Source organism: Nematostella vectensis, chromosome 7 (genome assembly GCF_932526225.1).
Source record: "Nematostella vectensis chromosome 7, jaNemVect1.1, whole genome shotgun sequence".
NCBI lineage: Eukaryota > Metazoa > Cnidaria > Anthozoa > Actiniaria > Edwardsiidae > Nematostella > Nematostella vectensis.
The window spans coordinates 5,669,962-6,789,141 of NC_064040.1; the positions used below are offsets into that span (position 1 = coordinate 5,669,962).

At 40.6% G+C, this 1,119,180-nt stretch overlaps 108 protein-coding genes, 11 long non-coding RNA genes and 1 other non-coding gene across 194 annotated transcripts in view; 64 read left to right on the forward strand and 56 right to left on the reverse strand.

Moving 5' to 3' along the window:
- Positions 1–3,539: 3,539 nt before the first annotated feature.
- On the reverse strand, positions 3,540–7,457 carry LOC116614455. Its single transcript, XM_048730531.1, has 2 exons — positions 7,000–7,457; positions 3,540–4,274 (listed from the first exon to the last, which is right to left on the reverse strand). The coding sequence occupies exons 1-2, from the start codon at positions 7,453–7,455 to the stop codon at positions 3,801–3,803; spliced, it is 930 nt and encodes a 309-aa protein (XP_048586488.1). The 5' UTR covers positions 7,456–7,457; the 3' UTR covers positions 3,540–3,800.
- A 4,436-nt stretch (positions 7,458–11,893) lies between these two features.
- On the reverse strand, positions 11,894–16,640 carry LOC5507017 (inositol polyphosphate 1-phosphatase). The gene is made up of 3 exons (XM_001627615.3): positions 16,287–16,640; positions 15,421–15,688; positions 11,894–13,054 (listed from the first exon to the last, which is right to left on the reverse strand). Exons 1-3 carry the CDS (start codon positions 16,491–16,493, stop codon positions 12,363–12,365), a joined length of 1,167 nt encoding a protein of 388 aa, XP_001627665.2. The 5' UTR covers positions 16,494–16,640; the 3' UTR covers positions 11,894–12,362.
- Positions 16,641–16,712: 72 nt separating this feature from the next.
- LOC116614453 (calcium-activated potassium channel subunit beta-4) lies at positions 16,713–19,700 on the forward strand. The gene is made up of 2 exons (XM_032375471.2): positions 16,713–17,220; positions 17,783–19,700. Exons 1-2 carry the CDS (start codon positions 16,849–16,851, stop codon positions 18,071–18,073), a joined length of 663 nt encoding a protein of 220 aa, XP_032231362.2. The 5' UTR covers positions 16,713–16,848; the 3' UTR covers positions 18,074–19,700.
- On the forward strand, positions 19,631–31,578 carry LOC116614454. 2 transcript variants are annotated; one of them, XM_048730294.1, is made up of 13 exons: positions 19,631–19,770; positions 20,197–20,649; positions 21,306–21,615; positions 23,741–23,921; positions 24,343–24,432; positions 24,845–25,063; positions 25,683–25,793; positions 26,238–26,502; positions 26,949–27,222; positions 27,814–28,033; positions 28,385–28,662; positions 28,979–29,162; positions 30,234–31,578. In XM_048730294.1, the coding sequence occupies exons 2-13, from the start codon at positions 20,202–20,204 to the stop codon at positions 30,609–30,611; spliced, it is 2,958 nt and encodes a 985-aa protein (XP_048586251.1). In that variant the 5' UTR covers positions 19,631–19,770; positions 20,197–20,201; the 3' UTR covers positions 30,612–31,578. The 2 variants fall into 2 exon arrangements, with proteins under 2 accessions (XP_048586251.1, XP_048586252.1); XM_048730295.1 differs by lacking the exons at positions 19,631–19,770; positions 20,197–20,649 and having other exon boundaries at positions 21,483–21,615; positions 23,710–23,921.
- Positions 31,579–34,291: 2,713 nt separating this feature from the next.
- LOC5520701 (TOG array regulator of axonemal microtubules protein 1) lies at positions 34,292–61,229 on the forward strand. The gene is made up of 21 exons (XM_048730070.1): positions 34,292–36,413; positions 40,177–40,825; positions 41,577–41,630; positions 41,708–41,883; positions 43,641–43,810; positions 44,375–45,407; positions 47,493–47,694; positions 51,967–52,039; positions 52,185–52,379; positions 52,686–52,791; positions 53,174–53,260; positions 53,344–53,492; positions 53,992–54,150; positions 54,714–54,840; positions 55,199–55,341; positions 55,708–55,753; positions 56,034–56,165; positions 58,104–58,148; positions 58,242–58,413; positions 59,762–59,848; positions 60,251–61,229. Exons 1-21 carry the CDS (start codon positions 34,518–34,520, stop codon positions 60,502–60,504), a joined length of 5,955 nt encoding a protein of 1,984 aa, XP_048586027.1. The 5' UTR covers positions 34,292–34,517; the 3' UTR covers positions 60,505–61,229.
- Positions 41,634–42,540, reverse strand: LOC116604041. The gene is made up of 2 exons (XR_004290881.2): positions 42,369–42,540; positions 41,634–42,231 (listed from the first exon to the last, which is right to left on the reverse strand). It is a non-coding gene; the product is annotated as an uncharacterized LOC116604041 (long non-coding RNA).
- A 12,357-nt stretch (positions 61,230–73,586) lies between the features above and the next one.
- LOC5520692 (WD repeat-containing protein 26) lies at positions 73,587–80,678 on the reverse strand. Its single transcript, XM_032365918.2, has 15 exons — positions 80,294–80,678; positions 80,074–80,173; positions 79,899–79,955; positions 79,521–79,657; positions 78,802–78,899; positions 78,517–78,673; positions 78,319–78,370; positions 77,985–78,068; positions 77,407–77,544; positions 76,885–77,004; positions 76,622–76,767; positions 76,043–76,121; positions 75,303–75,432; positions 74,594–74,758; positions 73,587–74,144 (listed from the first exon to the last, which is right to left on the reverse strand). Exons 1-15 carry the CDS (start codon positions 80,464–80,466, stop codon positions 74,122–74,124), a joined length of 1,659 nt encoding a protein of 552 aa, XP_032221809.1. The 5' UTR covers positions 80,467–80,678; the 3' UTR covers positions 73,587–74,121.
- A 289-nt stretch (positions 80,679–80,967) lies between these two features.
- LOC5520689 (dihydrolipoyllysine-residue succinyltransferase component of 2-oxoglutarate dehydrogenase complex, mitochondrial) lies at positions 80,968–92,827 on the forward strand. Its single transcript, XM_001640461.3, has 15 exons — positions 80,968–81,120; positions 81,192–81,246; positions 81,382–81,421; positions 81,525–81,604; positions 82,173–82,247; positions 82,902–82,957; positions 84,795–84,903; positions 85,185–85,310; positions 87,722–87,843; positions 88,554–88,651; positions 88,881–89,011; positions 90,090–90,157; positions 90,253–90,336; positions 90,801–90,968; positions 92,213–92,827. Exons 1-15 carry the CDS (start codon positions 81,046–81,048, stop codon positions 92,345–92,347), a joined length of 1,422 nt encoding a protein of 473 aa, XP_001640511.3. The 5' UTR covers positions 80,968–81,045; the 3' UTR covers positions 92,348–92,827.
- Positions 92,828–96,468: 3,641 nt separating this feature from the next.
- LOC116615415 lies at positions 96,469–106,094 on the forward strand. Of its 4 annotated transcripts, none has more exons than XM_048729720.1 (12): positions 96,511–96,763; positions 96,850–96,940; positions 97,045–97,135; positions 97,333–97,418; positions 97,495–97,594; positions 97,936–98,015; positions 98,448–98,545; positions 98,626–98,762; positions 98,848–98,960; positions 99,337–99,488; positions 99,612–99,785; positions 105,299–106,094. In XM_048729720.1, exons 1-10 carry the CDS (start codon positions 96,526–96,528, stop codon positions 99,401–99,403), a joined length of 1,101 nt encoding a protein of 366 aa, XP_048585677.1. In that variant the 5' UTR covers positions 96,511–96,525; the 3' UTR covers positions 99,404–99,488; positions 99,612–99,785; positions 105,299–106,094. The 4 variants fall into 4 exon arrangements, with proteins under 4 accessions (XP_048585679.1, XP_048585677.1, XP_048585678.1 ...); XM_048729721.1 differs by lacking the exon at positions 105,299–106,094 and adding an exon at positions 102,999–103,918; XM_048729719.1 differs by lacking the exon at positions 105,299–106,094 and having other exon boundaries at positions 99,612–100,589.
- LOC116615425 lies at positions 100,405–103,190 on the reverse strand. The gene is made up of 2 exons (XM_048729718.1): positions 103,006–103,190; positions 100,405–102,550 (listed from the first exon to the last, which is right to left on the reverse strand). The coding sequence occupies exons 1-2, from the start codon at positions 103,188–103,190 to the stop codon at positions 100,762–100,764; spliced, it is 1,974 nt and encodes a 657-aa protein (XP_048585675.1). The 3' UTR covers positions 100,405–100,761.
- Positions 106,095–107,579: 1,485 nt separating the features above from the next.
- LOC5520700 lies at positions 107,580–119,734 on the forward strand. 3 transcript variants are annotated; one of them, XM_032365951.2, is made up of 6 exons: positions 107,580–107,858; positions 108,191–108,436; positions 108,895–109,253; positions 109,926–110,192; positions 110,602–110,932; positions 119,163–119,734. In XM_032365951.2, the coding sequence occupies exons 2-5, from the start codon at positions 108,197–108,199 to the stop codon at positions 110,915–110,917; spliced, it is 1,182 nt and encodes a 393-aa protein (XP_032221842.1). In that variant the 5' UTR covers positions 107,580–107,858; positions 108,191–108,196; the 3' UTR covers positions 110,918–110,932; positions 119,163–119,734. The 3 variants fall into 3 exon arrangements, with proteins under 3 accessions (XP_032221842.1, XP_032221841.1, XP_032221840.2); XM_032365950.2 differs by having other exon boundaries at positions 107,580–107,799; XM_032365949.2 differs by lacking the exon at positions 119,163–119,734 and adding an exon at positions 115,164–115,296 and having other exon boundaries at positions 107,580–107,799.
- On the reverse strand, positions 112,283–117,059 carry LOC116604047. The gene has a single exon (XM_032365846.2). It carries the CDS (start codon positions 116,524–116,526, stop codon positions 115,603–115,605), a length of 924 nt encoding a protein of 307 aa, XP_032221737.2. The 5' UTR covers positions 116,527–117,059; the 3' UTR covers positions 112,283–115,602.
- Positions 117,207–120,911, reverse strand: LOC5520697 (C-type lectin mannose-binding isoform). The gene is made up of 3 exons (XM_032365954.2): positions 120,100–120,911; positions 119,151–119,196; positions 117,207–118,652 (listed from the first exon to the last, which is right to left on the reverse strand). Exons 1-3 carry the CDS (start codon positions 120,394–120,396, stop codon positions 118,294–118,296), a joined length of 702 nt encoding a protein of 233 aa, XP_032221845.2. The 5' UTR covers positions 120,397–120,911; the 3' UTR covers positions 117,207–118,293.
- A 1,062-nt stretch (positions 120,912–121,973) lies between these two features.
- LOC116604080 lies at positions 121,974–123,544 on the reverse strand. Its single transcript, XM_032365956.2, has 2 exons — positions 123,316–123,544; positions 121,974–123,053 (listed from the first exon to the last, which is right to left on the reverse strand). Exons 1-2 carry the CDS (start codon positions 123,356–123,358, stop codon positions 122,476–122,478), a joined length of 621 nt encoding a protein of 206 aa, XP_032221847.2. The 5' UTR covers positions 123,359–123,544; the 3' UTR covers positions 121,974–122,475.
- Positions 123,545–125,010: 1,466 nt separating this feature from the next.
- LOC5520699 (monocarboxylate transporter 10) lies at positions 125,011–129,150 on the forward strand. The gene is made up of 5 exons (XM_001640463.3): positions 125,011–125,824; positions 126,085–126,372; positions 127,305–127,582; positions 127,742–128,111; positions 128,706–129,150. Exons 1-5 carry the CDS (start codon positions 125,575–125,577, stop codon positions 128,885–128,887), a joined length of 1,368 nt encoding a protein of 455 aa, XP_001640513.3. The 5' UTR covers positions 125,011–125,574; the 3' UTR covers positions 128,888–129,150.
- A 1,278-nt stretch (positions 129,151–130,428) lies between these two features.
- LOC116604044 (phosphatidylinositol N-acetylglucosaminyltransferase subunit H) lies at positions 130,429–135,304 on the forward strand. Its single transcript, XM_048730120.1, has 5 exons — positions 130,429–130,755; positions 132,650–132,737; positions 133,353–133,480; positions 134,110–134,193; positions 135,113–135,304. The coding sequence occupies exons 1-5, from the start codon at positions 130,552–130,554 to the stop codon at positions 135,215–135,217; spliced, it is 609 nt and encodes a 202-aa protein (XP_048586077.1). The 5' UTR covers positions 130,429–130,551; the 3' UTR covers positions 135,218–135,304.
- An 818-nt stretch (positions 135,305–136,122) lies between these two features.
- On the reverse strand, positions 136,123–137,862 carry LOC5520693 (potassium voltage-gated channel subfamily A member 1). The gene has a single exon (XM_001640573.3). It carries the CDS (start codon positions 137,674–137,676, stop codon positions 136,435–136,437), a length of 1,242 nt encoding a protein of 413 aa, XP_001640623.3. The 5' UTR covers positions 137,677–137,862; the 3' UTR covers positions 136,123–136,434.
- Positions 137,863–140,465: 2,603 nt separating this feature from the next.
- Positions 140,466–145,243, reverse strand: LOC5520684 (transmembrane protein 26). Its single transcript, XM_032365834.2, has 5 exons — positions 144,929–145,243; positions 143,471–143,612; positions 142,032–142,197; positions 141,723–141,874; positions 140,466–141,319 (listed from the first exon to the last, which is right to left on the reverse strand). The coding sequence occupies exons 1-5, from the start codon at positions 145,126–145,128 to the stop codon at positions 140,711–140,713; spliced, it is 1,269 nt and encodes a 422-aa protein (XP_032221725.2). The 5' UTR covers positions 145,129–145,243; the 3' UTR covers positions 140,466–140,710.
- Positions 145,244–145,682: 439 nt separating this feature from the next.
- LOC5520686 (GTP-binding protein 2) lies at positions 145,683–152,846 on the forward strand. Of its 2 annotated transcripts, XM_001640464.3 has the most exons (11): positions 145,688–145,957; positions 146,034–146,060; positions 146,737–147,018; positions 147,609–147,806; positions 148,301–148,475; positions 148,973–149,189; positions 149,474–149,609; positions 149,723–149,781; positions 150,254–150,425; positions 151,204–151,365; positions 151,845–152,846. In XM_001640464.3, the coding sequence occupies exons 1-11, from the start codon at positions 145,862–145,864 to the stop codon at positions 152,004–152,006; spliced, it is 1,686 nt and encodes a 561-aa protein (XP_001640514.2). In that variant the 5' UTR covers positions 145,688–145,861; the 3' UTR covers positions 152,007–152,846. The 2 variants fall into 2 exon arrangements, with proteins under 2 accessions (XP_032221724.1, XP_001640514.2); XM_032365833.2 differs by lacking the exons at positions 151,204–151,365; positions 151,845–152,846 and adding an exon at positions 150,934–151,159 and having other exon boundaries at positions 145,683–145,957.
- A 6,985-nt stretch (positions 152,847–159,831) lies between these two features.
- On the reverse strand, positions 159,832–174,438 carry LOC116604036 (vacuolar protein sorting-associated protein 54). The gene is made up of 24 exons (XM_048730444.1): positions 173,815–174,438; positions 172,854–173,140; positions 172,394–172,511; positions 172,082–172,122; positions 171,530–171,685; positions 170,838–171,080; positions 170,204–170,346; positions 169,680–169,812; positions 169,311–169,418; positions 169,189–169,235; positions 168,565–168,667; positions 168,205–168,335; positions 167,749–167,875; positions 166,881–167,062; positions 166,383–166,462; positions 166,192–166,230; positions 166,024–166,099; positions 165,477–165,582; positions 164,657–164,744; positions 164,363–164,484; positions 164,145–164,225; positions 163,524–163,631; positions 163,113–163,207; positions 159,832–161,645 (listed from the first exon to the last, which is right to left on the reverse strand). The coding sequence occupies exons 1-24, from the start codon at positions 174,062–174,064 to the stop codon at positions 161,483–161,485; spliced, it is 3,027 nt and encodes a 1,008-aa protein (XP_048586401.1). The 5' UTR covers positions 174,065–174,438; the 3' UTR covers positions 159,832–161,482.
- A 173-nt stretch (positions 174,439–174,611) lies between these two features.
- LOC116604034 (DNA repair protein RAD51 homolog B) lies at positions 174,612–178,649 on the forward strand. The gene is made up of 8 exons (XM_032365807.2): positions 174,612–174,890; positions 175,290–175,545; positions 175,979–176,070; positions 176,591–176,685; positions 176,762–176,875; positions 176,954–177,083; positions 177,253–177,374; positions 177,873–178,649. The coding sequence occupies exons 1-8, from the start codon at positions 174,804–174,806 to the stop codon at positions 177,994–177,996; spliced, it is 1,020 nt and encodes a 339-aa protein (XP_032221698.1). The 5' UTR covers positions 174,612–174,803; the 3' UTR covers positions 177,997–178,649.
- LOC5520685 (solute carrier family 46 member 3) lies at positions 178,405–182,826 on the reverse strand. 2 transcript variants are annotated; one of them, XM_001640575.3, is made up of 7 exons: positions 182,732–182,826; positions 181,740–181,966; positions 181,097–181,317; positions 180,210–180,860; positions 179,968–180,051; positions 178,994–179,165; positions 178,405–178,860 (listed from the first exon to the last, which is right to left on the reverse strand). In XM_001640575.3, exons 2-7 carry the CDS (start codon positions 181,952–181,954, stop codon positions 178,674–178,676), a joined length of 1,530 nt encoding a protein of 509 aa, XP_001640625.2. In that variant the 5' UTR covers positions 181,955–181,966; positions 182,732–182,826; the 3' UTR covers positions 178,405–178,673. The 2 variants fall into 2 exon arrangements, with proteins under 2 accessions (XP_001640625.2, XP_032221697.2); XM_032365806.2 differs by having other exon boundaries at positions 181,740–182,030; positions 182,732–182,818.
- Positions 182,827–182,883: 57 nt separating this feature from the next.
- On the forward strand, positions 182,884–213,698 carry LOC5520704 (zinc finger FYVE domain-containing protein 26-like). 3 transcript variants are annotated; one of them, XM_048730441.1, is made up of 41 exons: positions 182,884–183,237; positions 183,637–183,721; positions 185,177–185,260; positions 185,747–186,442; positions 187,029–187,196; positions 187,802–187,890; positions 188,101–189,203; positions 189,382–189,627; positions 190,043–190,141; positions 190,471–191,076; positions 191,654–192,151; positions 192,289–192,369; positions 194,618–194,765; positions 195,182–195,282; positions 195,854–195,973; positions 196,450–196,837; positions 197,609–197,694; positions 197,766–197,869; positions 198,145–198,237; positions 198,579–199,775; positions 200,114–200,323; positions 200,594–200,722; positions 201,612–201,784; positions 202,824–203,035; positions 203,296–203,594; positions 204,221–204,360; positions 204,832–204,881; positions 204,955–205,130; positions 205,761–205,921; positions 206,293–206,373; positions 206,686–206,781; positions 207,210–207,375; positions 207,479–207,580; positions 207,653–207,703; positions 208,629–208,775; positions 209,062–209,259; positions 209,812–210,216; positions 210,737–210,796; positions 211,080–211,262; positions 212,138–212,188; positions 212,765–213,698. In XM_048730441.1, exons 1-41 carry the CDS (start codon positions 183,017–183,019, stop codon positions 212,966–212,968), a joined length of 9,507 nt encoding a protein of 3,168 aa, XP_048586398.1. In that variant the 5' UTR covers positions 182,884–183,016; the 3' UTR covers positions 212,969–213,698. The 3 variants fall into 3 exon arrangements, with proteins under 3 accessions (XP_048586398.1, XP_048586399.1, XP_048586400.1); XM_048730443.1 differs by having other exon boundaries at positions 183,124–183,245; XM_048730442.1 differs by lacking the exon at positions 192,289–192,369.
- Positions 213,699–215,873: 2,175 nt separating this feature from the next.
- On the reverse strand, positions 215,874–216,729 carry LOC5520687 (pterin-4-alpha-carbinolamine dehydratase). Its single transcript, XM_001640576.3, has one exon. The coding sequence runs from the start codon at positions 216,518–216,520 to the stop codon at positions 216,194–216,196; it is 327 nt and encodes a 108-aa protein (XP_001640626.1). The 5' UTR covers positions 216,521–216,729; the 3' UTR covers positions 215,874–216,193.
- A 139-nt stretch (positions 216,730–216,868) lies between these two features.
- On the forward strand, positions 216,869–228,450 carry LOC5520705 (DNA replication licensing factor mcm5-A). Its single transcript, XM_032365805.2, has 16 exons — positions 216,869–217,102; positions 217,356–217,482; positions 217,770–217,898; positions 218,239–218,411; positions 219,152–219,307; positions 219,467–219,805; positions 219,872–220,127; positions 220,405–220,470; positions 220,544–220,636; positions 221,143–221,226; positions 221,711–221,823; positions 221,892–222,020; positions 222,292–222,434; positions 227,387–227,475; positions 227,578–227,616; positions 227,943–228,450. Exons 1-16 carry the CDS (start codon positions 216,948–216,950, stop codon positions 228,042–228,044), a joined length of 2,193 nt encoding a protein of 730 aa, XP_032221696.2. The 5' UTR covers positions 216,869–216,947; the 3' UTR covers positions 228,045–228,450.
- Positions 228,451–228,815: 365 nt separating this feature from the next.
- LOC116604035 (serine/threonine-protein phosphatase PP1-beta catalytic subunit) lies at positions 228,816–234,350 on the reverse strand. The gene is made up of 8 exons (XM_032365808.2): positions 234,219–234,350; positions 234,020–234,148; positions 232,431–232,661; positions 231,959–232,063; positions 231,021–231,092; positions 230,545–230,696; positions 229,870–230,004; positions 228,816–229,801 (listed from the first exon to the last, which is right to left on the reverse strand). The coding sequence occupies exons 1-8, from the start codon at positions 234,268–234,270 to the stop codon at positions 229,688–229,690; spliced, it is 990 nt and encodes a 329-aa protein (XP_032221699.1). The 5' UTR covers positions 234,271–234,350; the 3' UTR covers positions 228,816–229,687.
- A 13-nt stretch (positions 234,351–234,363) lies between these two features.
- LOC5520690 lies at positions 234,364–237,435 on the forward strand. Its single transcript, XM_001640467.3, has 4 exons — positions 234,364–234,526; positions 236,343–236,398; positions 236,650–236,860; positions 236,947–237,435. The coding sequence occupies exons 1-4, from the start codon at positions 234,420–234,422 to the stop codon at positions 237,167–237,169; spliced, it is 597 nt and encodes a 198-aa protein (XP_001640517.2). The 5' UTR covers positions 234,364–234,419; the 3' UTR covers positions 237,170–237,435.
- LOC5520703 (TWiK family of potassium channels protein 7) lies at positions 237,149–240,587 on the reverse strand. Of its 2 annotated transcripts, XR_007312279.1 has the most exons (5): positions 240,009–240,587; positions 238,951–239,068; positions 238,395–238,636; positions 237,703–237,962; positions 237,149–237,660 (listed from the first exon to the last, which is right to left on the reverse strand). XR_007312279.1 is itself a non-coding variant. In XM_001640577.3 (4 exons), the coding sequence occupies exons 1-4, from the start codon at positions 240,433–240,435 to the stop codon at positions 237,799–237,801; spliced, it is 951 nt and encodes a 316-aa protein (XP_001640627.2). In that variant the 5' UTR covers positions 240,436–240,587; the 3' UTR covers positions 237,149–237,798. The 2 variants fall into 2 exon arrangements, 1 of the variants encoding a protein (XP_001640627.2); XM_001640577.3 differs by having other exon boundaries at positions 237,149–237,962.
- Positions 238,630–239,111, forward strand: LOC116604037. The gene is made up of 2 exons (XR_004290880.2): positions 238,630–238,721; positions 238,898–239,111. It is a non-coding gene; the product is annotated as an uncharacterized LOC116604037 (long non-coding RNA).
- A 7,086-nt stretch (positions 240,588–247,673) lies between the features above and the next one.
- On the forward strand, positions 247,674–254,388 carry LOC5520694 (branched-chain-amino-acid aminotransferase-like protein 2). Its single transcript, XM_001640468.3, has 2 exons — positions 247,674–247,814; positions 252,137–254,388. Exon 2 carries the CDS (start codon positions 252,197–252,199, stop codon positions 252,962–252,964), a length of 768 nt encoding a protein of 255 aa, XP_001640518.1. The 5' UTR covers positions 247,674–247,814; positions 252,137–252,196; the 3' UTR covers positions 252,965–254,388.
- Positions 253,127–259,489, reverse strand: LOC5520695 (cytochrome c oxidase assembly protein COX20, mitochondrial). The gene is made up of 4 exons (XM_032365882.2): positions 259,366–259,489; positions 259,168–259,279; positions 254,981–255,044; positions 253,127–253,465 (listed from the first exon to the last, which is right to left on the reverse strand). Exons 1-4 carry the CDS (start codon positions 259,384–259,386, stop codon positions 253,354–253,356), a joined length of 309 nt encoding a protein of 102 aa, XP_032221773.2. The 5' UTR covers positions 259,387–259,489; the 3' UTR covers positions 253,127–253,353.
- A 146-nt stretch (positions 259,490–259,635) lies between these two features.
- Positions 259,636–271,383, forward strand: LOC5520688. Its single transcript, XM_001640469.3, has 22 exons — positions 259,636–259,901; positions 259,973–260,032; positions 260,207–260,345; positions 260,780–260,976; positions 261,625–261,782; positions 261,987–262,183; positions 262,315–262,512; positions 262,852–263,172; positions 263,245–263,372; positions 263,524–263,567; positions 263,643–264,344; positions 264,568–264,652; positions 264,805–265,188; positions 265,423–265,863; positions 265,944–266,182; positions 266,291–266,424; positions 266,982–267,068; positions 267,173–267,265; positions 267,884–268,038; positions 268,576–268,723; positions 269,216–269,328; positions 269,977–271,383. Exons 1-22 carry the CDS (start codon positions 259,747–259,749, stop codon positions 270,152–270,154), a joined length of 4,356 nt encoding a protein of 1,451 aa, XP_001640519.3. The 5' UTR covers positions 259,636–259,746; the 3' UTR covers positions 270,155–271,383.
- Positions 267,854–269,977, reverse strand: LOC116604063. The gene is made up of 2 exons (XR_004290895.2): positions 269,643–269,977; positions 267,854–268,078 (listed from the first exon to the last, which is right to left on the reverse strand). It is a non-coding gene; the product is annotated as an uncharacterized LOC116604063 (long non-coding RNA).
- Positions 271,384–271,485: 102 nt separating the features above from the next.
- LOC5520706 (protein PXR1) lies at positions 271,486–275,243 on the forward strand. Its single transcript, XM_032365729.2, has 2 exons — positions 271,486–272,425; positions 273,706–275,243. The coding sequence occupies exons 1-2, from the start codon at positions 271,969–271,971 to the stop codon at positions 274,626–274,628; spliced, it is 1,380 nt and encodes a 459-aa protein (XP_032221620.2). The 5' UTR covers positions 271,486–271,968; the 3' UTR covers positions 274,629–275,243.
- A 275-nt stretch (positions 275,244–275,518) lies between these two features.
- Positions 275,519–279,921, reverse strand: LOC5520707 (uromodulin). Its single transcript, XM_032365730.2, has 5 exons — positions 279,520–279,921; positions 278,235–278,523; positions 277,573–277,713; positions 277,246–277,362; positions 275,519–276,105 (listed from the first exon to the last, which is right to left on the reverse strand). Exons 1-5 carry the CDS (start codon positions 279,520–279,522, stop codon positions 275,738–275,740), a joined length of 918 nt encoding a protein of 305 aa, XP_032221621.2. The 5' UTR covers positions 279,523–279,921; the 3' UTR covers positions 275,519–275,737.
- Positions 279,922–283,428: 3,507 nt separating this feature from the next.
- LOC116604086 lies at positions 283,429–286,365 on the forward strand. Its single transcript, XM_032365971.2, has 5 exons — positions 283,429–283,570; positions 284,391–284,483; positions 284,830–284,985; positions 285,066–285,179; positions 286,054–286,365. Exons 1-5 carry the CDS (start codon positions 283,486–283,488, stop codon positions 286,191–286,193), a joined length of 588 nt encoding a protein of 195 aa, XP_032221862.1. The 5' UTR covers positions 283,429–283,485; the 3' UTR covers positions 286,194–286,365.
- Positions 286,366–288,670: 2,305 nt separating this feature from the next.
- On the reverse strand, positions 288,671–299,487 carry LOC5520803 (3-hydroxyanthranilate 3,4-dioxygenase). Of its 2 annotated transcripts, none has more exons than XM_001640580.3 (12): positions 299,241–299,487; positions 297,827–297,908; positions 297,219–297,302; positions 296,777–296,839; positions 296,329–296,372; positions 296,118–296,204; positions 295,768–295,805; positions 295,379–295,449; positions 294,771–294,839; positions 290,918–290,983; positions 290,398–290,480; positions 288,671–289,050 (listed from the first exon to the last, which is right to left on the reverse strand). In XM_001640580.3, exons 1-12 carry the CDS (start codon positions 299,384–299,386, stop codon positions 288,981–288,983), a joined length of 903 nt encoding a protein of 300 aa, XP_001640630.2. In that variant the 5' UTR covers positions 299,387–299,487; the 3' UTR covers positions 288,671–288,980. The 2 variants fall into 2 exon arrangements, with proteins under 2 accessions (XP_001640630.2, XP_032221859.1); XM_032365968.1 differs by lacking the exon at positions 299,241–299,487 and adding an exon at positions 297,510–297,589.
- A 113-nt stretch (positions 299,488–299,600) lies between these two features.
- On the reverse strand, positions 299,601–330,402 carry LOC5520708. 2 transcript variants are annotated; one of them, XM_032365966.2, is made up of 12 exons: positions 330,132–330,402; positions 329,498–329,566; positions 329,204–329,369; positions 328,576–328,683; positions 326,972–327,703; positions 325,604–326,568; positions 325,217–325,381; positions 324,077–324,227; positions 304,114–304,289; positions 303,300–303,609; positions 302,859–303,165; positions 299,601–301,689 (listed from the first exon to the last, which is right to left on the reverse strand). In XM_032365966.2, the coding sequence occupies exons 1-12, from the start codon at positions 330,197–330,199 to the stop codon at positions 301,586–301,588; spliced, it is 3,321 nt and encodes a 1,106-aa protein (XP_032221857.2). In that variant the 5' UTR covers positions 330,200–330,402; the 3' UTR covers positions 299,601–301,585. The 2 variants fall into 2 exon arrangements, with proteins under 2 accessions (XP_032221857.2, XP_048586478.1); XM_048730521.1 differs by having other exon boundaries at positions 329,204–329,382; positions 330,132–330,258.
- Positions 310,940–312,841, forward strand: LOC116604085. The gene is made up of 2 exons (XM_032365970.2): positions 310,940–311,102; positions 311,538–312,841. The coding sequence occupies exons 1-2, from the start codon at positions 311,003–311,005 to the stop codon at positions 312,266–312,268; spliced, it is 831 nt and encodes a 276-aa protein (XP_032221861.2). The 5' UTR covers positions 310,940–311,002; the 3' UTR covers positions 312,269–312,841.
- On the forward strand, positions 318,122–324,029 carry LOC5520805. The gene is made up of 2 exons (XM_032365969.2): positions 318,122–318,374; positions 322,549–324,029. Exons 1-2 carry the CDS (start codon positions 318,269–318,271, stop codon positions 323,313–323,315), a joined length of 873 nt encoding a protein of 290 aa, XP_032221860.1. The 5' UTR covers positions 318,122–318,268; the 3' UTR covers positions 323,316–324,029.
- Positions 330,403–330,575: 173 nt separating the features above from the next.
- On the forward strand, positions 330,576–340,380 carry LOC5520709 (NAD-dependent protein deacetylase sirtuin-2). Of its 2 annotated transcripts, none has more exons than XM_048730523.1 (13): positions 330,576–330,977; positions 334,299–334,319; positions 334,666–334,806; positions 336,165–336,311; positions 336,977–337,035; positions 337,123–337,191; positions 337,680–337,803; positions 338,585–338,644; positions 338,711–338,766; positions 338,951–339,027; positions 339,154–339,258; positions 339,463–339,529; positions 339,862–340,380. In XM_048730523.1, exons 1-13 carry the CDS (start codon positions 330,965–330,967, stop codon positions 339,901–339,903), a joined length of 981 nt encoding a protein of 326 aa, XP_048586480.1. In that variant the 5' UTR covers positions 330,576–330,964; the 3' UTR covers positions 339,904–340,380. The 2 variants fall into 2 exon arrangements, with proteins under 2 accessions (XP_048586480.1, XP_048586479.1); XM_048730522.1 differs by having other exon boundaries at positions 330,577–330,977; positions 334,299–334,385.
- On the reverse strand, positions 339,831–346,093 carry LOC5520806 (D-glutamate cyclase, mitochondrial). Its single transcript, XM_001640583.3, has 5 exons — positions 343,856–346,093; positions 342,779–343,257; positions 341,827–342,528; positions 341,224–341,516; positions 339,831–340,869 (listed from the first exon to the last, which is right to left on the reverse strand). The coding sequence occupies exons 1-5, from the start codon at positions 344,302–344,304 to the stop codon at positions 340,729–340,731; spliced, it is 2,064 nt and encodes a 687-aa protein (XP_001640633.3). The 5' UTR covers positions 344,305–346,093; the 3' UTR covers positions 339,831–340,728.
- A 1,732-nt stretch (positions 346,094–347,825) lies between these two features.
- LOC5520710 (eukaryotic initiation factor 4A-III) lies at positions 347,826–351,475 on the forward strand. Its single transcript, XM_001640473.3, has 11 exons — positions 347,826–348,018; positions 348,118–348,190; positions 348,342–348,408; positions 348,689–348,884; positions 349,136–349,269; positions 349,429–349,517; positions 349,696–349,834; positions 349,986–350,101; positions 350,400–350,507; positions 350,627–350,754; positions 351,144–351,475. The coding sequence occupies exons 1-11, from the start codon at positions 347,862–347,864 to the stop codon at positions 351,158–351,160; spliced, it is 1,224 nt and encodes a 407-aa protein (XP_001640523.3). The 5' UTR covers positions 347,826–347,861; the 3' UTR covers positions 351,161–351,475.
- Positions 351,476–351,707: 232 nt separating this feature from the next.
- On the reverse strand, positions 351,708–356,790 carry LOC5520807 (radial spoke head protein 4 homolog A). 2 transcript variants are annotated; one of them, XM_032365786.2, is made up of 14 exons: positions 356,576–356,790; positions 356,440–356,501; positions 356,243–356,310; positions 355,356–355,415; positions 354,845–355,058; positions 354,629–354,726; positions 354,297–354,339; positions 353,951–354,067; positions 353,779–353,876; positions 353,549–353,690; positions 353,341–353,450; positions 352,866–353,010; positions 352,522–352,639; positions 351,708–352,184 (listed from the first exon to the last, which is right to left on the reverse strand). In XM_032365786.2, the coding sequence occupies exons 1-14, from the start codon at positions 356,674–356,676 to the stop codon at positions 351,959–351,961; spliced, it is 1,602 nt and encodes a 533-aa protein (XP_032221677.2). In that variant the 5' UTR covers positions 356,677–356,790; the 3' UTR covers positions 351,708–351,958. The 2 variants fall into 2 exon arrangements, with proteins under 2 accessions (XP_032221677.2, XP_032221676.2); XM_032365785.2 differs by having other exon boundaries at positions 353,951–354,070.
- A 284-nt stretch (positions 356,791–357,074) lies between these two features.
- Positions 357,075–365,185, forward strand: LOC5520711. 2 transcript variants are annotated; one of them, XM_032365784.2, is made up of 8 exons: positions 357,075–357,333; positions 359,311–360,354; positions 360,947–361,040; positions 361,186–361,232; positions 361,578–361,635; positions 362,079–362,269; positions 363,477–363,538; positions 363,830–365,185. In XM_032365784.2, exons 1-8 carry the CDS (start codon positions 357,219–357,221, stop codon positions 363,983–363,985), a joined length of 1,767 nt encoding a protein of 588 aa, XP_032221675.1. In that variant the 5' UTR covers positions 357,075–357,218; the 3' UTR covers positions 363,986–365,185. The 2 variants fall into 2 exon arrangements, with proteins under 2 accessions (XP_032221675.1, XP_032221674.1); XM_032365783.2 differs by having other exon boundaries at positions 357,077–357,333; positions 363,901–365,185.
- LOC5520808 lies at positions 365,071–372,060 on the reverse strand. Of its 2 annotated transcripts, none has more exons than XM_048730030.1 (7): positions 371,772–372,060; positions 370,823–371,296; positions 369,984–370,279; positions 369,336–369,765; positions 368,577–368,875; positions 367,663–368,296; positions 365,071–366,628 (listed from the first exon to the last, which is right to left on the reverse strand). In XM_048730030.1, exons 1-7 carry the CDS (start codon positions 371,809–371,811, stop codon positions 366,315–366,317), a joined length of 2,487 nt encoding a protein of 828 aa, XP_048585987.1. In that variant the 5' UTR covers positions 371,812–372,060; the 3' UTR covers positions 365,071–366,314. The 2 variants fall into 2 exon arrangements, with proteins under 2 accessions (XP_048585987.1, XP_001640635.2); XM_001640585.3 differs by having other exon boundaries at positions 369,195–369,765.
- A 2,629-nt stretch (positions 372,061–374,689) lies between these two features.
- On the forward strand, positions 374,690–377,070 carry LOC5520809 (testis-expressed protein 30). Its single transcript, XM_001640475.2, has 4 exons — positions 374,690–374,796; positions 374,881–375,120; positions 375,436–375,487; positions 376,340–377,070. Exons 1-4 carry the CDS (start codon positions 374,773–374,775, stop codon positions 376,711–376,713), a joined length of 690 nt encoding a protein of 229 aa, XP_001640525.1. The 5' UTR covers positions 374,690–374,772; the 3' UTR covers positions 376,714–377,070.
- A 13,399-nt stretch (positions 377,071–390,469) lies between these two features.
- Positions 390,470–394,994, forward strand: LOC5520712. The gene is made up of 5 exons (XM_032365815.2): positions 390,470–390,614; positions 391,036–391,116; positions 392,579–392,764; positions 393,536–393,643; positions 393,853–394,994. Exons 2-5 carry the CDS (start codon positions 391,036–391,038, stop codon positions 393,970–393,972), a joined length of 495 nt encoding a protein of 164 aa, XP_032221706.1. The 5' UTR covers positions 390,470–390,614; the 3' UTR covers positions 393,973–394,994.
- A 988-nt stretch (positions 394,995–395,982) lies between these two features.
- LOC5520810 (zinc transporter ZIP9) lies at positions 395,983–402,217 on the forward strand. Its single transcript, XM_048730495.1, has 8 exons — positions 395,983–396,227; positions 397,925–398,033; positions 398,604–398,831; positions 399,233–399,304; positions 399,786–399,871; positions 400,052–400,093; positions 401,132–401,224; positions 401,529–402,217. The coding sequence occupies exons 1-8, from the start codon at positions 396,132–396,134 to the stop codon at positions 401,751–401,753; spliced, it is 951 nt and encodes a 316-aa protein (XP_048586452.1). The 5' UTR covers positions 395,983–396,131; the 3' UTR covers positions 401,754–402,217.
- A 3,711-nt stretch (positions 402,218–405,928) lies between these two features.
- LOC125568358 lies at positions 405,929–407,097 on the forward strand. 2 transcript variants are annotated; one of them, XR_007312281.1, is made up of 3 exons: positions 405,932–406,583; positions 406,737–406,866; positions 406,978–407,097. It is a non-coding gene; the product is annotated as an uncharacterized LOC125568358 (long non-coding RNA). The 2 variants fall into 2 exon arrangements; XR_007312280.1 differs by having other exon boundaries at positions 405,929–406,866.
- A 676-nt stretch (positions 407,098–407,773) lies between these two features.
- LOC5520713 lies at positions 407,774–408,620 on the reverse strand. The gene has a single exon (XM_001640586.3). It carries the CDS (start codon positions 408,502–408,504, stop codon positions 407,794–407,796), a length of 711 nt encoding a protein of 236 aa, XP_001640636.2. The 5' UTR covers positions 408,505–408,620; the 3' UTR covers positions 407,774–407,793.
- A 3,418-nt stretch (positions 408,621–412,038) lies between these two features.
- Positions 412,039–413,259, reverse strand: LOC5520812. Its single transcript, XM_032365904.2, has one exon. It carries the CDS (start codon positions 413,100–413,102, stop codon positions 412,392–412,394), a length of 711 nt encoding a protein of 236 aa, XP_032221795.2. The 5' UTR covers positions 413,103–413,259; the 3' UTR covers positions 412,039–412,391.
- An 8,086-nt stretch (positions 413,260–421,345) lies between these two features.
- LOC116604023 lies at positions 421,346–428,880 on the forward strand. Its single transcript, XR_007312200.1, has 2 exons — positions 421,346–421,759; positions 428,740–428,880. It is a non-coding gene; the product is annotated as an uncharacterized LOC116604023 (long non-coding RNA).
- Positions 428,803–437,558, reverse strand: LOC5520715 (coiled-coil domain-containing protein 170). Its single transcript, XM_001640589.3, has 14 exons — positions 437,191–437,558; positions 435,895–436,104; positions 435,366–435,422; positions 434,853–435,110; positions 434,496–434,585; positions 434,258–434,355; positions 433,754–433,969; positions 433,481–433,544; positions 432,847–432,972; positions 432,249–432,449; positions 432,013–432,135; positions 431,292–431,585; positions 430,458–430,694; positions 428,803–430,177 (listed from the first exon to the last, which is right to left on the reverse strand). The coding sequence occupies exons 1-14, from the start codon at positions 437,443–437,445 to the stop codon at positions 429,941–429,943; spliced, it is 2,466 nt and encodes an 821-aa protein (XP_001640639.3). The 5' UTR covers positions 437,446–437,558; the 3' UTR covers positions 428,803–429,940.
- A 308-nt stretch (positions 437,559–437,866) lies between these two features.
- LOC116604022 lies at positions 437,867–438,895 on the forward strand. Its single transcript, XR_004290872.2, has 2 exons — positions 437,867–438,117; positions 438,193–438,895. It is a non-coding gene; the product is annotated as an uncharacterized LOC116604022 (long non-coding RNA).
- A 1,504-nt stretch (positions 438,896–440,399) lies between these two features.
- LOC5520814 (ATP-binding cassette sub-family C member 4) lies at positions 440,400–463,365 on the reverse strand. Its single transcript, XM_001640590.3, has 30 exons — positions 463,204–463,365; positions 461,381–461,658; positions 461,143–461,253; positions 460,351–460,471; positions 459,855–460,070; positions 459,430–459,519; positions 458,371–458,534; positions 457,060–457,185; positions 452,489–452,738; positions 452,167–452,280; positions 452,036–452,083; positions 451,895–451,936; positions 451,488–451,679; positions 451,153–451,247; positions 450,694–450,780; positions 450,391–450,487; positions 449,903–450,223; positions 449,294–449,425; positions 448,805–448,842; positions 448,309–448,571; positions 448,142–448,221; positions 447,458–447,608; positions 446,177–446,407; positions 444,628–444,728; positions 444,356–444,547; positions 443,884–444,039; positions 443,499–443,588; positions 442,395–442,567; positions 441,993–442,098; positions 440,400–441,230 (listed from the first exon to the last, which is right to left on the reverse strand). The coding sequence occupies exons 2-30, from the start codon at positions 461,653–461,655 to the stop codon at positions 440,742–440,744; spliced, it is 4,551 nt and encodes a 1,516-aa protein (XP_001640640.3). The 5' UTR covers positions 461,656–461,658; positions 463,204–463,365; the 3' UTR covers positions 440,400–440,741.
- LOC125568253 lies at positions 453,906–456,579 on the forward strand. The gene has a single exon (XM_048730032.1). The coding sequence runs from the start codon at positions 453,906–453,908 to the stop codon at positions 455,427–455,429; it is 1,524 nt and encodes a 507-aa protein (XP_048585989.1). The 3' UTR covers positions 455,430–456,579.
- Positions 463,366–466,025: 2,660 nt separating the features above from the next.
- LOC5520718 (cyclin-K-like) lies at positions 466,026–473,066 on the reverse strand. The gene is made up of 9 exons (XM_048729702.1): positions 472,816–473,066; positions 471,747–471,828; positions 470,686–470,817; positions 470,262–470,367; positions 469,557–469,614; positions 468,309–468,475; positions 467,643–467,767; positions 467,283–467,313; positions 466,026–467,184 (listed from the first exon to the last, which is right to left on the reverse strand). The coding sequence occupies exons 1-9, from the start codon at positions 472,950–472,952 to the stop codon at positions 466,394–466,396; spliced, it is 1,629 nt and encodes a 542-aa protein (XP_048585659.1). The 5' UTR covers positions 472,953–473,066; the 3' UTR covers positions 466,026–466,393.
- A 164-nt stretch (positions 473,067–473,230) lies between these two features.
- LOC5520815 (elongation factor 1-gamma-A) lies at positions 473,231–479,696 on the forward strand. The gene is made up of 9 exons (XM_001640481.3): positions 473,231–473,369; positions 473,505–473,651; positions 474,237–474,300; positions 474,716–474,858; positions 475,101–475,244; positions 476,853–476,982; positions 478,021–478,195; positions 478,598–478,901; positions 479,469–479,696. The coding sequence occupies exons 1-9, from the start codon at positions 473,358–473,360 to the stop codon at positions 479,625–479,627; spliced, it is 1,278 nt and encodes a 425-aa protein (XP_001640531.2). The 5' UTR covers positions 473,231–473,357; the 3' UTR covers positions 479,628–479,696.
- Positions 479,697–479,885: 189 nt separating this feature from the next.
- LOC5520816 (BTB/POZ domain-containing protein KCTD3) lies at positions 479,886–495,890 on the reverse strand. Of its 2 annotated transcripts, XM_048729701.1 has the most exons (19): positions 495,654–495,890; positions 495,031–495,084; positions 494,293–494,338; positions 494,005–494,078; positions 493,687–493,745; positions 493,504–493,584; positions 492,913–493,059; positions 492,364–492,448; positions 491,767–491,897; positions 487,073–487,135; positions 486,494–486,609; positions 486,134–486,221; positions 485,729–485,845; positions 483,594–483,920; positions 483,077–483,173; positions 482,612–482,744; positions 481,661–481,706; positions 481,149–481,451; positions 479,886–480,352 (listed from the first exon to the last, which is right to left on the reverse strand). In XM_048729701.1, coding segments are annotated over exons 1-19 (2,019 nt in total). In that variant the 5' UTR covers positions 495,704–495,890; the 3' UTR covers positions 479,886–480,350. The 2 variants fall into 2 exon arrangements, with proteins under 2 accessions (XP_048585658.1, XP_048585657.1); XM_048729700.1 differs by having other exon boundaries at positions 479,886–481,451; positions 495,654–495,889.
- A 4,173-nt stretch (positions 495,891–500,063) lies between these two features.
- LOC5520817 (UTP--glucose-1-phosphate uridylyltransferase) lies at positions 500,064–510,457 on the reverse strand. Of its 2 annotated transcripts, none has more exons than XM_001640593.3 (14): positions 510,291–510,457; positions 509,281–509,391; positions 508,232–508,339; positions 505,589–505,771; positions 504,881–505,080; positions 504,220–504,353; positions 503,677–503,765; positions 503,128–503,196; positions 503,016–503,047; positions 502,566–502,662; positions 502,347–502,425; positions 501,766–501,929; positions 501,137–501,241; positions 500,064–500,981 (listed from the first exon to the last, which is right to left on the reverse strand). In XM_001640593.3, exons 1-14 carry the CDS (start codon positions 510,312–510,314, stop codon positions 500,874–500,876), a joined length of 1,503 nt encoding a protein of 500 aa, XP_001640643.1. In that variant the 5' UTR covers positions 510,315–510,457; the 3' UTR covers positions 500,064–500,873. The 2 variants fall into 2 exon arrangements, with proteins under 2 accessions (XP_001640643.1, XP_032221634.1); XM_032365743.2 differs by lacking the exon at positions 510,291–510,457 and adding an exon at positions 509,537–509,665.
- Positions 510,458–512,630: 2,173 nt separating this feature from the next.
- On the reverse strand, positions 512,631–546,896 carry LOC5520818 (kinesin-like protein KIF16B). Of its 2 annotated transcripts, XM_048729747.1 has the most exons (35): positions 546,335–546,896; positions 546,151–546,220; positions 544,341–544,460; positions 542,520–542,636; positions 542,129–542,161; positions 541,510–541,571; positions 540,034–540,152; positions 539,078–539,147; positions 535,156–535,228; positions 534,679–534,746; positions 534,427–534,527; positions 532,887–533,027; positions 532,531–532,628; positions 531,711–531,791; positions 531,499–531,618; positions 529,805–529,927; positions 529,352–529,403; positions 528,832–528,966; positions 528,348–528,448; positions 528,149–528,249; positions 527,321–527,356; positions 526,724–526,992; positions 521,816–522,984; positions 521,093–521,301; positions 519,924–520,130; positions 519,807–519,841; positions 519,666–519,730; positions 519,104–519,195; positions 518,612–518,683; positions 518,078–518,174; positions 514,711–514,753; positions 514,126–514,205; positions 513,525–513,602; positions 513,368–513,445; positions 512,631–512,986 (listed from the first exon to the last, which is right to left on the reverse strand). In XM_048729747.1, exons 1-35 carry the CDS (start codon positions 546,379–546,381, stop codon positions 512,885–512,887), a joined length of 4,464 nt encoding a protein of 1,487 aa, XP_048585704.1. In that variant the 5' UTR covers positions 546,382–546,896; the 3' UTR covers positions 512,631–512,884. The 2 variants fall into 2 exon arrangements, with proteins under 2 accessions (XP_048585704.1, XP_048585705.1); XM_048729748.1 differs by lacking the exons at positions 540,034–540,152; positions 541,510–541,571; positions 542,129–542,161; ... (2 more) ...; positions 546,151–546,220; positions 546,335–546,896 and adding an exon at positions 539,501–539,546.
- Positions 546,897–549,721: 2,825 nt separating this feature from the next.
- LOC5520819 (protein AAR2 homolog) lies at positions 549,722–557,381 on the forward strand. Its single transcript, XM_032365823.2, has 6 exons — positions 549,722–550,151; positions 551,152–551,505; positions 552,179–552,238; positions 552,856–552,954; positions 553,901–553,989; positions 554,455–557,381. Exons 1-6 carry the CDS (start codon positions 549,833–549,835, stop codon positions 554,602–554,604), a joined length of 1,071 nt encoding a protein of 356 aa, XP_032221714.2. The 5' UTR covers positions 549,722–549,832; the 3' UTR covers positions 554,605–557,381.
- Positions 556,366–560,192, reverse strand: LOC5520820 (F-box/LRR-repeat protein 2). The gene has a single exon (XM_001640595.3). It carries the CDS (start codon positions 559,912–559,914, stop codon positions 558,499–558,501), a length of 1,416 nt encoding a protein of 471 aa, XP_001640645.1. The 5' UTR covers positions 559,915–560,192; the 3' UTR covers positions 556,366–558,498.
- Positions 560,193–562,335: 2,143 nt separating this feature from the next.
- LOC5520822 (XK-related protein 8) lies at positions 562,336–568,160 on the reverse strand. Its single transcript, XM_032365852.2, has 4 exons — positions 567,946–568,160; positions 565,682–566,039; positions 565,082–565,174; positions 562,336–564,726 (listed from the first exon to the last, which is right to left on the reverse strand). Exons 1-4 carry the CDS (start codon positions 568,019–568,021, stop codon positions 563,925–563,927), a joined length of 1,329 nt encoding a protein of 442 aa, XP_032221743.2. The 5' UTR covers positions 568,022–568,160; the 3' UTR covers positions 562,336–563,924.
- Positions 568,161–568,345: 185 nt separating this feature from the next.
- LOC5520823 (tetratricopeptide repeat protein 8) lies at positions 568,346–585,262 on the forward strand. The gene is made up of 15 exons (XM_032365905.2): positions 568,346–568,640; positions 570,959–571,079; positions 572,625–572,685; positions 573,436–573,552; positions 573,959–574,001; positions 574,569–574,658; positions 575,275–575,319; positions 576,026–576,111; positions 576,573–576,711; positions 577,763–577,822; positions 578,890–579,029; positions 582,865–583,036; positions 583,622–583,744; positions 584,082–584,165; positions 584,572–585,262. The coding sequence occupies exons 1-15, from the start codon at positions 568,515–568,517 to the stop codon at positions 584,686–584,688; spliced, it is 1,524 nt and encodes a 507-aa protein (XP_032221796.2). The 5' UTR covers positions 568,346–568,514; the 3' UTR covers positions 584,689–585,262.
- A 147-nt stretch (positions 585,263–585,409) lies between these two features.
- On the forward strand, positions 585,410–604,067 carry LOC5520824 (integrin alpha-X). 2 transcript variants are annotated; one of them, XM_048730348.1, is made up of 7 exons: positions 585,410–586,267; positions 593,853–594,020; positions 594,170–594,240; positions 595,042–595,299; positions 595,515–595,586; positions 595,711–595,789; positions 603,144–604,067. In XM_048730348.1, the coding sequence occupies exons 1-7, from the start codon at positions 586,249–586,251 to the stop codon at positions 603,188–603,190; spliced, it is 714 nt and encodes a 237-aa protein (XP_048586305.1). In that variant the 5' UTR covers positions 585,410–586,248; the 3' UTR covers positions 603,191–604,067. The 2 variants fall into 2 exon arrangements, 1 of the variants encoding a protein (XP_048586305.1); XR_007312246.1 differs by lacking the exons at positions 585,410–586,267; positions 595,515–595,586; positions 595,711–595,789; positions 603,144–604,067 and adding exons at positions 586,285–586,613; positions 594,535–594,600 and having other exon boundaries at positions 595,042–595,146.
- LOC116604087 lies at positions 586,410–586,548 on the forward strand. Its single transcript, XR_004290903.2, has one exon. It is a non-coding gene; the product is annotated as a U4 spliceosomal RNA (small nuclear RNA).
- On the forward strand, positions 595,814–598,782 carry LOC125568331 (uncharacterized serine-rich protein C215.13-like). The gene is made up of 2 exons (XM_048730347.1): positions 595,814–596,646; positions 596,680–598,782. The coding sequence occupies exons 1-2, from the start codon at positions 595,926–595,928 to the stop codon at positions 596,799–596,801; spliced, it is 843 nt and encodes a 280-aa protein (XP_048586304.1). The 5' UTR covers positions 595,814–595,925; the 3' UTR covers positions 596,802–598,782.
- On the reverse strand, positions 599,453–602,613 carry LOC116604074. Of its 2 annotated transcripts, XM_032365942.2 has the most exons (3): positions 602,205–602,612; positions 600,905–601,062; positions 599,453–600,782 (listed from the first exon to the last, which is right to left on the reverse strand). In XM_032365942.2, exons 2-3 carry the CDS (start codon positions 601,059–601,061, stop codon positions 599,551–599,553), a joined length of 1,389 nt encoding a protein of 462 aa, XP_032221833.2. In that variant the 5' UTR covers position 601,062; positions 602,205–602,612; the 3' UTR covers positions 599,453–599,550. The 2 variants fall into 2 exon arrangements, with proteins under 2 accessions (XP_032221833.2, XP_032221834.2); XM_032365943.2 differs by having other exon boundaries at positions 600,905–602,613.
- Positions 604,068–604,643: 576 nt separating the features above from the next.
- On the forward strand, positions 604,644–628,838 carry LOC5520828 (chromatin-remodeling ATPase INO80). 2 transcript variants are annotated; one of them, XM_048730345.1, is made up of 42 exons: positions 604,644–604,801; positions 605,191–605,345; positions 605,912–606,036; positions 606,927–606,994; positions 607,139–607,270; positions 607,928–608,042; positions 608,208–608,281; positions 608,567–608,698; positions 609,054–609,107; positions 609,254–609,352; positions 609,626–609,730; positions 610,183–610,264; positions 610,674–610,802; positions 610,948–611,015; positions 611,141–611,210; positions 611,526–611,623; positions 612,144–612,176; positions 612,484–612,564; positions 613,041–613,136; positions 613,310–613,369; positions 613,464–613,529; positions 613,833–613,918; positions 614,270–614,354; positions 614,767–614,884; positions 615,065–615,150; positions 615,359–615,523; positions 615,731–615,830; positions 616,208–616,241; positions 616,375–616,451; positions 616,912–617,002; positions 617,083–617,166; positions 617,646–618,134; positions 618,560–618,656; positions 620,099–620,321; positions 621,181–621,308; positions 623,056–623,150; positions 624,269–624,341; positions 624,850–624,894; positions 625,621–625,837; positions 626,045–626,127; positions 626,303–626,522; positions 627,240–628,838. In XM_048730345.1, exons 2-42 carry the CDS (start codon positions 605,218–605,220, stop codon positions 627,734–627,736), a joined length of 4,908 nt encoding a protein of 1,635 aa, XP_048586302.1. In that variant the 5' UTR covers positions 604,644–604,801; positions 605,191–605,217; the 3' UTR covers positions 627,737–628,838. The 2 variants fall into 2 exon arrangements, with proteins under 2 accessions (XP_048586302.1, XP_048586303.1); XM_048730346.1 differs by having other exon boundaries at positions 618,563–618,656.
- LOC5520829 (WD repeat-containing protein 74) lies at positions 628,839–634,607 on the reverse strand. Of its 2 annotated transcripts, XM_001640599.3 has the most exons (11): positions 634,518–634,607; positions 634,258–634,370; positions 633,478–633,599; positions 632,695–632,761; positions 632,302–632,445; positions 631,625–631,833; positions 630,992–631,047; positions 630,478–630,620; positions 629,750–629,809; positions 629,324–629,489; positions 628,839–629,200 (listed from the first exon to the last, which is right to left on the reverse strand). In XM_001640599.3, the coding sequence occupies exons 1-11, from the start codon at positions 634,573–634,575 to the stop codon at positions 629,151–629,153; spliced, it is 1,188 nt and encodes a 395-aa protein (XP_001640649.2). In that variant the 5' UTR covers positions 634,576–634,607; the 3' UTR covers positions 628,839–629,150. The 2 variants fall into 2 exon arrangements, with proteins under 2 accessions (XP_001640649.2, XP_032221683.2); XM_032365792.2 differs by having other exon boundaries at positions 628,839–629,489.
- A 207-nt stretch (positions 634,608–634,814) lies between these two features.
- LOC5520830 (multiple inositol polyphosphate phosphatase 1) lies at positions 634,815–636,571 on the forward strand. Its single transcript, XM_001640488.3, has one exon. It carries the CDS (start codon positions 634,884–634,886, stop codon positions 636,228–636,230), a length of 1,347 nt encoding a protein of 448 aa, XP_001640538.2. The 5' UTR covers positions 634,815–634,883; the 3' UTR covers positions 636,231–636,571.
- Positions 636,572–637,560: 989 nt separating this feature from the next.
- LOC5520831 (proteasome subunit alpha type-6) lies at positions 637,561–641,209 on the reverse strand. The gene is made up of 7 exons (XM_001640600.3): positions 641,058–641,209; positions 640,897–640,991; positions 640,028–640,109; positions 639,409–639,564; positions 638,619–638,797; positions 638,011–638,105; positions 637,561–637,908 (listed from the first exon to the last, which is right to left on the reverse strand). Exons 1-7 carry the CDS (start codon positions 641,131–641,133, stop codon positions 637,851–637,853), a joined length of 741 nt encoding a protein of 246 aa, XP_001640650.2. The 5' UTR covers positions 641,134–641,209; the 3' UTR covers positions 637,561–637,850.
- A 2,677-nt stretch (positions 641,210–643,886) lies between these two features.
- LOC5520832 (adhesion G protein-coupled receptor E1) lies at positions 643,887–667,416 on the forward strand. 2 transcript variants are annotated; one of them, XM_048730267.1, is made up of 25 exons: positions 643,887–644,061; positions 644,619–644,664; positions 650,164–650,418; positions 650,978–651,199; positions 651,950–652,344; positions 652,868–653,079; positions 653,554–654,686; positions 655,270–655,319; positions 655,804–655,983; positions 656,531–656,599; positions 656,749–656,860; positions 657,329–657,445; positions 658,100–658,178; positions 658,544–658,652; positions 662,065–662,120; positions 662,368–662,491; positions 662,732–662,841; positions 663,211–663,334; positions 664,025–664,175; positions 664,549–664,615; positions 664,793–664,853; positions 665,071–665,171; positions 665,737–665,863; positions 666,551–666,592; positions 666,994–667,416. In XM_048730267.1, the coding sequence occupies exons 1-25, from the start codon at positions 644,020–644,022 to the stop codon at positions 667,285–667,287; spliced, it is 4,278 nt and encodes a 1,425-aa protein (XP_048586224.1). In that variant the 5' UTR covers positions 643,887–644,019; the 3' UTR covers positions 667,288–667,416. The 2 variants fall into 2 exon arrangements, with proteins under 2 accessions (XP_048586224.1, XP_048586225.1); XM_048730268.1 differs by lacking the exons at positions 643,887–644,061; positions 644,619–644,664 and adding an exon at positions 647,770–648,280.
- Positions 667,417–669,039: 1,623 nt separating this feature from the next.
- LOC5520720 (protein FAM177A1) lies at positions 669,040–673,079 on the reverse strand. Its single transcript, XM_001640601.3, has 4 exons — positions 672,709–673,079; positions 672,167–672,233; positions 671,248–671,345; positions 669,040–670,561 (listed from the first exon to the last, which is right to left on the reverse strand). The coding sequence occupies exons 1-4, from the start codon at positions 673,018–673,020 to the stop codon at positions 670,388–670,390; spliced, it is 651 nt and encodes a 216-aa protein (XP_001640651.1). The 5' UTR covers positions 673,021–673,079; the 3' UTR covers positions 669,040–670,387.
- Positions 673,080–675,365: 2,286 nt separating this feature from the next.
- On the reverse strand, positions 675,366–688,821 carry LOC5520834 (C-type mannose receptor 2). 3 transcript variants are annotated; one of them, XM_048730567.1, is made up of 8 exons: positions 688,596–688,821; positions 679,765–680,172; positions 679,559–679,600; positions 678,875–679,285; positions 678,375–678,469; positions 677,560–677,727; positions 675,838–676,132; positions 675,366–675,604 (listed from the first exon to the last, which is right to left on the reverse strand). In XM_048730567.1, the coding sequence occupies exons 1-8, from the start codon at positions 688,690–688,692 to the stop codon at positions 675,516–675,518; spliced, it is 1,605 nt and encodes a 534-aa protein (XP_048586524.1). In that variant the 5' UTR covers positions 688,693–688,821; the 3' UTR covers positions 675,366–675,515. The 3 variants fall into 3 exon arrangements, with proteins under 3 accessions (XP_048586524.1, XP_048586525.1, XP_048586526.1); XM_048730568.1 differs by lacking the exon at positions 688,596–688,821 and adding an exon at positions 681,784–681,958; XM_048730569.1 differs by lacking the exon at positions 688,596–688,821 and adding an exon at positions 681,789–681,908.
- LOC125568386 lies at positions 676,089–677,818 on the forward strand. Its single transcript, XR_007312320.1, has 2 exons — positions 676,089–676,155; positions 677,446–677,818. It is a non-coding gene; the product is annotated as an uncharacterized LOC125568386 (long non-coding RNA).
- A 1,169-nt stretch (positions 688,822–689,990) lies between the features above and the next one.
- Positions 689,991–694,143, reverse strand: LOC5520721. 4 transcript variants are annotated; one of them, XM_048730342.1, is made up of 6 exons: positions 693,816–694,143; positions 693,111–693,518; positions 692,209–692,319; positions 692,017–692,136; positions 690,680–691,218; positions 689,991–690,295 (listed from the first exon to the last, which is right to left on the reverse strand). In XM_048730342.1, the coding sequence occupies exons 1-6, from the start codon at positions 693,844–693,846 to the stop codon at positions 690,104–690,106; spliced, it is 1,401 nt and encodes a 466-aa protein (XP_048586299.1). In that variant the 5' UTR covers positions 693,847–694,143; the 3' UTR covers positions 689,991–690,103. The 4 variants fall into 4 exon arrangements, with proteins under 4 accessions (XP_048586299.1, XP_048586298.1, XP_032221806.2 ...); XM_048730341.1 differs by having other exon boundaries at positions 693,111–693,626; XM_032365915.2 differs by having other exon boundaries at positions 690,680–690,930; positions 691,129–691,218; positions 693,111–694,143.
- Positions 694,144–694,280: 137 nt separating this feature from the next.
- On the forward strand, positions 694,281–699,943 carry LOC116604066. 2 transcript variants are annotated; one of them, XM_032365914.2, is made up of 7 exons: positions 694,281–694,486; positions 695,285–695,636; positions 695,879–696,155; positions 696,747–696,863; positions 697,354–697,485; positions 698,187–698,692; positions 699,128–699,943. In XM_032365914.2, exons 2-7 carry the CDS (start codon positions 695,304–695,306, stop codon positions 699,332–699,334), a joined length of 1,572 nt encoding a protein of 523 aa, XP_032221805.2. In that variant the 5' UTR covers positions 694,281–694,486; positions 695,285–695,303; the 3' UTR covers positions 699,335–699,943. The 2 variants fall into 2 exon arrangements, with proteins under 2 accessions (XP_032221805.2, XP_032221804.2); XM_032365913.2 differs by having other exon boundaries at positions 694,283–694,486; positions 695,236–695,636.
- A 147-nt stretch (positions 699,944–700,090) lies between these two features.
- Positions 700,091–710,281, forward strand: LOC5520835 (5-hydroxytryptamine receptor-like). 3 transcript variants are annotated; one of them, XM_048730343.1, is made up of 2 exons: positions 700,091–702,038; positions 708,370–710,281. In XM_048730343.1, exon 2 carries the CDS (start codon positions 708,839–708,841, stop codon positions 709,862–709,864), a length of 1,026 nt encoding a protein of 341 aa, XP_048586300.1. In that variant the 5' UTR covers positions 700,091–702,038; positions 708,370–708,838; the 3' UTR covers positions 709,865–710,281. The 3 variants fall into 3 exon arrangements, with proteins under 3 accessions (XP_048586300.1, XP_032221808.2, XP_048586301.1); XM_032365917.2 differs by lacking the exon at positions 700,091–702,038 and adding an exon at positions 704,473–705,952; XM_048730344.1 differs by lacking the exon at positions 700,091–702,038 and adding an exon at positions 705,986–706,631.
- Positions 710,282–713,253: 2,972 nt separating this feature from the next.
- On the forward strand, positions 713,254–716,321 carry LOC5520836 (octopamine receptor). Its single transcript, XM_032365933.2, has one exon. The coding sequence runs from the start codon at positions 714,501–714,503 to the stop codon at positions 715,692–715,694; it is 1,194 nt and encodes a 397-aa protein (XP_032221824.2). The 5' UTR covers positions 713,254–714,500; the 3' UTR covers positions 715,695–716,321.
- Positions 716,322–722,330: 6,009 nt separating this feature from the next.
- Positions 722,331–738,788, forward strand: LOC116604027. Its single transcript, XM_032365773.2, has 9 exons — positions 722,331–722,610; positions 722,699–722,750; positions 722,959–723,031; positions 723,298–723,456; positions 737,567–737,670; positions 737,854–737,887; positions 737,980–738,105; positions 738,386–738,416; positions 738,565–738,788. Exons 1-9 carry the CDS (start codon positions 722,504–722,506, stop codon positions 738,608–738,610), a joined length of 732 nt encoding a protein of 243 aa, XP_032221664.2. The 5' UTR covers positions 722,331–722,503; the 3' UTR covers positions 738,611–738,788.
- Positions 723,868–736,895, reverse strand: LOC5520724. 2 transcript variants are annotated; one of them, XR_007312203.1, is made up of 4 exons: positions 736,750–736,895; positions 733,682–734,875; positions 726,231–726,318; positions 723,868–726,021 (listed from the first exon to the last, which is right to left on the reverse strand). XR_007312203.1 is itself a non-coding variant. In XM_048730041.1 (3 exons), the coding sequence occupies exons 1-2, from the start codon at positions 736,825–736,827 to the stop codon at positions 734,069–734,071; spliced, it is 885 nt and encodes a 294-aa protein (XP_048585998.1). In that variant the 5' UTR covers positions 736,828–736,894; the 3' UTR covers positions 726,188–726,318; positions 733,682–734,068. The 2 variants fall into 2 exon arrangements, 1 of the variants encoding a protein (XP_048585998.1); XM_048730041.1 differs by lacking the exon at positions 723,868–726,021 and having other exon boundaries at positions 726,188–726,318; positions 736,750–736,894.
- On the forward strand, positions 725,353–727,456 carry LOC125568256. The gene is made up of 3 exons (XM_048730040.1): positions 725,353–726,112; positions 726,245–726,746; positions 726,919–727,456. Exons 1-3 carry the CDS (start codon positions 725,379–725,381, stop codon positions 727,324–727,326), a joined length of 1,644 nt encoding a protein of 547 aa, XP_048585997.1. The 5' UTR covers positions 725,353–725,378; the 3' UTR covers positions 727,327–727,456.
- On the reverse strand, positions 729,052–730,533 carry LOC116604017. Its single transcript, XM_048730042.1, has 3 exons — positions 730,262–730,533; positions 729,936–730,184; positions 729,052–729,583 (listed from the first exon to the last, which is right to left on the reverse strand). Exons 1-3 carry the CDS (start codon positions 730,516–730,518, stop codon positions 729,397–729,399), a joined length of 693 nt encoding a protein of 230 aa, XP_048585999.1. The 5' UTR covers positions 730,519–730,533; the 3' UTR covers positions 729,052–729,396.
- A 5,426-nt stretch (positions 738,789–744,214) lies between the features above and the next one.
- Positions 744,215–746,462, forward strand: LOC5520837 (coiled-coil domain-containing protein 97). Its single transcript, XM_032365772.2, has 2 exons — positions 744,215–744,979; positions 745,882–746,462. The coding sequence occupies exons 1-2, from the start codon at positions 744,349–744,351 to the stop codon at positions 746,211–746,213; spliced, it is 963 nt and encodes a 320-aa protein (XP_032221663.2). The 5' UTR covers positions 744,215–744,348; the 3' UTR covers positions 746,214–746,462.
- Positions 746,463–746,883: 421 nt separating this feature from the next.
- LOC5520725 (TAF6-like RNA polymerase II p300/CBP-associated factor-associated factor 65 kDa subunit 6L) lies at positions 746,884–755,940 on the reverse strand. Of its 2 annotated transcripts, none has more exons than XM_032365770.2 (12): positions 755,714–755,940; positions 755,279–755,365; positions 753,275–753,431; positions 752,098–752,151; positions 751,594–751,646; positions 751,461–751,526; positions 751,250–751,327; positions 750,835–750,930; positions 750,406–750,530; positions 749,758–749,890; positions 749,086–749,214; positions 746,884–747,851 (listed from the first exon to the last, which is right to left on the reverse strand). In XM_032365770.2, the coding sequence occupies exons 1-12, from the start codon at positions 755,867–755,869 to the stop codon at positions 747,033–747,035; spliced, it is 1,953 nt and encodes a 650-aa protein (XP_032221661.2). In that variant the 5' UTR covers positions 755,870–755,940; the 3' UTR covers positions 746,884–747,032. The 2 variants fall into 2 exon arrangements, with proteins under 2 accessions (XP_032221661.2, XP_032221662.2); XM_032365771.2 differs by having other exon boundaries at positions 755,279–755,382; positions 755,714–755,849.
- A 780-nt stretch (positions 755,941–756,720) lies between these two features.
- Positions 756,721–772,471, forward strand: LOC5520838 (pyruvate carboxylase, mitochondrial). Its single transcript, XM_032365761.2, has 17 exons — positions 756,721–756,890; positions 762,311–762,718; positions 763,091–763,487; positions 763,572–763,875; positions 764,798–764,960; positions 765,091–765,273; positions 765,628–765,852; positions 766,139–766,382; positions 766,578–766,813; positions 767,082–767,243; positions 767,591–767,840; positions 768,481–768,725; positions 768,929–769,108; positions 769,924–770,020; positions 770,389–770,555; positions 771,006–771,134; positions 771,623–772,471. The coding sequence occupies exons 2-17, from the start codon at positions 762,362–762,364 to the stop codon at positions 771,878–771,880; spliced, it is 3,597 nt and encodes a 1,198-aa protein (XP_032221652.2). The 5' UTR covers positions 756,721–756,890; positions 762,311–762,361; the 3' UTR covers positions 771,881–772,471.
- A 464-nt stretch (positions 772,472–772,935) lies between these two features.
- LOC5520726 (pyruvate carboxylase, mitochondrial) lies at positions 772,936–785,514 on the forward strand. Of its 2 annotated transcripts, none has more exons than XM_048729709.1 (17): positions 772,936–773,109; positions 774,099–774,567; positions 774,993–775,389; positions 775,763–776,066; positions 777,033–777,195; positions 777,545–777,727; positions 777,952–778,176; positions 778,439–778,685; positions 779,463–779,698; positions 779,946–780,107; positions 780,362–780,611; positions 780,800–781,044; positions 781,289–781,468; positions 781,927–782,023; positions 782,158–782,324; positions 782,531–782,659; positions 784,877–785,514. In XM_048729709.1, the coding sequence occupies exons 2-17, from the start codon at positions 774,208–774,210 to the stop codon at positions 785,132–785,134; spliced, it is 3,603 nt and encodes a 1,200-aa protein (XP_048585666.1). In that variant the 5' UTR covers positions 772,936–773,109; positions 774,099–774,207; the 3' UTR covers positions 785,135–785,514. The 2 variants fall into 2 exon arrangements, with proteins under 2 accessions (XP_048585666.1, XP_048585665.1); XM_048729708.1 differs by having other exon boundaries at positions 774,197–774,567.
- A 676-nt stretch (positions 785,515–786,190) lies between these two features.
- On the forward strand, positions 786,191–789,856 carry LOC5520727 (tRNA 2'-phosphotransferase 1). Of its 2 annotated transcripts, XM_048730252.1 has the most exons (7): positions 786,191–786,363; positions 786,462–786,546; positions 786,832–787,001; positions 787,125–787,229; positions 787,539–787,668; positions 789,387–789,497; positions 789,749–789,856. In XM_048730252.1, exons 1-7 carry the CDS (start codon positions 786,334–786,336, stop codon positions 789,769–789,771), a joined length of 654 nt encoding a protein of 217 aa, XP_048586209.1. In that variant the 5' UTR covers positions 786,191–786,333; the 3' UTR covers positions 789,772–789,856. The 2 variants fall into 2 exon arrangements, with proteins under 2 accessions (XP_048586209.1, XP_048586208.1); XM_048730251.1 differs by having other exon boundaries at positions 789,387–789,856.
- A 690-nt stretch (positions 789,857–790,546) lies between these two features.
- LOC5520839 (inactive pancreatic lipase-related protein 1) lies at positions 790,547–800,310 on the forward strand. Of its 2 annotated transcripts, none has more exons than XM_048730250.1 (11): positions 790,547–791,348; positions 792,186–792,299; positions 792,735–792,799; positions 792,871–793,095; positions 793,868–794,013; positions 795,167–795,317; positions 797,355–797,543; positions 797,944–798,183; positions 798,842–798,962; positions 799,504–799,662; positions 800,166–800,310. In XM_048730250.1, exons 3-11 carry the CDS (start codon positions 792,748–792,750, stop codon positions 800,242–800,244), a joined length of 1,362 nt encoding a protein of 453 aa, XP_048586207.1. In that variant the 5' UTR covers positions 790,547–791,348; positions 792,186–792,299; positions 792,735–792,747; the 3' UTR covers positions 800,245–800,310. The 2 variants fall into 2 exon arrangements, with proteins under 2 accessions (XP_048586207.1, XP_048586206.1); XM_048730249.1 differs by lacking the exon at positions 790,547–791,348 and adding an exon at positions 791,700–792,011.
- Positions 800,311–800,766: 456 nt separating this feature from the next.
- Positions 800,767–802,512, reverse strand: LOC5520840 (melanocyte-stimulating hormone receptor). Its single transcript, XM_032365844.2, has one exon. It carries the CDS (start codon positions 802,036–802,038, stop codon positions 801,019–801,021), a length of 1,020 nt encoding a protein of 339 aa, XP_032221735.2. The 5' UTR covers positions 802,039–802,512; the 3' UTR covers positions 800,767–801,018.
- Positions 802,513–803,931: 1,419 nt separating this feature from the next.
- LOC5520841 (E3 ubiquitin-protein ligase rnf8) lies at positions 803,932–812,865 on the reverse strand. Its single transcript, XM_032365869.2, has 5 exons — positions 812,616–812,865; positions 809,364–810,498; positions 806,450–806,535; positions 804,744–804,915; positions 803,932–804,274 (listed from the first exon to the last, which is right to left on the reverse strand). The coding sequence occupies exons 1-5, from the start codon at positions 812,838–812,840 to the stop codon at positions 804,231–804,233; spliced, it is 1,662 nt and encodes a 553-aa protein (XP_032221760.2). The 5' UTR covers positions 812,841–812,865; the 3' UTR covers positions 803,932–804,230.
- Positions 812,866–813,654: 789 nt separating this feature from the next.
- LOC5520728 (echinoderm microtubule-associated protein-like 6) lies at positions 813,655–838,776 on the forward strand. Its single transcript, XM_048730799.1, has 38 exons — positions 813,655–813,953; positions 815,269–815,428; positions 816,061–816,159; positions 816,444–816,552; positions 816,993–817,138; positions 817,865–818,000; positions 818,098–818,213; positions 818,839–818,924; positions 820,776–820,913; positions 821,229–821,485; positions 822,389–822,601; positions 822,679–822,929; positions 823,413–823,564; positions 824,035–824,221; positions 824,380–824,485; positions 824,576–824,669; positions 825,355–825,493; positions 826,095–826,259; positions 826,520–826,717; positions 826,813–826,857; positions 826,936–827,227; positions 827,676–827,807; positions 828,287–828,552; positions 828,756–829,084; positions 829,414–829,510; positions 830,246–830,446; positions 830,829–831,027; positions 832,003–832,229; positions 833,662–833,819; positions 834,162–834,279; positions 834,672–834,740; positions 835,054–835,173; positions 835,664–835,836; positions 836,502–836,664; positions 836,972–837,075; positions 837,448–837,601; positions 837,879–837,979; positions 838,477–838,776. The coding sequence occupies exons 1-38, from the start codon at positions 813,757–813,759 to the stop codon at positions 838,499–838,501; spliced, it is 5,922 nt and encodes a 1,973-aa protein (XP_048586756.1). The 5' UTR covers positions 813,655–813,756; the 3' UTR covers positions 838,502–838,776.
- A 215-nt stretch (positions 838,777–838,991) lies between these two features.
- Positions 838,992–878,762, reverse strand: LOC5520731. 9 transcript variants are annotated; one of them, XM_032365867.2, is made up of 22 exons: positions 878,519–878,762; positions 866,338–866,381; positions 864,220–864,377; positions 860,673–860,995; positions 859,715–859,856; positions 858,993–859,102; positions 857,846–857,904; positions 855,804–855,946; positions 854,776–855,544; positions 852,287–852,866; positions 850,679–850,735; positions 848,539–848,718; positions 847,928–848,053; positions 847,109–847,327; positions 846,359–846,601; positions 845,151–845,939; positions 844,632–844,868; positions 843,730–843,984; positions 842,674–843,558; positions 842,154–842,324; positions 841,602–841,773; positions 838,992–841,329 (listed from the first exon to the last, which is right to left on the reverse strand). In XM_032365867.2, exons 3-22 carry the CDS (start codon positions 864,368–864,370, stop codon positions 839,525–839,527), a joined length of 7,416 nt encoding a protein of 2,471 aa, XP_032221758.2. In that variant the 5' UTR covers positions 864,371–864,377; positions 866,338–866,381; positions 878,519–878,762; the 3' UTR covers positions 838,992–839,524. The 9 variants fall into 9 exon arrangements, with proteins under 9 accessions (XP_032221758.2, XP_032221754.2, XP_032221753.2 ...); XM_032365863.2 differs by lacking the exon at positions 878,519–878,762 and adding an exon at positions 873,265–874,357 and having other exon boundaries at positions 866,338–866,376; XM_032365862.2 differs by lacking the exon at positions 878,519–878,762 and adding an exon at positions 873,265–874,357 and having other exon boundaries at positions 864,220–864,379; positions 866,308–866,376.
- Positions 853,360–943,196, forward strand: LOC5520842. 6 transcript variants are annotated; one of them, XM_048730793.1, is made up of 22 exons: positions 853,360–853,516; positions 861,648–861,702; positions 892,098–892,216; positions 922,383–922,714; positions 926,024–926,165; positions 926,663–926,772; positions 927,112–927,170; positions 927,626–927,783; positions 928,318–929,068; positions 929,556–929,816; positions 930,020–930,220; positions 930,454–930,616; positions 930,860–931,042; positions 932,406–932,465; positions 933,683–933,808; positions 934,250–934,486; positions 934,762–935,010; positions 935,375–936,139; positions 936,639–936,875; positions 937,628–938,905; positions 940,093–940,264; positions 940,649–943,196. In XM_048730793.1, the coding sequence occupies exons 3-22, from the start codon at positions 892,123–892,125 to the stop codon at positions 942,574–942,576; spliced, it is 7,506 nt and encodes a 2,501-aa protein (XP_048586750.1). In that variant the 5' UTR covers positions 853,360–853,516; positions 861,648–861,702; positions 892,098–892,122; the 3' UTR covers positions 942,577–943,196. The 6 variants fall into 6 exon arrangements, with proteins under 6 accessions (XP_048586750.1, XP_048586748.1, XP_048586749.1 ...); XM_048730791.1 differs by lacking the exons at positions 853,360–853,516; positions 861,648–861,702; positions 892,098–892,216 and adding exons at positions 900,774–900,881; positions 915,376–915,755; XM_048730792.1 differs by lacking the exons at positions 853,360–853,516; positions 861,648–861,702; positions 892,098–892,216 and adding exons at positions 903,999–904,228; positions 915,376–915,755.
- LOC116604054 lies at positions 898,960–901,591 on the reverse strand. Its single transcript, XR_007312373.1, has 2 exons — positions 901,220–901,591; positions 898,960–900,856 (listed from the first exon to the last, which is right to left on the reverse strand). It is a non-coding gene; the product is annotated as an uncharacterized LOC116604054 (long non-coding RNA).
- Positions 943,197–947,780: 4,584 nt separating the features above from the next.
- LOC5520843 lies at positions 947,781–962,956 on the forward strand. 2 transcript variants are annotated; one of them, XM_048730245.1, is made up of 18 exons: positions 947,781–948,067; positions 949,447–949,787; positions 950,730–950,871; positions 951,136–951,245; positions 951,409–951,473; positions 952,259–952,413; positions 952,617–953,319; positions 953,613–954,219; positions 954,555–954,719; positions 955,212–955,337; positions 955,412–955,567; positions 956,096–956,246; positions 956,391–956,488; positions 956,849–957,676; positions 958,116–958,352; positions 958,567–959,835; positions 960,106–960,265; positions 960,786–962,956. In XM_048730245.1, the coding sequence occupies exons 1-18, from the start codon at positions 948,004–948,006 to the stop codon at positions 962,369–962,371; spliced, it is 6,963 nt and encodes a 2,320-aa protein (XP_048586202.1). In that variant the 5' UTR covers positions 947,781–948,003; the 3' UTR covers positions 962,372–962,956. The 2 variants fall into 2 exon arrangements, with proteins under 2 accessions (XP_048586202.1, XP_001640553.3); XM_001640503.3 differs by having other exon boundaries at positions 960,106–960,303; positions 960,786–961,003.
- Positions 962,957–965,149: 2,193 nt separating this feature from the next.
- On the reverse strand, positions 965,150–966,035 carry LOC125568303. The gene is made up of 2 exons (XR_007312227.1): positions 965,953–966,035; positions 965,150–965,756 (listed from the first exon to the last, which is right to left on the reverse strand). It is a non-coding gene; the product is annotated as an uncharacterized LOC125568303 (long non-coding RNA).
- Positions 966,036–969,110: 3,075 nt separating this feature from the next.
- LOC125568292 (uncharacterized protein K02A2.6-like) lies at positions 969,111–970,361 on the forward strand. Its single transcript, XM_048730210.1, has one exon. The coding sequence runs from the start codon at positions 969,111–969,113 to the stop codon at positions 970,359–970,361; it is 1,251 nt and encodes a 416-aa protein (XP_048586167.1).
- A 1,673-nt stretch (positions 970,362–972,034) lies between these two features.
- LOC5520736 lies at positions 972,035–983,372 on the reverse strand. The gene is made up of 16 exons (XM_048730211.1): positions 983,254–983,372; positions 982,398–982,507; positions 982,220–982,284; positions 981,464–981,618; positions 980,674–981,376; positions 979,914–980,520; positions 979,553–979,717; positions 978,992–979,117; positions 978,581–978,736; positions 978,137–978,287; positions 977,415–977,512; positions 976,289–977,113; positions 975,957–976,193; positions 975,157–975,924; positions 974,788–974,959; positions 972,035–974,525 (listed from the first exon to the last, which is right to left on the reverse strand). The coding sequence occupies exons 1-16, from the start codon at positions 983,276–983,278 to the stop codon at positions 972,685–972,687; spliced, it is 6,204 nt and encodes a 2,067-aa protein (XP_048586168.1). The 5' UTR covers positions 983,279–983,372; the 3' UTR covers positions 972,035–972,684.
- A 490-nt stretch (positions 983,373–983,862) lies between these two features.
- On the reverse strand, positions 983,863–985,159 carry LOC125568293 (lactadherin-like). Its single transcript, XM_048730212.1, has 2 exons — positions 984,975–985,159; positions 983,863–984,248 (listed from the first exon to the last, which is right to left on the reverse strand). The coding sequence occupies exons 1-2, from the start codon at positions 985,033–985,035 to the stop codon at positions 983,863–983,865; spliced, it is 447 nt and encodes a 148-aa protein (XP_048586169.1). The 5' UTR covers positions 985,036–985,159.
- A 5,527-nt stretch (positions 985,160–990,686) lies between these two features.
- LOC125568294 lies at positions 990,687–991,283 on the forward strand. Its single transcript, XM_048730213.1, has one exon. The coding sequence runs from the start codon at positions 990,687–990,689 to the stop codon at positions 991,281–991,283; it is 597 nt and encodes a 198-aa protein (XP_048586170.1).
- A 7,333-nt stretch (positions 991,284–998,616) lies between these two features.
- Positions 998,617–1,018,139, forward strand: LOC5520845. Its single transcript, XM_048730244.1, has 17 exons — positions 998,617–999,014; positions 1,000,723–1,001,048; positions 1,001,576–1,001,717; positions 1,002,127–1,002,233; positions 1,002,630–1,002,691; positions 1,002,931–1,003,100; positions 1,004,195–1,004,924; positions 1,005,340–1,005,889; positions 1,006,522–1,006,656; positions 1,007,182–1,007,304; positions 1,008,928–1,009,092; positions 1,009,525–1,009,758; positions 1,010,156–1,011,070; positions 1,011,651–1,011,887; positions 1,012,560–1,013,828; positions 1,014,632–1,014,803; positions 1,015,403–1,018,139. The coding sequence occupies exons 1-17, from the start codon at positions 998,951–998,953 to the stop codon at positions 1,017,487–1,017,489; spliced, it is 7,488 nt and encodes a 2,495-aa protein (XP_048586201.1). The 5' UTR covers positions 998,617–998,950; the 3' UTR covers positions 1,017,490–1,018,139.
- On the reverse strand, positions 1,012,470–1,020,023 carry LOC125568302. Its single transcript, XR_007312226.1, has 2 exons — positions 1,019,176–1,020,023; positions 1,012,470–1,012,893 (listed from the first exon to the last, which is right to left on the reverse strand). It is a non-coding gene; the product is annotated as an uncharacterized LOC125568302 (long non-coding RNA).
- Positions 1,020,024–1,020,228: 205 nt separating this feature from the next.
- Positions 1,020,229–1,023,540, reverse strand: LOC5520738 (N-alpha-acetyltransferase 30). The gene is made up of 4 exons (XM_001640613.3): positions 1,023,074–1,023,540; positions 1,022,374–1,022,497; positions 1,021,228–1,021,283; positions 1,020,229–1,021,016 (listed from the first exon to the last, which is right to left on the reverse strand). The coding sequence occupies exons 1-4, from the start codon at positions 1,023,533–1,023,535 to the stop codon at positions 1,020,879–1,020,881; spliced, it is 780 nt and encodes a 259-aa protein (XP_001640663.2). The 5' UTR covers positions 1,023,536–1,023,540; the 3' UTR covers positions 1,020,229–1,020,878.
- A 98-nt stretch (positions 1,023,541–1,023,638) lies between these two features.
- LOC5520846 (conserved oligomeric Golgi complex subunit 2) lies at positions 1,023,639–1,037,967 on the forward strand. Of its 3 annotated transcripts, XM_048730265.1 has the most exons (19): positions 1,023,639–1,023,770; positions 1,024,057–1,024,357; positions 1,025,666–1,025,731; positions 1,026,024–1,026,104; positions 1,026,427–1,026,530; positions 1,027,670–1,027,775; positions 1,028,066–1,028,245; positions 1,028,977–1,029,252; positions 1,031,897–1,032,036; positions 1,032,482–1,032,546; positions 1,033,827–1,033,945; positions 1,034,295–1,034,348; positions 1,034,804–1,034,881; positions 1,035,169–1,035,244; positions 1,035,545–1,035,690; positions 1,036,152–1,036,288; positions 1,036,734–1,036,923; positions 1,037,102–1,037,222; positions 1,037,513–1,037,967. In XM_048730265.1, the coding sequence occupies exons 1-18, from the start codon at positions 1,023,697–1,023,699 to the stop codon at positions 1,037,186–1,037,188; spliced, it is 2,280 nt and encodes a 759-aa protein (XP_048586222.1). In that variant the 5' UTR covers positions 1,023,639–1,023,696; the 3' UTR covers positions 1,037,189–1,037,222; positions 1,037,513–1,037,967. The 3 variants fall into 3 exon arrangements, with proteins under 3 accessions (XP_048586222.1, XP_048586221.1, XP_048586223.1); XM_048730264.1 differs by having other exon boundaries at positions 1,037,102–1,037,967; XM_048730266.1 differs by lacking the exon at positions 1,025,666–1,025,731 and having other exon boundaries at positions 1,037,102–1,037,967.
- A 967-nt stretch (positions 1,037,968–1,038,934) lies between these two features.
- Positions 1,038,935–1,041,485, reverse strand: LOC5520847. Its single transcript, XM_001640614.3, has 3 exons — positions 1,041,238–1,041,485; positions 1,039,630–1,039,708; positions 1,038,935–1,039,443 (listed from the first exon to the last, which is right to left on the reverse strand). Exons 1-3 carry the CDS (start codon positions 1,041,365–1,041,367, stop codon positions 1,039,248–1,039,250), a joined length of 405 nt encoding a protein of 134 aa, XP_001640664.1. The 5' UTR covers positions 1,041,368–1,041,485; the 3' UTR covers positions 1,038,935–1,039,247.
- Positions 1,041,486–1,043,153: 1,668 nt separating this feature from the next.
- LOC5520740 (Nematocyst expressed protein 3) lies at positions 1,043,154–1,046,865 on the forward strand. The gene is made up of 6 exons (XM_001640510.3): positions 1,043,154–1,043,285; positions 1,044,178–1,044,245; positions 1,044,309–1,044,377; positions 1,044,944–1,045,105; positions 1,045,466–1,045,585; positions 1,045,875–1,046,865. The coding sequence occupies exons 2-6, from the start codon at positions 1,044,185–1,044,187 to the stop codon at positions 1,046,531–1,046,533; spliced, it is 1,071 nt and encodes a 356-aa protein (XP_001640560.3). The 5' UTR covers positions 1,043,154–1,043,285; positions 1,044,178–1,044,184; the 3' UTR covers positions 1,046,534–1,046,865.
- Positions 1,046,866–1,047,617: 752 nt separating this feature from the next.
- On the forward strand, positions 1,047,618–1,052,309 carry LOC5497944 (nematocyst expressed protein 3-like). 5 transcript variants are annotated; one of them, XM_048730181.1, is made up of 8 exons: positions 1,047,618–1,047,774; positions 1,048,953–1,049,020; positions 1,049,684–1,049,755; positions 1,049,993–1,050,163; positions 1,050,495–1,050,626; positions 1,050,996–1,051,198; positions 1,051,555–1,052,031; positions 1,052,098–1,052,309. In XM_048730181.1, exons 2-8 carry the CDS (start codon positions 1,048,960–1,048,962, stop codon positions 1,052,218–1,052,220), a joined length of 1,239 nt encoding a protein of 412 aa, XP_048586138.1. In that variant the 5' UTR covers positions 1,047,618–1,047,774; positions 1,048,953–1,048,959; the 3' UTR covers positions 1,052,221–1,052,309. The 5 variants fall into 5 exon arrangements, with proteins under 5 accessions (XP_048586138.1, XP_048586140.1, XP_048586137.1 ...); XM_048730183.1 differs by having other exon boundaries at positions 1,051,555–1,051,989; XM_048730180.1 differs by having other exon boundaries at positions 1,051,555–1,051,965; positions 1,052,032–1,052,309.
- Positions 1,052,310–1,059,241, reverse strand: LOC5520741 (peroxisome assembly factor 2). The gene is made up of 9 exons (XM_001640615.3): positions 1,057,750–1,059,241; positions 1,057,279–1,057,424; positions 1,056,701–1,056,882; positions 1,055,582–1,056,280; positions 1,055,225–1,055,309; positions 1,054,515–1,054,685; positions 1,053,990–1,054,184; positions 1,053,451–1,053,584; positions 1,052,310–1,052,733 (listed from the first exon to the last, which is right to left on the reverse strand). Exons 1-9 carry the CDS (start codon positions 1,059,211–1,059,213, stop codon positions 1,052,594–1,052,596), a joined length of 3,216 nt encoding a protein of 1,071 aa, XP_001640665.2. The 5' UTR covers positions 1,059,214–1,059,241; the 3' UTR covers positions 1,052,310–1,052,593.
- A 1,092-nt stretch (positions 1,059,242–1,060,333) lies between these two features.
- LOC5520742 (serine protease 23) lies at positions 1,060,334–1,064,015 on the reverse strand. Its single transcript, XM_001640616.3, has 3 exons — positions 1,063,318–1,064,015; positions 1,062,813–1,062,962; positions 1,060,334–1,062,071 (listed from the first exon to the last, which is right to left on the reverse strand). The coding sequence occupies exons 1-3, from the start codon at positions 1,064,013–1,064,015 to the stop codon at positions 1,061,618–1,061,620; spliced, it is 1,302 nt and encodes a 433-aa protein (XP_001640666.3). The 3' UTR covers positions 1,060,334–1,061,617.
- A 107-nt stretch (positions 1,064,016–1,064,122) lies between these two features.
- LOC116604064 lies at positions 1,064,123–1,077,353 on the forward strand. Of its 7 annotated transcripts, XR_007312153.1 has the most exons (5): positions 1,064,123–1,064,607; positions 1,066,918–1,066,947; positions 1,067,526–1,067,669; positions 1,071,524–1,071,661; positions 1,077,092–1,077,353. It is a non-coding gene; the product is annotated as an uncharacterized LOC116604064 (long non-coding RNA). The 7 variants fall into 7 exon arrangements; XR_007312154.1 differs by lacking the exon at positions 1,066,918–1,066,947 and having other exon boundaries at positions 1,067,526–1,069,735; XR_007312156.1 differs by lacking the exon at positions 1,066,918–1,066,947 and having other exon boundaries at positions 1,067,526–1,069,730.
- Positions 1,071,970–1,081,968, reverse strand: LOC5520743 (E3 ubiquitin-protein ligase synoviolin A). Its single transcript, XM_048729836.1, has 12 exons — positions 1,081,682–1,081,968; positions 1,081,450–1,081,542; positions 1,080,463–1,080,768; positions 1,080,141–1,080,267; positions 1,079,628–1,079,727; positions 1,077,707–1,077,772; positions 1,077,370–1,077,614; positions 1,076,166–1,076,303; positions 1,075,621–1,075,667; positions 1,075,189–1,075,249; positions 1,073,887–1,074,088; positions 1,071,970–1,073,141 (listed from the first exon to the last, which is right to left on the reverse strand). Exons 1-12 carry the CDS (start codon positions 1,081,811–1,081,813, stop codon positions 1,072,766–1,072,768), a joined length of 1,893 nt encoding a protein of 630 aa, XP_048585793.1. The 5' UTR covers positions 1,081,814–1,081,968; the 3' UTR covers positions 1,071,970–1,072,765.
- Positions 1,081,969–1,082,893: 925 nt separating this feature from the next.
- LOC5520848 (monocarboxylate transporter 3) lies at positions 1,082,894–1,091,379 on the reverse strand. 4 transcript variants are annotated; one of them, XM_048729838.1, is made up of 6 exons: positions 1,091,357–1,091,379; positions 1,090,722–1,090,801; positions 1,087,713–1,087,896; positions 1,086,118–1,087,059; positions 1,084,326–1,084,619; positions 1,082,894–1,083,060 (listed from the first exon to the last, which is right to left on the reverse strand). In XM_048729838.1, the coding sequence occupies exons 3-5, from the start codon at positions 1,087,885–1,087,887 to the stop codon at positions 1,084,399–1,084,401; spliced, it is 1,338 nt and encodes a 445-aa protein (XP_048585795.1). In that variant the 5' UTR covers positions 1,087,888–1,087,896; positions 1,090,722–1,090,801; positions 1,091,357–1,091,379; the 3' UTR covers positions 1,082,894–1,083,060; positions 1,084,326–1,084,398. The 4 variants fall into 4 exon arrangements, with proteins under 4 accessions (XP_048585795.1, XP_048585794.1, XP_048585796.1 ...); XM_048729837.1 differs by lacking the exon at positions 1,091,357–1,091,379 and having other exon boundaries at positions 1,082,894–1,083,354; positions 1,084,392–1,084,619; positions 1,090,722–1,090,869; XM_048729839.1 differs by lacking the exon at positions 1,091,357–1,091,379 and having other exon boundaries at positions 1,090,692–1,090,852.
- An 8,598-nt stretch (positions 1,091,380–1,099,977) lies between these two features.
- Positions 1,099,978–1,104,009, forward strand: LOC5520849. The gene is made up of 4 exons (XM_001640511.3): positions 1,099,978–1,100,329; positions 1,101,128–1,101,343; positions 1,101,661–1,101,867; positions 1,103,576–1,104,009. Exons 1-4 carry the CDS (start codon positions 1,100,087–1,100,089, stop codon positions 1,103,780–1,103,782), a joined length of 873 nt encoding a protein of 290 aa, XP_001640561.2. The 5' UTR covers positions 1,099,978–1,100,086; the 3' UTR covers positions 1,103,783–1,104,009.
- Positions 1,104,010–1,105,821: 1,812 nt separating this feature from the next.
- Positions 1,105,822–1,110,589, forward strand: LOC5520850 (neuroglobin). Of its 4 annotated transcripts, none has more exons than XM_048729842.1 (4): positions 1,105,822–1,106,394; positions 1,108,184–1,108,864; positions 1,109,186–1,109,411; positions 1,109,673–1,110,589. In XM_048729842.1, exons 2-4 carry the CDS (start codon positions 1,108,662–1,108,664, stop codon positions 1,109,829–1,109,831), a joined length of 588 nt encoding a protein of 195 aa, XP_048585799.1. In that variant the 5' UTR covers positions 1,105,822–1,106,394; positions 1,108,184–1,108,661; the 3' UTR covers positions 1,109,832–1,110,589. The 4 variants fall into 4 exon arrangements, with proteins under 4 accessions (XP_048585799.1, XP_001640562.2, XP_048585800.1 ...); XM_001640512.3 differs by having other exon boundaries at positions 1,108,637–1,108,864; XM_048729843.1 differs by having other exon boundaries at positions 1,108,644–1,108,864.
- A 737-nt stretch (positions 1,110,590–1,111,326) lies between these two features.
- Positions 1,111,327–1,116,264, forward strand: LOC5520744 (brain-enriched guanylate kinase-associated protein). 4 transcript variants are annotated; one of them, XM_048729944.1, is made up of 8 exons: positions 1,111,327–1,111,498; positions 1,111,800–1,111,997; positions 1,113,496–1,113,527; positions 1,113,686–1,113,844; positions 1,114,362–1,114,428; positions 1,114,896–1,115,003; positions 1,115,107–1,115,199; positions 1,115,367–1,116,264. In XM_048729944.1, exons 2-8 carry the CDS (start codon positions 1,111,941–1,111,943, stop codon positions 1,115,619–1,115,621), a joined length of 771 nt encoding a protein of 256 aa, XP_048585901.1. In that variant the 5' UTR covers positions 1,111,327–1,111,498; positions 1,111,800–1,111,940; the 3' UTR covers positions 1,115,622–1,116,264. The 4 variants fall into 4 exon arrangements, with proteins under 4 accessions (XP_048585901.1, XP_032221785.2, XP_032221784.2 ...); XM_032365893.2 differs by having other exon boundaries at positions 1,111,328–1,111,498; positions 1,111,947–1,111,997; XM_032365894.2 differs by lacking the exon at positions 1,111,800–1,111,997.
- A 102-nt stretch (positions 1,116,265–1,116,366) lies between these two features.
- LOC5520745 overlaps positions 1,116,367–1,119,180 on the forward strand; it is a 10,941-nt gene continuing 8,127 nt past the window's right edge. Inside the window, exons 1-4 of the mRNA XM_032365886.2 lie at positions 1,116,367–1,116,508; positions 1,118,101–1,118,227; positions 1,118,682–1,118,711; positions 1,119,102–1,119,180. The exon at positions 1,119,102–1,119,180 is cut by the window's right edge and continues 61 nt beyond it. The gene's annotated coding sequence lies outside the window, so the exon portion shown is untranslated. The remainder of the gene's footprint in view (positions 1,116,509–1,118,100; positions 1,118,228–1,118,681; positions 1,118,712–1,119,101) is intronic.

Consider the following 1,119,180-nt stretch of genomic DNA (forward strand, 5'->3'; position numbering starts at 1 on the left):
AAAATGTGGAGGTGGAGGGGGGGGGGGGGGGGGGGCTGCGAATTTTTGGGCGTCCCTTCTAGGGGGTTCACAATTTTTTGGGCTTCGATTTGAGGGGGGGGGATCAAAATTTTTTTGAGCCCAGGGTTGTGCAAAATTGCCCCCCCCCCCCCCCTAGTAATCAATGACCGCTTCCTAAATGGGGTTTTTTTTAGGATATTTTTAGGGGGAGGAGAGGGAGCGTTTATTCCAAAATAACAGGTCAAAGGATGGAGCTTATTGGGGAGAGGACGCTTATTCGAATCATTAAGGTAAATAATGAGTTTGAAATTTCCTGATTCTAGAAAACTCCAGAAGCAAAAAAAAAAAAAAAAAACAATTCGTTCTATGATGTCCCTCTTTTTTGTGATTCGTTTTATTTAAAATCTTAGAACGAGCCTGGTGCTAGATTTTCCCGTCCATGACATTTCATTCGGCTTCCATAACCCTCAATCTGAATCCCTCCCCCAAACCACTAGCACCAAAACCACAACCACTCCACTTTTACGTGATGTCAGAAGAAATGTTAAACGCTTAGAGCATGGTCAGTGTGGAGTGTGGTGGCCACTAGACATTTGGCAAATGTCCAATCGAATCGTCAGACGAACACTTTTTTAGTTTGGTCCGAACTTCAAGCTTCCTTTTTCGGTTTTCATAGTAATTTCCAAGTTGTTTCAATGTATACCAAAAATTCTCAGACGAGATTTTCTTTTGTGACCAAATTACGTCGGGTATCGATATCGGTGCGACATCCCGCTCCTTTTCGACACAAATGCACAGCTATCCCGAAAATCATGAACAGCGAGGCTACCGCAAACGGCAAAAGGATGACAAGGCTGACGAAGTTCGCTTTCATATCGATGACCTGAAGGTTATCAGACTTGCTGTAATAGCACGGGAATCTAGTGCCCGGGCTCCCTCGCAATTTGTAGTATGACGTCACCCTTTTGACGCCCGAGGGATCAGAGAAGAGCTCACCACAAGACGGCTTTAAAGAGCACTGCAACAAAACAAACGCGTTGATCTTAAAATAGAATTACGTGTCATTTGGCTGGTTCTATGGGCTCTGTGTGAGATCACCTCTAGGAGAACGGTGCTATTTGTTTTGGGTATGAGTGCATTAAACAATTACCAAGGCGTTTCCACTAACGATAGGCAAACCACATAAACCATATAGACGTTCTCGTGTGTGTGAAGGGCCGTAAAAGGGGGGGGGAGGAGGTAGGAGACTGAGGGTTCGTGGCCCCTTCTTCCTTCCCCACCCTAATTATTTTCAAAAATTATTTACACCCTCTATAACAATTTTACTTTTCATATCCATGGGTCATTAGCAAAAAAATATAACAATACGCCTTTGTGCGCTTGTACTAGCAATGCAAGTGCGTAGCCATAGAGTTTGGCTGACGTGGACATCATAGGCGAAAGGTTTAAGATTGGGTATTTCTTTCAAACAAGAAAATCGCTCCCTTCCGCTCATCGCGCGCCTAACAGGGAAATATAAAAAATAACTTCATCAAGTGTCATAGTGTTGTCATTTTTCTTCAGTTGTATTTACATGTATGTTTTGTGAAATAACAAAAGCAGTGACATCAGGTGATTAAAGATACAAAGACACCAACTATCTACCACTCGTCTACCGCGAATCACGAACAACCTAAGTAGGATAGTTAGCGGCAAGTCACATCGTCTATAACACTTAGGAATATTTCAATGTGCAAATAGAGGTTTCGATGGCCAATCAAAGCGCGAGCTTTCTTTCCCATTCCTAAATACCCTGATAACGTTTTCCTATTATTTTAGTAGATACCAGATTTAAGAAATAAGAAATCTTGATCGTTTTTTCCCAAAGCCAACTTTACTTGTCATGTTGTCATGTCTTTTTTATATATATTTGTAATCATTTGATTTATGTTTTTATGCCGTCTTAAAACATACCTTTGAATTCAGACTGTACACTGAATAATATAACGATGCACTTCTGACGGTTCTCGTCTTGCTCTTCGATGTCTCCTTGATTTGGTAGTTGACGAATATTCGTACACATGGGTAATAATAAGATGGCTTGGCGCTATCCCTTTCACGCGATCGACTACCTGATCGACATCTTATCTTAGCGGGCTCCTTGGTAAACGAACTATACGCCGTAGTACAAATTGTACTTTTATAAACATCTCTCTGCTCTGCTGGCACTATTACCCCAAAGTAAAGCGCAACTACGAGAAACAACACACAGAAGGTGCAGGCAAAAATGATGCTAGCCACCTTAATTTGGAGGCGCTCGCATGGCTGATTCATCGTGTGGTAAAAATCCAAGCCAGAATTTTATGCTTTAACACCGTAGACAGACATAGAATAGAGAACTTATAGAGGGACGGGCTTATACGTAGTAGAGGCGTCTAGTGACGTCACTTCCTATTCGCGACGTGAAAGCCCAGTACCCGTTTATAAAGGGGTCCAGTAGATATAAAGAGTTTTGAATGAAATGACGATTGCCCATCGAGACTCTGAGAGGAAATGGGCATCACTTATTTCCAGACTGATGATGAACTCGCGGCTGGTGTGAAATGAGTTAATGGAGAAAAAAGTCCTACTTGAGTCGTGTTTTCAATGAACTTCAGGGGCGTTTGGATCGTGTGATACCGAGTCGGGGCTACGTCACACATAGACGAGTTACGTCATGAGAGACGAGTTACGTCATATATAGACGGGTCACTTCATAACAGAGGCGTGTCACGTCATACAAAGACGTTTTACGACATACAAAGACGGTACACGTCAACCAAATACGGGTCACATCATAACAGAGACGGATCACGTCATAACAGATGCGGGTCACGTCATGCAAAAACAGGTCATGTCATAGAGAGACGTGTCACGTCATACAAAGACAGTTCACGTCTAACACAGACGGGTCACGTCGGGTCACGTGATAACAGATACGGGTCACGTCATGCAAAGACAGGTCATGTCATAGAGAGACGTGTCACGTCATACAAAGACAGTTCACGTCTAACAGAGACGGGTCACGTCATGCAAAGACGGGTCACGTCATAACAGAGACGGGTCACGTCAAAACTGAGACGGGTAATGTCATAACAGAGACATGTTACGACATACAAAGACAGGTCACGTCATAACAGAGACGGGTCACGTCATACCAGAAACGGATCACTTCCTAACAGAGAAGGGTTACGTCTTACAGGGACGTGTTACGTCATACAGGGACGTGTTGCGTCATACAGGGACGTGTTGCGCCATACAGGGACGTGTTGCGTCATACAGGGACGTGTTGCGTCATACAGGGACGTGTTGCGCCATACAGGGACGTGTTGCGTCATACAGGAACGTGTTGCGTCATACAGGGACGTGTTGCGTCATACAGGGACGTGTTGCGTCGTACAGGGACGTGTTACGAGAGACGGGTCACGTCACAAAAAAATGGATTACGTCATACGGAGACAGGTTAGGTCTTATAGAGACGGGCAACGTCATACTGTACAGAGACAAGTAACACACATGCGTTTGTATCTGAACAAGGCACAACTTTAAGATATGTAACATCATTGGCATACATCTTTTGGTATCTAACGGATACTTTTTACCCGGAATCTTCGAATGTCAGCAAATATCTACTTACTTCGGTATTTTCAGCAAAGGATCGTATAAGAATTGGGTGACAAAAATATTAAATATATACATCCTTTTTCGTATCTTCTGTAGACCCTAATATTTCGTGCATTGCTTCCAACTATCATCTTGTTAACCGCCGAGTTCTAGTTCAGTCACTCCTTGATAACAGTTGATTCCTGGTTCTCCTCTTTGATGACACTTGAATTCTGGTGCTCGCTTCTAGCCATTGACTCCTCAACAAACTGTAGCTTTTTTAAGCGATGACTGTGGCGACTATTAGCGGGTCTGTCCATGGGGTCTATATCAAAGGGCGGGGCGACAGCCACACGGTTATGCCGGGCGATGGTTGACGTCAGGTAGGCGAGGAACTTCCATCTGTACAGAAAAAACGCGTTGAGTAGAATTGTGGGTACAAAGAACAGGATAAGACTGACGATGAACACGGCCATCACGTGAATGTCACGTGTGTTGCGCTCAGAGACCACGAGGGTGGGATTGTTGAGGTCGTCCGTATAGCACGTGTAGTTACTTCCAACGCGACCTTTAGCAAGCTTGAAGAGGAGCGCTGGAACTTTGGTCATCGTGGCATTGCCTGTGCATGCCTTACCGAATGGGTAGTACGAACACTGGAAAAGAAAAGAGAAGTAATGATGAATGCGAAAAAAAACTTGTGTGGAGAGCCAGTCTACTTTTCAGACGATCTCCAGGTGCCTCGTGGGCGTTTAAAGAAAGCGCCGGCATGATGGGCAATGGGGTCACTGAAAGAAAGTTCCTTACGGGAAAGGAAAGAATGATTCATGCCAGTCTCATAGTGAGTCTGTTGTACGTTCTTGTAGAAGGTGCAGTTTCCGCAGTATTTCATTAGACCCTTTCAAAATCCCAGCTATTCACATTAAATTGATGGGAGAAGGCGGAATTGCCATTGAGAAGGATGTCACAGTTTAATTAAATATGAACTTATTTTCATTCATGACTCTTGTGGGCTCGTTTTTCAGCTATTCTCTATGAGCCCGCAATCCGGCCCCAAATAAAGCCTAGAAACGACCGGAAATAGAGCATTTGACTCGTGAAGTAAACATAATCGCAACCGTCGTTCGAAATCATGCGTTGATGCTCAAAGGTTTGACGTGAATGCTTTTCGGAGTTTTTCATAACTAACCCTAATCAGTTAGGATCATAACTAAAATTGGATGCATTTTGTTAATAAAAAAATTATCCAATCACAGCAGAGTACCCACCCCCTCCCCCTTGGTATTTGTATGCCAAGCTATCACTTGAAACAAAATGGCGGCGCGAAGGGAAGTACGATTATACAGCCTAACCGTTTCTTTTAAGCCGTTTGACACCCCGAAAATAATATGCCACATTTAATATCTAAAAACACGCCCTTTTAGTTCACTAAACGCTGAGCACAGACCCGGGAAGCACCGTCGACTCGATGCTAATGCGCTGTAATAAGCTAAGTACAGCAACTAAAACACTAGTGCAAAAGTTTTACTTGATACACAATTAAATAGAGAACTTCTAACTTTGCTCCTCTGTTTTTCTGTCAAAATCACGGGGTATTTAAGTTATTTTAAACTGTTCTTCAAGGCAGTTACTTCATACCAGGGGTCTACTATAAAGCCGGAGATTATACATAGATTTTACTTAATTTTCTCAATAGTTTCACGTGTGATCAAAATACAACGGCGTACAGTGAATGTATCAAACAATAAAAGTACTTATAAAAAAATAATAAGCGAGAGAGAGAGGTGGCTTAAACTTGAACAACCTATTCTGGGTGCAAAATCACCCCCATTCCCACCCCTGGATCTGTCTCTGTATGGGTGTGTTCATTAGAAATACGGCATAAACAGCCTCGTACCCAGACGCCGCGCGATGCATGACGGTCAGGATGCGGTTTCGGGGTCGGAATTCGCTTGAGGTCTCCAGAACTCAGGAAATATCTTGCAAGTTTTTCAAATATCTTGCAAGCTGCGTTTTTATGACAGTTTTTTTACTTTTTTGTGCACAAGTCCAAGGGCCTACCTACACACTTTTTAACCAATATTTTGACCAAAAGGGAAAAAAGCATTTCAAAAATACTTTAATTATTATTTAAGGTGTTCCTTTTCTCCCCATAATGACAAGAAAAACGTTATTCCATTTAGTCCGCGCACCACCCGATTTCACGATTTGATGATATTAGCTGATAATATTAGCACTTTGGGGCTTGTTGAAGATTTTAAATCTTAAAAGATTCGAAAATGGCTCGAAGCAAAAAGCCTTCATGACGAACGAGGCCGCCATCACGGCCATGCCGTCGTCCTTTCTATCAAAATCAGATCGCCCTTAAGGAAATATGGTGATATAATCGTCTTGTTTTCGCGCTCGGAGAGATATCTAAATGAATGTGAAATACCTACGTGGCAAGCACTACACATGTAAAAAAGGCGCAACGGTTTTTTGGCACTAAAAGTCAAAGATGTTATCAGTTTTATAGTGGGTTTTAAAGTTTGGTTTCGTATTGTGAGTATCTATAAAAAAACTAGATTATGTAAAACCCATGAGCGTCAAATAAAGTTTTTATTTCGCATTTTTTTTTAGAAAAACAGATAAACGTATGCAGTATGGTATGCACTTAGAACGTCTAATTTTCAGTTCAGGCTGGGCCGTTCTTATTTTTGGAACATTTTAAGGCCGAACATACGATGTTCTTACATTGTAGTGTATGTGAGAATACAATGCCCAATGAATTACACTAATGATCAATAGCAATAATAAGATTCTGTTACTATGAGCACAATTTGATCCTGCATTTTAGAACGCATCAGGACTAAAAAAGAACTTTTTTCTGCTATCTGAGCCTCAGTATGTTCTTAGCATGTTCTTAAAATTTGGTGAAATCTCAGGCTGGACGTTCTTCTCAGGCTGGAAGGTTCTTATGAAAAATGTAGTAGATTAGTAGCAAAGCCATCAAATCGTGCTGTCTAGGTCGCGTTGCGGTTACAAATTACTCCAGCAAAAATTGACAACAGAATAATTTAGCAGTCGGATTCTCATTGAGCATAAAGAACGCACGAACTCTTACAAATATTTGACAATTACTCCCAGACTCCAAAACGCATTAGAACTAAACAATCATGACACCGTAATCCACTTAGCGTTTATTGAAGACGGTAGAATTGACTAAGTGATTTTTTTCAAACGAATGGCTAAAGATTTTAGTCATTTCTTTGAAAAGGCAAAGCCTAATTTTTACTGAAAAACCGCGATTATATTTTAAACCTTTTGATTCTTCAGTCAGTTTTACCGTATTTGTTTGTTATGCAAAGGTTTAAAGGAGTAGAGTTCAGTAGTAATGCCTACCTTGTCGGTAAAGGTTTTCCCTCGCATGTCACGATAGAGCTGAAAATTTTTCGTTTCGCTGCCAGTGGAGCTTATATTTACCATTATCTCTACACAAGGGTAAACATCGGAGCATGTTAAACCGTCATCGCTGCAAGGGCACGATACTTCTCCCGTTACTTTACTGCTTAATACGAAACACTTAGTCTCCACGAAGCCATTGTCCACAGTCGAGGGAATCACATCAAATACGGCCCATACGCCGAAAATCCCTGCCCCAATAGACGTAACAAGCAGTGCACCCACTACTAAGGGGATTATAGGGTGGCGAGAATGGATTTCCATGCCGTTAACACCACAGCGACTTAGCTTTAAGCATTTTTTCGAGAGCGGAGGATGTACTGAGACAAGCGCTCGCTTTGTCGTGTGTACTGAAGTCTGCCCTATGACACAAAAGCTCGAACAACATGGGAACATGATACCCGGGCTCTTATTGGGTCACAGATGATGTTTTTAGATATTCCTTTTTAAAACATGTGCATCGCAAATATTTTGTTAAAAACTGAATAACTGATTAATAGAAAAAAATATATGTGCTTATAGCTTTCTCTTTTCGCAAAAACTCGCGAATGTTTTGATAAATGTCAATCAAAACCCACGAGAGCCTATTGCCTTTGCGAAATGTGTCGTCACGTACCGCGCTTTGTCTAGTACTGTTGCCATGGTGACCATGCATTCCATAGTCTTATGTGAAAAGACAAGTGCTTCACCTTGTCGAACATGTCGGGAGAGGAATTCGTTGCTTTTTTATTGCTCTCCTTTTACATCGCTGATGGGTAATGATTACATAAAACAGGCCTAGCATGTGCAATCGTTCAACCCAGTTGAGTTGACCCTAGAAGGCAAAAGAAATGTAGTAGAGGCACCTTGTAATGTGGTTGTACTTTATTGTAGCCTATTCAGCGCGAATCTTTATTGCAAAAGACGATAAAGAAATAAAGACGCATTCCATTATAATTTTTTTTCAATTAAGGTTGCACCCGACAAGCAACGTATTGTAACCCTCGGTGGTTCATGAGTAACGTATAAATGGCTGAATCCGGGTCTCTGAGAGGCGTGCAAATGTTTACTTACACAAGAATGCTAAAGCTTTCTAATCCCGTATTTGCTTTTATCTTCGCTTATGTTTCTATTTATTAGATACCCTTGAAGCATTGCGGGCAACGACAGATGGATTCTTCGAGTGTAAATAGGTGTACATGCCGAGCACCATGGGAGGGGTGGGGATGGGGTCTTGTTCCTCCTACTCCCTCAAAGCCTTATCCCGTCTGCTGTTGTTGTATTTGCTGTTGTCGTTGTTATTGCTTTTTTTTTTAGCTTTACCGCCTGAGTTGAATTACAGGCTCATACACCGGTTTGAGCTACTAAGGGAAAGTTAATTTATTATCCCAAGGGGGGAGGCATGAGGATACTAGGGGGGGGAGGGGGGGGGGCTCGAGACATGTTCGAGGTCTGAAGGGGGGCGTCGAAAGTGTATGGATTTTAGAAAGGGGGGTCACTAATTTCTTTGGGAGTTGTCTCTTCTATATAATTTGACCAACTGTAAAATCAGACCTCTTGGTTCAAGTCAAGGTTTGGGAACAGTTATTTGGCATGCACAATCCTGGAGTCCAGGATACATATTAAAGCCAAGTTTTATCTATGCAATGCAAACCTGTATACACCCTATATACCTGAGCACTGGTCTTAAAGAGCAGTCTGTCAAGTTTAAGACTGGCCTTAGTCAAATAATAACTGTACTAACTAGAGATACTGGCACGCTTGACTGGTTTCTGACTAATAAACCTAAATTCTTCCATCCTCCGTGCCAGCTATCCAAAATTGGCAACAGTGATCATTTTGCCGTTTTAGTTAAGCCAGCCATGGAGATAATGAGTCCTAGAGCAGTTAAGAAGACAATCTGGAGGAGAGACATGCGCGAAAGTGCTATGTGTGCTTTCGGGAGGTGGATCACTGGCTTCGACTGGGGATGTGTGACCAACTTAACTTGTACCGAGGATAAGCTCAATGAGCTTTACAAAATCTTAACCTCTGCCATTGACTCTTACTTACCCTTACAGAGACTAAAGGTGTGTTGTACAAGCAAACCCTGGGTTACGCCTAAGATCACAGCACTTATTTCAAAGAGACAGAAAGCCTTGTCACATCATGGAAAGGACTCCAGAGAGTATAAGGAAATGAGAAACAGGGTACAAAGGGAGTGTGTGTCAGCTAAGGAGAAGTTTTATAAGAACAAGGTTGTAGCATTAAAGGACTCAAACGTATCTAAATGGTGGGGAAGTGTCAAAAGTCTGGGAGGGCTCACTGACACGTATGAGTGGTGGCATCAGTTAATTGATAGTGACACTCCTACCCTTGAGGCCCTTTGTGGGAAGTTCAATGAGTTCCTCTACTCATTGACTGCTAACTTTGCACCACTAGAGGTACCTGTGGAACCAATACCATTCCCTGTGCCTGATGACCTTCTCATAACTCCTAGACTTGTTTATCAAGCTTTGAATAACATCCAAATCAAGAAATCCCCTGGTCCAGATCCTGTGCCAAATAGAATATGGAAGGAATTCGCGTTTGAACTGTCACCGGTTGTCTGCGACCTGTATAACTCTTCGCTGAGAGAGGGATGCGTACCAGATCAGCTGAAGGAATCAATCATCCGCCCTATCCCTAAGTGTTCTCCACCCAAGAAACCACAGGATGACTTAAGGCCCATAACGTTAACATCTCAGCTCGCCAAGGTCCTTGAAGGATTCACCCTACAGTCTCTATTTAAGCAAGTAATTGATAAGTTGGACTCTAGGCAGTTTTCTTTGAAAGGAAAATCCACCACTCAAGCATTAATTTATTGTTTGCATACAATACTTGAGTCTTTAGACAGAGGCGAGAATTATATTCGTATATTTTTTGCCGATTTTTCGAAAGGTTATGACTTAGTAGACCACAATGTATTGGTGCAAGAGCTTGACCTTCTGGCCGTAGATGCCCATCTTAAGCAATGGGTGAGTGCATTTCTTACTGCTAGACCTCAAAGAGTCATGATCAATGGGGTTTTGTCTGAGTATGTACGTCCCCATGGGGGTATCCCTCAGGGCACTAAAATCGCGCCTCTCTTATTTGCCGTCTTAGTAAACAGATTAGTAGATAACTGGCCGTATAGGGTAAAATATGTTGATGATACCACTATTTATGAGGTTGTACCAAGATGCTCGCCTAGTTACCTTCCTTTTATCGCTAATGAAATCTGTGGGTTTGCAACACAACGCGGCATGCGATTAAATCCTAGCAAGTGTAGGGAGCTAGTAATTAATTTCCTAAAATATCAACCATCTCCCACATGTGCACTCAATTTAATGGGCTCAACTATCAAAAGGGTTACCTGCTACAAGTTTCTTGGAGTTTTCATTAGTCATGACCTGTCTTGGAAGAATCATGTAGAACACGTGTTCAGTAAGGCAAATAAGCGCCTGTACGCGTTAAGACTTCTCAAAAAGGCTGGCTTATCAGTACATGATTTGTGTACTATTTATTGCGCGCTCATAAGGTCTGTACTCGAGTATGCGTCGCCGGTGTGGGCTGCTCTACCGGAATACCTATCTGAGCACCTGGAGTCTATACAGAAAAGAGCTTTAAAAATCATTCTAAGGCACGAATATACGAGCTATAGTAGTGCCCTTGCCTCAACGTCTCTCCAATTTTTGTCTGAGAGAAGGGATGAAGCATGTCGGAAATTTATGGCAAGAGCTAAAACTGTTGAACCCTTAAAATCTGTGGTTAATAACATGACAACTGTCCAACATGGATATAATTTGAGATCAGGAAATGAGAAAATAATAGGACCGCAAGCTAAAACTTGTAGGTTTAGAGATTTTGTGACTGTGCGCTATTGTTAGTTTCTGTGTGACGACCTCTCACTTGTAATTCAGCCATGATAGCTGCAATGGTGTAGAAATAAACATATATTATTATTATTATTATTACCTTTTTTCATGTTTTCCGATATATGTTATTTATAGTGCTTATGTTCCATATTTAAAATTATTAAAAAAACCTTCTAGTGCTATCAGTGCTCATTTTTCGTCATCAACATCCTCTCGCTAATATCTGATTTGATGTCTTCCTCTCTCTCTTTCTTTCCTTTCTCGTACTTCGCTTTTCTCGCAAGGAGAAGAATGAAAAGCGTTTTGCTTCTTCTGCATCATATATAACATCAACCTTTATAAGGTCGACAACCTGGATTTAGTCGCGTCTTAGAAATTGAGTGCCTTCACTATATCTGAATTAATGTTTTCAGCGAATTCTTTCCCTTTCACTTTCTGGCCAGCTTGCAGCTAATCTCTTGCTTATGTTTCTTTGACCTTGTCGTTTGCGTTCCTTCCTTTGCTTCTTCTGTCTTCGGTTTTCTGGAGGGGAGGGGGGGGGCACCGAAAATATGGGGAAGCATGGGGCGTGGAAAGTTTTGTTCCTTCTGAAGGGGGGGACTATTTTTATCTTTTACTTTTATAAAAATCATCACGTTCCCCCCCCCCCCCCCCCGGGATAATAATTGAACTTTCCATAAGCGCATAATGAAGACATTGCTTGGAACACCTATCGGTCGTAATTTGGTGACATAGGAGCTGTGGGCCGCGTGCGAAGACCCAAAGAGGGAGCGCAAGCTCGAGCAGAATAATATCAAGCAGCAATGTTTTTTTGCGCTTGCTGTTCCTAGAACGGGAACTCGAGTCCTTGAGAACAGAAGGCAATAGGTATGGACAGCATTGTGAATATTTAAGACAAAATAAATAGCATTTAGTCACTTTCGTGCGGAAATAAGAGCGCGAAGCTTTCCAATAATGGTGCGTAGTCACTGTAAAAAATGTATGTAAAAATCAATTTATTCCCGTACTCATGAATTTGTGTCAAATATCGTAAAACAATTTTATCCCGGTTTTCGAAGGCTTCCCCTTGGCGGTAATATATAGGTAACCTCAGGTGTTTAAATTAATACAAACACGAAGGCGCGGTGTTCTTTCTTGACTGGGCTCGTAACGGTAATGGCCGCCATATTGGAATTTCTCTCCATTTGAAAAATGGGGGCGGGGCTCGGGCCTTTTTAACCGCGCCTTCGTTTTTTTTTTTTTGAGATCACAAATCAATATGCCACTACCAACATACGAAAACGCGAAAAAACAGAGACGCGACACGGATAAGCAAAATGATAGAAACAAACAGGAAGAAAGCTTTGCTAGCAGGGTGCCACGTAGTGTAACCATTCATTAAAATGTCTAAAATAGTGTAAGAAATATAAATATAGCTTTCTAATAAGTGGATACAATAAAATTGCCAATTTAGGTGAGGGCTTTGATGACTGTTAAAAGATCTTCACATCTCATGTAAGCAACAAGTCCTCCAGAGTTACTCCATTTCTTACCAGGCTTGTAGTTTTCCTGGTCCGGCTTACTATAACAAATCTGTAATTCCCTTAGCTTATCTTCAATATTTGAGGCACCCTCTTTGACTAAACCACTCTTTAGGGCCTGCCCTAAATTCACCACCCCTCCCCCCATAGCCCTGATTATAGCATGCGCAGCACAGGTATCCCACTTGAATGAAGTCGCCCTGCTAAGGACATAGGCATCAACTGTACTGTCAATCACTTTGAGTAGTTTGTAGCCAACAGTTGACATTGTAAGACACGATATTCCGTCTTCCTTTAGCTTCCTTATAACATCTTCTGTTTCACTTGCACTATTGGTTACTGTGAGTGTTCTTCTATCATCCATGTTATTATTTTCCCTGTTAATGTTTTTAATTGATGTTCTGTTGCACCCAGGGAGTGAATACCCCCAAGTTTTACCACCAGTCCATGTCTGTGTTGTCTCATTGTACTTGATAAATGGTTGGTTGATTACTCCAGCTATCGGTTGCCCAGTGATTTCATCATAAACACCAATAAGAACACAAACACAGGGGAGTCCTTGAGCCAAAAGGCCATTTGTGAAGACTCCATGGGATCCACTCATATACTGGGCAGTTCCATCTGTGTAAGAAATAAATAATTGGCTTTAATGGAATTGACCTTTTCATGCGATCTCTTGAAAAGACGGGCTATCACAATGGCATTACCAGCTGAACAATGATTAGGTGATGTGCCAACCATGTGACTGACCGGTAGCCTGCTAGCCGGCACTCATTGTGGGTTATTCAATATTGGGAACCCTGTGTGCGCACGAAGGCTGAGGTGCGCTGGACACAGGGTTCCCAATATTTGAAAATAAAACATTTCCGAATAACCCACAATGAGAACCAGCTAGCAGGCTAGACTGACCAGCCGCTACATGAGTCAAGTGGCAGTTGGAAAGCACTCCAATTGGAAAGGGTCAGCGTATTTTTAAATAACCCCAAACCCAAAAACCCAAATTGTGTTGCTTTAACTCATACCTGTTAATTGAAATCTCAAGGTTTGAGAATTTTTTTGGGGGAGGGGTGGGGTATATTCATTTTGGGGGGAGGGGTGGGAATAACAGCAGGCATTTGCAGTATAGAAAGCTCTCGCTAACAAATCCACTTATAGATCTATCGAGGGTGTTAGAGAAATTGCACTACACAAGAGAATTATTGTTTTAAAAAATTTAATAGGAAATAGGCAAAATGACGATTTTCTTTAGAATAAGTTTTCGCTAAAAAGCGGGAGATTTGGTGCCCAACACAGGAGAGCGAGAGAAGGGTCAAAATTCTTGAGACTAATGCAGGAAAGTTGACAGGCATGTCAAATGCAAGCAACGCTAGAGTGGTTTTTATCAAACCTGTGAAATACTATTTAGTTTATTTAGTAATAGTACACTGTAATGTCTTTGTTCTTTTTTGTTCTGGCTTGAATGTTAAACTTTAACAATTACATTTTGTTGCACAGGATTTTAAAAACCACTCTAACAGGGGCCAGAGATATAAAACATATGGTTTAAGGTGAATTTGTGGATATCAGCTCCCATACATTTCTTCTAAATTTAAAGTCAGGGGGTGCACATCAAACCCCTTGATTCTGTCACTACTTATCCCTCCCATTTCAAAATCCAAGATATATAACCACAGGCCTGTATGTAATTTAGCGCATATCCCCAACTTACAGACTATGTTTCTTTATTGAAGAAAATGTTCATTTTATTCATTATATATCTACCTATAGCTTGATCCCTAGAGCACGTCTGAAATCCTAGGGGTTGTTTAAGGGGGGCACTAGGCTAGGGGGGGGGCACAAAAAAAATTTGTATTAAACACATTGACCCCTCAACCGGCCTGTACCGGCTTTGGGAAGTACCCTTAACCCAAAAAATTCATAAATGCAAAATAAACACAACAAGATGAAGATACTCAGGCATCAGTCTAAGGGATATTTAAATGGTCTTGCAGATATGCATCCAACCAAGGTGTTGGCATCTACTCTTAAGCCAAATAATAGCACAGGTTCTTTGACAAATCTCAAATCGAACAAGGAAAGAAAAGCAGAATCACCCCTCTCAATAAAACGCTTAAAATACCACACAAGGGAGAGAGATCAGCAAACACAGCTCAAGACACAAATAGATACCTTTATTCTGATCCTCCAGGTACATTTCCTTGGCCTCAAAACACAATGTCCATTCCTTGAAGGATTGTACAACCACGAAAATGTCTTTAGGTATTGCAAAGCATTCTGGGAGATCCTGGGGAAAATTCACGAGGGGAGGGCCAGTCAACACTCCTCTCCCCAAAGTCAGATGGTTTTTTATAAGTCTTTTCACCCCGAACCCAAACAAATCAATTCCAGGTCATACAGACCCAGAATGGCAGTGTAAACAATTTTGGAATCAATTTGGTTTCAGAAAAGACACCATTTAGGAGAGCTGTGGTGATTCATTAGAAAATTATTTTCTCATCCGGGCAAAGCCAAACAAGAAAAAATCATCATGAATCCACCTTTGCTTGCAAATATCCATAAGCAAGGCACTCAATTATGCCCCAAAAGACTTCATGATGTCCTGAGACACTCTCCTAATATGCTCATAGCTGTATTTTTGATGAAAAATACAAGCAACCATCAACTTGTGCTGGCTTCAGCACAACGACGAGGGATTAAAAGTGGGGACCGCAAAGCACTGTTGGAAAGCTTGGATACCGCTGACTAGGTGCAGCTGTGTTTGACTTTGACGGGCAGTATAAAACTCAGAATAGGGGGGGAGGTATCTGTTTTCAGTCTGTTTTTTGTAAATTCAGCTCCAAAAAAGCCAGGAGTCAATGGGTTAATGAACAGTCCCGTAATGTCACAGGATCGTCCCCTCCCCCCTATATTTCAATGCTCTCTTTATGAGCCTAAGCAACACCCACTAATAGCTCCTTTTCTGATTGTGTGTGTGGTCATTTTCTTACCAATTGGATCAATCCAAATTCCAATGTTTCCCAGATCAAGAGTTCCATCAGTTGATTGCACTGACAACATATCATCATCATGACTTGTATCATTGTGAATGATGTCGGCGAGTGTATGGGTGGCAGCTTCATGTCCAGGCAGCACTTGGCCTAAATGTTCAGCTGTCGCCCTGGGTGTGTCTTGTATTGCTATGGTAATAGTGTGTCCATCCTTGAGGGTGAATTTATTAGATTCTTCACCATGAATGTGCCCTTTAAGATGTGGAAACTGATGAGAAATCAAAAGTTAAAATAAACATAAATGCTGTATAAAGAGTATTATAGAAGCCAATACCAAAGTTGCTATGCCACAAAATATCTATAGATCCATTCTGATGTATCCATACCCTGGACATTTTTTAAAGAAAAGCATTGATGATATCATCACAATCAAACTGAGTCCAGATTTTCTTTGTTTATTCTTTTTCCGAGTTGGCCCTTGACCACCCCCTCCGCTTCCGAAGTTTTCTCGACCGTGCATACGTTGAACTGTTCGTGTGCACTAAAAATTAGGCTTTAAAAAAACTTAGGCTTAACCTTTCTTTTCCCTCTTATGCGTCAAAGGATTAAGAAAATTGTTTTGAATTAGGGCAAGTAAGAAGGCTTATGCAAATAGATAGATCTTTTCAAAGAGGCTGATAAAACGTCTTTATCGAGAATTTCATGGAAGGTTAAATACCCGATTCCGGTAATAAATTAACTCGGGTAGTCGAAAAATACGGACCTCGACATGTATATGTGCATCATGCATATAATTTTCCATCTAACCGTGATATAAATGTACAATGATATTCAATATTTGAAAAATATATATATTAATTATTTACCTCTTGAATAACATCGCGTTTAACAACTTCTTGTACGATAACATCGGCCAAGGTTTTGAAATCCGCTACAAACCGTTCGTTCTTCTCTTTGCCCGTTTTTTCTTCAACCAGTAAAGAAAAAAGTTCCTTCTGCGTGATCCAAGCCCGAGCTATACTCGCAGACTTCTCACTTGTGCGAAGAAGAACTCGTATGAGATTATCCATCATAGCTTAAAGGTCAAATTCTGGAACTACTCCGTCGCTTCGAAGACCTCCTTCTGTTTACATTTGTGCGCAAAGCATTTTGGGTATCCCATGAGATAATTTTGACTACAGAATAACACACATTTTCCCTTCCAAAACTCAAAAATTGTTCCATGCACTAAGGAAATTTCTTTTTATAGCCCTCCTTACAAGTTAGAAATTATCGTTAAAAATCCGTGCTGGAAAAAAATAGAAAGAGAATTATTCAAAACACTGCGCGTATGAATGCGCAATGAGTCTTACTTGAGATATTGAAGTAAAAACATTACGCAGCAACTTCTGCAATTGAAACTTAAAGTCAAAATTCAACTAAGCAAACATGCGCGCTCGGGTAATAGCCGTTCCTTCTCCCGCTATTCGCCGATCGATCTGTTCCCGGCAGTTTTGGACCGCGTCGCGGTGCTACAGGATTTCCGTGGGATTGGGAGTCATATCCTTCCTCGTCTTGATCATTCTCGGAGTGTTGGTGATTTCTCCAGCCATTGATGGTCTCAGCCTCAGGCCAGCGACGTGCACGGTCATTCGCTCTGAAATTCAGGGCAAAATGTCGTGCCGTTGTGGGAAATATTGCTCAAGTTTTCACCCGTGTCTCAAGATTTACGTCGACTATGTCCCTGAGGATTTCCCTGACAGAAACATCACGAATCGAATGTTTCACGACACAGTCTACGAGAATAGTGATGAGGAGGAGGTAAAAATAATCTCCACTCATTAAAAGTCACTTCCCTGTCTTATTTTTGTTTGGTTGTATTCTCGGTGAGAATAGGTAGTTCAAAAGGAGTTTTCGAGGATGTTTTCTGATGCGTTTTCTTGTATTTGTTCTTTAATATTTACACAGATATATTATAATTCTTTTTTTTGCGCCTATTAAAACTGTAAAAAAAACATTTTTTTTTAAAAAGCCAGTTTGCCCTGACTGAGTATTGCCGTTACTATTGCTTTTAGTCAATGTGATGGTCGCATAGATACAATGACATAATTCCAAAATTCCATCCTATTGCAAATTTCAGAAATAATTAGATCAGCTCTTAGATAAGGTGCCTTTTCACGACATTTTTTTATCTGGAAACAGTTACCTATGATGGTGTTGTTCGTCTTTCCTTTTGATGGGCGAGCCTCCAAATTCCCATTATTCATTTTAAAGTCTTAGTACAAGGCATTTATTTCCTTCCGAATCTCGCCGGGTACAAACAACAACCAACAACATCTGCTCTATAATATAATGCGTTGCTTTCATTTCGACATTCTTTCAGTGTTCAGTCGCGCCTTGCACGAAAGACGAGCAAGCTAACTACCGAGCAGTGGAGAAATTCCAAGAATCCAGAGGAATTGTTGGTCAGAAGTACACTTGTTTTTATAATCCGAAAAAGACGAACGAAGTAGTTGGACGCACTGAGAACTTCAATGCCATTATTATCCACTGCACCCTGTGGCCAATGATGTTCATTCTGATCAGCATTTTTTGGATGGCGCTAGTTTATTATCGGCGCCATACTTTCTGCGCACCTAAGGATGGCCAAAATGTCCATCTTGTTTGGGAATGAATGCAGCGTGAGGACATAAGAGGGATAACCTGAGAGTAAGAAGGTTGTCACTACACGAGGTCTTTGTTTTGCATGCCGTAAAACAATTCTGCGTGTTTCCCAGTGTTATCTGATCTGTGTGTCTATGTACAATATATTTATGCAAGGCAATGTGACACACTGCACTGTTAGACGTTGTAAGATAAACCAAGTTTCCAGTTTTTTTATATTTTAATTTGTCTGCGAAGTATAGAAGACGAACTCAGCTGTCTTTGTTTTCTGAACAGCAGAATGTCAGACACTTTAGGCTTATACCTATGATTTTTTAGTCAGTCAGAGCGATAGACGGGGGCTGGGCTTGTAGTACGAAGTCAAGGATTGGTTATAAGTCTTAATTTCAAAACGAGAAAGTGACTCTTTTTATCGCATTTTTTTTCTAATAAAGAGGCTGTAAACCCCCAATCTTTTCCGGTCCTGGATCATCCGCCTAGATGATATCAGGATATCAAAACTGTAATACTTTAAATGAACAGATAAAAGTGTATGCCTGACTCGTTCCCAGTCGTGATCGTGTGTGCGGAGAAAGAAAAAAAAAAGACAGCGCGCAAAGGCTCACGGACAGTAAGAAGCAAGACAATGCAAACGCAATGCATGTTGGACCGTCACAAGAGCTCGGCCCCTCGGCTCTCCGGCCCGCCTTCCCGTGGTACTTTGCGCGCCGCGTTTTATTTTTTTTTTAACAGAGCCGAGACAGGGGGACGAGACAGATCACATGCTACTTGGAATAGGTACGGGGTTGCGTTTTTTTACTCTTGCTTTTACTCCCAGGAACAAGGATGAGCAAGCATTTTTGTCTTTATTGGTGCATCTGGATTTAAACTTTGAGCCTGTGCTCGGCACTTCACATTATTCCTTTAGTTCAGTTCTATTTTTCCATTATTCTCGAATTAAAATTCAATATCGTAGTAAACGTTATATCTGTATTCAATAAACACAAATTAAGATATCCGAAAAGGGATGGATGATTAAAGGGATGTGAGCTTGAGCAAGGAATATGTACCGAAAAAAATGCGAATGGGGTTGAGCAAGGAATGACTGGACAACGGAAGACGGGGGTGAGCAAAGGGGAGCAGCAGGACCGAAAATCTGAGAACGTGATGTAAAAAAAAACAAATACTTTGTGAATTTCCTTTTTATCAAACTGTAAAAGCCTGAGTGTGGAAGGTCTTCCCTAGATTTTGGGTGTAAAATTGTGCCAAATTTTGCGCTTCTAAAAGACAATCAGAATTGAATTTCAGATCTGGTAAAATTTAACGTGATCTTCACTGTAAACAATGAATAGCAACTATAGGGTGACGAAGCTGCCTAGTATTGGCAAATACTACGACAAAAATCCATATGCGTCAGATTTTATAACAATGTACGTCAGCGGTGAGGCAAGATGCCGGGCTAGTTCCCACCCCTTCCCTGCCATCCCTTCTGGGTTGAAGTTTTGCAAAGGAAGTAAAAAGAAGAAAGTAGCCTTCTCGCTACTAGCCTCTCCAGTGGGTTAATTCGGAAATTCCTGTTTTGGGGGTGTCGGGATTCCTGTTTCACAACAGGGATTCTGAGCAACGAAAACACACAAGAGAGCACGCTCGCAAGCTAAGAAAAAAGCATCATTATTCATACGAAGAACGAAGATTTCATATCTGATTGTTCAACCACAGACATTCGTGGTAGGTGCTTAACAATTCATTTTGATTTTTTTCAAAATGTCACATATTAATCGAACAGTATCGAGGATAATAAGGATACAAAGCAATTTGTTTGGTACTTTATTTAGCAGATGAAAAATCGCCTGTTACCTTGTAAGCATCGCCTAATTAGCCCACTCAACTTGCACACGATTTTGCCATTTCCGCAAAAGTTGGGTCAAATTGTTATTACTTTGTTATTGAACTTTGCACCTTAATTTCTATAGAACGACGCAATAAATACAATGGAAATGCAAATAGGTTTGGATGTGGCCTTGAATTCTATAGTTTAGCCTTCTTTGAATGCTCAAAATTGTTGCCTAGCTTTGGCAAACATTGGTTGAAGGGCAGGCTTAGTTTTCCAGGATCAGGTTATGACTTTCTTTCTTTCTTTCTTATTTTTTTCAGTTTGAATGATGTCTCTTGTGATTGGAGTTGATGTTGGTGGCACGAACACTGATGCTGTCATCATCACTAATAAAAACAAGGTGTCATCCTATGCTAAGACCTTAACTACCAAAGATGTGACATCAGGTGTTGTGAATGCTGTGCAGCAAGCTATTGGAGGGCTTACAAAGACAGAATACAGTGCTACAGATATTTCTGGCATCAATATAGGGACTACACACTTTTTGAATGCAATTTTACAAAGAAAGAACCTTGCACGTGTTGCATTGATAAGATTATGTGGGCCGGCCTCACTTGCTGTACCTCCATTCTGTGATTTTCCTGAAGACCTGGCAAATGTCATCAACGCAGGATATTATTTCCTTGGTGGGGGTTACCAGTATGATGGAACAGAAATTTCTCCTGTCTGTGAAGATGAAGTCATAAAAACAATGAGGAAAATCATTGAAGGAGGTAATCTAAACAGAGGGTAATAGATAAAGGTTTTTTTCCAAACAGGGGCTCCCCTTTGGAAGTTTTTACTATGTTAATTATTTTACTATATGAAGCTCTTGATGTAATGAACTTCGATTAGATTAGTTAGTTATTAAGTTAGTGTTAACGCCTTTCGCTTAGTTACAATATTAGCAACGACATTTGAATTTTGTTGATTCGAATTTTGTCGATTCGTGTCCTTTCTGGCCAGTTCCTACCTGGTATATTCAGTGCAAGCATTGTTATAGTACACTATAACCAGCATATTATACACTGGAAAAAAATATTATACCCCTACATCCCTCCTCCTAGGCATCTGCCTTGCATGCAGCAGATTGTAATGCAAGTAGGAGGATATTAGATTTGCATTTAAAGGAACAAAAAGGACCGTGGTTGTGTGAATAAACATCCTCCTATAAAAAAAAAGACCCCTATGAAGATCCCAGTTTGTAGGGGATGGGGCAGACAGCGAAATACTTAAATAGATAAAGTCAGACCTGAAGGAATGTAACCTCTCTAGAATAGATCCGCTAGACAAAGACTCATGGAGAGCTGATATGCAAAGGATATGATAATAGGGCATTCATTTATCGGTGAAAATATATATTATTTTGTTCTATTATTTTTCTCAACAGGTGTCAAGAATGTGGTTATTGCTGGGATCTTTTCATGTGTGCGAAATGACCAGGAAATAAAAGTCAAGGAGATTATACAAAGAACCTTTCCTGGGATTAGTATCACATTGTCCCATGAAGTAGGGCAGCTAGGGCAGTTGGAGCGTGAAAATGCTTCTATTCTCAATGAAAGCTTGAAACCCTTGAGTAGAAAGACTATCTTTGCCTTTCATGAGGCTTTCAGCAGAATCAAAAAGATTGGGCCAAAGTGCCCATTCTATCTCACTCAGAATGATGGCACAATTCTGAAAAGTGCATCTAATAGAGAAGGGTAAGTTGTGCCTAGTCCGCAGAATCCAATGCTGCATGCTTTGCCTGATATTGCCAAGTTTCTCATTGTGTTGAATTCCTAATAGCTAAATGATCACTTAGTGACATAAACAGCACAGTCTATTCAGTTTTGATCTTGGTTCTGTCCACTCTTGGGAGATTGAGATTTAAACCAGTTTAATTAAACCACCTTTAAACTGGTTTAAGTGCTGATGTGAATGGGGTACAAGACATATAGGCTGCTGACAGGGGAAGGGGCATGGGAAAGGGGGATGCTGCTGACACAAGAAGGGGCATGGGGAAAGGGGGTGCTGCTGAAACAAGAAGGGGCATGGGGAAAGGGGGTGCTGCTGACACAAGAATGGGCATGGGGAAGGGGGATGCTGCTGACACAAGAATGGGCAAGGGGAAGGGGGATGCTGCTGACACAGGAAGGGGCATGGGGAAGGGGGATGCTGCTGACACAAGAAGGGGCATGGGGAAGGGGGATGCTGCTGACACAAGAAGGGGCATGGGGAAGGGGGATGCTGCTGACACAAGAATGGGCATGGGGAAAGGGGATGCTGCTGACACAGGAAGGGGCATGGGGAAGGGGGATGGGGAAGGGGGATGCTGCTGACACAAGAATGGGCATGGGGAAGGGGAATGCTGCTGACACAAGAAGGGGCATGGGGAAAGGGGGATGCTGCTGACCCAAGAAGGGGCATGGGGAAGGGGGATGCTGCTGGCACAAGAAGGGGCATGGGGAAGGGGAATGCTGCTGACACAAGAATGGGCATGGGGAAGGGGGATGCTGCTGACACAAGAAGGGGCATGGGGAAAGGGGGTGCTGCTGACACAAGAAGGGGCATGGGGAAAGGGGGTGCTGCTGACACAAGAAGGGGCATGGGGAAAGGGGGTGCTGCTGACACAAGAAGGGGCATGGGGAAGGGGAATGCTGCTGACACAAGAAGGGGCATGGGGAAGAGGGTGCTGCTGACACAGGAAGGGGCATGGGGAAGGGGGATGCTGCTGACACAGGAAGGGGCATGGGGAAGGGGGATGCTGCTGACACAAGAAGGGGCATGGGGAAAGGGGGTGCTGCTGACCCAAGAAGGGGCATGGGGAAGAGGGTGCTGCTGACACAAGAAGGGGCATGGGAAAGGGGGATGCTGCTGACACAAGAAGGGGCATGGGGAAGAGGGTGCTGCTGACACAAGAAGGGGCATGGGGAAGGGGGATGCTGCTGACACAAGAAGGGGCATGGGGAAAGGGGGTGCTGCTGACACAAGAAGGGGCATGGGGAAGAGGGTGCTGCTGACACAAGAAGGGGCATGGGGAAGGGGAATGCTGCTGACACAAGAAGGGGCATGGGGAAGAGGGTGCTGCTGACACAAGAAGGGGCATGGGGAAGGGGGATGCTGCTGACACAAGAAGGGGCATGGGGAAGGGGGATGCTGCTGACACAAGAAGGGGCATGGGGAAGAGGGTGCTGCTGACACAAGAAGGGGCATGGGGAAGGGGGATGCTGCTGACACAAGAAGGGGCATGGGGAAGGGGGATGCTGCTGACACAAGAAGGGGCATGGGGAAGGGGGATGCTGCTGACACAAGAATGGGCATGGGGAAGGGGCATGGGGAAGAGGGTGCTGCTGACACAAGAAGGGGCATGGGGAAGGGGGATGCTGCTGACACAGGAAGGGGCATGGGGAAGGGGGATGCTGCTGACACAAGAAGGGGCATGGGGAAGGGGGATGCTGCTGACAAAAGAAGGGGCATGGGGAAGGGGGATGCTGCTGACAAAAGAAGGGGCATGGGGAAGGGGGTGCCGGCTTCCCACACTTTTCAGATCAGAGATTTTAAAATAGGTATTTTATGCCAGAAATTGAGGAAAAAGGTTGGAGTAATTGGAGTAAATATTTTTCATAAAGTTTTGACTGATAAAATTTTATTTGTTTTAGCATTTTAGAAGTGCATAAATGTCACCCAGGGGAGCCTCAGTATATGAACAAAATTTTGTTTGAAGTTGAGAGACTTTTGGGCTTTTTTTTGTTGCCCAGGCACATAGGCTGGTAAAGACACACAGACCACCACACCAGATATTTTGTTTGTTTTAGGCAAGTAAAAATCGGAAATCTTTCTGTATAGCGAAAGAACTGCCCTGGATTTCCCCGTCCTGACACTCTCATCAGGCCCAACCAACAGTATGAGAGGTGCAGCCCACTTGTCAAATTTGACAGATGCCATCGTCATTGATATTGGAGGAACGACAACTGATATTGGAGTGCTAATGAAAGGTTTTCCCCGCTTAGCATCTACTCGAGTGAAGGTACAAAATATTTTCACTAGACTGGGGGAAACCTCAGTGATACCTTTGGCAAATTTAATGGCAACTTGGACCACAACGGCAGGAAAACAATGGAATTTAATTCCAGAGCCATAGCAGGCCACAAAAGTTTGGGGTGGAGCACAATACAGAGACATTAATAAAATATTGGGGGGGGGGGGCAAAGCCCTCATTTCCTCATAAAAAATATATATATACAATATAAAAATATTGGGTAGGGAGGGGGGCACATACTCCCTAATGTTCTGCTTTTTCCTCTTTGCTTAAGGTCGAAATTTGTTTAGAGGCTTCTAAAGTGCAGTAACAAAGGGGTGGTGGAATGAATGGACCGAAAGTGCCATCCGTCTTATATAATAAATGAATTGTGGGAGGCATAGATTATTATTGTGCATTTGTATTTCAGGTTGGGGGAGTGAACACCAACTTCCGCATGCCGGATGTGATTAGCATAGCACTTGGTGGGGGGTCACTTGTGAAATATCACGATACTGGGGTGAGCTACCATTGTGATCAAAAGAGGAAACATGCCTTTTATACTTTTTTGTTAGAAAAAATAATAGAAAATAATAGAAAAAACATGCAAATTGTCGACTGAGTCATAAGACAACCATCCACTAGGCAACCGCCCTAAGTCATTAGACAACATGGGCCCCCATATAAGGAAATCGACGAAAGAAATATGAATTCGTCCCCCCCCCCCCCTTTTTTAAATTGCTTCAGCTCACCCTTTCCTGCACAAATGGTTGCCTGATAACCTAGGATGCTTTACATAATGTCAATCAAGTGCATTTATTTACATATTGTCATGTAGTTTTCAAAGTCGAGTAAAGAGAAAGCATGCCCAACATATGCATAGTATACAGCCTGGTCACACATTTATGATAATATGGGTTATTTTCCTTTAGAGAGTGACTGTTGGTCCCACAGGTGTTGGCTGTAACATCAACCAAGATGCACTTGTGTTTGGTGGGACTGTACTGACTGCAACTGACGTGGCTGTGGCAGCCGGGTATACTAGTAACATTGGGGAGGTATCTAGGGTGGAACACCTAAAGCCGTCGGATCGAGATAAAGCAGTGCAGGAGATTAAAAGGATGGTAGAGAGTGTGATTGATCAGGTCAAGGTGAGGGCTGTAAGATAATTTAAGGTGCTGTATCATCCTATCCTTTACCTGGAGGAGCCTTGGTGGCAAATGGTTGCTCTGTGGTGCTCGTGCCTCTCATAACTTGTTTAGGGGTTCAATCCCTGGTTCCAACGCGCCTTTGCTCTGAGGCTTTTTCTCTGGACTCCCCCGTTTCACTCCTTCCACACAAAAAAAAACCACCACACTTGAGTTGTATGGTGGCTGCCTGAGATGCCTGTTATACCTTCAACCCAACAATATTGTGTCTGCACTCTCCTTATTTAGCATTCCAGGTGCAAGGAGCTTGACTACCTAGGTTATAACCCCCGAAAAAGTGGAATTCTTCCTTTTATCTCCTCCCATTCCCCCGACGCCCTTCATGTTAATTTATGAGACCATATTGGTGTACAATTGGTAACACAACATATTTTGGAAGTGGGAGTGTCACAAATGTAGCATCTATCACATGTAGAGGTGGAACGAAAATATATCAAATATTTTGTTAAGGTATTGACAAAATGGGATAACACCATCTTCCAAAGTATGTGCATTTATAATGAGACCTCCGTCTCCCTGTCCCACACCATCATTAACTAAACTTGTTGGTGTGTTTGACTAGGTCCAAGCGGAAGATCAGCCGGTTATTCTTGTTGGCGGTGGGAGCATTCTTCTGGACAGAGATCAGCCACTGAAGGGAGCCTCTAAAATTGAATTTCCAGATTACTTTGAGGTAGACATTATAAACAATGAAGTTGTTTACAACGTAGAAGCTATTAGACATGTTCTTTACTGCACTATCTTAAAATTGTTTAACATCTCAAGAATCTCAATTAGGGTAAAACGAGTAGAAATAAAAATACAGCGAGCTTTTATAGGAAAGCATTGCAAGAAAGCCACATGAAAGTTAAGCCAGTTATTAGAAAATGCCACAAGAGAGGGGGTCAATTTGCACACATGGGATATTTGATTTAGACTCTGATTTATGCAATTCTGTTCAGCTGGAAATTAAATCAAAATAGGATTTGAGATGGTTTAAAATGTTTGTTAATCGCCTTCCTAACCTCCCTTCCTAATAGAACAACTCTATTTTCAGAGAGGCATACAGCTTCCACCCTGGATTGACTGAGTATCTAATTATATCACCCTGTTTCCACCTTGTTTCATACTCCTTTAGGTGGCCAATGCTGTTGGAGCTGCCCTTTGCAAAGTTTCTGGCATGGTAGATGGTGTCTTCGAGGTGGACGCTGAAGAGAGAGACTCAGCTCTGGCCAATGTCAAGCAGAGAGCCAGGAGAGAGGCCATCCTCAATGGCGCTGACCCAGATACAATTGAGGTGCTTGAGATAACAGCTACTCAGTTATCGTACCTCAAGGGCAATCAGACCAGGATTTGCATCAAGGTGGTCGGAGATCTGGCTGATGGACATGCTCTAACGAGAGGTATATACGCTGCGACGGGGCGGGGGAGATTGCTTTACACACAGGCGCTTCGGGGTTGAGTAAATTGGGTGTGGCCACAGAAACCTTGGGTGCAGCTGAAGAAATATTCCAACCCTAAGGCAGACCTGTGCAAGAAGTATGTCTTTTCGTTTCCCTTATTCACAGCCATCGTGTTTCATCTATTTAAAGACAGCGTAATTTGACGGAGGGGGTTTTGTAAGATAAGATGTATCACGAGGTAGGGAAGGGGGGGGGGCTGGATTACAGATGATATGCGAAAGTGTTTCACGAAAGTATTCTCTATTTAGTGTAGAATTACTAGGTCGTAGCTTTCAATTGACAGTCAAAACTTGGACTGGACAACTGGCAATGATAACAACAAAAACATAAGAAACAACTACAACAGCAACCTACTTACACATCTGTCATTTGCTTCTTTGCTTTAGAAGCATTTGATATCTCGAAGCTTGATGTCTCTCCTTTGGATGGTCCCTCTTTGGCACCTACTACAGAAGGGCGAGCTACCTGTGTCGGAGAGTGCCTGGACCCCGTAATTGACGCGAACGGTGATTGGCTGATGCAGCCTTATGACGTTGAGTGCGTTGCTATTGGTGCTGGTATCCTTGGCTGTGGTGGGGGTGGTTCGCCTTATATTGGCAAACTCAAGGCCATCAACATACTCAAAGCTGGCAAAACGATGAGAGTCATTCACCCCGATAGGTTTGTCAATCCATGAGAGGTCTAAAAAAGTTTCAGCCCCCAATTTGTCGTCCTTGCAAAATACCAAGAGTAAAAAAAGGCATCCATTTTCATTTGCTGTTTTGGCGAAACTGCTGGAAAACTTTTGTGGTTTTTAGTCCTGTATAAAATATTGTTTTTAGAGTGTTATTTCGTCACATAATTCGCCATCCAATGTGGGGTGAAAACAATAACAAGGACTGATAACATATAAATGTGGTCTAGATAAAGGACAACTAGAAGACAAAGGCTCACTCTTGTTTGATTAACGTTTGGTTTTATTCGCGTGGCTTTTTGTGATCAAGTGATGCCCTACGTTGCCTGCGTAGCAAGCGTTTCTGTGGATTTTCAGGAAAAATAGAGAGCGAGCGAAAAGTAAGCGCGATTCCCTCTTCCCCCCATTCTTCTCTCTCCTCAATAAATGACAAGACCCTTCTTAAGTGCTATCACATGCATGCTTATTTGAGGGATATGAAATCTTCTGTCCTTTCTTCTTTGCTTTCTCTATGCTATGTTTTTACGTGCTATGTCACGTCTCTCATCACAATCTTTACTGATACTTTCTGGACATAGGCTTGGCACGACTCCTGATCTTCAAGGCGATGGAGCTGTCATCGCGTTCATGGGAGCACCTGTGATTTTATACGAGAAGCTGGCTGCCAACACGGAGACTGAGAATGCTGCTGGTGCTTTGAAAGCTTTTATTGCGAATAAAGATCAAGCAAAAGTGGTCGAGGACAAAGGTGTAACAATTGTTTTTAATGCAAAGGAGCTGTTGAACAAAACTGAAAAGGTAGCTGTCTGTTTTGGTTATTAGGGTATACTTGTATATAACTTGAAATCGTGTTTCAAACACCTCCCGTAAGATATGTGTCGTCTTAGCGACATCGAATGTAAAGTACTTGTATATCAATGCGCTTCACATGACGGTGTTTTTTACTCTATAAATGGATATGGACTGCTCCACGACGCAGTTTACAGTTTCACTGAGGATGGTACCATGGACCAGCGTCCCCAGCGGTTTTCTCGCCTTCCCAATCAGGTTATGCAGTATCCATATTCGTGAAGCCGATTCACATTCCAAGATGTCAAAGAGCAGTTTTTACACCTTTACTTTTATTCAAACTCATGTGCTCTTTTTTAGTCCTCGCAATTCTTTAGCGTGGCACTTTGCGCAGAAGTAGGCGGTGCGAATTCCATCGAGCCCCTTGCGTTCGGGGCATTGAATGGGATCCCTGTGGTGGACGCGGATGCCATGGGTCGAGCATTTCCAAAACTTCAAATGACTGTACCATTTGTCAAAGGGTGCAAGGCCTATCCCGCCGCGGTGGCCGATGAAAAAGGCAATGTGAGCGTTATTTCTCAAGCACGAAATCCACAAGATGTCGAAAACGTTTTCAGGGAGAAATGCGTAGAGTATGGGTAAGTTAAAGGACGGTCAATCAGAGACACTGACGAGGGCCACTAGGTATTGTATATTTTATATGTAGTTGTAGTAATATTATACATATATTAGGCCAATATAATACTACAGCAAGCTTCTTGTCAAGTCCCACGAGGCAGGATTCGTTTTCTCAATAGCAAAATTGCACGCACATAGCAACCAAGTTGCATAGAAATGACATACGTATTTTGGCCCTGCCTATGCATGTTTGATGCTCAATTGTGTGAGAACTTCTTCTTTTTATCATACCGTTAGCCCTAAACACATCAACACTATCTTTTGTTTTTCTCTTAGTTGTGCTTCCGGTGTATCCTTCACATTTACTTGCGATGAAATAAAGCAGCACTTCGTGCGTTACACCATCAGTCGTGCGAGGAGTTTAGGTGATGCTGTACTGCGAGCCAGGCGTGACAAGACGTGTCCTTTGGATTGCATTGTGAGCCGGGAAGGAGGGGTTGTGATCTTACGTGCAGGAAAGGTGGGTCGTCTGTTTCACTTTCGCCTCTAATCCCCTAGCCTTTTCAATGTTTGCACTTACTCATCTCATACTAGACTTATATATTTCCTTTTGCTCTCCATTTCCCATTTATCTTTGCTGTCACCTTTACATTTGCCTTCACCTTTGAATACACATTTACCATTGCTTGCACCTCCACCTTCACCTTCACCATTACCTTCACTTTCACCTTTACCTTCTCCCCCATCTTTACCTTCTCCTTTACCTCCACCTTCACCTTCACCATTACCTTCACTTTCACCTTTACCTTCACCCTCATCTTTACCTTATCCTTTACCTCCACCTTCACCATTACCTTCACTTTCACCTTTACCTTCACCCTCATCTTTACCTTATCCTTTACCTCCACCTTCACCTTCACCATTACCTTCACTTTCACCTTTACCTTCACCCTCATCTTTACCTTATCCTTTACCTCCACCTTCACCTTCACCATTACCTTCAATTTCACCTTTACCTTCACCCTCATCTTTACCTTCTCCTTTACCTCCACCTTCACCTTCACCATTACCTTCACTTTCACCTTTACCTTCATCCTCATCTTTACCTTATCCTTTACCTCCACCTTCACCTTCACCATTACCTTCACTTTTACCTTTACCTTCACCCTCATCTTTACCTTATCCTCCACCTTCACCTTCACCATTACCTTCACTTTCACCTTTACCTTCACCCTCATCTTTACCTTATCCTTCACCTCCACCTTCACCTTCACCATTACCTTCACTTTCACCTTTACCTTCATCCTCATCTTTACCTTATCCTTTACCTCCACCTTCACCTTCACCATTACCTTCACTTTCACCTTTACCTTCACCCTCATCTTTACCTTATCCTTTACCTCCACCTTCACCTTCACCTTCACCTCTTCCTTTAACTTTACCTTCAATTTCAACTTCACCTTCACCTTTACTTGTGACTTGACCTTTATTTTCATCTTTACCTTCAACTCCGTCTCCATTTCCTGCAATATTATTATGTTGCGGAATACTTTCAAAATGATACTTGATATCAATAATTTTTCTTATTCAGATTATCCGCGTTGATCGTGAGATAAGTGAAGGATTCAGCAAGGGGTCTATGCTCCTCAAGGGTGACGCACAGGAATCACTGCAAATCAACTTCCAAAACGAAAACTATATCGTTTTCTCCAAGGAAAACGGGGCCAACGTCGTGAGGGCTTGTGTACCTGATTTGATCAGCGTGGTGAATTGCGACAGCGGCGAGCCTATCGCAACGGAAGAGATTCGCTATGGATTGCGGGTAGCCGTACTAGCGATGCCTTGTCCCCCTCAATGGACCACACCCGAGGCCTTGTCCGTTGTAGGACCAGCTGCTTTTGGCTATGAAGAGATAGAATTCAAATCGGTTGGACGGTATATGGAGTTTCCTCCTATTCCAAAATTATAGTACTTGGTGCCACATTGGTCGGCAAATCTCCAAGGACAGTGTTGTTTTTATTAGAAGAGCTGGAATATTGTTAGAACAAGTCGCACTTATTTGGTTGCACGGTAGAGCTAACGTTCTTTTGATAACTCAAAGCATTTTTAATGTTAGTTAGGTTGAAACCATTTCAAAAAGACTATAGTTGTGCAGACCACCGAAATATCAAGTCACATCACCTTTTAGCAAGTCATATCGGTTATCAAGTTTTATTCTTGTCAAGCGCAGGCCTGTGAACGCGCTAAAACATATTACAGTATATCTAATCATCATATAGTATATTTACTAAATATCATGGTCACATGACAATAAACATAATCTTATTTTCCTTTACCGCCGTGTGCACTACTACGCGGACACCCTAGACTAAGCATCGCATTCAAACTTATATCCGTAAATCAAGTTGCGTTTAATCTCGGCCGGCTTATTTTCATACTGAACAAACGGGCTTTAATGTTCGGAATGCCGTTATTTTTACAAAATTTATGCTTAAAGATTACCCGCTGTTTCCACGAAAACTTAAACGCCGTTCTTTTTGTGCGCCATTCCAGTAGAAGGTGTTAGGTACATAAAAAGAACGGCATCTAAATCAAATTAGACCGGTCCATTCTATTTGGCACGCCGGGCTGGTTATAGACGCCGTTCTTTTCATGTGCCGTTCCAAATGCATATTGTAGTTTAATGACATCCAAATGCTGCCCATCCGTGAAAAGAACGGCCAATGAACGACTTATAAAACGAATGTTGTACTTTTCATGTGCCTAGTTTATTTAAATGAGATGGGTACTTCGTTATTTCTTAAAAAAATACGGCGTTGCGCGCGATCCTAAAAACAGAAGAGAACATGTGTAGTTCGTATTTTACCAACATAAAATTTGAAAGCATTGGTTGCGCCATTTCGCTCTGCGATTAGAAAACAGAAGTAACCAAAAGTCAAAAAAAAAGAAAGAAAATAACCGAAAAGATGCTTAATATGTTCTTCCATTTCTCAGTATATGCATTTTAGTATAGAACTATAGTATCGTATTATAGCTACAATCTTGAACAAAAATGTTAGGACACTAGTATCTTTTCACCTAATTTTTATAGTTACCTATTGAAAAAAGAAATTTTGCCCCCCTTTCCCCGGCACAATGTTGTTCACCACCATACCAAAGTGTGCCGAGATGATTTCTCAACATTGTAATAGGGGAGAGGGGAGTTTTTTTGCTATTTTTGTAGAGTAACCCTTTTGACGCCTGGAACCGCTCAAAAAGGGGTAGTTTCTCAACGAGTTTTGTCTGCGATTGTAGACTTGAGTGTATGTAAATGTTTACTACTTCCTTGCTGTAAGTGCAATTAAAGCCGCATTGTCACCAGTTTACTTCCGGTCGATTACCTAGAAATCTCCGATGATTTTTAACGGAAAACGCGAAAAATATTTCAAAATATTGACAGCATTGTGTCTATTGGAAGTTTCTTTGAGGATGTGATCGATAATTTAGAGCGGATGGCCTGTTAAATATCTCGGATTCTAATAGATTCTTTTGTCTTTTAACGGTTGAGGTTTCCGTCGGACCTCCGGAAGTAAACTGGTGACAATGCGGCTTTAAGTGGGTTGGTTGAAAAAGGGGGGGGGTCAATGTTTCGCTACTAATTAACATCCCAACGCTGTTCTACAGCCTTAGCTTCTCTGTGCATAATACGTAGAAGAGAAAGCGCACTTAAAGGGCGGATCCAGGGGGTGAAACAGGCGAATTTATTCACCCGCTGTCTGAGCAGCCTTCTTGATTCTATAACATACAACAAAAATTAACCCACCATTTATTTCTTCTAGCATTTTTAAATGCTAGAAGAAATAAGACATTTTTTAAATGGTGGGATAATTTTTGTTGTTTGATTCTTTCGAATTGCATGTTATACAATTAGCAAGTCGAGCTTAAATAAAAGATTTTAATTTGCTTAAATGCAGTTTTAACTAAATGCACGCCTAAAGAACGGCGTCAAAATTGCCAGGCGAGCTTTTGTCTTTTTGACCGTGTCAAACGTGCATTTGGAACGGCACATAAAAAGAACGGCGTTTGAACTAGGCCTAAGGCTAACTTTAAACGTCGTAATATCCATGAGCCGTATTCAATGCAAATGTATGCAAATAAAATAGAAACAATCCACTTGATTAATTTGCAGTGAATACGGCTCATGGATAATACGATATTTGAACTTAGCCAAGACATCTTGAGTATGAAGAAAAAAGTTATAATGCTTGCAAACAATCGCTAAGTTTTGGTGCCATTTTTATGCCATTACGCGTGGATTGACAAGCCGAGGGTTTGGAACCATTTTTTTTTCTATGAATATAGTATTGATCTTAATTGTTTATATTGTATTAAAATAATGTTTCATATTGATTTACTATGGATACTCATGTGTGCAATAAAGGTCAGTTATCTATGTTATCTCCATATGATCGTCTCTGTCGCTCTTAATATTTTTCATTTCACTGGGGGACGTTAAGTGGAAACCAGGCCTAAAAGTAAACATGGAATGAAGAAGTGGTCCATGGAAACAGTCGTCCTTCGTTTTCTGATAATAGGGCGTAATTTGATTAAGGTGCATTAAACTCTGGACACCTAAGCCCAAAATTTATAAATAGCCCAATATATAATTTCTGAATGGAGGATGTCGGCTCCCACAAAAACCATAGTAAACTTATATATACTCTTTTTTTATAAGAATATTTTTTTTATAAGTACGCTCAGATAGCAGATTTTTTTTTTAGTCCTGATGCGTTCTAAAATGCAGAATCAAATGATCATTAGTGTAAATCTCTTCCTTATAATTTATTGGGTATTTATATTCTTATATACGCTAAAATTTATGAACATCGTTAAGAACGTTTTCAGCCTTAAAATTTCCAAAAAATAAAAACGGCCCAACCTCAACTGAATGTTTATAAGAACCTTGATGTTCTTTTAAAAAAAAAGTGTACTATATTGGTGAGTCCTCGAGAAAAACTTTTATTTGTGGCAGCCTCGAAAAAATCAAAAATCTCGGTGCTGATGTGAACGAACATCTAACAACGGTTTTTTTTAAATACTATCGCTTTTTTCAACATTTTCGTGTTATATTTTCATTTGCATTGCAATTGGAAAATAGGAGAATTCTACCAATTATCGTAACAATGTGAATTTTGACCATTTCCTTCCTTAGTGACACTATACAAGCCAAAGTCGGAGCTTGTTGCCGCCAACTGTCTTACTTTTATTGGTTTAGTGAAAATGCTTATGGGATCGTTTTTATTTCGGTTTTCGTTATCTCTCATGTTTACTGTAAATGTTTCTATTAGAGTGCAAAGAATAAATATATTTGTCCACCCCATGCTGTCAATAACAGCCCGCAAATTTCTACAAGTGTGCCTTGTTGATCAATGCAGGGGAAGGGTTATTGATGATTTTTAGCAAATGCCTTATGTAAGCAAAAATGTAAGAAATCTGTATCTAAAAACATTTAGTTGATAATATATAGAAACTGGAGTTTCATTTTTACATGATTTTTATTTCCAATTACTGTTTGAACATAATAATTCTTGTTGCAAATTAAAGCATATTACCCCTCCCCGGCTCAGTTTTTGTTGTCGCTCCTCCGTAAGTTCTGTCTTCATCCGGGACCTTAGCCGTGTCGGCGGTGCAAAGTTTATGGAATTTTGACACAAACTCCATAGTACCGTGCTAAACTTTGCATTTTCCTCATGAATTACTGGTTACCATCTTACCTGCAAGCCACGTTCAACTGTGTACCGCATTTAGTAGACATTGAATCGTGGTTTGGCTCATGATGTTTTTTCGGTTTGTTGATAATTTGACCACAGTAAGAGCTAAGTTCCAAAATGTTTAGATGGCTAGCGGTGGTAGTGTTGCCAAGCTCAAACCGTTACCGTCTATGATTGCTCAGCCTGATGAAGTCTATTTACAAAATATGGATGAGAATGAAGTCCTCGCTGGGCTAGCTGATAAGGCTAATGGCACTCGACGAGCAGCTATAATCGAGGAGTTACGAGCCAGCGTTAGACGAAATGGAGGACGTTTGTTGTTTGAAGATCGCCATGGTCTGTTTCATGTTTTTCAGGGAGCCCTCTGCGATAGCGACCCTAACGTTCGTCTGCGATGCATCGAATTTATCTCTGATATTATCCCTGAGTTTGGCTCTGACTTGGACAATTGTATGTCTTTGGTTCTACCTCAACTTGTGTCGAACCTTGGAAATCACAATGTGACAGTAAAGAAATCATCCATACAAACATTACATGTGTACATGAAAAGCTCGAGTAACGTCGGTGCTGTATTCAATGCTATTATCGAACATGGACTAGAAAGCGAAGATAAAAGAACGAGGGCTGAGAGCGTTGTCGCTCTGCCTATTTTAATCACTCCAAATCTCGCTCATGAGGATTTATTTGTTTTAACGAAAGCGCTGGTCGCTCGCCTTGAAAGTTCCTCCCGACCCGAACCGATGGTTCTTTCGTTAGACAGAATTCGTAATGTTGTGGGTCAAGACAGATTTGACGATTATATTCACCGTTTACCAAGTCAACAACAAAAGTTTTGCTTTGATGCTGTGCAGCAATATGGGACTGCTATTGATAGAAGTATAGAAATGCCTGAGTTGAGAAAAGCAAAAAGTGCTGGCCACATAAACTCAAATGGTGTTATTGAATATGAAGGGGACAAGAATGGTGAACACAAAAACTTGGACAGGGGTCACACTATAGCTGTATCTAAGGGGTATGCTACTAGAGAAAGCCTCCATCTCAGCGATGAAGGGGTAGAATTTGGATTTGTACCGAGAAATGTGGTGACAAAATTACGGGATCAGAGTAATTGGAGAATTAGAGCACAGGGAATTGAGGAGTTAAAAATGGTTATGAGCCACTTGACTGATACCAGTACTCTTCTGCCACATCTAGCATCACTGTTTGGTCTCTTATTGGACTTTCTGGATGATCTCAATTTCAAAATCACAGTAACTAGTCTTCAAATTATAGGGTTATTGGTCGCCAAACTTGGTGTTGCTGTCGGACCTTTCCTAAAACCACTTGTTTGTGCACTTGCTAATAAACTGGGTGACAACAAAATTGTCATACGTCAGGAGAACATGAAGGTTTTGATGCAGCTCATGCAAATACTGTCAGCCAAATCTGTCTTGAATGTATTGACGTCTAGTCTACAGCACCCGAAATCTAAAGTGCGGGAAGAGACACTTAATGTTGTAATAGGAGCCCTATTGACGTTTCCAAGATCTGATTTTGACTTGCCAGAGCTCACAAATGCCGTGGCTCCTGCCCTTGCTGATAATAAGAGGAAAGTAAGACAGGCAGCTTTGGAGGCTTTTGCTGTGATTGCACAAGCAATGGGTCCTGGGCACTTACAGCCAGTTGTATCAGCTGTTGACTCAGTAGAGTTGACCCGGAGTGGGGATGGTGTTATGGCTGCCGTCCAGGCACGTCTGGCAAGGCGTCAACTTCCAAGACTAAACAGTGATGGCTTAGTAGAGTATGCTATTCCAGTGCCATCATCTGGGACAGTAAGAGGGCAGAGTAATGTTGTCAGGGGTGCAGATATTGAGTGGGTGTTGGCTGGTACAGGGGGTAGTGGGTCTGCTGATAACCCAGGCTCTGCGAGATCAACCCCAGGTCTCAATGATTCCATGAATAACTCGGGACCCAGTCCACGTAGATACTTCAGTGCTGGAAAGAACAGGCTACCATGGGAAGAATATAAAGATTTGAATCAGGTAAGCTGTCTATTATCCCACTCACTATTTAGTTATCTTAGCTCTACATTTATGTACTGCACTTATGGACATATCTTTCTAAAATCGTTGTTTCATTAGAACAGGATGATATTTCATTTTGCAAAGTAGCCCAATTCAGGGTAGTCACTAAGGGCTGCCAATAAATTTTGCCAGCTGGAAAAAAACCCACTGAATTGGGTTTGCGGACACTCTATTGAAAGATAGAAGCTCTGAATTTAGCTCAACTTCTCAGTTATCGTCAGACAATACTTAGGGACAACCTTGTCAATGTTTTTAGAGTGACATCTATAAGATAACTGTATTATCATCATATGATATTATTTTTGGCAAAGGGTTTTTGCCCTCCAACCCGTGCAGCAACCTCCAGAGTAAAATGAGGTAAAACTATAAACAAAGTCTTCTGAATTCTTGAGTAATTAGAAGATTTTAAGTAAAACATTTATTGTGACATGCAAATAACTTTGATGTTATTCGAACTTTTAGAGAGATTAGAGAGACATTTAAGAAAAGTATAAACTCTTCAATGATATTGATGTCAAGGGTCAAGTTGAAAATAAGATAGCAAGAAAAATCTTGAATATTGATTTTCTATGTGGGAATTGCAGAATGATAAAATCCATCGAATCAGTTATTTTATGATAGTGGAAATATATTTTAGTTTTTAAGAAGCAATTTATTTTAAAGATTTGTGCAACTTGATGTTTCAAATAAATAACAGTCTTTGAAAATATAAAATTTGAAATTTGTGCTTATTCTGGAAAGTTCATAGAAAAATAATAAAATGACTTGTGATATTACTGTTAATTTTTTTTGTTTTAAAATTGTCTTATGTTGGTTATGTCATGACCTCCACACGTTTGCAGGAAATATGGAAAATTAAAGGCACTGGTCTAATATAATAGGTATGTTGTCAAGGTTCTTGCGGACCCTCAGGCCAAAATACTGCTAGAGATTTCCACATGTCATGAATCCAATTATTTAACATAGACTCTAAAAATGGGAACTTTAAGATAGGACAATAGCTAGATCGGTGTGGCAAAAAAATACATTATATCAAGAAACAGACAGAAATTAACTTTTACTAACTTATTTCTACAATATTGAACAGAGTAAGGCCAGTTTATACTCAAAGTGTCAATGTCCTCGCTAGGCCATAAATCTAGAATTTTCAGGTCATGGTTTGGTGGAGTACAGTTGAAATCTATGAGACATAATGTATTTTCACATACTGCTTTCCAATTTTCTAATAAATTTCATTGTTTTCTGCCGTCTCCTTACTTCTAGCCGCCCTAGTATATTTTAAGTCTCTATTATTTAAAAAAAAATTAAAGGGACTGTGTTATCCGTTCGCCAAGATATTGGCTGAATATTGCTGTTTGCTTTTGTATGGCAAACTGTAGTTACTATGTTCATTAAAAAGGATGGAGCAGTTAGAATTTTGATGTATGACCTTTTAGATGAAAGTATTCCCTAGTAAATGATCATCAGTTACAACTGCCTTTAGGCAGCTGTTGGGTATGTAAGTTCATTATATCAATCTCTAAGTGTCTATTTTGTACTAAGTTTTATCTCATGATGATCTAATTTTAAATGCTCTTGATATAACATACCTCTTAGATCAAATTAGGCCCCTAATGATAAAGTATGGTTAGAGGTTTTATTACTGTATCTTAATGAAAACACAGAAGACAGGTCATAACAAATGGTCGAAATAATGTTTTTAGAGTGGCATATTTAAAGGCTCCTTTCCCAAATTAAGAGTTCAATCTTATTTTGTTTGAAGTTTTCTCTTCTTTTTGGTGATATCTTTGAAGATCAAAACATAATTTCTAGCTCAGTTCTCAGTGTGTTATTTAATTACATTTTATGTCTATTAGATCCTTTTTGTTGTCATATGCTGATAGATTAACCATGACATATTCAATATCAATGTTGTTTCCATCTCAAGATGTGGGGGAGTGTAACTAAGTTCCCACTTGCCCTGAAAAGCAGTTATGCTATTTTTAAATAAAGTTTATAATTTTGATGGCGAATAACACAGAAGTAAATAACTTTGGCCTTTGTTTTTTTTAAATAAAGTAAATATCACTGCTTAATTTTGTTATGGTTTATTTTAATGAATGTTAAGAAAAAAACATTTAATGCCAGTTTCTTTAGCAGGCATTTAAGAAGTTTAGTTGATAATGTTTTATAAAGCGTAGTTTGAGGTGTTATGTTGAGTGAAAATGTGTTGATTGTTTTTCTTGTGGCATATTTTGCTGTCAAATATTGGTATATTTTAAGCTTAACAATATAAATTTTACAGCACCAAATTTATAGCTTTCAAAAAGACCATTTTCATATTTTACTGTTTTGTTCTGCATGAAATACTGTAACCTATTTTTTAGTTCTAATCTTAGATTGCTAACTACAAGAAATTAGAATTTAGAACTTTAGAACTTAGAAGTTAGATTTAGAACCTGTCTGTTTATTTATTTTAATTACATTTTATAAAATGCACTTATTTTCATCTTTTTTAGGTTTATCTCTTGATTTTCCTCCTTTTTTTTTATTTGCTGTCATCATTTTATTTTATCAGTTTTTTTTAACATTTTAGATTTTATTTAGTACAAACTCTAAGCTTTAAGTATATTCTTCATTGTTTAAACTTGGCCAAATTCCTCAATTGATGTTTTCAAAGTATGAATTGACCAACATTCATTATGAGAATTGTAAATATTGAATGAAACATTTTTCTCTTGACCTTGTTGTTTGCTTTGAATGAAAGCACAAATTTTGCCACCTATTTGTATGCTTCTTTGTTATGTTTTCTTTGCAAGGTTTAACACATTCACCATTTGGCTTATATTCTTTTGTTTAGAAGTCCCTTGTGGCTTGTGTCTGTCTTGCAGTGACGTATTTCCCTCATTTACATGTAGGAATGACGTACATCTTGCCCATAAGTTGTCAGTTTTGTAATTTTCTTTATTGAGCTGTTATTCGATTTACACCTGATATTGTTACTAAGTTAAAAATGAGGTAAATATATAAATACATCACAATTAGCACTACTTCTAAAATCAAACTCTCTATCTGAACCAGGGAGTGTAAGGAGATAGAATCGCAACTAAATTTATTCGCACTCTGATTGGATTCAGAAGTTTGAAATGTTTGTTTTGCGCATTTCGCTACAAGCATCGGTACGCATTTTGCTCTAGCAAGCCCTGAGTTTTTATGTAGAAGTTTTAGGTATATTGCCATTGACCTATTTTGTTCTTTGTTCGAAAATATGGAAATTCAACTAGCAATGATAAAAGTCAAAATCAATTTAAAAAACCCAAATTAACGAAGCAAAACGAACACAGAATGTGTGAAATGGTCTAATTTATGCAGTTGCCATTCCATCTCCTCACACTTCCCTGCTTAAACTAGCCTTTATTTTGTTTTTGGTATACTGCAGATTTGAGGATGACATTTCAATAAAATGTCATCCTCAAATGTCAATGTCAATGTGTAGGCTAACTTAACAAACATTTATAAAAGGAAAAAGTTTGTGACATACTCCTCAAGCACTTGAGTTTTTCAAGAACCAAAGATGGAAGATAACTCAACAATATATTCAACAATGTACTTTTTATAGTATATACACTGTACTTGGGACTCATGAAAGGACTTTGAAGGAAGTGTTATTGGTTGGGGCTAGGACTTTTACTGGGACTTCATGTGAGTTTTACTAAATTATTTACTGATTTGTTTTTGATAGCTTGATACAAAAGAACAAGTCCCTCCACCAGTCAGAAACTCATGGGTGCCTGGAGAGATTAGTGAGCGCCCCACCAAACGCAAACCCCCACAGGGTATGGCAAGCCTTGGCAACACCCCAAACAGCGCCCCTAGCAGCACCTCCAAGCTATCAGGGTCTGGTTATGCTGACAAGTACCTGTCCCGTACTCTCCTTGCCAATCAAAGCCCTGAAACACACAGTAAAGCAGATACTTCCTATGCTGAGTTATACAAATCTAAGATTAAGAAAGAGAAGACCAAATCAACTTATGCCTCACCAAGCTCAGCAGGGTCTAGTGGCCTCTCTACACACCCTGGAGCTAGTACAGGGGCAGGAGGGAGCTATGCCTTGCTCTACAAACGCGGGACAATACAGTCGAAGGCTAAAGCTAGCAGCAGTGCTGAGCCAGCTATCGGAGATGGTTCCCCCAAGGAGTCCGTAGTGAGGGGTACACAGTCGGCCACACCTACAGGGATGCCTAGTCATGGAGGGTTTGTGCTGCCTGATGAAGAGATGCTCAATATGCAGAGGAAGAGCTTTGGAAATGCCATGTCCAATTCTTGGCCCGACTGGACGGATGTGCATTCAACTGGTAGACCTTGGGGCAGGCTCTCTCCCGTCTTACATGGTAAGCACCAAGGGGCAACCCAGGGAGCCCCCCCCCCCCCCCCCCATCAAGTACATAGAATCAATGTTTCACATAAAGGACATATGTGAGGGGTACATGGATTGATTGAGGCTTGCCCCTCCACCTCAGACAAAATTTTCCAGCTACGGCCATGACTGTGTTAAGGGATCTTGTAAAGTGAAAGAAATCTGAACGTCATAGGTGTCCCACGCACTTACCCAAGGCTCTTTTAGAACATGTTGAAAAATGACAGCCTTTGATTGATATGATGGCAACAATAACGTACAGGACTTTTTGTCTTTCTTTCCTCCATGGGTGGATTTACCCGATTATTTAATTGCAATTTACCAGATAGTGCTGCAGTCATTCACAACATTGCACTTAAAATGTTTTTGATTTTCTTTTCGTTTCCCACCCGCTTCTGTAGTGTTTGCTGATTTTTGGAATATATTTAATTTATAGGTTCTCTAGGATGGCTGAGGTTGAAATAGATATGTTAAATTGCCACCCCTGTGAAATTATTTTAAAAAATGTCTATTTTAACATTTAGACACATAAACTGTTATTTGTTTGTTATGACCGAATATTTAGTTTTGAAACCCCCAAACCATTAGACTGTACACATCAAGGCAATTGACTGGCTAGGTGGTATGATTGACTAGGCCTTATTCCAAGATAGGAGATTATGTGAGACTATGAATTTGGCTGTGAAGATTCACTTCTTATTAATACAAAACACTATATTTTCCAGGGCCTGTTGCTGACCTTGAATCCTTTGAGTATGATGGAGACGGCAAAAGACTTGGTATGAACTATCACTTGATTGTTTTACTGTAGGTATATCATTTCCGATTACATTATTCAACTTTGATTTCTTCACAGCTTCAGATCTTCACACCCCTGTCCCAGTCAAGCCTCAGCTAGCCCGGTCCGCTACCAAAACACGCCTCAAGAACCAAGATATTGTTGATAACATACTAGGGATAGATCAACTAGACGCATCTCTCAGTAGGACCACACCCCTCGCCCCCGTCACAACTAGCAGTGGCGCCCCAGTGGTGAGTGCTTGCGTTATCTGGATCCAGAATTGTACATTTGATAATTTTCCTGGAGGCATAGCACCCTACTGTTTTTAAGACAGTTTCTTCCTAATTAAAGGAGAAACTTTTTTTCCCGGAAAAATGTCTTTCAAATATCCGAGGAAAGCTGCTCTATAAAAAAAGAAAAATAATCAGTTGTGTTAATCTATAGCTCAAAGAAAATTCCCTTATATAAGTATAACATTGATGTTCGATAACTCTATTTTCTCCCAATTACTAAACATATATTTTGTTATTGAACGGCAAAAATTATGATGAATGGTGTTACTTTTTCGCCAAGGTTGACATCAGGCAGAGCTTTATCTACTGGAAAAACACATGTATTGTTAGTACCCAGTTGAGAACCAATTCTGGACACGATTTTTTTTTGTAGTTCTTGAAAATGAGCGTGTGCTATATTGATGAATGTTTTGAATAGAGGTGAAAAGATTTAGGACACATACATTTCAGAGGCTAGAGATTAAGATTGAGATAAAGCACGCTAACTGGCGAAATTCTTGCTTCAGTGTTAAAAGCTATCCAGCGTGTGATTGGAAAGGGACGGAGTTTATGAGGCGAACTGCTCGGTTCTGCAAAATAATTATTTTATCTACAGTAGTTGAGTTTTAGCAGCTTTGCCCCATGCGATGAGACAGTATGTGATTAATTACGTCCCTTAATGAATAAATTGCACCTGCTTTTATTGGCTCACTCAGGTCGTGTTTTATCCTTTACAAAAAAGTTTCAGACCAGATATTTTTTTTTCCATCAAATTAACCTTTATTCGTTTTATGAACATTGAAATCAAGTTATCCATTATTTCTTTATCATCAGATCTAATGATCTTATCTGGAAACAGTTTTGAAAGTAAGATTGATTATAACATAATATATAATTTCGGTACTTGAGCCTAAAGAGCAAAATCTATAAAATACTTGTAATAAACACAAAGTCAGTTCGATGCCCCGTGAAACTCCTTTGCTAACAAGTTTTGTTGACACCTATTGATCGTGTAAATCTTTTTCTGTTCAGTTAATTATCTCGTCAGAGAGATGTAAAGATTTAGAGACGAGATTTAGAGAGTCTTTCGACTCGCGTGACTAGGCAGAGTAATCTATCTCTTTGTGGTGCTTACCCCCCGTGAGTAGCCTTAGAGCTCTCATTAATCACACAGGCACGTCTTTCACGGTCTGACAGCGCTCAGATTTGGTCTTTTCGCATGTTAATCTTCTACAAAACACCCTCGCTATGCCAGTCTTTTGTTTTCTTGGGATGTACCACGATACCCTGCCTTTCTTGTGGCCTTGTTTTGAAAAGTTTCTGGTTTTATGAAATGACAAAATTGTAATTGAAAAGAGGGGGAACAAAAGAGAAACCACAATACCCACATAGTTGTCCCCTTTATTTCCCCCCTCATCGTGTATGTGTCCACATTTCTTGTATTCGTTTTTAGACCGCTGAACTTTAATCTATATATGTTGTTATATTTTTTTCTCCTTTGCTCCTCTGTCAGTTTCTTTTTTACCGTTTTTTTTATTTTGTAAACGGATTGCCCTATTTCTTCAACCTTTTAACTTCTTGTGCCGTCTTACTGGCTATGTCCTTTTAACAAAAACATAGTTTTGGCTTACGCAGGCTTCTTCTGTCAGCCAATTTCCCACTTATTTGCCAGCCTGACCTATGTTCTCTAACTAGTTTTACCTGTGTTCTCAAACTAGTTTTACCTGTTTTACCAGCCAGTCGCACATCCTTCTACTGACCCCCTGAAGACAGTACATAAGCAGGCTACTGCAAAGCGCGCCCTCAAAATGTACCCAGGCGCGGTGGATAGTGACGAGGGCGTTGTTCGCACACCCTCCCCCTCAGAATTCTTGAATGGAACAGGCTCCACCGAAGAGGCGTTCAAGTGAGTTACGCAGATCGTTTGTCCGCTTAAACGAAGTTATCTGTACCTTATTTAGGCACAGTAAGGTATAATGGCATGGTAAGGTGTCCATAATAAAGAGGCTCGATGTCCGTGTTGTAGGAAGATCCACTGTATCCCAAACTCGCCAAGTAGATGGTGTTCCCTCAGCCAACCAGCGTTATACTGATTTCTGTATCTGATCAAGATTACGAACACATCCGAAAATGTAGATGGGGACTTTATTTTGTTTTTCCGGAACATACGTTATATGTTGCAAACATGAAAATTTCCAAATTTTCATCGCCAGTGTGATTCACTTTATGTCATAATCTATTTACGCCAACACGAAAAATTAAAATGCACTTTTTCTATACCGGTCTTTCTCATGTTCGTTGTTTATCGTCCAAATTTCGTCAAAACGAAAAAAATAAATTAAAAAAAAAAACTGTACAATAACGGAGGCAGAAAAATAACCTAGCCTAGCCTGGACGAGAAACTGAACAATAACGGAGAAAAATAACCTAGCCTGGTTTATACTCATTCCCTATTTTGTGATATTAATAGTGAGGTCGAGAGCTCCCCCTTCAACAACAAACCCCGCATCGCTCGCACTCCAGTGCACTCCAGACGTCTATCCTCAGACCATGCCCAGATCAAGCCCCCAACCTCTCCTCTCCCACCCGCACTAGACTCAGACGCCCTCGGTATTACAGGCCACAGAATTATGTCCAAAGATATCAGCGGGAAAAACTCCGTGCTAGGGCCGACCCAAGGGTCTGGGCGGGCTAGTGATGGTGGTACTTCGGGGCTGGGAAGCAGTGTGACGAGCGCTGAGGACCTCGGTGAGGTATCCGTGGTTGGGCAGGCCATGCTAAAGGGTGGAGCGGGCCAGGCAGACTTGCTAGAGGGGAAGATAAGCGTGGAGAAGAAGCAGAACGGAAAGCTGGAGTATGAACCCGAGGAATCTGACGAAGAGAATGAAGAAGAGGATTCAGACGAGGATGATGATGATAATGATGAAGATGATGATGATGATTCAGATACCCAAAAGGAAGGTAGCGACGAAGATGACGACGAGGGAGAGGAAGAGGAAGAGGCGGCTGTTCCAGTTGTAAAGGAAGAGATTTTAGAACTTGAGGACCAGGATAGTGATAGCGATGACGACGACGACGATGATGACGATGATGATGACTGTAAAAAGAGCACACTTGAGCGTGACATGACCCCAAGGACGATGAGGAAGAGTTTGTCCAAGTCCACACGCGAGAGGATGGAGCGCAAGCGACGGGAAGAGGAGGAGAGAGCCAAGGAACAGATGCGAATCGAGGAGATCGAGCAAGAGAAGAGCAAGCAGCTGCAGCTACAGCAGAAGGAGGAGGAGGACAGGTTGAGGAAGAAGATCATGAAGGAGCAGCGGGAGCTCGAGAAGATGTTGCAGAAGAAGGAGAAGGAGCGCCAGGTGGAGCGGCAGAAGCAGAAGCAGCTCCAGGAGCAGCTCCAGGAGCAGGAGAAGGCGCTGAGGGAGCGGCTGCAGAGGCAGCAGGAAGAGTTGGAAGAGATCGAGAAGGTCAAGCAACTCGAGAAGGAACGAGAAAAGGTGAGGTGCTAATTCGCGAACTAGACGTTTACAAAGAAAGTGAGGTGCTAATTCGCGAATTAGACGTTTACAAAAAAAGTGAGGTGCTAATTCGCAAACTAGACGTTTACAATAAAAAGTGAGGTGGTAATGAGCGAACTAGACGTTTACAATAAAAAGTGAGGTGCTAATTTACGAACTAGACGTTTACAATAAAAAGTGAGGTGCTAATTCGCGAACTAGACGTTTACAATAAAAAGTGAGGTGCTAATTCGCAAACTAGACGTTTACAATAAAAAGTGAGGTGCTAGTTCGCGAACTAGACGTTTACAATAAAAAGTGAGGTGCTAATTCGCGAACTAGACGTTTACACAAAAGGTGAGGTGCTAATTCGCAAACTAGACGTTTACAAAAAGTGAGGTGCTAATTCGCGAACTTGACGTTTACAAAAAAGGTGAGGTGCTAATTCGCGAACTAGACGTTTACAATAAAAAAGTGAGGTGCTAATTCGCCAACTAGACGTTTACAAAAAAGTGAGGTGCTAATTCGCGAACTAGACGTTTACAAAAAAGGTGAGGTGCTAATTCGCGAACTAGACGTTTACAATAAAAAGTGAGGTGCTAATTCGCAAACTAGACGTTTACAAAATAAAGTGAGGTGCTATTTCGAGAACTAGACGTTTACAAAAAAGGTGAGGTGCTAATTCGCGAACTAAACGTTTACAAAAAAAAGTGAGGTGCTAATTCGCAAACTAGACGTTTACAATAAAAAGTGAGGTGCTAATTCGCGAACTAGACGTTTACAACAAAAAGTGAGGTGCTAATTCGCGAACTAGACGTTTACACAAAAAATTGAGGTGCTAATTCGCAAACTAGACGTTTACAAAATAAAGTGAGGTGCTTATTCGCGAACTAGACGTTTACACAAAAACGTGAGATGCTAATTCGCGAACTAGACGGTTACAATAAAAAGTGAGGTGCTAATTCGCAAACTAGACGTTTACAAAAAAAATTAGGTGCTAATTCGCGAACTAGACGTTTACACAAAAAAGTGAGGTGCTAATTCGCAAACTAGACGTTTACAAAAAAGTGAGGTGCTAATTCGCGAACTAGACGGTTACAATAAAAAAGTGAGGTGCTAATTCGCAAACTAGACGTTTACAAAAAAGGTGAGGTGCTAATTCGCGAACTAGACGTTTACAATAAAAAGTGAGGTGCTAATTCGCAAACTAGACGTTTACAAAAGAAAATTAGGTGCTTATTCGCCAACTAGACGTTTACAAAAAAGTGAGGTGCTAATTCGCGAACTAGACGTTTACAAAAAAGGTGAGGTGCTAATTCGCGAACTAGACGGTTACAATAAAAAAGTGAGGTGCTAATTCGCAAACTAGACGTTTACAAAAGAAAATTAGGTGCTTATTCGCCAACTAGACGTTTACAAAAAAGTGAGGTGCTAATTCGCGAACTAGACATTTACAAAAAAGTGAGGTGCTAATTCGCGAACTTGACGTTTACAAAAAAGTGAGCTGCTAATTCGCGAACTAGACGTTTACAAAAAAAGTGAGGTGCTAATTCGCGAACTAAACGTTTACAACAGAGAGAGGTGCTAATTCGCGAACTAGACGTTTACAATAAAAAGTGAGGTGCTAATTCGCGAACTAGACGTTTACAAAAGAAAGTGAGGTGCTAATTCGCAAAGTAGAACCTAACGAGAAAAGATAAAGTGTTAATTCACGAAGTAGACTTTCACGAGTACGCTGGAAATGAATAAAATCTGAGGTAGTGCGCGAGAAAAAAACTTGAAACGCGGCACAGTAAAAATGCGCTAGACCTCCAAGAAACGTGTTGCGCGAAATTCACGAGAAACGTGCTGCGTGCGTCTTAAAAGACGTTATTGCACCTTATTTGGTAAGGCTAATAAAAGTCAGTTTGCCTCTAATTGTGTTTTTTTTTTCGCGAAAAAAACAGCCTCGAGCTATCGTAGTCGCCAGCTTGGATTTGAAACGAGTTTTTGCTCAGAATCCAAGATGACGGCTACGATCGCTCGAGGCCTGTATGTCGCAATGAAATTAACAAACCCTTCTAACCATCCATGCTGTTCTTGTAGGAGCGTGCAAGGGAAAAGATGCGCCAGAAGCAACTCCGGCTGCAGCGAGAAAGGGAGGAGGCGGAGCATCAAGAAGCAGAGAGAAAGAAGGAAGAAGAAGCCAAGCAAAAGCTCAAGCAGAAGGAGGATGCGCGCAAGAAGCTGGAGGAGGTGGAGAGGAGGAAAAGCCAGCAGCAAGCGGCCAAAGAAGCAGCAGAAAAAGGTGACAAAAATAGTGTGAACGTGTGTGCGGAAAGTTGAAACGTGTGAAAGGATAGTGGAAAATCGTGTTCGGATAGTTGAAACGTGTGAACGGATAGTGGAAACGTGTGTTTGGATAGTTAGAACGTGTGAACAGATAGTGGAAATGTGTGATTAGATAGTGAAAACGTGTGAACAGATAGTGAAAACGTGTGTACGGATAGTGAAAACGTGTGTACGGATAGTGAAAACGTGTGAACGGATAGTGGAAACGTGTGTACGGATAGTGGAAACGTGTGTACGGATAGTGGAAACGTGTGAACTGAAGTTAAAATGTGTGTATAGATAGTGAAAACGTGTAAAGAAATAGTGAAAACGTGTGAACGGATAGTGGAAACGTGTGAACTGAAGTTAAAATGTGTGTATAGGTGCTCGCACACTAGGGGACATTTTTCAGCTACATGACCCTGGAACATGTAGCCGTTTTAAAATCACATTCCGTACATAAAACGCGTCAGAGAGCGGAAACCAATACATGTCCCGGAGACATGCCGCACTCAAATCATTTTCCATCCATACAAGTCGAGATAAAGCCAGCGCTTAAATATGGGCTTGCAGCGGGGACAAAACGTATTTACGCACACACATTCGCAAAGGGACGTCTTAATTGTCCCAGGGGCAAGAGGCCGCAAGGTGTAGCATTGTTTGAGTTCCTTGTGCAACACGGGTTTACACCAAGTTTTCCCACTGCAACATGTCCCGTCAAAGTTCATTTGGTTGAACTTTACGGGGCATGATGCAGCAGTGAATGTCGTGAAAGGCGCGACGTTTCTTTTATGAACAGCTCGGAAGCGTGCTCCCGCAGCATGAAACACAGACCACACAGATTTATCCAATAAAATACAGAGAAAAAGCGAAAATAATAATACTCTCGTGTTAAGAAGCTAGAGCTGTTTAAGGAGGCGGTAGTGACGATCCAAGCGCCCCTCCCACCCGCCATTGGGTCCCCTGTACACGAGAAGAACGAGGCGTTTGTGTTTGGGAGATACGTTGGGGTCACATTGTCGAAACTGTCTCCATCGATATTTCGCCGAGCCAAGGTGCATTTGATTTCGAGGAAAGGATGAAATGGAGGCTAAGGCTAGCAACGCCAGTTTTGCTCGAAACTGAACTCCGCGTGGCTTCAGTAGAGTCGACTATCCTTCAAGCCTCGCTCCTGGCTTCAACTATAGTGACACGAGCTATGCTAGCGCTTCAAACAGCACCTCGTCTGGTTTCAACCTATATCACCATGGACATATGCAGCCTGCAGAACAGAAAAGACCATCCTTTGGTGTTGATAGCTCGCATAGGAATCAACCACTCCTGCAGGACTTAGTGACTTCTCCATGAATGTATGATAAACTGTGAAGGATGTTCGATTTCGATTTTTCTTTTTTTTTTCTTCTAATCTTTAGTTTTTTTATAGAATTCACTTGCAGTCTCTCGTTGGTTTCAAACAGTTTATTGTCATTCCAAGGGGCATAGTTTTCTGATTTGAGTGTATAATTATAGATATGATGGGTGGTGGTGATTGTGGTTCGAAAATCTAGAAATTGTTACAGTGTTAGAAATAAATTGGAAAAACAGAATATATTAAACTCGTCTACCACATGTATTTATCATTCGAGGAGATTTAGTTACTGTTTACAAATTTTGACACAAAAGCCCTGTATTATATACAAAGTTGGCACCAATATCTTGATATACGGACAATCCAGATAGATATAGGACAAAGTGAGAATCAAGAAATCACTCTGCTGACTGCCAATCGGATAGGTCGGTTGGTCAGCACTCTCAATGCACACCACACCCATTCACACCACTCCACACCACACCCACCGCACATTTCCTTTGCCGTGGTACATCGCCTTCGTCATTGAACCACCTTGTAAACTCGCGTCGCATTTCTTTGGCACCAATGTTGTGATTGTGCTTAAGTAAGGGATGGCTGAAGGGGTACGAGGGATTCTAGAGGAGAGTCGTCTCTCCAAGCGCCTGGGATGATTTCTCCGGTCAGCGGATCTTCCTTGTCAACTAGACCTGGAGGGCAGTAGACATTCCTGCTAAGTCTCTCGCTGTTCAGCCAATTATGTAGAGTTAAGGTGGCCAGCGTTATTTTCTGCACTTTGAAAGGGCTTAGCCGGAAAGGGGCTCTGAAACAGTGCCATCTTTTTCCAAAGATTCCAAAGGATGTTCTCTGAAATCCGTCGTCCTTGATATTCTATGGTTCGCAATTCTTTCCTTGACGATGAGACTTTTTCTTGGATAGGGTTTGAGCATGAAGTTTGCTAAAGGAAACGCCTCATCCCCTGTGATGACATAATTAACGTCACTGCTTCTCCCGGGCAGTGGGCAAGGAGGAGGTATATCAAGTGGGTTGTCTGGGCTTTCTAGAGCCTTTTTAAGAGAGCACCATGCTCACACGTGCCCGTCTGAGTTGCGCCCATTGGTGCTAATATCTGCGTATAGGCACTCGTAATTTGGCCCTGACATTATCAAAGCAATGATACTTTCGTTCCCTTTGTAATCGTGGTAATGGGAACCAGCACTTGGGGGCTTCTGAATCAAAATCCGTTTCCCGTCTATAGCGCCTATATTATTAGGAATATTCCACTTACAGTAGAATGACGCCGCAATTTCCCGCCAGATTTCAACGGTGTTTGGTGTTTTTAAGTGTTGTTTTCCCAAAACGTGGTAGATGACGTCGCATACTTCAAGAACAATCTTAGACACGGTACTTTTTCCAATCCGAAACTGCAAGGAAAGGGACTGAAAAGTCTTTCCTGTTGCCAGGTATCTGATGGTGAGGGCAAGTCTCTCGTTTGGCGCGATAGATGTCCTTATATGCGTTTCTTGCTTGGTTAAAAATGGCTCAACAGCCTCGACTATGCTAGGAACTTGGAACTCTTTCATACTCTCTGAACAGAGTATGAAAAGCCCCAAGTTCTTCTCGTTGTTTTATCCACTCACGAGTCCACACTCTTCGTTCAATGGTAACAGGAGGGTTGTCATCATCTAAAAGCTGCATCAGAATCAGCAACATGCGGCGCCTTCGCATGGTAACTTCGCGTACAGCCATCGTGACTATAGTAGACCCATCCAATTTTCCTTCCCTATTTTTTGCATTGCGAAACAATACAATTATCGGTCTCTTTTTCCAATTGTGTTTATTGCAAATACGAAAACAAGAAAGTATTATTATTTTCTCATTTTTCGCTCGTTGTGATTGGATAAATCGACAGATTCAAGACATGTTGCAGTGGGAAAACTTGGTGTAAACCCATGTTGCACAAGGAACTCAAACAATGCTACACCTTGCGGCCTCTTGCCCCTGGGACAATTACGACGTCCCTTTGCGAATGTGTGTGCGTAAATACGTTTTGTCCCCGCTGCAAGCCCATATTTAAGCGCTGGCTTTATCTCGACTTGTATGGATGGAAAATGATTTCAGTGCGGCTTCATGTCTCCGGGACATGTATTGGTTACCGTTGCGAATGTCTGTATACAATTCGCTGTTGTACATGCAGCGTGCCTCCGATACAGGCGCCTGCCACAGCCCCCCTTATGTGAACGGTGCAGGAATTGACTGCCGCTACACGTCCCTGGGAAGTGTTCCCGCTGCTGTACTTAGCTGTCTGTGTTGGCTGTGCTTTTGTCCCTACGGCATGTCCCAGGCACATGAGCCTATAAAAGGCTCCTTAGTGTGTGAGTAAAATGGATAGGTGTCCCAGGAACATGCTTATGGGGCAGTTTATTCTGTGTGTACATATTGTGATTTTGTCCCCGCTTTATGTCCCCGCTATAGATTCCCGCTCTCTGACGCGTTTTATGTACGGAATGTGATTTTAAAACGGCTACATGTTCCGGGGTCATGTAGCTGAAAAATGTCCCCTAGTGTGCGAGCACCTTATAGATCGTGGAAACGTGTGAACGGATAGTGGAAACGTGTGAACGGATAGTGGAAACGTGTGAACGGATAGTGGAAACGTGTGTACGGATAGTGGAAACGTGTGTACGGATAGTGGAAACGTGTGACTGAAGTTGAAATGTGTGTATAGATAGTGAAAACGTGTGAACGGAGAGCGGAAACATAACAGAACTCCCTGCGCATTACTCTTTCCTGTAAGTTTTTTTAAATTTTTTTTTGAATGTGTTCATATGCTTAATAACGTTTGAAAACTTTCTTATGTTGCCACTTGTTTAGTATGACAACTATTGTGAAATTGAAATGATGTGCTATGATGTGGTCTAGATTTAAGCGTGACCGGATCCAGTACTCCCATAAAGCCTGGCCGAGCTCATCACAAGAAGCACAACACCTCTTCGTAAGTACTTCATGGTTTATTTATTCCTCTCCCCCAACCTCCCATGTAGATAAATCCCCTCTACCTGGAATGTAGAGATACATCGTCCACTGGAATATGTACCATAGCAACTTTTCAGTCTACCTGAACTTGTGTTTTGCTTTAGGGAACAATCGGAACGGGACGCGGGTTACGCGGAGACGCAAGACACGTCGGACGCTCGTCGCCACAACATCGCCTCCGCGTCGGCTGGCTCATCGGCGGCGATCTGGGAAGTGCCGGTCGACGACCTTATGCCTTTTAACAATCCCGAGTCAGCGCTCAAGGATGCGCACAAGTGCCTCTCCAACACCGAGGATTGGTACGTTAGAATATCCGTCGGCGTCTGTTTGCACTTTTTTTTTGACAAATGTTTTGTCGCCATGCCGCGTTTAACATGGTGCAAAAAGGTAAAGCTAACTGCACAACCCCCTCCCCCTTCTAAGCACAAAGTTGTTCAATGTCACTCTCTTTCTCCGTGTTGAAGGACTGTTAGATACAAAGGGAAGAGAGGGTCCAAGATGTCTTGTGATTGGAGCGAAACTAGTCGTATTAACGTGGTGTCCACAACATTAGAGTGACCATGAGGCGCCTAACGAAGCCCTATTTTCCCATTTTCTGTTGAAAGGGAAGTGAAGTGTGAAGGTTTACAGTGCGTCCGTCGACTGGCCAAGCACCACCCGGATACGCTGGTACCACAGCTGCATACCTTGCTCCTAGCGGTCGGACCAGAGGTACGTAACACCCCCTCATCACCTTCCCTAAGAGAATTAACATTCAACCTCCCCCCCCCCCCCCTTCCTATCACAGCGAGACGCGGTTACAAGACGTGGTTATAATGCTTAAAGCCAGTCGATCCGATTTGCGTGACGCGTTGTTTTGTATGCTATGAAAACCCCATGCATGTGAATTAAATCCGTTTGAATCATGCTGAAATTCTATCCATCCTACAATAAAATGGACTCGATTATATTTCTACGATATCAAACAAGGCTGGGTTAGTTATATTCTCCAAAATGATGGGAGTTCTAAACATTCAAAACAAAAAAACAAAACAACAGTGTCACGCAGGTCGGATTCACGGACTTTAAATGCTTTAATGTTTTGTCTTGACAGGCGAAGAACCTCCGTTCGCAAGTTAGTCGTGCTGCTATATGCTGTCTAACGGACATGTTTGTCTGCCTGGGCCGAAATATGGACACAGTGAGTGAGAAAGAACGTTGGGCTACACGTGGAGGGCTCGTTTCCTGTACAAATTGATCGATCTTATGTCTACCCTTCCCCAGGATCTGGAGTACACGTCCAAGATCCTACTGACGAAGAGTGGTGAGACGAGCGGATTCATCAGAGACGAGGTGGAGAAGTGTCTACTAGCCATGATCTCTAACGTGACGGCCACGCGCGCCCTACTCGCTGTCACCTCTACGGGATGCGGGTAGGTGCTTTCGATAGGTATTAGACAGTCACGCAACCTACGTGTAACGTGACGGCCACGCGCGCCCTACTCGCTGTCACCTCTACGGGATGCGGGTAAGTGCTTTCGATAGGTATTCGACCGCAACCTACGTGTAACGTGACTGCCACGCGCGCGCTCCCCGCAGTCAACTCTACGGGATGCGGGTAAGCGCTTTCGATAGGTATTCGACAGACACACAACCAACGTGTAACGTGGCATCCAAGCGCGCGCTACTTGCGGTCACCTCTACGGGATGCGGGTAAGCGCTTTCGATAGGTATTCGACAGACACACAACCAACGTGTAACGTGACATCCACGCGCGCTCCTCGCGGTACTCTCTGCGAGGTGTGGAGGTGTTATTAACATGGCGCACTGGGTCTAGCGTTAACGTGACGCACACGGCCCCAAGGAAGTCCTTGTTGTGTAATGTGCTAGCCATGTGACGATGACGATTATGGTTGTTTCCTGTGCCCACAGACACCGTAACGTGGCTATTCGGAAGACCGCAGCTCAGTTCCTCAGCATACTAGCGGAGCGCATCGGTGCCAATCGCCTGATGAGCGGTGCCAAGGACGTCACCGATCATATTTTACCCGCGGCTGCGCAATTCGCTACGGATGGCGGCTCCGAGACAAGGTAAAGAACGCGAGGGCTCATACGGCGCCTTCATTGATAGAAGGGCAGTGCTCGTTAAAAAGCCTTCATTGATAGAAGGGCAGTGCTCGTTAAAAAGCCTTCATTGATAGAAGGGCAGTGCTCGTTAAAAAGCCTTCATTGATAGAAGGGCAGTGCTCGTTAAAAAGCCTTGGTTGACCAAGCCATAATGTACTGTATAATGTATAACCTTTTATACACCATTTTGTCATTGTCTAAACCTCTAGCAAAATACGACTCGACGATTTTCTTAATCTACCCGACGAGCTTTTGGTTTACCCTGGACCCAGAAAACTTTTAATTGACCCGCTTATTTCTTACCCGTTGGTTAGATAGCGGTCTATAGTTAAATGGCTAGCCCGGTTAAACATCATAGACACACACACAAAATAAAATATAAAAAGGAAAAATCCCACAGATTTTTGCATGATGTTTAAAGCCTGTTTGCATACCCACTAAAACATCGTTTTCGCCAACATTGTGATATTACCACTTGCTAAGAATTCTGTCCTGATCATCGCCTTTTTTTTTTTCCCTTGTCACAGGTATTATGGTCGTAAGATCCTCTACGGCATCTACGATCATCCGGAGTTCGACAAACTGCTGACCAAACACGTGCCTGCAAACCTACACCGGCAGATACATGACATCGTCGAGACCCTTAGAACCAAGGTGGGTTGGGCCCGACTCATGCATCGCGCTCCTGCCGTGCCCAACCTTTTTAGGGTGATTTAGATACAAGACGCCGGCAAAAAAAAGCGCGCGTGCAGTCGAACGTGCGCGAAGCGGCGCCCTCTTGCAGGTGTCGTGGATCTAAATCACCCTATTATTTGGGCTAAACACAGGAACAGTTGGGCGTCTGATTCAACTGATGGGCACGCCAGAATTGAGTTCGGCACGGAACTGGCACGCTTTTTTTGTTGCGAATCAAATACCACACTTAATTTGATTCGTGTAACACACTCCGCTGAACACAAGTCAACGTCGACGGCGTACAATCTATTAAACGCAATTCGTGTTTTCCAACTAGGGTTTGCCAAGTGACGTGTCGTCCGCGCGTCATCGCAAGAACCCTGGAAGCGGTTCACACTCGCGAAGCAACAGCGGCACCGGACCCAAGGGCGGCATTCGCGCCAGCACGAACGGCAGCTTGTTGTCGCCAGCGTCGTCAAGGTATGAGAAAATTCGATGTGTTGTTTGTCGACCGGTATGGTTTGTTTTTACTAGGCCGCAAGCGCGAAAAAAAACACAAGTAGTTTTACGATTCTCACATATGCACAAGCGCAAGAGAACGAAACTGCCTGATGTGTTCCTGCGGTTGTTCCACTGTTTCTCGTTTTTGTTTCACTTTGCCCCTTCTACAAGAGAACGCAGCTGCTTGATTTTCGCTTGTATTTCACTGTTTCTCACTTACGTATCACTTTGCCCTTTCTGCTTGCTGCCTTTAGGGACCTTAAGATTTACGAAGTGCCGACGAATTTCTATTCCTTAGCGTGTTTAACACCTAATAAATTTGTTTCATTTTGTTCATGGTCGCAGGGAGTCATCTCGTGGACGGTCGGCACATCAAGACACGCCTGTACAGGTACAAAAATCCTTCTCGCCCGAAATGTTCATATTTTCATGTTGCAACTGCAATACCATGCGTTCCTTTTTCTCCAAATGCGAAATTGCGTCAAAATTTTCTAACTTGTACAAAAAGTACAAAAAGGGACCTAAATTTTTATAGGGCGGGGAGGAGAGAAAATTTTTTTTATTTGGGGAGGGGCTGAAAAAATGGTCAATAAGACCGCCTCCCAGTTCAATTAATAGTTTTGAGGCCTTCCCAACCCCTACAACTGAGACAATCAAATGCATCCTAACAGGGTGATGAACTCCTACCGGAAATCGTCAAGCTACTTTCTTCCAATGACTGGAAGGAGAGGGTACAAGGGCTGGACGTATTTATAGAACTGGCCGAGCGGAATCCACACGGACTGGGCGCTAAGTTCACTAAGGTAACAACAATAACTGGCGCGTACCTAGGATTTGCTGAGGGGTGGTTAGGGACGAGTCGATTATGCTAGTAAAACTGGGATAATATGCTTGCTCGCTTTTAATCAAAATTATGCTCAAATTATGCTCTCTATTTCCAACATAAAATGCGGAAAAAAAAAATTTAAAAAAATGATCTTTCAACCTCTTCTTTAATAATTAGATCAACCCAGTGAAATACAAAGCTTTACGCATAAACAGAGTTTCCACACCGAAGGATAACACTTGCTTGTAAGTAATCAGAGTACATTATCTTGCTGATCACGGCTGCACTTTCTTGGTGGCCGAGGACCAATTTGGTTGATCGGAATGCATCCAACGACTCAACTTTTGTTTCATCTCGATCAGCAACAACGCATTGCGCAATTTCCCGAGAGCAAGAGTGTGACTGGAAACAAGTTTTTCCTAGACTTCCTGTTCCGGCTCTTTCGCGCCCCTTCTCTCCCCTCCCCCCCCCAAAAAAAAAAAAAAAAAAAAAAAAAAAAAAAAAAAAAGATAAATGAATAATAATAATTGTTATAAGAATAATAACAACAACAACAGCAATGAAATAAAAAAGTTCACTTTTACATTTAAATGATACATAAGGGATATGTGAGGTTAGTTGTAACTTTTTCGATCAGCAAAATGCAAATTATTCTGAGAATTGCTTTTTTGCGAAAAGTCTAAAAATTATGCTAGTTTTGAGCAATTGTGCCAGAAATTATGGTAGCTAATCGACTCGTCCCAAGAGGGGGGGGGCAGTCATAAGTATCATATGGAAAAAGCATACTATTTGTAGATTCCTTATAAGAAATGACCCACTTTTTGGCCGCCAAAGGAGGGGGTGCGGGCGAACCCCCCCCCCCCCCCCTGTATACACGCCTGAGTGAGTACCACTCCTATGGGCCAAGGGTTTACAGGTAATAGGCGAAATGATCTATGATAGTATCCAACCCCTTCTCTCGCTCAGCCTGGACTTGATGAAGTATTGGTTGTAGGGCCTTTTCGTCTGCGTCACTTCCCTTGACCACCATTTGCTCATCCTCATCATTTTCCTTGTATTTCGGTGCATACTATTCTACTATTGGTTGTAGGCCTTTTCGTCCGCGTCACTTCCCTTGACCACCATTTGCTCATCCTCACCATTTTCCTTGTATTTCGGTGCATACCTTACTACTATTGGTTGTAGGCCTTTTCGTCTGCGTTACTTCCCTTGACCACCATTTGCTCATCCTCACCATTTTCCTTGTATTTCGGTGCATACTATACTACTATTGGTTGTAGGCCTTTTCGTCTGCGTCACTTCCCTTGACCACCATTTGCTCATGCGCACCATTTTCCTTGTATTTCGGTGCATACTATACTACTATTGGTTGTAGGCCTTTTCGTCTGCGTTACTTCCCTTGACCACCATTTGCTCATCCTCACCATTTTCCTTGTATTTCGGTGCATACTATACTACTATTGGTTGTAGGCCTTTTCGTCTGCGTTACTTCCCTTGACCACCATTTGCTCATCCTCACCATTTTCCTTGTATTTCGGTGCATACTATACTACTATTGGTTGTAGGCCTTTTCGTCTGCGTCACTTCCCTTGACCACCATTTGCTCATCCTCACCATTTTCCTTGTAATTCGGTGCATACTATACTACTATTGGTTGTAGGACTTTTTGTCCGCGTCACTTCCCTTGACCACCATTTGCTCATGCGCACCATTTTCCTTGTATTTCGGTGCATACTATACTACTATTGGTTGTAGGCCTTTTCGTCTGCGTCACTTCCCTTGACCACCATTTGCACATCCTCACCATTTTCCTTGTAATTCGGTGCATACTATACTACTATTGGTTGTAGGGCTTTTTGTCCGCGTCACTTCCCTTGACCACCATTTGCTCATGCGCACCATTTTCATGTTGCAGGCCTTTGATGTTTTTATACCTCGTCTGACTGACTCAAATAGCAAGGTAATTTATTTTATTGTTACATTGTTGTAAAAGATAGAGTACCTATAAATTTTCTTCTTAGACGATAAAACATGACTCTTGTCATCTTCTCAGGTGAATCTGTACGCACTTCAGTGCCTGCCCCGGATCATTCCCTCCTTAGCCGCGCAGTCGGGCGCACTTATACCACCACTCGTGTCCGCTCTCACATCAAACCTTGCATCCAAACACTCTGGAATCTTTAGCGCGGCCGATGAGGGCCTCACTGCGCTCACCAAGCACCTGGGTAAGTGTTGTATACTGCGACCGAATACCTTGATTATTGTTACATTTTCCCACCAAACGCCCTGATTGTTGTAACATTGGCTACCCGAACACCTCGGTAAGTGAATCATTTTCCCACCAAACGCCTTGATTATTGTAACATTGACTCACCGAACACCTCGGTAAGTAAATCATTTTCCTACCAAACGCCTTGATTATTGTAACATTGACTCACCGAACACCTCGGTAAGTAAATCATTCTCCTACCAAACGCCTTGATTATTGTAACATTGACTCACCGAACCCTCGGTAAGTAAATCATTCTCCTACCAAACGCCTTGATTATTGTAACATTGACTCACCGAACACCTCGGTAAGTAAATCATTCTCCTACCAAACGCCTTGATTATTGTAACATTGACTCACCGAACACCTCGGTAAGTAAATCATTCTCCTACCAAACGCCTTGATTATTGTAACATTGACTCACCGAACCCTCGGTAAGTAAATCATTCTCCTACCAAACGCCTTGATTATTGTAACATTGACTCACCGAACACCTCGGTAAGTAAATCATTCTCCTACCAAACGCCTTGATTATTGTAACATTGACTCACCGAACCCTCGGTAAGTAAATCATTCTCCTACCAAACACCTTGATTATTGTAACATTGACTAACCGAAACCTCGGTAAGTAAATCATTCTCCTACCAAACGCCTTGATTATTGTAACATTGACTCACCGAACACCTCGGTAAGTAAATCATTCTCCTACCAAACGCCTTGATTATTGTAACATTGACTCACCGGACACTTCGGTAAGTAAATCATTCTCCTACCAAACGCCTTGATTATTGTAACATTGACTCACCGAACACCTCGGTAAGTAAATCATTTTCCTACCAAACGCCTTGATTATTGTAACATTCACTCACCGAACACCTCGGTAAGTAAATCATTCTCCTACCAAACGCCTTGATTATTGTAACATTGACTCACCGAACACCTCGGTAAGTAAATCATTCTCCTACCAAACGCCTTGATTTTTGTAACATTGACTCACCGAACACTGCGGTAAGTAAATCATTCTCCTACCAAACGCCTTGATTATTGTAACATTGACTCAGCGAACACCTCGGTGAGTGAATCATTTTCTCACCAAGCGCCTTGTGAGTGAATCACTTTCTCACCAAGCACCTCGGTAAGTGAAAAAGTATAGGTTAGTATTAATATGTATAGGGAAAAACACGAAAGAAGAATGAACCCCCCCCCCCCCCCTGGTCCTGTCTTATTGGAACTCCTGGATCCCGCCCCTGGCTTGCGCTCAGTGCGATTCTTTTCTCGCTAATTTGTTGTTGTTCTTATTACAGACAATGTAACGCTAGTGCAGCCATTCTGTACGACTTCGCAGTACGGCAACAGTCGAGTTAAGCCCGTTATGATCGACAAGCTATGCCGTGAGTTGACCTTATGATAACCTACTGGCTAGATGTGCCTACGATGTCTGTGAAAAATACTGTCAGAAAGACATAGTCACGTAGCCTAAGTATTGCCTACCGTAACTGCTTGAATAAGCAGGCTTGTCGAGGCGCTTATTCCGCTTAGGCGCTTATCTCAAAATCCGTTTTCTTTTTAGATGAGAACTGCTTCATTTACAACGTGCAAGAAGTAAAACTTTCCCAGAACCCCAACAGAACATGCTTTCAATAATAAAACAAGGGATACACTTATTTGTAGAAGCGCTAATTCATATTTTTCCTCTTAGACAAGGCGCTTATTCGGGGGAGGCGTTTATTTGCGGTTTATACTTTGATTATGGATTTTCCCATCAATAATATTCTTTTCCTGCGATTTTTCAGTGATCGTGACGAGCGTACACGCAAGAAAACCTCAGGTCGTTCAGCGCTATGTTCTGCCTCTACTATGGAGTCTACTGGGCGCGTCCAGCACCGGCAGCGCTGGGGCTGGCACTAGTGAGGTCAAGTCATCTACAGTGCGGCTCGCTGAGACACTGTATTCGTGTATGGGACAAGGACTGCACGACCACGCCTCAACACAAGTGCCGAGAATACAGGACCGCCTCAGGGAAATAATCAGCAATGGGTCCTCATAATAGGGCGGCCGATAGTGGGTACAGGCGGTAGGGTTAGCCCTCATAAGACGCTTGGGAACTTTTCTTTGCTCTATCTATAGGTTGGTTCTCACCAGGACGCAAGCGCAAAGCTCGACAATTCTCCGATTCTCACTGGAACGCAAGCACATGGGAACGCAACTGCTTGATTTTTTTTCTACCGATTCTTACTTGTGTTGTGCTTGCTTTTGCTTCCTAGTGAGAACCAGCCTTTAGATACTTTCTGCTCGCTGCTTTAACTGGCCCTCCATTTTAGCGGGCAGTGAAGATAAAGCTCTGAGCAGAAAGGTGCAGCAGCTTGTTTATTTTATTTCCAGCGATTTTGATATCGCACATTTAACTCATTCAAAACAGGCACAGGGCTCGTGGATATTTTTGCTTATATTTTTTGGCAATCAGAGGCTATTGTGTAGAGGTTTGACAAGTTTAGTGCTGGCAACATCTGGTAGTCTAGACTCGGCATTATCACCATAGTTATATCAACGCAAGTTTTAGCAACAAGTATTTATTATGCGTCGTTAATTATAGGTTGTGGTACACGTTGTACTACTAGCCTACTTGTAAACTGCACATATTTTGTTTACAACAATTTCCGGATTTTTAGGATTTGTAAATATAAAGTTAATCAAGACGAACAAAGGAAACGATTTCCATTCAATTATAGACCGTGTTGACATATCGTGCAAATATAAAGTGTGGTGCCTTTATATCTGAATGTGTGTGTTATTGACCCAATACATGAACGAAACTAAAAAAGGGAAACATACAGTGAAAGGGGGGGTGTGGGGGGGTGGGTTCTGATATGCCCCTAGTGGTTAGGGTGCGACGGGGGAGAGGCTTTTTGGAAAAGGAATTTCGTGCATGGCTTTTTAGTCTCCCGCGCAGCCGTTGGAGCGTTGCGTGACCGACACAAAGAACGGCTGCGCGGGAGACCAATGCCTTTTAGGTCTAAAAACATCTCCGCGTCGTTAGGTTTAAATGGAAGCCCTAAAAAACAGCCTGCTCTACAAAAAGCTCTTTTCTCAAAGATAAATGGTCGACCCTTTATTTTAGGCCTACAACATGGAACTAAGGACATTTCTACAGTAGCGAACGTAGTTAGAGGAGTTTACAGTGCAAACGTCCCTGTCCTCAATTGGCCATAAAGGTTGGAGTTTTCACATGCTTTGGTGGAAAAACGACTGAATTTTATTTGACGGAACGCAAAGGCTTGTTCAAGACGCGCAAAGGCTAAATTTATTTGTCTTTACATTCACTGAGTGGGGGGGGGGGGGGGACTGGGGCCTTTCATAGAAACGAGTGGGAGGCGCGAATCGCCCCTCCGGGCCTCCCAGCCCCGTCTTAGGCTTGGGATGAGTGAATCTCCCCCCGACCCCCTCCAGCCCCATTCCAGGCTGGGGGCTTTCAGTGGCACCGAAACGCGTTTCGCGTAGATTAATAATTGCTGATTATTAATCTACGTCGGGGCCACTTCGCGTAGATGGGTAATTAGCAGAAGTAAATCTACGCAAAACACACTCCGCGTAGATGGGTAATTAGCGATGGTTAGCGATCATTAATCTATGTCGGGGACGCCAGCGCCTTGTGCTAGGACCTGAGGGCCGTGGAAACGAGGAACGTGGATTGGGCCGCCAACCTACGGGGCGCGGAATAACCGTTTTTCGGCCGTAAATTCAAATCCGCTGGCGTGGCGTTTAAACCTCTATTTCATCTTTTCGCGGGTCTCCAGGGAGGGCCCTTTCCTGCTTTTTTTCTCACGCGGTGCGAGGCCGTGTCGAGCTCTAATAGCGGCCTTGAGCGCGTAGTATCTCTCTTGTTCCCGAAGTATTAGCCGAAACTCCTTGTCTGAGATTTGCCCGTCTTGCAGAGCCTTAGAGACCAGCTCGCTGATCGAGTTTTTCTTACTCTCCGCTAAAACCATCGTGTCTTCGTGTTTAGCCACCTTACTCGTAAGACCCCTAGAGACTACCCCCGCGCCCACGACACCAACCAGCCCAGCGACCCCTGCCAGCGGACCGCCGACCAGAACCCCTATCCCACTCAAAGAGACCCCCACCCCAGCGCTGGAAAGCGCCCCTACAGCGATGCCGGATGCCACAGACACAGCATGGGTAACGGCAAAGGCGCGCTTATACTTTTTCCGCACCTGTCGATGATGCGTTATCTCGTTGTCTAGAACCGCCTGAGTGTCACATGTTTTCTGTAGTCGGAAGCTTTGCACGTCGCCGCCGATGCTTGCCGGAGCGGCAGGCGTCATGTGCGTTTGCGGGCAAATCGGGGGGCAGACGCTGGGAAGCGAGGGGTGTATGGCACCGCTGCTAACGTCGCTGTTTGCCATGCTTGTTATGTCGGACCTAGGTTAGCTCTAATACGAGGCGAACAGGCTTGCCCTTAAAGTCCACCCGTCTGCCGCGGTCATCCCTGATCCATATTTGGATACTCGAGACAAACTCAGAGGAAGATGCTGCGGCACAAACGGGGATGTCGGGTCCATAGACGACTTTCTCGTGCGGCCTCCCGCGGGTTCGCCTAAGGAGAGGCATTGCGTGCGGTCTACGATATCGCAGCAGATGTAGAGGGCCTCTATTTTCGGTAAAGCCACCTTAAGTGGGACCCAAGGGCAGTGCGAGGCCCCGCTCACCCAACTGATCGTCTTTAGCCTCTAGGCCAAATAGTGCGCAAAGCTCGGCATTCAGGAACGCAACGCCATTGGACATGAGCGCGATCTTCCCGGTGAGGGGATCCAGCCTCGCGGTCAGAATCTCGCTTTCAGCGCGGTTGATCGTTTCCACGATGGACTCGGCCGTGTGGTGCCCGGCTGGCAGAGTGGCGACGGGCGGGAGGGCGGCCATAGTCGTTATCTGATGCTCCCGCTCGAGGTTATACCAGCTGTTAAACAGCGAGCACTGCCGGAGCGCCACAAAGCGTGGGCGCCTTTTCGGCCGCTAGAAGAAAAGCGTCTGTTCGCCTTTGGTGAGCACAGTATGTAGAACCACCATTGTGTTGAACATAGCTCGCCTTCGTGTTTAATAGGGCTGAACATGGATTGGGAAGGCTGGCGGATGCTGAACGAGGAGGCGATTCCCCGAAAGGAGGTGGAAGAGACGAAGAAGGCGGCAACTGCGGCGGGAGCCTCTATAGCCGAACATATCAAGCAACCTATAGCCGAACAAGTCAAACGCGCAAAACCCGGTTTCCCTAGGCCCCTGACCCTCGCGCAAAAGCAGCTCTACGCCGTGCCCGCGACCCCCGTGGAGAGCACGGCCTCAGACATCACCCCACTACTCACGCAGCTAGAGATACACGTGGCTGAGGACAGATCATTCACGACTAGGGTCCGAGACACATTCAAAGAGACAGTAGTCACGCACAAGTCCGCCAAGGAGTCTCGCCGGTGGCTATCGGAGCCTTCCAATGGGTACTGGCCACAGCAACTCAACTTTGCGGTCTGGGGTCTGGTGCGCAACCGCCGGATGCGGGGTGTCCCTAACCGACCCCGCTTTCGCCACGCTCCCCTCTGTCATCAGGGGATTTCTAAGGTTTCACGTCTACTTTACAACGCGGAGGATACTCTACGAACTCGGCGCCCCCCTGCCTGGCGACAGCCCGTTCACGGAAAAAGGTAAACCTTACAAGAAGGCCGCTTTCGGGCGTCTATGTATAGAGTTCGGTTTGCCGCGTAAGCCGGACTTCCGATGGAAAGGCGGGCGGAACCACGGGCTGGGCGATGTGTTTGTGTTCTACCCGGGGTAGGGGTATCGCAACGTGCACGTGATCCGTGGCTACGACACGGCGGCGGACGAGTACCCGAGCCACCTCAATCTGTTTAGCGACGAAGGTGGGACGTACAATAGTGGGAAGCAGGTGGGTCTCATACGCAACGACGACCACGGGGGCGTGCAATATAGCTGGTTTGCGCCTCCCAAAGGTGAGGGGCTGACAAAAGCAGGGCTAGGAAGACTCGATCGCTCAGTCGAGGCGTTCGTCTACACAGTGCTTGGCGCGCAGGTAAACGTCCGTTCCTCTATCGCGGGGGCCGGTGGGCCGGCCATGGAGGCGCAGGCGGAGTTCACGAAGCTGCTTGAAGACGCAATCATAGAAAACGACATCGCTCAAAGCGTGCAAAGGTACCAGTTAGCCGTGCAGGAGGCTAAGGTGAGACTGAGTCTTGCGGTCGCACCAGGAGTGTGGCTGATGCCGAGCGATCTGGTGATAAACACGCAAAGCGTCGTGGGCCACAACAATAAGCTGCAGAAAGCCACAGACTCCATGGCGCTCGGCGCAAACGCGATCAACACCGAGACAAAGCCAGTCGGTGTCATAACATGGCCGGTGGGCATCCTAGGGTGCAACACGCGACTGATCCGGGGATCGACCGCGAGTTGCAAAGCAGAGCTTCCGCCCCTGCGAAAGTGCACGCAGAGGGCGCGGCGCCTGCCCCCTCTCCACGTATGCATGCTGCGCGTAGCATGACTGCCGCCGGAGCGGCAAGCGCACCCGGACCGGGCGAAAAAGGTGACCACACCGCCCTCAAGGCGGGGTTGTCGGCACTTGCGGTGGCCGCGGCGTATTACTTGTTCTGATGATTGCTTTGCATTCGACGAACCAAGAACGCGGCTACGGCTAGAATGAGCAGCAACGCATTTTCGCCAAGGAATTTCACCGCTTCTCCTGCAGCCTTAAACACGAAGTTCGCGATGCTGCCTACTAGCCCAGGGAGAAGCTCGCCTAGCTCTTTCCCGATAGCCTTAAGCCCGTTACCGACCCCTCTGGCCACGGAGGAGAGCGACTTGCCGAGCGACGTCACAATGGCCGCGATCGTCGTCGCTACGGCCAACCCGATAGCGGTGACGGTAAAGCCGTACTTTTTGAAGATGGCTTTGATGCGCTCTCTGAGCGGCTTTCGGTTCTCGAGCTCTCGGTTTTCGCGTGCTTGTTTGTCGATCTCGGATAGCCTTTCCTCGTTGTGCTCACGGGCCTCTTGGCGGCGACTCTCTGACGTGTTAGGGTCGTCGATGGTCTCCCTGTCTGTGGCTACCACCCCTTGCAGCTCTTGGACTCGTTCTGTGTTCTCCTGGATGACCGCGTCTATCTCTGCCACAGACCCCATCGCCAGCTTGAAGCCTTTCAGCTTTGCAGCGTCCTGCCGAACGCCCCCGTTCTCATTAAACAGCTGTCTTGGTTTAGTCCAACCTCCTTTGTCGAGGTTGCGAAGCTGTATTAGCGTCTTTCCCCTCCGGTCTGACTGGAACCGTATCAGATTCTCGCTAAGGTCTGGGTATTCCTCCCTGAGGGACTGGAGACCGAGTCTTGTCGCTGCACCCTCTGTGATGAACGAGGTTTCAGCGGTCGTTTGCGTTGTGCTTCGCGCAGCCATGCCGCGCATACGCGACGACGTGCCCGTCATTGGGATCGACTCCCCATCGTCGGGGTCAAACGGGATAAGGGGCGTCGTCTCGTTGTCCCCCGCTCCGCGATCGGCGGACGCACCCGGCAAGGTATCGTCAACGTCAACGTCAACATCACCCATGATGCGTGCGCATAACTCGTGCTACGCTATATAAGACGTGTCTAACAGTCCGCACCATAGCCACGCGGCTTCGTACTTTATGTATGTGTACATATATGATATAAAATATACGTAATAGGGATGTCAGTCAGCGATAAACTTGACCCCCAACGAACACCCAGAACTCCTCTGGGGTTGAAAGCCGAGAGAACTGTTCACCGGGTCACGCTCAACCCGTCGACGGCATCCCCAGGCGAGACGCTATATGTGGCGGTCCCAAAGCTATCGGAAGGAGTCACGCTCGTGCCTGGCTCCTTGAGGGTCGGTTTCGATCTCTCCATCACAGGCCAAGCAAATAATACCGTCGTGAACAACGTCGGCCGAGGAGAACGCTCTAAACGCCGCCCACGGGGCGAAGTACACCATCCCGCTAGACCATTCTCTGCTGACGGACCACGGCGTACTGTACCCAAGGGCGCTCTCCGAGGCGTTGCTCTTCGAGATCACGCTCGCAACGGTTGACCAGGTAGTAGTCGGAAGCGATGCTACCAAATTATCCTATGGCATCAAAAATCTAGAGCTGGAATACGAAAGCCTGAGGGACGACAACCTCGCCCGGTCTGCAGCCGCCGCCTACCAAAACGGCACAACGTTCTTCTACAAGCAAGTGAACCTCTACAAGACGCAAAGGGGCGGACAGCATAATCAACGAGAGTGTCAACCTGCCGCGAAGGTCTATGAGTGGTCTGTTGCTCCTCTTTGTGGAGCCATACACGGCAGGGGCTCGCGACTCTTTGAAGTTCGTGTACCTCGACATCAAGAGCGTTCGCGTTACAATCGACGGCATGCTAAACAAGGTCTTCAGCCAGGGGCTGCGCCCCACGGATTTCTGGAGGGAGGCGAAAAGGCGGTCCGTCCGCCCCTCCTCGGGGGGGCAAAGCGGAGCGCCTGCCGCCCCGGCAATCAGCCCCGAGTCGTTCTATGGCGATAACAAGTTTGCTCTGTAGATCGACGTTCGAACGACGGACGACAGTGCTATCCATGGGGGTGGTCTCCGATTGGTCAATACCCGCAACGGTGTGCACCTCGAGATAAAACGCACGGCAAGCGGCACGGGTACCGTAAACTGTCACGTGTTTGTGGTGGCCGACGCCCTAATGAACCTTATGAACGGACAGCTAGAGTCCATACAATACTGAGCACAGGCACGAAGTGCGCGAAGCGCTGCGGCAGCGCTGTATGGACCCGAAAAACATCCCATTCAACGCTCTCATCGTGGGCCCTACGTCATGCGGGAAGACCCGATTCATAGTGGACCGGCTGCGCGGCCCTTTCCGGGGCAAGTTTGACTACATCGTACTCATGTGCCCTACCTTTGTCTACGACAAAACATACGACGGCTTCGGCGAGGGCGACAATCGTCTGTTTGTCATCACACCTGAGGCGGGTCAGATCGACATACTGCTGAGGTTTGTATCCGCTCTCTTCGAAGGCACTAATACGCTAATCATACTCGACGACTGTGCGGCCTCGAAAGACGTAAAGAGGCGCTCTGACCACCTCTTTAACTAGGCGTTCAGCGCGCGCCACGTGGGTATTAGCGTGTGGGTGATCACGCAGCAGCTCACCAGCATCACTAAGCCGTTCCGTGAGAACATCGCGGCCTTGGTGGTCTTCTATACACCGAGCAAGGCGGACATGAAAGCTGTCCTGCATGACTACGGCGCGGAGCTCTCAGAAGAGAAGATGAAAGAGTACATGAATGCCCTCAAGACGAAAAAGTTCTCGAAGTTAGAGTTTTGCTTGCGTCACCCTTATACTATCGCCCTAGTTGAACGGTAAGCGCAGTAAACCACCGCCCACGTATGCCCTAGGGCATAACGCATTGATCACACGTGTTGCACCTTAGCCACGGCAGGGGTGCACGATGAGCGACGAATACTTTGAGAGTCTTCTTGAGTGGGGCGCCGCCGGCCTCCCGGCCGTCGAGTTGTTGGACTGCTCGACGCAGCCTGCCGGAACGGCAACCGGAGGTGAGCAAACTGAGGTAGCAGACGCGAGGGAGAAGCTCGCGATTCTCGTAGCCTCGGGAGAGTCGAGAGAAATGGTAGGCAAGGCCCTGACTCACGACGACGTCAAACGCATGAGCGCCGAGGAGGTGAGGAAGTACGAGAAGCGATACGAGACCGCTCTAGCCAGCCGGACTACAGACGCCCTGGCAGACAGCTTTCTGAAGCTTACGACTAAGCTAGTAGGCATGGCGCTGCCGATAGACAGTGTTGTCGATCTTCACAATGACCTAGTGTCCGACTACATCATCAACAACGAGCTCCGCACATTGTGCAGAAGCCTGCCTCTACGCTGCGGTCGTTTGATGGCTTTAGCCGTCGGGGCGTTACACGTAGCACGCCATGTAGACACCGCCGGGACGGCAGGCGCTGACACGCGGTGTCAACACGAGGTAGCAGTCGCGGACCCACCAGTGGTTTGCCCGCAAACGCACACTGGCGAGTCTGCCATCCCAGAGTAGACGTTCATTTGAAAGCTTGCCACTTCTTCAGCAACCAAGTAGTTGACACCGCGTGTCAACACAAATGGAGGAACCTCAAGGAAGTACTAGTGCTCAGCCTGCCGGAACGGCAAACGGGTCAGCGGAAGCTGTGGAACAAACTGCTCATGAACCTGCACGTGCGCCTTCGGAGTTAGTGGAGAGAATCACGAGCCCCGAACCACCCGCGACCCGACCTAAACACCCTGGACGAGTCGAAGCCGGAAGGCGCTTGGCAAAGTGAAAGCGAATTAACAGAGCCAAGAAAAAAGCTGTGCAACACGTTGAGTCGCCGGTCGCTAGCGAGTCGCAGGGACTCGAGAACTTGCGCGCGCGCGCCGAAGGCGTACACACACCAGTCCCGGAAAGCAGCTCTGCTTGGTCGGCTAGCTCGGTTATCGGGGTCGCTGGTCTTCTATTGTCATTGATCGGTCTCTACACACGTAGGCGGGAGCTAGCTGCCGCGTTCACTCGTACACCAGCTGTTAAACAGCGAGCTACCGAAGGTACAGACGACGTGACTCCGCCCGCAAATGCACAGCAACCACCGCTTGCCGTTCCGGCGAGCCGACCCGGACAATGCAAATCTCGGCTGTTAGCCATGGAGTAAGCAGACATTTAGACAGGAGGGCCCCACCCATATCCGCACGTCCGTGCATCGCAATGTCGACGACGCAGCAGAGCAAGATTACAAAGACCATCACCGACGCCGCAGTCATTACTGGCCTCGTAGCCGGTATCGGCTGGGTTGGGCGCAAGGTCTTGCGCGAGGACTTCACCAAAGACCCCTCCGCGAACGCCATGAACTACGCAAAAATGACTGCCGCCGTTGCAGGTGCTGTCGCTTTGAAGGGTTACCTTGAGGACCAGAAGATCCTGCCCATGTAGTAGTGTACTGTGGCACACTACTACATGTGTAGGCCATGTATTAGACTCGTGTTCATGTATGGTTCACGTACACACAGCACGTGAAGTGTGCGCACGTGAAACGTACACACACTACTCGATGGCCTCCATCGCGATTTTGGTTGGCGGCGCCGTCCTAAACGCGACTACATTCGTTGGTGGCAACTACCTCGCAAAGTTCCTGTCGAACTATGAGAGCCCTGCCTTAGCTGAGAAGGAGAGGCACGACAAGGCCCTAGAGAAAAACCAACAAGACTATGGACGCTACCAACAGCGGCGACAAAAAATCCTCGATTGGCAAGCTCAAAGTCGCGAGAGAGGGTCCCTCCCAAAGCAAAACTTCACCGACACTGACTACGCGCTCAAACTCTACAACCAGACCCGGCCAAAACAATCCCTGGAGTCGATGCGGGCTCCTGAGCTGTCCGACTACTACATCCCCAGCAAAACGCAGAAAAACGCCGAGTTGGCGTACATTGGCGCCGGCGCTCTCGCCATCGGCTACACAGCTAGCCGCTTGCTGTGATGTAGCTGCCGTTCCGGCGCTGCATCTAGGCGGCCTTTTTCCATGCTGCGCGTATGCGCATGCGTATAAGATGATTGCAGACCGGCCTCAGAAAGACCACCTCGGCCGCCCGCCTACTGAGGACTAAGAGCGCGGCCGTCGTCTCCCGCGAACTCGCTGACATCTATGCAGAGGGACCTCTCACATGGCCTAAAGTCCTCATGGTTGATGACGGCACGGAGTTCAAGGGTGCTACCACAAAGCTCCTAACAGACCACGGGGTGGTAGTCCGACGGGCTGAGCCAGGGCACCACAGGAGCCAAGCCTTCGCCGAGTCTTTCCATCGCTGGCTGGCACAGCGCCTATTTCGTGCGTAGTACTCGAAGGAGCTTGCATCCGGCGAGACAAACCGTGAGTGGGTTACTGCTTTGCCAATCGTCATCTTGGACATAAACGCAACGAAGACTCGCATGACTGGCTTTGCGCCTAAAGACGCCATAAAGTTGAGGCGCGTGCCTCTCAAAGCCGAAAAGCTCCCCTTAGAGGTAGGAACGGAGGTGTGGCAATCGGGGGTAGTTTTTGTACACTCGGAGGACGTCTTCGCGAGGAATCCGCCTCAACATGCGTCGCAACGCTATGTTTGTGTACGCCAAGACGAAGGCCCTGATATGGTACCATTGTGAGCGTCGGACACCGTCTTTGTATTGGATCAGATGGGCCCCGTCAGCATGCTCGAAGTTAAGTAAGTGGTCGGTGCCCGCAAGGACGTTTGTCAGATACGCGGCTTTTTCACAGTCGCGGACTACGATCGAGGACTCGTCGCCATGGCGAGCGCACTTGCCTACGAGTCTTCGCCGCCGGGGCTGGAGTGGGGGAACTTGATGGAGTCCTTTTTTTCCGACGCTATACAACACCTTCCTTGCCGTGGCCATGACGAGGTCACCCGAGTCTAACAGGTCCTTTAGCTCTGGCGTGCTGATCCAGCCCTCGTTTTGCTCCAAGTGCTGCCCTACCCTCCCGGAAGTGTAGGGGTGGCAGGCCTCAGAGAACTCCCACTCGGTCGGCTGAATGGCCCCGGTTAGTTGAAGAACCTCGCTCAATGGCCGTCCCACAACATCCGCGATACGATACACGTTCGTAGGGAAGCCGTATTTCCGTACCAAATCAATGGCGTCCGAGGCGCCGCCGAAGACACTGTCCTCGCATCCTAGGTACGCCGCACGCATGTCGATGTGCGCATGAGGCTGCGCCCCTAAGTTTTCCTTGTTATTCCACACTTTGGACTCAACCTGCGCCGCTCGCCAGACGTCCCTGTATTTAAGAGGCGTTGGCCTGATGTTCTCCCTCTGGGTCCACTTCTTGAAGCGATACCCCATTGCACCGCCCATCGAGTGCGTAGCTTCTGTGTACTCTTGGTAGGCTGGGTGATCATCAGGGAGCCATTGAGGATCATATCCTGTCTCGTCTGTAAACGCCCTGTCGATATCTGCTCCGTCCTGTCCCGATCGGTACAGTTTGCCTTCTTGCGTGACTATAACGCGCCCGCACAGCCAAATCCTCGTACTTCTGGGGATCGCCCTGTTTATAAAGCGAATAAGCACCTCTCGCACTTTCGCCTCGCGCGTTTTTGTGGCGGCACTGGTTAGAGCCTTCTCCTGACATAACGAACGAAGCTTCCCCTCAGCCTCGAGGTCTAGGCCGTGGACGCTCGTGATCGTAGGTGGTTCGGTCGGAAGCTCCGCCCAGGCGTGGTTATTGTGGCGAGGGATAGTGACCCTCGCCTTAGTCTTGTACTTCCCCGAGTCCCACAGGACGTTACCCAGGGCGTCCATGGCAACTAGCTTTACCTCGAGCTTCTTTTCCATCTCAAAGAGGTCTTCTTTGGTGCATCCCGTAGTGGCCAGCTTCTTGTCACATCGCTCGAGGATCTTGCCTCGTGTCTTGGTTAGACCAAGGGAGCGCGAGGTGCCGCGATTCCTCATGAAGTCGGCAACATAGCTCACAACACAGTTAGCGAAGGCGTCACTCCCCTCTCGCTCAAACATTGGCCCAGGCTCCCCATTTTGCTCAGGTAAAGGGCGAAGCTCGTATGACGAGGTACTCTCGTCCTTTCTCACAAATACCCGCATCGATGCCTTCCAGGGCGCCGACTGCGATTTGGTCCGCTCTTTTGACTAACGACCTACCAATCTTGTGCCCCGAGCGCCCTTCCTCCTCCGTGATTGGCGCCAATGGCTCTGCGGGGGCCTTACCAACGACCGTGAAGAGTCTGTAACGCCGGTCGGGGTCTACCATCTCGAGCACCAGTGGCAGCACTGCGTTTGCCCTCAGAGACTCTCGCTCGTGCGAGACCCACCACACCGAGCCGTCGTCATTAATATCAGGCCCCCGCATAACCGGCTTTAGACCAATGACACCTGCTCCACCAAGATCTCGTATCTCCTGGTAAACACCGGCGCTTATGTCTTGGCCCCGAAGAGTGGCATCCACGCTTGGGAACCGAAGATGGGCGCCGCCGACGAAGAGAGAATAGTACTCCTCGGGGTCTAAGCCCTCTGGGCCCTTTTGCCGCCGTTCCAGCAGCAATGGGTCGAACTCGCGCCAGACTTCCTCTGGCCGCGAGCTCGCCGGCATGAGCGGCTTAAGCAGCTTGCGCTTGGCATCCTCGGGGATGCCCTCGTCCAGGATGTTCTGGACCAGCCCTGCCAGTACGGCGGGCGCCTCTTTGTCAGCAGGCATGCTATTGAGAATCTCCTCTATGTAAGCGTCCATGTTTGAGTATACCTGCGTCACCCAGTCTCCAACTGCCCGTATCACAACCGGCGGGGCGAGTATTTGGGTATGCCTTGTGCCACCCAGTCTCTAATCGCCCGTATCGCGGGCTGCGATGTCAGACAGGACGAGTGTTTGGGTATGCCTTGTGCCACCCAGTCTCTAATTGCCCGTACCGCGGGCTGCGATGTCAGACAGGACGAGTGCGAACCATTCCCGAACGCACCTCTCGACGCCGCGCATCCTCTGCCCTTTACGATTCACTCCGCAGGGGCGGCACAACCGCGTCTCCGACTGCGTCCCTACGCCGCAGATCCTGCACGGCACGGGGAGGGGGCTGCCCTTACGGAGCCTTTGGAGGTGCACCTTGCAGTAGGTGTCCAATCTTTAGCCACCCGCAGTAATCTTTTCCGCACTTCATCCTTCGATCGCTCGGTATACCACAGGACAGACGGAGGTCTAATTGCAAGGTTCCCACTCGTTTCTATGAAAGGCCCAGTCCTGCTGCGGATTAATGATTGCTAACCATCGCTAATTACCCATCTACGCGGAGTGTGTTTTGCGTAGATCTACTTCTGCTAATTACCCATCTACGCGAAGTGGTCCCGACGTAGATTAATAATCAGCAATTATTAATCTACGCGAAACGCGTTTCGGTGCCACTGAAAGCCCCCAGCCTTTCTGGGGGGGGGCTGGGGGGGGGGGGGGGGATTCGCGCCTCCCAAGCCTAAAACGGGGATGGAAGGCCCGGAGGGGCGATTCGCGCCTCCCACTCGTTTCTATGAAAGGCCCCAGTCCCCCCCTGAGTAAATGGTAACTAGTAATGCAGTATGTTTGAACTTTATTCCAGAAATCCAACATTCCATTCCTGTACTTAACTACACTCCCAAACTAAATCGCCACCAATCATTGAGTACGAAATGAGCAAAAAGCGACTATGGAACAATGAACCAGATGTGATTATAGCAGCACGTGACTGACCACGTGACTTACACGTGGCTAGAGTACCTGAGCATCACCGTGTTCTATACAAACACTTAATAATTCGGTGAACTTCCAGGGCGGAAATTCCGGAATGTGTTAAGCCAATTCTCTGGTCGAGGACGGATATGGATATTTTCTGTAAGTGTTCATGGCTCAAGTCTATTTTGTGGCACATGATCTCAGCCTGGGATGCAGCAATCTCCTTTATTTGTTTCACCTCGGGATCAACTCGTCTATGTTGCGATTACGCATATTCGCGTGAAGCTTTTTTTTGTTAAAATGACGCGAGCATATTATCATACAAAAATGTGATCTTATAATAATAATAATTAATAATAATAATAATTGAACTATTATTTACACTAAAAGAATGTCCTATACAGCCGTGCTCTGTTGTTCTGTGAAGAGAAAAATAGAACATTTAGCATTAAATAGCTGGACAATAACTGGTCTGAATAAAGTCAGTCATAAGGCTATTCTGTGATGACGCTTTTATTGCCAGTATCAATTATATTGTCTGTGCATAGCAGACAATGCAGACCTTTTGAATGATTTTGGGTCCCTTTGAGAGTACAGAAAGATAGCGCTTATGAGTTACAGTGTCAAGCATCAGAGAAATACCTTATATACAACTGATAGCAACAGCGCCAAATGTGAATAAAAACCAAATCAGAAAAAGTGAAATACTTCTGAAACTCTGCGAACAGTTCAAAGTTTAGCTTCAGCAGGAGCTTAGCTCATGATAGGGGCCGCATTGTAAGGGGCTGTTAGGAGTAAGTCTTGATTTCCCATTATTTTCTGCACCCATCCCCCCTTCAGGTGTAAAACAATAGGGTGTGGTCATCACCTTCTGTGGATGGCCCCCATATCCTGACAGTGCCGTCATCACTAGCAGACGCCATCATACTTGGTACCAGGGGATTCCACGTGACACAGTTGACTGTCCGAGTGTGCCCACATAACACGGCGATAGGCCGCTCATTTTTCACATGCCATATATACACTTGGTGGTCTGAAAATCGATAAAAATAGTGACACATGTTAAATGCACTGTACAATTCCATTAAAACTTAAAACAAATATAAGCGTGTGTCCAGAGAGGGGCCTGGGCCCCACCCTGCTCATGTGATGAGTTTGACTTTGGTTGACTCCTTGGTACATAAGAAGTTGGTTAATGTTATGTGTGTACTGTTTTTGGATACATAAGAAGTTGGTTCATTTTATGTGTGTATTTGGATAGAAAAGGTTTCTAGAAGGATCTAGTGAACAATTACCAGAGCTAAGGGTACCGATTTGAACTTAATTGATCTGTGACAAGTTAGAGCATGCTGCTGTTATTTCAGTTGAGACTGGTGGTACATGTAACACCCTATGCTGTTTAGGTTGATACCCCCCAATCGGTAGTTTAGATATTATTGTAGTAGAGCAGTTTTGTCAAACTCTTTGCAACAACTCATAACCTTGTTGTTGCCTTATCTCATACTAAATTCTATTCTCCCAAATATTGCTGTCTTCACAGGCCCCATATTTTTCAGGGTCCTATTTGGTAATCTTACCTTCACTCCCACTAGCTAAGAAATCCTGGTTGACACCGCCAAAGCAAGAGTGTATTGTATAGAAACCTTGTGTGACACCTTGATATTTACGCTCCAAAACTCTGTCTTTGATGTTCCATAAATGTAGTCCCTAAAAAAAGTATTGTAATAAAGTATGTAGTCCCTAAAAAAAGTCCATATAGGTTTTGTTGCAGCAATACATTTACACAGCTCTTAAGAGATAATTGGCCCTGTGTGCCTTATTTGAATGTTTGAATGCACACTTTTTGGATGCCCAGAACATCAAAGGGGAACAAAGCATGATTTTGGGAATTGGATGATGCCTTATCATGGACAACTCAATTCATTACCTAATGGGCTGCCTTCCTTAATTTGAGGCTATTTCCAGTCTGAGCAAAGTTGTGGGATAGCAGAAAAGGGTGGAGGGGCCTGCACATATCCCACCTACCAACAGGACTTTGCATACTTTCAAATTCAACAAAAAAGCTTAAAACAATCAAGCTTCCACCACCGATTACCTGAGAGCAGGCTAAAAAAAACCATGGATTGGATGGAGTGGCTTACAATATGGTGATTTAAGTATTGGCGGACCAAGAGGGGACCTAGAAGGCATCTACTTTCTCCTGATTTGGAGATTTTTCACAGAAAGATAAAAAGATCAATGGATAAAATAAATCTGAATCAAGAGTTCCTTGATCCGACCTTTGTTAGAATATCAAGTGCAACAATTTGTAATGTACCTGAGATGCGACATTTAGCAGACATCTTCTGCCATCATCAGAGACACTAAAAGACATTATTGGGTGGTCCTCTTGTAATCTGAAAACATCAAAACCAACAGTCAATCCTAGTTCTCAATGTCACGTGGTACACAAACCCCAAGTGCCAAGATCAATGTGATACAGTCAAACCTCTACACAACACTCACTTACTCAACTCACTCAACTTACTCACAAATTTTCTATCTGATATCTACTGTAGATTTCCCCCCTATTTAACAGCCACCTCAATCAAGCAGATGTGGTCGTCATATTGGCCAGGGGCAAATCCAGCATTTCCAATAAGGAAAGCCCAAGGAAAGTATTTTAAGAAAGGGTGGCCAGGATTCACTGTTCTTTTTTGGATTTCCAGTCTGTAAGAAAAGCCCGTTTGTAATGTAGTTCCAATTTGCCAGATTTTCTTACAATGACTCATAATATTCTATGTGTGGCTCATGCATGACCCTAAAATATCATACAGGAACCTGATTTGTGGCTTACTTCTGAGGATGGCTGCTTAGGGGATGTTTGAGTGCAGTATCATTTTTTGTTCTTACTTACACATTACTATCATGAAGGTCTTCAAAATTATAAGATCGTAATCGCATGTGTGTGTCCGCTGCAAGCACTGTTTTGCCATCATCTAAACAGTACAAAGCGTTTACCCGGACTCCTTCCCAGGAATCCAGCACATTTCCATCTAAATCCTGGAAAAAAATCAAACCAAGTCTCTTAGTATTTATTGGCTGCAATTGAACAAACAGAATATATATATATATATATATGTCAGGTCAGGTTGTAAAGACATACAACAGTTTACTTACACATTGGTAGAATTGTCCCCTTGTACCACCGGTGTAGAAGCGTTTTCCATCTGGATTCCAAGCACAGCAAGTCAGGCTGTCGTCTGGGGACTGACTCATGCGACACTTAAGGTCTCCAGTCTGTGATCAAACAAATATGAACAGATAAAATAGACCTCCACAAATTAAACCTCAGCTAGTTGTCATCCACAGTATGGACAAATCTGGCCCTTATTCTAACAACATGGTCAAGTTGAAGGCATAGAAGGTGCACCAGGCAGCTGCCATGCAACTCACTTGATTGAAAATGTTGTGTATTTTTTTCAAGGGGGGTGGGGGGGGGGGGGCTGGGGAAACTGGAGAGACCCTTAGGTACAATGCCAAAAAGCAGTCAACTCGTCAACTCAACTCACGTTAGACCAAGTAATTGAACCCAATAGTGAGAGGCCTGGGCACCAACTGCCAACTGCACAACAAGTGCTTCCAACATATACAGTATATACTTGTTTAATAGAATACACATTGATCCATCCAAGTGCCTACCTCAACATTCCATATCCAAAGCTCAGAGCAATCCTCTGGGCCACACGCTATAACATACACATCGTCTGGACTCCAAGCCAGAAACGCAACACCGTATGAATGACCTTCTAAGGTTCGTAGGAGCTTTGGTTCCATTCCCTGAGACAAAAGGATCACAGGCACCCTGTTAAGTGTGAATTCTCTTTATTTCCAAACACTACTGTGTCAGGATCACTGAGCATTTCATTTCAGATGCAAGGTTAAGTTCTATCCCCATCATAGAAAAAGAGTAGTCCTATAGTTTTTGGCTTGATTTTAATATTTTTGCATATATGTATCAAAGTTTTAACAAGAAAATTAAGAGAAACCTAAGAGGAATGTTTCTTTCCCAATTGCTAGCTTATCTGACATCATATGCGGACACATGTTGTTCATATTTAGCTGGCAATTAGGCTTTAAAAAGACACATAAAATGCATGCTCTTAATTTGTTATTTATGTTGAATAAGTTAAGGTAAGATAATAAAAAATAAATAAAAGTTGTTAAACTGGATGCTTTTCTGATTACAGCACTTCATACCATAAAGCCTGTATACTCACCACGACTTCCCAAATTATGATATTTCCATCTTTGGCCCCAGTAGCCAACCTTCTACCATCATGTGAAAATTTAGCAAACCAAACCTAGAAAAAGAAAATGACTTTTTATAATGTCTAGACACAATTTGCCCCCATTCTGAATGGCATTGTCTAGCAGCCAATGGCTTAATGACCACCTGTCTAACAATAACAGCAATTATTTAAGGAGTTTGAACCTTAAATTTGATGTTGTTTTATCACAAAACTCACAGTGTTCTGTTTGTATCATGTCTCTACCCATTTCATCAATTCCTTAGAGGTCTCTGTAAGCTGAAGTTTGAAGATGTTTTCTTACCTCGTCACAGTGCTCTGTTAATGTGTACTTGATTTCACAAGGAAATTGTTTTCTGTGTTAAGCATAACAGGAGGTTTTATCAGTTCAAGGAGGACATGATTACACAGGACCCTATTGATTGCAGACTGTGTAAAAATGGCAAATAGGGCACTGCCCTGATATATTCAAATCACAGTAGCAGACTGGCTTCATACTGACCTCGTACACTGATGGTCACTCAGTAATGAGAAGGAATGCATTCCTGCATCTATATTTGTATTATGGAATGGACACTTTTCTTTTTGTAGCTCAACAGCCTGTGACAGTAGTGCCTTTAATCTTTGTGGAGGAAGCATTACAGATGCAGGTAGAAATGCTAAGGGGTAAGAAACACACACACAATTATATCAATGTTAGCATAACTTGCTGAGTCATCACATACTGGCAATTCATTATGACACATTATATTTGTTTTAAGATACTAGTTATTTTAGAGGGACTTACATTGTAATTTGTCCATGAGAATTTGTCTAGATTTAAATCCTTTGCCTTCCCAACAAGCCCGTTTATGTAGTTCCTCATGATTCGTGCACATGATTAATCTGTTCACAAAAACAATACATCACATATGCTTTGCTTGAAGGGATTTAATTATCTCACAACCAGTATAAGCAGTGTTTTCAGGATATCAATAGGACACCCTATCTTGGCTACATGATGAATTCTAAATTTTAAAAGAGATAATTTTAGGATAGATAAGATAATAAGATAAAAATGAAGAATCAAGCTCACGTTCTTATAACAATGCTGTTTCATATTGTTATATTTTACAGTTTCATATTGTTATATTTTACAGTGATAGTGATAGTCTGATGACAATATGATGATGATCGTGTTCAGTATTGATTGCTATGATGTTGCTACACAATGACAAAAAGCGAGGCCAAGGCTAGTATTTGTACAATAGAATATAAATATCCACAGTAACAAAACAATGTTGCTTTATGTATTTGTTAGGCATCACAATTATATCTTTTCTTCCTACTTGTGAAATTAACCCATAAAAAATCAAACACGGTAATTTTCCACTATCAGATAAAAGCCATTAGAAACAGCATTGGTGATTTAGAGTTTATGATGAAGTATTTGCATATTGCTTCATGGACATATGATTAGAGTGTCAAAAAGACAAACTCTGGTGGAATTGTTCTTTGTATACATACCCGCTAAGTTGATGGAGTCTTTCTCGGTTATATTTTAGAGGGGTAAGTTCAGTTCTTAGGCAATGCAGAGCATCGAATGGGCGATTATCTTCTAGAAACTCGAGGAATTTCTGTTCTAATAAACAAAATCTCATTTTCTGAAAAAGACAATAGGAGTATGGGTTAAGATTTATCGAGGCTGGTATCTCATCAAATTCTTTTCCTTCTGTTTGGGGGTGGAGAAATCTTGGATGATTATTGTCATTTATAAGGAATTCATCACAGAGATATTGTAGCATAACGCTATGAATGTATTCAACAATAGTCACGAAAACAAATTCAGTAAATATTCTAAAAGTGCTGGTACTAGGCTGTAGGATCGAAGCTGATCGTACTCACCGATATATCTTCGTGGTTTTCGACAAGTAATTTAAGCTCTTTTAGGATACAATCAGCCTTTAGAAGAAATAGAAAAGAGTGTTATAAGCAAACATTTTACAATAAAAAGATGGAAAAAAAGCACTCACGAACACAACACAACATATAGTCTAGAAGGCACCACAACACAACAAACCTTTTCCCAATCGCCAGCCATTACACTTTGCCGAAATTTAGCAGCCGATGGATGTTCTAACCTACAGCCAGATTCCCTCATAAGAACATCTACTGATTGACTGTAGGGAAACAAAGAAACAAGTCGAAGATGAGCCCAGCTAGAAGCTTGCGCCAAACACAAACACACGTCAACAAAAGAAGTTCTAGTTGGACGACGAACAACTTGATTGAGAACTCACTCCAATCCCAGGCCTTGAAGATGCTGGCCGACCAGACGAACCACGTCTTCGTCGACTCTAGTTAGTAGTTTACGCTTGAGGGGGGCTTTGCTATCGCCGTTTGATATGTGCTCTCCATTAGAAGTGCTTGCTTCTCCATCCTCCCTTGCTGAAGTCCGTTTCGATCTGTGCATATCGGACTCGAGACCGAAGGAAAGGCGCGCCCTTTTTTGTGGTGGTGGAGACAGTCCACCTTTCTGTTCGTCTTCAGAGGAGGCCAGGGTAGCGAACGACTCGTTGGAGAGCCAGGTTTGCCGTACTACAAGACCACACGACACAAAACAACACAGTAAAGCAGACTTACAAAAGCACTTCTCTCACCTCAGAGCTTTTTTCTATATTATGAACTGACGTCACTTGGACGAGAGCTGCTTGCGAGGACTGGAACCCGGCTATGATTGGAACATTATTTACTTCCGGTGGTGTTTAGTTTACTTCCGGTTAATTTCTTGTAAGTTTTTAAAAAAGTAGAATTAAGGCAAAATGTATATAATGCTCGTAAATCAGACATTCTATTGAGGGGAGCGTCAGCTTCAGAAAAGGGGGAAAAAGGTAAAAAGGATGGATAAAAAAAATAAAAAAATAAAAATGATTAACTTATACATATATATGGGTAGCCTGTGGAATGTGTCGAAAGCTCGTCCTAGTTTTCCATTCTGACTTTTTTGCGCGGTCACAGAACCCAGTAGCTTCAAATGCAATAGTGAACAGAGATGTCGTCCTACCGAAATATGGGCCAGGTTTTAGGCCGTGTCTATTTGTCTAGAGGAGCCAGGAATTCCTCAATTGTAAGTTCACACCCAATTCTTTTTCTTTTCTTATTTTGGTGTTAATTGAGTGGGTATATTACTGTTTTCAGAGGCACGCAACCCGGTGTTTCTGCAACGCTCGCGCCAATGCAGTTACAACAAATGGTCAGTTTTCAACGACAAGCAGCTTTATTGATACTCCCACAATATAATCAACCTAACGATATCACATGATATCTCTTTAGAAACAGCAATATCGTATATTTTATGTATCATTTGAAATATTGATATTCTTGTCAGGAACATGGCGGTTCGCCACAACATCTTTTGCCAGGCCAAGGTAAATAGTTATAAATTTCGCTTGTGATTTTCGTTATCTAATTCTGTTTCTCTACCAAAATAGTGTGAGCTATTTATCTTATTGGTACTTTTCTTTCTCGTAGCTTGAATGGATTACTGATCACAAGTAGCCATAAACTACACACAGTTAACAGGGGTTTCCACTCAACACGTACCCTATGCAGTGAGTTGTTTCGTTAATATATTTAGTTCATTAAAATTATAGTATTGTGACCATTTGCAAAATTCCCCTTGTAAATATCCACAATGACCCTTACATAAAGCCTGTGAAAACATAAGGAGTCTGATGATATAGGTAGAATTATTTTTTTGGGGGGAGCAGGGGCGTAGCCAGGGGTGTCCTAGGGCCCCCCCTTTTAGCAGCCAAAAATACAGGAAATGTATGAGACATATAAAATACAGGAGAAAATGCCTTGAAAGTCTTTTTTGGGCCCCCCGTGTTAAAAATCCTGGCTACGGTGCTTGGAAGGGGTTACCATCAGTTATGGAGATTATACACTTTACATGCATTGCCTTGTAAATGAAATTACCGTAAATGCTTGTTTTAAGGCCAAGCTTCCAATAAGTGCCCCACTTTGAATTAGTGCTCTGATTTAGTGATGATGGATAATTAGTGCTCTGATTCAGTGATGACGGATGATTAGTTCTCTGATTTAGTGGTGATGGATAATGAGTGCTATGATTTAGTGGTGATGGATAATTAATTTGCATGTTTTTTGTGCTCTCCACAGACGGTGACTACGTTGTGGTCAACACACCTCCGTTTGCTGAGTCTGTTACTGAGGGTGATATACGATGGGACAAGGGTAAGCAGAGATATTAACATCCCTACTTAACTACAGGAGCACATTACTTACTCTGCATCATTTGATATGATCTGCATCATTTAATATGATCTGCATCATTTGATATGATCTGCATCATTTAATATGATCTGCATCATTTGATATGATCTGCATCATTTAATATGATCTGCATCATTTAATATTATCAGCATCATTTAATATGATCTGCATCATTTGATATGATCTGCATCATTTAATATGATATTTAAAATGTAGTGGACCCTAGTAAACTTAAGGTGACAGAAAAACAATTTGAGTTAGCAGGGAGACTTAAGTTTTTCAAGCAGAAATGATTCAGAATAGTATCTAAAGAGCTCAAAGTAAGATTATAATTTTATTTATTCATTTTTACATTCGCATGTCTTGAATTTCGTGAATAGAAGAGATTGCATTTGCAGGGGCTTTAGTTTGATTGACTTTCGTTTTTACAGCCTATTAGTCACTTACATCCACTTTTTCTCACTAACCATTGTTACTTGTGAGCCAGGGTGATGGAGCCTTTGATCCAAATTTTACCAGGAAGGAAAATGGTTCCATTTTGTTGTCCAGATATGTCTTTATTCTTAATGTCCCTTTTACTAATAAAGCTGAGTGCCTCTTTGTTTTGCCATCTAGCTGTTGGTGATGCTGTGGCAGAGGATGAGGTTGTGGGAGAGATTGAGACAGATAAGGTAAACAATCACCAGGACACCTCCTTAGTTCATGCCAAACAACAATCACCAGGACACCTCCTTAGTTCATGCCAAACAACAATCACCATGACACCTCCTTAGGTCATGCCAAACAATAATTACCAGGACACCTCTTAGGACATCCAAAACAACAATCACCATGACACCTCCTTAGTTCATGCCAAACAACAATCACCAGGACACCTCTTAGGACATCCAAAACAACAATCACCAGGACACCTCCTTGGGTCATGTCAAACAATCACCAGGACACCTCCTTAGGTCATGCCAAACAATCACCAGGACACTTTCTTAGGTCACGTCAAACAATCACCAGGACACCTCCTTGGGTTATGCCAAACAACAATTACCAGGACACCTCCTTAGTATATGCCAAACAACAATCACCAGGACACCTCTTAGGACATCCAAAACAACAATCACCATGACACCTCCTCAGGTCATGGCAAACAATAATTACCAGGACACCTCCTTAGGTCATGCCAAACAATCACCAGGACACTTCCTTAGGTCACGTCAAACAATCACCAGGACACCTCCTTAGGTCATGGCAAACAATCACCAGGACACCTCCTTAGGTCGTGGCAAACAATCACCAGGACACCTCCTTAGGTCGTGGCAAACAATCACCAGGACACCTCCTTAGGTCATGCCAAACAACAATCACCAGGACACCTCCTTGGGTCATGTCAAACAATCACCAGGACACTTCCTTAGGACATGCCAAACAATCACCAGGACACTTCCTTAGGTCACGTCAAACAATCACCAGGACACCTCCTTAGGTCATGGCATACAACAATTACCAGGACACCTCCTTAGGTCATGGCAAACAACAATCACCATGACAACTCCTTAGGACATGCCAAACAACAATCACCAGGACACCTTAGGTCATGTCAAACAATTACCAGGACACCTCCTTAGGTCATGTCAAACAACAATCACCAGGATACCTCCTTAGGTCATGTCAAACAATTACCAGGACACCTCCTTAGGTCATGTCAAACAATTACCAGGACATTTCCTTAGGTCATGCCAAACAACAATCACCAGGACACCTCCTTGGGTCATGCCAAACAACAATTACCAGGACACCTTCTTAGGACATGCCAAACAACAATTACCAGGACACCTCCTTGGGTCATGGCAAACAACAATTACCAGGACACCTCCTTGGGTTATGCCAAACAACAATTACCATGACACCTCCTTAGGACATGCCAAACAACAATCACCAGGACACCTTCTTAGGGCTTGCCAAACAACAATTACCAGGACACCTCCTTGGGTTATGCCATACAACAATTACCAGGACACCCCCTTTAGGTCATGCCAAACAACGATCACCAGGACACCTTCTTAGGGCTTGCCAAACAACAATTACCAGGACACCTCCTTGGGTTATGCCAAACAACAATCACCAGGACACTTCCTTAGGTCATGTCAAACAATCACCATGACACCTCCTTAGGACATGCCAAACAACAATCACCAGGACACTTCCTTAGGTCATGTTAAAGGTCTACTCTTCACTCCCAAAAGCTTCAAGTAAATCTTCTGTAGCATATGTAAAAAAAAAGTTTTTTTATGGAAGAGCTTTTTCTGGTCAATTTTCCCTGGCAGTAGAATATAGCTGCTTCTTGCAAATGATGTGGTTTCAGTTTCAAGCCCTGTTATATTGGTCTGATAACAGTCATACTGGTATACTCCAACATCATCCTAAAAAAGGGCTTTCCATAAATGGAATCAAGTGGTCTGCATAATACATGTATCCTTATCCTTCCTTATTCCTGCTTCGATCATCTCCTATCAGACCAGTATCCCAGTGACTGCGCCAGCCAATGGTGTAATAGAAGAGCTGTTTGTTGCTGATGGCGATAAAGTAGAGAAGGGGCAGCAGTTATTCAAACTCAAACTTACAGGTTTGTTGCTTTTTTTATGTTTTGCGCAATCTAGAAACATTTGAAAGCTAATTACCTGGGTCGTTTTTAAGATACAAAGTGTTTGAAATGTTCCAAAAATGGAATCTTAACTTAATTATCAGCAGCTATTTAAACTCAAACTTACAGGTTTGTTCCTTTTTTTCTGTTTTGAAAGTACCTTTGTTGTTTCTAGGATACAAAGTCTACATGAAATGTTCCAAAAATGGAAACTTAACCCCAGCAAGCTCACACGATAAATGCTAGCCATATTGCTATTTTAGGAGCTCTACCCAAGAAAGAGGCAGCAGCATCAAGTACCCCGCCCCCTCCTGCTAAGGAAGCCCCTCTCCCACCACCGCCAGCCCAACAAGAGGCGGTTCCAGATATACCAACATCACCTCCACCAGGTATGAGAGACATTGTAGCTCTAGTCAACCTTACCCACTTACTTAGTGTCTTTTTGAGAAAGATGTTAAGACAGTTTAAGTTGCTCCAAGTGTTACTAACAAAATACCAAAAAAACAATGTTAATGCATTTGTTATAAGTGGCTGGTACAAAAATTTAAATAGCCAGCTTTTTTTCAGCAAAGTGTTCCCCTCACTCATCAATGATATCGGAGTGAAACAAAAAAGGATCCCAAAGGTTCATAATCCCTCATACAGTAATACTCACTCATCAATGAAAGTGGAGTGAAGCAAAAAAGGATTCCAAAGGTTCATAATCCCTCATACAGTAATACTCACTCATCAATGAAAGTGGAGTGAAACAAAAAAGGATTTTAAAGGTTCATAATCCCTTATACAGTAATACTCACTCATCAATGAAAGTGGAGTGAAACAAAAAAGGATCCCAAAGGTTCATAATCCCTCATACAGTAATACTCACTCATCAATGAAAGTGGAGTGAAACAAAAAAGGATCCCAAAGGTTCATAATCCCTCATACAGTAATACTCACTCATCAATGAAAGTGGAGTGAAACAAAAAAGGATCCCAAAGGTTCATAATCCCTCATACAGTAATACTCACTCATCAATGAAAGTGGAGTGAAACAAAAAAGGATCCCAAAGGTTCATAATCCCTCATACAGTAATACTCACTCATCAATGAAAGTGGAGTGAAACAAAAAAGGATCCCAAAGGTTCATAATCCCTCATACAGTAATACTCACTCATCAATGAAAGTAGAGTGAAGCAAAAAAGGATTCCAAAGGTTCATAATCCCTCATACAGTAATACTCACTCATCAATGAAAGTGGAGTGAAGCAAAAAAGGATTCCAAAGGTACTTAATCCCTCATACAGTAATACTCACTCATCAATGAAAGTGGAGTGAAACAAAAAAGGATTCCAAAGGTACTTAATCCCTCATACAGTAATACTCACTCATCAATGAAAGTGGAGTAAAACAAAAAAGGATTTCAAAGGTTCATAATCCCTCATACAGTAATACTCACTCATCAATGAAAGTGGAGTGAAACAAAAAAGGATCCCAAAGGTTCATAATCCCTCATACAGTAATACTCACTCATCAATGAAAGTGGAGTGAAACAAAAAAGGATCCCAAAGGTTCATAATCCCTCATACAGTAATACTCACTCATAAATGAAAGTGGAGTGAAGCAAAAAAGGATTCCAAAGGTTCATAATCCCTCATACAGTAATACTCACTCATCAATGAAAGTGGAGTGAAGCAAAAAAGGATTCCAAAGGTGCTTAATCCCTCATACAGTAATACTCACTCATCAATGAAAGTGGAGTGAAACAAAAAAGGATTCCAAAGGTACTTAATCCCTCATACAGTAATACTCACTCATCAATGAAAGTGGAGTGAAACAAAAAAGGATTCCAAAGGTTCATAATCCCTCATACAGTAATACTCACTCATCAATGAAAGTGGAGTGAAACAAAAAAGGATCCCAAAGGTTCATAATCCCTCATACAGTAATACTCACTCATCAATGAAAGTGGAGTGAAACAAAAAAGGATACCAAAGGTTCATAATCCCTCATACAGTAATACTCACTCATAAATGAAAGTGGAGTGAAGCAAAAAAGGATTCCAAAGGTTCATAATCCCTCATGCAGTAATACTCACTCATCAATGAAAGTGGAGTGAAGCAAAAAAGGATTCCAAAGGTGCTTAATCCCTCATACAGTAATACTCACTCATCAATGAAAGTGGAGTGAAGCAAAAAAGGATTCCAAAGGTACTTAATCCCTCATACAGTAATACTCACTCATCAATGAAAGTGGAGTGAAACAAAAAAGGATTCCAAAGGTACTTAATCCCTCATACAGTAATACTCACTCATCAATGAAAGTGGAGTGAAACAAAAAAGGATTCCAAAGGTTCATAATCCCTCATACAGTAATACTCACTCATCAATGAAAGTGGAGTGAAACAAAAAAGGATCCCAAAGGTTCATAATCCCTCATACAGTAATACTCACTCATCAATGAAAGTGGAGTGAAACAAAAAAGGATACCAAAGGTTCATAATCCCTCATACAGTAATACTCACTCATAAATGAAAGTGGAGTGAAGCAAAAAAGGATTCCAAAGGTTCATAATCCCTCATGCAGTAATACTCACTCATCAATGAAAGTGGAGTGAAGCAAAAAAGGATTCCAAAGGTGCTTAATCCCTCATACAGTAATACTCACTCATCAATGAAAGTGGAGTGAAGCAAAAAAGGATTCCAAAGGTACTTAATCCCTCATACAGTAATACTCACTCATCAATGAAAGTGGAGTGAAGCAAAAAAGGATTCCCAAGGTACTTAATCCCTCATACAGTAATACTCTGTAACGCATTGTCTAGTTCCACCACTCCCAACTGAACCACTGCAGCAAACCACCACCTCTGCACCATCACTCATCTCACCGGCGGCAGCAGGAAGCCCATCTGATGCGCCTCTTCAGGGGGCTCGTTCTGAGCACAGAGTGAGTATTACAACATTACATACTACTTATTAACCGAGGCCGCAGGTCGAGGTCTGTGCAAAAAGACCGAGGGCTGAGATTTTTCAGTACTGACTGAGCAAGCGAGGTTAATAAGTTATTTATTATATGGCTTTTTTAAATAATTTTGCTGAAATTTTATTTGCGATAAAAAAGGTGTAGCAAATCGTCTCTTTATACTGGGATTAAAGGCAAAACACTCGAGAAATTTACCAGTATAATGTATCTATATTCAAGAAAAGTATTTTAGTGAAAATATTTTACTTCTGTGGAGAATTCAAGTGAAAGAAAACATCTTTACGATCAATTCAAGTGGAAAGCGACAATCAATTGGGGCTAAACTATTTCACAAAATTGTTGGTAAAACTTCAGAGGATGTCTTAATTAGAAGTTCTGCATCTGTGGATGATTAAAAGCATTGTGTGGAAATAAGAACTGGATTTCACTGAATGGTCATTGCGAACAAAATCTTCATGAACATCAGCGAAACTGTCAGAAGCAACTGTAAAGGGTAAACAAAGTTGGAAATTATATTGAGGAAAAAATACGTAAGTAAGCTTATGAATAAAACTCCCTTTCTGAATATAAATATCGAAACTCATCGTTGTAGAAAAGTGGCAACAAATTGCTATCACAGTGTAGAAAAAATAACCTTGTTGTCACTGCCTTCCACCTTTTCTGTTTCTACACAGGTGAAAATGAACCGTATGAGGCTCAGGATTGCTTCAAGGCTGAAGGATTCTCAAAACACTTACGCCATGCTTACAACCTTTAATGACATTGATATGAGGTAAGTAAGGGATTCTTAAAACACTTACGCCATGCTTACAACCTTTAATGACTTGATATGAGGTAAGAAAGGGATTTTAAAAACACTCTAGGTCTATCATATACCCATTTTGCCCTGATTTCCTCTCAAGCAATAATATTATGCAGATGCATCAGAAATAATTTTTTTAACTTGGCTATCCCCTTCCCATCAAATCCCTTACATGTTTTGCCCTGTCTTTCCACCCAAGCAATATCATGGAGATGCGTCAGACATACAAAGACGCCTTCTTTAAGAAGCATGGTCTCAAACTTGGCTTCATGTCAGCATTCGTGAAGGCAGCAGCTTATGCTCTGGAGAGCTTACCTGTTGTAAACGCAGGTATGTAATCTCAATGTGTAATCCTATGTGTATTGTTTTGTACCACCAAGGAACTCTTAAAAAAATATTTAATTGACAGGGCAAATTCTAATAAAGTGTCATCTAGTAATGCTATTTGTAACTAGAACCCTTTTAGGCAGACCCATAGCTAGTTGAAATAACAAGTCAACTGAGACCTGTGTAACATGCACAAGCGGTGGTGAAACAGGCGGAACACCCTTTTTTGACAGAGCAATGGAACAGCACAGATATACAGATTTTCTTTGAGATTTTAGAGGTATTTCTGTTATTCCTATTGGAATTACATTAAAATAATATTTGTGGCACTGGAAGGTCCAAGAACAGTCATTTGCATAATGAGGAACTCAGGGCCTGGAGAGAAGGCTTGGTAGAGAAGGGTGACTAAAGCTGTTCTGCAATGTGTACATGGTGCCATGGTGATCTCCATTGCCATCTCTCCTCTCCACAGCATGTGAAACCCAAATCAAAATAATCATTACTAAAGGCCAATCCGCGCTAGTACTTTTAGCTGTTTGTACAGGGGTAGTTGTTGACAGGACCTTTCAGGTTATGACCAAAGACAAGTGCGGACGCGAGTAGACAGTGGACAAAAGTTTGTCCTCGGCGGGCCCAATATCAAAGGATGCGACGGCCTTGCAGGCTGAGCTGGCCGTTTCGAAACAAAAACACAACTTTGTTTATCCTTGTCGATCAGACCTTTGCGAAATGAAATATTATCGCAGGCAAACTATAGAATCGCACTAGTTGCAGCTTGTTCTACAATGGACAGCAATAGATCCCAGACAGATATTATAGACGAGAGAGTTTTAACCGTGTTTGTAAACACTAGATGCTTCTAAATACCATGATTCGGTTCTCAGAAGTCAAACTTGATTGACATGTGTGCATTTTGTGTTCGGCTTGAATGTTCAGTGCGGATTCACATATAATTGGCTAAGTCCTGTCCCGGAGAAACAAAAACACACGTACCGACAGTGGACAAAACCAGAAACAAAAACAAGCCTCCGTGTAGTGCGGATTGGCCCTAACTGCTGTTGTTTGTAATTGTTTTTATCAGTGATTGAGGATAACCAGATAGTGTACAGGGATTATGTCGACATCAGTGTTGCTGTATCCACACCAAAGGTTGGCTGTGTTCTTGTTCAAGATCACTTATTCATAATGTTCTAGTCCTAGTGGTGTATATATATTTGAATTATTTTTGTTTCATTATTGTCTAGGGCCTAGTTGTTCCTGTTCTGCGCAATGTTGAGTCCATGAACTTTGCCGATATAGAGAAAGCAATCAACGCTTTAGGAGAAAAGGTAATAGGCTAATAACTGTAAGCAGAATTTGTGATGTTTAGAATATATATCATTATTTTATTTTTGATAATCTTTTGGCTTGCAGCTTTAGGTATGCTTTTGAAAACTGTGGGTAGTGAGTTAAGCTGTGGTGTGATATGGTACAATTTTTTGTTGTTCAAGGTGGTTGGTGGTGGTGGTGTGGTACAGTTCTTTGTGGTTTAAGGTTTGGTGTAAAATGGTGAAGTTTGGTGTGGCGTGGCCGGGGGTGGAGTGATTTGATGTTAGGCATGATCTAGACTGCTTTGTAAAGCTTTGTAAGCTTGGTAATGTTAGTATCTGCAATTTTGCATCATGTGGCAAGCCTGACATGCGTGTGTGTGTGTGTGTTGTAAAGTGAATAATTGTAGTACACAGTGGTATGCTACTACTTTTCACACAGATAATATGCCATGATGTTAATTAACACACCTCTCCCCCACCAGGCTCGTAACAATGACCTAGCTATTGAGGACATGGATGGCGGCACCTTCACCATCTCTAATGGCGGAGTATTTGGCTCCCTCATGGGCACACCCATCATCAACCCGCCGCAGTCTGCCATCCTAGGCATGCATGCCATTAATGAGAGACCAGTAGCTATCAACGGCAAGGTAAAGTGCACTACTAACAACCACAAAAGAAATCCTGATTTTTGGTCTGTGGATTTCTATTACTAGTTCACTTTGATACATGCAACATCCCCTGCCCTCTCGAAATGTTGAAATGTCAGTGGTTCAATGCCATATGAGGCCTCATTACATTGTGCAGGTGCGTACAAAGGGGGCGCACACCCCCTTGGCGGCTTAAAAGGGGGTCATTTCTTATTAAGGAAACTTCAAATACTATACCATATGATACCTATGACTGTGCACCCCCCCGTCCAATTCTGGGAACACACCTGATTTGTACCCCCTTAGATAGAGATCCTTTCACCCCCTAGTGCCCATGTTGTCCAGGTCTCTTACAGTGTGTATTACCCTTAGATGGAGATCCTCATAACCCTAGTGCCCATGTTATCAAGGTCTCTAACAGTGTGTACCTCCTAAGATGGAGACCCTTATACCCCTAGTGCCCATGTTATCAAGTCCTCTTACAGTGTGTATTCCCTTAGATGGATATCCTCATTCCCCTTGTGTCCATGTTATCCAGGTCTTTTACAGTGTAAACCCCCTTAGATAGAGATCCTCATCCCCCTAGTGCCCATGTTATCCAGGCCTCTTACAGTGTGTATTTCCTTAGATGGAGATCCTCACAGGTCCTCCAGGTTTCTTACAGTGTGTACCCCTTAGATAGAGATCCTCATACTCCTGGTGTCCATGTTATCCAGGTCTCTTACAGTGTGTACCCCTTAGATAGAGATCCTCATACCCCTAGTGCCCATGTTATCCAGGTCTCTTACAGTGTGTACCCCCTTAGATAGAGATCCTCATACCCCTAGTGCCCATGTTATCCTGGTCTCTTACAGTGTGTACCCCTTAGATAGAGATCCTCATACTCCTGTTGTCCATGTTATCCAGGTCTCTTACAGTGTACCCCCTTAGATAGAGATCCTCATACCCCTAGTGTCCATGTTATCCAGGTCTCTTACAGTGTACCCCCTTAGATAGAGATCCTCATACCCCTAGTGCCCATGTTATCCTGGTCTCTTACAGTGTGTACCCCTTAGATAGAGATCCTCATACTCCTGTTGTCCATGTTATCCAGGTCTCTTACAGTGTACCCCCTTAGATAGAGATCCTCATACCCCTAGTGTCCATGTTATCCAGGTCTCTTACAGTGTACCCCCTTAGATAGAGATCCTCATACCCCTAGTGTCCATGTTATCCAGGACTCTTACAGTGTGTACCTCCTGTAGGTGGAGATCCGACCCATGATGTATGTCGCCCTCACATACGACCATCGCCTGATTGACGGCAGAGAAGCGGTCACCTTCCTACGTAAGGTCAAGTCTGTGGTCGAAGACCCACGAGTTCTCATGCTGGACTTATAACCACTTGTTGGGCGTCGCCCACCCCTGACCCTCTTCTATGGTTACCCAAACTTCCCTTTTATCGTGTGGCAGTGATTAGTGCAACCAGGTTATTTTATTTTTTTTTTCAATTGATCTTTACTATGTGGTTTAATGCACAGGGTCGTATGCAGTATGAGTCAAACCGAGAAATTTGCCTTGTGATTTAGAAAAGTTGTACTGTCTCATTGGAATTGATTTTAACACGATGTCATTTTAACACGATGTCATAATGCATTCTTTCTACGGCCCTGGTGCGACATAGTGTGAATGTGGGCTTCCTCAGTGTTCACTCACATGGTTGTCCCCACTCTCGTCACACTTGATCGCCTATTTCAAAAGAACCCTTAAATAATTTATCTCGTGTTGCTGCTTCTAGCAGCTGGACTCTATCTTGGAGAAGCTTCAAAGGTGCTTGAGAATAGCTTAAGTTGTGGTATTAAATGAGTATTTTAAGTTTTATTAGTGATGATTATGATAATTTCCCCTCTTCCTGTTTTACCCTCTCTTTCTGAAATATTTTTGGAATTATCTGCAATAAAATATTTCAGAACAATTTGGCAAGTCACTTAATTGAAAAGAAAATTGCAATGGGCCAAGCGTACTTCCTTGTGGAATACCGCTAAGGACCGTCTGCTCAGAAGATTGATAGCTATTTAAGTGCCCCTAGCATCAAATTCTTGTAGCTTGTTTTAAATATTTACTTATCCTAAGATGAAGAATAGGTAAAGAGTTTTGATATCAGCACATTTTCCCTTAGAAATAAGAGGGAAATGCCGTAATTAAAAAACACACAGTTAAACTTCTATGTCGGAAATATTTTATTCATAATTATACAGATGATCATATTGAATAAGAAAAATAATGATATTGCTTTGGTAACAGGGTAAAACAAGGCCCGAAAATAATGTGCCCTTTAGGATTTCTGAATCAACGAGGAACGCCTGGCGCTTTCGAAAAGTTGGGTCACTTTTCGCTTGAGAGTTCGATATTATTTACATTGGCAAAACATCTGATAAATTTGAAAACATCTCCTAGGCTCAACCAAATCCCGAAAGGATTCAAAAGCTTTTTCTCATGTACACCTCTTATGACTGGCCCATAGTATGTCATAGGGGCTTGCGTAATCTCTTTATCTATGCAAATACACAGCGCAATGAGTAGACTTTTTATCAAGCTCTTATAAATTCTTCCATTCAACTCTAGATCTCGAAGTGTTTCCACGCTGTCTCGAGAACACGTGCGGGATTAGCCAAAATGTCTGTTTTTCCCTCCATCATCCATTCCTCTTTATCACATACTTTCCATGACTCATTTAGTGCTTGTTGGGCTTTTTGCCGCTGGGTGTAAATACATTGGCTTGCTTCATGGCTCTTTATAAAGGGGCTTAGTTGAGATTATGAAAATAGAACAACAATAGGCCGTAAACAACCGGTTTGACCTGTTCTCATGACGTAAATTTCTAAATTGTAAGCTCTCTAATAAGTGGTTGATTAAATCGACTCAAAGAAGCACTTTACAAAGCACTTTGGGTGATGTGCCCAAGAAAAGATGATTGACGCACTTCTCCGCTAATTGGATCATTATGTTTGGGTTCCAAAGTGGATTTGAAGATATTTCTAATCTCTCTGACGACGAAGGTAAAGTGTGCAGGGTTCATGAATGGAAACGTCAGATTGACAATCAAGTATTTACCCACGACGGAATGTCGAGCGCAAAGAGAGTCCCGGCTCGCGTGAAAGAGGGTCCAGTATTTATTGCATGCGCATGCGCGAAACTACACCGCATATATGCGGTGGCCTGGTTGCTTAGATCAAGATGGCTGCGAAAGGGACGAGCGAGGGTTTATTTCAGAAATAATAAGCTGATTTTGGTCGTGGGTAAATACTTGATTGTCAATCTTTTCTGAGAACAGTACATATGATAATTAGAGTCTGGAAAATATATCAATCAAAGAGCTTTTCCGTTTTCGTTATTTTCACGCGCGCGCTTTAGGCAATAGCGTCATTTCAAACGAGCGCGCGCTTTTTTTGAATTTGATTTTCAATCATTTTATCGCGTTTTTATAGAAAACAAATCCCAAGCAGTTAGCTGATATTCCTTCACATGCACAAAACATTTTAGTCAATTAAAATATTTCTTATAGCCTCATTAAAATTCTTGTTACCACCCGACTTTACGCAATGCGCATAATGTAAGGTAATAAATATTTACGTAAATAAAATTAACCAATTACACCGATACACTCTTTTTTATATAAGAACGTCTGATTTTCAGTTGAGGCTGGGCCGTTCTTAGTTTTGGGCCATTTTAAGGCTTAATATGTTCTTAACAATGTTCTTAAATTTTAGTGTATAAAATAAGAAAATAATACCCAATGAATTATTAGGAAGAGAATTACACTAATGATCAATAGCAATAATAAGGTTGTTACTATGAGCACAATTTGATTCTGCATTTTAGAACGCATCAGGACTAAAATAGAAAAAAATATCTGCTATCCGAGCCTCGGCATTCTTAGCATGTTCTTAAAATTTGGTGAAATCTCAGGTTAGACATTTTTATTAGAAAAATGTTCTTATCGAAAAAGAGTGTATCAAAGCTAGTTTGCAGCAAACAAGAAGAAGAAACTTGATCATGAAAGAATACATCTCCGGAAATATTGCCCTGGTTAGAACAAATGAAAAAAGATCGTGTAAAACCGAAATAATAGTTTTCGAGCCGAGCCTCAGAAGTCTCGTGATAAAAAGCTTGACCACATTCTACTTGCACAACTCACGTGAAAGCAAAAAGAGGACAGAGAGGCATCGTATAGAATAAGCAGTTTTGAATAAATACGCTATCTAGGACAGATAGGTAAAAAAAACCTAAATGTATCCTATCCAGCGGTACCCCGTCTTTTTTTGTGTGTGTGTACACCTGAGTTAAAACAGTGAGCCTGTGCTCGGTTGTTCTTTATTTTATCCCCTAAGAATTCGGGTGTCTACAAAACGAAGACCTAAAACCTAAAACTTGTGACCCCAAAAGCTACGACCCCCAAAATTTTGCCGTTATTAGCCTACCTTGTCTCCCAAAATGGCTACACAGCGTGGAAGTTTCATGTGGAATCAGTGATCCTTATGAGATAATAAGCTTATTCAATTTGTTTTTTTTTTTTTTTTTAATTGGGAAATAGTGATCTACTTGTGTTTCCAGGTGGTCGTTTCTTGAAACGCCAATAAACTCAGAAACCCGGAATGTCACCCGGTAAACTTTTTCGGGTGTTTCTTCCAAAATCTTAATTGCCCGCTAACTTTATACGGGAAATCGCTTCATGTTCTAGTTGTGTCGAGTTGTAGAAAGTTTTCATCACAGAGGAAACCATTCCACTGCCCGGAAAAAGTGGGCCAATCAAGGCTTACATCATTTTATCGGATTTCCTTCCAACCAATCAGGTTTCATCTCTGTCAAATGATTTGACATTTAGCTGTCACAGTGCGCCTAAAAATATTAACAGCTTTGCGAAATTATTAGAAGTTTTTCTAAGGAGACTTTATTTACTTGTTCTTTGTCTTTCTTTCGAAAAATGTCGATGCCACAGCAATTTTTGGGGTGCAAGTTGCCTACAGACATCGACAAAACTAGGATTTCAATAACTATTTAGCCAATCTATTCATAACATTTGGAAATTATAATTCACTTGTTGGGAACCCGTATCGGCACGCTACGCAAAAGCTTTGTTTTGATAAACACTCTTACTCGCCAGGGAGTTCGAAACTTTTCTGCGGGCATTTTTCTAAATTACCAGTAATTGCCGGGTTTGTTAGGTTACCGGGAGAGTTTTTGGGATAATTTTTCGGGCAAAGGAGCGTGTATAAAAAATGAGTGCAACTACAATTTTTAATGGGACAAAAAAACGACGATTAAAAATAGTTCATTGGCACGCACATGAGAATATTTCCTCCATGAAAGCACAACAAAATTTACTGAATTACCTTTCGTAACTTTCGCGCTGTGTAGCCATTTGGGAAACAAGGTAGACTAAATAATAACTGAAATTTTTGGGGGATCGTAGCTTTTGGGGTCACAGGTTTTAGGTATTAGGTTTTAGGTCTTTACGGAAGCCCATAGGGGCCATGTCAGATGCAAGATGCACGATATTATCACATGTAAGATGCAAGATGTCAGATGCAAGATGTCAGATGCAAGATGTCAGATGCAAGATGTCAGATGCAAGATGTCAGATGCACGATGTCAGATGCACGATGTCAGATGCAAGATGTCAGATGCAAGATGTCAGATGCAAGATGTCAGATATGATATGTGTACGAACACGTGGATCATTTGGAGCCTTCCCTAGAAGAGTCATTGCCATGTCGTATTATCTGCCAGCATTTGCTAATGAACAGGGACTTTCCCGTATCTTTTTGTCTTGTAATTGTTTTTCTTTAATATTTTGCATTGTATAGGTGCTGAAAATTGCTTTCCTTGACAGCAGTTGGTAGGAAATGATCTTGTTAAGAAGTACTTTCATTTAGGTTTTGAATACAAGGAAATGTTAGCTCTATTGTATGTCCATCATGGCGAGACCCTGAGGTGAGTTCATGCTTCTTAATGTTATAGTGAATATTGTGATTTATAAGAACGCCTTTTGCTACAGTTGCTAATGCGATTGGCAAACTTTTTTTAACAATGCTAAGCCTCCGACATTTGAAACGACTTCTACGTAAGATGAACCTTAAGAGGAGGGAAGGGGTACCTGACCTCGCAACAGTCATAGGCATGATAGAGGTAAGGAGATGCAAAAACTAAAAAAATATAGCCTCTAAGCTTGGCCTTGATGTTTTTTTTTAATCTAAAATTAGCTATTTTGCACCCTTTGAGATGTGTCTGCGTATCCAAATGCTAAAACCTACCTGAGATCATGTACAAAGAACAATGCAATATGGAATCCTTCGTTTAATAACATTATATATTTATCTATACAGAATGAGCTATTCGGAAGTGGAAACTGCATTGGTTACAGACAAATGCACCAGAGACTGCGAAATGATTACCATCTACAAATTAATAGGTATGTACAGCAATTGCGCACCGTAAAAATAAGCACTAAAATTAGTAACAAAATTTGAAAGATGTTATCCATGCACTTTCAGAGAAACTGTACGGATTGCGTTGAGAACGCTTGACCCAGAAGGTACAGAACGCAGGAAATCTCACAGACTGTTAAGACGGACCTACCGCTCGCAAGTAAGTACGAAATAGAAACGCGATCATAACAACGGGTCGATCTCCGATCATTCGAGATCATACACTATAATTAAACCTTGTAAAACAGGGATCCTGAAACTGCTAAGCTCCACAACATTTCAGGATATTGACTTTTCGTGTTTCAGAAGAACAACATAAAACAGAGTGACTAGTCATCGGAAAGGGTCCTATGCGGCAATGCATCGAGTTGCCGGCGAAATCTGTCAAAACTGCCCATAGACAGAGCCCCAAACGGCAATGACTTTTCAAAATTTTCTTATAAACCAGCACTATGATATGAACACGTTAATAGACTACAAAATATTTTTTCAATATTTTAGGGTCCAAACTACTGTTGGCATATAGATGGGTACGATAAGCTGAAGCCGTTTGGATTTTGCATCCATGGTTGCATTGACGGGTAAGTTGAAACAAGTCGCCCCATGACAGGTTCTCCAATAGGGTTCTGGATACCGAATCCTAGGATTGCGGATTCCATGTGGGTTTTTTCCCGTGGATTCAGGATTCCATTTTTGTTGTCCAGGATTCTTGTATTCCGGATTTCATAGCTTAAGTCTTGTATTCCGGATCCTAGTGTGTGGATTCTGGATTACAGTAGCATTGATTCCGGATACCAAGTCTCATTTTTTCATGGATTCCGGATTCCGGTTTACCTGTCATGGGGCGAAACAAGGCTAGGAGAAACAGCGAAAGTGTCCGGTGTGTCCAGTGTGGATCGGTCGGGACCTACCAGTTTTGAGTTTACAGACAAAAACCAGGGGTGATTGAGGAAAATTTGTTCGTACTGTATGACAGCAGCCTCTAGTAATCGTAAAAATTATTTTCATATTAGGTACTCCAGACGAATTATGTGGCTGAGGGTGGCATCATCTAACAACGACCCCGCTATAGTGGCCGACTACTTCGCTGGTTGCATTAGAATGATTAAAGGAAAGTTAGAAATTATTTATCAGGCCCCTTTATATTCCTAAATTAGAACTTATCTTATTAAAATCACTTCACTTTGTTAGGAGTGCCGAGGCGCATTAGAGCTGATAATGGAACAGAAAATGTTAACATTGAGGTGATGCAAGTATTCCTTCATTTTGGTCTGAATGACGAAGCAGCAGTTAGCAATTTTCAGTACGGAACATCGGTTGCAAATCAGGTACGTATTTTAAAAAGCATAGTTAATTCGTAATTTTCTTGACAAGCATATATATATATATATATATATATACATTTTATTACAGCGGATCGAAGCTTGGTGGTCTCAGTTAAGAAAAAGTAATTCAGATTTCTGGATAACCTATTTCAAGGACTTGAGGGATAGGGGCCTTTTTGATGATAACGACTTGGTGCAGTGGTAAGTACTGTATGTTGGAACAAACCAGAACCCTATATAAGTGAACTCAATAATGCTCTACCAGTATTTATGTTCTCCTACTATGTACAATCCCTCTCCCATACATATCGAGCACTTTACAAACCTCGACCTTTGTATTGCAAGCATTTTCATTTTTTATCTTGCTTCTCGAGTGTAACTACTAAATCTGACTCTGTTGCTTCCAACAAGTTGTATAGACCTAACGGGACTGAAAAAAAAACGAGTTTAACTCCGCTTTTAATTTTATTCATCCATTTCGTTATCATTTTATGTTTCTTCATCTATGTCGAATTCATTTATTTAATTCCTCTATTTCTATGTGTAGAGGATCGTTAACTATGGGTTTTTTTATCAGCTCTAGCCTCAAGTTCTGTTACCAGGGTTTAATTCAAGATGAGTTAGACAAAGTTGTAAAGCATTGAAACACTCACAGAATAAGACCTTATCACAATCAGGAAACCCCACCCGGAAGGCCGGATGTATTGTACAATCTTCCATCACTCCAAGGTGAAGTAACAAACCGTATACGGTCTACACGATAACTTACCTTTTCCTAATTTCACTTTGTGGTTCGCCAATCAACTTCGATAGTTATTTTTACTGACAGTTTGAACCGTTCTTTTTCTCTAGGTACACAAGATTACAAAAGTTGCATTGACTTGGATGATGCCACTTTTATAGCAGAAAAGTTGTGCATTAGCCAAACGCATTTGGGTGCACAGAGGAATTCTCTGATATGTTCAAGATGCTCATGGAAGAGCACAATTTACAAATGCCGAATGATGTCGTGGAAGCTGAAGATTTGTATGTTAATCTTATACATTTAACGGAAGCTTCGTTATAAACTTGTCGTTAGATATATCAGTCAGACAAACAGGAACAGGTCATGAAGATGGATGATATTTAATCCTACCTTTTAGCGTAAAATGTAAGATGGTACTAAAAACACCCTTGCATTTCTCGATACTATTAAGGAAAAGTGGGTTTTCATAAGTGCTGTGGCACACATTTTTTTTTTGGTGGGGGGAGGGGGCGCAGCTATTACACAACATGTCGTTTTATCATTGCAAAACTGTATGAGTTATTTTCACCCGCTCGATAATTTGTCATTGTCATCTTAATCGAGGTTATACACCTCGGGTATTCCTTGTTTTTGAGCGCAGATGCCTATTTTCCTCGATATGTGAAAAAAAAGGGGTTTTACAAAAAACTACGTTGACGTGCTTCTCCGCTACAGCCCTGGAATCCGTTGTTCAGCGTCAAGGGGGCTGCACCACCATAATTAAAGACGTGCATGTCATGAGGATTTCGAAAACCTTAGAAGAAAAGCGAAAATTGTTTTTCAAGGAAAAATCAGAGATGTGTGTGTGTGGGTCTGGGGGAGGGGGGGGGGGCAAGAATGTTAAATAACCGGGTACCAATATGATGTATGAAATTTTTATTAAAAAAAGTAACGATGTAAAGCTCGCACATAAGCTTCTCTTTTGTCAGTAACACCCACTGTTTTGTTTTAAGTCATACAATACACGTAGCTATTTGACATGTGCGTAGCTATTTCAATGAACGGCAGAGGCATTCATAACTGTAACAAATATATATAACAAATCCTCTTGTTGTCTGTCATGCAATAGACGTAGGTAATAGACGAAGCTATTTCAAAGTCATGTGAACGTGGTCGTTCACATTTGGCCTGCTGGCAGACTTTCCAACAACAACAAAAAACTCTACTTCAAAAGCATCATCCAGAACTGTAACAAATATATATGAATTCCGTTCAACTTTAATAGTCTTTCATTTCCCATGCGTCTCTGTAAGTCAGGTATATGTCCATGTTGGCCTGAAATGCTGCATAGCCACAGAAATTGGTTGGCAGGATCAGGATTCGGAAACATGTCTGCGCCTTCGGTCTGATTGCTGCACTTGGCATTGACTCGAAGCGAACTTGAATAGTTTTATCGGGCGCAAGGCTATCTGATGCCGTGCAAAAAACCAGAAACCTCCGTAGCATCTTATCGCCACACTCATCAATGAACAACTTCAGCCATCTTAGTACAGACTCTTCCTTCTTGGTTAGAGGATTACCTCTAAGGGCTGCCTTGACTCTACGTGAGGTTGGCTGAGACAGCTTGTACACTGCATCAATTTCCTGCGGTGGCACATCCTTCCAAAACTCTCCCATTCCACTTCGAAACTGCTGCAAAGCCATTGCAGGCTTAGCAACCAACTCATGTACGGCAACATCCTTGACAATAGAACATATGTTCTCTTGGGACGGCCATCTCATGTTGCCATAATCTTCAAGAATATCGCACACAATTTTATCAGGGAATGATGCAGCTGATTTGCTGGAAAGAGCAGCGGAAAGTGTTTCGCGTTGCTTGGCAGGGAGAGTGTTCAGGAACGACTCTTCAAGGCATTCATCCTTAACGCAATCAAACAGGGCGTAATGGATAGACGCCCTGGAAATTGTAACAGGAAAGCTTCCCGTTAGCATAAATCCATGATGATAAATTCTTCCAAGTATTTCATACGTTTCGCGTGCAATGCTTGGGCCAAGTGGAAGGGGTATTTCTCTACTTCCTTCGCCATTTCGCATCAGGAATTTCTCCCAAAAACTCGTGAGCATTTCTCTGAGCACTCCATCGCCTGTGGCAGTCAGTCCACATTCAATTTCTAAGTAGTTTTGCAGTAGCGACGTGTCTTTGCATAGTTTCAGAATCTCTTCAACAATGTGATCTTTATCTATTTCCACAATATTTGTTTTGAGGTACTTGGTCAATTCTTCTTGTCTTTTTTTGTTTAAGACGTTGTAATGGGTAAGGGCAATGGCTTCTTCTTCCGTCATTGGTTCGTCGTCTTCCAACAGCATTTGTGGTGGTGTATCAGATAGCCCGATATGAAGAGCATCTGGTATTGTGTCATCCATATCGATATCGATGTAGAGCTTTTGCCCGTCATTGATGGTCACAGAATCCTCTTCGACCGAAAGAGGCACGGGCTGTCCTCTTGAAACCACATTAAGGATTTCATTGCATGCTTGTGATATTTCATCGGAAGGATAAATAACAGTGTTTGGATACTTGCATAGCTGAAAGTACAAAGGCGTTGCACTAACCGACCCTGCCCAATCATAGACGGCTTGTACACTTGATCTTACGTGAAACCTTCTCTTTAAGACTCCCATGCGAGGATGTCGTATACGTACCTCTACCGACTGATCCCCAGGGGCGGGTTCATCAAGCACTCGCCGTCTTCTTTTTTGGCGTATTTCTTCTTGCTTGGTTACTTCCTGCTCTTCTTCTAGACGCAGACGATCTTTTTCCTTGTCTATTCTGCTTGATTCCTCTAACTGTTCTAGCTGTTCCTTGAAAATGGCTTTTCTCTCCTCAGATGTGCCGATCAATTCACTTTGGTTGTCTTCTCTACTTGTCCCTAGTATGTCCGCGAGAGCTGCCTTGTCAAATTCAAAAGAAGGTCCTGCTTCAGAGTCTGCATAGCCACTATCAAATACTGATTTAAGAAGATCACTGTCACTGTCACTGTCTTCTAGGTTGTTTGCTTTGCCGCAGCTATAAGATCAGAGAAAATGTTTTTCATAAGAATATTTCTAACCCGCGACAAACGATGTCTTTGGAACCAACATGTCATATAAACACAAAACATAATTGACTCTACTTGAAAGTGTACTTAAACATAGGGTGTTACCCAATCAAATGCTTCGACGTCCCGTAAACGTTTCAATGGCCAATGATAAATAATCACTTACAACGTCGACACTAACGCATTCATTTAAATTGGCTAGGAAAGTCTGTTAATCGGGGGTGGTTTGAATGATAGAACAATTGTGACATTTGTCAAACGACACTGTAATAAACATTTTTCGTTTGATTGACAACTAATAAGCATTCCGGCACCCATCGAACCACGCGACCCCAAAAGATTATCATTATTATCTAAAAAGAATGAAAAATGGCATTTGTGGTTGTAACACCGCTTTAATTTATTCTCAAACTGTAGGCCACACCTGATACGTCGACGACTGCACAAGAACAGCCTTGGCCTTGAAAGACCCGTGTCTCTCTTGTAGTCTTCGTACTTGAAATCATCATCAATTTCCTTCTCAATTCCTGTGAGCTTAAAAGTCATAAGCTCTTGACGACCTTCCGGACTCTCACCCTCAGGAAAGAAAAACTCTTTCGCTTTCGACATACATTCTTCTTTGGAAGCATTCCTTGGTAATTTGCACTCTCTGGATCCCCCACCATTATTTGTCTTTTTCTGGATATACTCCTTTCTAGACTCATTCCAGTGCTTCCATCCAAAGTAGTACGTCAGAGTGGGAGCATTCTTACTCGTTGAGGCATTATTAGTACTTTTCTGCTACCTTTTTTTGCTTGCATCTAAGAGGGACCGCACACGTTCCAATTTTTCTTCACGAACAGAGTTTTTGAAATGGTTAATGATTAATAATCTGTCCCCAAGACAGTCAATACCTAAAGTCTTAAGATCCTCGTGGCTTAGCAATGTAACAGTTTTGTCATCAACCTGAAACAAAAATAAGGTTATTAAAGAGAGTTAAAGTTAAGGAAAACTATTAGACATATGCCATTTTTAAACATTATGTTTCACCCCTCCCCCAAGGGCTAAAATAAACTTAAATGCCTATAGAAACAATTGCTGTATTTTCCACAAAGGGGCTGATCTACACAGATAACAGCTGTATTAGATAAATAATAATATATATTTGGGTAAAAGCTCTCACCGGGGGCCAAAACAGTGCTCAACTTGACAGGACTAACATAGGTGGAGAGTTCCTTAAGTTAGTTGATATGTGCCCCTACTGTCAGCAACTTAGCTTTAGCTGTATGCCAAATGTAAAACAAATAATTTACATGCACAATAAAACCATTTTGAAAAGAAGTGCCAATGAACAGGGAGAGAATGATAGAAGATGTAATTGGAGGAAAAGGGAAGAATGTCCTTTGGTGAATGCCTTGTAAAAGAGGTAGTTCACCAAGCAAAAGTAGAGACAGGGACAATGAGTTCAAAACGAGATGTCTTCATGTGTAGGCATAGACGTAAGTTCCTTCTTAAATTTAGCAATTCTAAAGTGGGCAACTCGGCAGGCTTGTAGAGGTTCAAAAAGTAATGAAGTGCGCACATTGACTGTGACGGTTTTGCGTCTCACGAAATCGATCCATATGTAGTAGTAGTAAACTTTGATGTAAATGTAAGATATTTTAACTAAGGAGTGGATCCATGCGGTGGATCTACGAAAATGCACGGAGTTTTATACATTCCAGGGTTCAAAATAATTTTTTTAAATCTGCTAGATTTTGCCGGCTTTCCAGATTTTGGTGGCGAAAAAAAGCCTTCATCCCCAAATTATGAAAGGAAAATACAGAAAAAAAGAGCCGGCAAAGACATGAAAACAGACGACTTCACCGGCAGCCGGCTGCTTGTTAACAAAAAAGATACCCAATAATAATACCCATGGATATTTGTCAAATAATTCATGAATTAATAATTAATTGTTGGGAGCAAATTTTAAAAATAAGTATGGCTGGCTGCGTTTCCTGGCCAACTTAGAATTGATTTTTCTGTGCAAAGTAACAACTTTGGCTAAGTCAAGATGGCTAGAAATGGTTAATGAAAGTTCACAAAGATAGAAATAATATAACTGCAGGGTGTAGTGCACCATATTATTGAAACTCAATATACTTATATAGTTGGGACAGAATTTCTGAAATAGGCTATATATATGAATATATTATATTTTGTATCAAAATTTTACACATTATTATACAAAATGTAAACATACCTTTTCCAACAGAAATTTTTGGATTATAGAATCGTCAGCTTGAATTTCTTCGCGAAGAAATGTTACAACCTGAAATTATATACAAACACTGTATTATAATATAATGTGAGCTGAGACCATACTTGAAAATTCTCCTCGAGGGGGGGGGAATTACGCAGCCCCTGTTTGGGTATAGGGGTACCACCTAGGATCTGTTACCCAGACTTTGTCTTGAACAAAAATTTCTGCAAAAATAAGTCCTGTTTAGGACAACAACCACAACTTTCATACTCGTGATATAAACCACTGTTGAAGTCCAAGATCCGACTTGCATTACAATGCTGTTTTGTTTGTGTTTTGAATGCTCAAAACTCTCATAATTTTAAAATACAACTTTCCCTTGTTATTTTATCCTTTAAAAATAGAATTGAGTTGTTTTAGTTGTAGAATGGATTGGAATTCATTGTGATTCAAGCAGATTTATAAGTTAACTCATCTCATTTGCATACGATTTCAGCCCAAGAAACCAAAGGTGATGGTGACAGTGAAGTCGGATCCATTGGCTTTAAGTACAAAGGGCTTAAAATGTATACAATGTTAAGGACAGACAACTTTAAATGTATACACAGTTTAGGACAGAAAAGGTAAAAAAACCTATCCAACAGCCAGCAGCCCAATTATTTTAACCTCCGGCAGAATTAGAGAAAGTTGTTGAAATTGCAATGTGAAAAATCACCTGTAAAAGTAAACAACAAAACAACCCCCCCCCCCAAAAAAAAAAAGGCCCTGAAAATTTAGTTAATGCAATTAGTTCACACAATGCTTAAAGCCCCATTGGCAACCAAAGTGATTGTTTTTAAAAGCGCCATTGTCGCCATTGTCTTGCGAACGATTTGATTGGAGGACTAAAATTAAAATATGCACAATCATTCACTACCGACACCCGAGGTGCGTGTTTCTTCTTGTTTTCGCTGGTAAAGAAAGCTTTTCACCCACTGTTTCCACAGTATTAAGGAAGACAAGAACATAACGTAACGAAGAAACAACCAAGCAATGCGTGTTTCATGATAAGGATCATTGACAAATAAAGATTGATGTCATAGAGAAAGATATTGGTTTCCACACGATCACTCAAACTTGAAACTATTCTTTATTTTGTCACTGATAAGTACTATAACTTGTATTTAAAACTCTAGGTTAATAGCTAAGAAGCGAGAAGTCGAGAAGAATATATGCCAAACACACAGAAAAAATATAATTCATTGCTATGATTTGCAAATTTAACTCACGGCAAATAAAACTACATACATATTGTTTGTTTCTCTTGCATTTTTCAGGGTAACATTGAGGCTCAAATTTGAATCGAACCTGCTATTTTCATTCCCTCTATATGTGAATGAGTGGCTCAGAGTCTGAAAAACTGACTTTGAGGAAAACTAAACACAAATTCCTTTGTAGTCGTTGTGATTGTTATCATGCAATGGGTACAAGATTTCCTATAGGCAAGATACTGGCATCGACATCATACCTGTCAAACTCCGAAAATCTCAAGGCTTGAGAATTTTTTGGGGGAGGGGTGGGGTGTATTCATTTTTTGGGGGGAGGGGTGGGTTTAACCTTGCAGGCGTTTGCCGTATAGAAAGCTCTCGCCAACAAATCCACTTATAGATCTCACAAGGGTGTTAGATAAATTGCGCTTCGCAAGGGAATTGTTGTTTCAAATATTTTAATAGAAAATAGGCAAAATGGCGATTTTCTATGGAATAATTTTTCGGAAGCGATAAAAATCGCTAAAAAGCGGGAGATTTGGTGCTCAACGCGGGAGAGCGGGAGAAGGGGTCCAAAATCTTGAGACTCCCGCCTAATGCGGAAGAGTTGACAGGTATGCGACATGAATGCAAAAAAGCGAAGGACTAAAGCAAAGATTGTTCTTATCTTGTGTCAAATATACTCATAAAATGCAAAAGGGATTCTGTATTGTTCTTGGACGTCAGTGAATGATTAATACAAGTTTCACGAACCTTGTTACATACTTAAATTTTCTGTGACCTAAGGCCTTTGGCTCGAAGTGGTAAAACCGCTTTCATATGACATCGCATAAATGCGTATGAAAGAGCTTCATTCAGAAACATAACAGGTCTTTGCAGGCAAAAAATCAACTATTATAGAACACACAATCTCATATTTGTGTTATTTTAATCAACGAGCTCGAAATCCGTTTCTATGTTGGTGAATATTGGCTTACATTACCTTATTTTCGTTCGCGCCGCTTGCCATCTTGCTGAACTCTGTAATTTCTAGAAAGTAGACCGCTGACCAACACGACACGTGCTTTTATCTGATGTCATCTTGCACCTGACATCTTGCATCGGACATCTAATATCTTGCATCTGACATCTTGCATCTAACATCTTGCATCTAACATCTTGCTTCTGACATCTTGCTTGCATCTGACGTCTTGCATCTGACATGGCCCCTATGGGCTTCCGTACTTTACCTTTTATTATCAATGTCAAATATTGTAGTAAACGTTCAATAAATACAAATTTAGATATCGGAAAAGGGATGAGCAAAGGGGAGCAAGGGTGAGCAAGGAATATAGCCTTGACTGAAAAACGGAGAACGGGGGTGAACAAGGAATAAAACCTTGACTGAACAACGGAGCAAAGGGGGGCAAGGAATATGAACTTAACCGAACAACGGAGAACGGGGGTGAACAAGGAGTATAACCTTGACTGAACAACGGAGCAAAGGGGGGCTAGGAATATGAACTTCACCGAACAACGGAGAACGGGGTTGAACAAAGGGAGGCAAGGGTGAGCTTTGTTATTCTAAGTTCCCTGAAAATTCTACCCATAATTCCTCGGTAGAAGTGGTTCGCCATATTGTTGTTGTCAAGCCAGCTCGTGGGGTGTGCAACGAACTCCGGCAGGTCCTAAATAATGAATGTCTCCGCATCTTGCCTCCTTGTGAGCATTATCTAATTATTCTGATCACAAGGGAGAAGACGAAGACAAGGTATGCTCGCATGATGTGAGAAAAAAACAGAAAATTTATTGTGCCTACGAGCATGAGAGGTCGGTGTTGTGTTGTGTTTCGGTTCTGTTTTAGTTTTTGTTTACATCTTTGTGTATACATATTCAAATCCTCTTTTAAGAAAATAGTTTACCAGTACTCATATCCTCATGGGAGGAATGTTTTGTTAATCCTTTTAAATATTTATACATTTCATACCAAACACTTTTTTTTTCTACTTACCACAACCCGTCCACAACCCCCCCCCCCCCCCTATAGTATTAGGTTGTTTGTTGTTGTTGTTGTTTGAACAAGCTTTATTACTTTTAAACTCCTAAAAAATAATGCTTGAACGTCTAAGAGAAAAAAAATATATAATTGCAAAATGTTTCAGGGAACAATGACAGCTTCAGGTGTCAAAGAAGTAGTGCACATCATGAATGACTTTGCCTCAAATACTGGTCTGTCAAGTGCATCAGTAGCTTGTCGTCGGTACCTGTGGACAGATGCCTTTGCCGTTTGTAATTACCTAGGGCTCTGGAAAGTGACGAAAGATGAAAAATACAGGCAGCTTGCTCTCAGTCTAGTAGACCAAGTTCACAATGTCCTTGGAAGACATAGGTCTGATGACAAAAGAAAAGTAGGTTTCTTATAAATCCCCTAATTCCCCAAGAGGAATATTTTGAATGTAGATCTGTCACAGAAGATGGGTTATTAGAATTTAGAAATTACATTATCAACAGGGCATTTTGATTCCATTGTAACAGTTCTTCATGAGCACTCTTAGCCTCAATGGCTGCAATCGTGACAACAGTCTCTAGCTAGTACTCTCTTATCTTTTATAAAGTCATTGAAGAGTGGTTCATGTATAGAATCTAAGCTTATTGTTAGCAATGTAATTTCTGGCACCTTGGTTGATCACATTGTCAACTTTTCTGCCCTCCATCTCCTTTGCAAATGGTCACGGGTTGAATATAAGATTTTTTTTCTTATGATTGGTGTTAGGTTAAACTAATTGTTTAACAGAAACCACAGGTCCGTGGGTTTTATCATATTCCACTGGAACCCTACATCTGTTAATTACTTATATCACATCAGGGATGGATCAGCGGCCTTAGTGAGGAACAAGGCAAGCTGCATCCTACATCTGGTGGGTTAAGAATCGGCAAGAAAATGATGGAGCGCCAAGTCAATGAGCCTTATGATGATGATCTGGAGTGGGATCGAGACGGGCAATATTATCACTATCTCACTAAGTGGATGCATGCCATGAATACTGTTACCTTGGCAACCAGTGATAACAAGTATAATAAATGGGCTGCAGAGCTAGCACAGGGTACCCATGAGAAGTTTACTTATGATTCTGGAGGAGGGAGAAAGAGGATGTATTGGAAGATGAGCATTGACCTTAGTTACCCTCTGGTTCAGAGTATGGGCCATCATGACCCACTTGATGGGTAGGTAGTTGGGTGTCGTGTAAGGGCCAGAAAGGTGTGAGAAATTGGGAGATTGTGTAAAGAAAATATCTAAAACAAAGAGCTAATTCTCCGTCATCAAAATCCATGCTTATATCTGATTTGCTGTCTTCCTCGCTCTCTTTCTTTTCTCTTTTCTCTTTTCTCTTTTCTCTTTTCTCATGCTGCGCTTTCCTTGCAAGAAGAGAATGAAAAGCATTTTTGCTTCTTTTACATTATCTATAGCACCAACCATTATCAGGTTGCAACCTGGAGTTAGTCACATCTTTGAGAAATCGAGTGCCTTCACTTTTTCTAAATTAATGTTTTGAGCCAATTCCTACCCCTCCAGTTTTTGTCCAGCTTGCAGATAATCTCTTGCTCACGTTTCTTTGACATTGTCATTGCTGTTCTTTCCTTTGCTCCTTCTTTCTTTGGTTTTAGGGAGGGAGGGCACCAAAAATATGGGGGAAGCGTAAGGGGGGGTGCATGCAAAATTTTGTTCCTCCTGAATGGGGGGTTAACTAATTTTATCCCTTATTTTTATCAGAATCATCATACCCCCCCTACTCGGAATAATAAATGAACTTTCCCAGGACAGAAAGAAAAACCTGAGTTTCCAGGATGATGTTTACTAAGTTCCCATAATTTACCATGTGCTAAACCTTATCACAGCTACATCACATACCTGCAAATCCAGAGAACACTCAGGAAACAAGGCACAGAAGGACCAGACCTTTCACAGCAAATATCAGACATGTCCAGTATATGCAAGGGCAAAGACTGGGTGACAACCGACCCCCTAGGCCTTGGGGGTCTGCTGTGTGACTGCTATCGTGTGATGGTCATGTTGGATGATAATGACATTGAAGGTGGTGAAGAGTTGTTAGAAAAGCTGCTTGGCGCTTGCAACACAGGGATGAAGTCTTACACAGAGGGCAGGTACTGACTTATATATTCCTAACCTGGGGCTAGGTTTTGGGCGGAGGCGGACACAGAATGTACTCAAAGTGCAAAGCTTTGCCATAATATATATGCTAGCATTGTCATTAATCTATATTTTAACTGCCAAAAATATCTTACATTTTGAGGCATTTCATGGAGCATGTTGCAAAAGAAAATGCCCCCCTCTTCATAACCAGTCTTTCAAATATATTGTTTTGTTGTTCTCAAGAAACTCTATCTAAGGGAAGCTATGGACATGTCACTTCCAGGGGAATCTGTGTATTCCAATTATATGTTCTTAGAAGGGCATGATGAACAATATCCATATCAGGGCTGTAGCAGTCCTCGGAGGATCGGGGAACACGATACAGAAACTTTTTTTTTGATGTCTTGTGTTTTTTATCAGGTACGGCAACCAGCTGCAGAGACCAGCACAATATCGCCTCGCCTTCCGTGAGCTCGGGCTGGCAATAGGTTTACAAGCCATTGACCAGATGCAAAATCTCCTTAACGAAAACACAGGGCTTATAACCTGCAACCCTCGCACCAAGACGCTCCTGGACAGCCTGAGGCAATACGAGCCTCTTGTAGAGACCATCAACAGTTTCTGGAGTAACCAAAACAACCAGCGTGCTAGTTCCTGGACTGGTCACCTGGATATCAATATGGTCATGTGGGCAACTAGTTTGATGCCCGATGGCTTCTTCGGCCAGACGTCTTAGGTCAAGGTCAAACGGGTGAGCCATTGGGGGGGGGGGGGGCTCTATGAGACCTCAAGTCCGTATGCTTCCCCTTATCACGTTACTTGTTTCTCATGATTAAAGCGACAAAATAGTTAAATGAATAGATAAATAGATATTTTTTATATGATCGTAAAAAATTTTGGATTTGCCATTTTTCTTCATTTATTTTGAGGTAATTTCAGTACATAAGCTAGGGGAAGTTTGGGACTCTGTCTTGACCCTAGTATGACGGATTCCCAGTCCTTAGATAACTTCATAGAATTGCAAGGACAGACCCCAAACTAACAAGCACTGAGTAGCACCAGCCTCTCTACCAGACATTATTAAGGCCTGGCTAAACTAGGCGACATGTCGAGCGCGACCTGTGGCGTGCGACATGTCTCCTAAATGTTTCCTAGTTTAGCCAGCTATACGAGAAACATTTCTTTGTCGCTGCAACGAGATTTGTTGCGCCCTGCAATGTCTCTCTGAGTGGCTAAACTAGGAGACAGTGTCTAAACTAGGAGACATGCAGTCGCGCTCGGCATGTCGCCTAGTTTAGCCAGGCCTTCAGGTTCTGCCTGACAAACTCGTGATTTTTCTTTGGAATGGAAACGGATGCACATTGTGCATGTAAAAGAAAAGTATGTAATGCATAATGGGAAAAGAGTAGAACCTGATCGCAAAGAGAAACTTAGAAATTGGTTCTTATGATATTTTAAATTAACAGATTCTATAAATAGAATTTAGTATTTATGAACTTGTTTTGTGGTATGGCTTACTTTACATGTTTTTCAACTCACTCAAATGAAATTTCAAAAATTGAAAACAATATAAGGAACTATTACAGGATTATACACGGTCGAGGTCTTAGATGTATGCACGGGTGTACTGGCTGCATAAAATAGAGTAACCCGAGATGATAGACCTATCTTTTAGGGCATAAAAGAGTAAATTTCTTTTAGGGCATAAAAGAGTAAATTTAGTTTCCCTTAGGGGCAGTGAAAGATTCTTTTGATTTTTCTAATGGTGGTCTGCTAACACACGCAAACATGTATTAAACCACAAGTCAAATTAAGAGCTAGTGCGGTATGTCGTGGGGTTAAAAATTGCTTCAACCACGTCTGGGGTACGAATTGCTGTTGACCACACCTAAATTGCTATTCCTGAGGTTCAGAATTGGTTTTGCCGACGATTACCCTCCCCTCCCCCGGGTGCATAAGGGGCTATGCCGCAGACATTATCTTGCGTGAGCTGTGCACCTCAAATCAACATCGATCACCTTTCTGTCAAGTTTTATCGGGCGTGTTTCATATTGTATGGTATCCCGTAGATAATCGCCGACGAAAAACTGTTTAATCTGCACTCTTTTCCCTAGCTTATTTATTTGAAATTCCAAAGTTCACATTAAAAAAAACATGGTCTGAATGTCTTCAAAGTCACATTCTTGCTCTCTTATCTCAAGCCTATAATACTCCTACTAACCTATAATATTCGTAGGGTAAATAATGAATTCATCGCTGTACATTTATTAAATTTACAACCATTATTTCATTTACAGTTGGTACACTAGCGGTTCATTGTGAGTTCATTGCCAAATTATGAACATAAGAGAAATTTCAGTAATAAACAAAATTGAGTATTTTACCCTCTCAGAACTCGAAGTCCGGCATCCTTATGGGCTTTCTGAACAAAATGAGAGAGCTCTTTTATGTTATGACTTCGGTAGTTTTATTGCGTCTCACAAGTGGACCTTTCGCTTTCTTGAGGGGTGCGAGCGCACCTCCCCCCTCTAGGTACAGGCTTTGCCCCTGCAGTCTTGCCTAAGGGATCACTTATCTTGACTTTTACCAGTGAGTTTAAACTGCCCAACTTAGTGTTCTATTTATTTAGTTTACCGCGAAGATGGTTATAGACAAAAATATACATTAGAACATTATTTAATAAGAACCTATACCCCTTGGATTGTTATCGATTTTTTTTACCAGAAAAGCTTATAGATTATTTATATAGTTTTTAGCTACTTGCCAGACAATCCGTGAGCCGAAATCTTATTCTATTCACTGAAATATCAACAAGCCCGCTGCTAAAACCCATAAAATCAATTCCCATTATACTGTCAACATAAATTATTTTCATTTTGCGTTTTTTTAATAAACAAATTAACAAACGCACCAAAATTATAAACATAACCGTTCCCTAGATACAAAACCTCAATTTCGATTCCTTTTCGCCATGTACACGCTAAAAATCCCTTTCATGAAATTTGATATAATCTTTAATCCGCAAGTTTGGGCAATTATATTCTCCATTTATCTACACTAGACTAAGTGATATCCCGTATGTGGACTAACGGTTAATTAAATGCTTTTTTTTTTTTCTGCTGTGCTATATCCCCTCGCTTTGGACCCGAAGCCCGAGGGAAAGGAAAGAAACTTGTCAGAGACGCAATAATCACTATGAACAGTATGCCTCCCGGGCTCCCCGCCGACCCGTTTTCATTCAGTTTAGCGCTATTGTACAAGTATTGCACATATTCGTTGATAAAAACGCAATAAATACAGACTCCGGTCGTCATTTAGGTACTTCTTGCAGGGTAGGCAGTCTATAGTCTCGCGACATGCTTATATTATTATCCGCTTCTCCGATAATCCTCTTGTTTATCCTTTTGTGTATTTTCTTCTTCCAAGATGCTTGTATGTTAGCCTCGTTGCATTCTCCACTCAGGTCATGAGTTGCCGCATGCTGCGGCCCATGAAAGTGTTTGTTTTTGTTGCGTTTATGACGTCTCTTTCCCTTGCGCTCCGCGCTTGCCGTTCTGTGCACAAGCTGTACTTGCCCCGCTGGGATTGTCGGCAAGCTGGGTGTCCAACTAGTGGATTTAGGAGAGCTTTGTAGAATCTGCTTCATGGATATTGGCAAAGAGTTTTTTATGTCGGGTAAAATACTCGATTCTTTGGCTAATTCTGCGAAACTCTTCTCGCTTAGTCCGGTGCGACCACCGTCTAGATCCTGTGACTTCTCTCTCATGTTGCTAGCATTTTTGTCAAAATTACGCCTCGGTTTTTCCCTCTCATCACCGCTGAAAGCTTGTTTAGCCATAAGCCTTCGAATCCAAGATCATCTCAAAAGTCCCGACTCTTTCTTTAGCAACTAGACGATCCTTCGCGGCGTAGTCGGTTTCTACGTTTCTCTGTGTACAGTTGAAGCAGCACTAACACCTTCATCTGTCATATGCGTCTTTTGTTGTTATAAAGCACCAGCTTATCTGCTAAACCAAACACCACACAACACACGTCATCAACCAATATCTGGACTTGGTGAACTCTTGTAGACAGTTTCCAGTTTCTAACAGACTAGATGATAATTTATCGAGCGGAATCAAATCTAAATCCACGCGTCTTTAGTTGGCGTGATAACAAAAAGGTCAACGAAATATGAGTCGCCGGCGGCGGTATTCGCATAGCGCAGATATCACGCAGTAAACTCTTTAGTAGTATAAATAGTCCATTCTGTCAAACCATGACGAAGAGCATGACCTTTTCTTCGTTGTTTCTTGAGACCCATATTCATTGCGATTTTTTAAAGTAAAATTGTTGCGCGCGCACAAATCAAAGAGTTTTTTCTTGTTTTTTTTTTTCGAATGCTGAGTTTTATTGACAATGTAAATGCCAGCTATGTTGACAGTTTAAAAGGTACTTAGATTTTTAATTTCCCTTTTAGGACATATTTGCTGAGAATCAAAATCAAGTATTTTGCAATTTGTGTAGTACATATGATATTTATTATAAATATTTGTAGATATGTGTATATTTTAAAGGCACCAAAAAGGCATTTAAATAGAAGAGAAAAATTTTCTGAATTTTTGGGTCTGTTCTTATTTGCAAACTGTATTCAACTGTCTCCCTTCATTTGTGTCAATAAATCAAAAAGCAAACGGTAAAAAACTGAGTGCTCGATTGAGCAGGTTTTGTTGTCTGTTTATAATTGTCTAAAGGTTCCCGTGCCTCTTAACTATCAAAATCCAAGCTTTCCATTTAGTAATTTCCGTCTAAAGTAGATCAGTATCTGCCACGCGCAATTAACAACCTCGTAATTCAACATTTCCCGGGCCCATAGATCCTAGCTTGCCGGCTTGCGGCTTGAATTTGATTGGCGGAGAAGTTGAAACACAAGCAGTTAGTTTAATCTGATGCTTTTTCAGTCATGAAGTGTGTAAAGTGGGATTTTTTCTTTTGCTCTACAGTCACTCTTCCTGCAGCTCATGGTAACCCTGTGGTCAACATTTCACTGAACTGACTGACCTCTCACCAAAAACAGAGATATTCTCATCATCTGTTTCCGCGCCAGCCATCGTCATAAACGGGGTTATCAATCTTTCCCGTTTTTCTAAAAATTTGGTCTTTGCCATCCCATCATACACCTTGCCCTTCCCATCACCCAATGCTGAATTCCCAGAATGCATTAGTTCGGTTTCAACAGTGCGCACTGATCGCCGGGAATTTGATGAGTTCCCAGTTACCTTGGTCGCCTTCATTACCCCTTTCCCGGTCTCCTTGAGTCGAGAAGGGGACTGAGCTTTTGCATTCCCAGAAGTCCTTAGTCGCGTTTTAGACTAATTCCCAGGATGCACCGGTCTCGGCGGTAGCTCTGTTCTTGGGATATCTGAGTGAGTTTTCTCTCCACTATTTTTTGTTGAGACTTGTTTGGCACATTTTAGCTGCTAGTGTCTTGGTCCGGTCACAGTAATCGGCGCGCTCGTCCATATTGACCTCCAATTGTCCTTCTTTAGAAGCTTGTGGTTTTTGAATGGGTAGAAAACCCATGGAGTTTGCTTCGATTCCTTCATCACAACTACCCCTCCTGTATCGAGGGCTGACGTACGAATCCCTTACTATGTTTTCTCTCTTATTTTTGAGTAGTTTTTTGAACGCCATGTAGCCTGTGGTGACCGATGCCATCGTGTCCGATACGATTGGCCCTTTTGGTGTCTGTACGCAGCGGCTTGCCGATGAAATACTACGACTCTTTTCTCCCTCTTTTGTCTTCACCTCCGTCTCGTTAGAAAACTTCTGTTTCATAATTGTCGTACTATTTTGCGGCTGCAGTATTGTTGAGGAATCCCTAGTTTCATAAGCTTGAGGACTTTGAAAAAGAGTCGTGCCTGACTTTGAGCCAATCAAAGAGATTGTCGTATCCTCGAAGCTGTCTGTCTGATTTTTCATGACTTTTGGACCATCATGCATTGACAGGTTTGAAGAAAGTTTCCGTAGAGGCAAAGAAACTGGCGAGGAGCTTTCCCTGCCTTTATCTTGAGCACCGATTGCCTCTTTGTTCTCGTGAGGTAGCCGTTGTTTATTAAAAGTCAGAAGCTTGTTGTTCGTTCGTTGAGCTTCGCTTGTATTTCCTGGGATGTAACTCGGTACAAACACTCGCCTTATTTCCCTTAGTTCGTTACAAACCCGGATTCGCTCAAAGTTATTTAGCTGTACAATCCTTCGTTTGTCTTTGTCTATTCGGTAATTAATCTCATCCAGACGAACCTGTGTTGATTTCTGCACTCTCATGGCGTCCTTGCACATGAACTGTTTGCGTTTGACGACGTGCATACTCGCCCAACACGAGAAATCTTCACCTCTCTAAGATATTATTCTGCTAAAAAATCTACTAATGATGACGTCCCCAATCACGTTTTGTGTTTAGGCTGTTTATAGAGACCCTTTTCGCTACATAGTTTTCAAGCCCGTTTCCAACCCGTATCTCAGAAAAAGTTTCCAAAAAAAGAGCTTTTTCTTTTCCAGGGATTGCCTGCCGAAAAGTATGTTGGTTTGATAACTTTTTGATAAACACATTAGCGGCTACCTTGTTTGTACATCTAATAAGCGTGAAGTGGCTATTCAAACGAACAAATGATGGCATATAACTCTCTAATTCTTGTGTACAATTGGCCTAAAAGCTTTTTTGTCACACGTACATTAGCATCTTCTGAGCATGCGCAGAAGACCTTATAACTACTTTTCAACAAAGCATTTGTCTTTTGTTGAAATCAGTTATCCATTACACATTTATGAACGCGTTTAAAAAAAGCACGATAAAATAAAAACCAGACACTCCATCTCAGAAACCTGAAAGGATATTTCTTTCGTGAATGAAAAAGACCGAAAAACTCCTGAATTTCCGTGAATACAAATTTGTGTAATCTTATAATTTTGTGTAAAAGCAGTCATACGCATAAATACTTTTTAACTTTTCAGATAATAGCGATCTTGAAGGCACTCGCCTCGGGCTCACATGACTTTCAATGTTTTATTTTGTTTGTTGGTGTGTAACCTTTATTAGAATTTATGAGTAGGGTGCTGTCATCTTAAGTCCAATGTTGTTATTAGAAAGGATAATGTCTAAGGAATACCGCCAGAATCTTGAACTCCCTGTTAAGAATAGCAGTTTGTTTGAGTGGCAAATTCGAGCCAAAATAAATATAGGAATAGCTGCACTTGGCACACCAGAAAACGACGGCATGCGGCATGCGGCATATTCGAGTAAATGTGGCATATTCGATAGTGTGACGGTGTAAATTGTTGCTTACTGTCCTTGTGTGGCGCTTATTGGCGGATTAGATACGTGCATCCGGTAGTATGTACACATTTCTTTACGCCTGCATTGAGGGAAGCCAAGCCCTGATTTAAAGTGAGGCGGACATTGACCAATCATTGCTAGAGACGTGATAAACAATGATTGAAGGCCTTGACTACTTACGCTCCATGATTGCCTCGCCTCATATGAGGGCCTGGTTTCACTTGCGGATTGCGCAGGGTACTGTGGTAAGGACCTGGTAACATGGATGTTGTTATCCTGTGAGTTTCCTTTAAGGCCTCTCTCGGATAATTGTTTTCAAATATCTGTTAAAATTGAAACCCGTTAAGTTGCCCTTCAAAGCGTGCGATCGATCCGATTTGTTGCGAATATAATCACCAATGCTTCTAGTTTGCAAATTTATAAATAAATATGAGATACTATTACTCGGCGACGCGCGATTCATGAGCAAATGAAATCGCAATTTAGGGGGTTTGGTACAAAATCTATAAAACTGCAGTTGCAAACCAACTCCATTTTGCGTATATGTGGTCAGTCAAACTTGATCCCTTTATGACAAGCGGACCGCCGAATCGATTCCTTGGAAATATCGAAGAGTAAGTAAGAAATTGGCACACATTTTTTCGATATTTCCAGAATCGATTCGGTGGTCCGATCGCAGGCTACTAAACGGGTTTCAATTTGATCGAATTTTTTAAAACAATTACCCGCGAGAGGCCTCAAGGTGTCTCAACATTCGGCGGTACTGCTCATACTATTACAAGGTCTCTTACAAACAAAATTCAAGCACAAACACAAACACAAACAAAAGTCGAGCTGCACTGTCGATCCAACCAATCGTTGTCCCTGGCTCTTACTCGAACGCAATTTCCATTCCAATTTGGCTCAGATGTTGCCCAGTTTAAGAAGTCCACAGGGGTCCCATCGATCCAGGCTAAGCCTTTGGCATCAGTATAATTACGGAGGCCTATCCATGCGGTACCAATTTCATTCTCCATCATGCTGGATATAAGCCTGTTCTCGTTTAAGCTATGTATTGACGCTAGCTGCATCATATGGGATTCGCATGTCATCTTCGCATTCTCCCAAGTTGCCTTGTCAGCCGAAATAGCGAAACAGGAGCCATTGAAAGGGTTTACGTCTGAAAGACAGAAACCGATTAATGGTGCCAATATGTTTATCAGCTGCATACAGGCGCGAACCCATGATTGGCCGAGGAGGGGGGGGGGGGTGCGCAGTCATAGGTATCATTTGAAAAAAGCATAGTATTTGAAGATTCCTTAATAAGAAATGACCCACTTTTTGGCCGTCAAGGGGGGTGCGCGCGCACCCTGCGCATCCCCTGTGTACGCGCCTGTTTTATACTTCTCCATAAGTCTTTGTAATTATGATGCGCATCTAGAGGGGGCAGGAAAGGGATGTTAGGTATGACGTTTAGTATGTCAAGGAAACTTGGTAGGGGGAGGGTAGGGGAAGTATGACAGGAAATCCACACGAAGTGGGAGGGGGGGGGGGGTAGTATATCAGAGAAACTCACACTGAGGGAGGGGAGGGAATCCTGGATCTAGTTGCTGTAAACTTATAGAAAATTATTTTTAAAGTATAATTCTGAAACAACAAACGCGTGTTGTTATTTCACCTTTCATTGCAGATGTCCTTGCGCTGCAACAACAAGACTGCGACGCCTACGACATACATTAAGACAATATAAGGAATATCATACGGCTTGTCTGTTGTTTTTCTAGACATGTCATTGTAAGGGATTGGTTAGCTCACAGAATCCTTAGCATTTCTTCTAAAGGGGTCGTGCCTGGTGGGTCTTTTTCGATCAATGATAAGGCGCGTTCGAGTATTTCCTACTAAAGGTGTGTATCCTTTTTGCTAGAGATGTGGCAAAAGTTCTGAAGATGTCTAAGTTTTTCAACAGAAAATATTTTCTCTATAGCCTGCGTAGCGGCCAGGCCCCAGCCCCCCCTTCCTACCTCTTGAGCCGCTACGCAGGCTACCCGCTAAAAATCTAAAATCTTTGCCTCAATAATGGACTTCAAATAAAACGATAGACACCTAGGACGCCATAGACAGATTAAAGCAAAGCGCAGCAAAAGTGTTTACCGACTGTAGAGAGCAATGAAATTCTGCTGCCACTACGCATTTCTTCTTGATAAAATTTATGATTGTAAGGAAATCATAACCTTGATAATAAAGCTTGCCCAACAACCAAAACAACGACCCAAACGTCTTGTGTAAGTAATAGAAAAAATAAAATAGAAAGAATAAAAATTATAAAAGATATCGAATATAATTGCCGGAAGGTAAAGCCTGCTGACCAAACAAAAGCTACAAAACGCAATTTCTCCTGTTCCAAAAAGAACAAAAATGCACCAAAACAGTTTTTGTCCCATAAGAAAATATATAGTAAACATAATTTTAAAAAGGCGTCATTTAAGAGAAGAAGTCAAACCGAAAAGGCTATGAAAAGATTGTACTCGTGATGACTTAAAAATCATAAACTCCTAAAGAGAGAGAAATTTTTTTTTTGTCGCTTTCCTCTTTCCAGCTTATTTACTCCGTTTTCAGGGGTTACTTACTGGGATATCTTTGAGTTGCTGCGCAACGAATCCATCGCGGAAATATAGACTGTTTCCTGGGGAGTTTATTCCGCAGTTAAAGAGGAGACAGATTCCGTTTTGTTCAGCGCTGTATTCGTACTCGTAAGCGACGCAATTCGAGTTCGCCTCGCACTCGCTAATACAAGAAAACCATCCATTCGCGAATGTTGTAATCATAGGCGGCCCTCCAAAGCCCCTATCCTTGTAGGTGTAACCCGAAAACAACATCGACGTATGTGCTAAAAGGAGAACGATAAAAAGTATCAACTTTTTCATAATGTCAGATATAACAGTATCGGCTGCTTTAGGTCGAATTCATCCGTGAATAGTGTTCTCCTGGCACGGTCTGAGTGCTTTTAACAGCGTTCAATTACTCGACGCGATGTTCTAATCTGTTCTAAGAAACAGCTCGCCCTTATTTAAACACACTCACAAAACACGAGAGAAAAAAACAAATAGTAGAAGACAGTTGGAAAGAAATCAAGTGATTAGTCAAGTTTGAGGGCATTGAAAATAGAAATTGTTAGCTTAGGACTAATAAATAAATCTACCTTCTTATGAAAATAGCTTCATTATTTCTCTTGAAAACTTTGCTAATGCCGGCGTTAGGCATAGCATCTGTCCCAATAGCGTTTTTTGACCATAATTTAAAATACTTCATTTGCACATGAAATACAAAAAGCAAATAGCAGTAGTGTGTTTCTTTGCCCGCATTTCAATCAATGGCTGTCTTTTTTCTAAATGGTCTAAAAGAGCCTCGGGCGAGCACTCGGGAGACCTGTGATATTCTAAAACGTTAGGGAGTTGGCTTCATTTCCAAGATGGCTGCCAGCAAGTTTGCGTGGAAATTCTCGACTTACAAAGCTCTAGAGCGATAAAAAAGCGAAAAAACGATTGAAGCGGGCTCCCAAATATGGTATGTAGTGCCTATAAGGAAACGACCGAGCGAGCTAGAAAAGCGACAGTTTTTAAAACAAGATTGACTGATATGGTTTAAACGCGGGGATGCACGGGATTTTCAACTGTTCAATACATTTGTTGTCGGTTGCTTATGACCGCTTGAAACCCGTTGGCTTAAAAATACGTATAGAAACATCCGCTCAGAAAAGTGTGTGAGTGTGTGTGTGTGTGTGTGGGGGGGGGGGGGGGGGGTCTGGGTCTGGGGCTCGCCCTCCCCTCTCGCCGCCCCTGTATTTGTTCGAATAATCAGTACCCAGAAGCACCTTTCGGTCAGAACAACTACCATTTCGCATTTTCCATTCGCCGTTTGCATTGACAAAGTTTTTTTTGAGGGGGGGGGGGGGGGGGGGGGGGGAAGGGGGTTACCGGGAGAAAAAGTACACGGGGACTCACACAAGTCTACCCCCTCTGCCCGCCTGCCTTTACTTCTGTTTATTGGCATCAAGTAACCATGAACGCGGAATCCCTCAACTGCTCAAACGTTAAAAATACCGCTTATTCTGAATAAATACACATCACAAAGCAATAGGACTTTACTGTGACCTTTATTCTAGGAAATAAGACAATTATAGGACAATTAAAGGAGGCGATCAATCGTGAAAATATTCAAGCTTGTTACTGGGATGAGACAATGGGGGGTTTGTACGCATGTGGTATATGGCTAATAAAAGCAATAAATTACACCACAGGGAGCCCAAATCGTCATTTTGACAAATACCTGGCGCGAACCCCTTCTAATATCATTTGGAAGCATAAACGCTCTTTGTGTGCCAAATTTCATGCTTGTATCACTCTTGTCACGATCAAATCGTTTAGCCACCTGACTACTGGGTTATTTGAATAAATTGAAAACGGTTGTGTGGCATATAGCCGCTGCGTATGGCATATAGCCACTACATATTTTAAAATACTCGACCGTGAAGACCGAATCAATATTGTAAACACGTGAGCGAGAACGCAAAAGAACAGACGTGCGACACGGATAATTGAGCTGATAGAAACAAACAGGAAGAAAGCTCTGCTACACAGATGTTGTAGAAGCAGTCCCCCCCCCAATTACCACTCCCTCGCTTTCCTCACCGCTCCCCCCCTTGCTGTTTCTGCATTCTACCTAACCGGCAAAACTAACATTCTAATCTTCGCGAAAAAAAAAAGGATTAGAAGAAAATTGGAATATCCATACCCAGCAGATCTCTTGTACAGCAATCTAATTTGCATTGCGGTTATTCTCTTCTTTCGCAGTGCATGCTATATACCACATGAATTTTGTGTGATTGTCTGTTCTTGCACTTTTAAAGAAGTCTCCATTGAAATGGACAGGACTTTAGTGCAGCTTGCTTACTAGCATCAAGTGGAAGTCCCGAATAGTTATTGTCGAATTCTTGCACAGCACTATCAAGTGGTAGTACAAGTAAAGTCATTTATAATGTACTCCGTTGATATTTTTTGCTGGTAAGAAAGTACAGATCCTTTCGGCACATTACCAAACTTGCATGGAACAAATGGAACATCGCCTAGTTGATTTTCAGGTGGAACAATGATTGCAAATAGGGGCTGTTGGTCAAGACCATTGAAAGTTCCCTTTGTCAAAAACCCATACATAGTTGCGGGTGAGTAGAGTGTACTTTTTATGAACTTGCCATAAGCTGCACCCATTTGAGGTTTCTTAACCAATACATCTAGTATCTGCAAAGGTTCAATCTTCTTACCACGTGGGACACTCCATCTTTGCTTCATCATTGTGCATGGGAGTTCATCTGGGATTGATTTGTGCACAAGCTGGGATATGTAATATAACAAACCTATGACATGGTGGCAAAATCCACCAATACCAGCAACACAGGAGCATCGTCCAGCAATTGAATTATCCCCAGTCAGTTTAATTGTAACTTCCAAGTTATGAGGTGGCTCACTTTTTCTTTTTGAGCGGTAGCACTTGCTTGTAATAATTGAACTATCCCCAATATAAGTAACTGGAAATGAGAGAAAAAAACAACTATAAATTTAGAGCAATGTCCTTGTGAAACCACAATTACAGTTGCATATACATACAAATTATGGACATAAGAAGAGTCTAAGTATAGGAAGGTGTATAGGAAAATTATGTATAGGAATGTATCCAATCTAATTGAAAATTGAAGGCAAAGAAATGTCTCTCTTTATGCATATTATAAGGGCTTCTATTATAATTCAATTCCAATTTCTTGTATTAAAATAAGAAGAATATTAATTTACCTTTAAGATCATGTAGAGAGTCCGGTTCGGCCATAAACTTCATCGCCTTGGATGTGTTGCTACAGCCGGACCTCTCTTTTGAGTATGTTATCACATCTTCAAATGAAAGACTTGGGAGACGAGAAATGTCTTGTGTCTCTTGGTCATCTGTTATTTGTGTAAAAATGAATAAAATATTATCGAAAGAGCAGTATTTCAACTTAGATTACCTTCGGAAAGAGTAAGAGAGATAAAGTGAGAGACGCTTCGAGTGCTTTATGTAACGTGAGTATACTATCTCTTTATGCACAAAACTTGTTCTCTTATCGGGTTTTGAAGATCTTGAAACTTTGTATAAATCTTTTAAGATTATATGAAGAATACATTGCAGTTATTTCTGATGTTTACACGCAATAAAACTAGCTTTATAGGTGTTTTTTGACCCTGTCCCCACGTATCCGTTTTCGTTTGAAAACGCAACCTTTTTGTTTCGTTTCCAAAAAACAACCGCGTCCACACGAAGCGTTTTCATTTTGATACGACCCGTCCCCACGAAAACGCAAAAACGATACGAAAACGATAACAGGCTCTACAGCGCATGCGTACTCGCGCGCCAAGTGGACTGGACCTGAGTTATCACGCCATCGTTATCGAAAGGTTCCGTTTTCGTCCGTCCCCACCACGGCTCCGAAAGGGTGCCGTTTTCAAATTGTTCCACTCTGGAGATCGTTTTCAAATTGTTCCGTTTTCGGTAATCGTTTTCGCGTTTCCGTGTGGACGATACCCGTATCCGTATCAAAAAGGTTGCGTTTTCAAACGAAAACGGATACGTGGGGACGGGGTCTTTATCTACACATACCTTGACCACAGGTAGCCCAGGCAATGGTTGCTTTTTTCGTAGCTAGGAATTCGGCTGTTCTGAGAAGGGGACGAGTAAAGCGTTTTTTTTGTGTGTGAAATGTTGTCAATAAAATTGCCTTAGAACTTAAAACATGCCTTGTGGTTGTCAAATTCACGTGTAATACACGATTTGGGGGGGTTTCTTAACGGAATTTATGACTTCTCTCCCCCTACTAAGGAAAGAAACAAGGTTGGAGGCGCCATTTTCGGTAGCACTCAAATACCGTCGAAATTTGAGAGGAAAAAACAACAAACAAAATATTTTTATCTCACAGACCTATTCCAGGGTACACTTACATTCGATATGTGGCAAAACATCCGAGCTAAACTATTTTCCCTGGCCGCTAGCCGTATTTTAAACAAGAAAGTAGCCCCAAGCATCCTTGAACGACGCCGTTGTACGATTAGTTACGCTTGACCGCGCTGGGAAGGAGCACAGGTAGCCAAGGCAATGGTTGCTTGTTCGTAGCTCGGAACTCGGCTGATCTGAGAAGGGACGAGTAAAGCGTTTTTTGTAGAATTTTGTCAATAAAATTAAGGCATGTTCTAAGTTTTAAGGCAATTTTATTGACAACATTCTACAAAAATAACGCTTTACTCGTCCCCTCTCAGATCAGCCGAGTCCCGAGCTACGAACAAACAACCATTACTGCCTGGGCTACCTGTGCTCCTTCCCAGCGCGGTCAAGCGTAACTAATCGTACAATTAGTTAATCGTAACTAATCTTGACTGGCCGCCATTTTGTCCGTGGCGGTAAGCGTCTTAAAGTCTTAAAGTTTATAACCTTTTATAGCTTTCGCTAACGCAAAGGCGTCGGCCGTAAAAAAAGGTCCAAAACGGCTGTTAAAACCCGCACTTTAGCCTAAATGAACTCCAAAACTATAGTTTACAAAGGTTATAACCAAGAACGGCAGATAACAGAGGGAATTAATCTTTTATAAAGCTCTAAGAACTGTTTGAAACCACACGTGCGTGTCTCCTCTTGACCTTTTGATTACTGGAATGCTTGCAGTCCAGCATGGCGTTGCTATGGGGTTTCTAAGCACGTGACCTCTAGCTGAAAAAGGTCTATTTAGCGAACCTGTTCGATTTGTTGCTGCTTGGCCCCACGGTCAGTTGAAAGCTTAAAAAATCATCACGATTTAACCTCTGACCGACTTGAGACTTGAACTACCAAGACGCTATAGGAACTGTAAATGTTGCATGCTGTTTTGACTGGGAATCAAAGAGAAGAAATTAGAGGCGCTGAAACGTGTTAGTCAAACAAAAGTGAAAGTTCTTTACGACAGACTTTTCTCTCCCTCTTGTGGAAATCTAACTGTTCTAATCATTTAAGTACAAGTTGTCCTTCAAATGCACCCTTAAATCGAGTCGAGAATTATGGCGGAAGAACAGCATGTACAACTAGATAATTCTCTTCTATCAGAAGAGGATAGGTCACTAGACATAAGCGACGGAGTTGCCGTTAACCTTATTCGCACCCCACATAGAGTGGATTTCTCATGTCGAGCGTGGATAGTTTGTTGCTCTTCTGCTGTTTGTGTGGCATTAGCCACTGGGGTCACCTTCAGTTACGGGGTTCTATTGCCGGTTTTTATGGACTACTTTAAAGAGAACAGCGAAAAGACAGGTAGGTGTCAGGCTATTGACTGAAAATAAATCATAATATTAAGCTGTATTCGATGATTTTATATCACGATAATAAGTACTAACTTATTTTTATACTTATAGAATAACTTAATTAAGCTATTGTTTTTTTTTATAGTTTAAGTAATACATTTGTATATTTTCAAAGGAAAGGGGGGTCTAGAGTCTGGGTGAAAGGAAATCTCTTCGTAGGAGATGTAAGAAAGTGGAATACTATTCTGAATATTTGTCTTCCATTTTCAGCATGGGTCGGCTCCTTAGCTATATGCTCCACCTTCCTGTTTGGCTCTGTAGCCGGAATGATTGTGCAGAAGTTTGGTTGCCGATTGACCTGTGTTATTGGTGGCCTGTCCTGCGCTATTGGGCTAGGTGTGAGCTCACTTGTAGACAAAATGGACTATTTGTTTGGCTCTTATAGCCTACTGTTTGGCTTTGGCTGTAGCTGTCTCTTCAACTCTTCCTTTGTTGTGGTAACAAGATACTTTGACAGATATTTGTCGCTGGCTACTGGGTTAGTCACTGCTGGGCAAAGTAAGTACAAGTGTATCATACCTGTAAACTTAGCCTACGTGTAGCCGCTGTAAACTCTCCCGTCAGATTTTGGAACTCTTCTTCCGCTCTTCCCTATGGAGCAGCAAATCTCCCGCACATCATTTTGAAAAAATTTTCTATAGAAAATCAACATTTTGCCTATTTTCTATAAAACAATAATCCCTTTGCTTTGAGATATTCTGGGGTTGTACAGTACTATTGTACTTAGTCTTGTAATACTGACATGTACAGCTTGAACAGATCACATGACTTTTTGGTGGCAAATGTGTGCATGCTTTTAGCAGCAAAATAACTATCAAATAGCACTAACATGTAAACCAGAAAGTTTCTTTGCCAGGAAGAGCTTATATTAATTTAAAGGTTTAAATTGTTCGTTGTTCTCTTCTGTGATTGGGCCAGTCAGTTCTGTGTTGAATTGGCCGCCACTCAAAAAGTCACATGATTAGTTAGTGAGTATCCTATTCAGGCAAAAACCAGAAGTGTTTATAAAACTATAATATTGAATGACAGATTGACTGATTGACTATAATGTAGATGCATACTAAAAAAGTGTCTTGTATACATAGTAGCTTGAAAGGGTTTCCATTGCTATTTTCCTGTCCTTTTGGAGTTGCCTATAAGAGGCTGACCTTTTAAACAAGGATTGACAGTAGATTGGATTACCATAGGGGCTGGAATTAAACCCATGTAAACCCCTTTGAATATTCCCAATAGTGCAAATTAAAATTGTGCATTCAGAGCAAATTGTGCTTCCCATGTAAGTTATACCCAATATTGATACAAACTGCTAACACAGTTCACTATCATGAGTGTTGTAATTCTAGCATGACTGAAGCAAGGATCAGGCCTAATGACCCCTTTTACATTGTCTAAGGTGTTTTATAAGACCAATGCTTCTATTTTTGTTTTAGGTGCTGGTATTTTTATGTTTGGTCCGGCACTCCAAGCCCTTATAGATGCCTATGGCTGGCGTGTCACCCTTCGTGTTATTGCAGGTATAATGTCTCTGACTTGCATATTAGCTTTGTCATACAGCGACAACCAGTCAGCAAGCCCTAGAGAGGATAGCAACACCAGTCACTACATTCCAAGCTTAGATGTTCCACTACACAAGAATGTTGTGTTCGTGTGGATTACCGCAGGAAGTGCTGTTTGCATGTTTGGAGAGTACATACCACAAATACATATTGTAAGTGAAGTACATACCACAAATACACATTGTAAGTGAAGTACATACCACAAATACACAGTTTAATTAATTGAACAGACGGACGGACAGACAGACTGACTAATAGTCATGTGTTTATTCCCATATTTACAGTATATTAAATAATATTTCTATTCCCAGATAAGCTACTGCCTGTCTCTGAATATACCAGCTAACACTGCCTCCAAGGTTTACTTGCTGTTCGGTCTAGGGTCTTCACTTTCCCGTGTTGGTACTGGGCTCATCTGCAGCATCAAACAGGTCAACCCCAGGTGGCTATTCCAAGCAACTGAATACCTCCTTGGTGTTAGCGTTATCCTTAGTTCACTGGCAGAGAAGTTTCCTCACATTGCTGCATTCTTTTTTTTCTATGGATTCTTTGAGGGGATCTATATCACTACACTGAACATTCACTTGTTAAACTGCACAGTATCCAAACAGAAGCCACTTGCATTTGGGGTGTCAATCACTATTAATGCGCTATTCACAGCTTCAGGCCCTCCGATTGCAGGTAAGCACTCAGAAGCTAATTACTTATTCACTATTATGTTCTTATTTTAAATACCTTACAGTGAATGGAAAGACCCGATGAAGGTGTGATGCTAATTTTGCAAAACAGCCCCCTAAAACAAAGCTTTTTCATAATTAAACGATTTCAGTATATACAACATTATCATACTTTAAATGTTGTATGCATTCATGTGGCAATACAGAGGCAATTTAGAGGCCAGAATAATTGTAACAAGAGAGCCTCTTCAACAAAAGTTACACTACACTTCCAATCATTATATCAAAGAAATGGCAGAAACTTAGACATGGAGTGCTATGATGAAGTGCCATGGATCATGTGACATAGCAACAAATGATGTTTCCAGAGCAGGGCCGTAGCAGGGGGTGGGGCACTGGGGCCCACATATTTTCAAAAATTATATGGAAATGACCAGTATTGGCATGGCTGTGCCCCCCATTGTTTTCTTAATGTTTCTGTATTGTGCCCCCCCCCCCCCCAATCTTTCAAGGCCAGATACAGTTTTGCAGTCTTTATTTCCTTGTTATGAGGTGATAATTCTTCATGTTTTACCTATTGAGGTTTATATTCTTACAGGTCTGATCATCGATAAATTGGGTAGCTTCGCACCTGCGTTTTATATGTCTGGGGCTGCCATTATCTTGGGAGCCACCATCCCATTCATGATACCTCTGCTCCAAAAGAGACGACCACACCCAGCTGTCACATTGAACGCCCGTACAGCAGACAAGGACTCTACAGTTGACACCCATTTATAAGAATGGGGGGATGCCTTTTGATAAATCAGGATGTTTAGGTTCTTAATTGGTTCTCATGTTTTTCATGTACACCCAACAATAAGAGCCACTAGTCAGAATGTTTGCTGACTTCATAGTTAATAGAAGGAAACTCCCCCATTAACTATGCTGACTTTAACAATGCTGAAATGCTGAGCACAACATAAAACCATGTTGTATTTAACTACAGAATGCGAAGCACAAAACATTAAAAATATATTTTCTTTCCTGTTATCAACCATAAATCATGTCTCGTATGTTATATTTACAGGTTTCACATCAGTAGTATCCAGAGCTTTTGCTGTCAACATTTTAGTGATCTCTCAAATAAGAACCATGTTTTTTCAGCCAGGATGATTAGATACTTATAAAAAGAGTGCTTAAAAAGTTCAGCCCCTAGGTCCTTATACGCAGGTTGCTACTGTATACGCGGAATCTGAAAAAGTGAAACTTTCCCGGGGGGAAAGGGGGATCCTATGATAAAAATCTCCACCCCCAAAAGAACAAAGATGGATTTTTTATGCCTTTGCAGTGTCTCCACGGGACGTTTATTTTCAGATTTGGCTACATACCAGAGTGATCTAGCTTATGCTGTATAGTTTTGTCTATAAATAGCATAGTCTATTGAGAACCGAAAGTGGACCTTCGGCCGTTGTGGGGGTGCACCCCCTTCACCCCCCCCCCCCCCCCCCCCCAAGCTACCGGCCTGAACCGTATGAACGTTTTCAGTAAAAAAATAAGAACTGCCCATCAGCCTTAACGAACTCAAGCATATCGCCATTTTTTTTTTTTGCATCTACATTGTTCTTATTTGTGCCGAGTCATGCTGATTCAGATATACTGCACTTACACGGGAGGGGCACTTCTCAGATAATGTGTTTCTGGTTTTTACATGAACGCGCGTTATTTACACTTAATAGTGTTATATGTATAAATCGATTGCTTGATAAATCCTCTCTAGCGCATGGGATATAACGGAGAACAAAAAGAAGAAGAAACGATAGAGCCATGAAAAGTTCTAATAATAGTCACAGAAAAGAAAAAGGTAGAGTCATTTGCGCGAAGATCGGACCTCCTCAGATCAAATAAAACGTATAAAAACGGGAGAAAAAAATAGACCATACTTCCAGACATACGCTGAAACACCTTATGGCAGCTTAAAGCTTTACGGCTAGGCTGAGGATTTCTGCCCCAGCACCGCTATCTAGCGAACTGTACAATACAAAGGAACCTGAGGTACTCGCGCATTAATGGGGACGCAATAACCAGGATCTCCCAGGCCTGTTTAGTCGGTTACGCCACGCACAAGCTCGCTGAGAAGTACACTGAAAAATATCGGGGTCTTTTTCACGCTTGCGTCTATTGGGAATTAGCGTGTTGCTTAGTAGTGTTAGCCTGCGTGCAGCCGGAAATAGTTCCATTATTGGAACTATTTTAGGCTGCACGTAGTGTTGGTGTCACGCACGGGACCTCTTTGGTGTACTACGATAAATGGGACGCCTGTGTAATTTGAGCCCGCGATACCAAGGTGGGTACTGTCAAAGTCAAACACCAGAAGAAATAGCACGTACACACTATCGTACACACGGATTTCCTGGTGATTTTACTGAAACCTTCAGCGTGATATTAAAGCATGACTTTATTGCATGCATAGGGGTGAGAGGGAAACCAAAGCAATGGATATTTCTATCATAGAGGGGTTAAACATCGATGGAAGGGAACTCTCTCTTTTGTGCAAAACTGTTCCTGGTCTCTCCGAAGAAATCACTTGCAAATCTACAAGTTCTTCGTCCAGTCTATATCAGGTTCTTTTGGTCATAGGGAGTACCAGCACATGCCTTGTTTACCTGGTAAGTAATACAACCAAATCTCCTACAATAGGCTATTTAGTTGTCAATAATACAACTTAATTCAACTTAGAAATCTTGTGAAATCGTATAAGGCCAAACCTGTGAATACAGAGAATGTTCATTCAACAACGTTAGGCTTGTGATGCGGTCTAAACTCTTTTAACACCTGCCAAATGCACTAAAATTTCAGTCATGGGGGATTGGGGGTATCTTAGGGAGAAGAAAGGGGAGGTCAGTTATTTGGCATGCACAATCCAGGAGTCCAGGATACTTATTAAGCCCATTTTATCTATGCATTTCTATGCCATTCCTTCCCTGCTAGCAGAGGCCTCTTTTCTCTGTATTTCGCTGGGCTGGAGTTCGCGAGGAAAAGATACCTCTGCCATGGGTCGAAACTGTTTCTGTTGCGCATGCGTGAGCGTTAATAAGCGACCGACGTGCCAAAACCCGTACCATCGCGCGAAAGCTGTCAATATGCTAATATGCTTTGCATGGGTTTAGTCGGAAATCATGAATCAAACTCCGGTTAGTTCTCCTCTTCGAAAAAAGAAAACAACTGTTCAATTTCAATCACCTAAAACGTCACTAAAAGATTGAGTTTGTGGGATTAATTTCAAGACATCTGGGCAGGCGAGTTTCTTCAATGTAAATATCGCACAGTTGGATTCGAAGAAAATGTTACAAAACTTTTTGGTAAACTTAGATCAGCTATTCCCAGAAGAATATGCAAAACCTGTAAACGGAAGATTGACTCGTTAGTCAAAAGAGAGAAAATTCTGAATGAAGATAAGGCATTGAATGGCTTCTTTTATAATCCGTCGCGTGATATTTCCACGGAGGACGCTGTTTCGAATGCGGGCTTATTATCCCGCAACGATCGTGGACGGCGGTTTGATCAAACGAACTTGCGACCCATGGCAGAGGTATCTTTTCATAGCGAGCTCCAGCCCAGCGAAATACAGAGAAAAGAGGCCTCTGCTAGCAGGGAATGCCATTCCTTCCTTTGCTGCTGCTTCTTTTTTCGGTTTTCTGGAGGGGGGGGGACATGGAAAATTTAGTTCCTTCTGAAGGGGGTCAGCTTATTTTATCCCTTACTTTTATCAAAATCTTCAGGCCCCCCTCGGGATAATAAATGAACTTCTCCTTAGAAATTATACAGTATTTACATTGTCCACATAAGTTGTCAAACTAATTGAATCTCTAATGTTTTTGTTCAAAACCTTTATCATGTTTACCAAGCCTTTTCAATCAAACTAATTTGAACAAAATGCAGATCAAACTTAAACAGACTTCAGTCAAATACAATCTAGCATAGTAAGTTTGATTTCCAAACTTAATAAATCGTAAAACCAATCAAATGCTTTGGTTTGTTTGATTATTTTTTCAAGTTGAAAACATCACTGAAGCCAGCATTCAGAGTACTCAAACAGTATCGTGGAGCTTATGATAATATGTGCAGTTTCAACATAACTGGCATGGGAACTTCCAATTGATTTTATTTTGTTGGATTAGCAAATGTTTGATTGGATTTTGGATTTTTTGTGAGTTCAATTGGCTGAATTGTCAAACCAACATGCATCTATTGATTGATTAAAGTTCATTAACCAAAGATTTGATGATTGATCAAGTTTGAACAGAAGACAGAAGAATGCATCCATTAAAGATATGTTCAAAAGGTTTTATGTTACATACCCAGTGCCATCACTCATCCAATTAAATTGAAGAATTTTTTTTATGAGACAGCTGGCTTCGTGAAATTGTAAATGTTTTTCCTCTTGGACAACAGTAATTGAGATCAACTATTAACTGTCTATTATATCACAACTGATCAACTGTCTATGATATCACAAATATTTAACAGACTGATCTAAATACAGCCTTATATTATCCACAGGGTAACACCCAGCCTGGGGTGCTTCTCCTTATTGCTGTCATTTGTCTCATTCTATTTGTGAAATACAGCTATGTGGACGTCAAAACAGGTATTAAAGGGGATGTTATATTTTATCCACACATGTTTTGCTGTGTTTGCCAAAAGACTATGTATAAATTTAAAAAAGATGTAGGGGGCCCATAGAGTTCTTCATAATATATTTCCTTTTAATAATGCCCCATTTTTGGGGGGTGGGGGGGAGGGTCAAATGCTGGCTGTACTCCTACTTTATTATAATTTTCCCCTAGCCCAGCTCTACATTAACTCAGTATTTATATGTTCCTGGCTCCATTGTGGTAGGGATCTACAAGCTACAAACCAATCAGGGGGTTCCACAGTAAGGACTACGCCATATTTTGCTCTGAAGTACCAGTGAGCTAAGCCCCTCTTGCAGTCCTTGTACACGCACTCCATCACTGCAGTGTTTTATGTATTTGGCCATTTGCATTTGCAAGTCCTCTGTTGCAAGTCCTATTATAGTAAAAATGGTATGGTTACTTATTAGATGGGTCAGGCTTTCACAGGGTCAGGCAGAAATGTCTTGAAGCCCCAGAATCCTTGTTAGATCAAGACAGCACAAAAAAGCACAAAAAATGCAAAATGCACATCACTTGACATTAAATCAATTATTTTAAGGACATTTTAGTTTTTTTTTCAATTCTAGAGTCAGTGGTTGTGATCAAGGATCTTGGTGTTCAACTTTGCACTACGTTCAAATCCAACCGACAAGTCAAGGAGTTTGTGGACAGGAGAAACATCATGGATGTCATTGTTAATGAGGCTATCACAATGGTAAAGTGGAGGATGCAATAGCAAAAGCTTGGATATGTGTAAACATACAAAAAGGAGATCACCTTTATCATATGCACATGTGCACTACTACTACTACTACTACTACTATCCATTTAACGTCAGAGTCCACCTATTGGCAGGTGTGACGGCACATGGGGTTGACATTTGGGTTTTGCATATTCCTTATGGCATCCCTCCATGCTTTACGGTCAGATGCCATGCTTGCCTTCTTGCCCGCCATTTTAAGATCGTTAAGCATGGCATCCGACCACTGTGAACAAATAATAAAGAAGACATGATATCTTACAATGGCTGTTTGTCCCTTGCTGCCTTGTTCCAAGATGTCCCAAGAGAAGACTTTCTGGCATAATGAACCATAGAAGTTATAGCGCTGGCACAAAGGGCCACGGGAAGGGTCAACGACCCCAGATCCCTTGCACGCTTAGTAAAATTCACTTTCTGTCATGCTTAGAAACGCCTCGTTACAAGGCAGGGCTCCTTGTATTCCAAGTTGGATATATTGTTTGCTGTTACTTGCTAAGTACTTAAAGGAATCGTACCCTTTATTTGATGTAAAATGATGTTATTTTAAACTTTTTTCCATCATGCCATATGCATTTTATTTTCAGAATAAAGTCATTTATTACCTAGCTCTTCTTGTATCATCCGGTGAACAGGAAGAAAGCCAGCCCAAGTTGATTCCTCTACTTTTAGTGAGTACATGCTTTTATGCCATTGTTAGCTTCATAATTAAATATTTTGCAAATATGTGTTATATCTTTATCAACATCACTTTTTCATCATCTTTATTTAGATCACCATCATAATTTGCAACATTACTATCACTACCTTTATTACCATCGTCATCATTGGAAATATCACCACCACCAACCTCAATACTACTACCATCATCATCATCACTACCAGAATGCCATCTTTTTTATTACCATTTTCATTGGCAACACCACCCTCACAATCGCCGCCATCATCATCATCATTATCATCACAATCGGCATCATCATCATCACCACCACCATACATCATCTTTATTACCGTCAGCATTGGCAACACCACCATCACAATCACCACCATCATCGTCATCATCATCATCATCATCATCATCATCATCATCACCACCACCATACATCATCTTTATTACCATCGTCATTGGCAACACCACCATCACTAAAATCTCTACCACTAATACCCCACCATCATCAACATTACATCATCATCATTATCATCATCATCATCATCATCATCACCAATATCATAAGCACTATATCACTACCATCACCGTGTCAATCATCATCAGCAACATCACCATTATCATCGTCATCATATCACCATTAAAGCCGCATTGTCACCAGTTTATTTCCGGTCGATTACGTAACACCATCCGATGATTTTTAACCGAAAACGCGAAAAATATTTCAAAATATTGAAAGCAGTGTGTTTATTGGAAGTTTCTTTGGGGATGTGGTTGATAATTTAGAGCGGATGGCCTGTTTAATATCTCGGATTTTAATAGATTCTTTTGTCTTTTAACGGTTGAGGTTTCCGTCGGACCTCCGGAAGTAAACTGCTGACAATGCGGCTTTAATTGTGTCAATGCCACAATTTTACTTTCAGGCCCACAGACCCCGTCTCGACCTGTTACAGCATGCCTACAAGAAGATAAGGACCATTTTAATAGAGGGCAATTCGTCAAAAAAAGATGGTAAAACAAAGTTTTGATTAATGATCATCTAAAACAATGCTAGAATTTGTACATAGTCTATTGTAATGTGGGTGGAAATCTCACAATAAAGCATATATATATATTTTTTTTTTTCCACATATTTCATTAAAATGCAAGTTAATTTCAACAAACTATATATCCCCCTTTTTGAATTAGCATTGTGCATGACTGGGAAAATACTCCCCCCTACTTCTCCCAGAAAGTTTCTCGGGCCTACGGTACCTCCTAACCCCTAAAAAACCAATTTCTGTATGGAAAACGTTTTTATAGATGTTTTGTAACTACAATAATGCATGCCTTAGACTCGCAGAGTATACAGGGGTTTCTTTATTATTACCCTGCTCAGTCGGGTTTGACTTTGTGACCCAAAGTGAGAAGGGAAGCTTGGAGCCTCGGGCACCCTGGGGTCTCGATTGAGAGACCAAAATCCTACCAAGTGCTATCCCTTAGGGTTTTTTACGCTAGTAACTGGATATGAATGTAGTCAGAAAAGAGATTTTATGGACCGCAATTCAGGAAAACTAAACATTATTGTTTTTAGTGCTTACAAGTAGAAATTGCTTCGACCACACCTAATGTGCTATCTCTTAGGGTTAAAATTGATTTGACGACAATCACCCCGCTTGTTTTTCTATGAAAGTCCCCCCCCAGCCCTGGGTAATAAGGCGACGCCATTCCTTTGAGCGTCGCCTGACGCGATCCAAAAACAGGTGTAATGCTAAAGAAAGGTGTTAAAAGAGGACTTAAATCTCCCTAATTACTTTATAATCTCTTTCTGGAAAAATACTGTAGATTCTTTGACAAATTTAACATTAATCGCGCGCAAATTATCTTTTAGGCACTCTCTTAAACTATTGTAGCGCGCTCCTTTATCCTTTTAACGCTCCCACTTCACTCAACATTAAGACAAAACAAACGTTTTATTACCCATTTGTTGATACTAAAATACTTTGATAGCTTTGTTTACAAACTCGAACGTTATCGAAATAGGCAAATACAAGGGCCGCGATAGATTTAGCATAGCATGTCTCATCTATTCTCCACAACCATATCTTGTTTTTGTGGTTGCTGTTTAGCTGCAGACCTTAGCATTATAAAATATTCATCTATGGAATGCAATCAAAGCAGTATTTTGTCTGTGAGCAAAAAGAGTTATTGAAATCTACTCACTTGACCTTATCGAAGACAAATTACTGCGGACAAAAGGACTAATTTACTGCGGTTCAATCTCGTTTTTTCGGATTTTTTCTGCGTCGTAAAACTGCTTAAATCGAGTTGCAATCACGGGGCTAGGAAGTGCGATGGCTAAAACGCCGACAAGCGCACACATTGTACCCAGTAGCTTGCCAATAGGTGTAACCGGTACGGCGTCGCCGTAACCGACATTGGTTAAAGTAACAATAACGAACCACGCAGTGTCGGGAATGCTAGAGAAAACACCATCCGGCTGAGCATCAAACTCAGCGTAATAAGTACAACCCGAAAACATCACCATGCTGATCAATATAAAAAATAGAATCATCATTAGTTCCCTCCACGTAGCAATAATAGTTCTGCCCAGTATTTTGAGTTCTTCCATGTGGCGCGCTAACTTGAATATCCGAAAAACTCTTAGAAGTCGAAAAGCGTTCATCAACTCAACGTAATCGGCGGCGGATTGAATCGCGTTTTCCACGAAATAGGGTAGAATTGCCGCAAGGTCTATGTAGTTTGAAAAATCCATAGCAAATTTTAACTTGTTTGGGCAGGAAATTACCCGCATTATTAGTTCCATCGTGAACCAGGCCACGCACGCGAGCTCGAGACAACTGTATAGTGTGAATGTGGCTTCGCTTATAAGCTCCTCTGGGTTCCCCGGAGGGATCGTCTCTGCGCAAATTACAAAGATTGAGATCAATATAAACATTATTGACCAACACGCCACTAGCTTTGCGGAGTCCGAGCTGTTTGGGTACTCTAACCATAACCATACCGTCCGCATGGTTGGGTTACTCGGTAGATCCTTTTGGTCCGCGTCTTCAAGAATGATCCCTTGATCGCGCATGTAACTTTTTACTATGTCTTCCCCCATTTCGAAAAACTCCATCTCGTTGCAGAATTCCTTGAGCGGGACGGTGTCTGGCCGCACTAGGAGACCATCTGATTGATAAAAAAATAATATTGCGTCAAACGCATTGCGGTTTCTGTTGAAGAAATACTCATCGCGTTTCGAGTCGAAATACTTCCCCCTCTTGACTGGGCAACCTAGTAGAGTGTGAGGGAAGCGTGCTAAAGTACTCTCGAATGTCTCGTACATCATGCCGCTTACATTGATCTTCACGCGGGAGCAGTTTGAGTAAAGAACACTCGGTGGTGGTCCTTGGTAGAGAGAAATCGGCGGTGAATTATACCGCTTAACGCCGCGATTTTTGAGTTGCGATCCTTGGTACACAGTCGCTCGTAAGGCAGACTTCATAATGACAATATCAGTGATGACAGTGAGTGAGCTCAGTTATCCCGCCATAAGATTCCCTTTATATCGGCACCAGCTTCTCAAGTGCCCTTAACGCTGACGTCGAGAGCTTTACTCGTGGGCTTATAGTCCCGCGATAACGCTGCAGGCCGAGTTCGAGTGGAATTTTCTGATCTTTATCCTGCGCGGCAGAATTGATTCTGAAATGATGCATGCTGATTATTCGCAATTAGCCATGTAAACTATGATTAATATTTAATCTGTTACTCATAGGATATGACACAGCTGTACCGTGAAATAGTGCCAAACAAATTGGTTTGCGCAAACATTCAAACTCTATACAGCTTAATACCAGTAAGTTTTTTTTATTAGTGGGAAAAGTACCATGTTAACACTCTAGTTCACGCCCTGGGAGTTGTTTAATTGCTGCAGGATTGCGCTTTCGGCCACTGTGCTTTGCGCTTAGTTTATTAATGTACCTTGTCTGCTCGATATCCGATTGTTTGGGTATTTAAAAACACGCACGTTTTTGTGCCAACTAAGAGTATTATTCAGGCTTTTAGTGTAACACAACGGCCTTCTCACGTCCTTGGCGCATACAAGCCGGTGATAATAAAGTCAATCTTGTGTCTGTTTGCGGAGGGAAACTGTGAAACTTTTCCATTAGCACCAAATATTGTCACCTGAGATACTCTTAACGCAAACTATGTAACTGCAGTAAATACAACTCTCAAAAAAGACTGAGCGGGCAGTTCCATATTGTGATGGATGCTAAGGGCCCCCTGTGATGCGAACACAAAGACTGATTCCCAATGAAGACGCTAGGTCATGCAAACCACAGAATCCCCGTGACGCGAGGTTAATTCTAAGTTGTTTTGACATCTTTCCTATTACAAACTCCCCGTGTGTGTTCTTCGTTGAACGGAGAGAGGATTCGTGTACAGCCTGCAGTCTCACGGAAGGCCCACTCTACTCACTTTTGTGATTCCATTATTTTATTGTTACAAGCGTACTTAATCTCCCTCCGATAAAATTGTAATTCGCTTGTCTGCTAGAATCTGGGAAGTTTTGTTTTTTATGAATAATGAAACACTGCGAGAGGAAATATTGTGAGTGCGATTTCTTAAAGGTTTCGCGAATCCGTGAAAAAATATCAAGGAAACAGGACATTGTTTTGGAATTCACGATTCTCGTCGTTTTTTAACGACGCCACAAAGTCAAACTCTAACGCCGTGACAAATTCGAGATCATTTTATTTTTCATATATTAAAACATAGATATGATTGACGACTATACTCCAACGAAAAAAAATAAATAGTTGTACCACCACTTCTGTTCATCAGTCGTTAAGTCCTTCCCTTCTAACCTTGTTTCGGTATTGTTATGCCGAAAAAAGTGATAACGGCCGATTAATTTGTCGGTGTGGGGGGTTTTATTAGCTAGTAGGTGATTGTTGCCTTTTAGGAAATTGTAAACAAGATCTACGCGTTTTCTTTCACTTTGAAAATAGCATCTCTTTTCTTTGGGGGTATACTTTTCAATCCCTGCTTTTGAGGAGATATGTGGACTTTTCCTTAAATAGTATAGTTGAGGCTAAAATTCCAAATATATGGGCGATTTAATATAGAAGGTGGCTCGTCCCCAGGCTTCTTTTCGCTGTGCGGCTTCTAGTTAGTGATGTCACATTTGATTTGCTACCGCTACACCAATCCGCCATTTTAATAACAATGACTGCACTGCACCATGGGAGCTATAAAAAATAGCTGACAAAGGAGAAGCCTGGGACGAGGCTAGATATGTGGGACGAGAGTGAGAGGGAGGGGACATTTGCCATTCCGATGGGAGAAAAGGGTGGGGGTATGTGCGATGACCATGGGATGGAAAGGGGGGGTGGGTGGTATGTGCAATGACGATGGGAGAGAGGGGGGGGAGACAGTATGATGACCATGGGAGAGAGGGAGGGGAGACAGTATGATGACCATGGGAGAGAGGGAGGGGAGACAGTATGATGACTATGGGAGAGAGGGAAGGGAGACAGTATGATGACAATGGGAGAGTGGGAGGGGAGACAGTATGATGACCATGGGAGAGAGGGAGGGGAGACAGTATGATGACCATGGGAGAGAGGGAGGGGAGACAGTATGATGACAATGGGGGAGAGGGAGGGGAGACAGTATGATGACCATGGGAGAGAGGGAGAGGAGACAGTATGATGACAATGGGAGAGAGGCCCGGGGGGTGGGACTCTCCAGAAAAGTAGACAGGGGGGCTCAACCTATCTTCAAGGGTATAAAATTCTTACCTTCTTAACTGCTATCTCTTAGGGCTTGTTTTAGGATTTTTCCGATTATGCTATCTTTTAGGGGTTTTGACGCCCGGGGAGGAGGATTTTTCTGATTCTGCAATCTTTTAGGGTGTCTCATGCTAAATGTTGGCCCAATCACTCGAAACGTATTTTACAATAAACCACAAGTCAACTGACCGGTTAATACTTTCGGCATAATTGTCGGTTACATAACAATACAGGATCCATTAAAACGAGTAGTTTTTTAATGCTATCTGTCAGGGTTAAAAATTCCTTTGACCACACCCAATGCGCTATCTCTCAGGGGTAAGAATTGTTGTTGACCACGCCCTTAGTGCTATCCCTTAGGGTTAAAATTGATTTTGCTGTCCAGCACCCCCGTCTGTTTCTCTCGAAGTCCCCCTCTGGGAGGAGAGGGGAGACAGTATGATGACAAATGACGATGGGAGGGTCGGGGAATATCATTACGATGATGCACGGAGAATGATTTTTTTTTAAAAAAAGGAAAATAACTTTAATCTTTGTACACTATAAAAAATACAATGAGATTTTCAAAATACCCTAGCTATTAATGATAACTAAAATAATAACTTACTCTGTCCAAAACACTATTTGGTCAAACCGCTCTGACCGCTCTATAGAAAATAAATACGATATGCTATTCTAGATTCACGTGGTAATTTACAAGGGCGATTTCCATACAAAATGGTGTAATCTCCATCAATGATATGCTTACACTACAGACGTCGCAAGTTTAGTATTGCTGTTTACCGACTTAGTGTCTGACACAGTGGCGACAGAGTCCCTGTCCCCACCCTCCCCCCCTTCGTCTTCGTCGTCATCCTCTTTGCTATCGTACAACAACACTAGAAGTCTGTAAAAGAGTACGGCCAGCGCCATCGCGTTTTTTCCCGTGAAGAACAGATGCATCTCGGAATCTACTCGGAATTGTACAAGCATTACAAGTCTGAGTACAAGGAAAGGCCCGTCTTGCATTAACATGATGGTGAGAATTGAATACAAGTCTCCATGGAGCCGCAATTTCTCTTTCTCTTTAATCACCTCCTCGATGATTTCTTCCTCCCGGCGAACTTCGCGTTGTACCGCCACCACGTTCTGCACTGTATCTTGAATGGAGTAGCGCTTGCGTTTCCGCCTGGTGTAGCTTATGAGCTCTATGGGTTTCTCTTTGTCGGTGTTCTCGCCTGGGATTTCCCGCGATGTGTTGAATATTCTGTTGATACGTTGTACTTTCTCTTTTCGTTTTCTCATGATCATCTTGCGAATGTACTTGGGCATTGTCTTATCGATACCGGGCGTTTTCCATTCGTCAGGTTTTGCCTTAAAAATACAATCGAGAACTCGAGAACAGATCAGGCGTACACAGGGACGGGGGGGGGGGGGGGGGTACGCGTCTGCAGATCGCGGGGGTGACCTTTGGGAGCGCCCGCAAAGTACGCCGAATCTTTGAGCATTATTACTAACTGGAGATCGACAACGACGTACAAACTAAAGAAGGTTGGTTTTCTAATTAGCGGGAATTCTACAGCACGGTATTTTGTGCCTGGGTAAACTGCGCCATTGAAGTGTAATTTTTAAGGCATATGATCGCACATGAGCGCATGCTTGATCCGAATTTTTACCATCTTTATAAAGCAAAGCAAAATATACCGAAATTTACCCGAGTGACCATAATTTGAAAAAAGGCTCGGAAACTCTCCTGGCTCTTTGTTTTTGAGGTTACCTGTTTTGTTACTTCGTCAGGCTCAGATTTCGCTGTAGCCGTGAAGACGAGTGTGAACTGCATGAAACACCAGGTGTATGTGACGAGTACTGACTCTGCCACGCCCTTCTTGCACCATAGCAATGGCTCGTCATCAAACAACTCAAACAGCTCTAGGAAAGAGACATCACATACTATATGTATCTTTAACCAGCTGTGCACCACACGGCATAAGAAACACTTCCTATGACCAGTTTGAAAACCAGCATACTACTAGGTAAAGGGTTTTAGCTGCAAGCTGTGCCTGCGGCACCTCAGTTGATAACTCACCCATGATATCAGCTGCATTAGCAACGTAGACCAATAGAAGTGTTGATAACTGGTCACGGGTGAGCTCACCACGTGGGAGAAGCCACCGTGCCACAATAATGACAAGTATAAGACCCAACTTGGACCACTTTTGTGTAAGCGTATCTCGATCAGTCTTGAAGACAATCTGGCCAGGACAAAAATGAGCAATGATTAAAAGAGGTGAATTCAGAATTGTTATTAGGTATGTTACCAGTACAAGTGCACAGGAACAAGACATATTCAGGCAAACATTGAACCCATCACCCTTTCTTTTGAAAACAAAAAATAGGAAGCTCACATAAATAGTCAGGGGTAGTCCAGACCTGGGACTCTCTTTGCGCTCGACATTCTGGCTCGCATGAAAGAGGGTCCAGTATTTATTGCATGCGCATGCGCGAAAATACACTGCATATATGCGGTGTGGCCTGGTTGCTTAGTTCAAGAAGGCTGCGAAAGGGACGAGCGAGGGTTTATTTCAGAAATAATACGCTGATTTTGGTCGTGGGTAAATACTTAATTGTCAATCTTTTCTGAGAACAGGATAGATGATAATTAGAGTCTAAAAAATATATCAATCAAAGAGCTTTTCTGTTTTCGTTATTTTCACGCGCGCGCTTTAGGCAATAGCGTCATTTCAAACGAGCGCGCGCTTTTTTGGAATTTGATTTTCAATCACATTTTATCGCGTTTTTATAGAAAACAAATCCCAAGCAGTTCGCTGATATTCCTTCGCATGTACAAAACATTCTTTTCAACTTAGCGATGATCGATTTTCGGAGCTCTGCACTCGACAAGATCTAGCGGGAATGACCCTCCTTAGGCACGTCCGTTATTGCGCGCGCTCGTATTTCAACTTTTGCCGTGAAGATCGCTGATTGGCACATGTTCGCGCATGCGCATGCAATAAATACTGGACCCTCTTTCACGCGAGCCAAAATGTCGAGCGCAAAGAGAGTCCCAGGTCTGGACTAAGTCAGGGGCTGTGGAAAACTTAAGAAAAGCAGTTTTCATTGTTTCATAAAGATTTTTAAAAATGAGGGTGATTGGAACCCCTCCTTCTTGGTCCCTTTCTCCTTAGGAGACAGGCAGTGCAAGGTTAGTTGCTCTATGGATTGACATGTAAGAACTTAGACCTGTAGCCAGCATTTTGATTAGGGGGGTACATTACACATAAAGCGGACCATAGCATCCTAGCTAGTAGTGGCACTTAATTTCCTTAATAAGAGCGGACCTTCCAGTCCAGTGGGCAGGTTCTTTCGAACCCCCCTGGCTCAGGCCTGGGACAGTCCCTGCTTTTGCAAGGTGGTAGATCCCTCCCTTTTTACAAATACTAGATGTACCATATACTAGATGATACTATAGATGAAATACTAGATTGGTAATTTTTAATTTTGACTCCACGTGGGTGCAATACCTACCCCTCCACCAAGTGCGTATACAGTGCTGGCAGAGTTTGATTCACAATTAGGGTCTGTCTGCTTGGCATGCAGTATGCTCATCTCAGCCACCCATATGGACGGTAGCACTGTAGCCATGTATAGGAGACTGCTGGGCCAGAAACTACAAAAAAAAAACAGATCTCCCTAATAATGGGTCTGAGGGTGGGGGGGAATAAAATAGGAAACAACACCACCCTTTAGATACCACCCCCTGGAATAACCCAGACCTGCCCCTAGAGTACAGGGGCATACACAGGGGGGTGGGCAGGGTGTGTGCTCAACCCCCTCCCCTCCCCCCTAGCGACCAAAAGGGGGTCATTTCTTATTAAAGAATCTTCAAATACATGCTTTTTCCATATGATACCTATGACCCCTCCCAAGCCAATCCTGGGTATGCCAAGCCTACCTGGGTATGCACCTGGAGTACACACCAGGTGTATATCCAGGATTGATTGAGGGGGGTGCAAAACCTCAGGTATCATATGGAAAAGGATAGTATTTGACTACCCTTCAATAAGAAATGGCGGTCAAAGCTAGAAGGAGGGGGGGGGCATGGTGGCATGTGCATTCTGTGTACCCTTGGCTAAAAATTCCCTGTTAATGGCAGTAAGGGGTGTTCCTGTACGAGTTAAAGTCAATAACCAGATTAAAAAATGATGATAAAACAAGTAAAAAAACAATTCAATGGAAAAAAAACATTTTTTTTTGATCCACCAGCAATATTCAAATATTCCTATTCTCAATCCACTTTGATGGTCAATCAAGGATAATAATTTGTATAATCACAATACACAATTCCTCGGCGGATACCCAGACGAGCAGCAGTCATCCGGCATAAACATTCTATTCAAAATGCCCTTCTTATAATGAACCAGCCCTAAATAATATCACCTGTTATTTGCTCTTGGTTACGTACTGAAGTACATTGCGCTTAGGTGCCAAGGTAGGGCGGCATCAATCACGATTAAAAACAGACTATAATAAACCTTCCACGTGAAGAAAGACAAAAGGACAAAGCCAATACAATAAGTTAGGCATAAAACTCATCCAAGAGTGGGCTTTTTCGCGAGTCTTTTAATGGGCAGCTGTGGCGTGTTGTTATACAACGTATTCGAAGAGTCAATAGCTTGTTGCATGCTTGAAATGCTCTTGCATCTAGACCCGAATATTATTCGTTAACAATTAAAACTGTGAATCCTAGATCCTCTGTAAAATCAAACATACATCCGCTTATCGTAACAAACAGTAAAACATCAATAAGAATCCCGGATTCTTTTAGTTAAAGCAATAATAATTAATCTATTGGTTCCATAGTGTGCGAGAAACCCACAAGGGACAAGAATAATTTAACACATAAACAATAATAAAGTAATAGCTATATCATAACTCAATAAAACGTAACAATACAAAGCAAAAGACCTCATGTAATTCACTTACTATTTGTATTCCTTCCCTTTGCGCATAAGGATGGTATAGATCGTTTCAAAAAATAGCAACACAAGGCCAGTGGATAGCCACCAATATGTAGAGTCTTTGTTCTTGCTGAGCCATACTAAATACACGCTTACGAAACCATGCACGAAGAATATCACCCGAGTAAAAAGTGCTGAGGCAAATTTAAAGAACGCTATTGCCATCCTGTATGAGTTAGGCCTTGAGTTAGTAGTGGAAATGGACGCGTTCCGATGTTGTTACGTTGTGGACAGTTCGTGTGAGGTGCTAAAGAATTTCCGCATGGCTTGATTGACGTATCATTTGCATACTTCCAGTTGTGTTTGTTTACAACGCGGGTTTCTATGGAAATTCAATTGTTTAGAGCTTCACGCATACTTGCGAACTGCAAGATTACGTACATATCATTTTAATTACTCTCTTTGTTTGAATAAGACATAATAGGGAAAGGTGGTACTCCATCTGCAAGTCCCTAATGTTATCCATAAAAGAGCCACCCGGATTTAACCAGATTCCGGATCGGGATTCTTTGCTTGGCAGCGCACTAGTCCAGATTGGGGCCTCGATCAAAAAAAAAATGTTGTGGAGTGCAACCAATATTTTTAAGTCTATATAACTGTGAACTCCGATGTTATCATTTTGTTTTCTCTTTTTTTGTACCAAAAAGAAAAAAGAAATGTTATATGATTGATCCATGAAGTTTCAGTAAATTGATTATGGCGTGACGTCATGATTGCATCACATCCGGGACCTGGCTGATGTAAGAACACAGACGGATGGTGAACCAAGATGGCGGCACACTAAGAAAATGTCAACAATACCATCTTACACACCAAAACCACTCATCTGTCCGTCAAACAAGGAACTACATCCCTCCGCAATGCTTCAAACAAGAACATCCTGAGATGATAAAACAAGATGGAGACGTTTGTTGGTTTGTTTGATAGTTCGCCGAGAAATGGCGTTGCCAGTTCGCCGCTTTCTGTACCCTTGCCCGAGTGTCTTCCACCCGAAGTAAGATAGATGCTATTTATTCGATGACTAGCTACATTTTTATACCTTTGCTATAATGTATTTTTATTTCCCTTAGGTCGAGGAAGGAAATATTGAATACAAGGTATATAATATAAGCTCAATATTTGTATACCCATAATTTTATTGTTGTTGTTGTTGAAAGGTTTTGGCGGGCTTCAGCATTTTCTCTCACACAAGTTCTGTTCTGTTGCTTAAATTTCGATAGCCTACGAATTACAATTTAAATCACCGCCATGCCTCCTTTGATGCATTTATCCGCCGTTTATTTTGGTTATTGGTGAAGTTTCTGACTACAAACCCAAACATTCCACGTCACACTACAAAAATATATTCTTCTTCGTATCGGAAAGCCAAGCAAGCCAACACAGATCTGTTTTTTAATGGTGCATTAGAATCTTTTGCTAAATGCTTTTTTGTTTTTCCTTCGACGTTCGAGTATGAATCTACAAACATCAAGCTTGCTTCTGGCAAAGTATTTAACAACAAAATTTGTAAACAAAAAATGGCCAAGTGTGCGTTATTGTGCACGCATATACGATCTGCTATGTAATTATGACCATACTAAGTCCTTTCAATATTAACTTTTATCACTCTCCACATTGCAGATATTTTTCATTTTGTGACCTTCCTGTGAAAATTCTCAAATTTTGTGCTGTTTTCCAATCATAACATCATAAATCAGCATAAAGCGTTTGCCATGGTATTTCTTTGCCTGACCTTTAGCTGTATGTTTAACAGTATCTATTCTAATTCCATAGTTAAAACTGGTGAATCCCTCTCCATCTCGACTGGTCCACCTTGTAACCCAGATGAAATGGCGTCTGCAAGAGGGTCAGGGCGAAGCAATCTATGGTATTGGGGTGGAAGATAACGGAGGGCTTGTAGGCTTGCCTGAAAAGGAGCTCAAGTCATCGCTTGCCACTTTAAACACAATGGCTTCCAAGCTAGGGGCCACTACATCCATCCTACGGCAGAGAAATGTGGAGGAGATGCGCAAGGTGGTGGAAGTGCTGGTCAGGCAGGTCCCTGATGATCAGCAGGTATGCAGTGACAGAGAAATGGACACACAGAAAGACCTACAATCTGCAACAAAACTAATGGGACACTTTCCCTTCCCCCTCCTCAATGTTGGAGGGCGAATAATCACCTAGCGGCTGCTTGAGTTTTGAGCTGAAAAATCGCCTCTAACCAATATTAATCGGGGGGAGAAGGGGGAAAGTGTTGCTATGAGAAGTGTCCCACTTAGTTTTATTGCAGATTGTAGGTGGCCAGACACATGCTTGCAAACTGACCTAGATAGATAGCTGCTAAGGCAGGTTAAAGGACAGTCACAGGCAGGCTGTCAGACAGACAAATAGGAAAAGCCGAACAGATAGACATAGACAGACACAAGAACAGAAAAAAAATATTCTGTAGACCAAGGTAGAGAGACAGAAATACACAAGCTGACCGTCTAACAGAGTAGATATTATACAGTAGTAGACAGACACATAACTTTTATCAGTTGTCCAGGAACCAAAATTAATCAAACCCTGAAGCTAACAATACAATCTTAGTTTAAAAATAAGGAAAGAAAGAAAAAAGAATATTCAAAAACTTTACATAGTGTGTGTTTTTTTTTAAATCACAGTTCACTGACATCAGGATGGCAGTTCTTGGTAATGTTGAGTCTGGTAAGAGCACATTACTGGGAGTTCTCACCTATGATGAACTTGATAACGGACAAGGCCGTGCCCGCCTGAACCTTTTCCGTCACTTGCATGAGATCCAGTCAGGCAGGACATCAAGTATCAGCCACGAAATCCTAGGCTTTAGCTGTACTGGAGAGGTAAGAAATTATAGTCATTTCCATCTTATGTCGTGCCAATGAGATTATTATTCAGCACAATTCCAAAAATCTTAGAAAACTTTGGAAGGGGGAAGGGGGTCAAGGGCAAACTCGAAAGAAAAAAAAATTCTGGTTAATGTTTTTTTTGTAAATATTGTGCCAAGATATAAAAAATAAAGCTGTGAATTTCATATATATATGGATAATGGTACAGTAGTATGCATTTGCACATCCAGTAAGCTGTTGTTAGTTAATGAGCAATTAGAAAAAAAAAAGAAAACAAACTTACTAGGTTTTCAAAAGGTTTTGTCTTTTGTGATTAAAACTTGTAAAACCAAGAACTGACAAAAACAAGAATTCAGGCCATGTTTGTGAATCTAGTAGTATGTGATTGGTAAAAACAAGCATTCCTTACGTATTTTCACTGTTCAAGGTTTTAATGGCTATGCTGTAAAATTGAGCCCTGTTGTATTGTGTCGGTTTATCTTCCGAAGGTTGTTAACTACAGCGATGGGCGTTCAGCTGAGGATGTTTGTGAACAGTCAAGTAAGCTGATCACATTCATTGACCTGGCCGGCCACCACAAGTACATGAAGACTACCATATTTGGACTGACTGGACACTCACCCGACTATGCTATGCTGGTGATTGCTGGAAATGCAGGCATTGGTGAGTATTCTAGGGATAATGTAGAAATATACCACCATTTTCATCCATCAACGAATTTTGATGATTTTTTTGGCACCTGCTCACATAATAATGTTAATTTGATTTAAAACACAATTTTTTTTGTTTTAAATTGTTAAAAGAAGTTGTCGTGTTTTCACCATCTAGTTGGCTGAACATTTTAAATAGCAGCTAATCGGTGCTTGATGCCAGGACAACTTCAAGATAAAATTATATACATATGTTGGATGTTGTTTGCATGAATTTTAAACTTGTTTTTTTACTACATATTTGCTTGCAAATGGATATAAGAAAATTGCAGCCAGAGAGCCACAAATATTTGAAATTGATTTATAATAATTGATAATTCCAGTGATTGACCCTTTGTAGTTGTGTTTCCATGATTGACAGTTGGATTGATTGACATGTGCAAGCCTCTTTGCAGTCATGTTTCCATGATTGACAGTTAGGATGATTGACACTTGTGACCCTCTCCGTAGTTGGGACCACCAAGGAGCACCTAGGCCTGGCCATGGCCCTGAAGGTGCCGACCCTTATCATCATTACCAAGACAGACATCTGCACACCGGCAATGCTACAGCGGACCACACGCCTTGTGGAGCGTATTCTGCAGTCTCCTGCTTGCAACAAGGTGCCTATCAGAGTGCTGGCTGAAGAGGATGCCGAAGATGCTGCAGAGAATTTTGCCTCTGGACAGTAAGTGTCAAAGTAGCCATGATTTTTCACAGTTCCAGACTTGTGTATTTGCAAGCCTTATAAGCAGCTAATGTTGAATTAAACCACATTTTTAAACCATTACATTATATTAGATTAAACATCCAATGTTATTTAGTCAGTTATGAGATAGTTAATCAATACTAGAGCTGCTGTTATGCAATTATTTCAAAAGACAAAACATTGCCTCTGGAAAATTTATTGTAGAAAACCATTTTGCATACTGTTTGGATGTCATTTTTTTCTAAGTTCACATCTCTTTTTAGGGTGACTCCAATATTCACACTCTCATGTGTGACAGGAGAAAATCTAAGCCTGCTGAAAAAGTTCCTCAAAGTTCTTCCTCCTGTAATGTCCAGTGCTGACCAGGAAAAATTAGCCCAGGAAATCACACAGTACAAGGTAAGACAAGCCAGGATAATTCAATGTTCTCTGAACTCTTACAATCTGTTGAGTGTACTGTTTAGGTGTGTACCTATTATAGGTTGATGATTTTTCCCCCTTGTTTGCTGCAGATTGATGAGACCTTCAATGTCCCAGGAACTGGACCTGTGGTACTTGGTACACTAACTAGGTGAGTTACACTTAGTTGTAAGCCTTAGATCAGAAAGGCTTCAAGTGTGCCAAGAGCTCTGCTACTTCTTTGTTATTGTTTTTTATTCTTTACTAAAAGAAACATTTTTCAAGAAATCATGTTGTAACTTTTTAAAACAAAGTAAAATATTATACTTAAAAACAAAGTATCGCATTATCTCTTTTCTCATACTTGGAATGTTTCTAGTGTGACAAAATAGCAGCTAACAAATTTTTTAAAGCTATGTTTATTGGATCACTGGATACACAATAGACTATAGTTTATGTTCAGTTGTTCGTTTTAAGCTAGTTCATTGGTATCATATCAGCTATTGTTGTACCACTAGTATTTTTGAAGACCTCTTCCATAGCTTTGCCCTATCCTAAGAAATGCTATACACAGAATACGCAGTTTATTGTCCCTCCCTTCCCCCATCCCCTACCTATTATTGACACCTGACTCCCCTCAACAGTGGTATTCTCCATGAAGGAGACACTCTTGTAGTGGGGCCATTGTGCTCAGGACACTTCCAGACAGTACGGATCTTATCTCTCAAGAGAAACCGTGCGCCATGCCGGGTGGTGAGGGCAGGACAGTCTGCATCAGCTGCTCTCAGCGGCATAGAGAGGCATGAACTACGAAGGGTAGGTGCCCAGCGTTATTCAGTGTCACGTTGTCTTAGCCTCCTTCAGCTGTCATTGTTTGTCTGGGGGTTGGGGATTGGGTGGACTCCAATGGTAACATCTTTCAGGCACCTTACACCTTAACTTGAATTGTTAATGTTGTGGGTATACTGTATCTTGTTTCCATACTTCTGGCTAGTCATTTGTATGTGGAATTTGTTGCACCTTTTTGCAAGTACTGGCCATTTACATTTTTACATAGAGGCAGTTATTTTCAAGTCTTACCTTCGTGTTATATTGTCTCAAGTATATTATATACTCTTTGACAGGGGTTTCATTAGGGGTTTAATTAGGCATTAATTATGTTTTTCCTTGTCCTCATTGTCTTGTCAAGGTCATCCCCTGTACTCATGTCAATTGAACTCTGGTTCCCCCTGAGGGCATGGTGATGACAGATCCATCCCTTGAGCCTCCCTGTACTAACCACATTCCTGTACTCATGTCAATTGAACTCTGGTCCCCCCTCTAGGGCATGGTGATGACGGATCCATCCCTTGAGCCTCCCTGTACTAACCACATCCCTGTACTCATGTCAATTGAACTATGGTCCCCCCTCTAGGGCATGGTGATGACGGATCCATCCCTTGAGCCTCCCTGTACTAACCACATTCCTGTACTCACGTCAATTGAACTATGGTCCCCCCTCTAGGGCATGGTGATGACGGATCCATCCCTTGAGCCTCCCTGTACTAACCACATCCCTGTACTCGTGTCAATTGAACTATGGTCCCCCCTCTAGGGCATGGTGATGACAGATCCATCCCTTGAGCCTCGCGCATGCATGTGCTTCTGGGCTGACGTCTACCTCCTCTTCCATCCAGCGGCTATCAGCAAAAGGTTCCAGGCGACGGTCTACATCGACAATGTCATCCAAAATGCCATCATAGATGACATGAGTAAGGTGAGCTGGTCTCAATTCACAATAAATAGATGGCGGCATATCAGAGCCATTTTTCGAATTATAAAGATACTAAAATTTGCCATGGAATGGGAGGTAGCAATCTTATTTCTTCTCTCTTTGAATCGAGGGACCAAAGAGCTTTCTTAAGCAATGCTCCTTTTAGGAAATAGGCTACCAAACGGCCAGTGAACGCTGGTATGGTTTTGCCAATACTAGTGCTTTGATTGGTCCAATTAAAAAAATACATAAGCTCATTTAGAAGGAAATATTGCTTAATATGTTTGAATATTTGATTTAAAAACCTGGCTCTGTACACTGGCGTCTTCTTGGATCTGCACACCCCTGAATGTAAACTCCGTGGAGCAGTCCGTATTCGCAGTCGCGCATTTGATTAAGTCTTGCGGTGTTAATTTGCGACATAGGCTTTCTGTCTATGTGCGTGGAGTGTTAGACTGACGTTTTATTCAATTTCTGTCCAGGACTACTTGAAGACAGGGCAGCGCGCCAAAGTGCGGTTCCGGTTCGTAAAGCAGCCTGAGTTTATCCGGGAAGGATCACGACTGTTTTTCAGGGAGGGACACACTAAAGGCATCGGACAGGTCATATCCGTAGTGTACTACAAGCCGGACGCTATCAGTTGACCTCGCCTTTAGACACATCCAAGGGTTAGGTCCACATTTTAGAATCACACTCAGGGCTGCTAATGTAGGGTACATGTTCTCCATCTGACCACGCCTGTAGCCTTCGCCAAGCGACTAGGGCATCCAGAGCCACCCCTAATATAGGGGTCACAATAAGTAAACAGGGGGTCGGCGATCGCACATGACATTAGCACAAGGATGAAGGCGACTTTGTGAACCCCCAGAAAATATGTTATGTCGCTCTAATAAATAACACCGTTATAAGGGCGAAAAAAAAAACAAATAATCTCACCAAGTATTTGATTCACTTGTACCAATAGTAAGGTGTTTACTCGTAAGTTTCGGCTACACCTTGAGAGGTTTCCCTTAAGGAGACGTAATTTTACATCTGCCTGAGCTGTGGTACATAGTTTTGGCTTGTATTGTGGGGTAAAACACTTTTAAAGTTTAAACGTGGGAACGTGGAAAGTGCACTAGCTTTTATAAACAAGGATGCATCTCCTCTTAACCATTTGCAATGGGCTATCCCTAGAGGTGTGTCAGCTTGGCGGTGTTATCCAATAGATTGCCTCTAATGTTCTATGTAAGTTTCGGCAGAAAAACGATTTCGATATTGTGATCGAGCTTGAGAATAAAACTTTCCTACTGGAAATAAAATGAAACTAAGCAAAAGCACAAGGGAACACGCTTTGGTATTAAATTTATACAACTTTTTATTTTTATTGCTCTGGATGGGAGGAAATTGTGTTATTAGTGTAATAATAGGAACTTCTTAGGTAATATTTAAATTTTTATATATTTTTGAACGCTTATTGAATTAAATTACTTGAGATAAATGCTGAAATTGTGTTGATATTTCTTCCCTGACCTCCCGGATATCTGTATACTGCAACTACTAACAAGCTACGGAGGCTGACTTGTAGGTGTAATCAGTGACTTTGAAGGGACATTTAAAGAAGATTTCGTGTGTGTGCGTGCGCGTGCCTGCTAGACCAAAGCCCCCATAGTCGAAAGCCTGTCAAGTGGAAACCGGATAGTCTAAAACCTGCCTGACTGAAGCCGCATTGTCGAAATCCTGTCAGAAGCCCCACAGTTGAAACCCTGTCAAAAGCCCCATAGTTGAAACCTTGTCAGAAGCCCCATAGTTAAAACCCTGTCAGAAGCCCCACAGTTGAAACCCTGTCAAAAGCCCCATAGTTGAAACCTTGTCAGAAGCCCCATAGTTGAAACCCTGTCAGAAGCCCCAAAGTTGAAACCCTGTCAGAAGCCCTATAGTTGAAACCCTGTCAGAAGCCCTTTAGATGAAACCCTGTCAGAATCCCTTTAGTTGAAACCCTGTCAGGAGCCCCACGGTTGAAACCCTGTCAGAAGCCCCACAGTTGAAACCCTGTCAGAAGCCCAATAGTTGAAACCCTGTCAAAAGCCCCACAGTTGAAACCCTGTCAGAAGCCCCACAGTTGAAACCCTGTCAGAATCCCTTTAGTTGAAACCCTGTCAGAAGCCCCATAGTTGAAACCCTGTCAGAAGCCCTATAGTTGAAATCCTGTCAGAAGCCCTATAGTTGAAACCCTGTCAGAATCCCTATAGTTGAAACCCTGTCAGGCCGAAGCCCCATAGTCGAAACCCTGTCAGAAGCCCTATAGTTGAAACCCTGTCAGAATCCCTATAGTTGAAACCCTGTCAGAAGCCCCATAGTTGAAACCCTGTCAGAAGCTCCATAGTCGGAACCCTGTCAGCCCTATAGTTAAAACCCTGTCAGAAGCCCAATAGTTGAAACCCTGTCAAAAGCCCCACAGTTGAAACTCTGTCAAAAGCCCCACAGTTGAAATCCTGTCAGGAGCCCTATAGTTGAAACCGTCAGAAGCCCCACAGTTGAAACCCTGTCAGAATCCCTTTAGTTGAAACCCTGTCAGAATCCCTATAGTCGAAACCCTGTCAGGCCGAAGCCCCATAGTCGAAACCCTGTCAGAAGCCCTATAGTTGAAACCCTGTCAGAATCCCTATAGTTGAAACCCTGTCAGAAGCCCCATAGTTGAAACCCTGTCAGAAGCTCCATAGTCGGAACCCTGTCAGCCCTATAGTTAAAACCCTGTCAAAAGCCCCATAGTTGAAACCCTGTCAGAAGCCCCATGGTCGAAACCCTGTCAGAAGCCCCATGGTCGAAACCCTGTCAAAAGCCCCATAGTTGAAACCCTGTCAGAAGCCCCATGGTCGAAACCCTGTCAGAAGCCCCATGGTCGAAACCCTGTCAAAAGCCCCATAGTTGAAACCCTGTCAGAAGCCCCATGGTCGAAACCCTGTCAGAAGCCCCATAGTTGAAACCCTGTCAGAAGCCCCATAGTTGAAACCCTGTCAGGAGCCCCATAGTTGAAACCATGTCAGGCCAAAGCCCCATAGTTGAAACCCTGTCAGAAGCCCCATAGTTGAAACCCTGTCAGAAGCCCTTTAGTTGAAACCCTGTCAGAATCCCTTTAGTTGAAACCTTGTCAGGAGCCCCACGGTTGAAACCCTGTCAGAAGCCCCACAGTTGAAACCCTGTCAGGAACCCTACAGTTGAAACCCTGTCAGAAGCCCAATAGTTGAAACCCTGTCAGAAGCCCTTTAGTTGAAACCCTGTCAGAATCCCTTTAGTTGAAACCCTGTCAGGAGCCCCCGGTTGAAACCCTGTCAGAAGCCCCACAGTTGAAACCCTGTCAGGAGCCCTACAGTTGAAACCCTGTCAGAAGCCCAATAGTTGAAACCCTGTCAAAAGCCCCACAGTTGAAACTCTGTCAAAAGCCCCACAGTTGAAATCCTGTCAGGAGCCCTATAGTTGAAACCGTCAGAAGCCCCACAGTTGAAACCCTGTCAGAATCCCTTTAGTTGAAACCCTGTCAGAATCCCTATAGTCGAAACCCTGTCAGGCCGAAGCCCCATAGTCGAAACCCTGTCAGAAGCCCTATAGTTGAAACCCTGTCAGAATCCCTATAGTTGAAACCCTGTCAGAAGCCCCATAGTTGAAACCCTGTCAGAAGCTCCATAGTCGGAACCCTGTCAGCCCTATAGTTAAAACCCTGTCAGGAGCCCCATAGTTGAAACCCTGTCAGGAGCCCCACAGTTGAAACCCTGTCAGAAGCCCTTTAAATGAAACCCTGTCAGAAGCCCCATGGTCGAAACCCTGTCAGAAGCCCCATAGTTGAAACCCTGTCAGAAGCCCTTTAAATGAAACCCTGTCAGAAGCCCCACAGTCGAAACCCTGTCAGAAGCCCCATAGTTGAAACCCTGTCAGGAGCCCCATAGTTGAAACCCTGTCAGGAGCCCCACAGTTGAAACCCTGTCAGAAGCCCTTTAAATGAAACCCTGTCAGAAGCCCCATAGTCGAAACCCTGTCAGAAGCCCCATAGTTGAAACCCTGTCAGAAGCCCCATAGTTGAAACCCTTTCAGAAGCCCCATAGTTGAAACCCTGTCAGGAGCCCCATAGTTGAAACACTGTCAGAAGCCCTATAGTTGAAACCCTGTCAGAAGCCCCATAGTTGAAACCCTGTCAGAAGCCCCATAGTTGAAACCCTGTCAGAAGCCCCATAGTTGAAACCCTGTCAGAAGCCCCACAGTTGAAACCCTGTCAGAAGCCCCATAGTCGAAACCCTGTCAGAAGCCCCATAGTTGAAACCCTGTCAGGAGCCCCATAGTTGAAACCCTGTCAGAAGCCCTTTAAATGAAACCCTGTCAGAAGCCCCATAGTCGAAACCCTGTCAGAAGCCCCATAGTTGAAACCCTGTCAGGAGCCCCATAGTTGAAACCCTGTCAGGAGCCCCACAGTTGAAACCCTGTCAGAAGCCCTTTAAATGAAACCCTGTCAGAAGCCCCACAGTTGAAACCCTGTCAGAAGCCCCATAGTCGAAACCCTGTCAGAAGCACCATAGTTGAAACCCTGTCAGGAGCCCCATAGTTGAAACCCTGTCAGAAGCCCTTTAAATGAAACCCTGTCAGAAGCCCCATAGTCGAAACCCTGTCAGAAGCCCCATAGTTGAAACCCTGTCAGGAGCCCCATAGTTGAAACCCTGTCAGGAGCCCCACAGTTGAAACCCTGTCAGAAGCCCTTTAAATGAAACCCTGTCAGAAGCCCCACAGTTGAAACCCTGTCAGAAGCCCCATAGTCGAAACCCTGTCAGAAGCCCCATCGTTGAAACCCTGTCAGGAGCCCCATAGTTGAAACCCTGTCAGAAGCCCTTTAAATGAAACCCTGTCAGAAGCCCCATAGTCGAAACCCTGTCAGAAGCCCCATAGTTGAAACCCTGTCAGGAGCCCCATAGTTGAAACCCTGTCAGGAGCCCCACAGTTGAAACCCTGTCAGAAGCCCTTTAAATAAAACCCTGTCAGAAGCCCCATAGTCGAAACCCTGTCAGAAGCCCCATAGTTGAAACCCTGTCAGGAGCCCCATAGTTGAAACCCTGTCAGGAGCCCCACAGTTGAAACCCTGTCAGAAGCCCTTTAAATGAAACCCTGTCAGAAGCCCCATAGTTGAAACACTGTCAGAAGCCCTATAGTTGAAACCCTGTCAGGAGCCCCATAGTTGAAACCCTGTCAGGAGCCCCACAGTTGAAACCCTGTCAGAAGCCCTTTAAATGAAACCCTGTCAGGAGCCCCATAGTTGAAACACTGTCAGAAGCCCTATAGTTGAAACCCTGTCAGAAGCCCCATAGTTGAAACCCTGTCAGAAGCCCCATAGTTGAAACCCTGTCAGAAGCCCCATAGTTGAAACCCTGTCAGAAGCCCCATAGTTGAAACCCTGTCAGAAGCCCCATAGTTGAAACCCTGTCAGAAGCCCCACAGTTGAAACCCTGTCAGAAGCCCCATAGTTGAAACCCTGTCAGAAGCCCCATAGTTGAAACCCTGTCAGAAGCCCCATAGTTGAAACCCTGTCAGAAGCCCCATAGTTGAAACCCTGTCAGAAGCCCCACAGTTGAAACCCTGTCAGAAGCCCCATAGTCGAAACCCTGTCAGAAGCCCCATAGTTGAAACCCTGTCAGGAGCCCCATAGTTGAAACACTGTCAGAAGCCCTATAGTTGAAACCCTGTCAGAAGCCCCATAGTTGAAACCCTGTCAGAAGCCCCACAGTTGAAACCCTGTCAGGAGCCCCACAGTTGAAACCCTGTCAGAAGCCCTTTAAATGAAACCCTGTCAGAAGCCCCATAGTCGAAACCCTGTCAGAAGCCCCATAGTTGAAACCCTGTCAGAAGCCCCATAGTTGAAACACTGTCAGAAGCCCCATAGTTGAAACCCTGTCAGAAGCCCCATAGTTGAAACCCTGTCAGAAGCCCCATAGTTGAAACCCTGTCAGAAGCCCCATAGTTGAAACCCTGTCAGAAGCCCCATAGTTGAAACCCTGTAAGAAGCCCCATAGTTGAAACCCTGTCAGAAGCCCCACAGTTGAAACCCTGTCAGAAGCCCCATAGTCGAAACCCTGTCAGAAGCCCCACAGTTGAAACCCTGTCAGAAGCCCCACAGTTGAAACCCTGTCAGAAGCCCCATAGTCGAAACCCTGTCAGAAGCCCCACAGTTGAAACCCTGTCAGAAGCCCCATAGTCGAAACCCTGTCAGAAGCCCCATAGTTGAAACCCTGTCAGGAGCCCCATAGTTGAAACCCTGTCAGGAGCCCCACAGTTGAAACCCTGTCAGAAGCCCTTTAAATGAAACCCTGTCAGAAGCCCCATAGTTGAAACACTGTCAGAAGCCCTATAGTTGAAACCCTGTCAGGAGCCCCATAGTTGAAACCCTGTCAGGAGCCCCACAGTTGAAACCCTGTCAGAAGCCCTTTAAATGAAACCCTGTCAGGAGCCCCATAGTTGAAACACTGTCAGAAGCCCTATAGTTGAAACCCTGTCAGAAGCCCCATAGTTGAAACCCTGTCAGAAGCCCCATAGTTGAAACCCTGTCAGAAGCCCCATAGTTGAAACCCTGTCAGAAGCCCCATAGTTGAAACCCTGTCAGAAGCCCCATAGTTGAAACCCTGTCAGAAGCCCCACAGTTGAAACCCTGTCAGAAGCCCCATAGTTGAAACCCTGTCAGAAGCCCCATAGTTGAAACCCTGTCAGAAGCCCCATAGTTGAAACCCTGTCAGAAGCCCCATAGTTGAAACCCTGTCAGAAGCCCCACAGTTGAAACCCTGTCAGAAGCCCCATAGTCGAAACCCTGTCAGAAGCCCCATAGTTGAAACCCTGTCAGGAGCCCCATAGTTGAAACACTGTCAGAAGCCCTATAGTTGAAACCCTGTCAGAAGCCCCATAGTTGAAACCCTGTCAGAAGCCCCACAGTTGAAACCCTGTCAGGAGCCCCACAGTTGAAACCCTGTCAGAAGCCCTTTAAATGAAACCCTGTCAGAAGCCCCATAGTCGAAACCCTGTCAGAAGCCCCATAGTTGAAACCCTGTCAGAAGCCCCATAGTTGAAACACTGTCAGAAGCCCCATAGTTGAAACCCTGTCAGAAGCCCCATAGTTGAAACCCTGTCAGAAGCCCCATAGTTGAAACCCTGTCAGAAGCCCCATAGTTGAAACCCTGTCAGAAGCCCCATAGTTGAAACCCTGTAAGAAGCCCCATAGTTGAAACCCTGTCAGAAGCCCCACAGTTGAAACCCTGTCAGAAGCCCCATAGTCGAAACCCTGTCAGAAGCCCCACAGTTGAAACCCTGTCAGAAGCCCCATAGTCGAAACCCTGTCAGAAGCCCCATAGTCGAAACCCTGTCAGAAGCCCCACAGTTGAAACCCTGTCAGAAGCCCCATAGTTGAAACCCTGTCAGAAGCCCCATAGTTGAAACACTGTCAGGAGCCCCATAGTTGAAACCCTGTCAGAAGCCCCATAGTTGAAACCCTGTCAGAAGCCCCATAGTTGAAACCCTGTCAGAAGCCCCAAAGTTGAAACCCTGTCCGAAGCCCCACAGTTGAAACCCTGTCAGAAGCCCCACAGTTGAAACACTGTCAGAAGCCCCATAGTTGAAACCCTGTCAGAAGCCCCACAGTTGAAACCCTGTCAGAAGCCCCATAGTTGAAACCATGTCAGAAGCCCTATAGTTGAAACCCTGTCAGAAGCCCCATAGTTGAAACACTGTCAGAAGCCCCACAGTTGAAACCCTGTCAGAAGCCCCACAGTTGAAACCCTGTCAGAAGCCCCATAGTTGAAACCCTGTCAGAAGCCCCATAGTTGAAACACTGTCAGGAGCCCCATAGTTGAAACCATGTCAGAAGCCCTATAGTTGAAACCCTGTCAGAAGCCCCATAGTTGAAACCCTGTCAGAAGCCCCATAGTTGAAACCCTGTCAGAAGCCCCATAGTTGAAACCCTGTCAGAAGCCCCACAGTTGAAACCCTGTCAGAAGCCCCATAGTTGAAACCCTGTCAAAAGCCCCATAGTTGAAACCCTGTCAGAAGCCCCATAGTTGAAGCCCTGTCAGAAGCCTTATAGTTGAAACCCTTACAGGCCAAAGGCACATAGTCGAAACCATGTCAGACCAAAGGCCCATAGTTGAAACCGTCCCAGGCCAAAGCCCCATAGTCGAAACCCTGTCAGAAGCCCCATAGTCGAAACCCTGTCCAGTGGAAACCTGATAGTTGAAACCCTGCCTGCTCCAGGCCATAAAGTTGAGACCCTGTTGAGAACCTATGGTCGAAACCTTGTCCGGTCGAATCCTGTTAGTTGATTCTGTTCTGTGTTTGGACACATAAAAGATAGATGTGACCTACATTAAATATTTATAAGCCATGCGAAAAAAAAAACACAACTACATTCTTCCTTTTGTCTTTGGGACATTTTGACAACATGAATTTACCACCTAAAAATACTGTCACCAATTCATGAATTATTTTATTTATTAAATATTTTTTTTACAATTATAATACTGCTATTTCTTACACATGATCCCTTAGTGCTGAATGACGTATGCGCATGCGCTGGTAAAAAACAACCCACAAGTGTTGAGTGAGGCTAAGTTTAAACGTCGTATTATCCATGGTACCTTATCCATGAGACGTATTCAATGTAAATGCATGCACATGAATCGAGTCGATTGTTTCATCTTCATTTGCGTGCATTTGCATTGAATACGGCTCATGGATGATACGTTTGAACTTAGAATAAAGGTACGAAAGACTGACTTCTGTGGCTGTTCTAAGTATACAGCTTTAAAACCATACTATACTGTAAAAAAGATGACAGATTTGTTTGATAATGAGTAAGTCATAAAGAATCTCATAGCTTTGCGCTAGTTTTCTTAGCATTCGCCAAAATGTGACAGTTTGTCGGTAAAAAGCCGCCATTTCAAAACAAAAAGGTTAGTTACACCGCGCCGTACTAAAACTAGTCTTGCGTTTTTCAGCACTGCCGATCCCTTATAAGTAAGTCGATCCCGACTGCCCTGGGACTACCCTTCCCTCATAAAACTCGACGCGGTGTCTCCTGCGAAAAAGAAATTTCTGACGGCGAATGTGGTCTACCGTGTTCTGGAACCATTTTTAGTCTCAACAGAAACCCCTCCCTCGTCAGACATCCAATCGTCCGTCCCTTAAAGCGGCGTAGCCACCAGTTTACCTCCGGTTGATAACATAAAAATCTCCGATCATTTTTAATCGAAACGCGAAAAAGCAGACGTTTCTCTGAGGATGTGACTGATAATTTAGAACGGATGGCCTGTTTAAACGCGCGGATTCTAATAGTTTTGTCTCTTATCGGTTGAGGTTTCCGTCAGCCATCCGGAAGTAAACTGGTGACAATGCAGCTTTAAGAAGCCTACTTAGTGTCTACTGCGCTAGTGTATTTCTAGGTTACACATGCTTTACTTGTCCGACAGAAACTGGTAGTCGCCTTTTTTGCACGACACATAGCATGCAAGCTTTACTACGATTTTGGAAATTCTGTGAACTCTTGCCAATGATCTCCAAGTCTTATATAGCATGCTTTCGTCAGACGAGTTCTTCTAAGACGGAATTTCATCCATCGAAGTCTCAGCCCATCAAAAAGTGAAGGTTTTTGTTGTAGGGGAGCCGAACATAAATCTAAAGAATACTTAAAAGTGTGGAAATAAAATCGGCCTGGGCCATATCCAAGAACGCCTCATTGTATGGGTAACTCATAGAGTGAATGATATATATTTATTTGTGTCATTTATAGATAAGTCTTCAGTAAGGATTATGTACAATTTACGAATCAATGGGCTAACGCTCGGACGTCAGCGCAACTACTCTGTTTTAACAGAGGCGTACAACATACTTTTTTCAACCTTGTGTTAATTAATAGCTTGTACATCTAAGAAAAGAAGAAAATTCTAAGGAATTCTAACTGACTAGACATTGATACCATGCTGGCTAGCGTTTCCAACAAACTAGAGATTTCAGGGCTTCTCGGCCGTTGTAGAGCACAGGTAGCACAAAGTGAGTTGTGTCCATAACCAGGCACGCCCTTAGATCAATTAAGATCATCAGGCCAAAGGGCCCAGGTTCACAGGGGTTATCTATATGTAGATGATTTACGAGCCACGCCAGGGGATCCCCTGTTATTCCGGATCTCGTTGACAAGTCTCCAGACGTCTTGAAGACCCTTGTCTACATCCACAAGCCCGTCTAGAGTGCGTAAGCTTTCCGCGAAGAACGCGAGGTCTGACGTCACCAGTCTATCACGTGATAGACAAAACAGTGTGAGACTTAAACACGAGGTTCCGCTATAAAAGGGAAAGCTCCTCCCACCCCCGGGCTCAAATTTGCAATTATAATCAGAACACTGCCACGCTAGTATCCTGTTAAATTGCTAATCTCTAAGCCTAGTCGGCTGGAAAAAAACTATTTTTGCACAGGTAACAGGACAGTTGTGTTAAGAGATTGATAACTTAGTGATTTGCTTTCCAATTTTAAATGTTGCGCTATCCATAATCTAACGCATCTGCATAAATTATTTTCGCGCTGTGATGTAAATGCTCGTATTTATGTATAGCATTATTTTACAATTGATAGAAACTCTTTTAGATGGACAACTCTAGGAATGATATTTATTTTGGTTTAGAATATGAAATTTGAATTTAGCGCTCAGAGCAATTGTCCTGACATGTTGACTCATTGACGGCTGATTGATAACTGGTTGTTCTTGAGCCCGGGGGTGGGAGAAGCTATCCCTTTTATAGCGGGACCTCGTGTTTAAGTCACGGGCCTAGCGTAATACAAAAATAAAATACAAAAAGAACTACAAGCAATGTGGGTGAAGTGACGGGACTCACACGTGATAGAAATAATACGGTATGTGATTGATGTACAAGTACAAGTTTGTGACTGAAATGATTAGAAGCACGTCTCGTGATTGAAGTCAGGAATCCACAAAGTAATACAAGCAATATACATTTGAAAGTTTCCATTTGACTTACAAAGGAGAAAAATTAAAGTCACGCTGCACGTACATCCCTACGCTTACATTCCTTGAAGCTCAAAAGACAAGAAGAAGAAACGTACATCCCTACGCTTACATTCCTTGAAGCTCCAAAGACAAGAAGAAGAAACGTACATCCCTACGCTTACATCCCTTGAAGCTCAAAAGACAAAAAGAAGAAGCGTACATCCCTACGCTTACATTCCTTTAAGCTCAAAAGACAGAAAGAAGAAGCGTACATCCCTACGCTTACATTCCTCGAAGCTCAAAAGACAAAAAGAAGAAACGTACATCCCTACGCTTACATTCCTTGAAGCTCCAAAGACAAGAAGAAGAAACGTACATCCCTACGCTTACATCCCTTGAAGCTCAAAAGACAAAAAGAAGAAGCGTACATCCCTACGCTTACATTCCTTTAAGCTCAAAAGACAGAAAGAAGAAACGTACATCCCTACGCTTACATTCCTCGAAGCTCAAAAGACAAAAAGAAGAAACGTACATCCCTACGCTTACATTCCTTGAAGTTCAAAAGACAAAAAGAAGAAACGTACATCCCTACGCTTACATTCCTTGAAGCTCAAAAGACAAAAAGAAGAAGCGTACATCCCTACGCTTACATTCCTTGAAGCTCAAAAGACAGAAAGAAGAAACGTACATCCCTACGCTTACATTCCTTGAAGCTCAAAAGACAAAAAGAAGAAAGTAGGACTCACACCGCACGTACCCGTGTTGAGGTCCGCCATTGTTGGACACGCCCAGCTTCTCGATCTTTTCTGCTAGGCAAGTCTTGAATATCCTCTTGACCTCGCGAAACATGACCTAAAACCGCATTCACCCGCATCAGCTTGTCAGTGACATATTGCAGATATGGTAAATGTGAAAAAAATCCAGGATATGATTAACGACTCAAAGCCCTTTATTTCCCTTAGAAAAAAAGTTCCCCGCCCTCTTGGAACGATCAGTCTTTCAGATGTCTCGCTTATAAATGACTGTCATACTAAAGTGACCTTTATAAAAAAAAATCTGAAGGATTTCTCCTTCTAGAAAATTTGCGGTAACCGTTGAGACGCAGTAGTTACCTCACATAAAGACAAGTGTTGGAAAGGGTTGTTCAACCCTATCCGAGCCTGGTTACCTCAATCTGTTTGGAGGGAAGGATGGCCGAGAGTGATTCGTGGAGCTTGATTATCTGTCTGACGATGCCTCGCATCGCTTGGGAAGGCATAGGAGCGCGCACTTCCCACTAAAATGACCCAAACAAAGAACGCGTCAGATGAGAGACAAGAAACTGTACAGGTAATAATCAGTGTCGGCCATTGGGAACTCAGCTACTCAGCAAATGAACCACCTTAGCTAGGATCCATAAATTTGAATCTCTGCTCGAAAAAAATATAAATACAGTAATTGAAATTATCAGAAATTTGCCTCTAACCCACGCCAAAATGGTTGCCTGGTTGCCTGTCAGCGATGTTATTGAAAGAGAAAGAAATTTGCTTCTATCTAATAATAGGATAATTATAGTAAAATCGAAACTTAGGACAGGGAAATAGGGGTCATTTGATAGAGGTATTAAATACATTGTCTAGGTGACAAATATAGTCTCGCTTAATATTGGTACCATTGTGCTTTTCGTTCACATACTCTCACGAGACAAACTGTAAAACATGTGTTCTACGTCGTTTCCAGTTTCTTCCTGGTACTCATCATATAAGCATTTTAATTGGGGATGCGAAGGTGTGCCTTAATCTCCTCTCACCCGCGCCAAGTGGCTGTTGAACACATCTTCCATCAGATTCACGATCTTGCCGATAAGCTCCTGCCGATGGTTGCTGTAATCCTAACGAGCAGAAAAAAAAGTGTCAACTTAAAAAAAGGTTCATAAAATGGTTACGATAGGAAAAAACTTGTTTACATGCATAAAAATCCCCCTTCTTTTACAATCTCTAAGACAAGTTGTTGGATTATAGCACTTACCCGTAAAATCTGGTCAAACTGTGATAGCAAGATGTATTGTTTTGGAGGTAGCCGCTCTTCAAAATGAGATTTGAACACAGGAATGTAAATTGTCATCATCTCAAGACAGCGGGATGCCAGAGCTGAGGACAAAAGATGACTTTGAAATACTGACAAAAAGAAACAATAAAGATACCCACACCTCAACTACAAATATCGCTACAAAAGACACACTTCCTTTAAGATACACTTTGATTACCAATATCAACACAATGTGTTGTGAAAGGTGACACACAAAACAATTTCTTAACGAACCTAAATGTTTCACTGTAATGGTCTTGAGTCCAACCAGCTGAAGTGCACCCGCTCCAAGAACTAGTTGACACGTGCGAGAGTTGAAGAGCTGAGGAAAACAAAGTAGTTACACAATGGCAACCAACGTCTTCTTCATTATTGTAAATATAACTTTTTATTTGCAAGAAAACTTCAAAATAACAATCTACTAATCAATCAATCAAGTTTATTTCATCAACAATGCTTATAAGGCGTAGGCCGCTGTCGCAGGCTTAGTAGCGTGTCTACTATAATATGTTAATGTTCTTGATTTGTTTTATCTTAGAAATACTTATGAATAAAGTCTGATACTTTATTAATGATGTTTGATTTAAAGTTTCTCATTTACGTGCTTGAATTAGCGAATGGAAATGGATCCTTTGTGCGACTCGCCATTGAGCGGGAGCATAAAATGGCGGCGTAATTGGCCTTCTTTACAATCTCACATAAGTATGTAGGAGACACGTACTCGGGTGTATGCACCTTGGAGAAGAACTGGGCACTCCATAATACAATAAAATACAATAAACTTTTTAACGAGGGTTTATATAATAACTGTTTATACGACAACGATGGTAATACAACACTAACTCTGACTGATCGTCTAGAGTACACAGTCACGTGTCATTATTTCCTCCAATCACTTTTATTGCTGTATACATGTTATTTGGTCCCCACTATACTACTTGCGTATCTGGATGATGTCGTCACCGATGATGTCAAGCAATTCGACTGCGCATATCTACAGACACTCATTTGTTAAGTTTTCTAGCTTATGCTAAACACCTCAGAGACACTGTACCTTGAGAACTTCAAACAATTTGTTCATAATGTCTGTGACGAGCATCGGCGTGTCATCTACACACTGGCAATACTCCACGACCATCTTCAGCAGCAACAGAACCGTGCTGTAGACAGAAACAACAACAAGCTTTAGCAACAGAGCGTGCAGAGAAAAAACACAACAGGGGAACAAAGGTAGATTATGGGGACTTTATAGTAGCACGTAGCGGCAAGTCAGTACTGTGAACAAAACAACAATACGCTTTAACCAAACGCACAGAAAGTGGGTGAATTACAAAAGGGACCAGAAGCAAAAAGACACTACTCTAAAAAGAAACCAACAACATGCTTTAGTCAAACACACAGACAGATGGAGCAACAAGACAATTCTGTGAACAAAACGACAATACGCTTTGGTCGAGCACATAGACGGATGGTATCGGCAACAACAAGACAATAATGTGATCAAAAAAACACGCACTAGTAATCATGCGTACAAAGAGAGTTAAGGAAATCTTTAAGCAGACAGGATAATAAATGTAGGAGAAAGGCAGTAGAGACTTTACCCAACAACAGTAAATTTCTCTCCATTTACGACGAGGAAGCTCGCTGGACCTCTGTCAGGCTGTGCGTTGGACGAAGCTAAGTGACAAGAAGTATGTCAAATAAGTATTTGGTATCACATTTGATGAAGGCATCCTATACATGACATCATTGCGTTTCACTCAACTTACAAATTGCAAACGTGGGCTCTTTTCCACGAGGCCGCACTCCTGTAAAAATGTAAAAAGTGTCAAGCTACGAAATAATTAGGATTGGTAGACAAAAGGACGTAAATTTGATTGACGGAATAAGCCCCCACCACCATGCCCCCGCATAGGTTGAAATACATGTAATTCGGTCCCCATTATACTACTCAGCTCACCATCCACTAGGGAGTCCACCAGAGCTTGGAACTCGGCGGGCACATCTGCTTGTTTCCAGCGTTCGTTATCCAAGATTAACCTACCAAAACAATCCTCCAGTTGAGAGTGATCTTTATCGTTATGCTCGTCACAGTTACAGGGCGTCTCTAAGTGTTCCGTGTTCCTGACAATACCGCGAATTTATGTGTTTCTAGAGCATTCAAAAGCTCATGTTTAACAGCTAAGCCACCCGTTAGCCCTTTTATTTTTTGTTTGTTTTGCGGATTCCCGAAGCGAAATTTGGAGGTCGGAGATCACGAAAACAAACATAAAATGAAAACCTCGTGTACAACAAAAAGCTCTACCTCGTTGATCATTGCATTTTATTGTCAGATTTTCTGACTGTGTTACAGAGGCCACGAATATATCCATTTGCACAGAATATCGCATAAGTAATGGCTTGAATATAATTTTCTGCCTGGAAGGTAAAAATCAAGGAAAATACATAATATCCTTACCCTAGTTTATTCTTCCGTTCCTCGTGGAACCTCTCGATAAATTTCTTGGCCTGAGATAAGAGAGTGGCGCGAAGGCTGTGACTCTGTCTACCACACATTCCCTCACAGTCACCGACAAAGTCTTCCACCATGCGTGTCAGGTTCACGAACTCCGTGGACGTCAAACTGTCCAGGTAGCCGGCCTGAATGGCAATTAAACTTGGCGGTTAAATACAATAGAGGACCAAGGGCTTTTAAAACTTAAATCATAAGGACAGGTGCTCCACGCCTCACATAAAAAATATGATAAAGTACTTGTGACTCTGAGAACTATTTACGTGCAAAAAAAATATTTCTTTTTAGTCGTAGCTCTACTAACAGACGCATGTCTCCTGCTAAACAGTTCTTCTCTTTTGTATAAACTCTGGAAGACAAGAGGTTTTGGAGACATCACTATCATGGAACAAGAAAACTGTGCTTACTTGTTAACGAAACTATCAAAACATACTTAGCAGCATTGATAGGGGCAGGGGAGATTGATAGTTCTGGACAACTCTATAACAGTAACACAGGGAGAAAAAACCTGGTCCTATATTTGCAGAATATTAAACACACTCAAAGCCACATTGTCACCAGTTTACTGACAGAGGGTCGATGGAAACCTCATACGACAAGTGACAAAAAAGAGTCTGTTAGAATCTGCACTATTAAACAGGCCATCCGCTCTAAATTATCAGTCACATCCTCGAAGAAACTTCCAATAGACACACTGCTTTTACAATTTTGATTTTGTTTTCGCGTTTTCCGTTAAAAATCATCGGAGATTGTCACGTAATCGACCTGAAGTAAACTGGTGACAATGTGGCTTCAAAGGGTAGGTATCTCGTACCTTAGCTCTGATGTTGATTAATTTAGCACATCTGACTTGTGCCATCTCACAAGAGGCGCAAAGTAACTCTCGACTTTCATTTGACAGTTTGTCAAACTCTGATCTTGTGATTAGCACATCAAAGTCACTATATAGGGAAGTAGAACAACGACTCATGAGGGAAGAGAGCTTTTTAAAACAATTAGAATTCTAAGTATTCTAATTTTAACACAAGAATATCGCGAATTTTAAAACAATAGAGTTCTAAGTAAATTTCAAAAACTGAAATATAATTTTAACAAAGTACGATTACCCTCGAAAAAAAAAAAATTAAAAAGCTTGATGACCACTCAAAACTTTTATCCTGATTATCACTCAAACGTGTTAGCACATTTTTTAGAATGCATATTATTTTCTAGTTAAAATTCAATCAATCCAATGATATCAAAGTTAGAAGTATACTTGCTTGCTGCTTACCATGCCGCCTGGATGTTTTCAGCATCCTGCCTTATCTCCTCTGTCATCAGTTCATATGTTTCTATGGGTGAGTTGGGCCCGCAGTGCCCAGCCGCTATTGCTAACACTCCGGCTATACTCCTGTGCAGTACCTGAAGAACGGCACAAAACAGAGGTTTTACATCGATGGTATAAGCTTAAAGGCACAGAACACCGGTGTTACAGTGATTATACAGTATATTAAGTGGTTGTTCAAGGGTTGTTGAGGCATTACAGTGCGTGCCACAAGGCACAGAGAAGATAGGTAACAAGTGTACATTAAGAGGATTTTAATGAAATTAGGATGATAAGTAATGACATGTAATGGCATACAAACCATACCTTCATTCTTCGCAGAACTTGAAGAGCTGCATCAAACACGTTCTGTAACATATCCATCCACTGCTCAAAATCCAGGCCACGCATGGCTTCTGCTAGTCTAGGGCTGCAAATAACAAGGAATGTTTGAAAGTGTACATCTAAAAACAATTACTAGCATTAGAAAGTAGCGTACAGACTTCCTCTGTCAAGTAAGAGGACCAGCATTTAAACCCGGGTGAGCATGGACTTTTTCGGCGGTATATAAAAATCTGGCTTTCTGCATCAGAGAATGTTAATCCCTGTATCGTTGGACAAGGACATTAAACCAGAGGTCCTTTCCTTCACTGCACTTTATCAACAGCATGTAAAAATAGACTGGGGATGCTGGTAAGTAGTGCCATCTTCAGTGAGTTTTACTATTGCAAACTACTGACAAGAAAAGTCAGTCACATTTGAAGCACATTTGGTCATGTCTTGCAATAGTAATTAGAGCTATACAATTACTAAACATTTTATTGATAACAGGGTAAAACCAATTCCACCTAAGGTATCTAATATTTTTTTACAGGCCGTTTATCTGATCTTACATTAAAATATTTTACTGTATCTAGAACATAGTTCAACACTGGAAGTGAAGAGGTTTACCTTTCTTCATCTGGTTCAGAATTCCTCATCACAAAACCCTGCACAGTCTGTGAACAAACAAGAAAAAAATAAGACTCCTTCATAAGATTTAACGTACACATCAACTAAATAAACAGTCTTACCTGCTTGATGGTGCTTTTTATGGTAGAAAAGGCCTCCTCTCTGTAGAGATGGATGAACTGAAACTTGTGCTTATGCAGCAAACCAAAGAGAACAGATACCAGACGATCCTGTAAATAAAAAGCACTTGTTAGACAGAAAAGAAAAATTATTGAATGGGATTTTCATGTAACAAGCTCTCAGACAACACACACTTATACTGTTAAATAATATGAGCAATTAAAAACAGGGTACATGGTTCAATCAAAAATAGTGAGCAACAATAACAACTTTTAGAGCAGCTACTCATTTCTGTTTAAAGTGCTGTTCTAAGTGAGATCATATCCTAATCAAACCGACAGGACAAAAATGTTACACCTGACATGACAGACCTCATCAATCAGGCATCCGTGATCCACCTCATCTGTGCATCTGTTCAAGTTTGCAGTCACAAAGTCAGCAAAGTCTGCCTCCATCATCTTTTCTATGACCCGCTCCATCTCAGCAAGCTGGGATCCTAAGTGCCTGAATCACAGGACATTAGACCATAAGTTGTAATTTCAAAATTCAAATAATATCAATAACAGTCATGCCTTAATTTAAAGTAAAGAATAAAACAAACAAATCCAACAAATAGAAAAACAACAGAACAAGAGTAACTTTGGATCCTGACCTTGCGATCATCATTTACATTTTCTTGGGTTAAGGGTTTTGGGGAAGGGAGGGGAGTACTTATTTGAAGAGGCTGTTTGCTGCACATTTTGTGCCTAGTAACAGGTGCTATTTTGAAGCCAGGCTCTTATTGACAACTTGTGCTAAAATGAGCACGCAGGATTTCTGTACTCAAACCCAAATTTGGCATTTGGTTGCAAGGATAGAAGAAGGTTGGTTTAGAGAAATAACAAGGGGGAAATACCTGAAGCTCTGAACACCAGCAAGCTCCTGTTGCAACACTTCCTGTGTCGTACTGATCAGGTCTAAAGCGCCAACAAAGTCAGACGTGGAGAGAAGCAGCTGTATGGTGGGCTGAGTCTGGTGAACTGTGGCCATCAACTTTAACTGAAATCAATGATTTGCAAAACTAACTATATGAAAAATAATTATATCTACTGTAGAGGTAAATAGGTAGTCAATTGGCTAAAATAATTAGCTTTAAACTCATTAGTTAGCTGTGAAGTTTTGCTGAAAGATCTACTGTACAATGTTTATCACATTAAATGTTGTCTCCAAGCACCATGGCAAGGAGGAACAATTAATCTTTAGATAATAGCATGTTGTAATAACATTTCAATTGGTTGGGCACACTTTGGCCACCTGCATCACAGTTCATGTTTAACAGAGTAGCTACTGTAGTCTTGTAGCTCAGGTTCCAAAACAATCACTTGACCATGTTTTCTAAGTAAATAATCAGCTATAGTATATTAGGACATCAATAAAGTTTATCATTTAACTATTATCATTACTATTATCATCACCATTATTATTATAAACTTGCAGTTGTAAGCAGAACATGGTATCAAATCATATCGGACCAAATTTATGTACTGCACCTTGTCATAAACACTAAGGTACTTCGACCTGAGCGACTGTTTTCTTAGCAGATTCAGATCCCCATGGCACAGGACTTCTGAAACCTTGTGGATCTTCATGCGGAGGTGCTTGATTTCCTTGATAGTCTGACCTACATGATCTTGGAGCTGGTCCTGAGAAGCCATAGCACTGAAGAAGTCCTCCGACCTGAGGGATATCTGGTATGCCAGGTTCATCTCGATAATGTCCAGATAGTGAGACAGCTGGAAAGTAATAGAATTGTGCTTAAGTTAAGGGGTGGCAGTCAGTTATATCCTGGGTAGGTCACTAGCCTCAACATTTTATGAAAATTTACAACTATTTAATATTGTACTTCAGGGAGATTATAAGATTTTATAGTTAAAACATAACAATCTTTTTTTTTCCCAAAATAGTTTTAGGTTCTTGTTTTTGTTAGGTTGTAGGTATTGTGGTGACTAAACTCAGTATGCTAAAGTCTTCTGTGACATTTGTCTGCATGCCCATAGTTTTGGTTTGGGTTTGGGGGAGAGGGGGAGGAGAGAGGTTGTGGGACGGTGCATTTTGTAAGGCTCCAAGTACAAATAATATACTGTATCAAAGGTTATTCTCCTCCAGATTGTAACATCCATGTTCCAATTTACTTAATGAGATAATGTGTGATAATGGGATGCACTACTGTATAAAAAGCTACCTTCTCTTGCAACAGCTTTGCAGAATTCCTTGGAGCATTCATTAGACCTGCCCTATCCTGCGCAGCCTGTGATGAGTCAGCTGTTACAAGTGACCATGGCAACACAGAGCTAAAGGTCTCTGGATCCTCAAGGGTGAAATGGGGATTCATGAAAACCTACAAAAACAATAAAATGAATACTCCATTTCTAAAACCTTATCATATGACATACTTTTAAATAAATATAAATATTTAAAAAACATAGGCAGTCTACTCCCCAATCCAAACCCCTTCCCCCAAATACACGCGCCCCTCCTTCCACTGGGTAGAAAAAGACACTTCTGACCTCTTAAAATGTCTTTATAATCAATTTAGAAACTCGTTAAAAAATGTCCACAAAATTCAACAGATGCCCTTAACAAATCTCAATCAATGAAATGAAATGTTCTGCATCATGGTTATAGCTTAGGTAATACATTCAGAAATTAGGTTATTCAATTACCAACATAGATAATTATACTTCTTTTCATAACAAAAAATATAACTAGTTCACTATTATTATCTGCATTGTACCTTGGGGATGACATTGAGGTCTGAGGATGATTTATCATGAGCTGAAAAGAAACAACAAAAATATTGACTCCTAATGCATCTAAACAAATGCATGTTCCATAATATAGTCATTTCCCCTTGCCTTTGTGCTGTTGATTCCTATACAATACTTCAAAATAAAGATGGCCAGTTACATTGTTATTCAAAGTGGTACCTGAACTTGGTGGTTGAATGACAAATGCCTGGCTGGCTTGTGCGGTTTGGTATTTGAATAACATACATATAATATTGTATGTCGACATGCTGTGGTGGTTTTGTGTTTAAATGACTTACATATACAAGTATGTCGACGTGCGGCAGCAGCAGCAGCTGCTGTGAAACCAGTGTCACCAGGTACGGCTGTATTGCTTGCCACTAGAGACTTCTTTAGCTTGGCATGTAATCTGATTCTCTGAAGAGAGAAATCAAACATCAATTACATTTTACATTTTTATTTTGAAAATGGCTTGAGATTTGAAAACAATCAGGAGATACTGTCCAGTTTTGGTCTGGAAATGCTTATAGCGATAAAATAACTATCTATGTTAGCATTTAACAGTATCTTCAAAGGATCTATTTCTAAAATCATTGCATTTTGTTAGATTAAGCTGCCCCACAAGAGTAAGGATGGTTCTAGACAAATTGGTATTTGTGCTGCAAAAAACTGAATTTTTTTTAGCTCTTTTACTTTTATTAGAGGTATGTGCTTGAGATGATTGATAACACAAATTTGTGTTATCTACTAACTGCCTACCATCTCTATTTTCTTGAGGTATTCATCATAATAACCCATTGGTACAGCATGCAGAAGTGTGAGCGGTGGGACAGAATGAGGTACAAACTCCTCCCCCCACGTCCTTGTAAAGAAGTCTGCCTGTTTCTTATGGTATTTTGGATCATTGAGAACAGCTTGTAAATTCTGGGTTGATGAAAACACTGTGAAGTTATCCGCTTCGGTGAAAGTGATAGCAGGAAATCTAGGTCTTGCATAGAGAAAATCATCTTTGGGAGAGGAGTAGGTGACAGCTTTATCTAAGGAATCTAAAAGAAAATAACAACAGAATTACTTGCACACATTCAGTAGTTGAGGGTCAGCGAACTTATGCACAATATAGGTTAAACATATAAGAATAATATGACCTTACTCTAATGCATAATCTGACGGGATGGCCTTTGCTGTAATATTTTTGAAAGGTGCCTCATTTAGTATGTGAAAGTCATATCTAACATCATTTCCTTCACTTTTTTAATGTCTGTCTGTTATCCGAAAAATATATTGCAAGACTTGAAAAACAAACAAATTTTACTTGAAAAATGATCAAGTATGATCATACTCATATGATCATACTCGAGCAACCGTTGTCAAGTACAGGACCAAACAAATGACAGAGCAATCAAAGACATGATATCCCATTACACTCAACGTCAATTACCATTTTACAGGAAATATTTGGGAAATCAAAAAAGCAGAAAATAAGCCCACTAATTTAGTCAATTCCTTGCTACATTTTAAAAAGAATTAAGAGATTCCTGTGTCTCTAAGTGTGTGAACGTAGTAAGTCTAGCACATATTTGTGTGATCGTACGATCGTACGATTCTAGTAGAGTAGAAGGACATGTAGATTAGGCCACAGGAGGTCACGAATCCAAATAGACAGTGATATCTTTATAAGGTTTAGAACAACAGATCGCACCATAAACAATTCAATAGATACCTTTTTCCAATCTAAGATGACTTTTGATGACATGAGCTTCGTAATCTCGGTCGCTGACTCCCTCAACGGGTAAAGAGGGGCAAACCCCGTTTCGTCCATAACGACAAACAAAAGATCCTCCTTCCTTCGTGCAGTGAGTCTGGCGCAGATGAGCGCTGAAATCGTTTGGAGTCCGAAAGATTTTCTTTTCACTGCATAGATCGCACGTCTGCCAGGGCTTTGTCTCGTTTAAGTCCGCAGTCCGTAGCATATTCTTGTTCAAATAGTCGACTAGCTGAGCAATAACAAACTTCTAACAAGCTTTTTTCCCGTTAATAAATAATGTCTCGGTCGTAAATCGCCGCTTTCATTCTGCAGTTTCATCGAAAATAATGGGAAGTAGTATTCCTGGCTTGTTAGCTTTCGGAGAGTGTTTCCAGAGCTTTAAAGGCTCTGGAAGATTCAACTCATGACTGAATTTTACCCGAAAAACAGTTGTTGTTCCTCCTTTTACGAAAGTTCAGCCATCGTGTAATCATGAGCTTCGTAGCCTCCCCATATCATAAAAAGTAGTCTATATTTCATCGTGATGCTGATTTTCAGTCGATATTTATCCGTGAAAGGCTTTCTTGACATGTTTCCTCCGCCACGGAACAAAGCATAATAATAAAAAAAGGTATAATCAGATTTACTGACTATCGAAAGTTAGAAAGTAACGAAAGATAAAATATCTGGGTCATTGTTCGGGGGATAAGAATATTCCCGAGACCTGCACCTCGACGCGTGATTGGTCGACTATCCGTCGGAAATGTTTCGCCTCGATGAATTCCTGTCTTCCCGCGCAGTTTGAAAACTTGGAAGCACCAAAACCCCGTTAGATCCAAAATATCCGTCTTTTTTTCCTCAATCTCCAGCTGTAAGCGCTCTGTTTCGCCCGGAATTTCTCTTTAAGTCAGGAGCTTGGATTCTCGCTGGTGTGATAGTTGATTTTATCGCTTGCAAGCGTGAAAATGGCGATGCAAGAGCGTCCGCGACAACAAGCCACCGAGGAAGAAGGCGAGGACGTTATCGGTCCTCTTTCCATCCGAAAACTTGAGGTATTATGCTCTTAGCTCTTATCCAAGGAGAATAAATGAAGAAATATTTGGAATGTGGCTCCTATTGCCAAATAATTGCTAAGAAAGTACCCTGTGAATACAGCTAAAAGTATACTTATTATGCAACCTTTCAATTTAAAAAAATTCTTATGAAGTAATGTTGTTTATTGGAGAAAAAAAAGGCAATTCACCTTGTATTTTGTCCCAATCAGACCATATGTATTACTCTAACATTTAACATTAGGTAATAGTTTGGTTAGGTATTTTAAATAGACGAAAGCCCTGATTGCGACCCATCTCTAGTAAGTTACTTTGAATGGTTTCCTTTGAAAATATACAGCGAAAACAAGTGCAAATCAAGAAAGTTGAAATGCTTCACAATTTTCAAACTCTTTGTAGGAGCACGGGATAAGTGCTAATGATGTTAACAAACTTATTGATGCTGGGTTCCACACGATAGAAGCCATCACCTACACCCCCAAGAAACACCTTCTCTCTATCAAGGGAATCAGCGAAGCAAAAGCTGATAAAATCATCAATGAGTCGTCAAAACTAGTGCCAATGGGGTTTACGACAGCAACAGAGTTTCACATGCGGCGAGCTGACATGGTCATGATTACGACTGGTTCCAAGGAACTAGACAAGCTCCTTCAAGGTTAGCAAAGTTATTTGCAGTGTCTATGTGCAATCTTTGGCTTGACCGGGCTATAAATTTGGATTTTATAGACTCAGCTTGGAACTAAATTTCTAGAAGAGGGGGAGGGCGTAGCCTCTGTCATTCCAGGGAAGATGGGGAGATGCCATTTTTTCAAACAGACATAGAAATGTGCACTATTTTCTAGAACAAGGGGATGGGGTAGCCTCTCTTCCATGGAAAAGGGGAAATTCCATTTTATCCCAAAGACATAGACATGTGCACTATTTTCTAGAACAGAACTCTGTCATTCCAGGGAAGGGGAGAGGTAACTGGGGGCCCGCAGCTTTCTCTGAACCCCCCTCCTACCCTCTACTGTAGCTACAGCCAAAAAGCTTGACTTTGTAGGGCTCCAATATTGAGTCTTGTTTCACCAAGGTTTATTAAATCCTAGGCGGTATAGAGACAGGCAGTATCACTGAGTTGTTTGGGGAGTTCCGTACTGGGAAGACGCAGCTTTGCCACACCCTGGCAGTCACTTGTCAAGTGAGTGATTTTTCCTTTGTTATCATTCTTACATAGTGTAGGAAATCTGGTCAAGGTAGTAAACACATGAGTTGTATTAATGCCAGAAGGCCATTTCAGCCGTGTGTAACATGATTTTAGTTCTGAGTTGTTTTTAATTTGATCAAAAATCAGGTTTATTATCTTTGTAGTTATCTATTGGTGGGAATAGGGGACTTGTACTAAGGGACCACATGACTGTTGGGTGGCAAATTATAGAACGCTCAGGCTTTTAGTGGCAAATTAGCAGCAACAAAAAGCAACCTAATAAGTGCTTACGAAAAAAGCCAGAAGAAAGTCAGTTATGATTTTTTTGCTTGATTATTTTGTTTTGAATTTGCCATCCGGAAGGGTCACATGAACTCTTACTAGCACAACTCCCTTATTGCAGACTCTATCGAAACTTGCTGCATGCTTCGTACCCAATGAGCTTCTACCATTCTGTCTGAAACTTGTTTTAAGGCATTCATGCTTACAGTATATACAATAAATCTGTTTTCAGCTTCCTATTGATCACGGTGGTGCAGAAGGCAAGTGCCTTTACATCGACACAGAGGGGACATTCCGACCTGAACGACTGCTAGCTGTTGCAGAGAGGTTTGTGTGAATGTGAGTTTAAACAGATGTTAGAGGGCATCTAGTGATTGTATTAATGTGTTTTGTAAATACCTAGGTATGGATTGAATGGGCAAGAAGTGTTGGACAATGTAGCGTATGCCAGGGCATACAACACAGACCACCAGACAAAGCTGTTACTGGAAGCCTCTGCTATGATGGCTGAGACGAGGTAAAGAATTACATAATAAAAAGCAATAAAGTACAGGATATTCGTTGTGTGGTCTTATTTACTCTTCCTGGCCACCAGGTATTCCCTTCTGGTGGTGGACAGTGCGACAGCCTTGTACCGGACAGATTACTCAGGGCGAGGAGAACTCTCAGCCAGACAGATGCACATGGCCAGGTTCCTTAGAACCCTGCTACAAAGAGCAGATGAGGTGTGTATAAGTTTGAATTGCTTTCTTGTGCTGTTGTAGTGAGTGCAAAGAAAGGAAGGGGTTTTTTTTAGTACAAGTGTGTAAGCAGTTGTGTTTTTTTTGTACTGCAGCTGCTGTAAATATGATTTAAGTAGTTTCTTGCTGATTGGTATACACTTGTACTATTTAGTTTGGTGTTGCCGTGGTGATCACTAATCAGGTGGTGGCACAAGTAGATGGTGCGGCAATGTTCCAAGCTGATCCCAAGAAACCTATTGGGGGCAACATTATGGCCCATGCCTCAACAACAAGGTGAATGATTTAGACAATAAAACTTCACTTAGAAATTACCACAGTTGAACAATTCAGAAAGTAAAGTTTGAATAAAGCCCACCTCCTATTTTTCACATCCACATAAATCTGAATAAAACAAAAAAATCAGTACAATAATCAACATATCAGGCCCTGATAACAATTGGGTTTGCAGGGGAACCACAACAGCTCAGAATGACTTTAAGTTTTTAGGGACTAATTATCAATAGTTTTTACAACGTTTGATGTAATGGACAATGATCTTAATATAACCATTTTCAGTCCCTTTTTGATATATCGATATTCTTTGATCAGCTTTATAAGCTTCACTTACAGTATAGACAGTCCTATCACAATCATTGTACATCAACCTCTTAAGAAAGTAAGTTTGCAAAATAAAACCTGTATTGATATCACATGTAGCTGAGATGCTAAGGTTTATTTCATATTTTTTCAACTGTAAAGAGCCCATGCCTGAATAGTGTTTTCCATTTCCAGGTTGTACTTTCGTAAAGGAAGAGGTGAAACAAGAATATGTAAAGTGTACGACTCCCCGTGTCTGCCGGAGGCAGAGGCCATGTTTGCTATCAATGCTGATGGAATAGGTGATTCAAAGGACTAATGTTGGGAAATATAACATATGGCTGGAGATCACATGATTTTGTACACACTTCATTATTATTATTTAGGCATGTGGGTTTAGAGACTGGTAGTTTTCTGGGGAAACAAGAGAAGCAACAGTTAGAGATATCAGGGGAAGGAATTAAAGCTAAGTTCAAACTTTGTATTATTATCCATAAGCCATATATACCCTACATGTAAATGAACCAAGTCAATTATTTTATTTTCATTTGCATGCATTAACATTGAATAAGGCTTATGGACAATATTAAGTTTTAACTTAGCCTTAGCAATTATTCTACAGAAACGATGTGTCACTTGAGTGTCACTAGCTTCCACAGTGTAGGGATCTGAGGTATTTTGACTTTAGATCATAAATACAACGCTTGATAATGTAACAACAATGATGTAACTCTATAGTGACCGTTTTATTATTTACATTGCTAAATTCTTCATGAGGCCAGAATTTTTATGCAAACTTCTCAAATTCAAATGTTATATAATTATAAAATGTATTTTTTTTATTACAAGATAATGAAGGCATATAAAATTCTGGTCACTATTTAAAAAAAATGCTAAAAAAATCAATTAAATTCATATGTACATATTTTTCGTAAAATTTATGTGGTTTAGAATAAATGTTTTAGATTGTCATTTCATGATTTGCCAGTGCAAGCATTATGCCAGGGGATTTTGGTTTCGAGTTGCCCCATATGCACAGCCTTCTTTCTGTACCGCCGATGGATTCAATAGTTTGTCCTCTTCACCAGCTTCAGTGCATTTGTAATTATTTTCTTCTATCGGTTCTGGAAGCAGAGACTTGTGTTTGCCACTTTTGGGTCTGGAACCTGCACAGCGTATCACCCTAGATAGGAGGAGATGAGAGAGTAAAGAGATTAGATTATTTTGATCATTGATTTGAGATGCATGAAATAATATGAGTAAATAATAACTATAGTGATATTTTTCTTCTTTGTAAAATAACCAGATATACATACCCAAGTAAAATGAACGGAATAACAGCAATCCCTGCATTCACAAAGAATGGGATCCCTGCTGCATATTTCCAGGCGACATTAGCTATGCTCCATGCATACAGAGGGTTGAAGATTAACTGACTTGTAAAGTTGGTGAGGCTTTCTAGTGATGCAAGGATAGCAAACAAGGCACCTGCAAAAGATTATATCAATACTGAGTCATGTCAGGTTTGGATCTGTTTCAGCATTTAATGAACACTGTCTTGCTAATTTCTGTCTGTCTATTGATAGTGTCTATCCAAATTGTGCTACTGTCTGGCTCTAAGTAGTGTCTGTCTGATTTTTTATAGTGTCTGTCTATTATGCTAATATCTATGTCTATTACTAATCTCCTTTTTCTTTTTCTGTCAGTCTGACTCATGGAAATGTCTGTTTGACTCTTGATAGTATCTGATTCTTGACAGTGTCTGTCTGACTCTTTTGTCTGTCTTAATTTTAGTAGTGTCTTTCTTTCTTTTTTTATTGTCAGTATGACTCTTAGTAAGGTCAGTCAGCCTCTTGCCAATGTCTGTCTGACTGTGGCAAAAGTCTGTCCTACTCTTACTAATCCAGTAGTGTCTTTCTTTTTTTTTTTTTTTTTTTGCTTCTGTCTGTCTCAGTCTTGATGCAACTCCCACTTCTGGTTTCCACATCGCCCTGGGTCCCGCCCTGGGTCCCTGAGGATGTTTTGATATTGTCTGTATGTTTATTTCTAGAGTCTGTCTGACTCTTGGGAGTGTCTCTTGCCAGTGTTTGTCTTTCTCTTATTAGTGTCTGTCTGAATATTGCTACTTTCTGTCTTTTGCTAGTGTCTGTCTGACTCTTGCTATTGTCTTTCTAGTTTCTATCTGACTTCTGCGACTGTCTTTTGCTAGTGTCTGACTCTTGCTATTGTCTTTTTCTAGTTTCTATCTGACTCTTGCTCCTGTTTATCTGTCTGCTAGTGTCTGTCTGACCTTGTTCTTCCTTGCCAACCATCTGAGACATCTGCGCCCTAATACAAGGCTGTGGTACACCCGAGAAGAGATTTGCAACACATGCTACAGAAAAAAGTGTCAACAATTAAAAAAGAAAAAGGGAATTGATTTTTGTATCACAACTATTATATACTTCAAAAGAACATCATTGTTAATAATTATTATGTAATGTTGTATTTGTATTTTAAATCTTTTGAGAGTGACCTTGAAAGTATACTTACACATAAACATTAGGAATGTTGTCTGTGAAAAGCCAATCATAGTCAGCCCAGCAATCAGAAACAAGGTCCCTATTTGTGCTGCAGTGTAGTTTGTCAGCTTCATCAATGATCCTAACCAAATACCTAACACTGCTCCAAATGCCTTGACGCAGAGAAGTGTCCCCAAAAAATAACCAACCAACTCTGCAGACCAGCACAGTGGGTACCGCTTCCCGTACAGTACCCCCAAGGTGGTCACAATGTACTGTGCAAACAGGAAAAACACAGACAACAAGCTTAACACACAGAGGATCCAACGACCATCACGCTTTTTCAAATAGACCATGTAAACCGACTTGACTTGCTCTAGAGTCAAGCATTTGCCTGATTGCTCTATCCTTTGTTTTGGCATTGATTCTGGAAGGAAGAACAGCAAGTAGATGAAGTTGATGAGGTGGAGGGACAAGATTCCCCAAAATGTTGCCTTGTACCCTAAGTGATGGATGTAGATTCCACTGGAGAAGTGCCCCAAAGTCCCACTTAGAAATGCAAGGGCTTCTAGCACTGCTAATTTTATGGCACGTCTTTCTGGAGGTGTGGTGTCTGCAATGTAAGCCAGTAATGCCAGGACCATTGTTGGGTAGAATCCCATCACACCATTTATTCCACCACCTAGAATAAAAATATTTGATAGTCATAACCTAAGCAGGAAGCCATTGTTGTAAGAGAATGAATGTAATTCAGGCAGGTCCAGTATTTCTTTAAGGCATAAACATTAACATATAAGGGAAGAGTAAAATGTTGAATTTTGGGTCAATAAATTTCTTTTTAGATTTCAGTCCTAAAAGCGGGGAACTTCCCCAAAACCACCAATGCATACATCAAATGACAAGGCAGTATTATTTCACCTATAATCAAAGGGTAGAGTGGCCCATCTGTATACACAGTAAATAATGCAACAGAGGCATCAACAATTGCACCAAACGCAACTATTAGCATTAGAGGTTTGCGGCCATTTTTGTCCGACCATGTCCCTAGTAGACAAGCTGTCAGAACCGCAGGTAACTGAAGGGCCAGGTTATACGCCAGGATATACTGTGACGCCTTTTCCTGTACTGCATCATTTGCACTGGAAGGAAAACAAAAGATGTGACTCATCTTAGGTTACTAGCTGACAAAATAACACAAAATGGGGTCTACTCTGCTGTAATAACAATTCTCAGAGGACATCTTGTATTCAGCTCTGTTTTGATCATGTGGAAGATGAAGCATTGTAGCACATCTTGTACAAAATACACAGGTTCTTAAACTAAAGTAGAGCCCTAAAATACAGTAAGAGCTGGCCAGCAGGCTGGAGATCTTGGAATAAAATACAATATTGGCATGTTTTTTTCACAGCAAAAAAACTTCTGTTATTAGGATGCAAAATCTTGATGATGATGATGACTGATGTGATGATGATGTCAGAAATAAACTAAGAATAGTAAAGTCAGTATAATTTTAATCCGTGAGGGGTGTGGTTAAAACTCTTATATGTTTTGTACCCTATACCTCTGTCCTGTGCTATTCAAGTCGTTAGGGCTGCATATTGTTGTGTTACTAGTGTTGTTGATTTTGAGCTCCTTGGCTGCCCTTTCATACAAGTATTGTTGCAGTACTGGAAGCTCCAGTATCATACCAGCAATGTAGAAAAAGATAGTGATCTCAACAGTGACGGCTCGATGAGGGTTCTTCAGCCAAGAGATAGGGCGGGGTGAAGGGGTCATTGTGGGTTACACCTTCAAAAAACCACTTGTTACTGTATAACTTGCATGATTTGGGTTACTATAAAATGGATTTTACCTACAAAGAAAGGGTATAGAAATGAGATTTGGGAAAGACAACTTCAAGGTATTCCAGACTCCCTTCACGAACATTCAACCTCCTAAGGCCTAATTTACACTCCAAGGCCTAGTTTACACTCCATTCTTTTTATGCGCTGTTCCAAATGTAAATGCATGCAAATGAAGATGAAACAATCAACTTTGTGTATTTGTATAAATTTCCACTATACCCTAGAGGCTCTTTAGACTATGATTATTTTGAAAGATAAAACTAATAAAAGACTTCAAAAAAGATGATTACTATTCAGTGTTACTACTTTTTCTCCAAACATCAGTGAAACATAAATGTCTTTGCCTTCTTTTTTTACCACAATTACCAATCTAAGAGGAATGCCCTTTTCAGACAATCTATCATTACCCGAGAACTTGTTAGGCTAAATAAACAAACACAAAAGTTAACACTGGACTATTAGATTGGCATCTGGAAGAGACGGCGATCTTGAATCTTCACAAAAAAAAGGGTATCGATAACAGTGCATCGATTAGTTAATAACGGGTCTCTTGCAACCTAATGTTCTATTTGCTAAGGAAAAAGGAACGAAACCGGAACTCCGGGACTGGGCAGTCGAAAGGAATAACTGAATGCGGTAAAGACCGGCGCGCACCCAACCACACATAACCTACAAAGTTCATTAAAGAATCGCTGAGATGGTACCGCACCTTTAGGCTTTGGCGAGTACTCAAAATGGTCAAAGATCCGAGCCATCGGTGCACAATCCTCAATCGTATGACCGTCAAAGGTGGGCTACCTGTAGTGTTTCCCAAAGTAGCCTGGGCTCCAGCAAAAGGCATATCACGTGCTTCATATCAAATGATAACAACATGGCGGACGGAAGAAGACTGTTTGACCATAACACCTAAATTTGCCAGCCCTTCCCTCTCAATCCAAACCAGACACGCTCAATTCCTTTAACATGTGACAGTCCACTACAAACGCTCTTCATCATGGGCGAAGCTAACCTCATTAGGGATATAACATTCCCTTTTGACCGTGAGAAGAGCGTCTCGTTAGAGCTACTCTTCAATTCTTTTTGTAATCATATCACACTTGGACAGTGGGAATTAGCCCGGGTATGCTTGAGGTCTTTGAGTGAACAACGCCAGCAGCTTGGGAAGCCATTGAAGGAGATTCTAAGAGCTCTCATAGACCAGCCTTTGGCCTGTTGGTGAGAAGGTTAAAATTTTTCATTATCCAGACTGAACTTTAGCTTACTTCAAATAGTTATCTCATGACATTTTTTTGTTTGAATTGTAAGTGAAAGTTTTACACCTGAGTGATTTGCCAACCAACTTTCCATTCCGGCTGGTTTTAGTTTTCATCTGCGTACCCAGGACTACCCAGTCATAAATATCATATAGAATAAAAATATTTGTTGATCCTTCAACAAAAAAAAGATCCACTTTTTGCCAGCCTAGGCTGCCAGGCAACCACCCAGGGTACCCCCCTTGGTACACCCTGTCTTTTATTGAATAAAATAAAAAAGAAACTCCACATTTTGACTTCTCAAGGGGGGGGGGGGGGGGTCTCTATTTTGCTGTTCATTTAAGATCTCTCCTATTTGCAGCAAAGGATCTTTGTCCCTTGAGTCCCCCTACCATCTGACATGGGTCTTCCTGATGGAATATCTGGACTTGTATGGCTCAGAGGAGGTGAGCCTTTCCGCTGTCCTTGTAGAGTATTGACAAAAACTAACCCAAAATGACTTAATTATAGTTAGAATATTGACAAAAACTCACCATAAATGACTTAATTATAGTTAGAATATTGACAAAAACTCACCTAAAAGAATATTGACAAAACCTAACCTAAAATGACTTTAAGTTAGAATACTAGTGGGTACCTGTGAAGCATTCACATATATACACCTATTTCACTACACCTATTTTTCACTAAGAATTGAAAATGGAACAAAGTTTGGCCAATAATAATGTTTTCTTAAAAATGCCTTCATTCATTACAAGGGCCCAGCTACAAACTTGATTTAGCCTCACTGGATTTTATTGACAGATACAAGACTTGGTTTACATAACCAGTGGTGTTTAGCATTCATCATTTTCCATTTTCTTGCAGTCAACCTTAATTGGACATTAGAGCCACCATATGTCATAAAAAGGTCATAATAATCATATCATTAAATTATACCTCTGTGTTTTCATTATATCAAGTTTCATTATAAATTATCTTTATTTTATTCTATAAGATTTTTATATGCTACGCTATAAAAAAACTACGCCCAAAATATTTCCTCTACTTTTCTCTGCCATATTGGGGGCCCTGTTTTAGAGTGCTTGGTGGGAAGTTCATGCAAGTTCGCACATCCTACATTCAAGTCAAATACAATCACAGTTTTTTCAACACGTTTGAATGGGCATTGAAAGCATGAATCCTTGAGGTTTTTTTATCGTTTGTTACTTAAGTTCAGTAAAGTCATATTAACAAAGAAAACATGGACCAATCACAGGATATCAGAACTGAATCTAACAACAAATGGAAGTTGAAAGTGGTTTAGAACCAGTTTTTTATACACAAACAAAAGTCTTCAAAAAGTAATATCCTATCAACATTGTGCTTTATTATTTTTTTTGCCTGAACATTAACTGTGATTTGTTTGAAAACCATGAAGTTCTGGATGTCAATGTTGCTTTTGGCTGTGAGTTAGTAATACCTTTTGGGTCTCTGTGGAGAGTTCCAAAATGGCATGTTTGCGAGTGCTCTCGCTAAGAAAAATGTTGAATTGTAACTTCTCTTTGCCTTATCATTTCAAAGTGGAAACCATTCCCGGTACCCCCTATTAGCAAGGGGTTGTCATTTGTGTGTTTTTTTAGTTTTCTAGTTTTTCTTTTCTCCGTGAGAGATGCCACACACTTTTCCCTTAGCATATCAGATATAAGATTGACAAAAACTAACATAAAATGGCTTAAATTCTAGTTAGAATATTGACCAAAAACTAACGTAAAAATCATTTAACTTATAGTTTGTTAAAAATTGCAAGCATGAGTAACCTGCCCTTGCAATAACAACGAATGCTCGTGGCTGTCATTCTTAGATAAATAGAGCAATCAAGATAATGTTCATGGCAGTCACCATTTTTCTTATTGTTTCAGCTCCCCAAGCCATTTTCACAAATGATTGAATTCAGACTTCTCCTTCATCTGACCTGTGTTGATGCACCCAAGCACCTTTTACAGGTATTTGATTAGATTTAGATCTTATGTTTTAACTGGCTCGTGTTTTGCTCTGTGCTTTTTGCTATTTGACAGCCTATCAATTAACAGCTAAATTTTAATATCCTCAATTTGATTATCCTCTCATAAGTACTGTAAGCTGACAGTTTTCCTAGTAGAAAACTTTTTCATTTCTCAAAGCTTGCTTATTACAGAGCTGAAAGAGCATTAGGTGAAGAAACCACCTCACCTGAGCAGTTATTATTGATTCATAAATACTGCACTAGGGTGATGTTGTTCAAATCCTTACACCTTATGCAGTGAGCTCTGTGTGCCAATTGATACATTGTTTCCCCTGACATTACCTTTTAGGGCACTCAGCTGGGAACCTTAAAGAACTAACCTTTGTAGAAATTAGTCATTCAGAAAACACTTGTGTTTCTGTGTTGTTGCTGTGTTACTCACTATCAAAACAATGATAATGATCTGGTGGTCTTTCATATCTTGCAGGAGTTTGATAGTTATTACTGCAAAATGATATTTGATGAGCACGGCACGGGTGTTTCTACCCTACCTTCCTCTACACTCAACTTTCTCAAACAGCTACTCAACAATAACCCAGAGTTTGCTCATGCCCTGATCACTGCCCTAACTGGAAAAGGCAAATCATTCCTGGAAAATAACCAATTACTACAAACAGTTTACACTGACAGCATAGAGCAATACTTTGCTGAATTGGACCATGGAGAAACTTGGCCGCAAATGCATGACAAATCAGGAACAATAGAACGATTTGAGAAACCTAAACAGTGCATTTATAGAATTCTCTCACTGATGAATCCAACTCATGAAATGACTGGATTTATTTCCAAGTTGAATTCTTTATTTGAAAATCTTCTTCAAAGGACAAAGATTAGTGATCCAAGATGTCTTGATAAAGGGAAACTCTATTCCAGCCTCATAAGAACAGAGAAAACCTTTCTGATTTATTTGTTTTGCGCTGTTGAGAACAGACTCAAGTTTATGTGTGAGACAGATGAGTATTTTCCATGCAAAGACCTGGGGTGTCATGGTACATCCAACACTGCATATAGCACTATGGTCCAAGTTTGCTACTTACAGTCTCATATGAATAACAGGCAGAAAGCCTGGGAGCTGCTCTACTTTCATTCTCTGAAGCAAAATCATGTTCTGGACAATATTGTGGTAAGTCATTGTGATTGGTCAAGAAAGACAATTTATCTCCAAACTCAGGGCAGTAGCTAGAATCAGGTGAGGAACTTGCCTTTTTCATCACTCAGAAAAAAAAAATTATGAAGTTACCTTTTATAGGAAATTAACGTTCCACTAAATGAACGTTAATTTAGAAAACGCTAATTAATACTGAATATTATGAAAAATCGAATACAAAATTCAACGAATTTTAAAACCATACTATGTTTATTAATAAAGAGTTCCACATGTATAGTTGTCTTCTTTAATCACGTGGGTAATTTTTCAATTCAGTCGTTGTTCTCTCTAGCCCTAAAAGCTTGCATGCTTGTTGATAATATTTTTTCGTAAATGGAATATTTCCGAGCAGCAAATTACCAAAAAAATCTTACTAATGCACTGTTTCCAGTTTAAGTGGATGCAATCATACAACTCATTATTTAAGAAAGTATACCATTTTGCATTAGCTCCATTTATTTTTATTAAAGGTACTAAGCAAGGCATCTCGTTTATTTTGGACCAGAATGTAAAATTTTATTATATCAAGCTTGGCTTGGACTCATTCTTCAATGCTTTGCAGGAGACAGCGCTGTTGTTTGTCAAGGAAGGGATGTTTGACAAGGTCACTCAGCTATTGAGCCCTTTGGAGCTACAGATGCTTAAGCCCCTTGTTCTTCTCATGGGCTGGCGGTACTGTTACAGCTGTGAAAATGCCCAAAATCTGCTGGATGCACTTTGGGATAATGAGGTAGCACAATCCCTTTGTCGTTCCTTGTTTTTGCAAGGGAGTGGACATAATTTTCCTCCATACATCCCAAAGGCGGATTCAGGGATGGGTAGAGCATGCTCTGGTCTCTCTTCTTTTTTTTAGAGATTTTTACCTTCAAGTAGTAAAGTCAGGTCAACTCTTTAAACTTTTGCCTAATAAATCAAACTTTTGTCAGGGGAAGGGGACTTCCTACACTCTACTGGGAGCTTTGCTCAAATGAAAGAACATTGTGTACTCCTGCAAGCTAGGACAAGCAACCTTAGAGGGTATCCAGATGTTAGGCAACCAAGTCGCTTCATAAACTATGTCCTTATAACACATCGTAAATTGCCTGATGACTTGGTACTAATGGTAACCCAGTAGCTGGTAACCCCTTAGAGATACCACAGACCAAAGTCTTGGCAGGAGAGCTGACAGCTCTATATAGTGGTCAAAACTGATGTAGTATGACACATGTAAGAATGGTTAATGTAGACTGTTGCATCACTTATTTCCTGATGTCCATTTACTGTGATTGCATTGAATTAAGAGCAAGTAACTCTATGTACTTTCAGTCACTAATATACCTATTTAATACTCTGCAGGCCCCAGTCTCCCACCCTGTATTCCACCAAGCCTGTCAGAAGCTGGCTTATCAGGTTCAGCTAGTGCAGTGGTGTCTGGAGAAAGCACAGTAAGTCCAATTGGTCCGGTGGTGTCTGGAAGAAGCATGTTAAGTTCAGTTTTATAGTCCCACTGGTCTTTTTCGAGCTATGTGTCCATATCCTCTGATATGTGTTTTTATGTGCGTTCTGTTTTGTTTTTGCGATTGGATTTATTGCACTCTTTCCCACCAATTTCCAGATCTCTTTTATCCAATAGAAATGTTTCCTTATATTTTCAGACCTCTGTTGGCAAGTGCCGAGTCTGGCTCCACCCGCCACCAGCAGGCAAGTCAGATGTTCCAGGGCCTTGAGTCGCACTCTGTGCTCCATGTGCTGGACAGATCCATCAGCCTTGCTCACCTTCCTGAGAAAGAGGTCTTCAGTCTGCTCAAGAAGCGTCCAGTCTTCAACCCATCTAGCACATCTGCCGACACGAGCCCAACAGCTAAATCAAATGCGAGAGTTGATACACGGGGTGCTGTGATTGGCAAAGTGAATATCGAAAGCATAAAGGAGTGCAACGTGCCTTCAGGAGATGGCAGTGAAAGCTTGGCACTACATCCTGAGGTGGAGAGGGACGTTGTGATCTATCACAGCTTTTGTGCTCTTAGAAACTTCATGGAGTCTATTACTCAAGCATCATCGTCCTTGTCTAGGAACTCGGATCAAAGTTATGCAATAAATGACTGGGATGCCTTCCTAGAGAAGCTTCGTGAAGGAAGAAGGCATCTCTCGGAGGTCTACCCTCTTACATACAGGGTGGAGATTCTCGAGGACATCTTTAGTTTGCTATTTGTCACGTACGAGGAGCTGTATGATGAGAGAAGCCACCATGACAGTGACGACCTGGACACTGCTGACGAGGAGACAAAGAGCTTGAACACAAGTCTCACGGGGAGCATGAAGAGTCTAGTCAGTATTACAAGCACAGAGCAGCAAGGAGAGCTCTCAGGGAAGTTTAGCCCATTGAAGGATAAGAGTACCCTGTCTCCAGCCCAAAGTCAAACTTCAGAATCTTCCTCACGATCCAAGTCCAGTGAAGGTTTCAGGTCAGCTAAGCGCCCTCTTTTCCAGGCAGAGAAACCTGAACCCCTCGTGACTACGGAAAGTATCAGAAAAACTCTCCTATTGGCGCCTGATTCTCATAAACCCAAGGATGAGCCTAGGAACATTTTCAGGAAGGTGCTCGCACGAACTTGTTGTGAGGACCCCCATGAGTATGAGGACCCTGCTGAGTCAAGGGTGGGGTTCGTTGTTAGTGACGAGAAGGTACTAGAGTACCTCAAGACGGTCAAGGAGGCACTGATGGAGTTGAATGTGGCGAAGCTGCAGTGTAGACAAGGTTTGTTTTACACTTCTTGATGAGACCTGTAATATTCATCGCTTTCCCTTCAATAACCTGGCCTTTTATCCATAGTATTTTTGGAGGTTGGATAGTTAGAGTTTAAAAAACAAAATGTTTGTGAGCAATTGCCAAACATTACACTATGGGCGCTTCACTAAGGCTGAACTTTTTTCAGACATTGATGGCATGAAGAATAGTCCTGACTGGATTCGAAGCTCAGTGTTCGCCAATTCCCTGGACCAGAGGGTGTCCAGGTTAGGCAAGTACATCGGAGAGGCAGAGTGGAGACATCAGCTAGTGTCCTGGACAGACCCAACTCGACCAGGAAATCGCGAGAGACCAAAGAAAAGGCCCACAAAGTACCAGCGAATACCGGAGAACCGTGTCTGGACAGAAGTACGAGATGGAGAGGAAACAAAGGGTAAGATTTGGAATGCGTCAACCTAGGGACGTTATGTTATGTGCTGTTGCTAACAGTCATTATGATTACTCAGATTAGCTGCTTAAAAGCTTAAAACGGTGATGCCAAGGAGATAAGCGAGAAAAACAACGGAACAGGTTTTAGAATTCAATCCAGGAGCACGTGGAAATGCGTTATGTCAGTTGTTTTTTTTTCAATTATGATTTCGCTTAGATCCCAATTTTCACTATCAATCGGAGGTTGCACAACCATCTATCTGTGGTATCTTTTAAAATTTTGAACTAGCTTTTCTTTACCAAAATGTAATTAAGATGGAGAGAACGTTTTATGTAAGATGTCTTTGTGCTTTTTGTTCTGTTGGAAGTTTGTACCGTGGTTTTGGTAGCAATGATGGCGAAATTCAACTTTTTGGTAGATAAACAAGCGTCAAGTCCAGAGGGCGGTGCGAGGGGGCCTGAGTCAGATGTTCCGTCTGAGGAATCCAGCGCTTATCTCAGTCAAGACCTAACAACAGGTATGACGATGCTCCCTCTTCCTCCTACTGCTTTCCTCTCCCTCTCCCTCCCTCTCACTTCCCCTTCTTTCCTCTTCCTTCCACTTCCATCCTACCCCTTCTTCTCCCTCCCCCACCCTTTATCTCCATTCCTCTTATTTTCTCTCCCTTCCTCTTCCTTTCTCTTCCTTCATCTTCCATCCTTTCCCTTCTTCTCCCTCCCCCGCCCTTCATCTTATTTTCTCTCCCTTCCTCTTCCTTTCTCTCCTTTCCACTTCCTTTCTCTGCCTTCTAAACTATATATTGGCAAATCAATGTGCCGCATATGTATACGTTTTGTATTTTGACAGTTACAGAAGATAATTTTGATGGCTCGCAAGTGCGCAAGAAGCGTCGCAAGACTGCAAGTGCTCCGAGGGCATCACTATCAGAAGGACTTGTAGTCATGGATAGCAGCATCATAGCCCGGATGCTCTCCCCGCCAGACACTCTCATCTACATGTGTATGCGCAAAGGGAGCTATGACCGCGCCCATCAGGTCATCAAGATGTTCCAGTTGCAGGACAAACCAAGTGCGCAGGCCGCTCTATTCGCAAACAAGTACAGCGTAGCCTTCAAGCAACTCTCAAGCCTCCAGCCTCGCTCTAGGAAAAAGGACACGCGACCTTCCACTTCAAAAACATTAGGTGCTGTTGCTATGGCCGCAGCGTCAGGTGTGACGTCATCGCTGGTTTCGAACGTCATTGATGAGCTACTGACGTTGCCAAATTTGGAGGGCGTCATGTTACCTGGTGTGGTCGGCCAAGAAGAAAGCAGTGAAGGGCACCATTTGTCCAGGTTTGTTGGTCCTGATCTGGTTCCAGTGATGGTGTGCTTGGACCTGGCGTGCACTGCGAATGTGCCCTGGGAAGTGTGCAAGACTTTGCTGGACACTGCTGCTAGTAGATTGAAAGATGGTAAGCTTAATTGACATGATTGGCATTAGTGGAATTCTATGGGTATCTCTATGGGAATTCTATGGGTATCTCTATGGGAATTCTATGGGTATCTCTATGGGAATTCTATGGGTATCTCTATGGGAATTTAATGGGTATCTCTATGGGAATTCTATGGGTATCTCTATGGGAATTCTATGGGTATTTCTATGGGAATTCTATGGGTATCTCTATGGGAATTTAATGGGTATCTCTATGGGAATTCTATGGGTATCTCTATGGGAATTCTATGGGTATCTCTATGGGAATTCTATGGGTATCCTCCTCCCCACCCTCTCTCTCCGCGGTCTACCGGGAAAAATTATTTGAACCCCTCTCCTTTTATAATACTAAGACTTCCAAGCAAACATAAACCAATGTTGTAAAAAGAGTAATAGCTCAGAGTTTTTCTGTTAAAAACTTGGCCACATGATGGAAGCCCGGAAAGTTCAGGTCAGTAAGATTAGGATTGATTATGTTTTTTGTAGTCAAAATAAGCGCTGATTTAAAGAGTATCTCAACATACACTTGCATTCTTGTTTATTCCAACGTTACACAGCTGGTTCACCGACAAAGTCAGAGACATCGGTTGTTGGCATCGTAGCATTTTTGTCAGAACTTCGCAGCGGCTTTGCATCAGAGACCGACACTCAAACTAAGAAACCGTCAACTAGACCAAACTTGGTAGATATCCTTCTGACAGGCAATAGGCCTGTTTGCCACAAGTCCAGGGAATACTTCAGGAAGTGTGACCAGGAACAGGAGAACTCATTGCATCAGATGGAGCACGCACTGGAAGAAGGAGACCAGATGATAACTAGCGCTGGTGACACCACAAGAAGGGGTTCTCCTCGCAGATCTCGTCTTCCTGGTGGCCAGGTTGAGCGTGCCCCGTCTGTGCGAGTCTCCCTCGCTGAGCTCCAGCGGGCGTTTGATTGCATAGAGGCAGTGGGTCAGCTTGTTCATGGCACGGAAAGGTTGGATTATATACGCAGTCTGACGCATTATGTCGATACTCTGGCGACACATCTCCTTCATTGGCAGACCCACCCTTCAGGTATGAAGATCGTTCGTTGTACCATTACTTGAGAAGATCGTTCATTAACCTTCAGGTCAGAAGATCGCTCATTCACCTCCAGGTGAGATGATCGTTTATTTACCTTAAGGTGAGAAGATCGTTTTTTTTACCTTCAGGTGAGAAGATCGTTTATTTACCTTCAGGAGAAAGGAACGTTTATTTACCTTCAGGCGAGAAGATCGTTTATACACCTTCAGGTGAGAATATCGTTTATTCACCTTAAGGTGAGAAGATCTGTTTTCACCTTTAGGTGAGAAAACGTTTATTCACCTTCAGGTGAGAAGATTGTTTATTCACCTTCAGGTTAAATAATCGTTTATTCACCTTCAGGTTAAATAATCGTTTATTCACCTTCCAGTGAGAAGATCGTATTCACCTTCAGGTGAGAATATCGTTTATTCACCTTCAGGTTAAATAATCGTTTATTCACCTTCAGGTGAGAAGATCGTTTATTTACCTTGAGGTGAGAAGATCGTTTATTCACCTTCAGGTGAGAAGATCGTTTATTAACCTTCAGGTGAGAAGATTGTTTATTCACCTTCAGGTAAAAAGATCGTTTATTTACCTTCAGGTGAAATAATCCTTTATTAACCTTCAGGTGAGAAGATCGTTTATTCACCTTCAGGTGAAACAATCGTTTATCCACCTTCAGGTGAGAAGATCGTTTATTCACCTTCAGGTAAAATAATCGTTTATTCAGCTTCAGGTAAGAAGATCGTTTATTCACCTTCAGGTTAAATAATCGTTTATTCAGCTTAAGGTGAGAAGATCGTTTATTAACCTTCAGGTGAGAAGATCGTTTATTCACCTTCAGGTGAGAAGATCGTTTATTCACCTTCAGGTCAGAAGATCGTTTATTCACCTTCAGGTGAGAAGATCGTTTATTCACCTTCAGGTGAGAGGATCGTTTATTTACCTTCAAGTGAAATAATCGTTTATTCAACTTCAGGTGAGAAGATCGTTTATTAACCTTCAGGTGAAAAGGTCTTTTATTCACCTTCAGGTGAGAAAATTGTTTATTCACCTTCAGGTGAGAAGATCGTTTATTCATCTTCAGGTGAGAAGATCGTTTGTTCACCTTAGGTGAGAAGATCGTTTATTTTCCTTCAGGTGAAATAATCGTTTATTCACCTTCAAGTGAGAAGATCGTTTATTCACCTTCAGGTGAAAAGATCTTTTATTCACCTTCAGGTGAAAAGATCTTTTATTCACCTTCAGGTGAGAAGATAGTTTATTCACCCTCAGGTGAAATAATCGTTTATTCACCTTCAGGTGAGAAGATCGTTTATTCACCTTCAGGTGAAATAATCGTTTATCCACCTTCAGGTGAGAAGATCGTTTATTCACCTTCAGGTAAAATAATCGTTTATTCAGCTTCAGGTGAGAAGATCGTTTATTCACCTTCAGGTTAAATAATCGTTTATTCAGCTTAAGGCGAGAAGATCGTTTATTAACCTTCAGGTGAGAAGATCGTTTATTCACCTTCAGGTGAAATAATCGTTTATTCACCTTCAGGCGAGAAGATCGTTTATTCACCTTCAGGTGAAATAATCGTTTATATACCTTTAGGTGAGAAGATCGTTTATTCACCTTCAGGTGAGAAGATCGTTTATTCACCTTCAGGTCAGAAGATCGTTTATTCACCTTCAGGTGAGAAGATCGTTTATTCACCTTCAGGTGAGAGGATCGTTTATTTACCTTCAAGTGAAATAATCGTTTATTCACCTTCAGGTGAGAAGATCGTTTATTAACCTTCAGGTGAAAAGATCTTTTATTCACCTTCAGGTGAGAAAATTGTTTATTCACCTTCAGGTGAGAAGATCGTTTATTCATCTTCAGGTGAGAAGATCGTTTGTTCACCTTAGGTGAGAAGATCGTTTATTTACCTTCAGGTGAAATAATCGTTTATTCACCTTCAAGTGAGAAGATCGTTTATTCACCTTCAGGTGAAAAGATCTTTTATTCACCTTCAGGTGAAAAGATCTTTTATTCACCTTCAGGTGAGAAGATAGTTTATTCATCCTCAGGTGAAATAATCGTTTATTCACCTTCAGGTGAGAAGATCGTTTATTCACCTTCAGGTGAAATAATCGTTTATTCACCTTCAGGTAAGAAGATCGTTTATTCACCTTCAGGTGAGAAGATTGTTTATTCACCTTCAGGTAAAAAGATCGTTTATTTACCTTCAGGTGAGCAGAACGTTTATTCACCTTCAGGTGAGCAGAATGTTTATTCACCTTCCCCTTATGGTGAAGTCAGGGTGGCTTATTTATGGTGTGGTGTGAAGCGTTGTTAGATGTGCTAATTCAATTTGAATTTTTCCTAAAAAAACAAGCTCTACAACCTTGTAAGTCCGTATGCGATAGTGTCAAAGCATATCCTAGCTCATCAGATCTTTAATTGCTAGTAGAGATAGTACGTGTGAATTTGATTATTTCTCCACAGATGAGGTTCCTTCTTGTATACCTGAATCCCCGGTCGAGAAGTCTCGAAGCGCTCAACACAAAGCGTCTAACCCATTCGTTGTCCTCGGTGAAGGGATTGCCGAAACTCTTGGAAAGCCCATGTTTGAGAAGAACGTTTCACCTGAAAGGTAAGATGAACAGCTAAAACTATCCGTGCTAGTGAAGGGGATGTCTGGCGGAGCATTGCATCATGTTTCCTTGGGGTCGAATACCAGTAGTATTTCCTTGCAAGTAAACAATAGTCTTCTAATTCATGCAAAATACCCAAGTATAGTAGTGATGTCAGAAGGGGCTTATTTTCATTGAAAGGTCTGATTTTGTGGCACTCTGGCGTTACGGGCGCAACCTGTTTTTATTTATTTTGGCTTGTTTGCCACTCAAAAGTAATATGATCGCCTATCGCCTATTGCCTTTCACTTTCTAGAACCACTTCCTTTCCACCGTGGTTGTTATAAAACGCTAATACCAAGTACCAAACCTAATAAGATTTGAAATGATTTTCCTTTGATATCATGAGCACTTATTCTAGGGTTGATATTTTCAGGCTTGAGACCGTTTCCAAACAACTGCATGTGAACCTGGTGAAAGTCATCGTCCACAACTGCTGCCCTCCTATCCCTGTAGCAAACACTACGCCTAACAATGGTACGCATTCAGTGACTTACGAGCAAAGGGAGAAAAACTGCGAGAGAAATGGGAAGGATGACGATTCTTTTCTTAATTTACATTGACAAACTATCCCCTTGTCCTCGAAGTCATTTTTCTTTTTTCGTTCCTTAGTACCTAAGTAGCTCACTACAAAGGCTATGAAGTCTGTGTAATTTTTACTTACGTTTGGGACTATTCCAGTATTAGTGGACCTAGGGGCAGGGTTTCAACCCCCACTTTTTGGCTACAAAGGGAATGTTTTATGTGCAAAAACAATAACAAACAGAATATTCTTCTTGCCCCATCTTTTAGGGGAGCTTAGGGAGGGCATACATCAATATAGTACTTCCTTCTAGAAGATGCAAACACCCTAATTCTTGGGCATTTTATCGATGAAACTACCATCTTAGATAATTATTTGGTCATACACCCCTCCCCTATTGTCATTGGATTGTCATCGAGTCACTCCCCCCTTACAGCAATGGTATTCAGGAGTATGATACATGTTACTTGGTATCTAATCAGAATAACTCTACTCATGTTTCCTTGACTTGCCTTGATTTTGCAGTCGTCCGTTGGCCTTCCTCTACGCCTGTCATATTAAACACCGGGATGTGGGTGAATAAGGCAAGGGAGCCAAATGTTGTCGCCAAGGAGCTTCTCACAAAGATGCTGGACTTCCTTAAAGGTTATATGTAACCCTATTACCCTCTACAGGATAACTGATATCTCACACTCGCTCTGAGTGGTGCAATTACAAAACTCTATGAAGGCCATGCGATTACTCAGCACGAAATCATTAAGGAGAATTCGTAATTCGAACAATCTTTTAAATTTTATCATTAAGGTTGGGTGTGGGGGGGGGGGTAAGGATGTCCCAGTTAAATAAAGGGAAAAAAACACCACATAAGTAGAAGAACCACTATGTAATGAAGTAAATTCTGTTTAGAATTAAAACCCAATTTTTTCCATTTTCAAATTATCTTCTCCGCGTGCTGACATGCATTGAAATTGAATTCTTTGCGTACCTTCATAGCATTTTGAAATCCGAGGTGTTTTTGTTTGAGAGAATTTGGAACTCGAGACCGCTTGTCGAGTGCTTCACGCCTGCTCGAGAATTCCCCGAAAAAACAGCTCTATCGAACTTGTTGCTTTGTTTATCAGGCGTTGCTACCAATTGTTGCGGTACAATCGACGCACGCTCTGCTGCCGTAGCGGTAAAAAGCCCAGAGTTCCGTGCGGCCGTGCTTGGCGTGGAGGAGCTTCACCATGTTGACCTTGACCTCTTACACACGAATCCTGCCAAGGTCAGCTTCTTCGCCAACGTACTTAACCTACTGCTTGCGCATGCCTCGTTACTGCAGTTCCTCGTGGAGAAAGATGAGGAACTGGTCGAACCCAGGCTTACTCGGCATAACTCACTTCGGTGTCTGGATGCGGCCAGTGTGTCTAGTGTTCCGGGAGATCTCGGGAGCTTCTCTGTGTCATCTATGGAGAGGATCGCATTTTTAAAAAGGAATTGCTACAGCATTGGACAGCTTGGTGTCACAAGGTAAGGACGCACTGACTTCGTATTGCGATAGAGGTAATATTCTTTAGCGCCTTATTCTTGGTTTTAACGAAGTGTAAGTTAACAATGAAAGCGCAGTGCTTTCAAACGAGGTCTTTGGTTGGCTAGTCTGCTTAGTAAGGTCTTTGGGTGGCTAGTCTGCTTAGTAAAGTCTTTGGGTGGCCAGTCTGCTTAGTAAGGTCTTTGGGTGGCTAGTCTGCTAAGCAAGCTTGTGCGCCAAGCGTGTGCGACACTAAGCGGCTGCTAAGCAGTGCTATTGGGTGGCCGAACAGTGAAATATTTTTAAAAGATCTCTTTCAAACCCAATCCGACGTCTGACTAGTTCTACCATATGCTGTCAATTGATAGATGGTGCAGTGGAGGAAACGATAATCGTATTGACGAAAGATACTTCTAGTTTATTATTGGGTCATAAGCCTAGCCCCTCCAGCCTTGATAATGACTCAAACCATCCCGTTGAGCAAGAATACGAGCAAATATGTTAAAACATCAGGCCAAAGGCCTGCAACCTCTAACCCTTTCCACTACCATTACGGTCGACCTGGATAGCAGTAAGATCGGTTCGTGTGTAGCTCTTTACCCTTTTAGTATTATCAGGGAGTGGTTCTGATACATAGGTCTGCAACAACCAACCCTATCGATTACTCTTGGATACCGCAAACATTGATACGTCAGTGAAGACCTCTTCTTTGCTAAGATCAGGAGGGGGTTGTGTCATTAGTTAGCTCATTGCCAATGTTTTCTGTCTCTTAGTGCGTTTGACATCATGTACTACATTCTCCATGCTGGTCTTATCCCACCATCAACGTTCGGCCTCGCACTCCAGCTCTGCTTTCCAGGTAGACTCAATATTAGTTGCAACTCGTGTCTTATCAAGACTCTATTTTTACTATCCCTACTTGCTATTCAGAGAGACCCGCGGATGATCCCAAGCGCAAGTACAGACCAACCACACCTGAGAAGCGAATAGTGTTTGCCATTTGTGATGGGTGTGTCTCGTCACCTGATCTCCAGGTACGCATTGACCTATGGGCGTTTACCTGTAGCATGCCTGTGGCACCAGCCTTGGTGATAGTGCTCATGCTAACAAAATCTACTAACCGTTATCTGCGTGGAGCGGGTAGTCAAAAAGATTTTAACGTTGCAATAATTGGGCAAACAACCTATCCAATCATTTACCCATTTGTCCATTCATTCGTTAACCCATCAGTAACTCTCTGTGACGAGAGGAGATATAGACCAGGTCCTCTATCTTTACCCATTCACTCAGTAACTTGTGCTGTGAACAGGTGCTTGATGTGGAAGGACTTGACGTGCAGCTTACCTCCGCTGTGGTCTCCTACCTCAACACCCGTGTCTCTATCAACACGGACAAGGGACAGGTGAGACGAACCTTGCTTTAAAGAAAACAAGACTGAACCACGGTCTCGGTAAACAGTACTCTAACGGGTACTTATAATGTTGAGGCTAGGAAAGTTTAGTTTAGTTGGGAAGATAAAAATAAATGGTGAGTGGATAGTAATAAACTTGAGTTACTGTAAAAGCGAAACTTTTGTGCTGCATGAGGGTCACGCAAATGAAAACACCACAGAATATTATGCCTCGGCTAATACGCATTTTCTTCTGGAGCTTGCGAAAAATAGAAGAGATGATCATGAGTAGGAAAATGCCCTGCACAAAAAATAAGACTTATCGGTTCTTTCTTTCTTTCTTCCATCTTTAGGTAGTTCTCCCGGAGTTACTGAGCTGGTACAAAAAGGACTTCGAGAAGAGCCCACTTACTGATAGCGACAATCTCATTGGCGACTCCCCACCCGACCCAGAAGTCTTGCTGCTCCTGCAACTTGAGCCCTTCCTGCACCCAGACCTAGCGCAGCAGCTACAGGTGGTCCTTCCTAACGTCAAGGACGTCACATTCACCCCCTTCTGCTGGAAGTTCGCCTACAAATTCGGGTACACAGGCATAACAGAGTCCGACTCAAGTATGAGCCTGGCCCGTGTCCGACGGACAAGCTCTGTTCCGGACAGTTTGCAGCTGAGCTTGGAGTTACTGAGTGTCGGGTCTGTGGAGTCTGTGGATCACAGGGAGAAGTACCCACTTAATAAGACCACTGCTGATTACCTGGAAATGACCTCGCCCCTGGTAGCAGCCATTGTTGGGCTGGTGTGCTCAGACGACAGAGTGTTGGCTCGTAGAGCTCTCAACCGCAATGAGAAAGACAAGGATAAAATCTCTGTGACTGATTTCCCATTCAAAGGTGTCCTAGAACGCATCGACAAGTATCCTGTTCTCCAGCGCTATCTGGTAGCACGGTTATACCCCATAGCAGAATTCCTGGTGATGTCTGCCTCGGATCACGACAAGATCCAGTTCTCTGGGAGTTACGAGCTTGTGAGATGGGACCCAAAGAGCGGGAAGCAAGACTCAAGCCTGGAAATCCCCCTGTTCTCCCTTGCACTTGCGCCGGACGGGTCACGAGAACTCCAGCAGGCATTCCTGAAAGTCAGTGATCACTACCTTAGACAGGGAAACTTTCACCTTCTGCTTGAGTGTCTTGACTCCACAAGCTTCAGCAGCAACGGTAGCAGCAGCCATCCCGTCGACTTTCTACTCACCTCAGCTGTCCTCAGTAAAGGCGGAACCTCGACTCATTACGCAAGCGATTTAGAGGAAGTACTCTGTGGGCTGAATCTGGAGGCTATTGGGTACTCGCAGACTTGGAGAAAGAGGCCATGGATCTTGCTGGCACGCCTCGATGATAATGAACACTTGACCCAGCTGGTGTTGAGTAAATTGAGGGAATGGCGTGCCAAGGACTGCATGGATCTGCTTGAACTGTGTTTAAGCAGGCCGCCCAAGAGCTGTGCTTTGATAACGGAGTTAGAGAGAAGGAGAAAGGAGCTGCGTGTTTACATGCAGGTTCGGATAATACAGTGTTAAAGCCTTTCCATAATACTCCCCAGCTGTTTGCCAGGATTGCACCATGAGGAAATCTAATTCGTATAGTTTGTGTGACCTATATTCCCGACCAATGTTAAAAGTATAATCAAACTATCCCTTCTCCTCATAAAGACAACAATCAATCCTGTATTCTGACTGACCTATGAGGACAACATTTGCCTATAGTGCCTTGACTGGCATTGAAATTTTGTCGATGTTTATCCTTCGAAAGGCTTGTTAGATATGACTATGCACCCCTTATAGCATCAGCACTTTTATAATAACAATTATAACTACAACTCTTATTCGGTCGTCAGATCACTCGCTGTGCCAAGTCTCCTCAGCTGAGGGCAAGCTTAGCGGACAGCAGACCCCCTGCCACATCCCTCCTGACCCAGTGGCAGGGCGTGGCCGCAACGTCTCACGAGACACCCCACGTGGTGATGGAGTTCTTGTTGTCCCTGCAGCAGTACGAGCTGGCGGCAGAGTGGGCCGAGGTAGAGAACCTTCCTTCTGAGATCCACCAGGTTGGTTCACATGTTTACCGGTACTCACCAACAGCCAGTAGGCACGTCAATTCTGTAAAAGCTCTGATAATCCCAAGGGCTCATCCGTTTTTTTTTTCTCAAAAAGGGGGTGCTTATTGTAGAGGGTAGTGGACTATTTCAAAATATTTGCTCTCTTTTTTAAAATACTAGGGTTTTGTTGGTCCCTACAAGATATGAGACACCAAACGGGTGCTCAGCCATTTTTCGTCTCCCCATTTGTTTATGATTGTTAACATCTTTTTTTGGCAGACGATCAAAGAAAGCCAGCTGAAACACTTGCTTGAGAGCAGCCCTGAGGACAGTATGTCGGCGTACCGAATACTTGAGAGCATCCAAGAGCAACAGATGGCACTAGCGATATGCGAGTCTCTACTACAGGCAAGTATAGGGTTAGGGACTGGGTTAGGGGTATCCAAGGGCAACAGATGGCACTAGCGATATGCGAGTCTCTACTACAGGCAAGTAAAGGGTTATGGACTGGGTTAGGGGTATCCAAGAGCAACAGATGGCACTAGCGATATGCGAGTCTTTACTACAGGCAAGTAAAGGGTTATGGACTGGGTTAGGGGTATCCAAGAGCAACAGATGGCACTAGCGATATACGAGTCTCTACTACAGGCAAGTATAGGGTTATGGACTGGGTTAGGGGTATCCAAGAGCAACAGATGGCACTAGCGATATGCGAGTCTCTACTACAGGCAAGTAAAGGGTTATGGACTGGGTTAGGGGTATCCAAGAGCAACAGATGGCACTAGCGATATGCGAGTCTCTACTACAGGCAAGTATAGGGTTATGGACTGGGTTAGGGGTATCCAAGGGCAACAGATGGCACTAGCGATATGCGAGTCTCTACTACAGGCAAGTATAGGGTTATGGACTGGGCTAGTGGTATCCAAGGGCAACAGATGGCACTAGCGATATGCGAGTCTCTACTACAGGCAAGTATAGGTTTATGGACTGGGCTAGTGGTATCCAAAAGCAACAAATGGCATTGCTACTACTTCGATGTCCTTTCATACGAACAAACTGGTTGATTGTTTGTACGATACATCATAAGGTCAGAGATGTTATCTGTAGATTTGACTCTAGTCTAGAGCTTAGTGTGCTAGTGGAGAGTCTGAGGCCGGCATAAGAACGATGCAGGACCAAAAATGGCTCTTCGATGATTAATCAATCCATTTCACCTGGTATGCCACTGTTGCTCAACACACAGCAAATTCTGGATCCTTCTAGCTCCCTGACTTTCAAACTTCCCTCTTTCCCGCAGCAAAACCTGCACGTAAGCCAGACGCTGTTCATCATCCAGTTCATGCTGACCAATCTCTACCCCCACCTCTCCCCCGTCAGGCGAAAGGGTCTCCTCCTTACCAAGATGGGCGCCAAGGCGCTGCTGTGTCTCCCCGAGGAAGCGCGCCCGAACTACGAGCATCTCGTGTCCAGGTCAGCTCCGTGCATTCAGTGAAACGCAGGGTAACCACGCCTTCAAAGACCACTTAGTCCTTCTACAGCTTGTCTGTAGTCTTTCCATTCATGCCCTCAAACATACTCTGCATTGTTCTGTTAACCACCTGGGGCCGGTTTCTGAAAAGCCGATTAGCGCTAACCCAGAGTTAAATTTGCCCTAACCCATGATTACATTTTTGCCCCCGGATTAGTTATGTTCCCGAAAAGCTGGTAAGCGCTAACTCTGCGTTAGTTTAGAGTTAAAATGTAACCCTGGTGGCGAGGCGGGTTAACTCGCTAACCTACGGTTTAGTAGGCGTAACACGGGTCTCTCAAACTTTGTAGTAGAACTAAAGTTTCATAAAATAAAGTTGCCGACAAAAAACGCCGACGTTACACAAAAACAATGTAGGGACCAAATTTCCTAAGATTTCGCTTTCTTATGCGACCTTCGTTGCGATGCTGACTCGAAAAACGTGCTGGGACAGACAGAAAGTTACATGAACTCGAATCCTGCAAAAGACCGTTTTCACGATGTTGCGCGCGCATCCAAAATGCCACAGATTGGCGGGCCACAGCTGATCCAAAATGAGGACGAAGGAGAATGTGACTCCAAAACTCCGCGAAAGAAGCACTCTACTGGCAGCATTTTCTTTAGCTTTGTCTGTTAACTCCACTTCATACACACGGCACACGGTCTAATGACATTTTTGGCAATAAAATGGACGTAATTACAAGCGATGTAGAAGTGTTTCGCTTCTTTGCGAAAATAAAACCACCTAACGTAAATTTGAGTTGCTCTCTCTATTGATCTACTGGGTATCCTGTGTGAATTTTAATCCTCAAACCAGTTTTTCACTCGCTTAATCTAGGGTAAGTAAATCGGGGGATTACTTGGCTTTCGGGAACGGTGAGTTATCCGTCGGTTAGCGAATTTAAACCCGCTTTTAACCGCTGATCTATGATTAAGTTAATCGACCTTTCAGAACCGGCCCCTGGCAAATCAGCTCATATTTTTTATTCTCCCTATCACTAGTCCCTCTCTGCTCCTCGAGCAGCTGCTGATGAACTTGAAAGTGGACTGGGCCGAGCGTGTGTTTGCGCGTCTACAAATGGACCTGACCGCTCTTGAGGAGTGTGAGGGCTCGCCTGATCACGAGTGCTCGTCCAAAGTGTTTGACCAGCTGCTTGGGCGGTATGCCTACAAGGCACTGGAGTTTAAGGTCATCCAACCGGAAACGACTTCAGGTAAGTCCACGATTGCTACGAGTCAGGATTATCATAGAACTAAGGTCATGGACTTATTCAGAGAGGAAGCAATCAAGGAAGGTAGGAAGTAGGGGATTTGAAGTCTGATCACTGCTTCTTGACAATATTGCCACGAGAGAACACAAGGGAGCTCTGTGATCTTAAACATTTCCCCTATTTACGCACTTTAAACATTTTTTCAAAGTGTATAACCATGATGAATTGACATATTCACCAGAACACATGATTTATTTTCATAGATGTTCCGAGTGGTCTTCTTCAGGGCCTGACCCAGATTCCCTCTTCTTCACCTACCAATCTCGGACGGGCGACGCCAACTCCACTAACCTCCACGCCCAACCAGAGCCCCGACCTGAAAAGGAAGACATCTGCGCGCATGGGCACACTGGGCCGGTCGGTGTCCACCGTGTCAGCGGAGACCTTCAGGAGGGGTGGTCAGCAGACTTACCTACCTCCCGCCATTCCCCCAAGGAAAGAAGAGTGGATGCCAGATGCGCAAGCCACCGCCTGCGTCATATGCACTGAGCCCTTTGGCATGGTGAGTAGTTGTAAATTTTTAGGTTGTTATTGTATAGCGCTGGATACAAAGGGCTCACAAGCGCTTGATTTTCACTTGTCAGTGTAATAGATACAGGCTGCTCCATGCATTTAGCAATGGTGAAGTGTGAGTTGGTCATAAAGCAGTTTCACTGGTAATGGTACCACGGGCCAGCTTATTCAGTAGTTGTGTCCCTCAATACACATTCTCATGAACCAGGGTGTCAGGGTCTGCGTAACGGGGCGAGAGGACGAGGCGGAATAAGGTCGGGGAGGGGGCCGGGAGAGACGTCTTCTTTTTCCACTCACTTTTTGCCTGCAAGGTATGCCCCACCCCCACCGCCATCTTATTTCGCCTTGTCTTCTTGCCCCGTTACGCTGGCCCTGGGGATGCTGAAACAAGGTTTATTAAAGGTTTGAGACGGGACCTTCGTTTTAGCGTTCTTATCCAAGATAACAAGGGATTGAGAGATTGTTGGTCAGGATTTCACATATCGATTAAAAAACACATCAAGATGACCTACCTCGGATTCGAACCCGGATCTCTGACTATTGTGGCTATCCCAAGCTGTTGTTGTTGTTCTTGATGCTGCCTTGCGTGTATGATTGTTTCCCTTGTTCTGGCAGTTTAATCGTCGTCATCACTGTCGGCGCTGCGGTCGGGTCGTGTGTAGTGTTTGTTCTCCCCACTCTTGCGTCGTCCATGGTTATGGAAAGGCTCTTGTTCGCGTGTGCTCAACCTGCTACGAACGGATCTACGTCCCAAGGTATGAACCATCAAGGCCAGACTTGCTCTAATTACAAGCTAATAAACAAACAACCAAGGCAAACTCGAAAAATAACTAAGGCATGTGTGGCTGAGGCTCCTTTTACACATATTCGTACGGTTAAGCGTTCCGTTTACATAGAGACACCCTAGCTGGATGAAAAAGAGGAACAGCTAGCTGTACGGAACCCATATGTACACAGTGTGATACATTCGTACGTAATTGTGTAAAACACAATTTCCGGTACGTTTTTTTAGCGGTCGAAAGAAGGGCCTTAGATTATAGTATAAAGTGTGCAGACATGAAAATGATTCATACATGTCTACAGTTCAACTCAGATATGCTCCAATCACCAGCGGCATTACAAAGTAACCCACTAGTGATAAACAGCTGCCCTTTCCTCATAACAGATTTTAACATGCACTTTTCTCCTCCCAACAAAATGTCAATATTACACCTTTCCCCCAACAGACTGCATGAACCAGACGGATCCCCTGCCTCCAGACCCATGCCACAGCCCGGTAAGTAGTGCAGGCCTAGTTATCGGTATTCTCTCAACGCAATTGATAACTAAACCCCTACACTTCCCCCTAGGGGCTGCACGATCTCTCGAGAGAAGCATTGCTCAGGAAAGCTTGACAGGCAGCTTTACCGGAAGTTCCTACGCTCACGAACAGGAAGCGGAAGATGAAACACCGGAAATACAATGGAAGCTTCAGCTTGACCCAGCGGCGAATGCAGCTGTGAGAGAGCAGTTCTACTACGAACAGGTATGAAGGGGTGAACCCCCTCCCTTTCCCTTCGTGAAAGAGCAGTTCTACTACGAACAGGTATAAAGGGGTCAACCCCCTTCCCGTTCCCTTTGTGAAAGAGCAGTTCTACTGGAACAGGTATGAAAGGTGTCAACCCCCTCTCCTTTCCCTTCGTGAAAGAGCAGTTCTACTACGAACAGGTATGAAGGGGTTAAGCCCCTTCCCTTTCCCTTCGTGAAAGAGCAGTTCTACTACGAACAGGTATGAAAGGGGTCAACCCCCTTCCCTTTCCCTTCGTGAAAGAGCAGTTCTACTGGGGTTAACCTAACCCCCTTCCCGTTCCCTTCGTGAAAGAGCTGTTCTACTACGAACAGGTATGAAGGGGTGAACCCTCTTCTACAGAAAGTTCTACTACAGACAGGTATGAAGATGGTTTACCCCCTTCCCCTCCCCCCCCTAATAGAGAAAGCAAGTCTATGCCCCCTCCCTTAATAAAAGAGTAGCTACGAAGGGACAAATGTAAACCCTTGAATGAGGTTCTGAAGCGGGGAAAACACTCACTGTACGTGGTGTGACAGTTCCTTCTGGTTGCAGCTTGTGTGGCAGGCCTGTATTCGCGTAATATGATTGGTGAATTGTCTTCCTCAGGCCCCGAGCTCATCTCTCTGTATGGCTATCCTGGACCTGTACAGTGATAATTCGGCTTGCGGCAGACTCATCCTAGAGCTGTGCAACACTCTCTCGCAGATCCTGGTTCCGCTGTTGCCAGGAGTGAGGAATGAGGAACTAGACCATAACCTTATTATTAGGTGCGTAGCCTGAAACTTTTTCACTTGGTGTCTAAAACCTACTAGAAACGCTGGCTGTCGCGACCAACAGAAAGTGTTATCAGCCATTATTTTTTTTTGGTTATTGCATAACAGTTGTGCACTATTAACACAGCTGATACAGGTTGATACCTAGTGTATGTTAAACACACTGTAAGGGGAACCCGACACTGAAAAGAACCCATAAAAACGTGATGCTACAATTCTAGACAAACGTTTTGTCACCAATGTTGCTTTTTCTCTTTTCTACCATTTACCAAAATCATAAAGTGTTTTAATATCCACGTAAGGCTTGATTTAAGTCTTAGATTAATTATCCTAATAATTAAGCTTTTTGTTTGTGTAATTCACAGCATGATCCGGTACCTGTTGTTCAATGCCAAGCTAAAGATGATTAAGGCTGGGGAGACGCAAGGGCTGGAGCTTTGTGACACGTGAGTATATATTGATGAAAATAGGGAACATTAAACATCTGCATCGTCGTTATCAGCTACAACAACAACAGCAGCTGGAGCAACCACACCAGTAGAGGGGTAGAGTAGTGGTGTAGAGCAAACAATATTGAAACAATCGTTGTCAAGAAAGCAATATAAGGGATGATGATACACAATTCATTAGTTGATGTGGATATGGTTGTAAGTCTTACCTTATTTGACAAACCCCAGCTAGCCTTTTAAATAACGACTTCATTGTTTTTTGTCTGTTACCTGTTACTTGTTTGATGTTGTCCATATTTGGTCGTACAGGTATCTAGGTCACGTGGACTTGATGAAGTTCCTAGTTGAGTCCAACTGTGGTGACATTCCATCCTTGCAAGATCTACTTCACCCAGAGTCTGCCAGGTAATGACACCTTTGTCTGCCAGGTAATGACACCCTACCGCACCTTAGTCTGTCAGGTAATGACACCCTACCATACCTAGTCTGCCAGGTAATGACACCCTACCACACCTAGTCTGCCAGGTAATGACACCCTACCGCATCTTAGTCTTCCAGGTAATGACACCCTACCACACCTTAGTCTGTAAGGTAATGACACCCTACCGCACCTAGTCTGCCAGGTAAAGACACCCTAGAGCGATAGTTGAGTCTGCCATTTTATAACATCCCACAACACCTCGGCTCTGCTTGGTAATGACACCTTTGGCCTGCCAAGCTATTGCATCAAAGTTTCAGAGGTCCACAAGAACCACAATTTTGGAGGTGTGTCTTCTCCGACAAATGGTAATGCAACCTGCAACACTAAGGGTCTAATTTTCATCTCTCTTCAGGCGACTACGGGATCGTTTCATCGAAGATGAGCGGCTTTCCCTGGCCATGGAGGTGTCCACCAAGTGCGGGCTCGACCCGTCTGGAGTCTGGGCAGCTGCAGGTTTCGCCAGTCTTAGCTGCGGTGACTTTGCAGCTGCCCGGGAGAAGTTTGCCAGGTGTATCAAGGTAAGAGATACCAAAAGAAATACCGATCCATGAAAAACAACTCCTTCACCCCCTTCAACAAATATTTTTATGCTAGTACCATGCTGTCCTAAATCTCTTGCAGCCTGTAGAAGGATCAAAGCAACAGCAACAGCCTCAGAGTTCTCAGTATCTGGAGAAAGTCCTGGACATCATCCAAACATCGCCACTCATCAGTTTCACTCAGGTAACAGTCACCCCGTGGCTTATCCCACCACAGCCTACCTAGTAATTTATAATAATGTTGTATACTTTTCAGGCCACCAATGATTTATTATCGCCTTTACATGATCTTGCTGAACACTGCAAGGTGAGGTCATATCTATTTGCCTTTCCCAATCCAATCCACCTAGCTGTTACACATCACTATTACAGCCACCTCGCTATTACAGACACCTCACTATTTCCAACACCTACGCATTATGGAGACCTCATTAGTATGAACACCTTACTATAACAGACACATCACGATTACAGACACTTCACTATTACTAACACCTACGCATTATGGAGACCTCATTATTATGAACACCTTACTATAACAGACACATCACGATTACAGACACATCACTATTACTAACACCTACGCATTATGGACACCTTTCTTTTAGGGCCACCTCACTATTATGGACACCTCATTATTATGTACACCTCACTATTATGTACACCTCACTTTTATGGACACCTCATTATTATGTACACCTCACTATTATGGACACCTCGTTATTATGTACACCTCACTATTATGTACACCTCACTATTATGTCCACCTCACTATTATGTACACCTTACTATTATGTACACCTTACTATTATGTACACCTCACTATTATGTACACCTTACTATTATGTCCACCTCACTATTATGTACACCTCACTATTATGTACACCTTACTATTATGCCCACCTTACTATTATGGACACCTCACTATTATGTCCACCTCACTATTATGTCCACCTCACTATTATGGACACCTCACTATTATGTCCACCTTACTATTATGTCCACCTTACTATTATGGACACCTCACTATTATGTCCACCTCACTATTATGTCCACCTTACTATTATGGACACCTCACTATTATGGACACTTTACTATCATGGGCACCCCTGTCTTGGGCAACAAATGTTTCTCTGGGCTGTTTGCTCTGACTGGAGTTGATAGTACACGGTAGCAATTGGTTGTTTATGTGGATTTGCTACTATTTTCTACTTGCTGTTCTCCTTTGTCAGACTGTGAGCCCTGGCAGTTTCCTGGATTCCCGCCGGTTTGATGAGTGTCTGTATTACCTGTCCGCGTATGGCTCGTCCAGCGCTGTGGTCAGCTTCTATGTGCGGCATGGACATGTCAAGCTCGCATGCCGATACATACTTGATAAGGTACATAGATAACATGATAGAACAACACATCAGGCTTGCATGCAGATACATTGTTTCTTGAGTGCTTGTGGAAAGCCTTTTTTAAACCGTAATTCAAATTTAGTAACTGTACAAGCACCTTGAGAAGTCATAAGGATGTCTAAAATACTTTTTTACAGGCTCAGCATGCATGTTATATGGGGTCCTAAGATATTTATTGAACATCATTTCTTGTTTTGATGTCAGGACATTAGTTTGGCACGTATTAGGTTTGACTAATCTCATTTATCTTATGCTTATATTTCAGAAATGCAGCGCCGAAGTGTTTGTTGAGAGCCTGCTGATGCGACTGGTCAGCAGAGGTAGCCTATCAGTGTTGAAGAGCCAGCTTGAGTTGACTGACCCCACCCTGCACTCCTGGGTACCATACATGACGGCCGCCTGCCGCTACCTTCACAAGAAAGGGTACCTGAACCTGCTCTATGACCTGCAGCTCTTCATGAGGGTAAGCCATGCAATGTTCATGTCTCGCAAACTACATTTAGCCATGTATACTTTGGTCACACAATATTCTAATTATGTGCATATATTGCCATACAATGTTTGTGTCGCGCAACCCTGATTTCGTCAACAACCCTGATTTTTTTACACAACCCTGATTTAGTCATGCAATCCTTATTCATTCACGCAATCCCGATTTAGTCACAATCCTGATTTACACAAGCAACCCTGATTTAGACAAACAAACCTGACTTAGTCACACAACCCTGATTCATTCACACAGCCCATCCTCGTTCCCAGGATCCCATCCTCCCCTACCCCCATGGGGATACGAGGGGAAGACCTGGAAACGAGGATGCACACAACCCTGATTTAGTCACACAACCCTGATTTACTCACACAACCCTGATTTAATCGTACAACCCTGATTTAGTCACACAACCCTGATTTACTCACACAGCCCTGATTTAGTCACACAACCCTGATTTAATCGTACAACCCTGATTTATTCACGAAATCCCGATTAATTTTATTTTGTGTCTAACTCTTTTCCCAGGACTACTTTCGTGCCGCACAGACATGCATTCGGTTCTACGAGTCTGGCGCCACATCTTACGTGGAACTTCACTCCAGACTTGAGCATCTGAACAAGGCATGCCGGCACATCGAGGCCATCATTGCCGAGAAACGTTCACCACGAGGCTCTGCACTCACCGGGAGCTCCAGACTGCGGAGTCCCTCAGGGAGCAAACGCAGTAAAGAGGACTCCCCAAACGTGCCACTCACACTCTCGGACCTTAATAACCACTTGAACACCATAAATCTGCAAGTGGAGGTGACAAAGTTCATGCACAAGTGTGCAGCGGATGCCGGAAGTACATCTCAGTTGTCACCCGGCGATGATGGGAGGCTACCCACGCTGTTCGGTAATGGGCAGATGCGTGGTGAGGTCGCCACTCAGGTAAGCTAACAGTGCAAACATCAGCTTGTAGTATTATGCCTTGTACAAATACCACCTAACATGTACAAAATCCACCTAATGTAAATTTACATTGTCAGAGCGCTATGCGTTAGCCAATAACAAGAGACCATGGTCTCTTGCCAATAAGCATGCAAAAATGACAGATTCTTTGACACGAACTTCATAACTAGGTGTATTCTGTCACGTTACACACTTAAATACATCTTTCTTCATGAGACTTTTGTGTCTGAGACATTTTTTTAGTTATGCATTGTACGCCTTTCTTCATAGGTCATGTAACAAATATAAGCTATATGTGCAAACCTATGATGGTCGATGCTTAAAACGTCAGCAAAACCGAAACTCTGAGTTCACAGAGTTACTTCAACCCAACAACTTACTACTTACAACTTTTTAATGTAAAACATAACAGTTCATCTTTATGTTAAGGATTCTCAATTGGTTGTTGTTGTTGTTTTATTCCCTAATGTGCAAATACACCCTTTTTTGTGTTTTACAGGTTCTTCTGGCTGGCACGTCTATTCAAGATGGCTTCACTCTCACCTGCCGTATAATACAGGTACAACACTCTTCTCCCCGCTGGTGGTCACATCACTACAGTACTGTGTCTTGCTATAGAAATCGCGCTGAATATCTCCCTTGTGCCTAAATAGACCTGTATTTTTTCACCCGTTATTTCAGCGAGCTGTGTCATCCCTGATATGAAATGGTCGGTACTATGTGACTAAAAAAACTTGGCAGATAATTGTTTTGATTTGCTTGGGAAAGACTGCTATACATTGGTTCCATGCTTTCTACTATCAACAATGTTTCTTGACCACGTGGTGTCCGTTGTGTTGTAGGATTATAACCTTCCTGCGGCACGTGTGTACATCAACACAGGTCGAGCTCTGGCGCGTCAGTACAGATATCAACACATCCAGCAGCTGTTGAGGTGTGTGAGCGACACAGGTCTTGTGACGGATAAGTGCCATGACGAGATCATCCTGGCATGCGTGCGCATCATCTCCTCAGATGACAGCCAGGTTAGTAACTATGGCAATGTTTATGACAGTCATGATGATAATATACCCGATTACACTTTATTTTCGCGAATTTCGCGGTTTTGAAAATTTCGCGAAAATAAAGTGATGCGAAAATAACGCGTCGCACAAAATTGGGATGCGCGAAAGTTAAGTGAGTACACAAAAGGCTTTTGGCGAAATATTAACCGTGTAATAAGCTTTATATAAACACCTTGTCTATTTAGTCCTCTAATGTCAAGGCCGTAGCAGGGGGTGGGGCACTAGGGGCAAGTGCCCCCCCCCCAATATTTCTAAAAATTATAAGGGAATGACCAGTAGGGGCGTGGCTGTGTCCCCCAATATTTCTAAAAAATTATAAGGGAATGACCAGTAGGGGCGTGGCTGTGCCCCCAAAAATTTTCTTAATGTTTCTGTATTGTGTCCCCCCCCCCCCCCCCCCCCCAATCTTACGTGGCCTGCTACGGATCTGAATGTACGTATAGTACAGTAAGGAGTTGAGATGGACAATTCTAAACTGTATTTATAGATTTTTGTGGAACTAAATGTAGCCCACGCATATTTTTGTTACAGTTTTGTAACTAACGCACATTTTAATTTTATTTGTTTTGCCTGATTTTATTGTCCCCAAGTCGCAAAATCGCGAAAATAAAGTTGTGAAAAGGGTGCGTAATATCACCCTCTCAAAATCGCGAAATTTTGACGTCGCGAAAGTGTAATAAGCTACTGATGAAGATTATGGTAATGATATTAAAGAGGATGAATATGATGATGGACAGTTATAGTGCTGACGACAGTTATTATGATGATCGTGACAATAATGGCAATGATTGTTTTTTATCATAATGACTGTAATGTAAGTTGTCTTCCCTATGCAGACTAAACATGTGGATTCACTAATCAGACTTCTAAGAAATGACTCAAACAAGGTATTTCTACTGATGGTACTGGGTTTTGTATTTTGACCTTATTACCTGAGGTAACCTTAGAAATGATGATGTTGGGTAAGCTACCAATTAGAAAAGAAGTTTCACTGTGTTTCACTGTGTTTCACTGTGTTTCACTGTGTTTCCCTGTGCTTCACTGTGTTTCACTGTGTTTCACTGTGGTGTGATGTTTTGCTGTGACGTGATCTTTTGTTGTTTGATGTTATGTGTTTTGCTATAATATGATGTGTTGTGATGTGAATTTAATATATTTTGCTGTGTGGTTGCATGGCACGTGGTGTTGCGCTGGTTTCTTTGTGTGCTGCAGTTCCATTATATGATGATGCTCCGTGCGGTTGTTTGGATTGGTATGTAAGATGTAACGTTGCATGGTTTATTATGGTATGGGGGGTGCTAACTGCTAGAGAGTGATACAGTGAAGTGTTGCTTAAGGTGTTGGATCGTGGCACTGCATTGTCTGTTGTGGTATGGGGTGTTCCAGAGTGTTTTGTTACATGCTTGGCCGTGGTATTGTAGGGTATTACATGGCTAGATACTGACAATCTCGGTTCTATCCAGGTGAATGCTTATCTTTTGTGTGGGAAGCTAAGGTCTGCCTACCTGATTGCCGTAAAAGAGAAAAGAGTGGAAGCCATTGAGCAGATTGCGGAGGAAGCCATGAAGGTTGGACAGAAGAAGACTCTGGAACTTTGCAAGAAGTGGCTAGCCCAGTATCAAACAATGCAAGAGTCTCAACATAGGAAACCAGAGCCAAAGAGATGACATAAAAGCAGCTCGCTTTTCTCCCTAATTAAAGAAAATGCTTATGTTGTTATAGTGTCGCAAGGAAAACAGTATGTATGGGGAAGCTAGGAGTAATGCCTTCAGAATTGTTCTCTAGCCCCACCAGCATCATACATCAGTGGTGGTTGTTGACAAAATAGTTCCAAATACTGTACTTCGAAAATTTGGTACTTTAAACATGAACAATACATTAGAGAAAAAACAATGAGGGAATGCAAGGATAAAGTAACAACAAGCACATATAAACAATATTCCATACCCCTTTCCCTGAATAATAATGAGTTCCCTGTAAATAATCAAGCACAAAGCTATGGGGAGGGGCTGCAGGGGGCATGCCAAACCAGTTCGACCACCAAGAAGTGATTCATTTCTTATTAAGCATCATCAAATCTTACCATTCTCCTATGTCTGACTACACACCCCTTATCAGCAAATCCATGCTACACGCCTGATGTTCACCCCTCTCAAAATATTCCCTGAACAATCAGCAACCAATCTGTTGACAAATTTAATGCCTTTATGCTGTTTCAGATGGACATCTGAATTATGTAGCATGACTTTAATATCCTCCCCTTTCCCATATTCGCTTTATATAAACCTTTTGAGGTTTATATAAAGACAACTTTTTAGATGTCGTTTTCAATAGGTTTTGTCCCTTATTGATGCTTCAACTGTTATGAAGTGCTATAGAAATATTTTTATATAATTGTAAAAAAAATCAAATAAATAAAAAAAATATTCAATAAATATAGTAAATAAAAAAAATAGTATAAGCCTAAGGATGATTTGTTGTTACAGTGGAACCTGGATTTTACTATGTGCCTCGGGAGGTTGAAAATGTATCGTAAAATCGAGGTATCCATAGAAAGAGGTCCTCGATTTTACGATATAAATATCAATATTTATATAAATATATTGAAAATATCGTTGTAGCGAGGTCGGGTTAATTATCAACTTTTACAAAATAATAATATTGTAACTGTACTCTGTGTAAGACTGTACAGTTATTCTCTGTAAACTGTAATCTCAAGTCAAAAAAATCGATTAACTGTACAGTACATGGTTGGTGTCTTGAGTTTTTTCTCTCTTTGTCGATAGACAGAATCAGTAATATCATTGCATCGAGGTCAAAATAACGTTTGAGAGAATAGATATGTATCGTAAAATAGAGAATATCGTTAGATCTAAGTAATATCTCATACATTTCATTTTTTTTTCCTCCGGGAGAAAGGAACACCATCGTCAAATCAAGGTTCCACTGTAGATAGAAAGCAACAACTACATGGTGTGCAAGAAATCTGGTACATTCTTGAAATCAATATGGCAACAATTGGGAGTGTAGAATATTTATTATTTTCTGACCAACCATGAGTAAGAATAACACATTGACACCTCAACCGGCCTTGAGAAGTACGCACACCCCCCCCCCCCCCCCAAAAAAAATCATTAATGCAAAATAAACACAATAAGATGGTCTTGAAGATATGCATCCAACCAAGGTAATAGCAACTACTCTTTAGTCAAATAATAGCTCAGGTTCTTTGACAAATTTCAAATCGTATACAAGGAAGAATCACCCCTCAAAATATCACAAAACGGAGAAGCAAACACAGCTCAAGACACAAATGGATACCTGTATTCTGATACTCCAGGTTAATTTCCATGGCCTCAAAAACACAACGTCCACTCCTTGAAAGCTTGTGAAACCACTTGGATGCCATTACGGATTGCAAAGCACTCTGGGAGATCCGGGGAAAAAAATTCATGAGGGGAGAACCAGTCAACACTCCTCTCCCCAAAGTCAGACAAATCAATTCCAGGTCATACAGACCAAGAATAGCAGTGTAAACAATTATGGAATCAATTTGGTTTCAGAAAAGACAGCATTTAGGAGAGCTGTGGTGGTTCATTGGAAAATTATTTTCTCTTCCAGGGAAAGCCAAACAAGAAAAAAAATCACCTTAAACCTACCTTTGCTTGCAAATATCCATAAGCACAGCACTCAATTATGCCCCAATAGACTTCATTATGTTTTAGCAAAAAGGGAATAAAAATGGGACAGCAAAGAACTGTTGGAAAGCTAGGATACCACTGACTAGGAAAAGCGGTGTTTGACATTGTTGGGCTGTATCAAACTCAAAATAGGAGGGGTATCAGTTTTAAGTCTGTTTTTCGTAGATTCACCTCTAAAATAGCCAGGAGTCAATGGGTTAAAACACTGAGACTTGTTCATAGACTATTCGACCTTTGATATCTTGTGTGATTTAGGTTTAACTGGCCATGCTGTAATCCCCACCAATTTCATTACAGTTTGAATGGACTTAATCTGTATTCTAGTCAAAATGTTGTCTGGTCTGGCCATTTTGTAATTGTTTACCTTTCATCAGTTAGTTAGTTAGTACTTTCCTACTAGTTGATCAACCAATCAGAATGCAGCATTGATGATAGACCACTAGCTTGATTTGGCTAATTCTCACTAGAACCATGAAGCACTGGGGGTTAAGCCGGGGAAACACGAGCAGCAAAACCATACAACTTTTGTGGCAGCATTTGCAAAAAACGTTTGAAGGCGATGTTGCACGTTTTACTACCGGCAAACCAACTTTTATCGCAGCAAAGGATAGAACCAACTTCTACTTTCTACAGCAAACTTTTTCAACTTGCAACAAAAATTTGCTGCAACAAAAGTTGGCACTGGTAGTAAAATGAGCAACGTCACTTACAAACCTTTTCTTGCGGCAATGCTGCCACAAAAGTTGTACGATTTTGCTGCTCGTGTTTCCCCGGCTTTACGACAAAGAGATTCTAAGTGCAACCTTATTTGAAATAGGTGTATATAAGTATAACCAAACCCCTCTAGTTTTTGGAAGCATTAGAGAAAATATAGATTTGAATGTTTATTTTAACTACAAATAAACGACTAGTGATCCTGATTAGATAAAATAGTAACACTTGATAGAACCATTCCCCAATAAACATCAATAAGTAAAGACAGCAGAATACATCACACTGACTTGCACCCAATAAAAATAATTCCCGAGATATCTAACTAATGTTTTACATTACTAATGAACAACTAATTTCAGTTTGCAACCGAAGATTTTGCCAATCGATAAATAATGTCTTCTCTATTACAAAGTTTATAAAACACACGTTCTAGTCCTCGCAAGTTTTCAACTTTGAAGAATGACTTTATGGAGGTGTTCACTCGGAATCTTTCACGGATTTCGCCGCTTGCTCGATAAACGTCGCAAGGTTAACATCTCTGTCGGATAGTCCGGTGCATTCATGTGTACTGAGGGTTATTTGGACCTTGTTGTACACGTTAAACCATTCCGGGTGATGATCCATCTTCTCAGCTTTCAGTGCAACACGTGCCATAAAACCGAAAGCTTGGTTAAAATCTTTGAACATGAATTCCTTGTAAATGGCGTCTCTTTCTTCCACTTCGCTCCATCCGGCTTTCTTCAGCGCTGGTAGCTTTGCATTGCGTTCCTCGTCGTCTAATTTCAGTCGTTTTGCGTCAGACATTGTGAAGAAAGTGTGTGATTTAAACTTTTTGCTCTTGTTCTGTTCGCGGCGTCTTTAGGGAAGAAGCGTGACCGTTTCTTTGTACAGAATATGTACAGTTACGTACCCCTCCCTAGAGCGTGAAGAGCTCTATTATTGTTTGCATTTTCGTTTTCAGCAATCTCTTTTCTGTGTGTGTGTGTGTGGTTGTTTTAAGTGAATGATTTACAGCTATTACATTCTACAAAGAAAACAACAAAAAGAAAATAGAAATTTTCAACCAAATCCTTTGCCACCCCTCCCTGATACAAAATAAATATGTTATCATGTGACTGTTACTGGTGTATTTAGCCAATCACGTTTCAAGGGTCTGTGATTTTCGCGCCAAATTCATTATCGCGGGAAGAAGTAAAGGTCTGAGAAGCCACTGTTCGTTTGAATTACCAAAATGTCGGGTTTTGACCAAGGAGAGATCTTTGTAAGCGATCCATTTGGATCAGAGGACCAGTCAGATGAGCGAGATCTCAACCGAGTGTCTGCAAAGAAGAGATTCAAGGAGTTTCTTCGTGAATTTCACGAGGGAACGTTTGCATTCCCTTACCGGTGAGTAAACATGGCTGCCACCACATATTTATTCTGAAAATAAACCAAGTCTCCTTTGCTCTTGCCTACCTTCAATGGCAAGATCACAAGGCCCAAAGATCTCTGCATTTTTTTACCTCTTATACAGAACATGATCAGCATTTTTTAGTTTTTGGCATGAAATCTTACATTACTTAATTTAATTCGTACCATGTGCACGAACTTCATAAACTTTTTTTCCTTTATTCGCTTTTAATTTGCCCTTTGCCTATAGTGACCAGCTGAAGCAGCATTATAACCTTGGTCAGTACTATCTTGAGGTAGACCTCGAAGATCTCAGCAGTTTTGACGAGAACTTGGCTGACAAGCTTCGCAAGAATCCTAGCGAGTACCTACCGCTGGTATAAAACATCCTGTCATTTTTATGTACTAAGTGATACCCGTGTAATTTCCCGCTTTAATCTAAGTCCATTTGGGGTTTTCAAGAAAACCTGTGGATTTTCAGGGTACAGTGTCAAGGGTTGTTATTTTACAGTGCATGCATAGTAGAATCATATTATTATAATTTTGGCTATGCTTATATGATTGATAAAATGGGGGCAAACTAATTACCCTACATCATCTGTGGAAACTTTGACATCTTTCTGGTGTTGCCCAATGTATAAACAGCATTTGCCTTTTCATCTAGTTTGAGACTGCAGCTAAGGAGGTGGCAGATGAGGTCACGCGACCACGCCCCATCGAAGAGGAAGAGGTGCAGGACGTCCAGATCACCTTGAGGTCTGGCGCCAACCCTTTCCAGATCCGTGAGCTTAGAGTAAGTTTAATTAAGTTTACGCCAATCTCAGACTAAGGATTTTGTTTCATGACGTATTGAAGTAATAAATAAAATGTTTTGTGTCAAACTCAGATAAGACCAGGCTTTCTTGATAAACAACCCACAAGTATCAATGCAGTGTCAAAAAAATCACTAATCTTAGACCTGCTACTGATATGGCACAAACTACAAAATCCTTAATCTTTATATTTCAGGTGTCAATTTCATGTAAGTTACTTAGGGGTTTGTGATATATGGATGGATTAAATGCAAAAAAGTGTGTTGTCCTTCCAATTCAAATACTTATCTATGAAAAAAAAGTTCCTGGTATTTTTTCTAGTCAGAACACATGGCTGCTTTGGTCAAAATCCCTGGAATCATCATCAGTGCTTCATCTATTCGATCAAAGGCAACTAACATCACAATCCAATGCAGATCATGCCAAAACACTATCTCTAACATCCCCCTGAAGCCTGGTCTGGAGGGGTATGCAATGCCACGCAAGTGCCCAACGTAAGTGTGTGAAGTCTCTTGACATGTAATTGTTTCATAAGAGAGAATTCATTAGAATTTTGAGCAGCTTATGGCCAAAAGTTGTGTACCAAGATAATTTCAATAATTTTACATAGTTTTAAGGAATAGCTCTGGACATAAACATAAATATTTTTTAAAGTTTGAAAAGTTATACAGGAATGTCTTTTGAGTTGAAATAGACATGTAAAGTGATTCAGAAAAACAATGTCTTCAATAAGGGAGTGCTCATTATTTATGGCGGAGGAGGGTTGTGGATTTTTAAAGAGGAGGATGAGGAGGGGGGGGGGGGGTTCAAACAAGATTTTGGGTTTCTCCTGTGGAGGTCAACAAAGTTTTGATGTTTACAAAGGGAAGTTGTACAGAAAACTCAAGTGGAGTGGCGCTGAATACAGACCCCCCCTGCCATAAATAATGAACACTCCAATGAAAACTTTCAATGGAAACACCACACATGATCACTGACATGTTCACATTTCTAAAGACACCAAAGCAACTATTGCTGTAGAATTCACTTTTACTAGGTTTGTTAACCCATTCAAGGACATTTTTCAATATTCTATGGGATTTATCTTAATTTAATAGAATTTATATATGGCTTATACATCCATTTAAAATTCTAATATGTTTTAATTTGGACTAAGGAATAAAAGCTTCTAGTAAGCTTATATGTCCTGCAAGTCAAAGCTATTACATCCAATGACATAATTTTATTGTCATAGAGATCAGACCGGTCGTCCGCCCTGCCCCTTGGACCCCTTCTTCATCATGCCAGACAAGTGCAAGTGTGTAGACTTCCAAGTGCTCAAACTACAAGAATCACCAGATGCTGTACCTAATGGGGAGATGCCACGCCACATGCAACTCTACTGTGACAGGTTAGGAATGAATTCTGATTCCCATCATCATTGCCGTCGTTGCAGCTGTCATTGTCGTCATCGTCATCATCATCATTCTTTGGCCTCAGCTGAGATAGATTGCACTATTCTCACCACCCCACTTTAAAATTTAACCATTTTCTTATATTTATTTCTCAGATATTTGACAGAAAGAGTTGTGCCTGGTAACAGAGTCACCGTCATTGGAATCTATTCAATCAAGAAAGTTGCCCAGAAGGCAAACAAGGAGCGTGATGCTATTGGCGTTGGGATCAGAAAGCCATACCTACGTGTGGTGGGAATCTACGTTGACACAGAAGGCCCTGGGCGCAGCACTGGTGCCCCCATGAACCCTGCCGATGAGGAAGAGTTTCGCCGTCTTGCCACCAGGCCTGATGTAGCAGATGTCATTGCAAGAAGTATTGCTCCGTCAATTTATGGAAGTGTGGATATTAAGAAATGCATCGCTTGCTTGCTGTTTGGAGGATCCAGAAAAAGGTTAGTTTTACTCAAAAATTTTATGTATTTGTGCTCAACCACTAATAACCTACTTTGCTTTTCAAGACTGCCTGATGGCCTTACACGCCGTGGTGACATCAATGTCTTGTTGCTTGGTGACCCTGGTACGGCAAAGAGTCAGCTTCTGAAGTTTGTTGAGAAGGTGTCGCCTATCGGTGTCTACACTTCAGGAAAGGGTAGCAGTGCTGCTGGTCTGACAGCGTCAGTTATGAGAGATCCTGTCTCGAGGAATTTTGTGATGGAGGGTGGAGCCATGGTGCTGGCTGATGGCGGAGTTGTCTGCATTGATGAGTTTGATAAGGTATTTGCAAGGCATCTACATGGCATTTTCTTGCACAAATATTTTTTCATGTTTCAAAATTTATCTTTGATTAATTAAGGGTAGATATGGGGCCCAGAGATTTTCTTTTAAATTGACAAGAAAAGTACATAAGTTAAGTTCATAAAGTTAAGTGATTTGATATTTTTTTCCCTTGATGCTGCAAGAGTGCTGCAAATTAGTCAACAGCATTTACAGTTCTATTTAGTTCTGTTAGTTGTACTATCTTACTTTGTCATGTTTGTGGTGCTTGTCATAGATGAGGGAAGATGACAGAGTTGCTATACATGAAGCGATGGAGCAGCAGACCATCTCTATTGCAAAGGTACTTTCTAAACCTGCTATAGCATCACCCTGTTGTAATATTTTCTAATTAAGCCCTTTTGTCTCTGTTGTAGGCTGGAATTACTACTACTCTAAACTCAAGATGTGCAGTATTAGCTGCAGCAAATTCAGTGTTTGGGAGATGGGATGACACCAAGGGTGATCAGGTCTGTCCGAGCGTAACCCAACTTACCTATTGTTACAGGGCCATAGCAGGCCACGTAAGATCTGGGGGGGGGGGGGGGGGGGCACAATACAGAAACATTAAGAAAATATTGGAGATGGGGGGCAAAGCTGATCATTTATTTTTTATTTTCTCATAATTTTTGAAAATATTGTACCCCATTGCCCCAGCCTCTGCTACAGTCCTGCATTACCCCAACTGCTGTGCCAAGACTTGTCATTACTCACTGCCATAGTATGGCTTGGGTTAGAACCATTGCATAGGCACCCTTTATAATATCAGCCTCATGGTCTGTGGGCATGTGTTGAAACCTCTTTTTCAGCTGAGCCCAAGATGGCGCTGCTTGGGAATAAACTGCAGTTTAGTGAAACCTGACTCATTGTCCTATCTTTTTACTGACGCACCCATTCACCTATCAGTTTCTTAGTACCTAGTATTGTACCACCACAAGTGCCATGCCAAGTCTCATGTACTTTGTTTTTGTTGTAGAATATTGATTTCATGCCAACTATCCTCTCCCGATTTGACACTATATTTATCGTGAAGGATGAGCACAACCAAGCCAAGGATATTGTAAGTATCTTGATGGCTGCATTTACAACCTTGATTTGAGTCAGTCTCACCCCTGTAATAGGGCTATCTAAAATCTCATTTACATTTACACAGTGTAAGAGCTAGTGCTCATTCCCAAATCTACCATCTTGTTTATCAATTCAGCGCTCACTTGCTGCCACACCTCTCCCCTCATTCACCTTCTCTTCCACCTTTCTCCTTCACTGCCTGGGTGTATTCTGCAATGGTGCTAAACCTGGTCTCCCCTATCCACCATCCCCTATTCTGGTTTCCCACTGACATGTTCTAGTGGCTTGGTAAGTTACTCACTGGTTACCACTTCTTATGCCTTATTACGCTTATATACACCCAATATACATGTCAAGTATATTATTGGTCTCTGCTGATATCCCCCTCATAGTCCTATAGCCTGGCGTGTGATTGCCACCTATTTCCCTCCTTTTTTGACATGATACTGACTTGGTACATGGTGATATGTTTTCAGCACCTTGCCAAACACGTAATGCAAGTCCATCTGAACGCTGCCCAGACAACTCAGGCAAATGAGGGAGAGCTGAGCCTTAGTTTCTTGAAGAAATACATTAGCTATTGTAAAAGGTATCACAAAACAACATATTCATTATCATTTGGGAAAATGATTCTTTACTTATACTTTGCTCTTGCAGTAAATGTGGGCCTAGGTTATCGGAGTCTGCTGCAGAAAAGTTGAAGAACCGTTATGTGTTGATGAGAAGTGGGGCTAAAGAGCATGAGAGAGACACAGAGAAAAAGATCAGCATTCCCATAACAGTACGGTAAGCACTAATAATAAACAAATTATTGAGCCTATTAATTATAATTATATTAAAAATAAAATTGGTGATAAGATTTATTTATTTATTCCAAAACAAGGATAAAAAGTAATGGTATTTGCATAGTTCATTGCAATAAAGAAAAAAGAAAAGTTATTTAGAAAAAAAACTACTATTCAACATGCCATGAGTATCAAAAGAGCGCATGACATTAACAAGAAAACTTTAAAAACAATGACCCCATTTTTTAATGGACTAAAATATTTTGTTTTAGGCAACTGGAAGCTATCATCCGTATCTCAGAATCTCTAGCAAAGATGAGTCTCTCGCCATTTGCAACAGAAACGCATGTTGATGAAGCACTTAGACTGTTCCAGGTGTCAACACTTGACGCAGCCATGTCAGGAAGTCTAGCAGGTAGGGTCAATTACCATAACTATTAGCAATAACACCAAGGGTGTCAATACTAGATGCAGCCATGTCAGGAAGTCTAATAGGTAGGGTCACTTACCATCACTATTAGCAATAACACCAAGGGTGTCAATACTAGATGCAGCCATGTCAGGGAGTCTAGCAGGTAGGGTCAATTACCGTAACTATTAGCAATAACACCAAGGGTGTCAATACTAGATGCAGCCATGTCAGGAAGTCTAATAGGTAGGGTCACTTACCATCACTATTAGCAATAACACCAAGGGTGTCAATACTAGATGCAGCCATGTCAGGGAGTCTAGCAGGTAGGGTCAATTACCGTAACTATTAGCAATAACACCAAGGGTGTCAATACTAGATGCAGCCATGTCAGGAAGTCTAGCAGGTAGGGTCAATTACCGTAACTATTAGCAATAACACCAAGGGTGTCAATACTAGATGCAGCCATGTCAGGGAGTCTAGCAGGTGGGTCAATTACCATAACTATTAGCAATAACACCAAGGGTGTCAATACTAGACGCAGCCATGTCAGGGAGTCTAGCAGGTAGGGTCAATTACCGTAACTATTAGCAATAACACCAAGGGTGTCAATACTAGACGCAGCCATGTCAGGGAGTCTAGCAGGTAGGGTCACTTACCGTAACTATTAGCAATAACACCAAGGGTGTCAACACTTGACGCAGCCATGTCAGGGAGTCTAGCAGGTAGGGTCACTTACCGTAACTATTAGCAATAACGCCAAGGGTGTCAATACTAGATGCAGCCATGTCAGGGAGTCTAGTAGGTAGGGTCACTTACCATCACTATTAGCAATAACATCATCAAGGGTGTGAAGGCTAGATGCCACTGTAGTAACCATAGAAAGGCTTTACTCAACATAAAACAGTGCTTACAATAAAGCGAGCGAAAACAAAATGGCCGCTAGTCTAACTAACAAACTGCCTGTGGCCAAGCGCAGGCTCAGGCCACAGGGAGCCCAACAACAACAAATGTCATATCATTTTCCGCTCCTATAAAATGTAACAATGATGGGGAAATATTCAAAGTTCACCATACAGGGTGTTAACAGTCAAAGCATCATACAGGGCGCTAACAGTCAAAGAGTCTTGCAGGATGCTAACAGTCAAAGAGTGATGGCCGCCGGATCTCCCTGGTTGAGGGACGCAGTAGATTAACAGGGCCTGACTCAACTTCTGCCACCAAATCAGGATCAGGAAGGATGGGGGCTGGTGTCTTCAAACCAGAATCAGTGGGTGGAGTCGTAGGAGTAGGAGCTGCTTGCCCTTGGAATGTACCCTCTTGACTCATCTGTGGGGCAGTGTTCTGGGGTGGGCATGGAGCGAGGTCCCTGAGAGAGACAGTTGATTCCCTTCCATCTGCATACTGGATGTGTGCATGTGTAGGGTTCGCATCTTTCAGCTCAACCTGGTCGACAAGGGGATCATTGTTGTTAGCACGCACAAATCGGCGAAGCAGTACTGGACCAGGTAACTGCAGCTAGGTAGGTAGCGATGTGCCGTGCGTGGAGCGGCGTTGGAAGTTGAAGAACCTCTCATGTGGTGTTGTGTTGGTTGAGGTGCAAAGAAAAGAACGGATGGAGTGGAGAGCATCTGGAAGCATTTGCTCCCATTTAGTACCTGGTAGATTCGACGATTTGAGAGCAAGCTGTACTGCCTTCCAGATAATACCATTGTACCTCTCGACTTGACCATTTCCGATGGGGTGGTAGGGTGTGGTTCTGCTCGATGCAATCCCTCGTGCTGATAGATACTCTTTTAACTCTTGTGAGATGAGTGAGGCACCCCGGTCCAAGTGGATATAGCTTGGTGTGCCGCAAAGAGTAAATATCTGTTCTAAGCACTTGATAACAGTGGAGGAGTGCATGTTCGGGCACGGGAACGCAAAAGGAAAGCCTGAGTACTCATCCACCACTGTGAGGATATATGGGTTATGAGTTGAAGTAGGAAGGGGCCCCTTGAAGTCAATACTGAGCCTCTCCATGGGCTGTGTGGCTTTGATGAGGACGCTGGCCTCTAGTCGGTAGAACTGTGGCTTGAGCTCTGCACAGGTCCTACAGGCTGCACATGTTTTCTTCACCTCATCTGTAGAGTAGGGTAGGTTCTTGGACTTCACAAAGTGCAACATCTTGGTTACGCCTGGGTGGCACAGTGCTGCATGGATCTCAGCGAGGCTGCTTGTTGGCATCGAGGCAGTGAAAGCTCTTGTGAGTGAATCGGGAGCGACGTTATCCTTACCCGGCCTGTATTTCACTGTATAGCTGAATGACGCTAACTCTAGCCTCCAGTCTTGGATCTTACTGTTCTTTACTTTCGTGCGTTTCCTGTTGTCAAACATGAATGCCACGGAATGCTGGTCAGTCTCAAGGGTGAAGTGACGACCTGCTAGAAAATGACGCCACTTGTGGACTGCCTCAATGATTGCCATGGCTTCCTTCTCGACTGGAGGGTAGTGTAATTCGCTTCCTTGCAGTGTCCTAGACATGAAGGCGACTGGTCATCCGCCCTGTTTTAAGGTGGCTGAGATAGCAACCTCCAAGGCATCGCATTCCACTTCAAATGGTACACTCTCGTCGATAGAGTGAAGAGTGGCATTCTCCAATTCCTTCTTTAGTGCATTGAAGGCACTTAGAGCTGCTGCATTCAGTGGGAACGTTCTGGCTTGTGATAGTGGCTGTATCTTGTCAGAAAAGTTTGGTATCCACTTGGCGTAGTAGGCTAGCATTCCTACAACCCTTTTGAGTGACTGTGAGCTCTGGGGAGGCGGGAACTCTTGCAGAGGGCGGAGTCTTTCTTGGTCTGGTGTGATTACTCCCCTGCCGACACAGTAGCCAAGTATATTGATAGATGATTTTGACTCTATGGTCTTGCTTTCGTTCAAGGTAAGTTCCGGCGCTGCACCGCCTCTCAGAACTTTCGGACATTCTCATCATGCTCCTTCTGATTACGCCCTGCTACTGTTATGTTATCTAGGTATGGGAATGTGTCCTTGAGACCTTTTTCGCCTATGAACTTGTCCATAGCCCTTTGGAAAACTGCAACACCATTAGTAACTCCGAATGGAATGCGACATAACTGGTAAAGCCTGCCATTGGCTTCAAAACCAGTGTACTTGCGGTTTCTTTGATGGGAACCTGGTGGTACGCGCTCTTTAGATCGAACGTAGAGAACATTTCATAATTGGCGAGGGTGTTGACCATGTCATCAATACGTGGTAGTGGGTAGGCATCCAGTTCCGTATACAAGTTGATAGTCTGTGAGTAGTCGATGCAGAGGCGCTTCTTGTGAGGCTGTAGTGGGTCTTTCACGACGACAACCTGGGCCCTCCAGCGGGATGCGCTAGGCTCAATAATGCCCTCCGACAGCAAGCTGTTGACTTCTTGCTCTATCTTTCTTCCCAAATTGCCGTGACTTGCTCGCTACGGGTTTGCAATCTGGGAGTAGGTTGGCGAATAGTGATGGTTCCTCCATCTCAGCTGCTGAGAAGGCACAGGTAGGCGCCTCATGGGTGATCTTCAGGTCGGGCTGTGTGCCGCCAAATTGGATTATTACGCTGTTGTGACTACGCTGGAAGTCTAGTCCAAGTATGACATCGCTGCATAGATTCTTCAAAACACCAAGGCGAACAGAGGGATACGTGTGTTCCTTGACGGTGAGGTCTACTAGACAATGGCCAGTGACTTGGGTTGAGATAGAGCTAAGAGCCATTGAGACACTCTGTACTGTTGACTTGTTCACCTGTAGTCCGAGGCGTTGGACTACCCCTTCATTGATATAGCTCCCTGAGCTGCCAGTGTCCACAAGTGCTGTCAGTGAGTGGCCTGCAATACTGGCTTCCACAGAAGCCTGAGCTAGACTCTCAAGGCACGCGGCAGAAATCGAGCAGATGGAGGCGGCTGTTCCTTTTGCAGCCCCTTTTGACTTGCAAACTTTAGCATAGTGGCCTTCCTTTCCACAGTTATTGCAAGAGCAGTTCTTGGCAGGGCAGTCTTAGTGGTTATGCAGCGGACCGGCACAAAAGTAGCACCTCTTGGACGGCCTATACGCAGCAGCGGTGACAGGAACTTCATGGTCAGGGTTCTGAGCTTCTATCTGTTCTGGGACCGCAGAGACAGACCCTGTTTGGAGTGGTACGCTGTATGAATCCGAGTTCTTCTGTGCCAAATCAAGAGCATTCGCCTGATCAAAAGCAGTCTTTAGATCAAGCTCTCGGTTTTCCAACAGCCTCTGCCGGATGAACGGGGAGTTTAGGCCGTTTATGAAAGAGTCACGTATAAGCTCCTCTCGGTACTGTTCAGCTGATACGGCTTTGACATTGCAATCCTTGCTTAGTCTTCTCAGCTCTTGGAGGAATTCGGTAAGTGTCTCTCCTGTCTTCTGCCGTCGTGTAGCAAGAAGGTGACGGGCGAATATTTCGTTAGGTGTCTTTATAAACAGCTGTTTGAGTACTTGGATGGCTGAGTGGTAAGTTGAGCAGTCTTAGATGTACTCGTATACATTATGCGAAACATAATTGATAAGGGTTCTGTAGCGATCCGGGGCCCTCGGCCCACATTCAGCGATAAAGTTTTCAAACGTCTTCAGCCAGTGTTTCCATTCTTTTGCCGCTGTGGGCGAGTTTGGATCCAGGTCCAGGCGGTGAGGCTTCAAAACAGAGTCCATGTCTTATTGTTAATATGTTGAGTAAATTGTAGTGACCATAGTAAGGCTTTACTCAACATAAAACAGTGCTTACAATAAAGCGAGCGAAAACAAAATGGCCGCTAGTCTAACTAACAAAATGCTGACCAAGCGCAGGCTCAGGCCACAGGAAGCCCAACAACAACAAATGTCATATAAGCCACCATGTCAGGGAGTCTAAGCAGGTGGGGTTTTTATCATCACTTTGTCAGCCCTGACTAAATCATCTTTATCTTCTAGGTGCGTCAGACTTCACCCCTGAACACGACATGCAGGAGATCCGACAGATTGAGAAGCAGCTCAAGCGCAGATTTGCAATCGGTACTCAGGTAAGCTAGCACAGAACTATTGGACTCAGATTAGCTTGCATATAACTACTACCATACTCTGTACCATTTTCTAATATTTGTTTTCGTTTTAAATTGGACTAGGTGTCAGAACAGAGGATTATAGCAGACTTTCTGAAACAGGTAAACACTAAATCACACTTGTTCATCATGTGTCTTGTAGTTTGAGATCAGGCATTCCACCAACCATAGTTGATTTTGTTCTTCAAACTGACCCTTCAAACAGAAAATTATCCACCCTGTCATACTGTTCACCTCTGGGTTTCTGAGGATGAATATAGCCACAATGTGAAATGTTGATGTCAGTGTTTAAAGACCCAAGAGTATTTCCCAACACTATCAAACACCTTCAGGCAAACTGCCATGCCAATAGCATAATACTATTAATTTTATGTAACATGTTCCACTGTTGGTTGCCATTATTTTACTAAATGGTACCTTTTTGACAGAACTACTCTGAGCGTGCTGTGCAGACAGTGCTTTATATGATGATCAGGAGAGGCGAGGTTGAGCACAGACTTCAGCGCAAAGTCCTGTACCGTGTCAGATAGTACTCCTTTTGGGGATGAAGCCATATCGCTATCGACCTTTTAGAACACAGATAATTCACTTAAACAGATAGCATTTGTGGAAAGTAAAGACTTATATGTTGCAAGTGTAAAATGCCAGGGCATTTGACACCAACCTGCAAAAGTATGTTTTCCATTGTCCATTTAAGGTCATGGTATTAAAGTGATTTTCATTATAAACCTGTAAACTACACTTGAGCGTATTACACGTTATTGAGATCTAATTCCATTGTTCTCTTTTATTGACTATTACACTTTGACTGCCACACTTTGTTTCGAGGGTTAATGAAAACCACTCTTAAGGCACAATTTAAATTGTGCATTGCAAGGCTTTGTAATTTCTGTTTAATATTTGAACTGAACTTATTAAAAATAAGTTTAAAAAGGATTTGCTTTGTACATTTTTTCCATCCAAGTTCAATTAAATTATTTGCAGTCCTTGGTCCAATTGAACTTAACCACCAACAATGCAAAAAGCTTTAATATCTTGGTTGTGTGTGCATTTGACTATTGCCTTATTTTGTGCTGCAAATAAGGAACCAACTTTTAATTCATCCTTATATGAAATGAATATTGAATAAAGCAAATTCAATTCTACAACACATAGCTAGTTAAACATATTTGGCATCTAATTTTTTTTTCAAAAAGGCTGTATCTATAACCTTGCCTCAACAAAATGGAAAAAAGTACATGTACATTGGTGGTTTGTTTCAGTATGTAAAAACTGTGTTGTCAGGAAGGTATAAACCAACATTCTAGACGATTCATTTTAATAAGAATGAATTATATAATTCTACTCAGAAACAACAAACATCAAAGTTACTAACATACTAAAGTTTCCTAGAAAAATAAATACAGTAAGGTTGTACATCTACACATTTGCTAACATTATCAAGGTCCAGGATTTCATCTTGACAGATTACATAAACATGCATTATGTATTTTACATACATAGTTCTATTATACATCCTTCTGGGCTTCAGATAGCCAAGTGACTGATTGTTTTTTTTTGTGTGTGTGTTTTACGCATCACTATAGAAACGATTTCAGTAGAGTCTTCAGACCCCTGTCAAGTGAGAACATGTAGTACTACTGCAATAAGCTTGTATGAAAGCTGTCATCAGGGTGTCTATTTCATCCTACACATGCGACCGTCACTACACATATAGATATATATGGATCACACTCTTTCTAGTAGGGCACACATGTAGGGTATAATGGACTGACCCCTTTGCCTGAACAGCCAACCCCTGGCATCTCAACAACGTGACCCCTGGGGTTTCTGAAGTCATACGTCTGCTCACAAACCCTGTAAAGTTTTAATATAACCTCAGATCTAGGAGAAGAGGCCTAACTTGCAGGGCACTTGTATGACCAGGTCCATTCATTAGTTTAACAGGAGTTGATTAATGATCAGTTGTAGGAGAACTTGATCTGTTTGACAGAATAATCTAGAACTTTTTCTATGGTTGGACAGGATAGCCTTTGAACAAACAGAAAACTAGTTATATATCATACTTTTTACCCATTAAACTCAAGGTGTTATGAACAAAGCTATATTCCTGCCAAACTGATTTTGAGGTGTTTGTCTCTGCTTGTGTCCTAGGTTATGTCATATGTTCCGATCATTTGTTCCGTCCTCCCTTCTTGTTCTGTGGACCCCTTGGGGGGGTGACTGGTCGTCCGGAGTTTAGGCCACCATACTGATACTTGGCTTTCTTTTCTGAAGGTTTTAAAATCTGTAACAGATAAAAAGAATAAGAAATAAGGCTTTGACTTGAGGAGCAAACCTCTAAGATGTTCTTACCTGGAAGGAGCACATGAGGGTGTCATCCACGCTCATCATACCACCAGCATTGTCAAATTCTCCGCAGTAGTTGGGTGCTGAGAACAGTGTCACTAGCTGTCGCTTGGCAAAGAATTCATAACCATCTTCAACTACCTGTGAAAGTTAGAATGTGACACTTCAACCATTTCACAATTCCCCATGAATTAATAAAAATTCACAAAAATTGCAGAAAAACCATTAGTATATAACAGAAAGGCATTATCTATATAATATATATATATAGTACCATCATTTCACATCATATATTTTACAATCATGAGAGCAAAAAGTCATACATTTCAATTGTTCTAAGTGTGATGGCACTTGTAAGGAAAACGTGGTTGGCTTGGCTGTTGCCAAGCCCAAGACATACCAGATGTGCTCGACATATCAAGTCCAAGACATACCAGATGTGCTCGACATATCAAGTCCAAGACATACCAGATGTGCTCGACATATCAAGCCCAAGACATACCTGATGTGCTCAACATATTAAGTCCAAGACATACCTGATGTACTCAACATATCAAGTCCAAGACATACCTGATGTGCTCGACATATTAAGTCCAAGACATACCTGATGTGCTCAACATATCAAGTCCAAGACATACCTGATGTGCTCGACATATTAAGTCCAAGACATACCAGACATACCTGATGTGCTCGACATATTAAGTCCAAGTCATGTCTGTTTAAAAACTTGCTGACCACATCTGCTCCAAACGTAAATGACACTCCACGATCATTCTCCCCCCAACCGTTTGTATCTTTATCAGGATCAGACCATAACAAGTCGCACAGTAAACCTGCATAAATAATTTTAGTTTGGTAGGGCAATGACCTTGGGAACCTCACACATCTTATTAACCAATCCCCCTTTCAGGTGAGGGTGGCAATAGGGTTTTCTTGTGCATGCAAAAAGAAAACATTACAGCAAATTACAGGAAAATGTGCATGTTACAAGGATAACATGGGCATATTCTATCTTGAATGCCTGCAAACAAAATGCAATAGCAATTGCACTAGGAGTTAGCAAAATGAATGGTCTGGCCAAACACCCCCCCCCCCCCTCCCCCTCAAATCCCTTGTTATGGGCCTGTATTACAAGGGGTTGTTGTCTTGGTACATACCTGTGTCAGGGACATCTGTTGGCCTCATGATTCTTCTAATCTGTTCCATTGACTGCAGATCAGGAGACAAGCCTAGAATGTGAATAACAATACCCAAAGCATTTGGTAAACCTAAAAGCAACTGCTTCATCTAAGCTAATATGTCAAATTATTAACAAATAGCCTAATTTTTGTAATCACGTAAGTTTGGAGTGTCTTTGTTAAATGATTTCAAGCTTACATGACAATATTCAAGGTTACATTGGTTAAGCAGGGAAGTTCTACAAAATCTAATGGACACCCTTTATTCCCCCTGCAAATGGGATTTTTAGTTCAGTCATATTTTAGTAAAATATTTTTATATTTTATTCAAATATTGTTTCAAGTTGCATAAGAACAAAAATGTATAAAAAATTCTACCCTGACAAACTGATTTTCTATGATTGAAGAAATTTCTGAGAATGTGATTTATTTACAGAAACAGTCTCCTTAGCCACCCTGACCTCTTTCCAGAAATGTAGTAGACTATGTAGTAGACTAACAGAAGCATAGTATGAATCTCAGCTCAAGTCTGTTCAACTGGGGTGTATCAGGTTATAATGCCACTACCCCAGAGGACTCAATGTTTACCTCTTCTTATTATCTTTCCCAAACAGACAACCAATTGGTGTCAATTGTTAATCTTATACCACATTCACACTGGCACTTAAACCAGTTTAAAGGTGTTTTAATTAAACTGGTTCAAATCTCAATCTCCCAAGAGTGGACAGAACCAAGAATAAAACTGAATAGACTGTGTTGTACATGTTACTAAGTGATCATTTAGCTAGTAAGAATTCAACACAATGAGAAACTTGGCAAGTTATCAGGCAAAGAAAAACCTTGTTTAACTAAACATGGTTTTGGTGTGAATACAGCATTAATCTGAAACCAAGCAATGGCTTTCACTTTGAACGTACCTCCATGACAACAGAAAATCTTTTCGTCCACGATAGCTGCAATGGGTAGGCAATTAAAGCAGTCTGTGAAGGTTTTCCATAGCTTGATATTATACCGTCTCTTGCCTAAAACGCAATAAATAGTATGATAAAACATTGTTTTTCTACAGTAACATCTGCTGTACTTTCTGAACATTTTTCATTTACAGTACCAACAGCTTCCTCAGTGCCTTAGCTTACACACTGAAAAACAACAGATATCATTTCTGCTGTTAGTGTTTTAGGTTTAATTGAGATAACTTTAATTTGATAAGCATAGCGCAACAGCAGATTACAGATAAACAACCACCAATATTGCACTGTCCGAAGTTACACATGTTCAATGTTCTTGTTGCAAAATCGGTCATTTTTTACTTTATTGTTTAGAGATAGGGTACACAGTCACAAAATTCATATTGTTTGAGGCAATTTCAAGCTCATTTAGCATACATACACTCATCGTAGAAGCCATAGATTCTGTTAATGCTAGCACACTCATGGTTTCCTCTTAAAAGGAAAAAGTTTTCTGGGTACTTGATCTTGTAGGCCAGTAAAAGGCATATCGTCTCAAGGGACTGCTTTCCTCTATCAACATAGTCTCCAAGGAACAGATAGTTGGCTTCAGGAGGGAAGCCACCATACTCAAACAATCTTAGTAGATCAGTATACTGCCCATGGACATCACCTACAACCAGAACAAAGAAAGTTGTAAAAAAATTGCTTCTTGGATTGTTGCTTATTTTGACTTCGGCATGTCTAGGCTGTATCTCCATTAGGGGAGAATAGAAATTGTATGTTGTATACAATATCTGGATATACAATTGTATAAGCATCTGCCTAGCTGCAGGCAAAATAATCCTTTTCTTACATTGCTTATCTAAGAGTGTACCAAATGCATAGCTACTATTTTAATCAATTTTAACAGGGTGTTCAGTTGTTAGTGGCTTAATGTATGTTTTATAATATTACATAAGTCATTTAGAACTGAAATTACTTTAAGAATATCACAATTAATCAGACAATATCAATGAGAAACCTCTAGTACTGTAATATAATTTATTTTGTTGGTGTATAAGGTCGATGTGGTTGTAAGATTAAGTTAATACATTTCTGAATTTGTGTGTTGTTTATTATGAAATACATATAATATTTCTCATATAGGGTAACATAAAAGTCACTGTGAAAAATATATGTAAAAATTGAATTAAAGGAAAATAAAAATTGTCAGTAATATTTATTTGCTTCGATTTCTATATGATCTACTTATACGGTAAAAAAACAAGGTTGTGTGAGATAACATGAATAAATCACTTTTAATGAACACATGAAAATGCGCAATTGGTGTGTTTTGTATACACAACAGATCACACTACGGAAATCAAAATGTTTTTGCTGAAGAGAATTTTGATAGGATTTCATGAAAATGGAGGCTTTCGGGGTCAAATAAATCCCCGGAAAACAGACCATCAGATCTCCATCGCGCACAAAAAAATCACCTGAAAACCGGTTTATAGACACCACACCAGACTGAGCAGGCTTCTAATAGCATTTTAACCGGTGGCGCAGTAACAGACAATTATATATCATAATTCTGACGAATTCCTCATACTATTTTTTTTTTATATTAAACAAATAAATTATATTTCGGATGTTGAATGTCACATTGCTTATATGTTTAAGGCGTTTTCAGGACGAAGCCGAGTGTTAGCCCCATTTTTGTTGAAGAGACCTTTCCAATCTAAACAAATGTTGTATCTCATAGAGCCTTATATCCAATAACTTTAAGGTTCTCAAGGATACTAGCAACGGAAGGTTTATTGTAGTTTATAAGGCATAAACACTCGAATTTTTGGATAAATACGAGGTCGATGAAAGACGACAAACGAAATAAGCTGCAAATTCCTGACGGCCAAATGATCCACTATCACTAAAAACGCCGAACAAAAAAGCTCTTAACTGTGGACTCCTGAACAATAATAATCCTCCCAGGACCCCATAATATTTTGTCCTGGTAGGCAAATATCCGCTGAATCGAGTACTTACCGCATATTTTTAAGGGGGCCTCCAGCTCTAGTAGGATAGGCTGGTTCAAAAATATTTCTCGAGACTTCAAACAAAGTCCTCGCACTTCAGATTCTGCGAGCTGTACACTTTTGCCTGGCCTGCCCCGAGCTGAAAAAAACAGTCGAATGGTTAGTTTGAACCTTGCAGAGAGGGGTGGTGATGTTGAATTTCAGCTAACCTTCCAGCAAGCGAGATATAATGCTGTCTATGTTCAACTCCCCTTCAGCCATTATCTCGTTGCTCCCAAGTCCTTCATCTATGTTTAACGACACATTGAGCGAGCGCCTTCACGCCTTATTTGGACATCCTTACCATATTTGGAGGGAAGTTTGCCAGGGTTTTTCGCTGTGCGCATGCGCTGTAGGGCGCATAATCAAAGATGGCGGTCGAAGCTTGTTGGAGTTGTATGAGAAGAAATTTCCTTCTTGCCCATTCTCTACGAAAATTCACAACTCCAAGGACGCTATCACCCATCTTTTTGTCTAGGTTAGTAAAAATCAAATTTCTAAAAAGATATATGCTGTTGATCCTTGAGCTAACACGGCAAAGATGACGTAATGTGTTTGTGTGTTGGCTGTCTTGACGTTCCATCACTTCGAGTGTAAAAGGTCTATTACATAGTTTGTATGAGCGGACTGAGCTTGTTTTAAATCTTATTGAAATAAATACTACGACTTCAAAATTATACAGTAGTTTGACGGTAAAATAGTACACCATCAAACTACTGTTTTATTTTGAAGTCAGAGTATTATTTCAACAGATTTGTAAATCATCTAATAAACGCCTGGGGCGTTTAATAAATTTCGACGGTCCAAGGGGGGGGGGGTGGGTGGGGGGCGGGGCGTTCAATACTAATGCGAATGTGATAGAATTTTGATATCAAAACATCGAGTTTTCTCCAGCTTTTTAACAATGAAATTTGCATTAAAACAACCCTTGCTTAAATCAGCACTTCAAGTTGCTAAGAAGATGCCCCAGGTGAAAAATCATACTTGCCCATTTTTTATTTTACGTTATTTGCTGTTTGTTATGTTTTCCCGCCAATTGATCTTCCTGCCTGAAAGTGTGAAGTTCCCGGATGATCACGCACGCGCCTCCCAACCGAATCGCCGAGTAACGATAAATGTCCCAACACCCTTAAATTAAAGCCTGCGTAGCAAGCATTTCTTGACATTGAGTAAGTGTTACCCAGTAGAAGCAAAGCTCAGATAAAGCAAGAAGACGATTGAATTTGATTTATACTAACTGAATTCTTGGAGGGAGAGAAGCGGGTTAGGGTAGGGAGGCATTTAATAGAGGGGGGCGTTTATAAGAGAGGGCGTTAAATACAAACTTTTAACCATAAGGGGGGCATTCATCAGATAGGAGGCGTTCTTTAGATAGGGGGCGTTTATTAGATCATTTACTGTACTTACAGAAAGTTCAGTTCGCTCATACAAACTCTTAAGCTGAAGTATTATTATTATTATAAGTGTTAGTATTATTTCTTCTTATCACGGGGAAATTGTGGTTACGTTTGCATTCTGTTTGTCAGATGAATAAAATGTTAAAATGAAAAATATAGACCAGTATTTAAATGTTTAGCAGGGAAATTTTTCAAACAAAATAATTACAGAATGTAAATAATACCAAAATGTAAGAATTTCAAAAATAAAAATTCATAGGTTGCACTCTTGTCGTACTGAACCTAATTGTCTATTCATATTTAAACAAATACAGTGGGATTATCATCAATTCGGACGTCGCCCTAAGTGAGTCACGCTTAATCGGCAGCGAGTAGTAAAAGTTGGCTTGATTTGGAGTCTTTGTACCTCGTAGAGTAGCTTGCGCAGCCCTGGTACCCTGGGTAGAGTTTCTATTACGCAAAATCAAAATGAATGTAGTATTTAATTTTGCACATTTCGACAGAATCAGTGTTGTGCCTTTTCATGACCAGGGGCGTAGCCATGGGGTAGCAGCCAAAAATACAGCAAATGTATGAGACATTATCAAAAATACAGAGAAAAAATGCCTTGAAAGGGTGTTTTGGGCTCCCTCCTTTTAGAAATCCTGGCTACGCTGCTGATGACTGCGGTCACCTAGCTCAGCACCTTGCTGAGCTAATTCAACACTTAACTAGGTTTATTATAGTTGACAGGTAAGAAAATGTTGTGTCTTGTGTAGTAACAACCTCCATGTTACAACATCACTACTTTGAACCCACTTCATAAAACAGCTTTACTTTAGATTAGATAGAATGTGCTGGTTTAATTGTACAAATGGTCAATTTTCCAAAGTGATTCCTTATGTGATTCCTATGTAGGAGCTCAAACAATGCTGTTGAGAATGTAATGGCCGAAGAGACCAAGCCTGGCTCAGGTAGGATGGTTTATGCTATTACCTCCAGTCTAATGCCAGTGGTGCAAAAATCACTGGCCAGGAGGGTTGTCCAAAACACTGACAAATTTATGCATGGCATTGTCTGAAACAATCGAGGCCACTGGAGCCTATGTAATAGAAAACGAGGTAAAACAAGTCAAAGTGTTGGACCAGTACATTGTCTTGTGGTCAGTCCTTTTTATAAAAACCCTGAACAGTTAAGCTTATGTGTTCAATCTTTCTATTTGAAGTTTCTCCAGAGGTGGCTCAGATACTAGAAGATTCTAGACCCAAATTTATCAACAATAACTGGCATAAGCCAAAGATAAGTGCAAGGCGACTGGCAGAGCTGCGCAAAGCTTACATAGCTCAAGGATTTTACTGGCCAAAGAAACCTATGATTGACAGAGGGTTGGACAAAACACCTAAAGGACACAAATATGAACAAGAAAAAGAAGAAAGGTTTTTGTTTTCTTAATTCTGACTTCTGTCTGTTAATTTTTGTAGCCATTTTTGCTGCTCTAATATTTGCTCTAACTTACTTTTAGACTTGCAAAGATTGAGGAGAACATGAACAACATGCCTCGCATAATTGAGGAATACCGCAAGAAAATGATAGAGCTGAGATCTAAAAGGAAAGATGAGCGTAAAGCTTCTAATCTTAAAGCTGTAGAAGCTAAAAGGATGGGAATTCACCCAAAAGACCCAAGAGGCCTAGCTGCTATAGGGCAAGGCAACAAGAACAAGAAAAAGTTTCAAAAGAAAGTTTAATAATTAAAGTTAAAATAATTAAAATTGAAATTCTACTTTATTTTGTTACTGCAATTTTAAGTACACTGATAACTCTTACCAACGATTCCAGAAATGATTAATCCACTTTTGTCAATCTAGTTTAAAATTTTGATGGAACACATTTTGTAGTCTCGGTTTGGTGAATTTATTGGATTTATTTATTGTGTGATGGCTTGTTGAAAGCCATTAAAATGCAGGTCGGTGAAAATAGTTAAATTTGTTTGACTGGCAGATGCCAAAAAGTACTTTGTTGTTTGGGATTTTAATTTTTAGTTAGTAGTCCTTGGCGACACATGGTGTAGATCGCACATGGTGGCCTTGGTTCTTTAAGATGATACATAAGCCTTTGTCACACACTTTGTCACATAAGCCTTTGTCACACACTTTGTCACATAAGCCTTTGTCACATAAGCCATTGTCAAATAAGCCTTTGTCACATAAGCCTTTGTCACATAAGCTTTTGTCACACACTTTGTCACATAAGCCTTTGTCACACACTTTGTCACATAAACCTTTGTCACATAAACCTTTGTCACATAAGCCTTGTGAAACTTATTTAGCCATTATAGCAATTGGCTGATTCTGCGTATTTGTTGTTTGCCGCTTGTTTACTCTTCCTTTACACCAATCACCCTCTTCACTTTCTCAAGTTGTCTTGTGATCACTTCCTCCAGTGAACCAAATAGCATTACCACCAGTACTAGCCCCACTAGTATAAAGGCTCCAAATGGCAAGGTGTGGTGGATGTGTTGAGGTACATAGTCACCCAGACCTGACACAAGGCAACAACATCAATACTAGACAAACCATGGGGAGGGGTGGGGCAACAGCATCAATACAATAAGAAGTACTTTAGGGGTTTGAGTCACCTAGACCTGTCGATGTGTCTAAGGGAGGGGGAGGGGGTACAAGTCACCCTGACAATAAGTTGTACAATGTGATAGGGGGTATGGTGAGTCACCCAGGGGTGGATCCTGACAGGCAAGTAGATGACCCTGATCAGTGAGGATGCGCATAGATATTATCCAAATACTGGTCAGTGTAGATGCGAGCACTGTTCTACGTTTTTATGTTAGCTAATTAATGAAAGCACTCGCGTGTCTCGTCTTTCTCAAGCACACTAATAAGTCCATCTCATCTTGTTATCTACTACCCTTAACCTTTTCCAGGCATGGCAGGCTAGCCATCGCAATGTGTTACTTACCTACAGTGCTCAGCGTGATAAAGCAATAATAGAAGGACTCGAACAGACTCCAGCCCTCACAAATACAGAACAAAACGGCTCCAATACACAGGTATCCCGCCACAACGACCGCCACGTGCTTTAGTTTGATTTCTAGCTCTGGGACTGGTTCATCTGGTGCGATGACGTCATCTTTTTTGTGCATTGCCGCTGACTCATGGCGTTTGCGCCTGTGGTACTCTTTATGCAGTGCGCGTATTATCCTGTTTAAAAGAAAGTTTAAACACGGATCTGCGGTATAAAAGGCGCATCTAGACTTCGTCGAGTTCAACGAATCGTAACAAAACAGTAAGCAAAAAGATCGAGATAATGTCTTAAAATATCAATATTGAAAAAACAGCTTCTATATTTTGTCCAGGGTTTTTTTTAGGTATTATTTCGATCTTTTGGAGAGAATGTTAAAGATGTAAGTCATGATGTCTGTCGTTGACAAAACTAGCCCGTAATAACATTGTGTCACGCAGAAATGAAAAAAAGGCCCACGTGCTCAAATATCATACAAAAACGTTGCACTCACTCCGTGACGAACGATGCGAGACTTCCAGCTACGACAGAAAACAAAGGAATCCCAACAGCTCCGTACAGCATGCAGAACACGCGGCCCTTGATGGTCAACGGTGCTATGTTACCATACCCTACATATACAAGATAGGAAATGTAAATAAAATTGTTCAGAGTGATCCGTCTAATTAACGTCATAAGATTGGCGGCCAAAAAGAGGGTAATTTATTATTAAGGAATCTTCAAATACGTATGCTTTTTTCCATAGTATACCCATGACTGCGCACCCCCTACGTGCCTGACAGTTCATGAATGGGAGTAATTGTCTAAGTACTGTCACTGAAGAAGGTACCTCGGGCCAGCGTCTTTGTAATCTTTGTTTATCGAGGGTAGCATATTTAACCGAATATACAGTTTTTCTAACATATGGCCCTCGGTTAATAGTAAGCACTGTCACTGGGGGTGGTCACTGCCAGAGGGTTTATTGCGTCCCCAGTGGTTCTTTTACGTCCCTTCGGTTCAGGTTAATGTAGTGCAGCTTGAAGAGACAGGACCTCCGGTTTAGTGTCCTTATCCGAGAAGACTGGAAACACGGGAGAATAACTTCAACTCACTTGTGACACAACCAAGGCAGGAACCCAGAAAAATCCCCAGTTCGAGCCAGGATTCGAACCTTGGCCACAGCGGTGAGAGGCCGACGCGCTAACGCACTTCGCCACCCGTGCGTCCCAACTCTAAAGCTGACTAGTTAGAGCTGCAGCGAGAAACGGGACCTCCGGCTTAACGTCCCTATATCCAAGCTCTCAAGGAAGCGCTAATGGTCATATGGGACCTGGGCACGAGCTCGATGTGCATGCTTTGTCTAACTGTCTACGTTCTCCACGGAACCGGCAACACCATGTCCCCCCCACCCCCCACCCCCCTCGGCATTGGTCTGTTCGATTGCAAAAATGACCGCACAAATAGGTGAAATACAGAAATTTCCACTGAAAACTTTTTCTTTTAATTAACCTATAAACACTTTCGTCACTGTAAAAAAAGATCTGCGCAATTTTAGGCTTCTCTATACCATACCAACAGTTGTGAACACGGTACAAGCAAACAGCCAAGAATCTGCTAAGCTCCAGTTGACAACAGGGTCCGGCTCGCTCTGTTCGCTTTTCCTAATTCCCGCCTCGTATTCGTCTAGCTTCTCGTTTGCTTGCTTCGCCCACTCTTCGTACGTGAGAGCATCGTTGTGGTTGTTATCTTGCCATATTAATTGCAGGAAATCCTCTCTATTAAGAAAGGTTTGCTTCGCAGTGACTTGACTTTCCTTTGCTGCTTCTATGGAAGACGCTTCAAAAGACTTGAAAACAAACCCGCCAAAAACGCCGTATATAATAAGGATGGCCACTAGAAGAGCGTTGTAAATCAATTTAGGTTTAAGTGCGCAGAATATCACACACTTTTCACGCATAGCTTCTTTATTTTCGCTTGTCTCCTTGCCTTTGTCTTCCATGTCTGTGCAAAGTTACACCACTTGAATAGGATTCACCCGTTTTATAGTTTCACGGAAGAATATTGAAATTATATTGCGCTTGCTTGTTCCAATGCCTTACAGAATGGCGAAAGCACCAGTTGATTGTGAATAATTTATCATTTGGGTTTTCCGAAACCTGCACATCAGACGCTATTATGTTTGTGTTTGAATGTTTTTATGTCACACTGTAAGATATAAGGAATATGATTACTATAAGAAATTAATTTTTGTTGGCTTTCGTTTGGCTTCAATTATGCAGTAAAAAGTCTGTGATAATTACACACAAATATAATTGGTAGGCTGAGGAGAATGCTTGCTTACTCGCCGAACTTTCCCGCGATAGAAAAACCCGAAATTTGAGACTCGAAAAGAGTGCCCCCAAGATACGCGCTAAGAATGTTTGCCCTGTCCATGATGCCTTGCGAGTCGTTTTGACGATTGTGTATTTTAGAAAGCAAGTTACGCAGGTGTAGGGTAGACTTGCTGAGGGGGGAGGGGTGCGCAGTCATAAATATCACAAGTATCATAAATATCATGTAACTAACTTTTTGACGGTCTAGGGGGGGTAGCCTGTGTAGCAAGCGTTTCTGTGGAGTCTTTTTTTTGCGCTCGCCCCATTTTTCGCGTGGCCATATTCCTCGCTCGCTCTCTAAACTATTTCTTCGGAAACTCTAGCTTGCTACGCAGGCTGGGGGGGGGGGGGGGGGGGGGGTTACACTCTCTCCTTATGCAATCCCATTGCCACACCGCGTCTGTTACGATTCTGGTACGGTAAAATCAAAGTAACTTTCAATTTATTGTTGTCGATTTCTTGCGGTTTTAGAAATTGAGGGTTCCTCCAAAAAATGGTCAAAGTCGTTGGCTGCTAGGCGCGATCCATTCCCGTGCCCCTATTGCGCCGAATCTTTCGAATTTCTACGACACAATACCTCTAGGCCCGACTTCGATTCAGACATCGCACGAAATGAGTCGCGCTCGGTTGCGAACAGTGGAGTTTCTGTTGCGCAAGTTAAAACAAGTATAGCATTGGATTTCGCGCATGAAAAGCTTGACGTTTGAATGGCGATGTCGTGCTTTTGTCGTAAAAGATTCTAAGGCGGAGCTGTTGTCGTACAGAACGAGGGGCGCCGCCGTGCTCAGCGCCGTGCCGGTCTCAGGGGCGTAGCCAAGGGGGTGGCCAAGGGGGCCCGGGCCCCCCTTCTAGCAGCCAAAAATACAGTAAATGTATGAGACAGTTTCTGAAATACAGGAGAAATTGCCTAAAAAGGGCCTTTTGGGCCCCCTCCTGTTAAAAATCCTGGCTACGCCGCTGGATCTCAATCCTGGCGACGGTATAAAAGATTCTGAGGCGGAGCTGTTCGTGTGCCCGCGGTATGTGAATCAGGCCTTGGAGTCAGAACTGAATACTGATGACGAGAACTATGATGGAACCGGGATTTAGAGTGAAAAAAAGCTAGGTAGTCCATCAGAAATATCATCAGAATGTTGGCTATATTTGAGATCAAAGAAATGGTGCTTTAATTAATCAAAAAATCACAAGGTCCACTACATAAAAAAAGATCATGCTAATCATCACAAAAAGATTACTTTTATTTACAACAGCCCTAAGTGTTGGTTAATATCAATGCTTATTAGTTGCTCTCTAGAGGATCAGACTGGCAGGAGGTTGTGCCCTTGGCCGTCGGTCTGCAGGCCGTAGTCTTGGATGTATCTCTGACAGAAACTCAGCGTGCGCTTCACATGTGAGTCCTTGTAGCCCATCTGAGATAAGTGAACAAACGTTATAGGTAACAGGCCGTACCCAGGATTTTCTTTGGGAGGGGAGGGGGGGCGAAATCCGAAAAAAAAATTCACTTAAATTTTCCGGCGAGGGGAGGGGAGGGTGTGAGTTTTCTGATAAAAATCTGACCACCCCCGAAAGAACAAAGAGGAATTTTTTATGTTATTGCAGTATCTCCACGGGACGTCTATTATCGGATTTGGCTTAAAAAAAGTGTGCTTTATAGTCTGTTTTATAGTGTCTTTGTCGAAACATAACACGTCTATTGCGAACCGGAACCGCCGTTGTGAGGGGGGATGGGGGGTTCCGAACCCCTCGCACCCCCCCCCCCCCCCCCCTGGGTACGGGCCTGAGTAAACATGCGTGGTGAGGGCACAAAGAGCGTCCCCATCCCTCCCCCCCCCCCCCACCCCCGCCCTAGGCCTTTCCAGATTGTGCTCGGCACGATTTTAGCACAATTTGGGTTTGGGAGCACTATTTTGATCAGAGAGCAATTTTTGGGTAAACAAGTTAACTTCTAGCTTTTTTAACCCAAATGACTAGGTTTTGTTGTCTTATATAGACATTTCTAGTTTCCTTAACTACAATTAATATTATTTCAACTAGGCTAAGACTGTAAGACTGGTGATTTCGACATTTTAATAGGGGTAGGCTGTGCTTTGGTAACCACACATATTGGGTAGCCTGTGGAGTTCATTACAATAATAGAATGCCTTATCCAGAAGATCTGTTTGCCATGTTTTCCTGTTTTACATCTATTGTAATTATTTCTCGTTAGGAGATTGTTATAATGAAGGTCTGTTATCAGGTTTGATATTATTGACATTGGTGATGTTTGTAAATGAACATTGTTTTTTAGAAGTATCCAAATAACAATGGTAAACAAACACAAAAGAGAACAAAGTCATTTATAATACAGTTAGTTGTTATAAACTTAAGTGTGATTTACCCGTTCATGGACAACAATATAAAATACTCTAATGCATGTATTTAATAAAAGCAATATTCTTTCTTTTATTCAAATTTTAATAAAACACAACTTATCTTTAAAAAATCTAAAAAATATACGGTAATTTTCTTTTTGCCATTTGAGCACTATTTTGATTTTGGAGCACTTTTTAAGCTCTTTTTGGGTGTTTTTGGGAGCACTTTTCTGGCTTTTTGGGAGCACTATCTGGAAACGCCTACCCCCCCCCCCCCCAATTTCACATCCCTTTATACCGCACCCGATTCCACGGTCTTTTCATCTTGAAGAATCGCCAGATTGTAGAATGTTCGCATATGAAAAGTACAACCCCCACTACTCCTTCCTTCAGATTCTAGCTTCGTGTCGACGCGACGCGACGTAATTCCCGTTATAAACAACCACTGCCAAAAATTGCGTCCCGTTTCCAATAAAGAAGTTAGATGCCAGATGTATGAATTATTTTCTTAGTTCTAGAATCACCAGAATTTACACATTTAACAAACTATATATACTTGCGCATCCCCTGGATACGCGCCGGAACCCATTCATTTCGAAGACAATCCTTATAGTATATCTAACATCTGTATATTATTCAGATAATATAAACTATATTGGAATCCCGTTATATGACCAAGATAGAGCAAAAAATTCTCTTCAATTACTACGCGATTTGGGCCTATTTACACTAGCGATGAACGCTGAAAAGGGAACGGAGATCCGTCAGGATATAAACCAGTGTGGCAGGTTTTCCCCCTTCACCCTTACTGCTGTCTCACACACACGCGTAGGCAATTTTCGCTTTCTTTTCCATCTCCGTTTTCTTTAATAGTGAGAAGCCGATACTAGAGGTTGCTACAACGCGGAATATACTTCCCTTGCAGATAATATAGGATAATTCCGCATCTTTATACCAGACTACTCTCTAAATCAACTACGAACCTACCTGTTCCCTCTTTCTTCCCTTTATTTCCTCTCCAATTCCATATAAGGCAGTACTCGGACTTGGGGCTAGCAGTACTAGAACCGCTACCACGACCAGCAGCTTACAAGCTTCGTTACCAGCCAGCATTCTGGGTATGAGTAAGTCAGGTGAACTTGTGTAGTGGCTTCTAGGACTTCAGTAGCAAACCCGACGAGACGTGGCCTCTTATATACGCTTAACTTTTGCCGTGAGAACTTGAAATATGTTCTAATTGGGGTGCTTTTAATCGTTAGGTTGAAGTAGAAGTGGTTTCGGAAAAATGAGTTAGCACGTGGGCGCTCTTTCATAGTTAATGTTAAGTTATAGGGCTATTTGCAAGTGTTGATCAACTCCAGAATACCCTGCCACAATTATTCTTACAAAAAATCTTCACACATTAATTCCTAAAGAACGAGGCATGATCCGTGCATTGTCGGGGTATTCTACAAGTGTTGATACTCCTACTAACTGTTTTTGTAGTGTAATGACCTATTATTTTAGAGACACCAGGAAGTTATAAACTATTTAGAAGACATAATTGTCGTCGTTTTGAACAAAATGAATTAGAAAATAAGGCGGCAATTACAAATGAAGAGCAAGCAATGTGAACCTACTTCTTGTTCTCGTCTGTTTTTACTTCACTCCCCTTGAATCAACACAGAAAAATCTGCAAGGGATATGATTTTTTATTTTTTTATACAAAGGTAATTCAGCTGGAGGATATTAAATAGATAATAAACAGAAATAAGTATCTTAACTTCAGTAATAGGGTCAGTCTTCTCTTGCTCTTGAAGGCGGGTTTTGATTCTCACCCGCGCCTTCCGGCAACGACGAAATGGCACATGAAGGGTACTCTAGTAATGGCACCTGATGACCGCTCGTTAGATTAAGTTATCAAGAGATGATGAAAAACAAACAAGATGCCACCCACTCACGTCTTTTAAAAAAAAGGTTTTGTACACGTTAATTGTAAGGCTGGTTTCCATATTGTCGCACTCGATCGTAAAACGACCGCAACCGGTCGCAAAGGATTCCATATGATCGCAAAACGACCGCAACCGGTCGCAAAGGATTCCATATGATCGCACACGATCGCAGGGTGAGTTTCCAATATATTCGTACACGGTCGCCTGCGATCGATTGCGATTATATGGAAACCATTCTCTACTGACTGGTGCGGTGCGTTTTGCATGCAGCGTTTTGACGATTGACGGTTGACGACATGACGATTATATCACTGATTTCGCTTAACATCTCTGTGCATGGCGTAAACGTATAAGACAGGGCTTGATACCTGGTTATTGCCTCCCTATTCCAATGCGCGGGTATCTGCCTGATACTTGGGTGTTGTGCAGTTCGCTAGAGAAATCACCAGCCGTAAAAGCTTTAGCTGCAATACGATTATTCAGCGTACGTTTGGATGCATTGGCTTTCTTGTTTTCTTTTCCTCCAAGATGTCCAGGTTTGATCATCTATGCCGTGGTTATAAGACATTCCATAAAATTGTCTTAGACGCAGATCTATTTGTAGGGATGCCGACTTGTTAACTCAAGCTGTTGGTTCACGTTCAAGGGAGACAAAACCATTTAAAGTTGCAGGAAATAACTTTTCTCAAACTTAACGTTTCCCAATACATAAATTGTAAACTTCTCTCTTCAATTAGAGTTGTTTTTAGCCACCTTTTGATGAAAACTTAAAAAAAGGGCCTCTTTATATAAAAAAGGATGTAAGAAAAAAACTTGCAAAGTATGTGCGATCAACCTTTTTTTTACAACGCTCCTGATTGGTTATTTATTACACCGCGAACTCCCACAGGAGGGCCGAGGCTCCATGGGGGTTGCTAGGAGACTTGAAATATCATGACTCCTAGAAAGGGGTAGTCGATCTAACTTCAAGTTATCAAGTTATTTCACCTCATAGAGTTCGGTTTGTTGAGGTCCAACCATAGAAGCTATGACTAGGCCGTCTCTGTACGTCTCTTATTCTTGAGACTAAACGCATATTGCCTAAGCAATGCTTTGTTCACGCTCAATATAGGCCCTTTGTATAGATTTTCTTTTCTTTTTGGTGATGGGTTTCTTCTAGAGGCGCCACATGACAAAGGACTCCTAGCAGTCGCCAGAGACGCGCAATACATCACGGGCATGATGAAATTATCTACGTTCCCAAGGAACCTTCCACTTCCCTTATCAAGTATAGGGTTCGATTTTCCTCTATTTTTTATTGCAAAACCAACAATTCTTAACAAATAGGAAAGTCTGAAGAACTCACCTATTCCGACAATCGGTCACAATGCCAACGGTTCAATATACTAACTTATTCCGCAAGTCTTTAATTTAAATTGGGAGTAAGTCGGCGTCTCTCGGCGCTTAAAAGTACAAGCAAATCTCGTTCCAGAAGTCTTATCAAGCCCCCACCTGGCTTGAAGGTCCGCTCAGAGCAAACAAAAATATATAACGTTGGCTGGGTATACCGTGCACATCAATATGTCTTTATGACTATAAAAATATTTTTAAAATATGTTATCTTTTTATTTATATTTCTATCTTTTTTATTATCGCTGTATTTTTAAAAAAATACCCTATTAATAACATTTAAAATACAAGATTGAATTTATTCGTATAGAAGTATTGATTGCCTAATGTGATAAGGCGAGGGGAGGGGTATACCGGAAATTTGGTCCGCTGAAATGGAAAAACCTTCCCTGCTAGCAGAGGCCTCTTTTTCGCCAGCCCAGCGAAATACAGAGAAAAGAGGCCTCTGCTAGCAGTGAAGGAAAAACGGACCACCCCGCTCAAAATCCTGGCTACGGGCCTGCCTATTCCCTATCACTGTGATCGTTATATTTAGAAATCGCTTTCAACCAAACATGTCTCTGGGTATACTGTATAAAACAACTGTAAAAATAAAACGATAAATCTAACTTGGAAAAGTTTAACCCAATCTCAAGAATATGAAATTAAGAAAATGAGGTCAAGGTAATCCGCATACAAACTCAACAACAAAAACAGGTCATTAGCACCTCAAAGCCAATCGTGGGGTGTCTTTACGGCAAAACATAGGAAAGATTTCAGTTCCTCGGTATTGTTCGATTTCCACTGCTGTTTTCCGGACCCCCCTAAATTTATTGCAGAGAACAAACAAGGATTTCTTTCGAACGGAAGTTGTTTTCGCAAGATTCACTTACTCAAGCCAATCAAAGGCAACACCGGTTATTATGTATTATCAGTATTTTCAAGGTCCAGCAAGAACACATCCAAATTCTGTCCGTGACGGAATACGTCGCTAGCCCATGAAAAAATAGGTACCCTTTCCTATCTCAGTTTACAAGATGTAGAACTCTCCTCTTTCAGCTTTTCTATTATAATGTCTTCTCCCCATAAAGACGAGTCAATAGATCCTGTAGTGTCTGTCGGTTAAATCCTCGAAACTCGCATAAAATAGCAAAGGAATGACTTTACCGGCTAGTCACGTATGGAGGCTTAGATCACGCTATAGCCCCCTATAAACACAGCAGCCTCGATTTCAAACTTCACTCACATCACATCACGGATATCGACGATGACAATAGTCTTAGGCTTGGGCACCGAAGGCTAAAAAGGTGTCACCGAGCTTAGTTTAGAAACATTCGCCTCAATAACGTCTCAAAGGTAGGGCCCGGTACCCTTAGTTTTTGTTGTTAAAGTGAGCTCTGTGTTTAACGCGTACACATAAGTGACAGCTCAACGTAAGAAGCAGGCGTGCGCAAGAAGCTATAGAACTCTACAAAAGATCTCAAGCGACAAAAACACTATTCACATTCATACTTTGCGATCAATTTTAAACTAGTTTCGATACAATTCACTCATTCATGTATTCCAAAAAAAACTATAGTAAACCCTAGCATAGCGAAAGGATAGTATAGTTTTCAGCAGTTCAGCGCACACGTTCCCGTCCAAGATAGACCATGAAACTGGGTTTTACGTAGTCGTTTGAAGAAAAATTGGCTAAGATGCATCAGACAGAATCCATTTCAAAGTATATTTCAAGCTTGGCTCTTTGATTTCGCCTGGCTCTTTGAATTCTTGGCGTTGCTTAAACAAAGAAGATGCCTCTGCTAGCAGGGGATCCCTAAATCGTCACGATATTATAATTGTCGGCCCTCGCAATATATATATATATATATATATATATATATATATATATATATATATATATATATATATATATATATATATATATATATATATATATATATTACGAGTGCAGTGGACCACGTGTATTTTTTAACTGTTCTTAGGTACATTTTGCATTTTCACAACGCAAGTGAAAAAGTGTCTTCACAACGCATGAAATTTCTGGTGACACCGACTTAATAGGTGCATAATTTAAAATGTTTTCACGAATGAATGACAAGCCATAGATAAATCGATTTAGCACCCTGATAGTAACTTGTACCAAGGTAAAAATCAACACAATGTTGAAAAAGTATATGTAACCGTCGGAACTTGACATTTACCGTGCGGTAACGAAAAATGTAGAAACAAATGCAATACTGAAAGCAAAACTATCAGGTTCTGACACCAGCCAAAAAGTAGGCAAAAATAAATGGAATGAAACGAAAACGATCGAGCGAAAGGCAACGTGGGAACGAATACATGATGCAAGGCATGGACTTATAAGGATTTATTAACAAATTAAATAATAAAGTTTAAGTGATAACCAACATAGTCAAATCCGGAGAAAAGGTGACCTAAACCAAAGGCTAGTTAAAAAAAAAAGTACTTACAACCGGTAAATCAAACTGAACACAACTGGCATGACAGGCCCGTACGGACAGCGCTCTAAGCTTGTAGCTTATCTCTGCTGACTGTCTTCCCTGAGCAACTGCATATCTCGCTCCCGCATCACGCCGCGCAAGCAATGCGTCTCCTTTGCTTAACGGTACTAAACTAAAAACTAACAGATACTGTAAAAACAGCCGCTTTTAAACTCGCTTGGGGACGCGCATTTTTCTAGGGACGCTAACATTTACTATCGTTCAAATTACTCAGCGTCCATTTTCCTGTCAAATTTAGAAACTAATCTTCCTGGGAAATGGTAAAAGGACGCTAAACTTAAGTCAATTATCACTATCAAGCTAATGATACTAATCTAAAGGAATTTGAAACATGTTGAAAGTAAATTCCTAAACGTGTACGGATCGAATTAGAATCACGTTTGGGAAACAACCCGTAAAATACGTAAAACTATTATAATCGCAATCCAAAAATCGCTTACTTAAAATCTTTGCAAAATCTAAAATAACCCAAAATACAACCCGGTCACACTCGCCCCTCCTTTTGTTCATCACGTCCTCGTGTGAACTAAAACCAAAATATCACTACATAAACCTTCCTCAAAATAGCCTGACAAGTCCGGTTATACTAATCATTACTCTCATAACATACGCTATGTCGAAACAGCAAGAATACTTCAAAATAACTTGAAAAACACCAGTGTCATAGAGGGCTGGCGTTCGCCTAGTGGTCCTCGTGAGAGCTCAACCACTAGAGCACAACTGTAGAGCACTGCGTATCACCGTCCATGTATCCATCTTGCTCGTATTAGCTTCCTTTGTAAAAGTCAAGTCCATCTGCGGAACCATCTCTCATTTTATCATCTTTTCTTTTCATCGCTATTCGCCAATCGTGTTGGAGGTACATAAAACACTGTGGAAACTAGCCGGGCGCCTTGAGCTAGTCCCCTAAATACCAAATTCCCCGCTTGCCACACTTTCGCCGGGAGGTCATTCATCGGGTCAACCACATACACGCAAAAGTCTACTGCTTCCTTGAAGATACTGGTGGTCCCTTTTGGGAAATCGCCATCCCAGCTCCCCAAATACAGCAACCTTTAAATCATCCGATCCCTCTGCCTCCTTATCAACGGTCACTTGCATCGACATCGCGGCGCATCGCACGGCGTTTGCCTGTTTCTCGGCACGTCACGATCATGCAAGGGTGTGGATCAAGTCCTCCACTCTCACACGGCGACCATCTTTTACATCCTCGTCTCTGGTCCGCTTTAATATTGCCTTAGTCCATGTGAAGTTGGTTGTTGTCCTTTTCTACTCGACGAGCTGTCGGTTTTTGAACTCTTTCTGATGCAATGGAGAAATAGCTTTGGCCACTCGATTCATTCTTACTTGTCCTCTCTCATCCTCGTGCTTGACTAGCTTGCTGTCGCTTGAGTGCGTGCTTCTCGGAGATCGGACTCCATCGAAAGGATCTAACGTGGCCCTGTGAGGGATGCCGCAGCTTCACCACGCTAGCCTTACCGTATTACGGATCCATTCCTCGCTCCTATTCCTCTCTAAGACCCCACACTCAAACAGTCTCTTGCATAAACGTCGGGACGAATGCCGCGGGTAACCAGTCCATCTCTCGTCACTCCCCGACCATGCAAGGGCAAGCAGACTTGAGTAACACCCCTGAAGCTTCCGTCTTTTTCTCTCGTCGTGACCTTTTGCGTACTTTCCACCGCTCTCATTACGTTACACCATCGCGCTCGCGTCACTTGGAAATGTCAACACCTTGTCGCGCGACAGACCAACTTCATCTTTTGTAGAACCGCCCGTCCCTCTGGCGCTCCTCGCAAGGCCACCAGAGTACGTCTCGCGTCCGGGCCAGCCATGACCAGTGTGTTAAGAACCGTTGTAACAAAACTTACTTACACACAAACTAAAAACTTAATGAAAACCTACGCCATAGAATCGACTTGCATCCCACTTCTGACACCAAAATGTAACCGTCGGAACTTGACATTTACCGTGCGGTTACGAAAAATGTAGAAACAAATGCAATACTAAAAGCAAAACTATCAGGTTCTGACACCAGCCAAAAAGTAGGCAAAAATAAATGGAATGAAACGAAAACGATCGAGCGAAAGGCAACGTGAGAACGAATACATGATGCAAGGCATGGACTTATAAGGATTTATTAACAAATTAAATAATAAAGTTTAAGTGATAACAAACATAGTCAAATCACGAGAAAAGGTAACCTAAACCAAAGGCTAGTTTTAAAAACAAAGTACTTACAACCGGTAAATCAAACTGAACACAACTGGCATGACAGGCCCCTACGGACAGCGCTCTAAGCTTGTAGCTTATCTCTGCTGACAGTCTTCCCTGAGCAACTGCATATCTCGCTCCCGCATCACGCCGCGCAAGCAATGCGTCTCCTTTGCTTAACGGTACTAAACTAAAAACTAACAGATACTGTAAAAACAGCCGCTTTTAAACTCGCTTGGGGACGCGCATTTTTCTAGGGACGCTAACATTTACTATCGTTCAAATTACTTAGCGTCCATTGTCCTGTCAAATTTAGAAACTAATCTTCCTGGGAAATGGTAAAAGGACGCTAAACTTAAGTCAATTATCACTATCAAGCTAATGATACTAATCTAAAGGAATTTGAAACATGTTAAAAGTAAATTCCTAAACGTGTACGGATCGAATTAGAATCACGTTTGAGAAACAACCCGTAAAATACGTAAAACAATTATAATCGCAATCCAAAAATCGCTTACTTAAAATCTTTGCAAAATCTAAAATAACCCAAAATACAACCCGGTCACATATATTTTACGCCTCTGTAAAACAGCGTGTTAATTGGTAGATTGTCTACACCACGCCTACGCAGACCATCTAGTTTTTTTTTCAGCTTGTCAGTAGTCTTTCTGTCATACCATTTTGACAAAGAAACTTATACAGCAGGGCCCCGTTTTTGTCCCTTATCAAGGGAGAAAATTCTTCTGTTTTCATGTCTAATTGGGAGGTTCTGTATTTATTGCTATTTGGGACTCGTCAAGGCCCTCCAGACACGATATTTACACCTTTTGCCACGCGGGCCTAATATTGATAATCACTTTTAAACCTCCCACAGTATTTCCTATGCAACAGTTGTGGATTGTCTTGCAGCATTCAAAAGCGTAGTTTCATTTCTTACAGCACCGTAGCGGAATTCAAGCCAAATCAATATCCCTACTTGCTGGTATTCTGTGATTCGCCATGAAGCAAATTATCCTGTGGTCTCACCCGAGAAGTGTATCGACTGCTTTTGAGCGCTGTATTCGGACGCTGAGGAATGGTCAGGTATTCCATGAACCCTTTGCAGTACCCTTCTACTTTGGACCGGACAAGCAGACGGACGATTATCTACGAGAGCGTCCGGACTATGTCCCGGAAGCGACGTACCAATCAGTCGCTGAAGAAATCAGTGCGAGATTTCCAGGGAAAGAGTTCGTCTTTGTCAAAGAAATGGCCGTGTCCACACAAAACCACTTTGAGGTTTTCCTTCAAGATGAGATGAAAGATTTCCAACACACTTTTCTAGTCCGAAACCCGGAGAAGTCGCTACGATCTCTTTACCGGACAGGGTATTTTGACCCGGGTCTCGCCGGGATCAAGGAATTATACGACATGTACGAGTTCGTCAAAAATCACCTCGACCCCTCTCCCCTTGTAATCGACTCTGATGATCTACTGCATTTCCCGGATGAAGTGATGAGAATGTTTTGCGCGGCTGTGGGTATTGGGTACCAGGAGAACATGATGCGTTGGACACCTGGTCCCGTGGAGGGATGGGACAGGCCGCTTTGTCAAGGCTGGCATGATGACGTCATGGTATCCTCGGGACTAAGACGACGGACAGAGTTTAACTCGAAGTCTGTTGTCGGGGTTCTGCCACAGAAAGTTCTAGATGCCATAAAAGAGAATATGTCTTACTATGAAGCCATTTCTAGACACAGAACATCGCCAGACAGTAAAACATTATGAAACATAAGGCCATATTTTGTTTGAAAAAAAAAAACACTTTGCCCATACATTTTTGAACAAGGTAAAAAAACATATGATAGAGGGAACCATACTGATAAAGAAATAAAAGTGCTTAGAAAAAAGAAAAGAAGGAAAGAATAGAAAAAATAGAAAAATCAATGGTAAATTAGAATTAACACTTTTAATATTTAAATTATTTGTATCCACATAGCGTTACAACTTTCTGGTGTATTTATACACACAAGAACCAAAGTGCCATGGCATCAATTGCATGCTAGTCATTTTACTTTGGGACTGTCATTTTACTTTGGGACTGTCGAAGGTTCAGTTTGTCCCACCGTTAAGCTACCACTAGCCATCTTCATCAGTTTTGTCCTCATATTTCAGGGTTATGCTCTAGTTGGTTCATCTTTGGATTTTTCATGGGAGTACTGGTTGAGCAATTCAACAGTTTTCTTTAGCTCTTCTTTCTCTTTCTGTTTCACATATCGACATGCTTCCCTGTAATGAATAATGACACATTGTTTATCAAACTGTACGGTGTGCGGACTACTCTGAAGAGGAAGAGAAGCTAACTGGAAAACAATTACAGGCATGTAGGGATTGCTGGGTGGGGAAGGGGGGGCAGTCATAGGTATCATATGCTGGCACGTACACAGGGGGATGCGCAGGGTGGGAGCACCCCCCTTGGTTGCCAAAAAGTGGGTCATTTAGGTTATTTCTTATTGGAGGATTGTCACATAATGTCCTTTTTCATATGAAACCTATGAATGTGCACTTCCCCTCCCCTCTAATCCAACCCTGGGTTAGCCTGCTTGCAGGTGTTTACCCGGAACGAGCGCAAAGCGCGAAGGGGAGGGGTGGCCCCGGCCCCTCGTCACGTTTTGTCACTAGCGCCAAGCTAGCGTGGCCAGCAACAAGATGGCGAAAAAAACACCGGGAAAACGCCTGCAAGCAGGCTAATACTGGGTACACAGCTGAACCTCGGCTTTACTTAAAAGAGGAACCGGCGGAACCAGCCGAACTGGTGGAACCAGCTTATTTTGAGTGCAGGGGCAAGGCGGATATAGGGATAGAGATGTTATGTAAGGATTACGATTCATTTTGGAAAAATCTGTTTTTTTTTTAATCGATAACGAAATATCGAATAAGTCAACACAAGAGCAAATGACTACTATGCTAATTGTTTTAACTTGAAAAACTACTGTTCTTTACAATTTATCCTCACTGTAAATGCGGCGTCTAAGCGAGAAAATACAATAACAGTAACAGTTTCAAATACACAACAGCACCAGCTGTTGTTAACACGCTCGTGTTAACGCCACATAGAGTGACGAGTCCAGGACGACCGTGAGTTTAGAGTTTACACACAATAACACCAATAACATAACCATAGTGTAGAAATAAACTGTTTTGAGCCATCATAAGTGGAGAAAAGAGTTAACTCCCCCCCCCCCCCCAGAAATTCCCTCCTGGCTAGGCCTAGATACATAATTCCGGATTTTTTTATAGTCAAACGGGAAAATTCGAGGATTTTAAGAAAATTATTTAGGGTTTTAGGAATTTTAGGTAAAATTCCTACCAAAAAATGCAGATTTTCGGTAGAAATGTGATTCTTTCAACTAAACCGATCGTCAATAATGTTGTTTGGCTATTTAGTTACTGTCATACAAAAAATACCGGTCAGCGGCTTTGGCCATATTTTCAGAATGCCTTGTTGGCTTGTTTTCTTCACTGTGTAAAACATGTGTAAATCATGGAAAGTTATTTCTTTCAATGTGAATAATGCTGAATTTCGCATTTATACATACACAATAAATAAAAAACACAACATAACGATATATTTCTTATAATTAAGGGAGGAAAAGCATATTCATGGAAGAAGAAAAAATTAGAAAATTCGAGATTTTTAGGGAAGAAATCGGGATTTTTAGAGGCAAATTCGGGATTTTTACACATTTTTGGGAGAACCACCAGAAAGATTTATAGCTGATAAGAGCTTTGGTAGGTACTGACCAGCCTGCAACTGCTACCAGTGCAAAAGATCCAACAGCTAAGTCACATGACCTTCTAATGTGTCCTGAAATACCAAGGGAAATTTTGAATAAAGTGAACTACTTGATAACATATGTTTTGTAAAAAAACAGATCAATGGACTATATACTAGTGTTGGTAGTGGTGTGTAGTTATTTTTAAATGCTAAGAACATTTAAATAATTATTTTCTATCCCTGATGAAGGCAGCATTCCTGAAACGTCGTGAAATATGTAATGAATGGTAGAAAATAATAGGAGAGGGACTACAAGTTACTAATAATAATAATAATAATTTATTACTTTATATTGCACTTTTTTCATATAATTATCAAAAGTGCATTACAATATAACTAAATGTTGAACTAATATATACAATAAAATTTACAATTATAATCGAAAATAATATGAAATAATAGATTCATAGGAAAAATATTGAATAAAAAAATAAAATAAAATAATAAAAATAAAAATATCTTTATATTGATGATTATGTGATATCAAGTGTTAAAAGCTAATTTAAAAAGATGAGTCTTAAGTTGCGCTTTAAAATAAAAGATACTGCAATTGATGGTGCGAAGATTTGCAGGGAGAGCGTTCCATAATGTAGGTGCAGCAACACTAAACGATCTGTCACCGAAAGACTTCATCATTTTTCCTGGGGGATGCATTAAAGAAAGGCCCTCGTTTGAGCGCAGTGAATAGCGCGCGTTATTCTTAATTCTAATGAGATCAGTTATGTAACGAGGAGCTAGCCCCTGAAGAGCTTTGAAAGTGATTAGCAAGATTTTAAATTTAACCCGATACCTTACAGGCAACCAATGAAGATTTCTTAGCACAGGCGTAATATGATCGTACTTTTTGCATGACGTGAGCAGCCTAGCTGCAGCATTCTGCACCCTTTGCAATTTACCCATTTCTCGTTCTGGTAGTCCATAAAGGAGTCCATTACAAAAATCTATTCTACTGGTAACAAAGGCATGTAACACCATTTCTAGTTTATCCCTAGGCAAAAATTGGCTTATTCTCTTAATATTGTGCAGCCAGAAAACGCTGAACTACAAGACTTAGAAATATGGGTCGACATAGAAAAATGTGAGTCGAACCAGGCAACAAGATTGCGCACTTCTGAAACGGGCATAATATCTATATTGCCAACACGAACTGAACAATTATCTACTTTCAACAGCTGTTGTTTCGATCCGATAACAAGAAATTCAGTTTTATCGTCATTGATTTTTAACTTGTCCTGGTACATCCAAGTACGTAAGTTATTGATGCATCGTTCCATAGCATCCAAAGAATCCGCTAGGTCCGTCTCACTATTGGGATCAAAAGATAGATAAAGTTGTGTGTCGTCAGCGAAACAATGTGCATCCGGCAGATGGGCTTGTACTATCTCAAAGAGCTTGGAGGTGTAAAGTACAAACAGAAGCGGGCCAAGACAGCTGCCTTGTGGGACACCAAAACGCAGATCAAAGCTGTCCGACGTCACACCCTCAAACAACACACGCTGGCTGCGCCCTGATAAATATGACGTAAACCACTCCAAAGCCTTCCCAGCGATGCCGAAGCTAGCAGTTAGACGTTGGAGCAAAATTGAGTGATCAACTGTATCAAATGCAGCACTTAAATCTAAGAGTACAAGTAATGTAACGCGCTGCGAGTTAATATTCAATAATATATCATTAGCAACTTTGACCAACGCCGTTTCCGTACTGTGATGCTTGCGGTATGCAGACTGTAATAGCGGATAAAGCGCTGACTGAATAAGGTGATTATCCGTCTGATTGAAAACTGCACGCTCAATGAGCTTGGAAACATAAGCTAAATTGCTCACAGGACGCAAGTTCTTGAAGATAGATTCCAATCCCTGTTTCTTTAACAGTGGTACGACAATAGCCTCCTTCCAGCAGTCAGGAAAAATTCCTGATTCTAACGAGTTATTGATTAGCTTGGTGATCACGGAAACGAGTGGCTCACTACAGGATTTCAACAAGTGCGTAGGTATGGGACCGAGGCTACAAGAAGTACATTTCGAATTCTTAATGAGCATGCGTACATCTTCCTCAGTCAACAACTTGAAAGCTTCCATTCGAGGGACTAGAGAGACCGTTTCTACAGTACAGTCATTCACCAGATCACCGCTCTGTACATTCTCCGAGGCACTACAACCCTTGTCAAGCTCATCACGCAGTCGGTTGATTTTTTCCACAAAATACTTTCCTATGTCGTTTGCCAATGCTGATTTATCCGCATAGTCCGAGAAGCATAGTGAGTTCTTTTCCACTAAAAGATCTTTCACAGCACGAAATAATTTGCCTTGATTATCAGAATTCTGACTGACAAAGTCAGTCAAAAAAAGCAGATTTGGCTTCTTTCAGCAAATACGTCACATGATTTTTGTGTCGTTTGAATGAGGCGAGATCATCAGCAGACCTAGTAGTTCTCCATTTTCTTTCTGCGCGCCTGCGCACTCTCTTAGCCTCACGGATTTCCTCAGAATACCAGGGCACTTGGAGTCTGACTGTAACTGTTTTCGTCTTGAGTGGCGCATGGCGATCGAGTAATCCAGCAAGTGTTTTGTTATAACAGTCGACCAATTGCACAGTCTCCGAAGGTGGGTCCTGACACAGTTCCGAGGCAGACAAATCACTCATGAATGCTGTTGTGTCAATAGCCTTCACTTTCCTAAAGGATACCTTTTTCCTAGAGAACTCCGGCATTGAAACATTTATGGCGAAAAATGCTATACAATGGTCTGAGAAATAAGAGCCAGGTCGGACATCGTGTATGAGACTAGAATCTAGAGTCCTTGAGATAAGCAAATCCAAGGTGTTCCCAGAGATATGAGTAGGGAAGTTAATGTGCTGCTGTAGACCCATTGATGACAGTAGATCTAAGAAGCGAGCTGCATCGTTATCAGAATCGATATTAACATGGATATTGAAATCACCAGTCAACACCAGAGGCTCAGTTGTCATGACAACAGACTCCAGGAACTCGGCGAATTCCGAGATAAACATGCTCACAGTGAGCGGATGACTTGACGAGTATGGTGGCCTATAGATGGCAAGTAAACGCAGACGAGTAGAGCCAGACACAATTGTCCACTCCGAATACTCAAAAGAATCATAAATACCCGCTCTTGCTTTTTTAACTACAAGTGAGTCCCGTGCCAATATACCAGTACCACCCCCATTTCTGTCTGAGCGAGGGTGATCGAGTAGCCTGTATCCCGGCGGTGTGGCAGCAATCCTAGCCGCAGAATCTCCAGGTTTTAACCAGGTTTCGGTAATAACCGCAATGTCGACATTAGAATCGCAAATATGGTCAACAAAGTCAGGCGCTTTGTTCCTAATTGACCGGGCATTGAGAACACAACACCTCATAAACTGAGGTCTATTGTTGTGAACAATTGCCGGCTCTGTCAATGGAACTCGTACCAGATTTGAATAATGGCGCGGAAGATTTTTTGGTTTCGCCTTGGTATGATTTAAATTGTTCTTATGTTGAGGGCCAGGATTCATAGACACATCAGAGTAGATTGTAATGTCGATTGGTGGATCATGTCCGGCTACAATTAACACAGTTTGTCCTCGCTTTGACCATCTTGAAAGACTCAGACGTGTTTTCCGAAAACCAAACTTCGACAAAGAGACCTTAACGAGCTGGCCAAGATCGATAACTGCTACTACTCTAAAACACGATGAAGGCAGAAGCTGATTTTTCATATACGGCTCGGCGATGATCTTAGAGAGCTTTGGGTCCGGGTTAAAAAACACAAGATGACAAAATAGCACAGAAAATATCATAAACACCGGAGACCCACTCTTAGCCGCCATCTTCCTTATCAGTATGCGAGAAGTTACAAACTAAATGGTGACATTTTGCGACTAAACTTCTTAAAGGATATAATTTAGCTGCAAATCAACCACCAATAAGTGGCTTCCGTTTTATTCTCACTCATAATAATGATTGATTCTACTGTCCTTATCGCATTCGAATTACGTAATAAGTTATGCGCAGAGTTTAGCACAAAACTCCCTGAAGTAAACATTGTTCTAACGGACTCTACAGCACCGCGAGTTTCTAGCTTAAAATGTTATGAAGAATACCAAATCTTTAGAGCATAAAAAGATCTCAAGCGCTATCATGGTTCCAACTTACGTGATTTCAGAAAGTACAAGGAACCAGCGGTAAGACCGCCTACAATGCCATACATGAAGCTTTCCCTGGCGCATGGCGTCCGCTGAATAAACTTGAGAGCATTCCAGCTGTACTATAAAGGGTAATGATACAATAGTGTTATCTAAAATCCCAATAAAATAAGGAAAGGAATCGTGTTAATTGTAAAATCCATGCTACCTTTTTCTCCTCGTCCGCCATCTTGGAAACAAACCGCTGGGTATCAGAGGGCTCACTTGCCTGTTTTTATTCTGTAAGAAATAAATTCAGAAAGTTTAATTGCCTAATGACACTAAAAACGACAAGGGAATGGAAAGTTTTATATGTACTTGTTCATTTTTTAAACCATTTTTTCCTGTTTTGTCTTTTTCTTATTCCATGATATTATGTTGACACTATGGGTTTCCTGTGGTGTGTATACGAGCAATTGGTCAGCGGATTCTCCCGCCCGCGAGATTTCAAACGTTGCATTCCAAACCGAGACTTGGTGTTTGTGTTTCTTGTCGGGGCTGTGGAATTTATTGCCCTTTTTTCCATAAAATACCCGGGATTACCTCGAAAATGAGCGCAGAAACAAACCTAAGCAATAGTACTGAGTGGGAGCTGAGCAAAGAGAACGTACAACCGTTGAAAAGCGGCCGTAAAGTGGCAAATTTAACGGCTGCTTTAGCACCGAGTTCTTGCGACTATCAGTCGAAAATTTCACGTGAAAAACAGTAGGTGTCGTGAAGTTATATGTTCTTATCTAATGCTCAACTTGTTTTGACACTGATGTGATGTATTACAGGTTATTTGAAACAGAGATCAGGACTTATGAAGGCGACGATCCACTTCAAGTTTGGTATAGGTAAGAGCAAGATCGTTTTCCTGAGACTCAAAACGCTTATGTGGGCTTTATGTGGGGTATAACAACAGTTTAACAACGCAATCAAATTGGTGTAAAGAGTGGATTTTTACAGTTAGTTATGTATGCTATATTTGCCTGTTGATCTTACTTCTTAACCGAACCCTGTTTTCCCAGTTATATCGTGTGGATTTGTGAGAATTTTCCGACGGGGTGTCGTGACCAAAGTACTCTGTTGGAAAGATGTATATCGCTTTTTAAAGACGTGGACAAATACAAGCACGACGAGCGCTATTTAAAGATTTGGATCCAATATGTAAGTTTCTTTAAAGAATACTGTATGTGACCAGGGAATCTGTCTTACTAAATAAAAAAAGCTGAAGTTTTAAGTAAAGATAAGTACTTCAGACCATCTAATTATGATTCATTTTCACGCATGAATGTTTTTATACTGCATTTTCACAATGAATGGTTATACGTAACTTAACAAAAGAAAGGCGCAGTTTTAGCATACTAGACTCCTAGTTCCTGGTTGCAGATAAATACTTATCTCCAGTTTGTAATCATTAGTCACCAGCAGTGTGTCTGGAGTGTGCAGGGAACAAAGAAATTAATATTTATGTCAAACATTGAATATTATTTTTCTGCAACAAGAGAGCAGGTCTTTGCCGCACTGTGTCTTACACCCTAAACCAACATAGTTGATTTATGTTGATTTATTTTTCGACAATGCAAATTTGTTTTCCAAAGGCAGACCTCTGCACAGACCCTATAGATGTGTATGACTATATGCACAGTCAAAGCATGTTCAGTAAGCTGGCCAAACTATATGAGTCATGGGCCTACAATCTAGAGAGACAGGGCAACTACAAGAAAGCAGATGAAGTGTACACCCTAGGCATCAACAGAGAGGCCCAGCCCATGGAAGTGCTGACGAGACAACACAAGTAAGAGCTAAATATATAGATTAAGGCACTGCCGATGAATTTGCTTGAAGACAACATTACTAAGAGCTAATATATAGAATGAGGCACTGCCAATGAATTTGCTTGAGGGACAACATAATATATAGATTTAGGCCTTGCCGATGAATTTGCTTGAGGGACAACATAATATATAGATTTAGGCCTTGCCAATGAATTTGCTTATGAAAGACAACATTTGTAAGAGCTAATATATAGATTTAGGCACTGCTGATGAATTTGCTAAGAGGGACAACATAATATATAGATTTAGGCCTTGCCGATGAATTTGTTTGAGGGACAACATAATATATAGATTAAGGCCTTGCCAATGAATTTGCTTGAAAGACAACATTAGTAAGAGCTAATATATAGATTAACTATGTATTTGCTTGAAAGATAATATTAGTAAGAGCTACTATATTGATTAAGGCATTGCCAATTAATTTGCTGGAAAGAAAACATAAGTAGAAGTTAATATATGGATTTTAATATATCTGATAAAATATTATGCTGTATTTCACTCAAACCTTGATTATCTGAATTGATTCTTTGACACTTCATGTCGTCTGGGATAGTTCACTTCAGCTTGAGAGTGCACATTCATAAAGGCATTGTTTCTAATACCCACAGAGCATTTGAGAGACGGCTTTCAGAGTTCATCAGTACTAATGATTCACCAGATGACATAAACCAGGAAAATGATCCTCAGAGGGTCGCACTAGGTGGACTAAAAAAGCATGGCAAGAAGGGTACTGTGGGAGCTCAGAGGACAGGACATGGAGTTACTAGTGAGTAGAAAAAAACACTTCTTTTAAATCCCTAGATACCTTCAAATCTAGAATCCTAGGTCAAAATGATTGAATTCTGTTATCCCTCCACAATAAAGTTATTGGTGTCCTTTCATGTAATTTGAACAGCATATTTTGTAGCATACTATCCTTAATGTATGGGACACATTACACTTGATATTGAGGGAATTAAATTACTTTCAGCTTCCAAAAAGGGTGGAATTGGAGTAGCAAAGCCAGTAGGAAACTCCAAGGGTTTGGGTTTTGCCATATTCCAAGACGATGCACCAACCCAAGCCAGCAGTATTCCAACAGCGGCGGGAGAGTGGGCAGTACCACCCACTCAGCCAACAAAAATCAAGGAGAATACCCAAGAAGCTGGAAAATGGAGTGAAGCGAAGGTGAGAAAGGGTAACACTTTAAATTAATGACCTTAATACACATGTTTTCCCTTGCCTGGATGTCTGTGTTCCACACATGGATAATGTTAGATGTTATGTGATTAAAGAGTTTGAAATTGTGTTTATTTCAGATCAAGCAAAGATATCAGCCTTCAATTCCCTTTGACAGTACCGCTTCTAAGCAGAACTTCACAGTTCATATTGATGATGAGGCAATTAATAAACTGCCCTGCACACCCCAGCATGGCCAGATGGTCAACGACAAAGTGCTGAGTACCCGCAAACCTGACAAACTGCAGGCTAATGATTTATTCAAAGGCATAACAATGGTATTCAACATACAATGCATTAGGGATGTTTTTCTTATTGCCTCTTGTTGGGTCTTTAAGGCTGATTTAGACAGCACAATTTAATCGTATGCGACTTGCCCGCAACACCTCACAACTCAAGTCGTAGAGTGTAAATCAGCCTACGACTCTACTACGATGCTCGACAACGAAAGTTGTAGCGTGTAATTCAGGGCTAAGACATGTTGTAGGCAGGTCGCATACGACTAAATCGTCCTGTTAGCTCTCTGATACTGTTTTTCTACTAACTGATGGGAATTACAATATAAAAAAATCAAAATTCAACCCATCTCATCCCTTTATCCATTTTGCCAATTTCAGGCAGACAATGGCGAGGACCCAAGGTTTAAACCGATGTACTGCAAGGATAAGATATATGCTGGGGCAACAGAGTTCTCGTTTGAGGAGTTAAGATCAGCAAGGCTGCTCACAAAGCTTGCCAACAAGGCATGGTCAACAGAGTACAGCAACATAGAGCAGCCAGACCCCTACCTTAACAAGTGCGTGATGTACCCCAAAGCTGAGGTTTATCCTATCCATGCAGAGGAATGCCAACTGGAGGAAGTGCTCTCAAGGAGATACATAGCACGAGTCCAAAGACGGCAAGAGGCCGCCAGGACAGCTGCCATGGCCACAGCCCAGGTGCAGTTAACTTGTCATGGATATTTAGTGGTATTTGTGATTGCTTATCAACCCTAATTCATTCTTGGTCAGGTGTCCACGTCTGATGTTGTCATGGAGACAGAGGCGGAGGATGAGCCGATGGATTTTGGGAGTTGTCACAGGTTGCCTTTAGAACGTTCTAGAATGGCAACTGCACTCAGTAAACCAGTTGTTGATGGGTATGTGCTCCAAACTAGAAGTATAACATGAGGAGTATTTTCTTTTTGCATGTTAAGTTAATGTTAGCAGCATAAAACAACTTAATCTGTAGTAATCAATCATTCATCACGCAATGCTTTTTTATTCAAATCTTATGGTTCCTGTTTTTAGGATGGATCGATCTGCTCGCAGAGGTCTTCAGTTTTGTGATACTGGTTAGTGGGTACCTCCAACTTTATTCAATACAGTGTAACATGCCTTACTTTCTCGTGCTTTCTTTTCTTTTTTAGAATCACAAGGCAGCAAAATGAAGAACATGATTTATCATGACCCACCTCGTAGTGAGACTGTCCCTGCTTCAGCCTTCCGAACTGTCCAACACCCCTATGAAGAGACGAACATTAACCCTCCTAATTCAGCCTTCCGACCTATCCAGCAAGCTACCATGCGACAAGCACTGGGTGAAAGATGGGTCCCCCATGAAGATATTTCTCATCCAGGTATCTCAAGACAAGCTCTTGTAGACCAAGAGATGGCTCCACAAAATGCCTTACAAGATCAAAGAGTTAACTTGCAAAATAGACGAGCACTGGGAGAAAGGATGGTGGATGAGGTGCCAGCTCCTTGTGTGCCCTCTAGGCCTGTTGCCCGAGCACTTGGGCCAAGACCTGACTTACTGCAAACTGGTCAAGGTGCTCCAGGTATATCAGGGCATATGAAAACCACACCCAGAGGAAAGCACCTGTCAGACACGCCCGAAGCAAACAAGTCAGGTGACACGTCCTATCTGACCTTCCCCTCCCCTACTGTTAATACTAAGGCTGCCATTGACGAGGTAATGGCAATGTTTAACAACCCACTAATGTTGGAAGCTGATGAAGCCATGCCTTGGTCCAGTGCCGTGCCAGAACCTGCAGGGCGGGGAGACTTTGAAGCAGCATTCAGTAACGAGGGGTCTAGTATTGTGCCAATTGCCGGATCCTTATTCAAGGGTAAGAGTGTCTAGAAATCATTTTGTGGTCACAGGATCACTACACAAATTTTTCCTGTCAAAAGATCTCATATCATGTGTACCTGCTAGATGTCAGTGTGTGCTAGGGGAGAGCCATAAAGACTATTGGGTGTTTAAATCTAACATTTTGTCAGCAAAGGGTGCTTATCCTGGCACACTTGTTATCACAGTCTTGCTATCTAACAAGATTGATCATTTTGTAGGCCCTACTTTTGCTATTTACGATGAGTCAAAACAGGAGGTAGCAGCCGTTCCTAAAGACAAAGATGTTGAAGATCAGGAAAACAGGTAAGGTATATTTTTATAACATTACAACTATGGCCTGGCCTGCAAACAGATGAACAAAAAGACACTTGCCACAAACATAATTGACAAAGTAAGACAATGAAAGGCTTAAAGCTGGTTGACATTGTTAAATGGTCTTGTAATTGCTTACTTAGGCCACCTCGGGATTACACTCAAGAGCCTCAAACCCGCCCACTGGCAGGCATTCTACAGCCGTCAATTGGAATCCCAGTGTGTCCCCTAACTGAGCAAGACGAGGAGGAGGAAGAACCTGTAGAATACCAGGAAACTGAAGGGGCCAGAGATGCCCACGCAACCGACATCACCACCTATACCACCTTCTCAGCTGCAGCACACGTTGCCTCCACTCCATTCCACGGTGGCATTGATCCTCCTTCGTTCTCTGTCAGCTCCATCCAACCGCCAGCTATGGCCGAGCACGAAGATGAACCCTCTGCTGCTGTTAATGGCCAGGAATTTGCATGTACCCCAGGACAGATACTGAGCCCGATTTTTGAGCGCAGTGAGGAAGATTACAGGTTGGTCTCAATGTCAGGTATATCTTGCAACATCAGGCACATCATATTGCAGGGCCGTAGCAGGGGGTGGGGCACTGGGGGCACGTGCCCCCCCAATATTTAAAATATATATATAAGTAAATAACCAGTAGGGGCGTGGTTGTGCCCCTCCCCCATTGTTTTCTTAATGTATTCGGCCCCCCTATATTTGCACCAGTTGCCTTGCCTTGGCTAAAATGTTGTGTTTTTCTGTAGGTCTTCTTCAAGCTCTGCCTCATCCACCGGATCCTCGGCGGCATCAAGTCATCACATGATGTCCAGGAATGAAAGTGTTGCACCACAGGGTCAGGGTCATCTCTCCTCCATAGCTGAGCAACACAACCATGTCTCTGAACGTTCTGTTTCCACGAATGAACCTCTGGTCCCCATGAATGACCCCATGATTTCTAGGAATGAGTCCATCGGGAATGAATCTAAAGTTTCCCATGATAAATTCATGGTCTCAAGAAGTGAACCTGAAGTTTCCAAAAGTAACTCTTTAGTTTCCAGGAACGATCACATGGTTTTCATGAATAACTCGGTGGTCTCCAGAAGTGAGCCTGAGTTTTCCAGGGATACATCGATTGTCTCCAGGGATGAATCTGGGATTTCCAGGAACTGTTCTGTGGTTTCTAACTACAAACCTGAGGTTTCCAGGTTAGTGTGACCAGGGAAAGGTGAACTTATTGCCAAAATATGGTGCGTAGAGTTTAACACACAATCCTCGTTAATTGCAGGCATGATACAGTTGACGAATCAGTGTCCAGTGATGCACCAGCATTAGTTGATGGCAAGCAGACATTGAGCGAGTCTACCTTCCATGACGATGGTACAACCGATGTGAACCCATTCAGTGATCACGTGGTCCGCGAGCTGCTGTCCACCCTCCCCTCCCACGTTTCTTCGTACGAGGGTTACTGTGACCTGGGTGATGAGGAAGTGCCGAGGATCGCGCCCCGTCTTGCTGTAGGACTTGGTATGTCTGATACGTATGTCTGATACCGCACTGAATCACTGATTGGTACTGGTGGTATGGTAAAGGAAAGAAAATGCATGGGATAACCCCCGGCTTTGTGTATTGCAGGTGATAATGACCTTTACCGTGTAGAAGAGGCCATCGGGTCGGGAGCGTTCGCCAAGGTGTACCGCGCAGTGAAGCTTTCCCCTGACTTCACCTACACAGGATTTGAGGCCGAGGAAGAGATCGTCGCGCTCAAGGTTATACCTCACCCTTTACCCTGTATCGTGTTATCTCCTGACTTAGCTAAGACCTTGAGGCCGAGGAAGAGATCGTCTCATTGGTTATACCCCTCCCTTTCCAACATACATAAGAACTGCACATTTTTTATTTTAATTTTTCATGGTGCAATCGGTATCGAGTATCGGGAGTTTATATTCCACGTTGGCCTGTCGTGGACTACAGGGGCTAAAGACTCAAGACATGTCATCAGAGAAATAAATCAACACAAGGTTGAGATGGTATCTTAACGCCTCTGTGGAAACAGAGACTAGATATGCTGACGTATCGAGCACCTCGTCGAGGCAAAAAAGGGGGGGGGGGGTCGAGTAATATCGTATTTTTTTTTTATATAATTGTTGAAGGTAAATTTGTCTTTTTTTTCCAAACAACGGCCATACCATTTCAAGCTTGTATTAATTTATTTTCCCTGATTCCACCACGCCTACAGCACACAGACAACAGCTATTCTACTGCTTGCCTAGGTAGTTTTTGTAGTCGTACCAAGACAGGTGATATTTGATTATTTCTGCCACAGGTCCAACAGTGTTCCTCGGATATGGAGTTCTACATCACTCGACAGCTTCACTCAAGAATCGACCAACTTGGACTTTCCCAGAAAATGGTAAGGCTTGAAGCACAATGTGAAGTGGTGATCTAACCAAAATGTATTCCTCTCGAAAGCTATGCCAAACCTATGGATACTTTAATCTAACGTGTTTTCTGCAGCACGATGCGTTCATGAAGCCCACGGCGCTATACTCGTATGCGGGCGGCACCTCTGTGTTGGTAGACCAGTACTTGGAGCACGGCACCTTGTTGGTAAGTGGCCACAGTTGTTATCTAAGTAAATGGTTAGCACCAAACTTTAATAAACTAAACTCGCTGCGGGACCCGATGCATGGAACCAAAGATTGAAAACACGCGAATTAGGGTAAAAGAAGAAAGGTTCAGAGGTGCGTTCAGAATACAGAGAGGGATTTTGGATGCAAATTTGACTCCTTGCCATTTCTTTATATCGGGGTACCACTGTACCAACTTAACCCCAAGATTCAAATATTGATTCAAAGTCTTGGGACAGCTTAGCCTGCTAGCGGGTCCCCGGAGATTCGGGACCGAACTTTCGGAGACCCGGCTAGCAGGCTAGGGACAGCTCGGTCACGCCCTTACCTATGGGCCTGGGCCGAGCTACTGGGGCGCCATATTGGGACATCGAGCCCGGCAGCTACCCCCATGATCGTGTTCTTTTTCTTTCTTTTATTTTTGAAGAAAGCTTCTAAATAAATAGCTTGCTTGTCGGCTCTCCGGTGGGTTAATTCAGAAATTGCTGTTGGGGTTCATGTGGCGAACAAAAAAGCTGGAGAGCTGGCTAGCAGGCTATAAAATAAAGAAATAAAAATATTACCTTTCTTATACTTGAAACCTCACTCATCTTCTCAGGACGTCGCTAATAAGTACAAGAGTAACGGTCAGCGGATCTCCGAGGAAGTCGCGATGGCTCTAACCGTTGCCTTACTGCGCATGCTTCAAACCATGCACGCCTGTGACGTCATCCACGGAGACCTCAAGCCGGATAACGTGCTGGTGCTGGAGAGGTGGGGATTCACTTCCTTTTGGCATTGTTTTATCCTCTCCCTGTGTTGTAGAGTAGTTTCAGTATCACTTAAACACAGAGTGGTACGGTACATTACCATTACATTACCGTAAATGCCTGTTTTAGTACCCAGCTTCCAATAAGCCTCCCTCTTTGAATGAGCGCTCCCGCCCTTGAAAATGTAATGACCCAAAGTAAGGCGTTTATTCACCGACTTTTTATCCCTTCCTTTTACCACTCTTACCAGACCTATAAGACCCCTTCCTCCGCTACCCCCCTCCCCCCCCCCCCCCCTTAAGCGAAATGCTAGATCCTCCCCTGGAAGGGGCCGGTTTCTGACAGAGCAGTTAGCAGTAATAAACATATAAATGTATCTGACTTTTTAACTAACCACCCCTAGAAATGATTTTGGGAATCGGAGTTTGATCGAAGAAAGCAGCTTCATGCTCGGTGCTTCTATCTCAAGTTTGCAATGCATCTTATTGCAATAGGGCGTTCAAGGGAGTGATGCATTTTTTGATTATTCTATCATTTTCAGTGAGAACTCAGTTGCGCTCCGGCTCATTGACTTTGGTCGCAGCATTGACATGCGTCTGTTTCCGCCCGGTACGTCCTTCACTGCCAACTGCTACACAGAGGCTTTTCAGTGCATTGAGATGAAAACCAGAAGGCCTTGGACAACACAGGTAACCCAATTTGACACAGGTTATCGGGTCTGACACAGGTAACCCATTACGACACAGGGAACCCGCCTGAAACTGGTTAGACAGTCAGACACAGGTAACCCGGTCGGCGATTGTAACCCAGTCTGATACGGGTTACTCATAACTCATTCTGACAGAGCTGATATGCACACAGGTGACCTGGTATGACACAGGTAACCCATTCTGACACAGAGAATCCGTCTGATACTGATAAGACAATCAAACACAGGTAACCCAGTCTGATACAGGTTACTCATAACTCTTTCTGACAGAGCTGATATGCACAGGTGACCTGGTATGACACAGGTTTCCCGGTCTGACTCTGGTAAACTAGTCTGACAAAGGTTATTGTCTGATGCATGCAAGAGGATAAAGATAATCTATTTAGACAGTTTGACCCATGCATGATAACACAGGTAACCCAGCGAGACAGGGCACTCCAAGCAGGGTACTGACACGCCCCTCTGTTCGCAGGTTGACACATACGGTCTGCTTGGGGTGTTGCACTGCCTCTTCCATGGCGAGTACATGAATGTGTTCCGAAAACCAAAAACGAACCGGTGGACTCCGACCAAATCCTTTCAGCGGTAAGTAAATACTTCCCCTGCATCGCAGGGTACAATACTCAGGCTACAATACCCGACGTTACATGAACTAACACTACATCCTATTTGATCACTTTCCTATTTCACACATATACAATACCCGACGTTACATGAACGAACGCTACATCCTATTTGATCACTTTCCTATTTCACACATATACAATACCCGACGTTACATGAACGAACGCTACATCCTATTTGATCACTTTCCTATTTCACACATATACAATAACCTGGCCAACGTTACATGAACGAACGCTATATCCTATTTGATGATAGAAGGACACACTCTCTACCTTTTCTATGACCACTTCCATACATGCAGTCAATTCTGGCACTATGGCACAATGCACTGGTCTCAAAGAAGGCCAAACACGCCGCCATTTTACACTCCCGCACAATGCCAAGTAACTGGAAGAATCCATTTCCATCGGTTAATTCAAGCAGGTTACTAAGATGCTTTCAAACAAATATTGTTGATAAGGTATTAGACTTTAATCGTGGGTGGTTACTTTGTAAGTTCCTTGCAACTAAACCGTTGTATTCTCAATTGTAAACAAACAAAGGAGTGGTTAATCACATTCACTTAATGTGAAATATGGCATCTTGACTCCGTTACCCTGTTTTCAGATCATGGTCAGGATGTTGGAGCAAATTGTTCGACACCCTACTCAATATACCAAGCGTCAATCAGCAACCATCGCTCACCGATCTGCTGAGCGAGTTTGAAAGCCTCCTCCAACAGCGCAAGGACGATAACAGCTTCAGCCGAGCGATGAAACGACACGACATACTAATGAGCAGCTAAAGCGAACTCGTAAAGATGATCAACATCTACAGGCGAGATATGAAACGACACGACGTACTAATGGGCAGCTAAAGCGAACTCGTGAAGAATTTCAACAGCTACAGCCGAGCAATGAAACGGCACGACATACTGATGAGCAGCTAAAGCGAGTTCGACATTTATGCAACAATAGGCACTAAAAGGCAAATCACATTAATCACCAAGCGACGTTGACATTTCAACCAAGATGAATTCCATGAAGTCTGCACGTGGAATACACGTGGAGAACTTTCTTTTATAGTGAGGCTGCCGTACCCAGTACTTCGGTTCCTCAAGTGTTCACGTGACTGACAGGGCCACCTCGAGTCACGCAATGCATTTCACGCTTGACATTGTAACGTTACCTTTTTATATATCATTTTCAACCTTGAGTCGTGTATATTACATAGTAGTTTTCTATTCTGTTTTATTTGTTTGACTAAATACGAAAAACGAAATTTAAATGCGTTTTCAGGCTGTTTTTTTTTTTTTACAGCTATTAATAGCCTTTTGCGAATAGCGGGAATCTATTTGTTTGCCTATATTACCTGTGGCTATTCGACCACGGGGGCCACGCTGGTTATTTGGCACAGAGTTTAGCTTCTCCGTGGGCACACGCGGGCATCAGGGAAATGCAAATGGAATAGAAAATCTGAACGCGGAAAGCCTGTGGCGAGTAAACGGGGATGGAAGGGGGCGGGGGAGTCAAAGGGCGTTGCATACGGAGAAGGCTTCATGTTGGTACCTTAAGATAAGAGGACGCGCAAGATATGGCTGCCTGTAAAAAAATAAATACAATGCTAAAAGGTCAGCTGAGGCAATTAATTAACAATTATCAATTGATTTCTTTTACTCAGGGCCACAAGTTTATCACAGATAGCGGCCTTTGTAAAATAAACACAATGTTGGCTATCAAAGCGCTCTCTAGTCCAGACCTGGGACTCTCTTTGCGCTCGACATTCTGGCTTGCGTAAAAGAGGGTCCAGTATTTATTGCATGCGCATGCGCGAACATGTACCAATCAGCGACTCACGGCAAAAGTTGAAATACGAGCGCGCGCAATAACGGACGTGCAAAAGGAAGGTCGATTCCCGCTAGACTTTGTCGAGCGCAGAGCTCCGAAAATCGATCATCGCTAAGTTGAAAAGAATGTTTTGTACATGTGAAGGAATATCAGCGAACTGCTTGGGATTTGTTTTCTATAAAAACGCGATAAAATGTGATTGAAAATCAAATTCAAAAAAGCGCGCTCGTCTGAAATGACGCTATTGCCTAAAGAGCGCGCGTAAGAAATAACGAAAACGGAAAAGCTCTTTGATTGATATATTTTCCAGACTCTAATTATCATCTGTACTGTTCTCAGAAAAGATTGACAATCAAGTATTTACCCACGACCAAAATCAGCGTATTATTTTTGAAATAAACCCTCGCTCGTCCCTTTCGCAGCCATCTTGAACTAAGCTACCAGGCCACACCGCATATATGCGGTTTATTTTCGCGCATGCACATGCAATAAATACTGGACCCTCTTTCACGCGAGCCAGAATGTCGAACGCAAAGAGAGTCCCAGGTCTGGACTAAGCGCTCTCGTGCACGTGATCATGTGACGTTTGGTCAGGTGATATAAGCCAACATACTAAGTGAATGCTAACCAGCATCGAGAAATGGTCGGACCTGAGCCAAGCAATGCTGCGCGATACCGGCAACGCACGAGTCTCCTTTAGAAAGTCCAAATTCTCACATGCAGAACGTCTATTTGCATATGCTGAGCGCGCAGCCCATTAAGCACAAACAAAATGGATGACAGAGATAAAGACCTGAATTTGCTGCTCTTTTTAGAGGAGCAGAGACGGCAAATAACCCAGCAAATAGAGCTTCTAACAATGAAGATCAGGTATGGACCGGCTGCTGATAATGTGAGCTATGGGTTGCATTACAAAGCCACAAAGTCGCTCATGTTTACTAACCGAATATATGAGGGATCGTCAATGCAAGCAAACTGGATTGAAAACGGGCCACAAATGCTTGCCGGTCGTATTGATGAGGGACCGCCAATGCTTGCCGGTCGTATTGATGAGGGACCGCCATTGTTTGCTAACCGAATAAGTGAAGCTGAAATTAAATCGTTCGAACCCGAAGATGGAACACACCAGAATACTATTCCACAGGACAGCATGGGCTTTATTCCACAGGATAATATGGGTTACCGATTACTGAAGAAAATGGGCTGGCGAGGTTATGGCACTGGTCTAGGTAATGGATGAATTGCATTTTTAGGGATTTGCGTGGGGAAGACGATCACTGCACTGTTCTAAGCAGAGAATAGATTACATTAAACACGTTGGCAGGCCCGTACCCAGGATTTTTCTTGGGGGGAGGGGGTGCGAAATCCGAAAAAGTGGACCTTATTTTGCCGGGGGGGGGGGGGGGGGGGTTCTCTGATGAAAATCTGACCAAACCCGAAAAAACAAAATTGATTTTTTTTATGCCCTTGCGGTATCTCCACGGACGTTTATTGTCAGACTTTGGCTACATACCAGAGGGGTCTAGCTTATTCTTTATAGTTTTGTCTATAAATAGCACGTCTATTGAGAACCGAAAGATGACCTTCGGCCGTTGTGTGTGGGGGGGTCGTTCGCACCCCCTGCACCCCCCTGGGTACAGGCCTGGTTGGGGCTCAGAAAGGTTATTGATTTTGTTTGTCACCATCTCCTGTAGGGTAAACTGACTAAAGAAAACGTTGATTTTGCTGCCATAGGCTATGTAAATCTTTCACTGTGATTGGTGAACACAGTTTATGATGTCACAGTTTATGATGAAGAGAAGGTATCACTCATAGGGGGTGGGGTGAGGATAACACTGGTCTAGATGAAGAGAAGGTGTTACTCATAGGGGGTGGGGTGAGGATAACACTGGTCTAGATGAAGAGGAGGTGTTACTCGTAGGGGGTGGGTGAGAATAACACTGGTCTAGATGAAGAGGAGGTGTTACTCGTAGGGGGTGGGGTGAGGATAACACTGGTCTAGATGAAGAGAAGGTATTACTCGTAGGGGGTGGGGTGAGGATAACACTGGTCTAGATGAAGAGGAGGTGTTAATCGTAGGGGGTGGGGTGAGGATAACATTGGTCGAGGTGAAGAGGAGGTGTTACTCATAGGGGGTGGGGTGAGGACAACACTGGTCTAGATGAAGAGAAGGTATTACTCGTAGGGGGTGGGGTGAGGATAACACTGGTCTCGGTAAATGGAGATGATAGCATTCTTTTATATTCTTTGTGGAGGGGAGAAATGTTTAAGTTACTAAGGGAAGGGATGTTGCAAAATCTCGCAGATCGATCATGAAGTGAATATAAAAGGAAAAGACCATAGTTGGAAAGGAAAATTGATGTGAATGCCATATCAAAATGAGTTAATTTTGTGTGAACATTAAGATGCTATTTAAATATTTGTATATATTCAAAATCATACCTATGCCTTTGTAAATGTTCTAGCTGCAAGGCTTATCTATGAGATTCAATGATTATGTTGTTTTCAGGGAAAAGTTCACAGGGTTTAGCAGAACCTATAACGGCTACTGGGGTAGCCCGGCGAGAACTGGGTCTAGGAGCATCCGGGAACGCAGCACGCAAAGGGAGGAAAAGGAAGAAGACTGGGAACGAGACCTACAAGGAGCAAGGTGGGAAAGCTAAGAAGATGAGTAAGAAAGATAAAAAAAGCAAGCAAGTTCCGGGTGAAAAGAGCAAGCAAGTCCCAGATAAAAAAAGCAAGCAAGTTCCGGGTGAAAAGAGCAAGCAAGTCCCAGATAAAAAAAGCAAGCAAGTTCCGGGTGAAAAGAGCAAGCAAGTCCCGGATAAAAAAAACAAGCAAGTTCCGGGTGAAAAGAGCAAGCAAGTCCCGGATGAGAAAAGTAAGCAGGCTTCCGGTAAAAAAAGCAAGCAAGAATCAAATACAGCCGGACCAAAAAAGAAAAACGAATGCTACAGGAAGATTCTGAATAAGAAACGTCGCCTGCAGCGTAGACTGCGCAAATTGAACGAGAAATACTTAATCTGTAAAACCGAGAATGGCAGTAAAGCCGCCAAGAAAGAAAAGGGAACAAGCGGCGCCGAAAATCAAAAGATCCAAGAAGTGGTTGTTATTTCCTCTAGAAAGGAGAAGATGAGTCGCGGAGACACGTCATCGGGTGCCAATTTACAAGTCAATCATCCAAGACGCAAAAAGTCCAAAAGCACACCCAAATCATCGGTGAATCTCCGGGAAACCATCGGTAACTCATCGGCGAACCGAGGCAACAACGATGGTAAATCAAAGGGAGAAAATGGGAAAAAATCCAAAAAGTCTAGACGCAGAAGAAAAAACGACCAGCGTCACAAGATGATAGACTTTATCAAAGGCGTGACACAGCAAGTGGTGACTTCAAGCCTCAACTACCTTGACTTCCGGTCACCAGTAATTTAATGATGACGTTATTCGTCACGTGACCTCAAGCCTCAACTACCTTGACTTCCGGTCACCAGTAATTTAATGATGACGTTATTCGTCACATGATCTCAAGCCTCAACTACCTTGACTTCCGGTCACCAGTAATTTAATGATGACGTTATTCGTCACGTGATCTCAAGCCTCAACTACCTTGACTTCCGGTCACCAGTTATTTAATGATGACGTTATTCGTCACGTGATCTCAAGCCTCAACTACCTTGACTTACGGTCACCAGTAATTTAATGATGACGTTAAATGTCAACTTATTCTTCACATTACTTCTAGCCTCAATTACCTTGACTTCCGGTCACGTGATCGAGCACCAGTACTTTAATGATGACATCAATGTGAACCTGTTCACGTGACCTTCAGCCTGATCTACCTTGACAGCCAGTATCTTATTGACGACGTCACACATGTCCACGCGAGCTTCAGCTCGAACCCTATGCTAATCACGTTGAGAAGAATCAGGACCTAAATAATGACGTCACACGTATACAGATCACAACACGCACACTTTACTTTGAGAATTTTCTTGCTATGTGGATTTGTTGAAATGACCAAATGTTAATAAAAAAACACTGTTATAAGAATTTGAAGAAAGTATCAATTGCGCGAAAATATTCCCGTTCAACACGATCTGGTCACCTTAAAGACAACGCTTTTATGTGTTTGCTTTTCAGTAATTTGACGACTAGAAAGAGCATAGTGATAGGTACATTTTGTCCATTGTTATTTTTTTCTTATACCTTGGCTTTTACAATCACAATTGTTTCTTTACGGTACGATGTCTCAACAGTAAAAGAGGCTAAGTGACAATGACATTACCATAGTTAAAGTAATACAGTGAGTCTAGTAGACAATCAAGACAGAAACGGCAGAAACCATTTATTTAATCTGAGGTTTTAGGAGTCACCCAGAGCTAAGCCCTGGAAAACCTAAAATGCAATGATACGCACACATCCTCGTATAAAACTATAGAAATCAAGTCGTCTTGTCTATAAAATGCAATAAATATATGTGAGAAGGCAGACAGATGCCTATATCCACCCTGATTTTATAACTTCCTGGTCAAGTTTTACTTCTACTGACTGCAATACCTGAGGTTACAAGTCGGGGGATTTGGAAATTCATAAACAAAAAATCTATCCCCACAGTTTTTTATCCTTATTTGTATTTCATAGTGGCAACAATTGCTATTCCAATGGAAACACACTTTGCGCGAGACGACGCCATCAGCTACGGAAGGATGATAAGCGTTTAGCCAACCAGGAGCCGCGGTATTACATATATTCTTTTGGGGACATGACGTCGCGATTCTAGTTCCAGCAGCACCAGAGAAGCGGTACCACTTCTTGCCCAGTCCGCTGTCGCATAATTGCTGTGGGCTGGCTCGATAAATATTGCGGCTAGCGTCCGTTAGTGTAGCATAAGTGTAGCACTCGTCCATTTCTACAACGGGATCGTATAGAAAATCAAATTATTTTGATTTATTCATTCCGGTGCATGCAGACAATACTACCGGTACACGCCCGTAGTGCATTTCATATGAGTTCATATGAGCAATGTTAGAATGAAACACGAAATAAACTATTGAATGACAACACAGCCTTTAACACGTGTATACCACGATTGATTATATACTTTGTTCGCCTACAAGCCGGCTCTCTCAGAAATTCATGTTTTTGGGGTGTCGGGATTCCTGTGGCGAGCAAAAAATCGCTCTTGATTTTTTTCGCCAAAGGGATCCTGAATAACGAAAACACACAGGAGGGCTAGCTCGCAGGCTGATACTTTGTGGTATAATGATTTAAATCTAGAACTAGGGTGTTATATTGTTATTATTGTTACTTGCAGATGTGATAACTCATTAAAAATGTCCCCACTGACCAGAAGCATCAATTGGCGAATTTAATGGTTGATAAAAGATTCCTAAATCAGTTATATACTAAATATACTGAGGAGAATGCTGAGGACGAGGTTGCATTTGTCAGACTACAACATTGAGAGGGGGAGGGGTGCTAGGCAAGGGGGGGGGGGGGTACAAAGGTGTTATGCTAGAAGTATGACGTAAACAAGCGTTTTCCATTGACAAAAATATAAACATTTAATTCGCCGATTGATACATAAGAACATAAAAGCATGCATTATCTCTTCAAACTTTTATCGGCTCACCCAGTCTTACCAGTCTCACAAGCTCCGCCTGTGTACAGTGGAGCACACACGCACGTGTATGTATTTACGCCATCTACACACGTCCCTCCATTCAAACATGGATTACTGGCGCATTCGTCGATGTTTGGAGAAGAAAACAATATCTTAACTTTCCAAATACGCACATATAAATATTGCAGGCCCGTACCCAGGGGTTTGTGTTCCGTGGAGATAAGGGCAAAAAAAATCCCGTTTTGTTCTTCCGGGGGTGGTCAGTTCTTATCAGAAAGCATTTTTCAAGCCTTTTTCCGCAAAAAAATAATAATATTCAATTGAAAGCAAAATTATATCGCAAGAAAATATATCTTCAGAGAAGGATAAAAATTCGATCGAAAATGTTCCTTGACGTACTCAAAATACTTTTAAATTATATGGTACCTGTTTCACAGTTTGCTCCTGTGAAGCCAATGTTACAGGTGCATTTGTAGTTACCAAGGCCGTGGTAATGACATGTCCCTCCATGTTGGCATGGGCTGCCTGTGCAGGTCTCTATGACTACACAAAGATGAATGAAATTCAAATAATAGCGAAATAGCCGTTTCTGATGCAGTATGGGTGAGATTGAATGTTACCACCGTTTCTATTTACCCTTTTTTTATTTATTTGATACCCATGATGCATTGTGGGTTATGAAAGAAGGATTCTTCGAGTGCAACCATATTTGAAATAGGTGTAAATTTATACACAAATCAGTGGATCACTTACGCCCTGTGGTTAGATTGCAGTACCCCTGCATCACGGACGACGCGTTAACAAGCCAGTATATACCGCTGAGCCATGTACTGGAGGCTTGCTTTATCTCAGAGCACGATAACGCAGGCATTGCCGAAACAGCTCCGAGAGGAACTAGAATAGTTAATGTCAAAAAGGTAGCATACTTGTGTGTTTTGGCAACGAACTAGAGGAAAACAAGTGATGCCTTACATTGTAAATAAAAATAACCCTAGAATGGAATAGTTTATAGGAACCTTTTAAAAGAGTCATTTCAATCTTTCGAATATAAAAGAGGTTCCGTTATGGCTAGAAAAATATGGCGCCTATATAGGGTCCTGGCGCACCCATCCCTCCTTTCCACTCAGTAGCGGATCTAGGGCGAGGTTTAGGGGGGTTAACCCCCCTTTGAGCTGCCAAAAAGCCATTTGTAACAAAAAAATAACCCATCCTCCCTTTGTCACTGAGCCAACCCCCCCCCCCCTTTAGCGAAAAGCTAGATCCGCCCCTGCCAGTGCAGTCCAAATACCACAATAGGCATATGTAAAGAGATGGCGTTTGCTTCACCACTCACACCTACCCAAGACATAATTTTCTAGCTAATGCCATGGAATCTATTTGAGGGACATTTAAGCGAAAATGGAAGAACTACTTACTTTTGAAAGGGTTCTCAAAGTAGACGACGTCACTATCCTGGCGCGCATCTCCCGGTCTGTGAGCGATCGTCCGGTTACTTAGTTGACACGTGTTGCTGCTTATGTAATAATTCAAGCTCTGGCACTTAGGCTCTCTCTTGCAGTGTTGGAAACACTGGTATATATCCATATTTGGCAGGGACGTGAAAATGTAACCAATCAGAGACGTTCCTTGCGAAGACGTTAGGCATAGGGAGCCGCTAACACTTCGCGGGCTCAGAAATGCAATAACAAAGAAGATTGGGGCGAGCTGAAAAGAATTGACAGCAGCAGAAGATTGAAGATTGCATAACTGGGGCAAGCAAGGGTACCCTGGTCCCAAAGCCTAAAGCGTCTCTCTATTCAGTGGCCAGCGAGGTTGAGGTCTCAATCTCGCTGGCCACTAAATAAAGAGACGCACGAGGCTCTGGAACCAGGGTAAAGCAAGGGGGAAATGAAAGAAAAGTTATAGCTTGATCAAAGACATGAGGGATAAACATGACATGACGCTTTTAATAAGACCATTTTACATCTAAGAAGGCGGAAAATTTCTTAAAAGTGCTTAGTGAGTAATAGCAAACAAAACATCAAATGCGTCTTTTTGAATATAAATTGATGCGACTTTTTGTAAAGTGTCATTGAAATTTGAGCTTTTCGTCCCTGAGCCTATACATAGCGCAAGGATGATGAAGGATAAAATATCTTCAAAAGCCAAAATCGGGGTATGCGCATTACGGCCTCACGTTATTTGTTTGTAGAAAATTGAAATTAAGCCGTGAATTTCCCTTTTTGAGATCCTGGTCTGCGCCCAGGCCAGACCTTTTTAGTTTTTTTCCACCTGTTTTCATGAACAGTCTAAATGTTAAGAGTTAGTACGTTTAGTATGAGCTAAAAATATCTTTATTCTGTTAATTGAAGGAAGTCTTAATGGTTTTTAAATTGAAAAATTGGATACGAAACTAGAGTTTCCAAATAGCAAGATATTCCTTTCTTATCTATATTCCGCATTCTGGATTTTTCTATCAAATTTGTTTTTAGGAAATTGCTAGCTCATATGCATCCCGTTATCCAAAAGAACTAGTTTTACCATTTTTCAGTCAATATCGCAAGAAAATGTTAAAACTACAAGAAAAAAATAAATAAAATGACACCATTTTGTCGTTACTGCAGGTGAAGTGTAAACTCACCATCTTAACGTATCAGTATGAAGCCACATAAAAGATGGGAAAAGCTTTAGCTATTCTCTCACAACGACGTGTAAACTCACCATTTAAGTGTATCAGCATGAAGCCACGTAAAAGATGGAAAAAGCTTTAGCTTCTCTCTCCCAACGCTCATTGGGTGCTGCGTCTGAAAAGCTAATCCTTCGATAAACAAAGGGAGTCCCAACTTAATCATATTGATTGTTTTATGGCTCAACTTAGTGTCATGCTAACTAACAGAACAAACAACTTGGCAGGTGTGTTTGGCGAGAGAAGCGTGTCACACAAATATCATACCTGGCAAAATATAAGCTCTCAAGAGATTCGTCAATACAGGACCGCGCAAAGAAAATAGTACTGGAGAAAGTATGCCAAATATTTAGTACAAGCATGAACTTTGGCAAGGTAGTAGATCTTGACATTGTAAGAAATTTGCAATAGGACGCCACGCTTTTTTATCGTATACTTCCAGTGTAATAGGTGTGCATATATTTTACCATGCCCAATTAATGGAACGATACAGACCTTACTAAAAGAAAGCGCTTGCTTTAATATCAATACTTCTTGCCACAGATCTTTTTGGAGTACGATCGAATATCAAACACTTGCACAATACTGTATTTGCAATGATGATGACCGTCATCCCCTGTAAAAACGTCCGATAGCGACTAGCAAAAGGAAGGGGTGACGGGATGTCATTAGACTCGCACACGACAAGGGATGACGGGATGTCATTAGACTCGCACACGACAAGGGATGACGGGATGCCATCGGACTCGCATGCGGCCAAGGTAGACGGGGTTGTAGTCTTCTTGGTAATTTTCAATACTGCGTCTGACTGACGAAGGTCCTGGCCCGCTAGAATACTTTCCGAATCTAAATATGGATATTTAAAACAGCAGTAATCTAATAATAGTAAATAAATGAATAAATATATTAAATATATTATAGTAAAAGGCCTTTTCCATTGTTGGTGACATTAGGATCACTTGCCTATTGGAAATTAGAAAAGCAAATAATTTCTAATGAGTTTTTAATAAATCTTAACCTATAGTTTAAGAACCCTTATCACCATTGTTGAATCTATGAAATTATTTGGCTAAAAGGAACCTAAATAGTCCTCGTCCTCTAACACAAGTTGTCGTAGGTGTCGGACTTAGTAGAGGACGTAAATTCGGCGACAGATCATTAGAGGTATTAAGCGCAACTATTCTACAAACAAGGTATAAATCAACAAAAGGTTGAAAAGGTATGTTAAACGACTTTGTGAAACAGAGTAGTTGCGCTGACGTTTCGAGCGTTAGCCCTTCGCCGGAGCAAAAGATTTTACCTTGTCTACACCATGCCTACGCAGACCATGTAGTTTATTTACAGCTTGTCTGTAGTCTTTCTAGTTATACTATTCTTCAAACACGTGACAAAGTGATAAAAACATCGCGCACATTTTAAGACATTTTTATTCAAAAGTAAAAATATTTCTACAGTCTTCTCAAAGATGAACTATTTAAAACTATTGTAGCCCGCCACCTTAAAGAGCTATGATACTGGATTTTATTTTCCACTATAATATTATTCCACATTATTACTTTGGCACTCTGAGGTAAGCTTTACTCACTGACATTTCCTTAGGGTGTCCGATTGAGCTTTTTTTTTAAATAAAAAAAAAACATCAATAATTAATCAATGGCTGTCGTTTTTCTAAATGGTCTAAAAGCCTGGGGCGAGCGCGCTGGAGACCTGTGATATAAAACGTTAGGGACTAGGCTCCATATCCAAGATGGCTACTAGCAAAATCGTAGTAAACACGAATTCCGGCAAGTTTACTTAAAAATTCTCGACTTACAAAAATCTAGAGCGATAATAAAGATAAAATATGATTGAAGCGGACTCCCAAATATGGTATGTAATGCCTAAAAAGGAAATGACCGAGCTAGCTAGAAAAACGACAGTTTTTAAAACAAGATTGACTGATATGAAAAAAAGGCTATTTCAAAAGAGGTTGCACGGTTGCACCCGAGAATCCATGTGTCGTAACGTCCGTAACCCGCGGAGGTTTATGGGTAGCATATGTATTATTTGCTTATTTACTTGATTCCCATCGAAGCACTGCTGGTAACGATACAAAGATTCTCCGAGTGCAATCTTATTTGATTGATAACCAATTAGCACACTTGCAAGAGCTTGCAATTCCGATTTTAAAAATTCAAATTTCCGCATCGTTACATCAAAAACCAAACAGTGTATCATATCATGCTGAGTAAACTAATTGGCAATCTAACTTGGTTAGCTATTTCTCACTCGAGAGACTCTAAAGAATGCTCATCTGGCTTAACAACCAGACTTGAACGCCCAAAGCCTTTGTGGACTTATTAATTGATTGTTGATCACAAAAACAAAAACAACGCATATTGACATTAGCGGCTATAGCCTTACGAGGCGGGGAATTTGTATGTTTTGAGTTGTATTCCATGGTAAAATTCGAAGTATTTTAACCGTTGCTTTCAGAAATGTCAACCAAATTTGGCCACTTTTTTCCAGTGCTAACCAGACATCTACGCCTGGAGTCTTTTGTGAATCTTATGAATCGATGGCAAAATTATTGATTGTTGATCACAGAATCAAAAACTCCGCGTATTGAGATAGCGGCTATAGTCTTACAAGGCGGGACATTGGTATGTTTTGAATAGTATTTGGTAGTAAAATTCGAAGTATTTCAACCGTTCCTTCCAGAAATGTCAACCGTTAAAATTGAATCAGTTAGTGGTGAAAACAACCAAATTTGGCAAATTTGTTAATTCTTATTTTTTACGCGCAAATGCTTTACAGTGCAAATAATGAAATACTGATTTTCATCAGCTATACAGAAAGCTTTGTTAAAGCCATAAAATTTCTTATTTGATAAACAGATACACACTTCTAGACTCACTACTAGACTATGCATGGCCAGTAAACAAAGGAGCCCCGACTAAAATAGTTTGTGTTGAGTTTGATGGTAAAATTCAAAGTATCTCAACCGTTGCTTCCAAAAATCAAAATAATCTTAAAACACATCTTGGTATTGATACGACATGGGGCAGAGACAAGTACATAGTTATGATAAATTACAAAAATTATTTGGTACACAGACGAGTACATAGTTATGATAAATTCTAAAAAGTATTTGGTATACAGACGAAAACATAGTAAAAAATAAAAGTAAAAACGATATCATATCAATAAAATAAATTTCATTGCATTTTCGTTATGTTTAGTGAACAATGAGTATTTCTTAAAAAATGGATAGCACGTGTTTAGTTTTAGATACTAGGAGATGTTAATAGCCAAGTAGAGCAATACTGTAAAATACAATTCATTTGTCTTTACTTGTGTATTGTTAGATATAGCCTAAAACACCCCCAAATCATCAATGTAAAGTTAAATAATTTTTATACGGAAGTTTAAAAATGTATAAAAAAAGCATAACTCAAAGCTGTTCGGATTTGAAATAAAGGCATTTGGACAAACAACCAATGATATTTGAGCATCGATCTTTGTCTTAAATATATACTTTGGTTCTTAAATAAATATACATAGAAGGTCTTCCAGACATAAAAACACGAAAAAACCGTTGATCGAAAGAAACCCCCTTAGATAATAACTTTAATCGGTCAAACGGAAAAATTCCTTTGCAGTGATGTCGGTTGGCAATAAACCGCCAGAAAAAAGAATGTTTTCTTTTCTAGTTTAACAAAAACACTTGGTTGGTTACACGTTTATGTTATTTTGCACGTTTTGAAAAATAATTTTTGAGCTCAAGTTAAATTTAAATGGGGTTTTCAATGAACAGCTCATTCTGCAAGTTTGGCGGGAAATGCAAATATGGACGCTGGCGTCGCTGCGTTGTTGATGCCATTTGATTGGCTTACCACAGCACTGTTGATGCTCCCTATTGGTTCATCAATGCTATATAAACAACTTACTTTCTTGTTGAAATAGAACAGTGAGCTGAAGCCCATCTTCAAAGCCTCAAACACAACTCAGCAGAAAAAATCATGGCACCACCAAAGACATGTTTGCAGCTGGTGATTTTGGCCACTGTGTGTGCAGTACTTTTTGCTCGGGAAATACCAAAAGATTGTAAGTAAGCTTTTAACTATAACATTTTTTTTTATTTCAAATACATTTTTCAACACTGATTCGGCTTGTTATACGGCTGCAAAAAAAAATGTAAATGAGATCCTACAATAAAAAAGATTTGTTCTATTGCTGGAAAAAATAACTTTTGGATACCGATATAATTTTGTGTGTGGATATTCCATTATTAAAAATTAAACCAAAACACAATGTGAGAGCAGGTCAAGAGCAATTTTCTTTTTTTTTTTTAATATAATATTTTTTGCTTTATTTGAGAAACGGTTGAAGTATACACGACATGCCCTAGTGCCCAGACTCCCCACTGTGCCACGGCGCAACTTTTGTTTTCTTCTATTTTATTCAAGTCTTTCTTTCAAGACGTAGACTCAACGGGAGCTTTTATAACGGAAATATTTAAAAATATTACGCGATCTTATCGCGCCAGAGGTTACCAGAAATTTGATTTGGAATTTTTTAAATACTAGTTCAAAGGAAGCTCTTCACTGCGCCTGCAAATCGGCTTGGATGGCCACACCTCTCTCTTTTTTTTTGTCAATACAAATATCTAAATTGCAATATTTGATTGGTGTTGAAATAATCGAAATTGATACGTGAATTTTTGGAAGCGCAAAAGGGGCGGATCTAGCTTTTCGCTAAAGGGGGGGTTTGGACAAATAAAGGGGGGAGGGGGTATTTTTTTTGTAACATATGGCTTTCTGGCAGCCCAAAGGGATGGGGGGGGGAAATGTTTAAACCCCCTTAACCCTCCCCCTAGATCCGCTACTGAGTGAAATACCAATGGCTCGTTCAACTTTCCTTTCAGTTCTGACTAACTGTACACACAGCGCTTACGGATGCTGCCCTTACGGGAACAAGGAAGCGACAGGAAGAAGATACCCATTCGAAGGCTGCGGGAGTAAGTGTGAGGAAACTCAAGAATCCCTAGTCAGCCTGGTCTTGTTTCATCGTTATTATTTTCATTCAATATTGGAAATCAAGTTATATAAAGAAATCTCGAGATAATAATTTAAAAATCAAGTTTTATACTTCATCTTCATTAAAAGAATTCAATAAAAATATCGCAGCAGCTTTTCCAAAATACAGCCGATGGAAATGGATGCTTTCTCCACGCTATTTTGTTATGATGATTTTGTTAGGATGACATCTCAAAAAGATATGTTCTCTTCGTATCGGACATCAGGGTAGGGGAAACGGGTCAACGTGTTCGTCATAAAATTGTATTGTTCTTTTTCAATTTTCAGAGGAACTTTGCATGGATATAAGGGAACTAGATTACTGTAAAGATATGAGAGATAATGGATTGTGCGATATTGCTAAAGCTGCGACGTCTGAACAAGAGTTCGTTTTGCGCGGGCGATTGCGAAATGAGTGCTATAAGACGTGTGGATTCGGATGCAGTAAGTACTGTAACAACAGACAGACAGACAGACGGACAGACAGACATATACCGCACTGACGCCATTATTTTTGTTAACAGAGAGCAGGGCTCCCAGGTTGTGCGAAAGTCCTCATAAAAGTACTCTTGCTCGTAAGTTTGGTTTGGTTTGCTGTGAGGACGGCTCTATAGTCAAGAAAAAACAAAAATGTCCACGTAAGTATTACGTGTTATATTTACTTGCCCACGTGAGAATCACGTGTTGTTGTTTTTGCCCACGTGAGTATTAGGTGTTGCATTTCCATACCCACGTGAGTATCACGTGTTATATTTACTTGCCCCACGTGAGAATCACGTGTTATGTTTTTTTTGCCCACGTGAGTATTACGTGTTGCATTTCCTTACCCACGTGAGTAACACGTGTTATATTTACTTGCCCACGTGAGAATCACGTGTTGTTTTTTGCCCACGTGAGTATTACGTGTTGCATTTCCTTACCCACGTGAGTATCACGTGTTATATTTACTTGCCCACGTGAGAATCACGTGTTATGTTTATTTTGCCCACGTGGGTATCAAATGTTATATTTACTTGCCCATGTGTGTATTACGTGTTATATTTATTTGCCCACGTGAGAATCACGTGATATGTGTACTTGTTCACGTATCACGAGTTATGCTTAATTTTCTCACGACCCTCCTCTGCAGCATTAAAGATCTCTTGCTAAGCAAACCACTTTTTCCTCCTCCTCGGGAACTCAGCGTAACAAGGCGGATGGTTTCTACCTTCCTCCTTTCTCTTCTTCCCCTACCCTCCGCCGCACTGTTCCTCCTTGTTCTCGCGCCTCGTAACTCCGACCTCGACGCCCTGGGTTCACTAGGGTGCTTTTTCATCGTCAACTACTATGCATCCCTGAAGATAATCAATACACATTCTGTATTTTGGCAAATTTTATGGGCGAAATACCGGAGAGATGTAGTGGAGGTGGTGGGTGGGGGTGCTCAACTTCCTTCTGATTAAAATAGATTGGGCTTTGAAGAAGGCAAAAAACTCAGGGTATAATGACAGTATCTTTTATAATTTTTAACAGCATGCAAGGACGAACATCCCGTCGTCTGCCGACAATTCAAAGATCGCTGCAAGACAGCCACTGGACCACGTCTCAGGACTTTCCTCAAACGATATTGCAGGAAAAGTTGCAATTTGTGCATGCATATTCATGATTTGTAGAATGCAAAAAGGAAAGTTGTCTTGCAAAAACGCATACAATTTCATCATGTATGTTATTTGCACATATTAATAACCATAATCAGTTTTGAAAGTGTGTAAAAAAGGACACAAATTAAATAGCATATAGACATTGTAAACTTCTGGATAAAACAATAAAACAGAATCCTTTAAAGCATGAAGTTGTTTTTGGCATCGAGAAGCTCTACATTTGGCAATGTCCGTACGGGGCTTTTCACAATTTATAATTGTTAACTACCTGAATTTAAGCATTTAGTTGTTATGAACATCTGGGGAGAATTTTCATTGATAAGAAAGACAATATGAAATTGAATTTGAGCATTTAGTTAAGCATTTATTTTAGTTGTTAACATCTGAGGATAATTGTTATTGATAATATGACAATATGAAATAACATATATAAGACTATTTTGGGAAAAATGTTGTCACAAGTGCCTTAGTTGTCGATGTAGCTGAAAGTCAAGGACAGACAACTGCAGCAAATGTAATATCTACTAAGGGCTTTTAAATGAGAGTTTAATTGTTTTGTCTTAGTAAGACGTAAACATACAAGGCATGATTAATTAAACCATTAGAGCATGACACTCCGTAAACTCGTATAAGTATTTATTGTATTCTAAATATCCCAGACATATCTTCCCCAAACTGCCAAATTGTTTGATGTTTTAGGGTCATAAAAAAGCCTCATCTAGATAAGGGAATGTCGAGACATGTCTAAAAATCAAACTCTCGCCGCCTTTCTTTCGGCGAATTGATTAAATCAGAACACCATTTGTATTATCAACGCAACGTCACGTGTACTTTGCTTCCGAAATCATTATTTACTTTGCGAAAACAGCCGATCGTATTACCCTATGGTCAGCTGGAAAGGCGTTTTTCCAGCATGAAATTATTACGTCATGACAGCGCTCTAAGTGGTGTGTGTCAATCGGCACTTTGAGGATCATTACAAATAATCTGTACAAGCAGAGCGAGGATGAGGGCACTGAACTAATGACGTTCTAAAAGGTTCATAACGAGAAGAACTGAAGTACTTAATTCAAACACAAGGCTTTTTCTTCGCATTTTCAATGGTGGGATGTATAGAGGCCTTTAATTGACTCGCGGTTTTTAGAATAAGACGGTGGTCACCCGTACAAACGAGACTTGTGATAAGAAATATCACAAAGTAGGCGTGAAAAGGGATTTACATGAGTTGCTCTCGGCTTTCCCCTAAAGTCGGAGCGGTGAGTAGACGGCGTATATAATCTTACTTTAAAGCAAAGAGAAATCTCAACCAAAAAGAAAACCAAGGCTGGGCGCACTGGGAAGTAAAAAAAGGCGAAGTACCTTTCACACATCACAGGTCTTTCCGCCAGGCGAAGATTGTTAGATTGTGCACGATCGCCTTATCGCATCTGGATTGCAGGTAAAGATGTTTCTATTCAAGTGAAGTCTGCATTTGAGGACTATGTCTGATAGCCAAGGAACTGTGCCTAAAGTCGGGCAGGAACTTTGGGCTGCCGTCTCGGTGATTTTCTGTATCGCAGTCATTCTCGTTTTCTTCTTCATTCTGTGCTGTGCTTACAGAAGACACAGGCGTGTTCGGGATATCACAATGGTGGAATATTGTTCCGTGGCTTCCACAAGAATGAAAGCGAACGTTGTAGCCATGAAAGAATTGATCCCACCGCCGGATAAGCGAAAGAAACACTCGCGAAAAAGCGCAGTGCTTTCTGAGGATATTCCCTGCATTTTGTCGAACAAGACTTGCCAAGAAGCGGATAACACGTTGGGAGAATATCATGCAAAATGTAAGGAAAATAACGCCACCTCTAAGGACGATTTGTCCGAATTAGAATTCCCAAAGGCTGGTAGCGAAGATAACTTTATTTTATGAAAAAGACAACGTGTCATTGTTTACTTTGAGATAAAAACATTCAGCAAGGATAATTTATAGCAAGGTTAAAAAAAGAGAATTAGATAAGCGAGTCAAATATTTCAAATGCATTAGATACTGAAGATTTCGCAAAGTTCAAGCGTGCCGCACTTCCTATATGCACCCAAATTTAATACTAAAGTAATAATGAGAAAAAAAAACTTTCCCATTAATCCAAAATGATATTGAGCATTTCTAATAAGCAAAATTCACATTTTAATTAATCACTTACTTATCACAATAAATACCTAATCGCCTAAACGAGCAATGTCATCTAACAAATGCTGAAGCCCATATTGTTTTCAATTTCTCGATTATGCTATCTGTAGATTTTAATCGATTTGCACGAGCGGATGCAAAAACATTATTCAAAAGCAAACAAATTCGCGAATTAGACAGAGGAAAAACATCAAAAGCCTGATAATCTAAGTTAGATTGTCGTAAAACAGGAAAGTAAAGTCATTATGGTTTTGTTCTAATAATTAAATGAAAAACTAGAATAAACAAAACTCATGTGTTTTAAGGAATACAAAAATGGAAATAAAAATATTCTGCAATTTATTGTGCATTTATTTATTTATTGTGCATTACTACAAAATCGACATCAAATGCCCCGATTTTTGTACGACGACACAAACTAATAAATAACCGGTAAAATGGTTTCTACTGACATCGGTTAATACAAATCCTAACTGCTTGGCAGGGTAAAAATTCGACAAAACAATAACAAAATTAAAGTGAATAACTTCTCTGCTGTGAGTGATTTGCGCCGGCGAATGCCACTCATAATATCGAGTTGCTATAGGGACCGGCATGAGACATTCCGTACGATGTTTTTGTTGTTGTCATGGTTACTTGTTAGCCAATGAGTCAACGGTGATGCTTAAACCAACGGAACCTTCCTCACGCTTGACTCTGAAGCTGAAAAAGACAAAAAAAGAGAGAAAACTTTGGTGATTGACGTGCGAGCTCAGGGTGGTTCCTTCCATTTGTTGTTAAGTGTATAAAGAGAATATTAACCACTCAATACCCACGGCGTGGTAGTGAGAGCTAGTTTTTCTTTGCTTTTAGGGCCGGTTCCTGAAAAGCCAATTAGCGCTAGCCCAGGGTTAAATTTGCCCAAACCCACGATTAAATTTTTGTGCTCGGCTTAGATATGTTACCGAAACGCGGTTAGCGCTAACTCTGGGTTAGTTTAGAGGTAAAATCTAACCCTGCTCGCGAGGTGAGTTAACTCGCTAACATACGGTTTAGATGGCGTAAAACAGGCCTACCTAACTTTGTAGTAGAACTAAAGTTTCATAAAATTAAGTTGCCGATAAAAAAGACGTTACACAAAAACAATGTAGGGACCAAATGTCCTAAGATTTCGCTTTGTTATGCGACCTTCGTTTTGATGATGACTCGAAAATTGTGCTGGGACAGACAGAAAGTTACATGAAATTTAAATTTGAAATGAATCTGTCTCGCTAGTGTCACGCACCAACTCGAATCCTGCAAATCACATTTTTGGCAATGATATGGAGGTAATTACAGGCGATGTAGAGGTGTGTGGGGGATTCTCTGTGAAAATTAAACCACCAAAGTTAAATTTGAGTTGCTCTCTATTGATCTACTGGGTATCCTGTGTGAATTTTACTCATCAAACCAGTTTTTCACTTGCTTAATCCAGGGTTAGGAAAATGGGGGATTAATTGGCTTTCAGTTTTCCTGAATTTTATTGCGATCTTGAGATACTGCCATCTAGCCGACAATAAAGCCGGAAGTATAAACCAATCAGTTGACTTGTGGTTTATTGTAAAATACGTTTCGAGCGATTGGGCCACCATTTAGCGCGAGGCACCCTAAAAGATAGCAGAATCGGAAAAATACTCCTCCTCGGGCGTGAAAACCCCTAAAAGATAGCAGAATCGGAAGAATCCTAGAACACCCCCTAAGAGATAACAGTTGGTAAGAATTTTATACCCTAAAAGATAGGTCGAGTGACCACGTCTATTTTTCTGGAGAGTCCCACCTCCCGGGGGGTTTGCCACCCAAACAGTCACGTGATCTCTTAGCGTAAGTTTCCTATTGCGACATGCTCCAGGAGCGCCCGCAAGATACGTTGGATCTTCGAGCATGCTGACGAGATCGTGGAACAAAAGCGGCGGGAAAACGGGAATTCAGCCTCGCCCTCTTCAGAACGATATCACATGCTTTAATTTTTCTCAGAAGTGCTCAAATTCTAAAATTCACCAACACAGTCATTTTCGTCATTGTTTAACTTACTCCGAGCCTGCAGTAATCATGAGAACATCATTCTTGTTCAATTCCCTGGTAATTTCATCGACGTTTACGGTGGCTTTCCCCTCCTGGAACAAAAAGTATATATTCATCTTTTTATAATTTATACTCACGGGCTGATGTCGAGAATTCAAGCTAAAAGGAAGTATCGCTAAAATGTAACATTGAAATATATTAATGATAAAAAAGTATTCACAATCTGTTGATGTTTACTTATATACTGACTATAAAGCGCAAGGACATTTCTATTAATAAATTAAGCTTTTGTATTAAAAAAAAATTGGCAAGAGGAAGTTAAGACCCGTGCAAACTGCGCCAGCACCTGCCAGCATTGTTGGCGAGTTCTTGCTCGACTGACCACAGGACAAAGGAAATGTCCATTTCCCATTTTGACATTTCCTTTGTCCTATAGTCAGTCAAGCGAAAATTCGCCACCAATGCTGGCTTTGTACAGGCGGAACCTTGGGTAAAGTTAGGTTGGGTTAGCACTAAGTTATTTCCATACCAACTGCCAGAACCACATCTCGCCCTGGGAATGTCCTTCTTGCTCCCCTGATCCGTGGGCATGCACCTGCAGAAAGCGAACACAATATCACCAGACAAGATATGAACAAGGACAACAGGGGAACCATGCACCTGCAGAAAGCGACCACAATATCACCAGACAAGATATGAACAAGGACAACAGGGGACCCATGCACCTGCAGAAAGCGACCACAATATCACAAGACAAGATATGAACAAGGACAACAGGGGACCCATGCACCTGCAGAAAGCGACCACAATATCACAAGACAAGAAGTGAACAAGGACAACAGGGGAACCATGCACCTGCAGAAAGCGACCACAATATCACAAGACAAGATGTGAACAAGGACAACAGGGGACCCATGCACCTGCAGAAAGCGACCACAATATCACAAGACAAGATGTGAACAAGGACAACAGGGGACCCATGCACCTGCAGAAAGCGACCACAATATTACAAGACAAGATATGAACAAGGACAACAGGGGACCCATGCACCTGTAGAAAGCGACAAAAATATCACAAGACAAGATGTGAACAAGGACAACAGGGGAACCATACACATGTAGAAAGTGACCACAATATCACAAGAAAGAAGTGAACAAGGACAACAGGGGACCCATGCACCTGCAGAAAGCGACCACAATATCACAAGACAAGATGTGAACAAGGACAACAGGGGAACCATGCACCTGTAGAAAGCGACCAAAATATCACAAGACAAGATGTGAACAAGGACAACAGGGAACCATGCACCTGCAAAAAGCGACCACAATATTACAAGACAAGATGTGAACAAGGACAACAGGGGACCCATGCACCTGCAGAAAGCGACCACAATATCACAAGACAAGATGTGAACAAGGACAACAGGGGACCGGTGCACCTGCAGAAAGCGACCACTATATCACAAGACAAGATATGAACAAGGACAACAGGGGACCCATGCACCTCCAGAAAGCGACCACAATATCACAAGACAAGATGTGAACAAGGACAACAGGGGACCCGTGCACCTGCAGAAAGCGACCACAATATCACAAGACAAGATATGAACAAGGACAACAGGGGAACCATGCACCTGCAGAAAGCGACCACAATATCACCAGACAAGATGTGAACAAGGACAACAGGGGACCCGTGCACCTGCAGAAAGTGACCACAATATCACCAGACAAGATATGAACAAGGACAACAGGGAACCCATGCACCTGCAGAAAGCGACCACAATATCACCAGACAAGATATGAACAAGGACAACAGGGAACCCATGCACCTGCACAAAGCGACCATAATATCACCAGACAAGATATGAACAAGGACAACAGGGAACCCATGCACCTGCACAAAGCGACCATAATATCACAAGACAAGTTGTGAACAAGGACAACAGGGGACCCGTGCACCTGCAAAAAGCGACCACAATATCACAAGACAAGATATGAACAAGGACAACAGGGGACCCATGCACCTGCAGAAAGCGACCACAATATCACAAGACAAGATGTGAACAAGGACAACAGGGGACCCATGCACCTGCAGAAAGCGACCACAATATCACAAGACAAGATGTGAACAAGGACAACAGGGGAACCATACACATGTAGAAAGCGACCACAATATCACAAGACAAGATATGAACAAGGACAACAGGGGACCCATACACATGTAGAAAGCGACCAAAATATCACAAGACAAGATGTGAACAAGGACAACAGGGGACCCGTGCACCTGCAGAAAGCGACCACAATATCACCAGACAAGATATGAACAAGGACAACAGGGAACCCATGCACCTGCACAAAGCGACCATAATATCACAAGACAAGATATGAACAAGGACATCAGGGAACCCATGCACCTGCACAAAGTGACCACAATATCACAAGACAAGTTGTGAACAAGGACAACAGGGGACCCATACACATTTAGAAAGTGACCACAATATCACAAGACAAGATATGAACAAGGACAACAGGGGACCCGTGCACCTGCAGAAAGTGACCACAATATCACAAGACAAGATGTGAACAAGGACAACAGGGGACCCGTGCACCTGTAGAAAGTGACCACAATATCACAAGACAAGATGTGAACAAGGACAACAGGGGACCCATGCACCTGTAGAAAGCGACCACAATATCACAAGACAAGATATGAACAAGGACAACAGGGGAACCAGACACATGTAGAAAGTGACCACAATATCACAAGACAAGATATGAACAAGGACAACAGGGAACCCATACACATTTAGAAAGTGACCACAATATCACAAGACAAGAAGTGAACAAGGACAACAGGGGACCCGTGCACCTGCAGAAAGTGACCACAATATCACAAGACAAGATGTGAACAAGGACAACAGGGGACCCGTGCACCTGTAGAAAGCGACCACAATATCACCAGACAAGATATGAACAAGGACAACAGGGAACCCATGCACCTGCACAAAGCGACCATAATATCACAAGACAAGATATGAACAAGGACAACAGGGAACCCATGCACCTGCACAAAGTGACCACAATATCACAAGACAAGTTGTGAACAAGGACAACAGGGGACCCATACACATTTAGAAAGTGACCACAATATCACAAGACAAGATATGAACAAGGACAACAGGGGACCCGTGCACCTGCAGAAAGTGACCACAATATCACAAGACAAGATGTGAACAAGGACAACAGGGGACCCGTGCACCTGTAGAAAGTGACCACAATATCACAAGACAAGAAGTGAACAAGGACAACAGGGGACCCATGCACCTGTAGAAAGCGACCACAATATCACAAGACAAGATATGAACAAGGACAACAGGGGAACCATACACATGTAGAAAGTGACCACAATATCACAAGACAAGATATGAACAAGGACAACAGGGAACCCATACACATTTAGAAAGTGACCACAATATCACAAGACAAGAAGTGAACAAGGACAACAGGGAACCCATACACATTTAGAAAGTGACCACAATATCACAAGACAAGATATGAACAAGGACAACAGGGAACCCATACACATTTAGAAAGTGACCACAATATCACAAGACAAGATATGAACAAGGACAACAGGGAACCCATACACATGTAGAAAGTGACCACAATATCACAAGACAAGATATGAACAAGGACAACAGGGGACCCGTGCACCTGCACAAAGCGACCAAAATATCACAAGACAAGATATGAACAAGGACAACAGGGAACCCATACACATGTAGAAAGCGACAACAATATCACAAGACAAGAAGTGAACAAGGACAACAGGGGACCCATGCACCTCCAGAAAGTGACCACAATATCACAAGACAAGATATGAACAAGGACAACAGGGGAACCATACACATGTAGAAAGCGACCACAATATCACAAGACAAGATGTGAACAAGGACAACAGGGGACCCGTGCACCTGCAGAAAGCGACCAAAATATCACAAGATAAGATATGAACAAGGACAACAGGGGAACCATACACATGTAAAAGCAACCACAATATCACAAGAAAAGTTGTATTGCGTATACATTGGCCCACTTCTTACTTATGTTGCACTAACATTTGCCATTTAACACTTGTGTGGCAGTTCTTCACACTAATATAGCACATGTGCTCGGTTCACACTCTTATTGCAATTGTGTCACCCTGGACAACCCAGGGCGTCGAGGTCAGTGCATTGTGGCACGAGACAGGGCAGAAGAAGGTGCTGCAGGGTGTCCTCCTCCTCCCCCTTGCCCTTGTTGTGTTTGCCAATGATGTTGAGCTTAAATATGCTAGTATGCTGTGCTTACTTTCTAATATTTATCGGAACTGACATTAGTTACCTTAAACTCTCCCTTTTCAAAGATGGCCATGCTGCCTGACCTGTAGCTATCCTTATTGTCCTTCAACCACTGGAAAATGAACAGCATGATTATTTTTGAGGAAGTCTGTGTGTAACGATCACCTGACATTTTGGGTATCAATTTTGAGCATGCTTCGGTTTTTTGAAGCAAAACAATAATAACAAATAGCAACTTTATTCAGCGCTTATGAATCAGCCTGAAAATGTCTATGTCAGAGAGGTTACTTTTCCATTGAAATAATTTTTTTTCACTCTATAGTGCTGATGGCATTAACCAAGTTTGTTTATTTTGAGGTAAGTTTTTAAAAAGTGATTTCTTATTAGTGTATGTCACACATTAGTTGAACTACAATACCTCCATTTTAAACAAGCAACAATTTTACCATATTTTAAGAAACATATGACATCATTTCCCATTGACCTCTTTCCGCTTTATGTTGCCATAATAATCTTACATAAAAATACAAAGATAAAAAAAATTACAATAATTCTATATCCACAGCAAGGGGATAAACAAAGAGTAAGAATGAGAAAGTATGGTCTTATTTTTGTTTTCAGAATTTTACACTTGCATAAGATGGCGCCTACCTGCTTGAGTGGAAATGGTTCCATCAGCTCTGTCTCTGTATCCACATTAATAGAACAGCTCGATTCTTTGCCTATGAACAGTAATTTTAAAACAATATGAATCTGTACCTTTACTATAATGCAATGTGTGCTAATGTGGCCACCAAAAAAGTTCTAGTACAGTTAGCAAGTGATTTTTTGGATAAAGTACATTGATAATTTTTGGGGGATAAAAACTTTACAGGTAATGTTTTCTGGGGGTTAGTATGTTTCTATACTCGGTATTTTTGGGGAGTGGAAATATTATGTCAGACCCCACTCATGTTTATACGTAGCTACGTAAATTCTCTCCTTGGGGCAATTGGGTTTGTGTTGAATTTCCAATAACTATTCATACTGTAATTGCTTACTTGGTTTTCCTGTCTTGTGTTCTTCAGACTCAAAGAACCTTAAAAGAAGAACAGAAAAGTTTTGTTAAGCATTGTTACATACCTGTGGCGAGGGTTGTTGCTGAGATGTTGTTTTGTTGTACTTTTTATCAAAAGTATGTAGAGTTCACCAGTTTCTATATACCATTTTTTTAATTACGTTCTATTGCTCACATCAAACATTCTAACAGGAATTGTAAATTATATGCCTGCATACAGTTTCAACAATGTTTAAATACTTTCAAAGGTTTTTTTTTACTGTTCAGATTCAATAAAATTCCAAATTAACAATCAAGATATGTATCTAAATCAACCTGGGTAAAACCACCTACTCTTTGATAACAGGAGCTATCTGTGTAAGATCTGTGCAGTGAAAAAACTTTTCCCATAGGACTGTGACACCATCTTCACAAAAGTATCTATGAGACAAAATAAAGGATCTATTTGGAAATAATTTAAAAAGAAGCATTTGGAACTTAAGCATTATGCTTCCAAAACAAACATACCACTTTTTAGATAATAGTTGTGAGATGTCAGACTGACCTCAATCCATCTATCTCCTCAGGCAATCTTTCCCTTTCTATAACCTGTAAGGGTGCAATATCACATTTTATATACTATGTGCTAGATAAATAACAGAGTAGTTATTGTGCAATTCAAGCTTATTTGGAAAACAGCATTCTAATTAGAAAAAAATGCAAGGCTTTTAGAAGCCACATGGCTACCAAGTGTCAACCAATCCAAGCTGAGTGCTGAGGGTATCCACACATTCTTAATATGTTCGTTCTAACTAACTTCCAGTAACAAACCAGTAACAAACCAGTATTCAGGGGTCTGTTATTATTAAGTGCTGTCAGTAATAGCAGTACAAAGAGGACTGATAGGAACTGATAAGCATTAATGTCAAGGGACAACCACAGGGCATAATAGTGTAAATATGTGCCTTTTAAAAGTCTGAGCATGGAGTATTACTGCTCTTGCATGTACTTACCAGACCAACAGTGTTCTCAAATCTCTGCGGTGAGTGATTGAATCTACTTGGAAGAAGAAACATCTGGAAAAACAAAATAAAGCTATTGCAACATAAACAACAAATTTATTGCTAGCTATAGGCCAATTATTTCACTTTTCCTGAAAGCACTTTTTTTGAAAAAAAAAAAAAATCACTATAAGCACATCAGATATATGTAGCAGATTTGTAGTTTTCCTGAATTTTTATCACAGTCCTTAGTACCTGGTCAGTATCACATATCCCAACAGAAATTAATTTAACATTAATACTTTCATAACATGCTGGACTTTTTGCAAAAAAACAATATTGTTATAAAAACCCATAAAAGGCCAAGGATGTGATTCTGAATAGAGTCAGCTAAGTCTAAACAAATGTGTCAGACTGATCACATCTTTTGTGCTTTTGCATCAAGCAGACTGACCTCGCCCTCTTTGATGATAATGTCCTTCGGCTTGCCTTTTTCCAGCACCTTGAGGCACATGTCCCCTTTAACTTGGAAAAACAACTGAAAGAGAAAAGAAAGCCTGGTAAAGAGTATGTAAGGGTATAGGAAACCCTTGTTGACATGCCTGTCTTAGAATGTGTCATATATATTTTAAATATTTAAATGGCGAAAAATATTCCATTACAAAGCTAAATAAATGTAAAATATGACCCACTGAAATGGACAAAACAGATGGTGCATTACCAAGCTCCAGTACGATGGCATTACCTTGTAAAGCAGGCCCAACCACAGAATTCCCATCAGCACATGACTAACAAACATTTGTGTTGGTGAATTTTGATTAGCTGCTAAATGAATCAAAAGAAAATGGATGTATGGCATTTTGATCACCCAATCTTCTTCAATATTTTTTATCTCAGCAAAAATAATAAATTTAAAAAAAACCAGACAGACAAGGTTTCTAGTTATCAAGTTATTTATAAAGGCAATGCTTTAAATATCATCTCCCTATGATGAATTGCATATTGGTACAGATTGGAAGTATTAAGGTCCGTATCCTCTGACTCCTTACAATTATTATTTACCTCCTCTCCTTCCTCAAGATGATAGTCTTTCCTTGTGTTAGGCCCCCCAACAAACATAATCTTCAGCTGGCCTTCACCATACCTGCACAATTAGCAGAAAACAATACCGTGTCAAGACTTAATCCATTGCAGCTTTTCAAACAACTGACTTATCAGGCCCGTACCCAGGGGGGGTGGGGGGGGTGCAGGTGGTGAACGCACCCCCCTACAACGGCCAAAGGTAAACTTTTGGTTCTCAATAGACGGCCCATTTGTAAACAAAACTATAAAGCATCAGCTAGATCACTCTAGTATGTAGCCAAATCCGACAATAAACGTCCTGTGGAGATTTTTATCAGAGAACCCCCCCCCCCCCCCTCCCCAGAAAAATGAGGTCCACTTTTTCGGATTCCACACCCCCCCAAGAAAAATCCTGGGTACGGGCATGCTCATAAATACTAAGATGATAACAGATGAAGTGGTAATGACATGACAGTAACAATCAGAGCCTTGATCAAACTGATTAAGTGTCCGCTAAGGTGTTTGATCAGATCAATCATGTAAAAGCACATGTAGAGGTATCGCAAATGCTTGTTTTAGCCCCCTCAGTGGCTTTTTTTTCCCTTAAGGTTGGGAGGGGCCCTTATTCAAATCATAGCTTAACTTAAAAAATAGCTCTTATTTTTTTATAAAGTCAATTGATACCCCCACCCGCATGGTCCCGGAGAAGGGTGGGGAATTAGACTTTGACCCTGTACAAAACAGAGAAAAGCCCCCACCCCCTCGGGACAAAACTGCAGTCAAATGCCCCTACCCATCGGGGTGCAAACTAGGCAACTACCCAACAACCAGTCATCTGAAATAAGCCTTCATCTTTCAAAGCCAGTACACTTCAGTGAGTACATTTGTACTAATAACTATGAAGATAACAATTACCCAAAAAACTTGAAAAATCAAATTATCTTAATCTAGCATTAGGTATCACTTATATTCGTTTTCGCACATTTTGCCATACAGCTTGCCACATGCTGATACATGGAATTTCTTGCTACAGAAGAGAAAAGGTGTCAAACCAGAAACTGACATGACTTTTTCAGAGCACATTTGTGATGTTATTCATTTGTCCCCAAGCCCCCAGGGTTGATAATGACTACAAACCCTCTCCCAAAAAGGTATTGCATATATCTTACCCTATTTCCCATCACTTTCTATCTATGAAGTGTGTACGTGTGGTGGTAGTGGGGGAGGGGGGGGGGGGGGAGCCTATGCTAACCTTCTTAGACAACGCTAAAGATCACATGAGAACAACATCGACACAATCACAACAAGTCAGGAGCTCTTTCGAACTACATCAAATACTGAAATTAAAAAAGTAAATGGCAGCTTTGGATGAAAGAACGTTTCAAGTAGTTTAATGAGGGGTATAAATTCTTACATGAGTTTGTTGCAGACTGGCGGGACAAACAAAGAGGAGTTCTCATCTATCCATTCCATCATGTTAATCGATTTGCCCAAGGGCTTACTTGCTTTCTTTGGTTCGCTGCATTCGCTTACAGCTTCTTCGGTGGCTCGTTTTGACATAATAAACCGTAGTAAACCAAAACCCCAGTCAAGTTATTAGAACCAGACAGAGTGACAGACGAAAATTTCAAAGAGGAGAGCGTGACATGTGGCGCGCAAAGCATACTGGGTACAGGAGTATAAAGGAAACCCAGAAATATATGGGACGAGTTTGTTTGATGTGTAGACTATACCCATCGGACTCTTCTGATTAAATAATAAAAAAAAAATGGGATCGTTTCAAAACCTCGTTTATTCTTCATCCATTTCGTCCAAAATTACTTACAATAAACACTTCTTTCAAAATGTAATCACAACGGTGGCAAACAACAATGTCGGTGTTAATTCTTGTGTGAGAAAAATCCAGACTTAAAATGGTAGAGAAGCATACAAACATACTTGATCGGATAAAATGGAAGGTATGATGGCATGTGTACACTCTTTTTTTCATAAGAACCTTTTTATAAGAACTTCCAGGCTGAGATTTAACCAAATTTTAAGAACATGCTAAGAACATGCCGAGTCTCAGATATCAGCAACATATTGGTTTTTCAGTCTTATGTGTTGTAAAATGCAGTGTTAATTTGTGTTCATTAAAAAACAATTATATTGCTATTGATCATTTGTGTAATTCTCCTCCTAATAATTCACTGGGTACTATATTTTATAAGCGCACTCAAGAACATCTTAAGCCTTAAAATATGGCCTAGCCTCAACTGAAAATTAGACGTTTTATATAAAAAAAACAGAGTGTACTCGTCCCTGCTAACAGAGGCCTTTCCCTAGTGTTGTACTCGTATTCGCGGTTTTAGCGACTCGTTGTTTTGGTTCGTAAGGCGCGTACACCCTGCGCACCCCCCCCCTTGGTGGCCAAAAAGTGAGTCATTTATGATTTTTCCATTTGATACGTATGACTGCGCACCCCCTCGGCCAATCCTGGGAACGGGCCTGTTCGTTACAAATACAAAAGAACAAAGCGAAAACCCAGATATGCGAGTCGGCAAATACATAAATTCTAAAAAAAACAAATTGAAGGAAAAGCTTTGCCAACAGGGTCGTACACCCTAGCTATTTTCTGTAAAAAAATGTGCCAAAACTCTTCCTCGGTAGGAATGTTGGACATAGCAGTGGTCATAGTCTCTCGTGGAATTATTTTATGACAAGATCAGACTTGTCAAGGAATGGTTGTTCAAGTCTGACTAAAAATTCATATAGCCGCAAGCTAAGTCCACAGAAGCAGTAGTCACGCAAGCTATGTCCACCTCTTCAAGAACTGTAGTCACGCAAGCTATGTGCACTCTTCAAGAACTGTAGTCACGCAAGCTATGTGCACTCTTCAAGAAAAAGAAGTCACGCAACTGGCAGGTGAGTAACTTTTTACCTTTTTAGGAACAGTGGTCACGCAAGCTATGTCCACCTCTTCAAGAATAGTAGTCACGCAAGCTATGCCCACTTTTCCAGAAACAGAAGTCACGCAAGCTATGTCCACGTTTCCAGGAACAATAGTCACGCAAGCTATGTCTACTTTTTAAGTTACAGAAGTCATGCAAGCTATGTCTGCGTCTTCAGGAACAGTAGTAACGCAAGCTATGTCCACCTCTGTTGGAACAGTAGTAACGCAAGCTATGTCCACCTCTGTTGGAACAGTAGTAACGCAAGCTATGTCCACCTCTGTTGGAACAGTAGTAACGCAAGCTATGTCCACCTCTGTTGGAACAGTAGTAAAGCAAGCTATGTCCACCTCTGTTGGAACAGTAGTAACGCAAGCTATGTCCACCTCTGTTGGAACAGTAGTAACGCAAGCTATGTCCACCTCTGTTGGAACAGTAGTAACGCAAGCTATGTTCACCTCTGTTGGAACAGTAGTAACGCAAGCTATGTTCACCTCTGTTGGAACAGTAGTAACGCAAGCTATGTCCACCTCTGTTGGAACAGTAGTAACGCAAGCTATGTCCACCTCTGTTGGAACAGTAGTAACGCAAGCTATGTTCACCTCTGTTGGAACAGTAGTAACGCAAGCTATGTTCACCTCTTTAGGAACATTAGTCAAGCAAGCTATATCTTCTTTTCAGTTACACTTTTTCAGGAACAAAAGTCACGCAAGCTATGTCCACTTTTTCCAGGAACAGTCATCATCACAGAGATCCACACACGATTTCGCGCCCATAACGGCCATAAACATTTGTCCGGTCTAGTATTGCCCGGTAACCTGGCCTGGCTTTAGCCATAGAAGTCAAAATCATCATCGTCATCGGCGGCTTCTTGTCCGCCCGTGCTCAGCTGGAGGTCTGGTTCCGACTCAGTGTCCGAATGGTTCCAGAAATCTTCAATCAAGAAAAAAACAAAACAATCACATTGTTTTTACATCTAAAATATATATTGTGCACAAATGATGATGATGGTGATAAAGATGATGTACAACAGAACAACACAGGTTTATAAGGAGAAAAATTAATATAGTTAATCGATTATTTATTTTACGATTTACCTTCCTTACGAGATTCGAGTTAATGGGGGTCAAAAAAAAAATACTTTAAGGAAAGTTCGAGTGATCGCCGGTGATAATGATGATTTTGTCTTGCGTTGTTCGAGGTTCTTCTCGTTTGATTTTACTACTTGAGAGGAAATTAGAAATTAGACAGGTATAGTTAGAAGAACTACAACAAGCTGGAGAAAAAAAACTAACCCTGCGACTATGAGCTATCCTGCTTTTACAGAGGCGTACAACAAGCTGGAGAAAAAACTAACCCTGCGACTATGAGCTATCCTGCTTTTACAGAGGCGTACAACAAGCTGGAGAAAAAAAACTAACCCTGCGACTATGAGCTATCCTGCTTTTACAGAGGCGTACAACATGCTGGAGAAAAAAAACTAACCCTGCGACTATGAGCTATTCTGCTTTGACAGAGGCGTACAACAAGCTGGAGAAAAAAAAACTAACCCTGCGACTATGAGCTATTCTGCTTTGACAGAGGCGTACAACAAGCTGGAGAAAAAAAAACTAACCCTGCGACTATGAGCTATCCTGCTTTTACAGAGGCGTACAACAAGCTGGAGAAAAAAAAACTAACCCTGCGACTATGAGCTATCCTGCTTTTACAGAGGCGTACAACAAGCTGGAGAAAAAAAAACTAACCCTGCGACTATGAGCTATCCTGCTTTTACAGAGGCGTACAACACACCAATCAAACCCGAGTTGGTTTATTTCCCTACAGGGCCTTCCGGGTAATCCCCTACAGGGCCTTCCGGGTAATCCCCTACAGGGCCTTCCTGGTATTTCCCTACAGGACCTTCCTGGTATTTCCCTACAGGGCCTTTCTGGTATTTCCCTTCAGGGCCTTCCTGGTATTTCCATACAGGACTTTCCTGGTATTTCCCTACAGGGCCTTCCTAGGGCCCTGTTGTCTCGAAGGATACGATAATTTTTTTTTTTAGTTTTGCCATTAAAAATGAGTAAAACAAATACGAATATACACGACAGTTTATCACCAACCTGGCTTCTTGGGTACTTTTGCTGCGGGTTTCTCTTTGGGCTGGGAAGTTACTGGTTTCTTTGCCTCGGTCACCGCGGACGGAATATAAGCCGGAGTGTCATCAGGCGTTAGCGGCGGTGACACGGAGCTGTCTGAGTCTGTTCGGTCCGTCCGAGGGGTCGGTTCGGTTGCGTCTGACTTCCAAGAGGCCGATAGTCGTCCGTTGTCCTCCCCTCCCCAGCTATCGCCTAGTTCCTCACTGCCGTAAGAAAGCCCCAGGCTTCCCTCTCCTCCGCCGAACAGAGAGAGCTTGGGTCTCTGGCGACTCTGTGGATATCGAGCATTAGTCAAATCACACATGAAGTCTCTCCACCCCTCACGAGGGTTCCCCCCTTTTTGCCACTGAGGCTGGGGGTGAAACTTGGCGCGAGGGGATAGGCAAAGGCACGTCCGTTAATTACCTGTTTCCGGTTCTCCGGCGTCTTGTTCCCGCCATTTACAGGTGACCGCTGTCTCGGTGATAGCGGAGGCGGCGATATGCTCCTCGCAAGCGTACGCTCAACGTCATCATCATCCTCACTCTCACCCTTCTTGGGCCCAGACTCCCCAAGTATAACACTGACGTCGTCGACCGGGTCGGACTGGGCGCTAGACATCAGTTTTTTATAGGCGGCGGTCTCGTTGAGTGGGACATTCTCTTCTTCAAAGTCCTCTTCGTACGAAAACGTGCGCTGCAGGGGGTCGGGCTGCCCATTCCCGGCAGAGTGAACGCTATAGATGAGACATTTGAAATAACGACTGAGTTAAAAAAAATACATCAAGATTCAATACACAAGGGCATTGTATTGAACAGACACAGACAATGCAAAGCATGGCGCAAAAAGGACAAAACAGTACTGAGCAAGCATGAAATGACGCAAGCATGATATGACGCAAACATGATATGACGCAAGCATGATATGACACAAGCATATGACGCAAGCATGATATGACGCAAGCATGATATGACACAAGCATGATATGACGCAAGCATGATATGACGCAAGCATATGACGCAAGCATGATATGACGCAAGCATATGACACAAGCATATGACGCAAGCATGATATGACGCAAGCATGATATGACACAAGCATATGAAGCAAGCATGATATGACGCAAGCATGATATGACGCAAGCATTACGTAATTAAAGCGTGGATATGTCGATACAAACTTTCCATAAAGGCAGGAATACATCGGGTCACATGACTATGGCCTCCTGGTCTTGACTTACCTTTCGTCCGGAAGTGGGGCGTCGGAGATGAAAGAAGAACTTTCTGACGTCACTGATCTATTTGCGTCACGTTGGTCGAGGTCACGTGGAAGGTCCTCGGGCTCGTCTGGGGAGGACTGGGACTCGGGCTCCTCTTTTAGTGAAGATATGATCAAGCGGGAGAGAAGGGCCTGCCACTAGCATAAAAAACAGACAGTAGCTTAGTGTTGAATGGTATAAGAGTACGGATGTTCTTTTTCGTGCCAGATCACAACATCAATATTTTGTCTTATGTTCAGGTTTGTTCTAAGTAACCATAGATCATTATTTGCTGAGGTAGTACCTCTGGATCTCGCAGATAGTTCTGATAGTAATTTCTATATAATACATCGTTTGAAAACCTGGTGTATGATTAAGATCATAAAAAAGAGCTATCCATGAAAAGTAAGCGAGGGCCTCCCGACGGACAGATTGGATGCGCCTTGAGGTAACAAGTTCGGACAACTGCGTCCTGTTGTACTTAAGTTCAGACAACTTCGTCCTGTTGTACTTAGTTTATGTTATGTAACCATTGTCAGCATGTGCAATTGCAAGAGCCATATGGATCATCTTAAGCATATGGATCGTAATGGTATCCTGCAGAGCGCAAAGACGTTGTTCTGGTGTTTCAACAATATACATGCCGAGAGAAATCGAACGCCTGATCAGCACGAGGAAAGACGTTACGTCATGAGGCAGCAAAACGTGTAAAAATGTGCAAGGGTTATGATAAATGAAAACAAGTGTTGATGATTGGTGTCGAACCCAAACATCATCTGAGCAACCAATATCTGCGTTGTTTCAACACGATCATCTACTGGTTAATACAACGAAGTTAAGTGACAGAAATTGAGTTTTGTTTCGAAAGTTCCGCAATAAGTCATGAACAATTGGAACGTGACGCAGTATTTTTCTCAGACATCTGGCAACCTATAAATAGTAAAAACCAGCGTGTAAGAACCTAGTTTTTTTCAAGTTTGGCAAAATGGGTTCTTCTATTTTGACGTACTAACTATGATTTAAGGCAAAATAGTTTTTTTTAAAATATTTTTTTTCCAAGTTGCTTAATCAATAGTGGATTCATAATACTGAAGTGTGACTGATTACATAGCTATTTTGCTATAGAGATATCCTACTGTATATATGTTGTATCTGTAATCTTATCTTTATGGAACAGCAAAATGTTTAGCGAATTTATATGTTAAAGCCCCATAATTTGTTTCATTTTCATTGGAGTAACCCATCATACAAAAACCTTTTGAATTTTAGCTTAGTAGGTTCTTATATTTAAAACAGACCTATCAGAATAAATCCCTTGAGGACCTGATATCTTATGATGACAAACCACTGTTTGCCTTGAAATCGTATGATGATTTGACCATAGTTTGGAAGAGATATAAATAAACTCAGATAATCGCAACGCGTGCTATAGTTCCCCGAGTGGGCCCATCCTGAATTAAAAATAGCTATTACATATCATTACCAATTATACCATTTCCATTGAGGTGGATAGTAGATAGTAGAGGTAGAAATTTTTAAAGCCACCATCCGTAGAAATGGAAATGGTATAATTGTTTTAGTATATAAAACGAGCTTTAGAACAATTATTATCTTCGGAAACACTTGCAAATCGGCTATTCACCCGCCATTTTGCTGAAGTTTGGGGCGCAGGAAAATATCCACCTCCTAGGAGGTGTATATTGTGTTTTATCGCGAGTTTCTCAACCAATCAAATCGCTTTTTCTTGCAAGGTTCCAGAGTTTTATATACTAATAAGAGTTAAATACAATAGGGGAACTGCTTCTAAAACCTAATAGGGTTATTTTGAGTCCTCCAACCATTGCAATATATGATTTGACGCAAAATATAATCGAAAATAGGATTACAATGGTAAATAAACTTGACTTGACATGGCTGTGGCCTCACACAAGGGAATGTTCTGGGAAAAGGAAATAACTCTACAGCATCTATGCATAGTAACCCAAGGCAAAATAATGGCCTTGCTACAAAAGGCAAGATTATGATCATTTTTGCATCGTTAGCTTGCGTCGTTTGTTCGATTCCACCTTCTCCCCAGCGTCTTGAGTGGAATTTCCAATATTGTGTCGAGCTAAAAGTTACCCAGAAGCCTTTGGGTACGAGGTTGTGATCGATAAGGTTCTTTTTTGAAAGGGGCCAACTTGACTGTGTTGGGTAACCCATTATTTCCTTTAAAGTCTGTTCAAACAGCTAAGGCTAAGTTCAAACGTCGTATTATCCATGAGCCGTATTCAATGCAAATGCATGTAAATGAATCTTCATCTGCTTGTATTTGCATTGAATACGGCTTATGGATAATACGACTTTTGCACTTAGCCTAAGTCCAAATAATAGCGTCTTACTAGCAGTCACGTATAATGAGATTTGTTGTACCACGTGATATGTACCACGTGATACCACATGGGATAAGAACGCAAGAAAATCTACAAAACGTATCAGTTACGTGAGAATGGCAAAACCCGCTTTCCTTTGCCAACAAAAACATCCTGAACATCACAGCATGCCTTTGCACTTTGGCGGAATAGCTGTTTCATGGAGCTAAACCGATGTTTAGGGCAAATAATAAATAATCGAAGACTAAGTAATCTACAAGAGTATGGGAGTGTCTAGAAAACATATTCATAGTCATTGAGTCGTTGTATTCGGTAAAAAAGCGCGGTCATGTGAGTTTTAGCCCTGTCGAAACATTAAGTGCCGGACGTCTTAGTTCCAAAAGAAGTAACAAACAAGTAAAATTCAATATTCTTGTAAGGTAAAATAAGACTAATGAACTTTTTAAGGCTCTTAAACGTCGCTCAAGGCTTATATCGGCGGCCTTTGATTAATTGTGATATAAGGTTATCTTGACGCAGATATGGAAAAGTGCTAAACGACACAAGATGGTCCTAATAATATTAGTGCCCGGATGGCAGGATATTTAAGTAAAGTTTTAAGTTAAAGCGTCCTGTCAACAACTTTGTTATGCGTTTTCATTCACTATAGAAATAATCTAAGTGCAATCGAAAATATCAGAATAGCTTTCCCCAAGTCAGCCGATGCGAATGGATGCTTTCTCACACCGTGTGAGATTGTGCGAGAGTGGTGAGTTGGGAAGGTATAGCGACATTTTTGACTAAATTTGATAAAAGAAGATGGCTATTTCGAGATCGCTTCACATATTTGTCTTCCAATATGAAATGAAAACAATAACAAAGGAAGGGCTGAGTATAGCTCTTTAAATATAACACATAAAAAATCAGTTGTTTTTGTCGTTATCTGAAGCTTAAAACAACGGGAGGAAAGACGGTGTAGCCAGCCCGTCAAATCCTTCGATACCCAATTCACTGATTAACAAACATAAAGCGCAAATGTGCACCACTTTGAAATCACAAAAACGAGCCTAAGAACAGACGAATGCTGGTCATTCCGAAAGATAAAATTATTCTTGAATTGTACAGGCCAATAACTGCTCCCGTGTATGGAAGAACTCGTTACATAACAGAAAAACTAGACGTGCCAAATGTCCAGGTGCGTATAAAAGACAACATGTGACGATGAAGACTTGTGATGCCACACATGACATAGTGTACTTATCGGCTCCTTTTTAATTTGTCTACGAACAAAATCATCGTCTGGAGTCGCTACTTGATATGATGGATGCTTTATGTGTAGTTCCAGAAAATATCCTTCTCCCCCCCTTCCCCCATTGAGGGGATTGGAAATTCCGGGGGGTGGGGTAAATCTATGGTAAATTAATTAACAAAGTTCAATAAATTATCTCATTTATTAATTATCACTTAATTATCTATAAAAGAATTTAATTATCCAACAGCTTGTCTGTCCGTCTTTTCTCTAACACTCCCGTCCGGCTTTCGGGCACAACATATTTTAAGTGTAAATAAGCAAATTCTTCCACCTTTGAAGATGCCAGGGCAAAACTCCCAAGAGCAAAATCATTAAATTAACAATTTAACCAAAAAATTTCCGGCCATTTTTCAAGCGCCTGATAAACAAACATATCTGTTCAAAATTGTACGGGAAATAACGAAGTATTGAGCTTCGTTTTAACGCGTCCGAAATATTCAGGTGTCCTTCGGCCCTTTTGCGATAATCGTACAACAAATGTCATCTGCCTCAGAAAAAAAATGAATAGGGGACGTATTTTGGGAGCGTTGGGAAAGATTTGGCAAGTGAAATGTCTAATCGAAAATTTTAGGAAAATATGTATATCAATCTCTTTTTAATAAAATCGAAGTGAAATTAGAAAGGCTTTTCTTCTTTAAAAAGGGATGAATGACGGTAGCTCTATTTATGTGAGATCACGAGTTAGCTAAAATGCCAGTTTCTTACAGTTTTATGGTGCGCAGCCGTTGGAATTCTACTTGTTTAAGGCCTTTAAACTTGAAAATTCCTAGAAATGACGAAGTAAACTATTCTAGGCAATCAATCTAAGATACACCAAAAAAGTGTGTATTCAAAAACATCAAATTCACTAATTACTGAAATACCACCCTGTTGTATCATTGTTGACATCGGAACTCCAAACGCTGGCAAAACGCGCCCGGACATCGAAACCCTTTCTTCTTCCGTGGTCATGCTACAACTTTCGACAAGTTCGATGATAGATTGAAGTAGAAATTCCACCTCCGGAGTGGAGTAGTATACTCATTGCATATTTTGTTTATGTTTCAGCAGCTCGATTTAGGTTTCTTTCGCACTTATCTTTTTGGCGTTTTAGAACTTCTACAATGGCAAGGATTTTTTTTGTTTACAATAGCCTTAGGCGAACCCAACGTCTCGGTGCATCTGGTATTTCCCAGTCCCTCTCGGTCACTTCCGCCGCGTCCAGGCAAACTACTGCCCTTGCTCGATAGAGGGTAGAGGCGTTGCGGAGAGAGGGGGGAGCTGGGAAATGAGAAGAAAGAGAAGCGAAGAAAAGAATAGAGAAGTAAAGAAAAGAAAAGAAACGAAAAGAGAAGTAAAGAGAAGAGAAGTGAAAAAACGAATAGATAAGTAAAGAAAAGAAAAGAATTTTATTGATTTATATGTTTTTTTTCTGTTTGCACATAGTGGTAGTAGGTCCGTTGCAGCGGTTATAGTTCCGTATCACTCAAAAATTATGTCGTCTGGTACGAGTTTTTTTTCATTTGAGAATCAATAAAAAATATTCACTGAATAACATATCACATCCCTTCCTTTTTGCTAAAAATTAATGTATAAAAATGGTTTTAACGCAATGCAGCAGGTTAACAAACCAACAATCGTCAATTGGCTTTCGCTCGCGTGTCGCTAACAAATCCATATTGCAAGAAACAAAACGGTAGAAAATGTAGGGGATAAGGTGAGCCTAGAATTGGGTGATTTATTTTGTTAATTTTCGTGCACGAGAGCTCAACAAAACGCCGTTTTTATCAGCTAATGATTTAACTATGGTTAATCTCGTTTTATTTAATCATCGTAGCATATTAATATATCAATTACAGTTTCAGTAATTATTTTAATATAGAATTATATTTTATCGAGCGCTAAATAATATCAAGGAAGTCTCTAAAATGAAGTTATTTATTGAGCCGAATGACTGAAATCAAAGGCCCACATAGTTGGGAATGAAATGATTAATTAAGAAAGGGATGTATACAAATCAATTCTTTTGTTAAAGGAGGTATTGTTTTCATCTGACTTTAGTGACGCGGGTCAGTTCACTGTGCAGTAAACGCCGCTCATTGTCTAGCAACAGTTTTGAAAATCGCTTCTAAATAACGATACGTTCTGAACAAACCATTGGCTGAAATAAGCTGGATTTATATATCTATATCTCAGGAAAGGTTAATAGTTTTGTATCAATTAGGTAGTTTTGGATTGTTCAAATCTACAATTTTCGAGGCAAAAAGATAAAAACAAATGCTGAGTAATACGGAACTATACGATACTGTACAGTCACTGATCCGCAGGTATTCTGGGACTAATCATGGCGGATCAGTTCAGGAAAACAAAAATGAAGTAACATTACAATAACGAGATACGAACATAAAAGCACAAACACAAATACAGAAAAGCATAGTAACAAAACAAGAATGGGAGAATGGAGAATGGAATGAGATAGTAGAGGAGACTGACAATGTGTTTCATAAAGCCAGACGACAATTATTTTTTGTCAGAATTCAGATGTGTTAATTAAAAAATTCATCGCCTCAAGACATTTTGGCAGTATAAACTTTTTGATGCGAAATGCTCGATTGTTCTCCCCGAAAACGCGAAATGCATAAAGAAGAGTTTATTTTGAAGTCCGCTTTCCACTCTTTGAGACAGAAAGACGTTCACGAGAGCCGTAAGAGGAAGATAAGAATAAGATCATAGCTAAACATTAAAGGAGATTTCGCTTCGTAGTGAGGATAGTATTTACGACAGAGGAATCTAAGTGGGGTATCTGTCTTTCTCTGACTCGCCGTAAGCGAGCAACCTGGAATGAATAAAGCCAGCAGGTTTCAGACGACTTGATAACAAACCCACGGTGAGTCGCCCCAGTACGGTATTTTGCGCGAAACACCCGGCACAAGATGGCACCGCGCGCGCGCCAAGAATGCCAAATGTGCTTGCCAGATGACGGCGAGCGATCAACAAATCTTTTTAACATGTTTGCACAACTCCGAAATCCGATAAACCAATGGCAAGTTCAAGTATTCAGAGTTAAAAAAGGCCACATAAACCCCCTATGGGCAGGTTGGTGGCGCTGAGACAGCATCGAAACATTGCGCACATTTTTTCCAGCGGGTATAAATACCATGGACAAAAGAGGAAAGATCAGACGACGCGAAAATCTTAACATAGCTCTACGCCTTTGCTCTCCCACACAATGCTGCGCTTGCTTCTTGTTGCTGCCGTGCTGTTCTGCTGTTCCGAGGCGCTGATCGACCTGACTGACGACACGCTAGACAAGTGTTATACTAGTCTCGGTAAGTCCGCTTCCTGCTTCGCTTATCGCCTTCTATCACCGCGTTTTTCAATTTCTTTGCGGTTTTGGACGGAACTCCAAAATCAGGCGAATAACGCACTTGCATTGGTTCATTATTTAATTTAAGAAAGACACACTAGGAGAGACGGAATAATACGCAATTAATTACGGATATTTCTCGTTTATTGCTCGTTTTGTAAACGGAGGACAATTTGTAATGTAATTAACGCTTTCATAACGTACTTTTCCTGTTGGAAACTAAACCGTTTGCTAGATGTCTTTCCCGACGTGACTTGGCCGTTTATTAGACGTATTCTCGCCTTTATATGCGCTTTACATACGGAAATTAGCTATTTATTAGTGAATTTTCTAGCGCAAAAACTCGAAAATCATTCTTTTACTTGTAGTTTTGATAACAGATTTCTCTATTCAATAGACCCCGAGTACATTCCACCAGACGACATTGTCGCTAAAAAGATGGCCAAAAATCTGCTCCGTCTCCGCCCTCCAGGCCGTCGCCAGTACGCCGCGCCGCGCCGCCCGACGGACGTGATCCTAGTGGTGGACTCCTCAAACTCCCTACGCAGGCGTGAATTTCACCGCGGCTTGCGCGCGCTCGAATGGCTCATCAACAGAGGCTCGTACAACACGCATTACGCAGGGATAGTCTTCTCTTTCGGTGCCAGCGTTGCGTTTCCTTTCCTTCCTCCAGATATCGCAAAACGTCTTGTGCGGAAAATCCCATTCGAGGCGGGTCGCACCAATACCCAGCTCGCGCTCAGCAAGGCTTTAGTCGACCTTCTCCAGAACAATCGATCAAACGTGCGCCCGAATTCCATAAAGAAAGTAGTCATTCTCTCTGATGGACAATCCAATATTGAACCAGAGAAGACGCTGTATAACGGGTTTAAGTTGAAGATGCTGGGCGCCGAGGTGTTTGTGATTGCTGTGGGCAAGAAGTTGACCGGTTTGCCAGAGTTGATGAGCCTTGCAAGCACTACGAACGGGCATCTGTTCCGCGTCCAGTCCATGACGGGGCTCTTGCACGTGGTAAGACTGATCCCAAGGCCCGAGCAGGTCCGAGACATGGACATGTCCTGGTACAGAAAGCTGCTTGCGGCGAGGGAGAAACAGCTCGCTTCCCACAAGAAGCCGGGGGACACATAGTTGGCAAGCACCGACGTGCCTTACGCAAATATTTGGGCGTCGCAAAAAGACCGAAAAAAGGGGGAAAATTTGGGAAATATGACGACGGAACTCTTCAGCATTTTATTGAAAAATTATAACAATAACACTACCCTGCATATAGCCATTCTGCAAGCACCAAATTTTAAAAGAAAAACGGAAAAGGAGTATCCGAAAAACGAAAGAACTATATCAAATGACAATTCATTAAGAGTATTTTTGCTCGATGGAACTGTGAGAAAGTTTAAGTAGGTTCCCACTGAGCAGTCACACACTGCGTGGTCTAGCGTTGCACCGAGAAACATTGGAGGTGATTCAAAGTCCATAATGCTTCCATACACATAAAAGTAATAGAAAATATTATAGAAACTCCATGAGGAGATGACTGCGAATTTGAACAATTCTGCGACGAGTTAGACGTTCCCCAGACTAATTAGCAAACGAAATGTAAATATACTGTAAATTCAATATCGAGTACAGAGCTCTATATGAACTACATTTATATGGCACAGGGTGCCAAAGATAACAAATAAATTATACATCCCAAACTACAAATTGTGGTGTCTATGGATTCAATGACAAATTGCCTTGTGAGAGGACTTATCACACAAATAAACAAAAACAATAAATCAAGCAATTAAAAAAAACATCAACTAAACCATAAAAACAAATCATTAAGGTGGCAAACGCAGGAGAACGCACGCAACTACTTGATTTTTATTCGCCTATTTGTTTGGCTGATTCTGACTTGTGTTGCGCCTATATGTTTGGCCAATTCTCACTTGTGATGCGCTTATATGTTTGACCGATTCCGACTTGTGTTGCGCTTATGTTTGGCCAATTTTCACTTGTGATGCGCTTATATGTTTGGCCGATTTTCGATTGGGTGCGTTATATGTTTGGCCGATTCTCACTTGAGCTGCGCCTATGTTTGGCCGATTCTCGTTTGGGTGCGCTTATATGTTTGGCCGATTCTCACTTGTGTTGCGCTTATATGTTTGGCCGATTCTCACTTGTGTTGCGCCTACATGTTTGGCCGATTCTTATTTGTGTTGCGCTTGCGTTTATGCATGCGTTCCAGTAAGAACCAGCCCTATATTCGTACAAGAAAATAAATCTTTATGGAGAAGTCCTTCATTTATCGCAGACATCCTGGGTGGCCATTCCACAAATAGATAATTATCCCTCGACTATTCGTTGTCTGTAGCATAGTAACGAGATTATTAGATATATAAAAAAGATGAATGCCACACCGAGGACAAGGAGCACTGGTATAGCAAAATATGTGCCCTTAATTAATAACGCAGAGCCTGTAACAACTTTTATATTAGGGCATTTTAAGGAGATAAATCACATAGAATGGCGGGAACGCACGCCGAATTTGTTGACTCGTTTCATGTGGATACCGCTCACTAGGTTGCCAAATCGCAGGGCGAGTGTATCACACTTACATCTAACCCGAAAGTAGAAAATAAACACCCTCCCAGCAAGGCGAGAGCTCATAGCGAAAGAACACCAGGGATAAAATACCACTAAATATAGAACTTCTCGGCATGCCACGGATTAGGCACTTCTCGAATCTTTGTAGCCTGCGAACAGGCTCTCTTTGTGCTGAATCGGAATTTTAGCCTTTCGAGTGTTCAGGAGCCCTGTGGCGCGCGGTTTTAGTCGAGCCCTGTGGCGCGCGGTTTAAGTTGGAGGTGCTTTTAGCCTTTCGAGTGTTCAGGAGCCCTGTGGCGCGCGGTTTTAGTCAGAGGGGCTTGGGGCCGAGCAAAGCAAGCGGATTTCCCGAGCGCGCTTCGCGCGCCATGACGTGCTTCGCACGCAGTCGAAATCCCTCGCTATCGCGAGAGGAGAGGATTTCTCCTAAAGCGTCCACAACAAACTGCCCACACAAACAAACTTTTCGCTCGGCCCACACACTAGCGCCTGTGTGCAGGCTAGAATCTTTGCTGACGATGAAGTACTTTATTTAGACCGAAGTACTCAATTCATCACCGCTAACAGAAGTCGGGAAGCGCAACGGCAGAACAACAGCTGCGAACAGTTTACTTGGCATTAAACAACATATTTTTTGTGTTAAGCGCAAGAACAATGGTTGAAACTCAAAAGCGCGCATGGCATAATTCAAGATTTAATATAAACTGGCAACAAAAGAATATTTTACCCAACAAGCGTCTATGGAATGTAATATTTCTGATGGTTGTTAGCTCATATTTTATCCGATGCTTTTCTAGCCATTGTATTGATAGATGAAATGCTTATCATATTGTACGAGAAAGGGCGCTGAACCGAAGTACATGGCATATTAGCGATCAATAGCAAAAGTCGAAATTACTATTTTCTTTTTTTAGCGCGAGGTTCCCCAGGCGAGCGCGGCGGACAAATACTTTGAAGTTTTCACTCTATCATCACTCAGTCCTCACTCTATTAAAAATAGCCCGCTGCACGGAGGCCGTTTATGTAACGGACACTTCAGATACGTCAAATTCTTCATAACTGCTTGTAGTAATCAATTACAAATAGTGTAATGGAATTACTAATAGTGTAATGGCATTACTAATAGTGAAATGGAATTACTAATAGTGAAATGGAATTACTAATAGTGAAATGGAATTACTAATAGTGAAATGGAATTACTAATAGTGAAATGGAATTACTAATAGTGAAATGGAATTACTAATAGTGAAATGGAATTACTAATAGTGAAATGGAATTACTAATAGTGTAATGGAATTACTAATAGTGAAATGTGCAAACAGTTACAGTGCTAATCTGCCGCCCACCTCTGCTAACCAAACAAACAAGTGAAAGTGGAAATGTCCACATCTGGTTCCAGAGCCTCGAACGTCTTCCATTTAGTCAAAAGCTCGCCGGCTACTAAAAAGAGGGTAACATAACCCAGTCGTTCAAAACTTCTCATGCACATTTATTCGTGCCCGTATTAAAATTTTCCCATTAGCTTTTAAACATCACTAAGGGAACTATTTGTTAGTCTACGCACTTTAAAGAGATAACAAGCATATCAATTCTAAATTTAAGCCCAGAAGCACTGGGAACCCTGTGGTGCGGTGTGGAAAGGACTGGGATGGCTGTGGTGCGACGGTCAAAATGGATCTGCTAAACCTTTGTCTTCATGTAGCATCAGGCATGGCTGCAGGGTAAACAATTCCGTAGCAAACATACTCCTTCAGAAGCTCGAAATTCATTTATAGCTGATTTCCACTGCGGTTTAAATGCGCGGCATCGTAGAAATTCAAGAGAGAACAGAAACGGGTGTACTAATGTCGTCAGATGTAATATCATTGTAATATCTGACGCATTTTGTAATACCTGACGCACTTTGTAATATCTGAAGCATTTTGTAGTGCCCTACGCACTTTGAAGTATCTGACGCATTTTATAATACCTTGAAACACTAATTCATACCTGACGCATTTTGTAATACCTGACGCACTTTGTAATACCTGACGCACTTTGTAATACCTGACGCACTTTGTAATACCTGACGCACTTTGTAATTCCTTACGCACTTTGTTATACCTGACGCACTTTGTAATACCTGACGCACTTTGTAATACCTGACGCACTTTGTAATACCTGACGCACTTTGTTATACCTGAAACACTATCCGACTTACTTTGCAATACCTATCGCACATTGTAATACCTGACGCACTAAGTCATACCCGACTTACCATGCAATACCGACGCACTTTGTAATACCTGACGCACTTTGTAATACCTGACGCACTTTGCAATACCTCACGAACTTAGGAATATCTCTTGCACTTAATAATATCTGACGCACTTAGTCATATCTGACGCACTTTGTAATACCTGACGCACTCTTTGTAATATCTGACGCACTTAATCGTATCTGACGCATTTTGCAATATCTGACGCACTTTGGAATACCAGACGCACTTAGTCTTATCTGAAGCACTTAGTAATATCTGACTTACTTTGCAATACCTGACGCACATTGTAATATCTGTCACACTTTATATACCTGACGCACTTGATCATATCTGACGTATTTTGCAATATCTGACGCACTTTATAATACCTGACGCACTTAGTCATATCTGACCCACTTTGCAATACCTTACCCACTTTGAAATACTTGACGCCTTTATCATGACTGACTCATTTTATTATACCCGTATATAAGACGCGCGCTCTTTGCTATATATTTGAAGCACTTTGTTATAACTGAAAGACTTTTTTATTGGACGCACTCACTTTGCTGTAGACTTGACGCACTTTGTTATCGACTTTACACATTTAGAAAATTCCTGACGCACTTTTTCTTCCAACGGGCGCACTTAGTAATAAAACTTCCACGTGCTCTGGTGCGAACAAAATCAGACTTGTCGCACACACGCGGAGTTCCCCTTTATAGAAGGCTCTGAAATTGATAGCGGTGTGAACGACGAACGGTCAGTAAGTGGGCCGGCGATCACTTCATTAAAGCTCACTAACGATGGAGGTCATCAGACACGAGAGCAATTCCTGTCAGATCTAGTTATGATATATCTACTAGTAAGAAGCGATATATGCCCACGGGGCAAAAGAGCTGAGTAACGTTCTGATAACATAAAACATAAAATAAAAACCTTCTTGCAGCTGAAATGCTAGACTACGAGAGCCCAGGCACGATGTGGCTAAGTTGTATGTAAAAATAGCTCGGGTCAAACATTCGGAGCGGTGAGTGATACAGTTCTTCTAGTATAGCCTTAGAGAGAGGAGTATCATATACTTGCGTGTCCTCAGGCGAAATAACACGGGAATAACATGCCTACAACCAACGAGCCAAAAGCGCATCTCTGCGAATGCCTGCACCCAGTTCTGGTATTCTATTATATCTCTATTCATATTGCGTGACCAAACGTCACACACATTGCGTGACAGATAAGACAACAACACTTTGCGTGACAGATAAGACAACAACACTTTGCGTGACAGATAAGACAGCCACCAAGGCTCTGTGGTAGTCAAGTCCAAACGAGGGATTATTGGAAGACCACAGTCTAGAGTTGATTACGATCATCAAAGACAATCATGTTATTCGTCTTGCTTTGGTTCGATTAAATTCTCTTTTTCGTTTATCTCGACGGTGCACGCAGCGCCCAATAGCCATATCCCCGGGTCACGCCCCCCATACGTCTGATGTCCTGCCGAATAGGGTGTCTTTCCCGCGTTATCGGCATGATAGCGATATGAAAGGTGCACTCCTAACTTAGATTTATTGTTCTCATTACGCAAACCCTGGAAGAAACATTTTAAAAGTTAACCGTAACGGTTTAATATAAGATAGCGTGACACCTTTAAAAAGCAAGCGTGGCGAATTTTACAAGCTAGATTAGCGCATTTCACCTGGTTATTTTTTTAAAGATGAAGAGAAAGGGGCGCTGAAGGGAAGGTTCTTAGTTGGCCACATTTCCGGCGTTTCTTAAATAACGAGCACCCTGGTCTCCCTTCGTTTGTATAGCGCCTAGCTCAGAAAGATGATCACTCAATCTGAAGCACCCCCAAAACTACACGAGATCAAAATATCGAAGTATTCAAACGAGGCAGTGAATTAAGTATCAGTATGACTACGGTAATCTCGCTATGTCCGCCTTAGGGTGGGGTTTATTTGGTTAACAGAAAAACAATATTAATCTGCTACCTCCAGCAGATTTCATTCTAGGCCGAAAAAAACAGGGTTTGCAGATAGGACAATGGCAGTGGCATCGGTATGGATCACCTCACTGTGCCCGCCTTATGGAGGGTTTCAGTGCTGGTTATGTCAATCATCGAGACCCAATCAAAGAGAAGCTTCATGAAGCCCTCGACTTCTGACCTGCAATCGCAAGCCGGATAAAACCCGCGCCAATTTGCGCGCATATATATCCCAGACAGCTGATACACCCTCAGAAGCGTGCGCTAGCACTAAATATTCACCTCGAAGACAATATTACAAGGGGATATCGCAATTATGGCATGGTCATGGTCGCTTGTTGCGTTAGTATTGGCGATGGTTTCGCCTTCGTTGGAGTATATATGGGAGCGAAAGGACTCATTTGAGAGAAATTATTATGACCGTAAGTATCATATTTTATGGTGGAAACTGTACACCGAACTCTCGTGTAAACCGATCAAAAGCACGATCGATGTAAATCTTCACATGTTACAAAAAAAAAACGACGCTATTTTATCAATAATAGTATTTTGTGGTGCGTTCATGTAAGGTTTAAAGCGGATAATGCGATATCGTAGTTTAGCTGATGAACGCAGAAATGCAAAATTTAATCCTGATTTTTTAAACGATGTTTTCCTTAAATACCACGCATAGTGTAATGGATGACGAAGTGCTTGCAAAAGGCAAACCCGACCACTATATACAAAAAGAAAAAAATTGTTTTAATTAAATAGCGCAGTGTCAGCCCTTGAAAAATCGTGCAAAAAGGACACAATTTCGTCGACATAATTTGTTCTGCTATTTAAAAGTGGAATCGGCCGAACAAAGTGCCTTTGTAACGACAAAATCGGCAACGTTCGCGTGACTATCGCCTAAGTGCGTGACAGACATCATGTATCGCGTGTATTACAAGGTTCTGTTATACCTAGCTCCATGTTATCAGGTATACGGTAATAAAAAGACGCAATAAACTATGCGGTAAGCGCGCGCCGAGTCCAAGAGAACTCGAACTAACTGTTAAACGTTCTCGTCAATTTCTGGTGCTTAACAGAAGCCATAAACATGTATTGGTTTGTCTATAAGGGTTTCTTGTAGTGGAAAATACTGAAAGGACCACACACTTTTATTGCTTGACGCAAACTCGTAGAGTCAAGAGCACATTCAATAATAATCACGTCACTTTTGGTAGTAGAGAAAAGACTAGAGATTGCCGGATACGGATAAGATATTCGCATAACACGGAGATCAGAGGTGTAAAGGCGACATACCAAATGATAAACACTCCGGATGACAGATTAACACATGACAGGCACATGTTACTCACATTTGCGGGAACGTTACCAAGCCGAAACACACAGCTGACTCCTGATAAATGGAACCGTCAAGGGGAAATGGAGCTCAGGGCTCAAGTCATCGCGGGTTTAATATAGAACTACTGAAAAAAGTTACGCTGTGGTACCATTCTCAGTGGCAGTACCTACACACCAACACACATAGAACCACTGAGGACGCTGGCCCTGTGGTACAATTCTCAGTGGCAGTACTTAGACACCAACACACATAGAACCACTGAGGACGCTGGCCCTGTGGTACCATTCTCAGTGGCAGTACTTAGACACCAACACACATAGAACCACTGAGGACGCTGGCCCTGTGGTACCATTTTCAGTGGCAGTAGTTACACACCAACTCACATAGAACCACTGAGGACACTGGCCCTGTGGTACCATTCTCAGTGACAGTACTTACACACTAACATACATAGAACCACTTAGGACGCTGGCCCTGTGGTACCATTCTCAGTGACAGTACTTAGACACCAACACACATAGAGCCACTGAGGACACTGGCCCTGTGGTACCATTCTCAGTGACAGTACTTACACACTAACATACATAGAACCACTGAGGACGCTGGCCCTGTGGTACCATTCACAGTGAAAGTACTTACAGACTAACACACATAGAACCACTGAGGACACTGGCCCTGTGGTACCATTCTCAGTGACAGTACTTACACACTAAAATACATAGAACCACTGAGGACGCTGGCCCTGTGGTACCATTCACAGTGAAAGTACTTACAGACTAACACACATAGAACCACTGAGGACACTGGCCCTGTGGTACCATTCTCAGTGACAGTACTTTCACACTAAAATACATAGAACCACTGAGGACGCTGGCCCTGTGGTACCATTCTCAGTGGCAGTATTTACACAGTAACATACATAGAACCACTGAGGACGCTGGCCCTGTGGTACCATTCTCAGTGACAGTATTTACACAGTAACATACATAGAACCACTGAGGACACTGGCCCTGTGGTACCATTCTCAGTGACAGTACTTACACATTAACATACACAGAACCACTGAGGACGCTGGCCCTGTGGTACCATTCTCAGTGGCAGTACTTACACACTAAAATACATAGAACCACTGAGGACGCTGGCCCTGTGGTACCATTCTCAGTGGCAGTATTTACAGACTAACACACATAGAACCACTGAGAACGCTGGCCCTGTGGTACCATTCTCAGTGACAGTACTTACACACTAACATACATAGAACCACTGAGAACGCTGGCCCTGTGGTACCATTCTCAGTAACAGTATTTACACAGTAACATACATAGAACCGCTGAGGACGCTGGCCCTGTGGTACCATTCTCAGTGGCAGTACTTAGACACCAACACACATAGAACCACTGAGGACGCTGGCCCTGTGGTACCATTCTCAGTGGCAGTACTTAGACACCAACACACATAGAACCACTGAGGACGCTGGCCCTGTGGTACCATTCTCAGTGGCAGTACTTAGACACCAACACACATAGAACCACTGAGGACGCTGGCCCTGTGGTACCATTCTCAGTGGCAGTACTTAGACACCAACACACACAGAACCACTGAGGACGCTGGCCCTGTGGTACCATTCTCAGTGGCAGTACTTAGACACCAACACACATAGAACCACTGAGGACGCTGGCCCCTGTGCTACCATTCTCAGTGGCAGTACTTACACACTAACATACATAGAACCACTGAGGACGCTGGCCCTGTGGTACCATTCCCAGTGACAGTACTTACACAGTAACATACATAGAACCACTGAGGACGCTGGCCCTGTGGTACCATTCTACAGTAGACAGAACTTTCCGGCCAAAGAACAGGAAAAAAATGAGACTCTGGTCCTTAGATACCTTTGGCCCTATGGTACCAGTAATAGTACTTAGAGGCTTCCACATATAACCAATGAGGACGCAGACCCAGTGGAACAATTTTCAGTGACATTTCTTTCTCGAAAATAAAATGAGAGAGAATTTATCGAATATAAAATAATGGAATTTATCAAGTCACACAAAGTGACTGAATGAAAACGGTATCTTTACAGTTTTTATTTCCATCCTTATCTCAGCAGTAGTCAAGGCCAAAGTAAATTCCCCTCGTAGAATGATGAAATAGAATTGCCGTTCATCATTTCTATGACTAACGCCTTATGAATAGGTATATCACAAGAGTGGCGCTTTGCCAAGGACAAATGGAATGGGGATGACCCTGGTAAGCATGCAATCATGGCAAAGCTGCATGACCTCCGGCCAAGAACACTGAATATGGTTTGGTACCCAGTCATGGAAAACAATGGAGATTTCGTGTCGTGGTTATTTACTGACTAAAAATTATCCAGTTGGAAAATATTTTAAAAAAAATGACCTTGCACTTGATCTTAATTTCTTATACACCAGTAGGAAGGATTAAACGATAAGTCAATATCACCAGCGCAATTCGGGGTCTATCATCTGTGTAATAAGCCATATCAGGTTAATAAAGACAATATTCACCTCCTTCAAGTGTTAAATTGTTATCATTCTGTCACAAAATTTGATGACATCGTGGTTTTGGTGATGTTTAGACGTAACTTGTCGCACGCTTTGTCATGCCTGATGAATTAAAACAGGGGTAAGTAGACGAGCAGGATAGATGTATTGCAGTGAGTCTGAAGTAGTGGCATAACGAGTCAGCGACCGATTATCTAGAGGTCAAAAGACACACGCATTTTTACTAATGCTACTTAATAAATTCGAGTTTCAAGAGATGTTCTAGAAAGTTCGCCATTTTTAGATTTCCGTGTAAAGATGAAGGGGAGACAAGAGTTACACCAGAAAGAAACCATTGACAAACATTCCAATCAAATAAGTGTTTTTTCATCTTTAATGACTATCAAGTGATGATGATAAAAAAAAAAAATAGAAATCAAAGGCTCTGTGAGCCAACTCGTGAATGCAAAGTATTTTCCTAGTTATTTTGTGTGTAAAAATTATATACAGGATACAGAATAAACTATCAAACATAAACACATCAAAGATGCTGAGAATACATAAAAATGTTCTTCTTCGTATTTTTTTTCTACGATATGACATACCAAGTACAAAATAATCTGCAGATTATCCGTGTAGTAGGGGGGTTTTAGGCGCCAAAAGTGTCGTCGTAGCGTAAAAAAAAAAGTACCCGGATGATCGTGCGCAAGGGGTTTACGCGCCAAAATAGTCAAATCACGGTTCATTCTTTCTCAACAGGTTATCAAAAAATCCCGCCACGAATAGAGACAGCCCGTAAGTTCATGGAAAATTTTCTCGACCGAGATATTAAAGAACTGGACGATGGCGCAAAAAATATCAGAAGGCGATCCGTCGGGGACAACATCTTTTATGACGTCGTCTTCGTACTCGACTCTTCGGCGTCTGTCGGCGTTAAGGACTACAAGAACGGCATCCTGGCGCTCCAGACCCTCATTACACGAGCTAAGGAAGACACCAGGTACGCAGGAATTACCTTTTCTACCGAAGCTAACATCACCTTCTATTTCACCGACCCCTTGGACGCCATGAAGGGACTGGGCGGTATCACCTACGCACCGGGCATGACAAACACTCAGGCCGCCTTAGACATCTGCCGTACACAGCTCTGGTTGAACAAAAAGAGCGGCTTCCGTAGACTGAGCTTTAAGAGGATCTTGATAGTAACCGACGGCCAGTCTAACATCAACATGGAAAGAACACTGTATAATGCGTTTCAGCTGAAAAACATGGGCATCGAGATCTTCGTGGTAGCTGTGGGGAAGTACCTTCGAGGGATTGCCGAAATTGTTGGCTTGGCGAGCTCTACCGACGCGCATCTGTATCGAGTGCGGAATCTAAGAGGGCTCCTTGAAGTGGTGCACCTCATCCCGCCGTGGCGTCTTATTCACCAGCAGCAACGCACGTGGCTGGCGAACATGTTCGAGAACGTGGAAGACGAGTTTAAGTACTTCAGCCACGCAAAGCAGCGCCATAATACCCACTGAGTCACCCCATATGCGTACACGGGCCTCTATACATACTATTCTAGTGCCGTTTACATTTGTCGAACAAGATTCAGTTGGCGCCATATCGTGTGGTAACCATGGATACAATTAACGCGATGGCACAAAATGTAGTCACATTTGCCCAAATCTTTCAGCCTGATTACGTCATCATTGACAGAGTCAGTCTACGACGTCATAAAACAGATGGCGTCTTCAAATGACAGAATAGCATATGTAGACAATGGAAGCGAGACTCAAAGTGGAAGATATAAAGACGCGAATGTTAAATGCAGTAGGTTAGGCTTAGGTTATGCAGTATCATATGTTATGCAGTATCATATGTATTCACGCTGTTTACTGATATGTGTACGGAGATGGAATTTAGAGCTGGTTCATAGGAATATAGTTGGACTTACTAATTGTATACTTTAGGATAATGCTCGTTTTGTACATACATGTACCATATGAAAAACGGAACGTCCTTCGCAATTATGTAAAAACGGAACACAGTATATATGTCAAACCACTTACAGTCGGTAAAAGTGTTAGTGGTTGTAAGTGTGCGAATAAAAAGCCACACAGATAATAGAACTTGCACAAATAAAGAAAAATTGCTAAGAACCTAGGCTAGTTGTAATATAATCAATAGTCACTAATATATAAAAAGTAAGGAGACTTATCATGTGATTGTCAGTAAAGAATGCGTGATCGAAATGAGTGACAGAATGATGATTGTGTGACTATTTCTGTAAGCACCATACCTCTTGATGATATTTGGATTTGATTGACAGAAGGGGCGGGGCGAAGATCGCTGTAACTTCATCTGTCGACATAACTCCATTCCTTACGATATTGGTCATGTGGGCGAGGAGAGTGATCCACAGTTTACTTAAAGATGGCTCCACGTACGGCCTGCGGGATGAAAACGCCTGTTAGTTAAATTGGCGTGTGTGTCGTGAGGGGGGTGATTATATGGTCACGTAGGTGTGTTTACTTAAAGATGGCTCCACGTACGGCCTGCGGGATGAAAACGCCTGTTAGTTAAATTGGCGTGTGTGTCGTGAGGGGGGTGATTATATGGTCACGTAGGTGTGTTTACTTAAAGATGGCTCCACGTACGGCCTGCGGGATGAAAACGCCTGTTAGTTAAATTGGCGTGTGTGTCGTGAGGGGGGGTGATTATATGGTCACGTAGGTGTGTTTGCTTAAAGATGGCTCCACGTACGGCCTGCGGGATGAAAACGCCTGTTAGTTAAATTGGCGTGTGTGTCGTGAGGGGGGTGATTATATGGTCACGTAGGTGTGTTTACTTAAAGATGGCTCCACGTACGGCCTGCGGGATGAAAACGCCTGTTAGTTAAATTGGCGTGTGTGTCGTGAGGGGGGTGATTATATGGTCACGTAGGTGTGTTTGCTTAAATATGGCTCTTCATACGATCTGAGGGGTAAAGAATTTCTTGTGATTTTTTTAATGGAAAACGCTTTCCATGTGTTCACGTCATGTTTCTAGTATAACTCCTTTGTACCCCACCTCCCCTTTCCTAGGAACCCCTTCCCCCCTTTCCATGTTGTAGTCTGACACCTGCGACCATAGTCCTCAACATGGAATAGGGGGGGGGGGGGGGTATTGCGTTTTCATTCAATGGCTTATTGGGTATATAACTGATTTAAAAATCATTTTATCAGCCATTAAATTCACAGATTGTATATAGCAATATTTTCGATCGAATTTGGTAAGGGAATCATAAAAATGTTTGGATGGTCATTTCGCGATAATTTTACAAAACTTCTTTCAATGCTGAATAAAAAAAATTATAAAATCAAGTGTGATTGGTTGGGGCTCTATAATGACTGAAGAAGTTTGCCTCATCTACGGTAAAAGAGATGCCAGAACTGTATACCTTAGCTTTCTATCAGAGGAAATAGTCTGTCCTGAGGAGAAGGCTTCATCTGAGATGACCCAGCCAGACGATGAGCTGGTCACAATGCGTGGAAGCTCTTCTAGAACTATCATACTGATGGTGCAAGGGTCATATGTCTGAAGACTGTCTCCTCGGCCCACGGATCTGGTGGGGGAAAAGGCATGTTAACACATATTCACCGACCAAAAAAACAAAAAAAAAAAGGGGCAAATGAAGAGACCAGAAAACGTTATTGGTTATAGAGATTTGCATGCTATTTTGTCTTGAAGAAAACTGACAGACGGGGCTATTGACTAAGAGGCAATGAGGGCAAAAGGAATAATGAATTATATAAAAGTGATAAATTAATACAATATAAGTACTTACATAATAATATCCTCTTTCATGGACGTGCTGCATGCGGGTGAGTGGTACAGGCTCTCTGGACTAAACGACACTTCAATGTCATCATCCACGACACTTAGCATCACCAGGAACTCATCAACACTCACTGGATCCATGAGGGACCCTTCCTTGCTTGAACCATCTCCAGTAGCTAGGGTCATCTTCTCTATCTCTGATGACAGTTTTTCTTCCATTAAAGACTGCTTCTGTTGTTTCTTCTCTAGCTGCTGCTGCTGCTTTTGCTGCTGTTGTTGTTGTAATTGTTGCTGTTGTTTCCGCTGCTCCTGCCGAAGGCTTTGCTCTTGCAGCCCAAATTGTTGTTGATGTTGTACCTCTTCTTCATGCAAATCTTCAACTTCAGCTTCAACCACAGCTGTAAAACCATCCCTCGTCATCTCATCCCTATCATCTACCCCTGACGAGGCAGGTTGGCTCCTCAATAAAACAGCACCTGATCCTGCTGTTGAACCCTTTGTAGCTGTTTCTTCATTTGAATGTCTACGGCCATTTATAGCCTCATCTGAAATAGTGATATCACTATCACCATCCTCACTGAGACCTGAGGAAATCGACCCTACATCTATTTCAGAATCAGAGTTCTCATGTAAAGCCTTGTTTTTGATGCCCTTTCTCTCTCCACTCTCTGATGAAGATTGTAGATCATTCATGGTCAACATAGACGGATATTCGTTACTCTTTCCAAGACTTCCCTTTCTTATATTCTCTTGCCCATCTATCTGGTCATGTCGGAGTTTGTCTGTTGCAGATTGAGTTTGGATATTGAGACCACTACCTGGAATTGTTGAAATGTGCTGTTGACCATACCCTTGCAAGACAGGAAGATACTGTCCAGGTATTTGATCAGAGTTGGATAACCGGACATTTGAGGTAGAGGATGACAAACTCTGGTGGTTATTGTTTGACCGAATGTTACTAGGATCCAATGACTGGAAGAAAACAAAACAATAAGAAGACCCTTTTTCTCTATGTTCATGCAGATAGAAAGGCTTGAATTTGTAAACTCTGATACTGTGTGATAGTACAATTCTTAATACATAACCATTAGGGCAATTCTGATTATAAAAAAATATATATCCAAAATTTTCAATAGGTATTATTTTTTAACTGTCTTTGTCTTTTTATTAGGATTCCTGTGAAGCCTTGGGTACATATTTCAGAACACCTCCCTCCCTCCCTCCTCCCCCTTCTGATATCAACCTACAATGTGCAGACTTAATGCAGCACGAAGGTAATGATATTTCATACATTCTCTTAATATATTTCATAGCATACCAAAATATGAATGGAACATGGGAATCCAATTCATTTTCTGTTACTAAAATTTCTTACCATGGGTTGGTGTTTGACGTATTTTCTTTCTGCCTGCAAATCACTATTTGTCAATTCCTGGGATCTGGTATTAACATCATCATTGTCTTTTACTCTGCCGCCTTCAGTACCAGAGAAACTACCACCTTCACCATAGCTGCTGTCCTTATAGTCCAAAGCATTCCCTTGGCCTTGAGTTACCTCACTATCATGAGGCAATCTACTATCCATAGAGGCATTACCCCTACTGTGTTGCCCCATGTTCCCTCCATTCACCATCCCCATTCCACTATCAGTAACACCACCATTGCCTGGACCATATTTGCCAGGAACTAGGGTTTGCTGGTGAGCAGACCCATAGGACATGTCCAGGGATTGGTTGAAGCCATTCCTTGGATCGTGAGGACCACTATGCATTGGATGGTATGGAGTTGAGTACATCATGCCCCCAGAGGGGTAATATGGAGAACGTGGAATCCTTTCTGGAAAGTAATGATTAAAGGATGGATCTCCTGTATAGTAAGGGTCCCACTCTGCGGTAAAGGCGCGGGTGGAGTAACCACTTAACTGGGAGGGGCTGTTCGTTGGGTACCCCATATTAGGATAAGTTGGTCTCGACATCCTGTCCAGGTATGGATTCTGTGCGGGATCTGGTGATTGGAAGCGCACATGTCCATTTGTGGGTCGCCAAGGTTGGCTATGAAGTGGTGCTTGGTTATGTGGGCGGCCAATAAACTCATCCACACTTTCTCCCTGAGAATTAAGGATAAAGGTTTTGTAGGATATAGAATGAATATTTCAGATAGGGTTACATAACATAACTGCTGTATAATTGGCTGTTCCTGGGAATCAAGGCCTATCAAACCTACAAAATTGAAGTTTTGAAAGTTGATGGAATTTTTTTAAAAAAGCATTTTTGGATAAGCAAGTGGGCACAAGGGCCAACACGTATGACTATTTTAGAAGAAATCTAAAGCTTGGAGTGATTCAAATTGCCTACCCTAAAAGCCCTATAACACCCTAATGTATTTTATCTTATTACCCTTAATTTTGTGTCACTTCGTGAATTTCGCGATTTTAAAAGATAGGAAGTGAAAATAAAAGGATGCCAAAATTAAGTGTCCCAAAAATTAGGGTGTGCGAAAATTAAGTGAGTACACAAGAAGCCTTTTGGGGAATATTGGCCATTTGATAAGCTTCATGAAAACAACTTGTCTATTTAGTCATCTAATGTACATATAGTACGGTAAGGGGCTGAGTTGGACATTTTAATTCCACTTGTTTGGCTTTATTTTTATTATCCCAAAATCGCCAAAATAAAGTGACTCTACTCAAATAAGCCTACCATCCCTTTGGAAAAAAAAAAGAAATAAGCTTCTCTTATGGCATTTGGCTTTTGACTCATCTAGGGGGTTTATAAATGCTTCAAGGCACATATGAGGGGCAAAGAAATATAACACTAGCCTTGAATATAATGAGAATAAATGTCAGTGACTTACACCCAAAATGATAGCTCACCATTTTATTGCCAAAATAAAACCAATAATCAAGGCATATATTTTCAGCATGAAAGGAGTAGTAATTTTATATAAAAGTTGAGATTTGGGGTCAAATGGTGTAAATACCTGTCCATTCTGTACTTTTTCCCGTTCCCACTGCATCATCTGTCTGTGATGTTCTAGCTGCTCCCGCCAGCTTGGGTACATCTGATTTACATAAGCTTCGTAGTTGTCCTATTGAACATGTGAAGGTATGCTCCTCAGTAATTATAGTACCCCATGTATCTATTTTGCTTGAGAATGCAACCTTTTGGTTACAGATATGGGTATCATCCACATATTAATGACATGACGAAAAAACCTGGATAATGTGCCAATAGAAATAGAGAAAGACACAATTTCTTACAATGGCCATTGGTTCCTTGTGTTCTGGACTGATTGTCAAAATACAAATACTGTGATGCCGAAATGCACATATCCAGATTTTGGCTTTTTAAGATATTTTTTCCTTGATTATCAAATTCCAAATTTCAATGACACTTTACAAAAAGTTGCCTCAATTTAAAAAAAGTCACATTTGATATTGTGTATTAGAGAAATGTTCTGCCTTATTAGATTTGAAATGGTCTTGAAGCATCATTGAAGCATCAAGTCATGTTTTTTCGTACAAAAAAAAGGTGCAGAGATCTAAATATCCTTTTTTGCTTCTTCACAAATTTAGAAAAGCAAGAAAAAGTTTTTCAATCATCCTTACCTTTATAGATTTTAATCGTTGCAGTTTATCAGTCAGCATGGAGGCGTGTTGCTCTACTCTCTCAAAATCTTGAAGAAGGGAGTAGTTTCTCTCCTTGCTTGCACTCTCCTGATTACATATTTGCTGCCAGTATCTCTGTAACTCCTCCTCTTTGGACTGCTTCATTCTGGAAATAATAACCATTTAATGGTAATTACATTTGTTGTTTAAATTAAGCTCTAATTTCTAGCAGTATATTTATCATGGCAAGCTTCATTAAGTTTCTGTAAAGAGAGGTTACACACATGATCCTACCTGTTAGGTGATTTGGAAGTACCACTTTTGTTGAGCAGTAGGGATGGACTCTGTCTGGACGAGCGATTCCTGAAAATAAGATAAAAAAGACAAATGTAATAGGAAGAAAAAGCTTTGTAGACTGAAGGGTACCTTAGGGAATGTTGAGGAAATAAGAAGGGATTAATAAGGAAATAAGAAGGGAATACAATTTATCGACATTCATTATTATCATTTCTTAAAAAAAAATAAAGAAAGCTCTTTTATAAAACGTTTTGAAAGATGTCCAAGTATATAAACATCATTTTTTAACACAACCAACATACACTGTTTGTTGGCAGGCCCCATTCTAACAGCTAGAAATTATATTTGGACCATTCCATCAAACATTTGCGATAATCTTTGCATTTATTAGAAAATCGAATAGCTTTTAGTATAAGAAATGTTGAGAAAGAATACATTTTTTTAAACAAGGATTGTACATTGAAATCAAATAACATAACTTTTTCAACTACCACCGGCTAACAAGGTCATGAAAACGTAAACAAAACATTGCACGGTGGATTTTAATAAGTGTAAATCACAGCCGGATTTGGCAACGTTAGAGCAGTTTACTAAATGCAATTACTCCATATGGGCTAGTTAATTTGCTTACCTTCCATAAGGGGAGATATTTGGCGATCCCAGTCTTTTCGTCCCGTATTGTGAACTTCTTTCCGCCATTTTCCCTGGTTTGAAATGTCATGCCCTTATATGAAAAAAATACCACCCCTCCCCTCCCCCAACCCCCACAGGACTTTTATGAGGGGGAAGGGAAGATTTGAACATGTAATTTTAATCAGAATCGTTATATGATTGAAAGAAGAACAAATGTACTTTTCTTGCACTTTTCAGAAGTCACTAGACTTTTTAAGTGGTAAATTAAAGCTAAAATAAACGCACTTGCCTCGTCGACCGTATATGGAAAAGTGGATCGCTAATCACAATAAATTTTATTATGCCAATTCCCCAGTAGCCATATTAGCATATGCAAATGACTTTACATAGTAGCGCCCGTCACGCCTGAGAGCGACAAAAAAATATTTCAATGAAAAAAGCCCTTTTTGCCAAGAGACTTTCTAGCTAATTAGTAAGCGTTCAACAAGTTGCTTTTTGTTGTTGCTATTTTGTCACTAAAAGACTACAGCAAAGCTGTAGAAAAACTATTGGTGGTATGCGTAGGCGTGGTAGCCAAGCGATAAACCAACACAAGGCTTAAAAAGTATGTTGTACGCTTCTGTGAGAGTTTACCCTACCAAAATCCCTCCTAAAAAGAGAGAACTCTAAACTGCCCCAATACCCATCACAAAGCAATGATAATTTACCGTGACCTCATTAAAGCCCCCTGTGTAAGAGGATAGTAAGCCGGTTGGTTTACTTTAACGCGACGAGTGCCAATTAACAAGATCTTAGCAGCCACCACGTTGCTACAGCCGCCACGTTGCTACAATGGACGGAAAAGGTAGGGATATTCGCAGTCTAAATGCTCCGTCAGTAATCCATAAGGGATTTGGCCGTTACGAAGCATATATTTTGGTAGAGTTATATTATATAACAAAAATTCCTCGAGCCCAATTTGAATACCTGTCTTGATTTTAAACATGAACAACTATAGCGGTGTACAGTTTGTCTCAACCACATTAATTGGCCGAATCAGCATTTCTTTTATTGGATTCAGTTTGTGAAAGATATTTTGCGAGTTATCCTTCAAACAATTCCGCCAAATACTCCCTAATTTACTAGTGAGGTATCTCAATTACAACACAAGGGTCGTGTGGGGGGCCGATATGTACAGGACCCTGTACATATGTACAGGATCCTGTACATATGTACAGGACCCGAAATGATCCCAGGACCGGAAACGATCCCAGGACCAATTTATTATATTGCCAGGCGTTAAACCCATAAACAGAGTCTAAAACAAATACACAACTTTTAATTGCTACGGAAATACAGCATATATAAACATAGCACAGCTTTGCTCAGATCAACCAAACTTTTGACCTTCCATCACACTCTAAACATTTTGCGGTTCCGACACATGACTCTGACACTCTAAATCTTATTTCCGATAAACATCACCCCTAAAAATTAATATTCATTCGTAAACCAAACATGTATTTATCCACGAAATCCTTGTTCACACGAGCGAGTATTTACCGATTCATTAGGCAGCCGGTTTGGCCGAGAAGATGGAATGACAAAAGCACACTGAGTAATACGCTCGAACAACCCTTCTACTACCGATGCAAAATATTAAAAGGATGTGGCTTTTGTTGAAAGCAATATTATGTGAGTTTTTAATTTCCTCATGTAGTCATGCGTACACCCCGGCATGATGTCATGATAGGATAGGTCTTTCATTCGCCGAATACAAACATGCAAAAAAAATAACTTTAAAATATTTTGATTCCTATGAAAAGCAGCCTGTCCTATCTGTAAAGACTTTCTTTTATGCTTGTTATGTAAAAATGATTTATCCACGCCGGGTTCTTCAAATTACTATCACAAAGAATTGTTAGTTGACCCCAATTTCTGACTCAACCACTGTTTTCCCCCAGCAGTCGTATATTAAAATCTTAATACTATAGTTTTAGTTAAGGTAAATTACCTTTTAATAACACAAACAAAGCTAAATGTTTCATATGCTTTTAAAACTGAAAGCCAATCCTTACACATTCCTTTAGTTGTCCATTACTGTAATTCCTTGGGGTTCATTTCGGGGACTTTTGGGGATCGTTTCAGGTCCCGGGATCAGTTGGGGAACTTTTGGGGATCGTTTCGGGTCCTGGGATCATTTCGGGTCCTGTACAGATACCATCGAGACTAGCGGTATTATAATGCATGAATTATCAGATGGATCGTTCGTTTCACTTCCTCTCCGTAAAATCGGTCACGTGCCGTTTGAAAATCATACTAGGTAAACAGGTAAAAGTCGAGAGTAGAGTCAGAGGCCGAGACTCGAGACAGAGGACAGGCTCGTTATACAATAAGAATTTTGACACCGGATGCACGCAGGCTAGAAGGCGTCCGGTATTGCGCGATTTTCCACAAGCTTACCAACCTCTTATTCAGTCTCCAGTCAATCCCAGTACTACCAGTACTAGCTCGAATATTTTCACGATTGATCACCTTCACCCTGTAAATTGTCGTAAGTATCGCGGAACCCCTCAACTGCTCAAACGTTAGAAATACCGCTTATTCTGAATAAATACACATCACAAAGCAATGAGCGTTTACTGTGAACTTTATTCTAGGATATAAGACAATTATAGGACAATTACAGGGTGATCAATTGTGAAAATATTCGAGCTAGTACTGGGATTGACCAAGAGAGCATAGTTTTCCGCTCTTGATTTTGAATGAAGTCTGGTTTTGGAAATCTTGCAATCCTCGAAGTACTACATCCCCTTAATAAACCGCAAGTGCTTGTATCCTTGATGCTAGAATGAAATTTTCGTTGGTATTTGTGCAAATAGGGTGTTTTTTTCGGTTTCAAGTCACAAAGCAGCGGCAAACAACAAGATGTAAATGCCAAAGCGCGGGAGTAGGGTGAGTAAAAATGCTCACGCGCAGTGGTGGGGTGGTGGTTACTAAAAATAGCCGGATTCGGACGCGACATGGCGCGCGGGTAATACCAAAGTGTCCCTCTCTTATCTTATGCTCTCTTGGATTGACTGGAGACTGATTAAGGGGTTGGTAAGCCTGTGATTTTCGTGACAGGCGTTACAAATTTTACACATGGAAATTAACATGCTCCGAACGAGTTAGCTTCCAGAAACCACGACAAAGCTCAGTAAATATTTTCCAATGCATGTTTATTGATGCAAAATCCAAACGTTAAATGTTTTTTTTTTGGTTTGAAGAATTGCATCGACAATTTTCTTGTTGTTGTAGTCACATGCAATATTCATGCACTTTTAGAGTGCATGCTCAGTTTAGTTTCCAAATTTACTAAATCATCATCAATTCTTTTTTAGAGTTTCCTTGATTTTATCGATTTTTTGTAATTATATCTCAGTTATGAATTTTCACAAGCGCTCATTGGTCAGTACGGATCATGTGCATATTAGCAGAACAAATATCAGTCGATAACGTCCATCCAAAGTGATATCTGTCCTGTGAACATTTTTGTGTATTCAAAACTCACTTTTCGTCTGCTCAATAACTCCTCAAACAAGGATTTCAAAACGCTATAAAGGCACAGGTTGGCTGGACGTTATCCACTGATATTTGTCATGTGAAAATGTGCACGTGACCCACATTGACCAATGAGCGCGCGTGAAAATTCATCACTGGGATATAAAACAAAATATCTAGACAAAAAGTTTAGCATGATTAATTATTTTATGTCATAGGAGAGTGGCAACATACACGCCAAAATAAACACAGAAAATAGCTGCATTCGGCAGCCCATTTTGATATAGAAACTTTTTGATTGATTCGTAAGCGTTGACGCTTACGAACCGCGTCGCGGAGATCGCGGACCCGGGGCGACACGGAGACCGCGGAAGCGACCTTTCGCGCGGGCTTCCTGTGTCCCCGATCTCCGCGACGCGCTGGGTTCCCGAGGGTCAGAAGCACACTCACCAAAAGGGTACGTGATTTCTTTTAGTCAGTAAATGCAAGTTTCGGGAATATTCTGGTCCTAATGATTGTCCTAATTGGCCCATGGTATGCTACAGCCTTATTGTTGTTTGTAGCTTTGACGGGGAGTTGTACTATTTTTTTCCCATCCGCTTATAAAAGCCTGTACTCAGGTTACGTTATGTCTTATTTCTAGCGACCTCGAAAGACCCACAAGGTAAAGGGCCTGACATCAAGCAGTTGGGAAAGTATGGCGAGGCAGTAGAAAACGACCCACAGAGATGTAAGCTATTATTTTTTTAGATATAACCTAGAATCTTCATACCTTCTGCCTTTGGGTGATAGAACTCTTAACTTATTATCAGGAGCCTGAGCGTGACTAGCTTTTGTGTTCCGGTACCAGCTTTGCCACTTTTTTCCCTTCCCACTATGGATCCGCCAAACGCGCGCACACTTAGCTTGTACATCCACGATCTAATGAAATAAAGAGCAAAGGAAGACCAACCGCCATTTCCAAAGAGAGGGGGAGTTGTATGTCTAATTGTTTTCTCCTGCTCCTGCAGTGGCGGTTTTTGAGGAGAATTTTGAACGCTTCGGTTTGCCATACCCGACCGAGCAGGACTTGGAACGAGAGGCCCGTAGAGAACAAAGACTTGATGACGTTTCATTTGAGGGAATAGCTCGATACATCACATCAGGAAAATGTAATATTATAAATGAGTTACAGCTCTTGAAAGATTGCCTGGGTTGCCTGGGTGTATCGAAGCACACAGGGGTACGTGCCCGGGGTGGGGGGAGGGGAGGTTCTTCCTATGTCGACCTGATAGAAATGCTCGTCGTTTTTTTAGGGGCCAAAATCGGGCCTCGGGTATTTTTAAGGGCTAATCCGAGAAAAAAAAAATAGGCTTTTCTCTTAGAAGTGGTATTTTTAGCGCTTCTGGGGTATTTTTTGCGTAGCAATTTTTGGTGAGCAGATATTTTTTAGGGATTATTTTTCAAAATTTCCCGACGAGCATTCCTATCACTTTTACCCTGAAGAACCCCCCCGGGGGGTGGGGGGGGGGGGGGGGGGTACGTGTGCATGGGTCCCCTATGAGTTATCTTGGTTCCGTACGCGTGGGCTCCCTGTGGGGAATTTTGGCTCCGTGCGCGTGGGTTCCCTGTGGGTAATCTTGGTTCCGTGCATGTGGGTCCCCTGTGGGTATCCCTGGTTTCGTGCACGTGGGTTGCCTGTGGGTAACCTTGGTGCCGGGCGCCTGGAGCCCCTTTGGTATCCCTGGTTTCGTTCGCGTGGGTTCCCTGTGGGGAATCTTGGCTCCGTGCACGTGGGTTCCCTGTGGGTAACCTTGGTGCCGGGCGCCTGGAGCCCCTTTGGTATCCCTGGTTTCGTTTGCGTGGGTTGCCTGTGGGTAACCTTTTTGGTGCCGGGCGCCTGGAGCCTCTATGGTATCCCTTGTTTCGTTCGCGTGGGTTCCCTGTGGGGAATCTTGGCTCCGTGCACGTGGGTTCCCTGTGGGTAATCTTGGTGCCGGGCGCCTGGAGCCCCTATGGTATCCCTTGTTTCGTTCGCGTGGGTTCCCTGTGGGGAATCTTGGCTCCGTGCACGTGGGTTCCCTGTGGGTAATCTTGGTTTCGTGCGTGTGGGTATCCTTTGGGTATTCCTGGTTTCGGTTCCATGCGCGTTGGTTCCCTGTGGATAACCCTGGTTTCACGCATTAGGGTTTCTTGTGGGTAATTTGCGGGTTTCTGAATAACCCCTACAAGTTCTTAGGAGTTTTTCAGTCTCGTTGTACCACAACTCTCACTCACGCACGCTTGAGGATCCGAGCTTGGCGATCAGCGCTTTTTTAGGGCCGGTAGAGGCCTAACGGAGCTCCCGCTTCATCTAGGTACACTTTTGTTTATTCGCGTAAGAGCTGGCAATCTTCAGGACCGTAGCAGATTTGGCTCAAATCTCTCAGATATGTTTGTTATCAAACTTTTGTTAGCTTGGCATATTTTTTCTATGTCAGAGCCCGCCTACAGGCCTTCTCTAACTAATGATTAATACGGACCTTTATAGGTAAAAATATCGTCGTACTTACTGGTGCCGGTATATCCACCACAGCAGGCATCCCTGATTTCCGTACTCCAGGATCTGGGTTGTTTAATGTCCTACAGACGTATGGGCTAACAACGGCAAGAAGTATATTTGAAATAGACTATTTCCAAATATAATAACTTTGACAACGTTATGTATAATGTAAATGGAACAGAAACTCAAGCGCATTCACTACCTGTTTTTTCTCCGCACTTTCTTCGCACACGGTTGCATTCGGCCAGCTATTATGCCTGGTACACACTAGTGACATAACGGCATAACGACATAAGCCGGGCACACTCTGTTTAGCCCAACATAAACGACATGGACATAATGACATAAAAGAAAAAAACATGTCGGGCTTATAGCCGCATTGTCACCAGTTTACTTCCGGTCGATTACGTTACAATCTCCGATGATTTTTAACGGAAAACGCGAAAAATATTTCAAAATATTGAAAGCAGTGTGTATATTGCAAGTTTATTCGAGGATGTGATTGATAATTGAGAGCGGATGGCATGTTAAATATCTCAGATTCTAATAGATTCTTTTGTCTTTTAACGGTTGGGGTTTCCGTCGGACCTCCCGAAGTGAACTGGTGATAATGCGGCTTTATGTCAAAATATCGAAACCATTCACACTTGAACATACGAAGATAAGAGTACGCGCGCCCATGTCGTTATATCGTTATGTCACTAGTGTGAAGCAGGCATAACTTGGGATTTGCTTGAGTTTATGCTTGCGGTTGCGCTTTTTCTTTCGTATCGCTACCTGAATTTTTCTGTTTCTCTTTAAGATGAATCCTAAACCGTTTTTCGTAGCCGCAAAAGCTGTCTATCCAGGACAATTCAAGGTATGACCAGACACTTTTTTGTGAAATGTGGAAGATCAAACCTTTGACATATTTGTTTATGCTGATATCAAAGTCTTCCGTTCGTAGCCGACCATTTCGCACTATTTCATCAAGTTGTTGCAAAACAAGGGTTTGCTGCTTCGACATTACACACAGGTAAAACCTCTGACGACGAAAACGACATTGACTACAGGAGGGTGGTGATAAAAATGACGATAGCAGTGATGATAGCGGTAACGAAGCAGTGATCAGGGGCAGATTAGATGATAGTACAGGTGAGGTTGGTCAGTAATATAACGACGGCGTTAGTGGTAAAGGGGGTCATAATAGCCGATGATAACATTCTTAAAAGCTCCTTTTAGTATAGAAGAATGTAAAAAATGCATCACACTCAGTCCCCACCCCTAACCTTTCGGCCGCCGCCAATAATGATACATAGCCGTAGCAGGCCTCGAATTATTAGGGAGGGAGGCACGATACAGAAACATTAAAAATATGGGTGGCACAGCTCACCTCTACTAGTCGTTTTCTTATAATTTTTGAAAATATTGGGGGTTGCGTGCCCCCAGTGCCCCACCCCAAGCTACGGCTCTGTGATGTGACTCTGTCGCCATTGCACTGCTGATGGGATGTTAACTTTATAGAACATCGATACGCTAGAGAGGGTCGCGGGGATCACAGGCGACCACCTGATGGAAGCACATGGCAGCTTTCACACTGGTCACTGCATGGCATGCAACAAGGAGTACAGTCAAGACTGGATAAGAGGTACATATTACACAGCTAGTGGCAACGCACGCTCTCATTGGTTAATTAGCAGATAGTGCGTGCTACGTGTGCTCCCACGGGTTGATTAACGTACATCCCAAAAATAGAAACGTACATTTCAAAAACAACGCAGCACTTTGCGATGATAAACGCTCAAAACTCGCTCAAACCTCGGCTCTGAGATCGCCGGCTTCGCAAGCTTGGCTTCTACGTTGTTCACACAACTAAGCTCGGCTATTCCGCAGCTCGGCTAACTAAGCCCGGCTTTTCCCCGTCTTTCACGCAACTAGCACCTGTTGAGCAGGAAATAGTGTAGCAGATCTGCACATACTTATTTTCATCTCTCATTTTGACACGCCAATTTCATATAAAGGGCATTGATTGCTTATAACAGGCCATCATCAGGCGCGTACTCAGGATTGGCCGGGAAGGGGTGTGCAGTCTTACGTATCCAATGGAAAAATCATGTTATTTGATGATTCCTTAATAAGAAATAACCCATTTTTTTTTGCGGCAAAGGGAGGCCTGTGTACGCGCCTGATTATCGTCCACTCGATCCTTTGGTTTAGCATGCCTGCAGTGATTAGATATACACACATTCTCCTTATGCTCTGAGGACACCACCGCATTGTTAATCGTTGTGTGCTTCACCCCTAACCACCATCACCCTTTTGTCATTTTCGAAGCTGATGGTATTACAAATATTTATGTGATTTGAAGTTTCCCTTATTTTGTAATGTACTAGCTAAAACAAATAATGAACTTTTTATTCTTCTTACAGTCGAGATAATGGCTGACAAAATCCCTAGGTGTACCGAATGCGATGGGGTTGTAAAACCAGGTACGAATATTCTCATCTCTTGACTTTGTTTGGCACTTGATTAGAACTCATTTGTGTTTGGTCTAGATATCGGCTTTTTTGGAGACCCCATGCCAGATAAATTTTATCAGCTAGCTGCGGAGGTAAGCTTGAAGAAAAAAGATTTTCTGGTTCCTAGTAACTTTTCTCCATTTGACTACATAGCTAACGTACTTCGTTAACTTAACTAAAACTAAAATACATATCTTTCGTCCTTATTTCTCGTGGATAGCGTCATCTATCATTATGCACCATCACTTTAATTCCGTCCCTATTGTGAACCAACAGGACTTTCCCAAATGTGACTTATTGATTGTCATGGGGACGTCTCTCATCGTACAGCCGTTTGCATCACTTATTGCCCGGTAAGTTCACATGAAATGAGATCCCCTTAAGTGGTCTTAAGATGGTCGAAAAGAGAGGAAGGTTTCAGGCTAAGCCCTATCCGCGGTCTACGCTTAAACGTACATATTGTTTCTCTCTTTTTTCAGGGTTTCCGTCGACACACCAAGGCTCCTCATCAACAGAGAAAAGTGTGGTTACGAAGTACATGGTCCCAGACCTGGATTCCAGTTTGAATTAAAAGATAACAAAAGGTAAAATACCAAGATTATCCGTCAATTTCCCCAACAGCCTCTCCTTGCCCCCCTAGGAATTCCCACTCCACTCTTAATTTGCTTACAACGAACGAATCCCCCTGCCCCATCTGAGTACGGGCCTGAGCTATTGTCAAAGAAGCCCCCAACTCTTTCCTCTCCTATTGGAGACGTCTAAGCATACGAGTCGTATTGTCTTCATAGGGATGTAGCGTGGCTCGGGACAACAGACGATGGATGTTTAGCCCTCGCTGACCTCCTAGGATGGAAGGTGAGTAAGAAAACTGGACGGTGCCTTAAATCTATCATATAAATATTAGTCCATTGATCTTTTAAATGAGTAGGACTTACTGTACCTCTACCCATCCCCCCACCCCCACCCCCCCAATACTCATTTTCTAAGAAATCCAACCCTGGGTACCAGGGGCTCTCACTTTCACAAATTTCTAAAGGCACACGAGCGAATGCCGAGTGGCATTTTGCGCTTTACCGCTCGCTCTGGACGAGGGTCTGGCACCCCAGGAATCATCACCATATGTCTTGGCACTTCCCTAATCAATCACTAAAATATGTATAATTGTAAACTGTTTTTTTTTCTCGCAGGAGCATTTTAGACAACTAATTGAAAATAGCGATACGAAATAGATCTACTATAAATCTACTAAAGAGGATACGCTCTTTATAGGGAACTTTTTACAAGAACCCCAAGACTGGTACTTTACCAAATTCTAAGAACATGCTTAGAATACTTCTTAGCAAACAGGGCTTAGATAGTAGCAAAATATGTTTGGTTGGTAAAACCACAAACACCGGAAATATGTATGGAATGATTATTCCGACCAATCAATGGCAAGATATTCAAACAGTCAACTAGACACGGGTTTCAACAAGTCTGAAGTTTCGTGTCTGATTCTTCAGAGGAAAATAACCATTTCACTAATATTTTAGGTGTTCATGGCTTTACCGGTTGCGCTGTAAAATGCAGAATTTATGTTTATAATAACCTTGTGGTTCATTCTCTGATACTTCATCGAATGTCAAAATGTTAGCGTCCTCTAGGACAATTTTAGCATTAAAATGAGGATCAGGCGTAACTGAAAGTTAGAGGTCCTCATAAAAAGAGTGTATTTATATATATTTGTATATTAATACCCCAAAAATAACATTGTTATTTTTTTATCAAACTTGTTGCAGTGTCTAGTATTTACACATCAATTTAGAAATTAATTTATAATATTAAATTATATTATAAAGATATGTTTTCCCCTAAACCTTCTAATCTCCTTTCAAAGCTTTGTGACATATAAGAACATGTGTATTAGAAATGGAAATATCTTACCAACAAAATCGTAAGGTTTCCTTTAACCAACCACAGGTTGCTCAGAAATTCAGGAACTTAGTTATGTATTCCTAGCTTTGTAAACAGAGGTGGCCTACTGTAAAGTCTGTTTTTCAGCTTTTGATGCCTTCCTATTTAGTGATAGCCAAAAGTTCTTTCAGCTTGTTGGTGTGCACTGGGTCAAATTGCAGACCATCCACCGACATTTCCGCTTTACCTGTCACACCATCACACACTCCAGCTTTCACCAAGAACTCTAGGATTTGTCTTTCCTACAAAAAAAATACAATAGGAGTTGGTCAATCATTACATGATAGTCAGAGAGGGAAGGTACAGAATGGGGTAGAGACCATGCTAATGGGGAAGGGGGAAAGGGGTTGTGGGGTAACTAACAATGCAACAAAGAGCGTCATGGAAACAGGAGAGGCACTCCATGAAATTTGGGTCAGTGGTACAATAAATTATGTTGGATGCATTAATTAGGAGAGGCTTAATGAAGCCTTAATTATTTGTAGAGGCTTAAACTTAAAATATGACTTTTGACACATCTGTTTCTTGTTCATATACAATTGTACAATGTGTAAACTTGGTCAAAGGATCTCACAAATATTGAGAAAACATTGTACCTTGTCAACATCTGTAAGTGCTGTCTCCATGGCAACAGGCAGGCGGAAACCAAGTCCATGCCTTTGGTACCTAGAGTGGTTAGAGCACTCATTAAGCAGGTAGACAGCCATGGCTAGTGCCCAGCCCCCCCAGTTGGAGACTCCTGCAGAGATGATGTTGTCGGTTTGTACAGTTGCGGCAATGCTGGGGCCGTTCTTGATGTGTTGGGTGACTTGTGTATGCACATTACCCATACCAATCTCATTGCCGCCATCACCAATACCGATGGTTGCTATGTCCCCAGTCTGATAAGCTATGGAGAAAAGATGTAACATATAAGCTGGCTACCCAACAAACACTTCCTTTTTATTAAATGCTTAACGATCTTGAAATGGTGGGCCTGAAGGCAAGCATGGCATCTGACCGTAAAGCATGGATGGACCCCCATGTGAACCCAATGTGCCAATACACCTGCAAATAGGTGGACTCTGATGTTAAATGGATAGTGAGTGAGTGATTATACAACAATCATAGTGGGATTTCATTGGACTTGAAATGTTGGGGAAGTATGAAATTTTGTGCTCCAAAGAATGCCTCTCTCACCACCCCCTACCTGGACCCACCTTGTAGAAACAGTTCATCCACAGGGCTGAGATTGCACAGCGATGACAAATCTTTGCCTTTCATGGATCTATAACTGCCATCTGCAGATCGACATGCTGCCTCAACTGCAACAAGAATGTCAAACCTTGGCCTGCTGTCACTCTCATAGAGAAACTCCTTTGCTGCAATTTCCTTGGATACTATTCCTGTGACATCAAACTTTTCAACAATAACACCATTTCCAAGGATTCCCCTTACACAACAAAACTCCACAACACTTGTCAAAATGTCGAAATGGTACTTGCAAGCGACTAGTGTTACACTTTTTCCCACAGCCTGGAAAGCTCTTGCCATTGTTATGACACTTGGCAAGCCATCAGTCTCGTCAGGGGGATTACGAGAAGAATTTACAGGAAAACCAGAAGCTATAGCTATTCTAGAAGAATGTGATATCCTTAGAGCAGCCTTAACAAGTTCTTGGGGTATGTGAAGATGCTTGATTCCTCTCATTCCAGGGTCATCTTGTATGGCTTCTTCAAGTCTGTTAATTTTCTGGAGGGTACTTGTTCCGATGATTGAGGCAAAGTAGGGTTTCTCCTGTAGTGTGACCACTTTTGGCTGGTCATCACCAAACGAAGGTTTGTGTGACTTGAAGTAGTCTTCAGTCATGACATCACTTATGAACATGCACCCAGGCGTGTGTGAGAAGCAAATTGCTGGCTCTGATAAAATAATAATAATGATTTTAAAACTTCTACAGCAAACTATCCATTGCAAGAAAAAGCAGTTATCTTAGAGTGGTAAAGGAAAACTGTAAAATGCAATGCAAATATATCCTATATGGATTAATTTTAGTACCAAACTTTCTTCATGGTACCAAATTGGTTGGTACCATGTTACTTTCTTTGCACAAAAATTCCATGGAAATGCTTATTGGCTCATTGTAATATAGTGATAGTTATGTTACACCACCTGCAGTTTTGATAGCACAAGAAGAGGTCACTCCACAAGCCCAAAACAGTGGAACTTCATCATCATCAACAGCTACTACATCCCCGTGTTCAGGTTTTAGGGACGTTTCTATTCCAATCATTGCAGGATCGCCAATATGTATTGGAGCACCATGAACAGCTTCGAAAGCTGCTGTTACAATTACTGCTCTTTCCACCAAATGTTTCTTGATCGGTCGCATGGAAACCACCATTTTGGGGCAGGAAAACTTGCCTGCTGGTATGCATGAGATGTTGGTTTGGAACATACTGACATTTTTCTTTTCCTGGATGTTTTTAATGGGGATTCCAGAAGCTATCATGGCATCCTCAAATGAGAAGCTGCACCCTATGTAGAATGTGACCATATCCTCCCATGAATAATCAAGCAGGTTTGTCAAAATGGTAGAAGTTTCCTTCCCATCCTCTCTATTATTCACTATGTACTTTAAGAGGTCAGTTCTAAGATCACACAAGAGTTGAATACATGTATTAGTTTTTAAAATCTTGGATTGGAAAATAGTTAGAAAAGGCCTGTACCCAGTATTTTTTTGGGAGGGGGGGTGCAAAATCTGAAAAGATTGACCTAAATTTCAGGGTGGGGGGGGGGGGGGGGGTAGGGGAGGGTGTGAGTTTTCTGATAAAAATCTGACCACCCCCGAAAGAACAAAGTTCACTTTTTTTTATGCCATTGCATAAAACGGAACGTCTATTATTCGATTTGTATGTTTATAGTTTGCTTTACTTATAGTGTCTTTGTTGACACATAGCACGTCTATTGCGAACTGGAACCGCCGTTGTGTGTATGAGGGGGTGCACCCCGAGTACGGGCCTGTAGACATCAGAAGCAAATATATGGCACAAAAACAGCTGCGTTCCGTGCATATGTTGCTTCTTAAACCCCTTTTTTTCCACTTCTTTCTCACTAATTCAAAAGAATGCGGAAAAAAATAATAATAAAGCATCCTGTGGCGCATAGGGTTATACCGGAACTCACGAAAAAAAAAAAAATTAAACCACACTGTGTCTTTACAATTATACTTTTTACAATTTCACATACCTTATATCTGAATTTGGATCGGCCAAGAAGCCAGCGCTAACCTCGCCGACGTCACTACAATACAACAGTGGACAAGGTGCTGGGTTCTTCCGACAAAACTCCATGAAGTCCTTCGCTAAAGACGAGGGAATTATTGCAACGTTGGCTTGCAAAAAACCCCGACACAAGCCTGAGGCGGTAGATAATTTGTCAGTGATGCTTGGGTCTGTTCTAAAACTCAATCGCGCCTGTTTCGGGGTCCATTTTTCCGGGGGGACCAAGCTCATCTCCGTGTTTTTCGCCATTGTTGTTGACATTTTGAGACGGGAATTTTTGTCTCTCTTTTCAACGTTCGCATCTGGGTTTCCTGTAACTGTTGACATGTTGAGTTGCGAATCAACTTTATAAAATACTGTGATCCCTGCCCGCAAATAAGTTACTCTTAAAATCGGAGAAGTGGCTCTCTTCATCCACACAAGAGCATCGCGTTTCTTCTCCAGTTCCTGTAGAATATCAAGATGTCAAAATATCACAAAATCGCCGCAGGGGGGTAGGGGTTCTAGATAGACCTCGTGAGATAAATAACTTTGGGAAAAGGAAGCCATGTAAAAGAAGAATACAGCCTCAAAAATTAAATACTTTATTCTTGAGTGTATGAGTGCAAACGTTGCTTTCTAGCCTGTTCTTTCGGGACTTCTCACAAATTTCCGGTTCATAGTTTTGGATTCTGGGGTCCCTGTGCCTAAGTAACACAGGAAACCTGAACTCACAAAACAAAGTTTTAAAGGCGATTAGGCCATATCATAAATATCCACAAAAGCACCTCTTCGTGCTTTTTTACTGTCAAGTATTGCTGACATCGTGGAGCTATTGTATAAGCTATCTTGGAGAACAGAGAGGAGGTATAGCCTAGGTGTGGAACCTAGCTGGCGCAGTTGGCACAGAGCTGTGCCTCCCATCACTGAGTTCTGGGTTTATATAGCCGGTTCCAACCTGAGTTGAGTTAGTTGGTCTCGCCTTTGCTCAGAGGGTTTTTCTCCGGATTCTCCGGTTTTCCTCCCTCCAGAAAACCAACAATTTCGACCAAAGCTGTTATCCGTGGTCAGACATAGTCTAGTTGTATGGCGGCTGAGGCGCCTTCCCATGCCTATAACTCTACTACGTCTGAATCTGCGCTCTCATAATCCAGTATTCAGTTACAATCAATCTCAGGTAGCCCAGGCTCACAGCGAGTGTAGAATGTTTATTACAGAGTTTACATGAGCGAATATAAGAATACAGTCTTAAATGTTTTAGGAAATGAGTGGGTGGCAGCGAGTGTAGAATGTTTATTACAGAGTTTACATGAGCGAATATAAGAAAATAGTCTTAAATGTTTTAGGAAATGAGGGGTTGGCAGCGAGTGTAGAATGCTTATAACAGAGTTTACCTGAGCGAATATAAGAAAATAGTCTTAAATGTTTTAGGAAATGAGGGGGTGGCAGCGAGTGTAGAATGTTTATTACAGAGTTTACATGAGCGAATATAAGAAAATAGTCTTAAATGTTTTAGGAAATGACGGGGTGGCTGTGTCCCCTCTAGAAAAGGCTGCCACACTGCTGCAACTAAAACTTATGGTTTTTACAACATTATAAGCACAACAACGGCCACCAGTATCCCTATCACTAAAAAGATCAGAATACAAGCTGCTATTAGAAAACACTTCATGTTGGCTCGGTATTGCTCTACCTCTCCTCGTTTTTGCGTATGGCGCGACCTGGCTTCCGGGTCCGTTTTCTCATAAATCTGCTCACTCCAAGATCGCGCTCTCCTCTCGTTTGATTGCACTTCATTCCGCTCTAGTTCCTTTGCTAGTGGCTTGTGGATGTTTGAGTTCTGCCGCGATGCGCTGTCGTGTCTGGTGTTTCCATTCTCTTCTTGCACTTGGTGATCAGTCGATAGCTTTTTGCTTAACTGTTGATTACCACCCGTCTTACTTAAAGACGTGACTTTTGTGGAAGTCTTTCTTTGAAAACTTGCACGTACTGGTTTTTGGTTTGTCCCTGAATAGTCCGAGAGCACTTTCTCCAGGACATTCATATCAATAAATTCATCTTCCTGATAAGCTGGGTTCATTTTAACTTCCCCTTGATCCATTGCTAATGTAAATATAATCAACTGCTCGTGTACTGTTAACGCTAGACTCAAACGCGTGCTTAGTTATCTTTTTCGGCTCTAGCCTCTGGCTTTTCAACGCATTTGGCTTATGGTTATATCACTTCCCGTTCAAAACAATCTCATTCACTCATGCATTCCATGGCCAATGAACCGACGTGCGACGCAACGGGAGACAGAACACGATTGTCAGGGTCACAGAATATCAACAGAGAACAAGAATAGTAATACGGAGTCTTCGGTATATTTAAAAGCGCAGCTCATGTGGTGAATAGCAAACAGGCGAACCTAAAAAACCCTATTTATTTGCATAAAAAAGTACTGTCATCTTTACAGTCAAGTTATACTTATGTATATATACATGCCAAACCCTCTTATATAGAACATACAGGATAATCATCTTTTTTAATGGTTAGTAACAATTTTTGATGGACTTTTGGTGAAAGGTTCCTCGCTAAAAAGACCACATTTGTAATCTTAATTTGGAAAATATTTTACGCTAGCGCCAATTTTTTTTGTGTTAAGATGATTTTAGGGTTATGGGCGTGATGACGCAGCAATCTGGTCAATGGTGGCGTTATAAAGCGGAAAAATTCCAAAAAGAAACTAAAAAAAAGCTATTACGCAAATGAGATCGAACCCATTCAACCAAAACAGAATCTGGGTTTGAAGAAGTCATCGTGAGAACCAACTAACCCGTAACGACAGGGGGTATCGTTTCTAATCAAGTAAAGGATAAATAACTATAAAAGGAAATAAATGAAAGATGTAGTGTTAGATCCACTACAATGACGTCTTCGGTGAGCTGTTGCAAAGCGGTGACACGTAAATAAATGACACCCCCTACCCTTGCAGCACCCTTGAATGACTGAATGATTGAATTATATGGGGGGAGGGTTAGGGAGGGGGTTATATAAAACGCTGACCACCCAAGAAAGAACATAATCGGAATGAACGCCATTGCAGTATCTCCACGGGAAGTTTATTATCAGGGTGGTGAAGAACGGGTGCCCATAACGAATCACGAAGTTATTTTTCAAACTATCACGAATTTAATTTAGGGCCAATCACGAATCACGAAAATACTCTTCACCACCCTGTATTATCGGATTGGCATTAAAAAATTTGACATACCAGATGTGATCTAGAATACCGTTTTTATCAATTGGCTGATGCTTTATAATTTTGTCTACAAATAGCACGTCCAGGGGCGGCGGAGTGGTCCCATAAGTGTTGAGGGGTGGTTGGTGGTTTCAGGGTGGAGGGGTGGGTGTTTTTTTTTCCAAATCCTTAAGCGCGATTTATGAGAAAGCGGGTTTTTTATGAACGGGATTTTAATAAACTGTTTAACAAATTTGTTGTCGGTTGCATATATATACCGCTCGAAACCCGTTGGTTTAAAATAACCTTCATATATAAAGAAACATCCGCCCAGAAAACTTGTGTGTGTGTGTGTGTGTGGGGGGGGGGGGGGGGGGGGGGGCAGGGGCGCCAGCCCCCCCTACTTTCAAAAGTGTGGGGGTGGGGGCAGGGGCGCCAGCCCCCCCTACTTTCAAAAGTGTGGGGGGGGGGGGGTGGGGGCAGGGGCGCCAGCCCCCCCTACTTTCAAAAGTGTGGGGGGGGGGCTGGCGCCCCTGCCACTCTCCCTTCCTAGGTACGGGCCTACCCCCCTTCCTTTGGGTGCGGGCCTGCTACTATAAATAAAGAGGGATTAACATATACGGTAGAAGGTTAGAAGGGGGATCGAGTTTGCGTTAGGTTTTAAAGAAATCGGGTGCCCTGTGGTATGTATCTGCGGTGTAGCCTGCATACCCGCATAGGAGGTCGGGTAATGCGCGGTTACTTTCTTTCTTCGTCACAAATTTGTTCGAAGATGGCGTCTCGTGTAGAAAGAAGAGTCGTTACAGATGAAACAGAAGGTGAAGACCTCAGTAAAATCGAGTTTGAGACCTCAGAAGATGTAGAAGTTTTGCCAACGTTTGATGCTATGAAGCTTAGAGAGGATTTATTGCGAGGAATATACGCTTATGGTAAGTTATTTCCAAAGCTTTGGCAGTCGCACGTGAGTTCTTGATAGTTCACTTCGGCGCCCATTTCTTAAATTTAAATGCGTGCTTTCGTTTCCAAAGGGTTCGAGAAACCTTCTGCCATTCAACAGAGAGCGATCAAACCGATATTGAAGGGACGAGATGTTATTGCACAGTAAGTGATAGTCTTAAAGTTAACAAAAATTTGTTTTGCGTCAGGTAAAGTTTTTCTTGGTTTTGGTGTCTTTCTTTCTGCCTTTACGGAGTGAGGGGTCGAATGATTCCATTGTTTTTTCTTTAGACACAGTTTCATATTATTTGTTTAGGGCTCAGTCAGGAACTGGAAAAACTGCCACATTTTCCATCTCCGTACTTCAAGCCATTGACACACAGGTATGCAGGAAAAATCAACAAACCTTTTTATGTCCGTGTATGAACTGCCAACAATAACCGCCAACAATGTGTTATTTGTTGTATAATTTTTGCTAAATTTTTGGCAAATTTGTGCTGTAAGTTCAGTGTGTTGCCATTTGTGTTGTGTTTGGTGTAGAGCACTGGCCCATGTTTTGCATCTGTATTTGTGCATATGAGTCCTACGTGTGTGATGCTTAATATGCTCTAAATTTATATCCCCAAAAGAATTGTCTGATTTTTTTCTACTTTTTTTCCTAAGTTAAGGGAGCCACAGGCATTGGTACTGTCGCCAACACGCGAACTTGCCAATCAAATCCAGAAAGTAGTCCTGGCCCTTGGGGACTACATGAGTGTGCAATGCCATGCTTGTATCGGAGGAACCAACATTGGCGAGGACATCCGCAAGCTGGATTATGGACAGCACATTGTTTCTGGGACACCAGGCCGTGTTTTTGGTTAGTTTCATTTTCAGTTTCATACTATGATGTATTCAATATTTCTGAGAGAGACTAAAACTCTTCAATATTCTACAACCTTGTGACATTATTCACTCAGGGTTTATTTTTTATGTACTCTGCTATGGAATTACAGTGACCCTATTTTTATAGACATGCCATTATAATAGAATACAGCCCTGACTAACCATGGCACCCATGAAAATTTCTGTACTAATAGAAGCTGACTGTATGTATACCTTACTTTTAAGACATGATCAGAAGAAGGAACCTGAGAACCCGCTCTATCAAGATGTTGGTTCTGGATGAGGCAGATGAGATGCTAAACAAAGGATTTAAAGAGCAAATTTATGATGTCTATCGATACCTGCCTCCAGCCACACAGGTAAGGTTGTTGTAGAATAGCTATGTGGAGTATTCTCCATGAATCAGTGCCAAAATCAGAGCCTCTGTCCATAATAGGCATACTTGTGCTTTGCATTTCATCTTGCTGTATAAGATATAATATAATGTATATATAATATAACTGCAAGTTTGATTACAGGTTGTCTTGTTGAGTGCCACACTACCTCATGAAATCTTGGAAATGACCTCAAAGTTCATGACAGATCCAATCAGAATCCTTGTCAAACGGTGAGCAGAGACGTGTAATCTTGTATAACAATTTTGAAAAAGTGCTGTGGCGAAAATCAGAAAAAATAGAATAACAGATTTGTGTTATCCATACAGTAGTTTTGACTTAACATTAGAAGGAATAAGAGAGTTGACACTACAAGAAATCATAGAAATAAAAGATTTGTGATGTTTATAGTGATGAATTGACACTGGAAGGAATCAAGCAGTTCTTTGTCGCTGTGGAGCGTGAAGAGTGGAAGTTTGACACCCTGTGTGACCTTTATGACACCCTGACTATCACACAAGCAGTCATCTTCTGTAATACCAAAAGAAAGGTATGTTTAGCTAGGAAGTAGGTCTTGAGCTTCAGGCATTCCAGAATTCACTATTGTGAATTGTCAGACCATCAATAATAAACATTCCACTACTTTTGCTGGATTTACCTGGAGTGCGGTAATGAGTTGGTTAATTTTATTTGGCATACAGGTGGATTGGCTTACAGAGAAGATGAGAGAAGCAAACTTCACCGTGGCATCCATGCATGGCGATATGCCACAGAAGGAAAGAGAAGCCATCATGAAAGACTTCAGAGCTGGGCAAAGGTAAATACTTGGATATTGATAAACGGAATGGTTAGGCTCAAGCAATCATACATTTACCAGCTTGAAATCACAAAAAGTCACAAAGATCAAAACATTAGAGATGAGAGTTGATCCTAAAATTGAATGAAATTGCGTAAACTGATCCGAAAAATCAAGTGTTGTGTACAGGATCATTCTAAGCTAATCATGTTTTTTTCTGTTCTGTTGTTTATGTTTGTTGTTCATTCTTAGGCTAGCTGATTGCATTTGTCTTGGTAGCTACATTCTTGTTCTTATGTTTTGTTGTTTGTCTTGGTAGTCGTGTTTTAATCTCTACTGATGTCTGGGCAAGAGGACTGGATGTCCAACAAGTCTCTTTGGTTATCAACTACGACCTGCCCAACAATCGTGAATTGTACATTCATCGGTTAGTTTTACGATTGTCAAACATTTTACCTGATAAGGTGCCTATTATTTCCTCCTAAAACTGTCACACACATTGATTTGAAATGTCTAAGAACAAGTTCTATAATTTGCTCTTTACAGCATTGGTCGATCAGGTCGATTTGGCCGCAAGGGAGTTGCTATCAACTTTGTAAAGTCAGATGACATCAGAATCTTGCGTGACATTGAGCAGTATTACAGCACCCAGATTGATGAGATGCCTATGAATGGTGAGATCAATTTGTACACCAAAAATCTAACAATATACTACTTTTTGTTTTTTATTTTCTATTGCCAGGCCTGTTTCCTAACAATACTCGATACATTTCTTGTGGCAAATGTAGCCCTCTGGTAAAAAAAGTTTTCATTAACCCTTGAAACAATAAAGTGTGATAGTCAAAATGTAATAGTCTGGAAAACAGAACAATGAAATTAGATTGCCATTAAATGTAATATGCTTTTTTTTCATGGGTTTTCTTGTAGCAACTCTAACTTATTCTTTACCAAAAGTAAAATAAAGATACAAACATGCATGCATTTACAGCAGAATGCAAATTCAATACCAGATATTTTAATTTCACAAATTTAAGTACCAACGTTTTGCTTGTATGTTTTTCAGTTGCTGACCTGATCTAGGAGCTGACAACTCATGTACATTATCCATGTGCAATCCATAGCATGCATGCTACCCTCTTGGAGCTCTTACAGTGAAATCAGTTTTAAAGTGTACAGTTACTTTTTAGTGTTCAAGTTTAGGGATATTTTGTAGATCATGTTTTTTTCAATGCCTTTTTGTTTCTTATCTTTTTTATCTGACCATTCAAGTTACAAACAAACAAAAAGAAAGAGTATTGAGCTTAAGAACTTGTCATAAGACTTTGTAACTTTACCAAAATGTCACTTACCAATTCCATGTAAACATACATATTTGAAATAAACTTGGAAAGTTTATTCTTGAGTTTTTATGATAACTACATATGATAACATTATATCTAGTCTCCATAAGACAGAAGACCCTGGGCTGAGTTTGAACCCTCCCCCAATCCCTCCAACTCACACACAAATAAAAATCTCAATTTTTTTTTAGGTCTACATGACTAGTTTTCCTATATCTATTATGGGTTGGATACTTTTTTACAAGGATTCCTGCATTATTAAAGGGATTAATTACTACAAATTCTGATAAAATGAATGTATTTTATTTACCAGAACAAACAACTGTACAAGATTTGCAAACTTTACTAAAACCAATTCTGAATGTTCTCCATTATATATCCAGCTATTTACACATACATTATCCTCAAAGATTTCTTGAACATTAGCCTCTGTTACTAAGACATGAATAATGAATAATGTAGCTGTTTTGATAAAAACTGTAACTTGTTTTATGATTTCCAGGATTTATGGATGTGGGTGTTATGTAAAACTGTCGCTTTAATCATCCTCGTCCTCATCTTCCTCTTCTTCTTCCATATCCTGAGCATCTAGGGCCTCTTGTTGGGCTGCTTTTAAGGCCTTCTCTTCCTCCACAGAAGGGTCTTCAGCCTCTGTGATGTCTGGACCACTGGGGTATTCCTCTTGGGGTACAGGGGGTGGAGGCGGGCTGTAGTTGTCAGCCGCATACTTCTGTCCCCATCCAACATATATGTTTTCAAATTTCCTGCAACAGTATATTATATGAGTTACCTCCAACAAACAATCACGGAAACAGACATCTTGTTGCAATAAAAACTAGACACTTTTATTATGGTTTATAGAGGCTTCTAAGTGGTTAATCACCTAGTATAATAAGCATGAAGGTTTTATTCTCCATGAGTTTTTGCATGAAGGTTTTATTCTCCCTGAGTTTTTGGAAATTTGTCAATTCACTTGAACACAAAACTTGTGCACATTGCTGCAAAATTGAAAAATTAATAAACCAAATCAGAATAGCAACAGAAAGAGCAGCATTAGCAAGGATGTTGTCATTACTTCCCAGGGAAGTTGGTCATGCTCACCTTTCAAGTGCAAAGGCATGTGCGCCAGGCCAAAGGTTAGAATGCATTACACTGATGGAGTACTGAGGAATGAGAGTGGAGGACTTGTGTGTAGCCCAGGGTGGCATGCCATCAACCTCTAAGTCCATGTAGGATAAGAGTGCATTAGTAAATAGACCCTCTTTTCTATATATGGGTAGAACCAGGAATTTAAAAATAGGGAAAAACAGGGCCATGCAGCCAAAAAAAAAAACTAAAGTTCTTCTGGGAGCTATATTTCTATATGGGTTCTTCAACTATTTAATGTATCTTTGAGCCTAGGTAGAGGTTACTAAGAAATAGAATGCTGACTTTGTACAACTTACCACCATCTTCTGACAGTGGCGTAAGTAGAGGTGGTCCAGTTTCTGGCTCTGGCTCATCTGGTTCTTCCCTTTCCTCTTCTTCATCCTCCTCTTCCATTTCCTCTTCATCCTTTTTCTGTGATGGATTAAACCAGCTACATCGACCCTGTTAAATAATCGGAGATACACTGGTAGTTCAAGACTTTGGTTCAAGCTCAATTTGGCATCTCTTAGTGCTTAGATTGTCATGCAAAAGAGGCTAACTTTCACTGGACACTTTATGTCATCTAATCCTGTGGGAATCCGGCCGACGCCCCGTCAGGTCTTGCAAGCTGACCTTCCCTGCCATTAAATCAAAGGACACAGGGATCCCGCAGCAGGACCTGCCAGCCCCCATGGCCGATCGCCAAGTGTGGCAAACTGTTGTGCAAGACATTTCAGCTGAGGCCATAGGATAATGAAGATTGCCATACAAAGATAAAAATATTACATTCACCTGAGGAAGGATGTACTGCACATGGTGTACCCAGTTTGCACAAGATGGATCTGTCATATCACCAACTGTTAAGCCCTCAAACTCTTGATTTACCACAAATGTGTCCCTAGCTGTAAACACAAGATTATTGTGTCAAAGAAGGAACAGTCACACATTTGCAATGTAATATAATTTTTCTCAGACAAATAAGTCCACATTTTACACTTACCAGCAGCCTCATCCTCTTCTTCTTCCTCCTCCTCAAACATATAGTACCCCAGTGGGCTAATATGGGTAGTTGCAGAAATACGAGCTATCTGGGCCCGCAAGAAATTTGCCTCATTGCCTGGAAATGGAGGGTAACTGACAACCTGGAAATGGTAAAAAAAAAATTAGATCAAGATGATATGATCATGATGATGATCAAAAGACATGGAAAGATGTTTTTGTCATTCTTACTGAAGCATCCAAGTTTCCTGTGAAAAATTTCTTGATCTGTCGGGCGACTCTGATCTGTGCTGGAGTAACTGATGGTAATCGCACCCAGGGTTTACCAGCTAATCAATGACAGAGAATTGGTATGTTAGACCACAAGAAGAAAGAGGATTTCAGTAAAAGGTTGTCATCTCACCTTCTGTGCAGACAAAGTAAGTTTTCTTATTGCATCCTGTTCTGTTCTCTTCTTTAGGAACAAAAGATGGAGGCTTGTAGTCAGCTTTTGGTATATCATCATCTTCTACATCAAAATCTCCTGAACAGCATACAACACGATAAGATTAGAACAATATAAACACTATAATGATACCTATAGTGCATTAAGGAGAGTGCATGAAGCTTAAGGTCTTTACATTATTCCATCATAACAACATTCATAATGTCTTATATTAGTAAATGTATATAATATGTTGTGAGGTTGAGCATTTTACACTGAGCTCATTTCATATGTGAATAAATATAAGAAAATATCATTCACTTGCCTTCTTTAACTAAATCAGCAGCTTTAAAATCAGGATTTTCTTTCTGTAAAAAATAACATATATTTTACTCAAATGATGTTTGCTTTTCCTATAGTCACGTGTTAGTATGTGCTCACTAGACAAGAATATCTACAGTAAATGTTTGTGTTGAGAACTAGAGGATAAGGAGGCCAGTAATCAAAAGATTTCTCCTGTGCTCCCACAAATCTTTTATATTTTTGGCTGTTAAAAACAGGGGACCATTAGGGCATCTGTCTGGCTACATCCCTGAAGGTATGTAAATCATACCCTCTGGCTACATCCCTGAAGGTATGTAAATCATACCCTCTCACCTCATGCTCTTGAGGCTCCTCCATGTCCAATGGGTCCTCTCCTTCATGGAACTCCACCTCTGCAATTATGTAGTTACCTTGAAGACCAAGAATTTTTCCTGCAAGGAGCAAATTAAAACAGGATAACACATTAACAGAATCCATTCACAGATCTTTCATGCCTTTTAGCTTTTTGCAATGGGTGATATGTAGCTCATTCATCTCATGAGAACTCACCCCATAGCCGGCAGCTCCTGATAGGGTGTGAATCAACAAGCTGTTTTAGAGCTAGAAATATCCTGAATGTCTCTTCTCTGTTGAGACCCACTCCAGCTTGTTCAAAGTAGTTTGCAAGCTCCATAATGTCGGGTAGAGGACTTTCAAGTAGGTCTTCATCAAGTTCAGGATCTGGCTCTGGTTCTGGTTCAATAAAGGATTTCTCTGGTCTTCTCTGTTGATAAAATTAACAAACACTGGTTCAGAATTATTGCCTGCCCATAAAAGGAGAACTCTGTTTAATGCCCTTTTGACATATAAGTCAAATAAAAACGTAAAGAAGTCACTGGCTGATCTTTTAAGAATGTACCATTGGGTACAATCATTAGGTATCGAAATAAAAATCAGGGAAAATAATCCCATTACAGAATTGTGTATATAAAGATATTTCTTGAGGAAACACATGTCTTACTTAAACCCCCTCCTCTCTCAGTAAGGACCATCCCCTCTATGATAAGTCCTAATACTGTACCTCAAAAAGAGTCTGCTGTGTTCTGGCCAGAAGGACTTCTGTAGAGTCATCTTTCTGGTCCTACAAGGCAAGGGAAAGTTTATATACAGTATAACCCTCATTACTTGCCTAACCATAAAATATTCTTTTTTTGACGGAAAAAGGATACAGATTGCTATAACCATCATCTGGAGCTGGTAAGTAGAACAATTAATATTTATGTAAAGGCTGTGGACAGCAGTGGCTGAGTTATGGACATATAGTGGATGGGTATTCTTTATGCCCTAGTCAATTGAAACCCCAACCCTCATGGCCCTGGGGAAGGGTGGGGGATTAGACTTTGATGCTGTACAAAACAGAGAAAACCCCCACCCCCTCGGGACAAAACTGCAGTCAAATGCCCCTACCCATCAGGATACAAACTATAGGCAACTACACGACAACAAGTCATCTGAAATAAGCATTAATCTTTCAGAGCCAGTACATTTCGGAGATTACATTTGTACTAATAACTATGAAGATAACAGTTACCAAAAAAAATTGAAAAATAAATAATCTTTGTCTGGCGTTAGTTATCATTCATATTCATTTTTGCACATTTTATCATGCAGCTTGCCACACGCTGATACATGGAATTGCTTGCTACAGAAGAGAAAGAGTCTCAAACCAGAAACTGACATGACTTTTGCAAAGTACATTTGTGATGTTATTCATTTGTCCCCAGTCTTAGAGTCAAAAATTGTATATTCCCCCACTCCCTCGGGACAAATGTTCAAAAGTGCTCTAACCCCCCATGCCAATCCCACACTTCCCCGGGACCATGGGGGTGGGGGTTTTAAATGACTAGTGCATTAGTTTAGCCAGAGAAATCTCATCTAGATGTCACCATAAAATATAACAATATATACCTGAATTGTGTCGAAATTTGGCTTAAATACAGCTCTTTTTTTATCTCTAACGAGTTCATCTAAAATTTCTGAAATACATCAAGAAAGAAAGGTTACATTACCCTTTAGGTTAGTTATACTAAGATAGCAAAGTTTCGGCAACAAACACTGTTAACAAGATATACTGAAGATGAATATATTCTCATCAAAAAACCAACCTGTAGAAGCTTCAGGGCGATCTGTTAACAGCTGAGTTAAAACACTCGCAAGATGATCATATCTGCGTAGGAAAATCGATGGGAGTTGAGCAAAACACAGGAAACGTTAATCGCCATTTTGAAAACCGTCACTTACACATTGATATTCGAAGAAGCGCTTGTTTTCAATAAATATGATTTAGCATTGTGAATTTCTGTCTCCAAATCTTCGTTAAGAGACTCTACTGACGCTTCCATATTTGCTTTTGTTTAGGTCGGGTCCTACTTTGCGCCTAGGAAAGCAAAAATACTCGCATCTTTCTTCTACGTCTGTGGTAAGGTTTGCACTTGCTATGGCAACAGTCGACTCAATCCTGAACCAATCGATAATCCCTCGTGAAAGCTCAATCATCGAGAAAAACCGTTATCACTCGGGAGTGGTATACACAACAAGCATGTTGTCAACAAAACCACAAGAAACACCCGTACATTCTACCTTTAGCTCAAGTAAAACCCCTTTTTACTCGTTTGAAAGAGTTTTTTTGTCTAAGTGACATAATCGTTTGCCTGTACAATGTGGCAAAAAGAGCCCTTCTAGTCCACCCCCCTGAGTATATAAAGTAGCGAACATAGTGGGCGATCGCTTGCGGCACAGGGAGCCAAACAGCGAGCATACTGTTTATAATTCTTAGTTCAACATGACACCCATTCTTAGCGTGTCGTTCATGCTGAAAAAATGTCCCTCATAATCCCTTAAGAAATGTTCTCGAATAGAGTACAGCCAAAATCCTCATAGAGGTATGCCTTTTCGTTTGCTTCGGAAGAAAATCTCGAAAGACAAGGCTAAAAAGACAAAAGAACGTTTGATCCATGGCAAATATACGAAGCGGGAAGATACTGCGCGAATTTTGCAGGGTAAGTTGAGACCGAAACACTTTTACCTACTAGTATAAAACTGATAGAAATTACTTGCCTTTATGTCGATAATTTCTCTGAATTTTAAGAGATGAAGTGCTATCTAGTCATCGTTTTCAACTATTTTTACTCTGGTTTTGTTTGACTCAACTCTATACGGGTCGATTACGCATTTCTGCAAATCACAACATTTGTCACATGGAAATAGCTCAAGAGTGAATGCTAACGGTTAACTTGACAAATTCCTAACAAATTTACGTTTACTAACGTTTTCAGTTTAGGTGAGCATTTCGAAATTCATATGCCATTCATAATAACATTCGGCAGTAAGAACAGAGCTGAATTTTAGGAATTTTTCTAAAAAAAATGGGCTGCGGAATGTTATAGAAACCTGAATGATATTTTGGATTCCTGAAATTCATGTGAAATCAACCCAGACCAAATTCTCAATGCCTCTTAGATGCCAATAGCCCGGCCTGCTCAAACATTTAAAATCAATATTGAAAAACCAATCGATAAAACCAAAATCAATCAATTGATAATCTGACTGCTGATTCGATATTTGGTGAACTCTCACTGGCAATATCCAACAGCTAAATCCCTTCTTGATTCCATCACTCCAAAATTGGCCAGCACTGAAATCGTTTCAATGGAGGCTACATCCCTTCTTGATTCCATCACTCCAAAATTGGCCAGCACTGAAATCGTTTCAATGGAGGCTACATCCCTTCTTGATTCCATTACTCGAAAATTGGCCAGCACTGAAATCGTTTCAATGGAGGCTACATCCCTTCTTGATTCCATTACTCCAAAATTGGCCAGCACTGAAATCGTTTCAATGGAGGCTACATCCCTTCTTGATTCCATTACTCCAAAATTGGCCAGCACTGAAATCGTTTCAATGGAGGCTACATCCCTTCTTGATTCCATCACTCCAAAATTGGCCAGCACTGAAATCGTTTCAATGGAGGCTACATCCCTTCTTGATTCCATTACTCCAAAATTGGCCAGCACTGAAATCGTTTCAATGGAGGCCACTGCAAGGGGCTGACCAATAACAAAACAAATCCAAGGTTTGAATGACAGAACCCAGAAAGTGGTTTAGGAGTTGAGAATTGTTGGCGAGAGTTTGAAGTATATTGAGAATTGCCAAAATGGGTTTAAATTGATTGGATCAGAAGATCATTAAAGCCGCATTGTCATCAGTTTACTTTCGGCCGATTACGTAACAATCTCCAATGATTTAAAATGGAAAACGCAAAAAATATTACAAAATTGTGAAAGCAGTATGTCTACTGGAAGTTTCTTTGAGGATGTGATTGATAATAAAGAGCGAATGGCCCGTTAAATAGCACAGATTCAAATATATTTTACTGTCTTTTAACAGTTGAGGTTTTCTGTCAGACCGCCAGAAGTAAACTATTGACAATAAATCAATATCTACATTATCCCTCCTAATTAGTTTATATCAAGTACAGTGATGATTATCAATCTCTTATTCTTAATTGAAATATTGATAGTTGCTGATTTACCTCGATATTTCTGCTATATTCAATATAATTAGTTAATTATATCAATTGGTTTTCATGGTATTACAAAATTATAGCATAGCATCTGTGGGAATTTTGTAATTAAATTTTACTGCAACCTCAGGATGACTAGTTAAAGTTTCAACTAATTATCCCTCTGTTGCGGGGAAATTTAATATTTAATAATAAAATTCCCCCCTTGGCATGCTATAATTTATAATAACACATGGTGCCAAAATATTTAAATTACCTTCAGCTAGTCAATTTGAGTAAGTACGCAGCTGCTTTGTCTCCTATTATCTTTGTTCTACAAAGGAGTTCTTTTGTCTCTATTCTTCTCGTTCTTTGTGTCGAGGTGCGTATATTGTTCATTTGCCCAATCAAATTGCAGCTTGTAAGAGCTGCGTACTGACCCGTCAATTTTTTCTTATTTCTTTTTCTATTGCAGAACAACTCACAAAGAGTGCCTCAACACCCAATATTGCAGCTGCTGTATTGAAACAGTGTGACATTGAAGAGTCATATCAACCACATTCTCAAGAGCCAGTCTATCTAAATAATGATGACACCGTCAATCAAAATGCAGGGATTCTTATGTTATCAAATAGAACACCTTTGCTTGACCGCTTTCAGCCAGATTCCCAGACAATTACATTCTTTCATAGAGAAAATTCACCACCACACCAAGAAGCATTCCAAAACAATAATGTCCAAGATCCCAATGATTTATTAAATTCCTTTAAAAACTTACAGTTAGATCAACAAAACTGTGCTTCATGTCAAATAGATCATATGCAGGGTGACCCCTCTAGAGGTAGCGAGTCACCAAGGGGTGTTACCATGGGATACCGTCATCCTCCCCCATACAATGAAATTGTTGGAAAGCAAAACAAGAAAGATAAACTTGTTCTTGACCATTACCGGCATCCTCCTCCTTACAGAGAGCAGAGGTTGAGTGGAGAGATGTCCAATCTTTACCCAGGCAATTTCTCCCCAGAATTTTACAACTTTTTGCATAATTATCAAGACTATGGAGGAATGGCACCTGGATTCCCTGACTCTAGGGGATATTTCATGCCTGGAAATATCCCAACAAGTGCAAGCATGAATTTTCAAGACATTAGGGAAACACAGTTCAAAAATACTGGACAAGAGGCCAGAACAGAATTGTTTCTCTACCCAGATGGCAGTAACATGGACAGAAGACAGAGCCTTGGTTATCAACAACAAGTCTCTGAGTACTCTAGAATTGCCAGTGTGCCTGGCGCCTTGTTGAATAATGCAGCCAGGCAGAAGTACCAGCTCAATAGGCCTGTAGATTACAACCCACAGCAGAACCAGATGGTGTCACAGTTTGGCCAGACAGGTCCAAGGGTTGAGGAAGTGAACCACATGAGAGGGTATCAGCAGTTCCAGGCAATGCATGACCAGCAACAGGTAGTCTTCAGCCAGTCTGATGGTATGATGATACAGCAGTCATCACAGCAAACAGGTTAGTGAATTCTCAGCCAACTTAGAAACTCCTTTGGTATTTGTGTAAATTCATACAAAAATCATTGAACCCAAAAATAAAGATGTTTTGAGCAACAGTAACTCAGTGGTATGGGTATCACTTCTCAATTCAGGGTTCAAATCTGTCAGGGGGGCTTGGCGATTAGGTTTATAAACCTAGCTTGTCTTAGCTTGTCAGATAAGGATGTACATGTATTTACATGTATTATGGTTGTAAAAGAACAGCTAGAGAAGCTGGCCTGTGGTATTAATCTTCAAGTGCTTACACACTGACCCACACTCATGAATGTTTACTTATAGTATAAGCAGTATTTATACTGGCAAATTAGGGGGGGGGGGGCTTATGTGAAGCCCATTTGATCATGTCTTGCAATGTTAATTTAACATTTTATTTCATCTTATGTGGCTAGATTAACACATATAATACTACTTCTTTTACTTCCCAAGTCTTGTTGTACAGTTGATCAACATTACTTTTTTTAAACTCGTTAAAAAATGCTACTGTTTTTAAATTGTTTCATGGAATCTGGCTTACAACACCAACAGGCTTTTCATTGCTTTTTTTTTTGCAGTTAATTCAGAGATGCCTATTGTGGATGTGGACTGCCCTCTACCCCCAGGCTGGGAAATTGCTTATGCTCCAGACAACAAGATATACTACATAGAGTGAGCTGATCAAATAATGGTGTTTTGTGGCTTGTGCTATAATAGAATAATAGTTTCTACAACAGATAGCCAAGTACTGACACAGTAGCCAGTCATTCCATACATATACATATCTCATCAAATTAATTATACATTTCTGTTGTAGCCACAATACACAGACAACACACTGGAAACATCCATTGGAAAAACTAGGTGAATTTGAATTGAGATGTCTCTCTTTGTTAAGATCTCTTATTTTTTACCTAGATTTTCCCACAGTCTCAGACTTTCCCATGGTTTCTCATTTATTTCTTAATGTGTTTGAAACCTTTGTCTTATTCACTTAAATAACTTTATGATTGTATGACTGGCATGTTATGTAAGAAGATTGTTATAAAATTTATCCCAGATTTTCCCAGATGTCAAAACCAATGTCATAATATCCGAAAAAAAATTTGCATAGGCTATTAATGAGCCTCATGTTACTCACCCTCAACTAACAATACATCTAACACTATTAGCTTGGCATTGCTTGATAAACCCAACTTATTATTGCAGAATCACCAGATGGCTGGGAGCAAGTGGAATCTCCTCAATATGGTATCTATTATGTCAAGTAAGTAACCAGTTTTCCACCCAACCTAAAGCAGAAATAATAAAAGTGAGAGCGTCTATCCAAACTAAAACAGAAATAATAACATTAAGAGCGTAAGGGTGCTTCGAGTGGAGAAGCAGTGAAAGCACATGCCTCTCACCATACTGCTACTTTAGTTTGAATCTTTACTCTGAGCTCAGTGTCGTTTTTTGGTTCTTTTCTGTCTTTCTGGGGTATTTGTCTAAATTTTTCCCCTGGTATTTATCTGGTTTCCTTCCACTACAAAAGGACAAAAGACTTAAATATCCATCAAATTGTGGGGTAAACACCTTCATGGGCTCTCTTTTTTTCCTCTATCTTCTCCCTCTTCAAAGTGGCTGCTAAAACATTATGTAAAAATATATATATATCTAAAAAGGTGAAAATGTGAAAACTAAATATGTATTTTTGACTATTTGCACTAGCCATGCAACTGGCTCCTCCCAGCGTGAACACCCTGCCAAGTCACAGTACTTCCAGCAGTTGCAGAGTATGCCGTATCGTGAGAATGGCCATCGGGAAGAGTGGAATGGGCTTGCGGTAGGACTGCCAGGCAGGGAAGCTCAAGATTCACTCATGGCTTCTACCACACATGCAAACCCCTATATTGGAACAGGTAACCTTTTTTTAGGTTAAGAAATTGTGTTAAAGCTTGAGTTAAGTAAAAGTAATTTAAAGCGTGATGTAGGTGGTGGTTATGTTAACCTTGAGGCAGGTAAAGGGAGGGTAAAATTTGAGTTAAGTGAAGGTAAGGTAAAGCTTGAGTTAGGTAGAGGTTAGGTAAAGCTTGAGGTAGGCAAAGTTGAGGTAAAGCTTGAGTTAGGTGAAGGTAAGGTAAATCTTGAGTTAGGTAAAGGTAAGATAAAGCTTGAGTTAGGTAAAGGTAAGGTAAAGCTTAAGTTAGGTAAAGGTAACGTAAAGCTTTAGTTAGGTAAAGGTCAGGTAAAGCTTGGGTTAGGTGAAGGTAAGGTAAAGCTTGAGTTAGGTGAAGGTAAGGTGAAGCTTGAGTTAGGTAGAGGTTAGGTAAAGCTTGAGTTAGGTGAAGGTAAGGTAAATCTTGAGTTAGGTAAAGGTAAAATAAAGCTTGAGTTAGGTAAAGGTAAGGTAAAGCTTAAGTTAGGTAAAGGTAACGTAAAGCTTTAGTTAGGTAAAGGTCAGGTAAAGCTTGGGTTAGGTGAAGGTAAGGTAAAGCTTGGGTTAGGTGATGGTAGGGTAAAGCTTAAGTTAGGTAAAGGTAAGGTAAAGATTGAGGTAGGTAAAGGTAAGGTAAAGCTTGGGTTAGGTGATTGTAAGGTAAAGCTTAAGTTAGGTAAAGGTAAGGTAAAGCATGAGGTAGGCAAAGGCTTGAGTTAGGTAAAGGTAGGTAAAGTTTGAGTTAGGTAAAGGTAAGGTATCGCTTGAGTTATGTAAAGGTAACGTAAAGCTTTAGTTAGTTCAATGTAAGTTAAAGCTTGAGGTAGGTAAAGGTCGGGTAAAGCTTGATTTAGGTAGACGTTAGGTAAAGCTTGAGTAAGAGGGGCTGCCCTCCCTAAAATTCATTGTTTTTTTCTTTAGTTAAATGTCCAGTATAATATTTGCAGACATTTTTGTAACTTTTCGAGAGTAACTTGAATAATTCATATTAATGAACAAGATTGAATAATAATGAAACAATAGGTAAAACAATGCACTATTGGCAGAGTATAACTAAGCAGTAACTATTTTTAGATAAAAATAATAGATGGAAAATATCAATAGGTTATATAAAGGTAGTGAACAGTGAAAAGTGTTGGTCTGACTTTCCCATTTTTTTTATATATCATGTTCTCTTTCACATATTTTAGAAACACCAGAGTGGCTCAAGACATATGCAAAGGCTCCATCCAAATTTGATCCACTGCTCAAGGTAAATATCAGTTATCACCATCATCTTCATCATCACCATGTTCATTATTGTCATCACCATGTTCATTATTGTCATCACCATCATCTAGAACAACACTAACAGCATCATCATGAAAATCATCAACAACACATATTGAGATAAATATTAAAGCACCATCATCATTATTATCATACTTATTATCAAAAAGCATCATTATCACCATCATGATCATCATTATCATCCGGATCACACCATCAAAAGCAATTCCCATAACAACTGACAACCACAACCTCATATCATAACCATCCACAGCTTCATCAGCATCTCCATCCTCCTCGGTCTGCTTCAAAAAAAATGCCCATCTCGCTTGGTCTTGTCCACAGTGGGAGCTCTTCAGGTACAACGAGTTGGACTGCTGGCAGACCATCCTCAAGCGGATGTACAAGAAAGAAGTGGAGCAGATTGTGATGCGGTACGAGGAACTGAGGCAGGCGCTTCAGCGAGAGCTCGAAAGGAGACAGAAACAACACAAGCGCTGCAGTGCAACATATGCTGAGAGTGACAAGGAAAGTGATGTTTGATGTTTGAAGAACCTTGATTTAAAGGTGATATGTGATTTACAAGGATCAGTTTATCTGAAGGTGATGTCAGAAGAACACTTGATCTAAAAGTGATTTCTGAAGAACACTTTGAACACTTGAACCTCTGACGTCCGAGGAATGGTTTATCTGAAAGTGAACAGACTTGATCTAAAAGTGATGTCGAAAGAGCACTAACCTTAAAGTGATGTCTGATAAAGTCAGACTTTCCTTTCATTACAAGCCTGAAAGACAGATGTTTCACAAGTTCAGGCTGCACATGAACATGGCTGACGATCTTCGAAGACCTTGAAATTCATTTAACAGAGCTTTCGTTCCCAAATGTTCATTTAATCTTAAGGACGTCGGTCGCGAGCTGTGCTAAGTAGGATAGATATAGATTAATCAGGGTTTGCAGCAAATACTGGGCCAAGATGGGATAGCAGGGGAAGGGGGTTCTAAGGGTTGGGGGTTCTAAGGGTTGATTTTTGAGATAAAAATTAATTGCTAGTCTTTGTCACAGTTCCTGTAACAAGATTTTGCAATATGAAAATACGTGGCAGATTATCGTCTGTGGTTGAGGGGGATGCTGAACGTAACCCCACAACCTTATCCTTATCTATTGCTCGTTAATTCGGTCAGTCCTTGAGTACGCTGCTCCTGTCTGGGCCTCCCTTCCTGAGTACCTTGCAGAGCTTATCGAAACAGTACAACGAAAAGCTATTCGAATAATCTACCCTTGCCTTAGCTATGAATCAGGGCTCAAAGTAGCAAAAATGGACTCACTTACAGTCCGCAGAGCAGAACTGTGCCGTCGATTCATGGCCAAAGCAAGATGCACTGAGCCTATAAAATATATAATACAATCTGGGACTGAGGTCGCCCATGGTTATTCGCTAAGGGGGGGTTGCAGCCGTTTGGATAAATCAATTGGTGTAACTGAAAGGTATAATAACTTTATCACAATTCGTTTCCAGTAGTTATGCCAGTATTTATTTATACATTGTTAAGTGTAGTGTGCATCGGCCGACATACTGTAATTTAGCTTATGCTACAAAAGTATGAATAAACGATTATTATTATATTATTATATTATCTCACTTCGAAATCAGTGATTGGCTCATAAAGCATAAAGCTCGTTCAAATATATCTCATTTTTTTCTGCCTTCTAATAAATCTTGGATGACGTCAAAGCGTTTTCATGAACAAAACGTTGACAAAAGAAAAAGTTGAGTGACTTTTGTTCATGACAGACTGTGACCTCAGCCGTGGATTTTTATTAGAGGACAGACGCATGAATGATCATAGATACGTAGTTATGTACAGAATATATATACACGTAAAAAAATTACAACAAAATTATAGAATTCTAGAATATGATGATAATCAGAGTATTTGCCGAAATATTTGATCATCAGACAATATTAGTCAGCTGCTAGTCCATCAGGGGAGAAGGGTGGTTTCCCTGCTGATCATGAGGGACGTGCTACCTGTGGCCTAAGTTGGGCCTCTATAGGGGACTTGCGCTAAGAAGTCACGTGACTTGTGTCAAACCTTCATTTAAAGCCGCATTGTCACCAGTATACTTCCGGTCGATTACATAACAATATCCGATGATTTTTAACGGAAAATGCGAAAAACATTTCAAAATATTGAAAGCAGTGTGTTTATTAGAAGTTTCTTTGAGGATGTGATTCATAATTTAGAGTCTGTTTTCATTTAAACATTTTATTTTTTCGTCGTTCTTTGGCTAGGAGGCCGCAGTCTTCTGTTTATTTCGGTTTGAATTTGCCCCCCCCCCCTGAACTTTATTTAACAGGATAACGATATCTACCCAGTCCAAGAACACACATAACATACCCTACCCTACAGTCAAGGCACCGTAAAACATTCATACCCAAAAGAATGATTGTGCCCCATTTTGTATCTGGGTTCCGTAAACAACCCTTTCTTTTAAGGTCTAGTTTGTATAAATTAGATTCACGATTACTTGGCAAATAGATCTCCCTTTCTTCAAAGGCGTTATGAATCTTTTCTGATATCAGACATTGCAAGTTCCTAGTTTACTGGCGCTCTTTCCGGTCTTCCTGTGGTGGTTCGGGTTTCCTGTGGTTCATGTTGTGACGTCAGCCTAAATCCTCTCCTTTGGGTTTGCTCTCCTCAGCCCCTGTTTCCTCATAGCCAGCCACAGGGATCCCAATCAGAACGTGCGCTCTGTCTTAGCCTCCTCTGGCCCCTTTCACTGGCATTCTCATATCTGGTTGCAGGGCCGAGATGCACTTTCCAAGTTCTCTTTGCAATATTTCTTCTGTTTTTGCACTCCATATTATTGGTATTCCTTGAAGGGTCAGTTTGTTTGGCACTATTGCGTCCGGCCGTCCGACCACCAAGTATATTTTCCCTGTTGTCATGGTGACGGGGCTGGAGGCAACGCTTGTGTGGAACACGTGACCTGATCTTGTTCCCTTGAAGTTTTGCTCAACACGAAACTTGTACGAGCTTTTCTGCATTGCGTACAAGCTGCCCGTGAACACTGCAATAAAATCCAGAACGTTTTTAGGCTTGTGTTCAAAATTGCCAAATTATGATAGACATACACTGGTTGGTCTCACATACCATTCCTTTCCCCTGAATACTGGAATACGTATTGTTATTGGCTGTCAAAATTGGTGGATGTCGTTTTCGCTGTTGTTATTTGTTGTCGTTGTTGTTGGTTTCGATTGCTGCTGGTTGTAGTTGTCATGATGTTGTTGTTGTCGGTGTTTTTCATTTTGTTGTCGTTGCTTTTGTTGGTGTTATTATTGTTGTATTTTTACTTTGTCGTTACAGCCGACACAACTGAAGAATTCAATTTAATTCTCAAGAATTCAAAATGTATTTCACGTCGTATTCGAACTGCATTGAACAATCAATTGTGTTTATGCAGGCCCGTACCAATGCACCCTCACAACGGCCGAAAGTCCACTTTAAGTTCGCAATAGACGTGCTATTTTGAAGAAAAAACTATTAAGCATAAGCGAATTAGATAAAAAAAAGGCATTCTAGATACCTTATTTTGCTTAATTTTCGGATTTAAAAAAATCCGCGAACTTAAAGACAAGAAGTCCGCAAACTTTAACTTCGCGAAATTTAATGATAGTAGAAAAATTGAGGACAGAAAAAAGGTTCTTATAATCTCCTTAAGGACATGTAACAAAAGTATCGATAATGGCCCAGAAACAAGCACACTTTTTCATTACAGTAAGACTGACTTTTGAAAGGGACGTGCTGGTTTTGTTTAAATATATTGGTCCTGTTTCAGTTGTTGGTTAACATACATTTTTTGTAAAAACTGAAAAATAAAGTCACTTGACAATTAAAGTCCCCTTCAAACACAATTTTTCTCCGCGATCGCGAATTTAAAGACGAAAATTGAGACACGCGAAAATAAAGACGAACAACGTATCCCTGGTATGTCAATTTTGTAGCCAAATCCGATAATAAACGTCTCGTGGAGATACTGCAATGGCATAAAAATCTTTGTTCTTTGGGGGTGGTCAGATTTTTATCAGAAAACTCCTTCCATACCTGTAACGTCTTCTGTGCAAATCTCTTCCGGAATACCAACTACATCGCGTGTACATTCCCTCCTACTGCAGCAAGCCTTGCCAATCTTTCGGGGTCTCATCCCCTCGCAGCACCTGTAGCGATCAACTCTGATTCCTCTCTCTCCACAACAGACAAATCTTCTCCTGGAGAAGACGATTCCACCGCAACACAAAGACTTTGCAGTGTTGAACTTTCTTTTTCCGCAACACAGAAAACCAGGGCGCTTCGCGCGCAAACGACCAGCACAACACATATGGGTTCTTGCGTCAAACCTCGCACAAGTGGCGCGCAACTTTTGCAAGTGTCCTGCAACACAGCTAGCGACAGATTGGTCATACGCCAAGTCCTCGCAACACTTCGTCCCGTATGTAGCGATTGGATAGGCATGTTTGTTGCGGCAACAGGTCTCGAAGCCTGGCGTGTACGCGTTGCGGCCACAGCAGCTGAGGTTGCGCCCAGGATGGATGCGCGCGCGGCAGCATGTATGAGACGCCGGGTCGTACGCCTTTCTTCCACAGCATATTGCGTTACGGTATGGCGTGACAACGAGTCTACCGTGACAGCAGGTGAGATTGCGTGACGGCAGGAAGGTACGATTGCCGCAGCATTTCGTCTGCAAATAAAAAAATGGGTTTATTCTCTTAATAACCCGCCTGTTAAGGTGTACCTTGACAATTTTAAGAATTAAACCAATGAGATGCGACAAAAAAGGAACTTTTCATTGAGTTATGGGCCCACAAGCTCATCATGTAGCAGAAAATGTGCTCATGACATGACAGGAGCCACTCAGTTTTGAATATGTCATACAAATCTGCATTCTTCTTGCATTCTTATTGGCTACAATTTTTAAAATTTGTCTTGTTGGAGGTATGGTACGATATGTCTTAAAATACCTTGTTGGTCTCCCTGTTGAAGATTCGAGACGCACAGCAAATTTGCGTATTGGGATTATATCCCAGTCCCCCGCAGCATCTCCCCAGAGCGAGGCTGGTCCCTTGAGTAGGGTAAAGTAGACCACCACAGCACGTAAAGCCTGCTGGGTAAACTCTACCACTACAGCACGCGTGCCTCGAGCTGTTATACGCTGACCGCCCACAGCATTTGGTATCGCGGGCTCTGTGAGCTAGGCTTCCGTTACAGCAGATGTGTGTTGTCCTGTTGAAAGGCTGTCGGTTACAGCAAGTATCCCCATCTGAATGAAAATATTAGAAATTAAATCTATTAGAAATTGAATCCATTGAATCTCATAAACAATCGCCCTTTGATAATTTCAAGACTTTATGCTTATGAGGAGAAATACATAGGGAAAAATAAGTTGAGAATCTTTTGACCTTAGTTAAGGGGGGTAACTTCCACGTTGTTGCATCAATGGTATTCATTCATTCTGATAACATCGAAATTCATGCAAAAATAACAAAAAATCACTCTTCTACTTTGTATCCCAGCATAGAGTTATCTGTTTTGATTTAATTATCCTATTAACAGTTTCCATAGTGAAGAGACAACGTTACCATGACAACAGGGCTCAGCTACGTCATACAGGCTCCCCCCACAGCAGTGCTTTGCGCGCGAGTCGAACTCCTTCATCTGCGTCCCGCAGTACAACACGCGTGAGTCCGCGCGACTCGCGATATCATTTGTTGGCCACTCACATCGATGCCTAGTGACGTCATACGGGCGTTTCCCACAGCACTGCGGGATTCCTCGCGGGATCGGGACAATAGCGCCATTGCAGCACATGTGAGTGCGGGCATTGAAAGCTTCATTCGAACAACATCTTGACCAATCCCCATGCGTCTTTTTGGACACGTGACCAGGGGCGCAGCAAATTTCTTTGTCTGGGTTATATACCACGTTTCCACATTTGTGTCCATGTAGTAAGGAAATTTTTGAGTAGAAGAAATCATCACAACGGATCATGGAGGGGTCGTATAAGATCGTGCCACAGCAACGGTCGCGGCGACTGTAGCGGCGATGCAAAGTGTCTCCGCAACACATTTGAGAGTAACTGTCATAAGGACTGTTGCCACAACAACGCCAGCGACTCCTAAGTGCTGACAACGTGATGTTCCCGCAACACGACTAGAAACACAAAGGACGACCTACGTTTAAATAAATGAAAGCAACTAAAACCATTTGCCGTTGGGCTCATATCCCTAAAAAAATCCTAAAAAAAATCTGCGTATTTGGAAAAAACGCCAAGAATATATATTTTTTTGCATTTTATACCATGCTTGTAAAAAAGGGCAGGATCTGGTTAACTGATATATCATAGGGTGACCGTTTCTTTGAAAATCTACCTGTGTTGTGACGTCATAAATGTCAGTCCCACAGCATGCGTGGTTGGCTGGTGCGCTCTCTCTAGGAACTAGTCTTCCTCCACAACAAATGTTTTCCGCTGTGTTGTAGGTCTGGCGTGCGCAGCAAGGCAGCCCGGGCTTTTTATGGATTGTTCCGTTACAGCAAGTTTGGCGTGTAGGGTCGTAAGTAGTATTTCCACAGCACTGGGCATTGTAGCTGTATGTGCTTAATATACTGTCGCAGCATTTTTCTAGTTTTGGGTTAAAAGAAATTCGTCCACAGCATTTACTTTTCCCTGGAAAACAGTCGAGAACACAAATGATCACACTTATGGTAAAAACCCGGTCTGTCTGATGTATGTTCTTTGATGACTAGTTTTATTCAACTTGTTCCCAGAAACCACGCTCTTTGTGTCCGTCTGCCAATGGCCAAATATGCACGTGTTATTTGCCGCTGACACAAAGGTATTTAGGCTTTGAGAACGGGTTTAAATGAAATGGGACCTTCTCATCTCGCGGGATATTGGAGGAAGCTTTCAAGCAGAGTATCGGATGCGGACTTGGTTCAGTGTTCGATATATTCAATGTTTGGTGTTATTTTAGTTTGTCAACTTCCACGGAAACCCTGCGGTATTTCCCTCTAACCGTTAGAGGGAAATACCGACGGTTTTCCGAGACAGGCTTATAAGCTGTAATTCTTTGTGAGTGTACATGAGTCCAAATGACGTAAATGAGATAGTGTAGTTGTCAGACCACTAGGTATTGCGAGAGACACGTCATGCTTCAACATACACCTAACGTTTCAAAAAGGCCTTAACCACCTAACGCTAAGTACAAACCTTCAGTAGACGGCTGTGGATTACCATAGCAACACATCTGACGAGTGACGTCAATTACTTTGTCACCACAGCACTTTGCATGCACGTGTGTCATGTTACGCAGCGTCTTGCGACAACATATGAGCTCGTTAGCATCGTACGCAACCTTCCCGCAACATCTCGGGTTCACGTTGCTCTTCGATATACCTTGTAAACTCCCTTTGCAGCATATCGCTGTAGATGGATCATACAATCTTTTATCACAGCAGTAGATTTCCCCGATGCCGCGTCTCCGATTCAGCTTTCCGTTACAACAAATAAACTGTGATGAGTCATAGCAAATTGTCTTTTTTTCACCTTGACAACAAGCGGTAAGGTGAGATGAGGAAGTTAGAACCGTTGGGTTTTCTTTCCCTCTCCCGAGTTTGACGCCTTTGACTTGTTTTTGCGTTTGGTTGCGATCGCCTTGACAGTTGGACAAGGCATGGATGACGACTATTGGGATAAAAATTTGATCAAATGATGTGGATCAAATGATGTGGATCAAATGATTGAGTGCACAAGTTGCTTTCTCTAGCGTCTATCTAACCTCCTCATTCTAACGCGTATCCCTCTCACGGGTACATGAGTATCAGAATCGTTTTTAGAGAACGTTCTACAATGTGTTTTCCCAGCGTGTTCCCTTTTTCTATCGAAGCCTTTGCCATTTTTAAGGCCGCCCCGTCTTTTGAAAAAAAAAATCACTGCAGTCTAAATTGATGAAACTGTAGACTTTACGAGTTGAGTATTGCATGTCCATCAGTAAAAAAATACAAGTGAGGGCATTAATTCAACACTTATAAAATCAATAATGACTCGCTAACCCAATATGGGTTAGCGAGAAATCTCATGCAGACCGGGATTGCATTTTAACGTCTAAGTTTATATAATCCCCGCAAAAAAATAATAACAAATGACGTTTAATACTTACACAAATAGAAAGCCGTGCCTAACCATTCCCCGAACTCCATTTTAGACAAGGATGTAGCTTGTTGCAGCAGCGTTTCAGAGGGATTTTTCCGGGGTGCGGGTGCATACTGCAGTTTATTGCATTTAGCTGTTTCGTTTCGTTGCTTTCGAACCCTTTTGCATGTGCGTTTGTTTTTACGATACCAGGGTCTATAAGGCAGGGGCTTAACTAAAGATCGAAACGCTGGGTTTTTTCCCGAGTAAAGGGAACACCCATTTTACGTTACTGATATGAAACTGACGATACGTGCAAAGACGCAGAATAACGTATGCTTTTGACGCATTGTACGCACAAAACGTATTGCAATGTCTTTAGTTTGTCTTTGCCTTCTTTAGGGATTCAGCATGGCTTATGGCACTAGGGTGGGGATTCCCCCATCGACACTAAACATGCACATTGTCAGTGCAAATGGCGAATGGAAAATGGTAAATGGTAAATTAAAGGTGTTAAATAAAGTCCAGCGATGTCAGAGCCAAGCATTGGTAACCTTTAATGGATAATCGTTTTGACATATCCATATTCTTCAAGACGCATGGTTACTTTCGGTAGTAGAACTGCCATTTGCCAATCGCCATTTGCCATTTGCACTGACAACCTTTATTGAAATAGGTGTATGTGGATTAGCTCACGGAGCAGAAACACCAGCTTGCAATTGTTAATATTATGCACCATCAATGTTTGGTAAAACTGTTGGGTGTGGATTGTAGGCCTGTAAATAAAGACGCTGAGCCTGATATCCCGCCGTTTCCGGGCTTGCGTTAGCCTCCCTCGCAGACGTTTTTAGGCAGGCGTCGCTCGCTCCCAACAACGCCTGTGAGGGAGGCTAGGCTTGCTTTGACTGTTGGAGAAGTCGTATTAAAATTCGTTACACAAATATTGTGCTTTTCACCATATACCTGCAGTACTTACTGGTAGGGAAGGATTTGAGGGTTTTACTAATAAGTTGAATTTACCTAGAAATATTAATCTTGATTACTGAAGGTTAATAATATTTCCAGCACCGCTTTAAACAAATGCACAAGCATGCGAGCATTGACCTAATACCATTCGGAGGCTTTTGTTAACTTTCTTCCGGGTTTGCGAGCAGGGGGGAGGTCAGGGGGCCCAAGATTTTATATCTAAATATATACCATGGATAGAAACTTACCACCACCGCCCATAAATACCTTACCCTGAATTCCAAACCTTAAGTTTTCAACCTGAAAAATACCGAGGAAAAATCAAACCTCTACAACACATCGAATCTTGTCCGGAAACCTTAGTGCTCTAAATACACTTTTTTATAAAAACCTTTTTCATAAGAACGTCCAGGCTGAGATTTCACCAAATTTTAAGAACACGCCGAGGCTCAGATAGCAACAGCATATTGCTTTTTTAGTCTTATGTGTTCTAAAATGCAGACGTTCTTATAAAAAGTGTGTATTCGTGTACCCGCTGATCTTGTTGTGTCGTTTGTTTGTCGGTGCGTCTTATGCTTCAAGGGTTTTTAATCCTGTGCAAAATACAACTTTTAAATCCTAATAATTGATGGCCTTCACCGAATGGCTCTGAGAGTTCTGTTCTACAATAACATCATAAACAAGAGGGCAGAAGCTAAGCGGAGCAATGCGGGACTGGTAACTACTCACGAAAAAACATGCATAGTATTTAGTACCTTTCGTAAGCAGCCTCTTGTAAAGAACGAAAACATACTTTCGAGAGGCACTGCAGTAACAAAAGAATTCTGTTGTTACAATAATATTGGGAAATAACCCGCTTCTCACAATAGCGAACTTCTTGAATAATACTCAAAGCAAGGAAAAGACCATGTCGTCCCTATACTCGATAGTCTTTTGGTTTCCCCTAGGATTCAGCCTATTACAAGCCAAAAGGTTTTCGAAACAATGCCCTCCAATCCCCCCTGCCCTCACTCCCCTGCAGGCCCTCGAAGGTTTTTCGAAATATGGGTGCACTCGCGTGGAAATGCTTGAAGAAATGCTTGGAAAAATCCTGCGAGTAGTAAATGAAAATTGCAAAGAGCTCTATTATCTCTCGGCACTTAATTAGGGGAACATTATTGCAACGCTCCACACAGCCATCGACGCGAAAACAGAGAATATGACTCTTGACATGATAGCAGTGGATTTATGATTTGTTCTGAAAAAAGCAAGAAGTGTTCTTCCGAAACGTGTCATATGAAAAATATAGAAATCATATATTAAGCATCAAAGCCATTTTTAAACAGCGCTTGCATTGCTGGCGAAAAGCTGGCGAGATTTTGGTCCAGCAATTGTGGCGCGGTTTGTACACCATGTTGGCTGCTGCAAGGTAGCTTGCCTTCATTTTGTCTTGTGATCAGCCGAGAGTAACGGTGCTACCAAATGCTGGCTGATGTTGGAGCTACTTGCAAGGGGTATGGAGTGAGTAAGCAATATAGTCTACCAAGCAGGGATTCTAACTGTTATCTCAATAAAAATAATGGGTCCCCCCCAACCCACCCCAGCACTAACCCCAATATTCAGGACAGTGCTCGCGGCTTCTTATGGGTCATCAAGAGACCATCATGGTCTCTTGGGGTCATGCAATAGAGCCTGTGCTACCAGCAATGCTGCCTGATGCAGGCATAAAAACGGGCCTGAGAATATCGTGTTTCATCAGATGTTTGGAATAGATTGCAACTCTCAAGTCATATGACACAATATAAATATTCGATCCCAAATATTGCGCCTTTTTAGAATTTTATCAGAAGGCATTAATTTTTCCTAAACACTTCCATACTAAAACCTATAGCAACCTGAATTATCAACTTGTTTAGTTATATATTTTTAATTGTATTGAACTACATAGCTCACTATAGAACTGTGCTGCTATTGGTCAATAATACTACTACCGCAAAATAATCGCATTATGATTTTGATTGACAGACAAAAGTAACAATTACTTTGCAATTAGCAACCAGGCAGTGCTTCGGGACGACAACAAAATGGCAGCAAAAGCCCGCTTAAAAGTACGTAAACTCACTCTAGATATCGACAAAACTCGATGAGTACTTTTCAAGATTGGTAGCTAAGGTATATTCTTGTTTTCACAGACTCTAGATGTACGAATTCCTGTAGAAGATCGAGTATTAGATGGCGTCATAAATGTACCAAGTCCTAGCTCGTGGGACGGTTGCGCCGTTGTCCTCACTCACGGTGCAGGAGGGGATTTACATTTCCATCACCTTGAACAGATAGCTACCCATCTAGCCCGCACTGGGATTTTATGTTTGAGATTCACTTGCAAAACACCGAATTTCCAGTATCGACTTCGTTGCTTCGAGGCGGCCGTGGTAAGTCGTCTACCTATAGCAACCAAACAATTACTCTATTTATAAAGTCACATTTAATACCCTGTATTTGGCAGTTGTATAGAACATTGCTTTCTGTTATTCTATCAAGATTTGATTAGAGTCGTTGTATTTGGTACAATAGTTTTAGAGGTTGTGAAGCGTTGGGTTAAGTTTGTTTACATTCCTATGTATATAATCACATTATCGCAGAACATGAGCTATTACTATCTATTATATTTCGATAAACAAAAATTCTAGGGGCGGCTATTGATTGATTTTGTTTCAAAGGGAATTGTTTTATCAATTTGTTTACAGAGTTATCTTGGTGCTAGTGAAGAATTTGATGTCCAAAAATGTATAGTTGCAGGTGAGAGACATAAATTACACTACAAGCCTTCAATATCTCGTATGCTTTTACAAATACTCATAATGCTTCTTACTTAGAGTGGTCCAGCAGCCCGATTTTCAGATGTGCAGACTTTCTCGTACTTCTGAAAATCAGACTGAGGGTTCAGGTTTATATTCCCCTAAAGCCGCATTGTTACCAGTTTACTTCCGGAGGTCGGACGGAAACCTCAACCGTTAAGACAGGCCATCCGCTCTAAATTATCGATCACATCCTCAAAGAAACTTCCAATAGACACACTGCTTTCAATATTTTGAAATATTTTTCGCGTTTTCCATTAAAAATCATCGGATATTGTTAGGTAGTCGACTGGAAAAACTGGTGACAATTCGGCTTAAGATGCAGCAGGTGTGTGGAAGGGTGCGCGCAACCCCTCCCCCTAACTTCTAAAAAGTGGGTCATTTCTAATTAAAAGACTGTCATATGCTTTTCCTTTTCCATATGAAATCCATGACTGTTCCCCGTCTCCCAGATCCTGAGCATGCCCCTTGCCAGTTTTTTTTCTTTAGAGCTTACTTCAAGGTTCCTCAATTTCTATAAATTCCAAACAAACTACAACTCGAAGCAGTGTCTGCATACTTTGTATCTACAAGTGTCATGAGATTGACAATTATAGTTCTGTAGGATTGGGGTTGGGATAGCTGCTCCAGCACCTAGTATTGCCATTGTGTAAATGACTAGAATGTAAAAAGAGAACAGCTAGATGAATAAAAAAAATCATTCAATTATAAACAATGCATTAAATTTGGATCAATGACTCATTTAATTATGAACAATAATTGAATTCATTCAATTAGGATTGTCTTATTGCAGGGAGGTCCATGGGTGCCAGAGTTGCTGCTGAGCTTGCGACACAAAGTTGTCTAACAAACAGACTCATCTTTGGAGTAGCATGCTTATCCTATCCTCTTCACCCACCTAAACGGACATCCGAACTACGAGTCTCCTCTCTTCTTCACCTTGGCATTCCTGTACTGTTTGTAAGTGGGACGCATGACCCAATGTGTCGCATGGATCTGATGGAGGGGAAAGTCCTGACAAGACTCGGAACAAACTGGGAGATGCGATGGGTTGAAAATGCTGACCATACTTTGAACATTAACAGCAAGTCAAATGCTGAAGTAGTAGACATAATGTGTGATTGGGTTGTCAAATGGTGCCAGTCAGTTTTTATGGCAGAAAGATAAAAGAAAGAGAATTGTTGCACAGCAGTATCTCTTTATTTAGGATAGATGGAAATTTAAAAAGGAAAGATCAGCTAAATATCCAAAGACTTGGTTACTGAAAACTGTTTGTTGGGATTTTTAAAAATTCCAGAGTAAGATTTGAAACACAGAAAGTGTTGCTTTTACTCCCAAATTTAATTGGGAGCAACTGCAAAATACTCGTCCACAAAGAGTTAACAATGAGACTTCACACCTCGATTTCTATAGAACGAGCCAGTAAATACAAGGAAAATGCAAATATGTGGACGGGTATTCTGCAATTTTGAAAAAGATTGCCGATATGATATTATTTTCTTATATAAAAATGTTTTTAAATCATTGAATCACACTTATCACTCACATAAGAATATTTAGGAGCGTTTTGAACTAAAACCCCTTACAAATAGTTTTGTCTAAAAGATCACGCGGGGGGGACTGGGGACTTTCATAGACACCGAAACGCCCCTCCGAGCCCCCCAGCCCCGTCTCATGCAGATGAGCCCCCGCGTAGATTAATAATTGCTAATTATCAATCTACGTCGTGACCACTTCGCGTAGATAAATAATTGGCAATTACTAATCTACGTCGGGGCCACTTCGCGTAGATAAATAATTAGCAATTGTTAGCAATCATTAATCCGCAGTCTATCGACAGCAGCGGGACTGGGGCCTTTCATAGAAACGGGTGGGAACCTTGCAATTAGACCCCCGTCTGTCCTGTAGTATATATATGTATATAGCATGTGCATAGCATTCGAAGGATGAAGTGCGGAAAAGATTACTGCGGGTGGCTAAAGGTCGGCCATGCAGACACGTGTATATATGTATAGCATTGGGTTGGGCCGCCACCCTACGGAGCGCGGAACGACCGTTTTTCGGCCGTAAATTCAAAGCCGCTTTCGTGGCGTTTAAACCTGAGCTTTACTCGAACACCTCGCTCCCGAACTCCTCGCGAATTTCTCGCAGTCTCTTTTTCATCTTTTCGCGCGTCTCCAGGGAGGGCACTTTCTTGCTTTTTTTCTCACGCGATGCGAGGCCGTGTCGAGCTCTGATAGCGGCCTTGAGCGCGTAGTATCTCTCTTGTTCCCGAAGTATTAGCCGAAACTCTCCGTCTGAGATATGCCCGTTTTGCAGAGCCTTAGAGACCATCTCGCTCATCGAGTTTTTCTTACTCTCCGCTCAAACCATCGTGTCTTCGTGTTTAGAAACTTGCTCGTAAGACCCCTAGATACTATCCCTGCGCCTGCGCCCACGACATCGACCAGCCCAGCGACCCCTGCCAGCGGACCGCCGATGAGAACCCCTATCCCACTCAAAGAGACCCCCACCCCGGCGCTGGAAAGCGCCCCTGCAGCGATGCCGGATGCCACAGACACAGCATGGGAAACGGCAAAGGCGCGCTTATACTTATGATGCGTTATCTCGTTGTCTAGAACCGCCTGAGTGTCACATATTTTCTGGAGTCGGAAGCTTTGCACGTCGCCGCCGATGCTTGCCGGAACGGCAGGCGTCATGTGCGTACCCTTCGGGGGGCAAACACTGGGAAGCGAGGGGTATATGGCACCACTGCTAACGTCGCTGTTTGCCATGCTTGTTATGTCGGACCTAGGTTAGCTCTAATACAAGGCGAACAGGCTTGCCCTTAAAGTCCACACGTCTACCGCGGTCATCCCTGATCCATATTTGGATACTCGAGACAAATTCAGAAGAAGATGCTGCGGCACAAACGGGGATGTCGGGACCATAGACGACTTTCTCGTGCGGCCTCCCGCGGGTTTCTAGGCAAGCGAGAACGTTTGAAGGCTCGCCTAAGGAGAGGCATTGCGTGCGGTCTACGATATCGCAGCAGATGTAGAGGGCCTCTATTTTCGGCAAAGCCACCTTAAGAGGGCAGTGCGAGGCCCCGCTCCCACAACTGACCGTCTTTAGCCTGTAGGCCAAATAGTGCGCAAAGCTCGGCATTCAGGAACGCAACGCCATTGGACATGAGCGCGATCTTCCCGGTGAGGGGATCCAGCTCCGCGGTCAGAATCTCGCTTTCAGCGCGGTTGTTCTTTTCCACGATGGACCCGGCCGTGTGGTGCCCGGCTGGCAGAGTAGCGATGGGCGGGAGGGCGGCTATAGTCGTTATCTGATGCTCCCGCTCGAGATTATACCAGCTGTTAAACAGGGAGCACTGCCGGAGCGCCACGAAGCGTGGGCGCCTTATCGGCCGCTCGAAGAAGAGCGTCTGTTCGCCTATGGTGAGCACAGTATGTAGGACCACCATTGTGTTGAACACAGCCCGCCTTCGTTTTTAATAGGCTGGCGGATGCTGAACGAGGAGGCGATTCCCCGAAGGGAGGTGGAAGAGACGAAGAAGACGGCAACTGCGGCGGGAGCCTCTATAGCCGAACATATCAAACACGTTATAGCCGAACAAGTCAAACGCGCAAAACCCGGTTTCCCTAGGTCTCTGACCCTCGCGCAAAAGCTGCTCTACGCCGTGCCCGCGACCCCCGTGGAGAGCACGGCCTCAGACATCACCCCGCTACTCACGCAGCTAGAGATACACGTGGCTGAGGACAAATCATTCGCGACTAGGGTCCGAGACATATTCAAAGAGACAGTTGTCATGCACAAGTCCTCCAAGGAGTCTCGCCGGTGGCTATCGGAGCCTTTCTATGGATACTGGCCACAGCAACTCTACTTTGCGGTATGGTGCGCAACCGCCGGATGCGGGGTGTCCCTAACCGACCCCGCTTTCGCCACGCTCCCCTCTGTCATCAGGGGATTTCTAAGGTTTCACGTCTACTTTACCACGCGGAGGATACTCTACGAGCTCGGCGCCCCCCTGCCTGGCGACAGCCCGTTCACGCAAAAAGGTAACCCCTACAAGAAGGCCGCTACAGCCAACCCGATAGCGGTGACGGTAAAGCCGTACTTTTTGAAGATGGCTTTGATGCGCTCTCTGAGCGGCTTTCGGTTCCCGAGCTCTCGGTTTTCGCGTTCTAGTTCCGGCAAGGTATCGTCAATGTCAACGTCAACATCACACATGATGCGTGCTCATAACTCGTGCTACGCTATATTAGACATGTCTAACAGTCCGCACCACGCTATTATATATTACATATTATTCATTTTATATATTATACATATTATATATTATATATACTATATATAAAATATACGTAATAGTAATGTCAGTCAGCGATAAACTTGACCCCCAACGAACACCCAGAACTCCTCTGGGGTTGAAAGCCGAGAGAACTGTTCACCGGGTCACTCTCAACCCGTCGACGGCCTCCCCAGGCGAGACGCTGTATGTGGCGGTCCCAAAGCTATCGGAAGGCGTCACGCTAGTGCCTGGCTCCTTGAGGGTCGGTTTCGATCTCTCCATCTCAGGCCAAGCGAATAATACCGTCGCGAACAACGTCGGCCGAAATCTGGTGAGCCGCCTGAAAATCACGTTTGCAGGAGAAACGCTCCAGGACACCAGCCGCTACGATGTCTTCAAGACGTATGAGGAGCTTTACCTGTCCAAGGTCGAGAGAGAGGACCGCCTGGAGCAGGGCATACAGTCAGAAAACATGCGCAAGCTTCGCTCCAAGGCTGGCGATAAAGCGACTAGTAACGCCAAGGAGAACGCTCTAATGCCGCCCACGGGGCGACGGACCTGCTGACGGACCACGGCGTACTGTACCCAAGGGAGCTCTCCGAGGCGCTGCTCTTCGAGATCACGCTCGCAACGGTTGACCAGGTAGTAGTCGGAAGCGATGCTACCAAATTATCGTACGGCATCAAAAACCTAGGGCTGGAATACGAAAGCCTGAGGGACGACAACCTCTCCCGGTCTGCAGCCGCCGCCGACCAAAACGGCACAACGTTCTTCTACGAGCAAGTGAACCTCCACAAGACCTTCGTGATTAGCAAAGGGACGGACAGCATAATCAACGAGAGTGTCAACCTGCCGCGAAGGTCTATGAGTGGTCTGTTGCTCCTCTTTGTGGAGCCATACACGGCAGGGGCTCGCGACTCTGAGAAGTTCGTGTACCCCGACATCAAGACCGTTCACGTTACGTTCGACGGCATGCCAAACAAGGTCTTCAGCCAGGGACTGCGCCCCACGGATTTCTGGAGGGAGGCGAAAAGGCGGTTCTTCCGCCCCTCCCCGGGGGGGCACAGCGAAGCGCCTGCCGCCCCGGCAGTCAGCTCCGAGTCGTTCTATGGCGATAACAAGTTTGCTCTGTGGATCGACCTTCGAACGACGGACGACAGTGCTATCCATGGAGGCGGTCTCCGATTGGTCAATACCCGCGACGGTGTGCATCTCGAGATAAAACGCACGGCAAGCGGCCAGGGTACCGTAAACTGTCACGTGTTTGTGGTGGCCGACGCCCAAATGAACCTTATGAACGGACAGCTAGAGTCCATACAATACTGAGCACAGACACCGAAACGCGTTTCTGCGCGAAGCGCTTGCTTTCCCGGCGCAGCGCGGTATGGACCCAAAAAACATCTTATTTATAATAATAATAATAATAATATATGTTTATTTCTACACCATTGCAGCTATCATGGCTGAATTACAAGTGAGAGGTCGTCACACAGAAACTAACAATAGCGCACAGTCACAAAATCTCTAAACCTACAAGTTTTAGCTTGCGGTCCTATTATTTTCTCATTTCCTGATCTCAAATTATATCCATGTTGGACAGTTGTCATGTTATTAACCACAGATTTTAAGGGTTCAACAGTTTTAGCTCTTGCCATAAATTTCCGACATGCTTCATCCCTTCTCTCAGACAAAAATTGGAGAGACGTTGAGGCAAGGGCACTACTATAGCTCGTATATTCGTGCCTTAGAATGATTTTTAAAGCTCTTTTCTGTATAGACTCCAGGTGCTCAGATAGGTATTCCGGTAGAGCAGCCCACACCGGCGACGCATACTCGAGTACAGACCTTATGAGCGCGCAATAAATAGTACACAAATCATGTACTGATAAGCCAGCCTTTTTGAGAAGTCTTAACGCGTACAGGCGCTTATTTGCCTTACTGAACACGTGTTCTACATGATTATTCCAAGACAGGTCATGACTAATGAAAACTCCAAGAAACTTGTAGCAGGTAACCCTTTTGATAGTTGAGCCCATTAAATTGAGTGCACATGTGGGAGATGGTTGATATTTTAGGAAATTAATTACTAGCTCCCTACACTTGCTAGGATATTTAACGCTTATGAACCTTATGAACGGACAGCTAGAGTCCATACAATACTGAGCACAGACACCGAGGATATTTAACGCTCTCATCGTGGGCCCGACGTCATGCGGGAAGACCCGATTCATAGTGGACCGGCTGCGCGGCCCTTTCCGGGGCAAGTTTGACTACATCGTACTAATGTGCCCTACCTTGTCTACAACAAAACACACGACGGCTTTGGCGAGGGCGACAATCGTCTGTTTGTCGTCACACCTGAGGCGGGTCAGATCGACATACTGCTGAGGTTTGTCTCCGCTGTCTTCGAAGGCACTAATACGCTAATCATACTCGACGACTGTGCGGCCTCGAAAGACGTAAAGAGGCGCTCTGACCAGCTCGTCAACTTGGCGTGCAGCGCGCGCCACGTGGGTATTAGCGTGTGGGTGATCACGCAGCAGCTCACCAGCATCACGAAGCCGTTCCGTGAGAACATCGGCCTTGGTGGACTTCTATACGCCGAGCAAGGCGGACATGAAAGCTATCCTGCATGACTACGGCGCGGAGCTCTCAGAAGAGAAGATGAAAGAGTACATGAAGGCCCTCAAGACGAAAAAGTTCTCGAAGTTAGAGTTTTGCTTGCGTCACCCTTATACCATCGCCCTAGTTGAAGGGTAAGCGCAGTAAACCACCGCCCACGTATACGTATACGTATACGTATATATATATATTTATATAGACGCATCGATCACACCGCCCTCAAGGCACGTGAATACGTATACGTATATATACACACGTGTTGCACCTTAGCCACGGCTGGGGTGCATGATGAGCGACGAATACTTTGAGAGTCTTCTTGAGGGGGACGCCGCCGGCCTCCCGGCCGTCGAGTCGCTGGGCTGCTCGACGCAGCCAGCCGGGACGGCTACCGGAGGTGAGCAAACTGAGATAGCAGACGCGAGGGAGAAACTCGCGATTCTCGTAGCCTCGGGGAAGTCGAGAGGACCACTTGCCGTTCCGGCGACAGCGCTTCGCGCTCCCGGACAGTGCAAATCTCGACTGTTAGCAATGGAGTAAGCAGACATTTAAACACAAGGGCCCCACCCATATCCGCACGTCCGTGCATCTTATACGTATACGTGCACGCGTATATATGTCGAGCAGCAAAGCAAGATTACAAAGACCATCACCGACGCCGCAGTCATAACCAGCCTCGTCGCCGGTATCGGCTGGGTTGGGCGCAAGGTCTTGCGCGAAGACTTTACCAAAGACCCCTCCGCGAACGCCATGAACTACGCAAAAATGACTGCCGCCGTTGCAGGTGCTGTCGCTTTGAAGGGTTACCTTGAGGACCAGAAGATCCTGCCCATGTAGTAGTGTACTGTGGCCCACTACTACATGTGTAGGCCATATATTAGACTCGTGTTAACGTACACATAGCACGTGAAGTGTGCGAAGCACACACACACTACTCAATGGCCTCCATCGCGATTTTGGTTGGTGGCGCCATCCTAAACGCGATTGCATTCGTTGGTGGCAACTACCTCGCAAAGTTCCTGTCGAACGATGAGAGCCCTGCCTTAGCTGAGAAGGACAGGCACGACAAGGCCCTAGAGAAGTACCAACAAGACTATGGACGCTACCAACAGCGGCGACTAAAAATCCTCGATTGGCAAGCGCAAAGTCGCGAGAGAGGGGCCCTCGCAAAGCAAAACTTCACCGACACTGACTACGCCCTCAAACTCTACAACTCGCCATCGGCTACACAGCTAGCCGCTTGCTGTGATGCAGCTGCCGTTCCGGCGCTACATCTAGGCGGCCTTTTTCCATACTGCGCGTATACGTATGCGTATACGTATACGTATGCGTATACGTATGCGTCATCTTATACGTATAAGATGATTGCAGACCAGTTGTGGAGTGCTATGCACGAGGTAGCAGCCGCTGCTAAGCGAGTGACACCGAAGGTGCCGTCGATGGGTGGGTTATGTTGCTTTGGTGACATCGCTAACCGAAGCCTCGAGTTGTGGCGCGCAGACAGGGAGTGCGTTAAGAGGTTCGCCAATGTCGTTCTCCGAGGGCCTACCGACCTCAGAAAGACCGCCTCGACACTACCCGAGCAGACGGCAACCGCCTGTTGGAGACTGATACACCTGTTGCAGTACATTGCCGACACGTAATGGCGGCGAAGCGCATGTCCGACGAAGAACTCGATGCGTTCCTTCGTCCTATATACTACGCCAGAGGTGGCTACCAGAGAGTGACCGCTCTGCATGCCAAACTTTGCGGTTACAAGTATGCCCTGACTGTCGTTGACGTTGCTTCACGATATAAAGCCGCCCACCCACTGAGGACTAAGAGCGCGGCCGTCGTCTCCCGCGAACTCGCTGACATCTATGCAGAGGGACCTCTCACATGGCCTAAAGTGCTCATGGTTGATGACGGCACGGAGTTCAAGGGTGCTACCACAAAGCTCCTAACAGACCACGGGGTGGAGGTCCGACGGGCTGAGCCAGGGCACCACAGGAGCCAAGCTTTTGCCGAGTCTTTCCATCACTGGCTGGCACAGCGCCTCTTTCGTGCGCAGTACTCGAAGGAGCTTGCATCCAGCGACACAAACCGCGAGTGGGTTACTGCTTTGCCAATCGTCATCTCGGACATAAACGCAACGAAGACTCGCATGACTGGCTTTGCGCCTAAAGACGCCATAAAGCTGAGGCGCGTGCCTCTCAAAGCCGAAAAGCCCCCTTTAGAGGTCCCCTTAGAGGTCGGAACGGAGGTGTACATCGCCGTAAACGAGGAAGACCTCCAGGACAAGGGCCGACGGCAAGCAAGGCAAGCAAGGCATACCCAATACTAAAGTGGGTTATGGAGCCCGGACAGCCAGTGTTGTATTACAAGGCGTACTCTAAGCACGGCTTCACGCGTTCGCAGTTGCGTAGCGTCACGCTAGCGTGATCAGCGCTTGTGCCTTCTATTTCAGCTAAGGCACGTGAGTCTGACATTCCACTTGTAGTGACCCTAACTGTCGTCCAGCCGGTCGATACTGAAGCATTGGGGATGGCTCTTGGTGTAACCCTGAAGCAGAAGCTGAGTGCCACAGACCGTGCACTTCTTTTCCGCGTCAGCAATCATGCCGAGTACGTGGTCTACCGTCAGAACGTGGTGCGATCCCGTGTACTTTGTGCGGCCCTTTTGCCTGTCGTCTATAGCGTATCGCTTGATTCGCGCTATAATGAGCTCTTCACTGGGCGTAGCCTGCAGTCCTGTGGAAACCAAGGCACCGGGGGGGTTATCGGGGGGGATCACGCGGACTATCTGGTCGGCGTGCCGCACGCGGGAGATGCTGGTGTATACAGCATTCGTGATCCAGCCCTCTAAGCTGTGGTCTATGATAAACAGACGTCTTGGAGTCTGGATAGTCTTGCCCTGCAGCCGGTGGACGGTTCCCCAGCCCGCGTATTTCCACTCGAGGGGAAGCCCGTTAAGGACCGCGTCGAGAGGAACCTCGACTACCGTGCCTTTGTATGCGTCGACCTTCCCACCCCTTTTGCCTGGCACGGGCACTGGCCGCCCTTGCTTGCGATAACGATGCGCGACGCTAGGATCGGGGTCAAAGCGGATGGTTGCTGGCAGTCGGGGGTAGTTTTTCCTGTGGTGCTCTATCAATCGCTGCTGAACAAGAGCCCCCATCTTGTTGGTCGAGCACACCCACATATTGCTTGGGTGGGCCTTCTCGATCGCCGCGTCGAACGCCACCCCATCTCACTCCTCTCGAAACACCTCAAGCTGTTTGGAATCTGGCCGACACCAAATCCGGCCCTTTATGTCGTGGAGCCTGGAGGAGGGCGCGGCAGAACCGCAGTCGCATGTACTGTACGGCTTTCCGCAGTCTTCACACAGGCAGCGGTAGTCAGACTCGAACCAGCGGATGTTCCCTTGTGCCCACTCGTTGAGCATATCGTGAGGCCCCTCTTTATCTACCCAGGGCGGGACCTGCCCATAGTCGCCACAACACACTACCTGACACGGCCGCGTGGCGAGATACCCTAGGATGGCGCGTAGCACTTTAGTCTGTACCTTACAGCACTCGTCAATGATGATTACTTCTGCGAGACGGTCGAGTTTGTGCCCCAGCTCGGAAGATCTCCACTCCTCTATCGGCTTCTCCGCTGGTATGCAGAGGTAGTGGTGGTAGGTTTGAGCCTTCACCGCGAGGCGCGGGTTATTGCGATGGTCGTGGGCGAGGTCGTTCTCGGGGGTGAGCACCACAACGTCGCGGCCGCGGAACATGCTCACCGCCCACCCGGTCTTCCCCGATCCCCCTTGGCCGGCTAGATACATCTTTGCAGAGGCTGCGGCCACTAGATCGCACGGCAGACTCGGCGCAGTGCTTGGCTCCTTGGCCAAGCTCCCCGACTTCTTCGGACCCCAAGCCGCTTCGGGTCGCCACTCGTACCCAGGCTTCTTTTGGCGCCACTCTCCATACCTCGGATTTCGCTCCACGAGCTTTACACCACTTGGCACCGCCTTTGCGTATATGGCATCTGTGCACACTCGGAGGACGTCTTCGCGAGGGATCCGCCTCAACATGCGTCGCAACGCTATGTTTGTGTACGCCAAGACGAAGGCCCTGATTTGGTACCATTGTGAGCGTCTGACACCGTCTTTGTATTGGATCAGATGAGCCCCGTCGGCATGCTCGAATTTAAGTAAGTGGTCGGTGCCCGCAAGGAGGTTTGTCAGATACGCGGCTTCTTCACTGTCGCGGACTACGATCGAGGACTCGTCGCCATGGCGAGCGCACTTGCCTACGAAACAGACGGCGAGATCTCGAGCCTCAGGGTACTGCGAGTCTTCGCCGCCGGGGCGGCACGCGATGGAGTGGGGGAACTTGATGGAGTCCTTTTTTCCGACGCTATACAACACCTCCCTTGCTGTGGCCATGACGAGGTCACCCGAGTCTAACAGGTCCTTGAGCTCTGGCGTGGTAATCCAGCCCTCGTTTTGTTCCAAGTGCTGCCCTACCCTCCCGGAAGTGTAGGGGTGGCAGGCCCCAGAGAAGTCCCACTCGCTCAGCTGAATGGCCCCGGTTAGATGAAGAACCTCGTTCAATGGCCGTCCCACAACATCCGCGATACGTTACACGTTCGTAGGGAAGCCGTATTTCCGTACCAAACCAATGGCGTCCGAGGCGCCGCCGGAGATACTGTCCTCGCATCCTAGGTACGCCGCACGCATGTCGATGTGCGCATGAGGCTGCGCCCCTAAGTTTTCCCTGCTATTCCACACTTTGGACTCAACCTGCGCCGCTCGCCAGACGTCCCTGTATTTAAGGGGCGTTGGCCTGATGTTCTCTCTTTGGGTCCACTTCTTGAAGCGATACCCTATTGCACCGCCCATCGAGTGCGTAGCTTCGGTGTACTCTTGGTAGGCTGGGTGATCATCAGGGAGCCATTGAGGATCACATCCTGTCTCGTCTGTAAACGCCCTGTCGATAGCCGCTCCGTCCTGTCCCGATCGGTACAGTTTGCCTTCGTGCGTGACTATAACACGCCCGCACAGCCAGACCCTCGTGCTTCTTGGGATCGCCCTGTTTATAAAGCGAATGAGCACCTCTCGCACTTTTGCCTCGCGCGTTTTTGTGGTGGCACTGGTAGCGCGAAGCGCTGACTCTCCTGACATAACGAACGAAGCTCCCCCTCAGCCTCGAAGTCTAGGCCGTGGACGCTCGTGATCGCAGGTGGTTCGGTCGGAAGCTCCGCCCAGGCGTGGTTATTGTGGCAAGGGATAGTGACCCTCGCCTTAGTCTTGTACTTCCCCGAGTCCCACATAACGTTGCCCAGGGCGTCCACGGCTACTAGCTTTACCTCGGGCTTCTTTTCCATCTCAAAGAGGTCTTCTTTGGTGCATCCCGTAGTGGCCAGCATCTTGTCATATCGCTCGAGGAAATTGCCTCGTGTCTTGGTTAGACCAAGGGAGCGCGAGGTGCCGCGATTCCTCAAGAAGTCGGCAACATAACTCACAACACAGTTAGCGAAGGTGTCACCCTCCTCTCGCTCAAACATTGGCCCAGGCTCACCATTTTGCTCAGGTAAAGGGCGAAGCTCGTATCTCACGTAGACGAGGTACTCTCGTCCTTTCTCCCAAATACCCGCATCGATGCCTTCCAGGGCGCCGACTGCGATTTGGTCCCCTCTTTTGACTTATGACCCACCGATCTTGTGCTCCGAGCGCCCTTCCTCCTCTGTGATTGCCGCCAATGGCTCTGCGGGGGCCTTACCAACGACCGTAAAGAGTCTGTAGCGCCGGTCGGGGTCTACCATCTCAAGCACCGGTGGCAACACTGCTTTTGCCCGCAGAGACTCTCGCCCGTGCGAGACCCACCACACCGAGCCATCGTCATTAATGTCAGGCCCCCGCATAACCGGCTTTATAGCAATGACACCTGCTCCACCAAGATCTCGTATCTCCTGGTAAACACCGGCGCTTATGTCTTGGCCCCTAAGAGTGGCATCCACGCTTGGGAACCGAAGATGGGCGCCGCCGACGAAGAGAGAGTAGTACTTCTCGGGGTCTAAGCTCTCTGGGCCCTTTTGCCGCCGTCCCGGCAGCAAAGGGTCGAACTCGCGCCAGACTTCCTCTGTCTTTCGCTGGTACGAGCGGCTAAAACAGCTTGTGTTTGACATCGTCGGGGATGTCCTCGTCCAGGATGTTCTGGACCAGCCCTGCTAGTACGGCAGGCGCATCTTTGTCAGGCATGCTATTGAGAACCTCTATGTAGGTGTCTATGTTTGGGTTTGCCTTGTGCCACCTAGTCTCTAATTGCCCGTATCACAACCGGCGGGAAGAGTGTTTGGGTATGCCTTGTGCCACCCAGTCTCTTATTGCCCGTATCGCGGGCTGCGATGTCAGACAAGACGAGTGCGAACCATTCCCGAGCGCGCCTCTCGGTGCCGCGCATCCTCTGCCCTACACGATTTGCTCCGCAGGGGCGACACAACCGCGTCTCCGACTGCGTCCCTATGCCTCAGATCCTGCACGGCACCGGGAGGGGGCTGCCCTTACGGAGCCTTTGGAGGTGCACCTTGCAGTAGGTGTCCATGCACCTCTGGCCGCACGTGTCTGCAGGCCGACCTTTAGCCACCTGCAGTAATGTTTTCCGCACTTCATCCTTCGAATGCTCGGTATACTACAGGACAGACGGAGGTCTAATTGCAAGGTTCCCACTCGTTTCTATGAAAGGCACCAGTCCCGCCACCCTACGGAGTGTCGATAGACAGCGGATTAATGATTGCTAACCATTGCTTATTATTAATCTACGCGAGGTGGCCCCGACGTAGATTGATAATTGCCAATTATTAATCTACGCGAAGTGGTCCCGACGTAGATTGATAATTGCCAATTATTAATCTACGCGAGGTGGCCCCGACGTAGATTGATAATTGCCAATTATTAATCTACGCGAAGTGGTCCCGACGTAGATTGATAATTAGCAATTATTAATCTACGCGGGGCCTCATCTGCATGAGACGGGGCTGGGGGGCTCGAAGGGGCGCGGCGCGCCTCCCAAGCCTAAAATGGGGTTGGGGGGGGGGGGGGGGGGGGTCGAAGAGGCCCAGGGCACCTCCCAAGCCTATAATCCAAGCCTATAATGGGGCTGGGAGGCCCGGAGGGGCCCAGCGCACCTCCCAAGCCTAAAATGGGGCTGGGGGGGTAGGAGGGGCCCAGCGCACCTCCCAAGCCTAAAATGGGGCTGGGAGGCCCGGAGGGGCGTTTCGGTGTATGAAAGTCCCCAGTCTCCCCCACGCGTGCCTCACAATAACAGTTGAATGGTTTCAACTCCGCTACACAGTCAAATGGCTTCTTTTATTTTGATTTGTTAAAAAACCTTTATGACACGACAAGTTCTCATCTAAAACCAAAAATCGATTGAATATTTCGTGACATTTTTTGTTTCTTGCGTGACCGGTTTCCCTTGTCTTTTTTCGTGAGGGAATATCGTGCGCTAAGTGACGTAGAACACCAAGCTCTAACGACAGCATACACAAAATTTTTTTATGATCAGACAGTTCGGTAAAGTTAAGAGGGTGTTCGATATGTGTGTGTGTGTGTGCTGTTTTTTGTTTGTTTTTGTTTTATTGCCTTGCTGTTTTTGTTACGCTGAAAATATTAAAAATTCAGCTACCAGCTTATGGTACCGTCTTTCGTACTCAAATATAATTGACAAAATAAGAATGGAGGACCACGCTTATCCCGGGGGGCTGTATTGACTGTCTAATGGTGCTATATCATAGCCAAGTAAACACCAATCCATACTACCTTTCTTCCTAAATCTCGCATGAAATAGCTCAAATTGATAAATTGTCCTTAGAAGTGCAAAATTCTTGAAGATTCCATCGTTCCCACGTTTCGCTAGATTCCTTGTTCTTGAGAGAGCGAATTTGTCTCGATTGGTCGCCTCTGGATCACGAAATAGATGACTTTGCGTGTGAATAGTAGGACACTTGTGGGGACCATTATTTGTGGGAACTCATTCAGAACTGATGACCTTATGAATATTCCAAATATTTATGAGGTTTTGATGCGTGAAGCCGCTGAGTAGGTCCACTAACATTCCCACTGCACGAATATAAAGTACTGGAATCATCACCAACAGGCAATTACTGATAGAAAACACGCGATACATCCCATATAACTCAAGGTCAGTATCCTGTGTATAAAATCTTGTGTTTGACACTCTGTTTTCTGCCCAAGAGCGGTCTGATTATGAGCAATGGTTCGAGAATGTTTTCGTTTGTCAGCCATCATCCCTGTTTGATAATGGCAAGGCTGGTTTGCTAGACGCGTTCTGTTTTCTTACAGAATACTATAGTTTTCTTCCATGTTATAGCTATCTGAGAAAGTACAAAGAATGTGTCTTTGCAAGCATAATAAAATCATTCCCAAGTGAGCAAATTTTTTAGAAACAAACGAAAATTGCGTGTTTTCATGCTGACTGATATTTTCATGCCAAGTTTTGCTCCACATGTAAACAACAACTTGTCGGTTACCAACTGGTTTCCTTCTCTACGTGGTTTTGTGTGTCGTTGATATTAAATAGGATTGTTCTATCCCCCATTTAGATGGCAAAGGATGGCGATGGATATGGCTTTTTCCCTGGGTCTTGTATATCAATCGAGGGTATTCTAAAAATATTGGAGTTGGTGAGTAACATCTTGTAGCACCTACTAGTGATGTCATTTCGCTATTTGTGTGACTGGATTTGCCTCGGCTATTATAACTAACAATTTAAGATTTCATATGGAGTATTGGTTGGAGTTTATGTTTATAGATGTATAGCGATTTGGTTAGGGACTAGCAAAATATGCAGTTATGTGGTTTAAGCCGCACCCTAATTTATTCACGGTTGTAAGCTATGGGTCGATATTCAACGGTTTAGTGGTTCTAAAACGTCAAGGCATCGTCAGTAGAAGATTCCAGCAAACGCTGCATTTTTCATTTTCTGTGTCAAAGATTTTAACACATCTCAGCTTGAATTAGAAATAATTATTCACGTAACTTAAAGTAGGGGTTGAGTTAAGGAGTATAGCATTTGGAAAAGATAAAACTGAGAAAGTATTCAAAACATCCAGCTAGAGATATCAAAGTAATATATTGTGTTTCTTTATTGTGTCGCATGTTATAAATTACTTAGAAGCACAACACATAATTGAATTTTACTTAAGTGTTTATGGCTTATGAATTGCAAAGTTCTGATAAATAGTAAATTTAATCACTTTATTTTACAAGTAGCCTGTTAAATAGGATTGTATAGAATAAACATTTTGATTTGTGGAGGAAGAGAATTTTATTAAATCTAGAAATTGATCATTTTAGAATTCCACTTTATACTCAATTAGATGATGATGATGGTCTTTAGCATTAATTCATGAATAAACAGTGTCAATGGGTTAAAAAAATGTAAAACAGGTTTTTAGTATATAATTAGTTTCTCCAATTTGTGACTGAAGTAAAGCAGTATAACCTTAATTATATTCTTCCTTTCCATTTTGTTTCTTATCAATTTTTGCTGCTTCACATAACCAGCTAATTAGCTTTGTGACATACTTTACTGGTACTTCCACAGATAATTGATTGATTGGAAATATGAATCTGGTAAAAGCCTTAAATTTTATTTGTCATAATTAGATGTAAAAAAAACATTTCTATGGTAGACCTCTTTAGAGATTATATTTTATTATGTTGAGTATGTATATTTGTATAGCCCTCATTTTTCAGTCATCTTCACAATTTAGAATACAAGAAGTGGTTTATAAATATGTTTGGAGAACATTGACATATACCTAAATCGTAGAAAAACCACATCATAAATATGAAAATAGATGTTAGGTGACATCAGTGGAAAAGATTTAAAGTGTTTATAGATTCTGCATGAGGGGAGGATTTATACAAGTAGAAATAGGCCATGCTGCACAAAAAGAATCCAGATTGAAGCCGCAAAAGAAACTGAATTTTTTTTATTTTATTGCTCTGTTTGAGTTATGTTATATTTTTGTATATTGATTGCTGCATATTATGCAATCTCTCTTTTGCCATCTATTACCTTTCTGAGTTTCTCACCTCATGTATAAATCTATATTAATAAATGCTTGTTCTTATTTACAGGTTTTTGGTGTAGTGGCATTTGCATTGGTTTTGAGCCATGAGGATGCAAAACTGTTTTCTCATTATGGCTTCTTTATTGTTGTGAGCGGTCTTTGTTGGATTGGAGCTCTGCTATTTCTTATTTTCCATTTGTTTGGCTGCTGCAACGTCTGCTGTCTTGGAAAATGGCAGAAGGAGTACTCATTGGTATGTGTGTTGATATGAAATTTATTTTGATTAAATATGTCCCAATTATTTCTGTTGTCAGGGCTGCAGCCAGAAGGAGTTGAGCACTTGCCTCTTTGCAGTGCTCTCCAATCCTGGACATACTATATTGCCATGAATATTTTATTGCAGTCATATGTCCAAAGGCCTCTTAAGGCTACACTGGGATACATGTTGCACATGACATATGTCTCCTAGTTTAGCCATAATAAAAACATTGTAGCTTGTGTCAAATTTTGTATTTTGACTAAAAAATGTTTCTCTGATAGTTGAAAACATTTAGTGTCAACGTTATAAAATGTGATGCACGCTACATGCTTTAGGTGGTGGGTAAACTAGGTAAGAAGTAACACATTTCACCAGCGACTTGTCTCTGAGTTTATCCAGACCTTCAGTGATTGTGGTTTTGCCTCAGTCTCTCAAAATATCTATGGCTTCTTCTTAAATGTAGTGTAACCTTAAAAGAAGGTCCTCTTGGCAGTGATTGTGTGTTCGTGTAGCCATAAAGCAGACCATTTTCTCTTAGGTAGCTAATCCTACCTCATAGTAGTACTCCCTTCTAATCAAGTGGGGGGTTCTTCCGAATCCCCCCTGCCTATGGGACTGTTTTATACTAAGAGTCGTCATAGTGATTCTGCACAAGTACTTGTAGCATGTCTAGGTGTCATTGGAAGGCACTTAAATTTCACAGCCCACTCAATTTTCTATATTTCTTTTCCATTGATCTTCATTCTTTTATTATTTTTATTTCAGTGGATTTTCCTGTTGAGTTATGCCCTGTCATTTTTCTTCTTTTTCCTGTTTGCATCTGCCCTGCTGGTACAGTGGACCAAAGCAAAAGCAGTATTTGTCATTGCTGCTGTAAGTATGGCATGATTTTAATATGAGTAGGAGCTATGCTACCCTGGTTCCAGAGCCTCGAGCATCTATTCAGTGGCCAGCGCTGAGGATCTGAAACCAGGGTAGAGCTATGCAAGAGAAAGCCTATTTTGGCCTTATTGTTTGACCCTGTAAAGAAAGTATATTCCCTGAAGGTTTTTTAACACAGAGTTTTTGGTTTGTTTTTCAAGATTTTGGGCTTCATCTTGGTTGTCGTGTTTTTCATCGAGTGCATCCTTTACTACCGACGTGTGAGGAAAATCAGGACAACTGAGGTGGCTTGGGAAGGAGCCAAAACCCGCAACATCTAAACACTTCAACTGTGGCACCTAAAATGTAGCTGAACTGTTCCTGAAAGTTAAACACATCATAATACACAAGTACTTGGCTCAAGACCTTGTTGGAAAACGATGTGCTTTACGCCTTTCGTCATAAAACAAAATGAAAAGGAGTGAAAAATGGATTATATTACAGGGACGTCAACTTCGAAATTCGAAATAATTTTACTTAATTGTTGTCATGAAAACAGTAAACCTTTTTTTATGATTTTTTTATGTTTTACCTTTAAATCTAGACCCCTTCAATTCAGTTAAGTTGACGTTCCTGATCAACCGCGCATATTGTATTTGATTATCATTAAGGCCTGGCTAAACTAGGACACATGTAGCGAAAATCATTGTAGCGCGCGCCAAATCTTGTAGCAGCGACAAAGAAATGTTTCTCGGATTGTTGAAAAATATTTTCGTGTTGCGCTCTACAAAATTTGTCGCGCATTTGATGTTTTTGGTAGTTGCTAAACTTGGACACATTTAGTTTAGCCAGGCCTTTAGATAACATTTCTATATACAGCCCTAGATCGCGAGCACAAAGCTTTATAAGAGAAGCAGTAGTATATTTTGGCAGTTAATTTCGTCCCGATCTGCGTTGCGAAATTGCATACGTTTTTAATGAAATTCCAACTTTGTGCAGCATTACAGTCAGTCATGGATGCTGTGAATGCATAAAAGCGAGCAACGACCGTCTAAATAATGGACATAATGTATGAATCAAAGTGTATTGCTATTTTTATATTGATCGATGTTTACTTGTAGTACTGTTAAAAAGATTTTATAGATCAACTTCAGTTCCACAAACGAACTTTGAGTGGTTCATGAATTAAATGTTCTATCGTAACATGCTGTAAAAACCGCGGCCTCGAATGTGTCTATTGTCATACCTGGTAGATACTTTCGTTGTGTTGATACTTTAATAAACGAGTAAAGTAAAGACGATATTATTGAACGATAAAGTTCCAGTTAAAGTATTGTAGTATAAATAAAGCGTTTTGTATTTACACAGTTTGTTGTCTTTATACCCTACAATACCCTTGACCATGTTTACATGGCCTGGACACGATGCGGTCATTTTCCACCAAATATCTGTTAGGAAGGAATGTTTAATATCAAGGGGCTATTAAGCTTTAAATAGGAGATCGACATACATATCCTTTAAAAACTTTCGATACGGTTTTTTGTGCTTTCCAAATCTGCAGTAACACTTTCACAGATCACCTATTTTTTCGAAATAAGGGTAACATTTGTCCAGCTCGCATTCGGTTTTGCCGAATGCGTGCTGGAAATACTGCGCAAAATATCCACGCTATCTTTATATGGTCTTTTCTTCCCTTCTTCTTCTTTGATAGTGTACGGGCGGAATACCATTCTTTTTTGTTCACATTACATGGTCTGTCAAAACTGAGCAGGTATTAAACAAACGAAAAAAAAAATCGAGAGTACGGGTACCGTAAATGATCTAATAAACGCCCGGGAGTTAATTAAATTTCGACGGTTCGAGAGGGGGGGGGGGGGGCGTTCAATGGATATGAGGCGTTTATTACAGAGGTACGTTCTTTACAAACTATAAACAAAATTGCAAGTCTCATCCAATAGAAGCCAAAATCAGGTCAAATCATTGATCTATATTACCGGAATTACTATGCCGTTTTTAAGCTGGAAGGGGGGGGGGGGGGGGGGCGTTAATTAGAGGGGGGCGTTCATTAGATAGGAGGCGTTTTTTTAGATAGTGGGCGTTTATTAGATACGGTACTACCGCTTCCCAGACCTAGAGGGTCAAATCAGTTATCAAGTAAAATTAAAAGTTGTTTTGGCCACCGCAAAGAGAGTGACAGATCTTTTCGTTCTACTCAGCATTTAGGGGAGGTCATTTTCTCTTAAGGTTAATGGTTTCAACTCTTAGCAGATCCATGGAAAGACCAGACACTAAATCTGTAAATTCGGCGCTGGGGTTGTACCCCACTGCGCATGCTCAAGTTATCCCGCTGGCCAAAACAGCTTTTGCGCCGGCTCTAGTGGACGTGTCTTCTTTACTCTACCGCCACTACCGCCATTCCAAATGCGGTTTTATTATGAATGTTTAGATATACTTTCTAGTCAATAACTCTCCTATCCACTGAAGAAGCAGTTGCCCCACCATGGACGATATCACCAGATTGTTTGGTCTGAGCTTATGCATGCTTGTTGGCTGTTATGTAGCGGGCGCTATTCCTTTAGCATTCGCCATGTCTGAGGTACGACAGCATTTAAATCCAAAGCGAGAATATATTCCAGTCAACTAACTTTTAACTTTATTCTGGTTTTATGTTGAGCTTCGTATAGTATTACTAAGGTACTCACACTTATTTTGAAAATGGCTTGCTGCGAAATTGCCGATCTTCTGTGTGATCGATCTTCGTTTTCGATTTTCTTCGCGTAGCGCATGATTTCTTGATTTTATTCTAGTAATCTGGATGAATATATTTTTTTTCTACCCCAAATGGGCTTCTAGCTATTACTGTTGGTTACAAATGATTAATTTGTTGTGAATAAAAACTTGTTCAGGTCAATTTAGAGGACGGCTTTGACTAATCCATTAATCACACGTTGTGTACTGTCAACTACCTTCAACTTCATGTTTTTACTTGTTGCGATCTCATAGCTCAAGTTGGATATCTAAACAGTTCTGATTTATTTCAACATCACATTCAATATGCTGTTTGTGATTTGGGAGCCATCACTCTTAGCACTTAGACAATACAGTATTAACCAGGAAAAAAGGGGGTACTTGGTTAATTTATAGATCCGACATGTCAATCACATGGCACGAATAGCCAATCACGAAAGAGATGATGCAATAACAACCATGTAGTCCAAATGTCCCAAAAAAAGTCTGCAATCAGTGGCAAAAAAGATTGGTTTGAGGTTTTTGTGTATCTGGACAAGCAAATAAGCATTTTCCGGTCAGCATAGAAAGTGCCTTTTTTCTTTGACTTGCCATTTTATCATAGAGTGGGGACTCAAATTGCAGAAAAAACATAAAATTTACTACAATGAAACAAAAAGCAAACAAACCACATATACAAGTGCAGTGTATGTCCTACCATTAAACTTGTGCTTGATTTTAACCTAGTTACTAGAATTACATATAAGAATGGGACTGTTGGTTGCATTTTTGCTTTAAATATTGACATTTGCCAATAAAACTTGTAGAAAACAGCGCATTTGGCATTCTCTTCCACTTTTACCCCAACTTAAATCACTAATGCAAATTGACAAAAATAGCTTTAAAAAAAACACATAGTACCTACAGAAGAGAGCACTGCTTTATCTTATCATTTCCAAGTTTTTGTCTTTTGAGCTGGATTCGTGCCGTTTCCATTCAACAACCAAACTTGTAGTTATCTATCTTCCCTACAAGATTTTCACCAAGCTTGGACAGCAAGACAAGTTTCTATCATGTTAGGTGACCGTGTTTTATTTCCCAAGTCAAAAAACCCCTATAAAAGTCTATATTTTAGATAAATCCGAGCAGGATTCACAGGCCGCATCCGACATGTTGTACAACCTGTGGGACATTTGGGTTGCACTTCACTGGTTTCTATTTGCTGCTTTCTGATTGGATATTTGTATGCACGTTGGATCCATAAATAGCATGAAGGGTCCAGCATATTTGGAGGGTTAGAATTTTTCTTTTTTTTTTCAATATTTTTTTAATTAAAAAAATTAGATTTTTTTCGATGAAGTAAACAATTTGTTTTTAGTTGCAATACAGCCTTCTGTATTTCTACACAGCCAACCAAGATAAAGAACACATCTTTATTCAAGTAACAATGTTAGCTAAAAATTGAGTCGATGGGCATTGAACCTCACTTAAATATGTGTTTATGTAAATGTGTTTTCAAGTAATATATGCACGCCTCAACCTACTATTTTGTGTTTACCTATACAGAAAAGGCTACGCATGGTAAGCGTGCTAGGGGCAGGATTGCTTGTTGGTACTGCACTGGCTGTCATTATTCCAGAAGGAGTTCATGCCCTTTATGCACAGCAAACAAATGGTAAAAGGAAAATAAGTAGGCATCTGTCTGGTTTCCCTTACTTAATAAACACTCACAATTTGGATCTAAAGTTGTATTCCGTGAGTGTGTTCCTATTGAGTTGTATTGGGCTGCCTTAGGGCCTTCTATGCCTTCGACTCTACCACATTGTAACTTCACTCTCTTATTCAGGACTACAGTTGTAATTACAGTTATTAGCTTCCCAAATTAATTCATTTATCTTATTTAAAAGGCTCAAACATATCTAAACATATCACTTTGTGCTATTGAAAGTGAGGTCTTTGATGTTGATCAGTGAAGGCCAAGACTGTGGGATAAAGTTGGATATAGTAGTATAGGCCTTACAAAAGGTCTTACATTTGGGGAAGGTCTTAATCAAGTCTTTAGATTATTACTGACAAAGTGTTTTATATCTCTAAGTTCATGCTGGTATTAGATTTTGACATTTTAGGTCTCATAGAAAGTCTTAAAAAGATCTTCAATTTGTTGGGATGTACAGCTGCTGGAACCTGATTTATATCTAAATCAATCTACTCATTCTGATCAGTCAATGTTTACTTTATTTGCCAGGTGAAGGTGCTCATAGTCACTCACATCGTCACCTCAACACGCTGGACATGAAAAGCCAAGCACCTGTAGAATCTTCACAGGAGATAGGACATGTGCATAAGCTAAAAGAACACATCTCTCAGGTTGAGCCGGACTTGTTTATTGGAATGGCACTATGCTTTGGCTTTGTCTTCATGCTGCTTGTTGATCATATCAGCGGTGGACACTCTCATGGTGGAGGCGGAGGAGGTAAGGAAGTAGTAACATACTCAGAGGGAACTCCTCAGACCCTCTAAAGGATCTAATCACTGGAACTTGTCAAGCCTACTTGGATACATGTCATGAAACACTCCTTAAAAGTTATTGGAGTGGCCTGCATTAGAAAATAGAATGATGGCGTATTGGGAACACATTTCAATTCATCTTGAGAGTATTTGCGGTCACTTCACTGTGAAACCGGCACTTTATTTTTTGGACAGTATAGAATTGAGGGCCATTTTTTTAATAGAATTTTTTGGTCTTTTGTTCCTCCCTGTCATGTTGATATCTGAGTACCTCCCTAGGAGGAAGGGTGAAATGGCAAATAGTCAGATAAGTGATCTTACTCTAGATGTCTGTTTTCATCATTCTGGATTGCTTTCTTATTCTAGATCCAGAGAATAACACAAGGCAAAGACGAAACAAGATGACAGCTACTATTGGCTTAGTTGTTCATGCAGCAGGTCTGATCCACTCGATATACTCTTTATTTTCCTTGGAAAGTGGGGGAAGGGGTGGTATAAAAATTGTCCTGCTCACAATCAATGTAAGGAAACCTGTTAAGGTAACACAATCAATGTAAGGTAACATGTTAAGGTAACACAATCAATGTAAGGTAACATGTTAAGGTAACACAACCAATGTAAGGTAACACGTTAAGGTAACACAATCAATGTAAGGAAACCTGTTAAGGTAACACAATCAATGTAAGGTAACATGTTAAGGTAACACAATCAATGTAAGGTAACATGTTAAGGTAACACAATCAATGTAAGGAAACATGTTGATCAATCTAAGCTTGGTATCCATTTAACTCAACCTGGAATTTTCTAACCTTATTTTTTTTAACAAAGTATGCACCCCATTAATTCTTTAGGAATTTCGTAAATTTCGAACCATTTTATCGGTAGTGATCTGTTAATTAATCGTCTGTCTCTTTTCAAGCTGATGGTATTGCTCTTGGGGCTGCTGTGTCAACATCTAAAACAGATGTAGAAATGATTATATTCCTTGCTATAATGCTTCATAAGGTAAGCAAAAATGTTTTGATACTGTATGGTAGACTGAAGCATTTTCTTCTGGTTGCCAAGTGTGATTCACCACAATTATGAGGCTACAAATTTAGTATCAGCATGCATCATACAGCTAAATATCCAACTGTCCAAATACTTAAAATACAGAAATAAATAATATTCTTCTTTTCTTTTTAGGCTCCTGCAGCCTTTGGCCTATCTACATTTTTATTACACGAGGTATGCATGACTATAGCTGAGGCCTGTTACTGAAATTCTCAATATTCTGCTTACTGTTGTCTGTCATTGTTTATTGTGCTTCTGTAGGGTCTTGATAGAAATAAGATATGACGCCATCTAGTCTTGTTTTCTTGTTAAAAAAATAAAATTGTTTACTTTGCTTCTGTAAGGTCTTGATAGAAATAGGATAAAACACCGTCTAGTCTTGTTTTCTTGGTATAATAACCATTGTTTCCTATGCTTCTGTAGGGTCTTGATAGAAATAGGATAAAACACCATCTTCTCTTGTTTTCTTGGTATAATAAAATTGTTTACTATGCTTCTGTAGGGTCTTGATAGAAATAGGATAAAACACTGTCTAGTCTTGTTTTCTTGGTATAATAACCATTGTTTACTGTGCTTCTCTAGGGTCTTGATAGAAATAGGATACAACGCCATCTATTTTTTTTTTCTTGTTATAATAATATTTTTTACTGTGCTTCTGTAGGGTCTTGATAGAAATAGGATACGACGCCATCTAGTGTTTTTTTTCTTGTTATAATAAAATTGTTTACTGTGCTTCTGAAGGGTCTTGATAGAAATAGGATACAACGCCATCTAGTTTTTTTTCTTGTTATAATAATATTATTTACTGTGCTTCTCTAGGGTCTTGATAGAAATAGGATACGACGCCATCTAGTGTTTTTTTTCTTGTTATAATAAAATTGTTTACTGTGCTTCTGAAGGGTCTTGATAGAAATAGGATACAACGTCATCTAGTTTTTTTTCTTGTTATAATAATATTGTTTACTGTGCTTCTCTAGGGTCTTGATAGAAATAGGATACAACGCCATCTAGTTTTTTTTCTTGTTATAATAATATTGTTTACTGTGCTTCTCTAGGGTCTTGATAGAAATAGGATACGACGTCATCTATTGTTTTTTCTTGTTATAATAAAATTGTTTACTGTGCTTCTCTAGGGTCTTGATAGAAATAGGATACAACGCCATCTAGTTTTTTTTTCTTGTTATAATAATATTGTTTACTGTGCTTCTCTAGGGTCTTGATAGGAATAGGATACGACGTCATCTAGTTGTATTTGCTGCTGCTGCTCCGATTATGGCTCTTGTGACCTTCTTTGGCCTAGGACAGGTATGGTTTGTTTCTCAATTTCCTTTAATTATTATGTTTCACATACCTTTTCACATATTTTTATGCATTTAAAATTTTTAACCTCACTTTTGTTATTTTCTATATAGCTTGTCTTTTTATGGACAGTTCCTAGTTTCATTATATTTTCTAATTTGTACAGTATGCACAATAAATAATCTCAAAGACATAACATCCAATATTTTGTCTTCCAAGGAAATTAACCCACTAATCCTGACACTTCTCACATCAAAACAGGATGGTGCTTTTGAATATCTAGAAAAGGTTTTTCTTTTCTTCATTCCAGAGTGGCAAAGAAGTATTTTCAAGTGTGAACGGAACAGGGTTTGCCATGCTGTTCTCAGCTGGCACATTTCTATATGTCGCCACAGTGCATGTGCTGCCAGAAATAGAGGGACACTCAGAAAACGGAGACACTGGCAGCTCTAATAAATCACAAAGAACTGATTTAATCCTTATGGTGTGTGGGATATGCGCACCTCTATTACTTTCTCAAACACACAGTCACTAGTATATGATATAAATTGTTATTGATTTTATCTCTTAAAGAGAAGATTTACAAGTGTTCATCCGCAAAACGTGGATGAATCTGTTTTGAGAAGTCTGTTGAACTGCCACAGGAGGGGTACTTGACGGTATGACAGGAGTTTTGAATGACAAAAAAAATCTTCGTTTGAAACTGAAACCATCAAAAATTTTATCTGATTCCTTTGTGTAACTACAAAGGTTTTACTCTTAGATTTGTGGTTATATCGTCACTGTAGATTGCAAGAAGTCAAATTGGAAAATTCATTTAAAATTCCCTAAAAATGTTTTTGCAGTTCACAGCTCCCTGTCACAAGAAGAGTACCCCTTCTGTAAAAATTGTTGTTGTTTTTTTGTCTGGAGAAGTGGCAACAATATTTGTAGCCAAAGCAGTTCAGCGTTTCCTCTTTATATTAACAACTGCAAATTGTTCTGACATGCTATAGCTAACGGAGACTATATCATTTGGGGGGAGTAGAGGTGTTGTGTTGGGGGAGGGGCTTTACATGGTTCCCTGTGCCCATGAGGAAGTGTGGGGTCTGGTAAGAGGTCCATGTTCGTGTAGGGGTACACTGGGTACCAGAGACTCCAGAATTCTCTCGTCTAGTGTACCCTGGGTACCAAAGGCTACGAGCTTCGCAGCGACAACGATTTAAGCGAAGCGAAAGAGCCTCTGGTACAACAGATAGCCAGCCTCACTATGGTGCTGGCGGCGCCTTAGATTACTTTACAAAGCCTACATGCCCGTACAAGTTTCGCACCAACTTGTGGATACAGCGAACTCCGCAAAAAAGGTATTTTATCAAAAATAATTTTAGTCGAGTCTGCAGGACAAAAATCACGAAGCGTGTTCTAGGTCAGTTCAATTTGTTTTCTGAAACAAAGGCTTAAAGGGAGAAGTTTTTAGAGCGTTTATCGAGCTGAGTGTTCCCTTGGATACAATAAAATCCTGTCTGTTATTTGTATAAACTGCGTTCGGCAACTAGAGAGGATAGCGAAGGCAAGCTTACTCGTCCACCGGGCATTACCGGGCAAGCTCACTCGTCCACCGGGCATTACCGGGCAAGCTCACTCGTCCACCGGGCATTACCGGGCAAGCTCACTCGTCCACCGGGCATTACCGGGCAAGCTTACTCGTCCACCGGGCATTACCGGGCAAGCTCACTCGTCCACCGGGCATTACCGGGCAAGCTTACTCGTCCACCGGGCATTATTGGCATTAAAGTCAAGGTTCACAGAAACACTAGAGGCAAAAAGGAGATAGCCTTCATTTCCAGGCCCTGGAAACGACTAAAAGATTCGCCGCTTACTCACTGATCATCGGCTTAGCTGGAATGATTTTGTTTGTATACGTTTTCGAGTTTCCCCAAGTAAAGCAACTTTGATTGACCAATCAACGCCGTAGTACAAATCTTGTATGAATACATTAGCACCATAGTGAGGCTGGCTATCTGTTGCACCAGATGTTCTTTCGCTTCCCTCAAAACTTTGTCGCCGCGAAGATTTGAGTCTCTGTCGCCCCATGACAGGTAATCCGGAATCCATGAAAAAATGAGATATGGGATCCGGAATCCATGAAAAAATGAGATATGGAATCCGGAATCCATGAAAAAATGAGATATGGAATCCGGAATCCATGCTGCTGGAATCCGGAATCCATGCTGCTGGAATCCGGAATCCACGAGAAAAAACCCACATGGAATCCGGAATCCACACACTAGGATCCGGAATCCAGAACCCTATTAGAGAACCTGTCATGGGGCGATCTCTGGTACCCAGGGTACGTCTAGTGAGGCTCAAGGTTTGGTGCGACGAGCAAAACGAGGCTGAGCGTTACTGGACGAGAGGAAAAATTAAGAGGCTCTGGTACCTGGTGTAGAATAAGGGGTACCTGGTGTAGAATAAGGGCTACTAAACACAAAAATCACGGTCAGGACTTCATGGGCTAGAGCTTGTCAACGTCATTTGACGCAAAATTTTATCTCCTCTTCACTTGAACATACCTTAGAGGCAATGCCCTGGGATATTCAATGCAATAAAGACTAGAAATTGTAGACATTGACATAAATAACTGAGTAAAAGGAATGCTTCCCAATGTTTATATTGTACATAGACTTGTAATGTCCAAGATAAACTTTTAAGATGTCAGTTCGCAGGCGTTTATTCAATGATTTTAGTGCAAGAAACATGCAGCCTAGAAACACAAGATGGCGGCCACGACTGGGGCGTCGCTTACAGTAGTTCTGTGCGTCAACCGTGAATATCTGCGAGCAGTCTACTCATTCAGGGCACGGGCTCTACTCATTCTGCGAGCAGTCTACTCATTCAGGACAGGGCTCTACTCATTCTGCGAGCAGTCTACTCATTCAGGACAGGGCTCTACTCATTCTGCGAGCAGTCTACTCATTCAGGACAGGGCTCTACTCATTCTGCGAGCAGTCTACTCATTCAGGGCAAGGGCACTAAGTGGGTTCGGTAATTACCCCTCACAGGATAAGCAGAACAATGTAAATTGCTATAATTTTAGAACCATGTAATAAACAATAGATTAAACTTGTATTCTTTCACATTTCACGTCTACTAGGTCAAACGGACAAAGCTTAATGGTTTATTTGTATTTAGCTCTTGATTTTTATTGCTTTGCTGTGCGCGGTGGCTTGTGTCGCTCGTATGCCTACAAGCAAGCCAGGAAATGCGGCCTTGCCCTGCTATCGATCCGGTTGACATCTTGAAAGATGATTGTGTGCATTTTCATATTCACTTGACGTCACCAGTTTCATAACGCTTCACCGTGTTCGCGTTGTGGGGGGGGGGGGGGGGGGGGGGGTGAAAATGAAACAAAACAAGATTTTAACTATTTCAAGACATTTGTAAGACAAGAGTTGGCCGAAGGTTTTCTACAAGCTCCGCACAGGGCGCCGCACAGCAGGCCTTTTTTACTTCTAAAAGAGTCCAGGGGGTCGTTTCTCAACAGTCCCGATAAACTCGGAAACCCGGAAAGTCACGCGGTAAGCCCCCGATAAGCTTTACGGGTGTTTCTCAAAACGCCCGCTATTTTCGGGCACTGAAAAAATCCCGGTAACTTACCAGGGATTACTTTTAATGTGAAAATTGGTACCCAAAACGATGTTTTTCCTTAATATTTTCAGCTAAATTTATAGATTAACTATTCATCTTGAATTAGCCAAGTTGAAATATCCAATTTGGTGCTTTTTTTTTCGAATAAATCTCGCCATTTTCAAGTTGTGTCGAGTTGTAGTGAGTTTTCGTCACTTGAGGAAACCATTCCACTGCCCGATAAGAAGTGAACCAATCACGGCTAACATCATTGTATGGGATTCCCTATCAGCCAATCGGGTTTCTTTTCTGTCAAATGATTAATGTTAATAATAACTTTATTCCAATAAATACCAATACAGGTATATTAGGATAATATACGAAGTAGGTTGGCTTATATGCCTATCCTCTATTCATAATATTTAATTACATAAAAAATTTCAAGACTAGCCTCGTAATGGCCATTTTTTTGTTAAAAGCGGGTATTCGTTACATGGCACCTGGGGAGAAATGGGACATAAAAGGGGGATAATGTTTGTGATACGGGTAGAGCTAGGTGGCAGGGGTGTGGGCGGGAGGGTAATTGTAGGGATAATGCTACGGTGAGTGGAATAGTGGAGTTGGACTATAAGAAGTGTACGGGATAGTGGTGCAGTTGTTCTTACCATGGCGTATAGGGTGAATGGGAAGCTTAAGGAGGTAGTGGGTAGGGAGGTATAGACCGGAAAATAAAAAGGCTGATAAGGGGTAAGGTGTACACTCTGGTGGAGAAAGAAGTGAGTTAAAATATAATGAAAACAACAAAAGTTCATAAACATGCACATAAATGTATAATAAATTAAGGTAAATAAGGAATCGAATATTTTATAGAGCTCTTTGAAAGGTTAAGCAGTCTCACGTGTGTTCTAGTACAGGGTTTATCATCAGGTGGTAAGACCAAGTACAAGTCACAAATGCGAAGGGGGAAATGGAAACTGGGAGCCGAGGGATGTTAGGGGTGGAGGAAGGATGGAGATACCTAGTAAGGAAAAAAGTTCGCATTTGAGATGTGTTTCAAAGTGAGTGGCTAGCCAATTCACCTTACCCTACACGTCAACGTAAGGATGCTATATGGAAGTCGATGGTTTAGTGTGTTCAAATCAAACCTTCCTTTGTTGGCCGTAGACACCGTGGATTTTCTCTACCTTCTTAGCTTGCTAGCTGTTTACTAAATTTAATGTCCTGGCCTTGGCTTCAAAGACTTTTAAGCTATCTTCAGCCTGGTAGGATTTCTTATATAGCTGGATGGTGCTATTGGAAGCCTGTTGTTGTATCCCTGTGTTATATGTTATGGTATCCCTGTGTAATAATTAACATAGACACCAGAGGAGGTACGAGTAGTATCCCAAGTACCTTTGCGCGGTCAGGTTCCTCGTAATGGCGGCTAGTTCTAGCCTGCTTGCAGGCGATTACCCGGTGTTTTTTCGCATTCGCTATGCGCTAAGTCGTGGTCGCCATTTTGTTTTTGGCCGCGCTAGCTTGGCGCGAGTGACAAAACGTGAGCGCTTTGCGCTTGTTCCAGCGCTCGCGCGGCCAGAACAAAACAAGATGACGGCCACGACTCGGCGCATAGCGAAATAGCGAAAACACCGATAAAACATAGCAAAAAAAAAAAAAAAGAACGGGTAAACGCCTGCAAGCAGGCTACGGCTAGTTCCGGCTGGTTTAACCTTGTGTTAGTAAACGCTTGCGTTATGAAGCGACCGTGACGCCACAAAAGGTAAGACCCCAGATTGTCGTGCTAACATTTCGTCAGCAGCTTATCGCTACCGCACCCATAAATTGCATAAACCTGTAATCTGTCTTAACTTATGGTTTTCTCAGGCTACTGGTACATCAGTCTATTCCTACTCCCTTTTTCTGTCATTTGTAGAATATACAACATAAACGTTGTCTACGCGTCGGAGCGCGAACTTTTTATTTGACATCGACATTCACACAAGGCACACGAGACATCTATAAGCGATAATTACCCCGATATTCCCCCGAGAACACCACCAGATGTAAGTGATCCATCATATATACTTCTTTTTTTGTTCATATATTTAGGATATATATCTATTGTTATTTAATAAATTTTAATTAATTTTATAACTAATAAATGTGAGTTCTAGCTCCCAAGCAAAAATGTCAAGAGGGACCAAAAAGGTCAAATGGTCAGACCAAATGAACAAGGACCTCCTAGAATGTAAGCGGAATGCTTTGGATTTGGTTGCGTCGGATAATGCTCCAAGAAAAAGGAATGGAAGAAGAAAAGGATACATTGAGGTAAAGGCCGAGTTATGGGAAGCAAAAGGCTACGCACATCTTGCTATCAAAAACCAGAACTTAAGGGATCAAGCAGCGAGGCTTGAGAAATTCGACGGTCATACTTCTGCAAGAAATATCGATGAAAACAGCTCTAACATTGATACTGACGAACCCCTTAGTTCTGGTAGCTCTCAAACATGTATTTTTGTGTTTTTTTTTTATCACGATTTTTTATAGTATAGCTCAATTTTGTAAATAATCAAATTCTAATCAATCAAGAAAAATCATTTATAAAAGAAATATTTAGTAATTCTAAAATTGTAAATTGAGTTGTTTAAGTAAGTTACAATAAAGTTATTATTATTAAATTAAAAATTTAAAAAAAATATTATTATTATTATTATTATTATTATTATTATTATTATTATTATTATTATTATTATTATTATTATTATTATTATTATTATTATAGTGATGATTTGTTAAGTATCTTTTAAGTAATTCGAATATAAATTTATGCATTTGTACGCTTTTAAGCAAACCTTCTTACGTCATCACTGCGAACCGACATTTACAAATATAGACTCTTGGAAGCGTATTGATCCGTGGCTAAAAGCGCACGAAACCTTCGGGACGGCGTCCTGGACAAAACTAACAAAACGGGCAATATTTTGTGTATTTCAAACTGAAGATGGCAACAAAAGCAACGCGCATGTGCAGCCAAGTAACACTACAAACACCGTCATCATCACCGCTAGCTCTCTCTTCATTCGTCGCACGTGCCAACTGTTCTTAAATATACTTGGTATGGCAGTGGAATTCACGTTTACTCGAGGGTATGGAATAGCGGGCACTTCAGCACCCAGGAAGGCGCATAGCGGCTCCCACCCGTCCTTGGGGTTGAACACAAGCAGTTGCTTCGCCGGGATGTTTGCCATGACGGCATCATTGTGCTTCTTGTAGTCAAGTTCATTCTCGACATACTTTATAAGGTTATGCCGAAAGCGACTGAATTTTCTACCACTTGGTGTTAGAAGCATACCTAGAATTATTAAAGGATTGTTAATCATAGACGAAAGAACTTCTAGAGTCTTCAGAAAACTTCTGCGCCAGGATTCCTCATCATCTCGAACTGACAAAATAACCTTGGCATCAGGAAAAGCTCTGAAGATCTCTTTGTAAAATAAACATGCCGGGACATCTGTTGTGGCATCGACATTTTCGTACATTTCTTCAAAGTTTGGCATCTGTCCTTCGAAAGCAGCAATATATTCATCACAGTGAAACTGAACTTGCTCTGGGCGGTCATGCACATTATAGCCAAGATGCCTCAAAGCACTCGCTAAAGACTTGGTGCCTGTTTTAGGCAGTCCAGCTCCTATGATCTTCATTTTAGAAAATATTTTAAGGGTTCAATCAGTCGCCGTCTCTACGAGTCGTGTAATCTAGTAAATACGCAACCTTGTAGATCGTCGACGGAAGTCAAGCCTGACTTCTCCAAAGGGACGCGATTTATTTCCGTTGGCCAATGGGAGCACCGACCCATTGTCAAATTGGTGATCGAGACTCCCTTGGAAGAAGTTAGGCATAACTTCCGTCGACGATCTAGAAGCGACAATTTGAGCTTGAAACTAGGGAAGTGGAAACTCGGGCGATCGTCTCCCGTAGTTGAAATCGTTGTGCGTTACGTATTTTTCGAGAACCCAGCGATTTCGTCAAGGTGATTGGAAATAAGTAACCAACCTTTACTTCTTTTCAGGGACGTAGCCAACGTTTTGAGCGGGGGGGGGGGGGGTGGCTGAGTGAGTTCGTTTTCCCATTTAGCGGACCATTTTCTCTTAGGCAGCTCGGCCTAGCTCGCAGTGCTACTCAATTTTCCTTTATTAGAGCGGACCTTCCAGTCGAGTGGGGGGGGGGGGGGGGGTCGTCCGAACCTCCCAAACCCCCTGGCTACGGGCCTGCTTTCTATAGTGGGATCGGAGTGATAGAGGGAATTCTAAATTTTACCGAACAGCGCTAAAGCGGCCCCAAATGCGCTCTAAATCGCTTAAACGTGTAAAAATAATAGACAACTACAAGTACTACATCACGTTGGATTGAATTTATAAAATTTTTATGGAAGAATACTAGCACAAAGTAACAACTCAATATGTTCTCTCTATTAACGGTCATTGAGCCGGTCGGTTCAAATTACTCATTGACAGAGCTTGGGCTACCTGTGATTTCACCAATCTATCGGCCATATTAGATTCGGTAAATACTCTAGTGTTGGTCTACCTGTGGAAATGGGCCAGCCTGGTCTTCGTCAGCTAGAGGCCATATTGGAATTACCCAGAAGACCCTGGTATCGAGGTTGGTAAGTACGAATCATCAAGACTGATGCGTGCTTTCGAGGGGTGGACGTCACATGCATCAGTCACGATAGTTTGAAATAGAACAATGCCAGCCTCGTTCCCATACTCAGGCGTCTTGTGAAAGCCCTCTGTTGTTACTCTCTCTGCGATAAGGCCGATAAGCTGTCACATGACGCCTGGCAAAACACTAAGACTTATCTTGCACAAAGACAAAAATTGCGAGTTTAACTTCTCGAATTTGAATGTTATTTATCAGGCGCCAAATTTTTCAAAATTCATTTTCGTAACACAGTATAAATTTAACAATCATTTTATATGAGGCGCCAAACGGTTCAAAATTTATTGTCGCACCATAGTATCAATTTACCAAACTGTCCGTGCAAGTATTAAATAATCCTTGCAAGTAAACAAGGGAGTATGCACAAATCTTTGCTACTAAAGAATCCGCTAGTTTACAAACCCATACACGTCACTCAAAATCCATGCAAGCATAAAAAAAATCCATGGGAGCATAAAAAAATCCATTCATACAAAATCCATTCAAGTTTTCAAAATCCATTCAAGTTTAAAAATCCATGCAATTATAAAAAATCTATTCAAGTTTATAGAATCCATGCAAGTATAAAAAATCAATTTAAGTTTACAGAATTCATTCAAGTTTACAAAATCAATGCAAGCATAAAAAAAATCCATTCAAGTATACAAAATCCATTCAAGCATACAAAATCCATGCATAAAAATACATGCAAGTAAAAACAATCCATGCAAAAGGCAACCTGCGCCCCTTGTACATCTTTCTGAGCTAGTCGCTCTTTTTGCGCATAGCCAAGCTAGTTTTGCTGATATTCGCGATGTTTGTCTTTGTGTTGTTAGTTTTTCAGTTTTCCTACATTTCGACAAGTGGCGTGGACATTGCATCTTCCCTTGGGTTATATTTCAATTAATATTAGTTCCAGTTAAACTGATCAGTCGAGTAAGGGGTGTGTCCGCCTAATTTCTAAAACGGCTCCCCCCCCCATGCTCTAACTGCTCTTAGGGTACGCCTAATTGGCTAAGAAAGATTTTTAATTTTCGGAATTTGTGTTTCAAAACTTCTCTTTTAGTAGAAACAAAGGCTATTCTCTTCGTTCATGTTCTCATCTTTCTTATCACTAGGACCAGTGAGGTAATACTCGCTAAATTCAATCGGTCTCCATTCTTCCCGAATTGGTGCAACTAGCGCATTTGTAATTCATAAGATATTACTATCTAAGTTATCCTGTTCTGACATGCACTCTAGCTTAGTAAGGTGGGTTGCTGCTTTCCTATTAGAAAGGTCGCAGTCTGTCCAAATAGGCACGTTTAAATCTCAACCTAGAAAGCTTAATGGGGGCATCCCACAAGGCACAAAATTAGCGCCTATATTATTTGCTGTAATGGTGAACGAGCTTGTCGACAAATGGAGCTTGAGGGCAAAGTTTGTCGACGACCTTACAGTAATGGAAGTTATTCCCAGGAATTCACCATCAATAATGAGGTATATTGTGTCGGATATTCAAGAATTTGCCAGTAATAACAACATGCAACTTAATCCAACGAAATGCAAGGAGATGCGTGTAAGCTTTCTTCACTACAATAGCTGCGAGCTTCAACCCATTGCCACCGGTGGCACCTATATTGAGGAAGTGACATCATTTAAGCTACTCGGCGTGTACATTTCCAACGATCTGACATGGGCTGCTCACTGCGAGTACGTAGTGAAGAAAGCTAACAGGCGCCTTTACGCAATAAGGCAACTCAAGAAGAGTCGTGTCCCACAAGGGGACCTTGTTAGCATTTACTGCTGTCTCGTGCGCTCTATCCTGGAGTACGCATGCGTAGTCTTTGCCAACCTTCCAAAATATTTATCGCAAGATCTGGAGCGGATCCAGAGGCGCGCTTTGGCTATCATATTCCCATTTATCCCCTATGCGGACGCGCTGGCCAAGGCTGGTATTCCCACCCTTGAGGAGCGCAGGAAAATAGCATGCAGTAAGTTTATCCGTAAGGTCACTCCTGACAATCCACTCCATCTCCTAATACACAAACGCATAATTAACCAGTCCTCGCACTACAACTTAAGACCTAAAGATCATGTCACTCTAGCAACCAAAACCGACAGGTTCGGAAATTTTGTTAGCGTAAAGTTTGCAACCTCAGGCTTGGAGTGAATTATCAATATATCATATGTAAATTATATGTTAACTATATATTTATATGTATGCGTAATTGACCGTCACTGTAATTCAGTCCATGGACTGCGAAAGTGAAAAATAAACTAATTATTATTATTATTATTATTATTTGTTAACAATAATGTGCCGGAAAACGTTATAAGCTTCATGGTCGGTGGAAATCCGATACGGCCAAAGATTTATATTGTCGTGCTCTAACATTTTGTCAGCAGCTTATCGCTACCGCACCCATAAATTGCATAAACCTGTAATTTTTCTTAACTTACGCTTTTCTCAGGCTTTTGTCTTCTTAACTACTGGTACACCAGTCTATTCCTACTCCCTTTTTCTGTCGTTTGTAGAATATACAACATAAACGTTTTCTACGCGTCGGAGCGCGAACTTTTTATTTGACATCGACATTCATACAAGGCACACGAACACGAGACATCTATAAGCGATAATTACCCCGATATTCCCCCGAGAACACCACCAGATGTAAATTATGCCATCATATATACTTCTAGTGATGATTTGTTAAGTATCTTAAGAATTCGAATATACATTTATGCATTTATACGCTTTTTAGCAAACCTTCTTACGTAATCACTGCGAATCGACATTTACAAATAAAGACTTTTGCAAGGGTATTGATCCGTGGCTAAAAGCGCACGAAACCTTCGGGACGGCGTCCTGGACAAAACTAACAAAACGGGCAATACTTTGTTTATTTCAAACTGAAGATGGCAACGAGAGCAACGCGCATGTGCAGCCAAGTAACACTACAAACACCGCCATCATCACCGCTAGCTCTCTCTTCATTCGTCGCACGTGCCAACTGTTCTTAAATATACTTGGTATGGCAGTTGAATTCACGTTTACTCGAGGGTATGGAATAGCGGGCACTTCAGCACCCAGGAAGGCGCATAGCGGCTCCCACCCGTCCTTGGGGTTGAACACAAGCAGTTGCTTCGCCGGGATGTTTGCCATGACGTCACCATTGTGCTTCGTGTAGTCAATTTCATTCTTGAGGTAATTCATAATGAAACGCAGAATGCGACTGTATTTTCTTCCAGTTGGTGTTAAAGTCCTGCATACAATTAATAAGGGATTGTTGGTCATAGATGAAACAACGCCGACAGTCTTCAGTAAACTTCTGCGCCAGGACTCCTCATCATCTCGAACTGACAAAATAACCTTGGCATCAGGAAAAGCTTTGAAGATCTCTTTGTAAAATATACTTGCCGGTAAATCTGTTGTGGCATCGACATTTGCGTACATTTCTTCAAAGTTTGGCATCTGTCCTTCGAAAGCAGCAATATATTCATCACAGTGAAACTGTATTTGCTCTGGATGGTCATGCACATTATAGCCAAGATGCATCAAAGCACTCGCTAAAGACTTGGTGCCTGTTTTAGGCAGTCCAGCTCCTATGATCTTCATTTTAGAAAATATTTTAAGGGTTCAATCAGTCGCCGTCTCTACGAGTCGTGTAATCTAGTAAATACGCAACCTTGTAGATCGTCGACGGAAGTCAAGCCTGACTTCTCCAAAGGGACGCGATTTGTTTCCGTTGGCCAATAAGAGCACCGACCCATTGTCAAATTGGTGATCGAGACTCCCTTGGGAGAAGTCGGGCATCACTTCCATCGACGATCTAGAAGGGACGCGTCTACCTGGATGTTGTTGGAGTCAATTCAAGCGACAATTTGAGCTTGAAAACTCGGGAAGTGGTTAATATTATGAGCTAATGAGTATTATGAGTAATGTGAAATTTATCGGGCGATCGTCTCCCGTAGTTGAAATCGTTGTGCGTTGCGTATTTTTCGAGAACCCAGGGATTTAGTGAAGGTGATTGGAAATAAGAAACCAACCTTTACTTCTTTCCAGGCACGTAGCCAGCATTTTGAGCGGGGTTTGGGGGGGGGGGGGGGGGGTGAGTTCGTTTTCTCATTTAGCGGACCATTTTCTCTTAGGCAGCCCGGCTCTACGAGTCAACACTCTGTCGTCTGAGCACACCAGCCCAACGATTACTGCTACCAGGGGCGAGATCATTTCCAGGTAATCAGCAGTGGTCTTATTAAGTGGGTACTTCTCCCTGTGATCCACAGACTCCACAGACCCGACACTAAGTAACTCCGCGCTCAGCTGCAAACTGTCCGGAACAGAGCTTGTCCGTCGGACACGGGCCAGGCTCATACTTGAGTCGGACTCTGTTATGCCTGTGTACTCGAATTTGTAGGCGAACTTCCAGCAGAAGGGGGTGAATGTGACGTCCTTGACGTTAGGAAGGACCACCTGTAGCTGCTGCGCTAGGTCGGGGTGCAGAAAGCGCTCAAGTTGCAGGAGCAGCAAGACTTCTGGGTCGGGTGGGGAGCCGCCAATGAGATTGTCGCTATCAGTAAGTGGGCTTTTCTCGAAGTCCTTTTTGTACCAGCTCAGTAACTCCGGGAGAACTACCTGAAGATGGAGAAAGAAAGAAAGAAAGAAAGAACCGATGGGTCTTCTTTTTTGTGCAGGAGACAGACATTTTCCTACTCATGATCATCTCTTTGATTTTTCGCAAGCTCCAGAAGAAAAAGCCGAAGCATAATATTCTGTGCTGTTTTCATTTGCGTGATTTTCATGCAGCACAAAAGTTTCGCTTTTACAGTAACTCAAGTTTATTACTATCCACTCACCATTTATTTTCATCTTCCCGACTAAACTAAATTTTCCTAGCCTCAACATTACAAGTACCCGTTTGAGTACTGTTTACCGGGACCGTGGTTCAGTCTTGTTTTCTTTAAAGCAAAGTTCGAAAATTGCGTAATTTGACCTTTTGTAGCAGATAGTCTCATGTTCACAGCTCTGTTTAGCAGCAGAGCACGTTAAAGCAACCAGACTTACCCGACGAAAATGCTGTTCTGAATAAACTGTAATGCCTAAATACTGTTTCAACTCGAATTAAAAGGTATCATGTAAGTACCCCCCCGGATTTGAATAAGGAACTGAGCGAATAAGGAAACAGACGAAAAAGGAACTGCGAATAAGGAACAAACTTCACGCTGGTCACAAAATAGACTCGTGCAACTTTACCGCCCTTTCAAAACATCTCCTAGACCAACAATGGAAGCGGAACGAACACAAGCAAAAAAAAATATTGTCGCTAGGAGTTGAAGTAATTGATAAACCTATTGAACGAGGCCCCATTCCAGGAAATAAAGAAGTATTACATAGTCATAAGATAAGAAAACGGCGGGGTATGGGCATAGGACTTCCATGTGGACACGGCACGACTTCGCTACGGCAATTGAAATGGCAAACAAACTAGCAGCTACTAGCTAAAAAACGTGCCACAATGCACCCAAGATAAGGGAAGCCAAAGGAACGAGCCTAGAAGCAATGTGTTTTTATAATTTCCCCGTCTTGTAGGAAAGGCGGTGCTGAAAGCAGGATGGAGGTCTGACCTCAGCGCGAGCTAAAGAGGAACTGATCCTGGTCATGTCATGAGATATCTTATATACTCGCACTAGTGAGGCCGATGAGAATAGTGTATTTTTACACATTCTCGTTCCCAGAGCTCCTCCGCTGTTGTGTGTCGGCGGGAAGCTCTGGGAACGAGAATGATTTATACAGAGTAAGAAACACAATTCGTGGCGGGCTTCAAACTCGCTCTACTGACATTCTATTGGCAAAATTGAAATAAAGGAAGACTCAAACACAATATTACATGGGCTAATGTTTTATTTTTTACGATAAAATATTTTTTTGCTAACACAAATTCCCCATACATTCCTTTAAAAACCACTGACAGTAGCCTTGGGCTGCCTGTGATTATCCCGCCGTACCCTGGGACCGCGGTGATCCTAGATACCGCACCAACTGGTCATTTTATATATCTTGTTAAAATAATGATGCGGGAAAGGCAAGTGACCCTAGTGACCCACCCCCTGCTCCGGCCCTGCGCTTGGCTATCTGTACCTCATTCTCTTGGTGAGGAAGACAGCAAAAAAAGAAAAACCGCTGAAAAAGAAGCGTTTAAGATACAAGAAAGGCAGTGCAAAAAGAAATCAGGAAGACCCCACTTCCCCAGAAGTCCCCTCAAACAGTACGGGCAACACTAGCAGTCGCCCGGCTTCACTCGACCTCCCTTCCAGCCATATTTTAACCAACGCGATTATTCTCAACAGCAATCCAGCTCTCGTGGCTCCTGCCGATATTGTGGTACCCCCACACATTGGTGGAGGGACTGCGCCCGGGGGGGGGGGGGGGGGGGGTGGTTGGGGTTCTCTCAAAAAAGTAGATGGGGGTGATCGTCCTATCTATTAAGATCAAATTTTGGGCAACAGCTATCTCTTAGGTGTTTAAGGATTTTTCCGATTGTGCTATCTCTTAGCGTTAAACATTCCTTCGACCGCACCCAGTTTGTTATGTCTTAGTTAAGCGATCTGTTACGCAAATCAGTTTTATTTTCCCTCTTCCAATAATAAGTTCCATGCACAGCATCTTTATGAATTTGAGAAACAGGTGGTTTCTTCTCTCGTTCTTGTGGGTAGACTTAAATCGTGCGTCGTTTTTGGGGCAAATATGGAACACCTTGGATTTTATTTATTTGCAATACGCCTGTTTACCTGCCGAATGATAAGCCGGCAATTGATCATTCTTCCTTCCTCGACAAAGCTCTCTTGGATCTTATTGCCACGTTGGTTCAGTTATTTTAATAAACCTTAAAAGGTTTCTTCTCCCTCTTTAGTTGTGAATCCCCCTGCTGTCTCCGTCAACTCGGAGAATAAGCGCCGACTTATATTGGACTCGAGACATGTCAATAAGTTTATTCCTAAGTTTAAGTTAGAGGATAGTAACGTTTTCCTTAATTACTTTACACATGTCCAGTTTCATGTTCAAATTTGTTATGAAGTCAGGCTATCATCATGTCTCTAAAATTGCCCCGGATTTTATCAAGTTTCTCGGTTTTCAGTAGCCCTCGAACAATTCTCCTTTTTTCTCCTTAGTTTTTAAAGAAAACATCAACAAAGAGTGATCAAAATGGATTATCAAACGCTTTTTGCTCCTTTTTTTCGTTTCATGCCCGATTTCTGAAGTCTGTAGGTTGGACACTCTGCTTTCTGTAAGTCTAAAATTTCTACTTTTGTTACTCCTCACAAAGTTGCCTCTGTCACGGGCAAAATTATTTCTTTTGACCCTGGTGTGGGGAATATCGTTTTCCTCAGTCCTTCGTTCAATTTCATGTTGAGCGAAGAATGTCAATTGCTGCTGAGCGAAGAATGTCAATTGCTGCTGAGCGAAGAATGTCAATTGCTGCTGAGCGAAGAATGTCAATTGCTGCTGAGCGAAGAATGTCAATTTCTGTTGAGAGAAGGATTTCAATCGCTGTTGAGAGAAGACTGTCAATCGCAACCTGCGCTCCCTGTGCATCTTTAAAGTTTAGTCGCTCGTTTTGCGCATAGCCAAGCTAGTTTCGCTGATATTCGCGATGTTTGTCTTTATCTTGTTGCTTTTTCAGGTTTTCTACGTTTCGACGAAGTTAGTCGCCTCAAGTTGCGTGACATTACACCTTCCACGATCAATCGGCTGAGGGATGTGCCCGCCTAATTTCTATGACGCCCCCCCTCCCCCTGCCCATGCTCTATGCTCTCCGGGTATACCCAATTGGCTAAGAGGGATTTTTCATCATCGGAATTTGTTTTCCAAAACCTATAAACAAAGGCTGTTCCCTAGAGCCAGGGAGTTAATACTCGCTAAATTCCGAGCTATTGGACCAGGTTCAATCAGTCTCCTTTCTTCCCGAATCGGTGCAGCTAGCGCATTTTGTTAACAATAATGTGCCCGAAAAGCGTTAAGTTTCATGGTCGGTGGAAATCCGATGCAGTCAAAGATTTATATTGTCGTGCTTAACTTTAAACTTGCTTTCCTCAGGCTTTTGTCTTCTTGACTACAGGTACACGCGTCTATTCCTAAACCCTTTTTCTGTCGTTTGTAGAATCATAAACGTTTTCTACGCGTCGGAGCGCAGCGACAGAGCGCTGAACTTTTTATTTGATATCGACATTCACACAAGAAACCCGAGACATCTATAAGCGATAATTACCCCGATATTCCCCCGAGAACGCCAGCAGATCAGTAGCGAATCTACGGGGAAGGGGGGGGGGGGGGGGGGGGGGGGGGGGGGGGTTAGGGGGTCTTTTTATATTGTTTTCATTGTATCTTTTCATTCCAAAATCGTTACGAAGGTAAAATAATGACGTCAACCCCCCCTTGACAAAAAGCTAGATCCGCCACTGCAGATGTAAGTAATGCCCTCATATATACTTCTAGTGATGATTTGTTAAGTATCTTAAGTATCTCGAATAGAAACAAAAAGCCCAAACTGTCGTGATCTTGTACTAGAACAATAAATACACCAAAAACTGGAAATCGACTCTGCAGAGTCGAATTCCAATTTTTGGTGTATTAAGTAATTCGAATATACATTTATGCCTTTGTACGCTTTTTAGCAAACCTTCTTACGTAATCACTGCGGATCGACATTTACAAATAAAGACCCTTGGAAGCGTATTGATCCGTGGCTAAAAGCGCACGAAACCTTCGGGACGGCGTCCTGGATACTAGCAAAACAATATTTTGTGTATTTCAAACTGAAGATGGCAACAAAAGCAACGCGCATGTGCAGCCAAGTAACACTACAAACACCGCCATCATCACCGCTAGCTCTTTCTTCATTCGTCGTACGTGCCAACTGTTCTTAATTATACGTGGCATATCTGAAGAATTCACGTTTTCTCGAGGGTATGGAATAGCGGGCACTTCAGCACCCAGGAAGGCGCATAGCGGCTCCCACCCGTCCTTGGGGTTGAACACAAGCAGTTGCTTCGCCGGGATGTTTGCCAAGACGTCATCATTGTGCTTCGTGTAGTCAAGCTCATTATTGAGGTACATTTTAAGGTTATGCCCAAGGCGACTGTATTTTCTACCACTTGGTGTTAGAATCATGCCTAGAATTATGAAAGGATTTTTAAAAAAAGAAGAAGTAAAGTTGTTAGTCTTCATTAAACTTCTGCGCCAGGATTCCTCATCATCTCGAACTGACAAAATAACCTTGGCATATGGAAAAGCTCTGAAGACCTCTTTGTAAAAAAAACATGCCGGGGCATCTGTTGTGGCATCGACATTTGCGTACATTTCTTCAAAGTTTGGCATCTGTCCTTCGAAAGCAGCAATATATTCATCGCAGTGGAACTGTGCTTGCTCTTGGTGGTCATGCACATTATAGCCAAGATGCCTCAAAGCACTCGCTAAAGACTTGGTGCCTGTTTTAGACAGTCCAGCTCCTATGATCTTCATTTAGAAAAGACTTTGAGAGATCTACCAGTCGCCGTGTCTATGAGTCGTGTAATCTAGTAACGTCTTAATAGGAATAATTACGACTTATCGGCTCATAAGTGCATTCGAGCAGTCTCGTACCCAGACACCGCGCAATGCATGACGGTCAGGATGCGGTTTCGGGGTTGGAATTCGCTTGACGTCTGGCAGAACTCAGGAAATATCTTGCAAGTTTTTCAAATGTCTTGCAAGCAGCGTTTTTATGACCGCTTTTTAATTTTTTTGCGCACAAGTCCAAGGGCCTACCTACACACACTCGTTGTAAACCATTTAGTTTTATTTTCGGTGGTTCGTGTTCAATTAGACGATATTTTCGTTTCGTAAAACGCAAGACGGCGGACGACACTAGTGAGCTCGATACATCATTTCATGAAATGAATTTGGATGGTCTGAGTGTTCTGGCACTCATTTGAACTCCTACTGCTCTGGTTGGGTTGTATTTATCACAAATATACACTTTCAGATATATAATTCGAGCACATAGTGTCTTTATGTTCCCTAGAAGAAGCACAGGTAGCCCAGGCAATGGTTTCGAAGCTTGTTCGTAGCTTGGAATCGGCTGTTATTCTTAGAGGTAAAACGAGTGGATAGAAGTCTCGATTTTTTGTGAAACATTACCAATAAAATTGCCTTACAACTTAGAACATGCCTTGTTGTTGTCATATTTATGTGGAATATACGATTTTGGGGGGTTTTCGTAACGGAATATATGACTTCTCTCCCCCTACTAAGGAAAGAAATTTATTATTTGTGGGAGGGGGGGGGGGTGGGTTGGTGCCAAAAGTGCATATGACCTATACGGACGCTCATAACAAGCAACTGAGCGCCTAACATATAAGGACGTTACGAATACGAGACCGTGGGAGACAAGGGGGACCACAGTGCCCAATTTATTTCTGTGGGAGGGGAGGATGGATGACAAAAGTTCACATGACCAATACGGACGCTCATAATAAGCAACTGAGCGCCTGACATAAAGGGAAGTTACGAATACGAGTCCGTGTGGGAAACCTGACCTGCCGATCCAATTACGTGACGTCATCAATCACGTGGCCTGGTAGAAAAACGCTAATATCTCCAAGGTATTTGGTTATATGAAAAAATGCGGGGTGGTACGCAATGACATGTGAGGTCAAGCTTGTTGTAGACATGTCACTTTTATGTAAATTAGGAAACTTAACATCAGGAAAAAACAAGTTAAAAAAATTATTCATCGCTTTATTTTTTCTAGATAGAGAAAATTCCCAGGAGTGTAATGGTACCAAAAATTTTTTTTTTTCGATAAATCCTGGTTGAGTTATGGGCTTTTTTTTGATTTCACAAAAACTCATTTTTCTCGATAAATATTTATGACAGCGAAAATCCGAAATTACCCCCGTACTCCTGAGACTCTAACGCATGGAATGCAAAAACACCTAAAGCAATCCGATAAATTCCAGAGGAGTTATTAATTTTTGAATATGATGCAATACTAATTTTTGAATATGATGCAATACATCACGTGTTTTTATTTGACCACAGGTAGTCCAGGCAATGGTTGCTTGTCGTAGCTCGGAATTCGGCTGTTCTGAGATCGGTCGAGTAAAGCGGTTTTTTTTTGTAAAAAGGTGGCCAATAAAATTGACTTAGAACTTAGAACATGCCATGTTGTTGTCAAATTCACGTGTAATAAACGATTGGGGGGGGGGGGGGGGGTTTCTCAACGGAATTTATGACTTCTCTCTCCCTACTAAAGAAGTAGTCTTTAGTAGGGAGAGGGAAGTCATAAATTCCGTTGAGAAAACCCCCCCAAATCGTTTATTACACGTGAATTTGACAACAACAAGGCATGTTCTAAGTTCTAAGGCAATTTTATTGACAACATTTCACAAAAAAAAAAAAAAAACGCTTTACTCGACCGATCTCAGAACAGCCGAATTCCGAGCTACGACAAGCAACCTGCCTGGGCTACCTGTGATTTGACCAGACAGATGTGTTAACAAAGGTCAACTTATGTCTAGGTTTCAACACCCCGCATTTTCCATACCCCGCACCCCGCTTTTTCCATCTAACCAGCTCTCTTTGTCCGTGAGCAAGAGAGCAATTAGAATAGAATACTATTATTCCTACCCCTCGAAAAGGCACGCATGAGTCGTGATGCTCTTTATATCATTCCTGCTAAGACGTTACTAGATATTGGGATAAAACACATTTGCAAATTTCGCAGTTAACTTCTTCTATAGAGGATCATAGCATTTTGCAATTATGTTTCTCAGGAAAAAAAATATTGCAAAATATAGAGAACACCCGATGGTTTACCCATATACCGAGGTCGGGTTTTGCAATTATGTTTTTGACATAACTGCGAAATCGATGGTTTACCCATATACAGAGGTCGGGTTTTGCAATTATGTTTTTGACATAACTGCGAAATCGATGGTAAATATGAAAGCGTGCAGATAGGGTATAAAAGAAAGAAATGGATGGCAAATAGGAGATAGATAGTGGTTATATAAGTATAGGACAGTTGGCTCCTTGAGTACGGGGTGTTATATTGTGTCGTGTAGAGAGAGATTGTGTAACGATGCGCGCTCTAAGATAGTGACTGATAAGCGATGAGCTTATGCGATGGCCTATATTGAGCGAAAATAATACGCGGAGGCAGGCAGCAGAAACGGCAGGGATACGAAGAATCGAGTGAAGTAAATGGCATATACCTGGCGGGCTGATAAAAGGAGGTACACAAACACACAGAAACAAAACAATAATATGAGAGATTTCATAAGAGCCCTTAGGAATAAATGTGCCACCACACTAATTCTAGCCACGATTTATCGTCAGGGAGCGAGGTTTACCACCGGGGTCGGGTTTTGCAATTATGTTTTTGACATAACTGCGAAATCGATGGTTCACCCTTATACCAAGGTCGGGTTTTGCAATTCTGTTTTTGACATGACTGCGAAATATAGAACTCACCCAATTACACCGAGGTTGTGTTTTGCAATTATGTTTTTGACAAAACTGCGAAATCGGTGGTTTACCCATATACAGAGGTCGGGTTTTTCAATTATGTTTTTGACATAACTGCGAAATCCATACTTCTTGTGATAACATATTGTTCAATCTTGTGGAGTGTAATGTGAGCTTGTAGACAATTAAATGGAATTACAAGGCCGGTGATAGGAATAAAATATGAAAGCTTGCAGATAGGCTATAAAAGAAAGAAATGGATAGCAAATAGAAGATAGATAGTGGTTATATAAGTATAGGACAGTTGGCTCCTTGAGTACGGGGTGTTATATTGTGTCGTGTAGAGAGAGATTGTGTAACGATGCGCCCTCTAATCTCCCGCAACGCATTTTGCAGAGTCTAAACCACAAGTCAACTGATCGGTTAATACTTCCGGTTTTATTGTCGGTAACAATACAGCATCCATCAGTCAATTAAAACGGGCATTGTTCAAGCGATGCTAAATAGAAATGTCAACCAAATGGCTTGACAGTTTACAGAAGAAACCACATCTATCTGATCGTGCGCAAATTATATCCAACCTCCTAAAATCGGTAAACTCTCAATAAGTTAAGTCAAAAACATAATTGCAAAACTAAACCTTCGCATATAGGTTGGACTCTACATTTTGCAGTTATGTCAAAAACATAATTGCAAAACACAACCTCGGTGTAAGGGTGAGTTCTATATTTAGCAGTTATGTCAAAAACATAATTGCAAAACCGGACCTAGGTATAAGGGTAAACCTTCGATTTCGCAGTTATGTCAAAAACACAATTGCAAAACCCGACCTAGTTATAAGGGTAAACCTTCGATTTCGCAGTTATGTCAAAAACATAATTGCAAAACCCGACCTAGGTATATGGGTAAACCATCGATTTTGCAGTTATGTCAAAAACATAATTGCAAAACCCGACCTCTGCATATAGGTGAACCACCGATTTCGCAGTTATGTCAAAAACATAATTGCAAAAACTAACCTCGGTACATAGGTAAACCATGGATTTCGCAGTTATGTCAAAAACATAATTGAAAAACCCGACCTCTGTATATGGGTAAACCACCGATTTCGCAGTTTTGTCAAAAACATAATTGCAAAACACAACCTCGGTGTAATTGGGTGAGTTCTATATTTCGCAGTCATGTCAAAAACAGAATTGCAAAACCCGACCTTGGTATAAGGGTGAACCATCGATTTCGCAGTTATGTCAAAAACATAATTGCAAAACCCGACCCCGGTGGTAAACCTCGCTCCCTGACGATAAATCGTGGCTAGAATTAGTGTGGTGGCACATTTATTCCTAAGGGCTCTTATGAAATCTCTCATATTATTGTTTTGTTTCTGTGTGTTTGTGTACCTCCTTTTATCAGCCCGCCAGGTATATGCCATTTACTTCACTCGATTCTTCGTATCCCTGCCGTTTCTGCTGCCTGCCTCCGCGTATTATTTTCGCTCAATATAGGCCATCGCATAAGCTCATCGCTTATCAGTCACTATCTTAGAGCGCGCATCGTTACACAATCTCTCTCTACACGACACAATATAACACCCCGTACTCAAGGAGCCAACTGTCCTATACTTATATAACCACTATCTATCTCCTATTTGCCATCCATTTCTTTCTTTTATACCCTATCTGCACGCTTTCATATTTACCATCGATTTCGCAGTTATGTCAAAAACATAATTGCAAAACCCGACCTAAGTATAAGGGTAAACCATCGATTTCGCAGTTATGTCAAAAACAGAATTGCAAAACCCGACCTTGGTATAAGGGTGAACCATCGATTTCGCAGTTATGTCAAAAACATAATTGCAAAACCCGACCTCGGTAAATAGATAAACCTTCAATTTCGCAATTATGTCATAAACATAATTGCAAAATAAACCTCGGTATATAGCACGATTCTATATTTTGCAATAATCTTTTTTATTCCGAGAAACATGATCGCAAAAATGTACCATTCTCTATAGAAGAAGTTAACTGCAAAATTCGCATATATGTGTACACCCCAAGGGTTCAAAGTCTTTATTTGTAAATGTCGATTCGGATTGATTTTACAAAAAAAGGTTTGCTAAAGCGCCAAAACGTACAAATGCATAAAGGAGTATTCATTAAATACACCGAGGGGGGGGGGGGGGGGGGGGGGGGGGAGATTGTTACTCAAGACATCTGAACAGTTTAGATCTTCCCTTTCATTGTTAAAATTTTTTTCGGTGCCCAACCCCCCCCCCCCCCCCCCCCCCTTTACGACCTCAATAAACAAAAAAGTCTTTAAATCTGGAAAATGAATACTGGAAGGTTTAAAATGGTACAGGGTTGGGTCGCAGGGATTTCTTTCCTCAATCGGGTGTTGCAGGGATTTTTTTTTAAACCCCCCCCCTCTCCCACCCCCTGTTGTAGATAGCGCATCGAACACTGTTTGTTTTCTAAAGTGACTGATTCAATATGTAAGTAATTAAGTTTGACTGACACAAGCTGATAATTGCTGCTTAAAAAAAAGGCATCTGTAAATTGAGACCAGTTAGAGTCAATAGAGCACACGAGGAGATCGCAAGTTTAGAGCAGAGCTAAGTTAAAGTCAAGACCGCGCAGGGATCCACCCTTCAGGTACCATGATCAAGTTATATTAGCTTTATAGCGCATGATTTGTATGTTTTGTGTAGTAGTAATTTTAAGTTTAATTCCGTAAATCTCTATCGCTTCACAACTATGATCGGAATGTGTAGGAATATGCCCGAGATCTAGCCTAAACGCTGTAATTATTGATCTATTTCAGAATGTTTTAATATAATAAATATTGGAAGAAATCCTTGAGGCCGGTCTTAAATCGCTTCGTAGCCGGAGTCTACTTCACCCCCCACCCCCTCAAAAGTCACTGTATTATTAAAAAAAGGATAATGTCCAACTTATAAAACATTGTATCGGTAAATCAGTTAACAGTTACATCCGTAGCGCTACCTCACATTTAGGGACGTGACATATAGGGACGCGTGACACATAGGGACGCGTGACATATAGGGACGCGTGACATATAGGGACGTCACGTATACGAGTCCGTGGGAGGCAAGGGGGACCACAGTGACCAATTTAGTCTTTGTGGGAGGGGAGGTTGGGTGACAAAAGTTCACATGACCTATACGGACGCCTATAATGAATCAAGTTTTATTTCATCAAATAATAGCAGGCTTCCCTGATAAAAGTATACAAACTGTGAACCAGTGAACATAGTACCAACATTGTAAACAATATTACTTGAAGCGCAACAAACATAACCCGTCAATCAAAATACATGACGTCATTATTCACTTGACCTGGAAGAAAAACACTTATATCTCCAAGATAGCTATTGGTAGATGCAAGTCCGTAGGCAAGAGAGACCGAGAGGGACGTGAGGTCTAGAGGTAGAGGGAGGGAGGGTTGGGAAGACGAATAAATAAATAAAATAAATAAATAAATAAATAAATAAATAAATAAATAAATAAATAAATAAATAAATAAATAAGTAAATAAGTAAATAAGTAAGTAAGTAAGTAAGTAAGTAAGTAAGTAAGTAAGTAAGTAAATAAATAAATAAATAAATAAGTGAATGAATGAATGAATGAATGAATGAATGAATGAATGAATGAATGAATGAATGAATGAATGAATGAACGGATGGATGAGTGAGTGAGTGAGTGAATGGATGGATGGATGGATGGATGGATGGATGAATGAATGAACAAACAGACGAATAGACAAATAGATAAATTAGATAAATAGATAAGTAGATAATTAGATAAATAGATAAGTAGATAAATAGATAAGTAGATAAATAGATAAATAGATAAATAGAAAAATGGATAAATAGATAAATAGATATATAAATGAATAGATAAATAGAAAAATAGATATATAGATAAATAGATAAACATATATATATATATATATAGATAAATAGATATATAGATATATAGATGAATAGATATATAGATATAAAGATATATAGATGAATAGATAAATAGATATATAGATATAAAGATATATAGATATATAGGTATATAGATAAATAGATAAATAGATAAATAAATAAAAAACCGGGTAAGACTTTCCCCCCCCCCCCACCCTTATACTGTATAGCGGGGGTGCACCGACGCCTAGGTTAGAAAGAACTGGTCACGATCTATTGTAATAGTTTAGAATAGAACAATGCCGTCAATCTACGTCTTTTTAAGCGTTGTTAAAAAAATCCAGTTCCACTCAAATTGAAAAATGTCTGTCTTTTTTTTATTGATTTACAGTGCGGCGCGCGCTAGCTACCGTGGACACCTTGATTTTCATGCTTTGGATATTTCCAAAAACTCGTTAACAGATTCAATGTAGCTTTGCTGGCACATAGGTATGTGGGATCTGGGAAATAGAATGGGATACACTCTTTTTTTATAAGAAAGTCTAATTGTAATTTGAGGCTGGGCCGTTCTTATTTTAGTAGCATTTCAAAGCTGAAATATTCTGAAACAGGCTCTGTCAGCCGCCATTTTGACATCCTGGCAAAGTACCAAGTGTGAAAAAGCATCCATTTCCATCGGCTGATTTGGGGTATCCAATGCGATTTTTTCGACTGAATTTGGTGTATAAAGTATTAAGCTTTGTTTTCAGATGGTTATTTCGATAGTTATTCCTTCGAATATTAAATGAAAACAATAACAAAGGTGTGGCTGACAAGGGCTCTTTAATGATGTTTTTAAATTTCAGTGTATAAAAATATAATAGAATATGAAGTATTAGAAAGTGAATAAATAGGACTAATTTGCCGGTTGGGAGGACGAATTAAGACGAATTAAAACGAATTAAGAGAGAGTTAGCGGTTGTGATGACGGTGTTTGTAGTGTTACTTGGCTGCACATGCGCGTTGGTCTCGTTGCCATATTCAGTTTGAAATACACTTTTTTTTATAAGAACCTTTTTATGTAAACTTCCAGCTGAAGATTTCACCAATTTTTAAGAAGATGCTAAGAACATGCCAAGGCTCAGATAGCAGCTAAATATTATTTTGTTAGTATTGTGTTCATAAGAACAACCTTAAATTTCATTGTTGCTGATCAAATGTGTAATAATTCTTTTTATGATACTTCATATAGGATTATGCTTTTATGCCTGAAATTAAAGAACATCCTTAAGAACATATCAATCTTATCGCGAAAAAAAAAAAATGAAATAAAATAACGCAAAACGCATTTTCACGTACGCCTTTAAAATTATCTAACAATTCCATTGTTTTCTATCGTGGCCCTATCTCGTCCCCAGAGCCCTAGTTATTTCTGCGCAAGCGTCGCCAAACGAAGAGCTCTGGGCCGAACTCCCCATTTCGGAGCGCGCTGATTGGTCAATAAAAAACGTACCGAATAACTTCTGATACTCCCGAAGTTTTCCCGATCCCGAAAAGATGTTGCAAAGCTAGTCGCGAAAAATGTTCTGCGGCAATAATAGAAACAAAAACAAATCTAAATGTCTAACACATATCATGAATGGGGCTAACAGATCCCGATAAATAAAAGTTAATAATTTGAATTTTTCAGTGTCGACACCGCTTTACTAATTCTTTTTATCTTCTGTTTTTCTTTTCTCTCCTGGTAAAATAGAAGAATATAGAATTTGTCTTTCATAACTGCAGGAATCTAGATTCATTTCTACAGGTGCCATGAGACAATACTTTGTTGTCACCATTTTGTTTGTACGGAGCACACGCTTCTTCCTTACACTGGTTATTTACGATTTGTTGGACTTTGACCACGTAAAACGCACGTGAATTATCAGCACCGAAAGGGTAAACACTGCAAAATTTAGCAGCAAACAATTGTTGTTTTTGCATTGTTTTTGAAACCTATAACAAAACGATGTTTTCTTTTTTTGCATATAATTCTCTGCTTTAAATTATTCTCCGCTTTATTGTGGATAGCATTGCAATAGAAAACACTATGCCAATATATAGGATCGTAGGATAACGGACCTCACAAGAGCCAATCAGAGCGCGCGATTTGATGGTACCGGACCCCGAAAAAAATAATTTGTGGTATTGCCGTCTCTAAGGAAAATACTTTGTTTTAGATTTTCCCGCCAAAACTTGAAATTATTCGATCTCCTTTCTAGCGGCCAGGACAATTTTTAAAGATCTGTAGAAAATTCTAATTTCAATCAAATTTAATTCTCTTTTCAGAATTTGTAATATTATCTATGCTTTATTTTGGCAAGATTGATATAAGTGAAAGGGTTTTTAAAAGTTCTTAAAAGAACTTTATAGAAAAGCTTATACTTTCAGAGAGACTGACCGAGGCCGAGTTCGCCATTTTCCGAGCATGCGCTGTGATCACCTTGCTGCAAGATTTTAGCAGCAGCGATGTGGAGTTTCCCAGAACCCTTCGTTTGGCGACGCATGCGCAAGAAAAGCTCAGGGGACGAGATTGAACGTCGCCGTCCACGTTAACTTGTTTAGCCTCCTCCGCAAGAATCTCTTCTCATCGGAAGGAAAAGCGTTTTTTTTGATGCGGGGCTCCTGTGGCGAATAAAGGAAGAAAAATAACGCAGGGGCGAGGGAAGAGAAGAAAAGGTATCAGTCTCCCGCGTCCTAAAATCACAAACATCCCGAATCCCGAATCTGAATAAAGGCCATTACAGCGTGGAGTTACCTGTGGAGGATGCTAACATTATTTGACCTTCTTTCTCCCTAGCCTCTGACGACCAGCCTTCCACAGGAAAACCGGATGGCAAGCCAAGCAACTAGGTCAAAAGGGTGTCCAAAACTTCGTTTTATTATAAGTAACACATTACATGCGATAGAATATCTTCATTAAATAAATCAGTTATATCCTGACGTTTGTTTTTAGTATATTTCATAACCTCTTTTCTATTATACATACAAAAGCTTGGAAATTTCTACGTCCCAATCCAAATCCAAATATTAAGTACAAAGATTAGATAAAAATACAGCAATTTACTACACGATACCAGTAAAAAAAACTCGTATAAAAATCGAGAGGATACTTAGCTAGATAATCTACTTTGGTACTCAGATCTATTGTTGATAGAATGGTGCTAATTAATACACCACAAAAAATCTAGAAATGAACCCATTCATTTACAAAGCGACACACGCTATTGTGGCCACCTTGACAGTTTTTTGAATAATCGAATTAAACCAACAACAGCAGATCAGAGCAGGATAGAATCCTCTTATAATCCTCTATGATGTTCATGTCAATCAGAACTGATTCTCGCATCCTGATTGGTTAGCTTTCTTATGTCTAAGTAATAGTAATAAGTAATAGCGTCGCATAGTAAACCTTGTATTGGTGGCCACGGTGGCGCGCGTCGCATGGTAAACTTTGTATTGGTGGCCACGGTAGCGCGCGTCGCATGGTAAACCTTGTATTTGTGGCCACCGTAGCGCGCGTCACACTATAGGGCGCCTATGATGACATGTTTTCCTGTCGCAAGATTTTAATGTATCAAACTTCTGTATCACCAATCGCGGGCATATTAAACGTCTTTGAACACTCAGCTTAAACTAAAAGGGACACATCAACCCAACACTGTCCAGTACCCATGGTCTCGTCCCTCTTCTCTCCCCGCCCAAGGCGATGGATATTCCGTTGAGGGAAGGATATACCTATGCTAATCAATTTTCCACCAGAGAATCGTAGTTTAGACATAACGAAGACTAGCGAACACGTGTCCTCACATGACATAAGGGATACGCATTGGCTGTCGTTGTGCTGGAATTCTATTCGTTACGGCAAGCAGCAAAAATAGTTCGCCTTGACATTGTTTTCGGGGCTAAAGTGTCATTCGCTGAGCCTCACTTCCATAAATCAGCCGTTTTACGTCCTTCGCTGAGGTGAATGCACCATTCGAAAGGGCAGACCTAAACTCTTACATGGTTTTCATGGGGGAGGGGGTCCGAAGTATAGCGATTGCGTCGTCGTAACCGGACCTAAACCCGTTCTCAAGGTCTTGTAGGCTCCCCTCAAGACTGTGCGTCGTGATGGAGTGGGCGTGGTGAGCTTGTACAAGTCTCTCCAGCCGTGAGATGATGTCGTAGTCTGGGACCGAGAGGTTGTTGACGTCAAGGCCTAGTAACCGCGCCAGGACTTGACGGAAGTTGAGCAGCTGATGAAAGAGAGAGCGAAAGATGGTTATGAGGGTATCAATACCACTAACAATAATAACCACTATTATCATTACCAACAACAACCACTATTATTATCACCAACAACCACCAACATTATCACCAACAACAACCACTATCATAAACACAATCACCATCACTATCACCACCATCATTGTCATCACTTTATGATCGTTATCACCTTCATAAACGCATCCTCATCACATATCACCATCATCTTATTCATTCCCACTGTCATGCCCTCCACCAAACATCCCCTACCTGTTTTTCGCGTATCCTGCTCTCTTCCAGCGCTAGTTTCGTCGTCTCAAGCTCGCTCCTTAGCTGCTGTTGTGTCATGCTGGCCTTGGACCTAGTCTCCCGCGCCTCACTCTCGGCCACGCCCAGTTCGCTCTTAATCCCATCTAACTGTTCTTTAGTCTTCTGTTTGCTCCGCGCTAGCTTGTTCAGAGCCTGCTCTAGACCTTCTATGGTCTTACACTGCTCGATTGTAGTCACCTGGGAGTGTAAAGTAGTTCGGTGAGACACTACTTGTTTTAATAGACCATTCAAGCTATAAACATGCGCGCGCACTCGACTTTGAAACCTACATTACCTCAACTACCGTCATGCAACGCGCGTGCGCTTCGTTTGATGCAAGCTTAGAATGGCGCGCACTGCATTCTGGTAGTTGACGTGGGTTTCTAAAGTAATTCGCGCGCAACCTTAGCTGGAATGACCGATTATACATGCAAATTTATGGGGGAATGCTCTCCTGTTTATATTAAAGAAGAGCAACGGCCATTTGAAATGCGATTGGAGAAGGGGTGGAGAAAGGGTCTGTGTAGGCTAGGGCCAGCCTTTGTTGAACATTGGACCGATTGCGATTGGGTGGTGATGATGGGGGTATGCACCTTTCGAGATTGTCGTGAAACGGACAAATGAATTAATTTACACGTCCATATGGACCATGGAAATTAAACATTCAAGGTCATTCCCCTTTATGAAGACTAGCAACGAAACCGAATCATTCAGAATAACGCACGACGGAGAGGCGAGTCTATCAAGAAAATGGCTTTTGGCAAAATATGGAAACTGAAGGAAACGCAAGCATACCTTCAGTTCGGAAATCTCCATGAGCTTCGCCTTCAAGTTGGTAACCTCTTGCTTATAATCTAACAATTCTCGATGCAGCTTCTCGTTATGTTTGACGAGTTTTCTGTACTTGATGGAGTTCTCGTCCCGCTCGACCTCGACTCGCCCCTTGTCATGGAGTAGCTCCTCCAGGCTCGTGACCTTCTTCTTGAGTAATCCCTGGTGAAGGTCTTTGCTTTCGATTTGCTGTTTCGCCCATTTCAAGCGTCTTTGCAGGTTGTAGATGGTAGTCTTCCTATCATCAAGAGCGTCGGTCTGCATGGAAAAATGTATTTTTCGAGTGAACAAAGAAAAAGAGTTACTTTTAAGGCTATAAAAGGCCGTGTCAACATGATATAAAAGACTTTGCCTGTATGTTAAGCCTCGCATTCTACAATTCAAGTGCAGGGCAGTATAGTTTGAGTGACGATAGTTGTTAGCCAATCATGATTTTTATCGCCAAAATAAAATTAAAACGAAACGAAACATTTTTAAGGCTTTTTTTTACAGATATTTCCCTGCGGATATAATGGGTCACCCGTATTTGTATTTTAGCTATGAAAAAAAAAAACGTACCGTTGTCTCTCATTTTTTTAACACTCATCGATAACCAAAATATTTCGGGTATTAAAATCCACTAACAAATTGTCCTTTGGAATTATGATAATGTAAAAAAAATACTCGTTTTTCTGTGGATCCTAACCTCAAGTTTGACGAGTTGTTCGGCTCTTGCTACCAGCGCTTCTCCATTGACGTCAAAGCCTACGTCATCAGCGATCTCGTCCAACTTCATCGTGCGCGCCATCTTCTCACAAAACGCGACAAACTGCAACAAGAATTACCCAGTCAGTAACAAACAAGGGCCAAAACTACCCATCAGGTTTTTTATGGAGTCTGACTGAATTCTACAGTGTCAGGTAATTTGAGGTTGCGCTGTACCTTCCGCTTGTCTTCCTTAAGTCCATCTCTCTCCACGTCAGATGACAGCAGCTCTCCCTCAAGTCCCGTTACGCGTTCTTGGGCCTCCTTGAGTTGTTCCTCGGCTTGCGTCGCTCGTTTAAGGGTCGTGCGATGCAAGTTTCTCTGGCTGTCTAACTCGTCGGACAGATTACGCAGCTGGACGTGCAACGACTCAGATGTCTACAGTAAAGCATAATGTAAAGAAAAGAATAAGAACTCGCTGCTGGCAGGGAATCGTCGAAAAAAAGAACGCACAAATAAGGGCAATTAAAGTACTTTTGATCGACACTATAGACGTTGTTTTGTTTAATTTTCCCTGCATTACTTGAAGTTAAAAAAAAATTGAGCCAATGTTTTTTATAGGAATATATCATTCAGTTATATTTATAAGAGTTGAATTCCATAAGATTCAAGCAGATTTAACTCGCCACTGAAATAAACATGTTATTGGGATATTATGGTTATGGCCTACGAAAACACGAATAAAAAAAGCGCGCGAAACGTTATAGATAGAGGAAGGTAAACGATACAGATGGAAGAATTTTGACTTTTCAAGAGCAGAAGGGCGTGACTGTACCGTTTTAAAGTCTCTGTATCCCTTGATCATAGCGTCTACCCGGTTCAGTATGGTTTGCTCGTCATGTAGCATCTCCTCGTTCACTTCACTGACCATCTGAGCCACTTGCCGGATAAACCCTTGCAGCTGGAAACGTAATGAAGTCTTTATTTTTATTTTCATTGCGCTCTATTCACGTTAATGTGACGCGCGCTAACATGTCCAATGTTTTAACTGACATATACCATTAAAACTAGAAGTTTCCCGTCATTTATAATGAGAGATGCTTCGCTGATAGGCTGGTGAGGATAATTTCAACCACACAGCACGTTTCTCGCACCCTAATTACCTTCCTTCCTAAAATTGTCAAGGTGACCACGGTAGTGCGCATCGTATCAGATAGCACGTTTATCATATCCCCCATTGGTTTACTTCCAGAAAACTGTCAAGGTGACCACGGTAGCGCGCGTCGTATCAGATAGCACGTTTATCATATCCCCCATTGGTTTACTTCCAGAAAACTGTCAAGGTGGCCACGGGTGCGCGCGTCGTAGTATAGGACACCTACTATTGCTCATTTGCTTCACTTTAACGAGAGGATCAGATCTGCAAAACCTGTCTCTAACACTGAGAACAGTGATCGCATATTGCTTACTTTGTTTTGCGTTGCTTGTCCGGTGTATTCACTTGTACTCAAAGCATGCTCAATGGAATAAATTCTAAAAACAAAAACAAAAACAACCCAATTTAGTACAAAGTCAATAGGGCCGCTGAGAGGAAGAGAAGGGGGAAGAGGGAGCCCCCCCCCCACTGTGGTTTGAGAGTTCAGCCCAAATATTGGTTGGTGTTGGTGGCAAATTGAAAGTAAACCTTCTACACCTTAGGCAAAACCTGGGTACAGGCTTGTAACATTTTTGTGATAACTCACTTTTCCTCTTTCTCTTCCAATGCTTTTTTCAGTGATGCCCATGCATCTTGGCTTGATGACACCTGTCTCTTCTGGGTATCAAGTTCAATCTCCATCTCTCTAACTCGCTGTTGTAAGGTATCGCGCTCTCGTATGACAGCATCCATTTGTTGCTTGTGACCATCTAAGGCTTTCTTCTCTTGTCCAACCTCAGAAACGAGACGCATGATTGTCTCCCTACGGATATAGACAAGCAATTAGAACCTGGGCGGGGTAGCAGCATAATTTTAAAATCACCAAAAGTATCTTGCACCAGAAACCTGCTATTATCCCCTCAAAATATCTTATGAAGCTATATAGACATGCCGTGATACTTTCCATCTATGCCAGGCTTAAAAACCTGGAGACAAAAGCAAATGCCGAGGGGTGGCTAACACTAGCTAGCATGCAGCAATGGTCTCTGGCAACAAAAAGTACCTCCTACGACACAAAACGAAAACATCACTTTGCTGTTGAGGTGATTACCTGCTGGCTTTAGACTCCATATTGCTTTCATGAAGATTTCGCGCTAAAGAAGTGGCTTTGTCTTTGATGGCTCTGTTTTCTCTTGCAACATCCGCAACCTGCACATAACAAAAAAAAACTTATGTTACAAAATTTCTGGTAATTCTATACCAGTAGTAAGAGTAGCAGAGGGAGCGGAGACAAATGTGTAAATGAAATATAGGGAAAGATGGGAACGGTTCTACATCAAGTATCCTACCTTTTTTATAAGGGCATCTGTTGGCAAGGATGATGCTTCTGCATGGTCGATATTTAGTGCTCTAATCAGATGAGAACGTACTTCTGAGTACTAGAAAAGACAAACACCGGTCAGATGACAGAATAAAGGTGTTTTCATATCTAGGGAGAAAGAGGTCCATAGTGTGGGATTCTTTTCCCTTTATTTTCAGGTTGAAGCAGACCTTCCCCCACTCACCTAACAGGTCCACTCAAATAAGCATGTTTTTTTTACCAGGCGAGCTAGAGAAAGATGTATGAGGGACTGCTAATTGAGTAAATAGCCTTTGCTAAAAATCCTTGGCTCCAGGCATGAACACTAACTAAGATGAGGTCAAACCTTTGTTTCCCATTTAGATGCTCTATTTTCTGCTTGTTCCTCTGCAGATATGTGATGTTTCAGAGACACATCAGTATGTTGGAGTTTGTCTTGTAGGCTCTGGAGCTCTTTACGAAGTGACATTATTGTGACATCACTACGTGATGCCATGTTGTCCCTAGACTCTGCATCATCCTCAGCTTCGCGTACACGGTGACGCAAGGACTCTATTAATGCTGACTGTCTTGCTTCATTTTGTTTACCCCCCTCTATGTCACACTGAAATAACAGATAATGTCTTAACAGTATGTTGATCATCATTATCATATTTTCCTTATTATATTTATCTCTTATCACATTACATCATCATTATCATAACTACAGTATCATTACCATCATCACTGACCCATGTCATTGAAAGCATCACTGTCATAACTCATCATTATCACTCTAAAACCCTTATTAAACTATCATTATCAACATCACCATTAAAATATTGCCATCAATTATCATATTTTGTTTCCTTTTGTTTACCTTTAATTCCATTATTCTTTGCTCCTTTTCAGAAATAACTTGCTTAGCTTCTCGTAACTAGAAAAAAACCCATAGCATTCACAATCAGCTCAACAAATCATAATGAATAAACATATCAGAAAAATGAAGACCAGCTGAAATGATTATCAAGTATATAAAAGCCCTTAAGGGAGTACCCAGCTATAGACATGTTGAGGGCTAGTTTGGGAGGGAGGAAGCAGGGGGTCCAACAGAGGCCAGAATTCCATACCCCCCCAAAATAATAAGAATAAACCATACAACCCCAAAACTAAATACCTAAAAAAATACACAACTTTTCAACAATTTCTCAAGTGCTAATTTGACAACTGCACACAGTCAGAGACAGAGTTGGATAGAAATGCAATCCCTAATCTACCATCCTTCTGCTTAACTTTTATGGAAAAGGTGTTTTTAAGGAGGGTTACACTGTATGTGATTGAGTTGTTATGTGATTGGATATGCTATTATTTTGTTACTTCTATAGCCATCACTAAGATCTTTTATTTACCTCATTGTGAAGTCGTGAAGATGTAACTTTTTCTGCTGCAAGGTCAGTCTTTGCCGCATCGCATGCTTGCCGATAGTGTGAGAGCTGGGATGAAAGTTGCTCCTTGTCTTGTTGCAATCTGCCAAGTCGATCTTTGAACAGCTGGGCATCATCAAGGGACGAGCCTAGGTCTAGTGAGGGACTTCTACATACAGGGCTGCTTTGCTCATTCTAAAAACAAATGGTTAGGAAAGTTGGAAGTCATATGAAATAAATTGAGTAATTAACTCTCTTAAAGGTAAAGCAAGATTGCATGACTTTGTATAATATATTATATATATTTGCAAAAATTATACAAAATGACCTCAAAAATATATAAAAAGTGGTTAGCATTATATTTGGTAAGCAGATTTTCAAAGTAACACCTTAGCTGGTGTTGTAAAAGCAATGCAAACATGGCAAGGCTGTTCACACAGACGGTTTTGTTTGCACTTTTCTGTTGCTAACTGAACTAAACTGTATAAGTAAATAAATAATCAACAGTCTTGCAGTCACTTGAAAAGAAGTAAGGATTTGGTGTTCTCGTGGGAAAGATTTTTGTTCTTGTTGGAATCCCGTGAAATGACTTAAATGAAAGGAGTTTTGTGTAATGAGTTATTAAAATTGTGTTAAATAGCCGTGTGTTATTTTGATATGAGACATTAAAATTGGTTCCGTCGTGGTAAATGGGACATGAAGATATAAGGAATTTTAAACCCATTAAAAATACACGAAAATACTTGTTATGGATGATGTAAAATGAGTCATTCTATGTGTCCACATTTATCAAATAACATAGCTGTCAACCTCTCTTTAGGAAAAATCTTGAGAAAATACAGTGAATGTATCAGAAGTACCAAGATAGCTAATGCGGGAGAATACAGAAAATGTATGGGTATTTTCAAGAAAATTAGGCTTGAGAAAGGGTTCGAAATCTTGAAACTCCCGCCTAAACTCCCGGGAGAGTTGACAGCTATGAAATTATAATGTCTAAGGAAATAAAAAGACGCAAGATGTAACAACTACTGTAAGGATCTAAAAGTAGTAGTATTCATAAAAAAAACCCGAAATTTAAACGTAGGAGAAACAAGCTACATTCCAGCAAGGTCGAACACAATATTATTAGATAAATAAAAATATGTTAAATTACATTATTTTACAAAGTAATCGAACTGTCTTCCTCCTAATTTCCCCAGATGTGTAGATAGGAAAATGGCCGTAAGATTAGACCCGGAGTCATGGTACCTCAAACTGCGTTTTTAATAGCATCAAACTAACCTCAAATCTTCTCTGCACAGGAGAATTGTTTCTTGAACTATTCTGGCCCCCCGTTTTCCTATACCCAACAATAGTCGGTGGTGAATTCCGATAAAATTGTCTCTCATTGCCCGAGTCTCTATTAGTGAAGTCTTTCACGTCGAATGTGGCATCCTCTATGTAAGTGAGTTGTGGAACCGGTTTCGACTCAACAAGTCCTTGGCTCTTTATTCTTGGGAAAGTTTCAGACCGATCGGAGTTCCATGGGGATGCCATTGCATCCGATTTCGTAGAGAAAAACACAGATTTGACGTAGTTACTCTCTTACGGACCGTTTAATATCGCCGTGCGCGAGTATACTATTCAAGATGGCGGGCATAATATTTATAGTAGGCGTCCTTATTGCCTTGGCGACAAAAAAATATACAGATCATCGATTGGTGACAGCGAGTCAATAACTTGTCGGAAAGTCTATAAATAGAAACGTATATAAGTTTGTAACTGTATGTAGGCTGTTTATATACCAATAGTATTATTTTCTTCAACATTTTTTAAAAGGTTTCAAAAAGCGCAAATTTGTCGATAGAATTGAAAATACTTTTTTAAAAAACAGTGCAGCGTTATCTCATGAAAATATAAGCTCATGTGGACGCCCAAAATAAAAAAAAAACAATACTTACAATTGACTTGCGATTATTTGATAATTTGTCTTAGAAAACAAAGAATGATTCTAAAATTAAAATTGTGGAGGAAGTATAAAAGTCAGAATCGAACACTTGATTGGCGTGCGCTGATTGGCTAAATGCAAATGACCGTGCTAATTGTTGACAGCTGACATCCCTTTGGTGCTAGGGACGCCGTGCAAATCACGTCGCTTTCACTCTTGAGTTCTAGCACAGGGAAGACATATTCTCGTCTGAAAACTCCACAAAACCAACAAAAAAATAGGTAAACTAACTCTTACCCGCTAGCCGAAAGCTTATTGTACTTATTATTTACCTCCTTCATGTATTTTTGCGGCAGAAAAATGGACCCAAACCCGAAATCAGTCGCCGATTTGATCCAGTTTGTCGAAGGGACTTTACAGAACATGCAAGACAAGTTCCAAACGGCAGAAGACTCCATCGTCAAGAGAATTAACGATACAGGGAAACGTCTTGATGACATAGAAAAAAGCCTGACAGATCTCATGGATCACTCAGGCATCGGAGAGCCGTACGAAGAGGACTTGGAGTCCGAAGACGACAAAGGAAGATGAGTCTATCTCGTGGTATTTAACCGTTGGCAGAGTAAACAGGATGACGGACATGAGCGTATTTGAACTCGTAACTTGAGTTCTGTGAGGAGCGAAGTTGGGAGTCTTACATGCATGCGCCAGGTTCTGAACTCAAGAGTGTATTTTATAGCTTCGTTTTTAAGTTATATTTTGTCATTTTTAGTTTGTTTTAGACAGATTAGTTTGAATTCTATGAGTGTGATTATCTATGTAATATATTGTGCCTTTTTTGTAAAAGTTTTAAAAAGATTATTTCACATTTGTTTTGTGCAGTAGAGTTACCATTAGTCTTATCTTTCAGAATGTTTATGCCTTTGTGCGTCTTATCTTTATTCTTCTATCTATTTTCACATTGCAACAAAGGTGAACGAATCTTATTATGAAGCAGATGTAAATAATAATATATGTATACAAATTTTACTTCTTATTAAAAAAAAAAACTTTGTGATATACTTGTGTCCTTTGTGTGCTTGATAATAACTAGACAGTCTTCATGGACGGGGCTACCAGGGGACCGCTACGTATCACCTGTACTGATGGCAGCTCTGTAGCAAAATCTTCTGGTTGGGCCATTAGTCATTAGGGCTGTCCCTCAGGGGTGACGAGGGGGCCACAACTGAACTGTCCTGAAATGTCGGACAGAATCATTATGGCAGCTGTTACAGGAACTGCGGAGGGGCTAGGGGGGCCACTGCCCCACCACTTTTTGCGACAGAAACAAGTCAAATACTATGATTTATTGCTTTTTCAATAAAATTTTTTCAATTGTCAGCCCACCCACTTTTCAACATGCTTCGCAGTCCCTTAAGCCACGTGCAAACGGCGCCAACACCTGCTAGCATTGCTGGTGAATTTTTGCTTGACTGAATATAGGATAAAGGAAATGTCGAAATGGGAAATGGACTTTCTGACATTTCTTTTGTCTTGTGGTCAGTCGAGCAAGAATTGGCCAGCAATACTGGCGCAGTTTGCACAGGGCTTAAGTTAGGATTTTTTTATAACCCTAGGCATTGCAGTTTCTTTCCAAATCAGTATCATTACCTCACTACACTAATATATTTGATCATATGCCTTTATCAGGTAAGCACATTCTGAAAAGTCACACTCTGAGGAGAAACTCCTCTGCAATTTTGAGAACTCAGAAGCTAGGAAATTATGATTAGGAGGAAGCAAGGGCATAAAACTGTATTCCCCCTACTTAGTTCACTCAAGAGTGAAACGTTAGAGCAAAATACCCCTAGGTTTCCGAGGATGCACGAAGATGGGCCTTCTGTCATCTGCTGCTTTCTTACCCTACTTTTTTCACGACAGACACTATTATGGTCATATTGGACCATTTTCTAACCCTTTATTTTTGAGATGCCCAACCAACGGAGCCTGTGTGCAATGTTGGTGCAAATGGTGATTGAGATGTGCATATGAATAAGCAAGATCTCTGGAAGTAACTTAGGAGATCATAGGGCCACCCATAGAACTTCTAGTCTGGTCTGTAAGGGAAACTATGGTGACTGCAACAAGGTGGAGAAATCGTGAATCAATCACTACAATGGGACAAGGAAGGTGTCAGAAAAAAAAGCCCAGAATCGATAATGAAAGCCTCCTGCCACCAAAAAATGCAAAAGAAAGCTAAGAAATTTCAAATTTGAACAATTCAGGCATTGGGATCAGGCGTGTTACCAGGATTGGCTAAGGGGGGTTGTGCAGTCATAGGTATCATATATGGAAAAATCAAATCACCCACTTTCTGGCTGCCAAGGGGGGTGCTGCAGATGGTGCCAAGAAGACCAACCTATAGGTGGAGCCCCAGCTTTTACCTCACCCTGAAGCACCTTGGCTAATTTTATTCTTGGCTGTCAAGCTTCATACTTGCTCATGCATGATTGTTGTATGTGTGCCTCTTTTGATTCAAAAGCTTATTAGAGCTATAACAAGACTTTCAAATAAAGACACCAACAATTTTTGTACATTTTAATAAAAATGTTATTATGAATATCAACACATTCAACTCAGTATATCAATATAGAATATTAATAGTTACATGCTCCATTTTGGTTTTAAAAATTACCACAAAATATAGAATCATTTCTTTCTAGATATATATAATCAATCAACTATGATCATATTTATTATTCTATATTTCTATTTTATAATCTACTATATTCATAATAAATTTATGTAAATAATGCACTCAAGGGAATCTAAAATCGACATAAAATAAATACTTATTGCATTTCCATACCAACATTAATATGCATCAACACTTGGAAAGTGAAATTATGTTTAAAAACAAAATGTCCTAAATGTGAGATTCAAACTGTAAATCGTTTGTTGTATTCGCATTGGGAGCAACAACTTCTACTGCTGGCATCTTACTATCTTCCTTATTAGGACTCTTACCTTCGGAGTCTACTGCTTTGTCTCCATCTTCACTATCCTTGTCTTCATTATCCTTCTCTCCCTCCTCCTCCTTCCCTGCTCCTGTCTCTGCATCCTGCTCGGCCTTCACTTCTTCCCCTGATTTATTCCCACCATCATCCTTGTTCTTCTCTCCTGCTTTCTTATCATTGCCTATCACTTCTCTTTTTACAATCTCTTCCTCCGCCTCCTCCTCCTCTTCACTCTCGGGTATTGGCTTATGACTGTAGTATGCTTCCCTTGCGACCTCAAACAGCACCCGTGACTCGTCACGCCCAGTCTGGTTGACCAGGGCCGAGAAAACACTGTTCTCCTCTTTGAGTAGGAGGTAAGGGGCGTCAAATTCTTTCACTTTGCCAGCATCCAGTACCTGTCCAGCAAGAATTATGTATCACACACATTTTCAAGTAAATGGACAACAAGTGATGAATACAAACTTGGACGTATATATTTTTGCAGGAGGCAGCTTTCTATGTCTATTCTGAATATACTAGCTATTTTCAGCGCCACCAGTGAGAAGCAAAAACAAAAAATATATACTAGCACGGTCCGAGTCCATAATGGCGTGGTAAACTCACAATAACACGGTACGAGTAATGGCGTGGAATACACACGGTCCAAGTGTATTGCACTTTATACAACGACACTCGTAAATCGCAGGTTCTTGGGTCCATGGTCAAGGGTCCATGTGTTATTTATGGACACACGCACACTTGGCGTCAGCGTGCGTCTTGTTGCGTACTTTTTGTTCATGACCCGCAGTAACGAGATCTGTGCATGTATAAGAAGACTGACGCACCAACGCAAAAATGAGATCTATTTGTTAAGTGGGGTTTGGAATACTCACGATAACACGGTCCAAGTCCATAATTGCGTTGAATACTCACGATAACACGGTCCGAGTTCGTAATGGCGTGGAATACTCACGATAACACGGTCCGAGTCCGTAATGGCGTTGAATACTCACGATAACACGGCCCGAGTCCATAATGGCGTGGAATACTCACAATAACACGGTCCGAGTCCGTAATGGCGTTGAATACTCACAATAACACGGTCCAAGGCCATTATGGCGTTAAATATTCAAACGCACGGTTCGAGTGTATTACACTTTAGGGTTTGGAATACTCACGATAACACGGTCTGAATCCATAATGGTGTGGAGACGATGGGCGATGGTCAGCACCGTACACTTCTTGAACTTGTCACGAATGGTCGTCTGAATTAACGCATCCGTTCTGATCACGAAAAGCCATATTATTAATACACATTATCATGATGTAAAAAAAATCAAGGTAAAGGGTTTAGAATATGTTTGCGGCTGGTGTCTGATGCACAGAGTTTTGGCGCAAGTAGTTAACTCCTAATAACTGCAAATACATGGTTACTCAAAAGTCCGTATTATGATAATTTAAATAAGGGACCAATTTATCATAAAAAAACCCATTTGAAGGTTCGAGCTTACTGGTCGGATCAATTGCATAGTAATTATGCTGCTATCAGACAAAAAGTTATAGACAAATACTATCCCCACCTTGGGTCGACATTGGCTGTGGCTTCGTCAATCACCAGGATTTTACTGTGCCTCAGTATCGCGCGTGCCAAGCAGACGAGTTGCCGCTGACCCACGCTGAAGTTTGAGCCACCCTCGGCAAGTTCCGCGTCTAGTTTGCCCGGGAGATCCTCCACAACATGCTTCAGTTGCACCTGCACAGGAAGCATATAATTATTAATTAAATAATTAATTATTAATTATTAATATTACTTTACTATAGTAAAGTTCCATCTTGGTGAACATGCAGCCTTTAATGGCTCCGGATCCGATGTACAACAAACAGAAGCGAAATAAATCCAATTGAAATAATGTGAAATTCAACACACTCTACAATACAAATGGAATCATACTCTGCCAAGGCATTAAATAATTTATGAATAATAATATTTTCCGTAATTATAAGACATTGTTATATCACGCAACAGTGATATAATATCAACTTGGTCATATGATCACCTTTTTATTCATGGTTACGCAGGCACTGTAATTACTTGAATAAGCGCCTCGCCTAAATGTATTGCACTTTATGGACTCTAATGACAAGTATGACTATCTAATGAACACTGCCAGTATAACAGTACTAACCCGTCACACTTTTTCAAATCAAAGCTTGTTTTGTTGTATTTCTAGAAGGATTTTTACTTCTTGCATTTTCTTATCCAGAGGTTTAAAAATAAAGCAAGCTTTGGGCATGAAAATTGAATAAGGTAAAATTGAAGAATTAACGATTAATTAACGAACGTCATAATAACAGAAGGCGACGTCCATGGCACAAAATAAGTGCTCCCATGCTAAATGCTCAATTTGAAACTACTTTCAGTAACATTGATCAGACTTCATAGTTTCAAATAAGCAGAGTCTAAGACTCTGGTTTTTTTCTTCTTGCATTTTGTAAATAAGCTCTTCTTATCTAGAGATGGTCATATCAACAGTGCAAGCAACAGTGTCGAAAGTAGAGTCTTTAAGAAATTTTAAATAAGTCTAATAATTCATTCTCAAGAACAGAAGTCTATACACCTGGTTACCACAAGCTCAGCGGCAACAACAGTAGCTTATTTTGCGCATGCGTATTAGTAGCCCTACCTCTTCCAGCGCGGTCCACAGAGAATTCTCAGAGTACTCATCAAATGGGTCGATATTTTTTCGCATAGTACCGCTGAATATCACAGGCTCCTGTGGAAATAATGCCGTAGTATCGATGAGATAATGTACAGTAGGAGCTAGCACAGTAGAACTAAGAGCTAAAGCCATGTGCAAATGGAGCCAACACCAGCCAGCATTGCTCAAGCACTTCGCTCATTTGACGACAAGACAAGGGTGAACTACAGCAGCTCCCAACATGGTGTTCTAACTGCGCCCGGTTTGCTGCACCAGCGTCTTACCAGGCTTCATCGCAACATTTGACCATCACAATTTTCACTCACATGAAAACAGTTTGTTTTTAGACGTAAAGGCATGTATAACAAACCTGCGGAATGATGGAGAGCTTGCCCCGGAGATCCCTCAGCCCCAGTTGCCTGATGTCCATTCCGTCAATCTCGATCAGCCCTATGGGTTCAGCAAGACGAAAGAGAGTGGAAAGAAGAGACGACTTACCGGCTCCTGTACGGCCAACAACGCCAATCTGGAATGAAACGGATTACTGGATAAGGACAGAGAATAACCAGGATATTTGAAAGGGGGTTTCCACTTTGTTTCTGTTTCGGCGTTTGAAAAAACATTATAGATGCAGCTCCTGGAGTACTTTAGACTATATACTATAAACGATTATCATACTTGTTGCATAAACGAGTAGGGTTATGCGAAGGAACAAGAAATATATCGGATCAACCGTAGGTACCAGGTTTAATACAAAGCATACTCGTTTGGTAAATTGAAGTTCCGGTTTGGATGCTATGTGCCAAAGAGTAATAAACGAGAATCACATGGGGACTACAAACCTTTTCTCTCGGCTTGATGCACAGTGAAATGTTATGTAGTACACGCGGTAGGGACTTGTGATAAGTGAACGACATATTTTCGAATGTGATCTGACCCTTGTCCGGCCACTTTTTGTCCGGTTTCAGGTCTGTCTCGGGAGCCGCCTCTGGTTCAAGGTCGGTGTACTCTAAGATTCGCTCTACAGATGTCATCTGGAATAGAATAGGATGTTCTGTTTATCCAGGTTCTGGCCTAAAACGTTCATTTTATCAACTGCTTAAATGCCTCTTACCAGGTTCTCCACCTCTGCACTCTGTTTGACGCATTGCTGGAACACACCAGAGATCATGATGGCGTACGAGAGGGTAAGACCCACTACGCCTGCACTGAGAGCTGTGAAAACGAGGTATATTAAAGTACAAACCTGCAACGAGAGACGTGGAGACGAGAGAAGAGAAAGAGTGCTTGTGTACAACGAACAGCTTGAGTTCGACTTGCATACAAGAAGCTCAAACAAGCCACGGAGACACAGGAAAACGAATCGTAATGTGATGACACCAAAGCAAATAATATATGTAATAGTCAGCCAAAGCATAGTCAGGGGGAGCGCAGATGGGGGAGGGGGGAGGGGGGAGGGGGAGAAGGGGCATTCTTTATAGATCAGCCTCCCCCTTACTTCATAGTGATCCAGATTTCACTTTTAAGCACTCCTTAAAATACGCTGCGTGTTCCCCTCGCAGCCGTTCTGGACTTTTCAAGCAAGGCAGCGCTTGAGCCCATCAAGCACCGCCTACCGTACCAAGTCTAGAAGGCTGCACAAGAGACCACGATGGCATATGTCCAAAGCCGAGCTATACAAACAATCTTTAATACAGGCTAATTCAAGGCAGCACGGCAGAATGTGTATTTAAAGCGCGATTGATATTATTACGAAAATAAACCACTTTGTTATGCAACACCTCGTGTGTGTTTGTTTTGTAAGGGGAGTTATCAGTTACGGTGTTGAGGGTTTAGGGCTCGCATTACGAAGTAGATTATGTTTGTCAACAGGGTCATTGTTCGTTTCATCGGTTACAGACCACCAGAAGTGACAAACATAATCCACTTCATAATCCGAGCCACACCCCCTAATAGCGCAACTGATAACTTCTCGGATGTTACTAAAACGGGGAACGGGGAGCGGGGAACGGGGAGCGGGGAACGGGGAGCGGGGAACGGGGAGCGGGGAACGGGGAGCGGGGAACAGGGATCTGGGAACGAGTGATCAGCGGTAGGGCACAGCGATGTAGCAACCTCACGTGCGTCTCTTTGGCTCTTCTCTCGTTAAAATGGATGGTAAGTGAAATCTCTGACTCTGTTTCTAAGTATTATGAATAATTCATGCGAATCTAATACGTTTCTCTTCTTTTAGATGTGATAGAGATCAAGTCAAGTGAAAGGTATGTTGAAAGGGATAATATGATAACAGTTTGCTTGGGTAGTTTAGTGCGAGCTAAAATCGCAATGGTAAACTTGAAAAGAGATTTATGGATACATATTTTGAATCCGTGGATATTTTTGCAATCCTACATTGTTATGACTTCAATTTCTTATACCATAGTGATGAAAAGCACTCTTTACAAATTTGAGGTGCTATTTTCAGTATTTTTATGATTATTGATGTTGAAAGCCGTTTTAGTAACATCCTAACTTCTCCCTTACAAAACAAACACACATGACGTGTTCATTTTCGGTATAACATCAATCGCGTGTTAAATAGGAATACATTCTGCCGTGCTCCCTTCTCTAATTCAGACGTAAACTGGTTTATATACATGAGTGAAGAAACTTATTCCACTTACTGCCTTTGAGTGCGGGCGAGATGAGTGCAACAAAGCTGATGAAAGTGACACAAAGAAGATCGAGTCTGAATCCGAGCCATGCGGAGGACGAGATAAAGGTCACCCAGGCGCGTGTGTGCGAGTCTTGGTACCCATTCATCTGGTCAATGAACGTCTCTTCCACGCCAAACGCGCGGATCGTGTCCAGGCCGAGAAGGGTGGTAGAGAAATGTCCAAATATGGGGCTGCGGTCTGCAATAAGGAAAATACATGGGTGAGCCCATCGTTTTGCTTCCTACAGGACCTTGTTGATAAGCACAACGCTACGGATGTGACGTCATATGATCATCATACTTTTGGGAGTGACGCCATGCGTAAAGTCCTTTTATTTTCATGCTGCGCATTGCTCTGAATGTTACGTCATATAAACTAGGCACAAAACAAAGCAACATCGTCCGTACTACCACATTTTGTCGATCTGCTTGAAGGTCTTTCGGATGTGACGTCATATACCTGGCGTACAGCTGGACGTGGTGACCTTCGTAAAAAGCTACTTACTGATTCTCTCTACGCATTTGACATTCTTACGGATGTGACGTCATATACCTCGCGTACAGCTGGACGTGATGACCTTCGTAAAAAGCTACTTACTGATTCTCTCTACGCATTTGACATTCTTACGGATGTGACGTCATATACCTCGCGAACAGCTGGACGTGATGACCTTCGTAAAAAGCTACTTACTGATTCTCTCTACGCATTTGACATTCTTACGGATGTGACGTCATATACCTCGCGAACAGCTGGACGTGATGACCTTCGTAAAAAGCTACTTACTGATTCTCTCTACGCATTTGACATTCTTACGGATGTGACGTCATATACCTCGCGTACAGCTGGACGTGATGACCTTCGTAAAAAGCTACTTACTGATTCTCTCTACGCATTTGACATTCTTACGGATGTGACGTCATATACCTCGCGTACAGCTGGACGTGATGACCTTCGTAAAAAGCTACTTACTGATTCTCTCTACGCATTTTACATTCTTACGGATGTGACGTCATATACCTCGCGTACAGCTGGACGTGATGACCTTCGTAAAAAGCTACTTACTGATTCTCTTTACGCATTTTACATTCTTACGGATGTGACGTCATATACCTCGCGTACAGCTGGGCGTGATGACCTTCGTAAAAAGCTACTTACTGATTCTCTCTACGCATTTGACATTCGTACGGATGTGACGTCATATACCTCGCGTACAGCTGGGCGTGGTGTCCTTGGTGAAAAGCTACTTACTGATCCCCTCAATGCGTTTGACCTCACGCGCGGTCTTCATGTAGTATGTCCTCAGGTACCAAAACAGGATAACGATGGGAACGACAACAGCGAACGTCACCGGGTTATTAACGGCCACGAGGCACAGGATACCCAACACCATGATGGAGGTCTGTTGAGTGAAAAAGTATTAACAAAAACACACAGAGTACCCAACACCATGATGGACGTCTGTTGAGTGAAAAAGTATCTACATAAACACACAGGATACCCAACACCATTATAGACGTCTGTTGAGTGAAAACGTATTTACATAAACACACAGGACAGCCAACACCATGATGGACGTCTGTTGAGTGAAAACGTATTTACATAAACACACAGGGTACCCAACACCATGATGGACGCCTGTTGAGTGTTAAAGTATTAACATTAACACAAAGGGTTCCCAACACCATGATGGACATCTGTAGGGTAATCAAAATGTATATATGAACGCACAGGGTACCCAACAATGATGTACAGTGAAAGCAAGCCTTGGTGATGATGACGATGATGATGGTGTCAATGTGTTGGTGGTGAAAATGGATGCCGAAGACGATGGTGATGTGGATAATGTTGAAGCCCAATGTTGCTTTTGTTGTTTGAGAAAATGACAACAGTGGTGTCAAGTGAAGCAAACATCTAAAAAATCCTTGCCGTCACCTGTGTAAAGTCGCAGACAATAAAGGGCATCATGTCATCCACAAAACTCATGTCTTTCGAGAAGCGATTCAAAATACGACCTGTAAAATAGATAAACAATGGTTAGACAATAAGTATTTGAGATTGCTATTGGTCCAGGACTAATAATAGCGCCACTTGGTACGAACCTATAGAGTTCGTATCAAAGAAATATGACGGTGCCCTAATAAGGGCATCAAACATCCGAGAATGCAGGACACGTGACCCGACCATGGTGAGCTTGAAGAAGAGCTGGATACGAGTCATGGCAAGTATTATGAGCCCGAGGGCGAGCACTGAGTATACGGCTAGGTACATGTCCTGGTTGAGCTCCTGTGGCGGGGGCCCTGTGGAGTTTGAGCTGTTCCGGGATGCCAGGAGAGCTTGGCTGTACTGTTCCTCATGGTTACACCTTGAAATAAAACAACAAAAACAGGTCTGACAGGATTCACAAAAAAACAGGTATTAAAGGATTTCATGAAAAGAAACAGGTCTTAAAGGATTCACAAAAAGGAAACATGTCTTACAGGATTTAATGAAAAGAACAGGGTTCTTTGTAAAGAAACAAGATTCATTGCTCTTTGGAATCATGCCAAAATAAACGGGTTAAACTCCTCCTTTTGTGAGTGCATGCTAGCTACTTACCAAGCCGACAGCCACCAATCGGCCAACATGTAAACAACCTAAAGAATAAACACAAAGCTGCTTAAATAATTAACCGGGAATGTGTGCTCTTTAGACAAGACTTTCATTGAGTGCTGACAGAGTCCTAGACTCTGCTTATTTGAAGTAGTTCCAAATTGAAAATGTAGCATGGGAGCACTTATTTTCACATGTTCTTTGTGCCATGGACTTCACCTTCTGTTATTATGACGTTCATCGTTAATTCTTTAATTTAACCTTATTCAATTTTCAAGCCCAAAACTTGCTTAATTTTAAAATCTCTGGATAAAAAGAGCTTATTTACAAAATGCAAGAAGTAAAAATCCTTACAGAAATACAACAAAACAAGCTTTGATTAAACAGGTAGTACTGTCATAATATCAGTTTTCATTACACACAGTCATGCTTGTCGTTGGAGTCCATGAAGTGCGATACATTTAGACAAGACGCTTATTCAAGCAATTACAGTACCTGCGTAACCATGAATAAAAAGATGACAGCCATGGATGCCCACAGGCTGTGAAGTGCCTTGAAGTACTCTAAGTATGTCCGCCCTGTAACTGCGCCTTCCTGCTTTGTCTCTTTAGGGACAAGGTTTTCTTCCTGCGAACAAATGCATCAGAAAGTTAAGAATAGAATGTCCAAGGATAAGGCTTTCTCCCTGGGGAGTAACACAAGTACAGCAGAAAGGTAAAGAAAGGGTGTCCTTAGGATAACGTTATTTTTCTACGAACAAATACATCAGAAAGCTAAGGCAAAGATGTCCTTAGGGTAAGGCTTTCTTCCTGGGGGTGACACGAGTACATCAGAAAGGTAAAGAATGGGTGTCCTTAGGATAACGTTATCTTTCTACAAACAAATACATCAGAAAGCTAAGGCAATGATGTTCTAAGGGTAAGGCTTTCTTCCTGGGGAAAACAAGTATATCAGAAAGGTAAGGAAAGGATGTCCTTATATAGAATACACAGAAATTTTACAGGCCACTGAGAAGTCACCTGCTTGTCTGTGGAAAAAGCTTCAGAATAGTGAAAGCAAAAGTGAAATCAGCATGATGCCTAAAATGTATATCGTGTGACTTACATAGACATCTACTTCTGCCGATGCCATTGATGCTGTGCTTTCCAGCATCCGGGACAATCGGTGGTCAAGGTGACAGGATGATGATGTCATATTATCAATAGGCTTGGGGGCAGGGGTGATACTATCTTGTCGGCTGAACTGTCTACTTATGCTCAGCTGACGACTGAACTGGCGCTTGAATTCAGGCGTTGCATCCACTTCTGGTTCAGACTCACTGTCTTCAATAGCCGAGTCTTCCTCTTGTGGTTCTTCGCAAAGAGTCATGAAGTCAATGCCAGCCTGGCAAAGGTCCTGATAGGTGCCGCTAGCAATGCACTTTCCCTGGATGGAAGAAAGAGGGGTTTGGTCAGCTAAGGGAGGTACGTAAACAAGATTAGATGTGAAAAAGTCATTCTTTAAAAAATCAGGCTGAATGTATGTAGTCGCATTGTGTCTGGTGGGTGACCAGAAAATCCCTCCTCTTCCCCTTCCTGGAAAATGGTACCTACCTCTTGTAGAGCCATCAGCTGGTCTGCATCCTTCAGGTACTGTGTCTGGTGGGTGACCAGGACACGTGGTTTATCCTTCAGATAACCACAGATACACCTGGACAGAAGTTATATTGAAAAGTAATCAAACTAAAATATGAATGATTAGGAAATGAACAATGCACATTTCTTTTCAAAGGTATTGACACCTAGCATACCAATATATAGATGCACAGGTTATGAGACAATAGATTTCTTCCAAGTGATTTTAATCTTAATACTTAATAAGAGCAACGGCTAGAATTGTCAAACTGAGTGACTTACTCATTGAACAGATGTCGTCCTACATGAGCGTCAACTGCACTGAGAGGGTCATCCAACAAGTAGATATCAGCATCTGAATACACAGCTCTAGAGACCAGCAAGTAATCAGTTTCATCAAAGAAAAGTAGACAGGTAGAAACCATTATCCAAGTACATGATTGTCATAAGGAGCAAAAAGTAATCAGTTTAAAGTTATGGGATGCTTTGAGCCCAGGTGAGACAGCAGAACACAGGTTCTAGGAAAAATGTCGTTACACCCTTTACATTTGAAGGACAATTCATGAATGGCAAATAGATAATTCTGCAGACTTTTAGGTTCCCTGGAATATTTCATTTTTAGATGGTATATAGTCACAGGTAGATGAGGTAGAATCATGTCCAAATACATTAAAGACCAACAAGTAATCAGTTTAGTAGAGGTTTAGAGAGAAGTAGAAAGAAGTACTTTGTTAGACTGACCTTGCAAGTGTAACTCGTGCCTTTTGTCCACCACTTAGAGCCACACCCCGCTCACCCACAAGCGTCATGTCACCATCAGCGAGAAGGGTAATGTCCTGTGAAAGATGAGGTTGTGAGCATATTATTTAGAACCTAGAAAGACAGGTGTCCACCACTGACAAGGGTTTCAATGGAAGGTGGCAAACAGCAGTGAACTGCCAGCTACATCACCACTAACTAGCCGTCAACTTCAAAGCACTAAAGTCACAATTTAATCTCATAATAAAGCTCTCAACAATCATCTACAGTATGGATCATAACAAGCGATATAAGTAAAATTACATCTCCATCCTCACCCTCTCTAGTGCGCATGCCTTGATGACATCATTGTAGCGTGCCTCGTTGAACTCATTACCAAAGATGATGTTGTTGCGCAGGGAGCCGTTATAGATCCAGGGTTGCTGGGAAGAGTAGGCGATCTTACCCTTGACGGTAATTGTGCCCTCTGTGAATGGCAGCTCCCCAAGTATTGCCATCAACAACGAGGACTGAAAAGGTAAAAAATGAAACCAAAAAAAACAATCTCAAGTAGATGGAACACAGCACTTTTAGCTGATATTATTTGCTCTTATGGTGTTGAAGTTTTTGTACAAAATAGACAGAAAAATGTGCACAATACTATATATATATATATGTGTCATGGCTGCTCAATAATTTGTTTCAGAAAAAATATTTCATCCTATATTATGATGGTATCACTTACCTTTCCAGCGCCAACAGGACCAACAATGGCAAGGAGCTCACCCTTAAAATATGAATTGTCAATTAGAGCAAGTTTTCCTTCAAAATCTGACAGCATTATGGTGTGGTCCTGGTTATTTAGAAGCTGTATTGTTGTAGATACCTGAGTAATGTCGAAGGTGATGTTGTCAAGTGTAGGTTTCGCCACATCCTGAAAATAGTTTTAGGACAGTTATGCATGCAATTTTCGAGGTCAAGATTATAATGTTAAGAGCCCAGCCACAGAAAACCCACCTCTGACCACATGGCTGTGACATTATCTGCAACAATCCCACATTGCTCTGGTTTGGGGCGGAGCTTTGAAGTAACCAAGCCTTGCGAATGGTGTTCATCAAGGGTGAGTATTTTCTGTAAAAAAAGTAAATATTTTATCAAGATCAACAATTTAAAACCTTGACATTTTAAAAAAACAAACATATATAGTTGTATATTTGTAAAATGTCACAGAATGTCTTTGAACTTTAACCCTTGCAGCCATTTTAGTCAAACTTTGAGCGCCTGAAAAGCAAGCATGACTGTGATTTGATTCTCATTTACAACCTTTAATCTTACTCACCTCAATCCTCTCAATAGAGACTCTGCCTTCATTCATGAGTGTGATTCCGATAGGAAAGAAGAGAGTCATGCATATCCTGACTGAGTTGAATAGTGAGACGACTGTGAAGACTTTCTGTGCAGACAGCGGGTTACCCGTCAGCACATAGGTCAGGAAGGTAAAATATGAAATAAGAGCAGCAGAACTGAAGAAGAAGGCCATGAAGACCCCACGGACAGATGCAAGCTTTAAAAACCAGCCCAGTTCTTTCCTAACGAAGGAAAAACATTATTTCAGGAAGTGTCCAAAGGAACTCATAAATAATGAGATGCCTTTCCCTATTTAAATGAAAAACAAGAGAATGAGGTAGAGGGATAACTCTACTATTAATACTGACTGGTTTGTGCAACTGTGATTCAAGAAGTATGACAATGAAGTAAAAATTATACTAAAAGGGTATCCTCAGGCTTACCAGGGGAGGCATTCTCTTTCACCATACTCCACATTACACCCTTATTATGCGTACTTCCTTGCGCATGCGCAGGTTGCAACATTGCGTACAGCAAGACCATGCCTCTTCTTCTTTCGTGCTTGCGCACAAAGGTAAGCCCATGTTGGGCCTGATTTGGTTTTTCTTGAAACCATGTCTTTGAGGTTCAACTTATAGTTGTCTCTGCTTATACCCCATTTGTTTCTGTTTTATACATTTTTTACAGCGAATCTTCAGAATTATGACCAATAAGTCCTCTTCGAGTGTCGATGAAGAAATGAACGAAGACTCTCTGTTGAGGGATGACACCGCTGGTGCTGAACCTCAGCTTTTACTCTCGGCGCAGAATATGGCCGCCTTGAGAGATAATCTGGGAATAAATACCATTCAGAGCGCGGTTGAGAATTTAACCTCGCTGGTATCTGGCCAAGTTTGTAACAACAAACGAGAAGCCAGTCCCAACTCGCGGAGCGGAGCTGGTTCAGCCCGTAAAAATGAAACTGAGGGTTTTGACCCCTCTACTATCGGCCTCGATTCTCCTAGTGGAGATAGCGATAATGGTGACAAAGGCGATTCTGAAGACGAAGAATCTTTCCTACCTCAGTCGATTATCGACGAAAGTGAATTAAAGGGTCCGGAAGTGGCGAAGACTCTTGCTAGTCGCGTGAATGAGTCGTTTACGTCTAAGCCGCTCATAGGCAAATTGAAGCCTTTAATGGACAATTATAAATCTCCTGTCAACTGCGAGATGTTGTGTGTTCCTAGAGTTAACTCTATTCTTTGGAACGAACTGCCAAAGCGAGCGCATCAGATCGACTTAGGGCTACAAGAGGCCCAAAAGGCAATCATGAAGACAGCCCAAGTACTGGTTTCAGTTACTGATGATATGATCAATGCGAAGAAAAACAAAGTCTCTGAAGCCCGGATCTTTTATTGGCCCTCTGTCAGATGCTATCACATTTGTGGGTGATGCGAGTTATCTCTCTTAAGAGGAGAGACCTGCTAAAGCCTGAGCTTAGCAAGGATTTTCAATCCCTATGTTCGGCTTCAACGCCAGTAACTACTCAGTTGTTTGGCGACGACTTATCAAAGTTTGCCGATGAGATTTCAAAGGCGAACAAAGTTGCTACAAAAATATCGGCAAGCTCGTCTGTTTCTCAGCGCCGCCGATCGCGAGGTGGTTACTGTAACAACAACAACAACAACAGGCAGAGGAATTCGTCTTTTTTACCGCACCAATTCTGCGTGGGGAAAGACGCAGGGAAACCAGAACCAAGACTCGTCGAGACCATACAACAGGGGATAACAAGCGTCAAAAGCGGCAATCAACGGCGACAACAAGTAAACAATGTGAGTTCAACTTCACATAGTATTTCCCCTGTTGGTAATGTGGCTAACAGGGTTGATCAGTGGTCTAAAATCACCTCTGACAAGTGGGTTCTTGAAACCATACAAGGATACCACCTGGAGTTTGAGCGAACTCCTTGGCAAAAATTTATTCCTGGCCGATTCAATTTATCGGAATCAGAAATTCTGCTATTTAATGCAGAAGACCGGAAATATTTGCGGTTTTGTTGGCATGACAAAGTTTATGAATTCACGTGCCTCCCTTTCGGGTATAAATTAGCACCTCGGGTATTTACTAAGGTGCTTAAGCCAGTTAATGCTTCGTTACGTTTCCGTCATATTAGAGTAATCTATTATATTGATGACACTTTAGTGATTTGTAAATCAAGTAAGGAGTGTGCACAACATGCGCGTGATGTTTGCCAAACCCTCTCTATTCTTGGCTTTACCGCGAACGAAGCTAAATCTCAATTATTTCCTATGCAACAAATCAATTTTCTTGGATTTGCTGTTTATTCTGTCTCAATGACTTTGTCACTCCCAACCCAAAAGATTGACACTATAATTAATGCCTGTCGTAGCCTCTTGGAAAATCCATCTTCCAGTATTCGGGACGTGGCACACGTTTCAGGGTTAATAGTGTCAGCTTTTCGAGTGGTAAAATATTTAAGGCATTTTTATCGTTCAGTTGAATTATGTAAATCACACCTGATTTCTAATGGTTGTAATTATGATGACAAGACTATACTGTCTGAGACTGCTCGGTCTGATTTATTATGGATTATACATAACATCCAGCGATACAATGGGCTTTCTATTGTTACTTCTAATGTGGATTTTACCAGTGAAAGTGATGCCAGCATGTTGGGTTGGGGAGCCTGTTGTAATGGCCAATCGACATGCGGCCTGTGGTCTGAGGTCGAATCGAGAAACCACATCAATTATCTAGAGACTTTAGGTGCGTTTTTCGCACTGAAGTGTTTCGCACGTGACGTTACTTGCAAACACATTCAACTAAAGCTTGATAATACCACAGCTGTATCTTATGTCAACAAGATGGGTGGCATACGATCTTGCAATCTAGACAATCTGGCAAGGGAAATATGGTTATGGTGCATTGATTGACATATTTGGATATCAGCTGTCCATTTACCTGGACAAAGTAATACAATAGCTTACTACAAATCACGGAATTTCAATATAAATTTGGTGTGGAGTTTGCACCCAACCGTCTTTGACTGGTTGTCTCAGACCACTTTCATGCCGGATATCGATTTATTTGCATCTAGATTAAATACTAAGGTCCCAAGATTTATTTCCTGGTTGCCTGATCAGTGCGCGTTTGCGTGCGATGCTTTCTCATTAGACTGGAGTAATTTCAAACCTTATGCATTTCCTCCTTTCAGTCTCATTCCAAGAGTGCTGACCCACCTACGGGCAAACGTTGTTACTAGTAACGCCAGTGTGGCCCTCCCAGGCATGGTACCAAGTAGTATTGAGAATGTCAACCGAAAGACCAATCTTAATCCCCAAGTGGCCGAACCTTCTGAAGCTGCCCCACACGGATCAGCTCCACCACTTGCAGGACCAACTCCAGCTCACCGCGTGGACTCTATCAGGGCATGTCTCCTTAGCCGAGGATTTTCTTTTGGCGCAACCAAGGTTATCTGCGAGTCATTGACAAAGGGGACAGGCAAACAATGCGATGGTGCCTGGTCTAAATGGGAGAGCTGGTGTCGTGAACGGTCACATGATCCTTTTCAGGCATCTGTGAGTACACTGATCAATTTTTTTACGTCTATGTGCAACAATGGCAAAGCTTACAGTACCATAAACACTTATCGCTCAGCGGTGTCAACTACGCTTGAAGCTGTTACGGGGATCAATATTGGTTCGCATCCTTTAGTAACCAGATCTATGAAAAGGTGTTTTTGTGAACAAGCCTCCTAAGCCTAAATACTCTTCTACATGGGACGTCAGTCAACTCACAATGTACTTAAAGACTATAGAACTATCAGAGTCTTTATGGCTCAAGGCTGTACTTAAATGTGCTAACATAATACTTCTATTTTCAAGGCCCATAGTTACCATAGTTACCGTAGTGCTGTTACATCTAAGGCTTTTTTCAAGGGTGCATCGGTAGCTGATATCATGAAATTGGCTGATTGGTCAAGACAGTGCACATTTAATAAGTATTACAATAAGCCTATTGATGTCGGTCAGTATGCTAGCGTTGTCCTAGCCCTTTACGCCTATTAAATATTGAGGTGTACGTTTTTTCTGTGTATTTATTTAACATCTCTCTTTGAAATCGCATAATATGGGCATAATGTGGAGTATGGTGAAAGAGAATTTTAAATTAGACAAGAGGTAGACTTACCTTGAAGGATAATTGTAATTCTCTGAGCTATACGGAACATTATGACCTTATTAGGTACCCACCCTTTTCATTTGTGCCACTAAGTCTAGCTGTCTGTGGCCCACCCTTCATTCGATGTCAACTATGGTGTATTTTTTGTTACACTCAAGAAGAAGAGGCATGGTCTTGCTGTACGCGGGGTTTTATACCATGTTAATTTGCATAACAATGGTTTCTTTAAAACGTGGCAATCTGCGCATGCGCAAGGAAGTACCTACCTGACACAGTACTTGAAGGATGCAGTCCAGCTAATTGCTCTACAAGAGGCAAGTAATAATTCCAGGAACAGAGAGGGGTAGGGTAGGGATTTCCTGGTCTCCAGTCATTTCTACTTACTGTCTTATTTCTGCAATGCGTTTTGCAAAAGGGATCTCCCAGGTATACATTTTGATGATGCTCATACCACTGATGATCTCATTCATTACTTTGACCCTCTGATCTGTCCAGGCAGCTGCTCCACGCCTGTCAATCAAATCATGTGGTTCATAAGTAAAAGGAAACTTGTTTGTCAAGGATGCATTTACCATTGTAAACAGATGGTTGATGATTCCATCACAAAGATTACCGCTTAACACATTGACCCCTCAACCGGCCTGTGCCGGCTTTGGGAAGTACCCACAACCCAAAAAATTCATAAATGCAAACTAAACACAACAAGATGAAGATACTCAGGCATCAGTCTAAGGGATAAATGGTCTTGAAGATATACATCCAACCAAGGTGTTGGCAACTGATAGCACAGGTTCTTTGACAAATTTCAAATCAAACAAGGAAGGAAAAGCAGAATCACCCCTCTCAATAAAACGCTCAAAATACAACACAAGGGAGAGAGATCAGCAAACACAGCTCAAGACACAAATAGATACCTTTATTCTGATCCTCCAGGTTCATTTCCATGGCCTCAAAACACAATGTCCACTCCTTGAAGGCTTGTAAAACCACGAAGATGCCTTTACGGATTGCAAAGCATTCTGGGGGATCCAGGGGGAAATTCACGAGGGGAGGGCCAGTCAACACTCCTCTCCCCAAAGTCAGATGGTTTTTTCACCCCAAAGCCAAACAAATCAATTCCAGGTCATACAGACCCAGAATAGCAGTGTAAACAATTTTGGAATCAATTTGGTATCAGAAAAGACAGCATTTAGGAGAGCTGTGGTGATTCATTAGAAAATTATTTTCTCATCCAGGCAAAGCCAAACAAGAAAAAATCATCATGAATCCACCTTTGCTTGCAAATATCCATAAGCAAAGCACTCAATTATGCCCCAAAACACTTCATGATGTCCTGAGACACTCTTCTAATATGCTCATAAAATACAAGCAGCCATCAACTTGTGCTGGCTTCAGCACAACGACGAGGGATTAAAAGTGGGGACCGCAAAGCACTGTTGGAAAGCTTGGATACCGCTGACTAGGTGCAGCTGTGTTTGACTTTGACAGGCTGTATAAAACTCAGAATAGGGGGAGGTATCTGTTTTCAGTCTGTTTTTTGTAAATTCAGCTCCAAAAAAGCCAGGAGTCAATGGGTTAATACATTTTCAAAATTTTTTCTACTTTTAACACTGGGAAACTGATCCTTCTAGATCCCTAGTTCCGCCGCTGAACAGCTCAAGTTTGGCTATATCCAAACAAGTATGATACACTTACCTGAGCTTCATAAGAACAGCTCCCATCTTCATCTGCATGGGCACAATGAGCAAAATGACACCCATGCCGGCCATGGAGGCGGCACCAATCTCTCGCCACAGCAACACTAACACTACTAGTGCTTCAATAGGACCCAGTATGATGTAGTGCAAGAAGAATGATGCCTAGAAAATGAGAGAACAATATTTAAAAATCATGTATAGCTATTGACAAATAGATAATAATAGGGGCGAAAATGCTAAAGAGAATGGAAAATAAGTTTAATCAGTAGCAACAACATAAAACACAGTTGGAATTAATGCTATTGATATTGACTTGACTGCTGTTGGCAGTGATCTGCAAGCAGTATCATAGCACATTTTTCAATATTGGATCACCTCTTTTGGTTGAATGAAATAATGTAAGATGGCTTTCGAGGGGGGGGGGGGGGGTGTCTCCTAGTGTATTTCCCCTGCCAGAGCTTCTGGAATTACGTGCTTGTGCGGAAGCGCGTAATTTGGCTTTTTCCGCGTAATTTGGCTAAATTTTGAAAGATAAAACATTTAAGTGCACAGCTGATGTGTTCTTTTAGGGTTCTTACCTCTATTTCTTGTAAAAAAAGATATATATTTTTTCGTAAGAGTGCAATATTTCGAACTGAATTTCGAAAACAAATAAACCGACTAGGCGTTCTTTGCTAAACTGCGAAGGCCTTGGACTAATAATAAAATACCTTTTTTAATTGGCTGGTGGCCAGGAGCCAATGAAAACTTGCCTAAGATATTTTCACGCAAAAAATTAACCTTTTCAAGTTATTTCGTGCTTTCCTTCAGTACAAAATGTAGTTTGGGCGTAACATGTGATGTTCCGTGTGATTTAGCAAGTAATTCAGTAAAGAATTCTGCAAAATTTAGATTTTTAAAGAAAAATGTATTGCAAAATCCGTAATGATTGATTTTCCACGTAATTTAGCGCGTAATTTAGCAAAAAATCCCACATAATTTTGAGTTTTTTTTCCACGTAATTCCAGTAATTCGTAAGCCCTGCTAACAGCCCTGCTATGTTAATGTGTACACTAACCCAGTCAAACTTTTGGGTATCTGTTGACACCAAGTTGACAATTGTCCCTGTTGTTGTCTTGGCAATGGCTGAATGGCTGAGTTTCAGCACCTGAAACATTAATACATTAGCTGTGATGGATAAGAGAAGAGGGCACATGTAAGCTGACAACAACAATTACTCCTCTAGTTTTCCTTCTAAAATTTGTTTCTTATCAATAAAATGTGTTGCAACCTTACTTGGTATGGTAGCTATAAAAATGCGTAAAAGTTTGCAAACTTTTGCATACAAAATTACGCCAATTATTCTCTCAAGTATTTTGGTAAGCCATAAATATTTTTCTATACAGACAATTCTACTAACTCAGACTTTTTTTTCTTTAAGGAGGTATCCACTTACAAGAGAGTTGAATGCAGACCTTATGGTAGACATGAGTTCTAACCAACCTTATTATAAACAAGTGCAGTACAACTAATTCTGACTCGCATGCCAAACAGCTGGCGCAAGTAGGTGAAAGGGGTAATAAGAAAACTGTTCAAGAAACTGCAAACAGCAACACCAAAGGCAAACAAGAATGCATCTCTCTGAGTCATCTCTGATCCAATGGCAAAGAAGTTGACTAAATAACCAAGAAATAGAGGCTGAATGATTCGTAGTGCATCCTGAAAGAAAAAATATTTTACATATTTCAATTAAAATAACTTTACCTTTCTAAATCAGTGCTGTAGAAAAGACATGAATACAAGGGGGGGGGGGGGGGTTAACTAAAATAACAGTTGAAAAACACTGCATAGTGGACTAAAATTATAAGGTTATTAAATTAATTGGGGTCACATGTCCCCTAGTGCCCCCACCCCTTGCTGTTAAAAATTCATACAAATTGCTTTAAAAAAATATCAAAATAGGAAAGCAAAAAAAAAAAAACCACGCTATTTAACTTACAGTGATAATTGCAAAAATTCCAAGAAGTGTGTATCTAAAGCCAAATGTTCTCCAAATAGCTTTAGTAAGACTTGGCTTCTTGGAGGATTTCTCAGCGTTGTACATCTCCTTGTTCCATTCTCTGAAAACCAGGAACAACAATAATGTTAATACTGTAAAAATAGAATCAAAAAGCCCAAACTGTCGCGATCTCGTACCAGAACAATGAATACAATACACCAGAAACTGGAAATCGACTCTGCCAAATTTTCGTCTTTAATAAGACTTCTTCAGGGCAGACGAAAATTTGGCAGAGTCGATTTCCAGTTTTTGGTGTATTGTTAATACTGTAAATGTATATTTCCCCAAAAATCCAGAGTAACAACTGAACTCACTTTAGAACCTTTTAACTAAAACCCTACTCATCTTGGAGGGGGGAGGGGCTCAGAATTTATTTGTCAATAGTGGGGGAGAGGGTAGATGCCATTTTTTACACATATTTTTTTTAAAATTCCAACTTGACTGGATAGCGGCTGGGTAGCTCCAGGCGCATACACAGGGTGGCCAAAAAGTGGGTCATTTCTTATTAAGGAATCTTCAAATTCAATGCTTTTTCCATATGTTTCTATGACTGCACACCCCACTCAGCCAATCCTGGGTACACGCCTGAGCTGTAACACTTATACCGACGTTGACAAAACCTGGATCGGATCGGAACGGAATATGGAGATGACAGAAAGTTTTGCAATGTTTCGATGGAGATTTCCGTTCTGGGTTTTGTCAATGCCACACGTACCACAATACCATATGTACCTTTGTAATAAGTCCCCTAAGTGATCTGAAGATTCTTCTGGTCTGAGCTTAAATAAGTCATCATCTGTTATTGGCCTCTTGGCTCCCAGTGAAAGTAATGGACTGAGCCACCTGTGAAGTTTTGAGTCAAACCATTGGAAACTCTGAGTAGAAGAACATTTTATAAGACTTTCGCTAGGCCAAAACAAACATGGTTCATAACAAGATTCATTGGCCAGTTTTTAGATTCACTTCTTACCATAACGTGACATATTTTGAAAAGCAGTTGGCGTTTGTCATAGGAGATGTTCGTTTAGCTTTCTTTTCTGGGGAAGGAAGCATTTTTTCTTTCTCCCCATCTCCTTCAGAGCCCTCATTTCCCTCATCTTCATCATCGTTATTGTGATGAGCATCATTCATCACAGCCTTAGTATCTTCATGGTGGCTCGTTGAATCATCATCACCTTTTCTTTCATCCCTACTATCATTTTCAGGGATGATAATGCCCACATCTACAGCCTGTACATCATCCATTTTCTAATAAAAAATAATCAAATGTTAAACAGACGGTGAAGGTAAATGTAAAACAATTCCACAAAACAATAATACTTTATCAATTATTGTGATTCCGGCTAATAATACCGAAAATGTCTCTAACAGGCATCCCCTTAAATTTCAGAATTTCTTTCTGTCAACTCGAGATATTTTCTAAGTCCTTAGTTTTCAACATATCAGGCTTAAGTGGTCTGATGGATTAGGTTTATATCAATCATAACCCAAGTACATAGAACAGTTAACCTTATTTTTTCACTGTCATATCAAGGAGACTTATAGATTATAAAAGCCAAAGACCCATTTAGCTAATATCCTATTTCACCATAAGGATTGTTAAGTGCAGAGCATGAAATACATATCAACAAATCAGGTGGCTTTTTATTATATCACATTACTAATATTCATAACACCATTATGTTAGGATCAATTGGTCCATTCAAGGATTCAGGAATAGAGATTAAAATTATTTGATCTTTAGCACATCTATGCATAGACTTGACTTTGGGCCTTTAGACAATTCCTACTGTACTTTAGTTGACCTCTACCCATGGCTGAAACTCTGGAGTGAAAGATATTTCTCAGGTATTTTACTTATAAAAATTCCAAACACAACCTACAATTCTATCCAATTATAAATCTTAATATCCTAATATAATCCTAATATTGTTGTTGGGTATTCCCAGCCCCCTCCACACCCCAAAAATATCAAGCCTTGATATATCGTCTGGGGTTGGCAGGTATGCACAATGATTCTGGGATATCTTGTATCATTTTTTAGTAGAGGGAAATTGATCTTGGAGAAATAGACTAGTTGCTTGAGAGTTGCTTGAGACAAATTGATATACATAGATATTGCTAAAATTTAGAGGAAGACATGAGGGCCAATAACAATTTGTGAAAATTGCCTAAACTGAAAAAAACCCTGAAATCAGATTTGCTACATTAATTAAATAAAATGTTCCGAGGCGTTAGCCGAATAGATCCTAGTTAGCATGGCTAATTTAATCTAAAAATCAATTAAATTCAAAAGCACTTCATAATTAAACTCACAGTGAGCTGAGCATGACTGAAAACATGTCAAGAACAATGAAACGTTCCCCACGCGGCAATTGTTTGTATTGTTGTGGTTGTAGGGTAAAAACACGATAAATTCCTCGTTGCCACTTTAGGAAAACATAAAATAACTAAGCGAAAATTAAAAATATCGCTGTTTATTTGGATGAATTACTGAAGAGTTTATAATTTTCAGAGGCGGCAGAAATCAACACTTTACACAAGTTAATACCGGGTTTGCCTCGCTAAGCTTGCAAAAACAGGAGATCTAGAGGTAGTCGCAGCGTTGCCATCAAAATAATTCACTTTAAAGCTAAACAGGTGTTATGATCGAAGCGTATTTTGTTGTTTCACAACAACTTGACCGTGTTTACCACGCGGCTATAAAGAAGTGATCGTGAAATTGGCATTGTTTACAAAGCGTTCAGCAATAGTTTAGAAATGGGGAATGTTTTTTAATATTCCTTTACTCACCGGTTTGTTATGACAGTGTTACTAGTGCAGGTTTCAAGTCATCAATAGATAAGGGCGCGTGGGTAATAAATTTCGATCAGGCGGGACCGGACCACAAAAGGTCACGAGCAAGGAAGAGCATGAAGGAGCGTTAGTGCGAAGAGGAGTTTGCATAAGTTAGTGACTGTTTCAATACAGGCTTCCCGCGTTATTAGACACCGCAGGGTGACCAGAAGTTTTTCAAGCATTCATCTTTTTTAGTCTTTTGTACGGAGCCCGGGAAGGGACATTTAAAAAACCTATTGCAATTTTATTTCGTGCGGTATTCTTTTCGCGTCGGTTTTTTTTTTCGTGAGTTTATTATTTTTTTGTGAGTTTTATTTTTTTCGTGAGTTTCATTTTTTTTCGTGAGTTTTATTTTTTTTTCGTGAGTTTATTTTTTTTTTCGTTTGGATAAAGGAGGTGACGGTCACCGTCTGATACCCCACACCCCCTCTGATTTTGAACACCTTACTTTTTTTTTACTAAGAGTGCTGTGTAAAATCTGAGAGCATTAGATAAAATGATGGGAATTGTTTGATGTGGTTCTCGTCGAATTTAGTTTCATAACTAAGAGCAATTAAAAATTTTTATTTGAATTTTTAATATTTTTTTTTCTAATTCTAGGTAGTAGGCTGCTGTCAACCCCCACCCCCCACCCCTCCCTAAATTGGGTCTAGCCTGAGGGTACCTCTTTTTACCTTTTCCCTTAGCCTCTCTCCTAATTGCGCTCATAAAGAATTCAGACAGCGAACGTGAGACTTTCTAATTACGATTCATTCTGAAGACGCTTTGGAATCCAAAACAATTCCTTGTAGGCCAACTACGCTTGCTGATTTTCAATATTCATGCAAATGAAAATGTGTTAACACTCTCACAAGAAATCCGACTAAATTTGGAAGTATGCTATGATTTTATTTACCTCACAAACATACAAAATAATGCTGCATATCCTTCAGAAAACAAAACATTAAAGAACGCTACGTACCATAGTACCAATGAAAAAGCGTTTTTTTTTATTCAGTGTTCTTACCTTAAAGTGGCCCGCGGGTAATTATTCCAAAGCTGCATTTCTGAAATAATTACCCACGGACCACCTTAAATTATACTTGTAAGAATTGGGTAGAACCCAGGTATGTACTTAATTTATGGTGAATTATTGTGTCACTGGATGTACATTGGAAAGTAAGGCCATAACTAAAAAAATATAAAACTCACGAAAAAAAAACTCACGAAAAAAATAACACTCTCGAAAAAAAAAATGAAACTAACGAAAAAAAAAATTAACTCACGAAAAAATTAAGTAAAACTCACGAAAAAAATCTAAAACTCACGAAAACACGAAAAAAAAAAGACACGCGAAATTGAAAACGTCCTCGCGACGCGAAAAGTATACCGCACGAAATAAAATTGCAGTAGGTTTTTCAAATGTCCCTTCACGGGCTCCGTACTTTTGACTAACAGTACATCTCAATTTTTGACGTTTACTGATACCCTTCCTTATATGCTCCATAACGCGTCGAGAGAGACTGTCCTTTCTATATGACAGGGTAGTAACGAGGTGTATATATATATATATATATATATATATATATATATATATATATATATATATATATATATATATATATATATATATATATATAGTGTTGGTTTGAGAAAAATACAAACTACATAGGTTTCCCTACAGGTCTGTAGGGAATTTAAATTTAAGCCTTCAACCATTATTATATATATATATATATATATATTTTTTTTTTTTTTTCAAGTGACCCTTTTAAAAAATATGGGTGAAATCGTGGTCCCTGGCCCCATGGCAAATAAGTACTCCGTTCCTGATCGCAATATTTCGAAAATTCTAGAATTTTGATCCTGGTCCCATGCCAACATAATTTTGATCCCCGATCCTAGAAATCAAAAATGATCCCTGACCCCCCAGGAGGACTTTGAGAGAAACAGATGGGGGTGCTCGACAGCAAAATCAATTTTAACCCTAAGAGATAGCACTAAGGGCGTGGACAACAACAATTCTTATCCCTAAGAGATTGCACATTGGGTGTGGTCAAGAATTTTTAACCCTAAGAAAAAGCATAAAAACAATGCCTGTTTTAATTGGCTGACAGATCAGAGTATTGTTATGTTACCAACAATAAAGCCGGTATCAACCGATCAGTTGTGGTTTATTGTAAAATATGTTCCGAGCGATTGGGCCACCATATAGCGTGAGACACCTTTAAAGATAAGAGAATCTGAAAAATCCTCCTCTCCAGTCATGAAAACCCCTAAAAGTTAGCAGAATTGGGAAAATCCCTAAAACACCCCTAAGAGATAGAAGTTGGTAAGAATTTTATACCCTAAAAGATAGGTCGAGAACCATATAGGGTCCCTGACCCTATATACCTCATTACTACCCTAACCGTGCTATGAGGATGGCTTTAACTAATGATGTGGTGAGACTACAGGGTATACACAGGGGGGTGCGTACCCCCTTGGCGTCTAAAAAGTGGGTAATTTCCTATTAAGGAATCTTCAAATACAAAACTTTTTCTATATGATTCCTATAACTTCACTGGATTCGTTATTATAACTAATTCGGTCATACAAAACGATTTGCCATGCATTTTCTGTTAACTTAGAAAATCCAGCCAAGTTGATTCTGCAGTTCTAAAAAGAACTGACGTTAATGCATGTCAACCATCAACATATTAATATGTTGAGCTTAGTGTCCAGAGTTTGAGACTGTCCATAATTACAACAGCCAACCACTGAAAAAATAGAGGATGAATTGCACAAAATTATGCAACTTTTCATATGTATTTCCTTTATTTACAAAGTACAATGTGGTTAAGCACACACGACATTTGGGTTTTGGAGTTTGTCGCAAACTAATAGATTTTACATTTACAACTCCTTCATTGATTTCAACTGCTGTAAACTTAACGGTCTTTCAGTACATTTTAGTTACCATAAAAAAAATATGATCCGGACACATAGCTAGGGGATGTGCCCGGACACCCCTCTTTGGCCGCCACAAAGTTGGCCATTTCTTATAAAAGGATCGTCAAAATCTATCCCTTTTTATATACCTGTGGCTATAGAAACACCCTCAGCAAATCCTGTGTATGTTCAGGTGATCAGTGTCCCTATATCAACAGCCCAGGTACAAAATTGTCTATCTTGGCATCCATCCACCTCGCATATTAGGAGGATACTGTCCTGACCAATTGTAGTCCATTCTTGGTGCTCTGGGCTGCATTGGCGGCAAGGGCGGAGGAGGTGCACCCATAGCTTGGGCCATGCTGTGTGTAGGGGGTCTTACAGGAGACATCCCAAAGCTGGGTGGGTTCTGAAGACTGGACAAGTTTCCAGGGGGGATCTGGTACATGGAGTTTTGGGAAGTTGTGAGAGGCGGAAGGGGTGGAGGGGGGAAGGATGTAGGGGGAGGGGTGCTGTACTGTGTCGCATACTGTGCAGTCTGTAGGTACGACTGGCCAGCATAGTGAATCGCCATCGGTACTGTAGCCTGGGCATATCCATAAGTGGCTGTCTGGGTGGGAAGGGGTGCAGAATACATTGTGGTTGCCTGTTGGGGGAGAGGTGCTTTTTGTTGAGGGAGGGGCGCTTGTTGTTGGGGTAAGGGTACATGCTGTTGGGGTAATGGAGCTTGCTGTTGGGGTAATGGAGCTTGCTGTTGGGGTAATGGGGCTTGCTGTTGGGGTAATGGAGCTTGCTGTTGGGGTAATGGAGCTTGCTGTTGGGGCAAGGGAGCTAGTTGCGGTAGAGGTGCTTGTGGTTCAGCTGGTGGTGGTGGCCTAGAGTCAGACGACTTGCAGCGTTGCTTGTCTGGGGGAGGAGCAGGGCTGATGTTTTCCACTTGAAGTCCTGTCGATTGAGATACTTGTTGCATGGTGGTTGTAGAGATGGCTGATGGAAGGGGAGCTTGCTTGCTCTCAGGCTTCGTTCCTATGAAATCACAAAAACATATAGAGTTAAAGTATACAATGGATAGGAGAGTCTGTTTCTAATATCAAAGCAGGAGACACACTGTTAGCTTCTAATACCTGGCCTGTCACTTGTGCTTCCCATTTCACGCTGAAATAGAATATTTTATAAAAAGTATGAATATGAGTTTACATTTCACTTAACCCCTAATATTTCAGAATAGAACACCAAGCCCCTTATAACAATCAGACCAGAAAACAATAGGAACATACTGTAAGAGGTTCAATTTATTATTGATGATGACAGGGAAAGAGGTTCAATTTATCATCTTTCATGGATTCCCTTTGTCCTTCTGCGCATTTTTAAGCAAAATCTCAGCAAATAGGCAGGCCTGGGCCCACTTAGCCAAACCCTAGATCCACCAATGGGCAATTTAATGTAATACTGGCTCCCAAGTTTTCCCTGGCCCAGACAATTACCCGTTTTTTGACAGGAGGACTCTGGGTGACAGAAGGGCTGGAGTCAGCTGATGCTGCCCTTTGCTCTGCTGCCGATCTTTCCTTTCTCTTGCCATCATACAGCTCAAGCATCATATCCATTATGTCTGGAAAAAATATATTGTTTGAAACTAATGTTCAACATAACCTAGCTAATGGTAGATGGGGAGAAGCAGGGCAACTCCCACACCCCTTGAGGTGCGGTAGATGGGGAGAAGCAGGGCAACTCCCACACCCCTTGAGGTGCGGTAGATGGGGAGAAGCAGGGCAACTCCCACACCCCTTGAGGTGCGGTAGATGGGGAGAAGCAAGGCAACTCCCACACCCCTTGAGGTGCGGTAGATGGGGAGAAGCAGGGCAACTCCCACACCCCTTGAGGGTAGACAGAGGCACATTCACACCCCTTGATGGCCAAACAGCATTCTTTCTTATTGAAGAGTCACCAAATCTGAGAAGTTTTGTATATGATATCAATGCCTGTATACCCCTTAACAAATCCTGTTTTTGAGGTTTATACAATAGAGTAAGGTGATGTGCATTTCCATTACTTTTAATGACACTTTGTGACACTTGCTTCCTGGTCAAGAAAACTCTGGGCATAACAAGCTATTCTATTTGTCATTTTTATATTTGCTAATCTGTACTTACCATTAACCATAGGCTCTGAGACTGTCTTGGCAAAGTGGATCCACCACAGTTTCTCTTTTGAACCTGTTGCAGCCTGAATATCATAATTGTTCAGCTTGGCTGCGAGTGCCAACATGGCAACTGCTATGACTTCAGAGCGATGCTTCAAACATAATGTTGTTGATAAGCTGCAATAAAATGAAAGAAACTGAAGACAGTGACAAGAGAAAGAAATTCTATATTCGACAAACATTTAAATATCTAAAAGTATCTTTGAATGCTGTAAATGCTTCTTACTCAATTTGGAAGTAGAAAAAGGGTTCTACCTTTATACACTTAATTTTCATGTCACTTTAATTTCGTGAAAAAGTTTTAACTTTGGATAAAAATTTCATGACGAACGGTTCGTTGTACTGACTTGAGCTGTAAGAGAGAAACGTGCAGAATTTAATGCTCTATCGATTCCATGTGTTATGTTTCCATATAAGGCAGTCCTTTTGTCTTTTTGCCCAATGACAAAGAGGCATACAGCAAAATACGGAAAATTCCATATCTAGGCGCGAAAGGGTTAAAAGATTTACAAAAGTAAAGTAGGATAAGCGAAAATAAAATGAGTACACAAGAAACCTTGGGGGAATTTTGGCCGTTTGATAAGCTTTATGGATACAACTTGTCTATTTAGTCATCTAATGTACATATAGTACGGTAAGGGGTTGGGTTGGACTTGTATTTATAGATTTTTATGAAAATAAATTTAGCCAACGCATCTTTTTATTACAAATTGTGTCAGTTTTGATGATTACAGCACATTTTAATTCCAGTTGTTTTGCTTGATTTTTTATTTATTTATGATCACAAAATCATGAAGTCACGAAAATAAAGTGATCTAGTTTTTCACAAATAAAGAAAAATCACGAAAATAAACTGTTACGAAATACTGCCATCTAAAAAATCACAAAATTTTGACGTTGCGAAAACTAAGTGTAATAAGGTATTTTAGTACTTCCCCATTTGTCCAAGGTGACCTTAAATACTGGTACGACTAGAAAAACTACAGGCAAACTGTAGTGTAACTATAACTGGTCTGGGTAGCAGGGATATAAATCAACACCTCAGATGAAGGATTAACGCTCAAAAAGTCAGTGAAACTACTGTTCTACAGCTGTAGAGAACATACCATTTCAACTTTGCTAAATACTATTTGGCAGACTTGTAATTAGGGACCCCCATACAATGATTTGGCTTATTGCAGACAATAAATTAAGATACCTATCATTTATAAATGTCCAAGCCATCTGCACCAGTTTATTAAGCTTGGCACGGTCCCCTGAAAAAAGAAACAGTTGTTAGTTTGTAAGTCCTGAACTCAAATTCTTCAGTTAATAAATAATCAGGGGCGGCGGAGTGGTCCCATAAGTGGGGGGGGGGGCGGGGGCGAAAGTTGTGAGGGAGGGGTGGATAGTGGTTTCAGGGGGAGGGGTGGTTGGTGGTTCCGAATCCTATTTATAAGAACGTGGGGATTTTAATTTGTTCAACAAATTTGTTGTCGGTTGCATATATACCGCTTGAAAACCATTGGTTTAAAATAAAACGTTCATATATAAAGAAACATCCTCTCAGAAAAGTGTGTGTGTGTGTGTGTGTGTGTGTGGGGGGGGGGTGCTGCTCCCCGCTTTCAAGAGTGGGGGGGGGGGGGTTATGAACTTTAATGGTATATCTGCTGGCAATGATACATAACCTGATTTAACATTTAACAAAAACATCCTGTCTTATTTAATTAGAATCGATAGCTAGAATTTTCTAGAACCCTGATCTAGCATTTTACGGTAACGAGATGAATAGATGCAATAATTTTAAATGTTGAGATATAAAAGTGTTGGAGTGTAGTAATTCTAGTCCATGCCATTGTGGAGTCCAAAGAATGACAGTCCACAACAAAGACATATTACATTGAAAGTGTAGTACTGTTATCACCTTTGAGGCCCTTCCCTAGTTTGAGCAGGCAGGGGTACGGATGTTCCACTTGGAGGTCAAACTTGATGGTTTGCAGAAGGATTCTCTCATATATCATTACTTCCTCCTAGGTGTCAAGACATTGGTTTACATCAACTTTCATTATTTATTGCAAAAAAATGTCATCAAGTTTGTGTATCAGACTTTTGCAATACAAGCTGTTGGCTCTAAAATGAGATGTTCATTACAGCACTAAAGCAAACCCAATCTGCTTCAATCACTGTAAAATCCAAAGTAAGACTAAAACTCAAAACATCCTACTTAACAGTACATATAATTAAAACATATCAAATTCTAAAGTGTAAAATGATGCCAGGGAAAGAGTTATATTTAATAGATGATGAGAAATTTGAGTATTCAAATTATAAGCAAAATGAAGCTGTACCTTGGGATCAGGACCAAAAGCTTCAAATTGAGGAGGAGTCAAGAGGCTATTTGCTGTCTTGATAATGTCACGGCACTTCTTTGGAGTCTCTTCTACTTTGCCAGCAAGAAACAAACATGCTGCACCAGTCACCTACACCCATCAAAGTGTTATGTTATCATCTAAACTAAACTGGGCCCAACTGACATGATGGAAAAACCCTGAATATGCGCACTTCAGAGAGATGAAGAAAGAAGATAAAATTTCTTACAATGGCCATAATTTCCATGTATTCCGGACTGAGTTTCACTTTTCGAAACACATATAACATGAGGCAGAAATGCACATACCCAGATTTTGGCTTTTTAAGATATTTTATCCTTGATCATCCTTGCGCTTTGCTATGTATTGGCTCACTGACGAAAAGCTCAAATTTCAATGACACTTTACTAAAAGTCGAACTAATTTATAAAAAGTCGCATTTGATATTTTGTTTAATATTACTCACTTAGTAATTAGGGGAATTTTCTGCCTTATTTGATGTGAAATGAGCTTATTGGGAACATCAAGTCATGCCTTTCCGTCATGTCGGCCCAACTGCACTACTGGTTACAACAGCACCAGAATCATATCAGTGTGCTAGTGACTCAAGATGATTCAATAGATAGTATTTTGAGGAACCTCAGTCATTCTAAATCATGTTGACACTGCTTCTTCTCTCATTTGTAAGAAGACCTCTGGATCAATTTTGGAAGCTTGTTGTAGCCCTTCTAGCCAACCCCAGGTGCAATCCTTGAAGGAATACTTTTTCTATAAGATACCTATGACAGTGCACCCCTGTATGGTCAGCACTTCCTCAACATTTACCTTGCACAGGGCAGACAAACTAAATGGGTCCTTTGGCTTTACAGTATCATTTCAAAAAAGAATGGGAAAGCCGGAGAAAGAGCTTCATGCAAAAGACACCTAATCCAGACATCAGGTTTATAGGTAGGGCTCAGACTGGGGAGATGTAGTATAACTATATCTCTAGCTACCTTTCTGCACACACAGTGTCATTTGTAAAGTGCTAGAATTCTTACCCAGCGAGGGAAGTTTTTGAAAGACTGGATCATGTAGAATCTGTGGAAGTAGACGGCTCCTGTAGCCATTGTGTCATAGCGTCTGTAGTACAAGTAGTTATGGTTATATAACAAACATAAACATAGTGGAGCATTGCTATAAAGAATACAAAATAAAGGTAATAAAGGAATTTAAATCAACAGGAAGTTTAAGTGTATGTTTTCATGCATCTCAAAAACAGTAGCTTTGCTGACATTTCTAGACTAAGGGCACATTTTTTTACTCGTGATTCCGGAATGTGAATGATTAGAATAGAAAAAGCGTGTGTTTCTTTTTCCCACGTTCCCATTCCAGAATGGAATGAAGGCAATTCCACCCATTCTGCTTACCTGTAGCAGAATGACTCGAATGCATTCTGAAAATTCTCTACCAATGATTCCCATTTCAGATTGATTGAAAAAAATTCGGTTAGGCCTCTTTTTATTTAAGGCATATAAAAAAATACTGAAATGCACATAAAAAAAATACTGAAATGTCTCTGAATAACGATATGCTATAAATTTTGGGCATAGCTTAAAACTGAAAATGGCCCCTAAGAATGTAACTCTCATAAAATTAAATAAGGACACACCATTAATGAGGACTTATGGGTCCATAATCATCACATACTCTTATCAGGTGTGTCGCTAGGGTTGATGCGGGAAGCACCAAAATCCTGGAAAATGCTTATTATATCGTTATCTACCGTATTACTATATTGGTTATCAATAATGTCCATCAATGACTTGATGTACAAACAACAAGAAAGCTATATAGGCTTGCAACAATTGTGTAGAACCAGAGAAACAGAAGCTTAACTTAAACCTTGTTAGCTAGATTACTCAAGATAAATACCAAAAGTGGACTTTTCAATGAGTGTTGTAATATTTTGACACAAGCTACACATGCTCGATTTCAATTGATTCACTTTACCAAGGGACCAAGCAACACATCGTAAGTGAGTAAGTACAAAGGTTTTCCAAAACTTAAGCCAGCTAATGCATTCAATAGCGATTTAGTTATGGCGTTATTAGTCACAAGAAAGGATACAGTCCCATTTTGTTCCCGCACTCCATAATAAAACGCGTGCCCTCCCTGCGGTACCGACATTCTGTAGCATAATCAATACCATCGAGCCGAGATGGCGTCCGATTCAGCCCGTCGTGGGTGAATAACCAGTTAGGCATCTTTAAGCACAGATATCTAAAGATTTTGATAAACGCAAAATGATGTCAAATGCTTTGTCCTTTTCGAGTTCATTTTGCCGATCCGTCCGCCATTTTGGAAACAACAGTAGCCTCGTTTTCAAGCTCTATCCAAACAGTCCACCACAGGTAACCCATGTTTTGATGGTGCCAAACTAAAAGAAAGTTCGCGGTATTTTTTTTTTTTACATCGTCAATATTTCACATTGACAAACAAAACTTTTCCATTGTAAGAGCAACGGTATTTTTTTTTTTCAAATTTTCCATTTGACCAAGGATTTTTTTTGTGAGATCAAGGGTTTTGTCGTCATATCCGGAAATGCCCAGACTGTCATTATAAATAGTCAGTCCGCGCATACGTTCTTTCTCTTCATTGAATATCCCAGAATGGCTGCCGGGGTGAGTGGAACATTGTTTTTTTTAATCCATTAAAATCTGGTCCAATCTGCTCCTGAATTTATTCCAAAATAAGCTCCTGATATTGCCCAGTATCTCTTGAACGTATTTTAATTTTTTATTTGTTTCTATGTGCAGAAATTATACACCTATCCGGATAGTTTCCGAGCTCAAAAGATCTTGATCGCCGCAGAGTACAGTGGCACCAAGATTGAAGTGCCGGCTTTCACTTTCGGTAAAGACAATCACACTGCCGAATTCCTAAAGAAATTTCCTTTGGGGAAGGTAAGATAGGCTAGCTAGAGAATGAAACAATATGCTTCATTTGAATTTCTAAAAACAAAGTTAAACTTTTTTGTACAATCTTTTACGTTTTGTAGTGTACCTCCGCTGCTCGTTATGGGTCGTTATTTAACCAAACTATGCATTGATATGGTTATTTTTGCGTTTTAGATTAATATAATCTACTACGAGATTAAGCAGCTCTTTTTATTGTGTGTGTAGTATGTATTAGATATAAACCTATTTCAATAAAGTTTGTCAGTGCAAATGGCGATTGGTAAATGGCAGTTCTACGACCGAAAGTCACTATGCGTCTCGAAGAATATGGATAAATCAAAACGATTATCCATTAAAGGTTACCAATGCGTGCCTCTGACGTTGCTGGACATTATTTAACACCTTTAATTTTACGAATAATTAGTACCAATAAACCACTTACTATTTGCCATTCGCCATTTGCACTGACAACCTTTTGTGAAATAGGTATATACATATATAGATATATGTAGAGAGAGGGAGAGATGAAAGAACCCCTTTCATTCTGCTCTTGTGGGACTTCTATAACGTTCCATTTCACTTCTTGCTCAGGTCCCAGCTTTTGAGACGAAAGACGGCAAATGCCTGTACGAGAGCAATGCCATTGCTCACTACGGTGGGTTGATAGTTATAGTTTGCTTAGTCCCCATAAGCAATAACCGGGAGGTCTCAATTCACAGGTTTTAAAAATCGTCAAGCATACTTTTGGAGGTTGATGTGTCCCTATTACTTGCTTGTTTTCTTGTGTTCTATCCCCCACCCCTGCAGAGCTGTAAGCTGGTTTTGGGGTGGGGGTGGATTTTTCTTTATTTAAGGCTCCCATTAAGTGTTTAAATATTCTCCAACCATAGTATATTCTCAAGTTTCACTTGCCTTGAGTCATAAGATTTTTTTTCAAAATACTCGTAAAAACAAATAAAATAGGCTGCATGGGGATGTGCATTCTCACGCTCCTCACTCTCAGAGGCCTGCAATTTTTTCTATCTTAAGAATAAATTATGATTTAAATGTTTATTTGAATGTGATTTTAGTGGCCAATGAACAGCTGCGTGGTTCCACTGCTGAGCTCTCTGCACTTGTTGTGCAGTATGTCAACTTTGCAGATCAAGAGCTCCTACCTGCGGCAGCTACCTGGGTGTTCCCAACCTATGGGATGATGCAATACCATAAACAGGTCAGAAAATGTGATTTTATTTTGTGACAGAATAGTCAGGTTGAAGCCCAAGAAAAGCAAACTTGAGATTTTGAATAATTCCCTAAAAATATTTGTTGATGACCTTATTTTAACATTTTATATGAATGGGTTCCAGGTAAGGTCTTATACTTCCCTTATACTTCCCTTAGGTATTAGTTTTCTGTTTCATGAAAACAAATGATATCTGTTAATCCTAGTATCGCATTATTTTACTATTGCAGTCAACAGATAAGGCTATGGAGGATGTCAAGAAGTATATGACTATGCTGAATGATGTTTTGCTGATGAAAACCTTCTTGGTTGGAGAAAGAGTCACCCTTGCTGATATTGCTGTTTGCTGTGTTCTGCAAATGCTGTACAAGCAGGTGTGTTTAATGTTTGTCTTCTTTCTATATTCTAGATTCCGATTCATCTATGCCTGCTGTACAGAGTGTTATTACACTCAGAGAGGGGGCTTAGATAGTGAATAAAGGAAGATGAAAATAAAGATAACAAAAGTCTTGAATTCCTCATTAAAATATATATATAAGGTTGGCATTTGCACTGATATATATATATATATATATATATATACCTATTTAAAAAAAGGTTGTCAGTGCAAATGGCGAATGGCAAATAGTAAATGGCAGTTCTAAGCCCGAACGGTGCTTCTGGGTACTAATTATTCGTAAAATTAAAGGTGTTTAATAAAGTCTAGCAATGTCAGAGACATACATTGATGATCTTTAATGGATAATTGTTTGATTTATCCATATTCTTCAGCATTTAGTAGAAATTTAATGAGACCCATGGTTCCTTTCGGTCCTAGAACTGCCATTTGCCAATCGCCATTTGCCGTTTCGCACTGACAACGTTTTTTGAAATAGTTGTATATATGGAAAAAATTTCATCCCTACAGACCTGTTTCATGCGTATATACAGTCTATATTAATAATTTACATAAATAAAGGCGCCAAATTTGAATGGTTCAATTGTTGCATAGCAGCGCTTTGTTTCTGTGGCAGCATGAAGACACTAGGTCATTGCGTTTGTTTAAAATTGATGAATGATGGGTTGGCAAATGATGACGAGTTTTTTTTATACAGAGATTGCATCTTTTACTGTAGCTGTTATAGGAGAAATGAGATGATAGGATGCGCCATGAAATAAAGTGTTCAATGTTGTTGTCCTTGAGGTTCCATATGTGTTTGCTGAGTTCAGTATTTCTGTATTTCCGTGGCGGAATGAGGCTGTGTGGTTTCTGCAGTTGCATGTCTTGTTATAAGTGGTGATGGAGGTGGGGATGTCATCGGTTGTCATTGATGAAGTGATAATGCGCTTGTTTTGGGTGTCGATTATCTGTTTGGTGTTGCTCATGCAGCTGTAACTGATCTTGATGGTTTTTTTGTTGAATATTTTTCTGAGTTTGTGGTCTTTTTGGAAGTGCCTGCTTGCTATGTTAGAAATAAGATTTTAGGCTTTTCTATAGTTTTTGGGACTACAAAAAACAAGAGAATTCCATCAAAACTAGCTTGAATTAAGCGCAAAACATGAAAGCTTTTCGGGGGATCACGCTTTCCCTGCAATCGCTGCTGAAATTGCTTAAATTCCCTGTTACTTCAGTTCTCATTCCTGACGAAGCCCCAATCAACCAGAGATAGAATCATAACTACCGCCTTTATTTCCCTCAAAACTTGCACAGAATTGATCCGCGGAATTGCTAGACTTTTTCGTATTTAGCTTTCCGTGATAAAGGCGAGAGCTTTCCCTTAGCTTTGTGTGAGCATTTCACAACGTGGACACAAGCTTTCGGTTTAAGAGCTGCAAGCATTCCGCGACATGGGCACAAGTTTGGCCAAATAATGGAAAACTCTAAGGTTGTTTTTCGGGTGAGAGGTCACATATACTAATGGCTGTATGGGGTGGGTCAATATTAAAACAAAATATGATGAGATATAAACTCCTGCTGACCCCATCTGAGTCATTGATTATAGGTCATGGAGCCCTCATTCCGAGCACCCTATGGAAATGTCAACAGGTGGTTCACCACCTGTGTAAACCAGCCGGAGTTCAAGAAGATCTTGGGAGACGTCAAGATGTGCGACACCATGGCAAAATTTGATTGTAAGCCTCTAGAAACTTTTTGACAACACTCATGAGATACTTGGTAGCTGGTAAATTGGTTTTTCATGAGCTTTGTATTTGAATACAGGAAAGAAAGGAATTGATTTTTTTAAAGTGACATGTTCCATTTATTTATTCCTTTTTGTTTTTTCATGTTATATCTTCTTGCCTCTTTTCTTAGCAATGATATTTTATGTGGCAAAGGCCTTGAAGACCCCTTAAACACAAAACAATGCTATAAAAGGGTAAGGTTCCACCCACAATTGAAAGATGGCCGGTGGTAACGGAACTCGAAGCGGGAAAACATGAGAGGCGAGTTGAAGAGTTACAAAGTCTCTACTGACAATCTTTAGCCGTTTACAGCAAGAATAGCATTGGAAATGAGAAATTAAGTCCTATCACAATTTTGCTGAAGATTTTAAAATAATTTCGGTTTTGAAACATCAGTTTACAACTTCGAATCTGCAACGTGACTTGTGCAACGGTAGTATATTTATCATTGCGGCTTGTACTGTGTGATTCTCTCATCCTTTTATTAAGTGGTTAGCACAACTTTCTTACAAAAGTTTTGTTATACTACAGATTTACTTTCAAAGGAGGAATTCTGCAGGGGTAGCTTCTAGGCTAAAATGTAGATATTTTAGCTGCTAAATGGGAGATTGCGAGACTGAGATCGCGTAACTTTGTGTAATTGTAATTTAACATATACCGGTGTTTATTGTCATTCTGCGGTATCTGAAACCCTTTTGAAGATTCCTACTAGAGTTTATGCTACAAATTGTTGTAATCTTAAATAATTCAAGAAGGATAAAGTCCAAATCTTCCTCTCTATTCACTTTGTTATTCAAAGCGTTACCGGGAGCTGTTGACAGTTAGGGGGATGTAACAAACACCTTGCAAGGGCCCTTTTATAGCGCTGTTTCGTGTTTAAAAGTCTAGTTATCTTTTCCCAAACCCTTTGAGAGCTCTTGTGGTAGTTTCTTTTATCCCCTGTTGCAAATATCTTTAGGCTCTTTGATAGTATCTTCTCTCCTGTAGCAAAGACCTTCAATTCTCTACACCATAAAGACCACCACAAGAAAAAGGCCCACAAGGAGGAGAAACCAAAACAGGAGAAGAAGAAGGCGGAGCCCAAGAAGGTAGAGGAACCCAAGGAGCAGGAGCCTCCCAAGAAACCTGCAAAGGCTGACCCATTTGCAGCACTGCCACCCAGGTTGGTTTACACTGTATTTACTTAGTTGTAGATCACATGCTTTCTACGCAAATGTTCCCTTGCACCCTGTTCAGCTTATTACTCTGGAATAAAAATTTACTAAGCTTGCCCCAAGAATTTCACTAAGCCTACAGTTTATATGCAAGGAAACATGTCAATTCACTATTGAAAGCACAGTTCTCTACATAGAATGAATGTTGACCAAGCATTGTCAGGGAACCGTGGATTGGATGTCTCTAACTATGCAGGTCAATGGCATCCTCTCTAAAACAGTGATGCTGTTCATGATTACACAGGAAGCATCCAACTTAAAGTCTTTTGTCAAATTGGCTAATGTATGGAAGCTGTGCATAACACAAATGAAGACTTATTTTTAACTATTATAATATTATTTGCAAACAGTTCCATGAACTTGGATGCATGGAAGAAGGTGTACTCTAACGAAGACACCGAGTCTAAGGCCATCCCTTACTTCTGGGAGAATTTTGACAAAGAGGGTTACTCTCTGTGGTTCTTGGAATACAAGGAAGAGTACGAGAAGGACCTGGGCATGGTTTTCATGGCCTGCAACTTAGTTGGCGGCATGATACAGCGTCTGGAGAAGCTTGTCAAGAATGGGTTTGGCAGTATCTGCATTTTTGGGGAAAACCACAATTGCTCCATTGCTGGGGTGTGGATGTTCCGCGGACAGCAGCTTGCATTTGAGGTTAGGATTGCTATGTGGACCATGTAACCACTAAAACTATCCCCTCTACATCAATGCATTGAATTCATAATAATTACATATAGGTCAGACTTCAAAGGGAATAAATTGTGAAAAGTTACAATGTGGCTGTAACTTTCCCTTGCTTACTTTTGCTGTGGAATATTTTGGGTTAAAATGTAAGATATTATTATTAAAATGTAATAATTTATTTTTGCTATTTGTACCTCATCTTCATCTTTAAAAGCACATGGTGCTTTTAACTACACTTGCAAGTTTTCTCTAAATTTTTATACTAATACCCCCTCCCCTTTTATCCCATGCAACTCCACCCCCATTTATCCCATACCCCACCTGTTAATCCCATACCACCCCCCCCCCCATATACACCCCTTACCCTCCTAGTACAACCCTTTTAATCAAAGATAACCAAGATTTCTTTTCCTTTCGGTTTTCTTAATAATTTGATTTTTTTGAAGAAATGGGTCAGATTTTTAGGGGTTTCCCTTCCATCATTTACAAGTGCATTAGTTTGTCAGGCAATGATGACCAATTTTATTATTTCCATAGCTGAATGAGGACTGGAATGTAGATGCACCGTCTTACACAAGCAGGAGGTTGAACCCAGATGACCCTGCTGACAAGAAGCTCATCGAAGACTACTTCATCCAGCGTGAGGAGCTTACTTACCGCGGCAAGAAATTCAACCAAGGCAAAGTCTTTAAGTAAATGCCTGTGATTGTAGAAACCAACTATACTGTTATTGCAATAATGGAATAAATTGAAATTGTCCCTTGATGATGTATTGGTGGTAATTTTTTATTTAAAAATTTTCTAAAAGTTTAATTTATTTTTGTTCTTTATTGCATATGGTACATGGATATAATTTGTAACTAATTCTTGCATTTGTTAACAAATTTTAAGAAAAGGGTGCATGTTTGTTTTGTAATGGACAGAAATACATATAATTTGGGATGTATTTTTTTATTGAATTCGGATAATAGTGCATAAGATTTAAATTTTAGGTTGCTTTAAGATTTCTTCCCATAATTTGTCCTCCTTTGTGTGTTGCTAAAATGCTTCCCTGAAAGACTTGCCCTGGTTGTCACAAGGGTGTGACCACACTGCAGGAGAACCATTCACTTGAAATGTTGTTGTGTTTCACAAGTTTACACAAAAAACTGTTTATCTAAAACCCAGATATAACTAGGTTACGAAGCGAAGAAATTGGTGTAGGAATAATACTCAGTCATTTCAAACAACGCAGCTCTTGTATTAAAATATGCCTTTTAAAACTACAAAACATTTCGAACAATGTAGAGGACATCACCGAGATGAAGACAACGCCAGAAAGAAGACAACAGTGAAGATAGGTTACAAGAGATGACTCGACAGAAGTAGAGGTTACTGTAGAGATATTACTGGTTACTGGCTATAGGTGAAGATACGTTTTCCTGTAAGAGAGATAAACAAGGTATTACAACAAGGCCGAGGAAAGAGGATCATTTTCATTGGTTCATTGGGTCCTGGTAAAACTGAGAAACAGTGAAAACATGTGCATATTTACGTAAAAAAATTTCCAGTTACGGTAAAGCATCCAACGAAACAATGTTTCCAAAAAATGGTTTGATAAAGATATGCACAGGAAAGAATATTCATCGTCTCAAATGAAATTTTAATTCTTTAGAATATTTAACAACAAAAACTCTATTATCTGTTTATTCCATCTATCACAAATGAATCTAAAAGTGTAAGCGCATTAGAACGGACCGTTTGATATTTGAAAGGGGGGCTAGCTGATCCCCACCCCCATCCCCACCCCAAATCAATAAAGGCTCAGGCTCTTAAAAAAATCAATAAAGCGAAGACTGACAGATGTTTCGAGGGAAAACAATCAAACATCAAATGGTCCCAAGTTCGATATGCGCACCAATTCTCAAAAGACAAAAGCTCTCTTCTTACTCTAACACATTTTACTTATAATTTTGCAAGAGTTTCGATTTAGAGGTTGTTTGCAGGCATTGGCGCTTATATCGAATCCGGGATATCGGCCGACTTGGCGTTAGCCAAGGTAAGTCACTTTATTTATACCTTTGAACTTCTAAAACAAAATCCATTTTTATAGTGACTTACTAGAATTAAACAAAGACAAAACAAGCCCAAATGCCACATTGACTATTTCACATAACATCCAGCGGGATCACCCCAAATCTGCAGCTCAACTGTCCCTACAATACTACTTGTACTAACATTGCGAAATCATGTATCGCGCACGAATGGAGCCTTCTCGTGACGGCGTGAGTTCTCGCGTGTGCGTGTGATCTCGCCGGCGCAGCGGTTCTCGCGGATGCGCGGGTTCTTCCGTTTCTTCCTCCGTCAGACTCGGGCAGGAGAGCGAGAGCTTCATGCGTGAGCCGAGCAGGTCATTTGTCTGAATGACTGAGGTCGCTGGCGACAAGGATGGAGTTGAGCACCGTGAAGCGCTCAAATCGCACTGTTCTAGCGTCTTGAGAAGCTCGCCCTCTGTTGGTCCCGCTGATAAGGAGGGGGCTTCTACGAAGAATAAGTTATATGCGTTAGATATGAAGAAATAGGCAGGAGAAGGGAATTAGGGTAAGGGTCTCGCCTCTGTCCCGCAGAAACGGGGGCTTCAAGGCAGCATAGAGTTTCACATGCAATGGTATTAGGGGAGGGTTTTTTCTCAGTCCCAAGACACAGGAGCTTCTGAGAAGTGCGAAGAATATCGCACTTCTGATCCTTACCAGCTAGCTTTGCCTGCTGTTCGAGCGCAGTCGTCAGGTCCCACATCTGACAGACAATAAAAAGTAAGAGATTATTTGATAAGATTGAAAACTGAAGCCCTCCCTCCGAGAGCTGCCTTAATGTCCGCCGAACTACGATAATACAAATTCGCAATTGGGGCCAGTTTACTTCCGGAGGGCCGATGGAAACAACAGACAAAAGAATCTTTTAGAATCCGCTCAGGCCATCCGCTCTAAATTATCAGTCACATCCTCGAAGAAAATTCCAATAGACACGCTGCTTTTACGATTTTGAAATATCTTTTGCGTTTTTCGTTAAAGATCATCGACCGGAAGTAAACTGGTTTCTTTTTTCGGGTTTCTTTTGTTTCAACTACTTCAAAATTATCTAACCTATACTGCCGTTCTCATACACATACCTGAATAATGCCGTTCTCATACACATACCTGAATACTGCCGTTCTCATACACATACCTGAATACTGCCGTTCTCATACACATACCTGAATACTGCCTTTCTTATACACATACCTGAATACTGCCGTTCTTATACACATACCTGAATACTGCCGTTCTTATACACATACCTGAATACTGCCGTTCTCATACACATACCTGAATACTGCCGTTCTCATACACATACCTGAATACTGCCGTTCTCCTATACATCCCTGAATACTGCCGTTCTCATATACATCCCTGAATACTGCCGTTCTCATATACATCCCTGAATACTGCCGTTCTCATACACATACCTGAATACTGCCGTTCTCATACACATACCTGAATACTGCCGTTCTCATACACATACCTGAATACTGCCGTTCTCATACACATACCTGAATACTGCCGTTCTTATACACATACCTGAATACTGCCGTTCTTATACACATACCTGAATACTGCCGTTCTTATACACATACCTGAATACTGCCGTTCTCATAAACATACCTGAATACTGCCGTTCTCGTGACCCGTGACAAGGTAGCGTCGAGGGCGTGACCCCATGCGACTGGACCCATCACACTCATGTACAAAGTAACACGAGATGTTGCTACCGTCCACTGAGCGTATGGTGCAGATCCTACGAATCAACAGATAGAAACTTTATTCCTTTAAATAGCAATTCTCCCATCTGTGTGATACGCACTCCTCATCCAAACAATAAGGAGAATGTAATGAGAGCTATGTCGGTTGGTCTTAGACATAGTGAAAGTGCCACCAAGTCGATATAGTTTGAATTATGGGAGTGTGGCCAGCCTGGGGAAGGGGTAGTGGGGTAGACTGTCAACCTATAAGGGGGGGGGGGGGGGTGACAGTCGTGTCTAGCGTAGGGTGTCTCTCGACCAGGCACCTAGAGTAAAGCCAGGCAATATTAATAAGGGACCTAAAAGGGTATCTGTCCGAGCCACTGACCTCTTTCCAGTGGACGAAAGCCGGACATGCACATGGTCGGTGTCCGGGACGATCTTTTCAATAAACACTTGCTGGTCATCACGGTCACCGAATGGACCTGGATAACAAGAACGAATGGTGAAATCATCAAAGCAAAATGACACACATTAAAAGTAATTGACCTGGATAACAAGAACGAATGGTAAAATCATCAAAGCAAAATGACACAATTCAAAGAAATGGACCTGGGTAAAAAAAAAAACAATGGATACCTAATAGTAGGATTTGTGTCACACACAGTCAACGAGTCTCGTTGAAGTTCAAATTATGGCGGGATTTTGTGACAGAGAGTGCGTTACAAAACCGCTATGCTAGAATGGCGTTACACTTTGGATGGGTCTGTTTTACCAGGACTGTTACACATTGGGTACGTTGCATGATCGTTATGCCAGGATTGCGTTACACATTAATAAACGTGGAGCGGTATTTCGTAGCATATCGAAAGCATTGTGTGACCGGATTGTAAACGTAGCGTTACCTAATGCGTTGCCTGCTGTATAGCTTGGATGCGAATCTGTTTCTTCTAGTGATACTACATTGAATGAAGCCAGAGGCGTGGATCCTGGTTGCGTGGAAATCATTCCACGAAACCTCGTGACATTCCACGTCCGCACGTGATTATATTCGCTGCACACAGACACGAGGTGCCTTTCGCTCAGCATAACCCGGATAACGGGACTCCTGTGGACCGTGAAGGTCTGGAACAGCTGAGGTCCTTGACCGACTGTTTCGGGATGTTGGACAATGACCCGCACGGTTCCCGCACTTGTCCCGTACGCGATCTCGATCCAGTTCCCACTCAAGCCTAAGGGAAATGCAAGACGAGCCATCAATAACAAAAATATTTTTTCCGAGGGGGGAAGGGGGTGGCGAGAAAGGTCTGGAAACCAGAAAACGAACGAGAAAAATAAACAACCAGGAGATAGTAAAAGAAAAACAATCGCTAGCAGGGGCTCATTAATAGGGGCAATCATCTGTATTATATAAATGTCACAGCGTTTCCTAGGATCAGGCTATTTTTAGACGCGCGCGCACGAACGGGCCAATCAGCTACTTTGACGTTAGGCTGCACGCGCAAATTGCAGTTAGGAAGAATATATTTTTATCTATCATCCGTTGGTTTTGTTTATATACCAAAAGAATTGCAAGCTAGAATTCAAAGTCATAGGTAGGATTGGATTCATATTAAAAAAGAGAGCAACAAAAAGTCAAAGTTACGAAGAGAGAACATAATTTCTTGTCTGAGACTGCGCGTGCAGTTGAGCTCAGCCAAAACGGCAACACAAAAGTTGAATCTGATTGGTTCATCCGCGCGTCTAAAAATAGCCTGATCCTAGGAAACGCCGTGACACCTATATAGTACCAGAACATGGGGAAGTTGATTGCCCCTACTTATGAGCCCCTGTCGCTAGAGACATGCCTAAATAGGGTGTGGTGGGGTACATACACGTTTTGGGTGTGGTAGGGTACATACACATTTGGGTGTGGTAGGGTACATACACGTTTTGGGTGTGGTAGGGTACATACACGTTTTGGGTGTGGTAGGGTACATACACGTTTTGGGTGTGGTAGGCTACATACACGTTTTGGGTGTGGTAGGGTACATACACGTTTTGGGTGTGGTAGGGTAAATACACGTTTTGGGTGTGGTAGGGTACATACTCGTTTTGGGTGTGGTAGGGTACATACACGTTTTGAGTGTGGTAGGGTAAATACACGTTTTGTGTGTGGTAGGGTACATACACGTTTTGAGTGTGGTAGGGTACATACACGTTTTGGGTGTGGTAGGGTACATACACGTTTTGGGTGTGGTGGGGTACATACACGTTTTGGGTTGGTAGGGTACATACACGTTTGGGTGTGGTAGGGTACATACACGTTTTGGGTGTGGTAGGGTACATACACGTTTTGGGTGTGGTAGGGTACATACACGTTTTGGGTGTGGTAGGGTACATACACGTTTTGGGTGTGGTGGGGTACATACACGTTTTGGGTGTGGTAGGGTACATACACGTTTTGGGTTGGTAGGGTACATACACGTTTTGGGTGTGGTAAGGTAAATACACGTTTTGGGTGGGGTAGGGTACATACACGTTTGGGTGTGGTAGGTACATACACGTTTTGGGTGTTGTAGGGTACATACACGTTTTGGGTGTTGTAGGGTACATACACGTTTTGGGTGGGGTAGGGTACATACACGTTTTGGGTGTGGTAGGGTACATACACGTTTTGGGCGTGGTAGGGTACATACACGTTTTGGGCGTGGTAGGGTACATACACGTTTTGGGTTGGTAGGGTACATACACGTTTGGGTGTGGTAGGGTACATACACGTTTTGGGTGTGGTGGGGTACATACACGTTTTGGGTGTGGTGGGGTACATACACGTTTTGGGTCGGTAGGGTACATACACGTTTGCGTGTGGTAGGTTACATACACGTTTTGGGTGTGGTAGGGTACATACACGTTTTGGGTGTGGTAGGTACATACACGTTTTGGGTGTGGTAGGGTACATACACGTTTGGGTGTGGTAGGGTACATACACGTTTTGGGTGGGGTACATACGCGTTTCGGGTGGGGTACATACGCGTTTCGGGTGGGGTAGGGTACATACAGGTTTTGGGTGTGAGGTACATGCTTAGTGCAGTCACCATGTCACCATTGGGGTCCTTATACAATTCTGTCACAAGTAAATCATTATCCTTCATACGCAGAGGGAACTTCTGCATGTCTGGAAAGATAAGAAAAAATTTATTTACTGCACTATTAAAAAACATCACACACTTTTAATCCAAACAATACTAAAATCATGTTTCAGCTAAAGAAATCTATGGACGGAACCATCAGACCCCATTTCTCCTAGACCTTCCCCTGCATGCTATAGCACTTTGCCAATTTTGCCACACAGCATCAATCAATGAGTAAATAATCAAATAACATATAATATAAGATTAAAACACACACGCACACACAAATACCCATAAACTCCCCATCATAACACCAGAAATGCAATCCTTACCAATATAATAAATAGAACCATTGGAGCATCCAAGAAGAAGGAACGACCCTGCCTTGTCATAGCTAGATATGGGTACAACATCTTGGATCTGAGAACATTACAACATCTACAAGCATTACAATGCCAGGGTGGTAAAAGAACTAAAAAAAAGTACTCAAAGGTTACATTTTTTTAAAATAAAAGCCCATTGTTAAATTAATTTTGAAGTCTGTGTTTAATTATTCAATACAGGTTTTACTAGAAGGCTTCGGTGAATAAAATTTGAGCTGTGAAACTATAATTGCAAAACATGCGCACACATGTGCCAAGCTTTGAGTTTTAGAATATAATAGAAGGGACAATGTTAGAGCATTTCCACACCTGCCAATGCTGTGACATGGAGTTCCAAACACCCACTTTACCAGTGTGACTTGTGCCGACTAACTGGCTGCCGATAAAGAAGAGGGTATCTACAGGCATTGTCAGGTCAAATGTCCCTGAAATGAAAAACAAAACACCATCAGACATTCTCAAACGCTCCATATTGGGCTGTCATAATCAATGGATGGCGGTGCTTGCAACTTCACCAAAAAAAATGGCATTTAATTACTCAGAAACCCAGACTATGCCCCTAGTAACCTAGAGGCTTTTCCATAAAGTGTTTCTCTTGCACTAGTGTTGCACCTGTATTTACAGTTTTGGTTATTTTTATCATTTTGGTTTATGTTGTGTCTTGCCACTGAAGCATATGAGCAAGGTTTAAACCTGGAGAGGCAAATTGGCAAGTAAAGTGTTAAAATTAAAGAGAAAGTAAAGCTCTGTCAGCAGCTTATTTCAGCGTAGTAATAATCTGGCCACTACTTTAAACAGCATAAATGATATCTGCACATTCTAAAGTATGTTGGCCTTTCTATAATCTCGATTGCTCATAATAAAAATATGTCATAATTATTTGTTTACCAATCTCAAACTTGGCACATCCATGCTCAGTGTTGGTGAAACTCCACAAATGAATTTTGCAGCCTGCAATGTGAGTATTTAAAGGAAATAAATGACCAACAAATGTGCACATCACGATCATGATTGCTATAAGCCATTTTAGAGTTTAAGGATGACCAGGGAAGAATGGGTTAAGGGGATCAAAATCCACCGCAAGTCAATCGTTCCCCATACAAACCTCTGTACTTTTCGAGCAATATTGGGTGTATAATAAACTGGCTCCATAAAGTTCTATTTTGCATAGGTATTCACCAAAACAGGACATGAATCCTAAGGTATGATTCATTAAAGCGATGGTTCTCTGATGATTATTATACAAAAATTGCCTTAGCCATGAGCAATGATAATACTGTAGATTAACCCCTCCTCTACGATTGCCATGTTTACAACACTGTATGCCCTTTCTCTATTCAAAACTCTAAGAGATATTCATGTATTTGCTTTACAATACAAACTTTTCACCTCAGTGTGATCAGATGTAGGTCTTATTCTCTGATATCTGAAGAAATACTTTAGTGTTGATAAAACATGGAAAATGCTGCATACAGTACAGCAAAATACTGTCTTGATCAATTAAAGACTTAAAGACTCATACTTCCTCTTCAGATTGCATTCAACTTTGGTCGATATTTTTGTAAAATATGGCATTTTGAAGCTAGTTTGCAAACCCCATATCACGCATAAAATACAAAGGTTTGTATGGGAAATCTTTACTTCCGATAGATCTTGGTCTGATAGGTCAGACTCGACCATTCTTCCCAGGTCATTCCTTAAACTCTGAACTGGCTTATTGTCATCATCATCATCATAGTGAAAATTGTATGCAGCATTTATTATTTTCAGTACCAATCATCAACATCAATACATCATTGTCACCACTACCGCCATCATGATTGTTCTCATCAACACCACTAATGCCATCATGATTGTTCTCATTATCACCATAACCGCCATCATGATTCTTCTCATCATCACCACTACCGCCATCATGATTGTTCTTTTCATCACCACTACTGGCATCATGATTGTTCTCATCATCACCACTACCGCCATCATGATTGTTCTCATCATCACCACTACCGCCATCATGAATGTTCTCATCATCACCATTACCACCATCGTGATTGTTTCATCATCACCACTACCACCATCGAGATTGCTCTCATCATCACCACTACCGCCATCATGATTGTTCTCATCATCACCACTACCGCCATCATGATTGTTCTTTTCATCACCACTACTGGCATCATGATTGTTCTCATCATCACCACTACCGCCATCATGATTGTTCTCATCATCACCACTACCGCCATCATGATTGTTCTCATCATCACCACTACCGCCATCATGATTGTTCTCATCACCACCACTACGGCCATCATGATTGTTCTCATCATCACCACTACCGCCATCATGATTGTTCTTTTCATCACCACTACTGGCATCATGATTGTTCTCATCACCACCACTACCGCCATCATGATTGTTCTCATCATCACCACTACCTCCATCATGATTGTTCTCATCACCACTACCGCCATCATGATTGTTCTCATCATCACCACTACCGCTATCATGATTGTTCTCATCATCACCACTACCGCCATCATGATTGCTCTCATCATCACCATTACCACCATCGTGATTGTTTTCATCACCACCACCACCCCCATCATGATTGTTCTTATCACCACCACCACCACCATCATGAATGTTTTCATCATCACCACTACCGCCATCATGATTGTTTTCATCATCACCACTACTGCCATCATGATTGCTCTCATCATCACCACTACCGCCATCATGATTGTTCTCATCATCACCATTACCGCCATCATGATTGTTTTCATCACCACCACCACCCCCATCATGATTGTTCTTATCACCACCACCACCACCATCATGAATGTTTTCATCATCACCACTACCGCCATCATGATTGTTTTCATCATCACCACTACTGCCATCATGAATGTTCTCATCATCACCACTACCGCCATCATGATTGCTCTCATCATCACCATTACCACCATCGTGATTGTTTTCATCACCACCACCACCCCCATCATGATTGTTCTTATCACCACCACCACCACCATCATGAATGTTCTCATCATCACCACTACTGGCATCATGATTGTTCTCATCATCACCACTACTGCCATCATGATTGTTTTGATCATCACCACTACCGCCATCATGATTGTTCTCATCATCACCACTACCGCCATCATGATTGTTCTCATCATCACCACTACCCCCATCATGATTGTTCTCATCACCACTACCGCCATCATGATTTCTCTCATCATCACCACTACTGCCATCATGATTGTTCTCATTACCACTACCTCCATCATGATTGTTCTCATCATCACCACTACTGGCATCATGATTGTTCTCATCATCACCACTACCGCCATCATGATTGTTCTTTTCATCACCATTACCGCCATCATGATTGTTCTCATCATCACCACTACTGGCATCATGATTGTTCTCATCATCACCACTACTGCCATCATGATTGTTCTCATCACCACTACCGCCATCATGATTGTTCTCATCATCACCACTACCGCCATCATGATTGTTCTCATCATCACCACTACCGCCATCATGATTGTTCTCATCATCACCACTACTGGCATCATGATTGTTCTCATCATCACCACTACCGCCATCATGATTGTTCTTTTCATCACCATTACCGCCATCATGATTGTTCTCATCATCACCACTACTGGCATCATGATTGTTCTCATCATCACCACTACTGCCATCATGATTGTTCTCATCACCACTACCGCCATCATGATTGTTCTCATCATCACCACTACCGCCATCATGATTGTTTTCATCATCACTACCGCCATCATGATTGTTCTCATCATCACCACTACCGCCATCATGATTGTTTTCATCATCACCACTACCGCCATCATGATTGTTCTCATCACCACTACTGGCATCATGATTGTTCTCATCATTACCACTACCTCCATCATGATTGTTCTCATCATCACCACTACCGCCATCATGATTGTTCTCATCTTTGCCACTACCGCCATCATGATTGTTCTCATCATCACCACTACCGCCATCATGATTGTTTTCATCATCACCACTACTGCCATCATGATTGTTCTCATTATCACCACTACTGCCATCATGATTGTTCTCATCATCACCACTACCGCCATCATGATTGTTCTCATCATCACCACTACTGCCATCATGATTGTTCTCATCATCACCACTACCGCCATCATGATTGCTCTCATCATCACCACTACTGGCATCATGATTGTTCTCATCATCACCACTACTGCCATCATGATTGTTCTCATCACCAATACCGCCATCATGAATGTTCTCATCATCACCACTACCGCCATCATGATTGTTCTTTTCATCACCACTACTGGCATCATGATTGTTCTCATCATCACCACTACTGCCATCATGATTGTTTTCATCATCACCACTACCGCCATCATGATTGTTCTCATCATCACCACTACTGGCATCATGATTGCTCTCATCATCACCACTACTGGCATCATGATTGTTCTCATCATCACCACTACTGCCATCATGATTGTTCTCATCACCAATACCGCCATCATGAATGTTCTCATCATCACCACTACCGCCATCATGATTGTTCTTTTCATCACCACTACTGGCATCATGATTGTTCTCATCATCACCACTACCGCCATCATTATTGTTCTCATCATCACCACTACCGCCATCATGATTGTTCTCATCATCACCACTACTGCCATCATGATTGCTCTCATCATCACCACTACCGCCATCATGATTGTTCTCATCATCACCACTACTGCCATCATGATTGTTCTCATCATCACCACTACTGCCATCATGATTGCTCTCATCATCACCACTACCGCCATCATGATTGTTCTCATCATCACCACTACTGCCATCATGATTGTTCTCATCATCACCACTACTGGCATCATGATTGTTCTCATCATCACCACTACTGCCATCATGATTGTTCTTTTCATCACCATTACCGCCATCATGATTGTTCTCATCATCACCACTACTGGCATCATGATTGTTCTCATCATCACCACTACCGCCATCATGATTGTTTTCATCATCACCACTACTGCCATCATGATTGTTCTCATCATCACCACTACTGCCATCATGATTGTTCTCATCATCACCACTACCGCCATCATGATTGTTCTTTTCATCACCACTACTGGCATCATGATTGTTCTCATCATCACCACTACCGCCATCATGATTGTTTTCATCATCACCACTACCGCCATCATGATTGTTCTCATCACCACTACTGCCATCATGATTGTTCTCATCATCACCACTACTGCCATCATGATTGTTTTCATCATCACTACCGCCATCATGATTGTTCTCATCATCACCACTACCGCCATCATGATTGTTTTCATCATCACCACTACCGCCATCATGATTGTTCTCATCATTGCCACTACCACCATCATGATTGTTCTCATCATTGCTATCTGTACCATCTCCACTATCTCATCATTAACATAATTAACAACACCATCAGCAGCATCTTTGTACTCTTAAAAAAACATGATCAACATCAATATCATTGATAAATAAAGCTCTACCTGTAGATACTGCCACCATCCTCTCCCCTAAAGATCCAGCAGTTACTTTAGCATTCAGTGCCACTCTCTCTATGGAGCGCTCCAGGTATGGGGAAGTGAAGACCATTATCCATTCTGCGGTGTCTTTTAACCTAAGTGAACATCAATTACCTAAAATCTGTGTGTCTTCAGAAATGGTTGACAACAAAACAAGGACAACAGAGCACTCGAAAAAGGGGAGCTGAGCACTCAGCAAAGTATTGATTTTCCCTACCCCGACCCCCTATTCCCCCCTCATAGCACTATTTCTTGTCTTTAGGTGCTGTTAACAATTCTGTATTCTAATTTGCCTTAGTGCAATATCTGTCCCCCTGGTGTAGGGGGAGTTTTCCTTTGCCTTCATCTTGAAACGGTTCCTGTTTGCAAAAGATATTCAAACAGGCAAAAAAAAGTTTGATATTCAAAAAGGGTTGTTTACCATTTTATAGATCAGGGAACTGTATGTATCGAGGAAGATTTGTGCTGTTTGTCTAATTTATCAACAGCCCTTTGAGCTTGTGAATAACATTTATTCTAAACATTGAAGGCATTAAACATGTCACAGTCAATAGCACTCACTTGTAGCACACAACACAATGAGCAAACGCGACAGCAATCATCCCATGATGGCCACTGACAATCAGGGCTTTACGAGGATTCACATCTACAGGACAAATCACCATTAACCTTAATCACAACCCAAGGGCAAGTGAAAGACACTTTATATATAGAACTTATCAACAGAAGTCAAAATTGGTGGGTCAGGGTCTGTCCCTGAAAACAGTCTCTTAAAGCTGCATTGTCACCAGTTTACTTCCAATAGATTACGTAACAACCTCCAATGATTTTTAACGGAAAATGCAAAAAAAATATTTCAAATTATTGAAAGCAGTGTGTCAACTGGAAGTTTCCTGTTTAATATCTCAGATTCTAATAGATTCTTTTGTCCTTTAACGGTTGAGGTTTCCGTTGGACCTCTGGAAGTAAACTGGTGACAATGCGGCTTTAAGTTGGGCTATTGCTGTGTATGGCTTCCACTAATAAAGGAATATGGAATCACCCTATAAGGAGGGCTCTATCTCATTACTCAGAGGCACAAGTAATTTCATAGTAAGTGGGAGTCTTTACCAACAGATGTATAGTTGGAGTCATAAGTGGAGGTCCTGATCCTCAAGTCTTGGGTACACGACTCTTTTGTCACCGTGCTTGACATGCTTGAGACAGAGCTGTGGTGCGATAATGATGCGACTGAATCCCTTTGCGGTAGGGTTAACTCTACAAAACAAAAAACCAGTTTATGAGGATAAGGCTCTCAAATATTACCATCAGGGTACCTAAGTTGATCTAATGCTGCATGGTGGGGCCATAGCTGACGTCGGGCCACTAGTGAAAGTGCGAGAGCCCAACAACTTCATTTTAACAAGCAGTGCCTTTTAAGTAATGCTCTGTGTGAGAACTAGGCAAAGTCCCAATGTCCTGTGGCAAAAAGCTTTATTATGGGATCTTTCTTTTATACCAAACATACATGCAGGTTGCCTAGTTCTTACATGGAGCATTACTTAACTGCTATTTTTGGAAAGACGATGGATTGCCCCATTATTCAAGACTGTGCATTGATATTACAAGTTTGCGTAAAGAAACAGCTACCTTCTCAAAAATAAAAAAAGATGAAGAACTAATTAAACTAGGAATAACTGTAGCTACTTCATAAATAATGACCTGGTGGCTGAAGATAGCCATGGAAGAGCACGTCGCCACATTTAGAGGAGGAGACTTCCTCACAAAGAGTGATCCGCTTGACTAAACATAAAAACATAAAAAGTGGATAAACCTAGGGTACAATTTAGATAAAAAGAAAGCAGACACCGATAGATTTCAATAGATCTAGATAAAAGTTTTTACCTAGAGGGGTAATGCCATAGAACTCTGCTTCATGCTTGATAACCCTCAAATCGAGACCCCTTCAAGGAAAATGATAACGCAGGGATGAAAAAAGTGATCATGATGGGTTGCTAAGGGTGGAATGCTACTAGCAAAACACACGGGGACTTTTAATAAAGACAGTTGACAGATCCCTTTGTATTGTCTTTGCCTCCCACTTTGTTTTGGGTTTGATTCCTGGTTCTGATGTGGTATCTGTTTTCTAAATATATTCATTTTTTAAACTATTTATATTTATTTTACTTATATACAAAAGTAAGCATAGGCATGCTCTTTTACCTTGGATCTAGCTCCTTTGTCCTCATAAAATTTAAGATGGGAACAAATGCATCTGGGTCTCTATCTATAAATATCTAAAAATAGAACAAAAAAGAACATATATCGTAAGTATTGATCTTTCAAGATGGACTATTCTTACTCAAAAGACCTTTTCTGCCATTAGACCACTGTGACTGCACTGCAGGTTATTATTGTGCAATATTCACTATCTTACAGGCATAACAGGTTTTAAGGCTACTCAAAACTATTCTTTTAAAAATTCGAAATTAGTGGAATTTGTAGACTCACAGCTCCTGTTTCATCTCTCAATGAAGAAATTCTGCCGCTCATCAAGCTGGAAAACAAAATGAAGTGTAAAATATTGTGAAATATAAAACAACAACAATAAAAGCAATGAATGGCAATGATAAATAAACTCCGAAATGACAAACAGTCAAATAATATCAACTTTATTACCATGTATTCAGGTAAAATTCACAAACTACTGTAAAAGTTAGTGAATCGTCTATGATATGAGGTATTTGTGAATACAAAGAATATAATCCAGTTTCAAATTTTAATATTGCCTGCTGGACATTTGGACTAAGGACGCATAAATACAGTGCAAATCTCAGTTTGAGACAAATTTCACACACATACTAGCGAGAATCCCTTGGATTGTGGATCTTGATTCGTGATGTACTACCCATGTACATGTGTATTGTTATCTCATCATCTTATCGAATTGTTACGTTTATTTATTTATTTATTCATTCATTTATTGTTTCTTTTGTTTTATTTATTATTTATTTATTATCAACCGTAGTATGTGCATGGGTAGTTGGTACGCTGCCCCTCATTGCCGGATTAGCTCGCTAGTGGCAATTATTGTATTTAAAGGTTAAAGGTAAAGGTGATCTGGGTGGTAGGGCTTGCACTGTATACATGAGTCCTTAGAGCTGTGTCAGCGGAAAGGTGGAATTCAAAACAGGACTATCGCAGGTGATGTTGATAACCATTAATCTGGTGATCATTTTGGATTCATACCTTGAGAAGAAAGAATCTGGGATCCATGATAAGGTTTGTTTGGAGGTAGAAAATCTGAAATTGCAAATATCAACATGTTTGCATTTCAAACCATGATTTTTATTCGTACGATCAAGTTAAACTCAAGGTTCATGTTTTCCATTTATAATTTTGCTTAATCAGCTTGATCGACAAAAGCTTGAATCTTTCTTAGATATAGCCAAAATACACCTGCGTTTTGCGAAAATCCGAACAGGAGACATATAACAGAAGAGAACAAGTAAGGTAATATGCTTCCTAAATCCAAACTACAGAATATACACAATGGTGGTAAATAGAGGAAATATTTTCAGAGAATTGACTGAAATGATATATATATAAAGCCAACATTCAATTATCGCCATCATAGAAGAAAAACATGCCTTCATGTTGACCAAACATGTCATAATACAAGACAAAACATTTGTCCCGTCGTATCGCACACCCAAATATTTATCTTAAATATCATTCTTTTCATTGAAATCCATTAACTATGTAATTCAAAAAGAATAAAGTAATTCCTATTGTGAGCAGATAAAGTTCTTCAGTAATCAAATATAGCAAAATTAAACGGTGGAAATGCGAAAAATGTTCTATCTTCTTACCGTTTCCCACCCACATTTAACGTGATAATTTCTCCAACAGAAACACTCATATTCAGTTTCTGTGTGTCGATTTGCTTGCGGTATCCCTCCGATGGACGCTCTATTGCGTTCAAGTGACCATTGCAGCAATTTTTCGCTCACTTCACCTGTTTCCTATGCAGAATAAATCTGACAGATACGGTATCCAAGATGGCGTTCACTCCTTGCCTTTTATAACGCGCATCCAGATTGGCTACTTTTATTAAAAGGTACTTTTGAAACAGCATCCATGATTCGTTAAAAAATATGCAACTTGACAACTTCAAAAACCACAGGTTAACCGCAGGTAAAAATAATTATCTTCTCGGATCGGATTCCCGCACTCGATGCATTTTAGGACTCATTTTTAGTTTTTGTTTTTGAAGGGTGCTCTTCTCGAAACACCCCGAAAATTAATTTTCCGTTTTATCATATTTTTTAGTGTGTGTGTGGGTGGGTGGGGGGTGCAAGAAACTCAGGCTTTAGAGATTCAAATTAACAGTGGCGTAGTCCAAAATCCTATGGCCTTAAAACAACAAAGTGATTCTTTTTGACAAATTTTAGTCACTCCATAGAGAGAGGGAAGGGGCCAAGGTGAATGTGACAACAACCCTACAACAGCCCCATTAGACTAAGGCTGACTAAGGGTAGTAAAGGAATGTAAATGAACCAGCCATTTTGCAAAAATGAAATTACCAAACTTGTGACCCCCTTTTTAATACACCTGAGTTCACTAGTGATGTTTGCAGGCAGCTGTGGGCTGTAACCCAAGCTACATATTGCAAAATTACATGGATAAGCAGAGTCCTAGTAGAGGGTAGGGCACGGCACATATCCCCAACCCAATATCCTAAAAAATTATAAGGGGGGAGTACCATTATATACTTTTAATGGTGGGGCACCATCATAAAATATAAGAAAATGAGGGGAGTACCATTATATACTTTTAATGGTGGGGCACCATCATAAAATATAAGGAAATGGGGGGAGTTCCATTATGTATTTTAAATGGTGGGGCACCATCATAAAATATAAGGAAATAGGGGAAGTACCATTATATATTTTAAATGGTGGGGCACCATCATAAAATATAAGGAAATAGGGGAAGTACCATTATATACTTTTAATGGGTGGGCACCATCATAAAATATAAGGAAATAGGGGAAGTACCATTATATATTTTAAATGGTGGGTCGCCATCATAAAATATAAGGAAATAGGGGAAGTACCATTATATATTTTAAATGGTGGGGCACCATCATAAAATATAAGGAAATGGGGGGAGTACCATTATATATTTTAAATGGTGGGGCACCATCATAAAATATACGGAAATAGGGGAAGTACCATTATACATTTTAAATGGTGGGGCACCATCATAAAATATAAGGAAATAGGGGAAGTACCATTATATACTTTTAATGGGTGGGCACCATCATAAAATATAAGGATATAGGGGAAGTACCATTATATATTTTAAATGGTGGGTCGCCATCATAAAATATAAGGAAATAGGGGAAGTACCATTATATATTTTAAATGGTGGGGCACCATCATAAAATATAAGGAAATGGGGGGAGTACCATTATATATTTTAAATGATGGGGCACCATCATAAAATATATGGAAATAGGGAGAGTGCCATTATATATTTTAAATGGTGGGGCACCATCATAAAATATAAGGAAATAGGGAGAGTGCCATTATATATTTTAAATGGTGGGGTACCATCATAAAATACAAGGAAATAGGGGAAGTACCATTATATATTTTAAATGGTGGGGCACCATCATAAAATATAAGGAAATAGGGAGAGTGCCATTATATATTTTAAATGGTGGGGCACCATCATAAAATATAAGGAAATAGGGGAAGTACCATTATATATTTTAAATGGTGGGGCACCATCATAAAATATAAGGAAATGGGGGAAGTGTCATTATATACTTGGGGCACCATCATAAAATATAAGGAAATAGGGGAAGTACCATTATATATTTTAAATGGTGGGGCACCATCATAAAATATAAGGAAATGGGGGGAGTACCATTATATACTTGAGGCACCATCATAAAATATAAGGAAATGGGGAAGTACCATTATATATTTTAAATGATGGGTCGCCATCATAAAATATAAGGAAATAGGGGAAGTACCATTATATATTTTAAATGGTGGGGCACCATCATAAAATATAAGGAAATAGGGAGAGTGCCATTATATATTTTAAATGGTGGGGTACCATCATAAAATACAAGGAAATAGGGGAAGTACCATTATATATTTTAAATGGTGGGGCACCATCATAAAATATAAGGAAATAGGGAGAGTGCCATTATATATTTTAAATGGTGGGGCACCATCATAAAATATAAGGAAATAGGGGAAGTACCATTATATATTTTAAATGGTGGGGCACCATCATAAAATATAAGGAAATGGGGGAAGTGTCATTATATACTTGGGGCACCATCATAAAATATAAGGAAATAGGGGAAGTACCATTATATATTTTAAATGGTGGGGCACCATCATAAAATATAAGGAAATGGGGGGAGTACCATTATATACTTGAGGCACCATCATAAAATATAAGGAAATGGGGGAGTACCATTATATATTTTAAATGATGGGTCGCCATCATAAAATATAAGGAAATAGGGGAAGTACCATTATATATTTTAAATGGTGGGGCACCATCATAAAATATAAGGAAATAGGGGAAGTACCATTATATATTTTAAATGGTGGGGCACCATCATAAAATATAAGGAAATAGGGGAAGTACCATTATATATTTTAAATGGTGGGGCACCATCATAAAATATAAGGAAATAAGGGAAGTACCATTATATATTTTAAATGGTGGGGCACCATCATAAAATATATGGAAATAGGGAGAGTGCCATTATATATTTTAAATGGTGGGGCACCATCATAAAATATAAGGAAATAGGGAGAGTGCCATTATATATTTTAAATGGTGGGGTACCATCATAAAATACAAGGAAATAGGGGAAGTACCATTATATATTTTAAATGGTGGGGCACCATCATAAAATATAAGGAAATAGGGAGAGTGCCATTATATATTTTAAATGGTGGGGCACCATCATAAAATATAAGGAAATAGGGGAAGTACCATTATATATTTTAAATGGTGGGGCACCATCATAAAATATAAGGAAATGGGGGAAGTGTCATTATATACTTGGGGCACCATCATAAAATATAAGGAAATAGGGGAAGTACCATTATATATTTTAAATGGTGGGGCACCATCATAAAATATAAGGAAATGGGGGGAGTACCATTATATACTTGAGGCACCATCATAAAATATAAGGAAATGGGGGAGTACCATTATATATTTTAAATGATGGGTCGCCATCATAAAATATAAGGAAATAGGGGAAGTACCATTATATATTTTAAATGGTGGGGCACCATCATAAAATATAAGGAAATAGGGGAAGTACCATTATATATTTTAAATGGTGGGGCACCATCATAAAATATAAGGAAATAGGGGAAGTACCATTATATATTTTAAATGGTGGGGCACCATCATAAAATATAAGGAAATAGGGAGAGTGCCATTATATATTTTAAATGGTGGGGTACCATCATAAAATACAAGGAAATAGGGGAAGTACCATTATATATTTTAAATGGTGGGGCACCATCATAAAATATAAGGAAATAGGGAGAGTGCCATTATATATTTTAAATGGTGGGGCACCATCATAAAATATAAGGAAATAGGGGAAGTACCATTATATATTTTAAATGGTGGGGCACCATCATAAAATATAAGGAAATGGGGGAAGTGTCATTATATACTTGGGGCACCATCATAAAATATAAGAAAATAGGGGAAGTACCATTATATATTTTAAATGGTGGGGCACCATCATAAAATATAAGGAAATGGGGGGAGTACCATTATATACTTGAGGCACCATCATAAAATATAAGGAAATGGGGGAGTACCATTATATATTTTGAATGATGGGTCGCCATCATAAAATATAAGGAAATAGGGAGAGTGCCATTATATATTTTAAATGGTGGGGCACCATCATAAAATATAAGGAAATAGGGGAAGTACCATTATATATTTTAAATGGTGGGGCATCATTATAAAATATAAGGAAATAGGGGAAGTACCATTATATATTTTAAATGGTGGGGCACCATCATAAAATATAAGGAAATAGGGGAAGTACCATTATATATTTTAAATGGTGGGGCACCATCATAAAATATAAGGAGATAGGGGAAGTATCATTATATAATTTTAATGTTGGGGCACCATCATAAAATATAAGGAAATGGGGTGGGGCATGAGGAGAGGGTACTTATCCCCCCCCCTAAAAAAAAGAATATATATTTGCTAAAAATTATGTTTATTTCTGTTTTTACATTTACATATCTATTTACTTATTTATTACTCTTATACAAAGTATAACCAGAACTTGGCTGTCACTGTTGCAGCACACACGTAAAAGTAAAATCCAAAAAAACATTTAAGGAAAAAAAATTAAGTCTAAAATCATCACGCACCTAACAATTTTGTTAATTTGCAACCATAAAAGTTGACAAATATGATCACCTGACGTGTCAAAAGTCCAAATAACCCAATAAACACCCAATACACTTCTCCTGATATATAAGTACTATTAATTTTTTGTTTAGATAAAGATTCAAAGTCGCTGATTAAAACCTAATGCTCTTTTTTAAATCAAAGTTAAAACTCATCAAACATTGAGAGAAGTAACTGTTATATCCTTGTTATATCATCTGTCATCTGTCATATCTTGTGTCATATAATTTGTTGGGATGGAGTCATCTTTTGGGGCTAGGTAGAGAGGTCATTTTTTGGGTGGGGTAGAGGGGTAATTTTTTTGGATTGGGTAGAGGAGCCATCTATTAGGTTTGGTAGAATGGTATTTTTTTGGGAGGGGTAGAGGGGTAATTTTTTTGATTGGATAGAGGAGACATATTTTGGGTTTGGGTAGAGTGGTTGTTTTTCGGATGGGGTAGACGGGTCACTTTTTGAGGTGGTGTAGAGGGATCATCTTTTGGGGGGGGGGATACAGGGGTCATCTTCTGAGTCAGGGTGGAGGGGTCATTTTTCAGATGGAGTAGGAGGGTAATCTTTTGGGGTGGGGTAGAAGGGTCATCTTTTAATGTTGGTTGTTAATGCTCCAGGATGCGAAGGTTGCCTGACACAATCTTGTTCTCAAGTATTGCACCGGCAGGGATGTCTATCCTGTCACCATGGTTAGCGATTATGATCACTGTGCCCTAAACAAGACAAAAATATTAAAGAATGACAGTCATGCTCTTTACAAGACAAAAACAGTAAACATTTCTTTTTTTCAAATGCATTATCTGTACATTAAAATGAAAATTGTGACAAAAAATAATTGAAGAATCTCATTTTTTATAGTGGTACATACCTTGAGAATGACCCCCTTGCCAAATGTGACATCGCCAGAGACAGTCAGATGGTCCAGTTCAAGCAGGTCTGGGATGGTCTCAAAGCGATCACGAAAGTCATTCACCTGTAAATGTTAAAGAGTGCATGTTATGTCAAAGTTTAAGACTACCACTAAAAACCTAATCTTTTAGAATCCAGTCAATGTGGCAGAAGCCATTGACACTTAGAAGACAAAAAGAAGGTAGATTTGCAGGGTTCAAAAAACATATATTTTTAAATCTGCTATATTTTGCCGGCTTTGTAGATTTTGGTGGGAAAAAAAGCCTGCATAGTCAAAATATGAGAGGGGAATACAGAAAAAAAGAGCCGCAAATACCAGAAAACAGCTGGCCGCTATTTTGAACCCTAATTTGAGTAATGAATGTAATAATTGGGAGGGAGTGTGGGTGGCACAGATGAAACCACAATGAAAGAGCTCTCCTCTGAAAAATTTGACAAATGAACTTTTTGTTGTTATTATTGTTGTTGGCTACCCTGCCAGTACCCCCTCCCCCCTGTGTAAAAAAATGTTGACTCATTATTCTGATCCTAGTGGACTTGATTGTGGGATAAATATGACACCTTTTAGATTCTAACTGCCAATCTCACCTTTTTAAAGAAAGATCCAAGCTGGACCAGGGGGACGGAAGGGAACTGTCTGAGCGGACTCATGATAAGGACTCCATGGCTCATGTGGTAAAGGTTGGACTTCACCAATAATAGGTCAGAGGTCTTCTTTACCGGCAGGAAACGGCGACGAGGAACATTGATACCTTTGAAAGGACAAACCAGCTATGGTCAACATCACTGACTAGAAAAGAACAGACTAGTAATAGTTAACATGATTGAGAGAAAACCAGTAAAAGTAGGCACCTTTGACAGGAAAGGAGAAACCAGCTAGTATCTTTGAAATAAAAGGCAAAATAGCAATAGCTAGGATCATTGAAAGGAAAGGACGAACCACAAGGGTGGGTGAGACACATACCAACAAAGGTGAATAGCAACATAATTGGGTGAGACACATACCAACAAAGGTGAATAGCAACATAATTGGGTGAGACACATACCAACAAAGGTGAATAGCAACATAATTGGGTGAGACACATACCAACAAAGGTGAATAGCAACATAATTGGGTGAGACACATACCAACAAAGGTGAATAGCAACATAATTGGGTGAGACACATACCAACAGCCCCTTCAAAGTTCTTCATTGCAGCCCCTACAGCAGTCTCTAGCTGTATGATCCTCACACCATCATCTAATGTCTGGTAAAAGAATACAACTTATTCTAGCATGAAAATACCAACAACAAAATGTGGTCATTTAGGTCAAGTTACTATCGCTGAAATGAAGTATTCTCCTTTTTTTGAAAAGTGTATAAATAGTTGCAAAGACATCCACAAACCTTTTTATTGACAATGATTTCCATGTCCATGGCCTGTTTTTCAACAAGGCGTTTCACAGCCTTCAGATTCACCCATAAATTATTGGTGTTGAAAATCCTTCAAAAACAAAATAAAATGAGAGAGAAGTACAGGAGGAGTACAATACTTTGTATAACCCCTGGCTCTACAGATATCAGTCTTTTGCTCATAAAAGGGGGAGGGGTGTACCCCCCTCCCCTTCCCCATACACAGTAAGTGTATGATTGGATATTTTCAAGAAAATACATTTTCAAGAAAAGGTTCAAACTCTTGAGACTTCCACTTAATGCGGGAGAGTTGACAGCTGCAAGTACCCTTCAAAAGACCATTATGTGGTTCAGATTCTACTGTACACCTAGCGAAATCTTGGCTAAGCCTTTGATCTCCAAGTGACATCTAATAAATTCAGCTTTCTAAGCAGACCAGCTTACCTAAATTTGCTCACTGACTTGAATTCATCAACCTAAAAGTCGATGATTATTGCATTTAGCATAATATAATCAATAATATCAACAATTGTGTCAGGAACATTTGATAACTTACATGCTGCTTGGGAACTTGTGCAATCTCAAGTAGTCGGAGTCTGTTGTCATATTCAATGAGTGTGCCTCCCTGACATAGAACAAAGACATACTGCTGAAGTGGAAATTAAGGGTAAGGGTGTGCTGAGGCATATAAATGTTTGACACTAAAAGAGGCGTCCATTTTTGTTTGAAAAAGCGGTGTAAAATCCCAGGAGTGGATCCATGAGTTTCTGAAACATGAGGAACCATAGCAAAGGAGAGATTACAAAAGAAATATGGCATGGGGTAATTTTTTTTAAACATTTGCCCAAGGGAAGGGTGGGGAAGATTTGACCCCCTTGATCTTCAACAAAATCATTGATATTCCTAAGCAAGCATTTACTTTTGATATGATTGAACCCCTGATTTGGGCCAAATTTCTTAATTTTCTATCATTATGGATATATCCTTTCCTCTATTTCTTACCTGGTCCACCCCAAAACTGTTTTTCATAGCAAAGCCAAAATTTCTGTAGACCCCCCTCCCTCTCCAAAAGGAAAAACAATACAAACCACATCATTAAATGTACCTTGACATCAGCTCTTGTCTTATCAGTAACCTCCATGACAAACTCACACGGTGCCTTTCTAGACTCACTTAGAAGGTAGTTTAGTATGTCTAAGGATTACTAGTCAAGGAAAGATATGTTCTCGGTGAACTTGTTAAACTACCTTACTTTATAATGGTGAGTTAACATCGTCCTAGCATCATCTAACAAGGGCCAATAATGTCATTCAAAAAGGAAAGGGGGTGGAGAAGAATAAAGAATGTTGTCATCTTTATAGGGACATCTCTGGGTCAAATAAACTTACATTAAGTTGCAAAAGAATGATATTGAAAAAAGCACAAAAGAGCTGCAATTTTTGGCATTCTAGTTTTCTATTAAGTGTTTGTGAGTGGGGAAGCTTTGTTACATTAAGACTATGTTTCCTTGTGTTAATTCATTTTTGTACATAATCCTCTTCTGATATTGAATAAATGAATGACAACTAAGGTATGTCTGACTAGGGTTTTACAAAAACACATCATACAAGCCTACTTATTTTTTTACCCAAATGTTTTCAAGGGATACGTAAATCAACTGTTGCTCCCAAGTTGTCAATGTTGGCAACAAACATGTACTCCTTTCCTTCGTCAATAAACTTCTGAAGGAGGCCAGAATTGTAGAATGACTCATATATGTCACCATGCCCAGGAGGGTACCAGCTAAGACAACACAATAAAAATTAGGTTAAAAAAGGCACTCCAAATGAATGATGACTAAAATTTAAGAATGATGGGGGAGGGGTGTCAGAGGGATTTTTTTTTCATGATTTTCGTTGTAACATAGAAAACTTCATGTGGATTTTTTAATGTCAAGTAGGAAAAAAATATGAATATATCGTTTTCATGGTGATGAGTGGTAGCATTGTGACAACTTGTGTATTTATTTTTAGGCAGTATATTATTCAAGGTCAATTTCTGTTTAAATATTTTTATGTTCATTATTGATAAAAATTGTGTGCTTTTCCTGGACCCTGTCATCATATATATACATATATGATGGGACACTGACTTATCATAGCTTGAGTCTAAACATTTTGCTAACTCACCCAAGCTCAAACAACAATAACAAATCAGGAAGAAGCTCAATAGCACCTCTTTTAAAAATGTAATAGACCAAGTTTCTTCCCAAGGATTTTACTTGGAATAAGCAAGTCCTACAAAATAAAAACCCTAGTAATAATCAGTACCTGTTTGGGTTCTTATCGTAGGTTGAAGCCAGAGGGAGTAGAGACTCGGTAGCTATTCTAGGGTGGCCACTCTGGTTGAAACAGTGGATTCTAACATTCACAGCTCCATATTTGCGAAGTGTCTTGACTGTTTCTTCGTGGGTGTTAAAGGAGTTCATGAGAACCAGGGGTACATTTGAGCCATACTTGTTGTTCAAATGCTATAATACAAAATAAAATACTACAATGAGGGACATGGCTTACCCCTTTCACCCCTTCAAGTGGTAAGCCCCCTTTGAAAATTCTAGGATCTACTCTTGTTAGCTGTTTACAGAGAAAACAAAATACGGCTAAGTTGTAGAGAAATACACTAAATACGCTATTGGTATAATCAGATTATAAAGCATACAACGAAAGGTCTTCCAACACATGGGCAAGTTTATCAGGGGCAGTTCTAGGGGTGGGTAGTGCAGGCCCCTCCCCCCCTTTTTTCAGATATTTAGCATAAAAATAACAATATAAGGAAATCCAGGGGAGAACAATGAATCTGCCCCGCTTTTTAGAAACCCTTGCTTTGACTCCCCTTCTTGGAACTCCTGTATGGTGGATCCAGGTTAGGCTACATTCCTTGATGATATACCCTTGAACCTGTATTAAGCGGTCAGGCTTGGGGCAAAGCTTTACTTTAGAGGTTGACGGCTTAATAGAGGCTCAACTGTAAATGTTCACCTCAATTTGTTGAATGTTGAGATCAAGAAAGGTCAGTTCCTGAGTGACAGATATCAGACTCTTGGGCCCAACAAGGCCCATGGTGGTACCAAGTCCACCATTCAACTTGATGACCACGAGCTTATCCAGCGCTGCCTTGATATCGGCAGGCTCAGCATGGGATACCTCATCATAATTCACAACCTGGACACAGAAAAACCATTAACAGCTTTAAGCAGGGCTTCTGGAATTACGCGCTTGTGTGGAAGCGCGTAATTTGGCTTTTTCCGCGTAATCCGCGTAATCCACAAATTTCCACGTAATCCCGCGTAATTTGGCTAAATTTTGAAAGACGAAACATTTAAGGTTACGGAACAGTTTTGCGACATGGTCCCGGAAAAAAATGATTACGCGCGCACAATTTATCCAAACTATACAAACGAGGTATGAATATAATCATTACAAAATGAAGAATCTACCTATGTTTGTTATTTATTGCTTTAAAGAAAACATTTTTAATAAATGGCAGTAAAACCTAAAACGATATAGGTGTCTTTGCAAGAATTTAGGTACCATACCCCCTGAGTGAAAACTGACGCCAAATGTCTTATTTCAATCAGCACATGCTTGTTAACAATAGTGTGTCTTCGATTTTTGATATCTAGTTTCATTTAAAAGTAATTATATTTCACAGTTACAGTATGCAAATTTTAGCCATATCTGGCGATCAAATTCCGATAACTTTCGATGGATTTAGAATTTTAATGGCTGTACACACACTTTTGTTAGCGAGGTATTGCTCTATCGACCTGCCAAATTTTATGCAATTCCAAGCAATCTATATGGTACATAAATTCAAAAGTTTAGCATGTTTTGGTCGAGTTTTTGTTTTGCCATTATGCGCTTCTAAAGATTCCTTGATGCTTAATCCCTTTTCCGGATTATAACACTTCACACCTAATCGGGACACGCACGTTAGACAATAGGGTTCGACCACTGCTGTGTTGCGTTTCCGAAGAAAACGCAAGAAGGCTTATCAAGTGTTACATGCGCGCTTTTGCAAAAAACTAGGCAATCGTAGACATTGGCAAAGAAAAACGCCAATTACGTGGGAAGAAGGGAGAAGCTAAGGATCTCAATCCGGAGGAAGCGAAAACTGAAACCTACTAAATTAAATGGCTGCTATTGGGTCAATGTAGATCTTCACAGGACAAAATCAGCCCGTTTGAATAGTGCGTTATCGTCTTATTTGTGTTTTGTGTAGATTCTTGAGGAATTCGAGAGAAATTCTTAGAGTATCTACGTGAATATCTACGTGCGAGAGTGGAAAACCGACAAAAACGAGGAAAACCGACAAAAACTAGGAAAACCTACGCATATGATAAGATATTACCAGAACTGCCACTGGGTTTATACATTGGCTTTTCTACCTTCCCAAGGATTCTTCCTTTTGCGAGGCATGATACTAAAAAAACTAAAAATGATCGAAAATTGCAGAACAGAGTAACCGAAGTGTGAGCATGAGCGCCGATTGCTCGGCAAATTCGAGTCTAATGAAAATAGGAGTAAAAGATTATAACGCAAAATGTGTCATGGTTATAATTCTCCTAAAAACGTTTTTATCTTATATTTTCTAAAATATAATCGCTACCATAAATATTATTCCAGGATTATGGTAGTATTTAATGTAGGGACTCAGTTAATGTAAAAATCGTATTTTCCGTATTTCTATCCACACGATACTGTTCCGTAACCTTAAGTGCACAGCTGATGTGTTCTTTTAGGGTTCTTACCTCTATTTCTTGTAAAAAAGAAATATATTTTTTCGTAAGAGTGCGATAATTCGAACTGAATTTCGAAAAACAAATAAAACTAGGCGTTCTTTGCTAAACCGAGAAAGGCCTAGGACTAATAAAATATCTAGTTTTTAAATTGGCTGGTGGCTAGCAGCCAATGAAAACTTGCCTAAGATTAACCTTTTCAAGTTATTTTGTGCTTTCCTTCGGTACAAAATGTAGTTTGGGCGTAACAGTTGATATTCCGTGTAATTTAGCGTGTAATTCAGTAAAAAATCCCGCAAAATTTTGATTTTTAAAGAAAAATGTATTGCAAAATCCCGCGTAATTTGGCGCGTAATGATTTATTTCCGGCGTAATTTAGCGCGTAATTTTGAGTTTTTTTTCGCGTAATTCCAGAAGCCCTGTTTAAGCTACAAACACAATTTTACAATCTGTACCCCCTTAAAACAAAACATTTAGGTTTGCTTTTCAACTCATGAGTAGAGATGGGCAACATCAATTTTTAATCAAAATTTAAAACCTCACTTTAGATTTGGGATTGCATCATTTTTAATGATCATGAATGACATGGAAGACATGGAATTGTTGAAATTCCACAGCAAGCTCCCAGTGAAAGTAGGCAGTTTTTTTATTGCTTATTTCTTAGCTCAAGGTGGAAATCATCCCTTGTAATTACAAATCCTTTGTTTATCTCTCCAGTGAGTAAATCTGGAGTTGACCCACCTAGCTCACACAATCACCATAGATTAGATTGATGTTACGTTTCAACAGTTAGTGTGGTGTTGTAGAGGCATGAATACTGTAATTGGACAGGGATGGGAATAATTCCCACATTTCAGGAATATTTTTGGAATAATTATCTTACCAATCCTTTGGGAGGTGGATGGATCTTTTCCCAGACGACAGAAGGCCCAGTCTCTTGTAGGTACCTCTTAAACAAGCCCTTGAAGTTGTTCATTTCTTTTGAAGCAAGCTAAGGCAGAAAAAAAAAAAAAAATCCCTATTTTCAGGTGTGACTTACTGTAAGATAAGTGTACGATTAATATAGGCTATTAAATTCAAGTTTATGCTATATTTGATTGATAAAAGGCAGCAAGCTCATGATACATATTTGTGACTCAGGAAAATTTAAATGTATTGCCGATTCATTATCTGTATCTCCCTTGCAAAACAGACATATATTTGCCATTTATGCTACATATAGCTGCATATCTTTCACATATATTTGGATGTACGTCAGACATATACATATGCAACACTTTATATGCCAGTTGTATAGCAAGAAGGATATATGTGACATATATGCCGCTGATGATATTTTTTTTCAAAATGGCACTCAGTGGTAAAAGCACCACAATGTTTGTTTATGGTAATGGTTATTAAGAGAGCAAGAGAACCCCATCAAGTGCATACAAATCTTGACGTCAGTCAATCAAAAAAGGTCTCTCAACAAGACATTTTTAAATCATGATTTTAAAAGTTCCTGTAATCAATAAGTACAAGATCAGTTTTAGAGTGTGGCCAAATGGTCACGAAACATCGGGAACATGTTCCACAAGCTTGTGTCCTGAAAACAAACTTTGTGGCATGCAACAATGTTTCTGTGGCGGCCAAACTGGGAAACATCAAGGAAACATGTGCAAGGATAATATGTTACAGGCAACTTGTGCCTAGTTTGACCAGGGCCTAAGATATTTGTAAGTACACAAAAAAGTAATTAAAAATCCACTAGTTAAGATATATGTAAAAAAAAAAATAGTAATAAATATAACCCACATGATTCCCAAAATCAGGAATGTTCATCAATTAAAAATAATATTTGCATCGCTGGAGCTATTTTAGGAGGGGGATAGGGATTTAGCAAGAATTCAGTAAAACAATAAGAAATCTATTAAGTATAAATTTATTACACACATCTTTCTGTGGCGCCGGTGCGAATTCAATGAGCTTGTTGATCTCTGTTTCCATTCGCTCGAATGCATCTTTCCGTGACAAACTTTTGAACTGCTGGACGTTAACGTGGTCCTGTGAACAGAAAACACACAATTATACGTAGACGTTCAACTAGACACGTAATTCCCAGAGGACCAAAATCTACACATTCACACCGTGTTTTAATGATAAACGTGATGATTCTCTAAAGAAACGTAACGAAAGTCTTTATGCCTACCATTTTGCTGGTTTGGTATTAAATCAGAGGCTTCCAGAGTCAAAGAAGTGTAAGAAATAAAATATTTACACACAACAACCCGACCCCGACATCCACCTCAAGCGTGTAACCGCATACATCGCAGGCTCAACAAAGGTCGGGAAATTGAGACCGTGATCCGTGAATTTGTGGCCGGGATTCGTGAAACGTGACATTTGGCAAGTATATACCCTACAAAGCTAGGGCATGGTGTGTTTACTGTGCTTAAACTACTTTTCCCCTTCCATCAGTATATAACGTATGTATAACGGACATTTTAGATGGTCCTGATCTTAAATTCTTCAGAGAAGCTTTAATAAAAACGAGAACTTCACTATCCAAACCCTATAACCACACTTTTTTTATGGTCCCCCGGATAAACGCTATATAAATGTTCGCCTGTTTTAAGATTACTGATAGAGGATATCCAGTTTTACTGTGTCAGAATTATGTCAAGAGAGTATTATATTCTTTTGTGTATACTTTGTCAATATCGCACAATTTCGAACAATCTTGAGAAGAGTTGTGGCTAACAGCGCGGAACAAACTATCTAAAACTACAACTCGAACGAAAGAGAGAGAGTCAATAAAAATATCTAACGGTAGAAATGAGTTTTAGCCGACAACGAAACAAAGTTTAAATATAAAGTTTTCTGTTTTGCGTCCTCTCAGTAAAACACACGTCCTCCTCCTTCACGGGACACGGCGGGACAAATTATCGTGTCTTATTACCTACCACAACTTTATCTTTTGTCTCCATAGCTGCTTCAAATGCCTGAAAGGATAATTCTTTTTCTCAGTTTCTGCTGTTGGGATGTTATCATGCAACTTCGAACTCAGCGTCAGCCATGTTCAACGAAACTCCATACACCAGTGCGCACAGTGTCCAAATTTGCATGCAAACAAAACGATTTAGGTTATACGGTGGTTATAGAAAGACCTAACGGGATTCTATAGAATAAATTAGCATCAGCCAGTTACCTATCCTGCCTGTGTGGTATAATTTTGAAACCGGATGCACGTTAAATTACTAGTTACCCACTGGTAAAGGGTATCTCTCTCGTAGGGTTAGGGCTAATTCTGCCTATTGAAAAATGTATCTAAACAAAGATTTTTACAAGAACCAGTTAATTTGCCATTGAACGTAAGGGCTATTTTAAGTGGTATACAAAATATATTATTATAAGCGACAAAACATATAAAATCTGAGACAAAAAATAAACAATGAAAAAGGCAAATGTTTCTAAATAATTTTTTTCGGCGCTTGACTGGGAAATAGAGGAGCTCTGAAAAGACTTTTGTTATACGACTGGAGCCAATCTAAAATACTATTTCTGTTATGTTTGAATGAACATCCAATCAACCCAGACTTTAAGAAGGCTAAGAAACGGATCAGAATATCTGTTAAAAACTTAGCCGCTCCCATAAGCCACGAATTAAAATTTGAGGCCCTTCCCCAAATCTGAGTATAAAAAATCGCTCCCATCCAACATAGTAGCCCCCCCCCCCCTCCTACCCATGACTGCTCCCTTAGCTTGCTAACTTGTTTCTCCTCTCGGGGGTTAGACATGTATCTAGTACAAGTGAGTTCAAAACCTGCGGTCTCCTAGTGTTAGCAGGTCGGAATTCACCAGGGTACACAGAGTTCTGACGTTGGGGCAATTGAGTACCCTGGGTACCAGAGCCTCTCTGGACTTCTCTTGTCTGGTGACGCTCAGCCAAAATGCCGTGACCTCGTCTCAGCTTTTTGTGGCTTAGCGTCAGTGGACGAAAGAAGTCTGGAGGCTCTGGTACCCAGGGTAGCAATTGAGCTGCGACTTCTGGGAATACAAATTGTCCCCAGGGTTTTCTCTGTTAATCAATTCAAAATGGCGGAGGGTCTTATTGTGATCGTCATCATTTTTTTTTTAAAGATTGACCGCTATTTTTAATTGATCGACAGGGAAGACCGAGGGACCAGGGAATGTCGAGGTTACGGGGCGTACAAATCTCACGACAATTTTTTTTAACGTTATCTTTAATCAAATACAATTATCAAATTCATGCAACTATTCATATCCCTTGTGATTATGAAATATAATATTCTTTATTAATCTAAATTCTAGATAAATACAACAATTCTTTCGTAACGAAATATAATAAATAGTTTTTCATCTAAGAATCGGAAATTTCGGAATGTCACGTGACGCTGCATGTTCCAATCACGTGACAGTCACAAATTCGATCGAAACATGAACAGCTGATTTGATATCTCTAATGAACAAATTTACAAAATACTTAGCTCTTTTTTTTAAAAAAAGTAATCAATCTATATTTTATTCTAAATCGCTTTTTATGAAGCTATAAATGTTTATACCACTACCAGTCTTTATCAAGATGTTATGGCATAGGCATACGCCGCTGTTTTCATGTACCGTTACAAAAGTAAATGAAAGAAGTCGATTGTTACATCTTCACTTATGTATATGTATTTGGAACGACACATGTAAATAGCGGCGTATAGACTGGCCCTACCTGCCTTGACCCCGACCATTTGGAACAATTCGTAACAAATGCTATTTCTATGATGCAATAGCCTCGAATTTATTATGTCTGGAGCCCCTGGACATTAGAGCGAGGATAAATGAGTGACATTGTGTCTTACTTTCAGGACAAGGGACCCTTTCCACATGTGAAACTGACAAAAAACACTCTTTTCCACGTGCAGGCAGGGACTCAACCTAAACGTTAACAACATGAACACAACATCACGCCGCTGCCATGGAGATGCATCGGTGTTACCTCCACCATCACATGGTGTTATGATCGGACTACAGGGTGTTACCTCTACCATCACAGGGTGTTATGATCGGACTACAGGGTGTTACCTCTACCATCACAGGGTGTTATGATCGGACTACAGGGTGTTACCTCCACCATCACATGGTGTTATGATCGGACTACAGGGTGTTACCTCTACCATCACAGGGTGTTATGATCGGACTACAGGGTGTTACCTCCACCATCACAGGGTGTTATGATCGGACTACAGGGTGTTACCTCTACCATCACAGGGTGTTATGATCGGACTACAGGGTTAAACAAGCAACAACTTTTTTAATAACTCACATGGCAAGCTTACATAGTAACAGTAGTGAGTCGCGTGGTGCGTGACTCCATATATGGGACTACTCACAACACAGGGTATTAAACAATCCACATTAATATATGTTTTTGCAATAATTCAAGACTCTTCTTTTGACTGCCGTAAAGAAAAAGGCATCAAAGCAAAGCATCATGGATAGGGCGAGTCTATGCAAGGGAGGGCGAGTCTATGCAAGGGATGATGGACTAGGGTGCTATGTAGCTCCTGAGATATGCTATACTCAGCGGTTGACGCTTGGAGAGTACGTCAATCAGTCGCCATGGCAATGAGGTGTTCCCCAGGTGAACCTGTCGACGAAATGAAAAACTGTTTAGCAAACGTAGCCAAGGGACGGCGGCACCCTCGCTGTGAACAGGAAAGCTTAATCTTGCCTAATACATTTACTACTACTGCCTACTGTCACGGCATTAACCTTTTCCGTGACGTAAGTTGCGTGACAATGATGTGTCACGCGAGTCACGATATAGTTGGTCGATATTTGTCACGTGATTTGCACAGCGTGCGAGATTTATGACATGAGTTTAGTGATTAACAGATTACAGGCTAAACTAACGATCCTTGGGCCTAAAAGAATAGGCGAGTATCATCATAGTAGCAGGTCTAATGTGTGACTTTGCTTGACGTGAAGCGAATTGCGTGACTTGGATAGATATGTTGCGTGACTCTACCTTTGTGATGTACCAGACCATAGAGCATTCCCGACCGTTGATCTCTATCGGCTCTACAATCCACCCACTCGACATAATCTGGAATGGATGCAATTCGTTAACGACGTTTTTGAAGCGTGTTAGACAAGTCTGACGTCACTATGGTTGCTATGGTTACCTGCGCCCGGATGATACCGGGTACTGGTGGCGACCTTTCGTGGTCAATGGACTGGGACGCAAGAACGAATTTATTGCCCTAGAAAAAAAAGAATAATAATAACATTAAAAAAAAAACTTTTACAGTTGTATAGTTGAATCGCGATCACAAAGAGACCAAAACAGGAATAGTAAGCAGCAACAGATGTTTGGGCTAAGCCACTTTGACAAATATCTTTTGCTGATTACATTCAAATAGTTTATAGAACGGTTAGTTAGTGAGTGGGCAAATTGGTGGCTGGTCAATTCTCCTTTCCCATGTCTTTTCACGACTCTTTGCGACGCGCCGGTGAAACCGAGGTTAGGGGGCAATGTCAACAAGATGTCCCCTGAGTTCGGTATCACGCGCGCCTCAACGAGTTGTGGGAAGACATCGGTAAGTGAATTGATTATTTTAGAACGCCCTATCACAAACGGAGAAATTTGGGATCCTTGGTTGGTGCGATACCACCAATTGTACAGACAGAACATAATCGATGTTAAGTTAACAGCTTATAAGCCTTGAGAAAAGCGAGATCACAGTTGCACTCTGACAGTAGGCCACAAAGTCAACAGCCCCCTACCTCGACTCGTTCCTTGGACACGTAACAGAAGTCTCGCGAGTGAGTCAAGAAGCACTGTGTGGTTTCATGTAGCATGTACACTGTTGACAAAGAAAGAAGAAAGAGATAGTTTGTATAAAGTATCAATAGCATGTACATAAGCAGGAAGAGGAGAGACAGTCTTCTCGTGTAAATACTCGAGCATGAAGTGGCTGAATCGGCCAACATCACCAGCGCCGCTATGCTCGTTTAACCACAAGAAAAAGGAAATATTGGCGATGACAAAGGAAATATTGGCGATGACAAAGAAAATGTTGGCGAAGACAAAGGTAATGTTGGCGAACAACTCTGCGGCACTCAGCCAGCATTGCTGGTGCCGTTTGGCTCGGTTGACCACAAGACTAATACAATGTTGGTGAACTACTTCACAACAACCGAAGTATGATGTACAAACTATTGCTGTGCCAGCAGATTTGGCTGTTTTGGCTAGCAATGCTGGCGCTGTCGCACGGGCTTAACGTGTTAACTATGGGGCTTGTATTCTATGAAGAGAGGGGAAAATGGCCAGGGAGTGTTAAGTCGTATCGTAAGACTGCAATCCCTTACCAACTTTAAGACCTTCCTCCACGTGTTCAACGATGCTGATTTTCTAGACCAAATCATAACCATGTGAGTTAAACCATCTTGGAATATTAGGCATGAGAAAGATGATGTGAAGGAAAAGACAAATATATATTAATATCTTTGGGATATTAAAATCCGTTGACCAGACTTGCGAGAAGTACGTTTTCGTTGGCCATGAAATCCTTTTCAAGTTAGATATTCAGTAGTGAACTGAATTTACTAAATCACTGTGAAATTAAGTCCATCCTACAATAAAAACGGATGGGGGATGAGGGGTGGAAGAAGAGGGGGGGGGGGTGTGATAGGAGGAGGGTGAGAAGTTGAGCAGGGGGAATAGGGGAGGAGAAGAAGAAGAGGAGAAGGAGAAGGAGAGGAGAAGGATGAGGAGAGGAGAAGGATGAGATGAGAAGGAGGAGGAGAGGAGGAGAGGAGGAGGAGGAGGAGAGGAGGAGGAGGAGGAGGAGAGGAGGAGAGGAGGAGAGGAGGAGGAGGAGGAGGAGGAGGAGGAGGAGGAGAGGATGAGAGGAGGAGAGGAGGAGAGGAGGAGAAGAAGGAGAGGAGAAGGAGAAGGAGAGGAGGAGGAGGAGGAGAGGAGGAGGATGAGATGAGAAGGAGGAGGAGAGGAGGAGAGGAGGAGGAGGAGGAGGAGGAGGAGGAGGAGGAGAGGAGGAGGAGGAGAGGAGGAGAGGAGAAGGAGGAGGAGAGGAGGAGGAGGAGGAGGAGGAGGAGGAGGAGGAGGAGGAGGAGGAGGAGGAGGAGGAGAGGAGGAGAGGAGGAGAGGAGGAGAAGAAGGAGAGGAGAAGGAGAAGGAGAAGGAGAGGAGGAGGAGGAGGAGAGGAGGAGGAGGAGGAGAGGAGGAGGAGGAGGAGAGGAGGAGGAGGAGGAGGAGGAGGAGGAGGAGAGGAGAAGAGGAGGAGAGGAGGAGAAGAAGGAGAGGAGAAGGAGAAGGAGAGGAGGAGGAGGAGGAGAGGAGGAGGATGAGATGAGAAGGAGGAGGAGAGGAGGAGAGGAGGAGGAGGAGGAGGAGAGGAGGAGAGGAGGAGGAGGAGAGGAGGAGAGGAGGAGAAGAAGAGGAGGAGGAGGAGAGGAGGAGAAGGAGAGGAGGAGGAGGAGGAGAGGAGGAGGATGAGATGAGAAGGAGGAGAAGTGGAGGAGAGGAGGAGGAGGAGGAGAGGAGGAGGAGGAGAGGAGGAGGAGAGAGGAGGAGGAGGAGGAGAAGAAGGAGAGGAGAAGGAGAAGGAGAAGGAGAAGGAGAGGAGGAGGAGGAGGAGGAGGATGAGATGAGAAGGAGGAGGAGAGGAGGAGGAGGAGGAGGAGAAGAGGAGGAGGAGGAGGAGGAGGAGGAGAGGAGGAGAGGAGGAGGAGGAGAAGAGGAGGAGGAGGAGGAGGAGGAGAGGAGGAGAGGAGGAGGAGGAGAAGAGGAGGAGGAGGAGGAGGAGGAGGAGGAGGAGAGGAGGAGAGGAGGAGGAGGAGAAGAGGAGGAGGAGGAGGAGAGGAGGAGAGGAGGAGAAGGAGGAGGAGGAGGAGGAGGAGGAGGAGGAGGAGGATGATGAGATGAGAAGGAGGAGGAGAAGGAGAAGGAGGAGAGGAGGAGGAGGAGGAGGAGAGGAGGAGGATGAGATGAGAAGGAGGAGGAGAGGAGGAGGAGGAGGAGAAGAGGAGGAGGAGGAGGAGGAGGAGGAGGAGAGGAGGAGAGGAGGAGGAGGAGAAGAGGAGGAGGAGGAGGAGGAGGAGGAGAGGAGGAGAGGAGGAGGAGGAGAAGAGGAGGAGGAGGAGGAGAAGAGGAGGAGGAGGAGGAGGAGGAGGAGGAGGAGGAGAGAGGAGGGAGAGGAGGAGGAGGAGAAGAGGAGGAGGAGGAGAGAGAGGGAGGAGAGGAGGAGGAGGAGAGGAGGAGAGGAGGAGGAGGAGGAGGAGGAGGAGGAGGAGGAGGAGGAGAGGAGGAGAGGAGGAGGCGGAGAAGAGGAGGAGGAGGAGAGGAGGAGAGGAGGAGAGGAGAGAGGAGGAGGAGAGGAGAAGGAAGAGAGGATGAGGCGGAGAGAGGATGGGGAGAGGCAGAGGAGGAGAGGGAGGAGGAGGGAGGAGGAGGAGGAGGAGGAGGAGGAGAGGAGAAGAAGAGGATGGGGAGAGGAGAGGAGGAGGAGAGGAGAAGGAGGAGGAGGAGAAGGAGGAGGAGGAGAGGAGAAGGAGGAGGAGAGGAGGAGAAGGAGGAGGAGGAGAAGAGGAGGAGGAGGAGGAGGAGGAGGAGAGGAGGAGAGGAGGAGGAGGAGAAGAGGAGGAGGAGGAGGGGAGAGGAGGAGGAGGAGGAGGAGGAGGAGGAGGAGGAGAGGAGGAGAGGAGGAGGAGGAGAAGAGGAGGAGGAGGAGGAGAGGAGGAGAGGAGGAGGAGGAGAGGAGGAGAGGAGGAGGAGGAGGAGGAGGAGGAGGAGGAGGAGGAGGAGAGGAGGAGAGGAGGAGGAGGAGAGGAGGAGGAGGAGGAGGAGGAGGAGAGGAGGAGAGGAGAGGAGGAGGAGGAGAGGAGAAGGAGGAGGAGGAGGAGGAGGAGAGGATGGGGAGAGGAGAGGAGGAGGAGAGGAGGAGAAGGAGGAGGAGGAGGAGGAGGAGGAGGAGGAGAGGAGAAGGAGAGGATGGGGAGAGGAGAGGAGGAGGAGAGGAGAAGGAGGAGGAGAGGAGAAGGAGGAGGAGAGGAGAAGGAGGAGGAGAGGAGGAGAAGGAGGAGGAGGAGGAGGAGGAGGAGGAGAGGAGGAGGAGCAGGAGGAGCAGGAGGAGGAGGAGAGAAGAAGGATGGAGAGGAGGGGGAGAGGAGGAGGAGGAGAAGGAGGAGGGGGAGAGATGAAGGGGACGAGGGAGTGGGAGAAGTAGAGGTAGAGCAGGGGGAATAGGAGAGGAGGAGGAGGAGGAGGAGGAGGAGAGGGAGGGGAAGGAGGGAAGAAGGGAAAGAGGTAGGAGGAGATGAGGAGGAGGAGGAGATGAGAAGGAGAAGGGGGAGGAGAGGAGGGGTAGAGGTAGAGCAGTGGGAGTAGCAGAGGAGGAGGAGGAGAAGGAGGAGGGGGAGAGATGAAGGGGACGAGGGAGGGGGAGAGGTAGAGGTAGAGCAGGGGGAATAGGAGAGGAGGAGGAGGAGAGGGGGGAGGAGGGAAGAAGGGGAAGAGGTAGGAGGAGATGAGGAGGAGGAGATGAGAAGGAGAAGGGGGAGGAGAGGAGGGGGAGAGGTACAGCAGTGGGAGTAGCAGAGGAGGAGGAGGAGGAGAGGAGGAGGATTGTGCACAGGGGGGCTAACCTTGAGTATGTTGTCATAGATGTAGAGAGGGGGGGAAGGGCATGGACGGGATGGGAGGGTGGAGGGGGCTTACCTTGAGCATGTTGTCATAGATGTATCGCGACAAAGGATTACGCACGGCTTCCCAGACGGTGCGAGGTGACGTCTCAATTATCCCTCTTCCCATGAAGCTAATCACAAGAAAACGATGTAAGAAGTCACGGCGAATTAAGTGTTCACGGTACGGAGTGTATAAATAATTATTTACCACGGTCGTAGCCTGGGGGCCCAGGGAGCCTGGGTCCCCCCCCCCTTCTAGCAGCTAAAAATACAGTAAATGTAAGAGACATCCAAACTACAGGAGAAAATCCCGACTACGCAGCTTTACAATAATTAATTGCATTTATACAATCATCAACATACATTTTCTTTTCGAATGCGGGAGTTAAAGGATACTTTCAGCCATTCCTTTTCTATTGTTCATATTGAAGGCGTAGTAAAAATGCGGTAGGTAGGACGCGATAAAGACGCGGTACACGGGCTTATGGTAGGCGTAGGATGGTTGCATTGCGAGAGTATGAGGACAGGGAGGGACGAGTTGGGCAGACGCAGCGTGGAAGCAACTTACCAGTATATGAATCCAGTTGGGAGCTCTTCTCTCTTCCGTAAAATTGCTACTTCCTTTTGAACATGCTGAAAGCTGTATAAAAAGGTAAAAATACCGACAATGATATACATAATAAGAGATATGCAAATAGCAAACATATTTCGAGTTCCACTGTGCCCGCTGGAATCTTAGCAAATAACTGCGAGATCCGTACTTAGTTGGCAGCTTTATGGAGGTTCGAAAGAAAAGCACATTGCCCCAAATATTCATGACGTTGTTAGCAGTAATTGAGCATTTTTCACAAAAGGTACAATCAAACGTGTAACTTCCGAATCCCGAATATTACAAAATCTCATTAACCAATTTCCTGACAACTCTCATCAACCGCTTGATTACTACCGTGTAAGAGATGGATAGTGGAGTGGAACTCTCATCGGCTCTTATCTTTGTGGGTTTAAGACGTAACCTTCATAATAAGATCCTCTCCTATGATGACTTTAATCCTGTACTTACGTCCAGCCCCCGTGGTTGGAATCTTTGGGCGTGGGAGGTCCCGTATCTGGGAACATATGAACGATCTCGGGTACCGAGGACGCAAGGAACGCCTAGAACAGAACATCGATAAAACCGGTCAGGGTCGTTCCTGTTCCGTTTTCGACTTCAAACTCAACACAAAAAATTGGCTATTCGGTTATATTTTGGCATATTTTTTTTTGCTTTTTAAAGGGAATGTCCATAAATAAAGGACTGTGTAAAAGGCAGGTACGATCCTGTTGTAGCAACCGCACCTCCTTCCCCTCCCTCACGCATTTAGAGTTACCAGCTCCCCCCACGTGGCTCTGATGACGTGGTTTGACCCTACTTTTTTCCAGTCCTCTCGACATTGACCTTTCCCCCTCCCTCCCTTCCATCTCTCTATCCCTCAAAGGTTAGAAACTCTCCCCATTACCCTTTTTCATGTTTGACGCCCCCCCTATCTCCCTACCACATTGCTTAAGGCTTCTCTTCCCTACCCTCTATTGTACTCGATATCTCCCCTCCCCCTCCCCCTCTCTTTCGTGACTAAAGCTCTTACCTCTCTCATGAGCTCAGCAGCGGCGTGGTTTCCAATAACCCGGTATCGGATATGAAGACGATTAACTGCAAAGACATTTAGCAAGTTTAGGATTCAAACGTTTCTCTCTAACATAGGAAAGGGAACCTCAATAGTCATTACCAAGGGGTTTTTGAACAACTTCATACTCTTCCGTCCTGAGAAATAAAATAAAAAAATAAAAATAAATATCAATCTTTTCGTATTTAGTGCAGAACAAAGCATGATTACAGATCTTACGTTAAGTTTTCTAGGTATTTATTCTTCTCTTCCTGTACGATTTTCTTGAGCTCCTTGATGCGCTGTTCTTTCTCCGCTTTATCCTGCTCTATCTCCCTAAGTTTGGTCAGCATTTCATCGCGCTCCTCCTCGCTCGTTAACAAGTTGGATCGAACCTCGTCTAGTTGTAGCAGTAGGACTTCCTTTTCACGAGTTTCGGCCAAGAGCCTGGAAACATAATATAAGAAATCATTATCATCGTCATCATCACCATTTTAATCAACACAACCATTAACATCCTCACCACACCCATCACTATTACCAGCATCATTATCTCAACGACAGAGGAAAAAAATGGCATGAAATTTTCCAATTCTTAATATATAAGCTCAATATTCAGCATACAAGGGGTTCCTCTGGCCAAAAGCTAAATTCCAAATTTTAAAGAAATTTAGAAGATATGAAATGTTTGCGAGCAAAGTTGGCTTAATTTCTGATCAGAGCCCGATTTTTCCCTGAAAACGAGGAGAATTCATACTTTGAACATTTGAAAATTGCACTTCAAGCCTCATATCTCGAAGACGAACCATAAGAAAAAAATACTTTTGATATGTTGGTTTACATAACATAAGGAACATCTATGCAAAAATTCAAGCTTACCGAAGTTAACAAGACGTTATTTTGGGAAAACTTGCCATTTTTTGTTCTGTCATCAACACGTATACCATCCTTATTAAAATCGTTACCACGACAATAATTGCCATAACCACCAACATCATCATCTTCATTACATTCATTACAATCATCCTTGTCACCATCAATGATGGCAAACAAAACCACTAGGATCATCAACACCACCATCCACCATGGTCACTACTATCATCTTCAAAATCATCACCACCACCACCACCATCCACCATGGTCACTACTATCATCTTCAAAATCACCACCACCACCACCACACCACCACCACCACCACCACAACCACCACCACCACCACCACCACAACCTCCACCACCGCCGCCACCACAACCACCACCGCCGCCACCACCACAACCACCACCGCCGCCGCCACCGCCACCGCCGCCGCCGCCGCCGCCGCTGCCGCCGCCGCCACCACCACCACCATCACCACCACCACCACCATCACCACCACCACAACCATGACTACTTCCTGGTCACCACCATACCTTGTCTCAATCTCCTCCACCTTCTCACACGCTTCCTGCAGCTTGCTCGTCTCTTCTTTGAGGTACTCAACCGCTTCCTCGTTCTGAAGGTCAGTGGTTCCCTTCATGCGGTTTATGCGCCTGAGTCGCGACTTGATCAGTTTCCTTTCGCGCTCTCGTTCCACGTGAAAACGGTCCCGCACGGCTGTCAGCTTTTGAATGGCTAGTTCCTATGGCAACAGATAGTGGACAGAATTGTCTACTGTTATTTCTTACCGTTCATTGTTTTTAAAGAACAAGAGTACAGAAATAAGTATAAAGAATTGACATCAAAATAAAGTTGATGGGAAAGAAGGAAACACGGGGCTTATACAATTACAATAAAATAATCACAATAAAATTGTTAAGTGAAGAAATAAATCAATGAGATCATGAAGGCGACGAAAAATATATCATGTTATTGCGTTTTAAAGTCTTCGCAACTAATATCAAGTATTTGCTGCTTGTTTGATTGTTTTTTTTTTTTGTGCTAGGCCTCTGTCACATACTCTTCGTCACGTACTACGGAACGACACCCCAATCACTCCAAAACCACTCAACCCAAGTAAAAAAAAACTTCTGGAGAAAAACGCATTCCATGTTGGCAGAACTGGCAGAATTCGACTTGAGGTCAGTTGAAAGTGATGGTATTTCTGTACATTGGTTACTAGGTAGAATCTTGACGCTAATCACATGTACTCTCACCTTTTCCTTCTGTGACCCCAGCGCCTCCTCCGATATCTTCCTCTCCTGCTCCAACACACGTTCTTCATCTCGCTCGAGCTTCGCGCGCTTAGCGAGATAATCAAGGAACAACTCATTCTCATCCGAACTAACACGGTCCAACTTTCTCCTCAATATCTCTAGCACGTCTTTGCCACGAGAGCTCAACTCCTGCTCCTTCGCGGACCCGCTCTCCTCAGAATCCGGAGTCAAATGAAGGGCTTCGTTGAGTCGTGTCTCAATCTGTTCATATTCGTCCCAAAGGAAGTTAATATATTTATCTCTTTCTGAATCGTATCCGGCGATAATCGAGTGTTCTTCTTCCCGAAGGGACTCTAAATAGGAGTCTAACTTGAAGAGATGATTTGTTTCTGTTTCCTTTTGCTCTCTCTCGAGCTCAGTTAACTTACTCTCTGTTTTCAGAATTTTTTCCTTGTAAAAATCTACGTTATTTTGTTTTTCCATTAGCGCTAGTTGGCTATCGTTTATGGACTTGGTCTTTTCGTTTCTAAGGATGATTAATCTATCAATCTCGCTATCCAGCTGGCTGAGCTTTCGACTTGGTGGACTAACAGACTCTTCGGAGGCTCTCTCGACTTCGCAGCTATCTAGACTGCTAGAAACTTCTTTCTCATCAAACGACAACTCAACATTCTTTAGCCCTATTCCCGAATCGTCCTTGCTACAGCCAGAACTATTCCTACTCTTACTTTTCTCCTCATAGAAATCTCGCTCCTCGCCGGCTAACTCAATATCTTCCTTCTTCAAATAGGAAAGCTGCTTACGTTCAAGAGAGCGAATCTTTCTCTCAATATGTTCGAGTTCTTCTTTTTCTTTCTTGATGGTTTTCTCCATGACAGGCTTCATGTTGTGGTATTCCTTCTCAGTGAGGGAGTACGAAGAGGTCAGTTGTCCTTGTAACTCAATGAGCTTATCCTGCTGTTCCTCAAGATCCCTAATCTCCTGGTCTTTCTCCCATGAGAGTAGCTCTCGCTGTCGATGAATGTCTACCTCAGCTTTCTCCATTATTTTACGTTTTTGGAGTTCGATGTCGGCCAGTTTCATCTCATACTGTTCGATTTTACGCCATTCATCCTCCATAAATGCACGGAATGTTTCTTTTTCTTCCTCTGTCGTAGAAGACACATCATCTTCAAACAAATAAAATAAACTAGCTCAAATTAACAAAGTGGTTATTGGCAATTATCAGATAGTACCTAAAGATGTGTATTAGTAAGGATAGGAGTAAAATTTTAGAGAAGCACAAATGCCTGGGCCAGCATGCCATGGCGTACCTTAACTGACACCCACATATATAATGCATTTGTAAAAGCTAACCGTATTTTGTTACGGTACTAAGCTTGTTTCTCCGACTATTTGAGAGACCGCTTGCTCGTGGCTGCATTCCTTAAAGAGACTACGTCAGGAGTTTTCCGTGGTTGACGGTTTATACCACCATTTACCATAAGGGGACAGAAGAGGCTAGTAATTATAGTGCTTAGCTCTAACTTATGTTCTTAAATCCTCACCTCTCGTCTCAAACAAGCCCTCTATCTGCCCGTCAATATACTCATGTTCTTATATCCTTACCTCCTATCTCAAACAAGCCCTCTATCTGCCCGTCAATATACTCATGCTCTTATATCCTTACCTCCTATCTCAAACAAGCCCTCTATCTGCCCGTCAATATAGTCATGCTTTTATATCCTTACCTCTTATCTCAAACAAGCCCTCTATCTGCCCGTCAATATACTCATGTTCTTATATCCTTACCTCCTATCTCAAACAAGCCCTCTATCTGCCCGTCAATATACCCATGTTCTTATATCCTTACCTCCTATCTCAAACAAGCCCTCTATCTGACCGTCAATATAGTCATGTTCTTATATCCTTACCTCCTATCTCAAACAAGCCCTCTATCTGCCCGTCAATATACTCATGCTCTTATATCCTTACCTCTTATCTCAAACAAGCCCTCTATCTGCCCGTCAATATACTAATGCTCTTATATCCTTACCTCCTATCTAAAACAAGCCCTCTATCTGCCCGTCAATATACTCATGCTCTTATATCCTTACCTCCTATCTCAAACAAGCCCTCTATCTGACCGTCAATATACTCATGTTTTTATATCCTTAACTCTTATCTCAAACAAGCCCTCTATCTGCCCGTCAATATAGTCATGTTTCTTATATCCTTACCTCTTATCTCAAACAAGCCCTCTATCTGACCGTCAATATACTCATGTCTCTTATATCCTTACCTCTTATCTCAAACAAGCCCTCTATCTGCCCGTCAATATAGTCATGTTTCTTATATCCTTACCTCTTATCTCAAACAAGCCCTCTATCTGCCCATCAATATACTCATGTTCTTATATCCTTACCTCCTATCTCAAACAAGCCCTCTATCTGCCCGTCAATATTCTCATGTTCTTATATCCTTACCTCCTATCTCAAACAAGCCCTCTATCTGCCCGTCAATATTCTCATGTTCTTATATCCTTACCTCCTATCTCAAACAAGCCCTCTATCTGACCGTCAATATACTCATGTTCTTTTATCCTTACCTCCTATCTCAAACAAGCCCTCTATCTGACCGTCAATATACTCATGTTCTTATATCCTTACCTCCTATCTCAAACAAGCCCTCTATCTGACCGTCAATATACTCATGTTCTTATATCCTTACCTCCTATCTCAAACAAGCCCTCTATCTGCCCGTCAATATAGTTATGCTCTTATATCCTTACCTCCTATCTCAAACAAGCCCTCTATCTGCCCGTCAATATAGTCATGCTCTTATATCCTTACCTCTTATCTCAAACAAGCCCTCTATCTGCCCGTCAATATAGTCATGCCCTTATATCCTTACCTCCTATCTCAAACAAGCCCTCTATCTGACCGTCAATATACTCATGTTTCTTATATCCTTACCTCTTATCTCAAACAAGCCCTCTATCTGCCCATCAATATACTCATGTTCTTATATCCTTACCTCTTATCTCAAACAAGCCCTCTATCTGCCCGTCAATATTCTCATGTTCTTATATCCTTACCTCCTATCTCAAACAAGCCCTCTATCTGCCCGTCAATATTCTCATGTTCTTATATCCTTACCTCCTATCTCAAACAAGCCCTCTATCTGCCCGTCAATATTCTCATGTTCTTATATCCTTACCTCCTATCTCAAACAAGCCCTCTATCTGCCCGTCAATATTCTCATGTTCTTATATCCTTACCTCCTATCTCAAACAAGCCCTCTATCTGACCGTCAATATACTCATGTTCTTTTATCCTTACCTCCTATCTCAAACAAGCCCTCTATCTGACCGTCAATATACTCATGTTCTTATATCCTTACCTCCTATCTCAAACAAGCCCTCTATCTGACCGTCAATATACTCATGTTCTTATATCCTTACCTCCTATCTCAAACAAGCCCTCTATCTGCCCGTCAATATAGTTATGCTCTTATATCCTTACCTCCTATCTCAAACTAGCCCTCTATCTGCCCGTCAATATAGTCATGCTCTTATATCCTTACCTCTTATCTCAAACAAGCCCTCTATCTGCCCGTCAATATAGTCATGCCCTTATATCCTTACCTCCTATCTCAAACAAGCCCTCTATCTGACCGTCAATATACTCATGTTTTTATATCCTTACCTCTTATCTCAAACAAGCCCTCTATCTGCCCGTCAATATAGTCATGTTTCTTATATCCTTACCTCTTATCTCAAACAAGCCCTCTATCTGACCGTCAATATACTCATGTTTCTTATATCCTTACCTTTTATCTCAAACAAGCCCTCTATCTGCCCGTCAATATACTCATGTTCTTATATCCTTACCTCCTATCTCAAACAAGCCCTCTATCTGCCCGTCAATATTCTCATGTTCTTATATCCTTACCTCCTATCTCAAACAAGCCCTCTATCTGCCCGTCAATATTCTCATGTTCTTATATCCTTACCTCCTATCTCAAACAAGCCCTCTATCTGACCGTCAATATACTCATGTTCTTATATCCTTACCTCCTATCTCAAACAAGCCCTCTATCTGCCCGTCAATATAGTTATGCTCTTATATCCTTACCTCCTATCTCAAACAAGCCCTCTATCTGACTGTCAATATAGTCATGTTCTTATATCCTTACCTCTTATCTCAAACAAGCCCTCTATCTGCCCGTCAATATAGTCATGTTCTTATATCCTTACCTCCTATCTCAAACAAGCCCTCTATCTGCCCGTCAATATACTCATGTTCTTATATCCTTACCTCTTATCTCAAACAAGCCCTCTATCTGACCGTCAATATACTCATGTTCTTATATCCTTACCTCTTATCTCAAACAAGCCCTCTATCTGACCGTCAATATACTCATGTTCTTATATCCTTACCTTCTATCTCAAACAAGCCCTCTATCTGCCCGTCAATATACTCATGTTCTTATATCCTTACCTCCTATCTCAAACAAGCCCTCTATCTGACCGTCAATATACTCATGTTCTTATATCCTTACCTCTTATCTCAAACAAGCCCTCTATCTGCCCGTCAATATAGTCATGTTCTTATATCCTTACCTCTTATCTCAAACAAGCCCTCTATCTGCCCGTCAATATACTCATGTTCTTATATCCTTACCTCTTATCTCAAACAAGCCCTCTATCTGACCGTCAATATACTCATGTTCTTATATCCTTACCTCTTATCTCAAACAAGCCCTCTATCTGACCGTCAATATACTCATGTTCTTATATCCTTACCTTCTATCTCAAACAAGCCCTCTATCTGCCCGTCAATATACTCATGTTCTTATATCCTTACCTCCTATCTCAAACAAGCCCTCTATCTGACCGTCAATATACTCATGTTCTTATATCCTTACCTCTTATCTCAAACAAGCCCTCTATCTGCCCGTCAATATGCTTATTCTCCTGCTCGTTTCGCTTCACCATGCATTGCTGCACTCCCTGTAAGTCGTTCCTCACGTTTTCCGCATTTTCCTCATGAGTCTGGCGGATCTGCTGCATCTGTTCTTTCATCGCCTCAATTTCCCGCTGCTTGGTGTCTATCTCGTCGCGGTAATTCCGCTCCACTTCCATTCGACGCACTTCAGCTTCCTTGTGCTTGGCGATTAGTTGACTGACGTTATTCCTAAATTGCAAGAAATAGTATTATACTATGAGACTTACGTTCCTGGCTGACATCCCAAAGATATGCATTGTAGCTGTATATGATGTCCCCAAAGAGCTCTAGTCACTTTTGTCATTGTTTTTATTTCATATTGGAAGACAAAACATTAAAAAAATGCTATAAAAAGAATGATTTTTACTTGACTCGCCAGTCACGGATATAGTTCTCCCCATCAGACGATGAAAGCCATTGCATTCTCAAACTTGATTTTTGTTTTGTTTTTGATAGGATGACAAAATAGCGCTTGACGACCCTTCAACCTAAGAGTGAGTCCGCAAGTAGTACTCACTTTAACTCGTCGACTCCTTCGACCTCAAGCTCCACCCTAAAGACAGAGACATGACATAATATAAGACATCTGGAGGAAGTCTCAACGACTACTACCAGGTGAGAGACACATCAAGACACCTAAAGGATCTCTTGACCACTAGTATCAGGCGGTTTTTTTTTTTTTCGTTGATTTGCTTGGCCATACGCGACCAAGAAGGCAAGATATGGGAAAATGGAGCGTAAGGTTAAATATACGCCTGTGAGCAAGGTAAACGAGTTGTTTACATCAGCGATTCAGGTCTAGGCTTTTTACATCAGCGATTCAGGTCTAGGCTGTTTACATCAGCGATTCAGGTCTAGGCTGTTTACATCAGCGATTCAGGTCTAGGCTGTTTACATCAGCGATTCAGGTCTAGGCCGTTTACATCAGCGATTCAGGTTTAGGCCGTTTACATCAGCGATTCAGGTCTAGGCTGTTTACATCAGCGATTCAGGTCTAGGCCGTTAAGCGCCTAAAGGAGGGGGTTCTGAACAAGAGAAAGTTGAGCGGTTTGTGTAAAGACTTGGAGGGAATAAAATATTTTGTAGCATGATTTTATGTGCTATTTTGGTTAGCGTAGATTGTTCATTGAACCCTCTTCCATTTGAACCTTTACTTCCCCTCCCATTATGGATCGACGCTAAGGGGCAAATTGTAATCTGAATCAAGGATGAAGGGAAACCACCTTCCCATTTTTGCCCTACTAATTATCAGTAACACCCCTCCCCCATCAACCCCCCCCCCCTTTTCCACACACACGATCTACTACGCGCTGCAGGCTACTCTTGTTAGAGGGGAGGACCGTACCCTGAGTCCAAGGTGAAGGGAGACGACACGTCTGATCTAGTACTCAGGTCGCCATGGCTACCACGTATCTGGCTCAAGTGTGACAGCGATTCCACGGATTCCTAGGTAAGCAAGCACATATATAAAAATAGTCAATAAAGTCAAAGCTCGTCGTAATCAATTGGGATTTACGAAATAGACCCAGTATGTAATACCGTACCGAGCTGAATATCCCTGATTTCCTCTGCTCCCGCAACTTGGCCGCCTCCGATGGGAAGTTGAACTTGAATACATTGCTCTTACCCAGTACCAGAACGTCCCCTGCAAAACCGACCGCGTTAAAAGGGGGTATAAATTAGATGTCTATTTCATATGTCCGAGTATTTTCCCAATCAAACGAAGTATAATAATAATTGACCTTTTTTCTATCTCTACGCACAAAATTCCTAAATACTTGTATCTATAACTCTTTTCCGACGCAATTCCATGAAAAGGGAAAAAAGCCTTCGTTTAAAAGCAAGGTCACTGTGTATCACCAACACAAGCTACAGTTCTTGTTTCCTCTCTAGGGGGGGGGGGGAGCTTTCGAGGACAATAGAGAAGGAACAATCAAAAGAGAAAGCTCTAAGAGGAATGAGGAAATACAATGTGGGCTGTGTACGGCCCCTTCTTCTTCGAATTCGTTTGAAAGAGAAGACGCTTACCCTGGTTAAGCTTGGTCGGCTGGACGATAGCGACACCGTTAACCCAACAGAGGGAGGCCAGAGGATCAACTGTGACTCTTCCTTTGGTGAAGTCCATGACGCAATGCTGGCTTTGAATCTCCTCGCCACTCAAGACTGTCAGGAACAATTAGAAGCGCGTTAATCCCGTGATATTCTTAGATGGAAAATTTGAATTAATTTGTCCCGCAAGACAACGATCGTACAACTAACATGGCCATAAGGCCACGGAAGAAAGGTCACGCATGTCAAAGTTCATAAAGCATGTTCGCAAGTCAAAAGTCATATAAGTCTTGTTCACGAAAGACGGGTACTTTCCTCGTTTAATTTAAATATGTATGGTCACGCAATACAAAGGTCTCGGAATAAAAACGTCACCAAATCTAAGGTCTTCTAAATTCGCGAAGTCACGCAATTAAATATCACGCAAGACTTGTGTCACGTGTGTAAAGTAAAACTATCGCCTATCGATTGTTTAGTCTCGGTTTGGTGCTGTACTTACTAATATCCTGAGTAATGGAAGCGTCCTCTCGACCAAGCCTTGTCTTGCCGTGCTATTCAAATAACGAAAATAACAATAAAAATGATAAACTAAAACCATCACAAAATCCAAGTCTCAGTCACACATGCTACCTAGCTTCTGCAAATAGAAAACGCATCGTGAGAAAACGCTGCAAATCAATCTACAAAGAGTTCTTTAACTTTCTTTCGCTTTTTCGTTACACAAAATCCACATCTGTGAGCACTATTATCGTAAGAGTTCATGTTTTGAAGCTTTTGCACATTCGAGAAAGGAATATGTCAAATTTGTTTTATATGTATTTAGGTGTATGATTTAAAAAAAGACGTTTACATTATATGCCTTTAGAATCCTGCGTACTTTCTATGTACACCTACTTACAAACGAAATCCCCCCAACCCCCCCTCCCATGGCAATAAATGTATCAGTCTTCACCATGAGCCTGTAGAGCATGATCTCAGTTCTCAGCGGATCTTCCTCGAGCCGCACAAGATGAGGTAACTCTAGATCCACAGTAAGAACACACGATCCCTGGCGACTTAGAGCCAGTTGACTCTCCTAAGAAGACAAATCAAGCACACATACATGACTAGAAGCACAAAACCTTACAAAACCACATGCAACTTAGAGCCAGTTGACTCTCCTAAGAAGACAAATCAACCACACATACATAACCAGGAGTACAAAACCACATGCAACTTCAAGCCAGTCGACTATCCTAAGAAGACAAAACAAGCACACATACATGACTAGGAGCACAAAACATTACAAAACCACATGCGACTTACAGCCAGTCGACTATCCTAAGAAGACAAATCAACCACACATACATGGTTAGGAGCACAAAACCTTACAAAACCACATGCAACTTAGAGCAAGTTGACTCCCCTAAGAAGACAAATCAACCACACTACATAAACAGGAGCACAAAACCACATGCGACTTAGAGCCAGTTGACTATCCTAAGAAGACAAATCAACCACACATACATGACTAGGAGCACAAAACCTTACAAAACCACATGCAACTTAGAAGCCAGTTGACTCTCCTAAGAAGACAAATCAACCACACATACATAACCAGGAGTACAAAACCCTACAAAACCACATGCAACTTAGAGCCAGTTGACTCTCCTAAGAAGACAAATCAAGCACACATACATGACTAGAAGCACAAAACCTTACAAAACCACATGCAACTTAGAGCCAGTTGACTCTCCTAAGAAGACAAATCAACCACACATACATAACCAGGAGTACAAAACCCTACAAAACCACATGCAACTTCAAGCCAGTCGACTATCCTAAGAAGACAAAACAAGCACACATACATGACTAGGAGCACAAAACATTACAAAACCACATGCGACTTAGAGCAAGTTGACTCTCCTAAGAAGACAAATCAACCACACATACATGACTAGGAGCACAAAACATTACAAAACCACATGCGACTTAGAGCAAGTTGACTCTCCTAAGAAGACAAATCAACCACACATACATGACTAGGAGCACAAAACCTTACAAAACCACATGCAACTTAGAAGCCAGTTGACTCTCCTAAGAAGACAAATCAACCACACATACATAACCAGGAGTACAAAACCCTACAAAACCACATGCAACTTAGAGCCAGTTGACTCTCCTAAGAAGACAAATCAACCACACATACATGACTAGGAGCACAAAACCTTACAAAACCACATGCGACTTAGAGCAAGTTGACTCTCCTAAGAAGACAAATCAACCACACTACATAAACCGGAGCACAAAACTTCACAAAATCTCATATTGTAAACGAGGTCGAGATGCCGCCACATATTTATCAGGGTAGGATATACAGGAAAAAGATGTGAGAATGGCTAAAATCCCTGTGACGAACTTATAAAGGTTATAAGGTTAAATATGATGCTACCGGGGAAGCACGTATACATATTAAAAATCGGTACTCGATTGAATAGTATCACAAAGACGGAATTTTATTCAACAACATCAATCTTAAGGAAAAATAAAGAATTTTACGACTTGATGGAAAATACCAAGCACGATAACGCAGAAGCACCGGAAGGAATCACAGATGTTTGCCCGCCCTCCGAAAGCTAGCCGATCCAGCGGTCTCCTTTCACACACCTGCATTATCCTCTTGGCCTCTTTCCAGCGCTCGGTCCAGTCCTTCGTTAGCTGCTCCACCTTGGCCTCTTTTTCGTGCAGCTTTAGCGTCGCTTGGGTAGTGTCCGCGCCGTGTACTTGCTAAAAGGGGAATGGGCGTAAACATCAGCAAAAAGGAGATCTACGAGGAAGTAGCCCCCCCTTTTTGCTATAGTTTCGTGGTTATTACTTACGCTGCCACTGTTTTCCTGGAGCATGTTCTTCAGTCTTTCAATCTCGTATCTCAACTCCCGGATCAGCTTAACATTCGGATCCTACAAAACGCATTGATAAAAAAATAGAATATGAGGGAGTTTAAAAACGGTCTAATCTACGTACTCTCATAGCAAAGTAGTACTGCATATTAATGAATCTAAAAACATACGGATAAAATCTTCCTGCTTTAGTAAATAAAAACGTCATGCTAACGTAAAGATTTTTGGCGTCTTAAATCGGTATTTCCCTGAAGATCACTCTCACAATCTTATTACTTTCTTTAGCTTTTCCGAGTTGTTCGAAGGTTGTACCGTCCCTCAAATATTTATTTTCTTCAAACAAAGTGACTTTTCAATTTTTATTACTCAAAAAGGGAGGGGGGGGGGTGGATATCTTACCCAATCAACCTCCCTGTATCCACCCCTGGCTGCTACAAGTTCCATCCCCCCTGACAGTATCGTTTCCAAGTAAAACACTGTAATGTTACAAGCGATGAGAAGAAAAATATGAGGAGCGTCAAGGCGCTTTTTAGAACGGCGAAAGATGATGATGATAATAATCTTGATAACTATGACTGACGATGAGTCCTTTTTAACCAAGTTTATGAAAATGATAAATCATGGTGATGATAGCTATAATAATAACTGTGACTGACGATTAGTCCTTTTTAAACCACGCTTATGACAATGATAAATGATGGTATGATGGTAACTAATGACGCGCTCCTACAATCGCCTCAGTGGCGCTTATAAATGCTTATGGTGATGATGGCGACTAATGATAAGCCCCTCTAATCACCTCGTTAACCGTCGGCTTGTTGATGATGTTCTTGGCTCGCTGGGCGTACCGAAGGGTACTTAAGGTCTCTCCATAGTTGCATTCTGCTGGTGAGACAGCTATGAAACACAAACACGCTTATCATTAATTAAATCGTATCCGTAAACGTTTCGAGGCTACACGCGATTGGTATTATTACGAAAATAAACGCGTCATGTGTGTTTATTTTGTAAGGGGAGATATCAGACCCTGTTGATAAACACAATCCACTTCATATTGCAAGCCCTACACCCCCAACAATGATAAACAATGACAAAGGAGTGGTTGAACCACTTTCTGTAAGATGACGCTTAAAAGGTACCCGATCAGTGCCGTACCTGCTATCATGATGGTCTTAGAATTCCCGCCCAGACTGTCCTTTAGTAGGAATGTTAGCACGGAGTCGCGGTACGGAACAAACAGCTTCTTCCGGTACGCTAGCTTTTTCGTGTGCTCGTACGAGTTGAGTGAATTCTCAGCTGAAATATAAAACATCCATTTGTGATGCTTTCTTAAAGGGAAAATTGTAAAATCAGATATAGATATATCTTTTATCTGGACTTTGAAAACTATCCTTCATAGCGAGGTATTGTTATTTAGAGGATTAAAATTTTAACTTTAATCATAAAATATGGAGCTATCTTTCATCAGGACTATGAAACCAGTCCTTATTAGCGAGGTTTCGTATTCAGAGGGTTAAAATTTAAACTTAAAAAAGAAAATATGGAGATACCTTTCTTTTGGACTTTGAAAATTGTCCTTAATAGCGAGGTGTTTATAACTTTAGTGCATGTATGAATGCATTTTCTTTCCCAGTCCTCTCAAAGATCTAATATATCTACCCTAGCAGCCATACCTAAGGTGGAGATGACGATGCCTTGTTTTGCCCTCCTCTCAAAGATCTAATATATCTACCCTAGCAGCTATACCTAAGGTGGAGATGACGATGCCTTGTTTTGCCCTCCTCTCAAAGATCTAATATATCTACCCTAGCAGCCATACCTAAGGTGGAGATGACGATGCCTTGTTTTGCCCTCCTCTCAAAGATCTAATATATCTACCCTAGCAGCCATACCTAAGGTGGAGATGACGATGCCTTGTTTTGCCCTCCTCTCAAAGATCTAATATATCTACCCTAGCAGCCATACCTAAGGTGGAGATGACGATGCCTTGTTTTGCCCTCCTCTCAAAGATCTAATATATCTACCCTAGCAGCCATACCTAAGGTGGAGATGACGATGCCTTGTTTTGCCCTCCTCTCAAAGATCTAATATATCTACCCTAGCAGCCATACCTAAGGTGGAGATGACGATGCCTTGTTTTGCCCTCCTCTCAAAGATCTAATATATCTACCCTAGCAGCCATACCTAAGGTGGAGATGACGATGCCTTGTTTTGCCCTCCTCTCAAAGATCTAATATATCTACCCTAGCAGCCATACCTAAGGTGGGGGTGACGATGCCTTGTTTTGCCCTCCTCTCAAAGATCTAATATATCTACCCTAGCAGCCATACCTAAGGTGGAGATGACGATGCCTTGTTTTGCCCTCCTCTCAAAGATCTAATATATCTACCCTAGCAGCCATACCTAAGGTGGAGATGACGATGCCTTTTTTTGGCCTCCTCTCAAAGATCTAATATATCTACCCCAGCAGCCATACCTAAAGTGGAGGTGACGATGCCTTGTTTTGCCCTCCTCTCAAAGATCTAATATATCTACCCTAGCAGCCATACCTAAGGTGGAGATGACGATGCCTTGTTTTGCCCTCCTCTCAAAGATCTAATATATCTACCCTAGCAGCCATACCTAAAGTGGAGGTGACGATGCCCTGTTTTGCCCTCCTCTCAAAGATCTAATATATCTACCCTAGCAGCCATACCTAAGGTGGAGATGACGATGCCAAGGGTGACCAGAGATTTGTTGATGTTACTCCCTTCCTTCAGTCGGGTCCCCGTCGCCCCACTAGCGCTAGCACGCTCACTAAAACACAATCGGATTAGTATGGGGTGATGCTTCAGTATGATGTCAAGGGTGATGATGATTATGATAATTATAGAGTCTATTCTCAGGCCGAGAATGGGCAGTCAAACGTACATAAAAATATTTTATATGAATAAGAAATAAAGTTCACCTTCCTGCCAAATCAACTAAGTGAATCTTGCTAATTGTCTCCGATGGTAGATCCGCAAAAAAACGTGCCTGTAAAAACAGATCGAATCAATGCAAATTCCTTTACCTTGATCAAGCCTGTTGAGTCGAGTTGAGTTTTAGCCCGCTATTTTTCAAACCCAACAGACCACGATCAACACGCAACACTATGTCTGGGATGGCCGCATAGTGATGCAAGCGGTTATAAAGAATGTAAGAGAGGCTTTCGATTGAAATAGTAAGGCGCTCTAGGGACCAAGGAAAATATGTATACCCTTCTTGAATCAATTAGTCATTCTGTTACTGTGTGACTGTACTGAGCGCATGGTGTGACTGAGCTCACAGCGTGACTGGGGTCGAAACGACTGCGCAGGAGACTACATGCATCACGTGACTTAACGCTGTCCGTGATTGGCGAGTTGCATAGCGCATGATGACGTATCGCACACGTGACACAAACCTGTGTGAACTTGAGGGTGAAGATTGCGTGAGACCGACTGCTCATCTCGTTCATCTTGGTCGCTGCAGTTGCCCTAGTAACAAGATTTTAACAACTGTTACTTACTGTTACCATAGAAGAAATAATTAAATCCTTTTTCTTCGAACGCTTGTAAACATACTGTACTTTATCGAGGGGGGGCTCCCTAAACAATTATATAGAACAGCCAGATAATGACTGTGATTACACAAATGCAAAAATATTCTTAGAAAACCACAAAAACATGCCATAGGCACAAAGAATTTGTTTTCGCTTTTCAACAAACTAAGAGTATGTTTTAGGGGCATTCATCCCAATTCACTAAATCCTGCATTCGAAATAACCGTAAGAATGCTCGCTCCTACAAATGAAATAACACTGCGAGCCAGGACGAAGTACCTAAGATAGAATATGGTCTTCTGAACGGGGCAAACAAAGCCACACTCAAAAGTTCTGGCTACATTTCTGCATCCGCGAGATCTCCATCCTTTATACTTGGTATGAAAGAAAATCCTATGTGGGGAAAGTTTCGAAAATGGGATTTTGCCTAGCTCTTGCTTAGGGGCGTGCGTCAAATCCGATTCTTTATTGTACTTTAAGGGTGTACTGACATTAGTGTTGCTCAGAAACGACGTTGCTACGCTGGTGGCGTTGAGCGCGCGCATATACATAACAAGGAATTCGTCATTCAAAAAAAAAAATTGCGTTTCAATTTTCCCAATTTGACTTTAAGTTGATATCAGCCTTTTCTGGTGATATTTCCCATATTTTGTAAAAACGAAGATTCAGCAGAGATTTATTGAAGCAAACCTTTTTGAAGCCAAAGCTGCAAACACCGGTTGCAAACGCTCGAGCAAGCACTGAAAAATCTTATTTCAAAGTAGCGCGCGCTGTATCGGAGTTTTAAAATACTTTTTCAATTTTCATCATGACATGACGGATGTCGTTCCTTTGAAGTTTAAATACCACGAAACACTATTGGAATTTGTTTTTAAACTTTCAATTTCATCATGTGAGATATCAGCGTGTCTGAGCAGGCCGAATGTGCATGCGCGGGCTTTGTTTCACTTCCGGTTCTGCGTTTTCTAAAAAAAGCTTATTTGTCGCCAAATTATTTCAAAACTCAATATTTTTTCTTTATTCTTTTTTATTAAAACCTCCTTCATAAAGCCAAGCATGGATTTAGCGTTAATCTAACAGAAACCAAAATTATATCAAATAATATGGATTTCAGGACCTTTGAAAAATCATAAAAAAAACAATTACTCAATCATTTCTAAAACGCATGCTTGGCTTAATGCACCCATCCCTCAAGATTCATAAAACTTATTCAATATTTGTTTTCGAGCAAAATTACTTTGAATATTTGCTTTTATCTGTATCTATGACGTCACATTATGACGTCACAGGGTAACGTCATCATAATAGTCAGCACACTTTTGTTGGTCAACTTGGCAAATATCAGTCCCTCATGACTTTCTACAAGGCTTTTATGCTATATTAACTTTTCCTTAGCAACAGATGTCAGTACACCCTTAAGAGTGTAAAACGTTTAGTACTCTAAGAACTGCTAAACTATCGCCATTTAAAACGGCATATGGTATTCTAAAATTTGTTTACTACAGTTTAAAATTATTTAAAAAGCTGTCTTTGGTAGCTAAGTTGTTTCCGCCAGATAAAAAAGGAAAACTAAAAAGTATTTAATGCGCTTATTCAAAAACGTATTCAAAATCTCTTTTAAAAAAAGGAATATAATGATATAAAACGATAAATAGCGATACTAAAAATGTTAGATTAAATGACATTCAAACAACATATAGTCTAGAATAAAGGGCAGAGGTTTCGCCAAAGGGTATGAAATAACACTCGCTTGAGTGCGGTTTTTTGACAGACACGTTTCCAGACGTATTTGATTTCATTGGAAACCTAGTAACGAGAAGTACGCGCGCCAATTTCGCGGGTAGAAGACCAACTAAACTAGAATCCATCAGCAAAATGCTGTGTTCCGGCAATCAAACGGCTTATCACCAGAAAATGCGCCCATGTTCTGCCATTGAACCAATAACTTTATCTAAATACAGCGACACGCTACAGAGCAAAGCAAAGAAAACTGCGACAACAGAGATGGCGAGGGTCTACAAACTATGTGCAGCGAAACGAGCGATGGAAAATCAGAACAAGCTTCCAACAAGTCCACTAAGTAAAATAAGGAGTTCAATAAGAAAAGGAAGCGCAAGGCAACGGATTCCCACTCCAGAGATACAAGATCAAGGCTCTATTAATCTACCGAGGGATATTTCTTTCAAGTACTGCGTTGAAGCGACAAGTGACCCCGAAAGACCTTGCCTGCAAACCCGACGCATAGCAACAGCAAAGCCATCTTTAGAAGCGAAATCACAGAAAGAATTACAGAAAGAACGACAAAGTGATGTCCGGGTTATTATTCCACAGACACTGAACGAGCCTTTAAATTTATCTGGACTACAGAAACTGGATATTGGGAATTTAGCGGCGGTTGTATCAGTGAGAAAGTCTACGGCAAAAGCCTTCATAAAACTTAGAGAAAACCAAAGAGGCTTGAATTTGGTAGAAAAAAATTTTGGCCTACATTTGAAAAACAAAGCGCCTGCGCTTTTAGAAGAAAAAGATATCGAGCTGTTGATGACTTTTAGAGAGAAATATAGACAAAAAGAACGTGAATTAGAGAACGCTAAAAAAGAAAACGTGAAACAAAAACTGATAGTCGTACCAGAGACGAACGAGTCAGACCAAAACGAGGCTGAAGAAAAAGATGTGAAAGTAAAATTGAAGCCGAAAGATCGTATAGAAGAGGACGACGAAAAGAGAAAGCTCATGATACAGATATTTCTACCAAATGCGTATTCATAGATGGTTTCAAGAGGTTCTGTTTTTATGTTTGTGCGCATGGAATTTGAAAGTCCCAAAAGACGACTGTGTAAAAAGATGGAATGTTCATTGGTTCTTCTTGAGAGTGTTTACTTGACATCGGACAAAAAAAACACAAACAAACAAAGAGAATTCGCTAATCACAGAAGACACTAAAAAATCTGCGTTGGTACGTCTGGTAAAGGAACCAAGAGCTTTTACTAACCAGTAACTTTAACACTAACATAACTTTTTTATCTGTGATAGAACGGAGCAAGGAAAAAAACCTGTTTACAAAGGCAGGATAGCAAATTAGCTAATAATTAGTCTTTTTTTGTGTGTGAGAAACCTCGAGCAAATAGCGCCAGCATCGTCAAAACATACAGCCTCGCTCTGGACCACCACATAGAGGCAGTGTTTCCCAGAAGATCTGCCAAACAATCCTATAAGCTTGAGTCTGCTGGCCGTACGGGGTTACTGGGTTAATGCGGTTTTAATATGATGCGAACTCGCGCCGACGATTCCGCCTTCGACTCCCGTCATTCAAAATCCTTAAAGCGTTTCCATTGGGCAGCCCTGAAATGGTATCCAATCACGCCATCTCTCTGCAAGGCGTTGACCAATAAAAAAGCACCAAACGTAATTCCGTTGTAGCTTTCATGACGAAAGCCAGAAAGGGGTTTAGCAGTTGGAAACTGTTGACGACAGCTCGCAAAATATTGAAAATCGCAGTATGAGTGTGGCACTTTCAAAACAAATAAACGTATAAAATTTTCATTCATGCTTGTTTTCAAATAAACTAGTCAAGCTTAGTTAATCGCTTGACTTTTGAGGCAAAAGTATAGCAAAAGAACTTAACACAGGGGGGGATAAGATAACTTGTAGCTTTAGAACCGCCTTATGAAAAACAGATATACGAACCATACGATAAAATAACTCGCATAGGAACATACAGCGATTATATCGTAACTTTTTGGGAAAAAAGATTTACTTCCGGTGATGTCACTTCCGGTTTTACCTGAGTCTGTTGCCTTGTTCGATGAGTACTTCAATGGAGTCATAGTCAGACACGTGTTGTTTGGTAAGACCTACAAGAAAGCAGGAAATGTGTTAGCACGAAGAACTGGATAAAAAGTCACCTGATGAAGGTTCAAAAGACGTTGCCTGCGAAGTAAGTTCAATGGGTAGAGGGGATGAGAGAAAGGAGCGCGCGAAAACAAAGTAGAGGAGGCCCTTTCATTTGTTTTACTCCCCAGGACCGCGCGGTCTCTTCTACCTCCCTTTTCCCAGTCCCTGCGCTTGCAACTTAGGCTTCACATGACGCCAATTCTTTACATTGAAACACTACAATGTCAAGGTAGATACTTCTACTTATATTAGTTAGATATTAGGTACATAACTGATCTCTTATATAAGGTCCCTGTTTGGGTACATAACTCACCTTCTACATAAGGTCCCTGTCTTGGGTACATAACTCACCTTCTACATAAGGTCCCTGTTTTGGGTACATAACTCACCTGCTACATAAGCTCCCTGTTTTGGGTACATAACTCACCTTCTACATAAGGTCCTTGTTTTGGGTACATAACTAACCTTCTACATAAGGTCCCTGTTTTGGGTGCATAACTAACCTTCTACATAAGGTCCCTGTTTTGGGTGCATAACTCACCTTCTACATAAGGTCCCTGTTTTGGGTACATAACTCACCTGCTACATAAGCTCCCTGTTTTGGGTACATAATTCACCTTCTACATAAGGTCCTTGTTTTGGGTACATAACTCACCTTCTACATAAGGTAACTGTTTTGGGTGCATAACTCACCTACTACATAAGGTCCCTGTTTTGGGGTACATAACTCACCTTCTATATAAGGTCTCTGTTTTGGGTACATAACTCACCTTCTACATAAGGTCCCTGTTTTTGTTACATAACTCACCTTATGCGTAAGGTCCCTGTTTTGGGTACATAACTGACCTTCTACATAAGGTCCCTGCTTGGGGTGCTCCCGCACCTTGAGTTGTTGTTGGCGCACTCTACGCAAGTTGGGTGGTCTCAACAAATCTCGCACTTGTTCATTATAGATCTCCATGTAGCTAAAATATGAATATGGAAAATATGGAATGATTAAATATACAAAGTATTGTTTGATTAAACAAATTAATTTGAGCCATTACATCTTTGACGAGAAATTGGAAAAAAATTTCATATGGAAAATCACATTACAAGATATCTTATGTGAAATATAACGCTGATTTCGGTCGCCGCATCTGATTATGCGATTTACAAAACTTTCGTGAATTTTTTTATCTCAGAAGAACAACAAAATTTATCTCAAAACAAACTCGTCGAAAACGACCACAAAGAAATACATAATTAGACATTTGAACTTATTTAAGTTTCATTAAAGTTCACAAACTCGTCCAAAACGGCCACAAAGAAATACATAATTAGACATTTGAACTTATTTAAGTTTCATTAAATGCATTTCGCTAGTTCTGGTGTCATTTTAAGTCATTAAATATTTGCAATCATTTTTGGTTTGAATAAAGAAGAAAAAAATGAAAAAAAGTTCGTGGAAATGGAGCAGTATGGACGTGTCGCTCTGCTGTGAAGTAATTTTTGTCTTGGAAGAACCAGGGGCGGTGGAGTGGTCCTAAACTTGGGGGGAGTAAGTGGGGAGGGTGGTAAGCTGGTTGGAGGGATGGTGGTAATCGAGGGTGAGGGGGGATGGGGGTACCTGGGTTTGACATAGATAACCACTAAAAAATGAGCAAACAGTTTAAAAAAAATTATGATATCGTCTTTTATCAAGCAATTAGTTCATACATTATGGCTTGTTACATATTTAGGGACATGTAAAAAAACACATTCGTTCAGAAAAGGGAGGGGGCTGAAGCTGACCGATCATATGCGATAGCGCGCGATAATCTGAAAACCATTCCGATTGGACTCTCAAATTAGCTTCAGTCTTGTGCGATCCAGTCCGATCATATGGAAACAAGCCTGTAATTATGGCTCAATTGCGAGCTGTAGAAAGAAGCAAACCCATCCTCTTCTGACACAATGTAAATTCATGGTATATAGCCTTCATATATTACTTATAGCTGTAAACTTACCCACATTAGGCAGATGTCACAAGATTTTGGACCTCATCACAAGCCTAATTTTTGTGAGAATGTTTATACATTCTCTTGTATTCACCCGCATTGGCTCTTTTGGTTTTTTTCACATATTTACAGTATTTCAACCGATTTTGCAAGATTTCTGTCCAAGTTGGGTTGACAGCTATGAGTATTTCAATCCAAAGGGGGTTTAGGAGAGGGGGTGTTTTTCTATGGTCAAACCAACAATAAGTCAAAGATTTGATTCCATATTATTTAGCCTCGCCATTCCCTATTCCTATTGCAGTCCTTACAGACTGGTACATTACTTTTAGTACAAGGTTTTTACCTGACTTCAGTTCTGAATGATGTGCTATCCGAGGTGTTATCAGCTATGTAGCTAAACAAACCCTAAAGTATAAGACAAATCATTGTAAGTATTCCTTCCACCTTTGCTAGTGGTAAGTGGTAAGTCTAATTGAATATTAATTAATTTCACAATTTTGTGCACAATTTAAATGTTCTGCATAAATAGTGAACATTTCTCAGGGGTGTGTCAAGTGAAAAAAAGGCAGGGTGGGGTCCAGAGTAGTGATTCACAGACCATGGATCAATAAGTCCGAATCGGCATCCTTAGCTCTGGTAATAGGTCAGAATATCCATCTAGAAACTTTTTCTATCCCAAAACACACAATGTAATAAACAGTCTTCTTAACTATCAACTAACGGGTCAACTGGATTTGAGCTTATCTTGTCACATGAGAAGGTTGGGGTCTGGACCCCCTCAACCACTTCTGGACACACCCCTGTTTCTGCATCAACTAGCACATAGTTTTTTTACTCAATCAAAAATCCTAAGCCCTTTTTCTTGTAATTTCTCATTCAACACACACCAGAATGGTTAGACTCTTTGAAAACATGTATAAGAGTCTACAACACAGTATTCCAACTCAAAAAGAGACACATACCTTGCAAATTCTTGGAATAAGTCCCACTTCATCCTGCAAGAAGAGAGATGTCTTATAAAAAAATGAAAAACAGTATTCCATGAGTGAAAGGTTGAGAAAAGAGTTAACTTACTCCCATACCTGTATACAAAAATATTGCAGGGGTTCCTAGATTGACCTACCTTACAGAAGCAGAAAAATCATAATGACAAGTAAAAGAGAACAAAACATGGTTTGTACCCCAACAATTGTAGACTAAGACACCAAATTATTTAAGTGTTTTATGCCTCTGTTACCCCCCATGTATCATCTCCTGTTGTTGTAATGCTAAAATGGTTGGTTGAGGCTACAAAATTATTTAAGAGTTATAGGACTCCTTTACCCAAATTTTCTCTTGTGGTATCTAACTTACATTAGTCCCCATCATTGTATAGGTCTTGCCAGCACTAGTCTGCCCGTATGCAAACATGCATGTGTTATACCCTTCATATGCAGCTTGTAGAACACCCATGCCAAGGTCGTCAAACACCTGAAAAAATCATCAACATCAAACAAGAAATACAACATCCCATACTATGGTCATCTAATAACCTACAGCAACATATAGCAGTAGTAACATGAACAGTAGTAACATGCATCTTGATTTTTACATTAACAAATGCCTGTTTTTTGCCATTCTTTAATAGTCCAGTTTCAAATTTTATGCGCCCTCTGGTCATCATAGCTGTCAACTCTTCAACATTAGGTGGGTGTCACAAGATTTTGGACCTCATCACAAGCCTAATTTTGTGAAAATGTACACACATTCTCTGTATTCACCCTCATTGGCTCTTTTGGGTTTTTTCACATATTTACTGTTTTTCACCCAATTTCACAAGATTTCTGTCCAAGTTGGGTTGACAGCTATTGGTCAAAGGCACAGGCCTGTCTAAAAAATAAATAAATAAATAAATAAATAAATAAATAAATAAATAAATAAATAAATAAATAAATAAATAAATAAGTAAGTAAGTAAGTAAGTAAGTAAGTAAGTAAGTAAGTAAGTAAGTAACTAAGTAAGTAAGTAAGTAAATAAATAAATAAATAAAGTGAGTGAGCGAGCCAGCGAGCGAGCAAGTGAGTTAGTAAATAAATAAATAAATAGCAAGAGAAGTAGGCTGGCCAAGATTTATGCCTGGTGTTTATATATTTTCTGCTTCTGTTTTCTATTCTATTTTTGTTACCTCAACCCCTCCCTTCCCCCTCCCCTTCCCCTTTACCCTCCCCATCCCCTTTCCTTCCCCTTTTCCTTCCCCATTCGTTCCCCTTCCCCCTCCCCTTCCCCTCCCCTCCCCTCCCTTCCCCCTCCCCTTCCCCTTTACCCTCCCCATCCCCTTTTCCTTCCCCATTCGCTCCCCTTCCCCCTCCCCTTCCCCTCCCCTTCACCCTCCCCTTCCCCTTTACCCTCCCCATCCCCTTTCCTTCCCCTTTTCCTTCCCCATTCGCTCCCCTTCCCCCTCCCTTTCCCTTCCCCTCCCCTCCCTTCCCCCTCCCCTTCCCCTTTACCCTCCCCATCCCCTTTTCCTTCCCCATTCGCTCCCCTTCACCCTCCCGTTCCCCTTCCCCTTGCACCTCCCCTTCACTTTCCCATTTTCCTTGCCCTCCCATTCCCCTCCCCCTTCACCCTCCCCTTCCCCATCTTCTCAAACCATCCCTTCCCCCTCCCCTTCACCTTTACCCTCCCCCTCCCCTTTCCTTCCCCTTCCGCTCCCCTTCCCCTTGCCCTCCCCTTCCCCTTCACCCTTCCATTCACCCTCCCCCTCCCCTTACCTTCCCCTTCCCCTTTACCCTCCCCTTCCCCTTGCTCTCCCCTTCACCCTCCCCCTCCCCTCCCCCTTGCCCTCCCCTTCACCCTCCCTTTCCCCTTCTTCTTCAACCACCCCTTCCCCCTCCCCTTCAGCCTCCTCTTCCCCTCCCTCCTCCCCTTCCCCTTGACCTGCCCCTTCACCTTGACGCTCCCCTCCCCCTCTCCCTTTCCCCCCTCCCTCTTCCCCTTGACCCTCCCCTTCCCCTTCCCCTCCACTACCTCTCCACTTCCCCTTCACCTTAATAGTTTTCCTATGTTAGCCCTCTTTTCTACATAATTGTTGGTTTGGCTGCCTGTCACACCCTACAAAAATAACTAATTCTGTATGTCTTATAGATATATTTCTGAGAGGCTAGGATAGTCTCCTTTATAAAGCAAGCAACTTACCGTGTCCTGGTTTGTGTAGTGTGGATCATTGCGATTGACAGACCAGTATGAATAATCGTACAAAAATTCTTTAGACATCTCCTTAGCTTTGTCGCTCTCAATCCCAGCCTCTCCATATAGCTAGATCAGTAGAAAAAGATATCAAAAATCTTTTATGCATACCTACAGTATACATACTGAATAGGAAACTCTACGCAAAAGGATACACACACACTGAAGTTATTTCATCTTTTTGTATGATGGAATCCCCTTTGGTATCATAGCCTGCTTTCAGGCGTTTACCCGGTGTTTTTTAGCTATGAAAAAGTGCTGTGACATTTTCAGCTTAGTTGGTTTCCTGTCCTCCCTCAACCTTCTATCAGCAAAAAACTGTCTTTCCAAATTTAAAATCTCAAGTATCTTGTTCAAATTATGAGTTATTATTTCCAATATTTATAAAAACAAAGAATATGCAACATTTCCAAAATATCACCTTTGAGTGGTGCTTTTATGCATACATTACTGTTAAAATATAACCACAGGCGTTCTCCTTGATGTGTTTGATGGATGTTACAAGAAACGACTTGAATAATATTCTAGAGGTTTCTAAACTAACAATTCCTGACAGAGGATAACATCGCCATGGTTACCAATACTCCCTGAAATAAAACAGCTATGATGGCATACAATATAGAAAAATCTCTAGTTCAATGCGAAGAGCAAGAAAAAAAAAACATTTTTAAACAAACTTGAAAGAGGACAAATGAGGGATCAACATGCAAACAATGAAATATTAATGAGAATTTGAAGTAAACACAAGACCAACTCTCCTTATGAAAAAATATAAACTTTTTTAAGTCTTATTCAAGAAAATTGTTTAGGCAAGCAAAACATATTCTATTTTCAAAAAGAACTGCAAGTGCTTACTTGTAAACTCTTTGTTTAAGTAAAATTGTTTTTTTAGCAGGAAAAAAGTTAAAATTAATCCAAACACAATCTATAAAAATCTCCACTACCCACCACATCCCTGCCCAAACATGACTTTTGATTCTTTTTTACACAAATGAGATAATAGGCACTTAATAAATCCTAATTCCACCAATAATTCATGATTCTTATGTATCATTTTCATCAGTTAAAAAAATAGAAAAGACAATTTTGCTCATTATCAATTTCCACTATACCTTATGAATGTTCGTCACATAAGGATATGTAAATAAAATCAGATAGAATGATAATAACATATGTAGATAAAATGGTCTTGACACATAAATTACTGTACAAAAAGCAAAAAGATAATTAAAACAGTTTGATGGTAAAAATAAACCCCAAACAAAAATAATTGTAACTACTGTGTTTAGGAAGACAGGGATTTTTTTATGTTTCTGTTTACTTATATCTCAGGAAAATTGATATTCGTCTAAACATGAATACACTTGACTTTTATTGGGAATTGTCTTTGTCCAAAACAAAGTGGACATTTGATACCCACTGACAGACCAAGAAAATGATCCTACACAGAATGCTGGTTGTTCTTACGTAATCAAAGCAATTGGACATAATGAGGCGCAGAGCTGAAAAGATAATCTACAAGATACAGTAGGAAGTTTTGATGGTGTGACTTGCAAGATCGTTAGAGGGCCATTTTAGATTTACACTGATTTCTATAATGATAACAATGCATTGTCTGGCGATCGTTTCAAGATCATAAACACTGAATAATCGGGTAATGGATGTATAGAAAGAAAAGAAGCTATTTTAAATGGATAAAAAGTTTAACGAAGCAACTCGTGGTTACATTTGATATTGTGATAGATCTATGGTTGCTTACTTTGGTGTTGAAGATTGTTGTTTTTCTTCCATTCATCTTAAGAATACACTTAGATTTCATATCCATCTCCCTGTACGGATTACTGGTTAGTATCTGGTCATCAATACACCCAAACAGTGCAAATTTTTAATCAAAATCGAACAGTGCACTTCGAAAAGTCGAACACTTTATTTATTAAGCTTACCTTTTGTTTAGCGGGCGAGCGCGAACCGCAACTTGCACGGATGCCATCCTCAAATTAGTCTCTCCCCTAGTCCAAGAAGTCTATTTAGTTTTTTAAACAATCATAACTCTAGAGTTGGTTGACTTTATGTACGATTGCCAGCTTGATGTCGCAGGGGAACCATCACTATCCCAGTTGCTGTCACGGGTTTTGCGTTCACTCTAACAACCGCCAGAAAACTTTAGTCCCAGTGGAATTATACTAATACCACCCATCAGCTAAAGCGGTTTGTTCAGATAGCCGGTACTCGACGATCCAACAACTGACAACCCCTTTCAGCAGATTGCCGTATGTGGTCGGAAATGAGAGCCTCTTCCGCTCCACGAATGAATGAAACTTGATTCGAAAAAGCTATCAAATAGCCGCAACTGTTACGGCCGCAAAAAAAAAAAAAATTGCCTTTGGTATGCTAAGACCTAGTAATTTGCATCAACGCGGTCTGCACCACAAACACATCCGTTCGGCGGATATTTCAACTACTGACGAAAGATCGCGTGAAAAAAATAGTCTTGGGGTACGAAGAAAAATAATCAAAATTCAAGAACGTGTGTTAGCACTTAGCTCGGCCAATGAAAAGTTGTGTACTTAGAGCTCTTTTGTTCGATGGCCAATCATAACGCTTGTTTTAACAGGAGTATGTTATATTTACCCAAGTGCGAAGTGAGAACGTGTGTCGTTCAGCAAATATCGCGAAATCAATCACGTGAAAAAGTATGGACATTGAGCCCTCACAAGTCAGTGGGTATCTTTTAGTAACAGATATGTGCATTTGGCAGAAAAAAAATCTTTGTGTTTGTGGTCATGTGTTATGGTGCAATGCAAGCCACTTCTGGTCGATGTCTCGTGACCGGTGCATGCGTTCGTGACCACGGACGGGTAAACAAAGGGCTCTATAATCGTCTATTCTCCCTGCCGACCCATAACCGGTCTAGGGGGGATTCTGGGAGGAACTCAAAGTTAAACCCATTACCGACTATTTTTTTCCCCTTATTTTTATCCTTTTTCCGCGGATATTACAAAAAAAAAAATATCGAAGGGTGAAATGTCATGGCAACCGACGGATAAGTAGACGATACAGGACCCGAGCTGTAGTAGGCCCCCTTCAGCGTATTGATTTATTGTTTCCTATATCACTCAGTATTTGATCGTGACGCTATCATAGAAATTCTTTATTTTTTCATCCGTTGTGGTTGGGATTGGCAATCAACACTTCTACGAGCGTTACTGTTACTGGTACCAGTCTTTGTGGCTCGAAGGGCTATCTCTAAAACGGGAACGGGGAACGATAAAACGGGGAATACTAAAACGGGGAATCTCTAAAGCGTGAAAGACTAAAAAGGAGAATCTCTAAAACGGGGAATCTGTAAAAAAGGGAAGTGTTGTGACAATACGCGATATAGGCAGGCAAGTTTTTTTCTTCTTGACATATATTATTAGATTTGTCATCCGGATAAGCTGGTCTAGTGTGGTTTCTTTCTTTGACAATAATTTAATAAAACCAGGACATGACCTTTGTTGTTCTGGACAAACAACTTTGTTAAGAAGAAATGTTATTTTTTGGCATTGTTGGGTCATTTTTCAACCATCTCTTGCCAGCTAAAAAAAGAATACTGATAACAGTTCCTGGTTCCTGGAAATATAAGCTCTTATTACATTTAAAGCATTACATGGCATTGCTCCCGCTTACCTCAGCGACCTAATAAAGGCTAGGCAGTCGAATTACAATCTTACATCAACAAAGAGTAATATCTTAGAAAGGTCTAGCATTAGGACAGGCAAAACCACTGGGGACCGTGCCTTCCAGGTTGCGGCCCCAGTGGTATGGAACTCACTACCACAACACGTTAGGGCAGCGACATGTATTTTAACTTTCAAGAAATTTTTAAAGACTCATTTATTTAATTTGGCATATTTTTAGATGATATATCATTTAAGTATAGTTAGTATAGTATAGTTAGTAGTTTTAGCTTAGTTTTAGCACATATAATTTTTAGTTGTTGTAAAGCGCATTAGATCATATAGATATTGAATTTTGCGCTATATAAATAATAAAATTATAATTATTATTATTATTATTATTATTATTATTATTATTATTATTATTATTATTATTATTATTATTATTATTATTATTATTATTATTATTATTATTATTATTATTATTATTATTATTATTATTATTATTATTATATAGGTTTGTGCTTGTGTTTTCATTGCTAGTGTTTCTTTGGTATTTTGTTACGTAATGGCACGCAGAGTTTTGTTTTTTGCACGTGCAATATATGATAACGGATATAGAGAAGTCTGGTGGAAAGGCTAAACTGACGAAAGATTATATGCACTCAAAATAAAATATACTCTCTTACCTACAAAAGCAGAAAAACAAACGCAAAAAAGCAAGTCCAAACGTATTAAAAACAGAGGATTTGCCGAGGGTAGTAGGCATTCTAAAATCATGCATATGTGAATAGTTTAAGATCTTTCGAGTCTTCCGAGAAAAAATAATACTGTTTTTGGTGCCCAATGGAAGGCTTTTAAGACAGAATTTTCTCTCCTTGACAGATATTATCGGATTTGTAATCAGAATAACTCTGTCTGATCTTTTTATAGAATGATAGACACTAATCCTATTACTAGTAAACCATGAACTTCTTTGGTATTTGACCTTTTACCCCGGACAAACCTTGTGAAGGCCGTTAGAATTGATTTTATTGGGTCGCTTCCAAACATTTTTTTTGCCTTTTTATTGATATAGATTCATAGGATAAGCGTCCCCCCAGTTCCTCGAATAATAGACTTGTGTTTGTATTTTCATTGATTGTGTTTCTTTGTAATGTTGTTACGTAACGCCTCGCACGGTTTCGTTTTGCACGTGTAGGTAAGTATAGAGAGAAGGCGAAGCAGAAGAAAGATTATGCACTCAAAATAAAATAACACTCTCACACAAACAGACAAACAAACGTAAAATGCCTAAACGCATGCAAGATCTCCACGCCCAAAATCTCATATTTACGAAGCAAGGATTTGCCGAGGGTGTATTCATCAGGGGCCACGCAGATGGGAGACCAGGGGGCTTTAGCCTACATGATGGGCTTTCTCATACATTCTTTGCAGTTCAACTCCCCCCCCCCCCCCCCTCCCCTTCATTGTGATATCAATTAAACACACACACCCACACCCACGCACAAAATACTCTGCGCGTAGAATCCTTTTATTCGAACCAATATATATCGATACAGTTTCGATACAGTGAAACGTGGCCGCATAAAAGCGTCATACCACACCATTTTCATACAACAACTGCGATTTCGGGAATCCTGTGTCATTCTCTTTGCGCGCTCGCCAAGCTCCCGTTCCAGTCTACCAAAAAACAAACGTCCAAGATGGCGGCCAGCATGAGTCTCGACGATATTTTGACGTTTTCTCCCTATTTTCACTTTATAGTAAGATAACCCCACCATGGATCCCGTCCTCGCCAAAAAGCGCTTTGAAGAGGGCGCTTTTATTCTTTGCCTCGACGTTCCCCAAGGGACAGAGTTTGGCATCGATTGCAATTCGTGGGAAGTTGGACCTCGGTTCAAAGGCGTGAAAATGGTTCCACCGGGGATACATTTTGTGTTTTACAGCGCTGTGAATAGAGAAGGCAATGCTGCTCCTCGCACTGGTTTTTTTTGTGTCACGAAAAAAGGAGATATTGTTGTCAGAAAGTGGGATCCTGCGATAGAAGATTTGGTGAATGAAAAAACAAGTGAGGAGGATTTGAAGAAATACAGGCTGGGTATGTAAGATCTGGAGTCAAACAATGTTATAATGCTCAGGTGCATTTTAAATAATCTAATTCCTTTGGCAATTGATCATTTTAAGTTACAGTTCCTAGCAGGCGAGAACAAAAGGGGGTGCGCGCACCCCCCTTGGCGGCCAAAAAGTCATTTCTTATAAAGGAATCTTCAAATACTAGGCTTTTTCCATAAGATACCTATGACTGCGCATCCCACTCAGCAAATCAATGGTACGAACCTGCCTAAATTGTGGATCGGTCTGTCAAACAAAAAAGGACACTTGCTCAATATCTAGTTTTAAAAAGGCACTTTTATTCAAAGAAACATTTATATATACCTGTCAACTCTCCTGCATTAGGTAGAAGTCTCAAGATTTTGGACCACTTCTCCTGCTCTCTCGTGTCGGGCACCAGGTTTTACCTGCCTTTTAGCGGCTTTATCACATCTGAATAATTATTTTATAGAAAATCAACATTTAGCTTATTTTCTATTAACAATAATTCCCTATCCTATAAGTGAATTTGTGTGCGAGAGCTTTCTGTATTGTTAATGCCTGTAAGGGTTTACTCACCCGTCCCACCCTCCCCCCCAAAAAAATTCCCCAATCCTTGAGATTTTCTTGGGTTGACAGGTAGGAATTTAGTTTGTATTTATATATTTCTCTTGACTTATTAGTATTATAGTGTTATTAGTTTTATTATAGTCTTATAGTATTTATAGGTTTATTATAGTTTGCCATTAATAATATAGCTTTAAATATTATAAAGTTTTACTCATTTCTGTTAGCTTTTAGTACTATAGTATTATTAGTTTTATTGTAGTCTTATAGAATTTATAGTTTTATTATAATTTACCATTTTTAATATAGCTTTTGATATAAGTTTCAGTATTTCGCTTTTAGCATTATAGTATTATTAGTTTTATATTTAGTTTTTGTATAATATTGTTAGTTTCGTTTAACTTATAATAACAAAAACATTACAATTTTTTATTACACAGGGATGAAAGAGCTTGACACCTATCTTGGCCCATACCCTTTTGAAAACCACAAAAAGTGGCTATCACTTACCAGCCACATATCAGCCAACATATTAGCCAGACTTCAGCCAGACTGTGGCCAGATATCCTCCGTCACTCAAATCCAGTCTGAAGACAGCCCAGATGATGGAAGTTCCCAAATGGATATTGATAAACCAACTCTTAATGTGTCCTTACAGCAAAATGAAAAAAGTAGAATAAAGTTTACTAAGATACCCAAGTGTAAATATCCTGCTGGGGCTTGTCCTGTTGAGGTCACCAAGTACAGTATTGACTCAAGCTTTGCTCTGGAGTGCATGCTACAAAAGCTGAAAGGTATTTTTAGGGGTAGCAATGGGTGAATCCAAAACTTGATCAGGCGCCAAGATACACGTTTCAGAACCTGAGCCCGAGAATTTTGTCAAATTTTGGGATCTGAGCCTGAGCTTTGATTGTCTCCTGATAAAACTGGAAATAAAGATAAAGATCAGCAAGACCACTCAAGATAATCACAATACAGACGAATCGTCACATGTTTTGTTTCCTTGTTGTGAGTCTGATTTCCTACATATCAGGCTAGTCCTGACAGAACCGTTGTGTCTTCATTTCCTCAGCATAAACTTTATATAGTAAAAAACAGAAGCAAAATGCGAAACTCTGAGACCATGGTATAAAAAATGAGGCTCCAAGACCCCTAAAATAAAAAACAAGACTTCAAGGCTTACGTAAAACATACCAAGATGCAGAGACTTTAAGAAACTTTTGTGAAACTTTCGAGGTACCCATCACTACCACTATTTTTGGGTATTAGGTTGTCAAACTCCAAAACAAAATTGATCTAAAAACAAAAACGTTTAATTCTCCCTGGGACTCCAAATGCTTTATGCTAAGGGGCTATTATCAGCACAATTTACAATAATCAGGTTTTCCTTTACATTTATATTTTACTCACTTGCTAGATACTCCTCTTGATGTGTCATAGTCCTGATAAAAATATTTTTTTTTACAGATAAAAAAGAAATCCTTGGAGAACTACAATTTGCATTTGTGTGTTTTCTTTTAGGCCAAGGTAGGTTTTGGTGTTTTCTTTAACCCAAACACTCACTGTAAAAGGGACATGCTTAGTATAGGTTAAGTCATCCTTCCACCCAGACTTTATTGACTTGCACAGCTCCATAAATATTGAAAAAAGCAGACCGTGCATTGACTTCGGTAATTTTAAGTTGAAAAAAATGTCAATGAATGTCCAGGGGACTTTGCCCATACATTATTTCTGTGCCCTTTTGACTAAGCCAGTACTAATTATCTGCTGAGGATCTTCAGGGGCGGCGGAAGGGGAGGGGCAGCACCCCCCTACACACACTCACACTCACTTTTCTGAGCAGATGTTTCTTTATTTATGAATGCTTTGTTTAAACCAACAGGTTTCAAGCGGTGCATATGCAACCAATAACAAATTTGTTGAACAGTCTTGAACAATCTCTTGCATAAAAACCTAGTTTATTTCCCTGTTCTTATAAATAGCGCTTAAGAACTTGAAACCACCACCCACCCCTCCCCCCTGAAACAACCAACAATCCCTCCCCCTGAAACCACTACCCACCCCTCCACAACTTTTTCCCTCCCACTTATGGGACCATCCCACCGCCCCTGATCTTAAATGTGACTGTTCTTATTTATTCATAGTTTATGATGGCTTTGAACACTGGAAAAGACTTTTGAACATACTGTGTACATGTGATGATGCCCTGTGCAAGCACCCAGACCTTTTTACAGAGTTGATAGGTAAGAATAGATAGACAGGGTACTTCAACATTTTGTTACTAAAAATCTTACAACTACAGCCTTTTCTTTAATATTATTATGAAGGTCCCTATAAAAAATGAAAAATGCAGAGTTAACCCAGCCAAGATATTTTCATGGAGACCTTAGAGGATGAATATTAAAATTCAAAATAAAATTTAATAAAATTTTTTTAGATCTCAAAAGGCTAATGCAAGTGTCCCTTTAAATTAAGATTTTATTTTCTTGGGTTCCCTTAAAATACACCAAAGCCTACACTTTTAGTAATAGTATTCTTACCACTTCTCACAAATTACTCCAAGTTCTAAGGCATAAAGGCTTAACTTGTTATATTTTTTCACAGGAAGTGAACAATTCTTTATTATTATCTATATGGCACTTCTAATCTTGATTCAGTGGTTAATAAACCTTATAGTTTTGCAGGTAGAGCTATGGTTTGATGATAGATTGATAGAGGATAAAAGTTGTCAATAGTGATTGAGTTATTGAAAGTGTATGTTAGGTACTGACATTAGGTGATGGTTTGGTCAGGAAATGTACCTAAATGGCCATGTGGTTCTTGTTAAAACTAAGTAGAGAATATTAAGCAGATTGGGGAATAGGTTTTTTGCACAATGACAAGGTTCGAGGATTGAACTTTGGAGATCAAACTGTAAAGAAAGTTTTAAAAACTACTTTTAAACTATTCTTTTAGCATCATGCATACTTACCAACTCTCTGATTTCTTCTCCCACATGAAACATCAAATCTTCTGCATTTTAGCGTTCCAAAAAATTAGGAAAAGAACAATACTTTGTCTATTTCCTATAAGTAATGACCGTTTTGGAGTGCCATTTTTTGCTGCCAAAATTTGAGTGACTTTGCAAGAGTTCCATATTTGGGATTCTGTTAAGTTTGTGGCTCATATTATTGTTTTCATCTCCCTCAGGTGTTCTATACTTCCAGCTAAAAGAGGCCCCAAAAGATTTCTTTGTTGACATTGTTACCAGAAATAACTTCCTGACTGTCACATTACAGGTATTATGCACGATTGCAGTTTTAGGTAATAAATATTTCCCATCATGCCCATTATCCTAGCCCCCCCTTCCCCACTGGCCTTGCTGTTATGGAATTGCTTATCAAGAAAAAAGAGAAACAGAAACAACTTCATCTGCTTTATGTGGTATAGTAGGGTATTAATTGTGTGCATGCATGTGTCTTTGAGAACCAATTTTTTTTTCTTTTATGTTTTGGAAAGGGGGCAAAGATCGCCAACAGGCTGATTACATTATCATTGTTTATATCCAAAAAAATTTAATAAGCATCCTGGGGCCGGGTTCCTAGATATCAGGTTAGCACTAACCCAGGGATAAATACGGCTATCCTGATATTTGATTGGATAAAAATGGCATTCATCCCTGGGTTAGCGTCGCTAAAGTAAGTATTTACTTAAAGGTTATGCTTAAAACAAATCTGATTCACAGGACTGTTTTTTTTTTTCAGGAATTTTTCTCAAACCTTGATTCATCTCCTGAAGCTGATTCTACGTTGGCAACAAAAGCAAAGCGCTTCAAGCAGCACCTAACTAAGACATTTCAGTGGGACTTTGACAGTGAACCAGATGATTATGAACCTGTGGTTGTTGACACGTAGTCTGGGTGTCTTTGCTTGTACAAGGGAGACATGAAGATACTGGGGTCTGAGCACTGCTGAGCAATTATAATTTAAAGCCCCATGCAAACAATGTGAGCGAAATACACAGCCAAACTGACCCCGGGGGGGGGGGGGGGGGGGGACCCTCCAGAAAAGAAGACAGGGGTGATCTTGGTGGATCGTCACATCTTTTAGGGTATACAATTTTGACAAACTGCCATATCTTAGGGGTTGTTGAAGGATTTTTCCGATTTTGCCATCTCTTAGGGTAGAAAATTCAATCAATTGCTATTCCTAAGGGGGTGTTAAAGGTTTTTATTTTTTTTTCGATTCTGCCATAAAAATTCTTTCAACCACACCCAATTTGCTATCTCTTAGGGGCAAGAAATTCTGTTGGCCACGCCCAAAGTGCCCTCCCTTAGGGGTAAAGTCGATTTTGCTGACGATCACCCCTGTTTGTTTATATCAAAGTCCCCGGGCATACCTGCCACTGAACATGCTGTGCTTTTTGTGCACTAGTCAATTGAAACCCCCACCCCCATGGTCCCGGGGGAGGGTGGGGGGTTAGACTTTGACCCTGTACAAAACCGAGGAAAAGCCCCCACCGTCTCAGGAAAAATGCCCCTTCCCCTTGGGATGCAAACTATAGGCAACTACCCGACAACAAGTCCTCTGAAATAAGCTTTTTTAATCTTTCAAAGCCAGTACACTTCAGCGAGTACATTTGTACCAATTACTATGAAGATAACAGTTACAAAAAAAGATGGAAAAATAAATCATCTTCATCTGGCATTATTTTTTTAATATTCATTTTTGCACATGTCGCCATGCAGCATGCCACATGCTGATACATGGAATTGCTTGCTACAGAAGAGTCTCAAGCCAGAAACTAACATGATACTTGTGACACTATTCACTTGTCCCAAACCCCCACGGTGGGGATAAGTCTTAGAGTAAAAAACTGTCAATTCCCCCACCCCCTCAGGACAGATTCTTGTTCAAAAGTGCTCTAAAACCCCACCTTAACCCCACACTTCCCCGGGACCATGGGGGTGGGGGTTTCAAATGACTAGTGCATTGCACACATGGCTGCTGGATGCTTCATGGTGTTTTAGGAAATGGTGCTGTTTGACATGAGCACCAGTTGCAAGATTGTGGGTTGTTTGATGTCACTTTGACAGAATTTTCTTAGTCCAGTTGCCATCCAAGCAAGATGACTTTCTCCCTGTTTGTAAGATAATGGAGTTACAAAGAGGGGGTTGAGTATGTAGCATTTTTGCCATTACAATAGGCTGGGTGAAAGAGCTCTTGTGTTTGCAAAAAGATTTCGCCTGTTATTACTGATAGTTACATAACTTATAGTTTGAAGCATACTGCTTCATACTTTTTTTTAAAATTTCATTTCACTGAATACTTCTGAACATTTCTTGTAAAATTGTCATAGCTGCTGTCAACTCACCCGAATTGGGCGGGTGTCACAAGATTTTGGACCTCATCACATACAATCTCTGCATTCACTCTCTTGGGGTTTTCCACATATTTACTTTATTTTACCTGATTTCACAAGTTTTTGTCCAAGTTGGGTAGACAGCTATGAATTGTCAATGAAAAATGACTTGGTATTTTATCTTTTTTCTGTATTGAAATCTGGGTGTAGCTTATACCTAAGTTGCATTTTATGCATGGATAAACACTTGATATAAGTTATTGTTTGTTATTATGGCTTTCACGTTGTTTACATTGTAAATTACACAAACAGCATGATTTCTAGCACCGATTTATTGTTTCAAAAGTAAACATTTTTTTTCTTATTCTGCAAAGGGACGCTTTGAAATCGACATTTTCAACCTTTATGCCTAAAAAATCATGTGACTTTTTTGGGAGCAAATTCAAGACAAAACAAACCCCAGAAATGGCTGCAACTATCAAGCCAGAGAGGCTTGACGGCCCTTTCAGACAAAGACACTTTAACTGATTCACAAGCACTGAAAACTTTGCATTTTGTTTTGTTATTTGGCTGTAACAACCCTGAGCTTGCACAAGTTGGCCACCCAAAATGTCATATGACTTCTTTATGCAAGTTGCCTGTATTCACCTCTCAAAGGTGGCAAATATGTTTGTCCTTGCAAAAATCAATCAGTCTGACTACAAAACAACAATAAAAGTTGTTTTGCACTAAACATACTAAAATCAGGATATTTAGTCTTTACTTATTCTTAAAGGACTTCTTACTCACTTGTATGTCCCAAATAATATGTAAGCAACCATAATTTTATCTTTTTCTTTTCAAAGGCATAGCTAACATTAAACAAGAAGGGCAAATTGCCACTACAAAACATGACTATAATAAGTACTATGTGATCAACCAGGAAACAAACTCTCTGGTGTATCTGATAACTCTGTCAAAATATTCAATAGAAATGGATTGTAATGATTTATTAACAGCAATTCCCTACTGGTACAGTAGAATTGCCATCTCAGTTAAAACATGTTTGGGACCTGCCCTTTTTAGCTATGCCTCTGTCACCTATCTACCTTAATGCTTCTACATACCACTGAGTGAAAACATTCTATATTATGTATCTGGATAAGCACTGTGGGATCTTCAATAATAATAATAGCTGTGCCCTGTTGGTTTTGAAATAGCTGTACAGTTTTACTACAAAAGCTTGTATATTTACAAATAGGCATAAAAGGTGAATTGGTGAAGCAACAAATAGATGCCATCAGTCACTGTTTAAGGAAAAGCACAGTAAATAAAAGTAAGCTCCTTAAAACACTTGTTCATGCACCACTGATCGCATTGACTTTTAAATATCTTGTAAAAAAAACATTTGTCAAGTTCACAACTTTTCAGCTCAATTAAGTGGATTGAGTTTAAAAATATGTATATATATATTTTTTTTAACTGAAATATGTGCAGATCCTTTGGATCAATCCCAGACAATGTTCTAGACAAAGGCATGGTAGAATCTCCATATATAAAGTTTTGATACATTGCACTTCAAATTCCTAAGTAAACTTTGTCACTTGTGATTCACAATAGAGCATAATACATAAAAACATTGCCCTTTACCAAATGACCAGTTATAGGAAACTTGATTTTTGATGTTACAAAACGGGTATAAATGTTGCAAGTTAGATGATGAGGCTGCCTTATGATAAATTGAAGGTCATTATGCATTCCTTAATTACAGAATTCTGAGTGCATACTATTCACGATGTAGGAATGGGTATTACAGGGCAATGCTTTTTATACATAACACATATGGTTAGTGGGTGAATATTAAAAGAAACAAATGAAACACCTTATTTAGCCTTAACAATCTTCACAATCAAAGACTTCACTCCCTAAATCCTTAGTACACAACCAGCATAAATAATGTTGCTAAGGCTAAAAGATGTTACATATGTTTGGTATTGTTGAGCTGATGGTGAAGCTTTCCAGAATTTTCAATAAAACCTGAGCTTCTGATTGAATGATGTTGTAAAGGTCGCAATTGTGACCATTTAAAGAATTCAAAATGTGTAGCTCATAAAGCTATAATTGCTATATGCACATAGATATGCAGATAAACATAACCTGATTGCAGTTAATCTTTTATAGAAGTTAATAAAACTGGATTCATAAGAGAATTATATCCACAAGATATGATATTATTGATGTTTAAAAGCTATGACAAATTATACACAATACAACACAAACCCTTAACTACTTTACAATTAAAATCACCACATAATTTGCATTATTTAAAAAAACCAAGCTAACATAGGGGGTGTGGCAGAGAGGTAAGGGGGCAGAGGGCGTGACTATGTAGGCTCTCCAACTCCTCATCTCTAAATACACCAATACTTCTCTAGCAGTTTTATTTACATTTATAAGGGTATTGAATATTATTTGTGAGTCAAGCTTATTACCTTTGTTAAAGTGTTATGGGGGCTGGGGAGTAGGCTTTCCATCTTGATAAGCAGTCTCTCTACAGTTATCGTCTCCCCATTGTTCCCAATGGCCACATGCTCAATCCTTGGATTACAAAGCTTCACCTCTTTGATGTTTTTACACTTGCCTCGCAATTCTTGTAGCATATTTGCATCCACATCATCGATCAGCTTGAAGTTAATTAGGGACACCGCTTCTAGGGACGGGCAGGACTGAATTAAGTTGGGTACAAGGTGGCTTTCGGATAGGCTTTCCTTGCGAAGTGGTCCAAACTCTAGCACCTTCAAGTTCGGCACGAATTTTAGCATCGCTGCCAAAACCGCCGGGGGTATCCTAGGAGAATGGCTCACCCCCAAGTACCTTAGGTTAGGTGCTTGGCGAAGCAAACCTTCTAAACACTCCGCCGAAAGAAGAAAATTCCATCTCAGGTCTAGTGTTTCCAAGCTGGAATATTTCGCCGTAGGTTTGATTTCTTGATATATCCGCAAATGTAGAATATGCCGGAAACCACATTGATTCATTTTAAAGTATCGGACGTTCGGAAGACGTGTTAGTACGCTAGAGAGCCCAGTAGTTGTGACGAAGTAGCACCCCGTAAGGTCGAGTTCCTGCACCTTTGTTCTGTCCCAATTTACGGACATCAACGCTACGTCATTGAGCTTTGTAAATCGTATCAATAAACTTGTTATATGAGGACAATTTTCCATTACCTTTCGAAGGTGTTTTCCGTGGAAATTTTTACACTCATTTAAACATAAAGACTGTAGTTGCGGGCAGTTTGTTGAGATTTTGAGCAGCGCATCGTCATTCAAGATTTCGCTATCCGTACACTCGAAGACGCGTAATGACCGCATCTTTGTGAAAATATCAGGAATAAGGCATTCAGCAGCGTCTGAACCAAGCCCCAAGTATCTGACGTTTGTAAAATGTCTTGGTAGTCTCCTCATAAAACTGAAATCTCCCCAGGAGTATCTAAGATCCATTAATTCGAGCGTCGTAGGAAAGTCTCGTATGCTTTCACGAATGTGCTCCGTATTTACCTCGGTCCCAAACGACACTAAACTTTTCAATCGACGGCATTTTTTTGCCAGTTCTTTGGCTACTTTAGGGGTTACTGAACAACCCGCAAGATTTAACGCTGTGGCTGATGCTAAGCGAGTTTTTATCAGCATCAACAAAGTCGCTTCATCGATCGTAGTCCAAGCTAGCAACTCGTTCAGATCGACGGTGCGCCAAAGCGACGGATCGTACGCAATCCTTCTCCATTGCTTGCAAACTCTGGCTACCACACCGAGATCTCGACGAGAAAGATAGAGAAATATCTCGAGCAGTACTGCATCAGGTAGTTTAGTTTCCATGTAGATCGACATTGAAGCTCTCGGGCCGTTTGCTTGACGCGGCCAGCTTGACGAAGATGCGATGGCCCCGTGTCCGCTACGGCCTCTCGCTCAAAAGCACGCGTTGCTACTACGCAAGCGGCGGAAGAAGGCTTAGGGTAGTGCTAAATCATTGCTGCACTTGTTAACAAAGTGACTTACGGTTCTGCTAAGGGAAAAAACGGGAATGGGCAAAAGTGCCTATCTTACTTGCTGCCTGCAACCAGCACAAGCGATGTAAAATTCATAATGTGCCTTTATTGTTCACCGGATGTGAGGTCTAGATTTGAGACTTCCGGCATCTGATTGGCTTCTTGGCGTGATGTCACAATAGCTTGGGACAAAAGTAACACATTTCTACGACGTTCGCGTCACGCGTATTAGAAGAACGCGAAATTTAAAAAGGCGTCGTTTGCGAAGGCGTCGCGTCACTGCTAACCAAGTATCAAACCTTGACAGAACACATTAGATTCTCTTGGGAAGCATCACACATCCAGCGACAGCTATTCTCTACAAGGAATAATGACAGAACCCGCGAAAGGTTCGAAAGTGCGATTCGAAAAAAAAAAAAAAAGAGTATGTTTGGGTTCGCGTGGCAAAGCTTGGCTACCCAATGAGGCTGAAACATTACACGGTTTAGTGGTTCGCATTGACCGCTTGATGCGGATAGTTTAGCAAAATGATGTGTTCTTTGCATTTATATTAACGACACCAAGCACTACTTTATAGGGCATTCGCTAAATCAAAAACACTTTAAAAATATAAACTGTCTTACCGAGTTTATGTTTACTATTTTTTGTCCACTTAATCATTTTTAGGCACTAGGAATTATCATAATGCCCTAAAGGCTTTTGTTAAAGCTGTTTTATTTGACGCTGTCCAAATTACAAAATGCCAAGAAAAAGCCATTCAACTCTTTTTCTTGTAAAGTCAATCGTGAAAGGTGGCACTGAATAGATGAAAGCACGCAACTGAGTTCTTACTGTAGTGGCAACACAAAGAAAATAATCAATCTATCATTCTATTGTTGGGAAAGAACAAGATTTCGCAAGCTTAAAACACGTTTAAAAGTCGCTACTATGAACATTTATCCATTGCCTTTAGCGCTATATAGCGGTAGTAGTTACTTAGCAATGCCAGCTGTTTTGTGTGAGTTTGTCAGACACGAGACAAGCCATGCACATTTTCCTCCTAATCGCCATCCACGTTGTGTGAGGAACAAAGAAAATGGGTATAGCGTCTGGTGTGGTCAGGTAATAAGGCAATGCGAAGTGAATCTTTTAAAATAAAGTATGATTTGTGTTAAAAAAGGGGAAATACCTCCCCGAAATCCCATTAAGTCAAGGTCTGGGTCATGACTTTAGGTTCGATAAAAGACAAGTGAAACAAAATGTAAAATTCTGTTTAAAACTTATCTTTAAGTATCCAAATTTCATAACACATTTTTTAAAGTAAGTATTTAGTCTAAAGTAGATGCGCTTGTAGTCTTTATGGAATAACCGGGAAATTGCACTGGAATCTTTATCAGCGTATCCGCAGCATGCTTTTCACATGCGGCCGCGCAGTATAAATACATTCCATCTAAAATTACAAAAACTTATTAACAGGACGCTGTTTGGTTTACTCTCGGAGCTCTAAACAATATGAACTGGATTGACTTGTTTTATTTTTGTGTCGCTCTTATAACGGTGATGATTGTCCATACAATGGATGTCTGAGTTGACAGTTGCCTAGGTTCCCAGCTTGCATGCGCGCATGTGCCTTGACTATTAAAAAAACAAAAACATCTAAGGTCCTCCCACGAAAACTACAAAAGTTTTCAAAATGTATTTTGGAACGCATACATAGAATGCTTAAACATAGCATTTGGCCACCGTAACCTTCGTTTTCAATGGTCGTTGCATGTTTAAATGATTTGCACTTCTATGTTCGAGGGCACGCGAAAAGGCTATGCAAAAGGAAAAGCATCATTGATTTTTCCGGCTTCCTTTCTTCAAAAGTTTCCAATCGGGTGATGATAGCCTAGTTCTCTCAGGTCATAGTTGTCCATACATTCCAAAGGCAAGCTCATTGTTATAGGCAACTAGAGCAACAGCAAAGCCACGCTGTGTCCGTTTAGGTATGAACTACCTGCTCAAGCTATTGTGATTGCGCGTTGCGCCGTCCTTTTGTCTGATAACCAATGCATAAGAACATGAATGCATCTTACAACGAATACCATTGACCCAATAACAATGGTCTAAAGCCATTCAGACACAAAAAAAGAAGGAAAATAAACCCCAAGTGTATAGAAAAGGTTAAAAAAAACAACAACAACACTTTACCACAACGGATCCTGTATTTCTTAGTGGGAGGGACTTTTGAAGCGACGAAAGAGTCTGTATACCCAGCAAACGGGAGGGACATCAAAGAAAGCCAAGTTAGCAAATTTATTTAACAAGTGCTAGTACTTTATTACACTTTTTTTTCGCGTCACGTTAATTGCGCGAATTTCGCGATTTTTCACGAAAATAAAGTGTCGCGAAAATGTCCTATAATATTGTATACATATAGTACAGTAAGAGGTGAGTTGGACAATTCTGGACTGTATTTTAGATTTTTGATATAGCGTGACAGCATGACATTTATTTGCTCAAAGAGGAAAAATGTAAATCAATAATGCTGATGAATTACACTTCTGCCCTAAAGAAGTCTTGTATTAAAAACTAGTCAATTATCAGTCTTTGCCTTTGGGAATCATACTTATACGAACACGACTATTTGGGTATTTTGATTGATTCAATTATTTTAATAAAACCTTTAAAAGAGAAAATGTCGACAACAACGCAGGTTTATGTTTTTTCGAACGATATTTCGGCTTCAGGTTAAAAATGAGTTACAATGGCATGTTACAGCTAGTATATGTACAAAGTCCATTGATGATTTTTTTTTGTTAAAACTAACAAAAGGTAAAAATAGTAATTGAGTAAGGAGTAACTTATGGAATATGGTAAATAGGGTAGTGTGGATTACTAAACAGCTAAACGGTTTCTTCACGCCGGTTGAGGCCACCGGGTTCAAGAGTGCCAGCGCGAGCTATCAGTGTGGCTTCTCTTGCTTTGCGGATGGAGTCGTGGTTATTTCTTATTTTTACAATAGGTATGAGCTCTATGTCAGAAGCGGTGTGGTTAGGTTATAGGTAGTGTTCAGCGGCGTGGGTTAGTATGAATCGAGATTGGGAGTCTACAGTTCTGCGGTGGTCATTAAAGCGTTCTTTTAATTTGCGTTTAGTTTCTTCAATATATTGAAGGCTACAGCGGTTACATTGAATCATATAAATCACGTTTTTAGTATTGCAGGTTAAGTGGGAGGTTATAGGTCGTGTTTCACCTGTTGAGAAAAATGTGTAGCTTGTCAGGCCATCGGTTCTAATATAGGGGCAGGTTAGGCAGTTTTTTCCGCAACGGAAAGCACCGGGAGGTTTGTTGGTGTTAGAGTGGTCGGAAGGTAGCTTGGCTTTAACGAGGATGTCGCGGAGGTTGGGTGAGCAGCGAAAGGCGACAAGAGGGGGCTCAGTGAAAACCTTATGGCATCGCTTAGACGAGAGTAGGTTGTAATTTCTACGGATTATGTCGTTGATGTTAGGTAGTGTAGGGTTATAAGTATTATTTTAACTATATACATATTGTGAGACTGTATTTTTTTTAGTGCAGTGGGTATTGTATTTTAGTGCAGTGTATTTTATGCAGTGGATACCGCTTTTTAGTGCATAGTGGGTACTGTTTTTAAGTGCAGAGAGTACCGGTACTGTATTTTAGTGTAATGTCTTCTGGGTAATTTTCAATATGGCGTCTTCGTCAGCTAGGCGCCATATTGAAAATTACCAAGAAGACCCAAGGCACGAGGGTTGTCTGCATCAACCTTACACGCGCATGGGTTCGCTACACAGCCGCTGTCGTCATTATAGGCTGCATCTCGGTCCCAGTCGATCCACCGTCCACTTCCGGTTCACAATTGTGTTCTGGCTAATCTTCTTCTGTTCTGCTAAGAGGATGACAGCATCCGGGACACGCGTAGTACAACATCATCACAAGCAAGCCAACTGGAAACGTCAGTCCTGCTATGGACGATGCGACTATGATAAATACCATGCTCTGATTGGTCCAAAGACCCCAAAGCAACATAAGGATCACGTTCTCGAAGAAAGCAAAAGCGTAATATGGGTATGCAAATCGGCGCATTTGCCTACCCTCCAAGTGAAAAAAAGCAAAGAGATGTACGTACGCCAAAAAGAGCTTGAATAGGTTAAGCTTGAGCTTGCTATTTGGGAAGTAGTTGCAATCTTGATTGAACAAAATGAGATAGGATATCATAATGTCGAGGGCAAAAACCAGAGCTATCCAAGCCTTGAAAGTGGTGGCAAATAGCGCCAAGACTAAAACACGGGCTATTAGAATGAAGAAGGACCAGGCGAAGAGTCCAAGACTTGCGCACATGGGGAGGGGCGCTCGGCTGATGTCAAAGAAGTGAAGATTGAAGCGGTAAGCTTTCAGTGCCTTTGCGAGCATCACTACAGATTTGAAGGTATTAAAGACGAGTTTGATCTCGGCAAAAGTCCAAGTGAACTCTCTTCGGGTGAGAAGAACGATGTAGGTTTGGAGCAAAAATATGGGCGCGTCCTCGAGGAAGGAAGAGATCACATCTAATAATGACATGTCTAGTTTCTGATTTGCATACAACGCCTGGATGATCCACTTCGTTTGTTCGTCTTTATCGGTATTGTCTAGGTTCCGGATCTTGCGAACTGTCCTAAAGATTCTCCAGTTTCTGTAAGAAGAATAACGGCATCGCGTTTCAATTAAAGTTTGTAGATTGATCGTTATAGCCTGCTAGCTTAATCAATGAACGAATTACTGATTCAATGGAGCCCCTGGTCCGCCCCTGTTATGCCTTTGGGACGAGAGGGACTAAATACGAGAGTAGAACCTTTTTATCATACTTTGAGTATGATGAGTATGGAGTCTTCTATCTGATTCCTATCTAAAATGCCTGGGTACGAGCGTCCCAACCCAATCTTGATGAAAAAACAGAAAGCTTGTGAACACGCATTATTATAAGAATCATTTTTTGAGAAGTCACGAGATCGTGCAAATCTTCTATTATATAAAATGCTGCAACCCACCTGACTACGGGCCCTAGCTGAAGTATGTGTAGAATGTAAGTGCGCCTTGTAGTCTTGATCTCCAGTTCGTCTTCCATCCATTCCTTCGTACCTCTACACGAGCAAAGAACGTCAGTCAAAGCTATGATTCATCGAGCAGTTTGTGGGGGGTCTTTGGTGGGGCAGACATATGACGAGCAGAAAAAGCAGCTCAAGGATTTCTCCGTCCCATGCTTAGGATGCCTTTCATGTGCACAGAATGCCCCTTCGCGTGAACAACATGTTCCTCTCACGTGCACAATGGTCCTCTCACAGGTGGTACTCTCACTCAATTTCAATTAAGGTCAATTTCGTTATGTGATCCCTTTCACGTGAATAGGCCAACCTCGTCACGTGCACTAGCCCCTTATCGCGTGTACAGGTCGACTCCGTCAAGTGCAAGCCCTGTCACGTGCACATGCCAACCCCGTAACGTGCACAGCCCACTTATCACGTGAACAGGCCAACCTCGTAACGAGTACTGACTTCTCTTACACAAACAGGCCATTTCTTTTAAAGTGAACAAAATAAGTTTAGGAAATGCTACACGGTATTTGTTATGTGTACTGTTTTCAAGAATACCTGTCTGGGTTAGTATTGTCTTCCTGAAGTCTGAACGCAGATACCGCCTGCAAGCCCACTGATGAGATTAACAGTATTCCCACCATAATGGCGCACCACACCACATCTCCAGCCTTGTAGAAATCATACGCCACGGACGCATCCATACCAAAATCACTCAAATACAATAGAATAGAAACTAAAGGCATCACCAGTGAGATACGAGAGCACCTCGCACGCTCGTGCCACTGCAATGCTTTCTCATCCACGGGGATTTTCGTAGGTTGCTCGTCAAGGAGAGTGTGAATCTTGCGCAGGACTGGGTTAAAAATCCCTCGACACGAGTCCAAGCAGCAGCCACAACAATCATCCTCTTTATCTGTGGAAAAAAATTAGAGTTTCTAGCTTTATGCAGGCCAAAGTAAGTAAGACTTCACAAAACACTAGTTTGTCGATTTTTTCGGAGGTTTCATTAAGAATCTTTATTTGTCTGTGCATGGGCCTTTGGGAGTACCCGCAAATAATGCTGGGTTGCCGAGCATGATGTATTTTCTCAGCCCAGTCCCAGGCATTCTTTCCCTGCTAGCAGAGTCCTCCTTTCTCTGTATTTCGCTGGGCTGGCGCTCGCAAACGCTAGCAGGGAAAGGCGTCCTTACCTGGGTCTCTGATCAGGATTTCTGTGGTAGGTTAAGGTTGGTTCTCACAAGCGACGTGAACGCATGCATAAGCGCAAAAAGAATGGGAAGTTTTGATAATCTTACGTCTATGCTACGCTTACGTCGCGTGAAAACTGGATCGACGTAAGCATAGGCGGAACATCAGCAAAAATAAAATTGGCTCGTCGTGGAGGTATGGGCACTAGATTACGAACTGAGCATGCGTAAAACCTTGCGCTTACGTCGAGCCGGTTCTCATGCGATATACGACTCTTATGCTTCCGTTACATCACAGGAAACCATAGCACGTTCCAGACCCTAATCTTCCTCACGGTTAATCTTAAAGGGCAGAAAGCGGGTAAGAACGCCTGGAACTAGGCTGGGATTTTCTATACTAGCTTACCGATCGGGTATGAGTGCTCTTATGATTATGGTTTGTCCCCACTGGTTCATTAAAATGATGAGTAGGCCCGGTTTCTAAGCTTTTTCGGTCACTTTTAATGCTGTCGCAGCGAGATCGCATGAACGAGTGGCGACAGCAGTTCTAATCAATGAAAATCGGGCTTACTGCATGAAGCACTGGAAACAATAACAACGTTATCAACACAAAAACTGCCAAGCGATGCGCACAAAGCAGGCTGGTCACCTTGCAAAGTGAGACCAGCATCCTTCGCGCGCCTACTTTTTCCGCTTTTCATTAATTAGAACAGCTGTCTCCGCTTGGTCACTTCCATGCTCGTTGATCCAGCGTAATTTGCGGGCGCTCCCAAGGGTCATTTGGGAGCGCCCGCAAAGTACGCTGGATCTTCGAGCATGGCTCACTTCAGGCGACCTCGCTGCGACAGCAATAATATGGAAACACAGTAACACGATGAGTGGCGTTACGTTCCTTTGTCTTTTTACAGACACTAACGCTTTCGGTGGCACTATAAGGGTACTTATGAATAAAGAGTGTCCGGAATGCGGAGTCTATGGATGATATCCGTCTCTACTTATCATCAATATACTCCGCATTCCTGATTTTTATTCGTGAATTCATTGTTAGACATAACGGAAATTGCCTGGATAAAAAGCCAAGTAAAAATCCCAATCGTTTTTTAATCTTAAGACAAAGTTAGAATGGTGTTTATTTGTAAAAAATGTTATTTCCTTGAAAAAACTACCGCTAATTTAGCTCATCCAAAACCTTGAATGACTACCGTTTATTTAGTCCCTGCGTCACGTATCTGCGAAAATGTATTTTGTTTCAAAACAATCATGGAGGTCTTCTTAGCTAAAAAAAATGGACCCAGCACACACGATTGTGTTTCTATTAATAGTTCGGAATTCGACGACCTCAGCCAAACGTTTGTTGATTTCACTCGAGTTCGCAGCAAAAATGGGTCTGTCGAGGTCCCATCGACCGTTACGAGTAGTAGCGTAGCGTGGCGTGTCAGTTTTTGAGCGTGCTCTTCATCAAGACCTATAAATAAAGAATCCCCTAACCAAAGCTTTGATTTCCTAAAGATTGACGCGATTGTTAACACGATGAGTTGCGTTGCATAAACCAAGTAACGAGCTGACTGAGCTGACCGTTGTTTCTTTGCCAGCTAAATGTTGCGGAAAGATTACCAAAAATTGCTTGCTTACCTGGCTTAGCAGTCTGTTCATTAGATAATTGCTTGGTCTTTCCCATCGCAACCGGACCCACAACCCCCTTTTTCATCACAACTGCATTATTGATACGTAAAACTTTGAGGCTTTCCTATCAATTGTCAGTTGCTCTATGTCTCAGGAAATAATCGAAATACTTTTTTACGACTACCCTAAGGCGCATGCATAATAAGTCCATTTACGTATGTGCGAAAATGTTTTTTTTTTTGTTTCTGAACGATAAAGGTGTTTTCGGCATGGATATTTTTGGCATCGCACAGAGAACTTTTTTATGTTCTGGTATTTTGAAATTATCCTACCGGAACTAGGGATTTTACCGATTTGTAACTATGATTGTCGACCAGTTTTTCGTACCTTTCTGCACAGAGCTTTCAGTGTTGTTGGAAAAGAAAATAAGCGACACACAGAAAGCTATGCGCAGGAAGCCGGTGAGTTTACTAGGCCTTGCATCAAAACGACCAGAAACTCACCCGGCTGACCAGTTTCTCTATTCATCTGTACCGGGATCCCTGTTGTAAAGGTATTGGGTTCTAGTGTTGTCCAAGATGGCGGTGCAGCTGCCAATGCAGATGGACCCGCTTTTTCTCTCACTTTCTCTTTATCGGCGGCGAAAACATGAAGATTGTGTCGAAGTCTGCACTCAGATGCTTAAGAAGAATCCATACGATCAGGTATAATCTTTTCTATTTTTTTAACAGCTACAACAAGCCTAACCAACATTGCGCTCAAATTATAGAATATTTGGCTACCCTAGCAACGGCTTCTCCTTTTCATTCTGACGGTCTCATCCCAATAAACGTTACCTTTATATCAATATGGAAAAGTGAGGAAGTAGACAAATCGAATACTTGTTTCTTTTCTTTGTTGGTTTTTGTTTTATGGCCGTTTTTTTTTTGTTTAATTGACAGTTCGGTATTCGGTTCTTCGACTCTTATCTCCGCTAGTAAACTAATACGTCTAGTGGAAAGCTCTATTGAAATTTCATTTTGAGTTCTTTCTTTTACAAATACTGTATTAAATATCTTTGTTATTGTTGTTGTCAAAGTGTGCCTTTGCTAATCCGTCGTAAGAATTACAAGCGCTTAGTACATCAGAATTCCATGTTTATTGACATTGAATAAATTATTGTATTGTATTGTACAAAACAAGATTACAGTTAAGGTAATTCCCTTGAATTGCACTGCGCACCCCTTCTCCGCATAGTGGCGCGCGCTGCTTGTCCAAATTTTCCGGTATTAAGTGCGCGCGCCACAGTTGTACAAGAAAACAAAGCAAAAGGTGAGTGTTTTTTACTTAAAATCGCTTTGACAGAAAAACCAAGTCGGCTACCCCCATTTTATATTTGCTCAAATAGTTCAATATATACGGAAAAATGATATACTGAAAGAAGAAAAAAAGTTGGGTTGTAGAAGTTTTGTTATTTCTCTTAAAAGCCATAAAAATACTTCAAAATGGCTCTTTTTACCATATGGATAGTGGCGAAAGCAATGTCTTTTAGTGCGATCTCTTAAAATGTGACTTGTTTTAAACATTAGCTACTAAGGGTTATTGTTTAGGAAATCGGATTTTGGCAGCTCGACAAACAGAACTTAATCTTCTAAAGACAATAGGCACTCTTTTTGAAAACTAAGAGTTGAGATTTTTCCTTGCGCGATCAGTAAAAACGCGTCAACTCTACGCCCCTCTGTTGTGAAAACGAGGCTGCGCTTAAATAGAAAGTCTACAAATTTCAAACTTTTAATAATCCTCTTCTATCGTTGTTAAAATCACATTAAAATCGTTGATATGCAGCTCAAAGTCTTAAATACCTGGCAAATAATTCTAAGATTTATCTTTATGCTGGCATTTATGCGATGTCATATGAAAGCTGTTTTACCCCCTCAAGCCAAAGGCCGAAGGTCACTGAAAATTTAAGTATGTAAAAAGGTTTGTGAAACTTGTATTAATCATTTACTGAAGTCCAAGAAAAATACAGAATTCCTTTTGCATTTTATGAGTATATTTAACACAAGATAAGAAAAATCTTCGCTTTTTTGCATTCGTGTCGATGCCAGTATCTTGCCTATGGGGAATCTTACAGGCATTGCGTGATAACTATTACAACGACTACAAAGGAATTTGGGTTAAAGTTTTTTAGACTGAGCCACTAATTCACATATAGAGGGAATGAAAATAGCAGGTTCAATTTAAATGTGAGCATCGACCCAACCCTGAAAATGCAAGAGTAACAAACAGAATGTAGAAGTTTTGCTGTGAGTCGAATTTGCAAATTATAGCAATGAAATATACTTGCTTGCCATGAAAATATGATAATTAACTATTTAACATCTTTTTTCAGGCTGCATGCTGGTAGACATATGACCTAACAAAACAGGTCTATGAATGATGATATTATCATAATTTATATCCCAATGATGAATTTTCACGCACACTCATTGGTCAATAAGGGTCACATGCATATTTTCACAGGACAAATATCAAGTTGATAACGTACAGCCAAAGTGATGTCTGTCCTGTGAACATTTTTTTGCAGTCAAAACTCACTTTTCGTTTGCTCAATAACTCCTCAAACAAGGATTTCAAAACGCTATGATGGCACATAAAAATGTTTGATTTCTTTTAGAGAATTATCATCAATATATTTTTTAGACTTAATTCTGAAACGCAAAAGAAAAAGCAATGACAAAAAACTTCACAACAGCACGTGATCGTTGCGTCATTCCTGTTCACGTCAGCACACACGCAAAAGACATTAAAAGAAAATTAAAAAAGACAAAAAAGACATTAAAAGAAAACAGTCCAGGTGTAAATCCATAGGTTGAAATGCAAGTTTTGAGTGTTTAGCAGATGAAAAATAGGAGTGCTGGGAGTCCTCAAAATTTTTCATACCATTTTTCATCCTTGGACATTATCCGCCGATATCCCAGCCACCAGAAGGGGTTTATTTACTAAATAATATTTCATTGTTTCTTTTACTGTTGTACCTTAGGCTGCATGGTGCCTGAAGACACGTGCCCTGACAGAACAGGTCTATGTGGATGAAGTAGACGTGGATGAAGAAGGCATAGCAGAGATGCTAATGGATGACAATTCAGTCGCACAATTGCCGAGTAAGATAGCCAGCACTCCTTTTTTTTTCATTCTAGGTGGTCATTTAATGTGCCATATGGTTATTTTTAGCTTAAGGGTAGTCGGAAGTTAGGTTGTCAGGGAAATTTTAAACTACTGTAGATTCGTTAGAAAAAGAGTTTTACTACTGAAATTGGTCAAGTGGACTAGTGACGCATCAGGCTACATATTGATGACGTTATTAGGTGACGTCATCACAGCAGAAAAAAACATTTATTTGCCTTTCCTTTAATTTTTTTCAAAAGATTTTTAGTTCAGAGTATTCATTATTTCTTTCTGAAGTGAGCATGGATTTGGAAAAATATTGAAAAATCAATTTTTTAGACCAATTAATGTGCAAGCCATTGGGGTATTTTGGTCATATGTTTTTCATTTTGACCTGTATGCCTTAATCCATGCTCAGTTTTAACAAGAAAAAGGTAAATAATATTTCCGTACTAAAAATTTTCACAATTTCAAAAATTTAAGGTGCCATTTTACCTTTTTTTGTGCGACCGGAAGTCGTTTTTAACGCATGTGCTGTGGCCCAGACTTTTTGGAAACGCGGCTGCTTAGCCACCAAACCTAGTGCACAGAGCTCTCCATGCTGCCTTCAGACCAGCGACTTTGTGCTGCCAAAGCACATCTTTTCCTTTTATTGCTACGCCCAGTTGGCGGCATTTTAGCATATGAGCATGGTGAATTGTATAAAAAGTAATATACCCTTCAAAAAAGGAGATATCTTGTTGCAAGAGGGGGGAAAATGAAACATTTTTCACCGCCGAAAAGTTTTAAACAAACGCGCACGCCCTGAAAAGCCCACCATTTTCAAACCAGAAGCGATTTTTCCCGCCTAAATTGCGAGCGTGCTCATCAGCGTAGCAACCAAGGTCACATAAAAACCTAAATTCCAAACACCCTTAAGGAGGCTTGAACAAGTTGTTTACAACTTCATGGCCATATCGTTCTCTGTTCTTGATAGAGGGGACAAGTATCTATAATTCACTTACCTTCCATTTCATAGAATCATGTATGGCCAGGAGAACATATTTTCTAGGTGATAGTCACACAGGAGTTAGTGAGCAATTTCAATATTGAAAGCTAAGAATAAAATAACTCTGTCAAATTTTATCACAGTTCTCTTACTAATTGCTACTTGTGCATATGAATATCCAAATCAGGCTTGATACCTGCGTAAATTGTATAAATTAAAGACAAAGGCTTTTATATGCACATGCAATATACTGCCTGTCCTTATGCTCAAAAGTAGGCTACTTCAAGCCTCCTTAATAAATACTTTAATAAATTACTCCCCTATACAATAGTATAAAGTAGCTTACGCTAATACTGGGGAGGACACGGCCAGTTTACAGCCGGTGGAGATGCGGAGGCACCTTTAGTTGCCTGATGGCTGGCAAAGCTGCTGTTTTTAAAGGACTCCAGATTACTTAGGTTTACAATATTATCAGGAAGTAAATTCCATGCCCTTGTTGCTCTAGAAAAAAATAATCATCATCACAAACCACTACTGTACTTTGCTTTTACAGGGCCAGGCACCTCTCTGAAAAAGCCAGGAACTGGCCAAGGCGGGCCCACCCCTGGTGTGAGGTACGTCGAACAATTATAAGCCATTCAAATACTTAAAAATACATATATACCTAGACAAAAGAAAATAGAGAAGATACAACCAGTCGTATACCAGTTTTGCAGCCATCCCTGCTATATTAGCTCTAGGATTTATAATAAGATTAAAAATTCTATTTTGTGAAGTGCTCGTACATTTGTATGTTTCGCATTTGACTATGAAATAGAACTCATCATCCATATCTTTTTTACATGTTGGACAAATTTTTTTCTTCAGCCGTTGTATAGGGTCTTGTGTGCCTCCCTTTCTCAATTTGCAAATTATGGTTACTTATTCTTAGTTGAGTTAGGGCAATGGTGCGCTCTTTTGACAGAAATATAGACAAAATCTTCTTATATTGACCATATCTGATAGGGATGCTCGTTGTATTTTTATGGGGTCAAAATCGGACTTGGGTATTTTTTAGGGGTATACGAGAAAAAATGGAAAAAAAAGAGGTATTTTTTCAGGTAGCAATTTTTGTTCAAGCAGGTATTTTTCAAATTTCCTGGCGAGCATCCCTATCACTTTTACCCTGAATCCTTCGTGCTTTGATTTGGACATAAGCATTTCTTTGCCTCACTGATGGGCTAGTGAAGTGTCAATCAGAACAAGCATGTCAATCAGAGCAAGTGTCGTGCATTTTCATTGGTTTCCTTCACAAAGCTGTTAAGCTGGCCATGCTAGCGTGTGTCCTGCTGTAATCCTCCTTTGGTTTGTATGGTTTCTTTCAGACCCATGTCACAGGCTGGTCGCCCCGTTAGTGGTTTTGTGAGACCAGGAACTCAGGGTGGTCGCCCAGGGACTATGGAACAGGCAATACGAACACCAAGAACTGCACAGACTGCACGGTATGCTGCTACATCATAAACTAACCATCTAACCCAAGCATAAAAATTTGTGTCACTTTTTCTTTTATTCAATATAAAAATCTTGTCAAAATTAGTGCTGGTTTTAACATGGAAGCACATACAGTGGAAGAAACATTGATAAACCAAAAAATATGTTGACTTAACAGACCTAACATACATAATAGGCTGTACGTAAAACTCATTGCAGGACATGCTTATCATTACCCTATATTTCTTTGCAATACCAGAATCGTATTTTGATTCACACTAGAATGAAATCATTTTAGATTTCCACTGGAACAACTTTTTATTCTGGAATCAGTTCTCATATTTTTGGTGCCTTTGCATTAAACGTTTCTCCTTCTAAGTATAAGGAAATGTTAGTGACATTGCTTTCTTTCATTAGGCCTGTAACAAGTGCGTCAGGGAGACATGTCAGGCTTGGAACGGTAAATAATGTCTCTTGTGTTTTACCACTTATTACCATTTTTGTTTAATATCAACCATAATCGTCCATATGTGTACACAGCCATTCGATTGCGTTAACAGTGTGTATTGGTAGTCCAATGATTTTGTGGCCAAATGTTGGTGATTCTGTAGTAAAAACTAAGTGATGTTATAGCCAAAAGGGCTTTAACAAAGAATATCATCATTTTTTTGGCTTTGGTAGAAAAATTGTTGATTTTGTATTATGTGATGAGGCCCTAAATTCTATATCTAATTTGTTGATGTTGTAGCTTGAGGTGAGAGTAATGATATGCATTTTTCCAGCAACTTGGTGTCATATACTTGTGTAAACACAAGCTGTATATGGGTAAATTATCAATTCCTTTGGAGAGGGAGGGGGACCCCAATATATTTTGAGAAGAATTCAAATTTTAGTCCAAAAGGGAAGATGGGTCGGGGGAGGGAGACACCATATCCTTCCAGGACCGAACTGGAATCGTCATTGCTGTATAATAATCAAGATTATCAATAACTCATGGCTAATCTATGATCTATTCTTGTCAATTTAGGCATCCATGCTGTCTCAGCCAGATGGTCCATTCATCAACATCTCTAAACTAAATTTGTCTAAATATGCACAGAGACCTAATCTTGCAAAGGTATAGTCTTTAAGGTTGTTTACCATTTAATCAGAAATTCCGGGATGAGATCCCAATTTTTCCGGAATGCGATATTGGTAAGAAAAAGTTTCCTATGTTCCAGAATTTCCAGGGTGACTGATGTACCATTTGCTTCTGTACTCAGAAATTCTACTTTTGGGGTCCTGGGGGAATAGTGGCTGATGGGGGCCCTGGTCAAATATTCTATGGAAAACTGCAAATGGTACACGATTTTCCAGAATTTTTGGTATGCCCGGTGAAAGTGGACTACCTCTCAAGCAATTCCAGTGGGAGGAATCTGTACTATTAACAACCAATAACCAGAAGTACCCAAAATTTCCGGTTAAATGGTAAACAACCTGAGATATGTTTAATCAGAGACCTAACCTTGCAAAGACGTATGATCATTGAGATATGCCCAGATGCAACCTTTTAAAGGTATGATCCTTTAATATACTTATAGAGACCTAACCGAGAGGGTAAGATTATAGTGGCCGGAAGCCAAATAGTCAATTGTTTGACACCAAATGATTGCGATGTTCACAAGAGATCAAATGCAGTCTGAAAAAGAATCCCATTTAATTTTAAAATACATATTTGCCTGTTTATTTTTCAGCCATTGTTTGAGTATATATTTCACCATGAAAATGACGTCCGAAATGTAAGTAAAAATGTAAAGTTAAAGGCCTTTTACACCCAATCACCTCAGTAAAAGGTGTTTTTTTGTGTTTTCACTTTTTTTTATCAAATTAGGTTTTGAGAACTGTCAATCAAACTCGATACCACAGTACAGACCTAGAGGCTTACAGGGGTGGCGGAGCTGTCTCAAAAAGGACAGATCCTCTCCCATCTCTTTACCACAACACAGAGGCTAACAGATCCTCTCCCCTCTAAAGTGATGTGTGTTTTTTTCTTTTTTTTTAAACCTGTGTGCCATTACCATGGTTTGCAGTGGTTTCTGCGTCTGTTGCCTCCCTTTCTAAAACGTCTGAAAAGGAGGGTAGTGTGCCATTTCATGGAACCTATTTCAATAAAAAGATCCTTTGAGCACCAACCAATAAGAGAGACAAAAATTAGAAAGAAAAAAGCAATCAAAACATTAAATCAACAAGAGAGGCAGTTTACTCTGGTAAAGGAGACCACCCTATCCTGTCAAAAAGAGAGTGTGGATAAGTTTTGATGCTTAATTTTAGCCCCTTTTCCTGTTTGATGTATGTGGTTTTAATTGAGTTATGCTTGAATGTGAAATCTGAAGGCAGCATATGTTACTGAGAATAGGTGCAGCCTTTAGTTTTTTTGTTATGAACCCTTGATTTATTTCTTTGATGCCTATTTGCTTATTGATCCTATGATTTCATTGTCATTAGGCCTTAGAGTTAGCAGCGAAAGCCACTGAAGAAGCACAGTTCAAGGACTGGTGGTGGAAAGTACAACTTGCAAAATGCTATTACAGGTGAGCGTAGCTTCAAACATATATCCCCAGGAATGTCAGGCTATCCCACATATTTGACCCAATTTTCCCATCATCTTGAACCCTCGTAACAATGATGGATTTAAAATAGATCTGCATTAATTTCTGTTTCCTTTATTTTTGTTTCCTTGATTTTGTTATTACAATTAGTAATTTGAAGTCTTATTTTCAGTGACTAGCAACAATTGTCGTAATTCAGAATCTGCCAAAATCTGCATGTCCCAAAACCTCTCCCCTTTGCCTGACAGATCCCCTGTAATTCTGCTACTACTATCAATGTGAAAATTGAAATAATAATTATAATTACATGGAGAGTTATTCAGTTCATTTTTTTTTCAAGATATATTGGATGGCCACTTTTTGTTTGTAGTGTCTTAAAAAAATCTAGACAAGCGCAACCTATACTATGTGGTAATAACCATTGGAGTGTAAACCCTTTTTAGGCTTGGCATGTACAGAGATGCAGAGAAGCAACTTAAATCAGCACTGCGAGACACAGATATGATTGATACTTACCTCTATCTCTGCAAAGTCTATATCCGCCTGGATCAGCCTCTCACTGCAATCGAGACCTTTAAAAAGGTTACAATTTAGTCCTGTTGATACCATGACCATCGGGTCTGCCATGCTCCCTCTCCACCTCCCCAAGAGCAAAACTCGTGTTCTTGATCACAAAGAGCAATGATTACTCAATCTCGTACAGTGATTGACCTTTCTACACCTATACGCTATCATCCACTCTCTACAATTCCCCCTAATTTGTTTAAAATTACAAACACTGTGAGGTGCATCAGAGAGGGAGCATGGCAGATTCTATTGTATGCCTCTGAAAGCATACTGGGCTACAAGAGGCTCCCAGCTTTACTTCAAAGAGCCGCAATGACTGGAGCAAAGTGAAGTGAAGCTCGGAGCCTGGGGAAACGAAAACACATATCACACAAATTGTTCATTTAAGAAGAGACTGCTTTGATCAACTATACTTAACGTTTCTAAACATCCAGATAAATCGTCCTCCCAATTTTATTAAGACCTTGAACCTGTTCCTATAACTCTTCAATGATACCTTGCTTTGGTACTGATTTACCCGCATATAAGCCCCACTTGTTTCACTACAAAATGACCTTTAGAGTGCGTCTTTGACGCAGAATGCCACTTTTTATAACAAAGTTGAAACCAATGGTGATTATCAAATGTATGGTGATGCCAAAGGTAAAGGACAGTCACGGCGTTGTTTTTCATGGAAACACTTTGGTTTTAGTTCTATTGAATTGTTCACTAACAGACGGCAAATTTGCTTTTTGCAGCATTTTTTTCCTGGAAATGCTGTAGTGCGCAATGCAAATTTTAAACATTTGAGTATTGACTTTTTTACCATTTTGAGCTCAAAATTATGGGTGTGTCTTATATGCGGGTAAATACGGTACCCCAGTGTGGCACTGCGTGATATGGTAAAATTACGCCCCTCCCCTATTTTAGTCTTAAAATGTTTCTAATGCCATCCATAGCAACTGTAGGTAGTGTGGACATCTTGGCATCTTTCTTTTTTTTAAAGATGTGAAGATCTTTTCTTTGGCTGACCATTCCCCTACATTGCATTTTCATTGGTTGATTTAATCAATCTATTTTCTGATAGGGAGTAGAAAAGTTTCCTGGTGAGACCACATTACTGACTGGTATTGCTAGAATACATGAGGTAAATAGTCACATTACAGGCCCGCCACCCAGGAATTATCTTTGGGGGGGAGGAGTGGGAAATCCAAAAAAAGTAGAGCTAATTTTTTCTGGGGGGGGGTGGGGGATGAGTTCTCTGATAAAAATCTGACCACCTGACCCATCTTCACGGGACGTTTATTGTCGGATTTGGCTACGTACCAAGGGTGTCCTTGCTTATGCTGCCGCAAGTGGACCTTTGGCCATTTTTTTTTGGGGGGGGGGCCTGCATTACAAACAAAACTCATACTAACATATCCAGGATTTGCTGAGAAGGGTCCACAGTCACATTGACAATCCTTCCATAAGGAATGACCAACTTTTGTCAACCAAGAGGGTGTGGTCACACTGCACTCACCTCCCTACTCCTAGTTTCTACATTAGTTTCACATTGGAAGAATAATAGTTAAAGCAAATTGTCTCTTCATACGAAGAAAAAAGACAAATCACTCTAGAAATTTACCTGCATAACCAGCTTAACATATCCACATTCAAGAGAAGTTCTTTAGTGAATATATTTTATCGTCTGTGGAGGATTTAAAGCGAAAGAAGACATTTCTACAAAAAATTCGAGTTGAGAACGACGTATCAATTTGGACTAAATTATTTTACAAAATTGTTGAGAATGTCCTCTTTGGAGGTTCTGTATTTCTGGAGGATTAAAAAAGTTGTGTGGAAATGCAAAATGGAGTTTATTGAATGATCTTGAGCAAACAAAATCTTCACGAACATCAACGAAAGTCGGCCTTCAGCCTCGGTCAGTATTTTCGAGCCCTCATTCACAGTATTTCACGATACGGACCTCCCAGCTGGTAAATAACATATATGTATTTTTAATGATAAACAATAACAAGGGAGTGGTTGATCGACATTCTTTAAGTATGGCAAGGGTGCACTTATAAGGTGTAAAATGTGCCAGAGTACATCCCAAAGTAACTTTCTCTCTGGAAAACTTTGAATTTATTGGATGAGGATGCACATAGTATAATGTGTCGGTACATCACAGAATTCCTTTTTTGCTAATATTTCTGGGTAACCTTGAATTTGTAGGAGTTGATGGACATGACAAATGCAGTCAAGTTGTATAAAGAAGTTCTTTATTTTGACAACACCCACGTGGAGGGCATTGCTTGTATTGCCACAAACCACTTCTACACAGATCAACCAGAGATAGCCATGAGATACTACAGGTCAGTAACAGAGATTGGCATGAGATACTACAGGTCAATACCAGAGAATGCCATGAGATACTACAGGTCAGTACCAGAGAATGCCATGAGATACTACAGATCAATACCAGAGAATGCCATGAGATACTACAGGTCAGTACCGGAGATTGCCATGAGATACTACAGGTCAGCAACAGAGATTGGCACGAGGTACTTTTGGTCAGTACCAGATATTGGCATGAGATACTCTTGGTCAGTACCAGAGAATGGCATGAGATACTACAGGTCATTACCAGAGATTGCCATGAGATACTAAAGGTCAGTACCGGAGATTGGCATGAGATACTACAGGTCAGTGCCAGAGATTGGAATGAGATACTACAGGTCAGTACCAGAGATTGGCATGAGATACTACAGGTCAGTACCAGAGATTGGCATGAGATACTACAGGTCAGTAACAGAGATTGCCATGAGATACTACAGGTCAGTAACAGAGATTGGCATGAGATACTACAGGTCAGTACCAGATATTGGCATGAGATACTAAAGGTCAGTAACAGAGATTGGCATGAGATACTTTTGGTAAGTACCAGAGAATGCCATGAGATACTACAGGTCAGTACCAAAGAATGCCATGAGATACTACAGGTCAGTACCAGAGATTGCCATGAGATACTACAGGTCAGTACCGGAGATTGGCATGAGATACTACAGGTCAGTACCAGATATTGGCATGAGATACTAAAGGTCAGTAACAGAGATTGGCATGAGATACTTTTGGTAAGTACCAGAGAATGCCATGAGATACTACAGGTCAGTACCAAAGAATGCCATGAGACACTACAGGTCAGTACCAGAGAATGCCATGAGATACTACAGGTCAGTACCAAAGAATGCCATGAGACACTACAGGTCAGTACCAGAGAATGCCATGAGATACTACAGATCAATACCAAAGAATGCCATGAGATACTACAGGTCAGTACCAGAGATTGCCATGAGATACTACAGGTCAGTACCAGAGATTGGCATGAGATACTACAGGTCAGTACCAGAGAATGCCATGAGATACTACAGATCAATACCAGAGAATGCCATGAGATACTACAGGTCAGTACCAAAGAATGCCATGAGATACTACAGGTCTGTACCAAAGAATGCCATGAGATACTACAGGTCAGTACCAGAGATTGCCATGAGATACTACAGGTCAGTACCAGAGATTGCCATGAGATACTACAGGTCAGTACCAGAGATTGGCATGAGATACTACAGGTCAGTACCAAAGAATGCCATGAGATAGTACAGGTCAGTACCAGAGATTGGCATGAGATACTACAGGTCAATACCAAAGAATGCCATGAGATACTACAGGTCAGTACCAGAGAATGCCATAAGATACTAGAGGTCAGTAACAGAGATTGGCATGAGATACTACTGTTCAGTACCAGAGATTGACATGAGATACTACAGATCAGCCAGAGATTGCCATGATATACTAAAGGTCAGTAACAGAGATTGGCATGAGATACTTTTGGTAAGTACCAGAGAATGCCATGAGATACTACAGGTCAGTACGAAAGAATGCCATGAGATACTACAGGTCAGTACCAGAGAATGCCATGAGATACTACAGATCAATACCAGAGAATGCCATGAGATACTACAGGTCAGTACCAAAGAATGCCATGAGATACTACAGGTCAGTACCAAAGAATGCCATGAGATACTACAGGTCAGTACCAGAGATTGCCATGAGATACTACAGGTCAGTACCAGAGATTGGCATGAGATACTACAGGTCAGTACCAGAGAATGCCATGAGATACTACAGGTCAGTACCAGAGATTGGCATGAGATACTACAGATCAGTACCAAAGAATGCCATGAGATAGTACAGGTCAGTACCAGAGATTGGCATCAGATACTACAGGTCAATACAAAAGAATGCCATGAAATACTACAGGTCAGTACCAGAGAATGCCATAAGATACTAGAGGTCAGTAACAGAGATTGGCATGAGATACTACTGTTCAGTACCAGAGATTGCCATGAGATACTACAGATCAGCCATGGATTGCCATGATATACTAAAGGTCAGTAACAGAGATTGGCATGAGATACTTTTGGTAAGTACCAGAGAATGCCATGAGATACTACAGGTCAGTACGAAAGAATGCCATGAGATACTACAGGTCAGTAACAGAGATTGGCATGAGATACTACAGGTCAGTACCAGAGAATGCCATGAGATACTACAGGTCAGTACCAAAGAATGCCATGAGATACTACAGGTCAGTAACAGAGATTGGCATGAGATACTACTGTTCAGTACCAGAGAATGCCATGAGATACTACAGATCAGCCAGAGATTAACATGATATACTAAAGGTCAGTACCAGAGATTGGCATGAGATACTACAGGTCAGTACCAGAGATTGGCATGAGATACTACAGGTCAGTAACAGAGATTGGCATGAGATACTACAGGTCAGTACCAGAGATTGGCATGAGATACTACAGGTCAGTACCAGAGATTGGCATGAGATACTACAGGTCAGTACCAGAGATTGGCATGAGATACTACAGGTCAGTACCAGAGATTGGCATGAGATACTACAGGTCAGTACCAGAGATTGGCATGAGATACTACAGGTCAATACCAGAGAATGCCATGAGATACTACAGGTCAGTACCAGAGAATGCCATGAGATACTACAGGTCAGTACCAGAAATTGGCATGAGATACTACAGGTCAGTACCAGAGAATGCCATGAGATACTACAGGTCAGTACCAAAGAATGCCATGAGATACTACAGGTCGGTAACAGAGATTGGCATGAGATACTACTGTTCAGTACCAGAGAATGCCATGAGATACTACAGATCAGCCAGAGATTAACATGATATACTAAAGGTCAGTACCAGAGATTGGCATGAGATACTACAGGTCAGTACCAGAGATTGGCATGAGATACTACAGGTCAGTACCAGAGATTGGCATGAGATACTACAGGTCAGTACCAGAGATTGGCATGAGATACTACAGGTCAGTACCAGAGATTGGCATGAGATACTACAGGTCAGTACCAGAGATTGGCATGAGATACTACAGGTCAGTACCAGAGATTGGCATGAGATACTACAGGTCAGTACCAGAGATTGGCATGAGATACTACAGGTCAATACCAGAGAATGCCATGAGATACTACAGGTCAGTACCAGAGAATGCCATGAGATACTACAGGTCAGTACCAGAAATTGGCATGAGATACTACAGGTCAGTACCAAAGAATGCCATGAGATACTACAAGTCAGTACCAGAAAATGCCATGAAATACTACAGGTCAGTAACAGAGATTGGCATGAGAATGTACAGATCAGTACAAAATCATCAATTTCTCAGGGGGGGAGGGGAGGGTTAATAACTTCTCCTGGTATTTTTGGGAAGTATAAAACTTGTGTGTGTAAAAGTGTAAGTGCAAAGAACTACTTCTCTGTATTTTTTTTTTATCATTTTTACCAAATGATAAAAATAACCCTTTCGTTAAATGGGTGCAGAAAGATAGAGTATAATTAATCATCTTGCTATTCAGATCATGACAATGTGCATTTGTTAAAATGGTACTCTGGAACATAATAAAAAGTCAGGTATTTTTGGGGTATCGAATTCATGGCTGATTACTTTTTACCCTTGGCATTCTTTAGTATGGAATGTTGGGCTCTGTCACCCCCCCCTTCTTCTCCACCCAATTACGACAACAACAACCCTTTTATTGACCCCTAAGCTAACATGCAGGAGAGATCCCTAAAAGGAGGAAAATTTACATGTATACCATTGATGTTTTTTTGACAGGCGTCTATTACAAATGGGTGTGTACAATGCAGAGCTGTTCAACAATCTCGGGCTGTGTTGCTTCTACTCACAACAGTACGACATGACGTTAAGCTGCTTTGAGCGTGCACTCTCTTTAGCCTCTGATGAAAATATGGCTGATGTCTGGTATAACATTGGACATGTGGCACTGGTAAGCCGTTAATCAGTAGAACAGACAATTCCCTACCTATTCATAATGGACGTACACTGCCGTGGCCACAAAGACAGAACATGTATTAGTTTCTATAACGTTCCAGCATATGAGTCTTGAACATAAACAATGTTCTTGTCAGCTCACGACGGTACCCTACAGTGAATAAATAAGGAAGTAGATCTTTTAGAAAAACAGTAATTTATATTAGTAACTCCTATTGTCGTGGGTTCAGGAGAGCGGAATTTTTGTTTCATCCATGATGCAACACAGCTTACAAACTCAACCACAGGGCAACCTTTTTTGATGGGTGTGTTTATTAAGGGACTGTTTGAAAAAAATATATACACCAGAAGACATTCTGTTGTATTCATGTGCTGAAAATGTGGTAAAAAGTACTCCTAGCCAATAAAATAGGAGGTATTCTATGGGGCTTTTTTTTCTGTTCTTCTCCAATATTAATGGTGAGAAATTCTCATGGCATATAAGTCATAGCATTGCTCTCTATATATTTTGTGTATTATGTATTTATTGCCAAACCTCTTCAATCGGTTACCAATAATGAATTCTTTATTGTCTTTACAGGGTATTGGGGATTCAGCTCTTGCTTATCAGTGCTTTCGTCTGGCATTAGCGGCCAACAATGACCACTCCGAGGCATACAACAATCTAGGAGTGCTCGAGATGAGGAAAGGACACAATGACCAGGTCTCAGATGACAGTCATATAATGCTTCTGGCAAGCAACAAAACTTGACTCTGACCCTGCTACAACCTTACTGCACTAACTTTACTGGCATCACTGTCATGTCGAGCCATTCCACCAACACCATTCCCGCACAGAGGCCAAGCTGATATATCCTTGTTACCTTGAATTGAAATCTTATTATCTTTTTGTTGGGTGAAGGTTATGATGAACTCCATCTCCACTCCCTCTACCCCCCTCACCAAACAAATTTACAATTCCAGAATCCATTTACCTGGCCTTGTTACTTTACTACCGAGATACTTTTCATTAAACCCCTTTTCCACCTTTTCTTTTTCAGGCCCGTGCATTTTTACAGGCCGCCGCTGGCCTGGCACCGCACATGTACGAACCTCACTATAACCACAGTCTACTCTCGTTCAAAGTGAGTTAGTGTGCCATGCACGAGAATTAACCATGGGTGTGATGTATAGTTTTCTCCGCAGGCAGGCTAGATGTTGGGAAATCCGAAACCAAATGAATAGAAATCTAGACGGGGGACCCCTGTTAAGAGCAAAGGAAGGGGGGGGGGCATGTAGGTGAAGTAGGAAGGATAGGCGAAGAAAGAATTGCTCTTGCAACTACCTGGTTTACCAGTTTATCTAGAAGTCTATGTTTTCTCCCTTCACTTATTGATCTGTCACTCCCAGATCATCTCCATGTCTCCTTTATTTCCTACATAGGTTAATGTCTGTGATGTGGGTTGATTGACATTGAATGTTTTAGATACATTTATGTTGGTACCGGTACCTGTAAGAAATGTTTGTGTAACCGTGACCTCCTTGTTGTAGATTGGAGATCTTCAAAGTAGTTTTGGTTCCGTGAACAAGTCGTTGGAAGGGTACCAAGAGCACTGTGATAGCAAGGATCTTCTAAAGCAGCTACAAGAAGACTTCTCCGCGCTCTGAATTCCTCCACCCCCCAGACATGTGTTTCTGGCTTCCCTTACTTTGTCCTGGAAAATGTTTGAACCTGGAAAAGCCGAGTCGATTGCGGTGAAGTTTTCGTTCGGTCAAACCTTCCACTCAAACCCATAGAAGCAGTGCTTACCCCTCCCCCTCCAAAGAAATAGTGCTTCAGGCTATGGCGAATGTAAAAGATCTCAAAAGCGTTTTCTAGCTTTAAAAAAATGTAGCTGCCCCCGCCGCGTCCGGGAGGAGTATTTTATGATATTTTATTAACGCTTGCCTTGCCTTGCCCCCCCTCCCCCCGCCTTTTCCATGTAATGCCTGCGCATCCCTCTAGGAGCTTTATTACTCCCCGGTGGATGATTCAAATTACTGTTATTTATTAATTGATGATAAAAATCCCAATTAATTTATGCAAATACCGTCAATACTACAATTATTTCAACTAGCACCAGTTCTTGTCTAGCCTACCTGCCTCGCAGGCGTTTTTAGGCAGGCGTCGCCTACTCTAGGCGTTGCTAATGATAACTTGCACGTTGTAAATACTACCAGTGTAAATAAATATTACATCGTATAATCATTGTAATTATTAAGGAAATTTAGGTTTTTGCAAACTAAACTAATTGATGAGTTTGTGGGTATGTTGTCTCCAATTCATCAAAGGGTACCTGGATACCAGATGCTGCATTCTTTACAAATAGACATCCTCGGGGACCCAGGGCGTCGCGGAGGTCAGAGGAGGCGAGCGCGGCGTAGGGGGAGGGGAGAAAAGACGCTTGCCTAGGGCAAACAGTACCCCGGAGTTTAAGATTAAACCTGTAAAAATATATTTAGTATATCAAGATTGCGTGCCGCTATTAATCCCGCCTTCTCCTGTTCTCACAGAATCCTTTAGGCAAATCCTGCCTATGCGCCTAAAATGTGATCGAAAACGGAAAGCCCCGAAAAACAATAACATAAAAATATACTGATAAGTGCGATACAACAGAGAGAAAAAAAAAATGCCTGGGATCGATCGAACCTCATCCAGATCAGAAGAAATAATAAAAAAAAAGATAAACCATAATTCCAGAAACACGCTTTAACACCGTATGGCAGCTAAAGCTATACGGCTGGCTAGGCAGGAGAGTTTGGCCCCAGCACCGCTTCTAACCTCCGGCACGTGACTTTCAAAAAATGTTTATCAATTCCCTATAACATCTCCCGCGTATCTGTTAAAACCTTGAAAGACACGGGATATGCGTTTTACTGCTTAAGTACAATACACAAGTGCCAGATGCACCCGCGCATTAATAGGGAGGCAATTACCAGGTTCCTAGCCCTGTCCTATATGGTTACGCCACGCACAGCTCGCTGAGATGTAAAGCGAAAAATATTGGAGTCTTCACGCTAGGGAAGGGAATAAGTGTGTTGCTATAGTAGTGTGGTGACGTCACGGGTAGGTATGTGGGTTCTGGGAGCGAGATTGTGGTTTTCTACGAATGCTAGCATATGCGCATGCGCACGCAGCCTCTGTCCTCACATTTAATGTTGTTTTACCAAACAATATTTTCCTAACCGATGAACCAAAGCTGCATTGGTAAGGCCTGCTTTAGACTTTCCATTGTTAGTTTTAATGCGTCAGTTAAAATGTATAATGATTAATTGTAGCTTTTCTATTCATCCCACATGACTTGAGCCGTTGTGTGAAGTCAGTCTGATTTACCCGCCATGTTATCACTAGCTTTGCGCAGTGGCATTACCGTAGCTGATGAGGTCCATCCGAGGCGCGGTTATTGCTGATTGAAAACTTTTCCCAATACCCCGCGAGACGACTTGAAATATAGTCGGCTTTGCAATTTTTGCAGACCTCTTTAGAGGTCACACGACTAAGCAAATCAAATTCTCTCAGAGAAGAGGCAATCACTGGTTTAGAAATTCTTCCGGTAGGTAGGAATCTGACGTTTAGACCCATACGACGGCTAGTTTGGTGTTATCACGTTCTGTTTCTTTGAATGCTTCTTTAAAGGTCTAGCAGACGAAAATGAATGAAAGCATTGATAGTTTCTACACAATACAGCATCAACATGGCGGCAATAAAAGCACGGCTTGCATGGTCATTTCATTTCTAAATTTTAATGGCTTTATTTCATGGATTGAACAAAACTCAACTGTCCATTTTTGCTCATGATTGTCTAATTGATTGACAATTGGCCATAATCTGTGAATAAATCAAGTATAGCACAACAACACGAGGATTTGAGAACATCATCGAGTGGTGACTATTGAACAAATTCAAGATGGTATTGTGAAGAATTTTCTGCATTGTTGTTCAGATGCGGCCGAAATAGGCTTACAAGAAAGTATTATTTGCTGCTATTGGTTTTGCAATATCCAACTGGACGAGAAACAAATCTTTTTCACTCAAATATTTGCGAATTGTTGGCAATAGTCCGATGCCATGAGTACTTACAAAAATACCGAGATGGTGGCTGAATTTATTCACCGCTAGTTCCTGCATCGTTTGCTGTTGCTCTCAAACCACTCAGAATATTTCTCTTCGTTCCCTTTTTGCCATTTAGAAGCGCCTCAAAGTTTGTTCGATTGGAAAGAAATTCAATCAATTCATAATGATGAAAATATAAAAAAAACAAAGTTCAATGTCATTATTTGGATGATTCTTCGGTCCGATGAATGGAGTAGCTTCTTGTTCCTCAATAGCAGTACCAGTTCTGTACCAAAGTTGGTCTTTGGGTCGCAAAATACCGACATTTTTCTGCTAGAAATTAGCCCACGGCCATCGTTGTTTACCGATTGTGAATCTGTCTCTCCCAGGCCGTAAAACTCTTTTAAATCGCTATCAAAATCACCCAAAATATCATGAGTCAAGTCCATGATCTAAAGGCAATGGTCCGTGGTCGTGGATGGATTTCGAACGCGCGAAAAAGTTTTAACTTAGGATAAAAATTTCATGACGAACGGTTCGTTGTACTGACTTGAGCTGTAAGAGAGAAAAGTGCAACCAGCTCGCTTAAACCTGAAAAATAGCTATGTATAATACTTGGATATGCTTCCCTGAAGAGTTAACTCTGAATCTTTGAAGTTAATTTGATGTAGTTTATCTGAAAACATGCTCAAACTGGAACTAACAAATGACGAGCACGCGGTTAAATTGCGCTAAATTAAAAAAAGTTTGTCTTTGCCTGCTTATAAAAATTGTTGCAATACAATACTTGGAAAACCAGTACTTTATTCCGATCAATAATTATGTGGGCAATATTTGTTCTTACTATGTCAGCCCATGAAATTCTAAGGAAAAAGAGAAAATCTATAAAAACTGAAGACCTGTTGTCATTTTGTGTGCGTCAGTCAAAAAAACTTGGGCGTGAAAGGGTTAATATGCAGTGTTGATGTTTTTTTTTACTATGGAATGGATGTGATGGAACTAATTACTAATGAATGTGCAGAACATTGCCCTGTATGAAATATTATTGTAGAGTAGATTTGCCTATATCTGCACACCATCATACTCATAGAAATAGGTGGGGGTGGGGTGGGGGAGGCATCGTTATCTGCAAAAGCAAATGTGAGGTCTATTAACAAGCACTTAGTATGAACATTTTTAAAAAGGATCTATAGAGCTGGCCAGATGGCTTTGTATCTATTTACTATTTTCTAAGAGGATCTACTATAAGCAAATATATTGAAATAAAAACTTTCCCAGCACAAAAGACCTGTTCTTTAAATCCTAGTTTATTATTACAACACATTCTCTTACATTAAACTTTCAAAAAGGTAAAATTGATCTATAATGTAGCTGTAGCCCCAGACTAACTCAGACTATTACAGAATTCACCAAAATCTTTTTATCTGAAAACAAATTAAAAACTATTAACTACTCTTGTTATTTGATCTAAATTTGCAACTAAACTCTTTATTTAACAGACAATAAAATGCTCATGTCTATCTACTTTTATTTCCAGCCACCACCCATTTCTAAAATGGGTAGGTGGGGTGGCTAACACATCTAGTCTTGAGTCATTTTGAAAATATGTGAGCCATGGTTTCTCATTCTTGGTGCTGATGACCTCATTCTCTTTGATGGCACTGTTGCAGGGGCTGGTAGTTAAATGTCGTCTCCTATTTTGTGATCTTGAGTATCTAGTTCACCCAGTGGCTCTATGCTTGGGGATGGTTCTGAAGCTTCCTTTCAGTCAGTAGGCCAGTTGCCAAGATATAGCATCTTCTGGGGAGTGAAGGATCATTTCTATCTGGCATTGGTCTTCCCAGCCCCAATACTACTAGCACGTCTTCATCTTCTGGCATAACAGGTAGATTGTGGTCTATTGCTTGCAAAGGGAAGTCATATTTGTTATTTATCAGAATCCTTCTCTCTCCAACACGGTGTTCACCTGGATCTGGGTAACAATCTAGGTTGGCACGGTTGCATCTCAAAATACCTGTAGAATGATGATTTAAATAATCATCCCCTCTGACGAACTTCCCTTCTTCTATTATGTTTGGCCATATATCTTCAACTCTGTCTCTAGCAATGGCTTGCAACTCAGCAAACATATTTGGCATCGGATTTTCCTCAATTATTGACATTTCACCAGAAACTCCAATGTCTTCTGGAGTTGTCGGATACCAGTTTTGGGCAATGTCTTTTGAAGTGAATTTATATGCTTTTCCAACGTCATAGTTTTGCTCCAAAGGCCAATAATATTTGCCATCTGAACGATCAGGTATTAGCCTGCGTATCTTCTCTTCTCCCATATCTCAGCCAAGGTAGCAGTAACCATCGCCATAGAAATTCTTGGCAATGAGCACAATGTGATGGACTTCTGCCATGATTAACCTGAGAAGAACATTTAGATGCATTTTAATAATTCAAGCAAAAATCAAACTGAGTCTGTGCAGTACTTTCAACTTTAAGTGATTGGGCGCCCTAAAACTTATCAAACAAGCATAAAATGCATGTTTATAATTGAAATATTGTACGTGAGTGAGCACTAGAGTCTATTAAGAAATAAGAAATGAAATAAGAAATAAGTTATGATGATATAGCAAAATCACTTTCACTGACAGCAGCAACTTACAGCAAACAGTTTCATTTTTTTTTGCCTGTATATATCTTATTTACACAAATCATAAACTTAAAATAGGCAAGGAATAAATATTTTGACAACGATACATATAATTACAAATGAACTTGGCGCCCCATACGGCTAAAACCAAGCATGTATTGACAATTCTACAGTGGCCCACAAGGGCACGCCAAATTTTTTTTCTTCACGGCAAAACTTTATTTCTTCACGGCAAAACTTTATTTCTTCACGGCAAAACTTTTTTTTATGTATTTCTCTCACAAGTTGAATATAATCCCTGGGTACTGCATGACCTTAGCTCTGTTTACTGGGCAATACATCACACATGTTTGGCATTAAATGGCTATGGGCACATCCCCATAGCCTGTTTATTCAATCCAAATATCAAAATTACAAATAATTCAATACTATAAATACGCCCAAGTAAAGGTGTGGGCATACAAAACAAACCAAGTGGAAGGCAAGGGGAGGAGGAGCCGCCAAGATGCACGTTTTAGCACGTAGGTGTTGCCTACGAGTTTCCGAATCACATATCAATCACATTGCTAAGCACTGAGTCTATCTGTGAAACAAACTAAACTTTAAAGCTAAACTACAAAATACAGTAAAATAAAGTCCATGATTTGATGATTATCAATACATATACTCATATACTAACTAGTAGTGACCCTGTCACATATGTTTAAAGGAAAGATTAAAAAGGACAAATCACTAGAGCAGAGAAAGGGCTTTCAAAATGGCTCCGCGATAGCTCCGGTACAAGCGAAGCTGACCTGAATGATTCAAATGCACCCCATCTCTCGAAAGAAACTTACTTGAAACCCCCTTATGAAACCAACAAAAGGCATACTCGATCGGCTCTAATAGCCTACGAACGAGTTGATTAAATTGGGTGACTTTAGCATTAAAAACGCTGTACGAACTGCGAGGGATAACCAAGCAAAACCCCACAATTTTAATTCTTGATATCGGAAATTAGGCGCTTAACAAAGGAGTGACCCAATATTAGTGCTACAGGCAGGCTAGAAGACAATCGTATCGTGGGAAAACTCAACCATTAATGATATCGTGTTTTTTGATGTGTGTTGTTTTCTCTTTGAGCTGAGGGTCAACCCATTTGAACGATATAGGACAATGATGTTATAATCTGGAGATGTCGCTAGACAAGTTGTCAAAGACGTGCCCCTCGAAACGTTATTCTCAAGTACTTCTTGGAAGCTTTTCAATCGGCACTAAATTCAAGGATTAAAATTTAAAAATTCAATATCCCGTTAAAAGAGTTTCCTTGCCAAAAGTAAAATCAAATTAATGTTTAACCTTTGGGTTGCTTATCTTAAAAAAAACGTCTTTAGGTTCCTCGTTGCCAAGTTGGCAGTCGAGCCAGTATAGAATTTCTCTCTTCACGTATAGAATCGTTATACGTGCGTTCTTTTCCTGTGTAAAACCCGAAACGTTGGCTTATTTTGCGACTCGATTTTGAGATTTTCTTTATCATTTCCTGTGTATTAGTAGCATAAGATGGTTCGCGAAGTATCATTGCCACTTGACCAATCTGCGCCTTCCATTTTAGCCACATGTATTATCATTTGTTCACGTGGCATCAAATTTCGATTTTTTTCTTTCTTTTCTTCTACACTAATTCTACACTAATGAGCCGTATTCAATGCAAATGCATGAATCGAGTCGATTTTGTCATCTTCATTTGCACGAATTTGCATTGAATACGGCCATGGATAATACGAAGTTTGAACTTAGCCTAAGATGGAAAATACGGCTCATGGGTAATACGACGTTTGAACTTAGCCTTTAGCCGGGTCAATTGAGCTTTAGGGCCACCAGGTATAAATAAAAGGCTGCATCGGGTATTTATATTTTCTGTTACCCGTTGTCAGACATCTATTACTTTTGCCCGATGAAATGTTACACTTTTTCTTGAAGTGTTTATGTTTTAAAGTCCATATAACCTTTCAGAGTTGATAGACTTTGTCAATTTTTTTATGTTTTCATCTTCCAAATGATATGTGGTTCTTATGGTTCTTATCTCAACCTGGGTTCTTATCTCAACCTGGTAGTCAAATGATTATTTAAATTCAGGCAATTTCTGCAAAATTTAGCAGATATTTTTTAGTCATTGAATTGTTTTTGCATTGTGCGCGCGTGCTGCATTCGCAATCAAGAATGGCGACATTCTCACGAGCGCGCGCTGTTTTTGAAACCTACAACAAAACGATATTTTCTTTTTTCGCATACAATTCTCGACTTTAAATTATTCTTCGCTTTATTGTGGGTAGCATTGCAATAGAAAACAATTCGCCACAAACGGATTTAAGGAAAATACGTTGTTTCAGATTTTCCCGCCAAAACTTGGAATTATTTACTCGATTCAATCTCCTTTTGCGCGGCCAGGAAAATCTTCAAAGATCTGTAAAAAATTCTAATTTCAATCAAATTCAATTTCAATTGAGGGGTTGTGATGGTGTGTGATGGGTTGTGATGGGCTGCGATGGAGTGGGATGGTGTGTGAGGGGTTGTGATGGGTTGTGATGGAGTGTGAGGGGTTGTGATGGAGTGTGAGGGGTTGTGATGGTGTGTGATGGGTTGTGATGGTGTGTGATGGGTTGTGATGGGCTGTGATGGAGTGGGATGGTGTGTGAGGGATTGTGATGTGGTGTGATGGGTTGTGATGGAGTGTGAGGGGTTGTGATGGGTTGTGATGTGTGATGGAATGTGATGGGTTGTGATGGTGTGTGATGGAGTGTGATGGGGTGTGATTGGTTGTGGTAGGGTGTGATGGGGTATACTGTTGCATTTTCTGATGGCATTGATGCACTCGTATATCTGAGCAAAGAAATTGTGAGCTGTGATGCACCCCAAAAAAACTATGCTTTTCCCAAAAAAATATATCGTGCATGGTATAGTAATTCAATCGTGATGACCATCATCCTCGCTGTCATCTATTGACTATAGCGAATCGGACTTTCACACCGAACATAGCCATTCGAAATATAAATTTTACCACATCTTTGCGCCCAAAGGCTTTTCTACAAGTCTTTCAAGTTTTCATACGTCTAAAACCCTATCAAAAAGCAGAAAGATACGGTTTTATGCTCTTATTCTCGTCTCTCTATGGCCGCCATGTTTTTTTTACTTAGGTCCAGCGAGTGTTATGACGTCATCTTACAATTTGATCTGTGATTGGTTGTTTCAATGTTTTGATGCCACGGATGCCAAAACAAAAAAGTGTTTCCAGAAAAGGAAATATTCCGAGGTGTTCAACAGGTACTGTTTGCCTTTGTTGCCATTATTGTCGCCACAGGTTTCCAAGATCCAGTAATGAGGTCTTCTGGTCGCTATCTATCATAGATTTAAAAGAAACACAGTTCATTTTATACTTAGAATAGAAAATTGTGGCCGCGTCCGCTAAATGGAGGTGGCCTATTAAAAGAGGTATACAATACAGTGTTTGAGTGTTAAATATTTTGGGATATCGGGAAGTGGTCACCTAATTGAGGGCTGTTCCTTATTACAGTTATCAGTGTATTTTTTCATTCTTGGGAACTCTAGTACAATAAAACACTCAAAACATCAAGCGTGAGAAAGACACGCTATCATTTTAAAATCTTTGAATATATATCTCATTATATCCCTGTTTAGTATGAGCTGATTACTAGTGCTCCGGCGAGAGCGTCTATAGGTGACAGATATGCCTAGGGATCCTAGGGTGTACTTATAGTATCATAGGGCTGGCAGGGTGCTGGATTTAAAAGTGTCTAAGGGAGATAAATTTATACGTCTAGTGAATATTGCTCATATTCCTTGTTGATTCGTAAAAGGAGCACATGGTATCAGACTGGATATTGGTTATGCGTGGATCTCACTGAATTATATGCTATAGGGCTTGTTATAAGCTTGAAGCCTCGCCTGTTTGCTTTAATCTACTAATGGACGTCTAAATCAATAAACAGCTGCTACGTGCGGAATTTAGCTTCTAGATTATGTCTAGGTTAATTTAAACTGGACTGGTGAATTTTTATTTGCACTTTTTTACCTTACATTTGCTTTTTTTTTTCTTCGCAGATATCCGCCAAGAAGGAGCCTGCCCTCCTGTTTTTCAGTACAAATCCCATCAGCATTGTACTGGCGTCAGTTATTTGTGTAACTCGGACGATAAGTGTAGTCCCGGCGAGCAATGCCGTCCGCAAGAAAACGAGTGTCCTCTAAAATGCCGAAAAACTATTAAAAAAAGTAAGAAGATTTCTTACAAAAGTTAAAGCAGTGCCGTAGCAGGCCTCCAGCCTCCAGCCCTTGCTACGGCTGGGTCTCGGTCTGTCCGTCTGTCTGTCTGGCTGGCTGTCTGGCTGTCTGGCTGTCTGTCTAACTGTTTTTTTTTTTAGAGAGTTGCCCTATTGATATCGCCTTTCTTCTCGATGCATCCGGAAGTATGGGATGGCGGACCTGGGGGAAAGTGAGTTGAACCCGTTTCCTTTGAATTATCTCGACGTGGTCCCTAAACTGAATAATGAAGTAAAGAAATGAAAAGAACGGAATCAAAAGTAATGGGAAAATATTTTGATACCCATTTATAAATTGATAACCATTTATAAAGTGAAAATAGGTTATTTTACTTTCTAACAGATCTCTTACTGCGATTTTTAATATTTTGCGAGCTCTCGTCAATGATTTGTAACTGCTAAACCGTTTGTGGCTTTTCGCCGTCATTCAAACTAACGGAATTACAAGGTGTTGGCCTCCTCCACAGACAAATCTGCATTTGTAAAGATAAGAAGAAGAAGAACGGGTAAATTGCGGAGGAGGAAGACTGAGGGTAAGTAAAGAGCGAAAGAGAGGGAATGGGGCGAAGGCAGCGATACCGGTTTCTGACTTCCGGTATCTTTCCACAGGAAAACCAAATCAGTTTTTTTTTTGCCTGCAGAGGGAGCTAATTAGGTGCTTGGTTAGCGCAGTGCGGAGAGGTGGCACGATTGGAAGACATTTCAGTGTTGGCAAATGAAAACGCTTCAAAAATTTTGAATGACGGACGCCAGAAGACGGTTTAAGTGTTTAATCGGCGGCGCGAGCTCGCAGATATTGCAAACCGCAGTAACACCTTTCTTGATGTAAATAAAGAACTTTTTCAAGTCAATAATGAACATGAATGACATATCAGATGATGATCCTCTTCTTACACTCAGCAACACATTTCAATTTATTATCGCAGTTTGATTTGCCTTGATATTATCAACTAATTAATATATTTTTGCTATAGATAAAGAATTATGCCAAGTCTATCGTGGACATGGGTGACATATCGACCCATGTCGGTATCATAACGTTCAGCACCGACCCAGTAATCGATATCCCCTTCGACAAATACAAAGGAGTAGAAATGAACGCCGTCAACATCAAAAGCGATATCGACGAGCAAAGGCGGCAGAAAGGCTACACATTCATCGATAAAGCGCTTACACTTGCCGATAAAAGTCTTTTCACTGAAGAAGCAGGAATGAGAGAGGACAGTCTGAAGGTGGGTTCTGTTGCCGTTTGTTGTTGTTGCCAGGGTGTGAGCAGTATATATCAAGCCGTTGTCATGGTAACGAATTATGACGTAATTCTGGATGATATGTCGTCGACGTGCTGTTGCTATGGTAACACTACATATGTAACGCTCACACTATATAAATAAATGACAATTTTGTCACGCAGCTGAAGTTAACGCTATACATGTCACTATTTTGTCAGACAATTGTAGGCCACAGTGTTGTCACGCAACTGAAGGTCACTCGATGCATTTCAAGATTTTTTCACGCAACTGTAGGTCACGCCGTACATTTCACTATTTTGTCACACAATTGTAGGTCACGCGATACATTGCACTATTTTGTCACACAATTGTTAGTCACGCGATATATTTCACTATTTTGTCACACAATTGTAGGTAGCTGTTTCAATGTCGGACGGAATCCAGACCAAGGATCGAGGACCGTTTACGCCTACCATCTTCGCCGCAAGTCCAGGTATACACCGTGGGTATTGGCGCTGATATCGACGTGTTTGAATTAATGTGGATAGAAAGCGAGGACACGGGTTTGTTTGATGGCCGGCATTTGGAGCTCTTGAGAAAAGATTTGGCCTACTTTATCCAAACAATGTATGCAGTCAAGTAGTAGTCTCACGGTGATGGCATACAGTAACACAAGAAGTAGTCTAACGGTGATGGCATACAGTAACACAAGTAGTAGTCTAACGGTGATGGCATACAGTAACACAAGTAGTAGTCTAACGGTGATGGCATACAGTAACACAAGTAGTAGTCTAACGGTGATGGCATACAGTAACACAAGTAGTAGTCTAACGGTGATGGCATACAGTAACACAAGTAGTAGTCTAACGGTGATGGCATACAGTAACACAACTAGTAGTCTAACGGTGATGGCATACAGTAACACAAGTAGTAGTCTAACGGTGATGGCATACAGTAACACAAGTAGTAGTCTAACGGTGATGGCATACAGTAACACAAGTAGTAGTCTAACGGTGATGGCATACAGTAACACAAGTAGTAGTCTAACGGTGATGGCATACAGTAACACAAGTAGTAGTCTAACGGTGATGGCATACAGTAACACAAGTAGTAGTCTAACGGTGATGGCATACAGTAACACAAGTAGTAGTCTAACGGTGATGGCATACAGTAACACAAGAAGTAGTCTCACGGTGGCATACAGTAACACAAGAAGTAGTCTCACGGTGGCATACAGTAACACAAGAAGTAGTCTCACGGTGGCATACAGTAACACAAGTAGTAGTCTAACGGTGATGGCATACAGTAACACAAGTAGTAGTCTAACGGTGATGGCATACAGTAACACAAGTAGTAGTCTCACGGTGGCATACAGTAACACAAGTAGTAGTCTAACGGTGATGGCATACAGTAATACAAGAAGTAGTCTAACGGTGATGGCATACAGTAACACAAGAAGTAGTCTCACGGTGATGGCATACATAGTAACACAAGTAGTAGTCTAACGGTGATGGCATACAGTAACACAAGTAGTAGTCTAACGGTGATAGCATACAGTAACACAAGTAGTAGACTAATGGTGATGGCATACAGTAACACAAGTAGTAGTCTAACGGTGATGGCATACAGTAACACAAGTAGTAGTCTCACGGTGGCATACAGTAACACAAGTAGTAGTCTCACGGTGATGGCATACAGTAACACAAGTAGTAGTCTAACGGTGATGGCATACAGTAACACAAGAAGTAGTCTCACGTTGGCATACAGTAACACAAGAAGTAGTCTAACGGTGATGGCATACAGTAACACAAGTAGTAGTCTAACGGTGATGGCATACAGTAACACAAGTAGTAGTCTAACGGTGATGGCATACAGTAACACAAGTAGTAGTCTAACGGTGATGGCATACAGTAATACAAGAAGTAGTCTAACGGTGATGGCATACAGTAACACAAGAAGTAGTCTCACGGTGATGGCATACAGTAACACAAGAAGTAGTCTAACGGTGATGGCATACAGTAACACAAGTAGTAGTCTAACGGTGATGGCATACAGTAATACAAGAAGTAGTCTAACGGTGATGGCATACAGTAACACAAGAAGTAGTCTCACGGTGATGGCATACATAGTAACACAAGTAGTAGTCTAACGGTGATGGCATACAGTAACACAAGTAGTAGTCTAACGGTGATAGCATACAGTAACACAAGTAGTAGACTAATGGTGATGGCATACAGTAACACAAGTAGTAGTCTAACGGTGATGGCATACAGTAACACAAGTAGTAGTCTCACGGTGGCATACAGTAACACAAGTAGTAGTCTCACGGTGATGGCATACAGTAACACAAGTAGTAGTCTAACGGTGATGGCATACAGTAACACAAGAAGTAGTCTCACGTTGGCATACAGTAACACAAGAAGTAGTCTAACGGTGATGGCATACAGTAACACAAGTAGTAGTCTAACGGTGATGGCATACAGTAACACAAGTAGTAGTCTAACGGTGATGGCATACAGTAACACAAGTAGTAGTCTAACGGTGATGGCATACAGTAATACAAGAAGTAGTCTAACGGTGATGGCATACAGTAACACAAGAAGTAGTCTCACGGTGATGGCATACAGTAACACAAGTAGTAGTCTAACGGTGATGGCATACAGTAACACAACTAGTAGTCTAACGGTGATGGCATACAGTAACACAAGTAGTAGTCTCACGGTGATGGCATACAGTAACACAAGTAGTAGTCTAACGGTGATGGCATACAGTAATACAAGAAGTAGTCTAACGGTGATGGCATACAGTAACACAAGAAGTAGTCTAACGGTGATGGCATACAGTAACACAAGTAGTAGTCTAACGGTGATGGCATACAGTAACACAAGTAGTAGTCTAACGGTGATGGCATACAGTAACACAAGTAGTAGTCTAACGGTGATGGCATACAGTAACACAAGTAGTAGTCTAACGGTGGCATACAGTAACACAAGTAGTAGTCTAACGGTGATGGCATACAGTAACACAAGTAGTGGTCTAACGGTGATGGCATACAGTAACACAAGTAGTGGTCTAACGGTGATGGCATACAGTAACACAAGTAGTAGTCTAACGGTGATGGCATACAGTAACACAACTAGTAGTCTAACGGTGATGGAATACAGTAACACAAGAAGTAGTCTAACGGTGATGTCATACAGTAACACAAGTAGTAGTCTAACGGTGATGGCATACAGTAACACAAGTAGTAGTCTAACGGTGATGGCATACAGTAACACAAGTAGTAGTCTAACGGTGATGGCATACAGTAACACAAGTAGTAGTCTAACGGTGGCATACAGTAACACAAGTAGTAGTCTAACGGTGATGGCATACAGTAACACAAGTAGTGGTCTAACGGTGATGGCATACAGTAACACAAGTAGTAGTCTAACGGTGATGGCATACAGTAACACAAGTAGTAGTCTAACGGTGATTTTGATAAAAGTAAGTGATAAAATTAGTTGCCCCCCCCCCTTCAGGAGGAACACAATTTTCCATGCCCCCCTTATGCTTCCCCCATATTTTCGGTACCCCCCCCCCCCCCCCACCCACCAGAAAACTGAAGAAAGAGGAGCAAAGAAAGGAAAGAAAACGACAATGCCATCAGCAAGGACGGCGCGACCGATATTAGACGAAATTAGTTCAGTTAATGAAGAAGGGGGGGGGGACGTGGGTAGTGGTCGCCAACAAAATCAATTTTAATCCTAATCATGGGCTCATGACTAGGGACAGTAAGATTCGCCACATTCTGGTATTGTACAGGTGTCACAGCCTGTTAGAGCGTTTTCGTGAATCGTGAAACTTTTGTAACAGGATACTTGCACAATGTTCGAAAGCGATGTTGCGCGTTTTACTACTAGCGAACCAGCTTGTATCAATTTGTTTTGCATCAATGCATAAATCGATTGCTTAACATATTTTTTATAGTCGGTTTGTAATCATTCTTTATTTCGAACCTCTATGTCAAACCCAGGTACATAAAAGAATGCACCAAAAAATTCGTCAACACGGTGAATACCACCCATACTACATCCCCACCCTCACCTGACCACCTCCACTATGATACATCAGTGTTCTCCCCCTAAAAATAAAATCGGTTATAATTCTCACTGTGTTTTACATAATGCAATTTTATTAATTTGTATGGTAGTTCATTATTTCTTTACATTTCGATACGGTTTCACTTTCCAAAGATATCTTGCACATCTCGCCCTACAACACCCAAGGAGTGGCAATTGCGACATTTTCCGCGTCCAATTTACATTTCTCTCCGTACACGAAGCTCCTCTTAGGAAACAGCCTGGTTCCTTGAGCCACGGAGGTAAAAGTACTGCCTTCGGTTCCAATCAGAAAGTCGCACTCTAACAGCATGAGTTGGTCCAAAAGCAGATCCCGTAAAACCTGCTGATGATCGCTTTGACTAAGATCTAAGTGTCTTGGAGTCAATTGAAGCGTGGAAACTTTCCTAGGGTAAATATCAACGGCTTGGTCCTTGACCTTCTTGTTATCCGCAGCTAAAAACCAGGTAAAATTGGCCACCTTTAGTTCTGAGTATTTCTTCTTGAGGGCATCTTCTACACGCTGCGCGCAATCAAACACTTTTAGTGGATCACGTGTGCGAACGCTGTATGGATTGCGACTGCCAAAATGATGATCGCTTGTTATAATGTGAATTCCAATTATTGGTCTATGAAGTCGTATCTCCCTTTTTGCTTTTTTGAAGTCGTCTCTTAAACTTTTTGATTTTTTGAACAAGAAGCTGAAAGCACAGCCTGTCAAGGCGTATGGGTAATCATGTCTCCATATTCCCACGCCGAGGCTCATAGCATATTTCTTTAATATAGGATTACTCCATAACTGATTTGCAAAGTACCATATCGTCTCAACTTGCTCCACCGGGCGGTCAAAATACTCGGTGAAGTTAACATGCTTTATCCAGCTCTGAAATTGAGATTCTTGCCATCTGAAAATCTTACGTCGCCCATACCCTCCAATTCGCTCTAGTCCCCAGTATGTTTTCCTTCCATAAAGACTTTTGACTATTCGCTCGTCGTATCTCCAGTCAATCATGTGAGGCTCGAGAAGTTTTTCGAGTTCTTCTGGTCCTCCCCAGTGGATTAAAAACGTCCTGTTTAGTAGCACGGCTAGAAAGAAAGTCGATACCAGAGCCGACATGCGGTTTCCATACCCGCCACATCCACCGCCATGACCAAGGCAATTGTAGACCAGGAATTTGCGATCCTTGCTGGTAGATGTCAGTGACTCGGCGTGAAGTAGTTGGTATTCGCGCGTCCAGTTTTTCCCACAATCAAAACCATTTTGAGTGATGAATAAGCTATCTTTGTCTTGGATTTGAGAAATAGAGAATGTCAAATGACTTTGGGTATTCGTGGAGGTATTTGTATCTGGCGGAAGAGCGCCATTTGTATGGTCTGTGGATACATCTAGGACCCAGAAAAACCGTGTTATTGAAATATCTACCAAACCACTAAACTGAGACTCAACTATGAAGATTGGTTAAGGAGCTACGAGTATATTAAAGGGATATGAACATAATATGACTCACCGAAATAATAATCAAACAAATGTGGGTGAAAAATATACGCGGCAATCACCAATAGTACAAATAGAACTACTAAATGGAGTTTCCATCGAGTTAGCCACCACAGTCCTCCACATGTGCTGTCCGACACGTGCTCCCTGTTTTGTTCCTCGCGAAGCATTCTGGGATGGCACAATAAAAAATGGGAAGTCTTACACATTGTTGCAAAATTACCGTACTGTAAATGATCTAATAAACGTCCCCTATCTAAAGAACGCCTCATCTCTAATAAACACCACCCTTTATTAAACCCCCCTCCTACCCTTCCTCCCTAAAAACAAACTACATAGGAATTTCGGTAATGTAAATAAAATTTAATTAAACACATGTGACCTAGTGTGTTAGCACGTCAGATATGGGGGCCCTCACCACAGGTGGCCTAGTGTGTTAGCACGCCAGATATGGGGCCCTCACCACAGGTGGCCCAGTGTATTAGAACGTCAGCATATGGGGCTTCTCACCTCTGCTGATACGGGTTCGATTCCCGATCGTGACGTGAAAAGAAGCTGTCTGTTTCTCTCCCCTGAATTTTACTTTTTGAACAGGGGCGTTAAGGTGGAGAGGGACCAGAGGGGGATGTTTCACGAGTTTCAAAAATCGAAAAACACGTTTCAGGATAAACTGATAAACTGACAACAAGGATAAATCTTTACTCGGAAATTACGATTCACGAATTTTAAAGAGCATAGGTCACGAATTACGCTGATCAAATTTTGCAATTCACGAATCACGGTGAAGGTAGCTATCAAGGATCACGGTTTTCAATTTGTCCTTTTCACGATTCACGATAAACAAAAATTTTCCTTTTCGTTCACGGATCACGAAATCCCTTACCGCCCCCTGTTTGAACGTATGTTCTTGTTCCAGGATAGGAATTTTCAATGCATAATAGGACTTTGAATGTGAAGCGCTTAGAACATGGTTGATACTGTACAAGCCTTATATAAATACAATAGTACAATAAAGTTAACCGTAGCGATAATAAAACAGTAAAACGATATCTAAATACTCTAGCGATCGTAGCGAATACGTATGCAGTTATCATGAAAGATTACTGTGTAAACAAATCGCATTTTTTTTACATTTGACTGTGGCAAGCAGAAGTAAAGTATGCTGACATACAATTGCTGCCGACCAAAACCTTTCGCTACTATTCCATGAAAAAAGAATAAAAAGTGCTAAAATATCAATTCGTCAAAAAAGAACCTTCTTAATAATTTCTAAAAATAATTCTAATTGCAGCAACTAGACTTGCTGTACTCACCTCCCTATCGCTGCTGCCTTGAAAAAAAGCCAATCCTGGCTAAAATGACATGGAATTCATTTCAAACATACGCTAACCCCCAACGTGGTGGATTTCGTGATGGCGATTTTATTAGCATATGTATGGATGAGTTAACAACGGCCACTTATCGTCTTCAACAGCTTGATCAATTCATTCAGCCAGAACTCTTAGCTCCTATGTAAAGTGAATGATAACAATTCAACTCTGACTCTTTTAGATTGCGGAAAACGGGAAGAAAACAACGCTCCAAAACGCTTCTTGTACAAAAAATAATAGCTTTGACAAAAAGCGTGCAGTGCTCAGATTGTTATAAGTAAGACTACCTTATTACACTTTTTTCGCACTTAAATTTCGCGACTTTAAGATTCGCGAAAATAAAGTGACGCGAAATTGGGTGTCACGAAAATTGGGATGCGCGAAAGATAAATGAGTACACAAGAAGCCATTGGGGGAAACACCTTGTCTAATTAGTCATCTAATGTAAATATAGTACAGTAAGGGGTTGAGTTAGACTATTTATAGATTTTTATGAAACTGAATTTAGCCCACGCATCTTTGTCTAAAAAATTGTTTCAGTTTGTGATTACTACACATTTAATTCCACTTGTTTTGCTTGATTTTATTATCCCGAAATCGCGAAAATAAAGTGATCTGGTTTACGAAAAAATAAGACAACCGCGAAAATAAAGTGTCGCGAAATACAGCCATCTCAAAATTTTGACGTCGCGATAATTAAGTGTAATAAGGGTATTTTAAGGTAATTTATTAAGCTTCGGGTTACAAATATATAATTTTCTGGTTCTAAAGGGGTAATACGGGAGTCGGATCCTGTATTTTGGCATTTGATCTTTCCCAGTCGCACACCTCCAGACTAAAAAAAAAAAAAAAATGAAAATAGACTACAACACCTCTTTGCAGGTAATATCGGACCGCCAAGAGATCTCAGAGGAGATGATACCCAATAGAATGCTTGGGAACCCTGTCTTATTTCTGTATACAATGTGTCAGGTGATTTTCGTAGAGTAGTGGCGGTGCCCCTCTGCTGCCAATATTGTAGTCCAGGCAACGATTTGACCCATCACTAATGCTGCTATTTTTTTTTTTTTTTTTTTTGGGGGGGGGGGGTTGCTATTTTGAGCATCGTTTTGGGTTAGGGCCTCAATTTTTGATATAAGGGTTTAGGGGAGGGCCTTACTTTTTGAACAGGTATTCTGATCAATTTCCGAGCCTCCTAAAAGTAGGCCTTTCCAGATTGTGCTCGGCACTATTTTAGCGCAATTTGGGTTTAGGAGCACTATTTTGATCAGAGAACACTTTTTGGGTAAACAAGTCAACTTCTAGCTTTTTTAACCCAAATGACTAGGTTTTGTTGTCTTATATAGACATTTCTAGTTTCCTTAACTAAAAATAATATTATCTCAACTAGGCTAAGACTGTAAGACTGGTGATTTCGACATTTTAATAGGTAGGCTGTGATTTGGTAACCACAAATATTGGGTAGCCTTTGGAGTTCATTACAATAATAGAATGCCTTATCTAGAAGATCTGTTTGCCATGTTTTCCTGTTTTACATCATTTGTAATTATTTCTCGTTAAGAGATTGTTATAATAAAGGCCTGTTTTTTAGAAGTATCCAAATAAAAAAGGTAATAAACAAACACAAAAGAGAACAAAGTCATTTATAATACAGTTAGTTGTTATACACTAAAGTGTGATTTACCCGTTCATGGACAACAATCTGACAATATAAGATATACTCTAATGCATGTTTTTAACAAAAGCAATATTCTTTCTTTTATTCAAATTTTAATAAAACACAACTTATTTCTAAAAAATAAAAAATACGGTAATTTTCTTTTCGCCAATGAGCACTTTTTTGATTTTGGAGCACTTTTAAAGCACTTTTTGGGTGTTTTTGGAAGCCCTTTTCTGGCTTTTTGGGAGCACTATCTGGAAACGCCTACCTAAAAGTATGGAATTTCAATTTTTTTCTGGGGAGAACCCCAGACCCTCTACAAAATAGATAAATTAATGTGATGCGCCTTCTGCTTGCACTTTCATCAAATCATTGCTGATTGGCCCGTTCGTGCGCGCGCGTCTAAAAATAGCCTGATCCTAAGATCCTAGAAAACGCTGTGACATTTGTATAATACAGATGATTGCCCCTATTAATGAGCCCCTGCCTTTCCCTAATGTGCTGTGAGAACGTACTAAATACATCACACAATATATTTTTAGGACTCTTAGTATATAATTAGCGATAGGTTTTGTACCTAAATCTATTGAACATTTGTTGATATGAGGACGATGATATAATGAGTGATGAGTGGGCTCAAAGTACTTGCTTGGGAACCCTGTCTATTTCTTGCATCCTATTTGTCACGTGACTGTCTTGGAGCAATGGCGGCTGCCCCCCTGCGAAGGGGAATGATGGTCATGGGCCGCATTGCTCGCATTTTGCCAACTCGACTCTCCAAATCCGCCATAACCGACAGCCAACCGAAACACGAGGGATCATGGCTTTACACGCTAGAAAACCCACCAAATCTATCATGGCTTAGGCCAAGACAGCCTGGGTGAGTCACCATTGTTATCTTCAGTCTTCCTCATGCTAGAATGGTGGCTTTTTTGAACTTTTCACTGTATTTTCTGTCTTTGGTGTCTCCCTTCTCTTTGCCGTGTTGGTGCCGGCGGTTTTTCAAAGCCTTTGTTCAGATATTTGCGTGGCGTTTGTACGTCCATTATAATTGTTTTCGGTCAAATTTCGACGGAACTTGGTCGTTGTACATCGTCTAATCGCCATTTCTCACTTGTAGTAAATTCTAGTAAGGAAACCTTTGAGATTTCGTGAGCAGATTTCGATCGTAATGGATCGACTAGCAGAGAGTTAAATAACGTCCACCACTCCTTGCCCTAGTTCCATTTAGTATTCTCTGTCTAAGTTTGTTTGCTTTTCTGTCTCCAGATCCCAATTCCGGCCGTTTATGTGGCCATGGCATCCCTAATTTCTTCCCCGGCACCCCCTCTGCACGTACAACATTTAGAAAAAGCTTTGAGGTTGGATCCCTTTTTCCGTCACGTCGAGGGAGTGTTTTCCGATCCCTTCTTGGCGAGTTTGAGGTAAGGTTCTGTTGTATTTTGTGATTGTCCATTTAGTAGATCTATGAAGTAAGGGGTTTTAATTTAGGGGTACAATTTGGCTGGGTGGGTGTTAATTGGGGTGCACTTTTATAAGGAGGAGTGCAATCTTTACGACTCCTATACTTAAGTTAAATGTTAAATTTGTTAAATGCACTGTATGAAAATCTAATGCTTGGAAGGAAACATGGAGTTAAGGTATGCTTTGCATATGTTCATACATTTTAACTTTTTTGCCTGAATGTGTATGTTATATATGTTAAAAGAGTAAGTTAAGTAATAATTGCACAGTATAAATGAAATAAATTATTATTATTATTATTATTATTATTATTATTATTATTATTATTATTATTATTATTATTATTATTATTATTATTATTATTATTATTATTATTATTAAGTTAAAAGTTCCACACTTTTTTGTATCCTTCTATTATTTCTTTTTCTAGGACACAACCTATCAAATATATCTGGAAAATAATACTTGTTGTCTTTATATCCTTTTTAGAATTTACTGACTTATATGTATTATAATTGTCTTCTAGTGATACAGATGACAGTGAGGTAGGGGACCTTGGCAAGACCCTGCCTGAGGGAATCAGACCCTCCCTGGTCAATGGGGATGTTAGTGACTCTGGATCATTGATAAATGGGTGTCTCAGGCCTGAAGGTTAGACAAATTACTTGTGGCAAGAAGGGGATGTTAAGGTGGCACACAATTGCTTGCATTTTTATAATAAAATTTAGTCAACTTTGCCCTTGCTGCTGTTTGCTCAGTTTTAGTGTGAGTTTTATCATTTGTTTGCATAATGTAACAGTATATAGCTGTTTGAAAAAAATCTTAAAAAATAATTGTTTATTTATAGTAAACTAATCCAAGCTGAACTTGTAATTAACTTAGTGATCACATATTATATTGATCTACAACAGTTTTTCGGGGGAAATTTTCTTTGTTGTTTAGGCTAGGGTGTAGTCAGGGTACGTGTAGACTCAAATGGTCTGGGTTCCAATCTGGGTCAGTGTTTGATTCTTTTAGAGGTGTTTAGGTATGTCTCCCCTCTCCAAGCACACTACAAGAAGGGCAAGTCTGCATTAATTTAGGTTTATTGGGTTGTTGTTACTATGATTATTGTGTTCAATGAGAAAAAAAACTATAATACTAGTTTAAGGTTACGGTTCACCTTCGCGACTGTGTCGCGCTAGAAATTAAATGCGCGCTAAAAAGATTAAAAGATTTTGACACCAAAGTCGAAAATGGTTTTTCTTGTTCTCGAACGTTGTTTGTTAAAAACACCAGAAACTAAAGTATTTTTGAATGTTTTTAATCGAAATTGTTAGATAATGATATAAAGAACATATTTCTGCAATAAAATTTTTTTGGGCCATTTTCGCCACCCAACATGAACTGTATCCTTAAGCTCTGGCTTTTACCAATGATTTACTGTACGTGTAAAGTGATAAATGTGATAAGGCATAAAACTCAATAGGGCATAAAACTCATAATCTAAGCACAGAACATTTATAACCTATTTATAACAGCAATGCTTTTTTTCTTTTCAGAACTCCATGTAGATAAATCAAGACTTTATAACTTTACTAAAGTAAAAAAGGACCGGAGATGGTTGAAGGTTTGTCATTCTAGTATTATTTTGCAGTGTTATTTTATGTGCCCATATCTTCTTCAATTGCTGAAGAGGTGTAAAACAAAAAAGTTTTTGAATTCTGTAAAAAAAAAGGAAAATGCTAAAATTTATCACTTTTTTGTGCTTTAGGAAATGCTGCTCAGTGATAGCTCTAGTAGCTCTGATGAAGATCAACCAATGACTGATGAAGATTTGCATGAAATGCTTTGGTTGCACAAGCAGCAGAAGTTGGCACGACAACGGTTCCTGCGGGGTGGGGAGGTAAGAAGCTGTTAATTGCACAACCCTCCTTAACAGTAAAAATAACATATATAAGAATATAACCAATAAGAACATGTTACACTAAAAGTCCCCTTTTGAGCAGCATCCAAATAAGAACTTTTCTAGGCTTAAATCTGGAAATAGTCTCTGAAAAAAAATCACTCAAAACGAAACAAAACAAAAAGAAAACATAATAGCTTGGATGGGATTATATTGAACTATAAAATCAAAAATGCATTGCTTATATCATACTCGCTGCCTCTGTTTATTTTTTGAAAAATAAGAACTTTTATTAAAAATAGGAAGAAAGTAGCCTATATTCTCAAAAAGCACCATTTATATAAAAGATTTTGATGTTTACAGTCCTACTGCCCAACCCCCTTAACTCTAATCATAGCAGAACACCCAAACTCTCACCTCAATACTCTACTTATACACATCATAACCTACCCAGGGTTGAATAAAACAAATTGAATGATGAAAAAGGCATTCAAAAACATTCCTTAATGTGTCACAGTCTCCTGGTATCTTGAAGTGTATCACAATGCAACAACACATTTGGCGAAGCCCTGCATACCCTTTGTCATGCCTTTCTTTTATGATGTCTTCGTTCTATGTTTATCTTTTTCTTACCAAGTGCTATGAATAATGTTGCAGTTGTTGCAATATCAGCATTACAGTGCAAGCTTGTTGTACACCCAAGACAAATACCATGACTCCCAGAAGCAGCGTGGAAATGCTAAAAAGCTAAAAAAGAAGAAGATGAAAGATGGTAACCAGTTCTATTGATATTCCATCTGATAATTTATATGTTTTCAATAGAAAATACATAAGAAACTGTTTTTTTTATTCTGGTTCTAGATCATGTCTTTGAATGGTGCTTTTTAAAGATAAACACTTATAATTTTAAAATTTACTGATGCTTAATTTTTTGTAGGTTCTCTAAAAATAGTGAAAGTAAAAAAAGAAAAAATGAGAATAAAAAAGAAAAGAAAGAAATCAGAGGATCAGGTCAGTGAACTACATAATTATTGTCCACAGAACACAAATTAATTTAACAAAAAGACTTATTTATATTTGACTAAAGTTGCTATTATTTGACAATAATATTGTTTGCACATTATACTTTTTATTTGCATGTTCCTCACAAAGATTCCCTTTAATCTAAACTGTTGAAGTATAGAATGTAGATTAAAGGTTTTAGACATATATGAGTGGTTAACAATTAAAATAATAATAGCTTAAAGTTTATGATTTTATATTTACATGTTATAATATTTGTACATGATTTTTTAGTCTGATGGTGATAGACGAGAAAGTGGTACAATAGATGAGAGGTTGATGAAGCGGACACTAATAAGACGCAAGGAAGCAGATGCCAAACGGCGCAAACTGTGGGCCTTGATATGCCGCAAGGAGATACCCAGGGTATGATCAGAATTCAGGGGAACTGGGTCATCCGGGTGGGGCTGTGAGGGGTGACCTATGAGTTATGACAGATATACTACAAGGGCCACCTCTGGCCTACCTCTACAGTGGTTATCATTCAGATATTGTGAACAATTACCATCAAAATCTGGTTTCAGTCATTATGGATGTTACCATGATATATGTACTGCATTACAAGCTAGAGCTACAGTAATATATTAATTTATATTATATAAATGATAGTTAATTAAATATTAATTAATATCATATTCAACTTGTAAAGAAAGGTGACCTACACTTATTCTCTTCTAGTAAGTAAGTCATGCTCAAAGCTGCCCTGCTATTTTATTAACAGACCCAAAGACAGAAATCATCGGCTCGTAACAACACACTGAGTAACGCCAAAAAGGTAGGGAGAAAATAAACTTCAACTAGAGCTGACTAATACAGTGGTTTTTACAAAAACTGTGGCCCTGTGAATTGTATTACTTTAGTTTAAAAAAAGATTTCTTATCATGTTGATAAGCTATGTGTGATTGTTGTTTTCTTGTTTAGCTTGCTCAACTTTGCCAGAAAGAGAGACGTAGGGAGGCTCAGAGGTCACAGAAAATTGCCCAACAAACCGTACCAAGAGCACGGAGACTAGTTCGTGAGGTCAGTTAATGCACTATTTGCATGCTTTTTTACATACGTTTTTCTTTAGATGAACTATGGAATACATCAATATTCAATTGGTTAAGTAACACTAGTTGAAAAGCAAAATAAATTTTATACAAAATTTTACTGTTATGTTTTTGAGCAGTTGTTATCTTATTAATGTTAGTTACTAATTCCTAGTTGCTTACATTTTGTAGGGCCTTATCATTCTCCAAAATCAAACTATTTCTTGTCATGGTAAAGCGTAAAACTCTCTCATACTGATTTCAGATGATGGTGTACTGGAAAAAGTATGAAAAAGTTGAGAAGGAGCACAGAAAGAGAGTCGAAAAAGAGGCAATGGAACAAAGAAAGCTGGATGATGAACTAAGAGAAGTAAGATGCAGACAACTTCATTACTCTCCTTACAGTTTATGGGAAAATATAAAAGTTTGTTGTTTCGCAATAACAACAAACAGAAAGTTTCTCTCCCATTAAGAAAATCTTGTCTTTTCTAAATGAAAAGGTTGCATAACAGAAAACTCATCTTTGCTGAAAGTTTGAGCTCTCAGAAAGGATTGAAACAGTATGCTAATAAACTCATAGTATGTTTTCGTGTGAACCACCACATATTTATTGTAGATGTTCTCCCCCCATGATGATAAAGTATCAAGTAAATTTTCAACACTCAGCATATCTGTGGCTAAACTACAGTAGACTTCCTAAGCAGCACAATCAAAATATTTAAAAATAATAATCTTAGATGAGTAGATTTGGGAGAGGATTGTGGGGGAAAGTTTACTGTAGCTTTTATCTCTTTTCTCACTTGATACTTTTTATCTGTACAGGCTAGAAGACAGCAAAGGAAGCTAAATTTCTTGATTACCCAGACAGAGCTCTATGCTCATTTTATGGGTAAAAAGCTCAAAGGTAAGACTAAATCTTATGTTATTTTAGTCATTTGTTGACCATAAAATACTAATAATGGAGATTTGTATTAATATAATGTAGTATGTCTGAACATTGGTTAGTCAGCAGAAACTGCCTGCTCACGCCAACAAACAGTTAAATAAGGACATTCTTACAATTTTAAAAAAAAGTATACCTACTCAAATAACACCAATATAAAAATAATAATGAAACAATGTATTGTTAAAGCATAGGGGGCTCTACAGTTAAGAGATTATTATGTTTTCTGTCTGGATGTGGGATTTGTTAGAACCATTGTGTCAAGAAACATCACAAATAGATAAATGGGCGAGAGAATGGCTGGGGAGGTTAGAGTGTGGCTGTTTCCAAATTCCTCATTCCTCAAGTCGCAAACTGTGTTGTCACCAAGGTAACAAGATGTCAGCATCTAGCGACGTGCAGCACATCCTGAGTAAGCTTGATGAGCCTTCTGATAAGAGTAAGATCAAGTCAGTGTCTGGGGGAGTTTTAATTGACATGGAAAACTCCGATAACTATGGTGAGTGAACCTCTGCCTTCTTTTATCTCTTTGTCTATCCTCTATTCTGCAGTATGTTGCTGGAAAGTGGTAGCTTATCTCTTCATTTTGTACTTGGCTATCTTGCAAGAAAGTTTGATAGTCATTTTGATTTCTCTTCTTGTAGATGCCAGAGCAATGAAAATGGAAGCCTTAGCCAATGCTGAAAATGCATTCAGACTTCAAGAGGCCAAGGTTTGTAACAGTACACTCTATGCTAAAACATTCTGACAGTTTTAGGCATGCAGTTTGCAAGCAGATGTGAATATGTTTGAGAGCTGTACTGTACTTATCTAAGAATTTGTGATTTTGTTCATTAGAGGCAAGCATTTGATGTTAACTCCCAGGAGTCTGGAGGATCCAAGAAAATCGCTTTGTCCCAGGAGTCCTGTAAGTATTAAGACAAGAATGCATGTGAAGTGGTGCAGATTCTTGGGCCTTCTGGGGTTTTTAATTACCTGTGATTTGTGAATTGCCTTCTTAGTACTGTAAGTAGGATTAGAGTAGTGATAAATAAATGAGCATTTTTACCATTTTATATTCACTAATATGGAACATTGACAAAATGATACTCAGTCGATGATCTCTAATATTTTCTTCCCTTTCTATTCTTTACCCTTTAAATTGAATTGTTAGCTAGTCTTAACTTAATGTAAATAACAATTATAATAGTGCTGGCATTAAAATGTCACTTTCTCTTTCCAGTCGATGTAAACTTTAGTTTGGCAAATCCAAACATCAGCGGAGAAGACCACCCCCAGCCCAACCTCTTCCAAGGAAAGCTAAAAACTTACCAACTGAAGGTACTTTATAGGCTGTACTAATGCAAAAGAAAATAATGATAAAATAAGGAAAAGGCTGGTTTATTGAATTGCTATAGTGTTTGCTATTGCTATATTGTTTTGTCTCTAGAGCTTCACTTACAAAAATCTGTGTGGAAAGGAGTAGCTCAGAAAATAGCTAAAATTAGCCTTGAGCCTTGTTGTTGATGTTGTTGTATGCAGGCGTGCACACAGAGGTTGTGCAAGGTGCACACATACCCCCCTTGGCGGCCAAAAAGTGGGTCATTTCTTATTTTAAGGAATCTTCAAATACTAGGCTTTTTCCATATAATACCTAAGACTGCGCACCCCCACCCCTCAGCCAATCCTGGGTACGCGCCTGTTATGTAATGAATTTGGGTACATGAAATGAGCATGTACAACTCATATGCATATTTGATATCTGTAAAAAAGGTTAAAAAGATGCTTTCATCCTTTGATGGCCATAATGGAATTACTTGCAATGTCAGTATTTTGAATATAAATTGTTCATTTCTCATAGGGCATGAACTGGTTGATTAGTTTGTATGAGCAGGTAAGTTATTACGAATGTCTCTCCTTCAGTAGATGTTAGAATGGCTTCACAGCATATTGACAAAAAAGTATGCAATGTGACCCTCACTGAGTTGTGTGAAAGTTTTTCATGACATCTGGTCTATTTGGTCTATTTGTTTTATGCAATTTAAGAATTTTAGTGAAAACATGCACATTTTAACATCAAATTTAACAAGAGTGTGTTTGCTATATGATGTCAAACATGCATGCTGTACTCATCAGAAACTCTTTTTAGCAAATCATAGTGCATACTTTTCTTTCCTTAATGTTTAACTGTTCATTTCTAGGGTATCAGTGGTATACTTGCCGACGAGATGGGTCTTGGAAAAACTGTGCAGTCCATTGCCTTTCTCTCATATCTAGCAGAGGTGATTTGTCTCTTCCATTCTTCTTTGCCCTTCGTGTTACTCTTGCACCTGGAATTGGTGGTGTATTGAGCGTCAACCAGGGCACAAAGTGACTCCTTCTGTACCTTTATATCCAGGGAGATATTTGTGTCATTCTGGACAAAAGTACTGAAAGAACATCAGGCGTATTCTGTCTAGAACTACTGTTTGTTTACTTTCTTTCTTTCATTCTTTGTTAGTCTACCATTATTCATTGTTTGATAGCTTACCATGACAATTTAGAATATATAAGGTCTCATAATGGGAATATTGTAGACAAATGTCTCCCTTTCTCAACCCTCACTAAGCTTATCCATTTTTATCATTTGATTAATAAACATCAAAGTCTAAAAGAAAAAATCCAGCACTAAAAAGTCACGGATGGTGAATCCTGAGTAATGCTGGCAAAAGTTGTGTAAAAGAAATGGTTAATGGTACATTTGTCTTTGGATTTTTAGACCCACAATATTTGGGGCCCTTTCTTGGTTGTTGCCCCAGCATCAACTCTACACAACTGGCAACAGGAGGTGTCCAGGTTCATCCCTCAGTTCAAGGTACATATGTCTCCTTGTGAAAGTCTGAAGTTTTTTTGTTATGTTTCCAAAAGGCCCTCACCCCTTGCAGTAACAGAAGCCATGTACGTAAAATACTGTCTACCAAATTATTCCACTGTTGCTTGCTACCTGATCATTTACTTTTTTATGGCTGATCCTCATTTTGTTCCTAGGTTCTACCTTATTGGGGCAACCAAGGGGACAGAAAATCTCTAAGGAAATTCTGGAGTCAGGTAAATGCAGGGTTCAATAGACATAGATCATCTCCTGCATTTTTTTTTTGCAATTCTTTATTGTTTTGACTAATTTCTATTTTTTATATTACAGAAACAAACTCACATCAGTGACAGGAATCATGCGCCTTTTCACCTGCTAATTACAAGCTACCAGTTGGTAAGATCTGTGTACTATAAAGTAATTATGGGCTCATTATGTAGCTTTCTGTTCCATTGCATTGAAACAGTTCTAACAGGACCCAATCTAACAACACCCAAACTTTACAATAGCCTCAGGAGCAGATCCAGAATGGATTAGAATGATGGACTTGAATTGTGGATTAGAGTTTCCTAACCAACAAATTTTGATACCTTCTTTGTTGTTTTATACAAAACAAAGGGACTTACGGTAGTGTCCATACTTAAAAGAAGAGGAGGGTATATACAAACTTTTAACTAGATCATCATCACTTATTTCCAGGTTGTCCAAGATGTCCGGTATTTCCAACGCATCAAATGGCAGTACATTGTGTTAGATGAAGCCCAAGCCATCAAAAGCAGTTCAAGGTAACAATCCTGATAAAATTCCTACAGCTCGAACACTTGCCTATAAAAATACCTGATTACTCTCCAGTTTGTGTGGCTGAGCTATTTTTTTTACAATTAATATGATTTTGTGCTATTATTTACAATTAGTTAAATATTTGTTTATTCCTTTGGCTTCATCTTTAAAAATATGCAAACAAGAAACATGTGCGGAAACAACATTTATATACTAAAAGCAGCTTTCACTATTATGGGTATAATGTGGGTGGCATCCAGACTCTAATAATCATTCACATCAGAGTCTGCAGTTTAAAAACTTGATTCTGTGCAGTTTTTGGTGTATGTAATAAAAATGTGTTTGTGTTTCTCTAGTGTACGGTGGAAGATCTTGCTTGGATACCAGTGTAGGAATAGACTTCTACTAACAGGAACCCCAATACAAAACAGCATGGCAGAGGTACTGAATTCTAAATTGTCATTTTCTTTACACTTGCATTGTGCTTTACTTTCATGTAGTAAAGAGAATTTCAGGATAGATCTTGCAATTACAAATTCTCATCTCTATATTTCCACAGTACAAATGTTATTTGTTTTTCTTTTTTTTTTTTTACACTCAAAAATTGTCTTTTGTTTTGCTCCAATATAAACTTTCATTGTACTTCGTAAAAACTCTTGCCCTTTAGCAAAAAAAAACATCTGTACTTTCCTTTTTCTTTTCACCGTAGGATTCTGTTTATCCTTAATTTAAGCTTTTATCTGTAGTTTTTTTTAAATAATTGTAGTCATTCTTGAATTAGAAAGGTAATTGCTGTAATAGTAATTGCTGGTAATTTGGGAATGCTGATATGCTGTGTGTTTGAATGTCTTAGCTGTGGGCTCTGCTGCATTTTATCATGCCAACTCTGTTTGACAATCATGAGGAATTCAATGAGTGGTTCTCCAAAGACATAGAAAGCCACGCAGAGAACAAGTCCCTCATAGATCAAAGTAAGTTGCATATAGTAATGTAAAATGGTTTATTAAACAATGGGCAACTTGTAGAATTGGTGGAGAATGCAAGGGATATTGTTACGAGGACACCACACAGGGACATTTATTGAAATTGGATTTTAAATTTTATATTATAAGTGAAGAGACTCAATTTTATACATTTTGTTTCTTGTGCAGACCAGCTTTCTCGTTTGCACATGATCCTGAAACCATTCATGTTGAGGCGAATCAAGAAAGATGTTGAAAATGAACTCTCTGAAAAGGTTGGTTATAACTAACATCCTCTTCGTCGTGATCTTGATCATTTATATGATTTGTCATCACCATCAACATCACAACCTGGTAATCATGGTTCCAATTGGCATTACCGTCATCATCATAATTTGTGATCATCAGTACCATCATCACCAACATTATCATCTTCATTAGAATGATCAACATGGTTTTGACTGATTATTATGATCTCATCAGATTGAGATCAAGCTGGTGTGTGGGTTGACAACAAGGCAAAAATGGCTTTATCAAGCAGTCAAGCAAAAGATCTCTATTGACGACCTAGTCTACACCTCAGCATCATCATCAGCCACATCTGCCACCACAAGCAGCCTGATGAACCTTGTCATGCAGTTCAGGAAGGTTGGTTGACTGGGCGTTATGAGGCCTGTCTTGTGGCACAGGAATTTCGGTTAAATGGACCTGATATACTTTGTCATGCAGTGCAGGAAGGCTTGTTTAATGAGCGCAATGAGCCCTGTCGTACAATTCAGGAGACAATGCTCACTCTTTAAACCTTAAATTGTAGTCCACTGATTATCACTCATTGTAATATTTGTTGTGTTATAGGTGTGTAATCACCCTGAGCTTTTTGAGAGGAGAGATGTCACATCACCTGTCACAGTGCAGCTTCCACCGTATGTCATCCCCAAGTTAATCTACAGGAAAGGTATGTATGATGAGTCCAAATGGGTCTGCTTGTTCCGAAACATGTTGTTGAATCAAGTGGTAATGACATCAAAGTAGGTTGAGTACCCCAGAACTGGTCTCAGTGTTGGCAGTATACCCTTGTGGCCCAAGCTAAAATACTGGCTCAGTAGCTTAGTGCCTTTGTTACACTATGTTTGAGTCCTGGCTTTGAAGAGTTTGATATGCATCAAGATGCATTGAGCAAGCTCATTTCCTTTCCAGGGGAGATTGAACCTAATAGGGATATCTTCGTTGCAGTATTCTGAGATGGAAAACACCAGTGGTTGTTGCCACTTTCATCTTGACAGTTACAGGGTAGTATTCTAGAAAACATAAAACATTTGAATTATCTTTTAGGGATCACCTCAAGGATGTCCCCCTTTAGAACAAAGTGAGTCTATTTGAGTGTATTTACAGTATGGACATGACACAACAACTTGACATTTTGTTATGCTAATCATGTTTAGGACTAGCTAATCTTCCGTTTTGAAATATTACTTGATCAAGGGTTTCCCTCTGTTTAGAATCCTGAGAAAGACCTTGAACATCTGGAGATCAGACTACATTTCCAGTTCCCTGAACTGCTCTTCTAGACAAAGAGGTAACTTTATTTCTTGTCTTCTTTTAAAACAAACGGCCTAAACTTCAGTATATCTGACTTTAGTCCCTGCAAAAGGGCAGAGTTTCCTTTCTAAAGAAAGCTCCAACGCCCCGCCCTGTTATCACGTGTCTTGTTAATTCCCCCAGAACATTGCTCACTTAAACACTGTATTTTCTACCTTTTTTAAATGGTCAAATCTATCCACCAGCAACAACCACCACTTCCAGGTCCTAAATGTGGTATCCTTTCCTATTAGTACCTTTGAACAAGCTTTTTAGCTATAATGCAACTTAAACATTTGACTGTGGCTTTTTCCATTCAGGATTTATATCTTACCTTTTCATCCTCCTGAAAAAGCAACCTCGGTTTAGTTGGCAGTTAGCATGGTCTTAAGGGTGGTCCTTTCATTTAACTGTGTATACTTTACTTACTGAAGCAACATCTGTTGTATGTTCTTAAGTTCCAGAAAGTGAGTGCTTTTCCTTCTTGCGGTTTGCTGGTATATCTCTTGAGGAGGCTTCTATGATGATGCTAGGAAGCCCATCACACAGGTTGGTCTGTTTGTACTTTCAGTCCTGTTGCCAGAAAAGAATAGCTCTTGATAAAATGTCTCTGATAACCTTTGTTACAGACTGCTGTTGTTACTGATTCTTCTGAGGAAAGTCATGTTGCTCCACCACAAACGATCATGGTCACCGAGCAAGTCATCTTCAAGGTCTGTCCTATTTTATTCAATATTGTCAACTTTACTTTAATCATTGTGCAAGAGTCAAATCATTTTTCTTTATAAGGCCAACATCGTACTGTAATTCAAATTCATGCCAAAGGTTTCAGATGTACACAATTCAAATTCATGCGAAAGGTTTCAGATGTGTTTAAAACAATGGCAATGCAGGGTTAACTGGTTGTAAAACTGCTGCATTTGACTACTGTTTATATTTCCCAAATTCCTGAAGCTTTGTTCTGGCAAACTCTCATAATCAAAATAAGGATCTTATACTGCAAATTGAACATATTAAGGAAGATTTTCTGTGTCAAGTAGATTATAAAACAAGGGTATGATCAACAAAACTCATCATCACATTCACATATCAAAATCAATTCAATTATTGTCAAACTTTGTTGCTATCCAGTGTTCTAGTACCTAATTTGATGGAAAAGAAGGTAAAAAAGTTTACTTGTTTTTTTTTTCAGGCTCTTGGGTAAAGATGATTTGATCCTTTGGCCTAGTTGGCCAACGTCATTTTCAAGTGTTCACTCAAGTACCACCCTGTCAGGACTTGTCTTCACTGGCTACACACGACCATTCCTTTCGCATGTCACAGAACATATTCGTCCTATTGTCACAGAAGAGGAAAGACAGCTGACCAAAAGAAAGCCACCAGTGGCTTCACCTCTCTCACCAACAAATCGAAACATACCACACCATAAACCTGTGACACCAACTTCGCCACTGAAGCATTCCACTTCAGGACCTTTCTCTCCACCAAGACATCACGGGCATGGGGGTCTTGAGGCAATCCAGACATCCAAACACCAGCAGGACCAGCATCATCACCATCACCACCATCATCACCATCGACATCACAAGCACCGATCATCATCTGGTCACTCTACAACAGAAGCATCAGGGAGGCGGGCAAGTGATCATTCACATGAGATGAGAGCAACTCCACTTGATAGGTAATCCATGACTGCTATCTGTAAAAGTACATCATCCGGTGATCATTAGATCAGTGCCACTCCAGGCTACAATCCGAACTTTTTAGCGGAACTTTATATTACTCACCCTCCCTCCCATTCAAAGTTGCTGACTAGGGTTGTCAGTAAAAGGATCCAACATTGATTTGGGGGAGGGAAGTTGGGAGGGGGAGGGGAGGATATCAAAGTCACTATGCTATGTACAGTAATTTAGATTTCCATCTGAAACTGCATTTGAGACGTTAAAATTGTCAACACAGTTTTGTTGTTGATTGTAGTCACCTGTTTGATTAATAAAATTATGTAGTGATTAATAAAATTATGTGAAATCTCCTTTGATGGTCCAAAGTTTCACTTTTTCATTTTAGACACTGTATTTGTGCTTACTTCCTTCTTACATTCCGCAGCAGACATGGTATAGCTGCAGCCGCCATGAAGTACCCACAAACTAGAAATCACCGTCCATTGGACGCATCCAGAATGCTGATGGTGTATATGCCAAAGGTATCATGACTTAGTCTACTTGTTCTGATAACCTCAACTAGTCTATTTGTTCTGATAACCCCAACTAGAGAGAAGCATTGTGCTGACCTTTATCTAAATGGTCTGTGGTAGATTGTAGGGAGTAATAAGAATGCCTGCAATAATAGAAAATAACTGACTATTTAAAAGTTAATGAACTCAGAAGTCAACTCTAGCAGCCAAAAGAATGAAGGACAACTTTTAAAACTTATATTTCATGAATGCCTGCTCAATTAAGAAATTCTGAGAAATCGTCTTTAATTTCTCTAAGTCTAAACACTTAAGAGATTAAGGCCTTTTACAAGTGGTTGAAGTGCATTAACTGAGGAGAGGATATCGAGAACTACTGTAGTTCTGTTTGCCCTTCGTGTTACTCTTGCACCTTGCATGGGTGGTGTATTGAGCGTCAACCTGGGCACAAAGTATCTCCTTCTGTGACTCTTCCATGTCCAGACATGGACATGAAATTTTCTTGAATTTATGCAAAGCATTGAATGGCTACTTACTACAACCTACAATAAGATAATCAGAGTAATTTAATCATTATTTTATTGATGCTAAGCTAAGAGGCATTTTATTTCTCCCCTTCGCATTTGACTAGTACCTGGTCTTACCTCCTGATGATAAACCTTGTGCTAGAATACACGTAAGGTTGCTTTACATTTTGAAGAGCTCTAAGAAATATCCCACCTTTCCATTTTGTAACTCTATATACTTGTTTTTGTCATCCCCATTCTTGCCATTCCACGCCATCATATATGTTCCACATTTTCCTCCCTTCCAGATTATCTATCCACCTAACACCCACCCCCCCCCACCCCCACCACCCACCCACCCCAGGTGCTTTGGTACGAATACCCGCCTTCAACCGAAAACTAAAGTGCAATGAACCTCTTCTTTTCTCGCAAGAATGTGAAATTCTTGCCAAAAAGAAGTATTTTTGCATAAGAGAAGGCCAATCATGCTACCATTTTATGCTCCCGCTCAATGGCGAGTCACACAAAGAATCCACTTACATCAGCTAATTCAAGCAAGTAACCAAGATATTTTCAATCAATTTCTTCAATAAAATATCAGAATTCATTCGTAGATTGTTATTTTAAAGTTTTCTTGCAAATAAATCGCTGTATTTCCAATGATAAACAATAACAAAGGAGTAGGTGATCGAAATTCTTTAAAAAAAGGCTAATTTTCTCAACACTTCCAAGGTAGAACTAGTAGAGGGAATTCACAAAACCTGTGTGCTGTTATCTCTTAGTAAACAGATGATCTTAAGTGGACAGCATTACCTGCAAATGCATTTTTAAATTCTAGTTTTGGCTACCTCTCCCACAAATGCCACATTTTTATTATTGATAGCTAATATTACTACTGTTTAGCATAGAGTCGAAAATGCATTCCCTTAAAACTATGATATGTTTCAGGTGGTTGCAGTGTGCGAGCTGAGCTACTGCAGTGATCGCAGTGCAGCCTATGAGCATCAAGAGCTAGCACGTGGCGGACCAGATGAGTCTAGGAACCTTTTACTGTATGGCGCACCTGAGGCCGTGGACATGAAAGAGTACAGAGCTCACCTTTTCCCGCCACCCCTTGGTGGGCTGGAGGCAACGCAGCCAAGCAAAGGCTGGTCCTTTGTCCAAATGCCAAGTAAGTTTTTGCCAAAAGAGTATTTTAAAGAAATTGGTTACAAAGTCACGTTACTGGATTGTCAGAAGTTTTGTGGAGTATTATCTTCTATAGCCTGCTTGCAGGCAGTACTCGGTGTTAGTATTGCGGAAAACTCTCTCCGTTCGGTGATCGTGCGCCATCTTGTATTTTAAGCTGCGTTGTTCCTGGGATCGAGCGCAGTGCGGCTTAAAATACAAGACGGCGCCTGATCACTACCCTGGGTACCAGAGGCTCGAGCTTTACTCGTTTACTGTCACGCCGGTCTTGGCTATGAGAAGCTCGTTGCATTGCTTCTCGTAGCAAAGACTGGCGTGACAGTAAACGAGTGAAGCTCGAGCCTCTGGTACCCAGGGTACCCGATCACCGAACGTCTATATCTTCTATTGAGATCAACTTTATAAGTATAGCTATAGCTTTTAAGCCAGTTTTAAGTTATATCGCCTTCACATTAATGGTGTGTTTTCTTGCACTTGTCTTGTCTCTTTCAAAATGGCAAAATTCTCATGTCGCAAAAATCAATTCTCAATATATTGTGAACCCTCCCTGACAGTTTCCAACAGCTAAATCGCCTTCTGGCTTGCGTCATTCAAAATCCTGGTGTGTTTTTTTTCGTGTTTTTTTTTTAACCAGCACTGAAATGGTTCATTTTAATAATCAGCCCCTTCACAAGTCACTGACCAATGAAAAAGCACCAAATGTATTCCGTTACTTTGAATGATATGAGCCAGGAAGCTGTTTAGCAGTTGGAAAATATAGACGAGAGTCCGAAGAATAATGAAAATTTCAGTAAAGTTAATCGTGGTGAGCACAAAGTAACTTTGTTATCTCTGATTTTCAGATCGTAATTCTGTGATCTCGGATAGCGGTAAGCTGACTGTGCTGGATGGACTTCTGACCAAGCTGAAGTTACAAGGTCACAGAGTGCTTATCTACTCGCAGATGACCAGGATGATTGACATCTTAGAGGTACGCCCACTCTGCCTGACAACATGCTTTTGACCATGTCCTTGCACTTCCCTAACCATCCCTATCCCCCACTATTCCAGCCACACCTAGGCTGCCTGTCTGTCTACTGTATATGTATCTACTCTATTATAGAGTCGTTTGACAAAAGGTTGTCCTTAACCGGCTCTGTTACTTGACAAGCTCGCATGTAAGCATGGGTAAAAAACACTGAAACGCCTAGCTGCTTATATTAGCCACCGCTACCGCTCCATGTCTGAAGTTATGCAGTGGCTAATATATGCAGCTAGGCGCTTCAGTGGTTTTTGCCCATGCTTACATGCAGGCTTGTTGCATAGTTGCAAAGCCAGGTGACCACAACCTTTTGTCAAACAACTGTATATAATACCCTTGACCACTTACCAGCCTTTCTCCCACCTCCCTTATTCCATCCACACATACGCTGCATCTCTCCCACCTCCCTTATTCCATCCACACCTATGCTGCCTTCCTCCCACCTCCCTTATTCCATCCACACCTACGCTGCCTTTCACCCACCTCCCTTATTCCATCCACACCTACTGTATGCTGCATCTCTTCCACCTTCCTTATTCCATCCACACCTACGCTACATCTCTCCCACCTCCCTTTTTCCATCCACACCTACGCTGCATCTCTCCCACCTCCCTTTTTCCATCCACACCTACGCTGCATCTCTCCCACCTCCCTTTTTCCATCCACACCTACGCTGCCTTTCTCTCTACTTTGATTACAAATACTCTGTGCCGTAACTATCTATATCTTGTCCCCTTGACCACGTCCCTGGATCTCTCCCAGCCAGTCTTTTTTAAACCCCACCCTCTCCACCTGACACTCTACTTCATGTACTCCCACTCTATGCCTCACTATATACTGTCCTCCTCTTACCCTAACCACCCCCTATTTCAATCACACCTAATCTACTGGTATCTAATTTATGAACACCCTTTGTATGTCTTAACTATTTATATATTGTACCCGGTCAAGCATCCACAGCCCGCCTTTTTAAACCACACTGATTTAAATCCACCTGACCCTCTACTTCATGTAAGCCCACTCACTAAGCTGCACCCCCCCCCCTTTTATTCCAAACACTTCTACTCCTACTGACTCTTTACTTTATGTACGACAACTCTATGCCTTTACTATTCATATATGGTACCTGTTGCGTGCTTGGTGGCTATCTTTATTGAATTCTTAACGTCCCTCTATCCCTCACTCCCCTTACGTTTCACCCGAACCCCTGTCCGCTCGTATCTTATGCCTATAAATGTTGCTGTTGAAGTAATACATAACATTGTTCTTGTTGTTGTTGTTGTTGCTGTTGAAGTAATACATAACTTGTTGTTGCTGTTCAACTAATACATGACTTGTTGTTGCTGTTGAAGTAATACATAACTTGTTGTTGCTGTTGAAGTAATACATAACTTGTTGTTGCTGTTCAACTAATACATGACTTGTTGTTGCTGTTGAAGGAATGCATGACTTGTTGTTGCTGTTGAAGTAATACAAAACTTGTTGTTGAAGTAATACATAACTTGTTGTTGCTGTTGAAGTAATACATAACTTGTTGAAGGAATGCATGACTTGTTGTTGCTGTTGAAGTAATACATAACTTGTTGAAGGAATGCATGACTTGTTGTTGCTGTTGAAGTAATACATAACTTGTTGAAGGAATGCATGACTTGTTGTTGCTGTTGAAGTAATACATAACTTGTTGTTGTTGTTGAAGGAATACATGACTTTCCGTAAGCACAAGTACATGAGACTTGATGGCTCTTCCAAGATTTCGGATCGCAGAGACATGGTTGCTGACTTTCAGAACAAGTACGTGAACAACTCTCGATGTTTAAGCCAATTTTAACTAAAGAATGTCGACCACGGACTTTTTTCGTATTGTTTACATTTACAAATAAACGGCCTGTTTGCAAGAAAACGTTTGATTGAAAGTATTATTAAGTAGGAGCATATAACGGCGGGGGCGTGATTGGCCTTCTTTATTCGATTTGCCTGCTTAAATGGTCCTGAAATAAGTGAATAGCTCTCACTGATTAAGAAAAGCAACTTTGATTGGAAATATGTGTGTGTTACCGTCTGAAGTGATCTCGTCGGGCATGGAAAATATCACATTTGGGTGTGTCTGTAAGATTTAGACTCATTCCCAGGCATCTTGTGACAGCCCCATAAGATGTTCTCGTCCCATGACGAGCAGCGAATGAATAGTGACGTCATTAAGCGACAACCGCTCAGTCAATAGAAGATATTGGACGAGGCTATAAAACTTGTAGAAATAACTCGTCCCTGTTTTTAATTGCTTATTACCCTCAATAAAAGGGTGGTAGACAGAGCAAAAATATGGCTTGAAATTTTCCAATTCTCAATATATAAGGTCAAGATTCCGCAGACAAGAAGTTCCTCTGACCAAGAGCTTAATTCCAAATTTTAAAGAAATTTAGAAGATATGAAATTTAGATATTAGCGAGCAAAGTTGGCTTAATTTCTGATCAGAGCCCGACTTCTCCCTAAAAACGAGGAGAATTCATACTTTGAACATTTGAAAATTGCACTTCAAGCCTCATATCTCGAAGACGAATCCATAAGAAAATACACAATATGTTGGTTTAAAAAACATAAGGAACCTCTATGCAAAAATTCAAGCTTACCGAAGTTAACCAGATCTTATTTGGGGAAAACTTTCCATTTTTTTTTTTTTTACTTTATAAGGGTTGTATTATTGAATGGTCTTATGCCTTTTTAGAGTAAGTACGCAGCTGCTTTGTCTCCTATTATCTTTGTTCTACAAAGGGTTTTTTTTGTCTCTATTCTTCTCGTTCTTTGTGTCGAGGTGCGGATATTGTTCATTTGCCCAATCAAATTGCAGCTTGTAAGAGCTGCGTACTGACCCCCTTTTTATGCTTGTTTTTTTACCGTTAATTATTTTGCAGTAAAGACATCTTCGTTTTTCTGCTGAGTACTCGTGCAGGAGGCCTGGGCATCAATCTGACGGCAGCCGACACAGTAAGTGTGGTACTCCAAATATGGATCCCAATTAAAAAAAAATGCAACAAAAATATAGGCCCTTATTCAGAGGTTGGAGGTTTCGACGAGTCCCTCACTCGACTGTGAGGTTTTGCAAACTAGGGAAGGAAATCGGAGAGAGAATATTCTACCAAATAGCAAACAGACTTAATTTTTGTTCTGAGTATTCAAAACTATCATGATTTTGAATAATATAGCTTTCCCTGTATTTTATAATTCTATAGAAATGTAATCAATGTTTTTTATTGTAAGATGAATTCAAGCGGATTTAGTTTACTAAAAATTTCAATCTCATTTGCTTAGGGTTTCATAGCCTACGAAACCATTGTTCTAGTCTGTCATTTGGCATCATATACCAGAAGTAACACCATTACGTTGTTCTCCAAATAAATCCGGAGTCGTGAGTTAAAGTCGTGGTCGCTACACCCCTCCCTTAACATGATAGTCTAGATATTCAATACATTGACAACTATGTCCATGTCCTCAGGTCATTTTCTACGACAGCGACTGGAACCCGACAGTGGACGAACAGGTAAACACTATATGGATGTATTAATCAACGCTCAACTTTGTCCATTCAAGACAAGCAAGCGTCTTGGATGGACATTTTTAGCCCAACTCTTTCGAAAACGTCTGGCTACACTATTGTGAGAAGTCATTGTTATCAGTAGTATCCCTTTGCCCTTCGTGTTACTCTTGCACCTTGAATTGGTGGTGTATTGAGCGTCAACCTGGGCACAAAGTAACTCCTTCTGTACCTTTATATCCAGGGAGATATTTGTGTCTCTCTGGAAAAAGTGCTAAAGGAACAAACAACACAAAATTTGGAGCAAAAAATGCTCTTGTTTTTTAGAGTTTTTTAGGAAGCGCTCGCAAAGACCGCTGGGTCTCACAGCATAAGACCACAACTACCTGTCAAAATTATTATTTCTTATGTGTGATTTTTTTATTACTGTTGTCAGAGCATGAAGATAATAACCGTTTTAGTATACTCTTTACGGGGATTTCCAGTGCTGATGAATATACATTCAGAATATTTTCAAGAAATTTAAATCTTAATGAAACTGAAAAAAAAATCGCTGATCATATCATTATCTGATGATTCTGGAATGGATACTCTTCATTATCTCGAGATTGCGAACCAGTTAGAGCGCGCGTTTTACGAAGTGTGCATAAAGATTGTACTGATATTTGGTATTATTTACAGTACCTTATAAAAATGTCTATTGATGTAATTGACTGGACTTGGTGATTTCAGGCGATGGATCGAGCACATCGCTTGGGTCAGACCAAGCAAGTCACAGTGTACAGACTAGTGACGAAAAACACAATCGAGGAGCGGATTCTGCAGAGAGCAAGGGAGAAAAGTGAGATTCAGAAGATGGTCATATCCGGCGGGAACTTCAAGCCAGACGCACTCAAGCCCAAGGAGGTTGTTTCACTGCTGTTGGACGATGAAGAACTCGAGAACAAATGTGAGTACGAAGGGTTATTTCTTGTAATATAGAATATATCTAGCATCTAGTCGTTTTACACTATACAGGCAATGTTTTGAGTACCAAGCAAAAAGTGAATTTTTAATTTGTTTCCATCTGCCTTCTTTACGACATCTGACACATCACACATCAGAGGTAAAACCAGAATGGATAAGGAAGATATGTTTCATATATTTTTCCCCCTAGTTCTTCAGCGACAAGCAGAGAAAAAGGCAGACGAGCAACGGAAGAGGAGAGAGCGGAAGAGGAAAAAAGGTGGAACAGACGAGGTACGGTTTGATTCAACCATTTATCTAGATGCAGTATTCCCTCTCAGCCCGATCCTTCTACTTTCCCTACGTTTATGACGGAAGAAAACAGTCCTGGCCCCTCATTCCTCTTTACCTGCAACAATTAAAACGCGTTTGACAACTGTTTGAATAACGCAAAATACATTTCCTTAAGGGTACCTCTTCACCAAGTATCGAGATATCTGAAACCTCCACCCCTCCCCCCAAGGCGAAGAAGGGTCGTAAAAGCAAGAGCTCGCTGTTCCCGCCAGCCCCAGAGGGGGTACCAACAGCATCCGTGCCTCCATCCGAGGCGAGCAGCGTTAATGGTGACGCTTCCGCGAGGCTTGAGGGAGCTGATGCAGACGATATCAGTGTCATGAGCCTGGACGAGAGTAAGTGTAGGGTATTAGAAGGTACCTAGGGGCAAAAGAGCAGAGGGGATAAGATATCGAATGCAAGGGTGTAATATCAAATGAGTGAGATAAGATGTCGAATGAAAAAGGGTGTGATATCTAATGGGTGGGATAAGATATCGAATGTAAGGGTGTGATATCAAACGAGTGGGATAAGCTATCGGAAGTGAAAATTAAAGGATCCGAAGCAACTAAACGCACCGCGCCCTTCGAGCTTTGTTTACATACGGGGAATCTCTTTTTTCTTGGTACTTTATGTAATCAAAATATTATGTGTTCTGTATTACTTCACCTTAGCTTCGGGCTACATAAAGCGAAATGTCTGTGAGACTGAAAAAGCTAACATGCTGTTGGACATGAAGAAGAAACTATTTTCATAGCATTAATCATTTTGTTATTTATCAACCACGTTTAACGTCGAACAAATACGATATTTATTTGACAAGCAGAACAGCTAAATGCTCCGTTGGAGCATGGAAATGGATTCGTTGATGAGTGAGTCAGTATTGTACTGGAGCATAAAATGGCCGCGTGATTGACCTTCTTGAAGGGGTGGTATAGGCGCAACAAGGCTTAGAAAATATGCTCGATATGTGTGGAACTCGCATCAACCTTACAAATTAAGTCATGGAAAACTTAGCATCACTAGCATCTCGATTTCTTCATTTGTGTATAATTGATCTCTCAATTTAACAGTTTCCATGGTGTCTGGCGACGGCTCTCTGTACAGCATGGATGCACCCCCGAGCTCCAGTGCCACTCCCTTCAATGAAGATTCACTGCTCGGCGACGCAGAACCGAAGAGCGAGACTGCTAGCCCCTCCACAGCAGAAGGCAAACGTGGCAGAGGGCGTGGCAGAGCGAGAGGGCGTGGTCGAAACAGAGGAAGAGGCACTGCTCCTATTCGCACATCTCGGGGCCGAGGCCGTGGTCGGGGAGGCACTGGGGTCATGGCAGCATCAGCCGCGGCATCGGCGGCGGCGGCAGCAGCCTCTGCCGCAGCTTATGCAGCATATGGTTTCACCTTCCAGGGCACGCCTACCCCTCCGCCACCTGCGGCAAGGTCGAGCCCTGTTGCTTTTGGCTCTGGAGGGTCGACTGTACCTGGCAGTGCTGTCACTCATCCCGTGCCTCGATACGATAACTCAAGCGCGAATAGTAGTCCAGCTAGGCATAGGGATGTGGAGAATTGACGTCCTAGTGTCATTTCTCCGTATTAAAGATTTTTCATAAACCGCCTTGTAAAAAATTACGGCAGGGAAAGAATGGCTATATGTTCAAATTGTCGCCATTATTTCTGCGATTAATTTTTATCGTTGTGTGTGTAACATATTGTGAAAACCGTTTATACGCCAAGAATGTTTGGTGAAACTTTTGCGAGCTTATGAAAACTAAATCCTGCGAGGCATTAGTCTACGATATATGATAATATTTATGAAAATTGCTTAAAATTTCAAGGTCTCATGGCTTAAATTCCATTAATCCGACTTGCATGTGTCGTGACTTCAGGCAATGTTTTTTTAATACCAAAGACTCTCGACAGTTTACAAAATATAACATTCTCCACTTTGTTTTGGTATTTAAGAAGTATATTTGAACCTTTTTCATTGTAAGATTGATTAAGGCAGATTTAGCTTGCTACTGACATTAATATATCATTTGCATAGGATTGCATAGCCAACATTATCACACACGTCGGACTAACGCTCTTTAACTAGGCGGTTGAGGTAAAATTTCTTTTGCACTTCCAATTTTTTGTGGGTGTGTGTGTGCCCATAAATGTCTCTGATAATTTGTCTGGACGCTGAAACTCGAAAATTCTTTCTCGTAATTGCCTCCTCGTTTGGTCTAACCAATAAAGTTTTAGTTTTACTGGAAGATGTTCAATACGAAAAGGGGGTGTATGAGGAGGTGGCTGCTTTGTATGCTAGGTTCTTAGTAATTTTCAAGGAAATAGAGTGGTTTTCATTAACCCGTGAAAAAAAGTGTGATAGTTAAAGTGTAATGGTCAGGAAAACACAAAAGAGAACAATGGAGCGTAGTTCACAGGTTAATGAAAATCACTATTGCACAGCAAGAAGAATTTCGGCTAAATGTTTTTAGACAATTAACCAAATCTATAAGTGGGGATCTCTTTGAGATCTAAAGACTTCATAAGACGCTTTTTATTACATTCTATGTCCATAGTTCTGGTTGTATGAATATTCCTCTTGGAAAGAATTTGTGTAATATATGTGCTGTAAGATCTTTTGAAATTCAGTCTCCAGAAAAAGCAATAAAAGAAAACAAGAGTGATTGGTGTATTTATATTTTTTATATGAGAGCATTCGAACTACAATCTAGTGAAGTCGGTATTAGTATCTTATAGACGTGACGCGTCCATTCATAGTTATTTCTGAATTTCTCCGTCGAGCATCCCCATGCCAAAGGCCCCCTTATTACCCCGATCAAATGCGACGACACCTTCATTCACGTGTTCCTGTGAGAGTGGATATACAGGAAAGAATTGTAAAAAGTGGGTGAATGGTCGGTATTATTATGCATAAAAATCCAATCGGTCGCTTTTATGTTCCCCTAAACCTTTTCAGCTCGACTGCGAGTGATCCGTCACAAGGGTCCGTCAAGACTCTTTTTACTCTTCTTCGCTTTCTTAAGTTCTAAAATCCAAGAAGAAACAATCAACAAAAGTCATTGCAGAGATAATATATCAACAGAAATCGTAAGGAAATAGCAGTATGCTGACATTTTAAATATGGCAAGGGGAAAAAGAGAAATCGTACTTTTAGTGGATTTGTCGGTTGTGGGATTTTTACTCCGCCTCTTGGGTTGGGTAGAAACTTCTTCCATGTTTGCCCACAGTTCATCGTCATCCTCATTTGAGTTATCACCGTCCAACGATCTTGTATTGGGCTCTAGATCACCGTCCACTGCGGGGTCTGCAGCAACCTGAATACAATCATAACAGTGTGTGTTTTGGCTTGTGTTAAACTGTACCAAATGCAGGCCTAATGGAAGGGGTTTGACTCTTAGAAGAGGGGTTTAAGTTTAGTGGCTTATCGCTTTCTACGAACTTGAATTGGCTGCTTAAATCACAGGTCAAGTCTTTCAAATGTAATACATAGTATATACTGTATTTGCCAAACGATCATAGCGTCATTGAAAGTATAATGACATAAGAATACAGTTAATCCTACGTTTGAACTTACATCACTTGGCCTTTCCTTGTTTGCAAAAAGTATGTAGTTGAGTCGTGACTTCAGATAGACCTACATGGAAATACAAGATAAGTAGTATAGTATGCACCGAATTTAACATGGAGGGGGAGGATTATCTTCAATGACGTCATGCTCTTACGATAGTGTTCATTAAATACACCGACGGGGGGGGGGGGGAAGATTTTAACTCAAGACATCTTAAAATTGTTACAAATTTTTTCGGTGCCTCCCTTTCAGAACCCCAAACGTTTTAGAGCCCCCCCCCCCCCCCCCCCATTCGACTTCAATAAAAAATTAATGCTGCGAAGTTGCCCTCCTTGTCCGAGTTGAAGATCGAGTCAAGTTCATCATTATTTCAGAATCTGGCATCTCTTCTTCGCAACTTTCGGTTTCGGCCTTCATAATTTCATTTTTTGCATGCACAATCGTGTAAAAAGTTGCAGGGTTGTTTTTTTTCGGAGCCCCCTCTTTGGTTAACCTTCCCCCCCCCTCAATATCTTCCCTCCCCCAACCCCTCGGTATATTTGATGAACACCCCTTTTGTCCCTAAAAACGCATTAACCCGCACTTACACGCAGTCGCGTGTAAGTGCTATGTCGCTAATTCGTAAGGGCTAATTCGCTGCATACTATACTAAAATATGACAACGATGCTTCAGCATAACTCCTAGGACATCGGGCTGAACAGAACAAAGTGCCATTTAAAATTTCAAAATATACCTTCTGTTGAAGCTGCCTTGTTTTGGTATCATACACTCTCACAAATCTGTCCAGGCCGCAAGCAGCAACAAGACCATGCTTTATGTCACAGGCAACGCAGCGAATTCCGCCGGCAAAGCCTTTAAAATGCCCAACGACCTTTCCTGAAATAATACAAATTAATAATTCTGTCATCTGAAAAGTCACCGAGTAATAAATAACACTATTGCTCAGGGGGGGGGGGGGACTCCGATAAAAACAGACAGGGTGATCATTGGCAAAATCAAGTGTAACCCTAAGGGATAGCACTTTGGGTGTGGTGAACTGCAATTCTTTATTATAATTTTAGTCTTTTTATTTCATATAAGATGTGTGGTTTTATTGTACAGTAAGTGTAAGTTAAGTGTAAGTTTAAAATGGCACCAATAAGAGATTGAAAATGCTCAGGTTAATATAACAGAACAAATATCTAGCTGGCCCTAAAAAATATTAAAATTCAATAGTGCATATTGTTTGTGATGTGTAACTAACCAACCTTTCCTGATATCAATGGCTGCAAGGGTCCCTTCTGTGTTACCAGCAATTATTAAACTGAAAATTAAATCAAAGGTTGTCTACTTACATCACTAGGACACTAAGAATAACTGCTCGCTGAATAAACATTAATAATCAAAGCAAAAGAAAGTTAGGGAACCTATCAAGCTAACATCAACTCAGAAATTAATTAGGGAACATATAAGCTAACATCAGCTAAAAAATCAACTTAGATATCATATTATAAATTCATGGTAATCAAGTAGACCCCTTCCGCATATGGCAGCTTCCATGGTAACTTTTCTGGTTTTGGCTGAATAACAGTCTGAATAACAAATTATTTGACCAGGCATCTCTAGTGTAATGCTACCAGTCACGTTGTAGCTTTAACAGTTATCCTTTTTACTCTGTGACTGGATATTATTATATTTATCATTTTTATCTGCTACCTCTTTTCTTCATGCCTCATGATGTACATAAACTAAGGCTTCCAATTATTAAATGTTAAACACCATTTTGATAAATTCATTAATTCATGAATTCAAGACAAGTGCTAAATAACCAATATTTATATACTACTTGTGCATCTAATGTTTAAATCTGCTTCAACACAAATCATAAACACCATACTTACTTCTCATCACCTGGTATTGCAATGCTTGATATTGGGCATTCCCCAAGGTCCATTGTTAACACAGGTCGTTTCTGAGCCGTTGTGTCATAGACTCTGAGGCTGTGGTAACCAGAGCCAGTGACAACTGTTGGTGATGGCGATGCAGAGTCAAGAAATGCGATGTCTGTCACCCATACCGGTACACGCAGATCCAGCGAGTCATTACGCACCTAATAAATACATTGTATTTATTAATGAAAATTGTACAGTTATACTGCAAATTGTGAAATTATAAGATCAAAACCTCCATATTACAAGGCACCTTGGCACTAAAGAATTTTAAATCAGAACAGATTGGGGCATGCTCGAAGATCCAGCGTACTTTGCGGGCACTCCCAATGGTCACTTTCGCCAGAGTCTTGCCCCCATCACATGCTGAATCTTTGAGCATGTGATGGGGGCAGTTCAAGATTGTGGGGAGATATAGTAAATAAAAAATATTAAAAAAGAGGATAACGATTGCCCTTTCATGAGCTTCACAAGAAAATCTCAAGAGAAGGAGAACTTCTCTTTCTCTTCTCCAGCTGCACAGGCTTGTGTGTAATCTACAGCAGATGCTAGAAGCTTACATATATTTGGTAGGCTCAAGCAAATAATATCTTGCACTTACTGTAACACCACTACCCTGTCTTACTTACATTCTTAGCTTTGAATGTGGCTTGTCCTGGGTTTTCAAGATTCCACAGTTTAAGATCATTCTCTCTCCCACCACTCCCTACTTGGTTGAGGCTGCTGGGGTTTTGTTTAAATGCTGATACATGACTGCCCACTTTGAATTCTGCCTGAAGTACAGTAAAACATAAAAAGAACTATGAATGAATAACAGTATTATAGGTAAAGCATTTTTTTAGGAGTTGGAGTAACATTATATATCTCTTTTTCTAAGGGTCGAGTGACATACAAAAAAGTATATGTAACTATAAATCTTGTCAGAAGAGAAAGAGGAAACTTGGTAAATATGTTGTTTGTGTACTCCTACTAATATGTTTTAATAGGTAAACAATGAGGAAAAACTTTATTGACATCCTTACCTTCTTTTCCCATTCATTCTTATTCCATACTCTTGCAAGCCCACTTTCACCACAGGTAGCCAGGAAGCTGGCAAAAAAGTAAAATAAATGGCAGCATAAAACATTATGTCAATTTTGTGATTGGTGGAGGACAGTGTGATGGTGGATGTGGGACAAGGGGGGAGTGGGGAAGGGATAGATGCAAATTAGTTACGTAATTAAGATAATAATTAGTAAATAACTTTTGCTCTCTTGACATCTGCATTTCATAGGCGATAAAAACATGAGTAATACTGAATTTCTAGGGAGGGTTGGGAAGGTGGTAATTTGGTTGGGGATTATTCCATAATCAAAATTTAATGAAAGAAATTGTTTATCAAACACAGCTGATCATTGAACTACTGAACATTTTATACTCTATTGAGAACTTATACAATATTCTATGTAAGTAGATTTATGTTAGATGATCAAACCCAATAAAACCAATAAAATGTGTCCAATTAGGTTTGATCGAAAAATTCTGTTACATCGACTTTCAAACGATTGCAATGTTCATCCTTGAAGGCAATTTCAGGACGGCAGTTAGTTTAAACACCAAAGTGTGGAAGGGCTTGCAACCACAGGAAGAAATGCCCTCCCAGGTACTCCAGCTGGAAATCATTCATTTTGAGCACCAAGTAAAGCTTATGAGCACCATAATTATGGGTGGCATGTATCCAGGAGGAAAGTTCTGTATGGCATTTTTTTGCACATAAGATTCCCTATACAGCCCAAGAACCCTTCCCCTAGATCTGTAACTTATACCTTCCATCAATGCACATTCCTTTAAGGACATCACCAGGCTCAAGACTACAATGTTCTGATACCACAGTATTTTGGTCAGAATTATATGTTTTTACAACACCACTCCTTAAACCGACCAGCATCTAGAAAAAAAGGAAAAGCCTTAAAAGTGAGTAAGTAAGCAGCTGCTTTGTCTCCTATTATCTGTGTTCTACAAAGGAGTTCTTTTGTCTCTATTCTTCTCGTTCTTTGTGTTCTATATTGTTCATTTGCTTAATCAAATTGCAGCTTGTAAGAGCTGCATACTGACCCTTAAGAGTATGTATATCCTATCACTAACAGCACAGATAGCCCTAAGCATACAGTTTGTGAAGGAGAAATAGCCCTAAGCATACAGTTTGTGAAGGAGAAACCTGGCATAGTTAACAAATATCGATTGATCATCATAAATCAGTTATTAATACGCTATCAGTCAATGAAAATTGCTTGTTTGATATTTGCCAATCAATGACTTATTGAAATTGACACAAGGACCTTCAGCCAATCATATCGACTAGTCTTGATTCATATCAAGTGGCGTGAATCAATAAAAAGTCACAGCATCAAATTGCTATAGACTAATATTTATTAGTATCATTTGCAATCGATTATTGGTTTTATCGATTAATAATTCCTGGAGTAAAATGACAAAATTCAATCCTTACAAATCCTGGCAAGGTTCTACCAAGGTCACAAGTTGCAAGCAAATGCTACCTTAAGCTTTCCTTTGAAGATATTCAAGCAACTGTGATTATTTCTTACCTCACTATCTTGACCGTTGAGCCAGCACATTGCGCATATTTCGTTGTCTTTCCTTCCCTCAGCCCCTTGTAATTCGTCCGCATTCTTGAAAGAACCCTTCTTCAAATCAACAGCTGAAACACCACGTGATAAAAAAGATCAACTACAAAACGTTTACCTACGCAGCCGAAGCGCAAGAACAAAAACGACATATCTCAAAATACGAAAGGAAACTTGAGCAATAGATATAGAGAGCCAGAATAAGTTTTACATGAACTTACATTTGAGAAATCCAGTTTCACTGCCTACCCACAAATCCGCGAACATATCGTCCGCCATTTTGAAATAGCTAAATTCGTGAGCGTGACACTGTTACCAAATACGAAATATACAAAATTGATATTTGCATAAAATAACTAGAAATATCGATAGCCCTACAAGAATCTGTTTTCTTCTTATTATATGTAAATTTTTTTATAGTATCAAAAACTTTTAGTATGTAAAGAAAAAATAATTAAATAAAATATTTCTTACCAGCCCCTGTCCTTACTACTGAGGTTGCTATTGCTCGCGGGCTCATTGTTCATTTCAACATGGCGGCCTACATTAAATTATGAGTGACCACCGGCTTTCACGATCAGTTTAAAATGCTTGCGGTATCTACATTGATTCTTGTGCTGTCTTTTGTACTCTTGTCACAGGGGGAAGGGCACTACCGGAATTTCGCCTCGAAGACGCGTTACTACGAGCCAAATCTTGAGGAAGACATCAAGAAGGAAAGGGAGGGGGGCTGTTCTGCCGTTCACATGAGCTTGGTCGCGCGACATGGGACGCGGAATCCGAGCAAAAGAGATGTGAAAAAGATCCAGCGTACGACTGAAGCAATAGATCAGCTATTTAGTGGGCACCCTGTGAAAATTGGTAATCTCACAATTCCTTCCCCGAGTTTATTTACAGAAAATATGGATAAGGACTTGATTGAAATAGGAAGGGAGGAACTTTATAACATGTCACGACGCGTCAAGCAGAGATATCCTGAATTATTTAATGTAGAAATTTTAAAAGAGAAAATTCGCTTCGTCAGCACCAGAACGGCTAGAAGCATTCAAAGTGCACATGCATTTGCACTTGGTCTTCTTGATAGACCCCTTGTGCCAATCGCTATGGTAACAGACATTGACAAGGATCCTATTACCATAGAGACCCACGATAAAGACAATGATCCAGTGCTAAGGTATTTCGATGTGTGTCCCAAGTACATCCATCAAGTGTCCAAGAACAAGACTTCCCTGTATGAACATCATGAATTTAAAAACAGCTCTGCAATGAGAACCGTTGTGGAGCATGTCAGAGACTTGTTTAATCTTCAAGGGTCTGAGATCATACATGTCAAGCATGTGATCGGCATGTATCTTGCCTGTACTTTTGAGGTGGCTGTCTATAACAGATCTGATTCCTGGTGTTCGGTGTTCCGTCCAAGTGACTTGGATGTGCTAGAGTATTTCTATGATCTAAAGCATTACTGGAAGAGAGGCTATGGATACAAGATCACTTATGAAATTAGCTGTGTGTTATTAAAAAATATTATCAATGCAATCAAAACAGCAGTCTTGTCTGACAACAAAAATGGCCCTATTGGTAATTTTATGTTTGCTCATGCGGAAACCATACAGCCATTAAATGCTCTGCTAGGTCTCTTTAAAGATGAAATGCCTTTGAGAGCAGACAATTACCACAGACACAAGAACCGCAAATATAGAGCAAGCCAAATCTCACCGTTTGGGGCCAATATTGCATTTACTGTGTATAACTGTTCTGGACTGTACCAGCTTCAAGTTCTTTCCAATGAGAAAATTGTCTCTTTGCCCTGCTGTGAGGGCCCTAGATGTCCTTTGCAGAGGTTCTTTGACTGTTTTAGTGAGGTCTACAATATGTGTGACCTTAAAGCCCTGTGTGAATTAGATAAAAAGGCTCAAGTTCGTGAGGATTTATAAGAAGATTCAACACCAAGACACTTGTGAAGGATGTTGTACATAAAAGTGAAAAATCCTGCACCAAGTAATGGTTTATTTAAGTTTTAGTTTGTGGTATGGAAGACTCCTGTTATATTTTTTTCTGGGCTCAGATTCAGAAGCACAAACTGGCATGCAATCATTCTTGCATGTGCGTTGGCTAACTTGCTTAAAACACAGTAGTATGTGTATCACTATAATAGGCAATAGTGTGTCAATGAAAAGGGTTATTTGATATATGTAGGTTATACCTTAGAGAACTTATTAAAAAACAAGAACTTTATAATGCACTACTGTAGAGAGATTACAAGTATAATTCAGTATGGTTTTAGTTGAAGTCTTCTCGCTCCTTTCTCTTCTCTCCAGCCCCCCCCCCCCCCCCCCCCTAATGGCCTTGTTCTGCCTCATTCTCATGCCTGGTTCCTCAAGGCCCTGGGTTCCCAAGAATGGAATGAAACAGTCCTTCAGTATAGGTCTATTTGACAAGCTTAAATTAAAGGGTGCTTATTTCGGGCTTGCAGTACATGGTTTTTAGTTTAAAAAAGTAGGGCAGACTTACTCAAAGGTGTCTGAAAATATGCTCAATTATGAGTTGTCTAGGTATTGTAATACCATGATCACCTCAGATTCTTTTGTTTTCTGAGGGAAGATAACTAGCAAAATTCCCTTGAAAAAATAGATGGGTCTAAATTTCCCTCATGCATTAATGATGAGGCAGATTTCGTTTCTAAATTTCCCTCATGCATTAATAATGAGGGGAATTTAGAAAAAGACAAAGGAATCTTTTGTCTTCTAAATTTCTCTCTACATAAGTGCACGAGAAATTTAAAACCAAGATGCTTGTCTTCTAATTTGCTCCAGCTAAAGACGGCAGCTTCGTAATTAACGCAGGAATAGACCCTGTGCCAAGAGTATTTGATTTTGTAATACCTAAGGGTTAGACTAGATCCATGTGGGATGATTTTGATTGCTTTACACATGCGTGGTAATGACGTCAAAGAACTAAACTGTAGATAGGTAGAGCAACTATGTAAATTGACCATGTTTGATGTGAGAATTGTTTGTGAAAATGTGGTGGTCTCTAGAGATAAAAAGAACAATGTGTATGCAATGTCCTGATCTATTGGACCATGTTCGCTCATCCAGCCTAATATTACTCGTAGTTGCGAGTTCATTTCCTTGGTGATCATGGTATTACAAAGTTATAGCATGGAATCATGGGGAAATTAGTGATTAAATGTCCCAGCAACCGAGGATTAATTAGTTGAAGTCTGGACGCTGTATAACTTATAATAAACCACAACACAGGTCATGCCAAATTGGATTTTTATTCACAGAGTGTACACACATTTAAATACATAAGAGGGTCCCATACTACAGAATATCACCATGCCAAAGTATGTTGTAGAATGTGACCATGAACTGATACATGTAGCATAGACTGGTTGTACAGTGGAATCATTGTTTGCTCAAGGTTGGGAATGCACATGTTAGAAATTGCTGGCCATTCATTGACATGACAATAGTAGACCGTGCACCATCTCCAATGAATGCATCGGGTCCACTGGTTGTGATATTTGAACAGATAATAACTAAAATGATCTAATCACGTTCAGCTATCGCTACTAGATGGGTGTCTATCTCAGCTTCTGTAAGTTTCCTATAAAAAAAAAACAGTTGATGATTTTAGATATATATTTTGTGTTTTTTTCCACATATGATGCAAAAATTTTAAAAAAATATAGGAGTGGCTAACACTCACCTAAACCTTGGGTTATCCATGCTGACCACACCTACTTCAAGCTCTGAAGGCTTAAAATCAGCAGACAGAACTGATGACAAGCAGCTTATGGCAGTCTGCAAAACACAAAGCATCTGATTAGCACCATGGAGCCACGGAGCAGTAGCAGTAGTCTTTCTGTAATTTCAATGCAGATGGTTTCTTTTGTTTATACAATAAACCTTTAAAAAAGGAAACAATACTTGTTATGTATTTAAACGCGACATTCTGAGGGACGCAATATTATAATTCACTTGTCAGTTCATGGTTACCATATTTCCACTCTCCCACAGCAATCCCTTTTGGGTACACAAATCTAGTTCTGAATCCTAAAAGTGTATTTAATCCATTTCCATCCACACAATGTGAGCCATTCAAACCACAATATTTTATTTATCTGAAAGATCTAAGGTCATTTGAAAAACCTGGACACTTATTTTTTATTATTCTGCTCAATATTGGCTGTTTTGAGATTGCAAAAATAAAAATTAAATCACTATTCACCAAGCTGTGCCCCTTTGTTTGTCATCATGAAAGCAACAACAAATACCTACTGTTAATGTACTCTTTAAGGAAAAAAAAACACTCACCTCAACTGTTTCATTGAATGTCCAAGCGTGCTTCTTCTTGACTTTCTTCTCCAAGAAACTGTTGGCCTCTGTCTGTTTGACACCGACGCTGCAGGCTTTGAAGCCACAGAAATAACCGGCTGGGTCAGTCTTGTACAGCTGTGGGCCTTTCTCCTCATCAATACCAATTAGAATCATACCTAACAAAATATAATACTTATTAGAATCACACCAATAAGAATCATACCTAACAAAATATACTTATTAGAATCACACCAATTAGAATAATACCTAACAAAATATTATACTTATTGAAATCACACCATTTGGAATTCGAAGCTACATACATAACACAATATCATATCTGTTAGTATCACATCAATCATACCAAACAAGTTCATATTATTGGAATCATAACTTACAAAATATCATAGCTACAGTACTAAAATCACACCAATTAGAATCATACATAACAAAAGTTTATACCTGCAGTATTGGAATCACATTACTAAGAATTGAGCTTTTAATTATAGGATGGATTGTATTTTACAGTGATTGGAGCGGATTAAGTTAGCTACTGAGAGGAGTACTTCATTTGTATGGGGGTCTTATCTTATCAACATACTTAAGGGTGTTGGGACATTTCTTGTTACTAAATGCCTAAATTCATTCAATTTGACCAATGTTTGGCAGATTTCTAAAATCTTGGAGTTTGTCTAGAAATGGCCTTTTAATACTGGGGTGTCTATAATGTAGGTGTCCTTCGAGTAGGGTTTTATTAGTTATTTATAGTAGCTCTGTCATGTCTTACCACATCCCAGTGGCCTCATTTCGGCATTCTGTGTATAAACCTGGGATATGTCAGCAACCCTCTTACATAACATATCCACAGGGATCTCGTATCCAAACTTGTACTTCCAGTTAGCCGCCTCGTACCTTGCACGCTGAACCTGGGACCTGGAATCAGCTGGAGGGATAGGTAACTGTTAGTAGATGGCCCATAGGCAGTGGGAGGGGGGGTTAATAGCAGTCCCATATGCAGGGAGGAGGGGGAGGTGTTGCTAGCAAGACCATGTACAGGGGGGTGCAACTAGAAGGCCCATATGCAGGGAGGAGGGGAAGGTGTTGCTAGCAAGACCATGTACAGGGGGGTGCAACTAGAAGGCCCATATGCAGGGAGGAGGGGGAGGTGTTGCTAGCAAGACCATGAACAGGGGGGTGCAACTAGAAGGCCCATATGCAGGGAGGAGGGGGAGGTGTTGCTAGCAAAACCATGTACAGGGGGGTGCAACTAGAAGGCCCATATGCAGGGAGGAGGGGGAGGTGTTGCTAGCAAGACCATGTACAGGGGGACAGAGGGATAATTGAATAACTATGAGCTTGTGCAGTGCATTGTTCTGCATTTTGAGACAAAAAAAGTTGATACATGCCAACCATGCCCGTCATCACGCAACCAATCCTCTCGGACAACTCAAACAACTGAGTAACAGTGTTGGAGTCCAGGAGTTTGTCCTAGAACAAAAATAATATGTTATTTCACTTCTACAGATCATAAAACAGAGATCTTCCCTGTTGTTAGCACCTTCACACTTTTTGTAATTTTCATTTGCATTTGAGTTTCATTGAAACCCCAATAACCAAGAATCCAATTTTAATGATTTCTTTTCTCCTTCAAGAATTTACTCAAGTGTCAACTTAAACTCCTGATATATTACATACATATTGGGCAAATATAGGAGGTTTGCTGGGGTTGGGCAAATATATTAATAATTTGCACTAAGAAACACCGCTGCATGATGCCCCCTGAGTCTCACAAACCCTGGCTTAAAAACCCTCATTGAGCCTGTTTTGATTAACTCCACTGTAATTCAGTGTTTTAAACTGCCAAGTAGTTAATAAACGATCATTATTATAATTATTAACCCCCACCTTCCAAAACCATACAATCAAGCAGGACGTCAACCATTGGTTTATTTGATCTTATAGCTCACTAAATTATGTACTTTACTGTACTTGTTATCAAAAATGATTTTTTTGTACTAAACGGAGGCAGTGCTAAGATTTCTCCTATTACACTTAATATTCCTCTTATGCAAAAACCAAAAGTAAAATCAATGCGAAAAAAGTTTTTAAGAACTTTGACACAAACTGACAGAAAAAAAAATGCTGAATCATTTCTAACATTGGTTACAGAATAATTGTTTATCGCGGCAAATGCGAGGTATGCGTTACAAGTAATAGAAAACGAATTAAAATGATAGTCAAACACTGAGCAGAGCATTGCTAAATCAGTTCTTACCGGGACTTTCTTTTGTGTGACAACGACGGCAGAGTCGGCACCTCGGATGCCGACAGAAGTGAGACCGCCTTGGTTGATCGCCTTGAAAGCATACTCTGCAACATAAAAATGGGTCATAAATGCAGCAAAACGATTGAACATAGATACTTTATTTTACTTACCGACTTGATATAGTCGTCCTTCAGGCGAAAATATCGTAATATGACGATCAAACCCGGCGCTTGTGCCACGAGACATGGTGAGATTTTCACTTTTCAGTCGTTTTCGTTGTTCCAGTCCCTCTCAACCAAAGCGAATGCTTCGGCACCCGGTCAGCGGTTCTATCATTCCACAGGGAACCCACCTTACTCGGCCGTCAAAAAAAAAGCCTTTCTATTGAAGAATATCGAACCCCACACAAACCCGTCGGTAGATCCTCTCTAGTGCAAGGGATATAACCGAGAATAGAGATGGAAGGAAACAATGATAAATCCATAAATAATTAATAGAAAAAAAAGGCAGGGCCAATTACCCGAGGATCGAACTTTCTCAGATCAGATGAAACGAAAGAAAAATTAGACCATACTTCCAGACATACGCTGAAACGCCGTATGGCAGCTGAAGCTTTACGGCTAAGCTGAAGATTTCGGCCCCAGCACCGCTATCTAGCGCACTGTACAACACAAAGGAACCTGAGGTACCCGCGCATTAATGGGGAGGCAATAACCAGGATCCCAGGCCTGTCTTAGTCGGTTACGCCACGCACAGCTCGCTGAGATGTACACTGAAAAATATCGGGGTCTTTTCCACGCTTGCGTCTCTTGGGAATCAGCGTGTTGCCATAGTAGTGTGGTAATTTCGTCATCATGCACAGCACGCTGTGACCTCGGCATAATGTAATATATTGCCGCCTTCAGCCTTTTGTTCTCATGTGCCCAGTCGCGCACATGCATATCTTTCGGACACAAAAAAGTAAGCTGAACTCTGTTGAAATGTGTGCGACCAAAAAAAAAAAAAAAGGTTCGAGAGCTCATTTAGATAAAAATGGGAGACCCGGAGAAAATGAATTTCAAAATTAAATAAAACAATGCAGAAATATGAAAATCACTATTGCTCGAACAATTTAATCTGAGTATTTATACATACCTTTGAAATTTAATACCATAAATCGAATAATATGTATAATCATAATTGTATTTATTTTCCAAAACGATAACATATTTTAATTCTGGAAAAAAAAATTATCAACGCAAGTCAGACAAAGAGCCCTCAATGGACTATATATCACATATATACCACAGCCAATGCTGGTCGCCTGTATGGACCTATATGAAGATAGTAGGATGGGCTCCAGTCGCACGGTATTTTGGCCAAGTGTTATAATGCCCGGGGACCTCGCTCGCAATGTTTATTTTGCGATGCTGGGCTTGCCAACGTTTACAAAACCAAAATTTCACGACTCGCACGCAAAAATTGTGTGCTCCAATAACTGTACTAAGCACTTTCGGTTCCGTGCTGAATAAATGTCTGTGATTGCTCTTCATATTTTTCCCATTGGCCTAATGGAACCTGCTAGGCTCCTAACACGTCAGTGAGTCACTTGATTGTTTTCGAAAATTAAAAAGGCATTTAGACACAGAGTGCTCTAAATTGCAATAATCGTTGACGTGCTTTTATGAAAGATTAATCATATTTTGCGTTAATTAGTTTTCGAAGTAACGGCAGACAGTTAATGATAAATTAGGTTAGTTATCCTATTTATTTGTCTAGTCCAGTTTTTCTTTTTTCTTTTCATTCGTCTAGTCTCTAGTATTACCAACGCGCTTATTTACTACAATAAAAGTTTTACTTTTTAAATATCTTTGCCAAATCTGAAATTCTTAGTTAGTAAATTTTTGTGATTATTTTATTTTTTTCATATAACCCCTCCCTGCCTTCCACCTCAATATTTTTAATTTAGGAAAGGGGCGTGGCTGTGTGCTCCCCTCCCCAATATTTTACCCTTCCCCTTTCATTTCACCCTTGATATTTTGCTGCCTGCTACACTACTGTATATATATAATCGATTTTGTTTGAGTTTACAGAATCACCGGTCCACCGTCGATGGATAAGTTTTAGCCTTTAAGGTAGGTGACCAGGAATAACTGGAGAATTGTTGGGTAAGAAGAGTTGAATCTCACTAGCGCTGTCCCAAAGATGCTCCAAATTTCTTAAAAAGATGCTCCAAAAATCCCCATAAGTTGCCAAAAGTTGCTCCAAAAATTGAAAAAAATGCCACAAAGTTGCCCTCATTTCCAAAAGTTGCCAAAAAGATGCCGAAAAAATAGAATGAGAATTACCTAAAATTTGTCCCAAGTTTGATATAACGACTGTACAATCTCAGTTAATATCAATTCGATCAAATATGGTAAATGGGTACCCTGTGGTAAAATGGTGAAAACTTTGATCGAAATTTTAGAGGTCTTCCCCCACGAGAACCTGGAAAGAGAAAAGTTGCCGCAAATCCTAAAAGTTGCCGAGCATCTTTGGGACAGCCCTAAATCTCACCCCTTGTATTTCCCCGTAGCCCCCGTTTCAGATCTGTACTTCCACAGAGGAATACAAGAGTGTTAAATACGCCTAATATGATGAAACAATTTGTTTCCTTGAATTATTTGGAAAACTTTATCATATTTTTTTCTTTTCAAAATGACATTTCTCGATTATTGTCAAACCTCATGTTATTGTTTGATATAACCACTAGAATTGATTAAATGTTATTTACAAAGACCTTTGCTACGCAATCTTTAATAAGTTCTTGAGCAAATGTTTTTTTGAATAGGAAAGTGGTTAATATCTCAATACTTCTATCAACTTAGAATAATGTTAGGCATTTTTATTTTTTTTATTTTTTAATTCATGAATGTCGAAGCAAAAAACTTCTTTGCATATGATCATGTTAATACGTTGATAGTTAAGAGACATAATGTAGCAATTCAGCGACAGGTATTAAACACGTCAGCAGGTATAATGACTCTTCTTGTTTATTCTAAACCTCCTACAAAATATGCGCCTCTCGCTCAACTAATACTGCTGACAAATAACTACTAATCAAGTTGTTCCGGGCTTTCCGGGGGTTGAACGATACACGTTCGACGCTAGAAGATGCGTGTCTTTTTGTGTCTGCAAGGTCTTTTTTTCATAAAGGTAAGTGTGATTTTAGATATAAGTGTGATTTTAGATATTTGATAGGATATCCATTGGATTACATACAAAGGTCTTGCTTGCTGTTTATTCAATTTTTTTTAGAAAAAAAGGTATCCTTTTTGTCTGCTTGGAGAATTTTTTTCTTTTACCTTTGTTTGATGATAAATGACTTCTTAGGCAAAAATACAATACCCAAAAGGGCACCTCCCGATATGGAAGATTGTATGTGTTTTCTTTCTGATATCAAAAGGTAATAGGGGAAAATAAATTAACGCAAGGTTAAAGTTGGTAATGTCTCTGCGAAAACATAGTAGTTTTGTTGACGTCACAAGCTTTTAGCCCATTGCCGGAGCAAAAGAGCAATAATTTTGAAATTCTCTTAAATGTATGATCACGGGGGATATTATATTGCTATTAGTCATAGGCAAAGGGAAAAATATAATTGTGGCAAAAAAAAGAGAACAAAAAAATAAGATAGTAAAGCTATTCCCCCAAGTGCCCCCCCCAGTTCCTTTTTCGTTCCCCATATTCAAAATTATTTACTTTATATTATGCAGTTGATATGGATTCCGGCTGAGTTAGTTGTGGTACAGGCCATTTCAGGTAAGCCCCTTCTTGCAGGCGCTCGCATATCATCTCAATGACGGAAAATTATACACAAGTGCTTTTTTACAAGGTGACTATGCAAAATCACTCGAAAAAGTAGCCCGTGACAAGAAACTGGAGATGCAACTCAAACTATTCCAATCTGGAATTTTACTTTTTTTTGTATTTCGAAAGATCTTAGATTATATTTTGGGTTATACCGTTATATTTTTTTGGTAAGAGATTGGTTCCTAATGTTCGAAGCGAGTCCAATGTTTTCGTGTATAGTAAATTGCTCAGTGTTTCACTTTCATTGTACAATGATAACAAGATTAACTCGTCGTTGCTAAAAGTCTTGCATTCGGTCATCCTTACTAGAGGGCTAGGGAGCACTTGTTTTATATTTATATCCTTACTAGAGGGCTAGGGGGCACTTGTTTTATATTTATATCCTTACTAGAGGGCTAGGGGGCACTTGTTTTATATTTATATCCTTACTAGAGTGCTAGGGGGCACTTGTTTTATATTTATATCCTTACTAGAGGGCTAGGGGGCACTTGTTTTATATTTTTATCCTTACTAGAGGGCTAGGAAGCACTTGTTTTATATTTATATCCTTACTAGAGGGCTAGGGAGCACTTGTTTTATATTTATATCCTTACTAGAGGGCTAGGGGGCACTTGTTTTATATTTATATCCTTACTAGAGGGCTAGGGGGCACTTGCTTTATATCTATATCCTTACTAGAGGGCTAGGAAGCACTTGTTTTATATTTATATCCTTACTAGAGGGCTAGGGGGCACTTGTTTTATATTTATATCCTTACTAGAGGGCTAGGGGGCACTTGTTTTATATTTATATCCTTACTAGAGGGCTAGGAAGCACTTGTTTTATATTTATATCCTTACTAGAGGGCTAGGGAGCACTTGTTTTATATTTATATCCTTACTAGAGGGCTAGGGGGCACTTGTTTTATATTTATATCCTTACTAGAGGGCTAGGAAGCACTTGTTTTATATTTATATCCTTACTAGAGGGCTAGGGGGCACTTGTTTTATATTTATATCCTTACTAGAGGGCTAGGGGGCACTTGTTTATATTTATATCCTTACTAGAGGGCTAGGGGGCACTTGTTTTATATTTATATCCTTACTAGAGGGCTAGGAAGCACTTGTTTTATATTTATATCCTTACTAGAAGGCTAGGGGGCACTTGTTTTATATTTATATCCTTACTAGAGGGCTAGGGGGCACTTGTTTTATATTTATATCCTTACTAGAGGGCTAGGGAGCACTTGTTTTATATTTATATCCTTACTAGAGCGCTAGGGGGCACTTGTTTTATATTTATATCCTTACTAGAGGGCTAGGGGGCACTTGTTTTATATTTATATCCTTACTAGAGGGCTAGGGGGCACTTGTTTTATATTTATATCCTTACTAGAGGGCTAGGGGGCACTTGTTTTATATTTATATCCTTACTAGAGGGCTAGGGGGCACTTGTTTTATATTTATATCCTTACTAGAGGGCTAGGGGGCACTTGTTTTATATTTATATACTTACTAGAGGGCTAGGGGGCACTTGTTTTATATTTGCCTGCGTCTCAAGGGGGGTGGGGGCGGGATGCCCGCTAATCCGAAAATGAAACTAAAAACGTGCATTATCCAGTAGCGGATCTAGGGGGAGGGATGTAAGAAAGCCATATGTAACATAAAAAAAATTACACCCTTTCCCTTTGTCACCGAGCCAAACCCCCCGTTAAGCGAAAAGCTAGATCCGCCCCTGTTATCTGGTGGTCAGCTCGAACGGTTCAAACCCGTACCATGATAATGTAAGAGAGGAAATAGTAGACGATTCACAGGTACCGAGGCACCCGCGCAATGATAGAAAGGCAATAACCAGGTTCCTACCCGTCTTATACGGGTACGCCACGCACGGCCCGCTGAAAATATAGAGGACGTCCGTCTTTTGGCCTCCCGCGGGTTGAGCATCAACTCGGCACGTTAGCACGTGCACACATGTGTATGTATTATCAGTCTGTCTGGCTCGTGGCAAGCTGTAGTTTTTATGCTTACTTATTATGACGTACTTTGAAGATGTGCTATGTGCTTTGAGAAAATTTCTTCATTGGGGGGAGAGGGGGAGGGGTATTAATATTTTCTAGACTCGCGCAATGATTCACAAATGCTTTTTATACCATATACAACCAATAAGAAATCTCGTTCGCGTTCGTTCTCTCAAAAGAGAGCGACTTCAACCTGTTTTTTTTTCACGCATTATCTACCCTTCAAAGTTTTCCCTGCAACAATTACCATGTTTTCCGTTATTAGCATGATGTATAGTATGTATGTCATAAAGAAGCCACCGGTCGTTTCTTTGGGCTTGTATACATAGTCGGTTCCGTCATGTCAAACAAGGAATTTTACATTATAGTTAAATTGACCATTGTTTCCTGTAATCCACTATCCTAATGTTTTTAAAGCTTTCCAGAAGAAAATGATCTGTATATATTTTATTGCTTCGACAGTTATGTTTTGAATTAGAATCTTGCAATTTCGAATTTTGCATTTTTGCGAGCTGCAACAAATTTTATCACCATCGTCTAATCTCATTCGTTTATTTTATTACTTACTCATTGAAACGTTTAAATCGATAATTGCTTCTTATCAGCATCTAATCTTCCTGAATGGTGAAATCATGATATAAAAGGTACTAGTTCGCAATAGGTGCTGAAATCAGAAAAACATCCTTTGCTTTGGTCAAAAGTTACTGTGGAGATATTCGTGCGCCACAGTCTATGGTTTGTCGATTTATGTCATGTTGAGTTTCTTTCCTCAAAGTTTCACACACTATGTGACTGCACGTAATTGCATTACTCAGAGTGAATTGATTCTAAATGGGGTTTCTTACATCTGGCAAGACTGGAATAACACCTTTTGTAATGGCACAGCGTCTCTAATTAACGAGTTAGCACCTTTGGTGGTCTCACCGACCACACTCTTTCTAGAAAATCGGTAATGAGATTTTGTACTCCGCCAATTACTCTATAGTGTAGATCATTTTAAAAACGTTCTTGAGTTAATGGGAACGCTGAACAAGAAAAGCACGGCCTAGCTAAATTCTATCGTACAATATTTTTTTATTTTACTTTTGAATTGTGATAACCATAAAATGTTATATACTCCCTACTAAGATTTGGAAAAACAAACGCCAGTATGTGCCAACGTGATTTGATTAACTTGGGATATTAGAAAAGAAATCCCAAGATTTCGAATGTTTATATGAATCCAAAATAGAGCACATTCATCAAATCCATCGGCCAATGGCATTGCCCAAAATCGACCGTTGTGACATAAATGCAAACACAATAGAGAAGTTTACAGAAAAAGAGTTCCTTTTGAGTGATACGTTTTAATTTCCTATGCTTGTGGAAGTAACTCCTCATTTTTGGTTTATGTCGCAAAAAAATTAGAACTTTGTCGAAGTTTAGCGTGGTTTGTTCTGCTTTGTGTTAAATGTGGTGAAATTATTTGAATCAAATATCAAATGTGTATTTCTGGATTATTACATTTATTTTTATTTCTTGCTGGTATTTTCAAATCCAAATGTCAAGACCACCATACGATTGATAAAGGTAAGAATTTATGTGAATGCTTTTAAGATAAGCTGGTTTAAACGGTACTTTTTTATCTGTTTAAAGCAATGCTGGTATAATTCAGCAAAATTTCAATTGTCCAATGCTTCTTGATAGCCTGAAGAAAAGAAAAACCGTAAAGAAAGACAGCTAAATACATTTTTCTGTTTGTGATTGTCTGTAAACTGTGTTGGTCGGCAAAATGTACAATATACAATGAACAATGTTCAGCAAAATTAATCCTTTTTGCTGAACCTTGAAAACAAGAAAAAGAAAAGAAAAGAAAACAGCTCAATCATTCTCCAGTTCTGTTGTTGTCTGTAGAACTGTACTGTTTTTCAGTTTTGTGGAGTCATCCTATACCTATTACGAAAAAATATTTATTAATGAATTATTTTAGATATTTTTAAAAGCCATCGGTTCTTCTTCCATAATTCGCAATTTTGAAATAACATGCTTTGCGGGTGTTCAAAAAGATGTATAGAAAATATTCCGTTTCGCCAAAATATCGTCGCAAATATTTTGTCTAAAATTGAGTTAACCACATCAATGTTTGTCTTTTTCAGGATCGAAATGTTTTCTACTAAAAAAAATATGTGTTTTTTTTTACCAGCAGTTTTAATCTGTGGGAAAAGGCTGTTTTTTGTTCTTTCCAGTTGTTTGAATTTACATTAAAATGCTGGCTTTGGTCTAAAATTTTAATTGCGCACCATTATTGCGTTTTAAATAGCTAACTAAATGCTTCATATAATGTCCTCATTCAAGAAAGGTATTTTTCATTAAAGCTATTAAGAGAAAAAGAAGGTCTAATTCATATTAGGGCGCTTATCGAAGTCTCTTCGATGCCCAACGCACCTTCAAAAAAACGTTCTTCGATTTCCTTTAACAACGTGACGTAAAATCCTAGTTAGAAAGTCTTTTTTATCCTTCTTGCCTCCGTTTGGTCCCCTCTTTTATTTATTGGCATAGCTCCTACAAAAGGAAACCATTGTAATTATGGCTCCAAATGGCTAGACTTGTTGTGACCGTAGAATAAGTTTCAAAATGGGACTATTTTAAACATAAAAAAACTCTCAGCTAACTCCTACTAACTTTCGTCTGACTATTTACTTGTGGACTATTCTGGATTTTTTTGTTCTAGAATAAGACTCAAACTTCCAAATAAAACATCTCCCTCTAGGTTTCGAGTTAATGCTTTTTAATTGGGTTGTTCAAAATGTACTGGTGGTCGGGGTTATCTTTGCGGGGATGCTCTAATGGACAAGTATTTGAAGAAATTAAAGTTCAATTCTAATGCAAGCCTCCAGACATAGTTAACATATGAAAAAAAAAAATACCATTTAACAATCATTCTAGACTGCGTATCTCAGGTGGTTTTGTTGGGTTTTGTTCGTTCGGCTGCACTGCTCGAGCTATTTTGAAGAGCAGTTTGCACTCTGTAGACATGCCGAGAGCTCACGGACGCTCTAGATGATAGGTCGATGGGGTGGCTCCCCTCCCCCCCCCCCCCCCCCCCCCCCCCTCCCCTGCGCAACCCTCATACGCTCCTGGTCTCCCCTTTAACAAATGAAATAAATAAACAGCTAAGGTAACTCATAGAAGTACATTCCTGTTGAATCGAGACGAAAAAGTTAGATCGAGTAAAAAAAAATTACTGGAAATCAAGACAGCAGGGGATTCGAGTTATCCGAGTGGGGTGTTTGGGTGGTGTGCGTGTAAACATCATAAGAATAACTAGTATCAACTAGAAAAGACAGGCATAGTTATCGAATTGTTTAGATATTATCGTGTATCAACATAACAACGAAGAGTTTGCGTTATTCGAGTCAGTTCAAGTTATCCCTAGAGTTTTATTGTATTTCATACATCCCCTTATCCCACAGAATGCCCAATCTTCGAGTTCGATGGGTCACTGCCCCCGGGCTGGACTCCTTCTGGCGAGGCTTTCTCCCGACAACCGGTTTTTATGAAAGAGATTTCAGGTCTGCCCGCGAATTCCTGGCTCCTAGACTCATCGCGACTTGAGCCGCACTTTCCGTGCGACCGCGACCTGCCCGCGACTCGACACGATATAAAAGGAACCCTCACATCGCCTGAGTTTCTGATTCGACATGTCAACATTAACTTCCTTATTGCAGGTTTGCTACATTATACATGCTTGCTTGTTTGTTTGTTTTGGATGATTGTTTACTAGCTTGCTTTTATTTCTATGTTGTTTTCGGTTTGTATGCTTGTTTGTTTTAAGATAGCTTGCTCCCTTGTATGCTTGCATGTTTGTTTGTTTCTTTTGTCAATTTTTTGTTTGTTTGTTGGTCTTCCTGTTTCTGCTTATCTCAGCTTGACTGACTGTTTGCTTTCTTGCATTGCCTCACATGCCTTTATTGATCATCCATTCGCTTGCAACGGCGTCCATTTGTATTTTTGCTACCCTAACTGCTTTTTAAGTATGTCTGCCTTTTTTGCCATTTTTGCCTTTTTGCATTTGCTGCTGGTTATGGTATGCCTGCTTGATTCTTTTCTTGTTTATTTCATACTTTCTCTATTCTTACCAGTTTCCTTTTTCGCTTTGTTCACCTTCCTGCTTGCTTGCTTGTTTACTGCTTGTTTGTTTGCTGTGAGGTGTTTTTTTTACTACAATCATTACCAAACCCCCCGTTCTCTAAACCATAAACTGCGTGTTTTTCTTTTTCTCCTCAGGTGGCTGCAATTCTAGCAAAGAGCGCGTGGAATTATGGATCGGCAACACCACTGTTGCCACAGCAACAGCTGACTGCACAGTCGGCATGACGGAGAAGCACTGGCACCTACAACAGGGTTACCATAATAAGAACGCGAGCATACGACTGGTGGATGATGACGTCACCAGTCCTTGGGGATATATCAGTCTGGGAAGAGTTACTTTCGAAAAACGCTGCGAAGGTCAGCTCACTTAAAGAAAATGAAGTTTCGTTTTGGACATGGATTGAAAAAATAAGTTTCGTTATAGATATGGATTGAAAAAATAAAGTTTTGTTAGAGCATCCGTATTCAACCCTCCCCGCTCATCTTTTTCCAATCTCTTGTAAATAATCATGATCTATTTATAACTAAAGTGTTCAGCTAACACACTCACTAAAGAGATTTTTCATTGATAGCACTCTAAACACTAGCACATCAAAGCCTGCCTATAATACCAATTGAGGGGGACGCTTAAACAAAGAACAATACACTATTAAACTCAGCCCTATTAAACTCACGCTAGCAATGGCTCTGTACCCTTTCTCTTTACAGACTTACCGCCTTGCTTGAATAGCCAACCTTGTTGACCACCCCTCCCCTACCCGCTAGCTCTAGCTCTGTACCCTTTCTCTTTACAGACTTGCCTCCTTGCTTGAATGACCAACCTATTTGTCACCCCACCCCACCCCCCTCCCCTCCCGACCACGCTAGCTCTAGCTCTGTACCCTTTCTCTTTACAGATTTGCCTCCTTTCTTGAGTAACCAGCCTATTTGCCACCCCATCCCACCCCACCCCCTCCCCCCGACCACGCTAGCTCTAGCTCTGTACTCTTTCTCTTTACAGATTTGCCTCCTTTCTTGAGTAACCAGCCTATTTGCCACCCCATCCCACCCCACCCCCCTCCCCTCATCACCACGCTAGCTCTAGCTCTGTACCCTTTCTCTTTACAGATTTGCCTCCTTGCTTGAATGACCAGCCTCATTGCCGTGGCAAAACCGAGGCGTCAGGTGGTCTGGTTTGCCACTGTCCTACAGACAGCCGCGCAGACGCAGTGGCCTCATCAGTGTGCGGAACTAACTCCAGCTGCCTCATCCCCGGAGGGGCTTGTCAATCATACTGCAGCAGTAACGTCACAGCCTGCACCTGTAGTAAATGCGAGTGTGTCAGCGGTTATCTGTATAACGCCACGAGTCATTCGTGTAGTGATGTAGATGAGTGCGCGATGAATTCCGGGGGATGTCAGTACGCATGCGTTAATACGGATGGCGGGTATCATTGCGCGTGCGCCGATGGGTACGAAGTGTCGGGCGATGGGAAGACTTGCGGCGACAAAGACGAGTGCAAGGTATGCTATTTATCTTCGTCATCATCGCCATCATATCATCACCACCACCACCACAACTACCACCACCACCACCGCCACCACCACCACCACCACCACCACCATCACCATCACCATCACCATCACCATCACCATCACCATCACCATCACCATCACCATCACCATCACCATCACCATCACCATCACCATCACCATCACCATCACCATCACCATCACCATCACCATCAACGCCATTATACTTATCATAATCTTGATCGCCATGTCACTATCATATCACCATAATAATGGTAATAATAATCATTATGATCGCCATAAACCTCCCTATAATTGCAATTGACATTATCATTATCGTTATCATAATCATTGTTATCAACACCATCATAACAGTAATTCTCACCATTGACTATATTCGTCATTATCATCGATATAATCTGATCCCCCCCACCATAACCGTTATTTTTCAGATAATCATAATTATTATTAACGGCCTAATAGCTCTTTAACAAGATTTATTCACGTTTTCAAGGTTAACAAAGGTGGCTGTCAGAATGCGGAGTGTGTGAATTCTCAGGGGAGTTTCGATTGCATGTGTCATAATGGTTGGGTGCATAGCCCGGATAATAGGCTATTGTGCGTGGATCGTGACGAGTGCGCGGAGGACACGAGTGCACGCCTATGTGGAGACACGCAAGTCTGCATCAACACCGAGGGGTCGTACAAATGTGGATGCCGGCCCGGGTCAGTAAGAGACTTTTAAAAAACAAACAAACAAACAAACAAACATTGGGGACGGTGATCTAAGGCATGACTGCTCTTGAGATTATACGGCAAAATCACATAAAATAGCGTATCAACAAGGGATTCAGGCTTAAATGCATGAAATTTTTCAAGTGAGCTTGTCTTGTTAAGCGGGAAAGAACTATTTCGTAAACATGGAAACTAGGGCCACGTGACTAAAAGGTGGCCATCTTGATTTTTTTTTAAAAATTGCTCCAGCCACAAGCCTTAAACTCAATCAAATGCGTACGCTATGTAATTCAGCGACATCCCACGGGACTAAGACAATTGGACTTTTTATGCAGCTATTTAATTCAGTACGTTCAGTGAAACATTTTTTTTGAGGGGGGGGGGGCTTTGAATAGAGTAGCCGCTTGATAGATTTAGATAAGAATAAACATGTTCAATATTCATACAGCTTTTGTCTATCTGCAGCTTCTTGCTCCTTTCGGATCAGCGAAAATGTATCGATCAGGACGAATGTGCGGACGCAAACGGTGGCTGCGCTCACGACTGTCACAACACACAGGGATCCTTCTCGTGTTCGTGTCGGTCCGGCTTCGCGCTGGCATCGGACAAGAGAGCCTGCCGAGACATTGACGAATGCAAGACGAACAATGGAGGATGCTCTCAGCGCTGCCTTAATACAAATGGCAGTCGCGCATGCGCATGTGATGCGGGGTATGATCTTGAGGCTGATGGGGTCACGTGTGTGGATATTGACGAGTGCAAAAAAGGCGCGAAGTGTCAGTATTCCTGTACCAACACCAACGGGAGCTTCTATTGTTCCTGTCGCCATGGTTACGCTCTACAGGCCGACAATACTACGTGCGCTGATATCAACGAATGCGTGACCAGTAACGGAAACTGCAGTCACACATGCGTGAACTGGGAAGGAGGGTTCAATTGCACATGCGCGGAAGGATACGCCCTTACTTACGGCGGATATGAGTGTGTGGATATAGACGAGTGCAGTTCAAAGCCATGTGACCACACCTGCCGCAATACGAACGGATCATTTGTTTGTTCGTGCCGTGAAGGGTTCAGGCTTCTGTCGGATAACACGACATGCAGGGACATCGATGAATGCGAAGAGTTGAAAAAAACAAGTCTTTCATGCGGTCAGCGGTGTCTCAACTTTCCCGGGGGATACAACTGTACTTGCAACAGCGGTTTCATATTGATCCCCGACAATCGGACATGTAATGACACCGACGAGTGTCTAGACTCCAACACGTGCCAACAGACTTGTACGAACCTTCCAGGATCCTATAGATGCTCTTGTTACAAGGGGTACGAGTTGGACTTAGATGGAAAAACATGCTCAGACAAAGACGAGTGCAAGACCGGAAGTAATTGTAGTCAATTATGCACAAACACGGCGGGAGGTTACCAATGCTCCTGTCACCATGGATACGTGTTATCGGCAAACCAGCACGCATGCGTGGATGTTGACGAGTGTGCACGTGTTCATGGGTGTCAAGACTCGTGCTTGAACTCGCCGGGGAGCTACAAGTGCGCATGCTCCGATGGCAAACTGCTGGCTATGGATGGGAAGTCGTGTAAAGGTAAAAAAAAGCACAAGTTGTCTGTTAAAAAGAATTTTCTGGAAAAAAAAAAAATAAAACTACGAACACGGCTAGATGTCATGCCATGATACAATAGCGTTATGAATAACCGTAACGACACGACATCACCACATGTCGCACTTACTATACCATTACGACCATTTTTATGACATATTTTTATCACATTACGACAAAGTAAAGATAATTACGACAGGTAACGATAATTACGACATGTAACTATAATTACCGCAGGTAACGATAATTACGACAGGTAACGATAATTACGACAGGTAACGATAATTACGACAGGTAACGATAATTACGACAAGGTAACGATAATTACGACAGGTAACTATAATTACGATAGGTAACGATAATTACGATAGGTAACGATAATTACGGCAGGTAACGATTATTACGACTGGTAACGATGATAACGACAGGTGACGATAATTACGACAGGTGACGATAATTACGACAGCTAACGATAATTGCTTATTTCCTTCTGTATATTATTGCTATTGCATTTTCATGACGTCGTAACTATTTACACTAAACTAGAATGCTCTGTCTTTTTTTGTAGAAATGGTACCCGTGACTAAGGCGATAGACGAAGCCCAAAAAGACATTGAGGTAAAATATCAAATTCGGTATAATAATAATGCATACATAAGCATGGCAGAGTTTACTTAAAAGGGGGTACGCAGTCGTAGATACATCCAGCGGCGTAGCCGGGATTTTTAACAGAAGGGGGCCCAAAAGGGACTTTCAAGGAATTTTCGCAGAACAAGGGAGTGGCATGTGGGGGATATGATGATATTGAGATGGAATAGTTAGAAGTGATGACGGTAATGTTGGTGCTGTGCTGATTGTATTAATGGTTATGATGATGATGTTAGTGTTGGTATGATGATGATGATGGTGGTGGTGGTGAGAATTGCAATGTCGTAGATGATGTTGGTGAGAATGATGATGCTGGTTGTGATGATTAATGACGATGACGACAATGATGGTGTCGTTGGTGATGATGTCGCTGGTTGTCATGATAGGGATGAAAATGGTTTAGGCATTGGTTATTATAGCAAATGAAATACTTCTTCTTCTTCTCGTTTCAAAGGCATCCGAGAACACAGAGCAGCTGACCTTCATCACCAAAAGTCTGCTAGACGTCCTTCAAGACCAGCAAAACATGACCACCAAAGAAGTTGAAGATACCGTATCCGTCATGGACAATATTACTCATAAGCTAACCAGTCACGTGCCTGAGTCTGCCCAAGTGATAAAAAATCTTGTTACAGTGAGTGGTCCATCTGACTGATCGTCCGTCCGTCCATCTTATTGACTGTCCGTCCGTTTGTCTGTCTTTCCGTCTGTCTACCAAACCGTCCGTACTTCTGCCTGTCTGTTTCACACCCGACAATTACCTGTTACCTATCTTCTTTGTGCCTCGTGGTACAAAAGGCCATTGTGTTCTTTTTGCAACAGCAGCCCTTGCCTCATCCCATGTCCTCCATCCCGCACTGATCTTTTCTCTCTCTACTGTTCTTCGCCAGATGGTCTTAGGCCTTTCTCTCTTCCTTTTCCCTTAAGGTGTCCCCGATACGGCTACGTTGGTGTGACTTTTTTTTGTCGTAGAATACATCTTATTATTTTCCATCTTCTCCTCTTAATCTCTTCACTGAGCAATTGTGTCTCTGCTCTCTCGAGTAGCTCTCTGTATGGCACGTGATCTTTCCATTCTACCTTGATAATTCTCCTGAAAAACTTGTTGTGAAACACGTCAATTCGTTGGCCGTATCCTACATTCATCTTCCATGTTTCGCACGACTTGTCTTGCCTTTCAGAATTTCGTCGGCATCATGATCCACGTGCTGGCACCTGAGAAGGTGGAATTGATGAAGACAGATAAAGGGGTGAGTCTAGGGATCTCAAAATGCCCCAGCATTGCCTACCTGTGTACAGATTGATAAGGAGGGATCGAGCTTAGGGAGCAAAGATCTTGTATTAGCTAATATTGGGAAACCTGCGCGTGGTACTAAGAACTGAAGCGTGTTCTTCCTAGGTCATGTACACTGTGCCTCAGAAGGTAGAAGAGATGATGGAAGTCGCGTACTCAAGAGTCAGGAACGACAGTAAATCCGAACTAAGCGTTGATATTACCGGGGATGTCTTGGGTACGTACGTAAACGCCTTTAACACATATGCATATAACCCTTATACATATCTAGAGCAATCTAAAGTTAGAACGACCAAATCCGAACTAAGCGTTGATATATTACCGGTGATGTCTTGTGTACGTACGTACACGCCTTTAACGCATGCATATATCCCAATCAAAGAGATGATGTTTCAACGCTTTCATTTGATCAAATCAGTTATTAAATCAGTTATTAACCGGCTAACAGGGCCAAAACTGTGACCAAGGTATTGGAAATAGAGACCAAGGCCACAGGCCCAATAACTCTTCTAAAAATCCTAGTTAGCAGCTGTTCTGCCGTCTGTCAGGCTATGCGCAGAGGTCAGAATGACTGCTTGGAAGACTACTTCTTTCTACGTCTTAGTATTAGTAATTACATTAAATAACTACGAAAATCTATGGTAGTAATGACTAGCAAGGTAATTTTCATTTCTATGCCTTGCAGATGTCAAGTTAACAGTCACCACACAGAGCGCGTTTCATGGCTATCATTACCACGTGAATTCCACAGGAAACGGGCTCACGGTGCCGCGCTCCGTCGTGGATGGCATGAGCGACAGCGGTACGATAACGTTAAGATTTGATAACTTTTTGGCATTGTATTAAAGAAGGCTAATCACCGCACACAAAGCATCCATTTCCATCGGCTTATTTAAGCGAGTAACTGAGATAATTCCCAATCAAATATCGTCTATAACGTACCAGAGTTCATTCGTAGATTGTTATTCTGAAGTTTTCTTGCGAATAAACCATTGTATTTTCAATGATAAACAATAACAAAGGAGAGGGTGATCGACATTCTTTAAGGAGTGTGTGTCATGTGTGTTTTCATAAGCTATGGCTTGCTTAAGAATCTTCGATTATAACCACAGTGAGGAAACGCAAGCGGCCATATGAAATGATTGTTGCGGTTATTTCGGACATTCGCCTGATAAATTGAAACATTTATTACCTTAGTTAAACTCAAGTATAGCCCCCTGCATTTATACATAGAAACCCGCCGCTAATCAAATCCCTCTTTTCATCACAGTTCGTTGTCCGGTCAACCATTTTCCGGCCCACTATTTCAAATTTGGCGTGCTTTCGAGTGCAAGGAGATCGGCAAAAAAATTAGCATAATAACGGCGCTTGGTGCATCATGGTATACAAAACAGACTTTATGTGGATATGTATGTCTCTAATGCTGTCGTGTTTACGTAAATTATTTTGTTGGCAGATTACATATGCATCAGCGTTGTGGTTTTCAAGACACTCGGAGACGTAGAACCTAGCGACAAGGAACCGCAGCCAAGCAAGTGAGAATATAGAACGGGGGTTAATAGCTTGTGAATGTCCCCCTTCTACCCCCCCCCCCCCCTCCACGCTCAATGTTGCACGTGGAAATATACATTGAATTGTAGGGAAAGTTGATTTCCGAACAACATTGGATGGGGGGACTGGGGCGGCAGCTTATCGACAGAAACAGAGTAGGTTCCGATATTATGATGCGCGCAACCGTGTTCTACGTGCGCGAAACCGTTGTGTCCCTAAGTAATTTGTCCCTTATTGTAGAATGGCCTCCGCAACAACCTTTATCATTGGTATACACTGGAACAAATAAGCTCAAGCTCTATATAATTCTTTCGCCTGTTCTTATTATCAAACGAATGCTTTCTTGTAGTAAGCTGACTCTGCGGTCAGACATCATCAACCTACAGTTAATTAACGTGAACAAGAGCAAATTGAGCAATCTGAAGGAACCTATTCAACTCCGCTTCTCGAACTCGATGGTAAGGCACGCGTGATATGTCTAGTTATGTCACGTGATGTCACTTCACATGATCGCGCTCGATGGTGGGGCACACGTAATACGACTAGTTATCAACTCACGTGACTACATGACACGTGATCATTAAGATGATAAAAGCTCGAGATGTTATTTATTACTTTCATGCCGACTCACGAGGTTTTCATTCTACTTGCGTGTTTGATAGCTGAGGTGGCTGTCATTCTATTTGTGTGTTTGATAGCTCAGGTGGTTGTCATTCCATTTGTGTGTTTGATAGCCCAGGTGGTTGTCATTCTATTTGTGTGTTTGATAGCCCAGGTTGTTGTCATTCTACTTGTGTGTTTGATAGCCCAGGTGGTTGTCATTCCATTTGTGTGTTTGATAGCCCAGGTGGTTGTCATTCTACTTGTGTGTTTGATAGCCCAGGTGGTTGTCATTCTACTTGTGTGTTTGATAGCCCAGGTGGTTGTCATTCCATTTGTGTGTTTGGTAGCTCAGGTGGTTGTCATTCCATTTGTGTGTTTGATAGCCCAGGTGGTTGTCATTCCATTTGTGTGTTTGATAGCCCAGGTGGTTGTCATTCTATTTGTGTGTTTGTTATTGTTTTTTATTGTGTTGATAGCCCAGGTGGTTGTCATTCTACTTGTGTGTTTGATAGCTCAGGTGGTTGTCATTCTACTTGTGTGTTTGTTAGCCCAGGTGGTTGTCATTCTTCTTGTGTGTTTGATAGCTCAGGTGGTTGTCATTCTACTTGTGTGTTTGGTAGCCCAGGTGGTTGTCATTCCATTTGTGTGTTTGATAGCTCAGGTGGTTGTCATTCTACTTGTGTGTTTGATAGCCCAGGTGGTTGTCATTCCATTTGTGTGTTTGGTAGCTCAGGTGGTTGTCATTCCATTTGTGTGTTTGATAGCTCAGGTGGTTGTCATTCTACTTGTGTGTTTGATAGCCCAGGTGGTTGTCATTCTATTTGTGTGTTTGGTAGCTCAGGTGGTTGTCATTCTACTTGTGTGTTTGATAGCCCAGGTGGTTGTCATTCTACTTGTGTGTTTGATAGCCCAGGTGGTTGTCATTCTATTTGTGTGTTTGATAGCCCAGGTGGTTGTCATTCTATTTGTGTGTTTGGTAGCCCAGGTGGTTGTCATTCTATTTGTGTGTTTGATAGCCCAGGTGGTTGTTATTCTACTTTTGTGTTTGATAGCTCAGGTGGTTGTCATTCTACTTGTGTGTTTGATAGCCCAGGTGGTTGTCATTCTATTTGTGTGTTTGGTAGCTCAGGTGGTTGTCATTCTACTTGTGTGTTTGATAGCCCAGGTGGTTGTCATTCTACTTGTGTGTTTGATAGCCCAGGTGGTTGTCATTCTATTTGTGTGTTTGATAGCCCAGGTGGTTGTCATTCTATTTGTGTGTTTGATAGCTCAGGTGGTTGTCATTCTACTTGTGTGTTTGATAGCCCAGGTGGTTGTCATTCCATTTGAGTGTTTGTTATTGTTTTTTATTGTGTTTGATAGCCCAGGTGGTTGTCATTCTACTTGTGTGTTTGTTAGCCCAGGTGGTTGTCATTCTACTTGTGTGTTTGATAGCCCAGATGGTTGTCATTCCATTTGTGTGTTTGATAGCTCAGGTGGTTGTCATTCCATTTTTGTGTTTGATAGCCCAGGTGGTTGTCATTCCATTTGTGTGTTTGATAGCTCAGGTGGTTGTCATTCTACTTGTGTGTTTGATAGCCCAGGTGGTTGTCATTCCATTTGTGTGTTTGATAGCCCAGGTGGTTGTCATTCTACTTGTGTGTTTGATAGCCCAGATGGTTGTCATTCCATTTGTGTGTTTGATAGCCCAGGTGGTTGTCATTCTATTTGTGTGTTTGGTAGCTCAGGTGGTTGTCATTCTACTTGTGTGTTTGATAGCCCAGATGGTTGTCATTCCATTTGTGTGTTTGATAGCCCAGGTGGTTGTCATTCTATTTGTGTGTTTGGTAGCCCAGGTGGTTGTCATTCTATTTGTGTGTTTGGTAGCTCAGGTGGTTGTCATTCCACTTGTGTGTTTGATAGCCCAGGTGGTTGTCATTCTATTTGTGTGTTTGGTAGCTCAGGTGGTTGTCATTCTACTTGTGTGTTTGATAGCCCAGGTGGTTGTCATTCTACTTGTGTGTTTGTTAGCCCAGGTGGTTGTCATTCTACTTGTGTGTTTGGTAGCCCAGGTGGTTGTCATTCTACTTGTGTGTTTGATAGCCCAGGTGGTTGTCATTCCATTTGTGTGTTTGGTAGCCCAGGTGGTTGTCATTCTACTTGTGTGTTTGATAGCTCAGGTGGTTGTTATTCTAATTTTGTGTTTGATAGCCCAGGTGGTTGTCATTCTACTTGTGTGTTTGATAGCCCAGGTGGTTGTCATTCTACTTGTGTGTTTGATAGCCCAGGTGGTTGTCATTCTATTTGTGTGCTTGGTAGCCCAGGTGGTTGTCATTCTACTTGTGTGTTTGATAGCCCAGGTGGTTGTCATTCTATTTGTGTGTTTGATAGCCCAGGTGGTTGTCATTCTATTTGTGTGTTTGATAGCCCAGGTGGTTGTCATTCTAATTTTGTGTTTGATAGCCCAGGTGGTTGTCATTCTACTTGTGTGTTTGATAGCCCAGGTGGTTGTCATTCTACTTGTGTGTTTGATAGCCCAGGTGGTTATCATTCCATTTGTGTGTTTGATAGCTCAGGTGGTTGTCATTCTACTTGTGTGTTTGATAGCCCAGATGGTTGTCATTCCATTTGTGTGTTTGTTATTGTTTTTTATTGTGTTTGATAGCCCAGGTGGTTGTCATTCTACTTGTGTGTTTGTTAGCCCAGGTGGTTATCATTCTATTTGTGTGTTTGGTAGCCCAGGTGGTTGTCATTCTATTTGTGTGTTTGGTAGCTCAGGTGGTTGTCATTCTATTTGTGTGTTTGGTAGCTCAGGTGGTTGTCATTCTAATTTTGTGTTTGATAGCCCAGGTGGTTGTCATTCTACTTGTGTGTTTGATAGCCCAGGTGGTTGTCATTCTATTTGTGTGTTTGATAGCCCAGGTGGTTGTCATTCTATTTGTGTGTTTGGTAGCCCAGGTGGTTGTCATTCTATTTGTGTGTTTGATAGCCCAGGTGGTTGTCATTCTACTTGTGTGTTTGATAGCCCAGGTGGTTGTCATTCCATTTGTGTGCTTGGTAGCCCAGGTGGTCGTCATTCTACTTGTGTGTTTGATAGCCTAGGTTGTTGTGATTGTATTTGTGTATTTGATAGCTCAGGTGGTGTCATGTCACGTGTTCGCCGTTTGGCGGAATTGACATGTAGCGTCATGTTATATCAGTCAAATGGAAATCATTAAATTTCGTGTGAGCATAATATGCTACTTACAGCATGCCTGAATTGACTGTTCTTCATCAAATTCTTTGCAGCCATTTTTATCAGGCACGCCATTATGTGGTTTTATCGATGAAACGGCCGCTGCGATGTAAGTACAACCCTCCACGACCACGACCATCGCAATCACCACCACCACCACCACCACCACCACCACCACCACCACCACCACCACCACCACCACCACCACCACCACCAACACCAACACCACCGCCACCGCCACCACCATAAACCCCAGTATCATGACCATGACCACCACCATCACTTTCATCATCATTACTCTCACGCTATTATTTTATCTCTTTTTCACCTTGACTCGTGCTCCGTCTTATTTCCAGGAAAACAGGGGACCTGTGGTCTGTGGCTGGTTGCAAGGTAGCCTCCACCAGCGCTAACCACACGGTATGCGAGTGCAGTCATCTGACCAGCTATGGACTGCTCATGGACGTACATGGCATCTATGTAAGTACTTTAGACACATACAGCCGTTTATAGATTCTCGCTATACAGGTGGATGCCAGGGGCGGATCCATGAATTCCAAAAATGAGGGTCCGAAGCAAGGGTTTCAATAAAGGGGGGATGTGGTGCTCTTCCGTTCATTTTCTTATATTTCTTGTTATGTTTAAGCCAAATATCTGAAAATAAGGGGATTGGGCCCCGCTCGGCATACCCCTAGATAAGATGTTTGCTTCTTGTTCCAGGATGATCTATCGGACGCGGAAAAGGACGCGCTCAAGTACATCTCCCTTGTAGGGTGCATCATCTCTATCGTGTTTTGTGGTCTTGCCATCCTCGCTTTTACCCTGGCCATGTAAGTCATTATCCATGCTTTTACAATAGTAGTTATTAAGAAGTTCGCCGGCTAGTTCCCTGATATTTAAGAAAGAATATAGCCTTTAAGAGGGGAGGAATAAGCGTGCGAATATGGGGACAAAATACCCTTCTATTAGCTTCATAATAACCAAGAAAAACATGAAAAGGTCAGTTGGGAACTTCGAGTCTGTCCGAGTTACCGGGAAATTTTAGTTATCCGAGTAGAAATGACTGGAAAATAGTCTCTAGGGAAGTCGAAGTCATTTCGAGAAAGCAGGGAGCTCGAGTTATCCCAGATTTTTATCAACAAAAGTATGAAGTTGGCAACTGTTCTGTTTATATCGTGACCAAAATTGTGGTTTGACAGGAATCGCCCGATGGAACGCAAGGGTCGAGTTGAGACTTACGTGCTACACGTCAACCTCGTGACGGCTATAGGCATCTCACAGATTTGCTTTATCATCGGCACATTCACCGTGGGGGCAGACTTGGTATGTACAACTCAAGATGGTGGCGGGGGGGGGGGGGGGGGGGGGTTTAAAGAAACCCCAGGGGAGAGTGGTCAACATTGTTACGGCTATAGGAGTATCTCCGGTCAGCTTTATATGTACAATTCAAAGTGTGTGTGTGTGTGTGGGGGGAGGGGGGGGGGGGGGGGTTAGGGAAGAACTGGTTTGGTATGTACATCTCAAGATGTGTGGAGAAGGGATACGTGTAACCCAAGATAGGAGGGGTTATACATGTGTCCCCTATGAGACCTACATGGTAACACGTGTAAGTGTATATCTGCTCTTATTTGTCTTGTTTCCCGTGTATATCACGTGCCATGTGGCGTTTATTTGTTATTTATTTGTGTCGTATTACGTGCATATAACGTGCCGTGTGATGGTCTTTGACTATCATTTGTCTCGTACTACGTGTGGATCACGTGTCTTTTGGGGTCCATCCGCTCTAATGTGTCGTATCACGTTTAGATCACGTGTTGTTTGATGTCCATCTGCTTTAATTTGTCTCGTAACACGTGTAGATCACGTGTCGTGCCCATGTGCTTTAATTTGTCTCGTATCACGTGTAGATCACGTGTCGTGTGGTGTCCATCTGCTTTAATTTGTCTCGTATCATGTGTAGATCACGTGTCGTGTGGTGTCCATCTGCTTTAATTTGTCTCGTATCACGTGTAGATCACGTGTCGTGTGGTGTCCATCTGCACGCACTACTTCCTCAGCGCGTCATTCAGCTGGATGCTGGTAGAGGGAATAAACGTCTACAACAAGATCGTCAAAGTTTTCAGCACGAGGAAATACAGCAAGTACTACTTCACCCTTGGATGGGGTAAGGAACCATTAACCCAGTATAATATGATCTAAAATACAGCAAGTACCACTTCATCCTTGGATGGGGTAAGGAACCAACAACCCAATATAATATGATATAAAATACTGCTAGTACTACTTCATCCTTGGGTGGGGTAAGGAACCAACAACCCAATATAATATGATATAAGATACAGCAAGTGCTACTTCATCCTTGGATGGGATAAGGAACCATGATTAACCCTTTATCATATGATATAAGATCTAGTAATTACTACTTCACCCTTGGACTGTTGGATGGGGTAAGAACCCAATATATTAGATAATGTCGACTAGTCAGTGATTGCTCCGTGTAACGTGTCAATGCTGTTCTTGTTGTTTTTTCTTTCCAGGTCTCCCTGTTATCCTTGTGACCGTGACGGCTGCCGTGGCCTTCGACAAATACGGCCCAGGAAAGATGTAGGTCAAATGTCTGGAAATTATTCGCATTTCAAGATATTTTGCCTCTTAATCGCAGATATTAGAAGATTACGATAGAATACGATAGACAGAGAGTACCAAGTAACAATTATAAGAACTACAGAATTTCAGGTGAGTTGTAAAATGTGTAATCACGATTTTCGTCTTTGTTGACAGTTGCTGGCTATCACAGGATATCATTTGGGTTTTCGCGGCGCCAGTCCTTGCTGTTATCGTGGTAAGAAAACTGGCACAGAGCCTAAATTTGAGTTTTATTGTGAATATCGTATTATTTTGCAAATATTCGCAAACATGGTGTAAGTAACCAAACATGATTCACAAACAGCGCCAGCATTTCTTGTCTAGGCGTCTCGCCCCAAATGCTAGTGCTGCTTGCAAAGGGCTTTACTTCCATATATGCCAATGCTGTAGTAACGCTGTGTTTCTATTGTAAGGCCAACTCATTCGTCCTGATGTCCATCATCTACGTTCTTGTCCGCAAAACCATAAATATCAAGGCAGGACCCAACAAGAACGACGAAACTACCAAAGTCAGGTAAATAACAGAGTCATAGCATGCCTCGGGGGGAGGGAGGAGACGACACTAACCATTTGGGGGCACAACCACGCCCTTATTTCCTTATAAATATTGGGGGCCTTGTGTAAAGATATATCAAAGGTTAGGGCTCCGTATTGTATTCCAAGTGTTTACAGAACAAACACACGGACATATGGTAGTCAGACCTCCGTTAGATTGTGAAAAACAATACTCATTACAATACTCATTACAAAGTATAATTTTCTACTGGAGGAACTCTTCCATTCTGGAGATCAATTCCAATGGTAAATCATGCGCTTATCTAACAAGGCAGACCACGTGATACATCTGTTAGTGGGGTCACGTGACTCATCTCATCAAAGGTCAATCACACGATCCAGTCAAATGGTAGATCACACATCGAGCATTAGTCCTTTGTCGGAGCTTTCCCTAAGTCTCCAAGCCGACGCAGACAGCTTGTCTGAAGTCTTTTTATAGCAAACCACGTGTAGTCCAATAATATTCCACAAAGAAGGGTCACATGATTCCAACGTTTTGATCACGTGATTTGTATCCCGCGCAGGCGCAGTGTGAAGGTGAGCGTGGTGCTGTTGCCGCTGCTAGGAATCACGTGGGTGTTTGGATTTCTCGCCGTCGACAAGAATTTGATCGCGTTCCACTTCATCTTCGCCATCGTCAACTCGCTTCAGGTAGCGCGCTTCCGTAAAAACGATAAAATGTGACAAATCCGTGGGCAAGATCATAAGAGTGGTAGCTTTATTGATTGAGTCAAATATAAAAAATGCATGTAAGCTAGAATAAAAAAGTCATTTGGTACTTCTCTTCTTCCTGTATCCAAACCTGAAGATGCTGTTTCATATTTTTTACGAATCATTTTGTTCTTCTCATGCATTTTGACGAGATAATAAGACAAAGAAATAAGACAGGTACATAACAGTAAAGCTAATATTCAGTACTTATAAACACAGCCCCCTGTGCCTTTATTAAAGCAGGCCCATACCCAGGATTATTCTTGGAGGGGTGCGAAAACCGTAAAAGTGGACCTATTTTTTCCGGGGGGGGGGGGGGGGGCGTCAGTTCTCTGATGAAAATCTGACACCCCCGAAAAAACAAGTGATATTTTACGCCTTTGTATCACGTCTATTGAGAACCGAAAGTAGACCTGAGGTCGTTGTGTGTGTGTGTGTGTGTGGGGGGGGGGGGGGGGGGGGTGCGTTCGGGTACCCCCCCCTGGGTACTGATTTTTGTGAACCAAATTATCCTATAGCAGTACTCTTATCGCCCATTCACGTGCACGCGGCCCACAAGGTCCAAAATTTTAGTGACTGAGTGAACCAGCAGTACTTTTGTTTAGATTTTTGGTTGAATGTTTTCAGGGCCTTTTCATCTTCATCGCACATTGCTGGATCAACGATTCGGTAAGAACACATAGATTTATCAGACATTATATATTTATACACAACGACTTACCCAAAGCTATGCAAAAATAAAAAAAACGATAATAGAATTCCTAAACATTTATCCCTTTATACTTTTAAAGGTGCCATAAAACCTTCAAAGCTCCGCTTAGGTTTAACGCTTTTTATATAGTATTCATATGATCATTTTATACTTTTCGATATTGACTTGTAATTTTTAGAATGTATAGAAAATATAGGTTTCGAGAAAATTTTATCCGTCGGGACGGAGTGGGTACAAATCCTTCTGGTAAGGAACATGACTTAAAATGAAAGAGCCCCCGGTTTTTTATGATGACTCGTGTTCATTGAACCCTTTTCTCTGAGCTACACCTCAAGACCTCCTTTTATCTGTCTTCTAGGTGAAATCCGCTCTCCTAGACAAGCTACCGTCCATTCCATTGAAGACTAAGTACAACATCAAGAAACTTCGTGGTGGCAGCGGCACAAGCCAACAGAACACCATGGACACCAGCGCCAACTTCGACACCGTCAACAACTCCGTCACCGCCCCTGTACACATCACCATGTCTACCGTTCAGCTGCTTAATTTTGGACGGGCCGCAAAGGAGAAGAGGACATCTGCCCGGTCATCGGACACGGAAATACACGGGATTGATAACGCCATCCCAGGCACTGCATATGATGAACTGTAGCGTGTACATGTAGAATAGTAAGCTATACTGTCAGTATTTTAACAATAATTTAGCGAAAATAGTACGTGTCCTTAAAAGTTGAACATAAATTATATCTAAGGAAATAAAAGTAGAAATCATCTAGTGTGACAATCGTTGAGCTCATGTCTGTATGATTTATTCACGTATCTTTATCGTTGCAAGATCAACTCGCTCCCTCCCTTACCCGTGGGTGCAAGACCAACTCCTTCCCTCCCTTATCCGAGTATACAAGATCAACTTCCTCCCTCCCTTACCCGAGTATACAAGATCAACTCCCTCCCTCCCTTACCCGAGTATACAAGACCAACTCCCTCCCTCCCTTACCCGAGTATACAAGATCAACTCCCTCCCTTCCTTACCCGAGTATACAAGATCAACTCCCTCCCTCCCTTACCCGAGTATACAAGATCAACTCCCTCCCTCCCTTACCCGAGTATACAAGATCAACTCCCTCCCTTCCTTACCCGAGTATACAAGATCAACTTCTTCCCTCCCTTACCCGAGTATACAAGATCAACTTCTTCCCTCCCTTACCCGAGTATACAAGATCAACTCACTCCCTCCCTTACCCGAGGATGTAAGATCAACTCCCTCCCTCCCTTACCCGAGGGTGCAAGATCAGCTCCCTCCTTCCCTTACCCAAGGGTGCAAGATCAACTCCCTCCCTCCCTTACCCGAGTATACAAGATCAACTTCCTCCCTCCCTTACCAGAGTATACAAGATCAACTCCCTCCCTTCCTTACCCGAGTATACAAGATCAACTTCCTCCCTCCCTTACCAGAGTATACAAGATCAACTCTCTCCCTCCCTTACCCGAGGGTGCAAGATTAACTCCCTCCCTTACCCGAGGGTGCATGATCAACTCCCTTACCCGAGTATACAAGATCATTTTCCTCCCTCCCTTACCCGAGTATACAAGATTAACTCCCTCCCTTACCCGAGTATAATAGATCAACTTCCTCCCTCCCTTACCCAAGGATGTAAGATCAACTCCTTCCCTCCCTTACCCAAGGGTGCAAGATCAACTCCCTCCCTCCCTTACCCGAGTATGCAAGATCAACTTCCTCCCTCCCTTACCCGAGTATACAAGATCAACTCCCTCCCTCCCTTACCCGAGTACACAAGATCAACTCTCTCCCTCCCTTACCCGAGGGTGCAAGATCAAATTCCTCCCTCTCTTACCCGAGTATACAAGATCAACTTCCTCCCTCCCTTACCCGAGTATACAAGATCAACTTCCTCCCTCCCTTACCAGAGGATGTAAGAGCAACCCCCTCCCTTACCCGAGTAAACAAGATCAACTCGCTCCCTCCCGTACCCGAGTATACAAGATCAACTCCCTCTCTTACCTGAGGAGGTACGATCAACTCCCTCCCTCCCTTACCCGAGGAGGTAAGATCAACTCCCTCCCTCCCTTACCCGAGGAGGTAAGATCAACTCCCTCCCTCCCTTACCCGAGGAGGTAAGAGCAACCCCCTCCCTCCCTTACCCGAGGATGTAAGATCAACTCCCTCCCTCCCTTAACCGAGGATGTAAGATCAACTCCCTCCCTCCCTTACCCGAGGATGTAAGATCAACTCCCTCCCTCCCTTACCCGAGTATACAAGATCAACTTCCTCCCTCCCTTACCTGAGCAGGTAAGATCAACTCCCTTTCTTACCTGAGGATGAAAGATCAACTCCCTTCTTACCCGAGGATAAAAGATCAACTGCCTCCCGAACAGTTAATGAAAATTCCTTGTTTTTCTTTTTTAATAAAAATTAGTGTTATTACTATACTATACTTTGGTGATAAAGCTTAAAGACTACCATGCGATAATTTGGTCAAACCAGGAAAAAATTAGACCAATGCGAGGACCCCAATTACTTCCTATTTATGTACAGTTTTGGCCATGTGGCTCAATGCAGCACAAAAATAAATTATCACAAATAGTTATTAACATACGATGTTGGGTAAACTTCACCTACTGTACATCAATTATTACTCCAAGATACTTGGCCCATTTATCTTCCCAACTAAAGGCATAAGCCTCACTAAAGTATTGTACAGCTGACCTTAAAAATGTCTTTCAACTAAAAAATACATTTCCAATGTCAAAAATGCCATGTGACTTGTGATACATCAGGTGAGGACTGCTCGCGAAGAATGAAGGTCACAATACGTAACAACAACAACAAAAGTGAATAACTGATAAGTTACATGACATTTCTAACAACATTGTGTGCCAGCGGTGCATCATGGGAAGTAGTACTGTATCAGAGAAATAAATGAACAGGAACAAAGTTAAAATGGTATGATTTACACCTCTGTAAAAACATAGAAAAAGGGTTAATGCTCAAACTGTCAGAAAAACAACAGTGCTTTGTTTTTGCAGAGGCTTATGTATCTTACCATTTAAACCTTGTGTTGATTTATTTCAAAGATTCTTCCATGCCTATGCAGCCAACTAATTACGGTATTCTAAAGCTTGTCTGTAATTTTTCTACTCATACCATATTAGCACAGATACCAGCCTAAGTGATAGTGCTGACCAAAAAAAGTAATCCTGCTTTTCTCCTCATAACTTGCAGCAGAAAGTAGAATGTGTGCTTACAGATAAATTAACTCTACTTGTTGGGCTGCAACCTTTACACTGCACGGGAAAGACTTACAAATGGTACTGTTAAACTCACATTCCGTGAGAAAGGCAATAAGCAATAAGGGAGATTAAACAGTAAGAGATGTTAGTGGAACAAAATATTATTTTGTTTTTGTTTGTGAGAATTCAAAGCCTCTTATAACTAACTTTAACTAACTTTAAAAAAAAATTGCTTTACCTGCATAACTTCATACTGAGGAGATTTTGTTGGATGAATTAAATTTTACAGTGATCCAGACTGAGTACACCACTAAAATGAATAACTCATTCTATTGGGCTTGTTATGTACAAAAACATGTATCATGTCAGTTGGACCAATGGACTGAATAGTCACCCCTCATTTCCATATAATCCTGGATTTAAAAGGGCCTCTCAGGTGGATTAAAATTAGCACAAAATGTACAACCTGTTAAATATGGCATTACTTGCTGTACCAGAACTCAGGAAGATTTGTTAGTGTCTGGCGCATTGTCTCTTTCTTGTGGGAGAGCTTCCTCTTTTGGCATGGTCAGCTTCTGTGACCCGTCCCCACCCTCTAGCCTGGCTAGTCTTTCGGCATTCATCTTCTCAACATATTCTCTCTCTCTCCTTTCTCTTTCTTTTTCTTCTTTTTCCTGAAAAGAAAGTATTTTGGTCAGAGAATCAGAGAGTTACATCCAAACAAAACAAACATGGAGTCGGCGAGACATTTGTAGGGAAATCTTTTTGGGGTGGTGAGAAAATCCTTGCAATGTTGGACCAAGATTTTTGTCAAAACTTTCTTTAAAACGCACTGTAAGGCAGAGATTTTGATGAGGGGGCACAATTGCACAATTGTCTTGTTGGCCTTGAAAGTATGCAAATATGCAAACAGTGTCTATATGTTTGGTTTTCATCCTGTAACTAATTTTATTCTAGAGATCTTTTTACACCGCTGCCAGTAATAAAAAAAAATGTGAAATATAAAACTGTAGAGCTTGTAATGTAATGTTTGAGTCCTCTATTTTGTTTTTGCCATTAGAATGTTTGTAGAGTGTGTGTTGTTTGAAGCCTGTTATTGATTTTAAAAAAAAAAGGCTGCTGACTTGATCACCCCATTTCGACCATGCATCTCAATGATTCACAAATTTTAAAGCAATTTTTTGCCATCAACTTTAGAATTTCTATGTTTAACAACATTGAACATGCACTTGACTATTTGTTAATAGAAATTAACACTTTGGAGAATGATCGGCCATGACATTGGCTTCACAATATGAATGAAATTGTAGAAGCTGAAAGTAAACCACTAACAGTAGCATTGGGCTGCCTGTGTGCATACCTGCTCTTTAAGCCTGTAGAACTCATCTATGACATACTGGTACTTGGGTGACGTGATGCCAAAGAAATATGCCAGTTTTTCCCCTAGATACTCTGCAACTACAGTTGAATATATACAGGAGGTCAGTGAGTGTGAACGTGGTTTGCATGTAGGTGTCAAAAGGAGATTTCTGAATTTCACCAAGCAGCACTTAAATAGCCCTAAACATGCTCAAAACTCCCTTGGAAATAATACACAACTACAAAATGTTGGATTGAAATTAATACAGCTTTCTGGACAAAATCTAGCATAATGTAACAACTACATATGTTCTCTCTAATAATAATGTAATTTATAGCCAAATTTGTTGTTGCCAACTTTGGCAAATCCAAAAATTATTGTCTTGTTTGGGAATAGCGCGTAGTCAATCAACCATCTAAACCCATCAATGGCTTTCATGTTTTCACTGTTGCGTCATAAACCATTTGACTGCGCACAGCAAGGGAATTGATTGGTCATGATGGTATGATTGACTACGCTCTATTCCCAGACAAGAAATGGATATGAATTCTGAGCAGTTGCCTAACAACAAATACTGTTTTTTATAAAACAGTCATTTGTATGGAGTTTGGGCTACCTGTGGTTGCATGTGTTGTTCAATAAATAGACGTGTTATGGAGCTCCAAAAATGAATATTTTTTTTATGAAAAAAATTTACTTTTCCATGCTGAAATACTCAATGCTAAAAGTTTTGAGAACTTTAATATAAAGCTGATACCAAACTTTAGACAATTTCCATAATTTATTGGATTGAGTTGATTTAATTCTAGATTTTATATTTAAATGTTCTATTCTTGGCTACAATAAAACAATAAATTAGATTTTAGAATGCAGAGCAGAAAAAGTAGCCCAAAATACAATTTTACAGGGATAAACCCACCTTTAAGAGCACCTGTGGAAACAGCGACTACATAATACCACAGCCATAATGGCCATGTGAGATCAGACTGAAAAAAATAATAATTTGTTAGTGTTGCAATCACAACAACTACACAAGAAGCAACAACAACAACTAAATCAAAAACAACTACAACAACATCAAACAACTACAACAAAAAACAGAAACAACCAACGAGAAGCCCAATTCTTAATGCCAGGGATTTCTTCCTCTGTATATTTTCTTCTTAAAAGTCTAGAAATGTTTATATCTCACATTCTTGGTTCGTGTTTACAAAATACGCGGCAAGGCAAAATAATACTTAGTGGTCAATTTACACAAGCAATTTACATAATCGATATACTTAGCGAATATGTTTCTCTCCATATAGTAAACTGCACTTTATATTTGTATATGTATGCAATATCCCAAAATTAAGCATAAGTACTTAGAAGTTTTTCGAAATGCAATTCAGAAAGAAGCAATAAATCCAATCTTAATCCGTCAAGCCATTTTTAAAAACATTCAGATTCAATCGTACTTACTGGGTTGGTATCATCTGGAACTAATGCTCTATCGTCCTCGTCGTCTGAGCTACTATCGGTGACTTCTTCTTTCTTTTTCTTCTTTTTCGTGAAGCGTTTTTTCCTCCGTTCGTCTGTGTGATATCCACTCGTATCGTCTTCGTCTTCCTCGTCAGCGTCAAAATTAATCGTCTCGAACTCGTGCTTGGTTCCAATAAACCCAACTTGAGGCGGCGAGGTAGTCCCTAAGTCTATGCTATCGTCCTCATCTTTATCTTTCTCGTCCGTTTTCGCGTCGTTTAGTTTAGTTTGTGGAGCTGTTGACTCCGCCATCTTTGTTTTGGGGTTGCGAGTGTCATGCGCACTGGATTCCCGCGGTCAACCCGCGCGTAGCGGGACAAGGGAGATGTCAAAGCACTACACTTTTTTATGAGAACGTCGAACTTTTAGTTGGGGCTAGGCGGTTCTTATTTTTGGGACATTTTAATGCTGAATATGTTCTTAACGATGTTCTTAGACTTTAGTGTATATAAGAATACGATATCCAATGAATTATTAGGAAGAGAATTACACTAAATTAATGACCAATAGCAATAGGTTCTGTTACTATGAATACAATTTGATTCTTCATTTTAGAACGCATCAGAACTAATCAGGAATATGGACTTGGCCGAACAACTGAGGACGGGGGTGATCAAAAGGGAGCAAGAGTGAGCAAGGAATATCGAATTGTAATTGGCAGACAGTTAGAAAAAAAAAAAAATTAGAGGACATGATCGAGAATCGAACCTTGTCCAGATCAGGTGAATGAGAAAAAATAGACCATACTTCCAGACATGCGCTGAAACACCGTATGGCAGCATAAAGCTTTACGGCTAAGCTGAAGATTTCGGCCCCAGCACCGCTATCTAGCAAACTGTACAACACAAAGGAACCTGAGGTACCCGCGCATTAATGGGGAGGCAATAACCAGGATCCCAGCCCTGTCTTATTCGGTTACGCCACGCACAGCTCGCTGAGATGTACACAGAAAAATATCGGGGTCTTTTTCAATCTTGCGTCTCTTGGGAATAGGTGTGTTGCTATAGTAATGTAGCGATGTCGCCATCATGTATATAGCACACTACGACCTAGGTCTACATTGCTGCCTTCAGAGCTCTTTAGGGGCTTAAGCCTTTGTACCCCTTTGCTCAGTCGCGCACGTGCATATGGCATTTTTTGTGCCCAGAACAACAAAAGCTACATTGAAATGCACGCAATATAAGATATTTTGTGTTCTTTAGGTTTTAGAAAATACTGCTACTCTCATTTTCTTTTAGGAGCATTTCAGATTTTAGTATTCATATTTTCCCTTGGCACAGGCATCTGGTGTGGGGGGTGTCAAACCTAAATATAGCGTCCAAACATCATAAATCGATTTGAAGTGTAGAGCCACACACGCTGTAACGAGGCACTTTGTAATAAAAGAGCAGATGCACTCTGTAATAAAATCTGAAGCACCCAAGGATTTGCATCGTAGTATTTGTTAATAAATGGTTTTACAGACAGCTTCGTCACCCTTGCTATTATTGTTCACAATGCAGAACACGTTAAATGTTACCAGTTCTGAAATTCAATTGTGATTTCCTTCCAGAATCGCAAAATCTGGCGCTTTAAAAATAGAATATACCCAAAATCTAGGGAAGACCTTTCTAAAAATGAGGCTTTTCTTAAAATGGAATGTTTATTACAAAAGTGTGTCAGTTTTTATTACATTACGTTCTCCATTTTTTCGGTCAAGTCCGTATATTCCTTGCTCATCCTCGCTCATCCCTTTTCAGATATCATAATTTGTATTCAACCACTACAGATATAACGTTTACTATTATAATTCAATATTGGTAATAAGATAAAGGAACTCCCGAGAGCAATGAAGAATTCTAAAGGAACAAAGTTAATTACCGTGCACAGGCTCACCGTTTTAACCCGGGTGTACCAAAACAACAGCTTGCTAACCTATACTCCTGGGAGTAAGAGTAAAAAACGCAAACCCGTTACTATTCCAGGCAGCATACGTTTTCTATGGGTGATGGGGTTTTCCCCAGAAAATTTTAAAATTCCCGACTTTTAGGAGGCTTGGAAATTGGTATGAATATATGTTAAAAAATAGACCCTCCACTTAGCCCTGGACTACTCCCGGGTCAAAGTAATTATACTCAACCAAATTACACTGACTTTTTTTTTTATTTACACATATTTGGAAATATAAGGTACATGTTAAGTGTATAGTTTGCTGTCGTTCATGTGATAATAACGTGGTAATCGCGAAAAAACAGTATGAGAAAGGTATAAAAAGACATGCAAATAGGGGACATTTGCCACCGAATCATATATACAATCCAGAAAACAATATAAAATAGTTTGATAAACGAATACCTCAAACGACTCTGTTTAATCCGTTTATAAGTTTTCCGTTCCATTTCCTTCTTTTTTAAAGAATGAAAAAATCCTCGCTTCTTATAATCCAGTTCAGTTGTTACCACCATCGCCATCGCCATCGCCATCGCCATCGCCATCGCCATCGCCATCGCCATCGCCATCGCCATCGCCATCGCCATCGCCATCGCCATCGCCATCGCCATCGCCATCGCCATCGCCATCGCCATCGCCATCGCCATCGCCATCGCCATCGCCATCGCCATCGCCATCGCCATCGCCATCGCCATCGCCATCGCCATCGCCATCGCCATCGCCATCGCCATCGCCATCGCCATCGCCATCGCCATCGCCATCGCCATCGCCATCGCCATCGCCATCGTATCACTCAGTATCACTCTTCAAAGCACACATCATCCACGACGTTGTCTCGCTTGTTCATCTTCTTTTCGGTACCGTTCCTCAAGTTCCTTCAGTTTCCGTTTCTCTTCCGCGATTATTTCTGTAGAGAGATTAAACGTATGCCCTGTCACCAATCAAGTGGCAGGAGGGGGGGGGGGGTGGGGGGGGGTGGGGAGGGCATGGTGTAAAGACATTCATTTTTCACAAGCTTGTGGGGAAGGAGTGCGTGACACTGAGAGCGGCAGCTAGGGAGACTACGCTCTTACTTGTACTGCGCCACTGAAAAGGGAGGGAGAGAGGGAGGGGGGAGGGGCTATCGCCATCGATACTCACGGTCACATATCCTCTCCCTTAGATCATATATCTTTGTCCGTAATTCTCCGTAGGAAGCGACCGTCAGTACGTCATCTGGTGAAGAGGCCATTGAGGTCAATTCCTTCATGTCTATCCCCCTGCCGATACCGAACGCTACCATGTTTACATTGATCGCCCGCAGTTTCTCCGCAGCGGTGGCTACCCACTTTGGTCGCTTGGATTTCCCATCAGTCATCAGGATCGCTACTTTCGGTACGAGTTCCCGTGAACCTCCTTTCTCGGTGAAGACTTTCGTTCGCGCAAGGTCCAGCGCCTAAATGAAGATAAAACCATAAGGTGATGAGTGTATAATGATGCGTATAGCATGGTTTAACCATAAGGTGATGAGTTTTTAATGATGCTTATAGCAAGGTTTAACCATAAGGTGATGAGTGTATAATGATGCTTATAGCAAGGTTTAACCATAAGATGATGAGTGTATAATGATGCTTATAGCAAGGTTTAACCATAAGATGATGAGTGTATAATGATGCTTATAGCAAGGTTTAACCATAAGGTGATGAGTGTATAATGATGCTTATAGCAAGGTTTAACCATAAGATGATGAGTGTATAATGATGCTTATAGCAAGGTTTAACCATAAGATGATGAGTGTATAATGATGCTTATAGCAAGGTTTAACCATAAGGTGATGAGTGTATAATGATACTTATAGCAAGGTTTAACCATAAGATGATAAGTGTATAATGATACTTATAGCAAGGTTTAACCATAAGATGATGAGTGTATAATGATGCTTATAGCAAGGTTTAACCATAAGATGATGAGTGTATAATGATGCTTATAGCAAGGTTTAACCATAAGGTGATGAGTGTATAATGATGCTTATAGCAAGGTTTAACCATAAGATGATGAGTGTATAATGATGCTTATAGCAAGGTTTAACCATAAGATGATGAGTGTATAATGATGCTTATAGCAAGGTTTAACCATAAGATGATGAGTGTATAATGATACTTATAGCAAGGTTTAACCATAAGGTGATGAGTGTATAATGATGCTTATAGCAAGGTTTAACCATAAGATGATGAGTGTATAATGATGCTTATAGCAAGGTTTAGCCATAAGGTGATGAGTGTGTAATGATGCTTATAGCAAGGTTTAACCATAAGATGATGAGTATATAATGATACTTATAGAAAGGTTTAACCATTAGATGATGAGTGTATAATGATGCGTATAGCAAGGTTTAACCATAAGGTGATGAGTTTTTAATGATGCTTATAGCAAGGTTTAACCATAAGATGATGAGTGTATAATGATGCTTATAGCAATGTTTTCTCTTTTCCTCTTCAAGGAAGGACTAGAAATTCAGAAAGCAAGAGGACCAGGTGCTAAACTTGAAAGATTTTCCCTCTTTTATCATCTATAGGCGTTTCTCTTGAATTTATTTTTTCTAGGTTAAAAAGCAAGTGAATAGAAACTTCTAGGATACGCAACAATTGCATAGCTTGGGGTGGGGGAGGGGGGTAAGAGGGGGGGGGGGCACCCCAACCCTTCCTTGAGCCGCCAAAAAGTTGCGTTTTGCGAGATTGGTCGAAAATGAAATAGTTATTTTTTTGCAAGATTGGTCAACATAAATGAGTCGTATTCTCAAGATGGGTCGACATAAAGGAGTCATTGTCGTTGTATGTGCACGCATAATTCATGTGTGTAGCTCTGCTGACATATGATACTCACCTGCTCAGTCTTGGTGTGCCCTTGGACGAACACCATCTTGAATATTGCGTTCTTGATAGCTTTTGGTGAGCGGTAGGTGTTTAGTGAGAAGATAACGTCAGCGAAGTCTGAGTACCGGATCAGGCCGACCCGAGTGCTATTGTTAGTGACGTTGAACCCACGGATGACCTAGAGGGGGTGGGGAAGGACAAATATTTTATATAACGATAAAAAGATCTGTAAGATAGCATGCATATGCAGCCCAAACCAGAGAGAAAAAGAAGAAGAAGAAGAAGAAGCAAAAACGATTCACATTCGGTGAGGATTAGTCTACACCCTTTTATAACAATAATTACAATAACACTAATTACTAATGTTCTCTTTCAACATTTTTAATTCTTCAGTGACATTTGAAAGAATAAAATATAGAGGTTTCAATGTACGTTACTTACCTAACACATCAATTGTTTGGCACCTTCATATAACGGAGACAATGTTCGGTCCCAAGTGGTGTGTGTTATATCGAGGTTTCACTGTACGTTACTTACCTAACACATAAATTGTTTGGCACCTTCATATAACGGACACGATGTTCGGTCCCAAGTGGTGTTTGTTATATAGAGGTTTCACTTTACATTACTTACCTAACACATAAATTGTTTGGCACCTTTATATAACGGACACGATGTTGGGTCCCAAGTGGTTTTTGTTATATAGAAGTTTCACTGTACATTACTTACCTAACACATCAATTGTTTGGCACCTTCATATATCGGACACATTGTCCGGTCCCAAGTGGTGTGTGTTATATAGAGGTTTCACTGTACGTTACTTACCCTCCACATAAACTGCTTGGCTTGGAGGAAGCCTTCCTCGCGAACACTTCCCGACGCATCTACTATGAATACCAAGTCTAGCTTACCGGAACACACTGCAAACATGAGAACAGTTAACGGTGAGTCTAGGTATGTGAATAAACAGGCATGAAGGTCAGCGGTGACTTTTTCTATTCTCACTGTTTGCGATGCGCGCATGAAACCGAGGTCAGGTGGTAAAAAAATGTAAACAAACAAAATGGCGTCGGGAAAATCAGATGGCCATCCGTGCGTCGCAAAGAGTTGTGGGAAGTAATGGGATAGGGAATAAAAGGAAGGAATAATACACCAAGAAGTGTATCGTCTATGCCAGTGCCCACTGGCGTGTTTATCAGGGATTGAAAAATGAGCCCACTTGTTTTTGACCTTTATGAAGTGATTACAACATACAATCTCAACTTAATGCCAGATTTCCAAACACTGTGTTCTGCTACAACACGTATCCAACAAACGAAACTCACTTTTCGCTTTACAGATGAATGGCTTCTTCAGGATACAGTTCTCATCGGACCAAGTCCCCCAGTGGGGGTTCGTATGAATCGTAACACAGGCTTCCCTCTCTCTCTTTGGCTTGGCGGAGTAGCTTGTAGGCTCACCACTCAGCCATTTTGTGTACTTCATAGGTTTTTTATCCATCCATCTAAACCGCCCAACCTGGAACATATCCGTAGCCCCGATCCAGAATCCCCTTAATCCAATAACCTGGCGAATTTGCTTGATCCTCTCTGTGATGAATTCGCTTTCTTCTGGATCCACTATCGAGAGCAAGTGTCCGAACTCGGCTTCCTTGCAGTACAGCTCAGCCTCGGACCATGTCATGGTGTCGTATGGAAGAGGCACGAACTTGTAAATATGAAAGTTCCATTCCCATTCTGTTGAGATAGAATGTTGTGAATTTCTAATACGTCAGAGGTTAACATTGAGGAGCTAACCGTGCATGTGGCCTCCATTTAAAGAATGCCATTCAGCCACACATTCGTAACTGTTTCTCGCTGACGGAAATGGATGCTTTGTGTGAATGAAGTGAACAATTGAGGTGTGTATTTTTAGATAACGTTAAAAAATGATCTAACAAAATAGTCTGTTATCAAGGGTAGCTGCAATTAAGCCTTGTAAAGCTTGCAACACTCTTCTTGTTTACTTACTAAATCCAAATCTTTTAAGGTCCCTCAGTTTATTTGGAGTATCTATAAATAAAAAAGGAACAGGAGATAAGCCAAATATTTGTTTAACAGTCAATACAGTAGCAAATGTGCAAATGAAAGTGGTGATAAAAGAAATGGTTAAGATGGCGCCAATAAAAATACTGTTAATAACAAAAAGAGCACATCATAGCGGTAATCACATATACCTTTAGACTTGCAGATGTATCCATAACTATTAAAGCAATCATTATCACTCCATGTAGACTGTCGGGGCGCGTGTTCCATAGCAACACAATACTCGTGAGGTGTTCGGGGTCTATTCGGCTCACCCTCGGCCCACGGCGCCAGACGATTTTGAAACGGAGCACTACCGATAAACTGATATACTCCTCTAATATTCCTATCATTCGCGCCAATCCAGAACCGACCAATGGGAGCCATTTCCTTGGTGAGGTTCGTAAGAAGTTTGTTCATCCATTGCACCTCGTTTTTATTATCAAATGAGATAAGATGCCCGTTTTCTTCCTCGATGCAGATTTCTTCGGCCTCAAACCAGGAACGTTTGTCGTGCCTCTGTAAGACGATTTTGTAGACGTTGTCATTGTGCTCAAACACTGAAAAAAAAAAAAGAGTTCATACGCTTATTAAACTTTCTCTCGCCATTTTATTAGAGAGAGAAAGCTCACATCAAATCGCTCTCCAATGGGAGGAGTAGCGATGGGTACCTCCAAATTTCGAAAGTCTCGCAAACATTTCGGGTTCTAGGAGCCTGTATTTTTTTCCACGGTCTCGGAGTCTCTGATTTCTGTAAAACGCGATCCGTTTGATGTTGTCACCATGGGTTTCCGGGTTTCTTTTTCATAGTGTAGCAAGAATGTATTGTAACTCTACTTACTATATTTTCAACTGATGTTTATGATATACCTAGCAAGTTATCCGAAAACAAGCTAAAAAGCTCGGGCTCGGATCCCGAAATTTGACAAAAGTCTCGGGCTCGGATTCTAAAACACGGGTCTCGGCGCCTCAGCAAGTCTTAGATTTACCCATCGCTACCCCTAATGGGGTCTGGAACGCCTGTAGAGACATACATATCGACAATGGCTGTGTTGTTGAGAGTGGAGCATGCCTCCAGGGCGCTGTCTTAGCCCACACATCCTCTCACATAGCCAACCGCAGACGAGTCTCGGTTACAGCCACCAATACCGCACATACAAATCAATTCTCGCGCCTAAATACTGTAAATAATACTCTGTCTGTTGGGAAGATTCTCACATTACATTTGACTCGAGATAATTTGAATTTTCACGCTGACTCGAACAAAAAGAAAATCTCCCTGTAATTTGGCCTCATAAATTTTGTTATTTTTACACCCAGCTCCAACTAGATTGAAGTCTGCTAAAAGCCATTTTGTCCTCCCTTTAAAATCGGCGAAGGGGAGATAAGACGACTACATGGGCAAGCTTAAATAATCGCCAAATAATTTCTCTGTCACTTATCCCCCCCCCCCCCCGATAATTTGAAACACCTGGAAAACGCGAGACGAGTGACCAACAGCAGTCGTTTCAAGTGTTTTCAACTAATTTTGTTTTATACAATAAATTTTTCAAGTATGACTCATATCTTCATACCTTATTTTTGTAGCATTGACACAAAATGACTAAAAAAGTACAAATGTTAACCCTTTTTCAAAGAGAACAAGTGCCAACAATAATCCGATAACTCGAGTTATCAAAGGTTAATTAACAAAAGTATATAAAAACACATCTCAAGAAAACTATAGTAACATCCAAGGCGATCATATGAATGAACAGGCTAGCGCATGGCTATCGTTTACACCAAATGTCTATGCGTTTTTGTACCATCAGTATCTTATAACACTATTCAAACGTCTAGGGGTTAGAACCCGTGAGGGGATTTAATGAAGAGTTAGCTCAGGTGAGAAGAGCTAATATAGAAATCTGCGTCAATTGCCAATAAGAATAAGAATATTATCTTCTATAGTGAAGTAGTTTAGGTGGTATTGTGGGCAATAAATGTATATTGCGAAAATTTAACTCATTTTAAGGGCAATATCATGGAAAATTCAACCAAAACTAAAATAAAAGATTTGTGATCATGAATTCTGCAAAATAACTCTGAAGGAAATCACTAGAAGCCTTAGGGAAACAAGCTCAATCGCGCGATTTTTGGCATACTGACACCATTGTGTACATTTTGTGACTTACCGTACCCCGCAGCATTTACTTCCAAATTCTGCTCAGACCGACACAAACCAAAGCTAGCAATAATCACCCAGAAAAACGCCGTCTTCATGTTTACAATGTATATCTTAGAGCAGTCTGACCGCGAAGCATCTAAGCGCTGTAATATGTACCATGTCTAATGAGGTCTGGATAATGTTAAGGGAGGGGCGATTAGCATGGCTTTTACTAATAAAGGGCGCGCGACAGAAGGGAAAATACTACCTATAATTGTAAAAGTTTAAGAAAGCCAATATAAATAAAGGCTAAGGAAACAATACGTTTGCAAATCAGTGCAAATCATTTGTAAAATGATTTGTAAATCTGTGCAAATCATTTGTAAAATGATTTGCAGATCTGTGCAAATCATTTTACATTATTGATGAACATTATTTTTTGATAGACATTTCTTCAGGTATCACCCAAAATCACTGCTTGAGAAAAAGCAATGTTGTTATAAGAGTGTCGTCGCTTTACGAATATAACCGAAGGTGTTTTCACCATGTCGCCTTTTACTTTGAAGTGGAGTGACCTTATGTCAAATACTACGCTAAAATATAAGGAGTAACCAGGGCGGAATGATTCTTACTTGAAGTGAATGACTTTGCTACGCACGTATGGTCATAGTGATATACTAATTGAACCCGAAGCTGTAATCATAACGCGTTTAAAAAAACTACAAATGCTAGCACGATATGTAAGTATACTATGCAGGCCTTTGCTCATCAACGGTTGGAGTAGACATTCTTGTGCGAGGCTCGTTCCTTTGCGTGCCGACGTTTAAGCCGTTTATGCTCACGACAGAAATGAGTCACGCGCAATCCAGAACATTCTCTTGGCTAAATCCTTAGCGACATTTTAAAAGATATGTATTTCCCCACCTCAATAGTGTCTGCAACTAGTGCACAAGTTGAAAAAAGGATGATTTCCAGGTTCTGATTAGTAAGAAAGCTGATTTAAGGCGTCAAACGAAATGTAACAAGGAAGATGACAGAATCGTTGCCTGATATTTTAGACACCTATTTTGAGGCAACACAAATCCTTATCCCCATTCACATTCACATATTCTCATCTAACCTGTATTTGACTAAAGCACAAGGCTACCAATTGCATTTATTGACTATTCCCGGGAAAAATGCCAAATACCAATCGCTCATTTATGCAATCTCTTTCTGTGTCTAATCATAACTCATTAATAGGCTAACCGCAAAGGAACAGCACTTGAGCAAGAGATTACTGACAGCCTTGATATTCTACGGGATATCTATCGGCCAGTAAAGATAGACAAGCCACGAAATGCGAGTAAGTGTAAAATACTTTTAGGCAATTGTGTGCAGATGGCAAAGTTTGACCACGTGACCCCCATTCATCTGGCAAACAATCCACCGCCCGCTCCATCCACCAATCCCATAACCCATCGCGCCAATTCTAGCAGTCCTTGATTTGTAAGAAGACAGTTTTTTAGGGCCAAGAGAGCTTGTGCGGTAGAAAAGCATCACCGTGAGTGTAGCGCTTGACCGTATCACGTGACTGTAGCGCTTGATCGTATCACGTGACAGTAGCGCTTAACTGTATCACGTGACTGTAGCGCTTGACTATATCACGTGACTGTAGCGCTTGACCGTATCACGTGATTGTAGCGCATGGCTGTAACAAATGGCTGTAGTGCTTGAATGCATCACGTGATTAGGTGACTGACGTGATCGCATCGCTACCGCGTGACTCGTGGCTGTCACACTTGACTAGATTGCGTGACTGTGCTGGGTGATTGTAGCGCGAATCACGTGACTGCATTGTATGACTGTATCGCGTGACTATATCGCTTGACTGCTTTGCGTGAGTGCATCGCGTGATTGTGTTGGGCGACAGTGGTGCGTAATCGCGTGACCGTATTAGATGACTACATCGCGTGACTGCCTCGTGTGTCTGTAGCGCTTGAATGTATCACGTGACTGTGTCGTGTGCGACTACTTCGCGTGATTGCATCAGATCCAAGAGGATTTGACTCCCGGATATCCGGCTGTAGCATACCGCCAGGCAGTGCAAAGTGAAAGTAGTAAAATAAAAGTCTAATAGTCTGAGTGAAAGTAGTAAAATTCCTCCCAGAACCTTTAGCAAGCTTTTAATAGTAAAATGCAGTGGAAGGTAGTAAGTTATCGTAACTTTCCTTCTAAGGTCATAAAAGTAATTATCGAAGTATATTAAGTGCACCGCAACACGTTTGAGCGAGGCGCTTATTCGGGATAGGCGCTTATTCGTGTTTTCCTCTTAGGCGAGGCGCTTATTCGGGGGAGGCGTTTTTTCGAGCAATTACTGTAAGACACATAAGTCGAGTTCACCAGATGTCTCTGCTGGGGGTTGGAACTTTAAGTAATCAGGAGGCCTTTAGACAAAAGCACACAACGAGCCCCCTCCCCCCCATCAAGAAACATGTTAAAATATTTCGTCCATTGAATATGTTCTGAAGCCGAAAATGCCCATTTTAATAATTGCTGGGAAAAAGTTATCTGTTCATTTTCCCAGGAGGGACCATTCTTTTTTTTTCCTCCAGCCAGCAGTGGTTAGGAATTTAATTCCCAGCCAGCAAGGGTAAGGCAGTTAAGCACATGAATAATTGCCCGTATAACGAATCGAGACGATTTTCCCCCCAAGCATACGCTCCAGCGCCCCCAAAAATATTCCCAGGACAACTAGTTCGACTCCACAAATTTGCCAGCAGAACCATTCGGGACGGTTTTTTTCCCCAGCAACCGAGGGCACTAACATCTTCACAGCCAGCAAAAAAACGGGCTGTGGACAGATATTTTGCGGAACATGGGAACAGATCCGTTTTGTGCCCTTGTTGAGATACGTGATGATAGTGATATGATGTGATGATGACACATCAAACAATCTTTTACTGTAATCAAGTGTTATATTTTTAAAGCGTACATTCCTGTGCAGAGCTTTTTGCGGAGAAAAAAAATCGAGCGACACGGAAAGCTCTACGCAGAAGGGTAGTTAATGAATCCTTCGGTGATCCCTTGGCACCTCCCCCACTTCCTAGCCACCCTACACCTCCCTCCTATTCTCTCCACCTCATAGATATCATCCCTATCCTATCCATCATAATTTAATCCCATCCCCCTACCAAACCAACCACACCCCACCCTATCCCAACAACCCAATTAGACTTTGTCCAGCAACCCCACCCTCACCCATTCCACAACTCCTACCTACACCAAGGCTTCCCACCCTCTTTTAGCCAACCCTTGTTGCTACCTTATCCTTATCTGTGCAATCCCTTCTCCATGTTGTACCTCCCCTTATTAACATGCAATGTCTGCCTTCAACAAGCCAACCAACACCCTTACCCTTACTCCACCCGCCTCTCTCTCACCCCAACACCTACTCTCCCTTACAACCACACCATACCCCACCCCACCCTGTCCCAACAACCCAACTAAACTATGTCCAGCAACACCACCCTCCCCCACCCCACAACTCCTACCTGCACCCAGTCTACCCAACTCAAGCCTCCAAAACTCTGCGCGAAGCATCCTGAGAGAATGGCGAACCTTACCATCCCGTATGCGCAGCAATAACCCTGCGCGTAGCACCCCGGGCGAAGACTGGACCGAGCCAGTTCAAATACGCAGTAACAACCCTGCGCGAAGCATCCTGGGAGAAGGGCGAACCTTACCATCTCACACGCGAAGCAACAACCCTGCGAGTAGTATCCTGGGCGAAGACTGAACCGAAGCAAGTACCGTGCGCAGTAACAACCCTGCGCGAAGCATCCTGGGAGAAGGGCGAACCTTACCATTCCACTCTTGTCAACTTTGTCCACCCCAGCGACAACTATACGCCATGGTAAGAACAACTGCATCACTATCCCGTACACTCCTTATACTCCAACTCCACTCACCGTAGCATTATCCCCACAATGACCCTCCCGCCCTCACTCCTGCCACCTACCTCTACCCGTATCACAACCATTATCCCCCTTTTATGTCCCCATTCTCCCCAGGTGCCATGGTACGAATACCCACTTTTAACCAAAAAAAAAATGTGTTAGTCGATAATTTCCACGTAAAATTGCAGACATTCCTGTTTACTACGATTTTACCTGCCGTCATTTTCAAACGTGGCCTGGACCTAACTGGACCTAATGACTATCACGTGACTATCACTGATTTCGCGCGTCGGTCCCAGGCTCCTTCCAGAAAAATGACATCAATCTATTGATATGTAGCAATGAGATAATGTTTATTATAAGGGGGATGACATCAACGGTGATAATGTGATTCTATAAATAATTGAGACGATGACTGCTAGGAAATTGTTTTTGTTATTGGCAATTATATGATATGTTGTTGATTTTGATAATGATGAAAACATGATCATGATGATAATATTACGATTAAGCTGCTGATGGTAATGGTAATGGTCAAGATGATGATCAAGTAATAAATGATGATGATGATGATGATGGTGATGATAATGATGATGGCGGTTATGGTGATAGTTATCTTGATGACAACTGACATTTGACTATGGGGATGATGATGATGATGGTGGTGGTTGTGGTGGTGGTGGTGGTGGTGGTGGTGGTGATGGTGATGGTGATGGTGATGGTGATGGTGATGGTGATGGTGATGGTGATGGTGATGGTGATGGTGATGGTGATGGTGATGGTGATGGTGATGGTGATGGTGATGGTGATGGTGATGGTGATGGTGATGGTGATGGTGATGGTGATGGTGATGGTGATGGTGATGGTGATGGTGATGGTGATGGTTGTGGTGGTGGTGGTGATGGTGATGGTGGTGGTGGTGGTGGTGGTGGTAGTGATGATGGTGGTGGTGGTGGTGGTGGTGGTGGTGGTGGTGGTGGTGGTGATAGTGATGGTGATGATTGTGGTGATGGTGATGGTGATGGTTGTGGTGGTGGTGGTGATGGTGACGGTGATGTTTGTGGTGGTGGTGGTGATGGTGATGGTGATGGTGGTGGTGGTGGTGATAGTGATGTTGATTATAATGACGATGATTGTGATGTTAAGGTTAATAACAATGATGATGACAGCGGCATTGCCAGGATTTCTAACAGGAGGGTGCCCTAAAGGCCCTTTCAAGGCATTTTCACCTGTACTTTAGATAAGATCTCTAATACATTTACTGTATTTTGGCCGCTAGAAGGGGGGGACACACCCTAGGCCACCCCAGTGTCTACACACCTGGATGATAATAATCATGATGGTGATGACGATGATAATGATGCTTATTCATGTTAGTGAAACATGGAACAAAAACACGAACCCTACGTCACACACACAAATTACGTCTTCTCTCTTACGAAAACTCAACACAATCAAGTTTTATTGGTATTGCGTGCATGTACCCGGCGAGGGACGGTACGCACGGAATCACGGCTAGACAGGAAAACACTTTTTTATCTGTTTATGGCGACAGCTTAATGTGAATGCCAACACTGTTGACAAATTCCTCGTTGCATACATACAAGTCTTGACAAATTCCTCGTTGCATACATACAAGTCTTGAAAGACTTGCTGCAGCTCTTGTTAGATATTTTATAGGTTTGAAACATTTTAAGAAAACGAAGAATTAAGAGATTTTAAGTTTTTTTCAGACCATCTCTCTAATATAAAGCGATCACTTCGTAGAACTAGATACATACACAATGCATCATAACCGAACTATTGTAAGGAAAATAAACTCAGCTTGTAAGAGACAGAAAATTCAGTAGAGCAGCTGTTGGCAATGCTTCTTTTGGATATCACTCTTGCGCTGGTCGGCCTAAGTGTGAAAGGGTCATATTCGCTTTTAGCACTTTGCCGATGCTAAATGGCGTCGAAAGCTCAATACTATATATGCTAACGCGTTAAAAGTACCGCGTTCTCTAGTGATATTTGCACGTCATTTTTGAAAATATAATAACACCTTTAACTTTTGGTTATCCTGTTGTCACTATTCGTCAATCTTTGTAATGACTTGATCGCGTACTATTCTTTAAAGACTACTCCAATCAAATTAATAGATCGTAATTAATAAATGATGCATTCCCATCCTCCAGCCTAACAGACTCTTTCTTTGTGGCTGAGGAAAGGGGCGGGGTGTGGGAATCACGGGTTTTAAGCTCAAATCACGTCATTTTCTTTCACATTTCGGTGTCTTTCAACTGCTTTTTCGGTTTCAATATGACTGCCGTTCGCCCAAATCTTATCATACTTTAAAGATCATTATTCCCTTTGCAGGCTTTTGATCTATTGTTATTATATTCTGGGCCCATACCATATTTCAACTCTGGCCTTTTGGTGTGGTATTCCTCACCAAACCTCTCTCCCCGCGTTTTAGAGAAGATTTCCTGCGCTAACAATTCAAAATCCCTCTTCTCTACCTACGAAAGGTTATCGGCAATACTTCTCATTTCGTACTTCATTGGTTGTTTTTTTTAAACTCTACAAAAGTGTTTTGTTTTTCAACCATATTTCCTCCGTATGTGAAAAACTTTAACATTTTTGACATTCTCTCCTTACAACAAAGTAAGAAATTCGCTCTTTCTTGTACACAAAGCCAACTACATTTAAAGCAACTACCCTAGCTGTTGTCGATATATATCGCCTCGCATGGTACACAAATAAAATACTTGACGTGCATCTTTGGACTGTGTTTTGGTCATTATCTAGAAACACTTACGTATTAGCCTGACTAGAAGCACGCAAAGAAAAGTCTATCACTCTTGTACGCTAAATATCAAACACTTCGCACGCATTGTGAAAACCACTTACGATCACTTACCGGTTCCCGGTGGTTTCGCTCCTGCCACAGGCTGCGAGGATATAAAGCACAGAATTATCGCAAGGCGCCAAGAGAGTTGCCGCAGTACGTCAAACATCTTTTATACAAATGAGATTTTCGCTCGCACTACGCGCTTTTATAACCCCAGGGAAGGATATACGTCTCATGACCTACGATAGATCGGTGCGAGTATTAAGCGAGTTTGTGGTAACCCTATATCTCCTTGTGCGTATTTTACTAATCCAAACGCGGTGCTAGCAAATTTAACTCACATACGCAAAATTAACATGTCCTTTGTCACAAACGTTCACTAGACGCGATGATGCTTTGCCAGAAATGTGTCTATTGATTGCTTCATCATAAATATAGTATTTTTTTGCCAAAGGAGACAGAGTTTGCACCTAGAATCGACGGAGAAAAAAAAAATGCCTCTCCCTAATCCAATAAGGTCTCGACTGTGATTTACTCCGTCTAGAAATATTTCTCAATCAGCTTAAGGCTGCATTACGTACTCAGATCTATTGGCCTATTAAAATAGATTAAAAATAGATAATTGGCGAGGTGCGTTACTAAGAGGTTTCTAGAAATATGGACGATATAAGAAAAACATGTAAACTTGAGAGTATGTTTTATAACCACCCTTTGTTCGAGGGCTTTGGTATCACTCGCGTGATTCATTTCTTTTCTTTTTTTCCCTTGTGTTGTTCCAGAAAATATCCATACCCCCCCCCCCCCCCTTCCCATGGAGGGGATTGGAAATTCCGGGTGGGTGGGGGGTCAAACGCCCAGGAGGGAAGGGGGGGGGGGGGGTAGTAAAATGCTCTTTTTCCTTAACAGTTACTGTATTTATTTTTTTCCAGGGGGTTGGAAATTCCAGAGGGGTGGGGTGGGGGGGGGGGTCATACCTCCGACCCCCTCCATTGGGGGGCTATAGATATTTTCTGGAACTACACCTTCTTCTTTTGGAGAGGTGTGGGGGTGGGGGGAATGCAGGAGCTCGAGACCTTGGGACAACAGATAACAAAAAATGTCTTTCTGGGGAAATGGGGGGTGGGGGGGGGGGGTGTGACATCTTTATAAAATGATCTATTTCTTTTCAAAATAAAATGATGCATTGCGTTCGTAGAACTGCTAGCATATCAATATTTGGGTGACCTTAAATCTCGCTCGGCCAATCTCTTGGAGGCCTGGGTCTAAGGGCTTTTCAATACTTGTGTGATAAAGATTTGACCAAGCGATAAAGTTTTTTTGACACATTTTTGCCTCGAGTCTCAAATCAAAAGGAATCAGCATTTTTCACCATGTTTTCTGGAGATCAGGGAGCGGGAAAACATTAGCTCTTCTAAATATGGGCATCAATGCCCATATAAGGCAATGCATACGAAGGACACTATCCGTTGGGAATATGTTTGATATGGTTTTTACAATCATACAGTGCCCTCTTTCTCAACAAAAACTGCTCTAAGTTTTGTATATTCTACAGCTTGGTAGCTATCATGTTCACGTCCTCAAGAGAAGTATTGTTCTAGTAGATCTTCTCCTGAGCTGAACACGGAAGGTCTGTAATGTACCGGGTCGTTTGGCGAATCTGAACGCCCGGTGCCTTCTGGGAATGAATCGGTCAGCGGATATACATCAAGGACATGCACCCCAGCAGAGCACATTGCATCCATGGCAAAGGCATTGAATGCTTGCACGCGCTAAAAAACAAAAAACAAACAAACAAATAAGATAAAAATAAAGAATTGAATATCATTAGGAATGGTAATCCATCTTGACTTTCTGCCTTTGGTTTTTACAAATAAAGTCTCTTAAGATTCAGAACTTTAGCGGGCCTTGAAATATAAGGGAGGAGAGGTTACGATACAGAAATATAACAAAGAAAATAGGATGCTGAGTCATAAGGAATAATTATTCCGTGTGCAGGCTTCGAGACCTTTCTATCAAAATTCACGTCACATCTTCTTGTAGAAATGTTATATAAAATATTCACATTAATGGAAACATGATTATTGGGCAATTTGGCTTGGGGTCTAGCTGCGAGTTTAGTCACCACCGTATAAGATTAGGGGTCTGAGCTGTACCTGGCAGGTCAGGAATCGCCTGGAGTCGAGATGGTTATGAGTGTATTTTTGCCTGTTGATCGCCGTGGTTGTTTTCCAGATCAGCATTCCTTCAAACCTCCTCCTCTCCGTTTTACCATTCACTTCCATCGTCTTCCCGTTTTTCAATACATCTATTACTCCAGTTATAAGTCTCTGGTAGTTTGTAAAATTTGTGTTTTCCACATAATGTAGTCCAAGGTTCAACAGCATGACTCCATTACTGTCCATTTCTGGGTGAAACAAAACCTGGCTTAATTCGTTTAATATCCTTTCAACGCTAAAATCCAAGTCGTCCGTCTCTTTCTTGGCTTTTTGTAAAGGTTTCTTAACAAATTCTTGTAGCGTTACGTTATAATTATTCATTTGGTAAACCCAACTGTAGCTGTATCCACAGCGATGGAACAGTTCTTTGCAGAGTCGACGCTTACGGATTGAATTGAAGAAGCCCATGGCCATTGAATCGCCATACACCCAGAACAGGCCTTTCTTGCGTCTCGGCCATTTGGCAACGTGGAGGACTAGGGCGATAGAACAACAGCAATGACAAAAAATAGACATATGAATAAAACGTTGACGTTTTGAGGGAAGGTACCGAGGACTCTTAGTTTCTTTTCAGATACTTTCTCCATTTATTTAAGATGGTCACAGTCACTGCTTTTATCTTCTGATTACAAGTTATAAAGTTTACGAAGCACCTGCGTTACGGTAACCTTAAAAATAACAAGAATCGTGCAGTTTTTCCAAATAAGGAGTATTGTAGTTTCCTTATATGGAAGTGACCGCGCTTAGCAAAAACGACAATTTTTGGCTGAATTTTTTTGATATGGAAATAATCATAATTTCATGGCCGAGGGTGGGGACCTCCTCCAAATGATTTTCAAAAATTATAAGGAAATGACCAGTAGGGCGTGGCTGTGCCCCCAATGTTTTCGTACTGTTTCTATATCGTGCCACCCAATAATAATTCGAGGCCTGCTACGGCCCTGAATTTTAAAGAGTTTGAGTCCAACACGCGATTCTTGTGTTTAATTTCGAATATTGAATTAATTTAAGTTACGACTTTAGAAAGCATAATTATCCATAGATTATTTATGCTTTAGCAATAGAATGGTAAACCTCTTTTGTAGGAGGAAACGGATTTCAAAGTCACTTAATTTAGTGAATTTCATTCCATACTGAAACTCGCTGACTTTCGGCAGTGAAAAATCGTCGGATTCAAAGTTTTTTTTTTAGAGATAGGAACTGAGAGGCATGGAGGCAAAATTCATAAGAAAAAAAATAACAGAAAAACACTAATTGGGACAGTGTAGACCAACCCGGTTTGTATGGCGTCCAAGAGTTATTAACCCAGCGACCAAGACCATCCCACAGTAGTTCACAAGACGAGTTGCACTTGGGTAATGTTTGTAGTGTTACATCTCTGGGGCGGCGGGTCCCTAGAGAAAAAAAAAAAGCGAGAATGCCTGTGGTAACAGAAAAAGAGTGCTCCTGAGGCTTAGGTTACGCACCTTGTGATTGCACTATGACGTCAATACCGGGTACACCCCACAGCGGCTTGAGAATGTATGGCCTGTCATTTCCCAGAGTGCCTTGCGCTTGGTCTTTTCCTTGGGCGTTGCCTAAAACATATCAATCAGTCGTTCTCGAAATGATCTGAGGGAGGTAACTAAAGCTTGAATTAGTGGCTGGAGCACGAATTAGTTCCTGTTTCCCTTCGATATTTTTCTTATATTTCTATTTTGGCTTTCCTTATAACTTTATTGTTTTATTTCGTTATCGTTATTGCCTTATCGTTAAAAACATTTTGACTTATCTATATCTATTGCTTATCTATATATAGGTACTGCCTGCCAGGCTATTTGTACTGTCCACCTAGATTAGCACTGCTATTTGCGGGCATATACTATGTAAGATTATTTAATAAACTGAAGAACAATCAGCTGATCAGTAACTCAAACCCGGTAACTCAAAGGCGTTTGTCGTTGTAGAGCAAATGACGAATCAGGGGCGGATCCAAAAGTTTAATAAAGGGGGGGGGGGCGAAGCGAAAGTTTCAAGAAAGGGGGGCCCGACTTATTGTTCTTCCGTATATTTCCTTATATTTTTTGTTATTTTTAAAAAAATAGGGAGCCGGGCCCCCTTGGCCTCCTTGATCCGCCCCTGCGAATGACAATTGGCAGCTATAGGGCTAAAGGTTGGTCGCAAAAATGCTTTTGAATGGCCCATCGCCGTTTTTAGTTTGGGCTGACGAGGTTTTTATAAAATGCACTTCATATACAAGGTGTATACAAATATGTCCCAGGCTATCCTTCTCTAGTTTTTTAATATCTAAGCTCGTCTCAGATCCCACGCTACCTCACGTTAATCTCCGAGCACAGGTAACCTGGTAGGAACACCTCCAATGGCATACCTTTGATGAACCAGTCGCTCGGAGGGTCCCTGAGACCATCGCAAAGTGTATAATCCAACATCACTTCGAGACGATATTTCCCAGGCTCCATAGGAACAAACAAAATATCATACGTCCCGTCCTCATTGTCTATCACTGTCGGCGCAAAGGATGCCGGTCCTGTCAAGTGTACTCGCCACGCGTCTCCACCGATCAGCTTTTTTATGCCATTCCTGGTCTGTGATTGGATGACAATTCGACTGAATTGATTGACAGGTCTGATATCCCACAAAGTGATATAACTCAGTTCCGGGTCCGTACTCAGAGGGTTATTAGAGGGGACATTCTCACGCCATGTTAGATTCTCTCGACAGGGTCTTAGCACTTGTTTCCAGTCTCTGCGCATGTTCTCCACTCGGCACCAGTTCTCTGTGAAAGACCGTCTTACTGACGATTTCGTTGCTACTCGCGAGAGATGTTTTTTGTTGTTTGAACACGCCTTCATATGAGTTTTGTAGAAAATAACACACCCTACGACTGTAGAAATAAAAAGGATCATGCGCCTGCGCAATAAGACCATAGCCACCGCTGACCTTAAACCTTATTCCATGGTTTGTTTGGTTATCTTGCCGCCATAGTTTCATTGGAATTATAACTGCGAGTCTGTAGCATTAGTGTTCCCTATCTTGATCACAGACAGGTGTTTGTGAATGATTATAACAAGACCTTTATCCGAGAAGAAGTAATATAACCACATCTTCTTTTAGTTTCGTCGTTGCAATGTCCATTTCCTGTTTTCCGAATATGTCTTCAACATTTCCGTCGAGGAAAATTTACCAAAACCGCTCTGATGGAGGGGACTTTTCCATTTAAAATGAGCGTCCCATTAGTATCTAAACTCTCTATTTCTAATTAAAATTAAAGTGTTCGGTTTAGCATAAGGTTTGGATTTGATTAAAATGTTTGAATAATTCTCGTATGGAATTGAAGGATGGATGGAAGGAATAAAAGAGACAAGACGAGACTCATCTCTTTGTACTGAGGGTCATGGTACCCGTCATTACAGGTGGTGTACACATTCACTCCGGGCACAACCATCTGTCTAAAATCAAAACAAAATTTGACGTAAAACAAAATAATAGCTGATTTCAATCAAAACTCTATTTTTTGAGATTAAAAGACAGCTAGGGATCTAGAAAAGCGCTGTAGTAAGTAAAATTTCGTATCTGAACGTCTCGCAAAGAGAAGTAAAAGAAAACGTACTTTTTGGTATGACTTCATAACGTGTTGTATGAAGACATTTGACAGGCGACAGGTACTTTGTAACCAAGCCTTATAGCCACTAGTCTAAAACAAAGAGGAGAAATGTTAAGAGGATTTGTTGACAAATATAAAAGGTAAGGCATATCAACTAATTTGTTTTATCCAGAGTTTCAAAGCATTTGGGAAGTTTGTTTGAAATGATATTCTGCGTATAGTACAAAGAGCATCTTTTGTCACAGTTCTCCTATTTGTGATTTAAAAATCTGCTATTCCAATCAAATAATATGAGGATGGCGGCCATAGGATGATTTATCTCTCATACTTTAAATTTGTTTGAGGGATCGGATATATTAGCGGCCGTACTTTGGTGCATTAGAGTAGAGATCAAAGGGTCACTACTGTTATTGTATAGCTGAGATCAAATACAATCAATTAATGCAAAACAGGTGATAATGATTCGAATCAACTCAATCTCTCATCAGAAAAATTGCAATGGCCGTAAAACTTCCTATCCCAAGATCCCTGAAATAGGGATCCCAGTGATGGATAGAATGGGAGGTTGTTTATATCAAGATATTGATGTCAACTTTGTGTATATACTGGTCCATGTATTAGCCTCTAGGTTTGGTTCAAACGCCGTATTATCCATGAGCCGTATTCAATGTCAATGCATGGGAATGAAGATGAAACAATCGCCATGATTCAGATGCACGCATTTGCTTTGAATACGGCTCATGTATAATACGACGCTTGAACTAAGCCTAAGCTTCCAAACTTTTTAAAAGTTTAAATACGGCACTTTTCTGAGATTTAAAATGACACTTTTTAAAACAATCTATCATGATATGAGCTCATTGTTCAAATCTGTCAATCAAACCTATAGCTTATTGGTTCGAATGTCTGAGAGAGACCTGGGTCCAATTTCACCACAGGCGACCCGATTGAGATGAAATGTTCAAGACGGTAATACTGTCCCCCCGCCGGGGCCCGCGAAATATCTCCTACCATTCGTACAGACCAAGACTTTTGTTTGCAAAATCCAGCGTAGCAGTATTCTTATCCATAGTGCTCTTCCTCGCCTGGTGCAACTGGAGTCGCTATGGGGTGCCTGTGGTGGAGGGGGAGCTTGGTACGAAGGAGCGGTTTGAGTTGTTGTGGTGTAGGATGCAGCGTGCGAGAGTGGACTGGAAAGCTGTGGTTGCGCCGTGTGAAGGGAACACGCAATGGGGTCACGTGACCGATAGATGGCGAGGGGAGGAACCTACAAGCGCGACGACGAGTTATGTATCCAAGCCATTCATAGTAGTTTCATTGTGCCCCTTATTTTTCACGCCATGTCTATTCGTCTATTTTTACGATTACATCTTCAGTATGTTTGGAGTATTTTTTCAAGAGCATACCTATTATCATTAGCCAAGGGTGTTATAGAATCGCGAAACAAAATTGCTTTCATCAGCGTAAAAGATCTGTCTGTATGTCCGCTTTTGTCTGTCTCTTTGTCTGAGAAACTTTTAACTTATAAAAAGATATCATATTGGGACATGCAACCCGCGGGAGAATTCAGCCGTTTCTTTATCCAATCACAAACCGCGGAAGGCACTGCCAAGACCGTGGGGGGCGATGAGTGGAGGGTGCATTTGATTGGTCCAGCCTACCTTGCGCCGACCGTAATGGATCACGGGAATGGCTCGTATGAGGTGCTTTTCCTCGCAATGGAACACGGGACATACCAAGCAAAAATAGTACTGGATTACTCGTTGTGTAACGGTATACGGGATCCGCCGCGGGACTGGTTCATAATAGGTATCATTCAGGCGTAGGTAGAATTAAAAAAATAAAAAATAAAGGGAACCAAAAAGGCCATAATAAGACATTTTCCCCTCAATTCCGAAAACTGTGCCATACATTAAATGTATCTTTGGCTGCCAGGGAGAGGGGGGGGGAGCCCCTTGGGCCCTCCACCCCGGCTACGCCCCGTCATAACGGTTGCCTCCCGATTACTCGTTGACTGGTCTTTGGTGGGTGGGCAAGCATGCGAGCACCTGAAATATACAAAGAGCAATCGCGACATTTTCCCTAAGAATTACGAGCAATCTGTAATAGTAGTCGAGCAGATTGTTGGTTCCTATTATTCAAACTACCAGAGATACATTTGATTCATTTTGATTGGTTATCTCCTTGCAAAGAGGTGGCGTGATTTAATACTATTTCCGCCAATAAAAACGCTTCAAGGATTTTGAATGATGGAAGCCTGTTAGCGGCGAGTAAAAAGGGCAGCAAATAGTCCCACGTGCAACTTCTATTTGTTTAAGCCTGTAATGGTGAAACAGTCAGGAAAATAAGAATCATTCTGTTCTCATTCGATTCTGACCGTTTATTGCCTTCCGTTGCTAGGAAATATGCAGGGCAAAGGGCAAAGACATCCTGGGGTGGAAAGAAATCGCGATTACATCATGGATCAACTATGGAACGGGACCCCTGTGGATATCCGTATTCCACCATCAACAAACGGTACATCAACAAACAAAAGAGATTGAATGACAATTTTTAAATCGTTAATCGAACCGGTAGCTAAAAGTACAGGACGTTAAGTTTACAATTGCATTAATTTGGCAGAGGATGGCAAAAAAACCTCCCCTGTACGCAAATTAATGTCCCCTCTGCCCGTTACAGAGGAATATGAGGAAACTCTCATTCTAATATGCAGATAACTTCAATCATCTCCATAAATGTGAAACAGTACCTTCTCCGATACACGTATATAAAAGGCATGACAGAATAAAACACTCGCCACCCCTCCCAGTACATATAAATATATTGCAACTCTCCCCCTTCCCCAATGCAGATAAATAAAATACAATTCCCTTCCCCCGTTACAGATAAACGTTATAAAGACCCCGATATGCATTTAACGCATAACTGGAGATCTGAAACCCTCTGCTGTCTACCAAACATTATAGTAGCATTTAAAAGCCTTGCCGATTTTTTGTTTTTTCTAAAGGTATGAAGCATTGGCACGAACATGGCCTCTATACGAAGTTTACTAGAAGGAACATGTGCGGAGAGGTCTGCAATGCATTATGGGATGGCTATGGACGATGGATAGACAACAAATGGAGACCATACGTCATCAGTAAGTCTTACGTCATCAGTAAGCCATACGTCATCAATAAGTCACACGTCATAAGTAATTTATACGTCATCAGTAAGCCATACGTCATAAGTAAGTCTCACGTCATCAGTAAGCCATACGTCATCAGTAAGTCTTACGTCATAAGTAAGTTTCACGTCATCAGTAAGTCTTACGTCATAAGTAAGTCTCACGTCATCAGTAAGCCATACGTCATCATTAAGTTTTACGTCATAAGTAAGTTTTACGTCATCAGTAAGCCATACGTCATCAGTAAGTCTTACGTCATAAGTAAGTTTTACGTCATCAGTAAGCCATACGTCATAAGTAAGTCTCACGTCATCAGTAAGCCGTACGTCATAAGTAAGCCATACGTCATCAATAAGTCACACGTCATCAGTAAGTCTTACGTCATACGTGAGCCATACATCATGAGTGCTCACTATAAGCAATTTATACGTCTTAAAATAATAATAATAAAAATTGGCGGTATCTATAACAGGAAAAATTGTACCCACAAGATATTAGTGCCGTTTTATGAACAATAATAGTATCAAAATGGTTAAAGTTTTTACTAAAATCGGATTTTAGTTCCTTCCAGGAACCCTGTGTTTCAATTATTGGATGAGCTGCTTTTTTCCATAAAATATCTTGTCTATTTGAACGGACAAATTATTTTAATCGGTGTCTCTTCTTATCTTAAGACACGCCCAAGTACCGCGAACCCCACCTGATACGCGAAGGAACTCTCTGCATATATGGTGACTCGCTCGGGATGTTCTTCGCTGACTCACTCTACCATAGACCCATCTGCAAACGCGCTTTCAAACACTGCACCAAAAACTACAACTGGATCTACCCAGTTCTTAACTTCACTATCGACAGGAGCAAGGACGATGACTTGGATTTTAACCAGACGCGTGTTTTGACCGCTGTGGAGTCTTTGCTACGAAGCAGAGAAATGGACCATAAAAGCGTCATTGTATTCAACTTTGGTCTGCATTACGTCGAGAGTGTAAACTTCACAACATATATGAAGTTGGTAGATAGCTTGGTGGAAGTGTTTAAGATGCATGGACACAGTGGTTTCGGTGAGAAGAGTGATACGACTAGAGGTAAACCACGAGTTATCTGGAAAACAACCACAGCGATAAACAAGCAGAGAGCCTCCGTACGGCATCTTGGAAGTAGACGCTTTCTCACTTACCAGGTAATGGTTGGGGAATGGGTAGCCTGTGTAGCAAGTGCAAGGGACTGGGGAAAAGGGAGAACCGCGGGCGTTCGGGTTATAAGTGTCTCCACTTTTTCCACCTCTCGGTCACCTCATCTTTATTTCCCTCTGCTTTTGTTACACAGCCTGATTCATGGTAAAATGATGACATATATATAACAAGGTAAATCCTCACAGAGAGGTAATCGGACTTGTGCAAGGTCTTTTAAAAAGTACCTTTTTTAGGGAGTAAAAGGCCCGATTTTTATTTTATAGAAACACGTGCAAATTCGACAAATTCCCAGGGCGAAATTTTGGGCGTTAAAAAGAGAAAGGAGCGATTGAACTGAGATGAAAGATCTGAACCAGTCATCCAATGAGCATCCAAGATACTAAAAATTCAAGCATACATATTCCATTATTTCGTTCTTTCAGCGTGTGTTGTTGTTTAACGCGTTTGCCACTTCCGCAATGTGCTCCGCTGGCATCGAAGTGATTGACGTCTACCCTGTGTCAGATTCATACCCATGGGGGACTGGGACCCACGCTAGCCTAAAGCCAGCTGAAAATGACGTGGTGCACTATAGCAACCAGGCCTTCAAGCCGGCAGAGGACTTGCTTGAAAATATGTTTTTGGCGTGACAATATAGTTGCATTGTGTGAAGGCATGACAACATAAGTGATATGCATATATGACAAGATAGATGGCGGGCTAGGTTGCGTGACAATACTGGATTGTGGATGATGTAACATGACTGGATGACGTGCAATACAGAATTGGCATCAATAGGAATGGCGTGACATCATGGTTCTCATGGCAATAACGATTGCGTGACAATAACGGATTTTGTGACAATGCAGAAGGCGTGAGAAAACTGTGATGGCGTGATGTATAGCACCGTGCAAACAGCTTTAGCATTTTTGGTGAGACACTAACCAGCATGCAATGCTGGCGCTGTTTGAACACCTCTTGATGGCCACATGGCCAGCATTTTGGTTAGTTAATTTACTCGTGACAACTGTTTGATACTTGACGAAGCGAGCGGCACGCAGTAGATCCAAAAGGGCGGGGGGATGCGAGGCAAGGCTTTTAAAAAAGGGGGGCAGGATTCATTGTTCTTCCATGGGTTTCCTTATATTTCTAAGCCAAATATCTGAAAATAGGAGGGGGGCTCATCACTAGATCCGCCACTGACACGTGCGATGGTGTTCTACTTGAATCTTTTCCCAAATACACTTTTCGACTACAAATTTGCGATGTTTACTTTATTTATAAATCCAGTAACATTCCCGACTTTTGAAATGACAGCATAGTTTGGACACGGGGTTTTTGGCTGTATGAGTTTAATGCAAACGAGCCCAACAGTGCTGCGTCAGTGTGCAAACGCCCAGTGATAGCATGACTACGTTAGCTTGACCTCGAGTAAAGGCTGGCAAAATTATGTCGAAAAGTTTGACCTCAGTCAAATACTTCCCCAAAACTCGCCAGCATCGGTGAGTACCTCCCAACACGGTGCTGAAACAGCGCCAGAATTGCTTGTACCGTTACGCTCGGTTGACGACAAGACAAGCGCTAACTACTTCACAGTACCTCCCAACACGGTGCTGAAACAGCGCCAGAATTGCTTGCACCGTTACGCTCGGTTGACGACAAGACAAGCGCTAACTACTTCACAGTACCTCCCAACACGGTGCTGAAACAGCGCCAAATTGCTTGCACATTTACGCTCGGTTGACGACAAGACAAGCGCTAACTATTCACAGTACCTCCCAACACGGTGCTGAAACAGCGCCAGAATTGCTTGTACCGTTACGCTCGGTTGACGACAAGACAAGAGCTAACTACTTCACAGTACCTCCCAACACGGTGCTGAAACAGCGCCAGAATTGCTTGTACCGTTACGCTCGGTTGACGACAAGACAAGCGCTAACTATTCACAGTACCTCCCAACACGGTGTTCAAACAAGGCGAGCACTGCCAGGCCAACTTCTTGCCAGCAAATGTTGGCGCATTTTGCACGAGGCTTTTCGTGACATGCAAGACAAAGAGTAACGAAAACTTCAAGGGACACGGCAAACGTGACAAATGCTAAAGTTTCCTTTTTCTTGTGCTACTGAATAATACATTGATTTATTTTACCTCGGACGAATCTGTGCTTTAAAAAAGATACATTTCATTGATACATTTCTCAAGCGCGCGTCAGGGCGCGCAATCGATATCTGCAACGAAATACTCTGGGATCTTCCCCTTACTTCTTTTTTGTGCCAGTTTAAACTTGAAACATATGTTGCTTTCCCAAGTCATCCCACACTACGGTACTTAAAACAGAAACAGTGAACGATGGCTAATTCTCCTATTTCTTTTATTTGCTACGATTTTTAGAAGTACCCTTTGCAAACGTGTCCGAACTTACAGATCCACCTCCGTTACTTTCATGATTTGACTAGCCAGCAACAATTTACAGGTTCACACAGCACGGAAGAAAACAAATAGTCAAGTTATTACATGCGGCAGGTGTACGTCGGCATTGTAAAATCTATAATTAGCTACGGCAATGCTTTGACTAGCTACTAGTTCATACGTCTGCGGGAAAACAAATAGTCAAGTCGTTATTGGTTATCAAAAAAATGAAACCGAGAAGTGATTTTCGGTGTCTTTTAAACTCCACATATTAACACGTACAAGGCAGTGCAAGACCCATGATTAGCTATGGAGAAGCTTATAGTTCACACAGTCCGCGAGGAAACAAATGATCACATTTGATTATAAGGAAACCGGCAAGTTTGATTAATTTCTGTGTTTTCTACACCCCGCACATACTCGTACACATACTCATATAAAGGCACTGGTATATCTATATCTAAATCATATCTTATTGGCTTGTACAAGAAGCTGTTTTATTTCATCATAAATGGCGGTAACCGACCGTATTCAAAGCTCAGCCGAAAATGTGACGCCTTTTCTTCCCTAAACGCTTGTTTCTAGAAGAATGAATGATAAACAAAAAAGCTGATAGAAAATACTGAGACTAGTAAAACATTTTTTAATCGTTTACTAGGTCTATAATCTCAATTAAAACAATACATTATAGCGCCAAGGCTGGCTTTCAATGTCGGCATGGCAGTATTGCTAAGGTGTGCTATACCGCGAAATCCTATTACAATCCTATCACATCAACTGCGTTGGCACAAACATTAAGTGAACTTCTATCAGACTAACATGAAACGTGAGCAAATGATAGGCTGTGTGTATATTCGATGCGTCTCTAAATAGCGGTGAGCGAGGAAAGAGATGACGCGGAAAACACAACAGGACGATGGTAAAAGAATGGCAAATAAAAAAAAGGTAAGAAAAAGAGGACGAAGATTAAATTTGCAAACAAAAGGTGAAGGAGACGGCATGAGATTGGCGATATTACTAGTTAGACAGTGCCGATTAATTTTACAATTTCGAATAATTGTATATTTGCAATGAGAAAAGGGAAAAAGAATATAATTTAATTAATGGACTGGTATGTGAAGATATTTGTTCTAGGATGTGACAATTTTCATACATACATGCGGATAAGTTAATCCCTGAATCGCACGAACCGTGATCCCCACTTATTATCTTTGCATTTATAATGCTTCCTTTAGGCTCCCCCCCCCTCTCCCTGGAATTTATGGGCTACTTCTCCCCCTCCCCCTTGAAATTTAAGAGTTTTGGGTCCCCCTCCCCTAAGAATTTCTTCTTTTTTGCCATCCCCCCCCCCCCTCCTGGGAACTAAGGCCTCTGGAGACCCCCTCCCCCCTAGGATTTTTGAGGTCCTCAACCCGCGGTGCGGGTAAAGATGCAATCAGCCATTGCAATCTAAAATATCTGATCGCTTAAAGCTCAATAAAAATGATGTCGGATGCTGGCAAGCAGTTTAGATAAAAATGTTTATTTCATTAAAAAAGACCGACAGTTTTTTAATAACACTGTTCATCTAAATAGTCCACGAAAGCCATAATTTTCAGAATTCCGCTTCGTCACTTCTGGTAGTTGCAACCATAGTTATACTTCTTTGTTCTTTGTGCCATAAATTTATAACAACCGTGGACTACGAAAAGTTACCAATCACTTAACCTGTAAACTGCTTCTTCCTTGAAAAAGTTTACCAACATAAAGTTGGATGGTTTTCCTCTTTGTTTTTCCCAAGGTAAGGTTGACAGCTATGCAAGCTTTAAACTTTCTTTCCTCTAATGTTTGTAATGTGTGTACAAGGAAAAAGCGTTTCCCGTTAGCTACTTAACTTCAGCCCCAAGGCCAAGCGCGAAGCCATTTCTCTTTCAGAGCGTCCGACCTCATGGACAAAATGTGTAGTTCAAGAAAGTATCTATACCCCCCCCCCCCCCCCCCCCCATTGAAGTCGGAGGTATGACCCCCTACCCCTCTAGAATTTCCAATAACTCCCTTGAAAAAAATAAATACAGTAACTGTTAAGAAAAAAGGGCATTTACCCCCCCCCCCTCTCCCCTCTGGAAATTCCTGGGCGTTTGACCCCCCACCCCCTGAAATTTCCAATCCCCTCCATCTTGACTTGCTTGCTGGCATGCTTGCTTCATTGCTTGCTTGCTTGCTTACTTATTTGCTTGCTTGCTTTTCTATAATCAACAGTAGTTTTTAATATATATTTTATAATCTTAATGATATACAATTTATTTATATAAAGAGTAATATAGAATGGATAGATTATCTAAGATTTGATTCCAATTTGTTTTTAGAATTTTATTACTTTTCTGTTACATCTACAAATGTTGACGAGGAAAACTCATTGCTTAGCATATAATAGACGGATATAATAAGACGCGGAAGAAGCGCAGCCAATATTATACGAGAGTATATTTGATTAAAGCAAACAATACAAGCGGTTTAAATCTGATTCTGATTTAATCCGAGACTTGCCGAGGCGCCGAGACCCGCGTTTCAGAATCCGAGCCAGATTCTGATCTGTGATTCCAGAAAAGATATCTCCATATATGGGCAATCGCAATTTTTGGGCGCTTTTCAAACTGAAAATATATTACATCTTTCCAAATAAGGTAATTACCTGATGTCATATATTTTCAATTTGAAAAGCGTCGAAAAAGGATTAAAATTAAACCAAAATGGGATAGTACTGATTCCTTCTCTCGTTCAACGATGTTCAAACTCAACACATTGTCACATATGCCATTTGTCACATTTGCCACAAAGGACGCCGTTTAAAAATCAATATTCACATTTTCACGTATTCACATATTCACATTTGCACATATTCATAATCACATTTACCTATGTCGAATAAATTTTTTTTGAATATTTGAGTTTTAGGGTTTATTTTCATAGCTTATCCTATGAATCTGATATAAAGAACCCATTGTTCTTATGCTTCTTCGGATTGGCTCATAATAAAAACACACCAATAAGATATCTAAGCGAGAACATTTTTCCCGTAATTTCTTCAAAATCTTAGTATATTTTATATGCTAAAAAGAGCTCCTATATGAAGAGATTTTGTCGCAGAACAATGGGATTTTGTGTATTTCTTACTTTATGAGAAATCGAACTCAGTTGTGGTTAGAATATCATCAGTGAATTCAAATTTTCTTGAGTTAAAACTTTGATTGAAAACTCGCACTCCTTTAAAGAAAGATATTTTTTGTTTGGTGTCATCAGCCCTTTTTTGGGCCATTAACAAATAGAGTAATAGTCACTTAGTTTACCTTGCTCTCATTTTCTAGACATATATATTTTTTCTAGACCATTTTTGGCCTCTTAAAGAGTTTTATATACAATATACAACATATTCTGGATATATTAGGCAGGAAGGTTCTTCTCAGTCCAGTATAGACCTGATGAATCTTGCAAGTGCTACTAAATTACAAAACGGGAAATAAAGCGAACGTAAAACTAGGCGTTAAAAGCAAACGTAACGTAGATCCCATTGATGCCTTTGCCGACGTTGCGAAGGATCAATGTCTTTGTAATCACATCCTTCTTTTAAGGACGTAATGTTGAGAAAACCCATTTTGCTGAAGTTGCGAAAAACATTTCTTTTGTTATCTCATCCTGCTTTTAAGATTGCGTAAGGATGAAGGTATGTTTAAACGATTTTAAATGTTTAAGGCAGTTTTATTTCTGTAGTACTATGCTCACCAGATGTTTCTAAGAGCTTGCGGGAGACTTGCTAAATGTCTGTTCTTAATTGTATGGATAAGCAGAAGAAGGAAGTACTACTATAATTCTCAATAATCAACAAAAATACTACAAAAAGTAAAAAATTATCGAAAACGAATATTATTTCGACAAAGTCGTATGCTTTGTATGCCGGCCATCACTGGGCAGCTTTCAAAATAAGAGTGTGTCTCTGTAAAAAAAAATATATATTTTTTTTTTATCGGCTCGTTTGGAAAAGCTGTTGCGATATTTTCGGCGAATTTAAAAAAAACTTAATTCTGAGGAAAACGCTATCAATCGCTAACAGTTAAAAGGAAAACAAACTATCCGGTCTCACCACAGGGGAGCCATTTCAGCTGCAGGTAAACAACTCTTGCAAATGTTATCATGGCAGTTCGTCGAAAGGAACCATGGTCTCAATCTCTCCCTGGATTTTATTATCAAATTTATTTTTATGAATAGTCAGTCACCTTTTGTTCGTAAATCTGTCATTTTAGGTGTATATATTTCATTACAGACGGCTGTTCCATCTCCGATCAGATTTCGCGCGAAACATTAAAGGGGTAACACTGAACGGATTTTTTTACTATTTCGAAATAAAAATCGTACAGGGTTTTTGTATGTTCTTCATAGATTTAATTTGGGAATGCAATGTCTTGTCCATTGTTTCGTTAAAGTTATATGAAGGGCTCCAGATCATTTTGAGAAAAATAATATTGAATGGCGTTGACCGCTGACCTTAGCGGTATGTTATTACTAGTCTGTCTTGGATAGGGAGAGCACAAATAAGTAAGCTGCAAAAGCTAATCAAAATTGTTTTGACAGAAGAAAAAATATTCTTGACTCTAAAAGCTTTTAGAAGTTTGTTGTATCCGCACTGTGCTTGTGAGTGCATTTTTGAATAACAACATTTCAACATGTTTAACCTCATCACCCGCGATTTGGGTATGATAGAGTTGTAGATAGCTACCGCTGAATATAGTATCGCTTTGAGGTCTTTCGGTCTCGAACTGGCTTGAGTTTGATGGAGTCAATAAGAAGACTCTTCGAGTAACAGCCTCCAATCTTCTTGTGAAATGGTAAGCGCTTTTAAATGTCTGAAATTTCAAGGATACTTGAAATCTATTTCCAAAGAGATGAGTAGCTTTCCAGGAAAGTATGAATACAAAGAAGAGGATCGATTATTTGAAGAGAGAAGGGGAGGGGAGGCATTAACTCACCTTACAGTAAAAATATGAACATTGTTACAGGCTTGGCGGTAAAATTGTTCGATTCTGTTGCCCATCAAAACATTTCAAGGGAGGCATGACCATGAACCATAGCAGAGCATTCGAAATCTCACTCCCGCCGACTCTCAAGAAGCACTACATATTTCTCATTTCTTCCAAAGTCATCGGGAGCATTCTTTCTCAAAGCATGTTTTCTTACTTTCATTGGATACAAAAGAGTGTCTCAACCAAAAAATGAAATCAGTTTTTAGAACCTTAAAATGTTTAGATAAGCCGTATTAAAAAGAAGGGATAGAGTTGTCTATACATCTACAAGCTTATCCTCATTCTAATTACAACACAAGACTAAACTCTGACGCATGCACATACAATGGATTCAAAGGTCAGCGCACGAGAGCCCACGAATAAGTAAGCCGGCAGGAAGTTACTATCGTCAGCAGTGTCTGATCATTGTGCCCAGACAGTAGCCTACGGTATGCAGCCGCTTCAAATCGCTCACCGCAAGATAAAAAAATACGGTACATAATAGGTGAGCGGCTGTACTTAATTTGTTCGGTCTTTAACAGCGTGTTGAACTTTTAGCATTTGACATGGTGTGTCGTTTTTACTACTCATTGTACACACAGTACATTATTATAACCGTATAGTTTTATTAACCATTACATGACAATACTTTTCACGTTTTTTGTTCACTTGTTGAAAAAAAAAAAAAAAAACAGATATGGCTCTTCTTTTAGAAGTGACTGAAGTTTGTGCGTTTTCTTTGATGTATTCTATAATCCATACCGATCTACTTTGCGACTTACTTTGCATCTCCTGTATACTGCACTCGATCTTTTAAAAGTATTATCTCTTTTTTTTTACCTTTCGGGCAGATTTTATCACCAGAGCGTCAAATTTGTCGTCAGGAATTCAGAAATAAAAAAAGATTTAGTCGCTAAGGGAACGACCACTGATATCTGACGGTAAGGAAAATCTTTAGTCTCAGATGAATGGTTCAGCGACATTTCAGAAAAAAAGATCAACCAGGATAATTATAAGCTACCTCGCCGTCAGGTATCGGAATACAGTGGCGTAGGAAGGATTTTTAGAAGGAGGGCCCAAAAGGCCCTTTAGACATTTTATCCTTAATTTTGAAATATTTGCTATAAATATACTGTATCATGGCTGCTAAAAGATGGGGCCGAGCCCCTAGGACCATGTTGAGGCCACATATGTAATAAGGTAGGCCACATTTGTAATAACCTGCTACATTTGTTATAACGGCCACATTTGTAATAAGGTAGGCCACATTTGTAATAACCTGCTACATTTGTTATAACGGCCACATTTGTAATAAGGTAGGCCACATTTGTAATAAGGTAGTCCACATTTGTAATAACCTGCTACATTTGTTATAACGGCCACATTTGTAATAAGGTAGGCCACATTTGTAATAAGGTAGTCCACATTTGTAATAAGGTAGTCCACATTTGTAATAACCTGCTACATTTGTTATAACGGCCACATTTGTAATAAGGTAGGCCACATTTGTGATAACCTGCTACATTTGTTATAACGGCCACATTTGTAATAAGGTAGGCCACATTTGTAATAACCTGCTACATTTGTTATAACGGCCACATTTGTAATAAGGTAGGCCACATTTGTAATAACCTGCTACATTTGTTATAACGGCCACATTTGTAATAAGGTAGGCCACATTTGTGATAACCTGCTACATTTGTTATAACGGCCACATTTGTAATAAGGTAGGCCACATATGTAATAACCTGCTACATTTGTTATAACGGCCACATTTGTAATAGGGTAGGCCACATTTGTAATAACCTGCTACATTTGTTATAACGGCCACATTTGTAATAAGGTAGGCCACATTTGTGATAAACTGCTACATTTGTTATAACGGCCACATTTGTAATAGGGTAGGCCACATTTGTAATAACCTGCTACATTTGTTATAACGGCCACATTTGTAATAAGGTAGGCCACATTTGTAATAACGGCCACATTTGTAATAAGGTAGGCCACATTTGTAATAACCTGCTACATTTGTTATAACGGCCACATTTGTAATAAGGTAGGCCACATTTGTAATAAACTGTTATAACATATGTGGCAGGTTATTACAAATGTGGCCTCAACAGCAGACCCTCCACCGGCTACGCCCCTGAAATATGGTGTGTATTTTGATGCTTTTAGACCATGTAACGACTTTTCGAGCGCGTAGAGTTTCCCCTCTAATTCAGTATTTTTCGTGATTTCAGTGATAACCTCTAATGAAAGCAACTGCCACGATGTGGTGAGCGAGTACCACGTGATCAGTTAACAGAACAATTTCAAGGACAAAGAGTACCCCGTGATCAGTTAACAGAACAATTTCAAAGACAAAGAGTACCACGTGATCAGTTAACAGAACAATTTCAAGGACAAAGGGTACCACGTGATCAATTAACAAAACAATTTCAAAGACAAAGAGTACCACGTGATCAGTTAACAGAACAATTTCAAAGACAAAGAGTACCACGTGATCAATTAACAGAACAATTTCAATGACAAAGAGTACCACGTGATCAATTAACAGAACAATTTCAAAGACAAAGAGTAGCACGTGATCAGTTAACAGAACAATTTCAAGGACAAAGAGTACCACATGATCAGCAAACTAGGAACGAAAAGGGCTTCCCGGTGATCAGCTATTGTATTATTAGGAGAGGGTGAAGGTTTTGTCAAGAGATGGGAGATCAGCCATCAGCGTCGAGTCTCATGATGCAACAGTACGCCATAAACACAACCATTTCAAGCGGTGCGACCGGGCGACAACATGGAGCCTCGGGCAAAGACCACGTGTTCATCTTTCTAATGTTCGCCATACTTCTCGCCTTTGTCACTATCTTCAGCAATACGCTTGTCGTCTTCGCGTACAAAGTCAATCGGCGCATGCGCAATAGGACTATCGCAATCCTGGTCAGCCTTGCAGTGTCTGACCTGATCGTAGGCGCGGTTGCTATGCCCCTCTGGATGCTGATGACGGCGTCCCCGGCAAGCATGCCCATGAGCCTTTTCAAGCTGTACATGAGCGTTGACATCTTTAGCGCCTTCGCGTCCATACTTCACTTGGCGGGCGTGTCTGTCGAGCGTTATCTGGCGATTGCAAGCCCCCTGCGCCACAGAGCGTTCAGTACCAAGTTCTATCGTGTAATGCTGGCGGGTATTTGGTTTGTGGCGGCTGCCGTTGCGGCCGTCTTCCCGATACAGTTGAGCTACAAATGGGACAAAGAGTATACCGTGTTCGTTTTCGTTAATGGCTTCGTGATTCCACTACTCGTTATCTCCGCAGTTTACATTTCCATGTTCAAGATCGCAAACTCGAGTATATTTCCGGGCGCGAATCAAAACGCGTCGAGGAGATTTCAAGCGGAGAAAAAACTTGCTCGTACTGGTATGACTTTGACTTTGCTATTCTTTTTCACATGGTGTCCGTTCTTTGTTGTTTCGCTGATCGGAAGATTCAAACTCTTGTTGCTCAACTTGTCACCGAGTTTTGTATGGTACATTACGGCGTTTGTGAAATTCCTTCATTACAGCAACAGTGCGCTCAACACGTTCGTGTACGCGTTCAGCAGCCGAGAGATGAGGAGGACGTTCATATGGCTCGTGTGTTGTCAGAGTAACTTAGCGTTTATACTCATGCGGGATGATAAACCGCGAGTTGCAACTCGACAAAGAAAAGTCGAGGATCACTCGATCGATTCGGTATGAATAAGCCGGTCAACGATAGACGTAACTAGACAGAAAAAAATCGAAGATCAATCTTACTCGGTTACATTCATAACTCGACACTCATTTTAGTTGGTTAACCAGTAAACAGACAAAAACTCGATACTTATAACTCTACAAAGAAACTCGAGGGTCACTCGGTCGACTCGTTAAAATAAACCGGTAAACAGATAAAGTTCCCCAATATATATAATTCGGATAGAATACCGATAATTTGGATAGAATACCGTTAATTACTAGATCGACTAGGTATGAAATAAACGGGAAAACGCATCATGTTTTCCCGCCCGTCCGCAGTAGAGCCGAGTTCACAACTCGGCGGTAGAGCAGTGATCAATAGATAATCGGATAATTGGGGGAATGAAGTGATAGGGAATGCTCGTCGGGGAATTCGAAAAATAGCCTTAAAAATACCCTGCACGACCAAAAATTGCTACCCTAAAAAATACCCCAGAAGCAAAAAAGTACCCTTTAAATATATCGAAACGGTTTCTCTCGAATACGCCCTAAAAATACCTGAGGTCCGTTTTTGACCCCTCAAAAAACGCATCCCTATTAGGTCAATCCCCCCCCCCCCCCCCCCCCCCCGGGTTTGAGGGCAGCTCCATTGACTCGGTGTAATTCAAACCAGTAAACTGTGGAAGAAGTTCGGAAGTAATAACTCGAATAACTTGAAAATTCCCGACTACTTTACTAGCTTTCTAGTGCAAAAAGGAACGTAGTGCTCGGGGGGAAGGGGGGGGGGGGGGGGGGGGGGGGGAGCTCGCGAGATACAACTCTTGAGGGAGAAACCAACATATGGCTGGGAACATCAGAAACGGTTATAGCAGAGACGTCAACCTATGTAAAGAGGACTAAAGTTGGATGTTATTCATGCGAAAAACTCATTTATCTTACAAACAGACGCCATCAATAAGGTGTCGCATTACTGTTTATACCATTCTCCTTCGCGTGCCGATACTCCCGCGATGCCGTTGATCTCAGTTCACCCCAGTGTTCTCAACCTTGGTATCGTAAACTACTTTTTGTTGCGCCATATCTGAAGCTACCAAAATGAGTACCAAACTAAGCTAGCGCTTGTTGTCTCCTTGCAATCCAAGACTTACTTGTTCGTCATCAAGGGCTTGTCAGAGAGTTGTACACATCTAACACGGAACAGGACAAAACATATCAAGGGCGTATGTGGTTGTTTGATGAAAAATGCCAAACTTGTCCTGAGTCGCGGTATGCTGTTAATTGATATTATTCATTCCGCCGCGGTCTGCGTATGGACGTTGGGATACCTGTGCTGTGCTGTGCTGCACCTACCCTTTAACAAGGATCAAAAAATAGTTACTTTTTTGGTCGATTTTTTGGAAGCTGCACAGGGTCATAAAAGTGTACTCGCTTTTGTTTTTGATAAAAATAGGTATGTTTAAGCCACTATTCATAAATTGTTGCCAGTTTTCAAAACATGATTATTTAATAAGTTTTTTGTCTAAATTGGGCGGGGGTAAGATATGAAAATTTGGGGGTTGTAAGAGGGGGGGGGGGGGGGGGCACCGACAAATTATACAATGAACGGGGAGTGGGGCTCTTTAATTTCAAGTTTAAATCTTCCCTTACTGTATAATAAAAAAATGCATATTTTAATTTGTATATACGTGTGTTGGAAGTGAATCACTAATAACAAACAATCCAGGCAATAATCATATCGATGAGAAGAGCAAAAGGACGAAACAACGAAACATCACTTGAGTTTCGACGAGTTAGAATGAATGAAAATTAGGATACACAATATCCCAACAAAAGCACCAATTAAATGTAATCTGCATTTTATTTTGCTCGCATTTACATTCTCAGATTACAACGATATTTTGTCATCGATTTATAAACAATCTAACAGCATTTTTAATGTAGTTTCAGTTTATCACAAAAAAAAGTTTGGTTCTCAATCTATTCAGAAGCTGGTCATTTTTCGCAGAAATGAGCTCCCCTCGCCCCGGCGCTTATTCAAATCATTACATAACTCCTAACATAGGGAAATAAAAATCGGTTCAAGTTAAAGAGTTGTTCTAGATTCAAGTCTTCACGTCTTTATTCATCAGTGCAGTACTGCATCTTCAGCTCAATAAAACCGTTTCTCTTCAGCCAAGTATTTGTTTACCAATCTACGTAATGTAGCTGTAGTATCATGTTCAATCAGGAACCGTCTTCTTGAGAAGCCTCCGGTCAGGGATTCACGGCTAAACACGTTCGTGATTATAGGGACACGCAAACCACGTGAAGGGAGTGAACGTGATCTGTCTGCTCAATTTAGTCTTCCAGAACACGAACCGCGTTTTTCGTGGAGTTATCGTGATTTGTCGGCCTTCTAATATTCGTGACTCATTAAAAATGTCGCAAAAAGATGGAAAACAAAACACCTCAATGCTGGCTTTGGGGGCTGAAAGCGCGGTGGCTCAAGGGAAGGGAGGGAGACTGCTACGCAGGTTAAAGGTCCATCAGTCGACTCTATGCCAAAATGCATAGAAATATATTGTTCGTATGATGTCTAGTGCTTGAACCTCAGAAAAAAACAGCAAATTCATAAAAATATAATGTTCCAGATCACTTTTACCTTTGGAAAAATTTAGAAAATTCTACTTTAAAAATATGTGCAAAATATGATTTTGGACAAAATCGAAAAGTCGAAAATCATATTTTGCACGCGTATTTTGCACAAAATCTCGTTCTCGTTCTCTTCTCGTTTATATGATATATTGATCAAACAAATCTTTGTCTATATTATTTTCCCCGTAAAAAAGAAAAAGAAAATCCCATTATGTAAACTTTAAGTGCCATTAAATCTGGGTTCCTTAGTGTTTCATAATGGCATACATATTCTTTTTTTGTTTTTGTTTTAATTGGAATACTGTTCTACAAACATGCAATCGTATTATACAGTTTTTTTTGCAAATGGCAAATGCTAATAGGCAAATGACAAGTCTACTATCAAAAGATAATCATGGATTTCTTCATACTTCTACTGAATGCAGCAGGATATGTACTGACTATACCTCTAGACACAAAAACCAAAGCAGCAGGCTTTTTACTTTTTTTACTGGTAAAAGATTTCTGACGCCTTTTAATGAGAGAACTGCTCCGTGTTCTGTCGGAACTTGTCCTAAATATTTTAAATCTAAATCTCCTAATCTCTCGCCCTAAAAAAGAGCAACATTAACAGCTGAAAGAGGTGAATATTCATGGGCTTAGTGACTTTCATTTCCTTGCGTTTTACACTGTCCCTTCCTGAAGCCATTACCTTCAAACAGTATTTATCTATAATAAGATTTAACACTGACCATTTTACACATCGTCCCGTGGGGGATACCGGAGATAATTCCATCCTCATCCAATCTTTTTGTAGAGTTGGTCACGTTCGTGCCGCTTTATCGCCGGAGATTGCCGACCAAATTAACGCGTCATGCCCATATCATTTGAAGCGATCACGCCATAAAATTCGACCCCCAAAAAGGTATGTCTTTAGAAGTCACGTGGTTGTTTCGCTGAACAAGTTTTTCGCTGAAACTAGTTTTTTCTGCCCTCCGCAAAGAGCGATGCGTCATTAGTGGCATTTCCCTGATCTCACTCGAGTTATCGGCTTGCAAGTCTTGACCTGTGTGCTTCATGAGGTCGTTTTGCTTTAGTATTTACAATTTATACGCGTATCTATCTCAACTATATTTAGCTGCTAAGTGATACCCGAGGCAAACAACGAATGTCACGGGATCAATTACGCGACGTTTGTTATGAGCGGCCCTGTCCAATTATTTTATATAGAAGCAGATACTCAGCACCAACCAAGACGTTTACTAAGATTTATCTCGGCAAATCCAGTTAGAGATTGTCTGAACTTAATACGGACTCGTAGAAGTTAAAACGAGGGGAATGCCACAAGGGAAATATCAGCCAAGTCAAGAGCTGAAATAGCCTAATGAGGCACTTTGGCAATGTTAAAAAACCAAATGTGTACCTACACTCTTAAGTGAAATTAGAAATATTGCTTTATAGTGTACATTACACGGGATTACGAACGCAAAAACACTTGTATATTGTGGGCGGGCAAGGAAATAGCATTTGTCTAAAGGGAATGTGAGCATCGTATCCAATCAAGCTGATTCCTTTGAGATCACTAATGAGAAAATGTGTAAAGATAAATATCAGTACACGATTCGCTGACAAAAACGGCGCTGTCTTCGGCAAGGTGGAAGTGCCGCAACATCGTACGGTATTTTGCGCGCGGCATTTTAGCGAATGTCGGCGCGAGTGTTGTTTGGTAAAGTTTGTAAATCGCTAGTCAAAAGCAAGCACGTCTCACGTTTCGCATCACCAAGACAACTGCTATACCGTCTGAAAACCTTAGGGCTAGAGGTCGCGCGAAACTCGATCGCCGGTTTCGAAGTTTTGAGAAGACAGAACCTGACGAGTTCGACGGGCTTGTAATAGGATGAGCGACTGAACCTCTTGTAGATCCTCTTGAAAAGCCTGAGCCAGCCTTAAGACGAGTACTATACGAAAACAAATAAACCTACGTACGTACAGCAGCAAGCAGACGAAGACGAAGTGCGAGCTTACGGGCGACAGAACGACACGAACCATGGATAACGCAAATAACACTACAACAGTTCCTGATAAAAATAGTACCTACGTTGCCACCCAAAATGGCGGCAACCACAGCGCCCGAGTTGCAGTCTCTTTGATGCTCATGTTGTGTATCATCACCGGGAACCTGTTAGTGATTTTGGCGTATCGCAAGAACGCGCGCCTTCGAACGGGGACTTACACGTTTCTTGTGAGTTTGGCTATCAGTGATTTTCTAGTTGGCAGTGTCAGTTTACCTCTGTGGATCTACGGCTCGTTTATTGGGTTTCGAAATATGCCCCAAGAAGTGTACATTTTTTACATTTGCTTTGATATATTCAGCGCGTTGGCATCGACGTTCCACCTGACGGCTGTGAGTATCGAGCGCTTCATCGCCATCTCGAGGCCGTTCGTGTACCAAACGTTAACGTGTCGTCCATATCTCATCTCGATCACGCTGGCTTGGAGTCTCGCCTTCTTGTTAGCCACCCTTCACCCGCGCATTATCGCCGCAAATTCTGTGCGACTTCTGTATTACCAAATCCACGGAATCACCGTGTTCTCTCTTGGCTACTTGATGCCGCTTATCATAATTTCCGCTGTGAACTTCGGTATCTTTAACATCGCTCGTACTATTGTCAAGCGGCTACCTGCAAACCATCGCGAAAGTTACGAAAATAGCGTTAACAGTACTGCAGTTAACTTCATCCAGCGGCGGATTCCCAAAGAGCGTAAGACGGCCATCACCCTTGTGGTCATCACCGGGCTGTTCTTCCTCGCCTGGCTCCCCTTCTTTGTCGTGAGTATGCTCAGCATGTACTGTCTCCAGACCTGTTTCCCGCAAGACAACGATACCGTCTATATGATAGCAGAGTTCACAAAATGGTGCCACTACAGTAACAGTGCTGCAAATGCAGTAGTTTATGCCTTCAGGGATGTCGAAATGCGACGAACATTCATGTCACTGTTGTGCCCGTGCATAAAGCCTCGAGTCGAACCGACATCAGTCGATACAAACCAACTAAGGACTCGACACGACAGTTCTTACTCTCACTCCAACTATAACCCACCGAATAGTGAGAAGGCCCAAGAACAAGTAAACAATAACGCCAATATTCTGACTGAAAGGCCTGAAGTCGAGGAAAACGTCTCAAATATAATAACCATGAACAACATGACCCAGCGATCTAAAAACATTGAGGAGAAGTAACCACGCTTAACTAAAAAATTCCTTGTTTTACGCATTTTGAATCGTGTTTAAGTCTTCTCGTATTTCGCGGGCCCTGAACTAGAAATTAATGTTTAATGTACCTTGCTTTCTCCTAAACTGTACTCCCCTAACGGCAATGTATGCTCAACCGATTTTCTGTCATTTCTATGATGGCATGGTGACCCTGTTGAAAAGCTCCTTTAGCTGAACAAGCCCGAGTCATGCTCCCGAATAAGTCAAGTAAACAAGACTTAATATTCAAACAAGGAAACAAAGGCGCCTCAGAGACTGCCTTTTTGAAGTCTTAAATATTTGGGAATTTTGTGAGCACTTTAAATGACCTTTCCTTTTATCTACCTTTTCGCCTACATTCGCAAAGGAAGTAGTATACGCGCATACGGTGTTTTTAAAAACGTCAAGTACGTCAAGTAAGCTGATTGTTATTTGTTATGAGGCTTTGTTTTGTACAGTATAGAAATAGAACCAATAGAAAAAAAAAGAAAGAAAAAGTCCCAATAATCTGGTTTTAGCCACACGGTAAGGAAGTTTTGCTCGAGCCTCTGGTTTTGCAATGTACAAATTCGACAAAAAAATAACTGTAGAGCGGGGCACTGAGCTATGTAAAAAGTGTAAAAAAATACTGCGTTTGCGAAAAATGCAATATATATATATATATATATATATATATATATATATATATGAATATAATGCGTGAGTGCAGGCGTTCATAGAACAGTGCTCAATACTTAGGTGTAGAGCGGGATATATCTTGGTTTGTAGGAAAAAGACCACGCGAACTAACGTTTCATCTCTACAAGCCTGTTTCGTGGTTGCCCACTCATCAGGGGATTTAAATCTCCTGATGAGTGGGCAACCACGAAACAGGCCTGTAGGGAAACCTATGTAGTTTGTATTTTTCTCAAACCAACACTATAAATATATAAATAAATATATATATATATATATTATGTTATTAATATCGTATTATATTATGAAACGTGTGCATAAGCTAATATACTTCTAGTGTTGCAATATAATACAATGGAGTTCTATATCGTCTGTGGAAAAGCGTTAAAAGTGTTTAATGGATCTATGCTCAAGGATGTTCATTAAACTGTAGGAGAACAGGCAACGGCTCAAGTGGGGAAAATAAATACCTTAAACTCGCTAGGATTTCACATCTGGCCAGCTTTATAAAGGGTTTGGGGTGTTTTATGGCTGTTGAAAGAGTAATTCAGTGGCTAAAACCATGCTGAGATAAGATAGTTACAGTTTTTTTTCATCTCTTCATCATCTCTCCTGTGTTACTAAATACTAAATTACCAAATTGCTCTGTTTCGACATTACAGTTCAAAAACAACAAAAACAGCAAATTAGCTGCAATTTCATATAATGGCATTCAATTGTCGAAAACATAAACAGGTATTTCATTTAGTCAGGTCAAGAAACGGAACCGCGAAACCGATGTCCCTACTTGCTCGTTCGAGAAACGTTTTTCTCTACCCTTTCATGAAATAATCCTATCTTCATTGCCATTAACTCGGCTCTTGACAATAATATTTTCAGAACAAAAGAACGAAAGATAAAATTTAGATGTCCTTTGGTCGCCGATACTGATTAGCAGATGTTGCGCATTAGCGTAGAACGCACCATCTTAGATTACTAACAAAATTCAGCGTTTTTCACAAAATCAGGTTCATGTGACCTCGAGATATATCAGATATCAAATGCCCTGCAAACAATAAATTTTCTCAGATTGCGTATGGTTGTGGCTAGCTGATGTCTGGCGATACCCCGGATAATCTTCCAACACGGGGACCACACGTGCTGCTATGAAAATGGACGGATCAAGGGACTTGCTATGAAAAGGTGACCATAGATTAGACCACGGGCTATAGGATAATTTTACTCCGAAATAAAGGAAAAAACGCGCCTCTGGGGGTCGAGTTACTCATTTACTAGGCGGCTGCGGTTAGAAAGCGCGTCGTTTGCAAATGGTACAAGGTAACGCGTAAAGAATACAGCCAGTTTAGGGAGGATTACATGTTTTATTCAATACTAACAAGACATCATTCTATAGCCCGTGATTAGAGCATAATGAATCTAGCAGGAGACGGTGCAAATTATGGGAGGTGGGGGGGTGATCCTCAGACTCTAAGGACGGACAATTAGAAATTAGAAAAGTGAAGGGGGTTGGGTAAGGAACAAAAAAAATTCATACACCATGAAAAGCCTGGAAAAAATGCATGCAGCACAAACCTGATAGAAAAAAAATGCATACAACGATTAAAAAAAAATTATATGCACGTCTATGAGACAAGAAAAAATGGCACGACTAAAACCTCCCACCACCCCTCCCCCTTCACTTTTCTAATGGTCCGTCTCTCATCAATGAAAACCGTGCAACATAATTCGCCATGCCAAACAATCAAAAACAGATGTGGTTGTGTGGATGTGATTTGTGGATCGAGGGATTGCCAGCTCATCTGAGTAAAGTTTTAGTCAATTTGCCATTTTCGAAAGACGATTACAATAACGTTGTTCCACCCCAAATATCTCCGTGCCGTAACACTAATGAGTCCCTTCGTGACCCCCCTCCCCATTTATCAGATTGCTGATCTAGCTTAAACTGCTGTGTCTCAAAAATCAGCATTTTTTTATTATTTTGAATCCGCTTCCAATCAATTCGAAGAGTCCCAAATGCACTTAAAATCCTCTTCAGCGCAATGTCTTACATTGCGCTTTTACTAACTCGGCGGAAACCTGTGAATACACTCTTTAAGAAATAAAAAAAATAAAGACCCCTTTTTTTTTATAAGAAATGCCCTAAGAACATGCCGAGGCTCAGATTGCAGCAAAATATTGTTTTGGCAGTTTGATGCGTTCTAAAATGCTGATTCATATTATGTTTTAATGATAACACCATAAATATTATTGTCATCAATCATGTTTTCAATTCTCTTTCTGATACTTCATATGATGAATAAGAAAACTCGTATGCACGCTATTTGTTCCGTTACTCGCATCGTCGATTCAATTTCTTATGCATTCACTCACATAAAACACAATCACGCAACAACAAATACTAGTAACATATAAATACATAAATAGATAAATCATGAGTACTTTGATTAGTTAGCCTGGGGGCTAAGTTAACCAAAGCGGTTTTAGAGTTAATTATCCCCCAGTTCTTTTGTGAACAGAATATAGAAAAAGAAAAAAGAAAAAGTCTCTACTTTTTTTCATTTATTTAGGGGAATCTTTCAGTTTTTTTTGCATATTTTTTTCTAAGCTCTGACTATTTGGTGACCCTTAAACGACCCTAAACTCACTTGAACGTGATGTGGAAAAACTCCAACTCCAGGCGATTCCTGAGGAATGCATGGTGATCACGGGTAGAGCCGAGAAATATGTTTGCGGTCCATGATTCACTGACCCCATATTACTCTTAGAATTCCTAGAATTAATTGCCATGTCCCTAGTGCCTTATAGGGTGGGGTGGCCAATATTCTACGAATGCAATCTGAAAAATGTACCTACTTTCTTCTGGGTTGTAAAAGTCGAAAGCATTATAATGCGACACGACTACTCCCAATGCTTTCTATTTGGCTATCGTATAGATCAGATATAGGCCTGCTTGCAGGCGGTACTCGTTGTTATTATTGCGGAAAACCCTCGCCGTTCGGTGATCGGGCGCCATCTTGTATTTTAAGCCGCGTGGTTTCGCGTGGCGCTAAAACGGACGCAGGGCAGGGGGGAAAGGACCTGCCACCGTTTTTGCGCTCGCCCCTAGGAACCACGCGGCTTAAGCCTGATGCACACTGGCAATATAATGACATAACAAGATAGGCGCGCGCATTCTTATGTCCTTATTTTCAAGTGTGAAGGGTGCGACTTATGGCAATAACGTCGACATAATAAAGTGGAGATAACGACATAAAAGAAAAAACATGTTTTTTCCCTTATGCCATTATGTCAAATTCTTATGTTGTTATGTCGTTATATCGCCAGTGTGCATCAGGCCTTAAAATACAAAATGGCGCCCGTTCACCAGATCGGGTTTTCCGTGATGATAACACCGAATACCGCCTGCAAGCAGGCTACGATCAGATAAGATCCTCTCATGTAATCTCCCTATTGCCAGGGACGGATTCAGTATGTTCTCGAAAAGGGGTGGAGGAATCTTCCTTGGGCGCCCCTGCGCCAATACGACTAAAATTAAATGGTTCTTTTAGGCATTTAAAAGAAACCCGATGTTATACACTCACAAATAAATCATCTAGACCGTCTATTGACGATGCCGCACCATGAAGCATTTACTTTCAGACTAAATCAAGCAGGCAATACATGCGATACTTCCAGTCAAATAACGGGTGAATCACACCTATTGCCGAGTCGTCGCAACCATGCGGTTGGCCAATTCTATCGTTTTGAGTATTCCAACTACAGTCGACACAATTGCTTGTTGTTTAGCCTCATATGACGGCTGAATCCTTGAATTTGAGCTGCAAGCTTTCAGGGAGGTCAATGAGCCGTGTCAACTACCCGTAATGTTTTCGGCATTTCTCACGTACTGGGGGCATAAAAGGGCAATTTTGTTTACGCGGAGTTCTCCCTTTTCTTTTGACTCTCGCCTAATAATGACAAGAGCGGGTTCAGAATTGTATCAAGGGCAGGGGTGATTCATAGATCCGACGAGCGCACGAATAACCAATCAGAAAGCAGCAAATAGAAGCCAGCGAAGTACAACCCAAATTTCCCACAAAAGTCTCACAAATTGTACAACATGTCGAATGAGGTCTGTGAAGCCTGCTCGGGTTTATCTAAAATATAGACGTTTATTGGGGTTGTTCTGTGACTTGGGAAATAAAAGACGGTCACCTAACATGATAGAAATTGATTTGTTGTTCAAGCTTGGTGAAAATCTTGTAGAGAAGCATAGAAATAGATAACTACAAGTTTGGTTGTTGAATGGAAACGACCCGAATCCAGCTCGAAATACGAAAACTTGGAAATGATAAGATAAAGCGGTGCTCTCTTCGGTAGGTACTATGTGTTTATCTGCTCTCAAAGCTATTTTTGTCAACTTGCAGTGATTTAAGTGCGGGGAAAAGTAGAAGAAAATGCCGAATTCGCAGTTAACGCCTGACTTTAAACTACAAGTTTTATCGGCAAATGTCAAGATTTATAGCAATAATACAAACGACAGTCTCATCATTCTTATATGTAATTGAAGTAGCCTAGGTATAATATCAAACACTTGTAAGTGGTTTGTTTGCTTTTTGTTTTTCGTTTCTTCGTAGTAAATCTTACGTGTTTTTCTACAATTGAGTCCCAACTCTACACTAGAAGCCGGGCAAAGAAAACAGGGCTAGCACTTTCTATGCTGACCGGAAAATGCTTCTTTGCTTGTCCAGATTCGTAGAAAAATATCTAAAACCAATCTTTTTCGGCGTCGATTGCCGAGTTTTTGTGGGACATTTGTGGGACCACATGGCTGTTATTGCATCATCTCTTTCCTGATCGGCTATTCGTGCGCGCGTGATTGACATGTCGGATCTATGAATTAGAAGGGCCAGCAGATATAAGTTTGATACATTATTTGTTAGTTCATACAAAATGTACTTCTTTTGCTTTTTACTATAAGAAGTTGGGTAGATATCCACCAAATTAATCCACACTCCACTGTACCACGCCCCTGATGGACACCATGTTATAAAAAGAGCCTTCAAAATCCGTGTAAAAGAATTGTCTATATAGGAGGCTGTCGGAGTCCGGAGGGGAGCAATATGGAGATTAAGCTTATGAAATTCACTTAAGGGACAGCAGTAATATAGGGTTTCTCCAGACTGCGATTTGCAATAGCAATCAATTTAAAACTAAAAACTTCGAAGGCAACTCGCGAGCAGATTTTTGCACAAAGGATCCAATTATTCTTATGCCTCTGAAAATAAATTTAGCTGAATCATCATATTAGACTATGCTCCGACAGCCTGATCCATAAATCAGTACGAGCATTCTACTAATGACACCCCATATAATCAAGGCATTTACCAGTAGTCTGAGCGGGTTCCTTATAAGGGAGGGGAGGGGGGGGGGGGGGGTTCTCAATCTTTCTGCAATTTAGTTCAGTCGTCTTCAAAACACGCGGGTACTTTTTCGCCCTCTGCACCGTCCGTCGGCACAAGCAGGTTTTGCGAACAATACCGGTTACGCAAAGATTGGTTATGCACCAGCAACCGTGCAAAATCAGCGTATGCGTATGTGGAGATTCAATTCCGCAAAGCGTGACTTATGCCTGATGAACTTATTCAACCCTTACATTGCTCACCCTATTGTACAAGCATCGTACATACATTTACACGGAAAGGTTATCAGTAAATAAATCGTTATGACGTTTCCAGCACATAATTAGTGGTATACGTTTCTTTACTTGAGTAATATTTTTTTATTAAGAAGCTGAGTGGTATTCCTGATTCCAGCTACTCATACACAAGAAAGATCCGACCTACTGAGTAGGTTCCTACCTCAGCCATGTTACGAGCGAGCAGTAGTATAAGAAATTTAGATTTAGTTTCTAAATTTAGAGAAATATGTATTTTCATTTGGCTTTAATGTATTTTGAATGTTATGCAAAAAAAATACATGCAGCCTTGGAGTTGACATTTTACAGTTTGGGTTTCCTGTTGTTTTGGCGGGAAAGTTAGAAGAACGCGCGCGCGCATCTTAGCAAAAAACGTCTGACAATTTATTTTTTGCTTGTTTACAAATTACGTTTTTCTATCGCTCGATGATGTTTGGTGAAAGCCATGCCTTTAAAGAAATTTGATTTTTTCTTCAAGCCAGACGTTCGGCTTGTAATTCTACAAAATACTGTTTACAAGATCAAGATAGTTTGCAAAAACAAATTTGAAAGGTTTGGCGATGTTTTTTTGTCGATGTCGCTTTGTTGTGCCTTCGCTTTGGTCTGTTTGGTCAGATTTTGAGTTTTTATTTTATTGTAGCAAACGCCTGAGTGTTCTTTGCAAGAACAAGAGTCCACAGTTAGAAATTGAGGTGAGGTTTGAAACTTTGAACGAGCGAGTGTAGCCGTAGATTCTTACAAAAGACTTTAATATTTTCCAACTTTTGTATAGCATTTTTAAAATAATAAGTAAGAAAAGTGAAATAAAAGTCAGGACACTACACTGACTGCTAACTACATGTATGCCTGTATGGGAGATGGAAGTCGTAAAAATATTTTCCCATATTTGTATTTTTCCAGAGAATCATAACAGCTGTGTTGTGCACCGATGAACTTGAACCAGTTTATACTGACTTGTTTATCATCTCTCCTAGTATCCTTGCTATGGTTTGGCCTTGCAACAGTAAATAATTAGCATATTATTATTTATAAAGGGGGACTGAGTCTGGATGATGGCATAATTAACGAAAATTATGATTCTGGTTGGTTTTATGAATTAGAGAAGTAATTTATGAAAGTATAGCTTGGGTAATAGTCTTCTCAAATGATAACAGTATCACTAATGATAATAAATAGAATGTGTGTATCTGTGTATTAAAACATAAAGTGCACATCAACATGTCCTTAACTTGCACAAAGGTGCCAAGAAATGGGAGGCTGCTGACCAGCTGCAATTCCAAAGTAGTGGAAAACCACTTGAAATCAGCCCATATGTTTATGTGTTTAACATAGCAATAAATCAAGGTGGTAAACACCGTAAGCATCACTTGCAAGAGACTGTGAGAATTGCACCACCAGGTAGGTATAGTTTATTATCTTCTTGATAATATTATAAAACCAAATACTACCATACATGCCAACTCCACCAGTTTTAGCGGGAGACTCCTGGTTTTTAGCCTTCATCTCCCGGCAAAAAATTGAAACTTCCTATATATTTACTATAATCTCCTGGGAAAATTAATCGTGAATTAATTTGTTGAGAGTTGTTGTATTTGAAGCACAAGCTTCCGGTTTTTTAACTTTCAAGGTTGGCAAGTATGCATTACATTGCTATTAAAAAATGCACAGGCACCATCAACAGGGATGGGCCAAGGTTTTTCTTCAGAGGGCTAGAGGTGGGAGGGAGTTGAGCAGCGGGTGAGGGCATGGTCTAAAGAAGAGGGGGTAGAAGACCCTAGATATTTGCAAGATTAATTCTAGAGGCTGTGATAGTGCTATGTGCACTTTTATTTCAAAGTAGAAACTGCAAGAAACAAAAGATTAAAGACATACAAAGATCATCTTTACAAATCATAGTCATTATCATAGCCCCCTATTAAGTTTTATTTTAGACTTGGAGGAAGAACATTTGTGTTCTTTTCCCTTTCCCCCATCACAAATGACCAGGCCTACAAACTTGAGAATCTTAGCAAACCTGTAAAAGAGCCTAAGATTTCTTGGTGACTCAAAGATGAAGATGGGGGGAGGGGATCATTAATAGCAATTTAGGCAATTTGCCTTCTTATGTGTACCAAAATTTTAAGAGAAAATATGCTTTATTTAGGTACAACCTAAAGGGCTAAGGCGTTTCAGACCCATCGATCCCTCCCCTTGCTTTGTCTTTGTGCAGACTAAACAGGGGCATAGCCAGGGGGTGGCCTAGGGGCCCTGTCCCGCCTTTCTCAGTGCATTTAAGGCAAGGCTGAACTCGTAAAAACCGGACGGACTCAGTTAAAAAATTCTTGACAACGCATTTTTTAACCAATCAGCCTGAAAGTTGGCGTAGTTTTTCTGCATAACATGCTCGATGTTACCGACTACTCAGTTGCCATGGAAACCTTCACGTGACATAATTAAGGTGTTACAAGCTTGTGAAAAAACATCCTTTTTTCTGGCGCCCTGCAGACACACAGGACGTAATTAAAACTCCAAAATTCCAATGCTAAATGAAGGAGGGATAACCAGAGTATACAAATGTAAGCTGGAAATTTGTATTCCAAAGCTGTTGACGAAGTAAATTGAGGGCTTTGATCGATAATTGTAGAATTCAGAACGATGTGTCACAATACACTGCATTATTACAGGCAATAAAACTATTTTTCCAAACTTACACCTTGGATTTGAATCATTTAGGGATTAAACTTCTAAAACATGATTGAGAGTTGCAGTTTCCTAATAGCTAAGGTGTTTTTCAAAAGCGATAAAAGCTGACGCTCTTTCTTTGGAAAGATCGAAGCAGGCTCAGCTAAAAAGTGATCAGCGGTTGTCAGTTTCCATAGATACAATGAAAGCAAGATGGCGGATGGCCTGTGAAGGGAATACACATTGTTGCAGTAGATTGATTGAATACATGAAGAAAATGACGAAAATTGCAAGAGATTTCTTAGTTAAACGACAAAGGGACAACAAGAGATGTATCCCATGCAGAACTGTTTAAATATAGTTAAACGATCGTCTAAAATGAACGGAAAGACGTACTGAATTTAGAACGATTAAAGTAAACAGCATGATTATGGTAGGGAAATAAATGGAATCTTGAATCTTACAGTAAATAAAAAGACTCTGATTACAAAGCACATTATTGCGCATGTCCTTTTGTGTATTTTAGGCGGGATTTTCAAACAGTGGGCGCAGTTGGTGTAGTTATGGAATTGAAAAGTGCAAAGTTTTTTTCCCCAGCGAGTTTTACGAAAATTTTGTCTTCTAGTTGTTGAATTTTATAAAAAAAAAGTCACCCTGAGATGGCAGGGGTCTTTCTATGTTCACAAACGTGTGGATTTGGGAAGGTTATAGCATTGCAGGTGGCCAGGGAGGTCGAAAAGGCATTACCGAGAGAAAGTGGTGAAAGCACTACAAAGTACAATGCGAGAGTAAAGGGGGAGCAGTACAGAAAGTACAGGAGCTATTTCCCACCACAAGTAACAGGGGATGCTTTTGATATCGAGTTCCTTAAATTCCATAGAAAGCTGCCTGGTTTGAGGAATGCCATGAACAAATGGAACACCAGAAAAGCTGAGGAAAAATCAAAGTTTATGGAGACTTTCTCTAGAGAGAAATGGCAAGGTTTATCTGAAAATAGAAGAAAGGAACATTCATTTCAGAACTGTAAAGCCTGTGCAATCAGATACACAGAGGTTATGTCATACTTCCCAGTCACCTCAAATTTCTTCAAGGGGAAAGCAAAGCAAAATATTATATTTGCCGCTAACAACGAGGCTCAGCGTCTGCGAAATGCAACCCCTACTGTAAAAGCACGAAAACGTGATGCTACAAATGTTGCAAGAGCTCTCTTTGAGCAATATGAGGAAAGTTTCCAAGAACAGTACCAGTGTTCACTTGCCAGTGCCCTGTCATCTGTTCCAGGGATAAACTTGCAACACAAAACTGAAAATGACAAGAGAAATGAACGACGCCGCATTTACACTTCATCAAAAGAAAATGTAGAAAACCAAATGAAAGAGACTGCATTTTTGAGGTGAGCTCAATTATTTAAATTTGAAAGAAAATTTTGGGAGAAATTTTGATGGGAAGTGAAAAAAAAATCAATGAGTCCAATTTTCTATAGTTTTATTGGGATATTAATTACAACATACCAATTAATTATTAGATGTTATGGAAGTGGACAGTCCATTAGAGGATGGGAGCGTGGGCGTAGAGCATTGTCGTTTGAGCCAGCAAACACTGCAAGAGAAAGAATGGATGAGCCTAACAAGAAAAAGAGAAAAAAAGACCACACCGGGGACATGGAGAGGATGGGATGGGACAAGGCCGGGCTTAAAGCAGAGGTTGAGGCGTACCAGGGTGGTCATCTTATCAATTACAGTGCTCTAGCTAGGAAGTATAATGTGACAGACAGCAGTGGACAAGTTGCACTTAACGGCGGACAGATTGTGAAGGAGTGGCTAGTGAGAAACGGAGTAGATGTTGACCGGTTTAGTACCAAACGCAAAAACCCCATGGATCCAGTAATTAGAAGAAGGAAAAGGAGAGGGCAAGGGGGAGAGATCAGCATACCCTGTGAGCCAGACAAGAAAACACTGAAAGCACAGCTATTGCAGAAGATCCACACAAAGGAGTACAGTATAGGAGAACGGATTGTACCACGAAAGGTAGGCAGTTAAAAATAACTTTTTGCAGGGCCATTGTGTTAAAGTCAATTGTCAGATTGATATAAAAACAAAAACAATTTCAGTACATGAACTAGATTGTCAATGTCTCTACAATATGTCTCCAATGTCTTTTATCTGAAGAAATTAATTGCATATTCTCTTTGTTTTTCAGTATGAAAAGCTTATCCTTACAAAGGATCTGAAAATAAAAAAAGAGGATGTCTATACTGATGGTAGAAAAATGCCCCTTGCCAATATCCGAAGGACAATGTTAAAAAAACAGGAGAAGTTTCTCCGGGGGACAACAGAGGAAGGAATAGCAGAGCTTACAGCAGAACAGCTAAGAACAAGGCTTTTGCAGATCAACGAGTATGTGGATGGTATGGCAGTCCCAGACATGAGGGAGAAGCTAAAAAGCCATGAAAGAACAAGGCATCTGATGGTATGGCTAGATAACTCAACAGTTGCTAACTCTGGATATCTGGTGTGCCTTATGACCTGTCTTTATGACAAGGCAGTGTTCCTTACAGATGAGGAGTATGCTGCAAAATATGGAAGAAGGGTTAAAGTTCGCTTATGATCAAACCGCCTAGAAAGCGGTAAATTTGCTAGATCCTAAGCAAGATACCTAATCTAAGCACTGGTCTAGTCAGATTGCTGTAAATGATAGTGGAACCATGTAGAAATTTTCATTAAATATTGTAGGTTTACGTCCGCCATTGATTTGCCGTGTCCCTTTGACCTGGTTACCTAGCATCTGTCAAAATGTCAAACTAACCAGGACGTGACGTCACATACTCAATACGCTTTTGGAGCACATGGCTAATTTGCTTACTCGAAAGAGATAAACATACGATAACTCATAAAACTTTTCGCTTTTATCGCATTTAAAATGACCGGATCTCGATGCGTTGTTCAGGATTGTGAAAACAATCATAAAGCAGGGAAAAGCCTTCATTTGAGCCCAAAATCTGGTCCAAAAAAGGCGGAGTGGATACGCTTTGTACGACTCCACTCGAAGAATTTCAATCCGTTGGGTCGTTTTGTTGTGTGCTCGGACCACTTCGAGAGAGAATGCTATCACTTTGGCGAGGGGTCCGAGTTAAAGCGCTATTTGATAAAGGGATCCGTACCAACAATTTGGAAACCAAAGAAAACCATTGCTTCACCATCGGACCGGGAATTGCGTCAAAGAGCAAAGGTGAGTTTTATAAATATCTCTACATGCTATTTTTTCTTTTCACCAATAACTGCCATGGAAATTCCTTTCCCCGGCCTAAATAATTTCTTAGGTACAGTTCTTTTGCATTTAACGGATATTTATCAAATAGTTTACATTCACTTCTTATTACAACTCTACCTGTACTCATGTTTACAATGATTTCACGCATATATTATTGCTAATCCCCAACATTTCCTTTCTAAAATTCAAGTAAGTACTTAACTTGTAGGCTAGCTCGCAGTCATAGAGTGGTTTTCAAAATCCCGTGAAGTACTATTTAGTTTATTTACTACTAATACACTGCAATGTCTTTGTTCTCTTTGGTTCTGGCTTGACTATTACATTAAAAAATTTTGTTTAACGGGATTTTGAAAACCACTCTATCTTTCTATTATTACGTGATTACTGTTGGAGAAAGCGGAATTTTTCACTACATAATCTGTTTAATATCCCAATTACAGGAAATTAAGGAGCTTTTAGCAACAGCAGGTGACAGTGGAATGGTAATAATATTTGTTTTTTTCCTTATATTTTTTCTTTTTAGATAATAAATTACTCTAGTCAATTAAAAAAGGTTTTTTAAAAGCAGGAAGTTCTTTAAAAGCAGGAAGTATTTTAATTAAAAATGTCTAAAATCCTTGAGAAAACATATTTTCGCTCTCACGTGTTACATTGGCTATCTGACTGTATGTTCTTTTGATGGCTTTCTGAACTCAATCCTTAATTATTTTCTACGTGCGAGCTCATGAATCTGCCACAACATCTTCCACGGTCTCTACCTTGGACCTACCCGCCTCAGCTGAAGACACACCAACTGAAACCATGCCCCCCCTTAGAAACCCTCCCCATAGACCAACCTGCCCCAGTTGGAGACATGTCAACTGATAACTTGCACCTCCAAGAATCCCACCCGGTAGACCCACCGGCCCCACTTGGAGATGCGCTAATCAATACCATTACTTCACAAGGATCTCACCCCATAGACCCACCCGCCCTAGCAGAAGACACACCCATAGATGCTACGACCATACCTCCCAGAGTTGATTAGGGCAGTGAGGGGTCATTATTTATAAACAAATGAACTAAGATTTCTGTTTTTATGTCAGCATAATGGAATGAGCTGAAAATATGTACATACAATTGTCAATTCAGAGCAATTTGGCTAACATGGAAACTGATTAATGAGAAATAAATACGATGTTTCACTGCTCAATTCCACCAGGTGCAAGTGCTTGCTTTGTTCACTTAAGAGATTAGTCATGAAGGAAGAATACCAATGCTGCATAGAGCTTGCAAAAACAGCAAAACAAATTGAGAATGTGGGTTTATAGAGATGTATTGTTGACCATCCAGGGCTCAGTGTAGATTGTCACAACGAGTGGTTACTATGCACAGAAGCTGTTGGAATAAAAACAAGGAAGAAAAATCCTATTCAAACTCCATGTCTTCAGAGTTTGCATCCTCCTTATCCTCTTCAAATCCATGAAATGTTTCGCTAGGGAATGCTTCCCGTATTTTGTTGTAGACACAACTTGGGAGAGATGCCCTCTTTGACCACCCGACACACTCATATACCAGGCGCACGTATTGTCTGTAGGCCACAGACCTCAGAAATCTGAAGAAATAATAATAATATCCTGAAAATGAGTTATTGGAATGGGAGCATTGGAGTTTTGACAATAGGAAATGAGTGTGGGATTGTGGAGTGAATTCAAAGAGGTCAAGATGCATTAATAAATATACTGTATGCTTTGCTTTCAAATTATAAGCTTAATCAGCATTAAAAGCTTCTTGGTTTTAGGACTTCAATACTGAAATAATATAATATGTTTGACTTTTGATCAGATTTAAGACATTATGTATCTCTTGCTTTTTCATTTTCCTAAATTAAAACCCTCTCCCCTCCTTTTTTTTGTTAGCTAGTGGGAGCATATATTTACATAGATCTTTTATCTTTAGAAACTTACTCAGATTCGGATGCATTTTTTGCAGATTTGACAGAAGTATAGGATTTTTTCTTCCTTGTTTTTAGTCCAACAGCTGCTGTTCGTAGTACCCACTCGTTGAGGCAATTCACACTGAATCCTGGAAGGTCAACAATGCATCCCTCCAAACCAACTTCTTGTAATTTTTCGCTGCATGTTGCAAACTCTGTGCAGCATCGGCATTCTTCCTTTGTGACTAATAACTCGAGCGAACAGTTCGAGCACTCGCACCTGGTAAAATTGAGAATGGATCACCATGAGCAGTTGGTCGTTACGAACCTTTAAAACAACAATATAAAAATACCTACCATGTGGAAATATCTTGCTCCCTTGAAAATCTTCGGAGAAGCTCCTCTTCTTGCTCATTCTCCTCGTGGAGTTGCTGCTTGTATTCAGCAGCCTCTTCCTCGTTTGGGACGGGATCGAGACTTTCGTCGTAGCCATGAAATTCACTATCCAAAAGCTCGGGTTGTGATTCAAGAAGCTCCGACTCTGAGTCAAAACTAGAGCTTTCGGATAAATTTTCGCTTTCTGAAATACTGCGCTGCCTCGTTAACGAAGCCATAAGATTTTAGTTCGGAAAGTGTCGAGATAAAAGAAATTCTTTGAGTATTTTCAACTAGAAGCGGCGTCTGAGCTCGCGAAGCGTATTGAGTATGTGACGTAGAAGGTGAGAAACCGCATCCTTTTCGCGGGCTCGAGAGAGATCAGACCAAAACAATGGCGGACGTAAAAACGATGTTTTAAATGCCATAATTCACACGCCCAAATTCACTAATTAAATAGATTATGCACTTGAAGTATACATTGAAGATGTAGGAAGCACTCGAAGTTAATAGAAGCTTGAAAATACAGGTCTAAATTTGGTCATAAGCGGACTTTAATGTGCAAATGCTGGTTGAAGAACCAGAGCTACATTTTATTGCAAAATGTGGGAGCTCTGACCATGAGCTTTTATTATATTCGGAGACAAGGCTCCAATGTGTCAGAGAGCTGTGTGATGACAACAGTATTTCATACACTGATATCATGAGGTTTTGTCAGGGAGACTCTCCATTGCGAGCTTTTGAGACAGGACAACAGAAAGGAGGAAACTACTTTTGTTCTACCTGTGAAGTACACTGTGACATGACCAGCGACTTGGCCTACACTCTGAATTTGGAGGCCATATCCCTTACTGAGAGACAGCAGGCAATTCTTCGGGGGACCGTCTCCCTCTCTAAATCAAAACAGAAAAAAGCTAAACCACTGGAAGGTCTGAAAAAAGAAGAGCTTGAAAAGGAACTGGCATCAAGGGGCATTTATGAAGGAAAAACGAAAATGGAGATGCAGAAACTACTCACTGAAGAAATGAAAGGAAAACAAAGAGTGCCTGCACTTCTCTTTAATACCCCAACAGAATCCCTGACCAACCTTAATCTAGAATCTTATGAAGTCATACCATGCGAGCCTCTTCATGATCTTGGCAATCATATTGCAAATTTCTTTGCTGAATTTCCAAGCCATCTGATGGGTGAAGAAAAGGCTTTGATAGAGGAGACAATCACACTCAGTCTGGCAGGGAAAGACAGCAAGAGATGTGTGGACCAAAGGGAAGCCCTTATCAAAACTGCTGGGGTGGCACACCAGTCCAATATCATGTCCAAGAAAGCCATGGCTGCCATTGACACCTTGGTTGAGATGCAGAGACTCCTCTACGCGGCAGACAGCCAAAGATCTCCGGCCTCAATTCTTAGATATAGCAACCAAGCCTGGTACCACGCCATATTGTTGATAGATTTTGTGAAGGACACAAAGAAGCTAACCTCAAGAAAACTGTATGGAGTGTACTTTCATAACCTGACAGCCCATGCTACCAGTACATTGCGCTTAATGTCTGGACAAGCTGCTAATGCAGAACGACAAGAAAGGATCTTTAACAGTATCAAGCGCATCACGAAGCAGACATCGAATTACCATCAAGGGCAAATAATACCTAACCTTTTCATCCGCTTGCAAGCAGAGCGCCAGATAGGCCTGCAACGAGATGATGTGTTCAGACAGCAAGACCATGTAAGCAAGCTAGCAACTTGCCTCCCATCTCCCAAGAACACTGTCATACCTGAGGAGCTCATTCAAAGGCATAGCCATGCATGGCAAGCTCACCTCCAAGAAATAAGTGACTTCTTAGTTGAAGGAGAAGGTGTTTGGTGGAAGAAAGTTGAAGATGGAGTTGAATTTCATGATGTCACAGACATTCCCTCTGGTTGTGGGCCCTCTCTTCACCACTTTCGATCCAGCAACTTGAAAAAAGAGGCTGAGAGACTAGACAATTGCTGGAAACATTGCATAGCCAACAGCATTCCCCTCCCTACTCACCTCCTAAGAATCGACCAAGACGATGGGACAACACTTAGAATAAGAATTGACCCAGAATCAGTTCCTGCTGACACAAGGAATGCCTCAGATGAGACAAGTGAAGAAGATGAAAATGCTGTTAGCATCACCCTGGCCCCAGATGAAGTAGTCTGTCACAATGCAGGTTTCCCCCTACCTGAAGAGGTACCACCAGTACCTCTTATAGCCACTGCTGACATCATGGATGCCACAGAGAGTGAAGATGAAAATGTAGTTGGTATTACCCTGGCCCGGGATGAAGTAGTCTGCATTGACCCGGATCTCCCTCCACCCGAAGAGAAACATGCAAATGAAGGGAATTCCACCACATCTTTACCAACTTCACTTACACCAGAACCAGCCACAAGAACAACAGATTCCTCAACTGAGTTGACATCAAGGCTAGGGAAAGCTCTGGAGATTGTTGTTGGCAAGACAACAGAAGTGAGTGCTCTTGACAAAAAGCATGCAAGACTCAAGCAGTTGCAGAGACAAAACCTCAGGGACCAGCATCTAGAAAACAGCTATCACCACAGTCTTGCCCAGATGCAGACAAAAGTCCTTGCAAAGAGAAAGAATATACAGTCTGACCTTGTTGCATGGGAAAAGCAGTTTTTGTTTGACCACAACCTCACTGCTCCTACACCCCAGTTCATGAACGAGGACAGCACAGCATCAGCACTGTTAAAACAACTTAAGTATGCCAGTGCACTTCTGAAGCAATGGGGGATCACATTATAGACCCAAGCATCCACCTCAGCCCCAGTGGTTTAGAGCCAGTTACAGACCAGCAGTTTTACAAGAGGCCTATCTAAGATCAACATTTCAACCAGAAGCTCCAAAGTTCAATGGTTGTTTTAGGAATCAAACACAGACACAAACCAAACGGCTCTTTTAGGAGCCACCACAGTTTTCAAAAGTGATGATCAAATTGCGAATAATAATGGCATTAAAAATCTCAATAAAATGTTTCAAAATTAGTTAAATAGTCCCCCATCCCCCAAATTAGAGACTATGGATGCTTATGTCATTAAAATCAATAACTAAAATATTAACCACCGGTCGATACTTGGTAATTAAGTTATAATCTTTTAATGAAAACAAATCCAAAATAACAAACTTCATTCAAACCAAACGGATCAATCAAACTGTTAAAACATAAAGCAAGCCTTTAGTATCTCTGAAATACATAAAAAAAAAACATAAAGATCTACAATAACTTCTGAGAGTGGTTAGGGTTAAAAGAATAATAGCTGGGATCACAGGAATGGAATACATCGAAGGAATATTTCGCACATGGCCGCAACAAAGTCGAAGACATGACACAGTTATAGCTTTGATTATTTACATACCTTTTCCCCGCAATAGACATTCCGAAAGAAACTACTTGCAGACCATTTATTCCATGATATTTCGGCCAATTTCCTTTGTTATGCACTCTAAAACTACGAAATTCGCTCACAAAATTCGCCATATCTGAAGTAAGAGCGTCACCTCAGCGCCTCTGTTGTGTTGTCAAGGATACATGGTACCTAGGCCCCCGCGGCCAAAATCAATGCTGGGGGTAAAACTGAAAAATTCAGCCGTGCCTTAGAGGCACTGAGTTAAGCAGCCAAAAAAAAAAAAAACAGTTAATGTATAAGACATCTAAAATACAGGAGAAAATGCCTTGAAAGTCCCTTTTGGGCCCCCTCCTGTTAAAAATCCTGGTTACTCCACTGCTAAAGGTTTAGGGCGTGTCACAACCTATGATTTTGATAGAGTAATTTTGCCTCAGCCGAACTCAATGCATGCTTGTAGACCCTACAATCATCCAGATAACCCCTTGTTATCCGACTATACTGAAAGGCGATAACTAAGGGCATGTCGTTACCAATACTACCCGTAAGGCTACGGATATTCACGGTGTTTGTCTGCTTCCGGCCGTTTATGTACATAGTTATCACCCCAACTCGCCGATCGAGCGTCAATACGTAGTGCGCCCACCTGCCAATTAGCCGTGCGGGCAGAAAAGCGCTGTCGTGCTCGAGAATAGATGATACCATGTGATAACCATCGCTTACAGAAATTCGAGTCCCTAGTGATTTGTAACCGAGGGCAAACTCAAAGCCTGGGCGTGGTCTTATCTGTTGACTCCCATGCGGAAAAGCGGTACCTTTGCGCACAAAGAACGTCTTGTCCGGATACGACACTGCGACCCAAGGGCTGTCTGTCACTTTGTACCAGCAAGCAATACTGAAAATGTGGGTCAAGTCAAGTCCAATACTATGCGGGATCGTGATAGTACCGCCGCCATTGTCAAAGTACCGTCCTCGGGTGAATTTAGCCCTGGTCGGGGACGCGCGTTCTGCAGTGCCATGATTCTCATTACCCGAGTCATCATCGACTGTATTGCCTAATTGTTCGTCCATCTTCCAATGAGCGAGGAGGTTTCCTGGTGAAAAGACTGCTTGCCAGTTCCCATCACTGCATAGACTTAATACTGAGCCCGCGATGTATCGTAAGAGGCCGTTATTTTGGGATGTACATAATGGATCTTGGCCATCCTTGAATTGAACAGATATGAGTGTTGATGAGTAAAAATAATGCAGCTAGAACTATATTTACTCCTGCCTTTTCACCCTCTTCTTGTAACATAAGGGGTATGCAAAGTCTCGGAATCTCGACGTTTTTTACGAATTCTCGAAGGTTCATGTTTTTCAAAATTTTAGGGTCTCGGATCCTCGTTTTTTTTCTACTACGGTCTTGGGGTCTCGGATTTTTAAACGCGGTCTCTGAGTCTCAGATTTTGTTAAACGCTACCTGTTATGTTGTTTTCATGCTACGGATTTCCCCTTGTAGCAAGATTGTATTGTAACTACAATTACTATTTTTTCAACTGATTTTTATGACATACCTCGAGCAAGTTATCCGAAAACGACCTCGGAAAAGCTAGCTCGGGCTCGGATTCCGAAATTGGACAAGAGTTTCGGGCTCGTATTTCGAAATTTGACAAGTCTCGGGCTCGGGTTCTTTAGCCTGTGAGCCGGCTATTCTGAAGTCTTCTCGCCTTAGCGCACCTCGGCCTCAGAATTCCCAATATCCGAAAACAAAACATTTCCGAATAACCCCGAATGCATGTCGGCTAGCAAGCTAGGATTCTAAAACGCGGGTATCGGTGCCTCGGCAAGTCTCGGATTTACTCATCGATACCCCTAACATAGCGTAATAAAATATATAAGAGTTTATTAGCCACATGTATACGTCGAGCTTATCGAACCTACGGCAAGCCTGGCACTTCTTCGGGGCTGTAAACTTATCATTGATCACGATATCCGTCGCAGCGCAGATGACCACCATTTTAGATGTAAATAAATAAATCGGGGTAGCTAATATCACTCTCCTTGCAGCTAGTTGCTGAATTAAGAGAGCGAGAATTTAGGCGTGGCGGCAGTTGGAGGCATGGGAAGGAGCCTTAGGCAGCCACCATACGAGAGCGAGAATTTAGGCGTGGCGGCGTTGGAGGCATGGGAAGGAGCCTTAGGCAGCCACCATACAACTTATTTCTGACCACGGATCAATCACGCGCGCACGAATAGCCAATCAGGAAAGAGATGATGCAATAACAGCCGTGTGGTCCCACAAATGTCCCACAAAAAGTCGGCAATCGACGGCAAAAAAGATTGGTTTGAGATTTTTTTGCGAATCTGGACAAGCAAATAAGCATTTTTCGGTCAGCGTAAAAAAGTGCTAGTCCTGTTTTCTTTGACCGGCCACCTTTATTGTAGAGTTGGGACTCAAATCGCAGAAAAACACGTAAAATTTCTGCGAAGAAACGAAAAACAAAAAACAAACAAACCACATACAAGAACAGTGTAAGTCCTACCATTAAACTTGTGTTTGATATTATCCTAGGTTACTTACTATTTCATATAAAAGACTATCGTTTGTTTTATTGCTGTAAATCTTGACGTTTGCCGATAAAACTTGTAGTTAAAAGTCAGGCGTAAACAGCGAATTCGGCATTCTCTTCTACCTACAGAAGAGTGCACCGCTTTATCTTATCATTTCCAAGTGCCGTTTCCATTCATCAACCAAACTTGTAGTTATCTATTTCTATGCTTATCGACAAGATTTTCACCAAGCTTGGACAACAAATCAATTATCCATCATGTTAGGTGACCGTATTTTATTTCCCAAATCGCGGAAAACCCCTATAAATGTCTTCATTTTAGATAAACCCGAGCAGGATTCACAGTCCTCATCCGACATGTTGTACAATTTGTGGGAGTTTTGTGGATTGCACTTCGCTGGCTTTTATTTGCTGCTTTCTGACGGGATATCCGTGCGCGCGTCGGATATATGAATTCTCCGTTAAAGCACGACTACAGCAAATACGTTCTTACGTTCACTGTGGTGTGTGGATTGCTTGTCTACATACCGGTGCTGCCTTACTGTTAGCTTCTTGGCTGCCAGAAAACAGAAGCAGCGCAGTTGCAAAAAAGACAACGACATCCATACTTGTAAAAGTGCTACCCACCGGTCAAGATCCCACGCTCTTATGTAGCTTTTATGGGTCACTCCTGACGTCATAGATTGGGTGCAGCGTCCTGTTTTTAATTGTTCCGTTTGAAATCACTTTGCGCAATCTTCATTTATGCTTGTTATTCCTGTTAGGTCAAGTACGGCGTTGATCGATAGGAATATGTTTCCTTTTGGCGCACCTTGCTCACATGATTGACTGTGCATTACGGTTCTGTACATTACAAAACGACCCAGTGGTCGAGATTTAGAACAAGCTATAGAGCTGGCTACTCCAAATACTGTCTATAATTTCTTTCATTACATGATGCTGAGTGCCTTACCTGATCATATGAGTTATTACTTGTATGCGAATTATTTTACTTCGATTTCAGCGTAGATGTCAATAACTCTGTAGCATTATCCATCAATAAGGGGTGTACTCCTTGTGCGGTTCTGTCCTCGAGAGCGTCACGTACCGAAAATACCTAGGCGTCTGTATTACTTCAAGCCTTTGTTGGGACATGCAAAGTGGGGAAGTTAAAAAAAGGCGAACCAAGTCCTAGAAATATTACAGAGTAGCCGCATCTTTCAACTTTGGGTGGGGCCGTTTATTTGAAGCGGACCGCTAAAACGAGTATTTACGGTATAACTAAAACAATTGCATGGTTTAAAGGCGTTAGTCACCATCGGATGTCGAATATAAACTTTAACCAACTACTTTTCTATTTCACTAGCCTCAGTCGCGGTGCAAACAAGCCCAAAACGCAGGATACGTTGCGGCGACAATACAGTAGTGAACAGAGCCAATGAAAAGGAAGACCAGGACTACCCTAAGCTGGTATGACGAGAAGACTTACCAGCTGTAAAATTTTATCGAATTACATAATAGGGACTGTAAAATAGCCATACTGTCCAAAGCATCTTTTGATGCTCTCGGTGATCCGTTTTTTTCTCACGATACAAATAATTAATCCCAAAGTTTATTCTTTGAACTAATTTCGGGCGACCGTATCTATTCTAGAATGACGAGGAAAGTTCAAAGAAACGGCATCTAGGTAAGTAACTTGACCCAGTTAAAGATTTTAAAACTTATTTCTTTTTATATCAATTTAGATCCAAAAGCAGCATTCTTTTCTGTTCAATGTAGTGGAAGAGTATGACCCCAAAAACCGTCACGACGTAGAAACTCAGTACTTGAGGGAGCAGCTTCGGTACCAGGAACTAGCGCGGCCATCACGACCGTGTGAGGACAGTGTTATGGACACAAGTAGCAGTAAGTGTATTTTGTAGCCTTGCATGCTGCCGTTAAACAGCGGCGTAGCCAGGTTTTTTGAACATTATTATTATTGCTATCGTCATCGTCGTTATTATTATTATTAAATATGTTGAAGTAAACTTTGTCTTGCAATTTATTCATTTTCTAATGTGTTGCCCACATGTTGAGATACCTGTTGTCGGTGTAAATAAAACATCTTGTCCAACTAAACACTTTTGAGTTTCTTACAAATGACAATTGACATTTTTCCTTATCTCACTCTACGCAACTCTTTCAGGTTTTGACAAGAGATCAAGGGGCTTTTTCGGGTAAGAACAATTTTCTTTATCCAAAGCGAAAATCAAATTCCATTTTATATTGCACTGTCTTACTCCACGCGCTGATGGGAATTTTTTTATTTTTGCTGTCAGAGGCTAACATGTGTAATAATCTCTAACTGGGTGTTTTGTGTTCTAGGCTACTTCGAAAATGGTTTGGGGAGGAAAAGGATGATCAAGATTAAACATACTTTCACAGTCATTTTTCCTAAAGAAATAATGTGCAAATCTCAGGATTGTTGCACTAATTTAAATTATAACATTTGAGTCACTTGGTACAAATTGTTAAATAATAGTGTATTTGAACAATACAGAATGTAATATAAATTTTTGAATTAAACCATTGCAAAATAGATAAAAAAAGCGAGCTTAATCAATTTGGGCTTCCTGTGGAACAAGCCGCCGACCTTGGGAAACGAAATTTTCGTCCTCTTCCGTGATGCGCAATTACTAGTCTACACTGCGTGTTCCAAAATTTGGGCTCCCTTTGGCAGTCAGCGATATAAAAGCGGCCATGATTTTTCGCACGCTCAAATAGTCTTGTTTACAAAAAAAAATACAGCTAAGCGAAATAACCTAATACTACATAAAAATCTCATTTCCCTGCCCCGCACATGTCAGACATCATTTTCTTTAATTCGATACCTGGTTTGCAGTACTCTTTTTTTTTTTATAAGGACGTCTGCATTTTAAAACGCATAAGACTAAAAAAGGCATATCTTGCTGCTATTTGAGCCTCGGCATGTTCTTAGCATGTTCTTAAAATTTGGTGCCATCGCCAAGCCATGGAGGAGACACAAATATTCTTCAGAAATCAGAGTACTTTTGTACAGATGAATTTTTTGTAAGGGAGAAGCAGGAGATCATAAATTCTGTATAGTATAGTTATCATTTCAATAGCTACATGGTCATCACTTAGATCCAAATAGCTTACTGGGTACATACCGCTAGACATACAGTTGGTGGTTGGCACAGGCGTTGGGCCCCTCCCCACAACCACCAAAAAACAGTCTTTTTAAATATATTTTTCAAAAATATCTATGACTGCACATCCACTCCCCAGTTAAATCGACCTTCAATTAAAAAAAATATTTTGTTTAATAAAAAAATTGTTTTTGTTCTTTTTCTCTTATAAAACAAATAGAGAAACCATACAGCCAAAGGCTGCAAAGAAAAGGGGGTCTTGTATAAATATAGCTTATGAATGGAAAATGTGCCAACTACCCCAGGCAAGTCTATAATATAGATTTAACCTGCAATCGAATGACAAGCCAATCTGAGCTCTAGCACTCGAGTAATAGAACGTATAGTATTTATAATTAGACCATTCATAGCCAAATCGGTGATGTTAGTGATAAGTGGATGTTTGTAGATAGGGGATAAAAAAAAATATGGCGGATAAGAGAGTTATATCTCGGTGTGTTTAATCGATAGAAATCGTTCGAAGAGAGCCTGCTAGCCGGCTCTACAGTGGGTTACCTTGGAGATTCCTGTTTTGAGGGTGTAGGAATTCCGGTGGCGCCCCTTTCCCCCATTCCCCCCAATTTTGATTTTTTTTGCGCCACAGGGATCCTAAACAACAAAAACACACAGTAGAGCCTCGCAGGCTAGAGGAAGGGAGAGTAATTGCGTCTCTAAAGCCTAACGTGTACGTGAGTGCAGATCAAATGACCAAGCACTATGCCGTCTTAACGATCCCAGCGGGCCGCATGGTGATGTAAACAACAAGGTATTCTTACTTCCCTGCTTGTGCTGGCATTATGCCAAAAGGTGACAATTCTGGCACACGAGAAACATTTATAACTTCATTGGTGCGGCGGCAAAGAGATTATCTAAATCTAAAACCCCTGTTTTTCACAGTCATGATTGTAAGCACACTCAGTCTTGCAGGCGTTTGGTATTTTTTTTATATTTTGAGAGTGGCGCGATAGCTCAGTGGCACGGGCTTTGCTTCTCAAGAGAGACCGGGGTTCGAACCACGTGGTACCATCTTCAGTGACAATGCTTACACACTAACTCACTCATGATTGAAAACTATCTACACACGGACGAGTAAAGTCAGTCACATGTGAAACGCATATGCCAAACATTACATTTTTTTAACATCAAATTTCAATCAACAGCTTACGGTAGGCAGGGTGAGTGGATATTGGTTGGCGTTGGAGGGGTGGGGCTGCCACCAGCTATAGCGACAACTTCAATCACAGCTTGTTGTGCCACGAACTGATCATTATTACTCGTGCAGGCATTAACTGGCTTACACATATCAGAACTATCACGCGGGCTTTTTATCAGCAATCCAGAGATCCAAAAGGCCGGCGTTTCGTATTGCAGAGATTCCGCATGATTAGCATTTTGAGCAGAAAGTATAAGAGTGTGATTATTGTTACACGTCCTTCCCTGCTAGCAGAGGCCTCTTTTCTGTGTATTTCGCTGGCCAGCCCAGCAAAATACAGAGAAAAGAGGCCTCTGCTAACAGGGAATACACGTCCTTTCAAGAATATAAACAATCTTTTGACATAAAATATCGCACCATGTACCCCAGATTGTGAAAGACGGTTTCTCCGTGTCTCAAGCGCAAGTTCTATTGTTTTGCTTTATAGGTATTTTGAGAGGGTCGTGACACCCCCGAGTGGACTTTCTGTGGACTAAAACATCACACCATGTTATACCCCAGATTATTAAAGACTATTTCTCCGTGTCTCAAGCGCACGTTCTATTGTTTTCTTTATAAAAAGGTATTTTGAGGGGGTCGTGACACCCCCGAGTGGACTTTCTGGTTCGAGCGGGTTTTAGTAGATTCAGTAACATGATAGTGCTTTGAGGAGCTTCCTTGTAAACTCAAAGGTATACTCCTCACTAGGTTAACATACAAAAAATGCATATTTTTGTACATTTTTCCAGCAGGCCAGGTTTCCGTAGCTACAAGCCGGTGATCAATGCCGTCAAGTAGGCGGATTGGTCGCAGTGATACCATCCATTGATCACATCCATTTCGTGGTCGGAAACTAACGATTTGACTCCCTTGTAAGAGTCAAAACAAAACATAAAATATATGTATATTTGCTTAGTAAATGGTGATACTGTCTCTCTATGCACTTTATCAACGTTGAGCGTGTTTTGTTAAGGTGTATGATGTTGGTCAGAGGCCACCTTGTGATACTAAATTATACCTGCCTCAACACCAAAATAGAGAGGCCCATCGGCTTTAGAGAGATGATGATATTATCTGTGATAAGAAAACTTTTTTGTTTGTTTGTTAATTTTAAAAAGACACAGGAAATAATCAACAAGTAATCCAGTGGGCCCGTGAAAAGTTTCGTGCCTTATCAGCTTAACATCAATCAGCAGAAAACTCAACGATTGTTCACTTTAGTAGTGATGATGCAAAACATGCACTGCACGAACCAAAAATAGTCCGTGTTCCTTGCACACAATGCAAATCACCGCGCCAAGAAACCTCTTTCATCAGTACTTCCCGTAAAGCTACTGCGGCATGCCAAATTATTGAAAACAAGAAACCGGAGGCTACACTGTAGGCTGATACTAGCCGCTGAGATTACTGTAACTAGGGCAACACGTTCTTTCAAATATAAGAGACACAGATACATCCAAAATACGGGAAATGTTACTTAGGGACTTATGATAACTTACATTTCCCGATATTTTCTGGTGGAAAATGTTGCCTAGGATAGTGCTAATACCTTGAAATCTTAGCAGTTTATTCAATAGTTTATTCATGGCTTACAGCCTCTAACAGCATGCTGTTTTTCAAAAGAGATTCCCCAGCCAATCAATCAGCCCAAAGCTACATAAATATGTAGAGAATCCGGTACGGAATGTACTTGGGAGGACGAACCGGGACGACCGCATGGCGGATTAAATTCAGCCAGTATTCTCATCCTGCCTGGGCCATCACTGGGACGTGATTCAACATCTGAGCAGATGTGGTAATCTCCTATAGGGCAACCTAATCATAATATTATCCCGAATTGTCCGTGATCAGAACATCTCCCCACCGACCTCGCGCTATTCGGATGATAGACTTCCCATACGGTAGTAACTGTCACGAGGATGTCACTCTTAAAACCGCAAATAAAATAAAGATTCGCACTAAATTTGTAATAAAAACTTCTCATTGAGATAAGGTTACAATATTGACAATCATAGGCAGATAATTTTAGTTACCTACTAAAAATCTTCTAGGGCCTGTTTATTGTCTTTGAAATCAGGTATTTGATATCAAATTTTACTTATTCATATTCCCGGGTGTTACATCATGCAAACCACCATGCGAGATCTGATTGGACGAGGGACAAGTCTAATCTCATTATGCATGTATGTTTTGGTTCAAAGGTTGCGTATTGGCGACACATAAATACCATCAACTGCCGAATTCCATTCAGAACGCGCCAGTAGCAGACACGAGAAGAGCAGTCTATTTTTGACAATTCGAAAAAAAAAACATGTTTGGAAGTTGTTTTCCTGCCGTCTTCGGACGTAAGAAAAAATTAAGAGATGAATGTTGTAGCGCAAATCCGCCGGAGTCAGGCGTTGCGAGTCAAGCACCGTCATTCTGTTCCATCGATACGATGTCAGTTGAGGAACCAACACGCTGGCCTACGCCTCCTAAACCCGGACACAAGAGGGTACGGACGATTTCTAGCATGTCTCGAGCCTCGAACTTCTCGGGGACATCAACAGCCTCTAATATGAGCCAGCGCGACCAAATGTGGCTACAGGCTTTTCGTTTTGCTGGGAGATAGACGTTTGTTTTGGCCCGAAACTACGCACGACGCTTTGTTTTGTATTTGTTGATATTCATGAATGGACATTGTTACGCAGATGTTCAAAGCCCGAAACTCGCGAGTTCGCTGGCGAATTCGACATGAACACTTCTTATAGATGCTAAAACCAGGACTTCTCATGTATTTCTACGACGGAATTTTCTTACAGATGAAAAGAAACTTGAAACAGGAACTAAATGCTAATTTCCCGCCCATAAACCGCGTTGTGTGCATGGCGGAACACTTCTAATTGAATTATTTGTTTGGTTGTGACCGTGGCCCTGTTTTGCCTTGTTTTAATCTTCACTCATATTGTCGACGTTTAAAAAGAACTATTTTTAAGAGTAGATAATATTCTTATGTGAGAATTATGAATAGAATTTATAGCATTTCTCTTGCTGAGAAGTGGGTGGCGCGGGGGCGTTTGGTTCACCTAATGATTCTTAACTTGTATAAATGAGAAAGTGTAAATTTTTTTTCGCTGTAAAAAATCGAAGTTTGTAGTTTTGGGATTGTAGATACAGCATTTTATTTGTACATTTGTAAATTAAAAGGAACATATTTCCATTGATAGAGATGTGGTTAATGAATTCAGAAATAAATGTATTTATTGTTATGAGGATGTTTTTTTGTTAATTCTAAGATCGGGATACGAAGTTTTTCCCATTTATATGGAAACTTGATGAAACACGGCATTTTACGTATTTCTGCTATCGTGACAATACCTGTAAATTCGAAGCAGAGCTATTTAAGTCTAGACCAAAAATACAACTCTAATATCCCGAATGTAACATATAGGAATAGAGGCACTACATATAGCGATGTCTACTTCAGAATTTGATTCACGTATTCAAGAAAATTTGCTTCTCGAGCTCGAAAACAAAACAAAACTTGTTCCGGTTTTGGTTTCGACGAATTCTATTTTCGTCTCTTGTGATAGTCTCGTGATGACAACGCGAATTACTAATTAATCAATGGCTGCTTTGTTTACATCCGGCATTTTCCGCATACAGGGAATTTTCCCGCGCAAAGTGTAATAACTGACAAGTCTGTGAGCCAATCGCGACACTAGTTCTAGGAACACTAAGTTTTTCCATAACTGACCGTGTACAGACTGGACTCTAGTGGTAATAAAAATGGCGGACGCTTTAGGGGCAAAAGTCGAATGCGGGGGAAATGACGACGATATGTTTTTACGTATTGTTAACAGTGGAGTTACTGTCAAAAGTCAACAACGGGACGAGCCGGACTTATCTTCTGAACAAAAAATTAAGATCCTTGAAGAAATAAAGAAAACAAATCCTGCGTCCTTTCTGATGCGTTTTGGACAGTCCCTTGTTACCAAAGACTTGGAATATTTCGAATCGCTCTACAAACAAAACACACTGACAAACTACGAAATTGGCTTTAGACTCAAAGAAATAAAGAAGCATCTTGACCAACAGAAGCACCACGTTGAAGTTCAGAATAGACGTTACAAGGCGATGCAAAGGCTTATAAACGATTCCACTTTCTTCAGTGAAGAAGAAATGAGAAAAAGAAATCCACTCTTGTATGAGCAATATATTGGACAATATCTTACCGAAGAGGAGAAGCTAGAGCGAGATATAGCGGAACGAGAAGGTGAACCGTCGCTATCACAACTGATGTTTAGTAAGTATGACGCGGAAAAGACCCAGTGGATTTATAACTACCAGAGAGAACAAGAACGAGAAATGGAAGAGGAAGAGGAAGACTCCGAGGAAGAAATGGAGGAAGACAGCCAAGGTATTTTAATACATTTAACTTAACTATTTTAGGCTAAAGTAGGAAACGTGCAACATATAGGAGGCTGCATGTCTTCCAAATGTTTCTTAGTTTAACCAGTGCAAAAAAACATATATAGCATGCTACAAATTTTGTGACAGGCAACACGGAAATGCTTCTCTGGTCTGTAGCAGGGGCTGGGGCACTGGGGACATGTGCCCCCCAATATTTAAAAAAAAATTATAAGGAAATGACCAGTAGGAGCATGGCTGTGCACCCCCCCCCCCCCACATTTTCTTTTTGTTTCTGTTATGTGCCCTCCCCAATCTTACATGGACTGCTATGGTTTTGTTTCTCATCTATTTAATTAACATCCTTCTGATGCAGCTACAAAATTAGACATGCACTATAATGTATTAAATGGTGGCTAAACTAACAAAATGGTTGAATGCTACTTTTTGTATGCAACATGGCTCCTAGTCTAGCACAACACGTTTATGTCAGTACATGAGAAGTAAAAGTGAGATCAGATAATATCATGACAGAGAGGGAGAATCAAATGGATATAAAAAAGTATAATTGACCCAGGTTATCAAGCCTTAACAGTCATTGAGTGCTCCACTATGCATTTTAGTTTGAACTTCTATTTAACAATTAGACTACTAGTTTGAGTTTTCTATGAGTCAATAGATAGTCTAATTGTTTTAGTATAAATCCACTTGCATACTACCTTCAAATAAATGACTATTTTAATAATTCATTGATTTTGATTTTGTGAAAACGCCGGCTTTTTTGCTACATCTATTTGATTAACATTCTTCTGATCCAGCTACAAAATTAGACATGTACTATAATGCCCCTTATCAACTACTTTATTAAATTCCAGATAAACCTCATAATAAATATACTTTATTAAATTCCAGATAAACCTGGAAACCCATTCAAAGGTACACCTACAGAGGAAGAAAAAGAAATGCTAAGAAATGAATTTTTCTATGAAATGCAGGAGAAGTTCCTGTTAGGAAAAGAAGAAGAATTTGATTACAGCACTGTGGACATGAATGATGAATACGATGATTTGAAACTTAGAGAACAGGACGAGGAAGAGAGATACTTTGATGATGATGATGATGATGGTGATGACAGTGATTGTTTGATACGGAGTAGTAATGATTCTGATAGTAAGAGCACTGCAGAGGTGTGTACAGAGTCAAGACTGGGTGATGATTGTGATGAAAAAAATTATCACATTTAGAATAATAATAATAAGATATGAAATGTATAGAAGCACAACCTTTAGGTGATATATGTTCCTATCTGATTACAAGCAAGATAGGAATACAAATACGTTTAACACTTCAAAAACATTGAAATAATTTTTTTGTGTGGCTGCTGGTGGAGTTTAAGGTCAATAAGAATGGTGGTAGAACAGAACTTGAATTAAGAGATTGTAAACTTTAAAAGAAACAATATTGGAACAGAATTGATCTTGTGTCACAAAACACCAATGCTTAAATCATTTATAATCTATGAACCTACTGTACAAATAAGGGAAGTACAGTTAATCAAGAAAAGGTTGAAATGGTATGTTTCACAGAAAACAAATTAATTTTTACTGGTGTTTTGTTACCCCTTTTGTAAGTTTAAAAAAGGCCTTATTTGCTCTTATAAAGGGCTACCAACCCAAAAGTATGATTCTCTGAGTGCAACCTTATTTAAAATAAGGTATATCTAAGCCAATGATAGAATATGCACACCTCACCAATACACTTTCATGGATTTCTGTGCTTTGTTAAAGCACAGTAATATCTTAGTTAGTAGGTAGTGTTCATAAACGGGATCTCAATAGCATATTCAGATCCAGAATATTATTAAGGAGTGTGGATCAGAGGATCTGGACAAATGTACTAAAGTGTTATTACAAATCAGAGGCATGACTTTTTATTACTCAAAAAGTGGGATGGACATCCACCTTCTGTGTCCCCCTGATAAGGTGTTTTTAAACTCACATCGTAGTCAAACTTCAAACATAACAAACCTTATTGCCACAGGAAGAGATATAGCACACACTAACCTACAAAGTCACTCCTATATGGTAGTCGAACTTCATCTTGTTTGCGCTGACAGGATGAGATCGGCGAAACCTCATGACAGAACCTGTTAAGGGGTGTCCCTTGTCATCAACTTCCATCTGCTCCTCTTTTGTTGTGACCTCAGCTGACTTCCTCTTACACTGCCGCCCTCCCTTACGCTTACCTGCTTTGTTGTGTTCAGCCACCTTTCTGGGTGGGGACACAAACTCAAAAACACCTGCTGCCACTAATGAATGAGAAGTCTTAGGCTTAAGAGCTAACGAACTATACATGCTATGCCTTTCTCGCTTTATTTCATGTTGTGATGATTCTTCCTCCTCCACTGTGCGAGGCCGCTTCCGGCTTCCATGTCCCAGTATAAGTGGGCTCCTCCCCCCTCTAACTGCCTCACTGTGTTTCTGCCTTGCTTTCTCAATAAGTTTCCGTATCATTATAGTGTCCCTCTGTAGAGGTCTAAGGGGGAAGTATGCATGAGCAAATGGTTGAATCCGCTGTAAATGGTTCTTTGTGGTTGCGTTGTCCTGCCAGTTGTTGACTCCAGTGTAAGGCAACAAACTGTCCCCAAATATCTCATACAGCTGGGCGTAACACTGACTGGGTGATATATGACAGACAGAGCTGGATCGGGATGTTCGTGAATGTGAGGAGATTGGGGCAGGGCGTCGCTCATTCCCTGTGCTTATGCCAGGCCAAGACGAGAGGGTTGTGCGGAGCATGGAGTGAGTGGAGTTATTTACAGGGTAGGATTGTGGTGGGATGACTCCTTCTGCATTGGCCTGTAATAGACATCCAGCGGCTTGCTGCACAATAAAGAGGATTTTTAGATTGAACATTTTGACACATGGACATAATGTTGAGGGGTCAAAATTTTCAATTAATTAAGTCAATACAAAGTTCTTGAATAAGTATTTCAATCTGCAAATTAGTTAGTCAAAGGTATTTAGACCAAGACAAGGACGGTAAATCAGCCGATGGATCGTTTGTGAGGGAACATCATTGCATAACTTGAGACGATGTAAATAAAAACTTGAACATTAAAAATACTGTCATGTTTATCTATGCCTCTAGCTCTAATAGTTTATAATAATAATAGAAAATGACCTAAAAATCAGGGTGCATATTATACATACAGTAAGGGTGTATTATACATGAGTAAATACAGTGCAGTAAATAGAGAATATTACGAGGAAAGTGCAAACGTACGGTTAATTATTCACGAGATGTGCAGTATCAAAAAACGAACGAAGTGAGTTTTTTTGATACAAAACAATGAGTGAATAAAAACTGTACAAAGCACTTTCCATGCTGTATTTTATCATATATATACTTAGGAATTTTTTAATAAACTTATTACATAACATTTTAAAAACTGTACAAAGCACTTTCCATGCTGTATTTTATCATATACATACTTAGGAATTTTTTAATAAACTTATTACATAACATTTAATTAAGCCCCGTGCAAACTGCGCCAGCACCTGCCAGCACTGTTGGCGAATTCTTGCTCGACAGACCACAAGACAAAGGAAATGTCAGAAAGTCCATTTCCCATTTTGACATTTCCTTTGTCCTATACTCAGTCAAGCGAAATTTCACCAGATATGCTGGCAGGTGCTGGCGCAGTTTGTACGGGGCTTTAGACTTGGCTGCAGAGACTCCAAGGTTTGTGCTGTTCGACGGTTCAGTTGAAGAAAGACAGAAACTTACATTGAAATGAATCTGTCTCGCTAATGTCTCGCACGAGACTGTAGCTCATGTTACACTTTTTACAACAAATCTTTAAAAGCTCTACATCCATGAAATAAATTAATACATTACTAAATGGAAAATGCTTGTACGATTTTTATGCACTCGTTGATGCGTTGGGATTGAAGCGATTCAAGTGCAGTGAAAAAATATTGTTCGTCCAATCAGAACCGCGAACGACTTTTCTATACGTGTTTCTACTGTTGGTGTTCAGTTTTTAGAACAAGAAAGTTGGCTGGGGCTATTGATTACTTTAATTACATGTACTATGCACATCTTTATACATACCAGAAGAGCGGCATAGACATGTATTGCCTCTCCCCGCAATACACCATTAGACGAGCTGTCATCCTCAAGAACTTGCTGTAGCTGATGCCAATAGGTGCTCAAATGTGGTAATAAGAACTGCTCTAAAGCCTGTGACAAAACAAGACCTATACTGTGAGCAGTAGGGCAGGCTATCAACTAAATGGAAATCTTGCCTCGGACCCTAAGGCTATGTCCACACGCATCCAGAATTTTTTTTTTTCAGCAAATATTTTTTTACGGATGCAAAAATTTCTGTGTCCACACGCAGCGAATTCGAATTCGTTTTAAATTTCGATTAACATTATGCTGGATACGTGTGAACGAGAGCCGGATTCGTAAAAAAAATTTGCGTTTTCAACAATTTCCGGATACGGCCAGAAATTACAAACGATTCGAATACGCTCCGCGTGGACGCGGAAATTTTCGCGGCCGCAAAAACATATTTGTGGAAAAAAAATTGCTGGATACGTGTGGACATAGCCTAAATTCAGCAGCCCCACCACAGCCCCATATTGTGAGCAGTAGGGCAGGTTATCATATTAATTTAAATCCTACGTACCCGAGACCCTAACTCTATTAGCCTACTGGAACTACAGTGCTTACAGTAAGTGTGAGCAGTGGTGCAGGCTATCCTCTAAATCTAAATTTTACCTCAGACCCTAACTCCATTAGGCCAACCACAGCACCATAATGTGAGCAGTAAGGCCGGCTTTCGTCCGTGAGCACCTCTCTTAGTGTCATCAGTAGCTGCTGGTGGAGATAGTTTACAGGATTACTGCACTTCCTAACAAAAACAGCACAAGGGAGGTGTAAGAACATAACTAAGCCGCATTACAAAGCCAGAAAACATTACAGTACTGTAAAAGTACATCAGGACAATGGCTATAATTCTCTTGAATTGAACTTTGTTTGTGCCTCAGGGTCTCAAATCAAGGGTACTCATAAATATCGAAATAATATTACATAGAAAATGATAACCCAAAATATTGACATGAATTTTACCCTGGGAAACAGACTCCAAGCTTCACCTTTTCCTTAACCTTCACAGAATTTGAGCAATCAAGAAATATTGGTGGGCTACTGAAAAAAATGTTCTCCTTATTGAAAAAATCATAAAACTGTTTTAGTTTTTTCATAATACTAATTTACTGTGTCCTTCAAAGGAAGTATGAGAAACTTCTGTTGGTAATATATAAATGTTTTTTGTGTGTAGCCAATAAAATAGAATGGTTTCAAAGTCCCAATATTGTGTCATAATGTCTTTTTGTCAAGGTCATTGCTTTCAACTATGAGAATCACCTGCTAAGAAAGGCAAGGACACAAGCAGCATCACGGCGTAATCGCCAGTGGTCATTGACAGGATTCAGGGAGACTGTCAGAGTCTCTAGCAAGCAGTACATCACAGCTGTAACCAATTGGATCACCTAAACAGGCAAAAGTACTAGCAATTCAGCTGGGAATACCTTCGACCATACACTGTAGATTACCAAAATAGGCAAAAGTGTATGCGTCTGTTCTGAGATTTCCTAATAACCAATTGGATATTGCCTACAACAACTGAAACAACTGCTATTACAACAGGTGTTCCTACAGACAACAAGTGTTCCTACAGTAACAACCCCCCCCCCCCCCCCCCCCAGGTGGATGTACTTTTACTGCTTGGTTGATGACTACTTGATTGACTGGAACACATAGGAAGTCACATAGAACATTCAAGGGGGTACTTACATAAGGGTCAAGAAACAGCGAAGAGTTATCAGTGAGTGCAGAGACCATGCCCAACAGTCGGCTGAGCTGTTTGAGGTCATGACTGCAAGATTTTACCTATAAATAGAAATAACAGAGGGTTTACTGGGGTTCTTATGAGCATGATAGTTGGTTCGGGGGTTGAAAACTTTGCCTGGTACTTGGCCTGATATTTTTGGGCTGTAGAAAACGTTTTGGGTCCCATGTTAGAAACGTTTTTTGTCACCATGACTCAATGATCCACCAATAGTGCAGGAATAAAACAGCTTTATTGAAAAGCTGTTTTTACTTTTTCCTGTGTGGTGCAAATTAGTACAACTTTCTTTAAACTTTGTCTTGAAAGCCACATCTTATGCCACATTCATTTTACAATGTATGGAGCTATTATATTACTTACTCCTGATGCAATAAAGCTCACAAAGTAGGGAAAAATACAAGAAATCTTTGGATTCGACTGCAAGTCACTGAAAGCCATCTGAGAAGAGAATTAACAAAAAATACTTACAGTATGATTATAAGAGAACTGAAAATCAAAAACTGGCAATGGTAACTCTTGTTTATAACAAAACTATTTAAATAATAATGGATAATAGATGCAATAAACCTACCCTTCTGCATACATCACTCTCTCCAAGCACGGCTTTGGTGATTTGTTCATAGTATTCTAGTCCAGCCTATGAGCATACATAGCAAAGGAATTATTAAGATCCCTTTTTTGTTTAATTTTCTGCCATTTCTCACCTCAGAAAGGGTCTTTTGCTGGCCGTCACTTTCACTGTTTTTTGACAATCTTCCTGGAATCAGAGAAGCTTTTAAAGGAGAGGGCAAATGGATTTTTGAATTTTTTTCTTTACTTGTTTTACTTGGGTAACAATAAAAAAAAACATTATGCCAATAAAGAATTGTAACAAAAATAATTAGCCTACATGGCTAGCCCTCTCAAAATGATTTTAGGAGCAGGACACTATAGGTTTAGAGGCAGTTTCAGCTGCTGAAGGTTTCATTTTCCTTGTCAATAACAAAAACAAAAATAATATATTTTCTGTCTGGATGAAGACCGGCAAATCTCCAGAGAAGGCTGATAGATATGGACAAGATTTCTTTTATAAATCTTTTTTTTTAATTTTATAAAAAAAAAAAAAAATATTTGCAGCCTATCTGTATAATAACTATTATACTGCACCATCCTTAGTGTATATATACTAGTGTAGACTGTACTAATATCTATACCATCAGTAAGCTTACCATGTTGACCATTATTTGATGATAGTTGTGTTCCCTCCACACAAAGCCATTGGGCTAAAAAGGAGCCAAATAATAATGCACTCTATCAAACAACTGTACATCATTAAATCAATGAATCCTACAGTGCTTCATGGGTATTAAATAAAAAAATAATAAGTGTGAATAAGGACAAACACAGTTGAGTGCTTTAACATTCTTGTTTATGTAACTCTAAACGTTCACACAGTGTTCAGAGACCAGAAATTAAGCCATTTAATATATGTTACCCATGAATCTCTGCCGGTTATGATACATTGATTTGCAGGTGCAACCTTGAAAATAGATGTATACCTTGTCAAGAACAAACTAGCATATATACATGACACTGACTTTTTTCCTGTCCCTAATGTACATGACAGACTTTTTCATGTCATTCTTTGTAATTCATCCCCCTTCATGTTATATATATTTTCATAAGCCCCCTCTAGAAAAATTCACTATGTGGACAATGTAAAAGGTGAACTTTTGCTTGTATTCACTCAGCTAAAAAAGGTAGGGTTAAGATCTGTATTCTCTTAATTTTTCACAAACACAGATATTTAATTAAAGCACCAATTGTACCTGTTTAATTAAAGCGGCAAAAGTGACTGTTAAGTGATTAGCATGTGTAGTCGCAGTAACTGTCACCTGTGTGTTTACGTCATCGTTCTAAACTTTTGTTCTCTTGTTTTGTGACTAGCAAGCTAGACTAAATAAATTGGGTTGATACAGCTCCTGTATCAATATTGGCTCTGCTAATGTTGATTTATTGGCATAGACAGAGGACAATTCTTGTTACTGTAAATTGCGATAAGCATTATTTCTAAATTACCAGTTCACGATACAGCTCTCGGTTATTTTCCTTTCAATCAAGTATCCTTTTGAAAGTAATCAGCCCCTGATTGCACCCAGTCTTATTGAACATGAAAAATATCTCAGTTTGGAAGTAACGCATCTGTGGAACTTTTTTGTTCGTGATACCTCTTCCAATTGAGAGAGATTCTCTTGTACGTCTGTATCTACCATTGTTACGGCCGGGGTTAGGTTTTCATTGGTCTGCAAGGTTAAGTAATCTGCCACAAGTAAACTGTTGATATTGCTGCTTTACTACTGCAACCCAAGACTGTTGCATGTACAGTAAAGTACATTTCGTATTTACCTCTGACTGAAACTTTCCCTGGGTCAGTGGGGACTGCTGTGCTTAGAGCAAGCTCACGGATGCCAATCTCCTTCTCATCAACAAAGAAAACATCACCTTCCTTCGTAGATGTGCTTCTGAAAGGCATGTCTTCACCAGACCCATATCCGTAAACAGGCTGCAAAAATATGATTTAGACATAAACTTCAGATACCATATTTAGCTGCTCTAGATGCAAACCAAATCAGTTTTTCCATGATATGACTAGGTGGTCACTTATAATGTTGATCAGGGAGGCGCCTACTTGAATAAAGGATAGTTGTTTGAAGTTGACTTTAGTCTTTTCCTATACAAATGAATGCTTTTTTTCTGTAAATTAATATTTGAAATGCAGATGTGGCACCTATTCAAGAGTGGCATGTAACGATATTAGAGAGCTTAAAGTGCATATGACATTTCAGAGTTGATAGATTTCGCCAATTCTTTTTATTTTCATCTTCCAAATAGTACAGTATGTGTTTTGTATGGACCCTATTAAACGAGTGTTCATACCAATAACTCAAATCTGTCTGGGTGGGGGGGGGGATGGGGGGGGCATCAATTGCCCAAAAATCGTGACCCCACTAGACCGGACGCCAAAAAATTTGCAACTCCCCCCCCACCACCTCTCAGCTAGCATGGCAATTTTTTCCTATTTAATTTAAGTATGAACCTTCACTTTCGCTTGTTTAAGAGTGGCATAGAGAGTTTCTCAAAATTTATTTACATAAAGACAAGATTGGTACCCAAACAAAATGGAACTAGATATACAATAGTAGGAAACATAGTGAACTGAATAAAATTTTCATTTCATTTCAGTCTCTCTTGTTCAGTATTATATTAAAACTGGACTTAAATTCAACGCCCAAAAAAATGTGACCCCCCCTTTAATGACAGCCCCAAAAATGTGACCCCCTAAATCCATGCCCAAAAAAGGTAGCCCCCCCCCACATATTTGCCACCCCCCCCCCCGTAATTAATGGCTGCTCCCTGATATCGAGGTATTTTGGCAAACCTTCGGAAAAAAAGGCTGTAAACTGAAAGGCCCGAGTTCAGTCATTTGTGATGTAGATCGAGATGTCACACAAATTACAAGAGAAAATATATGCACGTGCTTAACTGGTTACCGTCTTCATGTCTTTAAAGTTATTGCTGATAATCTTTCTGTGGTTACAAGTTTCACCGTCATCTTTATATCTTAACCTGGTAGTCAAATGATTATTTAACTTCAGGAAACAAATCTGTAAAATTTAGCAGATATTTTGTAGTCTATGATTTTTTTTTTAGCATTGGGCCCAGGCTGCTTGTGCAATCAAGAATGGCGACATTCTCAAAAGCATGTGCTGTTTTGGGAACCTACAACAAAACAACATTTTCTTTTTTCGCAAATAATTCTCGATTTTAAATTATTCTTTGCTTCATTGTGGGTAGCATTGCAATAGAAAACACTTTGCCAATATTTTGTGGTATTGCTGTCTCTGAATTTTAATAGATTTAAGGAAAATACATTGTTTTAGATTTTCCTGCCAAAACGTGGAATTATTCACTCGATTCAATCTCCTGTGGCACAGCCAGAAAAAATTTCAAAGATCTGTAGAAAATTCATATTTCAATCAAATTCAATTCCCCTTTCAGAATTTGAAAGTTTATCTATGCTTTGTTATGGCTAGATTGATATAATTGAAAGGTTTTAAGAACTTTAAGCATATCAATGTGAACGGCATCAAGAACCGAGCCGCTGCTCATAGATTGCTGAAAAAAGGCATTGATGTCCATGACTGGGTAGGTAGAACGTGAAAATAGGGAAAACACTGTTCTAGATTTGCCCATCACAGACATTAACGCTGTTTTTCAGCAACTCATGAGCATGCGTGCCATTCTTGATGCAGTTTGTGTCGACTTGCTTAAAGCTCTCTATTGTAATCTAGTGTGCTATGTTTATTTCAAAATAATGTCAACATGATCAGAGTGTAATTATCACTGTACCTCAACATTTGTAAGTTGCATAGCCCGGTTTAGGTCCTCGGTTGTCATGCGCCTTCTCTTGCCATGTTTCATGAATTGCTGTGCAGTCTGTTATAAATAAGGTTCTAACATCGCATTTAAGTAATACATAAGTTTATTGCATTAAAACATAATGCATGCACTGTCCTCAGTAGCACTCAAAACATGTTACGTGTCAGATTTGACCATGTTTTCATACTCAATGAGCCAAAACTCTATTACTTACTTCTATAATCAAATATTGAGTACAGATACGAAGTCTATTTGAGTTTAAAAACTTTGTTTCGGTGTCATAAACATTCATTAATAATAAATTCAGTAGATGCCATGATTCACAATTGGAATAATACAGCTTAGAGCTCCTTGGAAATACTAAAACGAATACCGGTTTTGACACGATACCATCTCGTGTTTTACCTGCAACAAATGGCGAACACGGTATGTCACATCTTCGGCCAGCGATCTTGCCAAGTTATCCTCTAGTTTTGTTACACCGATAACTTCTGCGTAAAGTCGGACATTTTCAGCTGACAATACGCTGAAACGCGTGTCCTCGGAAGCTTTGGAAGCCATTTTATTATGCTTTTATCGAATAGAGAGACGAAAACACTCTCTGTCGACTGCCATGTTGGACGTGTTGAATGTAAGAGGTCTGGTGGCGATATCACAGGGAGTCCGCGTAAGGTTATTCAGAGGAAGTCACGCGTTGCGTTGTATGTTGTGTCTGAACTAAATTACCACCTGGGTGTGCGAAAGGAGGTATTGAGATTTATCGCAACAGGTAGCGAGTGGGGGCACTGTGAATTTTAGTTGTTTATGTAATATATGAATAAAAGGATAGTATTTGAAAATCCCTGAATAAGGAATGACACACTTTTTTTGGTGAGCGCACCCACTTGTTTACGCCTGGTTTTAATTATCATACACGCGCATTATGCTAGTTTCTTGCGTTTTACCGGTCACAGCAACAAAAGCCTTTAGGAGTTTGCATGTTTTGCATGTCGCGCAGTTTACAAACACCCTGAGTACCCTTCCTTTTTCTCACTTTAGTGATATATACATCAGTAGGGCAATCTTCTTTGAATGAGACACTGAGGAAATATTTTTTGTTAAGGGTGGTTTCAAATGATCACTCAAGATCGTAGGGTGAGTTTCCATACAAAATCGTACGCGATCGTATGCGATAATCAAGTGCGATACTATGGAAACCATTAAAACCTTTAAAGCCATTTTACACCAACTCTTAATTTCAACCGCGGTTCCGAATCAAAAAAGGACAGGCAGCAAGGAAAGAGAAGTTTCAATTGTTAATAATGCAATGATGTTATCTGCTTTTCAAGTAATCTTCCGTTGAAGAGAGCACGATAAAGAAGGCGTTTCTGAGGTTACGTGACTTCTTTGTCAGTCACGCAACCCCCATCTGTTTATCTTTCAGCTTGACACTTCGGCGTGCAGGATAGCATGATTCTATCCTTTTCATTTAAATACTACTACGTAATCATCCTTGAATTGTAAAAAAACATACCTACAAACAAGTCGGTATATTTTAATTCTTCTGCTGGCAACTAGTGACCGGCGAAAGCTTCGAAAGTAGGTAAGAAATTATGCTCTTTCACAGCTAGGCGTAGACTGTTACGTCTATTCTTTCAACGTGACTGTGCAAAAATTACTTCTGTATTACATGAGCAAAGCGCTCTATATTACGACCTCCAAAGTATTTAATTTTGCTGTTATTTTATTGCACATTAACATCCTAGCGTTGGTTGCTTTAGTATTTTGGCAGCATATATTTTTAATGGTTCCTTTTTGATTGCCACGCGTCATGTTTTGTTTGGCTTTTGAAATGCTAGCCTCCGTGTTAGCTACTGAATGTGTATAATAGAATGCTACATCCACGCAATTCTTAAGTCTTTCTGAACTTAAGACACCCCCACTACCGATTGTCGCTAATAAATTCTTTCTTTTGAGTGTTATAGTTTTTCCTTTCTCCCCTTTGATATAACAGATGCATGGAGCTTTTGTTTTCGTGCTGACAAGCCAAATATTCAACTCTCGTGAGCTAAGGTATTACTGGTTTCAATCGCAAAATCCTAAAATTTATATATCAAATTTTCCTCAGGTGTAGCTTGAAAGCATTATCGGAGATATTAGTTTATTGATTTTTATATTATTGATTACGAAGCATGACTTTGGATGATTCATGACTATTTGAATAAACCCTTGTCCCTCCCCCCCACACACCCCCGTTTGTGTCGCCAATGACGACATAAGCCTACTGAGAAACAATACCGTTGTTACTTTCATAAGTAAGCCGGTGCTTAAAATGGGAATATCACTAATCGAGGCATAAATATGCTATAATTCTAGGCATAAATTTATTCAGTATTAAATCGCGTCCTTGAAAGCAGAATAGCACCATAACAGAAATAACATCAGCATAACACACAATACCACCTAGCGCGGAAGGTATAACTCGCTATTCCGGCAAAAGTCGAGAAGCAAAAAATGGCTAGCATGTTATTATTTGGCAATGTTGCCTCAAGGCATGCTCAACCAGCCACGTCGACTCACATTAATTTTAGTGCAGAATTAGATGATTACTCATGCGTGTATCGATGTAAAGGGAGGGGGACGGGCAGATATGGGGCATTTGACATTTTATTCATTTATTTAATCAAATTCCCGACCTCGGGACCGAAAAGGAGTTCAAATGACAGGGAAATTCTTTACCTGGGGATGGGAAAACATTTCAAATCTGATAATTTTTTTTTTAAATCCGATGACTTCAGAGAGAGATATGAAGAAAACGTTGCGTTTTGAGGGACTGGTACCGAGGAATCTTAGTTTCTTTTCAGATACTTTTTCCATTGACCAAAGATGGTCACAGTCACTGTTTTTCTCCTCTGATTACAAGTCATGAAGTTTATAAAGCAACCTTCAAAATGACAAGAATCATGCAGTTTTTTTTTTCAAATAAGGAATATTTTATTTTCCTTATATGGAAGTGACCGCGTTTGGCAAAAACGACAATGTTTGGCTAAATTATCTTGATATATCCGATTCCGAACGATCAAGCTTTTAAAAGCGGACAAGAAAGCTCACAAATCCCAAGAAAATCAACACACGATGTACAGCAACACAGAGTGAATAATTGTCTTTTATTTTTATCAATGATTCCTACAAATAACAGCAATTTCTCACTATCCTGCGAGGCCTGTGCTTGGTAGCCTGCTTGCAGGCGGTACCCGGTGTAATCATCGCGAAAAACTGCGTCCGTTTTTGCGCTCGCCTCCAGGATCCACGCGGCTTAAAATACAAGATGGCGCCCGATCACCGAACGAAGATGGTTTCCGCAATAATAACACCGAGTACCGCCTGCAAGCAGGCTAGTTGAATTCGAGATGCTCCCTTCTCTTCGCACGCCCCACAATCCTCTGCGCGCCTCGCTCATTTCCCTTTCGAGCGATTGGGTACCAGTCTGATACTCCCGCCAAAACCGGTTTCCATCCGCTAATCTAAAGTATACAAAGTTATGCCCTTAATGGCTATGCTTCGACGCTTATTTCATTTTTTCATCTAGGCGATCAATGCGCGAAGTCTGCTAGTGCAACTCGTTTAGGGGAGGCGCTTATTAATATTTTTCCTCAAAGGCGAGATGTTTTTCGTGGAGGGGCCTTACGGTAGTGGTGTTTTACCTAATAGCGCTTATTCCAGGCATAACACAATATTACGTGTACCTTCCGTTTAATCTCCGTTTATTTGTAAAAATTCGAGTTCACTTCGCAAGGAACAGTTAAAGTTTCTTCTTTTTTTTTTAACAACGAAACCGGTTTTCGCCGAAGTCCCGCACCACTTAGCTTTATAGCTATTTGGGTATGCATTTGTATGTGTTATATCAATCAATCAAGTTTATTTCATCAAATAATAGTATAATGATAATAATGCAAAAAAAATAGTGATGATGAGGAGTCTACTAAAAGCAGGTGTACACCCCTTTCGCAGACTAAGTAGCGTCTCTACTAAAATATATATGAATGTTCTTGATTTGACTAAGGAATCCTTATTATTAAATTTACATGTAACTGATTTGATGAAACAAGGTAGAACAAGAGAGCATAAAATAAGAGAGGGACACTTTGGTATTACCCGCGCGCCATGTCGATTCCGAATCCGGCTATTTTTAGTAACCACCACCCCACCACTGCGCGTGAGCATTTTTACTCACCCTACCCCCGCGCTTTGGCATTTACATCTTCTTGTTTGCCGCTATTTTGTGACATGAAACCGAAAAAAAAACACCCTATTTGCACAAATACCATCGATGTCATTCTAGCATCAATGTCATTCTAGCATCAAGGATGCGGGCAGTTGCAGTTTATTAAGGGGATGTAGAACTTCGATTATTGCAAGATTTCCAAAACGAGACTTCATTCAAAATCAAGAGCGGTAAACGTGCTTCAATCACCGTTTTTGCTCTAACTTGCTGCTTCTTCGGAGTTTCTCAACAGTTATTATCTTCCTAAAGGTCAAACGAAATCTGTAAGTTTGACATTAGATATAATATTGATTTTTGTGAACATTCCGGTGAATTGAGAAGGAATCCAAGAAAAATACGTTTCATAAAACTATCTTTGTAACGAGGGAATGCATTTTTGTGATGATCAAAGCCAGCAAGCTGAAGTATCTGAGCTTTTGTAAAAGTGAGAAAATAAAGAGGGAGATATTACTGTATTTCTTTGATGTTGTTATTATTATATGTTATATTATTATGTTGTTATTATACAAGCTGGTGTCGGGATTTGAATCAAACGCAGTACTTATCATAGCCATTTTATCGCTCGTCGGTTTTTTTCTTTCTCATTTGACTTCGCTGCTCAGACAAACAAAACAGTCAAACTATTCAGGGATTTAGCTTTCTGTGAGTATATTTGCAATCTTGGTAACTTAAGTTAGACTTGTTTTCTTCTTCCGAGTTATTTACATGATCTCCTTTCATTCCTATTGAGTTGGCAAAACAACAACACGCAACCCGCGGGGGAGTAGGACAAAATAAAAGGAGCAAATCCTCACGCGCAGTGGTGGGGTGGTGGTTACTAAAAATAGCCGGATTCGGAATCGACATGGCGCGCGGGTAATACCAAAGTGTCCCTCAATTATCTTATGCTCTCTTGGGTAGAACATCTACAAATCAATAGCTGCTTTTTGAGAGAGAATATTGTCCTTAACAATCTTCTTGAACATATTTATTGATCTGCATTGTTTTGCTTGAGAAGTGAGGTTGCTCCAGATTTTTGGACCCATGTACGAAATTGAAAATTGGCCCCGTCTTGTTTTTTTAAGAGTTGTGCGATAGTCGCATGAATTTCTCATGTTATAGCTGTGGATTGCATTATTTCTTTTAAAAAAGTTATCAAAAGTCCCTGGTAATTGATTATTGTCGAATTTATACATGAATAATGCAGTTTCAAGGGTGTTAATGTCATAGACCGTAAGAAGCCTTTCTTGCTTGAATAAGGGCTCAGTGTGACTGAGGTAATGAGAATTTGTTATTATTCTAACACACCTTTTTTTTTTTTTTTTACAAAAGAAATATTCGTTTTAAACTTGTGTCATAATTACTTGCCCAGTTGATGTTTCCATAGCGTATGTACGGATGAACTAATGTAAAATGTAAAGTTTTTAGGCTAAATTTAGGCAAATAAAAGCGAAGTTTATTCATTATTCCAACATTTTTAGTGATTTTAGTTCTGACATGGTTGATATGCGACTTCAAATTTAACGATGAGTCCTAAGAATTTAGTTTCATTTACCATCTGGATTGGTTCGTTGTTTATCTCTATTTTGGTTGTATGTTTCGTTTTTCTTTTGCTGTTTCTGAATATTATATAGTTTTTTTTTTTAGTGTTAAGTGATAATTTATTTGTCTTAAACCATTCTGTTAGTTTAAATAGCTCAAGTTTAAAATTTCATCCATGTCCTCAGCAGATTTCGATTTGAAAATTAAGTTTGTGTCATCAGCAAAAAGAGTAAATGAAAACAGTTCCGTGGCATTAGGGACATCATTAATGCATATTAGAAATAGTAAGGGCCCAAGAATGAAACTTAGGGAACACCACAGGTTTTATCATATTCTTTTAACTTTGTATCTTTATAATTAACGAATTTTTTTCGGTTTGTAAGATAATTTTGGAACCAAAGCAGTGGAATTCCTCTTATACCATTAAATTGCAGTTTTTGAAGAAGGATATTGTGGTTTATGGTGTCAAATGCCTTTGACAAGTCTAAAAAAATGCCTATAGTATTGTAGCCTTTATCAATAGAAGAGGATATCTTTTCTATAAAGTCACAAACTGCCATAACTGTCGAATGTTTGTCTCTAAATCCATACTGGTTATTATTTAGAATGTTATATTTGTTAATAAATGAGATAAGTTGATTGTATATTGCTTTTTCATAATTTTTTGAGAAGCATGGAAGTATAGAAATTGGTCTATAGTTACTGAATAACTCTTTTTCTCCTGATTTTAATAACGGTACGACTTTGGCTATTTTGAGTTTATCTGGCACTATACCGGCCATAATAGATTGGTTGATTAAGGTACTGAGAGGATTTGATATAGTATTGAAATAGCTGCTTTGATAACCCTTATATTAATCTCATCGAATCCACAACTGTTTTTATTTTTTAGAGAAAGTGTTATTTCTTTTATCAGGCGTGGTAAGACGGAAGAGCAAACTATTGCTATAGTAACCCTTTAAGTATGATTTTATATCAATGTTCGTATTTTCGATATTTTTTTAAAGGTTTGGCCCTATATTTGTAAAATAATCAGCAAATTTATCAGCAATATCCTTTGGATTTGAGATTTCTTGGTTGTTATTTTTTAATATATCTGGATAGTTCGATTTTTTGATGTTTTTTTTTTCAATAGGGAATTTAGTATCTTCCATGTGTTTTTAGCCTCCATTTTGATTTTTCAAGACTATCAGACTTATTATAAATCTTTCATATAGATTGTGGTTTCGAATGCAGTGATTTCGATAGCTTTCGCCACACCTCCCAAGATGTTGCGTGTCTGTGGATTACGATTCCAGCGCGTGGCTCATCAACAGTTTTCCCGTACTCTTGGAATCCAGACTACCTGTCGCTACATCCACGCCTCTACAACCCTTGATAAGGACCTACGACATGCGCCGGGGCGATATGAGATCAAAAAGCTAATGGTTGCAAATCGCGGAGAGATCGCAATCCGCGTGTTCCGTGCCGCGACAGAGGCTGGTATAAGGACCGTTGCTATCTACTCGGAACAGGATGCCAACCATATGCACAGGCAGAAAGCTGATGAGGCGTATCTTGTCGGGAAGGGGATGCCGCCGGTTGCTGCTTACTTGAACATTCCTGAGATTATACGGATTGCTAAGGTAGTTAATATTAATATACCCACCTTCTAACCCTCTTTCCCGGTCACTACTCGCGCTGCATTAGAAGAAGATATCGATCCACGACTTGGGAAACCGCGCCGAATCTTATGGGGTCTTTAGGATTGGCACATTGGAATATTACGACATTATAATCGTGGTCGAGCCTAAATGTATTTGTGTTGACACAAATTATCAATTAGATTCGGCACGGCATGAGCGCTACTATGGGTCGAGCTATATTTCACGATTTCTTACACCCTCTAGTCTAACAAGCTTCTGGAACAAAGGTACACGTGAAATGAAACGTACGCACCGGCGTTTTTTGTCTCATACTGTTTATTTAAATATAGCTCTATCGTATTTTCTCACCAGGACAAAGAATGCGATGCTATTCATCCAGGATACGGCTTCTTATCAGAACGAGCAGACTTCGCGCGTGCTTGCACTAAAAGTGGCATTATCTTCATCGGCCCGTCACCACAGGTAGTCCACATGATGGGCGACAAGCTAGAAGCAAGGAAAGTAGCTGTCGAGGCAGGGGTCCCTGTTGTACCAGGCACGGCTGAACCAATCAGAAACGCGGAGGATGCAAGAGCCTTTTGTGAAGAGCATGGTTTGCCTGTGATCACGAAAGCTGCGTATGGTGGAGGCGGGCGTGGTATGAGGGTGATCTGGAACCTAGACGACGTTGAAAAGTACTTCACGCTTGCGAGTAATGAGGCTTATGCGGCCTTCGGAGACGGCTCAATGTTCATTGAGAAGTTTATTGGTAAGTTATTACACTTCCCTGGTTATTATGACGATATTAAAATGCGTATTTCGTATTGCAACGTCCGCGAATATTCCATTCTAGAGAAACCGCGGCATATTGAGGTCCAAGTGATGGGGGATAATTATGGCGATGTAGTGCATCTGTTTGAGCGAGACTGCTCAGTCCAGCGTCGACATCAGAAGGTCATTGAGATCGCTCCAGCTCCTCTACTTGACGAAAACATCAGGCAGACTCTGACTGAGGATGCTGTACGGCTGTGCAAGGCTGTCGGGTATTCTAATGCTGGAACAGTGGAGTTCTTACTGGATCAGGAAGGGAACCATTACTTCATTGAAGTAAATGCTAGGCTGCAGGTTGAGCATACAGTCACAGAGGAGATCACAGGGTAAGCGGCTGATTGGCTTAAAGGTAGACCTAGGCGAAGGTTAAACCCGGGTGTGTAGCTTTAAACAGCTGCACTGCGCCAGTATTGTTAAGAAAACATACGGTATTGTTGGGGGAAATAGAACTATGCAGCATAAAGTTCAAACAGCAGCAACATTTTTAATCCAAGCAATAGCTGCGTCCCAGTTCTTGGTATGGAGAAGGTAGTGGAGGGTAAAGGTTTAATGGATTAACGGCAAGGTGTAAAGTCGTGTACCGGCAGCGCAGACATTGTTGGAAAAACACGCAGCATTGTGGAGGAATCTTACAACACGCAGCAGCAGCAACAGCAACACCATGTAACATTGTGTACGACAAACGTTTTGGGGACCAGCTATGCTAGGATGGTGTAACATTATCCTTACTCTTTGCTGTTTGTTCATTATTGATCTTATTATATATTATTGAGGTGAGGATAAGTTGGCCAGAGATTGATTGTGTAATGCTAGAACTACTTGGCATGATTTTATCTTTAATCTTGTTCCCCTAAGGGTTGATCTGGTGCGCGCGCAGATAGGCGTGGCTGAAGGGAAGACGCTAAACGAGCTGGGACTTGCCCAGGAAACATTATGAATGAATGAAACCCCCGAATATGGTTTATTAGAGAAAGTTGATGTGGGAACCTTGTCAAAATTAGAAGAGAAAAAAACTATTGTCCTTGCTCCATCTGAAAAGGATATATTAGGGAGCACATTTTCCACATAATTTCCTCAAAATCTTAAATTAATATATTCTATACGTATGTATACCAATATGTTTTGTATAAAAAGATCCTATATGGGGAAAGCTTTTTGCCACAGAACAATGGGACCTTGGTTCCTTCTTGTATGAATGATTACTTAATACCTTTGCTCTTTCCTATTTTCTGCCTTACATGTTTTCAGTGTTGACCTGGTACGTGCACAGATAGGCGTGGCTGAAGGGAAAACACTTGGTGAACTTGGACTGGTGCAGGATAACATCAAGATCACAGGTGCTGCCATCCAGGCTCGAGTCACCACCGAGGATCCCGCCAACAACTTCACGCCTGATACGGGCAGAATCGAGGTACGGTGTTAATGTCTCAAGCGCCCCAACTGGTGTATTGTTAGTATTCACTGTCACTGCCAGGATCAGGATGATTAGAATGGTTCTCGGATTTGGCTGATTATGATTCTATGATCCTCCTGTTTCGCAGGTGTTCCGTAGCGGTGAGGGCATGGGCATCCGGTTGGATGGCTCTTCTGCCTTCGCGGGTGCCGTTATCTCGCCTCACTACGATTCACTGCTGACCAAAGTGATCGCACACGCTTCCAGTCATCGGGAAGCCGCTACCAAACTGCACCGTGCACTCACAGAATATCGCATAAGAGGCGTAAAGGTATGCCAACGCTCTCTTTGTATATCAAAGCTCTGTACGCGAGGCGTAAGGGTCGAAATTGATAAATTCTTTTCCTCTATTCGTTTAAGTTGTATACACGCTACACTTATTCGCTCCAAATGGAGATCAACTTACAAACGTTCCTTCTTCCTACAAAGACGAGATTAAGAGTAACATTATAAAAGTTTACATTAATATGAAGTTAAACTGTCGACTATTAATATTGTCATCAATAGTAGTATATAATACAGGGCCTGCAATAGTATATCTTTAGAGCCTCTCATTCACAGAAAAAAGTACTTTGGGTCTGTGGAAGTGTAATTTGTTCATTTTTATCTTAATAACTTCCTTTAGACAAACACATCGTTCCTAATGAACGTCCTGAAGCATGACAGCTTTCTCAATGGGACCGTCAACACCGACTTCATCCTGGAGAACCCTGACTTACTAAAAGTGCGTGTGAGCAAAAACCGCGCACAGAAGCTGTTGCATTACCTCGGATATATACTGGTTAATGGACCGGTCACTCCTCTTGCAACGGGGCTCAAGCCTGCTAAGAAAGAACCCAATGTTCCTCAGGTTAGTGCATAGTAACAGATTTCAGAATTGTACAAGTCAGGAACGGATTGCAGGATCCTACATACGTTTAGGTACCGAGGGATACAGTATCGAACGTGGTTATCAAAGATATCAATCTAATCTAATATTGGCAAGAATATTCTATTGTATTGCTTCTCGGCCGTTTCCGCGCATCAAGTATAATAAATGTCGCCATCTACTTAAAAAAAGGGTGGAATGATTTTTTACGAAAATTCTTTTTGTTTCGCAACTCTAATCGTATTCTAAAACGACTTGTCATCACCAGCCGCCCAAGCAATCCCAGACTTACCTTCAACCTCAAGGGCTACGTAACATATTCTTGCGCGAGGGTCCGGACGGGTTCGCTAGATATGTCCGGAAAATGGACCGTCTGCAGTTAACGGACACAACATTCCGTGACGCACATCAGTCTCTTCTTGCTACTCGTGTTCGAACACACGACATGGTGAAGATCGCACCGTTCGTCTCGCACTACTTCGCTAACGCTTACAGCCTGGAATGCTGGGGAGGTAAGTAGGAACGGAACCCAGCGCATCGTCCATGTAAACCCTTTTCCAGACGAAGAAGTAATTAAAAACACCGAATTCGAGGCACTGGTAGACATCCATTTGCTAGAAACCTCTTTAAATAAAGTCGATAATTGGAATTGCAATGCATTGTATTGTAACCTACACTAATAGCACTTAAAAATATTTCCGTCGTAGGTGCGACGTTTGACGTAGCGTTACGCTTCCTGAACGAGTGTCCCTGGGACAGACTAGCAGAGCTCCGAGAGCAGATTCCCAACATTCCGTTCCAGATGCTCCTCCGCGGCGCAAATGCTGTCGGGTACACCAGCTACCCTGACAACGTGGTCCATCAGTTCTGCAAGAAGGCAAAGGATCATGGGATGGATATCTTCCGGGTGTTTGACTCGTTGAACTATGTACCGAATCTTCAGGTACTACTGCAAATATAAATTAAACATATTCAGTTATAAAGAGACGGACCATTAGAAAAGAGAAAAGCCTGGGAGAAAATGCATGCTGCCCAAACCAGACATAAAAAATGCAAACACGATTTAAAAAAATTCATGCACGCCTCACTTTTCTAATGGTCCGTCCCTAAAAAGTTTAAAACAAATCCAAAATATTTTTCATATACGTGACTTATCAGTCTATTATTGCAATGTGATTAAATACGCTTTTTCATCATTCATTTTCTTTTAGCTTGGGATCGACGCCGCAGGCCAGGCCGGTGCTATCGTCGAGGCTGCCATCTCGTATACTGGTGACGTCACAGACCCCTCCCGCACAAAGTACAACATCGATTATTACATGGACCTTGCGACGAAACTTGCCAGGTCTGGTGCGCACGTTCTTTGTATTAAGGTAAACAAGATGAATCGCAAGTGAAGATATGTATTCCGTTTTATTGAGAAATTATTAAATAGCTTTTAGACTACTACCAAGAGTCCAGAAATGGCATGGATATTTATCTGCCATTAAAAAAGTAAGATATTGTATCTATAACCATCTAATAGATTAAAGCAATGCTTCCATATGAGATGGCTTTCGGACATCCTCGGAAACCCAGGGCGTCGAGGTCACTGACGCGAAAACGAGGCGGAACAAGGCCTGCGGAGGGGGAGGGGGTCGCGCCTCGTTACGCTGAACACGACGCCATGGGTCACGAGGATGGCTTGCGGGTCGCAATCTTAGCTTTGTTATATCTTTAGGACATGGCCGGTCTGCTCAAGCCCAAAGCTGCCCATCTTCTGGTTGGCTCCATCCGTGCCCAGTTCCCTAAACTTCCGATCCACGTGCATACCCATGATACCGCGGGGGCAGGAGTGGCGTCCATGTTGGCCGCGGCGGAGGCTGGTGCCGATGTTGTGGATGTCGCCGTTGACTCAATGTCTGGTATGACGTCACAGCCTAGTATGGGAGCTGTTGTTGCCGCTCTGGAGGGCACGGAACTCGACACAGGTGAGGAATCTACTAAAACTATTGCTTTCTTGAGATATGTTTTCTGAACCACTGGGATGGATCTATACTTGATGTTCGTCTACTTAGCTTTCTATTACATCCATGTATCCGAGAGATGCAGTTAACTCAGTAGAACGGGCTTCGCTTCTCAAACCAGAATACCACGTAAAGATTATCTGTAATTCTGATATTTGGAATTTTGTTCTTTTATATTTTTTTTGAAGCTGATTTTTCTAGCCTTGGTAAATTTGCGTAATCTGATAGCTATGCCCATGACACAGTAACATTTTTGTAGTCAATGCAGATCTATACTAATGACTTTGTCGTCTCGTATGTTAAGTGTAGATGATGTTTGTTGCTGTTACAACCTCTGTCATATGGCTTTAAATTGTAAAAGGCAGTTTTTACTTTGAATATTAGAGTTTAATTTAAGACTTGTACCTATCTCACAGTGTATTACGGTAAATCCATTTGAACAGGTGGGTGCGTAGGTTTGACCATCTTGTTTGTACAAAAACTGACAGGGATTTGAGTCTTTGTCATCTCACAGAAGACAACAGGCTATGACCACAAGCTTTATTACTTAAAAAGTAATAAAGAAAAGATCGAGTATTGTAAATCATCTATTATTCCTTTTTAGGTATTGCTCTGCAATCCGTACACGACTACAGTGCCTACTGGGAGCAAGCTCGACTTTTATACGCGCCATTCGAAAGCACAGTGACAATGAAGAGCGGTAACTCCGACGTGTACGAAAACGAGATTCCGGGCGGACAGTACACCAACCTACACTTCCAGGCATATAGTCTCGGCCTGTCGGACCAGTTTCCAGAAATCAAAAAGAAATATGCTATTGCAAACAAACTTCTTGGTGACGTCGTAAAGGTGCGTGTTGATTAAAAATAAAAGAAAATGGCATACAACCATCGCCCTAGTAATAGCTTCTACAGTGGTATCTCGTGTCTCTTGTAAATCTTTGCCATTATGAAATTATCACACATAGTTATTCTATAAACCTTATTTTGAACCCTGTACTCTTGAAGATTTTACGAATATACATAGCTCAATCGCATAGTATCTTCTTATAGGTAACGCCCACGTCTAAGGTGGTGGGTGACTTGGCGCAGTTTATGGTGCAGAACAATCTGGACGAGAGAGACGTGCTGGAGAAAGCTGATGAGCTGAACTTCCCTTCCTCCGTGGTCGAGTTTATGCAAGGCTACTTGGGAGAGCCCCACGGGGGATTCCCTGAACCACTTAGATCAAAGGTACAATACGTCCGAAAGAACTATATTCATTCCTTCTGTTATACTTTCCCTTGACCTGTGTTGGGTAAGTTGGACTCCCCGTCTTGAGAGGTCGAATTTATGGGAGGCTATTTGAAAGAGCCCCATAGGGGATTCCCTGAGCCACTTAGATCAAAGGTACTGTACGTCCCAAAGAACTACTCATATTTTCTGTTACCATTACTTGACCTGAGTTGGGTAAGGTGGATTCCCCCTCTTCAGTAGTCGAGCATGCAAGGCTACCAGGTAGAGGCCCACGGGGAATTCCCTGAACCACTTAGATCAAAGGTACTGTACGTCCTAAAGAACTACTCATATTTTCTGTTACTATTACTTGACCTGAGTTGGGTAAGTTGGACCCCCCCTCTTCAGTAGTCGAGTATGCAAGGCTACCTGAGAGAGTCCCACGGGGGATTCCCTGAACCACTTAAACTCCTTGACACGCGAGCTGATGATGGTGTCGACTTTCGCCATAGAACCATTAATCGATCATCAAAACTTTCCATTCTCTAGCCCAGGCTTACTAGTGTTTTTGTTTTTGGCTCAAAATTTTTCCTCCCCTTAAAATTAGGAAACCTATTTATTTATTATTATTGAAACGAGTAATCAAAATGCCAGAAAAGCTGTTTCCTAGCGTTGCCAATAACATATTTAGACTACATTTACTGCTGTTGAGCCGTGAACGCTTTCCCACAAATGACAAATTCAACAATGTTTATTACTCGGTAGTAGTTCGTTTAAGCTTGACCGACTTCCCTCTCCCCCGGCCATAAATAATGAACTCTCCCTTAATTCAGATTATCAAGGATAAGCCGACCATCAAAGGAAGACCAGGAGAAACGCTTCCTCCGTTCGATTTCGACGCTCTTGAAGCCAAGCTGAAGGAGGACTTTGGTAAGACCAACAAAAATGAGAAGAACTCGGTAAACGCATTTGGTGTAATAACCGTCTTTTATGGAGTCACCACGTGGAGGTTGATTAACTGGCGTAGTTTAACGCCGCATTGTCACCAGTTTACTTCCGGAGGTTCTCAACCGTTAAAATACAAAAGAATCTATTAAAATCCGAGATATTAAACAGGCCATCCGCTCTAAATTATCAATCACATCCTCAAAGAAACTTCCAATAAACACAATGCTTTAAATATTTTGAAATATTTTTCGCTTTTCCGTTAAAAATCATCGGAGATTGTTACGTAATCGACCGGAAGTTAACTGGTGACGATTGGTACGGATTGAAAAAGTGATGTGCTTATTTTCCAGGCGATGATAACATCCGTGACGTGGACGTGTTGAGCGCTGCTCTCTACCCCAAGGTGTTCCATGACTACATGGTGTTCAAGAAAGAATTCGGGCCCGTCGAGGGGCTACCAACGAGGCTCTACTTCTCCGGCCCCGAGATCGGAGAGGAATTCCAAGTCCAACTCCAGGTAAAGAATAGAGTGACGGGCTTATGACGCTCACCTTTCCTCTATCAAATGCAACGCCTGTATCGCCTAGGCGTTTTCTAAAATGTAAAACAAGGAACCAAAAACGGGCTGTACCCAGGGGGTGTACACCCTCAACAGCCGAAGGTCCACTTTCTGTTCGCAATAGACGTGCTATTTGTAAACAAAACTATAAAGCATAAGCTAGATCACTCTGGTACGTAGCCAAATCTGACAATAAACGTCCCGTGGAGATGCTGCAAAGACATAAAAAATCCCTTTTTGTTCTTTCGGGGATGGTCAGATTTTTATCAGAGAACTTATTTCCCCCCCCCCCCCCCCCCCCTCCCGGAAAAATAAGATCCACTTTCTCGGTTTTCGCACCCCCCAAGAATAATCCATTGTGTACCTTGGCGTTCCTGTAACCTCTAATTGTACTGTTTGTCTTTGCAGCCTGGCAGGATGCTTAACCTGAAAGTCCTTGCGATCGGGGACTTGCTACCTAACGGGACTAGAGAGGTCTTCTGCGAAATGAACGGTGCTCTTAGGTCTGTCATGGTAGAAGACAAATCTGCTACTAAGGTGAGTGGCCAAAGTCGTAAATAGTTTGTTTAGGAACTGACCATTTGATATTTGACGGGGAAGGAGGCTGATTCCCTCCTAAATAATCGAGCTAAGGCCCTTTAAAAAATCGAGCACGCAAAGACTTGCAAAGAAAAAAAATCGCCAATATCCTTCGGGAAAAAAATATATTAGCAAAACTGTCCGGGAAAAAAATCGAGCCAAAAAACTACGAGCGGCTCCCCCCCGTTAAATATCTAGTGGCCCGTCCCTATTTCAAATATTGTGAAACAAATTGCCATGACAACGATGTATTTTGCTTATTGCGTTGAGTTGAGGCTTGATTCAGCTACGTTTTTCATAGCCAACTTACACAAGAGCATTGCGCCTTGCTCTATCCTTGAACGGTTATAGTATTTTTAGGATGATGCATGGCATATCCATGAAAATACGTTATATACAACTTTCTTATTTTGTATTATTAACCAATTGATTCAATACATCCTTAGACTTTAGTCCTTCATCCCAAGGCCGACAAGGCCGTGAAGGGGTCTGTTGGCGCCCCGATGCCAGGCAAAGTCGTGGCTGTGCGCGTCAAAGAGAACGAAGTCGTCAAGAAAGGAACGTCTCTCGTCGTCCTTAGCGCGATGAAGATGGAGACAAATGTAAGCGCTCCCATCGACGGTCGTGTCAAGAAAATTTCGGTTTCGCAGAACATGAGCCTGAACGCTGGTGACTTGTTAGTGGAGTTAGAACCTTTAGAGTAAACGAGTAAATGCCAAACCACATTAGAGAATACAGTGAAAGAACTTTCGTTTGACCTGCTGCTTACTGGTGTGTTCTTGTTTTGTTTTTGATTTTGGGTGCGTCCAGTCACGGCCGCAATCTTTTTGTTTTACCGCCCCCCCCCCCCCCCCCCAGGATAGAATATCTACGCCAAAATCACACACGCTTGCGATCAGGATCTCTTTCGTTAAGACAGAATACCATAAAAAATAGCAATAACCCCTCGTTTCCGAGATCTTCTTTTTGATATTTAAAAGAGGTTCTTTTGGTCGCCTGTGACTTGTTGTTTGAGTTTTAAGTTATATAGCCACTGATGTCTACGGTGGAATAAAAGAGGAATATTAGAAGAACAGTAAAAAGATGCAGATCGATTGGGGGAATAAGAACTGTACACTCCCTAAGTGATAGCCGGCTAGCACGACAGTATAAACAGTCAGGCACTTTTAACTCTTTTCAGTTCTCTCTTTTTCCGTGAACTGTATGATTCATCAACTTATACAAAATACTTAGTTAAGAAATAATTAAAGTTGAAGAAAGTTTATAAGTACGTATATATAAAAACTCATTTTGTAGTTTGTTTCATTAACTTGCTTATTGTTAAAAGTAACAGTGAACTTGCAGGTATATCAAATAAGGAATTGATTAGCATCCATATCTGGAAGTAACCGGCAATTCTTTGCTACATTTTGTGTGCCCCGGTTCTCGTTAGTAGCCCGCTGTGTTTACTGCGCTTCCAACTGTGCAATTACTTGAGCTCCAGTATATATATGCATCAACAAGTCGCTTCTCAGGTTATGTTTTTGTGTAAAAAAATGCTCCCTCAGCACCCTCGCACGCTGACGCGCACGATATTATCTCAAGGGCAATAAAAACATCTATTACACTTTTGATAACTTCCAAAAGTCCTAATTTATCTACAAATTGGGATTTTTGTGATGGCATTACAACCGCCCTTTTAAAACAAACACCGAATCCTCATATGGACTTCGACCCATCACGCGGGAGTCCTGCGGGATTCACACAGGTAACGCTGGCCACCCGCTCGCAGGCGTAAGCTGGTCGAAGGTCATCGCGTGGAACAGGGACCGGTTCGATTCTAGGTTCATTCTTTTCGGGTCCAGCAAAGGACACCGTTTTTGCATGGTTCAAATACGGGGTCCTGCTCTTGCTTGATTTGAAACCATTGATTTCCTGCCTACAGTTTGTCAAGGTATTTAATTGTAATAGTAATTCTTACTCACAGCGTACGAAAATTTGCTTTGCCAAGCATGGTATCCAAAACGAGGCTCCCGAAATGACATGCTTACTTCTATGTGCTCTGTTATCAGAAGCTACATATGGTGATCCAATTTGATTATACAACTTTTTCTTGACATTTTAGAGGACTTTTCTCAATTACCTGTTGCTTTTTTATGAGTATGGTTTGAAAATAAACCTTGCGTGTAAGATCAGTTTTATAGAACGCTCCATGATAAAAATTAGTAGGATACATATCACGAGCGCTTTTACGAAAAGGAGTAAGCCATTCATTTATCCACGAGCAAGCCATGACTTTAACTCTGTAATGATTACCGTATTTAACTTTTATTTTACGGGTTGAGTTTATAATCGAGAAATTCTGCCGAACTAGTTTGACAATGATTATATGTACAATTCTTTGTTGTTAGTGTATTTTGTACACGCAGACAGAATGCAAATTACTATCCTCCGATGGAGTGTTACTAACGATTTTAGCGCTTTTCTTGTTGTTTTTCGTACGCGAGTTTATTATTTATGAGGTCCAGTTTTTGACACTGCATTAAAAAACAAAGCCATTGTTTTACTTAAATTTTGTTGTTAAAAAATCCTTGAAACTGAATACTGCAAATACTCTCGTCTTGCTATAGAAAATCTTAATTTCGTAGTATTTGCTATTTTAAACAGCCAAACATAAAGCTTAGATGATGTTAAGACCTTAAATAGTTTAAAGTTTGCTGTTTAAATTTATTATTCATTAGTGTCAAGTTTTTTAAAAGAATCCTAAGCTCCTGTTCATTGTTATACTATGTAAGGTTTAAATAATATTTGGATTGTTTTTTATTGTTTAATTTGAAACTAAACTTTTAGCTCCATCCATTGATTTAGATCCAATTCATTTTTAAAATGAATATTTTTGATGAGGTCTTGGCATAAATATTTTCATTTTCACTTATTCACCAGGATCTTATTCAGTTTCAAATGCAGTGACTGAAGCAGAATCACATTTCATCTTCACCTGGGTAGACCAAATTTCGTTACAAATTTGTCTTCTTTTACAGAATAATACACTATGCTTCGTATTAGTGCAGCTTCTGCCAAGCGCATAGCCCAACAGCAATTCTCTCGCCCTGCTGGGATCCAAACCACATGCCGGTACATCCATGCTGCTAACACACTACGTCAGGATGCAAAAAAGAGAGACCCTCCCAAACATGAGATCAAAAAGATCCTGGTTGCAAACCGCGGAGAAATCGCAATCCGTGTGTTCCGTGCCGCAACAGAGGCTGGTATAAGGACCGTTGCTATCTACTCGGAACAGGATGCCAACCACATGCACAGGCAGAAAGCAGATGAGGCGTATCTTGTCGGGAAGGGGATGCCACCAGTTGCTGCTTACTTGAACATTCCTGAGATTATACGGATTGCTAAGGTATTTATTAATGTTTCCAGTTTGTTTATTTGTTTTTCTCTTTGCAAGATGTCATTATTCAAATGTTAGAAAATCAGCTTATTTGTATGTGCCATAAGCACAAATAGGGAATTGCCCCTAGGTAGTAGGTTTGTGTCACTTTTAGAACAAGATTTTATGATTTTTAATGAAATTTATTCTTTTTTTTCCCTTAAGCTGCACCTGACCACTGTGTATTATTCTCCTGTACTATTTGGAACAAAAAGTTGAAAATTAAGCCATTTATTGTATGCTGCTGTATGCCAATGTATAAAAAGCACTTCTCTCCCATGACAGTCTTAAGCAACCAGTACTTTTCTAATAGTATCAAGCAGTATTCAGATTTGAAAATATTTTGCCATATGTGATTTCTATGTCTGGGTTGACGTGATTTCCTTCACTCTCAGGAGCGGGAGTGTGATGCTATCCATCCAGGATATGGCTTCTTATCAGAGCGAGCAGACTTCGCACACGCCTGCACCAAAAGCGGAGTCATCTTCATTGGTCCCTCACCACAGGTAGTCCACATGATGGGTGACAAGCTGGAGGCTCGTAAGATGGCAATAAATTCAGGGGTGCCTGTGGTGCCAGGAACTGAGAATCCAATCAGGACGGCAGAAGAAGCCAAGCAGTTCTGTGAAGAGCATGGGCTTCCTGTCATTACTAAGGCAGCCTACGGAGGTGGAGGGCGTGGTATGAGGGTTATATGGAAGATGGAAGACGTGGAAGAATTCTTCAACCTTGCAAGTAATGAGGCATATGCAGCATTTGGTGACGGCTCAATGTTTATTGAGAAATTTATTGGTAAGTTTTTTTTAATAATTCTGAGAACTCTTATCGTTATTTTCTTTCTCCTTGGGACATTACTTAGATTCACCAAGCTCCTTTAAGACCCTGCTCTTATAGCAAAAACCTAAATGTAGAGTCAAGAATTGAGTTTTGATTAAATTTTCATGAATTAAAAACATTGTCATGGTGACCTAGTCCAAAGCTCTTCCCTTAGAAGCTGCATTTTTAGCAGCCGTGTTGGAGGGTGATTTGTACTTGCTAAAAAAGGTTATTTTTCCCTCTTTGATCTCTCTTCTTCACTTTACAGCTAAAACCTGGTGATGGTGAATGGGGAATGCTTACTAACATGCAATGACTAAATGTATATAGTTCTTTTTCAATTTGACAGAGAAACCAAGGCATATTGAAGTCCAAGTGATGGGTGATAATTATGGCGATGTAGTGCATCTGTTTGAGCGAGACTGCTCAGTCCAGCGTCGACATCAGAAGGTCATTGAGATCGCTCCAGCTCCTCACCTTGATGACGCCATCAGGCAGACTCTGACTGAGGATGCTGTGCGGCTGTGCAAGGCTGTCGGGTATTCTAATGCTGGAACAGTGGAGTTCTTACTGGATCAGGAAGGGAACCATTACTTCATTGAAGTAAATGCTAGACTGCAGGTTGAGCACACAGTCACAGAGGAGATCACAGGGTAAGCAGCTCATTGGTTTAAAGGCAGACCTAGGCAAAGGTTTAAATCCATGTGTGCAGCTTTAAACAGCTCACTGCACCAGTATTGTTAAGAAAACAAATGGCACTGTTGGGAGATATAGCACCATGCAGCATAAAGTACAAACAACAGCAAAGTAAATGGTAGGCTGCAGGTTGAGCATATGGTTACAGAGGAGATCACAGGGTAAGGATCAGGGAAAGGGATTTAGTGTAATGCTAAAATAGGACATCCATCTGATGCTAAGCTCGGTTGCCCATGGGGCTTTAGTATTATCTTTGTTCTTAAGGGAGGGTGCTAATTTTAAGGGGGGCATATTGAAAGCTTTGCACTAAAATCAATGTTTACAGTGATAAATTCATGTTTGCTTAAGTAACGGTCCAGCTAAGAGGGGACCGCAAAATATGCATGGAATTGGCATGTAAAAAGTGTCTTTGTTAATACTAGAAATTTGATTGGCCGAGACACAGAATTCAAACATAAGTTACACTTAAAACAAGATTTTACCTAATGTTTTTTCAATATTTATTGTAAGGGATTATTATTTTTTGTAATAACAGGGCTTTCATTAACTTTCAGAGCAGGCGGTGGAGATTGATAGTAGTGGGTCGAAGTTATTTTATCTTTTTAGTTCAAGACTTTAAAAAAAAAATTAGCCGGCTCTCGGTGGTAAATAGCCGGCGCTTCTGCCAGAGAAAGTTGATGTGGGGAACCTTGTTAAAATTAGAAGAGAAAAAAAACTATTGTCCTTGCTCCATCTGGAAAGGATATATTAGGGAGCACATTTTCCACATAATTTCCTCAAAATCTTACTATATTCTACATGTTCTTACCAGTATGTTTTGTATAAAAAGATCCTATATGGGGAAAGCTTTTTGCCACAGAACAATGGGACCTTGGTTCCTTCTTGCATGAATGATTCCTATTTTTTGCCTTACATGTTTTCAGTGTTGACCTGGTTCGTGCACAGATAGGCGTGGCTGAAGGGAAGACACTTGGTGAACTTGGACTGGTCCAGGATAACATCAAGATCACAGGTGCTGCCATCCAGGCTCGAGTCACCACCGAGGATCCTGCCAACAACTTCACGCCTGATACGGGCAGGATCGAGGTTAAAGAGACAATTTTTTTTTTCAATTTTCAACCTTTACAATAAAATGCCATTCCCTGTAAAAAAGAGCCTACCTCTATTGTCTTTATACCCATATGTATACAACCCAATATGACCCCCCTGGATAATAACTAAGGCAATAACTCTGTTTGCTATATAGTGGATACGATCCTGTTTTTATAACCGTTAAATTTAGGGATCTGTTTTGATGTAATTGTTCCAAAGTTCTTCTGTTCTCCCTTTTTAAATGCTTGAGAGCTTAAGCTACAGGGTTTTCTAAGTGCTGTGGATATAGGGACTTGTTGTGTGGTTTATATACCCTAATATGAATCCTTACCTTGTTTCGCAGGTGTTCCGTAGCGGTGAGGGCATGGGCATCCGGTTGGATGGCTCTTCTGCTTTCGCTGGTGCCGTCATCTCGCCTCATTATGATTCACTGCTTACCAAAGTCATTGCACATGCAAATAGCCATCGGGAAGCTGCCACCAAGCTTCATCGCTCACTGAGAGAATTTAGAGTTAGAGGCGTCAAGGTTGGTATGCGAAACATTCAAATTACATTTGACAGCTACATAAAGATATCCCATATTGTTTTTTTATTTGAGAAAAGCACATAAAATATGTGCAGAAAAAAAATTATGCAGTCTTCTTAGAAACATAATTCCAAGGTTCAAGGCGATTATTAGATGTTTCTAAGAAGTGTTAAACGGCAAATTCTAGTAGATTATTAGAAAACTAATGTTCCCTCTTCACCCAGACCAATACAGAATTCATCCGCAACGTCCTCCAGCACAAAGACTTCCTGGACGGTCACGTGACCACCGACTTCATCCTTGAAAATCCAGACATGCTTAAAGTTGGCAAGGGACAGAACCGTGCCCAAAAGCTACTCAAACATATTGGCAACATTATGGTCAATGGACCTGTTACTCTTGGGGCGACTGGACTAAAGCCTTCACGAATCGACCCCAAGGTCCCAGAGGTTAGTGTATGGTTGTATGTATTTTAGGTGGTCTTCTTAGCATGAAGCATGTGCTGTAAGGGCTTGATGAAGGGTTTAATTCAAAGCTTACTTTCGCCTATATTTTGACCTAATCACAATTAAAAATTTGCTTTAAATTAGTGATACTGTGTGTTGACAAAATCATTTAGTGCAAGGGTCGCTGATGCTTTTTGAAATAGCATGTTACGTTAGGCCATCTCAACAGACGACTTCTGCAAAGACTTGTTGTCATTCCCTTTAGGTACCGGTACAGAACTCTCCGTCGTATATTCGTCCCAGTGGATTTAGGGATCTTTATCTGCATAAAGGTCCTCAAGGCTTTGCCTCAGCCGTCCGAAAATTGGACCGTCTACTGATAACGGACACGACATTCCGTGACGCACATCAGTCGCTCCTTGCCACTCGTGTTCGGACACACGACATGGTGAAGATCGCACCTTTCGTCTCGCACTACTTCGCTAACGCCTTTAGCTTGGAATGCTGGGGAGGTAAATAGCGGTCTGCCACTCTTATGTTGTTGTTGAGAATGTAACAACTATTTGCAAGGAAATATATAAAAAAAAAAACATTCATGCTTAGAGTGGGGTATTTTGTTTTTCCAGTTACTCGCTTGAATTAAGTTTTTGGTTTGTGCAACAACAGGTAGCCCTGTTGATATTTACGGTAAACATAGTGAGGTATGTCAAAACATTTTTTTCTACCTTTCACTTCGTTCTGGTAAAAGTTCAAATCGTGAATCTTGAATCTTGAAAAAGGCGCTTTAATACGGCCAAAGAACACGCAAAAAGTTAATATAACAACACTAAACTACACACATCTTTTCAACAAGTTTTTTTTTTTTCACTAATTTTGTTTTTCGCCCTATGTTTACGGTAAATATCATGAGGGACAAATAAAGAGCTTGGACTTCCTGTGATGCAACACCTTATTTTTATTTTTTGATACCTAATTTGGTAAATTATAGCCCGCCTGCAGGCGGTAGTCAGTCTTATCATCGCGGAAAACGCGCTTTGTTCGATGATCGGACGCCATCTTGTATTTTGAGCCGCTTGGTTCCTGGGGGCGAGCGTCCGTTTTGCCCAAAATACAAGATGGCCTAGATACCTAGATAAATCAAAGGATAATAATTCATAGCCATTCTAAAAAGTGAAATGAGCTACAACCGAAAAAGTAAAAAAAAAAAAGACCTGGTGGCTTTCTTAACTTTTTTACTGAGCCCTCAGATGAATGATTCTATATATCTATGTATTTCTTCGCATTCGCAGGTGCCACGTTCGACGTTGCCTTACGATTTCTGTACGAGTGTCCCTGGGACCGACTGACAGAGCTTCGAGAGCAGATTCCCAACATTCCGTTCCAGATGCTCCTCCGCGGCGCAAATGCTGTCGGGTACACCAGCTACCCTGACAACGTGGTCTATCAGTTCTGTCAAAAAGCCACAGACCGAGGCATGGACATTTTCCGAGTTTTTGATTCCCTGAATTATTTACCCAACTTACAGGTAAGAAAAAAAAAAGGAATAACCTAGCTTACTTCTCCCGTTCTTGTAGACCTGTATTTTCTAACTGCTTTTCCGAGGGCTTCTTAAAGTCGTAACAGTCGTAATGGTCGCAGCAGTCGTCTACGGTTCGCAACTTTCTTCACCTACCTTCGGACCAATCTATCTGCATGTTTACTAACGTTTTTTTTGGTTACATTTTTGGATTTTTCCACTAATTATTATAATTATTTCTTATACATGTCTGTAGTTGGGAATCGACGCCGCAGGCCAGGCCGGTGCTATCGTCGAGGCTGCCATCTCGTACACTGGAGACGTCACAGACCCCTCCCGCACAAAGTACAACATCGATTATTACATGGATCTTGCGTCAAAACTTGCCAAGTCGGGCACCCACATCCTCTGCATTAAGGTAAGATCTCACAACTTTTCATAGCATGCGCTTATGCAAGAATCTGAAAAATGAAATTAAAACAAGTAATCACCACTTTTATTTATGAATTATTTATAGTCAATGAGCTCTACTCTTAGTAACATTTTGTCCAGATAAACTGTGTGGTGCGGACTAGCTTTTTCTCTAGTTACTACTTACTGTATTTCATAAGGCGCATGCGTTCAAGCGTCTGTTCCCCATTACGGATTGACTTCAAACCGTAAATCATTTAGGACATGGCCGGTCTGCTCAAGCCCAAAGCTGCCACTCTCCTGATTGGCTCCCTGCGTGCCCAGTTCCCTAAACTCCCGATCCACGTGCATACCCATGATACCGCGGGGGCAGGAGTGGCGTCTATGTTGGCCGCGGCGGAGGCTGGTGCCGATGTCGTGGACGTCGCCGTTGACTCAATGTCTGGTATGACGTCACAGCCTAGTATGGGAGCTGTTGTTGCCGCTCTGGAGGGCACGGAACTCGAAACAGGTGAGATATATCAAGTAGAAATTGTTTTTTTTTTTTTTTTCGTGTTTTGACGCCGTTATTCTGAATAAACATGTCTGATAGTGGACTTCTTCAATTGGCTAATGGGTAAAGTAAGGCTCATGAGTCAGCCTTCTTTTCAGGTCTTTGAGAAGCTCGAGTATTGTAAATCATCTATTATTTCTTTTTAGGTATTGCTATGCAATCCGTACACGATTACAGTGCCTACTGGGAGCAAGCTCGACTTTTATACGCGCCATTCGAAAGCACAGTGACAATGAAGAGCGGTAACTCCGACGTGTACGAAAACGAGATTCCGGGCGGACAGTACACCAACCTACACTTCCAGGCATATAGTCTCGGCCTGTCGGACCAGTTTTCCGACATCAAAAAGAAATATGCCACAGCAAACAAACTTCTTGGTGACGTCGTAAAGGTATGGACAAGACTGCTAAATAAAGAAGCGCCAAACTTTACAAACTGAAAATGATATTTATAGAGGGCAAAAATGACCATACTGAAAGCCGGTTTAGATTTGCTCATGGCTCTCAAGAGTTTAAGTGTCAGCCAGTCTCTTGAGTTATATAGGGCGGCTGGCTTAATAGACCCTTCAATGACAACAGCTTTATCGGTAGTTCTATCCCTGTATTGCAATATCTTTTGTATCTTTTTTCGTTAAGGTAACGCCCACGTCAAAGGTGGTGGGTGACTTGGCGCAGTTCATGGTTCAGAACAATCTGGACGAGAGAGACGTGCTGGAGAAAGCTGATGAGCTGGACTTCCCTTCCTCCGTAGTCGAGTTTATGCAAGGCTACTTGGGAGAGCCCCACGGGGGATTCCCTGAGCCACTTAGATCAAAGGTACGTCCTTTGGAACAGAAAGATTCTTTTACCGTAGATTCTTTTCCTGCTAAGATGGACTCTACCTCTTCAGTGGTCGAGTTCATATGAGACTATTCCTTGGAAGAATCCCAGAGCAGGATTTCCTAAGCCTCTTATGTCCTGACCTGGATGAGTTAGACTTGCCATATTTCCCGATAACGTCTGTACAATGCTACTGTATATGAACTTTAATTGATCGTAATGAAATTTGTGCAAAAGTAGGGGTGATGGTCCCCACCTTTCCTTGTAATGTTTGAGCGTATATCCAGATGCCTGCTATCTATATCCAGATATCTGCTACAACCCCTTAATATAATGGACACTTTTCCAATTGAATTTTATTTTCCAACAGAACCTCTATCAAGCAATCCCCGCACATTCCTCTTGATTTCCGATGGATGTTCCAGTGTTACTAACTTTTTACTTTGTGATGTCAGATTATCAAGGATAAGCCGACTATCAAAGGAAGACCAGGAGAAACGCTTCCTCCATTCGATTTCGAAACTCTTGAGACCAAGCTGAAGGAAGAATTTGGTAAGTTCACATACACTGTAAGAAGAGATTCCCAGAAGTATGGTTATTATTTAATGTTTTTTTTTAAACAAAATAGTCAAAATTATTAAAAATGAGTATGTATGTTATGCCTTAATCTTGTTTTCTATTTCCAGGCGATCATAGCATCCGTGATGTGGACGTGTTGAGCGCTGCGCTTTATCCCAAGGTGTTTCATGACTACATGGTGTTCAAGAAAGAATTCGGGCCCGTCGAGGGGCTACCCACGAGGCTGTTCTTAAACGGACCAGAGATCGGAGAGGAATTCCAAGTCCAACTTGAGGTAAGAGGTTGATCATTGTTTTATTCCAAAGCCATGAAAGTCTCACTCACGTGTAATATGTTGATTCCTCGTTTTTACTCAATGCAATTATATACTACTTTAATTGATTTCGTGTATGCTTTTTTCCATTTATTCGCCTCTTTTTCTTTGCTTCATCTTGTAGCTGGATGTAAAAGTAAATAGCATACCTTATTGTTATCTTACAGGCCGGTAAAGTACTGCACCTGAAGGTCTTAGCAGTGGGAGATCTCTTGCCTAATGGCAATAGAGAGGTGTTTTGTGAGATGAACGGCCAGCTCAGATCCGTCATGATCCATGATAAGGGCGCTACTAAGGTAATACTTTTACTAGTCAGGAGGGCAACACGGCTACTAGAGTAATACTTCTACTGGTCAGGAGGGCAACACGGCTACTAGGGTAATACTTCTACTGGTCAGGAGGGCACCACCGCTACTAAGGTAATACTTCTACTGGTCAGGAGGGCACCACCGCTACTAAGGTAATACTTCTACTAGTCAGGAGGGCAACACGGCTACTAAGGTAATACTTCTACTAGTCAGGAGGGCAACACGGCTACTAAGGTAATACTTCTACTAGTCAGGAGGGCAACACGGCTACTAAGGTAATACTTCTACTAGTCAGGAGGGCAACACCGCTACTAAGGTAATACTTCTACTGGTCAGGAGGGCAACACCGCTACTAGAGTAATACTTCTACTAGTCAGGAGGGCAACACGGCTACTAAGGTAATACTTCTACTAGTCAGGAGGGCAACACCGCTACTAAGGTAATACTTCTACTGGTCAGGAGGGCAACACGGCTACTAGAGTAATACTTCTACTAGTCAGGAGGGCAACACGGCTACTAAGGTAATACTTCTACTGGTCAGGAGGGCAACACCGCTACTAAGGTAATACTTCTACTGGTCAGGAGGGCAACACCGCTACTAAGGTAATACTTCTACTGGTCAGGAGGGCAACACCGCTACTAAGGTAATACTTCTACTGGTCAGGAGGGCAACGCGGCTACTAGGGTAATACTTCTACTGGTCAGGAGGGCAACACGGCTACTAGAGTAATACTTCTACTAGTCAGGAGGGCAACACGGCTACTAGAGTAATACTTCTACTGGTCAGGAGGGCAACACCGCTACTAAGGTAATACTTCTACTGGTCAGGAGGGCAACACCGCTACTAAGGTAATACTTCTACTGGTCAGGAGGGCAACACCGCTACTAAGGTAATACTTCTACTGGTCAGGAGGGCAACGCGGCTACTAGGGTAATACTTCTACTAGTCAGGAGGGCAACACGGCTACTAGAGTAATACTTCTACTAGTCAGGAGGGCAACACGGCTACTAGAGTAATACTTCTACTGGTCAGGAGGGCAACACCGCTACTAAGGTAATACTTCTACTGGTCAGGAGGGCAACACCGCTACTAAGGTAATACTTCTACTGGTCAGGAGGGCAACACCGCTACTAAGGTAATACTTCTACTGGTCAGGAGGGCACCACGGCTACTAAGGTAATACTTCTACTGGTCAGGAGGGCAACACCGCTACTAAGGTAATACTTCTACTAGTCAGGAGGGCAACACCGCTACTAAGGTAATACTTCTACTGGTCAGGAGGGCAACGCGGCTACTAAGGTAATACTTCTACTAGTCAGGAGGGCACCACCGCTACTAAGGTAATACTTCTACTAGTCAGGAGGGCAACACCGCTACTAAGGTAATACTTCTACTAGTCAGGAGGGCAACGCGGCTACTAAGGTAATACTTCTACTAGTCAGGAGGGCACCACCGCTACTAAGGTAATACTTCTACTAGTCAGGAGGGCAACACCGCTACTAAGGTAATACTTCTACTGGTCAGGAGGGCAACACCGCTACTAAGGTAATACTTCTACTAGTCAGGAGGGCAACACGGCTACTAAGGTAATACTTCTACTAGTCAGGAGGGCAACACCGCTACTAAGGTAATACTTCTACTGGTCAGGAGGGCAACACGGCTACTAAGGTAATACTTCTACTGGTCAGGAGGGCACCACGGCTACTAAGGTAATACTTCTACTGGTCAGGAGGGCAACACCGCTACTAAGGTAATACTTCTACTGGTCAGGAGGGCAACACCGCTACTAAGGTAATACTTTTACTAGTCAGGAGGGCAACACCGCTACCAAGGTAATACTTAGGAGGGCAACACCGCTACTAAGGTAATACTCCTACTAGTCAGAAGGGCAACACTGTACTAAGAGTCTGCTTTCAGTAAGACAGCCATTAAAGTGAGACACCTTGTCTGTTTGTAAGGAAATGTTCTTAAAGCAGAGCCATTACGGTTAAAAACCTATTTGCTAGACAGGAGACAACCAAAAAGGTAAGGCTCTTAACAATTAGAGAGATGAGTGTCATTGAAGTAACCCTTCAGAATAATCAAGCAATCAAACAAGGTACCCATTAAAATATGCTTTTATAAACCATGACAGTCAATAAGGTAAAGACATGGCCATCCATAGTTCCTTCGGCTCTTTTGACACACGTTTTATCTCTCGTTAGACCCTGACTCTTCACCCTAAGGCCGACAAGGGCGTCAAGGGTTCCGTAGGCGCTCCCATGCCCGGCAAAGTTGTAGGCGTTCGCGTCAAAGAGAACGAAGTCGTCAAGAAAGGCATGCCTTTGGTCGTACTAAGCGCGATGAAGATGGAGACGAACGTCAGCGCTCCAATCGATGGCATCGTGAAAAAGATATCAGTGTCTCTAAACAGTAACGTGGAGGCCGGAGATCTTTTGATTGACATTGAACCTGAGCAGTAATCCGTCTGACCCTAGATAAAATCATCGTCCTTCCCTTCTTCTCTTGCCTTTTCCTTAAGGAAGGAATAGACTGGAGGGAACTGCTGGTGACAATGGCACTGTATGTAAGGCATTGGGGTGTTAAAGTGCTGTTTAATCTTCAGCTTCACGTTTAGAGAAAAGTTGGGCGATGTTAAACAGTAGAATATTCCTCTTAGGCGTTTCGTAAGACAAATATTTATGTTAACTAGCACTGAATCCCTCTAGAAGATTTAGAATCTTCCTGTTAATGGTATAATATATTTTTTGGTAATTTGGTAAAAACAACATCGGAGAAGCACTGGGAAATATACGTACACAATGCATGTATTTAACAAAGAAAAATAAAGAAATGAAATACTTGTTTTTGTTCCTTTTTTTCTTGCCCTTGTACTTTATGTTGCATATTAAAAACGGGCGATTTGTTATCTCTGTTTCCCAAACGATATAAACAGACAAACAAATAGACTACTCCTTTTTTTATTCTATTAATTAACTATAGTGAACTATTTCGGAGCTTGTAAGGGAACAGGCTGATATCCCTAGTAACTCCAATTCGCTGCGACCTGATCCTCTGATGCTGTTTAACGGAACGATTACAAGCATAAATACAATGCTTCTGATTTCGTTCTCGCTTCGGCACGAAACACAAGGGTTCGAGAAATTATTATTTTTTTTCAAACCGAGTCGGCATAATTGCCAACGCATCATTCCTTCAAAATATAACTGCCCCAGCAACTGCTCGTTCTTTAGGGCAAAATCCGGTCGTTTTGAATCTCGTAGGGTGGACAAAACGCTCGAAAAACAATTTTAAAACTCTTCCTCGACCAACTCGCAGGCATTTTCTCGTACTAAAGGTCGTTGATACGACGCGTTGAAGGATGTACAACTCTCAGAGACCGGAGTGAACGGCTAGAACAATAGTCTGCCGGCAGGCTCTCCTTTTTTCCCCTCCCCCCAGTCCCCCTTTCCTTCCCATGAGCCTCAACAACAGCTTTGAATGGGATTCCTGTGCTGTTAAAACAGCTCATCACAGGTATCCCGTAAGTCGATGTAATATTCTTGGATGTGGTGCAAGATATCAACATTATGGTTTTTTCCCCACGAAAACGCCGAGTCTAGTAGGACTATTGACTATGTTTCCCTGATAACTCCATAGACACAGAACTAGGAGAGATAGAATGGCTAACAGAAACCATGGAACAAGAAAGGTAAACAAACTATAAAGAGCTTTGAAGTAAAAAGTTTGTAAGTATGTGCGGCTTCCTGTTTTTTTTTATTTTGTTTAATATTTTCTATGCTATTGTAGAACAGCCATGATATAAAACTGTCCAAGGCTTTGTCTTATATCTGCCGACATGGGGCCGCCAAAGAGGGGCTTCAGATGAATTTTGGTCAGTATTACCAAAATAGCCATAATGGCGTACGTTTACTTAATTATATTCAACTAACTGCTTCTTGTCCTCTAAACTTTCAGTTTGAAATTTTGCGTCGAAAATGATAAAAAGGGTCGCGTCATTAGCAATAGGAATGATAAATATAGGCCCAATATTATGTTTTTATTGAAACAAGCCATAAGGGGTGTGGGGTGAGTAAAAGATGTGAGAGGAGGGTTTGTGACCTATCCCTGTATAATTCACAACTCATTCAAATTTATTGGTTGTTACCCTGTGTTTTAGGAGGGTTAATATTCGTAGATGAGATCCTCAAGCTAAGGCAATTTTGTCAGTTCACTGAGGAAGATGTCAGAAGAGTTGTGAAGGACAATGATAAACAGCGATTTGTTCTTGCAACTGATGAAGATAGTGGTCGGTTACAGGTAGCGGCAAGTCAGGGGCATACCATGGAGGTGAGGTCATCAGTAAAAACTGACTTTCGGAGGGGGGGACTGGTAATGTGGGACAGACTTCACTAACAGAAAAAGTGACTTTAACTGATGAGTTGTTTCACTTTGTTTTCTGATGCTACAAAGGTTCAAGGACTGGATCTTTCCCCTATCACGGACAAAGACATGGACAAGTATCCTACAGTCATCCATGGTACCTATTTAAATTCTTGGCAGTCAATAAAGAAACAGGTAAACTAGGCAGAGGCTACCTTTTGTTAGTATGCAAGGGGGTAACTAAAAAATGGCATAAGGGGTAACTAAAAGGCACAACCAAAGGTTTAAATAGAATAACACAACCAATTTAATGTATAAAATAAAGAAGAGATAAATATTGATCATCAAAGTGGTATGAAAAACACTTATAAAAGCAAGTGGTTTTACTGTTGTTTCGTGCATTAAACTTTTGTTTAAAATGACTATGCCATGAATTTCTCATTATGAGCAGTAAACCTGTCTGGTAAGAGAAATTATTATTATCCTTATTATTTGAACTAATAGGGACTGTCACGCATGGCTAGGAATCACATTCATTTTGCCCCTGGTGTACCAGGCGAGGAAGGTGTCATCAGCGGCATGCGCTCAAGCTGTCAGTTACTGATCTATATCAACCTCAAGAAGGCACTAAATGGTATGCATCATCAACTCCCTTTAGATAAGGGTGAAGAGTTTGGTTAAAGATAAACTATTATGAGTACTATATCATGATGTTGATATGAAAATGACAATGAGGCAAAATAATGGGACAGCAATGGTGATGGTGGCATGATTATTATGATGGTGATAATGATTATAACAAAGTGCACAATTATTTTTATGGTGATTTAATAAGGATGACAAAAAGCATGATTTTTATGATGTTGATATTGATTATGATGACAGTGTGCATAATTATCATGATGAGGATAATGGCGATGATCATGACAAAGTACATGATTATTATAATGGTGATAATTATGATAATGACAAAGGGCTTGATTATGACAATGATGATGACAAAAGGCATGATTGTTATGACGGAGATAATGATGATAATGACAAAAGGCATGATTGTTATGATGGTGATAGTTACGATAATGGCAAAAGGCATGATTGTTATGATGGTGATAATTATGATAATGACAAAGGGCTTGATTATGATGGTGATAATGGCAAAGGGCGTGATTATGATGGTGATAATGATGAAGATGACAAAAGGCATGGTTATTATGATGGTGATAATGATGAAGATGACAAAGGGCATGGTTCTTATGATGGTGATAATGATGAAGATGACAAAGGGCATGGTTATTATGATGGTGATAATGATGAAAATGACAATGGGCATGGTTATGGATGATGGTGATGATGATAATGATGAAAGGGCATGATTATTATGATGGTGATAATTATGATAATGACAAAGGGCGTGATTATGATGGTGATAATGGCAAAGGGCGTGATTATGATGGTGATGTAAGGAATATGACAAAGGGCATGATTATTATAATGGTGGTATTAATTATGATGACAAAGGGCATGGTTGTTATGATGGTGATAATGATGAAGATGACATAGGGCATGGTTATTATGATGGTGATAATGATGAAAATGACAATGGGCATGGTTATGGATGATGGTGATGATGATAATTATGAAAGGGCATGATTATTATGATGGTGATAATTACGATAATAACAAAGGGCGTGATTATGATGGTGATAATGGCAAAAGTGATTATGATGGTGATGTAAGGAATAAGACAAAGGGCATGATTATTATGATGGTGGTATTGATTATGATAACAAAGGGCATGGTTATTATGATGGTGATAATGATGAAGATGACAATGGGCATGGATATGGATGATGGTGATGATGATGATGATGGCGAAAGGGCATGATTATTATGATGCTGATAATGATGATAACGACAAAGGGCATGATCATTAAAAGAGATGATAATGGAGATAGTTATTGAGTAGTACTATATGTGACAGGATGAGAGTGTCAATAAAGTTGAACATTGACAGAAGTTACTGTATGTGATTATATGAAAAACAATAAAACTAATGACGATAATGGCGATGATTGTGATGATGATGTTAGCCTTCTCCGGTGCCTTATCAACATGCATCTCAATTCAAAAAGAGGCAAAGAATGAAAAAGTAGCATGATTAAGGGCTTGTCAAAAGACAAAACATTACAGTCCTAGTCCCAGCCCTAGTCCTAGTCCTTGAAGCCTTAAAATGCAGAAAGCCCATTTATCTAAAAGAGTTATAGATACTTTTTTATGCCTGGAGGAGGCTAAAATATGATGGTATCCTCTTGATATTATGAAACAGTTTTTGCTTTGTTTGTCTGTTTTTAGATGGATATGAGTTTTTTACATCTACAAACAATGTGATATTGTGCCCAGGGAATGTAGATGGCCTACTTCCACCTTGCTACTTTGACCAAGTCATCCAACTCAAACCAGTCAGTAAGTTTAAAAGAATGTTGACGTTTATTTTCAAGAAAAATTTGGAATAACCATCCAAACATGAAGTTTGATGCTTGTGTAGCAATATTTAACCGAAAAACTCGGTTTACTTGCTTGAATTAATCGATGGAAGTAGAATCTTTGTGTAACTCTTTGAATTTTAAATAAATTGGAGAAGTTAAAATGTTAAAATACATTAGTCACCAGCAGCAGTCTAGTTGCCTAACAAGATACCTTGTTTTGTGTTTCAGGGCAAATTCTGTCTGTTTATTAAAAAAAACTGTACTTAATGTGTACTACTGAAACCTAAATAAATCAAGATCTGATGAGCAAAATAAAAAAAAATGGCTTAAAACAAAGTCTAAAGAGTTTCTTGAGTTCCTTGATGGATGTTTGTCCGTCGATACATCGAGGACCATCTATTCATCCTGTGGGCTGTGGAGAGCCCAATCTTCGCCCGGAACGGTCTCTGGCAGTAAGAACAAGGAATGATGGAAGCTGCTGCAGTGATTGCTGGCTCTGCTTCGCCTGGCCTGCCTCCCTTCTACACCGATCCTGTTGGCCTTGCTGCTTTGTCACACTTGTGTACAGCTGAACGCCATGCTCCTCAGTCTTGGGTAGCCTGCTCCCATGGGCCATGGTTGATGTTTAAAGCCTTTAGAACAGTTTCGCCTTGAAGTGCCCAGAAGTTTCTACTTCTAGTGATCTTACTACAGTAGAAGCTTGTGTTTCTCAGCTGCAGGACTCTAGGATGGTCCATTCTTAATGTGTATTAGGATTTTTTTAAACGCGAAGCGCTTAGAACATGGTTTTCTTGGGGGGAGGGGGGGGGGGGTGCGAAATCCGAAAAAGTGGAACTAATTTTTCCAGGGGGGGGGGGGGTGAGTTCTCTGAACACCCAGGGTTTTTATGCTATTGCAGTATTGCCACAGGATGTTTATTGTCGGATTTGGCTACATACCAGACTGATCTAGCTTATACTTTATAGTTTTGTCTACAAATAGCACGTCTATTGAGAACCGAAAGTGGACATTCGGCCGTTGTGGGGTTGTGTGTTCGCACCCCCTGGGTACGGGCCTGTTCCTGTATAAGCACAATACAAATTCTTCATATTACATCTTACAGTTTTATCGTTGAAACCATGCCTCTTCGATTTTGTTTTTCACCTTAAATAATTACCACTACTGAAACTCATTTTTAAGAACGTTTTCTTCCTGATGATATTTACATAGAGCCCAACGGCTGTGTGTGCTTCGGGCATCAATTATATAAAGAACAAAGCCTTAGGGTAAAGCACATTTAATAGAGGGGTGAAGAGTGGCGCCAATGATGCGCCCCGTGTGAGTGATGGAAAGTTTGTTATTTTGAGCAGCGCATCTTTTGAGGGAACGCAGACATCGCGAAACTCAACATCTTCCCTTGTGAGTGAAAGTCTTCTCCCGTGTGGATATTGCTGAATATGTTGTACGAACATTGCTTTCTCTCGTACAAAGATCGTTCTCTTTTTTTCGTACTTTTTATTCCTACCTAATTTAAAGAAATGATACTTTAAAAAAGTAAAAACGTTTGAACTCTGACTCTTGGTGTCAACAGTACCTGCACACTTATTTAGATCTAAACGTTCTGCTATACATAATGTCCATGCCTTGTTTACTTCAGAAATATAAACATTTTCATCCTTCTTTTGGCTAATTTAAAATTTGTGTTCGTGTTGTCAAATCCACAATTGCCACGTTCTGCAGCTCTACAAACATCATCTTATTAACGCTCGCTTGTGACAGTGTAGATAAAATAGTTAAAAAGATTAAGTCATCTGTGATCGTCCCATTCTGCCACTGCACGCTCTGGCAGGTGAGTTCCAAATGAGTGTAAAGCGGTTTACTATGTAAAATAATTGGCCACCGTTACCCCTTTTTCTGTAATCTTGTTATTATCTCTCATAGTGATTATCACAGTAGCCCATTATATTGGATTATATTTTATGCTAAACGCTGAACACAATTAAGGTTTAATCACTTAGTAGCGAAGTTGGTGTTGTTATGGATACCACCTCATCCGTTTTTTCTCCTAATATTATTTTTGTCCTGCTTTTCCTTTTGTTGTTTGCTCCTTTTCCTTTCGCTATTTTGTCCTAGATTTTGTTGTTTTGTCGTACTCTTTTCTTATTTGTTTTCTCCCACTTTTAATTTGGGTTGTTTTCTACTAGTTTTCATTTGGGTTGTTTTATCGTACTTTCCATTTCGTTGTCAACTTGATTGCGTAATAGATACATTAGGCTTTGGCGACTGAATTTGACAAATTCGAGATATAAAAACTCAAAATACTTTTATTACTCGGGCTTCCTACGAAGGAGAGCCCGAGTTATGATTTGGGAATTTTTTTGTTTTCGTTTCCGACGAATTGCCGCGTCGCCCCAATTCTATCCTCTTCGATCGTGATTGGTTGAGTTAATCACGTGTCGAGCCAGCCCCGTGCGTCAACAGGGCGCTTCCGAAATCTCCTTTCAAAGAAATGGTATGGCTTCTAATTCTGAGTCTAATACGTGCAATGCACTTGAATACGCCACACCCAGCATTCACGGTTGACCCACACTAAAATATGTTTTCGGAACGGGTTAGGTTGTAAAGTTTTCTTAAAAAAGTTAACCACCTCAGAAAGACCAAAAAAGTCTTTTTTATGCCATTACAGTTCCATTGCACTTTCTTTCTCCGCCACGGGAATTTTACTAGCGGATTTGTCTACAAAAAGTCAAGTTCAACTTATGAGTTCAAGTTTGTTGCGGCTGAAAAATAATCGTATGCTGTAAGTGATGATAACGGGCGGATCTAGCTTTTCGCTAAAAAGCTTAGAGGGGGGGTTTGGCTCAGTGACAAAGGGAGGGGGTAATTTTTTTGTTACATATAACTTTCTGGGGGTCAGTACGCTGCCCTTACAAGCTGCAATTTGATTGGGCAAATGAACAATATCCGCACCTCGACACAAAGAACGAGAAGAATAGAGACAAAAGAACTCCTTTGTATAACACAGATAATAGGAGACAAAGCAGCTGCGTACTTACTTCTTTCTGGCAGCCCTAAGGGGGGGGGGGGGGGGGTTAAACCCCCTAGACCCGGTACTGGATAAAGTCTTGTACAAACAGCACTGAGGGAATATGGTAGGCATCACTGCTGCTTTGCCCTCTTCCTATAAAAACACACTCAGTCCATGCCCTGCGGCTTGTTTTTTTTTTTCTTTCAGGAGATATTAAAACATGCTGGTCCACATTTCCATCACTTTATCAATTCTTGGACTGGTCTCTTCAGGTTTGCAGACGTGGATATTTTCCTTTTTCAATCTTCTTCATTGTTTGATTGTTTTATTTTTGTCTTCTCAGACCAGGTCTGTTATGGAAAGTACGGCTGTTTTAGCGACGCTTCTCCATTCAGCCGCCCTTTCGTCCCGCTACCAGCCCCTCCTAGCAAAGTCGGCACCAGCTTTCAGCTATTCACGCGTAGTCATCCTCATCTTGTTTCCATTGACGACAGTGACGTAAAAAAGCTGAAGGCTTCGACATACGACGGGAAAAAAAGGACATTTGTCATAGCGCACGGATACACCGGTAAATACAGTCGATTGACAAAAGGTTGTCGTTAACAGGATTTGCGACTACGCGACAAGCCCGCATGTAAGCATGGGTAAAATCACTGAAGCGCCTAGCTGCAAATTAGCCAACGTGCATACTAAAGTTACGCGTTGGCTAATATATGCAGCTCGGCGCTTCAGTGGTTTTTTACCCATGCTTACATGCGGGCTTGTCGCGTAATCGCGAAGCCGGCACCTTTTGTCAACCGACTGTATATTTTTCTCTCCACCAGCACATGGTTATCATCATCAAATCATTGTCTTCGTTAGAAAGTCCCGGAACACCCACGTCCATAACCTTGATCTTTTATTGACTTTATGGTGATCATGATGATATTGGTATCATCATCCACTACAACCATACCAATTCACATATTCACATACATATCTACCAAAATATCATCAATTATTTTGCCGTTGTTGTTGATCATCATCATCATAAACAACGTTACATCAAGGTCGGGTCTAGGCAAGAGATCCCCTCCTCCTCCTCTTTTGAGAGAAGAACATGCTTTAGAATGAGTCGCCTTATGCTTTTAGGATTAACAAAAGCTGAAAATACCTGAATCTGCGCCTGCATATTCACAGTTTCAGTTTTATTTCGCCACAGTGTTCACTACAATCTCAACCGTAAACGTCATTTTATTCATCACCAAATTATTAGCAACTTTGTCATCATTATTTTTATCAGCAGCAGCAGCCTCGATCATCATTGAATGACAGTTTTGTATGTTTCTCGTCATTTTAAGAGTCCGGCTCGACACCTTGGGTAGGACACATGAGGCAAGCCCTTCTCCAGAAAGACGATGTCAACGTCGTGATCACAGACTGGGGGCCTGGGGCCGACGGGATGTACTGGCAAGCTACTGCCAACACCCGATTAGTGGGGGCACAGGTTTGCAACTCGTGTTTTGAAGAAAAATTAATATAGTTTTCGAAAATAAGTATTAGTTTGTTGCTTACCTCCCATTAGCCTGCCTTGCAGCCGAAACTAAATGCAGTTTTACACAGCCAAATTTAGTATTTCATATTCGCCCAGAATTCAAAATCCATTTCTCTCACGGGAATGGGGCGAAGTCATCTCACCTTACAGAACCAATGGCGGAATTAGCTGAACCACCGCGCCTATCCCATTCTTCTAATGTCTTCCTTTTCCTTATATGGCGAGATTGCAGAGGTCACTTTCCTGAATACCGCTGAGCTATCGCGCTAATTTCATTCCCTCAATGCTTTTCCCTTTCGTGTTCTGCTCATATTCCAGGCTGGTCAAGTTACTGAGTACTACTGATCTATCGCGCTAATTTCATTACCTCAATGCTTTTCCCTTTCGTGTTCTGCTCAGATTGCAGGCTGGTCAAGTTACTGAGTACTACTGATCTATCGCGCTAATTTCATTACCTCAATGCTTTTCCCTTTCGTGTTCTGCTCAGATTCCAGGCTGGTCAAGTTACTGGGTACTACTGATCTATCGCGCTAATTTCATTCCCTCAATGCTTTTCCCTTTCGTGTTCTGCTCAGATTGCAGGCTGGTCAAGTTACTGGGTACTACTGATCTGTCGCGCTAATTTCATTCCCTCAATGCTTTTCCCTTTCGTGTTCTGCTCATATTCCAGGCTGGTCAAGTTACTGGGTACTACTGATCTATCGCGCTAATTTCATTCCCTCAATGCTTTTCCCTTTCGTGTTCTGCTCAGATTCCAGGCTGGTCAAGTTACTGGGTACTACTGATCTATCGCGCTAATTTCATTCCCTCAATGCTTTTCCCTTTCGTGTTCTGCTCAGATTGCAGGCTGGTCAAGTTACTGGGTACTACTGATCTGTCGCGCTAATTTCATTCCCTCAATGCTTTTCCCTTTCGTGTTCTGCTCAGATTGCAGAGCTGGTCAAGTTACTGGGTACTACTGATCTATCGCGCTAATTTCATTCCCTCAATGCTTTTCCCTTTCGTGCTCTGCTCAGATTGCAGAGCTGGTTAAGTTACTGAGTACTACTGATCTATCGCGCTAATTTCATTCCCTCAATGCTTTTCCCTTTCGTGTTCTGCTCAGATTGCAGAGCTGGTTAAGTTCCTGAACAAGCAGACCGGAAACACACCTTCTTCCTTCACGGTGATTGGGTTCAGCTTGGGAGGTCACGTGGCCGGATATGCGGGAAGCCGGATCAAGAATACTACAGGACTGAAACTTGGCCGAATCAGTGGTAAGCAAATAGCTAACTTGGACAAACTCCTTACTATAGCACTACAGGACTGAAACTTGGCCGAATCAGTGGTAAGCAAATAGCTAACTTGGACAAACTCCTTACTATAGCACTACAGGACTAAAGCTTGGCCGAATTAATGGTAAGCAAATATCTAACTTGGACAAACTTCTTACTATAGCACTACTGGACTGAAGCTTCGACAAATTAGTGGTAAGCAAATAGCTAACTTGGACAAACTCCTTACTATAGCACTACAGGACTAAAGCTTGGCCGAATTAATGGTAAGCAAATATCTAACTTGGACAAACTCCTTACTATAGCACTACTTGACTGAAACTTGGCCAGATCAGTGGTAAACAAATAGCTAACTTGGACAAACTCCTTACTATAGCACTACAGGACTGAAACTTGGCCTAATCAGTGGTAAGCAAATATCTAACTTGGACAAATTCCTTACTATAGCACTACTGGACTAAAGCTTGGCCGAATCAGTGGTAAGCAAATAGCTAACTTGGACAAACTCCTTACAATAGCACTACTGGACTGAAACTTGGCCGAATTAATGGTAAGCAAATATCTAACTTGGACAAACTTCTTACTATAGCACTACTGGACTGAAGCTTCGCCAGATCAGTGGTAAGCAAATAGCTAACTGGGACAAACTCCTTACAATAGCACTACTGGACTAAAACTTGGCCAGATCAGTGGTAAGCAAATAGCTAACTTGGACAAACTTCTTACTATAGCACTACTGGACTGAAACTTGGCCGAATCAGTGGTAAGCAAATAGCTAACTTGGACAAACTCCTTACTAAAGCACTACTGGACTGAAACTTGGCCGAATCAGTGGTAAGCAAATAGCTTACTTGGACAAACTCCTTACTATAGCACTACTGGACTGAAGCTTCGCCAGATCAGTGGTAAGCAAATAGCTAACTTGGACAAACTCCTTACTATAGCACTACAGGACTAAAGCTTGGCCGAATCAGTGGTAAGCAAATAGCTAACTTGGACAAACTCCTTACTATAGCACTACAGGACTAAAGCTTGGCCGAATCAGTGGTAAGCAAATAGCTAACTTGGACAAACTCCTTACTATAGCACTACAGGACTAAGGCTTGGCCGAATCAGTGGTAAGCAAATAGCTAACTTGGACAAACTCTTTACTATAGCACTACTGGACTGAAACTTGGCCGAATCAGTGGTAAGCAAATAGCTAACTTGGACAAACTCCTTACTAAAGCACTACAGGACTAAAGCTTGGCCGAATTAATGGTAAGCAAATATCTAACTGGGACAAACTTCTTACTATAGCACTACAGGACTAAAGCTTGGCCGAATTAATGGTAAGCAAATATCTAACTTGGACAAACTCCTTACTATAGCACTACTTGACTGAAACTTGGCCGAATTAATGGTAAGCAAATATCTAACTTGGACAAACTTCTTACTATAGCACTACTTGACTGAAACTTGGCCGAATTAATGGTAAGCAAATATCTTACTTGGACAAACTTCTTACTATAGCACTACTGGACTGGAGCTTCGCCAGATCAATGGTAAACAAATAGCTTACTTGGACAAACTCCTTACTATAGCACTACTGGACTGAAGCTTCGCCAGATCAGTGGTAAGCAAAAATCTAACTTGGACAAACTCCTTACTATAGCACTACTGGACTGAAGCTTGGCCGAATCAGTGGAAAGCAAATAACTAACTTAGACAAACTCCTTACTATAACACTACTGGTCTGAAGCTTGGCCGAATCAGTGGTAAGCAAATAGCTAACTCGGACAATCTTGAGGCCTTGGTGATTATGTTCGCTAAAGAAGATCGATCGCATGCTTTAAAGGGGCTACTAAACGGACTTCAATTTGAACGAATTTTTGGAAGCAATTTCCCGCGAGACGCCTTAAGGGGCCATCAAAAAGTCAGATTCACAGTTGGGGGAGGCGAAAAAAGTTACGAATTATTACTTTTACAATACACTCCGCTTTGTATGCAAATCTCCGCAAGAATAAATTGCCTTCTTAGGTCTTGATCCAGCCGGTCTGTACTTCGTGAACGAGCACGTGGACGTAAGACTGGACCCGAGTGATGCTGAGTTCGTAGACGTGATGCACACTGACATGGATTTTGCTGGAACAAGTACACAGAGTGGGCACATTGACTTTTACCCGAACGGCGGCAAGAATCAGCCGGGATGCCGGGATATCGCAGACGGTAAGACACAGAAGGACAGGGTGAATGGGAAAAAGGAGAGAGGCAGGCTAAGGAAATAAAAACAAAGAGCGAGCTCATATGGGCCTAACGCTAATTGAAGGAACGTTCTGTCAGGGCGTCGAAATATAGCAGACGGTAAGAAAAAGAAGAGCATGGGGAATTAGAAAAAGAGGGTAGGCAGGCTAAGCGAGCTCATGGGCCTTACGCTTTTGCCAGAAGGTTCTTCGCCAGGTTGCTTGGATATCGCAGACACAGACAAAGAAGGATTATGGGTGAATGGGAAAAGAGGAGAGGCAGGCTACCCAGAACACCCAAAAATTTTCACTCACACAAATATCCCTTCAATGCGACCTTTTTGTTGTTTCCATACCTAACATGCTCTTTTCTCACCCTCTCAAAGGTCCCTCCAATGCGCTCAAATGCGACCACGTGCGTGCGCATGACTATTTCACCGAGTCCATCACGTCCCAGTGTGCAATGCGCGCTTTCCCATGCGCCTCTATGCACGACTTTGAGCGAGGGCTGTGCTTCGATTGTGTCAACAATCTGTGTCCGTCCGCTGGCTACAACGCTGTGAAGAGCAAAGGAAAGGCGAAAGGGAAATACTTCCTCTATACCAACAGGGATGAGCCGTTTTGCGGTAAGTGGGAACTGATGTTTTGCCAAACTGACGTTCATGCTTATCAGAAACACGTTCCTCACATCATCACAAGACTGTCAAAGTAGTCACGTAAGCGTGCGTAGTTTTGTAAAAGGCGTCATGAATCAAGTTTCGATCAAAGTAGGCCTAGGGCAAACGCCGTTCCAATTACAAACGCATTTTAATGGAGAGAAAACAATCGACTTTCCATTTGCATAAATTCACATTTGAAACGGCACATGAAAAGAAAGGCGTTTGGCTTTCAATCTCGATGATTATTTTGATATCGTTGATATCGTTCGTTATTGGATGAGGGGTAAAAAGTGGAAAAGGGCAATCGCCATGGTCATCCCAAAGGATAGCTGGATAAATGTTGAGAGGAAGCCCTCATCAACCCTTAACTACAATCCCGTAAGTGCTGGCTGTTACAATTGAATTAGAATATTTATATGTTGTTTATGGCCTTACCCCATTGGAAGGTTATTGGTTCGAATCCCATCGTCGCTCGATCTTATGGGATCTAGAATCAAACATAGATTTTTGTTTATTTCAATATCTTTTTCTCAGGACTCTATTGCTTGTGAAACCATCTCATTCAACATGTTTTTAATTCCAAAGAGGTTTTAAATTTCTTAAGATTCCACTTCTCGTGTTTCAGTTTTGCATTGCCGGGTGACCTTCAAGACAGGAAGGAAGTGGTATGGTGGCGGCACATCGACTCCAGTCCACATCGTGTTACATGGAAGTACCGGAAGCCACAGTCTGATCAAATTCAATGCGTAAGTGATCCTTTCTAGGCCATGACCATTATTTCTCCAGGGCGACAGTTTGTACGAACACCAGTACTAACACAGAACGTTACAATGCACAATTCCAAGAGACGGCAAATAGCGAGTCCAGCAAGAAAATGTAATCGAGTATCGCTACGTGATGCCACACTGGAAATATGTATGGAATGCTTGTTCCGACCAATCACTCGCAAGATATTCAAACAGTTAACTAGACACGTGTTTCAACAAGTCTCAGTGTCTAAATGCTCGCGTCTGATACGTGAGTAGACAATGAACATTCCACATATAATTTGTGTTCACGCTTTTACTGGTTGGGCTGTAAAGACATTGTCAGAAGCTATGGGGGGACTTTAGGGTAATAAACACACAAATGACAAGCATAGAGTTGGCATTTCTTATCTCTCCCTCCCCCTTCCCCCGCCACCTCGTTCTCACGACTCGTCAGGCTGACCTGGTCGCCCTAGGTACCCGAGGATGTCTCCCTACTTGCTAAAAACTGAGTGTTATCCTTTTTGATTGATAATTCCAGACGAAACATTCAAAAGGGATCTAGTGAATCGTTCGTTGCCCCAGTAACTACGGATCTTGGACCGCTGACCAGTATCGATGTGCGCAATAGGTTCTATGGCGTTTTTCCCCCGTGGTACCTCGAGAAAGTCGTGGTTGAGCCCGCGGTTGGAAGGCAAATGTAAGTGGTATTTCTTGCTAAAGCTCATATTGGCCTGTTTACTACTAGGGCAGAAAGGGAAAACCAATAACGAAGCGTGAATAATCCGTGACCAATCTCCGCAATTCAACTTTTCACTTTTCGGGCGAATTTAGCTCACTGAAAAATTAGAAAAATTTCCCAGTTATTAAAAAAACTTGGAAAAACTTCCAATTTAGATTTCTGCATTTCTGTTAGAGATTAGAAAACGTGTAGCAAAACGTGCCTTTTTGAGGCGGTAGAAACCGAGAAAACTCTTTGCCCAAAAAGTGAAAAGTAGAATTGCCGAAATTGGATGTTTTCTCGCCCTGCTTTGAGCACCCCGCTCAAGCGTAAAATATTAAATAGTGCCCAATGCGTCCTTTACTCTCAGGATCCAAGAATACTGAAAACAATCGTGATGATAAGGAAAAAGCTGAGTAAAAAATTAATTTAAAATAAATCTCAAATAAATCTCATTTTTGTTTCTTGTTTATATTTCACAGGTATAGTGGGTGTTTCAAAGCGAAAATTGACGGAAATGGCGTAGTTAGAAAACTCCAGCAGGGAGACCAAGCCTGCTAGTGTACCCATGAAAATGATTCCTCCAATGTCTTGTTTCTGGATTAAATAAAAATTTCCATTATACAACTGTGGGTACAGTATCGTGTTACTGTTATTCGGTCGGCGAAGAGCCAGATATATCAATATCATTATTAAATTCAAAAGCTTTACACATCTTACTCCGATTTACCCTCGTTCTGATAGAAACAAATACTTTATAAGTACTTCCCCTTCTTTGTCATTAGACATTGTCCTGTCAAGATTCTTTTAACTTTTCCATTTGCTCCCAAAGCGAAGGTTTCAATGTGCCGTCCATTTCCGAATTATAGGTAACAGCTCGTCGGATTTTATATCAGTTCGACAAAGATTAAAGGGAATTAAGTGCCCTAATTGTCAATTCTTTATCAGTCTAGTGAGTGCGAAATAAAAAAAGACACACGAAAAGCTTGATTAGTCTAGGTCCTACTGTATTTGTCAGTGTTTTATCAAAACAGGTAGCATTCTCGGGTAGTGCTAAAGTATTTTAATGTGTATTTTTTTTTACTGGTGAGTGTTTTTGCAAAGTAATTGCAAATTGTGTTGGCGACAGGGCTGGCGAGAGGGCGACATCACAGAGTACCCGCGCGATGATAAAAAAACTAAGTCGCATAGTTATACACCATTTCCAACATTAACAACCCAATTCTACGGCAGTGCTGGCTCCGCTATAAATCAAATATTTTTGGTATTGTGTATTGTTCCATAAATAAAGGTTGTCCCCTTGATAAGTGATCGCTTAAGAGAGGTACCACTGTCTTATTGTCTCGGTCGTACTTTAGGGTTCGCCCTGATTTGCGAAGTAATATTATTACCACTATGAGCACTGTTAGTAGAACCGGCCAACGCATCAACCGGAACCCCCCGGAACACAGCTTTGATGCTTCGGCAATAGACGGGTATTCGCCACATATAGAGCAACGGATTGAATACGGAATTCATATAAAGGAATGGGATGGAAAGATGGTAGCATGCAAGGTACCACCTGGTTGCTAGGCAACTTGGACACGTGGTGCCCACCCAGTAGAACGCGTACCAAGGGCAATAGGATAAGACGAACCCAACCAAGATGCAGAAAGACGTTATTGTGAGTTGTCTTTCACGCCGGTTGTGGCGTTGTTGGATACGCTGTTCCTCTGTTGAGTTTGTGAGTGATTGCGTTATTTTCCTCTGCCTTACGAGTTTGTAATAAATTCCACAATATGCGAAGAAAACAACGACAAGAGGTGCGACGAAGAACACGTAAAGCTCGATCGTGTTGTAAGTTGCTTCTCTGAGACCTGAAACCTCAAGAAAGTTTCCAAAGAAGCACCCAACCCAAATTAATGCACACACAGAGAACATTTTAACGGTACTGACGTTGCTACGGTAAAAGAAAGGCAGAGCAATGGCGATTAATCTTTCGCAAGAGAACACTGTAATTATATACATGCTGCTCCACACGGTGAACTGTGAGACCAGTTTTGTGAGTATTACTCCTTTAACCATAAAAGGCGGAGACCCGAGGATCAGCCGTACATGGAACACCCCAACGTACACGCTCGTCACGGCGCCTGTTATGAAGTCTGTTACACTCAGGCAGCCAACGAGAACTGCAGTCTTGTTGCGAAAGCAACGAAGAGGGTCCTTAGCGATCGTTAACAACAGGCAGCCATTGGTGAGGACGGCCAGAAAGCCAACAATGAAAAGAATAACCGCTGCAGCCAGGAACACAGTGTTCTTGAAGTCAACGGGGACGCTTCTTAGAGTCACGTCCAGTTGTTTCTCTTCCTCAGGCATAGTAGATGCGATCTATGCGGCAAAACACTCATAACCAGGATTTTAATATTTCTTCCGCTTTGTTTATTCTTGAAAGCAAACATACGGCTTCCTCAAACATAGGGCAATGTCTTGTGTAATGATCTCTTGTTTGACAGAGTTTGTTTGACAGCAATTGTTTGTTTTTGTCAAAATGATTTGGTGTAAATTGGTAAAATAAAAATAGAGAACTTCTCTTTCAAAGATGATCATACGAAGCTTACCAAAGTTTAAGGGCATTTCAATATATCCATCTTCACATTCTCAGTTCGACCTAGACAAAGCCTATGGTTTGCAATTGGAGCGTGCTTGTTTACTAGTGATGCTGTTTCTGGGGCCAGCGCGCTATAAAGATCAGACAGGAAAAGAACTAAAAGCCCTCACAATGCGGTAATAGTGCGGCAACTTTGATATCTAAAAATACACTATTAAGCTCTCCGTGCAGCCTCCTGTAAACAGAAACGCGAAGGGAATACACCTGCGTTTTGTTTACTGCCTTCAACGGTGGACCTTACCTATGTATGACATCTATGCGTTCTTTCAATAATCGCACAGCTTCGTAGACTAGAGTATGCCTGATTAAAAAGAGTATACAAGAAAGAGGATAAAACTCATTCTGCATTATCCATCAATTAACCAGGCTTTAACTTTAATTGTTTCAATACCACTTTGTTTGAATAAGCGGCATAATCATCTTAAAAAAATAAATTGAACTTATTCACACGGTAGATATAAATTGCTTTGAACCTTATATTTTTTCATTCGCTATATTACACAAGGGTTAACGTGGTTTTCAAGGGTTAACGTGGTTTTTAGCTACAATACTCTGTCTTTGTTCTGTTCTCTTTTGTGGGGTCCTTTGCGTTGTGTAAGATTGCAAAAAGTCTAATATAATATAATGGCTATGTGCATCTTCATGCTGCGTGATTAAAAAAAACATTTTGAGAGCCCTTTAGATCACAAAACAACCGCACAGAACATTAACAGGCGCGTGCCAAGGATTGGCTGACTTGGGGGGTGGGGGGATGCGATGTCAAAGGTACGTATATAAGTGTAATATTTTACGATACTTCCCAACGAGAAATGAACGCCATTGCTTTATCAATCAAAGGGGGCACATTCGCCCCAGCGCCCCTTGACCTTCGCACGCGCCACAGGATTCCCAATATCCGAAGACAAAACATCTTAGATTAAACAGACTGAGAGCAGGCTAGCAGGCTAAACAGAGTAGCAAAATATGCCAAATTACGCCTATTTTGATAAGTAAGCCACATCTTTAATTAAACACCAAAGTTTTAATCAGAATACTCAAATTTTACACATTTTCCTTATACAACTTTATATTGAAAATTACCTTTGACGTATTATTGTTCTTACATCTATATACAGAAATATCATAGAAATATCATTACAGATGCTTTGACTAATGATCGTTATGTACAAACACCATTACGGCAATCTCTCAGCTTTTTGACTTCCGTTCATAGTCTAGTGATAAAGACTTGCAAATTAAACTACGCTAGATATACCCCGCAGCCTAAGCTTTTCCTGAGAGCAACTTATCCTGACATATCACATCCGAGTGGATTTGTCATTTCTCTCTCTCTCTCTGAATGGCCCAAGTCAGGTATGTCCCCAACATCTAACGCTGACAACATCTAACTGGAAGCTGCGTTGCATTTACATATAAGTGATAGAACTAATTATCACGCCCAAGGAACCCGCTACCACGTGTATCTGGTCACACACCTGAGCACTCCTCGTTTAACGACCGTTTATTGCGCACCCCTCTCCCCCAGAAGAAACCCTGGCTAAGGGTCTGAGCTCTTTGATTTATCGACCCTTGATTATGTACCCCCCCCCCCCCCCCCCTCAGAGGAAACCTGACTACGCGCCTGAGCACTCTTTATGCAACCCCCTCCCCCAAGGGGAACAACGGCTACGCACCTGAGCACTCTTTATGTACCCCCTCCCCCAAGAGGAACATACCTTTGCGCCTGAGCACTCTTTATTTACTGACCCTTGCTTATGCACCCCCTCCCCCATGGAAACATGCCTACGCAATGGGCATTCTCGATTCCAAGAAACTCGATTATGTACTGTTCTAAAGACGACCACGGCCAATAAGACCAAATTGCGCTATTTACACTAGGGTGCCTGTGCTGTTCTACCGGTCATCGCCGATATGGGCAGCTTCTTGCCCAGTGCCCTCGCATCCCTTAACGAGAAAAGAACAAGGGTAAGTAAAAATCTAGGAAGTTTTGTTAAGAAAACAGAGTTGCTTTGGATGAAATTTGCTGTATATCGCAATTAAGGGGGAGGTTATGCAATCAACTGAATAAACCCCCCATGCAAAAGGTTCCGCCAATGCCCTAAGAAAATCCCCGAGTGAACCTCCGAGTACGCGAATTTCCGATCGAAATTGTTAGATGAGTTTTCACCCCTATAACGTTGTGAAAACACAAGGAAACTGGTGGATATTTCTGCCATGCGCAATTTCTAGTGCCCCCTGGCTCGAACGACGATTTAGTTATACAACAACTGTCATATTTTTGGTTCTCGCAGTGTACGCGACCATTCAAAATAGAGCCACCCGCGACTGAGGAGAAAATTCAGGTCGAGACTATCAAGACTAGTAGTAAAAAGGGCGTGCTCCCTGGTGCATGAACCCATTGAAAAGGACTCACCACAGTGAAAGCAGAGTCCGGTGTATCTGTTCCCGTACGCCGGAGGCCTGTGCGAGTACTGGTTCCTGTAGTCATGGTAGTGCGTCACTCGTTCGTACACCTCGTTATGCCTGGAGTTATTGCCACGCAAGTAAGAGTTGTGGATACGACGAGGCTCAACCCAAACGTCAACCTGATGATGAAACAAAATATTGCGTAAGCGGCGACGTTAAAACACTAGGGGCTCATATGTATGAGCCCATGACATCACTTAAATTGAGATTCGACCTACGTAGCTTACACCCCTGCGACCACGACTAAATTTGAGTCTTTGTGCACGGGAAGAGCTAAACTTAAAGCCCCGACCAGACAGCGTCATCGTTGGTCAGAATTGCACGGTCTCGTAGAGCCCTAACACATTGCATGCTACAGGCTGGATAAAAGGACCTCCTCCTTAGTAAGCCAGATCCAACACAAGGCTATGCACGAGCTAGATCCTGGGACCCTTTCCACAGTAAGCCACGGCCTGGCAATATGGACAGCACAAGCTTGAACCAGGGACCCACTCCACACAGTCAAACCCAGCACAAGGTACTGAACAAGCTGGATCTAGGGACGCATTCGACAATGAGTCAAACCCAGCACAAGGTACTGAACACACTGGATCAAGGAACCCACTCCACAATGAGTCAAACTCAACACAAGGTACCGCACAAGCTGGATCAAGAGACCCACTCCACAATGAGTCAAACCCAACATAATATACGGCCCAAACTGGATCAAGGGACCCCCTGCACAGCGTATAGTAAACACCTGCGTTATAGGGATCTACAGATGAAGAACCTACAGCTGAAACTTCTCATTTTAAGTACCCTTTTTATAAGAACCTTATCAGCCTGGTGTGGGAGAATAGGTTCTAATCAATCTGAACTCAGCAAATATTTGACTACTAGTGACTATTATTGTTTGGTGTATATGAAAAAATAAGAACCAATTTTAAGAACTTAGACAGCCTGATTTGTCAAAGGGTACACCGCTTTATAAGAACCGCCAGGTATTTCTAATTCTAGGTCCTTTGACGGGATGTTTACTGTAAATGAACTCAAGCACTAGGTAATGTTCAAGCTAGATGCTGAGATCTCCTCCACATCTCGCCACGCGCTACAAATTGGATAGAGGGACCCTCTCCTCCGTGAGCCAAAACCACCACAAGGCAACGCACAAGTGGGATCCAGAACCCCCTTCATAGTGAGAAACGCACTAACAAATTCTACGAAAAAAGATTAAGTGAGCTCCTCCACTATGAGCAACGCCCAAACGCCATGCACCGCAAGCTGGATACAGGGGGATCCAATTACAGTAAGCCACGCCCTAACACATTGTACGACACAAGTTTGATTGAGGGTCTTTGAGGGTAAAAATACAGTAAGTTAACGGTGCAAAGGGAAATCGATTTTGGGTTGAGTTAGCGAGAGGTTCGAATTATCATGAGTCAACTGTATACACTAAAAATCCATGCAAACAACAGCCCATGTACATCGTTAGCGTAGCTTCACTGGGTTGACCACAACACAGGAGAAACCTAAACAGCAACGTACAACCATGAAATTAGTGATATCCCAACAATGCTCGCGTACCAAGAAAGTAATAACCTCTTTGAACAAAGCCCCGTAAGAACGCTACGGCATCACAGTATAAACTGTTGTGCTGAGCCACCCCAGACGTACCTCGTTGTTGACTCTCACGTGCCGCCTTTCGGGTTCTTCATTCAACACGATCGGGGTTCTCTGGGATCCTGAAGATTGAGCTAACTCTGTTGAGAACAATGGATACTGAGCAAAAAACGTACCGTTGCCAGAATAAAACCCACAGAGCCTTAATTAATATAAACCAAAAAGATCTATGAATAAAGTTATTTCTTATTAACATAAGGAACAGGCTAATGGAATGGTGGGGCAAAGCAAAAGAACAACAACAAAATAAGGGCAAATCAGACAGTTGCAGAGAAAGTTATGCGTGGATGCGAGAAATAATGATTGGCACACACCCCTAGGATTCCGTCGTGTTCGGAAGTGCGCTCTAGCATTTGTACGCCGATTCGCTGTTGAAAGTAATGTGAATGGAGTAGCTTGATTCAGGCACCCTTATGACAAACTTCGCCTGGTAGTTTCTTGATGTTACGGAACACCAGCACCAGAAACACAATGGAACAAAATCCCAAAACAAAGACCTTAGAACGAGACAATGAAATACAAAGGCAAAGGCCTTGAGCGCCAAAAACGAAGCTCTCCGTAACACCAAGGAATACCTGAAAACCGAACCTGTCGTCGTGGTAAAATCAATGTCAATCAAATAGTACGATGCTTGCATCTTTTATTGGCTAACTTAGGAAACCTAACAGGTTGGCCACGGTAAAGTCAATGTCGTCAAATAGTACAATTCTCGCATTCTTATTGCCTAACTCTCAAAAACTGTCAAGATGGCCACGGTATAGCGTCGGACTATACGGATTTGCAAAGAGTCATGATAGTACAATTCTCGCATTCTTATTGCCCAACTCTTAAAAACTGTCAAGATGGCCACGGTATAGCGTCGGACTATACGGATTTGCAAAGAGTCATGACACGTCATTCGTAAAAGGTTTTTCAACTTTCTGTGATTCATAATAGTAGAAACATAGAGCTTCATCGAGACTAGAAAACCATAACAAGAATTGCACTTCATATTGTTTCTGTATTTGTCCTTGACTGAGGAGCCTCTATAAATATCCTATTATAAAGAATGCTGTTTTCAAGCATTCCCTGAAGAATCCGGCAAAGCCGAATATAATTATAATTTTATACATAACCTGAACGATAATAAGCTACTTACGTTACGAACAAGAAATTAGACAAGTGAAGTTAATTACACGCACTTCTTTAATGGAAACGCGATGAGCGACATGCGCTTCTTGAGAAACTATTATTTAAACCAAAACATATAAGGCGCTGAAAGAAAAGATATTATCAAAATAACAAACAATGCAAATGCATTCGTGACATTTGTTGCAGAAATAAACATGGTGAACGTTTTGCATAAAAATCTGAAGAAAATAATATTGGTTAGGTTTTATAACAAAAAAATCAAAACAAATTGATGCTGGAAGAAACATCATCAAAGAAAGCAAACGCAAAAGGTATAAGAAAAGATTATCATTGACGATGATGGAGAATCTCTTTTTACATCCAGAATTATTTTTATCTACAGACGGTGAAAGAAAGGACGATAAAAATCTAAATCAAACATTGTAAGTGTATTATTTTTGAAGGGTAAACTCACGTTTTGAACGAACACTTAGCATGGTTACAGTTGCCAATCCTGCTGCGATCGATGTCTTCTTCAACAATTTCCTTTAGTAGACAGACTCCCAACTCGTTAACATACAGTGCAGCAGCACTTATCATTGCTTACCGTAAAGAAGCACACCGATATGTCTTGGTCTCACTTATTCTATCTTTTATACTAGGTAGCGAAGGGAAACACAGGTCTCGTACAATGTCAGATGCTCGAATTACGAGCACTGAAACACGTTTTTATTGTTCCCCTTCTAAGATAGGATATGCTTTATCTTAGCACTATCCTCTGAAGGCAGCCAATAAACTCACATCCCTCCTAAGTTTGGGAATAAACTTGCTTATACATTTTGGTCTACATATGGCAACACTAAAGTTAAACTCATATACACGTACAAATCTTGTAAAGAACATGCAAACAATTGAACGGCTCAATACCCGGAATTTGTAGCTTTATTGCACCAAATTCGATGTAGAATAAGGTTAAGGAAATTCCATCCTAATGCAGGAAAGGTAAACAATGGAAGTTGTTTTGTCGTTTTTTATTGTTGTTTAGTCATGTCAGGAGTTTTTCTTTGCACCATGCACCAGCTGCCAATAACCTTATCGCAAATAATACCTAAACCAGCTATCGATTCCATAACATGTCTGGTATAAAAAAACACTTAAAAACATACCACTTCAGCCAAGGTATGGGATCGATCTATGATATTCTCGAGTCGGTATTAAACATAACACAGTTCGGACATCAGACCAATTAAAAACAATCTAAAGAAATAAAACAACAAAAACTAAAACGACGAATCGGAGTTGAAAGTTCTAGTCAGCTATTCAAAGAATTCGTCAGTTTGATAAATTTCTTTAGATATATTATTTTCTGTATAAATCTGTTCTTTAATGTACTGTTTCTAATCTTACAGTACATTTCTCTCCAATCTCCACTCAATAATCTCTATCGAGGTCTAATTGGACGTTAATTTTCTTCTAACAGGTTTTTGGCAGCACGAGACAAATCTCGCTATTTTTCATCGAGCGGTTTGAATCATCTTACAGTACGTTAAATGTTAACATATCTCTTCTCTAGTACAAAAGCATCTGCATGACATTCCAAATCTTTTGGCTGGCAGCAATCCTTTCTGTGGTCGAACGCAATAACGGTACCAATAAAACACACCTTAAACTCAGACTTTTGGAGCAGAATTCACCAACAATACTTTCTTCTTCGGAGGTTATAAAATGTCGAAATTTAAAAACCCTAGTATAGGGTAGCACTAGTCAACGATAACCACGTAGCAAGGTAAACTATTACCTCTACTCTTCTCTGCCCGTTCCTCCATAACCGCCCGCCGCCGCTCTTTGGACGCCACATCCATCGAATCCACCATCTTAGCTATGGCATTGTCAAGAACGATGGAGCGGACTGGCTGGCTTTGGACAGCACAACGGCAAATAGGACATGTGTTCCGTTTTCGCAACCACGACTGTAGACAATATTCGCAAAAAGAGTGTGAACAAGTGAGAGTGGTAGCGCGAATAAAGAGCTCTTGACAAACGATGCAGCTAAATTCGTCCTCCATTTCCTCGACCACAGATTTCCTCGCTTCCTCCTCTGCTTTCTTGGTAACTTCCATTTGCTTCAGTAGTTCTCGATCTTTTTTTTCCATCAAGCTTTGTAGCTCTTGCACGCTAGTGACTAGTCTCTTTTCATTTTCCTCAAGATCTTTTAGTTTTTCCGTTGCACTCTTGTGAATGCTGAGCTCCTGCTGGAGCTCTTTCTGTTGAGCTTCCTTCTCAGCTATGACTTTCTCAAGATCTGCCTTTTGGGCCAAAAGTTTCTCTTCTAGTTCTTTATCTTTAAGTTCCAGTTTCTGGTTTAGCTCATTCTGAAGTTTTTCCTCGACTTTGTGCTTTTCCTTTATAAGTAACTCCTTCTGAGTCTCTAGCTCTTCACTTAGCATCTCTTCCTTTTCCTTGGGAGACTTTTCAAGAAGTTCTTTTAGGCTCCTTTCTAGATCCTCTTTTTCGTTTTCTAAAGAAGCTTTCTGACGCAAAAGTTCACTTTCCATTACAGATTCTTTTCTTTTTAGCTCCTCTAGAACTTTTTCATAAACCTTTTCTTTTTCCTCCAAGTTATTATTCAGTATCTTGATTTTCTGTTCTGCAGCTTTGATTTTTTCATCATGACTACAACTTGGAGTTTCCCTATGCACATTACTCCGGTCGCTTTCAGATAAAACCTTGCGTTGCTTGTTAGGTATAGCCTCACTAGCTGTGCTGGGTTCAGCCTGCCTTTTCTTAGGTTTTGACATACTTTCCAAGACGTATTCAAACTCAGGATGTCCTGAATTGACAGCAACACCTAACGTTATTTTATCTCCAATGCTTAAAGGCTCTGGCGAGTTTACAGGTATCTTGCGCCCGTTGATAAAAACACCATTTAGACTCTGAAAAAAAAGAAATTAATTTCTATTATGTATTTGCCAAGCATTTAAAATAGTTATTGGAAACCTAAAAGTAAGAGCACTATAGTCAAATATGCTGTGGGTCCTTCAAGGATTTTGAATGACAAAAGCCATTAGCAATTTAGCTATTGGAAATTTGCAGAAAATAGAAAAAATGCAATAATCAGAAAGAGTAAATTGTGGAAATGTAGTGTGCTAAAACACTCTGCTTAAATAAATATATCAATATCTTGTATGGGCAGGGCTTGAAAGTGAAAAAAAAAATAGTCCTGAAGTCGCCCATAGTTTCAGTCATTGTATTTTATTGTTTTCAAAATCTAGACAAAAATTGAATTATAGAAAATAATTTAAGACTTTTACAATATACGAGGAGGCTGGTATAACATTTGTTGGAAAAAAAATTAATCAATACCTTAAAATGTGAAATGACTCATACAGGCATAAGGTCCAGAATTTGTGCCGCATGCTACTTTTTCTTTTAATTCTTTCTCTGTAAAACTTCTAGAATCTTGTAAGTTTTATTTTTTTTATCTACAATAACAAGAAATGGCAAATGATAGCCATCTAATAATGGCATACATCGTAAGTTGTGTTAAGCAAACCCTTTTACTGCACTGAAAAGTGTTGCAATGTCTACGATTGGATGAATTATTTTTCTCAATGCAAAAAGACAAATTTTAAGATGAAAAAAAAGGAAGAAAAATAAGAACCACCCACATGCTCTCGGGGGAGAAATCACCACCAGACCAGGGACACAAGATTGATTTTATGTGGCCTTATTTCTAGGCCAGAAGAAGCAAACTGCTTTAATCAATAAAAAGTTGTTAATTTATACCAGGAAGAAGAGAAAAGATTAGGTGTATATAAAACAAATAGTATACACTGAACAGACACACCAAAACACAGCTAAAAACATTTGGAAAGTACACTAGGGGCCATACAGTGCTTGTTGCTGCTTAGTATTTTTTATATAGAATATGAAATTTAAAACCCTTTGTATGTTAATATGTACAATCAGAGTGTTACACTGAGAAGCATTGATAGCGGTTTCTGCTAACAGGTCTTGGGTTTGGCCATGAATCTCGCTTTTTTGCAGCTATGTAAAAATAGAAATCTATTAAGAACGAGCAATTTGATTCGAGACTGGTAGTGCGGGTTTCGTCAGCGTAAATAACTTATTCTTGCTATATTGGTGTGATTCCAGTACAAAGGTTACTTTAAAATATATGCAAATCTCGACAAAGAATTGGCTTCTGGATAAATTATCAGTTTATTTCGAAACCGTTTCAGAGCGAAATCGAAGATCACACTGAAAATATGAATGGAAAAATAAACAGAACATATATAGTTAGAAGCCCAGAAATATTACTAGATAGATTCAGACGTTTGCTCCCAAGTTTACGAGCAATATTTTTAGCAAATTATCATTCTTTTTTGCACCGATAAACTCTCTCAGAATCTGTCGCAAATTTTCACTGAAGAGAGCGTAGAGATGCTCCAAAACAATTTCACTTACTAAAGTTCGCTTTCACGATTACCAGCTTCTTCCACAAACCAAGGAACACGTTCACGAGAGAAATAAAGAAAGCTTTTGAGCCACTTATCAAGGTCTTGTTTGAATTATTTTCTCTTTCGTAGTCAGCTGACTAAAGATGTAAACAAATGTGCATAAATATTCATAGAGAAAAAACAGGCCACAACCAGTTTTTAAAATACCCTACCTATGGAATCGCAAGAAGAGAAAAAGGCACTTCAAGATGGCGGACGCTGGATCTGCCTTGTGTTTCTAACAAAATCGTTATTAAAACGATTCACTGAAAAATATTCCTTGATACATCATATAGCATTGAGGTATTGAAAAAGATTTAGGCGAACGTCAATATTTAAAGAAAATTCTCGTTTCAAGTTGTCATGTAACTTGAAACTGGAAGGGGCCTTGCTTCAATTCTAGTGCGACATCAGTCGCTACTTTTAGGCGTTTCTGTAATACTTTATAACGAAGTCAATACAATAAAGTCGCCAAACTAGAGAAGAAGTGTAGACGTGACCTTAAAGTGAACAGGTCTCTGCAATCAGGACGACATTTTCGTAAACCTTACCTCATGATCAACTATGGTCCATTCACCCGCCGAATACGCTACTGTCGCATGCTTACGAGAGACCATTAGCGGAGTTTGTTTTGATAAGAGACGGACATTTGTCTCAGTTGAAATCACCCTACCAAATGTAAGGGGTTTGTCTTTTAGGAGCAAAATGGTATTAGGACAAACCGGGTCGTTTTTACCACCGACTGGAACGGTTTTTCGGAGGCACTCGAAGGCCATTGCGCGTTTTGGTTTGTTGTTATTCAATTGCGCATGCTCAAAGATTTGGCTCATTACCAGCCAATCAGAAGTGGGCTTTTGCTTTGGCAAATTCGCAGGAAGATTTAGGGGTGAGGGGAGGGTGCGTATATGGGCAAGGATTTTGCCCATAATTTTTCCACTGTTTGTGCGGAAGCAGTTTACTGTGTTACAACAAACTAAAACTTTTCTGGGGTAGAGTCGTTGCAGGCTCCATTGATGTTTACTTTAAGGACTACCTTTTTAAGAGAGCGGCAGGGGAGCGGTCCTTTATATTACTGGGGGGTCAGGGTGTGTGTTTTCGCTTGGCCCCCCCTTAAATCCAAGGCCCAAAAATCGTGAATAATGACTCTCTTGCTCAGTATATATTTGAAAACCAGACTTAAATTCGGCGCTCAATAATGTGCCTCCCCCTTTAATGACAACCCAAAAAATGTGACCCCCCTAAATTGGCGCCCCAAAAATTTAGCCCCCCCATACATATGCCAGCCCCCTAGTAATAAATGACCGCTCCCTGGGTTCGACTTGCGGATTCCCTATTTTTTTTTTCTTATTAGGATTCATTGCTGAAAGGCTGAGTTTAACCATTAAAACAAATGTGGAATTTAACAGCACACTAGCATACACAGGAGAACGTGATTATAACAAAGTAATCATTTAATGTAAACAGCATATTTATTATTTCTTTCCTTTAGAGTTATAAATTTATTATTTGGTCTGCCTGTGGTAGAAAAAAAAAAAAGGATATACACCTTATCACCATTGCGAGGCTGTACCCGGTTTCCCGTCCGCGCGCTGACAGCTTTCAAAAGAGCTCAGATTTCAAGTTGGCAAGGAGTTTGTTATTGGCGGGTTGTTTGGATTGTCATGTACTAGCTGCGGCTTCATCTGCTGCACAATGACTGAAAGAACAGCACCTAGTTCGCAAATACGGCTAGAATGGGTTTATGGCTACCGTGGACACCAGTGTCGCAACAATTTGTACTACACCGCAAGCAAAGAGATCGTGTATTTCGTAGCAGGAGTCGGCGTTGTCTACAACACACGAGAGAACACCCAAAGGTTCTTTCTTGGCCATGACGACGATATTATAAGGTTTGAAAAAAAATATTGCAAGGTTCCGTTTGTTGTTTATCTTTTGCAATTCAAATTCGAGATTTGGAAGCAGTGAATTTTATTGGTAATAAATTAGTCTGAGCAGGGTGCGGTGTTTAGAATTATAGATGTGCTCCTCTTCTCTGCATAGAAAATGAATTAAATAGTTCTTCTATTCAATATTTTATTTCTTATAATAGACTCAGGAATACAACAATATAACAACCATAATATATTCCCGTTTGCGCTATATTTGTACAGTACATATATTTTGTACTTTTGACTTTCTGAGGGTATAAAGTTGATCATTTCATCGCAGAAGCTCTTCCGTTCATTTTGTGTTACAACTCTTGATAGTTGATGATCGATAGAGCAATCGCATGACTATTACATCGTGTATATTAAGGGAAACGGAGAGGCAAATGTAAATAGTAATTCTAAAGACTTATCTTAAAGCTTTAACCATCATATTTATCCCTCTTGAGATAGATGGAATAGTGAAAAATATGTTCTAGAGTAAATTAAAAGAATAAGCACAATAGTGCCCCTGAATCACTTATAGCTTTAGTCTTTCCTTGATAACTAGAATAAAATCTGAAAATACACAATTTAGTTTAGCTCAACATGGTCAATATAAAGTAAACACAGTTTGAATTGATTGAAACTTGGGAGACCCTTTTTTCTTACCATTCATACTTATGTATAGTATATAGTGTTATAGATGGTATTAGACCAGAAACGATTGAAAGGGAATTATTTCACTGTGAAATGATATAATATCAACTTAACCATCAATTACGATAAGTCATTTAGAATATTTTTACATGGCATCAGTGGTTTGTCACCCTGATCAGTTTTGCTTGGACAAGCCTTAAGGTGACAAAATACAGACTTATGCCAATACCTCACACCTGACAGACGACATGTTTAAGTCAGCTTCACTGTGTACTATCTGCTGGCCACAGTATGGCCTCGTTAACTACACATGTGCATACCCAGGATTTGCTGAGGAGGGGGGTTGCACAGTCATGGAAATTATATAGAAAAAGCATTGTATTTAAAGATTTCTTAAAAAGAAATGACACACTTTTTGGCTACCAAGGCGGAGGGCGCGCACCCTGTACACCCCCTGTGTATGCGCCTGCTAAATACCAAACTACTTACCCTCCTATTTCATTCAAATCTGTTTTATTGGAGTGATGTAATGCCATATTAATATGGTTGCAGAAAATAAAGTAGTAAAACAGGGGAGAAAAAGAAAAAGTAAATGTAGTGAAAAATGTAACTTATCTAGTGTGTATTTTTTTATCTATAGCCTTGCACTCCATCCAGAAAAAGTTCTAGTAGCCACTGGACAAGTTGGGAAGGATCCTTATATCTGCGTTTGGGACTCCCACAGTACTGAGACTGTATCAATTCTGAAAGATGCCCACCAACGGGGCATAACATGCCTTGCCTTCAATCCTTCTGGAAATGTAAGTACAATAGTTTACCGTGGGGGGTGAATAGGTTAGCAGATCGGCGGATTACACCCGGAAACACTCATGGATTACGGATTTTGATGATTATTTCAGCAGATTGGCGGATTTTGGAAATATGGCGGATCACAGATCTGTTTTTTATTTGGGCACATATTTCAGATTTTGACTGCTTTGACAGACGAATTTCAGATTTTAAATGAATTTCAATCGATGCTATTGTTTATCTGTCAATTCGCCCCGAAAATGTAGCAGATCGGGGGATTTACATACCCGTATTCAACCCCGCTTTACTTTTGTAACATGATGATATGTTGTATTAGTATATGTCAGATAATGTTCACATTCACCTTACTTTTCAAGTTCATGGATGTTATACACCTATTTCAAATAAGGTTGGACTCGAGAATTCATGTTTCATAGGCCACATTGGTTCATGGGTAACACATACTGTAAATAGCTGAATCCTGGTCTTTGAAACCATGTGAATCTTAACAGGCACATAAACAATTGAATCGTTTTTCTTTCCAAACCCAGATTCGCTTTTATTCTCCGAGTGTGGAAGATGCTTGCCAAATAGAAAAATGTAAGGTGCATTAGTTCTAGAACTTATAATGTTGTTTTGCCAGTACTTGGTGTCAGTTGGGCTGGAGGACTATCACATGGTTGTCGTATGGGACTGGAAGAGAGGCAAGCAGCTGGCATCAACAAGAGGACATACAGACAGAGTATGTAATTCAAGAGTATTTTTTTTGTTTTGGCTAAAATATGACCAGCTTTATTGATTTTAATTGTTATTGTGTGATCCCAGAAAAATATTTCCCTCTTTTTTTTTGGAAAATAAAGAAATTTCTCAGGAAAGCAGGGACCTTGCAGGCTTAAACATAAGGGGGAGGGGGACGTGATCCTTGGGGCACAGCTGTTCATTTCCTTATTATTTTGGAAAATCTCAAAAAAATTAATGGAAAATTAATGATATTTGATGTTCATTATTTACTGGCTGTTTTGATAGATATTTGACATGCAGTTTAATCCATACAAAGAAAATGTCTTAGTGAGCTGTGGAGTAAAGCACATTAAATTCTGGACCCTTCGTGGAAATTCTTTGAACCCAAAGAAAGGTACAACATTTGCATGCCTGTTGTATACAATGTACTCTCATTTCAGGTTAAATTAGGACAACCTAAAATGTAGAAAAAAAATTGTTTTGTCGAAAAAAACAGTAAACATCCTGATAAGCTCGTGGAATATTAGGCAGTGTAGCCGGTGATTTTGTGGATTTTTAGGGCACTTTTGTTTGGTTGGTCGTGGGCCCAAACCCTTGACCTTACATGGCCATGTTATTATGAACAACTAGCTTGCAAAACAGACTAGTACTTTACAATTAAAACTGCTCTGCAACCCATTAATCTTTAGCCTCGCAGGCTAGAGACATTTACATAAATGAACAAGGCATGAATACCAAATTATTGTTCTTATTATACATCCTTATAAATGATGTTTTGTATTGGAAAGCCATTGACAATTTTAGCCTTTTTTTAAATTTATTTCTTGTGTATAGGTATATTTGGCAAGACTGGGGAGATACAGACAAACCTGTGCTTGGCATTTGGATCTGATGACGTCACTTATTCTGGAACTCTGAGTGGGGAGATCTACAAGTGGAAAGGACAAAACCTGGCCGGGGCCATCCCCAATGCTCATACAGTAAGGAAGGGACTAGAATTATGGAATTACCTTCCCTTCAATATATTTTTTCCCACACCTAATTGAAAAAAAAAAAAACTTGTACCATTTCAGAATGAATAATTTTCTTATTAAATGTCTATCAGGGGACCTTTTAGAAGCCTAAAAAAGCCTCCCAGATTAAAGCACATAATGAAAGGTTTAATTTATGCATAATAGCGCATAATTTCCAAGAAAAACAAACAAATGTTTGGTTTATTTCTATTATAACCACCAGCTAAATACAAAGAAAACACAAAATGGTTGATTCTATGCAGAAGCTGTTGCAACCTGGGTACTAGTGTAATGAAAAGCAAAATCCGAGATAATGCCTAAGATTGCTAGAGGGTGTTTTTTTTTCACTGTTTTTTTTTGACAAAAAAAATAATCAAACATGCCTGTGGCTAGCAATAAAAAAGACATCTCTAAATTGCATTGGGTAATAGTAACATACTGCGCAATCCACATAATTGCTGAATAATTCCCAATTTTTTGCATAATTTCAGAAAAAAATGAGCATAATTTGGCTGAAAAAAGCACACACATCTGGAAACACCCTTTCACTTGATCAAATAAGAAAGCTAAATTAAATCAAATTCAAGTGATTTCATTGAATTAGAATTACTTGAAACGCTCTACATAACATTTCAAAACATGTGCTGCACTTATATAAAGAACCTTAATTGTTTACTGATGTGTTTATTGTAGGGTGCAGTTTTCTCCATATTTGGTGGCGCAGATGGTTTTGCGTCTGGCTCTAAGGATGGCACTGTTGTTCTGTGGGATGCTGAGTTTAAGCCTATTGCCAAACTTGACCTTATCAATACCCGAGTGGGATATGAAGGTAACACCCTTACCTTTCTGTGATGTTTTTCCATGTATAATTAATCCCCTCTCCTGTGGGGCCCCTTATCTGTATTGTATTACTATTATTATTTCAGGGCTTTCCATACGTAGTGTTTGCTGGCTGGGTGAGAAAATTCTTGTAGGTACTAATGCAGGAGAGGTCTTTGAAGTGATGGCCACAGATAAAGATAAACCAAGGACTATCGTTCAGGTATGTGAAATGTCTATTGTATAGACACGTTTGGAGCAAGACACACTATTTTGTCTATTGCAGAACCACAGGTAGCCCAAGCTCTCTATTTGTGTCGAATTATGGCTACATTTCAACGTACGATTTTTCGGCTTAGTTTCAATCAAAATTAACTCTAACCGTTGTCTTCTTGTTGTCTTAACTAACCATCGTACCGAGTTTGACCGATTTTCGGTGGGTTTAAATCCTCTTTCACTGACCCTAAGAAACAAGGGCAATCTTAGGGGTCAGTGGAAGAGGGTTTGAACCCACCGAAAATCGTTCAAGCTCGGTACAATGGTTAGTTAAGACAAAAAAAAGACAACGGTAAGAGTTTTTAATTAATTTTCATCAAAACTAAGGCGAAAAATCGTACGTTGAAATGTAGCCATAATTCGACACAAATAGTGAGCTTGGGCTACCTATGGCAGAACCAGGGCTGGAAGCAGGGGAAGTGGTTCCCCTCTCCCCTTTGCTAATACTTAGGTTTTGTTAAAGGGTTTCTTTGGGTTTTTCAATTGTAGAATGCTGCTTATCATGTCCATCACCCTAAAAAGTATGGACCCATCATTGACCGTCCGTATATTTAACGATTGCACATTTGTAGGGTCATGCAGAGGGAGAATTGTGGGCTCTGGCAGCTCACCCAAAGAAAGGAATCTTCGCAACTGGCAGCGATGATAAAAGTGTCAGGTACTGTAGATAAATGAAGACTTGTCTACCTTTCTACCTGACAATTCCTTACTAAGTCGGTGACATAGGCCTCATAACGTGAGTTACTAATGAAAAGTCATGCTCGAAGATCCAGCGTACTTTGGGAGCGCCCGCAAAGAACGCTGGATCTTCGAGTATTATACACATTTAAATAAGTTAGCCATTAAACACGAATGCGCGCTATAAAAGGGATAGCTAAAGTACAAGAGATTGTTAAAGAAATATCAGGCATATTCGGGAAAGTGTTTGGAGTCGATTCTCTACAAAAACAAAAGAAAAATTTGTCATTGAGGAATCAAACACAACGCGCTCATTTGAAATGGCGTCATTCAGGTGCGCGCACGAACAAACAACAAATTAAATGCAATCTTAAATGCCTCCTTGTTTTTCGTTTTGTTATAACAAAAGGCTAATAAATAGACCGTGTTTACTTCAATGATATGTTTTTGAACAATCTTGAGCTCTACTATAGCTTTCTTGCCTCTCTCTACGGAGCTCTGCACTGAGTGATGTCAAATGACGAATGACAGCTTGCCTAAGGCAAGTCTCTTTTACGTCTTTCATTACTATAACTTCCCAGACGCCCGTAAAATATAGGCCCAACTTCAAAACGTCAGAAATGCAAACTAAACATCACCAGACCCGAAACTCATGGGTTTATCCAAGGCATAGACGACGTTCAAAAGCGCACCCAAGCAATGTTATAGAATTGACTCCATTGCAAAATGTTAACCTTGATTTCTGACCAATTCGTAAACAAATGCTTAAACTCAGAAACATTTCACACCAAAAAAGACACGAAATTCCGAACTACAAATAGACAAGCAAACACAGATCAAGTCACAAATCGATACCTTTTTTGCGGCCCGTCAGACCCATTTTACAGCAATCATTCACAATAATCAATGCTAGAACCTCCACTAGAAGCGAGTCCCCATGTTTAAGCTATATTGCATGCCTGCACTGTATCATGGGAGTCTTGGAAATACCTTCACAGAGGGGCGAGCAAACTCCTCCCCCATAATCATAACAGTTTTTTTTATAAGTCTCTGCTCCAAAGCAAAAAACATTTCCAGGTTTAATGAACCCAGAATAAGCCTGAAAACAATTTTTAAATAAGGTTGGGTAGCAAAGATTATCCGCATTGGAGAGTATGAGGCCATTCACTAGAAAATTCCTCTCTCATTCGGTGAAGCCCAAACAAGGAATTATCCCATTGAATCATCCTCAGCGTGCAAACATCCATAAGCACAGCATTCATTATGCCCAAATAGACTTCATGATGTCCTAAGGCACTCTCCAAATATGAAAAAGCTGTAATTTTTAAGCAAATTACAAGCAAAACTGTTGTAAGCAAGACACCGCAGTACATTGTTGGAGACTTCAAGGCATACCATCTTGGGTCAGCGGTAGCTTAAGATAACTGGTAGTGTTGGACTTGAAATAGGGGGGAGGTTTCTGTTTTCAGTCTTTTTTTCTTACAATTTTGCTAAAAAGTACCCAGGAGTGAAAGGGTTATAGTGCGCGTTCGTGTTTAAGCATACGAGAACAACAGTCTTGATTGACACTGCGTAACTAGGAGGATTCCGCCGTGCTCAGATGTGCAATAAAGCATTTCTTGGCCCCACTGCTTGGCTATGAAGCTCATGCCACTCAGATAGTACGTTTTAACACCCCCATTGGTTGAATAATTGTTTTCACAAAACTCTCAATATCCGACCATGCGAGGACCAGTCCGCTTGGGCTCTCGTGCGAGCTCCTTCTGTCTGCTGATATTAGACAAAGCATCTTATCATGCTATCAGGGACTGATTTACGCCATTCTGTTTAGGTTGTGGAGCATGGCAGACAAAAGCCTGCTTGCACGCACAGACGTCGACCAAAAGGTCAGATCAGTGGCGTTCAATGCTGATGGCACACATCTCGCAGTGGGGCTTAGCGATGGCTCTTTCATGATTCTGAAAGCAAGGTATGTATGTCTATATATATTTATTATACGCTATTGCTAAAGAGGAAACTTATTATTGAAGTTAAGATGGATTCTGGTGTGACCGACAAATTTTAGTAATCACCATAAGACTACAGACTTCTTATGACACTTATACTTTTTGTTTCTACTATTGGGTCTCTTTTGCGGATGTTTATAACTTCCGATAGCGTTATATTCCTCTTGCGGCTTCCAATATTCCGTTGTACGTGCGATATTTCAAATAACACTTAAAAGATAGCCTGTCATCAGCCGAAACATCAACGCCACCAACTTACCCAATTTCTCCCTCACCAGAGACCTATCAGAAGTGACTCGGATCAATGATCGCAAGGAGGTGCTCCACGAGATGAAGTACTCACCTGACGGTCAGTTCCTCGCAGTTGGCTCCAACGACAACTTTGTTGACATCTACGCCGTAGCACAGAAGTACAAGAAGGTTGGGGAGTGTAAGGGCAGCTCCAGTTTTATCACACACCTCGACTGGTCTGAGGATAGCAAGTATTTGCAGACCAACTCTGGCGCAGCAGAGAGGCTTTTCTATAGAATGCCTAGTAAGTTCGGCTATTATCGTTCCGAATGTGTTCTATTTACCCCTAGGAACCTAAATAGCCTACATTTCAGCACAATTTGTTTAAGAACCTGTTTAGGCTAGCTTGCCATGGAAAAATGAAGGTTTTGATTCGCGGGGCTTTACTGTAGATGACTGATGCGTTGTATTATTCTATACTACTTATTAACCGAGCGCGTGGCCGTACTGAGAAATCTCAGCCCGCGGGCTTTTTGTATAGACCGAGGCCACAGGCCAAGCAGGCGAGGTTAATAAGTTGTTTATTAAATGGCTTTTTTATATATTTGTACAAGAAGCAAAACTTATGCTGCTGAAGTGAAAGAAGGAACCCTTTCTGCATTTACAAGCCACGAGTGCTCAACTCCAAAGCTCGAAATAACGAGTTGATTTGTAAAATGACCATCGAATTTTTTTTTACGCCGATTTTACCTTAACATGAAAACATCATTTCTTTTATGTTATTTCATTTAGATTAGTTGTCTTTACAGAAAATCGTCTTCAAACTCCCTGTGTTATGACAATTTCCCGCCATAATGATTGCAACGCGCGCGACAATTTCAAGTTTGCTGGAATTTTATTTGCGATAAAAAAGGTAGCAATTCGTCTCTTATAGCAAATCATTCGAGGAATTTACCTGCATAATGTATATTCATTCAAGAGAAGTATCTTTTCTCATTCAAGAGAAGTATCTTCAAGAGAATAATCTTTTAAATATTGAGGGGAAAAATAAGATAAGTAATAAAACTCACCACTGAATATAAATATTGAAACTCATCGTTGCAGAAAAGTGTCAACAAATTGCTATACCGCTCAACAGCCAATCAGCGTGCGCCATTTCACCGGAAGTGGTTGTTGGCATATAATAAAACTACTTAATACCTTTCAGCGGGTAAGCGCATCACAAACAAGGAAGAGATCAAGTCGATCCACTGGGCGACGTGGACGTGTGTAGTGGGTACAGAGGTAAACGGTATCTGGGGCAAGTACTCCGACACAAACGACGTCAACGCCCTGGACGCGTGCTTCCAGCACAACGTGATGGTCACTGGCGATGACTTTGGGCTTGTCAAGCTCTTCAAGTTCCCATCTGTTAGAAAAGGTAAGGAAGAGTATACTGGTATTAAATAAAAGGTCTTATATTTTCTTATGTATAATCAAATTTATTTTCACTTTAAGGCTCCAAGTTCCGTAAGTACGTCGGCCACTCGGCGCATGTGACGAACGTACGATTCTCCAACGACTTCAACCGAGTGATCAGCGTCGGAGGTGGTGACCATGCGGTCTTTCAGTGGCGATTCTTGCCCGAAGGCATTACGGACGATCACGACGACCTTCCGGAGGCCGTGTCTGGTTACTTAGACTCGGATAGCGAGGAGAGCGACTCGGAGGCATCTGATATCGACGAGTTAGATAGCGATGTGGAAAACGTAAGTTGCAATTACTGCGGTTTTTAATATTCTGCGATCTATCGCCGACAATCTAAATGCTAAATCGCCTTCTCGCTGCCTTCATTCAAAATACCCTTGAGGCGTTTTCATTGCCAAGCACTGCTATGGTTTCCCATATCACAGCATATTTGAAATCGCAGTAACTTCAACATTCAGTGGAGAAGCAAACTATTATAATTTTTTTTTGAGAATATGGAATATGGCAAATTCACATGGCAAATTTAATTGTAAAAAAAAACTGGAAAAACGAAGCGAAAACAAAGGACTATGCGATTAACAGAAACAAACATTCAAATTCACCTGTCTCCCGATTTTCGCACACTAGGTTGCAACCACATTTTCTTCAATAATCGTTTGGTGGCGATTGCCAATACAACTTCGAAATACTGTAACATAACTAATGGGAAACATGTACAACCATCTTTTTGTCAACGTTTTGTTGTCATCATGTTTTGTGTACAGGAGCAGCAGATTGACTACAGTCGCACAATCTACCGTGAGGATCTTCCCGCCCTTAAGGAGAAGATGAAACTATCGAAACAAGGCAAGGCAGATGATGCTGCCCCGAGGCAGAAACCTCCCAACGACGGGCTTCGGCTAGAGTTTGTTTTTGGGTAAGTACTATTAGGCCCGCAAGAAAAGCAGGTGATACTAGACCTAGGAAGAACTCCCTCCCCATTTCGCCATCCTGCTTCTTATCCTGCCTTAGCCCCACCAATGGACTTTGGCGTACTTGAGCAGGGGCGGACCCAGAAGTCCATTAGTGGGTGGGTGGGGGACTTGTTCTTTCTTGTTTTTTCTTATACTTTATATATATATATTTTTTTTTGGGGGGGGGGGAGTCCGCTCGGGTCATCACAAGATCCGCCCATGCTGTGAAAATATAATGTAAGGCTTTGGCCTAGTCTTTTCTGCATCCTGAACAGGTCCAGAAAGGGAGGTAATCACGCCGCTATTACACGCACACATACATTACCGAGTCACACAGAGCATCCGTCTCCACCAAATATTGTTTTATTATCTCAATTAAATATCTTAGAATCGAAAGCAGCTTATCGACAATTCTTTCCTTTTGTGCTTCTAGATACCGTGGCTACGACTGTCGCAACAACGTGTTCTACACGCAGACCGGTGACATAGTGTACCACGTGGCCGCCCTTGGAATCGTCTACAATCGCGACACACATAAACAGAGATTCTACAACGCCCACACGGACGATATACTCTGCTTGGCTATACACCCTGTCAAGGACTTCATCGCCACAGGGCAGGTGAGGCTATGGCAACATCTGTAAGTACGACAATGGAAACCCAGGCTTTTTTTAGCCTCTGCACGTTCTTTAATGTGTAGTGCTAACCTTGCATTTTCGCTACTAGGTTCTTCTACTGTGGTTCTTGTTTAAGTGATTTAACTGAGGGTCTTTTCTAGGTTGGCCGTGATCCTGCCGTACACGTGTGGGATGCAGAAGCCATGAAGACATTGTCCATTCTGAAAGGGCAACATGAACGAGGAGTATGCGCTGTGGATTTTTCAGGTACAAAAAGTGAAGTTCTTTTTTTTAATTTTTTTATATAAAATAAAAACTTGACTTGTGATAAGCTCATATTTATACCTCTTGTTCCAGGCGATGGGCGTAAGCTTGCGAGTGTGGGATTGGATGACAATCATTGCATCGTGGTGTGGGACTGGAAGAAGGGCGAGAAGCTCGCAACCACCAGGTATATAGTCAACAGCTAGAGCATAATTGCTGAGAGTCGTGTACATGGTGAAGACAGATCCGTTATGAGCACGAGACACTATGCGAGGTCATGTTGTGACCTGACCACACTTAGACATCTCAACTTATAGCCCTGGTGAACGTCAAGTTATCCTAAGACAAAATAGCATGAGCAATATATCACACAGCATGTTACAGATCAATCATACACAGTACTACACACTTCCTTGGCCGCCAAGACAAAAAAAGTTAGCTAGATTGTCATGCGATGATCACAGTTTTCATTGATATGAACTTAGTAAGTGGGAGGATTCAGTCGTTTCGTCTCTGATGTCTACTCGAGCTTTCCTTTGCCACTTTGGTTAGCTAGGTTCTCATTGTCTGTTAGTGCACTGGTCTACTACTAGCTGATACATGGGCTCAGTTGAGTCGTCAGTGGTTTGTGCAGCACTTGTAAATCGTACCACATTTCAAATCAATGCTTGTAGTTTAGAAAGCAGGATCATGTAGGACCTGAACGCTTTGACTTGCTGAGAGTGTGCTGTCATCTCAAATGTGTGTCTGGAGTCATCCTGCAAAAAGGGGGTTGTATTATATTTAGTGATTCATCGACCTCTCCTGATAAGGGTGTACAGTTTTCACGTCATGATCTCGAAAATATCTTTGTTGTTTATGTTGTTTAACAGGGGACATAAGGACAAGATTTTTGTGATCCGCTGGAACCCGCACAATCCAGACCAGCTCGTGACTGCAGGCATGAAGCACATAAAGTTCTGGACCCAAACCGGTGGTGGCTTTACCTCTAAGCGCGGCACGTTTGGCCAGGTAGAGAGATCCTCCAAAACTTGAATGGTGTCTGAATGGTGGATAGTCTGTAGGGAATATAACGGTCCCATGGTATTATAGGTTTTTAGTGTTTTTTTTTTTTTGGCAATACTTACTGCGATTGTCATTATTCTGCGAGCTCTCGTCAACAATTTCCAACTGCTAAACCGCTTTCTGCCTTCCGTCATTAAAACTAACGGGTTGCAGGGAGGTGGCGTGATTGGAAACCATTTCGGTGATGGCCAATGAAAATGCTAAGAATATTTGAAGGATTTCAAGAAACCCAGAAGATGATCTAGCTGTTGGAAATAGTCGGCGAGCGTTCACTGCCGTGTTTAATAAACTTTAGCAAATGATATTGTACTTCTGTTGCGCACGATATGTTTAATCGAACAATATTCTTCACTTATTGTGTTTACAATGGTGCACTGTGGTTGTGATATATTGGAGTTTTTTTGTCTAGTGTGAAGTATGATTATTGTATTCGGAATGTTACAAGATGTGTTTAATACAGTCTAACCATCAAAGTTGTTGAAGGTATTTTAGCTAGTAGGTTTGTTTTGTTGCGGAGTTCTCGACAATGTCTGTTTGTTGTCGTTAGGCTGGCAAGCACGACTCCATGATGTGTGTGACATATGGACGCGTGAACGATCTGGTGTATTCAGGAGGAGCCACCGGAAAGGTCTACATCTGGCAGGGTCATTCTCTGAAAGGCTCCATTCAGGCGCACGAGGGACCTGTATTTGCCATGCAGACCTTGGAGAAGGTAATTGACCTCAATTAAGTCTTTTTAAGCAGCTTTTATTGGAAGGGCTCCCGCTCCACACCTTACGTCTACCCAGCGAACTGCTTATATATGCCATGTTCTGTGTCGCATTATGCCGGCGATAAATTAAAGTCTGTGTGCAATGTTTAGCATTGTTTGATTCTTAATAAAATCGATACCCCAACGGAGAAGAATCCATAACCCCCACCCAAACCTCCGGATTTTTACCTTTACCTCAATTCTCCCATCGTTTTCACCAGGGTTTTGTGACTGGGGGAAAGGATGGTATGGTTTCCTTGTGGGATGAGAACATGAGCCGCTGCTTGAAGCAGTACAAAGTGACCAAGACCGGGTTGGGCCCTGGTCAGGCTAGCGGTATTCTGCTAGTCGATGTGCCAGCCATACGTGCCATCACCCTTGGACAGGGACGAATACTGGTCGGCACCAAAAATAGCGAGGTATACTTTAGATCTGATGCACGTTCATTTTGTACATTCCGAACTTTTTTAATTTTGCCATTGGCTGCTACTGATGTACCTAAATATTTGTGCAGATCCTTGAAATTGACAAGACCGGTCCTATCACCGTATTACTCCAGGTTTGTTATCTCTTTTATTTTAAGCGTTATTCGATACTACATCGATGGCTTATTAGCTGTCTCATGTTTTATGTATAGGGTCACCTTGAAGGTGAGTTATGGGGTCTTGCGACCCACCCGACCGATGACCTGTGTGCAACCGTCAGTGACGACCACACCGTCCGCGTATGGGACCTGTCCCGCTACAGACTTAAGAACGTCCGCAAGCTGAAGCTCCCTGCAAGGAGCGTGACGTTCTCACCGGACGGCAGAGCCTTGGCTATCGGGCTTAAGGATGGCAGCTTTATGGTGGTAGACTCGTCAACTCTCGAGGAGATCGCTGCCTTCCATCATCGCAAAGAAGAGATTTCTGATCTCAAATTCTCCCCAGGTATAACACAAGTGGTATTGAAACCTGTTGTTGAGAATGAAGGCTTTGAAAGCGTTGTTTGGCCCCAGCTAAACGAAAAGACAACAATAAAGAAACGTTATTTGCGCGCAAATGTTTATGCTATTTGTTAGAACACTTTTATGTTATACTCAACTAATTGTTTGCTTGGGTGGCTGGATAAAGGGAACACATGCACGGATACCTATATGGACGCGCGTGATGCTTTTTTAACATCCTCGTTTTACGTGGATCCATACGCTCTGACAAACGTTGCTATTGTCGCCTAACAGTGTGAAGAAATACAAAGGGGCAAAACATTTTAAGTCCGGTCTATTATAAGACTAGATTGACGGCCATTGGGGAATTGCTTTGATTTTATGGCTGCGCACCCCCTCACCCAGCAAATAGTCTGAGGGCCTTAATCTTACTACATCTGTCGTGTTAACAGGTCAAGGCAAGTACCTGGCGGTGGCATCGCACGACAACTTCGTGGACATCTACAACGTGCTTAGCAGCAAGCGCGTAGGCATCTGTAAAGGCAGCTCGAGCTACGTCACACACGTGGACTGGGACGAGAAAGGTAAGTGCTGTTTGCCTGTAGTTTCTAGGGGACGGACCATTAGAAAACTGATGGGGGGAGGGAAATTATCCACAGTAAATATATTTTTTTCATCTAGTGTGTCTTAGGCACACGTCGTAGATAAAAGAATGCACCTGGTTCATTTGCATTATACCGCATTCACACCAGCGCCTTATTCCATTGTTCCCGTACGTTCTTGTTTCTTTATCAGAGCGTCAAGGCCTATTCCAAAGGCAAACATGCAATTCGAAGGAGCGAAAGGTTAAATGTTCTGAAGGATGACAAATTGTTTTATGAAGTGTTCTATTTTCTAAAGGGCGTCCGTTATCCCAAAAAATGCGCCATTATTCCTTCTTGCGTCAATTATATTCAAAGTTGTGCAAGTTGATCCATTAACGAATGAATTTTTTCAAAGTAAGTTATTGCTCACCAGTAGAAAGGCTCGCCTGGATAAACTTTCAGTACTTTTTCGCTTCCAGGGAAGCTTTTGCAGACTAATTCCGGCGCAAAGGAGCGTTTGTTTTTCGAGGCCCCGCGTGGCACACGACAGACGATCGTCACCAATGAACTAGAGAAGATTCAGTGGAATACGTGGACTGGCGTCCTCGGAGAGGACTGCTCCGGAATCTGGCCTCCTCACTCTGATATCACCGATGTTAACGCCACTGACGCTACTAAAGACAAGTCGCTACTGGCTACAGGCGATGACTTTGGCTTCGTCAAAGTATTTGAGTTTCCTGTCAAGGTACTTGTGGCCCTATACCCTAAAAACTTGTCATCATGATCGGTTTCTGAAGGCAATAACTTTTTTTTAGTTTTTAAGCAAAGGATTTACCTTTCTCTGTTTTTTTTTTCTTTTGCGCGTAATTTAGGTATTCCATGGCGTATGCACATGTATATATTTTTTTCAAAGATAAATTTATCATTCACCATTTTTTCTTTCTAAAGGGCAAGAATGCAAAGTTCAAAAAGTACCCCGGTCATTCTGCGCATGTCACAAATGTCCGCTGGGCGCACGATGACGTTCGGTTAGTGTCTGCGGGCGGCGCTGACACGTCTATCATGGTCTGGTCACGTGGTCGGCCCGTGGGGCGCGAGGACGAGGGTGGCGAGAGTGATGACTCAGACACAGACTCTGAAGAGGAGGGTGGATACGACAGTGATGTCCAGAGAGAGAAGAACATGAACTACGCGGATAAGATCTACGCCAATCCACTCAGGACAACCAAGGGGGTGCGGCCACACCTAAGGGACGGGTACGGTCAGGAGGAACAGCGGTTAGTATTTTACTAGTTGTTTTTTTTTTATTTCAGTAATACCTTTATTTTAAAAGCTGCCACACTCGAAGTTGTTCTGGCGTCTGTCAAAAATATGCGCTTGAGCCCAGTCACTCAGCTCAAGTACTTTGTATTACAGAGGTCAGTACGTTTAGGGGTAGACTCCTGCTCCCATTCCAATCTCTCAGATGTTTAATATAACTACTACAATCAAACGAATACAAACTCTTTCTCAATTTGTGTCTTTATGTTACTGAATGCCATCCCCTTTACTTTAATTCGTAACAAGGTAATTCTCTACGATCTAAGTATACTCGTTTTTGTGCCAGACCTGCAGTCAGCCGTGGGTCCAAGGCGCCTCCGAAAGTTCGACAAGTTGAGCTGCCGCAGAGGGAAGGCAAGAAACGCAAGTCGCATGGTATACAGGTAAGTACAGTTTCCACGATGTCCTACAGTGTGAGCATTTTGTAATGTTCCGTCATTATGTTATTGTCATCGCTCATAGTTCGAAATGCGGAGTAATTGGCTGATACAGACTCTTCAAAAAAAGGGTGGACTAACTAAAAAAAGATTAATAAAAGAGTGGATAATACAAAAAATGTACCAGAAATGTATTGAAATGCGGTTTGGATAGCCAACCCACCCATTCACCAACCCCGGATCCTTCCTTGAGAGTTGACTTGAGGGTAAAATGTAATTGTAAAAGATGAAAGTATTTGCGCGAATATAGGATTAAAAATTAAATGAGCTTAAAATGAGACTTGGCATTTTGATACACCTATTTCGCTAAAGGTTGTCAGCACGAACGACGAATGGCAATTGCCAAATAGCAGTTCTACCACCGAAAGGTGTTTATGGGTAGTATTGTTTTATAAAAATAAAGGTGAAAAACTTAAGTGATATATTAATTATATTGATAGTCGTATGTTTTATTTATATTTTACTGAATTTGGAACGAACATTTGTCAATCGCCATTTGCCTTTTATTCTGACAGCGTTTTCTGAAATAGGTGTATATGTCTATACACTGCTCATAAGCTGTTAAGTTCATAAGTTTGGGAAAGTGTGTAAGCGCTGTCATTAAATATGGTACCGCGCGTTCGCGCCGCAGGTGTTCTTTTACCTCCACCACTGACTCGTAACTCTGTGTCCTTCTTCCAGGATTTAAGCCTTGAGTTCATTCACGGCTACCGCGGATTCGACACTCGAGACAACCTACACTACCTTCCGAGTGGCGACATCATCTACCATGCTGCCGGTGCAGGCATCGTGCTGAGTACTGCGAATGGTGTCCAGTCATTCTACTTGGAACACACAGATGACATCATATGCCTTGCTGTCAACCAGCATCCCAAGTTCCAGGTTATGTCCCGTTGGTTCCCTTAGCAACGACTTAACAGTTGCCTTGCCTTATGCCTGTGCTGCTGTTGATCCTTGTAATTTTAAGTAACTTTACTTTCGCTTTAACGGACAACCTTGGGAACCGTAATTATAGTAAAATAGTGTCCATTAAATAGTGTCCGTAAAATAGTGTCCATAATAGTGAGATGCCCTGTAAACAGGCTATAATTATTCTGCGTAGTTATTTTCTCTATAGTATGATCGAATATCGCGATCGTGTAATCGAATTGTAATGTTATTCTAATATTGAAGTATAAATGACAGTGAAGTATAGATGAGGCGAGAAATAAAAGCATGTCGATATGTTCAATGGCCTGTTATTAATTTCTTACTATTCCTATAGAATGTTGTAGCGACGGGTCAGATAGGTAACGAGCCGTGCGTTCACGTGTGGGATGCAGAGACCAAAGAGACGTTATCAGTCATCCAGGGCCTTCATACTGTCGGAGTCTGTGCAGTTGACTTCAGCTGCAATGGCAAGCTGTTACTTACTGTTGGACTAGAGCCATCGCATGGTGTAGCTGTTTGGAAATGGACTGAAGGTAGGATGTTGCTGTAGATGTGGGAGGGTGTCAATGATGATGTCGTAGAGTATTACGGCCAGACGTGAACCGTCCCATGGTACGCGTAGGCGTGGTGTAGACAAGATATTAATCAACACAAGGTTGAAAAGGTATGTTAAACGCTTCTGTGAGGCGTCACAGAGGCGTTTAACATACCTTTTTTCAACCTTTTGTTGATTCTGACCATGGTGTAGCTTTTTGGAAATAGACTGAAGGTAGAGTGTTGCTGTAGATTTGGGTGGTTGTCGATGATGATGTCGTAGAGTATTACGGTGTAGCTGTATTGAAATCGACCAAATTAGGGATTGCTATAAATGTGGAAGAGTTGCTTCAGATATTTGAAGAGTAGATGAGATCGCTCAGTGTTACTAGGAATATGATAGGAAGTTATTTGTCGAGGAAAGTCATTGCTCAAGAGTAGACGAAGCATCCCAAGGCGTGGCTATCTGTAAGTGGACTTCAGGTAGAGTACCGATGTAGTAGAATTGTCGTAAAGGGTCAGTAGTTACTGAAGGTTAGAATAGAGGACTTTCGCTAAGAGATCACGTGACCGTTTTGGCGGCAAATTCAAGCCAAAATAAAGACAAAAATGATTGTGCCTGTCACGTCGAAGAACGACGAAAAAATAAAATGTTTAGACGAAAATAAACCCTTTCTGAAAAAAACCCTTTCTGGCTTTAGTCTGCTTAGCAGCCGGAAGGCCTGTGCTTGTGTTATTTTGCCGCTAAAAGCAAGCGCGCGCTAGTTTGTCACCCAAAAAGTCACTTGACCTCTTAGCGCAAGTTCCCAAATTATCCAGTCCGTGCTGTAGCTGTCTAGAAGTAGACTGAACATTAAGTGTGTTGACGATGTGGTAGGGTATTGACGTCGCAGTATGGTGTTACTGATGGTGTGTTAGGGTTTAACCATCCAATAGTGTTGAGTGTTTTGAATATCCCAACTCTTCTGTAACAGGTAGCAAGATGGCGAGTGCGAGCGGCCAGACGGAGCGTATTTTCACCGCGCAGTTTCGTCCGGACTCGGACAGCGTGTTCGTCACGTGCGGAGTAAAGCACGTCAAGTTCTGGACCGTGGCTGGAGGGCAGCTGGTGGGAAATAGAGGGGTGATCACAGGGGTACAGGGCGTGGCAGACGAGAGCACGCTCAGGATGCAGACCATGCTGTCTGTTGCCTTTGGAGCGGTAAGTAACCAGAGCGTAATGCTGGTCAGGACTGTTGGCATTTGTTAAGGGACTGGAGGTTAAAAGGAAAGAAACTAGAGTTTATTGCCAGTCAGGACTAGAACGTATTGCCGGTCAGGACGTTTGTTAAGGGACTGATGGAAATTTGACGGAAAGTTGCTAGAGCTCATTGCCGGTCAAGACTGGTTTTGTTTACTAAGGGACTGGAGGTTTGGCGGAAAGTACCTAGAGCGTATTGCCGGTCAAGACTGGTTTTGTTTACTAAGGGACTGGAGGTTTGGTGGAAAGTACCTAGAGCGTATTGCTGGTCAAGACTGGTTTTGTTTACTAAGGGACTGGAGGTTTGGCGGAAAGTACCTAGAGCGTATTGCCGGTCAAGACTGGTTTTGTTTACTAAGGGACTGGAGGTTTGGCGGAAAGTACCTAGAGCGTATTGCTGGTCAAGACTGGTTTTGTTTACTAAGGGACTGGAGGTTTGGCGGAAAGTACCTAGAGCGTATTGACGGTCAAGACTGGTTTTGTTTACTAAGGGACTGGAGGTTTGGCGGAAAGTACCTAGAGCGTATTGCTGGTCAAGACTGGTTTTGTTTACTAAGGGACTGGAGGTTTGGCGGAAAGTACCTAGAGCGTATTGCCGGTCAAGACTGGTTTTGTTTACTAAGGGACTGGAGGTTTGGCGGAAAGTACCTAGAGCGTATTGCTGGTCAAGACTGGTTTTGTTTACTAAGGGACTGGAGGTTTGGCGGAAAGTACCTAGAGCGTATTGACGGTCAAGACTGGTTTTGTTTACTAAGGGACTGGAGGTTTGGCGGAAAGTACCTAGAGCGTATTGCCGGTCAAGACTGGTTTTGTTTACTAAGGGACTGGAGGTTTGGCGGAAAGTACCTAGAGCGTATTGCTGGTCAAGACTGGTTTTGTTTACTAAGGGACTGGAGGTTTGGCGGAAAGTACCTAGAGCGTATTGACGGTCAAGACTGGTTTTGTTTACTAAGGGACTGGAGGTTTGGCGGAAATTACCTAGAGCGTATTGCCGGTCAGGACTGGTTTTGTTTACTAAGGGACTGCAGGTTTGGCGGAAAGTACCTAGAGCGTATTGCCGGTCAGGACTGGTTTTGTTTACTAAGGGACTGGAGGTTTGGTGGAAAGTACCTAGAGCGTATTGCCGGTCAGGACTGGTTTTGTTTACTAAGGGACTGGAGGTTTGGCGGAAAGTACCTAGAGTGTATTGCCGGTCAGGACTTATAATTTAACGTATTGTTGGCTTTAGACTGTTTGCCTTTTCCAAGGGATACAAGAGCGTATTTCTAGCTAGAACTGTTAGCTGTTTTTTTCTAGTTGTAGTTGAGTTGAGATTTGTAGTTTTGACTTGACTTGTGCATGATTCATCGGCAACATGGGTCTTGATGGGATGGCTCTTGCTATTTTGTCTTAGGATAACTTGACGTTCACCGGAGCAATGAGTGGAGATGTCTACGTGTGGTCAGGTCACAAACTAGCTCGCATAGTGTCTCGTGCTCATAATGGGCCTGTCTTCACCATGTACACGACCCTCAGCGATGGATTAATCGTTACGGGAGGCAAGGAAAATGGGTATGTGATTTGGTAATAATAGCAAGAGTTAAGCTAGTCCTATGTTGTCGAGGTATGTTAGGAAAAGCCGGAAATGGTTTTGGGTTCAAAAGCGTTTAACTAATCGTCACTGGAGATCAGAAAAGGGAACAATGATTTAAGAGAGAATCGATTAACTGATTATCACTGAAAGCAAGAGAAGGGGACGTTGATTTGTTAAAACAGAGAATCGATTAACGGATAATAGTAATAAGGTCGGAAAGATAGTATCTTTACTAACAAATTATGAAGGTTACAAGAGTCTATTAGTCCCATGGGTTATACAATCGACTGTGAAACATCGTAATATACTCTGTGTCGTAGTACCAAAGAGGAGGGCGCACCAGTTAAGCTTTGGGACCAGGAGATGAAGCGATGCAAGCCCTTTAACCTTGACTCAAAATCTGCCATTAACGTGGTCAAGTCCGTCTGCCGAAATAAGGTAAAGATGAGCCTGGCGCAACATTTACATATCCAACCATTCCAATTATTTTCTAGTTGCGGCCTTACAAACACACACAACGGGGATGTCCATGCTGTTTATCTTTGTAACGTACAATGCTTTACCTAACAGCGCACTAATAATGGACGCTGTATGCAATAGATGTATACGATCAAAAGTCTATCTACGCGCTATTATTACCATTTCGACGCTATAGAGACCACAATACCAATGTGCAACCCAAACCAAACCTCTCGCTACACCAAGCCTTTTTGGAGCTTGCTCCATGTTGGTTAGAGCCGTTCAAATGTAAGGTGTCGAGAGCCCAAACAACTGTATACAACCTCCTTTACCATGTGTTATCGTACCACTAAGAACTGCTAACCTTCTAGGGCAAGATCCTGGTGGGCACAAAGGACAGCGATATTATCGAGATTTCGGAGAAGTCGTCCGCTCCACAGGTATAAAAGTTCGATTTGTACAATGTGACATGTAACGGCTTATGTTAGCTCGCTTATCACAAATATAAAATTGTTGAAAAAAGTAGATATTAGTTTGCTTATCACAAATATGAAATTGCTGAAAATACTGGATATTGTTAGGTATCCTAACGCGAATTGCATGCAACCGATCGTGAGTAACGGGTTTCATTTTTCGTTTTAATATGAACATTAAGAATTGAGTTATGTTCTACAAACTTTATGATCGTGTACAACGCTTCAAAGACTTTTTGCTTATCAAAATAGATTTACGTTATGGCTTTTTTCTTCGCAGGCGCTCATCCGGGGACACGGGGAAGGAGAGATCTGGGGTCTGGCCTGCCACCCCGAGAGGGAAGTCTTCGTCACCGCTAGTGATGACAGGACTATCAGACTTTGGGACATACCCAGTAAGGTATGTCGTGTATTACAATGCGTATTAAATGTTACGAGACAGAAGATAGGAGGTCTTCGTCACCGCTAGTGATGACAGGACCATCGGACTTTGGGACATACCCAGTAAGCTATGTCGTGTAAAACGTATTTAACAGCCTTTGTCAGCCATCATTGTGTCATCCTAGCAAAGTACCAAGTTTGAAAAAGCATCCATTTCCATCGGCCAATTTGGGGAAGCCAATGCGATGATTTCGTTTGAATTTGGTAAAAAAATCTTGACTTTGTTTTTAGATGGTTATTCTTTATTTATTGCGTCTTGCAATAAATAAAAACAATAACGAAGGTGTGGTTGACAAGTGCTCTTCAATGTAACGTAGCAGAAGATAAGAATAAAATACTGTCATTGAAATCTAGGGGCGTGTAACTAAAATTCCAACAGAATCTGCGTTTGAAAATGGGACCACGTTTGTATATCTTTGAGTATTGTATCATTATAATTCATATCTTAGGGAATGGTCAAGAAGACGAGCACGGACGTGGCAGCCCGGTCAGCGGCGTTCTCTCCTGATGGTGAGCTCCTTGCTGTCGGTCTCAAGAATGGCGCATTCCTAGTACTGCAGTCCGCGGATCTCAAAATCCTGGGCGAGAGACGCGATAGGCACAAATCGATATCTGATCTAAGGTGAGTATAGGATTATTGCTATGAATACAACCGGGACCACGCGTCGATGGTTTAATGACTGGGGAAGTGTTTGATGGTAGATTTATGATCGTATTTGTAAGCAATTTAATGACTGGGGAATGGGTTCATGTTACATTTATGGTTGTTTTTATAAGCAATTTAATGACTCGTAGGGGAGTAGTTGATGGTAGATGCCGGCATTTTTAGGTGCTCGTTAGGTATACAAGCTGGCACATGGTTTAATTTGTAAGCGCTTCAAAGATGAGACCTCTGCTTCAACTGTACGTATGTTTTTGTGTGAAGGCCCTTGGATTTATTTTATTTTTATTAAAATTGATTACAGTTGAAAAACATTTGTCTTAGAGTTATTATCTTCCTTTTATCTATGTCCTTTTCGTAGTAAATCTGTTCTTAGTTCTGTATAGGTTTAGTCCCGTTGGTTAATATCTTGGTTCTCCATACAATACAATACACAATACAATAATTTATTTTCCGTCGATGACGTGAGGCGTGGTCACCCAGTCTCCCGAGCTCGGGGAGCTCATGGTCCATGGGTATAGTCCCGATGGTAAATGTCTTGGTTCTCTATAGGTTTAGTCCCGATGGTAAATATCTTGGTTCTTTATAGGTTTAGTCCCGATGGTAAATATCTTGGTTCTTTATAGGTTTAGTCCCGATGGTAAATATCTGGCTGTTGGCTCCGAGGATAACGTGGTTGATTTCTACGAGATGCGTAAAGGGAACCCTCAGAAGCGATCAGGGTACTGCAAGGGTATCCCAAGCTTTGTCACACAGATAGACTTCTCTGCTGACGGTCGCTTTATCCAGGTAAAATTACCACAATACAAGATAACATAGGAAGACTTTTCTGCCGACGGTCAGGTTTAATCAGGTAAATTCGCGCTCTTCTTGAATATATATGCGTGTTTATTCGCCATATAAAAATACATCTTAGTTTTTAACTTATATGGAAACATAAGATAACATCAATCAGGTTAAATCAGGTAAATATCCCGCTATAATTGAATTTGGAACGTTTTCAAGGTGCAACTATCGCGTACCGTTTTTGTTTGGTATTGGAGTATTTTATTATTTCACATTCTGTGTGAAATAATTCATCTATTGTTGTCAATAGGTATCTACGGGTACATATGAACGCCTGGTGTTCTCAGTTCCTAATGGCGACTTACTGAAGGACTACCGGCAGATCAGCCGGATCACATGGGCAACGTGGACAAGGTACGTCTACCGGAAATGTACTCTTATTGGTTCAGCTTGCTACACATGATCATAAACTTGGACTCTCATTGGATCAACAAACGACACGTGACCATAGCTTTAGACTGTCATTGGATAAACGCAGACACGTGACGATGACCTTTAATTGTCCATTAAGCAACACATGATACGTGACCATAACCTTTGGCTTTCATTGAATCAACACACCTCCCGTGACTGTCATTAGCCAAGGTTTCACAGCAATTTTTCGTTGAGTTCAATATGAAAATTGACCGTTATTTTTAACTGTCTCTAGTGTTTAAGTGACTCAAGCACAAAACATAGCTATTGGACTTGAATTCTGACGTAACACTTGATTTCCTGTTTCTGAAGTGTACTTGGTAACGAAGTTGTGGGCATTTGGCCACGAAACGCAGACAAAGCTGATGTGAACTGTGCCGATCTGTGCAAGACTGGAAACGCCCTAGCCACCGGTGACGACTTTGGCTTTGTCAAGCTCTTTGGGTTCCCTGTCTCAGACAAATATGTGAGTTTATAGTCCCAGACAACTAAACTACAACTCGCGTACCAGAACCTATAAGAACCCTTTTAGAACCAGTCTAGGATAAAATCTAAAATTAGGCTCTTATAACAAAAAAAATAATGCATTTAAGCTTGTTATTTTTGCAAATCAAAAGTGCCTCAATACAAAATTCTCAAGTAACTCTAGTTCAGCCAAGCAGTGTTTTGTTTATTATAACCCCAATTGAAATCGCTTTTACATATTATGTTTTCTGTATTATATCTATGCTCCATGCCCTTAGGCTCCGCACAAGCATTACGTTGGCCATTCCGCGCATGTGACCAACGTTCGGTTCACGTGCGACGACCGACATCTTATTAGTGCTGGGGGAGACGACTGCTGGTAAGTGAATATAGGCTTTTATATAGAACCACCTCGGAAACACCTCAAAGCTTCCATTCTCAGTCAGAGCTCTCGTAATCGACAATATGGGAAACACCAGCTTACGAAAACTATGAGAGCTTACGAAAACTATGAGAGTTATTATGGTTGGGACGGAGGTATAGTTCAACAGCCTCCAAGAATTTTATTTCAATTCATGTTAAAATAACTTGCAAAATTGTTGATAGTTCCAACATGTCCCGGTCGCCCACTAAAGCGGATGTTTGTGAGTGCCTTTTTTTACGGAGCTAATGTGACAAACGGTGGTCGTAACTAAAGCAGGTCTTTAACGGGAGTCGTCGAAAGGGTGTTTTACTAGTGTTTTTGTTTTAGACCCTCCAGATCCTCCTCTTCCCCATTCTCCCTTTTGCGCTGCGTTAGAGCTATCCTGGTTAGAGGGAGCTTTACAAAGAAGGACCAGTAAATACATTAATATTTGATCTCATTTTTTTCTCTAGTGTGTTCGTATGGAAATGCCATTAAGGTGAGCATCGATGATACCTCTCTTCAATGTCCGGGAACAACACTTAGTGGTCACTGTCACCGCAGTAAAAATAAGGGATCTCCAGTAGGAATGGTGATGTCTGGGCAGACTTCTATTATAAGCTTTGTTGAGGGTATTACATCGAGGTAACTCATTAATTGATGGCCTCAGGTCGTCAGAACTATTCTGTAAACTGTCTTGAATAAAACTAGGATATAATGTCAATTCTATTTAACTTCTGGTGGTTCAAAAATAAACCATGACATGTCAAGTATTGAATGTAGTTAATTGAGAATTAAATTTAGAATTAAATTCCAGTGTGTCCCCATTTAGCGAATTGCCAAGCTGACGGTCAACTGATTACGCTGCTCAACCAATGTTTTCTTGTACCATTTGTCTAAAGGTTAGGGGCCACCCCACCCAATCATCCATACGTCCCCGTGCTCCCTGGGATAACGTTTTTATTAGTTATTAGAATTACTATTTGCACAAATTTTCAGAACTTTAATTTATTTTAGGGTTCTGCCCTAAAATAGTTTGATTAAATACATGGCTTTTTGAGGGAATAAATAAACCACAGACATTCCAATTTTCATCAGTCGCAATCGTTTGCATATTATACAATAATATTTTTTCGATGAAATAAATTGGACTGACAATTCTTATTTGGTATGGATGCTGATGCTGATATCCTTTTGCATGCATGTTTAAATTTTCGAAAGCTATCGAACTTCAATACATTCTTAAAAGAAAAGAATAGTACTGCTATTGTGATTTTGGTTCACATGGCAAGCAGCTATCGTTCGCTTTTAGTTTTTCCTGGTGTTGTGGGTACATGCTGCTCTCATAAGCATGCTGAGAGCACATAAGCATGCTGAGAGATTTTCCATTACTCCTGCAGTTAGATAGATTGATGTTTGGTATACCCTGCATGCCTTTCGGTAACATACGGAGCCATGCACCCTGAGGTGTACCCAGGCTTGGCACTCCACATTCCTCGCTCCCATTACAATTCCTTGTTTTTATATAATGGTCTCCCTGTCCTCTGCGTTCTTCACCAATGAGTCCTTGTCTTTGAAGCGCCTTCCTACGAGGGAGATATCATCACCGTACCCAGACACCTCGCTATCATACCGTGATACCCCCTCCTCATCGATAGCAGATGAAAACCCATCATAGTCATCCAACAACGCTGTCTCCCTTTTCTTTCCAAAGAAGTCATCGGTGACATTGTGGATGCTGTTGGTGATGGACGTTGCCTTCATTTTCATCCCTCTGCAGTATTCTTGTGCAAAATCCGAGGAGGCATCACGGTTGGACTCCTTGAAAGCCTTCTCTACCTTGTACTTGCGTGACCGTGACCATAGTGACAACGCCGCCAACTCGTAACGCAATCCTTTGAAGCACCCTTTGACTTCTTCAAGGATGTTCACGTCGTCTTCGTTGTTGGCTACGGCTTGGCTCCTGCTATCGCCCCATCCAAGCGTCGTGTATTTCTGCTCTGTCTCGGACTCATACCTCCACGGGTTCCCCACGTCGTACTGTTGCGAAGTGGGAAATAATTTAGTGTCCTTGATCTTAGACATATTATCCTTTAACCTTCCGGTTGCATAGTCTATAAACACCTGCATCATTTTAGTGTCTTCAGGGTCTTGATTCCTAAAGGCATGAACCTCCTTGTAGGCTTCGTTCAGAATCGCGATGAACATATTGATCAAGATTGTTGCCATTGCTGTCATATATCCAAAGAAGTAAATTGGACCTATGAATCCGCTTGAAGATTTAAGGGCCTCCCAATCCGGATCACCGCCAACAAACATAGAGAACTGTGTACGGAATACTCGAACTACGGTGGAATAGGCCGTCGTCGTTGGACCAAACGCCAGGAAGGCCACTTGTGCAAAGGCTATGAAGGCTACCAGGAAGACCACGGAGTAGGACACCAGGCGCTTCGCAGACTTCTTCATACTACCAGCGAGAAGGCTGATGTGTTTGTTAAACTTCAAGATCCTGAGTAGCTTTACAGTGATAACAAATATGAGAACAGCCATTAGCGCATTTTCAATTTCCGACCACATAACCACGTAGTGGAAGCTAGATGTCTTGAAGGGATTCTCGTGTACGCGGTTTACTAGCTGGCTGGCATGGTAACGGCGGAAGATTGACAGCACAATGGTTGCTATAGCAGCGAGAACCTGAATAATCTCTATCCAGTTCCAGGCAGACTTGAAATAGGCGCACCTCTGCCTGTAGAGCTTGATGAGTTCGGCAATGATAAAGTATATCACTATGAGGATCAGAACCAGTTCACAAACTGCGTATAGGGACTGCAGACCGTGTGACCTTGAACCGTACAATGACATTGTTTTTATGGATCGATACGTCGTACCGCCTCCAGTTGCCAACCTTTCATAAAGATAAGTGACTGCACTGAAGTAACTATTTGACGGCTCAAACACCAGCACCTCCATAAAAACAGCACGTGTCCTTTCATCGATCCAATTATTCTTCTTCAGATTGTGCATTACCCTCAATGCCGACGATGCAGTATATCCCAAGTCTGCCACATATCCACCCCCACCGTATAAATCTTTGTCTCCCTGGAAGGGGAGGGTGTGGAGGCTCGATGCCGTCTTGTAGCGCCATGGTCTAGGACACATCTGATATAGCTCGAACTCCGAGTGAAAGAAGGTTTCGTTCTGTGTGAGGGCGTCCCAACCAGGTCTGTTGTATAATGTTTTATACTCCGCTTTAAAGGAGTAGTGTGGATAACAAGGCCTGAGTCTCGTGGCGAAGCTGTCGTAACGGTCACCAATAGGGCACTCGTCTGAAAAGGACAACATATATGTTCTAATATGTTCATAGAAAGTATGGAAAAATCACAAGGTGGAAGATTTGTACAATGCATTCAAGACTACTGACAGAAGCGAACCTGCCTTTAGCAAATTAACTAGGTTTACCACCCGGTAAATTATATTTGGCAAAATTTTGATAGAGTGCTTAAAGGGGAAAACAGCCCAGGAACGCCCCTGACTGCTACTCGAGGCTAGTAATATCAGCATTATCATCACTGCAGCATCTTTTTTCTCCGGTGCTTACCATTCTCAACTCTGAGCTGCCTGAGTCTTGGCATTCCAACCAAGTAGCCGATCCGATTGGATAAGAATCCCTCCTTGTATTCAAACGGCTGATTATTGTACCAGGTCGGATCATACATGCCAGGTACCATGTAGGTCTCTGCCCACTTCCAGAAATTCTCTTCACTGCCAATCTGCACACAACAAACATGAAATTACCGTGTGTGTCTTATGAAATAGCGTGAAAGGGTTTGTGGCCTCCAATTGACACTTCGTCTGTATCGATGTTCTTCACAGTGAATAGTGTTGCGGGGTAGGCTTAATATTTTACTTCCGAATAAATAGGCGCAACTACCATAGTTGCGGCCACCTTTGTGACTAAACCTTGTGGCCACAGAAATAGGCCTTAATAAAGGTTCACAAGAGAAGTTACCAAACTGAAACTAAAACTACTCTGTTTCTCAAAGCAAGAGGCACTTAATAGAGGCGACATAGCCACTTATAGTTCCGAGTCAGTTTTTGCGTAGATCTCTGTGATTCCGTGTTACAAAGGCCCAAACTTTACCCGCTTTACCTTATCAAACTTGATGAGGATATCATCGATGCCTTTTGTCATGAGGAACCTGCCAACGCTTCTACTGCCATAGCACAGAACCATTAACATCCAGGCAAATGTCAGGTAGAAGAAGAGCTCAATCAACGTGCGCGCCATGTTCAACACCCTAACGCGGTACTGACGAAACACCTGAAAGGGAAAAAAAGAATCATACCTTTCCATAACCCAAAGACGGAACTTAACAAGCCTTCAGTGAAAAGGGATGTGTTAGAAACTTTTCCATAGTCCAACTAACACGAGGGCAGACCACAACAAGCCTATAGGGAATGTAGATGTGTTAGGAGCTTTCACAAAGTCAACACGGAGTTCCACCACAATAAGGCTGCAAGGGAAGGGAGTGTGGTAGCTTTCCCATAGTCAAAATAACAAGAGGCGAGACTACGTAGCCTCCGGTCTCGGTTATGCGATAACGTCCCAGCAATTGCAAATAATAATACCGCTAAATGCTGTAGCGTACAATCCAAGCTGATTTACTTACCTCCATTTCCTCTCTCTTAGGAGACTTTGGCTCCTCAATCTCGCCTTTAACCTTGCTGAAGTGTGACGCGCCGCCGTTTTTCTGGGCATGCGCTGATTCTTCCTTCTCCATCTGTTCCTCCGGAGCTTTTTTTATGATGAAAGCGAGAAGCGATGCCACAATTACCACTTTGATAGGCTGGATGAAGATGACGTCTTGTGAAAACGACACCAAGATCGATGTGAGCCATTGATTGGACACCTCTCGTCCCCACATCATGCTATAGAACAGCGTAAATGTTGCGGACGCAAGGGATGCAGAAATTGCAAGCACCCAGGCCACGTATATACAAAAATGTGGGAACGCAAAGCCTTTCTTTTCTTTCTTTTCTCTATCCTGATTTTTCTCATTGTCATTCTTTCGTTTGCTGTTTTTGAATAGCATCACAATAAAAATGTTGATCGGTACCACAAGAAGACTACTTTCTATGCCTATGATGATTTGTTTGACGCTAAGCACGAGTGGTCCTAGCTGGAATGAGTCCTTGGATTCTTCCCCAAACTGATAGAACATAGCGTTCGTCACCATCGCCGTCAACAGCACACATAAACAGCACGTGACTCTCTGTACACGCGTGAATGGACTCGTAGGGGGTCTGGTAACCACTGACATCCACAGATGACCATCGCCAAGACCAGTTGCGGCGCGGTTGTAGAATTTATTCTTAAAGCTGTTAATTTCTTCTTCAGATGATGCATAGAACACTTTATCAATCCGACCGTCTCCCTTCTCCAGTGCGAGCCATTTGTTACAGACAAAGAACCACTTGTGGTCACTCTGCACGTCCCGGATGACCACTTGTCGTAGGTACCAGGCAGGATGGCGGCCGGAATTGTCGTGCCACACCTGAGAAAAGAAGCCAACTCTAATTTATCGACAACCAACGTGTTCAAGTTGCTTAGGCGTGTGCGGGGAAGGGATTCGGTGCAATTAAAAAGACATGGCAATTCACTAAAAAGACGATTAATAGGGGGAGGAAGGGTGCACTAGCTCCCAAGCGATCACCCTACTCCATACCTTAATGTGTTGGATATCTCCTAGGCTTTGCTCTGCAGGGAAAATAAATGTGTTCACGCTTCCTCGTGCGAAGAGCTTCTTGTCACACATTGCGCTGTACGACAGTGGCACCGTGCCGGTGTCCATATCGTCTCCGTATATCTTCATAGCCACGTTGGAAGTTGTACCGCAGCGTCGCCATATACCAGTGTATACCGTGATCTCGTAGCAGTACGTGCCATTTGGTGTTTGCCCGACTGGTACGGAGCTCAAGACCTGAACGAAGCAGGAGATTAGGTATTGCTTACGCTAGCAGGGGAGCCTGGCTGGCGCAGTTGGCAGCGCGTTGCTCTGGGGTGCCTGTGCCTCTTATTATCGCGGGTTCTGGGTTCGGTTCCCGATTCCATGAGATGATTTGCTGGTTCTCCCAAGTTCACTATAGGTTTTCCGTTTTTTCTTCTTTTAAACAAAATGTGCACAAACAAATAACGATGTAAACTATCATCCATGGCCGTCTGACCGTCTAGCGACTGGCTGATGCAGCCTCCTATTCCTATGACTCAACCACTTTGTGCGCTTGTAATTCAACATTCCAGCTGTATTTTAGCAAGGACAGCGACTAGCTTCAGATATTTATTTCTCTTTCAAAAATTTTAAATAACGTTCGCGCATCCCTTGAAATTGAGACATGCCTAGTAAATGGTTGTCGAATACGCCGAATTAATAGTTCTTCTGGCAATATGCAATATTTTTATTTAATCTGACAAAATAAAGTGTGCCAGAGATGAAACCAATTGTAAGTGCACGGTTTTATATTCATCGTTACAGTACCGTTACTTGGTATCTTTTTCAAAATGTAATCAAAATAAATAAAGAACAAAATTCACTTGAAGGCTCTTCCAAGATTAATTAACTAAACTTACCTTTTGTTTGTCACTTTTGTCCGCTCTTCTTGCGAATATAACAGCTATTATGTAGAACGCGAATATAGTACAAAGGGTAGTCAACACGACGAAGTTCTTGGTCTTTCCGATGTTAGCAAATCCTGCCCAGACTTTGTCGAAGTCGATGGGGTTTGGCGCCACGAAGAAGTCTCCCCCAAATGACGACAAGTGGTTGCACAGACACACGATCGAGCTGTTCATAATCTTGGGGCTGACCTGCAAGGCGATTATAGCAAGTATCATATATAACAAGTATATTCTTCAAGAAAACTTTACAAGAACGCTCGTTTTGGTTATGTTTTATTTTGCTGGGAATGGACACTAGTATGACTTGTAAATGACCATCGAAAAACAAGATTTATTTCAGTTATAAGCTGAGACGGGTAATGATACACAATACAGGTAATACTAAATAGACGCCATAAAGTATGTCCCCTTAACCGCTTTCACATCATGCTCTGCTAAATACAAGAGCGCAAGTGCACACAAACTACTTACCCTACAGCCATCGCTCGTCCATTTCTGTTTATCCTCCGACCAATACAAGCACGACTTTGCTGATATAGCTATTGAGTAGTTTACGTCTGTCTGAGGATCATACTTTGGGCGAATGATTTGCGGTGTAGGAGGAGGAGTGGTTGGTGGGTCCTTGAACTCGGCACAAATCACATCTCGTTTCTGTCTCCCGGATAAACAAGATCTTCGTCTCCTTGACTTCGCATCGGCCCCCGTGTGGTTATACAACAAACCAATGAAGTATAATCCTGTACCGTTTATCATTTCTTGTGATATAGTTATCACGTAAGGGTCCCTGGTACAGTTGAAGTATCCTGCCTCCTGGGTTACACTATCGCCGATTCCATAATCCGTGAGTACTTGCCCGCTTTCAAGATCCTTATCACTGACCTTTGTACAGCTAGAGTAGTCAGGTACCTTGGTATGATAATCATGGGTTTCCACTGTAGGGCGCCGTCTATGTCTGAAATAAACCGACAGTTCTTTTCCTCCTGTAGGTATCAGCGTCACTTGTATGGTCACGTCTTTGGATGTAACGTTTGTTGTGTGAAATTGCATGCTGCCATTGACGCTCGGTTTGAGAAAGCTGGCTATTGGTGGTAAGACCTTTGCATCGGGTGGTCCTTCGACTATGAGCTCAATTTCCTCTCTTAATCCAGAAATTTCAAGCTTTTGACCGGAAGTGTCTTTTAAGTCGATACTGAGAACAGGGGACTTAACTTTATCCGCGCTTGCGTCCCATGTATACGGGTTTTGCTTCATTGAAAGCATCTGAATACAAAACGGTAATGACTGATTTCAAGTTGGCGGCTATATAAATGTTAGCTTATTGAATAAAATCAAGTAAATCGAAACTACTTTTAAATTCAAAGTCAAGCGTGGATCTAGGGCATGTGAATAGTTATTTCTTGCGAAATGAGTAGTTGTTGTAGATAAATAGATGATAGTATGCTTTTATATTTGTATTCTGTTGTGCCGCCGAACATAAGCATTAAAGGCCGTAAAACTACAATGGCACAGTAGTCTATTAAGATCTCCTGGAGTTCGTAAACTTTTCGCTTAAACCGGGGCCCGCAAGGTATTTATTTACCCTTAGATTTTCTGTTAAAAGAGCGTACACTTAATCGAAAAGAAAACTGTCATCAAAGCTAAATAATTGGTTATCCACATATGATTGGCAGAATTACTACCTGTGTGTCGACAGCTGAGTGGGTTCCCATGCCTCGTAGAAGCACATCCGATTTAGGCAGTGCAACCTTGCTATTCCCCACACTTTTAGGCTTACTGAGATCCTCGGGCTTTTTTCTGTCAAGGACCATCTGAATGCTTTGTGTCTGGATCAGGATTGGTTCATCTTCCGTTGTCTGTCTCTTCAACAAACTGTCGCCGACGTTTTCAATCATTGCTAATGCTTTCTTTGCTGACATTTTATTCTAAGAAATTGAAAAGTTTGTTTCATTACATAAGGCACACTCCTCCCTCTAGTCCTAACCCTAAACATATCTCCTTCAAATTAGTTACTTTGATGCTGAGACACGTAATCGCACTCAAAAGGGAAAAAAACCTCTGCGGCCTGTGCGGTGCTTTTAAGAGTTTTCTGTGTATTAAGTATTGACCTTATTACAAGACTCAATTAACCTGTGGGGCCTTACTGAAATATTTTTTGTGCGTCACAATGTGCAGTTTATCATATGCGACAACTCTTATCATCCAATTCGCAGACAATTTATGAAATCTCAATTTATGAAATATCAATTTATGAAAATTGGTCTATATCTAAAGGTTTAAAAAACTTGTTGGCTACTTAGGTTTAGAAGCCGTTGCAAGTATGAAAACAACAAGTTACGCTACACACAAACTTCGCCACAATAAGCTGAATTAAACGATTAAACATTGAACCTGAATATACGCCACAACTCGAATTAATGCCCACTGTCTACCTTATTCTTCTTATTGTCATCCTTTTCCGCCTCGCTGTCTCCCTTATCACCTGCTGGCACTTTGGCGTAGAAGGCTGACGTTTCCAGCACGTTACCGATGCAGTGAAGCAGATTCTCTCCCGCCTCAGCCATCACACTTTTTGTAGAATCTTTTGTATCGTTTCCCGAAATTTGAGAGAACGCTGAAGTCATGGATTCCAGGACAAGCAATGACTTTTCCTGTGGCGACGATACAAAGATATAAACGTGGTAAAATACCATTAGCATCGTACTAAACTTCACTGTACGTGATTTCAATGGATTCACTTGCTATTATCATGGATGAGGTACCTGATGAACGTACTTTTAAATTTGGAGGTTATTTTAAGACTCAAATCTCCCACAAGGCTCCGAATTGTACAATAAGAAGAATGAATAGCCGCTTAAGGTGCTGTGTCATGAGTTTTTCTTGGACCACTGTTTATTCAATAAACCACCATTAAAAAGGAAAGAAGCTAGCCTGAAAAATCCCACATGGGTTAACGTCTTTTTTTAATCTGCCTGAACTAAAAACCTAGAGTTCGAAGTGCATGTATGTATGACAGTTGTTGTAGCGCTCACTTTTCGTTCTTAGAATAATGCCCTCAATAAAGACTTATTTACCCTTGGGACCTCTCTGACAGTTTCTGTGTGAAAGTGTTCTTTAAGGCCTATTATCCTGTTGAGGCCTATAAGCCTGTTTATTTGTGAGGCGTAAGAAAGGAGTGCTCTTTGCATTTCACCAGCCAATAGCAAGATCTAAAAGCCTGCGTTTACGTCTGATGCCTAAGTCCCGCTTACTTGAGAGGCCTCTGACAGCTCTGTCCTGTTCGACGTCACGCCAGCGACCACAGACGCCACCTGGATGAGCTTACTTATGTCGTTGACATTCACACTCGCCATCTGTGACATCATCTCGTCTTTGATCTAAAAAAGAGGACCATTATGGGAAATCTAATGGCCGGCTGAGCTATAGGAAGAGTATTGTCGAGGCAGGTGGAGTTATGAAGTAACAAAAAATTCCCTTTCTGTTGACTTGGTATCCTGGCACCCAAAGTTTAAATTAATCAGTTCCTTTTTACGCAACAAACCTCTATTTGCCAGAGTGATATAAAACCCAATTGGCTTTTCAATCTAAAAGATCAGTGAGATTGAAACAAATGGTAATATGGGGTCACGAGCACTGCATTTTTGCCAAAATCCTGCGATTAAAATTCACGGAGAAGATGGCGGGAAGAATGGGTAATCGAACTTTACTGGAATCACATAGATATCAATTTCTTTAGACGGGGTAAACCCTTTGGGACCCGACGTAACAGCAATACACACAGGGGTCTGAAAGCGCCTATCTTGCAAAACAGCTAGTGATGGCCAATAAACTGACCCAAACTAGGAATCAGTATTACTCAAACCTTTATTTTGTCTTCCGCTGTCATATTTGTGACCGCATCGTTAGACATCATGGATAGCACCTCGTTCGCGAGATTCGTGGCTTGTTTGACATCATTGTTCTTCAGCAGTATACTCAACCTGCTATTCGCGCCAACTGTATACTGGAACAACGTCACGTTCCTCACTACCGTAGGCTTCACCTGACAGAGTTTTCCACAACAGAAACATTAGAGATGATACCCTATAGCGATTAAGGTACTAAGTATGACATTCATCTGCCTAGTAGTTGAGAGTTTTAAGTTAATATGTATGTACTCGTTAAACGCCCAAGGGTTTTTTTTATTCCTTGATCAAGACGCGGCGTTTATTTTAGTGAGACGCTATTATAAATAACGCTGGTTATGCTAGAGGAGGTCTAGCATCAGTCTACTAGCCACAGGTCCTTTTTTTTCGCCATATAAAATTTCTTATTTTTAAATAAGAAATTTTATTTGATTTGAAATTCAAAACCGCAGCGACATTTGATAATATCAAATTTGCGGCATCTAAACGAGTACGGCAGTGCTAGTAAATTCTTGTCCGTCAATGTTAGGTAATTCTGATAGTTATTATTGCGCGTGTCAGATCAAATAAAACCTAGCGAAACGGCTAACAAGCAGGGTTTAAAACTACTCAGGCGTTCAAAGAGTTTTAAATGCCCCTTTCACTTTTGATAGGTGTTCCGCCTGTGTTAATAATAAGGTGGGGGGAAATGACTTTTATACCAGATACCTCGTTCTACAAGTTTTTATTTGTCAGTGATGGTAATTGCCTTTATTAAGTCAAATTTTACCGTTTTCTTTATTCTTATTTCAGTTCGGTCACATGACAAACTTTAAACAATAGTTAAAGACGAGTGGTGTTAGTCACCCATCCTCGAGGACCCAGGGCGTCGCGGAGATCGGGCACACAGGGAGCATGCGAAAAAAAAAGAGGGCGTCGCGGAGATCGGAGTCCTCTTTCTTTCTCGCGCGCTCTCTGTGTGCTCGATCTCCGCGACGCCCTGGGTCCCAGAGGATGTTAGTACCAGGATTTCTTCCGCACTTGCCATGTTTGTCAATGTATTGATATAGACCAAGAGAGCATCTTACGCTCTCTTGTATACACCTGATAGCACTTCAACCGCGATTTGCAGTCTTGGCAGATGTATCTCTGACATCACCCGGTAGCACGATTTAAGGTCGTTATAGCCTACTTTTTTAAGTAGGGTTTCCTGTGTTCCGAGATAATCCGTGAGAAAGCGATGGGTCTGGTGCGGGGCCACTGACTGTGGACGTCACACTTTCGATAACCCACCGCAGGACACCCGGTCAGAGCGCCTGGGGACGCGGGCGAGGTGTTTTTTTTTACAATCAATACTCGATATGTCTCTTCACCAAGATCATTAGACCACTTAGTAGTTTCTTGTTTATGTCTAATGATATGAGTTATGTGAACTTGTCTTAGATGTTTTCATGCATTATCACTTAAATTATAGGATAATGTTATATCTGAGTAATGCATGCAAAAAAACACGCTTTGTAAACGTCTCGTTCAACATGCACTCGTTAACGCAATTTCGCTTCCTGGTTAAAAAACAAACATATTTCATAAATGCCGTAGAATACAAATTTGCATACAGGGTCCTGAAGGGGGGGGGGGGGTCCAAATCCCGTTTCCCGGCCTTTATATCGCGGTGGCTGTACTGTATATTATCCAGGGCAGGGGGCAGACAAGAGTGCCTGAATTTAGAAGGGCTGGGAGTCTTAGGAAGTGACGTCCGCTGAGCAACAAACTTTCAAGTTTGATGCTATTAAAAAGCTCTCTATTTAAAAGCTGCGAAAAATATTATATTTAATTATATAGATTAACGAAGTTTTCAGCATAAACAAGAAGAGATTTGAAAAATCATGTTCCAGTTGAAGCATGTTGACAAATAGTAGACAGTAGGTAGACAAATCCCGTTCCTGTTAACCCTAATAAGGCGAATCCCGGCTCCCGTTTTACCCCCTCAGGACCCTCTCCATACTGAAAATTTGTTAACCTTACGAGCAGGTTATTGTGCTGCTGTATGGCGCACACGCTGGAAGATGGAAGAAGAAGAAAAATGAAACAGAGAGAAAGAAAGAAAGACATCCCTACCTTGGCACCTGAAGATGAAGCATTGGATGGTTTAAGTGTGAAGAGCCATGGCTTAGTCTGAGATGACAGAGGACTGGAAATATGATAACATGCACACGTGCAAGAGGAAGAACGACATGCATAGTTAGACTGTTAGACAAATTAGACCCACAAGAGTATTCATGAATTCCCAAGAGTACCACACTTTCCCTTTACACAACACAAAAGACATTGTGTAAGTGACCTAACGCTCTAATATGTGAATGCGGTTTCAGAGTATTTCGGTTATCTATTTATTCAGATTATGCCAATTAGTCAGAAACTAGGAAATACTGTATACTAGAACTGCGATACTTGTGGCCCCGTACAATAGCTCGCCTTTGTTTTGAGCGAAATGCTACAGCTCGTTTAAGGTTTCGCTGCAGGGGCATAGTGGATATGGTGGCCTCCCCTACATCAAAAGACTGAACCCCCTACCACTCAGCTAAATTTCCTTCGAACAACTTAGAAAGTTCCTACAGCTTGAATTCTTACTTAATCATAGTAATTGCTAATAAATTACTTATTCCTTGATTATACTTTTTCTATGGAGTCCATAAGGCCGAAGAGATGGATATGAAATTGATTTGATATCTAAAAAGGAAATTAATGCATTGGAATTGTCAGAAATGTTAGTGTTCTAAAGAGCCAGATGGAACGTGAGAAGAGAAGAATGAAAATTGGCGCATGGTGTTTAAGAATAATTCATGTTTGCTGCTAACAGTTTGAAATCAAGATAGCCTACTTATACTATTTTCATAATGCATGCACAAGTATTTCCAAATACGCTTTCAAATGTTCATCAGATTGTAAGTCACCTCTCCACTCATAGAAAAATACTCGTCTAAACTAGAGAATGGAGGGTTGTATTTCTCTGTATAATTTTCCATACTTCAACCTTCAACATAGATTTTTCATTACTCATCGTGGACTAACAAACCAGCAAATAGCTTGGTTTTAAAATATTGAAGGGTTTGAAAATGGGTTATACGGGCCTCATGCGGTGTGAGCAATTTCTCAAGTACTAAACCGACGTTGCAGACCAGTGCAGACCAAAGTTGCTCAAATAGAGATAATATAATGGTCATGTTTTATCATTTATCATCAAAGACGGTAAGTGAAATGAGTTTTTACTTATTTTTTTTGAGTGAGCTTTACTTATTTTTAGCACCATGAGTTGAGATCTTTTCAAATGGTATTATTATTATTTTTTATTGTTTATGCTTGGTGATCCAAGCTCATCACATCGTCGACGGTAATTATTGAACCGCTATCACCAATACTAACAAGAATAGATTGAACAGATAGAATAGAGGAGGGCGCAATTTTAACATACACCTATTTCAATAAGCGTTGTCAAGTGCAGTTGGATAAAAAATGGTATTTTATGACCAATCACTGTAAGAATAAATATGATAAGCAAACGCTTCGCATATGAGTTATCTATATTTCCGGCATCCAATATAAATATGAGCTTGATTCACAACATGGACACTTGAAAAAAAAATGATAAGAATGATGTTCAGAAAATAAAAACCGGCAAAAAAATTGCTAGTTCCATTTTCATCCCACTCAGTCCTTCTGTTTTACCTTGACAATGATTTCCACTTCAGTCCCTGCCCCAAGCGCATCGCTGATTGTGATGCTGACCGGAATTGCGTAGTCCATTTCGGTATTCCCCACCGGTAGTTGGGTTGTAACCTTAGAGTTATTGTTATTTTGCAACAAGAATCTAACTCCGGAATCCTTTGTGTATTGGAACTTGTAACTGAGTGGCGGATCCTCGTCCTCCCATCCCTCGCACGAAAAGTTGAACTTCGTAGTGAATGCTTCGCCGATTAGTTTGTCCACCTTACATATACCTCCCTGAGGAGGGACGTTGGCTATTATGGTAAAATTTGACTGCGATGTTATCCCAGATTCTGCCTTTGATTCCAGCATGATCTTGTACTCCTTGCGGATGTCGAAGAACTTGGGTTTAAAAGACATTCTTGGCTCCTTGCCAAGGAATCGCCATACTTCGATCCATGGGTCCTCGTTTTCTACCTTCTTCTTTTGAAGGACATACCACACATAGGAAATCTTATCAGCATCACACAGAGTCCCGTAACATCGAGCTTTTAGAATGAGATCTTTCTCAGGGCTGTATTTTCCACAATTCTGAATGCACCTGAAATTGTAAGGTTATTAAGAATGTATGATGGTACTAGGGACATTTTTTTGAAATTTAGAAAGACACTGTTCTTTTAAAAATCCGTCCTCTTGAATGATTCGATTTTTCATGCGCGTTGGCACACCACATAGTCTTAGCGCAACCGGCCTTGGTAACAAGCAGGAGACTACAGAACAAAGGAGATAATAAATTTGTGCAGTTCCTTATTTTCTCTTTTTGTTGTTGTTGTTGTTTTGATTGCTTAATCCTGTGCGCGCCCGAAAAAAAAAATACGCGAGACGCAACCTAGCAAAGAAATTTTCTAACATTTTTAAACATCTTTTTTCTTACGCTTCTATTTTTGATGAGCTTTTATTAAAAGCAAAAACAAATACTAAAAATCGTCCGTCATATTTACAGAGAGCTCCTATGGAGACTTTAACATCCGGGACATTGACACTGTAGAGGTCTGGCACTAGTGATGGGAGCGCGCGATTGAAATTGTTTCTGGGCTGACTGAGGCTTATCATTTGAAAATGGCCATTATTATCCGCATCTTCAATTTTTTTGTAAAAAACGAAATCAATTTTGAAATGTTACATCAGTGTGTCTATCTACGTAGATTTAAAGTGAACAGCAACAAGATGGTTGCGCTTTGGACTCAGAATGTAAGTGCATTGCGGTACAAATCTCAAAATGATGGGAAAGCGATTTGAATTACTTGTTAGTTACTTAACTTATAGGAGTTGTTTAGATTTACAGGCTTAAATGTCTAGTAGCTACATAAGAGAGTGTGTTACGAGCTAAATGGTTGTGCATTGATTTGGTTTTGTTTGTCTGACTATAAGCTGAACCATAACTAGCCGTCTTGTCTGTACTTCCTTTGTGTTTACAGTGTTACAGTGTTACAATGAACTCCCTTTGGTTACTTATAACTTACTTAAATTTATTATAGCGTTATTGCATTTTATAAAAGGTATGTACCCTTAAAATTTAAAGGAGAAGGGATAGTTTTGATGCATTTTGAATTATTTCCAAGGAGTGAAAGTTATTATTTCTAAACACTAGTCCCTAGCTAGGTATTCTTTATATCAAACCTCTTCATTTGAAGCACACACAGGGCCGAAGCTGGGGGTGGGGCATCGGGGGCATGTGCCCCCCCCCCAAAAAAAAATAAAAATAAAATAAATTAAATTATAAGGACAACAACTTGCTTGATGTTTCTGTACAGTCCCCCTCTCCCCAATGTTTCGAGGCCTGCTACTGCTATAAGAATCATTCTAGTTCATAAAAAATTATTTGCAATATTTAAGCCCAATGCAAACGTGCCAACATTAGCCAGAATTCCTGAAATTATTATTTCAGAGGGACGTCAACAGGTTATGATCAAAACCAAAATGTTATGTAGCCATTTATAAAAAAAAAGGTAAACATGTGTCCAATGACATACAATACCAGAGCTAAAAAAATACTGCCTGAAATTGAAATAGATTATATGATTATATATTCTGTCAGGCTAGATATAAAATATACTTTACATAAAATTTTATCAAGATTACTGCTTTTCTATACTGTAAGCAACCTTTCTTATCTTTTGCATCTAATTATAGACAAATTATCTGTATTGTGACTGTTTTTTTTTACTGGGAATAGTTGTACTCACCCAGATCTTCTAAACAAGTGATTTTCTTGATGTTTGCAGTCAAATGGATAATTACAACATTTAAATTATAGTATGGGTTTTTTGGATTGTCATTATTGGTTAACTATAGGCTTTTATGAAAGTGTAGAATTTTTCTTGGGTGTCTTCAAATATATTTTATTATTCTATAACATGCATTTCTGGACACTGGATGAGTAGGTGGACAAATGGCTTGCATTGGTTCATTGGTAAAAGTTGACAACTTAGATTTAATATAATACTTACTGGATCGTCATGGTAAATACTGCCCTTGCGACATCTATTGAATGGGATGCCACTTCCTCTCGTGTATCCTTCATACCAACCATAGCTATATCATACGTTACTCCACCGGTCATATTCAACAAATTCATTGTCAACACTGGTCCAGTTTCACTGAGCCGTCCAATACCTGTACCATAACAGCCAGAGTCTTGAAGAGTCTCATTAGGTCTAGCCTCTCTTACTTGCTGGATTAACCTTCGGGTGACTTTGGTATAGAGTGGGTAAGGCCACTCCTCGTCACTTCTCTTGCAGTACCATTCGAATGTCATTGTATTATAGCTTTGTCCAAGCACATCCGGGTCCTGTGAGCCCTTTGCATCAAGTGCAAACACATCATTTGTGTCCTTCACTACCCTCTCTGGCCCAGATATTTTGACCAATAGAGGAGTCTTAGTAATCTCAAAGAATCCAAAAGCATAGCTGAACATTCTTGTGTGTTTAATCCCAGCATCTAGCTGTAGATAGTATCTCCCATAGGGGAGTGAATCTCTTGCAATCTCGTAGCTAGTAGCAAGGTAGCCCTCTCTTTTGATATACGTCTCAAAATAACCACTCTCATTGTACTGCTTTGAGAATGTCCAAGACGTACTGAAGCGACTAAGATCAGAACCACAATCCCAAAGGACCTCAGATTTAATTATGTAACTTTTGGAGCGGCGGATCTGCTGTGCGTGATTCAATTCTTTAGGCAGCTCAAGTGTTATTTTTGGTGGCTTGCATTTATCAGTACCTGGTAAAAGTGGAATTTCCTTAGTCGAATTAAAAAAAAAACAAGATTTGAACATAATCGAGATATGAAAAGAATAAAAAAGGAAAATACTTCACTCTTTGTTTGAATCCTCTGCATACAAATATATACCGAAAAGGAGAGTGCTGTACTTACTTTAGAGAAGTTTTAAAGAATAACACACCTTTTATTTTAAAATTTTTGAATTTTTAGCTTCATGTATTGGTGGAAAAACAGCAAGAGTTACTTTAATGCATCTTACCCTTTGGATCCTGGATTTTGAAATAGCTTTTGTCGAGTCCAAGGGTGGCATCTCCAAGAAGAACCCTAGAGGCGTTACTGATAAGGTTCTCCACCTCCCCTTCGACCGCGCCCACGTCCAACTCGACAATGACACTGCCAGGACTGTAGAGATTTCGCGATAATATAAAGTGAACAAACGTGTTTTATAGACATAAAGGGGAACGGTAGGATCCTAACAAGATTTGGAAAAGCCCAGCTTACACTAGGGAAATAGCAACATAACAGCATCAGAAAACACGATTAAAACCTTACGCAATCTAACGACATTAGAGAAGAAATGCGTAAAATTGTGGTTTTGCTTTGCTGCAAAATTGAGTTGCCAATCTTTTCTTTTTTTCTCTCGAAATATCGATAAAACCAACCTAATGGATTCGCCCCATTTGGAATAAGCTGAGAAAGAGATGGCTAGGTTATACTAGGAAGGATTCCCCAAAACTATAAAAAAAACTTTAGTTACAATTAAATACAACGATGGCCGTTAAAATTGACCATTATTAGATTGGCATTCAATTTTTCCTATTGGAAGATTGTATATGATTCACAATTGGGGGTAGAAGTAACGAATATATAAAGTCTTCATAAACTTCATAAAGTCAACTTGCGTATGTTGAGAACATGCCCGGTTTTCATGCAGAATAGCGAGAACAAGCTCTTTATTCGTTTCTCGAGTTCTCAGTTTTTTGCCCAACTTTTACTTGTTCTCACGTCAATTTGTATTGATTTTTTGTTTCCACGTCAATTTGCATATCAGGACCGGGTTCCTAGAAAGCAGGTTAACGCTAACCCAGGGATAAATGCCCTTTTTATCCAATAAAATGTCAAGATAGCCGTATTTATCTCTTGGCTGGCGCTAACCTGCTTCCTAGGAACCGGCCCCAGAGGTCTACACAGTGTGGGTAACGTTATTTGAGCTTTCGTCCTCGTGTTTGGGTGGTATTTTTACATTTCAAATTATATATATAGCATAGCTTATGTTAGAAGAACTATTTAAGCAGGAAGAATTTTTTGAAGAAAGAGTAGCTTTATTTGAAGTATTACGTTTTTTTGGTAAACAATAATCATTATATTATATATTATAATGGTGTTAATGTATATATATATATATATATATATATATGATATGATGATATACATGATGTTAAATGGTTTATACTTTTATTCTAAGATATGTGCCCGTTCAAAAAAGCTTCAGATATGAAACTAGGTAACAAACTTCGTCAATCGTAGCAACTGTGGCTATAGTCGAAGACATGCTAGTGTATCGCTTGCAAGGAAAGAATGAGTTCCATAGGGGACAGCACTTTTGTTCTGTTTCGAGAACTTATAAACACCCCAAGAGCTACTATAATGATAAATCATTGTTGAAAAAGGTGATTAACTATCCTCTGTGATCGCAGTTCCATACAGTGTAGTTTCCATTTTCATTTTTTTTTTGCATTCACTGAAAGTATTTTTTCACTGGAAAAGCCTGTCAATTTACCCAGGGTACCAGAGGCTCCGAGCTTTGCGGCGACGAAGCCTCTGGTACCCAGGTACTGTCAATTTAGCTGGCGGCAATTGCAGAGGCAAAACAGCTTATCGTTAGGATATTGAACCGAGGAGATACTTTTACCATTTATATGTTGATATTTTTCGAATGATTGAAATATTCATTGATGTTCCCACATTAGACACCAATAGATCAGAAACGATGAAAGTTTGACAAGTTCTTTATTAAGCTCTGAAGCTTTTAGGCAGCGGCACGTTAATGTGGTGAAAAGAAGTTTGGCATTTTTAAGAAGCATAAGACTTGAGACATATTCGAAGACTCGAGGAGGAAATGACGTCATGCAGGCATCCAGCTTCTGCGCATGCTCAGAGTGACGTAGGTTTGAACGGCTTTATTTCTACTGACCTGAACCTCTTGATATTGCAAAACAAAAAATGTCTCATGTGACCTGAAAACTGTAAAATGATTGGTCAGTTAGTACATTGGGGTATCTATATAAGGAGATATATTACCTCATGCGCACGACATGAACAAACAAGAATCCTGTTAGCTTGGAAATAAGGCTGGCCACCTGGAATACAAGGTTAGATTACCAGAGATATATTAGGAAAAATTATCAATTGACTTTATTCATGCAATATGAACATAGTTAGGATTGACATTACAAATGACAGCATTACAATTGGAATATCCAGCAAGAAGTAATAACTTGAGCAGCTCAAAGCAATGTTGTCTGTGAGGTCGCATTCACTATCACAAGTATGGGCAAATTGTAAAAAGGCATCCCAAAATCCGCGATAGAGATTCTTTGAAAGCACATGCTTTTGTTTTTCAGCATACCCAAAAACCTATAACTGAGAATTTCCGAAACCCACTCAATGTACTTTTTTTGACTGCATACATCTAGTAAAATTAACATATCTGCAAGCTTAAGCCCTGTGATATATATGTTGATTAGAATGTTTTATATTTTAACTTTGTTGGTAATCACTGTAGCTGGTCAACAAGACAAAACTGAAATATAGAAGTCCGAGGTCAATATAATTCCTGGTTGCCATGCAAACGTGAATTACTGGTAAATTGGTAAATTCGTTAATAGAAGGTATAAAATATTATTAGATTATAGCTTTTTACAGGCCCAGCAAAGCATGCAAGAAAAAAAGAACATCAATCAGAATTATAATCATCCTTTATACTGACTAGATATGAGAAGGCTCCTACAGAGAGAGCTTGACGCTAGGAAACTGATAAGATGATATCAAAGGCCCGATATGCCCTGAAAGGGCTGAAGCTAGTGCGTGGATATGAGCCTCTCGTGTAAACAACAAAACCATAGCGTCAAATGTTCCTTATTTTAGACAAACTGAGCTGGTGAGCCTATGTAAAAACGCAATATCCCTCCATGGATACTAATGGTTGAAACACGAGACTCGTCTCGCTCTGAGCTTTCGCTCGTCTGCGCTTGCCTAAGCTCTCTCTTGACATATTGAACCTGGGCTATTGGGACACTGGAAGGAAAGGGACTGGGACGGAGCTCTCCCTTACTCTCCACTGACACTCTTGTATGTATTGCTGCATACATTAGGACATCATCGGAGGGGCTTAAAGGTATACAACAAAGATTGGAAATCGCTAGACGATGTTTTGGTTAATTGATACCTTGGCTTTCACGTCCTCAGCTAGACGGGTATACTTTGTGGTTAAACTGTTGAAAAGGTCGCCGTGAAAGGGCTCATCCTCAAGTCTAACCCAGATAACATACGACTTTTCTATAAAGGAACACGATGGTTAGACCTCTCTACAACCTCATGGTTAAGCCACAGAGAACATAGACTTCTCTTTAAATTACATTTACTTCAAATAACAATTACATTACCCTGTTACCCGCCCATTATCAATCCGAATACACTTATTCTTTTTTCTATCCCATTCATCTTTTCCATCATGCCCACAATTCTTTTTTTATACTCAGTTCTGAAGCCCGATCCTCTCAACAGTGGCTTACCCACAATCCCCTCTTATTTTGTTATTTTCAACATCGTTAGCGCGTCAGAGGCTCGGTTACCTTTTTTCTCTTCTTTTTTTAGCCACAGTCTACGTCGTTTTATTCACATTCCAATGGGACGTGCTTATACCTTTCAACTCCTTATCTTACCAAACAATCCATCATGTCTCTCACCCATATTCCATCTTATTTTCTCTTACCCATAATTCCCTCATTTGTCCACAATGCATCACTTTTTCCTTTACCCAAAATGGCCGTAATCTACTACTTATATACTCACTCACTCACTCACTCACTCAAACCTTCTCCGTTTTTACCCAAAATCATTTTTTACTAACAAATCACTCTTTGATACATTCACAGTAGATGTACTTACTAAGGACGCATCCGTACAACTCAAAGCGTAGCCCCGCGTTGTTATGGCAATCTTTCGGCCATATCACAATAGTTTTGAGCTCCTCTCGCGGCTGCGGTATCTCGTTATATACGATGGTGTTTCTGTCTGTATTCCCTAAGAACTAAAAATAGCTATTATTACACAAATGCCAATAAAATCATTTTATCAGTTATTTCCAATACGATGCATTAGCAAGAACAAACGCAAGCAGACTTTGCCTATATTGCATTATAGACTTGGCGAGGCGCACTGTCCTTGTTGTGGTATGGACTTGGCTATAGCTTTGATAAGAGTCACAGCTCAAATTGATCCTGTTACGCTTGCCTTGAGGCTACGCTAGTGCTTGTTGTCTCTAAAGCTGAAGTAGCCGCGTTGATCAGCAGACTAGTTATCAACTACTGCATACGTTCCAACACCTTCATTTTCAAATAGGCATCAATTAGAAAAAAAAATACATACAAGCCCTATGAAAACTAGGTGGTCTGTGAAGGCGTAGTCGAAACAAGGGAATTACTAACACAGCCCGACATGACAGAAAAACCTTGAAAATGCGCAATTCGAGATAGAGAAAGAAGGCACAATTTCTTACAATGGCCACCGGTTCCTTGTAATCTGGACTGATTTTCAAAACACAAATAACATGAGGCCGAAATGCATATACCCTGATTTTGGCTTTTTCAGATATTTTTTCCTCGATCATCCTTGCGCTATGTATGGGCTCAGGGACGAAAAGCTCAAATTTTAATGACACTTTACAAAAAGTCGGATCAATTTAAAAAAAGTCGCATTGGATATTTTGTTTGATATTACTCAATAAGTACTTAGGGGAATTTTCTGCCTTATTAGATGTGAAATGAGCTTATTTGAAGCGTCATGTCATGTTTTCCCGTCATGTCACACAGCCCTTTGTCTGAGCAACGTAAGGGCTCCATGTTACCTCGTGAGGGTACGCCTTGATCTCCCTCTCATTGAGCTTGTAGTAATACAGGTTAAAGCTTGTGACCCACTCTTCGACTTCGTCGCCACCATAACCTTGTGTCGCGATCCCTGTCACCAACGTCTTCGTCTTAAACTCTACAGCAACGTAACCCGACGAGTTACATTTACCGGCGGCAGATCGATAACCTGGTGGGAACTCTGTCCGATTAAGCCTGGGTTGCCCATATGGATATCCGTATGAGTCATGGAAAACGGAGCCAAACTTGATCTGTTTCCACGTGATGTTTCCACTTTGCATTCCAAGGGGCTCTTTACATGAATCTGTGGATTTTGATAATGGGAGTATTAATTTTGGTGTGATAGCGTGTATTGTATGACAAGTGATAAACTGTTCCTTGACGACTTTTGTGATATGGCAAGTTTTAATGCTGTATGTAAAAAAAAAAAAATAAATAAAAGCGCACCAAATTGCCAAGCGTTTAATTGTTTCTCACGATTTCTTAGATTTTCCCCGTGACTCCCGCATGTGTGGGCGCTTGTTTTTTTCATTTAACTAACCTTGAGGTACATTTTGTTAATCTTAATTATGGAAGCTTTTTTGTGACTATTCCAGACACTGTTTAATTATCCCATAAGACGAAAACAAAGAAACCCGAATCATCTGGAAAACAGTTCAGGTATTTTTCTTTTTGTCCTACGCCCCCTTCAGTCGCTAATATTTCCGTCCGCATCGCATCAAATCCTAATCATCCTATGAGGCTGACTCATAACACTTACGTATCAAAAGATCGCGGAAGTTCTTACATCAAACGCTAGTTACCTATCAATTGATGCCTTATTTTTTGTTAGCCCCGGCAGTAATTCAAAAGTTTGTCATTTTCGCAATCAAGCAAAGAGTTTTCTTCATTAAATGGTTAGGGTAGGGCTAGGGGATGTTTTAAGTCCGCTTATTTTGGCTGATTTTACTTTATAGGCATTGTCACGCTGCAGAGATATATACAAGACTTCTTCTTCTTGTACTTTAACAGGTATGTTCCGTAAAAAATAGGGAAGATATTTTAATGGCTCAATGCTGTACGTACTGTATTGTGTTTAGAAAAGCCAATGCTTGTTAAAAAAGTATAGAACTTTAAACATCGATTTTTGCCTTCAAAGGATTTCCGCAAATTTTCAGTCCTCTTATCGGTTATAAGGGCATTTTACTTTATTTATTGTGCCTAGATATGGTCTTTTAGCTGTTTAAATTTTTAAAATAATATAATTCGTACGCCCCTATGCATTAGTAAAGACGAAAAACACTTTGACATAATCATCTTTTTTTATTTGGAGATTTGGGGATGTTTTGCAGATGTCTTGATCTGTCTTTAGTTTTTATTCATATCCAAAAAAAAAACTTCTTTAATATTATATCCGTATGGGCGTTTTGATAAGAAACTAATTAAATTTGTTTAATGTTTTATTGTTAGACACTGCTTGATACCGGTATAATGGAAGAGGGAATTTTATTTTTAATTAAATGAGCAACGCTTGCACCATTTACCCACTATCAAGGGAACCAAATCAACCACCCATCATCAACCACCCATGTTCAGCGGGCATTTTATGGCGCCGGCAGGTTCTACATAGGCCAGACTCTCTTGTTTTGCATTTGTTTCGTGTACGTTTGCAGCCTAGTCGTGTACATAAGAAATCATTTTAAAATGTCTATGGATTATTAAGAGAGTCTCTTGCCAGTCGCCATTTTGGATTACAAAGCAAAGTAATAAGTGTGAGAAATAATTCGTTTTTATCAGGTGATTTTGGGAAGCGCTTGTGGCATTTTGTATTGATATTGGTAAATGGTAAAAATAAAGAGTCAGCGCAATTTGCCAATGCCAATCTTCAAACGGCAACACATTGCTTCGACTGCATCTAATGACGGCTACAACCGGAATGTACACATGGGTCCCATCATATTTTTTTATCAAATTGTGCAGGAGTATATGATTGGAAGATAATATTATCCATTATAGGTCATCATCTTATAACCTGCAGCCTCAATGCTGCGCTTTACGGCGAGTGGCCGGCAAATAAGAATCCGTCAGACCTTAAAGAATCCTTTTTTGACCCATGTAGTAACCAGGAATATTCTCTATTCCTGCTCTATTCTGTTGTCGCCAAAATTTCCAGGAAATACGATCTTAGGACAGTTTGACAAAAGGTCTTGAAAAGCCAAAAGTAGTTTGTTGCCAATGAAAAACTAAAAGTAAACAAACGTTAAAATATAGATCATTATGAAAGATTAAAGTACTCGCGATTACCCTCTGTTAGGATTGAGAGATTCTGAAAACTCACAAATAGATTCAAATACGGAGATTTTGGTGTTGCCTGAGTCCAAATGACTATGGGTTTTGTCCTTTTTCTTGCCTTTGCCAATCGATCTTGTGTGCATTATTTCTCATGAAATCCCGAAGTTTTTTCCGAACATGCAATGGTTCGTGGCATCCGGGAGTTAAGGGTCCACTAGGAGTCAGTATTAAAGTTAATGACCAATGTCCTAATTTCTATTGCAATTCAGCCTTATAAGGGCAGTATGTTTCTTCTGTAAATATAAAAAAGCAGAACGTTTTAATCATTATATTTACTTTTTTGACATGATATATATAGCCCTACTGAAAACGCCAGTAAATTGGGCAAGCATAAAAAGCGAGTTTATTTTTTTTTTTACACTATTGTTTCTTTTATTCTGTTAATGCCTTGTCAGATCGTTGACAAAATGACAAAATATTAATAATTATGTTTATTACCCATTGATGATGTCTAGACTGGTTTTATTACGAGTTTCTATCAAATTCAATCGCTCAATTTAGTATGTAGTTTTGTATGACAAGCTCAAATGGCAAAAAAGTAAAATTAAAACGAAACATTTTCTATGATTATAATTAAAACCATGTATTAGAATACCAAATTTTGATATGGCCTGATATAAAGGTAAGAATAGCGGCAAATAGCTTTCTGTTCGGCCACCTCACTAGCGTTACACAGAGCTGTACTAGATTCCCTCAGAAGTAGGATGCATTTGTAGTAAAATAGAAGATAAGAGGCAAGATTGTGACAAAAAATAATAAATAACAGAAAATGAGAAAGAATTTCAAGAAAGTACCCTTTCGGTTATTTATGCATATTGATGATGGATACTATTTGAATACTTATGTACTTTGCATAAAGCTAAAGAATAAAATTTCACTCAAAAAGGACCGTAATGTCCGGGCAACTTTTTAAAAAGTAACCATATTTTACAGCTTTGAATTGCTGTTTCTTAGAAAAATGATTTTTTTATTGTCCCTTACTACCTTGTAACTCTAACAATCCGCAAAGTTTTTCAAAGAACTATAAAAATTGCTCTGCATTTTGCTGCCTTTGTGTTGCTATAAGAATCGATATAAAAATATATTATATTTATGTGTCTGCTTCTTTTTTTCTTTTTTGACTTCATATCCATCATGTACTGCGTCTATTTCCTGCTATATCCTGAGCAAATTCCAAGAAAATATTAGCTTACTTACGAGAAGCCCCTGTACCGCCGACTGAGCGGGCCTTGTCCGGAGTACTGGTTGGTAATGTAGTTCTCTCGAATCGTACGAGGTTTGGCTTACCAGCGAGGAGAGTAGGTACCAACAATCCCAGAAACCACACACTTGTTAGCATTACGGGCATCTTTAAACTCTAGAAGAACATCAAATAAGCAGGAGTATCAAGGAAATTTGCCATAAGTAAATGTTTCCATTTGGATAAATCACTTACAATTGAGTGATAAATGAATTGCATTATTTGTTCATTGTCGAACCCTTGCATCTAATTTTTGTTGTTGTTGAATGTATTTTGAGTGTTTGTCTGGTTACATGTATTTTTGAGGAATACGTCAGAAGTTGCATTTCTGGATATGCTCCAAGTGAAAACTTGTATTTGGCATAATATCCCCAAAAACGTGTCAATTGATTTGAATCGAATACGAAGTACAAACACGCCAAATCACCAACTTTAAAATGTGAAAAATGCTATTGCAGTTTAAAGTGGGATAAAATTAACACTTGCTAGTGTTTTATTTGCATAGTAATTATCTTCTTGACATTTCTATACAATTCACGTGACATAACTAATTCCAATAAGGCTTAGTCCAGACAATTCGGGAGGGAGCGACTGTTGTGAATAGCGTACTTATACCATTGAATGTGATTTTGTGTCGAAGACATCCTATAAGCTAATAACCTGAATGATATTATTGTAGGATTCTAGAACCAGTGATTGGGGTTCAGGTCTTTTATGGGAGGAGTTATGGATATGTTTTGGAGCTGCACATTTGGGAATTGCTTGCCTTGTTGCATTTGCAATCTAGTTATAAATAATTGACTTTAGACATGTGGGCAATAGATGTCGCGAAGTAGAAATTTCATAAGCAGCAGGTAAACAAACAAACAAATAAACCAAGAATCAAAACGACAATCTTGACATTCTGTAAACATCTAAAGAGTGGGATAGTCTGTATAGTATTGTAGAATTTTATCCGTTTTTTGTGCTTTTTTTTTTCCTAAAGTGGCCTATTCTTTTTAGATGTCATATTGGTATTTTAAATGTTTCATACAAGTAGACCGGTATTTCAAGGAATTTTGACATTTGCGACAAATCATTTGTCATTTTATTAGTAAACATTTATGTGTATACATACATAAATACGTAAACTTTATCTCGAATTGGAGAGTAGCTTCAATCCAGGACGAGAGGCTAATGTTTTCGATGAAAACATTAAAGCAACTCCTAACGTTTTAAATTGTCACCGTTTCTCCCAGAAACTTATTCATATATTTATTTTTTCCATTTTCTTTATTTCACGTTGCCCCCTCATGTTTGGTTTTATAATTAACGCTTTCGACTCTACCAATTTTCCGAATGTTCAATAAACAAAAACATTTTCTTTTACGCCAAGGGACTGAAATAGTTCTAGAAAATCCCCAAACATCAATGAAATTCAAACCTTTTTTGCCCTTTTCTTATTATCAAGCTATGAATTGGAAAATCCTACTACATAACAACCATTCCATTTATATCTCCATGTGATGTGCGTTTCCATTTATCATAGATTGGGGTGATTTAACACCTGTCTTATCAACACTCGTCCATACGTTATTTGAGTTTTGTTTTATGCTGGTTAATATCATTATTGTGCGTATACCATCTTTATCCGAGAAGAACGTAATTGATATATATCCATATAGGGCTTTACTTCAAAATTATATAAACACAACGATACTAGTTTTAATTTTTAGTACGATTTTTCATCGATTTTGAAACTTTCATTTCATAATTTGTCTCCGGTTGGGTCCCCCGACCGGGTGCAGGCATGCATCTGTCTAAACTTTGAACACTAGGAACTATTTTGAAGAATGAAAGGAAGATAAAATAGCATGTCCTGCTGTCATTTTCTCTGTAGGATATATTAGTAGAGAACAAGTACTCCAAAGACTGAGGCTATTGATTCAAAGGAAAAAAACAATCGCTTCACTGAGAAAGAGGAGCAAAAGAGAAAGACAAGCACTTTGCTTGGGTATATTTCACATTTGATGTAGGGTTTCTAAAAAAAAGTTGATTCTGCATACCTGTTGTTTTTAATATTTCTTCATTTTTACCTGGGATCCCAGCCTTGTCTTTTAGACTTGTGATGACATCTGAACTGGAAGAAAACGAGTTGATAATCTAATCATTTCCACGCACAATCAATCACAAGCGTCCTCCTTGGGTTAGCCTTGTAAGTGAAGTTTAGTTCCATGTCATATGATGTGTCTTAATAGACGATATATTCTTTTTGAGCCGATTATTTTATTATTCTCTTGGAGTTTCCATGAATGCTTAATGAGGTCTAGAAGTTAATGTGTATTTTTCACAGCTTGAAATATGCCGACAGTAAACAACAAGAAAATGGCCAAGGTGAGAAACAAGGCAGCTCGGGTAATCGTTTGTTTTTCATTGAATGTTATTAAAGGGGCAGTAAGAAGTGTAAGACGAGAAATGATCGCTTTTGGTTCTCAAATTGGTTTGAAGTTGTCAATTGTTAACATTGTCAATTCTGACATTGACGTATTTCAATATATATTAAAAATAAATTGTTCTATCAATGTTCAAGTATCCTGAGAACGGTCTTTGCCTTAGATCAGAATGGTAACATAAAAACTATGAATCAATTTAATAGAAATATGTTGAATTACAATAAGCAATTCTGAAAAATAATTGTTTTCTCTGCCCCCGACTTAGCTTTGGTTATGTTTTGTCACAGTGATAATTAATAAATCAACGGTGAGACGAAAACAGTCAATTTTTTTTCTGCTTTGGTTTTTGTTTTGTTTTAAGGCAGCCCAAATTAATTACTGATTCACTTTCTCCTTCCTGCTAGTCATAGGTTGCAATGATATTTTATCTGTTTAATCATCAGCACCAGCATTTGAGATATCAAGGTATTTTAGAGTACTAGGAACTTATAACATCTTGAATTTTTTAATTTGTCTCTACAATCCAAGAAAGTATTTTTGAAAACGCGTTGATTGCTTTGTCTTTCCAATGTCTTCATGTGTATATGTATATTAAAAAAAATGACAAAAAAGAAATGAGAAACCGCACTATAATGTTATATGGGTTTTAATAAAAGACGCGAGAATATTCTAAAAACAATAATATGCGACCTTTCTTTTCTCAATAAAGGTAAACGTTTATCACAGTGTGTCAACAACCTCTTGCTTGCTCACCTACCACCTCTTGCAACTTCCTTGACTGAGAAGTCCCTCGTACCTCTTGTCTTGTATCTTATACAGAAAAAGAGCTAAAGCCCACGAGACCTTTTTGATCTAGACCTATCTATGAGGAAGGAGGAGCTTTGCTATTAGATGATATAACTTGGAAAGAAATCATGGCCATCATTTAAGGTTTCCTGTGGCGTGGTATTGCATGTTTAGCTAATCGTTTTGTATTTGATTGACATATTTATTATATTTTATTTTACACCAAAAGAGGTTACTTGTCAAAATATAATAAATCATTATAAGTCCATCATTATAATAAGCTGTTATATGAAAGCATATTGAACAACATATAATATGGTTATGTAAGAAGTCTTTACTGAAAATATTTCCTATTGTCTGGTAGTTTATAAAATCCAAAATCCAAAAAAAAATATTTTTTTCTTAATTTCTTCGATATAAGCATATATTGCATGATATGAATGGGAATCTTTTCTATACTTGGTAATAAAATAAGAAATTGCGACACCTTATGACTTGCTGTAAATACACCTGTGGGAAATATATATAGAGACTTGTTTCTTGGTTCCATTATCAAGTTTATGATGATAATAGTGTTTACAGATTACTTATGCCTCTCGAGAGGGTGTGTGTGCTTATATCTTATTTTTCTATTATATCTAGATCACGGTACATTGAATGCCTTTAATTTTGATAGTGCTTAGGATTCTAGGATGAAGGGGAAACATCAATTCAATGGCTATATCCTTTACTCCTGCATACTTGAGTGAAAAACATAAATCTTTATATAATTATTAATTTTAGCTGTCGGCTAGAAACAATTAAGGAGGTTTTAAAACGTCCTCGTAAAAATACAATATACCAGGAGAAACCGAAAAGGAATCGGGAGGGGGAATAATTCCCCTTTTAGTTATGAAATGATGAAGGAATATAGTTTTGTTAATTAAAATGTATATATATATATATATATATATATATATATATATATATATATATATATATATATATATATATATATATTACATATTTATATATATATACATATATATAATATGTAATATATATATATATGTAATATATATATATTACATATATATATATTACATATATATTGGACCTAGGGCGTCAGAACATTGAAATTTCAGGCTACCGTCCCCTCCGAAATCCTAATGAAGAATCAAGTATAGCAAAAATCCTTAGTGTAAGAGTTGTTAAGTCAGGTAACTTGGATACTTAATAAACAAAATAAAGCACATACTAAAGTCTTTAAAATCTTCGTATCTCTAGCGTAGGATAGTGAAATGTTTTTCTACCATGTATTCCATTGCATTTGATGTTATAACATCAAGTGGACTTGTAATGTTTGCGATAGCATTGATTGAATCAGCACTTCTAGAGTTGTAACTTTTCGTTTTTCAGGAATTTCAATGAAAAGGAGTAAATTTCAAATGTTTCTGATGTTTGAACGACATACGTACCCACTAAAGGTTTTCGAAAAATATATGAACAAAGTGTGTTTTTGTTTTTGTTACGACTATGAACGTTTGTGATATTTTTGTGAAAATTCAATGCGACTTCTTCAATGACAAAGTGATTGACATGAGGCCCGTTGCCAGGATTTTAAACAAGGGGTTTTGTTTACCCATTTAGCGGACCATTTTCCCTTAGGTAGCTCGTCAGGACGGACCTTCAAGACTTTCGTGTTATCTTTCCCCCGTATTTTTGGTTGTGATGAACCAATTCGTAAATTCCTGTTTTTGAAGAGTCACTTTTCCTCAAAGGTTTGAATAAATGTAGCCTCGTAGCCTTGCTCGTACTCTTTCATGCTGTTTTTAATTTTTAATTATTTATACTTATATTTTTGTAATCTATGTCGGGCCCACAGTAATTGGCTATCTTAAGGCTGTTGTGTTGTCCCTGCCGTTTGTCTTGTCCCGATTCTGTCTTTATCCTATCTCTATTGATGTATTTATTGCGTATTTGTGCGTAACCGGCGAAGCTATTCAAAATAATAAAATAATATAGTGACAGTACCTTTTCATGCATTTTTTTGCTTTACAACACAGATGTGTGAAAACAATTTCCTCTAGAAAAGACACCTTCCGAAACTCGCTTCATTATGCTATATTACAATATAATAACTTTTTAAAATTATTTATTTTATCATTTTATCAAATTAACATATGTGGACGCTCAAATGCCAATAGAAATTTTGTATTTTATGTTATTTTCGCTTTAAAATGCGGTTTGTCAAAGGGAGCGAAGTTCAAAATTGTGGTATAGAATACTATATAATACTCGACGATATTCATTTTTTATGTTATGATTTCTTTTGCGCTATTTCATTGAACGCATTCAAAGCATTTTTATGTCATTTTTATTTCATGTTATTTGTGTGAAATCACAAAGACAACACCATATTTTTAAAAAAATATTAAAAATTCTAAGAACTTTGCAGAGGATGATGAGGATTATTTTCTAATGTCGTGTAGCAGTTATTTACTCCAATAAACGCTGAAAGAAACGTTTAGGAACAATACGCTTCAATTTCAAAATCACCAATATGCGCTTTTTTCTCTCAGATTTATCCGTAGCAAGCCTTTCCTGTGGCTTTCAAAAGGACACCATGATGAACCGATTTTTTATCTTCTCGTGTTTTGTGTGGCCACACGACCGTAGCTGGCCTCAAAATGCTATAAGGGGAAGAGAAATGATAAAAAGACATTAAGGGTTCTGGGAGGTGAGGGGACGCCATGTTCATTTACTTGTAGTTTAATGGGGCGCTTTTTATGGGCGCTTAGACCGGTAATCTGTTCTGTCCCGTTTTCAATCATCTTATTTTTACATACGACAACGAAGACACAACAATTTAAATGCGATTCTTTCTGGTGATGTAAATGTTTGTCGTTCTTGTATCCCTTGTATTTGTTCAACAAAACCCCGAAATGGTCTTTTTGATAGAGAAGTTGCAGCTGTTGAATTATGCTGAATGTAAGTGCTAAATGCTGTTATCCCCGTAAAGTTGTAGCAGTTTTAAAAACAGATTCTTTACAAGAGAGGAAAAATTTATGAAAGAACCATTAGGGCAGCGTTATGTCTAGATGAAAAATATGTTTATGAATTACACTACTGTCTACTATTGTCTTTTTTTTTTTGGCTAGAAAATAAATTTCCTGTCTGCGTCTTTTGCTTTTTCCTACAGCTTAGTGGTTTGCTTGTTGTCCTCTTTTTTCTTGAAGTCTTTCAAAAACTTTAAGTCTGATTCCTCTACAAAAACTACACCCTTTTTCTTATTGAAGAAGCCAATCGTAGGTATGTTCCCTGTGACTGAGCTTCCCTCTCCCCCCCACCTCCACCCCCTCCCCTTTGTGATCTTTGAAAGTGTGTTTCGATAAAAAAAAATATCCAGCTGCGTTAGTTTAATGGTACTAAAGTGAAAGTTATCCAACGTTTCTGTTGTATCTATCGGGATCAATCCCTTGGTCTGAACTGATCCCTTAAACAGTTCTTGTTGTCATATAATTGTTGTGACTCGTTAAGCAACCGACGTCATCTGTTTTACCAACGGTACTTTTACTCTTGTGAGTTTCTCCGCTATGATTGGCTTGCTGTTATTTGATTACGTTAAGCAGGCAAACCGCTCTCTTGCGGTCTAAGATCCGGAGCAATTAGAGCAGCGATAGCCAAAATGATTGCTTTCGCGACATCTCACTGATTTTGTTTTATATTGAGGTATAAGAAGCCGTGTAAAAACCGGAGTCGATTAACAAGATGCTTATGAAAATATTCGACCTGTGTTCATTAGCGATATGCCCTTATATGTAGGAGATATCCCCCTCTTGTTCTTGTTCTATAATTTAATACGTTTCTTTGTCTTCAGTATAATACGGAGCGAAAATTGCACAAAAATAGTGTTAAGTAAATAAAATTTCTCAAGATATCGAAGTTATTTGTTCATATTATTCACTTGCTGGGAGAGCCGGGACAAGATGCTTCTATCTAAATTACTGCTACTTTTTTCTTGAGGATGTACTTCTTACACGTTATCAGATTACATCTGATGCCATGTTGATTTACTTGAAGATACTATTGTCGACTGCTGTTTTACACTTCAGCGTTGTTGCCTAAACAGGTTACGAATTGTATAAAAGTGATCTTCATTTTAGCAAAAATAAATTTTGAAAAGAAAATAAATGTAGGAAAAAATCTTAATTCCATGCAATGCATATTTCATTTGTTTTAATTGTGTGACATTATCAAGATATCGAAATTAAAAAAAGACAAATAGGTTTTCTATTGCTTATGTGCTCAAACCGCGCGGGATTACGCAGGTCAATTACATTAGATTAAAAAGGGAATCATCTGGCCGCTGTGAAACAAACAGTTCATTAAGTTTGAGTTTGAATAAGAGATACTAATTCTAGGCTTTTATATTTCCCTCTGCGTCATCTCGTTTTTTAAGTCTGCCGAATCAAGTGTAGCGTTATTATCTTTTAACAAAATTGTTGTGTTCGGAACAGAATTGTTTTTATTTTGTAATTCGTAAGCTGTTTTCCAGTTGGTAAGCCGTTTTAGCATTATTTGAACATCATTACAGGTGTCATTCCCAGGCATCATACGGAATAAAAAATAGTATTTGACAAAGATAACACGACAGTGTGCCTTTATTGGTACCGTTCTTTTTTGCTAACCGTCTTTAAACAAAAAGAAAGGATATTGAACGAAGAAACCTAAACATTTATTTTTGGGGGGTTTTCAGAGTTTAATGATCTACAGCGTACCAAAATAACTACATCGCCGATGTGACACCCACTCTTCTTAGTTATTCTGATAGCATGTACCAGTGGTTTTCCACTAATTTGTCATTGTGCCTAACGGTTCCCCATAGATTAACTTTTCGGCCTTGCGTACGTATCAGGAGTAACATAGAACACCCATACCATGTCTCATATTTATAATAAAAAATCAAAGTTGTTTTGAAGAGGGATTCCATAAGCTTCCTTTGCTGTTTCCTTGGTTCATTCGTTTCCTTCCTTTGCGTTGCGTGCTAATATGACGCCGGTGTCGATTCCTGCTGTTCTTTTCTCAGCAACTACATCTTTCTTGTCGATGCACAAACATGGACAACTCGGTTACAGGCATTTATGTCAAGCAAGTTTAGTCGTATATTACATTGCTGTTCAAAACACACATTGGTTTGCTGTATTGATTACTCTCTTGAGAGCGTTCTGTTTAGCTATAATTGGGTGCTGTTTTACGTGTTTAAAGAAGGATCTCCCTGTGTATTCAAGAATACCCACGATTATGTGTTCGAGAACATACGATCAGTTGTGTATTTCATTAATCAACAACTGCCTCTGGTTTCGAACTGGGTTGTGCTTTTGTGGAGAAACACTTTGTTTCTTAAGGTTAAAAAAAAGAGATCAAATAATTAAAAGGCCGACTAAAGGTCGAGGACTTCTTTCATTAATATTACATTCCTTAGTGGATCTAAGATGTAGTATTACTATCCTGGTAGTCATCTCTCTCTTTTTTTATCAGTTCTAGGTTGAAGTACGACTTTTGAACCTCTAGAAACGTTGTTGATATCGTTACTAAAAGAAAATTATGATGGAGCGATCATAATGCCTGCCACACTGCTTCTATGTAACAGTCGTTGAGCACGTGAAAGGCAAAACAACAACGTATACATTTTTTTCTGAACAGACAATATAAGTTATATTTTCTCTTCTAGAAAGCCAACGAAAACAACATTAATTCTCTGATCATGCGAAATGTGTGAAAACTCCCCCAAAGGCTACTCACCTTTATGCGTTGCTTTTCAAGGTGTCTCCATGTAAGGTGTTATCATCAAAATGCTTCGAAGCACTATCCTCCCAATGTAAGCAAGAGTAAAACACATACATATTTTATGACTTGGTAATGTATGAATAATATTATTATGCTTACGCCATTGTTGTACTTTATGGCTTTTAAAAGCACCTCAATTTTGCCCTGGTTGATTGTTTTGTTTGGGCCGAGCGGAATATTGTCGCCAGCCAATCTTAGCTCCTGGTCATTCCGCAACCATTTACAAATAAGATGGACAACTCATAAATCTTTCATTCTTCGAAAACAACAGTTTGACATAATTTAGCGTAGGTTTTCTAACCCCTGCTCTCTCTATAACAAGTTACTCGTAATGGTATTAATAATCCGAATGGAATGTATCTATGATATAGTAGAACAGACCCTGGCCCATTCATTTGGAGTGAATGATCAAAGTTGATCATTTTGTGTGAATTTATTGTAATGTTACCCTCTAAAAGATGCGTTTTTAAAACCAAACGTTTCGCCTTTAGGGATTAAAAAAGAACATTGAATAAAATAAAAATACAGAATATAAAGATCGAAAGCTGCAAGTAAACTCTAACGAAAGTTTTTTTTTTTTAAACAAGTGAATGTTTGATATTTTAATGAGTGATCAGCCAACGCACCTAACCACTGTAGATGTTATTTTACCATTAACTTGCCCAATTATATAAACAGGGAGATACTTATCTGTCCAAACTTGGCTTAGGTTCTTAGCTCTGTGGTTGATTGAATCCCAATTTGCCAAGGGTGTGACGTCATTACTTGCTGTTTCTCTTTTTTCGCGCCCATTTGTCTCATACTGTATTAACACACAAATGCACAAGGCCTTTTCCATAAAGAGTAAAGACCTAGGGATTTTTTGATAAGGCAAATCTATTGCTCTATGAAAAACCACAGCCCCTCCTCTAATATGATGGACGACCGCAATCTAGAAGCTTCCATGCAAGCGATATTTATTTCTTATAGTTCCTTTACACAAATTTGAAAAGCCTCGTTTTATTCGAGTAAGAGCGAAACGTAAGACTCGTTAAAGCGTAGAACTTTTCCATTGCTTGTGATTTTGAGACTAAGAAAAAGTCGCAATAATAATTACATATTTATAATTGATGAACTCAAAAGGTTAATAAATATTGCAATAGCAGAATAAAATCTGGCTACGAAATTCGATTAAGGTACATTTTCGGTTTATAGAATTATCATGTGTAAAGTTAGAGATTTTGCCCAAATGCTAAAATGTAGAACAAATAAAAATGAAGACAAATGCTAATGGAAATCACTAAAGAAAGATTGATTAGTAATTGGTATAGGAGTTCCATATATCTGTTATCAACTCTGCTAATACAATGATTGACTCTTTATTCAAAACACTGGAAGCTAAATCGCGGCAAAAAATATATAAAATAAAAACAGACTTTCTTGTATTTTACGTCGGGTTAAACTCTTTCCATTGACAACATCCTTAACCTAATTCAAAATCAGTCAAAATATTTTTACAATATTGGAAGAACAAAGTGTGAAATGGTTGGAAAGGCACTTAAGATCGACTGCAAACAGCGTTAATAAAAACAGATGCAAAGGCACCAGCAGTGAGACCAGCACGAATAATCCCATTCTTTTGTATTTATCACGGAAGGTTTCCCCGGGTACACTAACTCCTGTCAAGTCTGAACAATGAACATCTCCTAAACATGAGATTGTAATAAATTGTCAAGGAGAGCAAACTCATTCAAGTGCCTCATCATCTAAGTGTGCCCAGATAGGCTATATTTAAAGTGAAGACAGCTACCATTCGCCCGTGCGTGAGAGCCGTATAGAGCCATAAAACGTCATGGTGCTGAAAATAGAAGTGTCTGGGCACCTACATAAATCCGTTGATAGCATCTCTATATATTTTTCCCTCCCATAATCGATATTTTAGCGCTTCTAGAGGGTGTAGTCGTACAAGCATAATCTTGTTTTCAAAATGTGTGTATTCTTTGGTAAGGCTGCAGCAGAAAATACGATTAGCTTAATAGTCTTTAGCTAATTTTTTATACCTTGGAGCGACATACGTGTGGTCAGATAGTGGGGATTTTGCATGCTAAATGACAATTTTTCGCCCTTCCGAGCGAAAGGGGAAGCCTTAGGGCAAAGGATCTAGTACATTTCTTATGACTATATATTGACATACCTATTGGCTCGCGATTATCACTTAGCCTCGGGATAATAATTTATTTTGAAAATATTATTTTTATAAAGAGTGGTATATAGATTATCATTTTCTGCGAAAATGTGATCATGCACGCACAAAATGGATATTGGCAAACTTCACATGTCAACTCAGTTTTAATTTATTGGCAATTATATATCCTCTCGTCTAGAGTCTTATGCGACTCCCATTTACCGAGCCACCACGTTACACATGCTTTAAATAGAAAACAGAGGGCATGCAGTTTTAGTTTAGGGAAAACAATTTAATCTTTGCCTGGTTTTAAGATTCTTCTCTTCTGACTGTCCCATACTAATAGGCGACGATATTTCAAGGATAATTTGGATAGTCCTTTTTAGCGTTTTTTTCACTAAGGGAAATATCTTTTTACACGAACACCTTAATGGAGTTCACCAATTGTTTAATTTCTTACATCCTGTTTAGCTTTTATTATGTTATCACCGACTTTATTCCAGCCAGTAGCTGCTCCTGAAATTTCTTACGGAGGGAACAACTTTGAATTAGGGAGAAGAATCACTAAATGAATTTTCTCTCAACACTTTTGGTGAACCCCTGTTGATATTCTCGAATCTCTTAGAATTACTAATAAGTACTATGAAAAATCCATGTTTCGGTTGTGTTTTTTTTTTCAGCACATAACTATAAGATTCAGGCAGTCAATTTCTGAACCGTCGAGGTTTATATTTAGTTTATCTAAAATATGATAAGTGTGCCATGCAAGAACCAATGATCGACACTCTAGAAGTGTCTTTTTCGAGTGAAACGAAGTGTGGAAATTAAAATTGTTTTAATGGGACGCCTTCACTTAACTAATTGATAGCTTTTGGAGTGAGTCTTGGTAGGGTTTCTCAATGTTTTCTATAATGCTTGAAACAATCCCTGATTTCACTTTTTTAGTAAAACAAATCTTAAAAAACAATATTTTGTTAGCTTGAGAATGCAGAAGAAAAATCTAGATGTTAATGCGACACTTCTACCCACGTTCTTACATTTTACATTTGAGTGGATGGTAACATTCTAGAGTGCTAACAAAGTACATACTTTTTAAAATTTATTATGAGCTGAGGGTAAAGAGGTCCGTGGGCGGTAGAAAAAATTGGAGCGAGAAAAACATTGGAGCGAGCGACCGGCGTGTTGGGGAGAGAATGGGAAAGGAAGCTTCCTTTCCTTGGCCCACGGACCCCTCCCCCCTTCTCTTTACCGCCGCTACGCAGGCTATGCATCATGGGCCTTAAAGGGACCGTCTCTACGCTGTGGCCCATTGAGCTCCACTGAAAATAAACTATTCAATACTTTTCCCCTTTTTGTTTGAGAACCAAATTATATATTGTATTTTTTTCATAAAATAGGAAAATAGAGAATACAAAAACTTTGGAGCTCAATACAGGGAAGTATTTATTTTTATTATTTCCTATGTTGTTAACCGTTGCATGGTCGTATTCCGCTAACATCAAATTGTGTTATAACTATAGCGACCTCGAATATTATTTGTTTGTCATGAGAATTCCCTTTTTAAAACGGCATTGGTATTGTACACATTTTATCATATTTCAGGTTAGACGTTAAAAATAGTTCGTAAGAACATAAAAGAATAGAACAACCCAGCCTCATCTAAAAATTAGACGACGTGACAAACTTGCCTATTACTTAGGTACATTTTAAACCCTAAGCATTTATAGATCACAGATCTATGCGTCAGGTCGTTTTAGTATCTGGCTTTCATGCTCTTAAAATCACATTTTTTATATACTGAAACCCCATAAAACGGGATTCATTCTGTGCACTCAGTCTTGATGGATCACAGGTCTATCATCAGGTCTCTGTTTGACTATCCGATCATACGTGCTCTTAATATCAAAATCACATGCATATTCACAAAGAAACTCACTATAAATATCTGGAATATTGTGATTATATGGTATATGATTACTAAACCAGGGAAATCCCTGCTTACACCTACCTTTACCAATGCACATGGTGTGATTTTCACCTACTAAGAGTTACTAAGACTACCGTCCAGTGTCATTGTTATGATATATGTTTAATCTGAAGAACAGCCTAACATGAGATCATGAATATTTTTCTTTTTATCAAAATGAACGGTTGAATTTCCATTTTTTCGTTAATATTTGTCGTCGGTAATAAGTATACGTACCCAATTATCCTTCCGATACAACTTAAGTAAACGTTACATTTATAGAATTTTAGTCAATTTAATAAAGGTGTTCGTGTACGGTGTTGCTTTAAGAGTGCTTCGATATTTGTTGTTTCTTATCCCTCGCAGACAAATCCAAAAAGTATTTTACATTATCTTTTATTTTTATTATGAGTCGCATGGTATTAAGATTTGAAAATTCTGTAGATTCTTGCAAACAATTTCCAGCTTAGTCAGTCTTAAAAAAAGATTCTTAACATAACTACTAATTGAAGCTTTTGATTAAAGAATGCAAATAGTTTGTCGATTAGAATACCTAGAAGGGAGCTCGCAGGATAATCATCCCAAATATTGCAGTAGTATTTGAGTGTCACGTAAATTTGAAACACCCTAGAGGGATTGTCATCATACCTTTGTTTACAATAAAACAAACAAACAAACAAATAAACAATCCAGAACACTCAATGAATTCAGTACAAACACAGATAATGACAACAAGGAACTCAACTCCGTATGCTTGGTGTTTTAAAAATTCTCTTACCCATTGCTATCTATTTTTTTGCAATTTAGAATATCTTTCTCTTGAGCTTTTGATATTACAGTATTTGAAGGTGATTCATCTGTGTCGCATTTCGATTAAAATTTGTGTTACGTGTATGTCAATAAGCATTTTTAAAATGACCGAATGCAAAAACTCAACAATAATTGAACGAAAATACCAAATTTAAATTTCAACAAAGGTTTATGTTTGAAAAATGTCATGAATTCAAAGTATCAATTTGAAAAAATCCTCAGGCGGCTGAGCTGCCTGTTAGCCCAGAAAAATGACATTTTTACCTTACCTTTATATTCTCACATTTTTCTCTCTTTTCACTAATTCTTTTATTCTTTTCCCAACTAGGTAAGGCAGTAACTGCGTGTAGTATGTCCGTTACAGCAATCCCTTATGATTTAAAAGAATCCAGATTTTTTTCAAAGCAATAAACTTTTTCCAATATTTTATGCTTATCGTGACAGCGTTATTTCACTTCCACGGTTTATTGCAACACTTTTAATATCCCCGTTCCTAATTGTTTAGATATGCAAAATAACGTAAATACAAGCCAAATGCTTATATCAGCCTACTCAAAGGCAAAGTGCTTCTAAATTTTACGAGTTAAGGTACATCACCTATTTGTCAACAGAAAAATGTTGGGTTAAAAAATCTCTGGTAGAATATTATTAATAATTCTGGAATTGAACTTGGCTAACTTAAAGTTATCCAACAAATATACATTTTTATGATAAAGGATCGAAAAAATAAGCTATTACCTAGAGAAAATGTAAAGATTAGAAAATTATCTATTCCATTTTTCTCCTTGAGACTGAAAGCGTTATTTGTTATCTAAAGAGTTCGAACCATCTCTTCTCTTGTGATAATGTTTTTGCAAATCTACTTATGTTGTCATTCTAGTGCTGTGTTTGTCACTTGTCAATCGGGCTATGCAATCTGGCTAAAAAACTCTTCGTTAACGTTGAAGAAAACCAGAGAACAAAGACGTTTTATAACTAATTTAGTTACTTTATTTACAGCTCATAATAAGTGTCGAAATGAAATACCACATTTGGGTACTAATATCAGACGAAAAGGGATAAATCGTGACAAAAACAGGGGGCTTATTGTCTGAACCTCCTGTCTGATTTATAGTTACCGTGGCGATTCAATAGCACACCCGAGAGAATTTGATTTTGTGAGTGGTCACGAGCAAGCGTTATTAATTTTGAAACTCACTTTTTAATACCAGCTGTCTATTTCATTCGCTAACGGTTTTTGGCAATGACAGTTCTTATTTCATTTTTATTTTTTCGTTTATAACAAACAAGAAAACGAACGGACTGACAAAAAAAGACTAACACAAAAAAACACACACAAAAAACAAGCAATTGATGCATACATTGAGGCATACATAATAGGGGTTTCACTTCGCCCCGGCGGCCTGGAACCGCCAGCTACTTAAAAAAATGATTTATTTGAACTAGCCCCCTCCGCAGGCATCTCAAAAACAGAACAAGAAAAAAAAAGGTTGGGTCTTCTGTGGCAAAAAAACGGAAGTGACTTCTCCTTAGTCTCCCTCCTCCGCAATTTCGCCACAGGTAACCCATGCTATATTTGAACTAATAAAATAAAATAGCTTCCACCCCCTTCTTATAAATCCCCAACGCCTACTCTGAAACTTAATAGGACCCCGATTAAGGATAGTGGACATGTTGGTAATTTTTTTTACGCTATTTTCGATTAAGTGGAACTACGCTTAATGACAGAATGCTTTATCATTTCACAAAAAAAATATTAAAAGTTCTAAAGCATTTACTTGTAATCATAAGAGAAACGTAAAATTTGGGCACAAAACAAACTTGCACAGAGACTAGGCTACCGTCGATGAATGTTGAGTTTTGTAACGCAAATTAACTTTCAACATTACCAATCCAATGTATTTTGTTCATAGAAATGAATATATTAGCTTTTTTTCTATTAATTTAACGTAATTCCGATGAAAAAACATAGCTAACCGCTGTTTTTATCACCGTTGAGCCTGCTCGTTATTGGTTGACGCTGAATGGAGTATTGTCAGATTGCCACAAAATTGTTAGCATAGCTTTAGCAGCGATTATGCTCCAATCTGCGTTAATTATTGGACCAACAGAATTTAGCCTGCTTGCAGGCGGTACTTGGTGTTATCATCGCGGAAAACCCGCTCGTTCGGTGATCGGGAGCCACCTTGTATTTAAAGCCGCGTGGTTCCTGGGGGCGAGCGGCCCTGCGCCCGTTTTTGCGTTGGCCCCCAGGAACCACGCGGCTTAAAATACAAGATGGCGCCCGATTATCGAACGGAGAGGGTTTTCCGCGATTATAACTCCGAGTACTGTACAGGACCCGAAATGATCCTCGTTTCTCGAAATACCCGAAAATTCGCGGGATGGTTCTCTTTATAGATTTTGAGATTTATATATTTTTCTCGAGCTTCTCGGGCCCTAAATTCACAGGCTTAAATATTAAGAAAGTTCTTGGGACCTCGCAGTCACCCGAGATTTTTCGGGTAAATTTTTTGCTTCGGCAAAACTTCGAAAATAGCCTTATTGAGCGTAATCATTTGGAATATGAACAAGGTGGAGGTTCAAACTTTTGTATAACACGAAAGCGGTTTTCAAACAGGAAAACATGCGAAATGTTAAACAAAATGCAAAATTAAGTTTTCGGTTTCGATAATTCTCGGGTATTTCGAGAAACTGGCGCCATGACCCGAAACGATCCCAGAACCCGAAACGATCCCCAAAAGTACCCCAACTGATCCCAGGACCCAAAACGATCCCCAAAAGTACCCCAACTGATCCCGGGGCCCGAAACGATCCCCAAGAGTCCCCGAAATGAACCCCAAGGAATTACAGTAATGGACAACTAAAGGAATGTGTAAGGATTGGCTTTCAGTTTTAAAAACATATGAAACATTTAAGCGTTATTTGTGTAACTATAAGGAAATTTACATTAACTAAAACCATAGTATTAAGAGTTTAATATACGACTGCGCGAGAAATACAGTGGTTAACACCACCAGGCCAGGTATTGGTACTATAGAAGTTGCAGTGTCCTCTGTGCGCATATGCATTATAACATCATTACAAATGTTTATACGCTAGTGGTTGGTCCCTGATAATAATCAATAAGATCTTTTACACTCTTGTCAGGGCTTCTGGAATTACGCGCTTGTGCGGAACCGCGTAATTTGGCTTTTTCCGCGTAATCCGCGTAATGTACAAATCTCCGCGTAATCCCGCGTAATTTGGCTATATTTTGAAACACAAAACATTTAATTGCACAGCTGATGTGTTCTTTTAGGGTTCTTACCTCTATTTCTCGTAAAAAAAAAAGAGATATTCTTCGTAAGAGTGCGATATTTCGAACTAAATTTCGAAAACAAATAAAATGACTAGGCGTTCTTTGCTAAACCGCGAAGGCTTACGACTAATACCAAAATACCTTTTTTAATTGGCTGGTGGCTAGGAGCCAATGAAAACCTGTCTAAGATATTTTCACGCAAAAAATTAACCTTTTCAAGTTATTTCGTACTTTCCTTCGGTACAAAATGTAGTTTGGACGTAACAGTTGATATTCCGTGTAATTTAGCACGTAATTTAGTAAAAAATCACGCAAAATTTTGATTTTTAAAAATAAATATATTGCAAAATCCCGCGTGATTTAGCGCGTAATGATTGATTTTCCGTGTAATTTAGCAGAGAATCCCGCGTAATTTTGAGTTTTTTTTTTTCGCGTAATTCCAGAAGCCCTGTCTTATCCAAAACACCATTGTTATCCGTATGAATATTCTTTTCAAATGACTATGAAACTGGTTAATTTTATCTCTCTTCCAGTCTTTGAGGGAACCCTATTTTTTTTTTTCGATGTTTATTCTTACCTTCCTTTTACCGATATTTTATTCTGGCCTTTCTTAACTGACAACTATTCAGGCGCCCGTTTCTCACCCGAGAATTCTCGGGCCCGAAAACGTTTTATTTTTTAAATTTGAAAAGCTGGCTAATTTCTATAAACTTTATGGTATCTAAATGTGTTGAAATATTGTCAAACATCGTATTTTACCACGAAGATTCATGTGAAGGATGATCCTCTTTATAGATTTTGATCTTTCCCGAACTTCTCGGGCCCTAAATTCACGACCTCGCAGTCACTCGAGACTTTTCGGGTAACTTTTTGGCTTCAGCAAAACTTCGAAAATAGCCCTATTGAGCATAATCATTTGGAATACGAACCAAGTGGAATTTCAAACTGTTCTAAAACACGAAAGCGGTTCTCCAGAAGGAAAACATGCGAAATTTTGAGCAAAAATGCAAGAGAATTCTCGGGTGTTTCGAGAAACTGGCACCAGGACTTATTTCAGTCATGTCCATGTAAGCTTTTGGTCTAAATTAGTAAACCTATACTATACAGGAAATTGCTAAGCGAGCTTTTAAAGGCAACCCAAATAATAGTTTAAATAAACGTCGGTGGCAGAGTTCGAAATCTGAACCCTGTAAGTTTTGCAATTTACATGTAATTGTTTTCATCGGTGTAATTAACTCTGAGCCAATCTGAGAAACATTGATCCAGTACATTTCATTCAAATCGGTGTCAGCTGTGGGATAATGCTGTAGAAAATCTTGTGCTGTCAAGATAATAAGTATTCTGGCCCAGCTAGCTAGCTATGAGAGAAACATCGTAAGAGATGTCAAAATTGCCGAGTTGATTAGATTATAGCAAAAGATATAATCTAACCAACTGCAAACGTTTGCTAATCACATCTTGAACATCTATTAAGAGCCCTCAAGGGCTATAGAGGAATTTAAGTTACCTGGGAGAGATAGATCTAATAAATAGTCCTAGGGAAATTGGTTGTTTAAGATTGTGGGGAGTTTTCGTTTTTTTTTTTTTTTTGCTAGTAACGCAGTTAATGCATGAATTAGAAAGAGTTTAAAAACTGTCTGAAGACATTGTTTAATATCGAAGACCTTAACGCAATTATAGCAGTTAAACTTGTATACTTTGAATAAGAATTGAAAGTTTACTCGCCAAACGATGTTAAATCAAGGAATGTCAATGGTGATCAACTGTTAATAATGTTTAGAGATATTATTTTGCTTTTGTTTCGCATTGCTTCCGCCGTTTTTCACTATTTTTAATAATTACACTGTCGATAGCTCTAATTAGATCAACGTTTTGTTGTTATCTCTTTCTGTGCGTACGTTTTTCATGTTTCATTTTGTTGTGCGCCAATGTTTTGAAAAAACATTACTTATGATTTGAGTCCATATTTGTTAGATGTAGAAGCTTTAAAAATGATGATCAAGGCTTCTGCAAGCCTATACTGACGCCATAAACGTTTGGAATGCAATCTGATAAGGTACTCGAATATGAATAATATGTGGTGAAGCTCTTCTGTATCTTCGTAAATTGCTTCTAGTAACTAATAAGCAGAGTTGTGGTTGAAAATTGATCGATTATTAGAAAAAAAACAGGCCGACTATTACTTTCAGAGGAGATAAAAATAATCGACGACAGTTAAGTGATTTAAAATTTCGGTGTGGTTGTAAGGATGGATATGAATTATTATCAGAGCCATAGTAAGTCTTATTAATTTAAAAAAAATTAAAAGAAGTAAATAAATGAAGTTAACAATTCATGAATATTCTGAAACAGTTTTCTAATTATTTCGAATTCTGCCCTGGAATTTTTTAATGCACCACAGAGAACTTCGAATCTTCGAGAACGTGGTGTGCCCTACTGCGAAATATTTTGCTAGAGCTGCAAATCAAGCCCTTTACTTGGCTTGCGCCTTTCATAAACACAGCCGTAAAAAATCCGACGCCTTTATATAATAACAGCCAGCTACATAATGTTTTGGCCGTGTATTCTTAAACACATTAGGATAATCTACAATGATTTACTTGAGCACTTCAATCTGATTTTTCTAAAACAGTTTTCAGCTGTTGAAATCGAGTTTTCTCTTAGCGCTTTACTTCCAACATCTGCTTTGATCGCTATACGCGGGACAAGAAGTCGCTTTTGGGTGTTAAAATGCAGCTATCAAATGTTATTTTCACAAAACATGATTTTTTAAGGGTGTGCTCAACATGGGCATAGGCAAACGATGATACTGGGGTTGCATCATGGATACCTACTCTTAATTTAATTTCCAAATTGTCATTATAGAATATCGATACTTGAACTTTTTCAAGGAGCTGGATGCTGAAGAAAATCCCTCGAGCTATAATCATTTGCTTTTAAAAAGATTAAGGTCAGAACTGTGTTTTAGCGGTTTGCCGTATTTTTATATCGAGTGCAACTTATTGTAAGGTCTTACCATTTGCTTTGTCGTCTAGAATTACGTTTTCGTTATCAACTCACGTTTCTAGATGGTCCCTCTTAGGTGTGATAATACCTCTCTCCCAAGAGATTATTTTTTCTGGGGCTAGAGGCTAGGTAAGACTGATGACATTCTGAATAAGATGCTTTATACAAGCGGAATCCAGATTTTTATTGAGATAGGAGGTCTGCCCTGGTAGGGCTAAGCTCTCTGTTTTGGAATAACAGAGAGCAAGAGTGATTTTATCTTTGACCTAGGTAAATACATAGGTTTTGCTCTGTTATTCTTGTTTTTATTTACTTTTACTATGGCAATGTGTTAATATTTACTTTTATAAAAGAGGCTGCGATTCCCAGGAAAATAAATTAATATAACTGTGGTCATTTTTATTATCTCTGGATTTTGTGCCGCTTTCTACGTACGAAGAGCAACCCACCCCACCCCTCACTGTCTTATAAAATGTTCAATGTGAGTGCTTGTGAGTGCCTTGTAACTCAAATCATTACATAAGACAGGGCCATGTATCGTAACATTATTTATAGTTTAAGGTTCCATCCATCCTTGTTATTCTAACCGATATAATTTCCAGTCCGGGCGAATTCTTTTGATTCGGTTAAGTGAGGCGCATATGAAGCGTTATTGATCATGTCTTGCGATATTAATTTGCGCTACACAAATACCAAACATTCGCATTTACAAAGGAAAATAGAGAGAGCACGAAAGAGGTCAGTGCTTCGTTAAAGAACGCTTTCGCTCTCTTCAAGTACATCCCGATAGGTGGATAAGTTTCTTGATCAAAACTAATCTCATGCTTGACATAAAGTTAATCATAATTAGAGCTACTCAGAAATTGATGCTAGATACACTTTACGGGTGCCTAACGAAAACAACAGCTGAAAACTAAGGAAAAGGTTCAAATAGTATCAGCATGTTTTATCAAAACAACTAAAGGATTGCTTCTGATCCAAAGGCCAATTTTTCTTCACTAAGTTTATGTTAGGAAAGAGAAGCAGAATGAACAATGACTTATTTAACGAAAAGGAACATTAAGGCAAATTTAAGGTAAAAGTACCCTCTTTCAGTCTTTCATGCCTCGACAATAAAAAGATCGCCTTCCCCTGCCGGTTTTCGAGGATCCCGCGCTTCTTTCTTCGGCCACGAAAGTCACGTCGGGAAGAACTGAAGCAGTAGAGTCATTTAGGGGCGCCCGCAAAGAGCGCTTGGTCAAGCATGCATTTAGCGGAGCCAGCGCGGCCGCAGGCCGTGCGCGGAGCTCTATAGGTATAGAAATATGGTATAGCTATGCTACTTGATTTTTGTTGTCATCGCGCGGGTACCTTGTGGTGTCACACGCCAAGTCAGTCAGCTATGCAACTCCCAGGCCTCCTCGGCCCCAAAATGGCGACGATATGCAAGCACGGAGGAAGAAAAAAAGTTCATGTCAATTTGTCTCGCCCCCAGTCTCGGCTCTGTTTAAAAAACCACGCGGCGGGCAAAGGACCACGCGAAGACGGTTCAGCATGCATTGCGTTTGCATTGTCTTAATTCCCACTGTCCGTGAGCCTTTGCGCGCCGTCTTTTTTCTTTCTCTCCGCAGACGATCACGACTGGGAACGAGTCAGCTTGTCAATTACGTGGAATTCAGTGCCTGTTTTTTTCTGGCCTTAAATTTTTTGACTAAAGGATAAAGGCAACTAGAGGAGTTCTACTTATATTTATTCACGCCAAGATTTATGCGATGATATCCCAAGAAGAAGGGAAATTATCCCAAGAAGAAGAGAAATTATTCACTTGTTGTGTCGACTCACATTAAAAAGCGAGCACATCCACAAGCAACAAACAGAAAGCGACAAAAAGAAAAACACTGCTAAGGTGAGTTTCAGACGACGATTTGTATTGAAAATATGACAGTTATTGTCTTTATGTCCTGTTCTCTTTTTTAGTCCTTCGAAGATTAATAAGTACTTAAGTTATTACTTAAGTTAGTACACCAAATTTTTCAACTTACAAGATAAATTTTTCTTCCCGAGGATGAAAAACCCAAAATGCAACCCCTATTGTCTATATATGTTTTTGTTTATATTGTCTGCACCTTGCACCTCATGTTTTTTTTATTTAAATAGCTGTGGAAAATTAGTAATATTAATATTATAAGTTAAGTTAAGTATAATGGCTTGATGATAAGAAAGAAAGTTTTGAAATAATAAATCATTTTTTTTTCTTTTATCAACCAGGGACTACCTGAGGGCCATGATAAATGCTAAACACTGGAAGACATGAGAACTGAAAACCATAATGTCTTGAAGATAACAGTAGGAAATTCTTATGCACTAGTCATTTGAAACCTCCACACCCATGGTCCCGGGAAATGTTGGGGGATTAGACCTTAAACAACTGTTGTAATAAAAGCCCCACCCTTCGGAAACAAACTGTACTCAAATGCCCCTATCACTAGGGAATATAACTGTACATTTGAGATGACTTGTTATCAGAAATGAGCTGTTTATATCTCTCAAAACGTTTTTGTAATATGTCGAACAGTACATTGCAAGTATATACAGAGAGTTTGCTTTCCTTACACTTTATTTATTCTGCAAAATATGGTTATCTATTCCCCTGATTGGTTTTGCAAGATGATGGAAGGCTGTTTCCAATTTTTATTTGCCCTGAACTGTCCTGGGTGGGGACAAGTCTAAAAGACAAAGGGGAAGTATAAGAAAGTACTGGATATAATTATTGCATTATTGTTATATTTTGTTTATAAAACTTTTCAAGGACATTTCTTCCATTTTCCTCTCCCTGTTATCTTTTTTTTTATCCAATTGATGCTCTTTGCTATTTCCCCTTTACACCAAAAAGAATAAATGAACAGATTTTGTTGAAATAAGAATTTTATTTAGCACTTATACTGATATCTTGTTTTTAGAATTTGTTTTCCAAGTCAGTCTGTTTCCCATTGCATTTATTTTTGAATATAAAATGCCTGGATTTAGGGCCATCCTAAATGGTGGATGCACCAAAATATTATGCATTACTGGATGTATATTTGGGAATTTAAATTTCCATAGTGACATAGCTGTCAACCTCGCTTTCGGAACAATCTTGTGAAAATACAGTAAATGTATCAGAAGTACCAAGATAGCTAATGCGGGAGAATACAAGAGTAGTAAAGAAGAGTAAATGTATGGATATTTTCAAGAAAATTAGGCTTGAGAAAAGGATCAAAATCTTGAGACCGCCACCTAATGTGAGAGAGTTGACAGCTATGTTGTGATGGGAAATAACCACTAAGTGCTACATGAAAACTTCAGTATGGCATGTTTTTAGAAGCCATAGACTAAACAGTGTCCAATTATTCTATCCTATCTTTGAAATGCTGTTACACCCATTCCTTGTTCTTCGCAAGAACAAAGCTTGTCAGAATGTAGCTTTGTTACAAATGTACATTGACAGAACTTTTATGAGCGGAAATGTTGTTAAGGGTGAGATACTAGCAACAACCTTGTGCTTTTATATAATATAACAAATCTGTTTATCAACCTTAAGATAGTGGAAAAAGGGAAATATCAAGAGAGTGCTCAATCCAATTATTCCCATTACTGTTATATTTCTTTACCAAACCTGGTGGAGTCAATTTCTTTTGTTTTCCTCTCCCCGTCATCTAATTTTTTTAAGCAATAGATATTCTTTGCTGTTTCCTCTCTACCCCAAACCTTGGAGTAGGCAACCAACAATAGGCCACTATATGGTAAAAGGTGTGTCCACCAAATATGTAATGCATGAAAGGAGATATATTTGTGGATTTTAATTTTCACACATATTTCTGAATAATCAGTCCAATGAATCGCCACTTAATCGATACATAAAAACTAAAGTATATGGCATCTAAACTGACTATGTTTTGGGGGATCTTTGGAATGCAGTTACATCCATGACATATTCTTTACAAGGGCAACGCTTGTAAGTATATTGTTTGTATTAAAAAAATATTCACAATGGAACTTCTACTATGAAGGAACAGAATAGATCATTAGACTCTTGACAACTTTGACAGCCATAGTCACACCAGGAATTGTGTACTTTAATGTACTGCATATTTTATATTATTAAATGATGGCTGGATACATTTTGTTACTATAGGCTGTAATAAATTTTGGTATTTTTAATCTCATTAAAAAATCCATTCTAAAGGCAAGGAGAGCAGGATCCTAGACCCCTAGTTATCCTAAAACTATCTCAATCAAGTCAACACAAGGTGTTCAATGCGGGCTCCGCTTTTAGGCAGTGCCTAAATCTATATATTATTGCAGCTGGGTCATTCTAAATAACAAGTAAGGCCTAGTTTAAACGCCGTACTTTCCATGAGCCGTATTCAATGCAACTTGTGGGGATTATTCAAACCCCAGAGGTCATGTTCTACGGTCGTGTCCTACGCTCCGGTCACCAGTCAATTCGCCCGACTGTGGCGAGGACAAACCGCAAGAAAGACTTTGTGTCATTTAAATCTCAAATGTATTAATTATTATTTGTGTCCAGCTGACGGCCCTGTAATTCAGCCCTTGGCTGCAAAAGGGTACAATAAACCATTGATTGATTGAAATTAATGCAAATGAGCCTGATGCATTGTTTGGCCTCATTTGCATGCATTTGCATTTAATACGGCTCATGGAAAGTACGACGTTTGTGCAGGGCCTAATTGTATAAATTAAATAATTATACTTAGATTAGAACTTTCCACAACTGTTCAATTAGTGTCCACGTCCTCCGTTTTGCTCATTACGTCAACTCCTTTTTCCTATTGAACTAGCCGCACCTTTATCTATTAGCTAAATCTTCGCCATCAAGTAGATCTCAAAGGAAGCATTTCACCACAATAAGCTATTTTAATTTTTTGGCTTTTTCCTCGAAGACAAAATACTTTTCTCACTAAATAGTGAATCAACCTGTTATAGGCTCATGTATGTTTTCTTTCTATTTGTGCGTGTGGGAAATTCACAAGAAGCCCCAGTCTCCAAAAATAACTTGTCATTGAATTGTTTCTGCAAAAATTCTAGATTCTAGAATGGTATGTTTGTAAAGTAAACCATTTGTATTTTTTTTCTCATGTCTGGTAATAATAAAAAGCTACATGCTTTTATGTTAACTCTCTGGTTTGATTGAACGCTATGTTATTCATCATCAGTTAAATGATCGATTTGATTGGCCAGCGGGGGATGAAAAATCAGGCTAGTGGCCAGAATTAGTTGTATAGGGTTATAAAGTCATAGATACTAGCCGTGGGCACTTCTCCATTCGCCAAGGGATGTACTCCAAGTCAACAGCTGTTCCAGTCGCCTTCACTAGAACATTTGTTTTAAAGCTGAACACAGAAACTTGTTCACGGCCCGTGTAAAAGTAAGAAAGAGTCTTAAAGAGTAGAGTAAAGAGAGTTTTAATATTTAAAGGTTATTTGGTGAGATTCGATCCAGTTTTAGACCGGGGTGGATATCCAAATGTTAACTTCGTTTGAAGTGTCTTCAGAAATGAGTGAGTAAATTTAATGTCCTCGCAGGGGTTCGCATAAATTCCACTTTTTAATTGTGCAGCAGTGCCATATTACGTTAACTGTTAGCATTATAGCTCAGAGTACTCAAGGTCTTATTCTTAACAATCTAACTATATAACGCTCTGTATCAAACACTTTAAAAGTACCTTTGCAGTCCAAAAAATGTTTGTTTTAAAATACCTGATTCGCAAAAACTACACCATTGCACAACATAACCTAATAACCTAATAATAAGTAATAAGATGGATTTTTGATGTTCCTGAAACACACAGCTTTTTAGATAAAATTTAATGTTGGAAATGTTGGTACGACGTGAATATATATATTTTTTACTTTTTTTGAATGTTTCACCCCTCAAAAAATGCCACGTAATTTTCTCAAGATCTATTTTGGTTTAAAAATATGGACAAAGCATTTTTTCAGGACAATGGAATACTTTGTTGTTCTTGAATGAGTAATTGCTTAATATTCCTTTCGTCGAATCAGGGAGTAATATTTTACTATGATTCCGCGCAATCATCGTGTTTGACGGTGTTTGAGATGTAGATAAAACGTATGCCACAAAGTAAGTTAGTTTCAGGCCCCCCAGCACCCCATTGTTATTTTCAAGCTTTTTTAGTTCCCCAATTTTGCTTGCTTCTTCCTGGCAAAAAATGATTGCCATGAATAGTATAGTTGCTAAGAACGGAATAAATATTACTTGAAAAGCAAGCGAGAACAATATATATACTATCCATTCAGACTACTGAAAGCGCCGTTAATTGAAAGCTCTGCTTTAAGAACTTCGTTATTTAAGAAATAAATATTCTTTTCGTGCCTTCATTAAGTTTTGAAAACCGAATTGTTTTTGTTTGAGAATTCGAGAGCAGATCAGTGGAGCACGATACCGCAGGTCAAGGTCGTCACATCTGCTCGAGAATTCCCCAAACAAACACAGAGGTTTTCAAAACTCAATGGAAGCACAAAAAGAAGGTTTTATTTTCCTATTAAATTATTTCTAATCCTATGTAAAAGACAAAAAAACTTACAACAGCGCGCGTTCATGGCGTCATTCCAGTGCACGTCAGCGCGCGCGCAGAAAACAGTTTGAAAAACTGGCTTCAAATTCAAAGTATTCTTTACTTTATTGTTTGATGGTTAATCTATTTAGACTTATTTTGCAATTTCCTATTTTTTTTTTATCACATTTGAGGTGTTTGCACGAATTAGTTTTTTTTTTTGCTACGTTTGGTGACCGCCATCTTGAAAGAGAAGTCTGGGACTAGTTATCATGGCCTTCCATTGCGCTCGCCCCAGGCCTTTTCAAACCTTTTACTTGAGATAATGCATTTGCAGCTTAATGGACATTGCTGAATAACGTATGCGCATGCGCGTGCTCTGGTAAAAACAAACACAATCGTAGTGTTTAATCGTTCGAGTAAAGGTACGAAAGGCTGACTTCAGTAGCTGACAGATGACAGATTTGTTTGGTAATGAGGGAGTCAAAGAAAATTATAGCCTTAGCTTTGCGCTAGCTTTCTTAGCATTCGCCAAAATGTGACGGTTCGCCGGTAAAAAGCGGCCATTTCAAAACAAAATGGCTATGGTTTAACCGCGCGGTACTGGAACTAGTCTTGCGTTTTTCAGCACTGGCAGCTTAACGTAGTAATTGTATGTTGTTTGTTATTACTATGATACACTTTAGTCATCCTAGATGCTTACTCCTTAATTGTCGAAAGCCACGGCAACATTTATTTTCAATAGAATCAAATTCTAGAATCAAATCTATTCTAGTTTGCGTATTTATTAAAATCATGGTGCGCTAATTTGATGTTAATTGTTCCAACTTTTAACGGTGACTTACTTATACAGTGTGTTATGCTAAACAAAAAAAAGGAAAAAAAAGTCTTGTAAGTATTAGGTGGAAGTCTTGTTTATAGGCTTACTCTCTTTCTCACTATGGTGCTATTGGTAGAGTAAATGAGTAAATGTTGTTTCTCGCAGGACATCAGAGATGCTGTGCTTTTGAATGGTCACGTGTCAAACTTATAACATGAAGGGGTCGCTCCCTATCTTGATTGCTACTCTCTTCGCGTGCGTTAGGACCAAGCCAAGAAAAGAAGGTAATCGTGTTATTCAGGGGAAAAACAATACGAGGTTATATCTTCCTTGTTAGTCTGTCTTAATGCTATTGTTGAAATTATGAACATAACATGACTAACTGTGTTTGCGTATGTTGGCTTTTAGCTCAAGCAGAGCAACAACAATGTATTTTCTTATGCTCAGGGGGGGGGAACAAATACTATATTGTTGAAATCAAGTACATGACTAATTGGATCTACGTATGTTGGTTCTTATTACTATGGACTTCCCGTTTGATTTTATGTCAAATGAATTAGTGGCAAAACTAATTAAAATCGATGTTTCTATATTTGACCAAGTCTAATAATATTTTGCTTAAGAAAGGTTTCCGGGTATTGCTGGTTTTGATTTTATGCGACCTGTTTGTATGCGACCTGTGTTTTTATGTGACCTCTTTTGGCTTGTAGATAGGCCAATGATTGTTGTTGACGATTTTTATGTTGCAATTATAGTTGTTCACGACCTTGCAGGTTTGCTTTTTCTAAGCATTACAAATTGAGACACAAAAATGGGAGCGTGTAGATGCCAACGAATAAAAAGTGACATCTATTTTGCTATTCAAAAGTAATGCTGGCGCATAAAAGAGCTCTTGTCAGCCAGGCCTTTGTTATTATTTTGATTAAATATTGAAAGGCACATAACGAAATAACAATCTAAAAATAAAGTTTAATACTTTACTTACCAAACCTAATAAAAAATATCGAATTAGCTTCCCCAAATCCGCCTATGGTTATTGATGCTTTTTGACCATTTGGCACTTTGCTTGAGGATGACAAAATGGCGGCTGCCAGAGGATGTTGGTTTGCATACCGATAATCATTTGACAGGCCCGTACCCAGGATGGGGGGGGGGGGGGGCGAAATCCAAAAAAGTGGACCTAATTTTTTCCGGGGGGGAGGGGGGGGAGGGAGCTCTCTGATAAAAATCTTACCGCTTCCGAAAGAACGAAAATGGATTTTTTTATGCATTTGCAGTATCTCCACGGGACGTTTATTGTCGGATTTGGCTACATACCAGAGTGATCTAGCTTAGTTTAGTTTGTCTACTCGTCTATTGAGAACCAAAAGTCTACTTTCGGCCGTTGTTGGGGGGGTGCGTTTGCACCCCCTGCACCCCCTGGGTACATACCTGTTCGATGACCCATCTAAACGGTCAGTTGTAGTGCATGTTGCCACTTTAAAATGCTCGTGCTAGATGGGGCTTTACTGAAAGCGATAAACATTTTTCTTTCGGCCACCGGAATCGGCTGTTATACCTTAAGCACCTCTGTGGCTTCAAATTTTGCCAGAATCTCCAAGTCATGCAAGCTTCTCTGATAATTTTTTACAGACCTATTAAAGGAATTCATCTTTGGTAACAATTACAGCGATATTGATCATTATTATCGTAAACCAAAAAACCCTCCTGTAGAGGATCTTCGATTTAAAGGGGACTTGTTTTAAGTAGTATTTCTTTATAAGCTCCTCATACCATTTTACTCGCTTTAAATTGTTGTCTGGGAGTCGCAAATAATATCGCCTGTTCGTTGTTATTTTTAGAGGTTGATCTATAATCATTGCTGTTTGATGCACAAGTGTTTTTTTCTATTTGTCTAATGTTTTTTTTCTGCTTGCCTGTCCGTTTTTCAATGAGATACATGAGATACACGTTTTTCATGAGATACAACTTTTAAGATCGTCTTACTTTTTCGAATTTGCTCTTTGCTTTTGTCTAATCGAGTCTATGTCACAAAGAGATAAACACTTATTTTTTCAGAGTAAAGAGTAGGGGCTGGTTCTAACTCTAAGCGTCCCTAAATCTAAAAAAAAAAACGCATTGCGCCATATATTTTTTAAATTTAAAACAAATTATTATTGCTTTTAAAACCAACTAAATAATGAATCACCACCAAGACCACCGCTAGTCTTTCCTTTAGAGTATGAAATTTCAAGGCGGAGGGGCAAAACATTGCTTGGTTTCTAGAAAACGTTGCAGAATTTTAACAAAAGTCATTAGGAATACACGTCGATCTCCCAAGTCCAGACCGTGGTCAATTTTTTTTGTCTTTTGCCGAAATAGTCATTACATTGACGTGGCGCTTCTGAAACAAGTATCATTTCATTGTGCAGTATAAATTATTGCACACGTACACGTACTTCTACAAAATAGTTTATATTTGATAACCCGTTTCAGTCCTCCAGTTATTTAGAGAAATGAAGCATAAACATTGGTTCAGTGTTATATTTCTCTTATACATTGTATCGTCATAACTCAGGTTTTAATTATTTTGACAGTTACTGATAGCTTGGACATGATAAGTAATTACTGTAAGCATGTCCTCGTGAGAATCTTCACAATAAGTTATCGCCTATTACTTTTATCACTGCGATGTTCCTTGGACAGTCCTAATGAATCAGTAATGTGAGTAATTTTCGGGTTCACCTACCTGCGAAGATCGTTAAGTTGCTCTTATTAACATCACATCGTGACTTATTCATGGCGCACTTCAAAGCCTAGAGAGCATTCCACTATTTTGCGTGCATTCTCGCTCCCCCTCCTCTAGGGTGTTATAAACGTATTCCAAGTGTTTTACTGGAACAGACTCTATAAACAAAACGCTCGCAGCCCTTATAGGAGCGAGACATGGAGGCAATCGAACAACTCCTAGGTCGAGCTTAACAGATTTCCGTATCTATTTATTTTCTTAATCTGCAAAGGGGTTGAAATTCTGTTGCTATGCGTATGACCTGGATCAAAAGGAGAATTGTACGTTTCCTACTTGTTTTACTCCTGTCAGGGTCTCAAGGGCACTATGTCTCTGAGCGAGGTAAGATTTCTATGTACATATATTGAAAATACTTTTTTTTTTTGGTTACGTTTTTGGTTACCCGTCATCGGATTGGTCCAAATACTATGTTTAGACTTTAGCAGGAAGTCTCATTACAACCATACCGGAGGACAAACCTTTTAAAAGATTTCAATTGTGGATTATCCAATGCAAAACAAAGTTAGGAATTTCGAGAAATGTTATTTTCAGTAGAATTATATTTTCCGTGATAGATGTAAGGTGATACAATGGTGTTTTGCATTTTGCAATATTTTGCTAATAATGTGTTTCCAATTTTTTAATTTGCTTCTAATGACGTGAACTATTGCTTTTCTCGCAGTATGGTAATGTTATTTCATTTTCATCTAATTTTAGTCAAGAGGTGCGACATTCGAGTTCTTTTAATCCGTTCTCATTTTGTAACAATGAGCTTGAAGTTTATCAAAGCACTTACTTTTTAGTGATGTCGTTGAAAACAAAAACAAATCAGAATTTGATTTGTTGTCACACCTTGAATGAATCAAACACACAGGTGGGTTGGCATTCTGCAAGGGAGTAAAAATGAAACGAGGCCGTGTCGGTTTAATTGCTTCATAAGTCTGGTGTTTTTATTTTTAACGAAAACTTTGAATCTCGCTTAATCCACTTTTTTATGGATAACTTATCAGCATGAGTATAGACACAACAACAATACATCAAACGAGGTACGACTTATGTAGGAGTAAGTGTGAGTACTTCGTGTAAAACACGAATTGAGAGACTGAATAGAAGGCGCTGCGAAGGGAGAGGGCGGGGAAATTATATAAAGTAAAGATGGCCTCGGAGTGGGAGTCTGATGCAGTTCAAGATATTTTATTAAACACCACTTAGTTCTACAGTAAATTTAGGCCCTTTTTATTATCACACAAATTTGGTATATGGTCTATTTCCTTTTTTTCATACTTTTATACTACCACAACAAGTTCAAATTTGGGGTTAAACTAAGGCAGTTCTTTTGGGCAGCAGAACTAGGCTTAGTTCAATCATCATATTATCCATGAGCCGTATTCAATGCAAATGCCAGCAAATGAAGATGAAACAATCGACTCGATTTATTTGCATCATTTGCATTGAATACGGCTCATGGATAATAGGACGTTTGAACTTAGCCCTATACAGGCATCATTTGCGATAATGGTCCAATGACTCCCCTAAAGAATGTCGATCAATGCTAACAATTGAAAATACACCGGTTCCTTTGCAAGAAAAGTTAAAAATAACCATCCACGATTGAAGTCTGGTGCTTTATTAATAATATTTGATTGAACTTTTCTCAGTTTTGCTTGAATTCGCCGATAAAAATGGATTCTTCGAGTCAATCGGTATTGTGCGGGAACATAAAATGGCGGCGTATCTGGCGGCCTTGCAGTTTGCACGTTAAGTGCTGAGAACGCGCTAACCGCAGAGTAGCGTGAGGCTAGCATAAGCCAGCTGGGAATTCCAGTATTTAAGGTCAGCCGTAAAAATTTTGGAAGGTTAAAAAACATTCGAAATAAAGGATGTGTCCCTCATGTTGGTCTCGCGGGAAAAACTGCGTGTGGCGTCAGGTTTCTTAGCTAAAAGGATGCACGTACTAGGCGTGTTTCATAAATTCACTTTTTTAATTCGTCATTATGCTCTCTTATCCGTTTTTTTCTCTTTGTATCCAAACTCTCAAATTTGCAAAAAGATAGAGAAGTAAGAAATTAATATATGGCTAAAAATAAATAAATTTGATTCCATTTTTTTCTTCCGACGTGCTGTCGAATTTGACCTCAACATATCCAGAATTTACTTATAAGATGTCAAAATGGCTTCGAGCTATTTAAGCCATTGGCTCCAGTTAGTGACCGCAAAAAGTAATTTTCTGCCTCAGGATCGATGCGATATATCGGCAATTACCTTTCGGGAAGATAAATTTCGTTGATTGCCCGGTCCAGACATGCAGTATAAGTTTTGTGCTTGTCAGTCTTTTGTTAGAATGGCGATTTCAGTACTAGTTTTCAGAACATTTTTGAATATTATTTCACTTAGGTTGCTCACTGTGAATGCTTTTCTAATGGGCGGTTTAAAGAGCTATCATGCCTCGAGAAATAAAAATAAAATTGCTGAAAACGATTTAACGAAAAATAAACGTGTGTTCTGTTCGTTTTCGAAAACGAAGTCTACCACCATTTCATTTTGTGCTGTCGTCCTCGATTCCGTCGGTTTTATGATTAATGGCAATTGTGCTAGTGTCCCTTTATATTTGTTAATGCGTTACAAATTTAAAAAAAAAATTGGAGAAAATTTGGACAATTTGTAAGATTGATTGCCTTAACCGCGGTTTTAACACCTTGTCTGATACTTTGCTTGTGTCATACATAATGGAAAATGCTATTAATAAGTTATGATCACTTTAGCTCACGGCGACATCTATTGCACACCACTATCTTTGTTTAAGAGGATCGAATCACGATATTTATTGAATTTTGGGGTTAGTTTATCTAACATGGATCTTCTATTTGCCTACATTATAAATTGACCAATCACAAACCTAAAGAAACCTACGTCTATCGATATAGATAAAAATAATATAACAAGATAAAGTAAAACAAGAATTGCAGCGCACATCCTAACTTGACAAAGAGCACATTTGGTTTAAAAAAATTTGATTGTTAAATAAAATTTCATATAATAATTTCATCATATATAAATCGCAGTACTAGAGTAATAACTGGCTCCATTTTAAAAGCAATTACGTCGTTTCCATTCCTAGATCGCTACGTACGGATCCATGCAATAATTGATTTTAGATAAATAAGATCAATAAAATAAATAAACTTTAGGAGGATGTGAATAACATTTATTGCTTGATTAAAATGAAAGACTTGCTAATGTTGTACTATTAATAGACTTCCGGGTCTACTATGCTAATTTGTGTCCAAAACTATAGCAATATTATTTGTTAGTTTGATTACCCCGATTGCTTTCAACTTATGTTAATTGAATGTTCTGTTTGTTTCCTTTTTCTTTCTTTCAGGGTTTATTTTGAGATTTTATTTAATACTGACGTCTCTTTGCCCGTCGACGACATCTTTGTCGTAGGTCTAGTTTATTTTCAAAAAGCCTGTTCAGCCGTGCATGCATTGGGGCGAACTTGAAAAAGCTATAGACTTTAGTTCTAGTTCTTCCAGTCAAATAAGTAGTGTCCCAGTAATGACTTAAACATTTCACGAATTTTACTATCGCCCCTATTTGGACTTTTCAAGAACACCATTTCCTTTTTTAGATCTGAAATGTTGTACAATAAAAGGGGGTTGAATCTTAGATTTTATTAAGGGATGTTTACATCAATTGAAAAGTTTCACTTACATAAGTGAAGTGGATTTTCGAAAGAGCTGTTTCGGAAAGGTAAAAAACAGTTGTTAGAATGATGCGATATTATTAAAATAACTATATTCAGGCCAATGAAATGACTATTGATCTTTTTATACAATATTTTGGTTTGAACTTCTCCCATCGAACGGATATAAAAGGTTTGAAAACAGTACTTTGTTGATTGTACGGTTTTTTTTAAGCTTGAGATTACATAGAAACAGCTAAGATCCCCCAATAAATTACTGAAACCAGTCCCTTTTCTGTTACAGGTTATTAAAGAAAAAGAAAAATATTCAGAATTGTTTTGATACAGTCTTTGTTGCAGTTTTTCCACATTTTCTGAATATAACCTTAAAGGTACTTTAATGAAAAAAGGGATACAAAGGATAGGAATTTCATATGAATGTCAATTTAGGGTGAATTTAGTTAAATAAAAAAGTTTTTTATTTCCTTGCTAGGACATATCATTGCCTAGGCGTTTTGAACAAAAAACCTTTAGACACATTCTCCCCTTTTATACTATATATATATTATACTAAGTAACAATACTTTCTTTTATTTTTTGTAATTTTTTTTGTCAATAAATAGATCAAGTATTCATTTAAACTGTAGATCCTGACTTTCAACCATGCATTTTTTTAATTGTTTAGATGCCTTTCGTCTTTAACATTTCTGTTATCAGTCTTAATCTACCTGCTGTCGTCTGCTATGTTTAAGACGTCAATTGCGGTGATCCAAACGTACAGGTTTGCTTTGTTTATTCAAATAACTAGTTATTTCTATTGATGTAGGAGGCGCAAGATTCTGCGTCGGCCGCACCTTTTTTTAATGACAATTAAGTACTCCCTCATCGCGCGCTCACACGAAAGCTTCAAGAAACTTCGAAATTGCTGCATTGCTTCAAAAGCTTCGGAGCTGTAAAGGCATTATTTTTTTCGTTGCTGCCTTATTAAGTCTATCATTTATACATGGCTATAAGAATTTTGAAAAAGGTCACTATTTCCTATCAGACTGCCTTTGTTTTTTTTTAGTTCCCCCATAAGAATCCCCCCTAGACTTGTGACCAGATAATTCTTTTGCACACTTATGTGGAATTTATTCTAATATAATTGCCATTCTTTCCTGCTAATGATGTTAAAACGTATATCGCTTTTACAAGGAAGTGCGTCTTTTTTTACACATTACTTGCGAGAGTGTGATCACAGGTAGCCCAGGCAATGGTTTTGAAGCTTGTTCGTAGCTTGGAATCGGCTGTTCTTAGAGGTAAAACAATTGAAGTAGCTATTTTTTGTGAAATTTTGCCAATGAAATTGCTTAAAACTAAGGACGTATGTCTTGTTGTTGTCTAATGTATGCCTAATAACGATTTGGGGGTGGTTTTCTTCACTCACCCTACTAAGGAAAGAAACAAGGTTTCGGTAGCACTCAAATCCTGTAGAAATTCGCGAGAAAAAAAAATACAACAAACGAAATATTTTGATCTCGTAGACCTATACCAGGGTACACTAGCCATGAGTATCCTTGACCGACGCCGTTGGACAATTAGTTACTCCCGGCTGAACTGGGAGCGAAGCAAACTATTATTACCCTCCCCACCAGGTGGAAAGCTGTCACCGACGCATAGTAATCTGTTGTATAAATTAAACTAAAATAAGAGATAACAGATTACTTACCTTGCTCCGAAAACTGATAGTTCTGAATTTTAGACCGTAAAAAAGTATGAAATCCGCCCGTACCGAATGCGCATAGGTCTACGAGATAAAAATATACTTATGACATCAATTGAAAGTTAGTAGATGCAGCCAATTTACTACACAAAATGTACTGGTCGATTATGTGTAAATGCCACTAGCAATAAATAAGCTTGTTTTGACCCCTGTTGATGGTTGCGTTTATTATGGGCAATTTATTTACCTCACGAGGTCTAATGTTTTACAAATATAGCCTCTAATTTTCTTTGAATTTTGAATGATCAAAGTTTAATTGTGTTTTAACACAAAAATATGCTCCAGCGATACTTTGTAACGCTTTGTAGCCGTTATTGTGTTAAACATACTATTTTAATATGTGCGCAGTTATAACACGTTTCATAGTACCTCACGAATATCCGTCGCTGTCTTTGATACCCTTTGAAACTCTAATGAAATGCTTATTGTTGTTCATTAATGAAACATGACTAATATTTGGTGCACTATTTGGTTTAGTACTATATTAGTATGATATGTATGAACGCTTTTTTGTGTGCACGGCTGGCTATGCACATGAAGTCACTTTGAAATGTGTTTTTGTCGGGCAAGACCTGCCTAGTTTAGCACTTTAGCATATTTTGCTCCATGTCTCCCCGGCGCCCTACTTGAGATTGGTCGCCTTCATCTCATTATACAAATAACGTCGAGTTTCGTATCATAACTGCTGCATACGATGAGACTGGGAAGATCTGAAAACAACATGCCATGCTTAAGGTAAGAAAATTCCATATTTGAATTATTTTTGTATCATTTCATTTTTTTACGTGCCTAACGTGTAAATAATTCTGTATATAATCTGTGTAAAAATTATGGCTGAATTCGTTCAAGATAATGTTCCCACTTATTTACATTATACTCAATCCATCGAGCTTCCAAGGGCGATGCTTGCATCTTGCATCGACAAGCTTAGAAAAACAGGTGTACCTAATTAGATTAGCCGCTACAGAAAATAGTTGCTCATTCTTTCCAGCAAACTGCGTCACAGTCGCTATGTATTCATTCTGGGTATATGCTATTCTTATCTTCTAGACTAAGATATGAAAATGACTTACCATTCCACTGTTTTTAATTTCTTTTTAATTACAATTTCTTTTTGTTTCGTGGTTTTCTGGTGTGCTTCCTGTACCTAGCTGGTTGCATGACCGATGTTTATAATTCCTAAGTTATTGTTAGTTTGTTTTCTTATCGTGCTGGAAGTACGCACTTAGGAACATGAACCTAGCGTTACAAATAACAAACCCTCAAGTGATTACACCAACATATTGCATGCTATACATAATAAATCAGGTATCTCAAACTGACAATAATACAAACGGAGACTATTCTATGCCTTGAAAGAAATAGGTTGCCCACATTATCACACTGATGTTTATGTCATAAAACTTGGTGAATATGTATCTTTACTCATGCTACCTTAACTTTGTTAATCGTTAAACCTCTAAAAACCAAACCTGTAAATTTGTGCTCAATTGTAGGAACCTGAAGGGTGTTTTTAATAATCCAATATGAACAACTATAGAGCTGGTTTAGTGATATATACTACTGCACTTGTTATAGTAGATGTTGTTAAGTGCACTTTTTATTGATATTTTTATCTCCGGATGGATTAAATGTCTGCACACTGCCAATATCGTCTAGGGTAGAGGAGAATTCTGATTACTTTCGCTTCTCAAAGATTGAAAAAAAAAAGGTTATTTTCCGCATTGCGTTTAGTTAATAAAAAGGAAGAGATGACTCGGATATAATTTGTTCACATATTTTTTAATCTATTTTTTTTTTTCTCTTAAGATTTATTTTGTTGCCAATCCCTCGCTTAACTTGCTTGTCTACATCGGTTTTATATGAAAAAAATCCTTTTTACTACTTCTTTTACAAAGCCTGTTTAAAATCGATTTTATTCAATAATTTTTAATGTTGCTTACTTACAAATTTATTTTTATTTACTGTAAACTCTTATAAATTTCACACAATGGAGTTTTGGAAATATTTTCACTGAGCCCTTTCAAGTTGTAAAATTGATCATTTTTTAAAATTGAAATGTGCTGAAGTATCAACAATAAGCTTTTTGAAAAGCTTTTTGTTAGACTCACAATCAAAATCACAAATTTGTTACTTGGTTTGTTACTGAAATCCAAAAGATGCTCTTATCGAGCCATTGCCATCAGTTTTGCGACCAGCTGATCTAATTGCTACTCTTGCCCGTAAAAAAGGATGTTTTTAAGTGTAGAAATCCCCCGACATTAAGTTCAAAAGTGAGTCTTATTCCCCAAAGAAAAAACAATCCATTGGTTTTATGTGTTTTATTTATCAAATATTTTAAGAATACTGTTATATTGTATTGATTTATTTACGAAAATTTTATTCTGTGTGATAACTTTAAAACTTTTTTCTATTTCCTAATAATGCCTCGGCGCTTTTGAAGCTGTATGAAGTTTGAAAAATGAATGTTGATGTGTTTGAGCGTATAAAATGAACTCCATACCCCTACTTTCTGTGGGGTACTTTTAATATTTGATAATGGGAGGGACAAATAATATAAGTCTTTCCCCTTTCGCTTATCGAAAATCCCTTATATAGTATATAGGAAGTTAACTCAACGATAATATTAAAACTATTACTAATCTGTTAGTCTCTACTTAGTGAAATAGATAAAAGTTTACTCAATGATAAAAAAATTACTCAACGAATCCAGGTCACGTAGAGACACCTTGACCTTAATAATTTATTACTGCCATATTTACTAGAAACTTTGTATACTTCTCTAACTCGAGAATGAGACTATTGAAAAATTAGCAATACCCGCCCGCAGAACCAGCCTTGCTCTCCCAGGGTTGATCCTCACCTGTCAAGGGACTTTTGATCATACAATATATGTCATGTATTTTGTATCTATTCTCACTTTACCGCCCGAATCCGTCCGAATTCGGTTACCTTGTTTTTCAATTAAAACAAGACAATTTGGAACCATAACACGACTCCACTAAGCAAATAATAACTTACAGAGCTAACCTAGACGATTTTTTAAGAGTTTTAAGTTTACCAAGCTTACCGACACTTTTTTGTTTTTTTAAAGGATTTGCAAAAATTATTTTGTTAGTCAAAGTATTAATAGCGTCGGTTTTTTTTTCTTGATAGTTCCCGTTACTAGAAACATGCAGTGTACTATTATGAATTAATAGAACCTTCCAGTCTCCTTATTTGCTTTAAAAAATATTTACCTTTAGGGTATTGTAGGAATTTATAACGTGGGAGAAAATTAGCACTGGGTAACGTGAAAAGCACGTCCTTCCGCGGAATAAATTTAAAACAACTCTTACATAACGGAGTAAAGTGGAGTCTATAAATCGAGCTGGAAACTTTTGCGTCTGACTCTAAGTAGATTGTTGTTGTCTTTCTATTATTTTTATTTTTACTGTAAGTCGCCACGTTTAAAAATTTCGATATTTTTTTTTCGCACCACATGTGGCAAATAAAATATAATTAGATCGCAGAGAAATGGAAGAAAAGGTGGCAATTGCACTTTACATCTGTAAAGTAGTCTATGCCAGTTTGTCATTTGTGTTATGACATTCTTATAAATAGTCGTTTTAGCCCCTAGTGGCGCCGGTGAACTCGAGTGTAATCACTTAGGACACCCTAAGGGAAATTGTGATCAAAATCTATAAAACAAAACAAAGCTATGTGTTTTTCTTTACCGGCGAGTAGTGATTTTGCATTATTATTTTTTTTTTATTGTCGTTGTTGCCATAATCATCCAATATTTTAAATGTATGTACCACATTCTAGAGCGTGCAAATATAATTCTGAAAGATGACAGCTGCGTTCAAGTACTTGCTTAAAAGAGGTTGTTGTGAGGCGGGGGACTGAAGTCTTTGTAAAGGGTGATAGATGTATAATGGACCTTTCCCGAAATAACATTCAATTTTGAGACCTATTCGGCTATTAGAACTTCGTCAAATCTGACGTTTGTTCACAAACATGAGACAGCAAAAGGTGAATAAAAGGAAAGCTTCTTGATATAACCCAGTCTGCCACTCAAGATCTCAAGATCGATTGTGCGAGTAAGTAAATCATTGATTGCTATATATGTTTACTTATTTGATTCAGTATCAGTTTTTGTTTATTTTGCCTATACTTTACGAAAAAACAAAACTAAACGATTAACAGAACTAGAAATAATGGCCAGTTTTGTTTTAGAAAAATAAATCCTCCGGAAATGTATATCACAAAATGTGGAAATTTAAAAAAAAAAAAGATTTATATTCCAAGTTATATTACTATTTTCTTTCAGTCAATTTTGTGTACAGGTGGTTATTTTTCTAGTCATAACCCGTGAGTATTCAAGTTCTTGCAGAATATGAAAGATTTCGCTACGAATACAAGAATACAAGACAATTGTCTTTGACTAAAGATGTAGATATTTTTTTTTCCAAATCTGTACGTCGAAAAGTAAAATTTGCCCTATATGTTCAAAATTGCCGCGGAAAAAACCGTGTCGGCAATGTGTTGGCAATTAACGCCTCGACGTGTCTACTTATTTTGGCTATATTTTCCCATTATTTTTCACCAAACCAATACAAAGTAAGAGGGAATTTGAACTAATAAAGTTTGTTTTTATTTATTTATTTTTTATTTATTATTTATTTTGGTAAAGGTGTTTATAGCGAGTCGATATTGTAGCCATTCTATGTGATTGAATTCTCTTTGTCTTCCTTGCTTGATCGTGATTAGCTTCAGCGAAATGTGTTCTTGGAATTAGCTGGAGTGGTCTTATTTTAATGAGAATTTCCATAGAGGAATATTCTGGTTTTTGTACCATTAATTAAAAAGATAGGTGTATATCCTCAATCGCTGTTTGGGTTCAGGAGTATGCAACTTGTATGACAATAACCACATGTGTGCGCCGCGCTCAGGGGATACAATGCATCCCGATTTCCATTTTTGAGGACTTCAGACCTTGTCATGGAAGATGCCATAATTTGGTTTCCAAAATACCGACATGTGGAGAACATTTATATTGTAGATGCGATAGGTCCTGTCTTAGATAGTACGAAGTGCTTCTTTTATGAAAGGTAATCGAGAAAATTCCAGCTTTTAATGCAATCGTAACCCAAGCTGTTCTATCACTTTTTTGCGTCTGGTTTTCGTCGTGGTAGAGTTCTATTTCAATCACAGCCAAAAATCGGAATGATTCTCTGTTTTATGACGCTTTGACGTTTGCTTTGACGACGCGGCACTTTGGAGGTTGGATTCTGTTTTGATTTAGATCGGAATTCCCAATACTTGTTTAAGGTCTTAGTTAGAAAATGTTGTTCAGGGGGTACACCTCGGGCATTCTTTTTTTTTTTTTTGCTGGGAGAGGGGAATGGAGGGAGGTGGTAGACGCCATTTTGCCCTATGGAAAATACCTGTTCTATATATTGGGCAGCTGCGGCCTTGTTGACTTTCTATCGCATCATCGCGAACGAGATTGATATTACGTTAACTGGATCTGTCCTCCCTATATTCTCTATAAATGCTGCCTCATATTAGCTTCGCATCTAGCTTTCACATGTTTTAGATTTCTCGTGAAAGTGTGAGGATCGAAACTCTATGGCTATTACATACACGTCTTTCAAACGCACGTCAGCTTGTGTACGCTGTACTTGCAGTCCCGATGCTGTATTATCGTTTGCAAAGCATTTCATACACAAATCGCGTAATTGATATTATTCTGCTGAAAGCGGACGTTACGATTGCCCCATCTAACTTTATGAAATCTGTGCACGCGCAGATGACAAAACAAACCCCTTTTATGGTAATCGTGTGCACGTCATTTTCCGACAAGCCAATCGCATTTATCGTCGAGAAATTAAGCAGCGTCTAAAACTACCTCAATAATAAAGTCGTTTGCATGTTAGTTACTCTAATAACCTTAATTAGCATGTTTATTGTTTGGAATTAACCTTAATTGGCATTGTATTATTTGGCATTCTTATCTGGGGACGTTTATCGTTTTGGTATTATTGGTCACACCATGGTCTATCTTAGGCAAATCATTCTAGAGTGCCGCTAGTGGGATCGTTATGCTGTTTTAGTTGATACTAATATGATTTTGTATTGTCCACTTGTATGTGGATACTTCAGCCATTTTATTTATATGAAATGCGTCGTTTGAACTTTGTGTCTAATTGGCGTCGGATTCACAAAAATAAGTTTTCCAATAAGTGTCTCAGCGCGCTTTTTCATTGAAATTTGACCCCTCCTTTCCCTTATTTTGTTTAGAAATAATTATTTTATCGCTGCAATTTTTTTTAGCGAGAAATTAGTGGTCCACAGTTTCAAAACCGGCGCTTTTAAAAGTGGTTTTACTTTAATTATATATGAGTAAGTATACTGAGGCATCTTTTTAGCTTCAGTTAGTCTCATCAATGGTTGGTTTTCTGTGTATCTTTGGCATCGAAGAGATATATTTTTCACGAACACTTCATTTAAGGTACGAAGAATGTCTTATTTTTGTAGTTATAATGTTATAATTCCTCCTCGAATTGTAATTATTTCTTAATTCGTCTGTATGTCGTGCTCTTTAAGATTAGCCGGAGAGATTAGGTCGGATTGAGAAATTCTCCTACTATCGTCTTGTTTTAAATTTATTTACTTAAGAAAAAAAATTAACACGTGTTACATAATTATTATAGTTACTCCAAGATAAGTATCAGTGCAAAAATAACCAATCAAAATAACATAAAGGGGGTCCTACAAATTCTGCAAACAAATAGTGTTATTTCAATCTTACTGACTTGTAATTGTAAATTACACACACGCTCTGTTCGATCGAACACGATACTTTGATTTGACTAACATACTGTCTCTTAAAATGACCAAGGCCTTCAAGACTTCAAAAACAAAGAGACCACCAAATATAATATTTGTTGTAAAGAAGTCATTACTGGAGTGTGTGACCCCAAAAGGCTATATCGTTTATCATTTTTCTATAAGATCCCGTAGATTTTGCTGAACGTAATACTAGAAACTGTACCACTCTGTTGAACCAGCTTTTTGTTTTAAAACCGGCATTTAACCGGCAAAATAGCAAATTTAGTAAATCATAAGTTAACATAAGGTTATTATTTTTCTGTACGGCTCAATAATTTGTTATTGTTTAGTAGCGCTACTCGAACGATCCATTTTTTGCCAGGGTACGCGCTTGCGCATACTTTACCTGCAATGTCGGAACGTTTTTATGGGCGTAGTGAGTTTATTATGTCATGTTCGTAAAGCGGGCAATGTGTGAAAGGAGGTGTACCCCCTTTCTCTTCTAAATCTGATATATTATTTAAAAAGACTTACGCCGACTTCTGTGACAAAAGGGCAGGAATGATAGAACTTTGTCAGGATAAATTCTGATAATAAAGCACGAAAAAAACCCTCCACTAAAAGAGCGTGTCACAACACAAGACGCCTATTCAGACAGGATTTTGTGGTTTTATTTTCAAAATATTAGCCTTACACATTAGCCCTTGATACACTGCTTCCTTATTAGGAATATAATTATTCATTGATTATTTTATGCTTTAAGAATAATGTGAGGCCGTTTTTACAGTATAATGATGAGGATTGAATTTCATAGTAATTCAATTTGACTCATTACTACTATTTGCATTGACGATTTTGCGGCACCAAAAGATTAGTGACACAATCGAATCCAGAGTTTTTAATGCCTGGTGCACACTAGTGACATAACGACATAATGACATAGGCGCGTGCACCCTAAGTGTGAATGGTTCGACATTTTGACATAAGCCCAACAGAACGACATGAATATAACGACATAAGAGAAAATAACATGTTTTTTTCTTTTATATCATTATGCCCATGTCGTTATGTCGGGCTTAAAAAAGTGCGCGCCTATGTTGTTATGTCGTTATGTCACTAGGGTGAACTAGGCATAAGCTATATTTTTATCACAAAAGAGAGAATTTCGCAACGCAAATTCGAAGCTCTCTTTTGACCTGCAACTACGCAAAATTGGTCTATACAGTAAAAATACCCTCGACTTTTCACTACCCTCTGATTAGGGCTGAAAAGCCCATTTGGAATAATTGGGATCCTTTCCACACAGGCACAGTGACAAACTAACGTCGAAATAAACACAGAAACCACTGCGTCATTTCTGCGTCATTTCGTCAAACCAAGGAATAAAACATTTCAATTAAATAGTTCATTAGGTATAAGAGCCAAGAATTTTCATCAGGCTAAAAGGTCCTTATAAACCAGGGAACCTTTTGACAAATCAAGCTGTTTAAATGTTCTTAATTGGTTATTATTATGGTATGCGAACAACGTGTTTTCGGGGTTTTCGTGCAGAAAAAACTATCATAGCCTACAAGTAGGCTAATCAGTACACCACAGATGCATTATATGCTTTATATAATTTCTAGTGTTCTAAAATAGCTACCCATCCAGAGGATTTTTTTTACATACAAAAAAGCTTTCTTTTTTTGACGTGCAAAATAGAAGCAAATTAAATATATGTATATATTTTTTTCTTGTTTCTTGCTTGATCCGCCTGGAAAAAAAAAACTGAAAAGAAAACATTGAAAAAAGTTTTGTTCTCCTGAAACTCCAAATGCTGTACTCCAGAAAATTCATTACAACTATTTTATTAAAGCATATACCTACAATAAATTAAATGATATCGAGTACTGGCTTGTTTAAATGTGTCATCAATTTCCGAATGATGAGCAACAGTTCGTCGGTGAAGAGATTTTATACCAGCTCGACAAGGTTTGAATGAAATTTAGTGCTCAACTAGTCCATTCTCTATCAGTATAGTCCTCCATTCCTTCTCCTACCATTTCTTGGATATTTGTAGGTTTGACGGGATTTTTTGGCGAGCGAGTATTTCTTTGAGCAAATTTGTGCTTATATTACGAGGGAAGCGAGTTGCGAAAAGCTCGCGAAATGAAAGAGGCGCAGGGTTCCCATATGTGCAAAATAAAAACACACAAAAAGTTAAATTATTGTAGGTTTTACTGTATTTGTTAGTGTTTTTTTAAATAATTCAACATTCACGGATAGTGCAAAAGTGTATTAATGTGTTTTTATTCTACTCAGGAGACATATTGTAAAATAATCGCAAAGTGTGCGGGCAGGCGGCAGGCGAACACACAGGGTAACGGCGCGATGACCAAAAAAATTAAGTCGCATAGTTATATTTACTATTTCTCTATACCCGTGGAACTCCGCGCGCGGCCTCGGCCTCGCTTGCTCCGTTATAATACGATAAAACGCATCTTCCGTGTGTAATTTCATTAAAAGCACGAGGGGAATGTTAAGAGGAATGATAAAATCTTGAAACTGTCGAAGCGGAGGCATTTTATCATTCAATTGACATTCCTCCCAAGTGTTTTTTTAATAGCAGAATTCGTCTTTGCGCGACCTTCCAAAATCTGGTTTGGGGATAGCTCGTATGCAATCAAACCAATCAATCAAAACCTACCACCAAAGTTTGTTTGAGTACGATCTATTCCAAAACAAGACCAATAATTTTGAAATCCGGAAAATCGCGAGAATGACTAATCAGGCTATAAGGAAATACCAGAGACAACGGAAAATACGTTTAATTGGCCTTATAAAATTACTTATTGTTCTTTCTGTTCTCTTTCGACAAATCAGTGTGCTAGGTTCAGTGATTTGGATGAGTGACACCATAGTAATTAATGCTCTTGACACAAAAACAGCGTATTAAATTTGGCCTAATGAGTATCATTCAACTGATGTTATATTAATTACAATTTAATGAACAAATCAAGCAAGATTTGGTCGTTTGCTCTTCGCCATTTTAGCAGTTAAAACTGCGAATTGAAGCTGTTGACTCCTCTAGGCCATAAAAATGTAGCTAGATGTGCTGCTGTAAGCCTCTAAACGGACACATTTACTGTAAAAGCAGGTACGATTTGTGCTAAAACAACACTACAATTCTTTTTTATAGATAGCTATTTATCAAAAAAAACAAACAATAAAATAATCTTGGTGTTATACTTTTCAAAGAGAAGATAGGAGGGAGTCTTCAAGTTTGACAATGTCTTGCTAGCTTTATCTTTTTTTTTTTCTTTATTATATCAAAATAAGGATCTGCTTTTGTTTTGGCTGTGGTAACGGGAGCAGCGAGTTTTCTTTAAAAACACTCCTCACTGTAAGTGTTTATGGTTTTGATATGAGGGCGTTTAAGGCTTAAAAAGGTTATTCATCAAGCTAAAAAGATGACATACGCTCCAGGGCCTGATTTTGAAATTAAACCTTTTAAATCAATTGTCGCAATTAATGCGTAGCTTTATCGACCTTTAATATAATCTCACAAAAGAACCTGTCGTTTTAACTATGTTTTTGACTTTATCGATCTAACCTTAAGAATATCGAATGAATTCGGACAAGTCACACGGCTCTCACTAGAATTTTTGGTACTACACAATCCGAACGTTTAGTAAGTATGCTATCGATTTTTAACTGTACTACTCTTTACCTTTACAAATTTTACCTCTGCGAATCAATTCTTTTTTCTCTTAAAAGGACTTTGTTTGCCGAGTAATACAGTTCGTAGAGCCACCTAGTTTGTTTAGAATAGCTTGTACATACTTTCCGTTACGTTATTTCTCTAACCTTAGCATAATTTTAGAAGCGATCGTCTTTAAGGCTTTAGCCTTTATAATGTAGTATATAGTTATATGTTTCTACAACTTCACATGTACAGGACAGTGGTTCCTGTATAAGTCTACGTGATCTTGGCTTATCTTTTCGTCAAGTTCTAAGGATTCTAAGGAATAATCACGAATAGTATTCTATTAACAGATACTCTAAAGCCCGAATTAAAATATCATTTGGGCGAAAATGGACCATTTAATAGGTACAAACACTCGTGATTTTTGAGGTTTGTTATTTATTCTCGTCAAAACAATCATGTTTTGCTGTTTTGGGCTATTTTTTAGCTCCACTATGGGACTTTCATAAGCTTCCTTTTTTTACGAGAGAAAACTTTTATCGCTGCTCGTTTTCTTTAAGGCCTTAGCAAAATGTATTGTTCCTGCAATAGTGTTTATTAGTATACTAAAGGCTGGTTCTCGCTCGCATTCAAACGCAACACGCAAGTAAACCCCGATTCTCTCCGTGACGTAAGTGCTAAATAACGCAACTACTCGATTTTTCTCTGTTTGACCGATTCTCACTTGGGTTTCGTATGTCGCGCTTGGTGTTGCGCTTGCTTTCTAGTAAGCGCAAACCTCTGCTAAACCTGATTTATTTTTACATTTTCTTCGACCAAAAAGAGTTGATGCGCAACAATGCACGCGCACTTTTGACATCATTGCGCGCCTTCTTCTTACTAAAATAATTTGTTTTGTCGTATAAATATAGTAACCTACGCTAAAAGCTGATATCATTTTTATTGTTTGCTATACGTGTCCACTCGCCGGCAGAAAAATAAACGCACTTATATTGGTTCTGGGGCGAACAAGTTATAGCACTATTGCAAAAAGTACCTGACGTGGATATAACAGAGCGACTTAAAGCCGCATTGTCACCAGTTTACTTCCGGAGGCCCGACGGAAACCTCAACCGTGAAAAGACAAAAGAATCTATTAGAATCCGAGATATTTAAGAGGCCATCCGCTCTAAATTATCGATCACATCCTCGAAGAAACTTCCAATAGACACACTGCTTTCAATATTTTAAAATATTTTTCGCATTCTCGGTTAAAAATCATCGGAGATTGCTACGTAATCGACCGGAAGTAAACTGGTGATAATGCGGCTTTAAAAGAGACATTTGGCACCGCGTTTTTTTCTCGGAAACTGCAAACGTCAAACCTCTGAGGTCTCGTGACAAGGCCTTGCGGTCAAGTTTACAGTCTGCGGTTCGCGTTTTGACCTAAGGAGCACCGTCTAGCGGTCAGTGATTTACCTCAGCAGTTTTCCCCTCAAATTTTCTTGAGCCCACGTTTGAGACCATGAATTAGTGTAGTCATTTGACTCTTGAAATAATATATTTTCATTGACATTTTGCACAATTATACTAATACTTTTGGCTCTGTTGAAGTCGAGCACATGTTTTGCACATTTTCCCGCCAAATGTGCTAAACTACGTTTTCGCCAGTACGTCAAACCGCAAACCGGTAACGGCTAACCGCGGTTTGCCGTTTGTGGTTAATTCTGAAAACGCGATGCTAAATGTCTCTAATGTCTCTAAAAGGTTTATAGTTGATCTCAAACAATAGTTTTAATAGAGCCCAAATATCCTGTAACTCATTTTGGTATTTTAAAACAGTGTGAGAATGGTTGGCAGTGAAAATTTTTGAAAATTTTGAAAATCTTTACGTGTGATTACCATGGTAACAGAGTTACGCCTGTTGTAGTTTCTTTGGTTATCCAAAAGTCATGCATGAGAATTGAAATAGTATGGCGGAATTGTCAGTTTGTAAGAGTGTGCTTTTGCTTGATTATCTTCTATTCGACGTTACTGAGGTCATTGCTAGTCTGATCTAGCTAGTTGCCAGTGGTTACTCGTGAAATATTCACGAAAAGCAATTCTTTGTTGTACAAAACTTTTAAAGGTATATTTCAGTCCTTCAATGTATCGGGCTTCCTGATGCTTTAGGGGAATAGTATGGGTCGTCGTAAACATTAATTAAACAAATGCCTCCCTTTTGAGTTCCCAATATATTTATCTCATATTTAATTTACCTTATGAAAATGTGAAAAAGGCTCTTCCTATAAAATACCGCCTGTATTTTAGTATTCCACCTTATCCTATATCCGTGTTGGGAACCCTGTGCATGATGTTTTAGGCGGGAATCGGACAACCAAATTCAAACCATGCGAGTTCGCACGGTCATATGTTGGGTTTTGTGAATAAGAGAGTGGATTGTGAATCCTCATTTCGTTGGCTTTCTTGGGCTTAGTTTGTTATTTGGTGGTCGATTCTATACTTTTTAATGAAAATCGATGTGACATAAAGTGTATGTGGGTCTGAAAACACCAAATGACCGCCAACTATTTGTAGAAACCTCTTGGTTTTATTAAAAAAAAATGGAAGTACTTCTTATATCGAGATTGATAAAATAAGAAGTGTTGTGCACCAACTTGATCTGATTAAATAAGCGTTTATGCACCGTCCTTTAATGGTTGAATAGGGGACTTGCGCTAAGAGATCACATGACCTTTTAATTGGGTAGCAAATTCAAAACAAAATGATGAAAAAAAAATCAGAAATGACTTCGCCCGTCACACCAGAGGACGACGAAGAAATAAAATCTTCAATGAAATTAAACACTTTGTGAAAAAAAGAATTTTTTTTTGTAAGCGCTGAATAAGTTGCTTTTTGCTCTTATTTTGCCCTTAAAAGGCTGAGCGCGCGGTTAGTTTGCCACCCAAACAGTCACGTGATCCCTTAGCGCAAGTCCCCTATTAAAGTTCGAAAGTCAAAAGTCTTGCAGTTGAAGTAAAAGCTTTTTTCTTCCGTTTTCTTGTTTGCGAACCGTTTTGTTTTTGCGCGATGGAGCTAAAGAATCTACTTTTTTTCGTGGTAGGAATAATGCCTTTCTAAATAACGATACGTGTTTTCAGCTACAATTAATCTATCTATGTAATGAAACTACAGCAAGTATTCGAATTCTTTTTAAAATTTGATTTCCCCGCTACATTTGTTTACACATGTCTTCCGAAGTTGTCTAGAATAAGATTTCTCCTCTACGATGATATTTTTGGAGATGGACTTATTACTGTATACTTTTAGTGTGTTTTTTTTTTGTGAGACACGGAGGTCTGAAGGTCATTAGTCCTTTTTGCTGCGGGAAATTATTTTTGGGCTTCTGTGTAATCTTGAATGGCGCCTTTGCGAGTGTGATCCTCTCGCATACAAAAACGCGTGAGTAGAACTTTGCTTCGGAGTTTTCTAGCTCAGCCGTTTTTCCGTGAAAGGTGGAGCACAGTCCATTCCTTAGCGTATTATGTATAGGATAGATTACGATTAAAGCGTAGTTCCAGGCCTTCGCCACAACCACCACCTTCAACCAACGGGAACCCACATGACGAACTAGGTTTGTTAGGGACTGACCATTTGGTATCTGGCGAACGGATAAGGATAAGGAAATCGGCGAAAAAGATTCCTATAAAAAGAATGAACAACAACAAGAAAAAAACACTCACACGAAGTCTTGTTTGAAACTAAAGCATCCCAACTAGCCATAAAAGTAAAGTAAAGTAAAGAGTAGGGATGTTTTTGTTGTTGTCTTTTTTTTTTTCGTCGTCGTGCTCGGGCCATGTGCAGTTTGTGAATTTGGGTTAGAATTTGGCAAAGTCGCTAAGTCACAACATTTTTTCGTGACTCTGTAAAGCCAAGTGCAAAGAGCAAAACGGTTCTCAGTTTCCCCCATTTTTACTCAGGCGAAATTTGTTGCAAATCGTAAACAAAATTATGAGGGAGTTTCAGGCAAGATTGCTCGCTAATTAGTAGCGTAAACCAAGCGGGAACAAATTTTGAAAGCACTGCCACGTGATTAGTATTTTCTTGCAGATTTCCGTGGCAACGCCTAATAACATTTTTTACCCTCCATCTTCCCAAATTTAGGAGGAAGTTTGTTCCTCTAATTAGAAACCAAAAAAAATCATTCCTGAAACAAAACAAATACTTTTTGGCTAGGAATAACTAATATCTAACTTTGAAATCATACCAAATGCTGAAATACTTATTTTACATGAGGGCAGATATATATAATTTGACAACTATATATACATATAAACAGACAACTATAATTGGGTAAACCCAAGGAACCGTTAAGAATAAATTGAGCGCGTAGAGCATCACAACTCACCTGGAGACAATCGTAAATAATTGGCGATCAAATGTCATAGTTGATTTCAAGAAGGATTTATTATTGGCTGTTTATTAGCTTGATTCGACTATCAATTTCCTTCGCGAATTAGAATGATCAAATTTAAATTAAAACGCTTCCGAGTTTGATACACTGTACCTTTTGTATGTTGTTTTATTTGATCATTACAATATAAATTGATTAAAGCTGTCATTATCGTTTTTGACTGAATAAAGAAGACGTACTTTTCAGTAAAGTATTTATTTTATTTTATTTACTATAATTTTTATCACACGTTATTTCGCCCTTCTTTAATAAGCATCTTCGTGCAATCTTTGATCTTTTTTTTATTATTATTTCAGGTTGGATGGGGGCGCCTTGACCCATATCTCCCTGCTTGATGAACCAAAGAGGTCTTTTGATGTATATTAGTTTCTAGGTTCTTCGATGCCTCGCAACTTTCTAAATACAAACCGATGAATCTTCGACCATTTGTTACGAATCAGAGATACGTTATCAGAATTCGAAATTCCAGAGTTATCATCTTTAAGGTGATACCCGTTAGAAAACAAGGAGAAATCATTCAACTGCACTTCGATACTCACTACAAAACAAAAGCCATCGAGGATGGAATTCTACTTCGTATGTTATACACGTCATTACATCTTCGCCTTGCGAGATGTATTGATCATTATTGGTCTTTTTGTTTGCTCGACGTATCAACTGCGAATGTCTTCTAAAGGTATGGAATGGAGAAAACTATTGACAAAGAAATATTTAGGTAATCTAATCCTTAAGTTTATAGTCCTTATTCTAAACACAAAGAAGTAAATTAAAATATCGGACGCAGTCAACAATCCGTATATATAATCTGTATAATACTTTATCGTAATGCGATTCAGAGTAATTATCTTTTTGCTTAATCGTTTACTTTACCTAGCTACAGTAAATACAATTTAAAAAGAGTTCGAAAAAATATAATTATTTGATTATCCTTGTAATGTTCTATACAAATGTTCTTAACACTAACCAACTAGCAATGGGTCGTTGTTTTCATTTTTCAAGAAATGGGATCATCATTGGTCGATGTTTAATCGTAAAGCGTTTAAAATTGAGGCTTAATTTAAGTTACAAATTATTCAAAGCATTCATAGATCCAGGCGCGCACGAATATCCAATCAGAAAGCAGCAAATAAAAGCCAGCGAAGTGCAACCCAAATGTCCCAGAAAAGTCCCACGAATTGTACAACATGTCGGATGAGGTCAAGTCCTGCTCGGATTTATCTAAAATGAAGACGTTTATAGGGGTTTACCTGCGACGAAAAAAAACCACGGTCACCTAACATGATGGAAACTTGTTGTTCAAAATCTTGTAGAGAAGCATAGAAATAGAGGATATACCTACGAGTTTGGTTGTTAAATGGAAACGGCACGAATCTAGCTCAAAATACGAAAACATGAAAATGATAATATAAAGCGGTGCTCTCTCCGGTAGGTACTATGTGTTTATGTGTTTTCAAAGCGAATTTTGTCAACTTGCGGGGGAAAGTAGAAGAGAAAGCCAAATTCGCTGTTTACGCCTGACTTCTAACTTGTTTTATCGGCAAACGTTAAAATTTACAGCAAAAATAAAAACGACAGTCTTATTCTTATATGTAATTGAAGTAACCTAGGATAATATCAAAACACAAGTATAATGGTAGGACTTAACATGCTTTTGTATGTGGTTTATTGGTTTTTGTTTTTTCGTTTCTTCGTAGTAAATTTTACATGGTTTTCTGCAATTTGAGTCCCAACTTCACACTAAAAATGGCCGGTCAAAGGTTAAATAAAAAAACAGGGCTAGCACTTTCTACGCTGACCCGAAAATGCGTTTTTGCTTGTCCAGTTTCGCAGAAAAATATCTCAAACCAATCTTTTTTGCCGGATTTTTGTGGGACATTTGTGGGGCCACATGCCTGTTATTTGCATCATCCTGATTGGCTATTCGTGGGCGAGTGATTGACATGTCGGATCTATGAATTGTTCGCAATATCTTTTTCCCCAAAGTTAGCAAACTAATTGATATCAAGCTACAAAAAGGTTTATTTAGGCTTGATTTTAAAAATCATTACAGAGACCTGATATTGAATAAAATTTCATTGAAAATTAACATTTCCAGATTTTTGCCTTAAACCATGCTGTTTTTTTGAATTTGAGCTACAGTGCACTATTTTATTAAAACATTCCCCTTCCTCTTAGCCAGATTGGTTGCCTTTACCTTGCTTATAAACAAGTCTGGATTCGTTTTAAAATGTTCACCTTGCTAAAACAAGCCTGGATTCCTTTTAATGTTTACCTTGCTTCTAAACAAGCTTGGTTACATTGTAAGATGTTTAACAGGTACCTCTAAAAAAGCTTGGTTGCATTGTAAGATGTTTAACAGGTACCTCTAAAAAAGCTTGGTTGCATTGTATGTTTCCTCGCATCTAAACAAGCCTATGTACACATTGTTGTTTCCCTCGCTTTTAAATAAGTATGTTTTTTTTTTTCGTACCCAAGACAAAAATATTATATATGATAAAGATTATATATGTAAAAGCTTATAATGTATGTTTGAATAAGTGTGACTTGAATAAGTTTGGCTTTTAGGAGAAGAAACTTCTACTGGATAATTACCATCATTCGCGTAGTCTGTATATTTCGTCTAAGTTCGCGAAAGAACAGTTCTTTATGGGTTGCCTTAGTCTGGAACTGTGCTCTCTTTGCGCTCGGCATTCTGGGTCCCTGCAAAAAGTGTCGCGTCTGTATTGCATACGCATGCGCGAACGGTTAGGTGTTCGTATAAGTTTTAAGATTTTAAAGCATAAAAATATTTTCAGGTTTTAGTTTTCGTTTTGGATCTTATTTTTTCAGTCGCATTTGCTTTTTGTTGTTCTCGTAGAAAAACATAATCATTTTTATTTTGTCCTTTTTCCAGCGCTTGGTCAATTCCTTTTTGCTGTGACGCAGGAGCAGCATACTAATCTTGACATCGCTTTTTAAAACTCTCTTTCCTTTCCATTCACGAGCATCCGCGGCAGAATATATGCGGGTGTTTGGTTCGATTTTGGTTTGGGGTCTTGTTCCGCAGCCTCACTTTGAAAAATGAGGCCGCGAGAGACTTTAGCCATTACTTAAGGGCGCTTTATAGAAGGGCGGCGCTTTTCTAAGTGCATACAAGATTTATTACAGATTATGCCAAGGATACGTCGAGGAGCTAGAAACACGATTACAATTATAGCTGAAATAAATTTTCGACGCGTATTTCAGGGAGGGGGTTTCTACTTATATGACTAAATCAAATACACATATTGAAAGACACTTTTACAAACAAATACACCGAATAAAAAAAAACGACAATAAAGCATCGGTATAAGAATACACATATTATATATTAAACATATACTGTAAATGGTAAGTAATTTCCCCTGAGGGACCTGCTGGAAATAAGTAACTAAAGGTATAATTACAGCTATTTATTTTACGCAGATTCTGTTGTAAGCGGCGGATCATTATATTTTTCCCTTCGGTTAGGTGACTATTACGATGCTATCAATATTTTCCGGAATAAGCGGCGTATTATTTTTCGCTTTTTTTAATCATCCCATGAAAAGTTGAAAGTTTATGATAACTAATCATTTTTCAGTTCCCATTTAAGGTCATCTGAGTAATTTTCAACTGGAAACAATAAATTATTTACAATATCTCTTCCTCGATATTATAAAATAACACGGATCGTTTTATTAACTTACAAAAATAATGTCTTTTTCACTCACAGGCTCTTGATATACCCTTGATTTCAGCTTTTGTTCTGTTGAATCATTGCTTGCTCTGTGTAAATGTACGTGCCCTATTATTATCTGTGTGGGTTACGTGGTCAACTATTTAGTCATATCAAGTGCCCTGAGTCATATCAAGGCGAGATAAAATATATATATATAACTTGATGGCTCAATTAGTATGCCCCAGGCGTTATTCTGGGCTACCTAGCCAGTTTGATCATTTTCGATTTATCAAAAAAAAAGATTCAAGATTTAATTTTTATTTAAAATATACAGATTATCTCCTGGTCTCTTAAACGATAGTGTGTGTGAAAAGCAACCATTATTGATATCTATTTTGAGAGGAGACAATAGTTAAGCCCGGCTTTTCACTAGGCTAAGAAAACGTAGAAGTAAGCGAATTTGGTGAATCGCGAAATCACATGATCTTTAGCTAAGTAAACGGCGATGGGACGAAATACAAGTTCTTCTTTATCCTCGCTTGCGTTTGCGTTTTTTTTTTTTTTTTTTTAATTTTTGAAAGGGTCCTAAAGGGGTAAAACGGGACCGACCTTATTTTAACCCGGTGTTTCTGTACACGGGAACCAGGATTCGACCTTATTTTAACGCGGGGTTTGTGTAAAAGGGATCCCAAGGATTCGACCTTATTTTAACGCGGGGTTTGTGTACACGGGATCCCAAGGATTCGACCTTATTTTAACGCGGGGTTTCTGTAAACGGGATCCCAAGGATTCGACCTTATTTTAACCCGGGGTTTGTGTAAAAGGGGTCCAAAGGATTCGACCTTATTTTAACCCGGGGTTTGTGTAAACGGGATCCCAAGGATTCGACCTTATTTTAACCCGGGGTTTGTGTAAACGGGATCCCAAGGATTCGACCTTATTTTAACGCGGGGTTTGTGTAAAAGGGGTCCAAAGGATTCGACCTTATTTTAACCCGGGGTTTGTGTAAACGGGATACCAAGGATTCGACCTTATTTTAACGCGGGGTTTGTGTAAACGGGATCCCAAGGATTCGACCTTATTTTAACGCGGGGTTTGTGTACACTGGATCCCAAAGATTCGACCTTATTTTAACGCGGGGTTTGTGTACACGGAAACCAGGATTCGACCTTATTTTAACCCGGGGTTTGTGTACACGGAAACCAGGATTCGACCTTATTTTAACCCGGGGTTTGTGTAAACGGGATCCCAAGGATTCGACCTTATTTTAACGCGGGGTTTGTGTACACGGGATCCCAAAGATTCGACCTTATTTTAACGCGGGGTTTGTGTACACGGAAACCAGGATTCGACCTTATTTTAACGCGGGGTTTGTGTACACGGAAACCAGGATTCGACCTTATTTTAACCCGGGGTTTGTGTACACGGGATCCCAAGGATTCGACCTTATTTTAACGCGGGGTTTGTGTAAACGCGATCCCAAGGATTCGACCTTATTTTAACGCGGGGTTTGTGTAAACGGGATCCCAAGGATTCGACCTTATTTTAACGCGGGGTTTGTGTAAACGGGATCCCAAGGATTCGACCTTATTTTAACGCGGGGTTTGTGTAAACGCGATCCCAAGGATTCGACCTTATTTTAACGCGGGGTTTGTGTAAACGGGATCCCAAGGATTCGACCTTATTTTAACGCGGGGTTTGTGTACACGGGATCCCAAGGATTCGACCTTATTTTAACCCGGGGTTTGTGTAAACGGGATCCCAAGGATTCGACCTTATTTTAACGCGGGGTTTGTGTAAACGGGATCCCAAGGATTCGACCTTATTTTAACCCGGGGTTTGTGTAAACGGGATCCCAAGGATTCGACCTTATTTTAACGCGGGGTTTGTGAGGAACGGAATTTGAGCTATCAAAAATGAGATCGGGATTGGACACCCGGAATGCGGGAGTGCAACAAATGCTTTTCTGCTCTGCGCTTCCTTTGCCAGTGATAAAGATGGCTCCTCACTCCCTCCCCCTTCACTCTTTCTACGCGTGTTACTGGGGAGGGTTGAGAATATTTATTCCATTCAACCTACGTATTTAAATAAGCTAACAGTTAGCCTTCAACGTGACTTCGGCCTCATGATTGTCAAGTGTCGCTTTTGGCATACTCAAAGATGTTGTAGATTTGATTAATATTGTAACTATAAATCAAAAATTCTTATGGACTTAAGTGTTTTGAGAAAGATGAGCATTTCTGGTTAGCTTCCTAATGAGCATCTTAGACATCCTAAACGTCATATATTTCAAAACGCCTCCCTTCTGATGTTAAAATCTTTTAGAGAAAGATTTTGTTTTGTCTCAGACAATCGGAATTTTTGTTTACAGATTTATTAAGAAAAACGACAAATAAATTAGTGAGCATGGTCTACTTTCGAAATAAAATACACAAGTCAAGTCTGTAATCGTCATTAATAAAATGATGGAGCATGATGGAATGTAAGATTTTTTTCCCTCGGGGTTCATATTTCGAAATGTTTATTTCCGCAACGAAAAAATGCAATACTAAAACAGTACTTGGACTTTGCTTTAAAATTCTTTAAAAAAACTCATTTAACTTTACTAATTGTAAGGTTTGAAGTGTCAAATCCCCTGCCCTAGGGGTAATTTATTATTTTTTTGCATGGAAAGTTGTTTTGTGTCCGTGATTATCATTTATATTACGTACCGGGATTATCGCTTAAATGTGTTTTATTGCACAGTTAATAACTGTAAGACCACACGATTTACTTAAGACTTTTGACATATCTCGAAATTATCTCATCCTGGCTTTTTTTAAACAACTTGTTACGAGAGTTATTACTTACTATTAAGATATATCCACTATTCTTATCTAAAGTTAAAAATATAAAAACTGAAACAAACAGAAAAATGCACGTAATTGTGCAAAAAAAAAAAAAACTATTGAAAAAATATCTGAAGTAGAAGAGTTGTTTAGGGGGAATATATATATATATATATATATATATATATTTTCACTGTATTGTCATGCAAGGGCAACTGCTGTTAATACTCTTGTTTTCTTTCTACATCACACCAGTCAAAAAATATGTACTTCATTATGTAGTCACCTTCCTAAAAGTACCCCACGGGGAGAGTTATCTAAAAATGTTCCCTTTAAATGTGCTTTGTGCTTCCAATTTGTCTCATTAAATTTATCATTCGCATTTCTCTCTTCTCCCTTAAGAAAGACACCCACAGCAAAATTTCCGTCAAAACAAATTTAGCAGGTTTGTGGCCGACACATGGTCAGCGGTTGGCGTTCATCCGATATTTCGTTCGGTACATTCTCGAGAAAGAGTTTGAGCTATGATGGGTAACCGATATATTGACAGACGGTCAGGGTTTGCACAATTGTAGCGCCTATAAGTTAAATATCTTATTTTCGGAGAAAGAAGTGTCGATATGTGAAACAAACATGAGAAGTCTGCCCGTGTTTTTCACTGTTTTGCTTTTCAGAGCAATACTATGCACTCCTAAACATAAATACCCACTGGAGAACATAACAGGTTTGCTTGTGTAATGTTACACTATAAAGATATCAAGTGTTTCTGAGAATTTTTTTATTTTCTTACTTACAGCGGCTTGTCGGGACCCATTGGGATTAGCAAGTGGGAAAATCAAGGACGACCAAATAACCGTGTTTTCTGCGTTTGATGACAACTTCAACACTTTCGGGGCCCACAGGGCAAGACTCAATTTAACGTCATGGCCTCCCGGACACCGTGCGAATCTGAGGCAGTCTGCAGAATCATGGATCAAATTAGAACTTAAAAGGAAATTTGTGATAACCGGAATAGCAACGCAGGGTTATGGAGACCCGGATGTTGGAGAGTGGGTCAAGCAGTACATGGTGCTGTATTCCACTGGGAAGGATTATTTGTACTTCGAGGATCAGCTAGGGAATTTAAAGGTGAGAAAGAATGCGCATAAAAACGTCTTTCTTATTTTCCGATTTTTATACATCTTGCCGTTTCTCGCAGATGTACAAAGCATAAAATCGGTAATTTTACGCTGCCACCATAGAGTTTTGCTTCCTGTTTTTTTTTTATTGTCATTTCTACATGCAACGTTTCAAAAGTTACGCTACTTTATGTCGCAATGACCATGCTGATTTTACTCTAAAAAACATTATTTATTCCCTATTACAAATAACTTGCCTCAAGCCGACAAAACAAATCTGAATAGAAGTGGCTAGAATATACGCCACGAAGACTTTCTTTTTCTATTTTTGTAAATTTCTGGAAATGTACGCAAACAAACGGTTAGGGGCACTGGTGGTTTTGGTGTTAATACAATCTGCTATTGGGTCTTCATTGACAAGCTGCATAAACATTTTCTATAATGTACGACCTCATAAAACTACCGTCTTGTTTTTCGAAACAATGGATCTTTTACAAGTTTAGACCTTGATAGCTCGAAATGTAGTTAATGGCATAGCCTCTGATTAAAATTGCTATCTCATAAATTAGCATTCAGATGGTAATGTTTACTATGTCGCCATTATACCATGAGGCTTTTTAGCAATAGTGTAACGGTTTCTCCTTTTGTTTGACAACTCGCTTGAGGCGAAATTTGAATAAAGGTCACTGTTTATCAGGAAGCTTTAACTCGCGAAGATCAAGAATTGCGATAACCCATTTATACTATCAATTTTTCCAATTGTGTATCTTTATACGGAAAAGATAGCAAATGACTATATATAATCATCTGGTATTCTTCTTATAAACAATTATGGTAACCCCGCTGTTTCAATATATATTTTTACTTTGTCGGGAACGAATGTAAAAACCCCCGCTTTATTCTTTCTCCGCCGTTAATCAAAACATTTTGATGACACGATTTGATTGAAGAACGCCTTTTTGTCTGCATTCTGCAATGCATTTTGCGTCGCATAGCCGCCGAATATCTTACCTTATATAACGAATATAGGACCTTAAATTCATGTATTTATAGATATCAAATATTCATACTGGAGAGTCCTAAATTTTATAGATAATGATGAATGTTGTCATTATATCAAAATTGTTCTCTCAAAAACCAACCAAATATTGTTAACTGTCTCGTGCGCCTTTCTGTTAAAAAAAAAGGAATTTTAAGAAAAATTGGTTTGTTTGATAGGCAAAACGTGACGGATGTTTTAATAACGAGGCAACCTGTGCTAATAACTGACCAAACTGTTGGCGCCACAGCTTGCATTTTTTTTATCCAAGCAAAGTCAGAGTCAGCAAGTAACCGCAAACTCCCGCCTTAGATCTGTCACTCTTGTCCTGTTTACTCATTGGCGGAAAGATTTTAAGGTACGATGTTTTACATCAAGGATTTGGCTAGGACCTGGTACTTGCAGTCTATCCGGATTTTGACCGGTTCTGATATTGGATAAGAAAGTCATTTAGAGACAGTGGATTAGATTTAATCCGCTTTTAAACAAACGCGTTTAGGTAAATTTTGCCTTGTTTAATGCTGCCTTGTTTTAATCATGATATTTTTATTGATGTGTTATTTGCTAATTCACACACGTGGACGCGACTGAACCTTAAGAATCGAAGAATACTTCTCGATTATAAGAAGGCTCAGTTGTAGTGAGTAGCAGTGCGTGAGTGGTCCCGCTGCTAAACAACAGGGAAACAGTGTATTCAGGATTTATCAGTTTCACAAATAAAAATCCGAACTTTTTCTCGAATTCTTTCTAGGGTTTTTTAAGCCACTTTTTGTTATTATTTACTAGATATGACTTATTTACAACTAGGTATGACATTTTGCAATCATCTATGATAGCACTCTGATAATAATAAAAGTATCCTAGTTACTCGCTCAAATAAGCCGATGGAAACTGATGCTTTGCATGGCTCATTGTTATTCTGCAAAGTAAAAGCAGTTTGCTATTTTCCACTGATGACATTGGTGTGCCATAAAGAATTACATAATTATCTATATCCCTTTGGACACACAACGTTCTTAGGAGAAAAAGTCTTATAACGAGGGTTTCTGGTATGTGCTAATGGTGTTGGTGTGTGTGTGTGGGGGGGGGGGGGGGGGAGGGTGGAGGGCTGGACAAACGTTGGCCTCGTTTTATAATTGAACCACTAGCGATCTTGTTTACAAATTCGGTAGAGATACCGCACTTATGACTAGCGGGAGGCTGGTAATTTCGGAATATTGTGAAGGAACATCGCCATCCCGGAAAAGTTACGGAGCCAACTTTGGAGAGTCCTCACTAAAGCAATTTAGAGCACTGCCGTGTAGCGTCCTATCCTAGAGCTAGTTACTATGCTGCTCAATTTTTAGTACCTTATAAATGGACTGGCCAAACTTGTTTTAAGGACGACTTTGGGAAGAACATTGAAGAGTATCGATCAACCACTCTTTGTTATTCTTTACACTTGAAAATACAACGGTACATTTGCAAGAAAATTTACCAATCAAAATGACCATCCACAATTTTTTGATTAAACGTTTCTCTGTTGTTCGAATTATTATAGATGGAAATGGATTCTTTAAATGACTAAGTATTGTGCGGGAGTGTGAAATGGCGGTGTGATTGGCCCTCTTTAACTATCCAATAATAAATGACTAAAACAAATTTCCTCCGTAAAAATTTCAAGAGCGAGAAGAGTTTGTCTATGGTATTGTACAAAAATAAGACAATGTATCAACGGTAAGCTAAGGATAAAGTCGATCGTTAAGCTGCCACCGTGCTTGGCAAAGGCAAACGGAAACGGGTTTCGCCAAACACTCACCACGCATGCCTAATCAAACAGTAATGAAATCCACGTTAAGCAAACTACCGAGTGTCAGGCGATTTGATTTATCAAAAGCTAGAAAAGAAAAATACAACTTCAAGAGAACGATATAACGCCTGACAAGAGAAATCTCGAACAAGAAATGAGAGCAAACATCTAACCGACACGCCAGAAACGAATTTTGAATGTATTTTAAATATTTCCTTCATAACAGCGTGATCTTACTAGTCCCACACAGCGAAGCCTTTTTGCCTATTGAAATCTTTTGCTTCTCTCATTTCAAGAAATCTTTTGGTGTGGTGATTAACAATATTCGCTAAGCATAATCGAGCTGGGAAATAATTCAATGGCCGTATTAACCGACACTAATTCCCTGTAAAATCAAGCTTATGAGAAACCTGTCCACTTTCACTTGTCGATAAAAAAATATTTCAGTGGTTACCATTTTAAGACTAATGCTAAAATGATGTGTTTCTCAGACGTTTGCTGGTAACAGAGATGCAAATACTGCCAAGTTCAACTTGGTCCCTGTGCCGACCATCGCCAGTTCCATTATGCTGATGCCGCTAGAGTTCGAAAAGAACTTTGCGTTGAGACTGGAGCTTTATGGGTGCGAGCCAGGTACGTCACTCGCGATGGTATGATCAGACCGTTATCTATAGTTAGTGGTGACAAATATTATCCTTACATTTCAATTATAATTGTGTGGTTTCATATTAGTCTGCTTTTTGTATTTGTTATTGTGCGATTGCTTTGAACAGTAGAGATGGTGGCTACGAAGATTATGATGGTAACGATGTTGATGATGACAACGAGGATGATGGCGGTTATGGTGATAGTTATCTTGATGACAACTGACATTTGACTAAGAAGATGGGAATGATGATGATGATGATGATGATGATGATGATGATGATGATGATGATGATGATGATGATGATGATGATGGTGGTGGTGGTGGTGATGGTGATGATGACGAAGACGATGACGATGATGGTGGTGGTTATGTTATGACAATGATGATCATAATGATGCTGATGGCGACACGTGATGGTGTTGATTATAATGAAACGATTATAGCTAGCGCTAGTACCAAATAAAAATGATTCTACTTGTAGGATATCACTTCGTGGTTTCCGTGATGGTGCGAGGGGCACGATTCACCACAGACTACGTAGATCCATCAAGCTCCATCTACAAGTCCATGAAGCAGGACACTAGTCTTGAGGCACGCTCCCAAATACATGTCAACTTCGATTGATTTATTATTATTATTATTATTGTTATTATTATTATTGTTATTATTATTATTATTATTATTATTATTATTATTATTATTATTATTATTATTATTATTATTATTATTATTATTATTATTATTATTATTATTATTGTTATTGTTGTTGTTGTTGTTGTTGTTGTTGTTGTTGTTGTTGTTGTTGTTATTATTATTATTATTATTATTATTGTTTCCCTTGCTGTTGTTGTTGTTGTTGTCGTTATTATTATTGTTGTTGTTGTTATTGTTATTGTTTTAACGTCTTCAATTTTGTTTTGTATTCTGTAGATTGCATACGCTTTAAAAGGAGTTCCCGGATATCTAAGTGGCAATTTCCTAGAATTCCGGTAAGATTTGATTGATTCCAGCGGCTAAGCTTTGTAATAATTGTTTTATCATACACGGAATTGCTTTGCCGTAACGATTTGAGGGGAAAGGAAGAGTGGGGGTAGGGGGGTAGTAAGGTGAGATCAAGTAAAGTTTTAAGAAGGTACATATGATCAAAATAGGAAGATCAAGGGTTGTTTAGGGGATGATGAGAATAAGTATGAGATAGAAAAACCAAAGGTTAAATAAGAATGAATGGATTTTATTTAAGGCATTGGAGTAGATTGTCTGCTAGACGGCTCTTATTCGGAATTGTTTTTTTTCCCGAACATTTCCGAATAACCCCGAAGAAGAGCCAGCCAGCAGAAAGTGACTTAAATAAAGCAAACCTAGATTACAGTGGACGAGGAAGTGAAGGGGAGGAAGGGATATTTAACTTCGGCGTAATTGTGTACGTTGTGTTTAACTTGTCTAGGCCTGAAAAGTCCACCCAGGGTAACATGAACCTTGTGGCTCGAATGAAAGTCGACTGCATTGAGGCCAGTGTACACTATATCACTACAGCCTTGAAAAACGCGATCTCTGATGCCCAAGGCATGTTTGACAGTTCATATCTGACTGTACAGTACCCCTGTAAGTATATAAAGTACCTGAATTTGATTCAGCGCAAAATGTTATTCTGACCTACAAATGGGTGAGAACGCCCCCCCCCCCCCCCCCCCCCACACACACACACACACAACGACCGAAGGTCCACTTTCGGTTCTCAATAGATTTGCTATTTGTAGACAAAACTATAAAGCATAAGCTAGATCAGTCTGGTATGTAGTCAAATCCGACAATAAACATCTCGTGGCAATACTGCAAAAGGATAAAAGCAATATTTTTTTTCCGGGGTGTTCACAAATATTTATCAGAGAACTCCCCCCCCCCCCCCCCTGGAAAATTTAGGTCCACTTTTTCGGATTTTGCATCCCCACAAGAAAAATCCTAGGTACGGGCCTGACCTATGCTCCATTATTTCCCAACGTTCCCCTTTTGTTTCTCACTCTCTTTCTCGTCAGCACAGTGCGAAGGTGAGAATTTGCTCACCTTTAAAAAAATGGGGGTGGGGAGAAAACAGGAGATTACAGCCTTGCATGGAATGACGTTTTTGTTTTGTTTCAGTGGATGTTCAATGTCGCCCACCGAATGTCTCAATAACACTAAGCAAATCGTCCGCCAACCCAACTGTCTTTTATATAACCGAAGAAAACTATCTGAAGGCCAACGTGATATTGGACTGTAATGTCACTCAAGACACAGTCTTCGTGTGGGAACAGTCTCGCGTTGACCATTCAACCAAACAGCTACTACCGCCGCTATCGTTTGGCCTGGGATCTAAGTCTCTAAACATCGCCCCCAGGAGCTGGAGCCTTGGACTCATCTACGTGCGATTTACAGCAAAAATGGAAAGCCAAGAAGGAGCAGAAAGCTCAGACTTTGGTTTTGTCAGCTACCGTATGCCCCTTATAGTGGGGAAGATCGATGGCCCAAAGGACATCATCAAGGGTGCTGGACCCATCATCCTTGATGGCACTTCCTCGTTTGACCCTTACAGACCATTTCTTAAGAACAATGCTTTGACTTTCACGTGGCTTTGCCGAAGGCAGAGTGAGACCTTTGAGAACATCAGTATGGTTCAGACTGTAGATACGATCACAGAAGGAAGGCCTAGAGATAAGGGAGGGTGTTATGGGTATGGGCCAGGGGTTCTGAACACCACAGAGCCTATGCTAGATATCAAAGAAGAAATGCTCCCGGCGAAAGTGATGTATGTGTTCCGCTTGATTGTACGATCGAATTATCCAGGTGAAGCACGAGAAATGTGGGTTGAGCACAGTGTACGCGTAAACTCCTCCATTACGGTCTCATTGAGGTAAGAATATCATCTAGGTTGAACAAAAACCCATAACCAACATTTCTTCCAAGGCGAGTCTTTGGTGAACCGCTATCTCGTGATAAGGGATCTTGTAAAGTTAAAATTATCAAAATCAGAGTGGCTGCAGGCCCGTACCCAGGATTTTTTTTTTTTTGGGGGGGGGCGGGGGAAATTGGAAAAAAAATTTGTTTAATATCGATCATAATGCAAGATTAAAAAGCTGCGAATATCATATTGTATGGTGTCGAGCCATGGTGTCGAGCTACATGTCTAAATATCCAGTGGTCCTTTTTATGTTAGATGCAACGTTGGGAGTCATGCCGTTTATCAATTTTATAGTATGATTATACTAAGAAATAACCTAGAGATATATGATAACATTACAGTTGTAAATACTTGCTGCAGTAGCTACATGCATGATTACGGGCCTATTTTTGTGTTAGATGCAACGTTGAATGCATTTTGTTGCTGTTGTAAAACCCAGGTGTACTTCCAACTGCGCAGTGAAGGTTAGTCCTCAGAACCGAATGGTCATCGAGTCGGCTTGTAAGGGACTTACTTGCAGGTCGGTCCAAAAGTATATGTGGGAGCTGTACACGATCGATCCATTCGGCGAGAGTGGCAAGTTTGAACTTGTTCAGGATCTAGAAAGGCGCATTCTAACTGAGCTGGATAGTCCATCAATCGCGTTCATCGGGAAGGTGAACATGTTTGAAAACTCTTTGGCACCTGATCAGCGTTATAGGTAAGTCGTAGTTACGTTGCTCTCACACTCATAGCAAGACATTCATCAGGATAAGTCATTTATAAAGTGTTAAAAGACTTGTTAAAGCTTCCGAATTCTGCTTCCTTTATTCATTGCATCTTTTTTATCATTTAATTTGATGAGTTATTGACTCTCAGATTTAATTTATAGTATGTTGTGATCCAGTGCCGTTATATTTATAGAGTTAAGGTAATTGCGTCGCTACCTGACGGGACGTCGGAAACTGCCATGATTGAGTTCAACACCAATTCCGCGCCTTATCCAGCAATGGATGAAGACGGTTGCTTCATCAGGCCAGAAGTTGGCCGAGCTGTCACGACGGAGTACAATATATCCTGCAGAGGATTTAAGGACGAGGATTTGCCTTTATCTTATGAGTTCAGGTACTGATTGTTTTCGCACTTGCTTTTCGCGTCAGATGCCAATATTCACAGTTTTCTGCGTAATCTTAGAGCTAAACAAACCCATGCAATAACCCCGCGTAGCTGGCGAATTTGTTTGGCAGGGGGAGGTAAAGGGGTAGAGAGTCTCGACACGACAACTCGTTGATGATTTTATGACTTATCCACCAACTCATTTGTTCGTTGATGCATTCAAATGCATTGCTTGACTGTAGATATCATACTGTCACCGGCATGGTTGTGGTGGACAAGACCTACTCGACTAGTATCACCACCATGCTTCCCGTGGGTGAGGCTGACGTAGACTACCAAATTATCATAGAAGTTCTCATCATTGACGCCCTTGGTGCATCTTACACCGAGTTTCTACCCGTAACGGTACGGATATAATCGATGCGTTTATAGTGACGTAGGAAACTACCGTGATGGAAATGGAAATAGAATGGAAAAAATAACGGGATTTTACCCCAATGTAGATAGGTACTGAACGGCCCCTCCCCCTTTCGGTATTTTCTTATTCCCTCCGCAGGGAGGAGGGGTGGGGGTCTTTGCTTAAGAATAAATTAAGCAAAAATGAGTTATTACAGTGATGCATGACCTTGACCTGTTCGTATTTCCCAGGTTCAGCCGATGCCAGCTAGTGATGTGTCCAGTACTCTTATGAGCTTGACGAGCGGCGAAAATAGCCAGATGAGTTCGCTTATGAAGAGTGGCAACGTGGCCAAGGCGGCACAGATGGCCTACGCGGTCCTTTCCCTTGTCGACAAGAGCGAGGGAGGGATCAACGCTAAAGACAAACAATCTGTATGTGTGATTCGCTATGCATGTGTTGATTTTCAGATAATTCGGTCTTCTTATTCCCCGCTCTTTTCTCTAAATCTCTCTAACTCTCATGCTTTATGGGTTTTTTTATCCATTGTACAGCTTTATTGTTCACGCAACCTTTACATAAGAAAAGTTAAAAACACCAAAACTTGCTTTGGCTGAATATCTCTGAAGTAAGATTTTTCATGCTCGAACTCGAAATAAGAACGGCTTGAATTTCCCGCTGCTGTAGATGCACAGGCCCGTTCCCAGAGAACGCACCCCCCCCCTCCCACCCTACACAACAGACCTAAAGCCCACTTCCAGTTAATAGACGTGCTATTTGTAGACAAAACTATAAAGTATAAGCTAGATCACTCTGGTATGTCACCAATCTATAAGTCAAACTTTTTTGTAGCCAAATCCGACAATAAACGTCCCGTAGAAATACTGCAAAGGCATTGTTTTTCAATGGGGGGGGGGGGGGTATCAGATTGGTTGAGATAACTCATTACCTCCCCCCAGCCCTCCTGGAAAAATTAGTTCCAAGTTTTCGCACCCCCTTCCCTCCCTCCCCCAAGAAAAATCCTGGGTGGGGGAATCAAATTTTACGTCTTTAACGATTAAGAGTCACTTTCCCCCTTGACGCACGTTTACCTTTGCTATGACGTATTGGACTCCTTGTGTGCTCTTGGTCTTTTCATTGCAGTCCTTGTTTTCTCGACTCTGTCCCTTTACTTGTCCACAATTCTTTCTAACCAATACTTTATATTTTCCTTCAACAGTTTGACCGATACTTTCTGTCTGTCTGTCTGTCTGTCTGTCTGTCTGTCTGTCTGTCTGTCTGTCTGTCTGTCTGTCTGTCTGTCTGTCTGTCTGTCTGTCTGTCTGTCTGTCTGTCTGTCTGTCTTTCTGTCTGTCTGTCTGTCTGTCTGTCTGTCTGTCTGTCTGTCTGTCTGTCTGTCTGTGGTATGTTGATGTTTTGTTACTGGATTCAAATAGACACTAGGCTAAATCAACAGATATCGAGAGCCTAAGTGCATGCTATATATATTGAATCAATAAATAAATGAAAATACTAACTATTATGATGCATGATGATTTCGGCGATCATGCATGCTAAATTATATTCGTGTATCTCATATTTATTGTTGGTGGTGACTTGATCTGGTTATAAATTTAGTAAATAATTGGTTCACAAATTATTTTCATAAATATACTAGTAAAAATATAAAACAGTATCTCTAATTGATGTTGATTTTGGCAGCTCAAGCCAGGCATGTGTCAGTGGATTATAAAGATATCCGCATGCTAACCCTTACCATTAATTGATAACGTAAACAGATAACCTTACTTTCTTTAGGCTAAACAACGGGCAAAAATGCGCAAAAAGTATAACTTTAACAAGGAAAAAGCTAAGAAAGTAAGTATAAAATCTAATTGTAGCTATGCAGAACGCCATCCAAGCACATAGAGTTTTCTCGTACGTAAGTACATTAAGCACGTGTAACCTTAATAATCGCAAAAAAGTCTTTTGATTCTTCTCACTTTTAAACACCTTTTTTCCACTGGTACTAGGAGCTGGAAGTGACACTCCGAAATCCTACCCATAATGCATTGGCTTGGTGGTTATTTTTATGCGGGCTACTTGATTTATTCTCTATTTTCTATTGTTTTTTTTATACTAAACGACATTCTTCGCTACTACTCGCCATTTTCTAAATTTCGATATTGGGCGATTGGTTTAATGAGATATAGTAGAAGAATTTGGATGTTTTTTTTTAAATAATTCAGTAGCAGACAACTGCCATTTCCAGAATAAAAAAAAAACTTCTTGTCGTCTCGTATTTATAACAGGCTCCTAGCATATAACGAGAGTGAGTCGGATATTTTCCATGAAGTGCTGTGTAGACTAGGCACCATTAACTATCCACAAGTGCGAGCAAGCGATTAATCTTCCACCTTTTTGCATAATGCTCTTCGCTTGGTTGTAAAACCGTCTGGCTCGAGGTTGCACCGCCCTTGGTCCTTTGTTTGATAAGGTTTGAGTGTTTTTTGTTTTTCATGGACCGTAACACCTGCAAGCTCTATAAAATTCTTTAAATGCAACATTAAAAACTTAAATTTCTTCATCTGCATGCGTCATCCACCTTAATCATTTTAATCATATGCACGGTATTATTCTTCCCTAGCTCCTAAACCTGCATGGTGTTTAAAGCATGTTTTAGTGTTAAATTGTATATTTAAATCTGTTTGTATTTCAATTTAAATGACTTATTAAACTTTGATTGCTTTTTTTATTAAAAGAAAATTGAAGTGCTTGGTATAGGACCAATTGGTAACAGGGCCTATTGTCTTTGCTTTGGGCTTTCAGTAATATCTGGAAGGCAGGTCTGTCGGCGATCATCCTCGAGTAACCAGGGTGTTGAGATCAGCGTAACGAGGCGCGAGAACGAAGTGGCGGAGGGGAGAGGAGGAGAAGGCACCCCCTTCGCCGGCCTTGTTCCGCCTCGTTCTCGCGCCTGTGACCCCGACACCTTGGGTTCTCTAGGATGGCCATCGATCCGTCCGGCAAGAACGTCAACCATTTCAGAAGCTGGGTCACTCCATTATTTGATTGCACATTCTCTTCATCCACAGCTAAAGGAAGGGATTATCAACCAGATCTCCAAGGTGAATGTCAAAAGTCTCCAAGAGGTTACCCAGGTGTCTGCTGTCGTTGCCTTGGCAACGGGACAAAAGGACGAGATATCACAAGACTCCCAGGTAAGTGTCTTTTTTTTTCTTAAATACGATCCAACATTTTTGCCTCAGTGTCCCTATTTACGGGTGGCACCTTTTACGGACGATATCTTGGAATTATTCAAGATAGCGGCCACGAATCGCACCATGCCGGTTTTTCGCCATAAAAGCAGCGGGTAAACGTCTGCATTCCAGGCTATAGCCCAATTGAGAATCGGATAGAGTCAAGCCCGAATAATGTTTTATGAAGGTGGAGAGTTTTTTATATATATATTCGACGACCAATTTCCATTTTGCTTTAAGTGCTCGTAAATATGTGGCGCCAGTATACCGTACCATATGCATTTCCATAACAAACCTTCCCTCCGGATATCAAAGAAATTATAATAAATTAGGATATCTTTCAGAAGTTCTCGCTCCCTGAAGAAAATCTCAGCTAAATACCTTTTTATTGCAAATTTGCAGGAGACAGCCGTAAACCTGTTAGAAAGCAGTGCAAACTTTATGAGCTCACAGAAGGGTGGTGACCCAGCCCTTGTCCAGAAGGTCGGCGCGAGCCTGCTCCACGGTGTGAGTAACCTCATGTCAGCGGCATCCTCTGAGGCAACAGTGAAGGAGGAGGAAACAGAGGAGGAGAAGAAAAAAGCGAAGTACAGCAGCGATGGGGAAAAAGCAAAGGATGGAAAGGAAAGGAAGAAAAGGGTAAGCAGCCTGTTTGCGCTTTGTATGAAATACTTTTGGGAAAAGTAAACTACTGTAAGGTATGGAGTGTAATTGACTGAGATGTCGGACAATAGGTTAGATAGTTTATTTATTTAATTCCTCGCAGCCCAAGCGTTTAATTTTGAATTTGTTCACAATAATATGGACAATCTAATACATCCTTTTCTTGCTAACTGAATATTTCTGCTGTTTACCTGAAAAAAAAAAGAATATTCCTTGATGGATGTATAAGTGTTCAATTCTTATGAACTTAGGGAAAGAAGATGGCGGAGAAGACTCTTAAGTTGATGGACCAAATCGGCGGCAGCTTGTTGTCTACCAAAGTTGTAGGAGAGAAGCCCAGCGTGTTCAAGACTAAGTCTCTAGCTCTTGTCCTTGATCGTCAAATTCCGTCTAAGATGGGCGAGAAGAAGATCAGCGAAGGGAGTAGCAAGGTCGCGCTACCGTCTGCTGGAACGCTCTTCTCTAAGGCTTCAAAGGATATGCCCGCCGTTGACTCACAGGTAAAACTTTAAATTCTAAACTATAGCTGATATGATTTGTTTTAGTTGGTGATATGGTCTCTATATCATTTAAACCATCGTAATCACCACAACGACATTCCTATCAACTAGAACAAATCATACACCAGTGATGTAAGTGATTATGATGACGATGATGATTGTGTTTTGTGTTTATATGACGTTATGAGTGTTGATGCTATTGTTGTAACTAGTATTGTAGTGATTTCTAATTATAGGGTAAAATGGCAATGATGATGATGATAATAATATTGATTCAGTGGTAGTTGGCTGTCGATATTTTCGCTGTTGATTGGTTCTTGTTATGACGATGATGACTAAGTTTGCTCTTCGTTAATGCTCGCAGATGATGGCCTTCAAGGATAATCCTTTCACATGGGACCCTAGCGCCAAAAATGTCAAATCCTCCGTGGTTGAGTTCACCCTCAAGACTCCAGATGGCAAGGAACTGGAGATAAATGGACTTTCCGAGCCTATCGAGCTCTACATTCCACAAAAGCAAGAGCAACAAAAACCTAAGACTGACAACGATACCGAGCCCGAAGAATATTTCGCCAAGCCTAGCAAAGGATCCAAAAACATCCGTAGTCATCAGATTACTATTCCCTCCGAAGATATGGCGGTTACAGTTGTCATAAAACCCCAGGATGGAAAGAGTCTTGAAGTGTACGTCAACCGGCTTGTCAAACCAACGCCTCAGAAATACAAGCTCAAAAAGATTCTGCCTGATTTCTCAAGTTGTCTTGAATACAACGAGACGTCTGGTTATACCAACTGTACCAGTGATCCATATACCTTGATGTTGTCGGCGGTAGCTACCGGTGGTACGGGACTGCATTTCATCGGGGTTCGATACTTTCAGCCTGACGCGCCTCCTACGATCAGCACATTCGAGACCCGCGTGCGCAGAGATTGCTTCAGTCACAATGGACGAATGAAGAGGGGGTGTGTCGGAGTAAAAGATCCACCGACCACACCCGCACCCACCCCTCTAATCATCATACCCAAGTATAATGCTAGTACTGATGTGAACTACACTATGTCAGTTAGCATGACGGGATGCTTGTACTGGTCCAATTCCAAATCAAAATGGACAGGCGAAGGATGCAAGGTAAGGATAAAAAGAGCAGTTGCTACGGGGTCGCTTGTATGTTGTGGAAATAAAAAAAAACTACGGTCCGATTTTTACACTTCTTTTTAAAAGATAGGGAAAACAGTAATTACCCAAAATTCATGCGACTGACTTTAGCACTAATAACCAACTTCTGGCCATGAAGGTCATTATAGTCTTAAGTAAATCTCTCAATTGACATTTCTTTGAGTATCAAATCAGTTAAGCGCTACGCGGGGTTTTCGAGGCTCGTGGTAGTACTCAAACCCTCAGCATGAACGAGGTAAGAAACGCCAAGCGGTACCACATCTGTACCGGCTAGCCTTGAAGCGATCACAAGCCTATGTTCCCCATTACTGGCCAGAGTCAGCATCTTAACATTTCTGTTATAACAATTCTCGTTTAAACACACGACAAATAAAAATTGGTGCTTTCATTTACATCGATTTTCTTCACTTTATTTGATAAAAATAAATCACCCTAATCTGTTATAATCCAGGTTGGGCCCAACTCTGACGCATCAAAGCTACACTGCCTTTGTAACCATCTCTCTGCCTTTGGAGGGGACTTCTTCGTGGCGCCGAATCCTATCGACTTCGACAAAGTGTTTGCCGAGTTCGGTCGAATGGGCGAGACGGGAAATTTTGTCGTGCTGTCTACTATCTGCGTCATTTGGGGTTTGTTCATAGCAGGAATGATATTTGCAAGAAAAGCCGACAAGAAAGACGAAAAAAAGGTACGTCTAATTTTATGTCAAGGGGTGAGAACGTAAATTATTTATTCACCACCGAAGAAATAGTTGTTCTATGCATTTTTATATATCCCACTAGATTCACTCTTCTTGGAATGAAAGGCCTATTTTAGCCATAGCTTCGCGTAATAGTTTAGAAGATCCGCGGCTTGCTCTCAAATGTAGAAAAGTAAAAAGTTTTTTAATTATCTAAATATCTTAACAAAAATACTCTTGAATTGGCTATCTGGAATTTATTCATGTGCCTCTTGCCCCTCTTACACAAGTTGCCTTAAGATTATTTGGACTTAGCACGGGACTTATATTCGGGGATGAATCTTTGTAGGTAAGAGTTCATTTATTTTTTCAAAGATTGCGAGGAAAATTCTGGCGTAAAAGTTGACTGGTCAGTTTTAAGCCAACATTTCGTGTGCTTAAAGCTGGAGTATTGTTAGGTGTTACTGTGTATTTAGAAAAAAACTTATCGCGCAGATTTCGAAATTTTTATTAATATAAAAATATTGCTTACTTTTAACTTGTATGAAAAAAAGAATAATTTGATATCCAAGAAGAGTGAATCTAGCAGAATCTGATAAAATATAGATGTATTAATACAATCTGAAAATCGCGCCAAAAATGAGTAAATGAAAGTATAGGGAACTTAATATATGCTGTTTTTATAAAACAACCATGGCGCCACCTTAACTACAGGTCAAAATCGGAAAACCCCGATTGAATGTGCTTTTATTTTCCTTCAGGTCATCGCAAACGTAGACCTTGCGGAGAACATCGAAAACGGATTTGTATACCAAATATCAGTACAGACTGGTATGTGGCGAGGCTACGGAACTACAGCTAACGTTGGACTTTCCATATTTGGCGAGGAAGGAAAGACAGGAGATATCTTACTGACAGATCCGGAACTGGAAAAGGTTTTCTTTGCGCGTGGAAGCATAAATAATTTTACTCTTGTTGTACCGGAAGACCTTGGAGAATTGACAAAGATCAAGATTTGGCATGATAATTCAGGCAAGAGCCCTGCATGGTTCTTTCACCAGGTTATGATTGTTGACATGCAGACAGAAAAACAATATTATTTCCTCGCAAATCGTTGGCTTGCAGTGGAAAAGGGCGACGGTCAAATCGACATAGAAATACCAAAAGCCGAGAAGAAGGACCTTTCGGGTTTCAGGAATTTGTTTTATTCCAGAACGGCTAAGAGTCTCGGTGATGGTCACCTGTGGTTGTCTTTGTTTACGCGCCCTCCACATAACCCATTCACCAGATGTCAGCGTTTAGGGTGCTGCTTGTCAATCTTATTTGCTACCATGGTAACGAATGCTATGTTCTATCAGTTTGGTGCCTCGCCGAAGGACACATTCCAAATTGGGCCTTTGAAAATGAGTTGGACTCAGATAAAAATCGGCATCCAAAGTAGTATCATAGCAATACCTGTTAACATCATTATTGTGACAATCTTCAGGAGTATCAAAGTGAAAACAAATAATGATCAAAATAGCAACAACAACGATCAAGAAAAGCCCAAAACACCAGGCTGCCTGCCACCTTGGTTCACGTACATTGGTTGGACCTTGTGCATTCTAACCGCTCTCGCAGCGTCAGCTTTCACATTTTTCTACAGCTTGATGTGGGGTGCGGACGTATCAAATAACTGGCTTACGTCAATTATGGTCTCCTTCTTCCAAGACGTGATCATCACTCAACCAATCAAGGTGGTCGCTATTGCATCTTTGCTATCATTGGTGATAAAGAAGCCTCCGCAACAGGAAAAAGTGTTCGGGAAATCGCTTTCTAAGAAAAGCACCGAGGGCAACGTGATGGCACCTAAAGGGCAAGAGCTAGAGAAGCAGCGTATTTATCGGACTAAAGTTATCGCAATGTTCCGTACAATTGTAGAAATCGTGTTTTTCTTGATCTTTTTGCTGCTTGTTGTGGTGGTTTGCTATGGCAACAGAAAGTCTACACGGTATTTGATGACGCAGGGAATGGAGCAGTTATTCAGCAAATTTGAGACGGTAGGTATAGATGTATGTGTGATTTCTTGGTGATGTTTAAGGTATATAGGTAATAGGCGTTCCGAATAACTGTGCATATGAAGTTCTAAAAAGACTCTCTTTTTCATAGTTAGACGTTTTTATATTAAACCCTTATGCTACGAGGCTACAATTTTTTGGAAAACTATGTGTGGACAAATTGACTCTATTTTTGTGGACGAGTTGACTCTACTTGTGGACGAGTTGACTCAATTTGTGGACAAGTTGGTTGTGGACGACACGGTTTGTGGACGAAGTGACTGGATACCGTAACAGGGACTTGCCGACATTTCGACGTTCTCTTTCACGCCAAAATGCCCTCGTAATCGTCTATTTTGACATAAACATAGAAGACAGCAATGACCCTTTAAAAAAGGGAATTTTTGGATTGTGGATATTAAGGATATGAAAACCGGCAAAAATTTTGCGCCTGAAAGAGCAGACAAACAACATTGTATGTATGGCCTAGCTCTTGATCATGGAATTCCATCGTTCATGAATAAGCTTATGTTCACTAATATACTTTTTTTTCAAAATAGCACATTCCAGAAGCTTCTTGCACAGCTATCCATATCTACGAATTTTACAAAGATACAAACTTCTCTTCTGTTTCCTTTAATTCCGTAGCTTCTGCAACTGTTGTTCTGATATTTCATTCTCAAAGCGGAAAACCTACGTAAAACCAGTACTACGATGCCTTGATTGTTCACACATTTTTTTATGAATCAAAGAACTTTCTCAGCTTACGTCTCCTAAACTACTGCGGCTCCTTTGGTAGAGATCTTTGGAAAACGCCCGAAAAGACCGCTGAGTTTACGACCATGCGAAAAACTTTACCCTGATCTAAACGAAAATAAAATGTCTATTAACATACGAAAAAAACTGCACGTTGAACACCTTCGTATCGCGATTGCATTGACTGCGTGTGTGAACGAAAGCGGACGAGACAGATCGATCCTTTTGTACTGATTGTATCACTGCTTAGTTGCGATGGTCGTCTCTATAATCAACACCACGACGCAACCACCTTCTACTGAGATTATTGTGTAATTCGATTCTGCCAAATAACTTCTTGTGAAATATGTACAGACTTCAGACTAATCCTGTGTCATAATTATCACCCATGCTAATCTGCAAAGGGTTATTTTAACGTTTCGTACATTCCTTAGGTTACGTCGCCGGAGAAGTTCTGGGAATGGACGGATAGTACTCTTCTCCCTGCGCTCTACGAACCACAATGGTACAACGGAAAGCCGTTCGAGTACGATGAAGGATTTATCAGCAGCAGGGAAGCTTTTGTTGTTGGCATGCCGCGGTTGAGACAAGTCCGCCTCAAACCAGGTTTGTTAAGAGAAACTAATGCTTGGCCCTTTTAGTATTCTTTCGAGGGTTACATTTGAACATTTTTAAATGTTACTATTAAAATAGTATAACATGCAGTAGCTTGGATTAAGGAAGGTATAAGAAGCAAGTCTGCGTGTGAGGTTTGCGTTGCGCAAACGTCGTAGTTATTTTCAAGTACTTTTCTTGTCAATACCTAAACTATGACAACACGTTTTACCGTTTACAGCAAAATAAATTTAGTCGAAGTAGATCTTTCTAGTTAAATTTGCAATAGGATCGTCTTATTAAGTTATGTTTGATTTATCCTAGTCTCACTTATTTTTACAAGTATCATATAAGGCGTAACAATAAAGGCCTGACTTTAAATTTTTCTTTTCTTAGACCCCCTCTGCCAAGTAGAATCGCACGAGCCCATGTTAGCGCACATGTTCCACCGTTGTCTCCCATTATACAAGCACTCCAAAGAGGACAAGACCCCGTGGAATATGCCCATGTGGAAGCCTGTACGGAACCTGACAAGATCCATGTCAATACTCAAACTGCAGGACATCTGCCCCAAACCATGGCGATATCAAAGTGCTAGTGCTCTACACTCACTATCTTTCACTGGACTGGACCTGGTTTACGATGGCGGTGGCTATGTCGCAGATCTCGGTTACAACATGTGGCAGGCAAAGGAAGTAATCTCAAATCTACAGAAAAACAACTGGATTGATGATAAGACTGGAGGAGTGTTTGTGGAATTCACTGTGTTCGAGCCAACAACTTCGTTGTTCTCAGCGGTCAAGTATCTTTACGAGAGGTTTCGGACTGGTGGCACAAATACCCGCGCTACTGTGAGAACACTTGTCTTATACGCTTCCGCTGATACCAACATGCAGTCGTTCTTTCAGGTTTGCCAGCTCATGCTAATGCTCATGATCCTGTTTTTCTTGTTTGTCGAGTTTGGAAAGATCTATCGACAAGGGAGAGAATACCCCAAACAGTTCTGGAATTGGATGGAGCTTATCCAGATTCTATGTACAGTTGCTGCTATTGTCATGTTCTTCTTCAAGGAAAAGTACACCAGTGAATTCGTCCAAAGGGTCAGGGATAACCCGTTTGAGACGTCTAGTACGGACTACATTGTTCTGTGGTCGGACTGTGAGATCTACCTGCTATCGCTGGTTATATTTATCATCACGATCAAGTTTCTTAGACTGATCCGGTTCAATCGAAGTATTTGTCAGATGACTGGAACGATAACCAAGTCTGCTAAGAGCATCGCAAATTTCTTTATTGTTTTTGTCGCTGTGCTGCTCGCCTTCACTCAACTTGGGTTCCTCGCTTTCGGTTCGAGGTCCACTCCATACTCTTCATTCTTCCAGTCACTAAGATCCTGCTTGCAAATGGTGCTCGGTGGCGACATGCACTTCTTTGAGCTTCAAGACATCAACAGGATCCTTGGTCCCGCGTTCGCTTTTGTGTACATGCTCTCTATGACTATGATTCTCTTGAACATGTTCTTGGCAATTCTTAATGACTCATACGAGGAAACAAAGGAGTTTGAAGGGGAAAGTTTCGGCGATGCTGATCTCGCAGAGTTTATGAGTGAATACTTCAGAACTCACATCGGTTATCTTAAAACAGAAGCAGGTAACCTAATGAAAAAGTTTAAATCCCTTCTATTGAGTAAATTAAAAACCCCAAAGGAAAAAGATGAATATAAAGAAGTTCCTGTCGAAGAGTCCTTTATAAAGACTGAAATACCCGTAAAAAGTGAGCTCGATGGGAGACAGGACGTACTCAGCATTGATAAAATACGCATCGCTTCATTTGAATCGTTCAATGATATCATCAGCGATGGTGATGATGAAATGATGAGTGACATCAGAAAGAGTGTCAGTGATGTACGCAACTCTATGATTTCTTTGCGTTCCTCCATCGAGGATGAAGACTTTATGATCAAGCCATCAATAAAGTGGGACACCCCGACTTTTGTACAACAGCCGGCACAAAACAAACCAGGCTCGATATTTGATCCACCGGTACGAACCAATGGCTCGATATTCGACATGCCGCTGTACAATCCAAGAGGTTCTCCCTATCTCTCAAAGAAATTCATGGAATACAACAAGCGAATTATTCCAGGAAGCACGTTGTACAATGTTCTTCCGTCCGACTCTACAAACTCCGACTCGACAAACTACAAGGTGTCTACAGAAAATAAGGACTATACCTCTGAAAGGGAGCCACTATTAATGAGTTCCTCGTCCTTTTTGAAGGAATCAGATCCGTTGAGCGAGAATCCGCATGAGTCTCTTGTATAACGATAGAGTACGTACGATATCTCTAAGCTTCTCGGGCGAGCGAAGGAACGACCCATTGAATAACCATGCATAGTGAGAGTATACATGTTGATAATCAGGGTACGTATTATAAGTCGTGTTCATCAGGCTAGACTAGCGCAGTCCAAGGCGGTGTGGTGGGGTCGCTATTTTTTTTCTCTGTCGTGCTTATGGTAAGCTCTAGTCCTCAGCATTTGCTTATGTAAAAGGCAGATACCAAAATGTAGGCTACACTCTTTTTCTTGGTTTGAAAAGCATTTTTTTTTTGTATATCTAAAGTCCCGGAAAAAAATTAGTCTAGGCCTTATTAAGGTTAGCGAATTTTCCAACTGCTTCAAGACTCAACTTCACACTTCATAAATCAACATACATATTCCATGCAAAGTAAACGCACAAGCTATAATGATCTATGGCTTATTCTCTCACTATAACCGATTGGCTTTTATTGGTTGTATTATAATCCCCCCCTCCTTATAAATTATTATAACTTGGTAAAATACAAAGCTGCATTGCCTTCTTTAAAATTTTGCTTTGCAGTGTATTTGTCTACTTTCTGCCAAAATGCCGAATGGAAAGCTGTTAGTGCTGAAATCTCTCCAAAATTCCAATTACGCTCTTTTTTATAAGAACGTCTAATTTTCAGCTGAGGCTGGGTCGTTCTTATTTTTGGGACATTTTAAGGCTGAATATGTTCTTAACGATGTTCTTAAATTTTAGTGTATATAAAAATATAATACCCAATGAATTATAAGGAAGATAATTACACTAATGATCAATAGCAATAATAAGGTTGTTACTATGAGCACAATTTGATTTTGCATTTTATAACGCATCAGGACTAAAAAAAAATACTAAAAAATGTTTCTGCTATCTGAGACTCACCATGTTCTTGGCATGTTCTTAAAATTGGGGGAAATCTCAGGCTGGACGTTCTTATAAAAAAAGGTTCTTATAAAAAAAAGTGTATCAAACATAATATATAAAAGCATACAAGCGTCAAATGCATACCTTTGACTTTTTTACTCTATCGTAAAGTATACCGTGTTTTCAGTTTCATTGCTTTTGTTTTAAGCCTCCATTGATCAGACAAGGGTGGCTGCTCTATAGAGGTACCATTGTAGAAGCCCTTTTTTGTAATGCCCGCTAGCTTACAAGAAGCTTGCTATTTACATTGCTATTGCTATTTACATTGCTATTGCTATTTACATTGCTATTTACATTGATTTCGAATTTACTGCTTTACGTTAATGATTTGGGTCATTCATTAACATACTGAAAGTGATCACCAGTTCAGGTATCTATAGGTACCACGCGTTATTATTATGTATTTTTTATTTTATATGACTTTGTCTTCTAAAAGGACCATAAATTTAAAACATTAAGTTTATAAAGAATCATCTAAGGTACGGCATTAAATGCCTCCAGATTTGTATTTTTTTCGGTATGCCCGAAACGATTGACCAAGTTTTGAAAACGTGTTGTTCAGTAATTCGCTAAAAAAAACTAGACATTATCATCATGATATAACTGTATGCCTAATATGAATATAAAGTAAAATAATCAACTTAAGTATGAAGTTGGTTATTTTACTAATCGCATTTACGTTGTTGTTATATAACATGAACAGCTTGCTTGACTGCTATAGGGCTGTATACCTTACCCATAGGGTGGGGTGACCAGTTTTTTTAGAGTCGCCTTAGTAATGCAGGCAGTCCTTGCTCTAAGTCATGGGTGGAGTATGTGATAGAGACAAGTCCACCTTATTGTATATCAGGTGCTAGATTGATCTTACGTTGGCCCGATTTGCCGTGCAAATTAGGTTTTGAATATTTTGACCTCTCGTTATTTGGAAAACAATATACATAAAGCCTTCCCTGCATCAGTTTACACTTTAGGGTTAGATGGTTTTATGCATGGTGAATTGGATTTCACAGTTATTGTTAGCGGAGTTAGTTTACGAAAACATGCGACGCGCAAGTCGGGCTCACGGAATTTATTTATCATAATATGAAGAGGGTTATTTCTTTTTTTTAATACAGGTATTTTTATAATCAACTATTACTAAAATCAATAAAAAAATCTTTAGAAAACACTTGGACATAATCGTAATAGATGCATTTAAACACCAGGTTCCGTGTTAAATGGTTAGACCGCCCCCTTCGTGCATTCCATCATTCATTCTAGAATAAAATTTTTGGCTTGAATTCCTTTATAGGTAGTTTCTTGAAATCAATATACGTCTACGCTATTATATGAATAGATAGGAGAAAAGTTATCGAGTTTTTATGTTTCATAATATACGTTTTGCTGAAATGTTTTAAAGTGCTGAAATGTTTTAAAGTATGCTCGCTTTCAACATTTAGTGCAACGGTTGTGGATGCGGGCGATTTTTAATGTTTTGCATTGTAAGTAAGTGTAAAATTTCTTCTCACAAGAACTGGCCCTGCACCGTTGGCCTGGCCTTTTATACCTGAACCGGGCTTTCTTCGCACCCTCGCACTTCGCGCTTCCACAGGGCTCCCAATATCCGAATGAGAGCAGGCTACTGCGATCATTGAGTTAATAGACTACGATTTCGATTGATTGGTTAACGTTAACTGACTTTTAAAAACCAAGCACGGTTTACACAGTGTTTCCTCCCTAATATGGTGTTACGGCTTATAAATAACCTCCAGCTTTCTGATGCTCAGCGCAGGAAACGTGCTGACTATTGCAAGCTTATCCCGCTTATTTTTACAATACATTCTGTTCAAAAATGCTATCGGACGCGAAGACAATAAAATGCAGCCCACTCTTTCTTATCCGTAGCCAGGGGGGGTGGCCTAGGGGGCCCGGGTCCCACCTTTTAGAAGCCAAAAATACAGTAAATGTATTAGACATTATCTAAAATATAGGAGAAAATGCCTTGAAAGTCCCTTTTGGGCTCCCTCCTGTTAAAAATCCTGGCTACGCCGCTGTTACTACGGGCTCCCAACGAATTGGGGTCTTAAATCGTCATCAACAACAATTCCTTCTTGGGTGCGAGTTCTCCTTCATAAAAGCAAAAAGCGTTTCGACCTTAGCAGAGGCGGATCCAGGATAGTTCCAAAAAGTAGAGACCGCATTCATTGTCCTTCCGCGGATTTCCTTGTTATTATTATTTTTTGTTATTTCTTGTTATTTTTAAAATATCTAAAATTATGGGTTCCGGGGCCCAACACTAGTGTCACGGAGGAAAATAACGAAATATAGATAAACGTCATCTTCGACAACTAAATATCTTACTTTAATTAAACACCGACCTTCCTGAAGTTAAGAACCGCTATAAGTACGTTTTGTTTATTCAAATAAAAGGCGTCTGTTTGTTTAAGCAAGTTATATCGACAAAGTAACTTTAGCCGTTCCTATGAAATAGGATAGCGAAAAGTAAAAAGTTGACCCTTCACCCAGTGGAAAAGTAGGAGTGGCGCGTCCTTTTCCAGGGGTATTTGACAACCAGAATTTGGCCACCAATTCTCGGTTCGCGCTTCTTAACGAAGGAAGAAAAGTTAGGTCTGAGTTCACACAGGGTTTGCCCTGTGTAGGATTCAGACCTGGCCGTCGACAAAATTTGGATTTAGTACGGTTTAAGATTTTGAGTGCAAAAATGATTGGAATTGGAATCATTATATTCATGTGTGTATCTTGCCATGCGCACTAGCAGTGTAACAAGTTAGTGTGTGACAACCGTAGTCAGTAGCAACATGTAAACATTACGTAAGTCACGGTAGACCAAGGGTAACAAACCAACATACCCATGGGGGGGGGGGGGGTAGTTCGTTCCTCGGACGCCCATTGGCTGAAACCTTATCTAAACAGAGCTAAAAGCTTTCCATGGCTGTCAGTGTCGGATTACCTAAGGGACGCCGTTGTAGGACCATATAAAAAGGGGTGCGGTAGAAGCCGCAGAGATATATCTGGTAAACCTTGAGTTTGTAAAAGCGAAGTAAAACCCGGTACCTCTACCGCCCCCACTACAGCCTACTGTCGTTGTTACACTAGATCCGCCCTTGCTTAGTTTAAGTAGCATAAACCCCCTCCCCTAGATTTCTTTCCTTTATGCCTGCATCTACGCTTGAGGATTACATTCGAGTGCTAACCGGAAAAGAAGGGTCGCGTGACTCTTCCCTGTATTTCATGACGTCACACTCGGCTGAAAATCTATCTCCGAGGGTAACACAATACCAATTAGCAATCGGGCCCCAGGCATAAAGCCATTTATTCCCCTTCGTGTAATAAATATGTTTGTTCATTTTTCGTTGGATAACTAATTTCATCCCCTGATAAACTATGTTATACCGTAAACGCCATTTGGTAGGTGGTATCGTGATGATATCATATGAGATTAAAGGCGTTCGTTTTTTTAGGGAAAATCGGAACTGAATGCAAACAATCAATAAAGATTATATCGGTTAAGTAAGAAGTTTTTTTTGACTGTCTGATGACTCTTAAACGGTTTTAGTCTAAAAAAACTAAAAGACAATGGTGTTATTGGCACTGTTATCTTAAGGCACAAAAAGGATATGTTCCGCAGCGCCCCCCACCCTTTTTTTTGCTGGACGGTAAGATGTTAGAACCCTCGGTTGCTTGAAAAAAACAATCGTCCCGAATGGTTCTGCTGGCAAATTTGTTGAGTCGAACTAGTGCTGGGAAAATTTTGAGGGCACTGGAAAAATTCAAAACTAATGCTGGCTGGACGGCTGGTAAAAATAAGGAATGTTCCCTCCTGGAAAAAAGGAACAGAATTTTTTTTCCCAGCAACTTTTTAAATGGATATTTTCGGCATCAGAACATATTCAAACTACGAATATGTCATTTTAACGTGTTTTGGGAAGGGGGACTCGTTGTATGCCCTTGTATGTCAAATGTACATTTTAACCTTGGGTCATTTCACACACAAAACCGATTTCTAGACCATCTGTGACTAAAAAAATTATCATAAAAAAGATCAACGATACTCGCCAAGAAAGTACAGCTTTCTCATTTTTTACATTGTCTGAGCCCGATTAAACTTTTTATTGCAAAGAATAATTCAAATGAACTTAAATTGGATACCACACTCGCTGCTCGAGGGGTTTATTGCCACACCCCCGAATTATATCTTTTTGGCTTTTTCCCAATAGTTGTCTTTTTGTAGTTCTGTGTCTGTTAAATATTCTTCGCTTTTGATGGCCAGGTTATCGTTTTCTCAAATGACCTCTGTGATATGAAGACTCGTGTTTTCTCAATCATCATTCTTAGGCACCAATCTAATCATCCTATCTGCCATTTAAGCTTAGAGTTAACCATTCCCTGACGACGCATATCTTATTGATAAGTAGGCAAACTAGAAGACGCTTTGCTATTGTAATTGAGCACTGGTTTTCTTAATAAGTGGTAGACGCAGGGGAAATGAAAGCTCCACATTCTCTTTACATCCTGGTGGCAATTACTTTCAGAGCAACACTTTGCCAAGGTAAGAAATCACCTGAATTCCTGAAGTTTTTATAGTTATAAGTTTTTATGATTATATGGTTTTATAATTAGAACGATTATTGCGTTTAAAACTTGAGATGTACCTATCATTACAAACTTATTTGCTCTTATTGTAGGAATTAGACAGAAATGCAACTGATATCTTACTTTTATTTAGAGCCCTTATTTAACCATTCTTTTGATCAAATAACTAAGAACTTTATCATTTGATCAGTTAAATATTAAATATTTTACATTTTAAAGGCAGTATAGCGCTTTTTTAAATTTATGTTCCAGGTTTTAGAAATATATAACCAAGCCCTCTTTAGTTAGAATTTAGAAATAAAATGGGGAAATATATTGAAATTGATTTTTAATAAACTTAAAGTTAGACTAAATTCTCACCTTAGTTGTGACTATATATACAGAATATTAGCCTCATATATATCTTCAGGCCAGTCTCGAATTTGCGGTCTCGAGGTGGCTGCACATTGTACAATAGCAAGTGCTTTTGTTTGTTTGTTTTTTTCTCTCTTTGGTTTGCTAGTGTTTTGTACGTCTCTACACACATTTTGTTTTACTAATAATGGCGAGAGTTTCGTTAATTTGTAATAAACTACGGTTTTGTGTTAATATCTCTTCCCATATTCAGTATGCGTTTATTTCTATAGAATAAGGCCAATGTTTTTATTTTGAGGATATCTGTGAGGATAGCACAGTGATAATTGAACATATATTCCCGACTGAGAACTCGGTTTTTGAATCATTCAAGATCGTGAACTTCAGCTCAAAAAAGGAAAAAAAAGACATTGAAATATTTTTACAGTAAGTAGTCTATAAAGTAATAAAGAACAATGGTTTCTTTCTTTGGGTGGTGGAGTGGAAAGTGGTGCTGTCTTTAACAAAAAAATGCCGATGCAACAATTAAGTTTAGTTGTAGCAAATCATACGTTTTTTTTTTTTTTTTTTTTCATGCACAACCCTGATGGACACCGGTTGGCTAACTATTAACATGAGAAATTCAAAACAAAGGTCTCTAGACGTTTCCCTACCCCGCCTACTACCTGTCAGAGACATGTAAACCGATGTTAAGCTAAAACCCATTTCTGTAAACGAAATAATTCTATGTCTAAGGAGAAAGACGATTCCCTTGTTCTGGTGTATAATTTTTCTTAATCTTAATTTTACTTAGGTTTATTTCCTTGTTGTTGTTTTGTTTTTGAAATATATAAACATAGACACAAGAGACTGAGATTATCGTCATAAGAACAAAATAGAATTTCTACGATTTCCATTAAAAGGGTATTCAGCAGCGTAGACAAATTAGATGCAGAATTCAATATTCCTTAAGTTTTTATAATCGATTTACATTTGCTCCAGACTCATGCAACAAGCCTCTCGGACTCGAAGACGAACGTATAAAAGACGCACAATTCACAGCCCTTACAGCCTATGACGAGAACATTAAAGTCTATGGCCCACAGAGGGCTCGTTTGAACCTTTTAAAGTGGCCTCAAGGTTACCGCGGAAACCCCAAATCACAGGAGAATTCTTGGGTATCGGTGGATTTTGGTCGGGGCGTGGTCATCACCGGGATAGCGACGCAAGGTTATGGGGAGAGGGGTATTCAAGAGTGGGTGTCCATGTTTATGTTGATGTACTCAACACAAGAGGATGACAATGAGAAGACTTTGGCGCCAGCTGATCGCAGCAGTGAATGGGTAAGTACCTATGGATGGGAGGTTGGGGGACTTCAACGCCATCTGATGGCAGCAGTATCTGTAGAGGAGATGGTTGGGTGTTTTGCGCCAGGATATGGCAGCAGTGAATGGGTAAGTACCTATGTATGGGAGGGTGGGGGACTTTGGCGTCAGCTGATGGCAGAAGTGAAAGGGTAGGTACCCATGGAGGGGCACGTTCCTTTGTAGGCTAGGGTGGGGGATTTTGGCGCACGTTAGTTGCAGCAGTGAGTGGGCAAGTACCTATGTAGGATGGGTGGGGTGTTTTGCGCCCGGTGATTGCAGCAGTGAATGTGCAAGTACCAATTGAGGGGAGGCTAGGGGACTTTGTCGCAAGCTAATTTTGGAGAGTTGGGGACTTTAGCGCCAGTCGGTGGCAGCAATTAATGGGCAAGTACCTGTGGAGGGTATGTGGGGACTTTACCACCAGTCGTAGGCAGCAATTAATGGGCAAGTACCTGTGGAGGGTATGTGGGGACTTTAGCACCAGTCGGTGGCAGCAGTTAATGGGCAAGTACCTGTGGAGGGTATGTGGGGACTTTACCACCAGTCAGTGGCAGCAGTTAATGGGCAAGTACCTGTGGAGGGTATGTGGGGACTTTAGCACCATTCGGTGGCAGGAGTTCATGGGCAAGTACCTGTGGAGGGTATTCGGGGACTTTACCACCAGTCAGTGGCAGCAGTTAATGGGCAAGTACCTGTGGAGGGTATGTGGGGACTTTAGCACCAGTTGGTGGCAGCAGTTCATGGGCAAGTACCTGTGGAGGGTATGTGGGGACTTTACCACCAGTCGGTGGCAGCAATGGGCAAGTACCTGTGGAGGGTATGTGGAGACTTTAGCACCAGTCAGTGGCAGCAGTTAATGGGCAAGTACCTTTTGGAGGAGTCAATCGCATGGGAAAATAACTTGGCGTTGTTCTCTAGCTTTTTCAAGGTAATTATGACGCATCGACAGTTGTTCGTCAAAGTATTCTCCGACCAGTTATAGCATCAAGAGTGAAGTTGATCCCAATTGAATGGCACACGAATGTTGGTCTGCGCATGGAACTGTTCGGATGTGATGCAGGTACGTGATACACAAGGTGTATTTTTTTTTCTTTTGCGAAACGAAAAGTAATAAAAAAAAGCTAATAATATTTCAGATTTTGTCCAATTTTTTAAGATTTATTGACCAGGCATTTAATCAACAAAAATGTTTATAATAGACCATTATAAAAGCAGAAATAAAAAGCGAAAAACCTTATAGTTATCTGAAATAATAGATTTTGTTGATAGCATCAATTAGATTTTTTATGCTAACATAGAAATATATTTTTGTTATGTTATTCAGATTACTACATGGACGCATGGCTGCTCTACCGTGACACAAGTTTCCGAATGGCTTACTCCATTCCAAGCAGTAACGAGTACCAAACGATGGCAAACAGTACCGAAAAACTGGTTAGTGAACTTTTCATATTAGAATCAATGTGAATCACACAAAAATAGCTCTGACTTGTATTTCCCAAAATCTCCCCTTTTTGAGACTTTTTGAGGGATAAAAGTTCTTCCTTGCCCCGTTTTATGGTTAAAGTCGAGGATTTCTTGCATTTTTTTATTCCAGCTGAGCAATTATTTCGACGTGAACTACGTTACTGGCTACCTGAAGACTAAATTCATGGAATTCAGGTACGGATCGAGTTATTGAGTTGAGGTATGGCATAATGAATGATACAGTTATACACAACTCGTTACAAATAACGTTGAACTCGGAGAATGCATGTGTCGTAGCTCCCTTTACTTCATCGGTATCTAATCGAATCTAAGCAAAGGCAAACCGAACAACTCGAATTAAAATATAGTCGATTCTCGACATGACGGAAAAGCATGACATGACGCCTCAAATAAGCTCACTTCGCATCCAATAAGGCGGAAAATTTCTTTAAGTACTTAGTGAGTAATAGCACTAAGTACTGTACTGATGCGACTTTTTGTAAAGTGCCATTGAAATTTGAGCTTTTCGTCCCTGAGCTCATACATAGCGCAAGAATGACCAAGAAAAATATATCTTTTAAAACCAAAATCTGGGTATGTGCATTTCGTTATTTGTGTTTTGAAATTCATTCCGGAAAACAAGGAACCGATAGACTTTGTCAGAAATTGTCTCTTATTTCTATATCTTGAATTTCGCTTTAATCAGTTTTTTTCCGTCATGTCTCGATTCTCTAGTTTGCGTCCTTGTCAAACCAAATAAAATCAAACTGCCCCAGAGTTTTGATTGAAAATGCCATGGAAGAAATTACAAAAGGTATAGGTAAGGTATTAATAAGGTATAAGTGCTTTCGCGTTCAGTTCACCGAAAACTTACTACTTGGAGCGAATATATTAATTTATTATTTTTCAAAATTATTTACTATATGTATGCAATCATCCCCTTCTATTTTTCAATAAATTTCCATTTGTTGTGCTTTTAGTCCACAGACGTCTACGTCTGGTCTCACTAATCTCGCCGCAAAAATAAGATTCTACTGCCTCAGAACATCACGTGAGACCCTGATGCGAGAGCTGAATATATTTGTGTCTGCTCCTGACTCGACATTTGAAAACGAGATCACCAAGCTCAGATTTAGTAAGTATGCATTCGCAGAACTTTGATTATTATTATTATTATTATTATTATTATTATTATTATTATTATTATTATTATTATTATTATTATTATTATTATTATTATTATTATTATTATTGTTGTTGTTGTTGTTGTTGTTGTTGTTGTTGTTGTTGTTGTTGTTGTTGTTGTTGTTGTTGTTGTTATTATTATTATTATTGCAGGCAAGCTCGACTGCAAGCCGCCCAAAATAAATATAAAGCCCTCCGTAGACACACCCAAAATTGTGGGTGTTATCAGAAGATCTTTTCCTGTTTTTACTGTAAGCATCCGACAAGACTGTCCGTCCAACGACAATCTTCTCATATATTGGCAAATAGCCACATTGGCTAACTCTAGAAAGGTCTTGTCACCATTGTCGCCTCCGCAGCATTTAAACATCAACAAGTTTTTATTGCTGCCAGAGATGTACCCTATGGTGGACACGTTATATATACGATGTGTAGCGCTACTTCAAGGATTCCAGTGGACCTTCTCCATGGACGACAGATTCATAAAACTGATTGACGCAGATGTTGTGGCAAAGGTACAGGGGCCTTCAATAGCGATACGTGGAATATCTGACATAGAGTTAGACGCATCGCATTCTTATCTTACCACGTCTTCTGAGTGGGCGAAACGTGTGATTCTAACATATTCGTGGTATTGCTTTGGACCTGTGATGGATAAGAGAATAGATCAAGCTGGAAAGGTTAAATGCAGTCCAAAAGGAGAACGCTTAGGAATTGCTACTGAGGCCTTACACATAAATGCGAGTGATCTTGTTGAAGGAAACTACGCGTTTCAGATGATCGTAGAAGCTGATGGGGTAACATCCGTGGCGGTTCAAAACGTAACAGTGTATGGATTTCAGGGACTTTCGATAAGGTAATTCTTGCCTAATATTATGTAGAATGTGCAAGAAACAGCCATTCAATATTAAACAGATGTCAACCTTTAATCTAAAATGATTATTGTGATTCTTTTCTTGTTTATCATTTAAAATACAGCGGTTTATTTGCAAGTAAACTTTAAAATAACAATATGTTATTGGCGATATTTGATTAAAAATATACTTGCTTGAACTAGCAGATGGAAATGCATCCTTTGAATGACTCGCTATTGAGCGGGAGCATAAAATGGCGGCGTGATTGGCCTTTTTTAATGAACTCTTTCTTTAGGTGTCAAAGCAACTGTGGTCGTAAGATCAATTCACAAATCACCGGGATATTGGAAGCGGAGTGTCGTGGTTCTGTCTGCAGCCTTCAACGTCGATACCTATGGTCTGCCGTCTACACGGAATCGGCTTCAGAAAAATGGCGCGAAGTGAACCTGACTAACGATCCTTACAGCTCGCGCATTAGTCTCACAAACTTACCAGAGATCCTTAACACATCAACAAATATTGATAAACCATTTATTATCAAAGTTCGCGCTTTCTTTGGTGATAGCGCTCAAATTACATCTACTGCTGACTTCATCCTCAACTCTGTGCCCGCCACTGATTATACAGGAGAGGCTGGCTGTTTCGTGAATGTGCGGCAAGGATACGCAATGAAGACCAAGTTTCAAATATCCTGCGAACGATGGCAGGACGAGGATATGCCACTATCTTACAAGTTCCAGTACTTGAGTGAGTTTGGTAACATTATACTTCAGTCAGGTTATTTGGCAAATGCATCCGCAGAGCTATTACCGGGAAATGCTACTTTGGATTACATGGTCGATATTGAGTGCGTAGTGGTCGACTCACTTGGAGCAAGCGCTACAGTAAAATTACCTGTTAAGGTAAGAAAACAAAATATTGGGATTGAAAAAACAAAGAACGCCCGGTGCGTTATTAAATTTCGACGGTCCTAGGGGGGTGGTTCAATAGATAGAAAGCGTTTATTTGAAAAGGGCTTTCTTTACAACTGTGAAAATATAACAAACCCAAGTGCAGTGGGATTCTAATACTATGTCGTTTGTTTTTAAGCTGGGAGGGAGGGTATGGGGGCGTTCATTGTAGTGGGGCGGTAATTACAAACTTGTAAGCTTTAGAGGGAGCGTTCATTAGATAGGAGGCGTTCTTTAGAGAGGGGACGTTTATTAGATCATCTACAGTATTACAATATCTCTTGCAGGTACTGCCACCATCTGAATCGGAAGTCAAGTCCTTGCTTAAGAACATCAAAAACACACTATCCGACCTGATCGAGTCAGGTGACCAAGACAAAGCTGCTGACATGTCTTTGTTTTCCCTCTCCGTGATGAAGACACGAAATAACTCAGCAAAAGAGGAGGCGGAGGTAGGTTAGATGTTATCAAGTATTTTTTGTCCCTGTCCATGACAGACACACAAGAACTAGGCAAATCAGTAAGCGGAGGTAGATTGGCTGGTGACAGTCTCTCTTCTCCCTGTCAGTAAGCTGTTTACATGTCCTTATTGTTTTTGTTTGTTTGTTTGTTTTTGTTTCGTTTTCACACGATAAAGACACTTGGTTTTTGTATCCAGTTAATTTCCTTCATAACAACGGCACGTACAGCCATAAATGCTAGACGAACCTGTTTGCGCAAGTCTTATTCAATGTTATCTTAGCTCTATTGAGACCATGCTATATCAGTTAATCTGTGACCAGGAGAAGCCTGGAAGCCATAAGGGCCCCATCCATACATCTAAAACCACTATTATAGTCAAATAACCATATTTATGAAGTCAAAAGCAGCAATCAAACTCAATAACGTTGTTTCCTTTTTTCTTCTCGGTAATAAATATATTCCTGATCCTTTTCAAACTCAAGATCAAGGCAAACATCCTGGATGAGATGGCGGACATTGTGGTACAAACACTTCCCCAAGTGACAAAATTCGCAGTTCTCGGAGCTGAAACAACACACCAAGATTGGCCTATGTCCAATAAAACAAAGGTATATAGTTATCGTTTACTTTAACTTTTATTAACTGTTTCCAAAATGAGGGACTAGCATTGTTTTCTTTACAGAAAAATGCCTTAAATCTGATAACAAAGACAGCAAACACCTTGAAGAACTTGACCTCTGAAGGAAATATGGGAATTGATGCGGACCTTGTAAAAAATGTGGCCGAAATATTTATTGACGGAGTAAGCAATGTGCTGCTTTCAGCAATACCAGATAATGTAAGTAATCTACTTGCTATTATAAGTTATATATTTTTTAATGAATTTTATATCGCAAAATAAGTGAGGGCGAGCCAGAAAAGGAAGTTCGAGATCCGATTTTTCAGTGAAAATATCCAATTCAATAGATGACTTGCACTTGTACTAAATGATCACATTACTTTGATCAAAATTGCCAAATTCAAGCCAAAATAAACACAGAAATGACTGGCCCCTCACGCCAGAGAATGACTAAGAAATCAAATATTTAAATGAAAACAATTTCTTTCTGACAAAGACTTTTTCTGGCTTATTCATTCGCGCTAAATAAGATGCACAGCTTGAGCACGCGCGACATAGGGGCATAGGGGAATAGTTATGTGGAAGCCCTCCAACATTTTTTTTTTCTTGCTACCATTATTGGAATCGTATTTGGTAGCCTATAAATATTTCCCCATTTGTAAATTTGTTTTAAAAGTAAACACCATCTTTCATTTATTACTTGGCAGAGCGGTTCAATTTCATTCTTCCATTGTTCTTTTCTTACAGGAGGTGGATATATCACACAAATGCGCCAACGTTTCCCAGACAATAGCAAGGACGTTCGCAACTCTGAAAGCAGTTGGCATCGGCTCAGTGAGCATCACATCCAAAGCAATAACCATCAATGTTAACAGAGATACACCCTTGGCTTTTGATAGTAAGAGCAATGTCAAGCACTTTATAATAAAATAAATTGTGAGAGCGTTTTGTGCATTGTGTCAAATATTTCGCTCGGTAGATTATCACTGTACTAATGTCAATGCACATGTTTTATCGGGTTACTAACTCTTTTTTCTTCCAGGAGTGAGTACGCGGACGGGCAGAAGTACTTTGATGCTACCTCCATCCGTCACATTGTTTCCGAATACATCAGCAACCCCTCCATCTATTGATCTGCAGGTAAAGGTTTTTCTATAAATGAGTGTGGCCTTGAAGATATCTATTTTTTACTTACTGCACTGAACCAGCTCTGCTTAAACCGGACACAGTCCTTCGCCACTACTTATTGCTCATTAGGGCTGGTAGATCTGCACGCACACAGCAATGTCGTTGGCAAGTTGCTTAAAGTATGTAATTTGGGGGCGTCCCTGTGATCTATTGCCATGGGACGGGCGTCCAATCACTACGTCCCGTCTAGTTCTTTGTTTCGTCAGCAGTGATCCAGTGATATGTAATATACCTTGCTCCTACGACAGTGGTGAAAGTCAACCTAAAGCTTGGCAATTTGTATATATAATTTTTTATTTCCTCTTTTTGCAGGTCATACAGTTTGTTGCGAATCCATTTTTTGGAGACCCAAGCCAAGTATCTGTGAATTCCGAAGTTCTTGACGTCAGTTTGTATGTGGAATCTTTTGGCGAGCTCAAAGTTAAGAACCTGCAACCACCAATTAACCTCTTCATTCCGCTAAAAAGAAAACATCAAAATGAAAGTAAAATGCAGAGTCCTTCACACTTCGTAAAGCCAACATTGAATGCCTCAAATACAATGAACATGACATTTCATCGGATTTTTATAACTTCAGAGTATGTCAATCTGACAGTAACATTGAAGCCAGAGGCTGGAAGCTACGTAGATGTGTTTGTAAAACCAGCCGTTCGACCGTCATATGACCAGTATGTCTTCAAGAAAAAAATCCCAGATCTGAACGCCTGCTTTGACTCAAAGCTTTCACCGTGGAATGCAGTCGATGGTTGTAAAAGGGATCCGTTCTCTTTTGATATAAACAGTAAAATTACAGGAGCCAAGGGTCTCCACTTCATTGGAGTTCGGTTCCAACCTTTGAAGGGAAAAGAAAGCTCTGACACTGAGTTAAATGGAATGCCGAACCTAGATGAGAGTTCTCATAACGCTAGGATCGTAAGGAGGAACAATCAGATTGAATTTTCATGCAAGAGTTCTAATGGTCGTCAAAAGCGCGCGTGTGTCGGTGTAAAAGATCCACCCCCCACACCTCCACGGCCTACGCAAGTATTTTATCCAGTCTACGACAGCACGACAGACGTTAACTACACTTTGCAAATATCTATGGCATCGTGTGTTTACTGGGATCATGCACGGGGGACCTGGAGCAGTGACGGGTGTACGGTTAGTATGAGGGTCAAAGTGTAGCAGGGACCAGATTTTCGTTAGTCTGATATTGATAGGTCATGTAATATTCTTTTATTTTTTAGTTCTTTTAAAAAATTACCAAACATAAGTTATATAAAGAAGTACTGGAAATGATTATGTTATGATATAATGGCATTGGAACCGAACATATAAAAAAAATACATTTCGTCGTTTGATTGAATTGTCTCAGGGATATCAGCCTTAGCGCATGGCAATGCCTGTGGAAATAGGATCGAGTGTTCCTAGGGCCTTGATCGCAAGGTTAATGATGACAGGATTTCCTAGATATGTTTTCAAATCAACTGATTCAGTGTTTAGCGGTCCAAATAGAAGTCCAACGTGTTAACGGAATCCAGTGGGTAATATTGATTGCTTGGTAAGTTCAAGGAAAGTAATAATTTGTGTTTTTTAACAGATTGGAAAACAGTCCAACACCTCCCATGTTCACTGTCTCTGCAACCATCTTACGCCTTTTGGCGGCGACTTTCTGATTGCACCAAACCCTATCGATTTTGACAAGGTTCTAATGGAGTTCTCTCGTCTCGGAGAGACTGGTAACGTGTTAGTTCTCGTGATGGTTTGCGTGCTGTGGGCTGTTTATTTACTTGGACTGATGGTGGCAAGGAGGGCAGATGTCAACGATATTAGCAAAGTAAGAACTATATACAACTCATAAACCTCGATAAATCCATACACCTCTAAATATCCGAGCACTTGTTGCAAGTATCAAATAACCCTGTTTTATAAATATCATGTAATGACTAACCAGGAATCCCAAGATGTTGAAATTCCTAGGCTAAAACTAAGTTTACCTGACCCCGAGTTTATTAGAGTAACAAAAAAGCAAATGATTCGATGTTCCACAGGAATTATGCAGCACTCTTATAAATTCTGAAGACTCTTCGTCGGCGGCTTACTACAAAATCACTATATTCACTGGAGTGTGGAAGGGCTGTGGGACGACCTCAAGTGTAGGAATGACACTTTACGGGGACAGAGACAACAGCAGGCCTTTTTATTTCAACAACAGCACAAAAGGACCCTCCTTTTTTAGCCGTGGAAGTGTAACTTCATTTATCGTCAAGTGCAGGACACTTGGAAATATTTTTAGGGTAGAGCTGTGGCATGACAATTCTGGGCCAAATCCATCCTGGTTTATCGACCGAATAGAAATCGCTGAAGAACATTCCGGCAAATACTGGTATTTTTTAGCACGGAGATGGCTAGCTGTACATAAGGAGGGTATTCATGTGACACTGCCCATTTCCGATATCAGCGATCTGCGCAAGTTCAAAAACATATTTTATTCGCGAGCGTCGAAACAATTCTGCGATGCGCATTTATGGCTATCAATATTTACTAGAACGACACAAAGTCCATTCACGAGATGTCAGCGGCTTGCGTGTTGCTTTCTTATAGTTTTTGGATCGATGGTTGTCAACGCCATGTTTTACCAGTTCGGGAAGCAAACGGATGATGACTTTCATGTCGGCCCTGTCCGCGTAAGTCTCAGTGGAATAAAGATCGGTGTTCAAAGTGCTCTGATGCTTCTTCCCGTAACGACCTTAGTGGTTCTTATTTTTAAAAATATTAAACAACAGAGAATAACCCTTTCTCTTGGCGACCCAGAGGCCCTAGAGAAAATAACTGTCGGGTGCCTCCCAGCAGGGGCTACCTGGATCGCGTGGCTCATCTGCTTATCTGGTTCTGCTGCATCCTCAGTGTTTACGGTGTTTTACAGTCTCGTATGGGGGGCTGAAATCTCCAACCAGTGGCTAATCTCAACAATGGTGTCATTCGTCGAGGATATCTTCTTCATTCAGCCAGTAAAACTAATTATCTTGTCATGCCTTCTTGCTTGGATCATCAAGCCAGATTTAGGCAAAGAAAAGGACAGTTTTACTAGTCACTGCGTGCTGTTGCGACACGAAGAAGTTTCATTACCCGCAGCAAGGAAACTTAAGAAATGCCGGGAACGAAAAGTCAAGCGTCGGTGGCTAACGGCTACTACTATTGAAATTGCTGCATTCTTATTTTTCGTTTACCTTGTGTTTGTCGTCTGTTATGGTCGTCGCGACAGCAGAATGTTCACAATGACAGAAAGTGTTAAGGGACACTTTCCGGAATTTCAAGAGGTGAGACTCGATTTTATGATAGTGGATACGTTCGCGTAGTAAGGTCCTTATATACAAAGCTGTAAAAAGTATTGCGTAATCGCCATGAAATTCCTAGATTGAATCTATTAAAGCTATATAGGTACTTTGCAACCACGTATTCTCACATTACATCCTGATGTGATATTGTAGTTACACTTCGAGGGAAGTAAACTTCGTCATACGAGTTAATATTCTTATCTCATAAGAAAAAACATGTTTTCTAAGTAACCAGCATAGTTTCCTTACCAGGTTGAGGGTCCGTCGTCGTTTTGGAAATGGACCAGTGACGTGCTGCTACCAGCTCTTTATGATAAGAAACAGAATGCTGCCCTTGATGAGGGGTTTATAGGCAATGGTAAACTCTTCTTGGTTGGAATGCCTAGGATAAGGCAGCTGAGAGTCGTCTCTAGTAAGCTAATGCATTATGTCTTTGATAGATAAAATAATGTAAGTAAGTAAGTAAGTTCAGGCTGATTCTGACATAAATGCTGAGAGCCGTCCCTGGTAAAGCATCTTACTTCAGGCCCGTACCCAGGATTTTTCTTTGGGGGAGGGGGGGGGGAGTGCGAAGACCGAAAAAGTGGACCTAATTTTTCCGGGGGGGGGGGGGGGATGGGGAGGGAACTCTCTGAGAACAAAAAGGGATTTTTGATGCCTTTGCAGCATGCATTTGCAGTATCTCCACGGTACGTTTATTGTCGGATTTGGCTACATACCAGAGTGATCTAGTTTTGATTTCTAGTTTTGTCTACAAATAGCACGTCTATTGAGAATCAAAAGTGGACTTTCGGCCGTTGTGGGGGAGGGGGGGGGGTGCACCCCCCCCCCCCCCCCTGAGTACGGGCCTGTACTTGAAACCCTTTACAAGATGGAAGAGAGCAATTGCAAGTAAAGTATAAAGTATTAAATACCGTTTCCTTTATTTTCAGATCTTGATTGCTTTTCTGGCACAGATCCACTTCTTAGCCGCACCCTACCTAGATGCCTTCCTGACTACAGCATCTCTTCTGAAGACAGGTCTCCATACAGCTTACCTGGGTGGATACCAATCCTAAACAACAGCAGTAACCATACCAAGCAAGAGATAAGTCATATGTGTCCTATACCCTGGCGGTATCAGACAGGTGACAAGCTCCAGTCAATGGAATTATTCACATCCGAGATTTCGTACAGTGGTGGAGGCTTTGTTGCTGACCTTGGCTACGATTCGAAGACCGCCTCTCGTATTATTAAAACATTAAAAGAGCTCAACTGGATCGACCGTAAGACTGCTGGAATATTAGTAGAATTTGCATTGTTCGACCCTTCAAGCTCGCTGTTTAGCGCCCAAAAATTTATTCTTCAGAGATTTCCTTCTTCGGGGTCTGTAGGAGTACGCCGGCTTGACACCATCTCTGTGTATCATCCAACGAATGATGCGTTTTTTGTCTTCACACAAGTTTGTCAACTTCTGTTAATTATGCTCATATTGCTCTACATTGCTGCGGAGTTCATATCCTTATACAGACAAGGCCTAGGGTATTTTCGTCGATTCTGGAGCTGGGTCGATCTTCTTCAAGTTCTTGGAGTCCTCGCCGCCTTGGTAATGTTCTACGCTAAGGAATGGTACGTTGGGAACTTTGTGCGGAGAATAAGGCACAACCCTTACGAGACTTCAAGTATGGATTACATTGTCTTCTGGAATGAAATAGAGAACACTCTTCTTTCCATAGTCATATATCTCATGACACTCAAGATGCTTCGGATTATACGGTTCAATCTGCACATATATCTGCTGACCAACACTCTTGAGCACGCTGTACGGTTTGTGTTCTCGTTCTTCGTGATGTTCGTGGTAATCGTTATAGGATGTAGCCTGATGGCATCGTTAGCGTTTGGTGAAGATCAACAGGACTTCTCGTCCCTACCTCGCTCAATTGCTACTTGCCTGACACTGATTGTCGCACCAAACGACAGCAAAGAGTCGGACCGCGTAATAGCCCCATTGTTTTTAATTGTTTATTCTGTCAGTGTGTATGTTCTCTTGATAAATCTTCTGATGGCAATACTTAATGAGAGCTTTTCTCGTGCGAAGAGTTTACTCAACCCGAAAGAAATTCCAGAAGTTTCTTACGCTCAACATTACGCAAAAAAACTCAAAGCAAATATAGGCAATCTTTTTAACAGTAAACAAACCAATAAGAAAATGTCACTCGGCCTCAAATCTTTAAATGGAATGAAAACATCAAGTGACCGTCGCGAGGAAGAGCCGTTGTTGATGGAGTCCGAAAGGCATCAGATCACTGCAAAGCTGCGCAAATATCAAGATGACTCGCGAAAACTTGATCCCGCTATCGGAAACCTATTGGAGCAATTCATGGACTTCGATTCAACTGCCTTGCACTCTTCCATTGAGCGGATTATGGACTTGGAAGAATGTGATTATGCAAACTTAGAGGAAATAGGGAACAGCCTTCAAGTTATTAGCGATATTCTAAAGTTTTCTATTTCACGCGATGATTTAGCCAGCCAGTAGACTACCGCCCTTGAGGTGGCTAGCTAGAACAAGCTCATGTTGCCGTTTTAAAATAAAGACAAATGAAATGAGTATTGCTGCCCTAGAAATCCTGAGACAGATTTGGTTATTATAATTACGAAAGGGTATTTTTTCTTTTATTTCAAATTGCGACATGTATTACAAATTGCGACGATAATTACAAATTGCGACTCTACACACGGTCACTCTGTTGCATCCTTCCCAGGATAACTTCTGTAGTGTGGATCTACGTATAGAAACTATGATGTACGCTGTCAATGCAAATTAAATTCTCAGCATATCATTTGATCAGCGATGACCGAACATCTGCAAAAAGTTAAAATTGACTCGATTTCTCGCTTAATTTTGAGTGGATTGCTGGAAAAACTTGATTCAGCGGTAGCTGCATCTCATCCTGTGCTGTATTGAAGTTGACAGCCTTGTCTTATTAACATACTTAGTATCGACACAAAGAAAAAAGACAAACGTACATCGTTCTTTACTTGTAAGAGCTTCTAGGGAAAAAAACACAAATGGATACCAAATTTATTTCATTAGAGAATAAAGATATAACCCATAGATACATATTGATCTGAATTCGTATGCCCTTAGAAATCTATCACAACGCGGATGATGGAAAGGTACGCGTTTACACCTTTTTCAAAGCACTACAATGATGCAAAACGGCGAAGTTAAACGCCAATGTCACCTATAAAAACCGACAGATAAATAAACTCCAATAAACGATAAATAAACTCCAACGATGCGAGAAAATACATTGGTGATCCAATTTGTCAATCCCACGACTTATACATATTTGTCTGTATTTTGGTAGAAATATTTTGAGATTAATGATTCCTTTCGGTCGTATACCTTTCATTTGACAATTTTAATTTTAATTTTACTCCTTAAATGGAGTAAAAAGGAGCAAGCCGGAAAAATATCATACAAATTCCTTGATTCGTTTAGTCATCTACCTGACATATTGAGATTATCATAGAGAACTGATCCTTAGCGTGGCTCATTGGAAACTTCTAATCCATGCGCAGACTAAGAGGCGCAGCTTTACATCACTCACGTCGCCAATTGAGCATCCGCAGATTCGCCATTACACAATCAGGGCCGAATTAGGGGATTGGGCACTGGGGGCATGTATCCCCCCCTAATATTTTAAAAAAAATTATAAGGGAGTGACCAGTCGGGGCCCGGCTGCACCCCCAATATTTTCTTAATGTTTCTGTATTGTGCCCCCCCCCCCCCCCCCCCCCCAATCTTACGTGGCCTGTTGTTTTATCCTTTTTATGATGAAAGCGAGAAGCGATGCCACAATTACCACTTTGATAGGCTGGATGAAGATGACGTCTTGTAAAAACGACACCAAGATCGACGTGAGCCATTGATTGGACACCTGTATTGTGCTCCCCCCACCCCCCCCAATCTTACGTGGCCTGCTACGGCTCTGCACACAGCTATTTTGATCAATAGTGTTTATGCGATATGGTCATAATTCCTCACACGTGATAAACGTCAACTGGTCCATATCCTGAAATACTTTCAACACCGGAGTCAGCCTCAGACAAACCATCCAAGCCTTCCGAGCTGAATGAGTACAGACTATTTCAAATGTCTTGCATACTTCTCGATATATCAGCAATGCTTTCACTTTCATAGAAGTATTCTCTCTCGAGCCATTTAGTAAGGTTTGTATTCGTACTGTCAGAGCTATCTCCAAGACTCTGCTCTGAATCAAACGTGGCCAGTTGTGGCCCATTAAATACTGCTGCATCATTTGCAAGAATTTGGTGGTCATCGTGTTGGCAAGTAACCATCTTTGTGGTTCTAGCTGCCCTGCCGCACTTGCATTTGGTTGCCCTATTTGTGGAATGCAACAGATTGTTTATCTCTTCACTTTTCTTCCCCTTGATTGAATATCCAAGTAAGCTTATCATTTCGCGTAGTTTTGTACTCGCAGTTTCTTTCATATACTGTTTGATGAATTCCCCGAGCTCAGCATCGTCGGATTTCTTGGGATACTCTAACCGCACCGTTTTGTACGCAGTGTTCAGAATTGCGAGGAATAGATTGACCAAAATCATTCGCGTAGAAAACAAAAAGCAAAGAGAAAATATAGGTCCAAGCAGTGGCTGTGTTGAATGAATTTCTTTGAACTTAACTTTCCCACCAATAGCAAGTTGTAGAAGAGTTCCCAAAGCAGTGAAGGATGACGAAAACTCAAACAATGATTGTCCAAAGCAGTTAAACCCCATTGCGCAGAATGTCATCAGCACGGTAGCAAATACTACATAATGCGAGACAGTAATTTTGCCGACGTCCTTAGGGTTCGTGACATATGGCAAACATGTTTATTAAACCGAATACTCCTCAGACATTTTACTGTGCTGAGAAAAGTGACGAGAAAAGGAAAGTGACGTTCAAAAGGGACTTATAAGAGCGTATTACCATTATTTATCCCCTTTCAATGTTCCATACAATCATATACATGTTGCAGGTACAGAATACGTGCAAAATACAGTATATGTATTCAGCTTAAAAGCTCAGGACGCTTACCTGAATTTAACAAATTCTGTCTTAAAATAACCATGGAAGTATTTCTCGTCTAAATAGGTGTTCAACTAAAGGAGAGAAAGAAATGGTGAAATAAGAAAATAAAACGACCATATACAGTTAAAACCAAACTAAAACGCTTAAATTTTTATGGTAAAATTTATTTCCAGAGAATTCCCTATTTTATGTAATTGTAGCTATAATTATTTATTATTTTAGATAAAGGAAATATGGGTTATTAAACAAACCATTTCCTCGGTGCTATTTGCGATTGTTTGGTATTGTGCAGTGCTTTGAGTCGAGTAAGCTCTGCGAAAAATTGTGTCTTTGTAGAGAAGCCAGGCGTCCATATAACGGTCTATCAATTAACAAATCAAGATAATAATGAATAGTAAGTATCGCAATTGTTCGAATAAGCGCTTCCCCTTTATGCACTTAACACTATTAAGCGCCTCAACTAAGAGAAAAATATGGATAAGTGCTTCATCGAACCGAGGAAATAGGGTGCACATTATATAAAAAGCAAAAGATCGCCTGTGAGCATTCCAAGAGCTATTTAATCGCTTCAATATTAATCGCAAGTTAAGCCGATGACTTGCAGCAAATGGAAACAATATTTTTAATGTGTCTAACATTTTCCCTGGAAATTAGTATGGTAATCGTACAGGCTTCGATTCATCTGCTTCACACTCGGATAGTTCCATGCCAGACCAAAGTTTTTGTGCCATTCTAATGGAATCAGCTTAACTCTTGAAGCTATAACTGGTCGGAGAACACTTTGATGACCAACTGTCGATGAGTTCTTGTTGCCTTGAAAATGCTGAAGAACAAAATATTTGTTCTAGTTTATTTATCAATAGTCAGAAGGACATGGGGAACTCAGTTCCTAGATGACAAGATTGCTTAAAAAATTCCTTACCCGTTGATGCTAAACACCCATTCGCCTGAATTGGTACATACTCACAAACCTTTACCATCAGCTGGCGATCTTTCCATTTCCCTCCATAGATACTTACCCATTTACTGTTACCACTAGCTGGATCCACCTCCCCCCCCCCCAACCTCTCCTCCTTAATGACTTGCCCATTTCATTGCTGCCGACAACTGGCGCCTTGTTCAACTCCTTCCCCTACATGGCCAATTGCCCATTTCATTGCTGCCGACAACTGGCGCCTTGTTCAACTCCTTCCCCTACATGGCCAATTGCCCATTTCATTGCTGCCGACAACTGGCGCCTTGTTGCCTTCCTTCCCCATACATGGCCAATTGCCCATTTCATTGCTGCCGACAACTGGCGCCTTGTTCCCCTCCTTCCCCTACATGGCCAATTGCCCATTTCATTGCTGCCGACAACTGGCGCATTGTTCAACTCCTTCCCCTACATGGGTAATTGCCCATTTCACTGCTGCCGACAACTGGCGCCTTGTTCCCCTCCTTCCGCTACATGGGTAATTGCATGGGTAGATGCTGCCGACAACTGGCGCCTTGTTGCCTTCCTTCCCCATACATGGCCAATGCCCATTTCATTGCTGCCGACAACTGGCGCCTTGTTCCCCTCCTTCCGCTACATGGGTAATTGCATGGGTAGATGCTGCCGACAACTGGCGCCTTGTTCCCTTCCTTCCCCTACATGGGCAATTGCCCATTTCACTGCTGCCATCTCCCCTCCATAAGTTCTTGCTCATTTCACTGCTGCCACAAGCTTGATGGGGCCAAAGTACCCCACCCTCCCCTTCACAGGTACTTACCCATTCACTACTGCGATCAGCTGGCGCCAAAGTCTTCTCATTGTCATCTTCTTGTGTGGAGTACATCATCATAAACTTGGTCACCCACTCTTGAATGCCCCTCTCCCAATAACCTTGCGTCGCTATCCCGGTGATGACCACATCCCGACCAAAATTTTCCGATACCCAAGAATCCCCTGCGATTCGGTGTTTCGGCGGTAAGATAATCCCAATGAGAGCTTTGAACTGTTCCTCGAAGAGCTGTATATTTCATCATCCTTGTTTTGATAAGCTTCGATGACTTTGAATCATTTGTTCGTCCCAAAACATGAGCAATAAGCTTGTTACAGGAGTCTGTATCAAAATTCACGAAGGTATGTGAAGAGAAAGAAGATACGATATATCATTATGAAACAACACCGACAAAGCATTCATCAGCGATATTTGGTCCTCTTCTATCCCGGTTTGACTCACATATGAAACATTTCTAGTTAAAGTAGCACGCGATGTCCAGTCAACAAGTTGAGCTGTCGCTATTACCTTTCGTTGAGGACAGAGAAATTTAGTTGTGCCGCTTTTGAATCCACGTTCGTCGAAATTGAATTGCAAACCTGGTTTGCAAAAATTCAAATTCGTCCTTACCCTTGGGAAATGATGTCTTAATACAATGTGCATTAAATGATGGACAACTAGCTTATTTCTACTGTACACAAAAACTTTGAATTCTTTAGTCAACTACGTACAACTGGCGCCCGGAAATGGTCATTATACTTCATAACCACGAGAAGCCTCAAAATATCTGAAAAAACTACGGTAAAATTAATATTGTGTAGTTCCAGAAAATATCCAGGAGGTATGACCCCCCCCCCCCCCACTCTTCTGGAATTTCAAACCCCCTGGAAAAAAATAAATACAGTAACTGTTAAGAGAAAAAGGGCATTTCACCTCCCCCCCGGAATTTCCAGTTCCCTCAAGGGGGGTGGATATTTTCTGGAACTACACATTCGATTTTCAGGTTCAAAAGTCATGTCTGAAATACCAAAATCTGTCAAAGAAATGAAAAAAAAATCCATAAGAAGAAATAAAATAAGTTCACTTCATCTCAACATAGTAGAACCCTTCACCCTCTCACCTCACGCTATGCTTTGCTTTGTTCGGTCTTGTTCAGTTAGTTGTTTGTTAACTTGTTAAATGTGTGATCTGTGTGTATCTGTGTGCTTGTGTATGATTGCGTCCAGTTATCCTTTACCTGACATTTCAATACATACTACCAGAACTCGAAAACAACAACAACAGAAAAAACCGAAAGCAAGATCCCACCCTAGCGCTCAGCTACTGAAGGCGCCAAATCTAAGTTGTTCATTGGTATGCATCTGGGAGCTACATGCAGGATATCCCACAAAACAAACAAAAAATAATACACAAAAACAAACAAGTACATAGATAAAAAAAAGATAAGGAAAAAAGAAAAATTTGCCGGTATGGCCAACCAAAACATAGAGATAACATAACCGAAACAACACAAAAGAAAACACCACGATCAATTAGCACCGTATGCCAAAACAAAGACTGCGGTTGGATTAAAATATTGGAATAGCAATTTATTCTAAAATCTAAAAAAGGAAACAAGCTTAGTGCTCTCTACCAGCTTGCATCAATTGTAAAATTGAATTATGTATATCTACATTATCTTCAGGGATCTGCGCCAATTAGTAATAAATACTCGCCCCCTGCCCAGTTATCTTTTGAGCACGAGAAGAGTAACAAAATGAAAAGAGGATGCGGAGCTTTCATTATCTTGCAATGTACCACCCAGTGCGCAATGTCATTTTCGAAAGCATCGAGGCGTACTTTAAAGATTACCCCTTTATCAATAAAATATGAGTCTTAAGGTATGGGATTCTTTTTCCAATGTTATTATAAATAAATTCAAACACTACGGCGTAATGGCTTTTGCTATTCACGGAATCAAACGACTTTAAAAGTTAAAGCACCATGAGACCTTTGAAACAGTGATTTAACATCTATAGCGCAATATCTTAGCTAAGATGATGTTCACTTTACTCCTAAAAGGGGGGGAACTAAAAACGATTCAATTCAAAATTATTTGCGTTTCACTGCAAATTTAGGGTCATTGCCTTTTCAAATCTTTTTTCTTTTATACTTCTGACAAAATACCTGGTCGTAAAGGGGTAGCAAAGGCGTACTAGTCTCATTTAAGCGGCCATTATAGGTAAATGCAGGATTTCTATATGAGTGTAGTTCCTAGTTCTCTTTTTTTTGTCTAAAATGTATTTGCTTTTGTCGTCGATGTAGTATTGGGCTACCTGTAGTGGCAGAGGGACTAGGGGATATAGATTACCATACTGCTACACCTGCCAGCATCCGACAAGAGACTAGAGGAAATACGGTCAGAGCTGAAGAGAGACGACGCATTGAAAGTCGTGATGCATTACGTACAGAATGGGTGGCCAGAAACCAAACAGAAGCTCTATGGGCCCGTGAAGAAATACTGGGGTGAAAGAGGAAGCTTATCCACCCACGAAGGCCTATTGATGAGGGGACGAAGACTTGTAATTCCGTCGAGTCTCAGGCCAGATATCTTACGGTACCTACATGATGGTCACCAAGGCATATTCAAGACACGGGACAATGCAGCATCGTCCGTTTGGTGGCCCGGAATCTCCAAACAAATTGAAGAGATGGTTTGCAATTGTGCCACCTGCGAAAAATATCGGAAAGAACGTATAGAACCGATGAAGGGAACGGATTTCCCAGAGCGACCGTGGTCCAAACTCGGAGCAGACTTCTTCCAACATGAAGGCCGACACTACCTGCACATAATCGACTACTATTCGCGCGATATCGAAATATACTTGGTGAGCAAGAATGTAACAGCCTGTGATACAATAAACAAGATGAAGAATGCCTTTAGTCGACATGGAATCCCAGATATCTTAGTTACCGACAACGGACCACAGTTCGCTTCTGCAGAGTTCAACAAGTTTGCGGCAACAAGGGGATTCGATCACATAACTTTATCACCTCGGTACGCCCAGTCAAATGGCGAATCGGAACGAGCTGTCGAGACAATAAAGAACTTTCTGAAGAAGTGCGATGACGAGTACCTCGCTCTTCTAAGCTACAGAAACACACCGCTTCACAACGGATATTCTCCCTCACAGCTAAGTATGGCTCGCAAACTAAAAACTAGAGTACCATGCCATACTGACGAGTCGAAACCTCAACTCCCAGACAATGATGTAGTGAGAAAGAGAGAAAGAGAGTACAGAAGACAAATGCGGGAAGACTATGACCGCAGACACAGAGTTGCAGAGGGGGAGGAGTTAGCAAAAGGTGATCGAGTATGGATACCAGACCTAAAGACGGAGGGGACAATAATTAGGCCACACGAAACCCTACGATCGGTTGTAATACAAACACCAAAGGGATTGCGGAGACAAAACCGTCGACAGGAAAGAAGAGCCTTAGGAAGCCCTCAGCCAACATACGCTGCTACACAGTACAGGGCCCCTATACTCCCCGAGAGATACACGACTCCGGAAGCAATACAAAGCCAGTCAAGCCCTCTCCCGGTACAACAACCATCAGTCTCCGACAAAGAGACCTTCAATGAAATGTCTGGACCCACACAAGGAGATGGGAATCGAGTACCACAGCCGTTTCCTACGCCATAGCAGCCAAACCTGAGGCGATCAGAGAGAGTGCGCCGCAGACCTTGCAGATACATTGAAGAATACTGACTGACAATGACTGCTGTTAGTTACCGTTAGAACAATGTTAGAATATTTACTTGTATAGGTCAATTTAGAAGTAGAACATAAGTACACGTTTGTATGTTAGGTTACTGTTAAAAGGGGAGATGTAGTATGGGGCTACCTGTAATAGCAGAGGGACTAGGGGGACTGGGGCGAAGTAAGATGGCGGCCTCCTAGAGCGATCGAACTACGATTGTATGGTAGCACCTTAGAGTATCTTAGACACAATAAACGTCTTACTACAGTCGAAATACAGCTTTAAAATATTCGGAGAGTTCCCTATTGGCGCATAATGTATGGTTATATTGGAAATTTTTGTTGTCTTCTTTGGCTTTGACCGTACAAAAATATATTTTTTTCTAATGAATTACTATCACTCTCCTAATTTTTGTGAATTAAAAAAAAAGTGATTCAAAATTGTTAACTGTTAATCTTTGTCTGTTTGACCTGGAATTGATTCGTTTGGCTTTGAGATGAAAAGACCGTCGCGTGAGTAACGTTGAGTGGTCATCTCAGGTCCGGTTGTTCTAAAGATATCTTATGATATGATGCTTTGCAAGCTGTGATTAATGCAAGATGTGTGGTTCAAGAAAAGTTCAAGGATTAGTCACTGTGTGCTGAGGCCATGAAAATGCTCCTGCTGGAGCAGAATGAGCGTTTTGTTAGAGGAAATTCTTAATTAATTGGTTGTGCAGTAACTCCTATGATATTGGTTTGATGCAGTTCGTCTTCGAAATGGGAACAATTACACCTTTACTCTTACCGCCTTCATGACTAAGATCATCTGCGCGCCATAAGGACGCGCGGCGGTTGAGAATATCATTAAGGCGTATGGAGAGCGTCATCCCCACCCCCAACGACGACGACGTCGTCGTCGCAAAGACGTCGGCGATGGCATCAAGAGGCGTGTTTTTCGCCATTGGCTGAAGGATTAAATAGTTAACAAAATATAAAATTTAAAAAACTTAAAAAATATAAAACTCCTGCGTTTTTTCTTTTGGGGAGAAAATGCCATCCGGCGCATTGGACAGTTGATAAGAGAGCTAAGATAAAACTAAGGGTAACAATCAAGGGATAAACAAAATCCCCTAATACGCAGTCAATATGACCTTCGTCACGCAATGCGCTTGTTCTTCCTACTCGTCATCAGAATCTATAAAGTGCAACATGTGCAGGGGAGTAAGGCTGTCCCTAAGATGGTTGGCAACTTTTGAGAAACTTTTAGGATTTACGGCAAATTTTCTCTTTCCGGGCATCTTTTGTAAATGAGAGTACTTTTGTTGTCATTCTCGGGTTTTTATGGATATATTCACCTCAAATGTGCATTTTTTGCTTAGTTATTATAGTAGTTTAACTACTTACATCATTTATTGATCTGGTAATATAAATGGCCATTTGGCCAACCTATGGTTTGATGAAGAGGCAGTTATGCTGGCCAGCGTTCCTTACTATGATTATTCAAAATGGCGAAGTCCTCGAGTGACGATGAACTTGTTTTTAGAAACAACAAGCGAGCGACAACAACAACAAGCGACAACATGACTGATAGCCAAAGCCTGCCTTTGAGTTGCACTCTGAACCAAATCGTTTTGTTTTTATATGATGCCTCTTTTATTGCATTATTATTAAATACATATTACATTGCATATTAGTATTACGTATTTGCGTTAAATGTCGAATCAAAAAAAATTTTTTTAATGTTGAAAAGAAATAATAAGCAGCATTCTCGCTACCACTTTGTAAAATGTAGTAGATTTTTTGGCAACTTTTTACACTTGGGAAAATTTTTAGGGTATTCGGGGAAGCGCATAGTCGAGCCTATACTATATGCGTACTGTCTCTTTGTCGCTTCGCATTAGAGCAAGGCGACAGAGCAAAAAAATGGCAAGTTTTCTCTAAATAAGGTCTGTTTATTATCTTGTAATTGACCTTGACGGTGTTGCCGTCTTCTTTTTATCGAAGCTCCCTTGTTTAGAATGACGATGTCAGAAATGACAGGCGACTAATAAGAGATAAAAATCTTGTCGTGGCTCTTAATCTTGAAGAATGACATGCTAATCCCGCCCTTCAAATGGACTCTGTTGCTGCAAAAGGGTCGCTTAGTTATTGATGTGCGTTTAACATTTACATCTTCTTTGAATAGGCTATTATGGTAAATGTAATCCCAAAATGTTCTGCTAGAGGGTATACCAATAGCTGTTCATAGCCTTAAACTAAAGTATTGAAAACTATGCTAATATACTCAAACAAAGAACTGGTCATTCAAACGGGCTGCCAGCATTTTTTTTCGATGATGATACATGGGTGTCTCCTGGAATTTCTTTCCTTTAAGAAACGAGGACTTTGGAAGATGCAGGCGCTTGCATTCTCTGAACTCTCGTACCGGATGATTTTTTATTTTTTTTAATGGCCTATTTCGTATCTCAACTGATAAATATGTGGCTTCTTCGTCTTTAATTGAAGTTCGCAAAGAAATGATTAGTTTCCGTAATTCGTCGAGGGCTTCCTTGATTTCATTTAAGGTACCATTGTAATCGTCATCATCATTGTCGTAGTCGACGACTTCATATTCATCCCTATTACCATCAGCACCAGCATTATCAGGAACAGTAGCAATCGCCGAAGCTAGAGTATCCTCAATGATAATCTCATCAACTGATATCAAGCAGCCACTCCGTACTTTGTCATTGGCCGTGATATTCTCTTCGCTGCCCTTCCCATTGTTAACGATGACCTCGTTGCTAATAATAGAGTCCCGGGTCGACTCTTCTTTATACGTTGCCTTTTCTTCTGCACTACTCAGATTACTTAAGACATTCTGGAAAAGTTTGTTTAGGTTGGTTTTAATACGTAATAGATTTTTACTAAAGTATTCAACCATGAACTCCGCTAGCTCAGCATCTCTAAATCGCTCTCCTTCAAATTTGGTTTCCTCGTACGAATCATTGAGAATAGCTAAGAACATGTTCAAGAGAATCATAGTCATAGAGAGCATGTACACAAAAGCGAACGCGGGACCAAGGATCCTGTTGATGTCTTGAAGCTCGAAGAAGTGCATGTCGCCACCGAGCACCATTTGCAAGCAGGATCTTAGTGACTGGAAGAATGAAGAGTATGGAGTGGACCTTGAACCGAAAGCGAGGAACCCAAGTTGAGTGAAGGCGAGCAGCACAGAGACAAAAACAATAAAGAAATTCGCGATGCCCTTTGCAGACCTGGTCATCGTTCCAGTCATCTGACAAATACTTCGATTAAACCGTATCAGTCTTAGAAACTTGATCGTGATAATAAATATAACCAGTGATAGCAGGTAGATCTCACAGTCCGACCACAGAACAATGTAGTCCATACTAGACGTCTCAAACGGATTATCCCTAACCCTTTGGACGAATTTACTGGTGTACTTTTCCTTGAAGAAGAACATGACAATAGCAGCTACTGTGCTCAGAATCTGAATAAGCTCCATCCAATTCCAGAACTGTTTGGGGTATTCTCTCCCTTGTCGATAGATCTTTCCAAACTCGACAAACAAGAAAAACAGGATCATGAGCATTAGCATGAGCTGGCAAACCTGAAAGAACGACTGCATGTTGGTATCAGCGGAAGCGTATAAGACAAGTGTCCTCACAGTAGCGCGGGTATTTGTGCCACCAGTCCGAAATCTCTCGTAAAGATACTTGACCGCAGAGAACAAGGAAGTTGTTGGCTCAAAAACAGTGAATTCCACAAAAACTGCTGCCGTTTTATCATCGATCCAGCTATTGTCCCGTAGTACAGAAACCACATTCCTTGCCTGCCAAATGTTGTAGCCAAGATCAGCAACAAAGCCACCACCGTCGTAGAACGAGTCCAGTCCAGTAAATGACAGAGAGCTCAGAGCATCGGCACTCTTATATCTCCAAGGTTTAGGGCAGATGTCCTGCAGCTTAAGTATTGACATGGATCTTGTCAGATTCCGTACAGGCTTCCACATGGGCATATTCCACGGGGTTTTGTCCTCTTTGGAGTGCTTGTATAATGGAAGGCATCGGTTGAAAATGTGCGCCAGCTCTGGCTCGCTCAATTCCACTTGACAGAGAGGGTCTAAGAAAAAAGTGTTTGTTACACTCTGCATACGAGTTTAAAATAATGATATGGATTATAAAACTACGTTTCTGGACGACATCGAAAGAAAACGCAAACAACAGAAACATTCTTTTTAAACAATATGTCTGATTGGGTTGCACCGAGAAAAATCATTGAACTTTTAGTTGTTGTTGGCCGCCCAAATGCGCATTTGAATAAGTTCCCTAAAATATTTACTTTCAACCTCAAACGATGGATTGGCATATTGTCATAAATTAACCTGGTTTAAGGCGGACTTGTCTCAACCGCGGCATGCCGACAATGAACGCTTCCCTGCTGCTGATAAATCCTTCATCGTACTCGAACGGCTTTCCGTTGTACCACTGTGGCTCATAGAGAGCAGGGAAAAGAGTCTCATTTGTCCACGCCCAAAAAGCCTCTGGAGAATCAACCTAGGGAAAAATGTTCCAATTCAGTGACAGTCACAGCAAAAAAGAATTGGACCATGAAACATTTTGGTTTTTGCGTTATTTCGAATATATTTTTTTAAGAAAACCGCTGAATGCTAACATACCAGTGACTTTACTATTTCTGTCCTTTTATATTTCAATTGGGTTTTCCTAACTCACGCAGGAGTTACCGTACTCACCGCTTCGAAATTGTTGAAGAGTTGCCTCATTCCATGCGTCATCAAATACCGTGTAGTCTTTCTGTTGCAATAGCAAACCACTACAACAAGTAGCAGAAAGATCAAGAAAAATATAATCTCAACGATTGTACGAAACATTGCGATTAATTTAGTCCGATAAATACGGTGTTTCTCTAGTTCTTCCCCTTTAGGTATTACAATTTTTCCTTTTTTGCTTTTCTTAGATAGCGATTGCCCGAACACTTTGTCCTGTTGCGGAGGCTTCTTTATCACCAATGATAGCAAAGATGCAATAGCGACCACCTTGATTGGTTGAGTGATGATCACGTCTTGGAAGAAGGAGACCATAATTGACGTAAGCCAGTTATTTGACACGTCCGCACCCCACATCAAGCTGTAGAAAAAAGTGAAAGCTGACGATGCGAGAGCGGTTATAATGCACAAGGTCCAGCCAATGTACGTGAACCAAGGTGGCAGGCAGCCTGGTGTTTTGGTGTTTTCTTTGTCGTTCTTTCTTGTTTGGTAATTCGTAGACTTGACTTTGATACTCCTGAAGATTGTCACAATAATGATGTTAACAGGTATTGCTATGATACTACTTTGGATGCCGATTTTTATCTGAGTCCAACTCATTTTTAAAGGCCCAATTTGAAATGTGTCCTTCGGCGAGGCACCAAACTGATAGAACATAGCATTCGTTACCATGGTAGCAAATAAGATAGACAAGCAGCACCCTAAATATATGTAAAATGAGTTAACCTTATTATCCTAAGTTATAACAAAACTTAAAATCACCATGCCTTTTTCTTGTCTTTATTGTCAGCTCTTCTCGCAATAATGATCCCTGCAATGAACAATCCCCAAATACTGCAGATGGTGGTCAACACGACAAAGTTTCCAGTCTCACCCATACGTCTGAACTCAACAAACACTTTGTCAAAGTCAATTGGGTTGGGCGCAACAAGAAAATCTCCCCCAAAAGATGTTAGATGGTCGCAGAGACAGTGGACATGGGATGAATTAGACTGCTTGCCAATCTAAAAAGTGACTTACAGTTAGTACTTTAAAAAAAACAATTTAAATTAATGCAAAACATAGCTTATCATAAATGACTTGAAAGTAAGACTCTTACCTTACATCCTTCATTGCTCCATGAGCCAATCATTTTGTCAAAGTACATACAAGATGCTTCAGATACTTTAAGAGTGTAGTTAACGTCCGTCATACTGTCATAAACAGGACGAAATATCATTATAGGCCGTGGAGGAGTTGGAGGTGGGTCTTTGACACCGACGCATCCGCGCTTTTGACGACCATAAGAACTCTTGCATGGGAACTCAGCAAGTATATCTCTCTTGAACCTTTCTTCATGGGTGGTCATTGCGTTAACCTTATCATCCGTTGCCTCCTTTGTAGGCAAACCGTTGTTTCTTATTAGAGGTATGTAGCGAACTCCGATGAAATGAAGACCTGTAGCTCCTGTTATTCTGCTATTTATCTCAAAGGTAAACGGGTCCCTGATACAAGATTCGTTAGCAGTCCATGGTGAAACCTTTAGGTCCATGCAAGCAGCCATATCTGGAATTGTTGTCTTTAGCACGTACTTGTCAGATGTCGGTCGAATGGCTGGTCTTACAAACACATCCACATACTTGTCAAACTCTGGTATCAGTGTCACTCTTAAAGTCATATACTTCGAGCTAACGAGGAGGCGATGGAATGTCATGTTTAGTGTACTTGTTGTATTAAAAGTCGGTTTTAAAAAGTGCACTGATGGCTTCTTCGTATTATTTTGTGTTCGTCTTGTTAGCGGTATAAAAAGGCTGATAGGAGAAGATACATTTTCAACTTTGAGCTCCCCAACGGATTCGGCAAACAGACTGATGTCAAGAACTTCGGAGTTTACAGATATTCGGCTTTCATCTCCAAAGTAAGGGTTTGCCCAAAACTTTATTACCTAAAATGACATTGTAAGAGTATGAAAAACAATATGGTATACTGAGGCAGTAAGAATGTTCTTCTCAATCTTTACACAATTTTTTGTAAAGAGCAGTATGCCATAAAAAATATATGTATTTGGAATATTTATAGCCAAGGTATAGGTATAAGCGCTAAAAAGTGCTTGAAATTTTGCTGTATGTGGAAATGCCATATTTAGTTAATGATAAAAACTATAGCAATACAATTCATATGATAATAATAATAGCTGGTGAGGTTGAGTTTAATCCTTTAGAATATTAGAATACCCTCGCACATACCTGAAGATCAATATTCGGTGGAGCTTCCGAGGCATTTGGAAATAAGGTGTTTGACGGTGGAAGCAAAAATGTACTTGAACCCGTCTGCTGCAAGGCCCCTGAAAAAAATGATCCTTTTTAGGAAAAACATTTTGCTTGGGCGGTAACAACTGGTTAAAGGAACGGTATAGTTTTCTTAGAAAAATGTTTAGAAAAAAGGGCATACACGTAAATTATGAGGGTTAAACACCCTTTTTTATAACAATATTGACGCTGTTTTGCGTTTAAGCCTTAGTGAAAGAGTAAACTAAAACTTACATCATTTCAATGATGTAAAGAAGAAGCCTTACCAATAGAAAGTACAATGAAAATTCTTTTTACAAATTTTGGTAGTATTACGTCCTCTTTTTAATAAAAAAGATTGCGTATTCCATTATCCTCACATCTCTAAACAAAATACATACTTTGTAGTACTCCTTATAAGGTATATAAAGGGGTAAGACCCTTTTCTACATTTCAGTCTTACTATTCATTGACACAGGTAACAATTAACTACAATCAATTGCTTAAAATGCGTTTCTTGTAAAACAAGACATTCCAGTTTGAGTTCAACAATTTAAAAAAATTGTACAAATGCGTATAAAAGGGTCCATTGTTGTTATGGGTTGAATTTATTACCTCACTAGGGTTAATTATTTGGTAGGATACAGAGTTCCAATCACTGCAATGACCATTGGTCTTACCGTCGAAGGATGATGGTTTATCTCTGTTTACGTTAATGGTTATTGCAGGGGAAGAAATAGACACTGAACCGACTCCAACTGCCTTGAGGGCTGCGAAGGTCCTTGCTATGGTTTGGGAAACGTTGGCGCATTCGTACGAAACATCCACTTCCTGTAAGAAAAGACTAAACGTTTTTTTGCTGTTTTCTTTTTCATATCTACATCTATTTTTTATTTTTTTACATTAAAGGGAAAATAGCGATGATGAGAACAGGCAATCTGATACGAACTACTAAAGATTTTCTCTTCGTGTATCCAAAATGATTTTGAGTACCTTGTCTTGTTAAAAAAGAATGTTAAGCCAGAGGTTCCAACTCCCCAACTCTCCGCGTTGCTATGCTTACCCACTAATTTACACAATTTGAAATTTAACACATTTGAAATTCCCAAACAATTATTGCTTACATCGTCAGGTATTGATGACATCAGCACATTGCTGATTCCATCGATGAATACTTCAGCAACATTTTTCACAACATCTGCGTCAACTCCTGAACTTCTACTGGTGGTCAAGTTGCTCATGCAATTCACTGTCTTTTGTATTAGCTTAACTGCATTTCTCTAAGAAGCGAAAAACAATGGAGTAAACAAAGATTTGTTAATCCATCATTGCAAATAACATTCCAAAAAATCGGCGTGAAGACGTTATTTCAAATAAGAAAAATTGGGAAGCAAATCACTGGTTCTGCAACTAGAATGCTGAATCACAAGAGAGCATATAAGTTGGTTGAGTCGAGGGCAAAAAAGGGCCCCCAACTAGACCACCATCCGTCTGATCATGAAACATTCCAAGATTCCATTCATTTTTTTATATACCTGGGTCGTGTTTGAAAGTCGTCCTTCTTGTTTTGTTGTTTCGGATCCGAGGACGGCGTATTTTGTCACTTGGGGAAGTGACTCCACCGAAACGGCGCCCAGAAGCTCGAGGATGTTCCCTTTCACCTTACACACACACGAAAAAAAAAGACAAAGATGTCACAACAAACCAAAAAACCGATTCCCACCCTAATACGATGTCTCATCTTTTTTATGGGAATCTAAGCTGTCACAACAAACCAGAAAACCGATTCCACATCCTAATACGACGTTGTTTCCATGATATTTCCCGTGCAAAAGCTCTTGAAGGTCATGCAAACAATGATGATTTTCATGAGTCGAATACAACCTAACGTAGATTGAACGTAGTTGTCAGTAACAGGCCCAGAAATATTGAAGGGGAGGGGGACGATAAAGAAGTATTAAGATAAATATTCGGGGGAGGGAGGAACAGCCACTTGTCATTTCCTTTGTTTGAAAATAGCGGAGTAATCAACCTTAATCTCAACCTTCTCGTTCTTACTAAGCAAAGTCATTAGTTGTTATTATTGTTTATCCTACCTGAGATTCATTTTGCCCTGAGCCATTGTGTGTTTTCATTATGGACAAGGAGAAGAGGGACATGTCTGCTGCAGTATCCTGTTCGCCTGAATTCATCAGGTCTGTAAGCGTGTTTTTTATATTTCTTATCAGGGATTTTGCTTCTGAATCCGACGGAGGAAGCACCTAAGTGGAAAACAACCACATTCAGAAAGATTTAAATAGCTAAGAGTATAAACCTTTATATGCTATGTGCATTTCTTTTTTCATTCTTGATATTGGAGTTCAATAGCTCTTGCATTTCAACTGGAGATGTGGACGGAATAATGTTATGTTGGAAAAGAATGACTAACTTATTTTAATGCATTACGATAAATCTAACCTTGACGGGTAACTTTACAGTAGCACTTCCACCGAGTGAATCGACCACAACACACTCAATATTCATCATGTAACTCAGAGACGCATTTCCAGGAAGAAGCTTAGCAGTAGCATTTCCCGGAAAGCCTGTCTGAAGAATAATATTACCAAACTCACTCATGTACTGAAACCTATAAGTTAGTGGCACGTCCTCGTCTTCCCATTTCTCGCATGAGATTTTGAACTTGGTCTTCATTGCAAATCCTTGACTAACATCAACATGACATCCTGATGATCCGGAATGGTCGAAATTAGGCACAGAATTAAGAATGAAGTCGACACTCGATGTAATTTCAACACTTCTGTCGAAAACCGCACGCACCTTGATGACATACGGTTTGTCAGCGTTTGTTGATGTGTTAAGGATCTCTGGTAAATTTGTCAGGGTAATTCGTGAGCTGAAAGGGTCGCTTGTCAAGTTTACTTCGCGCCACTGTCCTGTATTGGTTATCATTGACCCGGCAGACCAAAAATACTGATGGGTGTGGTCGCAGGCCGAACCAAGACACTCTGCGTCTAAGATCTGCTTGATTTGAGGATTGATCTTGCGGGCGCAGTTACTTTGACACCTAAGTAAAGACAAATTCATGACAAATTAAGTACATAATAATTACACCTCTTTTTTTCTTTTATCTCCAAATCACTAGACGATCCCCTGAAATAATTTGGTTCCCTAATTGCGCAGAATAAAAGCAGACCTTTTTGAAACTTAAATTACCTACCTTATCGAAAGTCCCTGAAATCCATACACTGTTACGTCATGAACTGCCACGGATGTTACCCCATCAGCTTCTACGATCATCTTAAACGCGTAGTCTCCTTCTGCAAGATCACTCGCATTGATTTGTAGTGCCTCAGTAGCAATTTTCAGAAGTTCTCCTTCTGGACTGCATTTAACCTTTCCAGCTTGGTCTATTCTCTTATCCCTCAAAGGTCCCAAGCAATACCACGAATATGTAAGAAACACGTTACTCGCCCATTCAGAAGACCCAGTGAAATAAGAATGCGAGCCGTCTAATTTGATTGCAGATACTCCACTTATTGCTATCGAGGACCCAGTTAGCTTTGCCACAACATCTGCTTCAATCAGTTTTATAAATTTGTAATCCATGGAGAAAGTCCACTGATATCCTTGTAGTAGCGCTACACATCGTATGTAAAGCGTCTCCGATGAGGAGTACGAATCAGGCAGCAATGCAAACTTGTTGCTGTTCAGATTTTCCGGTGGAGACAATGGAGACATTATTTCTCTAGATTTATCCACTGTGGCGATTTGCCAGTAAAACAGGAGTTTGTCATTGGATGGACAGTTTTGATTTATATCAACTGTCAAAACTGGAAAGGATTTTCTAAGTACACCAACAAACTTAGATGTGCCTGCGGACGGCTTAATGTTTACTTCGGGTGGGACGCAGTTGACTTTGCCTAAATAAAAATATGAAACAAAAATACATATATATATATATACATATATATGAGTCCCACAAATTTTAAAGCTTACTGTGTACTCACTAAATCTGATCATTGAGACTTCCTTCTCGAATGGCGAGTCAGGGGCAGATACAAAAATGTTGATCCCTCGCATTAAAGGTTCTATAGACGTTCTGAGGCAGTAGAGCCTTATTTTGGCGGCAAGTAAGGTGAATCCATATCGAGAGGTTTGTGGGCTGAAAAAAATCACATCAATGTATATACGAGTGGTGGAGGAGGTGATAAAATTAGACATGACACATGTTACAGGACTGGCCTATTTCGAGAGGACCGTCTTGGTCCGCTCTCGTCAGGTATAGAATGGTTTAATGTTCAAGGGCCTTATAGATTATTTCACATTGCACAAGAGGAATTTGCTGACGTGTGGGGACATGGAAGCGAGCTCGTTTTGTTAAGCGTGCTTACATTTGGTATGAATGTAATAAAGTATTTCACAAGTATACATAGGCTACAGTGCTTGATGGTGTTGGAGTAGGGCCTGGCGCGAGCCATTATCTTACAGCTAAGAGTGTAATCTATATTGTTCTTTTTGAGGGTCTAGATATATTTGCTTAACTCAGTCTCCTACTCTTTAGTCTTATTTGAATATTGGAATACCTATGTAAATGCTCTTTTTTAAATATGACTATCCAGACTATTTTCCGCGCGTTAATGTAAAAAAAAACTGTGTGTGTGGATGGGGGGATGGGTGGGAGCGCAACCCCCTGCTACGGAAATATAATATCTTCTTTTCATGTGTAGCACTAAAAGATTTCTAAGAAAATTTTCCTAGCTTACCTGAACTCGACAAATTCAGTTTTCAAATAACCATAGACGTACTCAGAGTCGAAATAATTACCCACCTAAGCGGAGAAAAATTATATTAAAGCATGACGTGATATTAACATGAGGGTGTGTAAACATGTCGAACAACTGTTAAAACGACGTTTTAGGTTATAATTTCAGTTGTACTAACCAATTGTTTAGTTCCGTTTGCCATTGTTTGATATTCTCTATTGCTTGGAAGAGAGTAAGCCATTCTAAATTCTGTCCCACTGTAGAGTAGCCAAGCGTCCATGAAATAATCTGAAAAGCCATCAGTCAAATATTAAATTTTCGTATCAAATAGGTTAAAGTAGGGTTAATGGAACTGTTAAAAAATACGCCACGCCCACAAAACGGCTTACATGTGGTAGAAGTTCTCAATTTCGTCAAGAAAAAAGTCTGAAAGATGCGGTATAACAAGATGAAAAATATAAAAAAAAAAACAAAGATAAAACAATTTGTGACGTAAATTTTAATCTAGATATTTCTGTACCTTCTAGTTCTGAATGCTTATTTTGGGCAGTTTATACCACGAGTTAAAATTCAATATAAATGTTATTCATTGTAACACGGGATGCGTGCCTGAAAAAGACTTCAGCCGAAGTTATTATCATGAAGACACCTAAAATATCCTTGCCTTTCTGAATTTTATGTATAATTTTTCTGTAGGATCAAAGAGGTTATGTTACTCAAGCATTCACCGGGCTTATTTTAAATCGTTAATAAAATATGGTTGATTATTTTTCACTTGAAAGCGGCTCTTCAGCAGTTAACTCCAAACTAGACGCTTTACAATTATTTGTTATCCTTATCAGCCCCGAGTAGAACAAAACAAATTCGAATTATATTTTATTTGTTATCTTTGGTAGAATGTAAATGATTGCGTGAGAATAACTTTTTAATTGTCTAGAGCTTTATCATAGCCATCTTTTTCGGTCTATGGTACAGTACTTGTTCTCGTATCTGGTTTTCTTCACATTTTCCACCGTTAATTAATATAACCCTACCTGCATCACACCCGAATAGCTCCATGCGCAAACCAACGTTTTTGTGCCATTCTATTGGAATGAGCTTCACTCTTGACGCTATAACTGGTCGGAGAACACTTTGACGAACTAGTGATGATCCATCGATGTTGCCTTTAAAAACCTACAGAAAAAACACCAACATACAGAAAACCTAATTTTTTTTTTATGAACCTTGATCACTACCTCCACTAAAGGCGTCCCCTTTCATCTCCTCCATAGCTACCTACCAATCCACTACTGCCATAAACTGGCACAAGGCTACCAACTCTCTCACCCAAAAGTACTCACTCATACTTTTTGGGCGTCAGTACGCAGCTCTTACAAGCTGCAATTTGATTGGGCAAATGAACAATATCCGCACCTCGACACAAAGAACGAGAAGAATAGAGACAAAAGAACTCCTTTGTAGAACGAAGATAATAGGAGACAAAGCAGCTGCGTACTTACTCCTTTTTTGCCATCAGCTGGCGCCAAAGTCCCCCACCCTCCCCTCCATACGTACTTGCCCATTCACTGGTGCCATCAGCTGGCGCCAAAGTCCCCCACCCCCCACCCCTCCATACATACTTGACCATTTCACTGGTGCAATTAGCTGGCACAAAAGCCCCCACCCTCCCCTTCACAGGTACTTGCCCATTCACTGCTGCGATCAGCTGGCGCCAAAGTCTTCTCATTGTCATCCTCTTGTGTTGAATACATCAACATAAACTTGGTCACCCACTCTTGAATACCCCTCTCCCCATAACCTTGCGTCGCTATCCCGGTGATGACCACACCCCGACCAAAATCCACCGATAGCCAAGAATTCTCCTGTGATTTGGGGTTTCCGCGGTAACCTTGAGGCCACTTTGAAAGGTTCAAACGAGCCCTCTGTGGGCCATAGACTTTAATGTTCTCGTCATAGGCTGTAAGGGCTGTAAATTGTGCGTCTTTTATACGTCCATCTTCGAGTCCGAGAGGCTTGTTGCATTCATCTTTAAGAAAATAAAAATATTATGAAATTATCATAAGTTAAATTTGCATCCTATTTTTTCTACTTATCATCCGCCCGTCCGTCTATAAGTTATTCCCATTAATCTACCTGCTTATATTACAGATGTATTTATCAACGTTTTTTTTAAGTGCAAAACTTGAAAAAAGCTATTTCTCTTCCTATTCGAAGTTATCTATAATCAATTTTTTTTGCTTATATTACAGATGTAGTTATCAACGTTTTTTTTTAAGTGCAAAACTTGAAAAAAGCTATTTCTCTTCCTATTCGAAGTTATCTATAACCAATTTTTTTTAAGTCTGCAACAGCGGTAGTTTTAATCTACATCTGAAAGACACCGCCCGATTATGAGCTTTTTGACGTTATTTTAACCCCATAGTATCTTTGCCTGCAGATGTTTTCTTGGCAAAATGTTCAGTTATCTCAAATAAAATAAAATATATATATATACAAACAAAGATAAATATGAACTACAAGTTCTCTTCTTGTAATGATATAATGTTTTTGTTTTTGTACGATTTTTTTGTTTGTTTATCAAAAGTATTATCTTCTACAAGCTTTGTTATTCGTGAGCAAATTATCTACTCGAAAGATTATTGTGAAACAGAAGCTCTAACCCTGCCATATTCTAAATTACCTCAAATGTTTTTCACGTTATATATCGGATTGTCATAAAAAAAAAAACTTACTATAAACCTGCGAGACGTACCTTGAAGTGCAACGCTGAAAGAAATGAACGCGAGAAAGTGGAAAATGTGAAGAACTTTCATATTTCATTTGCGACGCAGCTTTATCAAAACCTCGCGTTGTTAGAGTGTCTTATACTTCAGGCTTAATGCTTATCGATTAAGTCTGCGGTGCATGAGACATCTAAACTCTAGACAGTAGATTAGACCATTCAAGATTAGATTTGAGAAAGAAATTTCTAGGTTGTCACGTGTTCATTAAACTGACATATCGCCCAAATAGATACTCATTAACCAATTATATTACCCCTCAGGCATTTAGAGAGAAAAACAATTGTGATTGCGGTAAACCCTCCCCTCCCCTTCTTGTTCTGGCCGGGAAATTATGTATTTCATGCTTTCTATAAACAGGCTCGCGGTAAAATTCCAGCTTCTTGTGTGGTAAGGTCTTGTTAAAATGTTTTCTCGTGTCCTGCTGGGGAACTAAACTGTGTTGGTTGAAATACCGATCTGTTGGAATTTACTATCTCAATATAATATCTTTCGTATAGCACATCAAAATTCCATTTAAGAGACGCGAATTCTCCCTTGAAATAATCTTTGTGAAATTGAAAAAAAAATCTTATTATAATATCTTACCTCCAAATGAATGGTATTACCTCAGGCGGCGATACAAAGAATCGAAAGATCATAATACTAGGAGGCATATTGGATATGCAAAGTGATTCTTTCATTGAAGTGCGTCAATCGCACTAGCGTTCGCTTCGAACTTTCAAACAAGTTACATCATAATTAAAACATCCATCAAACCAATCCCGCACTTTTAAGTGTTTTTTTTTTCTCTTTTTTTTTATCGTCTATGGCCATGAGCCAACCTCCAAGGCAAAGAGCTAGTGGGGAGATGGGGCGGGCGCAAGTTTCGCGTGAATTGTTGGGGCTATGCAGGGGCGAAGCACTGCTGCTAATTAGCCATCAATGTTGGCGCCCATTTTTTCGGGGGGTTTGCATATAATCAACTATTATCTCAGCAAAAAATATTTTCTTGGTAGCACGTACCGGGGATTTTTATTAGGATTCTTATCTAATATGATCGGGTAAACTCAAAAGTTTGAAGGCAAATAACAATAAACTAAACACCCGGAATATCCTACATAACAATGACCACATTGTTTTTATATAAACTTTTTTTTAGAACGTTCAGCCTGAGATTTGACCCATTTCTATGAACATGCTAAGAATATGCCCAGGCCCAGAAAGCGGTAAAATATTATGAAGAGAGTGATGGTTCTTAAAATTGTGTTCATAATGGCTTAAATATTTTTTTGCCATTTATCATTCTTGTAATTTTTTAATACTTCTATTGGTATTATACATGTATTTAGCTTGTGTATATTTTTACATTGACATGAGAATGATCAAAGCAATTGAAAACAAATCAAAATAATTTAAGAACATTTTCGGCCTCGTTCTCCGAAAATAAAAAGGGTCCAGCCTCAACTGGAAATTAGACAAAGAGTGTATAGCAAAGCTTGGTAAGCCCAAGAACGCCTCTGACCTTAAGCAAGGACGACGGCAACGGCTAGGACAACGAGATCGAAAATGATGTGTTCGCGCTTTGCGATCAATTATAATTTAATTGCAATGGAATTAGCGAAACATTATAGTCAGAGATAGATAAAAATAAACTAAGGACATTATTTCTACAGCAGCGAACGTAGTTAGGGGAGTTTACACGGCAAACGTCCGCGTCCTCAATTGACCGTGAAAGTTGGAGTTTTCACGTCGTGGTTTTATGGAAAACGGCTGAAATGTACTAGACAGAATGCATTTTCACGTGCTGCTATTGAATTCTGAATCAAATCCCATTGTTTTTTTGCCGTCGTTGTTCACTTTGCCGTCGTCGCTGCTTAAGGTCCCTACTATCGGCACCAGCACGGCTGTTATAATTTTATCAACCGTCATTCAGCTCTCAATAAAAGACCGACCACATTCTTATATTTTTTTTTTTTTTCAAGAACGTCTAAAATTTTCACTTGAGGCTGGGCGGTTCTTATTCTTTAGCATCTTTTAAGGCTAAATTGTCCTTAAAGATACTCTTAAATTTTAGTGTAAATAAACATAAAATACCCAATTAATTTCTAGGTTAAAGTTTAACTTTACATTTAACAGTTTACTTTAGAATTACGACATACCAGAGTGATCTAGAATGCCTTTTTTATCTAATTCGCTTATTCTTTATAGTTTTGCTTTATAGGAAGTGGACTTTACGAAGTTTTGGAACGCTTAGTAAGGGTTAAATACCGAAGACGAAGCAGTTCGCCGTATAGCAGCCTGAGGGCGCAGACAAAGCGTGGCTGCTCCATGCACGGACTGTTCCCAAAGGTTGAGTTGAATTGCAAAAATTTTCGAAACTCGGGAGTTTCAGTTTGAGCACGCTGCGAGAATGGAGCTCACTGACAGCGGAGAAGAGCTACTTATTTTCATTACGCCAAATATCTTTTTTTAAGAACTGTAATTTCGACGACAATAAACAAGCGGAACGATTGAGACGCCTCAGATAGCCACAGCACAGCCTAACTTTGCTTGTGGGAGAATTTTTCAAAATTGCACATAAAAATTTGACTGAACATATTGTCGAATTTCGAGGGTTTCAAATACAAATTTTGCTTTCATGACAATTGAATCGATGAATATTTAATCGTTCTTGTTATTAAATGTGTGGCGAAAAAGTGGTGTTTTTTGCTTATTTCTACTCAAGTTTTAATATGATGGTCCTTCATTACTATTCACGGTTAATGTCTAGTTTTTTACCTACTCCTATTTATTAGTATTCTAGTTATTAACCTCATTCATATATAATAGGCTCATATTAAACCCCACTTTTTCTCCCTGCTGATAAATCAAGCCCTCCCCGTTCTTTAAGATTGTAAATTATTCATAGGTATTTAAGTGAAGTAAGGACTTACAAAAACAATGAAAAAGGTGTCAATCATCTAATAAAAACGCACGAAATAGTTTTATCATTATTATATTCCCAAAATTTGGGGAGATCTCATTGGCTGGACGTTCTTATTAGATAATTGTTATAAAAAAGAGTGTATTATGTACGAGCCAGAACGTGAGACACAAAAAAGCCAAGGAATAAAAAAAAAGTAGAAAAAAAAGCCAAAATATTAGATAGCGTCACAGTAAACAAGTCCTAGGCGCCAGATACAGCTTGAATATTGATGGTTGAAATAACGTGAAATAGAGCTGCATTTCGTTTCTTTCTATGCGAAATCGAATTTTGATTTGCACAACCCAAAGCCAGACAGAAGACTCGCTAAAACGTTTCACGTGCCTCATTTTTTTTATATATATTTTTATCATTAAATCAAAGTTTTGTGACATAACTGAAAAAATAATATCGAAAATACCATGACTATTTGAACAGATTCAAAGTCTGAGTATTCGCTGTATGTTCCCTCCATTTTAATAAAATAGGACATGTCCATTCCTGCAGATTAATTATTTAAAGCGCCAACTTAGCCCAATTATATAAGCCACCTTTTTTCACATGAAGACATGCATCGCATCGTATCGAATTAGTCATTCAGCGACAATGTCACGGTTCTCATTCACGCGCGCAATCTCGTCTCACGGAATTTTACTTTTCACACACTGCACTATAGTAATGCGTAGTTCCAGAAAATATCCACCCCCCCTGATATTTTCCCATTGAGGGGGTCGGAGGTATGACCCCCCACCCCTCTGGAATTTTTATTTTGGGTGCCCATCTTCTTATGCACCCGCGCCCTAATGGAAGCACAGGGAGCCCACTCAAATCAGCGCATTGTTTATTTAGCATGTGCTTTGGACTACGTTTATGAATATCAATTAGGTCACGAAGTTCTCAATAAAACTCCTTCCAAATACATATGTCTTACTCTTTAATGCATCCATTCATGTTTGGAACACTTTTTTATACCCCTGCGTCGAATTTTTTTCAGAATTATTCGGGCTTTGCAAAAACCTGATTTCAAGCCTAAAGGCTTAAGTTCAGACAAGGGTGGAAAGTTATTTCCAAACGCCGTCACACCACTTTTGCTGAATTTATTTGTATTTAAATAAAATCAAAGCAAAAAATAAATTTCTCCACATATATCGCTAAAGTGATACTGGAGCTAATTTCCGATGCCAATTACTGCCATTATAAGGCACAGGCGAACGATCAATTGCTATTTATAATTGAACCTTACCTTAAAATCTGTCAGGGAAACATGTCTGACCACGACATCTTGGCGAAAAAGTCGACAAAAAAAAACATCCATAGGGGGCAGGAGTTTCTTTGCATTCGATACAAAGAGCCGGGTGGGTCATATTTGCGTGCTCAAAATACTAATTCTATACCCACCCGACCACTTTTTGTATTGACCGCAAACAAACTCCAGCAGAAGTGGTGTGACGGCGTTTGGAAATAACTTTCCACCCTTGTCCGAACTTAAGCCTTTAGGCTTGAAATCGGGTTTTTGCAAAACCCGAATAATTCTGAAAAAAATCGACGCAGGGGTATAAATAAAGTGTTCCAAACATGAATGGATGCAATAAAGAGCAAGACATATGTATTTGGAAGGAGTTTTATTGAGAACTTCGTGACCTAATTGATATTCATAAACGAAGTCCAAAGCACATGCTAAATAAACAATGCGCTGATTTGAGTGGGCTCCCTGTGGGGCTACGGAGAATGCTCTAGGGTGCAACCTACTCTCTTTCTTCTTCTCTCGGAAACGAGTAAGTAAAATGGGCCCTAATACCCGGGAGAGATAAAAAAAAGGCAATAATAAAGTGAGTCCACTATGAAGTCTATTTTCTTTAATTTTTTTTCATTTTTTCATCACTATACAAATTCTCTTGCGTACTAGAATACAAACCGAGTGCTTGCGTTACCTGTGATTGATTTTACGGTTAAACATATAGGGCGAAAAACAAAATTAGTGAAAAATAAAAAAAACAACTAGTTGAAAAGACGTGTGTAGTCTTCTTTGGCCGTATTAAAGCGCCGTTTTCAAGATTCACGATTTGAAATTTTAAACGAAGTGAAAGGTAGGAAAGTATTATTTTGGACATACCTCACGTTCCGTTCACAAAAACCAATTCCTCCCGCTTAATTGCGCTCAAATCACGGCGACATCCTCACAGATAGTTTGAGTCCAACCAGTCCAAACCTCAACGCCTCACGATTCTCTATTGCAGAGGAATCCGGCAGAATATTCGTCTTTTTGTCTTCGAAATATGTTTGACCACAATTAATTTGGCAACCGTCAAAATTGCCTCGTCCCCGCGAGCGCAAAATCATGCCCATGCACATGTGGCTGCGAAGATTTGGCAAGAGCCAAAGAGGTCCCTGCCGTGGAAGTGAGCGTCGAAATTGGTGCGCAAATTTTGCACACGATTCCCCTGCCGGGGAAAATTTGTCCTAGCAAAATTTTGCTAGCCGTGTGGGGGAGTGTGGAAACTTGATTGCATTGTTCTTTACTACAGATTCCGTAAATTTTGGTCATGAGGTGACGAATATCGTAGCGTATAAGAGTACATACCACGGAAAACTATGGGAAATTTGTTTTTAGCATATGGCAGCCGAAGAGTAGTCACGCTTTTCGACGGCTCCGACTTTCTTGAGTAATTTTTTCTTTTCAAAGGCGCTCAGAGTTAAAAACCTGCTGGCACCGAACAGAGAGTTTCCTATATTGTTGAAAATGGCTTCTGGCTCAACTGAAAGTGTTTTACAGAAAATATGCGACACGCTAGAAAGAGTAGAGAGACGGGTGAGAGTGATAGAGAACAGCGTTGCCTGCCTCGAAGAACTTAGAAAAGACGTAAACAACATGAAAATCGAGTGTGAAAAATTCAAAGATGGCCTAACCGACCTTGAAACGGGGGTGGGCAGCATAGAGGAGGATGTCGCTGAAATAACTGAAAGGTTAGAGACCGTAGCAACGAGAGAGACGACAGACCTCCTACTGATCAGAGTTGAAGGTCTCGAGAACAGGTCGCGTAGAAATAATATTATCATTCACAACGTTCCGGAAGAGGCGGAAAAAAATTCACCCTCAGCCGTTGATTTCGTCCAGAAGTTCCTCAGGAACGAGCTAGAAATACAGCAACCTATCGAAGTCGAGCGTGCACATAGGTCTCCCAACAAGAAACACCATGACGGATCCGCAAGGCCGATATTCTTCCGACTTTTGCGGGAGAGTGATAAGCGGAATGTTCTAATGGCAGGCGCTACAACACTTAAAGGGAAGGAGCTAAAGAAAACAAGAAAGAGCGAATTTTCATCACTGACGACGTGACGGAAGCGGTACAAAAACAACGAAAGCAATTATGGAAGCGCTTCCTTGAATTAAAGGCTTCGAGACAAGCACCAAACATGATGTGGTCGGTTCCAGCAGCCGTCAAGTACCAGGGCACCGATAAAGTTTGGAGGTATATTGGTTGAAAGGACTTTAAATAACATATTTACGCTCAATGGACTATATTTATTTTCCCCTATTTGAACTTGTTTTTTTGTTTTCAAAGACTGATGAACATTATTAGTATAGGGCTGATCAATATAATGAGCCGCCGTCAAATAAGCTATGGAAAAGCCGAAATGCTGGGTCAATGACAATTCTTGTCCGACCTACTAAAATTGATATTTATGTATTTTTTTGTATTTACATGTGTTCTATGTTTATTTTTTGTATTGTATTTGTATGTTTGGTGTTCTGCAGACTTCTGCTTTGAAGGAATATTTATTATCCACGCGTTTTTCCTGGTTACTATTTTGGGCCAAAGATGCCAAACTATTTATGAATCGTCGCGATGATTCTAAATTTACTGTCATTAAACATTAGAGGGCTAAATATGTCAAGGAAACGCAGGAAAGTTTTCAGATGGCTTCATTTACAGAGAAAGGATATATATTTTTTACAAGAAACATTTTCTTCAAAACATAATGAGTCTTACTGGAATGCGGAGTGGGGCGCTAATTGCTTCTTCAGTCACGGCACCACGCACTCAAAAGGAGTAATGATCCTTTTCAATCCGAAACTTGACATTACTGTCAAATCGAGTTTCTCTGACCCAAACGGCCGTTTTATATTGTTAGAGGTATCTCTAGATGGAGAAGGTTTTACGATCCTGAACATGTATACACCGAACGATAACAAACAACAGTGTGAGTTTTATGACAAAATTGCAAAGGTACTAAAAGATGCACAGTCATCCAATCTGATAGTTGGCGGAGATGCAAATTGCGCGCTAGATTTGGGTCCTACTGGGGAAAGTACAAACAAAACAAAAAAAGTGTTATCAAAGCAATCAGATCTTTACAACTGTCCACTTCATTAAAAGACCCCTTTCGACATATACATCCCGACGAAGCAACGTATACTTGGAGAAACAAATCATTTACACGGCGAAGTCGCATTGACTACTGGCAAATATCAGAATCACTTTTAAATGAGGTTAGAGAGTCTAAAATTATTGATGCCGCATCTACGGATCATTCTGTTATTTGTTTGAGTCTCGGAAGGGACCCCCCGCAAAGAAACGAGGCCCTGAATTTTGGAAGTTTAACAACGCGTTGTTAAAAAGATGAATCCTTTGTCGAAAAGATGCGAGAAAAGATCCCGGTTTTAAAGCAAAAATACACCGAACTTCACTATGATAAAGGACTACAGTGGGAAATGTTGAAAATGGAAATAAGATCTTTATGTATACAGTAAAAGGAAAGACTGCAGAAACAAAGAGTTAGATCTCATACGAAACGTAAATAGTTTACAAAGAATAGCTGAACAAGCTCCAACACAAGAAAACACCTCTAAATATTATGCTCAGAAACAAAAATTAGATAATATATTAGAAGAGAAAACAAGAGGATGTATCATACGCAGTAAAAGTCGTTTGTATGAAGAGGGGGAAAAAACTCGAGAAAGAAAAACTACACTAGTAAATGGATACAAACAATAGAATTGAACGATGGCACAATTGTTTCTGAGGAAGGGAAATTTTATAAGCGGAAAAAAACTTTTATGAAACTCTGTACAAATCGTCCCTAGACAAGTCCAACTTGCCAGACGATTTGGATATCTTTCACACCAATGAGAATTTAAGAAAACTAGAGAGACTACAGGGCGAGAGCTGACTACTTTCTCCGGAAGAATGTTTTGAAGTTTTGAAAAACACCCAAAATAATAAAACACCTGGGTCTGATGGCTTGTCGTATGAATTTTTTGGGATCAAATTAATTTTCCCCTTGTGGAAAGTTTTAATCATGCATTTCGAACCGGCAAAATGTCCGTCGAACAGAGAAGAGGCGTCATATCTCTCATTCCTAAGAAAGATAAAAAAATAGAGAATTGGCGACCGGTAACACTACTAAACACCGATTATAAAATAGCGACCGCTGCTAAAGCACAAAGAATAAAAAAGGTGCTCCCTGCTATTATTCGACCAAACCAAACGGGTAATATTGAAGGCAGATTTATTGGCGAAAATATTCGATTAATCAATGATATCCTTTATTATACTGATCAACAAAAGCTTTCAGGAATTGCGCTTTTGATCGATTTAAAAAAAGCATTCGATAGGATCGAGTGGTCATTTTTGCGCAAAGCTTTAGAGGCGATGAACTTTGGCCCTGATGCTGAGTGGTTTTCGGTATTTTACAACCAGACATCAAGTTGTATTATAAATAATGGGATTGCGTCCGAGTTTTTTCTGTACAAAGGGGTGTCAGGCAAGGTTGCCCGCTATCAGGAATTCTTTTTGCAGTAGCCATCGAGCTACTTGTTTGCGCAATACAGCACGACCCTAATATTAAAGGAATTAATGTCAACAAAAATGAGATTAAATATTCTATATACGCAGACGATTTGACTGTCTTTTTAAAAGACGCATGCTCCGGCGAGCAATTATTCGAACTGTTGAATAAGTTTAAAAGTGTGTCCGGTTTAGAGATTAATAAATCCAAAACTGACGCACTATGGCTTGGTCGCGATAAAGAGAAGCGCGAGACTCCATTGGGTGTGAATTGGCCTAGGCATCCGATTAAAGCTCTTGGTTGCTCTTTCTCGTACGACAATGAAATGAACGACAAGTTTAATTTTGAAGACAAAGCGGAAAGTCTACAAAAGCTGCTGCATACTTGGAAGGGTAGAAATCTCACCTTACTCGGAAGGATAAATATTGTTAAAACTCTGGGTTTGTCAAAACTTGTTTACTCAATGACCTCACTAGTGTCGCCGCCCGGGTTTGGTAAGAAAATAGATGGCATCATTTTTTACTTTGCTTGGAATGGTAAAACCCACAAGATAAAGCGATCTACACTAATCGGAGAGAAAAAACACGCCGGCCTGAACATGATTGATTTCAATACTTTTGAAAGGTCTTTGAAACTATCATGGGCCAAACGTTTTTTAAGTGATTCTATCGCACCATGGAAAATCAAATTTGTTTTTTTATAACACAAACAACGAAAACAGTATTTTTCAAAATCAAAACAGCGCGCGCTTATCGCGGTGTTTGCAGCGCGCGCAGGTAAACGAAAATTGAAAACTTTACCTTCAAAACCCTTCAGTCTTCGTTACTTTTAGTATCCTTTTGTAAGGATAGAAAATACATTTACTAGAGAAGATTAAGAAAGTTGAAAAAGAGAAGTTGTAGTTTTGCCCGCGAAGGCCCCGGCAAAAATCGCTGTTGTCAGCACGACGAGCTTGGGCTACCTGTGGGCAGAGGATGAAAAAAGTTCTTGTCGATTATGTGGAATTATTGCCTTGGTTTTTTTTCCTCAAATTTTTTGATATCCCAAGAAGATCGGGCTGTGAGTCTGTTTTCAGCTAGAAATTATTCACTTGTGTCGACGAGAGACAGTTCACATTAAAAAGCGAGCGCAGAGCACAACCACAAGCGACAAGAATGCAACAAAAAAGAAAAACACTGCTAAGGTGAGTTTCGGACGACGATTTGAATTGAGAATATGACAGTTATTTGGGACAAGAGATCGCTTGTTGCCAACGGTTGCAACGTTTTGGTAGCCAGGCCTCGTAACAAATTCTCACTAGGGATGGAAAGAAGAGAGCAAAGGAAAACAACAATTCAAACGAGTTCTCGACTAAACAAACGTAATGGAGTTAGATGTTGAAGCTTTCTATTGAAATTCCCTGCGTCAATGTCAATTCTGCCCGTCCCTAACGCGGAAAGTGAGAATTTGTTCTGTCAATTCTGCCAATCACTATCGCGGAAAGTGAGAATTTGTTACGAGGCCTGGCTACCAAAAAGATCTAGTCCCAAATAGGTCTGACGATGCATTCCGAGGCTCTCGCTGAGGGAAATTTTACGGTACAAATCATGGAATTTAACCGTGTTCAAGAGACCATGATATAAGAGAACGAATCCCCGTGGCCCATGATAACGTCCAAGAAAGCTATTTTTAGATTGCGCGAGCTTGTCAATCATAGCATTCATACATGGTTCGTCGCGCCATATTTGGTTGTGGGCACCACGAGCTAGTACAATTTCACACCAAATTTTTCCCTCTGCACTTCTTTACTTCGTTCGCTACCTGTTTTTATCCTTTTAGCTTTTCTTCAAGGCTCATGATCACAATGCTACTCCTGGGGTGGTGTCCTGTTATCTGTTAAGTTATCTAATGTTCAGTTATCTAAATGTTATATAAATAATTGAACGGGAAGACGTCGGGGAGACGGTGAATTTGGAGTTCATTCAAGATGCATCGTGCAGACTCCTAAAAAGTTCTTTTTCTCTGCAATTCGGTAAGATAGAATACCTTATATCATGGTCTCTTGGTATAACATAATAACAGTTGTCGCCGGGACGACCACCCACACCGTGAATGTGATCAAATCTACACAAGCTCGTAAATGTCAGCAGGAAGCAGCTGAGAAGTCAATAATTCAAATTCGTTGATGACCGTTTTATCCGTGAAGATTGAACTCTGGACAGCCGACGGTCATACAGTCTGGGCCGAGGGGAAAAAAACCCGTACACGGGTAGAGACCGTCATTTCTTGTTCAATCAAAAAAATCCCACCCTCCCTCTGTCCGTCTCACCACCGTTTTCTCACCACCCAAAATATCTAACTTTCAAAATAAGCCAAAAACCTCTAGTTCCGTTGAAACGACCAGTAAAAATGTCATTTTTGGAGCAAAAAACATGTACGCGCTACAGCTACACCAAGTCAAACGGTGCTGACGCCGTGCGACCTTTTATCTAGCTTTCTATCCCTTGTTTTCGATAACGACTATTGAGAGTGAGTTTCAAGAAGAATATACCAAAGCAGTACTATGTACAATTGTCTTAAAGGCGTTTGAAAATGAGAAATTACTTTATCAAGAAAATGTAGCCAAAAAAAGTCGTTTTTGCCAAACGCCGTCACTTCCATATAAGGTAACTAAAATATTCCTTTGGAGAAACTGCATGATTCTTGTCATTTTTAAGGTGCTTCGTAAACTTTATGCCTTGTAATCAGAAGAGAGAAACTGTGAACTTTTTGGGGGTGCAAACGCCCTGTGTAAACGGTTGGAGAGTTTCCAAGCAGAAATGACTTAGAAGACAGTACCAATTAGCGGGCAGTTCGAGTTCTAAGCTCGACTTATTGCTGATCCACTATTAAATTATACAATTGATGGAGAGAAAGTCTTCAGAATATTCTTGAATGTTTTCATTCATGTCATTCCTTTGAATTATTACTAAATTTTATCAAGCCTACGCTTTTTGTTTTATAGACTAAACCCTTTTTTTTTATAAGAACCTTTTTTTATAAGTACGTCCAGCCTGAGATTTCACCTTTAAGAACATGCTAAAAACATGCCGAGGCTCAGATAGCAGAATTTTTTTTCTTTTTTAGTCCTGATGCATTCTAAAATGCAGAATCAAATTGTGCTCATACTAACAACCTTTTTATTGCTATTGATCATTACCGTAATTATCTTCCTAATATTTCATTGGGTATTATATTCTTATATAACACTAAAATTTAAGAACATCGATAAGAACATATTCAGCCTTAAAATGTCCCAAAAATAAGAACGGCCCAGCCTCAAATGAAAATTAGACGTTCTTATAAAAAATAGAGTGTAATTTATGAAGAAAGATTGAGTGCCATATCCCTCGAGGCACATAAATACAGTGCAACGTATTTCTTTATCTTTTACCTTGGTTATAAATTATTAATTACAGTCTGTTAAAATCATATTTAGGAGAGGAAGATTACTATTTACATTATCTTTCTATTTACTTATTTCCAGTTTTTGTATTCATTTTTCTGGTTCACGAACACGACTATTTGGGCTTTTTGTATTTATTTCTATTTACTAAGAGGGAGTAATAAAAAGATAAATCCATAATAAATAAGATACACCAAACACTGGTATTCGACTCTGCCTAATTTTCGTCTTTCGTCGCAGGGGGTCTGCCCTGAAAAAGTCTTATTAAAATTTGGCAGAGTCGAATACCAGTTTTTGGTGTATTATATTTATTCTTCTGGTTCACGAACATGACAATTTGGGCTTTTTCTTTTTATTCATAATAAATAAGAAATATAATAGCGAATGTGTAGATAGCTTAACACAGAGAATGCATTGGACACAAATGGATCGGTCGAAAATTTCATAAGATCATCTCATCTTTTCTAAGGCTATTTTTAGGGTTAACTTCATCATGTATTATGGGGCTAAGAATGGCTTATATAGGCTTATCAGTTGATTAGGCCGTTTCAAGTTTGTGGTTTGATAAAATGCAAGAGCAATGAGATAGTGGTCCCCTAAACGACAGAAGTAAAACAAGAGGCCGAACTTCAATGTTGCTAGAATTTTCTAAGCTTTTAATGTGGGCGGCCCCTAGGCGAGCAATTCCTTCTTCATTGATATGAGGATTGAAACAGCTATCTATTTGTTTTAAAGTAGTGTTCTCTATTATCATATATCACTTATTGGGAACGTTAAGAGCATTTTAAGGCCCACGCATTACATCTAAGCTTCTAAGTTTCTCAAAAACAATAATAATTGTTTTAACGAAAATTGATGTGGGGTGAAGGGCATGTGGTTAATTTACGGGGGGATGGAATAAACTCAAACTGTAGGAAATGTTCCAACATGCCCTTGAAACTTCATCAAATCCCTTTTACTTTTGTCAAGCAATACAATTTTATGATACGCAAGAAACTCTTCAACTTAATAAAAAACTGTACTTAATTTTATAAAAGCAAGTGAACGAAAATGTCAAATAGGGCTTCAAGAACCTTCGTAATTCATTCATTGACAAATATCAGGCGTGTACAGACAGGTGTGCCCCCTCCCCCCTGACAACAACAACAACAACAACAACATATTTTATTAGCACCCTCTATTATACAGATATTACTTATTAAATAAGAAAAGGAGAAAAATAATTATAATTTTTATAATTGGGCACCAGCCGCATTAAGAAATAGCATAGCTAATCGAGCTTAAGCGGCTCCAAAAACTGGGTCATTTCTTATTAATGAATCTTCAAATACTATGCTTTTTCCTTCAAATACTATGCTTTAACTATGACTGCGCACCCCCCTCCCCCCCCCCCCCCCCCGCTCCCCCAGCCAATCCTGGGTACGCCTAAATATGTATAACTTGTAGCCATCACTCAATAATTAATATCTATATGTACTTTAGGGCCTACTTATTTTTTAACTTGTGTTTTTTTGTGCCGTGTTTTGGGAAAATGTTTTCTTTGTGTATTTGAGATCCAAATCGCCAATAGCGGCAGTGCAGAATCGGCGGTAGATTACAGTTTCTTACATAATTGATAGCTTTGAATATTTACTATCTTTCTGCCAACCTACAAGATAAGCTCAGTTAATGAAAAAAGTCAAGCAAAGATTGACTTCCTTTTCCGTGACGAGAACAAATTCGAACGCAAAATCTATGAAATGAAAAAAATACGATAAATGACTTTTTAATAGTATTATAGTTTTAGAGTCATGAAGCTGGTTGTTGTTTGTTTGGTTTTTGTCTTCGCTTCAAATGGAAATTCATCTAGGCAAGGTAAGAAAGCATGTAACATGTCTTATGTTAGGCTTTGAAGTCTTCGTGTGAGCTTTGTTAACTTTAAAAGTTGAGAACGAAGCCTTAGAGAGAATTAAGCACGGCCTCTAATTTTCCCCTTCACATTAAATTGTTTTACTTTGGAATAAAGTATGATTCAACTATTTTTATTTCAAAGAAAAATGTCTAATACTAACTAAACAAGGTATGGAATCGCATCAAGTGTAAGATGCCAGTAACCGGAACACGTATCTATGTCTTGTAAATCATATGGACGTTCATTATTAAAGTCACTACACAAAGCCAGGAATATTTACAACGCTTCTTATCAATTCAAGATGATTAAACCATAAGTAATATTTTCGACTATTACTGAAGAGTAATTTTTTTTTACATACTAGAATCAACCCGCCTTCTTTTTATAATATTTAAGATTATTATTGGTAAATGTAAAAATTTTGAAATTAGTCCAAGTTAAGCTGTCTGGTTTATTAAGGATAGGACAAAATCTTTTAGTTCAATCGGGTAACCTCCTTATATCATTACTACACACTATCATTTAATGATAACTTTGCCACTTGGCAAAAATTGAAGGTTCCAATGCGGCTCTTCTTAAGGGCGCCAGGTGAAAGCGCCATGCTTCGATTTCAAAAAGTGTTTTTTTTTGGTATTCCAAAAAAGCTGTTGACGTTGTCAAATCAAAAAAAAATAATATATGGCAAGCGCTGTGTTTGTTAATGAAAATGCCTGAACGTAACCCTGTTCTATTCAAAGGACGGTGCGGCTTTGCTCGTGCTTATTACCAAAACACAAAAAGATGCTTGCCTGCATAGAAATAATAAAGTGTTAATAAAAGCTTAATTTCTAATTTTCACAGCGTGGATTAAAGAGCTATTGGAGATCACAAAATACGAGTGTTATATAATACTCATAAGCAATGACCTATTGCTTATGATTTCTATAAAACAATATCCTCCCGCGCAGAGCTTTCTTTGGGGCAGAGGAAACGAGCGACTCAGAAAGCTCTGCGCAGGAGGAAAATAAAATAAGGGTTTTCGCGTGAACTGGACGCTTTCTGTAGTATGAAGGAAAGGGGAGTTGCCTCAATAGATTAAGGTTTCCTTTCTCTTTATTTTTAAATTTATTTTTTCGTGGCATCTCTCTTATTCTTCAGCCTCTATTTTTTCATATTGAAGCCCCAAAATATTTTGGCTGGTCAGTCACGTGTTTGATAAATGAAGGATGAATTTTTATTTTGTTTTGCACGATATTTAAAACACCTGATCTTGATTGCTTTGAGCTCTTGCGAATTTCGACATAATATTGTAGTCTGTTTCTATAAATAATTACATAGCCTTTTCCCAGGCGTGCACTCGATATTATTTGATACGATGCTTCAAGTAGAGACAACCACCTTGTTTGTATTGGTCTCGCGAGAGCTGGAGAAGAGGCTAAAACAAGTGAATAAAGATAGAGTTTCCTACAATAAAATAGCCAGCAAACATACTATATCTTCCAGAATCCTTATCTTGTATGACGATGATTCTTTATCTTACATCATTCTCTATCGTGTCACACCAAGAGAGCATGGATGAGAGAGGAATTCTTTGGTATTGATCTTGAAAATGCGACACAGCGCGCTGGTAAAACCAAAGAGTCCCTTATGTTATTCAAGCTCTCTTGGTCACATCGCTATCCTCTCTTTCAGACTGCAACAAGCCTTTGGGTCTTGAAGACGGTACTATAAAGGATGATCAAATAATCGCTTCCTCCTCGCACAATAATGACTACCAGACGTACGGTGCACATCAGGCGCGCCTTAACAAGCGCACCTGGCCACAGGGATACCGATCGAGCAAAAATCAAAGAATTATGCCGTGGATTAGAGTGAATTTCCCTAAAGTGATGGTTGTTACGAGTATAGCAACACAAGGTTACGGGGGCTTGGATGTGGAGGAGTGGGTTGAGACGTATTTATTAATGTATCTAGATGGAGACAAATACAACGAGATAAAACGATCGGCTGGACAGTTAGTACGTATGTTCATATACTTTTGCTGTTGTTGCCTTTGTTTTTGTTGTTGTTGTTGTTGGATTGCGATTGTTGTTGTTGGATTACTATGTTATTGTCGGGTTGCTGTTGTTGTTGTTGTTGGGTTGCCTTGTTGTTTGGTCAGGTTGCTATTGTTGTTGTTGTTGTGTTGCTGATGTGGTTATTGGGTTGCTGTTATTGGGCGACCGCCGAGAATTTAAATCAAGGGAATCTACCAATTCCCTTGCTGTGTGCAGTCAAATGGTTTATGACAAGACAGTCAAAACATGACAGCCATTGATTGGTTTAGGGGGTTTAGGATTTTGGATTAGCCGAGGTCGTTCAACAACGAATTCGGCTATAACAATACAATAATATCCTTAATTTTTCTTCTTCTACCCTACGAAATTGAAAAAGTCATCTACAAATTTTTGGTATATCATGTTAATTTATTTATTTCAAGAACACACGTGTGTACTTATATTTGTATGATCTTACTTTTCTCCTTATACAAACATTTTCTTGAAAGTATTTTACAGGCAACACCGACCGAAATCGTGTTCGCCTAAACTATCTACCCATTCCAGTTATGACGTCGTCGTTGTTACTGTTTCCAGTGAAACCTCATAATAACGCCGCCCTGCGAATGGAAATCTATGGATGTAGACCGGGTATGATATTTTATTACTTCAAAGCTTTTTCAGTCTGTATAAGTACAAAAGTAAAACGCGCGAACAGACTGGTGGAGAAGGCGACAAAGCGATCGCAATTAGACAATAACAATGCTTTTAATGCTGCAAAAATGAAAAGGATGTAATTTTTTGTGTTAATAAATGAACTTTCAAATACCGACCGTCACTCCTCTTGTAGCTACACGGTCTTTATAAACCGTTGAGATAACCGTTATACTTGATTTTCATTAATTGCGACGCGCGTGCGTTACTAAGGCAAACTTCGACGACGACCTTGTGAAGTGAGCCAATAAGGAGATCAATGCTTCAGTTCGCAGCGCACTATAATAACTAGATTAAAAATTCCTATTTTGCTTGGCTCATTATTATCTGTGATATATCTTTTTAGATTATTACTTTGTTGTGTGGCTCATGGTACCAAAGCTCTTCGAACTCAAGTATATCTACCCAGAATCGTCTGATTATAAGTTGCTAAAAGACGAGGTTTTATTGGAGGTATGTAGGTCTTTTATATGAGGTATTGGTCTTTGCTAAGGAACATATGTATGCAAACAGATTAAAATACATGGCAAAAGCCTTCCTCACATAACTGTTCTAATGGTCCGCCATTTAAAAGCTCAGTACTCTATCTTTAAAACCGGTTTTTGTTGACATCAATATTTGCCGTAATGTTACTAATGTAGACTAGACATTTGGTGGCGACTTCCTTTGAGTAAACGTCTTAAGCGGCCACTTGGCTTGGTCCCTGAGAGTGGCCACTTTGTTACTTGAATACCATTTTGTTCTGAAGTGTTCTGAGCTACTACGCTATTAAACGCCCTTTTTATCCTCGGGCGCATGAAAATATAAGAAGACCTTTAACTACTCTCATAATTGTGTTACTTCTTTCAGGTTTTTTCCTACTTTGACACTAATGAAGTATCGTTCCTGTCAGCTCGATTACAACGCTTCAGGTATTATCTCAAGTTAAAAGCTAAAAGTGGTCTTGTTCTGTCTACAGAGTGAACAATATTGAGGGTTTTTTTTGTATTATCGAGATACCTGGTACATGTGAACTTACCCTTCGATCGTGTGCGATCATATGGAAACTACTGTGCATCGGTTGCGATCATATGGAAACCACTTCGCAATCAGAATGCAAGCCAGCCTTTAGTATGTTCTCTATATTCTAATAAAGCCCCTTTTTCTGCAGTCCCAAGCCAAGCGAAAGTAAACTCGCTGGAGAAAATACACCCTGGATCGTAGCAGAGATAGAGATCTACTGCCTTGAGAGTAAAAAGGAAATGGTGTACATGCAAATCGAAAAGCATTTGAAAACTTCTAAGCTTTTCCACCCCCTCTTTATACAAATTAACTATCCAGGTGAGTTAAAGGTGGATGAAATGATACCCAGGCCCGTCCAAGTTGGATATAATATAACGATACTAGAAATACCGAAGCAGTTAAGGGTGTTGGGACATTTCTCTGGGGGTCGTTGCTAGGCAAACTTCAAGACGTTATAAATCCGACAATTATTTGTGAAATGGAATGAATTTATCATCAGGCTATGACGTCATCACATGACGTCACAACAGAAAAATTCTATAATCTGAGCTGTTGAAGTATCTGCCATGATAAATGTAGCTTTATAACATTATTTGGGATTCGATTCTTCCAAGTAATAAAATTTTTGCACAATTTTAATTTTTATTTTTCCACTCTTATTTGAATAATTTCTTTAATTTTTAAAATATCGCGAGATCGATATGTAGTTGTATAGATGGCAACTAGGTGAATATTCTCTGCATCCGTTCTTCGCAAAGATTATAGAGTTAGAAACGAAAACCGGAATGATCTACGCATGCGCATTTGAGTATTGCGATAAAGCCTGGTTACAAATGCGAATGTCAAAGAATTTTGTTATAAAAAATGAACTTTTCTCTCGCTTTTTAAACAGTGAAATTTGCCTTGAAACAACTCTTTTCTTGCTCAAATAAGCACTTCAGGTCGCTAAGTAGGTGCCCTAGATTAAAAATCATGCTCGCCTATTTTTGTTTTACAGTATTTGCTGTTTTCTTACGTTTTTCTCGCCAGTTTCGGCGTTTTTTTTTAAAGATCAGGAATGTCGCGCACGTAAATTGTTTTCCCGCCATTCGATTTTCCGTCTAAAAGTGTGAAGTTCCCGGATGATCGCGGGCGCGCCTAACAACCGAATCGCCAAGTAACGAGAAATGTCCCAACACAATGCCTGTGATAATGATGGCGAAGATGCAAACAAGCAGAAATCTAAAAAAATAGAAGTAAAAGTAGAGCCTCTAAAATAACGATATAGTGTTACGATAATTTGATGTTACCGCAGCCAGGAAGGTTATCGTTCAGTTGTTAATGCGAACCAATTTTTATTCCTTGGAAAAACATGGATTTCATACTCGATTTGATATTCGATTTGTTTTAAATTTAAATTACATTTCTTTCAGTCAATACCAAGTGCAAGCCCGCAGCTGTAGACATAGGGTTCAGCTCTTTTCCAACCGCCACAGCGTTAGTGAGCAAAAATGTTGTAGAAATTCCCATTAAAATAGACCTCAAGTGCAAAGACACTACTCGAGATGATGTTATTACCGAGTGCAAAGGCACAGGAGTAGACAAGAACACTGGATGGTTTAAACTGTTTGTTCCAGTTGGTAAACCCAACGACCGAAAACCCACTTTTAATCCATTAGCGTTTATGTTTGATGTGGAAAATGCGTATGCATACATAATGTGCACAGCTACAACCGTAGTAAATCAGACATTACTCGGTACAACTTATGCTGGAGGGTACTATCAACTGAGGGTTATTAGACTTTCAGCAGTTATTACTGGCCCAGAAAATGTAGTGACAGGCGCCAAGAGTCTTGCGTTTAATGCGTTAAAATCAAGGGACTATATGGAAAAATGGAGAAAAGTTGAGGGAATGACCTTTACATGGGAGTTATTGGACAAGACTATGAAACCCATCGCAGGTGCTTTTGAGGTGGACGATAAGAGCGAAGTCTACGCTCAAGTTAAGAACTCATCTGAAAGACATTTGTATGCAAAACTTCTTCTAAATAAGCTGTATACCAATGTGAGCTATACAATTCGGCTTACTGCCAAGAAAGGGAATCGCAGCAGTCACCAGGAAGCAAACTTCACTATTCTTCCGCTTCCGCGACTAAAAATCAAGTGAGTGGTTAAAATGATAGCGAAAGGGGGAAGGTAAAGGGAAAGCTAGGATGGGAAGCGGAGAGGAATCAGCCAGAGAATGGAAGAGTAAACGGAAAGTGAAGTACAGGGCATACGAGGAGAGGGGAGGGCATACGAAAATAAAAGGAGAATGTTTGATATGAAAAGCAGAGTTAGAAAATGTGTGCGCGCAGAAAAACGCCGTATAGAAAAGATGAGAGGAGGGGGAGGGGGGGGGGAAGAGGTAAAAAGAGGAGTCAAATCAGGGAAATACCAGAAGTTAACCAGAAAAAAATTATCGCAAAGATATACTTGTGATAAACTCCCTGATATGTAACTAGTTTTCTTAATGAATTCTTGCGGACATGTGGTCGTTATATAAAAACATGTACACATGCAATGTTTTGTTTTGCAGATGCTTGTCGAATTGTGGTGGGAAGGTGGACTATAGTAAACCAGTAGAAGTTATCATTATATGCCACGGTCAAGCTTGTGAGAAGGTTACGAAACACAACATCACAGCAACCTTTAATAACGCAACGATACTACTGAGCTCCGAAAAAGAAATGAGCCGCCGTGTCACCATTCCTACCAAGCTAATCGAAAATGGGTTATTGCAGCTGTCAACAAGCGTAAATGTACAAGGAGGCTTCTCGGCGAAAGCGAGCAGATCTCTAAGTTTCAGAGAGTGCAAAATTTGGCCCGCTTTCGGTAAAGTCCTTATGACAAATTATGCAATTGAATGCAAAGGCTGGGACTACTGGAGTACAGGACTGCACTTCAATATGTACGAGATAGTCCTGTGGTCTAGAACTGGACAGGAAATCGTGTTACTGTCCGGACATTTGCCCACCTTGTACTCTGTGCTACCAGCTGGGGACCCAGAGAAGGATCATCGCCTTAATCTGATGGTGAGGATCTCAGAACCCGGACAACGAATGGAACAGGTCAAGTTATCTGTACAGGTAATTTCTACTAGCACACCTTAGCCACATAGGATTGGAAATCTTTCTTGTCGTTTTGCCAATAAATCCAAAGGTTTTTATTACAAAAGTTTCAATACCATAAAGATAAAGGAAGAGTAAATAGGGAAGAACAAATTTTGAGAAGGGGGGAAATGTGCGCATAGATCATTTTAGCGTAAAGAAAGTCAAAATTGTTGCAATAGAAACCTACATCAATGAGGCTTTGTTTAATTCATTAAACTTTGTGTCCTCTCTGCTTGGTAAAGACTTGACCAGCCGCAGGGCACAAAGTGTTATCCGTTAAGAAACAAATAATAAATGATAAATTAAATTGGGGGAAGCTGGGCTTGAAGGCGGTTTAATAGCATAATATAATCCCAAGTCTGCAGAATGCAGGGGCGTATTTAGGGGGTGGTACAGGTGACCCTGGCCTCCCCTTCTAGAAGCCAAAAATACAGTAAATGTATGAGACAATATCTTAAATACAGGAGAAAATTACTTGAAAGGTCCTTTTGGGCCCCCTCCTGTTGAAAATCCTGGCTACGCCGTTGGAATGCCTTATATCGCAGAACGTCATGCCTTCGATGTCGTTGACAAGTACGGTTATGTCATGATTTCATTTCTCTCTATAGGTCGAGCCGATAAGTCCATTTCAGGTGGTACAATTTCTAAAGCATCACGTGAGTGTCACCGACCAGTGGACACATATAGCGATGGCTGCTCTCTCAGTATTTGCACCAGACACGCACTCCGAGGAGAAACAAACAGTAAGCAGTTTACATGACATAATAATTTGTAGACAGGAGGATAGCCAGGGGGACTAGGGAACTTGAAGCCAAAAAAGGATTAATTATTGATTTCCCTTAAATTGCAAGGCACACCCAAATTTGCATTTTTATCCGCTTTCAGCAAAGTATTTGGAAGGGGTATTTTTATTCACAATGGCATGAAATTCCTTTTCGGATTTTTTTAAAATTTGAAATCAATTTAAAATATGATGAATAGGTTGCAGTTTTATTATCAATAGTTGCTTTGTTTAGAACCGCCATTTGTTATGCTTGTTAGAGGTGGGAATCAAAATGGTCTTTTGCCTTACATTTTAGGTAGAAATCGAACAAACAACCCATTTACAGAAACCTCGATATGGCATTACTTGATATAGCTAACGATACCAAATTTCCGTCCCGCCAATAGTAAGATATATGAGAAATAATCTTAATTTATCGATTTGCTCGATATAGCGATGCAATAATTCTTGTCATATCGACGTATCCTTATCTTACATTTTTCAGGTAAATGACCTGATATTGCACAACCTAGAAAACGTATCCGTAAATAAGAATCTCAACGAAGTAAGGACTGTGTTTTATATCGTCGGCCAGTGCATTGGCAGCAACATGACTTATGTGAACAAGGTTTGAAAACTATTAATGAGCTTTGGTGTTGTTAGAGCATAAACTACAGAAATGTGACAAGTTGCGTAACATGTTACAGGACGACAATGGTTGTGCAATTGTTGTTTTTGTCCTTTAATAGCTACCTAGTTTAATCTTTGTATGATTTTTCGGTACGCTTGATTAGTCACTTTTTACGAGCGGTCTCAGAGGGAGCAGACTTTTGTACAGTTTGTATGGTGCGTCGTTCAATGTACAGCTCGTGTGGTGCAGTGTTTTGGTACACGGCTCACGTGCAGGTGGTCCCTAGGTACAACTTGTGTGGTGCAGTGTGTTTTGGTACACGGCTCACGTGCAGGTGGTCCCTAGGTACAGATTGTGTGGGGCAGTGTTTTGGTACACGGCTCACGTGCAGGTGGTCCCTAGGTACAGATTGTGTGATGCAGTGTGTCAGTACATGGCTCACTGTGCCGGTGGTCCCTAGGTACAGCTTGTGTGTTGCAGTGTTTTGGTACACGGCTCACGTGCAGGTGGTCCCTAGGTACAGCTTTTGTGTTGCAGTATGTTGGTGTATGGCTCACTGTGCCGGTGGTCCCTAGGTACAGCTTGTGTGGGGCAGTGTGTTAGTGCATGGCTCACTGTGCCGGTGGTCCCTAGGTACAGCTTGTGTGATGCAGTGTGCTAGTGCATGGCTCACGTGCAGGTGGTCCCTAGGTACAGATTGTGTGGTGCAGTGTCAGTGCATGGCTCACTGTGCCGATGGTCCCTAGGTACAGATTGTGTGGTGCAGTGTGTTGGTGCATGGCTCAATGTGCAGGTGGTCCCTAGGTACAGCTTGTGTGTTGCAGTATGTTGGTGTATGGCTCACTGTGCAGGTGGTCCCTAGGTACAGATTGTGTGATGCAGTGTGTCAGTGCATGGCTCACTGTGCAGGTGGTCCCTAGGTACAGCTTGTGTAGTGCAGTGTGTATGGCTCAATGTGCAGGTGGTCCCTAGGTACAGCTTGTGTGGTGCAGTGTCAGTGCATGGCTCACTGTGCCGATGGTCCCTAGGTACAGATTGTGTGGTGCAGTGTGTTGGTGCATGGCTCAATGTGCAGGTGGTCCCTAGGTACAGCTTGTTTTAGTGTGTTGGTGCATGGCTCGCAATGTAGGTGCTCATCCCTAGGTACAGCTTGTGTGTTGCAGTGTGTTGGTGTATGGCTCGCTATGTAGGTGCTCCTTCCTAGGTACAGCTTGTTTTAGTGTGTTGGTGCATGGCTCGCTATTTATGCTCCTCCCTAGGTTCATCTTTTATGATGTAGTATGTGATGCTTCTGCAGTTCAGTGTCATGCCTATAAACTGGTCCCCAGACAGCCTGTGTAGTGCAATGTTTAATTTACAGGTAAACGTTGTTCCTACGTATAGCTTGTGTGGTGCGCTGAGTTAGTACTTAGCTTAATGTGAAGGTTGTCTCTAGGTTATGTTTTTGTATGGAATATAAAGCTTGTGCCAGGCCAAGTTTTTTTTTTTTAGCTGCATTGATTTGGTACATGTCAGACTGTGCATTAAGTTCTCTCAATCATATTGTTTACAACTGAAATTATTGGCTCGAAGTGATACTACATTTTAATGCATAAAAGGCCTTTTTCTTTTCTACTGTAGAAACGCGCTCTGGCCATTTATGAAAGGTCAGTGAATGCCCCTACATCACCACACAACATATCTTCCTTCGAGTTGTTATCTATTATTGGCTCTAGCGCCGTTCAGGGTCTGGGGGACATAATGCAATCCACGTCATCACATCAAACCAACCTTACTAAAGAACAGGTATGCTTACTCATACTCAGATTCTCCTATTTAGGCTGCTCGTGTCGAGAAATATAAAAAGAGTAAAGTATTTCAAACAAGTATTCTTTAAAAATAATACGTGTGATTTCAGAAACAAATCAAGGATTTGAAATTTCTGGGATGGGGTCCTGTAGTGTCAGATTACCAGGGGTTAAAAATGTTTCTCCTATACAAATAAAATGTCGGAGGCTGGATAGATCGATTCTGAAAGTGCACATTACAGGGGCAACTACTCCCCTCCCCCGACCTACTAACACTCTCAGCCCCTCCAGCAAGAAAGGCACTTCGTGCCCGATACAGCACTATAGCAGCATCTTATTCGGTGCAAGGATAACTTTTGACTCGTGATCAAAATATTGTATTATATCCAACTTGCACATCTTCTAGAAGTTTTTTTTTGCTGTCTTTCAGGAGCGTTTTGTCGTCGACAAGAGTGTCAATCTGATCCAACATTTGTCGAGCATGATCTCGCGGTCTACAACCATTGACAGGGATATGACGATCAAAACGCACAGCTACATATCAGTTAAGGTGGCCAAGAGGCGGTCATCTACAATCAATGGAACAACACTTCAAGTGGGAGAAAGCACAATAATAATCCCTATGCTCCCAATGTTGGAAGATAATGAAACCATTGTTATACAGGTAATTCATGACATAAAACTTACACCTCGAATCATCGCGGCGGATAAATGAATAAAGGATTTGGGCCGCAGGGAGAATTTGTCATTGCAAAAGGGAAATCAGCGCAAATAGACCGTCGTTTTCTTTTATTTAGGGCTTGTTGTAAAGGAATTTCGCATTTTCTAATCTACAATTTATGTAATGATAAGAAAAAATGATCCAAGGGGTAGAAAGGGGTAGACTATCGGTAGAATTGTGTGGGATCCCTTAGATAAAAGGGAGTGGTTCAGGGAACATACAGAAAAGAAGGAATTGCAGTCCGTTTGCCGTTTTTTGTGTGTTCAGACCAGTGTAAGCATCAATGCGGCTTGTTAAGTTTCTTTTTGACGAGATTAACGCACATTTTGTGTCTTGACAGGCATTTCAGTTCAGTGAAAATCCTTACACGTGGCATCCCACCGCAAGCAACATCAACTCAGCTGTTCTAGACATCACGATACTCGTCATCCCAAATTCTACGATACCCGCCCCAAAGAAATACAAACAAATAACCGGATTTGCAGAGCCGATTGAGTTTTACCTACCAACAATATCCGAATCGCAACCGACAAGCCAAACACAGAGACCGGATGCTGGAAACGTATTCTATGTCAAACCGAGCCGAGAAAACGTGTCAGCAGAATTCACCTACCACGCGATTCACGTCAAGTCTGAACATTTGAGTTATAGTGTCAAACTAAAGCCGCGATGGGACGTTCAGCTAGAGGTGTATGTGCGGTACAAGGAAAAACCTACTCTAGCGAACTATAGCTACATGACAAAGCTGCCCAATTTTAGCTCGTGTCGGAATAGTTTTATAAACTGTAAAGCGGACCCCTATCTTATTATTATTTCAAAAAATACCACAGGCCACGTTGGTATCCACTATCTGGGAGTACGTTTTGTCGAACAGGTTCAAACGGACCGTGTTAGGCGTTCATCTGATGAAATGTATAAGCGAGACAAACAAGTGAGAGGCGGCAATCGAGATAGCATTACGGACGGCAGGGATTGGCAAAGAAGTGGCATAGGTGCACCGAAAGGTGTCGTGACGCGTGACATAGGTCCCCAAGATGATGCGATGCTTGCAAGGGATTTACAAGTAATCAAGCTTGTTCCAAGTCGTCAAAGGCGTGGATGTGCTGAGTACAAAGACCCTCCTTCGTTAGTTAACAGCAAGGTCATGCCAATGTATGACGCAAATACGGACGTCAATTACACGTTTGATGTGACGTCAGGGACATGTATGTACTGGGATGTACTCTTGCAGAGGTGGTCATCACGTGGATGTTGGGTGAGCATCTAACGTATAATAGAAGACTTCCGCTTCCACAGTTTGCCATTGGAATTTCATAGTTTAATGTGTCTGTGTTATTATCTCAAAGTAATAAGGATTTTTAAGCATAAGGAGAGCGGGGCACAATAGAACATTTTAGGGACTTTAAGATGCGAAACGGCGACGGCTAGGATGGTGTGGCCAAGAAAAACACTTTAGCATTTGACAATAACTTTGAAAATAGTTTCAATAAGCATACAAAGGATAAATATCAAGAAACACACAAAAATCAACTAGAGACTTTATTTCTACAATGCAACAGAGTACGGCCAATTTAGACCGTAAAACTTCGTTGTTCGTTGCTTGGCTGAGAACTGTTGAAATCTATAAGAAAGAATGCATCTTCACGTGCGGCCTTTCGATTTCAATTCTCAGATTAATTTCATTCTTTTCTACCGTCGCTGTACTCGTAACCGCATTTTGAAGTCCCTTTAAGCTCTAACAGTACGGCCTAATTGGACATTGGTGGCGTCAAAGACTAAGGGAGACTAAAAACTAATAAAATAGTTAACTTTTTTGATATTTTCATATTTAATAGCTTGGTTCAAACTCCTCTCTGACGCACATCCATTGCTTCTGTAACCATTTGACGTCCTTTGGAGGAGACTTCTTTGTGCCACCGAACCCTATTGACTTCAACAAAGTTTGGAGCGCGTTTACCTCTCTGGACCAGTCTAATAACGTGGTCGTGCTGGCAACAGTGTGCTTGATGTTTGCCTTGTACGCATTGGGACTGGTATTCGCCAGGAGAGCAGACCAGCGTGACAAGCAAAAGGTAAAAAAAAATAGTCTCCAACTATTTACCAGCAAAGTCTGGTTTCCATACAATCGGCCAATATTCAATTTTGATGTTCGGAGCGATGTTAGAGAATGCTCTGAAATGCTTTGAGGCTATCGATCCTCTGCTCCCTATGTAACCTTTATATGTCGGGGAAATCTTAGCTTTGATTTCATTTATAATCACCACATTCAAGCCGGTCACAATGGGGTTAATTTGTGTAAAAAGGTTAATTATATTTCGGGGCTATGTGGAAAAATCGGCATTAGCCAGATCTAACAACAAGAAAAATTAACAGCTGAACAATTAATCGCCGAAGCCGAGGTGAATAGCGGTCCTAACTACTATTGTTTTAGTGTGTAATTGGCGGTGACTGAACAAGAGATATTTTTCTGGTATCATTTCATAGAATTCATAAGATATAATTGTTTACATTACGAGGTATCGCTTCTGTGATATGACAGTTATGTTGATGTACGTGTAGCTGGAAGATTTTGTTCGCTCTGATCATTAAGAAAACCGTTCATCCTTTAATGTCTTGGCCTACAAAATAGATGACCCTAATCCTGGTTTCCTTAATTTGGTTGGCTTTTCCTGATGTTTCCCCGATTCTAAACTTATATCATAATTCTAAAATAAGACTCTATTTCTGATTTTATATCCCACAAGGTTGTCAACACCACCATACGCCTCAACGAATCCAATCAGGACTCAAGCGAAAAGCGCTACAAAATATTCATACAGACAGGGGCATGGCGAGCTAGTGGAACCACAGCCAGTGTTGGTCTGATTCTCTACGGAGAGAATGGTGCATCGCAACCGATCTTCCTCTCCAAGCCAGAACATGCAAATGAGATCTTCTTTGCCAGAGGTAGCATCAACATCTTTAACATACTTCTGGGACAGGATTTGGGGTCTTTAATCAAGATCAGAGTATGGCACGACAATTCAGGAGGAAGTCCAGACTGGTTCCTTACGCAAGTGATTGCCGAAGACACCACAACTAAAAAGAAAAAGCATTTCTTGTTCAACAGATGGCTGTCAGTGGCTAAAGGAGATTGTAAGATTGCGGCGGAAGTGCGTGCTTATAGCCAAGACGACAAAGATAGATTCAGGCATTTGTTTTACTTGAGAACAGATAAGGGCTTCGGAGAGGGGCACCTCTGGTTATCTGTCCTCACCCGACCGCCTCAAAATCACTTCACGCGCTGCCAGCGCTTATCTTGCTGCATGTCTATCCTCTTCGCTGCAATGATTACAAGCGCGATGTTTTATAACTTCGGAGCCAAGCCAAACGATGACTTCAACATCGGTCCTCTTAAGATGAGCTGGACTCAGATCAAGATTGGGATACAAAGCGCTATCATTGCTACACCAATTAATGCAGTAATAGTTTTGTTATTCAGCAAATTCCACCCTACAGATGAAGAGAATAACAAGCGAGGACCTCGAGGTTCATGTCTGACTGCTATTAATATTCTAGCCTGGTTCCTGTGTGCATCTGTTATACTCCTGTCGGCGGTGTTTGTGGTTTTTTACAGCATGCAGTGGGGGAAGGAAAAATCTAATGACTGGCTTATCTCCGTGCTTGTGTTTGTTACACAAGATATCTTTATAAAAGATCCCATCAAAGTTGTTGTTCTTGCCTGTTTACTTGCAGCAATATTTAAAAAGCTCCCCGAAGAACAAGATGCTAATCGGAAATTGAGCAATACAGAGATAGAGATAAAAACCGATGTCGGGGAGCCACCAGATGAGCTGCTTCTCAACGAGAAAGAGTTTAATTTGAAAAAGCAAGAACTCTTTCGCGTGACAAGGGAGATTCTTCGACTTATCGTAATGATTGTTTTATTCATGTTGGTATGTTATAGCAACAGGGGACGCACCAGATACATGCTGACGAAGTCGATGGAGGACTTGTTTCAAGGCTTCAACGAGGTCAGTATCTCAGCTAAGACACAATCTCTGAGCTTTGCGTTGTTGTTATTAGCTCGTGTTAACTTCCGTGCCACCAATACGATTTCGCAGTAACGGTAACAGTAATTCAGGACGTTAACCAAAGGGATAACAAGAAACTTTCAGAACAGCAGACAAAAGACACTCAGCACCTAATCGACAACAAATCAAAGTTCAGAGATGAGTCTAACTTTTTTTAAACCGTCGAAGTGGGTTTCCTGTGGCCAAGGGGCGTACCCGAGACTTGACTTTGAAACCAAACCGTGTATACCAAAGTCACAGCACTCAACTACAGTATTTACCCGCTTATAAGAACCTATAATTTTATTTTTAGCCTTTAATTTGGAACTGTTTTTTCAATGAACCTTTGAGATGTCCCAGCAATAATGAAAATCGTGATTCTCAAGCAGTTAACTAAAACTTGGATTCTATAAAATATCTTGACCACATATTGTACGAAGGCCAGACCAGTATTGACATTCCATTAATCTAGATACCGTACCTCTACTAGCCATTAGTAGCCTAAAATTTAAAATAGTATCCGTTAAATAAGAATCTGTTTAGGCTAACCTGAAAAACCTAAGCTCTTATAAGCGGGTAAGTAGTCTTTGCTCTTACGACGGTTCTGTTGATTCCACAAACCAACCGCCAATGACCACGTAAGGCCCTTATTGCTATGATTTCTTGAAACATCGTTTCTTATAATATTATCATGAGATAAGCGAAAAGTTTCAAAAGTATTCTGCTATTCGAACAACAGCTAAAATTCTTCTTTTCATTGATAGGTTTCAAACGAGGTGGAGTTTTGGACGTGGTCCAGAGAGATCCTTGTTCCGGGATTGTTTAATGCCACGTGGTATAACGGGGCTTCATTCGCATACAAAGAGAGCTTCCTGGGTAACAGAGAAGTAATTGTTCTCGGGATGCCGCGATTGCGGCAGCTGAGAATAAAACCCGGTTAGTAGCTTTGTAAATCACACTCACATCTGTTTGCATTCACACGGTGCACCGTTTGGTGCAATACCACTTTAAACAATCATACAATAAACACTAATTGCAATCATATACTGACTGCCTTCTAGAATCATATACTGTCCACCATTTTTCATACACTGTGCACCATGTGCAATCACACAGAGATTACGATGTTAAATCACACCCTGACCACCATGTGCAAGCAAGCAGTGAAAACCGTGTGCAATCACACACTGACCACCATCTATGCAAGCAAGCAGAGTCAACCGTGCGCAATGAAAAACTAAACAACTTGTGTATTCATTTGATTTACTGACACACACTCTTCGTACAATGTAAAATCACACAATGACAACTATGGCAAGCAAACGCAGACAACAATGCACACATATGCGATCACACATTGACGTCTATGTTAAAAACACACACTGACTACCAGATACATACAATCATAAACTTGCCACCATATGCAATCATGAGAAAAGATTGTGTTATGGGGTTAACACCAAGTAAATAGTGATGCTGTGAAAATAGTGATGCTGTTATGCTGTGGTAATAGTGATGTTGAGATTATGTTTCAGAGCAAAGATGTGATTACGCGGAAAAGATTACTGAGCTTTCTCGGCATTTTACAAGGTGTATAAAAACATTCGCGAAAGTCAACGAGGAAAGAGGACCCTATCTTCCTTCGTGGGTTCCAATGCCAAATAGGGCGAAAAATATATCTGAAGAAATAGAGAAAACATTCTGTTCAAAATATTGGCGATATCAAAGTTCTGACGCAGGCTCTGTGCTCGGGGCGTTCTCCAAGGCTTATCCAAATGGGGGATACATGGCTGAACTTGGCTACAATACCGAAACTGCTTTAGATATTATCAATGAACTGGAAGTTGATAATTGGGTGGATGACTTAACAGCTGTGATATTCATAGAGTTTGCTGTTTTTGAGCCCACAAGCTCTCTCTTCAGTTTTGTGAAATACGCTTATGAGTTTGAGCCAACAGGGTACAGAAACCCAGAAACAAGGATTCGAACAATATCAGTGTACTCCCCAACCGATCCGCGCTCTAGAGTATTTCATAATGTATGCAAAGTTATCTTTATGCTGTTTGTGATAATTTGCCTAGTGTTGGAGATCAAAAAAGCTGTCGGAACTCGGTGTACATACTTTAGAAAGTTTGGCAATTGGCTGGAGATAATTCTTCTCTCGTTGTGTGTCGCAGCAATAGTCATGAACTCCTACGTCGAATATTTCGCTGGAAAGTACGTTAAAGACATCCAGGCAAACCCCTATAAAACATGGAACACTGATGAACTAGTCTTCTGGTCTGACCTGGAAATTTATATTCTCGGTTTCATCACATTTATTCTGACGGTTTATTTGATTAAGCTGATTCGGTTCAATCGCCATGTCGCATTGATGCTCCGATCTATGGGAAGTGCTTCAGGCCTTCTTATCTCATTCAGTGTGGTGTACATCGTTGCGATCTTGGCATTTTCTATGCTGAGCTGCTTAGCTTTTGGCTCGTCAGTCCAAGCTTACTCCAATCTGCTCAGATCGACAAGAAATATTATGAACAACGGCGCCTTCGGGGGCGATATCAAGTTTGAGGATATTAAACACTCCAGCCCGTTTATCGGACCACTATACATGTTCACACTCCAAGTGGTCATTCTGTGCGTCTTGACTAACATGTTTATTGCAATACTGAACTTCTCCTACTCAATCGTGAGCAGTGAGGAGGATGTGATGATGTTTAAAGACGTCCAAACAGCAGCCTTTGCGATTGAGTATTTCTTCAAGTTTTTACCAAATAAAGCGGGGATCTCATTCAAAGACTGGAGATGGCATTTCAGAGTAAAGCTGCCAAACTATAAGGGTAAATACAGTATCACCACCAGGCTGATTAAAAAGAGAAAGGCAAGTGATAAGTTTATGTGGAGGACTTCTCTGAATTCCGGGATAATGGAACACGAGCCATTTTGTGAAGACGCAGTAAGTGAGCCTGATCAGCCTTGTTGTAAGGTCTTCGAGCATCTGGATTGCACTTGTTATAAAAACCATGCAAGTCATTCTACCATCGAATACGAAAGGCCATGCAATAGTATCTCTAAAGACGAAAAATCGACTTTATCGGCGTCTAATGTAACGGTGTGCGCGAGCCATGTATTTCCAACGAAAAGCTTCTTGGAGAGTGCGCCTGCTGAGGAGGGTATACTAGAACCGAAAGGCAATGATGCAATAGACACCTTAAAAAGTGTCGAGAGCGTGGATGATATCATGTACCTTGACGACGACTTTACGATGGTGAAGATTAAACGTGAGTTATGCGATATTGGTATTAGCCTTAAAAAATCAATAAACAGTTTGTATGACCATGTGGATTTGAATCTCGACGAGAAGACTCCTACTTCACCGAGGTCATACTTCAGGAAACGAGACTCGTTTAGCACCGTCTCGCTAACCACGTATAATGAGAGCTCCCGCGGTTCTAACCAAAGTTTTATTGACAGACGCTCTATTTTTAGTAGAGAATCATACAATAAGTCGGAGGAGTCCTTGAATTCTACCATTGAAAACAACATTGACACTGGTAACCAGCGACGTCTTAGCAACCAGAGCGCACTTTCTCTTAATGTGTACGGTGTAGAAAACTACAGGTACTGAATATCTATTATTTTGAAATAGGAGTAGCTTCTAGAATAGAAGATGGGTAGAAGTACTAATGTCTTATATAGCAAAGAGATATTGAATAGATGATAAAGAGAACAAAAAGAGAAGAGAAGCCGATGTCTATTCTAGCTATTTGATTGCATTTACGATATGACAAATATACAGATCAAGTCAAACCAGGAACGAATATGTAATACGTTTCTAAACAGACTTGAAATGAAATGCCATGTAAAGGTCGAAATTGTGTGGGGCTTATAGTCGCGAAATAGTTATAGGTCTTCAAAAGTGGAGCCGGAACTATTTTGAACGATGATTTTTTTTATGCCTATCTCTTTATTTAAACTTTAAGCAAAATCCGAAAAGAGGGGAATGTAGCTTCATTTAAACTTCTAAATCAAAATCTGCTTTAACCGATAAAAGTTGTTGAAAGCCGTTAAATTCTTCACTACCCATACAAACAGGAGGAACATAACACTAAAAATGTTTGTGGGGAAAGAAAGAATAACATTTGAAAGAGCTTAAAGAAATCAGTACAATCACCTACTACAAACTTTACCAGGATATAAAATATGAAAGAAACAAAAAAGTTGTACATGCTGTTTGGAGATAATATTATACAATAAATATCCTTATCAAGAAAAACACATCTGAATCAAGCCCGTAACTGAATTTGGTTGCTTGCGGAGTAGTATCCCTTGAAGCCGTTCTTGGCTTGTCACGTTAGGCGGCGCTCAAGTTGGCTCAAGGAGAATGCCTATAGGGATATAGCGCTCTGCCGTACGCGCCCATACCGCGAGGTGGTATGGGAAATATGCCGCTGCTTATAGTGAAGACCTTAGCTGGCGATTATCTGGAAGGTACAGTTTCTTGCATTATCTATCAGAGACACTGCAGCATTTCTTTCTTCGTGCCGCGTACAATTGTAAAAGCCATCTGCATAAATAGGGAAGACAACGGCAACGCGAAAGACGACGGCAGAAAACAATTGAGAATTCAAAGAGCCAGACCTGAAATATAATGGATTCTGTCTGATACATTTTAGCCGTTTTTCTTCAAACGACAACGAGAAAACTTCAAGTTTCATGGTGTAGCGAGGACGGGAACGTGTGCGCCGAAACTAGACTATCCTTGTTCGCCATGCTAGAAATAAGATTCTAGGTTTTACTATAGTTTTTTGGGGGGAATACATAAACGAGTGAATTTATCTAAACTAGTTTAAAATTGTGCGCAAATTATGAAAGCTTTTTGGGTTCTACCTGCAGTCGGTCGCCGTCGTCGCTGCTATTTCGTTCAAGCACTTTGGCAACAGGTTTTCTTTCAGTGTAACTACGGGAGTCTCCGTTTGACACCTCTTACAGGATAGGTGCCAAACCTGCTCTTGTTTCCTTGTTTAAGAACGCGCAGATATATATTTAGAAAATTATCAGACTTTACTGCCATTCTGATAGCGTTCAACCAAGTTCGTGTCGGTGGTAAAGGATGGCAGAGCTTGAAACAACATATATTACCCATACTTCCTCGCGTGCGGCAAAGCGCTCTTTGACAACGTTTATTGAGATAGCTGTATGTCACATGTCTTGTAAAGCCTCACCCCGGGTAATTACTTACATACCTGCCATAACCATTACATACTTTACATATAGCTGCCACGCCAAGCGCCGCGTGAGCGGAGCCCCATACCTTAAATATGGTAAACCATCAACTCGAGTTTTCGTGACGCAATGTCCTTCAGTCCGTTCCATCGAAAACTTGGTGTCATGTATGTGTCAAGGGGGTGCGACGAGATAATCACATGTGTGACATCATCGATGACGTCATAAAAAGAAAAGAAATTCCATGAAATATCGTTAAGGCTGATTTAGACGACATGTCTTATAACACTCACGAATAACACTCTACGACTTTCGTAGTTGAGCGTCGAAGCGGATTTGTGGGCTGACTTACACTCTACGACTTGAGTTGTAAAGGCAAGTCGCATACGACTAAATCATGTTGTCTAAATCAGCCTTAAAGCAAACAAGCTTGGAAGATGTGCATCTGTTTTAAGAATATTAATATCCAAGGGTAAAAAAAACATTGTCAGACAACAAAACTTTACGTTATCAGTAGCGTCACAAGCAGTAGTAAAGCTTTATATTGAACCTATGGATCGAAGACTAGCAAAGTCCTGTCACTTTGGAGCTTAGGCAGTGCCTAAATCTATAAATGTTAGATGGCCCTTTCCGACAGACCTGGTTGTATAAAAGAAGATTCTTGAATGAATGTTTATGGCCCTAAATGGAAGGCTGCTTTTGGCTCACAGATTGATAGTTGGCGCTCTTTGGTTGATCACTTCACAAGAAATAATCATCAAGTTAGGAGTTCGTTGGTGGCACCCACCTACATGTAGTTTAGCCGGCTTGATTTTTTTCATTGTTTTTTTTTTTCGTCATCGTACTTTGTATCGGTATATCTAACTATGGTGTCGAAGATTGTACCGCCAAAGTTATACATCCATCAATGAATGAGACATGTGGTTGTGCCCCCCCCCCCCCCCCCAAAAAAAAAAAAAAAAAGTTTCTTAATGTTTCCGGAATGCCCCCCCCCCCCAAAAAAAAAAAAAATATATAATAAATAAATCTTATGTGGCCTGCTAAGGCTCTGAATGGTCAAAGAGATGGGAATTAATCACATTCAATAAGCCCCAACTAAAAATAAAGAAAAAAAAATTAGAAAAAACACAAAACCAATAAATAATAATCAAATCTCATGGTAATTTATTGTACTCCGTCTTTTTTTGTACAGTAGTTCACAATAAAATGTTAAAACTAAAACGTTTGAGTGAGATATCTTATTATCTGTGCAAATTGGAAGATGAGTTTACCCAAAAAGTACTTTTAAATGCCTTTATTGCATAGCTGAAAAACAGAAAGGAAGATCAAGAATTGAAAAAAAGATGGGTTTTTTTATTTTCTTTTAAAAAGAAGATAGAAAGTAAAGAAACAGAGCTGAGATGGAAATTGTTTTGTTGAAGCTGCAAATCCATATCACCTATGTCAAGCAAGTGATATGCGGGGAAAAAAAACTTGAACATGCAATATAATTTTCTCTGATCCCGACCTAGAGTATAAGAGCTCAATTTAAGAAATACAGAGCCTTATTAATAGATTAACATTTTTGAGACAATGACATTAAATGAATGACATTGCTTTTAAGTCTGGGATAGTCAAAATATGCATCAGAATCACTGAAAACAAGTTCACCTTTCCACGTCAAGAAGATGATTTTTGATGACTAAACTTGCATCTATTTGCTTCAAGACACAAAAACTTCAAACTTTGGGCTTCTGATTTTCATTCTACAGAGCTGCAGGCTTGTATGAGTACGTGTCAACGAGTAGTTCACTAGCGAAGCCAGAGTTTTAACCTAAGTGCATCCACCCCATTAAGATAATATCGGAATAGTCTCTTGTCACGTACAAATCCAAGATTTTCATAGAGTCGAAGGGCTGCTTTGTTTGTGATCTCTGTTTCCAGAACAACCTGAAAATATTTTTTACAATTATTTTTGGGCGCCTCACTCTTTTTGTTAGTCTTGTCTTAAATTAAATTACATCCCACCAAGATGACCACAAGAATTTTTGGAGGGGAGCGGGATTCACTGTGCTATGATCCTGTCCCTACTTATAAAATAGGAAAGGAGCAGAAGGGAGTACAATAGACCTCATAGCAAGAATTTACGTACTGCACATACCTCATCACAGTTGTCTTCAATCATTGCTCTGATGGCTTTTTTGACTAAAGCTGTCCCTGTAACAAGTCCAGATCGTGTTTCACTCAGTAATAACAAGATAATCAGTTGATGAAAGATCTTATGCACACTTCAAAAGCAAAATAAATCTCTGAATTGTACATCAATTCTATTCTACTTTTAAAGCATAAAATAATCTAATGGGCTGTCACATTAGATTATTAGATTAAAGGATAAGATATTTGAATGTTCCAGATACATAAAGCCAAACAACAATGTCACCTGAGTTGGAACCAAAGACTTTGAACTTTCATATAGTAATACAAAGGAACCTTTTATATGGGAACCAAATTTCATTTTAAAGAAGAAAATATAAGAAATTGACCAAATCTATAAATTCTGAAAGGTTATACAGACTTTGAGAGTTCTGCTGCATAAAGAGGAAGGAGTTCATATGGTCACAGACCTACAGTACAGTGCAACACATGCTAATTGGTAAACCAATTAAACTAATGAGGATGTGAGGAATGTATGTACTATCTGAGCGTCAATAACATCACTAGCTAATCAGAAGGCAAAGAAATACTTGAGTGCACACCTTAGCATGATGGTATCGATAGCCATTTCATACATTTCCAGATTGAATGACCCGCTTTCCTCCCACTTCTGGTACGTTTTTTTCAAAGTCAAGGTTCTGACAGTCACTATTATATTAATTAGCGGAACTGTCTAGAACATTGTTTACGTGCAGGCTCCCACACTTGGAACATTGTAGAAATTAATAGGTGCTGTTAGAACATGCTAGAAGTGGATTTGTTTACTAAGGATCGTTGTTCTGTTTGCTAGAATATTCTAGAACCATGACAGCAGATTATGATAACAAAATGGATGATGTATTGTTTCTATTTTTAGTAGCAACACTTATGATGTAATTAGGTATATTTAGAAACACCCAAGAGTATATAAGGAGTTCGCTTCTGTAGTAGGGGGGGAGTTGAGAAACAGTATGACAGCTACGCTCATCTAGAGAGAATCCAAGACCAGATAACAGAATAGTGTAATGTCTTCGTGGAAAGAATTATAAAGTCTGTTGTGTACCAGATTGTGTTGGAGCGTAGTCATTCTAGTCCACGACAAAGGTATACTTACCGATTTTATGCCTTCTGAAATCCTTTTCAACAGCAAGCATCGCTATGTATCCCCGATGGACCATACTCTTGTGGACATCAAGTTTGCAAACAATTGCCCCAACACATTGGTCCTTGTACATAGCCTGGTAAACAAAAGGCATCAATGAGTTCACAGATACATGGAAAAGTATTTAAGATTCAGACCTCTTGTTTGTGATTAGCAGAAGCACAAGTACTGTTACTATCAAGGACTGGAAGTTACACCAATGCAAGCCGATTAGAACTAAGATTTTCTGTTTTACTTAAATGTTCTCAAATATTTTTTTACCAAGCTTAACAGAAATTTGATGTGATAAATGAAACTAGATAATAGATGTTGTCTGAGTAAGACTTGCATATGTTCGTAAATATTTTACCAATACCTTCTTATTACTTTTTTTAAAATTACCATGGGTATAAGAGATTATGTATACGCCTACTTAAAGCAATGTTATGAGCATGAATGACAAATGCAAATATTCAAATGCATCCACAATGGTCTGGTCTGTTTTGCTAAGGTTTCCACTGGTAGTTGGACAGCTGGAGACAGCTGGGAGACATCAGACAGTTTGACAGACTGAATGTCGAACCTGTATAGCTCATTGAATATAACGAAAGTGCGATAAAAATGAATATGATAAAAATAAGTAGAAAAACAAATATAATTTGACAGATCTTACCAAGAAACACAGATTGGGCCAGTTGTGAATAAAGTAGCGATAAGTATAAATTGAGTATGGTTCAGACAAGTCTTTGGTGATCAGAGCCATTATAGCCTTCATCTGGTGCTCAGACTCGTAACTAATATACTCAATGCCTTTCGTCTCCACCGAGTCGAGTGCTTCCGTTCTGGTGCAAGGTTCAACACACTTTTCCTTTGTCACTTCGCCGGCGGTTGCTTTAGGCGCTTTATTCGATGTTTCTGACGCTGTTTCTGAATGATCACTTTTCTTATCTTCACTTCCAATGGCATGGTTGTAATCGGATTTGTCTGTGACAATCATGCCGTTTAGGTCGGCAACCTTCTTCGCTGCCAGAGGAGTGTGATTGTGTGAGCCCGGCAGTTTCCCCGGAAAGCTAAACTCGTGGTCTCCATTTCCAAGCAATTTCTCTGCTCCCTCAACAACTGTGAGCTCTGACATTTTTTAGATTACAGAGGTTATAGTGATCGACTTGGCCCTTGGAGCATCTTAACACAGTGCTTCTTGATAAAGAGCTTGTATCGAGCCGCTAAAACATTCTTGAAACCAATGTTTCAACCTAGCTTTGCCGCCATCTTGGCAAAGTATGACTGCGAGGCATCATGGGAGAATACCAACGCATTGGAGACTGGAAACTAAAACTGATATACACTGGGAAGCAACTGCCGAGAGCGAGGTGTTTTTTTATTTATTTTTATTTTAAAAACGAGAGCGAGGTGTTTTTTTATTTATTTTTATTTTAAAAATCTGTTTTAATTCTCATCTTTTCCTCCCTGAGAGAACTTGCTGTCCTTCCTTTGCTTCCTTTTTCTTTTCCTTTTATTAGCCTTTTTATTACCTCGTTATTGTTTTAGTCTTTGCATTTTTGCCATCTTTATTATATCGCCCTAATACCACTTTTGTTATAATAGGAATCGAGGCTGGATATGTTTATAAAAGATAATGATATAAGATCATTATAGTTGGTTCCAGGTTTTTTTTAACCACACGGCCATCAGGGAGGCGCGGTCACAAAGTGCCAACATGGCGGCCTCAGAGAATGTTGTCGTCGTGCCTTTAGAACCAGCAAATACATGTTTCACAAGAGAAGACTTCATGAAATCGACGTTTAGCGTCGATGGTTTTGTGAGTGACTGCAAGAGAAATGTGTCTCTAGAAGTACTGAAGACAGATTTAGACGAATATCTTAAAGCCCTGAAACATGCATTGATTGAACTTATCAACCAAGACTATGCTGATTTTGTCAACCTCTCTTCTAATCTGGTAAGATATGATTTATTTGAGACTTTCATCAATCCGCTTATTGATTCCGATCCCATTACCCAACTGACTAATCGAAATCCACTCAAATGTTGTGATCTTTTCGCATGAAACCTTTCACATGGGTTGGACTTAAGTATAATATATAGGAAAAATATAGAAATAAATCGATCATCATTAAGAAGCATCACAGCCGGCATTGGTTATTAAGGTTACGGAACAGTTTCGCGACATGGTCCCGGAAAAAAATGATTACGCGCGCACAATTTATCCAAACTATACAAACGAGGTATCAAATTAATCATTACAAAATGTAAAAATCGTATTTTCAGTATTTCTGTCCACACGAAACTGTTCCGTAACCTTAACTGTTTTCTTATTTTAATATAAAGCATTTATTTTTTCCACTCCCTATTGGTTGTGATTAAGAGATTTGTTGTGAGAACAGAAGAAAGTTGTGTTGCGCGATATGTTACACAGTCAAAAAGTTTCTACGATACAATGTATCATGAAAAGTTTTTGTTGCATGTTATCCCGTGTAATACCATCTTTACTGGAACATGTATATAAACTTGTCAAGATGACCATGCTTTGGCTGCTGAACTCGTCAATGGGTGTCCTTCCCATTCCCTTTTGGGGAGGATGATCTGTTAGTCATGGTCAATGCATCAATATTCAGTATTCAGGGTAAAAAAGAAAAACAACTGATGGACAGTTTTAATAATTGTTTGTCATCAGAGATTAACCAATAATACTGTACAATTAAATTGAAAAAGATGATTGTATTGTAGCTCTAGAAATCTAGAATTTTTATTTTACAAAACTTTATGAAAAAAGAATTACAAAATTTAAAAAGAAAAACTTTTTATTTAAACATAGCTTGGTTCTATACATTAGGTATAGTCATGATAACTATGTCGCTATACACTTCAGTATACAGCCAGGTCAGCTTTCAATAGACGTGCCATTTGTAGACAAACTATAAAGCATAAGCAAGATCACTCTGGTATGTAGTCAAATCCGACATCAAATCAGAAAACTAGCTCCCTCCCCCCCCGCACCCCCAGAAAAATTAGTTCCACTTTTTCGTATTTCGCACCCCCCCAAGAAAAATCCTGGGTACAGGCCTGTTTGACAATCACTTTAGTCTTGTTGACAGGTGGACTAGTTGATGACACATTGACCACTTGACTCAGAAACAAGTTTACACCTTTGCTTGTATATTGCTGTTTATTCGTATAGTCGTTTGTGCTAGAAATCAAGTCTTTCATCTTTCATTTGGAATTTATTATTGTATAATCTTTTTATCAGGTTGGGATGGATAAAGGAATCAGTAATTTGTCTGTCCCTCTTGGTCAATTAAAGGAGGAGGTTTTAGTAAGTTAATAATCCTTGACATACTGTACATGTACATATGATAGATTTTAATAAGCCAGTTTTAGTTAAATTAACCAATGGCCTGAGATGGCTTTATGGCTTTTGCTTAAGTTTTGACACAAACTACAGTATCTCGAGATTATGTTTCAATATAAAAGTGAATCTTTCATGATAGGTGTGTTGGCAAAAAGGCCTTCACACAGCAAACCATAAGTGTATGATTACTTGTGAAGGTTCACATGGAAAAAGGTATCCCGGGAATTTCTCAACTGTTTTCAATTTGGTTTTGTAGATGATTAGAACCGAGCTTGATAATACTATAGTCTCTATTGAAGAGAAGCTTGATCAAAGATCACAGTTGAGACAAAAGAAGGTAATGTCTAGCTGTCTTATAATGTCAAAGTAGTATGATTAGAGCTCCATTAGTCATCCATGGTTGTTGGTGCCTATGTATGGCTACTGCTAAAGTGGGGTGGATGATTCAAATCCCAACTTTACAGACTAACATCCCTAAAAATTATTGTACGTGAAAGTACAAGAATGAGTAGGTTTTACTATCCTTTCATGATGTTTTGTGATTATTAGGCCAAACATCTTGTAGCACCTGGCTATTCAAGTAATTTGGCAGCTATAACCCCAGTCAGCTTTGAATTATTGCTCTTTCTAAAAGTTTGTATTATCTTTAATACCTATAGGTCTGTATGCAGCATCTTCTGAACATCACCAAGTCTTTAGAGAAGATCGAGAGACTGTTAAAAGGCTCCCTTGCTGATGATACAGCTGACATTAATGAGGATAGGTAGGAGGAACTTCTGTTGTTTCAACTGAGTTGTGCTGCAACATGATTGACAGGCTATCAATCAAAACAATTGTGGGTTGGATGGGACAGGTAAAGATGGGAAGGTCATATTTTTTGTTGGAAAGACATTGGGGAGCACATTGTTGGTCATTATTTTTACATTAAAAAGGGTGGTCCAGGATACTATTAGGAAGCATTGGTTGCACAGTTGGCAGAGCATCCCAACAGTTTTGATCTATAAGCCGTGTTCCATAGAAGACATGAGTCATGTGGCAGCTGCCTGAGGCACTTTTTATGCCTTTGACTCAACCATGTTGTATCTGCGCTCTCAGAATCTCTCAAAATTCAGTAAAACTCCAGCTGCAAAGAGGGTGATTGACAGAGCAAAAAATGGCAAGGTTTCCCAAAATAAGGTCTGGTTAACTTCGGTAAGCTTTAATTTTTGCATGGAGGTTCCTTATATTATGTAAACCAACTTATCAAAAAGTGTTTTTTTCTAATGGATTCATCTTCGAGATATGAGGCTTGAAGTGCAATTTTTAATGTTCAAAGTATTAATTCTCCTCGTTTTTAGGGAGATGTCGGGCTCTGATCAGAAATTAAGCCAACTTTGCTTGCTAATATCTAAATTTCGTATCTCCTAAATTTCTTTAAAACTTGGAATTAAGCTTTTGGTAAGAGGAACTCCTTGTATGCGGAATCTTGAGCTTGTATAAAAAAAATCATGCCATTTCTTTGCTCTGTCAGGGTGGTTAGCTTCCCAAATTTATTTATTTATTTTATTTGTATTCCCTGGTGCTATCTCTTGGGGAACTGGGTTCCCTTGTCAAGGTCTTCCAATTGAAGAGATATTGTATGGGCCATCTTATGATGATAATGATTACAGTAGCAAGGATGGTAGGAACATTTGTTGAATAGACTATGGAAAGTACATTGGAGGACAGTAGCAAAGGTGTTGTGGAGTATCATACAATATCTAAGGGGATAAAACAGGTTAAGAGGAAAGTACCAAAGGCTGGCTGGAGCCAAAGGTATAGTTAAAGCTGGAAAGATAAACACTTGTAATATAAGTAAAAGATGTAGCAGGACTTATCTTTTTTCAGCATGATGAATTATTACAGGACTTTTTTTTTCAACAGTGAGGATGAGTCACACCTTATTGAAAGGGTCGCCAGTGAGTTCAATCAACTGCAGTTTTATGTCACCCAAAGCCAAGGCCACCCACTAGTAGAAAATATTAGATGGGTAAGTACATAACACACCCTAATAGAAGTACAAGGTAAAACACATTCAAACGGGACAGGTTAGACCCACAAGACCTGGCAATGGGATGTACTTTGATATGAGTTAAAATAAAAAGAAAGGACTTGGAAGTCAGGCATGTAAATGTGAATATCCCATTTAAAGTATTCATTCAGTCAAGTTCTTCTGTTCTTGGTTATCAGCAGTAGATCCAAGAACGCAAGGCTGGGCAAGGGCCTCAAAATTCTTGCTTTTCTTGCTGACGTATTGTCTCTTTAAAATGTGTTTTATAGAGGATTGCATCCATCACCATCACGCTTCAGAAGAAACTTGAAGACGCTTTTCAAGAAGGAATCAAGTCAAATCAGTTTGATTTGTTAGCACGTGTTCTGCGCACATATGCTATTATTGACAAGATAAAAGATGCTGAGCTGCTGTTCAGAGAAGTCCTGGTGAAACCTTATATGAATGAAGTATGTTCTGTTACTAAGCTCTCCTAAACTTAAGCTTTTCAAGCTTACAGTACAGTTATACATGAAAGTAAAGTCAACCCTGAATAACTTGACCACTTGGTAACTTGAGCATCGCACAAAATTAATTTCTTCATTTGTTGTTTACTTATTTTTATAAGTAAGAAATCAAGTTTTAGAATATTGATTTCCCACGAAACTGTTTAGTGGTTACAAGAACCAAAAGTGTGGAACAGTCCTTACAATGTTTCAGTACGAAAGAGTTACAGTATCAGAGGATAGTTACTGTAATCGCTAAGTCGTATCTAGACGATTAGGTCTAAGCCTAGAAAAAAAAGTACAGTTTTTTGTGTTTTTACTAGTGGGACTTAGAGGGCTAATTACGCTGCCATTTTACATTCCCGCAAAAATACCGAGTTACGCAAAGCATACTGTACATTTTCATATTGTGATTCAAGCGAGTAGCTGAGATACTTTCAATCAAATATCTTCATGCGTGGATATGACCATTTTGAAATCTTGCAAATAAGCCTTTGGGTTGTTAGCTTGTGTACAGCCGCTAAAACAAACCTAGTAATCCCGTTACCGGGTTAGTTTAGCGGCTATTGGGTATTGGGTTGTTTTTTAATTTAATTATGTTTTTTTTTTATTTACTCATCACATTTTATAAGCCTAAAAAAGTTATAAAAAAAATCTCACATTTTGAAGTCATTTTTCATGGTTTTCTACCGTAGATAATCAGTGAGCAAGCATTTCTATCAGACCCTGAAAATGGATTGCGTGAGATCTACACCAAAATACTAGAGTTCATCCCCAAGTACTGTTCAAACATGCTCCACATCACATCCGGAGGCTTCTCGTCAGAAGAAACAGGGCCTCACAGTGAAGGCAGGGCTGCTATTCGCGGATTCGACTTTATGGTCAACTCCATTTGGCCCGAGGCTGTACACCTGATAGAGACCCGACTGAGCTCCGTATTCGCTCCAGGGAATCCTGATGCGTTTCACAAGGTAAGAAAGATTCGAAGGGAAGAGAAACTGGTGTTTCCGAAGGAGTATACATTTTAACTGTTCTTGTTGTATATAGCGGGGAATACACGAGTTTCATAAATCTGTAGCGACTGCTGATAGAACGTTGATATTCTAGGAATTGGCAATACAAGAATACAATTTCCACACATCCTATATATATATATATATATATATATATATATATATATATATATATATATATATATATATATATATATATATATATATATATATATATATATATATATATATATATATATATATATATATATATATATATATATATATATAAAATGATGGTTGAAGGCTTTCATAGAAAGTGCTCAATACTCGAAAGTAGAGCGGTGTATAGTGTTGGTTTGAGAAAAATACAAACTACATAGGTTTCCCTACAGGTCTGTTTCGTGGTTGCCCACTCATCAGGGGATTTAATGAGAATATTCCTACCATCGTATATATACTATTAACATTGAAATTTACATAATAATAGACTGATAGTTTTAGCTAAGGCGGCAAAAGGAACAATAGCGAGTTACATAAATATGCAGGGCGGAACGTGTGAAAAATTGATAGCGCGAAAATTTAACGGTGACGGGATTAACAGTTCTAATTGTTTCGTAGCAGGGCTTCATAACTCTCAAAGACCATAAGCCGAACTTCGCTAACAAACCTACCTGCAGACTCATCAACCCCACGAAACCCGAAATCGGAAAAATCAGCAAAAAGATCCTCGACCGTATCAATAGCGTAATTGCAAAGAAACGAAACTTCAACCAATGGAAAAGCACTAAAGCCGTCATTGACTGGTTCAAGGCTGCCGAAAACAAACACCAACTCAACTTCATCTGTTTTGACATTGTAGAATTCTACCCATCTATCAGCCAAGACCTACTATCAAGAGCACTCGACTTCGCCTCCAACTATGACGAAATCACCCCCGATGAAAAAGAGATCATAACCCACTCCAAGAGCTCCTTCCTGGTCCACAACCAAACACCCTGGCAGAAGAAAAGCAACACGATATTTGATGTTACGATGGGGAGCTTCGATGGCGCAGAAACCTGTGAACTTGTAGGCAACTTCCTTCTCTCCCAACTTCAGGACCTCAATATGAACGTAGGACTCTACCGCGACGACGGACTAGCCATCACCAACGCCACACCCAGAGCCACCGAAAACCTAAAAAAGGAACTATGCCGCATCTTCAACAACAACGGACTCCGAATCACCATTGAGGCAAACAAACAAGTTGTCAATTTCCTAGACGTCACCCTCGACCTAAAACGTAATGCACACCAGCCTTATACAAAGCCGAACTCCTCGCTACAATATGTCCACCGTGAGAGCAACCACCCGCCCTCCATCACCAAAAACATCCCTGCTGGTATCAACAGACGCCTATCTGCCCTATCTTCAGACCAAGCCTCCTTTGACCAGACCGCGCCGCCTTACCAGAAAGCACTCGACGATAGCGGATACAACTACACGCTACGCTACGATCCCAACACCGTAACCAACCGAAAAACCCGCAAACGCAACAACATCCTATGGTACAACCCGCCCTTCAGCAAGAACACCAGCACCAACATCGGCCACAGATTCCTCACCCTGATAGACAAGCACTTCCCGAAAGACAACCACCTCCGTAAAATCTTCAACAGAAACACCATCAAAATCAGTTACAGCTGCATGAACAACACCAAACAGATCATCGACAACCACAACAAGCGCATCATCACCGCATCGTCGGCCACCGAGATCGCCAACTCCGCCCCTACCACTACCAACAACAAGACATGCAACTGCCGACAGAAAGACACCTGCCCTCTAGACGGAAACTGCCTACAGACATCTGTTATCTACCAAGCTACCGTAACTCGAAAAGACAACAACACCTCGGAAACATACGTCGGGCTCACTGAAAACAGCTTCAAGACCAGGTACAGAAACCACACCGCATCATTCCGACACGCCAAACACAAAAACTCCACCGAACTCAGCAAACACGTCTGGACTCTCAAGGACAACATGATTGAGTACTTTATTTCATGGCGCATTCTTTCTTCCCACTCCGCCTACAACAGTACCACTAAGCGTTGCAACCTCTGCCTCAAGGAAAAGCTGACGATCATCTGCCAACCCAAACTATCAACTCTAAATAAACGCAATGAACTCGTGTCCTCGTGCCGCCACAGAAACAAAGCCCTGCTACGAAACAATTAGAACTGTTAATTCCGTCACCGTTAAATTTTCGCGCTATCAATTTTTCACACGTTCCGCCCTGCATATTTATGTAACTCGCTATTGTTCCTTTTGCCGCCTTAGCTAAAACTATCAGTCTATTATTATGTAAATTTCAATGTTAATAGTATATATACGATGGTAGGAATATTCTCATTAAATCCCCTGATGAGTGGGCAACCACGAAACAGACCTGTAGGGAAACCTATGTAGTTTGTATTTTTCTCAAACCAACACTATATATATATATATATATATATATATATAAATTTGAGACTCGCCCTTGATGTACTCAATAAAATTGCACGTCTGGTTGGCATGAACAATGTTATTTAACAGTACTCAAGTCAATAGTATAACTATTGCCATCGTTTGTTGTTAGAAATATCGCACGAGCATGTGGTTTGTCGACAAGTTTGAGTTGCTTTGCTGCTCAAAAGCAAGCGTGAAAAGGCTGCGAGACCACCCCAGTTACAGCGCGTTCATGTCACGATGGAGCCTACCTGTGTACTTCCAAATCAGGTACAAAACCACCCCCACTATACTACTGTGCTTACTCATTTGTTATCAGTTCTTATCAGGGGGTTTCTAAACAAAGAAAAAAATATTTCATAATTGAAACGGTGTAACACAGAAAAAACCTTGTTTGCAAGGATGGGAGACTATGGAAACTGAACTTAGCTTAAGGAACAACAACAGCATGTAAGTAAGAAGCTAGTACGAAAACAAGAGAAAGGAAACATTCCGTTTTTGGCAACAAATGGAATCCTGGCTACGCGTCTGTTCAAGCTACTATCCTGTTCTCAATATAAATTGTACATAACAGCGGAGTCAAAGCAAAAGACCATCCACTACCAGCTTGTTCTAGATATAAATTGTAAATGATAGTGTACAGCAAAAGAAAGTTGACTGCCCTCTACGAGAGGGAAATCCAAAATACTAAAGCTTGTCCTCGTTTCTTTTAAAGACTCCAAGAAATCGCAGGAAAGCTGGAACTTGTACTAAGCTCTCCTTCGGACCCATCAATAGCAGGTGAGGGACAACGTTGAGCTGCCTGAGACGATCTTTTGTTTTTAAGCGAAGCTAGATGGTCTTTGTTCTATTTAACTGAGTAAAACGCCGAAAGCATCTCCCAACACTAAGCGTCATGCCACATTGTGGACAAACAGCACAACAACACCTCTGACATCACGCAGTGTACAAGTAGTACCAGTGCATCTCCCAACACCACGCAGCAAAGTCCAACATAGTATACAAACACCACAAACCTTACAGACTATACAGCAACATGCAACAGGGAATACAAACAGCAGAACAACACCTCTGACATCACACAGCATCATGCGACATGGTGTACAAACAGTAGAACTGCATCTCCCAACACCACGCAGCAAAATCCAACATGGTATACAAACAGCACAACATCTTCCCAAACCATACAGCAACATGCAACATGGTGTACATAAACAGCACAACATCTTCCCAAACCATACAGCAACATGCAACATGGTGTACAAACAGCACAACATCTTCCCAAACCATACAGCAACACGGTGAACAAACAGCACAACATCTTTCAAAACCAAACAGCAACATGCAACATGGTGTACACACAGCAGAATACCTTCCCAAGCCACACAACAATATGCAACATGGTATACAAACAGCAGAACATCTTCCCAAACCATACAGCAACATGCAACATGGTATACAAACAGCAGAACATCTTCCCAAACCATACAGCAACATGCAACATGGTGAACAAACAGCAGAACATCTTCCCAAACCATACAGCAACATGCAACATGGTGTACAAACAGCACAACATCTTCCCAAACCATACAGCAACATGGTGAACAAACAGCACAACATCTTTCAAAACCAAACAGCAACATGCAACATGGTGTACACACAGCAGAATACCTTCCCAAGCCACACAACAATATGCAAAATGGTATACAAACAACAGAACATCTTACCAATCCACACAGCAACATGCAACATGGTATACAAACATCAGAACATCTTACCAATCCACACAGCAACATGCAACATGGTGAACAAACAGCACAACAATATCTTTTATAACCACAAAAAGAAAGCGAGTCATTCCTCTAAAGACATCCCATACCGTCCCAGCTAATCAGGTCACATTATTTCTGTTCTTGCGCTCATTCGATCAAACTTGCTACAGTGTATCATTTCTTATTGTGTCAAATCCGCTTTCCTTGTCCTAACTTTAGGGTGTTTTGTTGTTTATTAATAGCGTTCATAAGCTTTACTTATGGTGAAAGTTCGTTGTTCTTTTCCAGGAGAGGGTCCTCTTCTGACGCCCGTGGGTAATGTGCTCCTCTGGGCGTTGATGAGGTGTTGGGATGACTCCGTATACATACACGCACTTTGCCACCGATTTTGGAAGCTAACGTTACAGGTGGGCTAAGATGGATACCATTTCACTGTCATGGGAGACATTGTGTAGGAAATTTGTCTAATGGTGCTTCTGTGTTACGTTACGAAAAGCAGGCTAATAAAAAGGCGTGAAATTCAATATTCCAAGTAAAGCGGCAAAAGGCACGAAATGATGATAAATTGTTTTTTTTTTAATTGAAATTAATAGAAAATGTTCTATCGACAAGCAAAAATCTTGTAGGTGAGATAAAGGTCGGACATCAAAAGTCTTCCTCCTGAGTTTGTTTAGATTTTTGTTCTCTTAATTGTTAGAACATAAGGTTAGTTTGGCTGTGGAACCTATTCATGTGCGTGTGATTTTTTCCCTGCAGTCTATAGCAAGGTTTTCCTTTTGGTTGAAGTCTGAGCTGTCTAACGAAGACAAGGTAAACCCTCAATTGAGTAAGAAATAAATCTGAAACACGGGGTTGCATTGATTCTATAAAGTAGACCTCCGAGCAGTAGCCGCTGAGTCGAGCTTTATATGGAACTACTATCCACTGTATAAAATAGAATGGACTTTCTTTAATGGATCAGTTTTACTAACAATTAAAGTCAGTATGAATAATATAAAATCGTATTCGTCATGGCAATTTTTTTTAGTTTTCTTATTAATTTAAGTTAATTTATAATATGCATATTTAATGAACTATATGTTGTACGTTAAATGAAATGTTTTATACATTAATGTATTTGCTTTGTACTGTGGAGCATCATTTATGTTTTGTGTTTTCATAATAAGAATATCCATACAAAATATGGAATGTTTTTTTTTCTTATGATGGCAATGCTGGTATTATTATTATTATTTACGTCTGTCTCTCGTTGTCTTTGTTTTCAGGCTGGTGGAGAAACATCAGATGTTTTGCTTGCTTTCTTTGTTCATTTGCTCGTAGATGTTATCAACTTATCGAAAAAGGTGATTACTCTCTATGATGATCTCTTTATTAAAGTCGTTATTTGAGAACATTTATGGCATGCCTGTGTCATCGCCGTTAGAAAACTGTGGCTATCCAAGACAGAGAGTTACTTTTTTCTTTCTCCTCTATCTTCTGGTCACTTGTTTTGTTGATTTTTCTCTCATACTTATGTTTTGTGACGTCAAAGATTCAATGCATATTTCCGGTGTTCACGGTTTTCTTGGTCGCGCTGTAAATACGTTGCTATAAATCTCATTAGGCTGAATTTTTTTTTTTGCTTTTCCAGATTCCTGAACATTTTAATAATGTTATTCTGCCTAAACTAGCGAGGATTGGTCTCAAGGATACAACAATACTTACAGGTAACTCGAAATGCACCCATGGCCGCCTCCTTATCACCCTATTAACCCTTTCTCGCCTACAGCTGGTCCGTTGTCCGTATCAAAAGCATAAAAAACATCAAGTCTATGCCCTGTTCCAGTTCTAATACGATCTGCTGTAATTCTAATAGAGTCTCGACTAGAGGTTATGGTCTGTGGGCATTTGAATATGGAATATATTAAACCTGGGGTATTGAAAACGAAGGCAAACGACAAAGCGCAGCACCTAGGGAATCATATATTGAATGTTGTGTCGATTAACAGTTACCCGCTTATCCCCAGACGCCCTAGAAGACTCGGTAAAGACCCTGACTGCCCTTGTTCCGAGTCTAGAGAATACCATTATCAAGCAAGTGAGCAACAGGGCGACACAGGGGCTTGATGCAGTACGGAACATACCGCGACTGTACCGCAGGACGAACAGAGAGGTAGGACACGACTCCAGATCCGTCTAGTGTGACACTGTTATGTTGGTTTGGTTTAATGTTAAATATTGAAAGTTTGGAAACAGCCCGATAGCCGTCTCTTATTCAGGGTTATTCGAAAATGTTTTGGTTTTGAATATTGGGATTCCTGTGGCGCGCGCAAGGGCCAATGTGCACTGGGGCGAGGGTGCGCACCTCGGCGCCCCGAATGACTGGAATGAGAGCCGGCTAGCAGGCTTATTCGCAAAATACTATCATTCATAGGCTGTCAAATGCTCTAGCAATACAATGGAGCCGGGTTTTTTGTAGGATTGATTTAATTTCACAGTAATTCGAGCGGATTTAAATGTATAATGATTATGTCATATTGCAGCCGCGAAGCATAATTAAAGCCAAGCTTTTAACCCTTCATATTTGTGGTATTGACCTTTTATATGGCTAGTCTTCCTCCTCTTTATTCACAGGTTCCCGCAAACGCGTCACCTTTTGTATCAATGGCGATCAAGCCGGTTCACGATTTCCAGCATCAGTTCCGTGGCCTAGTGCCAGAGGAGCAAAGATGCCGCTGGACGCAACAAGTACTGCAGGCGATGTTCAATAGGTAAGATAGATTGACTATATTTAAACTTAACTATTGTATTCTTTAGATATTTGTTTTGCTACGCTCTGCTTTATATATGGCTATGTTTTGCATTTTTATCCATATAGGTATAACGCTACGACGTAAATGTGGTTTCTATTGCCAGGTCCGTGTTTCCGCTCATCCCACGCTTCTCGTTTACACAACGGAAGGCTCAAATAAAATAAAATGGAAAAGATAAAATAAATATAGTTAATCATATTTTAGTATCCTTTTTCCCTTATTTGAACATTTTATTATGCTATAGTATTTTTGTATTATATCCGTGTTATTGAGTACCCTTTGCGTGCCCTTTATCACAAGCATCACCACGAAACTTTGACAAAATACTGTACCTATATCCTGGACGACCACCAACATAGACTCATTGTGTATAGGCTAGATACTGACTTAACTTTCCCTTCAGGTATAACGCTATGACGTCAGAAGTGCTGACATCAATAAAGAAAACCGAGGACAGTCTGCTAAGACTAAAGCGCACGCGCAAGCAAGGCGCCGGCAGTACGCAATCCAGCGGCAGCGCACAGGAGGGCATGAGCGATGACGACAAAATTAGACTACAGTTTGCTTTGGATGTTGAGGAATTCAGCAAATTGGTGGGTACCCTTTGGTTTGGCTTAAGGTTGTTTGTCTTTATGCGGAAACTTTTTAGAATTGTGTTGTATACTCGGGAACTCGAATAATAAATGAATGCCCTCTAAAAGGCATACCGGGCTAAATTGTCCTTATTCGGAGACTTCTTCGAAATGGGTTAATGTAAGGGTATCCTTTCAGATGCAAGAATTAGAAGTTGACAAGAATTCTTGCCCAGCCTTCCAGGAAGTCTTCTCATTCGTACAATCCGCGCGTGCTGGGTCCTAGTGACCATGCTACCATCAGGCTCAACGAGAAAATGGTATGGGATAATAGATCTTGCTGGATAGGGTAGTAAGATAGGAATAAAACACGGCTGCAAACACAAATTCCAGAACGGCTGCCACGTGGTTCTGACATTGGCTACAACATTGACAAGAACAACATCAGCAAATACGACAAAAGCGCAAAAAAAAGGGACAAGAGAACAAAAACGACGACGACTTTGACAACACATTCAATGACAATGATGAGAAAAACAATGGGAAAAACAGTCACACGGCTGCACAGTTGCAGTGAAAGGATTATTTATAGTCATATCATTATCAGCAGCAGCTGCAACATCAGCATGAAAAGCAAAGAAGGGCATAGTTGCAGAAAACCACCAACAACCATGAAGGTGAAATATTAGTGTTTTGGACGAATCCAGAGAATTTATAGAGCTTTTCAAATGATTAAGGTAAAAAGATTATAATTAATGGAAGAGAGAGAGCGAGAGAGAGTGAGATTTTCCTTTGTCGTCATAACGTTTTGTCGAGACCAATTTATAAAGTGAGTGAGTAGGCACCTATGGAGGTCTGTGAAGCAGTAGAGGTATTTTAAAACAGTCATTCAACGTCTTACAGTTCTGTACACACCTATGATTTTATGAACGTTGTTCCAACGTAACGTGTTGTGTCAATGTAACGTGTAAGTATTTCATACTTAGATCGACTATGTCGTCGTGTAAATACATATATTGTAAATAGTTCAAAAGAAAGTAATAAATTGAGAAATGGGAACGGTAACTCTTTCAAGTTTCTTAAAATGGTTGATAGTCCTTTTGGTATTGTCCTGTTTGTCTTCAGAGGAAAATGTTTTTATTTGTTTGTTTTCTTTTATATTTTAGCTGGATTATCAGTTGTGCATCAATTTGCCCAGAGTTTCCCCCTAGGTCACGCTAGCATTAGAACATGTTTTTTTTAATTCTGGAAATTTAATTGGCTAATACAAAAACAATATAGCATAAGATACACAAAATGATACATAATAATTTTAAGATTTTTGATATAGGGTTAATTGTATGTACAATATAGCTTTTCAGGCTTCATAGTTTTTCATCTCATGTGAGGAACCATGTAAATATAAGACAAATAAAAGCTACTATGGTCTCTGATGGTTTCACCACAGAAAATCACGAATAAGATATATAGCGAAGGACATAATTATTTCAAAATCTTACCATCATTTATATGCTCTGCCTGCATGTTTAGTGCAAAAAAAAAAGATCTTATGTGGGAAAGCTATGATAAAGATTTTTGCCGCAGCACAATGGGACTAGTTCTTGCATGGATGATTACTTAAGCTCCGTGCAAACGGCATCAGCATTGGCGGCGAGACGCTAGACAAGAGATGCTGGCGCTGTTCGAACACCGTGGGAGGTATTGTGGAGCAGTTCGCCAACATTTCCGCCAAGTGAGCGATGCTGTGTTAGGGAAAGTTCATTTATTATCCCGAGGTGTGGGGGGGGGGGGGGGGGGGGGGGGGGGGGGGGGGGGGGAGGGGCTCGAGAAATTTCGGAAGTCCATTAATTTGATGTCTTCCTCTCTTTCCATCTTACTTTACTTTCTCGTGCTGTGCTTTCCTCGCAAGAAGAACGAAAAGCATTTTTCGCTTCCTTTGCGTCATATATAGCATCAACCTTTATCAGGTTGACAACCTGGATTTAGCCGCACCTTTGAGAAATTGAGTGCCTTCATTTTTTCTGAATTAATGTTTTTAGCGAATTCTCTCCCCTTCTTTTTCTGTCCAGCTTTCAGCTAGTCTCTTGCTCGCGTTCCTTTGACATTGTCGTTTTTGTTCCTTCCTTTGCTTTTCTTTGGTTTTTTTGGATGGGCGGGGGGCACCTTAGCAAAACTTTGTCCACTTCGTCCACCGTATCAAGCAGATGACCCATTTAGATTCGTGTTGGAATCCTTTGGGATAGCGTCTCTCTTGTAATGGATTGTTGAAAAAACCGCAAAACTTATGGCAAATCGCCTTTGATACGCGCAGCAGCGACGCAGTGACAGGAGCAGTGACTGACTTGTCAACAAGTCTCGATATTCTGGTGAGCCAGCGCAGCAGGGTTCAGTGGTCTCTCCACGTAAAACTGTCGCACTAGGCATATAAGTTCCTCATATGTCCCTTCGTCTTCGTCTTCATGTTGGGTACCCTGTGATGTACCTTTGTTTTTGGAGTCTTCAGTGGCAAGTTTTTTTGGTGAATATTTCTCTTCCTCTTTTCTAGAAAAAGAAAATACCAAGTTACTTAACAGGATAGAATCTAGAAAATAGGCTCGTATCCAGGATTTGTTTTGGTGAAGGGGGTTGTATTCTTTCCTAGCAATGGTAGGTTTGTAGGTACCTTCCAGAACAAAGGTTTTCACTCCCGAACTGCCCCCCCCCCCCCCCCCTCACTTCTCTTGTTACCTCGGACTTCTTTGTCTGGTTGTTTCTTCGCCGCTGGTTCCAATGTTTCTACGTTCTGTTCCGTTTCCTCCAGGAGTGCCTGTGCCAACAGACAGGTTTAGATATATCACGTGGACAACGGACTACTGGTCAACTGTAAATGATGCTTCATGCCTGTATTATTTTAGACATAAACCTCATCCAATGAATTTTACAAAATGGTGGACAACTGGCCTGAAACTTTGATAAGAATACTAGTGCGTCTGGCGTTGTGGCTTTAATTAAAGGGAATTTCTTTCATTTATTATCGACCTTCTTGCAGAGTATTCAGATAACCATAGCAACAAATATGTTCATTTCTAAGAGGAAAATTTTTTATGTAAAATTAGATCAAGATCTTTAAACCGTTGGTTATAGCAAGGTAAATATCTGTTCTCGGTTGCCATTTGGTTTAGTTGTATAAAGTACACATTGCCATATCGATTTCTGCTCGTCGTAATGTCGTAAGGAGGATTGGAGGTAGACGTAGCCATGGCAACAAGCGATAAGTTATGAAGAGCTTGTGGATGCTATAAAAATATTAATCCGGTATTTCCTTTCTCGATACATATCTGGGTTTCGGGTCTAGTTGTGAATTCACAGTTCCATTGTATGCGTCTCTGGTTTAGTTATACGGGCCAACAAACTAAATGTGATTTGCTTCACAAATTAAAGCTGCCACTTTAATACATTTCTGCCGATGGAATGTAATGATAGAGGCAGAAATGTTAATTTTGACGGCATGTGAATAACACGTGGGTTTGTGAAGAGAGTGCAGTATGGGTATGAGTATATAAGGGGAGACATAGCGTGCTAGTGCCACTCTAGCCAGCTCCTCTGTTTAAGCCATATTGACTTTTGCTATTTTTTTTGTATATGTGTATATTATTTTTTTTTAACTTTTTTATTCGGCTCTTAAGCCCCGAGAGCACGCAATGCTGAGCATTGGTTCGGGGAACACGGTCCAGAGTTTTTTCCCACAGGGTTTTTATCTCTGGTTTACGTGTCCGGCTCAGTATTAACTTCTTGTAAATATAAATTAGGTGATTATAATATTTCACCTTTCAGATTGTAATTGTATTGGAAATTCAGCAGTGTTTACTGCTTGTTAGATTGTTTTGCATTGTAATGTTCATTCAGCAGTGATTACTGCTAGCTGGGCGCTGGCTACATATCCAAAATAAACAGGAGTTCTCCTGAACTGTGTTTGTTGTAAAGTGTTATGAAATGGAGGCAAAATCGGCATTTTCTGACGATAGAAGTCAACTACTTAACTACATATACATGGTATGGCAAATAATTAGGGCTTGCATTTTTACTTTGAATTTCAGAGAGCAAAAGACGATAATCAAGCAAGCTTTTTAACATTATCAAAGTGATGCAATAATACGATTTCACATTGCGGTCTGTTTTGTGTTTACGCGAAAAATAAATACCTTCTCCTTCAGGCCGGACATATCATCGGGTTCACAGAGACATGAGATGTAAACTAGGGCCTTCGTACATATAAATCGTAGGAGGTTCACCAATATATATATATATATAAGCATACTGGTAATGCCATGATTTGTAAAATAGGTGAAAATTTACCTGAGCTAGCTGAAGGATGTAAGCGCGAATCCCCGGTGGTATCACTTGTTCCCATTGCAGTCTCTTCCCATTCGTAATAAAATTCAGGGCATTTGATACCACCTTTACGGGCCACAAGCTCGCTTTCCATGGCTATTGATTTTATATATTTTCTTGGCTCGTGAATTCGATTAGAATTTTTGCAATATTCTCTCGGCGATCTCCTGATCCGCTCTAATTTCTCGGGCGGTGATTGGTTCCCGGGCTATGTTAGGCTTTGCGTTATTCGTAAGGCGCAGGTGCATATTACAAACAACCTTCGACACAGGTAGCCCACAAGACAGCCCGTACAATTCCATTCTTAAATTCTATCGGTGAATACTGTATACGTGAAGAAAAACTCATCGATTTTTTTAAAGATCGAGTTTCGATTCATGAATTCGAATCATATCGTATAAGCTGACGAGCGTGGATATTTCTTTGCACCCTAATGTCGCGCTCTGTCCTTCTTGTGGTCAATATATTTTGATGTGGTATCAGTTTAGCGCGATAAGTGAGGAAATAAATAAAGCAAGTTTAAGCAGTAGGTCTAGTGCAAAACGACCCTTTTCTATAACAATTTCAAGTATGGCCATTATAATTACGTCTTCCTGTTGGAAGACGTGTAGATATGTTCACCTCATACCACACAAGAATAAGACAATTACAATTGTAAGGGAAATTCTTTTCCCTGCTTTTAAAACATGTTTAGTGCTGTAACTTCGCTTCCTCTTTAATAAATTCGTATCCCCGCCCCACACGCTGTAAAGGATCCTGCATTTATCGCGAGTGAATCTTAGAGTTTATGTCGACTGGTGACCGTCCTTCCCACAAGTCTTCCCCTAGTTTCCATATCAAATGTGAGCCGAAATTGTATCTCAATACGCTCTACTGAACTAGTCACAGCCTCTTTCTTGATCAAAGTTTGTTTTAATCCCTCCTGTGCTTATGTGGTAAATGGTGTAGTCCCGCCCACTTTCTAAATATTTATACTGAAATCCTATCCTAACGCCATAGTTTACAATTATATGAACATTATTGCAATTGTGTACAACAATTGTGTGAACGTTTTGGACCCACCTTTGAATACAGTAATAACATAAATTTACAGGCTGAAATATGGAATTCATGACATGTGTAGAGTACATATATTCCTAGCGGTTAACAAAAATCTAAATCCAAAAACTCGAGGATAAGGGAATTGCGAATCCAATGGGCTATATTCGCGCTTGATGCCTTTTTTATAAAAAAATGTAGATGCATAGGTACTCGAGAACCATTTGCTGTGCCTTTTGTATAGCAAAGGATAAAACTCCTTGCAATAGCTCAATCCATACAAAATATTCGTGACGTTTATGATAAACAAGAGCAAGAAAAACATTCAAGATATTGTTGTAAATTCTGAAACAGAATAAATTTAGTCTTAAAATACAATAATTAGTATGTTTTTATTTTCGTTTTCTCACAGTAACAAACCAAAGTCAATGAGAACCTAATAAACCAGAATTACGGGATTCTAGAAGCTGTGTCATCGCTCTATCGATTTTACATGTAACCTGCTGATATAGAACAGGGAGCGGCCTTTTCCATTTAAAAGACCAAAGAAGCAAAGAAGCTACCGATTATGTATCCAAGCTCTAGTAGACTGGAAAATATTTCCGAAACGCAAGGTCCTATTTGTTGAGGGGAGAATCAATTACTCAATTAAAACAATGAAACAGAATTCCTCTTTCGCAAGTACCCCCGGATTTGAATTCTGTAATCAAAAATAATTTACACATGTCATGTATGTCAAAATAGCACTCAAGTGTCACCATGACAACATAATGCCACAAACAATCATACATGTCAATACATGTCAGATACACAGAAAAACGCCTTGATCATTCTGCCACCTGCTACGGGCGAATTCACAGACCATGACTACATTACATCTGATCTGATGATAAGTGTGTGAAGTCATAGAATCTCTTAGAAAAGCCCGCGATCAAGTTAGAAGACGTGGTTTTCACAAGTTGTTTTCACGAAGGGTGAGTAAGTTGTTTAGTCTACTGTCCCTTGTTTCGTCTATTATCTATTGTTTGTTTGAGTTTTTGGCAACATGTTATTGCTTTTCTGCTTGTTTATGGGGCCATGGCTGCTTATTCTTTATTATCTATTTATCCACTTTTTTACCTTTTTACGCCCCGTTTGTTTCTCCCTACAAATATTTGTGCAAATTAACATATGAAAAATCAGACTCCAACAGGGGTTATCGTCTTACCTTTTTTCGCCCACTTAAATGATTTTGAGTAGCATTTATTTCAATCGTACTATCTGTCTTAATCATTCACGTTGGTTGAATCACATATGATTACACCCACTCTTCCCTAAATACGACTATTATACCAGTTCTCGATAGTACTAGCGCCTGGCTGTCCCGACCTTTTGCCACATCTCACTTCTGCTAAGTTCAACTTTTTCACCTTTCTAAGTAATTGTTTAGATTGCTTTGTGGACACATCACTTGATTTCATGAATACCCCAAAAGACTGATACCTTTATTACATTTTTTTCAATCACTCTTCCAGAAAATGATGTCATTACATTTCACTTCTGCTTACTACGTAGGCTTATCCGATCGAGATCATCATCTAGCCAAACATTTCTTTTTTGTTTTTTACCATGCGCAGGGGGGGTGGGGGGTGGTCATAGTTATCACATGGAAAAAGCATAGTATTTGCAGATTCCTTAATAAGAGATGATAAACTTTTTGCCACCAAGGGGGGTGCGCGCGCACCCTGCGCACCCCCCTGTGTACGCGCCTCTTTATAATGGTTATTGTGGCGTCTTGTTCTATATGTAAACACCAATTAATATATTCTAATATACAAGAATATGTATTACCTTATTAAAATTAAAATGAACTGTTTTTGTTTCCAGGGTTACCATGAAGCTGACCTACATTCTTCTCTTGATTGCCGTTGTTGGCGTGGCTATCGAAGCCAAATGTAAGTAAATTCACGCATATACTGTACATAAGCGGATGTATTAAATGTTAAATATTTCTACAGCTGTCAAGAAATCCAAGGCTCATCACAAGAAAAAGCGACATGAGACATTAGCTGATAATTATAAACTGAGTAAGTAAAAGCTTATTATACCTGCAACGCACATACTATATAAGCAAATTGCTTACTATTATTGACAATGAAACGAGAATCAAAATCTGTTTAGTTATTATCTCGGTCTTTCAAAAATTATAAGAAAGTAAAGATAAGCGCAGTCGATACCAAAATCTTGATACAGATAGGCAAATTGCAAATCAAAACCACTTTAACAGCAAGAAATACAATGGGTTAGCTACTAGATCCGAGCTGTCATGATACAGAAAGGGAGCAACCTCAGGATAGCCGTTTACTAAGAGCTCACAATGGGACTTCACACTTCTATTTCTAATATAACAAGTCAGTAGATACTAGGAAATTGCAAATAAGTGGACGGGTTTTCTGAAGTTTAGCCCATTGAAAGCCTACCTAGTATAGTCAAAGTTATCGACCCCTTGCGAATGAGAAAAAACCGAAACCACCGGGGCTCAAAACGACAGACAAATAGCACATGTTGACTTTTATGATGGTCTTTTCAAGTTGCAAATCCATAAAAAAAGGAGACACAATTGCTCTATATGACGTGAATCTTTGATCTACAGACAGAATTAAGGACTCGGACTGTAAGGACGTCGCTGATGACTGCAAGGCTTTTGGCAAACTGGAGAAGGATGATGAGAACAGCTGCTTCAACAACCCCGACAAAGCGCGTAACGAGTGCCCCGTCAGCTGCAAGCTCTGCGTCAGCAAGCGCTCTAAGAAACGTACGTATTTCACTCTATGACAATACATAGCCACAGGAAATTCTGATTATTAAAGGCTTCGCCAAAGTGGTAGTCACTCAGAAACTGTTGGTAAGCAAAGATTGTAAGCAAAAGCAGAAAATGTGGAATTTAGCATAGCACTGTCTTTATAACCTATCTCTAGTTCATTGACATGCGCCTGCGCGCAAAGTTAATCTGAAAATATGTGAGACTGCTCAATCGCATATGATAACATAACCACAATCTGCTATGACAACATCTTAGTGCTTTGAATGGAAGTTAAAATGTCTCAATACAAAACACGCCGTCCTTGCCCTTCTTGTTGTATTTAGCAATGTCTTTATTTCTCTTTTCCTTTAGAGAGTGACTATATGGGCGGATACGATCTTCAGCCCCAGCAGTGTAGCCAACAGTCATGTTACGAAACCCCTCAATGGTCCGTACAGAACTGTGCTGTCACTTGCCAGCTTTGCCAGCCAGGTAGGTAACCCTCACATCACATGCATGGCGTTTTTATGTCCATTTATGTCTTATTCTACCTAGCCATGTGATACAATGTGCTACTCCTATATAAATGAGCACAGTAGCCATTCTCGGAAAGTTAGTTTGATTCGGTTTTAGTTTGACTCGGTGTGTGTGGGGGATTGATATTTAAGGCTACTGTTGTGCATGTACCCTTTAACTGAGTATAAATCACTCCGATCTTTAGTTTAGTTAGCTTAGCCATGTGAGGTTCATACAAATATCTTATTAATATCAAATTTTCCAGGTGTCTCAAGCGGCCCAGTCGATCAGGATGTCCGTTGCCCTTTCTGGGGTCAGTATGGATACTGCAGCCAGCAACAGCAGCAGCAACAGACCGACGGTTACATCTCGAACAACTGTCCTTTCAGCTGCAACACCTACGGTTCAGCTCAGCCCGCTCAGCAGCCCTACCCATACCCTATCGAAGCTCTGTCCCCCTACCAGCCAAATGCCATGCCAACCCCACCTCAAGGTGTGACCCCAGCCCCCCTCCCCCCTTACTTCCAGCAACAGGGCTATGGATACCCACAACAGCCTCAGCCAACTCAGCCCGTACAACCAGGCCAGACCCAGGCTCCTACCGCAGCCCAGAGCACCCTGGCACCAGTACAGACTACTCCTGCATCAGGCACGACTACCACCGAGGCAGCCGAGGAAACCACCACTGAAGCAGCCGCTGAGGGTGCTGAGACCACTGCTGCACCAGCTGCTACCCAGGCCCCAGCTGCCGCCGGACAGGAGGGTCAGCAGCCCGCTGCTGGGGGACAGGAACCACAGGAAGCCCAAGAACAGGAGGGACAACAACCAGGAACCGAGCCTGCTCAGAGTGACAAGTCCAACAAAAAGAAGCACAAGAAAGACAAGGCTCAGAAGAAGAGCAAGTCTCACAAGAAGCAACACTAAGGAATCACGCGATATTCCATCTTTTTGGATGACATTGGGCTGAAGTGAGATGGCTAGTGTTGTCGTTAATGTGTTACGAGATGTGTTTCCAGGTTGAATAAGAATGAACAGGAAAGACACCATTGTCATAATATCAGACACGTCGTATATTGAGGCATGGAAAGGATTTTGTTACCATTGACTGTTATCGCAGTGTCATCTTTGGCAGTGTCGTCTTTGCTTTCATTTACATCAATGGAAATATACAATGAACATATTTACGTAGACTGTAAAATTGTAAATATGCTATGCATTAGAGTCAACTACTGTGGTATAAAATTGTTAAAGCAAAATTTGTGTGAGGAATATTTTGTGTCAACTGGCTAGTTCCCTAAGAGTCAAAGGCTAATGGTAAATTTCTTGAAAACTACTCTTAAGAAAGGCGAGGTGTCTATACACGACAGATTGTTTGCAGTTATACTTTGGTCTTTTGAAACTCTACATAATCTCGACCTTGTAAACATCGCATTTACACAATCACGAATTTAAGAAATCTTGACATCATTGCACCTTCACGGCTGACTTTGTTGATCACTGAACCTTTTAACTTTTGGCCTTCGTGCTAAAGTATCTTTTGGTATGAGAAAAATCCATAGAAGCTGTCTAGGCACGCGTAAAAAAGAAAATCTTTGGCATTTTGCTTTTGTTCTTCTATAGAGCTACAACTCAGTTATCGCGTAATATAACTACAATGTTCGCTTCGCCTTAAGCCAAAACAGGTTCGCCTTTGTTATGACGACATATTATGAATACGAACCCTGTTGCAATGAATCGTGTTACCTGCTCACCGCCACTAGAGCTCGTGGAACCCGTTATTCTTATAACCGTATAGTTCAACGTGTCCAGAGAAAAAGTGGAGAGGGGAGGGTGTATGTTATCGTCACGTTTCACGACATATTATATGTATAACGCCTAATAACTTTCTAGGTCATGGTTATCTTTTAACTTAATTTTGTAAAGCATCCCGTTATAGCTATACTTTTTTTTTGCAATCATTTCCTTTTTGTATTTGAGTAGACGTTTGAATAAGGTCCCCCACCCCCTCTCTGTGAGTCACAGTAGCGCTATGCTTGCACGATTAACTTGATATGTGACCGGCTAAAAGGCGTTGCTAAGCTTAGATCCATTTAAGGGACCGAAATCGGCGAACAATAGCTCATACCCTTCAAAGAAATCGGGGCGTAGAGGACTTTACTCCTCAGGTAAGTGAAAACTATCTACGAAAGAGTTTGTTTGAAATATTTTTGTTGGTCTAATAACAACAGGGTTTTCAAGTTAAACACAGAATGTCCGATCAGAATGTCCAAAAGTGTTATAAAAGAGAGATTCTAACGGAAACTAATCTTTATAATACTCTTTTGATAAAATACATCACGTATTTTTTTCCCGTAAAATAAAATACTGAACTATAGACAAATATTGAAAATAGAAATAAAGCAGTCAAAACAATGTAACAATAAGAAAAATAAACACAACAAGCGTATTTTATTTCCTATAGGGCTTGAATGATTACCTGATTTAGAAAATATTTTGGTGTTCCATGTAGAGCCATAGGACAAAATCCTCTGGCATAGCATATTTAAGAATTCATTTATTTCATTCCAGAAAACCAAACTAGTAAAAGACTGAAGTATTTTATTTTCACTCTGGTATTTTCTATGACAATTTGTAAAATATTTTTTACTAAAAATAAAAACTTAATAATTGTTTTGCCGGGATAATAAGCTTTTTTGTTTTTTACTAAAGCACTGAAACAATTAAAACAATGTCAGTTTATGTTTAAAGTCCAAACATGTTTCCTTTTATTAGTAAAGTCAATCTTTTTCAAAAGATACAATCTGCGATGACAGAACAATGATATGCATTATTTATCGCATTCTGTGGTGACTAGGCGAGATTTATTTCACCCTGCAGTTTTCATGTTTACCAAGCAGTTCAGCAATTTCGCGACGCCTATTACTTTTTTTTCCTGTAGTTTTAGTTTATTTCATTCTTTCATTTCCCTTTGTACATAACAGACAAAGGACGCGTAACTGCTTTTAAAGGGGCAGTGTCATGGTGAGAGCTTTGCAATAGCTCTCCGGCCCTGACACAATGAATTTCAATCAAATTCTAATATTGACTTATAAGCCTTTGGTTCACGTGGGAGACTTAAATTCAGAGAAAATGACCACTAACTGTCAATAAACATAGTTTTCAATAAAATATTGCATATTATTTTAACAAATCATTTACAGATAAACTGTTTGTAAACAATGGAAAACCTACAATAAACACTGACTCCAGACATGCGCAGTACCATGACACTGCCCCTTCAGGGAGAGAGCTCTGCTACCGGGATACCAGTTCCCTTACCACGTTGATTTGTAATTTGTTTCAGATCAAGCATGAGGGTTGTATATCTTGTGCTTGTGGTTGCTGTAATTATCGCCATCACGGAGGCTAAATGTGAGTTCTAGACAAGGGTCTCTATAAATATAACTTAGGAAGTGGTCCATTAGATATGGTTGATCTTGAAAAAGCAATATACAGAGAACGACATTCTCAGATGTCACGTGGCTCATTAAATATACACTATTTGCGTGTGGGGAATATCAGGTTTCCTACAGGCTGCTAGAGTGTGCCGCTTTCAAAGCGTGGTTAATCATCAAAAAATATGTTACACAAGTTTGAACCAGGTCTTAAAACTCATTTTAAAAATAAACTTTGATTGTATAGAAGTTATTATAAAACCCCTATATATCAGTGTTTGGGTACTGTATTAAAAAAAAAAAACTTTTGAATGTTGTTTTATTATCATTAAGTGCACATGAGAATTGAGAAAAGTGGAGCTAGTTTTAATGAAAAAGTAACTAACGAAAAACGAGTATTGTCTAACATGAGGTCAGTGCTGTTATGACTAATGAAAGCCAATCAGATTTTGTTTTTAGTGATTTGGTCAATTTAAGCAATTCAAGGCAGGCGCTTGAAGGCAATAAGTCAAATTAATTAATAATAGCTGTTGGGTAGTGGTTGACAGTAAGTTTAGTAAGTTCATATTCCCTGGTCAGGTCAGACTTTTAGATAACTGTGATATTGATCTATACCTGACCTTTCACGATATTTTTCCAGCCGTGAAAAAGAGCAAGACCCGATCTCCTAAACATCCCCGTCATCGTACACTCGCAGATGATTACAAATTGAGTAAGTGAAACAACACATCATATTCATAGACTTAAAACATTCCCTAGGGAGAGGGGAGGTAATTTTTGGAACTGCACGTTATTATCACTTATATCAGATTTAAAGTAAACTCGGGTTTCAATTCATCATCATCTTCATTATTTGTAATTATCCACAGCAAAATCATTGGTAGCAGCATCATGATTGTCATCAATGTTATCGCCATTTTTTATATATATTTTTCTTATATTTATTCAGATAGGATATCCGCCAAGTACTGCAAGGATTATGACGATAGCTGCAAGGCATTCGGAAAAATAGCAAAGAAAGACAAGAAAAGCTGCTTCAACAATCCTGACAAGGCACGTATGGCATGTCCTGTCAGCTGCAAGCTTTGCGACAAAAAAACATTCCACAAGAAAAGCAAACGTGAGTTATTGTGCCTATAAGGTGTTTTCAAATTATGATATAAAGCAGGGAATATCTAGAAGTCCGATGCGCTGATCTCTCAGTATTTGTGTTTAAATATTCCTTCCGATATTTATTTCCGATAAGAAATTGGTTCTAAAGTTGTAAAAAGGCATCTCCAAAAGTTTGAGTATCCAGGTCTCTAGGTAGTAATGGTACTAGCTCAGAACAAATGCTCGGGAAGATAAAAAAAATATCGCATATTTTTAAGGGGATCGTAATGTCAATGTTTCACTGTATCAGTATTCTTGTTAATGCAAATGTTAATGCAAATGTGTGTTATTTTTTTCAGTGAGCGATGTGGTAGTTGTTCGTGCGATGTGTGTAGATATAGAGGTCGACCAGTGCAATCCAGACGTGTGTTACACCAATCCCGACTGGGCCACTGAAAACTGCAGAAAAACATGCATGCTCTGCAAACCAGGTGAGCTAGCGATCATCATTATCTGCACTTTTATCACCTGCCACCATCATGATTGTCATCATCCTCAAGAATGAAAACAGCATCATAACGATCATCATAACCAGATGCAGTCACATCATGATCGACAACTCTATGATTATTAACATTTTTTAATAATAACATAACCATCCAAATTATCATCATTATCAATATCATGATAATCAATATTATCTTCATTATCGATATCATAATAATCATCATTATCCATATCATAATTACTAAAAAAAAGCAGTATTATGTTGATGCCCGTCATAGTCGTCACTATTATTCACATTTCATTAACAGCTACAAGAAGCTTGCTGGTGACACATCTATCTTTTTTTTGATCAGACATTCGAGGCCCATGTGACACTGATCCTCGATGCCCTTTCTGGGGTCAGTACGGCTACTGTAGCACCGCTACTTACATTGACAACCACTGTCCGTACAACTGCGATGTCTACAGTTATGTCCCTGAAGCGCCGCAGCCATATCCACTACCCATTGAGCCTTTGTATGCATACCAGCCTCTTCCCTACCCCACAGCACCCCCGGTAAGTCAATCAAAAACCTTTCTCCACCCAACACCTGAGCAAGTGGCTTGTAATGCATATCAGAAATTACCATATCCAACTGCAAACGGTAAGTTTTTCATAGCAATAACGCCTTTCTTCACCCCACCCTTGAGATAAGGCCTAGTCATGCGTACCAGAAACAAGTCAACACAGCACAACTGGTAAGTCATTAAAAGAAAACACATCCTTTTTCCACTCCACACTTGGTGACCTTTATGTTTGCTTATCACCCTTATAAAGACGCATCACACAAGATTGTATCCCATACATTCAGGGCTCAGCAGAGAACCGTATAGCAAGAGTGTCTCATGTCAATATATATGTCTTCAATCCAGGGTGTAACTCCTGCGACCCTACCTCCCTACTACGAGAACGCTCCCCAGCCTACCTACGCACCTGGTGCACAGTATCCAGCTGCAACTGCAGCACCCGCACCCTCAGCTCCTGGGGCAACAGCAGCACCCGCACCCTCAGCTCCTGGGGCGACCGCGGCACCCGCACCCTCAGCCCCTGAGGCGACCGCGGCACCTGCACCCTCAGCCCCTGAGGCGACCGCGGCACCCGCACCCTCAGCCCCTGAGGCGACAGCGGCGCCCGCACCCGCCCCTGAGGCTGCTCCCTCGGAGCCTGAGGCAGCACCCGCGCCCGCCCCCGCCCCTGAGATGGCACCCGCCCCTGCCCCTGAGATGGCACCCGCCCCTGAGGCTGCTTCAGCACCCGCCCCTGAGGCGGCACCAGCACCTGAGGCTGCTTCAGCACCCGCCCCTGAGGCGGCACCAGCACCTGAGGCTGCTTCAGCACCTGCCCCTGAGGCTGCTTCAGCACCCGCCCCTGAGGCGGCACCAGCACCTGAGGCTGCTTCAGCACCCGCCCCTGAGGCGGCACCTGCACCAGAGGCTGCACCTTCTGAGCAGCCCATGCCTGGCAAGAAGAGTAAGAGCAAGCCGAGCAAGAGGAAGGGAGTCAAGAAAAGCAAGAGTGGACACAAGAGACACCACTAACTGATTGGGCATGTTATATCATTGGTTTGCTTTGTTAAGCAATCTTATAATGCTTGATAGTCATGAATAGAATAAAAGATAATAAAGAATTTATGCATTCAGTTTTATCAATGTTTAAGAAAAAAAATTGGGTACAAAAGGGTTGGTCTATATTTCTAGCCAAAAGTTTGGCCGGCATAACTTTCAGGACTGATCGTGGCCCCACAAGCAGGTAATCTCGTTCAACGAAGATGGAAAATGCAGTGTATTTTGAATTGTGAGTGTCCAAAGAAACCAGCCCCCCTCCCTTCCCCCAATGTTCAATGTAAAGTTGACTTTTTGTTCTGCTTCTATCTTTATCTTGAGTCTTCGAAGCGCAGCTTCGGTGTAAAGCTTATTCCAAAGTGTTTTTTATTTGCTTGTATCTCTCAAGTTCTTGAAAGGACACTGATGGTGTGAGGTTTTGCAGTGCCACGCAAAAGTCTGCAAGGCATACCTCAATCACAGCATCTTCAGCAGCGTCGGCATTACCACCTGGCCATAGAGAAAAATCTTAATATAACAAAAAAAAGCTGTAAAAAAGGTTTCTAGAGGTGATGTGGACAGGTGCATTCAGAGGCAATACATATTCTCACATTCTAACCCATTCCTGAGCTTAAAGAGTCACTAGACCCATCTAGATCTAAACTTTTGCTACCGAAACATACAGAAAATCTAAAAGGTTAATCAACTAGACTAGTTAATTTAATACCATGACATTTATAATTTCTAATGTCTGCAAATAGACAGGGGCCTATGAAAGATGTGTTAGATGACAGTTATAATGGCCATTTCCTATTTCAAAAGATCCAGCAAACAGTGTAGGATACAAATATACATCTCGTTTCAGGTATCATTTTCTGTATTATGCCTGCTTTAATGGCCAGTGCTGAAAAACGCAAGACTAGTTCCAGTACCGCGCAGTAAACCAGCCTTTTTGTTTTGAAACGGCGGCGTTTTACTGGCGAACCGTCACATTTTGGTGAATGCTAAGAAAACTAGACCAAACCTAAGGCCATAATTTTCTTTATGACAAATCTATCATCTTTTGTACAGTATGGTTTTAATGCCGTACAGTTAGTCAAACCAACGACTGAAGTCATCCTCTCGTACCTTTCTTCGAACAAGTCAACACTGAGATTTTGTTTGTTTTCGCCAGAACACGCGCATGCACATACGTTTTTCAGCACTGTCGCTTTAATGTGCACACACCTGTCTCTTGAATAATTCTGCGCATGGCTTGAAGAAGAGCATCGCTGGCCATAGCATAAAGATCTGCTCCTGTCAGGTTGAGAGGCAGCTTATTCGCAAACTCCTCAAGCCGAAAATCCGCTGAAAAAGTGAATCTGCAATACAAAGAATGTGGCTAACGTCTCGTCAAAGGCCTTTTCCTTGAAATCGAACACAATTGTCATTGGTATTCACATCCTTTACCATTGTCAGGGATGATCACTTACGTTTGGTGATGTCCTTTACCATTGTCAGGGATGATCACTTACTTTTTTGTTAGGTCTTTTACAATTGTCAGGGATAATCACTCACTTTGTGTGAGGTCTTTTACCATTGTCAGGAATGATCACATACTTTTTTTCTGAAGTCTTTTACCATTGTCAGGAATGATCACATACTTTTTGTGGTTCCTTTACCATTGTCAGGGATGATCACATACGTTTTGACGTCCTTTACCATTGTCAGGGATCATCACTTACTTTCAGTGAGGTCTTTTACCATTGTGAGGGATGATCACTTACTTTCTGGTGAGAGCCTTGAGCACGCTGAGCTGGGCGTGATGGTCCTTACTGACCCCTAGATACAGTAGCTTGTCAAAGCGGCCAGGCCGGAGTAAGGCGGGGTCCAGAAGGTCTGGTCTGTTAGTTGCTCCGATGACAAATACGTCACACGTGCTGTGGAGCCCATCCAACTCGGCCAAGAGCTGAGCGACCACCCTGATAATAAAAAAGACGTATTATAACAATACTTTATGGAAACGGAGTATGGCATGACTGTGCTGATTCATGATCCACGCAGTTTACCATAGGGTCACGTGTGGTTATTTATAACAAGTTTCAATAAAATTAACGCTTTTTTGCCGATACATGTGAGAACGATGGCAAAGAAGCGGTTTGATTAAGTGTTTTAGTCACTTGCGTGGTTAAGTTTTATCAGTAACATATCTGATTAAATAATCCAACCACGTGTCTGATTGGTTATTCTAGTCACTTGTTTAATTTTAATTAAACACTTAAAAGTGTTCCACGTGTCACGTGTTTATTTACCTGTCCATCACGCCGCCAGAGTCCCCACTCCTCCCCCTGTTGGGAGCCAGCGAATCCAGTTCATCAAAGAAGATGACGCACGGACTTGCTGCCTGGGCACGAGAAAACACTTCCCGCACATTCTGCTCACTCTGTCCCACGTACATGTTGATGAGTTCTGGGCCTTTAACACTAGACATAAAAAAGTGTATAAGACATAGGCATAAGACGTAGGTCATAATGGTGGATCAGTGGTACAGTCATGCATCATAGGTATTCACGTCCTTTCTTCGTTTCGTGCTCTAGAAATGTTTTTTTCCCCGCAGATTGTTAATGTGTCTGGTGGAACCTTCGGAAAAAAAAAACACTTCTAGAGCACTAAACGAAGAAAGGACTTCTAAATTTATTTACTACAAAAAAAAAGAGCACAGAACTTGGGCGGCGTGTGTCCAAAGTATCCTTTTTACACATTTGGTAGAAGAAATGTCATACATCTTGTTGGCATAACAAAAAAGGGGGATATAATCACTCTCGTTGCAGCTGGAATACTAAATTACCATGCACAGATACAATAGAGTTGAGTTGAAGGCATAGAAAGCCCCTCAGACAGTGCAAGGTACGAAACAACTGAACTGGGAGTCTAAGCCAGATCCCAGTGGTGAGAGGAACATGCACTAAGGAGCGGCCAACTTTGCTTCCCAGCCGCCCTGTATTAAAATGGATGTTAATACCTGAGGAAGTTTAACGAGCATTCTGTTGCAACTGCCTTTGCCATCAGAGTTTTGCCAGTACCAGGTGGTCCATACAGCAACACACCTTGAGAGCAATCATCACAGTATTATACATCAACATTTTATTAAGATATCAACTTTAAAATAGAGGGGCTCCATAGGTAAGTTGTATGGCATTTGCTTTTCAAGTTCGAGCTCAGGCCAGTTTAAGTTGGAATGGTGTAAAAATCTGGCTCTCAAAAAGGATGGCACAAAATAGCTTGGCCACAAAAAGTTTAAAAGTGGCCTTGCCACATAACTAACCATCTTCTTATTACATAACCATGAAAACCCAATGTATAAAGTGGAATTCATCACCTGATCTTCTCAATCCTGCTGCAAACAGCTCTGGGTGCAGTAGCGGCAGCTGAATGGTGTCCAGGATCTCTTCCTTGACACTATCCAGGCCACCAACATCCTTCCATGAAATGTCTGGTATCTTGGGTGCTCCAATGGCATCTGCATGAGAAGCCTGCAGAGCATCAAGAGCTTCCTGGAAGTCCTTGAAATTGATAGAGACACCTGAACGGCAGGCTGATTTAATGCACTGCTGAATAGTGAAGAGCTGTGATGGATCTTCTGTCTTTGTGTTGAGGTGCAGTTTTGCTGTGAGATACTGGGTCACACGTGCAGATGCAATACTAGTGGCTCTTGTAAAAAGAGCTGCAAAGTCAGCAAGAACAAAACCTGCAGTTCTCCTGGCAAGAACCTCAAAGTTGACATCAGGCGCAAGGCTGTACACTGAAGAAATCCCTTGCAGCATGCAAAGCCTTTCCTGTTCACTTGGGCTTTCAAGCTTAATCTCATGAAGAAAAGAGGCATAGATCCCTGAACAAATTGAGTCTGGCTGAGATGATGTTGCTATGACAACCAAAGGCCAATCTGATTGGTCCTTGATGAATTCAGTGCAGTCTTGTAAAGTTGCTGCAATTCGTGGTTCATCTTCTTGTCCTTCCTTGTCTTTGCCAATGGCATGAATATGGCGCAGTAGAAGAATGCAGGGACGACAATCATTGGCTAAAAATTTGAGTTTGATATCTCTATTAGTGATCACCCTTGGGACTGAGCCCAAGATGGGGAGGGCGGTTGGCTCCCATAAAAACATATGGGGTTTAGGTTTAACCCTAGAATAGAGAATAGCACTGGGGGTGGTCCATAGCAATATTTATCTCAAACAGATTGTACATTAGGTGTGGTCCAAGCAAATTCCCTAATTTCTAATATTTTGGCACCTATTTAAGTGGCAGTACTTTTTTAAAGTACAGTATTCAAGGCTGAACAGCATCTATACAATAGAAATTTGAAACCTGTTCCATCACACAAATCTAAGTCCCCCCCCACTATGCATTTTTCTGCGCAATATTATAGTATACCAGCTACAGTAGGTTTTTTTTATTTTACAACTGCAAGTTGATAAATTGATGAAATAAAACACACCTCTGACAAAGAGGTTTTTTATTCTTGTCTCTGTAGCAGCAACAGAGTCGCCAATCAGATCAAAGCAGCTGATCTCTTGAACTGCCAGGTTGAGCTGAGAGCTCACGGCCATACATATGGCCCTTTTTCCTGTCCCTGGTAAGCCAGTAAGAAGAACCTGAACAAAGGGAGGACCATTGACCCTAGAAAACAAAAACATGATGTTTACTATCTTGGACAAGGCTATTCCACAAGTGGTAGAGAACAACATCTGCCTTCCCCAATAGCTGGGATGTTTTCCTCCTGAATTCCCTACTAGTTAAGGCTGCAAAACTGTTAAATATGCTGTCTATGGGGATGAAAACTCTGGCTATTTCCAAAAATAGGGGAAGTTTATATTTTGTAACACGCCTCCCTCAGTTTGTATGTATATTGGGCAAGCTGTATGCAAATTGACATTTCTGAGTACTATATAGTAATGTGTCAATGGTTTTGATCCAACTAATACTTTGAAATTACTAAAAGTAGTTAAAAGTGCCACGACAATTTTTAATAATTGCTATCTAAGTGTATTTATACTAAACTGTGACTCCACAAACCTTTTGCTCAGGTAAGGTCGAATTATCTTTTCAAGTTTTTCTTGGGATGTTTTATGCCCTGGCACAATGAGAGAGCTCTTGTAGTGATTAACACCTTGTAACACAGGCTCCATCAAAACTGGGACAAAACTGTGTACAAACCCTTTCTGAAAATTAAAAATACACAATATAAGGTAAATCTCGAGAACATCTTATTTATGTTTTGTCAGTGTAAGTGAATCAAGGTCAACTCTACTTGCATTTTTTAAACTTAACCATACAGCAATAGTAATAAGAAGGCTGTACATCCCTGCAAAGCCTGCTCATTAACAATGCAACACTTAGCAAAGAGAAATTATCACAAAATGCTGTAAAATAAATGTTTCATTGTCTTTGTTTGCTTGATCAATATGGATCTGATGCCACTTCGCTTTTGTGCCATAAGTTCCTGTATGGCTTGTGTACTAAGTCAATAACAATTATGTATCTCACCTGATAAAGAGAGGTGTGCTCTGTGTCAACAAAAAGGGTTTCATTTTCAAAACTGGAGGACACCAGTTTTGTGACTTTGAAGTACACAACACGGCTCCTGTGTTCATCATTTGAATCACTAGGATCATCCTTCCAGTAGCATATGATGCCCACCACATCACCAGTAGTCAAAAGTCTAGGTGTTGTAAAGTGTCTTACCAGAGCTGCGTTGAATGACTCTTCTTTCTTTATGTTTGGTGTAACAACCAAAGATAAAACAACTTCAGAGGCGAACATTGAAGCTTTTTGGTCAACTGATGACTCTGGAACTGGTGTTCTGATTGGAGCTATGCTTACATAACAGTGTGATTCAGATTGTTTTGTAGAATCATTTATCAAATTAAAGTGCAACAAAGGAGAAATGCACAAAGTTTTCCTTTGGATATTCCACCATGTAGATTTATCACTGATAATATTACTTGCAAATAGTTGCACAATATGACTTTGCATCTTAGGAGCATCAAGTGATTGACAAGCATCATCTGCACTATGACTTGGACTACCATCCCATATCCATATCTTAACCCAACTACCACTCATCATATGCAAGCTCATCAGTGTTGCCATGGAAACATAAACTCTATTCACATCATCAGCTATCAGTCTATCATTGTTGCTATGATATCTAGATGATGCAAAGGTATCAATCCATGTCTTTGTATCAATGTTCAGACGAAAACTTCCCACTTCTTGTTGAACAGACATGGGCCTTGTAAAGTCTGAAAGGAGTAACGATGAGATCTCCAAAATGTCATCTAATTGATTATCTTCTTCATCATTATCTTCTTCTTCGCTCTCATATTTTCCATCGGATCTGTTCCACACGAATATAGTGTCATCATCAATAACACCTTGTTTCACAGGTTCACAAAGCAACACGCGTAGGATAAAGTATTTTTTACAAGATTCAAAACGAAACTTAAGGCTGTCGTCCTCTCTGATGACTCTTCTTTTCATGCATAAGAAACGCGTAATATCCGCAACCAAATCATGGCTGTATTCAGACGAGCATTGAACTATCACTCTACTCAAAGGAAGAGCCGTGGCGGAATCCACCCGGATCGACCTACCAGGTGCAAGATCATGACGAGATAAGAAAGACTCGGTAGAAAGGAACAGAAGCGATCGCGATTCACTTTGATCATGCTCATGTAATCCACCACGTTTAGTAAACTCTTGAATCTGATCATCTTCCATCACCCTCGGAGACACATTCATCAATGTTGATTTCGCCGTTGGTCCAGCTATGTTTGGATTTTGACAGTATACGATCATTCCTTTCCCAACAATTCCGGTCTCTGCTGAGCATGCTAGAATGGCATCGGTGTAGGTACAGTCGTCAGCGAGAATAGATTCAAAATTAGCATCTGAGATACTAAAAACCTTCCCAATTTGTGGTTGGGCTAGATAATGTTCGTCAGCCATCTTGTGCAAATGCACCCGGCCTTTTTGTACCACAGGCAACCCAAGGAAAGTGAAACGGTCATAACGAAGAAGAAGATGGGATCACCTACCTGTCCTGGCCGCCTTAAAACAAACTCGAGAGGCCAATTGAATGCTGATTCATGATCCAGGCAGTTAACCATAAGGTCAACTGTCCTGTCGAAACTTAAATTGACGCGAAAAAAATCGAGAAGCCAAAAAGCAGCCACACAATTATATTATTTCGTGCGCAAGCGACAAAAAGGGGTGGAGCTATCCATTTTATATAAAGCGAGCGTTTATACGGATTGCCTTTTCACGCCCAAATTCTACAGATTTACATTATCTGTTGAAACAGTCCATTCGGTCGCAGACAATGTCCAGTTTGTCTGGAACTAGTGGCTATGGGTGTGGCCGTGTTGCTCGCTCTCTACACAGCGGATGTACGGGAAGGAGGGTGGTGGATTTGCCCCAACTCTTAAAGCCGCATTGTCACCATTTTACTTCCGGTCGAGTACGTAACAATATCCAATGATTTTTAACGGAAAAATATTTCAAAATATTGAAAGCAGTGTGTTTATTGAAAGTTTCTTTGAGGATCTGATTGATAATTTAGAGCGGATGGCCTGTTTAATATCTCGGATTTTAATAGATTCTTTTGTCTTTTAACGGTTGAGGTTTCCGTCGGACCTCCGGAAGTAAACTGGTGACAATGCGGCTTTAACCAAAAGCTTATTCGCTCCTCTCCTAATAGCTCACTATAACGATAACGAAATTGCCCATAGTGCACAGTCGATGTAGAAATCGATCTAGACGCCACGTAATTCTCATTTTTGTTCCCGTTTATTTTTTCATCTTTAGGGGTTCGCTAAGAGGAGATTTCAAGGGTCGTGAAAACAGTAAATAGGTGCAGTCTTTGTCCTTATTTGGGTAGGAAGGAAACGGCAAGAAATTTTTGGCAAAAAAGATAAACAATATAAATAGTGCATGTCCATCCAAGTAACCTCTTTTATATCTGTAAAGATAAGATTACGAAGACCCTCCTCCTAGAACCGCTAGCCGTTGAAGGGGGAAGGGGGGGGAGGGGGAGGGGAATTCAGAAACGACCCTTTAAAAACCTAAATTCGCGTGTAATTTCTTTATTTCACAACCTTAAATGATATAAGTAAAAGAGAATAGGGCATTATAATAGTTTTACAATTAGCAGTGGCTATATGCCCGACAGTCGGGAAAGGTCCTCGATGGACTAAATGCCCGACAGTTTTCAATTTTTTCCAAACACCCCAGTAAATAATCGACCTAGTGAGTTAGAAGTATTCTATATTTGTTGAGAAAAGGCAAGGAAACCTGAATTGAGTTTTGTTGTCGGTATTGGATGTTTTCCTTCGTTTACGTACACAATAAAACCGTAATTTTAGTGGCACTAAAATTACGATTCTATTGTGTACAATGTCAACAAAAAAACGTTAAATACAAAAAACAAATCTCAATTTGCTTGCCTTTTCTCAACAAATACAACTTTGAACTCACTAGGTTGACAAGTTAAAAGGGTTTATTTGAATAAATTGTAAACTGTCAGCCACTTAGTCCATTGAGGACCTTTCCAGACTGTCGAGCATATGGCCACTGCCTTTATAATTAACATTAGGGGCATGTATCATGAAACGCGCCTACGTTTCATAGTAAAGGTTTCTATCAAATGCCGGTTTGATGGCAAAGCCCAGTGAAACACCTCCAACAGGCACAAGTTAAACAAATGTTGAGGAACAATTTCAAAGCACCTGCCAATTCTTGTCCCAAAAAAGTATACAAACAGCGCCGTCTTTGCTGAGGCAGCAGCGTCTTGCTTGGTGACCGTTCGCCATGGTGCCGTTTGTTCGGGGCTTAAAAGTCACGACGAGAATCCCCGTTCTGATACCCTAGTTAGTGAATCCCCGCTACTAATATTCATATAGAATATATTTACAGCTATTTGAACCGAGAAGTGGGCATCTTGTAGTACGATGCGCGCTACTATTACATCAAGACAAGGATTAAGAAAGTTGGAACATTAATATGCGATTTTGACAGTCGCGGCTCTTTAGGAGGCTTCAGAGAGAGCAATTAAGCATTCCTCTGATGATTGGCAGGCGCCTACTGGTGGGCCATCAGATCTAGTGAGTGTCTTAATCCCGTCAAACTCTAAAGGGACACAAACACTTTGAAGTATTTACATCAAAATCTAATGCTCTCCCTGATAGTCTAAACGCGTCCTTGCGTCCAATATGTGCCAATATACTGGCTACTTTCTATTTCCAAGGGGAAACTTGGTAATATTTCAATGTATAATAATTGCTTCGAGACGAAAGTCCCTGTCCCAGCAGAGACTGCTGTCAACTGATCTCGGCGTTTAAACCAGCTATGAAAACTATGGCTTTCTCTTCTTCTTTTTCTTCCGTTTTTGTCTCTTGTTCCTCTTGCGGTTTTTTGCTGCTTTCCTTGCAGCACGACCTCGCCTTTTCTTCCCAAGTCCCTGCTCGGCCGCAGTTGGTTCTCGCGCACGTTGACTCTTGGAAAATTTTACACAGTCCGGCCCAGAATGCTTTTCTCCCAGCCAGCTGCAGATTTGCTCGAATTTGAGTGAGTTCAGACGTATTCCCGCGTTGAAGTTCCCTCGCCAAATAGGAGGGCAACCGACATATGGCCACCAAGGGTGGTAGGGGACATTCCTGTTGCCGGAGAACACCCCTATTATTCTCCTGTTTTGGACACCTGTCTCCTTATCTGTGTAGGAGGCATAAATTCCAGCACCGGACGATCCGGGTTGCGCGTCACAGCAGTGGTACAACATGTCGTTCGTCTGAGTTCGGATAAAGCACGTTCTGCAAAAAGAGATATGCCTAACGTCATTCTAACCGGCTTTTGTATAAAAAAAAATGTACGCTAGAAAACTATCAAATAGAAAATTTCGATTTGTAGAGGAGTGCACACTTTGATATTACATCCCCGTTGAAGGAGGGGTGTTGCGTTAAAGAGCTTTGATTTTATCTGCTGTATTTTGTAATGCAAAAATTCAAGGAAATGTCAAAATTAGTATAATAAATTAGTATGGAACCTTCACTCTAATAAACTAGTTTTGAAAACAGAAATCGCAATGCCACAAAATTAGTACATATATAGGTCATTATAATACACCAAAACTGGTATTCGACTCTTCCAAATTTTCAGGGCAGAAGTCTTATTAAAGACGAAAATTTGGCAGAGTCAAATACCAGTTTTTGGTGTATTGTATGCATTCTTCTGGTTCACTCTTCTGTACAAAGGTTCATTCTTCTGTACAAAGCTAATGTATTGTGTCGTACCTCCCCGAGTCCACCTCACCCCTCCTTTTAAGAAATCCCGCACAACGGGCGTGTCACCTCAAGCTTGTACTCGTCTTATAACGCTTATTCCCTTCATTGCATCTAATTTCATTTCTTTTGTCGATCGGTAAAAGGGCGTGGTTACTCATCCCGAATACGAAGCCCCCGAACAGCCCCTTGATTTTCTCGTAAAAAAGTGCAATGCTTGCAAGCTTGGGGATTTCAAGTGGTCAAAGCTGATTGGGCGGTCTAATAACTTACCTATACCATATGGTGTTTGAGGGTTTGTCGTCCTCGAATGCAGTGAAGTGAATTTTTGTATCCCTCCCAAATCTCTCATCTTCACTGTACGTGATCGACATATACCGGCGCTTGTGGCGCTGTGCTAGCCGTACAATGGCGTAGTCGTACCTGCACAAGAGGGAATATAATATTTAGGGCAACTGTTTAGAAACTTTAACAAGGCTAAAGGTTTTATCCCCAACAATTATTTCAATTGATTGTGTGAACCAGTGGCTATGGAATTGCAAAACTTTACTGCTTGAAGGTGCTTCATTCTTTAAGTCAACTCTTTAATTTTCAAGGTGGCAGAGTCAACATGTTTTAATTGATACCCAAACAGCTCCGTCGTATTCTCATTTCATAACAGTCAAACAGACATACGGACGGAACGAAGGACGAACAGAGAAACAAAACGGATGCACAACCTATTCACTGGCCAGTGAGGGCAGTAATGCCAACCCTAGATTATTATTATTATTATTACCTCGAGGCATCGGGATCCTGTCCCATGGTCCAAGCCAATGGCAGCTTCGCCTGTACTGCATCAACCCACTGGAATGTCCTGTTCCTTAACAAGAATCCCACGCGTAATGTACGGAACCCCTTGGTGTAGTCCCTCCCTGTATGGAGGCAATGCGCCGCCGTCAGGACATGTCGCGGGGACACCAGCGTCCCTGTGCAACCCGTAGACAACTTTACCACAGTATGAAATGGGTATCTCTCGGCATAGGTATACGTTCGTATATAATATCTCCGATGTCTACCGTACAATTCCCGAGAGTTCCGAGTGCGTCGTCGTAAAGCTTTCGGGATATCGAATCCCGTGTCCGTCTCAAAAGGTATTCGTAACTTAGTTGCGTTGATAGTCAGTGGCTGGGTAACCTTATGTTTTATATTAACTTTGACGATGGTGAGCTGTCGCTTGCCAGTTGCTGTCCACGCAGTTTCGTACGATAGCTCTTTTGATAACTTTTCTGGAGACTCGTATTGATTATCGATATCTCCAACCGTTGCGTATTGAGCTTTGCCGTCCTCTGAGAAGTTTGTATTTGGTCCAAGCACCCTTGAGACGATCTTCATGTGATGGCGTTCGCTTGCGATTAGTTCTTCTAAAAGCACCGCTAGCGAGCTAGGTATCGTCACGCTAACAATAACCGTGACCGTGAAATATCCTAGTAGCATTGTAAACTACAGTGGTTAAGCGAGATGATATCTCGCTCTCCCTGCACAGTTCATACCAGGGAATCTCTAAACAACCGTACAAATCCTCTGTCTTGATGCCAGCAGAACACTGCAAGACAATAAAGAAGCAGCCACTACAAGTTAGTATATACAACACCGCTCAATGCCGTGTTGCCAAAGACAGGTCCACAGTAATTTTAAAGCATCTATCTGTCTTTAGCATAATAGTCGTTTGCATGTTGTTAACCTCAGTGCAGCACAATACAACCAGTGATCCGTCTCACTCAGCTTTTGTTTGTCGAACGCATCACGCGGACTTTTGTTAGTTTGACCAATTTGCATAGGCGTGTCAAATTCACTTAACGCCAATTAACACTGGCATAAGTAGGTAATTTGTTTAAGGGCCGCAGCTAATAACAGATAAGTCAAGTTTACAATGATGGAATAGTAGGATTTGGCGCTGGATCTACGCGTTATTTTCAGAGAACGGACTGACATATACTAGATGAGCCTGGTCATTTGATATTTTGGGGGAGTGATGACATCTCCTAGACACTGTATAGGACCACCCTAAGTACTAGGGAGTAAACAGGTACACTCCACCTCTTTTTAAATTCCCCTTATCAAGTCGAAAATGAGTTGAGGACTGTATTACTGGAGTTGTGCCTAAAATCCTTTTCTCTCATTTTCTATACAAATTCTTTGTGTTTACGCGAAAACCCCTGCTCTCATTTGTATAACTTTTTGTATCGCACAGAGAAAGAGAAGAGAGAAAAGACCCCAGTATATAAGCTTATTTTTAAGCATCTCCTTTGCGGACTCTGAATACACGTTACAAAGACACATATCGCAGTATACTCAAGTTGAAAATCAATGTTATCTTATTTGGTTATATTCGAAAAGCTCTATAAGTTATTTTGGTATTTGTGTTTGAAAAAATTCCAAATATATATTCATAAGTGTGTTAAGTTATTTATTATTTATATTTTTATAGATACTAAAATCTCTATCTATCAATGCTCTTTGCCAAACATTCTCTATTATATGAGACAATGTGCGTCATGAGGTGCTAAAAAACCACTGGGAAGAGGCTTTACTCATTCTCCGGAAAGAACAAGTCTTAGTAGTCTTAAATGGGTTAGGCAAAATTTATATTAAATAAAAGTTTTTTCTTTACTTTGAAGGTGTTTAACATACTGCCAAGCATAAAAGGCTTCACCGATAGCACTAGTTGTGCTAATTGAGCTAGTCTACCGAATTGCGCAGCCAGGCGGTATTGTTTCTATAGTTCTCTACATCAAAAAGCAACAGGGCAGTAGAGAAATTAAGGACTTTTGGATTTTCACAATGAAATACCGACGTTGTTTCCGGTAGAGTCTTGATTGTTTCAAGAACAATATAACGATCTTAAAAATACACATATCTCAAGAAGGACCCCAGGATTGAATACTGACCTCTTGTTAAGGTCAATAAGGGTACGTGGAATGACAAACATCTTTAGACTTAATCTATCTGACGTTCTAGTTAAAAGAATGAATTAATGGTTATTAAAGATTCCTTTAGAAAAATGTTAGTAAAAAATGCTTTTGTTGTTATCGGTATGACCTTGTCTAGTATTCACACGAAATGTTTAACGAAATGTCACATTTTAAGATGCCCCCCTTGTCAGAGTCGCGCACTGTCCGCATGTGCGTCCTTTGCCGGAGTAGTCAAAACTATAACCATTATCTTTTCAACCCAAAGCAAACGAAGAGAGACACTTTATGTGCTAACCGAGTAACCCTGACCCAAAGGGTATCACTTCTACAAGCAGGGGTGGCGAATGGTCAACGTCAGATTTTCCGAGATTGCGAGACAAGGATTTGAAATCCGAGATTTGGGTGTAAAAAAATTTAAATTCACAGAGATCTCCTTCTCAATTGCTTGTAGAGAACGTCGGATCATTGTTAAAATGTAGAGCTTCGCCGAGAAAATGCATTTTTGGTGTTTGAGAGTGTGGTGTATGAGATTAAACCACTGATAGATACGGCAGTCAGATACGCTTTTCTGAAAAAGTCCATAGGAAAATTCCGATATTGCAAGATTTCAATAAATTTAACTAGACTTGTCAATTTCTATGGACCATTTGCAACTCCTTATAGTGTTTCAAAGAGGGATAAATTTATGACGCAGCGGATTTTACCGATGACCTGATGGTCGATTTCGAGTATTTCAATGGCCATAGCTCTCAGTTTACCACAATCGCGAACGTGCCATGTCAAGCACTTCCTTCTAATCGAGGTATCTAATCCCGGAAGGGGTACTTAGATCGTAACTGCCCAACAATTATCTCTTTGTACCGGTATGTATTGTTTTTCGGAAGCAGTTCCAAGACCGGTCAACTCACGCACAAAGGGTAAAAAAAAATTGGAATAAAAGATGACATTTACCGCGCTCTTAAAACAATAATTGCGCTGACAGCTCCAAATTGCCGACAGAGGAAAACAATTTTGAAACGGAAATCGTAAAATATAACATTATGAATTACTAGTTTTCACTCCCTTGGCCAAGATAAATAATGCATGGTGTTGAAAAGGAATGTATCACTTTGTGACTAGTAACGTGGGAATTATACCAACATGTCCGGGATAGTTTTGTTTTGGTAGCCTTTGAACCCGCTTTTTCAACAAACTTTGCTAAAATCACGGAAGAAAACAATTGCCAGGAACACATTCACGAAAACCCTGGTTCGATTTCCATCTCGTTTCTTTAATCCCGCAAAGAGGCCTAGCGAAGACTGTAAACATAGTCCACCAAACACCTTAGCTTAATTGTGTAACTCCTTAGATAGTTAGTCCATTACAGTCCTGTAGAGAAAGCCCTATTACAGGGTCAAAATAATTTCGCTGTATTTTCTCTCCAGCCAGCTCCGTAATGAGTCGCTATGCATGTGGTAAGCAATTTGCCGGACACGTAACACAAACCGCAGATATACGCTAAGCTTTAGGATAACTGTGAAGGAAGTACTCGATCTGATGACAATGTTTGGTAGCTCTCACACTTCTAAGAAAGGACACATTTTAGTGGAAAGACGCGCCATCATATTGGAAAGTTTGTATTTTAGACCTTAATACCTCCTACCCTATTTCAATATTGAATAAAAGCGTTAGTAGTCTTAAAAAATGGGCGGCATCAAAAATAATGGAAAAAAAAATTCCCCATGAGATTGTAATATATCATGGGTGCATTTTATCAATTAAAAAAGTACACTTAGGACACAGTGGAAAAGCCTTGGGCGCATGTTTCGATGTCGTTATTATTCTTTTTCCACAATCTCAGTCCAAAATATGTAGTTATCGACCTTATCAAGGTAGACCAGCACAAATGCTCTTTTTCTTGCGATGATCATCGTGATTCTATGAGCTCTATCTATCAGCACCATCTCCTAGCGGTGATAAAACAAACTAAAGCGTGCATAAACTGAAGCAGACAACATTTCATAATATCTCACTGATCTTCATCACCTTCTAGGCGCATGAGACTCACCGTAACGATGAAAACGATCAATTCGTGCTAGATCTGGATTTGGTGGCTTTTGCGAATGGGTTAAGACGCTGTTCTCTTCATTGAACAAAACTTATTGCCAATCAACCAGGAGATATTGAGGTTATACAGGTCAGTATTACAAGGGCTATGTCTGTGGAAATCATCAATATTGCATCTTATCTGCGTGCGTTGCGATACGCTACAAATAGGAATAGCAATCGGACTCTAAATCTTTTATGATGGGTAGGAATATTCATAGGGCACCAAGTGAGGATTTCTCTGAGGTTTTTCAGTGAAGAGCAAAGCGAGACTGTGGAGGCGTATATTGTAGGACTTGATATTTTTTGGTGATTTTCATTTATGCATGCAGGGGATAGATTAGCAAGAACAACAAGCATCCTAATCCAAACGATGCTGCATATTGTCACACTAAACTAAACTTGCCGCTCATTTCAGTAGATAGCTTACAACTCGCCGGTAAATTAATCACAAGTATTTTGGAGGTACTCACGAAATATCACTGGCCTCTTGGTTCAGTTCGAAGAGTTGTGAATCGGAGCAACTAACGTGGAATGTAAGTGAGCGTCGCGCGACTGTTCCAGCGAGATTACGGCACTGTACACACAAGGCGCGCGCGCCTTTCATCCGGTGTCAAACGAGCCGCCGCTGACAGGCGGTACATGGGTCAGCGGTGTATAGTTACTTTATTCGCCAAATGCATTAGCATACTCAAGGTACTCTGGGTAAAAAGATGTTATATCCGCCCATCAAAAAATCAAAACTAAAAAACAGATCAATTTTGAAGAAGGACAATTTTCACGTAAAAAAAAAGAATTGCGGCTTTGCGAGGCTGCGATTATTATTTCTGTATCATTGCATAAAAAAGCAATAATAAAAGGTCAACGACGTAAACAGGTTTAAGCGTGGTTTTGGTTAACTAGCTTCATTTTTCACACGGTCAAACGGCGCTGAAGGTCATCAAGTTTTCTTGTAGTTATAAGGCGAGTAAATCTTGTCATCACATGGCCACCGCAAACAGGAGAAATCGCCTTCAAGTCGAAGGAATTTCATGAATGTACGCAATTGACATAAAAGACGAGTCTCCTACCGACAACCGAGACGCATACGAATAATATTACATGCCCATGATGTTTCCCTTTGAAAATAGCAGAGATCGCAAAGGTACGAGCTTTATGAAAGGGTTTTTGCTTGGCGATACAGAGATGATTTGACTTTCAGCGTAATATGAATAAATCATCCATACGTCTTCAAGCTATTTGCGGTAATAAATCATTCAGCGAGTACCATGTTTCAATAACCTTAATGAACTTTACTTTAACAACTGTTATTTAGTTGTGAAAACATACAAAATGATACAATCCCGTTGAGTTGTTTTTACTCAAAGGAAAATGCAGTGTAGGGACATCTATCGAAGCCCAATCAGTCTATATAAAAGTTTCCTCCACCTGCCCCCCTCCCCACACCAATGGGATGCACTTGAAATACACATGTGGAATGGTAATGATTATTAAACAGGACTATAAAATATACCAGTATCTACCAATTTTGAGATTAAGCGATTAGAGATAATAAAAGGAAATGTTTATTCTATTGCTCTTTCACTACTATAAAAATATCTACCTTAGTGGTAGTCGTGTATTTTTAGAATTTCATGCATTCAAGATTAAGACGATTTCTTTTTTTTTTTCTAAAGGTTTAATGCACGAATTCACAATATCAGAACAATAACTAGAAATAAATACACTTCTAATTTGATCGCTTGAATAAGAATCTTACCTGAAAAACTCAAGCCCAAAGAAGGTTGTACGAAGCGACGACCCCGATTCAATCACTCGGTTTTTCAATGAGAGTATTTTGATGCGAAATGTATAAACATGCTTGTTAGTGAATATTCGAAGTGCTGATATATATATACCAGGCGGTCCCTATAGGACAGTATCGGCATGGTATATCCCGAATAGCACCAGCCAGTCTGTACGCACGAGGATTACGGAAAAAGGCGTGACGCGCTGAAATTGGTTTGGTCACACAGCGGGAGAAGAATCATCTCTGACGACTCTGGCGAACGTTGCCAAAATATACATTTCAGTAATCTAACGTCTTTGACAGAAATCTATAAGTCGTTGAGGAGGAAGGGGCAAGAGAGGGGATTCCAGAAAAGCTTCCAAGGTCTGGTGTGTACAAAGTGATATTTGTAAAAGATTTTTCTCTATGGATATTACTGTCTCTTCTATCGTTTGCAAACTTGGTGACACCCTTGATAACATCGGAGCCTTTTACTCAGATTTGCGGTGGAAAATTCATTGTTGAGTTATGAGTCACATTTGCCATTAAGTTGTTTTTGATGCATTCCCCTTTTTACGAGTTACAATACCAATCTGACAAAAATAATCTATTGCATTATTGCAATACTATAATTAATAAGCTGAATGAGATACATTAAATAAATAATACAGTAGTGACAAGATAGTTAGTATGACCCAAATAAAAACGGGCGTAAACCCATCTCAGCGTAGGTCATTTCTCCACATCATAAATCATGGTAATTGCTAATAAGACATTGCTTAATTTCTTCCATGAGCGTTTCACCTCAATCCATCAATAGAATTAGAGACTAGAGACCCGGCCCTTGGCACCGAACGGAAATAATGATTTGTAGCATTATTGAACTCATTGAAATGTCCCGGAAGTCACACATAGTAAGGTAAATATTAAAATCCCGCGCTGCTAGCTTGTCATATCGGCTTACGGGTTTGTGGTCTTTGTGGCCTCATGGCCGCCAAAGTGACGGGCAACGATCTTTTGAATGACTCAGCTCTCTCAGTGGTGACCATGTCCTAAAAAATGAAAGCCTTGCCCTTTTTTTTCTCGTATGGTCTAGTCTACTTTGCAGCTGTCCACGTTGTTAGTCGCAAACGTGCGCATTGGAGAAACGCGGACGGCTGCAAAGAAGACTAACCGTGGTCCGCAGGGCCATTTGAATATACTCCGCGGTTTCCACCGCGGACCACGACAGCTTTTATAGCGGATTGTTCCGAGGTCTCAATGCTGACAGAGTATTGTAAAATCGATAATAATTAGCAAAAACGCAAGAGTGAGTTAGGGAGGGAGGTGATAATGAGACTTATCTGCCGTATTCCTCTCATATGATTCTTGGGTCAATAGCAGTGAGAAGTTCTCATTAGGGACCCGGTCATTTCGAATAATATCTAAAAAGAAACAGAAAAAAAAGTTCAGGGAAAAATAAATCGAGCAAGCTTATTGGCCAAGAAAACATTCGGGTAGGAAAATAATCATTATCATTCTTGTCAGATTCTGGTCCACGCCTTGTTTTGTGATAACTATTGTAGCGTTAGACACAAAGGGGGATGTTCCTGTGACTAAATGCAATATACTTGCCTGACACGTGCGTTCCACGGGTCATGTATCCAATCACCTGCGGTTAGCGGTGTCACAGAACAATAAGTCGGTTACAGCGCAATCAAGATACATTTCCGCTGAATTGAACTTCGATTGGCGCCACTAATCTTGCGGAAATCGACTCAATCCGTTTTGTGTACGCTATTTGGTTCAAGGATGCTGCAAACTGTAGCAAAATGGGCGGAAATTCCTATGGAATTTTAAGCACAACGAAGGGAAAAAAGGCTTCTCTAAAAAAAAAGGCTTCTACCTTCTACGCACAAACTTATCCAATAAACCTGCTTACCTTTGAGTGGCGCAATTATGAAGGCTACAAGAGAAAAAAATGCAGAACGATGTATAAGATATAATGTGTAAGAAAGCACCGACCTAAAGATAAGGCCTTGCACGGTTTTTACATGCGCTCTTTGCATTGTTACCAATGTTCTTTGTCATCATGTTCTTTGTCATCATAAAAAGAGGGGTTTAATAGGAGAATAACAGTCCAAATGTACAATGAAACTTTGGCACGCAAGAGTTGACGAAACTGGCGATTTATTTAGCAGAGGCTTGGGGATGGAGGGAACTCTGATGAACCTCGGAACCTTTTTCTACGCTTCTGTTTTGATCTGTGATCATGGAGGTTATCTTCCTACGGGCCGTTTTACAGACGAATTCGAGTGTTAAAGCAAGTAGCGGAGGTAAGGGTTTGTTTACAGCCTTCTTACAATTTGTTTATTTTTGTTCGTTTTAAGCCTAGCTTGCTGAGACTAAGTTCAAACATCGTATTATCCATGAGCCATATTCAAATCAATCGAGTCGATTGTTTCATCTTCATTTGCTCGCATTTGCATTGGATACGGCTCATGGATAATACGACGTTTGAACTTAGCCTGAATGACTTAAAATGTGGTAGCTTTGTAAGATAAAGTTGCAAGAATTTGCAACGTATGCCATAGCTACTTAGGTAGTAGCAACGCCCATAAGGCTCAAATACCACACTATGATATATTGTCACTGTTTTTATTGGACGTCTTCAGGTCAAAACAGTAACTTTAAATAATACAAATATATTTTCTTTACACATTCATTGGTTCCATGATTACAAGGACTTTTAAAAACCCTTGCAGCTCGTGCTGCGGTATAATTCAATATTCTAAAGCCTTAACTATATACCCTACAACGAATGTCCTGCCCACGCCCTATTGACGAATTCCCCATCCGCGCTATCCGCAAATGCCCGTATAAACAAGTGGTGAAAAGCGCCTTTAAGTGTCCCTGAGAAACTAGGGCTTCTAGCAAGTAAATTCTCTGTATAACTGTCAGGCGAGTCACCTTGAGGGCTATTTTAAAGGAGGTTCTATTGTAACAAAGCACAAAGGGTAACAAAACGTTAACAAAACTTCTCAGTCTCATTAAGTGTCGTCTTAAAGCTTTAGCAAAGTTTGGTCGGAGTAATTACCCTTACTAAAACAAGACGTGATCTCAGGCCACACACAGAAAAAACGATCTCAAGATTTACTGGATCCGCTTAACTATCATTTGTACCTCACTTTATCATAGGCAACACCCGTCCAGCCCACTCAAATTGAAGGGATAAAAGGCATGGGACTCTGACTACCCCTTGTTACAAAGATTTCAACAAAAAACCCTAATAACAGGGTCTCCTTATCGAGTGTGGTCTACCTAAAGGAATGTCATCCTTCTGTATCGAAAGGTGTCCCCCTTCCAGTCGGACTATAGTAAATCGAGCTAAATACTCGGCTTCAGCAGGATACGTGGCTCGTTCAGGCAGTTCATCAACATCAAACTGATGACTCGTTCGTATCTTCCGCCTTCTTCCCCTCGGCCTCGCCGCTCATGAACCGCTCCAGTCGCCTCCTCCTCAGCTCTTGACTGGCCTCATCCTCCGCACTGTCTGCAGCCTCTGGACTCGCGCCCACAGCCTCGGGGACCAGAGGGGATGTAGTCTCTTTACTATCAGCCGTCGAAGGTGCTGTAGTAGTGGTACTGGGCGTGGCTGGTGCGACGGGTTGGATGGCGGGGGAGGTGAGGGAAGGCCAATCAGAAGTACTTTTAGGAGCGTCTTTTGGCTTAGCAGGAGGTTTCTCTCCTTTGGTTTTTGCCGCACTGGATTCAGTCGAAGAGTTTGTTTGTGTTGACGTGGAAGAGGAAGCTTGGCTGCATGCAGAAATGTACATCACATAAATTACCTGAACAAAACTCATATACTTCAAATAAAGTTGCACTTGGAGAATCTGTGTATCCAAACCCGCAGTGATTCATGGGTAACAAGTGAATAAGCAAATACGGGGAAATAAAATACAATTTTAGGTTTCAAAACCTGTAGAATTCTTGTTTTAATTCTTATGAATATTCACATGGCTTCCAGATACAAGGATTCATCCATTTGTATGCTACCCAAGAAACACCCCGGGTTATGACACATAGGTTCCCCAGTGCAACCTTATTTGAAATAGGTGTATATTTATCTTAGTATATTTGATTAAATCTTTTAATATAAGTTTCAATAGTATTTATTTGTTGTTAAAGAAACGGAATGCCGAACTTTAGTATCACTTTGGAAAAACCTTCCAATAAATATACCTTTGTAATTACCTATCTATATATAACATGATTGATGACTCAGCTTGCCCCTATTTGTCTGCAGTCATAATTGGCATCATTAAAAAGACAAAGGCTTGAACAAAGGTATATAGGAAGTGAGGATGAGAGTTCGGGGTCAACTCGCATGAAAAAAAATCAGTGCCATTGCGGGCTAGGAAGAGTCACACACAAAGGGGGAAATTGACCACTTACACTGTATTTAATAAAAAGCACTCGGGCTGGAAAATATTGGCTACGGGCATGATAATGTGCCTGGAATGCTTAACAGCTATCATTGAGTGAATCATAAGACCCTCACCTCTGTGCGTTGACCATCTGCGTGTACTGGTTCAGTTGGCCTATAGCCACATCAAGCAACATGTGTACGTTCCTCAGCATCGCAATACGGGACTCAACCTGCTGCCTCTCTCTTCCCTCTACAGCTGCCAGCTCCTCCACTCCAAGTGACGAAAGGTCTTCGGTACTGGGAGGTGGTGGAGGGGGTGGCATGAACGGCAAGCCTATAAAGGGAAAGGATGTGAGTGAGGTGTACCTATACAGGAAGAGGATGTGAGTGATGTATACCTATACAGGGAGAGGATGTGAGTGATGTATACCTATAAAGGGAGAGAATGTGAGTGAGGTATACCTATAAAGGGAGAGAATGTGAGTGAAGTATACCTATACAGGTAGAGAATGTTAGTGAAGTATACCAACACAGGGAGAGAATGTGAGTGAGGTATACCTACACAGGGAGAGGATGTGAGTGAGGTATACCTATACAGGGAGAGGATGTGAGTGAGGTATACCTATACAGGGAGAGGATGTGAGTGAGGTATACCTATACAGGGAGAGGATGTGAGTGAGGTATACCGTGAGTGAGGTATACCTATACAGGGAGAGAATGTGAGTGAGGTATACCTACACTGGGAGAGGATGTGAGTGAGTTATACCTACACAGGGAGAGGATGTGAGTGAGGTGTACCTATACAGGGAGAGGATGTGAGTGAGGTATACCTACACAGGGAGAGGATGTGAGTGAGTTATACCTATACAGGGAGAGAATGTGAGGTATACCTACACAGGGAGAGGATGTGAGTGAGGTGTACCTATACAGGGAGAGAATGTGAGGTATACCTACACTGGGAGAGAATGTGAGTGAGGTATACCTACACAGGGAGAGGATGTGAGTGAGGTATACCAACACAGGGAGAGGATGTGAGTGAGGTATACCTATACAGGGAGAGGATGTGAGTGAGGTATATCTTTAAAAGGAGAGGGTCTATACAGTAGACTCTTTTTTTATGATGGTCTATAGAATCTATGTTTCCAAACATAATTCCCAATACAGTCATTTTAAATGGTACTTGCATGCTATTATAAAGCTTTATTCTATCCTAATCAAGGCTTTGTGGCTGATTTGGGAGGGGGAGAAGGGTAGAGAAAACTATACATAAAAATACTGTACGGACAACACAAGAAAAACGTTTTGCAACACAAAAAGTTCTTAACCTAAAAACATCTGAAGACAAAAACATCTTAGGCCTAGAAAATCTATTGGACACTGAACAGGCCTAATCTGTATATGCCAATGCTACAAAATGAAACCAAAATAACCTACCCATCATAGGAGGCATCATAAATGGTGGCGGTGGCATCATGAAAGGGGGCATGCCAGACATCTAAAAGAGTAAATGAGCATTAGGAAATGACAATGAAAGCTTTCTGTCATACTGGCATTGTTAAATAATATTGCATAATACATTTGGCTTGCTGTGTTCAGCCTCTAAATGATTTAAATCCTAAAAGAATTGTTAAATTTATACAGAACAGTAAACAGGGGTGGATCTAGGTTTTTACTGAGGGGGGGGGGGGGGGGGGATTTGACCTAATGGCACTATGTATTTCATTACAGTGACATGTTTATGCCCCCCCTTCCCCCACAGACTCAAATTCCTATACTGGAAGACAGTTCACCTTTACAGCCCAACCAACCCACTAATTCCTCCCCCTAGATCCATTATTGTGTTATTGAGTAACTGCTCAGACTAACCTGTGGCATTGCCATGGGGGGGACTGCACTTGGTGAAGTACTGGAGCCTTCAATAAGACAGATTCAAAGTTAGATGTGAGAGCTCTAACAGTTTGTTCCACCTACAGTATTGAGTAATGCCAAAATAAAAAGATAAATGAAAACGCTGTATGTTTAGCATAAGGCCTGGCATTTATTTCAGGTTCCCCATTTCGAGTCTGCTAATGTTGATGCTGGGATGTCACTTGACATCTTTAAACCAGCCCCACAAAAATCCGGAACACAAAACCAGGGATTTGACTGTTGCATGTTTATTGCTGCAGTAGTTGTTCCTTTTTATCATGACTAGCCATGATTAGCCTTAATGTAAATAAAAAGAAAAAAAAACAGTTTTGTGTTTGAGGCAGATGAAGTATTTAGATGCAAGAGAACTGATTCCTAGCTGTATAGACTCTATCCGCCATGACATTGACATGTTGCTTGGCAATCAGTAAGAATACACATAGAAAACTGATAACTATCAACCTATAGATGTATGCAGTGTGCTATAACATCTTGTACAGTACCTGGACTGGCAGGGCTTGGTGTTTGAGGTGTGACCTGTGGTTGTCCAGGCATTTCTGGTTGACCAGGTCCAGGTGGTGGTGGCATACCCATTTGTGGCCATCCAGGAAACATGCCGAATTGACCCATCATAGGCATTCCTGCATACAAAAACAACACCAAATCAGTTACAAGGGACAATCATTGGCATTCTATCTTACATAATAACACCATACAAAGTCAGTTAGAAGAAACATGTAAGAGACAATAATGGGTATTCGGCTTACATAAATAGCGCCGTACCAAGTCAGTTACAAGGAACATGCCCAATTGATCAGCCATGGGGTATTCCTGCTTACAGAAATAACACCATACCAAAATACAGTGTTTACAACAGGGCTTCTGCTCCGCATAATCTGCAAAATCCACACATTTCCAAGTAATCCCGCGTAATTTGGCTTAATTTTGAAAGACAAAACATTTAAGTGAACAGCTGATGTGTTCCTTTAGGGTTCTTACCTCTATTTCTCGTAAAAAAAATACAGATATTCTTCGTAAGATTGATATATATCGAACTGAATTTCGAAAACTAATGAAATGACTAGGCATTCTTTGCTAAACCTTAAGGCCTAGGACTAATAATAAAATACCTTTTTTATATGGCTGGTGGCTAGGAGCCAATGAAAACTCACCTAAGGTATTTTTGCGCAAAAAATAAACCTTTTCAAGTTATTTCGTGCTTTCCTTGGGTACAAAATGTAGTTTGGGCGTAACAGTTGATATTCCATGTGATTTAGCGCGTAATTCAGTAAAGAATCCTGCAAAATTTTGATTTTAAAAGAAAAATGTATTGCAAAATCCCGTGTAATTTAGCACAAAATGATTGATTTTTCACTTAATTTAGCAAAGAATCCTGCGTAATTTTAAGTTTTTTTTTGTGTAATTCCAGAAGCCACAAGAAACATGCCCAACTGACCAATCAAAGCCATCCCTACTACAGAAACACCAACAACACCAGTAGGAAACATGCCTAATTGACCAATCATAGGCATTTCTACACAGAAAACAACACCTGCAAGTTACAAGTAACAATCAAACTAATCACAACATGAGTAACAACAACACACAGTTCTCTGTTTGAGAGAACAGAACTTATTATTTCTTTGGCAGCACAGTGTTAAGGATATCATTGGCTAGCATGGAAAGATGCATGACAAATGTATGTACCGTTTGCTTGTGGCATTTGTGGTGGGGCTGCTGGTGCAGGTTGGGACTGTGGGCGTGCCTGGGGGCGTAGTACATCCATGCGACAAGTGGGACAGGTCTGTTGCCTCTGGAACCAGGACCTAAGGCAGCTGGCATGGAAAATGTGATTACAGGGAAGCTTTTTACAGGCAGTTGTCATCTCTTCTCTGCAGATAATGCACACATTGTCTCCCTGGGCTAGCTCCTCTGCAGTTGCATCTGGATATCTGCAACCAATAGAATTGAGAAGCCCATCACCCTTTGCCACCAACTTGGCCCGCATTTTCAAGCCAATATGTGCCCCTGTGACTATACTTACAATGTATTCATATTTGATATAGCTCTCCTAGACATAATAACATCACTAAGTGACTTTTTGAACCCTCTGAAAAAAGAATGGCAAATATACTAATTAGAATCTTGAGAACAACAATATTTTGAGATTAACTTTACAGCAAAGTATAAGTGAACTAGGTGTAGTACAACTAGGTACCAGGTGCAGTAGTACTCCCAGTAAAGGGGGGACAACAATGACAATGACACATATGCTCACCCTATTCCTTAGGCAGGGTCCTGACCAGACAAAACAAAAATGCAAATTTTGCGGAAAAAAATGCAAATTTCGCAGATTTTTTTAGGGGGGTGGGGAAGTTATTTTTTTGGGGGGTAGGGGGCTGATCAACCTTTTTTTACTCACTTGCAGGAACAGGATATGTGACATATCTAATTACATGATAGTCATTGATTTTTATCTATATAATACACAAATATCAAAATTACACCGCATTTGAATCAATCTTGTATATGGTCTACAAGAAAGTAAATATTACGATATCTTAATATTGTCCCTCCGTTAATGTTGTGTAATATCACATATGTACGTGAGAACAGCATGTAATTTCACGCATGTACAAATGTCTTCGAAATTGGATTTTCCTTCTACTCACATACACTTCACTGCATGTTATCAAATGTTGCTCATGCTGTCTTTGTTGAGTCTGATATCTTAATGTTGCTTCTGCCGTGCCTAATCTAATTGTCTATTTGTATCAACGTCACACTAAATAAGTCACGCTCAATAGATTTGCGTGTAGTAAAAGTTGATTTAAAGTGGAGTGTCTGTCAAAATAAAACAAACATGGTATTTGATTTAGCACGTCAGAAGCTCGACGTTTGAATTGGTGTCGTGCTTTGCACGTGTAATGCCTGGTAGATTTTACAGCTTATGAATTGACATTGTTGCGAAATCGCGATATAATAAGTATAAAAACAACTGCTTTTTCCATGTCTTTGTGTTTTGAACTCAACACAATTAACAATATAGTGAAGGAATACATTAATTAAGTTTAGGCTTCTTTTTTTTTTTGCTTAATTACTTGAAAGAACCAAAATTTTGGGGGAAATCAGCTCAGGGTGTGGAAGTTGCGGAAAATGGTCTAGGTTGCGAATTCGCATCTCCGCATCCTGTCAGAGGCCCTGCTTAGGGTATAAACTTTGCTCCAAGTGAAAACCGTTCTTCTTGAACTTCATTTTTAAGAAAATCTGCTATCCCTTATAGTCGCTAGGAAATCTGCTATCCCTACCACCCCTTCCCCCTGGGAATACTCAGGGTAACATTTCCAAAGTCAAACCTTAAGTACTCTAGCAAATACACTTGCATGCTTTGTATGATTAATGTTATACATGAAAAACAACATGCAGGGGTCTCATTAGGCCCTGGGGGTCTGTAGAACAGCCAGCTATTTTCCACTGAACACCAGCTACTTAAAAGAAGTTGATTTAAGTTTTATTTTAACTAATAAAATAAAATAACTTCCAACCCCTACTTGTCAATCTCCACTGCCTATCCTGAAACTTAATGAAACCCCTGGCATGGATAGACTGTGCATGCAAAATGTTTCACATCAAACACAACAATGACAGACCCTAAATGTCACATGTTTTGCATCAAACACAATAGGGACAGACTGTACATGTAACATGTTACACATCAAACACAACACTGACAGACTGTACATGTCACATGTTACACATCAAACACAACACTGACAGACTGTACATGTCACATGTTACACATAAAACACAACACTGACAGACTGTACATGTCACATGTTACACATCAATCACAACTTGACAGTCAGTACATATGACATGTTACACAATAAACACAACATGAACAAACAGTACATGTGAGTTATACTTTAGTACAGTATATAGTGATCTCACAATATAGCACTTACCTGAGTGTGAGGTACATAGGCCTGATGGCGAATAATGGGAAAGTATGGACTTTGATCATGATAGCCACAAAGCAGATATACAGCACAGCCTTGATAAATCCTGCAATGTATAGAAGTCAAGTCAAAATCACTAAAATCTAATGAGAGAACCAATAACCACAATACTAACTACTTTTTTAAAGAAACTAAAGTTTGGCAAGCCACTGAGAAAATAAGGTTCTTGTGAGGAAAGACTAGGATAATGGTCACCTAAAGCCAAGGTTCAAAAAGGAGAGATCTGTCCATGGGTTTCTACATTTAATAGTATTTTCTCACGCAGTCAACCTTTTGCAAGTAGAAATTTGTTCAATAAAACAGGTGCCCATTCATATGACCTCCTCTGTACCCCTCTTGATGGCCCTTTAGCTGTGTTTCAATAATATTGAGTCTACAGTACCTCCCTCAAACTTTTATCTTAGAAAATGCTATTCTACCAACGTCTTAAATGTATGTTTTCCCTGTTAAAATACCTACCCATTATAAGCTCTGTATAGAGAAGGAAGACAGCTTTGTTATCCCAAGGGTTTTCACTTTGCAGGTCTATCACATGCAGAGTGTACTTCATAAACACTGTTGCTACCATTGTCAGCAAAATGGCATACTAAAAAAAGCAAATTCAATTACTGGTTATTCATATTTCACGATCTCAAGAACACCCATTTCAACAAAAGGAACAAATCTCAGTCCTTCAGTTCTATTAAGAATTTTCTGAGAAATATAAAACACTTTTGGATGTTTTCATGGTTTTACCAGTCACACTGTAAAATCAGTTGGTTTTGAAAGATTGCAACATTACCTCAAATCCAAAAACAAGCTGCACTGAAGCCCCGCTCTGTATAGTTGTATTATATGCCACATGAACAAGAAAACTATCCACAAGTCCAAGGAATGTTAATAAACAGATGGCACGCACATGGAATAACCATGTCAGCACAGGACTGCGCTCCATATAATCTATTCTGTCCTCTGCTAGCCAGTGAAAGCACTTCAGAAATAGCAACATGGTGAACTGAGCTACAAATCGAGGACTGAAGTCATCTCTGAACACAGTAAAGGCAAGGCAGGTCTCAGTGACTGCATACCATGATCTCTCTATCAAATGCTGCAAAATAAAAGTTGAATTATATTAGCTTGTTTGAGTATAGTTAGCCTTTGGTGAATAAGTGGTGTTCAACAGGGAAAATTGTTTGTCCCTTACTGAAGGATACTAGTCTTTTTTACAGCTATCCACATTTTTAGTTGCGAATGTGGGGATTCGATTGCTGCAGAGGATACTTGATAAAGATGACAGGAGTTAAATGCTGCTGATTGTTATCTTTGTTTAAATTTTCCAGTGTGTTTTGTATTTATCAACAATAAACAAGCTGAAGACTATAATCAGTCAAACCATGCCACCAAATTGGAAAAAATGGTCTACACATGATAGTAGAAAAAGGCAATTTTAATTCACATGCTTTGCAGTCTGATGAAACTTTTACTAGGCAACATGCTCATGGTAATGTCCTGTTTTTGAGAAAGATGCATACTAGGGTTGTTGCATACAAAATATCGAGCACCAAATGCTATCTAACACCCAAACCTGGTGTGTCGTTGCTCTATTAGTAAGCATTCATTAAAAAGAAAAACAAACAACTTTTGAATACACTTATGGTAAATACACTTTTGAATACAATTATGTACTTGCATGCGAAGTTCTGTCAAAAGTGAAAGCGAAAGGATGAGAGTAAGAACATGACGAGATAAAGAACATTTAATTCCCGCATGGCTAACAGAATTAACATACCTCCATCTCAGCAGCCCGTAACTGGCCGAAAAACACTTTCCGTATAAGCTTTCCCATTAGAATAACGAAGACAAAAGCTTGCAGATAAAGAACCTAGGGGAAAGGGAACAATGTAGGAAATGTTACCATTTGGGTCTCATAAAAAAAATATACCACTTCCGTAACAGAACAAATGGTAAAGGGGAGAATCATCGAAAGTACATTTTAAAAGTCTAGCACAAGGTTCACCTACCGCCATACTCGGGGAAGACTTTGTGAGGTAGACAACAGAGGGATAAAACTGATGTTTCTGGTAGTAAGCATTCGCGACAACGGCCCCCGTTAGGGCCAAGCTCGCCGCTGTGAGCACCATCTCTCGCATCATTCAATGTTCAATTGATAGATACCCTTCAGAGCATGTTTTTTGGGAAGTTTTCGGAGGAATTGTACGAGAAAGTCAAGATTGTTATTGCATTTTTCGTGGCTGTTCGTGAGTGGTTTTCACTGACAACACGTCTCACATCCGGGAGTTTCCGCACAGGAAGCCCGCCAAGCTGTATTTAGCACAGGTAACCCACATGATACCATTATCGTTAGCGGCACGCGGCAACGGGGTCATACTGACGTCAGTATTCCTTATCGTTGTCAAATATTTTTTTTTTCATACGATACCAGAAAACCATGTTCTCCTCTTGATAACACCTAAGCACCCTCCTCCTAAAAATTTAATAGGTACGCGCTAATTTTTCGTCATTTAGGTGCACTATATTCTCTCACCAAAATATTTTTTTTTGTTACGTTTGGGATGGGGGACATAAACTACCGCGGCCGCCTTTGGGCATCGAAATACGTCACGCGTACGGTTTTATGTATAAAGTAGCAGTAATATTTTTATAAACTGTATCTTTAAAATTTTGATTTTTGTTTTGTTTTTCACCATGCTTGGGGGCGGGGAGCGTTAATGACTCCGACTTGAGCGGCTACAAAGGAGACTACATTTAAAAGGGGACCATTTTGGGTCATACAGCACTTTTATAGGTAGGGTGCATATTCACTAACCAGAATGATATTTTGTTTGGGACAACTGTGGCCCCGGCGGCCGCCTGGGGCATGGGCACACGTCACGCGTACGGTTTTATATACACCTTAGCCTGAGTATCAGGCCCTCAGGGGAGGGCCTAAAAAAGCCTGATACTCAGGCTATATACACCTATTTCAATAAACGTTGTCAGTGTGAATGGCAATTGGCTGTTTTAAAAGAACATTCACTCCTTATGTGTATAATTATTTGTAAGAAAAAAGATAAGTAGTATAATCGCAGAAATTATCCACATGTCCTTAAAGTCAGTAGAAATTTGACAAGTTTCATGGTATTTTTTTATAGAAGAACTGCCATTTGACAATGGTCACTTGCCGTTTGCACTGACAACGTTTATTGAAATAGGTGTAACAAATGACAACATGATTTTACAAACTGTATCTTGAATATTTTATGTTTTCACTTAACATTTTATAATCCATCCCACCCAATGAGTGCACAATTATAACATAAACTATGACATTCCCTTATAAGATACGAATATGTTATTCGTTCATAGGGGTTACACTGCCATTGCGAATAATGTTTTACATGTAACACAATAAATATGAATCATCGATACTTTTTTATATGCTCGATGTTATTGGTGCAGCATTTACCGCCACATCAAAGCACTGTTTCCCTGCTAACTTCAATCAACCGTTCGATCTCTAACCCTTGCAGCCCCCAGTCTGTCTCATCACTTTCATGGACAGACTCTTCTGCGCCCTTCTTCTGCAAGAATCTGTAACAGTACAAGGCACAAGGGAACACAGCGGCGAATAGCAGGATACCGCCAATAACGTAAAACGACGGGATATACGATCCAAGTTGGTCAGCTATGAAACCTGGGGAGATAAGAAAAATACTCTAAGTGCTTCACGTAATTATTGTAGCGACCGTAAGTATTGTAGCGAAGAATGCTGGCCCCGCCAAAAGTGAATAAAAATGAGAAGGTCACGAAACGATTTGTAAGATTTAAGATGTGACGCACTTTTTCTAGCCTGAGTATCAGGCAATCATATATATTTCAAACGTTGGAGAGGACAACTATTCAGGTATATACTTCAGAGGGAACGACAAAAAGGGCCCTATAACACTAAGGCTACAGTTTTTCGTCGGTCATTTACAGCATCGCGGTTTTACAATAAACTGACAAACTTTCGGGAAAAATAAAGAAACAGAATTGCTTCTCGAGCAGTTTACATTTATATGAGTATGAGTTATATTGCGAGGAGAGATTTCACTGTAGGTGGTACTAAGCTCTTCGGTTTTTCGTCTAATACAGGGGCGATTGCCAGGATCTGCTATGGTGGGGGAGTTCGCAGTTATAGATATCATATAGAAAAAGTATAAAAAAGTATAATATTGACGATTCTTCAATAAGAAATGACGCTGAAATGCCAAACGCGAGAAGGGGTAGGTGCGTACCCCCTAGCTACGCGCGTGCCTATATAGAAGAGGGCGATTATTCGAACTCGTGTTTTTTCTCATGGGTTCGAGGCAGATTGGCGGGTTGCGCGCGATACCGGGCCCCTGATCCTACCGGTGCTACATCTTGCTACCTATATCTGCAATGATTGCTTTTACATGTCTCTTGTCAATCGAGCAAGACCATACAAGCAAGGCACCTCTATCTGCAAGGATTGCCTTTATATGTCTCTTGTCAATCGAACAAGACCATACAAGCAAGGCACCTCTATCTGCAAGGATTGCCTTTATATGTCTCTTGTCAATCGAGCAAGACCATACAAGCAAGGCACCTATATCTGCAAGGATTGCCTTTATATGTCTCTTGTCAATCGAACATGTTTTACATGTAACACAATAAATATGAATCATCGATACTTTTTTATATGCTCGATGTTATTGGTGCAGCATTTACCGCCACATCAAAGCACTGTTTCCCTGCTAACTTCAATCAACCGTTCGATCTCTAACCCTTGCAGCCCCCAGTCTGTCTCATCACTTTCATGGACAGACTCTTCTGTGCCCTTCTTCTGCAAGAATCTGTAACAGTACAAGGCGCAAGGGAACACAGCGGCGAATAGCAGGATACCGCCAATAACGTAAAACGACGGGATATACGATCCAAGTTGGTCAGCTATGAAACCTGGGGAGATAAGAAAAATACTCTAAGTGCTTCACGTAATTATTGTAGCGACCGTAAGTATTGTAGCGAAGAATGCTGGCCCCGCCAAAAGTGAATAAAAATGAGAAGGTCACGAAACGATTTGTAAGATTTAAGATGTGACGCACTTTTTCTAGCCTGAGTATCAGGCAATCATATATATTTCAAACGTTGGAGAGGACAACTATTCAGGTATATACTTCAGAGGGAACGACAAAAAGGGCCCTATAACACTAAGGCTACAGTTTTTCGTCGGTCATTTACAGCATCGCGGTTTTACAATAAACTGACAAACTTTCGGGAAAAATAAAGAAACAGAATTGCTTCTCGAGCAGTTTACATTTATATGAGTATGAGTTATATTGCGAGGAGAGATTTCACTGTAGGTGGTACTAAGCTCTTCGGTTTTTCGTCTAATACAGGGGCGATTGCCAGGATCTGCTATGGTGGGGGAGTTCGCAGTTATAGATATCATATAGAAAAAGTATAAAAAAGTATAATATTGACGATTCTTCAATAAGAAATGACGCTGAAATGCCAAACGCGAGAAGGGGTAGGTGCGTACCCTCTAGCTACGCGCGTGCCTATATAGAAGAGGGCGATTATTCGAACTCGTGTTTTTTCTCATGGGTTCGAGGCAGATTGGCGGGTTGCGCGCGATACCGGGCCCCTGATCCTACCGGTGCTACATCTTGCTACCTATATCTGCAATGATTGCTTTTACATGTCTCTTGTCAATCGAGCAAGACCATACAAGCAAGGCACCTCTATCTGCAAGGATTGCCTTTATATGTCTCTTGTCAATCGAACAAGACCATACAAGCAAGGCACCTCTATCTGCAAGGATTGCCTTTATATGTCTCTTGTCAATCGAGCAAGACCATACAAGAAAGGCACCTATATCTGCAAGGATTGCCTTTATATGTCTCTTGTCAATCGAACAAGACCATACAAGCAAGGCACCTATATCTGCAAGGATTGCCTTTATATGTCTCTTGTCAATCGAACAAGACCATACAAGCAAGGCACCTATATCTGCAAGGATTGCCTTTATATGTCTCTTGTCAATCGAACAAGACCATACAAGCAAGGCACCTATATCTGCAAGGATTGCTTTTATATGTCTCTTGTCAATCGAGCAAGGCCATACAAGCAAGGCACCTATATATGCAAGGATTGCTTTTATATGTCTCTTGTCAATCGAACAAGACCATACAAGCAAAGCACATATATCTGCAAGGATTGCCTTTATATGTCTCTTGTCAATCGAACAAGACCATACAAGCAAGGCACATATATCTGCAAGGATTGCCTTTATATTTCTCTTGTCAATCGAGCAAGACCATACAAGCAAGGCACCTCTATCTGCAAGGATTGCTTTTATATGTCTCTTGTCAATCGAACAAGACCATACAAGCAAGGCTGGCCGAAACTGGCGATACCTCGCATACACAACTTCTTACAATATGTGATTACTCACCGACTGTAGGTGCGCCGGATACCACGGTCACAGACAAACAAAAGTATCCCATTCCAAGACCAATAGCGCTTTTCTTGGTCTCAAGGCTTGTCTGGAACATGACTGCTTGAGTGATGACAAATGCGCCGCTTCCTGATCCGAAGAATACCGCAAATATAACAAAATGGTAGTAGCTAGAGACGGAGCCAAGAGCGATGATTGACAGACCCATGATTAAAGCGGACACTTGGACACCCTGAAGAGGTGTCAGCCACTTTAAATCCAATAGCCTGCCCATGAATACCCGGAAGACAGTCGAGCAAATCCCCATGTATATGAATAACTGCGATGCCTTTGTGCCTGAAATGAGCAAGTCCTCTGCGTAGCGCACGATGTGCAAGTTTGGAATAAAGAACCCAAAGTACGCGAGTACAACTGTTATAGTCCCGATTGTGTATGTAGAGTTTTTGTAAACAGAAATATCCACGATTTCGCAGATGTTCCGGAACCTCGGGCGTTGATCTACAGTTCTGTGCTCGACATTAGGGTCGTACGTAGCCCCAAGTACGCAAACTAAGCTTGCAAACGCAGCCATCGCCCTAAAGGCATTCCTCCACCCGACCGAATCAATAAGTGCTTGCATGGTAGGGCCGATGGCCATGATGCCGATACTCCCACCAGATGCGGCGATACCCATTGCCAGTGAGCGTTTTCCCGGCGAGAAGTACCATACGCAAACCAGGAATGAGTTACTGAGAATGCTACTAGCACCGATACCAAATAAGACCCCGTAGGAGAAGTACAAATAGACGAGGTCTTCAACGAAGGAGCTCGTAACCAAAGAGATAACGAGAAGGGCACCGCTGCACATTGTAACGAGGCGCAGACCAAAGCGCTGTGACATGCGCACAGCAACCGGACTCATTAAGAAGGTGAAGGCGATGGCGATTGATCCAACCCAGGCTGAAGAACAAGAAAATGTCGGTAGAACATTAGAAATAGCACAAAAAGGGTACAAATTGCATGATATCCAACATAAAATGAGGGTATTATGGTAGCTTACTAGCCGGCTCTCCAGTGAATTTATTCGGAATTGTTTTTGGACTTTCGGGATTCTTGTGGCGCGCAAAAGAGCAAGAGACTGGAGGAAGGTTAGTTAACCCACTGGAAAGAAGCCGGCTAGCGGGCTAGTATACCGGAAATCGAGAACTGCAATTTGACCGATGATCCTATGCGGTCGTGAGGCGAGTATTTGTGAGCATGATAACAACACCATAAAAAGTAATAACCCCTAGTAACCTAGAAAATTCAAGAAAAGATAATAAATCCAGTCTTGCAAAAAGGACAGGCATAGTCGACTACTAGTAGCTGATAGTGTTGGTACTGATATTGTATAAATCTGTTCAAAGTTTAACATCTCTTGGGTGTTTTCAACATTGATTTTTATGAAGCATCCGGCGGTTTTTTTCTAGACTCCAAGCAGTCACTACTGTGTTGAGAGAAAAGCAAAACAATCGACACAGCGGCGACTGCTTGTAGACTACTGTGGAGTAAGCGTTTTTTTTTTTTTTTTTTTTTTTTGCATTTAATTCCTTGGCATATAGAATAGGCTTTACCTGTCTTTTCTTTGTCCTCGTTAAAGTAGTCCCCCAATACAGGAAGGAAGACACCGAAGCTCTGTGAGAAGCCGAAGTGCATAAAGTTCATAATGGCAGCAGAGAAACAGACTAGCCACGCCCATGGCCCATCACGGGGGCGAGGGGGTGCACCCCTTGTGAAGCAGCACGGCATGTAGCAGTCCTAAAAAGGTTTGTAAAAATATTTGCAAAAAATTTCGATTATTTTTGTAATTTTTGCCGTCATCATCGGTACTAGAGCAAAATTTTGAGCAAAACATTGGCTACCCTCTTCACATAAACACTAGTTAATTATGGTCAACTTTTAATTGGATTTTAGCGGAGCTAGAAGAGCGCGGAGCTCCATAGGTATAGAAATTGGTCATAACTAGGCGACTCAAAAATTGTGGTCAATGACGTCATGTCACACGCTGTTAGCTATCTGTACCACTCACGTGACCAGCTCATGCGACAAGGCCAGCTAATTCATAGATCCGACGCGCGCACGAATATCCAATCAAAAAGCAGCAAATAGAAGCCAGCGAAGTGCAACCCAAATGTCCCACAAAAGTCCCACAAATTGTACAACATGTCGGATGAGGTCAGTGAGTCCTGCCCGGAGTTATTTTAAATACAGACGTTTATAGGGGTTTTCCTGCGACTCGAAAAATAAAACACAGTAACCTAACATAATGGAAACTTGTCTTGTTGTCCAAGCTTGGTGAAAATCTTGTGAGAATGAAGCATAGAAATAGATAACTACGAGTTTGAATGGAAACGGCACGAATCCAGCTTAAAATACGAAAAATTGGAAATGATAAGATAAAGCGGTGCTCTCTACGGTAGGTACTAAGTGTTTATGTGTTTTCAAACATATTTTTGTCAACTTGCAGTGATTTAAGTGCGGGGAAAATCAGAAGAAAAAGCCGAATTCGCTGTTTACGACCGACTTCTAACTACAAGTTTTATCGGCAAATTTCAAGATTTATAGCAAAAAAAAACAAACGACAGTCTCATTCCTATATGTAATTGAAGTAACCTAGGTAATATCAAACACAAGTTTAATGGTAGGACTTACACTGCTCTTGTATGTGGTTTGTTTGCTTTTTGTTTTTCGTCTCTTCGTAGTACATTTTACGTGTTTTTCTACAATTGAGTCCCAACTCTACACTAAAAGCGGCCGGGCAAAGAAAACAGTGCTAACACTTTCTACGCTGACCGGAAATGCTTATTTGCTTGTCCAGATTCGCAGAAAAATATCTCAAACCAATCTTTTTCGGCGTCGATTGCCGACTTTTTGTGGGACATTTGTGGGACCACATGGCTGTTATTGCACCATCTCCTTCCTGATTGGCTATTCGTGCGCGCGTGATTGACATGTCGGATCTATGAATTGGTTGAATCGCTCTAAACCAATGAGAGACTAGTTTCAGCAAGAACCGGGGAGACTTGGAAAAGACGGGGAAGGGGGAAATTTAGCCTATTCTGACTTTCGACGTAAAACGAATAACGGAATGCATGATTGCAGAAACGAATTGACAAGAAAAACTGTTTAATTGAGAAAATGCAACTAATTTGCCAGTCAAATGGCCGTATGAAAATGAGAATTTGAAGGATATATCTGTCTAAGGAACGGCTCGACTTCTTTACCTGTCGCGGTGGTTAACGCAGCATAAAATCGTGCAAGGGGAATTCGTGCATCATCAGTCAACAACCCTGAGAATTCCCACAAACGTTTACCTTTTAACACTAAAAATTATTATTTTTCGGGAGAAAAACGTGTCCAAGGTAAATAGGAAATTGCAAAATAAGTCCAAATAGATGAACCACCGAACGATGAAGTGAATATTGCTTGGAATTTGAAGTCAGTTTTTCAAACTGTTTTCTGCGCGCGCGCTGACGTGCACTGGAATGACGCCATGAGCGCGCGCTGTTGTGAAGTTTTTATTGTATATTGCGTAGGATTAGAAATAATTTTATAAAAGAAATAAAACATTCTTCTTTTTCCAGCCCAAAGATTCTGCATATGAAAATATGATCATAAAGCTGGCTCCGCTTTTAGGCAGTGCCTAAATCTATATATTACCATTTATCCTCTGCGGTGTGTTCTTTGCTGTAATCCTTTGGGTCTATATCCCATCTCTTTAAAAATGATAACAATTTCATAACGATAACGATAACGACGTTCATTATGAAATCAACTGTTATCCCTTTGTTCCCAAATCCTTTGCTTTGCGGTTATTCTCAGCTTTATTCCTTTGACTCTTACATTCCTAGCTCATCGTTATTCATTTTTGTTTTGTTTTTTAATAAAACGTATAGCATTTTATTGCTTTGGTATATATTGGGAGTAAGTTCTCGATATCAAACGCGCAAACACCTATAAAATGAAGTTAAGCGCTTGGCTATATGTTATCAATACATCATTTTTAGTGTTGCGTCTGCGGTATTAAATCACTGCGAAATTATATTCATCCCGAATAAACAATACATGTAAATGACTTTTGACATAGGAATTTGATTGACAGCTTTACATGTTACTGAAAAATTTACATATTTACGTTGACGATGCGAGGTGCGCTTTCATCCAAGAAAGATAGTGGTTGTAATACTGATAAAGCGGCGTTAAAGGACCCCATATTCTCATACCAACACCGTCATGTATATAATTTAATTTAATTTTCATAACTCTGCCCACCGCAAGTGAGAAAATAAAGTTTAAAAAAGATTGATTGCTCAATACATTAATCTTTTTTCATTTCACAAAGAAACACTGCACGCCGCAAATAACACTCGTTTCTGGCTAATTCGATTTAAAATCAGGTATACATGAGCTATGATACCACGACCAGTTTGAGAAAGAAAACGACATATATGGATATGTGGTTTTAAGTAAGATATTGAGAAAGGCGTATAAAGCTTGTTAATTCAAGAACTCGGCGTGGAAGTTATATCTTATCGCAAACCTTGTGGGCATACCTACAGTCTGCTTGAAACGATCCAAGTTACCTTATGGAAGGTTAATGACCCCGATCCATTTTTCCTCCTTCTCGCCTCTCCTCTATTTGCGTGGCCCTGCGAGATCTTTGCTGTGATTATCAGGGATAGTATTGAGAAGGCTTTGTCAATAAAAGCAATAAATTGATACAGCGGGGGAGGGGTAGGGAAGTATTAATATATGTCACAATACGATACACACACTACACTGCGTGATGAGAAAATTTCAATTTCACAACTCAAATAATCGGTTTAGAAGTTTTTTTAGATGTGTATAATATATCTTAGTGCTTGATTTTATTTTGCCTAGTATTGTAATTTTGCACAACCATAACCTAAAGAGTACCGTAAACATAGTAAACCATATCTAGCATATTTCGTATTTGTTCTTCTTTTAGCGAAATAGAGCAATTGTTCGTCGTATGCCAGTATATGTACCTCATGTCACTAGAAACATCACTGTCTATAACATGGCTGTGAAGCTCGATTTAGGAAAAATCTTGAGAAAATACAGTGAATGTATCAGAAGTACCAAGAAAGCTATAATGCGGGAGAATACACTAAATCTTGGGTCCACCTAATGCGAAAGAGTCGTCAGCTATGCTGTAAGGTAATTTACAAAGGAAATGTTTTTTTCAAGTACGCACCTGTACTCGTGAATGGTAGAACGATGATGGTAACTACTTTAAGTACGCATCCTGAAGTGTATCATAAGATAGTGTATACCACAACATACGTACACACGATACACACCATCCACACCATCCACAGCTATCTACACCATACACAGCCATCCAAACCATACACACCTATCTAAACCATACACAGCTATCCACACCATACACAGCTATCTACACCATACACAGCTATCCACACCATACACAGCTATCCAGACCATCCACAGCTGTCCACACCATACACAGCTATCCACAGCTATCCACATCATACACAGCCATCCACAGCTATCCACACCATACACAGCTATCCACACCTATCCACACTATACACAACCATACACACCATACACAGCTATCAAGACCATACACAGCTATCTACACCATACACAGCCATCCACAGCTATCCACACCATCCACAGCTATCCACACCATCCACATCTATCCACACTATCCACAACCATACACACTATACACAGCTATCCACACCATACACAGCTATCTACACCATACACAGCTATCCACACCATACACAGCTATCTACACCATACACAGCTATCCACACCATCCACAGCTATCCACACCATCCACAGCTATCTACACCATACACAGCTATCCACACCATACACAGCTATCCACACCATACACAGCTATCCAAACCATACACAGCCATCCACAGCTATCCACACCATCCACAGCTATCCACACTACACAACCATACACACCATACACAGCTATCCACACCATACACAGCTATCCACACCATACACAGCTATCTACACCATACACAGCTATCCACACCATACACATCTATCCACACTATACACAACCATACACACCATACACAGCTATCCACACCATACACAGCTATCCACACCATACACAGCTATCCACACCATACACACCCATCCACACCATCCACAGCTATCCACGCTATACACAGCCATACACAGCTATCCACACCATACACAGCTATCCACGCCATACACAGCCATCCACAGCTATCCACACCATACACAGCTATCCACACCATCCACACCATCCACAGCTATCCACGCCATACACAGCTATTCACACCATACACAGCTATCCACACCATCCACAGCTATCCACACCATCCAAAACCATCCACACCATCCACAGCCATACACAGCTATCCACAGCTATACACACCATACACAGCTATACACAGCTATCCACACTATACAAGGGAGGAAAAAACCGTGAGAGAGGCCCTCAAGAAGGCAGGTGCCACTGGGTCAAAGAAGGGCTGTTTTTTTTCTGGCGAAAGTGTCCTCTCCTTACCCTTCTCGCAGAAGAGGGCGTGGCCAAACAAGAACGTAAAACAACTAAATAGTGTTAGTTTGCCCTACGAGTGTCTGGAGAAGGATACACGAAAATCGTTCGAGGATCGTGAGTATGAATAACATACATTTTATTTGCATTACAAATAGCAGTCCACGCCTTTTGCGTGACTGGAATCGTTATCCGGATTTTATGTTGAAGTTGTCCCGATTTCATGAAAATCCACTTAGTGTCTTTGTTACTTATGACACGTGGGGTGTTAGTAAATCGTGGAATGACGCAACCCGCCAACACCAAGAAAATAACCGTTTTTCAGTGTTTTTTTTTTTACACTTTTAAGTTGTCTATTTTTGTAAGGGTTCGTGGTCGCAAATACAATGCCCTTATCCCCAAAGAACTATTTCTGTTCTTGTGTGTAGCATTTGGCCAAGTTTGTGTCATTCTCGATTAACATCTCTAAGAAAATCGCGTCATTTTATTTTCAAAGCCTACCTGGGCTTCAAATAACCCCATAATTTAGGCCGTGGGAACGCTTCCTCGAAATAAATAGCAATTAAATTTATCTAATAGTTGTAAATCGAATGGCACAAGACAAGGCAAAGGGCAAACAGGCAACAGCCAATGCAACGCAAACTCGACGTAAGTAGAGCTATTATAGTTTCTTGACATCTTACCGCGCAGTGCCTTGTCGATTTCGATCATAGGAGACATCATATCATCATTTTCTTTTTAAGTAGAGCCTTACCTGGATAATAATGCCACGTGTGCAAATTATGCCATGGATGCCACGGGTGCTGCCGCAGGTGGGAAATTAACTCATATTTATCGGCAATTTTCTTCAATTATTGATCATTCCTTGTATTGTTATCTTTTTTTATACAATTATAACGCGCTCATGATCATTCTATGCAATGAGCGCAATAGAAGTATCAAATGACTAATATTGTATTTTTTATTGTAATATTCTAAACGATTTAAAATTGATCATGCCTTGTATGCGAATGTACCCATCGCTTTCAAGGGGAGTTCGCCCATTACTCCAAACATTAAAAATGCTTTAAAATTCAATGATAGCGAGCTCGTACTCTGATTCATTAGCAAATTATATTGCGTAGAGCAAACAATTGTCATTACTTTGAAAGGAAATTCATTTTTTGGAGTCACAATTTTGATTTACTTCGCTCCCTGATTGATTTTATGTTGAATTTCTTTTGCGTTTTATTTGACAGTGAATTGTTTATGATTCGCTTTCATGACAGTCATATGAAAATTTCCCAGCGCAATAATGGCAAAGAGTACTTAATCAATGTGGTTGGTCTTTATTATAGGATCGCAACAGAAACGGAAAACATCAGAAAAATCAGGTATGCATGAGCTGACTCTCCTAGCAGAATGCAATATGATATCAATATGCCGGTTTATACGGAGTTGAGGACCCAGGGTCGAGCCTTGACAAGCCATTCAAGACCATCCTCAGAGATCCAGGGGAATATGTCATGTGTCATGATGTGTGGCTTGCGAAAGGGAATATCATACTCGCATACATACATCGATTTATAATCAAAACGTATTTATTTTCATGGGCTTGGGCTGTATTACGGCAGCATTTTCGCTACTCACTATCGCCCGATAGATAGTGAGTGGCGGAAACAATCAGAATGCAGGATTCATGATTGTATGCGTGGGGGATTTTACTCATTCTTGATATACCCAGGTGGGTATTTCGTGGGTGTTTGGAGGATACATGTAAACCATATGCGCGGCAGGGCGAGCGGGCGGCGCCAAACTAATTTCACTGAACTGCCCTAGTCCCCCCCCCCCCCCCCCCCCCCTCAGCGGTGGTAGCAATGCAACCGTTTTTGCTGCAAAGATTCAGCCCACATTTTAATCTGTTTTGTTTGAAATCATTTAAAACAGGGCGAAAAGTCAAAGTAAGCAAGAGTAAGGGTAAGTAAAGGCAGTGTTGTATTTGCCTGACGTTTTTGCCGGCTGTATGTCATGCTCAGGGGCGGATACAGGGGGGGTGGATTGGGTGGATATCCACCCCTCTTTAAAAGAAAAATTAAGAAAAGTCACTTTGTTTGAGGGACGGGAGGTACTGTCCATGTGCCTTCGCCATGCTTGACTTTGCTGACGCGACAAATCCAATTCAGCTTGAAGTATCTTTAGATCTATGTGACTTACCAAAAAACACTGGATCAGTTATCAGCCGACTTCTGCCTTTATCCGCCCCCCATTTTGAAATTCTGGATCCGCCACTGGAGCTCGTAATTTATAATCATATGTAAAACTTTTGCGACAAACCTCTTCGTCATCCGACATATTCTCATTTCCAGGTTTCTGCTTGGCCTCGTTTCTATTCTATTTATAAAAAAAAAAAAAAAAAAAAAAAAACAAGATGGCTGTCGGTCGTGTAACAAATCTCTCGAGTCATTACCCCGGGGCGTTTTCAATGAAAAATATAGACGTTTTTACGGTTACGGTTAATGCGAAAACCATTCTTACAGTTTAGCTTTTTTTAGCTAGCTTAAATTAGTTTATCCTTGCGATTATATGGAAATCAGCCTTTTGCGTAAGCTGTGATAAGCACAATTTTTTTTTGTGTGTGTGTGATGCCCCAATTAATATCCTCATATTCACGAGCACAAAACGACACTCTCCTCCGCTGGAACGTCATATTCCGTCGTTTCTATGTGTTCTGATGCCAAAAATATAAATTTTAAAAGTTGCTGGGAAAGATTTATCTGTTTCTTTTTCCAGCAGATAGCTCGAAAAACACTTTCCCAGCAAATTACGGGTCGATATTGATGGGTCGTAATTGAAAAAGAAGTACACCCGGCCCATAAATGACGGTGTTTGTAAATATTCCCTCGCCTTTTTCGCACACTCTAAAATGAAACTGAAATGTCATTCCGTTTTTTGGCAACTTGATATCATTTATCCTCTACAGGTTGAATAAATATTCTTTTCATTTTTGTGAATTATCACTAAATACTCTTCGTATTTCCTTTCAGGAATCAAAACATCCAAGAATCTGTGCAACCTGTGTAATAGGAGAACACAATCCAACATGGTTTTGTGTCCATCGTGCCAGCAATGGCAGCATAGAGGCTGCGCGAAAATAAGTCTCTCTGACTACACATCCAACTGGCGCTGCGTCTTTTGTAACAACTGATTCTTATACACTGTCTTCTTGAGTTACAGATAGAAAAATACTTGCTCTAGAAAATGAAATAAAAATTTTTCCAGATGACACCATTCTTATCCCTATTTTGTTACATATTTCAGTTCACATATTTTGTTGACACGTCGTGGGCTGCTACGTTTTGGGGGTGGTTCGTAATTTTTTTCAACGCAGTTTGAGGGGAAGGTCGGGATTTCCTTGGTCGGGGTAAACCTTGTTTAAGGAAAGAGATATGATTTTTAAACAGTGCTACCGGTTCCTGATTTTTTGTGGAAAGAAAAGGTTTTGAAAACAACTGATTGATGCTAACGGCTCATCGAAAATTTCCCTCATATCGACTCAGACAGTAGTCTGAATTTCAGGGAAAAGGCGCCTGAAATTCAGGCTACTCAGACTGTGGAGTTGAAATGTGAAAAAGATGTCGGGAAAAAAAACGACACAGCCACCTAGATCCCAGTGAAAACAAACTATCGCGCCCCCAAAATATTCACACTCCCCATGAAACATAAAATGGTCCTTCTCGTCCCTGCACATCTCTTAAACGGATACCAATCTTCAGGGCCATTTTGTTCACCATTCGGGACGAGGGCAAGGTTGGTGGCGAAAACAATCGAGCAAGCTGACACTGCATTATCCTGGGTGCTTTTTTACATTGTTTTTTTTTAGGTCAGTCATTGACGCCATTCATTGGTTTGACCTACCACTAATTGAAAAAGGTTTCTCTAAATATTGACCGGGCAACTACTGTAAACAACAAACTATCTAAAAAAAATCTTGCACGGAAAAGCCTTACGAAATTTATATAATAAATATTCTCGCCCTGCAACAATATTATTAAACTGGGTCCAGGAGTAGTTTTGAGAAAGGTTAGAAATATCGAACAATCATTCCCAAAAGGGGAGATGAATATTGAACAATTATTCCCCAAAGGAAAGATGAATATCCACGAAAATTCCGAGATACAAGAGCCAATCAGAGCGCGCAAAAATCGTTATCCACTGGTTTGGGGGAAACTAATGGTGGATATATCCTGCCGCTGTTCATCGACCCTGAGGCTAAGTTCAAACGTCGTATTATCCATGCAAATGCATGAAGATGAAACAATCGATTCGATTCATTTGCATGCATTTGCATTTAATACGGCTCACTCATAATACGACGTTTAAACTTAGCCTGAGGGGAATAATTGTTTTAGCATTCCCCAACTCAGTTAGATTAAATAAGAATTTGTTTTTAATATCACCGAAAAATGTCTTAGATTGGCATTGAATCTTGCGCGCGACGCGAAACTCGGATATCCCAAGATAAAGGAGCAAATCAAAGCTATCTACTGGTTTGGGGAATCCCTAAAAGCTGGTTATTTACCGGCTTGAAGGTTCGTATAGTTAAATTGTGACCGAGGTTCTGAATAGGTGCTGACCGAGGCCATTTTGAGATCAGTGAATTTTCAGAGATGAAAAATACGACGAGCATCCCTATCAGTTCGATTAATGCTTTGGATTGCTGTGTATAGTGTGGATAGCTGTGTATGGTGTATATAGTTATGTATGCTGTGGATAGTTGTGGATGGTGTAGATAGGTGTGGATAGCTATGGATGGTGTGGATAGCTGTGGATGGTGTGGATAGGTGTGTACGTTGTAGATAATTGTGGATGGTGTAGATTGTTGTGGATGGTGTGCATAGCTGTGGATGGTGTAGATAGCTGTGGATGGTGTGGATAGCTGTGTATGGTGTAGATAGCTGTGGATGGTGTGGATAGCTGTGGATGGTGTGAATAGCTGTGGATGGTGTGGATGGTGTGGATGGCTGTGTATGGTGTGTATGGTGTGGATAGCTGTGTATTGGGTGTATAGCTGTGTATGGGGTGGATAGCTGTGTATGGTGTGGATAGCTGTGGATGGTGTGGATAGCTGTGTATGGTGTGGATAGCTGTGGATGGTGTGGATAGCTGTGGATGGCTGTGTATGGTGTAGATAGCTGTGTATGGTGTGTATGGCTGTGTATGGTGTGGATAGCTGTGTATGGTGTGGATAGCTGTGTATGGTGTGGATAGCTGTGTATGGTGTAGATAGCTGTGTATGGTGTGTATGGCTGTGTATGGTGTGGATAGCTGTGTATGGTGTGGATAGCTGTGTATGGTGTGGATAGCTGTGTATGGTGTGGATAGCTGTGTATGGTGTGGATGGCTGTGTATGGTGTAGATAGCTGTGTATGGTGTGTATGGCTGTGTATGGTGTGGATAGCTGTGTATGGCCGTGTATAGTGTGGATGGTTGTGGATGGTGTGGATAGTTGTGTATGGCCGTGTATAGTGTGGATAGCTGTGGATGGTGTGGATAGCTGTGGATGGTGTGGATAGCTGTGGATAATGTGGATAGCTGTGTATGGTGTGGATAGCTGTGGATGGTGTGGATGGCTGTGGATAGTTTGGATAGCTGTGGATGGCTGTGTATAGTGTAGATAGCTGTGTATGGTGTGGATAGCTGTGTATGGTGTGGATAGCTGTGGATGGTGTGGATGGCTGTGGATGGTGCGGATAGCTGTGGATGGCTGTGTATGGTGTAGATATCTGTGTATGGCGTGGATAGCTGTGTATGGTGTGGATAGCTGTGTATGGTGTGGATAGCTGTGGATGGTGTGGATAGCTGAGTATGGCCGTGCATGGTGTGGATGGTTGTGGATGGTGTGGATAGCTGTGTATGGCCGTGTATAGTGTGGATAGCCGTGTATGGTGTGGATAGCTGTACATGGCAGTGGATGGCTGTGGATGGTGTGGATAGCTGTGTATGGTGTGTATGGCTGTGTATGGTGCGGATAGCTGTGTATGGTGTGGATAGCTGTGTATGGTGTGTATGGCCGTGTATAGTGTGGATAGCCGTGTATGGTGTGGATAGCTGTGAATGGCTGTGGATGGCTGTGGATGGCTGTGGATGGTGTGGATAGCTGTGTATGGTGTGTATGGCTGTGTATGGTGTGTATGGCTGTGTATGGTGTGGATAGCTGTGTATAGCTGTGTATAGCGTTAATAGCTGTGTATAGCTGTGTATGGCTGTGTATGGTGTGGATAGCTGTGTATGGTGTGGATAGCTGTGTATGGTGGGGATAGCTGTGTATGACTGTGTATGGCTGTGTATGGTGTGGATGGTTGTGTATGGTGTGGATAGCTGTGTATGGTGTGGATAGCTGTGTATGGTGTGGATAGCTGTGTATGGTGTGGATAGCTGTGGATGGCTGTGTACGGTGTGGATAGCTGTGTATGGTGTGGATAGCTGTGTATGGCTGTGTATGGTGTGGATGGTTGTGTATGGTGTGTATGGCTGTGTATGGTGTGGATAGCTGTGTATGGTGTGGATAGCTGTGTATGGTGTGGATAGCCGTGGATGGTGTGGATAGCTGTGTATGGTGTGGATAGCTGTGTATGGTGTGGATAGCTGTGTATGGTGTGTATGGCTGTGTATAGTGTGGATAGCTGTGTGTGGTGTGGATAGCTGTGTATGGTGTGGATAGCTGTGTATGGTGTGGATAGCTGTGTATGGTGTGTATGGTTGTGTATGGTGTGTATGGCTGTGTATAGTGTGGATAGCTGTGTATGGTGTGGATAGCTGTGGATGGCTGTGTATGGTGTGGATAGCTGTGTATGGTGTGGATAGCTGTGTATGGCTGTGTATGGTGTGGATAGCTGTGTATGGCCGTGTATAGTGTGGATGGTTGTGGATGGTGTGGATAGTTGTGTATGGCCGTGTATAGTGTGGATAGCTGTGTATGGTGTGGATAGCCGTGGATGGTGTGTATGGTTGTGGATGGTGTGGATAGCTGTGTATGGCTGTGTATGGTGTGGATGGTTGTGTATGGTGTGGATAGCTGTGTATGGTGTGGATAGCTATGGATAGCTGTGTATGGTGTGTATGGTGTGGATAGCTGTGTATGGTGTGGATAGCTGTGTATGGCGTGGATAGCTGTGTATGGTGTAGATAGCTGTGTATGGTGTGGATAGCTGTGTATGGTGTAGATAGCTGTGTATCGTGTTGATAGCTGTGTATGATACACTTCAGGATGCGTACTTAAAGTACTTACCACGATGATTGGCGTCAGACCGCTGGCCTGAAGTGCGCACACGTGTAGTTACATCACGACCCGGCGTTTCTCGTAGGAGCGGCAGCCGATACTTAACTCTATTTTGCTCAACCACTTGCTCTATCTACTGGCATTCAGCGATGACTACACGAGATGCAGTGATATGTAGTGTCAGTGCTCTGGCTGCCTCGGCTTTGGCGGTGGCCGTCTATAGGTATTTCCCAAGACGAAAGCAAAATGCCTACGATACCAAAAAGCTGGTAAACGAGTACCTACTTTTCCACTATGGCAAACCAGAGGAAGTGCTTATGTATGATTTCGGGCCCAAAGATGCGCTGGATTTCCCGAGGAGATGTGCCGATCTATGCATAGAGCATACTGGGGTATGTGAGTTCTTTATTATATAAAAATGATTTACGTAATTTCGATCAAGATTGTTTCTGATCCAAACGACCAAACATTCAGACTGTGACAAATGAATTTAAGTAAAAGACGTTTTTTTTTTTGTGTGTGTAATTTTTTATATTATGATGTTATGCCTTGTTCTTTTCAATGTTGGAAGATGTGCAGATATTTTGATATATTTTTTGTATAACTTATTTTAGGTGTGCCATGTCATGTTGTCCACCAAAATCATAATAAATTATCATAAATTATTTGAACCTTGATATAACAATTATCTCTGTACATCTCTCGTGATTCTGCTCTAGCAAATAGTATTTTGTTAAATAATCTTGATAAAGCATTTTTTTAATGTACCACTTTGATTTTTCACCCCCTTTATCATATCATTTTATTGATTTAGAGATATGCGGTATAACCTATCAACAATCACAATCTCTGGCCCCAGCGATAGCAAAACATGTCAGGAATAATCCAAGTTTCAGTCCTGTGGCATTGTGGGAGTTCTACTGTAATAAAAAAAAGCCGTATGTTTATTAAAAAAATTTCGATAGCAGGTTTTAAGCTGAAAATAGGAACACCCTTAGAGCATGCTATTTGTGTACCAATGCACACTAGCTCAAATCTCACATGAGACATGGATTAAAATATTACAGAAAATGATGTCAGAAAAACAGTTTAGTAAGCTCAATGCCTACTTCCAGCCCCTTGTACTTGAAGTTCTCCTGTGACCACCCAATGACAAACAAAGAGTGACTTAATTCTGATTTCTTTGCTAGGATGAAGTCCCCTCATTAGCTCTGGACATTGGTTGTGCTGTTGGAAGATCAGCATTTGAACTGGCCCGTCACTTCAAACATGTTGTTGGAATTGATTACTCCAATGCCTTTGTTGATACATGCATCCAATTGAAGCTTCTTGGAAAGCTCAGCTATGAGGCAACAACTGAAGGAGTGCTCACATCTCAACATGAGGCTGTTATTGATTCACAAATCGTGAGTTTCCGTTTATGTTCTTCAAGATACAATACAATAAATATTATATTGAACATACTTTGGTAGTGGTCAATTGATTTCCTAAAGCCCAGGACCTCCTAGAGTAATACACTTGACCAGATAAAATCCATACACCACAACTATAAGGGGGAAAAGGCAATGCCAAGAAGGTCGAGGAGGGATTGGGGGTATTTAACAAGAAAATTTCCTAATTAGGGAATTTTGTCTAGAAGTATACAACTAGAGTAATTGTTAGTGTTTACTTTAAGTTACTTTCTACATTTCTTTTAAAAAATAGTTGACAATTTGATATTCAGGATAGAAGCAAGACCTCATTTCAGCAGGGAGATGCCTGCAATTTGCCATCAGATCTTGGGCAGTTTGGTTGTGTTTTGGGGGCTAACCTCATTTGCCGTCTCCCCAACCCATATAAGTTTCTGGATCGGCTTCCCACCCTGGTCGCACCTGGTGGTATCGTTGTCCTGACCTGTCCATTTACATGGTTAGAAGAATATACTCCTAAGGTAGGTGGCATTATTATTATTATTTTATTGAAAATTACTTGCAATTAACACTGTGATTTGAAGTGTAAAGTTCAGGGCAGATACAGGGTGGGGGGGGGGGGAGTGGATTGCAGGATTCAAAATAACTTTTTTAAATCTGCTAGATTTTGCTGGCTTTCTGGATTTTGGTTGGTATACTCAAAATGTGAAAGGGGAATACATAAAAAGAGCTGGCAAAGACCAGAAAACAGCGGCTATCGCCAGCAGCTGGCCGCTAGTTTGAACCCTGGGATTGGTTGCCCCTCATGACATGTCTCACATTAAATCTCAAACTTATGTCCAGGCCCTATTATCCAGCCCCCTTTATAAATTTTAGACCGCTCCTGGAGTGAATGGGCCACTCCTGGAATGGAAACACTGCTCGCTTTAGATATACTAGCTTCAACCTTCTTCCCCTGTTATGTATTGCTGTTACCTATACTCAGTCTGTCTTATCAGATTCCTGGGGCCGGTTCCTGAAAAAGTCAGATCAATTTATCTGCCAATAGGAGTTATACGTAGGTTAAATTTGCTTAGCGGTGGATAGCTATCCGACCGATAAAATCTGGTTCCTGAAAGCAAAGTTATCCCTCCGATAGCTATCGGTAGATAAGCGAGAAGAATTTTGCTTAGCTGTGGATAGCTATCCGACCGATAAAATCTGGTTCCTGAAAGCAAAGTTATCCCTCCGATAGCTATTGGTAGATAAGCGAGAAGAAAACTGGTTTGATAAGTAAATTGTACACAGGAGACCCAGTAAATCAGCAAATATTAGCCAAGTTTTACCTTCTTTTTTTTATTTCACCGGAGAATCTTCATAACATCTCTGTTTTTATTGCAATCACCTCCATTCAGTCCCAAATTTGTTTTCAACTGGTTTAAAAATCACTAGTTTGACTTGCATGCGATTTTAGTCTCCCATTAACGCCAACTTGAAATTAAGAACTTCGGTTTTACAAAATGGACGTCACCTAATATCTTGGGGTTTATTAGGGCTTGTTTCTTCAAGCTAACGTACGAAAAACGCCAAAATCCACCAAGCACCATTTTGAATCACCACAGTATTTCCAACTTGTCATTTGCAAACAATATGTTGTAAGTGCTAATGATCAACTTCAAGCGACACCCTAGGACTTTAATGACTAGATAAATGTTGGAGGGTTTAAAACTTAATTTTATTTGAGGTTTTTTTCTTTCTAAAACCCCAATTGTACAAGTTTTGACTTTTATTTCCAAGCTTGGGAGCCCTGTGTTCTCCCAATAACCATGGCAACAGCTCATCCGCCATCTTGGATTGCATGACTTATAGCGACTTATCGGGCCCTCCCGACCCCTGCTATCTTTATCTGCTACTTTATCAGAGGATAACTTTATAGGAACCTAATTTATCTACAGATAAATTTATCTGGGGATAAAGTGCATATTTATCTACCGATAACTGCTAATTGAGCTTTGAGGAACAGGCCCAAGAGTGCAAATTACCTCATACAGGAAACCCACTCTTTTCTGATTACTTGATTACGAGTATAGCATAGCTCATATGTAAGAAATCCTTGACATGTTGCATTTTGTTGTATACCATGAATTGACAAGAAACATGACATCTTGGGGTAAATGCCATTGTTTTGTTATTTTGGTTCTTCCACATACCTAATGTTAATTTCATGAATTTTATTTTTCATTTTACTAGAAACTGTGGCTTGGAGGATACACAGACTCATCAGGGAATCCTGTTAGTGGAGCAGATGCACTGAAAGCATATCTACAGCCAAACTTTGAACTGATTGAAACCAAAGACATGCCTTTCTTTATCCGAGAGACGGCACGCAAGAATCAGTGGTCTGTAGCACAAGTGTTTATTTGGAGAAGGCGTAAAAACACTGTTGAGAAGTCTTGAGCTATAAAAACAATGCAATTTAAAAATTTAAATAATCGACTCTTGTATAAATCACTGATTGTAGTAATGCAAGATATAATTTAAAAAGAATTCACAAATTGCAGGTTAGAGAGGGGCATTTTGTTATTTAAACATACTTTGTTTTATTTGAATGTATTTACAGTGTAGAGGGCCAATGATAAATGTGTAAAAAGTAAAAGAAAAAAAGTAAAACTTAAAAGGCCTAATGGAGTTTGTATTTCCTGTTTTTTCACTTAACATGTAGCTATCACCACTGTTTTTTTAAACATATGAACTAAGATAACACAGGGTTAGATACCATAGCATGTACATGTTTAACAAAACAGACCATCACCAAGATTACCATGACGGAACATAACATCACTAAGGCAACTGCAACAGAACAGACCATCACCAAGGTTACCACAACAGAACTTAACATCAGCAAGGTTATCACAATAGAACAGATCACCACCAAGGATATCACATAGAACAGATCATCACCAAGGATATCACATAGAACAGATCATCACCAAGGTAACCACATAGAACAGACAATCACCAAGGTTATCACAATAGAACATCGCCAAGGTTACCACAACAGAAGATGCCACCACCAAGGTTATCACAATAGAACAGATCACCACCAAGGATATCACATAGAACAGATCATCACCAAGGTAACCACATAGAACAGACAATCACCAAGGTTATCACAATAGAACATCGCCAAGGTTACCACAACAGAAGATGCCACCACCAAGGTTACCACAACAGAACAGACCATCACTAAGGTTTCCACAACAGTAGAACCGAATGTCATCAAGATTACAACAACAGGACAGACTATCACCAAGGTTATCACAATAGAACAGACCATCACAAAGGTTACCACAATAGAACAGACCAATGTTACCAAAATAGAACAGACCATCACCAAGGTTTCCACAACAGAACAGGTTATCACAATAGAACAGACCTTCGTCGAGGGTATCACATAGAACAGGTAATCACCAATGTCATCACATAGAATATACCATCACCAATTTTATCACATGGAACATATCACCAAGGTTACCACAACAGGACAGACCATCACCAAGGTTACCACAACAGAACATACCATCACCAAGGCAACTGCAACAGAACAGACCATCGCCAAGGTTACCACAACAGGACTTAACATCACCAAGGTTATCACAATAGAACAGACAATCACCAAGGTTACCACATAGAACAGATCATCACCAAGGTTATCAAATAGAACAGACCATCACCAAGGTTTCCACAACAGACCATCACCAACGTTACCACAATTGAACAGATCATCACCAAGGTAACCGCAACAGTACAGACCATCACCAAGGTTACCACAACAGGGCTTAACATAACCAAGGTTATCACAACAAAACAGACCATCACCAAGGTTATCACAACAAAACAGACCATCACCAAGGTTGTCACAACAAAAAAGACCATCACCAAGGTTGTCACAATACAGTAGATCAGACCACCAATGTTATCACAGAACAGATCATCACCAAGGTTATTACATAGAACAGATTATCACCAAGTTTATCACAAGAGATCATCATCAAGGTTATCACAACAGATCATCACCAAGGTTATCACAACAGATTATCACCAAGTTTATCACAACAGATCATCACCAAGGTTATCACATAGAACAGATCATCAGCAAGGTTACCACATAGAACAGACAATAACCAAGGCTATCAAATAGAAAAGATCCTCACCTTGGTTACGACATAGAACAGATCATCTTCAAGGCTATTACATCACAAAGTTTATCACAACAGATCATCACCAAGATAATCACAACAGAACAGATCATCACCAATTGTCACAACAGAACATACCATCACCAAGGTTACCTCAAAAGAACAGATTATCACCATTGTTATCACATAGAACAGATCATCACCAAGGTTATCACATACAATATACCATCAAGAAAGTTATCACATAGAACACATCATCACCAAGGCTAACACAACAGAACAGACAATGATCAAGTTGGTGAGAGAACAGAACAGACCTCAACACACATGTACTAAAATGTGGTAAATTTTCTGTGATTATATTACTTATCATCTTTATTCTTACAAATAATTATACCTATAAGCAGTGATTGTTCTTAGAACTGCCATTTGCCAATTGCCATTTGCTGACAACGTTTATTGAAACAGGTGTATGTGCGATAAGTGAAGTGGAAAATGGATTGATTGATGGATTAAATAATAAGTGCACATGCCTAATTAACATTTGAACTTTTTTCATGTAATCTTCACTTTATTCATATAAGGGTAAAGAACCCAGAGTCAAGAACTTCACTCTTGTAGAATACAAGAAGACATACATTTTCCTGACTCATGGACAACGATCGTCAAGTCGGTCATTTATGATGGAAAAGTTTTAGTGTTGTCATGGTTCCTTGATCGCCCTGTTGCCTCCACTCGACAGGGGGCCGTGTTTTACATTCTTAATGATTCGCCAGCGATAGACATGCAATACAGAGATAAGTGTGTGGTATACCAAATGGGGTAGAAAGAACATCATTGGGGGCGAGCAGTAACCTCTTGAAATATAAGGTACGTTTGTCAATGCACCCGTCAGAATTTAGGAGAGAAATCTGGGAAGACATATATTTGTTACGTGAACTTATTGATGCTGCGTGACGTGTTACGTTAATCTTTCAATGCAAATAGCTTAACAGGCTTTGAGACCCGAGACTTTATGTGACCTTAGCTGATTATCTAAATTATTGTATTACTGCCCGTCTATTATTTGAAGACACTTGAAAAGATTACGTTTAAATCCAAATCAAGTATCATAACAACATGAACAACAAAAACAGCTGTTGTATCGTCATTAAAGCGGTAATGTCAATCACCAGTTTATTTCCGGTCGATTACGTAAAAATCTCCGATGATTTTTAACGGAAAACGCAAGATTGTAAAAGAAGTGTGTCTAATTGAAGCTTCTGTGAGGAAGTGACTGATAATTTAGAGCGGATGGCCTGTTAAATAGCGCGGACTCTAATAGATTCTTTTGTCTCTTGTCGGTTGAGGTTTCCGTCGGCCCTCCGGAAGTAAATTGGGCGATCGCCGCTTTAATTATATCTTTGTAATCATAGACTTCATCATCATTTTCATTATCATCTTTATTTATTTTTATAAATGTTACCTCATCCCTCTCCTTATCATCCCCACACCATCATCATCATTAAGATCATCGTCATCACTATCACCGAGCACCATGATCATTATCCTCAACCACAAATCAATATGATTGGAAGCTAATCCCCCCTATCACCCAAAACATTATCATCAGGCCCGTACCCAGGGGGGGGGGGGGTGCAGGGGGTGCTAACGCACCCCCCCCCCCCCCCCCCACAACGGCCGAAGGTCCACTTTCGGTTCTCAATAGACGTGCTATTTGTAGACAAAATTATAAAGCACAAGCTAGATCACTCAGGTATGTAGCCAAATCCGACAAAAAACGCCCCGTCGAGATACTGCAAAGACATACAAAAAATCCCTATTTGTTTTTTTTCGGGAGTAGTCATTTTTGGTGGTGGATTTTTATCAAAGAACTCTCCCCCCCCCCCTCCCTCACCCCCCCGGGAAAATTATGTCCACTTTGTCAGATTTCGCACCCCCCCAAGAATCCTGGGTATGGGCCTGATCATCATATTAATCTTCCCCACGTAGGAAATACGAGTATACTTGTCATTATCATCATTATCATCAATACATCATTCATTATAATCATTATAATTGTAAACTCCTCTCCCTCCTTATCACCCCCACACTATTATCATCATCATATCATCCTTGTCGTCTCACTGTAGACGCGTACACAAGGGGAGGCTCTTCTTTCACTTCTCTCTGTGTCCCTTCGCAAACCGGTTCTAGTTTTGATGTTTGAAACCAACTTCTTGGTTCCAATGTTGTTATTTAGGTGTACATCGTCGTAAAAAAAACTTCTGGGTCGAGGTTTCCAAAGGTGTCACTGGTAACGGCTGATTGTTGATGAAATGAGCCCAATTGTCCTTGCAAATGTCTTCGTAGCAGTAGTTTGTGTCGTCTATTTTTGTGCCATCTCTCTTGGGAGCATACAAAATTCCACTGACAGCTATTCTGGAGCTGGGCCAGCGACCTTTGAGTGCATTTACACAGTTTTTCCATGTTAACAGCGATTTCATTTACACGCAGTTTTCTTATGTCATTTGTGCCTGAATGTACAATAATGTGTTCATAATCGTTCCTGTCGTCGTCCATAGTTTGTATGTATTGTAGAAGCTCTTTCGTTCCTCCCGCGACGTATTGTTTATTAACGAAACAATCTGGACAAAATCGCCGTTGTTATTCCTCGCAGGATCGAATCGCCGATCAATAGAATTGGACCTTTTGCTTCACTGGTCTCGGGCTTGGTCCTGTTTGCGTCCATCCTAGTTTGTCTGGTCGGACTGGTCTGCTCCAATGGTTTTGTATTTGGACGTCCATTATGTTGTCTTTTCCAGGTCTCACTGGCTCTTTTACCGCGACCATATAAAACCCATGACTGCACATCCCCCCCCCCCCCCCCGTTAGTCAATCCTGGGTACGCGCCTGCATTGAGCATCGCCATCATTCTTTACCTAACCAGTTATTTTATCATCATCTTCACCGCAAATCAATTGTCACATACATCCAATATGAATTTGTAGAAAGATCTTATAACACAAGAGCCATATAGCCCGGAATTGACGAAGGGGGGAAGGGGGTACGCAGACATGTATCATAGGAGAAAGGGGTTTTTTGCTCTTTACACGCCTGACAACACTTAAAGGTTTCAGCTCCTTACTTGTTCACCGATGGGTTGCGGGGCGAGCAAAACTCTCACCACCCCCCACGGTACTGAGGAACATCTGACTAAGAAGAGCCAGTCGGACAATGGCAACCAGTCATTTGGTGGCAACAGATCGAGGCTGACTGAGCGACAGATTAAACTTGTACAGGATACCTGGAGACTTCTTATACCTAGCCAGAAGAAGACTGCGATGATCTTTTATCTCAAGTAAGTAGAAAATGTTTTTACTCAGCCAAATGAAAACGCGCAGATTTTGTAACAGAATAATCAGATGAGACGGCTTGCACCAAACAAAATGCTGTACTATTGTTTTAGTGCAAACAACTTTTAATAAAAAAAAAAACGCTCAATTTTGGTAAAGGAATGCGAACAACCTCCGCCTTCAAGCTACCCTACGCGTCAGGGTTTTTTTTCTTGGTCCCAGGCTTTTCAAAATAGTATGCCCCGTCCGGTGCGAGCGGGGCGTACTATTGGTGGTTTTCCAAGGTACCTGCAAACAGTCTTCTAACTGCTATGATTGCATTCCAGGCTTTTTACGCTGGATCCAATCTTCAAAGAAGTCTTCTCATTCCACACGGAAAACGAGGGGCAGCTTGAACAAGACGAACGATTTCTATTCCAGAGTCGAAAGTTCATGGAGATGATCAACTCGGCAGTAGATCGCCTAAATGACATTTCTCTCTTAGTTATGATCCTGAAATCCTTGGGCGAGGTCCACTGGACCAAGTTCAAGATCAAGCCGGAATACTACGAGGTATTAGTATGAATCCACTCACAAACCAACACGAATCTCGCAATTTTGATTGGCGCCCGTACTCACTATCTATTGAGCCATAGAAAAAATAAATTGTTCGAGTGTTGAGCTAGCGAGGAGTACGAGTTTTGTTCGAGGTTTGTTCGAGTTATCTGAGTTCGATTTAGTGGGTTCTATTGTATGTAAAAAAAGTCATCAGCTTATTGAGGCCTTTAAATATTTTCCTCCATTTTACTTCACTGTTGTGATTTTCTTATGCAGCCTGTTGGAAAAGCCTTAATATATTCAATAAGCAAAGGGCTTGGAAGCCTTTTTAATGACGAAATCGGAGAGGCCTGGCAAGCAATGTACGACCTGATGTCTGGGGCCATGATATCAGGAACAAAAGCAGTGCAGGCCAGAAGCCAAAATTCACTATAGCTAGGGCCATCTACTGTAGAAAAAGGAAGCTCAGGTCCAAATCAGCAACTGCAACAACAAGGGACACAGATAAAACACCGTTGCCTCGATTATAACAACAAACACAGAAGAAGAACCTACAAAACCAAGACAATGTATATTTGTAAAAATTCTCGACATTTTTTTGTTGTTGCTGTTATTGTATGAAGTTGTATTTTTTATTTTATACACACTGCCGTAGCAAGATTTGAAATATTTGAGGGGCACAATATAAAAAAAAAAGAAAATATTGGGGGCACAGCCACGCCCCTACTGGTTATTTCCGATATATTTTTAAATATTTGGGGCACGTGCAGTGCACGTGCACCTCCAAATTTACACCTATTTCAATAAATTTTGTCAGTGCAAATGGCGAATGGCAATTGGCAAATAATGGCAGTTCTAATTCCGTATCACTTTTTATGTGTATAAATTTGTAAGAATAAAGATGACAAGTAATGTAATCGCAGACATTTTCCTACATTGAGTAGAAATTTGACGAGTTCCACTGTTCAATGATATTTTTTGATAGCAGAACTGACATTTGACAATTGGTATTTGCCATTTGCACTAACAACATATTTTGAAATAGGTGTATATTTATCACAAAGCAAGGAGATTTTTATCTTCATCTTATTAACATAGACCCGTACCCAGGGGGTGTTACGGCCAAAAGTTCACTACTTTCGGTTCTCAATAGACGTGCTATTTCTAGGCAAAACTATAAAGCATAAGCTAGATCACTCTGGTTTGTCATTAATCTATGTCAGACTTTTTTTGTAGCCAAATCCGACAATAAACGTCCCGTGGAGATACTGCAAAGGCATAAGAAAAAAAAAAACCTTTTTATTCTTTCGGGGGTGTTCAGATTTGTACCTCTCCTTTCCCCCGGAAAAATTAGGTCCTCTAGTTTCGGATTTCGCACCCCCCCCCCCCCCCCCCCCCTTCCAAGAAAGAATCATGGGTACGGGCCTGTAATGTGTACAACAACGGCCATATCCAGACATATTTCACGGATACATGGAGGTGGCGGCAATAGGTGTTCATTATATATGAAGATAAAAATGCTCCAGGTGTAGACAGGTGGTCAGGTTTACTGCTACACTTTTATAAGACGTACCATTCCCTATGCACTACGCGAAAATCAGGGGGCGCTAAGGGATACTGCAGTCGTAACTGGTCCCCGGTTCGTCTTATACACGAAACTGCGTCTTGGGCTTCAAATATGTTTGTATCGTGCTCCTTCGCTCGAAGCGAAAAAAAAAATAATGATTTTTTTCCTTATTTGCGCGATGAATTCTTATATACTTTCAAACCCTTTTACCTGTGACTGCGTTTCTAATAAAAAAATAAGGGTAAAAAAAATATTCATCACAATAACAGCGACTTTGAAAAAAAACGAAAATTTTACTTAAATATTTTTCGTACTTTGCTATTAACTGTTGGCGGGATACCTGTCTCGCTGTGTACACAGCAGGCCCACCACTTCGTGTTGTTTTGGTTGGCGCAGTTCTCGAAGTGTTTCCTTTCTACTCTGAAAGCGCTCTCTGTTGATAGCCAAGCAGCATCAGTTTTCGGTGGGTTCATGGAGATTAGTCTACAAGATGCGACCTAAAGGCTTTCCATGGGCCTTACGGAGATCGTGAAACGTAAGTTAGAACATTGTGACAGATTGAAGCTTGTTTGTGTGATTTATGGCACTTTGCAAGCAATGTGGCTTCTCAGCGAAGCTAGATGCAAAAATATCGAGGTGCACACTCGTGGTTTTGCATCGATTTAGATTAAGCTCGCTGCTATAGATATCAGTCCATTCCATTTAATCCCGTTGCCTATTGTGCTTTTTTGTCCATCTTCGCGTCTGGCAATTAGTACAAAATGACTGTCATCTCGTGTTATTAGTATTCACTGATTTCTTATTCTTTCATTTCTGATTTCCTTGTTTCTTGTCAGGCCTCTCTTACTTTTGATTGAACGAACTAAAGGAAGGGGATATAATTACATTGCAATCCCGTGACATAAAAACAGCAATGCATTTGCTAGGCTCCTCAACTGAGCAATTTGATATGCCTCATATTACATAATACATAACATATGCAGGCTCTAGACGGTTATAAGGAGCGACAAGCGGCGATGGCAAACATTTGTACCGTAAGTATTTAGAGTGCAATGTAAATGTGCACCAATAATCAGTTATTCCATCCCTTGAATTAGTAAAAAGTAAAAGGTACCTAAAAAATACTAGCTAAACAGAAATAAGATGTTTTAGTGATAAAGTACAGAACTCCCCTAACAACTTTTTTCCATCATCAATGAAAGCATAGTCTCCTTTGCAGCCATCCATGTTTGTCCAATCCAATCCTGTTTGTGGGGGGTTGAAGCGCTTTCCTGGCAAACCCAGATGGCTGCAAAGGAAGGTGATGAAACCATAGAGTTTAGTAAAAGCTTTCATAAGTGATCAGTGTTATTGATCATGGAGGTCAAAACGAATCAACATCACTCACGGAAAATTGCTTTGGGTTCAAATCCCATATATTACAAGTGTTTGCAATAAGTGCCTTTAGAATAATGGAGTGTTTTCATTGGCTAAAATCTTGACACCATCTTGCGATAGTTGCTAACTATTAACTATTGGATCTCTGGCCAAAACAAAACAATGGCCACCAGATTTGCAAATGTGACGGACGAAGAAATAGAGGGATTTAAAGAAAATGGCATACCAAAAAAGACAAAAGAAGCAACAAAATTTTGAGTTAAACTCTTCCAAGGTCTCAAAAGTTTGTTTTTAATTTTATTTAAATTTTTTACACTAAAACTTTTGCTGTTTTGCAACAAATTGCGATAAATGTTTATATATTTTTGGTTTGGATGAATGGTTTCAGCAGCAAACCGAATTTACAAATGAGTTTGTAAATATGACAGTGGAAAAAATGAATAAATGCCTTTCAAGGTTTTATGCTTTGGTGCGAAACGGGAGCCACTACAAAAAAAACATCGATGTTGTCAGTCAGAGCCACCCTCTACCGGTACTAAAAAGTCCAAAAAACAAGAAGTTCAGCATTCGTGACAACAATTTATTCCATGAAGCAAACAATACACTAAATTTTTACCTGAAGCTCCTTTCAAGTACAGGCGAAATTGCAGCAACCATCCACAAAGATCCTATAACTAAATAATCCTGGGGCAATTCTCCCTTTGGTAAGCTTCCAGAATTGTTTGTTTACCTTCAACATCAATGTTAATTACTCAAAGTGACTGTCTTTCTGTGTTTTCTCTCTTAAGTTGATTCAAGAGAGTTTTTTTGTAAGCATTATCGAGATTATTATCCTTCCAGAATTGGGGAGACTTTGCATTGAACCATGTTGTTTGAAACTTGATCTAACTTGGCACTTGGCCTGCGCGCGCAGTGACAAGTGTATTTCATCACACGTTATAAAAATAAAATCTTTTTTTTAATCCTGGATCGTATGTTCATTTTATATTTTTCTATTGAATAGTGACTAGTGAAATTATACTAAAACAATTAGTTTCCTCAGGCGACATGACTGTCAGCTCATAGTCCCCACCGATAGTCACATCGCCTTCGGCGACTAATTGTTAAATAGCACAAATTAAACTAACCACTAAACTAAGGTTGGTATTTTTTTAGGAATGTGGTTGTTCCTGCTCCAAAATGCTAAGGTAGGTGTATTTAATTGAATTTGATGCACAGGATAGAATAATTCCTTCTTTCCCTGGGCTTCACATTTCTTTATATGATACACAAACACATGTTTTTTTAGCTTTAAAAGTCTTTTTGAAGCCCTTAATAAATCTTTTTTTGTGTGTGTGTGGCACAGTGATGGTGACACACTCCAGCCTGCGATGGACACATTGTCGAGACTTAAGGAACAACTTCAAAAGAGCGAGAGTTGGGTAGCAAAATTAGAAACAGAACTCAGTGAGTTAAGGCTTGCTGGTGAGAAAAACATAACAACAGCAATGGAGCAGCAAAAAAGGTTGGTGGCACTATGTTTGATAAGCCTACAAATTACATCCTAATATTGTGTGATTTTTTTTAAGCTGATGAATTTAAAACATACAAATATGGGAGAGGAATGGTAAACACCCAAACACAGGCGAGGGGGGCTTGGTAATGCTTTGGGAAGCTAAGTCCATTATTTAGATTCAGAATTTATATGAGGAATCGCACTGTTTAGTGCAACCAATCAGATGCTAAGCTCTCTTTTTGAATTAATTACAAGTTCTGACAAGGGTTGCTTCCCCTTGGCCTTTCTCTTTTGTGGGTAAAATGGTTAGATAAAAAAAAAAAGGATTTCTGGGGATACACTTGGAGCTGATATGGGGCAAGTTGAAAACTGTAACAAACACCAATTCTGTGTGTTGATTGTCCATTTGAGTTCAGAGTTTATTGTAAAGCCTCTAAAGGCCCTGTATATAAATTGAGGAACAGTTGCTTATTTGTAGAGGCTGCTCATTTTATTATTTACTTTTTTATTTTTTTTTCTCTCTCAGGCTTAAAGATAGTTATGATGAAACTGTGAAGCGCAACCAGGAACTTGAGGAGCAAGTTCTTAAAATGGTGATATAAAGTTTGTCTATGTTGATCTCCTCTAGCTAAATGCTCCGGGTCGATGGAGTGAGGAAACCCCCAATAAAAATTATGTTCTGCCCGCAAGACCGATTTTAATAAGTGTTCAGATTTAAAATGGGCGTGGAAACAACCTTTTTTTCCAATATTGGAAAATAAACTGATATACCTATACAGAAAAATTGAGAGGATGGGGCAAGTGATGTGAACTTGTCTTCTTAGGCTGTACGCTTTTTGCTTCAGCACATGACTCCCAAGCAATTTGTGGTCACCGTACTCTTTAGCGTTGCCCATCTTCTCTTGCATGAGGAGGCTAGGTTGAGCACTTATGGCCACATCTGGATAGCAGATGGAGGTCAAATTTATGTGAGCTTCATATTTTACAAAACAGTATAATTTGTTCTTTTTTGAAGGCTAATGGTATGTTCCTTTTTGTGTGCTGTTAATATTTTTTGTAGGCTGATGAGATGCAGGAAGAGAGAGAAAGGTTTGAGGAGGCGCTCAAGGTGGTTACTGAACGTCTTGTCGAGACTCGTGAGAAAATGAACAAAATGGAGACGGAAACGGTAAGGGGATTGATTGTATGGGAATTTATTGTATCAGCATTATCATTGATTGAAATCTAGGCGCATTGATTTTCACATAACTGTTTGAATTACCCACCATCAGGTAAAGAATCGCAAGGATTGTTCTCTTGTGGTCCAGCTCCTAAAATGCAACGATTCAAGAAATAAGAACTACCTCTCGGAGCAAGTTGACTCGGTAAGACGAAATAAGAAGTTTTTGTTTGACATAGTTTCAAACTATGGTCTCAGGCTGGGCCAAAGGTAGCAATGAGCTTAGTACTCCCCCTCAAACCGCGATATTTTCGATACTTGATTTACACTTTTATAAAACTGAACGTTTTGAAATATTTGTTTTCTATTCAGTTTCCACAAGAACTTAAAAGCAAACTCCAGGACGAACTAAACCTAGAAACTTCCAACACAAGCAAACAGAGGTCGAAAAGCCACCCTCCCCCGTCACGGAACAATACGCGCACTGCAGCCAAGTCCAGAAGGCTGTTCGCGCGGAGGAGCAAGTCCGCCAGTAGCGATAATACTTCAGGTGACCCACCCAAGAGGGCGGTACTAGCGGTGTATACGGGGGCAGGGTTTGACAACACTAACCCTACTAAAATATAGCGCCTTTAGATAGCCAGGAACCTGGAACTAGGAGCGGTCTTCTGGATTGGAGGGGACCGGAACTAGGAACGCTCCCCTGGGTTGGAGGGGGACTGAAACTAGGAACGTTTCTCTGGGTTGGAGAAGCACAGTTAATATTAACTATGGGAGAAGGAATGAGAAGGTCCTCTGGTGTGCGTCATTTTTGGTTTATGATTTACGGCTTGTGCGATTAAACAAATAACCTTTGATTGGCAGAGAAAGATGGAATTAAAGTTAAAGTTATTGAAAATGATGACTAAAGTTTTCAGCGATGATCATTATGTTAAAATTAAATTAACAAAAAACAAAAACCGTTGATCAATGAATGATTTTATAGGCCCTAAGGCTCGTGTGTATTGACTAAGTATTGGCCACATTTTCTGTTGTCAGATAGAACCATTGAGAATATAAGAAATCAACTCGAATTTTGGTTCGATCAAAATTCCAATCATAGATTGATAATTATTGTTTTCAAAATAAAGCGATAAGAAATTTTCTGGTAGATGTATCAATAACTATGAGTACTATTATTATTATGAGTACTATTATTATTATTTTATTACTGACAAAAATATTTTTGTATTTGAAATTATTTTATTGATAAAGTAAAAGTTATCTGAAATGTGTCTGATTGAGTCTTACAAAGCTACGATTTCCCCCCCGTCGACAGGCCCGCATATTTCGCACTCTTCCAATCTGCTATTGATTGTGAGATCACATTGTTATTGTTGTTAAGGTCAAAGTTACACCTAACCGCAGATAGATCAAATCGTTGAAACGGAATCCGCCAAACAAACCTCTGGCGCCCGGATACAGTATAAAGCGATCTACGTGTGCTCTAAACTATAGGCAACATTTATTCTCCAGTGAGTAGATCTTTCATTATTCACGTGCTTAGCTTTAATTCACACATACAATTGTCCCCCAGTCTACAATAGTTTATACACGGCGCACAATTTAAGCCATATCAGCTCATCTCTTTTTCCCCTTGGCCCATACGTATAGCGTACGGTGCGCATGGATTGGACGTCTTTAATCTTTGTCGCTTTCTTGTGCCTATTTTATCTAAATAATTCAAGTACAGGATCGCAGGCGTGCTCCCCATCTCAATACTTTCAGGCTACAATAGCTTTACACACGGCGTACAATATGGCGCGCATCCACTCGTCCCGTTCGCTCTCATGTGAAGCCCCTAACACCAGTTCTGCGCCTGTTTTATCCCGAACATTCAAACAGTAGCGAGTCACAGGCGTTCTTCTCTCCTCCAGTGAAACATGAAGTTCGGTCAGCGGTATAGTTAAAATGGCGGGTTTCATGTGCGTTGCGTCCTCCTTGCGTTTGTAGCACGAGAAGCTTAGCGTGTTGACGACTACGTGGATTCGTGTCCATATGACGAAATCCTTCCTGTGTCGTTCTCTGAATAAAGTTCCCTCCATTAGAGTAGTCTCGATGTCTTCCATCCGTAACTGTCCACAGAATTTTGAATCGAATCCCGAACTCTAAACGAGCGTTTTTTTTTTTGTATTTCAAATGTTATCCTCTTGCATGTGCCTTGTACTGTACAGTTTTACTCTATAATGCAGGGCTTCAAAATATTTAGGATACGCAAACCGAGCGATTGTTGATGGCTCTGTACACTTCAAGATCTTTTAGGCGCGTGTAACTATTTTGTTAGCGGCAAAGTACACTCCTTAATACATTTCCGGGTTAGCTGACTTAACCATTAAACCCCGCGCTTCACCCTTTTTTACTATTTCGTCTGATCCTTCGTCTGAGAGCTCAAACGATCAGTACGTGCAAAATCTGATATCAAAGCCAATATGCTTCTAGAACCACTAGTGTAACATCTGGTGTATTGGATCTAGCCCTGGGCGCGACTGTCATCTTTGCTGATAATAAATGTCATTGTACTTTACAGAACGCTATCGATATTCAAGTAGGCATATTATTGTGGTGTGTGGAATTGGACATAAGAATACGGACTGGATAACTGGATTTGAAATGGGTTTTTAGATATTAAATTTGTGATCATATTTTCATATAATCTTTATGTCTTACGAGCGAAATACGTTGTGGCATTTCTTTAATTTAACCTATCTGGTATTGCACTCTATCTATCTATCTAAATGTCAAAAAAACTATCGTTCATATTTATTTTCCTTTAGCATTATTGTCAATGTATAAAATGGAAAAGGGGGCAGTAGAAAAATTAACAATCTCTTCTCTCTGAAAGGATGACCGAAAAAAAAATGAGTGAGTGCGGAGTAAACCAAAAGCACAATGTATTTTGGTCTAGGGAAATGGGTCATACATATTTATCAATAGGTAATACAACAAAGTGGTAATAGTTTTCTCCTAACCTTTACTCTCAAGGGAGCTCCACCTCCTTTAAGTTGACAAAAGATGGGGTATTTTTTTCTAATAGTACAAATACAGCTCCATTACCAGTTATTCACAGCTGACTCAAGTGTGGCTGATGCCGAACGCGTCACACAAATAGGAAGTCATGTACCGAAAGCTTGCCATCGCGGTCCTCCTGTGTTCTATCCTTTTCTCTGGAGGTCTGGGCTCTAATGCATCAAAGGGTAGTGTACATATTGTACCAATTGCCTTAATTATATTTACTACGTAAACATCTTGGGCTTGATTTTAACCAAGATAGACTTTTTTTATACCATATAGCAGCTTTAGAAAGAGGCTGTCAAGAAAAGTGACATATGTCACTTTATGCATCTTATGGCCGAATACGGATACCAGTTATCAGAAAATAAACGATGATTAAGCTGAAAACATGTTCTTAGTGTGTACACATAAACATTGAATTGTTTAAAATAAACCCATTCGAGCAGTCAAGTATATATTAACAAACCTCTGTAAATTGTCATAAAAGGTGACTACTTTCCGAGGATATGCTACTTTCTTAAAGTTCAGGAGGGTGGTCGAGATACCAGTAACACTGTATTTCCACTTGAAGCCATCAAATCGGAAACAGCTTTTATTTTATACTAAACGATCAACTTTTTTTTGTCAATATTTTAGAAGTAAAGGTAACTGCTAAAAAGAAAACTGGTAAGTGGAAAACAAATTTATTTATGCCAATGATGATGCTAAGAATCGTGAAACCTTGACCTTCACTGTGCCCCGCCTCCATGCTGTTCCCTCAGTGCACCTCCACCGCTTGCGCAAGGAAACTGTCGTCAAGGGGCATGGGGGGTGGGGAGGAAGGGGGAACGCACCCTATCTTCTTGCTTGGTTGCTATAACGTTAATATCGCAGCTTCTCCTCTTCAGACTCTCCTCCGCAGCCGTCCTTAGTGTCAGTCTGAAGTCCCTTCTCCTTAGTTGGGGTAGGGAGTTTAGTTTGACGTAAACAGCTACCAGACTTGGATCACATACAATTTTTGCTTGCTGATCATTGTTCAATCCGGTCCCCCAGGCTTCGATTAATTTTATTTTCCAGCTTTGCTTTGCTTCGATGCATACCCATCCCTTTGTCGTAAATCGGTAGCCAGGAAGGCATGCAATAATTCAGATCACCG

Bases quoted from the DNA above. Each gene is read 5' to 3' on its own strand.
- LOC5520701 (XM_048730070.1), top strand. From the start codon at position 34,518: ATGGCTAGCGGTGGTAGTGTTGCCAAGCTCAAACCGTTACCGTCTATG. The intron at 41,631-41,707 runs GTATGAACTATC...ATTTCTTCACAG, and splicing joins TGGAGACGGCAAAAGACTTG to CTTCAGATCTTCACACCCCT. The intron at 52,380-52,685 runs GTACGTTAGAAT...TTCTGTTGAAAG, and splicing joins CTCTCCAACACCGAGGATTG to GGAAGTGAAGTGTGAAGGTT.
- LOC5520742 (XM_001640616.3), bottom strand. From the start codon at position 1,064,015: ATGCTACTAGGATATTTCACGGTCACGGTTATTGTTAGCGTGACGATA. The intron at 1,062,963-1,063,317 runs GTAATAATAATA...CCTCTTGTGCAG, and splicing joins CAGGATCCCGATGCCTCGAG to GTACGACTACGCCATTGTAC. The intron at 1,062,072-1,062,812 runs GTAAGTTATTAG...CTCTTTTTGCAG, and splicing joins TCAAACACCATATGGTATAG to AACGTGCTTTATCCGAACTC.
- LOC5520817 (XM_001640593.3), bottom strand. From the start codon at position 510,314: ATGGAGACAAAAGATAAAGTTGTG. The intron at 505,081-505,588 runs GTGAACATTTAC...TTTGTATTATAG, and splicing joins TCAACATTCAACAAATTGAG to CATTTGAACAACAAGTATGG. The intron at 500,982-501,136 runs GTATGTACCACT...TGTCTTGTTTAG, and splicing joins GCAAGGGGGTCATTCTCAAG to GGCACAGTGATCATAATCGC.
- LOC5520810 (XM_048730495.1), top strand. From the start codon at position 396,132: ATGGACGATATCACCAGATTGTTTGGTCTGAGCTTATGCATGCTTGTT. The intron at 396,228-397,924 runs GTACGACAGCAT...TTACCTATACAG, and splicing joins TAGCATTCGCCATGTCTGAG to AAAAGGCTACGCATGGTAAG. The intron at 398,832-399,232 runs GTAAGGAAGTAG...TTCTTATTCTAG, and splicing joins TCATGGTGGAGGCGGAGGAG to ATCCAGAGAATAACACAAGG.
- LOC5520807 (XM_032365785.2), bottom strand. From the start codon at position 356,676: ATGGAAGCGTCAGTAGAGTCTCTTAACGAAGATTTGGAGACAGAAATT. The intron at 355,059-355,355 runs GTACAGTATTAG...TTTTATCAACAG, and splicing joins CACAGCAGACTCTTTTTGAG to AGAAGACCAGAGAAATCCTT. The intron at 353,691-353,778 runs GTAAGAATGACA...TACCATTTCCAG, and splicing joins CAGGAAACTTGGATGCTTCA to GTTGTCAGTTACCCTCCATT.
- LOC5507017 (XM_001627615.3), bottom strand. From the start codon at position 16,493: ATGATGGATAATCTCATACGAGTTCTTCTTCGCACAAGTGAGAAGTCT. The intron at 15,689-16,286 runs GTAAATAATTAA...ATTTCTCATCAG, and splicing joins AACGCGATGTTATTCAAGAG to TTTCCACATCTTAAAGGGCA. The intron at 13,055-15,420 runs GTAAGAAAATGA...TTTCTTACACAG, and splicing joins AATTTGGATTGATCCAATTG to ATGGAACTGCCCAGTATATG.
- LOC5520819 (XM_032365823.2), top strand. From the start codon at position 549,833: ATGGATCCCGTCCTCGCCAAAAAGCGCTTTGAAGAGGGCGCTTTTATT. The intron at 551,506-552,178 runs GTATTTTTAGGG...TTTTTTTTACAG, and splicing joins CATGCTACAAAAGCTGAAAG to ATAAAAAAGAAATCCTTGGA. The intron at 552,239-552,855 runs GTAGGTTTTGGT...ATTTATTCATAG, and splicing joins GTGTTTTCTTTTAGGCCAAG to TTTATGATGGCTTTGAACAC.
- LOC5520805 (XM_032365969.2), top strand. From the start codon at position 318,269: ATGGCATGGTCATGGTCGCTTGTTGCGTTAGTATTGGCGATGGTTTCG. The intron at 318,375-322,548 runs GTAAGTATCATA...CTTTCTCAACAG, and splicing joins TGAGAGAAATTATTATGACC to GTTATCAAAAAATCCCGCCA.
- LOC5520741 (XM_001640615.3), bottom strand. From the start codon at position 1,059,213: ATGGCTGACGAACATTATCTAGCCCAACCACAAATTGGGAAGGTTTTT. The intron at 1,056,883-1,057,278 runs GTTTGTGGAGTC...TTTGTTTTCTAG, and splicing joins CGACCTTACCTGAGCAAAAG to GGTCAATGGTCCTCCCTTTG. The intron at 1,056,281-1,056,700 runs GTGTGTTTTATT...TCAAATTTTTAG, and splicing joins AAAAAACCTCTTTGTCAGAG to CCAATGATTGTCGTCCCTGC.
- LOC5520828 (XM_048730345.1), top strand. From the start codon at position 605,218: ATGGCATCCCTAATTTCTTCCCCGGCACCCCCTCTGCACGTACAACAT. The intron at 615,151-615,358 runs GTTGGTTATAAC...TGATCTCATCAG, and splicing joins AAAATGAACTCTCTGAAAAG to ATTGAGATCAAGCTGGTGTG. The intron at 620,322-621,180 runs GTAAGTTTTTGC...TCTGATTTTCAG, and splicing joins GTCCTTTGTCCAAATGCCAA to ATCGTAATTCTGTGATCTCG.
- LOC5520726 (XM_048729709.1), top strand. From the start codon at position 774,208: ATGCTTCGTATTAGTGCAGCTTCTGCCAAGCGCATAGCCCAACAGCAA. The intron at 774,568-774,992 runs GTATTTATTAAT...CTTCACTCTCAG, and splicing joins AGATTATACGGATTGCTAAG to GAGCGGGAGTGTGATGCTAT. The intron at 781,045-781,288 runs GTATGGACAAGA...TTTTTCGTTAAG, and splicing joins TTCTTGGTGACGTCGTAAAG to GTAACGCCCACGTCAAAGGT.
- LOC116604044 (XM_048730120.1), top strand. From the start codon at position 130,552: ATGCATAGGGGTGAGAGGGAAACCAAAGCAATGGATATTTCTATCATA. The intron at 132,738-133,352 runs GTATTAAAGGGG...TTTCAATTCTAG, and splicing joins CTATGTGGACGTCAAAACAG to AGTCAGTGGTTGTGATCAAG. The intron at 134,194-135,112 runs GTGAGTACATGC...TTTTACTTTCAG, and splicing joins AGTTGATTCCTCTACTTTTA to GCCCACAGACCCCGTCTCGA.
- LOC116604036 (XM_048730444.1), bottom strand. From the start codon at position 174,064: ATGCTACGGACTGCGGACTTAAACGAGACAAAGCCCTGGCAGACGTGC. The intron at 173,141-173,814 runs GTATCTATTGAA...ATTTTCTTTTAG, and splicing joins TCATCTTAGATTGGAAAAAG to ATTCCTTAGATAAAGCTGTC. The intron at 164,745-165,476 runs GTACAGTGTCTC...TGTTTTCCTCAG, and splicing joins AATTGTTTGAAGTTCTCAAG to CTCTTCAACTCTCGCACGTG.
- LOC116604035 (XM_032365808.2), bottom strand. From the start codon at position 234,270: ATGGCTGAAGGGGAGTTGAACATAGACAGCATTATATCTCGCTTGCTG. The intron at 231,093-231,958 runs GTACGTTCAAAG...TTCACATTCTAG, and splicing joins GATTTTCTGTTGTCATGGAG to GCTTGTCTCCTGATCTGCAG. The intron at 230,697-231,020 runs GTATGTACCAAG...TTATTTATGCAG, and splicing joins AACAGATGTCCCTGACACAG to GTTTACTGTGCGACTTGTTA.
- LOC5520831 (XM_001640600.3), bottom strand. From the start codon at position 641,133: ATGTCTCGTGGCACAAGCGCCGGGTTTGATCGTCATATTACGATATTT. The intron at 640,992-641,057 runs GTAAGTAAAATA...TTTATGTTGCAG, and splicing joins AGGACGACTATATCAAGTCG to AGTATGCTTTCAAGGCGATC. The intron at 637,909-638,010 runs GTGAGTGTTAGC...TTTTTTTTATAG, and splicing joins ATGGATAACCCAAGGTTTAG to GAAACTTACAGAAGCTGAGA.
- LOC5520836 (XM_032365933.2), top strand. From the start codon at position 714,501: ATGGATAACGCAAATAACACTACAACAGTTCCTGATAAAAATAGTACC.
- LOC5520806 (XM_001640583.3), bottom strand. From the start codon at position 344,304: ATGAAGAGAGCCACTTCTCCGATTTTAAGAGTAACTTATTTGCGGGCA. The intron at 343,258-343,855 runs GTATGTGAAATT...GTGTGATCTTAG, and splicing joins GATCCAAATTCAGATATAAG to AACTGACCTCTTAAAGTACA. The intron at 341,517-341,826 runs GTGGGTCCAGGT...TTTTCTCCATAG, and splicing joins GGATGAACTGTTTCTACAAG to CTTATCAGACTGGGGACATA.
- LOC116604086 (XM_032365971.2), top strand. From the start codon at position 283,486: ATGGCACCACCAAAGACATGTTTGCAGCTGGTGATTTTGGCCACTGTG. The intron at 284,484-284,829 runs GTAAGTGTGAGG...TTCAATTTTCAG, and splicing joins CCCATTCGAAGGCTGCGGGA to AGGAACTTTGCATGGATATA. The intron at 285,180-286,053 runs GTAAGTATTACG...AATTTTTAACAG, and splicing joins GAAAAAACAAAAATGTCCAC to CATGCAAGGACGAACATCCC.
- LOC125568331 (XM_048730347.1), top strand. From the start codon at position 595,926: ATGCAGTCAAGTAGTAGTCTCACGGTGATGGCATACAGTAACACAAGA. The intron at 596,647-596,679 runs GTAGTAGTCTCA...ACAGTAACACAA, and splicing joins GATGGCATACAGTAACACAA to GTAGTAGTCTAACGGTGATG.
- LOC5520707 (XM_032365730.2), bottom strand. The intron at 277,714-278,234 runs GTAAGTAGTTCT...TAACTATTCTAG, and splicing joins CTTTGAGAACCCTTTCAAAA to TTCCTCTCGGAGCTGTTTCG. The intron at 276,106-277,245 runs GTACCATATAAT...ATCCCGTTGTAG, and splicing joins AGGAGCAAACTGTGAAACAG to AAATGGACGAGTGCTACACT.
- LOC5520835 (XM_048730343.1), top strand. From the start codon at position 708,839: ATGGGAGATCAGCCATCAGCGTCGAGTCTCATGATGCAACAGTACGCC.
- LOC5520743 (XM_048729836.1), bottom strand. From the start codon at position 1,081,813: ATGATGCGAGAGATGGTGCTCACAGCGGCGAGCTTGGCCCTAACGGGG. The intron at 1,081,543-1,081,681 runs GTAGGTGAACCT...CCTTTCCCCTAG, and splicing joins AGTCTTCCCCGAGTATGGCG to GTTCTTTATCTGCAAGCTTT. The intron at 1,074,089-1,075,188 runs GTAGGTTATTTT...TTCCCTTTATAG, and splicing joins TATGATGCCTCCTATGATGG to GCTTGCCGTTCATGCCACCC.
- LOC116604085 (XM_032365970.2), top strand. From the start codon at position 311,003: ATGCTGCGCTTGCTTCTTGTTGCTGCCGTGCTGTTCTGCTGTTCCGAG. The intron at 311,103-311,537 runs GTAAGTCCGCTT...TCTATTCAATAG, and splicing joins CAAGTGTTATACTAGTCTCG to ACCCCGAGTACATTCCACCA.
- LOC5520829 (XM_032365792.2), bottom strand. From the start codon at position 634,575: ATGGCGGACGATATGTTCGCGGATTTGTGGGTAGGCAGTGAAACTGGA. The intron at 634,371-634,517 runs GTAAGTTCATGT...GTGGTGTTTCAG, and splicing joins TGAAACTGGATTTCTCAAAT to CTGTTGATTTGAAGAAGGGT. The intron at 630,621-630,991 runs GTTGGTTAGTTA...GTATTATTTCAG, and splicing joins AGCCATTGATATCAGGAAAG to GAAAGGTCGTTGGGCATTTT.
- LOC5520744 (XM_048729943.1), top strand. From the start codon at position 1,112,189: ATGTTTGTCCAATCCAATCCTGTTTGTGGGGGGTTGAAGCGCTTTCCT. The intron at 1,115,004-1,115,106 runs GTAAGGGGATTG...ACCCACCATCAG, and splicing joins ACAAAATGGAGACGGAAACG to GTAAAGAATCGCAAGGATTG. The intron at 1,115,200-1,115,366 runs GTAAGACGAAAT...TTTTCTATTCAG, and splicing joins TCTCGGAGCAAGTTGACTCG to TTTCCACAAGAACTTAAAAG.
- LOC5520808 (XM_001640585.3), bottom strand. From the start codon at position 371,811: ATGGAGTTCGGGGAATGGTTAGGCACGGCTTTCTATTTGT. The intron at 371,297-371,771 runs GTAAGTATTAAA...TTATCCCAATAG, and splicing joins AGGCACGGCTTTCTATTTGT to TCGTCATCCATGCCTTGTCC. The intron at 366,629-367,662 runs GTATGGAAGGAG...ATTTTATTGCAG, and splicing joins TTGCACAGAAGACGTTACAG to TGTTCACGGGCAGCTTGTAC.
- LOC5520715 (XM_001640589.3), bottom strand. From the start codon at position 437,445: ATGGCATCCCCATGGAACTCCGATCGGTCTGAAACTTTCCCAAGAATA. The intron at 432,973-433,480 runs GTAAGCAATATG...TTACGTTTCCAG, and splicing joins GACAAGCAACGCAAAACAAA to CTGCAAGGGTTTATCCGGCA. The intron at 431,586-432,012 runs GTTAGGATCCAC...TTTTCCATGCAG, and splicing joins AACAACTCGTCAAACTTGAG to ACCGACGCTCTTGATGATAG.
- LOC5520850 (XM_048729842.1), top strand. From the start codon at position 1,108,662: ATGGGTTGCGGGGCGAGCAAAACTCTCACCACCCCCCACGGTACTGAG. The intron at 1,108,865-1,109,185 runs GTAAGTAGAAAA...ATTGCATTCCAG, and splicing joins GCGATGATCTTTTATCTCAA to GCTTTTTACGCTGGATCCAA. The intron at 1,109,412-1,109,672 runs GTATTAGTATGA...TTTCTTATGCAG, and splicing joins TCAAGCCGGAATACTACGAG to CCTGTTGGAAAAGCCTTAAT.
- LOC5520688 (XM_001640469.3), top strand. From the start codon at position 259,747: ATGAGCGCAGAAACAAACCTAAGCAATAGTACTGAGTGGGAGCTGAGC. The intron at 263,568-263,642 runs GTTAGTGGGTAC...TTTCTTTTTTAG, and splicing joins TCTTCAGTTTTGTGATACTG to AATCACAAGGCAGCAAAATG. The intron at 269,329-269,976 runs GTAAGTAAATAC...CCCTGTTTTCAG, and splicing joins CCGACCAAATCCTTTCAGCG to ATCATGGTCAGGATGTTGGA.
- LOC5497944 (XM_048730179.1), top strand. From the start codon at position 1,048,960: ATGAGGGTTGTATATCTTGTGCTTGTGGTTGCTGTAATTATCGCCATC. The intron at 1,049,021-1,049,683 runs GTGAGTTCTAGA...ATATTTTTCCAG, and splicing joins CGCCATCACGGAGGCTAAAT to CCGTGAAAAAGAGCAAGACC. The intron at 1,051,199-1,051,554 runs GTAAGTCAATCA...TCTTCAATCCAG, and splicing joins CCTACCCCACAGCACCCCCG to GGTGTAACTCCTGCGACCCT.
- LOC5520699 (XM_001640463.3), top strand. From the start codon at position 125,575: ATGGCGGAAGAACAGCATGTACAACTAGATAATTCTCTTCTATCAGAA. The intron at 126,373-127,304 runs GTAAGTACAAGT...TTTTTGTTTTAG, and splicing joins GTTAGTCACTGCTGGGCAAA to GTGCTGGTATTTTTATGTTT. The intron at 127,583-127,741 runs GTAAGTGAAGTA...TTCTATTCCCAG, and splicing joins ACATACCACAAATACATATT to ATAAGCTACTGCCTGTCTCT.
- LOC5520809 (XM_001640475.2), top strand. From the start codon at position 374,773: ATGGCAGCAAAAGCCCGCTTAAAA. The intron at 374,797-374,880 runs GTACGTAAACTC...TTGTTTTCACAG, and splicing joins CAGCAAAAGCCCGCTTAAAA to ACTCTAGATGTACGAATTCC. The intron at 375,488-376,339 runs GTGAGAGACATA...GTCTTATTGCAG, and splicing joins CCAAAAATGTATAGTTGCAG to GGAGGTCCATGGGTGCCAGA.
- LOC5520838 (XM_032365761.2), top strand. From the start codon at position 762,362: ATGTTGCGTGTCTGTGGATTACGATTCCAGCGCGTGGCTCATCAACAG. The intron at 764,961-765,090 runs GTACGGTGTTAA...CCTGTTTCGCAG, and splicing joins CTGATACGGGCAGAATCGAG to GTGTTCCGTAGCGGTGAGGG. The intron at 766,383-766,577 runs GTAAGTAGGAAC...TTTCCGTCGTAG, and splicing joins CAGCCTGGAATGCTGGGGAG to GTGCGACGTTTGACGTAGCG.
- LOC5520711 (XM_032365783.2), top strand. From the start codon at position 357,219: ATGCCTTTTCGTTTGCTTCGGAAGAAAATCTCGAAAGACAAGGCTAAA. The intron at 357,334-359,310 runs GTAAGTTGAGAC...TTTCTATTGCAG, and splicing joins TACTGCGCGAATTTTGCAGG to AACAACTCACAAAGAGTGCC. The intron at 361,041-361,185 runs GTGAGCTGATCA...TTTCTGTTGTAG, and splicing joins AACAAGATATACTACATAGA to CCACAATACACAGACAACAC.
- LOC5520841 (XM_032365869.2), bottom strand. From the start codon at position 812,840: ATGGCCTTCGAGTGCCTCCGAAAAACCGTTCCAGTCGGTGGTAAAAAC. The intron at 806,536-809,363 runs GTAATAGTTTAC...TGTTCTCAACAG, and splicing joins ACGGGCAGAGAAGAGTAGAG to AGTTAGCTCAATCTTCAGGA. The intron at 804,916-806,449 runs GTACGTCTGGGG...TTTCATCATCAG, and splicing joins ACGTGAGAGTCAACAACGAG to GTTGACGTTTGGGTTGAGCC.
- LOC5520815 (XM_001640481.3), top strand. The intron at 473,652-474,236 runs GTAAGATAGGCT...CTTCTTGCTCAG, and splicing joins AGAAATTTCCTTTGGGGAAG to GTCCCAGCTTTTGAGACGAA. The intron at 474,859-475,100 runs GTCAGAAAATGT...TTACTATTGCAG, and splicing joins TGATGCAATACCATAAACAG to TCAACAGATAAGGCTATGGA.
- LOC5520685 (XM_001640575.3), bottom strand. From the start codon at position 181,954: ATGACCCCTTCACCCCGCCCTATCTCTTGGCTGAAGAACCCTCATCGA. The intron at 179,166-179,967 runs GTCAGACAGACA...AATCTTTTGCAG, and splicing joins GGTTGGCAAGGAAGAACAAG to GTGCCTTGTTTGCTATCCTT. The intron at 178,861-178,993 runs GTATGTATATCT...CCTCCTATCTAG, and splicing joins ATTCCGTTCATTTTACTTGG to GGTGATACGCTGTGCAGGTT.
- LOC116614453 (XM_032375471.2), top strand. From the start codon at position 16,849: ATGCGCGCTCGGGTAATAGCCGTTCCTTCTCCCGCTATTCGCCGATCG. The intron at 17,221-17,782 runs GTAAAAATAATC...ACATTCTTTCAG, and splicing joins AGAATAGTGATGAGGAGGAG to TGTTCAGTCGCGCCTTGCAC.
- LOC5520843 (XM_048730245.1), top strand. From the start codon at position 948,004: ATGAAAGCTCCACATTCTCTTTACATCCTGGTGGCAATTACTTTCAGA. The intron at 953,320-953,612 runs GTAATTCTTGCC...CTCTTTCTTTAG, and splicing joins TTTCAGGGACTTTCGATAAG to GTGTCAAAGCAACTGTGGTC. The intron at 958,353-958,566 runs GTAAGAACTATA...GATGTTCCACAG, and splicing joins ATGTCAACGATATTAGCAAA to GAATTATGCAGCACTCTTAT.
- LOC5520814 (XM_001640590.3), bottom strand. From the start codon at position 461,655: ATGGATGATGTACAGGCTGTAGATGTGGGCATTATCATCCCTGAAAAT. The intron at 452,739-457,059 runs GTAAGTAGAAAT...TTCCTTCGTTAG, and splicing joins CGCATTGCAGAAATAAGACA to GAAAGAACTGGGCTGGTTTT. The intron at 451,937-452,035 runs GTATCTACAACA...TCATATTTTAAG, and splicing joins TCACCTTCGACATTACTCAG to GGTGAGCTCCTTGCCATTGT.
- LOC5520700 (XM_032365951.2), top strand. From the start codon at position 108,197: ATGACAGCTTCAGGTGTCAAAGAAGTAGTGCACATCATGAATGACTTT. The intron at 108,437-108,894 runs GTAGGTTTCTTA...ATATCACATCAG, and splicing joins GGTCTGATGACAAAAGAAAA to GGATGGATCAGCGGCCTTAG. The intron at 110,193-110,601 runs GTACTGACTTAT...GTTTTTTATCAG, and splicing joins AAGTCTTACACAGAGGGCAG to GTACGGCAACCAGCTGCAGA.
- LOC5520820 (XM_001640595.3), bottom strand. From the start codon at position 559,914: ATGTCGATCTACATGGAAACTAAACTACCTGATGCAGTACTGCTCGAG.
- LOC5520847 (XM_001640614.3), bottom strand. From the start codon at position 1,041,367: ATGGAAAGCGAGCTTGTGGCCCGTAAAGGTGGTATCAAATGCCCTGAA. The intron at 1,039,709-1,041,237 runs GTAAATTTTCAC...CTGTTGGCACAG, and splicing joins ACATCCTTCAGCTAGCTCAG to GCACTCCTGGAGGAAACGGA. The intron at 1,039,444-1,039,629 runs GTAACAAGAGAA...TTCTTTTTCTAG, and splicing joins ACCAGACAAAGAAGTCCGAG to AAAAGAGGAAGAGAAATATT.
- LOC116604066 (XM_032365914.2), top strand. From the start codon at position 695,304: ATGTTCAAGACGGTAATACTGTCCCCCCGCCGGGGCCCGCGAAATATC. The intron at 696,156-696,746 runs GTATCATTCAGG...TTCCGTTGCTAG, and splicing joins GCGGGACTGGTTCATAATAG to GAAATATGCAGGGCAAAGGG. The intron at 697,486-698,186 runs GTAAGTCTTACG...TCTTATCTTAAG, and splicing joins ATGGAGACCATACGTCATCA to ACACGCCCAAGTACCGCGAA.
- LOC125568292 (XM_048730210.1), top strand. From the start codon at position 969,111: ATGCATTACGTACAGAATGGGTGGCCAGAAACCAAACAGAAGCTCTAT.
- LOC5520824 (XM_048730348.1), top strand. The intron at 595,587-595,710 runs GTAGGTCACGCC...ACACAATTGTAG, and splicing joins CAAGATTTTTTCACGCAACT to GTAGCTGTTTCAATGTCGGA. The intron at 595,790-603,143 runs GTATACACCGTG...ACCTCTTTGCAG, and splicing joins CATCTTCGCCGCAAGTCCAG to GTAATATCGGACCGCCAAGA.
- LOC5520830 (XM_001640488.3), top strand. From the start codon at position 634,884: ATGCTTGCGGTATCTACATTGATTCTTGTGCTGTCTTTTGTACTCTTG.
- LOC5520693 (XM_001640573.3), bottom strand. From the start codon at position 137,676: ATGAAGTCTGCCTTACGAGCGACTGTGTACCAAGGATCGCAACTCAAA.
- LOC5520695 (XM_032365882.2), bottom strand. From the start codon at position 259,386: ATGGCGGACGAGGAGAAAAAG. The intron at 259,280-259,365 runs GTAGCATGGATT...TACCCTTTATAG, and splicing joins TGGCGGACGAGGAGAAAAAG to TACAGCTGGAATGCTCTCAA. The intron at 253,466-254,980 runs GTCAGTACCTAC...TATTCATTACAG, and splicing joins CTGGTAGCAGTTGCAGGCTG to GGAAGCATGTCGATATGTGA.
- LOC5520728 (XM_048730799.1), top strand. From the start codon at position 813,757: ATGACTGAAAGAACAGCACCTAGTTCGCAAATACGGCTAGAATGGGTT. The intron at 822,930-823,412 runs GTAAGTTGCAAT...TTTTGTGTACAG, and splicing joins TAGATAGCGATGTGGAAAAC to GAGCAGCAGATTGACTACAG. The intron at 837,602-837,878 runs GTGAGTTTATAG...CCATGCCCTTAG, and splicing joins TCCCTGTCTCAGACAAATAT to GCTCCGCACAAGCATTACGT.
- LOC116615415 (XM_048729720.1), top strand. From the start codon at position 96,526: ATGTCAGATGCAAGATGTCAGATGCAAGATGTCAGATGCAAGATGTCA. The intron at 96,941-97,044 runs GTGAGTTCATGC...AACAATGCTAAG, and splicing joins CATCATGGCGAGACCCTGAG to CCTCCGACATTTGAAACGAC. The intron at 98,016-98,447 runs GTAAGTTGAAAC...TTTTCATATTAG, and splicing joins ATCCATGGTTGCATTGACGG to GTACTCCAGACGAATTATGT.
- LOC5520689 (XM_001640461.3), top strand. From the start codon at position 81,046: ATGTCGTCCTACCGAAATATGGGCCAGGTTTTAGGCCGTGTCTATTTG. The intron at 82,958-84,794 runs GTAAACAATCAC...ATCTCCTATCAG, and splicing joins GAGAGATTGAGACAGATAAG to ACCAGTATCCCAGTGACTGC. The intron at 90,969-92,212 runs GTAAAGTGCACT...TACCTCCTGTAG, and splicing joins CAGTAGCTATCAACGGCAAG to GTGGAGATCCGACCCATGAT.
- LOC5520703 (XM_001640577.3), bottom strand. From the start codon at position 240,435: ATGGAAGACAAAGGCAAGGAGACAAGCGAAAATAAAGAAGCTATGCGT. The intron at 239,069-240,008 runs GTATGGTATAGA...TTGTATATGTAG, and splicing joins TACCGTGTTCACAACTGTTG to GGTATGGTAACATAGCACCG. The intron at 237,963-238,394 runs GTAAGTAACACA...GCCTTGTGTCAG, and splicing joins TATCACGCTGAGCACTGTAG to GTCTGGGTGACTATGTACCT.
- LOC5520812 (XM_032365904.2), bottom strand. From the start codon at position 413,102: ATGAAGATCATAGGAGCTGGACTGCCTAAAACAGGCACCAAGTCTTTA.
- LOC116604074 (XM_032365943.2), bottom strand. From the start codon at position 601,163: ATGAGGCGTTCTTTAGATAGGGGACGTTTATTAGATCATTTACAGTAC. The intron at 600,783-600,904 runs GTGAGTCATATT...TCTGGGTCCTAG, and splicing joins TTTGTTTGATTATTATTTCG to ATGTATCCACAGACCATACA.
- LOC125568293 (XM_048730212.1), bottom strand. From the start codon at position 985,035: ATGAAAGTTCTTCACATTTTCCACTTTCTCGCGTTCATTTCTTTCAGC. The intron at 984,249-984,974 runs GTACGTCTCGCA...ATTTTCTTAAAG, and splicing joins TTTCAGCGTTGCACTTCAAG to ATGAATGCAACAAGCCTCTC.
- LOC5520740 (XM_001640510.3), top strand. From the start codon at position 1,044,185: ATGAAGCTGACCTACATTCTTCTCTTGATTGCCGTTGTTGGCGTGGCT. The intron at 1,045,106-1,045,465 runs GTACGTATTTCA...CTTTTCCTTTAG, and splicing joins CAGCAAGCGCTCTAAGAAAC to AGAGTGACTATATGGGCGGA. The intron at 1,045,586-1,045,874 runs GTAGGTAACCCT...CAAATTTTCCAG, and splicing joins TTGCCAGCTTTGCCAGCCAG to GTGTCTCAAGCGGCCCAGTC.
- LOC5520834 (XM_048730567.1), bottom strand. From the start codon at position 688,692: ATGTTTGACGTACTGCGGCAACTCTCTTGGCGCCTTGCGATAATTCTG. The intron at 678,470-678,874 runs GTGAGTTTCGTT...TCATGTTTGCAG, and splicing joins ATTCATCTGTAAAGCGAAAA to TGTGTTCCGGTAAGCTAGAC. The intron at 675,605-675,837 runs GTGAGTATCGAT...ATCTCTCTACAG, and splicing joins AAGGGAGAGGATATGTGACC to AAATAATCGCGGAAGAGAAA.
- LOC5520686 (XM_001640464.3), top strand. From the start codon at position 145,862: ATGGAGACGTTTGTTGGTTTGTTTGATAGTTCGCCGAGAAATGGCGTT. The intron at 145,958-146,033 runs GTAAGATAGATG...TATTTCCCTTAG, and splicing joins CCGAGTGTCTTCCACCCGAA to GTCGAGGAAGGAAATATTGA. The intron at 146,061-146,736 runs GTATATAATATA...CTAATTCCATAG, and splicing joins AAGGAAATATTGAATACAAG to TTAAAACTGGTGAATCCCTC.
- LOC5520832 (XM_048730267.1), top strand. From the start codon at position 644,020: ATGCGTGTCTTTTTGTGTCTGCAAGGTCTTTTTTTCATAAAG. The intron at 652,345-652,867 runs GTATGCTATTTA...CACGTTTTCAAG, and splicing joins GCGACAAAGACGAGTGCAAG to GTTAACAAAGGTGGCTGTCA. The intron at 654,687-655,269 runs GTAAAAAAAAGC...CTTTTTTTGTAG, and splicing joins GGATGGGAAGTCGTGTAAAG to AAATGGTACCCGTGACTAAG.
- LOC5520846 (XM_048730264.1), top strand. From the start codon at position 1,023,697: ATGGGAGAATACCAACGCATTGGAGACTGGAAACTAAAACTGATATAC. The intron at 1,025,732-1,026,023 runs GTAAGTTAATAA...TTGGTTTTGTAG, and splicing joins AATTAAAGGAGGAGGTTTTA to ATGATTAGAACCGAGCTTGA. The intron at 1,032,037-1,032,481 runs GTACAAAACCAC...TTTCTTTTAAAG, and splicing joins CCTGTGTACTTCCAAATCAG to ACTCCAAGAAATCGCAGGAA.
- LOC5520818 (XM_048729747.1), bottom strand. From the start codon at position 546,381: ATGGCATCCGTGCAAGTTGCGGTTCGCGCTCGCCCGCTAAACAAAAG. The intron at 531,792-532,530 runs GTGATTAGAGGG...TGCGTTTTGTAG, and splicing joins ACAAGCCGACGGTTAACGAG to GATCCGAATGTTAAGCTGAT. The intron at 526,993-527,320 runs GTGAGTACTACT...CTTGCAATTTAG, and splicing joins GAAGGAGTCGACGAGTTAAA to GAATAACGTCAGTCAACTAA.
- LOC5520710 (XM_001640473.3), top strand. From the start codon at position 347,862: ATGGCGTCTCGTGTAGAAAGAAGAGTCGTTACAGATGAAACAGAAGGT. The intron at 348,191-348,341 runs GTAAGTGATAGT...TTATTTGTTTAG, and splicing joins GGACGAGATGTTATTGCACA to GGCTCAGTCAGGAACTGGAA. The intron at 350,102-350,399 runs GTAAATACTTGG...TTGTCTTGGTAG, and splicing joins GACTTCAGAGCTGGGCAAAG to TCGTGTTTTAATCTCTACTG.
- LOC5520692 (XM_032365918.2), bottom strand. From the start codon at position 80,466: ATGCACAGATCGAAACGGACTTCAGCAAGGGAGGATGGAGAAGCAAGC. The intron at 79,658-79,898 runs GTGAGTACGATC...TGTCTTTTTCAG, and splicing joins AAAACCACGAAGATATATCG to AAAATGAGATTTTGTTTATT. The intron at 78,371-78,516 runs GTCAGTATGAAG...TGCTTAACACAG, and splicing joins AGTGACCATCAGTGTACGAG to AAAACAATTTCCTTGTGAAA.
- LOC125568253 (XM_048730032.1), top strand. From the start codon at position 453,906: ATGCTATCACATTTGTGGGTGATGCGAGTTATCTCTCTTAAGAGGAGA.
- LOC5520709 (XM_048730522.1), top strand. The intron at 334,807-336,164 runs GTAATATTATAA...GGACCTTTATAG, and splicing joins ATACATCACATCAGGAAAAT to GTAAAAATATCGTCGTACTT. The intron at 337,192-337,679 runs GTAAAACCTCTG...TTAACTTTATAG, and splicing joins TGCTTCGACATTACACACAG to AACATCGATACGCTAGAGAG.
- LOC5520706 (XM_032365729.2), top strand. From the start codon at position 271,969: ATGGATGACAGAGATAAAGACCTGAATTTGCTGCTCTTTTTAGAGGAG. The intron at 272,426-273,705 runs GTAATGGATGAA...TGTTGTTTTCAG, and splicing joins AGGTTATGGCACTGGTCTAG to GGAAAAGTTCACAGGGTTTA.
- LOC116604034 (XM_032365807.2), top strand. From the start codon at position 174,804: ATGGCGATGCAAGAGCGTCCGCGACAACAAGCCACCGAGGAAGAAGGC. The intron at 175,546-175,978 runs GTTAGCAAAGTT...ATTAAATCCTAG, and splicing joins ACTAGACAAGCTCCTTCAAG to GCGGTATAGAGACAGGCAGT. The intron at 176,071-176,590 runs GTGAGTGATTTT...ATCTGTTTTCAG, and splicing joins CCCTGGCAGTCACTTGTCAA to CTTCCTATTGATCACGGTGG.
- LOC5520721 (XM_001640603.3), bottom strand. From the start codon at position 693,669: ATGGTCTTATTGCGCAGGCGCATGATCCTTTTTATTTCTACAGTCGTA. The intron at 692,320-693,110 runs GTATGCCATTGG...GATATGTTTTAG, and splicing joins GAGCGACTGGTTCATCAAAG to GCAACGCCCAAGGAAAAGAC. The intron at 692,137-692,208 runs GTGCGTAACCTA...TTTTTTCTCTAG, and splicing joins CGTCATAGTGCAATCACAAG to GGACCCGCCGCCCCAGAGAT.
- LOC5520684 (XM_032365834.2), bottom strand. From the start codon at position 145,128: ATGGCAATAGCGTTCTTTAAATTTGCCTCAGCACTTTTTACTCGGGTG. The intron at 142,198-143,470 runs GTAGGTATTGCA...TGTCCTGGCCAG, and splicing joins TATACGCACTTGGTGGAGGG to ATTGTCTTCAAGACTGATCG. The intron at 141,320-141,722 runs GTAACCTCAAAA...TGTATTTTTAAG, and splicing joins CTGACGAAGTAACAAAACAG to GCAAAACCTGACGAATGGAA.
- LOC5520845 (XM_048730244.1), top strand. From the start codon at position 998,951: ATGAAGCTGGTTGTTGTTTGTTTGGTTTTTGTCTTCGCTTCAAATGGA. The intron at 1,007,305-1,008,927 runs GTTTGAAAACTA...TTTCTACTGTAG, and splicing joins ACATGACTTATGTGAACAAG to AAACGCGCTCTGGCCATTTA. The intron at 1,013,829-1,014,631 runs GTCAGTATCTCA...TTTCATTGATAG, and splicing joins TGTTTCAAGGCTTCAACGAG to GTTTCAAACGAGGTGGAGTT.
- LOC5520697 (XM_032365954.2), bottom strand. From the start codon at position 120,396: ATGAAAAAGTTGATACTTTTTATCGTTCTCCTTTTAGCACATACGTCG. The intron at 119,197-120,099 runs GTAAGTAACCCC...TGTATGTCGTAG, and splicing joins AGCAACTCAAAGATATCCCA to GCGTCGCAGTCTTGTTGTTG. The intron at 118,653-119,150 runs GTGAAATAACAA...TCTGTCTTTCAG, and splicing joins AAGGACATCTGCAATGAAAG to ACGTAAACCCTTTCAATGGC.
- LOC5520848 (XM_048729838.1), bottom strand. From the start codon at position 1,087,887: ATGCCGTGCTGCTTCACAAGGGGTGCACCCCCTCGCCCCCGTGATGGG. The intron at 1,087,060-1,087,712 runs GTAAAGCCTATT...CTTGTTCTTCAG, and splicing joins CGAGGACAAAGAAAAGACAG to CCTGGGTTGGATCAATCGCC. The intron at 1,084,620-1,086,117 runs GTGAGTAATCAC...TTATCTCCCCAG, and splicing joins ATCCGGCGCACCTACAGTCG to GTTTCATAGCTGACCAACTT.
- LOC5520694 (XM_001640468.3), top strand. From the start codon at position 252,197: ATGAAGCAAATTATCCTGTGGTCTCACCCGAGAAGTGTATCGACTGCT.
- LOC5520823 (XM_032365905.2), top strand. From the start codon at position 568,515: ATGGCGGTGCAGCTGCCAATGCAGATGGACCCGCTTTTTCTCTCACTT. The intron at 568,641-570,958 runs GTATAATCTTTT...GTTGTACCTTAG, and splicing joins AGAAGAATCCATACGATCAG to GCTGCATGGTGCCTGAAGAC. The intron at 574,002-574,568 runs GTAAATAATGTC...TTGTCAATTTAG, and splicing joins GACATGTCAGGCTTGGAACG to GCATCCATGCTGTCTCAGCC.
- LOC116614454 (XM_048730294.1), top strand. From the start codon at position 20,202: ATGATGTCTCTTGTGATTGGAGTTGATGTTGGTGGCACGAACACTGAT. The intron at 25,064-25,682 runs GTGAGGGCTGTA...GTGTTTGACTAG, and splicing joins GTGTGATTGATCAGGTCAAG to GTCCAAGCGGAAGATCAGCC. The intron at 28,034-28,384 runs GTAGCTGTCTGT...GCTCTTTTTTAG, and splicing joins TGTTGAACAAAACTGAAAAG to TCCTCGCAATTCTTTAGCGT.
- LOC116604080 (XM_032365956.2), bottom strand. From the start codon at position 123,358: ATGAAGTTTATGGCCGAACCGGACTCTCTACATGATCTTAAAG. The intron at 123,054-123,315 runs GTAAATTAATAT...TCTCATTTCCAG, and splicing joins CTCTCTACATGATCTTAAAG to TTACTTATATTGGGGATAGT.
- LOC5520724 (XM_048730041.1), bottom strand. From the start codon at position 736,827: ATGGATGTCGTTGTCTTTTTTGCAACTGCGCTGCTTCTGTTTTCTGGC. The intron at 734,876-736,749 runs GTATGTAGACAA...GTTCAATTCAAG, and splicing joins CTAACAGTAAGGCAGCACCG to GATGGCCAAGATCCATTATG.
- LOC116614455 (XM_048730531.1), bottom strand. From the start codon at position 7,455: ATGTTCCCATGTTGTTCGAGCTTTTGTGTCATAGGGCAGACTTCAGTA. The intron at 4,275-6,999 runs GTAGGCATTACT...TTTCTTTTCCAG, and splicing joins GGAAAACCTTTACCGACAAG to TGTTCGTACTACCCATTCGG.
- LOC5520849 (XM_001640511.3), top strand. From the start codon at position 1,100,087: ATGACTACACGAGATGCAGTGATATGTAGTGTCAGTGCTCTGGCTGCC. The intron at 1,100,330-1,101,127 runs GTATGTGAGTTC...TTTCTTTGCTAG, and splicing joins TATGCATAGAGCATACTGGG to GATGAAGTCCCCTCATTAGC. The intron at 1,101,344-1,101,660 runs GTGAGTTTCCGT...TTTGATATTCAG, and splicing joins CTGTTATTGATTCACAAATC to GATAGAAGCAAGACCTCATT.
- LOC125568294 (XM_048730213.1), top strand. From the start codon at position 990,687: ATGGCTTCTGGCTCAACTGAAAGTGTTTTACAGAAAATATGCGACACG.
- LOC5520704 (XM_048730441.1), top strand. From the start codon at position 183,017: ATGGGCGAAGCTAACCTCATTAGGGATATAACATTCCCTTTTGACCGT. The intron at 201,785-202,823 runs GTCAGCTCCGTG...CCCTATCACTAG, and splicing joins TACGAGCATCTCGTGTCCAG to TCCCTCTCTGCTCCTCGAGC. The intron at 203,036-203,295 runs GTAAGTCCACGA...TTATTTTCATAG, and splicing joins CCAACCGGAAACGACTTCAG to ATGTTCCGAGTGGTCTTCTT.
- LOC125568256 (XM_048730040.1), top strand. From the start codon at position 725,379: ATGGCAGGGGTCTTTCTATGTTCACAAACGTGTGGATTTGGGAAGGTT. The intron at 726,113-726,244 runs GTGAGCTCAATT...ATTAATTATTAG, and splicing joins AAAGAGACTGCATTTTTGAG to ATGTTATGGAAGTGGACAGT. The intron at 726,747-726,918 runs GTAGGCAGTTAA...TTTGTTTTTCAG, and splicing joins AACGGATTGTACCACGAAAG to TATGAAAAGCTTATCCTTAC.
- LOC5520840 (XM_032365844.2), bottom strand. From the start codon at position 802,038: ATGCCTGAGGAAGAGAAACAACTGGACGTGACTCTAAGAAGCGTCCCC.
- LOC5520803 (XM_001640580.3), bottom strand. From the start codon at position 299,386: ATGTCAAAACGAGCCACCGAAGAAGCTGTAAGCGAATGCAGCGAACCA. The intron at 296,205-296,328 runs GTCAGTCTGACA...TTTGTCTCATAG, and splicing joins GAGGAGATAGATGGATTGAG to ATACTTTTGTGAAGATGGTG. The intron at 289,051-290,397 runs GTAAGTTAAACA...TGTCTTTTTCAG, and splicing joins ATGATTACTGCAGGCTCGGA to CTTCAGAGTCAAGCGTGAGG.
- LOC5520731 (XM_048730796.1), bottom strand. From the start codon at position 864,508: ATGCAAGGGTTCGACAATGAACAAATAATGCAATTCATTTATCACTCA. The intron at 847,328-847,927 runs GTAAGCGGGACT...TCGTCGCCACAG, and splicing joins AGCTGTCAGAGGCCTCTCAA to GAAAAGTCATTGCTTGTCCT. The intron at 842,325-842,673 runs GTAAGTAAATCA...TTTCCCTTTCAG, and splicing joins CTAAGAGAGAGGAAATGGAG to GTGTTTCGTCAGTACCGCGT.
- LOC5520837 (XM_032365772.2), top strand. From the start codon at position 744,349: ATGGCGGACGCTTTAGGGGCAAAAGTCGAATGCGGGGGAAATGACGAC. The intron at 744,980-745,881 runs GTATTTTAATAC...ATTAAATTCCAG, and splicing joins AATGGAGGAAGACAGCCAAG to ATAAACCTGGAAACCCATTC.
- LOC116615425 (XM_048729718.1), bottom strand. From the start codon at position 103,190: ATGTCGAAAGCGAAAGAGTTTTTCTTTCCTGAGGGTGAGAGTCCGGAA. The intron at 102,551-103,005 runs GTGTGGCCTACA...CTGATCTTATAG, and splicing joins TGCAGTCGTCGACGTATCAG to CTGCGGCAAAGCAAACAACC.
- LOC5520687 (XM_001640576.3), bottom strand. From the start codon at position 216,520: ATGTCTGACGCAAAACGACTGAAATTAGACGACGAGGAACGCAATGCA.
- LOC5520842 (XM_048730791.1), top strand. From the start codon at position 915,641: ATGGAATTCTACTTCGTATGTTATACACGTCATTACATCTTCGCCTTG. The intron at 922,715-926,023 runs GTGAGAAAGAAT...TGTGTTTCTCAG, and splicing joins ATCAGCTAGGGAATTTAAAG to ACGTTTGCTGGTAACAGAGA. The intron at 929,069-929,555 runs GTAAGAATATCA...TGTAAAACCCAG, and splicing joins TCCATTACGGTCTCATTGAG to GTGTACTTCCAACTGCGCAG.
- LOC5520718 (XM_048729702.1), bottom strand. From the start codon at position 472,952: ATGCCTAACTGGTTATTCACCCACGACGGGCTGAATCGGACGCCATCT. The intron at 469,615-470,261 runs GTGATAACAGTA...TTCTTTTTTCAG, and splicing joins ACTAGGGAAGGGCCTCAAAG to GGGACCGTGCCAAGCTTAAT. The intron at 467,185-467,282 runs GTATTAGAAGCT...GTGATTTCATAG, and splicing joins AAGCACAAGTGACAGGCCAG to GAACGAAGCCTGAGAGCAAG.
- LOC5520738 (XM_001640613.3), bottom strand. From the start codon at position 1,023,535: ATGTCAGAGCTCACAGTTGTTGAGGGAGCAGAGAAATTGCTTGGAAAT. The intron at 1,021,284-1,022,373 runs GTAAGTATACCT...GACTTGTTACAG, and splicing joins TTTCAGAAGGCATAAAATCG to GGACAGCTTTAGTCAAAAAA. The intron at 1,021,017-1,021,227 runs GTATGTGCAGTA...AAATATTTTCAG, and splicing joins TTGAAGACAACTGTGATGAG to GTTGTTCTGGAAACAGAGAT.
- LOC5520725 (XM_032365770.2), bottom strand. From the start codon at position 755,869: ATGGCTTCCAAAGCTTCCGAGGACACGCGTTTCAGCGTATTGTCAGCT. The intron at 751,647-752,097 runs GTAAGCTTACTG...CTCTGATTCCAG, and splicing joins ATCAAATAATGGTCAACATG to GAAGATTGTCAAAAAACAGT. The intron at 750,931-751,249 runs GTAAGTAATATA...TTCTATTTATAG, and splicing joins TGAGCTTTATTGCATCAGGA to GTAAAATCTTGCAGTCATGA.
- LOC5520727 (XM_048730251.1), top strand. From the start codon at position 786,334: ATGGCTAACAGAAACCATGGAACAAGAAAG. The intron at 786,547-786,831 runs GTCAGTATTACC...CCTGTGTTTTAG, and splicing joins GGGGCTTCAGATGAATTTTG to GAGGGTTAATATTCGTAGAT. The intron at 787,002-787,124 runs GTGAGGTCATCA...GATGCTACAAAG, and splicing joins GTCAGGGGCATACCATGGAG to GTTCAAGGACTGGATCTTTC.
- LOC5520712 (XM_032365815.2), top strand. From the start codon at position 391,036: ATGGCAAAGGATGGCGATGGATATGGCTTTTTCCCTGGGTCTTGTATA. The intron at 392,765-393,535 runs GTATGTGTGTTG...TTTTTATTTCAG, and splicing joins GGCAGAAGGAGTACTCATTG to TGGATTTTCCTGTTGAGTTA. The intron at 393,644-393,852 runs GTAAGTATGGCA...TTGTTTTTCAAG, and splicing joins CAGTATTTGTCATTGCTGCT to ATTTTGGGCTTCATCTTGGT.
- LOC116604017 (XM_048730042.1), bottom strand. From the start codon at position 730,518: ATGGCTTCGTTAACGAGGCAGCGCAGTATTTCAGAAAGCGAAAATTTA. The intron at 730,185-730,261 runs GTAGGTATTTTT...CAATTTTACCAG, and splicing joins GAGCAAGATATTTCCACATG to GTGCGAGTGCTCGAACTGTT. The intron at 729,584-729,935 runs GTAAGTTTCTAA...TTATTTCTTCAG, and splicing joins AAAAATGCATCCGAATCTGA to ATTTCTGAGGTCTGTGGCCT.
- LOC5520839 (XM_048730250.1), top strand. From the start codon at position 792,748: ATGCTGGTCCACATTTCCATCACTTTATCAATTCTTGGACTGGTCTCT. The intron at 793,096-793,867 runs GTAAATACAGTC...CGTCATTTTAAG, and splicing joins CATAGCGCACGGATACACCG to AGTCCGGCTCGACACCTTGG. The intron at 799,663-800,165 runs GTAAGTGGTATT...TATATTTCACAG, and splicing joins CCCGCGGTTGGAAGGCAAAT to GTATAGTGGGTGTTTCAAAG.
- LOC5520816 (XM_048729700.1), bottom strand. From the start codon at position 495,703: ATGAGTGTTTCTGTTGGAGAAATTATCACGTTAAATGTGGGTGGGAAA. The intron at 483,174-483,593 runs GTAACGCTACGT...CTTGTTATCCAG, and splicing joins TACAGCAGGCAACGCATTAG to GTCCATTCGGTGACCGTGAT. The intron at 481,452-481,660 runs GTAAGGATCAGA...TATTCTTCGTAG, and splicing joins ACAGCAGGCAAAGCTAGCTG to AAGCCCCCTCCTTATCAGCG.
- LOC5520720 (XM_001640601.3), bottom strand. From the start codon at position 673,020: ATGGCGGAGTCAACAGCTCCACAAACTAAACTAAACGACGCGAAAACG. The intron at 672,234-672,708 runs GTAAGTACGATT...TATTTTTTTCAG, and splicing joins TTCCAGATGATACCAACCCA to TCTGATCTCACATGGCCATT. The intron at 670,562-671,247 runs GTATGCACACAG...CTTTCTTTTCAG, and splicing joins TCTACAGGCTTAAAGAGCAG to GAAAAAGAAGAAAAAGAAAG.
- LOC5520708 (XM_032365966.2), bottom strand. From the start codon at position 330,199: ATGGCGGAAAGAAGTTCACAATACGGGACGAAAAGACTGGGATCGCCA. The intron at 327,704-328,575 runs GTATTTACACCA...CTTAATTCTCAG, and splicing joins AAAAAGTACAGAATGGACAG to GGAGAAAGTGTGGATGAGTT. The intron at 303,166-303,299 runs GTAATTAACGGA...CGATATCCACAG, and splicing joins CGCCGGAGAACCGGAAACAG to AGTCGCCAGAGACCCAAGCT.
- LOC5520690 (XM_001640467.3), top strand. From the start codon at position 234,420: ATGGCGGTCGAAGCTTGTTGGAGTTGTATGAGAAGAAATTTCCTTCTT. The intron at 236,399-236,649 runs GTAGGATGGTTT...TTCTATTTGAAG, and splicing joins AGAGACCAAGCCTGGCTCAG to TTTCTCCAGAGGTGGCTCAG. The intron at 236,861-236,946 runs GTTTTTGTTTTC...ACTTACTTTTAG, and splicing joins GAACAAGAAAAAGAAGAAAG to ACTTGCAAAGATTGAGGAGA.
- LOC5520705 (XM_032365805.2), top strand. From the start codon at position 216,948: ATGTCGGGTTTTGACCAAGGAGAGATCTTTGTAAGCGATCCATTTGGA. The intron at 219,308-219,466 runs GTTAGGAATGAA...TTTATTTCTCAG, and splicing joins ATGCAACTCTACTGTGACAG to ATATTTGACAGAAAGAGTTG. The intron at 219,806-219,871 runs GTTAGTTTTACT...TTGCTTTTCAAG, and splicing joins TTTGGAGGATCCAGAAAAAG to ACTGCCTGATGGCCTTACAC.
- LOC5520713 (XM_001640586.3), bottom strand. From the start codon at position 408,504: ATGAAGATCATAGGAGCTGGACTGCCTAAAACAGGCACCAAGTCTTTA.
- LOC116604027 (XM_032365773.2), top strand. From the start codon at position 722,504: ATGCCTTTAAAGAAATTTGATTTTTTCTTCAAGCCAGACGTTCGGCTT. The intron at 737,671-737,853 runs GTATGACGAGAA...TATCTATTCTAG, and splicing joins ACCAGGACTACCCTAAGCTG to AATGACGAGGAAAGTTCAAA. The intron at 738,106-738,385 runs GTAAGTGTATTT...CAACTCTTTCAG, and splicing joins TGTTATGGACACAAGTAGCA to GTTTTGACAAGAGATCAAGG.
- LOC5520736 (XM_048730211.1), bottom strand. From the start codon at position 983,278: ATGGAGCTATTCGGGTGTGATGCAG. The intron at 979,718-979,913 runs GTTAGATTTATC...TTTTCCACTTAG, and splicing joins CTGTAAAGTTACCCGTCAAG to GTGCTTCCTCCGTCGGATTC. The intron at 979,118-979,552 runs GTAGGATAAACA...TGTGTGTGTAAG, and splicing joins CAGGGCAAAATGAATCTCAG to GTGAAAGGGAACATCCTCGA.
- LOC5520822 (XM_032365852.2), bottom strand. From the start codon at position 568,021: ATGAAAAAGGGGGTTGTGGGTCCGGTTGCGATGGGAAAGACCAAGCAA. The intron at 566,040-567,945 runs GTAAGCAAGCAA...TTTTTTCCACAG, and splicing joins TGAACAGACTGCTAAGCCAG to ATAAAGAGGATGATTGTTGT. The intron at 564,727-565,081 runs GTGGGTTGCAGC...TTCTTCTTACAG, and splicing joins CAGCTAGGGCCCGTAGTCAG to AAACTGGAGAATCTTTAGGA.
- LOC116604047 (XM_032365846.2), bottom strand. From the start codon at position 116,526: ATGCACGTCGTCAAACGCAAACAGTTCATGTGCAAGGACGCCATGAGA.